The following is a 1,153,433-nucleotide window of genomic DNA, read 5'->3' on the forward strand; positions in this document are numbered from 1 at the left end:
TGCTCTGTTTTCTTTAAAGAGAGCGAGGGGAATGTTTCCATTTCAATGCTTGGCAGGGGGGTCCAAGCAGCAGATGGTTGGTTGTACTTGAGCATGAAGATCCTTTCCACGCTGAAGATTCTATGATTCATTTGGTGCGGGGTGGGGGGCGCTCCTGACCATTTGTTGGTGGTGATTTCCTCAGCTCAGTCTGGCTTCTTGTTGATTCTGCTTTTCTGAATATTACTCAAATCCATCCACATTTATCCTTCTCCACGAATTTAACCTTCATTCACATTCCATTTGTCTGAATGACCGGCAGTGGTCTCCTAACTGAAGTCTCTGCTTCCCTACTCTGTACCTACCCTCTTACGCCTCTGCCCCAAGATACCATCCTGAAGCACAGCTCAGATAAAGCCACACCCAAGTCTGAAAACCTGGAGGTGCCCTGCCCCAATCCTTTTTTTTTCTTTTCTTTTTTCAAGTGGAGTCTCACTGTGTTGCCCAGGCTGGAGTACAGTAGCCCAATCTCAGCTCACTGCAACCTCCGCCTCCCGGGTTCAAGTGATTCCCCTGCCTCAGCCTCCCAAGTAGCTGGGATTACAGGCGTGCACCACCGTGCCTTATGAATTTTTGTGTTTTTAGTAGAGATGGGGTTTCACCATGTTGGCCAGGCTTGTCTCAAACTCCTGACCTCAAGTGATCCACCTGCCTCAGCCTCCCAAAATGTCAGGATTACAGGTGTGAGCCATCGTGCTTGGCCTTTTTTTTTTTTTTTTTTTCTTTTTTGAAGCAGAATCTTGCTCTGTCACCCAGGCTGGAGTGCAGTGGTGCAATCTCGGCTCACTGCAACCTCCACCTCCTGGATTCAAGTAACTCTCGTGCCTCAGCCTCCCAAGCAGCTGGGAGTACAGGGGTGCACCACCATGCCCAGCTAATTTTTTGTATTTTTAGTAGGGTCGAGGTTTCACCATGTTGGTCACGCTGGTCTCAAACTGCCCCCATTCCTTGAGCCCAAGTAACCAAGCTCGGCTGGTAGTGAAGTACATGTTAACCCCCTTGTCATTAACCCATTGTCAAGACTCCAAGAACCCTCCCCCTGGCTGGTGGAAGAAAGTCCTGCCTTTTGCAATGCCTTCTGCTCTGAAATTCCTGGAAATGCCAAGGTGCTTCCATGTCCCAAAAATCAAACTTAGTTATGGCTCACCAATACTATCATTCTCACCCTTGAAATGTGAAAGGTGGGCCAGGTGTGGTGGTTTATGCCTGTAATTGTAGCACTTTGGGAGGCCGAGGCGGGTGGATCACCTGAGGCCAGGAGTTCAAGACCAGCCTGACCAACATGGTGGGACCATGTCTCTAGTAAAAATACAAAAATTAGCTGGGCATGGTGGTGCGCTCCTGTAATCCCAGCTACTCAGGTGGCTGAGGCAGGAGAATCGCTTGAACCCTGGCAGTGGAGGTTGCAGTGAGCCGAGATTGCAGCACTGCACTCCAGCCTGGGCGACAGAGTGAGACTCCATCTAAAAAAAGAAAAAAAAAGAAATGTGAAAGGTGAATGCCAGAGACTCAAAGACGTCAAGAACAACCAGCATCTCTTCCAGTTTTTTTTGAGATTTTGAGCTTTAATTAATCAATTAATTATTTTTAGAGAAAGGTTCTTATTCTGTTGCACAGGCTGGGTACAGTGGTGCAATCATAACCCATTATGATCTCAAATTCCTTCCTTCCCTCAAGTGGTCCTCCTGTCTCAGCCTCCTGAGGAGCTGGGACTACAGGTGCACACCACCTTACCTAGCTAAATTATTTTTATTTTTCTTAATAGAGACAGGGTCTCTCTGTGTTGCTTAGGCTGGTCTCAAACTCCTGGCCTCAGGTGGTCCTCCTCCCTTTTTAATTAAAAAAAATTAAAACTTCCAACGATTACAAACATAAGTGGTATAGTTAAAGAGTATATGTCTAATAATTTAATGCTTTTCACACACACATGCAAATCAGTGCAATATAATTATGCTATTTACAAGATAATTAGGAGTCTTACAATAAAAGTACACCTTTCTATTTCTAAAAGTATGAGACTTTGACTTCAGAGTGAGAAGGATTTCTTTCTTTTCTTTTTTTTTTTTTTGAGACAGAGTCTCAGAAAGAGTGCTGTAGCAAGATCTCGGCTCACTTGCAAATTCTGCCTCCCAGGTTCAAGCGATTCTCCTGCCGTAGCCTCCCGAGTAGCTGGGATTACAGACATGCAACACTACACCCAGCTAATTTTTTTATTTTTAGTGGAGATGGGGTTTCACCATGTTGGTCAGGCTGGTCTCAAACTCCTGACTTCAGGTGATCCACCCGCCTCAGCCTCCCAAAGTGCTGGGATTACAGGCATGAGCCACCGCACGAGGCCTGCGAAGGATTTCTTAAACAAGATACAAAAAGCACAAATCAGAAGGAAAAATTTTGATAAACTTGACTCTTTTAAAGCTTATAATTTTTGTATAATAAAGAGACGCTTAAACCACATTAAAAGACAAGCCAGACCAGGTGCCATGGCTGAAGCCTGTAATCTCAGCACTTTGGGAGGCCAATGTGGGCAGATGGTTTGAGCTCAGGTGTTCGAGGTCAGTCTGGGAAACATGGTGAAACCCCATCTCTACAAAAAATGACAGAAAAGTTACCCAGACATGGTAGTGCACGCTTGTAGTTCCAGCTACCGGGGAGGCTGAAATGGGAGTATTACTGGAGCCTGAAAGCCAAGGCTGCGGTGAGCCAAGATTGTACCACTGCACTCCAGCTTGGGTGACAGAGCAAGGCCCTATCTCAGAAAAAAAAAAAAAAAAAAAAAAAAGACAAGCCACCGAAAGAGGATAGTCACACACTGCATATAATCAACAAAGGAGGAACACTTTCTAGAATATGTAAAGAACTAAACATCAATAAAAAATATATCCAATCAAAAAATAACAAAGTTATGAACAGGGAATTCACAAAAGACGCCATCTAACTTGCTAATAAATACAGGAGGCAGAGCGCGGTGGCTCACACCTATAATCCCAGCACACTGGGAGGCAGAGCGGGGGTGGATCACCTGAGGTTGGGAGTTCAAGACCAGCCTGACCAACATGGAAAAACCCTGTCTCTACCAAAAATACAAAATTAGCCAGGTGTGGTGGCTCATGCCTGTAATCCCACTTAGTTGGGAGGCTGAGGCAGGAGAATTGCTTGAACCCAGGAGGCAGAGGTTGCAGTGAGCCGAGATTGTGCCATTGGACTCCAGCCTGGGCAACAAGAGTGAAACTCTGTCTCTAAATAAATAAATAAATAAATAAATACACGAAAAGATGCTCAACCTCACCAGTAATCAGGAGAATGCAAATTAAAACTAGATATCACTTTACAGCCACTACACTGGCAAAAATTAAGTCCAGTGAGTCTTGACCACATATTGTGAGGAACATGGGGAAATCAGAGGTCTCCTATGCTCAGGGCAGGGCTGTAAATTAGTAAAGCTGTTTTGGAGGGCAATTGGATACTTTCTAGTAGAGGTGAAGACACATATATCCTCTGATTCGTTAGTGCCGCTTCTAGGTGGATGTTCGTGCACACAGATGCATACACGGATGTTTGTAATAGCAAAAAATCGGAAATAAATATTCATTGAAAAAGGAGTAGAAGGCCGGGCATGGTGGCTCACGCCTGTAATCCCAGCCCTTTGGGAAGCCAAGGCTGGTGGATCACTTGAGATCAGGAGTTCAAGACCAGCCTGACCAACATGGAGAAACCCCATCTCTACTAAAAACACAAAATTAGTCAGGCGTGGTGGCGGGCACCTGTAATCCCAGCTACTTGGGAGGCTGATGCAGGAGAATTGCTTGAACCTGGGAGGCGGAGGTTGCGGTGAGCCAAGATCACAGCACTGCACTCCAGCCTGGACAACAAGTACTTAACTCTGTCTCAAAAACAAAAAAAACAAAAAAAACAAAAAACAAAAACAAAAAAAAGGAGTAGAAAAAATAAATGTTGCACATTCATATCACAGAATACTATATAGCAGTCAAAATTATGAAGCAACTCTAAATGTATCAGCATAAAGGAATCTTAAAACAATGTTAAGGAAACTGTTTAATGAGTTTGGAGTTTCAATTTAGGATGATGAAAAAGTCCTGGAGGTGGGTGGCGGTGCTGGTAGCCCAACAGTGTGAATGTACTTAATGCTACTGAACTGTACGCTTAACATGGTTAAAATGGTATTTATTTATTTATTTTTTTGAGGCAGAGTTTCACTCTTGTTGCCCAGGCTGGAGTGCAGTGGCTTGATCTCAGCTCACCGCAACCTCTGCCTCCCAGGTTGAAGTGATTCTCCTGCCTCAGCCTCCCAAGTAGCTGGGATTACAGGCATGCACCACCACGCCTGGCTAGTTTTGTATTTTTAGTAGAGACGGGGTTTCTCCATGTTGGCCAGGCTGGTCTCCAACTCCCGACCTCAGGTGATCTGCCCTCCTCGGCCTTCCAAAGTGCTGGGATAACAGGCGTGAACCACCGTGCCCGGCCTAAAATGGTAAATTTTATGCTGTGTATATTTTACTATAATTAAAAAGCATAGTGTTAAGTGAACAGAACAAGTGCAAGATAAAATGCATTATATGATGCCGTTTGTGAAATTTGAAAACACTAAATAATAATACTACTACATACTTACTGAATATGTTTATCTATGACCAGAATGAGAAGGAGTCACATAAAATGCATGATATTCTGACTTTTGGGAGGGAAGGAGACAAGCCAGAAGTGGAGGTTATGCTTGAACTTTGTAACATTTTATTTATATTTATTTATTTAAGATAGAGTCTCACTCTGTTGCCCAGGCTGGAGTGCAGTGGCGCGATCTCGGCTCACCGCAACTTCTCTCTCCTGGGTTCAAGCGATCCTCCTGCCTCAGCCTCCCGAGTAGCTGGGACCACAGACACCCACCACCATGCCTGGCTAATTTTTGTCTTTTTAGTAGAGATGGGGTTTCGCCATGTTGGCCAGGCTGCTTGAACTCCTGACCTCAGGTGATTTGCCAGTGTCGGTCTCCCAAAATGCTGGGGTTACAGGTGTGAACCACTGCGCCCAGCCCACATTTTATTTGTTTAAAAAAACTAAGAAAGGCTGGGCGCCCATGCCTCTAATCCCAGTAGTTTGGGAGGCTGAGTTGGGAGGATTGCTTGAGCTCAGGAGTTCATGACCAACCTGGGCAACACAGGAAGACACCATCATTATTAAAAAAAAAAAAAAAAAAAAAAATAGAAAATATGTTAAGACCAGGCCTGATGGCTCATGCCTATCATTCCAACACTTTGGGAGGCTGAGGTGGGGAATCACTTGAGTCCAGGAGTTCGAGACCCACCTGGGCAACACAGAAAAACCACATCTCTACAAAAAAATTTAAAAATTAACTGGACATTGTGGTGTGCGCCGATGGTCCCAGCTATCAGAAGGCTGAGCTGGGAGAATCACTTGATCCCAGGAGATCAAGATTGCAGTGAGGTATGACTGTGCTACTGCACTGCAGCCTGGGTGACAGAGCAAGACCCTGTCTCAAAAAAAATACAACAACAACAAAAAAGAAGTGTAAAGGACAGAGCGTTGAGACACAGCAATGATATCCTCCCCTGTTTTAGATGGGAAAAGACAGAAACTTATATAAGGTGAAGGAGAGAAATAAGTATAGTTTCACAGAACCTGTGGGAAAGTATGTTTCTGTAAGAATGGAGTTATAAACAGCACCGAAAGCCAAGTAGACAGATGACTGGCAAAAAGTCACCATGACTGTGAGGTTTATTGTGGAGAATATATACAAAGTGCGTAATCCTGAGAACAAAGAAAATACCTGTGCCTTGCAAGGTCTCCCATGATAAAGCATCTCTTAGAATTCGAGGTTTGGTTGATATGTGAACTTTGTCACTTGATTGATTTAGAAGGGCGTTTCTCAATCTGGAGACTGCAGACTTATTTAGACGAGATTCCCCTCCCCGCCCTTTAAAAGAGTCTGTGTATTAATCCAGATGAGACCTGTGGGTTTTGTGCAGATCCCCACTATGGCCAGAAGGAGGCAGCATAACCTAATGCTCTGAGTCAGGATCCTGTTGCTGGAGTCTGTGCTCTGGCCCAGGGGAGGAGGAGCAGCTCATCAGCTCTGTGCTTCTGTTTCTTTCTCTATATCCTGCAAAAGGCAGAAATTAACAGAGCTAAACACCCTCAAAATATTAAATACTGTGGGGGCGCCAGGCATCACTGCAGAAACCACAGCTGAATATAACACTATTCTCCCTGCTGCTCTTTGGCCCTAGGATCAGAAAAGCTCAACACTTTTTACTTTTTCAAATACATAAATAAATAAATTTATTTTGAGACGGAGTCTCAACTCTGTCTTCAACTTTTATTTTAGATTCAGGATGTATATGTTCAGGTTTAGTATATTTCCATGATCCTGAGGTTTGGGGTACAATTGATCCTATCACCCAGGTACTGAGCATAGCACCCAACAAGTAGTTTTTCAGCCCTTGTCTCCTTGCCCCCTCCTTCCTTTCCCCTTTTTGGAGTCCCTAGTGTCTACTGTACCCATCTTTATGTCCATGCGTACCCAAAGTTCAGCTCCCACTTATAAGTGAGAACATGCAATATTTGATTTTCTGTTTCTGTGTTAATTCGCTTAGGATAATGGCCTCCAGATGCGACTTTGTTGCTGCAAAGGACAGGAGCTTGTTCTTTTTTATGGCTGTATAGTATTCCATGGTGTATATACACCACATTTTCTTTATTCAATCCACTGTTGATGGGTACCTAGATGATCCCACGTCAAAAATTTTACATTCAGCTGTGGCTTACATTATATTTCTATTGGACAGAGATTATATTTCTGTTGGACAAAACTGCTCTGAGCTATTAATAAGCTGGAAGTGTGTTGTGCATCTCTAAGATGAGGATAAGAGGGGCTGGGTTTGCAAATACATTCGACCACAGAACCATTTTTCACATAATATCTGGTTATCTATTTATTCTCCTTTATGGGGTTCCAAATCAAAATCATGTCCATTAATTTCCTTGATCTGCTTGGAGTCCCATTTAGTGGGTGTCTACCCAGAAGTACGCTTCCCAAAGAAATTAATTTTTTTTTTTTTTGCGTCAGAGTCTCACTCTGTCACCCAGGCTGGATTACAATGGCGCGATCTCGGCTCACTGCAACCTCTGCCTCCCGGGTTCAAGCAATTCTCCTGCCTCAGCCTCCCAAGTAGCTGGGATTACAGGCACCTACCACCACGCCCAGCTAATTTTTGTATTTTTAGTAGAGACGGGATTTCATCATATTGGCCAGGCTGGTCTCGAACTCCTGACCTCGTGATCTGCCCGCCTCGGCCTCCCAAAGTGCTGAGATTACAGGCGTGAGCCACCACGCTTGGCCTAGAAGTTAATTTACTGAAACAAATCAATGGAGGCTCTGCAAAGAAGCCCCTCATTGTTCTGATAGCTGTAACATGATGAAGACTGGCAAAGCATCCTTCATGTAGGTGTCCAATGTGCAAGTGGTTTTAGCAAAACCAAAATGAAAGTACATTTTATCATTTCATTGTATCCCAGAGAATCATAGAAATTGAGATTTGAGAGGTATCTAATCCAATACCCCCAAGTCATATTCTTGATTGGGAACCAAACGCCCAGCTGCCAATACTATGTCAAATGTTTATTGAGCATCCACTATGCTCCAGGCACTTGTTTTATACTCACCAACAAACTTACCAAGCTGATTCTATAATGATCAGTACAATTTTGTAGGTATTAGGAAGATCAGAGGTGTTGGACCACCTCTTTGAGGTCACACAGCTGGAGTGAGGTGCTAGCATGCTTCCCCACTATGCTCTGCTGCTGCTGGGAAGTGAAGAGACTTGCAAACATACCAGATATATTCATAATATTCCAGCCACTACAAATAGCAATATACAGTATTTGCACTAGACCAATGACAGTTGTAATACAGTCAAAAGAGTAATCATTTTTACCAGTTTCAGAGTACTAAGACAATAGTGTGGAAATGAAAAAACTGCCAGGTTCAGTGGCTCATGCCTTTAATCCCAGCATTTCAGGAGGCCAGGGTGGGAGGATCACTTGAGGCCAGGAGTTCAAGACCAGCCTGGGCAACATAGCAAGACCTCATCTCTACAGAAAAATTTTAAATTTAGCCAGGCATGCGGTGTGTGCCTGTGATCCTAACTGCTCAGGAGGCTGACCTGGGAGGATGGCTTGAGAACAGGAGGTCGAGGCTGTAGTGAGCTACGGTGGTGCCACTGCACTCTAGCCTGGCAGCCTGGGTGACACAGCGAGGCCAGTTTCTAAAAGAAAAAAATTGAAAAAAATAAAATAAAAAGTCTTGGGTGGGGCGTGGTGGCTCATGTCTGTAATCCTAGCACGTTGGGAGGCCACGGTGGGCAGATCACTTGAAGCCAGGAGTTCGAGACCAGCCTGGCCAACATGGTGATACTGTGTCTCTATTAAAAATACAAAAATTACCCAGTTGTGATGGTGGGCACCTGTAATCCCAGCTACTCGGGAGGCTGAGGCAGGAGAATTGCTTGAACCCGGGAGGCGGAGGTTGCAGTGAGCTGAGATCACGCCATTGCACTCCAACTTTGGCAACAGAGTGAGACTCCATCTCGAAAAAATAAAAAAATTAAAAAGTTGAAATTTAAGAAATACAGTATTAAAATAAAAGGTTCTAATAGTCACTTGAAAAAGTAAAAAGAAACAGATGAAATTAGTTTTAATAATATATGTTATTTAACCCAATACACTCCAAATAGTTTCATTTCAATGTGTAACTAACATTTTTTAAATGATTAAAAATGTCTTATTAGGTCTTTTAAATACGATACAAATTTTACACCTAAGAGCTCATCTCAAGTGCTCAGTAGCTATATGTGCCTAGTGGCTACTGTATTGGATGGTGTAGGCTCAGAGATTCCATACTGCAAGGAAATCCCAAATAGAACATGAGAAGTCACCAAGAAGTTACAGGGAAAATAATGGAAATGATGAGTAGAGGATGCAATTGGGTTAATATAAAGGCCAAGATATTAGAAGACAGCCTGTCCAGGAAAAGGCTTAGCTGACAGTACAGTTAGGTTAGATTAAAATGGACTCTGTTGCTGGGCACAGTGGCTCACGCCTATAATCCCAGCACTTTGGGAGGCCGAGGTGGGCAGATCACAAGGTCAAGAGATCAAGACCATCCTGGCCAACATGGTGAAACCCTGTCTCTACTGAAAATACACAAATTAGCTGGGCGTGGTGGCATGCACCTGTAGTCCCAGCTAGTCGGGAGGCTGAGGCAGGAGAATCACTTGAACCCGGGAGGTGGAGGTTGCAGTGAGCCAAGATCGCGCCACTGCACTCCAGCCTGGGTGACAGAGCAAGACTCCATCTCAAAAAGAAAAAAAAGGGGGCTCTGTTATGCAAAAATGAAAGCTCACTGAGAGTTAATGACTGTTCCCAGCATTTCTCTTAATACTTCAGGCAGAGATCAGGAGAGACACTTGCGGTCTAGGCCAGGAGGTGGTTTGGTCTTGTGTTTATTTGTTGCTTTGAATTCTAGTTGAGTTGTTGCCGCTGTGTGTTTATAGGATGAGGCTGTGTGGAGAGTTTAGCCATTTTTTTTTTAACTGCAAATGATGTGTCTCTATATGTACGTGTGTGTATATACAGTTTTTGTTTTTGTTGTTGTTTTTGTTTTTTGTTTGTTTTTTAAGAGACAGGGTCTTGCTCTGTTTCCCAGGCTGGAGTGCAGTGGTATGAACATAGCTCACTGCAACCTTGACCTCCTGGGCTCAAGTGACCTTCCCACGTCAGCCTTCTGAGTAGCTGGGACTATAGGTGCGAGCCACCATGCCTGGCTAATTTTTAACATTTTTTGTAGAGATAGGGTCTTGCTATGTTGTCCAGGCTGATCTCAAACTCCTGGGCTCAAGCAGTCCTCCCACCTTGGCCTCCCAAAGTGCTGGCATTCCAGGCATGAGCTACTGTGCCAAGCTTGCAAATGATGTAAGTTAACAGTAACTACTTCTCAGACTCTTTAGCGAGAGATAATTTTAGCTCCCTGTCCCATTCTAATACACTGGTTTCCAAACTTTTCACTGTGTCTTCACGCTGACATTCTAGGCACTCCTTGTCTCGGCTCCCCTATCTTTATTTCATCTTTGGGCTAGCTTTCCTCCCCCAGACAGAAGCAGCCTAGATGCTCTGCTTGTAACTCTTATTAAACAGGCTTGAAATACCTGGTCCCCTCTTAACCTGCTCTGAAATATTTCTTCTTACACGCCTCTGTAAAAGCATTTTACGATCTCCCATATTAATCCCTGTTTTTTCTTTTTTTTTTTAATCAGTGCTGCATAATTGTACCATGAGCCACGATCATAAGTCAAGAGACCTTTCTCTCACCAGTGCAGATGATTGCTCCCTCCAGGTGTGTAGGCGGGAGGATGGCATGCCTTTCATCAAACCGTGAGCTTTTTCAGAACTTCCAACCCACCATAAAGCTCATCTGAAGAATGTTTGCTTTTCCCTGTCAAATATTTCTCTGATCCAAAGTCTGTTAACAATTTAAACGTCAAATCCCCCTCTAAGGTTACTGAATGGGTATCTCTTTTTGTTATGAAATGAAGGTGTGTAATTATTCCAGCCAGGTTCGAAGTCACCTAATCTGAGCTGGTCTTTCTCCCGGGGATGCTCTGTGAGTATTAAATTCCCAAGTTCCCTTCCCAAGCTGGCAGTGCAACATAAGCAAACAGCTATCCGATAGCTGCTTTTGGAAGGCAGCAAACATCTGCCAGGCTTAGAGGAACCTGTTTCACGCAAACATGCGCAGCTTATGGGGGATCATCTTGGGACTAGCGTGCAGGCCCAGGCAATTAAGTAAGAACCACGTACTTTCAATAACTTTTTGACAACTAAGCATTTCTTCTTGAAGCCAGGATTTCTCTTATCTTTTCCCTTTCTTAGCTGCAAGAAAAGCATGTATATATTTTGTTGTTTGCAACTTTTCAAAAGTCCACTTTCTGGTTTTTGGTGCCTGAAACAACTTTTTTTTTCTTTTCTTTTTTTTGGGGGGGATGGAGTCTTGCTCTGTTGCCCAGGCTGGAATACAGTGGCACGATTTTGGCTCACTGCAACCTCCACCTCCTGGGTTCAAGCAATTCTCCTGCCTCAGCCTCCCTGGTAGCTGGGACTACAGGCACGTGCCACCAAGCCCGGGTAATTTTTGTATTTCTAGTAGGGATGGGGTTTCATCATGTTGGCCAGGCTAGTCTTGAACTCCTGACCTCAAATGATCCACCCACTTCAGCCTCCCAAAGTTCTGGGATTACAGGCATGAGCCACCGTGCCCGGCTTGACTTTTTTTTTTCTTTTTTTTTTTTTTGAGACAGAGTCTCGCTCTGTTGCCCAGGCTATAGTGAAGTGGCACAATCTTGGCTCACTGCAACCTCTGCCTCCCTGGTTCAAGTGATTCTTGTGCCTCAGCCTCCACTGAGTAGCTAGGATTACAGGTGCCCACCACCATGCCTAGCTAATTTTTATATTTTTTAGTAGATGCGGGGTTTCATCATGTTGCCCAGGCTGGTCTTGAACTCATGGCCTCAAGTGATCTGCCCACCTTGGGCTCCCAGAGTGCTGGGATTACAGGCATGAGCCACCATGCCTGGCCCTTTCTTTTCTTTTCTTTTTTTTTAAGACAGATACTTGCTCTGTCACCAAGGCTGGAGTGCACTGGCACGATCTTGGCTCACTGCAACCACTGCCTCTCGGGTTCAAGTGATTCTCGTTCTTCAGCCTTCCAAGTAGCTGGGGCTACAGATGCACATGCCACCACCTGGCTAATTTTTTAGTATTTTTAGTAGAGACAGGGTTTCACCATGTTGGCCAGGTTGGCTCCTGGCCTCAAGTGATCCAACAGCCTCTGCCTCCCAAAGTGCTGGGATTATATGCGTGAGCCACCGCACCTGCCTCATCTCTGTTTTCTTTTGCCAAGAATCCTTTGTAGTACCCAAATTTCATGATGTCATGGGAGTGGGGTTAAATTGGAACCACTTACATTATATGACTAATTAAAGTCTGCTTTAACTACAATGACTAATAGGTCAATCCTGTTAGTGTAACATTCTGTTCCTGTCAGGGAGTGGTTATATAATGCATGGCGGGACTGGTAGAAATGGTGGGTTTGTTCGTTTCTGGATAGTAAGTAATTAGCTTTAATTTGACTTTAAAAGTATTAGGAGGTGGCCAGGAGCAGTGGCTCATGCCTGTAATCCCAGCACTTTGGGAGGCCAAGGCAGGTGGATCACCTGAGGTCAGGAGTTCGAGACCAGCTTGGTCAACATGACGAAACCCTGTCTCTACTAAAAAATACAAAAATTAGCTGGGTGTAGTGGCATGCACCTGTAATCCCAGCTACTCAGGAGGCTGAGCTGGGAAAATTGCTTGAACTTGGGAGGCAGAGCTTGCAGCGAGTAGAGATTGTGCCACTGCACTCCAGCCTTGGGGACAGAGCAAGACTCCGCCTCAAAAAAAAAGATATAATGGTCAATAAATGCATGAAAAGATGTTCAACATCATTAGTCATTAGAGAAATGACAATCAAAGCCCCACTGAGATACCACTTCATACCCACTAGGATGACTAGAATCAGAAAGACAGACAAAAGCAAGTGCTGGTGAAGACACAAAGAAATTAGAATCCTCATATGTTATTGTTGGGGATGTAAATGATGTAACCAGTTTGGAAAATAGTTTGGCAGTTCCTCAAAAGATTAAAAATAGCATTACCATGTGAACCAGAAATTCCACTCCTAAGGATACAACCAGGAGAAATGAAATATATGTCCACACAGAAATCTGTACACGAATGTTCCCAGCAGCATTATTCACAACAGCTAAAAGATGGAAACGACACAAATATCCATCAGGTGACAAATGGATAAACAAATGAGTTGTTAGAAATACCATTTGACCCAGCCATCCCATTACTGGGTATATACCCAGACAATTATAAATAAAGCTGCTATAAAGACACATGCACACGTATGTTTATTGCGGCACTATTCACAATACCAAAGACTTGGAACAAACCCAAATGTCCATCAATGATAGACTACATTAAGAAAATGTGGCACATGTACACCATGGAATACTATGCAGCCATAAAAAAGGATGAGTTCATGTCCTTTGTAGGGACATGGATAAAGCTGGAAACCATCATTCTCAGCAAACTATCGCAAGGACAAAAAACCAAATGCCGCATGTTCTCACTCATAGGTGGGAATTGAACAATGAGAACACTTGGACACAGGAAGGGGAACGTCACACACTGGGGCCTGTCATGGGTGTGGGCAGTGGCATGATCATAGCTCAGTGTAGCCTGGAAGCCCTGGCTCCAAGCAATCCTCCCACCTCAGCCACCCAAGGTGCTGGGATTATAGGTGTGAGCCACCGTGCCTGGCCCCAGAATAAATTTTAAACCAGAATGCACAGTGGCAAATGCGAGAACGAACTGAGGAGGGAAGGAGGGTGAGATTATAGAACTGCAAAGTAATTGAGTCATCTGGAGATCAGATTCAAGAAGGAAAAGGAGGCTGGGTGTGGTGGGTCATGCCTGTAATCCCAGCACTTTGGGAGGCTGAGGCAGGTGGATCACCTGAGGTCAGGAGTTCGAGACCAGCCTGACCAACATGGCGAAACCTCGTCCCTATTAAAAAATACAAAAGTTAGCCAGGCATGGTGGCGGGTGCCTACCCTAATCTTATTATGCAAGTGAATTCTCCCTTTGTCTGGTGCCATCTTGTCTGCTCCTTAGTGTACACGTGGCTGGCAGAGAAGGGAAGATGGATCCACCATGCTGAACATGTCTAGCTCCTAGTTCTTGCTCACATTCACCTATGCAAGCTCCCAACTTGCTTGTCTATGTCTGCAGACTTTACAGGCTGCTCTTTGTTAGAAAATGATTTGGGACTGCTTTTCATTAAAAAGAAAAAGCCTTACCGAGGACTTCCATACCCTCACTATCTGCCTAAGTGATTTCTTCCTAACTCCTATATCAATGTCTCTTGTTTTCCATAAGATAAAAAGGAAACTCCCGAACAAAAAGGGACTTACACAGTTTAGAAAGGACCACCACCATTTAGAAAGGACATTTGGACCAGGTGTGGTGGCTCACCCTGTAATCTCAGTGCTTTGGGAGGCAGGAGGTGAGAAGATCCCTCGAGCCCAGGAGTTTGAGGCTGCAGTAAGCTATGATGGTGCCACTGCACTCCAGCCTGAGCGACAGAGCAAGACCCAGTCTCAAAAAAGCCCGGGCGCAGTGGCTCATGCTTGTAATCTCAGTGCTTTGGGAGGCTGAGGTGGGTGAATCACCTGCAGTCAGGAGTTCGAAACCAGCCTGGCCAATATGGTGAAACCCCGTCTCTACTAAAAGTAGAAAAATTAGCCAGGCATGGTGGCATGATCCTGTAATCCTAGCTACTCGGGAGGCTGAGGGACGAGAATTGCTTGAACCCGGGAGGAGGAGGCTGCAGTGAGCCAAGGTTGTGCCACTGCACTCCAGCCTGGGTGACAGAGTGAGACCCCACCTCAAAAATAAATAAATAAATAAATAAATAAATAAATAGACATTTGATCACCTGTAAAATATTCCAAGGCAAAAATTTTACGAGGAGAATTGAGATGACAAAAATCTCTCCACTGTAATTCTCAAAGACACAATTTTTGAAATTTAGAAAAAGTGTGTTACTAAGGGCGAGAATTCATGACACACCCTAAAAAATATATGGGAGCCTCTGATTTAGTCTTGCGGTTGCATACACCAAGCCGGACAAGAAACAAATACTTCTCCATCTTCAGTGAGACAGGAAGAGGTTATGAAAGACGCCGTTTTAGTATGGCTCAAAAGACACGGCAATGCCAGCCAAGTAAAATACTTAGCGGAACTGGGGTGTGGACAGGAGAATGTAGGCTTGCACACGGGAGGTGGTGAAGTGAGCCTTCCACCTTGGGGAGCAGAGCCACGTTCCGGGGTTACTGAGCTGAGCTGGGCGGTTACTCAGCCTACAAACACAGGTTTCCCAGCACTTGAACTTGAAACTCCTGAAACCGACAAGGTGGTTCAGAATTCCTTGGAGGAGGTGGGGAGATGGTATCATGTCTGTCACTTGTGGGACTAAAGACCATTTCATTTTGCCCAGCAATAGCCTAGAATCTGGCACCTGTGGGACTAAAGACTGGGAATAGCCTGGAAGAAGTGGGTGGGGAGCGCCAGGCAGGGCAGACCAGATGGCAAAGGAAAAAACCCTGACGTGCAAGCACCGATAGGAGAGGAAATGTTTGCTCAGCTGTAAAGGAGGGAGAGAAAAGGAAGAAAGCACAGGCGCCGTGGCAGGTAAGTGTGATCACGCGTGAGACAGAACCACTGTGAAAAATTCTCCGATTCTCTCATGGCAGAAGCCTCAGCCAGGCCAAGGGCAGAAAAAGGAATCCGAGGCTGATCCTTTTAACCAACGACCGGAGGTTAAAGACAGAGGAAGAGTTCAGAAGTTCAGGAAAATAAAAGCAGATTATCATTCAAGGGTTCTGTGAAGCAGAGAAAAAGTGAAATGACAGGAGGACCTGAGAGTGGCCGGGGTGGGGGCGGGGAGGAAAGCGATCATTCCAGGTAAATTCCACCCGGAGGTGCGGCTGGAGAGGCAGGGAGCCAAGGCGCGCAGGTAGCGGGGTGCGCCCTCGTCACTCGGAGCACCCTGTCGAGCAGAGCAGCTCTAAGCAAGGTCAGGCTGGAGGGGAAAGTGCAGGATTGTGCCTCTGGGCGGCCTTCATTTTTATACTATAGAGAAAAAAATGTCCAGCTGATTTTTCTTTTCTTCTTCTTCCTCTTTTTTTTTTTTTTTTTGAGCAGGGTCTCTTGTCTCCCAGGCTGGAGTGCAATGGCGCGATCTCGGCTCACTGCAACCTCCGCCTCCCCGGTTCAAGCGATTCTCCTGCCTCAGCCTCCCGAGTAGCTGGGATTACAGGCTCCCGCCACCACGCCCAGCTAATCTTTCATATTTTTAGTAGAGACGGGGTTTCACCACGTTGGCCAGGCTGGTCTCAAACTCCTGAGCTCAGGCAATCCGCCCGCCTCGGCCTCCCAAAGTGCTGGGATTACAGGCGTGTGCCACCGTGCCCAGCGGAGTATAATAGACATTTGCGTTTGTTAGCTCAGTAGCCTCAGAAACCCTGAGAGGTAGAGCTCAACACAGAAGCTGCTCAGAGCAGCTCTCAGCCTTTCCAAGTCTGGTGGCTGGGGGGGAAGACCCAGTTGGGATTCTGCTGACTTCCGAGCGTTTTACCGCTTTACGGCTCTGACACCCTAGAGCACCAACACAGCTGCCTCTGAGTGTATTTTGAGACATTATATTTGTAAACTGCATGTAACTTTCTGAATGAAGTTTTAGAAGCAGATGGCACACCCTCACCAGCTCATTTCTTGCCAGTATTCTCAATTGTTGGCACCAGAGAGTCAGTCAGATACTGCTTTGGAGAGAGAAAATATTGCCAGGCAAGGTAAAATCTTTAGCCTTTGACTCTTCAGCAAACACAAACTAATGAGAAACCTAGGTCTTATTTTGCCAATAAGCAGAGACTGGAACACTCAATAATAGTGAGAGAAAGAACAGATCATGCAAATGAGGAGAACTGATGATGTTGTCAAGTGAACCTAGGTGAAGAGAATTAATAGAAGCGATTCTTCCTCTTCCTGTCTCTTTTTTGATGAACTATATGAAGATGCCAGGAGGGTTAGGATAAAGACCATGCTTTTTTTTTTTTTTTTTTTTTTTTTTTGAGACAGAGTTTCACTCTTGTTCCAAGGCTGGAGTGCAATGGCGCTATCTCAGCTCACTGCAACCTCCACCTTCCAGGTTCAAGCGGTTCTCCTGTCTCAGCCTCCTGAGTAGCTGGGATCACAGGCATGTGCCACCATACCCGGCTAATTGTTTTGTATTTTCAGTAGAGACGAGGTTTCTCCATGTTAGTCAGGCTGGTCTGGAACTCCTGACCTCGTGATCTGCCTGCCGTGGCTTCCCAAAGTGCTGGGATTACAGGAGTGAGCCACGGTGTCTGGCCAAATTTTCTTTTAAGTAGCTTAAAGTCACAGGGGAAAACAAAACTATTCACATAGACTTTTTCTTTGTTTGAATTGGCAAATGCCATCAAGAGTCCAGGAGCTACAAGGAAGCGGTGACAATGGTAGCCTGTGTGGCTACCCTTTGTACATTTTGAATTCTCTACTAAGTTTTTAAATTTGTTTAAAAAAGAGAATTTATGTCCCAGACTTAAGGTTGCTTTAAGGAACAGAGACAGGGAAGGACATAAACACATCATCCTTCTGTTGATCCAGACTGGAGATGCTTTGAAATGGACAACGTCTAAAAGAGGGAGCTATGCTTTCCAAGCTTGGGTCCAAAGATGGAGGCTGTGCTGCTGAAGCTGTAAAGAGAAGGGAGAGGAAGTGAATGGATTTGTTACAATCCTGTTTTTTTTTTTCTTTTCTTTTTTTTTCTTGAGACAGGGTCTCTCTCTGTCACCCAGGCTGGAGTGCAGTGGCACCATCATGATTCACTGCAACCTTGACCTCCCGGGCTCAAGTATTCTCCCCACCTCAGTCTCCCAAGTAGCTGGGACTGCAGGCGCATGCCACTGTGCCCCGCTAATTTTTAAATTTTTTTGTAGACACAGGGGTCTCATCATGTTGCCCAGGCTGGTTTCAAACTCCTGAACTCAAGCGATCCTTCTACCTTGGCTGGACAAGTCATGCCTGTAATCCTAGCGCTTTGGGAGGTGGGATTTGCTTGGCCTAATCTTGGCAATTTTTAAAAGAAAATCTTTATAAATAGAAATTACAGGAGCGGTGGTTCACGCCTGTAATCCCAGCACTTTGGGATGCTGAGACGGGTGGATCACCTGGGGTCAGGAGTTTGAGACCAGCCTGGACAACATGGTGAAATCTTGTCTTTACTAAAAATACAAAGAATTAGCTGGATGTGATGGCAGGCGCCTGTAATCCCAGCTACTCTGGAGGCTGAGGCAGGAGAATCGCTTGAACTTGGGAGGTGGAGGTTGCAGTGAGCCGAGATCGCACTATTGCACTCCACACTCCAGCCTGGGCAACAAGGGTGAAACTTCGTCTAAAAAAGAAAAAAAAAAGATTTCTCTAAATTGTAACATCTTTATCAGTGGAATAGGGGCAGGAACCCCCATGACAGGGCTGTTTGAAGGTTGAGACCATGTGGGCAAGGCTCCTTGGACAGCAGTGGGTGAAGCAGTAGCTTCCAGCATCATCCTAAGGCTGTCTCCACAGGCAGCACGACCAGGGTTCTGCCCATCTCACGGGTGGGCAGGATCTGCTGGCACTCCCAGTGGTTCTGGAAAAGAGATGTGAAAAGCGCAGGCAACCCACCAATTAGTGAGCAATTCCTGACTGCTTTCTGGCTGAGGTTATTGTTCTCTGCAGCCTTCAGTGGGAAATGAGTAGGACCTAAGTAATGGGAATTGGGGAACCTAAAACCGAAGTAAGTGATGGTCAGTAGAATCAGGACAGTTGGACAGCAAAGGGAGGAAAAAGGGAAGATCTTCAAGAGAAAAGCAGACAAGTTAAACGGCATGATAGAGGCGCTTACGGATTCAGGGAGTGGAGAGGAAAAGGAAATTTATATGTCCAAGACAGAGAGGAAAAGTACATTCTAGGACTAGGTGGGGAATGACAAAAGCAGAAGAGATACAAAACTATCAAATGCCTGTGATAGTGTTTGGAAGCAATCAGAACAAGATCTGTGTGAATGAGAGGTCAGAAATGAGAAAATTGGGCCGGGTGTGGTGACTCACGCCTGTAATCCCAGCACTTTGGGAGGCTGAGGTGGGCGGATCACTTGAGGTCAGGAGTTTGAGACCAGCCTGGCCAACATGGCAAAACCCTATTTTCACCAAAAATACAAAAATTAGCCCGTCATGGTGGTGGCGTGCTTGTAATCCCAGCTACTTGGGAGGCTGAGAGGGCAGAATCGCTTGAACCCGGGAGGTGGAGGTTGCCGTGAGCCGAGATCACGCCATTGCACTCCAGCCTGGGCAACAGAGCAGGACTCCATCTCAAAAAAAAAAAAAAAGAAAGAAAAGAAAATCATATGAGCATATTTAAAAAAATGCATACAATAATATAAATACAAAAAAAATACATTTAAGACATTTAGGGAGAATCAAGACACTGTCTTGGTCAGGAATCCATAAGTGTTCCCTTTGTCCTGGTATTCAAGGCCCTCCATGATTTTGACCCAAATGCACCTAACCAGTCTCGGCCCTCACTACAATAAATAAAGTCATTTAGTAAACCTTTCTTTGCCAGGCGTGGTGGCTTGCACCTGTAATCCCAGCACTTTGGGAGGCTGAGGCAGGAGGATCGTTGGAGGCCAGGAGTTAGAGATCAGCCTGGGCGTCATAGTGAGACCCTGTCTCTACAAAAAAAAAAAAAACAAAGTTAAAAATCAGCTGGGTGCTGTGGCGCACACCTGTAGTCCAAGCTACTCAGGAGGCTGAGACAGGAGGACTGCTTGAGCCTAGGAGTTTAGGTTATAGTGAGTTATGATTATACCACTGCACTCCAACGTGGGCAGAGCAAGACCCTGCCTTTAAAAAACAAAGCAAAATAAAACAAAAACCTTTCTTGACCACCTGTCTTGGGCTAGGAACTAAAAGAATGAAGCCTTAACTCTGCTCTTTTTATCTAATGGGAATGCCCTCTACTCCAGGTAGACATTCTCTCTTCAGAAAGCAAAGTTTCTTTCCCTGACACCTTTGCTCATACCCTTAAGAGCTGAAAAGATAACTCTCAGGGATGCACCTGGGATAAAGGCATTTCAGAAATTGCTTCCCCAGTAAAGGACCTGACGTTATTCCTGTTGCCTTAAATTGTTTCCCGAGCTTCCCTTGCTCCATCTATGTCCCACTTTCCCTCTCTGGCCCTTCAACAAATTCATTCAGCAGCGGCCCCCTCAAGGAGCCTGCAACCTAGAAGAGATAAAACAAGTACTAGTAAGTGACTATGATAGTGACCAGCATGTGGCAAAAGTGCTATTGCAGGAAGGGAGATGGTGGAAGAAGAGGGAAAGAATGCACCAGAATGACTATGGAGGAGGTACCATTGGAGATGGAAGGGCATGAGTAGGACTATAGAGATTGGATGGTTGATTGAGTTGATTGAGAGCTGGTTGAGTGAGTATCTTGCATGGCTGCATTTGGTATGTTTGATGAGGGTAGTGGTGGTAGTGGTGTTTAAAATGATGGTAGCGGAATCTGGAAAGCTTGATTTCAGCAATGCTGTGAAGAGCTTCTGTTGGCAGCCTGGGGGATTTGTATTTAATATGGTAGCCAATAGGGATTCATCAAACGTCTTTGAGCAGAAGAGTGACACAGAAGCATGTAATCTTGGAGCTCAAAGGGGACTTAAAGGCCTTTAATTCCACCAAAAGTTTGACATCTCTGTCTACCAAGTGTGGGCTGGGAAACTAGTTTCTCACTGTCATGAGGGTTAAATGAGAGGGCACTCGTAAAGCACTCAGCCCATGGTTTGACACCTAATAAAGCTCAAATAATGCAGTAAAGCTCAATTAATGTTGACTGACACTGTCATCATTATCATCATCATCACCATTATCATCACCATCATCACCATCAGCTTGATTATTATTTAGGAAGGTGTTCCTTAAGCCTTATTCCTCAGTTGTCCTATAAGTATTTGAAGACAACTGTCCATTTCTGTGTGAGCTTTTTCCTCTTTAAATATTCCTGGTTTCTTCCAGCACTCCCTACGCATGGGTGTCACATTCCCTTACCTTCCCGACTCCGTCTAGCCCTTGTAAAATGTGGTACACAGAATCCAGTTGTCTGTCTGATCATAGCTGACCAGAGCAGATTCTTCCTTTCTTTCACTCTGGAGATGATGCCTGGATTGAAAAAAAAAAGACCAAAAAGTTTTTGGCAGCCTCATCACATTGAATCTTGGAATATAATGCTGATTTAAACTCCCAAGCCATTCCCACATACACTACTGCTAAGCTGCAAACTTTCCACTCTCTCCTTCCTTGCGCTTCAGAGCTTCAGATTGCTTTATGATGATTAAGTCTCCTCTTTTTGTAAGGAAAAGGCCTTGAAATGGGCAGAAAGATTACTGAGTTTCCTTTCAATGGATTGCTGGGTATTATCTAGCAGAGGCTTCAGGGTTGTCTGATTTCACAGGGATCTGTGTCTTTCATTGTTTTTGACTGAACTATTTTGTAACTGTAAATTATAGAAAACACAAGGTTATGGAAATGATTCTTGTCCATAGAGATACAAACGAGTTTTGTCTGGTAGAAATGCAATTGATTTCTACCCCATAAAGAGGCTGTCAGTCTTGCATCTCTTAGTAAATTTATTTCAGCACCCCTGACTGCTTGTAGATATGTCTGTTCTTTGGATTCTCTTTCAGCCAGTTGTAATATTTTGCTGTCTGCATCATTAATTAATGAGTTAAATTAATTTAAAAATCTTGGACACATGTTCATTATATATATATACATGCATATATTTATGCATATATATTCATTATATATTATATATGCATATATATGCACATATATACACGCATATATTCATTATATATGCATATATATGTGTGTATGTGTATATACATATGTGTGTGTGTGTACATACATATTTTTTGAGACAGAGTCTCCCTCTGTTGCCCAGGCTGGAGTGCAGTAGCGCAATCTTGGCTCACTGCTACCTCCACCTCCTGGGCTCAAGCGATTCCCGTGTCGCAGCTTCCTGAGTATATGGAAGTTGGGACTACAGGCGTATGCTACCATGCCCTGCTAATTTTTGTATTTTTAGTAGAAATGGGGTTTCACCATGTTGGCCAGCTGGTCCTGAACTCCTGGCCTCAAGTGATCCATCTGCTTCAGTCTCTCAAAGTGCTGGGATTACAGGAGCGAGCCACCACACCTGGCTTATTTTATATTTGTATGAGAACCATGATTTTTTGCTTCTACACATTTATAACAGTGCAGATACAGCATATTGCTTTCTGATTTTCCTATTGCATGACACATTGGAGAGTTCTGAACAGGGCAGAAATGAAGACTGATCAAGCCATAGAGACCTCATTTTAGATTAGTTATGAGACTCTGAACCTGTATGTCTTGGTAAAATTGTTCAACCAGATATTAATTCACTTAACCAAATCGATCTGCTTTTACTTACAAACAGACTGTTTCTAAGTCCATTTGTTCATAAGTTCAAAGTGATTAAGAGGGGGTTAAAGTTAAAACTTGCAATCCCCAGATACATTTCTGTCAATGATGACTGTAGGTCAGACTTCTATAACTTTAAAATCAGGCACAGATTTCTCCTTTTTGCTCATTTACATTCTAATGGACACCCTTTGCCAAGACAGACCAGTCTATTATTGAAAATCTGGACCGATCTTCTTGTATAGTATCGAGGAGAAATGTGTGAACCCAGAAAGAGTCACCCTTCAAGATAGATTGTGAGTGGGTGACTGGATCTAAGTCCTGAATGGAGCTGAGAGCCATTTGCCAACAAGTTACACTTGTACCTTGTACAATCTGAACAGTAGTTAAACTTTGGCGCTTTCATAGCCGTCTGGCCCTGTTGATGCCAGCAGAATCAACTGCTGCTGGAAGGTCCCATTCTGCCACCTGGACCTGATCCATGAACTGGGATCTGTGGTCAGTTTTAACATCAACCAATCAGGATTGAGCGAGCTTACATGCCTCATTTGCATAGCAGACTGGAGGGGGATCCCGGGCTGGAACTTTCCCTAGCAAGACAGTCCCCTCTTGGTTCTGGTGGAGTGCACTTTCGTTCCGTACAGAAGGCGTCCTCTCCCCAGTTTGAAAACTGCTTGCTGGAATAACGTCTCTTTTTCTTTCTTTTTTTTTTAGAGACAGGATCTGTCTCCGTCGCCCAGGCTGGAGTGCAGTGGCACAATCCTAGCTCTCTGCTGCCTTCAACTCCTGGGCTCAAGGGATCCTCCCACCTTAGCCTCCTGAGGAGCTGTAGGCACATAACACCACACTTGACTAATTTTTGAATTTCAATTTTTTGTAGAGGTGGGGTCTGATATGATTTGGTGTGTGTCCCCACCGAACTTTCATCTCGAACTATAATTCCCACATGTCGAAGGAGGCACTGGGTAGGGGGTGATTGGATCACGGGAGCGGACTTCCACCTTGCTGTTCTCGTGATAGTGAGTGAGTTCTCATGAGATCTGGTTGTTTAAAAGCGTGGCACTTCCCCCTTCGCTGGCTCCTGCTTTGCCGTGGTAAGACGTGCTTGCTTCCTTTTCGCCTTCTGCTGTAATTCTAAGTTTCCTGACGCCTCCTGGTCATGCTTCCTGTTAAACCTGTGGAACTGTGAGTCAATTAATACTCTTTCCTTTATAAGTTATCCAGTCTCAGGTAGTTTTTTTTTTTTTGAGGCGGAGTCTCGCTCTCTCCCCTAGGCTGGAGTGCAGTGGCGCGATTTCGGCTCACTGCAAGCTCCACCTCCCGGGTTCACGCCATTCTCCTGCCTCAGCCTCCCGAGTAGCTGGATACAGGCGCCCACCACCACGCCCGGCTAATTTTTTATATTTTTAGTAGACACGGGGTTTCACTGTATTAGCCAGGATGGTCTCGATCTCCTGACTTCATGTTCCACCTGCCTTGGCCTCCCAAAGTGCTGGGATTACAGGCATGAGCCACTGCGCGCGGTCAGTCTCACATAGTTCTTTAAAGTAACGTGAGAACGGACTAATACAAAGTCCCACTATGTTGCCCCGGCTGGTTTCAAGCTCCTGGGCTCAGGCGATGCAGGTGCTCCTCCGGTTTTGGCCTCCCGAAGTGCTGGGATTACAGGCATGGGTCACCATGCCTGTCACTCCTATGGGTCTTAGGGGTGAGAGATGAACAGATCAGTTTGGGGCTTTTTCGTCATCTATACGAACCCGAAGTCCGATCTATAAAAGCCATTTTAGGGAGTATCAAGAAAACAGGAGTGAACGTGTAAATAGAAGCCAATGCATAAGGTTTATGTTTGGGTCTGACTCAGAAGGAAAAACAACACACCTATGAAGATGAAAAAGGCCGTGTCTCTGAAAACCTTTGAGCTCTTCAGAGAAGTGCATCACATATGCAAACTCTTCTATGACCCTCCTTACCTTTCGTCCCCTATTGGCAGTTGTATGACCTTTCTATTCCCAGCACCTGTCACAGCACCCTGTAATGATTGGAACTCATGGTTGTGCTTTGAGTGGGAGAAGGTGGGCAGAGGGTGAGGACATCCTGTGTAGGAACATAGGACCGAATGTTGGGTTAGCATGGCAGGGGTGGCTGACAGATTATTCTCTGACTGGCAAAGTCAAAGAACCTAAAAAGACAGATGTTTTCCTGTATTCCAAAAGGCTTTCAAACAAATGTGTGAATATTTGACATAGTAACTTCACTTATAGAAACCCGATTAGCCTAAAGAAATAGCCAGCAAGGCTGGGCGTGGTGGCTCACGTTTGTAATCCCGGCACTTTGGGAGGCTGAGGTGGGTGGATCGCTTGAGCCCAGAGTTTGAGACCGCCTGGGCAACATGGTGAAACCCTGTGTCTACAAAAAATACAAAAATTAGCTGGGTGTGGTGACACGTGCCTGGAGTCTCAGCTACTCAGGAGGCTAAGGTGGGAGGATCAATTGAGCCTAGGAGGTTGAGGCTGCAGTGAGCTTTGATAGTGCCACTGTACTCCAGCCTGGTTGACAGAACAAGACCTTGTCTCAAAAAAAGAGAAATAACCAGAAAGGATATGTGACAATAACGTCTGTCAGCATTATTTGTAAATGTTAACCCAATGTCTAGCAATTGTACCTAACCTAGCAATGGTTAGGTAAATAAGATGAAACACCACGCGGTATTATTCTGCAGACATTCGACACGTAAGTGAATCATTGTTCATGTTGTTGGGAAATGAGCATGAGAGAAAAAAGCAAGATTCTGATTTCAATATAAAGAAGGTTGTCAACAAAGTAAAATACCGATGGACAGAAAAGAAATCAAGGGAATACCCCAGATGTTCTCATTTGTTATTTCTTGGTGAAATTATCAATGATGAAATTATCAGTGATGTTATTTCAACAAAGATCACAGAGGCTGGATTCTTGTGCTGGTTATGTTGTGTTGGCTACAGATGATGGTAACACTTTGGGTTGTTTTTTGATCTTTACCTTCCTTTGGGGATAGATTATGCGACTGAAGTTTTAAAAAATTGGGGAGAGGGGAGGGGCACAGTGCTCACGCCTGTAATCCCAGCATTTTGGGAGGCCGAGGCAGGCGGTTCATGAGGTCAGGAGTTTGAGACCAGCCTGGCCAACATGGTGAAACCCCATCTCTACTAAAGATACAAAAAATTAGCCGGGCATGGTTGTACACACCTGTAATCCCAGCTACTTGGGAGGCTGAGGCAGGAGAATCGCTTGAACCTGGGAGGTGGAGGTAGCCTGGGCGACAAGGCGAGACTCCATCTCAAAAACAAAACAAAACAAAACAAAACAAAAACCACTGGGGAGAAAAACCATAGCTAACAGGTGCTGAGGTTTAAACTACCATAGATGTTGTTTTTGAAATGTTGTTTGAAAGCAGTTGAGAGCAGCAGTGAAGATGACGGAACAATGCAGTTTCTTTGCCTCCCTTGGTAAAAATTTATCTATTTTCCAATAAGTTAAACACATCATTTTGACTGGGATTATGCTAGTGCTTTATTGGGTGGGGCCTCCTTAGTTATTTATATGCTGTTACAGGACGAATTATGTCTCTTTCAAAATTCATACGTTGAAGCCTTAACCCTCAATATCTCAGAATGTAACACATTTGGAGATAAGGTCTTTAAACTGGTGATTAAGTTAAAATAAGGCCCTTCCCTTTTCCTTAGCAAACTAATGCAGGAACAGAAAACCAAATAGCCCATGTTCTCACTTGTAAGTGGGAGCTAAATGATGAGAACACATGGACACAGAGGGGAACAACACACACTGGGTCCCACTTGAGGTTAGAGGGTGGAGGAGGGAGAGGAGCAGAAAAAATAACTATTGGGTACTAGGCTTAGTACCTAGGTGACAAAGTGATCTGTAAAACAAAGCCCTATGACATGAGTTTACCTATATAGCAAACCTGCACATGTACACTTGAACCCAAAATAAAAGTTTAAAACAACAACAACAATAAAAATGAGGCCCTTAGGGTGGGCCCTAGTCCAAAATGACTGGTGTCCTTATACGAAGAGGTGATTAGAACACAGACACACCCAGAGGGAAGGCCATGTAAGGACCCTGTGTGTTTCTGAGCTGCAGGTCTGGAGTAGCCACGCCTTGGCATTGCTTTTGTCTGAGAGGTTTAATTGATAACACAACAGAGCAGCCCCAAATAGCATAGCAAGCTTCTCCCTCGGCTGCCAAGGAGCTGCAGATGTCCTTCCTGGGTCCACCTGCCTTGGAACTGGGGCTCTGGCCTCTTGGCTGAGAGGGTCTGAGTCGGGGCTGAATTCTTCTGAAGGCAAAGGAGGGACAGGTGCTGTGGGCCCCCCTGGCCTTACACACACAGCAGGAAGCCTCTGATGGGTACTTCCACGGGGTCATCCCTGGCCATAGAGCAATTTTGCAGAGATGATAAAATGGTCTATCTGTCCTTCCTGCTCGAACTCCTCATCCCTTCTGCAGCCCCAGGCCCTGTGCAGGGAGGCGCTGTCTGAATGTGGTAAAAGGCCAGGGCCTAGCTGCTTAGGAGTTGTAAATTCAGTCTTTCATTTAAATTCTCATAAAAAATTCTTCTTTTTTCTTTTTTTTGAGACGGGGTTTCGCCCTGTCACCCAGGCTGGAGTGCAGTGGCATGATCTCAGCTCACTGCAACCTACATCTCCTGAGTTCAAGTGATTCTCCTGCCTCAGCGTCCCAAGTAGCTGGGATTACATGCACGCACCACCACACCTGGCTAATTTTTGTATTTTTGATAGAGACGGAGTTTCACCATGTTGGCTAGGCTAGTCTCAAACTCCTGACCTCAAGTGATCAAGTGCCTTGGCCTCCCAAAGTGCTGGGATTACAGGTGTGAGCCATCGTGGCTGGTCCATTTTCGTTTTTTTTTTTTTTCTTTCTTGAGACAGGGTCTCACTCTGTCCAGGCTGGAAGGCAGTGGTGCCATTATAGCTCACTGTAGCCCCAAGCAATCCTCCTGCCTCAGCTTCCCAAGTAGCAGGAACTATAGGTGTGCACCACCACCATGCCTGGCTAATTATTATTTTTTTGAGACAAAGTCTTGTTATGTTGCCCAGGCTGGTCTTGGAACTCCTGGTCTCAAGTGGTCCTTCTGCCTTGGCCTCCCAAAGTGCTGGGATTACAGTGTGAGCCACCACACCCTGCCTAAAAATTAACTTTTTAATGTAAAACATAAATTCTTGTAGTAGTGACATAATCTCTCACAGCTCATACAGTTTGTTAAATAAAAACTTGGGCACTGGAACCCAACTGTCTAAATCTAATTCCTAGCCTGGCTAGTTAGAAGCTGTGTGAGTTTAGGCCCTTTACTTAACTTCTCTGATCACTACTTTCCTTGACTATAAAATGGTGGTGATACTGTACCTACCTTGGAAATAGGAGGATTCAATGAGTTTGAAACACAGGCAGCACTTAAAACATGCTGGGCATACAGGAAGCATTCAGTACATAATAATGAGTTCTTTTATTGTGGTAAAATATGCATAACAAGGCTGGCAGACTGTAATCTAAGCACTTTGGGAGGCCGAGGTGGGCGGATCACCTGAGGTTGGGAGTTCAAGACTAGCCTGTCCGACATGGAGATACTTCATCTCTACGAAAAATACAAAATTAGCCGGGTGTGGTGGTGCATGCCTGTAATCCCAGCTACTCTGGAGGCTGAGGCAGGAGAATCGCTTGAACCCAGGAGGTGGAGGTTGCGGTGAGCTGAGATTGTGCCATTGCACTCCAGCCTGGGCAACAAGAGCAAAACTCCGTCTCAGAAAAAAAAAACCATATATACATAACATAACATTTACCATTTTAACCGTTTTTATTTTTACATTCATTAATTATTATTATTATTAATTTTTTTTGGAGACAGAGTCTCAAGCTGTTGCCCAGGCTGGAGTGCAGTGACGTGACCTCGACTCACTACAACCTCCGCCTCCTGGGTTCAAGCACAATTCTCATGCCTCAGCCTCCCAAGTAGCTGGGACTACAGGTGCCCGCCACCACGCCTGGCTAATTTTTTTTGTATTTTAGTAGAGACGGGGTTTCACCATGTTGCCCAGGCTGGTCTTGAACTCCTGAGCTCAGGCAATCCACTGCCTCAGCCTCCCAAAGTGTTAGGATTACAGGCATGAGCCACTGTGCTTGGCCATTTTAACTCTTTCTAATAGTACAGTCTGTGGCATTAAGTATGTTTACATTGTTGTGCAGCCATCACAACCATCTATCTCCAGAGCCTTTTCATCTTCCCAAACAGAAACTCTGTCTCCGTGAAACAAAAACACCTCATTCCCTCCTCCCTTAGCCTCTGGCAACCATCATTCTACTTTCTGTTTCTATGAATTTGACTACTGTAGGGATCTCATATAAGTGGGATCATACAGTATTTGTTCTTCTGTGATTGGCTTACTTCCTTTAGCATAATGTCCTCAAGGTGCATCCAGGTAGCATGGGTTAGAATGTCCTTCCTTTTTAAGGGCGGATAATATTCCATTGTATGGATAGACCACATTTTAAAAATCTATTGATAAACACTTTGATTGCTTCCACCTTTTGGTATTATGAATAATGCTGCTATAAACATTTGTATATAAATGTCTCTTTGAGACCCTGTTTTCAATTCTTTGGGTATATACCTAGAAGCGGAATTGCTGGATCCTATGGTCATTCCACGTTTAATCTTTTGAGGAACCGCCATGCTGTTTCCCGCAGCGGCTGCGCTATCATTCTCATGGTTTCAGACACCATCTATAAGTCTGATGAATTCCAGCTTTACAGCTACAGCTTTACGCTGCCCCTGAGTTGTATGCAATTTCCTACTTGATCTTGTCAATTAGATGTCTCACGGATCTTCTTTGAACTGCTCCTCCTCCTTGCCCCTCTGTCACTTTCCCTCATTTTGGTAAATGGTGCTAACTGAGCAGAGTTGCCCCAGCTGAAAACCTTCTGCAGAGCCCAGTGCAGAAGGAAGATGTGGAGCCTCAGCCAGGACTAGGGAAGTCAGTCCCCCCTTCCCACAAGCCTGTGGCCCCAACCCACAGTGGACAGGCCACCCCAAAGGGATCCAGGGTGGTCGAGAGCCCTGGATCACTAGGGAAAAGATTCCTTGACTCCCCTTGGGGAGGAATTTATCTTGATTGAATGTGTGCCGTGTGCCAGACATCATCTGGGTGATGGGGATACAACAGAGAACAGAACAGACGAAATCCTGTTGTCATGAAACTTTTATTCTGTGAGGCTGCACTTACTCTATGTCTATTACTAAGCAGTTGTCAAGAGCCAGGCCCTGACCTTGCACTAAGATACAGCAGTGAGCAAAATGCACAAACCTATAGTTACATATGGTGATAAATTAATTCATTCAGCCAGTAGTCCAGATTGCTATATGAACACATAGCGGGTGATTAGATCTGGCTTGGGAACTGGGGAATTCCTAAAAAATGTAAATTAAATAAAATTTATTTATTTATTTTCTGAGCCAGAGTCTCTGTCGCCCAGGCTGGAGTGCAGTAGTGCAATCTCAGCTCACTGCAACCTCCACTTCCCAGGTTCAATTGATTCTCATGCCTCAGCCTCCCGAGTAGCTGGGACTACAAGTGTGCACCATCATGCCTGGGTAATTTTTTGTATTTTTAGTAGAGATGGGGTTTCACCATGTTGGCCAGGCCAGTCTTGAACTCTTGGACTCAACTGATCCACCTGACTCAGTCTCCTAAAGTGCTAGAATTGCAGGCATAAGCCACCACGCCCGGCCAAATGAACTTTATTTATTTATTTTATTTATTTATTTTTTTGAGACAGAGTCTCGCTCTGTAGCCCAGGCTGGAGTGCAGTGGTGCGATCTCGGCTTACTGCAAGGTCCTTCTCTTGGGTTCACGCCATTCTCCTGCCTCAGCCTCCAGAGTAGCTGGGACTACAGGCGCCTGCCACCTCGCTCGGCTAACTTTTTTGTATTTTTAGTACAGACGGGGTTTCACCGTGTTAGCCAGCATGGTCTTGATCTCCTGACCTTGTGATCCGCCCATCTCGGCCTCCCAAAGTGCTGGGATTACAGGCGTGAGCCACCGCGCCCAGCCCGTGAACTTTATTTTTAGGAATCGTTATAGATTTGATTTACAGAGAAATCATGAAGTTTATATAAAGAGTAGTTCCCATATATCTTGCACTGTTTCCTCTGTTTCTAACATCTTACATCAGTATGGTACATTTGTTACAATACTGAACCAGTGTTGATACCTTATTATTAACTAAAGTCCACAAGATACTCAGATTTTTCTTTTTCTTTTTCTTTTTTTTTTCTGGAGATGAAGAATCTCCCTGTTGCCCAGGCTGGAGTGCAGTGGCATGATCTTGGCTCACTGCAAACTCCACCTTCTGGGTTCAAGTGATTTTTCTGCCTCAGTCTCCTGAGTAGCTGGGATTACAGGCACCTGCCAGCACGCCTGGCTAATTTTTGTCTTTTTAGTGGCAACAGGGTTTCACCATGTTGTCCAGGCTGGTCTCGAACTCCTGGCCTCATGTGATCCACCTGCCTCAGCCTCCCAAAGTGCTAGGATTATAGGCATGAGCCATCATGCCCAGCCAGGTATTAGATTTCTGTAGTTTCTATCTGATGTCATTTTTCTGTCTTAGGACCCCATCCGTGTAACCATATTACATTTAGTCATCATGTCTCTTTACACCACCCTTAGCTGTGACAATTTCTCAGCCTTTCCTTGCTTTTGATGACCTTGACAATTTTGAAGAGTATTGATCCAGTAGATTTTGTAGGATGCCCTCTATTAGAGTTTGTCTAATGTTCTTCTCATGGTTAGATTGGGGTTATGGGTTTTGGGAGGAAGCTCACAGAGGTAATGTGCCATACTGGTGGCTCAAGCCTGTAATCCTTACCCTTCGGAAGGCCGAGGTGGCAGGACTGCTTGAGGCCAGGAGTTCAAGACCAGCCTGGGTAATATAGCGAGAGCCCATCTCTAAAAAAAAAAAAAAAAAAAAATTGGCTCAGCATGTTGACACATGCCTGTGGTCCCAAATACTTGGGAGGCGGAGGCAGGAGGATCGTTTGAGCCCTGAATGTTAAGGCTGCAGTGAGCAGAGATTGCGCCACTGCACACTCCAGCCCGGATGACAGAGGGAGACCCTGTCTCAAAAAAAATTTTTTTTTTTTTTTTTTAAAAGAAGAGCGGGGGTTATGTTCATGCACCACCTCCTGGACAGTGTGTTTTGTTTTTAACAGTGTTATTGAGGTATAATTTACATGCCACAAAATTCACCTGTTTTAGGTGAACAGTTAGATGAGTTTTAGTAAACGTATGCAGTTGTGCCTGAGGGAACTGCTCTGTGAGCTGACAACCAAAGGATAGGAGTAATTTAATGAGACAAAGGAAGGAAAAAACTGCTCCAGGCAGAGATGATGGCGCGAGCCTCTGCAGGGAGCACAGCACATTTAAGGAACTAAGGTGAATCCTGAATCTCCATGAAAGGGCAAAATATGTCACCCCAGTTCATTCACTGTGCTTCCTATTTCATATTTAATATTTCTTTCCAAACATGTGAGAGTCAACAGCATATTAATGCCTAAATCCATAAACTCTAGTTATGCAAAACACTTGTCTAGAACAACTCAGTCCCTGATGGTTTACTCAAGGTTTTACCATAACAAGAAGTAAATATTAGGATGGTAAAATTCAGAATGGTCCTGAGGGGGAATAAAATTGTAATAAAATTTCCTCCTTTTTCAGGTCTTGTTTCAGTGAGAATGTAAAGTACGTGCACTATGTGCTTTGTGATGAAGTCGTTGATTTATTTCACTTTGGAACAAGCACACCACAACAAAGTGAGAATGAGAAGGTAATTCAGAGGGAGAAGAAGGAAACGGAACTGTACTCAGAAATATATCCTCATGTGAACTTAGATTCTGAAATAAATCCAGGTCGTAAAAACACCAAAAGGCTGTTTCCATGAGTGAGGCAACCAAGAGGCCCTCTCAGGACTTCTGTGGGACATTGGAATCCCCTGGCATGTATGAAATCCAGATTAGTCAGGCTAGGTAAGGTTGTGCTGCGGTAACAAAGAAACCCTTTATTTTCAATGGCTTGACATTGAAGCAGCCTCGTTGTCGGGGGTAAATACTGGAGGTTCGCCATCTCATGCTAAGGGATGAGAATGCGGGCACACAAGAAGTGAGTTTAAAAGCGGAGCCTTAATAGTGAGAGAGATTTAATAGAGAGAAAGAGAAAAGCTCTCTCTCCTGCAGAGAGAGAGGAACTCCCGACTGGGTCTTCTGGTCCCATGGGGAAGTGCACAGGGTTTTATAGACTGGCTTGAAGAGGTGGTGTCTGATTTACATAGGGCCCAAAGATTGGTTGGACCACGTGTGATGTTTACATAGCACAGGAAGAAAGTGGCCACTCCACCCTAATCTTTTATTATGCAAATGGGTTTTCTACCTGGCCAGTGCCATGTTGTCTGCTCCTTACTGTACACACAGTTGATAAAGAAAAGGGAAGAGGGAGCCTCCATGTTGAACATGCCTAGCCCCAGGTAGCCTTTTCCTATTGGCACAGCTGCTGGAATTCACCCGTGCAAGCTTCCAGCTTCCTTATCTATGTCTGCAGCTCGAATTTACAGGCTGCTTTTTGTTAGAAAAGAAATGATTTGGGGGCTGCTTTTCATTAAAAGGGAAACCTTACCGAGGACTTCCTGACCCTCACTATCGGCCTAAATAATTTCTTTTTAACTCTTATATCAATACAACAGGTTATTGTTTGATGTAGGTCAAGTGGCTTTCCTTGGTGGCTTTCCTCCAATAATTGGTTCAGGAATCTAGGCTCCATCCATCTTGTGATGTTGTCATCTCCATCATGTGCCCTCAAGAATTTGCCACAGACCGAGTGTGGTGGCTCGTGGTAGCAGTACTCCCAGCACTTTGAGAAGCCACGGTGGGAGTGTTGCTTGAGTCCAGCAGTTTGAGACCAGCCTGGGCAACCTAGCGAGACCGCATCTCTATAAATAAAATTAGCCAGGCATGGTGGTGCACACTTGTGGTCCCAGCTACTTAGAAGTCTGAGGTGGGAGGATGGCTGGAGCCCAGGAAATCAAGGCTACATTGAGCTGTGATCACACCACTGCACTCCAGCCTGGGGGGCAGAATGAGACCCTCTCTCAAAAAACAATTTGCCACAGAAGAGGAAGAGAGAGGGTGGATGATGACATGGGAGATTTTATGGGCAGGCTTGGAAGTGGCATACATCCCTTCTGCCCCTGTCCTTTTGGTCGGAATCCAGTTATAGTGGCCCAATCTCAGGGTGAAAAAGGCTGGGAAGCCAGCTGGGCACGGTGGCTCATGCCTGTAATCCCAGCACTTTGGGAAGCTGAGGCGGGCGGATCACGAGGTCGGGAGATCGAGACCATCCTGGCTAACACAGTGAAACCCCATCTCTACTAAAAATACAAAAAAAATTAGCCAGGCTTGGTGGCGGACGCCTGTAGTCCCAGCTACTGGGGAGGCTGAGGCAGGAGAATGGCGTGAACCTGGGAGGCGGAGCTCGCAGTGAGCTGAGATTGTGCCACTGCACTCCCGCCTGGGTGACAGAGCAAGACTCTGTCTCAAAAAAAAAAAAAAAAAAGAGAAAAAAAGGATGGGAATTATATTCTTGTGTACATAGGAAGAAAACAATAAAATGGGATTTGGTGAACGTATAATATTATCTTTGCCACAAGCTCCTAATTTTGTTATTAGATGTTTTCCAAGTTATAAAAGAATCCAGCTTGCTGTAGCAGATGTAACATAGGTGTATAAAGGTGAAACTAATGACCTCCCGACTCTCCGTCTCCTGGCTTCTATGCCCTGTGGTGCCTGCCACACCACCCTCCTTGTTGGTGTAATTGTATTCCACATGCATGAATGATTCAGGAGACATTAACTCTGGAAGGCCCTTCTGAACTGGAAGTTCTCCTGATAAATCTTCTAGAGTGGCTGAAAAATGCCCAAATGAAATGTTTGTCCAAGAAGTCCGGCAGGTTGACAGGGGAGCAATAGCGTTTTGCTGGAATTTAAGATCCAGTGCTTTTGTTTATGTTTTCCTCGGTTGACTGCAGTGGCAGGAGCTGTGGCAACGGAAAGACGTGTGTTCAGGACCTGGCTCTGCCTCCTCCCCTCTGTGTGACTGGACAAGTAGTAAACTCTTCTGAACATTATTTACCTCAGCTTCGAAGCAGAGATCTGGTATCTATCCCATGTGGTATTTGCAATGCTACAAGATAAAGTCTAGTCTTAAATCTGCCGGATTGTTGGGTACCTCTGACGTCTCAGCATCCACAACTAGAGACCAAGCCAGCTCTTATTTCAAATGTGTATAGTGGGTCGGGCGCGGTGGCTCATGCCTGTAATCCTAGCACTTTGAGAGGCCGAGGTGGGTGGATCACTTGAGTCCAAGAGTTTGAAACCAGCCTGGGCAACGTGGTGAAACCCCATCTCTATGAAAAATACAAAAATTAGCCAGGTGTGGTGGTATACACCTGTAATCCCAGCTACTCAGGAGGCTGAGGCAGGAGAATTGCTTGAATCCAGGAGGCGGAGGTTGCAGTGAGCCGAGATCACGCCACTGCACTCCAGGCTGGGTGACAGAGTGAGACCCTATCTAAAAAAAAAAAAAAAATCAAGTGTGTCAGTGTGACCGAGAAGCTGGGTTAATTCTCAGCAGAGAAAAGTTCCATATGATGGGGAGGAAAGGAAGAGCAAATATACACTCAAAAATGTCTGGGTTTGACGGTTTAGAGTAATCATTTAGGAAGGAAAGAAGATATATAAGGAAATCTAGACTGGGGAATTTGGAAGTTATTGGAAGCATGTTGAGAAGGATCAGGCCATTTTGCTAGTAACTTTCCTGTTCGTTAGTTATGCATAGTTCCCTTCAACAGGGGCAGAGCCCCCCTGTGACAGATCTTGTTTTTTGTTTTTTTTTTTTTAAATGAAGTCTCACTCTGTCGCCCAGGCTGGAGTGAAATGGCACGATCTTGGCTTACTGCAACCTCCGCCTCCTGGGTACAAGCGATTCTCCTGTCTCAGCATCCCGAGGAGCTGGGATTACAGGCGTGCGCCACCGCGCTCGGCTAATTTGTTTGTATCTTTGTAGAGATGGGGTTTTGCCATGTTGGCCAGGCTGGTCTTGAACTCCTGACCTCAAGTGATATGCTGGCCTCAGCCTCCCAAAGTGCTGGGATTACAGACATAAGCCACTGCACCTCGGCTGCAGATCCTGTTTCTAATGACCCAGTGGAAGAAAATGTTCAGTGATGCTCCGAGGTGGCAGTGTCCCAGAGAAGGGATTGGGTTGTCTAGTGCTTTAGCTGCTTTGTAGTTTAACGTAACAGGGATCTAAGAGCAGAGGAGCGCAATGAAAGGCAAGCATCGACTCTCACCTCTCAGTGTTGAGTGGGTGGTGGGAAGAAATGATGATAACCAACAAATTAAAACCAGAAAGTGCCGGGTGCAGTGGCTCATGCCTGTAATGCCAGCACTTTGGGAGGCCAAGACAGGAGGATCACCTGAGGTCAGGAGTTTGAGACCAGCCTGGTCAACATGGCAAAACCCCGTCTCTACTAAAAATTCAAAAATATAGGTGGGCGTGGTGGCTAGTGCATGTAGTCCCAGCTACTTGGGAGGCTGAGACACGAGAATCCCTTGAACCTGAGAGGCAGAGGTTGCAGTGAACCGACATCACGCCACTGCATGCCAGCCTAGGTGATAGAGTGAGATTCCGTCTCAAAAAAAAAAAAATTAAAATCAGCAAGGTCACACTGAAGAACTCAGCAAAAAGGAGAAAGGACAGGCACCTGAATAATAAAACCTTGGGTATTTACACAAATCTACAAAGGAAAAGAAATGGAAAAAGGGTTTATCAGTAAGTGTTCAGTAGAAAAAAGCAGAAATCACCTTAGATATTTCAAACAGAGACAGCCTGAATGCAGGGAATTAAGTTATAAAGCTGGTGGAAGGACTGGGAGAGCAAAAATGGGAGAGGTGTGTTACCCAGAGATTAGAAACTACAGGAAGCTGGGAACATACTCCATGTAGTTAAATTCTGGGCATTAAAACTGCTTATCATCTGAAGTTTTATGAACAGCTGTGAGTAGAGTGTGGTGACTCATGCCAATAATCCCCCAACTTTGGGAGGATTGCTTGAGGCCAGGAGGTCAAAGCTGCAGGAAGACCAGCCTGGGCAACATAGCTAGGCCCCATTTCTAAAGAAAAAAAAAATTTAGCCAGGCATGGTGGTGCATGCCTGTAGTCCCAGCTACTTGGGAAGCTGAGGTAGGTGGGTTGCTTGAGTCCAGGAGCTCAAGGCTGCATTAAGCTATTGATATAGGAGTTAAAAAGAAATTATGTAGGTCGCTAGTGAGGGTAAGGAAATCCTTGGTAAGGTTTTAAAAGTTTTCCTTTTACTGAAAAGCAGCCCCTAAATTATTTCTTTTCTAACAAAGATCAGCCTGTAATATCGAGCTGCAGACACAGATAAGCAAGCTGGAAGCTTGCACCGGTGAATGCCGGCAGCTGTGCCAATAGGGAAAGGCTACCTGGGGCTAGGCATGTTCAACATGGAGGCTCCATCTTCCCTTTCCTTGCCAACCACGTGTACAGTAAGGAGCAGACAACATGGCGCCGGCCAAGTAGAAAATCCATTTGCATAATAAAAAGATTAGGGTGGGGTAGCCAGCTTCTTTGTGCACTATGTAAACGTCACACCTGATCCAACCAATCTTTGGCCCTCACAGGAGAGACAGCTATTATCCTTCCTCTTTCTTTTGCCTATTAAACCTGTGCTCCTAAACTCACTTCTTGTGTGTCCACGTCCTCAATTCTCTTGGTGTGAAACAACGAAACTTGAGTATTTACTCCAGACAATGACACCGCTTCACTACAATCACACCACTGCATTCCAGCCTGGGTGACAGAGTGAGATCCCGTCTCTAAAAAAAAAAAAGGAACAAGAACAGGTCTGTAGCTTTTCTGTTCTTCGTGAGGCAATATCACATCTGACAGCAGGATTGGCAAGAGGTTTTTTTTTGTTTTTTTTTGAGACAGAGTCTTACTTTTTGCCCAGGCCAGAGTGCAGTGGTGCGATCTCGGCTCACTGCAAGCTCCGCCTCCTGGGTTCACGCCATTCTCCTGCCTCAGCCTCCCTAGTAGCTGGGACTACAGGCGCCCGCCACCGCGCCTGGCTAATTTTTTGTATTTTTAGTAAAGACGGGGCTTCGCCGTGTTAACCAGGATGGTCTCGGTCTCCCGACCTCGTGATCCGCCCGCCTCGGCCTCCCAAAGTGCTGGGATTACAGGCGTGAGCCACTGCGCCCGGCTGGCAAGAGGTTTTATGGACTCTTTGGGTATGGTGAGTTTTTGAAAGGAGGCAATTAAATTTGGAAGGAGCATAATCGTGGCTTTGTGGAAGGCATGGTGAGGGGCACACTGTGGGTTCTCTCTCAGGGACAGCTCCTTCCTCAGGCTCCTCCATCTTGCTGTCCTGGGCTGCCATTTCTCTCCGCCCGCTTAGCTCTGACTTCTCATCACTGTCCCCCAAGCCTTTACTGGGTGAGGTGCCCTCAATACCCGATTATTTCTGTCCACATGTCCATTGTTATATACACACTTGGTGTTAACAGGGAGCCCAGATGTGTCCTCACTGATTTCACCATTGACAATAACTCAGGCAGGGTCCATAGTTCTTGTGACAAGTCATCAAATGACAAATTTTTCCGCTCTTAAGTCCCTGATCACTACTCTGGAGTAGGTGGATTGGGCATTTCCAGAGTGATGCATGACATTTATCTCTTCTTTGATATTTATCCTTCACCTAAGTTGGAAGATTCAGTGTCAAAAAACAAATGCTTTCACTTAACCCTATCCCTAAGAGCTTTCCAATCTCCCTAGAGCAAGGTCAGTTTCCCCTTCCTGAGAAGCTTGTTCCAGACTTAGCAAGGCATCTCATGTATTCCCCAGTCTACCCCCATGGGCACTGGGCTGTTCTAAACCAATTTCACTGGTAAGGTTCTTCCCTGCGCCACCCTCTCCATCCTCACATAGGCCTCCTCCTTCACACTCTGTTACTGCTAAAAGTTCTTTCAGCAGAGAGGTGCTTACCACAGGAGTCTCCCTGACACTCTCCCATCCCCAGCCTGCCCCAAGGAAGGTGAAATCTAGGCAGCTTCTTACAGAATGCTCTCAGCAAGCCAACTGCAACTGAGAGTGATGGCTGGGAAAGCCAAGACGCAAGATTTCCTGCCAGGTGTATCAAAGGGACCTGATTTCTCCCAGGCACTATAATTTACGGTTTACAAACCATCTTACATGTTAATTTTTTTTTTTTTTCTGAGACAGAGTGAGACTCTGTCACCCAGGCTAGAGTGCAGTGATGCAATTAGCCCACTGCAGCCCGGAACTCCTGGACTCAAGAGATCCTCCAGCCTCAGCCTCCCAAGGAGCTGGGACTACAGGTGTGTACCACCACGCCTGGCTAATTTTTTTATTTTTGTAGAGATGGGGATGCAGGGTCTTGCTGTGTTTCCCAGGCTGGTCCCAAACTCCTAGGCTCAAGCGAACCTCCTGCCTCAGCCTCCCAAAGTGCTGGGATTACAGATGTGAGCCACCTTGCTGGCCCCCATCTTGTGTCTTAACACATGTCATTAATTTGATTCTCATGTAAGTCTGGGGAGGTGGTTGTTTTACACAGATGACAAAATAGAAGCTCAGGGATTAGGGGACTTATACCTGGTCACACAGTAAATAGCTGGGCCAGAAATCAAGTCCAGATCTTCAGACCTTTCTCCCAATACCATACGAGGGACTAACCTAGTAAGACATAGTGAGTGCAGACATTTGCAGCAACTGCCCTTGCAATTCCAAAAAGATGAACTTACCCTCGAGAGCCTAGTGAGAAGGGAAAGGAGGAAGATGTGGGTGGAAGGAAGAGAGGTCTAAATGGAGCTCATTCTCTTGGCTTAGCGTCACTGCCCTGAGAACGTCAGGGAGAATTGTAATGTAGGTGAATTTGGACTGCCATTGATCTCTTCCTTCATCTAAGCATTTAGCATTACTGCAGTAAAAAGAAACCTGTTTATTTTAATGTGCAGTATATTCTTAATCTCTCAGTAGAGATTGAGGGACAAAGCCATCTCATGGAACAAAAGCATGGACTTTGGAGGAGGATAACAACAACCCACCTATTTATGGAGCTCTGACTAGGTAACAGGGACAGTTCTGAGCACTAACTCATTGAATTCTCATAGTAATCCTATGAGATAGGTACTATCATTGCTTTGTTGTACAGATGGGGAAATGAAGGCACAGAGAAGTCAACTAACTTGTCCGAGGTCATACAGCTAGTAAGTAGGGGAGGTGGATTTGACCTAAGCAGTTGGGCTCCAGAGCCCAAGTTGTCAATGACTCCTCATAGTCAGGGATGTTGCTCAAACTCTGAGCTCCAGGAGCCTCATCTGTAAAATGGGGATAAATATATATCTTGTTGCCAGGCACAGTGGCTGGCTCATCTCTGTAATCCCAGCACTTTGGGAGGCTGAGGCAGGTGGATCACCTGAGGTCGGGAGTTCAAGACTAGCCTGACCAACATGGAGAAACCCTGTCTCTACTAAAAATACAAAAAAATTTTCCGGGCATGGTGGTACACGCCTGTGATTCCAGCTAATCGGGAGGCTGAGGCAGGAGAATCGCTTGAACCCGGGAGGCAAAGGTTGCGGTGAGCCGAGATCGCACCATTGCACTCCAGCCTGGGCAACAAAAGCGAAACTCCGTCTCAAACAAAAACAAAAATCAGCCGGGTGTATTGGTGCACACCTGTAATTCCAGTTACTCAGGAGGTTGAGACAGGAGAATCTCTTGAACCCAGGAGGCAGAGGTTTCAGTGAGCTGAGATCACACCACTGCACTCCGGCTTGGGCGACAGAGCAAGACTCCGCCATCTCAAAAAAAAAAAAGTATATTTATATATACATTTGAGTTGTTCAATGAAAGACTCTATGTACATTGCCTGGCACATGGTAGGTACTCAGATATTGGCTGTTACTATTACAAATCAGCTCACTGTGCCTACATTTGTACATTTGAAGCCTGCCCAGTGGTTCCTTGGAATTTAAGCCCGGGTATAGGAGGATAAACGTCTCATCTGGATCCTGACAGCATGTGGATAAGGAAGAATCTTAGCCCCACAAACTAGCCTGTGATGTTGGGGAAGTCACTTAACCTTCCTGAACATGCTCTTTGTTTCGCAAAGGAGAGATAATATTTCCCTTACAGGGTTGTTGTAAGAATGAAATGAGATCACGTGACCAAGCCTCAGACAAAGAACGTGTTAAGTAAATGTTAGCTCTTATTGTTAAAGGCACATTTTTGGCAAAGGAAGCTCTCAGGAATGGATAGGGGCTGGGTAGAATGAGGCTGAGACTTACTGGGCTGCATTCCCAGAAGGTTAAGGCATTCTAAGTCAGGAGGAGATAGGAGGTCAGCACAAGATACAGGTCATCAAGACCTTGCTAATAAAACAGGTTGCAGTAGAGAAGCCGGCCAAAACCCACCAAAACCAAGATGGCGACAAGAGTGTCCTCTGGTGGTCCTCACTGCTACACTCCCACCAGCGCTATGACAGTTTACAGATGCCATGGCAGCATCAGGAAGTTACCCTATATGGTCTAAAAAGGGGAGGCATGAATAATCCACCCGTTGTTTAGCATATCATCCAGAAAGAACCATAAAAATGGACAATCAGCAGCCCCCGGGGGCTGCTTGTCTATGAAGTAACCATTCTTCATTCCTTTACTTTATTTCTTTTTTTTTTTTTTTTTTCAGATGGAGTCTCACTCTGTTGCCGGAGCTGGAGTGCAGTGGCACGATCTGTGCTCACTGTAACCGCTGCCTCCAGGTTCAAGCAATTCTTTTGCCTCGGCCTCCCGAGTAGCTGGGACTACAGGCAAGCGCCACCACGCCTGGCTAATATTTGTATTTTTAGTAGAGATGGAGTTTTACCATATTGACCAGGCTGCTTGCGAAGTCCAGACCTTGTGGTCAGGCTGGTCTCGAATTTCTGATCTCATGATCCTCCTGCCTCGGCCTCGCAAAGTGCTGGGATTACAGGCGTGAGCCACTGTGCCTGATTCTTTACTTTCTTAATAAACTTTCACTTTACTCTATGGACTCACCCTGAATTCTTTCTTAGGCGAGATCCAAGAACCCCTCTTGGGGTCTGGATCAGGGTCCCTTTCCTATAACAGATGGGTGGCAACGTGAAAGCAGAGTGTGGTGGTGAAGGACCCCCGTTAGGGGGCACTATTTCAGCACATTTTCCAAAGGTTAATATCTATCGGTTAAAAAAAAATTTTGAAAAAGCCGATCTGTTCACTACCTTATTAAAAGAAGAGTGGTTTGACTCGAAAACCCCGAAAGGCGGTAACTGGAACATTGTGCTCTTTTATGCTTCCATCTCTCAAGCCAGGCTCGTGCCTGTGATATCGGTAGTTCTAGTGCGTTAGAGGAGAAGGGATCGGGACTGAAGGTGTATTGTGATTTTTTGGCTGCAGCACCCTGGGCCCTGCACTTCTGGTATGTCAGGAACTGCAGATCAAACTGAAATCTCCAGGATTCAGGCCCCATCCGGATTTGCCTGGAGGGCTGTTGGGGCAGATCCCAGGCCTGGCACCAACCCCGAAAGGCAACTTTTAGCCGAGCAAGGCCACACATCGTCCTCCCAGACCTTCCTCAGGATCTTAGGAGTACCTGAGAACCTACGCCATGGCCCCACGCTGGGGTGCTGGGGTGCTGGGGTGATTCAGGCTTCTCTCCTCTTTAGGGAGGAAGAGCATAGCACAGGGGCTGGATTGATGTCCTGCTTGGCCATAGGTACCTGTGTAGGAGGCAGGACTGGGGTGAGGCACCTTCCTGGGGCTTCCAGGCTTTCAGAGGTTGAGGCAGCGCCTATCCTTGCGGAAAACCAGTGTTAGAATTGGAGGAAGTATTGCGTACTATGGGGTTGCTGAGAGAATCACAAATACCCATGAAATGTCCCAGAAATGGTGAGAGAAGCTTTTGGGTGGCTGAGGCACTCAAATGGTAGACAGGGTTGGAGCCAGAGAACTGTTTCTTATAACTTTAATGGGGGATGTTTGGTTTGGGATCTGGTCTCTGGCAGCAGGCGGAGTCCCCACCCTCCCGTTGAGTGATCACCCAGAGGTGAAAGAGCTGAAGGCCCCCAGTGAACGTGTATGTTTTTGCTGCAAGCAAGAGGTAGCCTCCAGGCTCTGGAAGCTCATCTTGAGGTCACTGGTTTGGTTTGGCTTGCCACGAGGGCACTCTTTTTGCTCAGTAAAGCCCAGATCAAGGATTGATTATCAAAGGCGCAAGTGGCCAAGGTGGCAAGCAATCTGATTTTTATTAGGTTTCTTGGGACAAAGCTATGCCTTGCCCACTTTTTCATTCCCTTCTCCACCTCTCATTGGTACTAATATATGTTGTTGTTGTTGTTGTTGTTGTTTGTTTGTTTTGAGATGGAGTCTCACTCTTGTCGCCCAGGCTGGAGTGCAGTGGCAGAGTCTCAGCTCACTGCAACCTCTGCCTCCTGGGTTCAAGCGATTCTCCTGTCTCAGCCTCATGAGTAGCTGGGATTACAGGCGTGCACCACCATGCCTTGCTAATTTTTTAATTTTTAGTAGAGACAGGGTTTCACCATGTTGGCCAGGCTGGTATTGAACTCCTGACCTCAAGCGATCCACCCGCCTCAGCCTCCCAAAATGCTGGGACTACAAGCGTAAGCCACCTGATCATCCTTGTTGATCACTGAGTAGATTATGGAGTTCAGAAGTAGTGCCCAGTGAGGCACTTTCTTTCACTCTCTTGGTCTCCAGGAGCTGGAATGACACCTAGATTTGGGCTCTGCATCCTCTCAGCAGGGCTGGCTTCACACAGAGCTCATGCTCAGAAGGACCCTGGACTTGGTTAATGCTATGCTGCTGCCATCTTGGAATTTTTCATTTTTCTTATTTTACAACTTAAAAAAATTGTGATAAAATATATATAATATAGTGATTTGCCACAATTAACAAGAAAGCACACACACACACACAGTTTTATATGTGTGTGTGTGTGTGCGCTTTAATTTTTAATTGTGAGACATTTTATTTTAATTGTGAGACTGTCTTTTTTCTGAGGCAGGGTATTACACTGTCACCCAGGCTGGAGTGCAGTGGCGTGATCAGGGTTTACTGTAGCCTCAACTTCCCGGGCTCGGGTAATCCCTACCACCTCTAGCTTCTGGGTAGCTGGGACTACAGGCGTGTGCCACCACACTCAGCTATTTTTTTGTTTTTTTGTATTTTTTTGTAGAGATGAGGTTTTGCCATGTTGCCCAGGCTGGTCTCAAAATCCTGGGCTCACGCGATCTGTCTGCCTCAGCCTCCCAAAGTGCTGGGATAACAGGTCACCACACCTGGCCATTTTCACTGTGTTTAAGTGTACAATTCAGTGGCATCAATTCCACTCATATTGTTGTGCAACCATCACCACTATTTCAAAAACTTTTTGTTGCTCCAAATAGAAACTCTGTACCCATTAAGCAGTGACTCCCCATTTCCCCTCCCCTCAGTCCCTGGTGTCCTCTAAAGTACTTTGTGAATTTGCCTATTCTGGGTATTTCATAGAAGTGGAATCATGCAATATTTGTCCTTTTGTGTTGAGCTTATTTCTCTTGGCATAATGTTTTTGAGGTTCATCCATATTGCAGCATGTGTCTGAATGTCATTCCTTTTTATGGCTGAAAAGGCTCCCATCATATGGATATACCATTTATCCATTTATCTGTTGATAAACACTAGGGTGATTTCTACCTTTTGGCTGTTGTGAATGGTGCTGCTATGAACATGGGCATACAGGTATGTATTTCAGTCCTTGTTTTCAATTCTTTTCTTTTCTTTCTTTTGTTTTTTTTTTTTTTTTGAGACAGAGTTTCCCTCTTGTCGCCCAGGCTGGAGTGCAATGACGCGATCTTGGCTCACTGCAACCTCTGCCTCCTGGGTTCGAGTGATTCTCCTGCCTCAGCCTCCCAAGCAGCTGGGATCACAGGCGTGTGCCGCCATACCCGGCTAATTTTTTTGTATTTTTAATAGAGACGGGGTTTCTCCATGTTGGTCAGGCTGGTCTCGAACTCCCGACCTCAGGTGATCTGCCTGCCTCGGCCTCCCAAAGTGCTGGGATTACAGGTGTGAGCCGCTGTGCCCGGCCTCCTGAATTACCTCTCCTTTTTATGGCTCAGCCTCAATGACCAGAAATTAACCATCACCTCTATCTTGGGGCCCACTTAAGTTTTGCTTGTCTTCCTGTGGACAAACTTGGTTTACTTGTCTGTATGTGCCACACTGTGGAAGGAGAACAGTTTACTTAAGGCCATTAGCTTGAGGACTGAAACCACCAAAACCTACATAAGCTTGCTTATGTCTGCATTATATGACTCCTACCATGGGGTCTTCATAACATGACTTGACTATTCCACTGTCTTTACCAATGTATTTGTCTGTTCTCACATTGCTATAAAGAAATGCCTGAGATGGGGCAACTTATAAAGAAAAGAAGTTTAATTGGTTCATGGTTCCACAGGTCGTACAGCAAGCATAGTGGCTTCTGCTTCTAGGGAGGCCTCAGGAAACTTACAATGATGATGGAAGGTGAAGGAGAAGCAGGCACGTCTTACATGTCTGGACTAGGAGGATGTGGTGGGGGAGCTGCCAAACACTTTCAAACAACCAGATCTCATGAGAATTCACTCACCATCATGAGAACAGCACAGAGGGGAAGGTGCTAAGCCATTCATGAAGGATCCACTCCCATGATCCAATCACCTCCCATTGGGACCCACTTCCAACATTGGGGATTACGGTTTGACATGAGATTTGGGCGGGGACACAGATCCAAATTGTATCAACCAACATGATTTCACTATGGCAGGAAACACTTGCCCAGAAAGATAAAGATTGCAAGTAACTTCAGTGTTCGTTTTAGGAATTTCCCCTAAACTTACTTAAAACTGTTTAACTTTGGTAGATTGCATCAAATGACTGTTAACTCACCTTGCTGTCTCCATGATCTTGGATTATATCATAATCCTATTCAATCTTAGACTGCCCCATACTGAAAGACCTTCCTTAAACCAGACTCTTAAACATCATAAACACCCTGAATTTATCTGTCCCACTCAGACATTGTTATGACTGCCAGGGTAGTGCTCTCTCTTACTGCCATGAGCTTTGCTTTATCAACATATTGCCTTGGTGGTATTTTATGGGAGCCAGCATTCAATAAGCTGCAATTTTCTTTTCCACACTATGTAGCTGCTGCAATCCTATTTTATCCAATATTCATCTATCCATCCATCCATCCAGCCAGCCAGCCAGCCACTGATTTATTTATTCATTCAACATATATTTATTGAGTGCCTACTATGTGTTCAGCACCCTTAGACCCTGGTTCGGTGATGATGGATGATGTAACAGCCCTGTCTTTACAGCGTTCACCTTCTCCTTCATCATTACGTCACTTTCTTGCTGCTAGGTGAAGGGGCCCAGAATATGCCACTTGGTTTAAGGATTATTTTGAGCTGAAGGCAATTGGGAAAATACAGCCACAGGAAAAGCTCTCTGTCCTTCTGCTTTCTGCCTAAAAGCAGGCCACGTTTCCCTTTGTAAAGGTAACATAAATTTTCACTTGTAAAGGAATTGTGAAGTGGTGCCTCTCTCCAATACCAGAAGAGGAGAATAACTGTTAATCACTGGAGATGACTTATCACTGGAGACAGTACCAAGGTGAGTCTGCCTAACAAATCCTACTATTCATCCCTTATCTACTGTACATTTCCTAGTTATCTTTCCACAATTTACCACTCCTAGAAGCCCAAATCATCTGCTTTCCTTTGTCTAGTCACTTCACAGTTTATCACCCTTTGTTAAAATGGCATATAAACCCCTGAGTCTGACTACTTTTTTGGGGTCTTCTTCTTTTTTGTCTTTTGAGATAGAGTCTCACTCTGTTGCCCAGGCTGGAGTGCAGTGGCACAATCTCAGCTCACTGCAACCTCTGCTTCCCAGGTTCAAGTGATTTTCCTACCTTAGCCTCCCAAGTCAAGTAGCTGGGACTTACAGGTGCACATCACCACACCCAGCTAATTTTTGTATTTTTAGTAGAGACAGGGTTTCACCATGTTGGCCAGGCTAGTCTTGAACAACTGCCCTGAAGTGATCCACCTGCCTCGGCCTCCCAAAGTGCTGGGATTACAGGCACGAGCCACCATGCCCAACCTGGGGTCTTATTTTCTGTGAGGCCTCCTGTGTAAGAAAAAAATATTAGCATCAAATAAAATTCTTATATATTTCTCTTGTTAATCTGGCTTTTATCCATTTAATTTGCAGGCTTCAGTAACTGAACATAAGAGGGTAGACAAAATGTTTTTCTTCCTCTATGTAGGGAACATGGAGTCTAAGAAGTACTTTCTCCTTGAATTGATTTGTAAGTGGAACTTTCCAACAGCAAAACAGCTGGATCTTTGTGCTTTTAAAATCTGGACTCTGGACTTGATCTTCAGAAGATCAGGAAGCAAGGTGTTTGCACTGAGTTTGACATGCACAATAGTGATTAATTGACTTGTCAGTGCTGTGCTTTCTTGCCTCTAAGGTCCTGCCTCTTGCTTCTTTTGCCCTGGTGTTAACCCCATGCAGCTGGTGCAGAAACAGAACCGAGAGCTTGGAAGTCACAAGGTGGCCCCACCCCAACTAGGACTGTTCTTTCGAAGCCCAGTGCCCAGTTGGTAAAATGACCCACCAGCATTACACAGGAGAGCCCCAGGGAGATATGTCCAGGATATACGATCAGTCTGGTAGGTAAGAGGCTCTTATCAGAGGCTTTGCCAAGAGATATGACCTGCCAAGCTGGTTTGTAAACCAGCTCTAGCTGCTTCTGAGTGATCATGGTGTATCTGGATGAACACAAATCTGGACACTCAAACGAATCTCTTGATGTTGGTTTTCTTTCAATTTAAAAAGATATTTTGGCTGGGAATGTGGTTCACGCCTATAATCCCAGCACTTTGGGAGGCTGAGGTGGGCGGATCACTTGAGGCCAGGAGTTCAAGACCAGCCTAGGCAACATGGTGAAACCCCGTCTGTACTAGAAATACAAAAATTAGCTGGGCGTGGTGGCGCATGCCTGTAATCCCAGCTACTTGGGAGGCTGAGGCAGGAAAATTGCTTGAGCCCAGGAGATGGAGGTTGCAGTGAGCCAAGATCATCGCACCATTGCACTCCAGCCTGGGTGACAGAGTGAGACTCTGTCTCAAAAAAAAAAAAAAAAAAAAAAGATGTTTCACTTTCTTCCCTTTTTATCTTTTTTTTGCAGCTGGTTCTTAGATATTCTCTTAGAATATCTTGTGAGCTTCAGGCAGCTTACTCTTCCCCCAGCCTCTCCCATCTCTCCTTTCCCATGTGACTATATCTTTCCTTGGTAATGGGGTTTTGACTGGCCTTTTGTATAATGCTAAGTCACTGTGAGACAGAATATTTCCCTCCATATTTTTATCAGGCACTTTTGTTTCCTGAGCTGTTTTTCTAAGTGTATGTGTTTCTGGTTTTGCTTCTGGTTGGCAAATAGGTCCGGTATTCAGGGAGAAGATTGGATACCATGGTGTGTCAATTGGTCTTTAAAAGAAATAAGCAAAAGTTGATCACATGCTGAAGCTCAGGGCCAATGCAGATCTGCCTCCCAAGAGGCCAATCAATTTCAATTAAGGAGATTAAAAGTCCCGAGTGCACAGAGGCTCGGTCACGTGTTTCTGGATGCCTGTCTCCTCCAGCAGCCTGAGAACAGGCAGTGGAGTCCAGAGTGCTGGACTGAGCCCTTTGGGCCAATGTCAAGATGATAAACAATAAGGAGAGGATACTAAAGGAAAAGCTAGCTGATGGGACTCAGTGATTCCTCACGGGGCTGTACTAGCAGCGTGGGCAGACCTTCCTTCTATAGGACTGACTTGCTTGGTGCAGGGTGTTTGGCAGGGCTGTCCTCAACCCCATCAAATATCCCAGTGGCTCTGGATCCAAGCCACTGTGCCGACCAACCCAAACCCAACCCTAAACAAAAGTGACGCCCCTGCACATTTCCTAGTGGACAGTTGCCCCCTTGGTACCCAACAGCCCCGCCTCTGATTTGCTCTCTATGTGGAGAGGAGGTCTTGTGTGCCTCCCAGGTAGATAACTGATTTGCCTTGGCCAGACCCTCCTCGAAGGATTCTAGGGTTCCGTGTTCCCTGACTGCCAGGGGCTTTGTAGAGCCTCAAGCACTGAGGGGCAAGGGCAGGGGTGACAGAGGAGGGAGAAGGGTGGACTGGCAAGGCCTGGCTGAGACTGAGGTGGAGGAGAGGGGCTTTGGCATTGTATAGACAGGGCTGGACCTATCTCTGACTCTTACGGGCTCTGCATTGGCCCTGAGTTTCAGCATGTGATCTGCTTCTGCTTATTTCTTTGTAAGACAGTTTGGTATACCAGATGTCAAGTCTGAGCCCAGACTGAAAGTGAGCTTCACTTTTGAAGTTTCTAAAAAAGAAGCCACCACCCACCTCACAGGTGTTATGCCAAGCTCACAGGAGGTGGTGTGTGTACATAAAGTGCACAATAGTCCTTTGCCAGCCCTCTACTGCAGGCAGCTATCCAGTGACACTAGACAGGCAGGCGGGGGCAAAAATCCCACTCAGCTCCCTGGATGTGTGGTCTGAATGTTTGTGTGCCTTCAAAATTTCTGTGTTAAAATCTTAACCCCTGAGGTGATGGTATTGGGAGATCGGCCTTTGGGAAGTGATTAGGTCCCAAGGGTGGAGTCTTCGTGAATGGAATTGGTGCCCTTACAAAAGAGGCCCAAGGGAACCCTCTTACCCCTTCCACCATGTGAGGACACAACATAAAGGCACTGTCTATGAACAGAAAGCACACCCTCACCAGACACCAAATCTGCCTTGATCTTGGACTTCCCAGCCTCAGAACGATTTGATTTCTGTGTTGAGAAGCCACCCAATGTATGGCGTTTCGTTACAGTAGCCCTAAGATGCCAGAGCTGGTGATTTGTTTTAGAAGCTGACAGATAATGTATTTTGAGGGTTCAGTGAACATGCCCTGTCAACCATGAATGCTGTGCAAATGTCAGGTCTGTGGGATACCACAGGGGCAGGAGTGAAACAGGGCCATAAACAAGAAGGAGATGAGGGAGGCAGGGAAGCAGGAGGGACTGAGTTGGGCCTTCAGGCTGGATCTGGTTGGTCCCTCAGGGCAGAAAGGAGTAGAAGCATTTCAGGAGGAGGAGTAGCATGCGGCTGGTGGAAACCACAGGTATCTCTTGGGCAGGAAAGTTAAGTGGGCTGGGATGAAAGCCAGTCAGACAGAGGCCTGTGGATGGGAGCAACTGCAAAGACACGCTCAGGTTTCCCAGGCAAATGACAGGAGCCTAAAACCACAGTTAGCCCGGTCTCGGGGTGAGATCCTCATGCGGGGCCTCTTCCTTCTCTTTGCTGTCTTTTGGTTACTTTCTTATTAACAGGATGGCCTTGAAAATGGAGTGGGAAGAGGGTGAGCTTCTACATGAGTCTATGTCAGGGCCTGGCTGCTTGTTTGGTTATCTAAAGCAGGGGTCACCAACACCTGGGCCATGGACTGGTACTGGCCCGTGGTCTGTTAGGAACCGGGCCCACACAGCCAGAGGTGAGTGGCGGGCGAGCAAGCAAAGCTTCATCTATATTTACAGCTGCTCCCCATCGTTCACATTACAGCCTGAGCTCCACCTCCTCTCAAATCAGCAGCAGCACGAACCCTATTGTGAACTGCGTAGCCAGGGATCTAGGTTGCATGCTTCTTATGAGAATCTAATGCTTGATGATCTGTCACTGTCTACCGTCACCCCTGCATGGGACCATCTAGTTGCAGGAAAGCAAGCTCAGGGTTCCCACTGATTCTACATTACGGTGAGTTGTAGAATTATTTCTTTTTTCTTTTTTTTGAGACAGAGTTTCACTCTTGTTGCCCAGGCTGGAGTGTAATGGCTCGATCTCGGCTCACACCAACCTCCGCCTCCAGAGTTCAAGCGATTCTCCTGCTTCAGCCTCCCAAGTAGCTGGGATTACAGGCATGGGCCACCATGCCCAGCTAATTTTGTATTTTTGGTAGAGACGGGGTTTCTCCATGTTGGTTAGGCTGGTCTTGAACTCCCTACCTCAGGTGATCCACCCACCTCTGCCTCCTAAAGTGCTGAGATTACAGGCGTGAGTCACCACGCCCAGCCTAGAATTATTTCATTATATATTACAATGTAATGATAATAGAAATAAGGTGAACAATACATGTAGTGTGCTTGAATCATCCTGAAACCTTCCCCCACACCAGGACAATGGAAAAATTGTCTTCCATGAAACTGGTCCCTGGTACCAGAAAGGTTGGGGACCACTCATCTAAAGGACAGGAGGGACTGCTGTCAAAAGCACCTGCCTCAAGATACAGAGGGTGGCAGAGCCGTAAACCCTCAGGGGCAGGGAGGTTCATGCACTTGCCCGAGGTCACTGGGTGGTTAATGGCAGGCTGGTTTCCTGCTGTCCAGTCAGGAGGCCCTTCTCCTATACCCCCAGCCTTGTCCCTATTTCTTCCCAGATAATTGAGAAATGAATGGCCAGAGCTGCAGGCTTAGTTTTGTGGTAAACAGTTGGAATGGCCTGGGCACAGTGGCTCATGCCTGTAATCCCAGCATTCTGGGAGGCCGAGGCAGGTGGATCACTTGAGGTCAGGAGTTCGAGACCATCCTGGACAACATGGCGAAACCCCGTTTCTCCTAAAAATAGGAAATTAGCCGGGTGTGATGGCGTGCACTTGTACTCCCAGCTGCTCAGGAGGCTGAGGCAGGAGAATTGCTTGAACCCGGGAGGCAGAGGTTGCTGTGAGCTGAGATCACACCATTGCACTCCAGCCTGTGCACTAGAACGAGACTCTGTCTCAAAAAAAAAAAAAAAAAAAATTAAATGTAAGTCAGATGCTTATGGAAGTCTTGAAATACCTCCTTCACAAAGGAATATCCCAAAAAAGTCGTTTAAAAACTGTTTCAGTAGACTGCAGGCTTGAGAAGGAAAAATGACTTCTACCTAATTGTAATAATGGTGAACACATACATAGATAGCACTCAGGCACTGCTCTGAACGCTCACAAATTAACACATTTATTCCACAGAATAACCCTATGAGGCAGGCACCAGTATTATGATCTCCAGCTTACAGATGAGAAAATCAGTGGACAGAGGATTAAATGATTGGCCCAACGTCACACCACTAAACCAGGGCTATGAGAGGTTGAGGCTGCAGTGAGCCAAGACCGTGCCACTGCACTCCAGCCTGAGTGACAGAGCCAGACCCTGCCTCAAAAATAAACAAAAAACGCAAACCCGAGACTAAAAGCCAAATTCTCAACTTCCAGGGCACTGTCCATTTGACTATTCCAGAAAGCCCCTTACTAAGGGTGCAGTTGGCAGCTGAGGGGCTCACGTTGGACTTCTTAGGGGCTGGGCATCCTCCGTGTGGCTCTCGCAGCTGGAGAGAATCCCTGCATTTCCCAGGCTCCAGATTTTTCCATCTCATTTTATCCTCAGTCAGTGACTGAGACCTCTGTCTCAGCAGGGCTTCTCAAACTATCAGTGGTAAGGACCCAGGTTTGTTTTTTTTTGTTTTTGTTTTTGTTTTTTTTTTGAGACGGAGATCTCGCTCTGTCACCCAGGCTGGAGTGCAGTGGCGCAATCTCGGCTCATTGCAACCTCCGCTTCCCGGGTTTAAGCAATTCTCTGCCTCAGCCCCCGAGTAGCTGGGATTACAGGCACATGCCACCAGGCCCAGCTAATTTTTGTATTTTTAGTAGAGATGGGGTTTCACCACCTTGGCCAGGCTGGTCTTGAATTCCTGACCTCGTGATCCACCCGGCTTGGCCTCCCAAAGTGCTGGGATTACAGGTGTGAGCCACGGCACCCGACCAGGACCCAGGTTTTTATTTGCAGTGGGCTCTAATATGTGATGAGAAATTGAAATTTTTGTATTAAAAAACCATAGAAAATATAAGCTCGTTTCTTTTTTATTACTAGATTCTTGCAACATAGCACTGGTCTGTTAAATGTGTGTGGGTGCTCCTGAACGCTTACTCTCACATTCTGTGTTTGCCTCATTGTGGAGCCGGAAGCAATCTTTTGGGTCTCTTTGAGTGGCACAGTACTTTTTTTTTTTCTTTGCAGAGATGGGGTGTTGCTATGTTGCCCAGGCTGGTCTCAAACTCTTGGCCTCTAGCTATCCTCCCACGTTGGCCTCCCAAAGCACTGGGATTACAGGCACGAGCCACTGTGGCCTGTGAAAAGCACGTCCCTGCCAGCCTCTGCAGCGACAGATTCTGAAACTTCCAGAGACAAAATGTCACAAGCACTAACCCGGCTAGGTCCTGGCTGGGCCTTTCCCCGTGGTTACCTTGGAGGAAGAGGAGCTCAAGGCCATTTGGTCATCTCTCTCGCATTGTGTACCAGCAAAGCACAGGCCTTAGAAACTCAAGAGCAAATCCATTCCCCTTACTCATGAGCCGTGTGAGCTTGGGGCAGGTTCCTGACCCGTCTGTGCTTCAGTTTCGCCATCTGGCAGATGGAGAGGGCGATGCCTTCTGCTCAGGGAGGCGGTAACGGTGAGATGCGATCGTGCCTGGAAAGTGCTCAGCACAGCGCCTCGTTACTCTCTTTTCCTCTTTGTCCACAAAAAGACTCGAGTTAGGGCTGCTGGGAACAGGTGGGACTTTGGGGAGAGGGCAGCATGGCTGTGAGCCTTATAAGAACAATGCGGCCCTCTTGAACAAAATGTCAGAACAGAGGGTCTGGGTGGGCATAGCCTCCACAAATCCACATGTGAGTGAGGATTTCCCAGGCAAAACTTCCCCCAGCCAGAGATTGTTGAGAGAAAGGTAGGAGGTCAACTCAACTTCAGACCAGTTGGCCAAGAAGGCTCCAATTTCACACCCTCCACTGAGATTTGCTGGGGAGGAAGCCTGATGCTGTGTCTCCAGGGTGTCTAGGATAGACGTGCGGTGTGTAAGCACCAAATAATCGGTCAGTCTGTGGTTTCTGGATTTGGCACTGTTAGCTTCAGAAGCACTGTCTTGGGGTGTAGAGCTTAGGATCAGGATACTTCAGGCCTCTGAATCATCATGGGTAAGGCAGCTGCAATGGCCCAGGTATTACTATGCTCAGGCTGCAGCCACTTAAAGCAACAGAAATGTATTTCCTTACCGTTCTGGAGGCTGGAAGTCCAACTGAAGGTGACTGCAGGGTTGGCCCTTCTGAGGGCTGTGGGGAAGGGTCTGCTCTAGGCCTCTCTCCTGGGCTTGCAAATGGCTGTCTTCACAATTCTCTTCCCTCTGTGTATGTCTGTGTCAAAATCTTCCTCCTGTAATTGGAACACCAGGTTTTAGGGTTAGGATTAGAGCCCACTCCAATGTCTTCATTGTTAACTTAATGATTTCTGCAAAGACCCTATCTCCAAACCCGCTTGCATTCTGAGGCACTGGGGCTTAGGATTTCAACATATGGATTCTAGGAGATTGAGGGAGGCCCATAATTCAGTCTAACAGCCCCTAACCCTCCTGGCTTCTGCAGAACCAAACAAACCATCCAAAGGCTGATCAACAACAACAAAAAACAAGCTTTCAGACCAACAGGAGAAGACAAGATTGCAATGCCTTCATAACAATGTTGCTTTATTGATGCAATGCAAGGAAAACTAAGTTAGAATCTGCTGATACTCTCTCTCTTTTTTGTTTTTAGATGGAGTCTTGTTCTGTCACCCAGGCTGGAGTACAGTGGCCTAATCTTGGCTCACTGCAACTTCCACCTCCTGGGTTCAAGTGATTCTTGTGCCTCAGCCTTCGGAGTAGCTGGGATTACAGGCACCTGCCACCATGCCCAGCTAATTTTTGTATTTTTAGTAGAGATGGGGTTTCACCATGTTGGCCGGGCTGGTCTTGGACTCCTGGCCTCAGGTGATCCGCCTGCCTCAGCCTCCCAAAGTGTTGGGATTACAGGTGTGAGCCACTGCGCCGGGCCTCTATTGATTGTCTTTGAGATTGACAGTAAAGTAAGAGATGAGCCTGGGATCCCCCAGATTCTGTCTTCAGTATGTTAAGGCTCAGCCTATAACTGTGCTCAGCCTTCCCAGTGTGGCTGAATGTGGGACTTAGGGCATGTCATGTAATCTTTCCAAGCTGAAATTTATTGATAAAGCCCAGATAACAAAATTAACTTCTATTTATCTCCCTAGGTGTTCTGAGCCTTAAGGTATGGTTGCAGCGATGACGCATTGCAGAACCAAAGGAATTTGTCCTTAGGATAGACCATCCAAAGGCCGATCAACAGCAACAAAAAACAAGCTTTCAAACCAACGAGAGAAGACATGATTGCAGTGCCTTCATAACAACATTGCTTTATTGATGAAATGCAAGAAAAACTATGTTAGAATCTATTGATTCTCTTTGAGATCTAATAATACCCTTTATTCAAATCCTATTCACAAACCACTTCCTCCATGGGTCTTTCACAGGAACTGAAATTGGCCATTTACAAGAAGAATTGGTTCTACTGTCCTTTGAAATCACAGAAGCAGACATGTTTTAGAATACAAAAGACACCAAGCTTTCTTTGGGAAACACGTCCTGTTTGGAAAAAAACTCACTTCTTAATGAAAATTGAAAGCACATCTAACTTCAGATTTATTTCATTACAGAGTCCTTCTCGGGGCTAATCAGTTTTAGAACAGGTTCCTATTGGCACCAGAGAGCCAATAAAAAATCCAGGAGAGAAGAGGTAACACAACAACTTAGGGAAACAAGGTTGTTCATTTTTTTTTAACAGCATTGAATTCATATTTATACCGCTGAGTGAAATTATTTATACACACCCTGTAGGTTTTGCATCTTCAGAATTTGTTAGCATTCAGAGGATGATAAACTGTACCTTGACTTATTTGTGAAAAAATATGTAGATGACACCTGGTGGGGTTTATTGAAACTATTATTCAGGTGTAGAGCCAGAGAAACTCAGCAGAAAGGAAGGAGGCCAGGTTTTTAGATGTCACGATGGATGGTTAAAAATTTCAGCTTTGGGGCAGTGTTACAATACTCGAATTATTTGCCTCTGGTCCTCATTTTCTCCATCTCTAGCATTGGTTCTGAACTCAGGGTTTTCTGTAAATATTAAATGGCATAACGCATGCTGAGAGATCTGTGTGGGCCCTCCCAGGGTTAAGAATCCAATAAATGTTAGCTCATATATCATCATTATTACAGAGAATCTTTGCATGTTTATATTTCATCTTTGGAAAAGAATTAAATTCGTTGAAAAAAAAGGAGAGTAAGTCTCAGGCCTCCCTAGCATGTGCTCTTTCTCAGTTGTAAGAAGGGACATTGTCTCCCCACGCCCCCAGCATGGAACCGGCAGGACGGAGGGGCTGGTTAGCAGGCAGGGTGAGGAAATGCACAGAGGTTTCACTTTTTCTGTCTTCCCTGCGTAGGTTCAGCATTTGGTTTGATAACTTGTGAATTCCAAGATCAGAAGACCCACCGGCATTGAATTACCAGTGCCTCAATCTTTCCAAATTCCATAATAATTTTTTAAAAAGTTAATTAATTAATTACTTTTTTTGAGACAGGTTCTTGCTGTGTTCCTCAGGTTGGCGTACAGTGGCACAGTCTCAGCTCCACCTCCTGGGTTCAAGGGATTCTCCTGCCTCAGCCTCCCGAGTAGTTGTGATTACAGGTGTGTGCCACCATGCCTGGCCAGTGGAAATGGGGTTTCACCATGTTGGCCAGGCTGGTCTTGAACTCCTGACTTCAAGTCATTTGCCCGCATTGGCCTCCTGAAGTGCTGAGATTACAGGTGTGAGCCACTGAGCCAGTCTCATAGTAATAATTATAATAATATTATTATCCTCTTTTTCCACATCACTGTGTCATATTGTAGCACAGAAAACGAAAGTTGGACCAATGACCATTGGCTACAAGGAACCCCTGGGATTCTGATGGTTATTGACTGCATTTGTATGTCCCCTGCAGATTCACATGTTGAAATCCTAACCCCCAGGGAGATGATATTAGAAGGTAGGGCCTTTGGGAGGTGATTTGGTCATGAGGGTGGGGCCCTTATGAGGGGATTAGTGCCCTTATAAAAGAGACAGGAAAGGCTGGGTGAGGTGGCTCACACCTGTAATCCCAGCACTTTGGGAGGCCAAAGCGGTGGATCACTTGAGGTCGGGAGTTCAAGACCAGTCTGGCCAACATGGCAAAACCCTGTCTACTAAAAATACAAAAGTTAGCCAGGCATGGTGGTGCATGCCTGTAGTCCCAGCTACTTGGGAGGCTGAGGCAGGAGAATTGCTTGAGCGTGGAAGGCAGAGGTTGCAGTGAGCTGAGATTGTGCCACTGCGCTCCAGCCTGGGTAACAGAGTGAGTGAGACTCCGGGCCTAAAAAAAAAAAAAGGAAAGAGCTTGCTTCCTCTCTCTGCTCTCCCCCATGTAAGGTCACAGTGAGAAGGCAGGTGTCTGTGAACCAAGAACAGGGCCTTTGCCTGGAACCCGATCATGTTGGCACCCTGATCTCAGACTTCCAGTCTCCAGAACTATGAGAAATATATGTTCATTGTTTAAGCCCCCCAGCCTATGGTAATTTGTTACAGCAACCTGGACTGACAAAAACAAAGATCATCCCAAAAAATAACTCTTTTTTTTGTTTTCCTTCTGATTCCGGCGCTCAGTACCACCACGGGAGGTTATCTGGGCTCTCTAAACAACTGATCTGGGATCAAGAGAGATACAGATTTCCCTTTTGTCTGTTTCCCTCCGTGAACGACAACTCTAGATTTGATCTAATATCTGTGGAAAAAACATTCAGCAAAGGGAGAGGCCAGTCCACCAACATGCAGAGGCAGGAATGATCAGGAGAATCCACCTCACATCATGCAGCCCTCACCCTGCCTTGTCGGAAGATGATAATCGTGCTGCCATTTATACAGTGACTCTCTTAGGGGTCAGGTAGTGGTGTTAATTTGACATATTTTATTTCTGAATCTCACAACACATTTTTAGGCAGTTATGATTGCTCCCATTTCACAGATGAGGTAACTGAGGCCTGAGCATCACAGCTAATAAGTAGAAAAGCCAGGATTTTGGCTCCAGAGCCTGCATTTAAACAATTATTCTATTTTTATTATATGGTTTTTGGGAAGGCATGTAAACTTTTTGAGGATCAGTACCCTCTTAAGCAAGACAGAGATAAGAATTCTGTTTTGCAATAAGCACAGAGAAAGATGTTCAGGTCAGAGAAATGCAAATTAAGGAATCCTTGCCAGAGCAATCAGGCAAGAGAAAGAAAGGACATCCAAACTGGAAAAGAAGTCAAACTATCTCTGTGTGCTGATGATATGATTGTATACCTAGAAAACCCCAAAGACTCCTCCAAAATACTTCTAGATTTGATAAATGAATTCAGTAAAGTCTTAGGTTACAAAATTAATGTATACAAATCAGTAGTACTGCTACTCATCAGCGGCCAACCTGAGAATCAAATCAAGAACTCAGTCTTTTTCACAATAGCTGCAAAAAACAAAACAAAACAAAAACAACCCTAGGGATGTACTTAACCAAGAAGATGAAAGTTCTCTGCAAGGAGAACTACAAAATACTGCTGGAGAAATCGTAGATGACACAAACAAATGGAAACACATCCCATGCTCATGGATTGGAGAATCAATATCATGAAAATGACCATACTGCCCAGTGCAATCTACATATTCAATGCAATTCATATAAAAATACCAACTTTGTTTTTTCACAGAATTAGAAAAAACAATCCTAAAATTCACATGGCACCAAAAAAGAGCCCAAATAGTTCAAAGCAATCCTAAGCAAAAGAACAAATCTGGAGGCATCATATTGCTTTATAAATTATACTACAAGGCTGTAGTTACCAAAACAGCATAGTACAGGTATAAAAATAGATACATAGACCAATGGAACAGAATGGATAACCCATAAATAAAGCCAAATACTTAAAACCAACTGATCTTCAACAAATCATACAAAAACATAAATTGAAGAAAGGACACTCTATTCAACAAATGATGCTGGGGAAACTTGATAGCCACATGTAGAAGAAGAAAGCCAGATCCCTATCTCTCACCATATAAAAAATTAACTCAAGATGGGTTAAAGACTTGAATCTAAGACCTGAAACTGCAAAAATTCCAGAAAAAAACCTAGGAAAAACTATTCTGGACATTGGCCTAGGCAAAGAATTTGTGCCTAAGATCCCAAAAGCAAATACAATAAAAACAAAAATAAATACATGGGACCTAATTAAATTAAAAACCTTCAGCACAGCAAAAGAAATAATCATCAGAGTAAACAGACAATTCACAGAATGGGAGAAAATATTTGCAAACTGTATATCTGACAGAGAACTAATATCCCGAATCTATAAGGAGCTCAAACAAATCAGCAAGAAAAAAACCAAATCATCCCATCAAAAAGTAGGTAAATGACATGAATAGACATTTCTCAAAAGAAGATATACAAATGGCCAACAATGAAAAAATGCTCAACATCACTAATCATCAGGGAGATGCAAATTAAAGCCACAGTGAGATACCTCCTTACCCAACCAGAATCTCCATTATTAAAAAGTCAAAAAGCAATAGATGGTGTGGATGTAGTTAAAAGGGAACGGTTATATCCTGCTGGTAGGAATGTAAATTAGTACAACCTCTATGGAAAACAGTATAGAAATTTCTGAAAGAACTACAAGCAGATGAACCATTTGATCCAGCAATCCCACTACTGGGTATCAACCTAAAGGAAAAGAAGTCATTATATCAGGAAGACACTTGTATGCATATGTTTATTGTAGTACAATTCACAATTGCAAAGATATGGAATCAACCTAAGTGCCCATCAAGAGATGAGTGGATAAAGAAAATGTAATATACATATACCATAGAATACTACTTAGCCATAAAAAAGAAAGAAAGAATGTCTTTTGCAGCAACTTGGATAGAGCTGAAGGCCATTATTCCAAGTGAAGGAACTTGGGAACGAAAAACCAAATACCGCATGTTGTCACTCATAAGTGGAGGCTAAGCTATGGGTATGCAAAGGCATGTGCAAAGGTATAATGGACATTGAAGACTCAGAAAGGGGGGTTGGGAGGGGATGAGGGATTGAAAAACTACATATTGGGTACAGTGTACACTACTTGGTTGATGGGTACACTAAAATCTCAGACTTGACCACTGTACAATTCATCTATGTAACCAAAAACTACTTGTACCCCTAAAGCTACTGAAATAAAAAAGAAATGCAAATTAAAACCACAATGAGCTGTCACCTCACACCTGTTAGGATGGCTATCATCAAAAAGATCAAAGATAACAAGTGTAGCCAAGGATGCGGAGAAAAGGCAACCCTTGTCCACTGTTGGTGGGAATGTAAATTGGTACAGCCGCTATGGATAAGAGTGAGAGGTGAGGCCAGCTGGACTTCCTGGGTGTAGTGGAGACTTGGGGAACTTTTCTGTCTTACAAGAGGATTGTAAAATGCACCAATCAGGAACTTTTCTTACAAGAGGATTGTAAAATGCACCAATCAGCACTCTGTAAAATGCACCAATCAGCGCTCTGTAAAACGCACCAATCAGCAGAATTCTAAAAGTAGCCAATTGCGGGGAGGATTGAACAAAGGGCACTCTGATAGGACAGAAAGGGAACATGGGCTGGGACAATAAGAGGAATAAACGCTGGCCACCGCAGCCAGCAGGCAGCAACCTTCTGGGGTCCCCTTCCGTGCGGTGGAAGCTTTGTCCTTTCACTCTTCACAATAAAACTTGCTACCACTCACTCTTTGGGTCTGTGCCATCTTTAAGAGCTGTAACACTCACCACGAAGGTCCGCAGCTCAATTCTTGAAGTCAGCGAGACCACGAACCCACCGGCAGGAACCAACCCCAGACACCACAGTATGGAAGATCCCCCAAAACCTAAAAATAGAACATGATCCAGCAATTCCACTACTGGGTATATATCCAAAGGAATTAAAATCAGTCTGTTGAAGAGATACCTGCACTCTCATATTCATGGCAGCACTATTCACAGCAGCCAAGATGGGAAATCAAGCTAAGTGTCCATTAATGGATAAAGAAAATTTGGTCTATTTACACAATGGGGGCATATTCAGCTATTAAAAAGAAGGAAATCCTGTCATTTGTGACAACACAGATGAGTCTGGAGGACACTATGCCAAACAAAATAAGCCAGGTACAGAAAGGCAAATACTCTGTGACCTCACTTTTTTTTTTTTTTTTTTTTGAGATGGAGTTTTGCTCATCACCCAGGCTGGAGTGTAATGGCAAGACCTCAGCTCACTGCAACCTCCGCCTCCTGGGTTCAAGCAATTGTCCTGCCTCAGCCTCCTGAGTAGCTGGGATTATAGGCATGCGTCACCATGCCCGGCTAATTTTCGTATTTTTAGTAGAGATGGGGTTTCACCATGTTGGCCAGGCTAGTCTCGAACTCCTGACCTCAGGTGATCCACCCGCTTGGGCCTCCCAAAGTGCTGGGATTACAGGTGTGAGCCACCTTGCCCGGCTCTGTGTGACCTCACTTCTATGTGGAACCTAAAAATGTTGAATCCTTAGATGTGGAGTAAAATGGTGGTTACCAGGGGCTGGGAGTAGGGGATGGTGGAGTGGGGAGGGAATCAGGTGTTGGTCAAAAGATACGAAGTTGCAGTTACATAGAATAAGTTTTTGAGATCTATTGCACAGCATGGTGACTGTAGTTAAAGTATAGTATATTTCAAAATTGTTAAGAGAATGTATTTCAAATGTTCTCATCACAGAAAATGATGTGTGTGAGGTGATGAATAGGTAAATTAGCTAGATTTGATCATTCCGTAATGTACACATATATCAAAGTGTCACATCATACCCCATAGTTATATACAATTGTTCTTTGTCAATTAAATATAAAAAATGTAAAAATATATATTTTAAAAAGATGCTCAGCATTATTAATCACCAGAGAGATGCAAATCACAACCACAGTGAGATACCACTTCACACTCACTAGGACGGCTATAATAAAACAAACAGACAATCACAAGTATTAGCAAGTGTGTGGAGACATCAGATCCCTCATACATTGCTGGTAGGAATGTAAAATGGTTCAGATTCTTTGGGAAACAGGTGTTTCCTCAAAAAGTTCAATATAGGCCAGGTGTGGTGGCCCACACCTGTGATCCCAGCACTTTGGGAAGCTGAGGCAGGAGGATGGTCGGAGCCCAGGGATTTGAGACTAGCCTGGGCTATATAGTCAGACTCAGCCTCTAAAAAAGAAAAAGCCAGGTGTGGTGTAGTCCCAGGCTAACTTTGGAGGTTAAGGTGGGAGGATTGCTTGAACCCAGGAGGTTGAGGCTGCAGTGAGGTATGATGGTGCCACTGCATTCCAGCCTGGGTGACAGAGCAAGACCCTGTCTCAAAAAAAAAAACAAACAAAAAATTCAACATAGAGTTATCATATGACCCAGCAATCCCACACCTACCCATATACCCAAGAGAATTGAACATTTATGTCTGCACAAAGACTGGTACACAAATGTTTAGAGCAGCATTATTTATAATAGCCCCATAGTGGAAATAACTCAAAGGTCTATCACCGATAAATGGATAAATAAAATGCAGTCTATCCATGTAATGGAATATTATTTGGCAATAAGAAGCAATGAAGTGCTGATACCTGCTATAACATGGGTGAACCCTGAAAACATGCTGAGTGAAAGAGACCAGTTGCACAAGACCACACATTGTATGATTCCATTTATATGAAATGTCCAGAAGAGACCAATCCAAAGGGAGAGAAAGTAATTAGTGGTTGCCTCAGGCTGGGAACGGAGCAATGTTGGGGAGTGACTGCTCAGGGAGGCAGGGTTTCTTCTTGGGGTTAAGAAAATACTCTGGAATTAGATGGTGATGATGGTTGTGCAACTTTGTGAATCAACTAAAAACCAGTGAATTGCGTGCCTTAAAATAAAGTGGTGAATTTTATGGTATGTGAATTATAACTGAAAAAAGTCAATGAATGCTTAATGCAGAAAATAAGAAAAGAAGGAAACAGAAATTGCAATTGCAGCATCCGGAGATAATCACTGCAAATGTTTTGATGTAGATTTCCAGACTCTTATGTAAATCTATACATCTTTGGAAAATAAAGTGGGATCATGTAGCCCATATATTTTAGCAAAAGTTTTGTTTTTATATTACTAGTACTTTTCCTTTGCATTAAGAAATAGCCTCTGTAAGTATCAGTGGGTTTCTCCTCTATGTCTTGCCTTTCCACATTTCTCTGCCAAGCCATGCTCCTCTACCCTACTCTTTTCTTCAGGAGAACTTACCAAATTCATCTGCTCCACCTCCCCTTGGTGCCTCCGCCTCCCCTTGGCGCCTCTGTCTCCCCTGAGCACCTGCCAGAGCTGTTAGAGGAACCGAGGGGAACTGAGGCCTCCTGGAGCATCATGTTTGTGGGACTCAAGGTGGTTCCAGAGGGCAGAGTGAAGGTCAAGGCCAGCGGAATTGGGTGGGCACGTACACTCCAGAGCATGCGTACAAGGGGAGGGGAGAGAGTGAGGTCCAAGGAACACACAACTGGGCCCAAGAAGGAGCTGGGGAAGGGCGCTGACAGGTAGATTATGTGGCCTGAGGGAGCAAGAGGTTCCGGTGTCGGGTCCTGGCTCTCCTCTTCCTTGCCCTTGCTGGGCCTCAATCCCAACAGCAAAGAGGGGCCCGAGTGTTGAACTTTTCCCAACAGCAACACTAACTGTCTGCACTCCCAGGCTTGACCGACCTCCAGAGGTTTACCCGGGGGACTGGCCCTTCCAGATGCTTCTGTCATGCCACCTAGATGTCTCCATCAGAAGGTAAGGGACAGTGATGCTATCACAGGGAAAACTGAATTTGCTCCAATTCACTGAGGGAGAGTTCCCACCTAATTATTACTACTTCCAAGTTACTCATATCCCACTCAGGGCTCTGAGGTTGGGGCCTTGCCCTATCTTCCACATCTCCTAGGGTTGAAGTTCCCAAACTTGAGTGTGCTCCAGGATCACCTGGAGGGCGTCATGAAACACACCAGCCCCACTCCCAGAGCCTCTGAGCTGTTGGTCTGGGCTGAGGCTAGAGATATTGCATTTCTAGTACATTTCCAGGTGATGCCAATGTTGTTGGTCTAGGGAATCCCATTTCCAGGAGCACCGTTCAACAGCCTCACCTCTTTCCTGCTCCCCCAGCCACCTGCAGCAAATGTTTCCCAACTAAAGTGGGGGTCTCCAGTGATTTTGGTGGCTTTCACCATTCTGGGGATAGTTTGCCTGCCATTTCTGTCTCCCCTAATTCTTTTGGTGGATGGATGGATGATGGAGAGGGTAGGGGGTCAGGGGGTGGGGAATGAAGGAAGAAAAGGCACCAGAGCTTTAATAAGTGCTAGACTGAGAGGCTGAGGCGGGAGGATCACTTGAGGTCAGGAGTTTGAGAACAGCCTGGCCAATGTGGTGAAACCCCATCTCTACTAAAAATACAAAAATTAGCCAGACGTGGTGGCATGTGCCTGTAATTCTAGCTACTCGGGAGGCTGAGGCAGGAGAATCTCTTGAACTGGGGAGGCAGAGGTTGCAGTGAGCCAAGATCACACCACTGCACTCCAGCCTGGGCGATAGAGCAATACTCTGTCTCAAAAAAAAAAAAATATATATATATATATATGATATAGCCAGTATTTATTTTCACACTGGTCATTCTGATCAAAAGCTCCCTCTTGGAATCACTCTGCTAGGTTCCCTTGGAAATTTTTTTTTTTTTTTCTTTTTGAGACAGAGTCTTGCTCTGTTGCCAGGCTGGAGTGCAGTGGCTTGATCTCAGCTCACTGCAACCTCCACCTCCTGGGTTCAAGCGATTCTCCTGCCTCAGCCTCCCGAGTAGCTGGGATTACAGGCGCCCAACACCATGTCTGGCTAATTTTTGTATTTTTAGTAGAGATGGGGTTTCACCATGTTGGCCAGGATGGTCTCAATCTCTTGACCTCGTGATCTGCCCACCTTGGCCTCCCGAAGTGCTGAGATTATAGGTGTGAGCCATTGCACTTGGCCCGGAAACATTTTAATAGAGAACCAGCTGTCAGGTTGAAGACACTACTTCCCAGCCTCTTTCTGGCAGTGTGTTAGTTAGGGACATTTCCAAAGAGATGATTCAAATAGCACACTTTAAACAAGGCCTGACACAGAACCAGTAGGCAACACATTTCTCTGGAAGTACATCCCACAGCATAGAGATCAGCAGTACAGGCTCTAGATCAGAAGGTCTGGGGTTGGATCCTGGCTCTGCTACTTGTTAACTATGACTTTGGGCAAGTTACTTAAGCTCTGTGTAACTCAGTCTTCTCACCTGTGAAGTGGGGATGGGGATAATAGTACTTCCAGGCTTATAATGGATAATGGAATCATTATCTGTAAAATACTTATGACAATGCCTAGCTCATAAGAAGCATTTAATTAACATGTGCTATCATTCCTAGTTCAATGCTTTTGTGCAAACTGAAATATAAAGATCACTGTAAAGGCAAATCACATGGGCTGGGCCCCCACTGGGGTTATTCTGGATGCTTCTCTCCACTAATAAGGCTACTTGACAGGCAAAACAGATGCTAAGAATGTGAGTTGGAGTCATATTCCCTAGGTTCAATCCTGGCTAAAAAAACTCCTTCTTAGTTATGTGAGCTGAAAAACTCCTTCTTAGTTATGTGAGCTAGAAGAAGGTGCCTAATTTCTTTCATCTGTTAGGTGGGGACAGGCATGATATCTACTTTACAGGATGGTGTGATGGTTAATACTGAGTGTCAACTTGATTGGATTGAAGGATGCAAAGTATTGATCCTGGATGTGTCTGTGAAAGGGTTACCAAAGGAGATTAACATTTGAGTCCGTGGGCTGGGAAAGGCAGACCCATCCTTAATCTGGGTGGGTACAATCTAATCAGCTGCCAGTGAGGCCAGGATATAAAGCAGGCAGAAAAATGTGAAAAGGCTAGACTGGCCTAGACTCCCAGCCTACATCTTTCTCCCATGCTGGATGCTTCCTGCCCTTGAACATCAGACTCCAGGTTCTTCAGTTTTGGGACTCAAACTGGCTCTCCTTGCTCCTCAGCCTGCAGACGGCCTATTTTGGGACCTTGTGATCATGTGAATTTATACTTAATAAACTCCCCTTTATAGATATATATATGTATACACACACGTATATATATACACACACATATATATATCCTATTAGTTCTGTCCCTCTAGAGAACCCTAATACAGATGGTTTCAAGGATGACCCGAGTTAAACTGCAGGAATGAAGCTTAAGAACAGGGCCCAGTGGCTGGGCGTGGTGGCTCACACCTGTAATCCCAGCACTTTGGGAGGCTGAAGCGGGCGGATCATCTGAGGTGGGGAGTTTGAGATCAGCCTGACCAACATGGAGAAAACCCGTCTCTACTAAAATTACAAAATTAGCCAGGCATGGTGGTGCATGCCTGTAATCCCAGCTACTCAGGAGGCTGAGGCAGGAGAATCGCTTAAACCTGGGAGGCGGAGGTTGCAGTGAGCCAAGATCGCGCCATTGCACTCCAGCCTGGGCAACAAGAGCAAAACTCAAAAAAAGGAGCAGGGTCCAACATGCACTGCAAGTCTGATATGTGTTTGACAGTATTCAGAGGGAGTTGACGCTACACATGGCTTGAGAGTTGCAAATCTGTTTCTCCAAAGCACATCATCTGCCAGGTCTGTGTAAAACTGCATAGATGAGGAAGAAGCATACGAGAGCACAATCGTGGCCTGAACTCGTTAGGTTCTTGGACTTGTTTACAGCAACCCACCCCACGTTTTATTTTTCTTAGTCTTTCTCTCCAAATTCCAAAGGCCTTGGCTGTATTGTTTTTTGAACTGATGTGTCAAATGCACTCACACCTCAGATGGGTTTCTTCTCAGCTTGCAAATAATGCATTTTTTATAAAGCTCTGTCTCCAGTTTCCTTTCAAACTACAGAGAGGATATCCTTTTCCTGTTAAGCTTCAGAATGATTTTTTTTTCCTTCAAAGTAAAGCATTAACCTCCAGAGTTCTGTAAATGGGTTTGATGTATATATTATGGGAGTAACAAGGAGCTGGATGCTGAAGTTTTCATTGGAGTTTATGTGATACATGAGAAGCCTGTTATATTTCAAGATATTTCAGGTTTTCATAACAGTATCCAAGCAGTAAGCATTACATATATACTGATACATATACCACTGAGTTTTTTCCTTTACCTTTCTTTTTTTTTAGTAAATGATACGTGTTCATTTTAGAAAACTTAAAACATATAATTTTTAAAAATCACATGCAATTCTACCAGCCAGAGATAACCACTGTTAACAACTTCCTTCTTTTTTCTGTACATGCTTGTAAATACTGCTCTTAAAAATGTGATCAGGCAGCCAGGCGCAGTGGCTCACGCCTGTAATCCCAGCACTTTGGGAGGCCGAGGTGGGCAGATCACAAGGTCAGGAGCTTGAGACCAGCCTGACCAATATGGTGAAACCCCGTCTCTACTAAAAACACAAAAACTAGCCAGTCATGGTGGCACGCGCCTGTTATCCCAGCTACTCAGGAGGCTGAGGCAGGAGAATCGCTTGAACCGGGAGGCGGAGGTTACAGTGAGCCGAGATCGTGCCACTGCACTCCAGCCTGGGCAACAAAGCAAGACTCTGTCTCAAAAAAAAAAAAAAAAGAAAAAGATCGCGTGCTGGTTAATTAACACATTGTCTATACCTTTTTAAAGCTGTAGGCAGCTATTGGTACATAGTTTTTGGATGCTGCAATTAGTCTGTGTTTGTAGTTACAATCACAAGTAACTTCATGAAAATAAGTGTTTTTGAAATTAAAAAATATGCGCAGGCAGAACATACTATTTAACAGTAAGTATATCATGAACATTCCTCTATGTCATTCAATATTCTTCTATACTAGTATATATTACAAAAAAAACCTTTCCCTTCTCAATGCAAAAGCAGCACATACTATTTAGAGATTTTTTTTTTTTTGGAGACGGTCTCACTGTCACCCAGGCTGGAGTGCAGTGTTACAATCATAGCTCACTGCAGTCTCAACCTCCTGGGCTCAAGGGATCCTTCTGTCTCAGTTTCCCAAGTTGCTGGGACTACGGGCTCACACCACCGCCCAGCAATTTTTTTTTAAAGAAACGGGGTCTTGGCCAGGCGCAGTGGCTCATGCCTGTAATTCCAGCACTGTGGGAGGCCAAAGCAGGCAGATCACCTGAGGTCAACAGTTTGAGACCAGCCTGGCCAACATGGTGAAACCCCGTTTCTACTAAAAATACAAAAACTAGCCAGGTGTAGTTGCGCATGCCTGTAATCCCAGCTACTTGGGAGGCTGAGGCAGAAGAATTGCTTCAACCTGGAAGGCAGAGGTTGCAGTGAGCTGAGATCATGCCACTGCACTCCAGGTTGGGTGACACAGCGAGACTCTGTCTCAAAAAAAAAAAAAAAAAAAAAAAAGAAATGGGTGTCTCGCTATGCTGCTCAGGCTGGTCTTGAACTCCTGGCCTCAAGCAGTCCTCCTACTTTGACCTCTCAAGGCACTGGGATTAGAGGCTAGAGCCACTGCACTCAGCCACTCTCTCACATTTTTTAAAGCATTTTTTTGGAGGGGCTTTTCTCCTGCTGATATGGTTTGGCTCTGTGTCCCCACTCAAATCTCATTTTGAATTGTAATTCCCACGTGTCGAGGGACGGACCTCATGGGAGGTGGTTGGATCATGGGGTGGTTTCCTCAAACTGTTCTCGTGATAGTGAGTGAGTTCTCACGAGATCTGATGGTTTTCTGTTTGGCAGCTCCTCCTCTGTTTTCTGTTTCCTGCCCCCTTGTGAAGAAGGTGCTTGCTTCTCCTTCACCTTTTGCCATGACTGTTATGTTTCCTGAGGCCTCCCCAGCCACGTGGAACTGTGAGTAAATGAAACCGTTTTCCTTTATAAATTACCCAGTCTCGGGTATTTCTTTATAGCAGTGTGAAAATGGACGAACACACCTGCATTCAATCTTTCCAATGGCTTCGACTAATTTCGCCAGCTTCCGCCACCTCCTCATCCCTACCCCCGAAGTCACTGGATGCTTTCCAATCAAAAGTTGTCTCTTGGTCTTTGAGAGTGTTCACTTTTTTTTTCTTTTCTTTTTTGAGACGCAGTCTCACTCTGTCGCCCAGGCTGGAGTGCAGTGGCGCCATCTCAGCTCACGGCAACCTCTGCTGCTCAGGTTTAAGCAATTCTCCTGCCTCGGCCTCCTGAGTAGCTGGGGTTACAGGCACCTGCCACTGTGCCTGGCTAAGTTTTTTAGTTTTAGTAGAGACGGGGTTTCACCATCTTGGCCAGGCTGTTCTTGAACTCCTGATCTTGTGATCCTCCCCCTGCCTCAGTCCCCCAAAGTGCTGGGATTACAGGCGTAAGCCACCATGCCCGGCCAGAGAGTGTTCACTTTCTAAAGCTGTATGCTATCATAATGACAGGGTCATGGTGCATGCAGGCTCCTGGCTAGAAGTCAGTGTCCAGCCAGTGTCTGGGAGTCAGTCGAACATTTAAAATAAGTCCACTGTGCCATGACTAGTGAACCGATCCCACTGGGGCAAGGCATGGGAGGAACGGGCTGTGGTTGAGGTTGCCAGGCAGCATTAATGGGGGCAGGTAGGAAGGACAAACACACTGGAACACCACGTGGTATGATGATAAAAACAAACACGAAATCTTAACAAGAGTCTAAGCAGCCTGTGGCTATCGGTCCGTGTTCTAGGAAGCATCAGTGAGAGGCAGGAGGGGTAGAAGGTGGTACACCTTCACACTAGTGAAATATTTCCCAGAAGGACAGAGCACCGTTACCGTGTGCATCACCAGAGGGGGACGGGGTTAGCCTGGGTGTTGTTGAGTCACTTCTGATGTTCTCTGTCCAGTGGTTAGAAATACATCATTTTTGGAGGGTAAGTAATTTGATGATACACAGAGTAAGTGTCCTCTATTTTAATGTATTCTCTTTCTCCCTCCATTGCTAGAGTATAGCAGAAAATAGTTTTTCTAACTGAACCTGCAACTGGGCCACCACTTCAGTGAAACAACTCAGGATGTTTAATTTCCTGTGTAAAGTTGTTTTTCACTCCATGTTCACGGGGAGGGCGCTCCATGTTTTGAATGTCTTGGCACCGTGTTGGAGGACACACACAAATGCAAGGCTGGACGGCTGGTTTCCGACGCCTCCTCCCTTGATCGCACTTGTATCAGCTTCACTATTGGAAAGCATATGAAAGGAATGATAAAGTAGCTTAGTTTCAAAGTTTAGGTTTAAAATGTCTCTATGTTTCAGTGAACAGTCCAAAATGGCCAAAAATAAAACAATTAAAAAGGCCTTTAACTATCAGGTCTATTTGGAATATCAATGTGTGTAAAGCATGTGGGGCACTACCCACTCCAAGCTCCATTTCTAGAACGTTCTTTTTTTTTTTTTTTTTTTTGAGACAGAGTCTCGCTCTGTCGTCCAGGCTGGAGTGCAGTGGTGTGATTTCGGCTCACTGCAACCTCCGCCTCCCGGATTCAAGCGATTCTTCTGCCTCCGCTTCTTGAGTAGCTGGGACTACAGGCACCCACCACCAGGATGGCTAATTTTGTATTTTTAGTAGAGACGGGGTTTCACCATGTTGGTCAGGCTAGTCTCGAACTCCTGACCTCGTGATCCGCCCACCTCAGCCTCCCAAATTACAGGTGTGAGCCACAGCGCCCGGCCAGAACATTCTTTTTTTTTTTTAAACTGTGATTCATTTAAACATTCTTTTTAATTTCACCAATAACAGAAATAAACAAATATGTATATACACACATATCTGTATATATTACTTTCAGGGGAATAATCAATTTCACGCATTCGAGGTTACAAAACATAATAGGAGTTGATCTGTGTAAATTCAAGTTGCTTTGAATCACTAGCGTTTATTAAATTCTCATGGAGTACAACCTGCATCTCTTTGGTCGATCTATTGACACAATTTCTCCAATTATAGAAGAGTGGTGAGGGGACGGTATTAGGGGAAAAGGCAAGTCCATGTGATCCAAGACAATGGGATACAGCAGAAAGGAGAGCGCTGTAAAAGGCTCCTGATCCATCCCATGATAAGGCCACTGTCCAACCAGCCTGACCCTCCTCTCAGTCTTGGGTTCTGTGATAAAGGCTCTGGGTTTGGGCTGATGGGAGAAGGGGAGTCACTTCTGGTAACTGGCAGCACTGGGAGGCCAGGACTCACTGTAGTCAGAACGACTCGGTTGCATATTCATGGAAACCTCAGGTCCAACTTTAATCAGTCCACTCTTGGTGGGCAAAGAGGAGAGAGGGCATCCTGAACATGTTTTCACCAGGGCCTGAAATCTTAACAGCCTGACATCACAAGGCTCAGATTCCAGTGGAAAGATGGGTGACACACACACACACATAAATAAGCAAGATAATTTCAGAGAGAGGCAAGCGATGTGAAGGGTAAGAGACCGTGACTTGATTGAGCCTGGCGTGGAAAAGTTGCGAATCCCTCTCTGATGATGAAGTGTAGCTGAGACCTGAGTTATGAGGCATGAATGGTGCTTGAAGTCTTGGCTGGTTTGGGACAAAGCTCCTGTTTCAGCTCTCTCTCTGGTAAGGCTGTTCAGGAGCACGAGATGCTGCTCCTCCCAGGGTTCTGCCATCTGTCCCTTTTCTTGTGACATTGTCTGAGGTGAGCTCTGCAAGACTAGGGTCACCGCTGCACTCCCACCCGGCAGAACAGTGCAGGGCCCACCACAAGTACCTGTGGAATGAATGAATGAGTGAATGAACGAATGAATGGAGTAACTCACCTGTCTCCTCCAAATCGTCACACCCTGTGTTCCTTATCTTAGTGAGTGCAAGTGACACCCCTCCTGGTTCCCCAGCCAGAAACCTGGTGTCAGCTTTGACACATTCTTCCTCCTCCAGCCTGAGCTGATTCTTTCTCAGGTGTGGCTTTGTGGGTTTTGAGCCCCTTCCAACAGCCTCTTCATGGGATCCCTTGTCTTCAGTCCGCCCGCTCCTGCGAATGCTCCCTGCTTCAGCCAGGCAATCGACCTAAGATAGGACTCTGATCAAGACCTTTCCCTTCAGATGCTCCGCGGCTGCCCGCGCCGTCCCAGCCCCTCAGGATGGTGCAAGGCTAGCACAGTTTAGTACCAGGACGTGCCCCCGCCTCCCCTCTCGTCCTCTTCTCTTTTATCCCGAAACCAGTCGCCCTAAACACCCACAGTGTCTGCCCAGTTGATGTTCAGTAAAATGGTACAGCTGAACTCGGGTGCTGCTGGGAAATGAGCCAGCTGTGTCCCCAGATCCTTGGGGAGGGAGGTTTGGGGGTGGAGGATAGGAGAGGTGACAACTGAGGCAGGTGTGCAAGCGTCTTCCAGGGGAGCCTCCTGTGTCGAAATGGGGTCCCCTGGCCATTGGGTTAGAGAGGTCTTCGAACTGTTCTGCCAGGATACCTCAAAGCACCCATCCCTGCCAGCCCTGTGGGATCAAGGGCATCCCAGAGGCCTTGGGCCAAAAGATACGACGTGGGTCCCTGACACAAGGGACCCCAGGAAGCTGGGGGCATCAGGGCAGAGGCGAGGACTGGAGCCTGACTCCAGCTTCAGAGCAGCGCGGACACCTGCAAGACTCACGGGCTGGAACCCACATCTTGTTTTTGCAACAGCTCGCCCTGTGGCTCCCTGCCCAGGTGCGGGTGCCTTCCCAGGCAGCAGCTCCTGCCCCTACCCGCCCGCCTCTCCTCACAGCTGTCCCAGGCCCCTCTAAAACCAGGGGCCCAGAGTCAGACCCTGAATTGAACCTCCGAAGAAGCTGGATTCCAGCCCGCTGGTGCGGCCGGCTCAGAGCAGGGGACAGAGCACGCCCGCGGGAGGCGGCGGGGGGAGGGCAGGTGCCCGGCGAGGAGTGGCGCCCCCCTGTGTTCAAAGAGGAGAAGCGAGCGATTCTGCGGCTGCAGCCGCTCAGCGTCGGAGAAGATTGATTTGTCCGTCTGATGTGTTGTTTCCATAGAAGCAGGGCTTAACCTTTTAAGTGAAGATTATAAAGCTACCTAATTCATTTAAAATTAGGCTTCAAGCATCTCTGTACTTAACGCTCAAGTGTTTCTGTGGGACTTGCTGTAGCCATTGATCTAACAGCCAGACAGCCTTTACAGCGTCTGAAGGCTTTCACTCTGGCAGCAATCTAGGTGGTCTCTTTATTTTTTAAAATTAACTTCATCAGGAGATATAACTTCTGTGGGAGATCATCAGATTATTAATTATACCTTTTAATTAATGAATAGCACTGACTTCTCTTCATAAACACAGGAAGACCGGCACACAGGCAAGATCTGCACACACGTTCAATTAAAGTAATTTATTGTATTCTTCCAGATCAGACATAAAGAGCATCTTGGGAATTGATACCACAACACAATGTTATACACCATTTTCACAACCAGGCTTGCATTGAATTCTTTTTTAAAGAACATAGTAATTTTAAAAAAATCTAAATATTTACATATTAATAAAACATATATACAGAAGATTGAGACATTATCCATAGATATGGATTTTTTTTTGCTAAGAAAGCCTATAAAAAGGTTTTCTGAATAATGTCTGAACAGTAGTCACAGTAAGTAAACACAATTTTAATTTACAAAATATGATTTTACTGTTGCAGTTTTGATACGTATTTCCAATGTGTAGATCCATTCATTGCACATATCTTTGGGTTGAACAAGCCCCACCTGTCCTCAAGTGCTGAACACTCCAAGCTGTGGCCCCGCCTTGGAAGGCAGTGCTTCTGAAGGTTCCCAGCAGATCTCTAACAGATCACAGTTGGAAGTTAGCGTTTCTGCCTTAACCAGCAACATACTCATCCTATTTTAACAGAGCGAAAGGTCACTAATTAATCTTTTCCCTTCCCTTGGGTAGTATTCCCTTGTGGGAGGCAGAGGACAGATTTTAAAACCCATGGTGCAAAAAACACAAGAGCCGCGGTTTGCAGTACTTCATTAGACCACTTGATAAAACAAAGGGACTGTTGTCAGGAAAGGGATTACTTACTGGCCATAAATGGAAAAAGGCTAACGAAAAGGTATGATGGAAATAATTTCTCCAAACCTTCCTTGTAGCCCCCCAAAAGAAGAAAAAGAAGCCACACATATACGAGATGTAACTTGTCTAGTAGTTAGACTGATTCTACAAGCCATGCCTAAAGCCAGCTTTTTGTCACAGTACACGGATGCCTTCTCTCATCTTTGATGACTGGCTGGTCTTTGGTGGAATAGGGTTTTATCCCAGAGGGTCCCTCCTATCTCTAGGTTTAGCGTTTCAGTGTGATGTGACATGAATACCTTGGATAGGGTAGTCAGGAAATTTGGGTTCTAGGCGGGGCCCCAGCCACGGAGGGGTTAACGGGCTCTGGGCAACCGCTTACCCTCATTCATCCTCAGTTTCCCTGGGTGGGACTGAGTAGCCTCTACAATAACTTTTAGTTCTTAACATTCTGTGCTTTGCCAAATCCAGGGCTAGGGGAAGGCATTGGAACTACCAGTGGACAGGTGTGAACCCCGGGTTTGGTGATCTGTAGTCCAAATTGTTTTCATGACAATTTTTGGCCTTTGGGTCAAGTGGCAAAGATTCAATGCAATTTGCTTTATACAATAAATGAAGTGTAAATGCAGTGTTTCTAAATAACACAGTGTTTTAAATTCACCATCTTATTAGAGAAAGAAATCTGGAGGTAAATATTTCTATAAAACAAATACCTGCATGGCAAGATATCTTTTTAAAATAAATCCAGATTTTCATAAATTAGTTTTATATAAAGTAGAGGGCAAGTATACTAGGAACCAAATAAACGACATAATATTAAGTACATTTTTAGCTAGTTGCCACATGGTGCCAAAGCCCTGTAGCATTCAGTTAAGACCATCTGTTAAAATGGCTGTCAGGTATCACGTAGATAATTGACTGGTTTTCTCACCTTTTAATTAGTTATTTTGTCATTGTGTTGACGCAACTTAGGTGAAAGGTTTTTCTTTCCTAAGAACTCATAGGTCATTTGCACTTACTCAGTTACAAATGGCTACTTGGGGGGCACTGATGTCATGAATGATTTCATCTTACAGGTCAGAGCTATCCTATCTCCCAAAACAACTTTTTCATCTTCTAAGATGATGAAGGTCTAATTAATTTTGGCCTTCACAACTGCTCTCTCAGCACTGGAAAGAGCCATTCTCCTTTATGCTGCATCTAAGCAATTTACATTAAAATAAATAAGTTTCAAAGCTCTACATTTACACTGAGGTTTTGAATGAAAACAGGGAAGAGAGAACCACTTCTTTATAACGGACAATGAACTAACTGAATCATATGCTGGACTTTTAAAGGGTAACAAATCAACCCTAAAAATGATTTAAAAAATCTTATACCAAATTGGAGGCTTGGTTATCACACATTACAAAGAAAGTATATGAAACTATTCAAACATGACAGGTAAACTTCACAGAACACCCACACTTTGCAGGAACCTGAAATGCTACGTGGATCTTTGCGGAAATTCAAACAGAAGTTACATATGCCACTGAACAATGTCCCTAAAATCAAAGTCTAGGCAATGAAACCTGGTTCTGTATCCTCCGTGTTTTCTCTCCTGGTGTCAAATATATTACCTACAACAGAGACAAGAAAATGAAGGAGGAGAGCCGCTTCTCTAAGGAAGAGTTGTACATGTTTCTGTGACATGGCTGGAGGTGGGCGTTCTGGACAAGTAAAGAATTTACTGGGGAGGTGTCTGTGTTTCACAGTTAAGTCGCTAAGTTTTTAGCCAAGGCTTTAGTTGTCCTCCATGAGCAACTGTAGAAATTGGAAATTTGTAGTGATATTTTATGAGAAAGGCCACGAATGTGTGTTACTATTAGAGTATATCCACATATTGTCCAGTCATGGAAAATGGCCTAAAAGATAATTTACCTGCAAAACAGAATATTATGCAGCTATTAAAATAATGCATATGAAGATTTGCCATAAAGTGGAAAAATGCTTGTCAGGTAAAAATTAAAAAAACACGTAGGAAACAAAATTTTACATATTTTATCTCCACCGTATAAATAAAAAAAATGGAGAAACATTTGTGAAAAATCATCCAATAATGGTTGTCTGTGGGTAGTAAAAGCAATTGAAATGTTCTTCCTTACACTTTTATTAATTTTTTAAAAGTATGTAAAATGCTAATTTATGACAATTGCTAAATCTAGATGAACATCCCCATTTCAAATTTGGAAGCCCCATTTTAAATTTTAGAAAGCACTGTTTTGATTTCACTTTCTCTATACTTTTTTTTTTTTTTTAATGCAAATTGTCCCCAGCTCCTGGGTGGCTTTTCTTGAGCCCCAGGCCCTCTCCACACATCTGCGCTGTAGCATTTATGTAATTCCTTCTGCCTCTCACACTAGTCTGAGGGCATTCGTACACCAGCACCCAACACAGGGCTGATACTTGGTAGTTGCTCAAAAAGGCTTAGTGAATAGGGTTAAGGGGAAATAAGATAGATGCACTATAGAAGGTGAATCCATTTCTGTTAAAACCTGATGAACGAAAGGTTGCTTAAATGTAATGCATCCAAACAAATGTCATTGGACCTGCCGGTAACCCTACCCTAGTCACTTCTGGTTCATAGAAACACTTAAGCATTTACACCCCTTTCCCTGGCCCTCCCCCAAAGACACAATTTTGGAAGAAGGAAAAAAGACCTTAAAAAAGTAATAAAAGCATTGTTGAATCTTTAAGAAGAACTAACTGTTGCTAGCTCAGATAAATGGGATAATGAGAGTCTGTATCAGAGCCCTTGGTGGATCCTGTGGTTTGGACCAGTGAGGCTCAAGTTCAAGGATGAAACCACATGTACAAGAAAGGTGGAGTTCTTAAAGGGTACATGTGAGGAGGGGTGTTAGGAGCAGCACTGCATTCAAAGAAGCCAACCAGAATGGGGATTTTACTTTGGAGGCAATCAAGAGACACGCTATCAAGGTGAATATCAAGATTATTTACTTTTATTACTGCAAAATTTGAGCACCAATCTGAGACTTCTTTTCCTCCTTTTTTTTGAGATGGAGTCTCACTCTGTCACCCAGGCTGGAGTGCAGTGGCGCGATCTCGGCTCACTGCAAGCTCCGCCTCCCGGGATCATGCCATTCTCCTGCCTCAGCTTCCGGAGTAGCTGGGACTACAGGCGCCCGCCACCATGCCTGGCTAATTTTTTGTATATTTTTTAGTAGAGATGGGGTTTCACCGTGTTAGTCAGGATGGTCTTGATCTCCTGACCTCGTGATCTGCCCGCCTCGGCCTCCCAAAGTACTGAGATTACAGGTGTGAGCCACCGCGCCCGGCCTCTTTTCCTCTTTTCTAAATGATAAACGTTTTTATTTATCATGCTGCTTAGTGATTTGTATCAAATATCTATCAATAGTTTAATGAAAAGATCTGCAGGTGTGTTATACTAGTTTCTTCATTATGACCTCACAGCCTTGGCTAAAGTTTGAGAAAAGACTGGAAGAAATGAGTTTCAGCTGCAGTGAACCGGGCCGACTGACGACGAACATTTTAATTGTGAAGACTGAGACAGTGAAGAGCACCCCTAAAGGGATTAGCACATCCGTCATCTCTTAGGATCTTTAAGAAACATGCAGAGAAAAGCTGGCTTTGGTTTAGGTATGAGAAAGCTATACGGTATCATGGCTGGGAGTCGAGGGACCTCGGTTCCGGCCAGGCCGTCAACCAGCTGTGAGGCTGTGGGAAAGCCACTTAATGTTTCTGGGCCTCAGGCTTTTTTTCCTGTAAAATAAAAGGACTGGATAAAAAGAAGGGATTGAACTAGAGGATCTCTCAAGTTCCTTCTCATTCTCAGATTCCTTGACATTTTTTTCAGTTCCATGAGGCTCTTCTAGCACCCTCTGAGCTCAATTTTCTCATTGGAAATGTATCTCCAACTTCAGATAGGAAAATACAAAGGCATTCCGTACTCACCACTTGGGGGTGAATATAAACTTCAAGGGGAGTGGTTTTCAAATAATAAAAGCTCACTGTGTCACATGACACAGGAGGACTGGCAGTGCAGATGCCCGGGGTGGGAGGGCACTTGGGAAGCACAGCTAGAAAGGCATGGTGCTCCCCTGAAGGGCCTTTTGAAGGCTAGGTCTATTATGATTAGGATTTCATGGATCTGCTGGGATTGGGCCCAGGTGATAAGAATGAGGCTGATATGACTGCCCTGACAGTCAGAGAATGACAAATTGGGAAGGAACAACAGAGATCACGTATTTCAATTCTCTTAATTCACAAATGTGAAAACACAGCCAAAGAAGAAGAGAAATCTCTTTTATATAATGACTCTATATGGGAAGAACTTGATGTAGGCAGATCTTTTTGCACTATGTAGCTCATTTCCTTTATCTGTCCATTGATCTGTTGCTTAGCTACTCAGTGTCAGAGGAAGCAATGTGTCTCTCACATGGCTGAATTTCCCTGTTGCTCTGAAGCTCTGAAGTTCACTAACACACGCCCATCCTATGTCTGTGAACGTGGCTTTCCTTGCCATTTTGGGATATGTGCTATCAATGAATACATGGCCTAGTCAAGTTCCTACACAGCCTAGAGACTCCACTAATATTTGCTGAATTTAATGAACATAGACAACCCCAAATCTAGAGGAAAAAACATTCGGTTGAGCTTTTTCAGTAAGAGGGTTTTTGGGGGTACCTGGGTTTTGTGGGCAGAGAATCTTCAGATATCCTTTGGAGGGAAGTCAGTAGAGTCCTGTGACCAATGGAGGGGATAAATTGTTTTCCACAAGGCTCACTGATCAGACACCTGCCCCTCTGGCTCTCAGATATGAACCCATACACACGTAGGAAGCCAGGGTCAGAAGCATTACTTGAGAGTCAAATAATATGAAGTTGGAATTATGTCTATGGCTTAACACAACAGCGTGCAGCAAATGCTTCCATGGAAGGGTGTCTTCAGCTGATCTGGTCCTGGTATTAGGAATGTGCCACTCACGCTGGATGGCTGGGCTTGTTCAAATCGCTTAGTTAAAACAGTATTCATTGGGTGTCCACTGATTGACTGCTCAAGGCTCCAAGGCCGTCTGGAGGAGGTGGGAGAGGACAGCCTAGCCATGAATTTGATCACACAAAATTAGTGGTCCCCATTTTAAGGTGAAATCTCATTTCATGTTAAAAATATTTTGTAATGTCCAAAGGTTTGGGGAGGCAAAATGTTGTGATACTTAGTTCTTAGGATTTGCTCTTCTGAGATTTTTATGAAAATAAGAGTGTGAGAAAAATGTTTTTCTATTCAATATGAAAAACATCTCTGAGTATGGGGCCTCGAGAAGCTCCAGTGACGGGGCCTGGGTCCACTGCAGAAGCAGTTTGCTCAAGTGTCTGCATGTCTAACGTTAAAATCATTTTCAATGCGAATATTTTTGTGGGCTGTATTTTCCAGGGGGTGATGAAAATGTAAATGCATTTTATTTACCTGTTGGTGGTAGAGACATGCCATCCAGTCTTTCATCACTGTCCGCAATCTCTGCTGGTTACAAACATAAAACACAAATCTTATTGGTTGCAGGGGGCACATTCATTTTACTGAAAACAGTGATGATTTAATTTAAAAAACTCCAGTATACGTAACAGTTTTCACCATTCTTTTCCCTTTTCAGCTACCGTTGGTTCATATTACAGATGTTAATATCATTATTTGAATATTTTTTGATGATGGTGATATAAAATCAACTTTCCCGTATTAAAATTTTTAAAAATCTTATGAACCTCATTCTGTTGATCACTGATGATTTCTGTTTATTTTCACTTATTTACACAGGCTTGAATATCGAACCAGCATGTGGGGTAAATTGTTTAAATAGGGTCATCGAGGGGATGTGTCAATGAATTCCTGCTGTAGAATTGCACTTGGCATCGCCGGAACCACTCCTGGGGGGCAGCTTAGGAAATCTTGAGAATGAGCCTTTCTTTGGAGATGACTGATTCGGATCCCAGAGCTGCCAATCTAACTCTGTCATCAACGTGGCCATAAAGAAGGGATAGGCGTTGCTTCAAAAGATTCTCCATTTCTAAGTTTTAAAATGCAAACCTTCGCTCGTCTCTGATAAATGTATCCATCTCCTTGGGAGTTTTCCAAAGGTAGATCCTTCAGTCACAAAAAACCTTCTGTTAAATGCGAAAAAAAAGGTGCTCATGTGTCTCTTGACAAGGGATGGGCTTGTTAGTTTCCCGTAACACGTGGGGACGGGAAAACATCACGTTATGGCCCCTGGGATAGTTTCGGTGGTGGCCTCCACGGCCCAGGGCCTGTGGTCCCCACAGGCAGGCCCTGCTGACTGCATAATGTTATGTGTGCAGCCCTTGTGAGGCTGTTGAATGAGGTCAGCCTTGGCACCATGTTGTAACACTGAGTCAGAAGAAGCCTAAACTAGTACTACGTACTTGTTTTTATTGTTGCTTTAAACATAATCAGGGCTTAGCTATGGCTAGAAATACTGTAAGGCTCCCCTGTCTCCTTCATCCTCCAACATCTTGTCCTCAGATGGACACTCACTGGCATTAATGAAAGACCCCTTGTCTGCTGACCTGCTAGATCCACCACAAAGAGAAATCACTGAGAAGGGATGAAATATGCAAGACCAATCTACGTTGGATTAGATTAGCAACCGCTAAAAATGATGTTGTATTTGGGAGGCCGAGGAGGGTGGATCACGAGGTCAGGAGATCGAGACCATCCTGGCTAACACAGTAAAACCCCGTCTCTACTAAAAATACAGAAAATTGGCCAGGAGAGGTGGCGGGCGCCTGTAGTCCCAGCTACTCGGGAGGCTGAGGCAGGAGAATGGTGTGAACCCGGGAGGCAGAGCTTGGTGAGCTGAGATCGCGCCACTGCACTCCAGCCTGGGCAACAAAGCGAGACTCCGTCTCAAAAAAAAAAAAAAAAAAAAAAAGATGTTGTAGATGAATATTTAACAACATAAAAATATTCAAACCATGGGATGAATGGTGTGATTAAGATTCTGGAAACAGGTTTATAGAAAAAATATGGCACATACTAAAATGTTAACTGTGTTTCCCTCTGGATGAAAGGCTTTAGGTATTTTAAATTTTGTTTTATGGCTTTTAGAAATTATTTTATATATGAAAAATAATGAACATATGTTATGTTTATATTTAGAAGACATTATTTTCTTCTAATTGGTTTGAATGAGTTGGAGACAGATGGTCTTCATGGTAGTTCCCTCATTGCCTAAGATTTTCAAAATCCTTCAATAATAATAACAATGATAATCACCATGTATTAAATGCTCACTGGGCACTTGACATGCAATGTGTCGTTGAACCCTTAGGAAACTCTACAAGGTGGGTCTGTTGTTCTGCCCATCTTAACAAATGAGGAAAGTGAGACAGAGGTTAGGAAACTCACTCCAGGTAACACAGCTAGTAAGTAACAATGCCAAGGGCATGAATCAGGTTAATGTCTGGGCTATTCATCTCTTTGCTATTAATAGTCCAAACATACCATATGCATTTCTTAAATCTTCGAGTTCTAGTTCATTTTATATTTTAGCAACTTTCTTTATGTGTATAATTGCTTTTCATTTAGTTATAACAAGATCAGTTTTGGGTATAAACTGACCTTCCTTTTGTAATTCAGCTATCCTCCCTTTGAAAAAACAGGCCTATGCAATTATGTGCTTTAGTAAGAACAGAACATATATAACCAAAAAAATATAGATGATTATATATAAATAAGAACATGCTAGCTGCATGAATAGGGGCCCAGAGTCAAGGAGGAAGGCACTGTTGTGTTACTCAAATTTAATTATAACATCTATCTGCAACAACAAGCTCACAGTCTTTCTTCCCCGGTGACAATCAAGTTGGTAAATTTGGAAAAGATTGAGCAAGTCCAATAAACATTTAACAGCAGTGACATCTTTACTCTGAGATCTAACACAATATATTGTGATTTCAGCTCTGAGAAAATCATCTGATGACAATGATAAAAATGCACACCAGGACAGGAATCACTGGAGCTATAGTATAGAATAAAAATTATTCCATGTGACGACAGCCCCAAATGAATTTCTATTTGGATTTGCATAACGGCCTTTCAAATCTGTGTGGGGCACTTCTTTTTTTCTAGAGGCAGTGCAGGCTTCCTTAAGTGGTAGCCAATTAGCTTGTGGAGTCAGAATCTCTACCTCATTCCAGGAATGGAGCCAGATATGACAAATAAGGTGGAAGTTGTGCAATCTCTATGAGACACTGTTTGTATTATCATTTAGACTGAAAATCATCAAGACAAAAAGCATGAGAGCAGGTAATATTATTGATCCAGACCTCTCGGTTCCTACTGGCATCATGGAGGAAAAACAAGTGGCTCTAGTTTCAATTTGCTGGGGCCCCACTTCTGTGCCCTAGAGGAGAATGATGTGGAACAGGATTTGACAAAATGGGGAGACAAACTGTATTTGGCAGGTCATTGCTGATGTGCTATCATTTGGGTCTGCTTGTCAGGGTTGGTTTTGTCTTACAGCTACCTTCTACTTCTCAGTTGCTAATAGAACCTGCTAGGAATGCAGAAGAGAAGGGCCAAGGGAGCTGATCACAAGTATCTGGGCAGATCATCTAAACCAGTGGTCAAAAGTTATAATGTCCAACATCAAATATTCTGATGTCTAAGGGGCAGGAGCGGGCAAGTGAGTGGGGAGTCCTCGAGGAGAGGGGTGGGGAGCAGGCTATGGCTTGGGTCTCATCCTGTAGAAGTGGGCAAACCTGGGGGGAAAATGGGCATTTGTGATGTGAATTATTAATAGAAATGAGACATGGTTAGGGGATGTGTTCCCTGGCCAGTCTGCTTGTGGGAAAGAAGAGGGATGTGGTGGCACATCCCTACTGGGTACGTGCCTGCTTGCTGGTGGGACAGGGGAAGGGAATAGAGACCAGAACTCATAATAATCGGTCTCAGCATCTGACAATAGAAGGAAAATAAGGTGTGTTTATGTCTAAAATATGCAGCATGGGGAAGGCACCAGAACAACATTTACACTGTTTCTTACTCAGTCACGTGATCCACTGCCAGCAAGGTCTTTCTGGGTCCCTGAGAATAGCCTTCTACAGAATTTCTCCACTTTTTTTTTTTTTTTTTTTTTTTTTTTTAAAGAAACAGGGTCTCGCTCTGTCACCCAGACTGCAGTGCAGTGGCCAATCATAGCTCACTGCAGCCTCAAACTCCCGGGCTCAAGTGATCCTCCCATCTTAGCCTCCCAAGTAGGTGGGACAACAGGTGCATGCCATCTTGCCTGGCTAATTTTTAAGGTGTGTGTGTGTGTGTGTGTGTGTGTGTGTGTGTGTGTGTGTGTGTGTGTGTGTGTGTGTGTGTAGATAGGGTCTCCACAAAACATCTGGAGATGTTGCCCAGGCTGGTCTCGAACTCCTGGGCTCAAGAAATCCTCCTGCCTCAGCCTCCCAACTATTTTGAATTTTTGAGGAACCTCCATACTGCTTTTCATAATGGCTACACTAATTTATATGAAATTAAAAAATATTATCTAGAGATTTGTGGCCTCCTAGAGATAGTTATTCTTTTTTTTTTAATTGTACGTTAAGTTTTAGGGTACATGTGCACAACGTGCAGGTTTGTTACATATGTATACATGTGCCATGTTGGTGTGCTGTACCCATTAACTCATCATTTAACATTAGGTATATCTCCTAATGCTATCCCTCCCCTCTCCCCCGACCCCACAACAGGCCCCGGTGTGTGATGTTCCCCTTCCTGTGACCATGTGTTCTCATTGTTCAATTCTCACCTATGAGTGAGAACATGCGGTGTTTGAGATAGTTATTCTTATTTGATGGGAGAAAGCTGACTACACGGGGATTCTTCACTAGGAAATTGGCCCCCACTGTCACTTTGGGGAAGCTGAGACTTCAGTGACCAAATCTGAACAGTCACAATGAAACGGGTGCTCACTTTTCCTGGAAGAATAATCCCAGAATCTCCAAGCCCAGAATTTTAAACCCACACACACAACCCGTGCATGGACATGTGTGCACACACACCCATCCCCCACTTAAAATCCCTTTTACTTGATGTGGTGTTGTTGGTAGAAGAGTTTCTTTCTTCTTTTTTTTCTAACCTTAAGCAACTTGTACTTGTATAAAGTCATGCAGATTCAAACAAATAAAAATCAATAGGCAGACAGAAGCAAACCATAAAAGAGAGACCCGGTTTTCATATATGACAGCATTAGACCACAAATGAGATTAGCAATCTTTTTCACTTGTACTATTCAACGCAAGTGGCCTGACATAATTTTTACTATTTAGTCTGAAGGTGAGTTTCAAAATTCATTCGAATAAGACTTTAAGAGAGCAAATCAGCAAATTATACACAGTCTCTCCTTCAAAAGACAAGATGCTGAAATAACCTAGAGCCAAGTATTGTACTTCATAAAGTCTAAGAATTCATAAGTGCTTCTCCAATTATTTTTCTGCACCTTAGTCATACCTGAGCCTCTTTTTAACCTTCTTCTGGCCAGTTTAATTTGATCCTGTAGAATCTGTACCCAATCTCTTGGGCCAGGAAGCTTATCCACATGGTTAGCTGTACAGTACTTTTCTGTGAAGACTGAAAGAAAATGTAAAATATTGTTAAATACCTTAACAAGTAAAATATGCAGATCTGAAACAGAAATATATTCTAAAAAGAAAAAAAGTAGATTTCTAAAGGAGGTCAGTTCTGCATGATATATCTTCAGTATCTGTATTATATTTCTCTGGCAAAGATGGAGATTGACAGGTCCTGGGTAGGTCCAATGCATTGTGCTTCAAAATGAAACTGGCGATACTCACTAAGTAGTTTGTATGGAAGCTACTCTTTCTACTGGCTTCACATCCATGTGTATGTGTCTTGTAGGCAGAGAAGAAAATGCTTCCTAAGGGTCTACTGACCTTATGACAAGGTTTAGCAAACGTATTAAAAGAGTTCATTTTTTTGTTGTCAATTCAAAATTGAACGCAAAATTAACGCGAAAAGATGGTCTTTCTCCTGGTAATTTCTACTAACTCAATCACTACTCAAATAATAATGCAGTTGGTGTTGTGATGAAAGTTCCAATTCTACTTCAAGTCAACCCCCTGCACATCACACGAGCTCCCAGGAAAGAACTACCCGATTAAGCACAAAGGGGACTAAGGAGAACCCCATGGCAGGACACAAGGCAGGCGGGACAACGATCGTGGGAAGGCTGTGCACAGTGTGTGGCCGCACACACGGCGCTGGGGTTGACATTTCCGCCTCACACACACTCCTGAGCACTTTGAAACTCATCTTTTCAACTTGTCCTTCATAAGGTCAAGATCTGGTAGGCATCACATCACACTGCCTCCTTGGTATTTAAAATATTGGTAATTTCGATGTTTTAAAAGGTTTCTCTTAAAAAAAGACAAAAGAAAATATTGACAGATTCAGCTACAGAAAAAGGTAAAATTTCTATTGAATGAAAAATAAGACATTTCATCAGAATGAGAAAAGCTAGTTGTACTAAATGTGACCAAAAAGGTTCACTATCTACCATCAGATAAAGAGCTCATTCAAAGAAAAGGGTAACTTCGAAAGTCCCCATAGATAAATGGGCAAAAAATATTTAACAAAAAATATTAGGAAAAATGTTCAATTAATATGTAAACCAAAGAACTGCATAACACACTTTATACCTACTAAAATGAGAAAAACAATGTTAGAAAGCTAATATTTGATACTGATAAAATTGGCACATTCAAACATTACTGTTAGTGCAAACAGGGAAAACCTTTTTGAGAAATAAGAGTAATATTTAATGGGAGACATAAAACTGTTATACCTTTGGACTGGTAATCTTACTCCTGGAAATTTATCCTAAGGAAATAATTTGAAAGAGGAGAGCGGCTATATGTAATCTCTACTGTCAAATACATGGCAACAATCCAATTGTGCAGGAAAAGATCGATGCCAGTAGCATGGCAGACACATTTCAAGGAGCCCAGAGAGAAGCACGGACGGAGTTCCCCCTTCAGGAAGCTACTGCGAAAGCCTGAGCTAGTGACGCATCTAGGGCCTCTCAGAGAACTGGCATTGTTTGGTTAATCACATGATGTGGTAAAAAGAGAAGAAAGGGAAGGTGTGTGAGCTGAAAGGACATCTCAGGCTTGGTTTGGAGCATGCTGTTTGGGGTGTTTGTGGAGCACCCACGTGGAGATGGCAGATATAGTCCTGGTTCCAGGACCCCCAGCAGATACCAAAATCTGCAGATGTTCAAGTCCCTGACACAGGCCAGGCATGGTGGGTAATGCCTGTAATTTCAACACTTTAGGAGGCTAAGGTTGGGGAAGGTTGCTTGAGACCAGGAGTTTGAGACCAGCCTGGGTAACACAGTGAGACCCTGTCTCAATCAATCAATCCATCAATCAATCAGTAATCCGGGAGTGGTGGTGCAAGCCTGTGGTTCCAGCTACTCAGGAGGCTGAGGCAGGAGGATCTCTTGAGCCTAGGAGTTCAAGGCTGCAGTGAGCTATGATTACACCATTACACTCCAGCCTAGGCAATTGAGTGAGACTTTAAGCGACTTATACAACTGTGCCCTGAGATACTGGAGCATACAACAGCAGTGGAGGGGCACCCAGCCTATTTGCATTATTTTTTATTGTTGCATTGAATTTTCTTTTTCCTGAATATTTTCAATCTGCAGCTGGTTGAATCTGTGGACGTGGAACCTGCAGACAAGGAGGCCAAGTGTATTTAGACAGAGAAATCTACAGTTCAGAGAAGGGGCCAAGCTGAACACACTGGTTTAAGAGGCACAGACATACATGTTGTGGTTAAAACAGTGAGAGAGGCCAGGCATGGTAGCTCATGCCTGTAATCCCAGTACTTTGGGGGGCCAAGGCAGTTGGATCACTTGAGGTCAGGAGTTCGAGACCAGCCTGGCCAACACAGTGACACCCCATCTTTACTAAAAATAAAAACATTAGCTGGGCTTGGTGGCATGCGCCTGCAGTCCCAGCTACTCAGAAGGCAGAGGCAGGACAATCGCCTGAACCTGAGAGACGGAGGTTGCAGTGAGTCGAGATCGCACCACTGCACTCCAGCCTGGGTGACAGAGCAAGACTCTGACTCAAACAAACAAACAACAAAACAAAACAGTGAGAGAACGTTCACCAGAGAGAACACGGAGAGTGGAAAGGGCACAGGCTGGGCTGGGAGCCCTGGGGAACGCCACGCTGCCAAGGAGAAGGTGGAGGCAGAAGAGCACATGAAGGGGCCCAAGCACAGCTGGCTAGGCAGGAGGGGTGGGGAGAGTGGAGGGAAGGCCAGTAAGTGGTTCTAATAAAACGGAGGGACCAGCAGGCTGCATTGCAGAAGAGGGACAGAAGGGGCAGCTTGATGCCCTGTGAAGGTCAGCGAGGGCCGGGAAGGGTGGCCACTCTCAGGACACCTGGCCCAGAGGGGAGGGTGGAAGAAGAGGGGAGACAGGAGGACTGAGGGATGGGGACTTGGGTGTGGTGTGCAGGCTGAGGGAGCAGTGGTGTGGCAGGAGAGAACAGGATACAGGGAGAAGGAGGAGATGGTCAAAGGCATCACCCTGGGGGGCTGGGGCTGATGGATCTGGAATAGAAATGGAGGGGCTGCCTCCAACAGAAGGAGGGAAATGTCTTTTTCTGAACCCATGGGAAGGGAAGATGGTCGATTCAGAAGTGGTTCTAGGCTAGAGCAAACACTCCTGAGGCCTCAGTGAGCTCAGGGGTGAGGGGCTCTGGAGGATGGAGGGTGTAGGGGAGGTGTGGAATCATCTCTGAGAAGAACTGGAGAGGAAGCGGACCACAGACAACTAATACGGCTGCCACGCCGCAGACGGGCTATGCAGCATGGCGAGAGTCTACAGGCTTTCCACCTCTGTCTCCTGCAGCTCCCTTAGGACACGGGATGGTAGGGCTGATCTAGGCTCAGGGTTTTGCTGGACAGTTTTGGCAGAAGAACAGGGATATAAGCCCGTGAAGATGCTGAAGGTATGACCGGGCATGAATGAACTCACCTCTCTACTCCTCCCCTATCCTTCACCCCCCAAATCTAGGAAGGACGTGAATACAGAAAAAGGCTCATGGGCTTGGAGCTATCTATAGAGGTCAGGGAGTGCAGGTGTCAATGGGCTGGCAAGCAGGGGTCATGCAGCTGGAAGGATTGTCCCGAGATACCGGAGCATGCAGGAGCAGCTGAGGAGCAACCGCGTGTGAGGATGCTCAGGTGTGGCCAACAGTGCGGGGCTGAAATGCAGCAGAAGTGAATGTCACCGTGGATGAGGTCCAGCCACTACATAGGCTAGGCCATCTGTCATGTGGACAGAGAAGTGATCTGGATGACAGTGGGACTGGGGAGCGAGAGGAAGACGTAGGGCTAAGAGTCTTAGTGGAAAGGTTCCATCAAAGCCCCACCTGGGGAGAGGGGCAGTGATGCTTAGAAAAGAGAATTAATGATTGGGGAGGAAATCAACCAGGTTGCCCGATGTATGACATGGGGGTGCCGGGAGAGCAAAGTGGCGAGGTGCAGAGGAAAGGCTATCCCTGGGGCTGCGCATGTTTTGAAATCTCTGCCACTAGATTCTAAGCAACTTCAGGGTCTTCATCTCTTTTGTCTCCCTCAAAGCACCTACTATAGTGCGTTTTTCTGAAGAAGAACTCAAGCATTTGATAAATAAGCAAACATATTTTCCACTTTTGTTTCTAGTGGAAGCAAATACATTAGCTTACAAATTTAGGCTAATTGGGGGAAAATGGTCTATCTGAATTAGCAGGAAGTCTTTAATTAATAGGATCTATTTAAAGAAGCAAGGTCTTATTGCCTTCAAATACCCACAAGAACATTTACTAATCAGATAATTTCCAAAAGGTTCTTGAAGTCCTGTTTTAATAAACAGAACAGAATATTTCTATTTAGCATCCTATTCATTTATAGAAAAATGTGTACTACAAAAATGGCTGAATCCACTGTCATAGCAGGTACACATCTCCCCCCTTGTAATATTATTTATACAGTTAATTTCCATAGCAACCCCTCTTTTCTTGGGTTGTGAAATGCGTGTGTCCAAATTAGCACACATTAGAAAGTCATGGCTCCAAATTAACAAAGTGGATTTGGACTGTGCCACATTGAATGATTCCCATGTGTGCAGACAAGCAAGTTTAAGATAAGCCAAAGGAGGCTGTGGACTCTCTGCTCCCACGTCGTGAGGGGTTCAGATCAGACCTTTCTAGTCCAACCTTGAGCTCAAATAGTCTCTCAGTCACTAAAAGGGCAGCCGTGTCTGGTTATTTTTTTCTAGTTTCAATGAAAACTTATTTGGTTTCAATAGAAAGAAGCCAAGAAAATCACTGTCTCCTGGGTCTGTGTCTAAGATCTTTGAAGGTGCAGCAATAGGCTTTTTGAAAAACACCTATACAAATAAGTATTTCCACTGGGCACAGTATTGACACTCTAGTTCATGGATTACGTCTAAACTTAAAAGAGACTTTTAACTAGAATTTACTTACTGAAGACGAAATCCTATTCCCTCCATTACAGCAGATGAGGCCTCAAGGACAAGGCCAAAACATTGTCATTGCATTGATCTGCAAACAGTCAGTATGCTATGTGAATAGAGGTATTGGGGAGGCAGAATGCATTTTTGCTACCTGAATCTATAGCTAAAGGTCAAGCTATTATCCTGGTAACAGTTCCATTAGGAGTAATGATGTGAAAAGAGGTATTGCATTAATGCACTGAGTTTTCTACTATGTTAATAGTGGGTCATTAAGAATCATAGTCGAATCATTTGCATTCATCTTGAGAATGCAATAGGTTCTAAAAAGAAATTTCCCTCCTTTCCTATTTTAATATATGAAGAAGCGGCAAGGGCTACTTTTAAATGAGCCCAGATAATCTAAAAAAGTGAAATCAACAATTCAACTAAATAAAAGAGCTAAAGCATCTCTTCTGCTTAGTATAATTTGAGTTCCAAGGCACAGGGCATATGTTAAGTCACCAGAGAAATGACAAATGCTCAATCTGATCCGTCCGTGAATAATGACTTTCCCCAGATGCTGGCATTCATTTGAATCTTGCCCTTTAATTGTATATAAATAATGAATCAGCTGCTGGTGGCTGGGCAAACCCTTTCTTCAGAATGCTGCTCCTCATGTAATCATCATCAAGTGAAGGCGGCAGTGCGTGGCGTGTCTGACATGCTGAACGCGCCACTCTGCGAACAAGGTGGACTGGCCATGTTCCCCAAACAGCGATCTATCCACACTGTCGTTCTCCTGAGGGACTTTTAATTTGGGTTTTTCTGGCTGGCTGTGCTGGGAAAAGAAGAATGTGGCATGGACTTTGAAAGGAAGTCACTGTGTCTAGCAGACACTTTAAGAAGCAGCGGTAGGTGGGAAGAGCTTTCACATCACTGTGAAATCCTCTGAGAACTCTGGCTGGCAGTCACAGCCCAGCTTCAGATTTGATGACTCACTTTTAACTTGTGGTCAAATCAAGGTTTACATCATGCATGGAAATCAAGGTTTACAGCATGCAGAACTGAAAACCGGGTCCTCATTAGATCTGCCAAACTCTAGAGCTTGCAAAGGGGCGAGGGACAATAGTCTCTGCTGCCGGGTCCCAGGGGACAAGCAGAGGGACCCAAGTGGGGAGCACTTGCAGCCAGGGATGTGCAGAGGGAGAGGGAGTCGTGGGAGGCAGCTCGCCCGTACATCTGAGTGAGCAGACCACAACCAGGGTCCCTCTCACTCTCTTTCCTCTGTCTTAGAGCTATCATTTGAGACTCCCCATGTGCGAGGCAGTTTATACACATCTCATTTAATCTTGCAATAACCAGTGGGTGTAGATATTGTGATCTTCAATTACTGATGACAAAATCCAAGTATGGGCAGCTTAAATGACTGGCCTGAGACTGCACATCTAACAGGAGTTATTTTCCACATAAATGACTTACGTTTACAGTTGTATTTGAGCATGCAGTGACTGTACAAGAAAAATGGTTGAATGGTAAACAAACAAAGCCATAGCTAAGTGCATCCTCCCATGTTGGACGTGAGAATGCTGGGTGTTACTTTCAACCTCACAAAACAGAAGCATGGTGGCCAACTGGGGAGAGGAACAGGGCAGGGGCTGGCGGATTACCTGTCCCCAGGAGGCCAGGTGAGTGTGCGGCAGGGGAGCTGTGCCTGGAAACTGGGCTGTGGGTAGGATGAATATACACATACTTTGAACTCTGAGATTTGATGACCGTGGCTCAAAGTTTATCTGGATCTAATAGAGTATATCTTTTCTCCAATAATGCTTAGCGCATCATTCTCCATTTTCAAGGAGAAAGTGGAAACATATAAATTGTAGGCTTGATATCCATCTATTGTATTAAAATAACCATAACTGTGGCTGTAAAACACTACGAGAGGGTGGGAAAGAGCTAGAATCAAGGCTGGTTGTTCAGGCAGGGCCTGATGGTCCTCCACATCTTGATGCAATTGTTCTAGTCTTAGAATGGGTTCTCAGCATGCAGGCTCAGAAATCTGATTTTAGCAGACCATTCAGAAGAAATTCAGACCTAGACCTAAACCTACACACAATACTTGGCTGATACATCAACTAGAATGACAACTAAGTAATATGCAATGCAGAAGTGAAGGATTCTCTTTCTATATCTGGAACATTTGATGTCATGACCCAGTACTTTACTTGTTGGGGTCAAGGGGCTAGAAACGGGGGACCAACCAAACAGAAGGTTGACTGTGAACGTGGAGAAAGATCAGGATGTTCACAGGAAACTGCCCACTTCTCGCCCCTGCTGCCCAAGTGGGCAGGACTGCTTTGTCCCAGTGCCCTCTAAGCCACAGCTTGGCTGCAAGATGATGCACCCTTGACCTAAGGGGAGCCAAGCCGCAGATGTGTCAAGTGATGAGCTGGGCCCTCTCCTGTCCTCCTGAGAATGGCAGGTGATGAGGGAACAAGGGGTTTAGCAGGAGCCAGTGATGCTAAAATGTCACAATGCGAGTAGCATGATGCACCTACTGTGTGCAAACAGAACTGTAAGGAGCCAACAAGCAAAAGGAGGAAGTCAGCCAGCAGGGAGGAGAGGATGAAGCGGATGTGCAGAGAGAGGCAGGGACCAGAGACACAGAGACAAGGCTCATGGAGAGGGGTGCAGAGTCCGGGCCTTACAGCAGCCCTGTTCCTGCCCAATTCCACCTGTAGCCCCAAGAGACATCTTTTTCCTAAGGGAACCGAGTGACATTCCACTCTAGAAACCAAAGAGCCTTCCAGAAGAGAGCATTTTAAACAGCTTGGAGTAAAGCCTGGCTCTCTCTCGTTTTTAAAGATGGGGGTCTTACTATGTTGCCCAGGCTGGCCTTGGACTCCTGGCCTCAAGCAATACTTCCGCCTCAGCCTCCTGAGTAGCTGGGATACCCAGCAAGCCTGATTCTTCATGCGTCCTCAATGGCATATGACCCCCGTGTTTGGATGCCCCTCAGCCTCAGCACACTGAGTGGGCACCACTGGCCTCTGTGCATCCACAAATCTCAGAGGCATGTCACAGGATGCACAGTCACAAGTGATCTCTTGAGATGGGATCTATTTCAGCATATGGTTTTTCTCATGTTTTTGTTGATTCTTATTAAGTGCAACTATGGTGAAGATGATGTTCTCTGATACTGTATACAAACTGGGGGGAGGGTTACAAATCTGGGACTTAAACCTCATTGTGACTTTATTACAAAAATAAAATGCATTAATTCAAGACATATTTATCCACCACACATAATGTGCCAGGACTATGCTAGGTGTTACTGAACAAATGGTCCCGTGTCCCCAAAAACCCTGCAGTGAAATGGAGGATAAAGGCAGTAAGAAGCCAAGGACAGCCCAGAGCACACCTGCGATTACACAAGCCGAGCACCAGGTACACAGCCAAGGGGCACCTCACCCATTATTGGGTGGGAGTGGGTAGCGGGGAAAGCTTTCAGATAAAGTGATGGCTGAGCTGAAACCAAAGAAAAAAGTGGAGGTGAGCTGAAGAAAGGAGAAAGAAGGTGGAGAATGCTCCAGCCACAAGGAAGGGCATGTGCATTCCAAAGGCACAGCCTGCAACTGTCCTGAGGCAGGTGAGGGAGAGGCAGTCTCACATGAAGCTCAGGTTTCTACACCCACAGGGCAAGGGCAAGGAGGTCTTGGGCCTATGTGAGGGGAGAGCTGGAACGAAAGCCTCTGGTGAGGCTGCGAAAGGCAAGGGTCTACCCCTGAGTACAGGGAGGCAACGAGCAAGCTTTGTCCAGACTTCAAGGGAGAAAAAGAAAAGTTCCTTAGAAAATTCTAAAGGCAGCCGGGCACAGTGGCTCACACCTATAATCCCAGCACTTTGGGAGGCCGCGGCAGGCAGATCACTTTCAGTCAGGAGTTTGAGACCAGCCTGGCCAACATGGCCAAACTTTGCCTCTACTAAAAATACAAAAATTAGCTGGGCATGGTGGTGCACACCTGTAATCTCAGCTACTTGGGAGGCTGAGGCAGGAGAATTGCTTGAACCTGTGAGGTGGAGGTTGCAGTGAGCCAAGATTGTGCCACTGCACTCCGGCCTGACAGACAGAGTGAGACTCCTTCTAAAAAAAAAAAAAAAATTTAAATGCTTGGCCTGCACCTCACAAAGGTTTGGAATCCGAGGTTGTACCATTGCATAAAACTGTAAGTGAGCAGAAGCATTGCTGTTGACACTCCTGGGCTCAAGAGAGAGGGAAATGCAGAATGAGTTTGAAAGGATGCCTTGAAACCTGGGTCACAACAGATTCTCACAGAAAAAAGAATAGAAAAGAAGAACAGGCCTGCTAGAGATGAGCTCATATTTAAAATAATGAAACACATACAACGACCCAGCAAATACCAGAGGCAGCGGACTCAGGAGCTGCAGGGTGAGACACCCCTTGTGGATGGCAATGGACAGCAAAGTAAGTGTGCTTAAAATGAGCAAGGATACAAGAAAAAAACAACCCCATCCAAAAGTGGGCGAAGGACATGAACAGACACTTCTCAAAACAAGACATTTATGCAGCCAAAAAACACATGAAAAAATGCTCACCATCACTGGCCATCAGAGAAATGCAAATCAAAACCACAATGAGATACCATCTCACACCAGTTAGAATGGCAATCATTAAAAAGTCAGGAAACAACAGGTGCTGGAGAGGATGTGGAGAAATAGGAACACTTTTACACTGTTGGTGGGACTGTAAACTAGTTCAACCATTGTGGAAGTCAGTGTGGCGATTCCTCAGGGATCTAGAACTAGAAATCCCATTTGACCCAGTCATCCCATTACTGGGTATATACCCAAAGGACTATAAATCATGCTGCTATAAAGACACATGCACACGTATGTTTATTGCGGCATTATTCACAATAGCAAAGACTTGGAACCAACCCAAATGTTCAACAATGATAGACTGGATTAAGAAAACGTGGCACATATACACCATGGAATACTATGCAGCCATAAAAAATGATGAGTTCATGTCCTTTGTAGGGACATGGATGAAATTGGAAATCATCATTCTCAGTAAACTATTGCAAGAACAAAAAACCAAACACCGCATATTCTCACTCATAGATGGGAATTGAACAATGAGAACACATGGACACAGGAAGGGGAACATCACACTCTGGGGACTGTTGTGGGGTGGGGGAGGGGGGAGGGCTAGCTTTAGGAGATATACCTAATGCTAAATGACAAGTTAATGGGTGCAGCACACCAGCATGGCACATGTATACATATGTAACTAACCTGCACATTGTGCACATGTACCCTTAAACTTAAAGTATAATAATAATAAAAAAAAAAATGAGCAAGGAAAAATTCAACACACCAGGAAAATAACAGGCTGATTTCAAAAAGAACCAAATAGAACTTACAGAAATTAAACATATAGTATCTTGTATTAGTCTGTTCTCATGCTGCTAATAAAGACATACCTGAGACTAGGTAATTTATAAAGGAAAGAGGTTTAATGGACTCACAGTTTAACATGGCTGGGGAGGCCTCACAATCATGGCGGAAGGCAAAGGAAGAGCAAAGGCACATTTTACATGGTGGCAAGCAAGAGAGCTTGTGCAGGGGAACTTCCATTTATAAAACCATCAGATCTTGTGAGACTTATTCACTACCACAAGAACAGTATGGGGGAACCACCCCCATGATTCAGTTATTTCCACCTGGCCTGCCCTTGATTTGATATGTGGGGATTATTATAATTCAAGGTGAGATTTGGGTGGGGACACAGCCAAACCATATCATAACTGAAACATAAAAACTCAAAGGACAGGTTAATCAATAAATTAATATCACTGAGTGGAACAGGGAGATAGATCTGGAGAATGACCCAGAGTGTAACATAGAGATGAGAGGTGGAAATAGAACAGATAAGGGATACAAAGGACAGAATAAAAGGGTCCAGTAAACACTAATAGATGTTTCAGAGGGAGAGAATTGAAAGAATGAAGGAGAGGAAAGAGAGAGTAGATGAAAAGTCTTCACAACTGGTGAGTCATGGATCCTTGGTTCTAAGAAGCACAACAATCAAGTATATCAAGAAAAATAAATACATAACTGTAATAAAGAAACCAAAGAACACCAAAGGCCAAAAGATCCTACAATCAACTAGAGCAAAAAGACAGACGATCTACAGAAGAACAACAGGTTGATCAGACTCCACAACAACTGAATCTAGAGAACACTGGAATATCTTCAAATCATGATGAAAAACCATCCTTCATCTACAACAAATCACCCAACTAAACTCCACATCATTCCTTTGTTCCGAGGAAAATTTCAGAACAAAGACTCGAAGACCCTCAATCAAAGAATTACTAAACACTGTGCTTAATCCATTTATGCTGGAGATTGCAAATGTTTTTGCGAAAAATCAGACCTTGGTGATGACCGTGAACAACAGAATATAAATAACTCCCACAAGCTTAGCGTTCCAATAATGGAACACTAGGCAGAAATGGTTCAGCCCATTTATGGATTAGAAGAATCCATTTCTTCTTCCCATTTATGGGAAGAAGAAAACAACACAGAGGCAAAGAACTCGAGAGGAGAAAGGGGAGGAGGAGCGCAGAGGGCATGACCTGTAAGATCTTAAGAATTATTACAATGCCAGAGTAATGAAAATGATGGCTCAAAGACGAAGGTAGATAAAAGACCAAATGTAAACATGTGTGAGAGGAGCTCAGACTATGGCAGAGACAGAATTACGAATCAGTCAAAAATGGATGCTGTTAAAATGACTATCCACAGTGAAAAACAATTAAATTAAATCTCTACCTCACATTCAGGTAAAAGTAAATTCCAGGTGGATTAAAGACCTGAATATAAAAAAATAAAACTTTGTTGGAAAAAAAAATAAGAGGATATCATTATATCATCCAAGTAGGGAGGATCTTTTAAAATGGGCACAAAAAGGCAAAAAGCATGAAGAGAATCCATCTGCCTGTCCAATCTCAACTTCGGTAAGATAAAAGACATCGTAGGCAATGTCTTCACAATTGGAAAATAAGGGGCGATACTTGAAATGCATGTCATTGACAAAAAAACTCTGGTAAGTCAGTAAGAGAAGAACCACCTAGTGGAAAAACAGGAAAAGGATGGAAATTCACAGAGGAAAAATAACTAATGACAAATAGGAAAGGATGCAGAACTTCATTAGTGATCAGAGATTCTACCACTGAGTCTCCCACTTGAGAACCATCAGACTGGTGAAAATTAAAGTCTGGTAACAAGAGATCTTGGCAAGAATGCGGGAAAGTTGGATTTCTTCTACCTTGCTGGCAGATGCATCAATTAATCAGTTTCAAGAGCCACTTGATAATGCCCAGTGAAGCTGAAGACGCTGTTCCCTGTTACTCGGCCGTTCCATTGCCTGGTGTGTTCTCTAGAGAAACTCACACATGGGCACCCAGAAACGCAGAGATGACGGCTGCCTTGGGTGACAGGGGAAGAGAAGAGCCAGGTTCACTGTCTCTTATGAGAAGCCTGGAGGAAGAAAGGGCTTTGTCATGCAGTAGTTAGCAGATGAAATGGCTAAGCTAGAGTTAGAATGTGCCGAGATGGACAAATCTTTAAAAAGTTGAAAAAGGACATGTGAAACACAAGCAAGTTGCACAAGTACAGTGTGATGCTGTGGCCACAGATCTGTAAGCAGGACACAAAACAATAATGAATAGGATTGACGGGAACACAAGTGGCAAAATAAGAATGAATGGGAAAGATACACACCAACTCCATTACTCTGGGGCAGGGAAGAGAGAAGAGAGAGAATGGAAGGGAGAGGAACATCTTGATTCTTAGAGAGGGGGTATGAAGTAAATTATTAATAATAGCTGTTTTAAATCTTAGGGGAAGGCAGAGAAAACAAATTCTTGGCAAATGTCTTTACCACATTCAAGATGAAGAGGAACACTATTATTTCAACGTTTTAACCTAAAGACTATTGCTAATGGGGACAAATGTCGTTCTTCAGTCTGAACAAATCAGAAAATTTATCCTAGGGCTATGCCACAGAAATGTCAATGCTGACTAGATTTCAATTATACTCCTTACACACACTCTTTTGGGATAAGCACCAAAAGCTATCTTTAAAAGGGAGCTGGGAGAAGACTCAGTAATTTGCCTTCGGGGAATAACAGAGAAGACAGCAGTGCATCTCATCCTTCAGGTCTCAACTGAGACGTGACCTTCCCTGATAAGGCCTGCCTGAGTTCGTTAACCAATGATTTTTTAAAATAACAATGTCCAGTGTTCATCAAGACTGCAAGCTCAAAGCAAGGGCAGAGATCACATCTTCCATTCACTGCTGGCACATAGTAGGCAGGTATGAATGTATGGCTCATGAAAGGGTAAATCTGAGAAAGTTTTTTCTCTGGTCTGTTACTTAACTTGAACTGTAGGAAGCACTTCTTCGGTAAATAGCCAGAGGTCTCATACTGAGCCCTGAAGTTCATTTCAGATTCGGTTTGACAATCAGAATTTAGCACAGTTCATCAACTAATGCACCTAAAAATGATGCCTTTAAATTAAGGAAATAAAGTATTGCAGACAAGGTATTTACTGATGAAATGAGAATATCCTACTGAGTTATAGACATGAGACTTTAGCAGGAGCCGGCATACGGGGCAGTCAGACGTACAAGACACAAAAGTCAAGGATTGCAAAAGCCGGCCGTGAGGACCATCTCATCTTAGTGCTGACTCCTACTCTATGGGACTGTTATTTGCAGCTGGCTGATGTAATGAAAAGGGCCCTAGATATCCATAAAACTGATTCCAAGCCATATTTATCTGGTTCTTTAGGTTTACTTCTGAGAATTTGGACTATAATCTCTGAACCACAGAATCTCTGACCTGGAGGCTTTTATTATTATTATTTTAACTGGAGACTTTAAAAGTTAGTCAAGCCACACTTTTTTTCTTCCTAGAGAAAGTGATGGTTCAAGAGTTTGAATGACAGTCAGGAGTGAACCCACGTCCCACAGTGCTCCCTTCGTTATCCCCACACTGGTGGGACTCTGAGGCTTGAAGAGTCTTGTTGAATCCCAGTGATTCTCACCGATTTGAGGCCACAGCTGTCTGTGTGTGTGTGTGTGTTGGCAGGGGTGGGGGGACAGACAACAATATCCTTTGTCTTGCTTCATTCAGTTTTGCTACTATGACATTTCTGTCTAAAAGGAAGTGCCAAAAAGTGCTGATAGTGGTTTCTCAAATTAAACAAGGTTAATTTTAATTTCTATCAATTTAAGGAAGCACCCATTTATAATACAACTGTTGGGAAACAAGAACTTTCCTTTGGTGAGCTGTGCCATGCCTTTGTTTAACACGGTTGCTATATTTCAATGGTTACGTCATATTTACTAAGTATTAAGATCTGGGTAATAACAAGCTTTAGTGTAATGATGTTTGACTGTTGAATCCATTTTTTTTTTTTTTTAGCAAAGAAAAATGTTTCAAAATTATCGATTTAATAGGCCGGGTGCAGTGGCTCATGCCTGTAATCCCAGCACTTTGGGAGGCTGAGGCGGGCAGATCACCTGGTTAGGAGTTCGAGACCAGCCTGGCCGACATGCCGAAACCCTGTCTCTGTTAGAAATTCAAAATTAGCTGGGCGTGGTGGTGCACACCTGTAATCCCAGCTACTCGGTAGGCTGGGACATGAGAATTGCTTGAGCCTGGAAGGCGGAGGTTGCAGTGAGCCAAGATCACACTACTGCAGTCCAGTCTGGGTCACAGGGTGAGAAACTGTCTCAAAAAAAAAAAAAAAATTATGGATTTATAGAAATTCTACTTGGAAGGTGCATTATGTTTCGTATAACTCATTTACTTATTTTATAGAATTGAATGCTGAGGCTCAAGCAACACAAAATTTAAAAGATTGGGAATCACCAGCTCAGAGGCCTTAGGCAAGTGGCATAAAACACATGCGTTCCCTCCACATGTTACTGGGCTTGACTGTTCTTTAGATAAATGAATGAGGAAAAAGTCATGTGTTTTTCTCTTTCTAAAGCGAGGGTTTTTCAGTATATGAACTTTCAAAGTCATTCCATGAGGGGCTGAGTTTACCCCCTCGCCAGGAGGTCTGGAATGAACACTTCCAGTGCCAGGGTAAATTATAACATGGGCAGGAGACTCAGGTCAGACCGCAACCCAGAGGTGACAGAGGTTGGGAGAAGGAAGGGTGAAGGGCTGGGAAGGCGGGTGCATGACAGGCATCTCACTCATCAGTGGAGATTTATGCACTGTCCCACCGTGGACACCGGGGGAAGATGCTGGGGCGTCAGGACAGGGCCCATGCCTCAGAGGTAGGATTCAATTTCCTGTTCTTTTTTACACGGTGGCAACTCCCTTCTCATTGGGATCAGCTGTAGGAAAATTTGGGCTTCACAATTTGAGGCTGACAGGAGTTCTCAGACTTTTATCTGATCCTCACTCTTTCAGGCACCAAGTTGCTAGGACTAAGGCTAAAATATACCTGGAGGGGAAGTATACGGATGTGTCAAGAAGTCTTCAGGTAGGAAAACTAGGAAACGGCACATATAGCCTAACTATGGATCCCGTTATTAGGTTTATTTAAACCAAAATCCCACAATAAAATGATTACACTTCATCTTTTGAAGATGATTCCTCTCTAGTATGAATGAAAGCATGATATACTACACTTTCCATGTGGCATACCGTGGAGGTTTCTCTTCGATATTTAACAATGATCAATGCTTTCACAGCCCCCATTAAATACAAACTTGGCTTTTTTATTTTAGATTACCTTAATGTTTTTGATCGACAAGATTACACTACCCTTAATTCCTATATGCCATTTGATCTGTCTGTGGCTGCTGTTTCTTCTAATCTTCAAATTTATATTCTGCCTCCTTGAATTTCAGCTGCCCTTTTCCAACTTGTCTTGGAGAAGTTGTGTAGTTATCTTGTTATTCATGCCCTGTACGTATCCAATGTGGGAGTGCTGTTTTGATTTTTAAGAACCCACCTTTTTCAGAGAAGATAAATTGACTGATTTCTTCCTTCCCTCTTTCCTTCCTTCCTGTATTTATGGATCATTAGTTATGTGAGTGGTGCTGTTTCACGGGACAAGGAATATACAAAGCAAACATAAAACATGATCTCTGCCCACAGGAGCTTATAGTCTTGTTGGGAAGACAAGACGCCCTAATATAAACAGCATAACCACATATCCCGATCTGCCCAGGAAGTTCAAGTATAAAGCGCCTGTTTTCCCAATGAGATAATTAACAGCACCATACTGACCCTCAAGAGTGTCCCAGTGTGTGCAGTAAATGACATGCTCATCCTCCATAGAAGTCATCAATAGCAAGGCGGAGAGTTAAGATGCCCTGCTAAGCCGTCTAAAGGCAGTAAGTGCTACTGGCATTCAGAGAAAGGGGCAATCAGTACATGTTAGGGCATGTGAAAAAGTCTCACGGTACAGGGGATGAGACTTGGGGTAAACCAGGAAGAACGAGTCAGGCTTGTCTATAAAGAGCAGGGAGAGAAGGGCACCACGGCCCTGTGGAGAACCGCGTAACAGAGTCCACAATGAACGAGTGGTGCTTGAGGAACAGTCGCTGGCTCACCTGGGAGGAAGCACCGGGAAATATATTCACAAGGAGAGAGAAATTCAAGTTACGGAGCCTTGGAAAAGGCCAGAGTTCGGATTGAATAGGCCAAGGGGAAGTAAGTAGGAAAACGACGTCAGGAGATTTGGTTTTCTGGGTGTTACTAGGCTGTTAGGATACATTATGAACTGGAAGGAGAAAGGAGGGTTAGGCAGGACATTTCAAGAGTGTTTTTGCAGAATTTCAAGGACAGAGTGATGCACAGCTGGACCAGGATGGTGTCAAAGAAGGCAAAGGGCACTGAATGAGAGAGGAGGGACAAAAGGAGTTGACAGGGCCAGGTAATTAAGCTGTGTGAGTCGAAAAGAAAAAGGCATTCACGGTGTTTCTGAGCTTTCAAACTTGAAGAGTTAGTTGATGCCTCTGCCAAAAATAATGTAGTTGCAAGGGGGTATCAGGGTTAGGTGGCCCATGCCACCGCCAAGATGACTGCTGTGCGGGTAAGCAGGGCTACTGCTGACTCTTCAGAAAGAGGCCAGCACAGGCCCCATGCCCTGCAGGAGACTTGAATGTCCTATCTATACGTCTTGGTCTCCACTGTCCTGCCTTCATTTCTAATTGGGATTTGCCCCCAGGTAGTTGTACCTGGCTAAGTGCATTCAAAATGGTATGTGCAGTGATCAAGAGGTGTTGAGAGGAAGTTGCTTAAAATAACGAAGATTGGATTTACTCTGTGATCCAAGGGGCAGGGCTGATAGGAGGATGCTAGGGTCGAGTATAAAAGGGTTTCTGAGAAATACTATGAGCTGACCATGGAGAGGTGTCAAAATCTAACCAAGAGCAGGATGCAAGAAACATGACTTGGAAACACGGTCCATACAGCAGAAGACTTGACTGCAGGGAGCAGTCAGTGGGAAGACTTGATTAATTCCAAAAAGGAACGCCTCTCTCTGCTAAGGGTTTTTTACAGATAGGTATAGCCGTGCTTTGCTCTTATACAAAAATGTCTGACAGGCAGCCAAAATCGATTACAGCTGTTAATTTTAAATGAAGGTTATGGAATTATTATTATTTTTGAGATGGATTCTTGCTCTGTCACCAGGCTGGGAGTGCAGTGGCATGATCTCGGCTCACTGCAACCTCTACCTCCCGGGTTCAAGTGATTCCCCTGCCTCAGCCTCCTGAGCAGCTGGGACTACAGGCACATGCCACCACGCCCAGCTAATTTTTCTATTTTTAGTAGAGACGGGGTTTCACCATGTTGGCCAGGATGGTCTCAATCTCTCGACCTCATGATCTGCCCACCTCAGCCTCCCAAAGTGCTGGGATTACAGGCGTAAGCCACCGTGCCCAGCTGAAAGTTATGAATTTTTAAGGGGTTTTCTTATTGGAAGCTTGCATACACTCTTAGTTTTTTTGTGAGTATTCCATGGTCATTTGCAATGCACTTTTAGGGCAGAAATACTAGCAAATACCAATTCCTGAGTCGTTCAGACTTTTGATGCATACCTTGTAGGAGATAGTCAATACTTGTTATGGAACTGAACTGAAACACTTGCTAGATTACCGGCACCAATTGTAGTTCCAGAAGAAAAGCTACCAGGAATGCGATCTGACTGACTCTGAACTTATTAAACAATTCTCCTTCCCCACAAAAGGAGAGAAAATAGGAGGATATGGCATTACCTTAGGATGCTGGTGAGCATCTTTGATGAGCCACACAATTCAGGGCGTTAAATAAAGAAGAGATGGACTACGCAGAAAACATTGCTTTCTATTTTCAGGGCCACAGCTGGCCCATATGGAGCCATTGTTCAGATTAGAAAGGTGTCTTTCCTCAAGACACTGTACTTTAGGCTGCAGGGAAACTGTCACAGTAAATATACAAATCGACAGTGTCCACAACGGCAACGGTGCCCACGATATTGTGCAATGCACATTCTACTGTAGTGGCCCTGTTTATGCTCCAGAAACATATCTCTTTTGACAGGAGGCTGTTTCTGTCAACCCTAGTAGTGGTGTTAAAGTGCAGGTTTTGTAAGAATTCAGTAACTGGGAGTTGGAGTGGAATCCTTGCAAGTGAATCCACAACTGGTTCCTGCCCATTATGTGACAGGCTGAAGAAAGATCAATAAAAGCCACACCCTTCTTAACAAGTTTCTCCACATTTCCATTTGCTCCTTACGTAGTAAACACATGAATTCACAGTTTTGAGGAGATGAGATCCCTTTTTTGAGCTTATGGAAGGCCGGTGATGAAGCAGTGGTGAAGTGTAGACTCACTGAGGCCCCAATGGCAGGGATCCGAATTCATAAGGTCTGGGATGGGGCTGAGGGAGCTTTCAGAAGCAACTTTAAGAAGCACAGTTCTGGCTGAAAACATTTGGAGGTAAACTATATCTGAGTCCATTTCACTGGCATTATATTCATGAAGTCAAACGTGTTAAGGTAAACAGGTTGCTGAGGACTTAAGGTCCACCAATGAGCATGAGCCTTAAACAGTTCTGGAGGCAAAAGGCTTTCACCCAATGTTTTATTGAATTTAAGCTTCATTAAACATGTTCTGTAGTTAACCTTTTCCATTCCCTCTGCATTTGATATACTTCTCTTCATCCAAGGCCTAGTTCAGATGTCATCTATTCTGTGAGGTCTTCTCCTAGCGAGATTTATATCCTCTGTGTTTCCTCCTCCCCCTGCCAGGTAATAGACATTTGCCATTTATTTTATTCTGTCTTGGAGCATGGCTCTGTTAGGGGTCATCGTTGACATGTCTTACTAGACTGCACATTTCTTAACATCAGGGCCTTAGTCAGTCACTGGCTTGGGGCAATAAATATGCTGCTAGCAGAAATTTCATGCCTGCTGATGATTTCTAGGTTTATAATATCAATGAAAATATTGCAAAGATTCTGGTGTTCTCATGACTTAATCCAGTATCTGAAAAGCAGCAAAGATGATGTTTTCTGTTAACACACTGTTTGGGGAAATGTCAGCTGAACAAGTGTTTCAAATATGCAATCAAGGGGACTTTGGCCAATGCCAAGAAGAGATTCTACATTTTCTTCAAGACTGTCATGGCAAGGTTGTAAGGAAAATGAAATGGCATTTGTTTAGTGATCCATAAGTGAGATCTGTGCTAGAGTCTGGAAATGCCTTCTTCCACCTTGGTGAAGTGGGCAGCTATTCTGTCTAGTCCTGGTGAGGCACTGTAGCCATGTCTGAAACCAGGACCCTTGTGTCACATAACACAAAAAAAGAGTTTTAAACCCCCAAGGTTCAAAGAATGAGGGCAGCTGAGACAAGGCTACCTTCCTTCTCACTGATTCCAGGACAGAGGTGGAGCTGCCTTCAGAAAACCAGGTGCTTGACAGAAACAGCTGAAGGAGCCCAAGCTTCACAGGGGCTGTTGTGTACAGTTGATACCCATCATCCCCATCATTGCTATTAGAATTGGGGTCGATACCCATCAACGCTGTTAGACTTGAGGCTGATACCCGTCATCACCGTTAGACTCGGGGTTGATATCATCATCACTGTTAGACTCGGGGTTGATACCCGTCATCACAGTTAGACTCAGGGTTGATACCCATCATCGCTCTTAGACTCAGGGTTGATACTCATCATCGCTGTTACACTCAGGGCCGATATCCGTCATCACTGTTAGACTTGGGGTCGATACCCATCATCACTCTTAGACTCGGGGTTGATACTCGTCATCGCTTTTACACTCAGGGCCAATATCTGTCACCACTGTTAGACTCAGGGCTGATATCTGTCATCACTATTAGAGTAGTAGCTGATATCCATCATCACTGTTAGATTTGGGGTCAATACCCACCATCACTATTAGACTTGGGGTTGATACCCATCATCTCTTAGACTCAGGGCCAATATCGTCATCACTGTTAGACTTGGGGCCAATACTCATCATCACTGTTAGACTCAGGGCCGATATCTGTCATCACTGTTAGACTCGGGGCTGATATCCGTCACTGCTGTTAGATTTGGGGTCGATACCCATCATCGCTGTTAGACTCGGGGCCAATATCGTCATCGCTGTTAGACTTGGGGCTGGTACCCATTATCGCTGTTGGACTCGGGGCCGATATCCATCATCACTGTTAGATTTGGGGTCGATACCCGTCATCACTGTTAGATTCGGGGTTGATACCCATCATCACTGTTAGACTCAGGGTCGATACCCATCATTGCTCTTAGACTTGGGGTTGATACTCGTCATCGCTGTTACACTCAGGGCCGATATCTGTCATCACTGTTAGACTCAGGGCTGCTATCTGTCATCACTGTTAAGAGTAGGGACTGATATCCACCATCATTGTTAGATTTGGGGTCAATACCCATCATCACTATTAGACTTGGGGTTGATCCCGTCATCTCTCTTAGACTCAGGACCAATATCGTCATTGCTGTTAGACTCGGGGCCAATACTCGTCATCACTGTTAGACTCAGGGCCAATATCTGTCATCACTGTTAGACTCAGGGCTGATATCTGTCATCACTGTTAGATTTGGGGTCGATACCCATCATCGCTGTTAGACTCGGGGTCGATACCCGTCATCACTCTTAGACTCAGGGTTGATACTCGTCATCGCTGTTACACTCAGGGCTGATATCCGTCATCACTGTTAGACTCGGGGTCGATAACCATCATCGCTGTTAGACTCGGGGTTGATACTCGTTATTGCTGTTACACTCAGGGCTGATACCTGTCATCATTGTTAGACTCAGGGCCAACACTGTCATCGCTGTTAGACTCGGGGCCAATACTCGTCATCATGGTTAAGACTCAGGGCCGATATCTGTCATCGCTGTTAGACTCGGGGCTGATATCCATCATCGCTGTTAGATTTGGGGTCAATACCCATCATCACTGTTAGACACAGGGCCGATATCTGTCACTGCTGTTAGACTCAGGGCCGATATCCGTCATCACTGTTAGACTTGGGGTTGACACCCATCATCACTGTTTGACTCAGGGCTGATATCCGTCATCGCTGTTAGATTTGGGGTTGATATCTGTCATCGCTGTTAGATTTGGGGTTGATATCTGTCATCACTGTTAGACTTGGGGCCGACATCCATCATCGCTGTTAGACTCGGGGTCGACACTCGTCATCACTGTTGGACTCGGGGCTGATACCCATCATTGCTGTTAGACGCGGGGTCGATATCTGTCATCGCTGTTACATTTGGGGGTCAATATCCATCATGACTGTTAGACTCAGGGCCGATATCCGTCATCACTGTTAGACTCGGGGCCGATACCCATCATCGCTGTTAGACTCAGGTCCGATACCCGTCACCGCTGTTACACTCGGGCCGACACCCGTCACCGCTGTTGGACTCGGGTCGACACCCGTCACCGCTGTTGGACTCGGGGTCGACACCCGTCACCGCTGTTGGACTCGGGGTCGACACCCGTCACCGCTGTTGGACGCGGGGTCGACACGCGTCACCGCTGTTGGACGCGGGGTCGACACCCGTCACCGCTGTTGGACGCGGGGTCGACACCCGTCACCGCTGTTGGACGCGGGGTCGACACCCGTCACCGCTGTTGGACGCGGGGTCGACACCCGTCACCGCTGTTGGACGCGGGGTCGACACCCGTCACCGCTGTTGGACGCGGGGTCGACACCCGTCACCGCTGTTGGACGCGGGGTCGACACCCGTCACCGCTGTTGGACGCGGGGTCGACACCCGTCACCGCTGTTGGACGCGGGGTCGACACCCGTCAACGCTGTTGGACGCGGGGTCGATACCCGTCAACGCTGTTGGACGCGGGGTCGATACCCGTCAATGCTGTTGGACGCGGGGTCGATACCCGTCACCGCTGTTGGACTCGGGGTCGATACCCGTCACTGCAGTTGGACTCGGCACCGCTGTTGGACTCGGGGTCGTACCCGTCACCGCTGTTGGACTCGGGGTCGATACCCGTCACCGCTGTTGGACTCGGGGTCGATACCCGTCACCGCTGTTGGACTCGGGGTCGATGCCCGTCACCGCTGTTGGACTCGGGGTCGATGCCCGTCATTGCTGTTGGACTCGGGTCAATACCCGACATTGCTGTTGGACTCCGGTCGATATCCGTCATCAGTGTTGGGCTCAGGTTGATACCCGTCATCGGTGTTGGACTCAGGTTGATATCCGTCATCGGTGTTGGACTCCGGTTGATACCCGTCATTGCTGTTAGACTCGGGTTGATACCCATCATCAGTGTTGGACTCGGGTTGATACCCTTCATCGCTTTTGGACTCTGGTCGATACTCATCATTGCTGTTAAACTCAGGTTGATACCTGTCATTGCTGTTGGACTCAGGAGCTCCGACTGTAGGGCTGCTGCTCCAAGGGGCATCTGAAAGCAATCAGAATCTCCTGTGGCTGTGTGTTCAAAATGCAGATTTCCTAAACCTACTAAATCTATCTCTTAGCATGGGACCCAGAAATCTGAATTTCGAACCACCACCCAGGAAATTCTGATGCACACTAAAATATGAGAACCATCGTGGAAGGGGCTGGAAGTAGAGGGCTACACACAGAGAAGAGCCGAGATTCAACATGACCTCTTTGTCACTGGGCCTTCATAAAACATGGGAAAATACAAACTACAACAACAACTAGGTGAGAGTTACAAACACGGCTGAGAGGCAAGCTATATTTCTGATGTAATTATACTGATGTTATGTATTATGTAATTATATCCTGTTTTAAGCAGATCTGATATGTAAAAATATGAACAGGTAAATTAACAGGTGATTAGTCATCTTCCCAAAGGATTCTTTCAGCATTCATCACTTTGATTCTGATTGCCAAACATTTAAACTAGAATTTGATTTACATACAACTTTGGAACACAAGCTATATCAAATGTTTACTCCCAAACTCTTTCCTTGTGTTTCTATGTACTGAAGAGTCTCAGAAGTATCTCTTTCTTGATGGAAGGGATCAAACTTCTTTTTTCCTCCCAAACACAATGGAGCTGATTCTCACTATCTTCAAGAAAAGACCTGCCCTGACACTAATAAAAAAATTGATGTATAGCTATATTTTAAACAGAAAATCACTCTGAATATGCTTTGCATAAACAACCGACTGGTCATCTGAAATCATTTCTATTTCCTAGTGGAATTTATAAAGAATCCAAAATGCTAGAGTTTAAGATAGAAATTAAAAACTGAGAAACCTTTCTTTCCTTTCAAATACTCCTTTTAGAAAGACTGAAGTGTTTAGTGTGCTGCAAAATGGCTTTGGAGTCAGACAGGCCTCGGGTGAAGTCCTGATTCCACCATTTGCTAGCTGTTTAAATTAAATAGGGTTACTTAATTTCTCATAGCCTCAGTGTCCTCTCCTATAAATGGAAATAAAATAATCAACATTGGAGGGGTACTCAAATCCAAGCTAATGTTTCAACCTTGTTCTTACAAAAAGTTTTGAGAACACAGATAAGTTACTATCAATAAATAAATCAGATGCAAATTCCACCCCAACCATATTAATTTAAATCTACGTGAGATCAAATAGAAAACAGCTATTCACTTTTTTTTTTATTAAATCCTAATGGAAATAGAGATACTATAAGATGACAAATACGGACCCTACAGGTATCTAGAGTCACAAGAATAAAACAAGAGGTTTTGGTGGTCATTTCTGCAGAGGCTGTGAAAGTGTGACAGTAAAAGCTGCCAGGCACCCGTTCTAATCTTGTAAGAAGCTCAATTATTTTTTTGGATGGCTACCAAACAAGGAGTGTTCCTTCCCAGAGAAGTTCTGATACCTGTGGCTGTCCAGACAGACCATCAAGGCTGGCCTCTCAGGAGAGCGGCAGTCTGTGCTGTGTGGCGTGAACTAAGAATCCCCAACAAGGTCTTCACTTGACATGCCTATGTAATTTCCACTGAATGCAAGAAGATTCAAGACTCCAGGACAGTTTAATAGTAATAAAACTTTCTCAACTAATCACTATGAAGTTGAATTAAAAATCCTACAACGGGGGCTCTAAAAATTGCTTTATTGCAACTGCATTTTCTGAAGAGCATTCAGGGATTCAAAGATCCTATCATATTTAGACAACTCTAACCATGTTAATTCTGCATGGTCTACCGAGTATATCACAGCAAGAACTAGATGTGGACCAATTCTAGCCTCAGCAGGTAAGGAAAACATACCTGGGTACTAACCTCCACTCTGGCTATAACATCAATTCTGAATCAAATCCAAGATACTAAGCTTTATCCCCAGCACTAAAACCTAAGACTCTACTTGGTAAGATCATAAGCTGTTTCTTCTTAAATTCAAAATGCTTAGGTGAATGTTTCTAATTAAAAACTCTTTCATCAGCAACACCTTCAGTCATACTTATCAATACATTTTAAATAAATTATCATTAAGTGTTAGTCACCACAAGACAGATAAGATTATGTAAAAAATACAATCTCTACAAAAGAGGCTTATATTTTATTTTTAAGATACTGTCATGGGGAATATTACCACTACAAAAAGCTTTGTTAATAATACCCAAAACAAACTTTTTTTCAGTCCATTTCTGTTCCTACTTATAAGAATTTTTTTTAAATTTTATATTATACTTTAAGTTTTAGGGTACATGTGCACAATGTGCAGGTTAGTTACATATGTATACATGTGCCATGCTGGTGTGCTGCACCCATTAACTCGTCATTTAGCATTAGGTATATCTCCTAAAGCTAGCCCTCCCCCCTCCCCCCCACCCCACAACAGTCCCCAGAGTGTGATGTTCCCCTTCCTGTGTCCATGTGTTCTCATTGTTCAATTCCCACCTATGAGTGAGAACATGCAGTGTTTGGTTTTTTGTTCTTGCGATAGTTTACTGAGAATCATGACTTCCAATTTCATCCATGTCCCTACAAAGGACATGAACTCATCATTTTTTATGGCTGCATAGTATTCCATGTTGTATATGTGCCACATTTTCTTAATCCAGTCTATCATTGTTGGACATTTGGGTTGGTTCCAAGTCTTTGCTATTGTGAATAGTGCCGCAATAAACATACATGTGCATGTGTCTTTATAGCAGCATGATTTATAGTCCTTTGGGTATATACCCAGTAATGGGATGGCTGGGTCAAATGGGATTTCTAGTTCTAGATCCCTGAGGAATCGCCACACTGACTTCCACAAGGGTTGAACTAGTTTACAGTCCCACCAACAGTGTAAAAGTGTTCCTATTTCTCCACATCCTCTCCAGCACCTGTTGTTTCCTGACTTTTTAATGATTGCCATTCTAACTGGTGTGAGATGGTATCTCATTGTGGTTTTGATTTGCCATTTCTCTGATGGCCAGTGATGGTGAGCATTTTTTCATGTGTTTTTTGGCTGCATAAATGTCTTGTTTTGAGAAGTGTCTGTTCATGTCCTTCGCCCACTTTTTGATAGGGTTGTTTGTTTTTTTCTTGTAAATTTGTTTGAGTTCATGTAGATTCTGGATATTAGCCCTAAACCAGGAAGAAGTTGAATCTCTGAATAGACCAATAAATAACAGGCTCTGAAATTGTGGTAATAATCAATAGCTTACCAACCAAAAAGAGTCCAGGACCAGATGGATTCACAGCCAAATTCTACCAGAGGTACAAGGAGGAACTGATACCATTCCTTGTGAAACTATTCCAATCAACAGAAAAAGAGGGAATACTCCCTAACTCATTTTATGAGGCCAGCATCATCCTGATACCAAAGCCGGGCAAAGACACAACAAAAAAAGAGAATTTTAGACCAATATCCTTGATGAACATTGATGCAAAAATCCTCAATAAAATACTGGCAAACCAAATCCAGCAGCACATCAAAAAGCTTATCCACCATGATCAAGTGGGCTTCATCCCTGGGATGCAAGGCTGTTTCAATATACGCAAATCAATAAATGTAATCCAGCATATAAACAGAACAAAAGACAAAAACCACATGATTATCTCAATAGATGCAGAAAAGGCCTTTGACAAAATTCAACAACCCTTCATGCTAAAAACTCTCAATAAATTAGGTACTGATGGGATGTATCTCAAAATAATAAGAGCTATCTATGACAAACCCACAGCCAGTATCATACTGAATGGGCAAAAACTGGAAGCATTCCCTTTGAAAACTGGCACAAGACAGGGATGCCCTCTCTCACCACTCCTATTCAACATAGTGTTGGAAGTTCTGGCCAGGGCAATTAGGCAGGAGAAGGAAATAAAGGGTATTCAATTAGGAAAAGAGGAAGTCAAATTGTCCCTGTTTGCAGATGACATGATTGTATATCTAGAAAACCCCACTGTCTCAGCCCAAAATCTCCTTAAACTGATAAGCAACTTCAGCAAAATCTCAGGATACAAAATCAATGTACAAAAATCACAAGCATTCTTATACACCAATAACAGACAAACAGAGAGCCAAATCATGAGTGAACTCCCATTCACAATTGCTCCAAAGAGAATAAAATACTTAGGAATCCAACTTACAAGGGACATGAAGGACCTCTTCAAGGAGAACTACAAATCACTGCTCAATGAAATAAAAGAGGATACAAACAAATGGAAGAACATTCCATGCTCATGGGTAGGAAGAATCAATATTGTGAAAATGGCCATACTGCCCAAGATAATTTATAGATTCAATGCCATCCCCATCAAGCTACCAATGACTTTCTTCACAGAATTGGAAAAAACTACTTTAAAGTTCATATGGAACCAAAAAAGAGCCCGCATCGCCAAGTCAATCCTAAGCCAAAAGAACAAAGCTGGAGGCATCATGCTACCTGACTTCAAACTATACTACAAGTCTACAGTAACCAAAACAGCATGGTACTGGTACCAAAACAGAGATATAGATCAATGGAACAGAACAGAGCCCTCAGAAATAACGCCGCATATCTACAACTATCTGATCTTTGACAAACCTGAGAAAAACAAGCAATGGGGAAAGGATTCCCTATTTAATAAATGGTGCTGGGAAAACTGGCTAGCCATATGTAGAAAGCTGAAACCGGATTCCTTCCTTACACCTTATACAAAAATCAATTCAAGATGGATTAAAGACTTAAACGTTAGACCTAAAACTATAAAAACCCTAGAAGAAAACCTAGGCATTACCATTCAGGACATAGGCATGGGCAAGGACTTCATGTCTAAAACACCAAAAGCAATGGCAACAAAAGCCAAAATTGACAAATGAGATCTAATTAAACTAAAGAGCTTCTGCACAGCAAAAGAAACTACCATCAGAGTGAACAGGCAACCTACAAAATGGGAGAAAATTTTCGCAACCTACTCATCTGACTTATAAGCATTTTATAGATTTTCATTCATTTTTTTCCCATTGTTGTTTTAACCACTCTAATAATCAGTTCTGTTTGAAACAAAATTGAACTCCTACTGTTATTTTCATTTCTGAGGTTTTGTAAAATTAGCCAGTCTTCATATGTTCCTAGATTACAGGACTTTTCAAATTAATACACTATTGGGACATTATCCCACAAGAGACTGAGTAAGAAAGACTGTATATTTAATATTTACAAAATCGTTTCCAAGGGGTGGTAGACAGCAATAATAGCAAGGATAGCCTTGACACTATTATGCATAAAGAAACCATTTTATCACTTTCTCATAGTACTCAGATTTGAAAGGCTCAGGTTAGGGAAATTTTTAAAAAAATCTCTACCAATAGCAAAAAAAAAGAAAAAAAAAAGACCTTCAATTAATAGCTACTTCTGAAAATCGCTTTGTATTGTAATATGTGGGTTAACCCACTTTTAACTAAGGAAAATATAGTAAAGAAAAATGTATTAAGAAGTTAAGAGAATTGTATTCAAATTTGTATTCAATTTTGGTTTCTATGTTTTAGCTTTCATTGGCATTTTATTAACTGGTAGAAATTTACAACAATGTTTTAATGTCAGTCATTCCAGATTAGTTATTCAAGAAGATGTAAGGATGGATGTTTAGTACTAGACCCATTATGTCAATAAATTAACATCAAAGTCAAGATGAAAAATAAAAACCTATGCCTCTTCACTCATCCCACGTGCATTGATGGAAATCCTGGTCTGTGTGAAGCTCTCAACATGTGTGCAGGGTAGGGTTCAGTCGAGTCTATGAAATAAACCGACTGCAGATAACAAGAGAAAAGTACACATTTTTAAGGTACACAGGGGCACCGCAGGAAAGAAAAGTGACATCTAGAAGCATATATACCCTCTTTATAGAGGAGAGGGGAGGGAGGATGGAGCAGACAAATTAGGGGAGCGTAAATGGTTTTGGGGAATGATGAATGAGGCCCTCAGAAGAACAGGTGACAGCCCGTGACAAAGTCTCTCTGGGTGTGGTGTCACTTCCAGTGTCCTCTCCTGTGATCGGAGTTAATTCCCCTGGTTCATGGCACTTCCAGGGAGGGAGTTCACAACTGAGTTCTCTTTGGAGGATCAGTCTTTGGGCAGATAACGGAGTTCAGAGAGAGCCACTCCCTGCATCTGCCGTTCCCCAAGTGCCCACAATTTGAAATAACCTGCACACCAAAGCAGCATTTCTTAAGGTAGCATCTCCTGAACTCTTTCAAGAGCAACAGGTAATAAACACATATTTAAGATAAAGCGTGTCCTTAAGAAACTTACAAGAAATTATCAGAATAAGTCAGGTAGAAATGTTGACTAGCCAGAATGAATGGAAAGTTCTTATAAAAGTCAAATCTGATACCACATTCACATTTGAATAAAAATGGTAAGAATGTACACCATAATCTAGTAAGAGTGAGATTAGGGTGGCCTTTTTGTTTTCAATATATTTTAAATCATTTACATTTTAAAATAAATATTATTTTGCAATCAGGAAAAAAATCAAAATCAAAATATATGTCTATGAATAAACACTGCAAATAGAAACACTGCAAATAGATAAACTATTTGTTGATTTAGGTTGTTGGTGGCTTATGGGATTTCCATCTGTTTTAAAGTTACTGGGTCGTTATTACAGAATTTTAATAGATTTAATTCAATAATAAAAGTGTATGGAAATTTCAAGTTCTTCAATTAGAATAATCTATTATATATTGGGAGCAAAGACCTCATTTGCCATTTTTATAGAGTACAGCAGTGAAGGAAATGAAGATGTGTCCTCTATTTGTAATATACTTTTTTCTTTTTTTTTTTGAGACCAAGTCTGGCCCTGTTGCCCAGGCTGGAGTGCAGTGGTGCGATCTCAGCTTACTGCAGCCTCCGCCTCCCAGGTTCAAGTGATTCTCCTGCCTCAGCCTCCCAAGTAGCTGGGACTACAGGTGTGCATCATCACACCCGGCTAATTTTTTTTAATTTTTAGTAGAGACGGGGTTTCACCATGTTGGCCAGGCTGGTCTTGAACTCCTGACCTGCAGTGATTCACCCGCCTTGGCCTCCCAAAGTGCAGGGATTACAGGTTTGAGCCACCGCGCCCGGCCTGTAATATACTTTTTCAAACTCTTGCATGATGTCTAGTCTAGATGGAAAGTGGCAGAAGAAACCCACATCGATCCACTTGTCACGATCTATTTCTTTACTATTATTAGGATGACTCTTCTACTGTCATTAAAATGGACTATGGTCATTTATGGTTCCCTAATTTCCAAATGCTTTCATAATATTAATATGCTGCCCTGGGGGAAAAAAAGAAAATTAAAACAATTCCTCGCTGCATTTCAGAAAAGTACCAGTAGCCTTGACCTTCCTGTTTTGAGAAGGGACCCTTCTTCACTTCAGGAAGTCCTACTTACATCATTGACCATTTTTCAAATTCTGTCATGTTGTTTGTAGTGTCACTTCAGGCTGAATCATTCTTTTCAGAAATGGCACAGTTTGTGATATCTCTGTAGCTTTTCGTATTTAATACAACTCAACTGTCACTTTAAGTGAAAAAATTCTGATTGAACATGAGAAATTCTCTGTTAATGAAGGCTTATGTCCTTCTGGCCATGAACAAAGGGTGCTTGGTACTTGCTAGTTCCATTTAAATACCGTATTATTTTATAAAGTTAATTGTGGACTTTCAAGCATCCTTTAAACACTATTGAATTCATTTACTCATTTTGCCAGATAATGGGGAACAGAAGGGGGCAGAGAAGGCCCTCTGAGTCAGTCCCACGTCACAACTGAACAATGCAGGAACTGAGCTAGGAAGCACAGCACCCCTATCCGTTATTCCAGTTTTAAGCAAGGCCTGATTCACAGTCTCATTTTCATGGAGTTGTGTTTAGATTTGAGACTTGGTTTATGTTCTTTTTGGTAAGAACTAAGTACTTCTATTTCCTAAAGTCACATTCATCAGATTGCTGAATATGGACATTTTAAAGTTAAGAGAAGTAGGTTTAGGATGTGGCACTGGATATAAATGCAGAGGTGCTCCCACGTGCCCGGGCATGGTCATCGTAGTGCAGTGGAATACAGACGCATGCTCAAAGGAGGTAAGGGGGAGAGACCCATAGTGGTCTCTGCATGGAGCTGGCATGACTCCATGGCACAAAACAAGAGAGACAAGAGCGGGCCAGGCACGTATGGGGACGCACAGGGTTTGATGTCACAGTAAGGTCACTTAGATTTAAAATGTCTTTAGAAGCAACAACCTGGTAGAGCAACTCTAAACTTTGGAGAGAACCATTTTACTTTATCTTTTTTTTTTTTTTTAAAGCATCATAGCTTTATTCTCATACTAAAACTTTAAGTTGAAGTCATATTTTGAGGAAGCTCTTAGTTAGAAATTACAAATTACCTGCATTTTCAAAGTCAAGAAAAAACTTCTTTTTGGTTCTGCAGCAGATCAAACTGGCTCTTAAATTGTTATTTTAACAAATTAACATTACCTTGAATAATGAATTCAAGTGGTATTTGGGGTGGTGAATTACAGAGCTCACACCCGAAAGCCATGTGAACGGCTAAATTGCCAACGGCAAATGAAACTGGCCACTAGTCAGTTTACTACAATTTCAGCTGCAACGTTACGGAATGAAGGCAAAGCTCAACGAAGAACCCACAAAATGAAATGATGCAGACCAACCTTTTATTGCACCCACAATATTTTGGTCTAGTCCTTTCCGGTTGTCATTGAGTCCTCTTTTCCTCTTCCCATTGGGTAAGGAGTTAGCCAAAGTCTTGTCATCAAAAAACGCACACACCAGTTTTCTAAACAGAAGGCTTCCTGAGCGAGTGTAGTTTGACAATATAGAGTCCAGCTGAGATTTAGGCATAAACACGTCAAAGCCTTCAGCAAGTTGTACTTCTGGCTACCAAAAGAACACAAATATTTCATTAAAAGCAAGATTTGAAGCATTTGACTTTGGGTACATGAGCAACAAAAAAACATCACTAGCTACTGAAATGTACATATCCTACAAATGAAAACACTCTTGGCTTTCTTTGTGTGCCAGGATCTGCTATTTATAAAACCAAGGACTAGTTATAACTTACGAAACAAGATGCTCTAATTCCAATATTGAGCCTTGTCAAAAGCAATGGAAAGAAAATAGCCGAGAGAAGGCTGGATAACCACAAAATCCTATCATTCTAGAGCTAACAGGGAGTTGAGACTTCTGGATGAAATATCCTCATTTTGTAAACAAAGGAACTAAGGCCCAAAGAGATCATAAAAAAAAAAAAAGATTGAGAAATAATTCAAATGTGCTCAGTGCAGTACAGTTACAGATCACTTTCTCATACACTAAATAACTTAATTTCTTTCCCCTAAGGACACAGATACGGGGCTAACCCAGAAGGCCCCTGGCTCCTTCTGCTATGCCAGTGGCTTTTAGCTGCGGAGCTATTTTTTTCCCCCAATGAAAACTTTTGTAAACTAATACGTAAAATAAGTAAAAATGATGAGCAGGTTTCCCAGGCAGTTTAAATCCACTCCCCATCCCTAATTTTGGGAGGAAAACATGAAACTATGTCCCAGATCACCCTTGGAAAACCAATGTGCTAGCACACTGCTTCCCTGGCAGGGACATCCTGACTGGGATATGGAATCAGAAGACGTCCAAGGTGCCTTTCAACTTGGATGCTATCGCACACGCTCGGCGCTCAGCACGCCTTCTCCAACAGCACGCCATGAGGTTTACAACTCACCTTTGAATCTTTCAACCCAGTGCACACCCTTTCCTTTACAAAGCCTTCCAAATGAACTGATCTCTTAACTCCTTCCTGCCATGGAGGTGGCTACAACTCTCTGTTCCTGCTGTTCATTTAGCAGACATATGATTCTATTTCTTACACTGTATTAGAATTATTTATTAGGTCGCAGCCCTCCCTGATCCTGAAGCTCAGATTTTGTATCTCTAGGATCTGGCATATAGCAGGCACTCCATAACTTCTCGTGGAATAGACGAAAGTTCATTAGTCATAACCTGCACTACCAAGTCATTTACTTGATTGTTGGTTATGACATGGTAGCTGTAAAATAATAACTTTAATATGAAGAAATGCAATTGGTACACTGTTGTTAGGAAAAAAGTCTGAAGAAAACCTCACTGAATGAAGACATGCTGTCAAAGCTGATTCTTAGATCTCCTATTCATCACTCTGCAAAACTGGCCCTGCTTTGCAGTTTCTAAATCACATCAGAAATGTGAGGATCCGGGATTAATTTCTCTCCTGGATAGTAAGAATGGTTATTTTTGTTTTTGTCCTATCACTTTTCAACATGCCACCCCACCTATGGTCAAAGTAAACAGGGCTCAGAGCATAGCTTAAATTCTTTGGATGACACAGGAAGGAGTTTGGTCCTGGTCCCTCCAAAATAGAACTTTTAACTGGAATATCCAGAAAGTCATCTCACGCTTCTGCTTCACTTTGCCATTCCATGTTTGGTCTCTGAATGTTTGGTGAATATCACCATACACAGCCATACTGTCAGGTTTTCCCCTTAACTTCTGCATCTTGCTGCTTGCTGGTTCCAGGTCTCCAGAGGAGGTTGTCTGAGCTGGAGGCTGCATCCCTAGTTCCCAGAACAGAGGTGGTACATACCAGGCACTCAATAAGTCTTTGTTGAATGATTCAATGTAGACACTATCAGGATTGAAAGAATTTTACCATCATAATTTAAAATGAAGTTTTATTCATAACCAGAGTTTTATTTTGCACATCCTATGCTGCATTTAGAACTTTTGTTCTAAATGAACTGATCTTGGATTTTTGCGAAGTGCTCCTGTATCATTTGAAAGCCATTAAAAAAAAATCCAAGTTTATCTTACAGAAGCAGCTACTCACAGCTATTTGAGGGTCTAGGGTGGTTCAGACGCTCTTAATGGCAAGAGAGGAAGGGGAAGGACACTAGTTACTCATATAATCTCAGTTTGATTCTGATGCCATTAAACAGGTACTTAAAACACTGACCTCTGAGACTTCCCCTTTGATTCATCCTGTGAACATGGACCCCAGTTTGAAAAACACTGACCTGAATGAGCTACCAGGCGGAACTGGCCACTCCTTTCTTCATGTGCTCATACTATTTTCTAAGAACACTGTTTACAGCACTTTTCACGCAGCATTTGCTTAGCTGGGAGTTTGCATTTGTCACTGGGATGAGGACTCTTGTATTTGGAGTGTCAAACACCCATTGACTGCCCAATAGATATTTGTCAGAATAAACAAAACAATATGTAAGAATTCATTTAAAATGACTGGTGTTGATTCACAGATCTTTTATCCCTGTATAAAGAAAGTGGGTTTGAAAGTTTGTCACGCTGTGCTCAGCACACCTGTGTCTTCTAACAGTTCATGTGGTACCTGCAGGAGTTGGGTGACCTGGAGAACAGTGACCCAGCTGTTTCAATACCTATTCACTGAGCCCCCTCCATGTGTAGGAATCTGAAGGCTGGTTCTGCAGGCAAGAAATATGCACAAATACCTATCCTATAAAGTCGAACGTGATAAAACATGAGAGAGAACAGAGCAAGTACTGTCTGAGACAGCATCAGGCAGGACTTGGCTGCTGGGGGTGCGGGAGGAAGGGGGCTCTTGGGGCTCAGGAGGGGATAGGACAGTGTTTTAACAGGATCTTGAAGGTAGGATTCAAGAGATAGGTACAGCCGCTGTTTCTGGTATCTGCCACAACTCCTAACAACTAAGTATCTGGAGGTTTCTGCAGAGCTAAGAGACTTCCCATGCAGATGCTGTCACTGCTTTCCATTCCACTTTCTACTGCCAAATACTGTTATTTTGAACTGTTCTTTCCAGATCAAGGAACATGAATTCACCCCCTTGCAAGCACCTTACAAAGGAGGAAGTAGTCTGATTAGTGGAGGCGGTGGTGGCAGCGGCAGCCGGGGCACAGGTGACTAGGCTCTGTCCTTCCTGTTTTTCTCAGCCTGTCTCCTATTCAGATTTCTGAGCCAGAAGTGAACGAGCGCCAATGCTATCTACGTGTGCCAGGTGCCGCAAGGCAACAACGCCTTAAAAGAACAAAAGAGGGCAGCTTTGTTTTCTGAAACATGAAGAAAAGATGACGTTCACTAATCTCACATTTTCACTACGAAATCTTTTTATTTCCTCCATTTGATAAATATAATCACAGTGGATTACTATCACATAATGATCCACATCTTTGTACATATATTTAAAAACAGGATAAAGCTCTTTCTTTAATTGTATCATTGAAATCTCTTAGTTTACTGGCTCTAGTTTAAATGAGATCTCTCTACTTACTGATAGCTATGACACAAACCAACACTCTTCCAAATGAATATCATTTTGAAAACTAGACTTCTCTTGACAGATTCACAATTTGATACTCAAGCCAAAATAGAAAGCAAATATGTTAATTTACAGATTTTAGTGATTACTGAAGAAATACAATTTTTAAATGATGACGTCTAAACGAACAGTTCAAAATAACAATCTAAAGTTGGGGCAGGATTTAAGACACTTAGAGTCATCATTTTAAGAGTTGGGAGTCTGAATTTCCACTATAAATTTGGATTTTCATCTACGTCCTGCCTATTTTAGGCACCTTGGCCACTTAGTACAACAGTGTATCAAATGCTGACTTTTCCTTATTCATCTCACATTAGGTGAAGTTCTGGAGGCAAACACTGCATACACAGTCACCAACACTCTTGAAAATGTCCTGGATCCAGGCCTGTGGACTTCCACGAATTTGTTTCTTTGCATTTCAACTGTGGTCTCCCTTTGCTTAGAAGTAGCTGGGGTTAAGATCTAGTTTGGCTGGGGAATCTCCTAACTAGGTAAATGAAGATGCTCCTTCCCTACCCCCCTGCACCGTTACACTCCCAAGTCCCCATGAGCACATCACGTGACGCCCCTGTATAATCGAAAGAATACAAAGCAAGACAATTTTTAGGAGATCATGCTAGTTAACCACCGAGGGACTATTTCTACCATAGGCTATTTTATAGAAGGTATTAGTAAGGTATTAATAAGTAAATTACAGTAAGTTACATAAAAAGCTACATGTGGTCACTGGTTAAAAGAAGCGCACAAATAATCATACTGGGCATTAACCCCAGATTTTCAATGGCAGATTAATAGTGTGCAGATTCTGTGTATTCTATAGGGTCACCTTTGCAGGCACGTGCACAGGGCTGTTTGGACGAGGTCATATGCTGGTGGGGATTTGGGGGGCTGGGCTGGCTGGTCAGTCTCAGGCTGGCTCAGGACCAAAAGCTGAAAGAAAACTACAGACGAAGAGGCAGGATCCTGCTGAACAAGACTAACTGATTTGGGGCTGAAAAGCCTATAACAGGATTCATAAGAGTGCTTAAAGGGTGTGAATTTAGTCTATGTCCATACCACTATATACAATGATCTTTTGTTCTTGTGTTTATTTCGTAGTATATTAGATGTATTTTGAGGAAAATGTGCTTCAGTTTAAGAAAAGAAATTTTAAAACACAAACCTCCCCCATAATTGATTTAATTTTGCTCATAAATGTGATATGCTTCTGTCTGATAAAAACTAAATGTTCCTGTAACTCAGGTCTGCCCCAGGTGGACATAGCAAGAATCACTATTATCATTTATTTTCTATTTTTACATTTTATTTTTATTTTTTAGAGACAGGATCTCAACCTGGTGCCCAAACTGGGGTACAGTGGTGGGATCACAGCTCACTGCAGCCTCCAACTCCTGGGTTCAAGTGATCCTCTCACCTCAACCTCCTGAGTAGCTTGGGCTACAAGTGTGTGGCCAGTTAATTTAAATAAAATTTTTTTTTGTAGAGACAGAGTCTCACTATGTTGCCCACGCTGGTCTTGAATTCCTGGCCTCCAGTGATCCTCCCTCCTCAGCCTGCCAAAGTGCTGAGATTACAGGCATGTGCTACCCTGCCCAGCAAATTTTTAAAATGTATGTGTTTATGTATTTTGTAGAGAGTGGGGTCTCGCTTTGTTGCCCAGACTGGTCTCAACTCTTGGCCTCAAGCAATCCTCCTGCCTTGGCCTCCCGAAGTGGTGGGATTACAGGCGGGAGCCAACATGCGCAGCCTGTCATTTATTAAATGCTGTGCTGAGAACATAGCCCATGAGGAGGGTAGCCACAAGAGCGTGTGGGACTAGACGCTCACCAGCATGGCTGTTCCTGTTGAGCAGCTCAGAACAGAAGTGGCCTGGGGACATAGCGGGCCTGAGCGGCAGTGTGGATGGGGCAGAAGCATACTCGTGTCCTACGTCAAGGCTCATAGTGGAAGGTGGCTGCCCTCTTTTCATTAAGCAAAAAATGCTCCGCCAAAAGTCCTATCCAAAAGTAGGTGTAATTTACACGATAGCCTATAGTGAATGTTGAATGGGATAAAAATGACAAGAAGTCATCCAACAGCCAATTCTTTATAGACATTTTTAGTTGACAATATTTTGGTAGAGCTAAGCATTTAATTTTAGAAGAGAATACAATTTGGTCCCTTGAAATTTTCTCCATGTACTTGCATAATGAGACATTCCCGTCTTTTAGAGACGCTTTTAGCTTTTTCCTTCTTCAGGTAATAAATTAATGACTCTGAAGACTAGGGCTTGATTTATGCTAAAGATATTTGAGCCAAAATGTACAATATGTAAGAGTCTAACCACTGCAATTTAGCTTCTTCTCTCCTAAGGCCACTGAAACGGCTCCTCCAAGATGTCCACTCTGAGAGACTATCCAGGCTCCCAGGTGACCTGACTGCCTGCGCCACAGCTGTCATCCTACGCTATTATAATTACTGTTTGTGAATTTTCCTTTATGTGCTCCTTCAAGGGCAGGGACTATTTCACACACTTCAGTGTGCCGTGGAAAACAGCAATATAATTAACATGTATTTGCTATTTACTATATTCCAGGCCCTAGGCTAACACATATCATACAGATTTTTTCTAATTTGATTTTCACTCTATGAAATGGCTACTATTATTATCCCCAGTTTGCAGATGCAAAAACTACAGCTCAGAGAAGTTAAGTAACTTGTTTAAGATTATCCAGCTAATACATGATGAAGCAAAGATCTGAACTCCTGCAGCCTGTGCTGGAACTTACACTCTCAGGCATACACGGCCTCAATTTCTTTTTTTTTTTTTTGAGACAGAGTCTTGCTCTGTTGCCCAGGCTGGAGTACAATGGTGTGATCTTGGCTCACCGCAACCTCCGCCTCCCAGGTTCAAGCGATTCTCCTGTCTCAGCCTCCCGAGTAGCTGGGATTACAGGCATGCGCCACCACGCACGGCTAATTTTATATTTTTAGTAGAGACGGAGTCTCTCCATGTTGATGAGGCTGGTCTTGAACTTCTGATCTCAGGTGATGTACTCGCCTCAGCCTCCCAAAGTTCTAGGATTACAGGCGTGAGCCACCGCGCCTGGCCAATGGCCTCAATTTCAATGTGTCAATGAGTAAATTTAAAAAATCATTTGCTTGGTTTACTTTACTTGATCCCAGTGGATCACTTTATCTATTGGGCCAAGAAGGTGTTAAGAAAACAGATTTCAAGGCCGGGCATGGCGGCTCACGCCTGTAATCTCAGCACCTTGCAAGGACGAGGCGGATGGATCACTTGAGGCCAGGAGATCGAGACCAGCCTGGCCAACTTGGTGAAACCCTGTCTCTACTAAAAACACAAAAATTAGTTGGGCATGGTGGCAGGCACCCATAGTCCCAGCTACTCAGGAGGCTGAGGCAGAATTGCTTGAACCCTGGAAGTGAGCCGAGATCATGCCACTGCACTCCAGCCTGTACGACAGAGCGAGACTCTGTCTCAATTACAAAAAAAAAAAGCAAGCAAGCAGATTTCCAATACAGATATTCTGATGAATATCAACAATTTATCTTCTGAAAACTTTTAAACTGGCATAATCTAGTATTACTGGAGACTATAGTAACTACAACAGATAGAAAAACATTTCCTGTTATTGAAAATTATTTTAAAATATTGTTAAAAACTAATCTGATTGTTTCACCAAGCTGAAACACAAGAAACGAGAAGCAACAACAACAAAACAAACTTAGGCCATGTATATCTGCTCTGAAAAACACAAATCAATATATAGAATCTTGAAAAACAGCGACCATAAAAAATTAACAACTGTCTCCTCTCAGTATCGGTAGAGTATTGGGTTGTGAACTCATGAAGAAAGAATTAAATACTGTATTTTATTTTTTTCTTTTTTTTGAGATGGAGTCTCGCTCTGTCGCCAGGCTGGAGTGCAGTGGTGCAATCTCAGCTCACTGCAATCTTCGACTCCCGGGTTCAAGCGATCCTCCTGCCTCAGCCTCCCAAGTAGCTGGGATTACAGGCATGCGCCACTGCGCCCAGCTATTTTTTTTTATTTTCAGTAGAGACAAGGTTTCACAATGTTGGCCAGGATGGTCTCAATCTCCTGACCTCCTGATCCGCCTGCCTTGGCCTCCCAAAGTGCTGGGATTACAGGCATGAGCCACCGCGCCCGGCCTAAATACTGTATTTAAATCTGAAATTTAGTTTTGGGTTTCTGCTTCTGTGTATAGTTGAGGTTCGAATTTTATTTAATGTGCTACTTTTAAAATGGTCAAATAATCCTGCCCAAAAGAGAAGTATTTCACGCTATTCTCTTTCTAAAAACACTATTTGTTCACGTGTATTTTTTCACTGATAGATATAGATAAGTTTTATTTTAAAATATTTATTCCCATAAAGACACTGAGGTAAGAGTGCTAAGGTTAAAAAAAGAACTAATATTTATTGAGTGCTTAAAATGGGCCAGGCCTTGTTCTAAGTGCTCCACAGGGATGACTTCATCTAATTCCTCCAATGGGCCAATTCCAGGAGGGAAGCACTTGCTATCCCCATTCTACAGAGAGAAATGGAGTGGGGAGGGGTCAGGTTCATTGCTCAGGGTCACACAGCTGACAGTCTAACCCAGGCAGCCTGACCTCAGAGCCTGCTCCCTGACCCATGAAGTTCTCCCCAAGAAACTTCCAAGTAAACAGAATCAACAGCCACAGCTGAAACTTTCAGTTCTTTCATATGATAATCATCCCCTCAACAGTGACTGAGTGTTCGTCACGCACGGGCATTGGGCTAGAATGGGCACCCACAAGTCCTCTGCGCAGCGGACAAGGGCAGATGACAGACCTGGGTTGGGGGACACACTCCACTTTTCTTGGCTGTGTGAACTTGTGCAAGCTGCCCATAGAAAGCGGATAAGAAGAATACCTCAAAGATGGCGCATGAATACTATTACTATTATTATTATTAATAATAATCACAGTCTGTGCTCTTGAGAAGCTGGGGTGGAAGGATGGATTAACGTGTAAATATTTACCAAACAGTATAGGAAGTTCTATCCAGGAGGATCGTTCAAATCACAGTAGAGCCTTGACGAGGAGTGGGTGGGTAGAGAGGAACAGGAAAAAACAAGTAAACTGCAGTGAAATTGAGGAGGCGGCTCTCCTTAAAGCTAAGTCCTAGACTTAATGTTTCCTAAGTTTATTTTGTATATTGTGCTTAATGCAAATGCAGATGTTTCCTTCTTTGCAGATTAAACAAATAACATTTATTGAGTACCTTTTATGTGCCAGGCACTGCTACAGGATTTTCCCATATACTGTATCTCATTTGATGCTCACAACACTCTGCCATTTTTGACATTTTGGTTGGTTCTGATTAGAACTTAGTGTTTTTCTGCATCTGAGTAGGGACTATTGTTATCAGTTTGAAGACAGTGGCGGATCTGCCATGATTGACAGCCCCTTGTGGGCCCTTATGTTTGTGCCATGGGTATATACATTGGCATTTGGGTGACACTATGAGTCACAACGCAAAAAGGGAACTCTATACACTGTAAGTTTTTTATATTTACAAAAGCGATAAAGCATGGGTTTCCAGTGTCACTTTTCATCGTTTCCAGTGCTAATCTTTCTCCTGTGCTCGAGGTATCTAGCGAACGTGTTGAGGATATGAAATTCACTTTTCCTTCCCATCCAAAGCTGAAAGCCTGCACTGCTCTTGCTCTCCACGTCTCAGTTGAAGTCCCAGCTGCAGCTGTAACCCAGCAAGTTTCCCAGATGGGAATCCAGGGCTCACTTCCCACTCAGTCCCTGTGTCCCTCCTGAATGTCTCTCCATGCTCTCCTCTCCAGGCTCACTGCTCCTGTCTAGCCCTCCTGATCTCCTGCCTGGCAGGCTGCACACATCTTCCTCCGGCTATCTCTGTCTTTCTGTCAGCCGCATGCTGTTCTAGCTACGGTTCTAACATTCAGGCACAATTCTTCCTTTACTGGAAACTTGCAATGGCTCCCTCCTGTCCACAGATAAAGGCTGAAGGCCTCACCTGGACTTTCACTCTCTTACCCCACCCTACTTTTACCAATGCTGGCCAGACAGCTGTTCTAGCAACACTGGGCCACTTGCCCAATCCTATGATTTTGTTTTTTTGTTTTTGTTTTTGTTTTTTGAGACGGAATCTCCCTCTGTCACCTAGGCTGGAGGGCAGTGGTGTAATCTCGGCTCACTGCAACCTCTGCCTCCTGGGTTCAAGCGATTCTTGTGCCTCAGCCTCCCGAGTAGTTAGGACTATAGGCATGTGCCACCACATCCAGCTAATTTTTGTATTTTTAGTAGAGATGGGTTTCGCCATGTTGGCCAGGCTGGTCTCGAACTCTTGACCTCAGGTGATCTGCCCACCTTGGCCTCCCAAAGTGCTGGGATTACAGGCGTAAGCCACCGTGCCTGGCCTCACTTTTCTTTAGAAGCATGTTATTCCTCCAAGACAATCAACAGCTAACTGAGTTTTCATTAGCCGGGGGTGGTGGCAAGCACCTGCAGTCCCAGCTACTCAGGAGGCTGAGGTAGGAGAATTACTTGAACCCGAGAGGCGGAGGTTGCAGTGAGTGGAGATCATGCCACTACACTCTAGCCTGGGCAACACAGCGAGACTCTGTCTAAAAAAAAAAAAAAAATGCTTAGAAAATTTAAGGACTGAATGTACTTTGTGTTGAGGAATAATTTACCTCTGTTTCCAAATATATGATCTACCTGGGGTTTGACTCAGGGCCCTAGTTGCAACAGCAATATGATATCATTGCATGAGCTGACTGGTCCAGAATAGAATGTTATCACCATTAATGATGTTTTAAAATTAAATTTTTAGTCTAGATGAACTTCTTAACAATTGTAGCAAGTGTTTATAGATTTCAAAAAAAAAAAGAACCTTTAACACCAAGAGTTAGGTAAAAGTTCCAACAACTTTCCAATCTAAAAAAGTCACAAGATGATTATTTTTGTCCCCTCCCTTTGTTAAAAACCCAATGTGGATATACCCCAGCAAACTATCTTCCCACAATTTCTTTCAAAATTTTTAGAACACTTTTTTAAAAAGCAATTTGTTTCCTACTTAAAGTTTAAAACGTATGGCCAACCTCCAATCCTATACAGGCCTGCGGGAGTTCGCAGCAGGATTCTCATCCTATGCAATCTGATAAGAACAGATCCCCCATTCTTGTTTATTTTAAGAACTCTCCCAACAAGTTAAGGTTCACAACACAAACATACTTAGAGAAAGACACTGTAAACAGAAATGCAATTGCAAATATAGTGCACTATTAAACAAATTCGTTTATGGTCCTATGAATGTAAAATAGCAAGTCAGATGGTTATCTCGGATGTCATCCAACATTCTGGACTGCGGCAACATTCTGGCTATGATATTAAAATAGAAAAACCTTTGCAGAGCATTAACCTATCATTACACGGAGTAAATGGCATGGCACTGCCACCTAATTAGCGGTGTGGCTTGCATCTATAAAATAGAATTAGCACGACTGCTCCTTTTTTATTATTAGTTTGTGTTTCCAGAAAGGTGTGACCTTATCTGTATGGTCCTGTTCATTTATGCCCATCTACAAAGGATTTAATTATATTCTTTTAGGTCTCTAAACTAAGGAAATTGAAAACTGCCACTGCAAAATTAAAAATGCAAAAGAAATTAGTGAGCAGATTATTTATGCCATCACCCTCCTCCTTTCGGAGACAAAGACTGGAAACCTGTCTAAATAAATAAGGCATAACATTTTCAGAAAAGAAAACTCCAGACAAGAAAATTATTACCAGTCTTCTTTTCTTCTTTCTCACATATATTCTGCAAGTTTCTCTAGTTGTCAAAAGGGAAATCTATAAATACTATAAAATTCCTGAAAGTTACATAGCATTAGAGTCAGCAGCCAGAAAATGGCAACTTACATCTGAGGAAGGTGATTCCAGAACAATGCCGAATCCTAGAACGCGGCTCTCCTCCGGGGAGGTGTGCTCGGCTGCCTGGAGAGCAGATAGCTCAGAGGCCACCACCGCCTTTTTCTCCATCTCTGACCCACTGGGCTTCTGTTTCACAGTAAGAGGTTCCACAGTCTTTGGGGGCACTTTTTTCTTTTTATTTCTCTTTCGTGAGACAGCAGTTCGCTGGGAGCATATAAGGGAAATTGGGGGTTGTTGTCTGTTTTGAGTTCCAACTGCAAATAATAAACAAAAATACGGTACAGGTACGTGTGTCTGACTTAGGAAAACTTATCTCCGGTCTATCCATGTGATCTACAAACTGAAACTGAAACGAGGAAAACTCTAGGATGAAGCACACTAAATAAATCTACCACTGGACCTAAAGGTTACTAAACGCAGGCTCTGAAGCACTTTCAAGTCCTAAAGGCAGAAAAATACTCGGGAGAAAGCGTTACTGCAGGTGAATCGTGACAGCATACTGCTGTTGGGTTCAATGCAGGGAAAGGATCATGAGCTGTGAGAAAACACCTGAGCATGGTTTTTATAAATCATAGGACATTTTTAAATAAATGAGAACTTCGGAATTTAAATTTAGATGGAGACGGCTGTGCTTCCTCGTAAGCCTGTTTCAGGACTATTTCAACTGCATTTGGGGTTAGACTGATCAGTTCCTAATAATCTACAGGTGCCAAAACTGACAAAGATGAGACAGTGATGATCATTTGGGCAAGATTGATCAAAAGAAGCAGTCTGGGATGATTCTATATTAGGGACCAGTAAGCACGTGGGAAAAGCCTGTTAGTTACTTAATTAGGACCAGTGAATCTTTCCTCACCAAACAAATATTCTCCACACATCAACCACCTCCAGAGCACCCTGCTACATGGCCTCAGACCAGACTACTTCTCTAGACCTCGGTTTCACATAATTGAAGGAACAATATCATTCTGTACAAGTCAAGCAAATCAGTGAAATCTAGAAACAGCTCCAAACATGAAAAACACAGTACAGGAACCAAGTATTCAACCTGATTCTATACTTAAAGAAACCCAGGATGGTAAATTACAGTTCTCACAGGTGCACTCTGAGAAGTAATGTTTGCTAGCCATTTTAAAATATTCTCTTGGAAAGTGTAATTGGAAAACGTGGCATCATTGTTTAAATCCTCAAGTATTAATATAGCTTCCTAAATATGACTATAGGATGTCCCTGCTTTTCAACAGAAATGAACCTATAAGACAAGTGAAAACTAAAGGTCTTTAAAGGCATATAAACATGAATCACCTCCTCTTACCTCTTATCAGTCTGAAAATAAAGAATATTTACACTTTGATCCCGATATTTTTGTCTCCAAATTCAAAAGCAATTCATAAATATTAAAAGCAAACTAATTGCACTACATAAGAGCACAGAAGTTTTTAAACCAGTAATTAGTCTAGCTCAATGGTTCTCGACCTTGGCTGTACATTAGAATCGCTCGAGTTTAAAAAAACTGAGATGCCGGGCCAGGCATGGTGGCTCACCCCTGTAATCCCAGCACTTTGGGAGGCCGAGGTGGGCGGATCACGAGGTCAAGAGATTGAGACCATCCTGGCCAACATAGTGAAACCCCGTCTCTACTAAAAATACAAAAATTAGCCAGGCGTGGCGGTGGGCGCCTGTAGTCCCAGCTACTTGAGAGGCTGAGGCAGGAGAATCACTTGAACCAGGGAGGTGGAGGTTGCAGTGAGCCGAGATTATGCCACTGCACTCCAGCCTGGCGACAGAGTGAGACTATGTCTCAAAACAAAAACAAAAACAAACAAAAAAACTGAAATGCCTCAGCCCCACCCCAGACTAAGTGAACTGACACTTCCAGGCATGCTACCTGGGAATCAGCATTGTCTGAACGCTCTTCCAGTGATTCTTCTGTGCAGCCAGAGTTGGGAACTTCTCTTTGCTCTCTCTGCATTCCCCCTCAAGGTTGGGTCTGCACCCTCAGAGTCAAAGGAACCTCGAATAATGATCACGATGGTCTAGGCCCCAGGCCTTGCTAAGCCTCATAATTCTAAATTAGAAATGAAAATGTTTTGGTTTAAGGAACATGGGGACTATCTGAGTTTTTCTTCTCCTTTTGCAAATCTAGACACAGCCCAAGTCTCTGGCATCCAGATCTTACCTCTAGGTCTTATTCCCTGTCTTCTTAAAAGAAAGGTGAAACTTTCTAAATGTAATTTAAATCTAAGTCTTCGGGCATTAAACCTTAAGTAAATCTACCCACATGACACAAATTTTTAAGTTTAAGAAAATTAAAGGAGAGTAATTTATTCAGTTTATCCTTTGTGCCATCCTACAGCTTTGGAATCGTTTACCTCCCTAATCTGCAAAGGTTCAGAAAAGAAAACATAGCGACAAAGTGGCATTTACTTAATAGATTCTAAAAAGGCTTCCGTCAAGGATTTAAATGGTTGCAATTTGTAGTTTGCCATTTCAGTAGTAAGGAGCTTAAGTGACAAAACAAATCATTACAATTTCATATGCATATTTTCTTAAGTGCTAACAAATTCCTCCTCGGAGAAAAGAATCCGAACATCATAAAGTAACCTTTCTTTCTGAGCTCCTTATTTAGGAGATGTTAACCTCCGCCAGGTTAATAAGAACACAGATTATCGTAGTGGAACAAGGTGAGTCCAATGCTTACTGACCTGAGCAAAACGCTTCCTTGGGGTAAAACCAAATTCAGTGCTTAAAAAGATGCTGTTTAGCTGGGCGTGGTGGCTCATGCCTGTAATCCCAGCACTTTGGGAGGCTGAGGCGGGCAGATCACCTGAGGTCAGGAGTTCGAGACCAGCCTGACCAACATGGAGAAACCCCATCTCTACTAAAAATATAAAAATTAGCCAGGCATGGTGGCACATGCCTGTAATCCCAGCTACTAGAGAGGCTGAGGCAGGAGAATCACTTAAACCTGGGAGGCAGAGGTTTCGGTGAGCCGCGATCGTGCCATTGCACTCCAGCCTGGGCAACAAGAGTGAAACTCCATCTCAAATAAAAAAATGCTGTTTTTCAGAAAGTAGCTCACGTTACTTCAATGTGATCTTGGGTGACTGATATGTCTAAGTATTAAGCTTTTTATATCAAAACCACATCACTGAATATTAAAATTATACTAGAATTCACTAAATGGCATCCTGAACAGCTTCTGAGTGACGAACTTCCGGACTACCATTCTGATGAAAGGGCAGGAAAGCCAGTCACGACATGGCTTAGATCAAGTGGTGATGTCCCTTGACAAGAAGGAAAACTTAATACAATGATTTATTTCTTGTACCTGTGACAAAAACAATTCTGTTTTCCCTCAATTGTGAAGATCAGAAAATACAGCTGCTATAATGAAGACCTAGACTTCCAGACTTCTATAGAACGCTCCATGGACTTTAAGACCATGCTAATGCAGCTTAGGCTTGTACCATGCCTTGTAAAGTTCACTTACATCTACTACATCATTCTATTTTGACAACAGCCCTGTGAGTTAGATATGAAGTCTCCATTTATGGACGTGAAATAGGAAGCTCGGACGCGCCACACAGCTCCAAAAGCAGAAATTGGCCTCCAATCCCAAATTACAAATCCACTGCTCTTCCGTCCCTCAACTTGCCTGATGGCAGTGAAAACAAAAAGGAGTCACATAAACAAAGACGACAGAACAGGGAGGATCTCTGAGCTTCCGCATCCTGAATAGGAGAGAGAAAAGCCACAAAGCATAGCCTGGGGCTCCACATTTCTTATCTGCTTAGTGCTTGAACACTGAAGCCCATGCTTCTTAAAGGACCCCTCCAAACACAGTTGTTCCCAAATTTAATTAACTGACATTTGTGAAGTACTAGGAGATCATGGAATGAAGTCTATCGAGTACATACACATAATTATATGAGCTGTGTCAGTAGCAAGACAAAATATGTTTGATTTGCTAAAGGAAAAATGGATTGTAGAGAAAGCTGAAAAAACAGATACTTGAAAAGGCACAGCAAGACAGCAAGGTGAGAAGAAGGCTTTAATAAAAGCACAATGAACAGTCCAACGAAGATGTCAGATATGCATTAAAAATCAAAGGACTCATTCCGAGGCCTGATCCTTGTACCTGCTTGAATTTGCATTAATTTCCTCATGGTCTTGAGTTCTTGTAGAATGGCCTGCAATGTTGACTGGCAGTTACAAGTACAGCAGTTTGATCCAGCTGATGAATTCACCACTGGAAGTTCTCCTAAGCATGAAAGAAAAGAATGACATACTCCAAACAAACCAAAAAAAAAAAAAAAAAATCATAAAGAGGTGGGGAGAAAAAAGAAAGTATCTTGGCAGGATTTTGAAGCATGTGCAATTATGATGAAGCTGTGCCTAAGGAAAATGTACCCACTAATTATCACAACCTAAATCTGGGGGTCTGACTTTATCTAATTATCCAGGCTCCCATACTGTAAGGTGCGTGCTGTGGCGCGGTGCGGGAGCCCGCATGCACACATGCACACAATGAGTGGGCACAGCAGGCCTCCCTATTGTCAGAGCTGTTCATCTCAAATAACAATACCTCAAAAACTCACTCGAAACACACTCATGCTAGTTCACACAAAAAAGGAGCCCTGAGGACAGCCTTGCAAAAAAAATTTGGTAGCTGTGTTTAAGAGTTCATATTAAAAATTAAATGAGTTCTATTGAAAATAGTTTTGATATTAAGCACATCATTTCAAAAACAAAGAACTGTGCACACATGAAAACTTTTAGAATACACTCTGGGTGTGGTGTTTGGGGTGGGGAAGCACAGAGGAGCAGGGATGGGAGGATATATTCGAATTGGAAGCATTCGAGGGTATTGGTGGGCTGGCTGGCTTCTCTTCAACTTCATAAAGAAAATCTTTCTACCTCTTTTCTCCATTCCCATGTCTTATCTTTCCCTTGCCACAGCCTCTTTTGCACTGTTTAAATTTAATGCCTTTTCCTTGGTGAACCTATCTTATTCTGTTTCTCTCATAGGTAAGCAAGTATCTTCTATCGTCCTTAGAATAAAATGGGACATTTGGACATTGCTCTTACAGTGGGTTCCCTCCAGCACCTGTTCACCTGACCACCATAAAATGGAACAGTTTAGAGACTTCCAGCGCTTACATTGTCTCACAGACCAGCAAGGTAAGTTCCATGGTTTTGTTCCAATTATATGTTTTATTATACTTTATATACCTTAAATCCTGTAATATGCATTATTTGGGAATACTATACAAAAATTCACCAGAGCAAAACCATGAAATACTTCAGGATAACTTAGTGATTGTAGTGGTACAATTATTTACATGCAAAATTGTAATGTTACAACTTTAAAATTGTAAATAATCCCAATGAAATACCAAAGTAGTCACAGTTATATGTAATATATTTCTTTTTTTTTTGAGACAGGGTCTCTCTCTGCTGCACAGGCTGGAGTGCACCAGTATGATCTTGGTTCACTGCAACCCCCGCCTCCCAGGCTCAAGCGATTCTCACGCCTCAGCCCCCCAAGTAGCTGGGACTACAGGCATGCGCTACCACACCCGGCTAATTTTTGCATTTTTTAGTAGTGATGGGGTTTCGCCATGTTGGCCAGGCTGGTCTCGAACTCCTGGCCTCAAGCAATCCACTCATCTCGGCCTCCCAAAGCGTTAGGACTACAGGCATGAGCCACCACACCTAGCCATATTTCTATTGAAAACAAAAAATATGTATTTTCAAACTGATATGGGGGAATTTATGTTTGTAACTTTTACTAACTTCATACTTTTCAAAGTAAATCCACTGTCCCTATTGTATACTGGGAAATAGAACACTGTTTACCCAAAACTTACTGATGTGGGGTTTATTAACTTCACACATACCTAAGGGTATTTTATTTCTCTTATTGTTTCTTCCACGGTAGTAGAGTTAGAAAGGTCTTAAAGAATATTTCTAGTCACTATTCTAAGTACCATCTTTATCATTTTTAGAAGACAAAACCAACCCTTTTCAGTTTGTTATAAATCATTTTCTAATTTTAAAGAGAACTGACTTTTTATTTTTATGGAGGAGTCTTTAAAGAGCTGTGTCCCTCTAACCTGGACGCGTGCCAGCATGGGAACTTTGATGCTGGCTTATGTAATACTGAGAGGCAGAGAAGACACCCATACATCTCTGGGGTCCTTCGCTGTCTCATCAATGTCTCAGGATGGCTTTTCACGCCTCTGAACCGCAAATTGTGTTTTAAAAAAAAGTCAAAACAGTTCTCTTTTTCTTGAAGGATATTGTGAAATGAAAATGAATGGAAAAAAATCCTTAACTTCTTAAGGAAACTGAAAATGCTTTCTTACCTTTTTCTTGCTCTCTTTGTGAAAACTATAGATCTGCACATCTCTACAGAGTTTACAGAACAAATATTATAGCATCCAATGTGGCTGGATAGAAAACTAATATGACCACAAAAAGCATCAGGTTTTTTTCCTTAAGCTTTGAAAAAAAATTGTCATTTGATTCTTTTCTTAACAATTAGGAAACTTAAATTAAGAAAATTTTACTTTAAAGGAATACTTTCCATGGCTAATGAAGCATGTTACAAAATATGGATCACTGGGCTCAGTACTGATGTGGGATGCTGGGTTATTGGCCCCCCACCCCCGTCCGCCCCGGCCTTTTCTGGGACTCTTCTGATAATGAGTAAGGTGAAGGAGTAACCTAGAGGATATGTTAGTAACACACCATAGGACCAGGACGTTTCTTTTAAAGACAATGGGGAGCTCTTTCTGCCCTAATGTTTTTTTTCGTGACAATAACATCTGTACATGGGCACAAAATGATCGCTTTAACTTCTTAAAGGGCTAAAATCTCTACCAGGAAATCTTCACTTATAATATAGAACCCCCTGTCTTTCCTAATTCTCAATTCTGTTTTTTAATAGTCTTCAACTCTTTCCTTTGTGTCTCCCTGTCTGTTAAAGTAACTCAGCAAAGGCAGGTAATTATGGGAGGGTTTAATAAATTGAACTCAACACACTGAATATTTAGAAATAAAACACAACAGTACAAACCCCCATGAGAGCCTTCTGAATGTTTGTTGACAATCATACCATTGGAGCTCACAGTAGGGTGGGGCTGGCTTTGGAAGGTTCTAGAACGGGTGCCATACTGCCCTGAGAACTGTCCACTCTGGGGTGGTAGCTCATTCCACACACCACGTGAAGACGGGTGGAGGCTCTGCGGGGCCTCAGCAGAGGAGTTCAAACGCGGAGGCCAGGCTAAATCCAGGTCCTGGGGCTCTTCTTTTAGTTTCTCTCCTTCTTTGCCAACTCGCTGATAGATCCGCCCAGTGCTGTCATTCAGCAATCTTCTCATCCCTGTAATTTGCTTTTTTATTTCCATGCTTTCATCTCCTAATGGAAACAGGGCGAAAGTTAGCACTCTAAATTAGTGAAAGAGAAAACAGTTCACTAACCAAAAAGAAGACAAGGAAAAAAAAACGCTTCTTTGGAAATGGGAAAGATGACTGATTATACAAACTTAATCTGTAAAACGCCAAGGCAGGAAAACTGACTACGGTCTGAAAAAACTCATCCTATTCCTGGTGCATCTCATTTTAATCTCTTTCTGCAAGTCTCTTATGATGAAAGAGGTTTCTTGAGAGTGTGTCATCAGGAACAAACATGACATTCCCTCTTTGGAAGCATTTTCTGAATGAGAAGGTGATGAGGAAACAGGCTGAGACAGAACGACAAGGATAGAACTGGACCGTGGAACCCCTCTGCTCTGACGGGACACAGCCACCCGTGAGGAATGGGCAGGTCAGTAAAGCGCTCTGCTCACTGTCTGTCAGCTTCACCAGGCGGGGCGAGGACAAGGAAGAAAGCCTGGACTGGCAGGGACGCAGGGCTTCACTACTGACACAATGTCCTCCAGGATGACTGGCAGGGACGCAGGGCTTCACTACTGACACAAGGTCCTCCAGGATGACAGGCTGCTGCTGGACACATCACCTTCAGAGAGGATGGCCGAGGAGACAGAGAGGCGCCGAGTGTGGCAGCATGGCAAGCGAGGGGGCTTTGTCTTTCTGGCACCCTGACTCCCATCACATCAGCCTGGTGATGACCGAGGGGTCCCTGCCACTCGAGGTCACTGGCGGTACCAGCACCAGAAGGGCAGAAGTGCAACCTCCCACCCTGCCCTCCTCCCACGCCAAACACACTGCCACCTCCCCTGCAGCATAACAGTGTGCGACAGGTCACAGGCCACTTTGAAATCCCACCTCACCTACACTGACTTCTTTTTTTAAGATTTTTCTCCCCTCTCAGGAAATTTTTTTAAAATGAAAGAACTTCTATACGGCACTGGAGTACTTAATAAATATTAAAGATGTCTATAATATTGTACAGATAGAAAATATTTTTGGCCGGGCACGGTGGCTCATGTCTGTAATCCCAGCACTTTGGGAGGCCGAGGCGGGTAGATCACCTGAGGTCGGGAGTTCGAGACCAGCCTGACCAACATGGAGAAACCCTGTCTCTACTAAAAATACAAAATTAGCCAGGCATGGTGGCACATGCCTGTAATCCCAGCTACTCACAAGGCTGAGCCAGGAGAACCTGGCTCACCCAGGAGGTAGAAGTTGTGGTGAGCCAAGATGGCACCATTGCATTGAAGCCTGGGCAACAAGAGCGAAACTCCATCTCAAAAAAAAAAAGGAAAAGAAAAAGAAAATATTTTCTATTAATAATAATATCAGAGGAGGCTGATAGCTATTAGGAACTATTTCAAACACACTATCTTCTTAAACTGCATCAGCCAGTATCTTCATAAAGATGAAGAGAAATGAATTTTTTTTTCTCAAACCCAAAAGATAAAATCTTAGGCCACTGTTGGGCATGGTGGCTGACACATGTAATCCCAGCACTTCCGGAGGCTGAGATGGGCGGATCACTTGAGCTCAGGAGTTTGCGACCAGCCTGGGCAATATGGAGAAACCCCGTCTCTACAAAAAGTACAAAAGTTAGCCCAGCATGGCGGTGTGTGCCTGTGGTCCCAGCTACTTGGAGGCTGAGGTGGAAGGACTGCTTGAGCCCTGGAGGCAGAGGTTGCAGTGAGCTGAGATTGTGCCACTGCACTTCAGCCTGGGTGACAGTGGCAGACCCTGTCTCAAAAAAAAAAAAAAAAAAAAAAAAAGAAATCTTAGGCCAGGGTATGTGTGTGTAAACATTCATGCAGTTACTCTAATAAAGGCTTGAAATTTAAACTGTAAGATAAAGAAAAGGCTAACAGACAGCATCTGTTAAGAAAAATACAGCTCCTACAAATAAACACAGCACATTCAATATAATGATTGCACTTAGGATCATATAAGCCAGGTTTCTCTGCAGAACTGGTAACTGCACAATAACCTAGCCATTTTGTGCTTTCCAGTTAGATATTTAGCTTACTAATATATGTGTTATGTTACTAAATAAGGAAGTTTATTTTGAATTTACTGTTCACTATTTTGAAGTAAATATCTTTAGTTTTTAAAAATGATACTAAAAACATTACAGATTAATTCTGTCTGATTGAACATGAGTGAACACAGAAATAACACAGATTTCCAAATTTACAATATTGCTGTGTTGTTGGCATATGCTTGAGAGGAGAAATATTCTAATTTGAGATAAAACTATTTCTACTTCAAACCCCTGTGAAAATTACAATATATAAACAATAAATCATATTCCAGATTTTATGAGAATGAACGACCAAGCGAGATTTAAATAATGCAGAGTCAGCAAAACCTACTACTTTCTCAAGAGGCTACGGAACAGGGTGTGTCTGGAAGAGGTCCCAGAGGAATCCTGAAAAATAAGCCTACAGGCAAATGCAGTATTAATTTCAGCAACCAGACACATACGTTCCCGGCTAGTTAACACCACAATTCAAGCAAGAGGCGGCATCTTTTCTGTGTGGTTTCCACCCACAGCCCTCCCCATCAGGCCAGGTACACCTGCACTGAAGTCCATGCAGAGACTGGCCTTCTCTGGCACAGGTTGGCGGCCGCCTCCCCTGACCCCAGGCTCCCTGAACAGAGCAGCCATAGCCAGGCCACATGGGGCAGACACCCGCCCCGGCTCTCGAGTCGGTGCCAGCTTGCTTCTCCATGCTAACTGACACATCACAAAAGAAGGGATGTGTCTCCTGCAAAAGGTCCTGCCTCTGCTCTGTAGACAGAATGCTAGGATACAGTGCTACCATTAGGAACAGGAAGGCATCACAAGGATTCTGGAACCTTCTGAGGGCAAATCTGCTTTGTCATGACCTCAGTTTCAGAGTTCCAGAACTTATGCCTATGAAAAGTACATGGCTGAAAATACAACCTGAGTTTTGCGTAACTTTATATTTTCATTTTGACAACCAGCATCCTAAGCTGCAGGTGGCAATGTGGGAGGAAGGTGGCAGGTGTGAGGGGTTCTGGCGGTGGGCTGCGCCTGCCGTGTGCAGAAACATGTCTCCCAAAGGCAAAACAAAACGAAACAAATACACAAAAAATCAGGACGTGGGGGGACTGAGGAGGAAGAAACAGTGCTGAAAGGAAGAGGGCAGAAGGCCAGAAGCAGGTCCCTCCTCAGAGGAAGTAAGCTCACGGCCTAGCTCACTGTGGCATGTTTTAAAGGATGGAACACATTCTTTAAAGGATGGCACAGTGGCTCACACCTGTAATCCCAGCACTTTGGGAGGCTGAGGTGGGTGGATCACCTGAGATCTGGAATTTGAGACCAGCCTGGCTAACATGGTGAAAGCCGTCTCTACTAAAAACACAAAAGTTAGCTGGGCGTGGCAGTGCGTGCCTGTAGTTCCAGCTACTCGGGAGGCTGAGGCAGGAGAATCACTTGAACCTCGGAGGCGGAGGTTGCAGTGAGCCAAGGTTGTGCCACTGCACTCCAGCCTGGGCGACAGGGTGAGACTCCATCTCAAAAAACAAACAAACAACTAAAAGGATGGAACACAGAAAACTGCAGTAACTGCAGAAGTCTGTGCTGAGAGGAGAGCTGAGAGGTGAGCTGAGAGGCGGCAGGGAAGGTTGAAGAAGAGCAGAGTGGGGAAAGTTTCTTAGGGGAGATGACGGGACATTCAGGAATGGTCTCTGGGGCTTACTGAGTCGCACTCTCTTCACCCAAAGCAGCAGGAGCAGCTGAGCAGGTCACCCCTGCAGCTGCTGCCTAGGAGGAGGGAGTCCTGGGGCTCCACTCCACAGCAGGGAATGATGAGTGACAGGCTTTGGCAGACAGGAAGAAAGAGGTTTCCTTGCACATTTGGGGCAGATGGGACAGAGGATCAGAAATGAGACCTGAGGACTCAAAGTGCCAATGACAAAAAAGCTGAGTCAACCTAAATAATCTGGGGACAGTGGGTGCTGGGAGCAGATGAGCAGGCCGAGCCATAGAAGCTCCGTGAGTGTGGTGCAGTGTTAGTGTGGGACAGGACAGGCTGGGCTATTACACCCACACCTGGTCTCGCCTCCTAACTACGCCCACTTGCTACTGGATACTAGCCAAGCCACTGAATAGTCTCTGGTTTCCTAAATCCTAAAGCAACAGTCTGAACCCTAACCCGGGGTGGGCACACGGTAGTCCTTGGGGGGCACATGGTAGTTAGTCCAGGAGGAGCACAGGATTTTCATCGTCACCAAGGTGTTAACCAAGCACTTCGTGGCTCTAGAAGTCACATGCGTCCTTTTCGGAAGATAAGCTTCTTCTATCATAGTGGAATCCAAGTTCTTTGATAAAAAAAAAATTGGTGAAAAGTATATAGGAGATTGAGATTGAAAGCATTCACTGACTTCTACTGGTATTTCCAGTTATGATTAGTCAATGACTTCTCCAGGTATAGATACCAGGAAAAGGAAGCTCTTTGGAGCAATGAGCTCTCTAACGAAACAGGATGCTGTAAGGAAACCTATGCATTTTTCCTAATCTCTTTCCAAGACGCTGAATCCTTTTCAGAAAAACAAACACAAAGAAATCTTACTAAAATGGATCCATGCCACGTGGCTACCTTATTGGCAGCCTGAAATCCTTTGGAGTTTAGTAACTATACTTCTTGGACAAGATCTAAAAAGACTGTATGCTGGATTCTCCCCCTCACTAAATTTCAAGACTCTACTAGATCACGTTCCTTTACACAAAGAATTTATGACACATTGTCTTGCAGGATCTGATAAATGTGAGAGCAACACAGAAGTCACCACACAAGGTTTCCCTTAACTTGGCTAGGAGAGAAGGATCCACTACGTGGAACATGATTATTCACAGGTAATCATGATAAAAGATGGTAACAAACCGAGAGAGAGTGCAGCGAATGCTCATAATTTTGTGTTGCCTTGGCATCCATTTTAAATATAAGTGGGAGTTTTTCATTCCAGAAGCCAGGCTCTGTCACCCTTGACAGTTTCCAGTTCTATTCGCTGCACTCCCGGTTCCTCAGCGTGGTCGATCCAGACAACTGCTTTATACAACTGCTGCCTGGTGACCACCTCCCTATAGGACAGCTAGATGCGGCCTGCTGGCCCTCGCACCCCACGTGGACTGTGCAGATATGCCACAGTGACTCCCTCTCAGTCGCTGCGTGACCTCCTGCAACCCCTGCCTGCTTGCTTTCAGCCCATGAATTACAGCTCCCTACAGGAAACCTGTGTAGATAACGCTCTGGACCCAATAAAGGTACTGGCCATGGGTTCCTTTCTCTCCCCTGCCAGGCCACATGGGGCAGACACCCGCTCTGGCCTGCGTGCGTGTGGCCTCCAGGGGTGTGCTATATCCCCCGGGGTCCGTAAGTACTGAAACTTCTTAAACTCTCACACTGTGCTTGTGTCATTAAAGGCCCACAATCCAACCCCTGACTGGGAGCCTGCCCCAAAGGGACCTGTGCTTGTGGATCTCTTGCTGGCGCTTGTCTGGGCCTCTGGTGGCTGCTGAGGACAATGCTATCAGTTAAGTTAATAATGAAACTCAAAAAGTTCCATCCAAAACAGAGCAGTTGCACGTGTGCCCATCTATATGCCTCCTTATTAGGAAAATTCCTGGTAACAGTCACCCTGTCTGTGCCCTACAGATGTACCAGTACTGATGTACAGCAGGCATTCCATAAACCTTTCTTAAGTAATTAAAAAAACCCAGCTTATCAAAAACAGAATGAAGTCCAGAACGCAACACTAAGATAGTAAACAAATAACAGGAAAGAATGAAAACGCATCAGAAATAAATTATTTGACAAATATTTATCAAGCACCTCCTAGGCTCCAGAGATACAAAGATTATCGGGTACAAATTGAAAGGTACCCCAACTCTCTCAACATCTCTTACCTGAATCCCTTTATATTGATCTCTTGCTTCAAACAATGGTCCTGGTTTTCCCGGCCCACTGACCCCTGCCTCTTTTAACTGTGTGCCCTGGAACTCTACTTGGTAAACTTCCCCCCTGGTTGCAGATGGCACGCTCTGCTTCCTTGCTAGAGCTAGACCCGCCTCTTCCCTGTGGATCCTGCCTTCCCTGTGGTCCCCGCATGAAAATTATTCATTCTCCCTTCCCTTGAGGCTGTGGAGGAGACTTGGCTTTCCTCTTGCTCCTCGAAACATTGCTCTTTTAACCCCTGGAAGAAGCTCACAGAGGTGTATTACCTTGCATCCCTCTTCCCAAGCAGCAGTTCTGCGAGCCAGGAGTTGAAGATTCACAGGAGATGAGGCAGGCAACGGAGCTGGAGCACATAGTGAGGCCACCCTGCTAGGGCACTACATGCAGTGTGAAGGGAGAAGAATTGTACACTGGAGCCAATGGGTATCACTGGGTAACTTAAGATTCAGGTCTCTTTTCATATAAGGATAGTAAACAATCAGATACATCCTATACGAAAACAATTCTCGCAAAATTATGGTGAAACTGGTATGGCATAGAGGAACCTGGCTAGAATGTTATCACGGAAGGCTCTGTGAATGGCAACATCAGTCTACCAGGATTTTCAGGATGGAAATGGACAAAGATGGAGAGAGAGAGAGACACTGAAAAAGTTTAATCAAATGGGCTTGGGATTAGCTGGATTTGCGGGGGGTGGAGGCGGGAAGAATCCATGAATGATAAACCCAAGGTTTCCAGCTTGGGTCACTGAATAGATATAAACACCAGTAGGAGAAGTGGAAAAAGATGCGTGCAAGGGAGTGGAGATACGGAGTCTAGTTTTGATGAAGAAAATTTGGATAAAAGCAGGCAATGGGAAACGCAGCTACCGGGTGCATGAGGTTGAGCATGAAGCCATATTTCGGTTCTATCCATTAGTAGGCTGGCCCCTCTGGACTGAGTAAGCCCCTGAGGGTCATGGATAATTTGGGGGGTAGAGGACATCTTACAGAGAGATATTAGATCTTCTACTAATCTAGCATGTAAAGAACTCAAAACATTCATTTATTAGTAGATATTTAAAAAGATATGACTTCATAAGATTCCAAGCTGGTAAAGTGAGTCAAACCTATCCCTCCTGAATTCCCATCCCCTGAGGCAACTATCCTCTTGATCAGAACTGACTGATTCTCTCTTCCCGCGCCAGTCTCAAACCTATCACTCAGGGATGTCATGTTCGGTGACTTACCTGAGCAGAATGGACTGAGGGTGTCTGAAGGAAATGGGGTCCAATCCTACCGCTACACTCAGTATTACACTATCATGTCCCGTTTTGTCCTATGTTAAAGAGTCCATTGAGAAACTTGAGGAGATAATGAAAAAGCCAATTGAACAGATTAAAGGAACAAGGAAAGATGAAGGGGAGTTGGGTTCCTTCACTAATAAATAAATGGCTACTGAGTGACTTAATTATCTCTAAATATACTACGCAGTATTATGGGTAGGACATTGTTCTTCATCAAAAAGAAAAACAATGAACTGAAAATGCAGCTTCCAGCCTGGAGGTGAGGCCACAGATGGTCTTAAAGAGCTGGACTTTCCAGTTTGTAAATACCAGAAGCAGTGCAGAAGCATCTGCAGGAGAGGTGACAATGAGAATGCATCTCCGTTTGTGGTGATGAAAAAGCTCTGGAGGTGGTTGCACAATACTGTGAACATATTTGAAAGAAAAATGCTTTAAAACTCCTTGCATTTTTCATGGGGTGGGTAATGGCATGTTAAACAGAAAGAGTTTATCAGTGAGAAATAATAAGATGACCAGGATTATACTAAATGGTCCAAAACATTTCCTCTTAAAAACTTGTAGAGGTTGGCACGGAGCCATGCTGTGGATAGACTGATGGGCTGCCTGTCAAATGGGAGACAGGTGGGAGCACGGAGCCAGGGCCTTCAGGCCTGCAGGCAGCTCTCCACACAACCTCCACAAGTGAGCTGAAAGAAGAGGAATCTGAAGCGGACCCTGTGCACCTCTTTCCAGACCCCATTAACATGCAGATGCTATCAAGGTCCTGGCTGGCAGCCTGCAGGGACAACAGCCATGTTTATGAGGGACACACAAGACTGGGAGTCGAACTCAGCAAAAAACGGTGTGAAAAGCATCAGTCTGTGGAACAGGGCAAGGGTTTTCCAAACAAGTCCTTTTTCTTCCAAGTGCCATCTAAAGTGGAACCCCAATAAAGAAAGAAGAGCAAAGCTCGGCTGAGGAGACTGCGCCAGAACCCAATTCCTGAAGCCGCCCTTGGAGGATGCTCAAGAACTCCAGGGATTCCACACTGCATAGGCTGAATGCCACGGAAAAAGACCAAAAAGTGGCCACAGAATCATTTAATTGGATGAATCAAATACCATGAAAAGGAGTATCTAGACACAAATATATCTCCACGTGCTTGAGGGTCCTGTTCAGCTGAGAACTACAGATAGAAAATAATTAAGCAGCCCAATGTATACATGACATTTACATTTAAAGGATAGCTAAGATCCTTTTAAATCTGTTGACATACTATCAGGTTCACTCATCCACTTGATAAATATTTATTGTACTACTACTGAGACACAATGTGACCGAAAAAAAAAAAGAAATATAATACACAGTCTCTTCCCTTCAGGAGTTTACAGCCTAGCACAGGAGACAAAAGAGTGTGTACACAGCTCTAAGCGTATAATGGCACTCTTCTGATGGACGGGCAGGCCTAAGCGGCACGGGGCTCAACCCCAGCCAGGGGGCAGGAGCACCTTGTAATCATGGCTGAAGATGTGAAGCCAGGACAGGTACCAAGAAGGAACGCCAAGGATCCTAGCGGGAAAACACGTACTGAAAGCCAAAAAAGGCACAAAGGGCTTGAGATGGGCATTTAGGGTCAAAAAGAGCAAAGAAATACCAGGAAATGAAGCAAGAAACAGCTGTGCAAAATGAGCTATCACACGGCTTCTCAAACTTTTCCCTCAAAGAACACAGAAAGCCAAAGAAGATTAAGTATCTATGAGAAGTTTGGGCGCACAGTCCTAGGAGGACAATAAGGAACAAACAATTTTCTTAGACGTCCTTATGTTTTCTCTTAAAAGTAAATGCAAGTACTGTCCTATACTCTCCTTGTTTTTGCATTTAATTTTATAACAATCTTCTACCCACCAAGATGTGCAGCTTCCTACGGACCCTGGGCCCCAGCACTGGGCACCCACAGTTACACGTTTGGCAGCTGAAAAGCAAGGCCAGGGGTGGGTGGGCTGGCCCATCCCAGAGGCAAGGGCTGGTGCCTGCGAGTCAGGCTCTTCAGCGTCGCCAGCTACACTTCCTAGGAGCACAGTTACAGTGTCCGTGACTGAACAGACAAAACTAAAGGAACGCATGATCAATGCCTTAGAAATCGTGTAAGTGACAAGTGTTTCAGGAATTACAGAGAGAAAGAGAACATTTTACCCTGGGAGGACTACACCTCACAAAGATGGCAAGACTGGAGGTGGTCAATAAACAACACCAGCATTTCCACGGGCACTTTGGGGAGGGAAGAAAAGAGAACAGCACTGAACAAAGCTTGAGGGCAGAGAGAAGTGAAGTGGGCAATGGCGAATCAGCGAACTTAGCTGGAGTTAAGGCAATGAATGGGGCAAAGTCAAAAACAAAAGGACCCTGACACTTTGACTTTATCCTCAAAGTGACAGGAGATCAATGAAGGTTTTTGTAAGAGCAATAGGACAGTTAGAACTACCCAGTGAATCCGAAGATTTTTGTCTACTTGTCTCTCCTCCAAATGTTCTTATATTGTGGAAAGTGAAGTTTTATTTTATAATCAATATAGCATGGCTGTCCAGTGTTCCCTGATGAGTAACTGCATCTAACATTAAGCAACTAGGTCTGAAACCACCACTTCGAGTAATATTCAAGAATAATCAAGTCAAAGAGTTAAATCTCAAATGCATGGAAGAGGTCTTATAAATCAATAAAGAAGATGATGAATACTAATGATGGAAAAATGGGCAAAGGACATGAACATGTAATTCACAAGAGGAAAAAATGATCAATAAATATTTTAAGTATCTTATCTCCCTAATTATTAATGTAATGAAAATTAACATAAAATTCTTTTCCTTTCTATGTAATTATAGATTCAAAAAGCCCATTTTTGGTGATAGCTGAGGGTCACAGTGACTCTCATATGCTGTTGGTAGGGATGTAATTTGGCAAAACCTTTTTGGGGCAAAATATGGCAATTCCACTCCCCAAAATTGATGCTACAGAAATATTCCAACAACTACCTATGAATGTTCACTACAGCATCATTTTACAAGGGAAATATTGGGAACAATGTAAACATTTATCAACAGAACATTAGATAAATGAATTATGGTACAGCAGTAGAACGAAATTATATCATTTCATATCTGTAAAGAGTGAAACAGACCCTTCTAGAGTCATTTCGAAGTATGTGAAAGACAAATTATTAGCTTCAAGGAAGGAGATCATGATCATCTCATTCACTACAGGATAACTAGGGGCTAAATCTGCCTGGCTCCAAACAGGCAGTCAATATGGGTGAAATAAATAAAGATTAGGTTAAGTGAAAAAAGTTGCAACACGTTATATAGCATAATTCTATTTTCTTTTTCTGTGACACGCACACACATTTCACGCACACCTCTACTGGTAATAGTGGTTATCACTGGAGAGTGTGATTGGATTAAAAAAAAAAAAACTAATCAAGGGCCGGGCACAGTGGCTCACGCCTATAATCCCAGCACTTTGGGAGGCTGAGGTGGACGGATCACTGGAGGTTAGGTGTTCAATGCCAGCCTGGCCAACATGGTGAAACCCCATCCCTACTTAAAAAATACGAAAATTAGCTGGGTGTGGTGGTGGGCGCCTGTAATCCCAGCTAGTCAGGAAGCTGAGGCAGGAGAATCGCTTGAACCCAGAAGGCGGAGGTTGCCGTGAGCTGAGATCCCGCCACTGCACTCCAGCCTGGGCAACAGAGTGAGACTCTGTCTCAAAAGAAACAACAACCCCAAAACCCCAAATAACTAGTCAAGTGTATTAGTGAGAAGGGGAAACAGTAGAAGGAGTTTGACCTACAACTCACTGTGAACAATCAATTGAGGTAACTCACTAACTTCAGACCAGCTGGGATCTTTTACTTTTTATTTTGTTTTTGGCTTTATAAATTCTTTAAAAAATGGTTTCAAAATGAATATATATGACTGTTTTGAAGGCAAAATGATCTAGAAGAATTATTTACAAACTTTTCCTTGTGGTATTCTCAAGCTGGGTATAAGGCAACTGGTAGATGTAGCTGTGGACCTGAAAACATCACAGTGAAATTGGGCAGGAACGACTGACTCACCAGCAGCTAGATGGCAGCAAGAAAAGTCAAGCAGGGAGATGCTGGGGTGTGGCATGTTTTGTAATCCCTGGAATACACGCTAAGGCCACTTTCTCTCGAAACTCATTACAAGTCATGTATCCTTAAAAGGAATTTGGATGTATTTAAGGGAAGGAGCGTTAAAGCTATGAATACCACTTACAGAACACTTAGTATGTACCAGGCCTCTGGTAAGCACCCTGCCTACATTGAATCCTGACACCAAGCTAAGAGGTTCGAGCACTGACGTATACATTTTACCCAGGAGATGCAGAGACTGTGAGGTGAGAGATCTGCATTGGATGCATCAAGCCTCCAGGTCCCTGTGCTGCACTGCTCTACCGAGCTGCTCAAGGAACTAGCTGAATGGCAGGAAGGACTCCATTCATGAGACTATCAAGCCGGTGTCCAGGGAGCTGTCACAAGACGTGGGTGCCGTGTGAACTAGCTGGTACCTTAACTACCTCGGAATGTTAGCACACATGGTGGAAACAAGGAAATCACTGGACCAAACCATCTTTACAGATTCTGACTTAGTTGCACTGCTAAAATTAAGAAGAATGAGGCTATTTCCTTTTAAATTGGAAATTTGTACTTGGGAGGCTGAGACAGGAGGATCACTTGAGCCCAGGAGTTTAAGGCTGCAGTATGCTACAACCACGCCTCTTAACAGCCTCTGCACTCCAGCCTGGACAACGTAGTGAGATCCTGTCTCTTAGAAAAAAACAAACTGGAAACTTGGTCCATGTGAAGCCTATTAGTTCTACAAAAGCCAAAGATGAAAACTTCAGAAAAGTGAAATAAAAGTCTGTGTTCACGATTCTATGAAACACACAGCAAAAGTCTCCAAAGGCTGACAATACATGTAAGAAAAACAGAACAAGATTGTAGATTAAGAGCTGCTTCTGAATTCCTACAGTAACACAAGTCTTGCCTTCATTCAACAAGAAAATGTTCACAATTTACTATTTGCAAAGAGACGCCCTTTTCAATATAAGTTGAAATGCTGATCCTCTGCTCTTGGAAAACTTCTACGAGAGTCTTGACAAAGAAATGCAAATCTCCCCTCCTTCCTGAGATGTTAATTCCACATCTACCTCATGGATCAGTTAAGTATGAACATCATTAAGTACCATCTGGATTATATTTCTTCAGTCATTTACATTTTTAAAATATTCTGAGTTAAACACACATGCTATTGCACAATTTCATTTTCAATGTAAATATTATTAATAATGATGACAAACAGATCACATTCACAACGGCTTTTCTCTTCCAAGGATCTCAAGGGATTTGGATAACTCGGGGCCCAAGGGACCTGGAGAATGGCAGCCTTCCCTGAGTGAGTCTCGTGGGAAATCTCTAGGGCTAAGGCAACAGTAACTTAAATCAGTGTCTTCCAAACTTTTCTGACCATGGTTCACAGCAAAAAATACATTTTTCACGATGACCTAGAACACACATACAGATATGTATACCATGCACACAACTCTTAACAACAGTGTGAGGAATTTGTCTTTCCTGCATGCAGTGTACTTTGATGTTTTCTATTCTAATCTATTTCTTTCTTCTTCTTCTTATTGCTATTGTTACTGTTGTAGTGTCAGTGAGAATCCACTAAATTGATATCATGACCTACTTACAGGTCACAACCACTGGTGTGCAAAACATTGCCTTCAGTGTCCACAGTTTTAGGACGCAGGCCTAGGCAGTCTTCTCGCCCTCCATACTCTTCCTGGATTCACCGTCCTCTCTCCTGGTTCCACTGACTATCTGTACAAGAGGACTCCAGCCCAGATTCCACCTCAAGGCTCCAGAGCCATACATCCAATTGCTTACCAGATAGCCTCACCTGGACATCTCAAAAGCAACCTTAACATCATGTCTAAAAATGTTATTTTATCACGACCATCCCCTAGCCTTAGTAAATGGGCCAACTCAGCTGTCTGAGCCAAAAACCTGTTATTCCTCTTCCCCTCCCTCCCACAGCTGATTAGTCACCAAGTCCTGCTTCTTGTAACTTCTAAATTACTTTAGAATTCTACTGCTTCTCCCCACCACCACCCCATTCTTGGTATCACTCGATGGGGCTACTGCCACAAGCCTTCAGGATTGCTCCCCTCCCATTCTATTCCACCCTGAAGCTAGAGTGATCTTTCAAAAATGCAAATCGAGTTACACCGCGGACCTCCACGGAGTGCCAATATCCCCAGGATGGAGCGGGAGCAACCCGAGAGGCCGGGCCTCCTTGCCGTTGCTCCAGCGCTGACTCCTGCCACATTTCTCCTATTCTAGGGTGGTGTCTGGCTCTTGGGTCTGGCTGCACATGAGAATCACTGCGGCAACTTTTAAAAAATAAAAGTGCCCAGGACTCCATTCAGGACAATTCAATCAGAATCCAAGAAGCGACTGTCTGTGCAGCCCTGGCCCTGCCGAAGGCCTTTTCCTGTGTCTCAGAAGCTGGTCCCCACATGCCGCCCCTTCTGTGTCTTCAGCCCCAACACCAGATTGGCCCTTCAGGTCTCAGTTTCAAGGTCATTTTCTCAAGGGCCGCCCAGGCCTGGGAGGGCTCCTGTCCCATGTTCCCACAGAATCCTTAATTTCTCTTATCACAACCTAGTGGGTTCTATAACCTCCCAGCCTGGCATAGTGGCGTCAATAAATATCTACAATATGAATATATTAATGTCAATTCTAATAACAGATATGACGAGAAGATATGGTTGAGGAAAGCTGACGGAAAAACACCACCACTGATGTGCAAGAGATAAACCCACATCGGAGGCATCTGTGCAGTTCTCCTTCTTTCTGTAGTGTGCAGCGGGGTGGCAAGCAGAGGCCATTTGGTGCCTAAATTCGGCCACATCTTCCCATCAAAGCCTTCCCCGAGGGACATGTCTGATCTCCATCTTCTTCCCAGTTCATCGCAGATGACGGGTGGGAAATTCAGTTGCCCCTGCCTCGACAAATGGGAAGACAAAGCTGCCTGTCCAGAATGATCAAGTAAACCGGGGAAGTTGGGTCGGACCTGGGCCACCCTGCTCTATCGTGTGCCAGCACCAGGCTCTCCCTCCCAGCGGAGAGTTAAAAAGAGGAACACTGAACTTGTAGAGAAACACTAAAGCTAATATTCCTGCAGCAACTGCTCAGGCACATTGCATGCTGTGCATATTAAGGTACCCATTAAAGTCTTGCTAGTAATCGAAAAAATTATCTATGTGCAATGAAAATGAGTTAATGCAACAGAGGAATCTTAACTTTTCCATCTCCTGACTTTTTACTTTTAAGAGGTACCTGAACCTTGCGCTTTTGTGGGGTTCTTTACATTTCCAATGTAGGTGTAAAGTCATACTTGAGATATAATTCCATTCACCATGCAAGCAACTTCATAGTCTATTCTACTGCATCAACTTTTTCTGTAAAAATAAATTGTTAAGGATATTATTCCTGGAACAGAATAAATTCTTGGAATTACTGAGTAACTTATGTAGCGTTCCACTGTTCCAAGAACACATCACTTATTTTATCATGATAATGTAAAGGTATTAATCTTTTGGCTTCCATTTCAACAATGAGAAATGCTGCGAGAGACACAGACACCTGCATTACATTTCAGCTCAAGTTTATATCATCCATAAACATCTCTGTTTTGGACACCTCGGCCAAACAAATGCTCACAGAATACTCTATGTAGCATTCGATTTTATGGAACTATAAAAGTTCCTTGCTGTTAATTACAGAGACAAATGTCTCATCACACATTTGGTTACCAGATAGCAGTATAATTAGTTTTCTCCATTAACCTTTCAGATATAAAATTTGATTTCAAGTAAAAAACATTGTAAACCCCTTGGAATCTGAATAACACGGTATATTTCTGCATGTTTGAAAAAAATGCAATACTAAGAAACAATTTTACGGATTCTTATTTACAAGGATATTGGTTGTATGGAATACTGAAAGAAAATCTGTCTCAACTTTGTAATGATTTGAAAACATATTATGAAATATGCGTGCGATAAGCTATCCTTTGTAGAGAAATGAGGCACAGTAACCTGACCCCCAGTGGAATGTGCCCTTTGACCTCTCTCTCCTAACTATGGTCATGCGGCCGAAATGTTCAGCACAGCCTCTCATCCGCTCCCCCTTCATCCTGGCATCTGTGAGACAATGGACGAGGGAGGCATGTTCAGTTGATGGCAATGGAATAGTTTTTTTCCTGTTTAAAGTCAAATTGCCTTCAGGATGACTGATCCCACAACCCTGGCCTGCTAAGGACCATGCTGTAGCTTACATTCGTAGAGAGTGCATTTGATGGACACAATGTGTAGGTGGGCCATTATGTTGTAGGTGCTATCAACATTGATGTACGTTTACGCTGCCAACATGTGGAGAGTGCGATGAAGACTTCATGCGCTGCATGGGATAATCCTGCACAAGGAAACGGCCTCATCTCAATCAATCGTCCCACTCTGATCTACTGATAATTGGAGGCACATTACCTTTTAACATGGTTTAACATGGAACTCATTCATTTATTCAAGAATAGTTATTCAGAGTCTACTCTGCGCCAAGGAATACTACAATAGGAATACAGCATTGAACACTCAGAGTCTTGCCCCGAAGGAATTCAAACTGAGACTGGAAGGATAAATAAAAGATCATGGAGGCAAAGGTAGTCGAGGTCACTCTAGGCAAAGAGGCCGGCAGAGCACATGCCAGGGCCCCAGTGTTGCAAGATTCCAGGGGCGCTGTCCCTTGTGCCACATGAGTCTGCGAGGCCCGGGGGTGGCGTGGAGGCTGGTGACACACAGGGGCACAGGAGTGCATCCTATGTCACAGTTAGACTTTAAAGGAGGGAGATTGCTACCTATTAAAATAGAAAATAGGCTGGGCGCGGTGGCTCACGCTGGTAATTCCAGCAGTTTGGGAGGCCAAGGCGGGCAGATCGCTTGAAGTCATGAGTTCAAGACCTGCCTGGCCAACATGGTGAAACCCCGTCTCCACTAAAAATACAAAAACTAGCCAGGCGTGGTGGCACGCACCTATAGTCCCAGCTACTCGGAAGGCTGAGGCAGGAGAATCGCTTGAACCTGGCGGCGAAGGATGCAGTGAGCCGAGATCGCGCCACTGCACTCCAGTCTCGGCGACAGAGCAAGACTAACTCAAAGGAAAAAGAAGTTTATTTAACAAATACTTATGATATTTCCTAGAATGTGCCAGACACTGTTCTGCAAACAAAAATGCAAAGAGATCAGGCTAGATGACAGCAGGATACATACAGGCTTTGAAGAGTTGATACCAAAGGAGGCTTTTGGATTTCCAGTGCCAAAGACCATTATATTTAAATGTTTAAGTAAAAGACTGTATTTCTCAGTGTCCGTTGAAGATATATGTGACCATACAAAAAATAAGTCTTGATTGGAATATCTGGTTATATTCTTTAAGAAAGAAGCAGAACAAATAAATCAAGCAAGCATTTGTTGCCCTATTGGAGTTTTCTGGTGGCTTTTTTTTTTTTTTTTGAGACAGGATCTCACTTGTTGCCCAGGCTGGAGTGCAATGGTGCTATCTCAGCTCACTGCAACTTCCACCCACTGGGCTCATCTGATCCTCCCACCTCAGCCTCCTGAGTAGTTGGGACTACAGGTATGCACCATGACACCTGGCTAATTTTTGTATTTTTTTGTAGAATTTTTTTTTGCAGAAGAGTGGTAAGCATGTCAATGAGGTGAGGAAGTGCACAGCCTAAAACATAAGGAAGGAGAGATGCTGCAGGAATGAAAAGTGGTCTGGTATGGCTGCTGCACATGGAGGCAAGGGGGGAATGTCAGGAATCAGCTCGAAGAAGTAGACAGGGGCAGTTCATGCAGGGTCTCAGCTGTCATGCTAGGGAGTTTGGGTGCACTTAGATGATAAAGAATTTCAAGCATCACACCTATAATCCCAGCACCATGGGAGGCCAAGGCTGGAGGACTGCTTGAGGCCAGGAGTTCAAGACCAGCCAGGGCAACAGAGGGAGACGCTGTCTCTACAAAAAATAAAAAAATTAGCTGGGCATAGTGGTGCACGCCTGAAGTCCCAGCTACCTGGGAAGCTAAGTACCTTGAGCCCAGGAGTTGGAGGCTTTGGTAAGCTATGATCACACCACTGCACTCCAGCCAGGGCAACAGTGTGAGACTCTGTCTCAGAAAAATGGAAAAGAATTTCAGGCAGAGGGGCAGCCCAAGTTGCACACAATACTCTCAGGAGCCGAAAGGCACTGCGTGGATAGCAATGGCTGCAGGTTCAGGTTTCTGCCCTTCGCCAGCCCCGCTCCCCTGCTACTGCTGAGGCACTGCTGTCCAGGTCACTTTCTCTCCGATAATCTGCTACTTATAAGGATAACAGACTTCTCGCGCCAACATCCCAGGTCTATTTTTAACTTTGAGATGCAAAACACACTGGTTCAAAATCCTTATTTCACCGTATAGATGGCCATATGATTTTCCTCCGAAAACAAAATCACAGGGAGGCTGTCATGTCGACATGACATGACAGGGAGGCTGTCATGTCAACATGTTTCCTTAGATTCTACCCTTCGTGAATTTATCATTTTTTTCAATGATTTGGTCATGACCAGTGTAAGAAAAGTAAAAGACCACAATATATCACACTTTTCATTTACAGGGCAGTTGCTGAACCACAAGGAGCCTTCCTGAGAAACACAAAGAGGTGGCTTTTCCTCAGGACAGCTGCTGCCCCCACGCGGGCCGTGGCGAGCAGGCTGCAGGCTGCATGTCAGCCCCACTGGCCCCTCACAGGGCCCCCTTGGGCAGGTACAACTTGGGTGGCTGTGTGCAGGGGCCCAACTCCCTCAGACACGCGACAGGCACTAAGGTTTGTTGGTGTGATCTTTAATAAATGGCTTTATGTCCTTAAATTAAGGCAGAAAAGCTTGCTTCATGTGAAATCTGAGAAGTCAACAATGTCAACATCAGTTTACAGACGGGCCAGCGCTATCTTTAAGCACCTTTCTAAAGCTGTACCTGTGTTAGAGCAGAATAAGGAACAAGCAGAACAAATGTGATTTTCCAATTTTGGTTTCCAACATGTCACTGGCTTTCATATGTGAGTTCTCCTTTTCGGTCTCTTCTAGATTTGAAAAAAGAAGTTGTATCTCACAAATCAACATCAGAAATCCCAAATTTCTACTCTAGTATGTTACAGAAGCTTAAAGTTAAATGAGGCATCTTTTAGTTTGGCTCACTAAATGTCTCTAAAATCTCAATATAGCAGTATACTTTACAATAAATCTTCAGAGTCCTAACGACAGTGTCCAATATATTCATGCATTTAAATCACATATCTGAGGACCTATCAGCAGAGTACCTATTACGGATACAGCATTGTGCTATGTTCTCAAAGGATCCAAAATGAATTCAGGTCACACTTGCCCTCTAGGATCTGACAATTTACATTAGGAGCGATTAGGAGAGTCCTGAAAATAAACAACCACATTTCAATGTGGCAGCTGTTAAGTTTCGGGGGAGGATCTGCAGGGTGACTTGAGCACAATAAAGCCACACACAAAAATCAGTAAATATTAGGCATCACAAGGTAAGTGTCAGAAAAGAGTAATGTTATTACTTAGTGCCCAAGTGATCCGAAGAATAGATAACTCCTAGGCTGGGCGCGGTGGCTCACGCCTGTAATCCCAGCACTTTGGGAGGCTGAGGCAGGTGGATCACGAGGTCAGGAGATCGAGACCATCCTGGCTAACACGGTGAAACCCCATCTCTACTAAAAAAAATACAAAAAAATTAGCCGGGCATGGTGGCGGGCGCCTGTAGTCCCAGCTACTCGGGAGGCTGAGGCAGGAGAATGGCGTGAACCCGGGAGGCAGAGCTTGCAGTGAGCCGAGATGGCGCCACTGCACTCCAGCCTGGGCAACAAAGTGAGACACCGTCTCAAAAAAAAAAAAAAAAAAAAAAAAGAAAGAAAGAAAAAAAAGAAAAGATAACTCCTAAATCTGGGAGGAGGGAGAATGGGGTAATAAAAACACAAATACAGTGTTTTCCAGTTTGAAAAAGCGTTTTACCATACAGGATTTCACATGTGCGTCAGGAGGGCCAACGTTATTCTTCTATTGCAGAAAATGAGGAAAACCCCTCAAGAGTGTTATCCAAGGTGTTAGAACTGGAGCCTGAGATTCAAAGCAAGGTTTTCTGACTCTAAATCCAACTTCTCTCTGCTACGCTGTGTAAACTGAGAAGGCTTACAGGCCAAGGTAATATTTGAATTGGGCTTTAAAAACCGATAGGAGAGACAGGATTTTACTAGAAGGAGTTTGGAAATGGGGTAAGGAATGGTAGGAGGCTAGGATGGAGAAGGAGGCACAGTGAAGTGGCAGAGATGAGAACAGGAAGGTGCTTTAGGAGGGAATGATGTGACCAGTTTGACACAGCACACGTTTTCAGTGAGGGTGAAGAGCAAGAGAAGGCTGGAAAGGTGGTTTAGAAACAGACAGAGAACTGAACGGGAGAGGAGAGCGGGGCCTCACTCCTCCAAGGCAGCATGGCACAGTGGAAAGATTGTGGCCAGGCCATGTCCAAATTCCAGATCCAGGCTCTTGTCTCCTAGTTCTATGACCTTACGTACATTAACAGTTCTAAAGGCCCATTTTTCTCGTATAAAAGTAGAAATGACAATACCTTCTCAGAGCTGGTCTCAGTGTTAAATGACATAAAGTTCGGATGTGCCCAGCACACAGGGGAGACAGTAAACAAGCCCTAGCTCCTTTCTTCCAAGCAGGAGGGGCTTTCCCAGGCCATAGCTCCTGCCCACCCCATTCCTTCGCCCTGTGGTGCCCCCTCTGCACCTGGAAGTCCTGCTTTAGGAAGCCAGTTGGCTCAAGGGAAGGCGGTTACATGAAAGCTGCGGACAGGGAGATGCAGATGTGGTCAGGTCAGACCGTGCATACTAAACACTCAGTGAAGGGCTTTGCCTTGATTCTAGAACCCAGGACAAGGCAGCTGAAGTCTCTAAGCAAGAGAAAGGGTGAGAAGTTACGTACTGAGATCAGCCCATGTGGGCAGATTGGAGCAAGGAGTTGTGGCAGCTCTGACAAGGTGAAGAACTCAGAAGTGGATGTCAGGAGACCCCACTGGAAAGTGTGGTCAGCTACTAATGACCATGTAGCCTTGGGCAAATCACTTTCATCCCTGAGTTGAGGTTCCCATTTGTAAAACATGAGACCGACCCAACACCAACCTCACAGTGTAGCTGCAGTAGAAACTAAATGAGAGATGGAGTGCCCGGATGGCCTAACTACAAATGCCTCCCAGACTTTAGGCAACAAGTCATACATGAGAACGACCAAGTTCTGCATCCACAGCTACCGAAACATATGTATATGTGCACATAAATTGAAAGAAGCCATCGGTATTTAAGTTCCCTCAAGAGGCTCTCCAAACTTTGACTTTGCTTGCAATTGTTTTCGAAGCCATTTTTCGGTCCTAGAGTATAATCAGACAAATCAGGTGCTGTATGAAGCCCTGGGAACTGTCTAGACCAGGAGTTTTAAAACAGTGACTGGGGGCGCCCTAACATTCTGCAGAGGCCCACAGAGGAATGTGAAACGCACGTAAGGCGCTCTGGGTCTCCTCGACCTTTTTTCAAGCAGCTCTGCTCCCCTTTGATCTGCTGGACATACTGGGGGTTCCGCTTGGGAGCACGTTTGAACAAAGGCTGCCATGCGGTTAAGGGCTTGCTTTGGAGACAGGCAGACCCTGGCTTGCATCCTGGCTCTGGCACTGAGTAACTCTGTGAACTCCTCAAATTCTTCATCCATAAAGAGGGAAAAACAACACATTTCTTGGGACAATTAATGGGATAACATTTACAAAGTCCTTTACATAGTGCTGACACACAGCAAGCTCTGGGTAAATAACACTCACTATTACCGGCCACGTACCTAACCCCAAGAGACACTCCTGGTCATTCACTCCACTACCAAAAAAGGAGAGGACTGACAAGAAAGAGCACAGGGACACAAGGACACAGTGGGGCCAGGGTGCTGAAGGTGGAGCTTTTGTGGGGGAGGAACAGAGGGGAAGCACTTGCTTCCACATACTGGGATTTTGGGGTTCCACTTTTCCCCCTTGGCCCTTCATTTCCTCTGAGGTTGCAACTCCTGCCCCAGGTATTAAGTGACACACTAGACCCTTCTTTCTCTTGGGAGCAGGGGCTCAGCTCCCAAGCCTTTAGAAACCAACCAAGAACCAGGGTGGGACCCAGGCCACCTGACTCCACGTGAAGACCTCCTTCATTTTACAAACGGACCTGCCGAGTCCTCCAGGGAGGGGAATGATGTCGTGGCTGGGAGAAAACTCTCTAACTTGTAAAAGTGCACAGCAATTGTTCCAGTGTGTCCTCTTTGAGGAGATTCTGGGGACTCTAGTGGGGGCAGCTGTCATCAAGAAAGCCACTGAAAACAGATTTCAGAGTTTCAGAGATGTCGACCCTGCTCAGCTGGCATGGCTGCCGCACTGTGTGCTTCATCTATGGAAAGCTGAATAACTGAACCGAATATTAAAAAGAATAACTAGAACAGGGCTTAGCATGGATGTAAACGGAGCGCAATGAATTTCTGTTGAATGAATAAATGAATGAGACTGAACACCTGACAAATAAACGTTTCAAATGTACATACTATGATAAATCTAACCCAAAATCCAATGTGTGAAAAGAGACTTCATTTTATATTTGCATTACTGCTATGAATAACAAATTAACTGTCTCATTAAAATCCTTCTAAAAGTGTCCTGCTAGCAGCTAAGGCCTCCTCCATGAGCCTTGGCTTCGCCTGGCTCCACAGCGCAGAGTGGAAAGATCTTTTGAGAGGAGGCCTGAGTTTACTGAGGGCTGGGTTTACTCCGGCCTCTGCTATTCATGAGCAGGTCAGGTAACTGAGCTTCGGTTCCCATCATTATAGGAATCATTATATCTGTCCTAACTACCCCACAGGTATATGGTAAAAATCCCGAGAAAACAGATGTGAAAGCACTTTCTAAACCATGAGTGCAACACTCATGGTCGAGCTATAATGATGTTTATTGGTGGCTCCCTCACCCTTCCCACCTGGAATATTCTCCAGGGAGGAGAAATACAGGAGCGAATCTTTCCTGTAGTTCAACATCTCTGCTTTGCAGAGCCCTCCCCTCTACCCCTTCCAACTCTGCATTTGCTGTTGCCCTGATCATTCACATTTGTCATTTAGTTACTGTTCACAGAGAGGCGGTTAAGTGGAGTGTTCAAAGCTCAGGCAGACCTGCACTGGAACCCCACCTGTGGCACTTCCTACTTGAGAGACCTTGGGCAGGTCACCTCGACATCTCTAGGCTCATCTACAAAATGGGGTTGACGATAACTTGTACAGACATGCTGCAAAGAGCAAATCAGGTCTTTTATGTAAAGTGCTCAATGTGCTGCCCTGCACACAGTTAAGTGCTCACACAACTGTAGCTCTTACGATTGCTGAATGCTGCTCCCTGTTTCCTGAATTTGTCCTGTCTCCTCCCCAGCTGGATCTGAATCCCCGAGAACAAGGTCCCTGTCCTATCCATTTCTGTGACTATCTCTGACCCCACTCCCATTCCAGAAAAGTGCTGAGTTCGGAGTATTTTCTCATAAAGACACTGGCTGAACTGATTTAAGAGAACTGTTTTCCCTCAAACAGTGCTTAAATCTTCATTGTAGTCCCATCACAGTAAGCTTGAGAAAGTCAATGTCCACGGGTAAAGTAACGTCTTCTGACCCTATTATCCAATTAAAAATATGTGAGTAATTCCTAAAGCAGGAGGCCAAGCCATTTACGCTACTGAGCTACCCTACCATGTGAGATGCACTACATTCATTAACAGCCTAAAAATGTTCTAGAGAAGTAGACTTGATGCGAGAACCTCTGCCACATTCTAGAAGACTCTTTTTCACCTAAAACATAAACTTTGATCTTATAGATGCAGATAGTATTACAGGGAACACATATGTTTGAATGTAGAAAATCCTATAGACCATCCCTGGGACAGTGTGTCAGTACTTTGTTATAGGGGAAAGAGTTCTAGTATTTTGGTACCAAACCCCCTTGGATGTCATAAGCTTCCCATATAATTCTACATCTTTATGGACAGGCTTTAGCAATTTAGAAAATAAACATAATTGAAATCTTTATGTTTTGAAAAGTGTAACCATAAAACTATAAACTATAACACTGTCAACAAAAAATTCCTACTCTCAGATGCCATCAGTAACTATTCTCAATTGCTCCAGAAATCATGTTTCTGTGACAGTTTCTGTTATTTTTTCTTAACTGACCTAGAGATCACAAAATAAAAATGTTATTTGGGAACCAACTACATGATGACCCAAGAATGAGCAAAAGATTGAAAATAACCCACAGCACACTCCCAGGCTGTTCAATCTTTTGTCTCTTGATGTTGAAGGCCTTCTGGAGCAACCACTTTGAAAGCGTATCTATCTCAAGCCTGGTCTTTCATTGGAATTCCTGCATCTTCCTCAACTTGGACTAGGAAGAAGAAAAGCAACAACATCTATCATCTCTTACTGAATCAGCTTACTGAATCCTGGGCACTAGCATCCTGTTGCTCTTCAGCTTCCCCTCTCTTATCCTTACAATTCACTTCCTTCGTAGTGACCTTACCACTTTTCTAGTAGTACACAGCAGAAAGCGTGGGAAAGCCTGCCTTGCTGGAGAACTAAATCAAGGACATGATGTTCCATTTGTATGGTGAACGTAAATGTTCTACTAAAGGGTAAATTCGTTATTTCAAATGGCTATATAGAGTGGTTACTTTGATAATACAGAATTCCAACTGACCAGCCAGGCACGGTGGCTCACGCCTGTAATCCTAGCACTTTGGGAGGCTGAGGCAGGTGGATCACCTGAGGTCAGGAGTTTGAGACCAGCCTGGCCAACATGGTGAAACTCTGTCTCTACTAAAAATACAAAAAATTAGCCAAGCGTGGTGGCAGGTGCCTGTAATCCCAGCTACTTGGGAGGCTGAGGCAGGAGAATTGCCTGAACCTGGGAGGCAGGGGTTGCAGTGAGCCGAGATCGTGCCATTGTACTCCAGCCTGGATAATAAGAATGAAACTCTGTCTCAAAAAAAAAAAAAAAAAAGAATTCCAACTGACCAAGTTTAGGGGACTGGAAAGACTAGAATCCAAGAATATTCTCTTTCTGGACCACAGCATTTCACTTGATTATTAACCTTTTGGCTCCTAGCTCTCTTAACAGTAAACAGGTACTGGGAGCAGCGCTGGCCCCAGTGATATTCTTTCCCTCAGCAGAAAGATCCATGTGCCATCAATGATCGCTCATGTAAGAAATGCTGACATTTCCCTCCTATTTTTCCTCTTAAAGTATATATTAATATTTGACTTCTTCCCAATGCATCCCGACCCACCCTTTCTATCCCTCAAAGCAAAACCAGAGAGATCCTGGTGAGAGCTTCGTTTGAAGGCTGACCCACACTGGGTCTGAGCAGCAGTCCTGCTACCTGAAGTCCCCCTTGATGGGGTAATTGTGGCTTTCCTTGTAATCGCTCTCGCTCTGACCCCTCTCATGTTCTGCTTCCTTGCTGTGCAGTGCTGGGCCCTCAACCTGCTACCTGGGATTGCAGAGGTCCAAGATGGACAAGGTTGAGGCCAAACGCCACCATCTACTCTCCACCCTGACCTTATGGGTACTTCACTCTCAGAGGCAAAATCCTACATGGTTTCATTTTTGGCTGATGGTGTGCAAATAAAAAACTGCACATCCAAAGTCTTTCCTGCACAGTATTTGCGCCAACACTGCACATGGAAAAGATGGCAATGTTTGTGGCTACCTACCCACCCATCATGCAGCTACACTTGCTGGAAAGTCTCGGAAATGCTGCTTTAGCTCTGCTCGTCCCTGACATGAGCTGGGAACAACGATGGTAAGAGGAAAGCACGCTGTTCCCCCTATCCCAAAATGCTGGTGTGAAAGGAGCACAAAGTCAGGAAAATGAGGAGCTGCTTGATGATAACTAGCACTATCAAGAGCTGGTTAGGCAGACAATCACACTTTTATTTTCCTTATGCTTTTTGGCTGTAGATTTCATTTAATTTTGTCATGGCAGGATTAGCAACTGGGCCACAAAGGTGAAGGGACATTGTAGTAAGACAGCACATTAATCCTCTATCCCACCCAAGGCAGAAGCAAAACCAAACAAATAGCAGCTTCCTGGAAATTGAATTTCTGTTATCCAGATGTCAAAGATGTAATACCCCAATTACACAAACTATTGCCAGTGAAGCATGCCAGCGAATATGCAATGTAAATGGGGTGAGCGCACAGCCACAAAACTGCACAGTCAGCATCTGGCTCTGTGAGTGAGTGATAATTAGCACTGTGTGTAGACACTAATAAACATTTATGTCTGAAATTACAACTTTTAGCAATGTTAATAAGGGATGTATTGGCAATCTGTAAAATAAAAGGTCTTGAAAAGAATGTCATACATTAAGCAATGGCAGACATTTCCCGTTCCTGAACAATTTCCTTTTTTCCCCCTAATTGCAAATGGCCACGATGTTTTGCTGAGATATTAATTGACATAGGAACCTACCTAAAAAAATGGGTTGTGTCTCTTTGGCCTCCCCATTAACATCGTTGCTGAATTCTGGGATCTTATACACCTCATGGTGATAATCTGGCATGAGAAAACAACCAAAAATTAGAATCCTAAAGACCTCAAGATAGGAATAAGCAGTCAAGTCTAGAATCTCATTCTATTTAGTATGTATACTCTATAATTTATAAATAAACTTTTTGAGAACTGAACTAATCACAGAATTTGTAGTCAATAATAATTCCTAAAACTTTGCTTATTCTGGAGTACGCAAACTTGAAAGATTACTCTGGCTTTAGAAGACAGCTTTGCTTGATCACACCATTTTCACGGTAAATTGTACCCACAGATGCCATTTTTTAGGCTTTTTTTCTTTGAGGTGGCAAGTATGTTTGCCCAATCATAGAGCAGGGGAGGTTTCCAAATTTCTCTTCACAACCCATTTTCACCAGCATATCAACAGTATGCTTTAAAGTTAGCCAGCACTCTAATTTTCTCAGTTTACCCAGAAAATCTCAGCCTTTAAGCAGCTTAAAGGCAAGCATACATGAAAAATACTGATTTGTTATTTGAAATGTAGTATGATTTGGATAAGAAAGCAAGATTTTCATCTTTCACACAAGTGACTCTTTCGCATTCAGCTACTGCACTTTATTTAATATGCAACAGTTTATTTTCTAAAACTGCACCTGCAGAGAAAGAGAAGAATCAGACCTATAATTAAAAGAAAAAGAAAAAGAAAAAAGGAAAAACTTGCTATGTCAGTCAAAGTTTAAAATACAATATTTTACAAGCTTCTCTATGGAGGCTACTGCACTTTTGCTTCTATTTTTGAAAAGCAGGGTCACTTAGGCATGAAAACAGAGGTTCCTCCTTAACACCTAGTCCCCTTTCTCTGGCCTTAGACCTCACAGGACAAAGTCAACAAAACTACTCTCACTTTTAAGATAAAGCCGTTAAGTTCTCTGAGGTCATCAATAAGAAAGCAGCCTACATTCCTGAATGAATCAGATAGCACCAACAGGGCAATCACCCAGACAGAGACTTTTAAAAGTCCAAGTAACTGAGTAATCAACACAGATGTGGAAAAAAAATTTACTCAGAAAGTGGGAAGAGCCTAGTATTTTGAATGCGTGAAACTATTTCAGGCCTCTTTCATTAAACAGTATCCAAACTAAATTAAGGGAGGCAGATAAGAATGGATCTTCAAAATGCCTATAATCAAAGCATTTTCAGAGGAACCAAATCCACATCTTAGCTAGCTTAGCTCAGTTTGAAAAATTCGATTACTTGCAATTGTCCACGATTTTTCACTAATTTTCATCAGTTTACACGTGACTTCTGCAGGTTGTTGGAGTTTCTACCCTGATGCCAATGCTAGAGAAAACGACAGAGGAAAAGTGGACAGGTTGTGGTTTGGCTTTGACCTCAACTTGATTAAAAGACGACATTTAAACAGAGCGGGTCTAAACTCAATATGAGGACTTGTGACATTATAATGAAAAAAGTCACCTGCCCCTAATTAAAGATGACAATGCATTTTGAGATATATTTTCACGATGGCTCTTATTTTTTGTTTAAAAAAAAGTCAAATCAGGAAGATAAAGACTTAACAAGTAACTGAACACAGCCAAGACTGTATTCCACTTTCCCCTCCCTGACAAAATACAAACCCTAGAGTGTGGTGTATACCTGTTAATTCGTCAGGAACTAGATGGATTTCTATTCTTTGTTTTCTTTTTTCTTTTTTTTTAAAGGATACTTATCTGACTGCTATGTGATCTAGTCTAAAACACCTTTCCAACCCAAATCAGCTAGCTAGAGATGTTGGATGTCAACAATTCCGCCTTGGGCTTGGACACGGCGTGAGCTTCTTTCTCCTTCTTAAAAAGAACAACAACGGTCATCCTTTTTCCTCCTTCTCTTGGCGGGGGGAAGGGGGAAGACCCCAGAAAACAAAAACAGCAAATTTCAGGTCCGAGGGTCCACGCTCGGCCTGATGGCCAGGCAGGTCCGCGGCCGCCCCAGCCCTGCCCCGGAGGCGCCCCGAGGAGGGCTCGGGCCCCCCGGTGTCATTGTTTTCTAATTTCCTGAGCTGCCCTCCGACTTGTTTACGTTAAATAACACCCCGGCTCCCCCCGCACAACTTTCCCCGCCGCCCGGCGTGTGCGGCCGCGGCCCTGCCTGCCAGCCCGGTGGAGGCACCGGGGGACCGGGAAGGACCGGGGGCTCCGGGAGGGCGCGCCCCCCAGCGTGGACCCCCGCGGGCGGCCGAGGGCGCGGCGCCCGCTGTCTGCCCCCGCCGCCCCGGCGGCCGCTTACCTCGGCTCACCAGTTTGAAGCTCTGGGATTTCCTGCTTCTTTTCCTCTCGGAGAACTCCATGGTGCGGGGAAGGCGGCGGCGGGGGCTGAGGAGGCGGCGGCGGCGGCGGCGGCAGCGGCGGCGGCGCGGGCTCGTGTCACCGCCGCGGAGCCGCCGGGACCAAGGTCCGCGCCTGGAGTCGGCGGGGGGAGGCCGCGGGACGGGAGGAACCACCGCGAGCCCGCTCGGGGCTGCAGGCGCGGGGCCCGGCGGCGTGGGCTCCCGGGTGAAGTTGCCCCCGCGCGGCGCCGCCTCCCGGTGCCCTAGGCGCCCCCGCGGACCCCGCTCATGCCGGCCCGCGGGTTCCAGACGCCACCCGCCGCAGCCCAACTTTCCGTTGGGAGCGGGCCGGGCGGGGGCGCGGGGGCGCGGCGGCGGCGGCGGCGGCGGGGGGCGGTTCGGGGCGGCCGGCCCGCCTGGGCTCAGCCTGCGGACGCGGCGGCGGCGGCAGCGGCTCCGGAGACGCGGCGGGCGGGCGGGCTGCGGGGAGGGCGGCGGCGGGTGCAGAGCCGGCCGGGGCGCTGACCGCCCCCGCGGGAGGAGGGGCGCCGGCGGAGGGGGCGGTGCCGCTGGGACCCCGGGGCCACCTGCTGGCGGAGCCCGGCCGCTGCCATCCCCGGGGGCCGCCGCCGCCGCCGCCGCCGGCCTGGCCGCGCGGCGCCCCGAGGAGGCGCGGAGGCCGCGGCGCAGCGTCCTGGCCGGGGCCCGGCCGGCCTGCCTGCCCCCGGGGACGCCGCCGCCCGGGCCTCCGCTCGCAGACCCCTCTCGCTGGCCCTCCTCCGCCGCTTGCTGGGCCGAGCTCCTCCGTGCACCTCGCCGTGGGGGCGCGGACCGCCCCGGCAACCACCTCCCCGCCCTCACATCTCGGGCGCCCCGGGGCCCGACGCGCTGATTTTAAGCAAGTTTTAGGGGGAAAAAACTTACCCGTTTGCGCTCTCTCTACAAGGACAGAGAGGAGGTTTTAGAATATTGTGGAGAAGAGTATAGTAGAGAGAGCTCCCATTCCCTAACCCAGGCTGGGCGGACTGTGGGAAGAGCCGAGTCACATTCAAGGAGAGCACTTGGAATGGGGGGCTTGGTGGCTCTGGGGACTCTCAGGAGGCCATGGTCAAGGCAGGTGCAGGGGACTGTGCTTCTCCAGGTCACATGTCGGAATCATGGACCCAAACACAAAGCGCTTACTAGTTATGTGTAATATTCTTTTCGGGGGAGCAGAGAGCTCACTCCAGGCACCATTTCTTTCTCACATCTTTCGAGTGGGCCAGGAAAAGAATTTCACAGCACCTGGGAATGGTAGGACAGGGACATGATGGGACACGCGTGAAAGTATCTGCCAAACCCAACCAGGAAGAGGGTAAAGAGTCGAGGGATGGGGGGCTACCTCTCCAGCACGGGGCAAAGGCCAGTGGCCCCAAAAGAGTAGAGAGGAAAAAGGGGAGGTTGACAAATGTGAGTGTCACGTGGGTCTCACCCAAATGAGGCAGCCGCTGAGGAACGCTCTTATTTCAGGGACACAGAGTAGGACAACTGCCGAGGAAGGGGGACATTGAGGCAGCTTGCAGAAACACGCATGGAGAAACAGAACCAAAGAGCAGGGTAACCAGCAAACCAGGCAGTGGAGGCAGGGATGGGTACCCATCCCGAGGTCTTGGGTGGTACCAAAGGCGGCACACCCAGAAGGCTGCTTATGCCTGGCGTGGAGGGGAGAGGGAGAACTGTTTCTTCCGTTCAATAAAGCAAACCCTTCAACAAGAGGTTCTTAACCTTTTTGGTCACTGTTTCCTCTGAGATTATGTTCAAAGCTCAAGGGCCCTTTTTCCCAGAAAATATGTATGGGACACATAAAATTTAGTATAGATTTATTGGAGTTCTTAGACGCGCCTTCCTGCTCTCAAAAAATTCATAGTAACAGTGATTAAAGCAACTACCCTATATGGGTTGCTTCCTTCCCTGGCACCCCTTTCTTTACAATCAGGCGTAAAAACCTGAAGATATTTTGGATTTTTTTTTTTTTTGAGACAGAGTCTCACTCTGTCGCCCAGGATGGAGTGCAGTGGTGCGATCTCAGCTTACTGCAACCTCCACCTCCCGGGTTCAAGCGATTCTCCTGCCTCAGCCTCCCAAGTAGCTAGGATACAGGCATGGGCCACCACGCCCAGCTAATTTTTTGTATTTTTAGTAGAGATGGGGTTTCGCCATGTTGGCCAGCCTGGTTTCAAACTCCTGACCTCAAGTGATCCGCCCGCCTAGGCCTCCCAAAGTGCTGGGATTACAGGCGTGAACCACCACGTCCAGCTGTTTTGGATGTTTTTAAAGAAACAAAGCATACAATTTTGTTCCCCAGGCTGGGATCCATTCTTTCTTTATGTAATGTCTTTTAAAATGTTATTCTCAAAGCCATAAGGCTAAGTTCTACACTGACTGAGGAACTTCCCGGATTGTTCATGCTTTGGAGCATATAATGAGATTTTATTATGCTTAAACTATGATGAACTCAGTGAAGGTGTCATCCCAAGAAGTAAATCCCTGGAGAAGGTATTAACAACTTAGCATTTTCAGTTCAAGTGGGAATGCAAATTCCATTTACTGAAGAGAATATTTTTGATATAGTTAAGCATAAAATATTTGAGTAAGAATATTTTTAAATAGTAGTTATTTCTCCTTGACCCTTTTTAACCTGGCTTTCCAAAGATGGTCTATGAGTGAGTTGGCCTGCAGAGGACACAGGCTAGGCTTGTCTTATTAACTTTTAGAGAAAATAAATGTCTGTTTACTCTGCATTTTGTGCAAATCACTATGCTCTTATCTAACAAAAATGTATATATCACATTTAGTATTAAGATTAATAATAATGTTTAATTAAAATGAGATTGCTTGGGGCCAGGTGTGGTGGCTCACACCTGTAATCCCAACATTTTGGGATACAGAAGGATTGCTTAAGGCCAGGAATTCAAGACCAACCTGGATAACATCCTGAGACCCGGTCTCTACCAAAAAATTAAAATATAAAATAAAACATAAAGTGAGATTGCTTTAAGTAGCAGGTATCCATATAGTAGCTGCTCCTTATCCTTTGGGAGTATGTCCAAGACCTTCAGTGGATGTCTGAATCTGAGGATAGTACCGAACCCCGTATATACTATGTTAGTATCAAACCCCATATATACCGTGTTTTTTTTGTTTTATGTTTTCTAATAACCAAGCCAACTACCAAGTGACTAACGAGCAGATAGTGCAGACAACGTGAATACGCTAGGCTGAAGAATGATTCCCGTTCTGGGCCGGAAGGAGCGGGTTGGCTAAAGATTTCATCATGCCACTCAAAATGGGGAACAATTTTAAATTGATGAATTGTTTATTTCTGGACGTTTCCATTCAATATTTGCAGGCCATAGGTGACTGCGGGTAACTGAAATCATGGATAAAGGGGGACTACTGTATTAGCCTGTTCGGGCTATCTTAACAAATACCACATACTGGGTGACTTAACAGCAATTTATTTTCTTACCATTCTAAAGGCTGCAAGTTTCAGATCTAGGTGTGGCAGGGTCAGTTTCTGGTGAGGGCCCTTTTCTTAGCTTGCACACTGCTACCCTCACATGGAAGAGAGCGGTCTTTGTCTCCCTCTTCTTAGAAGGCCACCAATCTTATCAAATTAGGGCTCTGCCTTTATGATCTCTTTTAACCTTAATTACCTTCTATTAAAGGTTCAATCTCCAGATACAGTCACGTTAGGAGTCAGGGATTCAACATACGAGTTTGTGGGGGACACAAATCAGTCTGTAGCCGTCTTGTTTTCATTCAAATATAGTGTCTGTATTGGGGGGTCCTGGAAAGTTTTCTAGGGGATCTACTGAAGTCGTTTCTTTACCTCATTCTTTCCAATTTTAGTATATGTGCTGCCGAAGCTAGCACTCTTTGCCTCATTCTTAAAGGCCCCTTAAAGTTCCAGAACCACAGGTTTATGTGTTACTGGAGATCAGAGATAATTGGTCAAATATTCAATGACATCACGCAGGGCAAGCATTTTATTATATGGCCATGCTTAAACCCACTTGATTATAGAGATTACATGTTGGTTTCAATCTTTGACAAAGCCAGATAATTTGGCCAGAAAACGTGAAGTAACCTTAACCCTAATACTTGAAATGCTCTTCCTGAAAACTGTCCTGAGAGGAATAGCATTATGAAAAGTTTCATCTTTATTTAGAGCTCTGCTGTCGAATAGAAATACAATGCAAGCTATGTATGTAATTTAAAATGTCCTATTAGCCACACTGAAAAAAGTAAAAATAAACAGATGAAATTCATTTTAATAATTTATCTTATTTAACAATACATTAAAATATTATCATTTTGACACATAATATGAGAATATTATTACTGAGATAGTTTATATGCTTTTTGTTATACGAAGTTTTGAAATTGGTATGCATCTTACCCTTAGATTACAAATCAATTCAAACTAGCCAAATTTCAAATTGTCCATAGTCACATGTAGTTAGTGGTGACCATATTGGGCAGCTCAGATTTAGAAGGAATGTGTGATTTGAACCATGCTATGTACGTAGATGTAGTATGTCTACAACTTGATTACTGTTTAACTGTTTTATTAATACACCTCAGAAAGAAGATGAGCAGAATGGGATTATTGGGCTTCAGGCTTTTTATAATCTTTGATTGGATTTTCTGGAATTGAATATCCTGTCATTAAATAGATTCTGGGAATCCTTCAGGAAGATTTAATATGTATAAATATCCCCTTTTCAACATTAGGACAATCACCCATCAGACGGTCATGGAAGGAATAGATGCCCTCCTTTTAGCCGCCGTTTCCCAAATGTTGCTGGCCTAATGCAGTTTCTACACCCGTTTACTTCATTGGTTTTCGTGATTGTAATTTAAGAGAAAGGAGGCAGTATTTATAAGAGATTTCATAAGTGAAAATGAGAGTTGGAATGTTCCACAAATAATATTACCTTATATTTATGTGGGGCTTCTTTTAGAGCTCAAGCATATGTATGCATTATCTAACTCTTAATAGCTCTATGAGATTGGTATATATTAATATTCCAATTTTGCAAATGAGAAAAATCCATTCTGAAGACCATTTTTTAGTGAAACTAGAATGGTCTGCTGTTTCCTGACTCTTAAATATAATGCATTAACCTTAATTTTTTTTACTTGGTTCTTTAAAATACTTTTTTTTTGTTCTTTTTAAGATCTACCTTATATATGATAAAGAACACAAACCTTAAGTGGATATCTCAATTAATTTGTTTTACTTATATATACATCCATGTATCCCCCACCCTGATGAAGATTTAGAACTTTTCCAGCACACCAGTAGGCTTCCCTGAGGCCCCTCAAAGTAGACAGCCCCCCAAGGAAACCACACTTCTAACCTCTATCACAATAGCTTGGGTTTGCCTGCTCTTAAACTTCATGTAAGTGGAGTCATACGGTGTGTGCTATTTTTTGTCTGACTTCTTTTGCTTAATGTTATGCCTGTGAGATTCATTCGTGACGTTGGCTATAGCAGTAGTTCATCACTTTTCATTGCTGTACATTATTTCATTATAAGAATGTAGCACAATTTTTAATCTACTGTTGATGGATATTCTTGTACATTTTTGTTTATGTCTTTTGGTGCACGTAAGCACACTTTATCTCACATATATCCATGAGTAGGATTGCTGTATTATAGTATATACATTGTTTAGATTTAGTAGACTACTATTAAAATAGTTTTTCTAAGTAATTCCTTTTTTCTTCTTTTTTTTTTGTTTTAGACTGAATCTTGCTCTGTCACCCAGGCTGGAGTGCAGTGGTGTGATCTTGGCTCACTGCAGCCTTCGCCTCCTGGGTTCAAGCAACTCTCCTGCCTCAGCCTCCCTAGTAGCTGGGATTACAGGTGCGTGCCACCAAGCCCAGCTAATTTTTTGTATTTTTAGTAGAGACGGGGTTTCGCTATGTTGGCCAGACTGGTCTTGAACTCCTGGCCTCAAGTGATCCACCCGCCTTAGCCTCCCAAAGTGCTGTGATTACAGGCATGAGCCACTGCACCTAGCCATTTTTCTAAGTAATTCTATTCGTATATACCCCCACCTACAGTGTATGAGAGTCCTAGTTATTTCATATCTTCACCAACACTTGATATTATCAGTCCTGTTAATTTTAGCCATGGTGAGAGGGTGTAGTGGTATCTTAGCTCACTGGGATTTTAATTTGCTTTCCCCAATTGTCCAATGACATTAAGCACATTTTCTTATGTATATTGGTCATTTGGATATCCTCTTTTGTGATGAGCACTTTCAATCTTTTGCCCGTTCAAAAATTTTTGAGTTGTTGGTCTTTTGAAAATTATTAGGTTGGGCTGGGCATGGTGGCTCACGCCTGTAATCCCAGCAGTTTAGGAGGCCGAGGCGGGCAGATCACCTGAGGTCAGGAGTTCGAGACCAGCCTGGCCAGCATAGTGAAGTCCCATCTCTACTAAAAATACAAAAATTAGCCAGGTGTGGTGGCAGGCGCCGGTAATCCCAGCTACTTGGGAGGCTGAGGCAGGAGAATTGCTTGAAGCCAGGAGGCAGAGGTTGCAGTGAGCTGAGATCGTGACATTAGCACTCCAGCCTGGGGGACAAGAGGGAGGCTTCATCTAAAAAAAAAAATTATTAGGTTGGTGCAAAAGTAGTTGCAGTTTTGCCATTTGAGGTTCTTTTTATATTCTAGATATGTATTTTGGAGGATATTTGTATTACAAATGTCTTCTCACAATCTGTAGCTTGTGCTTTCATCTTAATGTTCTTAATTTTAATGAAGCTGAGTTTACAAATGTTTTTATGTCATGTTAAGAAATTTTCTTCTATCTGTATAAACTTTTCTCTTAAGCTTGAATTTGTCAGTGTATCAGTTTCCTGAGGCTGCTGTAACAAATGACTACAAACTTGGTGGCTTAAAACAATAAAAATTTGCTATTTCGCCATTCTAGAGGCCAGAAGTGTGAAATCAGTAGCACTGGGCTGAAATCAAGGCATCCTCCAGGCTGAGGTCCATCCAGAGGCTCTCGAGGAAAGTTGTGCCTTGCCTCTTCTTGTTCTTTCCTCTTCCTCTTCCAGCTTCTGCAGGATGCTGGCATTCCTTGGATTACGGCCGCATCACTCCAATCTCTGCATTGCTCTCTCTGTCTTCATATCACCATCTCCTGTTCCTATGTGTGCAAGTATCCTCCTCATCTCTTATAAGGACACTTATAATGACATTTAGGGCATACTCAGATAATCTGGGATAATCTCCCTTCACAAGATCCTTAACTAATTACACCTGCAAACCACCCCCCCCCTCTTTTTTTTTTTTTCCAAATAAGGCAACATTCACAGTTCCAAAGATTAGGATGTAGAGATCTTTCAGAGATTCCTTTTTCCTCTTCCCAGTCAAATTGATTCGGGAGCAATTAAACCCCAAGACAAGACAGTGATATTATAGATGAAATTCTGGCTGGGTTTAGGGAGACTTGCTTACCACTCACCATGCAAGTTTCTATTATTTGTAAGCTTCAGTTTCTTTATCTATAGAAAGAATAACTTGTGCCTTACAACTCCGGCAAGTTGTTTGCAGATGAAATCCTGCATGTGAAAGTGATTTGAAAAATTCAAATTTAGGGTCATTTGGTATTAGTCCATGCCAAACCTGAGATGAAATTGAGCACCTTACCATGATATTGCAATTCTCATTGTTGCAATTGATTGAAACTCCTAGGTAAGTAAATACCTCCTGCAGCATTAGAAGTATTCAGACTGCAGGCAGTGTTAACCCAAGTTTTATCCCAAACATTTGTGACAGCGTAGCATAGGAGTTTATGGCATACACTCTGGAGACTTCCTGGGTTTGAAACCCAGGTTTATCACTTTGTGGTGGTACAACCCTGGCCAATTCTGTATCTGATACACTACATTACCCTACTCATACTATATCCAGGGAAAATTTAATGTAAATAATTGTTAAGTCTTAGAAGACGGTTAGTTACTAAAAGAGGTAATAGAGGCGTCTAAGGGGTACAGAAGTAGCAGGTGCACAGAAGCATCCACTGCCTCTTGCTGAGGGAGAGGGGATGCTAAAGGAAGGAGGGAGGAGGAGGGAGGAGGGAGGGAGGAGGAGGGTCCCCCCACCCCTCACCCCCAGGCAGGGATTCAGTCTTATTTTTTAAGAGCACACAGCCTACTGCAGGCAAATGACTTTCCAGAAGGTGAGGGCCAGAGCTAGTCTGCAGAAGCAACTACCTGTAAGAACACTGTGGCCTGAGCATGCAGCTGGAGCTCTGCCAAGGTGGCCCCTGAGCTCCCACACTGAACAGGAACAATGGAGGACCAGGTCCTGCACAGGAAGGGGCTTCCCAAGACTGTGATCCTGCGGCATCCCTCTGGTGCCCTCTGTTGACAAGACCAAATGTGCCGCCAGCTCCAGGGTCACAAAGCAGGGTGGCTCTGGAGTGGAGAGGCAAGCCGTTGAGGACTGGCAGTTCTATATTCTTATACCTTATTTTCTTCACCTGGAAACTGGGATACTAATTGTACCTCTCACATATTGTGAAGAGTGAATGAATTGATGCACTTAAGTGCTTACCTCAGGGGCTAGTGTGATCTATGTCAGCTCTTCCAGTCAGCTCTTATTCATTCAAGATGCCAGCCCTGTGGGATGAGCTAATATAAAAAGACAAGCGAGGCACAGCCTGTGCCCTCATGGAGCCTCATCTCTAGTGCCTTTAAGAAGATTGTCAGATCTGGCCGGACACAGTGGCTTATGTCTGTAATCCCAGCACTTTGGGAGGCTGGGACGGGTGGATCACTTGAGGTCAGGAGTTTGAGACCAGCCTGGCCAACATGGTGAAACCCCACCTCTGCCAAAATACAAAAATTAGCCTTGTGTAGTGGCTCATGCCTGTAGTCCCAGCTACTCAGGAGGCTGAGTCTGGAGAATCGCTTGAACTCTGGAGGCAGAAGAAGTTGCAGTGAGCCAAAATTGCATCACTGCACTCCAGCCTGGGTGACAGAGGGAGACCCTGTCTCAGAAAAAAAAAAAAAAGATTGTCAGATTTGAGCTGCTTCCTGCTTTATTGATTAGGGATTAATATGATCTCAAAGCCTACCATTAGGAATTTAAAGAACTTCGTTCCACAGTATAATAAGTTTTTGTTTTCTTGTCTAGCTCTTTCTAGCAGAGAAGTATGCATATCTTTGATTCCTTAGAGAATCAGTGCCAAGTAAATGAATTCATTCCTTCAACCAATATCTATTGACTACCTAGGATGAGCCAGGCAGTCTTCTCGACTTGGGGGCTCAGAAGTGAACAACACAAAACACATTTTCTGTCCTCGTGGAGTTTAAATTCTAGGTGGGAAGTGGGGGGGAGACAGACAATAAATAAACTAAAAATGTGGGATCAGTGATAAATACTGTGAAGAAAAAACTGGGAACAGAGATGGACTTGATTCTTTCCCAAGCCTCACTGTCCCAGGCATCTCACTGAACCAGAGCGACTCCATCTTGAATGGGAGCTGGGTAAAATGAGGCTGAGACCTGCTGGGCTGCATTCCCAGACGGTTAAGGCATTCTAAGTCACAGGAGGAGACAGGAGGTTGGCACAAGATACAGGTCACAAAGACCTTGCTGATAAAACAGGTTGCAGTAAAGAAGCTGGCCCAAGATGGCCCCGAGAGTGACCCCTGGTCATCCTCACTGCTACATTTCAGCGCCAGGACAGTTTACAAATGCCATGGCAGCATCAGGAAGTTCCCTTATATGGTCTAAAAAGGGGAGGCATGGCTGGGTGTAGTGGTTCACGCGGTTAATCCCAGCACTGTCGGAGGCCAAGGCAGGTGGATCATGAGGTCAGGAAATCGAGACTATCCTGGCTAACCCGGTGAAACCCCGTCTCTACTAAAAATACAAAAAAAATTAGCCGGGTGTGGTGGTGAGTGCCTGTAATCCCAGCTACTCAGGAGGCTGAGGCAGGAGAATGGAGTGAACCTGGGAGGGAGGTGGAGCTTACAGTGAGCCGAGATTGCGCCACTGCACTCCAGCCTGGGTGACAGAGCAAGACTCCGTCTCCAAAAAAAAAAAAAAAAAAAAGAAAAAAGAAAAAAGGGAGAGGCATAAATAATCTACCCCTTGTTTAGCGTGTAATTGAGAAATAACCATGAAAATAGGCAACCAGCAGCCCTGGGGCTGCTCTATCTATGGAGTAGCCATTTTTTTATTCCTTTACTTTCCTAGTAAACTTTCACTTTATAGACTCACTCTGAATTCTTCGTTGCGTGAGATCCAAGAACCCTGTCTTGGAGTCTGGATGCAGACCCCTTTCTTGTAACATCATTATGGGAAAAGAATGTGGGTGGTGGTGGTGGTGGTGGTAGTGATGGTGGTTGTGGTGTGTGTGTGTGTTTCAGTGCCAGCTCCATGTCTGTAATTCTCTATCAGTGTGGAAGTCAGAAATTCCTGAATCTCAGGAGAGTCTGTGCTGGGAAGTTTTTCCTTTGCACAGAGAGATTTTGGTTAAATTTGAGGGAGGTTCTCCTTTAAAAAAATCTTTCCTTTGTATTATAAACATGTTCAGTCCTTCAGCACATTCAGCTGCATTACCAAATACCCGGTGGGTGATGAAGGCCTCTCCCAATGGACAGTCTTTATTCTCTCCCGACTGCTCAACTAAGGCAATTATATCTGATGCGCTGCTAAACCCACTGCAACCTCCGCCTCCCAGTTCAAGCGATTCTCCTGCCTCAGCCTCCTGATAAACCCAATCTTTTTCACCTGTGCCGACATCGCCTTCAATCTGAACAGGCCCTCCATGTTACGTTCTCTTTTTAACATTCTTCCTTTTTAAAATATGAATATATTTATATCAGGAATGGCCAATCTCCAACCTATGAAGTAAAGGTAGAAGTTTTAGACTAATCACTTTCATTTAATTCCGCCATTCCAAAGACCTTGGAAACAGATCTGAAAATCATAGGAACCACAAATTTAAAAAGTGTGAGTTTGATATGTCTGAAATTAATGCCTTAATTTATTCACCACAGAGTGTCTTCACACATCGCTGTTTTCTGTAATTTATACCATATACTGTCTACTCAAGTTAATGTGTGAAGCACAGTTAAATTATACCTAAAAAGGAATATGAAAATTATCTACAAGACAGTGACGGGAAGAGGGTCTAACTAGGAGTAATGGGGCAAAATTTAAATGAGACAAATTGTAATAGAAGTTTTAGAAAAACTGTCAGGTATTTCAGCCTAACTGGAATAAGCTCCTCGGAAAAAGACTTCAAGACATCTAGAGTACTGGGAATGGAATGGACAGAGCTCTAGAAAATATTTCTGTAGGGAATGTGTAATTGTCCATGTGGCCTCAAAACCAGAGTAGATAATCAAATAACCTTTTTATTTTTATTTTTTTTGAGATGGAGTCTTGCTCTGTTGCCCAGGCTGGAGTGCGATGGTGTGACCTCGGCTCACCGCAACCTCTGCCTCCTGGGTTCAAGTGATTCTCGTGCCTCAGCCTCCAGAGTAGCTGGGATTACAGGCATGCACCACCACGCCTGGCTAATTTTGTATTTTTAGTAAAGTCGGGGGTTTCTCCATGTTGGTCAGGCTGGTCTCAAACTCCCAACCTCAGGTGATCCGCCCACCTTGGCCTCCCAAAGTGCTGGGATTACAGGTTCAAATAACCCTTTATGTGTCTCATATCTTCAATTTTCAATCTTTGGTTAATCACATCAAGGAAGGTTTGGGATAAAGATCAAATGAACAATTCTAGAGAAAAGAGAGACGTATTTTGTCAATATGATTTCATTTTGTTCTTTTTCCTGATGTATGTAGCATGGTAGCACTTTCATTCATTTTCTTATGGCTAATTTAACTCTAGTGGAGGTTGCCAAACTGATAACTCAGGAGACTGAAGTCTATTATACACTCTCCTGACTTTGCACTTCAGTCTCATTCTAAAGGAGTCTGTGTGAGAACGGTCAAGGCAAGAGAATCTCTGTGATTCTGTTCTGTTTTATTTTTGAGAGCAATCATATTATACTAATTAGTATTTTTATTTTTATTTTTTGAGACAGGGTCTTGCTATGTTACCTAGGCTGGGGTGCAGTGGCGTGATTTCGGCTCACTGCAACCTCTGCCTCCCGGGCTCAGGTGATCCTCCTGTCTCAGCTTCCGGAGTAGCTGGGACTACACACGTGCACCACTATGCCTGGCTAATTTTTGTATTTTTAGTAGAGATGGGGTTTCACCATGTTGGCCAGGCTGGTCTCCAACTCCTGACCTCAAGCTATCTGCCCAGCTCGGCCTCCCAAAGTGCTGGGATTACAGGTGTGAGCCACCACGCCCAGCCACTAATTAGTATTTTTAAATGTTAGCAATTTGGAGGTTGCATTCATTAATTCACTCTCAATGCCTACTTATGTCCACAGCACTTTGTTCTAGGTTCCAGCCCCTGTAGGAAATGAGGGTATCTAAGAGGCTGCTTCGGCATTCAGTGAGTGCACAGGTTAGCAGGCTGTTAAGATGAGAAGGACCTGCTGTGTTTCACATCAGACACCACATCAAAAACACTAAAAGCAACGCGGAATGGAATTCAGACAGGCCAGTGTTTGCGGATGGGGACAGGGGACATGCAGGAAGAGGTTGCCAGGTCGGGTGAGTCTAGGTTTATTTTCCTCGATGACATTTAACAGACTTGCTTTAACTCTGCAGTCATGTTTCAGTAGAATAGCATTCTTTTCAAACAGAGAGTTGAAGATGCGAAATAATTTTTGGAATTCTTCAATGAAAACAAAAGCAGGCTAGTCCCTCACCTGCTCCTGCCTGAACTTTCACCCTGAAGGCCCACCCTGTCCTACTTCTCTGAACACACCCAAAATGCATCTTCTTGTTTCTCTGCTCTGATCTCTGAGATGCTCTGAGTTCACTCAGGCTCCATCTCATCATTGACCCAAACTCCCTGTTCGGGGCCCCATACTATTCAGGCAATGGGGAGTGGCTGTGTGCTTCCGTGCACCATGGTGACTGCTGTTGAGCTGAACAAGCACGCTCCTTAGTCTGGACTGACTGCGGGGACCAAACAGTCTCTCATTCTCACTTTGTTGCCCAAGCTGGAGTTCAGTGGTGCCATCTCAGCTCACTGCAACCTCCACCTCCTGGGTTCAAGTGATTGTCCTGCCTCAGCCTCCGGAATAGCTGAGACTATAGGCATGCACCACCACACCCAGCTAATTTTTGTATTTTTAGTAGAGATGGGGTTTCACCATGTTGGCCAGGCTGGTCTTGAACTCCTGACCTCAAGTGATCCATCCCCACCGCCCCTCAGCCTCCCAAAGTGCTGGGATTACAAGTGTGAGCCACCATGCCCGGCGGGTGTTTTAAAATTGGAAGGAAATCTACATTGCCAAATTGAGAAAACTTAAAGACCAAAGATACTACAATAAAACGAACTACACCGACTAGGAAAATTTAAAGAGTGATAGCGGTAGTCATCACAAAAGTGCTCAAAAAGCTCATGATTTTTTTTCCTGAAAAATCTAACACAGACTGAGTAGAAAAGTGAATATTCAAAGTGATAAATACATTCTAATGTGGCTAACTCACTTTCTTATCTTCAATCCTGATTATTCTTAGAAAAAAAGAAAAAAGTACTCTCACCCCAATTCTTAGCAGATAGTGAAACTACAGCAGTGTAACTTCATGTGACTAAATAATTATTTAAAAGCTAAATGGGGCTGAGCACGGTGGCTCACTCCTTTAATCCCAACACTTTCAGATGCCCAGGCGGGCGGATCATCTGAAGTCAGGAGTTTGAGACCAGCCTGGCCAACATGGTGAAATCTCGTCCCTACTAAAAATACAAAAATTAGCCAGGCATGGTGGCACGTGCCTGTAATACCAGCTATTCAGGAGGCTAAGGCAGGAGAATCACTTTAACATGGGAGGTGGAGGTTGCAGCAAGCCGAGACCATGCCACTGTACTCCAGCCTGGGCAACAGAGCGAGACCTCGTTTCAAAAAATAATTAATAAAATAAAACATTCCTGCAAGTATTTTGCTTTGAAATTCCCAACGCCTTTTCCAGGAAATAAGAAGAGACTTTGAACTCATCTATACGAGTAATGCTGACAAGTAAATTTTCGCAGGGCTCCAACCTCATCTACTCTTTAAGGACAAGCTGACTTGACCTCCGTCTATAGTACACCAATAAAACACTTTCAGCTACCTAAGCATCTTCATGCTTCAGACTGCCTCTGTCTGACCTGCTGTACTTAGAGGCTGACTTTTAAATATTCTGATGTTTTAGGTATATTTTTGTGGGCAACTCAAGAGGCACTATGTACCTGAGAATTCTCATTTTTAAGCATTAGGTATTCCTGGTTGATATTCTCTCACCAAATGCCATAAATTAGGGTTACCAGATCTAGGGAGGGAATCAAACAGGAACACCCAGTTAAATTTGAATTCCACACAATGAATACTTTTTTAAAAAGTATAAGTATGTCCCATGCAACATTTGGTTCATGCTTTATACTAATAAATTATGCATTCAAATTGAACTAGGTGTCTTGTATTTTCTTTGGCAACCCTGTCGTAAATGGGAAGTCCTACTCCTGCAGCTTGCTCACCCTTCATTTCCCAGAACCTCACCCAGGGCTCAGAGTTCAGAGTGGAGTGGGGTTGGGGAATAGAAGAGAGGATACTTGACACTCATTGCCAGGTCCTTGGCAATTTCCAGGCCTATAAAATTGGTGCTGAGATGTCAGGTCCAACGAGGGGGACCCCAGGAATAAGGTAGCCTCAGTGATGAGGTAGCTCTCAACTGGATGAGATACCCATCCATTTAAATCAATACCAATTTATCCAAATCTGCAGCAATATATATCAGTGAATAGCTGGTCCCTGAACTGTTCATCTGGAGTCGGGCCATGGTGTATGTGTGTGTGTATATATATATATATATATATATTTTTTTTTTTTTTTTTTTTTTTCTTGCTCTGCTGCCCAGGCTGGAGTGCAGTGGTGCCATTTCAGCTCACTGCAATCTCTGTCTCCCGGGTTCAAATGATTCTCCTACCTCAGCCTCCTGAGTAACTGGCACTTCAAGTGCACACCACCACGCCCAGCTAATTTTTATATTTTTATATTTTTAGTAGAGACGGAGTTTCACCATGTTGGCAAGGCTGGTCTTGAACTCCTGATGGCAAGTGATCTGCCTGCCTCAGCCTCGCAAAGTGCTGGAATTACATTCGTGACCCACCACACTGGACCTAGACCATGATATATTTTATGATACCCTAACTATAGAGATATAGATGAGGTTACCCATATTACTACTACTATTTAGAGAAATATAATTCCATGTGTAAGGTGTTGTTATGACAACATATACATATGTATATGTATATGTGCCTAAGGATTCCAGGTTCTCCCACTCATTGCCTTGAAAAAGAGAATTCTGTTGTCACTCATGCTGTGTTCCTGGGCCCAGAATTGTACAGGACTGGGTTAATGAAAGAAGAAGGGAATTAAATGAAGTCAAGGCCAGTTTAGTTGATAGAGAAAAGGCAGCAAGTTAGTCATCCAGGAGAAAAGAACAGATTCAGAAGATGAGATGGGTAGGACAGAAAGAAGGATGCGGTGGGGTGTATGTGGGAAGGGGCGTGGGAGGGAGAGGGGTAGAGAGAGGGATTATGGAAGAATAGGAAGAGAAAGAAGGGGATGTCCTGCTGGGCTCTGTGCCACATCAGAGAGAAGGCAAAGGTGAAATCAGCTTTTCAAGAACTTCTGCTGTGGGTTGGAAGATTCATCCCCCTTTTGACATTCTTTTGAGAGACTGTGTTTATATTTATTTCAATAACTTTTTTCTCTTTTTGCTATCACATTGATGTTTCCTCTGAATGTGAATGATGCCGAGCTGCTCTTACATGCAACCCCCTTCAAGCCCTTGACTGAAAGTGAGGAAGGAGGAAAACAGGGCAGCAAGGATTTATTAAAGTCGAACCAAACCAGTGTTGGGCAGCGAAACTGTAAAAGTAGTGCCTTACTTATTTCATCATTCAAGCTCATTCCCGAGGAACAGCTAAATAGGTGATATAGTTTGGCTTGTCCCCCCAGAAAATCTCACCTTGAATTGTAATATCCCCATATGTCAAGGGTAAGGCCAGGTGGAGATAATTGAATCATGGGGGTGGTTTCCCCCAGACTGTTCTGGTGATAGTGAATAAGTCTTAGGAGAACCAGTGGTTTTATAAATGGGAGTTCCCCTGCACACGCTGTCTTTCCTGCTGCCATGTGAGACATGCCTTTGCTTCTCTTTTGCCTTGCACCGTGACTGTGAAGCCTCCCCAGCCATGTGGAACTGTGAGTCCATTAAACCTCTTTCCTTTATAAATACCCAGTCTCAGATGTGTCTTTATTAGCAGCATGAGAACGGACTAATACAGTAGGTATTCCCAACAGGAAAATTAACAAAGAAATTGATGTTATCTATTCATGCCTTTGTGATGTTATGGACTTTCTCTTTATCTCCTTTCCTCCCTTTGTCTTCATAAAGTTAAATATGTGTGTGATATGATATGTGATCATGAGATGAATAAACTTATATTTTTGTCATGCAACTTAGAATTTACACTCCAAATTAGTGGGGTTTTTGTCTCTCCTAAAGGTGTCACCATGGATGCTGAAGTCTTTGCATCAACACCTCATTGCATTACATGGCATTTGAGCACTGCATTGTTCAAAAACAATGCGGTCTCCTGTTTTGGAATCACCTTCAGAGTTTTTGTCAAGTTATTTTTATTAGTCTCAGTAATGGAAAAGCATTCGTCCTTAATGATGCATTTGATTTTTGGAAATGGCCAAAGATAATTTGGAACATAGTTTGATAGACAAAATACATGATCATAATAGATAATATTTTAGGATAAAAACAATAAGAAAGCTAATGAAACTTTTTTATGGTTTATAAGCTGAAAATAATTATAAAAATAAGACATTCTAAGTTATTTTTGGGCAATGGACTGAGTTGAATAAAAGTATAGACTCTTAAATAATTATTTTGAAACAGCCACTTGTTTGGAACTGTGTTTTTTCTTTGGTTTATTCTTTCATTAGTTCAACAAACATGCCTTGAGGACCTACTAACTCTTAGACACCGGCTCTGAGAATACCAAGATAAAAAGACTTAGTTCTTGTCTTCAGAGAACTTCTAATTCCACTGAAAAGTAGATATACAAATGCATGATTATAGTGTACATGTCTTATCTGAAAACCTTTGGTAGGTTTTGGAATCCAGAATTGTTCACATCTTAAGGTAAGATGATGGTATTCTAGTTACTATGACTGCATAACAATTACCCCCAAACTTAGTGGGTTTTAATAAAACAACAAAAACTTTCACTTTTCTCAGGAATCTGCATTTTGGGCAGGTCTTGGTTGTACCAGCTTTTCTTTGCTCCATTTGGCCAACAGGTGGGATGCTTGCATGCCCAGGGCAGGGGTCACATTAAGGTTTATTTGCTGGCATATCCAGTGGTTGGTGTTGGCTGGTGTTTGAAACCTTAGCAGAGACTGTGGGTCAGAACACCTCCTTGTGACCTCACCATGTGGCCTGGGACATGGTGACTGGGTTCCAAGGGCAGGAAGTTCAAGAGAAAAAGGAAGACAGGCAGAAGTCATATGCCCTTTGAAGACCTGGCGTTGAAAGTCAAGCAGTGTCTATTCCACTGCTTTTTATTCATCAAGGCAGGCATACAATCCCAGTTTCAAGGGGAAGAAGAAACAGGCCTCACCTCTTGATGAGAAGTGGATGTTTTGGAAGAATTTGTGGGAATGAGAAGTATTGCAGTGGCCATTTTTGGAGTGGGGCCTAAGATACACAAACTCTATATGTACAAGTGTGTGCATCTATAGCCCCAGTCCAAAAATGAGCTACATAATACCATCTGTGGGGCCCGAGGCTCCACTCTGTAATGGAACCCATTAATATATCTGCAACAAAATTAACCAATATTCACTCAAAGTAGGATCCATTGAGATTATAAATATACATATAAATAGTTCAATTCAGGTTTTGCCAGCAAATGAGTTACTCAAAAAATATTTTAGTATTCCCTGGGAAGAGCTAAAACAGCAATTCCCAACAGCAACATTAAAAAATAAATTGACGTTATCTATTCATTCCTTGATGACATTATGGATTTTCTCTTTATCTCCTTTCCTCCCCTTCTCTTCATAAAGTTAAATATGTGTGTGATATGATGTGTGGCCATGAGATGAATGAGCTTATATTTTTGTCATGCAGAAGTTACCCAGAGATTTTCTGGATTTCAGAATTTCTCGTAAGTGATTTTTGAACTGTTATATAATCCATGCTGATGAAGGCTGTAGGTATCCACAATGTATCTGGAAGAAGAGACTGTAGAAGGACTGGGGAGTAAGAAAACTTCAAAAAAGAGGTAGAAGGGATTAGGAAGGAGGTTCCACCCCAGAGAAACAGTATGTGCAAAGGAATGGAGGTCTGAGAGAGCATGGAGTGTCTAGAGAAAAGCGAGATTTTCGGAATGGCTGGAATAATTCTCAAGATAATGTCAGGGGTCAAATCAGGAAGGGTCTTGGATGCCATATTAAGGACTTTAGAATTTATCCTATAGAGGTAAAATTAGAGTTCCATTAGGGATTTTAAGCACAATAAGGATGTGATCATATTTGTCCTTCAGAGCGATTATTTTGGTGGCAGATATGAGAATGGGATTCACTTAGGAAGCTCTTTAGTAGGCAGCTAGAATGGATGATCACCAGAAATTAGAGCTACCATTTTCTTTTGCACTGTAGGTCAGAGTGAATTAAAAAAAAGCATGATGTGCCGGGCGCGGTGGCTCACGCCTGTAATCTTAGCACTTTGGGAGGCTGAGGCGGGTGGATCACAAGGTCAGGAGTTCGAGACCAGCCTGACCAATATGGTGAAACCCGGTCTCTACTAAAAATACAAAAATTAGCAGGGCATGGTGGCGTGCACCTGTAATCCCAGCTACTCGGAAGGCTGAGGCAGGAGAATGGCATGAACCCAGGAGGCGGACGTTGCAGTGAGCTGAGATCTTGCCACTGCACTCCAGCCTGGGTGACAGAGCAAGACTCCATCTCAAAAAACAAAAGACAAAACAAAACAAAAAGCATGATGTGAAGGCAAGTTGTCAACTTGTCTCTTCTTTAATTTTTTAATCCATGTGGTACATCTTCTTTACAATGTAAAAATAGCACAAGGCATAGAATAACAATGTATCCTGTACTACACCTCCTCTCTCCTATTCTCCTTTCCTGAAGGCTACCAGTTTCACCCCTTTAAACCATTCCTTCTGGGATTTACCTCCTTGATCAAAATGAGCCATGTCTGTTACATGTAACAGAAAAAACAACTGAAAATGACTTAAATAATATTTATTCTCACACCACAAGAAATCCAGGTTGGATAGGTTTTAGACACTGTGTTTGCCTCCATCTCAGCTATCTCCTTTCATCATCACAAGATTCATGTTTTTATTCCAAGAGACATGCAAAAATAAACAACAACAATGAATTCAGTGGAAGAAGAAGAGGGACCGTTCTTGTGAGTCTTTTTGTATTGTTCAGTTTATTAGTAGCTAAGTCTTTTCCAGAATCTCTCCAGCTCCCTTCCCCTCATGTTCCTTTGGCTAATTTGGGTCCCATGCCTTGTGTTGGATCAAATGTTGTCAATTCAGTATCGACACTACCCCTTCTAAGGTCTCCTCCGCTTTGAAGAAGAGAAGCCTGGAACTATGTTTGCCAGAATCCCCTTTGTCATATGGTTCCAGGGTGGAATGTAACAACGAGAGGCACCCTTGAGCCATAGTGACAAAGAGAGCATTCTCTAGAGTCACTTGTGGTCAGAAATATGAATGGGTGTGATACTGCTAAAAACGTCAAGGTGAGTTTTAAGAACCACTTGCTTTGAGTGCTTCAGGTTGAGAAAGTCCGTGGTAGTGTATTAGTCCATTCTTGCTCTAAAGAACTACCTGAGACTGGGTAATTTATTTAAAAAAAAAAAGAGGTTTAATTGGCTCAGAGTTCCACAGGCTGTACAGGAAGCTTGGCTGGGGAGGCCTCAGGAAACTTACAATCATGGTGGAAGGGGAAACAGGCACATCTTACATGGCTGGGACGGGAGGAAGAGAGCAAGGGGGAAGTGCAACACACTTTTCAACAACCAGATCTCGTGAGAACTCACTATCATGAGAACAGCAAGGGAAATGTCTGTCCCCATGATCCAATTACCTCCCACCAGGTCCATTCTCCAACATAGGGATTACAATTCGACATGAAATTTGGGTGGGGGCGCAAATCCAAACCATATCAGGTAGCTTCGGTTACCAATGCTCCCTTAGGTTGTTTTTTTAGGGGGGGCCCTGGGGGGTAAGCCACAAATTCCCTATACTAAAACCTTTAATATCTAGGCTACACAGAGTAGCTTCTGGTTTCCTGATTAATATATGAGCCTTCCTAAACATGACTGATGCAAGGGCAATAGATTATAACTACTGACAGCCTAATCGCGACTTACCCCCAAAGATATGTGGGAAGATTAACATTTGAAGAAAAACTGCTGTTCTAACACAAGGAAAAATTAGGTGGGGGTAGGTGACATGATTCCAGTATGCAGCAAAATATAATATCAGGAAATTTGGCTTCTGGTAATAATTATGTAACTTGGTGGGACTAACCTTCCCACAGATGACAATGATAAAGTCTGGGTGAAAGTATTAAAAATCACCTGTCGGAAGATACCAGACAGAGACTGAAAGCAGGCAAAAATTGAAGAAAAGTCTGCCTTTAAAAGGTTGGAACTATACCAATGTGATTTTTGAGTTTGTAGTGTTTGCCCTAAGATGTTCACTAATCGAGTAGGTGGCTCAGGATGAAGAAAGTTGCAGCCTTACTGGACTGTGGTGTCAGAGTACAGTGTTCAGGAGTGAAAAGCAGCTAGGAAGCTGGGGATAAGTCTAGAAGGGAGGGCTTCATAGAGGCAACAAGCCCCAAAATCTGCATATACATTGCTCAAATTCTTGTCTGAAAACTGAAATATGCACATTAAAATTAATTCTCTACTAGAACAGAAATCAACACTCTTCTTAGCAATGTAACAGAATCCAGAGACTCTACAATGCATCATTCTTTATGTCTGGTATAAGTTAAGAAATGACTAAACACATAAGAAACAAGAAAATATGATACATATGCAAAAGAAGAAAAAAAAAAACCCCAGTCAATGAGAACCAAACCTTAGGTGGTACTTAGCAGACAAGAATTTTAAGGCAGCTATTATAAGACTGTTCAAGGACTTACAGGAAAAGACATACAATGAATGAACAGATGGAGAATCTTAGCAGCAAAATGGAAACAATGAAAAGATCCAAACGAAAATTTTAAACGAAAAATACAGGAAATAAAATGAAAAATTTACTGGATATATTTAATGGCAGATTGGAGGTGGCACAAGAGTCAGTGAATCTGAAAATAATGAACGGAAATTATCCAAATTCAAGAAAAGAGGAGGAAAAGATAGAAGATATATGAGTAGATACTCAGGGAACTGTAACATAATACCAAGCAGTCGAACACATGAAATTGGACTTCCAGAATTAGAGAAGAGGGAGAGAATAGGGAAGAAAAAAAATTTGAAGAAATAATGGTCCAAGCCTCCCAGATTTAGTAAAAACATAAACTTATGGATCCAAAAGGTTAGTTAACCACAGCAGAAGAAATGCAAGGAAAACTACACTAAGGATGTGGCAGACTGCTGAATTCCAAAGATGAAAGGAGCCAAGAAAAAAAAAAAACCAAAAAACACCTCTATACACTACATAAAGAGAAACAATAACACAAATGATGGCAGACTTCTCATCAGAAACAGTGGGGCCAGAAGACTATGATGCACACCCAGGAAACCTTCAGTGAAAAACTTGTTGCCCCAGCTGTGAAGAGTGCTGTTAGCAGATAACTTTCATTTGTCCGCTTCTTTAGGAATTGCCTCAGCTGTTGAGAATTGCCTCACTCTAGGTCATACCCTTTCCTGAGGTGCCTACTGTCAGAGATCAGTCAATTGGGCCTGACCATCTTGGTCCATGGCAAGATGTATCTGAAGGGCTGTTCTTGCTCCAGATCTTCCCGGGTGGTCAGCTGAGACTGTTATAGGGCACACATCACAGATGAACTTTTCCTTCTGACCACTCTTACTTTCTTCTTTTTCCCACAGGTTTTGATGCCAAGGAAATTCCTTAGTAAACATCTATTGGATAAACTCCATCTTGGAGTCTGTCTCCCAGGGAACCGAACCCATGACAACAATTGTATGACATCTTTAAGTACTAAAATCTAAATGCCAACCGAGAATTCTGTATGCAGCAAGATTATCTTGCAAAAAGGAAAGCAAAATGTAGATATTTTCAGATAAAAGCTGAGAACATGTGTCACCAGCAGACTTGTGCTATAGGAAATGCTAAAGGGAATTTTTCAAGCTGGAAGGGAACGACACTAGATGGTAACTTGGATCCAATGAAAATAATAAGGACACAGGAAATGGTAAATATTTGGGTAAATATAAAAGGATATATATTTTGGTTTTCTGAATTTCTTTAAAAAATCATGGGATTGTTTAATGGAAAATAATAACACCGTATTATGGGGTTTGTAACATAAGTGGATGTACTATGACAAAAATCTCACAAAGTCTGAGGGAGTGGTAAATAAAACTAGAGTATTATAAGGTTTCTATATTTTATGTGAAGTAGTATGATTGTGACAAATTAGAGATGTATATTGAAACAACTACTAGAAATGTAAAAGGCATAGCAAAAAAGTCAACAGAAAAATAAAAATGGAATATTACAAAATATTTGAAAAATCCAAAAGAAGGCAAGAAAGGAGGAAGAGAGGAACAAAACCTGGAAAAATAGAAGGCAAATAGCAAAATGTACACCTAAATCCAACCCTATGAAGAATTACATTAAATGTACATGGACGAAAAAACTCCAGTTAAAAGGCAGAAATTATCAGACCAGCTGAAAAAGCGTGACTTAACTCTGTCTGCAAGAGGCACACTTTCACACTTTAAGTACAAAGACACCAATAGGTTGAAAGTCAAAGGGTGGGCCAGGCACAGTTGCTCACGCCTGTAATCCCAGCACTTTGGGAGGCCAAGGCAGGTAGATCACCTGAGGTCAGGGGTTTGAGACCAGCCTGGCCAACATGGGGAAACCCCATTTCTACTAAAAATACAAAATTTAGCTGGGCGTGGTGGCATGCCCCTGTAGTCTCAGCTACTTGGGAGGCTGAGGCAGGAGAATCGCTTGAATTGAACCCAGGAGGCGGAGGTTGCAGTGAGCCGAGATCATGCCACTGTACTCCAGCCTGGGTAACAGGATGAGACTCCTTCTCAAAAAAATAAATACATAAATTAATTAATTTTAAAAAAAGAAAGTCAAAGGATGGAAAAAGATATACCATGAAATCAATCAGCACAAAAAATCTGGAGTGGCTGTATTTATATCAAACAAAATAGAATTCAAGGAAAGGAGCATTAGCAGAGAAGAAAAGAGACATTTCATAATGACAAGAGTATAAATACATCAGGAGGATCAAACAATTATGAATGACTATGTGCTAAATAACCGAGCTTCAGAATACATGAAATACAAACTGTCAGGATTATAGTAATAAAAAAATAGACAAATGCACAATCATTGCTGGAGATTTTAACATATCTCTCTCAGTAATTGATAGAACTAGGAGACAAAATCCATAAGGCTATAGAAGATCTAAACCATACCATTAATCACTTTGACCTAAATGACAACTTTGGAACACTAAGCCCAAGTGGAAAATTCACATTCCTTCCAAGTGCAAATAGAATGTTCACTTAGATGGACTAAATGCTGGGTCATCAAACAAGTCTCAATCAATTGTTGATAAATATTGGATTCTGAAAGAGTATGTTTTCTGACCACAACAGAATTCAATTAGAAATCAGTAACAGTACGATAGCTAGGAAATTCCCAAATATTTGAAAATTAAGCAACACACTTTTAAGTAACACATGAGGCAAAAAGTAAATCATAAGGGAAATGAGAAAATATTACAAAGTTAATGAAAATACAACATAAAAAATTTGTGGGTTCTATTTACATCTTTAAATGCTAATATGAGACAGCGAGAAAAGCTTAACATAAATTATCTAAGATTCCAGTTTAAGAACCTACAAAAAGACAAGTTAAACCCAAAGTAAGAAGGAAAGAGTAAAAAGCAGATATCAATGGGAAAAAAAAAAACCAGAAGCTATCTATAGAGAAAATTATAAGCAAGCCAGAGATAATTATTTGAAAAGGGTAATAAAATAGATAAAATTCCAGCAAGACCTATTAAGAAAAAAAGGGGAGAGGAGGAGCCAAGATGGCCGAATAGGAACAACTCCGGTCTACAGCTCCCAGCGCGAGCGACGCAGAAGACGGGTGATTTCTGCATTTCCATCTGAGGTACCGTGTTCATCTCACTAGGGAGTGCCAGACAGTGGGAGTAGGTCAGTCGGTGAGCGCACCGTGCGCCAGCCGAAGCAGGGGCGAGGCATTGCCTCACTTGGGAAGCGCAAGGGGTCAGGGAGTTCCCCTTCCAGGGGTGACAGACGGCACCTGGAAAATCGGGCCACTCCCACCCGAATACTGTGCTTTTCCGACAGGCTTAGGAACCGGTGCCCCAGGAGAGTATAGCCCGCACCTGGCTCAGAGGGTCCTACGCCCACGGAGTCTCACTGATTGCTAGCACAGCAGTCTGAGATCAAACAGCAAGTCGGCAGCGAGGCTCGGGGAGGGGCGCCCGCCATTGCCCAGGTTCGCTTAGGTCAACAAAGCAGCCTGGAAGCTTGAACTGGGTGGAGCCCACCATAGTTCAAGGAGGCCTGCCTGCCTCTGTAGGCTCCACCTCTGGGGGCAGGGCACAGACAAACAAAAAGACAGCAGTAACCTCTGCAGACTTAAATGTCCCTGTCTGACAGCTGTGAGGAGAGCAGTGGTTCTCCCAGCACGCAGCTGGAGATCTGAGAACGGGCTGACTGCCTCCTCAAGTGGGTCCCTGACCCCTGACCCCCGAGCAGCCTAACTGGGAGGCACCCCCCAGCAGGGGCAGACTGACACCTCACACGGCCGGCCAGGTACTCCAACAGACCTGCAGCTGAGGGTTCTGTCTGTTAGAAGGAAAACTAACAGAAAGGACATCCACACCAAAAACCCATCTGTACATCACCATCATCAAAGACCAAAAGTAGATAAAACCACAAAGATGGGGAAAAAACAGAGCAGAAAAACTGGAAACTCTAAAAACCAGAGTACCTCTCCTCCTCCAAAGGAACGCAGTTCCTCACCAGCAACAGAACAAAGCTGGACAGAGAATGACTTTGACGAGCTGAGAGAAGAAGGCTTCAGACGATCAAATTACTCCGAGCTACGGGAGGATATTCAAACCAAAGGCAAAGAAGTTGAAAACTTTGAAAAAAATTTAGAAGAATGTATAACTAGAATAACCAATACAGAGAAGTGCTTAAAGGAGCTGATGGAGCTGAAAACCAAGGCTCGAGAACTACGTGAAGAATGCAGAAGCCTCAGGAGCCGATGCGATCAAATGGAAGAAAGGGTATCAGCCCTGGAAGATGAAATGAATGAAATGAAGCGAGAAGGGAAGTTTAGAGAAAAAAGAATAAAAAGAAACGAGCAAAGCCTCCAAGAAATGTGGGACTATGTGAAAAGACCAAATCTACGTCTGATTGGTGTACCTGAAAGTGACGGGGAGAATGGAAACAAGTTGGAAAACACTCTGCAGGATATTATCCAGGAGAACTTCCCCAATCTAGCAAGGCAGGCCAACATTCAGATTCAGGAAATACAGAGAACGCCACAAAGATACTCCTCGAGAAGAGCAACTCCAAGACACATAATTGTCAGATTCACCAAAGTTGAAATGAAGGAAAAAATGTTAAGGGCAGCCAGAGAGAAAGGTCGGGTTACCATCAAAGGGAAGCCCATCAGACTAACAGCAGATCTCTCGGCAGAAACCCTACAAGCCAGAAGAGAGTGGGGGCCAATATTCAACATTCTTAAAGAAAAGAATTTTCAACCCAGAATTTCATATCCTGCCAAACTAAGCTTCATAAGTGAAGGAGAAATAAAATACTTTACAGACAAGCAAATGCTGAGAGATTTTGTCACCACCAGGCCTGCCCTAAAAGAGCTCCTGAAGGAAGCGCTAAACATGGAAAGGCACAACTGGTACCAGCCACTGCAAAATCATACCGAAATGTAAAGAACATCGAGACTAGGAAGAGACTGCATCAACTAACGAGCAAAATATCCAGCTAACATCATAATGACAGGATCAAATTCACACATAACAATATTAACTTTAAATGTAAATGGACTAAATGCTCCAATTAAAAGACACAGACTGGCAAACTGGATAAAGACTCAAGACCCATCAGTGTGCTGTATTCAGGAAACCCATCTCACATGCAGAGACACACATAGGCTCAAAATAAAAGGATGGAGGAAGATCTACCAAGCAAATGGAAAACAAAAAAAGGCAGGGGTTGCAATCCTAGTCTCTGATAAAACAGACTTTAAACCAACAAAGATCAAAAGAGACAAAGAAGGCCATTACATAATGGTAAAGGGATTAATTCAACAAGAAGAGCTAACTATCCTAAATATATATGCACCCAATACAGGAGCACCCAGATTCATAAAGCAAGTCCTGAGTGACCTACAAAGAGACTTAGACTCCCACACATTAATAATGGGAGACTTTAACACCCCACTATCAACATTAGACAGATCCACGAGACAGAAAGTCAACAAGGATACCCAGGAATTGAACTCAGCTCTGCACCAAGCGGACCTAATAGACATCTACAGAACTCTCCACCCCAAATCAACAGACTATACATTTTTTTCAGCACCACACCACACCTATTCCAAAATTGACCATATACTTGGAAGTAAAGCTCTCCTCAATAAATGTAAAAGAACAGAAATTGTAACAAACTGTCTCTCAGATCACAGTGCAATCAAGCTAGAACTCAGGATTAAGAATCTCACTCAAAACCGCTAAACTACATGGAAACTGAACAACCTGCTCCTGAATGACTACTGGGTACATAACGAAATGAAGGCAGAAATAAAGATGTTCTTTGAAACCAACGAGAACCAAGACACAACATACCAGAATCTCTGGGATGCATTCAAAGCAGTGTGTAGAGGGAAATTTATAGCACTAAATGCCCACAAGAGAAAGCAGGAAAGATCCAAAATTGACACCCTAACATCACAATTAAAAGAACTAGAAAAGCAAGAGCAAACACATTCAAAAGCTAGCAGAAGGCAAGAAATAACTAAAATCAGAGCAGAACTGAAGGAAATAGAGACACAAAAAACCCTTCAAAAAATTAATGAATCCAGGAGCTGGTTTTTTGAAAGGATCAACAAAATTGATAGACCGCTAGCAAGATTAATAAAGAAAAAAAGAGAGAAGAATCAAATAGATGCAATAAAAAATGATAAAGGGGATATCACCACTGATCCCACAGAAATACAAACTACCATCAGAGAATATTACAAACACCTCTATGCAAATAAACTAGAAAATCTAGAAGAAATGGATAAATTCCTCAACACATACACCCTCCCAAGACTAAACCAGGAAGAAGTTGAATCTCTGAATAGACCAATAACAGGAGCTGAAATTGTGGCAATAATCAATAGCTTACCAACCAAAAAAAGTCCAGGTCCAGATGGATTCACAGCCGAATTCTACCAGAGGTACAAGGAGGAGCTGGTACCATTCCTTCTGAAACTATTCCAATCAATAGAAAAAGAGGGAATCCTCCCTAACTCATTTTATGAGGCCAGCATCATCCTGATACCAAAGCCTGGCAGAGACACAACAAAAAAAGAGAATTTTAGACCAATATCCTTGATGAACATTGATGCAAAAATCCTCAATAAAATACTGGCAAACCGAATCCAGCAGCACATCAAAAAGCTTATCCACCATGATCAAGTGGGCTTCATCCCTGGGATGCAAGGCTGGTTCAATATACGCAAATCAATAAATGTAATCCAGCATATAAACAGAACCAAAGACAAAAACCACATGATTATCTCAATAGATGCAGAAAAGGCCTTTGACAAAATTCAACAACCCTTCATGCTAAAAACTCTCAATAAATTAGGAATTGATGGGACGTATCTCAAAATAATAAGAGCTATTTATGACAAACCCACAGCCAATATCATACTGAATGGGCAAAAACTGGAAGCATTCCCTTTGAAAACTGGCACAAGACAGGGATGCCCTCTCTCACCACTTCTATTCAACATAGTGTTGGAAGTTCTGGCCAGGGCAATTAGGCAGGAGAAGGAAATCAAGGGTATTCAATTAGGAAAAGAGGAAATCAAATTGTCCCTGTTTGCAGATGACATGATAGTATATCTAGAAAACCCCATTGTCTCAGCCCAAAATCTCCTTAAGCTGATAAGCAACTTCAGCAAAGTCTCAGGATACAAAATCAATGTGCAAAAATCACAAGCATTCTTATACATCAATAACAGACAAACAGAGAGCCAAATCATGAGTGAACTCCCATTCACAATTGCTTCAAAGAGAATAAAATACCTAGGGATCCAACTTACAAGGGATGTGAAAGACCTCTTCAAGGAGAACTACAAACCACTGCTCAAGGAAATAAAAGAGGATACAAACAAATGGAAGAACATTCCATGCTCATGGGTAGGAAGAATCAATATCATGAAAATGGCCATCCTTCCCAAGGTAATTTACAGATTCAATGCCATCCCCATCAAGCTACCAATGACTTTCTTCACAGAATTGGAAAAAACTACTTTAAAGTTCATATGGAACCAAAAAAGAGCCCGCATCGCCAAGTCAATCCTAAGCCAAAAGAACAAAACTGGAGGCATCACACTACCTGACTTCAAACTATACTACAAGGCTACAGTAACCAAAACAGCATGGTACTGGTACCAAAACAGAGATATAGATCAATGGAACAGAACAGAGCCGTCAGAAATAATGCCACATATCTACAAGTATCTGATCTTTGACAAACCTGACAAAAACAAGAAATGGGGAAAGGATTCCCTATTTAATAAATGGTGCTGGGAAAACTGGCTAGCCATATGTAGAAAGCTGAAACTGGATCCCTTCCTTACACCTTATACAAAAATCAATTCAAGATGGATTAAAGACTTAAACGTTAGACCTAAAACCATAAAAACCCTAGAAGAAAACCTAGGCATTACCATTCAGGACATAGGCATGGGCAAGGACTTCATGTCTAAAACACCAAAAGCAATGGCAACAAAAGCCAAAATTGACAAATGGGATCTAATTAAACTCAAGAGCTTCTGCACAGCAAAAGAAACTACCACCAGAGTGAACAGGCAACCTACAAAATGGGAGAAAATTTTCGCAACCTACTCATCTGACAAAGGGCTAATATCCAGAATCTACAATGAACTCCAACAAATTTACAAGAAAAAAACAAACAACCCCATCAAAAAGTGGGCGAAGGACATGAACAGACACTTCTCAAAAGAAGACATTTATGCAGCCAAAAAACACATGAAAAAATGCTCACCATCACTGGCCATCAGAGAAATGCAAATCAAAACCACAATGAGATACCATCTCACACCAGTTAGAATGGCAATCATTAAAAAGTCAGGAAACAACCGGTGCTGGAGAGGATGTGGAGAAATAGGAACACTTTTACACTGTTGGTGGGACTGTAAACTAGTTCAACCCTTGTGGAAGTCAGTGTGGCGATTCCTCAGGGATCTAGAACTAGAAATTCCATTCGACCCAGCCATCCCATTACTGGGTATATACCCAAAGGACTATAAATCATGCTGCTATAAAGACACATGCACACATATGTTTATTGCGGCATTATTCACAATAGCAAAGACTTGGAACCAACCCAAATGTCCAACAATGATAGACTGGATTAAGAAAATGTGGCACATATACACCATGGAATACTATGCAGCCATAAAAAATGATGAGTTCACGTCCTTTGTAGGGACATGGATGAAACTGGAAATCATCATTCTCAGTAAACTATCGCAAGAACAAAAAACCAAACACCGCATATTCTCACTCATAGGTGGGAATTGAACAATGAGAACACACGGACACAGGAAGGGGAACATCACACTCTGGGGACTGTTGTGGGGTGGGGGGAGGGGGAGGGATAGCATTGGGAGATATACCTAATGCTAGATGATGAGTTGGTGGGTGCAGCGCACCAGCATGGCACATGTATACATATGTAACTTACCTGCACATTGCGCACATGTACCATAAAACCTAAAGTATAAATAATAATAATAATAATAATAATAATAATAAAAGAAAAAGAAAAAAAAATAGGGAAAGTAGTCTGGATTATACAGCTGGGCCCAATTTAATCAGAAGGGTCCTTACAAATAGAAGAGGGAGGTAGAAGAGGAGAGTCACAGGATGGTGTGACTATGGTAACAAGGCAGAGAGAGAGAGAATGTTGCTGGTGTTGAAGACAGAGGAAGAGGACCATGAGCCAAGGAATGAGGGCAGGTCCTGGAAGCTGGAAAAGACAGGGAAACAGATTCTCACCTAGAACCTCCAGGAAGGAACGCAGTCCTGCTGACACCTTGATTTTAGTCCAGGCACGTCAATATCAGAATTCAATGCCATGATCTTGATGTCAGAATTTGATGCTATGGAATTGTAAACTAAAACATTTGTGTTCTCAAGACCACTAAGTTTGTGATCTTCACACAGCCACAATAGAAAACTATTACATCATCCTTCAGATTGCAAGTTAAAAATCACTTATTAATTTCTCCAGATATCCATGTTTGGAGACCTTTAAGCGCAGTACTTACTTTAAAAAACTTTAAAGTATGTAAAATAGCCATAACTAAAATTTAACTTAGGTGTTTATGGCTGTTTTTTCCCCGCTAGTCTGTAAACTCCAAGAGTATAGTTCTTGTCTGCCTGTGCTTTCCACAGTGTCAATAAATGTTTATTCAGGGGAAAAAAAAAAAAAAAAAAAGAAAAAAGGGAGAAAATATACATTTTCAGTGTCAGGAATGAAAGAAGGTGTGGATATCACTACAGATCCTATTGGCATTGAAGGATAAGAAAATAGTATGAACTATCTTAGGTTGATATATTAACAACTTAGATAAAATGGCCAAGTTCCTTAAAAAGTAAAACCTAAGTTGGCACAATATGAAATAAAAAATTGGAACAACCCTTTTTAAATACATTGAATTTATTATGAAAAATATTTTCACAGGCTGAGCACGGTGGCTCATGTCTGAAATCCCAGCACTTTGGGAGGCTGAGGCAGGAAGATCACTTGAAGCCAGGAGTTCAAGACCAGGCTAGGCAACAAAGGGAGACCCTATCTCTAAAATTAAAAAAGTCTGGGCGTGGTGGCTCACGCCGGTAATCCCAGCACTTTGGGAGGCCGAGGATCACTTGAGTTCAGGAGTTCAAGACCAGACCAGCCTGGGCAACATGGTGAAACCCCGTCTCTACCAAAAACACAAAAAAAGCCAGGCGTGGTGGCGGGTGCCTGTATTGCCAGCTACTCAGGAGGCTGAGGCAGGAGAATCACTTGAACCCAGGAGGAGTTAATAAATAAGTATATTGGCCAGGTGCAGAGGTTGCAGTGAGCTGAGATCGTGCCACTGCACTCCAGCCTGGGCAACAGAGTAAGGCTCTGTCTCGAAAAATAAAATAAAGGACAAAGAAAGAATTTCTGATTTTTTCATTTCTATTCAGTTGGAAGTTCATCACAATAATGCAAGACAAAGAAATAAAAGACATAAAAATAGGAGAAGTAATAAAACTTTCTATTCACAGACAACGTGATTGTTAATGTAAAACTCCTAAGGAATCAATAATAACAGCAAAACTACTAGAATTAGTGAATGAGTGTACAAAGTCTTAGGATACAAAGTCAGTATGAAAAAATCAATTACATGTCTATGTACTAACAGCAAACAATTAGAAAATAAAAGCCAATTTCATAAGCTAAGGGGAAAAGTCAAGCTGGGAATTGCTCAGGGCAAACCTACCTCCCATTCTATTCAAAGTCATCCCTCTACTCACTGAGATAAATGCATGTCTCATTGCCTCTCTTGGAAAGGCTGATCAGAAACTCAAAAGGATGTAACCATTTATCTCTTATCTACCTATGACCTGGAAGCCCACTCCCAGCTTTGAGTTGTCCCGCCTTTCTGGACTGAACCAATATTCAATATTCATCTTACATATGTTGATTGATGTCTCATGTCTCCCTAAAATGTATAAAACCAAGCTGTGCTTGGACCACCTTGGGTACATGTCCTCAGGACCTTCTGGGGCTGTGTCACATGCACATGACCTTAACTTTGGCAAAATAAACTTCCTAAATTGACTGAGACCAATCTCAGATATTTTGTGTTCACAAAAGCATGCAACAGTATTTACTAATACATTTTTTAAAAGATGTTCAAGATCTTTACACTGAAAATTATTTAATGTTTTGAGAAATATTTAAGAGACTCAAATAAATGCTACAGTTATGGGGGTTAGGGCCACATGAGAACAGGAGGATGTGGAGAGGAAGGTGTGGAGAAGGGCAGCAGCAATGGTGACTGGACATTGGCTACATATATGGAGATAAATAAGTATATTGACCAGGTGTGGTGGCTCATGCCTGTAATCCCAGCACTTCAGGAGGCCAAGGTCACAGGATTGCTTGAACCCAGGAATTTGAGACCTGCCTGGGCCACATCGTGAAACCCTATCTCTACAAAAAAATAAAAAATTAGCCAGCTCTGATGGTGTGCACCTGGAGTCTCAGCTACTAGGGAGACTGAGGTGGGAGGATCGCTGAGCCTGGGAGGTTGAGGCTGCAGTGAGCCATTATCATGTCACTGCACTCCAGCCTGTGCAACAGAGCGAGACCCTGCCTAAATAAATAATTAAGAATATTAATGATAGTGGAGACCAGCTTTCTCATTGTCAGAGAAGGGAATTACAAATATGGAAAGCAGAAAGCAAGAGTGAACCAGTAGTGCTGGAACTGGTGTGAATTCATGGCTTTGTAGAAAGATATATACATACGCATACATGTAATTTCTAGTTCTGCCCACTGACAAGACTTGAACATGTCAACACCCCAATAGTATTGAGCACACTTAAAGACCCAATCTTGATTTCTGAAAACCATTCTCCACCAAAAACAAACAAACAAACAAACAAATCCGAGGCTTTTTGATGAAATTAATAATTTGCAGACCGGGGCAGGGGACGCACAAAATGAGCTTGGAAAGTTTTGTGCAAGAAAATAAGGGAGTTCCCAAAATAATGATGGGGCTCTGTTAAAGGGCATAGAATCCAGTTGGAATGGGCTCCCCACTGGTCAAATCTGGGACAAACGACATCAAAATTAGTAGTAATCATAACAAATTATAGCCAAGCACGGTGGCTCATGCCTGTAATCCCAGCACTTTGAGAGGCCAAGGCGGGCAGATCATTTGAGGCCAGGAGGTTGAGACCAGCTTGGCTAATATGGTGAAACCCTGTCTCTACTAAAAATACAAAAATTAGCCGGTTGTGGTGGCACGCGCCTGTAGTCCCAGCTACTCGGGAGACTGAGGCAGGAGAATCGCTTCAAACTGGGAGGCAGAGATTGCAGTGAGCTGAGATTGCGCCACTGCACTCCAACCTGGGTGACACAGAGCGAGACTCCTTCTCAAAAAGAAAAAAAAAAAAGTAATCGTAACAAATTATAACTCATGAAATAAAACAGGAACCCATGAGTCCACATTTGGTATAAAGAAATGCATGAATAAATTGTAAGTTAGATGAGGAACAGATATTTACATAGGTTTACCTTACCTCTTCAAAAACTAATATTAATATTAATTCCAGAGGGAAAAACAGTCACTTACAGTGGAGAATCATGGCCAACACCTTCTTAATCAAATGACCAAACATAATACTAACATAGAACAGGCAAGCCCCAACATTGAGGCTTAGCCCAGAAGGGTTCTTGGCTTTGCCTGGGAAAGAATTCAAGGGTGAGCCAGTAGTGTTAAACAGCAACTTGGCAGCGTACAGCAGCAGGAAAGGTACAGCTCCTTGTGAAGCAGGGTTACCCCAAAGGCAATGTGCCAAGAGAAGCAGCTCAGAGGTGGTTCTGCACTAATATTTATACCTGTTTTAACTATACACAAATTAAGGGGCAGTTTATGCAGAAATGTCTAGGACGAGGGTGGTAACTTCCAGGTCATCAGGTCGTTGCCATGGAAAGGCCTTGAAATGTCCAGGTGTTGCCATGGCAATGGTAAACTGATATGGCATACGGGTGGGTGTGTCTTATGGAGAGCTGCGTCCCCTGGGAACCTGTTTTAGCTAGTCCTCAATTTGGTCCGGAATCTGAGCCCTGCCTCTGGAGTCAAGTTTTGCCTCCTACCTCAATATCACTGGTAATAGGACAAATAGACATCAGAATCCCCTGATAGAATGCCATGAGAACACAGCATCATTTCCATGATATTCCTGTCAAAGATTCAAAACCCAAATCTAGTCATGAGAAAACACTGGAAAAACCAAAATGGTGGGATATTCCTCAAAATAACTGTTCTATAGTCGTCAGACTTGTCAAGGTCATGAAAATCGAGGAAAGAGTCAAGAACGATTTCAGACTGAAGGACAGTAAAGAGATACGACAAATAAATGCAATGTATAATTGTGGACTAGCTCCTCTTGCATTAAAGAGATTATTGGGACAACTAGAAATTTAAATAGGGTAAAAGGATTAAGTAGTAGTAACGTATTAATGTCAACTTCCTGATTTGGGTGGCAGTGTTTTGACTGTGCAGGAGAATATCCATCTGCAGGAAATATACACAAAAGAATTGGCTAACAAAGCTGTAGGTTTTTGGCTTTCTCCTGTCTGCTAAGTAAGTTACCACTCCATCATCTGTTTTCCACTTTTCTAAATTTTATTTTATTGACTTATTTTATTTTGTTAATAATCCTTACCTGTTATTTCCCTCCCATTCATTCTTTTTGTGTTTATGTGTTTTTTAATTACTCAATATCATTTTTGTTTGGTTTCAGGAGTGAGCAAATAAAAATGCTTCTGTTTAATCTACCATGAAAAACTGGAAGTGTCTCTAAGCTGTCGTAAATCACATCACTGTGTGAGTCATAGAGGTAGAAAGTGAAAGGGAAGGTATCATAACTGGAAAAAAAAAGCAGCAGGTGGAGAGAGGGGACAAATACAAAAGATATTTACATATCTTAATTTATTTATTGAGATGGAGTTTCGTTCTTTTTTTTTTTTTTTGAGACGGAGTCTCGCTCTGTCACCCAGGCTGGAGTGCAGTGGCGCGATCTCGGTTCACTGCAACCTCCGCCTCCTGGGTTCATGCCATTCTCCTGCCTCAGCCTCCCAAGTAGCTGGGACTACAAGTGCCCGCCAACACACCCGGCTAATTTTTTGTATTTTTAGTAGAGACAGGGTTTCACTGTGTTAGCCAGGATGGTCTCGATCTCCTGACCTCGTGATCTGCCTGCCTCAGCCTCCCAAAGTGCTGGGATTACAGGCGTGAGCCACCTTGCCCGGCCGGAGCTTCGTTCTTGTTGCCCAGGCATGAGTGCAGTGGCGCCGTCTTGGTTCACTGCAACCTCCACCTCCCAGGTTAAAGCGATTCTCCTGCCTCAGCCTCCCAAGTAGCTGGGATTACAGGCATGCCCCATCACTCCCGGCTAATTTTTTTGTATTTTTGGTAGAGACAAGGTTTCAACATGTTGGCCAGGCTAGTCTCGAACTCTTGAGCTCAGGTGATTTGCCTGCCTCGACCTCCCAAAGTGCTGGGATTACAGGCGTGAGCCACTGCACCCAGTCAGATATCATTATTTAAACAGAACTCTACTATTTTATATCATTGTATACATAGTCCTAATGAACATGCTTGTTTAATCATTCTGCTACACAGAGAATGCAAAAAATTGTTTTGCACAAACCCATGTGGATTGTTATAAAATAATATGTTTTATTACTGCTTAAATGTCAGTCCTCCTCAACAAAATATTAGCAAATCAAATTCAACAATGTATAAAAAAGTGTATACTAGGACTAAGAGGGATTTGTTGCAGGTATGCAAGGCTGGTTCAACATTTGAAAACTGATCGCTGTAATCTATCACATCAGCAGGCTAAAGAAGAAGAATCCCATGATCCTATCAGCAGATGCAGAAAAATAATTTGACAAAATCCAACACTCATTTATGAAAAATCTTTCAACAAACTAGAAATAGAAGGGAACTTCTTCAACTTGATAAAGGACATCTATTTTAAAAATCCCTAGAGCTAGCATCGTGCTTAATGGTGAGAAACTAGATACTTTCCCACTAAGATCAGGAACAAGGCAAGGATGTCTGCTCTCACCACTCCTATTCAACATTGTACTGGAACTCGTAGATAATGCAATAAAACAAGAAAATGACATAAAACATGTATAGATTGGTAAGGGAGAAATAAAACTGTCTTTGTTTGCAAATGACATGACTGTCCACATAGAAATACCAAAGAATCAACAAGAACTGGCTAATAAGTGATTATAGTAAGGTTGCCGGATACAAGGTTAATATGCAAAAGTCAATTGCATTCTTATATACCAGCAACGAACAAATGGAATTTGAAATAAAATACATAAAACCATTTACACTAGTACTCACCAGTTAAATACTTAGGTATAAATCTAACAAAATATATGTAAGATCTATAAGAAAAACCACAAAACTCTGATGAAAGAAATCAAAGAAGCCCTAAATAAATGGAGAGATATTCCATGCAGGAAGATAGGAAAACTCAGTATTGTCAAGCTGTCATTTCTTTCCAATTTGATCTACAGACTCAGTGCATTCCATATACATAACTCTTCCATAGTGTGTGTGTATGCATGTGTTGCTTAATGATGGGAATACATTCTGAAAAATGTGTAATTAGGCCATTTCATGGTTGTGCAAACGTCACAGAGTATACTTACATACCAAGACGGTATAGCCTATTACATACGTAGACTAGATGGTATAGCTTATTGCTCCTAGGCGATAAACCTGTACAGAATTTTACTGTACTGAATATTGTAGGCAATTGTAACACAACGGTAGTTGTGTACTTAAGCATACCTAAACATAAAAACTACAGTAAAAACCTGGTATAAAAGATAAAAAACGATATGCCTATACAAGACACCATGAATGGTGCTTGCAGGACTCGAAATTGCTCTGGGTGAATCAGTGAGTGAGTGGTGGGTGAATGTGAAGGCCTAGAATGTTGTACACTATCACAGACTTTATAAGCCCCATAGCCTTAGGCTACACTAAGTTTATTTTTAAAATATAGTAATTGCTCCATGATCTTATGACATCTACAATGTCATCTAGTGATAGAAAATTTTCAGCTCCATTATAATCTTATGGGACCACTGTTGTATATGTGGTCCACTGTTGACTGAAACACCATGATGTTGCACATGACTGTGTGTATGTGTGTGTGTGTGTGTGTGTGCGTCCAGAGAAACCTGACTAATACAATGGCTAATTGTCTACTACTAGCTCTACTATCATTCTTGCCTCCTTCTTGTCTTCAACCTGAATCAGCTTTCAACTAACCTCAATTTACAGAGAAGCAGATAATTAACATTGAGGTGTTGTTGTGTGAAGTTGATAGGGTCTATATATCTTTTACTTTTTTTTTTTTTGAGACAGAGTCTCACTCTTGTTGCCCAGGCTGGAGTGCAGTGGAGCAATCTTGGCTCACTGCAACTTCCACCTCCCGGGTTCAAGTAATTCTTCTGCCTCAGCCTCCTGAGTAGCTGGGATTACAGGCACCCACCACCACGCCCAGCTAATTTTTGTATTTTTAGTTGAGATGGGGTTTCACCATGTTGGCCAGGCTGGTCTCGAACTCCTGACCTCAGGTGATTCGCCCACCTCAGCCTCCCAAAGTGCTGGGATTACAGGCATTAGCCACTGCGCTCGGATCTCCATAAATCTTTTAACAATAATAATGTCTTCAAACCAAAAGAAAGGAATGCTAAAAATGAAACGTTTTTTCCACCAGGTTGGTGGACTGTATCATACATACGCATTTGATTCTATATACATAGATATGTGTTTTTATTTATTTTGGTTTTGGTTGAATGGTCATTGCTCCAACCAAAAAGATAAGTAGTTTTATTTATTTTGTTTTTGGTTGCAGGGTCATTCTGGATGTCAGTCTCTGCCTGCTATAGATAGTGGGCACCTACCTCAGCAGCCTGTCTCTTGCAGACTCTGGTTTTTCTCAGATTAAGATCCCAGACCCACTAGCTACAGACCTAGTCTGTAGCTCTAAGACAGATATTTAATATCTGACTTATTTAATATCTCTCCAACCTGACTTTTTATAAGCATGCTTGTGGCTTGCAGCCTGCGACTTTCCCTAGCTTATACAACCGGGCTTCGGCCCTGGTTCCTTGTTTGCACTTTAGCAATCTGGTAGTTCTGGAGCCATGACACGAGCTTAGGCCCATTTGGCTAGATTGCGATTTTCTGTCTAGCTTTTGCCAGCTTCTGTGCCCCAGAGTGTCTGATACCATTCATTCTACTTCTATTTCAACTTGAATAGACTTCTCTTGGACTCTGATTCTGGTTCTGCATGACTAAGTTGCTGCCACTACTCAGTGACTATTGAAGCTGTGCCCTCACTTAGCAAGAGAGACCTCCTGGGTGGATCCAACTTGAACTGTGCCCAAGTTTCTCTTGCTCTGGTGGATACTGTGACATGCATCCTGGGACTCAATGTTGTTTCTGGGTTGGTTCCAGATTCCCTGTTTCCAGTTCATTCCCTGGTCCCTGATGGGGAGCTTCTGGGATCCAACATGCTTCACATTTTGGTCTGCAAGGGTTAGGGAAGAGTAATCAAATCACAGCACACAGAAGATTGGGAGATAAGCATAAAAGATATCTTAAGTAAAAAAGTGACAAGATGAAAATGGCATTTTGGGATGATTAATCTCCTAGTGCTGTGCAGGACAAATCAGAAACAGGGTCAGGTGCAGTGGCTCATGCCTGTAATCCCAGCACTTTGGGAGGCCGAGGCAGGCAGATCACTTGAAGTCAGGAGTTCGAGACCAGCCTGGCCAACATGGTGAACCCTCATCTCTATTAAAAGTACAAAAAATTAGCCAAATGTGGTGGCGCATGCCTGTGATCCCAGCTACTCAGGAGGCTGAGGCAGGAGAATTCCTTGAACCTGGGAGGTGGAGGTTGCAGTGAGCCAAGATCGTGCCACTGCACTCCAGCCTGGGCGACAGAGCAAGACTCCATCTTGAAGAAAAAAAAAAAAAGAAGATGCAGGGGACACTGTCTCATATGTTAATCCATTAATTGAAGTATTTCATGCTTAAGACCTGGCCTAGGGTAGTAGGGAACATGAGAAGTAATGAATCTAAAATACTTTATGCAAATAAGATGCTATTTGCATAAAGATGTTCACTGCAGAATAATTTATAATAGCAAAGCTTGCAATGACCTAAATATCCAGCAACACATGAGTGATTTAAATAAATTCTGGTTATAGTCCACTTAATGAAATATTATGTAACTAAAGAAGCCACAATGAAGACTCTGAATCAAAATGGGAAAGTGGATGTGATATGATTAAGTAAAAGAAAAACACAGGATGCAAAATAATAGGTGCACAATTATTACAAAGTCTATACACATGCAAATAAAATATGCACCCTAATTTTATTAAGTGGTAACAGTAATTGTGTGATAGAATTATGTATGATTTTATTTTCTCCATTTTCTAAATTCCTATAATATGGTTATATTAGTTTTAAAGGTTCTGTGATTCTAACTTCCTATTTAGAGTAATTCTACCTCTAATTTAAGTGATCATTTTGATAAATTTATTGATGCCCTGATATATCCTAGGTCCTGGAATGAACCTTGAGGAAGGGTAAACAGCCATTTTGAGAAAGTCATGTTGTTTGTTTTTATCTTTTCATCAAGGGCCAAGCCAAACTTGCCTTTGGCAGTTGAGGCCCTTGATGAAAAAATAAAAATAAATAACAAGGCCGGGCGCGGTGGCTCATGCCTGTAATCCCAGAACTTTGGGAGGCCGAGGTGGGCGGATCATGAGGTCAGGAGATCGAGACCATCCTGGCTAACACGGTGAAACCCCGTCTCTACTAAAAATACAAAAAAATTAGCCGGGCGTGGTGGCGGGCGCCTGTAGTACCAGATACTCGGGAGGCTGAGGCAGGAGAATGGCGTGAACCCGGGAGGCAGAGCTTGCAGTGAGCCGAGATCGCGCCACCGCACTCCAGTCTGGGCGACAGAGCGAGACTCCGTCTCAAACAAACAAACAAACAAACAAAAACAAATAACAAAACATTGTTTTCCAGGCAGCCCAAGAAGACCTACTTGCTGGAAACTTATGCATTGGATTTATATTGATTTCTAGCATAGCTGGGCCACAGCTGCCTCCCAGGCCACCAGGTGCCCATACTTTGTACTCATTTTCCCTTTCTCTGGGGGCTACAATAGGAACTAATGTTAAAATCAATAAGCCCTAAGCATTGTTGAAATCAATGAGCCCTAACCACAACTGGCATGTTTTTTCCCCTTAATACTGCTTGTTTTTCATCTCTACCTTGAGGCAGTATTAACTTAGTTGATAAAATCGTGGACAGACCTGGTTTGAAGTTCTGGGTCTTCTGCTCATAGCTGTGTGATTGTGGGCAAGTTACTCAACCAAGCTGTGTCTTCATCAGCTCAGGGTGTGATATTGCTACCTTGTAGGATTGTGGAATGATGGTAAGGAAGCCAAGGAAGAGTTATCAGTAGAGCTATTTTGCCATCATTCAACCTCACCAAGTTGCTGCTGAGGGAGAAGGGTGCTGGCCTCTGAGTGGATCCTGTATCTCCATTTGGAGGAGGTCAGGACAGGACTGTGCACAAAGACCCTTTATGTTACAATTTGACATGTTCTGAAATGCAGCCTGCATTCATGACTCTCCTGGGACAGTTTAGATGTCACTATCATCCAGCATCTAGATGCTGTTATGCAGCTACAGAATTTATTGAGGTAAATGTGCAATGATTTTCAGATGAGGCTGGAAACATAGCATTCTTTGTATGGCAAAGACGAACATGTCTTAGTCCATTTATGTTGCTATAAAGGAACACCTGACTCTGGATAATTTATAAAGAAAAGTTTATTTGACTCCCAGTTCTCCAGGCTGTACAAGAAGCATGGTGCCAGCATCTGCTTCTGGTGAGGCCTCAGGAAGCTTCCACTTACTGCAGGAGGGGAAGGGGAGCCAGCGCCAGCATATGGTGATCACATGGTGAGAGAGAAAGCAGGAGAGAGAAGGAGGTGCCAGACACTTTTTAACAACCAGCTGTCATGTGAACTAATAGAGCAAGAACTCTCTCATTACTGGGAGGATGCACCAAGCCGTTCATGAGGATCCTCCCCCGTGACTCAACCACCTCCCATTAGGCCTACCTTCAATGTTGGGAATCAAATTTCAACATGAAGTTTGGGCAACAAACATCTAAACCATAGCAAACAAGTAAGTGGGAAGTTCAGAAATAACTACCGAATTTATAGATAACAGGTCTCTGAGCCCATCTCCCCTGAATACTCCCTTTAGGGAGCCTGTGGCCAGGCTGATCTTGAACCCCTGACCTCGTGATCCACCTGCCTCGGCCTCCCAAAGAGCTGCGATTACAGGTGTGAGCCACTGCGCCTGGCCTGGTGCCTGCATTTTTTATTTTTATTTTTATTTTTTTGAGATGGAGTCTGACTGTCACCCAGGCTGGAGTGCAGTAGCATGATCTCGGCTCACTGCAACCTCCGCCCCCCTGGGTTCAAGAGATTCTCCTGCCTCAGCCCCCTGAGTAGCTGGGATTACAGGCACCTGCCACCATGCCCGGCTAACTTTTGTATTTTTAGTAGAGACGGGGTTTCACTGTGTTAGCCAGAATGGTCTCTATTTCCTGACCTTGTGATCCGCCCAACTCAGTCTCCCAACGTGCTGGGATTGCAGGCATGAGCCACCGCGCCTGGCTGGTGCCTGCATTTTTTAACCTGTTTTCTCTCTCTCTGTCACTGACTCTAACATGTCCCCTGTTGGCTGGATCCATGAACTTGCAGCCTATTCTTCTTGGATTACCTCTTCCACTTGGATTTTTTTTTTTTTTTTTTTTTTGAGACAAGGACTCACTTTGCCACCTAGACTAGAGCACAGTGATGCAATCACGGTTCACTGCAGCCTTGACCTCCTGGGCTCAAGTGATCCTCCCCTTCAGCCTTCCAAGTAGCTGGGACTGCAGACATGTGTCACTACACCTGGCTAACTTCTAAGTATTTTGTAAAGAAGCAGTCTCGCTCTGTTGCCCAGGCTGGTCTTGAACTCCTGATCGCATGCAGTCCTCTTGCTTCAGTCTCCCAAAGTATTGAGATCACAGGCATGAGTCACTGCACACAGCCTGTTGGCATTTTGACAATGGCCCAAATTCTCTATTGCCTGCCTGTGGCTAACCCTCCTTGTCCGCTAACCCTCCTTCTTCCAGAGGAGGAAGACACGTGTGGGTCTTCCTCCTCACCTGGTCCAGTTCTCACCTGACCACTTTGCCAAAGCTGACAAGAAACCGCTCCTCAGCACCCAGCTTCCCCTCAGAGGCAACAGAGACCTTTCAACAGGGCTAATACCCACTATGGGAATTCAGAAGAAAGCTGGGCTCGTGATAGGGCAAGGGAATGAATCCAAGAGGTAGTAGAAAGTGGGAAAGTGGAAATATCAGGGAAGGATCACGGAGGGAGAGGAAGAACAGTAAAGACGTTCAGGTAACTGTTGGCAGATGATATGGTTTGTGTAAGAGTTGAAGAAGGAAGAAAGAAGCACAAAAAGCGGCTCAACAGTCAAAGACAGGTTTCTTTTAAAGAACAAACTTGAGAGGGGCTTCTGGCTGAGTTAGGTCAGGAGCACTCTCTCTTACAGACTGTGAGTTTTTAAGACGTCAGGGCAGGAGAGCTCATCACAGGCTGGGAATGTTTCTGTGTCTCTTTGTCTTGCTTTTCTGGGAGGGAGAGTTTTGTGTCTGTTCCCATACATCTTCCTGCAGCTACAGGCATACCCACTGAGTCTGCTTTTAGCTTCCCTAGCTTGGTGCACCTAAAGGGAAAGGAATGTGCTTATTAGGACCCACTGTTTTACTGGTGCCCATCATATGAGTGTGAAGTTTGGTGGTTACCCAAGAGACTTTCCCCACTCCTTCTGGGCCCGAGCTGTCTTATATGTGTTTTACTATCTGTTCTTTCTGGCTTTTTCTTGTTAGAAGAGAAGTGATTTCCTTGAAATGCATGAGGTTAGAAAGGGAGCTAGAACTGAAAATGGCAGTGTTTTTCCAAGATGACAGTGCTTCTGCTCTGTCAGTTTGGATCTGCATCCCCACCAAATCTCATGTTGAATTGTAATCCCCAGGGTTGGAGGTGGGACCTGGTAGGAGGTGACTGTACCATAGGGGCAGATTTCTCATGAATGCTTTAGCACCATCCCCCTTGATACTGTCCTCATGATAGTCAGTGAGTTCTTGTGAGATCTAGTTGTTTAAAAGTGTGTGGTACCCACCCCCACCCCCTGCTCCTGCTCCAGCCATTTAAGACGCACCTGCTCCACCTTTGCCTTCCACCCTGATTGGAAGCTTCCCGAGGCCTCCCCAGAAGCCGAGCAGATGCCAGCATCATGCTTCCTGTACAGCCTGCAGAACCAGGAGCCAATTAAACCTATTTTATTCATAAATTACCCAGTCTCAGGTATTTCTTTATAGTGATGCAAGAACAGACAAATACAGGGGACAAAACACTAGAAAGAATGAGGATGAACGGTAAATGGAGATCTATGATGAAGAAAAATAAGTGTGTGGTGGTTACAGTTGAAAATAAAAAAAGAAAATGGGTGTAATGTTTGGAGGGGAGGCGTGCAGTGGAGGTGAAGGTGGAAAGGTGGGCTACAGGGCCATTTCAAGGCAGGATTATAAGGTGGGCACCTGAGACCATCAGCCAATGACTGCCATTAGAGGGGCTGTAACAGCTCTTGCCTTCAAGAAAGACGGGACTCAAAAGATGGCTTAAATAAATACAAAAATATATAAAATAAAGTAGACTATTAAATACAATAAGAGAAGTACAAATAAAGCACGGTGGGATCACACAAAAAGGACGTCATGGCATTCAACATTCTGTCCCTTATCTCTGAAGAATTTTGAGACCGAAATTTGGGGGATTCTTTTCTTTTTCTTTCTTTCTTTTCTTTCTTTTTTTTTTTTTTTCCTGAGATGGAGTCTTGCTGTGTCACACAATGGCGCAATCTTGGCTCACTGCAACCTCTGCCTCCCAGGTTCAAGCAATTCTCCTGCCTCAGCCTTCCGAGTAGCTGGGATTACAGGCGCCTGCCACCACGCCTGGCTAATTTTTGTATTTTTAGTACAGACGGGGTTTCACCACGTTGGCCAGACTGGTCTTGAACTCCAGACCTTGTGATCCACCCGCCTTGGCCTCCCAAAGTGCTGGCACTATAGGCATGAGCCACTGCCCCCGGCCTTGGGGGTTCTTTAGTAGAAAGTTACCATGTAAATATATTAAATTACTAAATATCTTCAGCAATCAAAAGAAAATCATGTTATGTTTGATAGCAGAAACTTACCCTGATTTAGGGTCTATTTATAATATTAAATTTATACATTTTGAAACACTTTATCTCATTTTTTTTTTTGCCTCAAAATCTCTGTTGGTTAAGTAAAGTATGATCTTTATTTTGCAAATGACTGGCCTAATATTATACCTCTTTAAGTGACAAAGCCATTTTCTACTTCCCTTTTTTTCAGTCTTGTGTGTTTTTCTAGATCATTGTTGGCATGCTAAAATCTGGTATTTTCTAGGATGAATCAGTAGCTTTTTTTTATTGTAAAGAGTAGAAACTCTGGCCCTATTTTAACTAATCTTTTCAGTAGTAGGAGGATGAAACAGAAATAAAATATATTGAGGAGGGTAAGTAAGAATTATAAGGAATTGGCATTTGGAACTGGTCGTTTCTAAGGAGATTAAAAAGGCATAAACATTAACGAAATGCGATGAACTATTCAGCTCCTAGCATCATAAATGCTAAATAAATGTTTATTGAAATAATGAAAGAACGGATGGATGAACTATAAAAACACAGAAATGAATATAATGATACCTAAAATTATTGAGTATTTACCATATGCCAGGCACTGTTTTAGCCCACTATATGTATCTCATTTTAATCAACACACTAATTCTCTTACGCAGGTACTGCTATTATTTCCCATTCTGCAGATGAAGAAACTGAAGTACAGAAAGATTAAGTAATTATAGTACTGAGGCCCTGTCCCATTTATAATGCTGCAGCAAGTTCCTGATTTCATAAGAGCCCTGTGGCAAGTTACTTAATTTCATCATGCAACTAGCCAGCCATACTCTTCCTAAGCCAGCCAAGCCCAAGCCCATCAATTGGTTGCTTCTGTTTGTGCTGCCACTTGCGGCTGAAGGGACCCGCTTTTGTTCCCTTACCCTTCCACCATCTCTCTCGGGCCTATTTGTGACTTCTTATTCCAAAGGCTGTTGGCACCACTTGGCAACACACCTCTTGAGCCCTAACTGGAGATAAGAATAGGTGGGAACGGGGCTATTAATTTCAAGCATAACATGGAGATCCAGGACTTGGGTTCCAGGCTTCCAGTTCTGCCTTGACTCTCACCTCTGCTTTCTTACCCTTGAAAGCCAAAGCAAAATTCTCTGCATCTTCTGGCCAGCCATTCTATATTTTATTGACCCTATGACAGCCATTCAGAGATTCTGATGTAACTGCTCTGGTATAAAAAAAGTGCACCCTGTTCACAATAGCGAAGACTTGGAACCAACCCAAATGCCCATCAATGATAGACTGGATAAAGAAAATGTGGCACATGTACACCATGGAATACTAGGCAGCCATAAAAAATGATGAGTTCATGTCCTTTGCAGGGACATAGATGAAGTTGGAAACCATCATTCTCAGCAAACTAACACAGGAACAGAAAACCAAACACTGCATGTTCTCACTCATAAGTGGGAGTTGAGCATTGAGAACACATGGATACAAGGAGGGGAACATCACACACCGGGGCCTGTCGGAGGGTGGGGGGCTGGGGGAGGGCTAGCATTAGGAGAAATACCTAATGTAGATGACAGGTCGATGGGTGCAGCAAACCACCATGGCGCGTGTATACCTATATAACAAACCTGCACATTCTGCATATGTACCCCAGAACTTAAAGTATAATTTTAAAAAAGTGCACCATTAAAAAAATTCACCACTAAGAAGGAAAAATAAACATTCTCAATTATAACTGCGTGATGTCATCAATTGAAAAAATATGTCCCCTTTTCAGAGAAGTTAAAACTGAAAAAAAAAGCCACGTTAAACTGGGTGAAATGTGGTCTATAATGGTGTCTTGATAGATATTTCTAACACTTGGGGGACATTCATAGTCAGCTTTTCCCATGGCCGTTACTACTGCCACTTGCAATGTTCTCAATGTTCTGTCCCTCCTTTTGGAAAGTGCTGTCAATTGTAGCAGCTGTAGTTATATGTAGTTATAAACAGTGCTTTTTTTTTTTTTTTTTTGAGTTGGAGTCTCTGTCACCCAGGCTGGAGTGCAGTGGGATGATCTCAGCTCACTACAACCTCTGCCTCCTGGGTTCAAGCAATTCTCCTGTCTCAGTCTCCTGAGTAGCTGGGAATACAGGCGCACACCACCGTGCCCAGCTAATTTTTGTATTTTTAGTAGAGACGGGGTTTCACCATATTAGTCAGGCTGGTCTCGAACTCCTGACCTCATGTGATCCACCCACCTCGGCCTCCCAAAGTGCTGGGATTACAGGCTTTAGCCACTGCGCCCAGTCAACAGTGCTCTTTTTGATGCAAAACTGTGAAGATTGTATATTTTGGATGTGATGGCTAACACAGAAGGATGCAGTGGCAGAGGATGCTAAAGAGTGGATACAATAGGAAGAGTATGCAATATATCAGAGGATAAGATGTTTAGGGAGGGGGTGCATGTGTCTTTTTAATCACTATGATACAGAATATTTCCATTTCCCTCCTTCTCCAAAAAATGCTCCTTCGTGACCCTCTGCAGTCAATTCCCAGCCCAAGCCCCAGCTCCTGGCAGTCATTAATCTTTCTATCACAGTATTTTTAATGCTACTGAAATTTCATATAAATGGAATCATGCATTTATATGAATCATATAGTATTCTGTGTCTGGAATACTTCACTTAACATACTGTTTTGGGACTTTCCATGTTGTTGCATATATCAGCTGTTCATTCCTTCTTTATTTCAGAATACAATTCCTTTGAATGAATGATACTACAGTGCATTTATCCATTTATTAGTTGATATATATATTTGGGTTGTTTCTCCAACCCAACAAGGAAGCATTCAGTCTTTCACCATTACATATGATGGTGACTGTAGGTTTTTGGTAAATGCTCTTTCCTACTTTGCTGCAAGTTTTTATCATGAATGAGTGTTGGATTTTGTCAAATGCTTTTTGTGTGTGTGTCAATTAAGATGGTCGCATGATTTTTTTTTGTTAGCCAGTTGATATGGTGGATTACATTGATTAATTTTAATTAATCAATTTTTGTTTGTTGAACCACTCTTACTTATCTGGAACAAGTTCTACTTTATGTCCTTGAATAACCAAAGCAATTCTTAGCAAAAAGAACAAATCTGAAAGCATCACATTACCTGATTTCAAATTATACTACAAGGCTATACTAAACAAAATGGCATGGTACTGGTATGAAAGTAGATACATAGACCAATAGAACAGAGTGGAGAAATCAGAAGTAAAGCCAAATACTTACAACCAACTGGTCTTTAACAAAGCATACAAAAACCTAAATTGGGGAAAGGACAACCTATTCAATAAATGGTGCTGGGAAAACTGGATAGCCACATGTAGAAGAATAAAACTGTCTCTCACCATGTAAAAAAATCAACTCAAGATGGATCAAAGACTTTAAGACTTGAAACTATAAAAATTCTAGAAGAAAACCTAGGAAAACCCCTTCTGGACATTGGCCTAGGAAAATAATTTGTGACTAAGGCCCCAAAAGCAAATGCAATAAATAAATAAACAAATAGAACAGAATTGAAAAAGCTTCTGCACACCAAAAGAAATAATAATCAGAGTAAGCAGACAACCCACAGAATGGGAGAAAATATTTGCAAACGATGCATCCAACAAAGGACTAATATCCAGATTCTACAAGGAACTCAAACAAACCAGCCAGAAAAATAAATAATGCCATCAAAAAGTAGGCAAATGACCTGAATAGACCTTTCTCAAAAGAAGATATACAAATGGCCAACAAATATATGAAGAAATGCTCAACATTACTAATCATTAGGGAAATGCAAATTAAAATCACAAAGAGATACCACCTTACCCCAGCCAGACCACCATTATTAAAAAGTCAGAAAACAGGCCGGGTGCAGTGGCTCAAGCCTGTAATCCCAGCACTTTGGGAGGCTGAGGTGGGCAGATCACCGTATGTCAGGAGTTCGAGACCAGCCTGCCCAACATGGCGAAACCCCATCTCTACTAAAAATACAAAAAATTAGCCGGGAGTGGTGGTGGGCACCTGTAATCCCAGCTACTCAGGAGGTTGAGGCAAGAGAATCACTTGAACCCAGGAGGCAGAGGTTGCAGTGAGCTGAGATCGTGCCACTGCACTCCAGCCTGGGCAACAAGAGCGAAACTCTGACTCAAAAAAAAAAAAAACACACACAAAAAAAACCAAAAACAAAGTCAGAAAACAATAGATGTTGTGACAGATATGCTGAAAAAGGAAGGTGGGAATGTAAGTTAGTACAACCCCTATGGAAAGTGGTATGGAGACTTCTTAAGGAACAAAAGTAGATCTACCATTTGATCCAGCAATCCGGCTACTGGGTGTCTAACCAAAGGAAAAGAAGTCATTCTATCAAGAAGACACCTGCATATATATATTTATCACAGCACAATTCACAATTGCAAAGATATGGAATCAACCAAAGTGCCCATCAGCCGATGAGTGGGTAAAGAAAGTGTGGTGTATATATACCACAGAATCTACTCAGCTGTAACAAAATGAAGTAATGTCTTTTCAGCAACTTGGATGAAGCTGAAGGCCATTGTTCCAAGGGAAGTAACTCAGGAATGGAAAATCAAATACAGTATATTCTCACTTGTAAGTGGGAGCTAAGCTATGGGTATGCAAAGGCATGCACACTGATATAATAGACTTTAGAGATTCAGAAGGAAGGAGGGTGGGAGGGCGGTGGGGGATAAAAAACTACATATTGAGTACAATGTACAGGACTTGGGTGACAGGTACACTAAAATCTTAGACTTCACCACTCTACAATTCATCTGTGTAACCAAAACCACTTGTACTCCAAAAGCTATGGAAAGAAAAAAATCCTAATTTTTCATGGTGTATAATGATTTTTTATACGTTGTTGGATTCAATTTGCTAACATTTGGTTGAGGAATTTTGTGTCCAAGTTCATAAGTGATATTGGTCTATAGTTTTATTTTTCTGTAATGTGTTTGTTTGGTTTTGGTTTCTGGGAAACTGACCTCATAAATATTAGTTGGGAAGTACTCCCTCTTATATTTTCTGGAAGAACTGCAAAATTGGTGTTACTACTTTAAATATATGGTAAGTCTCCAGTGAAACTCTCAGGACTTGGGGATTTCTATTTCCACCCCACAGGGTTTTGTTTGTTTGCTTGTTTGTTTGTTTGTTTGAGACAGAATCTTTCTCTGTTGCCCAGGCTGGAGTACAGTGGTGCAATCTCAGCTCACTGAAACCTCTGCCTCTCAGGTTCAAGTGATTCTCCCACCTCAGTCTCCTGAGTAGCTGGGACAAGTGTGTACTACTGTGCTTAGCTTAGTTCAAAATACTTACTAATTTCCAGCCTGGGCAATGTGACGAAACCCTATCTCTACAGAAAATAAAAACAAAATTAGCCGAGTGTGGTGGCACATGCCCATGGCACCAGCTATTTTGGGGACTAAGGTGTGAGGATCAGGAGCTCAGGAGGTGGAGGCTGTAGCAAGCCATGATCATGCCACTGCACTCCAGCCTGGGTGACAGCAAGATCCTGTCTAAAAAAACGAAACTTACTAATTTCCCTTGTAATTACTTTTTTGATCCTATGGATTATTTATACCCATATTGTTTAATTTCCGAATACTGGAGTTTTCTAGATATTTTTCTGTTATTTCTAGTTTAATTCATTGTTGTCAAAGAACATACACTGTATATTTTTAATTATTTGAAATTTATTGAGAATTGTTTAATGCTTCAGAATATGATCTTAGTGCATGTTCCAAATGGACTTTAAAAAGAGTATGTATTCTGATGTTTGGGGCAGAATGTTACATAAATTTCAATTGGGTCATGCTAATTGATAATGTACAAGTCTTATATATCCTTGCTGATTTTCTGTTCATTGTTCTCTCAATTACTGATAGTGATGTGTGGAAATCTCCACCTATAACTGTAGACTTGTTTACTTGTCCTTTGAGATCTAACGTGTTTTGCTTCATGCATTTTGACGCTATGTTAATACTCATTTGAGATTGTTATGTCCTCTTGGTGCAGTGACATTTTTATCATTATGAAATGTTCTTCTTTCTCCCTATTAATATTCCTTATTCAGAATTTTGCTTTGTCTAATTAACATAGCCACTGATATGGTCTGAATGTTTGTAGTCTCTCCAAATTCATATGTTGAAACTTAACCCCCAAAGTGATGGTATTAATAAGTGGGGCCTTTGGGAGGTGATTTTTTTTGAAAGAACTCTGCCATCACGAATAGGATCAGTGCCTTCATAAAAGGCTTGACCCTTATAAAAGAGGCCAGGCTTACCCCTTTTGCCATGTGAGGACACAGCATGAAGCTGTCATCTATGAGGAACAGGCTCTCACCAGACACCAAATCTGCTGGCATCTTGATCTTGGGCTTCCCAGCGTCAGAACTATAAACTATTGTTTATAAATCACCCAGCCTAAGATATTTTTTACGGCAACTCAACCAGACTAAGACAGGTAGTTTCATTTCTTTTTATTAATGTTTGCATGGGGATATCATTTCCCATCCTTTACCTCTAACTTTATATTTAAAGTGAGATTCTTGCAGTGAGCCTAGATCGTGCCACTGTACTCCAGCCTGGGCGACAGAGCAAGACTCTGTTTCAAAAAACCAATGAGACAACATAGAGTTGATTTGTTTTTTAAAATCCAGTCTAATAATTTCTGCCTTTCAATTATACTGTTTAGTCAATTTGCACTTAATGCAATTATTATTATTATTATTTTATGCATTTTTTTTTGAAACGGAGTCTCACTCGGTCACTCAGGCTGGAGTGCAGTGGCACAATCTCAGCTCACTGCAATCTCTGCCTCCCAGGCTCAAGCGATTCTCCTGCCTCAGCCTCCCGAGTAGCTGGGATTACAGGCGTGTGCCACCACGCCCAGCTAATTTTTGTATTTTTAGTAGAGATGTGGTTTTACCATGTTGACCAGGCTGGTCTTGAATTCCTGACCTCAGGTGATCCGCCTGCCTTGGCCTCCCAAAGTGCTGGGATTACAGGCGTGAGCCACTGTACCCAGCCTCTTGATGCAACTATTGATTTAAATAGTCAATTACTTTTAAAAAAATAAATTAAAAATGAGAAGCCTTTCATATTTATCCAGATGTTTAGCAATTCTACATTTTTCTTTCCTTTTTATTTTGCATGATTTTTCTTCAGACTGAAGAACTTTCTTTGATACTCTTTATAGTACAGGTTTACTGGTGATGAATTCTCTCAAACTTTGTCTGAAAAAAACCTTCAGTTTACTTTCATTTTTGATATTTTTGCAGAGTATAGGATCCTAGGTTGACAGTTTTTGTCCCCTAGTACTTAAAAAAATGTCACTTCTTTGTCCTCTGGCCTGCGTGGTTTCTGATAGGAAATGTGTAGTCATTCTTTTCTTTGTTTTTCTTTATGTAATAATTTTTGTGAGCAGCTTTTAATATATGTTCTTTAGTCACTGCTTCTCAGAAATTTGATTATGATCTACTTTGGTGCAGTTTTCTGCCGGGCTCCATGAACTTTTGGGATCTGAGTATCTTCTAGTTTTTGTCAAACTTGAGAAATATTTGGCCATTAATTCTTGACATATCTCCCGACCTATGACCTTTCTGGGCTCCATTACAGACACGTTAGACTGCTTGATACTACCCCATGGGTCACTGATGCTGGCTTAATGTTAAAAAAAAATCTCTGTCTCCTTCTTGGAATCATTTTTACTAAGTCTCCACGTTCACCAGCATTTTCTTCTGCTGTGCCTTAGCTGCTGTTAATGCTGTCCAGAGTATTCTTTATTTCAGATATTGTGTTTTTCAACTCTAGATGTTCCATTTGGGTTTTGTTTTCTTCCATCTCTCTCTTAATTATGTTTATGTGTATTCACATTAAACATAAAACACTGTGTTTATCGTTTATTGTCTAGAGAATGTATTCTCTGCATTCTTTTCTTTCCCTTCCTTGCTTCCTTCCTTCCTTCCTTCCTTCCTTCCTTCCTTCGTTTCTCTCTCTTCCCTCCCTCCTTCCCTCCCTCCCTTCCTTTCTTTCTTTCTTCCTTCCTTTCTCTCTTTCTCTCTTTCTTTCCTTTTTGAGACAGGGTCTTGCTTTGTCACCCAGGCTGGAGTGCAGTGGCATGATCATGGCTCACTGCAGCCTCGACCTCCCAGGCTTAAGCAATCCTCCCACTTCAGCCTCCAGAGTAGCATACACCACCACGCCTGGCTAATTTCTTTGTACTTTTTGTAGAGACGGGGTTTCGCTATGTTGCCCAGACTGGTCTCCAACTCCTGGACTCAAGTGTTCTCTGCATTCTTGAGCATCTGGAGCACAATAGCTGCTTTAAAGGTTTATACTATTTCATCATCTCTGTCATTTCTAGGTTTATTTCTTTTGATTGGCTTTTCTGCTGGGTATAGATTATATTTTCCTGCATGCCTGGCAATTTTGTTTCAGTCTCAGGATACTATGAATTTTTACATTGGTGGGTGATACATTCTGCTGTGTTCCTTCAAAAATATTTGCCTTTTATCTGACATGTAGTTAAGTCACTGGGAATTAGTTTGATCCTTTTGAAGCTTGCTTTTAAGCTTTGTTAGGATGAGTTAGAGCAGCGATTTAGTGTGAGGATAATTAGTCCCATTACTTGGGTAATTCCCTTTGGAGGACTCTGTCCTATGCCTTGTATATGCCCATTCCTACATGAGCTCTGGGCACGGTATGTCCCACTGCTGAATTATAGTTCTTGATCTGGTCTTTGGAGTTTCACCCAAGCATATGCATCTCAGGATTCAGTGACTGATTCGAAGGGTCCCCACTGGAGATCTCTGGAGATCTTCCTCTGTGTCTCTCTGTCCTTTCCAGTATTCTGCTCCATGGATTTCACCTCTTCAATCTCCCAGAACTGCAATTTCTTTTTCCTCTACTCAGTGAGACAAGTGGGTTCTGTTGGGGTTTCTCCTCCCTGTGCTGTATCCTGGAAACTGCATCCAGAATTCTAAGAATCAAGGAATCCATGAGGTAGGGCTCACCTTATGTGTTTTCTCTTCTCTCTATGAAGAGAAGAGAAGCCCTTTGCTGCTGGTTATCAAATGTGTGAGAAATAGTTGTTTTATATATTTTGTCTGTTTTTTTTGTAGTTGTTTATGGTAGGAGAGCAGTTCTTATAGCAGTTAGCCTTCTAGCTCAGAAGCAAAAACTCACTATGCTTTCCCATAATTTTTATGACTATTATTGGAAATTTATACTGCCATATGATCTTGAAGACCAGTTTCTTCTATTACAAAACCCTGTACCATAAGAATTATAAGTGAAACATGGACTGTCTATATTACTTTTTGGAAATTTGACTTTATGTTATTTTGCCTCCTTAGCCAATAATGTATTTTGCTATTCCTTTATTTGGGTGTTGCTTTATATCCTTCAATGACACTTTATAAATCTTTCCGCATGTAGGCTGTGTGCAGCGGCTCATGCCTGTAATCCCAGCAATTTGAGAGGCCGAGGAGGGCGGAGAACTTGAGGTCAGGAGTTCGAGACCAGCCTGGCCAACATAGCGAAACCTCGTCTCTACTAAAAATACAAAAATTAGCTGGGCATGCTGGCGGGTGCCTGTAATTCCAGCTACTTGGGAGGTTGAGGGAGGAGAATCGCTTGAACCTGGGAGGCGAAGGTTTGCAGTGGGCCGAGATTATGCCACTGTACTCCAGCCTGGGTGACAGTGAGAGTCCATCTTAAAAAAAAAAAAAAGGAATTATAACTGAAACATGGACTCTCCATATTACTTTTTGGAAATTTGATTTTATGTTATTTTGCCTCCTTAGCCAGTAACATATTTTGTCATTCCTTTATCTGGGTGTTGCTTTATATCCTTCGGTAACATTTTATAAACCTTTCCCCATGTAATCTGGACTTTTTTGTTCATTATTTCTAAGATTTTGTACTTTTTAAATGTAACGTTTTCCTATTTCCACTTCTATCTCATTATTGCACACACAGAAAAAACATCAATTTTAAACTTATTTTGAATACAGCTATATTACATTTCCTTGTTAATTCTAGTTTTTAAAAAGTCAACGGCTTGTAGGGTTTTCTTGGAAAATGATTGAATCATTGGCAGAATGCAATAACGCTATCTCCGTTTTTCCAATATTTATACTTACTCTTAATTTTTTCTTATTTCTCTCACAGAACATCTAAAAGATTGAATTATTATGGTGACAGCGATGATCCACATCTTATTGTTTTAGTATTTCACCATTTAGAATGGTGTCTACTATTGAATATTATTAAGTAATCTTATCATATTTAAATAATTTCCCTATATTTATTTTACTCAGAGTTTTTTTTATTATTATTAATAATGACCCCTACATTGTATTAAATGCCTTCTCAGGATTTTTAAAAAATATAATTATTTATTTTTCCTCTTGTAATTTGTTGATGTAGTTAATTATTTAAGTACATTTCTTTGGAATAAACCCTACTTAGTCATAGTGTGTATGTGTGTGTGTGTGTGTGTGTGTGTGTGTGTGTGTGTGTGTTTCGAGATGGAATCTTGCTCTGTTGCCCAGGCTGGAGTGCAGTGGCAGGATCTTGGCCCCACTGCAACCTCTGCCTCCCGGGTTCAAGTGATTTTCCTGCCTCTGCCTCCAGAGTAACTGGGACCACAGGCACATGCCACCAAGCCCAGGTAATTTTTTGTAGTTTTAGTAGAGACGAGGTTTCACCATGTTAGCCAGGAGGGTCTCTATCTCCTGACCTCGTGATTTGCCTGTCTCGGCCTCCCAAAGTGCTGGGATTACAGGCCTGAGCCACTTTGCCCGGCCCATAGTGTGTTTTTTAATGCACTGCTAAATTCTATTTGCTAATATTTTAGGCACAAGTTTTCAATCTATGTTCATAAATGCAATGAGGATGTATATATGTTTTTTCTTTGGTCCTTTATCAGGCTTCAGTGTGAAGTTTATCGTGGCTTCACAAAATGCCCTGGAGAGCTTTCCAAATCTTTCTGTAGTCTAGAATAATTTTAGAGCGGCAGTTCTCAAAAGTGCGGTCCATTGAGGAGATTGGTGAGGTCAAAGCTATTTTTACAATAACGCTAACATTATTTGCCCTTTTCACTATGTTGACATTTGCACTGGAGGTACAAAAACAACAGTCAGTGTGCTGGTAACATTAGCATGAACCAAAACACCAGCATGAAACCTTACCAGCCATCATAGACTTCACTGCCATATGCCCATGAAAGAAAATTTTAAAAAAAAAGGCCAGTTTAACTTAAACATATTTTCAATAAAGCATAGAAATTATTAATTTTATTAAATCTTGACACTTGAATAAGCATCTTTTTAATATTCTATGTGATGAAACAGGAAGTACACAGAAAGCAACCTGCTGCATACAGAAGTATGATGGTTGGCTTTAGAAAAAGCATTGTGCAATTGAATTGCAAACTGAACTAGCTTTTTTTTCCCATGGAATATTGCTTTTACTAGAAAGAATAAGCAATAGACAAACTATGGTTATTCAGAGTTGTGTATCTGGTGGACATTTTTTTTCCTTTTATGACATCTCACTTGTGTGTGTGTGTGTGATTTTTTTCTTTTTTTTTTTATACTTTAAGTTCTGGGATACACGTGTAGAACATGCAGGGTTGTTACATAGGTATACACATGTCATGGTGGTTTGCTGCACCTATCAACCCATCACTTACATTAGGTATTTCTCCTAATGTTATCCCTCCCCTAGCCCTCCACCCCCCACAGGCCCCGGTGTGTAACGTTCCCCTCCCTGTGTCCATGTGTTCTCATTGTTCAGCTCCCACTTATGAGTGAGAACATGTGGTGTTTGGTTTTCTGATCTTGTGATAGCTTGCTGAGAATGAGGGTTTCCAGCTTCATCCATGTCCCTGCAAAGGACGTGAACTCATCCTTTCTTATGACTGCATAGCATTCCACGGTGTATATGTGCCATATTTTCTTAATCCAGTCTATCACTGATGGATATTTGGGTTGGTTCCAAGTCTTTGCTATTGTGAATAGTGCTGCAATAAACATACGTGTGCATGTGTCTTTGTTGTAGAATGATTTATAATCCTTTGGGTATATACCCAGTAATGGGATTGCCGGGTCAAATGGTATTTCTAGTTCCAGATCCTTGAAGAATCGCCACACTGTTTTCCACAATGGTTGAACTAATTTATACTCTCTGGTGGACATTTTTTTGCAAATGAATAAAGTGAGCCTGTCATTTGAGGAAAACACCAGACAATATTTGTTGCTAGTGATAAAAGCGAGCTTTCAGTAAAAATTAGCATTTTGGAAAGTTGCACCTGTCACCATGAGCTTGATGTCTGCCCAGGGATTAAAAGGCTTTTCTGGCCAGGTGTGGTGGCTCATGCCTGTAATCCCAGCACTTTGGGAGGCCGAGGGAGGTGGATCACTTGAGGTCAGGAGTTCGAGACCAGTCTGGCCAACATGGTGAAACCCTGTCTCTACTACAAATACAAAAATTAGCCAGGCGTGATGGCACACACCCGTAATGCTAGCTACTTGGGAGGCTGAGGGAGGAGAATTGCTTGATCCTGAAGGGCAGAGGTTGCAGTGAGCCAAGATCACTCCAGCCTGACGACAGAGCAAGACTCTGTCTCAAAACAAAACGACAAAAAAGGCTTTTTTTTTCCTGATGAGATGGAGGAGGTGGTATTAATGAATGTGATTTTTAAAATACTGTGTAATAAAATGTGTCAACATTTGGAAGATCTGCATACATCACTGAACTCATACTTTCCAAATGACCAATGGATTCTGTTACAAAATCACGTATGAGTAAAAGATCCATCCAAAATTCAAGATAGACCAGTGAATTTTAATGTTTCAGTTTCCACATTGCAACTAACTCTTAAAAAACGACTGCTACTCAAGCTTGGAGGTAATATCAAAGAAGAAGTTCCATGATAATTAAGATACTTTTCCCTGTTCCAACTACGTATCTCTGTGAGGCTAGATTTTCTTTATATACTTCAACCAATATAATATACCGCAATAGATCGAATGGAGAAGTAGATAGGAGAATCCTGTGTTCTTCCACTAAGCTAGACATTAAGGAAGTTTGCAACAATGTAAAATAATGCCACTTTTCTCATTAAATTTTTTGAAACTATAATGCTTTTCACAAAAACATGTTGTTTGTATTAATATATGAAGTGTTCATTATATGATTTTAAATGAATTAATTTTTTAAAATTTCTGTTTTTATTTCTAGTGTGACAAATATCAAGAGCTATAACCCACACAAAGCTTTTTAGGGGTCTTCAAGAATTTTTTAAAATGGAAAGGGGTTCTGAGACCAAAAAGTTTGAGAATAACTTGCTCAAATCATGTTAGGAGTATTTCTTCTTCAAAGGCTGCATGGATCTCAACAGGAAAACATCTGGATCTGGCGCCTTTATAAGTGGGGGTCTACAATCACATTGCTTTCTCTCTGTTCCATTTGCTTATTTAAGTTTTCTACTCTTTCTTGGTTAATTGTGGTAACTTAGATTTTTGCTAAGAAATCATCCATTTCTTCTAGGTTTTCAAGTTTATTGCCATTGAATTGCAGGCAGTATTTCTCACATTTCCTTCAAGCACTTTTGCATTCTTGGTTATTTCTTCTTCTTCTTCTTTTTTTAAAAACAAAACAAAACAAAACAAAAAAACAGAGTCTCACTCTGTCATCCAGGCTGGAGTGTAGTGGCGCGATCTCGGCTCACTGCAACCTCCGCCTCCTGGGTTCACGTGATTCTCCTGCCTCAGCCTCCCGAGTAGCTGGGATTACAGGTACGCGCCACCACACCAGCTAATTTTTGTATTTTTAGTAGAGACGGGGTTTCACCATGTTGGCCAGGATGGTCTCGATCTTCTGACCTTAAGTGATCTGCCCGTCTCAGCCTCCCAAAGTGCTGGGATTAGAGGCATGAGCCATGGTGCCTAGCCCCCTTTCTTAATCTAATCTTGAATTTTTTCTCTTTTTCTCTTGACCTCCCTCTTTAATTCATTTTATTTCAAATATACCACTAATAAAACAGTATAAAAGATTTGGGAGAAAGAGAAAAGAAGGACAGATAACAGCAGACAAGAAATGGCATGGAACAAGAAAAGGGCACTGGCTATGGTATATGGGCTGCCCCCTATCCGATTACTGTGAATGTTCGAGAAAAAAAGATGGCACTGGTGGTTGTCAGCTGGTGTCAGTCTCAGCCTGGGCATCACGGGGCTGACTGATATTTGCAGATCTACCAGGATCCAAGATCTTCTCAACTTTTAACATTCTTTTTTGTTTTTTTTTTTTTTGAGATGGAGTTTCACTCTTGTCACCCAGGCTGGAGTACAATGGTGCGATCTCCTCTCACTGCAACCTCCACCTCCTGGGTTCAAGCCATTATCCTGCCTCAGCCTCCCAAGTAGCTGAGATTACAGGTGCCCATCACCACACTTGGCTAATTTTTGTATTTTTAGTAGAGACTGGGCTTTACCATGTCGGCCAGGCTGGTCTTGAACTCCTGACCTCAGGTGATCCGCCCACCTAGGCCTCCCAAAGTACTGGCATTATGGGCGTGAGCTACTGCGCCCGGTTCAACTTTTAACACTCTTAAATTCAATTCTGTTGGTGTTACCAGACTTGGACCAGGCCAGGGAACAACTCTCATTAGCCATATCCACAAAAATAACTGATGTAAAAACTAGAATACCAATTTAATAATTCCCTACGAAATGGATAAGCATACCCATGAGTCCAGAACAAAACATTTCTTTACTTTGTGAGTGAACGGTTGTGTTTCTTTGGGAATCCTCTTGGAGATGCATCTGTAAGGAAATGAGGAAGGCTGGGTTTGGCAGGGGGAGAAGCTGGACTGCAAAGAAGTTGCAACTGAGACCTTCTGTCATGCTCCTGGGGCGAGCTCTGGAGCTAGATAGAATGACCCTTTAGAATTGAGTTGAGGCAATGGAGTTGGGCTTTTGAATCTCCACATCAGTCATTGGTTTGGGATGCCCCTTGGAGCGGTGGTAACCTTGGCTGAGGTGGGTCCCTACAGCTGAGAGTGGTCCCTGCGGCCTGGGGTCATGCCAGTGCAGGGTGTAGCTGTGTGCCCTCGGCAACCCTTGTTCCCAGCAGATGGGGGACAGGTGCATTGGCCTGAAGAGAATATCTGGAGAGAACATCATAGTCCTCACTATGGTGGTTGTAACATATTGGTTGTAAGGTGCATCCTGAATTCAGAAACATTAAAATGTAAAAAAAAGATAGCACCTTAAAAATGCCAAAATACAGTAGAAGGATTCAGTGGTATTTTTTAGGACAGGGATACAAGCCAGACTCCAGGAAGAACCAGAGTAGAGAATTGGAGATCCGGGGGCGGGGGGGGGGGGGCAGGGATTATTCTTCATGGTTTACCCTTCATGTGTCTTCTTGCAACTCTATTTCACTCTTTTTTCTTGATATTCCAAGTTTCTTTGCTAAACAATTTTCTGGTAACCAACCAATATGAGAGGTGGATCATGGCCAGCGCTGTGCTGGAAATATTTAAAATATCGCCTCTTGGGGGAAAATAAAGGTGTGCACATATATTCATATAATTTTTACTGACATAAAGGCATGCAGAGGACACAATTTATAAATAATAATAAACTGCACAATAATCTTTATTGTAAATTCCATATAGCCCATTGATCCTCCCAGAATGCTTTCATTGATTTTTGCAACACTCCAGCATTCCTAGCCAGCCTATGGTTATAATTGATGAACATGTCCAGCTCTGTCTGACATGAATGCTGGCTGATATTTTGGCTTCAATCAATGAATAAGACAAAAGTGAAACAACGAAGATGTATGTCAGAACTTCACTTGTTTGTCAATGACAGGAGAGACTCAATTGAATCAGATGATAGTTTTCAAATACTAGAAGACTATTTCCTCATTTTTTTGGTCGTATTTACTAAGTAATGGCTACAGACACAACACTTTTACATTTAATTTTTCTTTGTGAGGCCAAGGCCAACAGATCACTTGAGGCAAGGAAATCAACACCAGCCTAGTCAACATGGTGAAACCCCATCTCTACTAAAAATACAAAAATTAGCTGGGTGTGGTGGTGCGTGCCTGCAGTCCCATCTACTCGGGAGGCTGAGGCACAAGAATCGCTTGAGCCCAGGAGGTGGAGGTTGCAGTGAGCCGAGATTGTGCCACTGCACTGTAGCCTGGGTGACAGAGGGAAACTCTGTTTCAATAAATACATAAACAAATTTAATTTTTATCAGTGGTTCTCTACTAGAGAGAGATTTGGTTTCTCAAAGGACATTTGGCGATCCGGAGATTTTTTTTTTTTTTTGGTTGTCACAACTAGGGAAGGGATGTGACTGGTGTCTAATGACATGAGGCCCGGGGCATCCCTCAATAAGGAATTATGGGGCCCAAGGTTGAAAAACCCTAATCTGTATTGTGAACATTTTCTCCATAAACTTTAAAGTTTAGACAGCCAACAAAACAATAGATCAACAGTTTGCCAATTTCTGTGGTGTAAATACTCCCAGTGTGATGGTGAACTTTCTGTGTCAACTTGACGGGCCTAAGGGATGCCCACCCAGATCCCCGGTAAAACATTATTTCTGGGTGTGATTGCGAACATGTTTCTGGAAGATATTAGCATTTGAATTGGTGGACTAAGTAATGCGTGGGCATCATCCAATTTGTTGAGGGCCAGGAGAGAAGAAGAAGGGTGAATTCTGTCTCTCTTTTATTTATTTATTAATTTTATTTTTTGTAGAGATGGGGTCTTGCTATGTTGCCCAGGCTGGTGTTGAACACCTGGCCTCAACTGAGCCTCGGCCTCCCAAAATGTTGGGATTACAGGCATGAGCCACCATGTCTGGCCTGTCTCTCTCTTCTTGAGCTGGACATCCCCTTTTAATCCCCTTGGACATCAGAATTCCTGGTTCTTGGGCCTTCAGACTCTGGGACTTATGCTAGCCCAGCCAGCTCAACCTCCCACTTTCCTGTTCTCAGGCCCCCAGACTCCAGCTGAATTATGCCCCTGGCTTTCCAGGTTCTTCAGCTTGCAGATGGCAAGATTGTGGGACTTCACAGCTTGCATAATTGCGTGAGCCAATTCCCATAATAAATCTCTTCTGATAAATACCTATATATCCTAGCGGCTCTGTTTCTCTGGAGAACCCTGACTAATACAGTCACTGTGGTTGATTTCCAGTTGCCAAGGTGGGGTCCTCAAGCCTGGAACTGGTAAGAGGTCTGCAGGAGCCACCATTTTATAGTATTTCCACCACAAAGATACAACAGTCATAAATAATTCCAAGAGCATAATAGTAAAAATGTAGTAAAATAAGAATTAGGTTCTGTGTATTTATCACCTTCACCTATAATATGATTTATTTGATTAGAAGTAAACTCATTTGATTTTTAATAATTGCTAAGTTTGACAACTGACACAAAATTCTCAAAAATGTAACAATTGGCTCTTGTGGGACGGTATGCACCAGCCTGGCTGAAGTGGCTATCACTCTGGAATTCACATTTTATATATCCTGAGTCTTGGAAAGATCCACTCCATTCCAATTTTAGTTTTCTAGGGAAGGGACTCTGATTGTCCCAGATTGGATAAGTCATTCTCTGTGGTCTAACCCTACAAAGCAGTTTTGTAAAGGTGGCTGGATCTGGAGGGAGCCTGCTCCCTTGCCATTAGGAAATTCCCAGAAGCAGCATTACTGGGAGTGGACGGGCGCCCTTTGAGGTGCCTGTGACCATGCTGCAGATACCACAGACCCAGCCTTCTCACTCTGCTCCAATTCTGAAGACTCGTGCAGACTGCATTTCAGACTGCAAATGCACTTTTTTCCCCCCAGGAGATGACAAAATAATATATTAGGTCAGCAGTTCTCAAAATGAGGTCCCTGGATCAACAGCATCCATCTCCCTTGGGAGTTTGTTGAAAAAGCAAATTCTTGGGTCCCACCCCAAGCCTATGGAAAGACAATTTCTGGGGTTGGGGACCAGCCGTCTGTGTTTCAAAAAGTCCTCCAGGTTATCCTGAAGCATGTTAGGGATTGAGAGCCACTGTATTGAATCATAGAGCTTTTCTTTGCTGTTTAAGTTACATTCTATCTTTTAGGGCAGCCACAAAACAAATCCAGGTGATCCTGATTCAATTTGGCATTTCCCTCCAGTCTCCAGAAATGACAAATAATTTCCTAGGATGAGTTACCTCTACAGAGGAATATCTCATCAATCCTGTACTGATTTTTACCATTTTTTCTTTTAGAAGATGACTGATTTTTAATTTCTGAAATTATAGCCATATATACACTATTAAATCTTATATAATTTAACTTTTTAAGATCTATTTCTTGATTCCCCAACTAACTGGCTATCTCTTTGCGGGCAGGGTCTATGTTTTGGTTTAGGTCACAGAAGCTAATGTAGTATAGAGCTCATATATAAGATATTCAAATATTGGATTGAATAACTATGGAAATTTAAAAAATTCTTTGTCTAATTCTTTGCTTTCTTTTATAGATACTCTTCAAAATCTATCATTTACAATGTCTAAAGTCGACATGCTAGAAAATTTATAAATAGTCTAAATAATAATTAAACAGAAAAAGCCTGTTCCCTGAATTTTTTCCCCCCGTATTATGAGATTTGTACGAAATTGTGGTATAAAGCAGAAAATAAGAATCTCCAATTGTTCTACTGTCCAGATAAAAACTTGATATTTTGGTACGTTTCCTTCCAATCAATGTTTTATTATGTCTATATGTTTTTGTTAAAAAGCATATGTCTATGTTTTTGTTAAAAAGCAGAGACTATGCTATAAAGTTTCATTATGCTACTTACGGACTGAACATTGTATCATGAGCATTCCCATACCATTGAATTTTTAAAAACATGGTTTTTAATCATGCCATGTTATTTGGTTGTATGTATAAACTACATTTTATTTAACTATTCCTCCATTTAGAACACTTGGGTTGTTTCCAATTTTTCATTTTTATTTCTTATTTATTTATTTTTGTTTTAGAGACAGTGTCTCACTCTGTCACTCAGGCTGGAGGGCAGTGGTGCCATCTATGCTCACTGCAGCCTTGAACTCCTGGGTTCAAGTGATCTTCCTGCCTCGGGTTCCCAAAGTGCTGGGATTACAAGTGTGAGCCTCTGTACCCAGTCCCAATATTTCACTTTTTAAATAATGATTGTGATGAAATGGGATGCATGTTTTTTTAAATGAATATGGTCTCTCTTAGGGTCAGGGTGATTTGTTCTTTTAAGTGTTTTTTTTCTTTTCTTTCTTTCTTTTTTTTTTTTTTTTTTTGAGACAGAGTCTTGCCCTGTCACCCAGGCTGGAGTGCAGTGGCGCGATCTTGGCTCACTGCAACCTCCACCTCCCAGGTTAAAGCGATTCTCCTGCCTCAGCCTCCTGAGTAGCTGGGACTACAGGTGCATACCACCACGCCCGGCTAATTTTTGTAGTAGAGACAGGTTTTCACCATGTTGGCCAGGCTGGTCTCAAACTCCTGACCTCAGTTGATCCACCCGCCTTGGCCTCCCAAAGTGCTTGGATTGCAGGCGTGAGCCACTGTGTCCGGCCTCTTTTAAGTATTTCTAAAAGCTCCTGGATAACTTTTTTCTTTCCTTTTGAATTGAAAAGCTTGCTTGTCAGTTGCTTGTTCAAGTATTTCTCTCTATCACTCTTTGACCTCAGGCCTTAATCAGGATTGAGTGCACATGTTCACATAAACACAGAAAGTAACGAAAGTCTAAAATGTAAGAGGAGGCTGTTAACTGTAGCTAGTACCTTCTCTGGTTTACACTGATAGTTTTCCAGGTGGCCAGCCGTTGTGTTCTCTGTAAACTTCCATTGCTGTTACTGTCATCTGTCTTAACCCTTCAGGTTTTTTTTGTGTCTAACAATCCCCAATCCCTAAATCAGGAAAATGCTAATAAATTATTATTTGCTCATTGAATTAGTGAGGGAAACCCATATTCATGCAAGAGTGTTGCCATATTTAGTTCAAAGACATTTTCCTATGTTGGCTTATTTCTGGCAAAAGTCAGGTTTATTTTATTTTATTTTGTTTTTGAGACAAAGTCTTGCTCTGTCACCCAGGCTGGACTGCAGTGGCATGATCCCGGCTCACTGCAACCTCCACCTCCCGGGTTCAAGCAATTCTCCTGTCTCAGCCTCCTGAGTAGCTAGGACTATAGGCACCTGCCACCACGCCTGGCTAATTTTTGTATTTTTAGTAGAGACGGGATTTCACCATGTTGGCCAGGCTGGTGTTGAACTCCTGACCTCAGGTGATCTGCCCACCTCGGCCTCCCAAAGTTCTGGGATTACAGGGGTGAGCCACCACGTCGAGCCTCAGATATCTTTTAGGTGAATTATCACCCCCCCCCAAAAGACTTTCTAAATTGAAATTAACAATTCAATTGTTCATTTTTTTGTTTTGTATAGCATTTTACCCATTATCAGCTGACTCAACAGCATGATATTTCTTACCTTTTTTGAGTAAGAAAAACGAAATATCAAATATTGTTCAATTATGATTTAACAAAAACAATTTTTAAACGTGCTTCAATGACATGAAAAAAATAAGTCCACTGTAAACAAATGTTAGGGACTTAAAAAATCTCTGACATAATTTTTCTCTTCAATTTAACTTTTTTTCCCTTGGGTTAGATTTAAAAAAAAAAAAAAGGAATTTCTGATTACATCTCCAATCATGTCACTGAAAAATCTTGATTGCTGAACACATGACCAAAAAAGTGATTAGTTAGCTTGAGGTAAATGTTCAATTATCACCAAGATTGGTAAGCAATCTAAAACAGAGGGAATGGAGATAAATTGACTTCCAAACTGTCTTAAAGGGATGTAGTCGTTTAAGTTCACAGGAAATTTAACAGGCTAGTAATGAACACTGCCCTTTCACTCTATTGTCACAAGTTAGTATTATTATTTAGATTTTTCTCATCCTTTAGTACACTAATTTTGCAAGCAAGTAACTTCAGAAACCCTAATGTAAATTTCCAGTTAATAAAGATCTTGATTTAACTGGCATTATTGAGGTGTTCTTCGAGAGGCTTTTGGAACTGAACTAGCAGGTGCAGAGAGTACTATAAAGACCCGAGTTTCCGTCCACGTTCACGTAAACCTCTCTACGAGGGGAAACTGCAGGCGTGCTGCCGGAGGGCGCCGCCAGTGGGCACTCACGCACAGCTGCTTTGGCCACCACAGGCGCCCCGGGGCACTCTCTTCCCTCATCTCTCTCATCCCAGCTTCCGCCGGAAGCGGCCCCTGTCAGTTGTTCACAGGTGTTTGGGCTTGTTGTTCCGTATACTCAGTGGGTTCGCGGCCGCCGGCCGAGTGAGGCTGGGTTCGAGGAGCTGGAGCGGGAATCTGGAGCTCAAATTCTGGCGGCGAGATGGACATTCTGAAATCAGAGATCCTTCGGAAGCGGCAGCTGGTGGAGGACAGGAACCTGCTGGTGGTGAGGACCCTGCGGTCGTGGGGCTCGGGATGTAAGAGTGAGAGTGTGTGTGTCGGGGTTTTGGGGTGAGGGTGACGATACTCAGAGGATTCGGGGCGGGGAAGGGGCTTAGCGAGTGTCCTGCCACTATCCCTGGTAGGCTCCCTTTAGATCCAACCCTTGGCGTCTCACTCTGAGGCTGGAGAATAGGGTCTGAGGGCAGGAAACTTGAGTCCAATTCGTGCTGACTTCCCAAAGCTGGATCAAAAGGAAAACACTTCGCTCTGGGGGCGGGAACCTGAGGCTAATTAACGCCCACGTCCAAAAGCCAAACCAAAAGAAAAATCCTCATCTTCCCACCACCGAGTAGCAAAGGCTCCAGGATGCTGCTCTCCCCGCATCCGTCCCTTTCCACCACCTCTCAGATGGGAAGGGAACGTGCCCTGCATTGGCCGCGGGCCAAACACGGGCCATCCCTTCATCTGCATAGGGCGCCAGTTCACTTCAGTCTTTAGTCACAGACCGAACCCTTCATCCAGATAAGGGGTAGCTGATAGGGACCTCAGAAGGAGTACCTAAAACCCAGACAACTTTGTAACCGGGGCCTCAAGCCTCTTGCTCGGGCCCACTCACACCCTGTGGAATGCTTTCTCGCGTTAATAAGTCCCTACTTTTGCTGCTTCATTCCTGTGTTTTGTTACATTTTTGTGAGTTTTGTCCAATTCTTTGTTCAAAACGCCAAGGACCCGGGCAACTTACACTCACGGCCTTCCTTCCGGTAACCACTTGGGAGCCTTAGGGATGCAGGTGTGGGAATTGCAGGAAAACCTGAGGCTTTGGCTGTTTTCCCCCCGACTGACCCTGTTCCCCTCCAGTTTACCTAATTGCCCTCTATCCCCGCTCCCACCTGTCGGCATTCTGCGGACGTGCCCCAGTGCTCCTGAGAGTTCCCTTCTGTCGCCTTACGAAGGGTTTGTGCCCACCTGAAACATGGAGGAAGGGCCGCCGGGCGCGGTGGCTCACACCTGGAATCCCAGCACTTCAGTGGGCAGATCACCTGAGGTCAGGAGTTCGAGACCAGCCTGGCAAACAGGGTGAAACCTCATCTCTACTAAAAATACAAAAATTAGCTGGGCGTGGTGGTGCGCGCCTGTAATCCCAGTTACTCAGGAGGCTGAGGCCAGAGAATCACTTGAACCTGGGAGGCGGCGGTTGCAGTGAGCCGACATCGCACCACGGCACTCCTGCCTGGGCGACAGAGTGAGACACCGTCTCAAAAAAAAAAAATTCCTTCTAGCCAGGTGTGGTGGTGCGCGCGTCTAGTCCCAGCTGCTTGGGAGACCAAGGCGGGAGGATCGCTTGAGCTCAGGAGTTCAGGCTGCAGTGAGCTATCATCGTGCCACTGCACTCCAGCCTGGGTGAGAGAGCGAGTCCCTGTCTCTAAAAAAGAAAAAAATAATAATAAGTAATAAAAGTTCCTTTATAATAGTAAATCCCATTTTTTTTAAATTCTTTTCCTCCTCCTTCTCTCTCCTTCAACACATGAAAAGTCTGTAGGCCTGCTCTTCACTGATGGGAATGCTAAGACTCTTTTGGAAAGGTACTAAAAAGGGGGAGAAAGAATTACATGATTTAGGAACTTCCTGAAGATGATCTCCCTTAGTTTATTGTGTAACAGTAACTTAGACCGCCGGTTCTCAAAGCTTTTGGTCTCAGGACCCCTTCACACTCTTAAAAGTTACTGAAGATCTTGAAGGACTTTTGTTTATGTGTTATTTCTATCGGTATTTACCACATTAGAAGTTAAAACTGAGAAACATTAAAAGTATTCACTGATCGATCATTTGGAAAATATTGGGTCACTGAATTATGCAGGTCTCCCAACTGTTGACACATTCCATTACACAATATAAAAAAATCACTTTATTTAATATCCACTGATCTGAGAAACATCTGTAAGCATTAGGAAACTGTCAGGCTCCTGATGACAGATCTAAGTTCACCACACTTTTAATTTTCACTTGGAAGCTGGAATTTTATCATAGGCAACAAATATTACCAGTTATTTTCTTGAAGTAATCTGCTCACTTTGTTCAGTTTGGGGAAGTTGTCTGCCAAATACCCAAGTCTGAGGAACCATAGTTTGCCAAGTGTTCTTAAGTGTAAAAATGGTGTTCCATGAAAAAGCAGCCAGTTTAGCTTGCAACTCAATTGCTTTCCTCCGTATAGCCAGCATACTTTGCTATAAATGAGAAGTGTTGTATTCATCTTTCCTGTTTTGTCACATAATATTAAAAAGATGTGGCCAAAGATCAAGACTTAATAAAAATAGTAATTTTACTCCTTTATCATAAGGAGTAAATTTGTTTAGTGAAACTGGCTCCCTCTGGATGCAGTGGCAGTTTAGAGTCACTGCCTTGATTCTTGCTAAGACTTTAGCAAATTTACCATTGCTTTTCACCTACAGTGCAGGTGTCATCAGAGTGAGCAGGCAGATAATGCCTTACTATAGAAAACACTTTTGACCTCATGAGTCCTCTCAGAGGGTCTTCAGGACCCATAGAAATCCGTGCGTCACAGAATATATGACTTAGATATTTGGATGCTGTGTACGATTGATGTATGTGATGTAGTGTAAGTAAGTAAGAGTTCTTAGCTTGGTAAATGGCAAATTTCATGATCATTGAAACTTTAAAAACAATTAGAAAAGTGGAGGTAATAGAATGCTCTTTGGTAGGTATGGGGAAAGCTTGTTCATATTTGTAAATGTTTTTATGTCTACTGCAGGGACCTTTTGATGAGTGGTTGGGAGTATTTTAAATTTAGGTGTTGGAGTGCATAGTTGATGTTAGGAAGGTCCAGGGTGTTGAAATCTAAGTGCTTTAAAAGGAAAAGTGAATCACAAAATATTCAGCCCACCCTCAGCGTTCACAACATGAATATTTGCATAATCATGTTCTTCGTCATTGAAATGGACCAATCTACAAAAATGATCATTTAAAAAAAAAACCTTTAGATTCTTCAGGGTCATTTATAATTTATAATATATAAACTTTTCCTGGGTGTCTTTCATTTTTGAATTTGGTAATTGATTGAATTATCACATAATTCCAGCCAGAAGATAAGACTGCTTTTTCCAATCACAGAGCAGTTCAGACCAACAAAGGGCATGCATGAAATGGGAATTAAAATACTGACATTCGGCCGGGCGCGGTGGCTCACGCCTGTAATCCCAGCACTTTGGGCACCTGAGGTGGGCAGATCACGAGATTGAGACCATCCTGGCTAACACGGTGAAACCCCGTCTCTACTAAAAATACAAAAAAAAAAAAAAAAAATTAGCTGGGCATGGTGGCGGGTGCCTGTAGTCCCAGCTACTCCGGAGGCTGAGGCAGGAGAATGGCGTGAACCCGGGAGGCGGGGCTTACAGTGAGCTGATATTGTGCCACTGCACTGCAGCCTGGGCCACAGAGTGAGACTCCATCTCAAAAAAAAAAAAATACTGACATTCATAGTTTATATTAGCATTAATGTTAGGCATCATGCAACATGTGTTTTCTGATGTAACTTGTACAAGAAGTTACCATTATTCCCATTTACAGATGAGGAAACTGGAAGCCAAGAGAAGTTACATGACTATAGGATTACGCAGCTTGCAAGAGATAGAGCCTGGATTTGAACTCTGGTCTGTTCCTACTTCAGAGCCTGCTCTGTTAACCTGTACAGATAGAATGGATATTTATTCACCTTACAAACATAGAACTAGTTTTGATAGGGCTAATGTAACGAAGCACTGGAAAATTATTAGACTAACGTGATTTATATTTTTCAAAGTGCTATATGCTATCTATTTGAGCTTTAGAACTGTTAATTAGTACACAAGGCAATGCTGTTTTCATGGATGATGAAATTGAGACTTAGAGGGTTACATGATGTTCTCATACTCCTGTGGCCAGCCGGGATAGATCTCAAGTCTTAGACCAACTTGAGGGTGAGTGCTCTTGCATGATGTAAGGGAACATACACAACTAGGCGTGTTTTCTGTTGTATCCATGGGAAGACGGTCTTTAGATCTGCAACTCTATCATTTCATGCAGAATAGTTGCTTTATATCTTTTATCTTTCTGCATCATAGTGTCTGTCAGTAACTTTCAGACTTTTTCACTGCCGCATTCGTAGCAATACATTTTTATATATTGATCTGATATGTATGTGAAAAAAGTTTTATGAAGTAATTCTTACAACCACAAATGATTTTATCATGTTTTATTCAGTCCCCCTTTTTTGTTATCAGTTACTTAATTAGGTTCTTCTTAAGAAATGTAGAACACCAATTTGTGACGATGAATTCCATGAGTCAGGGCAAACACAGATCTCAGGTAGCCCTGGAGCTTAGGAATAGCTTTGATTTTTGGTAAAATTTGTGACTCCACAGCTTTCTGATCAATCTTGCGCTGCTCTGTAATCTTGTATTTATCTTTTTCTGTGCTGAAGATCTCAGCTTCCTGGTGTCTGGGCTTCCACAGCTGCTGCTGCTTGAATAAGCATCAGTGGGATGTTTTGGGATTTTTACATCGCTGATAACAATTTTGGTTGCGGTGGCAATGACAGATTTCTGGTGTTTTCTTCATAGAGGAACTTGATTGAGGACCAGAGGTCCAATCACAAGTAACAAGCCATTAGCCAGGTGCTTCACGAAGACCGCCGTTTTGCCTCTGTGAAATCCAGTGAGGATGATCAGAATGGTCCCGGGGGTAATGCTGGTTTGCAGTTTTCTCACGTGTCAACTGAGGGTTTTTTTTTTTTTTTTTTTTTTTGGCCATGGCTCAACAGCTTTTGAGGTACGTCTTCAGTAGGAAAATATCTAGGCATTTTATGAAGTTTAACCACCTGGGTGCTACCGTTCTTGTCACCACCAACTGGTTTTGTAACAGTTTCAAGAACCTTCTCCTTTTTCTTTTCAACGTTGGACTTAGCGGCTGAATACTTCCTCTTATACACAGCCTTTCTGGAATACACAGCACATCGGGAATACCTGCCAATTCCTCTGACAAGGACAGGGTTGTGCTGCAATGGGGCTTCCCCTTTTTGGGCTTTTTAGTCTTGAGGTGACCCTTTTTCACCTTGCCACCAGCCTCAGCCTTCTTGGCTTCAGGTTTCTTCTCTTTAGTATCCGGCTTCTCAACTTTTTCACCCACTATCTTACAAGATGGGGAAGAGCAAGTCCCTTTGTTTTAATTTTTTAGAAAACACTGGTTCGGGATCAGTAGATTGTTGTCATTACCGCATCTGTAGCTGGAAAACAGTTGTCTGTGTGGTATTTTTCTTCCAGAAAGAAGAGCCACCTCATCTTTGGTCATTTCAAGTGGTGTCCCAGCTTTTTGTGGTTAATCTGTGATAGTTGAAATAATCAGTACTTAGCTTGAGAGTGCCTCTTTCTCAAACTGCAGAGAAGTGACTAAGATATCCTCTTCCCACCTGTCCTAAAATGCCGTGCCTGGTATAACCACCCTGAGGTAAATGTGGTATCTGCATTGCTAGAACACCAGTGTTTTGGAGCCTAGAATTGATGAGTTTTCATTTAATGCAAAACCTCATGTGGAAAACCAGGCTGCTCTAGCAACTCAATGGGGAGTAATTAGTAGTTTTACTAGTTGTAGTTATGAGGATGAGCTATGTGTAGAATTTTAGCTTTTTTTCCTTCCGGTATTTACTGCATCTTTCCTATATGCAAGATACTACACTGTGCTGCAATAATAATGCTACAATAATCAAAGCAGCATAGCGCTGGCGTAAAGACCAACACCTAACACCACTGGAGTATAACAGAGCACCCAGAACGGAGCCACCCTTACACAATTATTGATTTTTGACAAAGACACCAAAACCAAATGGAAGGAAATATATTTTCAGTAAATGAGGCTGAACAACTGGATATCCATACGGAAATAATAAGCAACAACTCCTACCCTACATTATACAAAACATTCTGAAATGAAGGACCAATGGAAGGAATGGCAGGAACCAACATGGGAGACATTGGAAAATAAAATTAGTAAGGAGAACTGTATACTAGTTCTAATACACTGGAAAATCTAAGTGAAGTAAATGGCTAAAAAGTACAAAAAATACAAGAAATAGAAAATGTAAGCAAACCAGTAAGTGAGGAAGACATAAAAAGAATCTGTCAGCCAAGAGAAGAAAGTTACTGAAGAAGGAAGGAATGAGCAGTTAAATTGAAGACTGAGTGAGATCAGTCAGAGAAGTCTCTTTGGATTTGTACCTTAGACATTATTTATGACCCCAAGGAGGTTTTTTCAGTGAAACCGAATGGATGTCCATATGCTGTGGGGCTGCAAAGAGAATCGGAGGTAAGGAAGTGGACACGGATTAGATTAAACAGTTTAATATGGTTCTGCTGTAAATGATACCCAGGGCAGAGTCTTGAGCATACTTAAATGATAATTGTCAAGAGCCAGTAGAGAGGGAAAGGATGAACATGCGAAGGAGAAAACAGCATTGATGGTGAGAAGTCCCTGAGGAATTGAGGTCTGGAGTAATTGGGAAGGGATTTGCCCTAGACAGACAGAGGAGGGTTCTCTGTTTCACTGTGAAATGAAAGGACCAATGCAGATCCAGGTCATGACTGGAGTTGGGAGGAATTTAGAGAAGTTCCTGACTGGTCGCTTCCGTAAAATGAGATGGTTTAGTCATCTGCTGAAAATGAGGGGAGAATGAAAGGATGGGGGAAGTTCGTGAGAATGGAGACAGTGGAATGGTCAGTGTAGACAATAGGAAAGAAAATGAAATGGATAAATACCCCAGGACCAATAGGCAACATTGAGGCCCCAGTGGTTTTTGCCAGCATTGTTTTGCGCATGCTATAGGCATGGAGAATGCCAAGTGGACTTAAACTTGCTGGTCTCAGATCTCATTCTCAACTATTGATAGCCCCAGAGAGCTTTTATTTACATAGGACACATTTATTGATAATTACCATATTAGAAATTAAAGCCAGGAAATTACAAAATATATATTCCATGTAGAAATGCAATAATAAACCCATAGTATGCTAACAAATAGTTTTATGAAAAGACTATATTTGTGAAAACGCTTCAGTGAGAAAAGTGACATTGTTTTAGAAACCTCTGGCATATTAGACAGTTGGATTCTATTTCTCCCTCCAATCTGTTGCTGTATGTTGTTTTTGTTCAAGTACACGAAGAAAATTCACCCACAGATAAGTAGTTGGAAAAAGGAGTATCTTAATAGCCTTTTCAGATAATTGTGGATATTCTTGTTGATACTACACCAAAACTAGACAATTGGTATCTTAAAGATCAGTTACAATGTGGATTCTGAAATCATTTCAATGAATTTTTCATACATTAAAGCCTGTTGATCTGTTTTGCTCTTTGAATGGATCTAACTACATGTAATTTTGTAACATCTTGATTTTGTAATGTCATGGTTCAGTGAATTATGCAGATCTTAATGTTGACATTTTTCATTAGATAATATTAAAAAATCTCATTAATATCACCACTGATTTCATTGGAAAAGGCTTCAAGTATTGGGAAGCTGTTAAGCTCATGGTGGGTACAAGTTTTCCACTTTTCCAGTTCTCACTTGACAGCTGTAATTTTATCATCGGTGGCAAATACTATCATTGTTTTCTTTTAGCTTTAAGCTTGTTTTGTTCAGTTCTGAGAAAATGTCTACCGAACACCCAAATCTGACTAATCAAACAATTGCACAAGTGCTTTTCTTGGAGAAAACCATTCTACTTTAGTATGTAACAGAAGTGCTTGATACATTTTATTTTTTCACGCTGATTATTAAAAGGCTGTGTACTCAAAGGTTGAGATTTAGGAAAATTATACTTTGTCAAGGACATTCTTAAGAGAAACTAGACTTTTTATTTTTTTGCAAGTGCATGTTGGTGAAGAATACAGTTTGAAGGCATTGCCTTTATTTATGCTGATGCCAGTAGTTCCCTTTCCCAAATCCTCCCCCCATGTTGCTTTTGGGCTGTCAGTGCAAATCTGAGCACAATGAACAAGGGGCACATAATGTCTTAGTATGTCATGAAAATAAATTTGACCTTGCCAAACCTCTGAAGGAGCCTCTGTGGACCACATTTTGAGATGTTCTAGGCTTGAGATTTTGTTAGGCTTGAGATTTGTTCAATGGAATTGAGACATGGTCATCAAAGATAACATAGTTAAAAAGATTGGACCATGGCCTCTGGCCTGGAGAGTGTTTTTTCCTTTCTTTGTACACATCAGCCCTTTCTGAGAGGATACCAATGTGTGTTTGCCACCTTATTTGAAATATGACAATTATATACTACCTAGTCAAAAACAATTTTAGATGCCGAAATAATATTTTGGGAGTGAAGAACTGTAGCTTGGAAGACTAGATCAGAACAGAGGGTTTAAGGACCAGAGTTCTAGCTGCTACTCATCATTCTTCCTGAGTTCTGGGAATGTCACCTAACCTAATTCTCAGCTTTCTCACCTCTAAAAAGGGGTTAATACTATTTGCCCCCACCGTACTCAGGGTAGTTTTGATGTTCAGATGATACCGTTGGTTCCTTACCCCAGATAATATCTTCATCTTTATTTCTGTAAAGCTGTGCTTATTGTGTGATAGATAAGTCTGGAAATGTTTATTGAATTAATGAATGAACTTTTAGAAAAACCTTATTCTGAAAGTTTTAAACATAATACAAAAATAGATAAAATTTTATGATGAGCCCCTGTATATCCTTCCCCTGAAACATGCAGCTCTAGAAAACGACATGTTCTTTTAAAACCAAAGTATGATCACACCCAACAAAATTAAAATTAGTTTGTTGATTTTATCAAATACTCTCCTCACATTCATATATTTTCCAATTGAGTTAAAATATATACATACATTTGCTTTTACAGTTGGTTTTTCAAGTCAGGTCAACATGAAGTTCGATCCTTGCATTTGCTTGTTATGAATCTTGGTTTCTTTTAATGAAGAACATTGTCATTTTCTCAGCTTGGCCGATTTTTTCCATGCCATTGATTTGCTGGAGAAACTGGGGCTAGTTTTGTAAATTGTCTTTGATTTGTCTGATTGCTTACTGGCATATTGATACTTACTTAATTCCTCTCTTCCCTACATTTAACAAGAATACTTCGTAGACGATGGCTGGGTAATTCCTGTAGTATAACATAGGTGGTACATAATCTTTTACTGATGTCAAGCTTGATCATTGGGCTCGAATGGTGGCAGGCTGATCTTTCCATTGTCACCATCGGCCTTTTTCATAAGGTTTTAGCATCCATTGATGATCACTGAGTGAATGAGCTTTGGAACTATGAGGTGCTAAATACTTGTGTGGAGATAGTACACAGGTAGTACTATATCATTACTGTTAATACAGTTGGGGATAGTATCTTTATTTGAAGAAAGCCATCTTTGGAATAATATCCAAGAGGCAGAGCTGAGATAGCAACAAGCCTCCAAATTACGGACTGTAGATGTAACAATAAGGATAATTTTATGTATAATGTGGAAAGGACTGACATCTTTTTAGCCACAGACAAGACTTAGAGCTTGTCTCTTTACATCAAATCATATCAAAACAAATACCTTGTGAGAGGATCATTTGAGCCCAGGGAGTCGAAGTTGTGGCTTTGATTGTGCCACTGCACTCCAGCCCGCGTGACAGAGAGATACCCTGTCTCCAAAACAAACAAAAAACCAGGAAAACATTCTCCAAATGTTTCCAAACCAGAAAAATATTCTCCAAATATCCTTAAATCATTTTTTAAATAAAAAGGTTCACCAAGACCACCCTATATGTAGATTATTTTAAGAACTGATTGATATAAGGTTCCAGGTAACAAGAAAGAACTTACACTCCTGGAGTTCCCTTGTTATGTGGGATATGAAATGTAGGCTATGTATGTCATAATTTTGTTTCTGTTAGGAAAAAATAATTGAGGTATACCATTTTGTGTGGTTCATAATCCATTTGAAGAAATTATCATTGAACTCAAACATTAAGAAATCAAAACGTTTGGAAAATATTCTTGGTCTCCTCTTTGCTGATGGACTTGTCTACTGATTGATACTGCAAGAAAAATACTTGAACTTATCACATATCGGTGCCCATAGTCGTAGTGGAGGGTTGGTGATGTGTTTGGGGAATCAATGTATTCATCTCTGGAACCAGAAAATATTTATTTTATCCAATTCTTGAAAAACTGAAGAGTGTTTTCAAAAGGTTTCTAAAGGTATTTGTTGACTATGGGACATGAAATTTTGCTCAAGGATATATTATTGACATAATTTTTTTTTCTTTAATAGGAAAATAAAAAATATTTCAAGCGTAGTGAGCTCGCCAAAAAAGAAGAGGAAGCATATTTTGAAAGATGTGGCTACAGGGTATGAATGTCTGCTTTTATGTTAAATTGTATATTTCTGAGTTTAAATTTATACAGCTCTTGTTAAATGACAATCATTGATCTCTGTTCAATTTATCAATATTATACGTTAGCCTATAAATGAGAAGCCATCTGGAGAGGTATGAGTTTTTGTTTTTGCATTTTTAAAAAAATCTTGAATTCAGGAAAATACATGCATGACTTTTGGCTTGGAATGGTTTGGCTTTTTGTGAACGGCATGAAGTGGCTTGAGATCAAAGCTTGATTTTTTTTTTTTTTTTAATTAAGTCCTGAATCTGAGACTGCATTCTTTTCAACTCCACCACCACTCCTCTCCCCCACCTCTCCCAATAAAACAGTCTGTTTGGAAAGAGTTCAAAACATTTATTCATCCAGCTGCAGTAATATTAGTGGTGGTAATTTCCCTGCCTTCTCTGGAATATTTTAAGCCATCGATTTTATGTTTGCATTGTTAATACGTCCTTTTGGGTCCTAAGAACCTCTGCCTAAAGTATAAAGCCGTATATATTTGTATGCCTTTGTTGTAATAAGGTATCACATTTCAAACACTATTTAGTCTGTTGGATAGAAAATGTCATCTTGAAATATTTCTTAGAAACAAATGAGTTGTCTGGAAGGCTTTGCTTGTATATTTTAGAAGAAATTAGTTGATAATGTATTGTGGTTTTATTGGGAGGGGTTAAAGGGTATAAGGTGGAGAAGTTATGTTTAAATTATTTTAAGAGAAGACTATATCTAGCTTAATTTTTAACTCAAAGCTCAGAGGTTCTATTGGAATACTTTTGCCAAATCATAAACTTGTAATTAACCTTTGGCTTGTGATATATCAATATAAGATAATACTTTTGTGCATGTAATGGGGAAAGTTCTGGAAATGGATTTATCCTGCATAGCATTTTTAGAAGGAAGCATGAGGAATGCACATGGTATGTATATGCATTTGGTTTGATTTTGTAGGGCTGGGAGAAGACAAGTATTAAAGAAAAATGTAGTTTTCAAAAGATACCAAGATGTGACTTAAAAAAATTTTAAAATGTAATTATATTTCTGATGTTTTTAAAATATGGGAAAGTTTATACTTGTATTTTGATTTTTTCCATAAAGATATTTGTTTTATTTGCTTAATTAGAAATGAAAGTAAGTTTTATGTTAATAACCATTGAGTAGATAGATATTCAGAAAGGAGCTCTCATTTTTGCCTTGCCCAGTGTTGTCTAACACACACTTGGTCTGGAATAAGAATCACTTACGTAGGTTTACTCTGCTGACTTGTGGCATTCCCATATTCCTAAATTTGAACCTTTTCAACTATTTGATAAGGTAGGAAAGTAACTTAATATAGTGGCAGTTTTTACGTTTGTATAGTGTGCTTTTTGTTTGTTTGTATAGAGGAAAGCCCTGAAGCAAAATAATTACTGTAAAGATAATTGTTTATAACTTTGAGTCCAGCCCATGAAATGACTTAGATCTTTTCCCCAGAGCTATTAACTGCCATTATATAATTAAATGTGTTTTTAATCCTGAGATTTTTGGAGAAATACATTTCCATGCTTAAAAAGTAAAGCACAGGTGTCTCTTTCTAAAGATTTTTAAAGATTTCCGTCTTGGTAGTAATGACATAGTATTCGTTACTTTTATCCTTTTGCAGAAATGAGTTAGCATTTTTTAAGGCTTGATGCTGATTTGACCTGTGAAAATAGAAAGGCTTAGTTTGTTACCTTAATTTTACCTCTATATCAATTAGTTATGGTGAACATAAACTTGAACTGTAAGCTATAGAATCATGAATTATGTAATTTTCACCATATAGCCTTTCTTAATGTGAGTTTGTTCCTTAATGTTGATCTTCTTTTATGTTCTTTTGATCTTACTCCTACTTTCAGCATTTTGGATTTATCCTGTGGTCAGATGGGAAACCACGTTTCAGTATCTTTTTTATAGACTCCACAAAGGGGCTTGTAAATTGCTGAATTCAGTTTTCCTAAACTGCGACTTGAGCAACAGATTTGAGAAAATATGTGAAGAGATTGTTTTTCCTACAGGTTCATATGAACAAGAATGCCCACTCTTTGGCTGGGTGGCATTAGTAGAGAGGTGCTTTTTTCCTTGTATTTCTGCAGGGTTGGTAGCTCAGTTTGTGGACCAACTCTGTGTAGCATTAGGAATTTTTCTGTATGTCCAACATGATTTTCGTACATTTGGAATAATACGTTTTGAAAAGCAGGATAGGAAAAGCTAGAGCTTGAAGCTTCACAGGTTGCTGTTGGAAAGAAATTCTTTTCTTTTATCTTCATTTTGAAGCTGAGCAAGAATCAAATAACCCTGTAAGACAATTTAAAGAGGAAGAGCAAGTTGATTGTTTTTAAGGAAAAAGTATAGTCTTTAGAATCTGGGGAGAAAGTGCGAATTTCAGCCCTGTTAAATTTGGATTTTGGAAATCATGATAGTCGTGTCACTTTTTTATAGCAAGAATGCTGATTTCTCTGTGCATGCTGTGGACTTGTGATGCCCCTGATGTGAATACGTTTGACTCTCTTTTACAAGCATGTACATTCATTATGAACTCTTTGCTCAGAGGAATATTAGAAAATCTTCAGTGTTGAAAACATGTTTAATTTCCATAGCTAAGGTAGTAGAATGATAAATATCAACTATATTTTTAAAGCTGAATTTCATTTCTTTTGGCTATTAATATAGATACAGCCAAAAGAGGAGGACCAGAAACCATTAACTTCATCGAATCCAGTGTTAGAACTTGAACTGGCAGAGGAAAAATTACCTATGACGCTTTCTAGGCAAGAGGTAAGTTTATTTGTGATGGTTTCATGAGAATAAGATCTCCACGGTGTTTACATTTATCTCCAGCTTTTCCAATAAGTTAAATGTCATTATTTCCTGTGTAAAATGACTTATCTAAAAATGCTGTGCAGCTGGTTTTCTTCATGAAGTTCTAAATTACTCACTGCTGCTTTTCTTGATATTATTATCAACTTTTTTTAGAGCTTATCCTTCTAAACTTTAAAAAATAAACGTGAATATTCAATAATAAGTATAATTAAATGCTCTTATGCTAAATATTTGTACTTAAATTATTTTAATTATTATATTATTTTGTAACATACTTCCCTTACCCTTATTTAATAATACATCTTTCCAGATTAAAATATGGAGATCTACATAATTTTGAATGAGTGTATAATTTCCCATTGCTTGTTTGCTCCGTAATGTTTGTTTATTTATTTATTTATTTTGAGACAGAGTCTCACTGTGTCGCCCAGGCTGGAGTGGCGCAGTGGTGCAATCTTGGTTCACTGCAATCTCTGCCTCTCGGGTTCAAGCGATTCTCCTGCCTCAGCCTCCCGAGTAGCTGGGATTACAGGTGTGTGCCACCACACCCAGCTAATTTTTTTTTTGTATTTTTAGTAGAGATGGGGTTTCATCATGTTGGCCAGGCTGGTCTCAAACTCCTGACCTCAAGTGATCCACCTCCCTTGGCCTCCCAAAGTGCTGGGATTACAGGTGTGAGCCACCGTGCCTGGCCGCACCATAATATTTAAAAAATCATTTATTGGTGATCATTTAGATTGCTTATTATAAATAATACTAAGATGAACATCCTTATGTAGACATCATTGTATACATAATAATGTGTGATTATTTCCTTTGGAAACATTTCTAGAAGCATGATTTTTAGGGCAAAGACTACGTGTATTTTTAAGACTTGATATATATTACCAGGTAGCTCTGGAGGTATTAGCCATGTTGTGCCACTTTGTACTACTATCTGTTGTGTTTATAGTGTTTGTCTATACCTTGATCAGTATCAACTATTATTTTACTTAAAAAAAATCATAAAATTTAATCATGTGATATAAAGAAATCAAATCAATACAAAAGGCTGTAAAACAAAAATTTCTTCCCTTTTTCTTATCTTCCGTTTCCCCTCACTCCCTCTGTGCCCCCATCAGTCCTCCTACCCAGTTCTTCAGTTGTACAAGCATCAGTGTGTATGTGTATACCTTTTTTCCCTTTCACACAAATGAGATTACATGCATTTGTGCCTTAGTCTTTTCACTTAAAAGTACATTTTGAAGGCCATTTTATGTTGGGGGGGTGTGTGTGTGTATGAACACTTTTCACAGTAAACATGTGGTTTGGGCAGGTTATCCGGTCTGTTTCTCAATTTCCTTATGTCTGAATGAGGGTAACAATTGGGTCTACCTCAGGAGACTTTCATGATAAAATAAGGTAATACATGAAGAGAACAGTACTTAATGGTGAGCTACTCAACAAATTTAGGTATTGTTTTTAGTAGTAGTTCTGTAATTTATTAAAATTAGCTCTTTACTGATGGATAGATTACTTCCAGTTGTTTGCCCTTACATACAGTGCTAAGGTGAACTTCCTTATACATATGTCTTGATATTTGTATGAGTTTATCAATAGGATAATTTCCTAGGAAAAGAATTTCTGGTCACAGAGTGTGTCTATGTAATTTTCGATTGTGTGGAATTGTCCTACAAAGAAGCTGTGCCAATTTACATTCCAACTGTAAGTATGTAAGACTTCCTAGCATTTCTGTCAACTCTTTATTTTAAAATGTTTCAGCCTTTGCCAATCTGAAAGCAGATTATTATTTTCAATTTTTGCCAAACTGATAGGTGAAATAGGTATCTTGTGTTCATGTGAAACTTTGTTAGTGATTATTAGAATTCAACATGTTTTCACGTGTTCAGTGGTCGTTAATGTCTCGTTTTGTGGAATTGCCGTTTTTATATTGTGAAATATGTCTTTATTGATTTGCAAATCAACATGTTTATATGTTAAGGTTGTTAACCTGTGTTCATAAGTGTATATGTATCAGATGTACATAGTGTATATATATATTTGTCAGTGTATCATTTGTTTTTTGCCATGCAGAAGTTTTACATTTTTATACGATGACATCAGTTTTTTTCATTATGTTTTTTTTTTTTTGTCTTGGGCATCATGCTTAGAAAGGTTTCCTCTGTTCCTAAGAGTTAAACAAAGATATATTAATTTTTTTTCCACTACCTTTATGAACTCATTCTTTATATCTAGAAAATATAATTTTCTTTATATTTTAATTTTGTATCTCAAGTGAGCATGTATTAACTTCATAGTCAAAATACTTGAAATTTCATGTCACTTACATATTTTAGAATTCTGTTACTTTTCGATTTTTTGAGACGATGTCTCGCTGTGTCTCCCAGGCTGGAGTGCAGTGGCATGATATAGGCTCACTGCAACCTCCGCCTCCCGGGTTCAAGAGATTCTCAAGCCTAAGCCTCCCAAGTAGCTGGGACTGCAGGTATGTGCCACCAGGCCTGGATAATTTTTGTATTTTTAGTAGAAACAAGGTTTTGCCATGTTGGCCGGGCTGGTCTTGAACTCCTGATTCAGGTGATCTGCTCGCCTCGACCTCCCAAAGTGCTGGGATTACCGGCAAGGGCCACCGTGCCTGGCCTGGAATTTACTTTATCTTTAAACATTGAAAAGCTTGAGTTAAAAGACAAGGTAGTTTTAAGTTGTTCTTTTTGTGAGATCCATCACTAGTAAACCATTGTTACTGATTAATAGTGGTACATCAGTTAAGTACTAGACATGATATGGGGAAGAAGTTCCTGCCTTTGCTCAGGGAGCTTCTATTGAAACAGTAAAAGAGGACTCAGAGGCTTAAGTTCTTTCACTGATGTCCCTTTAGTCTCTGTGTCATTTTTTGGGGGAGGTGGTGGTGGTGGTGGTGGTGGTATATTTCAGCTTCTTTATTTAAAAAATTAGAATAATAGAATTCTTGCACTAAAAGAAATTTCGAAGTCAGGTAGTTTATTACCTTGCCTTTAGACAGAACCACTGTTATATAATTCCAGGTAGATGAGAGTTAGCTATTAAACTGATAACCAGAAAAATATTATGCATTTCTCACAACTTGGCCTAAGTTATAGCACCCAATCTTAAGCAGTGTTTTACAGTAATAACTAGCTCAAATTCCCTTTCTTTTTTCTGTTGAGGTTGTTTTTGTCTTTGACTGACTGACTTAGGGTCATCTTTCATCTTTGAGTCCTCAGTAGTCTCTTCCTGTTCTACCTCTGTAGTTGTGGATAGGACTGAATGTAAGTCATAGAAATATAGTGTCTAGATCAAAGGCTTATGTATTCTGTACTTCTCACAAGTTGACATGTTTGCAGTATTATTATTTAGTTCTACATTACCACATGTTTATGACAGACATTGCACGAAAGGAAACTTGCAGGGGAATGATGACTGACTCTAGAAACCATCATATGAAGATGAGTTGAAGGAATTTAGAATACTGAGGCTGGAGAGAAGAATTACTAGAGATATCTTTAAAAATCCAATGAAAGTAGCTCTGATTTTGGAAAATCGGAATATTCTCTGTAGTTTCATAAAGTGGAACTGGGATAAATGGGTAGAAGTTTGAGGGAAGTAGATTTCAGTTTTGAGAAGCAAAACATCTCTGTCTAAACAATGGGATGGGATGTTTCATGAAGAAATGTGATTCCTGCCGTTTGTCAGCCAGGGATCTGACAAGGGTGTTTGTGAGGTCATTTCTGCATTGATTGGAGATAGTACTAGATGACCTCTTAAATTTCTATTTTAATCTCAAACTTCTGTTAATCCAGTGGGAGCCCTCCCAATGGATTTTAGGTGTGATGCTATTTATGCTCCCAGGTAAAGCTCTTGGTGTTTCTCATTATTGCTTTATTTAAAAAATTTGGGCTCATATTTATTACATTTTCTGTTTCTTTCTTCCTTTTTAAAATGACATACATAGCATGTATATAAAGTGTATGAAACATATTAGGGCAATATATGTTACACATATATGAATAATTACAAAATAAATATTCATGTAACCATCACTCAAGTTTGGAAATAGATTTTCAGCATCTTAAAAGCTCTGCATATGCAGATTATAACTCCCTGTTTTCTGAGGGAGAAGTTTTTGGTTTGATGGTGGTATTACAATGCGGACTGTCCATTATGGTAATTATCGGCTGGCTTCAGATTTGATTTTCCTTCTCTCTGTAAATGCTGTCATTCCCTCCCATCTTAGTGTTTTTCCTGTGTGTCCTGCTTCACAGATTGGTCCTATCGAAGCAGTGAGCTAAACGACCTAAACTTTATGGTTACTTAAGGTGTGATGGTAACACAGTATATCTGTTCATGGAAAATTAAAAGAATAAATAGATTACTTTTTGCATCTGCATTTCAAAACAAGTGTTTGATCACCAAAAATATACTGACATAAGTGATTACTATTGTCTTTCCATTGTTTTTAAAAGAACACTAAGAACAGTTATAATTATGTAAAATGAGGGCCACAAACATGCCCCTTTTCTTACAAAAAAGAATTTTTAAAAAATCTCACAATAAAAGAGGTGGTTTATATTAGGGGCTTTCTTTAGACTTGAATTGTAGAGTCATAGGTCAGACCACTTTCTAGGAGCTATTTGGTAATAAAATTAATAACAGTGACTTTTGAGTCAAAATAGATTTTTAAAGTACTTGATTTTCTCTTTGATTTGGAACCATCTTTGTTTAGCTTAGTTGAAATGATCTAAAATATTTGAAGGATTTTATACTTTACACAGAGGCATGTATTTGGATAATTAGCTTTTATTAAACCCAGGCTTGGCTTTTAAGGTCCAATATACAAATTGTTTTTGAGATGTTTAGTTTTTTCCTCTCTCAAAAGTTTAATAGCTGGGCACAGTAGCTCACGCCTGTAATCCCAGCACTTTGGGAGTCCGAGGCAGGCGGATCACAAGGGCAGGAGATTGAGACCATCCTGGCCAACATGGTGAAACCCCGTCTCTACTAAAAATACAAAAGTTAGCTGGGTGTGGTGGCATGTGCCTGTAGTCCTAGCTACTCGGGAGGCTGAGGCAGGAGAATCGCTTGAACCTGGGAGGCAGAGCTTGCAGTGAGCCGAGATCGCACCACTGCACTCCAGCCTGGGCAACAGAGTGAGACTGTCTCAAAAAAAAAAAAAAAAAAAAAAAAAATTTACTGGGTATCTGTTTCACTTTTTAGGTCATCAGAAGATTGAGAGAAAGAGGAGAACCAATCAGACTATTTGGAGAAACTGATTATGATGCTTTTCAACGTTTAAGGAAAATAGAGATCCTCACACCAGAAGTTAACAAGGTAAGAGGAAAGAACAAAGCTAGAAAAATACCACTGTACTGCATTCACTAGAATAGCGATGGACTAATTGCATTATTGTAGGCAACAATGGAAAAGTAAAGTGGGCAGATTATTGCTGCTGAATGGAAGTTTTCATTAATTTTTTGAAAAGCGCATATCTTAAGTATAACATTTAATGCATTTTGACAAATACATAAAAGCATATAACCACTGCCCTTATAAAGAAATAGAGCATTTTCGTCACCAAAGAAATTTCCCTGAGAGCATCAGGAAGAATAGCGAATGGATGCTGGGCTTAATACCTGGGTGATGGGATGATCTGTGCAGTAAACCACCATGACACACGTTTCCCTATGTAACAAACCTGTCATCCTGCATCTGTACCCCTGAACTTAAAAGTTGAGAAAAAAGAGAAAAAGGAAATTTCCCCAGTACCCCTTCTCAGCCAATCCTCATATTTCTCCTCGTCCCTTCCTGGGCAGCCACCATTTGAATTTTGTCATCATGGATTAATTTTGCTTGTTCTCATATTTCATACAGATAGACTCATAGATTGTGTGTCTGGCTGCTTTTGCTCAGCATAACAGTTTTTAGGTTCATCCATGTTATTGCAGATACCACTGGTTTCCTTTTCATTTTCCAGTGATACTCAGTTGTATGAATATATCAAAATTCGTTTCCAGCTTTGGGCTATTAGGAATAAAACTGCTGGCTGGGCATGGTGGCACACGCCTGTAATCCCAGCACTTTGGGAGGCTGAGGTGGGTGGATCACAAGGTCAAGAGATCGAGACCATCCTGGCCAACATGGTGAAACCATGTCTCTACTAAAAATACAAAAATTAGCTGGGTGTAGTGGCGTGTGCCTGTATTCCCAGCTACTCGGGAGGCTGAGGCAAGAGAATCACTTGAACCTGGGAGGCGGAGGTTGCAGTGAGCTGAGATCGTGCCATTGCACTCCAGCCTGGCGACAGAGTGAGACTCTGTCTCAAAAAAAAAAAAAAAAGGAATAAAACTGCTATGACCATTCTTATGCAGATCTTTTTTTGGAACTATGTTATTTTTCTTGGGTAAATAAATATGTCTCTTGGGGAGATACCTAGAAATAGAATTGCTGGATAATAAGAGTAGATGTATGCTTAACTTCATAAGAAATGCCAGTCATTTCCAAACCCCAGCATGTGGTATTAGTCTTTTTAATTTTAACCATTCTCTTGTGTGTCTGGTAGTAGCTCTTTGTGGCTTTAATCACATTGCCTGATGACTAAAATGAGGAGCATCTTTTCATAAACTTGTCTTCATTTGTGTAGTGTCTCTTAAAGTCTTTCTTTCCTTATTTATTTATTTTTTTTGAGACAGAGTCTCACTCTGTCACCTATGCTGGAATGCAGTGGCATAATCATGGCTCATGGCAGCTGCAACCTCCTGGGCTTAAGCAGTCCTCCCACCTCAGCCTCCCAGGTAGCTGGGATTACAGGAGCTTTTTGGTCATTTTAAAAATAAACTTGTCTTTTTGTTAATGGATTATAGGAATTCTTTGTATATTTTGGATAGAAGTTCTTTGTCACATATACGAATATTTTTTGTTACTATTTTCTTGTAGTTTATGGCTTACCTGTTCTCTTAATTGAATCTTTTGCTGAACAGAAGTTTGTGTGTGTGTACACACACGCTTTTTGAGACAGGGTCTCACTCTCACCCAGGCTGGAGTTCAGCATGATCATGGCTCACTGCAACCTCTAGCTCCTGGGCTTAAGCGATCTCCCACCTCAGCCTTCCAAGTAGCTGAGACCACAGGTGTGTGCCACTATGCCTGGCTGATTTTTTAATTTTTGTAGAGATGAGGCCTCCTCATGTTGCCCAGGCTGATCTTGAACTCCTCTACTCAAGTGATCCTCCTGCCTTGGCCTCCCAAAGTGCCCGGCCCAGAAGTTTTATATTTTGATGAAGTCCAATTTATTGTTTTTTCCTTTTATGGTCATTGCTTTTTGTGTCTTGCTTAAGAAGTCTTTGCCTATCCCAAGGTTTCAAATAGATATTCTTAATTTTCTTCTAGAAGCTTAATATTATAGTTTTTGCTTTTACATTTAAGGCACTGATCTTGTTTTATGGCATAGCATATGGTTTATTCCATGGGCTCTTGAAAAGAGTATTGTTTTGCTTTCGTGATACAGTTCTACAAATGTCGGTGATGATAGTGTTGTTCAGATCTTCTGTGGCCTTGCTAACTTTTTATCTATTTGCTTTGTCAATTATTGAGGGACATGTGTGGTTATCTATGGCTATGTAACAGACTACTCCAAAACTTACTAGTGTTTGTGTATTTATTATAAAGGATTTATTATTACAAAATCTGTTTTTGGTGACTAACAAGCCACCCTGAAACCTGGTAGCTTAAGATAATTTGTTATTGTGTTAATAATGACCAGTTCTGTGGTTTGATTGGGCTGGATTGAGCAGTGTCTTGCTTGGGGGCTTTCTTGTTGATTGCAGTCAGATGAAGGCTGCGGCTGAAGTCACGTGAGGCTGCCCCTGGACTGGTATTCTAAGCTGATATCTTGCCCCTTTCCTGGCATCTCAGTTGGAATGGCAGGAACAGCTGGGGCTGGCCAGGCCCGCTCCCCGACCTGCTCTGTCTGCTAGCCTGGGCTGTCTCACTGCTTTCTTTGTTGCCAAACCACTTTCCTGCTTCACTTCCCAGCATTGCCATTCCAGCCCCACAACAGTAGCAGTTGCCTTCAGTCCTCTGTGTCTGTAATGATCATTTTTCCTTTGCTTGCTGTGTTTCTCTCTTGTATGCGCTGGTTGAAATCTTGTTTTTATACTTTCACATGCAATTCAGTGACCACATCTTTTCTCGGAATCTATTTTTGATCCCAGTCAGAATTAATTGCTTCCTTCTCCATGTGCCTATGAGTGAACGTTTGTTAGTGTACTTACTGTTTTTCGCTATTATTAGTTATGTGCATATTTATCTCTTCCTGGTGGGCAAAGGCTGTTTTACCTTTGTATGCCAAGTCCCGTGCTGTGCATCTAGAGGTTTTGAGGACAAAGCACAGGAGCACAAGGTCTGGATTCCATTCCTGGATTATAATAATCAATAATGTGACCGTTGGCAAGTCTTTTACTCTATTTGAGCCTTAGAATCCTCATTGGTAAAACAGAGGCAGTGATATTTGGCTCACTGGGATGCACTGAGAATTCAATGAGGTGATCTCTGGGAGTGCCTGGTGTCATACCTTATACACAGCAGGTGATCAGTCAGTGTTTGAGAAATTATAAGTGTTTTGAGTTGAATGTTTCTCTTCTGTGTTTATGAAGGGACAGGAGACAGTGATCAGATGCTTTTTGTGTGAGAACGTTAGGAGTTAACATTGGTTGAATGTGCACTGTGCTCCAGTAACTGTTCAAAGCGCATCATCCATTTCTTAGCTTACTTATGTGACTTGATGTTTGCAAGGTTGTGGAACAGCCGCATCACATAGTAGCTGTTCACTGAAATAAAAAATAGCATCCTCATTACAGCCCTACGTAGTAGATGGTGCCGTTACTCCTCTTCTGTAGGTGAGTCTACTGAGGCATACAGGGGTTAAGCAAGTTGTTGAAGAGCTATTTAATAGTATGTGGCAAGGATTTGAACCCAGATAGCCTTTACTCTCAACCATTACCCTATAGCCGCCTCACGGCATGTTTCCTTGGCTCTTAAACCTTGCAGCTGACTCTCATTCATTGTTAGGAAGACGAGGCTTCCAGTTTCATTAATGGTCATGGATCATACGTGAACAAAATGCGAATTTGCTGGTTTGCTAGAAACATAGTTGAGAACCTGGGATATAGATGAGGCACCAATTTTATTACAGCGATGTTTCTGAATGTTTTGGGAGTTCACAGTAGTTGAGGTTAGACATTGTAAATGAGCTGGGCAAACGGGTTGGGGACTCTAATGGAGACCTGCCACTTTCACTAAGCCTCATTAGAAAATTACAGCATTGATGAAGATTCTTACTTGGATTCGTCACTCACATGTATTTTATTTTTCTGACCAGCAGACTGGCCATTGTTCATGCATTGTTTTAATTTAAATATGTCCCTAAGAATTAACTTTAAATGGACAGTAGTGATAGTTGTGTGATAAATTGGTGTTATTTGAGTCCCTACTTTTGCTGAACTCTTCTTGTGGGGGAAAAATAATTGCAGTTGTTAATGAAAAATCAAAGGTGAAACAACAGGTGTTCTTCCTTCCATAACAGGTGTTCTTCCTTTTTTTACTTTTCTTAGGGATTGAGGAATGATTTGAAAGCAGCCTTGGATAAGATTGATCAGCAGTACCTCAATGAAATTGTCGGCGGTCAGGAGCCTGGAGAGGAAGACACACAGAATGATCTGAAAGTTCATGAGGAAAACACCACAATTGAAGAGTTAGAGGTAATCTCTACACCAAGCCCAGCACATCCCTGGCACACTTCTTTCCTCTGGAGCAGATGGCTGAGTCGGGCAGATTGTTGAGGGCAGAGCACACTGTTGTCCTTGGTCTTTTGTTTATTTACTCCTCGCTTTTATTTATTTACTCCCCTTTTTCTCTTCCTCCACTCACATTCCCCTACTTCCTGCCTTCAAAAGGAACCCATTCTAATATGTTGGATGTGCATCCTTCTGTTTGTTGGTGCTCTTGTGACCTGCAGTGTTTTGTGAGCATGTATTTTTGATTTACATAAATGATGTTATGCTGTGAAATTCTTTATTCTGTTTTACTTTTCTTTTTTTCAGTTAGCACTATGTTTTTAAGAGCTATCCTTGATGCTCTGTGTACATTGAATCCTTTGCTTTTAATTGCTACATAGGATTCCATGTGTTATGCCATTCACTGCATTTGACTTTTTGTTCTCCAGTAATGATGGACAGCTAGATTGTTCCCAGCTCCCTCCTACCACAGACAGCTTCCTGATGAACAGTCTTGTGCATAACCACGATGGCCTAACAAAGTGGGATTGTGGGATTTATATATGTGTATTTAACTTGTCTAAGTACTGCCAAGTTACTCTCTGGAATGGCTGTCCTAGTCTGCACCCAGCAGTGTGAGGGTCTCCTGTCTTTCCAGCCCTGCCAACACTTGGCAATATCTTGCTGTCTGATTTTTGCCATAGTGCTGCGTGTCGAGTGTTAGTGTATAATCTTAATTAAAAAGCAATTTTGTATCATGTAAGTAGCATGTAAAATAAATATGGCTTAAAGTTCTTAATGCTTAAGGAAACATAAACTTATTTTTCTGTTTCCTTTAATTCCTGGCTCTTGCATGTGTAGCTGTCCCTCTGAATGAGATCATAGTTGAAGAAGATGTCATTTTAATCCCCTGCCTCCTCCAGTACCTGTCGATGGTCCCTACATTTTACTAAAATAATTGGTATGGGCAACCAGTTGTGGGCTTTTTTTTTATCCTATTGGTGTATTTATTTATTTATTTTTAAAAAACAGCTTTATTGAGATATTGACATACCATACAGTTGACTGATTTAACATATACAAATCAGTGGTTTTTAGTATATTCACGTGGTGGTGCAACCATCATCACAATCTAATTTTAGAACATTTTTGTTCCCCCAAAAAGAAATCTCATATTCATTACCCCCTCTTGACTTTTCATAAAAGATAACATGCTCTCCAAATTTAAGTGGCAAGTCCATGTTTTTTGTTTTTGGTTTCTTATCTAGAAATTCCATCATGTTTTTAAGTAAAAATTGAACTGCCTATGTGACCAACAGCCATGTCTAGACTGGTGTTGGTAATATATATGTTTAGTTGTTGCTCTGTATTAATGAACAGAAGCATTGTTTCTTTTTCTTCAGGCACTGGGAGAGTCCTTAGGGAAAGGCGATGATCATAAAGACATGGACATCATCACCAAATTCCTGAAGGTGCGTGTCTTCGGCTAGGGGAGGAGGATGCCTTGGATCCTTATGAACTATTCTTATATTTTTGGATTACCAAGGGTTAAAGGCTGGAACAGGAAGGGGAACATCACACACTGGGGACTGCTGTGGGGTGGGGGGAAGAGGGGAGGGAAAACAGGAGATATACCTAATGCTAAATGACAAGTTAATGGGTGCAGCACACCAACATGGCACGTGTATTCATATGTAACAAACCTGCACGTTGTGCACATGTACCCTAAAACTTAAAGTATAAAAAAAAAAAAAGGCTGGAACGGGAAAACCTCAATACACATTTCTCGCACATACATGATGTTTATGATATCGCTATGCACTTGATATAGCAGTTAGTGAGAGAAAATGCATATTTACTTTTCTTGTGGCTTTTTTTTTTTTGGAAACAGAGTCTTGCTCTTGTCTCTCAAGCTGGGGCGCAATGGTGTAATCTCAGCTCACTGCAATCTCCACCTCCCGGGTTCAAGTGATTCTCCTGCCTCAGCCTCCTCAGTAGCTGGAATTACAGGCACCCACCACCATGCTTGGCTAATTTTTGTATTTTTAGTAGAGATCGGGTTTCATCATGTTGGCCAGGCTGGTCTAGGACTCTTGGACCTCAGGTGATCCACCCATGTCAGCCTCCCAAAGTGCTGGGATTACAGGCATGAGCCACTGCGCCTGGTCTCCTTTTCTTGCGGCATATTTTTTAAAGCTGGCTCATTAATGGAAACACATAGAAAAGAATCACAACAGCGGAATTAGTAAGAAGTTGGTAGAGTTTCTTATTTTTTTCCTGAGGCAGAGTCTTGCTCTGTCGCCCAGGCTGGAATGCAGTGGCACAATGTCGGCTCGCTGCAACCACTGCTTCCTGGAGTCAAGCGATTCTCCTGCCTCAGTCTCCCGAGTAGCACGCAACCACACCCGACTAGTTTTTGTAATTTTTTTTTTTTTTTTTTTTTAAAGTAGAGACAGGGTTTCACTCTGTTGGCCAGGCTGGTCTTGAATTCCTGACCACAAGTGATCCACCTGCCTTGGCCTCCCAAAATCCTGGGATTATAGGCATGAGCCACAGTGTCCAGCTGAATTTCTAGACAACCCAAGGAAGAAGAGGGTTCCAGCCTTTTTTTTTTTTTTTTTTTTTTTTTTAGCAAAAGTGTCTTTCTCTGTTGTCCAGGCTGGAGTGCAGTGGTGTCATCATAGCTCCTGTAACCTTGAAATCCTGGGCTCATCAACCTCCCGAGTAGTAGGGCATGTACCACCATGCCCAGCTAATTTTTTAGTGTTTTTGTAACCTTTCAGAGAGTGCTCAGTTCTTCATTTCTACAGATAGCTGCCTATTTTTGCTGACTTGCTGATTCCAACCATCTTCTCAACATTTCTCTCTTTGGTGGTCTAGATAGAGTATGAACAAATCCAAGATATTTTATTGTTTATTCACAAAGTGTGTTCAGATCAAGAGATTTACATGCAAGGAATGCTTTTTCTTGTGTGTACAGTTTAGATACAACATATTAGTCATCAAGATTCTGAATATATTGAGGATACAGCATGGAGGTAGTTAGGGCGTAGGAACTAGTATGAACTAGAATTTCCTCTTTGAGTGATGGCCTCTTCTTTTTTAGGATATGCATAGATGATGCCCCTAGAGGAAAACATCCTCCTCGGCCTTCTCTGTTTCCTACTTCCAGAAAGGGTGCCCTTTATACAGTTAAACCCAAGGGGCACTGAGGTAGTTTTCTAGTGAGGGGTGGGGTGGGAATGCTGGGTCTTGGCTTCTTTATTTCTGTTTCTCTTTCTCCTTCCTCTCCTTTAGTCAGGTGCTTTCGTGGTTTTTAAACTTAATCGTGGTCTCTACAGCATATGTAGAAAGTCCAGTTTTCTTGTAACTTGTAACTTGTTGAATTTTATGTATATAATACAAATACAAGTTTATTTCCTGTCAAATAGTTAACTATGAAACTTGATAGTTGTTTTTTGAGGGAAGCAAATTATCTTGAGCTAGGAATAGATGTAGACTAGGGAAGTTGGTGACTTGCCAAAGGTACTACTTCAAAGCATTATCATGACCAATAAGCAGAACTAGCTTATTCTATATTATTTGGTGGCGTTTTAATCAAGACATTTACTTTAAGGATGATTGTATTCTGTTTTTGTGTGCTAGAGAGCATTTAGATGTACTGAACCACTGGGTGGCGTTGTAGTCTAAATTTACCCATCCTTTCAACAGTTTCTTCTTGGCGTTTGGGCTAAAGAATTGAATGCCAGAGAAGATTATGTGAAACGCAGTGTGCAGGGTAAACTGAACAGTGCGACCCAGAAACAGACCGAGTCCTACCTCAGACCACTTTTCAGAAAGCTACGGAAAAGGGTGAGGTTTCTTGGAAAATACTTTTTTTAACTGACTTTAAAAATACAGTATAAATTTAGAATAAATGCAGTCTGTTTTTTCACTATACATCTATACATAGTAGCTTCCAAAATTTCTTATTATTTTTTTCAGAATCTTCCTGCTGATATTAAAGAATCAATAACGGATATTATTAAATTCATGTTGCAGAGAGAATACGTGAAGGTACATTCCTATGCTGTTCTTTGAAATTGTTAAGAGTATATCTAGGTTATGTACATAATATAATGTTCATTTGGGATAGGAGGATTTTACATAGTAGATTTAAGAATAAATGTGAGATGAGTTAGTAGTAAAAAGCGTTTTATTTTCTATTGTATTTGCCAGCTTTACTGTTAGGTATTGAATAACAAAACTGACTAAGAAAATACAGACCTCATCTGTATGCTCTTGGTCATTTTTAAAATAGGCCTAAAGGTTCTTCGGAGCATGAACTGTATATAGGCAGTGTTCATTTTATGAATGGGATTGAATTTCAAAGTTTTGTAAATGGCTGATTATGTCTTGGAACAAATTTTCCCATAAAAACAACGTTGTATAGATGAGTTTCCCAGGATGGTTATAAAAGCCCCTTTAATCTGTAATATAGCTGAACTGTTGCACTGATGGTACAGTGGAATTTAACCACTCTTTGTAATTGTTTCTATGGGGAAATGGTTCAAGCAAGGCTTCCAGGACTCATCTCTCCCATTTCAGTGCTGCAGACCCGTGCAGGGGAAGTCTCTCCTCCCTCGCCCCAATGTCTATACTCCTGAATGGGCTCTGGGAGGTGGCGGTGAGGGAAAGGGTGCTGGTGTCCAGGGCTCCCTGAGGTAGAGTTTAGAATGGGGTGAGAGGAGGACTGTCAGTTGGTACAGGGGAACAAGAAGGGAAGGGCCCAATGCACCAGTAGTGGCAATGAAGAAAGGACAGAGTTTGAGGGAGGCTTCTTGTGGCCGTGCCTCCCAAGACACTAGGAGTAGAGCATTTCAGTGCAGCATCCCCAGTGCCAGTGCCAGAGTGGTAGGGAACTCGGAATGACATTGCTTATCCAGTGCTGTATCTGCATACTGACGTAACAAGGGACTGCTGGCATTCCTGAGTGACTCGATGGTTTACTTGATTAGAGCCTTAGGCTAAAGAGGTTCCTGCAGTGATTTTACTCCTTTTAAGAGCCAGCCAGTTTTCTCAAAGAAAATATTTTTTGCCTTACAGTTATAAATGTGCTTCTTAGTTTCTGTCAGTTGCATGATTCTTACTCAGGATGGTTGCGTTGGCATGGATGGATAAGGCCGCCATCACTGCAGGAAGAATGCACATCACTCCCTGCTAGAATGGATGCCTTTCCTCTTACTGCTTTTTCTTGTGATCACGTATCAGAACTAAGTGCAAGTGCAAGCTTATTTTGTATAAACTACAGAAAGAACCAAGAAGCTTTAATAACCTGTTTAGACAGTTTCTTTGGAATTTGGGGGAAACTAAATATTGGAATTTTTATCAGTTAAGATCCAATGTTAAAATTTATATACATGAAAATTAGTGATAAAAATGTACATATGCCCTTTTTAAATTAAGCTTTATAAAATCCGTTGAGCAGAGCAAGTTCAAATTTATCTTTAGAGTAGAAAATGATCTTCCAGCTACCGTATCTGTAGTATCTGATTTAAAAAAAATTGACTCTCCCTATCAATCTCATAGGTGTCTGATTTTTTTAAATTAAAATCTCCTTGAGGCCTGGCTTTATAAGCTTCTCTTAACCCTTGAGGTCTTTTAGAATTTATTTGCTTTATGTTTTTCTTGTTCTTCCTCACAGCTAGCCAGGCTTGGTTAGGAAAAAAAGCCATTTGTCTTCATTGGTTTCTGTCTTCATTTTCTGTGGCTTTTCTTTAAAGGTTCTTGGCAGGTAGGAGGCTGGGTGGGGGGCAAAGTGAAGCGATCTCATCCTTCAGCTATTCCACTGGAGGGCCAGTGTTTCCTCTCTGTTTACACATCTGTTAAAGACCCTGTGTGGTCGTTTGCACATATTGAGCCCCCACTGCCTTCAGAGAGCCACGATGCTGTGTAGGGAGTGGATATTGTTTAGGGCTGGACGATGAAAAACTACTTAGCCCCTGTCTTCTGCATGACCCCCTGTGGAGAAGACTGGGTCTAAAGGAGACCAAAACTAGAATTTTCATCAGTGCATTGAAGTGCCTACTTGGTAATTCCAGATCTGCAACGTATTAATTTCCAGCACACAAAGGCTGCAGAGGAATGTTTGCCTTTTTTTTACTCACAACCTAGCTTTGGTGTCTGTTTTTCCATGGACATTGGTGGTCCTGGGCAGGGCAGTCTGTTACCCTGTATTTTAATGTGTTTTGTTTGAATAACAGTAATGGTAATACTTTTGATATGCCTAAAAGGTGGATGCAAATGACATCATAAAGGGCTGTGAAATACTTTCAATAAGAATTTGAGCCAGTACAACATTTTCGCCTTTCTGATTTCTTCTTACACTTTCCTTTCAGGCAAATGATGCTTACCTTCAGATGGCCATTGGAAATGCGCCTTGGCCCATCGGTGTCACTATGGTTGGTATCCATGCCCGAACTGGCAGAGAAAAGATTTTTTCCAAGCATGTTGCACACGTTTTAAATGACGAAACTCAGCGGAAATATATTCAGGTAAGCAGTTTGGAGGGCCGGCAATTGCCCTGGGAGTGAATATTCTCCAATTCCGAAAACTCTAAGTCTGGAAAGCAGGCAGAGAATAACAGCAAATAGAACATAGAGTGATAGGGTGGAAGTCCCCTCTTGATAAGCAGTGACACTGAAGCCACCTTCACTGAATAAAAACCTTTCAACTTTCATATATGTTGGAAGACAGGGTGAAGTATTGTGCTTTAATTACCTTAGCGCTGAAATAAAATGATTGCAGTTTGCTTTTTTTTTTTTAAGACATGTATTAGCAAGTAAAAGTTGAGCTCATCAGAGAAATGTGGGAGTTTAGTGAAGAGCAACAAACTTATTTTACAATAAATCCTGCTTTGTTACTTTCAAGGTAAATCTAACATCTACTGGGTTCAAAATGTATGGAGAGTAAAGACTTGGCTTTAATGTAGGTAGCATATAACAACACTTCTTTAGTCATGTGAATAGGTCTAAAGTGCTGATGGTTTGTTTTCTTCAAGTTATACATGCTTCACATAAACTTGTTTGTACTGTTGTTGGGCTAAACTCTTCTCCTTAGTGGGAAGAAAATCAACTATAATGTAGTGTTTGCCAAATTGTCATAAATCCCAGATTGTGTCTGTAAAATGACTTGCTGGATGATAGTTCTAAAACTTGACAGTGATACTCCGGAAGTTTACTTAAAATTTGAAGTTCACTTAAAATGCATGAAGTGCTTTCAGATTTTGTGCCAGAGAACAGTCATTACCATATTCATGAATTATCTTTTTGTTTTTATTTCACTTCCAAGTGCTGAATGTTAATTTGTGTCATGCTTTATACCTTAGTCACATGTAATAGCTTTTTAAAATGTGATTTCAATTGGACTCCCTCATGTGAACTGTATACTTTACAGAGTTCAAATATACTTCTGGAAATTCAAACACATTTCCACTTTTTAATAACCACCAGTGAGTGTATTAAAGGCAGAAGCTTTTAGCTGAAAAAAAAAAAAAAAGTTGCTTAGCTTTAACAATAGAAAACAGGTTCCAAAGATTAAATTTGCTAATTGTGTTCATCTATACTGTGACCAAAGGTATAGTGTATAAAAGTTCATATGATTAAATCAATTGTCTGAAAGACAACATTTCTTATAAACAGTGATGTGATTTTCACCTCCCTGAGGAGTGATTTTTTTTTTTAAGTATACCTAGCATTTATTCAAGAATTCTGGTTTATTTTGGAAGCTATGTAATGACCTGTCCTTACTCCATTGTTCTTCCTTTTTAACTGTTCTCTTCCCATTAAAAAAAATTCTTCTTTTGCCCACTAGGTGATTAGAGAAAATTGGTGAGCATACTGTATCTGAAATTTAGCTAGGTGTTTGATGTAGACCCGGTGGTATTCTTGTGGATAGGGCAAATCAGGCTGGACTCATAGCTAACTGAGAGAGGGAAGCCATGGAGCATTAAATAATGGACTCATGTCTCCTAGGGTAGATGCTAGAGATGTATGTCAGGGGTCTTAGGGACCTCAGTGCTGTCCTGTTGAACCTTTTTTTTTTTTTTAATAAAAAATACTTTATTGCTAAAAAAATGATAACAATTATCCAGTCATACTCTTTGTGTCGGTAGAGGGTCTTGCCTTGATGTTGATGGCTGCTGACTGATCAGGATTGTGGTTGCTGAACACTGGAGTGGCTTTGGCAATTTCTGAAAAAAAGACAGCAATAAAGTTTGCTGCATCAATTGACTCTTTCTTTTACAAAAGATTTCTCTGTAGCATGTGATGTTGTTTGATAGCATTTTAATCACTGCAAAACTTCTTTCAAAATTGGAGTCAGTTCTCTCAAATCCTGCCAGTGCCTTATCAACTAAATGTATGTAATATTCTAAATCCTTTGTTGTCATCTCAACAATATTCATAGAATCTTCACCAGCAGTATATTCCATCTTAAGAGAAACCTTTTAATGACTGACTTGGATGACTATACCAAAGGATGGGTTTATCAGGTTTGCAGACAGCAAGAAACTAGAAGGGATGGAGTGTATGTTAAGGTAAAAAAGAAACTGCTATTCTAGAAGTTCTTGACAGACTAGAGAGAAGGGCAGAGTCTAAAAATACAATATTTAGGAAGGAAGGATTACCACAAGAAAATTGGATCCATATACCCATTTGCTTAAGCTTATAGTTTGGGCAGTGGATATAAAAAAGAATTAGAGGCTGAGCATGGTGGCTTACACCTGTAATCCCAACACTTCGAGAGGCTGTGGCGGGAAGATTGCCTGAGGCCAGGAGTTTAAGACTGGCCTGGGAAACATAGCGAGACCCCATTTCTACAAAAAATAAAAACTAGCCAGGCATGGTTGTGTGTGCCTGTAGTCCTAGTTACTCGAGAGGTTGAGGCAGGAGGATCTCTTTAGCCTGGGAGTTCAAGGTTGCAGTGATTTGTGATTGCATCACTGCACTTCAGACAGAGCAAGACCCTGTCAAAAAAAAAAAAAAAGAATTTAGTGGACCAAATTTAGTGTAATAAAATTGGTAGTATGATATGGCCACCTAATAACTTAGTGTAGGTTCTCCAGGGCAAGAACATAGTTCAGTGTTGTACCCCTAGAATCTAGAACAATATCTGACTCATGATGGGTGCTTAATAAATATTTGCTAATTGAATGAATTCATGATAGAGCAGGAGAGGTGATAATAATTGCTCTTTTTCTAGTCCTCCAGAAAGGAGACTCTTGGTGAGAATCTGGGCAAGAGTTCTAGATCAGCGGTCCCTGATGTCTTTGGCACCAGGAACTGGTTTCATGGAAGACAATTTTTCCACAGATCGGGGAGGTCAGAGGGATGGTTTCAGGATGAAACTGTTCCACCTCAGATCATCAGGTGTTAGTAAGGAGCATGCAACCTCGATCCCTCACATGTGCTGTTCACAATAGGGTTTGCGCTCCTGTGAGAATCTAATGCCACACGGATCTGACAGGAGGCAGAGCTCAGGTGCTAATTCTCTTGCCCTCTGCTCACCTCTGCTGTGTGGCCCATTTCCTGACCGGCCATGGACTAGTGCTGGCCTATGGCCCAGGGACTGGGGACTTCCTGCTATAGAAAATGGCAGGACTTTTTGATGGAAGAGGATTAAACTTGTTTTATACAATTGGACAGATTTTTAGTCAGTGTAAGACAAAGCTTTTTCAGAAAACGTTTTTATTTTGAAATAATTATAGACTCACAAGAAGTTACAAAAAATAGAAGCTTTTTAATAGGCAGAATTGTCCCAAGGTGGGAGATGGGGGAAGACACCCACTTCTTGATGTCTGGAGGCATAAAACATTGCCCTTTTTGGCCCTTCTGACCAGATTCCTCTCATTCTTTTCTGCCATTTTCCCTAGAGGCCATTGCTTAAACCTCAAGTTTTAACTCACGCGCCCAAGAGTCACTAAGATAACGAGTGAGCTGAGCGTTAAACCTCTGGCCTCTGTCTGTCTGCCACTTTCCTACTCCTTATGTAGGTGCAACTAGAAGCTGCATTTCATTTTCCTCTCACCTGTGCTGTAAGAGAAATGAACAATGCAGAAGCGATACTAAGTGTCAGTGATGCTTGGCCTCTCTGTTGATGAATTCACTTGAGCTCATTGTTACCTTGTAGGAATGTGGTTCCAATGTTGCTGGATCTTCCATTTATTTTTTTAATGAGAAGGAAAATCTTGGTTTTTGAAAAAAAAGTATTCTCCTATTTTTAAATGTTGGCATCAAATAAAAAAATTAACATTGTGTAAGGCTAAACAGAATGCCAGTTTGTGATCTGTGACTTAAACCCACAGTTTAACTCAAGCAGAAGAATGTGGCCACCCTATGTTAGAGTTTTGTAAAATTCTTAGTTATAGTTTACTGAGTAATTTACTAAGCTTTCTAAAGAATGTTCCTCTTGTTACTTTGGTATCTGGATGAGATTAATTTGAATTCTCCTAAAAAAAAGACAATTTATTATGTGAAGTTTAAGGGTTGGCAACATTTTTCTTAAAGGATCAGATAGTAAATATCTTGGGCTTTGTACTTCTTGCCATCTCTAGCTACTCACCTATGCAGCTAAGGCACAAAAGCAGCCAGTGGCTGTGTTCCAGTAAAACCATGTAGAAAAGAGGCAAGTGGGCTGAGAACCACAGTTTGCTGCCCCATAGTAAATGTATGAACAAACCCAAAACCTTTTTTACACTAAGATATTGGCTGAGGAGGTAATTATGCAGATCATTTAATAATTATTTCTTTTTAAATTGCAGTATAAAATGCCTCAACAAACATTGTAGTGCTTGAAGTCTGCTACCTTAATGGTATAGCCCAATGATTCTTGATACATGTCATGTATATCAAGCTATAAAACAAGATCTGGAGTTAGAACACTTCCAGCAGGTTCCTTCATGCCTGTTCCCAGCCTGAATCCTCCTCCTCCTATCAGAAGTAACCATTATTCTAATGTGTACCATTATTGGTTAGTTTTGCCTGTTCTTGAGCATCATGTAAATGGAAACTTATAATGTGTGAGATAATTTTTTTTTATTTAGAAATACTGGCGAAAAATATGTTTTATGAAATATGATAGAAAATAATTCAAGGGGCTGTTTCACTGGAACATAGATTTCATCTTTTGGTTTTATGCAAACCTCCGTAGAACTTAAACAATGAAAGTTATTTGAAGTGTTCTGTTTCTCACAAAAATTAAATATACCACAAGGAGGGTTCTCTCCGAGCAGATGAAAGGAAAGTTCTATAGCTTACTAGCTTGCTTCATGTCCAGGGTTAGGTAGAAATTGGTGGTAGTAGCTTTAAGGTCTTTGTTCATTCTTCCAAGTAGAGATGTAACCACTGGCCCAGACTTTAGGTAAAGCTTCTTTTACATAGATTATAGGAAGCTCTGGATTATTTAGAAACTTTATAATTCAGTCATCCTCAGATAGCTCTTGAAAAAGTTCACATCTTGGGCATTCTTTATTGGTCAAAAATAAGGGAAGGAAGGTAGACAGGAGAAAAAGATGATGTGAAATGCATGTCAAAGGGCTGTTGCCCTACCAGAGCTACTCTTATCCTTCCTCACTGTATTCCCTCCAAATGTGACTTTACCAGTGACACTGATAGGCACCCTTGCCCTGTGGCTTCTGACTGGAGCAGGCGATGAGAGGGACTGGAAAGCGTTTTGTGGGTTGGAGAAGAATGAGTTTAGGGTATTGATTTTCCTGACTTGCTCCCTGGAGGGGCCCCTAGGTGACTGCATCCCTCTGCCCGAGGCTGTCGCTTCTCTCGGGTGACTGTCTCCATACAGCTACCCTCCCTAGGTTCCAGTGGCCACTTTCCTCCTTTGCCTTCAGAATTCGGGCTAGACACAGCTTCCCAGGATTGCCAGCGCTAGGATGCTCTACTGTGTCTTGTTGGTCCTAAGTCCAGCCCCCTCCTTTGTAACATCGTTGAAACTACTACCATCACATTATCCAGTTCGACTGCTGGCATCCTCCTCAATATGTATAGATGAATTGATCTATGCACTGTGTTACAGATTCCTTTGGAGGTTAGAAGATTAAGGAATAATAATCTTCTAATAATTTCCGTTAAGCTTTTGCTATTACAAAAGGTAAATATCCTATAATATTATTCTCTGGCAAGTTGTTTTCAGTAAGCTTGTTTATAAGTTTCCTAGTGAAGACATCATCCCAATATTTTATGTCAATTATTTCAATCCATGTTTCAGGTTTTGGCATATTTCGTCTATACTAGCATTTGCCAAATTTATCTGTCCATGGAACATTTGTGAGTTATTAATGTGTTCACGTATTACCAAAACTGGTATAACAGAAACATTCATGACTGCAGTAAGTGATCACAGCTTGATCTGTATGTTGCACACACAGTATCATAGCTGTTGGTAAATGCGCCCATGCCTCAGTGCTCTAATGTACGTCACACACTTGTGGGTTGAGTGGCTTCATGCCACAGCCTGGCATTCTGGGCTATGGTAAGCTGTTTTCTAAAGGCAAGTTGTTGCATGATGACAGCTGTCTACCCCCTTAATCTTCCTGGCATATTAAAAGAGTACATTTTTAGAGAAAAATACTGCTAGTATTTATGTTTTACATGGTAATACCTTTTAATGTCATAGAACATTAGCGTGTTTTGGAAACAGATTTGGGGGAATGCTGATCTAAACTGGGCCATGCTGCTTTCTAGCTGGTAGCTTAGTTGATGGTGAAGAGGCATTTTACTGTAGGGTATTACGTCTTACATTTCTCAACCACATGGTTGGAAAAAAAGCCAGACCAGTCTCTATTGTGAAAGCCTGGTACTCACATAAATGAAATCTTCCCTCAAATTAGTCATTTGGAGTACATTTTTACTTAATTTTTGAGTTGTTGTTTGTAATTTGGTGTAACTTTCTGTGAAATAAACCCTTGCACTGGAAACTTGTTCTCGTATAGAAAACAAAAATACAGAGAAGTAAAAAGAGCAGCAGAGTCTGTTTCTTACCATAAACTATGCAGGCAGTTTGAGTTAGTCCGGAGCTATCTGTTTTCTTTAGTTTTTTGATAAGTCCTCCAGATACTGAAGTTTTTGTATGTTTAATACTTACAGTGGGCTTCGTATTAGAACCAGCATGCAGTTGCCCATATCTGCTGTCATCCCAAGTGGCTGAACCCAGATCAGTAATTTAAAAGTCTAGAATGGGTTGTTTGGATGAATTCAATTTTAACAATATATTTGTGTGAAAAGAGTTCCCACAGGCCGGGCACGGTGGCTCACGCCTGTAATCCCAGCACTTTGGGAGGCCGAGGCGGGCAGATCACGAGGTCAGGAGATCGAGACCATCTGGCTAACATGGTGAAACCCCGTCTCTACTAAAAAAAATACAAAAAATTAGCTGGGCGTGGTGGCAGGTGCTGTAGTCCCAGCTACTCGGGAGGCTGAGGCAGGAGAATGGCATGAACCCTGGAGGCGGAGGTTGCAGTGAGCCGAGATTGCGCCACTGCACTCCAGCCTGGGTGACAGTGTGAGACTCCGTCTCAGAAAAAAGAAAAAAGTTCCCATAGACAGTGTTTGAAGTATTGGCCTTTTAATGCATGACTACAAATGTTAGTTGAAATGATAGAAATGTACTTACTAAGTACACATTTTTTGAACATCACATTTCAGGTCAAATGAGCATTCCTATAGTATGAAGTTAGGATTCGTTAACTTAAGTGTTGCATATTAATGCATTACTATATTAGAACTTTTGCAGTTTATGACAGAATTTTAAATAGCTGGGTGGAGAATGTCACTCATCTTGTTTTTTTATTCTTCGTGTTCTTAGGATGTACCACTAAATGGATCTGTGCTTTCCTCTTTAAGGCTTTGTCTCATAGTGTAGACTAGCAAAAGGTACAGAAATAATTGATTTAACAAAATGTCTTTATACTTAAATATAAAGATTACTTATAAACAAAATATCTTCCTCAAGTTCTAATGACATATTAAAGAGACAAATCAAGGTAAAGAATTGTGATTGTAGTTTGGTTTGGTTTGGTTTAAATAGTTTTTGTTTTCTGCAATAATAAAAAAATTGCTAATCTTTTTAGCGGATGCAGGTTGGTTGTTTTAATGGTTTATTGATTTCTCTGGATATAAAGAACTTTCATTATCCAGGATATATCCTATATCATGCTATGATACACCAAATTATATCTGTATCTGATATTTGTATATCATATCTGGAACATTCTGTATTACTTCCATTTAGACTTAACATTTGTGACATACATAACATAAAATTTACCATCTTAATCATTTTTATGTGTACAGTTCACCAATTAGACATTTATTTATTTATTTCAGACAGGGTCTCATTCCGTTGCCCAGGCTGGAATGCAGTGGCACGATCTTGGCTCACTGCAACTTCCACCCCCCAAGATTCAAACACTTATCATGCCTCAGCCTCCTGAGTAGCTGGGTGTGTGCCACCATGCCTGGCTAATTTTTTTGTATTTTCGTAGTGACAGGGTATGCCATGTTGGCCAGGCTGGTCTCGAACTCCTGACCTCAGGTGATCTGCCTGCCTTGGCCTCCCAGAGTGCTGGGATTACAGGCGTGAGCCACCGCACCTGGCCTCACCAATTAGACTTTTAAATGCAGAACATTTTCCTATAAACACATTGATATTTGAAAAATGAATATAGCTAAATATTGTATGGGAGGCAGTCATTACGGAACCAATCAGTTCCCACTGTAGAAACTAGAAAACCTGGGGACATGGGGGATATTAGGTACTTCTCAAAGGCCAGGCCGTGGGAGAAGGCTGAAAAGAAGGAGTGGTTGAGAATTAGGATAAGTAGTCCAGAGGTTGCCTGCCCAAGTGGGGCTCCCCGCCCTCCTCCCACTCTAGCAGAAAATTGGGTTGCTTTTGGATGGATATGTGCTGCTCAGGAAGGGTAAGATATCATACTGAAAACAGGAAAATTAAGTGGAATATACAATATTGACAAATGAGACCTTTAGTTCCTGGATTCCTCTGATGCTGGCAGCCAGGCTTTCACCCCTCAGTTAGTAAGTTGGAGGATTCTGCTCTGTGAAACTGACCCAAGAGAAAGCGTCTGAGTTACTAACACTTAAGTGTTCCTTCAGTGAAAAAACCAGCTTGCTGCCCTGTCATCTGAAAATGCTGTCCTATGGGCAAGTCCCACCCATTCAGGGAGTTTTTCCATTCAGCTCTGTACTGCGTTACTCATCAGCAGGAATGTTCACCTAAGATTCATCAGACATTTGGAGAAAGTCTCCAACATGAAAACAGAGACCAAAACACACACACAGAAAAAAAGACCTTCAGAGAAACAGAATTATAGTATAGAGAACAGAAAAAAATTCCAATGAGAATGATAATTAATATCCTTAGAGGCCAAGCGTGGTGGCTTATGTCTGTAATCCCACCACTTTAGGAGGCTGAGGTGGGAGGGGTGCTTGAGACCAGGAGTTCTAGACCAGCCTGGGCAAAATAGATCCCTTCTCTACAAAAAATAAAAAATTTAGCTGGACGTGGTGGTGCATGCCTATTCAGGAGGCTGAGGTAGGAGGATTGCTGGAGCCCAGGAGTTTGAGGCTGCAGTGAGCTAGGATCGTGCCACTGCACTCTAGCCTGGGTGACAGAGTGAGACCGGTCTGAAAACAAAACAAACAAAAAAATTCTTAGGTAACATTGTAGCCATGAAATAAGAACATTAGGCTACAAAAAAGTTTGAGAATCAAAATGAACTCTTAAAAATTAGCAAAAATTTAAATCAGCAAAAATTTAATAATTACATTAGTGGGTTAGAAGATAAAGTTGAAATATGAAAAGCAGGAAAGGTAAGAAAATGAGAGTCAATCTATAATGTTTATAGCCATTACAACAGAAAAGGGAAGATAGGAAATAAAGAATTAATGCAAGAAAACGTCCCAGACCTGAAGGACATGAGTTTGTAGAATGAAAAGAATTCACTTAACACAGAGCAAATGAATAGGAAGAGTTCACATCAAGGCACAAAAGAATGCAGTGTTGGAAGGCCAAGGCTAAAGAGAAGATTTCAAAGACTTCAGAGAAAAGGTCACTTACAAATGTGCAGGAATCAAAATACTGTCATACTTCTCACTAATAGCACTAGAAGGTAGAAGACAGTAGAGCAGTACCTTTGCAATAGCTAGGGAAATAATGTCCAACTCAGAATTCTCTTCCTTTCTGAACTATCAAGTGAAGGGTAAATATAGGCTAATGACATCTCCCATGCACACATTCTCTGTAGTCATTATCGTCATAGCTCACACTTACGTAGTGCTCACTGTGCTTCCCTTCAGTAGTTTACAGCCACAATATGAGATGGACACTCACTTTTCCCTGTTTTGTAAGTGGGGAAGAGGCATAGAGAAGTGAGTTCTCAAGGTCACATGGCTAGTCAGTGGTAGAAGTGGGATTGGAATGTGGGCAGTCTTGACTCTACCTGAGGATGTCCTCCACCCAAACAAGATCCAAGAGCTGAGATCCAGCACAGAGCAAGGCGAGAGGAATCCCCAGGCTAGAGCTGCAGGGACGTCATGCTCCAGGGATGTCAGGCTCCAGGATGGTAGCAGTACAAGTGGGTCCAGGTTAGAGTAGATGGATGAAGGACTCCAGGAAGAAATGGAAGAGCTTATATTCCCTGGCGTGTCTGATCAAATCCTGAGTGATGTTTGGGCAGGTGAGGGTAGTCTCATGTTGGAGAATGGATTAGAAAAACAAAAAGAGGAAAAAAACTTATGAGAGGTCATCATCATAATATGTTAATGTGGGTTTGCTTTCAACGATATTTGTGTAGCCTTTATAAGGAAAACGCTGAATATTGATTTCACTAAAAATATGGTTTGGGGAGGATGGGGGAGAAAGTGCTTTTTAGGTGTGTGCGTGCATATGTGGGGCCAGTGGACAGTGGTGTAAGAGTGAGATATCCTCTGCTTCATAGTAGGAAGTCAGGAGATATCACTAGTATCTGGTAGAAAAACCAAGCACTGTTAGTATAGTATTTAGAAATGTGGCAATAAATGCCAGAGGAAACACTTAAAACATTTGAAAAGGGTTGCCTCCGGAGAGCTGGAATTAGGATTTGGAAAGAGTGAGGTAGAGGACTGCTATTATTTGATACAAGAATTGTGTGATTTTTTTTTCCCCCCTCAAACAATGTACACACAAATCCCGGAATTATCCTTGGCTTTTTTCTTCCTGTCACAACCCATATCCTATCCATGTCAAAGCTTGATGGTTCTATATTCAAAGTATGTCTGGAGCCCGATCCCTTCTCACCACCTTCCTTGCTGCCACTGGGTCCAGCCACCACCTCTCATCTGGATTATTCCATTGTCTTCTCTCTGGTCCCTGAGCTTCTCTTATTGCTCCTCTCCAGTTTCTTAGCAGCATTCCCCAGACTGATCCAGTTCACATACAGTCAGATTGCGTTGCTCTGTTGTTCAGAGCCCTGCAGGGGCTTCCTGGTTCACAGAGTCCAAGCCAGAGTCCTTCAGGTTGCCCCACATGTCCACATACCCCACTTGTCTGCTTTATTTTCTCCAAAGCAATTAGCATCGTTGAACTTTTTTTTTTTATGAATTTATTTTGTTTCTTGCCTGTCTTCCCTTATCACAATTCAATCTCAGGAGGGTGGGATTTTTTCTGGCTTCTTCGCTACTGTATTTCCAGAGCCTAGAACAGTACGTACAGTTGGTACTGAATAAACATTTGTTAGATAAGGGTATTGCCTTTATATAAATAAAAAGGCAATTAAAAATACCACAAGTTTTTAAGCCATTTGCCATAAGCTAAGCTAAGCAGCTCATTGTTTTACTGGCTTAAGCATCCATAAGCAGTTTGAAACTGAAATCCTGAGGGGTCTAATTGAAAAGATTTGTTTCCATCTGGAAAATAACCATATGCTGTCCTGAGATTACACACCTATCTCTGCCATGCACTCTCAAACCTTTTTACAAAAATTTATCATACTGCTCTGTGGTAACTACTTATGACTAAAACGATTGAGTTTCACAACCCTTGGCAGCTAAGATTTCAGGAAGAACACTAGTATATGTTTTTAAATCATAGAATCTGCTTAGTGAGTATAAATAGGCATCACACACATCTTCTGTAAGGAGCACACACCTAAGATTCCAATTCTTCTTACATGGGGAAAACCACCTCCAAGGCAAACCATCAGTTTGCCTTCCACTTGCTCATAACAATTCTTGCCATGCTCTGCTGCTGAGTGAAGCTGTTTGTATTTCATCAGGGTGTTCTCTTGCCTGACTTTGCCCCTCTTCTCACCTATTCCTTCAGGAACCTTAAGATGCCAAATTAGTGCTATCACCTATATTTCCATGGCTACCTATCAAAGTTCTGCATACACATGATTAGAATTCGCAGCAGGAGAAGCTGGACTATGTGATGGAATGGTCTTTATCCCGAAGCAAATACCTGATTACACAGGGAACAACAACAACAAAAAGGAGCCAAGTGAATTACGTGTGCAAAAGCCCTTCTTGTGAATCAGTTGAAAGATAACCTCCCTCCACACCCCTAATTCCTAAATCTCATAATATGGGCAATCCTTGAATCCACCAAGGACTTTAAATACTTCACAGTCCTGTTTCTCTGATGTGGAATCTGTTAGATTATGGCTCCATTCATAGAAGTATGTCAGTTGTCCCTTAACATCCTCAGGGATTGGTTCCAGGACGCTGCAGATACCAAAATCTGGATGCTCAAGTCCCTGATAGAAAATGACATAGTATTTGCATATAATCTATGCACATCCTCCTGTATAAATCATCTCTAGATTACTTACAATACCCAACACAATGTAAATGCTATTTAAATAGTTATTATATGATATTTATTTGTATTATTTTTTATTCTTTTTTTGTTGCTGTTTTTTTCCGAATATTTTTTAGCTAGGGTTGGTTGAATCCATGGACACATAACCCATGGATACTGACTGTGATTAATATTTGTGTTGTCTGCTTACTATGGGACCAACGAGATTTTGCAGGGATTTTTGTGTTGTTTGTTTGTTTTGGTGATTTTATTGAGCTTAACAAGTGTTAAGTTACATAGATTTCAATAGGACCTTTGGCAAAGTCTTTCCTTGTAAACAAGGAAATGTGTGTGTTAATGAATTGCACAGTGAATAGGATTCATTGCTCGTTACAGACTCTTCCCAAGATCGTTTTGGAGAGAGCTCGATCGTGGTGTGTCTCAGGTCTCTGCCCTTGCCCTGGCCTGTTTGCGCAGGGTATTGAGTATTTGGGTAATGACTTAGAGGACGTGTTTACTGAGTGGTGGATGAGAAAGCTAAGAAGAATAACTAAAGCTAAATGTCGACCAAGGATTCTAAAAGATCACAGACTGAAGCATGAGTTGAAAGAGACAGGATGAAATTGAATAGTGATAGTTGTTTTCATCAGCTTAAAAAATCTGACTGTAAAGTTACACACTGGAGAACTGGTCAAACTGCTGTAGAGACAAAAGGCACTTGAATTTTGTGAGATCAGTGGGAATTAGGTGTGTGTATTGTAGTTGTCTAAAAACAGCCAAGGGTCTTGGTTACAGTTGCTAAGATACAGAACAAAAGTAGTGCAGTCACTGCTGCTAGTGAATTCTGCAAGAATGGCCAGGTCACACTTAGAATGTTGTACTCAGTTTTTACTGACATATTAAAGTGGTTTTATTGTGTAATATTTGGTACATACAAAAGAATACATGTAAAACACAAGTTTTAAAGTAAGTAATAAAATGAATGTCTAAAACCCTTACTACCAGTTTAAGAACTAGAACATTCTGAAAACCATTGAAACGATATTTTCCTTCCATACTCCAGAAGTAACCATTACCTTGCACTTAAGTTTGTCATTTCCTTTCTTTTTGAAAAACAATTCTACCATGTTATGTGTGCATTTCTAAGCAATACGTTTTTTACTTGTTTTTGAATTTTATGAAAAGGGTGTCACTGAAGGTAGTAACACTTCATGCTACTTGCTTTTTACTTTTGACATTGCTTTTAAGATTCATGTACATCAGCCTTTCCCAACCAGAGCCCCTCATCTTGACCACAGAACACAGAAAATAATTTGAGTGTATTTTCTCAGTCCTCCAAACGTGATACATAAATAGTCTCCTAAATTTTAGATGCATAAGGGAGAAGTTATCTCATTACATACAATGGATGCCTTAGGCTGGGCAGTTAGAGCTTAATTCTCTATTGGAACCTGGTTGAGACGGGCCGAATTGTTACATGTAGCTAGAGTTAATTCATTTTTACTGCTGTAAGATATCCCATTTATGAGCACGCTAAAGTTTTTTTCATATGTCCTCCTATGGATGGAAATTTGGGTTGTTTCCAGTTTTTTGGTTTTGTTATTGTGAACAGTTCTGTGATGAACATTCTTGTGTGGATCTGCAGGTGCACAGGAAAAATTTCTCTAGGCATACATCTGAGTGAATTTGTTTGGGTCTGCTGCATTTTATGGGGACATTGACAAACTGATACGAGTTCAGAGGAAGGCAGTTAAGAATAATTTAACCATGTCATAACCAACCTTTGTTTTCCTTATTTTCTTAGGGATTGAAGAGGTTAATGACCATTTGCCAGAAACACTTTCCTACAGACCCATCCAAATGTGTGGAGTACAATGCACTGTGAGATCTGTGTATGGTGTGTTAATAACAATAAGAAACTTATGGAAGCAGGCTGTGGACTTCTGGAATTACCAACAGGAATGAGGAAAGAAGAAAACTGGAGTTTCCAATCTCTTGAGTTCTACCTGATGTAACTCTTGATTGGTTTTAAGAACTGTGTTGGCCTTCATTTCATATCTGACTGCAAGCTGATTTTTCTTTCTTGCTTTCATTTTAATTAGTCCAAAATTAAGTTTTAAAGATTTTTCCTCACAATTTAAATCCGTAGACAACAGAAGGGGATTTAAAATGACCTTTTTTTCAGTTGACCCGAAAGTTGTGGTTAGATGATTAAAAAGAAACATTTGAGGATGGACTTAATTATTTCAGTAAAATATTATAATTTGCCTATTGTCTTTTATGTAATATTTATATAAAATATTTTTATATATTTCAAAAACATGGGACCATTGAATGAAACTTTATAGTCCTTAAACGTTGCTGAACTTTTGCTGTCTTGCAATAGAATTTGAATGTAAATATTATTACTGGTATAACTCAAATGTTATTTTTCTTGTATTTCAAAGCTTGCTTTTATCTTCCAAGAAGTGTAAATTTTAGTATTTGTCATCTCTCAGGACAGATACAATTAACAGGAAATAGAAGTTTGAAGAAACAGAGATGGCACATCATAGCAAACTAAGTTCAAAACAGAATAACCCCAGTGCATCAAGGTTAAGGTGGGACAGTGGTTTGTGATGCCAGGAAGAGTGGGGAAATTGTGATGATGCTGGTAGACCTGGGCAGACTGTGTTCCCAGCCACACCCGCCAACAGAGGAGGAAGGTGCTGGTACTGATGTCCCCACCCAAGAGTCTGTCCTGGCCTTGGTTTTCCACAGTGAGGGCTCGTTCTAATGTTGCACAATGTCATACTCAGATATCACTGTGACCTGTTACTGTGCTTTAGAACCTGAGAGGCCTCTCTTCACGTGGCAGCATGTGTGAGCGGATGCTCCCGGAGCAGGTGGAGTGGTGGCGCTGGATAGCGGTAAGAGCGGGGACTCCAAAGGCAGAACTTCCAGCTTCACATCTCAGCTCGGCACCTGCTCGCTGTATGACTTTAGCAAGCAACTGGATCTTTCTAAGCCTCAGCTTCGTTGTCTTAAGTGGTAGTTGGTAATAATAGTCCATGCTTCGTAGCATCACTTTTGTGTTCAGGCAGAATGCTGAGCACACTGGCAAATAATAAGAGCTCATAAATATTAGTTGTGTCACTGTTGTCATTAGAGGGAAGCCAGAGTCCCTTTCGGGAGCCCTGTGTTTAGGGGCAGTGTGTCCTCACAAAACAATAACAGTAATAATGATGGTGTTAGCAGCAACAGCAGTAATCATGGAAACGTTGCTTAAGCATTTACTATATCTGAACCCTGCGGCTGTTCCTGCTTTCAGCCAGTTCTGCATTGAGAAGGGCCGGGGATGTGGTGGAAGCTAGATGCCACCAAGTAGGGGGGTGTAGATTCACAGTGGTCTATTCTGGTCCCTCTAGGGAAGGTTCAAAAGCCAGTTTTGGCCACTTGTGCTCTTCTGCTGTGCCTAGACAGGATCGTTTCTGATGGTTATGTGCATGGTGGTGGCTGAGGTCCACTGTCTGGAATTGAATTGGGGTTCCCTGCCTCCCACTCCCTCATTTGGAAACCTTTTCTTGTTATTAAATCAGTTCGAGGGGGCCAGGCGCGGTGGCTCACGCCTGTAATCCCAGCACTTTGGGAGGCCGAGGCGGGCAGATCACGAGGTCAGGAGATAGAGACCATTCTGGCTAACGCGGTGAAACCCTGTCTCTACTAAAAATACAAAAAATTAGCCGGGCATGGTGGCAGGTGCCTGTAGTCCCAGCTACTCAGGAGGCTGAGGCAGGAGAATGGCGTGAACCCGGCAGGCAGAGCTTGCAGTGAGCCGAGATCATGCCACTGCACTCCAGCCTGGGCAACAGAATGAGACTCTGTCTCCTCCCCCCCACAAAAAAAAATCAGTTAGAGCTTAGTGTAACTTACCAGCGCAAGTGAGAGACAGACTTTCGTAAGATATGACAGCAATCTAGATTTTTTATATAGGACCTATTTATAAATATTGTTGAATGAGTACTCCCCGAGTTACTTTTTCTGTATTCACCATCTGTATTCACTCACACAGTAGAGTAGTTCATTAATTTCTTGTTGTCTTCTGTTTTGCAGTTAGTTAATGTCCAATATAAAGAAACTGTCATGTGACACCAGTACCTCCTAAATTGGTCAGTGTGGTAGACGGTTTAGAGAAAAAAGGAACCTGTTCCACAGGGCTGTGACCATTTTGGGCTGCCATGGAGGGAAGCACATTCAAAGATGTAGATCCCCTCAGAGAAGTTTTCCATTTCCCTGAAATTAAAGATCTTCAAATGACTGCAAATAACATGAGGATATGTAGAAAAGTGCCCTTCCCCAATTTCCAAATCGTGAAAATTTGGCTCAGCAGATACATATTTCTGTTTGTAGTTGTTTGTAAAACAGTGAAGACATACCATTTAAAATCAATCACAGTCCTTAGATAAATTCCTCCCATTCTTCCTCCCCAGACTCCTATCCATTAAGAGTTGTGTCTCTGAATTCAAATTTCATAAAACACTGAGTTCCCTTCAGAAGTAAATAGTGCATTACCTAGGAGTGTCATTGCCAACTGCAAAGACAGAGCAGTATTTTTCAGTGTTGCAGCATAGAGCCTGCAGCAATCTGGAGGTTGTGGCTGTGATTTCAGTCTTTGGGGGACAATTAGGAAAGTAAAGCTGAGGCCAAAGATAATTGACACATGGAAAGAGACAGAGGACAGTCCGGATCTCGTAGGAGGAAGGGAGCGGTCCTGAGAGACCAGAGCTAGGCAGGCAGCTGTTGCTAAGAATGGAACTTAGTGATCTGCTGTGGGCCCAGAGCGCTCAGTGAGAACTCAGAGGACTAGGAAACAGGCTTGATAGCAGTATGACTTTTAATGCTAAGCTCTACCTTCTGGTGATTTCCTGACCTACTCCAGCACTTCAGAGCACTCTAGGGTTTGATCTCAGTAAATAACTTGGAAATGCAACCATCTTTTTGTTGGAAAGAAAGTAATAATGTATCCGGAAAGAAAGCAGGTTGGAAAACACCAGTGTTTCCAAATCTTTGATAGATTTGAGTTTGGGGATTCATATCATTGGCTGCTTTTCAGCCACATGTGCTCACCTTTGTACCCCCCGAACCCTGCCCCATCCCATGAAGTTAATGCTTCACACAGAAGGATGGTAGAACGAACGAAGTGGGGCAGTTTCAATGAAAGGGAGCATTAGGCTGAGCTCGGCCTCTTTCCTTTGTCTGCATATCTGGTAGAACACAACTTAATGGATTGTGCCTCCTCCTTCCCCCGGTATACTCCCATGAAGCCCCTAAAGAATAAGTTTATCCCATAGCAATCTATGGTATGGTGTCATATTGGGAGTCTTGAGCCGAAAAGCACTTTCTCACGGTATATTGATGTAAGAGCTTCCAGCTGTCCAGAGCGCAAGAGCCAGCGCCAGTCCCCAGAGGGTTGCTATGGGAACACTGTTATGGCAACTGGTTTTCATCACAGACTCTGCAGTTCCATTGGCTGAACTATAACCACACGCTGGTCCTTTAATGGTTAACAGTAACCTTAAAATCATTTGAAATTTAAAAATAATTTCTGGTGGTGTGGAATAGCTAGGGAGGGCAGTGTGGCCAGCCACGCAGCTGTGGTGTGAGCTGACCCCATTCAGAATATTGGAAACATGCTCATTTAAAAAAAGAATGTATTTTTACGTTGATCAGAACAATTTATCATGAAAGCATTGATTATTTATTTTTCCCCCATTGTAAACTTTATACAACTTGCTTAAATGAATCCTTGTGTTGCCACTGCTGGTCGCTCTCACTAGGCCACTTCCTTCTGTTGAGTCTTTTCTTCCCTCTCTGTAAGCACCAACTTCCTCAACTTTTTCTCACAGTGTTCAAGCTTAACACATAATTTTACCAATGAGAGCAGCTGAGAAGTTTCGAGCTGCCTTTTGGTGATCTCAGACTCTTTCACTGAGCTTCAGGCCGGGACAGTCAAGAGTCACTCCTGCAATCCGCTGTCCTGGCCTTTCTCAACTCCCAGTTTTACAACTTGCCAAAACTAAATTGCCTTTGCGGTCAACTGCTTTTCCTTTCAGACTTAGGAGATGTTAGGAACCATGAGTGTTGCAGTCTGTGCAGTCTGTGCCTGCCTTTCTAAGTTTGGCCATCCTGGGAAGTAGAAGTATAAAAGCTGTAGAATTTGAAACGTTTGGACCACAACTCAAAACAAGTGCGTGAAGACCCAGTATTACATGTACCCAGGCACGTCTACCTGAAACAAAGTCACCGGCCATACCATGTGCAAGGCACATTCTTTTGTTTTCTAATGTGCTGTGTTTCTTTTTAAAAATATGCTGGTGGTTATCCTCAAAATTGGTTGACAACTCATTAATGTGTGGTGGTCAGCAGTTTGAAAACCACTGATTTTTTTTTTTAAATTCAAACTTTTATGTTAATTTCAGGGGTACATGTGCAGGATGTGCAGGTTTGTTGCATAGGTGAACATATGTTAATTTCAGGGGTACATGTGCAGGAGTGCAGGTTTGTTGCATAGGTGAACATGTGTCATGGTGGTTTGCTGCACACATCATCCTATCACCCAGGTATTAAGCCTGGCATCCACTAGCTGTTCTTCCTGATCCTCTCCCTCCTCCCACCCGCCATCCTCCGTCCTCCAACAGGCCCCAGTGTGTGTTGTTACCCCTGTGTGTCCATGTGTTCTCATTGTTCAGCTCCTACTTACAAGTGAGAACATGTGGTATTTGCTTTGCTGTTTCTGTGTTAGTTTGATAAGGATAATGGCCTCCAGCTCCATCCGTGTCCCTGCAGAGGACATGATCTCATTCCTTTGTATGGCTGCGTAGTATTCCATAGTGTATATGTACTACATTTTCTTTATCCAGGCTATCATTGGTGGGCATTTGGGTTGATTCCATGTCTTTGCTATTGTGAATTGTGTTGCAGTGAACATACATGTGCGTGTGTCTTTATAATGGAATGATTTATATTCCTTTGGTTATATACCCAGGAATGGGATTGTTGGATTGAATGGTATTACTGTCTCTAGGTCTTTGAAGAATTGCCACACTGTCTTCAACAATGGTTGAACTAATTTACACTGCCACAAATAGTATAAAAGCGTTCCTTTTTTCTCTGCAACCTCACCAGCATCTGTTATTTTTAAATTTTTTGATAATAGCCATTCTGACTGGTGTGAGATGGTAGCTCATTGTGGTTTTGATTTGCATTTCTCTAATGATCAGTGATGTTGAGCTTCTTATGTTTGTTGGCTGCATGTATGTCTTCTTTTGTGAAGTGTCTGTTCATGTCCTTTGCCCACTTTTTAATGGAGTTGTTTGGAAAACCACTGATTAAAGCAATTATCAGTAGAATTAAAGAAGGAAATGACCTGTTAGATGAATCTAGGACAAAAGGACTATAGTTCTTTTTTGATTTTTTTTAATATGGAGATAACACTTGGCTCTCATTGTTTGTGTGAAATTTAGCAGATTATAGAACCTCCAGTACTTCAAAATGCTAAATACTTCTGCTGTAATATGTAATTCTTAAGTTTAAACTGAGGAGACGTCCATAGAAGAACCGAGAAAAGCAACTTGTAAGCCATCTGTTAGAAAATTGGCAGTATGTATAGCTGATCACCTTGGGCTGGTTGCACATTGTTGGATAAAGCAAGATTAAACAAGGTATTACAAAATAAATGGGAGGTCAGTTAAAGTACGAGATAGGTTTGGCTGGGTGTGGTGGCTCATGCCTGTAATGCCAGCACTCTGCAAAGCCAAGGCGGGCAGATCACTTGAGCTCAGGAGTTTGAGGCCAGCCTGGGCAACATGGTGAGACCTCATCTCTACAAAAAATACAAAAATTAGCCAGGTGTGGTGGCGCGCACGTGTAGTCCCAGCTACTTGGGTTGAGGTGGAAAGATTGTGTGAGCCCAGGAGGTCGAGGCTGTAGTGAGCACACTGCTGCGTTCCAGCCTGGGTGACAGAGTGAGACCCTGTCTCAAAAGTAAGTAATAAATTAATTAAGTATGAGATAGGTTTGGGGCAAGAGTAGTTGCAAGGAGTCTAGTGTTATGCATCAAGTGTCTGTTGAGAGGACAGTGGTTTGGCCCTTTGAAAATTATTTCCTAAGACTCAGTGCTAAATTACATTTCTTTTAATGTAAATTTTCTTATTGGCAGTATAACATACATACAGAAAAATTACTAGAGTATCACATCATGATAGGTTTTTCACAAAGTAAATGTTTCACAAAGTAAACAAGGTAACTAGCACCCCAGTCAGAAAAGGTAATTGTTATTAACTCCCCAGAAATCTCTTCAAGTCCTCTTCTAGTCATAGCCATGGTCCTAATTTCTAACATCATAATATTTAAAAAATATCGACGTGTAATTCACATACCATTAGTTGTATCCATTTAAAGTGTACAAAGGTTGTCAGTATATTCACAGTTACACAACCATCACCACAGTCTTAGAACACTCTCATCATTCCAAAAAAGAACCCCGTTTGCCTGTGTTTAACAATTTGCCTGTTTATAAATGGAATCAAACAGTATGTGCTTGACTTCTTTGGCTCAGCTTAGGGGTTCTGATACTTACTGATACTACCCAATGTGTGTAGTTGTGGTTTTTCAGTCTTGATGCTGTTTCTCACAATTTATTCTACTGATGATGGACATGTGAGTTGTTTCTGGTTTTTGCATGGATGTTTTATATGTGTTTCTTGGTGAATATAAATTTCTCTATTTATATTCACAAGAATATATACCAAGGTATGAAATTTCTGGGACACAGGGTATGTATAAACTTGGCTATTAGAGTTACTCTCAAAGAGTTTTCCAAAGGGCTTACACACTCCCACAGCAGGAGTTGAGAGTTCCAGTTACTCTGCCTCCTTGCCACACTTGATATATCCTCTGTCATTTTCATTTTAGCGCTTCTGGTAGTCATAATGGTATCACGTTGTGGCTTTAATTTGCATTTCTCTAATGACTAATATAGTTGAGTACCTTTTTTCATATGTTTAATGTCCATTTGGATATTATCTTTTGTGAAATTCCTCTTCAATGCTTGCTTTTGTTCATTTTTCCCCTACTGAATTGCCTGCTTTTTTCTCACTGATTTGTAGTACTTTCTGTATTCTGGCTAGATGTCTGTATTGCAAATAAGCCTCCCACTTGGTGGCCACCCTTTGTGCCAGGTTACTTTTTATGCATTGGAGAAATAATCTTATGACTGACTCCGATATTGACATAACCTTTGCCAACTATCTTTGCCCAATAGATTTTATAAAAGTCAAATCATATGTCAAGCTTAAATAACAATTCTTCCTCTTGTTTAATGATGTCGTCATAGTGGCATGTTTAAGAGTGTAAGATTTGTGAGAAGAGGAAATTATGTGAATGTTTGCACTTTTTTGTTAACTGTCATATTGGATTATTTCATTTGAGATATGGCTGTTTTTGTTTTGCTTCTTTTGATGTGCAAGTTCATGTGCCATATATGTGTGGTGTAAACACTACTAGTTACTTACCCAGTGTTCATTCTCTCTCCTTCTCTACTAACAGAGCCCTAATTTGTTTAGAACTGTCATATGCACAGTTAAAACAACTTGTCCTCCCAGGACCTTTTGCAGTTAGGGTTGGTCATGTGACATGGTCCTGCCAGGAAGATACGGATAGAAGTCTGTGGGTGAGTGGGACTTCCTGGAAACCTGTTGCTTTACTAAGAGACAGACTTAGCTGACATACATATTTTGTCCTTTGCCTGTGATCATGATGCGTAGATGCTTGGTGGCCATCCTGCAATCTTGACAATGAAGATGTGCTAAAGGTGGCAGAGCAGAAGATAAAGCTTGGCTTTTCTTTTTTTTTATGGCATCATGAAATCATTTTGTATAAAACATGAACTGCTCTTTTAAGGTTCTACAGAAAAACAGAAGAGATAGGAGATAGATAGGGAGAAAGAGAAAGTTGTTGCAGGGGAGGGAGAGAGATTTATTATAAGGAATTGGTTGATATAGTTATGGAGGCTAAGTCCAGTGATCTGTACCCTGCAAGCTGGAGACCCAGGAAAGCTGGTGGTGTAGCTCCCGTCTGAATCCAAAGGCCTGAGAACCAGGAGAGCTGATGGTGTAATTCCAGTCTGCAGGTAGACTGGAGCGTAGAGAGAGCTAATTCTCCTTTACCCCATCTTTTTGATCTATTCAGGCCACCAGTGGATTGAATGATGCCCATATGCACTGAGAAGGGCCATGTGTTTACTCGGTCTACCAATTCAAATGTTAATCTCATCCAAAAACACCCTCACAGATACGTTTGGAATGATGTTTAACCAAATATTTGGGTACCATCTTCCCCAGTGAAGTTGACACAAAATTAACCATCACAGCTGCCTTCCTCTGGGCCTCATGTTATATGAGAACAGTATTGGGTGAGTTGGGTTTCCATTATATTCTGCTGAACTCAGTCCTCAAGCAATATATGCATTACTCAAACTTCTTGACCTTCAAAATCATCAAGTGACTTGTGGCAAGTGTGCCATGGTGCTGAGGTCTTTGTTCATTTCGACTGGAATAAAATCGGACTTTGCCACATCCTCCTAAGATAAAATAGGTGTGAGAGCATTTACTTGAAGTGGTTCTGTGGATGTTGGTACATTGTGATTTCAGTTACAGAAAAGCCACAGATGGAACTGATGTTAAAAGCACCTCAAGGACAACCAGTTACTGGAGCAGATGCCAAAAGGAGTTCTTCTGCCCTGTCGTCAAGATTCTGAATCACTCGATTTATTGGACAAACGCATTTAGCTCTGATTCCTCTTGTGTTCTCTCCAAATCTCCATCAGAGTAAGAAGAGACTTTGAGAGAATTAAACTCTGTTCTGAGTATCTGTTATAGATGTGAAAGATACGTGAGAAAATACATGATTGTGGTTTCATCATTTTGGGAAAAGCAGCTTGATATGCTTTGACTTGTTATTACTACAGTTCCGTCTGAGATGGCAACTCACGTTACGTTAACATGGGCCAAAAAAAAAATGTGCTTGTGTTTTTGTCCTTTATAGAGTTTTTTAAAAATTAAAAAGCTAAAAATTAGTTTGTCTTAAATATTATAGCGTAGATTTTAGAGGTCTCTTTGAGATTTTAGAACCTGTTAGTTCATCCTTTGATTAGGAATTTCTAGCCATAACTCAGGATAAAGGCCCAATTTCTGGTCAGTAGGGGTGCTGGTTGTGAGGCTGTTGTCTCAGCTCCAGACACATCCTCATACTCTGCTTTGTCATGAGACTCTGCAAACCACATCTTTCCTTTGCTGGAGAGCTTTTTGTTATGGTATACCAGGATTGGACACGAGAGACTGGAACCTGGAGGCGGGAAGAAGGGAGCTCCCCCTATCTATTTGCTTTCTGTTTCTGACAACGATGGCACAGCCGTGGTTTTCCGGGAGCTGAGCAGTGGCTGTTCACTCCTGAAGGAATAGTGGGTTCCAGGGTGCGGTTTTCCACACTTGTAGAACTAGCTTCATCTCTCCACTCAAAGATCACCACACCATCAGTCGGTGCCCCCTCTTCAGAGGTTTGAATCCGAGCTCTGTGGAGTCCCCACATTTCTGAGGTGCCAGTACCAGGAGAGTGGTGTCCACCCCTGAGAGGTTTCACTCCCAGCTCCTGGAAAAGCTTCCACATTTTAATGATCCCAGCCTTGCCTCTGGTTCCCAGCCCTAAGCGTGGTGGCTTCCTACTGCGGTTATCTCTGTGATACCTGAGAGTCCCCTTTTTGCCTCCCACCTCTTCACTGTCTGGTTGACAGTTGTTTGTTCAATCATCTCTCTTAGAATAATTGCCGTGGTGTTGGTCCGAGATATAATAGGCAACCAGGTTTTCAGCTCCTGGAAAAGAGCCATGAGACCCAGGTCCTCTTCTACGCAATCCCAAGCTCAGGTGGATTTTTCACTAGCTTTCCTCCGTACAACATAGGGAACCCTCCCTAGATGATGTGATTCACCCCCATGGGGATAGCTGCAAGATTAGGGGAAACTGATGTTTTACCTACACCCTGGTCATGAAGACCTTGCTTTGTTCCCTCCATCATTCCCACCCTGCTGTTCCTCAGTCTCCTCAAGACCTATGTCCAATCAGTCTGTTTTCTCCTACTTAATAGCACCTTCTCATCTTCCCTTTTCTTTTTAGTCAGTCTGGATCCCATTACCATCATTTCAGTCACCTTCCAGTCCCTTTTACTCTCACATGCTTTTGTTGTCCTGCCACACCCGCTGACAACACCCAAGCCAGAGTCATTCCAACCTCTCTCCTCCCATGCTCTGACATGATAGTAGCTTCCCTGGAGGAAATTCACAATCTAAGCATCCGATGTCAGCTGGACCCTCCCTGCCATAACTCTCCTGATGCCTCTGCTCTATCCTGATCCTACCCTGCTGCCTCCTTTTTATCTCACTTGGAGGGTGGCCTAACCTACCCTTCTCATACAGCTTGCATATGGAGGCAATCTTAAGGCCTCTTTCTATCTCCAAACCTACCAGCATCTTGGCTTACTTGATTTGGAGAAAAAGCTGTTCCTCCTTCTGTCATAGGCTGAATCTTCCACTATCCTGCTTTCTTATCTATTATGTTATCTAATTTACTTTCTATTGGCCCCCTCTACTTCCAGTGTAATTAAGTCTTATAAGGGCAGGGAATTTGCATCTGTTTTGTTTGTGCAGATGTGAGGTGTGAGGAAAGGAAAGCTGATGAAAAAGAAAGCTTGGATGATTCCAAGATTTTTGGCTTGAACACTGGAAGGCCTGGAGTTGCCTGTAACTGAGCTGGGGAGGGCCATTCATTGGTGAGGTTTGGAGGGGACAGTCAGGAGTTTAGTTCAGGACATGTTAGCACATTAGACATCCACGTGGGGATATTGTGTAGGCAGTGGGATGTACAACTTGTAGAGAGGAGGTCTAGGATATAAGGATAAATATAGGTGTCATCAGCATAAAGATGGCATTTAAAGCCATGAGAGTAGATGGGAACTTTAGGGAATAATTGTCAATAATAAAGGGAAGGAGTCTAAGGACTGAGCCGGGGGACACCAATGCCAAGAAGCCAGGGTAGAAAAACTACCAAGGAGATTGAAAAGGAGAGCCCGGGGCTATGATACCAGGTGGAAAACCAGGACCATGTGGCATCCTGACATCCCGGTGAAGAAAGTGTTTCAATGAAGTGTCCCACTTCTTCACACTCCAAAAAGTGTTGCTGGCCAGTGATATTAGATGAGAACAGAGAATTAACCATTGGATTTGGCATTGCAGGGAGTCATCGTTGACCTTGGCAAGAGTGGGTTTAGTAGAGTGGGGAGGGGTGAAAGCATAATTGGAGTGGGTTTAAGAGAAAATGGATAAATGAAGGAGAAAACAATTAGCTTGTGGGGATAAAAATTTATGAAGATAGAAATGGATTTCTGATTTAAAAAATCAATCTTGGTGCCATTATAATCCTATGGGCTCTTGAAATTACCCTCCACACCGTTTTATTCTTCTGAATGCAGTGCAGGTTCTTCAGCTTTGCTGGAGTATGTATCGACTTTGCTGGGAGCATGACTTTGTGCAAGGCATAAAGGTTATACCTCTGCAGCTCTTCTACTTTGTCTCTGCCATCTCTGACCACTCAAGTCAGATAACCAATGAGAGATGCCCTGTTGATCTCTTATCCTTGGGAATAATTTTAATCTCTTCCTCCTGTTTAATGCTAGTGTCCTCCTTTCCCCATATATGTGGTTGTGTGCCTGTTTGTCTCGTCCGTGAGAGTAAGCTTTTAGGAACTGGAACTCTGCACCAAATGTGCAATGAAATGACTTTGTTGGAGACCCATTGTCTGCCTGCTGGCCCTCATCAGTGGTGACTTCACATTCCTCTTTTTAGAGAGTTTTACATAGAGCCTTTTTGAAATGGTATTCTGGGAAAATAAAGAGCTGGCTGTTTGTAATACTTTCTACCAGGAGTGGGGTGTTCACTTTGTGTTCTCTAATAATTAACTGTTTGGAATCACCTTTTTTGGCACAATGAAAGGGTAGATAGATAAACTGATAGATGAAGAGGTGAAAAGTAGGAAGCAGTGGGAAAGAAATGGGAAGAGGATCTCCCTGTCTACCAGTTGCTTTCATGTGGTAGAGCTTAATGAGAAGATAATAGGCTAATTTCCTAAGCTGTGACATATTTACATGTAAAAGACTTACATGAGGGCCCTTTCTCTTTTTTCAAGTGTAGATGATTTTGAGATGGCCTGGTTGCTTCCCCAAGGAGAGGAGGCTTTAGGCTTGCCCACGGGCAGTTTTTAGGGTGTAGGAAGTAGAGAACACTCTCTCGATGGGCTCACTTCCAGATGTGATTCTCAGTGGATTGTTTTCCTTTTTGGCAGCATCAACTGTTGCTAGTTGACGCTCTGCTTGGCCATTCTAGTGGCCAAGGCTTCTGCAAGGCTTCCCATCCAGGAGCTTTTCATCCAGGGATGCTATTGGAAGCCAGACTTCCAGTTTTGCTAGGAGGAGATGCCTATTAAGTTAGGGGGCCGGGGATTCGATTGCAGCAGTCACTACTCAAGTCAGCCAGTCACCATTTCATCCGTAAGTCAGGGACTCTTTGTACTTGCAGTCCCCGTAGGCACTTGGCTCTCGTGATGAGATTTAGAGTCAGTGGCAGGGTTTGAGCTGCAGTTTGAGCACAGAAGATTCATGGTAGTCACAGAGAGCCTGAGCAGCCTATGTGAATGACCCTCTGCATCCTACATGGAACGAGGCACAACATGGACAGACTAAAGACGGTCCCTCAAAGCCTAGCTTCCTTCATTGCTCCTGCCGTGGGCTGTCTTGCAGGGACAGTACACATGCTGGCACATGTTACACACAGGGAGCCATTTGCAGTGAATAGTGATGCAAAGGCTGAGATAGTATCCTCATAAAGACTGACCTCCAATCTCAAGTCCTTTTTTGTAGTAGGAGGAATACATAATTTAGACAATATTATCTTGCACGGTTAACAAAAGGAAACTAGAATAAGAGGGAATTCACCTCTGCTGAACAAACCAGGCTTTTCTGTATCATCTAGCAAGCCCATAAAAATACCATCTACAGATTGACTTTAATAAAGGAGCCCACTGAGGACACAAGCACCTGAATTACAGATTCCCAGAGCACATGCAAGCATTTATCGCTGACAAAGGAACAAAATCTCCAGGAGGCAGCTGGGATCTTTTCATTTTGAAAATGCTTTAATAAGTGTTGACAACACTGTTTTGCAAAATGTAAAGGTACTATACAAATTCTTAATACAAAAGGAATAAATTAAAAGCAGATTTCTTTTTTTAATTCTGCAACTTTGTCTACAACGTACATTTTTTTCATTGATTACAGTTGAACAGAATCCAGTAAAATCATTTTACATGCTCTACAGTCAGTTTCAGGAGCAACCTAATCTTTTTTCCCCCATTATTAAACTAGAGTCCATTTTACACAACTTGTAATAAACTATTGACATTAATGTATATGTAAAACTTTACACCTAGTTAACTAAGCAGTAACTGGTCATCTGATAGCACCTGGATGGGGTTTGCTATATTTAGAACTAAACTAATACTGAATGAAAACAAATTGGAATTTTAACAGTTTCAACACTCACCTGCATATAATAAAATAAAAAATCAACCTGGCTCACAACATAGTCTGATGTATGTGTTTTCACCAGTCTTCTGGCTGAAACAGGCAATTTCTTTTACGCATCTGGAGAATCCAGTAGGGGCTTTATATCAGACCAGGGACTTCGTATTTCACCTTATTTTGTTTTAAAGAAATAGGGATAGAGTTTGCAAGTGCTTGTGTACAATAACTACATCATTTTCCACCACACTGATCATTAATTATGTCAGTCTCAAAGGACTAATGTTTTATGTACATTTAGTATTAACTGAACTCAGCTAAACAGTAAAACCTGTTTTACTTAATCTCTGTCTTGACTACCAGACTATCATGATGTTTGCTGGAACTGTAATTCCTGCTCTCACTCCATTTCTCTCTGTCCCCCAAGTTGAAAATATAACCCAAATCTTTAGAATTTTTGCCTCTCATTCCTTGCAATTCAAGTGGGCTAGAATCTTGATCCAGTTTTCTCCAGACTAGATTTCAAGCTACTCTGCATGGTGTAGAACCTGTAACCATGTAACCTCATCAGCTTCCTTTTTTCCTTTTGACTTTTCCTGTTACACACAGTTCAGTCTGACTATTCATGAATCTTCTTTGGGAGAAAGAAAAATGGCCCAATGTATAATGTTTCTGAATGGGGAAGGGAGAAAAAAAAAAGTCACTGTTGTTTGTAGCTCTAACCATGAAAGTAAAAGCAACAAAAATATCCCCCAATGAATCCCTAGAATCATTTAATAATATAACCAGTTTCTCTTTATCCTGCAGGTGTACACTTAAAGCATTCTGGGAATATGAATCCCTTCTGCACCCGGGAATCACCAGTCCAGCCATGCATGGAGCTGGGGAAAGCAGGCCCTGAACTGTCTAGAGAGACTTGGTGGAGGAGGCCACGGCCCGTCTTGTCCCTGCCGGGTCCTGGCCAGGTGTGTGTGCCCCAGCTCGACTCTCGGTGGTCTCCAGGCTGCAGCAGAAGGAATACCTTGGTATTTGTTTCGTTTTAGTGTCCATCCTTACCCTCCTGGTCTGGTAGAGCCTATGGTTATTCTTGGATTCCACATACATGAAAAGCGAAGATTTATCTTTCTTTTTATGCTTAAGCTAACTTCAGTTCTGCTTTCCCACAAAACTACCCCACCCTGGCTCCTGGCCCTGGCTGTCAATGCCTTTCCAATAGGAAGTCATTAGAGTGAGACAAAAATTCCACCCCCACCCCCATCCCCCCACCACTTGCGCCAAAAGCACAGCATACCACCTCTGCGGAAACCCTTTTGTGCCATCTTGAATAACCCAACTAAAGTTGTGCACTTGTTACTATAAAAGTATTTTTGAGGCCTTTGAAGATTGATGGCTTTCCAGTTGTGTTTGAAGCATAGCTCAAAACACATGTAAACGTGCAGCTCCCACACATTAATTTTTTTCTTCTTTCCTCCTCTTTTGGTATCTGCACACAAATGTGGTGCATGACAGTAACTGATGATGTAGACACATGGGCCCTTTGGGAGCTGATATTTTTTTCAACGCTGCTCTGCCTGTTGGCTAGTAGACACATGAGTCAAATCTTTCTACCTAAGGGCATAGTTGGGTTCTTGGAATAAGTGACACATAGGAGAAGTCGGATCTGAGCTCTTTTGTCACACAAGTGCTAACGAACAGAAAATGAGCCACGACAGTTAAACACTGGATGGATCGCAATGTGCTTTTCCCTTGGTTTCCCATAAAAAAGAAAATGAAACACCTTGTGCAAAAAAATAGGATACGCTTTTACTGGTTGTTTTAATGAGAGAGAACCACTTTTGGCCATTATCACCTTATGTTACTACAAATCCTGAAAGGAAAGCAGCTTTGAGTCTTGGGCTTGGCTGAACCCCCTGCATGGACCGAGGCTAACAGTACCCACTATGACTCCCACAGGTCTCTCTCCCTTTGTGTTCAGATGGATGGCGACTGTGAGTCAGCAGCGCCAGCCAAGACTTCCTCGCCTTTACCGTGGCATTGGGGCAGTTTTTCAGGCTCTCTACGGAGAGAGAAGTGGGCAGTAAGGGAGAGGGCTAGGGAGAGGACACCAGTTTACAGAGGGTTGACTTTCACTTGTGTGTAGTAGCAGTTCAGAATTTAAAAGAAATTTCCTTGCAGAAAGAATGTCTTCCTCTTGGCCCCTCTTAATTTTTATGTTATTTATTTTTAATCTTTGGCAGCATAGAACTGATTGTGGTCCTCCGATGCATTTCTGGTGTCGAGAGCTTCCTTTCTCATCCTCCCCTTCCCCCATAGCCACTCCCACAAGCTGTCCCATCAAGGAATATTTCAGGTGTAAACTGAATATACCACGAGGCCTCCTCTTCATGAAGTGCTTGGTTGGCCTACGTATGGGTGGCAGGCTGGACACAGCTGAATCGTCTTTCTGGGTCACCCTGTAACTCAAGTCCCCTTTCCCGTTCTCTCCCAAGGCTACTTATCGGCAGGAATTGGATGCCGGCTGGCCCCCCGATGGTTCCTGGCCTAGGGGCTGTCATGGCAGAGGGAAGCCACCAAGGTGCCATTGAGGATTGGTGTCTGGCTCTCTATGGGCAAGAGCGCCAGGGGACACACAGTGGGACCGGAACCTTCCAGAATGTCTCCTCAGTCAGGTTTTCAAGGGGGAGGGAATGCGGAGACAGGAGAAAAAAAGTGCTGAGGGCCGAAGCTGGTGCAGGGTGACGGTGCGTCTGGGTAAGGCAAATGAGAGGCAGTGAGGTGATCTCAGAATGGCGTTGAGGCGGTCAGATTAGGCCGGGCTGGCTCACACGAGGGTCCCGGGCTTGGCTTTTCCCTGCCCGTACCACTGGACATCAGCTAGTTCTGGATAGAGGGAGGAATCCAGGAAACAGCTATCATTGTAGCTCCTGTGGGAGGCCCAAGAAAGATGAGAGAGTTAGTGGAGGAGGACGGGCTCAGCCAGGCCTGCACTGAGAAGGATGTGTTCACCTTGACAGGGCCCTGTGCTAATCACGAGTCTTTCCTGTTCAGAGCAGTGAGGCCTGAGACCCTCAACGGTGCTGTGTGTACAGAAGGCCCCCAGAATCCACACAAAGGGGCCGCCTGAAACCTAGAGCATTTGTGAAGGAGGAGAATGGAAGGTAATGTACTCAGTGAGGTGGTTCTTCAGCATGGCTGCATCCGGGGAGCACCTGGGAACTCTCAGAAATACTCATGCCTGGGCCCAATTGGTTTGGGTTGTGTTTGAGCGCTGAGAACTGTCAAAGCTCCCCACCACGTGATTCTCAGATGCAGCCAAAGCCAGAACCTCTGGGCTTTCCTCAGGGGACTTTTCCCACACGACAGCTGCCCGGGTTGTCCTCCGTGAGACCCCAGGGCTAACCAGATGTCACTAGGAAATTTTTATTCTGTCCTGGAAGAACATTCAAAATGTGAGTTTTCCCTGTAGTGAAACTGTGGTGGTATTTTGCATTGTGTTTTAAAAGTTTAAAAAAAAATCAATGGTGACTTCGCTTTATTCTAAATAACATGCATTGTTTTTGTGATTATAAAAGTGTGTTCATTTAAAATACACAGGAAAGTCTATAGAAGAAAATAAAAGGCTTTTTTTTTTTTTTTTTAAGTATTTTAAGTAGGTATCACCATTTAGGTTGGGTAGAAGTAATTCTTAAATCTTAAGAAGCAATCATAGATATGTGGAAGCCAATAGTCATTACTAGGGATCATGATTTGGAGAAACAGCCTCTCTCCAATGATCCTGAATGAGCCCTTTGAATTCCTCTCCTGCAACTGATCTCCCCATGGGGAGTGGTGAGGGAATGGGTGACAGGAAGGGACCCTAACCCAACGTAGTTCAGAGCTGGTGAGTTTTAGGAGCATTTCAGTACCAAACACAGCTTCACGACCGAGAATCATCAGTCATCCCCAGCTTTCTATTTCATTTGCTAACCTCTCTAGGAACAACTGGATGTTGTAAATGTTTCTCATCTGGCCTTAAAATCCATGAAAGCTGGAAAATGCCAAGGCATCTGTGCACATACTGGTGGATTTTAATGAGAGTCCTGTGTTTGGAGCACCAGAAATAAACCAGCTTCAGAAGCAAAGTAAGAAAAGGCTCTTGATTATGACACTGGCCATGGGTATTACTATATGTAGGTGGTATGTGGATGTTTCTAGGACACCTGTCCTGCAAACTTTCTCTCCACCCTAAGCTGACTTTTGAAATTGTGCCTGACTGAAAAACTTCTAAGGGGAGAGGTGGTTGGGCCTTCCAGGGGTCCTGTGTTTTTCCTAGGGGGACAGTCTCTCCCTAACTCCACGTGGTCCTGGTGGTGCTCTCCACCATGGCGCCATCCTCACTCCTGTGGGGGCCAGGGGACAAGGAACCCAACGGGGCCGGGCCAGTGAGAGTCCCCCAATCAAAATCCCTGGTTCAAAGATGGCCACGTGCCTGACCAGCTTTGAAACCACAAGGATGTTATTCCCTCTTGAGAACGACGTTAACAGGAGGAGGAAGCAGAGCTAGAGCTGGAAGGAGACCCAGCCAGCCCGGGCTCCAGTGACATCAGCCGGTACACGCTCTTGTTTGCTTACGCTTGTTGAACTGAGTTTTTCATATGTAACTAACGAATACTGGCACATGTAAGTAGTTTCTTAAACTGTTGATGAAATTTTTGTGTCCAACACAAACATGATCTGGGTCTGTTTGGGACAAAACTTCCCTAAGGGGCTTCATGAGATCTTTGGAACAACTTAGCCAGTGTTTCCCAAAGTAGTCCTGTGAGTTGCTTTCTGTGGATAAATTTGAGGATTCTGCCTTTCAGAAGCCTGAAATGTAAATGTATATGACACATATATTAAAGGTTCTGAGAAGTCCTGGATTACTGTTTGCCACAGAACTTCTGGAACAGTATCACCTATTAACATCCACAGAACACACTTTGAAAAATACTCTTAAATGGGCTAATATTATGAAATGTAGTTGACTCTCTTGTATGTTGGATACTAAACAGTTTCTGGTTGAAACTATTAAAGTTGAGTCATAATTGTGACAATATAATCTGCTTCAGAAGGACTAAAAGTCCACTGTGTGTTGATCATAAAGGCTCAAGAAAGACCACTGAGTTCAAAGCAGTGATGTTTGGGTAAAGCAGTGATGTTTGGGTAAGGCAGTGGATGAGGTTAAGGGTTCCTGGGGTGGTTTATTTGGTATGTGAAGAGCCTAACTGTTGGCTGGCCGGTGGTGTTCTCCTGTGGTTCATCATGGAGGCTTCTGGGTCACAGAACCCACATATGAGAGGGCATCGGGATCTGGATGATGGGGTGGGAGATGCTGGATGGGTGGTTTGGTTCTCAGGTGGCTCCTAGAGGGGCCGCAGTATGGAAACCACTGGCCTGCTCCTGCCTCTGAGAAAATGAAGCTGGAGGAGAAGATGTAAAGATGTATTTTTCCAAACTTGCGATGTTTTATACAGAATCTTTCTTAGTGTTTCGCCATAGTTATTGAAGTACATAAGGTATTTTTAAAGCTATAAATGTTGCTTCATGTATTGATCTCTTATTCTCAAGTTTGGGGAAGAGACCCTTGTTCTGGCTGCTCAGTTAAGTCTTTGCCTTTCAGTACAAATTCAATTTTACGGTATTAACAAAAGAGACCCTTAGGAAGCATTCATTCTTCACAAATAATACAAATGGGGCCACTAAATAGTTGCCCTAGTGAAAACCTAAGTCAGTCATTCACTGGAACATGAGCTGGGGCAGGATGAAGATCTAGGTGTTGAGCTGGGGCAGGATGAAGATCTAGGTGTGCTCTCTCAACTGTGATCCAGGAGAGCAGCTTAGTCCTGGGCAGTCTGGGTCACAGAAGTGGTGACTTCAGAATCTGTGGGGGCTTTCCACCGCAAGAATGCCCTTTCCCGGGGCTATGCTCAGAGAGGTGTGGCCTGCAAAGGGTACTGGCTAAGGCGGGGCCCTCTGATACCAGACAGATGGCAAATTCACCCACATCTCACAGGATTTTGTGGTTTATAACTGCTTGGCTTAGGGAGGTGGGGCTGCTGGGAGGGAGGAATTTCAAACTGAATTATTTTTTTAAACGTATAACTTACAAAACCAACTGGTGGCACATAGTGGGGTTGTTGAATAGTCCTGCAGTTGGTCACAAGGCCAGAGGATAGGGGACGAGGCCCTCTAGAGGCATCCTGTCTTACCTGGTCTGGGAAGGTGCTGTTGCTCAGTATAATGTATGTGTGTCCCTGCATGTGCACATGTGTGCATGAGCATGAAGACGTGTATGTATGTAGGTATTTCAAGCAGTGCCTACATTTCCACAGCAGCTCTTTCAAACCTGGTTAATTCTACTTCTGGCTGTCATCCCTACCTCCATCACCTTTAGCAGATGATCGCCCTCCCATACTGGGGGAGAAAAAGGCCATTCTTCCTACTTCAAAAATACTGCTCTCATGACATCATCCTGGCACTGGGGCTGGGGGAGCGGGTTAACCTTCCTTCCAAAGCCTAAGTCCCTGTCCCCTGATTCCCCATCTGTCAACTTTGCAATATTGTCCTAACTTACTTACTTTTCAAAAGCCCAGTTTTTTCTCTACAGGAAACAAGACTCTACTGTTAACCACCCCTCACCCTTATCTGTGCATCCATGTTTTTGCACTTGGGATGGTCTCTGTCTCCACCTGTCTAAGCCCCCTCCTCCCACGGCAGGCTTCTGAGCCAGGCTCACATAACATCTCTGTGAACTCGAAAGTGACCCCCTCATTTCTGAAACCTCTCACTCAGCATTTTGTTTCTAAGTCTTAGAGCACTTAATACATAAGTGTAGCAGTTTCTCATGCTCCTCGTATATCTTCTGATAGGCAACAATTTGATTTCAATGCCTTGTGTCCCAGTTAGACTGTAAGGGTCCTGGGGCTAGGAACCAGACCAGGTGGTACTGTTTTCTGCCCCTGTGCTTTGCAGATTTCGACGTGCATGTTATTCACTCAGGAATCTTGTTTAATGCACATTAGGTTCAGTAGGCCAGGGTGGTGCCCGGGAGACTAGCTTTCTAACGAGCTCCCAGGTGATGGTGGTAGCGATAAAAATGTTGGCTTATGGACATTTGGAAAAGCAGTGCTCATAGCCTTTGGTACTCAGCACAGCTGTTAATCAAGAATGCTGGGGGTGCTTCTGGATCCACTCAGTCGGCCCTTGGTGCGTTGAAACTTACATTGCAGTGATGCTGTTCTTTTCAGGGACACTGATTACTAACAGTAAAATGTCTACAAATATTTGAATGTAGATAGAACATGGTGAGTCTAAAATATACTTTGGGGCCAGGCGCACAGATCACTTAACGTCAGGAGTTCCAGACTATCCTGGCCAACATGGCAAAACCCCGTGTCTACTAAAAATACAAAAATTAGCCACGCATGCACCTGTAGCTACTAGGGAGGCAGGAGAATGGCTTGAACCTGGGAGGCAGAGGTTGCAGTGAGCCGAGATCATGCCACTGCACTCCAGCCTGGGCAACAGAACAAGACTGTCTCAAAACAAAACATACTCTGGGGGTCTTTTCTGGGAAGCAGTGTTAGGAATATCGAACCTTTGATGTAAGAACCTCCATGTAAAAACATAGTTCCCCATGTATCTAGAAATAAGGCATAAATACAGCATTCAGATGGAAATGGTGACATGGAGAAAAGCAACACATGCGGGACCACAGACTCATGGGCAGTAGGAACAAAACTCCCCTTACGGTACCTCTATTCATCAGTACTTTGGTGAGGTGGAGACTCAGACCCATCCAGAATGGGTGAGTTTTCTGTTGCTTCTCTGAACAAAGGAAAGCAGGAGGAGGAAGAGAAGAGAGGTCATGTTACAGAGAGACACTGACACAGACACAGACACGATTAGTAGCTTATTAATATATCCGAAAGGCCCGCTGATTAGACACCCGAGTTAGCAACAGATCATACAAGTCATGCAGTACTTTCAGTCCCCGTAATTGAGTCAAAATACCTAGTTTGTTAGGAGGGACGGGCCCTCTTTTACCCATGGCCTCATTTCGTATCACATCATAGCAAACAGTTTATGCCAAGAACCAAAATAGCTGTTTTGTTTCAAATTTGTCTTGAGTCCTCACTAGTTGTAGATGGTGAAATAGGCAAGTTTCAAGACCATCTTAAGTGCATAGGATCCTGAGGAGGGCTTGTACATTTCAGAGCCTGTTGCCAGTCAAATAATACAATCATATATTTGGATCTGGTGAGACTGGGCATGATTCAGAAAAGTTGGAAGATCTAGAGAGGGATCTTGCAATCTGAAGTTTGTTTAGTCACTGGAGGTATGTATTATATATATGAAAGATGTGTCATTCTTTTATGAGTTAATCTTAGTGAGACTCTTAGACCCTAAACCTTGCAGAGGCTGCCTGGCCAAACAGGTGAGAGCTGGGGTGTGGGCAGGTGACTGTTAATGATCTAAAGGACAGAGGAGCAGCTACTGTCCGACAGACAGCCCAAGAAGTAGGAGCAGACACAGGAACACCGAGTTGGGGCTCCAGTTTCTCTTATTTTAAAAGGAATCAGAGGCAGCAGGGGATCGTTCAGTGATTGTCAAACTTGAGTGTGGGTCAGCATCACCTGGAGGGCTTATCAGAATGCAGCCTGCTGGACTCCACCCCCAGAGTTTTGGATTTTTTTTATGTTACAGGTGAGCCCGAGAATTTGCATTTCTGACAAGATCCCAGGTGAGGCTCACTCGTGCTGCTGGCTTTGGGACCACACTTAACTCCCGGTATAGTGGGAAAAGACAGGGTTTGGGGGTCACAGAGGGCAGAGCTGGAATTCCAGCTGTCAGACTTTGGGCCAGGCACTTAGTTCCTCTGAGCCTCATCTATGAAACTAAAACATCTGGGTATTTCCCTTGCAAGGGGATGATGAGGATTATATGAGCTCATGTGTGTTAGAAGCTGCTCGCAGCCTTTGAGTACACAGCAAGCACTCAATAAGTGTTAGGACCCTTTCTTGCCAAAAATGAAGGCTCCAGAAAACCTGGTGTAAAAAAATGACCACAGATAAACCTGCAGGAACAAAAATGCCGGCCAGGTGCCGGTAATCCCAGCACTTTGGGAAGCTGAGGTGGGCAGATCACCTGAGGTCAGGAGTTTGAGACCGGCCTGGCCAACGTGGTGAAACCCTGTCTCTACTAGAAATTAGCCAGGTGTGGTGATGCACACTAGTAATCCCGGCTGCTAGGAAGGCTGAGGTAGGAGAATCACTTGAACCGTGGAGGTTGCATTGATCTGGTATCGCACCACTGCAGTCTGGGCAACAGAGTGAGACTCCGTCTCAAAAAAAAAAAAAAAGCAGCCAAGTATGAGAGCCTGAAAGGCAGGCAATAGAGCCAATTCTGGAATTGTGCTTTTCTCATGATTCAACTCACATCCAGTTGTCAGGTTTTCCCAGACATCCCCCTGATGTTCCACCAAACCAGGAACCAGACAAACCGAGGAAGGGGCCTCCTTACTCCCCTAACCAACAGATGTTGACAGAACCTAACATCTACTTAGAGATGATGTCTCAGGGGCAACAGAAGAGGCAGGTGCTGTAGGGCCAGGCGGGTTACCTGTGTCTGCCAGACCCTCCAGTAGGTCAGAACAGCCTCACTGGCCCCAAGATGATAATGCTGTATGCAAACATGTCAAGCTATCAAAGGAGCTGCCTTTCGGTTTCATTAATTTTGTTGTGTGCAGCTTCCGCTGAAGGCTTCAGGGCACCTGATCTCTTTCGTGTGTTGATAAAGAGCAAGTGCTTGGCCAGGACACAGCCTTTTTTCTTGCACCCTGAGACATCCTAAGACACTGGCTGTTTCACCTGCCCCAGTGTATTTGCTGTCTTCATCAGCTCTCTTTCTGCCCCTGACATTCTTGCCTGGCATTTTGAGTCAGCCTGAGTATAATCCAAATCGAAATGAAATGCTGTCTGGAAATCTTACCAAAGAAGCACAGTCCTACTTCGTGCTTCCATCTCCCCACATCCCAAAGACCACCGCCTACTTTAAGAGAGAACACAGACAATTCACCTCCATAAAGGCACAGCCAGGGAAAGGAGTAGGCAGAGGTGACAGCAGATCATGGGGCTTCTCTTGAAAGGAAGACACCTCCCAGTAACGAACCCTCATCGTCCATTTACTGACTTATCCTTATGTCACTAGGATTTGAACGTCTATGACACTCTTCCGAGCTGACACAGTGAAGAACATGGAGAACTCACCCAGTCTGCCAGGTTAGGATGTGGTGGGGGCTGCTTGGGGGGGTGGCTCCAATTTCACTTGACGGTGTCGAGCTTCTCTGGCTTTGAGGTAAGGCAGCTACATGCAGGTGGTGCAAGAAAGGCAGAGAGCAGACAGGGATCAGACACAGGTGAAGGAGCTTGCGACTTGTTGGCTGACACCAACCCAGTGGCCAGAGGTCACCATTTCCAGGGATGCTGGGAAGGACCCCAGAGCAGGGTCTCAGCATCCCTATGGCATGGTCACAGTGGGCAACCATCTCTACATGTCCCCCCCCCAGCCTCTGCATCCCACCAATTCCATTTTCTCCCCACTACCATGCACCTTCATTCTGAGTCAAGCTGACCTGGGATCCTAGGTCCCCACTTTGCCACCAGGAAGTAGCCATAGGGATGGTGACGGTTTCTACAGCGGCAAAGAACCTGATGTCCCCATTTGAGCGAGACCTGAGTAGGGCTCATACAGGGAGGGCATATTTCTCTGGCCCTAGGGCATTTTCAATGTGGCCCCATTATGTAATTTTTCTCTCCATTGTGAAGAGAGGGCATCCAGAAAGGTTCTCAGAGCCTGCTCTCTCTGCTCTTTCAGGCTTATCATTGCTACTGTAGTACGCTTTGAAGGGAGCAGGGCTTTTAATAGCTCATCCAAACCTGACCACTATGCATTTACTGATGTAGGCAGCATGGAAGTCCAGTTGGAAAGATTTAGTAGGAAGTCAATCCTACTTAAATGCATCCTTTGCTTTTTTGGTAAAGGAATCCTTTCCATCAGTAAACCTCAGATACAGCTTCTTAAAAATTTTAGTCTAAAATATGTTCCAAAAGATCTACCTAATCTCTTTACATAAAGCAAATCTACTAGACCAGTGCTGCAATTTCGATAGAACATAAACCCTCCTGTTGTTTGTTGGAGATATTTACAAAATGTTGGTTCTTTATCTAATAGGGTCACAGATGATCATACTCAAGATCTTCCTGGGGAGTCAATGGCAAATTTCACTGGGCTATTTTACAGATGAAGAAGGAATATAAAGAAGGTTCTGGGACCCTGAAGTCCACGGAACACCCACCATTACCCGATCTTTGGAGCTTGTCATTTGGCCAGTGGACCCTAATAAACATGTCCACGGGGATGTGGGGATAGAATGCCGGAGCCTGGCTCGCTAGGGCATCCAGGTTCTTCCTCTTTGCCCTGCTGTCTCCAGGCACCAAGAATCTCCTGCAGTTCCCCAAAGATGAACCCCCCAGTATCTCAGGTCACTCTGTTTCCCTTGATCTTTACCAAATTCCTGACTCAGAGTTCCTCCCATTTGCTTCTGACTCTCATTTTATTCTTATGATGTTTACCATTTCTGTTCTCCTCAGTGTCCCTCTCTGAGTGCTAAGAGTATGTTAATAAGCCAGTGCTCAGACCACAGCACAAGGCAACTGCTCAGTGTCGGTCATTATCACTGTTATTAAATGTAACTTAAGGGAATGAGTGGTTTCTTCCTTTTTTTTTTTTTGTTTTTTACTTGATTCAATACCGCCCAATGCTCTTGAGTACGAGAATATAAGGTAAACTTCACAGAAAATTTCAGAGGATATCAAGGATATTGAAAACATTTAAGAAAAATAGTTTGTGGCTATGGCATAACATCATCATCGAAATGGGAAAGCCAGGAGCAGTCTAGAATTCTGTCAAACGCACAGCTCTGGCACTCTGTTTATTAGCCAGTCTGCCCCCATCTGGGGAGACACTGGCCAAATCTCTAGGCTTGACCCAAGCCCATCCCCAACCCAGCTTCCTTTGCAAGCTACAGCTGTGGGCTTTCACTGGGATACTCTCCTCACTAGGGTAAAAGACACCTTTGGTTGGATAAACCCAGAGACATTCCTTTTACTTTACCTAACTTTCTTAGATTTCTGTCCTTACAAAGAGAAATGGGAGAGCTGGCCCAGTGCACTCTGGAGGGTCAGGTGCACAGTTATGGTGCAAGATTAGGGTAAGAACGGGGCGGGGTCAACAAAGGCCTGGAAGACCTCAAGTCTCCCGCATCTAACAGCAGCGTTCCCAGAATTAATGACTCCTGTTCCTCAGTGCACCCAGTTCTAAGGGTACCTCCCCGCAGCAGCCCTTGACACCGGCAAGCAGTTCGCCCTCAGGTCTTCCCGCGTGCACCTGGCCGCCCCCTCTCACCTGACGTGGCCTTGCACATCTGGGGCATCCTGGTGACCCTGCTGTGCGCCACGAAGGTGCTCTGGGAGGAGGTGCTGTACTGCGAGCCGCTGTCCGAGGAGGTGGAGCTGGTGTGCGACAGGCGGCTGTGCTCCTTGTGCGAGGCGGTGGAACGCTGGTACCACTGGCGCAGCTCGTCTGAGACGGCGGCACGGCCCACGCCCTTGTCGTGGGCGCCCTCGCGGCCCAGCGACGGAGTCCGCAGGATCTGCGATCGCGACGGCGTCAGGCGGCCCGTGTCGCCCTCGTCGCCGCCACCGCCGCCGCGCCAGCTCTCCTTGAACAGGCCGCCCGCCGTGTAGGAGTTGGACGTCTTGAACTGAGCCTTGACGCTGTAGTGACCCTCCTGGTCGCTCTCCAGGCTGCGCACCACCACGGGCGTGGCGCCGCCCTCGATGTACAGCGGGTACTCCTTGATGCGGTACTGCGAGCTGGGCTGGCTCTGGCTGTGCAGGTACACACCGCCCCCCGCGCCCCCTGCGCCCCCCGCACCCCCGCGCGCCGCCAGGTTGGGCATGCTGCCCGAGCTGGCTGAGCCCAGTGCGCCCGCCGCCCGCTGCCGCTGCCTCTGCCTCTGGCGCGCCTTGGACGGCGAGTCCTCGGCCAGCGTGGAGTAGTTGGCGTTCATCTGCGCCGGGTAGTAGTGCTCCGAGCTCGAGTGGCTGGTGCACGACGAGCAGTCGTCCATGGGGTCTGAGCCGTTGCTGCTACGAGTCCGCGGGGTGTAGAAGTCGGGGCTCCCGGTGTCGTTCTCCGAGCCCAGGAGCTTGCCCTGGGACTCCAGGCTGGAGCTCCGGTGCCTAAAGTGCAGTGCGAGGCTGTGCAGTCGGGTGGGGCTGATGTCCACCGACCTGCCGGGAGACGACCCGGGTTGGTCTGGGGGTGGGGAGTGGGCCCAAGGAGGGGTGCTCCGGGGAAGAGGGGGTCCTGAGGAGGGCACTGGGTGTCTCCACGCCGGCTCAGGCCCCAGCCCAGCAAGCCAGAGTCTCACTCAGCAGGGCTGCCCCGGGGATCCGGGAACTGCCTGTGGTTTCCAGGCAAATGAACTGCCCGTTGCGGGAGGTGAACCTGGGGTCTCCACCTTGATTCCCAGTGGGAAGTGGGACTGAAGCTAGGACTCACAGAAGGGTTTCGATTTCTGGGTTTTTGTTTTTGTTTTTGTTTTTTAAATAATTCTATAGACACAAAGAGAATCACAGAATCCTTACTCTAGTATCATGTTAAACCAGATAGGGCTGGGCACGGTGGCCCACGCCTGTAATCCCAGTGCTTCAGGAGGCTGAAGAATTGCTTGAGCCTGGGAATTTGAGACCATCCTGTGCAACACTGTAAGACCTCATCTCTTACAAATAAATTAGAAAATTAGCTGGGTGTAGTGTTGTACACCAGTGGTCCCAGCTAGTCAGGAGGCTGAAGAGGGAGGATCACTCGAGGATTCAGTAAGCTATGATCAAACCACTGCACTCCAGCCTGGGCAACAGGGCAAGACCCTGTCTCTCTTTAAAAATAAATAAATAAATAAAAAAGAGAAAACACAAACCAGATAAAATGTCCCTATTTACAGATCAGATAAAAGCAGTCCTACAGAGGCCCTTCATATAGTTTAACCAACTACTATTACAGGATCCATATAAATAGACTCCCCTTTCCTGTGAAAACTGGGAAATAGAAGGTTGGTGGCAAATGAGATAATTAAACAATGAATGATGCAAATACTTACCATACCATTACTTTATAATTCATTCTGCTCGTTTGAGTCCACTCAGGGCTTAGGGAAGTGCAAAACAGTATCACACGGCAGATGATGTTGCCCGATGCTGGGACTGCACGTGAACTTCACAGCGGCCCCACTGGCCAAGCACAGGAAGAGGCGAGTCCCACTTCCGACTGCCACTCAGAAGGGGGATGAAAGCCCCCATCACGTGGCCCTCCGTGATCTGGTTTGCTTCTTTTTAGAAAAAGGAGGTGTGGCTAGGAGCGGTGGCTCACATCTCTAATCCCAGCACTTTGGGAGGCTAAGGTGGGTGGATCACCCAAGGTCAGGAGTTTGAGACCAGCCTGGCCAACATGGTGAAACCCCGTCTCTACTAAAAAATACAAAAATTAGCCAGGCGTGGTGGTGGGTGCCTGTAATCCCAGCTACTTGGGAGGCTGAGGCAGGAGAATCGCTTGAACCCGGGAGGCAGAGGTTTCAGCGAGCTGAGATCACGCCACTGTACTCCAGCCTGGGTGACAGAGCGAGACTCCATCTCAAAAAAAAGAAAAAGGTGTGATTCACTGAAGCCTCATTTTTGCCTGGCTCTTTTGCTCTTTATGAATTTACATTTTGAAGCACTGAAGGAAGTCCAGTATAAATTTAGGCCTCAGTAGAAAGATAGAAGACCTCTTCCCGTGCTAACCCAGCCAGCCTCTGCGGCCTCTGCTTTGCTTAGGAAACTTTCCATGCTCCCTGTCTCCAGGAGCCCGGGGATTCTTTGGCTGACTCCAAGTGCCCTGTGCGTGGGTCTCTTGGCTAACGGGGGTTGACTGCTGCCAGCTTGGTTTTTTATTCCGCTTCATTTATCCTCCCAGGTTCAGGTCTGACTGTAGCTCATCCATTATTTGGGCCAGCTTGGGGCTGACAATGCCCAATTTTAAAAAGGAAGGCCTGGTCTGAGCAGGGAGGTGGCCGGAAAGCCGGGCAGACTCACCTCGTGGAATGGACGTAGTGGGGACTCCGGACCCGCAGGTCTGGCGTGGACGGCATGCTGGACTGGGAGTTCCAGTGCGGGAGGCCACGGATGGGGCTGTTTTGCAAGGAGTTGCTTCCTCCGCCTGCTTCCGCACAGCTTCCTGTGCTGGGGAAGCGCTTGTGGCTGCTGCAAAGCCAAGAATGCCACGTGGTCACCGCCAGACAGACAGCACCTTCCCTGGGGGGCCGGCTAGTTCAGGACATTGATCCCAGCGTGTGGGGAAAGCTCGCCCGTGACTCCCACCTCGCTTGGTCAGACCTCTACTGTGGTTCTCAGCCTTTCCCCAGCAGTGGGTATGCCCTCCCCGCTCCCCATCTAGGCAATATGAGACGAAGACCCTGGTCAGCCTTCTCTGTGTCAGGCAGTGTGACGGTCCTGCCCTTACAGTTTTTGTTTTCCAAGAAACAAATATTTACCTGTCCTGGCACCCCCTTGGAGCTTGGTAGGGTGATTAAAGGAAATAAGAAAAACAGAGAAGCAGACCGAAAATGCCTTCCAAAAAAAAAAAAAAAAAACCTCCCTACAAGGTCAGCCTGGTAATGAGCTGATAATACACAGCTTGGATTACAGCTGCTTGGCTGGAGAATTCTGCTGGATGAGGGGGTAGAGTTCTGAACCACTCTGCATTTGCTCCGAGTGGACTTTCACTTGCTATTTCAGAATAGCGCTGCCTGAGATTTCCTAATTAATTCCTCTGGAATTTAACAGCATTCAAACCATCTGCCATCACGTTGATTGTGGGCCAAAGCCCCAATTTCTCTGAGTCACAAAAATGTACCTCAACAGTGTCGGCAGCAGAGGGCGCTGTGAGCACAGCCCCGTGAAAGGCAAACCCCAGGCGGAGGAACTAGGTTCATGTGGATTTTGTCATCGTGGATGCTACTTGGGACAGCCCTTTGATTCTTCCAGAGCATAGAGGGAGGCCTCATTTGGCCTCATTCACGATGCAGCTCACCTGGAATGGCTGTGAGAGGAGCGCTTCTTGACCTTCTCATAGGGTTCGTCTAAAGAGGACTCACTCCACATTTTGGGCTTGATGGGTGACTTGTCATAGTCGTTGCGGTGATAGTGCATCTGTCGGAGTCCCTCCAGGGACTGGGGAGGAGGAGGCCTGTTGTGCGACGGTGGCCGAGGAGGGAGTCCCTTGTGAGGAGAATGTAGGGGGGATATTGTGCTGGTAACCTGAGAGTCTTCTGCACAAAGACAGGAAGAGAGGAACTGAGCCCCGGTCATCCTTCCCACAGGCTGAGACAGAACCCCTACACCCCTCCACCTGCACCTTGGAGCCACATAGCCAAACCCACACCTTCACCCCTGTGATGAGAAACCCTGAGACTCTTCCCCAGTTGCCAAGACAAGTCAAGACGAGTCAAACCAAACCAGGGCAAGCCAAACCTCCACTGCAGGCGGGATTGCATGGGAAGAGACGCGTCACTTTTGATTAGACACGAATGAAGCCTGAACGTCATTAAATACCACCACCAAATGACTGCTTCACACCAAACAGCAAAATGTAGTTACTGATCTAGTGTTAAGTTGTCTTTCAACAGATGCTAAGCATCTGATTCACTTTGGGAGGGTCTGAGTTCTAGGAGAGTTTTGTCTGTTTCATCTGCTGCTAGATCCTCAGCCGACACATAGTAGGTGCTTGATAACCATTGGTTGGAGAAGAAAAAATGAGGGTCTATATGTCCATTGTAAATACCTGCTGGGTGGATCAGGTGTCTACTCTGTTTTTTTTCCCCCCAGAGCTGTGTTTATTCTCTTTTAATCTGTTCCTGTATATTTTAATTTTGAAACTGCCTTAACTTCTTTAAGGAGATGAGCTACAAAGATATGTATTAATAAATGATTCCCTGCCTCCAGGAAAGGAATGATCTAACACGTCAGTGCGCTAGAGGACTTTCAGAAAAAGCAAATTCAGTGAGCCTAGGAGGTGCTGTGGGAGAGGCTGGTCTTGAAGGGGCTTGAGCAGTGGGCAGGCAAAGAGGAGGAGGAAGGAAAGGCTTGAACCAAAGTGTGGAGGCCCTGAGGGCAGGGTACCAGCTGCAGGCAGGAAAGGCTTGAACCAAAGTGTGGAGGCCCTGAGGGCAGGGTACCAGCTGCAGGCAGGAAAGGCTTGAACCAAAGTGTGGAGGCCCTGAGGGCAGGGTACCAGCTGCAGGCAGGAAAGGCTTGAACCAAAGTGTGGAGGCCCTGAGGGCAGGGTACCAGCTGCAGGCAGGAAAGGCTTGAACCAAAGTGTGGAGGCCCTGAGGGCAGGGTACCAGCTGCAGGCAGGAAAGGCTTGAACCAAAGTGTGGAGGCCCTGAGGGCAGGGTACCAGCTGCAGGCACATCCAGGCGGGCAGGGGCTGGTGAGGAGGGGCAGTGGGAGTAAGGGAGGAGCTCTGGCCAGCACAGCCGCCTTCTGTGCGCACCATGTGAGCCAAGAGCCTGACTGATGGGGGCCTGGAATTCCGAGCTGAGGAGTTGAGATTTTGAAAAGCCACAAAACTTTGCAACGTCTTAAGCACGGATGCATCAGGGTGAAAAATCCTGTTTTAGAACTATTCACCTGGCAGCGTTCTAAAACTAGAAAGGAAGGGAGAGAGACTAGAGAGGGGGATGAATAAGGACTTCAGGCTAGGGCAGGTCAGCATTGAGAAGAGAGAGGAGGGAACAACTCAGGCTTCACGGGGAAGGCAGAGATGGGAGGTGGAGGGGAAAAAAGCACAGAAGCAAACCTTACAAACAACCAACTACCATTCACTTGCCCCTAAATCCATTTCCAGCGACTTGTTTTACAGCCTAATTGTCAGTCCCCCAGCCGTGGACACCCACTATGCACCCACTCCTCCTTTGCCCTCAAATCAGTAAAGGAAGAGTCCCCAGAAAGAGACCCTGCAGTGGGACTGTGGCAAAAGGATGTGCCGACACCTGTGAGGGAAGTCCAGGGGTCTGCATCTGGAACATGGGGAAGAAGCTGGAATCACGGAATGATATCTCAAAATTACCCCGTGACATTACCTATTGCTCCAGGCACCCCTGTACTACCAAGGAATCTCTCAATTTTTCTTCCCTTTCCAGGGGAGCCTGGGGTACTCAGAGGCCAACTGCAGGGCTGGGATCTCTGATGCTCAAGCCCCCCATTTCCTTGTAGCCCAATGGCCTCCCCGGCTTGTAATGAAGCAGACAAATATATTCCAATCTGATTTCTAATAGCACAGCCAAGGTGACTGGGTAAATAACCCGCCAGACTTTCCTCACATCAAGAGCAATCATTATTATTATTGCAATTATCATTATTACTATGACTAGTGTGGACCTTTCATGTTTTCCATCTGAACAGCCACTTATCACTGCCTGAGGTTTCCCTACAGGGCAAAAAAATTAACTGCCACTTAATATATTTCCATATAATTAATGCACCCGCCTCCCAGTAGGATGGTTAAACATCCACAGGAGTATTCTCATATGGTTCTGGGTTTGGAATTCTTTCTTCCCCGACGTATGGTGGTGATGGGGGTTGGGGGAGGGATCGGTTCTGTTTTTTTTTAAGAATTTCCCAAGAAAATATCCTGCTAACTGCCAGGTTTTAAGAGTTCAATGGAAAATAATAAGACAGTTTTCCAGCCTGAGTGTGTATCTACTGGGATACCTCCCCTCTTACTTTCACTGCTGTCTTGGGAAGCAACAGAGGGTGTGTTCCATTTCTTCTCACGATCCTTAGACTCTCCTAGTGGGTTTCAATCTTTGATTTGTGATCTAAATCAATTTCTACCCTTTTCCTTTAGATACCATGAATATGTAAAAGGAAGCTATGCCTAGTGTGTAGATTCTCTGTCTGGCTAAACATGTGGTTTTGGGCCAGGTATGGTGGCTCCTGCCTGTAATCCTCCCAGCACTTTGGAAGGCCGAGGTGGGTGGGTCGCTTGAACCCAGAAGCAACATGGCAACCCCAGTCTCTACAAAAAAATACAAAAATTAGCCAGGTGTGGTGGCATGCTGTAGTCCCAGCTACTAGGGAGGCTGAGGTGGAGGAATCACTTGAGCCTAGGAGGCAGAGGTTGTAGTGAGCCAAGATCATACCACTGCACTCCAGCCTGGGCAATAGTGTGAGACCCTGTCTCAAAAAAAAAAAAGTTTTTGGCTTCTAAAAAAGTAAAGCACCACTCACTGATGAAAAGCTCTAATACACATGGGTTTATGCAGCACCTACCCGCTCCCAACCAAATAGGTGAATACTGGGAAATGAGAGAGCTTGCAGGGAGCCCAGCTGCCTTTTGCCCTGGCTCTTGCCTTTACACAAGGCAATCCCCAGACTACATAGAAATTCATCTCTGTTTACTCTGAGCTCCAGGTTTGTAAGCAGGAAATGCATAAACCTACCATCCTCAAGAACAAGGGCATCTGAGAGGGAGCTGTCTTCACTGGCAATGTTTCCATCTGAGAAGACAAAAAGCAACAGCCTATGAGTTCAGCACATTCCTTCAGCAAAGCCCTATCTGTAAAAATAGCATGTCTACTACCACCTCATACCTTTCTCTTCCTAACCAGAAACAACCCACCAGATACAATAAAAATGCTGTTGGGTGTTTCTTTTGACAGTCCCTGTGGCATGTCATTGGCTCAGCCTCCCCACCCCGACACTGCCATGTGCCCTAGCCTTTGTGTGTTTGTGCCCTGGTTTCATAGAATACTGCAATGCAGAGTGGCTTCATATCGAATATAAAGGCTGCCCCAGCCTGATTAAACCACATCATTGTCCCTGCACAAACCCAGGGCGTGTACCAGCAAAACCAAAGGATGCGAACTGCTTTTGATTCTACAAATGTGAAACTAGGGTAGGCACTTTGCTTTGTTTCTGTGGCAATAAATGGTTTCTCAATAAACTTTGTAAGTCATTAGTAGAGAAAACAAGCGTGCTAAATACAGGCTCCATCTCTCCAAAGCTTATTTTTATAGATGCCATTCAATTAACCGGGAGAACACGCCCAAAAGGGAGACAGTAAAATAATCCTCCCTGTTTCACTGCTGGGGAAACTGAGGGGTAGGAAGGGAAGAGAGGTTTGTCTGAGGTGGTTTTGCTCTCCGGCAATGCGAGCAAAGGTCCCAAGTCTTCAGATTCCAAGTTTGGTGTTTTATCTCTTAAAATAATATGCTAAGGAACTAGCAAGAACCTTAATTACTCCTCTAGTTCAAGTGGGTCCTTGGATGTTTCTGTAGGAAACATGTTTCTGTTGGGAACCCCTAAGTGCCTTGGAGGGGGCAGAGGGTCTCAAATGGAGTGTCAGAACGAGGCTGGCTGAGGGAGCTTTACTAGGAGGTAGGGGAAAAGTTGTGTGGTCTTGGCCAAGGACAACAGGATGAGATAGGGAAAGAAGGTCATTCCAAATTTCCTAGAGCAAAAGAATTTTTAAAAATTCTCTTTTTAACTAGAAATTCACTTTATTTATGTCGCATGATGGACTATGAGCAACCAGGAGCTCTGACTTGGGCATCTTGGAATGTTCAGCACATCATTGCTACGTTAGGATGCTCACGAGTTTAGGCTGCAAATCTGTATCTATCTATATTTATCTATCTATGTAATTGTGGTGAAATATATATAACATCACATTTACCATGTTAACATTTTTTTTTTTCAGAGATGAGTCTTGCTATATTGCCCAGGCTGGCACGCATGGTTACTCACAGGTATAATCATAGCGGACTACAGTCTCAAACCTCTGGCTCAAGTAATCCTTCTCCCTCAGCCTCCTGAGTAGCTGGGACTATAGGTGCATGCCAACATGCCGAGCTTAACTATTTTTTTGTTTGTTTGAGATAGAGTTTCGCTCTTGTTGCCTGGGCTGGAGTGCAATGGCGCAATCTTAGCTCACTGCAACCTCCGCCTCCCAGGTTCAAGCGTTTCTCCTGCCTCAGCCTCCTGAATAGCTAGGATTACAGGCATGCGCCACCACGCCTGGCTAATTTTTGTATTTTTAGTAGAAACACGTTGGTCAGGCTGGTCTTGAACTCCCGACCTCAGGTGATCCACCCGCCTCAGCCTCCCAAAGTGCTGGGATTACACGTGTGGGCCACCGCACCCAGCCCCAGCTTAACTATTTTTAAGTGTACAGTTCATTGGCATCAAGCATATTCCCATTGTTGTGTAACCGTCACCACCATCCATCTTCTGTTTGAATAATATTTTCATGTTTCCAGACTGAAACTCGGTATCTATTAAGCAGTAATTCCTCATTCCCCTGTCCCCTAAGCCCCCCATAGTAACCACTATTCTACTTTCTGTCTTTCTAGAGCAAAGGTGTTTTAAACACACATACACTTGGAGGAAAGAATGCTTGATATATATTTTCAAGAATTCACTGACTTAGACAAGAAGGATTCTAACAGTTTAGGAGACTTGATGCTTTTTGGGTGGATTTTGGGGGATTTCCTTCTAGAATTTACCAAAGGTCATCACCCAAATTGCTAACCCCTGATTGGAGCTCAGGGTTCCAGACAATCCGATGGTCCAGTCTCCCCAAGCCTCAGCTCTTGGGATAGGAGGCCCCTGGAAGCATAGGGGCCAGCGGGTTGGCAGGGGCTGCTCGAAGACAGGGATCACTGCTGCTGTGTACCCCAGCCCCTCCTGTCCTTCCAGACTTGAGTAGGGGTGGTCAGGTCCCTGAGAGTGTCAGAGCCTGGGCTAGCCCAGTCAACTCAGCTCAGTTCACAGTGAGGGCTGAGAAGAATGCTAGCTCCTGGCTGCAGGTTCTCCCAGGGAGGAAACCAATAGTGATACCAACAGTTTGATTCGTACAATCCCTTCATCTGTGTCTGAGTCCACTTGGTTTCTCTCGTGTGGGATCAGGCCTTACTCGCTTCATTTTATGGATGGACAAATGAAGGCAGCGGGCAGTTAGGCAGCTGCTCAGGTCATGCAGGGACCACTCATGGGACCTGGCGTCTGGTTCCCGGGGCCCGGGCATGGGAGTGGGGCAGGGGCAGCCCGGTTGGCACTGACCGTCTATGATCAGCGATGCCCTCTGGGTGGGTTTCTTCCCAGACTTGATGCGGTTCTCATTGATTGCATTTTCAATCTCCTGCAGTTTCTTCAGTGCATTCAGATACGAGGTTTTCCTTTGTTTCTTCAGTTTTTTGCTGACGTTGGGGTCACTGGCTAGGCGGCGGGCGGCCTCCGTAATCTGGGACTGAATGGCAAACTCTCGTTCCAGGCGTTCCAGCTCAGCTTCCTGTGGGAGGGAAAGCGCCGGTTTGGGTTACTGGGGATGCTGAGCAGGGAGACCCTCATCCTTCCCTGCCCTGTCTCCTCCCCAAGGCAAGCCCAGTTCCTTGGGAGACACTCTTAAGAGTAGCCCCATTCCTAAAATCTTCACCCACTGAAGTCCCCAGGCACACCCACTGATGTAACCCTTGCTCCTGTTACTTTCTGGAGACAAGTGTCGGTCTGAATGCTGTCACCATCGCTGAGAACAGAGTTCCCACGCTGCAGGTTTAGAGATCGCTTGCCTGTGTTTCAACTGTCTCCAGCAAGGTTCATCAAGACGAACCAAAGCCTTTGGAGAGATTCAGAGCCCATTTGATTGCCACTTCCTTTCCATTTTGGACGTAGGATGCAGCAGGATTTTTAGTTTCTTTATGCCATTCTTCTCTGTGGACTTGCTACCAAGGAGCTCACACACGCAGCTAATGCATGGGCCTCTGACTCTCATACTGTGTGCCCCTCACGTGCATCTGACTCACAGGCCTCTGACTCACATATCTTGTCTTTCCCCGTATCCCCACTCACCCGTGTGTCTTTTGGGAGCTTTTTTTTTTTTCTTTCTTTTTTTTTTTTTTTGAGATGCATCTTGCTCTGTCACCCAGGCTGGAGTGCACTGGTACAATCGCTGCTCACTGTAACCACCGCCTCCCAGGTTCAAATGATTCTCCTGCCTCAGCCTCCTGAGTAGATGAGATTACAGGCACCCACCACCACACCCCGCTAACTTTTGTATTTTTAGTAGAGATGGGGTTTCACCATGTTGGCCAGTCTGGTCTCGAACTCCTGACCTCAGTCTATCCTTCCGCCTTGGCCTCCCAAAGTGCTGGGATTACAGGTGTGAGCCACCACGCCCGGCCTTGGGAGCTCATTTTGCAAGCTCTGGCTGTCCCTCTCCCATCTGCCTATTCATGGATACTCCGCTAGGCTACACCTAGGCCCTTCTAGGGGCACAAATGGACAGTGGGTGGTGGTGGAGGCAGTCCCCCTCCCACCCCACTCCCCCCAGCTCACTTGATGTCCTTCCCCTCTTTTTATTGTAGCTCCCTCCCACCTCTATCCTTCCTTTAGCCAAGAAGTACAGATGGATGAGATTCTCCTCAGAGTTTTGGGACCTGGAAGAATGAAGCTGTGGCTGTCAAAAATGCCTGGTGGACCTAGCGGATGACACCTAGACAGCATGTTTGCTGCTGTCCTCTGTGCTGACCAAGCCTCTCCTCTGCAGATGTATGTACACCAGCTGCTGAGGGATGGGGGGAGGCAGCTCGTGCATGTGTGCATGAGGATCTGGGGGTGAATGCGGAATCCCCCGCAAAGCGTCAGATTGTTCATTTTTCTATTTCCTCTCTTCTCTAGTAAAACCCCTCCGGATCAGAGCTAGCTCTAAACAGCACCTTGTCGGTTGAGATTTTGAGCAGTGAGCTGTCTCACTGACAGGGTCCTGCAAGGTGGGCATACTTGGGAGCCTGAAGGAGACATAGAATATTTGCCTAACCCCACAGCTAGTAAACCCAGGACAAATGCATCGGCAGCTTCTCGAGGCCAGGGAGAGAGAGCACACATCTTGCCCTAGAAAATTCACGGACACGCTGAAATTTGATGGGAACTGATCTAGCCAAATAGGAGGAGATCAATTGTTTGCTAGAATCAACAGATCTTCCTGTTTAGTGGCTCAGTAAAATATCCTTGCCTCTGGGCACAATGCACCAAGCTGGAGGATGCCATCAAGGAGAAGTTCTTTGCCTGATCTCATTGACTTTTGAGCACTTTAAGCCTAAAAGGAGCAAGAACAAGAAGCGAGAGGAAAAGGTGAAGGTTAAAGAGAACTATTTCGGAGATAATAAACTCCTTCTGAATCCTGCCAAGGCTGGCTACACTGTTCTCTCAGAGGGAGAAGAATATCAACATGGACTCCCGCCTGGGGTCTTGAAATAGGCAAGTCACCAAGGGACAAAGACTGTTCTGTGAGTTTGGGCTCCCTGGGGCAGCTGTTCCTGAGCTGTTACAATGTCCCTGGCGCCAGACACTGATTCAGAGTTTTGTGGGGAGCACAGGACAAATTCTCACTATTTAAACTAAGACAAGTCCAAGGCTGAATGCCCTGTCCATGCAAACGTCTGCGTGTTATACGAACTGGGAAGCAAAGTGTGTTTCCAGGAGCCACACTAGACACCAGGTGACCATCTTATGCTTCTCAGAGGAACCCCGCAGAATGCCAGCTGCTCCTGTGTTGGTTCCTTTTACGAACGTAGGAAAGATCATGTGTTGAGACAGGTAAGGAAGCACATGGCTAGGGCATTCTCAGGGAGCTAAAGTCCTGCGGTACTGAGAAGTGTGAAAGGTGTGGTGGGACTCTGAGAAGACCAAGGAGGGTGCTGGGGGAACTCCCTAAAAGTGGGGTCCCTTTTTAAAGCTTAAGGGCCAGGTATCTGCCCAGCAACAGGGGGAGCTGAAGTTCCTCCCTAGGGTGGCTCTGATGACCAGCAGGATTTGGAAATACCTGACCTCAATCCCATCCTCCGTCCTGCGGTTCCTGCCTACGGTGTGGCACCCCTCCTTTGAGATTTCATCTCCCCTACAAGCAACTGTTTGCTGAGCATCACAAGTGCCAAGTACTGAGTGGTGTGTTTTACATACACTGGCTCATTCAATCCCAGGGACACCCCAAGAAGTAAGGGCTATGAGTTCCATTTTACAGACCAGGAACTGCCTAACTGAGCTTTAGTTTCTTGTGGTATTTTTTTTCTTTTTTGAGACAGGGTCTCAGTCTGTCACCCAGGCTGGAGTACAGTGGCACAACCTTGGCTCACCGCAACCTCCGACTCCCGGGTTCAAGCGATTCTCGCCTCAGCCTCCTGAGTAGCTGGGATTACAGGCACACACCACCATGCCTGGCTAATGTCCGTATTTTTTTGGTAGAGATGGGGCTTCACCATGCTGGCCAGGCTAATCTCGAACTCCTGACCTCAAGGGATCTGCCCACTATGGCCTCCCAAAGTGCTGGGATTTTGCAGCAAAAGGTGTGAGCCACCACGCCCGGCCACATGAGCTTTAGTTTTAATTGAAGCACATTGGTGTGTCTACCAGTGTCCCAGGACCTGCCCCTGCAGATCTCAGGAGATTCCTCTAACACTTAGATGGGCCACAAGCACGTGGGTTCCTCTCTGAATTCACCCTCACCCTAATCCTACCTACCCCAGGTGTCCGTTTCTCCCAATCACTTTCTTAAAAGACTAAAAATGTACAGCATTCCTTTTTCCCCTGGCTCTAAGTCCTGACCTTTTAAGGCCTCTGTTCAAGAGCATGTTAATTAGTAACTTCCTTCAGAAGAAATTTGGGAAAGCATTTCCTGGGCAGGAGCCCTGGGCCTCAGGGTATACCTGGCCTTTACTTTCTCTTGGCCTGGGGCTGGATTCTCATTAACCAGCCAGAGATTCAAGTCTTTGTGTGTGTGTGTGTGTGTGTGTGTGTGTGTGTTTTTTTTTCTGTTTGTTTTCTCCCCAAATCTGAAGTCTCCAGCCCCAACTTGACCCGTGTTCATTCCAAAGGATGGACGTAGCTTCTCCAAACACACACAAACAAGGCCAGGGCCGCCCAAGCATCCTGCACACATTTTTGGAGGGATGTGAGTAGCCACGTGAGGCTATGACCACGGGGCGGTGGACCCTACTGGTCTCTCCCCAGCCAATGTACCCTTGGCACCTGATGCCATGGCCTAAGTTTTCCTTCTCTTCCACAGATCAGACATCAAGCTTGGCTCTGAGTCACTGAGGGCTGAGAGGCCATTACGAAGCCAAATACACGTGAATGCTACTGGAATGTTCTCCCCAAGCTCAACGTGGCTGCTCGCGCTAGGCCCACAGTGTCAGACGAGCAACTTCGACAGACACCCAAATGCCTGCCAATGCAAGCAAACTACTCCTACCGAGGGGAACCACATACTGACCGGCCAGCTCACTCAAGAAAAGGTATGAGCGAAAATACTGGCATTAGGCAGAAATGAAGAAACTGGTACACAAAACTTGGAAGGCCTGACCAATGGGAAAAACAAAGATAACGTGAGAGAATCCAACAACAGAAAGGAAGGACGCACCTCTCCTTTGGGCAGGATTTTCTGTTCATCCAGTTTGAAGGCTGTTCCTATTCTTCTCCGAACAATGGGTGGTTCCTCCCCTGGATCCAGGGGATATTCTACTGGCAGCTTGCCCGTGAGCTCCTGCATATGTGAAATGGCATTCGGAGTAAGCATAAATCAGAGTGGGGCGTGTCTGCTTCCTAGAACACACACACACACACACACACGCAAACAGACGTACACAAATGCATGCATGCACTTTGATACAGGTCAACGCCTACGCTAGAAATGTTCACATTAAGCACTATGCCTAAATAAGAGTTCAAGAAATGAAATTTCATTTCTCTAACAATGTCTCACGTAGAATAGTTGCACTTCCAAAGTTTTTTCCAAAGTAAATTTCTGTGAGGTAAACATAATTGCCATTTTGGCTTTCATTATAAAACTTGAATTTCATCCATTCGTTAATTGAACAAATATTTCCTGCCTGCCTGCTTCCTCTGCGCCAGGCAAGGTCACCCAGCCAGTGAGTTCTCAGGTCTCTTTAACTCCAAATCCCGTGCTCTTGACACTGCATCAAATATTCCTGCTCAAATATCTAAGTTTAAAGTTTCCTTCAAATGAATTTTCACAAGAGGAGTGGTGTCTATATGGCAAATCCCAGAAAAGTGCATACATAAATAATTAGAAATCGAGCAAGGGTAGTAACCTACTCTGGCAAGATGCTACAGGAATAGGCTGCGCTTAAAAGACATTAAACTGTTTAATTTAAACGTTTCAGTAGAATGGCTGGGCACAGTGGCTCATGTCTGTAATCCCAGCACTTTGGGAGGCCAAGGCAGGCGGATCTCTTGAGATCAGGAGTCCGAGACCAGCCTGGCCAACATGGTGAAACCCTGTCTCTACTAAAAATACAAAAATTAGCTGGGCGTGGTGGTAAGCGCCTGCAATCCCAGCTACTTGGGAAGCTGAGGCAGGAGAATCGCTTGAACCCGGGAGGCGGAGGTTGCAGTGAGCCAAGATCATGCCACTGCACTCCAGCCTAGGTGACAGATCGAGACTCTGTTTATTAAGAAAAAAACTTCAGTAGAAACTGAACATATAATCCATGTTATTGACAAGGTTACTAAAAAAACACCTGTTTTGTGTATTTTGGGCCCTGGAAATCTACTTGTTATGGGTACAAGGACAGTGAATTTAGTTAACAGACCTCCATAGTGACAGTGATCCTGGTTAAAGGCTAAGGATCTGGGGGTGATTCAAGATTAGAATCAGGCTCTCTGTGAGTGAGTTGTATCAGGGCTGAACAATGATCAAATCAGTCAGTGGCTGCCCTGCACTGTGGAGGCCAGGCATCAAATGCAAGAAGTCACTTCCAGAGACCAGAAAAAGCTGGGGGACCAAAGCTTGGCACTTCCAGGCCAAGCCCAGCTCGGCTTTTCTAGCCCCAATCAATGCAGATGCTGCACAAAGACTCAAGGAGCTGCTCTGACAAGGAAGTTCAGAAGGCTCTTCTCAGGAATATCCATCATCCACACAGAAAGCTTTTGCGCAGGGCAGCCCAGGGCTGAATGCCCAGCAGGCGGGAAAATCCAAATCATGAGAGAGTGATTCTGGCCCTTCTTCTCCAACTGCTGTGTGCTGTGTGCACATGTGTGTGCATGTATGCGTGTGCGGCCGTGTGTGCATGTGTCCCTGTGTACGTGTGTGCAGGTGACATGAGCATAAGTGACGGACACATACTCCGTCACTCGCCTGCTTCTCCCTCGCTGTGTTCAGATCGCTGGGAAATGACCCCGTGGACTTTATATTCCTCAGTGTAAGCATTTCAGAGCACAATGGCCAACTATCTGAGTATCGAACTCTCTGCAATTTTCTTCCCTGGTTTTTTCTTAAAAAAAAAAAAAAAATGTGGTTCAAATGTCTCCAAAGTAGTTAAGTGTTTATTCTGCAACTTTTTTTAAATCTGCTTCCCTAAAGGTCTATCTATAAATAACACAACTATTGAGGGTTTTATATTGTCAGGACTTGATTTTTTTTTTTACTTAGAAAATTCCAAAAAGGAGGGAAAAGTTGTTAAAATTGCCATGGATTTGTAACTCTAAACTGTTTGTGGTTTAAAAAATGAGGCTACTGATTTTTTTCACCATCCACTTGAAGGTATTTGAGTCGAAGTCTTGATTCTCCAGATATTTAATCTGATTTCTTGTGTAACTGGAGCTGGATGGTGAAGATGTAATTTAACACTCTGCAGTGGGGCCTCGGCTTGGTGCCTCCCTATATCCTGCCAAATGCTCTCCCCCTCCCTCATTCTAGTTGCCCCCCTCCCCAGGGGTCAAGCAGTGCTTCTTGATACTCTGAGCTGAGGGGAGAGATACAGGAACAGCACAGATTTAGCAAGACCTCCCCCCAGCCCTTGACTACACAAGCGTCAAGAGGCTATGGCGGGACTAACTATAGGGAATGATCACAGGAGAAATCTACCTGCAACTGATTTCTTATTGGGTTATTTCTTCCACTCAAGTTACATTTTCTGGTGTTAACATTACAAGAAGTGGCAGCTTTGTTTTCCTTCTTTTGCTTTTGTTTTTAAGAGCGATGGTGAGATTTTTTTATAACGCATGCTCATCTTGCCCTGACATGTTCCTTACATTTTTCAAACGTGGATTCCCTGCCGGGTTTAGGGACTTTTTATTAAAAAACAAAACAAGGCTTTCCAAATTATTAAAGGCAGGCACCCAAACTCATATTTTTTCCAATCCTTCAAGCGTATTCTTTATAAAAATGTTGCTAATATTAACAGTATCACATAGCGCATTCCCCAGCCAGGCCAATTGCTTTCCTAAGATTTGCAATGGATTTGTGCTAATGTGGTTCTGCTTTGAGCTGGCTCCGGTTTCAATCAATCCAGACCGTAATTAAGCCAAGTTGAAATGTAATGTGATCTCACTCCACGGCCCCTTGTTTCATTCTTCCCGCTGCAAGGCTTTAGTATTTGGGGGAGGGGTATACGTCTCTTTGACTTACTTTGGGAACCTCTTTTGACTTCCCATTCTCAACTATTTACCGGCAAAGCTCTCTGTAAAGTTAGGTGGTGCACAGTTCCTCCTGCCCTGGAGAGCTCCCACCCCATTGTACCCATGTGCACAATACACACACGTGCACGCGCGCACACACACACACACACACACACACACACAGTCATGTGTATTGCAGTAAAACATGAAGCCTTCAAATGCTTCTAACAAATAGTCATGAAATAGACGAAGGTGGAAATGGATATTTAAATAAATAAAGACAGCAGCTTGCAACAACTTCTGTAAGACTAGCACATACATAGGGTCAAGAAAGCATTGCTCTGCTTTTTTTTTTTTTTTTTTTTTTTTTTTGAGACAGGGTCTTGCTCTGTCACCCAAGCTGGAGTGCAATGGCGTGATCACTGACTGCTCACTGCAGCCTCAACCTTCCAGGCTCAAGCGATCCTCCTGCCTCACTCTCCTGAGTAGCTGGGACTACAGACACACACCACCACCTCTGGCTGTTTTTTTTTTTGTAGAGACAGGGTCTCACTATGTTGCTCAGGCTAGTCTCTAACTCCTGGTGTCCAGTGATCCTCCTGTCTCAGCCTCCCAAAGTGCTAGCAATACAGGCATGAGCAACTGTGTCCAGCCTGCATAAAATTTAAAAATGTCATTAGGCTAAGATTTCATTTTTTAAAATGAAGAAGTTAAACACCAGATCACAGGGTCTAAAGGTGATTATGTATCAAGTGAGATCGTGGTTTCCTTGTTGACCACCAGTATTTCTCAATAGGATGTCCAAACACAAGTCTGAAATACTCTTCTTAAAAGAACAAAAGCCACCACCACAATAAACTCAGGCACAAAATCTTGGGAAGATGGTGGCCAGCCATTATGATCAATGAGGCACTATCACGTGAGGAGATGCTTTATGAAGCACCATGCAAGTATAGGGATGAGGGATCATCATTAGGACTTGTCGCTTGGACTCCCGTGGGGTCCTCTTTGGGATTTTGCCAGCACCAACTTTAACTGGTCATCATAGTGCTTCATCAACCAATTCTTTGATGGGTTTAGGGACTTTTTCTTTTACTGAAAACAAAACAAGGCTTTCCAAATAATTAAAGGCACACACCAAAACCCATATTGTTTCCAACCCTTTAAGCATATTCTTTAAAAAAAAATTCGCTCATATTAACAGTATCACATAGTGCATTCCCCAGCCAGGTCAATTACTTTCCTAAGATTTGCGCTAATGTGGTTCCACTCTAATTCTTTCTCTGACAAAGCACATTAGAGAGGTTTGGATGTTTCCAACATTTGTGTTTCAGGAGAGCGCTCGCCGCCCAGATAGGCCCTCTTTCTATCGCTACCCTTGCCTTCTGTCAAAACGATCAAATGACATCAGTCAAATGACATCAAAAAGATCAAATGACATCAGAAAGATCAGTGACAACACAGACAACACCAATTTCAACGGGATGAGCTAGGAAAGGCTTACAGCTTCTCGGAGACACAGCTTCTTTAGTTCCTCCAGCCTCTGACGCAGGGTTTCCTCCAGAGCTTCCTGCCTGGACTTCAAGGCAGCCAGCATGTCCTTCTTGGCCGACTGTGAGCTATCTGATTCCTGAGAACCTGTCAATAAACAGTGGGGTTACTTGGCCAGCTGACAGGGGACACACATCTGGACCACTGATGAATTTAACTGGAGCCCACGCTGCGGAGATGGGATTTACCCCAGGAATCAAGGGAGTGTGAAATAAAACAGGTGCTCAGTGCTCTAACTGTGAGAAGCACATTCCAGCACTGCATGGAATTTATAGCTAGTCAGAAGAAATGGCAGGAAGATAGACCCTCCTGAAAAAGAAGTTTATCTTTCTCAATTATCTTAAGAAATGTCACATACCTTTTTTAATTTTACTAGCAAATTCTAATAGACTTTACACAAGAAAGGGGGAAAGAAAAGCTCACGTCAGCAATTTTAATACACATTGAATTATTTATCTTTGTTTTTTTGGGACAGTCTCACTCTGTCACCCAGCCTGGAGTACAGTGGCATGATCTCGGCTCACTGCAACCTCCGCTTCCCAGGTTCAAGTGATTCTCGTGCCTCAGCCTCCCGAGTAGCTGGGGTTACAGGCATCCGCCACCACACCTGGCTAATTTTGTATTTTTAGTAGAGATGGGGTTTCGCCACGTTGGCCAGGCTGGTCTCGAACTCCTGACCTCAAGTAATCTGCCTGCCTTGGCCTCCCAAAGTGCTGGGATTCCAGGTGTAAGCCACCGTGCCCAGCCCTAAAACGTATTTAAAATGTTATTTTGTTCACTTAAAAATACTTATTATTTTTGCTTAGTGCAAAGATAATGCGTGTTTATCATAAAAACCCTGAAAATGTAGACAGGTATAAGAAATAGTCCATTAACTAATCACCCAGAAATACCCATTGCTATGCATTTTCTTTTGGCCTTTTTTCTAAGTACATATATTTAAAAAATAAAATTAGAATGCTATTGTATTTTTTAACTTCATGTTTTGTATCATGAGCAAATTCCCTCCTAATAAAAGTTACACATATTTTAACATGTTTTCCTGGGTAAAACATGATGATTCAAATAGCAGAGTGCTAGATAGGAAACCTTTGTGGAAGGCAAACTTCAAACCAAACAAAAGGAAAATAAGCTGAAATGCCATCTGGAGGAATTTAGGTTAGACCAAAGGAGTAATTTCTGGGCGGCCAGTGTTTGGATTCTGAAATAACTTTCCTGCAGTGAAGCTATTGTACTTTTTCTACCTTGATGGGTTAGAAAAGGAACAGTGACTCTCTACAAAGGGAAAAGCTGATTACAACTTTTCTTTTCTTTGTTTTTTTTTTTTTAGACAGTTTCACTCTTGTTGCCCAGGCTGGAGTGCAATGGCACCATCTCGGCTCACTGCAACCTCCGCCTCCTAGGTTCAAGAGATTCTCCTGCCTCAGCCTCCCAAAGTAGCTGGGATTACAGGCGCCCGCCACCATGCCCAGCTAATTTTTTTTGTATTTTTAGTTGAGACGGGATTTCACCATGTTGGCCAGGCTGGTCTTGAACTCCTGACCTCAGGTGATCCACCCGTCTCGGCCTCCCAAAGTGCTGGGATTACAGGCACGAGCCACCACGCCCAGCCGATTATAACTTTTCTTTGCAAGCCCATCATGAGCAGAAGTGTTAGAAATGGACAGGTGTTAGTGGGTGTGCATTCAAGGGGCTCACACCATACCACTGACAACTGCATCAAAGAACTTCAAATACCTAGGGAGATTAATCTAATTAAAGATGGCAAGATCTCTACCATGAAAACTGTCCCACTCTGCTGAGAAAAATTAAAGACCTAAATAGAGAGAGAGATACACTGTGGTCAAGGATTAGAAGCTTGATGTCGTAAAGATGTCCATTCTCCATGAATCAATGCAATCCCAGTAAAACCTTGGCAGGACTTTTGATAGGAAGGAGAAAAAATTGTATTTCCATAGGAAACAATGGATTTTTTGAACAATTTTAGTAAACGGATGAGAGGATAATCCAATCAGAATTCCTAGAATCCACAGTTCTGTTTCTTCCAATGGTAGAAAAGGCAATGCAGCATCACAAAGCTAGAAAGAACTGTCCCGTGGCATCAAACAGCTCTACTTCACTTAAATTGTCCCCATAAATATACTATTCTTCTCTTTTATTTAACGTCTCTGAGCAGAAAACCCCGTACTCCATCAATTACCATACATACAGGCTCTTACAACCCTAATCACCAAGAACTCTCAATGTCTAAGAACATTTTAACTCTAACATGGGTTTTGTTCTTTCCCTCGCCTACTCAGTTTGAGCTTGAAATAGAGAATGTATCTGTCACGCAGACACATATTATCTTCATGCCTCCAAAGCAGGTAACAAATATTAGCTTGAATGAACAACCAAATAAATGTTCACAGTCATATACTTGGATGCTATAACTATCTCCTCTTCGTAACAAAAATCTAATACGCATAAGTTGTTCCATTATGGAACCTACCTTCCAAGCTTTGAATTATGTTTGTAGCTGTTTCCTGGATTTTGACATACTTCAGTTGCAGGTCTCCAAATGCAACTGGACACAAGAAAGCTTCATCCATGACCTCATGGTTCTCATGTACTAAATCCATATAGTGTCATATTCACACAGCACATCGCTGGACATTATTGCAGGTTCCCCTTTTTGAAATGGTTCAGGTTTGCTCCCTCCATAAGCCAATCACCCTGTGCTTACCAATCCTAAATTATCTCCAGTTTATGTCCCTCGAAGGTTACATGGCTAAATCATTGTGACTCTTAATCTGGTTCTCTTAGTAACAGTCACCAATCACATTTGAAGACTCAGGAACATTTACTGAAGTACTCTGTTTCATCATTGAAAGAATTAATAAGAATGTAAAACAATACTGGAAGGAAGTCAGACTTTAGATTTAAAAAACAGGCCTAGAGAAACTTGGGTCCAAGAAGATTAAAGGATTTCTAACTCAAGTGAAAAATTCATTGTTTTCCCTTTCACCCCTGCCTAACCTCTCAATAGGAAATAATGATTTATTAAGTCCAATCTAAGAATTAACTGTGTTCAGGAATGGCACAAATTACAAATGAAACTCAAGGGAGGTAAAGCACACAGTTTTTGGATGATCATGTTGCTAGTTATGGGATTAGTTAAGATTTGACCCTGAGTTCCAGGGCTCATTAATGCTACCCAAATTATTATCATTTACAATAATTAGCCTAGATACCAAGCCCACAGAAAACAGGCAAGAAAGTCTTGGCAGACTAGATGACTCAAGAGCCCCTCTCTGTATCCGCTAATGCTGGTTGGCACCACTAATGCTGGTTGGCTCTGTTTCATGCCATTAGCCTGGGAGTTACTTCAGGGCGAAGATGGTGTCTGGGTACTAAGTCAAATCTCTGCAAAATCACTGAGCCAGCCTGCCTTGGACATGCAGATTTCCACTGTGGTGGTAACTGGATGGTGGATAGAGGGTAAAACAGATCTGAGTTTGATAAAGTCAGAACCACTCACTGGATGTGTGGCCTTGGGTAAGTTACCTGCCCTCCTTAATTCATAAAGGCTGAATGAGAAAACACATCTCCAACACTTTGCACTGGGCCTGGAATAGGTCAATCCTCAAACTAGGGCAGGTTGAACATGAGTATGTGTGCGTGTGCACACACACACACATCCTGGTAGAATTAGAAAGAGAAATCATTGCAACTGCCTCTTCACTGTTGCTCAATGAAGTATCTGTCAAAGAGCTTCGTACCCCATTCAGTGTAACACTTGAGGTCCAAAGCTCACCTTTAGAAAGCAGCAATACAGAACTAGGCAGTGTTTTCTTTAAAAAAATTTTTTTAATTGACATAATATGGGGTGCACAGTGATGTTTTGGTACATATAATGTATGGTAATCAGATCAGGATAATTAGCATATCCATCATCCAAACATTGATCATTTCCTTGGGTTGGAAATACTCAATATCCTCCCTCTGGCTATTTGAAGCTATACAATACCCTACTGTTAACTATTAACATCATACAGTGCTATAGGACACTCGAACACATTCCTCCTACCTCACTGTAATTTCTGTCCTACAACAAATCTCCCCCATCTCCTACTCTGTCTACCCTTCCCAGCCTCTAGAAACTTCTGTTCTATTTTATACTTCTATGAGATCCACTTTTAAAAAATACACAGTGTTATGGCCAGGCACAGTGGCTCACGCTTGTAATCCCAGCACTTTGGGAGGCTGAGGCAGGTGGGTCACGAGGTCAGAGCGAGACCAGCTTGATCAAGATGGTGAAACCCCGTCTCTACTAAAAATACGAAAAAAAAAAATTAGTTGGGCATGGTGGCGGGCACCTGTAATCCCAGCCAGCTGGGAGGCTGAGGCTGGGAATTGCTTGAACCCGGGAGGCGGAGGTTGCAATGAGCCGAGATTGGTCCACTGCACCACAGCCTGGGCAACGGAGTGAGACTCCGTCTCAAAAAAAAAAAAACAAAAAAACAAAAAAACAGTGTTCACAAACGATGTTTCCTGAGTCCCTGGGTTAGCAGCTAGGTCTTTGGGGCAGCTATGGATGGAGGTGGGGTCAAGGAGGTTCCGTGGCTATTCTTATCCTATTCCACTCCATGTTCCTCAAAACAGAGCAGCTCCCCGTGAAACTGCTGCATGTATTCAGGTTGCCGTATTGTAACGAAAAGAGGTTCCCACTGCCTTTTTTGTCTTTAGGAAATCCACTGTTCTGGGACAAGGGCTCGGAGCTCTCACGGCTGCTCTACCTCAGGGCTTGTGTGATCTGAGCCTGCGGGCTGCTACCTGCAATTAAGCAAATGTGGCCACCAAGGCAAGAAGTGGCCGAGTGCCCAGTGACATGGACACACCAGCAACATTCCACAGAAGCAGCTCAAAGGGTGTCAGGAGAGGGAGCCCAAAATGCCCTCTGATATTGATCTGCTTTCCCACCTCCTCCACAAATGCCCACTAGGCATCCCCTGACCCAGCAGGTTGGTTTTAAAGGGGAAGAAGGAAAGAAGCTACAAGACAGGGAGAAATCAGGAGGTGGAGGTTCACTCTCGCTGCCTGCTTTGATGCCCTCAAGTGACAGAATGACTCCAGGAAGAAACTGAGGCAGGGCAGAGCCTTAGGGCTCAGGGAAATGGGACTGTCAAAAACTAAAAGCTGGGCACGGTGGCTCACCCCTGTAATCCCAGCACCTTGGGAGGCCAAGGAGGGAGCATCCCTTGAAGCCAGGAGTATGAGACCAGCCTGGGCAACATGGTGAGACTCCGTCTCTACAAAAACAAAACCAAACCAAAAATTCTATTTTCAAATCAGCACCTAGGCTTATGCTGATTTATCCATTTTCAGTTATTTGAACACATATATGCTTTTGCAAGTGCAAACCTCTTTGAGGTTGTGTTTAGCCCCTTGGAAATTAAAAAAAAGGGCCGGGCGTGGTGGCTCATGCCTATAATCCCAGCACTTTGGGAAGCCGAGGTGGGCGGATCACGAAGTCAGAGTTTGAGAGCAGCCTGGCCAACATGGCGAAATCCTGTCTCTACTAAAAATACAAAAATCAGCCGGGCGTTGTGGCATGCGCCTGTAATCCCAGCTACTTGGGGGGCTGAGACAGGAGAATCACTTGAACCTGGGAGGCGGAGGTCGCGGTGAGCTGAGATGGCGCCACTACACTCCAGCCTGGGTGACAGAGCGAGACTCCATTAAAAAAAAAAAAATTAAAAAAAAAAAAGTTAAAAAAAAAAAGGATATAGGCTGGGCACAGTGGCTCATACCTGTAATCCCAGCACTTTGGGAGGCTGAGGTGGGAGGACTGCTTGAGGCTAGGAATTCAAGACCAGCCTGGCCATAGTGAGACCCCTTCTCTATTAAAAAAAAAAATTAAATGATCTAAATCTGCTATTATGGAGAGAGGGTGGTGACTGGTGGGAAAGACACTGGATTTTCATCACATATCTGCCATTAAATGGTGTAAGGCCTTGAGTTACTAATCTCATAGCCCCGTCTATAAAACGACCAATTCACCGATCTCTAAGATTCCTCAAACTGAATTCACTACTACTCAATAAACAACTGACTCGGATAGTTCCCTCTTGCCGCTAGCAGTCATTTTTGCAATTTTTACAACAGGCATCTTATACACAGCACAATCTTCCCTCCCCTTTTTCTCTACCTTCCTAACTTCTAGCCTTCTGCCAACGCTGCTCTCATTTCAGTTACTGCTACAGCCTCTCCCGGGCTGGAAGAATGTATCTCATCATTAACCAGTGCCTAAAGGATTTACTGCTTCATCTTATCAACAGACCGAAGCAAATATTTGTAAACTCAAAAGCTAAACAGAGTTTAATCTGAGCTGTCTCTGGGATTAATGAAGTAGAAGATGGATGGAACCTCTTTATTCTAGGTAGAAGGGCGAGATTTCAAAGGTTATTGATTGAGAAAACAGTAGCTAAGTGCTACCTGGAAAGGGTTGTCCAAGCATAATGAGTTAGTGTAGGAGTCAAGGGGAAAACAGAGGTGATCTCAATATGGTTTGTGAAAGATACACATAATGCACATATATATATATATATATATAAAATATGGTTTTTTTTTTTTTGGTAAAGTTTCAGGCAACACTCAGATTTATAAGAGTATTCTGAATATTCTTTAGAAAACACAAACTGTTATGTAGCCTCCTCTAAAGCCAAAGCCCACACCAGTGGTTTTGAGTTAACAGGGCTGGGTGTGTGTTCCAGCACTGCCGTTTACCAGCTGTGGGGACTTGGGAAGGTTGTGTAACCTCTCGAAGTCTGTTTCCTCCCCTATAAAATGGGAATGAAAACAGGACTTCTTCAGAAGTTGGGAGAATTAAAAGAAAACGCTTAGAAGACGCTTGGAAGAGCGGTAAGAATATATTAAGTGTTACGTGAATACCAGTCACTCTTTCTATTAAAAAGTGAGGCTGGGGTGGTGGCTCACACCTATAATCCCAGCACTTTTGGGAGGCCGAAATGGGAGGACTGCTTGAGGCCAGGAGTTTGAGACCAGCTTGGGCAACATAGCCAGACCTTGCCTCTACAAAAATTAAAAAAAAAAAAAAAATTAGTAAGGCGTGGTAGTACATGCCTGTGGTCTCAGCTACGCTGGAGGCTGAGGTGGGAGAATTCCTTCAGCCGAGGGTGTTGAGGCTACTGTGAGCTGTGATTGCGCCACTGCACTCCAGCCTGGGCAACAAAGCAAGACCCCGTCTGAAACCCTCCCCCGCCACTATTCCTAGCCTTTATTAGGAGTCTGCACCCCAATTCAGAAAGCTCCAAAATGTAGATGAGAAAGTCCATTTCGTGGACAAGCAAGGAAATGTAGAACGCTTGCAGACGTACCACCCACCGTAGCCACATCAATTCAGGAAGCTCAGGTGGAGAAGGGTAAGGAAATGAATTTTTAGAGAACTCCTAAACAGGAGCTTCCTACCTGCTGTACTTCATTGAATCCTCACAGAGACATCATTCCCTTTTTTTTTTTTTTTTTTTGAGACAGTCTCGCTCTGTCACCCAAGCTGGAGTGCAGTGGCATGATCTCAGCTCAATGCAACCTCCACCTCCTGGGTTCAAGTGATTCTTCTGTCTCAGCCTCCTGAGTAGCTGGGACTACAGGCACATGCCACCACGCCCGGCTAATTTTTGTATTTTTAGTAGAGATGGGGTTAGCAGAGATACAGTATATTGGTCAGGCTGGTCTTGAACTCCTGACCCTGTGATCTGCCTCGGCCTCCCAAAGTGCTGGGATTACAGGCGTGAGCCACCGTGCCCGGCCTCCCATTTTCATAGAAAAGGTCACAGAGTCATAGGGAGGCTGAACTGGGAGTCTAACTCTGCTGTTCTGTCTTCTGCCTCTTGCATAAAAACTCAATACAGGTAGGAGTTTTCTGTCTTGATCTCAGCTGGGTTGCCCTGGTAAACCTGTGTAGAAGGCAGTCACATCGACTCCCAAGCCGGGGCTCTTTGAGTGATAGTGCAAGCATCAAAACCTAAGAGAAGGAAGCAGGGCAGGGGCTCTTTGGATCACCCAGGCTGGAGTGCAGTGGCGTGATCTCAGCTCACTGCAACCTCCGCCTCCTGGGTTCAAGTGATTCTCCTGCCTTAGCCTCCTGAGTAGCTGGGATTACAGCGCACCACAACGCCCGACTAATAGAAGTCTCTGGAGCCCCTTCTATGTGCACGGTGGTGCGGGAGAGACACGAACAGCAAACATGCGTCCAGTGCTCAGACCTGCCCGCCGGGAGGCAGAAGAGAGCAGGCCACAAGAATAGGCCAGGCATGGTGGCTTGCACCTCTAATGCCAGCACTTTGGGAGGCCCTGGCGGGAGGATTGCTTAACGCCAGGAATTTGAGACTATCCTGGGCAACACAGAGAGACCCCATCTGTAAAAAAATAAAAAATAAAAAAATTAGCTGGGTGTGGTGGCGAGTGCCTGTAATCCCAGCTGCCCAAAAGGCTGAGGCAGGAAGATCCCTTGAATCCGGAAGTTTGAGAGTACACTGAGCTATGCTCACACCACTGCGCTCTAGCCTGGGTGACAGAGTGAGACCCTGTCTCTAAACAGACAAAAAAAGAATGAGACAGGTAGTAGTTGCCGTAGAAAGTGGAAGGCGGAATCCACAGCCGGGAGCTAACTGGGTAATTAACCTGAATTGTAGCTGGTCACATCTAATTTTTTTTTTTCTTTCTGAGATGGAGTCTCACTCTGTCACCCAGGCTGGAGTGCAGTGGTGTGATCTCAGTTCACTGCAACCTCTGCCTCCTGGGTTCAAGTGATTCTCCTGCCTCAGCCTCCCAAGTAGCTGGGATTATAGCGCGCCACCACGCCCGACTAATTTTTCCATTTTTAGTAGAGATGGGGTTTCACCATGTTAGCCAGGCTGGTCTCCAACTGCTGACCTCAAGTGATCTGCCCGCCTTGACTCCCAAAATGCTGGGATTACAGGCGTGAGCCACTGCACCCAGCTGGGTGACTTTTTTTATTGCCTCTCTGAGAAGGTTAAGCCTGCCTCTGAATTATTGTCAGGAAAACAGTGTCATCAGGTCAGTTCTCCAGCAAAAAATCTTTCCTCCCACTTATTGGGAGGAAATGATCTACTTGAATGATACTAAAGATAGAATCTGTTGTTTCTGGCGACCTTATGACCACATTTCAATCCTAATCCAAAGGATTTTCATTAGTTCACTAATAACCCGGTCAACGAGGAAGACAAAAAGGGCTGACCCTAAAAATACAATTCCCATCCAAGCAGAGAGAGAGATAGAGTTACTCACGCCAAGTCAGAAAGTCATTTTCGGGGGCATTTGTAAATCTTTGGAGTGAACTTCCCAATGCTATCGACATTGTTTGAGACCCTGGAGACACTACCTGTGTCACTGTGGGTTTCCCAGCTTCCAGCCGGGGAACTCCAGATTCCAGCCGCGGACAGCTGGGTGTGGAGGAGCGGATGTGGAGGGAACGCCAGCAGCACAAACAGCAGCTCTCCTCCCGGCTGGCAGACACATGGAAGGACAGCCTCATTCAGTCGCGAGCCAGAAATGCTCCAATTGTTCAGAAGACCCTGGGCGACTCAGCACCGGATATGAGCGCACATTCTGCCCGGAGGACGTTGTCAGGAGCCACGCGTGGCTCATCTGTTTTTGACACAGAGGGGATATTGATGACCAGCCACTGATTTCAGAAGACAGAGAAGGGGTGCTTTTCTCTCTGGAAGGAGGGGAAACTTCGAAGCAAACAGTACTCCAAAGAAGAAAGGAATCTGTTGTTCTAGAACTAAAGAAGGGAAATGACAATCCGTCTCTTTAGACCTTAGAGAAAAAAAAAAAATGAAGAAGGCGGTATATTCCCAGCAGATCAGTAAAAGCTGTAAGGAAAAGTTTTGGCAGACACCCCAGGAATAAATACGAGGAAGAGGTTAGAATTCTTCTTTATGATAAAAAGATATTTATTTCCTTGACAAATCCTCAGTGATGAATTCCTTACATAAAAGATGTCCCAGGAGACCACGGGAAATAATGCCACATTGCAGACTGCAGGATAAACGTGTCATCTCTGGGGACCGTTACAGAGAATTAAATATGATTTTTAACATGAAAAAATGCATGCTTGGAGAACTTTTCATCAGGCTTAGAAATTTTAGAAATAAAATAGTTCATCTCAGAGAGCATTGAAATTGAAGCTCTTTGAAAAGCAAGCACCTTTTGATGGTGGCTGGGAGTCTCTGGAAGAGCTTTGCTTTCTGGCTAGATTCCATGGCTCACTGGCACTTGGTGAAGAGTGCAAATGTAATTTAACAGAGAGAGAGGAGAGAGAAAAAAAAACCTGAACATTCATTTAAAAAAATTAGCATCCAGTAAAATATCCAGTTGAAACCATGGTTTGTAAATCCTACAGTCTCCATTTCTTAGGCTGTGAAATGAGGGAGCTGACCTATCTTCTGGCTCCAAGTTTGTTAGGCTATTGCAATACCAATGTTTGCAGGTTAACTGTGAATTTCAGTCATCCTCATTCTGTGCTCCCAACAAAGGAGTACTGCAACAGAGGGCTGGCCCTAAATGGGAACAGAGAAATGCTCGTGGGAAGCGATAGTGATATCTCTCTTTAGTATTTAAAATTTCATCACAGTCCTACCCAGTCAGGAGGCTGAGGCAGGAGGATCGCTTAAGCCCAGGAGTTTGAGGCTGGAGTGAGCTAGCATTGCGCCACTGCACTCAGGGCAACAGAGCCAGACCCTGTCTCAAAAAACAAAGTTATCATTGGAAAGTCATTCATTTAGGTTATACATTGTCATTCGGTCCTGGTTCTCTTTAGTGGGCAAATACTCCTTTATTAGTAACACCTGAGGGGATAAATATAGCCGTGTAAATGACTTTGTTTTTATTTCCCCCAAAATAAGAGCAGAAAGGGATAACGATTCTGTCTCCCTCTCAATTTTGACTCAGGCCAGTCCTGCTCAAACACGTCCAGAACCATCCATTCCCCAGAAAGAGATTTTGCAGCTCTCCCTGGGCACACGGGCCAGCATAAACAAACCCTGGCACAATCCGACTTTGGCTGCGCCCTGCGGCAGAGCAGAGGCTATGACCAAAATTAAGGCCCCTGGAATCCTGTCCATTGTTAGACCTAAAAGGGGAGGCCACAGGCCACGGGTAACGGAGGACTTTAAAAGGCCAGGAACAGAGATATAGGGAGGAGAGGGAGGAAGGACAAAAGAGAAGGGATGAAGACAAAACCGAAAAACATCGTGTGATTTATATCAGCGCAAGGCAGTGAATTTTGAGCTGAACACAGCCGCCATCATGACGCTGACAGAGCCTATCAGCTCCCCTCTCTGTTTGGAGAGATGTCAGATAGCTGGCACTCTCATTGTTACATTAGTTATTAATAAACTCCTTAACAATGGGAGGAAGTGCTAGCATTCAGAGAATGGGAGTGTGTCAACAGCTGAGGACTGAATGCGGATGGATCCCAGGCAATGCCAGGCCCATGTTTAGCACAACCTCTTTTCTCCCAGAAAGGAAAGTTTCAGAGCCAGGGTACAATGACAGACTGCAAGTTTTGTTTCATTTCTTGTTTTTTAAGCCCAAGATCCATCACCAGATTCTTCGCAATCTTGCTGATCACACTGCAGATGACTCAATGGCCATCTCAGTAATCACGGCCAAATTCGTATTTGAAAACACAACATACCCCTTAGTTTTACAGAGAATGGGTCGTTTATGGCCCTAGACTTCTAGTCAGGAAGCCAAGAGCAGCCTCATCATCCCATTTAAGAAACGCTGCAGTCCCATTTTTTTGTTTGGATGGTTAATGCAACAAGCCACACGTCCCTGCAGCACACTGGGTATTTCCTAAGTGGGTTTGTGCTATTTTCTTTAAAAAGCCTGAGAACAAAAACTAACTCTCCTAACTCCCATTGAAATCGGAACTGTTCTCTGATGGCTTGGCCAGGTGTGGTGGCTCAAGCCTGTAATCCCAGCATTTTGGGAGGCCGAGGCAGGCAGCTCACTTGAGCTCAAGAGTTCGAGACCATCCTGGCCAACATCATGAAACCCCATCTCTAATAAAAATACAAAAATTAGCCAAATGTGGTGGTGTGCACCTGTAGTCCCAGCTGCTCAGGAGGCTGAGGCAGGAGAATCGCAGAGAACCCGGGAGGAAGAGGTTGCAGTGAGTTGAGATCATGCCACTGTACTGCAGCGTGGGCGACAGAGCGACACTCCGTCTCAAAAAACAAAATGAATGAATGAGCTGTTCTCTGATGGCAAATCCCCAAAACAACACTTAGAACAAATCTCAGGCTCTTTCTTACTTTCAGACAAGCTATGAAGGGGCCATGTGTCTTCACCTACAATGATACACCCAGTTATTGTTGCTTTGTTGTTGTTATTCCCTTTTTTCTCCCCTCCAGTATTTTCTGGAATTTCAAGTAATACGAGATGGGAAGGAAGGAATAAACCCATTCAAGTTCCTTCAACATGGATTTTGGATTCTTTTTTTTAAAAACCCTGAACATGCCTAACCAGACGGTTTGAATTCATAGTTGTCCTCTCAAACTGTACCTGAACCTTCTGGAAATGTGTTACCTGAAGACCTAGGAGCAAAAGCAACAGAGAGATGCAGCTACAAATGTGGAAGCAATCACTGGGCTGTCACAGGACAGAGTGAATCCAATGCGCCCTGCGTGCTCCCCCTCCAGCGGTCAATAAGAGGCACTGAGCCCCTGCACAAATGGATTCAGGACGCGGGTTCCACGACCTTCCTCCCATCTGAATGCCACTCAGTGCTGCATGGGGAGGTGAGAATTTCATTCCTTTTCTTCCAACACAGGCTTACAGCTCTGACTCAGATGGTTCACCACCTCTAAGGGCCTCCACTTAGATACAGGTCTACAGGGTCTCACAGGGGACAGCTCTGTGTATCACTACTGCGGGATTCAGGGTCCTGGTCTCAAGCCTTAATCAATCACTTTAACTATGTTGAAATCATCTGCCATTGAGTCATCTGCAGTGTGATCGGCAGGACTGTCAGGAATCTGGTGACGGATCTTGGGTTTAAAAAATAAAAATGAAGCAAAATCTGCAGTCAGCTATGTTGACTTTTTTATTTGAAATGCTAATCCGTGGCTCAGGGCATTGGTAGGTATGGATATTGACTTCTTTTTTATTTATTTACTTATTTTTGAGACAGAGTCTTGCTCTGTCTCCCAGGCTGGAATGCAGTGGTGTAATTTCAGCTCACTGCAACCTCTGCCTCCTAGGCTCAAGTAACTGTCCTGCCTCAGCCTCCCAAGTATCTGGGATTATGGGTGTGTAATTACACGCCCGGCTAATTTTTGTATTTTTGGTAGAGATGGGATTTCGTTTTGTTGGCCAGGCTGGTCTCGAACTCCTGCCCGCCTTGGCCTCCCAAAGTGCTGGGATTACAGGCCTGGGCCATTGCACCTGGCCTGGCTTCTTTAATAGGTATCAATGACATTCTTCATTTCTTTAGCATCTGAGGCCTCAGATACCGAGTACTAGACTTCAGTAATTTTAAAGGTAATTATGTGTCCTTAAATAAGCAAACCACTTTCAAAATTGCTAATGGTTTAGAAACATTTTATGTCTTTTTTTCATCAATAAGCAGTACACAAACTCTTCGCAGAAAGGGGCTGTAACTGTAAAATGCTGTGTATAGTACCTGGCAGAGTTGGGAGCTAGCAGAAATGTTGATACCACAGAAATCTTACAGTGTTGTGACATGGCTCAGACACACCATGATTTGGGTATAGATGAGGGTCAGAGAATGATTGAAAGATGACAACGATGGATACTACTGCAGGAGACTGACGTGACACAAACTTTAAAGGTCTCATACCAGTGTTACAAAGGCTTACAATTTAATATGGGAAAAAAATACTGGAGGCAGATCCTATGGGAGGTATCAGCAAGGCCCAAGGTACCATATGCTCTAGGAACATAGAAGATTAGAAGATTCTTTTTTTTTTTTTTTTTTTTTAGAGACAGTGTCTCACTCTGTCACCTTGTCACCTAGGCTGTTAGTATAGTGATACCATCATAGCTCACTACAGCCTTGAACTCCTGGGCTCATGTGATCCTCTAGCCTCAGCCTCCCAAGTAGTGGGAAATACAAGCATGCACCACCATGCCCAGCTATATTAAGATTTTTTTTTTTTTTTTTTTTTTGGTACAGATGGGGTCTTGCCATGTTGCCAAGGCTGGTCTGGAAACTCCTGGCTTCAAGTGATCCTCCCCCTGCCCCCAACCCCTACCCTTCCAAATAGGCATGAGCCACTGTGCTGGGCTGAATATTCCTAAAGCACAGAACATGCAGTAGTCTTATTAGTATCCTTCACAATTTAATTTAATTTCAATAACTGTGCATCAAACACCTATTTGGTGTTGGGTACTGGGCAAGTGTTAGAAAGTTCTGAAATGGTCACTAGTTTCTCAAAATGCTTTTAAGGAACAATTATTAGACACTAACAAGGAGGTGAAAGAGAGAAAACAGGTGACCAAACTGGACACTGGGTTACATATATCACCTTTTCTGAATGAACATCAGAAAATAAAATCCGGCAAGTGTAATAAGAAGAGTGTTAACAATCAGAGCTGTCCTAGAATTGCAAGCAGCAGGGCTTGTCCCCTTCGTGGGAACACATTCTAGGCAAGAGGGCAGAAAGGCAGGAAGAAAGGGATGGAGATGAGCCAGCCGCCTAGATCTTCAGGCCAAGGCTAGATTTCCCCATTGCAAGGGATATGGAATCAGCCCCTTCCAGATGGCACTGCCAATGCTTTCATCAGGGGAAAGCTTTATCCTCCTGGTGCAAGGAAACACAGGCAGCCGTCAGCCATCCCAGCGGGAGGGAGAACAAGATCTAGGGGTGCTAGTAATTCCCTTTGTTCCCTGATGGAATGTTTCCTGCTTGCGGTGCGTCCCTCCACTGTCTTGGCTCTCCTAAGTCACAGGAGATGGGTGTGGGGCACCCCAAGGAGCCTCCACCCTGGCATTAAAGGATGTTTTTCAGGCTCAAACTTGCAGGGCTGGTGAGAGTGGGACCTGCCCTCGGGTTGAGTCATGGGGCTTTCTCACCTTCTCACCAGGGCTTCTTCTTGCTCAGCTGTGCAGCTGCAGGAAGGGCTGAGGGCACCGAAGCTGACAATAGGAGCCGCTCTGCAAGTGGCCCCAGCTGCTACTACTGACTCCTAATCATCTTAGCCTGGGGCCCCAGCGCTGAATGATAAAGCATTTGAAGATCGCTTCATTGTATTGGTATACCGATGCTTATCTGTTAGGTGTACAGATGGATTAAGCAGGAAGGTTTTCTTAGGATTTCTCTTCCAGCCCACCAGATTGATTAGCAATGTCCAGCCTGTGGGCAGTCATAGAGATGTACTGCTTTCAAGTCTTAAAGATGCTTGGATTTCATGTGTGTGTGTGTGTGTGTGTGTGTGTGTGTGTGTGTGAGACACAGTCTCGCTCTGCTGCCCAGGCTGGAGTACAGTAGCATGATCTCAGCTCACTGCAACCTCCGCCTCCCAAGTTCAAGTGATTCTCCTGCTTCAGTCTCGAAAATAACTGGGATTACAGGTGTGCACCACCATGACTGGCTAAGTTTTGTATTTTTAGTAGAGATGGGCTTTCATCATGTTAGCCAGGCTGATCTCAAACTCCTGGCCTCAAGCGATCCGCCTGCCTTGGCCTCCCAAAGTGTTGGGATTACAGGCGTGAGCCACCGTGCCCAACCAGATTTCATTTCTGATGGTGCGTGATGTCAATTTCATCTCAGGAGGTTTGGGGTTCCTGTTCACAGCCTCATCTATAGCTGCTATTAAGGTAAATTGTTGCCTTGGTGCCCCCTGGAGTCTGCCAGATACAAGGGGGCCCGTGCAGATGGACCAGGACCCGGGCTTAAAACTGGGCACACCTGGGTTCTATGATCCTGAGCAACACACCCACCTCAAGCTTGTCTCTTCCTCAGCAACAAGAGAGTCTCTCCAATTAAAGTGTCTAGACCAGCAGCATCAGCCTCACTTGGAAACTTGTTAGAGGTGTAAATTCTCAGGCTCTCCCCAGACCTACAGAATCAGGAGCTCTGAGAGGTGTTTTGACAAGCCCTCCAAGTGGTTTCGATGCAGGCCGAAGTTTGAGAACCACTGAGCTTCAAGAATCCACGCTGAAGTCAGCCAGATTCCCTATGCTAAGAGGGAAGGTGGGCTGATAGATGCAGCCTCTCTAATCTGACACTGGTTTTTCACAGGGTTAGGAAAAAACGCGATTGTAGGTTGTGTTTAAAACACAAACAAGGTGTTGGCTCTGACTCTGCTCTAGGTCATTCAGCAGGAGACTGGGAGCGGCTGTAATTCGAGGTAGGGGTCTTGGGCTTTGAATTTCATTCTCTTTGATCCTTGAAGACAACATTCTCTGCAGTCTTCACAGCCAACTCCCAAGCCTCAGAAAGAATGAGGCGTTGAGCCCATTTTTTTGGATGAAACATTTTCGAAGAACCTAAGGCACGGAGGGGTTGACAATGGACCCCAGGTGATGTGGCAGAGGCGGATCTAGGTTTATGGGGCTTGAAGCTTATAAAATTTTAGTGGCTTTTTTTTTTTTTTTTTTTTTTGAGACGGAGTCTTGCTCTGTCTCCCAGGCTGGAGTGCACTGGCACGATCTCTGCTCACTGCAACCTCTGCCTTCTGAGTTCAAGTGATTCTCCTGCCTCAGCCTCGCAAGTAGTGGGATTATAGGTGCGCACCACCACACTCGGCTAATTTTTGTATTTTTAGTAGAGACGGGGTTTCACTATGTTGGCCAGACTGGTCTCGAACTCCTGACCTCAGGTGATCCACCTGCCTTGGCCTCCCAAAGTGCTGAGATTACAGGTGTGAACCACCGCACTGGCCTTTAGCGGTTCTATTGAAGAAAAATAATACAAAATGCATTATGTTCACAGATTTTATAAAAACACATGACTGTGTGAACACACTGCTAAGGTCCCCTGAGGGCCTCAGCCTGTCCAAGGAGGGGCCCTCAACTTAACGCTCCACTCACCTGAACAGTAACCTTGCCTCTCAGTCCAGGAAGGATGTCTGTCCTCTCTCTGGTCCTTTAAACTTTTTCCTGGCTATGATTGGATCCAACCAGCCCAGAAGCTAACGAGACAATTTTTAGCTCCTCTTCCTCTCCTGTCTTTTCCTTTTTGTTATTGTTTATAGCCACTATATATAGTAATATAAATTACCAGGGAAGATTACTTGCCTTCTTTGCATGGCTCAGAGACAGTTGCACGGTTCCTACATCAATCAGGTTTTTTTCTCATGTTGCACTTTTTTGCTTTTTTCAGACAGGGTCTCGCTTTGTCACCCAGGTTGGAGGGCAGTGCAGTCACTGCTCACTGCAGCCTCAACCTCCAGGGCTCAGTGATCCTCCCTACTCAGCCTCCCAAGTAGCTGGGACTACAGGTGCTGTGCCATCACACCTGGCTAATTAAATTTTTTTTTTTATTTTGGTAGAGACGGGGTCTCACTATATTGTCCAGGCTGGTCTTAAATGCCTTGGCCTCAAGTGATTCTCCAGCCTCGGCCTCCCACAGTGCCGGGATTATAGGTGTGAGCCACCGCGCCTGGCCGCAATGCCCTTTTCTAACATTTGCAAACCACGGCTGCCTCCCTTCCTCCCTGCTTCTTTCAAACCCACTCCTCCTCCTGCCATTTCAGTAAATGACACCCCCCTTTTTAAGTCAGCCAGATTGAGGACCTTGGAACTCTTCTGTCCCTCCCAACATCAAAAGACAAAATGACTTGGCCAAGGCTGGCGGAAGCGGACGGCGGAACCAGATCTCTGACTCGCAATTTCAAAAGGCACTGAATGGAGAAACCATGCCCTGTGACACGATGGAGAGAGTATTCTGCATTTTTAAAAGCCGGAGAAACCCACCTGGGAGTAGAATGCAGTGTCTCCTGGCACCAGATCCTGAAATTCACAACACACGAGTGGGCACGTGAGCGGACTCCACTTTCCACCCTTGGACCTGACATTCCCGACAGCTTGCCACTAGCATTCTGAAAGGCTCTGGGGGGGGTACCTGAAGACACTTAAGTGTGACCAGCAGGCCTTCTTGCACTGCGTGGTTCTACTGATGCTTTTTTTCTTTTTTCCCTTCCACTATTTGATTCCTTGGAGCAGTTTTTTCAGATTTGCATTTGGATCCCAACCTTGTTCTGGAAAGCAAAGCCAGCTTTGGACCAGCTTGCCCTGCAGTCTCCCCAGATGCAGCTCTCCCCACCTTCCTGGGTCCCCTCTGGGGTCCCAGCCATGCTCAGGGGGGCGTCCCTCCAGCTGGCCTCTGCCTACCTGAAGACAGCAGGCTGCCGCTGCTGCCACTGATGATCTTCCCCTTGCTGCCCATGTTGGCCAGCTTCGAGGTCTTCAGCGTCCCTGTCTCGGTCAGGTCGATGGCGATCTCACTCAGGCTGCGTGCTGCATGGATTTTGGACTGGAATGGAAAGGGAAGCAGGTCAAAGAAGTGACGCTCACCCTGTGGAAAGGACAGTCATCCCTCGCCTGCCCCTGCTCACCGTCTTGACATTCCGCAAAGGGACTTATCTCCCTGACTAATGTGCAGCATTTTTGTTTGCATCCCTTGGCCTAATCATTAATCACCAAAACTCTCTGCGAACAGCAGAGGCAGCTCAAGAGCTGCATCAATGGAGGATGTTCTAAGCCTCCGACTCTGTAGGCTGCACTGCGTTGTGCTTAAGAGAATGTCCTGATTTAGGAAAAGTGACTTAATCTCGTTGAGCCTTATTATTCCCAGCCACAAAACAGGGTAGATGCCACTCACCACCCAGGGGTTGGTTTGGGTCAAACGAGAGAAAGTGTGGGAAGGGTGTTCCTCCCCTCTTCCTCCTTGTCTGCCTGGCACACGGCTCTCAACAAACACTGTGGTTATTTTTTTTTTTTTTATAGGTAAATTCTTGACTACATATTGGTTTAATGGTGAACTATATCATTGTGATTCTTAAGCACAAATTGCAGTGACTATATTATGAATAGAGTACATTTTAATGTTGTTTCTCTTTTTATGTTTGTTTTTTTTTCTTTTTTATTATTATATTATTATTATTATTATTATACTTTAGGCTCTATGGTACATGTGCGCAACGTGCAGGTAAGTTACATATGTATACATGTGCCATGCTGGTGCGCTGCACCCACCAACTCGTCATCTAGCATTAGGTATATCTCCCAATGTAATTATTTCGTGCTTAAACAAGGAGGAGAAAATGATTTTCAGCGTTGCGAAAGACCTAAGAGATTTAAACCTCTTAAATAGTTTGCCATGTGGTCATGGAAAGTTTAGCTGATGGAGAAGTGACAGTGGTTCTCCAGCTTGGGCAACATAGCAAGATCCCATCTATACAAAAAAATTAAAAAATTAGCCAGGTGTGGTAGTGCATGCCTGTAGTCCCAGCTACTGGGGAGGCTGAGACAAGAGGATTGCTTGAGCCCAGGAGTTAGAGGCTGCAGTGAGCTGTGATTGCACCATTGCACCCCAGCCTGGGCAACAAAGTGAGACCCTGTCTCTTAAAAAAAAAAGAGATGACAATGACAGCTCTCTAGACCCGCAATCACAGGGTGCATGATTGTGGAAAAACTGCTCATTTGGATTCTGGGGTCCCACCAACGAACGTCTGACATGGTGCTTTGCTTGTATTTTGATACCTAAGTACATGTTGCCCAAGTCTTCCTATTATGGTTCAAACAACACTCCCTTTAATCCACGTTGATTGGCTCTGTTTGGTTAAAAGTCACAGCAGGTAAGAATAATTAGAAAAAAGGTCTGTGTTTATACTGACAGTCCTAGAAGCAGCGGTTTTTCAATTTTTTTTTTTTTTTTTTTTTTTGAGACAGAGTCTCAGTCACTCAGGCTGGAGTGCAGTGGCCCAATCTTGACTCACTGCAACCTCTGCCTCCTGGGTTGAAGTGGTTTTCCTGCCTTAGCCTCTTGAGTAGTGGGGATTACAGCTGTCCACCACCACGCCCAGCTAATTTTTGTATTTTTAGTAGAGACGGGGTTTTGCCATGTTGGCCAGGCTGGTCTCAAACTCCTCACCTCAGGTGATCTGCCCGCTGCAGCCTCCCAAAGTGCTGGGATTACAGGCGTGAGCTACCACGCCTGGCTAAAGCAGTGGTTTTTATAAGGTATCTGCTCCAGTTTCTACCTTCGGTAGTGACAATGTGTTTGCATTTCCCACACGTGTGTCCAATGTTTGCTTGTTTTCTTCTTCAGGAAATCAACTTTTTGTGAGTGTGCTGAAGGCAACAGGCTTTGCCAGTACACGGAACTTCGTGAAAACAATTAGAAACGGTCACTTGCTCATCTGTCCTTTCTGTAGCCACTGTCTACAGCACACACACGGGCTGGGCGAGGTTCACCACTGTAGCTTCCTGCCTGGCCTGTGGAACCCAAGGTCTTTCCCACATAGGAGAAAGCAGGCATGGGGGCGGTGGCGAAGACCATGGAGGGTGTGGACCCACCACTCCTGGATGCCCTGTGTACAGCCTTCCTTCCGTGCCCAGGGGCCCTTACTGTCCAGCCAGGGCTGTCTGAATGCCTGCAGCTCTGCCCTTCCTCTGCCCTCGATGTTGCTGTCCACACTGGCAAGGATAACAACTTCCGACCTCATGTTAACACGATGGAAGTCTGCAGGCCGGAGGAAACGCTGAGACGTGGCGCTTGTTTTCTCCACCTGGTGTGAACTGTCTTCCTCCTCCTCCTCTCTACCCTGTGGGCCTTTCCTCGACTTATGCTTCCTTCCTAACCTCAACTTTTTTCCTTGCATTCAGACCGAAGTCGACTTCGTCAGGCGAATTTCCTTGTTCATAAAACAATCCTGGCTGCCAGGCCCTCGAAGGATTTTGGCTTGCCGCAGAAGGAAGGAAAAGGGCCTTTTATTTCATTTTGACACAGCCTATCATTTGCACCCATCTGGTTGAGTTTTACCCTCTAAGCAAGCATGGCGAGTACGATCCATGACTTCCTTTCTTTCTACATCGCTCTGTTATGGAGACCCAGGTTTTAATAAAAAGTAGCCTACTCCCAAACGGTGATGTAACAATAACTCACGAAGGCCTAGACCAATTCAGCGCTGGGTGAAGGGTCTGGGCTCTGAAGTCAGAATGACCTGAATTAGAGCTGGGCATGGTGGCTCAAGCCTGTCCATCCTAGCACTTTGGGAGGCTGAGGTGGGTGGATCACTTGAGGCCAGGTATTTGAGACCAGCCTGGCCAACATGGGAAAACCCTGTCTCTACTAAAAATACAAAAATTAGCCATGCGTGGTGGCACACGCCTGTAGTCCCAGCTACTTGGGAGGCCGAGGCAGGAGAATTGCTTGAACCCGGGAGGCAGAGGTTGCAGTGAGCCAAGATCACGCCACTGCCTGATCTCATTCCAGCCTGGGTGCCAGAGTGAGACTCTGTCTCAAAAAAAACACCTGAATTAGAACTTCGGCTCTTCCCAGTGAATCACTATCGGACTTTGACCCTTCACCTTCCTGATCCTCAGATACATGTTTGTAAAATGGAGGTCTTAAAACCCACATCCCAGAGTTGTGATAACTAAAGTAGGTAATTTATGTAAAGGCCATTGTAATAAGAATAGGATCTGCATTAGGGCCTGGCTGTAATTTGCTAACCAAGGTTAGACTGATGGCCCAACTAGATATTTTGGGGACCTCATTAATCACATGAAAAACTTGTCCCCCTTGTCATACCAGAACTCTTGCCACACATCATTCTTAAAACAAAAATATGAGATCAAAAGGCATCCTTCCTAAAGTAGACTAGATTCCTGGAAGCTTTAGGAAACTACTGGTTTTTTTTTTTTGTTTTTTTGTTGAGACAGAGTTTCACACTGTTGCCCAGGCTGGTGGAGTGCGGTGGCGTGATCTCAGCTCACTGCAACCTCTGCCTCCTGGGTTCAAGCGATTCTCCTGCCTCAGCCTCCCAAGTAGCTGGGACTACACGTGTGGGCCACCACACCCAGCTATTTTTAGTAGATACGGGGTTTTGCCATATTGACCAGGCTGGTGTCAAACCCCTGATCTTAGGTGATCTGCCCGACTCAGCCTCCCAAAGTGCTGGGATTACAGGCATGAGCCATTGCGCCCGGCCCGGATTCTTTCTAGAATGGAAATATCACAGCGACCTAATAGACTCGGTGGAGAGAGGACCGGGAGGACACGGGCATTGTCGGGGAGTCTCTCTTTGTAAAGTCAGGTCTCTGGGCTGACCTTAAGGAGTCCCCAGACTCCGGAACGTTTTGCTCTGGGAGTCTTGCCTGATACACGTGACTCAGTCTTCTGACTGATATTGTGGGAACAAAGCTTCAATGTCCCTGTCCCCCTTTGACTCTGCCTTTGACCCTCAATAAAATGGAGAACTGCATCAGGGAGAGAAAGGAAAAGAAGGTTAGGAAGAAGGAAAGACGTTTGGATTGGGGGCCAATTCAAGAAGTCCCCACTCTGAGTTCAGAGGGAAAAGTGTCAAATGTTGACTCTAAACATTTTGAACTTTCACATATTCTCCTGCAAAGTCTCTAAGACGTTCCTTGGCTCTGGGCTTCAGAGGCTGCTGGGATCTAGCAGACAACATTTCTGATCTCTGGGGTCAGCATAGAAGTTACCAATTATAATTGGTGCCTGTGCAGCTTCTCGTTCTGAAGGAGCTACAAATAACCAACCAGCACAGCCTCCCTCCGCCCTGTCTTAGGTGGCAGAATGGTTTCCTGATGTATATGCATAGAGAGCTGATGGAGGGAGGGAGAGGCAGAGAGAAAGAAGGAGAGATTTCCTTAAATGATTTGCACAGTGACCCTGAAAGAAGAAAAAACCCGAGTGTCAGGGGAGCACCTGAACCCTCATGGCTCCCCACCCTTGCTGACTCAAACCACTAGACTGCACTTGTCTCTCTGGGGTTGATAAACATCATTTGGGAGGCCTGGGCTTTGCTGAAGCTCTTCAGAGAAAGGAATGGTTGGCATGTCCCAGTACAGTAGAGTGTGAGCAGTGGCCAGGATGCCAGCCAGAACTGGCTGCCTAGAAATATTAGGAAGCTCTCTGTCCCAGCCCTGTCGGCCATCACTCACCCAGAGGCCGTGCTGCCCATCAGAGATAAATCACATCGCCGTTCTATAAAGAACATTCCGGAAACAGAAAGGTGTTGTAATGTAATTCCCAAAGGGTATGTCATCATCTCTGATTTAATTTGCAGGCCTTTTAGAGAATTTAAACTTCATGCAACTGTTGGCCAGCGATAGTGTGCTAAATTAACAATTACATTAGTAAAAGATGGCACGTATTTCCTCAAGCAATTTCACAAATGTGGTACCATTTGACCAATCACTAATTGAGGTCAGGAATTTCCTTTGCTGCTAATTGGGGAAAGCAAAACACCAACGATGAAAGACCCACCCAGGGTCCCAGAGCTGAAAAACAGAGGCCTCCAATTCCCACATAGAGGGTCGTGATCTTCACCTGTCACTGCAGGCTGGGGAACTGGTTCCTGTGAGAAGTGTGAGGGCTCTAGGGCATCTGTGAGCATACCAGGCTTCCTGGGAAATGTTCTCCTTCTCCTCCTGGGAGCGTGGAGGTTTTCTTCGGTCCCCAAGGGTTACTTTTACAAAAGGGACAGCTGAAACATTCCTAATGCTATGGGCATTTGGTTTTACCTCCTAAAAGACACGTCTTGTTACTAAGTTATCTACAATAACTTTTTTTTTTTTTTTTTCTGAGATGGAGTCTCACTCTGTCAACCAGGCTGGAGTGCAGTGGTGTGATCTCAGCTCACTGCAACCTCTGCCTCCTGGGTTCAAGCAATTCTCCTCCCTCAGCCTCCCCAGTAGCTGAGATTACAGATGCCTGCCACGATGCTTGGCTATTTTTTTTTTTTTGTATTTTTAGTAAAGACGGGGTTTCCCCATGTTTGCCAGGCTGGTCTCGAACTCCTGACCTCAAGTGATCTGCTCTCCTCGGCCTCCCAAAGTACTGAGATTACAGATGTGAGCCATGGCACCCGGCCAATATTTTCCTTTTGAGATGTACTTGCTGTGTCAGTAAGTTGACCTGTTAGCCTGTTGAATAACAAGGCTTGCCAACTGCAGAATGAGTCCATCTTCCCAGGTGCAGCGGGAAAGCCATAAGAACAAGCTTCTTGAGATGCTCAAGAGACCCCCTATGCAAAAACCGGTGCAGAGAGGAGGAGCTTGAACAGCCAATGCTGTGCTATCCTCAGGGTGAGATACGCCTTTTCCTCTTTCCACACTGTGGTACAGTGCTTGGGGGGTCTGCCCTCAAGGGGAATTGGCAGTGGGGTTCAGGAGCATTGCACAATCCCCTAACCTGCACCATCCATCACCCAACCACAGAGGATGAAATTAGCGTTCTCAGGTGTTGACCTCCAACTGTTGCCCCTGGACAGCAAAACCCTGACACCCACCCACTGTGTCAATATCGAGCATGAGTCAAAAACACTTTGGCCCCATTTCTTTTGATCTAATCGAGCTTCAAATTCCTGTGCTAGGGCTAGGACCCATCACTGCCAGGAGAGCTGCGGAGAACACTCTCATTATTCCTAATAACAGAAATTCTCTGTCTTGCACTCATGCATCTCAGAAAATGACCAAAAAGGGGGTCAGAAAGTAGAGGACAAAATATTTTACAAAGGAGAAAATGATGGCTGCAGGGGACAGACCCCGATTTAAAACTGAATTATGACTAAAGGGATTGTTTCATATCTTCCTGTCCTCTTTTCTTTTTTTTTTTTTTTTTCTTTTAATAGAGACGGGGGTCTCATTATGTTGCCCAGGCTGGTCTGGAATTCCTGAGCTCAAGTGATCCTCCTGCCTTGGCCTCCCGAAGCGCTGAGACTACAGATGTGAGCCACTGTGCCCAGCCCTGTCCTCTTTTCTATCTTTCTCTTATCACCTCCCCCTCGACCCCCCAACTCACTCACTCTCCTCTTCCCCAGAAAGAGAGAAACCCCTTAAAATATGGATAAGATGGTAAAGAGAAAGAACCCTAGAGGGCACCGATTCGGTGACTCTTGTGCCCAGTAAGTGGAGCATCTTGCCACCTTCTCCCAAGAACTCACACGATGAAGGGAAATCCTCCGTAAGTGCTAGAAACCACTAGCCCAGGGGCCCAGGGTGACCTCAGTCTGTATTCCCCCAGCCCAAGCCAGCAGGATCTTGAGAGAAGCTGCAGGGCCATCTTGGCAGGGCTCTTCCCCTGAGGGAGAATGAATGGGAGTGGCTTGTGGGGGGCTGACAGGGGAGTCTGGGGAGACAGGGCTGGAGGAAGAGGGGGCAGAGTGTTGATATAAGCCCTGTGTGAACCAAGGAGACGTCATCCTCTCACCCACCAGAAAACGCAGCTGCGTGCCCAGAGTGGGGGGTGGTGACATCTCCTTGGAGGAAGTCTGTTTACCAAGGCCCCAGGCTCTAGGTCTACCTTAGGGAAACAGGGTAGTTGCTTTTTTTTTTTTTTTTTTTAACGTTTCCAGTTTTGCATTAAAAAAAAAAAAAAATGGACTTGGCAGTTTGAACCGCCTGAGGGTTTTCACAGCAATTACCCTAAACAGTTAGGTGGTGTCTATTCCTTGAGAAAGATTCCTTTTTTCTTTTCAAAAGGAAGATAGTATACCACTGTTTAAACACCAAAAAGGGCTTGCCTTCACACTGCTAGAGGATTCTCCCGAGGGCCAAAAGCACAGTGGGAATTCCTCAAAAGGGGCCTATGTGGCTGCAGTCAGCGGCTTGAGTGGCTCTGATGGTGGTCGGAGACCCGTGGACCAAGATGTATGGAATGTGCCCTCTTGAAGAGCTAATCTCATCCCTCCCACCTGTAGCCCTAAGAGGCAAGTCTGTACCTGTGCAAGGTATGGACCCGGGCAAGGGACATGGCGCCTCCCCCACCTATCCGATTCTCATTCCTAAACTAAGAGAGGCAGACAATGGCCCGGGCTGCTCTTAGCTGGCTGAGGGCTTGGTGAGAGGTCTGGTCACTCACCTTACTCTGCTTTCTATCCAGATAGAACTGATGTTGGCTTATGGCCATAGCCCAGATGGACTTGATCAATGCCGGACATGCATACCACGTGTGCACCGCGATGCCGCTGTGCCCGAACGTCCTCCTTGTCACTGAGGCCCTGGGGAAGCAAGAATCACAAGGTTCAATCCCATTTCTGTTGAGAGAAACCATTTCTCAGTCAACAGCTTCTGTACAGAACCCACTGCGTCCTAGAAGCCCTGGCGTAAAGGTGACAGATGAGCTCTCACACACATCTAGGCGCGCACACACACTCACATGCGCGCACACTCACGTGCACACACACCTTAGAGTCATTGGCTGGCAAAGGCCACCTTCTGATTTTCTGACTCCCTAGAGTTCAGAATTTGGCCAAGCCTCGGCCTTGTCTGGGATAAGATGGGTCATTCTAGGTCACTGGATGGTCCTTTTTCGATCCTGGACCTTGCACTGGGCCAAGACAAACTTCGCAGACAGCAAAACTTTCAATGATGCTCCCTATGAGACAGGAAATGTGCCTAAGGTGGGGATGAGTAAATTATTTTCTAATCACCACAGGCTACAGCATCCCAGGGAATCGGGACCTCTTACATAACTAACCCAATGTTCCTTGAAGATTTGGTGATCAATTTCCAATCTATTCAGAGGGCAGGGAGGGTATAAAGAATCAGGAGAGGAAAGGCAGAGAGAAATGTGCCCAGCCCCAATTCCCCCAACCTGTCTATACATTTTATTTATTTTTTTCAGATGGAGTCTTGCTCTGTCACCCAGGCTGAAGCGTGCTGGCACGATCTCAGCTCACTGCAACCTCCACCTCCCAGGTTCAAGCAATTCTGCTTCAGCATCCTAAGTAGCTGGGATGACAGATGCCCCACCACCACGCCGGGCTCATTTTTTGTATTTTTAGTAGAGACAGGGCTTCATCAGGCTGGTCTCGAGCTCCCGGCCTCAGGTGATCCATCTGCCTCGGCCTCCCAAAGTGCTCGGATTACAGGCATGAGCCACTGCGCCAGGCCCTGTCTATACATTTTGAAACCTACATGGAGTAATCAGACTTTAAAAGTGAACATGGGAACTGCTGATCTCCATGTAATTCACCACATTCATGGAGTTAGAGGGAGTTATACGGTCATGCTCTTAATGAAGTATATTTTATAGGATAGGCGGATTATTTTGCAAATGAAATCTGAGAATGTGTGTTTGCATGTGTGTGTGTGCGTGTATGTGAGACAAGCTGATGGGAAGGTGGGCTGGGATTTGGGGCATTTTACCTGGATGTCAGAAACAAAATGTGTGTTCTCAAGACTAACATATCTAATTTGGAAGAAACCTGGGGGTAATCAGGACTTGCAAACAATAACATTTTTTTTTTTTCCATGGCTAATTTTCCCTTAAAGAAAACAAAGCTGCCAGCAATATCTTACTTTGGGTGGGGGCTAAAGATTTAAAGTGGAGTCTTCTTCACCCTCACTTTTAAGGAGAAATTCAGATCTGGTGGTTAATGTTACTGAGTCCACACAGGTTTTTTCTCCCTTTGGTTCCAACAAAAGTGAAGGGGGGGAAAAAAAAAAAAGCCAGCGCGTCAAAGAGTGCACAGTTGAAAATAATTGAATAAAGGAGCCAGGGAGACAGCGAGGGGGATGAGGGGGAGATCCCTTGCCAGTCTTTCTAAATTTAAAAGAAAACAGGGATCTGTGCTCCCAGCTTGGCTTCCATAGCAGTTGCTGCTCTTGGAAATAAATGAATGGCTTTTTTCCCCCCCAGAAAAGCTGAATTAGACAAGAAAAGTATCTTGAAAGGCGGTGCAAGGCTAGGTACCTCCCTTTCTCAGGTACCAGGAGGGCGGAAGAGATAAGTGGCTGGTCAGGTCCGGGTAGTTCCCCGGAGCATCTAAATCAGATACTCAGAGTTCTTCTCCTGCTCTATTATTACTTTATCTCCTCTCCTCTCATCTTTCGCTTCAAGCCCTTCCTATTTTGCCCAAACCGTAGAAGTGAAATATTGGCCCAGACTGGAAGCTCAGGAATCAAGCTAAGCACTGAGTTAGGACGCCCAGGGGGAGAAAGTGCACAGTGTTGTCCTGTGCCCCACAGGGAATAGTGCAATCACACCTAAGCCCATCGGCCTAGAAAGCAGCCTCTGCCCTGAGTCATTCCCATCGATTACATCTTTATTAAATGACCGTATCTGGCGCTGCTCATCCTATTACTGCCGTTCTGACTCCCTTCCTGGCTTGGTGGAGGGGCCGAGCCCGGAACACCAAACTAACGTGAGGCCAATCACATTCCTCTTCCCTACCTCAAATAAGCAAGGCCACAAGCAATAGGATGACCCATTCAACTTAAAAAGCACCACGAGGTTCACTTCAAAGTAACTGGAAGAGAGGACTTGCAATGATATCAACACAAAAATAGTAAACACTGACGCAGGTAGATCACGAGGTCAAGAGATTGAGACCATCCTGGCCGACATGATGAAATCCTGTCTCTACTACAAATACAAAAATTAGCCGGGTGTAGTGGCGCACGCCTGTAGTCCCAGCTACTTGGGAGGCTGAGGCGGGAGAATTGCTTGAACCTGGAAGGTGGAGGGTGCAGTGAGCCGAGATGGCGCCACTGCATTTCAGCCTGGGGACAAAGTGAGACTCTGTCTCAAAAAACAAAACAAAACGAACAAACAAAAAACACTCAAGGCCATGGATACCCCACATACCCTGCCTTGATCATTCCATGTTCTATGCGTGTAACACACACCCACACGTGGCTCATGAATACATGAAATATTAACTTTCAATACAAGAGAAAAAAGGCACCACTAGGATGTGAAAAAGAGAACTGAGTGCAAGAAAGATCTTACAGCTCATAGCTCTGGCTCTGCCACCATGCTAAATAACTGACCTGAAGCCATTTCCTCTCCTTGTGTGTCTTTAATGCTGAAGTCATCCTGGGTCTCCACCTCCGGCCTCCCTGGGCCTCTCCCCCATTCCTGCCTGTCTGCAGGCTAACTCAGTGTACTCAGAGCGAGTTTGCCTGGGAGGAGACAGCTCTGCTTCTTCCTCTGGGCTCCTCCAACTCCCACTTCCCTCCAGCCAGACCCTCCCTCGTTTCTTTATCCTAATTGAGAAGCCCCCACCTGACATCTATATCCCCCTGAGGCCCTACCACGTGGCTTTAATCCTAGTTACCCCTCCAGGTCCCACTCAGACCTCTCCTTCCTGGTAAGCCTCTCCCTCCCTGACCAGCCAGGCCTCTGGTGACCCTGTCCTTCACCCTTCACGGCCCACGACGTCTGGCCCTTCTGTACAGTAGAAAGGTAAAGGGCATGAGCTCTGGGGCCAGACCTTCTAGGTTCAAATCCTGCCTCTCCTGTATACTAGCTACTTGTCTTTTAGAGCAGGTTTCTTTGTTTCTTGTGACACTCCATGAGTTCCTTCTTCTCAGCCAGGTTCCAGGCAGTGGCTCATGCCTGCAATTCCAGCACTTTGAGAGGCCAAGATGGGAGGACTGCTTGAGCTCGGGAATTTGAGACCAGCCTGGGCAACACTGTCAGACCCAGTCTCTGCAAAAAAAAAAAAAAAAAGCTGGGTATGGTGGTGTGTACCTGTAGTCCCAGCTACTCAGGAGGCTGAGGTGGGACAATTGCTTGAGCCTGGGAGGTGGAGGCTGCGGTGAGCTATGATCGCACCACTGCATTCCAGCGTGGGCGACAGAATGACACTCTGTCTCTAAATAACAAAGTTCCTTCCTCTGCCTGTCTTCTCAGTTACACTAGAAGATCTTTAAGGAAGAAGACCCTGCCTCCGACTTCCTTCCTTCCCTGCCACAGCACCCGACAAGGACACAGAAGCTTCGCAAGAAACATGACATTGATCACTGCTGTCTAACAGGCGACAGCCCCACTGAATAGTCACGTGTGAGGTCTAGGTTCTTTCCTATATCCCTGGGCCTTGGTAAAGAGAATTTAGCAGTACTCACCAGTAGGGTGACAAATGCACAGAGAACATGAACACACCGGTGCAGATATGCGCATGCGTGGTTAAAGGATTTGTCCAAGGTGCCTGGGTGTTCACTGAATTCCCAGCAGAGCACAGGCATGGCAGAGGGTCTATTCCCTGCGCTCAGCCCCTTAGATTACCCAGCCCCTCATTTTTATCCTATGGAGCATCCCCTTTCTGCATCTGACCCATTGTGGCAAAGTTCATTTCACTCTTTCTGTACTTAAATTTCCCCTCTCTTACATGCCTAAGAACCTGGTCCAATTCATTTCACTTGGAAAATGAACAGTGAGTTTCTTCTTGGCTGGAATATTATTTTTGAAATCTCCCCGCCCACCCCACTTGGCCCGCACAGATGGATCTGTGCTCCATGGAGTGGGGCTTCTGGCCGCGAAACCCATTGCAGAGCCCTGAGAAACACCGGATAAAATATTTTTCTGTTAAAGGCTACCATTTTCACCTGTCTGCGGAGATGCAGAAGCTCTCAGCTGCTCTCCACTAACTAGTCCTGTAGTAACCGTGGTGCTGAGATAAGCTCTTCCCCTACACAGGAGTGGCTGTTTCAGGCAGATTACCCTGGAGGGCAAGCATGGCTTCATTCCTGCCAAGTTATCATGGGCTGCAGGAACAGGGGCTACTGCACAGGTCCAAGCCCTCTCACTGGGCGGGGTAACTCCAAATCTCCCTCCTGTCCAGAGCTCATGGGGAGGGACTGCAGCTTGTTTTGAGCGTCAGAAGCCATGTGTGAGCTGGAATTGGTGCCAAGTCCTCTTTCTAAGCCCAGGGCTGGAGCGTCAACAGCGCCTAAAATCCACTTTTGCTTCTCTGTAGAGTCTGATCTTTTTTCTGTCTCCCTGGGGCTACCTTCTTATTGTAAATGTTTCTGGCCTTACGGAAAGTGATTTCTTAGTTGTCAGGCCTGGTTTTAGGGAATTATGCTGCTGTTTTTGGGGATGCATATAACTCTAGGTCCAGCGGCAGACAAAGAGAGGAAAACAGTGGGTATGAGCTGCCCAGACCCCAGCCACTCGGGGCTCCCTGCATTCCAAGCTGGGGCCCCACTGCCTTACATCTGACTTAAGAGTACCGGGACTTTTTACAACCCTGGTGCTCTCTGGGGTACGATCTTGGGTGGAGGGAAAAATAATTTCATTTCTTTCACATCCACCCACAATACTAACATCCTAAAATTACAGCTCCTGGAATAAAACAATGTAGCACAACTGCTTTGGTGACACATTCATTTTCGCACTGACTGTCCTGCCTGAAACACTTTTAGAAGCTCTAATGAGGGATTTTTCAGACTCTTCTGTAGCAAAGGTTTCCTATGGGGACTTACTGGAGTGTGTTACAAAGTGCCATAAAGCTTCCCTCCAGTGCCCCGGCAGGTAAGACAAACAAATACACTGACACACACATACACACACACACGAGCCAGGGACACATGTGGCCAGATGAGACAGTCAGGGGATTGCTACTTACACACACGTGCGAACCCACTGCATTTATCAACACATGTAATTGAAAAGAAAGTTTCACTGTATGATTTGAGCTCCATTCCCCAGGAGCCCCCACCCTCGCTCCCTGCTGCAAACTGACCATGAACAACGACAGCCCCAAAATAATATCAATAACACGCCCGGCCGAGAGCCATACCATCCCGCAAGAAGAGGACTTTTCAAGCTTACCTGCGTGGGTCATGAACTTCCACGGAAAACTTCTTTTCTCTGAAGTACAGGTTTTCCAACTGTCTCCATTGGAATATCTGGACAGAAAACAGCGTAGTTTAAAACTCAGGATGGGCTGGCTCCTGGGCCATCTTCCCCTCTCTGCTGGTTAACTTTCGACAGCTGGCAGTTTCCTTATCAAAGCAGAGACCGTAGTCTGTGCCTCCTCCGCCTCTTGCTTGACACACACACACACACACACACGCAGCTCTCCAGTTCAAAACCAGGCAACGTGGGTGTGGATTTTCCTGCAGGTTCCTTAACTGGAACAAAACAAGTTCTTTTCAAGTTCTCCGCCTTCGGTCGGCCTTTGTTGGTTTGGTCGTGGCAGTCCCCAGCTTGGCAGACTTTTCCCTTCCAGGAGAGGGAGGAGAGGTGGAGAACGGGGAGAGGGACCCAGCAGGGAAGGCGGCGGGTGAGGGGAGAGGAGCGAGAGGAGCGAGCGCTCAGGAGGGAGCGGTAGCCATCTGCGTGGAGTGCTGAACTGAGCTTCCTCCCCTCCAGTGCTGAAATGGGAAGGCGTTCAAATTCCCAGCCTCCCATCGGGACTCCACTTCCTGCTCACTAATGTGTAAGAGCCTTGCAAAGGGCGGAGGAGGCTGGGACCTTATTTCAGGGGCAGGCAACTCAAGATCACAGTGTGAGCCTGTCAAGCCCATTCTTCTTGCTGCAGCACAAAGAACACCAAGAGTTCTGTCGCCCGGAAGGACGCTGCAGCCAGAGTCTCTCCCTTGAGCTTGGCCAGGGAGGGTGAGAAGTGGAATGAAGGGGCCCTGGTGGTCATTCCTCCTTCGGACCAGTGAGCTCGTTAACTAAGAAGCTGACTGTAATGTTTGGAAGTAATTAGGGCTGCATCCAATTGCTCCAGGAACGGGGTTCCTTTCATTGGATGAAAAAGAAAGTTACTTTAACCCTCTGGGAAATACCACAGGAGTTTCAACTTGTGTGCACACACATTTGCATTAATATTTGATGGTTACTGCATCACCTTCCATATACTGGGAATTTCGGTTTCTTTTGCAGAAAGAAGGGGTAAAGCAGGAATCTTGTTCTTGTCTTTCTGCGGGGAACAGCTTCCCTGGGCTCCCCCCTTTCTCTGGCCACTGAGTTAAATGCTTTTCAGGGTCTTACCCCAGAGTCCTCGGACCTCAGGCTCCTGACCCTCTCTGACCTGCTCATGTTCTGTGCACTTTAGAGACGTGATGGCCATTTCCTGTATCTGATCCACCCTGTCTTCCCAGGCGGGGGACACTGCTAGTCAACAGTTGGCCAGTGGACCCAGCACCCCAAATAAAACTGGGCTGGAATAAAAAGTGCTTCTGGAATGGCCACATTCTTTTAATCTCACAGTCTGCTCTCTGGAATTTTACAATTATTTTGTCTGCGTAAGTACTGGGAAGGAGAATATCTATTATCTCTTATTACAGAGTTGCCTCTTTTGTCCCCGGCTCAGAGTGCATTTCACTCTGAAGCCCAAGGAAATTCTATTTTTCTTTCTTGTTAAGCATCAACTCCAGGTGGGTGGAGAGACACTGCAAGGAAAGCAAATGGCCCAAAGCCCTATGTTGGCTGACAGCTTTGTGTCAGAGATTCAACAGCACCTTAGCAGAGTCTATTACTAAAATACACAGACCCAGGTCTCATGGTCCTGTCTGATGCTTGGCCACTATAAATCCTTCCATGAAAACACTCACATTTCCTCTCTGGTCCCCAGGTATTACATATTCAGAGACATTCCACCTGAACTTAGCCAGAGTTACAAAAATACCAGAATGAACAGGTTCCACGACATTGGCCTCATAGCCTGGGGGCAGTACACTGAGCAAAGCGGTCAGGCAGGCAGGCTTTGTGGTCTGACTACATCTGTTTGAATCCAAGCTCCACTACTTTTTTTTTTTTGAGACAGACTCTCGCTGTGTCCCCCAGGCTGGAGTGCAGTGTCACGATCTCGGCTCACTGCAACCTCTGCCTCTCGGGTTCAAGCGATTCTTGTGCCTCAGCCTTCCGAGTAGCTGGGATTACAAGAGTATGCCACCACACCTGGATAATTTTTGTATTTTTTAGTAGACATAGGGTTTTGCCGTGTTGGGCAGGCTGGTCTCCAACTCCTGGCCTCAAGTGATCTGCCCGCCTTGGCCTCCCAAAATTTTGGGATTACAGGCATGAGCCCCCACTCCCAACTCAGGCCCTAAGCTGCTGGACCTGACACAAGTTACAGCATTTCCTTTAGCCTCAGTTTTCCCCTCTGTAAAATGGCAAAAATAACCCCTCTAACGTAGATCTCAGAAGCCACAGATCGTAGCACAGTACCAGCACAAAGTGACCTTAGATCTTACTATGAATCCCAAATGCTCTTACTTCTCCCAAATCGTTGCAGATTAAAAGAGAGTAACTCCAGAACAACCAGAATCATTCTTTTCTTTGATTTCCTAACTCAAGCCCTGAGTTTTGGATTTAAAAAAAATTATTATGTGTGTGCTGCAAATCCTTAAATACAGAGAATTTTTCTCCCAATGCCCCTCCCCTCCTCTCAGGTAAGGGATGTGGATGGTACTTCAATGAAAGGGTCCTGTTGGCTGCATCCCACGGAGGTCCCTCAGCCCCTATCCTGCACCTGCCTTGCTCAGGCAAAGTGAAGTCTTGAAGAGGATCGGCCTTCTGGGTGTGCGACCTGAGGGCCCTTTGCTCAGAAGTTCCTTGGCTTGATTTCCTGCTCTGCTGTTGATATCTTGAAATTCCTAATAGGTTTTTTTTTCTTTCTTTATATCTTTATTCTTTTTTTTTGTCTTGTTGCTATATGCTTTTTAAAAAATTAATTTCCATAGGTTTTTGGGGAACAGGCAGTATTTGGTTAATGAGTAAGTTCCTTAGTGGTGATTTGTGAGATTTTGGTATGCCCATCCCCCGAGCAGTGTACACTGAACCCACCTAATGGGCTTGATCAAGGGGCCCTGCATTTCCATTTTGCACTGGGCCCTGCTCATTGTGAACTTGATCCTGGCCTTAGGTCCTGGCAGGTACTGGTGCTGGCAGGCTCTGTGGGGTAAGGTGCCTGCCAGCCTAATGGGCAGGCCTGGGAGGTGGGACCCTCAAGCCCTCCAAGAGAAGGAAAGAAAGCAGAACCAGGTGTGAGCATGCTTGAGAAAACCCCTGTGCCTTTCATGGGAAACCCCCTCCCCGCCTGATGAAGAACCCCAGAGCAGAATGCTCCAAGGGGTTGTTTCCCTGGCAACTCCTGTCTCCCCCATTCCATGCAAAATAAAACACAAACCAAGCTTTGCTTTAAGTGCTCCCTGATGCGGTTCAGCGTGGAGAACCGTGCGTCTGCCAAAGGGCCCGAACAAAACCATCTGGACTCTGCTGCATGGCCCTGTCTGTGGCTGCTATAGCTGTTGTAGTTGCCTGTGGAAGGCCCTGCCTCCAGCTTCTGCCCTTGGCTGTGAACCATGGAGTCCCGGCTCTCAGGCATATCTCTGGGATGATGCACTAGACATTTTTTTTAGCAGGGTGCAGAACAATGGATTCCCCCGATGCTTGCTTTAAGCATGAATTTTTGTTTTACAAATGCAATCCTGGGAAGGCAGGGTAAGAATGAAGTGAAGGGATGGGTGGTTTTCAGAATCAGATTATTGCATTGAGACATTAGAAGGGCCCAGGAACAGGCTGGGTACGGCAGCTCATGCCTGGAATCCCAGCACTTTGGGAGGCTGAGGTGGGCAGATCACTTGAGGTCAGGGGCTCGAGACCAGCCTGGGCCAACATGGTGAAACTCCATCTCTGCGAAAAATACAAAATTTAGCTGGGTGTAGTGGTGGGCGCCTGTAGTCCCAGCTACTCGCGAGGCTGAGGCAAGAGAATCACTAGAATCCGGGAGGCAGAGGTTGCAGTGAGCCAGGATCATGCCACCATACTCCAGCCTGGGCAACACAGCAAGACTCCTTCTTCAAACAAACAAACACAAAAACAAAAGGGTCCCAGGAACAGAAGAGGAGGTGTGCACGTCAGAACAGTAGCCTGATCCTTTTCTCTTCACTTAGGAGGGAGGGGGTGAGCTAGGGAGCAGGAATATGAAGGCAGTAGGGACCAGGAGGGTGGAAGCAGCTGCCCCTTGCCCAGGGCCAGGGTGCAGCTTGCTGGAAAGGCATCATGTTCTTCGTGGGGTCTGGGGCATTTCTGCCCACGGGCCCTTGTGCCCATGGCTTAGAAGTCCTGCCTGTTAAATACCTCACTCTAAGGCTGGCAGAGCAAACACAACAATCAAATCAACAAACAGGAGATGCTCCACCTTGCCTCCCCTTTGTAAACAGGGTAAGGTGGGCTCTGACCGAGCTGGTTTCGGGGCAGCCCCGATGGTCTGCGCCACCTCAGGGGAGCCTCCCGAGCTTGTGCTGGCTTGGTGCAGCCGTCATAACCCACCACCATGTAAAGCTGCCGACACGCTCTGCCCCTCCACATAAAAACACAGCAGGCACCCATAATGATCATCAGGATGACTGGGCGGGTTCCCTTAGGGATTTGTGTCACTCCTATGGCCAATTATATCCAAGGAGCTAATTAAAAAGCTAAAATACGTAGTTCTACCAATAATCAAAGAATGTATTAATTCATACCTATTAAATCAAGGGGTTTCTAGTGCATGTCATTTAGGCATCTTTAAAAAGCCCTGCAAACATCGTTCCTTTGATCTTTTGGCATCCCTCAAGAAGATCAGGTGGGAAATTTACTTCTTGGGGAAAACAAGGCCCAGAGAAATTAAGGAAAACTGCCTACGGCCACACAGCAAGTAAGTGAGGGAACCAGAAATAGAAGTCAAGGGCACCTGGTCCATTACTCTAACCTCTAACTATGTTGCTTTCCCCAAGAGTCCACCAATTAGTGGGAACGGCTCTTACTGACTAATGGATGGTTAACTTTACAAGTGGAATGATTTTTACAAATGAGCTACAATATGACTGTAAGTAGAAAGTAAAAAAGCAAATCTTTTTCGTCCTGCACCATGGCCTGGCTTTCCTTTTATACGGTAAATGATAACAAGTATTCTTTCTTTCTATCCTTGGAGTCCTGGCTTTCTCTAGTTTTCTATACAGCAATGCTTCGATACTCAGTAGCTTTCAATACTCAATGCTTTCCATACTCCAAAGACTAAAACACAACGACGATTGTGATGAAGGACAGCCTGGGCCAGGCGTGGTGGCTCATGCGTGTAATCCCAGCAATTTGGGAGGCCAAGGTTGGGGGATCACTTGAGGTCAGGAGCTCAAGACCAGCCTTGTCAACATAGTGAAATCTTGTCTCTACTAAAAATTAGCCAGGTGTAGTGGCACGCGCCTGTAATCCTAGCTACTCGGGAGGCTGAGGCAGGAGAATTGCTTGTACCCAGGAGATGGAGGTTGCAGTGAGCCGAGATCTTACCACTGCACTCCAGCCTGGGCAACACAGCGAGACTCTGTTTCAAAAAAAAAAAAGAGCAACAACAACAAAAAAACAGCCTGGATGATCTGGGCTTGCGTGAAACAAAACTTAGAGGAAACCACCAAGAAGTGGCTTCCTTGAGACTATGTCTGTCCCTGTTGTTGGGACTGGCTGATACTGGATGGGGATTCTTAGTTTCTGACTTAGACTTGCTGTGACTCCCAATGTGATCACAGGTCCTCCACTTCCCTGTTCTGGGCCTCAGTATCTTCATGTATGAAAACAGGAGGTGGGAAACATTTATCCATGGAGTGTAAACAAGAATGGGTAATAAATACTGCCTTTGAGCCCTGAATGCAACAGGGTCCACTCTAAATACTTAATGAGCAGGGACCAGTTACTGGTTTCTATTAGCTGGCCCTCTGGATTCCCACATCCTGTATTTAGCTGAAGGCTGGGGCAGAGGAGGGGGCTTTGGCTCCACTGGACTTCCTCCCCAGCCAGCATTTATGGAGAGCTGGGACTGCATGTGGAGTGGTGGGCAAGCTCCCAGGACGATACGGAAATAGACGCTTGAGAGGAAGCTCAGTCTAGTGGCTCTGATGCTTTACCAGGACTTTGGAGAACCTCGTCTTCCCCTGCTGTCCCTGAGGCTGAGTCACCAAGCTTCTTAATGACCTCCCTATGAGTAACTTCCTGCTTCATCCAGGGGGGCTATTACACAGAATCACAGCAGCCATCTGGTCCACCTCCTCCTTGCACAGATAAAGTAACCCCAGTAGAGAGAGGTTAAGGGATTGGCAGAGGTTAAATAAGTAGTTGATGATGGGACCCACATCTTGTGACTTCTGGTCCTGGGCTCTTTCTAACACACCATGAAGCTCTGACAATGAATGAGAACAAAGTTCTTTCAAGCTTCTTGTTCTGAGTCTGTATATAAGAAGAATTAGACTCATGGACAGGAATAATCTCCAAGCTCAGAAGAAAACATACAAACTGAAAAACTCACTTCCTTATTTCATTTCTGCCCTTTTGACTTTCTAGAGCAGACTGGCACTTGCAAATCTTTAGGTGGATTTACATTTTCAGCAAATACAAATGAGTTATTACACATCTAGAGGGCTGCAGGGCAAAAGAAAGGAGTCACTGAACCCGAATCGGATGGAATTTAAAATGTGAGAGCACCCAGAAAGCTCCAAGACTGTGCTCTCAGAGGACTGGATCCTATGTGCCCTGGTAAGGTTTTGCTATTGGAGCACAGCCGGTTCTAAGGGGCAACAGAAGTAGGCATATATATACATAAAATATACACACATATATATATAAAATATATATATATATTTTTGGAGACAGAGTGTCACTCTGTCCTCCAGGCTGGAGTGCAGTGGCACGTTCTCGGCTCACTGCAACCTCTTCTGCCTCCCGGGTTCAAGCGATTCTCTTGTCTCAGCCTCCCAAGTAGCTGGGATTACAGGCTCTCACCAACACGCCCGGCTAATTTTTGTATTTTTACTAGAGACAGGGTTTCATCATGTTGGCCAGGCTGGTCTGGAACTCCTGACCTCAGGCGATCCACCCGCCTTGGCTTCCCAAAGCGCTGGGATTATAGGTGTGAGCCACTGTGCCTGGCCCAGGTATATGTTTTTAGTGGGCTGAAATCATATGTCAGAGGTTTTTTTTTTCCATCAGTTTTTTAGGCATTCAATATATTTTACTTTTTACAAAAAAAGAAGACAGAGGCAAGGCCCTTGGGTTTTAGGCAGCATTGAATTCCCATTCCCTTTCCAACCATTCATGTAGTAGTCTTCTACTTTGTACTGGCCTGTTCTAATAGGCAAGAGGAAATACGTGGTGCCTAATACATGTTTATATTTGTAGCGAGCTTACAATCTACTTGGGAAGACAAGACATACATAAAGTAGCCTGTATTCATGCTATAGGAATCCACGATTCCTATAGCCAGAGACAGAAACCATCTCTGGTTTCTGTACCAGGCTTTACAAACTCTATAGAAGTGCCGCACTGCGGGCTGGGTATGGTGGCTCACCCCTGTAATCCCAGCACTTTGGGAGGCAGAGGTGGGCCCATCATGAGGTCAGAAGTTCAAGACCAGCCTGGCCAATATGGTGAACCCCTGTCTCTACTAAAAACACAAAAAATTAGCTGGGCGTGGTGGCACATGCCTGTAATCCCAGCTACTCGGGAGGCTGAGGCAGGAGAATCAGTTGAACCCAGGAGGCAGAGGCTGCAGTGAGCGGAGATTGCGCCACTGCACTCCAGCCTGGGCGACAGAGGAAGACTCTGTCTCAAAAATAAAAAATAAAAAAAAAAATTTTAGAAGTGCTGCGCTGCCTCATTCACATATATCTCATGCTTTTGTCTCAAATAATCAGTATTCATGACTGTTGTTTACTCCTGATTGTTTTGGTTTTCATTTTTAGGAGCAAGAACCCTGGGTGGGAGGTCAAGAGCCCTCCGTTCTAGCTCTGACTTTGTAAAGCCCTCTCCATCTTAGCTTCGTCCTCTCTAAAACGAGAGGATGTGTGGGCATTCCTACATTCTGTGCATGGGTTGAAGGTCAGCATTGTAAATCCAGAGAATGTCAAGCTGCAATTCTTTGGAATTTAAAAATAAAGTAGCTTGATTTAAACATTTCCTACCAATGGGGGACAATACAGAATAGCATGGATTAAAAGCATGGTTTTCAATGTCATACTGTCTGCCACTTACCGGCTGTGTATTCTCAGCAATTGAATTTGTGTCTTAGTTTTTTCCTCTTTGAAATAATAGGAATAATAGCACTTTTCTCATAGGGCTGCTGTATTAATGAATTAATATATATTAAATGCTTAAAATGGTGCCTGGTACATAGTGCTCAAGAGATAATATGACACTGGTGCAGTCAGTGGCTCTTGCCTGTAATCCCAGCACTTTGGGAGGCTGACACGGGTGGATCATCTGAGGTCAGGAGTTTGAGACCAGCCTGGCCAGCATGGTGAAACCCTGTCTCTACTAAAAATACAAAAATTAGCAAGGCGTGGTGGCATGCATCTGTAATCCCAGCTATTCAGGAGGCTGAGGAAGCAGAATTGCTTGAATTCGGGAGGCGGAGGTTGCAGTGAGCCGAGATATGTCACTGCCCTCTGGCCTGGGCGACAGAGTGAGACTCCCTCTCAAAAAAAAAAAAAGAAATACTATGATTGTACGCATTCCCCTCCGTCAATTACATACCAATATTATTGTTAAAGTAAAACATAAAAGTTATGAATACTTTGAACACATATCAGCACAAAGTACAGGTTTGTGTAATTTTTTTTTGAAAGATGACTCCTATGGTGTCATGAGCATTGCAAAAACTGTTTTCTGTGAAACTGGATTGTTTACAGTGCAAGCATAAGCTGGACCCTGGATCCCCATTCATTCATTTGTGCTGGAGTTTGCTGTATTCTCTTTGGGGTTGTTTATTCCTAGTCTTATTGGCCAATTCCTCTGTCCACTGCAATCTTGACCAGAGTCAGTTTTGACCATTTTCCTGTTATGACTTCTAATCTCAAAACATTCACCCTGCGAAAAAAGTATCCCATTGTAAGATGACTCAGTCTTACATAGAACAGAGTGGGCTATAATGGGAACATATCAGGCCCTCCCAAATACCCAATGACGGCAGATCACTGGCTTCCTAAATGGGTCTGAGGATGTCCTCCATCACTTGCACTGAAAGAGGCATCTATCTTCTTCAGAGATGGCCACACACCCAGCACAGGAGACAATGGCTAATTCTTCTCTGCATCCAGGCCTAATGGAATCAAGATGTTCTTCCGGCCAATTGCGTCTTCCTCATTGTCAGACAACGCGAGCTCTAAATTGATTTGGTTCATTCAGTGACAGATACCCAGAGCACTGGGCCTTGACCCCTTAATGGATGGCCTCTTTTTAACCCATCAAAAACCTCTTAGATTCCTTTGGCTTAAGAGTCATTACTAGGGGAAAAGAGAGAAAGAGGTTAACAAGTACTTAACAAGCCCATTGAGACGCAGGCCATTTTGTTTTTCTCCATTGGACTTGATTTCCTTGTAATTTTCTCCCTAGAGGCCTCTCTCTGTATTATTTTCTTGCGTGTATTTTGGCTTTTCTTGCAGAAAGACTTTACCATAAAGCTTTGGTGGATGTAAATACTTTCGAGAGAAGCTGGAATTGTTTTTCCTTTCCTATCCTCTGCCCCCTGATGTAATTCCTTCCCTCCTCAGAGTGCCCTGAGGGACTGGCTGGGGTCAGTGGGTTGAATGGCTGAAGCTGTCCAGTGATTTGGAATATCTGGGTCTAGCTTTGGTTTTTCTAGCAATGAGCACTATGACCCACTGAAGTGTGGATTAACCTCTCTGTGCTCCAGTCTTTTCCTTGAAAAAAAGCCAAGGCTTCTACCTGCTATGACAGACCTCAGTGGGATGCTTCAAAGGGGAATTAATCAATCTGAGAAACACTTGGTACATCTGGGGAGAAAATGATGGTAGGCCATTTCACCTGCTTTGGCCAAGACATCTCTTTCCAGATTGGTGTAAAGTTATTTTTTTTTTTAATTTTTTAATTTTTGAGATGGAGTCTGCTCTGTTGCCCAGGCTGGAGTGCAGGGGCATAATCTCGGTTCAGAGCAACCTCTACTTCCCGGGTTCAAGCGACTCTCCTGCCTCAGCCTCCCGAATAGCTGAGATTACAGACATGTGCCACCATGCCTGGCTAATTTTTGTATTTTTAGTAGAGATGGGGTTTCGCCATGTTGACCAGGCTGGTCTCGAACTCCTGACTTCAAGTGATCTGCTTGCCTCGGCTTCCTAAAGTGCTAGAATTACAGGCATAAGCCAACGCACCCGGCTAAATTTTTTTTTTTTAAAATCAGGTTTTGACTACTTTGGAGGACAGGCTTTAGGGAGAAACCTGTTGTTCTTCTTTTTTTTTTTTTTTTTTTTCCAGGGGTGGCGGGGAGGTTGGCAGCTGGCATTTCTCTTATGCCTGGTCCAGCTCTATCCAGAGACGTGGCATCATAGAGACATCCCGATCTCCTCTGTGGAGGTCATCATACTGTATGGAAGATGGGGATGGGATAGAAGAAAATGGACTGGCAACGAGCTCTGCAGGGAAATACAGGCATACACTCACAACTAACACTGTGCTTTATCACCCATAACAAAAAGAAAACGAAATGTCAATACTCTATCCTAGCGGTATGTGTGTGAGGCAAAAAAAGAAAAAAGCAAGCAAGAAAACCAGCAAGGGCTTTGGCTTTTGGGAATAATTATTTAACAGCAGCTTGTTTGCACTTTGGAACACCTCGTGCTTCCAGAGCCGGCCCATCCTGCTGGGGAGGGGAGAGGTCCCAGCGCTGCTGTCTGGCAGACCTTGGTTTCGGTGGGCACCAGAATCGAGGCAGATTGCCTGCTGCTGCGACTTCACGTGTGAGCTCCAGGCTCCCCTGGTTGGAAGGTGCCACGGAGTGAGGCGGGTGAGCAGGCATCAGGCCAGGGGTTTGCGGTTTGCTTTTCAAGTCAGGCTGCTGCTGGGAGAAGGAACGCTTGCGGTCTCGCCAGCTGCTCTGCAATTGTGGCGGCAGCCAGCAGAGATGGGAGGCCGTGGGCCTGCCCCGCTCCAGCCTGGACTTTCCACTTGGAGGGCCTGACTTCTCCCCTTGACCCGAGACATGCAGGGGGCTGCAGCTGGGCCACGGTGTCTGCAGCTGGGGCCTTTTTCTCTATGGATCCTCTTGCGGGAGCAATTTGGTATCTGCTCTGCGAGGTTTCCTTCCAGAAAGAAGTGAGGACTTCAGATCTAGACTTTCTGTATTTCCGGGAGGGCTGGTCCTATTTAGAGCGCTGCTCTTTCCCCCAGAGGACTTCTGCAGTGCACAGATTGACTTGGGGAAACTGAATTGCGGGGAAGAGGAGGGGCGGAAGCAGAGGAGGAAGCTGAGGCCTCTACTCCGCAGCCTGCCTTAAACAACTTTCTTTTCACCAGGGCTATCCCAAGCCTCCCAAAATTCCCAGCCCTGGTCTGGGCCAGTTCTCCCAGATATTCATACACATACCTCTGCCCAAGCAATGATCATGTGGTACCGTAATGGCTTTTTTGCTCTAATGTCTTCCTCAACCAGACTCAAATTTCCTTGAGTATGTTTTCCTGGCACCTAGCATGTACCTGGGGGCATATTAGGCACTCAATAGTTGTCTGTTGAGTGAATGAATGAAGAGCTTTTTGAGATATTAGCTATTATGACAACTGAAGTTCAGAGAGGTTAAGTCACTTTCTCAAGGTCACACAGACGACACATGGTGGGAGGTGACACTTGAGCCCTCCTCTGTCTGCTCAACTCCATGCTATTTCACCACGTGAGGAACCTCCAGTGGCTGAACCCAGATATCTTGTTAAAAATACATTTCTAAGCTGCAAGGGATGCGATAATAGGGAAATGGCAGTTAGGGTCAGCTCAAGGAGGGACGATGGTAAGAGCCACAGCCGAGGAGCCGTAGCCCTTCTTTCTGGCAGCTCTGTTAGAACTGAACTCTACTTTTCCAAGGTGAACTGGGGAAGTCTACGATTCCAGCAGCTCATGGTCTCAAACTGGAAGCCTACTCCCAACCTAGAGGTCAGATCTTTACAAATCACGTTGCCTAGAAATTGCCTCTGTCTGCTTGAGGCGGTCAAGAATGACCCCAGGCAGGTAGGACCCCGACTGTAACACCCTTGAGCCCTACTTGCAGGTGCCGATTCACAGCCCAAGGCAGGCGGACACAGTTGGGCACAGCATGTTCTGGCTGTGTAAGGTTTGGTGTTAAACAGGTTTACATTTTCCGGAAGGTCAGTTCAGCCTGGGCTTCCCCTCTGAATCAAACTCATTAAGAAGAAGGAGGGGGAAAAAAAAAGCCTCACACAGCTTCCTAAGTATTGGCTGGTTCAGCAGAAACAAGCTGTTAAGACTGGCCAAGACAAAGAGTTTACTAGAAGTCGACAAGCAGGGTTTCCCAACTGAACAGATCCTTAGAAGAAAGGAAAGAAGTCTAGATTAACCAGAATTATTCAAGGGTCTGCAGTACTCTAGCAATTCACTCAAGATATCCTCATTACTCTGTGTTCTTTTGGTGCTACAGACAAAAACAAAATCAAAGGAGAGCCCAGATGGGAGCAAATTTTTATGCTTTTCATTTTTTCATCAGCAAACCTAAGCTGTAAAAAGCCAGTCCCTCTCCTCCATTCTCCTCCCAACTGTCTTGCTTGCTACGTGGAGTTCTCTGCAACCCTTCCTTAGATGAGTTATATTCTTTTTTGAGACAGAGTCTTGCTCTGTCGCCCAGGCTGCAGGGCAGTGGGGTGATCTTGGCTCACTGCAACCTCTGCCTCCTGGGTTTAAGCAATTCTCCTGCCTCCGCCTCCCGAGTAGCTCAGACTACAGGTGCGCGCCACCAAGCCTGACTAATTTTTGTATTTTTAGTAAAGACGGGGTTCCACCATGTTGGCCAGACTGGTCTCAAACTCCTGACCTCAGGCGATTCACCCACCTGAGCCTCCCAAAGTGCTGGGATTACAGGCGTGAGCCACTGCACCTGGCCCCAGTTATGTTCTTAATGCATCAATCTATGAGGCCACTATCCACAGACATACGGAGGAGTCTGTGAAATTAGCAGTGGGTCGTAACAAATGATTAGATATTCCACTCCGGCGACTTTTATCCATTCAACAACCACATGTTGAGTAGCTACCATGGACCCGGCACTGTGTCAGGCACTGAGGATACAGCAGTGTATCCTGTACATTCTTATGAAGGGAGAGGTGGGCAAATAAATAAGAAATAAATAAGAAAACTACACGGTACATACAGTAAGTTAGAGGATAACAGGTTTGAAGCACAAATGTGAACCAGGGAAGGATAGGACAGGGTTTGCCATTGTTAACAAGGTAGCCAGGGAAGGCATTGGTGAAGTGACATCAAGTCAATATCAGAAAGAAACCAGGGGCAAAGCTGGGCAGCTATGTGAGGGAAAAGGATGACTGCAGATACAGAAGTCAGGGGCATCATTTGTGTGTTTGTGTTTGCTGTACAAGTGTAGAAAATGCTGAAATAAACATCAAAGGATGATGGAATATTATGCAGCCCTAAAAAAGGAATTCAGTACTAATGTGTACTGCAACAGGGATGAACCTTGCAAACGTTCTCTAAGTGAAAGAAGCCAGACACGAATGGCCACATACTATAGGGTTCCATTTCTAGGAAATGTCCAGAATAGGCAAATCCATAGGGACAGAGAGTAGATGAGTGGGTGCCTTGGGATTTGGGGGATGGGGAGAAGTGGACAGTGACAAGGTGCTCCCCTTGTGGCCCTCTGCTTTTTTGCCTACTGAATTCTACTCTGGATTAATCACAGATCACAAGACAGTCTTTGATTAAAACTCAATGAAACTCTGGCTGGGCCTGGTGGCTCAGGCCTGTAATCCCAGAAATTTGGGAGGCTGAGGTGGGCAGATCACCTGAGGTCAGGAGTTTGAGATCACCCTGGCCAACATGGTGAAAGTCCGTCTCTACTAAAAATACAAAAATTAGCCAGGCATGGTGTTAGACACCTGTAGTCCCAGCTACTCAGGAGGCTGAGGGAGGAGAATCGCTTGAATCCAGGAGGCAGAGGTTGCAGTGAGCTGAGATTGCGCCACTGCACTCCAGCATGGATGACAGAGTGAAACTCCATCTCAAAAAAAAGAAAGAAAGAACTTAGTAAGACTTATTATTTAAAAGGAGCCAGCAGTCCAGGACAAAACAGAGGATCCTTAATTTTTAGTGGTATCCCTTGTCCATAAAAAGCTCCCCCACCCGTCAGATGGCACTCCCACTAGGGCCGTCTTCTCACATCTGCTCCGGGGGTCTCTACAGAGGGCAACTCACTTCTTCCAGCCTGTCAGCACCAGGCCAGCTGGGGCAGCGGCACCTCAGGGTGCTGTTCTTCTCCCTCGGGGATGGGCAAGCACTCTCTCATAGACATGGCTAGTGAGGAGTCTGGCCAGTGATCCATTTTTTAAATGGGTTTTCAAACCTTACACATAAACTCAATTATGTACTTAAAAATACACATGTGCGTGCCTAAAAATACACACACACATACAGAGGAAATTCTCTCAGCTGTGACTTCTAATGCTCATTAAAGGTAGGACTGGGGTTTGGTTTTCAGTCAAACATGAGGACCGAGAGAGGCTGCAGGACAGAGCTCCTCTGGCTCTTGGCCTTCCTGTTCAAAGGCCAGAGAAGAGACACCCATGAAAACGCTGTGCTCGCTCCAGCGGGTACAGGGACCCCATGCAGTGCAGCAGATGCCAGTGTACATCTTTCAGAAAGATTATAAACGTTGGTGAAGAGATCTGCAAAATCCCATGCAGCCAGCAGAAACACCTGTTGGAAAAGCTAGAGAGAAAGAATTGGGTGGTTGGATGAACTATTTCACTGGCCAGGGCTCTTTTTTTCTTTTTTTTTTTTTTTTTCTGACTCAGGGTCTTGTTCTGTTGCCCAGGCTGGAGTGTAGTGATGCGATCATAGCTCACTGCAGCCTCGAATTCCTGGGCTCAAGTAATCCTCCCACCTCAGCCTCACAGGTAGCTAGGACTACAAGCACGCACCACCATACTCGGCTAATTAAAAAAATTTTTTTTTTTTTGTAGAGTCGAGGGTCTCTCTATGTTGTCCAGGCTGGTCTTGAACTCCTGGCCTCAAGCAATCCTCCCCACTCAATCTCCCAAAGTGATGAGATTACAGGCACGAGCCACTGTGGCCGGCCTCGTTGGGACTCTCTGAGGTCTCTCCAATCACTGGTTTGATTCTCACCTACACAGGTTTGTCATGAATTATGCTGTCTGTGAGTAACTTCACCGCTGCCTAACTAGAACCACAGGATAGTAAACTGGAAGTTCTGGCTGACATTTTATGATGAGCAGTATCACTAGAGAGGGCCATGAGCAGACCATTCCACAGGAGAGGTAAAAAGGGGCAGGGAGCCGGTTAGCTAGGTCTCCATGCTGGTTAGCTAGGCTTTTATGTTGGTTAGCTAGCTCACCATGCTAGTTAGCTACATCCCTATGCTGGTTAGCTACATCCCTATGCTGGTTAGCTAGGTCACCATGCTGGTTAGCTAGGTCTCCAAGCTGGTTAGCTAGTTTTTATGTTGGTTAGCTAGGTCACCATGCTAGTTAGCTACATCCCTATGCTGGTTAGCTAGGTCACCATGCTGGTTAGCTAGGTCTCCAAGTTGGTTAGCTAGGTTTTTATGTTGGTTAGCTAGGTCACCACGCTGGTTAGCTAGGTCAACATGTGCCTTTGTTTGCCAGTAACCCTGGTTTGTTTGATATCATGGAATAATTATTCACTAATGTCCCTTTTCATTTGTAGTGGTATCTCGCTTTGGATATTAAAACCCCATGGTTGCTAAAAGACAAATAACTTTGATTCTACTTATATGAGTGTTCAAACTCATAGAAACAGAAAGTAGAATGATGGTTCCCTGCAGATGGGGGGAGAGAAAAGAGGAGTTATTGTTTCATGGGTAAAGTTTCAGCTTTGCAAGATGACAAGAGTTCTGAAGATCTGTTGCACAATGATGGGGATATACCTTACTGAACTGGCCACTGAAAAATGGTTACGATGGTAGATTGTATGTTGTGTGCATTTTATCACAATTTGAAAAAAATCTTCTGGTTAGATGACCCCGAAAATCCCTCACCCACAATTGAGGTATAAAGTGTTTAGGAGGGTGGAAACTGAGAGAGCATTTTTAGAAATGTTCTTGAGAGGGAGATGTTCTGGGAACTCTCTGCCACCCACAGAGGGAAGGCAGAAGATGTACTCTTCTCCTTGAACCTGGAAAGAGAGGGTTCATTAGGGTTACCTGGAGAGCTTAATAGGTATCCCCTGACATCAGACGAACTGAAGCGGGGATGGAGCTCAGACGGGAGAATGGAGAGATTTAACTTTATAGCAAGTTTGAAGCTTTGATTGTCATAAAGAACTGGACACTCTAATTTCTTAATAAAAGCTTATTTTGCTATTTAAAGTGACTGAGTGACTTTGTAATACCTGGGAGTGATCAGAAAAGTCATGGGACTGCCCGTGTTTTTATTGAGAGATAAAGGAAGAGCATGTTCAAAGGAACAGTGGGAGATAAAAGAGATCTGTCGGCTGGGCGCGGTGGCTCAGGCCTGTAATCCCAGCACTTCGGGAGGACGAGGCTGGTGGATCATGAGGTCAGGAGATCGAGACCATCCTGGCTAACACGGTGAAACCCTGTCTCTACTAAAAATACAAAAAATTAGCCGGGCGTGGTGGCGGGCGCCTGTAGTCCCAGCTACTCGGGAGGCTGAGGCAGGAGAATGGTGTGAACCCGGGAGGCGGACATTGCAGTGAGCTGAGATAGTGCCACTGCACTCTGGCCTGGGCGAAAGAGCGAGACTGTCTCAAAAAAAAAAAAAAAAAAAAGGAGATGTGTCTTTTCAGTCCCAGGTGGTCGATGTTCTTATTATACTAGCAAAATCTTCTGTTTTTCAGCCAGAGAACCAGATCTGTTCATAAGTTACTACTGGTTCATGTCTTCTTTTGGAGCGAGCGAGGCTATTGGATGCTCCTCCGCAGTGGTTTGGGATCCAATGATAGCATTTGGTTTCGATTTGCTTCTTCAAATTGCATCCAAGGTCAACGGGGCTCCCTGAGTAATGGGAATCTGCATCTGTAGAGTTATTTAGAAGTCAGCCAGTCTCAGGGCAGCTGCTACGTCATCTGGCTGGGTGTTTATTTGCATGTTATAAATACCAAGTGTTGTGTTTGACCCCTACTGTCCACACAATCAACGTGGCTATTTATATGGCCTTTCTTAGTGCTGGTCCACGTGCCTTTTCAGGGGCAGGGAGAACAGCAGGTCGAGGAGACCAGGCATTGTGTGGGAAGCAGATGAATCCTGGGAGACACATATCCCCAAAGACATATCAGCTGCGGCAGAAAAACTGCTTTTGGTTATTTAATCAGATCCAGCTTGAGCACTGGCTCCACGGGAGTCAAAGACAGACGTGGAGTTACCTACTTAGAAATTGGCATTTTCCCCTCCTACCACTTTCTTCTGGAAAACTGTTGCTTTTCATCCTTTCTTTTATTCGTGACTCCTCTCTGGCTTTAAAACGAGCTTGCTTTATTTACCTTGTTTTATTTCTCTTTGTTTCTAGTTTTAAGACTCCTTCAACCTCAGGATTTCTGATCATCTCATCAACCGACTTGTTAAGAAAACTAAGGCCCAGGGAAGTGAGTCACAATTGTGTAGAATTGTGTAGAATTGTGAGGTGTCTTGACCTGCTGGGCCAGGTATCCAGCAAATAATGGCAGGGGGCAGGGGGCAGGCATGCAGCACCCCAAGGGTATGTCAGGCCTGGAGACTGACCTCAGAGACAACTTGGGGAGATTCTTGGAGCTTCAGTGTACCCCTTCCAGGAGGTGCCTCCAAGCATGTCACCCTGGGAGAGATTTAGACCCGCCCCTCTTTAGGGGATAATTACATTCCTTTCCTCCTGTAACTTTCCAGATTAATTATTCTCATGCAATAGTTGCTCTCTAAGAATTATTCACCTGGACAGGGCAATGCTTTTTTTTTTTTTCTGTTCATAGACAGGTCAACCTTCCTCAAAGGTGACAGTCTGACACCAGCATGGACTTCAACAAGAACACAACAAGATACAGGCTGGTGCCCTTCGGAGCTTGGCTTACCCAGACCAGGCTCAGGATGGCCTTCCCAGGGCCCTGTGGGAACCGAGGAACCCTGGCTTCCCAGATCCAGTGACCAAGAAAAAAATTAACGCTCTTCACAAAGAGATGTTGTTTGCTTTTCGAGGCCATCCCGCCTCTTGTTTTCAGTATAAATGACTGTAACAATATTTGCTATGTCAAGGCCAATGCCACTTTTATCCTGGGGAATGAGAAACTCTGTGACAAGTAAACTTATTCAAGACGGAGAAAATTAGACTACATCTATTCGTGTCTCTTAGTCCCCACTTCACAGATATAAAAAGAGAGGCACAGAGAGGTTAAATAAATTGCTAATCATGACTTTCTGAAATAAACTGGAAGTGAGTTAGTGCCAAGGAAGTGAGTTAGCGCCAAAATTCTTTGGTCAAGAAAATTCTTCTTTGGGGACCTGCGCAACGTGGTAAAACCCTGTCTCTGCAAAAGATACAAAAATTAGCCAAGTGTGTTGCACACACCTGTGGCTCCAGCTACTAGGGAGGCTGAGGTGGGAGGATTGCTTGGGCCTGGGAGGTCAACGCTGCAGTGAGCTATGATGGCACCACTGCATTCCAGCCTCGGAGACAGAGTGAGACCTTGTCTCAAAAAAACAAAAAACAAAACAAAACAAAAAAGAAACTTCTGCTTTGGGTCTTGGAGTGGATATGGAAGTCACGAAGGTCGTGAATTTACAAAACATCTCTCTCTTTTTGTTTAAAAGTGTAACTGCTCTAGGAAAGAATTTGACTTTAACTCAGACTAAAATGTCTTCATAACAACAGCAAAACAACGAAGCAGGATCTTATAGAAAGGTCCTCGTTAACTGCTTGTATGCAGAGCAGTGGGCCTTAAGCTCCACTGCCTGTGCTCAAGTCACCTTCAGGGCTTGTGGAATTAGACTGCGGAGTCCCATCCTCAGAGCTTCTGAGCTCGTAAGTCTCAGGCGGGGATCCTTAGTTTGCATTTCTTTCTTTCTTTTTTGAGATGAAGTCTTGCTCTATTGCCCAGGCTGGAGTGTAGTGGTGTGATCTTGGCTCACTGCAGCCTCAACCTCCTCAAGGCTCCAGAGAAGCTGGGACTACTCCTTCGTATTTTTGTATTTTGTGTGTGTAGAGATGAGGTCTTGTTATGTTGCCTAGGCTGGTCTCCAACTGCTACCACCCTCCTGCCTCAGCCTTCCAAAGTGCTGGGATGACAGGTGTGAGCCACCTAGCCTGGCCGTTAGTTTGCTTTTTTTTCTGAGACAGGGTCCCACTCTGTTGCTCTGTCGCCCAGGCTGGAGTGCAATGGCACAATCTCGGCCACTTCAACCTCTGCCTCCTAGGTTCAAGTGATTCTCCTGCCTCAGGCTCCCTAGTAGCTGAGATTACAAGAACATGTCACCATGCCCAGCTAATTTTGTATTTTTAGTAGAGACGGGGATTCGCTATGTTGGCCAGGCTGGTCTGGAATTCCTAACCTCAAGTGATCCACCTGCCTCAGCCTCCGAAAGTGCTGGGATGACACGTTTAAGCCACCACGCCTGGCCAGTTTGCATTTCTAACACATTTCCGCGTGATGAGGATGCTGCTGGTCTAAGGACCACACTGAGAACCACTGCTGTAGAAGATACCATGCAGCACCGACCAGCCTCTTTCTCCCTGCAGGACTGAAGGACGTACGCCCTCTCCCGGAATTGGTCTCAGCTACAGAGAACCACCTTGCCCGAAGTCGCCACCCTCTTGCCAAGGGGGTCACTTGGATCTAACGATTGGTTAATGCTGAGGGGAGGAGGTAAGGCTTGGCCCCCAGCCTCAACAGTGATGGTTGTGGCTCCGGGGTCGTTCTAGCTTCAGAGTTTCGTCTAGGTTGAGGGCGCCATGTTGGTACTGCATCAGCTTCTCGCTCTGCCTGGTTCTGCTTCCTTTACTTTACCATTTGTTGTTAGTCCAGGGCACACCCCAGTAAACTTCCTGTATGTGAGTTCATCTTAGACTGCTTCCCAGGGAATCGTATGTACAGCACTCAGGAGCAGAGTCACTGAAACGGCCCTAGCTCTGAGAGACCCCTCCTGACCAGCCATCACCCCTCCCGCTCTTCCTTACTCTGATTTATTGTCTTCATAGAATTTAACTCTCAGGTCTATGGCCATACTGCCCTGAATGCGCCTGATCTTGTCTGATTTCAGCAGCTAAGCAGGGTCGGACCTGATTAGTACTTGGATGGGAGAATTTAGTGCTCGAACACTATTGCTGTAGATTTCTTTAATAAATAAATTTGACTGCCTTCCTCACTAGACTGTAAGCTCTGTGCAGGCAGAGACCTAGTCTCTCTTGTGCTGCAGAGCCAAGAGCAGGGCCTGGTACCCAACAGGCACTCGGACAACACTTACTGAACAAGTGAATGAACTTCCAGGCAGGAAGAGTCACACATCCTCACCAACAACTCCTAGAGTTTTAGAGAACTAGAAAGTCTAGGAATACAGAGGGTGCTTTCAACAGTGTTGTCTGTAACCGGAAATGCCTTATGTTTGTTTAGTGCTTTAGTTTTATTCATTTATTTTTTTAAAGCAGTTCATTCAATATTGATAGCAACCCATATTATCATAAACCCCTATGTGGTGGGCAGGATAGAGGGTTGCTTTGAAGCACTGGGAGAAGAGAAACTGGCCTTGGTGAGTTGAGTCTCTTGCTCAGCCAGGCCCACATGGAAATGCTGGTATCCTGCCTCCTGGACCCATGGTCCTGTCTCTGTATCATCAGCAGAGACAAACTCAAGTCAGTTTCCACTGAAACTCACCGAGTCTGACTTTCCCCCAGGAATACTCATATGGGGGCCATTTTATTGGAGAGGATTTCACATTCACCACCCTGTACTGAATTCTAAGTGCTAGCTCAGTGCTTTCAGGTGATTACCATCTTTTTTTTTTTTTTTTTTTTTTTTTTTTGAGATGGAGTCTTGCTGTTGCCCAGGCTGGAGTGCAGTGGCGTGATCTCGGCTCACTGCAACCTCTACCTCCTGGGTTCAAGCAATTCTCATGTCTCAGCCTCTTGAGTGGCTGGGATTACAGGTGTATATCACCACGCCCAGCTAATTTTTGTATTTTTTAGTAGAGACGGGGTTTTATTACGTTGGCCAGGCTGGCCTCGAACCCCTGACCTCAAGTGATCTGCCCGTCTCAGCCTCCCAAAGTGCTGGGATTACAGGTGTGAGCCACCGTGCCAGGCCGATGACCATTCTTAAGAGTTTGGGATTACTCTTCCAAATGGAGATGATTCAGCCATATCTGATATTGGTGATTTGAGAAGGGGGATGTCTAGGATTGATGTTTTGAGAAGACAATCTCAATTTTCTTAGAATATGATTCCTTTTTTCCTTGGAGAGTTATTTTTAAGCAGCAGATTCTGGGAACTCCCCATGCTCTTCACCTCCTACTCCCAAATTCCGCCCCCGCCCGCCCCCGCGGCCAAGTAGGCCTGGTCTCTAGATGCCCAAGGCCAGGGCCTGTCACCCACTGGCATCGAAAGCGTTCAGGTCCACTCAGACTGTGCTGCGATCTGAAGGACTGATAACATACGAGGAGAAGGCCTTTTGGTCCTACACTGTGAATGAGTAAGGGGCAGCTGCAAAATGCTAAGAATGCTGAATGCATTAAGTGAAGTGTTTCTCCCAGGTGTGCACAGGGTGTGGTTTCCAAGGGCAATGCAGATGCTGGAATGAGGGAGGCAGCCACCTAGGCGGGTTAAGTCAGAGGCCCAGCAAGGAGAAAGCGAGCCAAGGCAGACGCCGACAGAAGAGAACGATAAATCCGCGGCGCACTCGGCAGAACGTCCACTGCACCGCATAATTTAGCGGGGCAATGCCGCAGGGAGTCCACGCCAAGTTAATGGAATATTTCCTGTAAATATTATTTTCCCTTCCTGTCTCATCATCTCATTTCATTCAAAAATCTTTACTAATCCGGGGGAGTGAAAGTAATGCATCAATTTCCAGAGCCAATGCCCCTGCTTCCCAAATACCCTTAGGAATCACTGGAAGCCACGGCGGCTGCTTAGGGACAGGGGGCAGGCCATTTACTCTGGTTCCTTCTCCTAATGCCTCAGAGGGGACCCCATAGTGCTCCTAATTGTGCATCTAAGTGTACATAAAAGCTCCCCTAATTGCACATCAAATAAATAAGTAAATACTGTCTGCTGAATATGCAACAAGGACTGACGTTGCTATTTCTTCCCGGGGGGAGATTTCATTAAATCTAGGCTGCATTTCTAAGTGATGATTTACAGCTATTGAATATTCTTTACAAGGGAGGGTTTTTTGGAGTCACGTGCTTCGCAATATTTGCTCTCTAATGCTTAAAGCCTCAGATACAGCCTGTTGGAGGACTCTTTATTCTAACTCTTAGTGTCCATTTGGAAAGTCTTTTCTGCTTTAATGTGTAATGGCTTCCGATGATCAGATGGCTGGTTTGTCTGCAGGTCTGGGGACTGTGCAACCCCCTGGTCTCCCAATGCCTCAGTTACTGACGCTGCAAACAAGGGCAGATTGTCCCAGAGATTAGAGCTCTCAGGCTTTCTCGGGCTTCAATCAATCAAAGGAATGTAAGGACCCCTCCCCTACAGAGGGAGGCGGATGTGAGACAGATTTTGTCCAGACTTACTTATATCTGCCCCGTGGGATCCCGATTCTGCAAGATTTAATAAACAACGCCTCTTCAATAGATAGCATTTAATTTTCATTCAAACGTTTCCAGGGAAGAAAGAGGTAAAACTCTTGCTTGTACCAGCACAACTGCCTAAAACCCGTGGGATACCCAGTCTGAGGCATGTTGCTATCAACGGTCATTTCACACAGCTGGCAGTTTTTTCTTTTTTGATGGCCTAGCTCTCTTTACTCCACCGTAAACGCAAAAACTAAGATGAAACTTGGGATTTACCTCCAGTGCCTAAATGCCAACCTGACACTGTCTCATTGTCTCCTGAGGCCAGCAGGACTGTAATTTGTGAAATACGGAGCCTCTCACCTCAGCAGCGCTTCTTTCTGTTCCCACACATATGCACATGCTAAAATGGAATGTGGTAACTAGTGTAAAATAGGGTAAAACAATTGCCGCAAGATTTGTTTTCTTGGCCGGGCACAGTGGCTCATGTCTGTAATCCCATCACTTCGGGAGGCTGAGGTGGGTGGATCTTTTGAGGTCAGGAGTCTGAGACCAGCCTGATTAACATGGTGAAACCCCGTCTCTACTAAAAATACAAAAAAAAAAAAAAAAAAAAAAAAATTAGCCAGGCATGGTGACACATGCCTATAGTCCCAGCTACTCGGGACTATACTCGGGACTGGGACTGAGCCAGGAGAATTGCTTCAACCTGGGAGGCAGAGGTTGCAGTGAGCCAAGATCGTGCCACTGCACTCCAGCCTGGGAGACAGAGCGAGACTCTGTCTCAAAAAAAAAGATTTTTTTTTTTTTTTTTGCTACTGTGACTTTTCTACTTCTGTCATCATTGCTGAGCCAAGACAGACATGTAAGATCCCGTCAGCACTGTACTTGGATGCTACATTCCCAATTGTGAATTCTAACCGTAGTCATGACAAAGGAGAGAGGAGAGCTACAAAGCACTCAAAGGGATGTCCCCAAGTGTCACATAGCGTTTGAGTATGAACAGGAGCTCAGAAGCGGGAAGGAAGGCAAAGAGGGAGGGGGAAACATCACTGGGTGAAGGACTGAAGCAGATTTACTGAGAGCTGATGAGGGGACATTAAATGTCCTATAAAAAATTCTACATCTTGGCCGGGCGCAGTGGCTCACGCCTATAATCCCAGCACTTTGGGATGCCAAGGTGGGGGGATCCCCTGAGGTGAGGAGTTCAAGACCAGCCTGGCCAACATGGTGAAACCCTGTCTCTACTAAAAATACAAAAATCAGCCGGGTGTGGTGGCACACGCCTGTAATCCCAGTTACTCCGGAGGCTGAGGCAGAAGAATTGCTTGAACCCGGGAGGTGGAGGTTGCAGTGAGTTGAGATCGCACCATTGCACTCCAGCCTGGGCAACAAGAGCGAGACTTCATCTCAAAAAAAAAAAAGAAAAAAAAAAAGAAAAAAAATTCTACATCCTATCCTCAGATAGTGTTTAGGGTTCTGCCTGACCTCTTAAAAAGAACTTATATATGCAAGCAAAGGCTGATATTCTGGGGAAGGTGCATGCATTGTAGATTCTGATTTTTCTTAGTCTTGTTTGCTGCTTTTTTTTAGGGCGTTTTGGGAGCTGTTCTTCCATATATGTTGTTCCAAAATACTACCGAAGTTGGCCTTCAGAAGTTCAACATCTCTGAACTCTTCTGAACACACACAAAAGCCAAAATCCAGTCTGCAGGGTGTCCCCACATGTTCAGCTCTTCTTGACACGTGTACTCTGCAGACAATGAAGCTGTGATTTTTGATTTTTTGACAAACTCCAGCAACTTGCATTGAAGGCTGTGCTTCTGAAGGCCAGGAGGCTGTCTCTTTAGAAGGTCCAGGTAGCAGAGTGTGGGGGTTAAATGTTCTCTGTTCTCGGAGCCACCGGTGAGGTCCCTTGCATTTTACTCCAACCCCCAAAAGCCTCTAAGCTCCAGAGTGGTGATTAAGTGACTGAGGGCAGACTCTGAAACTAGGATGGCAAACTGCTTGCAACTGGAGAATGAGGTACGGGCTACTGTTGTGATCCTTTCTGGACAGTCATCGGCTACTCTTTCTTGGTGCCTTTTTTGTTTGGGCTTTTTTGTGGGGGATGAGAGGTAGGTCATATGGAAACACTTAAGTGGATTCTCAAGGCGGCTGCTGAGACCCTGTGAGTGTGCCGATGGGTTGCCAATGCTGTTGGAGCTGCGCAGGCAGTGGACGCCTCTGGGCTCTGAAAAGGAGAGGGAGCAGACTCACCCCTGCCACTGCCTCTACTTAAACACGGGCTCTTCTTGTGTTGGTGCAACGTGACAGAGCCACTGTAATTGGGTCACAGTGTCAGGGAGGGCCTCTGTCTGCCGCCGGGCGGGAGCAGCTGCCTGGGCTGGAGATGCAGCTGTTACTGCAGAAGCCTCCAGGTGCACAGTGCTGGGTGCCACTCCCTTGCCTGAGCATCCCTGGAGGCTCGAGGTGGCAGAGATGTGCCAAGCACCAGAGCCAGGAGGGAGTGGCATCCCCTGGAGTGCCACTCCTCCCAGACGGCTCACCCAGCCATGAGGCCCGTGCATGGGACCTCCCCTGCCCTCGGTGTGCAGGGACACTGCTGGCCACACCAGGGAGCCTGGCTGACCTTCCCCACGTCTGAGTTTTCAAAGCACAGAGGGCTGCCAGTGGTGGTCCTTGTCTCCAGGCATACAGCAGAATCCCTGCGGGGCTTCTTCTGGGCTCAGTGGCCTGGTCGGAGGTGGAGGTGAGAAGGCCTGCAGGGGGCTGTGGCATCTAGACATCCCAGCAGCTTCAGATGAGTTCCTGATGTACAGTGGAGGTTAAGAGCCACTGGCCCGGAGGCACTGAAGACAGACTTTTGGCTTAGGTGTGGACTTGCATCGATATGCATTCACATGTGTGTGCATCTTTTTAGATTCTGAGATCTGGGATCAGGGTGTGGGGCTTTTTGTAGTCTTAGAAACTGACATGTCCCTTAAACATAACACAGATGGCCTTTTTATATGGTGATGAGGTTGGCAATGCAAGAAAAAGAAACAGGCACCCCGTTTAGGTCTTCTTGTAGCTAAGGCTTCTTAACAATGGCTCCGGATGAGTCCACGGCCTTGCCTTTAAGTTCCATCTGACATCTTAGCGGGGTGGGGGGGTACCCCAGAAGCTAACAAAACTAAGGTTTTGCTTTCCCTCAAGGGCTTTTCAAAGGCCTGCTTTTTTTTTTGGAGATAGAGTCTCACTCTGAAGTGCAGTGGGGAAATCTCAGCTCACTGCAACCTCCGCCTCCCGGGTTCAAATGATTCTCCCTCCTCAGCCTCCCAAGTAGCTAAGATTATAGGGCCCCCCCCCCATCCCCAACAGGCCTGGCTAATTTTCTATTTTTAGTAGAGATAGAGTTTCACCATGTTGGACAGCTGGTCTTGAATTCCTGACCTCAGGTGATCTGTCCGCCTCGGCCTCCCAAAGTGCTGGGATTACAGGCGTGAGCCACCTCACCTGGCCAAAGGCCTGTTCTTAATTTTATATTCAGATTGTACATTCATTTCTTAAGGAGGGCCCCAAATTATGTAAGCTTCAGGGCCTATGCAACGGAAGCTGCCTCTGCATCTCACTATGATCATCATGATTGGGAAATGAACTCTTCACTCCTAGCTACTGGTGTGCCAACTGCCAGTCCAACGTCCTCCCTCTGTCCAGTCTCCGGTTCGGTGATGCTTTGGAAATTCTTGCTACTCCTGAGCTCCAACTGAATGCCCAACTGCCTACTAGTCACAACCACCTGGATGTCCCATCAAGCCTGCAGCGTTGCATGTCCTAAGCTGCACTCATCCCTCGTCTGTCACTCCCAGACCTCCTCTTCTCTCAGCGTCCACACTCTGGTGGATCCTGAAGCCTCGGAGTCAGTCTGCATTGCCTTCCTCCTCTGATGGCCTCCCTCTTCCGCCTCCAGGTGATGAGTAACACACGCCTTCTCAACATCTTGGTTCCCCTTCTCCATCCTCAAGCCCCACCAGGTGTTGCCCGCCCTACCCTCATCATGTCCTGGTTTCTCAGTCTTGTCCTGGGTTTTTCCTATCCATCCTCCAAGCAGTTTCTAGAGAGTGCTTCTACAACAATGGAAATCTGACACTATACTCCTCAGCTTCAGATAGACCGCGGCTACCACTCCCTACAGAGGAGGAAGTCCTCTTCGCAGAGCCTTCAAGCCTCCAGGAGCCTGCGGGCCCCAGCCTCCTTGCCAACTCCTCTGTTTTCACTTGATGTTCCAGAATGAAGGGCACTGTGTCCCCTACCCCTGTCACTGTGATTTCAGGCAAACTGGCCTCTCTCCTGCATGCCTCCCCGCCCGATTCCTCCATCTGCGAAATTCTTTGCATCCTTGAAGACCCCACTCACTCTCTGCTTCCTCTGTGGGGACTTCTCTTCTCCTTACGCCCAGTTGACGCCTGCCTTCTTGAATCATCCCCGACCCTCACGCAGATTCCTATTACACCACTCAGACACTGGCTGGATTATCACACATCTTGGAGGATAGGATTTATGTCTCATCTCAGTGCCCAGTGATGTGCTTGGCACCTAATAGGTATGCGATAACTTTTTTTTTTTTTTTTTTTTTGAGACAGAGTCTGGCTCTGTCACCCAGGCTGCAGTGCAGTGGTGCGATCTCAGCTTATTGCAACCTCTGCCTTCCAGGTTCAAGTGATTCTCCTGCCTCAGCTTCCCCAGTAGCTGGGATTACAGGCATGAGCCACCGCGCCCGGCCGCAATAACTATAACTGTTTTTTTGAGCAAATGAATGAATGATGGCTGTGACAGATTGGTAGTCTGTCCTTCAAGTAGGAATGGGCTGGAAAATTCTAACTTCTGCCTCCAAGGCCACAGAAACCCAAGTGATTTTCAATAACAACCCAGTTTGGGTTAGAGCCAATGGCCTGGAAAACTATATTGACCTTTTGACATTTTTAATTCATGGACCTGGATAAGTTTCATTCATTACTGTAAATTCTCTTATTTGATGGCTGATTATTCATGCCTTTGGCCTCTTACTTTTCCTTATCTTGAAGCCTGTTTTAGCATGTTATAATAATAGTTATAATTGACTGAGCCCTAGCTATCCATCTTTTCCTGTTTTACATACATCAAGTGCTAGCTCATCACCTCTTCACTCTTCATTAGAACCTCAATTAGAGAAATAAAGAAAGCTTAAACATATTAATAAATTGAACCAAACAAGTATGAATACTTGTTAGCATGTCCTCTAAAAAGCTTAGAGGGAGAAGAGATTTCAATGGCTGGATTTTAATTATCTCTGCTGTAGACCTCAATTATGCACGTCGGCCTTGGTCTTCCACCACTACGGGCAAGAGAGAGCTCAATGTATTGCAGCCAGAATTTTGTTAAAGGCTTTAGGGAGTATTCTTGGCTTTTGCAAGCAGCAAAAACAGTCAGGCAGGTTGAAAAGAGAAGAGTCAGGCCAGGTGCGGTGGCTCACACCTGTAATCCCAGCACTTTGGGAGGCTGAGGAAGGCAGATCACTTGAGGTCAGGAGTTTGAGACAGGCCTGGCCCACATGGTGAAACCCCATCTCTACTAAAATTACAAAAATCAGCCAGGCGTGGTGGCAGGCGCCTATAATCCAGCTACTGGAGGGGGGTGAGGCATGAGAATCACTTGAACCTGGGAAGCAAAGATTGCAGTGAGCCAAGAGCGTGCCACTGCACTCCAGCCTGGGAGACAGAGCGAGACTCCGTCTCAAAGAAACAAACAAACCAAAAAAAAAAAAACAAAAAAACAAAAAGAGAAGGGTTGTTCTAAAAAGAATGAGGGAAGAGAGAACTCAGGAAGAAAAGGCACAGAAAATTAAAAAGGCCACGTGGGAAAAAGGCACAGGGAAAACAGGAAGAAAAATACAGGGAGGAAGAGGTATGGATCCCACAATTGAGGAAAACAAAGCCAGAAAAGGTAAGAACAGAGGGTCCAGTTCATTTCTTGTTGCATATAAATGGATAAGGAAAGGCTTTGGAGATAGCCGCAAAACAACACTCCCTCCACTCGTCAAAGAGCCAGGTTCTTCCTGAATTGTTCCCAGTCAATAATTCCCCCATCATTTGCTCAGCATCTTTTCTTAGAACTTCACCTTACTGATCAATGGAGTAAAAATCCTCCCAACATGGGAACATTTTTTTCTTCTATCAATTTAATAAAGAAGTTGGCCAAGGACAGATGTTAACTGGAGAGCCTACAATCCACTCAGATATGTAGTGTGGGTTTCAATCCTATTCGAGGATAAAACAGCTTGGAAAGCAATCTGGAATGACATAATGGCCCAATATTGCTTTCTCCCTGCTAAAGCAAGTGTGGTTTTCATAGGTTTTTAATATGTATTTCAGGGTTTGAACTGCATACCATCTCTGTCATTCTCCGCCAGGGGATCTGAATGATAGCACTCGCCTCTAAGATATGTTTCCATTATAATTTTTCAATTTGTTCTGGTCTGAAAAGTGTGTAAACGAAAACAGAGAAAATTCAAATGCTGTATCCCTTTCAAACATTCCATTTTGGGTTTACAAGGACTTTGCAAACTGTTCTCTGTTTCTCTCCTTCTTCAGCAAATAACCTTATTTTCTGATCACCTTTATTGAGCCAGAAAATATGTGCTGGATTTCCAGGAACCCCTCTCCCTCTTATTTTTCAGCTTTTCTGTTTTTTGTTTTGAGACAGAGTCTGATCTATCACCCAGGCTGGAGTGCAGCAGGGCAATCTTGGCTCACTGCAACCTCCGCCTCCCGGGCTCAAGCGATTCTCATGCCTCAGCCTCCCAAGTAGCTGGGATTACAGGCATGCACCATCATGCCCAGCTAATTTTTGTATTTTTAGTAGAGACAGGGTTCTACCATGTTGGCCAGGCTGGTATCGAACTCCTGGCCTTAAGTGATCCACCCGCCTCGGGCTCCCAAAGTGCTGGGATTATAGGCGTGAGCCAGCGTGCCCAGCCTTTCAGCTCTTTTTGACCTGCAATCTCTTCTTTCAGCTCTCCCACCTCCCCTGATCCTGTCCCAGAAATCTTTGGGAGAACTCAGACTGGTTTCAGCATTCAAGAGAAATGTTACATCATTTTTCCAAAGAATACAGCCCCGCCTGAAATTAAGGAACACGATAGTCCCTCAAATGTCTCTTTGCCTATGTGCTCCGGGGAGAACTGAGCCAGTCATCTCACCTTAAGTAATTATAACAGCTTAGGTTTCCTTAGAGACAGGGAGAAAAAAATGAAAAAATATTTACCCGGGGAACTCAGATGGGATTGCTGTGGAGTAATTTGTATACACTAAAATTAGCAGGGGATTGGTGAGCCTTTAGGCTGCACGGCATTAGCATTTTAAAAGTGACTTCTATGCCTGTTCCTCTCTGGATCTGAGAGGAGTTAAACCCACGCAGGAGACCACCTTACCTTTCTTGGCTTCACTTTATCATGGTAGTCATACTGGAAGATCCCTTTGTAGCTCAGGCCCAGCCACCATGGTATGCCCTGCTTGTCCTAGGATATCAAAAAAAGTTCGGGGTGAATATGGGGCTGGAGGAAGTAAACACGCGCAAAGTGGAGATTTCCTGGCTTGGGGGCAGATGAGGGAAAGTGCCATTTCCTTGGAATGGATGGAGCCCACCTGTCTACTTTGTTCCTTAACAGATGTGTCCATCATTGAAGGATACTCTGTTATGTGAAGAGGGTGACATGAGGAGTGCCGGGGGCTGGAGGCCTGGCTCTGCTCTTAATCAGCTGCACAGCTGAGGTCCTTTCCCTTTATAAATAAGGAATGAATGCCCTGCTTGCGCTCTCTCTCTCTCTCTCTCTCTCTCTCTCTCTCTCTTTCTCTCTTCCTTCTAAGAACTTAGGCATTCCATGCTGGGACGCCGACTCACCACAACTGAAAATCTGTGAGATGTCACACCTAATAAAAGGACCTTCTGGGCAGAGAAACTGTCATCGATGGTCAGAGCAAGAGGAGCCGTGGAGACTATGGAAAGTGACTCCTCTCATTTTAACAACAAATCACAGCAAAGAATTGGCCCAGCTTTACCCAGGACCTTCCCCAGCTCTGGGGAGCACAGGCCAGAAGGTGTCACCCTGAGGTCCTGCTCACCAAAGATGACAGCTGGGTGCCAGGCAGGGTTTTAGGACTCATGCTGTTGGACAGGGTAGCACAATGGAAGCTGAAACAGTCTCAGGACTGAATTAGAAATACCAAGTCCGTGTTTCTTCTTTTGTTTTTTGAGATGGAGTCTCACTCTGTCACCCAGGCTGGAGTGCAGTGGCACAATCCTGGCTCACTGCAACCTCTGCCTCCCAGGTTCAAGGAATTTGCCCACCTCAGCCTCCCGAGTAGCTGGGATTACAGGCACGTGCCACCATGTCCGGCTAATTTTTGTATTTTTAGTAGAGACAGGATTTCACCATGTTGGCCAGGCTGGTCTCAAATGCCTGACCTCAGGTGATCCACCCGTCTCGGCCTCCCAAAGTGCTGGGATTACACTCATGAGCCACTGCGCCTGCCCCAGCTGTTTATTAACAGAGACCTCTTGTCACCTGAGTGTAAGTTGCAATTCCATATTCAAATAGGATGATTCTGAGTTAGAGTCCCCAGAAGCTAGGATTTTATAGTAAGCCTATCAAGCAGCTTTTCCCTAGCTATGCCCTAATTGCCAAGTTTCTAAATAACCTAATACACCCCCACAGTGGGTGTCTGGAAAACTTGAAACTGGCATCATGGTTTTGAAATATTTGTGGGGCGTGAGTTATTTCAAGATGAGCAAAAAGATAAAAGGCAAAAGAGATAAATTTTGAAATTTCTTTTCAAGCTTCTGGCTATATGATTTCTTAAAACTTTAAAGGTGGGATAAAATCCTTGTATTAAACCCCTGCCTCTGGGAAGCAGCTGAGCACACTGCAACGATTTCAGAGAACAGAACAAGAGGAAACCCAATGCCACTGCAACAGCAGATTGACCAGAGAAGGGCTGTCATCACACCATAAAACAGGGCATCAGTGAGATCACAAGGCCACCGGACAGGGAGCCTGATGCAGCTGGGCCAGGCTTCCTGGATTTGTGCTCTTTTCCAAATCAGTAGCAGAGCCATTGCTTATGCTTTGAGGTTCTAAGTGCCGAACACCCATACTCCTTTGGCACTTTGAAAATCACAAGCCCTGCTTCTGATCTTTACCAAACTGAAACAAAGAGCAGAGTTTTGAAGTTTTCTCGGAAGGCAGAAAGCATATATATCAGAGGCAGCCTTTCTGTTAAGTTCTACGGCTGACAAAGAAATGGACCACAGGTTGAAGCAAGTTGAAAGACTGGATGAAGTTTCCTGTATTTGAAATTGTCTCCCCACAGCAGGCAATCTTCCTGACCAAGTCCTCCACGACCTCCATTCCCACCAGGAATTATAAAGAAAAAAATAATGAGGGCTAGGCATGGTGGCTCACGCCTGTAATCCCAGCACTTTGGGAGGCCGAGGCAGGCAGATCACCTGAGGTCAAGAGTTCGAGACCACCCTGGCCACCACGGCGAAACCTCATCTCTACTAAAAATACAAAAATTAGCTGGGTGTGGTGGCACGCACCTGTTATCCCAGCTACTAGGGAGGCTGAGGTAGGAGAATCGCTTGAACCCGGGAGGTGGAGGTTGCAGTGAGCCAAGATTGCACCCTGCATGCCAGCCTGGGAGACAGAGCAAGACTCTATCTCAAAAGAAAAAGAAAAAGAAGAAAACATATAATGAGAAATTTTGATTTGTTTGCTTAGGGGAGGTTTGGCAACCTTCACCAAATGAGTTCACTCACCTTCACTGCATAATAGTGAACCCCGTAGGTTGGGAGAGACTCTACGATGCTCATGTAGCTGGAACGACAACACGAAGATACACAAACACACACACAATGCGCAAAAGGCTAGTTATTCAGCAGATCTGGTATCATATATATATTTGTGTATGTGTATGTGATAAAGTTCTCGGAGTGATTATTTACTTGAAAATTAAATGGAAACATACACCCCCCACTCCCAGATATGTCTTTGGAGAGGAACTGAACAATCCTGACATATGATATATTAACACACACAAACACTGTCCCCACGTGAGCTGGGAAGGGGCCACTTACTTCACGATTGCTTGACCTCTTGTCTGACCGTTCAGTTTCTTGTAGTGCTCAATGACTCTGTCTTCACTGCAATTAGAAGAAAAGAATGCTGTTATCGGAGTCCCTAGGACAACAGCCAAGCTTCCTGCCAGTAAGATATTTCTTAGCCCCATCTCATAAGAAGCTCCAAGGCACCAACAGCTCCTGGAAAAATGATTTGTCCTGTAGTGGCATTTCCAAACTCAGTCTGAGTGCTATCCATTTGGATGTGGATTTACTTTAAAAATAGTCTGTTTTCCCCTCAAAGGACTTGCATTCTCTTTGTCTTGGAATTTTTTTTTTTTTTTTTTTTTTTTTTTTTTTTTTTTTGAGATGGAGTCTTGCTCTGTCACCCAGGCTACAGTGCAATGGTGCGATCTTGGTTCACTGCAACCTCCACCTCCCGAGTTCAAGTGATTCTCGTGCCTCAGCCTCCCGAGTAGCTGGGACTACAGGTGCATGCCACCACACCTGACTGATTTTTGTATTTTTAGTAGAGACAGGGTTTCATCATGTTGGCCAGGCTGGTCTCAAACTCCTAACCTCAAGGGATCTGCCCACCTTGGCCTCCCAAAGTGCTGGGATTACAGGCGTGAGCCACCATGGCTGGCTTATCTTGGATTTCTAATCAAGAAATATAAGACTGGAGCCCAGGCTGGGTGCAGTGGCTCACCCCTGTAATCCCAGTGTTTAGGGAGGCTGAGATGGGGGGATTGCTTGAGCCCAGGAGTTTGAGACAAGCCTAAGCAACACAGTGAGACCTTGTCTCTACATAAAAATACAAAAATTAGCCAGGCATGGTGGGGTATGCCTGCAGTCCCAGCTACTTGGGAGGCTGAGGTGGGAGGATTGCTTGAGCCCAGGAGGTCAAGGCTGCAGTGAGCTAGGATTGCACCACTGCATTCCAGCCTGGATGACAGAGTGAGGCCGTGGCTCAAAAACAAAAAACAAAAGAACAAAAAGACTGGAGCCCAGGTTTTGGGATCAGCTCCTTGGAAGAAATGGTACTGTGAGAACAAGAGGAAGCAGACAGCAGAGATGACACGTGGATGCCCGGGCTGAACTCCCTGGGGCCCTTCTTATCCTCATCTTCCCAGTCCTGTCCACACAGGGCCTCATGGGGGGATGGCAGGCATTGACCTTAACCAAGTGCCCACAGCCTATCTGCTCTGAATGAGTAGTCAGGAATGGAAGGCTTTCCAGGAGGACGGAACGTTCTGGAATTTGGGCTTGGTTAATATGAACCATGAAGCAACAAAAGCCCCATAGGAACGCCTGGAGAACAACAGCAAACCAGTTACCAGAATTAGACAGACGCTCCCTCCTTTTTCGAAATCTTAGGTTTTTTTTGTTTTTGTTTTTGAGATGCAGTCTCCCTTGTCACCCAGGCTGGAGTGCTGTGGCGTGATCTTGGCTCACCACAACCTCTGCCTCCCAGTTTAAAGCAATTCTTGTGCCTCAGCCTCCTGAGTAGCTGGGATTATAGGTGTGTGTCACCACACCTCGCTAATTTTTGTTTTTTAGTAAAGATGGGGTTTTGCATGTTGGCCAGGTTGGTCTCAAACTCTGGGCCTCAGGTCATCTGCCCACCCCTGCCTCCTAAAGTGCTGGGATTACAGGCATGAGCCACGGCGCCCAGCTGAAATCCTAGTTCTAATATAACAAGAGGTTAGCTGGCTCCTTGGCGGCAGTGGCAAGCCTGCCTCCTGAGAAGTGACTCTGGTGCCCATGAGGTAGGAGATATGGCCGCTCCCGCCCCTGCCTTCGGATGGGCAGAGCCAACCTCGGGAATCCCAGGGAAGCAGGTGCAGGCAGAAAGCCCTAACCCCACCTGCTGAGGTGTGGAGTCGACACCTCAGTCTCCTGGTCTGGCCCCAGAGCCTTGGAACCTCAGTTCTCACTCTCGGGTCTTACTCCTCTTCACCCTCCCTGTCCTCTGTCAAAGCTCCGTGAGGGGAGGTGATTCTAGGGGTCTACCCTCGAGATCTCAATAGAGGATCTTTATTATCTATTATTTTCGAGACAAGGTTTTGCTCTCTCGCCCAGGCTGGAGTGCAGTGGCATGATCCTGACTCACTGCAATCTCCATCTCCCACGTTCAATCAATTCTCCTGCCTCAGTCTCCCGAGTAGCTGGGATTATAGGTGTGCACCACCACGCCTGGCTAATTTTTGTATTTTTAGTAGAGATGAGGTTTCACCACATTGGCCAGGCTGGTCTTAAACTCCTGACCTCAAATGATCTGCCCACCTCAGCCTCCCGAAGTGCTGGGATTACAGGTGTGAGTCACTATACCCGGCCCTATTATTTATTATCCATCAGCCCAGGATCTACCTAAAGCCTTCTTTTACCCATCTTTTTCTGTTTTCATTTTTAGCAAGGCCAGCGTTGGGGGTAACAGGTTCTACACATTCATCACCTAGTCTTTGGGGGTAATTGATTTCTCTTTCAATGACTACCTTAACCTCCAACTAGTATCTTTTAATTTTAATATTCTGGAATTTGATGCCTAGAGGACAGCGAGAGGTCTTGATAAAGAAGGGTCTTTATAAATACCCAGAATGAGGACCAGCCAGCTACAGGGGGCCTTGCCTCAGTTGGAGAGTCACTTCCGTGGGGTCTGGATATCCTCTATTCAGAAAGGGGCAGACCCAGCCATCTCTCTCCTTGGCTCTCACATGCCGAGGAAGTTCTATGTCAAGTGTGACAAAGTCATCTCCTGAAGACGATTCTCGAAAAGCATGCTCCCCAAGGGCAGGCCCAGCCTCACTAATCCTGCAGAACTGCGTCAGGAGGTTCGGCGGCTCCACTTCCTTCCATCCCACTCACTAAATCAACAGCTGCCTTGGCGTGTTTCCTACCACGTGATCTGGGATTTTGTGAGGTCGACTCCTAGATCCAGGGTCAAGCAACTCAGTGTAGATAGGGGCCTTTTTCCTTTGCAGCACTAGGGAGAGAGGCTCCCTGGGGTGAGTTCAGGAGGTGCACGTCAACATAGCACTGTAGCCACGAAAACACAGAAGGCTCAGGAGAAACACCAGTGAAAGAAAGTCAAAACCACTGTCAGAAAGCCGCGCCGCTGTTTAACCACGACATGTCCTGACCACAGGGTTCTGGGTGGCTGACAGCTGCAGAAATCTTTGCCACTCCCCGTTTGCCCTGTAACTCCTGCTCTCTGAGGCCATTTGTGAAGCCACAATGGTTGCCTTCTCCATCCTCAGCTTTTCCTGCTCGTTTTGCCGCCTTAAACATGGTGGGCTTATCCTGGGATAACAGGCTCAATCCTGACCGAGAACCTATTCTGCTCCCAGCCTGTCCCCACCTCTGCTCTGGAACTTTCCAGAGGGCTGAAGTGCTCTGAGCTTTGCAGACAATTTTCCCATACCCTAGATTTGTAGCAGGGACTCAAGGGGATAACTAGCAGAAATCCAGGAAGCAGAGTAAGCACTGTCTGGAGGACACAGGGTTACATGGAGGAAAAAGGCAAATGATCAAAGCTGCCTGTGCCCAGGTCGCTGGCTGGGTCATGTTGTTAAGTCAAATGACCTCTCTGCAGACAAGGGGGTACAGGAAATGCATGGGTGATGGAAGGGGAAACAGGGATGGTGACATGATATGGTTCCCCATCTCGGAGCAGCTGCTGGCCTGCTGTGCTCAGTGGTTTCGGGGTAAAAAAAGATGTCTCTGCATACCTTATTGAGGCGGTAGGGGCGGTCAGGTGGTCCAGCATTTACAAACTAGGCCTGTGGGGCAGAATCCAGGTCAGGGTCCCGAACCCTCCTTGTTCTGTGGCCCTGGGCACATCATTCTAACTTTCTGCCTCAGTTGCCTCCTCAACAGGGAAATCGCATGGTGTGAAAAGTCCTTGCTTGTTAAATGCATGGGGAGAATTAGCAGAAAGGCTTCTTGCACCATGACTCAGCATTATTATGCTGCTTTCACTGCTTTTTAATGACATGATGTGACTATGTATTTCCTCTCTTAATTACCGTCTGAAGTAGGTTGTGGTACGTCATCCCATTTTGCAGAGGAGAAATTGATGAAAGCTACCTGGCTAGTCACTGCAGAGGCTTAGCTGGGATGCTAAGACCCACTGCCTTGGTCACCAGGCTGCAGCCTGCAGGTTGCCCATCCAATGTGCGAACTCCAGCGGGGGCAGGAGAGCCCCCGAAGAATGGTGAGTACAGCTCCTTAGCTCAGCAATGATCAGGCGAATTTGACACTCTGGGTAACTGTGATGAGAGGGGTAAAAATGTCTCCCCCACCAGTGAGGGGTCCTGGTTAACCTTGCTGAGTGGTGAATCTGAGGCCCAGAGGGAAAAGCAGTGAACAAGCTGTGTGCACCTGCTTTCTCTTCATTCTGTAACTGCAGGAAGCAGGAACAGCACTTATCCTTCTCCTTGCGGCTTTGCTTTTTAAAAATCTATCTATATATAGGGGTATGAAAATACAGTTAGATAGAAGGAATATGTTCTAGCATTTGATAGAACAGTAGGGAAATTATAGTTAACAATAATTTGTTGCATATGGCAAAGTAGCCAGAAGTGAAGATTTGTAATGTTCCCAACACAAAGAAAAGATAAATGTTCGAGGTGATGGATATCCGTTACCCTGATTTGACCACCGCACATTATGTACAGATATCAGAGTATATATACATGAAAAATATGTACAACTATTATGTATCAATAAGAATCAAAGTCCATATAAATAAGGTTGAAATATTAGAGCCAACATCAAGAAGCCAACCACAGTGAAATGAGGTGAAAGGGCCTGTTGTGGTTGTGGTTGTTGTTTTTCAGTAGGGTATCGTCAGGAGGGTCCCTGTCATTGACTTTTATACATCATCTGGGCTGTGATGCTGACTGTGATACACGTGACTCCCCTGTCCTGCCACCCTCTCAGGGCATTTAACATTGGCTTGGGCACTTATGGGTCTGAAGGAGGCTCAGGGAAAGTGCTGGCTTGGTCATGATGGTATGGGATGTTCTGCCAAGCCAGCTATAGGTGAAGATGTTCACATGCAGAAGAGACAGAGAGAGTGTGTGTGAAGGACGAGGTGCCTCTGGGTTAGTAATCATGTGTGAGTACAGAGCAGATAATGGAGATGGTGAAGGAAAAATCCAGAGACACAGGGAGGAGAGAAGAAATTCAAAACTCTCAGATGAGCATAGCAGTGTTCTAAGGTTTGGAAAGGAATGAATGAAGGGATGACTGAGAGACCCACAACAGGACAGGTCTCAGAGGCAAAGAGATTCCTCCCTGGTCCTCTCTAGTTACCTTCTCACAACCCCAGGGCCTTGACCATTGGATTTTTGGAAGTGAACAGCCAGGAGGCTAGAGAGGGATGAGGCCCAGTGGCACAAGGAATTAGGGAGGTGGGTAATAGGGTCCATGAACAAGGAAATGGGACCATCATTTCTGGGGGTTCGGATTGCAAGTCTCGACATTTGGAAGCTGATGCATGTAAAATCCCTGCAAGTTAACAGATTTTGCTCTTTGGGGGCAGGTTATAATTAGAGAAAGCCATTATTTATTTACATCTATGTTTCCAAAAGAGGAGTGGCAATAAAACAGCTCAGAGAGATGAAATTAGGGACGCCAGACACGGAAGGGAGCTCGCAGCCTCGGGCCTCGGGGCCAGCTCCCTAGTGATGTGGTCTCTCAGAGAGATGTGATTTATGAGCCAGAGTTGTTTGTTTGTTTTTTTGTTTGTTTGTTTGTTTTGAGATGGAGTCTCGCTCTGTCACCAGGCTGGAGTGCAGTGGCACAATCTGTTCCCTGCAACCTCCGACTCCCGAGTTCAAGTGATTCTCCTGCCTCAGCCTCTCGAGCAGCTGGGACACCAGGCGCGCAACACCACGTCCAGCTAATTTTTTTTTGTATTTTTAGTAGAGACGGGGTTTCATCGTGTTGGCCAGGATGGTCTCGATCTCCTGACCTTGTGATCTGCCCGCCTTGGCCTCCCAAAGTGCTGGGATTATGAGCCAGAGTTTAATGCTGCTAATGAGCCCTGCATCAAGACATGCCCTACCCCAGCCACATGAATCAATGAACAACTAGGTCACTGTCTGGATAAGCGTCCAGACAAGATGAAATGCTCACAATCCATACAGTTCAGACATTGTCATCCAAAGCACTTACACAAGTCACGTGTTGTAGTTTATTAGAATCAACTCGGTCTGTGCTTTTTGTTTTGCTTTTAAATAAAAGGAGTTGCAATGATTTCTGTTAGGGGATCAGAAGGAACATCAGAGAAGAGGTATTACAGTTATCAAAGGTCAGTGGCCAGGGCTTAGGAACCCAGTAGGATTTCAAAACATTATCCAGGAATGCAAGCCCTGCCCAACTGTGGCCCAAACCACAACCTGGGAGCCTTTCAAATGCCTGAATCATTCAGAATCAGTCATTTAGGGCCCGACAGATAAGCTACGGCATAATGTTACATAGTAGCTAAATCAGGAGATATGAAACATCAAGGGAAAATAAAAGAATCAATCTCTCTCTTTTGAAAGAAGAAAACCCTGTGGTTCTCCCACGTCTCAAAACCTCACACATGCTGTCATCAAATGACAGGTGTTCCAAAATGAAACTCTAGCAGCACATGAAATCTCTCGAAGGCAGCGAAGCTTCCAAAGTGAAATTTTAGAAGGTATTCTTTTTGAAAATAAAAAAAAAAAGAAGAAGAAACAAAAAAGGAGAAGTCTCAGGCACAATGCTTCACTTAAGTAAATGCAGAAAACGGGCCTGGAGTGGTAGCTCGAGCCTGTAATCCCAGCACTTCGGGAGGCCGAGGCAGGCGGATCACCTGAGTGAGGTCAGGAGTTTGAGACCAGCCTGGCCAACATGGTGAAACCCCGTCTCTACTAAAAATACAAAAATTAGCCAGGTGTGGTGGTGCGTGCCTGTAATCCCAGCTATTCAGGAGGCTGAGGCAGGAGAATCGCTTGAGGCAGAGGTTGCAATGAGCTGAGATCATGCCACTGCACTCCAGCCTGGGTGACAGAGTGAGATCCGTCTCAAAAAAAAAAAAAAAAATTAATTAACTTAAAAAAAATAAATGCAGAAAATGGTTTCATGAAGACACAGGGTACTTAATACAGCTGCAAGTCCAGGCTGGCACGTGGGAGCTGGTGGAGGGAGGGTATATTCAGTTGTCCTGTGTCCCCTCGCACCCTGAGAGGGACTCGCTCCTGGGGAAGACTCCAGGGGTCTTACCAGTAGGCCAGGGAAGGGTGCTCCTTCAGGGCTTGGGTGGGAAGGGCTGGCAGCTTCTTCAAGTCACTCCTCACAACTTCATTGCTGAAAGAGAGAATGCCCAGAAACGCACTCACCCTCTGAGAAAATAATCGCACTCTCTGATACCACTTGGGCCGCTGCCTTGTCTGAGAGACCCCACATCTGCTTCCCTGTTAATAAAAAGCAGTGGGAGGAAGGGGCGCTCTCTTTTTATTTCCTTAATACAGATGTAAACGAAGGCAGAACATACCAAGCCCAGTAACCGCCTCCTTTCACCATGCAGAAAGCAGGGCAAAACACCTTCAGATGGCCAGGGGTGTCTTCCCAAACCCTGCTCTCACAGAGGGGCACAGAGTGAACGCCCCTGAGCAGCTCTCAGCAGGAATTTGGGGAGAAGAAGGGTCCCCAGGGGTCCCCCAGGGCAGGATCTTAGGAGAAGCTCCCCAGAACCCCGCCGTTAGGCTCACAGAGCTCCGAGAATGGGCAATGGCGCCGCTGTCCCCATAAGAGCGTTTGCGCTGCTAATACACAAAGCTGGTTTTCATGGCTTACGTTGACCACATGCTGGAAACTGTTTTCTGAAATATGACAAATAAATACTGATGGAGTCTCCTTTATCTGAAATGCTTAGGAGCAAAAGTGTTTCAGATTCCAGATTTTTTTCAGATGTTTGACTGTTTGCATTTATACACTTACTGGTTGAGCCCCACAAAACCTGAGCATCTGAAATCCAAAGTGCTCAAATGAGCATTTCCTTTGAGCGTCATGTCGGCACTCAAAAAGTTCCTGAGTTTGGAGCATGTTGGATTTCGGATTTTCAGATTAGGGAGAATCAACCTGTAATTTTTGCTTTTGAGGAGGCTCAGAAACTACTTAGAAAGTGTGAACTGCATTGCCTGGGCCAGGCTGAGCATCCCATATCCCCAAATCCCAAATCAGAAATGTGCCAGAATCTAAAACTTTTTGAGTGCCAACATGACGCTCAAAGGAAATGCTTATTGGAGCACTTTGGATGTTGGATTTTCAGATTTGAGGATGCTCAACCAGTTGGTATATAACACAAATATTCCAAAGCCTGAAAGAAATCTGAAACACTTCTGCTCCCAAGCATTTGGGATGAGGGAGACTCAACCTGTACCATTAGGCAGTTTTACGCATCTGGTCCTGAAACCAGAAATTCTTTTCCCTGTAGACTCACACATGCTTAGGTTTGGAAGATGCTTTAAACTCCCCTAGCTTAACCAGCCTTCTTCAGGTGCCTGACTCCTCCGTAAACACTCAGCAGGTCTGCATCCCCTCTGGGCTGGACCATCTGTGGCGTCTGCACCCACCTACTACCTCCAGAGCAACAAACGGCAGCCACTTTGGGACAGTTTTGATACTGAAAGAGCATTTCCCTATCCTGGTCCACCAAAGAGCCTTGGAAGCCTTAGCCAGGGTTGCAAAGGCACAAGTAGGAGAGCTCTGCCCTCGATTCGCAGTTCTGACTTGGGCTATGTTAGCAGCTTCAAGGTTGCTTATACTAACCAAGGCAAATACTGGCCACCAGGACACTGGGCAGTGCCATCTAAAAAGGAATGAAACAGGTATAACTGTTTCATTTTTAGCAATGTTTTTCATTGCTAAAAAGCAGTGAAACAAGGTATAACTCTGAAGGAGGGAAGGAATACTGTAGCCACAGAGGGGAGTTCCTGAGGTGCTTGGATGGTGGACACTCCAGCACCCATGCTGCTAACTGGAAGATGCATTGTTCCCTGTGTCCTCGGCAAGAAACACAGCCAAGGACAATGTAATGATCAGCATCACCACTGGATGCCCAGTGCCACTGGGCAAAACCACACCAATATACCAGTACATTACATTTGTGTGTGTGGTGATAAAGAAACACATGGAGGTTTGGTGACATTAGAGTGCTCCCAGAAAAAGCATTTTTCTGTTGCCCTAAGAAAGAATGAGGCCAGGCATGGTGGCTCATGCCTATAATCCCACCACTTGGGGAGGACGAAGTGGGAGGATCACTTCAGTCCAGGAGCTCAAGATCAGCTTGGGGAACATAGTGGGACCCTGTCTCTACAAAAAAATATAAAAATTAGTCATGCACAGTGATGCATGCCTGTAGTCCTAGTTACCCAGGATGAGGTTGCAGTAAGCTGTGATTGCAACACCACACTCCAGCCTGGGTGACAGAGGGAGACCCTATCAAGAAAGAAAAGAAAAGAAAAGGGAAAGAGAAAGAAAGAGAGAGACAGAAAGAAAGAGAGAGAGAGAAGGAGAGAAGGAGAGAGAGAAAGAGAAGGAAAGGAAAGGAAGGAAGGAAGGAAGAAAGAAAGGGAGAAAGAAAGAGAAAGAGAGAAAGAAAGACAATGACCATGGCCAGTGGTGTTGGTGAATCCTGGCTTCATACGACCAACTAGAGGGAAAAACTCACAGTGTAACTGTTTGAATCAATCCATCCAAGTACTTGAACTGTTAGAATCTAAATGGTAAGGCCAGGATAGATCAACTGATAATCAATAAGCTGAAGGTGTTTATGAAGCCCCTGCCATTATATGGAAAGAACTGTAGAGGATATAAAAAATGAGGAGATATGGTCCTTAACCAGAAGGTGCCCACGATTTAGCTGGGAAGGCGAGAGGAGCACCTACAAAGCTCACTGACCACAGGGATGATGTGTGATCATGTCAATTCAAACAGCAGACACGAAAGCTCAGAGGAAATAATGGCCCCCTTGGGCTCTGATGTAAGACTGGCTTTAGGGGAGGCCGTGCATGAAGAAAAGGCTAAGAATATCACTCTTCTCCTGAGTGGAACACGGACAGACATGGAAGCCACATGAACTGAAGAAATCCATCAGAGTAAGTGGAATGTCAGGGGCAATACGCTGAAAAGGGCAGGTCAGGCAGAGAACTGTGAAACTTTAATGCCAGGCTAAGAGGGTTCAGCCTCTCCTGGGTTTGATCCAGGAGGCAGACAGCAGGACAGCACCTGCTGATTTTCAAACGGGTAAACTCCTAGTGTTCAGGAAAATTCAATTCCAACCCAAGTACAGTCGGTAATTTTTAAGCACATGCTATAAAGGCATAGTTTCAGCAAGTATTCAATTCACCAAACACTCAAGGGCCCACACTGATGAATTTCTGGATCTTCTCTCCCTGCTTCACGGTAAGTTCCCTGAGAAAAGGGATTTGATTTATTGGTCCATCAGCCCACAGAGGGCTGGCTTCAGTGTGAAAGGCACTTTTCTCAGATCAACTTTATTGGATGAAACCATGAGAAAGGCAATTAGTGGCTCCCTGAAGGAGCCGAAACTTGAGTTTGGGTTTTACTCACACCCATCACATCTAAAGTATATTTGGGGAAGGAAGGAACTCCAGGAGGAAGGGATCGTTTTACCCACCAAACCCTTGCTTGTTGGCAAACAAGCTGCCCTGATGACAGCCGCAGGTTTGATTTCCTCGCTGAAGCCTGCAGTGGGTTCTCTAGCTCTGCTCCAGGGCAAGGTTACACACAAAAAAATCTAACAAGAAATCACCAAGGCGTGAAACCTGTCCAAATCCATTATATTCTGGAAGGGATCCATGGCCCTTCATCCTTCCCCGGGGACAAATCTATAGAAATGTTCTGTTTGCTTTTCTGCTGTTTATAAACATCTGCAATAACTTAGGGGTGTCTAGCCCTGTCAATCCGGCCAAACTCTGTGGCTGAAAATCAGAAAGCTCCCCTAATAGGAAAATTGGTCACTCTACCCCCACAGCTTGCAAGGCTATGGCCTAACGAATGTTCTAGAAGTTCACAGCTTCCTCCCTCAATGTCTTCCATTTCGACATTTTCCCCAGAGTTCATGACATATGATAAATGCCAACTTATACAACACCTTAAGACAGTTCACTGTGGCTGCATTCCATTTTCAGAAAAATGCAAAAAAGAGCTGGATGTGGTGGCTCATGCTTGTAATCCCAGCACTTTGGGAAGCCAAGGTGGGAGGACTGCTTGAGTCCAGGAGTTCGAGACCAGCCTGGGCAACATAGTGAGACTCCATCTCTTTAAAAATAAAAATATAAAAAATAGCCAGGTGTAGTGGTTTGCACTTGTAGTCCCAGCTACTTGGGAGGCTAAAGTGGGAGGACTGCTTGAGCCCAGGAGTTTGACATTACAGTGAGCTATGATCATGCCACTGTTCTCCAGCCTGGGCAACAGAGGGAGACCCTGTCTCAAAAACCAAAAGAATAGAAAAGAAAAAGAAAAATGCAAAAAGATCTCTTGAAAAGCCAGTTGCTAAACTGAGAATAACATTCAAGTCTTCTTATCTTTAATATTAATCAGTTTTTATTCAAAACTCTCCGGCAGTTAATGCTGCCAGGGATAAAAGTGGTATCAATGCTGTATTGGTCTTCGATTTAGTGGTGTTTTTTTCTTTGAGATAATGTGCCTGTCTTCTACAGCCTATACTCCTCATAAAACAAGGAAAGTTAGAATGATCTACTGGGGAAAAACAAAGATTTCTAGCAATATATCAAACAGAGAATTTGCCACAGTGAACAACAACAAATTTAACCAAGATGCCACAAAGTGAAGGGAGCAAAAATTAAACCTGAGAGGGAAGGTTGAGCAAAATCCACAATGTGTTTGTTTTTCTTTAAAAAACTTGGAAATAACTTTTTCAAGAAAGTCCCCTTGGGTCAAACGAGATGTATGTAATTTGTGGGAGAAACTTGGGGCGAACAGAATAGACTTAGCGTGAAAGAATTCTTCCTACAACCGGTTGTTTCTGTCTGCACTGGTACAAAAACAGCAGAGCACAAAACCCAGAATGTGATACTATCGTAACAGAAAGGAATAGCCTGCAATTCAGAAACAGTAAGATAATGCTAGCATTGGCCTAACTCCTCCATATTTTATGAGCAGATCATGAAGGTCAAGTTCTCAGGGGTGGGATATTTCATAAGTAGAGTACTGCAGGTCCTTAATCCGTTATCACAATTCCAAAATTCAAAAAGCTCTAAGAAACATTTCTTAACCCATCTGGCTGCAAACTTCATCTTTTTGCATGAGGCAATGATGGACCTTTCTATTTGCGCCCACTTGCTGGGCATATCCATGTTTTGTGCGGGAGGTGTTGATGTGTTTAATTCCAGGTGCTGCCCTAGGCCCTGCCCAGGGTGTGGTACAAGCCCTGAATTACCTGCCTAAATCCTGCCAAGTTCTGAATTCGTAAACACTGAGACCCTAAAGTTCTAGATGCGCATACGTGGCTCTGTGTTCCTTTATTCGATCATACAATGGACCTAGAAAACTGAGACAGATTAATGAGGGAAGTTATAGATTTTCATTCTTTGCTGATCTTTAAGAAATCATGCAGGAAACAATCTTTCATTTCCTTTTCCTTCCTTCCTTTTCCTTTTTTTGGTAAACCAAGGTGAAGTTGAGGTTACAACAAAGAAAAGAGAGCACCTGCCTATCTCCGCCCAGTCACATGCTTTTTTCCCCAGGTGTGTAGGAAAGAAATGTTGCAGGGGTCTTCCACCATCGGTTTGGGGCCCATCTGTCTGAGAAACTTCTGCCATAGTGCGTGACCATTCGCAGACAAAGGGAATCGCCCCAGAGGGTTTTTCCAGCATGCGATTCTGAATTCTGGGCATGTATCATAGATATGTCACATGAATTTACCAACTGTTTGTGGGGGGCAACATTGCAAACACATTTATGAAATATGTACTTTTCTATTTTTTTTTTTTTTTTTTGAGACAGGGTCTCGCTTTGTTGCCCAGGCTACAGTGCAGTTTTGAGATGACGGCTCACTGCAGCCTCCACCTCCCAGGCTCAAGTGAACCACCTGCCTTAGCCTCCAAGCAGCTGGGACTACAGGTGCTTATCACTGCACCTGGTTAATTTTTTAAATATTTTGTAGAGATGAGGTCTCACTATGTTGCCTACGCTCATCTTGAACTCCTGGGCTCAAGCAATCCTCCTGCCTTGGCCTCCCAAAGTGCTGGGATTATAGGCGTGAGCCACTGTGCCTGGCACTGCCTTTATTTCTGTTGCTAATTGTTAAGTTATATAAGTAAGGATTTCTTCCTTGATTACTGTCTGGTTTTCTGGGGTGAAATGAAAGTTTTATGACTTTCTAATTTATGTTAGGTGTAAACATGTAAAATTAAAAACAAATTTAAAAATTGTTTCATAAGTCTATAATTTCAGGCAAATAATTTTCTCAAAAAGCCCAAGAAGAAACGATTGATTAATTTTCTATATTTCTAAGTATCACCCTTTAGTTTCAAAATTTCCACTCTGAAAAACTGACACAGTACCATAGCCATGAAACGTTTTGCTGTTCACAGGTATAACTCAAAATATGATATTTTAATATATTAAATAAATGCTTAACAAAAGAAGTAAGCTGCCATAATACAAAATTTCCTCCTTGCTTGGCTTCTAAGCAATTCACATAGAATTTGAAGAATATCATCCTGCAAAAAAAAAAAAAACTACCCTATCCCTATCCAAATACTTTTTTATGCTTTGAAAATGTGAATTACACACTTGAAAACTCAATCAAATAGACTTTTGTGCACAAAACAAAGCTTTCTGTAACAATTTATAACTTTTCCGCTTGAACATTTTGCTTCAAATTTTCACAGATTCTGTTCCTTTCAAAAGCTCTTGCTGGTGTGAAAGATTCCATCTGCTCTTCAATTACTCACAGCCCTTAAAGTCATTTTTAAATCATGGGAAAATGCCACACACAATTCTTTCGTGTGTGCGTGCGTGTGTGTGTGTGTGTGTGTGTGTGTAAAACAGTATATAAATAGTATATGAGAATTATATTAATTTCAATTCTCCCCACAAAAACTTTTCTTTGGGCTGTTAGGTGTGTTTCAAGTTTAACAGATTAACTTTTTTTTTCTAGGATGTTTCCAATAGGGAAATTTGCAAGTTTAGGTAGATATTAAAGTTACTGTTAAGTTACATAAGTTATATTCCAAATGTTAACTATTCCAGACATAACTGAGTATTTTTTCAGTAATTATCTAAAAGTCTCAGCAAGTCTATTTCTCGTACCATACGATCATGCTAGCTGTTTATTTTCAAGTGGCCAATTTAAAAATTGTAGGGAAATATGCCCCAAATGATCTAATAATGATTTAAAACCGAGCTTGCTAGAGCTAGAGCTAGAGCTGTAGTAGTAAAACTACTTATGTAAGGGCAAGGAAATGATATTGGTATACTAGGAATTGTGATTTACAGACTGCTGCTTTAGATTAATCAAGTCTCCATGTTGTAGCTGGCAAGGAAATGACTTTGTCATCTTTTTAAAGATCGCAATCGATATAAATGTTTATATTACTAAAAAAAGTCTTTTAGAAGAAAATTAGTTCTTCGTGTTCTTTTCCTGTTGATCATCTAAAGCTCTTCCTTTAACCTATGACTTCCCAAAAGGCACCCTCTGGCTTGGCAAAAAAGACTTACAAACCTGGAATTTTCGGATACCAGTAAGTTGAGTTCAGTTTATATTAATTCACACAGGGCTCTTTATAAAGGCAGAACAGATTTCAAAGAAAGAAAGAAAAAACCAAGAAGGCACTCTTTTTGGGTCATAAAAATTTCTTTCCACACTAGTGAGCACACCATCCCATGGTTTATAGAAGATAAAATACTAAAAGGTCTTTACATTTTTGCCTCTAACTGCTCTCCTGGGCACCTAATAACATGTGGTTTGTGGAAGTTAATGGGAATTTTTCAGCACAAATAAATATTCCAACTCCTCTTCTAAAATGGAGGTGAAAATCAATTTTCCTTGCTAATGAGGGACTGCTACTATTTGTTTCCATTGATTGGGTGATGCATTGTTCTATTTCTAAAAGCAAGCTGTTTTTCATTTTTTGTTTTAAAGAAACAGAATTAGTAACTTGCAGATTGACACCGCAGGTATACACTAAGATTTCTTAGCCACCACTCACTAAGCTCTGGTAAGCTGATATTCTCTCACTTGGACTGGCATTTCATCTCGTACAGACGTCATATAAACTGGCCCCCAAGTATTCAATCAAAACCTGAGTTCTTTTCCTTCGGTGGCTGTGTTTATTTGGAATGGTGAGCCTGTAGACACAGGGTCCCTTCCATCGCCTCTTAAGCATGTGATGGGTTCTGCTGAACAGAATCCTGTAAAGAATCTTTACAGGAATTTCCTTACTATCTGTCTTTCCAGGTGCTGTTTGCTTTCTGGTCTTAATAAATCTCATGCTGGGAGAATCCTGTTTTAGTGATTAGCATCAGTATATCCAGTCCTCAGAAACAAAAATATTTCCAGGTCCCAGAAGAGGGTCCACAGTAACACAGCTTTACTGATCTGGTTTCAATAAATCTTGTTAACAAAAAATTCTATAGAACAGATGTTTTTTACTTGTCTCTGTTAATGTATGGACGATTCTTTGTTTCAAAGGTAGTGTGATTTTGGCATTTGTGATTTGCATTGTTTAGCGCAAAGCATTTTAAAAGCACTTCAATATTGCAAAATGCTAAATGTTATTTTTTATTTTATTTTTTGAGACAGGGTCTCGCTCTGTTACTCAGGCTGGAGTGCAGTGGTACAATCTCGGCTCACTGCCAGCGGCAGCCTCTGCCTCCTGGGATCAAGCAATCCTCCCACCTCAGCCTCCCAAGTAGCTGGGACTACAGGCACACACCACCATGCCTGACTAATTGTTTTTGGATTTTTAGTGGAGACGGGGTTTTGTCTTGTTGCCCTGGCTGGTCTTGAACTCCTGGGATCAAGCAATCCATCCGCCTCGGCCTCCCAGAGTGCTGGGATTAAAGACGTGAGCCACCATGCTTTGCTTAAAGTTATTATTTTAAGAAAATTTGCGGCACATTTTTAGAAAGATCAGAAGGGCTGGCAGAGGTGAAGTGATTCTCAAAATCAGGGTAAGGAGATTGGCTGATAAGGTTTTCAGTTAAGGTCCCTTATAGACAAAAACCAAAAAATCAAGTTTTTGTATGTGATATCTCCCTTAGTACAGTGTTGCAATGAGACTTCTGTTAAATTAAATTAGAATATAACTAGAAAATTGGATGTCCTATCAGTCGATTAAATGAGGTATTCGCTGCACTGAACTTTTTAAGGAAGAGAATATTAGTTTTTCTATCATAACCCAAGAGTTTTTTTAAAAAGCTTTGAAATAGAAAACATCAGTGCTCCATTCTCAAAACCCTGCAGTGTTTACAATGAATAAAGTATGTAAGAATCATAGATAATGTCTGTTAGTTAGTTGGCCAATGGTCAACAGCGATTATTGAAAGACAATTTTTTGTTTTTAAACTGCATCGGTTCTTGTCTTCCAAATATTTGGCCCACAGCTGCCTTTGTTAACAGCTTGGAGGCTACTGAACTGTTTTTGAACAGAAATGCCAAGTCTACTGACTTCCTGATTGTCGACAGACATGAGGTTTTTTGTTTTACATGTATATACATCAGGAAATGAAATGAGATTACTACATGCTGTGCTAAGGAAAACAATAAAAGTGAAAAAATGTTATTTTTAGATAAGACTATTTCCTAAACCTTTAGAGGTATTGTACAAATTTGTCCTCCATTTGGTACAATATGAACATGTGTGGTCTGTATCTCTTCTATAGCAGGCGATACTAATTATCTATCTAGATTACAGTCATTTTCTCTCAGCACGCTAAACCTGACATTTCAGTGTAAAGTCCAATAAGACAAGGAAGTGAGCTATTTTGTTAATGGGAAAGAAAAGAGAGTTATGTAAGAATAAGCCTTCAGGCATCTGCTGAGCAAAACAGAGAGCCCAAAAGAAGAAACGGAAGAGCAAGTGAGTTTCATGAGAAAGAGTAGCTATGGTTCACAGCTGTCTTTATATAGTTCTCTTTCCACTAAGGTGTATCAGCACTTTTGACTTCGTCTTTTTTTTTATTTGAGAGGGAGTTTTGCTCTTGTCACCCAGGCTGGAGTGTAATGGCACGATCTCAGCTCACTGCAACCTCTGCCTACCAGGTTCAAGCAATTCTCCTGCCTCAGCCTCCCGAGTAGCTGGGATTACAGGTGCACGCCACCACGCCTGGCTAATTTTTGTATTTTTAGTAGAGACAGGGTTTCACCATGTTGGCCGGGCTGGTCTTGAACTCCCGACCTTAGGTGATTCACCTGCCTTGGCCTCCCAAAGTGCTGGGATTACAGGCATGAGCCACCGCACCCAGCCCTTGACTTCTCCTTTGTAAAAGCAATCCCCTTTTCTCTTGTACCTCAAGGAAACTGCTCCCATAACTTATGCATTAATACTCATTCCACATAAATGTAATTTGGATATAGTCCCTGAAATGTAAATATCTAGGATAATAGTATCCTGAAGAAAATAGCCTTTTGGGAAGTTATAGGTTCAGGACCTCTCAGGCTGTGAAAGAGAGTTACTTTATCTTTTGTGGGTGGCCATTCATTTAAAAGGTTATTGGATCCTCTAGATTTTAGAAGATCTTAGAATTCAGCCCTGGACCCTGTGTTACATCTAGAAAAGCCTTCTCTAGGGTTCTGTGTGTTCTAAGCTGGTATTTTATTAATGTTGTTCAGGAAAACATATCTACAGTATGGAAGTCAAAGCCATTCCTTTAAATAAAACTGAGATTATATAGTCATGCATTTAATAATAGTGATAGATGCAGAAGGCATGCAGATGCAGATAAGGAAACCTGCACAGGGTCTTGCCTGGGCGTGCCTGCAAGGGACCGGGGCCCACATGTGCACTGGGAGAAGGGGGTGGAGCCAGCAAGAATTCATGCCTTATGCAGGGGAGGAGACTGATGTTCAATCTGTGAGGTGGGAGCCTGTTGGCAGGACCCTCTCTTTTTTTGCTGAGAGCCTTCTTTTCGCTTAATAATCCACTCTCCTCTCCCTTCAATGTGTCCATGTGCCTAATTTTTCCTGGTCGTGAGACAAGAAGCTGGATTTTAGTTGAACTAAGGAGCAAAAAATCCTGCATCAATAGCAAAAACAACTTTCTATAATAAATAATAAATAAATTTATTTATATAAATTACATAAGTTATGAGAATGGGACATCTAAAATACCTAACGTTTAGCCACTGAACCGAATGTGGTCAATTTCGACGTGTTGGGTATCTTCCCAGAAGCAGATGGGAAGGAATTTAGAATTACTTCTCTTACTCCAAAATTTTAGGCCACTCAAGTGTACTAGTTTCTCTGGACCTCTGAAGATGGCTTTACTAGCATGGGCCTGCTACAGAAAAATGGTGTTTATCAGAGACTCCCATGTAACGGATCACCCCCACCGTCCATGGTGTAGGTTTTAGGCTGTGAGATAAACTGACCTTTTGGATAAGGTGTCTGACCTCTCCCCTCTCCTGACAGTGATTTCTCTTCCCAGACAGCTGTGCTTACAAACAAACTGCTAGGTAGCAGTAGCACTTTGACAAATGGAGCACAACCTGGATCCTTTGTTTCTTTGAATTCAGCCAACAAGCTGGCATTCCAGAAGCTCATTAGGGGGCCATGAATTACTGTGGAGGCCAAGCCTGCACTTCCTTCTCCCTGGCAATCCATGTGGCCACACGTTCCCATGATCCGTGGGGCCAGATCATGCTATTCCCAGTTCACATTCCATTCTGTCAGGGTACTCTCAAAATAAATAATATTTACAGCAGAGTTCAGAGCTGGCGAAAGAAATGTGGAGGGAAAAATGTGAGTAAGTAGACTAGACACTGGAATCCACTGGATTTGTGGTTTTTAAATCATTTTTTCATGGACTTCAGAAATCTTTGTAAGTGGATATGGACTGGCACTTATCAAAACCCCAAATTCCAAGGCCAAATTAATGTCATAAAAAAGTGACAAATAAAAATTGTAACAAGATTTAGTTTCTATAACCTGAAAACATTATGTTTAGCAAATTCAGTAAATGGTTACTGGCCACCTACAAAGTTCAAGGTCTCCAGCCAAAGCTAGTTACAGTCATTATCTATTTAAAAATTTGACTACCACTGCTTTATACCAAAAACTTGGAAAACTTAAATAAAAGGGGCCTGGAGGTCTCTTTATGCAAATATTCAAACAGAGCTGAAGAGATGGCATTTGAGATCAGAGTCAGCAACTACAACCCCCTGGACAAATCCAGTCCTCTGCTTGTTTATGTATTATCCATGAACTAAGGATGGCTTTTACACTTTTAACTGACTGGAAAAAGAAATCAAAAGAACAAGAATATTTTGTGATACATGAACATTTATATGAAATTCAAATTTCTGTATCCATAAATAAAGTTTTATTGGAACACAATCAGGTTCATCCATTTACTTATCCTATGGGGCTGCTTTTGCACTTAGGAAGAGTTGTGTAATTGCGACAGGGATCGTACTGCGTGCAAAACTCAAGATACTGACAATCTGGCCCTTAACAAAAAAAGCTTGCTGATCCTTGTTTTAGATTGTAAAATAATTTTTTGCTTTTGCTGAGCTGTCTGACTGAGAACAGTCAACATAGTGAGAGCTCATCTCTACAAAAAATAAAATAAAATAATTAGCCCGGTGCAGTGACTCATGCCTGTAGTCCCAGCAACTTGGGAGGCTGAGGCAGGAGGATCACTTGAGCCCAGGGGTTGGAGGTTACAGTGAGACATGACTGCACCACTGTACTCCAGCCTGGGTAACAGAAGGAGACCTTGTCTCTGAAAAAAATTAAAAAATAATAATAGTAAAAAAGAAAGCGTGAGAAATGTACACGGAGAGCAAGGAGAAAGCAGTTGAGACCTGAAAAACCAGTGACAAAGACAGTCAACTACAGGTGGCCACCAACAGAAGCAGTTTTTGCTGCATTTACAGATGAAATCCCTCAAAGCATGGGGACACAGACAGGTTTTTAGATGGAGCAGAGGTACGATCTGTGTTTCTTTTTAATACCAATTTGCTAATTTCCTGTTGATGGGCCAGAACCTTATGCCTTGATGCTTTCCTTTCCTGTTCATGTGGTTCACTCTTTTTGCCTCTAAACCTTGATTCTCCAGAATGGGCTACCCTGGCCTTTTTTTTTTTTTTTTTTTTTTTTTTTTATCAGAGGAGCTTGATCAAACAGAATCCCAGGAATAACGTCTATCTTTGAGCAGATAGTCCTGCTAGTGGCTGGCTACACCCTCTGCTCTGTGCAGGGTCTGGTGATGATCACAAGAGATTTCAGGGCAATTTCAGCCATACTGATCAACACACGGTGATGAATGAAATAAATGACAAGTTTGCAGTTTTACAGGGTTATTAACACCATTCACAGATTCCCAGTAGTTGTCTGTTTATGTTTTCTCCAACACAATATCCTGAGACAGAAGGAAAGCAGAGGTGGGGTATTTTTATGTTGTAACATTTTCATGAATGAAATTTCCCTGTAAGACAGTATTTTGTCCCTTGAGGGGCAGGGACACATTGAGAGAAAAAAAGATGTCCACATACTTGTCAGGACTGAGGGGTTATCTGCAACCATATTTACACCACAGTGGTGATTCCAGCCTCTATGAGACATTTGAGCAGCCTGCCCAACCTCAGGACAATGGGCATGTGTGACGCTGGGCCCTAATGTCAGCTTTCCAGTAATCTCTGGGCTTTGCATGTAGTGGAGAATATCCCCCTTGCTATTACTGTATTTTCTCCACCTGATCTATCTGTTTCAGTGGACAAGTTGAGAGTTAGATCTCATCATTAACATATAACATGAATAAATTGTCCACCTAAAAAGGACATCCTGAATAGTTTCTTTTAATAGAGAAGCAAGGGCTTACATTTTAAACAACAACAACAACAAAATTGTAAACTCACCTAGAAAAATCTCCCTTTGCCTCCTGTAGAAGAAAAAATTCAACATCAGCAAAATACACTAAGCCAATGTTAGAGATTCTAAAGTACATTCTATAATCATGAGAGTTTCTCTACTGAATGAGATGAGTTCAGCTTCCTGCAGCTATCATCCTATTTGCTGCAGGAATACAATTAAAACTGAACGCATACCTTTGCCATTTGAATATGAGATATGAAATTAAACTCCAGAAAGTTATATGCAAAGAAAGTGATTCATAATGACAAAATGCACATCTCCACCTCTAAGTCTGGGTCTGACATGTTCTAGTTTAAAGATTCTAAATATGAACATGTATCTGGATAGAACTGTCGATTTCTAGGGTCACTTTTTGTTTTGGTTTGTATTTTATGCTAGTTCCCAATTATACTGAAGACTCTGGAGGTAGGGACCAGAGAAACTTTAGTGAATCCAGTATAATGCCTTGAACATAGTAGTTGCTCAATAAATACTTATTGAAGGAATAAAGAAATGATATCATTTTAACTTATATTGCCACTATTAAGCTAATATTCTATAAAACCTTTTTTTATTTTTTATTTTTGCATAACCTAAAGGGCTTTACCTTGTCTTTCTAGGGGGCAGAACATGATTTTTTGGCCACTAACTCTAGCTATTCACTTGGCTTTCTCCGGGGTGGAGGTACCAAACCCAAAGAAAATGGGGTCAGTAAATGATCTGTTTCTCCCAGGCTCAGGTTAAACACACAACTTCGCTTTACAGGGATTTGCTGTCTTAACATTTTGAAATACTACAAGCCCCTGTTCATTGTTATGGTTTCCGTCAGTGTCTCTAATAGCTCTATGCAGCTTGTGGCTAAAAAAAGGTAAGACAACAAATAGTGAGTAGATACAGCTACTGGCTATGCCCGGTAAGTCTTATTTCCTTTCTTCTGTGTATGGCCGTGGGACATAAAGTGGAGGAGAAAAACAACTTACCTGTAAAATATAGGAAGCTAATTCAAACACCACTTCGCTGTCGACGTCGATAAGCTCCTGAAAGGAAAAAGCAACAAAGGAAGACAAGTTTGGTATTTAACCACCACTTTTTTCTTTTATTTTAAATGACAGCTCTTCTTCGGGAGGATTACTCGAGCCCAGGAGTTTGAGACCAGCCTGGGCAACATAATGAGATGCCGTCTCTACAGAAAATTAAAAAATTAGCCGGGCAGGGTGGTGCATGTCTGTAGACTCAGCTGTTTTGGAGGCTGAGGTGGGAGGTTGAGGTTAGCCTGGGAGGCTGAGGTTGTAGTGAGCTGTGATAGTACCACTGCACTCCAGCCTGGGTAATGGGGCGAGACCCTGGCTCAAAAAGAAAAAAAAAAGCCTCCTTTTCTGAGGAATTGCTCAGAATCTCCAATATTCATAGGACATTTTGAGTCTCTGAGACCAGGCCCTGAATTATTCAGTCCTAAACACTTCCAACATCCTTTTTACTGCTCTTAGCTGGGATGGACTAGGGGGCCTGGGCCTACCCGACAATCTTTCGAGAAATTAAGAGGCAGACTAGGCCCCAGCATTTTACAAACCTGTTTATTAATGTTATTAATCACTGGAATAGGGATGCTTGACAACAAAATGCATTTTCTTTAAAAACTAAACTTCAGAACTTTATTGAAAGAAAGGCTTTATTGAAAGGTTTTTTTTGAAAGGAATGTTATAGTGGGATTGTGACTCCTTAAAATTAAATAAAATGTAAAAATATAGTTCCTCGGTTGTACCAACCACATTTCTTTCATGTGCTTAATAGTTCAGTGTCGCTAGTGACTACCGTGTTGTCAGCTCAGATACAGAACATTTCTACCATTGTAGAAAGTTCTATTGGTCAGCACTGTTACACAGTGTAAGTTTAACAATGTTTTTGTCTATTAGTTCTTCCCCCAAATACTTAACTGTGATCTAGGGACGTGGTCTTCAAAGCACTTGAACCTCTCCTTGGTTTCTGAAAAAACTCCTTTTCTCTCTATATATATATTTATATTTTTGAAATACATATTTCAAAATGTATATAGTTCATATCTTTTAAAACAGCTTTTTTCTTTCTCTGAGACAGAGTCTCGCTGTGTCACCCAAGCTGGAGTGCAGTGGTGCGATCCTGGCTCACTGCAACCTCCTCCTCCCAGGCACAAGTGATTCTCCTGCCTCAGCCTCCCGAGTAGCTGGGACTACAGGCATGCACCACCACACCGGATAATTTTTTTGTATTTAGTACAGACGGGGTACCAGGTTGGACAGGCTGGTCTGGAACCCCTAGCCTCAGGTGACCTGCCTGCCTTGGCCTCCCAAAGTGTTGGGATGATTACAGGCATGAGCCACTGCACCCGGCCAAAACAGCTTTATTGAAGTATAACTAAAACACCTCAAAAAACTGCATATGTTTAATGTAAACAATTTGATGAGTTTGGACAGATGCACACACCCATGATACCATTATCACAATCAAGGTAATAAACATATCTATCACATCCAAAGATTTCCGTGTGTGTGTGTGTGTGTGTGTGCGCGTGTGTGTGTGTATGGTAAAAACACCTAGCTGGGCATGATGGCTTACGCACTTTGGGAGGCTGAGGCGGATGGATCACTTGAGCCCAGGAGTTCGAGACCAGCCTGGCCGACGTGGCGAAACCCCATCTCTACTAAAAATACAAAAATTGGCCTGGAGTGGTGGTACACGCCTGTAGTCCCAGCTAGTTGGGAGGCTGAGATGGGAGGGTCCCCTGAGCCTGCGGAGGTTGAGGCTACAGTGAGCTGTAATCATGCCACTACACTCCAGCCTGGTGACAGAGAGACGCTGCCTCAAATAAACAAACAAACAAACAAACAAAACCCAACAACAACAAACTCACTAACCATGAGGACATGACCTACCTTCTTAATAAACTTCTAAGTCTTCTAAGTGCACAACACTCTCTCATTATACATAGCTCCCATGTTAAAGACAAAGAGAAGCCTGGAGTTCATCAGCATGCCAGAATAATACACAATTTAACTGATATCCTATGTCTGGTGTCAAGCTTAAGCACAAATATCCATTTTTATTTTTCTTTCCCTAGTATCACGAGATCCCATAGTGGCTGACTGGATGACAGAGAGCTAGAGGTAAAAGAGATTTAGAGACCAGCCAGCCTGACCCTGTGCTTTTACTGAGAATGGAACCCAAAAACATTAAGGGACTTTGCAAAACCACAGGGCCTTAATGGCACTTAAGGGGCCGGGAACAGACCCCCAACTACTTGTCCAGTGTGTGACCTCCCTTAGGACTTACATTTCCACCCAAATCAATAGAGACTCAGTTTCAGCCAATGTATTCTCAGAACAATATCTATAATCCGAGTTTGCTTAGCAAGAGTTTCTATTCGCTTGCATTACAAGCCAGACTCTGATTCAAGGATTTTTTTTTTTTGAGACGGAGTCTCACTGTTGTCGTCCAGGCTGGAGGGCAATGGTGTGATCTCGGCTCACTGCAACCTCTGTCTCCCGGGTTCCAGCAATTCTCCTGCCTCAGTCTCCCAAGTAGCTGAGATTACAGGCGCCCGCCACCATGCCTGGCTAATTTTTTTGCATTTTTAGTAGAGACGGGATTTCACCATGTTGGCCAGGCTGGTTTCGAACTTCTGACCTCAGGTGATCCACCCACCTCGGCCTCCCAAAGTACTGGAATTACAGGCATGAGCCACCACGCCCGGCTGATTCATGGATTTTGTAATTATTTTTTGAGAGGTCCAGAACTGGCTCCTGCAATTTAAAACAATGCATTCAAGCACACCTGGATCTTTTGAAGGAGAGATATCTTTCAGGCTCCTTTAGGCCTGGGAATTTCAAAGTTGGATACTAATATTTGCCCTGGAACCACCTTAGAAATACGGGTTAAAAGAACTCATGAGAGCCTACGGAAGAATTGGGGACAATAATTCCTTACGTTTAACCAGCTGAAAGAGCTTTATGGCGGTTGGAATTGATAGAGGCTGTCGGGGCTGGGATGCGGAAGAATGTTTGGAATGGCAGTTCTGGGATTAGCAGGTCCCATCAGAATGTAAATCATTTAACAGTGTACAAATGGCTTCACAGAAATACTGTCCAGGATTTCCACAATAGATGGTTTCTACTCTCACTCTATGCATTTCCATTCCCACCTGAATGCCTTGGGGTGCACTTGTTAGTGTGCTGTTGTATGTGTGCTTTTCTGTCAAACATTTACACCTATGTTACAGCCAATGGTCGACTGCGGGCTAATATTTAACAACTGCTGAGAGGCTTATCTGATGCGCAACTCAAAACCAACCATCAGAAAATAACACTTTTAAGGGCGAACATAGCTTTTAGTTTGCTATTTGATTCATCTGCTAAACGAAAATGTCTATACCTGCGTGGAGGCGGGTAACACGAAGGAAGGTGTTTTATTCTATTTTACACAGCGCATTATGTGGTCCCAGGAGAGGATCATTGGTGAACATTAACTGTAACGTAACTGTTATCCGCAGGAAAGCTACCAAAAATGCACCATCAAATATCTAACCTGATTGATTCAACTTCTCTCTCACCATAGTTGTTCTCGGGTTAAGTGAGAACTGGCACCTTTAACTGTGGTGACTTTTCGGGTGAAAAGTCTGACCTTGACTATCTATCTCCCAGTGAAGATATCAAAAACAGGAAGAGTTGAAATGTGGCCAGTGGGAGGGAAAATGATTAAAGAATCAAGCGCCCCAGGAATTGCACATGCTTACAAAATCTGATGGAAAGAGCTGCATTATTATTTCTGACCTCACCTATTTAACATGCATTGAATTTAAGGATCATTTCATTGGATGTTCTCATAGGACTCAACACAAAGACCAAAAGGGTATGGATAAGAACCAATCTAGGGTGGTGGGAAGACATCCTGAGAGTCTTTGCCCAATTCCCCGATGTCACTTGTTCATGATACTGTTTCCCCCTTATACACCTCATCCTTCCAGGTGGCTTTATCCTTAAGATTCTACCGCGATGGAGCAGAGCTCTAGACTTCCGGCTTACTCTGAAAATTTCCCATGGTACTTCAAAACCTGAAAGCTGGCCGGGCACAGTGGTTTAAGCTTGTAATCCCAGCACTTTGGGAGGCCGAGGAGGGCAGATCATGAGGTCAAGAGATTGACACCATCCTGGCCAACAGGGTGAAACCCCGTCTCTACTAAAAACACAAAAATTAGCTGGGTGTGGTGGTGCGCACCTGTAGTCCCAGCTACTCAGGAGGCTGAGGCAGGAGAATCGCTTGAACCTGGAGACGGAGGTTGCAGTGAGCCGAGATAGCGCCACTGCACTCCAGCCTGGTGACAGAGTGAGACTCCATCTCAAAAAACAAAACGAAACAAAACAAAACACCCCTGAAAGCCAAGTTCCACACAGGGGAGTTATTAGATGTTTTCAGGGGTCTTCCTAGCAGAAATGTGCTCCCATATAACATTAAGAAAATGACTCCCCCTTTTCCTTATCTGACTTCTCCAGTGGTCCAGAGGTGGCTTTTCATTTATTTTTTTTGAGACAGGATCTCACTGTGTCACCCAGGCTGGAATGCAGTGGTGCAACCCGGGCTCACTGCAACCTCCGCCTTCTGGGTTCCAGCAATTCTTGTGCCACAGCCTCCCAAATAGCTAGGATTACAGGTGTGCGTCACCACGCCTGGCCAATTTTTTTATTTTTAGTGGAAGCAGGGTTTCACCATGTTGGCCAGGCTGGTCTCAAACTACTGACCTCAAGTGATCCACCCACCTCGGCTTCCCAAAGTGCTGGGATTACAGGCGTGAGCCTCCGTGCCCGGCCAGAGGTGGCTTCTTTCATGGGTTTCTGCTCAAGCAGAGGAACTACACTGAAGGAGAACACACAGAGTGTGCAAAAATTCCATTTTTTTCCTGGGATTCTGGGCTTTCCCCGTAACTGTAACTAAGGACAAAATGGGATCATAGGAGGAGGAGCAGAAGACACTTCCCAGAGGCTGGAGGGTGGCTTCCATCTGCCTTATGCAGGGGCTGAGGTGTAACATTCCTCTGCGCTTATGCAAACCATGGCTCTGTGGTGAAGCCCCCAGTGCTCTTGCAGCCATTGGAGGAGGGGTTTCTGCAGGGTCTGAGCTGGAACCTTGCCTGGGAATCTTGGGCTGTCTGGTGGGCATGGAATAACTTTACTTTGAGACTCTAGAGAAGCCCAGGGCGATGCTGGCAGGAGGAAGGGTAAGGTTCTTTGGTGACTGTGGCCACTGGGTGTGTACTTTAGGCATCTGCTTTCCTTACTACTGAATAATGCATGCTGCTTCCTTTGATCTTTTGAGAAATGGTATGGGAAGACAAACCGTGACCGTCTGCAGGTATGTGTGTGTGTGTGTGTGTGCGTACGTGCTCTGAGTAGGGGTGGGAAAGGCTGCCCCACTTCCTCCCACGCCGTGTTGTTCTATCCCAGGTGACTGAACTGCCGAAGGAAGAGGCCTGAGGTCATTTATCAGCAACACCATGGCTAACAATATTCTCAGAAAGATCTCCATCTAAGGGTCTCCAAGTGTTTCTAGCAAGTGGCCCCGTGGGAACCCCAAATGGCAGGTGTTACGGATGTTCTCCAAGAGTCCTGAGAGCCGCAGGGCCTCTTTGCTCAGAGGGACTTGGTTGTGGTCTTTACATTTAACCAAGAATCTTAATGAAAAGCAGCCCACCATGGTCCGGAACTGCAGGAATTCCAACTCTCGTGTAAGACGAATGAGATAATTCCATGAGAAAATGTAATTGACAACCATATGGTAGGTCGAGAAGATTTTGACAAGGACAATCTTTGCAAAGTCCACTCGGAACCACTTGTAGGGTTAGGAAAGCCACCAAGGGTTTTCCTAACGAATTCTCACCAGTTATCACCATGTTTATTCTTACCCACAAAACATCTAAAGATGACAGTGACATGCCATTCTCCTTAAGATTATTTCTACTGTCCCCTGAAAGTCCCATATTCTGGTCCTAACCCCCCAATGCCTTGGGGATGTGGACTGAACCACCTGACCTTGAGTTTGATTTTCCTTATCAGTAAAATGGGGATAACAATTTCCTTTCCAATTATTTTACTGGGTTTGGTGAGGCATAAATGGAGAAGTGACTTGGAAACTATAAAACACACTACAAGTATTAACTCTATATTATTTATTTCTGCTGATGAGTATCTATAGATAATCTGAACTCCACAGTTTTGCCTTTGTTCTTTAGTATATCTTAGCATTTATAGGAATCTTTACTAAGTTTTTTTTTTTTTTTTTGAGACAGAGTCTTGCCTTGTCGCCCAGGCTGGAGTGCAGTGGCGCGATTTTGGCTCACTGCAAGCTCTGCCTCCTGGGTTCACGCCATTCTCCTGCCTCAGCCTCCCAAGTAGCTGGGACTACAGGCACCCGCCACCACACCTGGCTAATTTTTTGTATTTTTTAGTAGAGATGGAAGATTTTGTTTTAAAAGAGAAGGGTTGTGTGTGTGTGTGTGTGTGTGTGTGTGTGTGTGTGTGTACTGGTCACCATGCCTGTGGTGTATTTTATGTGTCAACTTGACAGGCCAAGGGTTACCCAGATTATTTATTTTTGAGACAGGGTCTTGCTCTGTCACCCAGGCTGGAGTGCAGTGACACCATCTAGGCCGACTGCAACCTCTGCCTCCTGGGTTCGAGTGATTCTCATGCCTCAGCTTCCTGAGTAGCTGGGATTACAGGTGCCCATCACAACAACCGGATAGCTTTTTGTATTTTTAGTAGAGATGGGGTTTCACCATGTTGCCCAGGGTGGTCTAGAACTCCTGGGCTCAAGTGATCCACCCGCCTCGGCCTCCCAAAGTGCTGGGATTACAGGCATGAGCCACTGTGTCCGGCCCCAGGTTGCCCAGATTAAACAGTTTCTGGATGTGTCTACGAGGGTGTTTCTGGATGAGATCAGCATTTGAATCAGTGGACTCAATAGACCACCCTCCCCAGGGTGGGTGGACATCACCCAACCCTGGAAGGCTTGAATAGAACAAAAGATGGAGGATGGAGGAGCTTGCCCCTTTTTTCATTTTTCTTTCTTTCTTTTTGTCCCTTGCTTTTTGAGCTGGGACATCACATTTCATCTTCTCTTGTCCTTGGACTGGGACTTATACCACTGGCTCCCTGGTTCTCAGGTCTTTGGACTCAGCCAGTGGACTGACACCACTGGCTTTCCTGGGTCACCAGCTTGCAGACAACAGACTGTGGGATCTCTCAGCCCCCATGATCTTGTGAGCCAACTCCTCATAAGAAGTCTCTTTCTGTACATCTATATATATCCTATCGGTTCTGTTCCTCTGACTAATACACCGTATATCATTAAAGTGGGACACAATGCCCATATTTAGCCCAACTTGCTCTCTTCTTGTGGCTCTATGCCTCATTGCACAACTCATCATAACTACGCAAATTTGCCCCTGGGGCAAACCAGGGCTGTGGTGCTGGATGAGCCTGATGCGATCTTGCACAATTCCTCATTCTTAGTCTTCTGCCAGTTTTTCAGCATCAAGTCACTTCATGTTTGTCTAATGATCCACGAGGTGAATGCCACTCATGCTCAGTCGCAACCCTAACTCTGCCGCGTTGGGATTTCTCATGCTGTCCACCCCACCACAGACAGCCCATGTCAGGATCTCAAGGAATCGCTCTTTTATTAACTTCTATTTTTAAAAATTTTTACTTTTATTTATTTATTTTTGTTGAGACAGGGTCTTGCTCTGTTGCCCAGGATGGAGTACAGTGATACCATCATAGTTCACTGCAGCCTTGAATTCCTGGGCTCAAGTGATCCTCCTGCCTCAGCCTCCTGGGTAGCTGGGACCACAGGCACACACCACCGTGCTTAGCTAATTTTAATTTTTTTGTAGAGATGGGGGTCTCCCTATGTTTCTCGGGCTGGTCTTGAACTCCTGGGCTCAAGTATTCCTCTTGCCTTGGCCTCCCAAAGTGTTGGGATTACAGCTGTGAGCTACTGCACCTGGCCTGGAATCATTCTTTTTGAGGTCATGGGCACAGCCAAGATGACAGATCCATGTAAGTTTGTTTCTTGAAAGTTGAAAAAGAAGGTACCTATCTGTCCTTCTCTCATTCCCCCTCTGTCCTACAAGGGCATGCTCTAAACCTGCATCAATCGAACTAAGAGGTAAGGATGAGAGCTCTGTAAGTCTGAGGCTGATATTTACGTTCTCCTCTAGAATGTGATTCTGGACTTTGGCTTGGTTCTCCCACCTACAGATAAGATGATGTCATCTGATCATTAGCAAAGCATGCTGAAGATATTGAATAAAGACCGTTTATTTCAATATCAACAAGAGTGATAGCATTTAGACCTAAACTGCAAATGTGGCCCAAGGATGATTATTTAAACTACCTTTTTTTTTTTTTTTTTTTTAAGAGATGAGGTCTCTGTCATCCAGGCTGGAATGCCCTAGTGTCATCCTAGATCACTTCAGCCTCAAACTCGTGGGTTCAAGTGATCCTTCCATCTCAGCTTCCCAAGTAGTTGGGACTACAAGTGTGTGCCACCATGCCTGGCTAATTAAATATATATTTTTGTAGGGTTGGGGTCTTGCTATGTTGCCCAGGCTGATCTCAAACTCCTGGCCTCAAGCCAACTGCCTTGGCCTCCCAAAGTGCTGGGATTATAGGTATGAGCCACCAGGCCTGGCCAGCAGAGGCTCCCAGATCAATTTGGACAAGACCTGCACCCTCCCAAGAACACCCATAAAGCAGAAATTTTAAGTCTTTTCCTTTATGTCACGATTTGTTCTCAGTGCAGTGCAGGCAACAAAACTCGGTGATTTCTCAGGAAATATGCAAATCCTTGCTCCCTTGGAAAGTAACCAATTAGAAAATAATTTTCTGAGCATTGGCTATGTGCCTAGCACAGTGATAGGCCATGGAAGATGAGCTTAAAAATCCACTCATAAAAATGCTGGTACCAACTTCTCCTCCAGCCTAAAGAAGCATATTTCAGCCCATCTCCAGATGGCAGCCACAGTCCTGTTTCTTTGGTTATCACTGCTGGGGGAGGTTAGTGCTTTTAGACGGAGTATAATTGAAATGTGATGAATGTCCCTAAAGAGTGCATTGCCAGCTGGGTGCGGTGGCTCACACCTGTAATCTCAGCACTTTAGGAGGCCAAGGAAGGAGGATCACTGGAGCCCTGGAGTTCAAGACCAGCCTGGACAACATGGTGAAACCCCGTTTCACTTTGAAACAAAACAAAACAAAACACACAAAAAAACCAAATTAGCTGCGTATGGTGTCACATGCCCATAGTAGTCCCAGCTACTTGGGAGGCTGAGGCAAGAGAATTACTTGAACCCAGGAGGCAGAGGTTGCAGTGAGCTGAGATCGCGTCACGGCACTCCAGCCTGGGCGACTGAGCAAGACTCCACCTCAAAAAAATATATATATATATAATATATATATAATAAATAAATAAAGAGTTCATAGCCAATCCCTTCGGGCAAGGGCAAAGTTATACAGGTGAAATATTAGATTCCTGATGTGATCTTAGAGACCAGAATAGATGCCCCTTTATCAACTACACCAAACTCTAAGGTTAAGTTACCCACAGGTCGAGGGTTCATGGCCAGCTGGCCTAGCAAATTTCTCAATTTCTGTGGCTAAACTCTCTACCAATAGGAGCTGTCAACGCTGGTTTACAACGCAGACCATTACAACTCTGACTGGACAGAGGGCCAGCCTTACAAACATTCTCTTCTGAGGAGCTACTGCAGACTTTAGGCCAGTTTCAGCAGTTCACAGAGGCTGCACACAAATTGTCTTTGTGTCCTATAGTTCACCTGGTGAGGTAAAGAGCCTCGAATTCCACCTCATTTTAACGCTAAAAGCCACCCCAGGAAGGAACGGGAGGTCATGATGTTAAATGAAATAGGCCAGGCACAGAAAGAAAAAGTTCATATTTTCTCACTTATTTGTGGGAGCTAAAAATGAAAACCATTGAACTCATGGAGACAGAGAATAGAAGGATGGTTACCAGAGGCTGGGAAGGGTACTGAGGGTGGGAGAGGTGGGGATCGTTAATGGGCACAAAAAAATAGAAAGAATGAACAAGACCTAGTATTTGATAGCACAACAGGGTAACTGTGGTCAATAATGATTGAATTGTACATTTTAATATAAGTAAAAGAGTAGAAGTGGATTGTTTGTAACACAAAGGATAAATGCTTGAGGGGGTGGATACCCCATTTGCCCTGATGTGGTTATTACACATTACACGCCTGTATCAAAATATCTCATGTACCCCATAAATATAGACACCTACTATGTACCCACAACAATTAAAAATTTAAAAAACCAAAGTAAACATGGTACGTATGTCACCTATATGTCTACCTATGGCACACACACTCGACACTCCTTCGTAACTATGCAAAACTTTTCCCCAAACCTGCTGAATGTGTATGACTCTATTATGTAATATGAACACCGTGAGTCATAAAACCCGACCTGCCCTTCCCCTCTTCAAAAACAGCACCTTCAGTCCACGCTGGAGACTTTCTCTTCTCAGCTTGCAAAGTGGTACTGCCAATACAGCCCTTTCTCCTAGTTAGCCACCTTGGTGGCCTTTGGGTGATACTGATGGTGCATCCAGTCATTCTGACAGCCACCCACGCCACCTAACCTCAGTCAAGGAACTATCAAAGTACTTCCCCGAGGAACTGAATGGAAAGGTCTTTCAACGTGGGCACCAACTTTCTTTTCTCTCTGAAGGTTTGCGTGTGAAGAAGATTGGGAGCTGGTGATTTCTTGATTTCTCTTATATAAGATGTAAAATTTGTGGAAATCTTTCTGATAAAAAACTAAACAGACTCTGTCATTTTATGACCTATGTTTGCAAAGCTTTCAGACATCACTGTGATGACTAATTTTTGATGGTGGATAATCCTCTTCTGTCAGTGCAGAACCCAGAATAGACAGGATTCAATCCTGCAGCCAGAAGGTGCGGGAAGAGCTGAGGGTCCTCATTCCCTGACTCGCTCCCTTCTCATGGGACAAGTCCGCTGCCTCCTGCAGGGGCTGATGGATGGGCACCTTTACCTGGCTGTTGGAAGCCGCACCAGAAGAGGGAGAGGAGCAGATGGAAAAGGCTTGGCGGGAGAGCTGTGCTGTCTCATCGGTCTCTTTCCAAGGAACGCACAACATTCCAGGCAGGCTTCCTGTGGGAGTTTCCCATGGGACGGGACTCACATTTCTAAATGAGATGTATCCACGCCTGGCCAATGTCCTCTCTATCACCCACCTGTCTCCTTAGTGAGTTCAAGCACATCAGAAACACTGTTGGACCACGCGGGAATCCTATTCCACACTTCCTCCTGCTCCACCTGATGCACACAATGACAGCCCCGCTGTCTCATATCCATATTTTAATTTTCTGCAACTTGGATAGATTATGACTACATTTTCCTGCTCTATTGTATAAAGTAGGGGGGTGGAAGGGAAGAGAAAGTGAGAGGGGCGTCCGCTGTGGCCATGCCTCCTGCCTGCTGGGAAAGAGAGAGGAAGGTAGGAAGGCAGTGTTCACAATTTGGGAAAAATAGCAAAACAAAGCCAAACACCTTTCCTCGCCTTTCTGCTATTAAAGAGATGAGAGGTTCGTTCTCTGAAGAAGAACAGGAAGCAGGGATGAAGTGGACCAGAAGTGCAGGAATTACATGGAATTCTATAACCAGTGTGGAGACTGTTCTCTCCCAATCCCTGGATGTGGGACGACATGTCCCAGGCAGGAAGGGAAGGGTTTTCTCTGCAGAGAATGGAGAGCCAGAGAGGAAAGACGTCCAGATTCCAAGACACTGATATTCGGGGTTCCCCAGGAAAAGAACCAACTTGCGACAGGATCATGTCACAGGGACACCCACTGGGGGACCATCCCACCCTGAAATGGAGCATCTGCTTAGTTTCTAAGTGTGAAGCAGCAGACCAGGGCCAGCAGACAACTGAGGAAACCTTGTACAGGAAAGAGAGACCAACACAAACAAACAGGAAAAAAAGAGCTGGAAGGAAACTCAGAATAATAATGATAACTAATATTATCAGAGTGATAAGAGAGGATATTATGTCCCTGAAACAATAATAGCATAATATTAAAAAATCAGATAATATAAAGAAACTCTTAGAAATTAAAAAAAAAAAAACAAAACCAAACCATAATGGCAAAGGTTAAAAAGTCCAGAGAAGAGATTAAAGTAAATACTGACAAAGCCTCCCATAAAGTAGAATAAAAAGACAGAGATAGACAGCTGGAGAGACAAGGTATCAGAGTGGGAGGCCTTGCCCAGCATTTGATAAATAGGAATTCTGGAAAGAGAGGACACAGGCAAGAGGGGAGAAGATGTCAAAGAAACAATCCAAAAAGAACCTCACAACTGAAAAAGAATGCATGTCACATCTCCAGACTAAAAGTGCCCATTGAACACAGGGTACAATGGATTTACAAAGACCCACATCAGGGCATCCATCCTGAAATTTTAGATCAGAAGGAGCAAAAAGGAGTTCCCAAAGGATCCCATTGTTTGGGGGCCCGAGGGGGTGTCACATACAATGGATAGGATGGTGGGCTTTTCCGGAGCAACGCCTTTGGTATTCTGAGAGAAATTTTTTTTTTGTATATTTCTATATCCAGTCAAACTATTCATTAGATACAAAGCTAGAATAAAGACTTTTTCAGATATGCCAGGATCCAAACATTTCACTTCCCATATGCTCTTTCTCTGGATTGATTGCAGGATGTTCTCCAGCGAAACAATGGTGTAAAACAAAAAACAGGAAGACTCCGGATCCGGGAAAGAGAGGACCCAATACAGAGCGAGGGAAAAGGAAAGACCCTGATGGGGATGAGGCATCCCGGGTTGAGACTCCGCATGAGACCGAGTCCAGGCTGGAGCAGGAGGATGGAGGAGTCTAAGAGGGAGGTCCTGGAAAAACAACAGCAGTAGCAGCTGCCACAGCAACCAAAATCTAACCAAAGAGGAACGAGAACTACCTGACGTAGCTGGAAATTAATATTGGTAGACATCTGGGAATCTGTAGGAACTTTTGGGAGAAAAGTGAAGGGTATGTAGAAACTAAATAAGTGAAAGCAAGGCAAGTATTCCCTTTGGGTAAAACAACGGTTTGTCTAAAAAACGAGCTGCAACCACAGGATACTATTTGGATTAGTCACGATAATGTCATGCTGATGACTATGGCTTTAAGCCAGAATTGTGCTATCACCATATTGAGAAAATGGAAAAGGAAATAAAATGTGGGTGGTTATAATCTAAATCTACATCCCCCCCTTTTTTTTTTTTTTTTGAGACAAAGTCTCGCTCTGTCCACCAGGCTGGAGTGCAGTAGTGTGATCTGGGCTCTCGGACTCACTGCAACCTCCACCTTTGGGGCTCAGGCAGTCCTCCCACCTCAGCCTCCAGAGAAGCTGGTACTGCAGGCATGTGCCACCACACCCGACTAATTTTTGTGTTTTTTGTAGAGATGGGATCTCACTATGTTGCCCAGGCTGGTCTCAGGCTCCTAAGATCAAGTGATCCTCCCACCTCAGCCTCCCAAAGTGCTGGTATTACAGGCGTAAGCCACTGTGCCTGGCCATCTTCATCCATCTTAACAGGAATTCAACAATCTAAAAATGAATCAATCAAAGAATAATGCCCTGTGTCAATTATTTAGCTATACGGAGGCAAATACTAGAAGAAACAGCTAAAACTGTTGCAAGTGGCAGGAGTTGCGGGGAGGAAGCTGTTTGTCATAATCAGCCTTGTGGAACCATTTGACTTTTAAATGATGTCATATATTACTTTGATACAAACAAATATTAATACTTTAAAAAGTAAATGAAATTGAACTTTGAAAAAGCAGAAATAAATGGCTTATTTTACCTTGACAACTTAGATTTTAATATACAGTAGGAACCGTTCCCCAAGAGACAGGGAGGGAGCAGATAATAAACCCACGCTGGGTAAACCCAGGTGTCCGGGTATCAGCATCAGGATGGGTTATCTGGGTGTAACACTACCCTCTGGGCTCTTCAAGGTCCCCAAAGCACCAGGGGGCTGTGTGAGTGGCACAAAGAGAATCACAGCCAAGAGAAAAAAACTCGGGTCTAAATCCAACTAGCTAATCACATGCCTGGCATGGGACTAAGAACTTTGCATGCTTTATCTCACTGAATCTTCCCAAGAAGGCTGTGGTTAGAGCCTTATAACATCCTTGCTCAATTAGAGAGGAAAGGGAAGCTTGGAGACGTTACAGGAGGTGCCCACATTTATCTCTTTTACCAAGGGGCAGGGCTGGGAAAAAACCCGGGTCTGCCCGACAGCAAAAGCTGAACTCTCAATCACTCAGCAGTGCCTTTCATGATCTTTACATGGACACAGGTTACAAAGGCTATCCAGCCATCCCCCAGTTCTTTGTCTCTGAGTCACTTAGCCTCTCTGTACCTACTTCCTCCTCTGGAAAGCTAGCGATTCTCGTTCCATCTCATGCAGAGATGCTGAGGCTCAAATATCATAGTATATATACAAAATTTAAAAATAAATTTAAATGGCAATTTGTACAAATGAAAATATTATTCTTAATCACGGGAGGGAGACAGGGGGCCTTGGGATGCGACTTGGTCTCCCATAGCAACTTGAAAGAAGCTGTCCCTTGGTCATTTGTGGTCATTTATGTGCACAAGCCCAAGGAAAGATTTTGAGAAGAGAGGGCTGGGTTCTGGGGTGACATTCAGCATGTGGGCTGATGCTGTCGGGACCTTGATCCTAAGTGTGGCTGGCTGCAAAGGCGTCATCACCTCCACTCAGGGCAACTGTAGTATTTAGTTCTGACATTTATTCTTTTTAATTTTCCCTGAATCACAAAGTCCTAGGCATGCATGATGTTCAGAGGCCTTCAGTGCCAGCTCAGCATTTGGGACAAGACAGTACTGAACGAAACTCCTCTCCCTCTCCCCAAGCATCCGCCCAAGTAGGCTTTGGGACAATTAATTTTTTTTTTTTTTTTTTTGAGACGGAGTCTCGCTCTGGCACCCAGGCTGGAGTGCAATGGCGCGATCTCGGCTCAGTGCAACCTCAGCCTCCTGGGTTTGCTCAAGCAATTCTCCTGACTGAGCCTCCTGAGTAGCCGGGATTACAGGCGCCTGCTACCACACCCGGCTAACTTTTATATTTTTAGTAGAGATGGCGTTTCACCATGTTGGCCAGGCTGGTCTCGAACTCCTGACCTCGTGATCCACCCGCCTCGACCTCCCAAAGTGCTGGGATTACAGGCGTGGGCCGGTGACAATTTTTTACTTGCCCTGCTCCAGAGTGATTTCGCGGGTTCAGCCTTGCCATTCATTTACTTCGCTGCCCAAGGCTGCCACCTGGTGGAGACTGCTCACCTTTCGTTTCTGAACTTGGTTTCAAAGTGCTTTCACATTCATTTAAATAAAACACCAGAAACTCTTACAATCTGTATGTAAATTTAGTATTATTATTTCCAATTTATAATGAGAAAATGAGGTCTTAGAGGAAAGAATCTGAAAGTACCTGGAACTGCATTTGGTATCTTTTCCCTCCATTCGGCAAAACCCCAAAATGCTGTCCTCTTAGTGCGCTGGGTTTGAGCCCAGTTTAAGTCCTGGCTCAGCGACTGTCCCAAAATGAACTCTTTTCACAGAACTGAATTTGATCTTTACCAGGCCCTCCGTTATTCTGAACATTTGTACTTGGTGGAACTATTCTGTGCAGTGAATGTACTGAGGTACTTCCAGAAGGAAAGTGATGGCTGATAATACCATTCCAACGTGTGTGTGTGTGTGTATATGTGTGTGTGTTAAGGTTTAATGGGTTTTTGCAATCCCTAGGGCCTGAGTTTAATTACATTTTAAAATCCAGGCAGCAGTATCTCCCTAGACTCCTTTGAATCCATCCATTGAACACCTCACAGACAAGCGTACGAGGAGAGCCTCCCTCCAGGGTGCACCGTAGCCTGGCCATTCATTAGGCATATGATCTCATCTTCATCACTGGGAAAACAGGGACAAAAAGCAGTATCTACCTCTCGGGTTGATGGGTGCAGCAAACCATCATGGCACATGTAAACCTATGTAACAAACCTCCACGTTCTGCATATGTATCCCAGAACTTAAAGTATAATAATAATAATAAACTTTTTAGAAAATTCAGGACACTCTGGGCTTTACATTTATTTATTTATTTATTTAAAAAAAGAATTGGCTGGGTGTGGTGGCTCACGCCTGTAATCTGAGCCCTTTGGGAGGCCGAGGTGGGCGGATCACGAGGTCAGGAGTTCGAGACCAGCTTGACCAACATGGTGAAACCCCCATCTCTACTAAAAATACAAAAATTAGCCAGGTGTGGTGGCTGGTGCCTGTAATCCCACCTACTCAGGAGGCTGAGGCAGGAGAATTGCTTGAACCCAGAGGTTGCAGTGAGCCGAGATTATGCCATTACACTCTAGCCCGGGTGACAGAGTGAGACTCCATCTCCAAGAAAAAAAAAAAAGACTTATTTAATCTTCCATCAGCAGCCTGATAACCAAGAGAAAATTCCTTACTGAGATCACAGGAATGGCTAAACCCATCAAATCTTCACTTGAAAGTTCTCTGGTTTGTCCATCTGGAATTTGCCCTGACTGAATGCACTACCCTTAAATTCCTTAGTAGAATTTTTATTCTAACTAATCCTCACACTTCAGGACTTCAGACGAGTCCCTGACATTTTACCCAGGTAAGAGGTAGAACTTAAGCTGTGAATTCAGAAAAACATCTGTTAATTTGCTTTCTGTGGCCCTACATTAGTCAGCTGGTGTATACCTCAAACTCTTCCGCTTCTTGTTAATTAAATTTTTAGAGTAAGGGGAAATCCTAGGTTTAGTATCATTTGATTTATTTCAAGGTAGAATGCATTTTGGCCTCCAAATTCATTACCATCAATAAACTTATGCAAAATTCACTCTCAAAAAAAAAAAAAAAGCAGCGTCTATCTCAAAAGGCTTTGTGAAGACTCAGTTAAACAATTCACATAAAGCACTCAGCAACAAGCCTACACATCATGTGAACTTTGTAGGAATGAACCGTTCTTGTCTATTACTGTTAATGAGCAGCCCTAAGGTGGTGTGACGGAGGTTGCATTCATGAGGCATTCATTGCATTCATTATGTGCATGCCGGGGGTAGCCAGTGGAGTGGCTGTTTCTTTTTTAAAATGTTCTTTTAGGGCCGGGCAAGGTGGCTCACACCTGTAATCCTAGCACTTTGGGAGGCCAAGGTGGATGGATCAACTTGAGGTCAGGAGTTCGAGACCAGCCTGGGCAACATGGCAAAACCCCATCTCTATTAAAAATACAAAAACTAGCCAAGCATGGTGGTGCACACCTGTAATCTCAGTTACTCAGGAGGCTGAGGCGGGAGAATCACTTGAACCTGGGAGGCAGAGGCTGCAGTGAGCTGAGATTGTGCCACTGTACTCCAGCCTGGGCAACAGAGTGAGACTGTGTCTCAAAAAAAAAAAAATGTCCTTTTAGTCGCAGTTCCTAACCTCAGTGATATTCTGCAAGTCCATTTTCCCTGGGAGGAGGTGTGTGCTGGAAAGGGGTGTAGGCATTTTGGGTTATCCCACAAAAGGAGACACTACAAGCTTATGGAGCAATTGGATACAGGACAAGGGGCTGTTGCTCTCAATTAGGAATCCTCTCTTGAACAGACTTTTTTTCTAAAGAAGATACACCAATGGCCAATAGCATGCGGACATATGCTCATCACTAGTCATCAGGGAAACGCAAATCAAAACCACAGTGAGATACACCTCACACCCATTGGGATGGTCATCAGTTTAACAAAACAAAATAGAAAATAACAAATGTTGGAGAGGATGTGGAGAAACTGGAACCCTTGGGCACTGTTGGTAGAAATGTAAAATGGTGCAGCTGCTATGGAAAACAGTAGGGATGGCTCCTCAAAAAATGAAAAATAGAAGTACCCTATGATCTGGCAATACCACTTATAGGTATATACCCCAAACAACTGGGAATAGGGTCTCGAGGAGATATTTAGACATCCATGTTCATAAAAGCATTATTCGTGATAGGCAAAAGGTTTTGGAAATAACCCGTGTCTTTTGATGGATGAATGGATCAACAAAAGGTGATCTACACATACAATAAAATATTATTTAGCCTTAAAAAGGAAGGCAGCCAAGCGTGGTGGCCCACTTCTGCAATCCCAGCACTTTGGAAGGCCAAGGCAGGCAGATCACCTAAGCCCAGAAGTTTCAGACCAGCCTGGCCAACATGGTGAAACCCTGTCTCTATAAACAAATACAAAAATTAGCTGGGTGGGGTGGCACACACCTGTAGTCCCAGCTATTTAGGAGGGTGAAGTAGGAGGATCACCTGAACCCGGAAGGTGGAGGTTGCAGCGAGCCAAGATTGCACCACTGAACTCCAGCCTGGGCGACAGACAGACCCTGTCTTAAAAATTAAAAAAAAAAAAAAAAAAAAAGGAACGAAATTCTGACACATGCTACAACATGGATGAACCTGTTTTTTTTTTTGAGACAGAGTTTTGCTCTGTTGCCCAGGCTGGAGTGCGGTGGTATGATCTCAGCTCACTGTAACCTCCACTTCCCGGGTTCATGAGATTCTCCTGCCTCAGCCTCCCAAATACCTAGAATCACAGGCACGAACCACCACATCTGGCTAATTTTTGTATTTTTAATAGAGATGGGGTTCCACCATGTTGGCTAGGCTGGTCTTAAACTCCTGACCTCAGGTGATCCGCCTGCCTTGGCCTCCCAAAGTGCTGGAATTACAGGCATGAGCCACCACACACAGCCAACATGGATGAACCTTGAGGCCATTATGCTAGGTAAAGTAAGCCGGACACAAAAGGACAAATACTATATGATTCCATTTATGTGAAGTACTAGAGTGATTAAATTCATAGAGACAAAAAGTAGTGGTTGCCAGGGACTGAGGAAAGCGGGGAAGGGGAGCTGTTCAATGAGTATACAGTTTCAGTTTTGCAGATGAAAAGAGCTCTTGGGTGAACGACGGTGGGGATGGTTCTACAACATTGTGAATGTACTTAATGGCACTGAACTGCACACTTAAAAATGGCTGAGACTACAAACTGAGTTCCGTGTATGCTGCTCGAGTGATGGGTGCGCCAAATTCTCACAAATCACCACTAAAGAACTTACTCATGTAAGTAAATACCACCTGTTCCCCCAAAACCTATGGAAATATAAAAATATTTTCAAAAATGGGTAAGATAGTAAATTTATGTGCATTTTACAATTTTTTTAAAAAAGAGAGAAACTGTCTCACTTAAAGCGACAATAGCATCCCTTTGAAAGATGCTGCTAGACCATCTAAAAATGGTCAAATATACACATATTTGGTTATAAGAAGCTCATTCCTATCTGCAAGACCTGTCTAAGTTGACTAGTGCGTTTGTCATACTTGTCTAGGTTTTTCACCTTTGTCTCAGTTGACAAAGAAATCTTTAAAATCAGGAGACCTTTAAAATACAGAGCCAGAAACACAGCCATGGATCAAAGGAATCACATTATTATTATTATTATTCCTTTTTTTTTTTTTGAGATGGAGTCTCCGCCTGTCACCAGGCTGGAGTGCAGTGGCGTGATCTTAGCTCACTGCAACCTCCACCTCCCAGGTTCAAGCAATTCTCCTGCCTCACCCTCCCACGTAGCTGGGACTACAGGCATGTGCCACCATGCCTAGCTAATTTTTATATTTTTAGTAGAGACAGGGTTTCACCATGTTGGCCAGGATAGTCTCAATCTCTTGACTATGTGATCCACCCACCTCGGCCTCCCAAAGTGTTGGGATTACAGGCGTGAGCCACTGCGCCTGGTCAGGAATCACATTATTAAATGGTGCTGTTAGCTTCATAACATTCCATTTATTTATAGTAATTAATTTATAAATGACTTCTCCTAATCAATAAAATGGCCTAAGGGGTAACACTTTGGAATTTCCAGCTTCAAATGATACTTTCAGGTTTCAGAGGGAAACTGAGGGAGAGGGAGTTCCTACCTTGTAGATGCAGGACTTCGCGTTCAGAAAGAAAAGCTCAATGGTAGCATTATCCTTCAGGTATGAAATGCTTTCTATATAGAACCTGAAAGAGAAAAATGATGCATGAACCGCAGAAACAGCAGGTGCAGAAAATAAAGTGCTCTCTTGAGCGACATGATTTGAGATGAAAGCTGGCACTCCCCATCCTAAATAAACAAAGGAAAAAGGCACCATCCATGGTTTTTCTATGATTCCCTATGGAGGACAAACAGTGTTTTTGGAGTTTTGATAGTGGGTTAGGACTGTCACACCTAATGGGCCTCACCATAGCCGAAGAACTGGGTCTGCCACCAACTTGTAAGAACAAATTCTAAAACTGGGCCTGTGCTTTCTTTGTCCTATCTGCTTTCTAATTTTACATAATGTTATTTGTCTTCATCACATTGCTTGTTTGTCCTAAATTGTCATTGAGTTGGATTTTCTTTTCTTCTTTTTTTTTAGATAGACAGGGTCTCGCTCTGTTGTCCAGGCTGGAGTGCAGTGGTGCATGGCTTACTGCAGCCTTGACCTCCCAGGCTCAAGCAATCTTCCCACCTCAGCTTCCTGAGCAGCTGAGACTACAGTTGCATACCACCACACCTGACTAATTTTTTTTTTTTTTTGTAGATATGGAGTCTTCCTTTGTTGCTCAGTCTGGGCTCAAATTATCTGCCCACCTCAGCCTCCTGAAATGCTGGGGTAATAGATGTGAGCCACCGTGCCCAGCCAAGCTGGATTTTTAAAAGATAATTTCTTCTTCTTAATCACAGCTTTATTTGAAATGGTTACTACTACTCCTGAAGGTGATGAAGTGTGATTTGATTTCTGCACATTCAGAGAGCTATGCTAAGTGTTCTTAACACTGTGATATTAACGCATATTAAGCCAAATGAGAATCAGATTTAATCTAGATGAAGCTTGTAGATATTTTCAAGATGAAACATGCTGACATTATTTAAGTTTACACTAAATGTACCTTTATATTATTGACTTTGGAGTTTATTAAATTCTTTAATGAGATAATGCTCTTGTACTGTCTAATGACCAGTCGCACTGAAGGACTAGGAGTTGAAAGGAAGAGGAGAGAAATGTTGACATGCAGCATCTTGGAGGGAAGAAGGTTCTGAGCAGGTGTGGAAACCCCTAGGGTGGACTAGGAGGGTGCTGGATACCTGGGGCTCTTGGAAACTGGGTTCACCAAGAAGAGGCAGAAGGTGAGGAAGGTGAAATGAGAAGAAACAAGTACTACAGTTTTCTAGAACAGTGTTATAATCTGATGGGCAGAATCCTCTGGAGGGAGTCAGAGAGCAGTGATGGAGTCCCCAGCTCTGTGTGACTCAGGGCAGTCACATCATCCTGCCGGGCTTCTGTTCTTCAGACCGTAAAAGAAGAAGTGGTTCTCTAGCTAAGAAGTCCACTGGTTTTTAAATATTGGAAACTGACTCCAATGTAAATGACAACAACAGCAGCAAAAACAAGAGACCAACATCGTTTAAGGCAAACATAATGATGCCCTTAGCTTCAAGAAGTTCTATTCATTTATAGTAATTAATTTAAAAATGACTTCTTCTAATCAATACAATCACCTGAGGGGAACAACTCGGAATTTCCAGCTTCAAATGATACTTTTAGATTCCAGTGGGAAATGGAAGAGGAGGAGAGTTCCTACATTGGAGATACACGACCTCGTGTGTCTTTTTAGAAAGGAAAGCTCAATGGTAGCATTACCCTTCAGGTATGGTAAAAGATAAAAGGATTTATCCATAATTGGCCAGGCACGGTGGCTCACACCTGTAATCCCAGCACTTTGGGAGGCTGAGGTGGGGGGAATCACCTGAGGTCAGGAGTTCGAAACCATCCTGGCCAACATGGTGAAACCCCTATCTCTACTAAAAATACAAAAATTAGCCAGGGGTGGGGATGGGTGCCTGTAATCCCAGCTACTTGGGAGGCTGAGCCAGGAGAATCGCTTGAACCTGGGAGGTGGAGGTTGCAGTGAGCTGAGATGGTGCCACTGCCCTCCAGCCTGGACAAGAGAGTGAGACTCAATCTCAACAACAACAACAACAAAAAATGTATCCTTTACCATACCTGAAGGATAATGCTACTGTTGGATAAACATGAAGATAAAAACCCATGTCTGTAGGCTACATCAAGCCCATGGCCCACCAGCTTGCAACCTCTTGTCTACACACTAAACAAATAAATAAAGCTTTCTATCATTTTTCAAATGTGTGCAGAGGCTGCTGTGATGAATACAATTCAAGTTTTTTTTTTAAATTGGTGAGTGAATTCGGAGTAGCTTCAGACATTAGATTTTCTCAATCCACAGATATCATTAGTACAATTCTTATCATCTCAGCTTCTACAAAATTTGGAGGAATTATACAGTGGTCCTCATACTTGTAAAGTCTGAAAATCAATGGACTGACTGATCTCTGCCCATAACCCCTGCCGCTGCCAAGCATCTGCCCCCTGCTTCTGAAGCAGGTGTCTTATATCACCAAGGTCTTCATATAGGGCCCACCATGGTCTCAGAGGCACAGTAAAGTTAAACAACTTTTAGTGCTTTAAGAATGGAGAGCAGAATTGCAGTAGCAAATTTTACATGTCAAAGCAAAATAAATTTGATAAGACTTGATTTTCTTTTAAAAAATTTTTTTATTTTTATACTTTCTTTTTATTATTATTTTTTATTATACTTTAAGTTCTAGGGTACACATGCACAACATATGTACACATGTTTGTTACATATGTATACATGTGCCATGTTGGTGTGCTGCACCTGTTAACTCGTCATTTACATTAGGTATATCTCCTAATGCTATCCCTCCCCCCACTCCCTACCCCACGACAGGCCCTGGTGTGTGATGTTCCCCTTCCTGTGTCCAAGTGTTCTCATTGTTCAATTCCCACCTATGAGTGAGAACATGCGGTGTTTGGTTTTCTGTCCTTGTGACAGTTTGCTCAGAATGATGGTTTCCAGCTTCATCCATGTCCCTACAAAGGACATGAACTCATCCTTTCTTATGGCTGCATAGTATTCCATGGTGTATATGTGCCACATTTTCTTAAACCAGTCTATCATTGATGGACATTTGGGTTGGTTCCAAGTCTTTGCTATTGTGAATAGTGCTGCAATAAACATACGTCTGTGTGTGTCTTTATAGCAGCATGATTTATAATCCTTTGGGTATATACCCAGTAATGGGATGGCTGGGTCAAATGGTATTTCTAGTTCTAGATCCTTGAGGAATCGCCACACTGACTTCCACAATGGTTGAACTAGTTTACAGTCCCACCAACAGTGTAAAAGTGTTCCTATTTCTCCACATCCTCTCCAGGACCTGTTGTTTCCTGACTTTTTAATGATTTGATTTTCAAAAAATAAATCTATATGGTAGCTCATGCCTGTAATCCCAACACTTTGGGAGGCCAAGACATGTGGATCAACTGAGGTCAGGAGTTCAAGACCAGCCTGGCCAACATGGTGAAAGCCTGTCTCTACTAAAAATACGAAAAATTACCCAGGCGTGGTGGCGGACACCCGTAATCCCAGCTACTTGGGAGGCGGAGGCAGGAGAATCGCTTGAACCTGGGAGGCGGAGGTTGCAGTCAGCTGAGATCATGCCATTGCACTCCAGCCTGGGCAACAAGAGTGAAACTCCGTCTCAAAAATAAATAAATCTACATCCTTTGCAAAGGGCCTTTGGCAAAGGGTAGTCAGAATAATAAAAGAAACTAACGGAAGGAAAAGAAGGAAAAGGGAGGAAAGGGACAGAAAGGGGAGGGAAGGAAGAGAGAAAGCAATCCTAATACTAGAATATTAACAGAAGCCTCCTGAAGTTGACAGCGGCCTTCGTGCTCTAATAATGATTTTTCAGTCTAAATTCCTATAAGGTCTGAAATAACTTAATGTTCAAAGTAATGCCATATGTTTCTTAAAAGAATCTCATTTGCTTTAGTTCTTAAAAAGTAAAGAGTAAAGACATCCTGCCTCCTCCACCCCAATTTTCTCCTGAATAGTATATTAAGAAAATATAACGCTTCCCTTTTCGTTTCCACTCTCAAATGATGGAAAACTGAATTGAGGTGGCAAATTCTACATCTCTGAGACTGCCTTCATTTCCACCAAGCTCTATGTTGTCTGGCCATAAAAGCGGCAGAGAAGGTACAGGAAATAACACGCATATTCTGAGATGAAGAAGAAAAAATCACCTCCTCTCGACAGAAGTGGAAAGCAGTTTCCTGTTAACTTTTATCACCAAGACGACAGCCTGGAAAACCCTGTGAGTTCCGGGCCTGTCATATCATTGTTCTGTCAGGGGAGGGTATGGAGCTCATCCTGAGCTTTCCCTCCCTGCCAGGGAACTGCTGAGTCAAAAATGCCTGCAGAGAAACAGAGCTCAGACCTCTCCACCCCGCACACCCAGAGAGGCACGGTGCACACCAGGGGCACCAGGGACAAGAGCCTTCTGGGAAGATGAGGAGGGCTGATGGTTTGGATTCAAAGTCAAAATTTTCTTCTTCTTTTTTTTTTTTTTTGAGATGGGGTCTTGCTCTGTCACTCAGGCTGGAGTGCAGTGTGCAACCACAGTTCACTGCAGCCTCGACCTCCTGGGCTCAAATGACCCGTCTGCCTAAGCCTCCCTAATAGCTGGGACTACAGATATAAGCCACCATGCCGACTAATTTTTTATTTTCTGTTGAGATGGGGTCTCACTATGTTGCCCAGGCTGGTCTTGAACTCCTGAGCTCAAGTAATTGTCCTACCTTGACCTCCCAAAGTACTCGGATTACAGGCCAGCCTCTTCTTTTCTTCTTCTTTTTTTAAATCCAGTTTTTGGCTGGGCATAGTTTTTGGCCGGGCATGCCTTTGGGAGGCCGAGGCAGGCAGATCTGTCTCAAAAAAAAAAAAAAAAAAAAAAGTGGGTTCTTTTTCTGATTTTCAGGAGAGCCTCAGCAGTAGGTGGCAATGTTGCATTTCCTTAACTACCAGCGTGGAGCAGGGAGTGCTTCCAGGGTTCACAAAGAACATTCCAGGTCTCTGGGTAACCAGGGAAATAAATGAAGGCTGTGTCTCGGATTCAGAGGGTCTGCATGGACAGTTCCGAGTCTGGCTGTGTATTGACCATGGCTTTATGATGCTTGGATGTCTGCGGCCTTGCTGGGCCTGGAGGGACTGCTGGTGCCAGGGTTAGCCAATTTCCAGACCCCAAGACTTCCACATGTCACCATGGATCCAGGATCCCCTCCCACCACCTCTCGGCTCTCACACCCAGGGTCACTGTTTCCCCACCCTCACCACCCTAGGGACACATACCAGACAACTAGGGGCAGCCCCCATGCTGCGGAGCCTGCTGAAATTATTTAAACTAGCCAATCCCAAGCCTGCTCTCCCAGCCTTGCCCGTTCCTCCCCAAAGAAACCACAAAAAATGCTCTTGCCCAATTGTTTCCTGGCTCCTCTGCCTCCTGACTAACCCCAGTGCCTCCCATGTGGCCCTGCGTGGCATGGTGTGGCCCCTCCTCCCAGGAACTGAGTGATAATCTTTTCAATGTCTGTCCTCTCCTCATCTGCTGGCCTCACCACAGCTGAATCATAATCAGACCAACATTTTAAACTGGTTTTGGGGGCACATTTAGCAGGACTGAATCTTAGGGCATCTATCTGAGTCGAAAGGAACACTCTAGATGGAGCGCAGACCTCGCTAAGAGGTTTCCTGACTCCACAAGCAACGGCCCACCCAAACTAGCTCAGATGATCCCGACCCGAGAATGTTTTATCAGAGAGTCTGAAGGAGAAATAAATAGGTGCTCTGTGTTTATGTGTTTGAGCTTATTAAATATTAAACAGCCTCTAAAGCCTCGGGGAGTCCCGTCCCCTTCTTTGACAAGTGAAAGCCTCTGATTGCAACAGACTGAACACTGCCTAGTCAGATGGCAAGGGCCCAGCCAGATGACATCAGCCAGGTCTCCTCCTCCATCCCCCCTGCTCTCCCTTTCCCTTCCTCATCCAGCCCTGGGCACTTGGGAATCACTGAATATTTACAGCAAGTGTTAATTAAATGGACCAGTGATTTCATTTCGTAATGAACACAAATGTCACATCTAAAATGGCTATTCTTGGTGGCAAATAAGAGCCATGATTATGAAAGCAATAAGCTGTGAGTTTCTGCAGCCAAGCCTCTGATGCTTAGAATCTCGATGCCTCTAAAATCTTAACTGGGACACCTAGCTGAAATATAGCAAATTCTGGTTAGCAGGAACCTCATTTTAGATCCATGCCATCATTGTTATTGCGAGTGACAGGAAGTAGCAGCTGCTGTCTCCATCAGCCAGGGAAGATACCAAGAATCCGGCCTGTGGACTTGGCTGTAAAATCCTTCCTCCCCGATCAGGCTTCTCCTCTCTTATTTTTTTGCTGCTTGCTTCAGTTTATTGTCTGTGAAACTCAAAGTTTGAAGAGGCAAATCTAATCTCTGTTTATTTTCTTACAAGGAGTTTAGATGATCAGAACTACAGGGACACTTGGCAGAAGAATATGTAATTAAAGAATAATCCAGACATGTAGGCTTCATTCTGAGCACAAGGTTGTGCCTATAAAAAGACCACACACACACACACACACACACACACACACACAACGCAGACTTCCTTGGGTGTGTATATTTTCCTTATATTTTTTCTTGACCTATTTCTAAAGCTTGCCTGGTGAACAACATCAGAGAGACATTGTTCCCAAGCCTTATAGCACTAAACAATGGTTTGCAGTTCAAGGTGCTCTTGGTCATATATTGACCACTGCTGGCTGCTTATAACGTGTGTGTGTGTGTGTGTGTGTGTGTGTGTGTTGTGTGGTGAGGGGAGTGGGAAGAGGTGAGGCTGGACAGTTAAGCAGAAGTCACATCATGCAAGTCACGCTAAAGATGTCCTTTTCTGAGGATAATGGGAAGCTGGAAAAAAATTATGAGCAAGGGTCAGATGAGAATTCTAGAAAGATGCTCAGTGTCTTCATATAGGGGAGTTTGGAAGGGGTCAAGACCAGACGCAGAGATGAACAAGGAGATCTTGAGTCCAGGAGAGGTTTATGGAAGCCCTAATTACTATTAGGCTGTGTATGGAGAGTAAGGGATGGATAGGGAGCTGTTTAAGATGCAGGAATAACAGCGAGTAGTGACTGAGGGAACAGGAGGAGGCAAGTGGGAGGGAGTGGTGAGGTCAAGGTTGACTCCCAAGTCTCTGGTTTTGGGGGCTGCATGGGTGATGGTGCCCATCACAAAGACAAGGAGGTGACACCGAAAGGGGAGCACATTTGGAGGCAGAAAGACGACGACATCATTAGATTCCAGCTGCATCTGTGAGGAAATGCCAATCAGTGGAGACGGCCTGGAGCTCGGGAGAGAGGTCAGGACTGGGGCAGAGGACAGACAGTCTCCAGCAAAGAGACTGCAGTGGCAGCTGTGGATGGGGGTGAAATCACACCAGGGGAAGGTGCAGGGAGAGAAGACAAGCAAGACGCGACCTCGTGGACACCAGGGCTCGAAGGAGAGCAGAGCAGAGCAGGGAACCTGCCCCGAGCCAGGGACAGAGGGGACAAAGAGGAGGTGGCCCAGGAGAGTGTAGTGCCACAGAGCCAGGGGGAACTGAAAGGGAGCGTGTTCGAATGAGCCCAGAGCCAGAGAGGCCACATCGGAGCAGGGCAGAAGCACGCCTGTGGAGCTAGGGGCGAGAGACCTCCAGTGACCGGGGGGTACGATGGCACCAGAAGCCGGAGGGTCACGGAATGAGGAACGAGAGGCCTGTGGGGAGGGGGTGACAGCAAGTGCAGACCCATCTCTCGGCGGTTGCTGTGAGCAGAGCAGAAGGGGTAGCAGAGGGCACTGGCTGGAGGAGGCTGTGCATCACAGAGGGCGTTTTCTTCAGTTAGATTGGGATGTGGTCACAAAGGGGAGGAATCCATGGAGGAGAAGATAGAGAAAAGGAGAGGAAAGTCTCGAGGGAGAAGCTCTGTGAGGTGACAGAAGGGGCTGGGACTGAGGTACACGTGGATCAGCGCGTGCTGGATGATGGGCTAGGGTCTTCCTCTGAGATGCTTGTGCATTTGCGTGTGTGCAGTGAGTGGGTTGAGAGGCCACAAAAACACAATTAAAGATGCAATTAAGTTTGTGGGTAAAGAAGTAGGACTAGGAGCTCCCTGGTGCTGGCTTTTGTTTTCTCTGCAGAAACATAAGCAGCAACATCTTCTTAGAGCAAAAGCCTTGAGTATCTGGGGCCTGAACCAAGAGGTGAAACCACAGTGGGGAACAGAGACCCTGAGCAGGCACCCCTGGCAGAACTGGCTAGAGATACTGATGATCTGTGTGGGATTCATCACGATAACCATGAACCAACCTGAAGCTGCATGAACATTTTCCTGAACACACTCAGAAGCTCGGGGGTAGAAATAAAAGGTGTGTGTGTGTGTGTGGCAGGACCAGTCCAACCCTGGGGGTGGGTGTGTGTGTGAGAGAGAGAAAGGGAGAGAGAGAGAAAGTGTGAGCAGCAAAGGGAGGTGTGGTCCAAGGACAGGAAGTAGTTGGAAGGGTGCACAATGGATTTGCACTGAATTGGCAAAAGAATAGGACAGGCAGGGCTGATAGGATCTCAGAAGCTGGAGGAAATGGACGTGAAACTGCCTGAGGACAGGGTTTATCAGTTTTGTTCACTGTTCTGTCCTTGGTTCCTAGAGCAGTGCTTATGCCAAGGGACACCTCAAGGGACATCTGTGAGCCCATAAATGAAGGCATGGCTGATGATGCAGAAACAGCACAGGAGGAGCAGTGAGCAGGCTGCTGCATGCTACAGCTGGGATGATGGTGGATTTGGGCTTGTAAGTCTTGGGAGTGAAACAGCTCAGGGTGATGACCAGGTGCAAGTGGACCCTGAAGTTTTCTTTCTAGGAGACAGAAAAGCACAGTTCAAAGAACACCTTCCCGCGGGTGTCCACAGTGTCAGAAAATGCAGAAAATGTCAAGACCTTCTCAAGTGAGAGCAACAGCAAATGTCTCAGGTCCTGAAAATTCTTGCTTTACCATTTGAGATGGCTCTTCCTCCTCCAGAGTGGCATTTCCAAGATATCCAGTGTATCCCTTCAGAGTGGCAGCCTGCCAAGACCTGTGACTGCGATCGTCCCTGTGCAGGGGTGCTCTGCCAGGGGAGCTCTGGGTTGGGTAGTGCTGGAACCAGGCTGGCAGGCCTGGCGGTGGCTCTGTCACTTGTGGTGGTGTGCACCTGTCCTGAACACCATCTTTTCAGGCAGGTGCTGGTTCTGCAAACACGGCCAAGTGTGGGTCACAAAGAGGGCTGGGGTTGCCGCCTTTGACTTGGCTGCTCCTGGCCCTGCCTATACAGGGAACAGTGGAGACCTCTGGCCACAGGTCTTGGCAGGCTGCCACAATGAAGGGATACACAAGATCTCTTGGAAGTGCCACATTGGAGGAGGATGTCACTTTTCCCCTGTGGAGACAGACGGTGTGCAGTAGGGGAGGACAGACACAAGGATTGGAGTCAGATCTGACCGAACAGATGAGATCTCATCTCGCCTTCGTAATTTATTAGCCATGCTGGGGAAGAATTTATGGACCATCCTGGGACCCCATCTCCTTCTTTTTAATTCGGAATAATCAGACCTGCTTCCAGGGTTGCTGCGAAGATTAACAATCAGCCTTAGCAACGGACAGGTGCTGAATAATGGATAGTTCCCGTCTCTCCGACCTTTATCCTTTTTGGGTAATTATTAAGACCCTGAAGCCACCTGGGATCATTCCTGGTGATTTGTTGGATGAAAAACTGGATGGACCAGGCCCCTCTTGGCTGAATGACGGGTCAATGAAGTCAGGATCTGAGTCCTCCCTTCCACCGTCCCCAAAACCTCCTGCAGCCTGATACTTGCCTCAGGGCCTCTGCAGAGGAAATGCTTATAGAGGATATGGTGTCTGGCTTAGCGGATGGAGAGGGGTTCTGAGTTCCAATTCACGTTATTTAATATATTTGGGTCTTATATTTTCCTAATCTTTTGAATGGAGGTGATGATTCTGCCTGGTGTTTTGCATATGTATTATATCAGAAGAATATATAAATCCCAAATAATAGCCCAACCTGGGGTACTCAGCCATGCAATGTTAGTACCTCCATTCTCTGACTTTCTAAAATGTACCTTCAGGTAGTTAGTTATCTTTTCCATGACCCTCTGTTTCTTTTTTTTTTTTTTTTTTTGTGAGATGGGGTCTTGCTCTGTTGCCCAGGCTGGAGTGCAGTGGCACAATCTCTGCTCACTGCGATCTCCGCCTCCCGGGTTCAAGTGATTCTCCTGCCTCAGCCTCCCAAGTAGCTGGGATTACAGGCATGCACCATCATTCCTAGCTAATTTTTGTATTTTTAGTAGAGATGGGGTTTCACCATGTTGGCCGGGCTGGTCTCAACCTCCTAACTTCAGGTGATCCACCCACCTTGCCCTCCCAAAGTACAGGCATGAACCACCATGCCCAGCGTCCCGCGGCCCTCTTTTATCAGGTGGCTCGATTCTGCTTTGCCACGAAGGCTACCTAGACATGTGGTATGTAGATGTAATACATAGACATTTACACCAAACGAGAAAGGATTTGGGGAACCTGGGAGTCAGACTGCATCAAGATACGCAGGTGTCATGGCTGGAGTGGGGAGGCTGCTCAGAGCCCAACCGTGCTTCTGTTTAGAAACACACTGGAAGGGTACCCAGCTGGACAGAAGCTCTTTTATGGACTCAAGCCTATTCCAAGTTCTGGGCTTTTGATGAAGATGATTCTCTTACCACTCCTTTGGAGAAAACTGCCTGTGAGCATCCCTAGGCAGATGTCAGGTTATAAATAGAGGATTCTTCCCAGGATGAAAAGCAAGGTAAAGAGACGGAATTCACCTATATAGAGAATCTGCCTCCTCTCTTGGAGAAAACAAATGATTGGTGTTTTGTTACTGCACTTCTCAGCCAGCTAAGAAGTGGGAACTCAGGGTAGTGAGGGTGCTGGGATCTTCTGTGGTTGGGACCCTGGTGACATGCCCCACCCCACCCTTGGAGGCTGCTGCAATAGGTCGACTGACTGGTGAGGGCCTGAGTTCAGGTAATAAGGAGGAGAGGGCATTGCAGAGGGAGACTTTGGAAGCAGCAGCAGAGAATTAATGCACGTAAAAATTGTAGGTTGGGAGGCCGAGGTGGATGGATCACCTGAGGTCAGGAATTCCAGACCAGCCTGACCAACATGGTGAAACACCATCTCTACTAAAAATACAAAAATTAGCTGGGTGTGGTGGTGGGTGCTTATAATCCCAGCTGCTCAGGAGGCTGAGGCAGGAAAATCTCTTGAACTTGGGAGGTGGAGGTTGCAGTGAGCTGAGATCTTGCCATGAGCCTGGGTGCCAGAGCGAGAATCCGTCTCAAAAAAAAAAAAAAATTAAAAAATTCCAGGAAGAGGACAGAAGACTTCAAGATGTGTAGCCTATGTGACCGAGTGGATGACGATGCCACAGACTTGATGGGACCATGGAAGGTTAAGGGAGGAGAGAGAAGATAATAAATTTGGCTTTGGGCCTGCTGAGTTTGAAGTACTCAGGTGGGATTCTGCAGGAAGCAAGTGGAATGTGACACTTCCAGAAAGATCTGCTTCCACAGGAGCTGGAGAAGGAGGAGCACATTCTGCTAGATGGCGTGTATAAAGACATAGTGGAGAATGGCTGTCCCTAAATGCGGATTTGGAAATTTTTCTCTCTAATGAGTGTTCTTTGAGGTTCCTGCTTTGGCCGACCATCAATGGTGATGGTGGAAGTGTCTATTACGGCTACGGATCAGAAATGGATGTTATATCTGGGTCTTCAGTCATCCCATTCCCCAGTTCTCTCTATTGCTAGCACCTATTTCACCTCTGCAATGCTAGGTTACCTGCTTTTACGCACAGAAGACAGGCTTGCAGTGATTTGGAAAGATCTGTATACCTTAGAGACTGACACTTCCACCATCAGTGTCAAGGTGCCCCAAGCTCTCCTGCAAGGACCTCCACAAATAATTCAGACACTTGGAAAAAACACCTACTAGGCAGCCAAGCCCAGGATTTTCTCCTCTTGGCTAATGTTGGTGAACATCACCAGGGAGGTGGGGAGAGCCTGATATATGGTAAATGTACTCACCCACCTGCGATGACAGGTTAATGACCTGCTTCCACGCAACTGGAGTCCTGCCTGATACCACCTGCCCCTCCCAGAGGAATTGTTACTATTTGCTTTATATGGTTGCTTTGCCATAAATCTGAGAAACTGTATACACCATTAAAGAGAATATGGCATTGAAATCATTCCCATCAGTAACGGAAATAGCTAAGATGAGCTTGGATATGTTCACAGCTGTTAAACAAATCAAAAACGCATTAAGCACAAGTCGAAATTTACTCTGCCAGCTGAGGAAAAGTCATACACTCGGGCCTGTTAAGTGGACCCTTTAACTCCTGTTTGAAGCCCTTCTAATGCCTTGTGTGGCTTAAGGATGACTATGTCTGGAACTGCATTCCTGATCATGCTCTTTAGGAACGACAGAATTGCATATCATTTGTATCTCGCTCCTGAATTTCTGTTAGTATATTTTAAAAGAACAGTGTATGGCATGGGTGTAAGTGTTAGTGTCCATGTAAAGACTGAGGCATCAGGACTTAATGCTTCTGTAATTGTGTTGCAATCAAGGTTCTGGACAGAAAGAACCTGGTGCCTCCATAGACTGGGTGTTTAGGACCTGCTGGATTGGGGGCTCAGATTCTGACTTTGCCACCAACTCAGACTTTGCCCCTGAACCCCTGACCTGCCCAGCCTCTGGCTTCTCACAACCTTTTGCAAACAGGAGTGGTAAGTCCTGTTGTCTTCATAAGACTGCTGCAAATATTAACTATTTAAATCACCATAGCCCACAGATCGTTCCCTTTGCAAGCACAAAACAAAATTTCTTAGACTAGATTTCTGAATAGAAAAATATCTATTGTTTCTGATATGTTATTAAGCTGTATCCTCCCTGGGCAGGAAATGCAGATGGGCCTGCGGTTTGCTGCTGGGTTTCGACCACTCCTATTTGGGATAAACTACCCAGGTTTCACGAGATTCAAGTCGCATCCCTTCTAAAAGCAAAGAATACAAAGGCTTTTGGTACGTAGTTTCAAATTGCCCCCAAAAAAGAATCCCACGGCCTGTGCTATAAGAGATTCATTGTTTGAGATACGTGATGCTCTCCAGAAGTACAGAAAAAAGTTTTTCTCGTCATTCCACACAAGCATCCTAGTGCAAATGCATAACACACACGTCCTTGCACACTCACAGGCACACCCTGCACCCTCGCACCCCGCCTTTCCATCTATGAGGCATGCAGCTCTACTACAACCTTTATCCCTGGCGATGAACCAAGACAAACTTGAGCTCTCTTTCCTTGGAATCACTCTGCCCTCCCAGACTTCTCTGATAAAGAACACAAAGAAGCAAAAGTATAGACACCAGGTGTACATACCTGACACAAAAGTATAAAACCACGGGTCCCGACTTTTTAGGGAAGTCATGTTCCAATACTCTTCGATCTAGTTGAAGCCAGTTTAAGTGTCCCCTGAGGAAAATAGAGACAAATTGGTTAGGAGTTTGCATTTTGCATAAGGTTTTCTGGGGTTGAAGGTATATATGGAGTGGAATGTGCTGGATCGTAGATAAACTTGAACCTTCACCTTATTTTTTAATTTTTTTTTTAAATTTTTATTTTTTTGAGACAAAAGTCTTGCTCTGTAACCCAGGTTGGAGTGCAGTGGCATGATCTTGGCTCACTGCAATCTCCGCCTCCTGGGGTCAAGCGATTCCCTGCCTCAGCCTCCTGAGTAGCTGGGACTACAAGCATGAGACACCATGCCCGGCTAATTTTTGTATTTTTGGTAGAGACGGGGTTTCACCATGTTGGTTAGGCTGGTCTCAAACTCCTGACCTCAGGTGATCCGCCTGCCTCAGACTCCCAAAGTGCTGGGATTACAGGTGTGAGCCACGTGCCTGGCCACCTTCACCTTATTACTAGCTTTTCAGTATTGAAGAACCCACTGGGATGAGGTAGGGGATACCGAGTCAGCAGTGGATACTGTGTGGTGTGAGGGGGAGAATAGGAACTGGAAAGTGAAGAGATTGAGACCTGCTGTTTCCCAGGGAAACACTGAAATAAAAATGTAATCAGAACTCTCCTTCTTGTCCTGAACCGCCTTTTCACCACACTCCCAGCTGCCTTTTTTCCTGAAGGACTGAAAGCACACTTGAGAACATGTTAGCAATCCTCATGACATCTTGCTGGAGTGAAAAGCAAACCACACACAGTATCTGAAAACGTTAAACTTACTGCCAGGGGCAGTGGCTCATGCCTTTAATCCCACCACTTTGGAAGGCCGAGGCAAGAGATCCTCAGAGGGGAGCCACTTTCCAGGCAGAAAGATCAGCCTGTGCAAACGCCCTGGGGTGAGGGAGGACCCCAGCATCTTAGTGTCCTGTGAGTGGAAAGCCATGAGGCTAGGGAGAGCCCTGGGGCCACGTCTCGGAGGCTGGTCTTGGAAGAGTGGGGCAAAGCCATGGAATAACCAAGCTGAAGAATCCACTCTTTCCTTTCCCTCCTCTCTGTATCCAATGTCAGCCCATCATCCTGGAGAAAACAGTCCTATAATCACTTTATGGAGTAAACTCACATGGAACAGACCCAACTGACCCCACTGCATTTCCCCCGTAGCTGATGCTGTTTGACACGTGTGCGAAAGACTGTGGATAATGAGAAACAAAATCTGTCTGCATCATTGTCTAAAAATGCTTGCTCCTCTCAGCACATGCTTAAACCTCCAACAAAGGAAAGAGGGAAAACACACAAGTGGCTTCCAACCCCTTTTTGAGGCTTCACTCAAACTGCATCTTTTGCACAAGAAAAAAAAAAAAATCCCTCTCCACAGAGCCCACACCTGTGGCTATAGGGAAGACTTTTGGATCTACCTTAGAATAGTGACCACCTGAAGAACTTTGGCCTGTTTTTCTTCCTTCTAACAATCTCCAGTTGGAAAAAAAAATTCCATTAACTTATTTTTTTTATTACCTTGCTCTGAATATAGGAAAAGTAAATAAATAAATAAATAAATAAATAAATGAAAGGGTTGGGCGCAGTGGCTCACGCCTGTAATCCCAGCACTTCGGGAGGTGAAGACAAACAGATCACTTGAGGTCTGGAGTTCGAGATCAGCCTGGCCAACATGGTGAAACCCCATCTCTACTAAAAATACAAAAAATTAGCTGGACATGGTGGTAGGTGCCTGTAATACCAGCTACTTGGGAGCCTGAGGCAGGAGAATCGCTTGAACCAGGGAGGTGGAGGTTGCAGTGAGCCGAGATCGCGCCATTGCACTCCAGCCTGGGCGACAGAGAGAGACTCTGTCTCAAGAAAAAATAAATAGATAGGCCGGGCGTGGTGGCTTGCACTGTAATCCCAGCACTTTGGGAGGCCGAGGTGGGCGGATCACGAGGTCAGGAGATCGAGACCATCCTGAGTAACAGGGTGAAACCCCATCTCTACTAAAAAATACAAATATTAGCCAGGCATGGTGGCGGGCGCCTGTAGTCCCAGCTACTTGGGAGGCTGAGGCAGGAGAATGGTGTGAACCCAGGAGGTGGAGCTGGCAGTGAGCCGAGATCGCACCACTGCACTCCAGCCTGGGCGACAGAGTGAGACTCCGTCTCATAAATAAATAAATAAATAAATGGAAGAGAGTATTGTAAGTAAAATAACAGGAGCAACTTCTTCCAGAAAGCTGGGATAAATTCTGTTTGGACTAGAACACAAGATCAGGAAACAGAAGGCCTGGGTGCCAGTGTCATCTCTGCCCATGCCTGATAATGCCCCACAGGTACCATGATGTTTCAAACCTCTGTTCCTTAGCTCATGCTGTTCCTTCGTCCCAGTAAGCCCTTCCCTTCCTTCTTCCCCAGTGAGGTCTGGCCCATCCTGCAGGACTCAGCTCTCACGTCTCTGCTCCAGAAAGTCTTCCCACACCACACACCAGGTGGGACGGGGGGGGGATCCTCCTCCGACCCTTACAGCACCTACCCTGGGGGCTCACCCATTTCTGCACTTCCCAGTCTACAGAACTTGCTCTCTATGCATTCTTTTTTCCCAGATGACTTTTTTTTTTTTAATTTTTTTATTTTTTAGACGGAGTCTTGCTCTGTTGCCCAGGCTGGAGTGCAGTGGTGCAATCTAGGCTCACTGCAACCTCTGCCCTCCAGGTTCAAGCAATTCTCCTGCCTCAGGCTCCCAAGTAGCTGGGACTACAGGCACATGCCGCCACACCCAGCTATTTTTTTTTTTATTATACTTTAAGTTTTAGGGTACATGTGCACAATGAGCAGGTTAGTTACATACATATACATGTGCCATGCTGGTGTGCTGCACCCATTAACTCGTCATTTAGCATTAGGTATATCTCCTAAAGCTATCCCTCTCCCCTCCCCCCACCCCACAACAGTCCCCACAGTGTGATGGTCCCCTTCCTGTGTCCATGTGTTCTCACTATTCAATTCCCATCTATGAGTGAGAACATGCAGTGTTTGGTTTTTTGTCTTTGCGATAGTTTACTGAGAATGATGATTTCCAATTTCATCCATGTCCTTACAAAGGACATGAACTCATCATTTTTTATGGCTGCATAGTATTCCATGGTATATATGTGCCACATTTTCTTAATCCAGTCTATCATTGTTGGACATTTGGCTTGGTTCCAAGTCTTTGCTATTGTGAAAAGTGCCGCAATAAACATACGTGTGCAGGTGTCTTTATAGCAGCATGATTTATAGTCCTTTGGGTATATACCCAGTAATGGGATGGCTGGGTCAAATGGTATTTCTAGTTCTAGATCCCTGAGGAATCGCCACACTGACTTCCACAATGGTTGAACTAGTTTACAGTCCCACCAGCAGTGTAAAAGCGTTCCTATTTCTCCACAGCCTCTCCAGCACCTGTTCTTTCCTGACTTTTTAATGATTGCCATTCTAACTGGCGTGAGATGGTATCTCATTGTGGTTTTGATTTGCATTTCTGAATGTTTAGCCATTGTGCAAGGCTGAGTTCAAGTCTTACTTTTAGTGAAGTCTTGATTGCCTAAGCCTGGGGTTTCTTTCAAACTTCTCCAGGGCTTCTGGTTCGTGTCATCTTCAAGACATTTGGCATAATCTTGTACAATTAGTTATTTTTAAAAAATATGACCTGGGCTGGGTGCAGTAGCTCACGCCTGAAATCCCACCACTTTGGGAGGCCAAGGCGGGTGGATCATGAGTTCAGGAGTTCGAGACCAGCCTGACCAATATGGTGAAACCCCATCCCTACTAAAAAAAATACAAAAATTAGCCAGGCATGGTGGCACACGCCTGTAATCCCAGCTACTCAGGAGGCTGAGGCAGAAGAATTGCTTGAAACCAGGAGGCGGAGGTTGCAGTGAGCTGAGACGGCACCACTGCACTACAGCCTGGGCGACAGAGTGAAAACTCTGTCTCAAAAAACAAAACAAACAAACAAACAAACAAAAAGCATGACCTGTCTCTCAACGATCAGTTTTCAACATTTATAGAAATTATCCCCCAAAACCTAGCACAGTGTCTAGCAACTGTTAGGTGCTCAAAAGAAGTATTTGCTCATTGATTTGAATGACTGCCTGCAAGAGCAAGCCATCCAGTAACAATGTAGACTTAAATATTCAGCTTTTGTCTTACCATATTTTATGATAAACAGTCTGATGGGAACAACCTTTTCATTATTCTCACAAGACAAGGCTTTGAATCACCCACAGACTGGAATGATACAAAAATACAGTGATTTTTCTCTGGCCACCAGCTCAAAGAATAATGAGGACCTGAGAGAGAGAGAGAGAATATTCCATTTGTGGAATATTCAAGATTAGTCAATGGTCCAGGCTTGAGATATCCTCATCCCACTCCACTGGCATATGAATGACCACACACACTGCAAGAGATTAGACTTAGGTCCCTGGGGGTCACCATTCACATGCGGTGAACTTCAAGGTGGGGACATGTCACGTGAAGGGACACAGACAGATGTCATTTGGATTCCAGTCTGTTGGGTTTATGCACTGCCAATTCTTCTTCATCCACAGAGGACAAACAGACAGATGGACTCCCCCTCTAGAAAACTTTATTCCCCACATTAAACTGTTTAAGAATGACTTTTTAAGCAATGAATCTGACTGGCAATTCCTTTGTTCCCGGCCATCTATTGGTTTAACATTTATCAAGCAATTAAATAGACCAGAAAGGAAAGTAAGAAAATGGGCCAGGTGCAGTGGCTCACGCCTGTAATCCCAGCATTTTGGGAGGCCATGGCGGGCGGATCACGAGGTCAGGAGATCAAGACCATCCTGGCCAACATGCTGAAACCCTGTCTCTACCAAAAATACAAAAATTAGCCACGTGTGGTGGCACATGCCTGTAGTCCCAGCTACTTGGGAAGCTGAGGCAGGAGAATCGCTCGAACCTGGGAGGCAGAGGTTGCAGTGAGCCGAGGTTGCACCACTGCACTTCAGCCTGACAACAGAGTGGGGCCATGTCTCAAATGACAACAGAGTGGGGCCCTGTCTCAAATGACAACAGAGTGGGGCCCTGTCTCAAATGACAACAGAGTGGGGCCCTGTCTCAAATGACAACAGAGTGGGGCCCCGTCTCAAAAAAAAAAAAAATGGTCAGGAAGCAAAGAGAACGTGGAAGCTGGAATGACCCCTACATGATCCTACATGGAATAGTCAGCCTCTGAGGACAAATGACTTTCCTTCCTCCACTTCCCCTGCTTGAACTCATCCACTCCAATCCTGTGAGGGGATCACGATGCGTGGCCTTGCATGGCTCCAGTGGCCAATGGAGAGGCAGACTTTCCCAAACCTGGAGTCCTTGGACCCTCCGGAGGTAGGAGGTCAGCTGCCTCCACTTTAAAAACTTGTAAAAGTCTCTCAATGAAGGCTGCTTATAAAGGCAGACTGAAGGGACATGTGACTTATCCAACGCCCTTATGAAAACTGCCCACTATTTGGGCAAAAACTGAAAGATGGATTAAAAAGCAAATTGGAAACCATAATTCTGGGGCCACCACTTTTCGCTGCAGCACTTGTTACAATGTTGTTTTCTGCTCATCTCGAAGTCACATTTCCTGTACTCTACAGGGTCAAGAATTCCACACTGCAAAAGGCCTTTGCTTTCCTATTTAACCTTTCACAGTCCTGACATCAAGTGCCTCCCTCAAACCTTTTATGTTTCTTTTGCATTAGGATGGGATGGGATGCAAAGTCGCAAAGAAGCATTTCCTTAATACCGTTTAACTAAGAGATGCCTGATAGCTTGGTTTTCATGATTCTCATTGATTTTTCATTTGAGAACGCACTTCATTGCCTTTGCCAATAATAACACACAAAAAAAGCATCCCAACAGCCACTCAGAGTATTTTTGTTATTATGTGACTGATAACTATCTTTAAAGCTGAGCAAGATAACGCTCATTTGGTTTATGGTTGTAGTAGGTCAAACTGTCAGGTCAGTAATCAATATGCAATTGCTTCCGGGCAATAGAAACTGGATGCATTCATTTAAGAGACTGCTTTTAGTTTCTACATATAAAACAAGTAGATTTTTGGTTCAAGTGTTGGCACCTTCAATAGAGATGGCCTCAGGGAGAGCTTTGTTTATAGTTACTGGAGGGTGGAGGTGTGTGATAAGTATATCTGAATCCGTCACTTTCCAGACCCGGGGGAGAATGATACTGCCTGGCTTCTAGATGTTTTTATTGTAGACAGGCAATTTCATACGGAATGAGTTTCTACAGAAAGCCAAAGCGAGAGATGAAGTTCTTATATGTTTATCTATTTAGAGACAGGGTCTCACTCTGTTATCCAGGCTGGAGTGCAGTGGTGCAATCATAGCTCACTGCAGTCTTGAACTCCTGGGCTCACGCGATCCTCCTGCCTCAGCCTCTGGAATAGCTGGAACTACTGGCACATACCACTGTGCCTGGGTAATTAAAAAAAAGTTTGTTTTTTTTTTTTTGGTAGAGACAGGGTCTCGCTTTGTTGTCCAGGCTGGTCTCAAACTCCTGGCTTCAAGCAATCCTCCTACTTCAGCCTTCCAAAGTGCTGAGATTACAGGTGTTAGTCACCACACCTGGCCAAGTGTATGAAATGCTTATAGATGTTGCTGGATGGAGGTGAGGAGAGGAGCTCTTCAAATGGAAGAATGTTGATGTATTTAGTATCCTTGTCTTATAGTATGTGTGTTCATCAAGGACAGACCAGGCACTTTGGGAGGTCGAGGTGGGCGGATTACCTGAAGCCAGGAGTTCGAGACCAGCCTGGCTAACATGGTGAAACCCCGTCTCTACTAAAAATACAAAAAGTTAGCTGGGTGTGGTGGCAGACACCTGTAATCCCAGCAACTAGGGAGGCGCCACCGCACTCCAGCCTGGGTGACAGAACAAGACTCCATCTCAAAAAAAAAAAAAAAGGACAGACCAGTGATACTGATTTCACTATAAACCCTTAATAATACAGGAAGGTTAAAGTAGGGTGTACACTGGGGAGACCAGATTACTAAATCATGGGCTCTCCAGCCCAGGAGAAATAGTTGGCTCCACTATGTTTTCTTAAGTCTATTCCAAATTTTCTTTTTAAAAATGTTTTATTTTTTAGAGACACAGTCTCTTTCTGTTGTCCAGGCTGGAGTGCAATGGTGCAGTCATAGCTTGCTGCAGCCTTGAACCCCTGGGCTCAAGTGATCTTCCCATCTCAGCTTCCTGAATAGCTGGGACTACAGGTGCACACCACCACTCCTGGCTAATTAAACAAATTTTTTTTTGTAAAGTAGGGGTTTTGCTGTGATGCCCAGGTTGGCCTCAAACTTCGGGCCTCAAGCAATCTTCCCGCCTCAGCTTCCAAAAGCACTGGGATGGCAGGCATAAGCCACCGTACCCAGCCCCCAATTTTCTTTTCTAGCAGCTTCTACACCACATTTTGTGAATCACTTCCTAATCTACAAACACAAGCTCAACAAGGAGTCAAGGGCCAGTGCTTTCTGGATCTCCAGTGGTTAACAGCAGATGCTAAATAAATATTTGTTAAGAGAATGAATACAGCAGCTTCCAATATGCTCCACAGATCCATATTCTTGTAGGTTCAGGGACTGCTGTGTAGACACAGCTCCCATCCTAAGCAAACAGTCTCCATATTAAGAATTCACTCTGCTCACCTGTGCCAGGTTCCTAGCTCCCTCCGGTCATTTGCATTGGGAAGGAAAGGAGGGAGAAAGCCGCATCCCTAAGCTCTCCTTGGAGGGCGGCGTTCTTTTTTTATTTATCTTAGCTGCACACAGAAAGAGCTATGCTCAAGCACTTCTCTGGTCACTAAATATAAGGTACTGTTGTATGTTTGCCGTTGTTTCCGACAACACAGCATGAGTCGTCTGAGAGGTGGTAATGAACACCGAATGCCGCGTTCCCAGAAGCAGTTATTACAAGCCAGGCACGGAGGCTGCAGCCACTGACTTTCTCCTCTCTCACTGTCCAGCAGATAATACGTGGAAATCCCAAACCTGTTTCTAAATAAATTGCTTTCCCAGAGCTGTGTCTTGTGGTTGTTTCTTCTGCAACTGGAAAATTGCTTTTCTATTTTGTTTATTTTTAAATTGTAGATAAGCTTGTGGCCAGGAATGCTGAACAACTGAACCCTTTTCAGAGGCCCCAGCCGATGCCAGTCACGGTTGAAACGAACACAAGGACGTGAGGACAGCACAGACCCGAGCTCGCTCCCGTGCGCCAGCGTTCCTGGCATTGGTTCTAAAGATGTATCTTCAATGAGTCAGGTCTTTTTCTTTTTTTTTTTTGCTGAGACGGAGTCTCGCTCTGTCGCCAGGCTGGAGTGCAGTGGCACGATCTCGGCTCACTGCAATCTCCTGCCTCCCGGGTTCAAGCAATTCTCCTGCCTCAGCCTCCCAACTAGCTGGGATTACAGGCGCCTGCCACCACGCCCAGCTAATTTTTTTTTTTTTCTTTTGTATTTTTAGTAGAGATGGGGTTTCACCATGTTGGCCAGGATGGTCTTGATTTCTTGACCTTGTGATCTGCTGGCCTCGGCCTCCCAAAGTGTTTGGATTACAGGCGTGAGCCACCGTGCCCGGCCAGGCCAGGCCATTTTAACCTTAATAGTTTGGGTAAATTAGACTCCCCAGACAGCACCAATCAGGCAATCCAATTAATTAGGATACAGTCTGCTGAAAGAAGAGATCCTTAATTGTTTACCGTCTAGGTTCTTAAACTAACATCCTGGCTGCAGGATGTCTGTGAGTGCTCTAAAATTTAAGCAAAAATTTATTTTGTATGTAAACTTTTATGAAGGAAAGGGAATATAACTTCAAATTTCAAAGGGGGCCGTGATGAAATATGAGGTTAAAAGCTACTTCTTTTCTTTTTTGTTTTTTTTAAGAGATGTGGTTCTTGCTCTGCTGCCCAGGCAGGACAGCAGTGGTGAAATCATAGCTTGCTGCAGCCTCGAACACTTGGGCTCAAGCAACGCTCCTGCCTCAGCCTCCCAACATGTTGGGATTATAGGTGTGAGTCTCAAGCCCAGCCCATATTATTAATTGGTATGTGAAAATAAATTCTAACTATACCTGTCTTTTAAATTTGGAGTAATGGCTAACCAAGTTTCTTCTCTTTCTTCCTTAAATTTCTAAACACTTTTTAAAGGCGCTTTTTTTAAAAAACAAAACAAAACAAAACAAAAACCCTAAACAAAAATCAGCAACAAAAGATACTTATTTATGGCATTCAACAAGCAATTCTTAAAATTTATGACAGGAGATTCAAATTAAAATTTAAATAGATTATAACAATCATTACTTCAACTTGGGTGTGTTTATTTCTGCTGAAGAGCTTAAAAGTTGTTTAGTTATAGGCTATAGCTTCTGATAACGGGATCTTCCATTCCCACCCCACCCCCTAGCCCACAAGCTACTTCTTGATTTTAATTAGTTTTGTTGTTGAGACGAGGTCTCACTCTGTCACCAGGGCTGGAGTGTAGTGGTGCAATAATAGCTCACTGCAGTCTTGAACTCCTGGGCTCAAGTGATGCTCCTGCCTCAGCCTCCTGAGTAGCTGGGACTATAAGTGTGCACCACCATGCCTGGCTAATTTTTAATTTTTTTTTTTTTTGAGACAGATTCTCACTCTGTCACCCAGGCTGGAGTGCGTGGTGTGATCTTGGCTCACTGCAACCTCTACCTCCTGGGTTCAAGCAATGCTCGTGCGTCAGCCTCCTAAGTAGCTGGAATTACAGGCACGCACCACCACACTCACTTAATTTCTGTATTTTTAGTAGAGACGGGGTTTTGCCATGTTGCCAGGCTGACCTCGAACTCCTGACCTCAAGTGATCTGCCCACTTCGGGCTCCCAAAGTGTTGGGATTACAGGCGTGAGCCACAATTTATTTGTGTGTGTGTGTGGTAGAGATGGGGTCTTGCTATTGCTAGTCTTGAACTTGCTATTGCTAGTCTTCAACTCCTCCTGGCTTCAAAGAATCCTCCCACCTTGGATTCCCAAATTGCTAAAATTACAGGCATGAGCCTTTGCACTCAGCCCACAATTTAAAAAAAAAATAGAAATTTGGGTCTTTAAACAGCAACAGAAATATTTCAAAAAAAATGTAAAAATGAGTTTCTCTAAGGGATGGATGCCAGTGGTTGATAAATGAAAATCTCAGTTACCCTATTTGTACACCTGGAAACATTAAACCTGAACTTCCAAGCTGGTTCTTCTACTATTAGGAATGGAAGCTAGAAGGGAGATGGTCTGTAACTTTACAGGCCCCTGGGATGAGTCGTTGCTAGCCCCCAACATTCAATGCTGAAGTAGAATCAGCTTTTCTTCTGTGCTCTGGAGGGAGAGAGCACAGGAAATACTGCGACATTCTCGCTGTCTAGAACAGGGGTTTTCAAATGTGCCTGCACACTAGAATCAACTGAGAAGCTCAGGTCACAACCAGGCTGATTCAGTTGGAATTTCTGGGGGTAGGTCCCAGGCATTGGTATTTTATAAAGTGTCCCAGGTAATTCCAAAGAGTAGCTAAGGTTGAGATCCCTAACTCTAGCAAAATGCAAATTTTTTTTATTTTTTGAGACGGAGTCTCACTCTGTCGCCCAGGCTGAAGTGCAGTGGCATGACCTCGGGTCACTGCAATCTCTGCCTGCTGGGTTCAGGTGATTCTCCTGCCACAGCCTCCCAAGTAGCTGGGATTACAGGCGTGTGACACCATACCTGGATGATTTTTTGTATTTTTAGTAGAGGTGGGGTTTCACTGTGGTAGCCAGGATGGTCTCGATCTCCTGACCTTGTGATCCGCCCAACTCGGCCTCCCAAAGTGCTGGGATTACAGGTGTGAGCCACCGCGCCAGGCCAATAATTATTTTAACATTGGATTTATACCTGGCTCTTGGTTAGTTTCAGGATGTATTAAAGGCTGCCAAAATGTCTTTGTTTGCATGTATCACCACGATTCAGATAACTTATGTAGATGACCACCTGTATCTCTTTTTCTGAGGGCAGAGTTAGTAAAAATAAAAGGAGGCCAGATACAAATGAATCCCGGTACAGAAGAGAGCACTCGTAAAAAATTGGGGAAATCTGAATCAAGTCTGTGGTTTAGTTAGTAATATAACGCCAATGTTCATTTCTTAGTTTTGATGAAAGTCACGTCGTTTGCAAGATGTTGACATTTGTTGAAGTTAGGTGGAGGGTATAAAGGAACTCTCTAATATGTTTGCAATTCTTCTTTAAGTCTATTTCAAAACTAAAGTTAAAAGATTAAAAAAAAGAAAGCAGGCTTAGTATTAATGCTGCAAAACTGTTGATTGCTAACAATATTAAACATTCTTGGGCATAAGTTCTTACACTGTGACTTAGATGCTTTATTAATGAATACAACTTATGGAGTGAGAGAAGCTTAGAGAAATTTCCAATTTCCTGTCTACATTCTGCTTTATATATATTTTCACCAGTTTCATCCAGATCCCACAAAATGTCAACAGCAGTTAATTCTGAAAGAGTCTCTGACAATATGTGACCTAGAGTCACACATTCTACTATTTAGAAATTCTTTTTTTTTTGGAGACAGTGCCTTACTCTGTTGTTCAGGGTGGAGTGCAGTGGCACAGTCTCGGCTCACTGCAACCTCTGCCTCCTGGGTTCAAGCGATTCTTCTGCCTCAGCCTCCCAAACAGCTAGGATTATGGGCGCATGCCACCATGCCTGACTGATTTTTGTATTTTTAGTAGAGACAGGGTTTCACCATGTTGGCCAGGCTGGTCTCGAACTCCTGACCTCAAGTGATCTGTCTGCCTCAGCCTCCCAAAGTGCTGGGATTACAGGTGTGAGCCACCATGCCCAGCCTACTATTAGAAATTCTACTCTCAGGAACACTCATGCTGCTGGTAAGAGTATCTTGCACTTATACGGCACTTTACAGTTTATAAGTGCTTTCCACGTGTTAGCCTTGTTTTATCTGCATTAGGAAATAGACAAATACATGTGATACACCACAGGCTGTCATAAAGAATGGAACTACGATTGCATTTTACTGTAAAACACACAGTGTAGCATCTGTATAAAGCACAGACACACACATGCTCACAATACACATGCAGAATTAGAAAACACGGTTATAAAACAATTTTGCTGTAGTGTCCCGTAATTCAGTGCAAGGCCGAGTGATGTAGTACTGTAAGGCTAGTGCTTACTACTTAGGAATCACCAAGCCAAAGCAGGTGAACACCCAAGGGCACTATTTTGCAGGAGCAGCTTTTGTTCTTCTTTCCTACCAGGAAAAGGAGAAAAGTTCAGATGAACAAAGAGGCACTCCCAATGTCTGTTGGCCCTGGCGTTGTACCACCAGGACTGACAGCCCGAGTCATGGCCTCACCACTGCCCAGCCTTGAAGGCGCCAGCTCTTCACCTCCTCTGGGCTCCTGACACCTGCCCTTTCCCCTGGTGCACCAGGCACATCTGCTAGTTCTTTTTCAGAAATCTTTTGCCAGCTCCAGTGGTTTTCCAGTGACCTCCAGCTGGCTGGCTGCCACTCCTTCTGTGGCTGGAGAGACCCTCCCACCTACACTCTGGGGCAGGTGATGGAAATGGCTGCACTTTCTCTGGATTATGCCAGAAGGATGGCTCACTCCTCTTCATCACTGCCCCCCACAGAGCCTCCACGAAGCCAGCTCCACTACTAGAGGGGGCAAGACACTTTTATCCAGCCTGGCTTCTACGCACGCACGCACGCACGCACGCACGCACGCACGCACGCACATGCTTTCCTGGTCAGCACAGAGAGCCGGGAGAACTCAGACCTGGAGTGTACCAGCTTAGCTGGATGGGGAAGCTGAACTTGGGTGTGTGCACCCCCTGCTGTGACGTGTGGCTTTGGTGCTCTCAACCCTCCTGGGAGAAGAGTGACTTTCTACCTAGGTCCGATTCCTGCCACTCAGTGCTGTTACGGCAGTGATCTGAAATGTTCTGCAGACGCACATCATCTTCCCCTTCAGCCCAGGATCACACGCTCATTTTTCAATTCTTATTTATTCAAAAGGGAAGCCTAATCAGGGCTCCTCTAGAGTTCACGGGATCATTTAGTAAACTTACGTGGGAAATGTGAACAATGGGGCTATGATTAATTGAAACTTAGGGTTTCCCTTCTGATTAGTGAAAATAGTCTCAACAGCAATTTAAGTGGTTTACAGTGATTCTCAGGAGAAAGGGGAGAGAATAATCTACATTTGTAAAAGTAATTGTTCTACATGTGCATTTGTTTAAAAGCTTTTAAAAAATTGCAGTGCTGGGTCCTTCCCCGCACAGCCCTGAACCTTTCCCAGCTGGGCTTACTTGGCCCTGCCTGCGATTCCTCCTGCCCACCGACGGCCACTCCCACCTGCGTTCCAGTTCCCTGCAGGCTCCAGGACTAGGGGCCGACCTTGCTCCTCCCGGCTTTCTTGAGGACGATGTGGCTTTGCTCCTGCTGCCTGCTCTCTGAACACACCACAGCCTGAAATGTCCCTGATTTACAGGGTGACCAGACGGTCCAGTTTGCCCAAGACAGTCCCAATGACACCCCCTTTTGTTCAGTGTCTCCATTTGGATAATAAGTCATAGGACCACCCTGTCCACTTGCAGCTCGCCAAGGCCAAGTGTAGCCATGTGCAGGGACATCTGGTTGCCTCTCTCACTGGCCCATGTGGATGCCCACCTGTTCTTGCTTCAATGGCACCACCTGATTCCCGGGGCCTGGGCTCCCCTGTACTGTCTTGCCTGGCCACTAACCTAACACTGATCTGATAGTAGTTTAGGAAATCATCTCTGTAATTCTAAAGATCTGGAAGACAGAGAGAGACAGAGAGAGAGAAAGAGAGAGTGTGTGTGTGTGTGTGTGTGTGTGTGTGTTTGTGACTGTGTGTGTACACAGAGGAAAGAAAATTATGAACTATTTTCTTAGAATAGCTCATTTTTATCTAGAAATCTATACAGGTATTCACCATACTCTTTTGATAACAGTACATTAAAAAGAAAATGGAAATTTTAGTGAAGATTTTCCTTACTTGTATTACACAACACCACTTTATAGAGCCAAACTGAAAAGACCCTTGAAAGCAAATATTCTTCTCATCAGATCAGTGATCTGAATTTTTTATTTTCATAGTCGCTTTATTTCAGTTTAGACACTGAAACTGCACAGGTTATTTTCATTTTGAATTTATCATCAAATTCACTTCCTGTTATTGTTATCCCAAGAGTAGAGAGAAATGTTTCATTTCCAGAAGTTTTCATTTAACTTAAATAGAAAACAAACTCACATAGATCCACTTAAAAAAAAATAAACATTTCAGTCTGAACATAAACCTGCTTGATTAGAAGAACTAGTTTACCTAATAATTTTATAATATTAGCATCACCCTAATTATATCCTTTGGCTGTACCAGTTATGACCACAAGGCCTTTGAAATTCGGATGATGAACTTGGACTGACCCCAGACCATGGGACCCAAGTGGTCTGCAGCTGATTTCGCTGCTAACAGCTGGAGTGGAGCAGTTTCGGGTTCTGCACTGACTTCCCCTTCGGGCTGCGAGGGCTCAAGGCAGTACTTACGTTTCATCTGTGAATGCTATTCCAAAGTACTCTTTTTCCTTCAGATTGAAGTGAGAAGCCACAAGATCAAGAAGCTCTTTGGCCAACAGCTTGGGCTGCAAGAAGAATACAATGGAAGAAGGGTAAGTGATGAGAGACTGCTTTTCCTAAAATATGCAATCTCAGGTTTCCATAATTTTTTCAATGAAATGTCACAAAGCTCAAGTATTTTGAAGAAAATGATTTTTATAAACCCAAACAAATAGACAATGACACTGATGAGCACACAGCTAAGTCAAGGGTCATCAACAGATAGAGACCTTCTGTTTTGTTTCCTAGAAGGGTTTTTTTTTTTTTTTTTTTAATTGAGATGGAGTCTCGCTCTGTCATCCAGGCTGGAGTGCAGTGGCACGATCTTCGCTCACTACAACCTCTGCCTCCCGGGTTCAAGCGATTCTCATGCCTCAGCCTCTGGGATTATAGGCATATGCCACCATGCATAGCTTTTTTTTTTTTTTTTTGTATTTTTAGGAAAGATGGGGTTTCACCATGTTGGCCAGGCTGGTCTCTAACTCCTGGCTTCAAGTGATCCACCTGCCTCAGCCTCCCAAAGTGCTGTGATTACAGACGTGCACCACCACACCTGGCTAATTTTTGTATTTTTGGTAATCCCAGCTACTTGGGAGGCTGAGGAAGGAGAATCGCTTGAAACTGCAAGGCAGAGGTTGCAGTTAGCCAAGATCACGCCACTGCACTCCAGCCTGGGTGACAGAGTGAGGCTCTGCCTCAAAAAAAAAAAAAAAAAAAGATATCTGCCAGTCTAAAGAAGCACACCAGAGCATTAGGCATAAAGTCATGGTAGATGTTTGTATTGTTAACATGTTATTCACTTTGGTCTGTTACTACTGAAATGACCACAGAACACCAGGCACTGAAGTGGGGGAGGGAGGATAAGGCTGTCTGATGGGGATACAGGGCCGGAAGAGAAGAGTTATTTCTAAACTAGCTTCCAGGTCATGCATTTGAAAATACATTGTCTTTATGAAAATTACTCCCTTCCAAGCACACTCACCAGATAGTAGGAAAGTTATTTCATTATCTGTTGGGTTTTTTTTTTTTTTTTTTTGAGATGGAGTCTCGCTCTGTCACCAGGCTGGTATGCAGTAGCGCGATCTTGGCTCATTGTAACCTCTGCCTCCTGGGTTCAAGTGATTCTCTTGCCTCAGCCTCCCGAGTACCTGAGACCACAGGTGTGCGCCACCATGCCCAACGAATTTTTGCATTTTTAGTAGAGACAGGGTTTCACCGTGTTGGCCAGGATGGTCTCGATCTCTTGACCTCGTGATCTGCCTGCCTCGGCCTCCCAGTGTTGGGATTACAGGTGTGAGCCACTGCACCTGGCCGACAGTTGGTTTCTTATTTCACTTTTTGGGTACTGCCATGGACTGAATTATATCTCCCCAAAATGCATGTGTTGAAGCTCTGACATCCAGTGGTATTTGGAAATGGGACCTTTGGGAGACAATTAGGTTTAAATGTGTTTATGAAGGTGAGGCCCCCAAGATGGGATTCGTGTCCTTATAAGAAGAGACACCAGAGAGCCTGCTTCCTCTCTCTGCCATGTGGGGCCAAAGTGAGAAGGTGGCCCTCACCAGGAGCTAACCATGCTGGCACCCTGATCTTGAAATGACTGTTTAATACAACAGACATTTATTTACTGAATGCCTACTATGTACAGGGCACTGCCCACATGCTGTAGGAGACAGAAAAACAAGCAAGGCACAGCACAGGCCCATAAGGACCTTAGACTTTTATCAGGGACACGGAGCAGGAGCTAGCGCTAAGTTTAAAAAGCCAAAGAAGATGCTCCACCCTTTTCTGTCTCACTCCTGGGCTCCTCGGTGGCAGCCTCGGGGCTTAGATGACCATCAATTCACTGATGAAAACCACTTAAAGAAAACCACTGAAAGAGTGGGTTTGAAGCTTCTTCCCCAGCAGACAGGAATTGACAGGAGAATCCAACATGATAAATCAATACCACCTCATAGTCTATACTTCCATTCATACTGAATTTTGAAAAAGTGAAAAAGCAATCTCTGTAACCAACAGGGAATTCAAAGTGATACGTCAGACCCTCCTTCACTCCTGGTGGTACCTCTACTCTGGGAGAACGCAGTGGAATAAACGTGGCACATCTCAGAACGCCGCTGATGAATTACGAAGTAGAATGCAAGATGGGCGCTCTTGAAGCTTCCGGTAAGTGCAGTGTTTGCCATGGGCTGTGGCCAGCACTAGCTCCACCCCCAGGAAGTATTCGGCTGCCCAATAACAAAGGCTTTCCTGGATCACTTGTGACTATGAGGTAGTGTGGCCGCTTTTTAAATTGTAATGTACTAGCCGGGCGCCATGGCTCACGCCTGTAATCCCAACTCTTTGGGAGGCTGAAATGGGCAGATCGAGTGAGGTCAGGAGTTTGAGACCAGCCTGGCCAACATGGCAAAACCCTGTCTCTACTAAAAATAAAACAATTAGCCAGGTGTGGTGGCCTGTGCCTGTAATTCCAGCTACTCGGGAGGCTGAGGCAGAACTCTTGAACCTGGGAGGCAGAGGTTGCAGTGAGTAGAGATCACGTCACTGCACTCCAGCCTTGGCAACAGAGCGAGACTGTCTCAAAATAAAAATAAATAAATAAATAAATTGCAATGTACAGCTGCTCTTCGAATTATGATGGGGCTACATCGTGGTAAGCTCATTGGAAGTTGAAAATATTGTAAATCGAAAATACATTTAATACACTGTACCCACCAAACATCACAGCTTAGTCTAGCCTACCTTAAAGGTGCTCTAAAACACTGCCATTGGCCTACAGTTGGGCAAAATCATCTAATGTCAAGCCTGTTTTATCATAGAGTGTTGAATGGCTAATGTACTTTATTGAATTCAGTACACTGTAGACTATCAGTTGTTTACTCTTGTGACTGTAAGGCTGAGCAGCCCTGCCAGAGCGTATTGTAACGCATACTGCTAGCCTGGGAAAAGATCAACATTCAAAATTGGAAGTACAGTTTCTACTAAAAGTGCATTGCTTTTGCACCAGTGTAAAGTAGAAAAATCATAAGTCAGACCATCATAGGTTAGGGACAGTCTGTGATATAATTTACCTGTCCAAATGATTGCTACCCCTTTCAAAGTAGTCACCATATTTCTCTGATGCTTGCCATTTCTTAAAACATTTTTGATAATCTTTTGGGTTTGCCCTTGAGGCTTGTGTCAGATTTGTCAACGCGTTTTCACTGGTGATAAATCTTCTTGTGCTCGAGGATGGATTTGATTTTTTTTTCAAATGCCAAAAGTCACTTAAAGTCAAGTCTAGTGAACAGAGATAGAGGAGGAGGAATGGGTGATTATGCCTGGTCAACCCAGTTTCATAAAATGAAGTGTGACTACAAAGTAATTATTGTGGGTTATTGGGTATTATGGTGAGAGGTCTGGTCCAAGCTTGAAAACAATAAAAATAAGATTTTGTTCTTTTTGAGATTTCAACTTTAAGGCTGGGCACAGTGGCTCTTGCCTATAATCCCAGCACTCTGGGAGGCTGAGGCAGGAGGATCCTTTAAGCCCAGAGGCAATATAGCAAGACCCCATCTCTACAAAAAAAATTAAAAAATTAGCCAGGCATGATGGCATGCACTTGGGACTAGTCCTAGCTATTCAGGAAGCTCAGACCGGAGGATTGCTTGAGTCCAGGAAATTGAGGCTGCGGTGAGCTATGATCATGCCACTGCACTCCAGCCTGGGCGATAGAGTGAGACCCTGTTTCAAAAAAAAAAAAAAAAAAAGGAAAGAGAGAGAGAGAAAAAAAAGAAAGAGAGAGAGAGAGAAACAGAGCAAGAGGAGAAAGAAAGAGAGAAAGAGAGAAAAAAAAGAGAACTAAACTTTAAAGCCTACATCTAAACAGATTTGATCAGAGATACATAAGTTTGCCCAGAAAGAGAAAGAATGATTCCCAGTGCTGGCATAGTTTATCTAGAACATATATTCATCACTCCATAGAATGATTGGGCCTGAATGGAAGGGGGTGAGTGGAGGCAGGGTGGGAGGGGCAGTTGGGGAAGGGAGATGAACCCAGGAAGCAAACATGATCTTAGCCAATAGGTGTTGAATATTTGGGTCCCTTACCGGGTGGTAAGGCCTTTTATGTGGCAGAAATGGAGGCCTGGGGTTACTTTAGCTGATCATGTTACATTGAACTCTCCTCATTCCATGCCTCCCAAGGAACAGCCACATCCTGGATATGTCCCTCATATATGATCTCATTATCATCCAGAATAGAGATTATCATTCTTTTGCCAAAGAAGATTCTGAGACTGAGAGATACTAGGCAGGCTGTCCTGGGTCTCACAGCCAAGCTGGGATTCAAAACAAGGTTGAGATACACAGCATGGAATATTATTTAGCCCTAAAAAGGAATGAAATTCTGACGTGGATGGAACCTGAAGACATTATGCTAAGTAAAAGAAGCCAGACACAAAAGGACACATATTGTATGATTGCACTTAGATGAGGTAATTAAACAGGCAAATTCATAGAGACAATAGAATAGAGGTTGTCACAGGCCGAGGTGGTGGCAGATGGGGGGTTATTGCTTAATGGTCACAGCATTTCTGTACTATATGATGAAAAAGTTTTGGAAATATTAGTGATTGTTATATGACACTGTGTATGCATTTGATGCCACTGAATTGCACATACAAAAATGGTTAAAATGGTAAGTTTGATGTTACATATATTTTGACACAATTAAAAAAAAAGGAAAAAGGGGGGAAAAGAGGTCTGATAGTTTCAAAGCCCACATGTGTAATCTCTCTGCCACCCTACCTCTGTTGACCCTGCTTCCAGGGTGAGAGACTAAGGATCATGCCTCAAGGGCCCTGGCTGAGTGAGGGCTATATGACTCACTTGAAACCAATGCACTGACATTATGGATTTATACATCAGTACTTTGAACTTGGTTAATGTGAGTCTTCCCCTGAGAATGAAAAATCAGGTTTCTGAGTCTGCAGAATTAACAGATGGCTTAACACACTGAAGAATTCACCAGAGTAATGGATACCACCATGGAAGCCTTGTTGAGACTGAGTTTTTGCCTTACCATGGTGATATGTCTCTCTGATTTAGCCTGTCACACTACAATAAGAAAACAAGTTTTCTTGGTGACTCATAAACTGAAGTCAAGGAAAAGGCTCTGAGCAGTAGCTGCCTGGCTGGAACAAACTTCATTCTTTCAAATAAACTTTTTCAACAATTGTACCTATCTGGATGTATATCTTTTGTTAAAAAATTAAAAAGGTCAGTCCCATTACTTTACACAACAGTTATTATAGACCATATGTATCAATTTCCAGGAAGAAAAGCCTACATTTATTACTTGCAATTTACAAATGGAGAAATAAAGGTTGTGAAGGGGGAGAAAATAGATCCCAGAAGATGTTGAGGTTACAACTCCTGACTCTTAGCTGCTTTTAAAGCCACACACATTTTTTCTGCTGTCATGGTGACTGGCAACAGCCCAGAAGGTGGCTGCTCTGTCAATGAGAGTAAGAGCTGATGGATGGGCATGTAGTGAGAGTGAGAAATACACGTCATTGTTTCACTGTTTAAGTCACAGAGACATTGGGGGTTGTTTGTCATTGCAGCATAACCTAGCCTATCCTGATTGATTCAGGCACTGAGTCTTTTATTTTCTGTACAGTTGATTTAAAACAATTTATGGCATCAGCCCCTTGATTTCCTGATCTTGCAAGTGAAGACAATATCCCCCGCTGATGTGACAGTGATTAATATACTACATTGTTCTGAAAGTTTCTTAAACTCCTTTAGAGAAAGTTGCCGGGCAAGCAGAAAGCAATCTGCTCTTATGTGCTTTGAAGGGATGTTTACAGAATCCCGCTGAGTATAATTTGCCAATTACTGGTGCTGTAAACATTTGTGGAGCTTTGCAGGGATCGGACTGGGAGCAAGGCCAGAAAGGCAGCTTGTAGCCCAATCACATTCTATTGGACAACCTGGGCAGGAGCCCAAAGGCCATGTGAGCAAGGCAGCCCTGTGCTCCCTGGGTTTGTCAGAATTAGCCTCTTGTGGACCATCAGCGGTCCTGGCCCTAAGAGGTCATTACGTCTAAGACTGACTTTCTCTTAGCCCATAATTAACTTTGTTCACTCAAATAGTTTCTCTCTTTTCTTTTTCTTTTTGTATCTCAAACTCTTTTTCCATTGTCCCTCTTAGCTTTTATTTCTCCTGATACCTGACAAATAAAATCTCCTTGCAAACATCCCTCCTTAATATATACTTCTCAGTGGCACCACTCACAGAGCTAATAGGACAGTCTTTCCAACACCAACTGGGCTTAGAAACCTGGGCTTCAGCCACGTGCTTTAGCCAGGAAAGGAAAGCACTGGTTCTAAATACTTAGGGAAAAAAGGAGAGGAGCTCTCAGTCAGTGCTTTGTGGCTCCAGCACCCAGATCTGAGTTCTTGAGAACACTGGATGATTCCAGTGGGAACTGTTCACATTCCCAGCATATTACAGGGTTCCAGATCAGGTCCTGACTACTTCCTGGCCTGCTTCTTCCAGGCGGGACACAACCAACTAGAATGATCAAAACAGCACTTAACATGTTGCAGGGCTGTAAAGTGCTCTAGGCACACTGATATGGTTTGGCTGTGTCCCCACCCAAATCTCACCTTGAATTGTAATAATCCCCAGGTGTCAAGGGCGAGGCCAGGTGGAGATAACTGAATCATGGGTGTGGCTCCCCCATCTGTTCTCATGGTAATAAATAAGTCTCACAAGATCGATGGTTTTATAAACGGGAGTTCCCCTGCACAAGCTCTCCTGCCTGCTGCCATGTAAGATGTGCCTTTGCTTCTCCTTTGCCTTCCGCCATGATTGTGAGGCCATGTGGAACTGTGAGTTCACTAAACCTCTTTCCTTTATAAAACACCCAGTCTCAGGTATGTCTTTATTAGCAGCATGAGAACAGACTAATATACACACCCACATGACAACATCCTTTCAGGTGACTTCCATGAGCCCTTCAGGTAAATTCTGGGGAAAGGAATTCAAGGATGAGGTAGCACCCAGGCACCTCACCAATTCCTCACAGAATACATATTCCACAGTATACTCCATATAGTATCAAGCTCTAAACGCTAGCCTGGTATTTACCATCACTTATATATTATGCCACCAACTTAAACTTGACATGTGTATATCCAGATAGATGATCTTAGACAAATTATGCAAGCTCTCTGGGCCTCAGTTTTCTCATCTGTACAATGATGAACTACCGTGGATAAAATGAGTTCCTATCCTAAGACATTATTTATGTTGTTATTATTATTATTTTTAGATACAGGGACTTACTCTGTTGCTCAGGCTGGAATGCAGTGGTGCCATCATATCTCACTGCAGCCTCCAACTCCTGGGCATCAGTGATCCTCCAGCTTCAGCCTCCTGAGTAGGCGGGGAATTATAGGCATGTACCACCATGCCTGGCTAATTAAAAAAAATTTTTTTGTAAAGATGGATTCTTGCTATGTTGCCCAGGCTGGTCTTGAACTCCTGGCCTCAAGTGACCCTTTTTCTTTGGCTTCCCAAAGTGCTGGGATGACAAGTGTGACCCAATGCACCCAGCCTTTGCTCTTTATGTTATTATTAAATTTAGCTTCTTCCTTTCCTACAAATGATCCTGCCTTCCCAAGAGTGTTATTCACCCATTTGAAAAAACTTAAACACCATCTGCATCCTTCCTGATCTCTTGAATCTAGTCAGTTAATATATCCTGTCTTTCTTATATAATTTCAGGTAAGTTACTAAACCTCTCTGTGCCTCAGTTTCCTCTCAGCTATAAAATGAGGATAATGACTATACCCAGGTCACAGGGCTGTTTTGAGAATTAAATAAATTAGTCTGATCTATATGAAGTACTTAGAATATGCCTGGCATGGAATGTTACATGTATTCATTATTTCAGATCCTAATCATAAATTATTTAAAACATTCCATGTATGGCCAGGTGTGGTGGCTCACACCTATAATCCCAGCACTTTTGGAGGCTGAGGCAGGCAGATCACCTGAGGCCGGGAGTTTGAGACTAGCCTGGCCAACATGGTGAAACCCTGTCTCTACTAAAAATACAAAAAAATTAGCTGGGCGTGGTAGCACATGCCTGTAATCCCAGCTACTTGAGAGGCTGAGGCACGAGAATCGCTTGAACCTAGGAGATGGAGGTTACAGTGAGCCGAGATCGCACCACTGCCCTCCAGCCTGGGTAACAGAGTGAGACTCTGTCTCAAACAAAACAAAACAAAGCAAAACAAAATCCCCACTCCATATAGTGTCAAGTTCTAAATGCTAGCCTGGTATTTAAGACCACCCTTTGAACCCAGCCCCAGTTTACCTATCCAACCTCACTTTTGCCCAGTTCCCTACAAAAATATCCATTTCTGTTCAATCTATTTGATTGAACTAAAGAAAACACCGATCTCATTTTTATTTCCAAATCTTTGTACATGCCATTCTCCCCCTCCCCCTTCCCATTTAAATTTTATCCTGCTCAAAGCCCACTTCCTCCATGAAGCCCTCCCTGACCATCCTGCCTACAAATACTCTCTCCCTCCTCTGGATTTCTACAGCACTCAACACAGGCACCTTAGTCACACTTCGCACATGTGCTCTTGTGTTGTGGTAAACTTTGTGTGACATGATTTGTTACACTCTATAGCGGGCTGAATGGTGGTCCCCAAAAACATATGTACCCATCCCAGTCCCTGGAACCTGTGAGTATTACCTTTCATCACAAAAGATGTGATTCTTGGGAGGAGGAATTAATCCTGGTGGGCTCTAAGTGCCATTATATTGTCTCCTTTTTTGTTTCTGAGACAGGGTCTGGAGTGCGGGCTGGAGTACAGTGGCACGATCTCAGGCTGGAGTGCAGTGGCATGATCTCAGCTCACTGCCACCTCCACCTCCCAGGTTCAAGCGATTCTCATGCCTCAGCCACCCAAGTAGCTGGGATTATAGGCATGTGCCACCACACCCAGCTAATTTTTTTGTGTTTTCAGTAGAGATGACGTTTCAACAGGTTGGCCAGGCTGGTCTCGAACTCCTGAGCTCAAGGGATCCACCTGCCTTGGCCTCCCAAAGTACTGGGATGTATTGTCTCCTTATAAGAGAGATACAGAGGGTTTTTTTAAAACAGACATACAGGAGAGAAGACAGAGGCAGAGACCCAAGTGATAAGTGATGAAGACACAGGCAAAGAACCCCAGTCACTAGAAGCTGGAAGAGGTGGGGAAGTGATTCTCCCCTCCAGCTGCCTCCAGAAATTTCGGAGAGTGAGTTTCTGTTATTTTCTAGCCAATAAGTTTGTGGTTATTTGTTACAGCAGACACAGGAAACTCATACACCCTCAGATGGAAACCCTGAAGACCTCATTTCCCTGTAATTGAAGGGAACTCAGCACTGGTTGGTTGTGACATGAGTGATCCCAGTGCGAAGCCTGCATTGACATTGGTGTTCTCTCTCCACTGTCCCTGTGGCACTCTGGGCGGGGAAGGCAGGCAGGCCTGGGTCTCAGCCCACCCTGGGTCACGCCATGGTGAAGCTGGCCCCTTAAGCTTCTTCTTGTTATCCTATTCCCTTGGGGCATCTCACAGATTCTAAGTCAAAAGAGTTGCCACTTCTGAGTTAATTGTATCTCAAAAAAAAAAAAAAAAAAAATCAAACAGCAAACAAACAGTAACCATCAAGTGACTCCCATTTGTGCTTCGGGAGGAATCACAGTCTCCTCTGAAGAGTGACCCTCTCAGCTCCTGCTCTTCGCCAAGGGTGTTTTTGACAATTCCTTTGTCACCGCAGAGCCCCCAGTGACCGCTAAGCTGCCAAGGTTTGGACAGGCATGGCCGGATGGCACAGCCACAGCTGCCGCTCTGTGCTCAGCACTGCCTGCCCACCCACTCTGCCCAGGACCCTGTGACCCGCTGGACGGGTGGCTCCCTGCCCTTTAGGAGTGGGTGCAGCTGTGGGATGGCAGACAGGGGCTGTCTGGGAGTGAGTGTAAAATGTGGCCCGTCTGCCCCCATCTCTCTGGACAGAAGGGGCTGGGGTTAGCTTTTCTGAAAACCCAGAGGGAAAGAGTGGGGGAAGAAGGGCAGCTTTGAATAAATGAGCCTGAGCAAGCTGCTGGGTCTGAAGCCTGGGCTGTCACTGTGTGTCCCTCTCCATCCCCATGGGGGCTCTGAGCCCAGCAAGGGCCCAGAGGCTGCTCATTATTCCGGGGGAGGAGAAGCAGCTGCGGGGGGAGCATGAGGTGACTCTCTGCAGCTCTGTCCACCGTGTGGCCAGCAGGTCTGGGCGGCAACTCCCCTCCCTGTCACCCTGCTGATTAGCTGGCAAGGCTGGTTTCCTTCCTGCCTCTCCAGCACAGCCCTGGGTTCTGTGGCAGGGGACACAGGGAGGCTACTTCCTGTAGGCAGACGAGTGTGAAGAACAATGGAGTTGCACTGTCTTGGCTCTCAGGCACCCAGAACAGGTAGGGGAGGCCCCGAAGCCAAGATCAGAGACCCGCCTGCCAGAGGGGGCATCTCTTTACCCAGAGGTCCCTGCCCAGCCTGAACCGGGATCCATTCGTGCACGTGAGACAAATCCTTTACCTCTAGTCTAGGAGTGACAGTGGCATCACATTGCTGCAGCAGAACAGCAAAGCTGCCAACAACAGTGCCCACCTGTCCCCGCCTGCAGCTGCTACTTCACATGAATTCATGCAGCCAGCCCTAGAAACCAGAAACATCTGAAGTAGACACCAGGATTGCCCCCATGTGATAGAGGGAACTGAGATACAGCCAGAGAAGCAACTTGCCAAATTAACACAGCGAATCAGTGGGAGAACTGAACCGCGGTACACAGGTGGGCCTGGGTCACCCAGGATTATAGGAAGAGCCAGAGAGACCATCTGCCCAGCCCACCTCATTACAGCAGCAGAAAAGAAAGCCTAGAGGAGGCCAGAAACCTGTCCAGGACGAGGGCGGGCACCTTGGTTACCAGCATAGGTGAGGTGGCCCCGAAGTGCCCACCACACCTCCGTCCTTTGCCCCCGCTAATGTTACACTTAGGAGACAGAGCAGGTCTCAAAGCTCTGAAGCAGGAAGGAAAGAAACAAAAGTACATCAAGGAGAGGGGTAAAAGTGGTCACTGACAGAAATGGAAACGATGCTCGGGTCTAGACTTGCAGGGGCCCCTCTCCCAGCACCAGCATCTTCTGCACGGCGCCTGCGCTATAAGCTTTGCTTACATCATCTCATTCGATCTTCAAAGCAACCCTGCAACGGTCTGCAGATGGGACACTGAGGTTCTGAAATGTTACATGGTATGTCCGAGGCTCTAAGACACAATAGGTGTGGGGCCTACGAGGGCTTCCGTGCAGGGCTGACTCCAAAGCCTTGCTTTTTATTCAACTAAATTAAATCCATTCATCAATTTATTTTTATTCTTAAATTTTTAAAAAATTGACATAGGAAATATATTTCTTGTGCTGATTTTAAATTTATAAGTATCTGGCTGGGCACGGTGGCTCACGCCTGTAATCCCACCACTTTGGGAGGCCGAGGCGGGTGCATCACCTGAGGTCAGAAGTTTGAGACCAGCCTTGCCAACATGATGAAACCCTGTGTCTACTAAAAAATACAAAGAAATTAGCCAGGTATGGTGGTGTGCACCTGTAGTCCCAGCTACCTGGAAGGTTGAGGCAAGAGAATCGCTTGAACGTGGGAGGCAGAGGTTGCAGTGAGCTGAGATTGCTCCACTGCACTCCAGCCTGACTGATAGAGCAAGCCTCCATCTCAAAAAAAAAACATATATATATATACACACACACACACACATATACACATAGATATATAGGTATGTATCTATTTGTGATGTACAACATGATGTTTTCATGTATATGCACGTTGGCTGACCCATCAAGCTAATAAACATATCCATCACCTATCATACTTACGATTTTTGTAGTGAGAACATTTCAAAACTACTCTCTTAGCAATTTTCAAGCATTTAAGACATTGTTATTAGCTACAATAACCACGATGTACAATAGATCTCCTAAACAAAGCTTTGCTTGCTTTTAAATGCTGGGGTTCAGATCTAGCAAGTAACAGCCTCTCCAGAAGTCAAAAGCCAAGCCACCTTTTCTAAATGCAATAGAATTTTGCCAGACAGTAAGTTCCTGGAAGGGAGGGATCACATTCGATTGACATTTGTGGACTTACACCCCAATACAGTCCCTGACACACAGTAGGTGCCTAATGAAAGTTTCCTATTGGTAGAATGGGATAGAATAAAGGGTGGCATATGCAGTTGTTCTACCATGAGACAGGATGGAACCTGGACACCCTCTTGAGCTTGTTTGAAAGAGAGATCTGCTAGGCAGAGACTGCGGTGCTGCACAGAGCCAGATGGGACCAGGTGTCGCATGCTCACTGATGCCAGAGAGCCACTGGGTTTCAATCAGATCACACACCTCCAGGCAGCCATGAAGGGGCCTGTGACAGATACTTGTGTCCCCAGGAAAGGATATGTCATGTCCCTATCCCCAAACCCTATATCTGTACCCTCTTCTTCCTCACTCAACTCCTCCCCAAACTAATGAAGTCACAGCTCCCTTTAATAGCTCCTTCTCTCTCCCCTCCTTCTCTCTCTCCTTCCAAGTCACTCTGCCATTTAACCCAGGGGTGAGGTCTCCCTGGGAGCAATGCTTTTAGTTTCCCCATTTGTCCCTCTCCTTCCCCTTTATGCTTTTATTCCCTGGGTGTCGTCTTCTTATTTCCACATAGTTTCTTCCATATTTTCCTAAGATGCAGTCTGCTCCCTGTGTTCTCCGAAAAGTTGGGACTGCAACCCGTGTGGGAGGGAGGGTTTCTCATCCATGCATTTGAATGATGCCCAATGGGAAGACTTTGACAGGCGTACATAATGATTGCTCCTCTAGAAATGCAAAGTGCTCGCAAGCCAGCCAGCCGGCTGGGGAGCCTGCTCTATTCACGATCCCCGGGGGACTCTGGGAGGCAGGCAGGTGTTCATTAGGGAGGCCTCCTGATGAATAGAGCAACCCCCAGACTCCAGCCTGCTCAGGGCAATGTCACCAGGACTGTGAGTCCAGCGTGGCTCCCCTTGGCAAGCCTCTCTGCGTTAATGAAATGATAACTGTTTCGGTGAGGAGACAACACAAAAAGACAGGCAGTGCTCAACTTGCCTCTGCCAGATAGGACTGCCAAGTCTGCAGCCCAAATTCTGAGATATTTATGGCAAATATGGGGATGATAAATGAAGCAACATCTTGGGATTCCAAGCTCCATGTTCTATGGCCATCTGGTCTGCCACTTCCATTTTTTTTGTTGTTGTTGTTGAAAGAAAGCCTGCCCTGCAGACTCTGTGATGACCCCATCTTGTCCTGCAGTGAGTAATAAATTACTATTTCAGATAAAAGGTGGCGGTGCACTCACTGGGAGGTGAGGTATGTTCTATAAGATCAAATGACACATTGGCAGATTGGTACCTTTCCATGGGGCCAAATGACACCAGGACCAACTCAAACTAGATATCTTCATGACACTGCACACTGAATTATTCCATTTGCTCGATGTTCAAGGAAGAGCGGAGTGTCTGTCAACCAAGAACACAGGGACCAGCCACTTGCTACTTTTCCAGTGTAATGGATGGAAGGTGTGGCTCGTATGACATCTGCTATCCTCGGCTGTGGCTGGCATTCGAAGACTGTGTTTCTATTGCGATCAGATTGGAAAGGGAAAGTTTGCCTTTTAGCAGGATGGTGGTGACAGCCAAGTTCAGAGGGGGTTAAAAAATAATAATATATCACTTCCAAGATTAAGTTACAGAAAAAATAATAGTATAGTGAACCCTTCGTATCCACAGGTTCTGCATCTGTAGATTCAACCAACCATGGAACAAAAATACTCAAAAACAAAAAACAAAAAACCAAAAAAACCAGGCCAGGTGCGGTGGCTCCCACCTGTAATCCCAGCACTATGGGAGACCGAGGCGGGTGAATCATGTGGTCAAGAGTTCAAGACCAGACTAGCCAACATGGTGAAACCCGATCTGTACTAAAAATAAAAAATAAAAATAAAAAAAAATTAGCTGAGCATGGTGGCAAGTACCTATAATCCCAGCTACTCAGGAGGCTGAGGCAGGAGAATTGCTTGAACCCGGGAGGTGGAGGTTGCAGTGAGCTGAGATTCTGCCACTACACTCCAGCCCAGGTGACAGAGCGAGACTCTATCTCAAAAGAAAAAATAATAAATAAATAAAAATAAAAACAAAAACCAATACACCAATAATAAATAACATAACAATATAGTATAACAACTATATAGCATTACATCACACTAAGTATTAAGACTAACGGCCAGGTACTGTGCCTTACACCTGTAATCCCAGCCCTTTGGGAGGCTGAGGTATGTGGAACACTTGAGGTCATGAGTTTGAGACCAGCCTGGCCAAAATGGGGAAACCCCGTCTCTACTAAAAATACAAAAAAATTAGCCAGGCCTGGTGGTGCACGCCTGTAATCAAAGCTACTCAGGAGGCTGAGGCAGGAGAATCGCTTGAACCTGGGAGGCAGAGGTTGTAGTGAGCTGAGATTGTGCCACTGCACTCCAGCCTGGGTGACAGAGCAAGACTCTGTCTCAAAAAAAAAAAAAAAAAAAAAAAAGAGTAATCAAGAGATGATTTCAAGATTTCAAGATGTGTCTAGGTTATATGCAAATAACACCACACTTTGCAGTCATTTTCCCCTTATTCCTGGGGGATATATTCCAAGACTCCCAATAGATACCTGAAACCATGGGTAACACCAAACCCTATATATACTGTTTTTTTTTTTGTATACATACATACCTATGATAAAGTGTAATTTTTAAATTAGGCAGAGTAAGCGATTAACAACCATAACCAATAATAAAATACAACAATTCTAACAAATGCCAGCATCACTACGCTTGCACTTTGAGGCCATTATGAAATCAAGTAAGGTTGACTTGAACACAAGTACTGCCATCCTGAGACAGTTGATCAGATCACTGAGATGGCTACTAACTGACTAAAGGTGGGGAGCGTCAACACTAGGGATCCCCAAACCCCGGGCCGCAGACCAGTACTGGTCCGTGGCCTGTTAGAAACCGGGTTGCACAGCAGTGGGCAAGCGAGCATTACCACCTGAGCAGCAGTATTAGATTCTCCCAGGAACCCGAACCCTACTGTGAGGTGCGCATGCCAGGGATCTAGGTTGTATGCCCCTTATAAGAATCTAACTAGTGCCTGATGATGTGAGGTGCAACCGTTTCATCCTGAAACCATCCTTGCCCCTCCCCACCCTGGTCCATGGAAAAACTGTCTTCCATGAAACTGGTCCCTTGTGCCAAAAAGCTTGGGGATCACTGGTCTATACACTGTGGCAACGCCAGACAAAGGCATGATTCTTGTCCTGGGCAGGGTGGAGCAGGACAGCATGAGATCTCCTCATGCTACTCAGAATGGCACCCAATTTAAAACCTACAGATGGTTTATTTCTGGAATCTTTTATTGAATCATTTCAGACTGTGGATAACTGAAATGTGGAAAGTAACACTGCAGACAAGAAGGAACTACTGCATCTAAGGGTCTTGAGCATCCGATGACTTTGGTATCTTAGCAGGGTCCTGCAACCAATGCCCTGTGATGCCAAGGGATAACTGTGCTGTGACTCTTCTAAAATGTAAGTGTCTCTTTCATGGAATCTGGGTGGTGAATTTGTAATCGGCCTTCAGGGCTCTGAAAGCCAGTTCTACCCGATGTGAACCTTGATCAGCATCTGCCTCACTTTGAACATGGCAACAATAACCTCTATCTCCCAAAGCTGTCATGAGGACTCAATAAATGATCATTCACAAGGGACCTGGTACATGAGAGGTGCTCAGTAAAAGAGGGTTCCCCCTTTCTCCTTAATCAGTAACTGAATCCCTATTAAAATTATCCCCTCCTCACTTTGACAAAGACCTTCTCTGATCAGAATCTAAATACCCTTCAGGGTGAGCTGTCATCCTTCATCTCAGGAACCATGAATAAATCATCACTACACGGTAAGGGGAATAGAACGCAGGCCACTTCCCTTGGAATTAAACTTATTTGAGCAGCCTTGCCCTACACAGCACACTTTCTCACTCCCAGTGTCTGCTCAGAAATACCTGCTGCATTTATTATAGGATTTCTCCTCCTTGCACCTGTCTCTGCCTATTGGTTCTTTGGGGTTAAAATTCCATGTATTGGCTGGAAGAAAAAGAAGTCCCTCTCCAGCCCCAGTGATATGCCCAGAGACATGGCACTGGCTTTTCATTTAATTTGGAAGTTCCCTAAGTGCTCTCCCCTGTGAATCCTCTCCCTAAAGCGTTACCTCCCCATGGCTCTTGTGGATGACTGGCAGGTGCATGTTACAGAGATACATTTTGCTCAGCTGATGATGTCATTTTCGATACAATTAAAAAGACACACTTACTAGGCTAGGAGAGTAATGAAAAAGTACAGTACCGATACTGCTCCCCCGGGAGGCTAAAGAGGGATGATCAACTCTGGGCTGAAAAATATTTATTCCTAGACAGCATTTTCATGAAAGTCAGGCAAGCAAGGATGTAAAAGCCACACAGCCCCCTCCCTTCTGGCATGTAATTAATGGATGAAAACAGACACATGTCCTCGGGTCCAAAGAAAACTTGAGTCTGTAACACCCTCCATCCTGGAATGAAAATATTAATTTATTCTATATTCTACATACTTCCAAAGGTTTAGAGGAGGTTTACGGAATTCAAAATAGCACAGCATAGGGGGATTAGGAACTAAGTAAGACAAAGTCCATTGAAGACGGTGAGGCATTTATGAGACAAATGAATTTCTACTGCAGGGCACAGAACTGGACTGTGTAGAGGGAGATCTCGCGAGGTTACGCAAGCTTCGTTAGCAGACAAAAGAAACGGGTTAGCCTTTTCCAAGAAGTACACATAAGGGATATCAGGCATCGTGGCTTCAACACAGTTTCAGAGAAAACCAGACATGTGGCTGGCATGAAATGTCTCATGGTCTAGCCCCCAACAAAGCCCAGCACACAAGCACGATCTGCGCCGTTCCCACAGCCTGGGGCAGATTTCAAGCCCATCTCCCGAAACCCGACAGGATATTCTGGGTGAGACCTGATGTTAGACATTTACATAAACGAATTTGGCCTGAAATTTTGGAGGCGATGTTTTATTAGGTTTTTTAAAGCATGCTAATGTCGGCCATTAGGCAGCTTGGCACTGACATTTTGTCTTGATTCTGAAGCCAAACCACATAATAAATATGAAGTCAGTCTCAATTCAGGCAAAGCGAAACAGCCTCCTGCAGACTGATAAGCCGAGAGGTAGGAATGTTCAGAAAATCACAGTCAAGAAAGCAAAATCAGATGAGCTGAGCCAAGGGCCCTGGGATCTGAGAGAGGGGTTTGGAGGTTCCGGCACAGTCTGTAAGTCTGCCAGGAAGCAAGGAATGGGCTAGATCTCCAAGCACACCCTCAGGAGATTGGAGGGTGAGGCCCGCACGCCAGGAGGGATGGGAGAGGAGGAGGGAGAAGGGGCCCTTCTGCTCCTGCCTGCTTTGGGGAGCCCTGCTCTTTAATGCTGGGCTCAACTGCTGCCTGGCTGCTCTGAGCCCCTTGGGCTCGAAGCCCCTCCCCTGTCTCTACTGCCCAAATACCATTTATGCAAGACCCAGCTCTGTAGTCCCTCTGCAGAGAGTGCTGCCTTGCTCAGCAGCTCATGGCGGGACTCTCAGGGTGCTCCAAGCTCCAGCAGGCCTCGTCTGAGGCACTGTCCTACCACATTTCCATCTTTTTTCCTAAATCCATGCCTTTTCAAGGATGGCAACATCTTGAAAGCAGGGACGGTATTATCCACATCTCTTTTTTTCTTATTTCTGTACATTGAAGGGGTACAAGTGCAGTTTTGCTACATGGATATACTATGCAGTGGCAAAGCCTGGACTTTTAGTGTATCCATCACCCAAATAGCATCCATTGTACCCATTAGGTCATTTCTCATCCCTCACCCCCTCCCACACTTTCATGTCACCAATGTCTATTATTCCACACTCCACGTCCACGTGTGCACTTTAAGTGAGAACATGTGTATTTGACTTTTTGTTTTTGAGCTATTTCACTTAATGACTTCCAGTTCCATCCATGCTGCTGAAAAAACATGATTTCATTCTTTTTGATGGCTGAATACTATTCCATTGTATATGTATATCACATTTTCTTTTCTCTTTCTTTCTTTCTCTTTCTTTCTTTCTTTCTTTCTTTCCTTCTTTCTTTCTTTCCTTCCTTCCTTCCTTCTTTCTTTTCTTTCTTTCTTTCTCTCTCTCTCTCTCTTTCTTTCTTTCTTTTTTTTTTTTGAGACGGAGTTTCACTCTTGTTGCCCAGGCTGGAGTGCAATGGCACCATCTCAGCTCACTGCAACCTCCGCCTCCTGGGTTCAAGCGATTCTCCTGCCTGAGCCTCTCGAGTAGCTGGGATTATAGGCATGTGCCACCATGCCCGGCTAATTTTGTATTTTTAGTAGAGACAGGGTTTCTCCATGTTGGTCAGGCTGGTCTTGAACTTCTGACCTCAGGTGATCAGCCTGCCTTGGCCTCCCAAAGTGCTGGGATTACAGGCATGAGCCACTGCACCAGGCCACCACGTTTTCTTTATCCAAGTGTCCACTGATGGACACGTAAGTGGATTCCGTGTCTTTACTTTTGTGAATAGTGCTGTGATAAACATACAAGTGCAGGTACCTTTTTGATATAATGATTTATCTTCCTTTGAGTAGATACCTAGTAGTGGGACCGCTGGGTCAAATGGTTCTTCGGTTTTTAGTTCTCTGAGAAATCTCCATACTGTTTTCCATAGACGTTGCATGAATTTGCATTCCTACCAACAGGGTACAAGCATTCCCCTTTCTCCACATCCAAGCCTGACCCAAATGGTCAGTGTTAAATGATGGCCTGGATGGATCAATGAATGAAGGAGTGAATGATGAGGTGGAATAGGATTTTAGCAGGAGAAGCTTTCACATTGGTAAACAAAACAGAAAACATTGTTCCGGCAGGGCATGGTGGCTCACACCTGTAATCCCAGCACTTTGGGAGGCCGAGGCAGGAAGACTGCTTGAGGCCAGGAGTTCGAGACCAGACTGGGCAACAAAGTGAGACCCCATCTCCACAAAAAATAAAAAAATTAGCTGGGTGTGGTGCCATGTGCCTGTGGTCCCAGCACAGGAGTTTGAGGCTGCTGTGAGCCATGATTGTGCCACTGCACTCCAGCGTGGGCAACAGAGTGAGGTCCCATCTCAAAAAAATGCAAAAAGCAAAAACCAGTGTTCCCCTGAGTTCTGTTCCCACGTCCAAGCCCTTCTCAATCTTCATAGGAGCCTGCAGTGACTTCATATGTCCTGCTGGTTCTAACTCCTGCTCAATTCAATGCCTGCTAATGCGAGGGATGCCTTCTCTCTCAGTAGGTTTCAGGGCTGTCTTTCACCAATGGAAACCTCTCCTTGTAGATATGGGTGCAGCTTAGGTCCATCACCTTTAGCCCCAACCACCCTTAGTAAGTGGAGCTGAACATGTGCAGGGAAGACCCATCCGTGGGAATTCAGGAGAGCCAGGAGAAAGGCATGGATCCCCGTCTTTGCTTCTGCCTGACTCTTCTTGCCAAAAGTGTTTCATCAAAATAAATCGGGGGCCTGGCTGGGCCACTGGAAACACTGACCTTGAAGACTTTTCAGGAGATGATTTGCATGCAGTGCAGAAGACCTCTGACCCCTTCCTGTCGCTGGTACCTGATCGGATCCTAGCAGTGACCTCACCTGGGGATTTGACCGTGTGCTTCCGCGTGTGCCCTAGCTCTCTCTCCCTCACTCTCACTCTCTCTCTCTCGCTCGCTCTCTCTCTCTCAGCCTTACATGTTCTCTCTGGAGGAGTTAATGTGCTTTACATTCATAACAGTGTGTCAGTCTGCAGAGAGAGAAATCATCTAAGGCCACGACCTCACGGCCGCAAGTGTCACTGACTGCCAGGCGGAGCATCCATCGGGCAGGGCGCTGTCCCTCCTCGCCCCTCCTTCCCTCCATTTGCAGGAGGAAGGGTCACTACCATCCAGGTCACAGGCACAAAAGAGATTTTGTTGTCTGGGCTGCTGCCTTTCCAGCCTCTCTGACAGACTCCGGAAGAAGTCAAGGAATTGGGAGGGCGACAGCATTAGAACAAGAAGGTGAAAAAATAGCAAGCGTGCATCTTCCTCCCAGAGCTTCTCCAAAGCCAAAGTGTAGACTCTGAATGAGCCCTGAGCCAAGATGACAGGTCAAGGTTCTTGTCCTGACTCTAGGGCCACAGAGTTCTATGGTTGTAACAGAGAAGGTGGGATCCATAGCCCACTTCCAGTGGCTCCCTTTAACCAGTGCTGCCCTTGCAGAACCAGCACAAGGCGACACATTAATGTAACCCTAGCACTGCCATCGAAGGCTTTATGGGAGGCCTTGCTCTACTTACCAGAGAAAGCAAGGCAGGAGGTGTAGAGAAATGGGAAGCTTGACCATGTATGTTCATGTTCCATGTCACGCAGCATCCCTGTGTGTGTGTATGTGTGCACAGGAGTACTTGGTATGGTAAGTTTTGCTTATTATTATTATTATTAGAAACAGAGTCTCACTCTGTCACCCAGGCAGGAGTTCAATGGCACATTCTTGGCTCACTGCAACCTCCGCCTCCTGGGTTCAAGTGATTCTCATGCCTCAGCCTCCCAAGTAGCTGGGATTACAGGCACCCACCACCAGGCCCGGCTAATTTTTGTATTTTTGGTAGAGACAGGGTTTCGCCATGTTGGCCAGGCTGGTCTTGAGCTCCTGACCTCAAGTGATCCACCTGCCTTGGCCTCCCAAAGTGCTAGGATTATAGGTGTGAGCCACTGTGCCTGGCCAATTTTGCTTTTTAGAAATCACTCCAGACCTGACACTTCTTAGCTAGATAAAGAGGCACACACACACACAGAGGCAGGACGCTCACTTCTACAGTCCCTGCGGAGTTTTAGACAAAACGCAACTTCTCTGACCTTCTTTGGTTGACATCAACTTTACCGGTCATCATCTGGGGACCTGGGCATCAAATCTCAGCCTGAAGAACCCAGGATTGGCCAGGTATGGTGGTGTACACCTGAGGTCTCAGCACTTTGGGAAGCTGATGCTGGAGGATTGCTTGAGCCTAGGAGTTTGAGGCCTGCAGTGAGCTATGATTGCACCACTGCACTCCAGCCTAGGTGACAGAGCAAGATCCTGTCTCTAAAGCAAATAAAATAAAAACCTAAGATTGCTGTTAGGAAACAAGAAGGCTTTGAAGTCACAGACTTGGACTGGCATTAAGGTTTTGTGAACTGTTGTGGGATCAGGACCCAGTAGCTTCACTTCCCAGAGCTTCAGCTTCTTTTCTGTAAAGTGGACATCATATCTCCAACTTTCTGGACACCATGGAGTTAAATAAGATGGTGTATGGGACATGTAACTCAGTTCTTGACACATAATTATTACTTACTGCTTGTTAATTCCTTCCATACGTCCACTGTGCATTTCCCTTCCCCATGCCAACCTCTTAACAACATCCTCATTACATCCTTATCCTGCTTCCTTTTTGGGTAGGAGATCTCCCAGCTGCCATTTTCTGGGAACACCCAGGTATTCACCAGGGGAGAGGCTCAGCTACTCCGGGATGGAGACTGTGCTGAGTGAACTCCTGCCTCTATCAGAATTCGTGCAGGCCAAGAGCTCAGGGCTTTTTTAGCCAAACAACAGCAATCTCCTGCTGGCACGTAATCTTCAAGACTTTCACTTCCTCTGTCAGAGTGGAGGGAAAAATCAAACAGAACAAAAGCAAAATGAAAACCCTGGCCTGGACTTCCATTCTAATGTGTATGAGTGAGGTGGGCTCTGATGATCAATTACGCCAGTAAAACCAACGGATTACACCAAGAGAACTGAGTTGCCGGCCCAGCTCACTGGGGGTGAACTCAGACACTGCTTTTCCTGCCTGCTTTCGGCTGCACCCTCTCGGCCGCTCTTCCAAGCTGCATCCCAAGCTGTCCTTTCTAGCTGCTTGATTGAAGTGCCCTCCCCGTGTGTCCACAGCAACACCAGCATCAAAGATTGTCCACTGCACTCTTAGGATTCCTTCCTCCAAACAGACCCTCGTGCTTCGTCCAGAGTGAGAGATTTCAGAACAGGAAACAGGAGGTCTGTGCGGAAATGTCACCTGGATCTTCTAAATTAGTCATTTGAGCCTTGCCAACACATTAGAATCAGTGGGGCAGTTTAAAAAGCCAGAGATGCCTGGGACACCCTCAGGATTCTGACTTGATTGGTCTTGGGTAGGTCGAGGAATCTGTGGATTCTTTTTACTTTTTCTTTATTTAGAGAAAGGGTCTCACTGTCACTCAGGCTGGAGTACAGTGGTACAATTATAGCTCACAGCAACCTTGAACTCCTGGGATCCTGCCAGGAAGCTGGGAATGGCCTAGATCTCCAAGCACACCCCTAGGGGACTAGAGGGTAAGGCCTGCAGGCCAGGGTGTAGGTGGGAGTGATCCTCTCACCTCAGCCTCCCAAGTAGCCGGGACTAGAGGTGAATGCCACGATACCTGGCTAATTTTTAAATTTTTTATAGAGACAGGGTCTTGCCATGTTGCCCAGGCTGGTCTCGAACTCCTGGCCTCAAGCAATCCTCCCACCTCAGCCTCCCAAAGTGGGAATTGGTTGATTCTAATGAGTGCAACTAGGACTGAGCATCTGGAAAGAATCACTGCGTTGTGGGGAAATGCATATTTGTGATGTAATTAGAATTCTGATGCCTTTCCATGTACAGTCTGCCTTCACATATATGTCTCCCTGGATTCAGAACAGTATTTATTGAGCACCCACTACGTGCTGGGTAGGGTGATGGGTGCCATGGATCTGCCATAGGAAGCCACGGTCCCTGACTGTATTAGACTGTTCTCACACTTCCAATAAAGACATACCTGAGACTGGGTAATTTATAAAGAAAAAGAGGTTTAATGAACTCACAGTTCCATATGGCTGGGGAGGCCTCACAATCATGATGGAAGAGCAAGAGACGTCTTACATGGCGGCAGGCAAGAGAGAGCTTGTGCAGGGAAACTCCCATTTATAAAACTATCAGATCTCATGAGATTTACTTACTACCACAAGAACAGTATGGGGGAAACCATCCCCAGGATGCAATTATCTCCACCTGTCCCTGTCCTTGACACATGGGAATTATTACAATTCAAGGTGCGATTTGGGTGGGAACACAGTCAAACCATATCACCAACCTTCAGGAGCTCACGGAGTGGCCACATAACTCCTGACATTCATGGGGCACCTGCCCTGTGCTTGGTGGTTAAGAACCCAGATTTGGGAGCTCCTTACTGGCTGTGTGGCTTCAGGCAGGTTAAATGAACCGTCAATACAATATCAGTACCTGTTTCACTGGAGTGTTGTGAGGATCAAACGCCTTCTAACAGAGAAAGCCCTTAGAACAATGCCTAGCATCTCATAAGTCTTTACAAGAGCCCACTAATATACAGGATTGCAGTCAATATCTCAACAACCCTATGAGGCAGATGCTATTTTTATGATCATTCCCACACTAAAGGTCACCCGGCTATGACTTGGTGGAGCTGGGCCTCAAAGCCAGGTAGTCTGACTCAGAGGCAGGCTCTGGGTGTTTAAAAGTTAAGTCCAAAGTGGGTGCAGAAGGAGAAGAGTCCTCCTCCCTGGGAATGTATAAGGTGATTTGAAAAACACCAAGCAGGCCAGGCATGGTAGCTCACGCCTGCAATCCCAGGACTTTGGGAGGCCGAGGAGGGTGGATCACCTGAGGTCAGGAGTTCAAAACCAGCCTGGCCAACATGGCGAAACCTGTCTCTACTAAAAATATAAAAATTAGCTGGGCACGGTGGTGGGTGACTGTAATTCCAGCTACTTGGGAGGCTGAGGCAGGAGAATCGCTTGAACTTGGGAGGTGGAGGTTGCAGTGAGCTGAGATTGCACCCTTGCACTCCAGCCTGGGCGACAGAGTGAGACTCCATCTCAGAAAACAACAACAACAACAAAACAAAACAAAAACCAACAACAAAACAAAACAAAACCAAAAAAACAAGCAGTCAGGCAGCCTAACCAGTTCTCCTAAGAAACCGGTCTCTGGACACAAATTAGTCCCATCTTCCCTAAAATATAACCCGGCCTGCAGACATGAGCACAGTCCTTTGTGCTCTTCTCCAGGAGGAAGAAAAATGGGGAGGCATCAAGCCCCTTCCCCCGGAGGCTTCTTTGAGTTTCTCTAAGTATTAATCTCTGAATAGTCAAAGGATACCAGAATTTGAAAGCCTGACGTTAGAAAGAAAACTTTTGAAGAACTGACTTCATCCCTCGGGGCAGAGGGAAGACGAAATTGATGTGTCTGAAATTTCTGGTCCAGAGAGTCATCTTCAGCATTACAAAGCACATCAGGAGAACAAGGCACGGGGGTCCACAGCGGGTGAACAGGGAACTGAGACCAGCCTGTGTTGCCATGGGACACACTTCCAGGAAGGCTATTAACAGTGGGTGATTTAAATGAGTGAGAGACAGAGGCAAATGGCTTTTTAAGCTGACAGGGTTAACATTTCCCCTCTTGACTACACAAGACCTCATTCTGACCTCCGAAATTCTTCTCTGCCCAGTTTTTCCCTTTGTCCCACTTTAGCAAATGGACTTCCAGACAATCAGATAATTCCCCGTGATAGCAGCGTGCACGGAAAACATGTCATGATGATATCATCTATCTAAGACCCAAGAGTGAGGCTGCCAGGGGGTGGCCGGAGATGGAGGTCATTAGGATGCATAGAAAGAAATATGCTTTCTTATCCTTTTCAAAATGCATTCATTCAGCACAGCGGCAAGCGTAATGGTTAAGAGGAGGGCTTTGATAGCTGCCGAACTTGGCTTTGAGCCCAGTTACTTCACTCGTGGAGCAGTGTGAACCTCAGCAACCTACTTAACTCTTTGTGCCTTAGTTTCCTCAACAGTAGCATGGAGATAACAACAGTTTATCCTACAGTTGTCCTCAAGAATTAGTGAAAACTTACAAGGGTAATGGTTGTATGCCTGGCATGAAAACAGTCATCATTTTACATGTGGTTATATACCTTTACATATAGTTCTATAGTCCTTATATATTAATACTGGAATCTGCAACCCCCAGGGCCACGGACCAGTACAGGAACTGGGCCTCACAGCAGGCGGTGAGTGGCAGGAGAGTGAGTGAAGCTTCATCTGTATTTACAGCTGCTCCCCATCTCGCATTATCGCCTGAGTTCCACCTCCCTTCAGATCAGTGGTGGCATTACTCATAGGAGCGTGAACCCTATTGTGAACTGTGCATGCGAGCGATCTGGGTTGTGTGCTCCATCAGGCGTCTAATGCCTGATGATGTGTCACTGTCTCCCGTCACCCCCAGATGGGACAGTCTAGTTGCAAGAAAATAAGCTCAGGGCTCCCACTGATATGACATTATGGTGAGTTGTAGAATTATTTCATTAGATACTACAATGTAATAATAGAAATAACGTGCACAAGAAATGTAATGTGCTTGAATCATCCCCAAACCATCCCCCTCCCGCTTTTACCGGTCTGGAAAAATTGTCTTCCATGAAACCGGTCCCTGGTGCCAAAAAGGTTGGGGACCATTGTATTATTATTTTTATTCATTAATTCACTAAGTATTTAGAGAGTGTCTACTATGAGCCTGGCACTAAACACTTCAGCAGAGAATTCAAGATTTTGTTTTCATTTTTGTTTTTGAGATGGAGTCTCACTCTTTTGCCCAGGCTGGTGTGCAGTGGCATGATCTCAGCTCACTGCAGCCTCTGCCTCCCGGGTTCAAGGGATTCTCCTGCTTCAGCCTCCTGAGTAGCTGGGACTACATGTGTGAGCTACCACACCTGGCTAATTTCTGTATTTGTAGTAGGGACGGGGTTTTGCCATGTTGGCCAGGCTGGTCTTGAACTCCTGACCTCAGGTGATCCGCCTGCTTTGGCCTCCCAAAGTGCTGGGATTACAGGTGTGAGCCAAAGCGCCGGGCCAAGATTTTGGTTATTCTTTAAGGAATGGGCATCAGTCTGTCTTGGAAGAAACTCTCACATCACTCATCTGACATTTTGGTCACGCCACAGCCCAAAGCATTTTTATATCATTTCCTTGATCTTGGTAGCTTTCCTGGGAAGGAAAAAGAGGTGGCATAGAAATTGACAATTTTTGGGGGGGCGCGGGGGAGGAAACAGAGAAACAGAAATGCGAAGTTGCTTGTTTGGAGCCACCCATTACCCCTAGTAGAGCTGGAATAGGTCTTGCATGGTCTTGACAGAGCCAGTTATAGCACTTCCCAGAGTGTTAATTACATCGGGCCCTGGTTCCACCAAAACTGAAGAAGTCACATACTCCAAAATGAGTTTATGGCTTAGGAGGGAGGGTTTTTAATGGCAAGGGGGGCCTGGAAAGACTGACTAACCAGGCGTCTTCACTCCAGGGTTCCTCAGTGGTTCTTTTTTTTTTTTTTTTTTTTTTTTTTTGAGACAGAGTCTCGCTCTGTTGCGCAGGCTGGAGTGCAGTGGTGCAATCTTGGCTCACTGCAAGCTCCGCCTCCCAGGTTCATGCCATTCTCCTGCCTCAGCCTCCCAAGTAGCTGGGACTACAGGCACCTGCCACCACACCCGGCTAATTTTTTGTATTTTTAGTAGAGACGGGGTTTCACCGTGTTAGCCAGGACGGTCTCGAGGTCCTGACCTCGTGATCCGCCTGCCTCAGCCTCTCAAAGTGCTGGGATTACAGGTGTGAGCCACCGTGCCCCACCGGTTCCTCAGTGGTTCTTAAGCAAATGGTGCCCACATCTCACATGGGAACACATGGTGAGGATGGTGAGGCATTTCCCAAACTTACTTGACGCAGACCCCTCTCCAGCACATTTTTGGAAATACTGGCTCCAGAAATGCTTTCCTCAAGGGGGTTGCTCTTTGAGAGAACCACCCCAAATCACAAATACCAGTTTAAACCGCCCTAACTGCTGCCTTTCTCCCTCCCTTAATATGGTCAGTGAGCTGGAAAGAAACTTCTCCCAAAGCCGATTGGGCCGAGCCCAGCAAGGTTCAGGGGCCCTGACACTTGGATTCTGGAGTCCTGATTGGGCCTCGAGTGCTGGCCTCTCCCATGACAAGCCCTGAGAAGCCAAGAATTCCAGCCAAGATTCCTGACCTTGTTTAATGAAACTGTTTAGAGCTTTCCGCAGATCAGAAAGCTGGCAGTGGGGAGACTACAGCAGTTACAAAAGATCACAGGGTCACATTTGCAGCCACTGTACTTTTTCTAACAGTTGGCCAGATGAGGCAGCTTCTAATTTCTTATCCACTCAGGCAATGTCATTACTCAAGGTCCATCTCATCTCTTTGTGGGCACCAACATGTTCACAGGTACGCTGACTGATAGTGCAACCTTGCATTCAACAAGAAGATGTGAATATTGTACCATCACGCACTATGCCCAGCTTTCCTCCACCCAATCCCAATCCCACTCCTCTTCTGCAAGTTGTACCCTTAACACACACATATCTGGTTGCACAGAACCGTTGGGTTCTATATTTTCTATCTTCCCTTCATTTCCTCACTTTTTTCTTCCTGCTTCCTGTTCTGACGACATGACAGCAATCAGGAATCTGGTGGCTACTATGGTGACCTGCCCCGTGAAGACCTCTTAAGGGGATGGAGGAAGAAAGCAGGCTTAGCTCTTCTAGAACCTTCCTTTCCATGAAAAACAGGGCATACCTTTTCTTCTCTAATCATCTCCCTATTTAACACATCACAGGAAAGATTGCTGAATTACAACGTGCTATCTCTTTATTTAGTTATTTAGAGGTAGGATCTTGCTCTGTTGCCCAGGCTGGAGTGCAGTGGTGTGATCATAGCTCACTGAAGCCTCTACTTCCTGGGCTCAAGCAATCCTGCCTCAGGTTTCCCAGTAGCTAGGACTACAGACATGCACCCCCGTGCAGAGCTAATTTTTTTTTTTTTTTTTAAAGAAATGAGGATCTCCCTGTGTTGCCCAGGCTGTTCACAAACTCACGGGCTCAAATGATCCTCCTGCCTTGCCCTCCTAACGTGTTGGGATTACAGGCATGAACTACCACGCCCAGCTACAATGTGCCATTTATGATCTCCTTTTGTAAACTCATCTCTTGCTGCTCTGCTTCTCAGTTTGTTGCATTGCTTCCTCTCTGTTCTGTTTTCTTCCCCCTCCCCCCACTTTTTTTTGTGAGACTGAGTCTCGCTCTGTTGCCCAGGCTGGAGTGCAGTGGCACGATCTTGCCCCACTGCAACCTCTGCCTCACAGGTTCAAGCAATTCTGGTGCCTCAGCCTCCCAAGTAGCTGGGATTATAGGCATGTGCCACCAAGCCCAGCTAATTGTTGTATTTTTAGTAGAGACGGGGTTTCACCATGTTGGCGAGGCTAGCCTCAAACTTCTAACCTCAAGTGATACGCCCGCCTCAGCCTCCCAAAGTGCTGAGATTATAGGCATGAGCCACCGTGCCCGCCTCTGTTCTGTTTGCTGCATACCTTACAATATGGACCTTAGACTGTAAGTTCCTGGGAGATGGGGACATTGCCTGTTTTCTTTATTATACAATCTAAAATACTGACCTTAACCAGGACATTGAATAAAAACCATCCAATGATGATTAAGATAAATGCAATGGTTAATATAACTTTAGGGTTTGGCTGGAAGAATCATTTCCTTTTTTTTTTTTTTTTTTTTAAGAGATAGGGTCTTGCTCTGTCACTCAGGCTGGAGTACAGTGGTGAACCTTGGCTTATTACAGTCTTGAACTCTTGGGCTCAAGTGATCCTCCCACCTCAGTCTTCTTAGTAGCTGGGACTACAGGCGCACACCACCACACCTAGCTAATTAAAATTTTTGTTTGTTTTTTAGAGATGGGGTCTTGCTGTGCTGCCCAGGCTGCTCTTGAATTCTTGGCCTTCAGCAACCCTCCCACCTTGGCCTCCCTAAGTTCTAGAATTACAGGTGTGAGCCACCACATCCAGCCAGGATCACCATTTCTAAAGGCATTTTGGGAAAATCACCATTTATTTAATTATCCACCTGAACAGGAGACTAAAGAAATTATAGTTTTTGAGAAAATGCTTTCTGAGTGACCCTCCTCTGTGGTCATCTCTGCCAACAGGATTCCTGCCATAAAACGTGCACCAGAGTAATGCAGAGGGCATCTGGAGATGTAGTTGTAAAGTCCTAAGGTTTTCGCTGAGACCCCAGTTAAGTTGGCTTTGGGTACCATTGGCGTCCTCCTGTTTTCTTTCTCCTTTCAGCTTGTACAACACTGAGAGCTTAAGACACATGGACTTTTCCAGATTGCCATATGGTCATGTGAAAGACACACCGGCTCCAGGCTCAGCAAGCCAGGCCCACATCATAGCTCACGGCATACAGGCTCCTGGTTCAAGAAAGGAAGGGGGCCTTGAGCCACCAGCCATGTCCCGCAGTGCTTGAGATTGGGAGGAGTGGACTCCCAACACCAGAGTGATGACTCAGGTTTGAGCCGGCATGTGCTGCCCCAGCTGGAGTCCTGACTTTCCCTGGAGAAACACTGAGCCTGCTGTCTTCAGGGCCAGAGCAGAGCAGACCATTCCTGTGAAGCATGGACTTGCCAGGTGCAGAAAGCAGAGGGCCATCCCAGGCAGCACAGTGTGTCCCTATAAAAATGATGGAGTGAGGCCCATGGCTGTCTCAGGATGCTCTGTGGTGGGTGGCTTTGCACACACTGCTGCCTTAATACCTCACAATTGCGTAAAGAGGTCATTTGCTCGAGGTCACTGTTAGGTACTGAACTATGTGCCTTCCTAAAATTTATTCCCAAAGTCCTAACCCCCAGCATACCTCAGAATGTGCTGTATTTGGAGATAGGATCTTTAGGAGGTAATTCAGTTTACATGAGGACATATAGGTGGGACTGAGTCCTTATAGGGCTGGGTCCTTCTGGGAAGAGGAAGAGAACCAGGGATACTCCAGCATACAGGAAAGGTCAAGTGAGGACACAGGGAGAAGGCGGATGTCCACAAGCCAAGGAGAGAGGCCTCAGGAGACACCAAACCTGCTGAGACTCTGATCCTGGACTTCTAGCCTCAAGAATTGTGAGAAATAAATGTTGGTGTTTAAGCCATCCAGTCTGTGGGATTTTGTTCTGGCAGTAGGAGCTGCCTAATATGGTGACAGTTAAAAAGTGGTCTGAGGACCATGTGGGTTGCCTCATGTCTGTAATCCTAGCACTTTGGGAGGCCAAGATGGGTGGATCACTTGAGGTCAGGAGTTCAAAACCAGTCTGGCCAACATGGTAAAGCCCCGTCTCTACTAAAAATATGAAAATTAGCTGGTGTGGTGGCACATACCTGTAATCCCAGCTACTAGGGGGGCTGAGGCATGAGAATCGCTTGAACCCAGGAGGCGGAGGTTGCAGTGAGCTGAGATTGCGCCACTGCACTCCAGCCTGGGCAAAAAGAGTGAGACTCTGTCTCAAAAAAAAAAAAAAAAAAAAAAAAGTGGTCTAGGGCCAGGTGCAGTGGCTCATGCCTATAATCCCAGCACTTTGGGAGGCCAAGGTGGGAGGATCACTTGAGCCAGGAGTTCGACACCAGCCTGAGCAACACAGTGAGACCTCATCTCTACAGAAAATAAAAAAGTTAGCCAGGCATGGTGGTGCATGTCTGCAGTCCAAGCTACTAGGGAGGCTGAGGTGGGAGGATGGCTTGAGCCCAGGAGGTTGAGCCTGTAGTGAGCCGTGATCACGCCATTGCACTCCAGCCTGGGTGACAGAGTGAGACCCCCATCTAAATAAGTAAATAGATGAAATTAAAAAGTGGTCTAAAGTTACAGTTCATGCTTGGGAGTAGTAGAGACTTCATACATTAACTTTTGTCTTGTTTCAACAATCTCAGGCCAAGGTTTAAGACTCTGGATGCCTGCATCATTAGCTACTATTTTAAAATAAAGAATTTGATTGGCTTTTGTCCCTGATTTTGGGGAGGCAGCCAGGAAATCGTTGGAATTTCCTGAGTAATAGGATTATCTTTGTTATTCACGAGCCCTTTGGATCACCCCTGAGTTTACGCTAATGAGAATGACTTGGAATGGGGACTGATTAGCAGAAAGACCAAACATGTGATTTGAGCCATGTGTGACCAGCCGGACCTCCTAACCTCTAGGGAGGAGAAGGAGACTGAAGATTGGGTCCAATCACATGGCCAAGGATTCAGTCAATCATGCCTACATAATGAAACCCCAATAAAAACTCAGGATTCTGAGGCTCAGTGGAGCCTTCTCGTTGGTGAAAAGAATCAATGTGCCAGGAGAGTGTTTCACTGTAACTCCAGGAGGAGACAGCACAGATGTTCTGCATGTGGGACCCTCCCAGGCCTTATCTGATATGTCTCCTCATTTGGTGGGCCCTGGCTAGCCTCCTTTATAATATAAGCTTCATCATGAGTATGGCACTTTCCTGAGTTCTGGCAAGTCGTTCTAACAAATTACTGAGCTGCAGGAGGTCACAGGAACCCTCACATTTGCAGCCAGTTGATCAAAGTAGAGGTAGTCTGGGGACCCCCAACCTTGCAGCTGGCATCCAAAGTGAGAGCTGTCTTGTTGGGGACTCTGCTCTTAAACCTGTGAAGTCTGCATTAACTCCAGGTGGTTAGTGCCAGAATTGCCCTGCGATATTACAGCTATCCTTCCTCTTGCCACCCACTCAGCACGTAACACTGCAATACCTTGTTCCTCTCACAACAGGGCTTTGTCAGTCACAGAGAGGCTATTACACAGCTGGAATTATTTTTGAATGATTGCAAACACTTGAAGGCAGAGGTGTTTGGGGTCAACAAACCCCCAAGGTTGGTTGAACTTTAGGCATCCAAACAATTATCCCAAGAATAATTTGGTGACTCTGTGACCCATTTCTGCTCTCCTTCATGTCTTCTGAGTGTCATCTAGTCCATACACTTGGGTTTACTTAAAAATAGTTCAGCTGTCCCTTTTGTCTCAAATAAATGAGGAAACAGATCATGAACTTTTGTCTCTGCTAGCCACTCATTCGTTCATGAGCCCAGTCAATAACACTGAGCCAGCCTTCTGATAGTCCCAGCCACAACTGATTGGACACCCATCTTCCAGAGATCAGGTGGTTGGTTTCCTTACCTGTAAATCTCACCAAAATCCTGCAAGGTAGTTATAATTCCCATTTTAGTAACGAGAAAGCTGAGGTTCATAAAGATAAAAACATTTCCCAAGGCCACATACCATCTACATGAGAAGAGACAGAATTCAAACCGAATCTGACTTTGCCCAATGTGCGAACTTTTCCCGCATTGGTGGCTCTTAAGTGCTGGTACATTTTCTGTTGGTCAGCGGCAAAATAAGAAAAATAGGATAAATGTTATGTAAACTTTCAATAAAGCTAAATGTGTCTTATTTAAAAGACTGTCGTTATTCAAGTCTGCAGTGAGCTATGATCGTGCCACTGCACTGTAGCCTGGGTGACAAAGCAAAACCCTGTCTCTAAAAAAAATAAATAAATAAAAATAAAAGACAGTGCTTTATTCTGATTTCATATCCTTTTTGGTGTGGTGTTTCTTATTATGTAAATGAAGGCTAAAGTAGATGATAATATTTTTCATATACTGATTTGGCAAATACAAAAAAATGACTGCAGCCCCACCTGCCTTTCATCTGTAAATTTTCTGGTCTCTGAAATCAAAAAGTCTGGGAACTGCTGCATCATACTGCCTCTACCTGTGAGCCTCCAACGGAAGCTCCAGAAAGTTGTACAATCTGCACTCTTCCCTGTGTTCAATTGCTACAGCCTTAATCCACCATGCAGTACCAAGTATGCAGGCTCCAGACAGCCTGTGCTGCATCGGATTCTGGCTCTATCGCTGGGATCCACTCCCAGCCTCTGACTCATTATATTGGGGGTGCTGACTGGGAACTTGCATTTCCACATCCCAAGTGATGCTGAGGCTGTTTGTCTAGGACCACACTTTGAGAACCGCTGATTTCAATCAGTCACCTTGATTCTGCTCCCTGTGTGAGTGTGAGTGACTGCTTCAGACATGGGAATAATATGGACCAGCTGTGGTCTGGGGTGGAGTCCAGAATCGAGGAGTCAGGAGGGACATCTGGGGAGCAATTTCCTCTATGATAAAAAGAGTCACGATGGGGAGAAAGTCTCTTTTCTGCTTTTGTTTTGGAGATGTAGTCTTGCTCTGTCGCCCAGGCTGGAGTTCAGTGGCACAATCTTGGCTCACTGCAACCTCCACCTGCCGGGTTCAAGCAACAGTCCTGCCTCAGCCTCCTGAGTGGCTGGAATTAGAGGCGGCCACCACCATGCCTGGCTAAGTTTCGTATTTTTAGTAGAGACGGGATTTCACCATGTTGGCCAGGCTGGTCTCGAACTCCTGACCTCAGGTGATCCACCTGTCTCAGCCTCCCAAAGTGTTGGGATTACAGGCGTGAGCCACTGCGCCCAGCCCCTTTCCTGCTTTTGAACATTATTGTGTAAGGAGGTGGTGCCTGGGCTGCTGGGGCATCCCAGCAGCAGTGTAACCACTCCCTGCAGAGAGGACACAAGTGACGGAGCCTTTAGAACTTACCTCGAATTAACTGCATTTAATTCCACCAATTAAAGAGAAACTGTGTGGAAAGATTATCACTTTTTTTCTTGCTCATGAATGTAATTTGGTGAGAATACTGTAGTTGAACTAAGGGCTAAGGGTTTAGAAATCTTTCTAAGATTTATGCATTGTATGTAGGAGTGTGTGTGTGTTATACGAATGCGTATGTGGGTGTGTACGCAAGTGTGTGCATGTTTGTATATGTGTGTACATGAGTATATGTATGTGAGTGTGTGTGAATATGTGAGCGTGTGCGGTTGACAGACCCACCAAACTTAATTAACACTGAAGGCTTTAGACATCACATACTCATTGGTTTATATGTTAAACCAATGTTTAATGTTAATCTCCAAAAGGTGAGTGAAAATCAGTGATTTACCCACACTTCTCTAACTCTGTTACTCATCTGTGGTTAAATGAAATGGAGTACTGAGGTCATTATCCTTTTGGAGGATTATTACAGTTCTAAAACATCTTTGTATCAATATGTTCTATTGATATTTTTTGTTATTTATAAAAGATTGACACTATTTTAAGAAGAAGAAGGGCCAAAGTAAAGGAATGCCAATAAAGAATTTTGATAATACCAACATCCGGCCCACTTTATTGTAGTAACATATCTTAAGATCTATCGACAATTTAAAATTTAAGAATCATTGTACTTACTGATCTATTGCTACTCTAAAAGGACTGCATGTGATATTTTAAAATCCTCTTCCCTAAAAGAAAGAAATTCTTGATCAGTTTGAAGTGGCACTTTGGCATTTCCTGGAGAATGTGGTTCTTCAGGGAATGGTCAAAGATCACTGGGATTCTAGCAGGCCCTGCTAGTCGCATGCTCTTCTGAGTCTCGCACAGTTGACGAGAATATGCTGGAATGCCTCTAAACATGTGTCCCACCGTGCACTACAAAATCACACACTGCAGTCTCTAGGAAGGATACAGCCCCTATTGGGAAGCAACAGTTAGTACATGAACTTGTGGCAATTTTGTGTGTGAGTAATGGGCTGGAAAGACCAATCACTGTCTTGTTGATAAGGGATACAGTGTGCCTTCAGTACCTACCTTCCCACAGATCAAAACCAATATGATCCATTTGGATATAGTTGTGCTTCAGTATCATTTTAATATAAAGCATTAAGGATGGCGTCATTTATATGATACTGGGACGCAAACTTTGAAATCATGTTTTCTATTTTATCCCCAAGAATGATGACTGATTTGACATCATTGGAGCACAAAACCTGGTCCACTTATTTAGATGGTAATCTGAACTCAGTATGAATACATGTGCATAAATATTCTGCCTGTCATCCTATGACCTTGACATGTGAGTTATATATGGCGTTGGAGGGATGAGCAGTAATCACTAGTGCTCATGAAAAGATCGGGGGATGATGTGTTGGAGATCTGGAAGGTAGGGCAGTTAAGACATTTTTTGATGGACTGTCAACCCATCACTTGTCAAGTGAACTGATAATGAACTCTATGAATACTCCATGAAGCCTTGCATGAAATCGTATAGAAGACCAAATTATTAGGGATAATAGCACCATAAATTATGTAGCACTTAATAGTCTCCTAAATGCTTTCCTCTAAAGCCAAGGTAGTTAACATTCCCATTTTACACACGAGGTAGCAAAGGCCAGTGACTTGCCTGGGTTACCGCAGCTACTAAGCAGTCTGGCCAAGGCCTCTGATCCCAGCCTAAGAGATGCCTGTGCTGTGCCAGACAGTCTTGGGGGCACTTCAGATGTTCTAGTGAATTTAACCCTAATCACAAGTCTATGAGGCAGGTACTAGTTTTAATTTACAGAGAAAATTAGAGCAGGAAGATGGGAGGCAGCCAGTGTTCTCCATTTACAGATGAAGAAACTGAAAGTTGAGGAGGTTGTGCAAATGGCCAAGGTCACAAAGCTGCCAAGCATCAGAGTCAGGTTTTGAAGCCAGCCCAACCAGCCCCAGAGCCTGTGCTCTTAGCGTACTGGAACCTGCTGGTCCTCTGCATTCAGGTGGCCTGGTTTTGAATCAGTTCTCCCATTTGCTGTCCAACTCTGAATAAGTTACTTTACTTCCCTGTGCCCCAATTTCCTCATCTGAAAAAATGCGAATAATAACAGTTACCTACCTCATAGAGTTGTGGGGCTGAAAAGATGACTCAGAACATATTAAACACTTAGAACAGAGTCTGGTACAAAAATAAGTGTTCAATTAGCTAATATGATGATTAATCACTAAGCTATATAATTTCCCAAAGCGTTTGAAATATGGTGTATAAAATTCAGGTTCAATCTATTAGGTTGGTGCCAAAGTAATTGTGGTTTTTGCCATTACTTTTAGTGCAATTACTTTTGCACCAACTAATACATTGAACTTTTCAGGAATGTGTTTGCTTATTAGCATAAAGGACGTTTACATTTTCTATCATCTGGTTTCTACCTGAGCAGAGATTTGCAAACCCACAGGAGTCTGCTGAGATCCCTGCAGAGCCTCGCTGTCAGTGGGCTTGGGGGTGAAGGTGATGGGGTTCAGACCCTCTCCATGTGCTGATATTGGACAAAGAATTTTGCAGCAAAAAGAAGTTTGAGAATCGTTGGTCTACAAGACTCTATAGTAGGGTCACATGGTGGCTTCTGTCCATTACTACGGACGCAACTCCCTGCAATTGTAAAAGTTCAAGGTCCCAGCTCTGCTGGGCAGAGTGTGGTGACTGTAATGGCATAGGGCCTGCCCAGAGAGTAGGTGGTTTGAGCACAACTGTACTCCTCACCTCTCTTATATACTGTCTCTCGTAAACAGCTCGCAGTCATATCATGGAGGAACTCGAGACTCAAACAGAGCAATCCAATAGAATGGGCTGTTGACGGCTCCTGAGCAGGGGTAAGTCATGAAGGAGCCTGGAAGGATGGATAATCTGGTTGTGTCATATAGGACAAATGGGGATGGCCAGGAACATGGAACTAGGCAGGACGGCAAGGAGCAGCTCTGGTAACAATGGGCACACAGAGGATGCTGAGTCCAGGGTGGCAAATGTCTACACTGGGGCATGTATTGGAGAGGAGAAGGAAAGTTGTTCCCTTACCAGTGAAAAAACAGGCAAGACTTAAGGATATCATTGAGGGGCACAGAAAAAAATTGCCTGGCTCCTAAAGCTTGGCCAATTTGGAGAACTGTGGGCTTGCTTTCAAAGCAGGCACAAGAATAAGATGACCGGGATTGGAGGAGGAGTGGGAATGACGGGCTTCAGTTGCCATGAGGTGCTGGGGCTGTCACCGAGGTGTTCAATCACAAAGACATAGCGGGTGGCTGCAGGGGTGGGACAGGGGCTCTGGCAAGATATGGAAATCTTCCACATGGCTTTGACAGCTGAACTCTCAGCTCTGTGCTGGGCAAGCCAGGAAGCCAGAAATAGAGATTCAAGGGCTACAGGGAAGACTCACTGGGGTAGAAGACTCAGAGAAAAATACAGAGCAGCTGACATTTCCCCAGACCGTTAGCTTCCCCCCTCCACCACCAGGGATACCTGGCCAGGCTGCACTCCTCTCTCAGGGGAGGGGATCGCTCCCTCCCTCCCTCCCTCCCTTCCTCCCTTGCTCCCTTCCTTCCTTCCACTGGATGGGACGAGTTGCAGCAGAGGCTGCCAGATGAGTAAATCTGCCTCCTCATGTCCTCCTGGATCCCCTTACAAGAAAGGACAGGGTGCAGTGGGTGGGATGTGTGGAGAAGGGAAGCCGTTCCAGGGCATAGCAGAGCTGAGGAAGAACACTCAGTCCATTTTAGGAAACGGAAGAACAAGCCACTCCTGGACTTGTAAAAAGTTCTGCAACCAAAATAATCATTGAGCACCTCTAGACAGGAACTCCTAACCCAAAAAAAGGGATGCTTAGATCTGTGTAGCACAGTGGTAGACAAATAATAAATATTTACCAAACAAGCAAGTACCTGAATTAAGCAATGTGCCCAAAATCAAACTGTGAGTTATGGATTAATAAAAACGATGACAGCCACAGATTTGTTACCCCTTGGGTCCCTGTTACCCCATCCTTATACTCTACATAGAGGTGTGTGCACACGTGTGTGCCTTTCCCCTGTAAATAGAGTTGTTTGCATTTTGAGAACTGCATTGTGAGTTGAGTTTGTTTTAATCTCCCCAATCCCTTCTTATCCCCCCTTAGCAGAGAGACAGAAACTAGGAGCGTGTGGTTTAATGTCTTATCCTGAGGCTCCCATCTGCATAGAGTCTCCTATGGGGCACCATAGGGAAGACGTGGAAAGGATTTTGTGAAGATATCATAGAAAAAATAACTCAGTAGTAAAAGAAACAACCACCTACAATGTTCTGGAGGGCTAAGTCTTCCCTCCCTTTTCTTCTCTCTCCCTTCACGTTTGAGCCACATGAAATTGTCCTCTTAGCAGGACAAAGTCTGCCAAATATTGGCAATTTCAAATGGTTTCAATGAATACATTTTACAACAGGTTAAAATTGGCATCAAAGGGACAAGGGGCACAGACATGGAGGTGGTCCAGGAAGAAGGGGGAGGGGGCAGGGGCGCAAAGAAGGGGTGTTGCCAGGCAACCGGCAGTGTGGACCCATCAGGCTGGGGAGAAGGGGATGGTCTCTTCTCTTCTCCTCAACCAGCACCTGAGTGTGTGTGTGTGTGTGTGTGTGTGTGTGTGCGTATACGCGGCGGGGGGTTCCCTAGATGATCGCATCAATCTGCTGTATCCTGATGCTCAGCCCTCTCTCACAGCCTCTCGGGGACACTGGAATTCCCCTTTGTTCTAACCAGGGCAGAAAGAAAGCTTACCAACTTTTCCACAAAGGCCTTGACTGAAGAAGGAAGATGGATCGTGTCTCCTCCCTCCTCACCAAGAGGGAAACGACTTAGCTGCTTGTGCTCCCCAAGAGTATATTTTATGGACTATTTCTTATTCCTCTCCGTCACTCAATGCGTTTTTGATTACAAATAGATTTACTATTGCGTTATCTGTCTGTGCTCTATATCTTAACACGTCTTTCTTCACCATGTGCTTTTCAAATGTTAAATATTATCAGCCACCCCTGGGGGCTGGGAAGACATCTGTTTTGCTCATTTGGTGGAGTGCCCAGCTTTTCAGAGAGGAGCCTAATAAATGATGATGAGATTGCAGTGAGGTGTGAGGTCAGCCCAAAGTGGGGCTGCCTGAACCCCTTTGGCTCTTGTTTTAGGAGGTGGCCTGGTGGCCTGGGAGGTCCCAGACAGAAGGTTCATAACACTGAGTCCCTCTGTCTGCTCCCAGCTTCTGCACATGCCTTCCCAGCCCTTGGCTGCGACAGTAACTCCTGGTGGATTTAGACCAGACAGGAGCAGATGGCAGACCTGGAGCATGCCTTGGTAGATGCCCCAGCAGGCAGACCACAATGAGCCCACCTGCCCACACTGCTCAGTTGGGAAGATATGGAATCAACTCTGTATTCTCTGCTTGGCAACATGCACTTTGGGGGGGATTCCTGCTTTACTTGGTAGAAAACAATCTCCTGCATTTTTTTCTTTTTTTGAGATGGAGTTTCACTCTTGTTGCCCAGGCTAGAGTGCAATGGTGCGATCTTGGCTCACTGCAACCTCCAACTCCCACGTTCAAGGGATTCTCCTGCCTCAGCCTCCCGAGTAGCTGGGATACAGGCATGCACCACCATGCCCGGCTAATTTTGTATTTTTAGTAGAGATGGGCTTTCACCATGTTGGTCAGGCTGGTCTCAAAGTCCCGACCTCAGGTGACCCACCTGCCTCGGCCTCCCAAAGTATTGGGATTACAGGCGTGAGCCACAACACCTGGCCATCTCTTGCATTTTTGCAGAAGAATATCATTAACCACAGAAGTCGCTAAGATTGGGCTATGAGGGTGAATATAAACATGGGTGTGCACCTGTGAATAGAGAATCTAAGTTTAGGCCGGACGCAGTGGCTCATACCTGTAATCCCAGCATTTGGGAGGCCGAGGTGGGTGGATCACCTGAGGTCAAGAGTTCGAGACCAGCCTGGCCAACATGGTGAAATCCCGTCTCTACTAAAAATAAAAAAATAAGCTGGGGGTGGTGGCAGGTGCCTGTAATCCCAGCTACTTGGGAGGCTGTGGCAGAAGAAGCACTTGAACCCAGGAGACTGAGGTAGGAGAATTGCTTGAACCCAGGAGGTGGAGGTTGCAATAAGTCAGTAAGCCGAGATTGCACCACTGCACCCCAGCCTGGGTGACAGAGTGAAGCTCCATCTCAAAAAAAAAGAGAACCCAAGTTTATTCGCCTATTTTAGGTAAGACTATTACAGTTCTAGATTTTTAAAAAGTCATACTTTTTTTTTTCTAATCCCTAATAGGCCAGACTATTTACTTGCCCTCAATGCTATTTTACTGACAGCCCATATTAATGTACTTGACCTTTAAGATGGGATATCACCAGCATTGCTGTCAGACAGAGGAAAGTGACAGGAAGGCAACCATTATTTCATCCACTGCTGTGGAAGTTTCTTCCACACCTGCTAGCCCGAAACTTATGCATGACACACAAGTCCTTCATGAGGATGTGTCACATGTTTCAGGCTTTCCCAGATAGGTTAGGAAGTGAGTTCAAAGGAATGAAATGACCTGGGTAAGCCCATCTTCAGTTGCAGACCTGAGATAAAGTTCGAAGTCTTTGGTTGCCATCGTTTACGGCTCTGGTGTCAGGGGCTGGCAGAGGAGCATGTTCCAGCTGAACTATTAATAGATCATATCTTGGGTTTTTATTATATATACTGGTTATGGTGCAGTGAAAAGAGAATGGTCTATACTATCAGAGGACCTACGCTCGAGCTACCTATACTTAACTAGCTATGTGACCTTGAGCAAGTTATTTAATCTTTCTGAATTTCTGTTTGCTTAGCACCTACTTTACACAGTTACTGTGAGGATTAAATAAGATATGCTCCATATAAATTCTATAAATTGTAGGCCAGGTGTAGTGGCTCATGCCTGTAATCCCAGCACTTTGGGAGGCCAAGGCGGGTGGATCACCTGAGATCAGGAGTTTAAGAGAAGCCTGGCCAACACAGTGAAACCCCGTCTCTACAAACACACAAAAATTAGCCGGGCATGATGGTGGGTGCCTGTAATCCCAGCAACTCCGGAGGCTGAGGTGGGAGAATCACTTGAACCAGGGAGGCGGAAGTTGCAGTGAGCTGAGATCACACCACTGCACTCCAGCCTGGGCGACAGAGTAAGGCTCTGTCTCAAAACAAAACAAAAAGAAAAAGAAAAAAAAAAGAATTGTAAAATGTAGTCATTATTGTGCCAAACATCCAGTATTATATCTGGGTAACCCCAAACAATTCGATTGCCTTCATGATATTTTCTCTAGCTTAAGTTGTTTTCTATCTTCTACAGTAGGAATCCCCAACCCCTGGGCCAAGTGAGGAATGGGGCTGCACAGCAGGAGATGAGCAGCAAGAAAAGCTTCCTCTGTACTTATAGCCTCTCCCCATTGCTTGCATTACTGCCTGAGACCCGCCTCCTGTCAGATCAGCAGCAGCATTAAATTCTCGCAGGAGCACAAACTCTACTGTCAACTGTGCACGTGAGGGATCCAGGTTGCACGCTCCTTCTAAGATTCTAGACCAGGTGCAGTGGCTCACACCTGTAATCCCAGCACTTTGGTTGGCCGAGGTGAGTGGATCATGAGGTCAAGAGATTGAGACCATCCTGGCCAACATGGTGAAACCCTGTCTCTACTAAAAATACAAAAATTAGTTGGGTGTGGTGGCACGTGCTTGTAATCCCAGCCACTTGGGAGGCTGAGGCAGAAGAATCACTTGAACTCAGAAGGCAAAGGTTGCAGTGAGCTGAGATTGCACCACTGCACTCCAGCCTGGTGACAAAGCAAGACTCCATCTCAAAAATTAAAAAAAAAAGATTCTAATGCCTGATGCTCTGTCACTATCTCCCATCACTCACACGTGGGACCATCTAGTTGCAGGAAAACAAGCTCAGGGCTCCCACTGATTTGACATTATGGTGAGCTGTAGAATTATTTCATTATATGTTACAATGTAGTAATCATGGAAATAAAGTGCACAATAAATGTAATATGCTTGAATCATCCTGAAACCATACCCCCCACACCCCATCTGTGGAAAAATTGTCTTTCATGAAACCAGTCCCAGGTGCCAAAAAAGGTTTGGGCCTGCTGCTCTAGAAATAGCCATCCAAAAGAAATACAACGTGAGCCACAAAAGTTAGCCCAATATAAGATTTTAATTTTTTTTTTTTTTTTGAGATGGAGTCTTGCTCTGTTGCCGGGCTGGAGTGCAGTGGTGTGACCTCGACTCACTGCAACTTCTACCTCCCGGGTTCAAGTGATTCCCCTGCCTCAGCCTCCCGAGTAGCTGGGACTACAGGCGCACACCACCATGCCTGGTAGAGACAGGTTTCAGCATGTTGGCCAGGATGGTCTTGATCTCCTGACCTCATGATCTGCCCACCTCGGCCTCCCAAAGTGCTGGGATTACAGGCATGAGCCACCACACCTGGCCAAGATTTTAGTTTTTTTAGCCATATTTAAAAAGTTAAAAGGTGAAATTTATTATATATTTATTTTATCTTAATATATCCCAAATATTATCATTTTAACACGGACTCACCAAGGCAAAAATCATTTACAAGACATTTTACTTAAGTTTCATAGGAAGTCTTCACAAGCTGGTGTGTGGTTTATACTTGCTCACAGCTGGCATGTGATTTATACTTGCACACATCTCAATTTGCACTGGTCACATTTTGCTCAACGGCCACATGTGGCTGGTGGCTACTGTACCACGAGGTGCAGCTTAGATCTTTCCAAATGCTTCTGCCTTGGTTGCTTTCTCAGGATTATGAGCCCTGCGTAATACACGGCAATAATCTAACTGCTATCTTTAATTCCCTTAGAAAACACGGACTAGTCACAGTTTGCTCCACTTCTCAGAATCATAGGGACTCTTTGTTCCTCTATTTGCACACAGTGGACAGTTGTAAATGTCTTGCCAATGGCCACTAAGGGACTGGGTCAGAGGGGAGAGATGTGGAAATCCTAGGGCAGCTTGGAACTTGGAAAGGAGACTCACATCATGGGGCAGCTCCCTAGAGAAAGCAAGGTGCGAGGTTCACTGTGGCAGAATTGAGGGGATGGAGAGGACTCCTATGTGTAAAGCTCTTATCATCAAAGGGAAGAAGGGCCGGGCGTGTTGGCAGTGGCTCACGCCTGCCATCTTAACACTTTGAGAAGGACCAAGGCAGGAGGATCACTTGGGATCTGGAGTTGGAGACCAGCCTGGGCAGCAGAAGGAGACCCTGTCTCTCTAAAAATTTAAAAAATTAGCAGGGTGTGGTAATGCACATCTGTCAGCCCCAGCTACTGGAGAGGCTGAGATGGCAGGATCACTTGAGCCCAGAAGGTTGAGGTTGCAGTGAGCTGTAATCGCACCACTGCACCACAGCTGGTTGATAGAGCGAGACCCTGCCTCAAAAAAATGTGGGGGCCAGGTGTGGTGGTTCACGCCTGTAATCCCAGCACTGTGTGGAAGGCTGTGGTGGGTGGGTCACCTGAGGTCAGGAATTCCAGACCAGCCTCGTCAACATGGCGCAACCCTGTCTCTACTAAAAATACAAAATTAGCTGGGCATGGTGGTGCAGGCCTATAGTCCCAGCTACTCGGGAGGCTGAGACAGGAGAATCGTTTGAACCCAGGAAGTGGAGGTCCAGTGAGCCAAGATTGCAGCACTGCACTCTAGCCTGGGCGACAGAGCAACACTCTGTCTCAAAAAAAAAAAAAAAAAAAAAAAAAACCCAAAAAATGGCGGTGGGGAAGCAATTCGGCCAACCAACTCATCTAAAGTGATGGGGAGAAGCACTGAAACGAAGCCTGCCTAGCAGTAGAAGGTCAGATTGGTTTTTCTGGCACTGGGCTTGCTCCCTGTGAGACAGGATATCTACAGTCTCACAAGCCTCAAGAGAACCAAATAAGGAAGGGCCACACCTCAGCCATTCCATTCAAGTGAAAATCCACTCTATTTTTATGAAGGTCAAGAGAAAGAGTCCAGAATCTTTCCTACTAACGGCTTCCTGTACCCCATCTAGCAACTCTCACTGTCCGGAAATTCTTACTTAAATCATTCTCACTATGGCTAAAGCACACTTCCCTTTCTCTGCTCTCAAAACACTCCCCCAAATATACATTCGGGTCAGAAAATACATGAAGAAAATAATTTTCAAGGAGCAAGGATACGACGAGACTTGGGGAGTTCGGTGGACCATAAAACATGCTCTGCCCTCCATATCTGGCTATAGCATCTTCCAGAAGAGGCAGTTCCAAGACTAAGATGACGGTGGCTCCTCTCATTTTGATGAAGGCTTTTTTTCTTTTTTTTGGAGGGGGGGACAAAGTCTTGCTCTGTCACCCAGGCTGGAGTGCAGTGGTGTGATCTTGGCTCACTGCAACCTCCGCCTCCCAGGTTCAAGTGATTCTCCTGTCTCATCTTCCCGAGTAGCTGGGATTACAGGCATGCACAACGACACCGAGCTTTTTTTTTTTTTTTTTTTTTTTTTTTTTGTATTTTTAGTAGAGGCAGGGTTTCACCATGTTGGCCAGGCTGGTCTCGAACTCCTGACCTCAAGTGATCCACTCTCCTTGGCCTCCCAAAGTGCTGGGATTACAGGTGTGAGCCACCATATCCGGCCTGATAAAGGTTTTTTTTAAAGTACATTTCCAACTGGTGGAAACAATTTTGGAAGACAGAGCAGAAGATGCTGTCTGTGGGCTGAACTGCAGGGCAATCTGTCTATGCAACCTGCATGTGTCCACAACCAAGGCTGCAGGCATGTTCTGGGGCTGAATGCTCACGTCACCTTCCAGCTGCTCTTAAGTGGAATTTCAGGACTTAAGGAGCTACCTGGTAAAGACGTGGGTGTCAGGAAATTGCCTGTGGATTTAGGGATGAGCGTCTCGAATATTAATTCCTAGTATGTCACTCTTGACCGTTTGCCCTCCCCTACTGTGAGTAACGTATGATCTACTCAGAGCAATAGAGGATTTGGAAGCACAGATTTCACTTGGTAATCTCAAAGTGCTATATGGAATAAGCATGAACATTAGGATGACAGTCATTTTTTCTCTGCAACCCAGAGAAGGGAAATGTTATGCTCGGAGTGGCCGAGTTTACAGTGCTGCATGAAATTATCTGTGTCATTGTCTGCTTACTGCATCCTCCTGGCAAGAGGCAAATGGGGAGTCGGTTTGGATGCCATCAGCTTTCTCACCCAACATTGATGCCATAGAAGCTCCTCTGCTATGATGAGTTTCCTATCCTCATAGTGGGTAAAAACTAACCTCCCCCATCTGCCCCATCTTATTAATATCTTTCAGTCAGCCACCCTCATGCAAACCCATTTACTTCTCTGGGGGAGAGAAATACTTGCTCTAAACCTGACTCTCCATGTTACAAACCTTGTCAGGTCAATGTAGGTGTCTTTTCCACCCATCCCCATCTCTACAGCTCCAGGTCAAAAGATCAGGAAAGGCATTGCTTTGTCTAAGGCTTACTACAAATGTTCTGAAATTATTCTTAACAATATCAGTCTCAGTGTTTAATATATTTTGATGACTAACGTATACATGAACCTGAAGGCTACCACTCTCTGAATGTAAAATATGAAATAGTTTAGGTCAAATGTTTTATTAAAAACCTAGAGGTGGGTCCAGATGAGCTAGAGAATCCAGATTCCCTTTAGAAAGGATACTGCCCAGCAGATAGAATCCTGGGCAACAGAATTTTGCAGAGGAGAAAAAAAGAGTGATAGATTTAAGCTGCCTTTCATGCAGTAGTGTTAATTTTGTTTCTCCAAGTTTTGCTAAAGCCCATTCTGCAATTAATTTAGAATCTTTCCATATATATAAATATAAATACATATATGTATTTAGCTTAACACACACAAACACTATCTATCTATCTATACATAGATACACGCACTATCAATGCCTAGATAGACAAATAGTGCGTGTATCTATCTATGTATAGGTAGTGTGTATATCTCTCAATATGTAGATAGATTGTGTATGTATCTATGTATAGGTAGATAGTGTGTGTATCTATAGATAGATTTTGTGCAAGTGTGTGTGTGTGTGTGTGTGTGTGTGTTAAGCTAAATCCTCTGTGAAACAACTGGTACTCTGGCAAGAAGTCTTTGGGGGAAGTTATGTCAAGGCATCTCAGGGTTTGTCCATTCTTTCATTCAACAAGACTTTATTTAGTGACATTATGTGCCTGACCCTGGGCTAGGTACTGGGGATACACCATGATGGAGACACAGATCTAGCCCTCAAACTGTTGGGGGCTCCAGGAAGTGATAACAAGTACACAACCAATCACAGCGAGGTGTGGCCGTGTCATAAGAAAGAAACTCAGTACAGACTAGGCGGAGGGGGTCAGGGAAAGCCTTGGTGGGGGGTGTCTTCCAAGTTGTGATGTAAAGACCTAAGAGAGACCAGCCAGGTGCAGGGCGTGGGGGTGTGGGAAGGAGCGTGTTCCAGGAAGTGAGAATAACACAGGAAGCCTGTTCTATAAAGCGGTGGAAAGGACATGAACTTCTCTCGTTCGCCTAATTCGACATTTTCTTGATTTTATAGGGTTGAGGACAACTGTTCCCAAACTGCACACATCAGTAAGTAAATCTATTTTTTTCTGAAAGCAGGCTGGCCAAGAGATAGTTCCTAAACTGCCATTTGAGGTCTCATTTCCCATTCCAGAAGGTGGCTTCTTTCTAAACCTCCAAGCTTTGATTCAGGAAAAGCATGTAAAATACACCAGACCACTCGCCTATAAACTCTTTGCACTGAGTCTTGACAATTTGAAGCTTCGAATGTTTCTCAGTTAACGATTCTGCTAATTAACGAGATCTCACTCAATTTGATGGTTTCCCTTTATTGCCTCATTCTTCCAAATTCAAACCACGAATTTGACTTTTAATGACTTTAGGCATGGAATCTAGCCTAAAACAGCCGTAATCTAAAATGCAGGAGAACCCTATTATAGGGATATATTAATCACAGCATTTACTTGTAATAGTGGGAAAATTATTTTTTAAACCCTTTAAATATACTCAAATGGGGAAATGATTAGAAAATAATGGTATATCAATTTCTAGAATTTATGCAGCTGTTGAGGAGAATGACAATTTACAGTATTACAGTAACTTAGAAAATGTCAGTGAAAGACAATGGTAAGTGGAAAAGGGAAAATAAGATATGTAGAATTATACATGTACTATGATTACAGCCATGCAAGAAATATAAATATGAAAAATGCTGGAAAGAAATCCACCAAAAAGGGAACAACACTCGAATTAGTGTCATGTGCTTATGAGCCTTTTTCCTATTTTCTGTTTCCTATATTGCATTTATAAAGCCTTTATCATTTGAATCCTATTAAAAGTATTCACTCAAAGTCAGCAGTTTGAACATTTTCAATTCCAAGCAGCATGTACAAGGCAACATGAGATGCAAGTGTCTGCATGAGAGTTTCCCCTTTGAAGTAGCATCTCTTCCCCCATGAGCAGATGGCATCCTCTCAACCCACTGATGAACTGCAGCTTCCTCACAACAAAATGTGATAGAGAAGGAGACAATGCTCTAGGACTCAGAGATAGACATCTAAGAATAAACAGCAAGCAAATGTAATATAAACTGGCATTGAACAACAGATCTGGAATGATAAACTTTTTAAGTCAGAGTTGGAGACACCATTCTTCAGAGCTTTGGGTCAAACAATGGTCTGTTTAAGAACAAGTTGAAAAGGGTGAGGGTCTATGATTCCAATTACTTCTCCAATTTTGCTGACACTGATGTGTTCCTAGTTGGAATTGATTGATTTCCTGCATCTCAGTTTCTCCAGATGCTCACAAGTGATGCCAATGTCAGCCCATGGGATGGGGTAAGAAGGGGGTCGCTTAGCACTTAGAAACAGGACAGAGTACAGAGACTGTTCCTCTTTAATCTCAACTGGAAAAGAAAAGAGCAAACCTTTAGGCCAGGCACAGTGGCTCACGTCTATAATCTCAGCACTTTGGGAGGCTGAGGCAGGCAGATCACCTGAGGTCAGGAGTTCGAGACCAGCCTGACCAGCATGGAGAAACCCCGTCTCAACTAAAAATACAAAAAATTAGCCGGGAATGGTGGCACATGCCTGTAATTCCAGCTACTTGGGAGGCTGAAGCAGGAGAATCGCTTGAACCCGGGAGGCAGAGGTTGCGGTGAGCTGAGATCGTGCCACTGCACTTCAGTCTGGGCAACAAGAGCGACACTCTGTCTCAAAACAAAACAAAACAAAAAAACAAACAAAAAGAACCAAATCTTTTTCTATCCCCTCTGAGCAAGGAAGATTAAATCAATTTTAGTTACAGCAAGAGTTATTTAGGTTACATTGTAGTTAACTCCTTCCAGGCAGAAAGAATAGCTAACGGCATTGTGGAATTTCATTTTCTAGAAATTTGTAACAATAGGGTAGATGTACATCTGGCCTTGGATGCCTTAGGCTGGTGTACAGACACAACCAAAATAGCACACACACAAAACACCCTGGTGGGTCCTAGTCATTCTCTCACAGATATTAACAGAGATTTAAAAAGTTTACCAAATCCCCCTTCATCCCCAGCTGGATCAAGGTCTGAAACCACATCAGTCACCAAAGAAACTCAGAAAGTTGACCAAAAGTGATTTACCTGTACTAGGAGTTCCAGCTTCCTGTCATCAAGAAGATGTACTTGACATCGGCGGCCCTCCGTCATCTAAGAGGGAAGAGAAATGGTAGTCACTGAGAGTCTAGCAGCCAGACAAAGGGTTAGAGGGTCACCGACGCTGCACTCTGCCAGGCATATTCCTCTGGGCAAAACTTTCTCTGGGAGTCGGCACTGTATAATGCCAGGAGTTGGAAGGATCAGTTAATTCATTCATTCAAAAATATCTATTGAGGCTGGGCGCGGTGGCTCACGCCTGTAATCCCAGTACTTTAGGAGGCCGAGGTGGGCGGATCACCTGAGGTCAGGAGTTTGAGACCAACCTGGAGCCTGACCAACATGGAGAAACCCCGTCTCTACTAAAAATACAAAATTAGCCAGGCGTGGTGGCACATACCTGTAATTCCAGCTACTTGGGAGGCTGAGGCAGGAGAATCGCTTGAACCCAGGAGGTGGAGGTTGCAGTGAGCCGAGATCGCGCCGCTGCACTCCAGCCTGGGCAACAAGAGCAAAACTCCTCTCAAAAAAAAAAAAAAAAAAGAAAATATCAATTGAGTACTTTCTATCTATATGCCAGGCACTTTTCTGGGAGCTAGGTGTACCACGGCACACGAGACAAAGTCCCCATCCTCATGGAGCTTATATTCTAATGAGGGAGATGTAAAATAAATTAGCAAATACATATATAACATATTCTCAGGGGTGGTGGGTGTTGTTCATTCTTCACTTATTCTTCCATTCAATAATTGTACCCGCATGCATTAGGGACAGAGCTCAGGATCCAATCTCTGCCTCCTCTTCATTTATCCCACTTGCTGGTAATCAGTAAGCAGATGACCACCCACCTGGCAATGAATTTGATTTCTGTGTTAGTTAATCAGCCCCCTTCTTGTGTATGACCTGATTCCCTACAGCGCTGTCACCAATAATAGAAAAGCACTGGCGATACGAGCCCACAGGCAAATCCAACCCTGTCCCTTGTGACTTTCAGGACTGAAATCTCTGAGTGGTATAACAGAAAGCCTGGGAGACTCAAGTCTAGCCTTGGTCCTGCTGGTTACAAGGGGCTGCAGGACTCTGGACAAGTTACCGTTTGTCTCCATGCCCCTATCTCACATCCAAAAATAAATGGGCCGAGCCCAGTGGGGTGCTGGTGAATGTTTAACAACTGGCTTTCTGGAAGGAAAAAGCCTGATTTGTAGCACTTGCTGGAGCCTGGCATCACCCTCAAAGGAAATCCTTTGAAGAACAAGGCTTCTCATGGATGTCAACTGGTGACTGTCCTAACCATAAATTGTCCTGCTGCCCTCTAAATACCTTCACTGTGTCTGATTTCAAGCCACTGTCATGACAACACTGCTAGTAATTTCAACATACAGATACGATAGACAAACATAACCTCAAGCTCATAGAAAACAGTTAAGTGCCGTAAAAATAATTAGGAAGGGATAGATTTTTATTATCTTTGTTTGTTAACACCATGTGTTTAAGCATGTGTATATAATTTCATTTTAACAATGGCTATGCTTTACAATTGGCTCCCCGCATTCCTGAAAATGTAGCAATTGGCTCTCCCAGGCTAGTATGAAATAGCTCCAACACTACTCTCTGGACCAGATGACACACAAGTTTCCTTCCTTGCATTTCTTTAGAGGAAATCCTTTAGAGAACTCAATGCCTATTTTATATGACTCTATAGTCCCCACTAAATACAGTTCTTTTCCCCTGTATTTAGCGGCTAACCGGCCACTTGAAGCAGATCTAAAGAAAGGATGCGCATGAGTAGATCCTGGCCTTGTCTCCTTGTCCAGCCTTGAGGGTCCTTCTCATAAACCTTTCCTTGAGGAAAGATAAAAAAGACAGTCTCAGATGAGACACAATCTTGCCTTTACACACTTAGCACAGTGCCTGGCCCTAAGGGAGCTCTTGTTTTAATTTAATTTTTTTTAGACAGAGTCTTGCTCTGTTGTCCAGGCTGCGGTGCAGTGATGCGATCTTAATTCACTGCAACCTCCACTTCCCAGGCTCAAGCGATACTCCCAGCTCAGCCTCCTGAGTAGCTGGGACTACAGAGCAGTCTCGTTTCTCTCATGCACCACGGGACGTACCAACTCTCCAGGCTAAGAATAACGCTGACATTTCTCAAGGCCTGTTAGGTTTGGAACTGCTATCCTGACAAGAATGAGCGTCTCTGCAAATGGAAGCAGGTGGCAGCACAGTCGCAGGCCGAAGGTGCCTACTGCACTTATGGCTCAGTCCCACCCAGTGGCCAGCCATCCTGCATCCTTCGTGACCCTCTCCTTGACCCTGAGCTCCTGGAGACCGGGATTTATGGACTGTATTGTGTTCCCCTAAAACTCATATGGTGAAGCCCTAACCCCCAATGTATTTGCAGGTAGGGCAAGATTAAATAAATAACAAGAAAAGATAGTCTCTTCTCTTCCGGTTCAACAGGGATTATTCACTTATCACCAACATATCCAAAGCTGTCATGAAATCCTATGAGAAAATTATCTTATTCCTTCCTCAAAAGAAGTCATCCCATATTTCCATCAAGTCAGGTTTTCCTTGCTTTGGGATCTAAATCAACATAGCATGTCCTGCTTACATGGGGGCTAATCTCAATATCTCTTGATTCTGAGTTGTAACAATGACTCAGCAGCCCCCAGCTCGGAGAAAAATCAAGAAAAGTTTCACATACTCCTAAACACTCCAACGAACAGATTAAAAACAGAGGAAAAACTTCAATCCACAGCCTTGCCATTCCGCACATACAAGTCAAAGCAGGCAGCTGTGGACATTTGATGAGTCCATGCAAAGTCCTTGTTCACCCGTTGAACTCCTAACTTCAGGTGTTAATTGCCTTAGTGGGAAAACGGGCTCAGGTCCTGTTAGAATCCATCAGCCTTGCCCAGAGTAAGCATCTTCACTGATTTGACTTAATTTTTAAAAATCCATCAGCTTCCTTTCAATCATTCCCTAAGTTCAATGAAAGCCATTACAATTTTAAATTAGACTGAAATAGCTACTGCTATACCAACATGTATAAATGATTCCTTCATCAAAAAAGTACACTAGAAATGTTAATTTCAAGTTTCAATAGGGCAGATAATAGCAATTGCACAGGTACTTTAGATAAAATTTTCAAGCTACACTGATTCAGTTCTCATTGGAAAGAACCTAAGGTCAATAGAGTAAAAGTTTTAAGAAGGAAAATGGTATCACATCCAGAAAGTTATGTTAAATTCTTTTAAAACTTTAATTATAGATTTGAGAAAAGTCTCGACTGAGAATAGGGGAGAGTTTTAAGAAAGAAATGCTGTTTGTTTTCTGCATCTATGAAACAGTTCTGAGCTTCGTGTTATCATACAATGTTAAGGGTATAAACATGCTCTTGAGTTACTCAATCACAGTCTAATAAATTTTATGAAAACAAACTGGTATCTGAAAGACATTTTTGGATCAAATAAAGTTTTAATCACAGTAATAAAGAAGATGAAATGTAGCATTTTTCGAAATATTTTCAAGCTCACAAAGTTCACACTCACACTTAAAGGTCTTCCCTGAGGTTCTCATTTTCATCTGAAAAAAATAATCCTCATTACATAAAACAATCTCACCTTATCTGCTCAGCAATTTAAGGAAGTAACTATTTATCACGATGTTAGTATCCACCCTAGGTCTTTCGCTTTCTTTCCTCTTCTCAACAGTAATTCCTGGGAAATTTACAAACATGCGCCGTATTTTAATGCCTCCCTGTAGAAAGCAAAATGTCTCTGCAAACAGCACAGAGAAGTGTCTAAACAGACTCACCTTTGAATCGTCATGTTTTTGAAGGTACAGCTTTCTTTGGACAGCATTGCTGCGGTTTATTTTTCAAAAGGGAGCACCTGCCTGTTGTTCCATACTCAAGTAAGATCAGAGTATCCTGTTCTTATCACCAGTTCTGAAAACTTCACCATTCTGGGTGTGTACAAAGAAAGAATTGACATCTGTAGCTTTGTCTGGCTTGCCAGACACTCTGAAATTTTCTTTTCAATACTAACAATTGTGAAACAATACTGCTTTCCCTTGTTTTTTTTGTTTTTGTTTTTGTTTTTTTGTTTTGTTTTTTTTTTTTTTTCATTTCCAGCTGTTCAGACACTATTGGAGCCCTGGCATCACCCTCAAAGGAAATCCTTTGGAGAACAAGGCTTCTCATAGATGTCAACTGGCAACCATTCCAATAATCAACTGCCTTGCTACGATACAATTCTAGCCCAAGCAGAGGCCTGCCAAGTGCCCTGTGATTCTAAAGGAAATATGAAAAAGTGTTATTTTGAAAGTAAGTGTCTGCCCCAATTTATCCAACTTTGCTGCTAAGGTACACTCTGACATGAAGACTGCGCAGAAACATGTAAACACATTTATGATACTAGCTTCAGTGACCACAGCAGACTATCAATTGATACGTATCCTGGCCTGGCACGGTGGCTCACGCCTGTAATCCTAGCCCTTTGGGAGGCCGAGGCAGGTGGATTGCCTCAGCTCAGGACTTAGGGACCAACCTGGGCAACATGGCAAAACCACGTCTCTACTAAAAATACAAAAAAAAATTAGCTGGGCATGGTGGTGCACACCTGTAGTCCCAGCTACTTGGGAGGCTGAGGCACTAGAATTGCTTGAACCCAGGAGGTGGTGGTTGCAGTGAGCCAAGATTGCGCCACTGTATTCTAGCTTGGGTGACAGTGAGACTCTGTCTCAAAAAATAAAAATAAAAAAATTAAATGATATATATCCTAATTGTCATGCACGTGGACAGGGATTAAGAGGCAAAAACAAAAATATAGGAGTAGATGTGCAACGGTATTAGGCTTCTGGGTGGTTTACCCCACTCCACCTCACCCAAATATGACTTAACATGTTACTTTTTTTTCAGTTAAAAAAGTGTAAAAAAGAAACTTTATCTAGAAAGATGAATGACCCTATTTGAGGTCAAGCATAGGAAATAGAGAACGAGCAGTTTCTTTCCCAGAAATTTTAGATTGACTATCTTTTTAACATATAAAATCAAATATTAATAGACAAATGACAATGAGTTGTCACATGAGCCAGAATACTTAAGACTGAACACCTGACACATTCTCACCCCGCAGACAGAATTAATGGGAAGCCAGGCTAAGCTCAGTGGCTCAGGACTATAATCTCAACTCTTTGGGAGGCCAAGGAGGGAGGATCATTTGAGGCCAGGAGTTTGAGATCAGCCTGGGCAACAGAGCAAGACCCCATCTCTACAAAAAAATAAAAAAATTAGCCAGGCGTGGAGTGCACACCTGTAGTCCCATCTACTCCAGAGGCTGAGGCAGGAGGACTGCTTGAGCCCAGGAGTTGGAGGCTGCAGTGAGCTATGATCCTGCCACTGCTCTCCAGCTTGGCCTACAGAGTGAGACCGTATCCCTAAGAAAAAAAAAAAAAAAAAAAGAATTAATGGGAAGTCCATTTTGATCAGAAGTACTTTTGAGAGTGCAGATTTTGGAAAGAGGGATTTATAAATATATATTTTTTAGTGTATCTGTCTACAATAGCCTGATATATTATTAAAGGCAGGAGGAATAATTGTTCATATGTAGCAGGGGAGTCTCCGCTATGAGGCCTTACTGAAATAACAAGCAATAACAAATGGTGATTTCAGGATGCCTTGTAATATGGAGAGGTGCAGGGTACCCAGATCAGAGTTGGAATTTAATGTTTCTCGTTTAGGCTTAGATTGGAAACAGCCATAGGACAGCAACTCTGGAACATTCTGCTGCCCACACCACACAGGGACACGGAAGGTAACAGAATTTAAGGTTTGGCAAAGTCTTCTCTCTCTCTCTGTGTGAGATGGAGTCTCATTTTGTTGCCCAGGCTGGAGTGCAGTGGCACGATCTCAGCTCACTGCAACCTCCGCCTCCGGGGTTCAAGAGATTCTCCTGCCTCAGCCTCCCGAACAGCTGGGATTACAGGTGCCTGCCAACACGCTCAGCTAATTTTTGTATTTTTAGTAGAGATGGGGTTTCACCATGTTGGCTAGGCTGGTCTTGAACTCCTGGCCTCATGTGATGCTTCCACCTTGGCCTCCCAAAGTGCTAGCATTGCAGGCATGAGCCACCATGCCCCACCATAGCAAAGCCATTTCTTAAAGACAGCGTAAATATTTTGAGTCAAAAAAAAAAAAAAAAAGAAAAGAAAACCAAATATGTCTTACTAAGAATAGTTGCTCTTTGAATTCAAAACAAAGTCAACCCTATTTGCATGTATTGCTTCCTATCACCTTTTTCTCAACATACCACCTTTCCTTCCTCTGTGTCTTTTTGGTTTAACCACTTGTTGATGTCCTCTTTCTCCCTTTTCTTTCTTGCCCTTTGCAAAATAATTTTTTTTTTTTTTTTTTTTTTTGAGACAGTGTCTGCCTCTGTCGCTCAGGCTGGAGTGAAGTGGTGCGTCCATGGTTCACTGCAACCTCTGCCTCCTGAGTTCATGCGATTCTCCTGCCTCAGCCTCACGAGTAGCTGGGATTACAGGTACCCGCCACCATGCCCAGCTAATTTTTTGTATTTTTAGTAGAGATGGGGTTTCACAATGTTGACCAGGCTGGTCGCGAACTCCTGACCTCAGGTGATCCACCCACCTTGGCCTCCCAAAATGCTGGGATTACAGGCGTGAGCCACCGCACCTGGCCTGCAAAATAATTTCTATGCCATGGTATATGCCTGTGCAGGAGGAGCTGAGAAGAAAGAATCTTAGTTCCACTGTTTAGAAGGTTTTTGTTTCATTTTGCTTTTTATTTATTTCTTTGAGAAAGGGTCTTGGTCTGTTGCCCAGGCTGGTGAGCAATGGTGTGATCTTGGCTCACTGCAGCCTCAACCTCCTGGGCTCAATTGATCCTCCTGCCTTGGCCTCCCAGACAAGCACTAGAATTACAGGAGTGATCCACCACGCCTAGCTTACTTCATCTTTTTAAGCCTTGTTCTTTGTCTGTAGAAGAGGGATAAAATAGCTTCTACCTCTTAGGAATCCTGCAATTATTAAATTAACTAATGTTTGGAAATTTCTTAGTGCTGTACCTGGTACAAAGTATATACTCATCATAATGTTAGCTGTTAATTATTATCAGTTGTATGGTTTTGGAAATACTTGATATGTGTTGAACCCATAGTCCTCGTAAGACAGGAGGTAGATATTATCAGGCTCATTTTATTTTATTTTATTTTTATAGACAGGGTTTTGCTCTGTCTCCTAGGCTGGAGTGCATTGGTGCTATCATAGCTCACTGCAGCTTCAACCTCCCAGGCTCAAGAGATCCTCCCACCTCAGCCTCCTGAGTATCTGGGACTACAGGCACACACCACCATGCCCAGCTAACTGTGTTTATTTTTTGTAGAGACACGTCTCACTATGCAAATTCTTGGACTCCAGTGACCCTCCCCACCTTAGCCTCCCAAAGTGCTGGGATTACAAGCATGAGCCACCATGCCTGGCCTAGAGCATTTTTATAGAAATGTAACGCAGTTGTGCAAACTGATCCTGAGCCCAGAAAAAACATGTGTTTTTTAAAACAAAAACTAAAAAACAGTCAATTGACACATGCATTCTCTTAGTTTCCTGAGGCTAATTTACACTGAAACTATTACAGGGAAGACACTGTGGGGCGGGGCTGAGGGAGGGTACCGTGAGGGAGGAGAGCTGTTTAGTGAGATGTTCACAGGCCCTGCCAAAACATTTTTTTAGTCTAGTTACCAATTGCCTACTCGTTGACGTCGCTGTGAAAAGCAAGCCACCAAGTTGTTTCTGATATTCATTTTTGAGACAATAAATTTACAAGACAATAAAATCAGCAATATTAATGACTCACTAGAATTGCACAAAACAAAGAATTAACCTTCCAAGACATGCTTCAGTTAGGAGAATTACCAATACTCCCCAAACCACCTGAAATGCTATCCTTTAAAACTTAGTCATCAGACAGAAAATTCAGATTTCAAAAGCCAAGGCCCTACCAGTGACTTACCGCTGACAGCACGTCTTCTCCAAGCACAGTCCCTTAAACCACAGGACACCCTGAGGATGTCGGATGCGGGACAGCAGCCCCTCATGATGTGACCTCTGACCCAGGCTGTTGTGTGGCTCAGAAGGAAATTCCAAGGCCATGACTACAACTTCCCGGCACAAGCCATTGTTGGTGCTCCCGGGTACTGGGTCACCTCAAGGGCCACATCCTTCTCTCCACTTCAGTTTCCTTCACAGAAAAATGAAGACTCAAAGTCCAACCTAGGTACCCAAACATTGCAAGACCACAAAATCTCAATCATCATAAAGGACATCACAGCCAGGAGGCGATGAATGAATGCCACGCAGTTACAGCAACCTCAAGAAATTTACAGGAAATACACACATGGAAAGAAAGGACTTCAGGCAATTTAAAATTTGTTAAAAATATTAATCCCTGCCCTGTAATGCCAGCGCTTTGGGAGGCCAAGGTGGGCAGATCACTTGAGGTCAAGATCAGCCTGGCCAACATGGTGAAACCTCGTCTCTACTAAAAATACAAAAATTAGCCAGGTGTGTTAGCACCTGTAATCCCAACTACTGGGGAGGATGAGGCAGAAGAATCACTTGAACCCAGGAGGCGGAGGTTGCAGTGAGCTGAGAGCGGGCCACTGCACTCCAGCCTGGGCAACAGAGTGAAACTCTGTCTCAAAAAACAAACAATCAAAAAAATTAGATACATACAGATAGTGGAATGGTTACTACAGTGGAGTCGGTTAATATATCTATCATCTCACATGGTTACTTTTTTTGTGGGACTAGAGCTGCTAAAATCTATTTATGTAACAAAAAACCCTAACACAATACAATTTTAACTTTAGTCCTCATGTTGTACATTACATCTCTAGACTTGTTCATCCTCCTTATCTACTGTGGTTCTGTATGTATCTACACATCTATGGGTATCCAATAGCATTATGATGTAAACTTCAAATATACACAATCATATTTTTTGTTTGTTTTTTTGTTTTATGTTTTTGAAACAGGGTCTCACTTTGTGGTCCCAGCTGGAGTTCAGTGGCATGATCACAGCTCACTGCAACCTCTGCCTTCCTGGGGCTCAAGAGATTCTCCCACCTCAGCCTCCCAAGTAGCTGGGATTACAGATGTGCACCTCCACACAGGGCTAATTTTTGTATTTTTTGTAGATATGGGGACTCGCCATGTTGTCTAGGCTGCTCTTGAACTCCTGGGTTCAAGTGATCTTCCCACCACAGCCTCCCAAAGTTCTGGGATTACAGCTGTGAGCCACCACTTTCAGCCCATATAGATATATATGTAATATATATAAAATAATATAATATATTATATATAATAAATATAATAATATATAATATACAATTATATTATATAATCATATATTATATTATATATCATATATAATATATATAATTACATATGATATAATATAATATATAATTATATATCAGGATATATAATATAATTATATGCTATAATATAATTATATGATTTATAATATTATATTATATGATATAATATAATTATATATAATTTATTATATATAATTTATTATATATTATATTATTTATTATTTATTATATTATATATTAATTATATATATTTATTATGTATTATATGTCATATAATTATATAATATATCATATATTATATATAATAATATATGATATATTATATATGATATATTATATTATATATTATATATGATATATATAATATGATATAATATATCATATATAATATGATATATTATATATCATATATATGTATGATATATATCATATATCATACATTATATGACATAATATATTATATGATATATATGATATATTATATGATCTATAATACATAATAAATATGTATAATAAATAATATGTAATATATAATATAATATATAATAAATAATATATAATACACAATAAATAATAAATAATATAATATAATATAGAATAAATAATACATGTGTTTATTAATTCATCTATCTGGGCATGGTGGCTCACCCTTGTAATCCCAGCTACCTAGGAAGCTAAGGCAGAAGGATTGCTTGAGCCCAGGAGTTCGAGACCAGCCTGGGCAACATAGTGAGACCCCATCTCAAAAATAAAACTCATCAATTCCCTGTCCACGCTTCACTTATACCAGGGAAATAGCACGTATTACAACAGTGGGCAAGTGGGGTATCTGCCCAAAACCTTTAAAGGCCAAAGGTTGATTGTAATTTTTTAATACAAATTTTTATTTTATAAAAATTTTATATAATCATTTTTATTACCATTGTAATATGATTTTTATGATAATTTTTCCCTCTGGTTTATCTCTAGCTTACTTTTATTCAGTTCTCAAGTGATATCATATTGAAATAAGATGACAATGGAAGGAAAGGAGACACAGGCATGAGACACCAGAAGCCTCATTCAGAGAGGATGACCTTGTTCCTATTTTGCTCTATGACCTCTGGCAAACGATTCCACCTGTCTTGATTGTGACTCTCCTGGATTTAAAAGAACATACGCAGGTGTGGCCAGGCACGGCGGCTCACTCATGTAATGCTAGCACTCTGGGAAGCAGTGGCGGGAGTATCATTTGAGCTCAGGAGTTTGAGACCTGCCTGGGCAACATGGCAAAACCCATAAACAACAATATGAAAATTAGCCGGGCATGGTGCTGTGTGCCTGTAGTCCCAGCTACTCGGGAGGCTGAGGTGGGAGGATTGCCTGAGCCCAAGAGGCAGAAGTTGCAGTGAACTGAGATCAGGCCACTGCACTCCAGCCTGGGCAACCGAGTGAGATCCTGTCTCAAAAAACAAAAAACAAAACACATGCAGGTGTGTCCTTCAGGTTCTTGGCTGCTGGACACAGCTGCAGCTTATACACCAGATGGAAGTTATTAAGTGAGTGGCTCTATCAGAAACAAATTAACATGACAATATTGATGTAATAGAAAATGGAAGTAGCAATGCATTCTTCAAAGCTCAACCCTCTGCGGGTTTGCACTTAAAGTCATAACCCGGGCTGGTGTTTTACTTGCGGATCTTTGGAAAGCTCATCCTAGTGACGCTGCTGCTGCTGCTCCTGCAGCAAAAGGAAATTCGGTTTTCTCTGATAATGCAAAAGAGAAGTCCTGGTGTGGGGACCCAGCGGTCTATGTGATTCAAGCCACAAGTCCTCCAGGCCGAGCAATTAACCATCTCCACATGATGCTACAGGGCAGCGTGTCAGAAAACATTAATAATCAGTCTCTGGCCCTAAAGTGTAGATGACGAGGCGTGGACCCAGGCAGGTAAGAGGCTGGTACAACAGGAAGCTCTCCTGAGGGCGTTATGGCACCTCGCTGAAGAGGAACTCCTACCCACAGCTCAGTTGTGTAATGTGGGGAGGTGGGGTGCGCTTTCCACCTTCCAACCAAACAAGCTATTGGCATGAACAAAGGACAGGTGTGACAGATGTGGAAGGCCAAGATTCTGCTGGGGTGGGTCCACAATCACCCTTCTCACGCCTGGCAGCCAACGCTCTGACTGCAATGACAAGGGCAGATGGATGCTGGAAGACGCAACGGCATGGGCCCCAGAGTTAGGTCCTGCACCATGGACACCATACTGGGGAGCACAGGGCAGAAGCCGCTCACAGGTGGCAGGCAGGTGCACAAAGGCCTCCAGGCTCCTGGTGGGCAGCAGCGCTTTCTGGGTGACATCCAACTAGCTGGACCCCTAAACTTTGAAGCAACATGTTTCCTCCTAGGTTCTACCACTGCTAGAGTGTCTTCTGAAAATGGGATTTTCTTTACCTCCATTTCGAGTACATTATCAGGATTTTAACCCACTATTCTACCAGAAATACACACAATTAGGAAGATTTATTCACAAGCCCTCATTTACAACACAACTGCGGTTTTACTTTTCACCCAAGCCTGGAAACAGATATCTTTGGTTCTGCAACTGAAGCAGCCAGAGTCTCTGAAAAGCCACAGAGCCTTAATCCTACTGAGCACTGGATTGTATTATTATTATTAATCATTATTATTAGGAGAGGGGCTGGGGAAGGGAATAGAGCCTAATCCTTACAAAGGAAAGGGAGCTGGAATCTGGATCAGAGAGGGAGTGCTGTGCAGTCTGAACAGAGGCAGAGGCTAATGAGAACAGAGATGGGAGGCAGAGAGCAGCCCTTGGGCAGATCTGGACAGAGGCCTGAATGCCCCAGAGGCCAGTACTGCTGTGGGTGTACAGTGAGATTCTTCCTTCTTTACATATTGCTGCTAGCATCTGTGAAAGGCAACTGTCTGAACATGGATAACAGGCTCTCTGACATCGGCCTCACCTCACCAGATCCCTTTTTTTTCAAATACTCTCCTTCCCACTGCTCCTCTCAGTTTCAAGACTGGGCCATCCGGGACTTTTAGAATCTGTTCCTCCGAGGACCACCCTCTCCCTTGCCGTGAGGCCTGGCCCGTGCTGTTACCTTTGCTTGGAGGCACATTTTTCACTCAAAGTCCAAAGCCCATCTCTGTGGTCTTCTCTACGCCATGCATTCAGCCTGGTGCTGGGGACACAGGTGACCCAAGGAGCCGTGGTCCTGTTTCTTGCTGATTACTGGCTTGAGAGAAAGATGCCACATACCTTCGCCTCCCAAGAGGCATGTCCACAGCACTATCTGGCAGCTACCCTGGGCTGTCACGCTCTGTCCTCCCCTCCCCTCCTGCTAGGACACCTAACATCAAGACCGTGCTGTGTTGCCGCCCCTGCCATCATGCCAGCTCCCGAGTCTCAGTGAGGCTGAGGACACTCCGGAACGAGAGGCAAGCCCATGTGGGAGATGACTGGACCCATCTTCATTCAATGTTCAGTTACTGATAACAATAGAACTCAACTCCGCGCAATTTACATTGACATATCACGCCTTAGGCCGGAAGGAGAGCAGCTCGAGGGGAAAGCTGCCATTGTAAAGAAGTCATCCAGCCTTCTGTTCCAGAAAATCCAGCACAGCATCACGGTGCAGGACCGTCAGCTCACACCAGCTAATTGCATCCTCAGCATGGTTGTGGGCCAGTCAAATGCCAGTGAAGACCCCATTATGGGGCTCCACCAGATGTTCCTATGAAAGGACATCACGGATGCTTGGGTTCGCCCTGATGACAGACATGTTCAGGCCTGCCCTGCACGACTTCACTGACCTCCTCCCAGCCAGGCACTCATGCTGTTTCTTCTTCCCTCGTCTTCCCAATACTATTCATGCTTCTGCAGACACACCAGATACTATACACAAATGCACAGGGCTGTGTGGGGGCGGACACAGTGCACTGTTGCCACCAAGGTGTCCTGCATGATGTCTGGATACCGGACCGGCGGCCTCTAACAGGAAGAGTTTGTGTTGTGCCAGTGCACGCCTTGGAAAGGTTGTTCTTTTTTAAAAAAAATCTGACAAGTTGCTCTAGTAACCCAAAGAAGTGAAGGAGAAACCAGCTGCCCCACTGGGCAGATACTGATTTGTGCAGAATCCGTTTCAATGCCTCATGAAACAATAAAACCACGAACATCTTCCTTAAAAAAATAAAGACCACCTCACCTTACCCTTCCCCAGGTTTAGCTTTGTACAAAAGACTGAGGAAGCCGCTGACTCTGCTGGGTTCTCCCTGCTCTGCCACTCCAGGCCTTCTCCAGGCCCGGCCTGCAGAGAAGGGCATGGGGGACAGCCAGGGGGGCTCTAAACAGCTGTTAGATCCTCTTGGATCTCGCAGACTCAGTGGCCTGCTGGGGATGCCAAGAGTGGGGAGGAGGCTCCAGGCACACATCCCACTCCTGTCCTCCAGCTACCTGGGGACCCAGAGGACTGAGCCACACACTGTGCCTCCCTTGCTGCCCTCCCTGGGCCACACCGCCGGGGCTTATGGTGGGTCAGAGCCAGGCTCCAGAGCTCGGCCACCAGGGGTTGTGGCTTATCCTGGCTTCACCACTTCCTAGCTGAGTGTGATCCTCCAGAAGTTACTTCACCAATGTGGCCTCCTTCCCTAATCTATAAAACGGAGATGACAGCAATACCTACCTCGTAGAGTTGTGACGAGGAACAAATAAGTCAAAACACATAAAAAGTGCAGAACGCCGAATGCTGAACCACTGACTGCTGCCTACACACAGTGGAGTTTGGCCCTGATCCGATGCGCTGCTCCCTGCTCCTATAGGAAGGCCCGGGGGTGCTACGGGTCTCTGTCCCCTCATGCCAGGTCTCCTGTGGCTCTGGATGGGTGAGGAGGCTAATTCTGGGCAGGCGGCATTGGGATGGCTGTCCTCAGGGACTGAGCAAGTGCCAGGCCTTCACAAAATGAAGCTCTGGGGGCGCTGGTCATTTGTAGAGGAGGGTACTTCGTTCAGACAGGAGGCTTGGAAGCCCAGCTCTTTTTCCCAGTAACCGGTTCCCAGGGCCATCCTGTGCCACCCGCAATCATTACATTGAGAGCAGATGTAAGGAATACAGGAGCTGGCCTAAGAAAGGAGGTTTAGGAATACCCATGTACGATGTGTGGGAAAATGTCCAGGTTCTTATGTACGCACGTAATTCTTATTTACAGCACATGCGTTCAGGCAGACGTTCTGCAAGGGCAGCTGGGAGAGGTGTAAACCCCAAAGAAACAGAACATGCAAGAAGCAGCCAGAACGTACACACCCACCTAACATCCAACTGTTCCCTGGGGGAACAGTGAGGAAAGATGGAAAATAACACCTGTTCTCTGCCACATGGAGCTCTGGCTTCAGTATGAGTGACAGAGGTTGTTTATATGTTTGTCTGTTTGTTTGTTTGTTTGTTTGGGGTAGAATGAGAGGCTTTTTTTCAAAGGGAAAGGCAAATATCTACCTTTTCTTTTGTTTTGATAACTGTACTTGGAATTTTTAGAGTAGAAAATGATAGTTAGATGGAGCCTGGGCGCAGTGACTCATACCTGTAATCCCAGCACTTTGGGAGGCGGAGGGGGGCAGATCAGCTGAGGCCAGGAGTTCAAGACCAGCCCAGCCAACATGGCGAAATGTCATCTCTACCAAAAATACAAAAATTAGTCGGGCATGGTGGTGAACAACTATAGTCCTAGCTACTTGCGAGGCTGAGGCAGACGAATCACTTGAACCCAGGAGGTGGAAGTTGCAGTGAGCCTAGATCACGCCACTGCACTCCAGCCTGGGTGAAAAGAGTGAGACTCTGTCTCAAAAAAAAAAGAAAAAAGAAAAAAATAGAATAGTTAGATGGAGACCCCAGAAAGACAGTTTTTAAAAGCCTAGAAAAAAAGATAAGGCTGAAAAAAAAAAAAAGAAAAGATAAGTTTGACTCTCTGGATCTAAAAAAATATAGTTTGTATGGGATGGTGACTTTAAACATAAAATTTTGATCACATGATAAAAATAAAATTAAATGAGGAAGTGAAGATTGAGACATGAAGAACACAGGGTGTGTGCTGGAGAACTCGCAAAGGAGGCTAGACTGCAGTAGAACAAAGTATGGAGGGCACACAACGTACGAGAAATATTTCCAGCATTTTTCGTGCACTACAAGTTTACAGGGAGAGAGTTGGAAAGCTGATGCAGATATTTATTTATTTAAATTAATTAATTTATTTTTGAGACAGAGTCTCGCTCTGTCGCCCAGGCTGGAGTACGATGGTGCGATCTCAGCTCACTGCAATCTCTCTCTCCCAGGTTCAAGTGATTCTTGTGCCTCAGCCTCCTGAGTAGCTGGGATTACAGGCACCAGCCACCATGCCCCACTAATTTTTGTATTTTTAGTAGAGACAGAGTTTCACCATGTTGGCCAGGCTGGTCTTGAACTCCTGACCTCTGGTGATCTGTCCACCTCAGCCTCCCAAAGTGCTGAGATTACAGGCTGAGCCACTGTGCCTAGTCATGACACTGATATTTAAAACAAGGAAAGTCTAAGGACAATAAAAGAACCTTTAAAGATATGTTCAAAGCAAGAAGAGCAAGGAAGGGAATGAAAATATTGTTTGAAGCAAGTAGATGCTGGTTGGGTGCGGTGGTTCATGCCTGTAATCCCAGACTTTGGGAGGCAGAGGCAGATGGATCACCAGAGGTCAGGAGTTGAGACCAGCCTAGCCAACATGGTGAAACCTCGTCTCTACTAAAAATACAAAAATTAACTGGGCTTGTTGGCACACGTCTGTAGTCCCGGCTGCTTGGGAGGCTGAGGCAGGAGAATCGCTTGAACCTGCCAGGCGGAGGTTGTGGTGAGCCGAGATTGCACCACTGCACTCCAGCCTGGGCGACAGAGTGAGACACTGTCTCAAAAAGAGGAATTGCTGAACAATTCAGCTTCTGTTTGTTTCACTCTTCTCAATCAAGAGGGAAATGAAAGGAATATAAATGAACTGCACCCTTTCCCCATAATAAATCCCAGGTAGTTTATAAAGTTAAATTTTAAAACCAGGTAGATGATTATTTATCATGCTTCTCTAAGCCTAAAAGCAGTGAATGAGCCAAAAAGGAAAAAATTATAGATTTGACTACCATAAAAATCATTCTAAAAAATAAATTATACTCCACAAGGCCCCATAAGCAAAAGTAAAAAGTTAATGTAAATTTCAGGAAGGCATTGTAACAACTATAATGGGAATTACTATATTAAAGATAAAATCATTTAATTAGTAGATAATTACAACTTAATTAGAAGACCACTAACACCTTCCAAGAAATAGAATGCAAACAGCTAAAAAGTTCAGATCCTTGGGCTCTGTCATTTCTTTTCTAGGAATTTTCCCCATTGAAACGAGAGAAATAGAATAAAGAATTATTCATAGTAATGTTCACCACAATGTGTTCACTCAAGTGCTTATGGCATCTTTATTATGTGCCAGGGATCTTATTAGATATATAATGATGAATGTGATTTTTGCTCCTATACTTAAGGAACTTCTATGTCCCGTAGAGGAAATATCCAAGTTAACAGGCAGTTGCAGAGTGATCAGTGTGACTACAGGGGTGAGTATAAGATGCTATGGGATGGGGATGGGGGGACACCCTAACTCACACCTGGTGGATCCGTCAATACCCCAGGGAAGGAGTGATATCTGCAGAACACAGCAACATGAGGTAAGAAGGGATGAAATGGGAGAGAACATAGAATGTTCTGGAAACGTCACCCAGGCAGTGAGCTGAAGGACACAGTGGCGGATGAGAAGGAAGCAGTGAGAAATACAGCTGGACACCGTCTTTATGAAAACAAAGAAGGGGGAGCTAATCGTCTGAGTGAGAATGGCTAAATCGCTTGAAATAGGAAATAGCCACTGAGCACTGTTTTCAAGTCAATTTCGTCACGAGGCCAAAATGAGGGGAGTCTGGAGACAGGGTTGCAACGGCAAGATCTACAAGCACTTGGAAAACTGCAAAGTGATATTAAAGTAGAACTTGTTTTCCTCAATCCATGTATTTCCCCCCAGTGATTGATAAATGGACACAGAAGGCATGCATATCACATTTACAGAGGGCAAAGAGGTTCGGATGGAAGCTTCAAATGTAAAAGTTGGGGTCATATTGTTTACGGTTTTGTGTCCTACTCTTCACACACGTGCTAGAAGCACAGCATTGGAATAAGGGAATTAAGAGGTGCCCTGCATTCTGCTATGGTTAAACCACTTCTGGAAATCTGTATTCAATTGTGGGTACTATATTTTACACAAGAAATGAAAGAAACGGGAGAAAGACCAAAGAAGGATAACTAGACCGGGTGAAGGTCCAGAAACCAGTACTTCCGAGGACTGAGGGAAAAGCTGCATCGGTGGCCTACATATCAAAAGCCCTAGTGGTAGCATGACCATACAACCTATTGGCCATACCAGATACTTGTGAGTCAAAAGGGAGGCTATTATTGATTATATAGAGAGAACAGGTATAAACTGATTATATAGAGAGAACAGGACTGTCCTGGGCTTACCCAAATGGGGGTTCGGGGGGACTTGCTAATCTGATGTGTATAAAGTGAAGGCGGGTTAACTTTGCTTGGGTGGGCAAAAAATAGACCCAATGAGTGGAAATTCCAGAAGATACATTCAGATTCAATAGAAGGAAGAACTTTTGAACAAGCATCATTGTTCAAAATGGAGTAGGTTGCCCCATTATCACTTCAAATCATCAGGAAGGGACCAGAGACTTTAGCAAGGGAAGTTGTCAAAAGGATTACAGAACTCAGGGACAGATGGACTCTAAGATCCCTTCTCTCCCTCTCCAATAAGTTGTGTTGTGTAAGACATGGATATATAGGCACAGCTAGAAACAAAGAGTTCCAAGAAAATATATTCATTCTGATAGCTGATGTATTTACTTGTGATGTTTCCTTGGTACAATATTACATGTGGTTTGGTGAAACAAAATTTTACAACATTCACTCAGTGCTTCAGAAGGCTTACAAAAATTTCAGTACAGACTGATAGGCAGAAATACATTTTTCTACTTTTTGATGCTACCAATTTTTCTCGTATAAACGTGTGGTTGAACATCCTCTATTTAAAATGTAATGCTGTGCAAAAGAGTTACAGGCATTTTGGTAGAGAATTCATGTGCTCAGTAACCAAGAACCTTAATAATATTTTCTGGTAACATGAATTTGCCTACTTTGTTTCAGTGTCCAGTTTAATCTGTCATTTTAAATGAAATTTTAAAAAAATTTTGCTTATGTTGTGATCAATGGAAGGAGACACAGTATTATTTACAACTATGGGTCTTATTATACAATAAGTTTTCACAGTTGTAAACATTTTATTGATACCAAAACAATAATATGTGTGATTAAAATAGAATGATGTGACTGCCATAACAGGCACACAATAAATATTTTATATGAATAATAAATATATATTTAAATAGTATATATCTTTATATATACAATTTCAAGGGCAATTATGTAATATAGGTACCATACAACTTAATTTGCATTCAGTGAAATATGTTTTCATTTGCTTATTCTGTAGAAATATGTCCCAAAAGCCAGTCTCAGGAACACATGCATTATTTGTCATTCACATACCTATGCGACAAGCACAATCAGTGTGGATCTGCCCTCAGTGGTGGGTGAAGCCACATAGATAAGATTTGGGGAATGGGCTCTCCTTGTCATAAACAATCTTCTTTGTATGTTACTATACAAAGATTATATTACTATATTTATTTGTATATTTATATATATACAAATATGTATTTGTATACAAATTTGTATACAAATACATATTTGTATATTACTATACAAAGAAGATTGTCATAAACAATCTTCTTTGTATCTTACTATACAATCTTCTTTGTATATGACTATAGTCGTAATCTCCATTGCCTCCCAGGGAGGTGTGGAGCAGAAAATAGTATTCTAGACCATCTGCAAGTTTTCTAAATTCCACCCTTGGGTCTTTGGTGGCTCTTGACATACAGTGACTAACTATGAAGTTAGTATGTCCTGCCGGGCCACCTGCTTTGCTAAACCTGTGTTGGATACAAAGCACTCCTGTACTAAGTGCCTGAGTCCAAGGACCACATGCTCAGATGCCAAGTCCTGCCACGTTTAGCAGGAAGCACTCCACACTGACAGCTGACTCCAGTGACACCCTTAAATCAGATCAAACTTCTAGTGGCATCACAGCAAGACACATCTGAGAAACAGGGACGCTCCAGAACTAGAGAACCACCAGTCCTACATGGAGGTCCCAGCTCCATGAGGTCAAAAAGAAGTCCCCAACCCTCCCCATTCCAATGCAGAGCTGCAGGGAGAGCTTGGGGACCCGTAGTGCTTCCATGGGGGGAAGTTTCCACAGCGACTTTGACATCCACACAGGGCAGTGCATCTGGGCTGGAGGCTGCCGCCTTTCTGTTTACATAACCAAGTACTTTGGAAAGGGTTCTGCTGGAATGTCGCTGGCAGGGACTTCTTGCTCTTGCATGAGCTGTGCTGGCAGATCCCTCCTTCCATTCTTCCTGGGGGAGGTTTTGACACTGGCTGGCTGCCCCATGAACCATCCCAGACACTTCATGGAGATCTGCCCCTGGGCGCCTGGTCCGGTGTCAGGAGCTCCCAGGAGGGGACAAGTCCTAGAGCTGCTCCCCATGTAAGCCTGGGCATGGAAGGTCAGGCCTGAGAAGGGTGGAAAGAGCGAGGGAGAGGACTCCCAAACCCAAAAGTCTCCCCACTCCCGTCCTCATCAAGCCTCTTGGTGGAAATGCTGTCACAGACAGTAACGTAGCACCTTACGATGCAATGGCCCCGGCAAATGAGAGTCTAAATATATCCAGGGTGCATATCATTAGTGAGCAGTTACAGAAATAAAGATGTTATATTGTATCTGTTAGTCAAATCAAAAATTCTAATTGGACACAGAACAATTTCTCAAAGCTTTCAGCAGGAGGTAATTACTGTGTTGACTACTTGTAGCAAAAAAAAAAAAAAAAAAAAAAAAGCTGAAATAGAGCCTAGTGTTTGGGCTGTTTCCATGAAAGAAGGAAGGAGAGAGATGTTTTTGCCTGGATCTGAGCTGATTAAAAGCTGGCTGGGCTCCTGATCTTTGCGCCTTCCTGGTTTAACCAGTGACACTGGTGGAAGCAGCTCACCATGTCACACCAAACCCTTTGATAACCAAAGTGCAGTGTATTTTTAGCAAAACCTTCAGAAAAGACCTGGAAATAAAGCCGAGCACGGTGGCTCACGCCTGTAATCCCAGCACTTTGGGAGGCCGAGGCGGGCAGATCACCTGAGGTCAGGAGTTTGAAACCAGCCTGGCCAACATGGCAAAACGTTGCCTCTACTAAAAATACAAAAATTAGCCAGGCATGCTGGTGAGCATCTGTAATCCCAGCTACTCGGGAGGCTGAGGCAGAAGAATCACTTGAACCCGGGAGGCGGAGGTTGCGGTGAGCCGAGATCACGCCACTGCACTCCAGCCTGGGCGACACAGCAAGACTCCATCACAAAACATAGAAAGAAAAGAAAGAGAGAGAGAGAGATAAAGAGAGAAAGAGAGAGGGAGGGAGGGAAGGAGGGAAGGAGGGAAGGAAGGAAGGAAGGAAGGAAGGAAGGAAGGAAGGAACCTGGAAATGAGTCTGTGACTAGATAATAGTATTGGAAAGCCAGAATTTTAAATCAGGACAGACAGATGAGGCAGGGACAGTGATGACATTTTATATCCTTCCTCTTGTCTAGTCCTGAGCATCACACAAATGATTGACTAAAAGTATAAAAGTACAGAGTTACAATTTCTGATTGTGGTGATGGTTTCCCAGGTACAGTCATATATCAAGACATATCCAACAGTATATTTTAAATATGTGTAGTTTATTGTATGTCAATGATATATTAATCAATCTATTTAAATATGAGAGTTAGCACTTTGTGAGGCCAAGGCTGGAGGATTGCTTGAAGCCAAGAGATTGAGACCAGCCTGGGCAATACAGTGAGACCCCATCTCTAAAAAAAAATACAAAAATTAGCCGGGTGTGGTGGTAATCCCAGTGCTTTGGCCTGGAGTTCAAAACCAGCCTAGGCAACACAGCAAGATCCCATCTCTCAAAAAAAAAAAAAAATCTTTTAAAAAACTTAGCCAGGCATGGAGGCATGTGCCTGTAGTCCCTAGTACTGAGGAGGCTGAGTTGGGAGAATCACTTGAGTCCAGGAGTTTGAGTCTGCAGTGAGCCATGATGGCACCATTGTACTCCATCCTGGGCAGCAGGGTGATACCCCATCTCCCCACAAATAAATAAAATAAAATAAAAGAGAGACATTTCTTTCACGTTACCAAAAAGACACCAACCATCAGGAGCACGACATTGAGGGTTCAATTTGTACAACGGCACATCTCAACAGAATTCTTCACACATTGAGGAATTCTTTTCTTTCCTTCCTCCTCCTCCTTCTTCTTTCTCTTCCTTTTCCTGCTCCTCCTCCCTTCTCCCTCCTCCCTCCTCCTCCTCCTCCCCCTTCTGCCCCCGCTCCTTCCCCTTCCCCTTCCCCTTCTTCCTCCTCCTCCCCCTCCTCCTCCTCCTTCTTCTTCTTCTTGAGATGAGTCTCACTATGTGATCCAGGCTACTCTCAAACTCCTGGCCTCAAGCGATTCTCCCACCTCAGCCTCCCAAGTTGCTGGGATTACGGGTGTGAGCCACCACGCTTGGCCGTTTTTCATATATTATATTCTTTTCATTTGAAGTTTGATGCTTATGCATTTTCCCAGATGTCATCATACTCAGTTCTGAACCCTGGAGTTGGCAGTCTTTTGTGCTTTAAGCATCATTTGTACACGGTTGAGCTTCAACTCTGTGTCTCCACTGTGGTGTCCCCTGACCCAGGTTTGTAGAGAATTATCCACAAAACTGCCCTCTCCACACCTCACTTGGTCCCTTGTTAAACATCCCAAGCTCAGTGAGTCCCAGATGGAATTCCTGATCTCACTTTTCCCCAAATCACAGCTTCCCCTCCCAGGTAATGGTAGCTCTGCCTTGTCATCTCCATTTTCTGCTCTTTTGGCCCCAAATTCTGGACTCTTCTCTTTATCACATATCCCACATCGAACCCCCAGAAAATCCTGTTGGTTCTGTCTTCAAAATATCCAGAACCTGAACACTTTTCATCACCGTCATCATCATCATCATCGTCATCATCATCATCATCATCATCGTCATCATCATCACTTGTCTGGATTCTTGCAAATGTGCTTCCAACTCTGCCCACCTTGCAATCTCACCCGCACAGCACCCAAACCATTTCTGCATGGCCTCCGTGGGACCAGGGGCTCCCCAGCTCCACACTGGGGAGAGCCCCCCAGGGTAGAGCCTTAAAGGCCCATGTGACTCCCGCCAGTCCTCACCCTGTACCACAGGGCTCTGGGACCTCTCCTGGGTGCAACCTCTCTTGTTCCCTGCCACACTCCTGCCTCAGTGCCTTTGATGAACTCTGCCCTCTGCTTGGAATACTCACCACCTCCAGACACCCACCTGGCTCACCTCCTCACATCCTTTCAGTCTTTGCTCAATGATCACCTTTCCCGAGGTCTACAAGACCCCTGTGTTTAAAAGAGCAACTTATCACACTTCCCTTCCTCTGCTTTGTTTTTCTTTGTAGTAGTTGCCAGCTTCTAGCATCCTCTGTCACTTACTTATTGATCATGTGGACTGTCTGCCCCTTCCTCTTCGAATGCAAGCTCCCCAGGGGCAAGACTTGGTTGGTTTTTCTCACTGCCACATTCCTGGAATGTACAAGGCATACCAATAGGTATGTGTTGAATGACTGAATGGGTGGGTGCATGAATGAATGAATGAATGAATGAACTTGTGGCACTCAAATACTTCTGCCATTTGCCAGCTGGGGTTTGCCAGGGTAGCATTTTTATATGAAAAAAAGGAGGGCTGGGTGTGGTGGCTCACACCTGCAATCCCAGAGCTTTGAGAGGCTGAAGTGGGAGGATCGCTTGAGGTCAGAGTTCAAGACTAGCCAAGGCAATCTAGTGAGACCCCCATCTCTAAAAAAAAAAATTAGCTGGGCATGGTGGTACATGCCTGTAGTTCCAGGTACCAGGGAGGCTGAGATGGGAGGATCACTTGAGCCCAGGAGTTGGAGGCTACAGTGAGCTATGATTGCACCACTGCACTCCAGTCTGAGTGACAGAGCAAGAATGGGCCAGAGAGAGAGAGAGAGAGAGTTGTCACACTATCCTTATTCTCTTCCCCTTTGACATAGAAACAGGCAGAGAGAGAAAGCAGAGCTGCCTAGCGAGAGAAGAGCTGACCACAGGTAGGGGCCCTGGGCTGGAGCAGGAAACAGTCCCTAGAGATCTGTGCAGACAAGTCAAGAAAGGAGAAATCACAACGTGACAATGAGTTCCTCAGTTACATTTCTGAGTACCTGCCAAATGCCAGGGATAATGCTGGGTGCTGTGCAGTCAACGACAAAGAAGATATGGTCCTACCCCTAAAAAGCGATGGTGGGAAGCATGTGAACAGGTTGTTACTGTCCATAGGATCGAACTGCAACTGCCTTCCAGCATGGATGCTTCTGGAGAATAGAGGAAGGGAACTCGCTTCTGCTTGGAGGAACAGGAGCAGGGAAACCTGGAGGCTCTAAGTAAAGAATGAGTAGGTGCGTCCCAGGCAGGAAAGGGATGGGAGGGGAATGGCAATGTGAAGGGAGCAATTGCAAAGGCTGAAGTCCGGATGAGGTCAAATGTGCTTGGGGAGAGGCAAGGGTGTGTGTGTGTGTGTGTGTGTGTGTGTGTGTGTGTGTGTGTGTGTGTGTGTGATGGTTAACATAAAAAAAGATGTTTAAGAAATAAGAAGCCTCTAGATTGTGATGGGCTTTTTCTTCCATGCTAAGGACTGTGGTCTACGAAGAATGCAGGGTGCTGAGGTGGGGGCTGTGGATGTGGTCAGGGGTATAGGAAGCTGGCCAAAGGATAAGCTGTGATGATTTTATAATGACTCAGGAAAGACAGCCCCTAAACTATGACAATGGCAGTCAGCACCTCACCCTAAAAGAATGTGGGAAGACAATGTATGGACTGAGGCATTGGAGAAATTTGATTGGAAAGATTAGCTGCAGAACAGCTGACTCCGAGCAACTTAGAAAGAGGAAGCTCGAGGCAGGCATGGTGAGTCACATCATGGGACAATGAGGTCTCAGCCTTGGAGGAAGAGGAAGAGGAGTAATGAGAAAACCACAGGTGGGACCAGTAATCACAAAGGGAAACAGCAAAGCATTTGTAAGCTCTGGAATCCTACCCAGTGGGGTTGCTTTGGGGAATAGTATTTAGGGAACACTGGTAAGTAGCCAAACCCAGAATCAGCCATTTCAAAGCCAGATAGATGGACAGGCTCCTTCAGGAAAGGTCTGCTGGGAAGGCACAGGGCAGATGCCATGTGCCCTCTTCATCCTCATTGCCCAGCCAGCAGGGCAAGCCACGATACTTGAGTTCCTCCACCCCATCTTTCCTACAAATGAACACTCGCGTATTGACTTTTATCTACATCCAATACAAAACCAAAAGCCACAGTATAATTTTTTGGTTTTTTTTTTTTTTTTTTTTTTTTGAGACACACTCTCGTTCTGTCACCCAGGCTGGAGTGCAGTGGCACTATCACGGCTCACTGCAACCTCTGCCTTCTGGGCTCAAGCAATCCTCCCACCTCAGTCTCCCAAGTAGCCGGGACTACTGGTGCATGCCACCACACCCGGCTAATTTTTGTATTTTTTGTAGAGATGGGGTTTTGCCATGTTGGCCAGGCTGGTCTCGAACTTCTGTCCTCAAGTGATCCTCTCGCCTCGGTCTCCCAATGTGCTGGGATTACAGGCATAAGCCACTGCACCCAGCCAATTTATGGAATTTTTTAGTTGAGTTTTGTCTGTTCTCTAGGAGCGTGGTCAGTTTCACTGGCAAGAAGCAAAGGAGGATCTAGCTGCTTAAGAAACAAAGTACTGGCCAGGCGCGGTGGCTCACAGCTGTAATCCTAGCACTTTGGGAGGCTGAGGCGGGCAGATTACCTGAGGTCAGGAGTTCAAGACCAGCTTGGCCAACATGGTGAAGCCCCGTCTCTACTAAAAATACAAAAAAATTAGCTGGGTGTAGTGATGCGTGGCTGTAATCCCAGCTACTCGGCAGGCTAAGGCAGGAGAATTGCTTGAACCTGGGAGGCGGAGGTTGCGGCGAGTTGACATTGTACCACTGCACTCCAGCCTGGCCGACAGGCTTTGTCTCAAAAAAACAAACAGAAAAAAAAACAAGAAACAAAGTACTGTGTTTTTGGATAGTATTCTCATATTCTCTGAGTATTTGGATATCTTTCCCACTTGGAAGTTGCAGATTTCTATATGGCACAATATCTCTATCGACTAATTTACAACTTTAGGAACAGGAAGGCAAACGAACTAAATTGTTGTGGATGACAAAAGCCATATTTTCCACAATAAAGTAAGGAAGGAACCACAAACAAATACCAGCTTATAATTTCTCCATCAAATGACAGACACACTCCACCCTGTCTAGGCAAAAGATGGCCATAAGCTGTCCCTCAGGGCTCACCGAAAATATATCCTAGTCTTGGACGCAGATATAATGTTCTATAAATACTCTCCCTGTTTGCATATTTGCTTAATGTTTATCTTCTGCTGCCTGTGTGTGACTGTTTAATCAGTCTCCAGAAGACAGATGATCTCTTGCTCTGACTTTATTTAACATTTAGAAGGTTATTAAGTGCTTAAAATTTTTTCGATGAACATTATGCAAATTGACACGTTGACTTCTCGAACTACAAGGAAACTATCCCAGTATTTTCACGGTGGTTGAGTGGTTGACGCAATGGAAACGAAACACACACACACACACACACACACACACACACACACACACTCCCCAAAAGGTATCCCGTATATTCAGGATCTAGGCTTATTTCTGCCATTAACTTGTTGCATTAATGACTTTGGTGGAATATAATAAATAAATAGGAGTTGAAAATCTTCCTAATTAATGGCAATAAATGGGAAGTAGACAAATAACATTATGGGGTGATTACAGTGTTGCCTTTTTTGTTCAGAAAAGGATGTAATTGCCATTCATTGACATAATCTCGGTAATTCTTATATCTTTTCTAGAATTTTTTCAAGATAAAAGCTTTTTCCGATCATTTTTGAAAATTAAAGAATTTTAGAAATTCTTAGAAATTGGTGATATAATCCACTGGGTCAAAGGCAAAGTCATCTGTCTTTTCTTCCTTCCCCTCCCCCCACCGACTTTCTCTACCTTAATGTTCCAGGACTCCCTGGAGACCCAGATGTAGTAGAGCCCTGGGCCCTCTCATCTGCTCCCGGTGATAGACCCTAATTCCTTTTCACAGCTAGAAGACTCTATTACATCCTGCCACCTGCCATCTTCACAAATCTTCCCTGTTCCCAACAAGGTAAGAATGGCTAGGGTCATGACTTTATCTGCAGAACCCTTTCTGGAAGGCTAGGTGACACTTGTGAAATATCAGAGCTAACATTTGTCCACGTATACTACTTTCTGTCTATAAAATTCATTTCAGTATTATAAGTGAGGATGCACCATTTATTTGAGTAGCACCTCCACTTCCACAGCCAGCTGGCTTCTTCTACCTTGATGGGATCATATCCCCCCCAAAGTTAGCAACGTTAAGCCTTCCAGTAATATAAGTAAACAAGGTTGGAGAGGGGGAAATATAAAGACAAAATCTCTTATTCTAGAGATGTCTCCTTGCCGAATGCAGTAGCTCATGCCTGTAATCCCAGGGCTTGGGGAGGCCAAGGAAGGAGGATCGTTTGAGGCCAGCCTGGGAGACCAGCCTGGGAAACATAGCAAGATCCCATCTCTCCAGAAAAAAGAGTCTCCCATACTTTTTGAGAGTTAGGCGCTTCGCAGGTATTAACTAATTTGCTCCTCCGAATGTCACTTATAAATAAAGCAACCAAGGCTCAGAGAGACTCAGTAATTCACCCAAGGCCACATAAGCAGTGGCAGAGCTGGTTAGATGACCAAACCCAGGGTGAGATGGTGCCATCCTCCCCTCTCTGTTTGCCATGCCAGGTTGCACCACGCAGATCCACGTCAGGAGTCAGGGACACCAGTGTTGGCGCAGCAGCTGAGACCAGGGCGAGGTCCCTCAATGCCTGTAAGCTCTTCCTCATTTGCAAAAATGATCTAGATACCCCCTTTCATTCCTAAAGCACCATCTCTCTAAAATGTTTGATTGGCTGGATAACCCCCAGATCACATATGCACGTGATTTGTAGACTGCACCAGGCATTGACTGTGATGGGCAGCCCTGCAGCCGTGGCTGCAGCCCTTGCTAACAGTAGCCCTTGTTACAACTGCCTTCTGTACATGGTTCTCCCCTCCTGCCAAGACCTGCAGGCTACATCTGTGCTACTGGTCACTCTGCAGTTCTTCTGTTACAAAACACTCAAGCAGCCCAATAAAAGGGGATTGAGAAGGCCAAACACTGCTCCCCATTGTGCTCCATCAGTGTCTGCTTCATGTCCTCATCACCCTCCCCTCTCTCCTTTTCTCTCTCTCTCTCTGGGCAACAGAGAAATAAATATCAGATACTTATCAGGGCTGGCCAGTGGGAGTAGGAGATGGGCAAGCCAGCGCTAGACTCTCCGGCTATTGGTAGGTATGTCGTCTAGCTCTGGAGGACCCACACTGTCTGGCTTCCTAGTTTGGGTTTGTCACATCTGTGTACTTCTTCCCGGGCATGTGGCGAGAGCGTAATGGTGCATTTTCTGGTTATGAATGGCACAGCCTGGCAACTCACCGATTATTATTTCCATTCCCTGTCATGCATTATCAATCTAATTCCCCATTACCTGCCATTTTTATTTCCTTTTTTTATGCATTCCCCATACAGCAAGGACAAAGAGAGGCAAAAGCCTCGCAAAGAGGGCTGCATCACCAAAGAACAGGCTAATCCCACAGGAAATTGTGGAGTGATAGCTTCAAGTGTGCAGGGAGAGGCTTTGGCTAATTTGAAGTGAAAAATATCATTAAAAGGTTTGGTATTCTGCATTAGGACCAGGACTCCGGACTTTAAGGTTGGTAATGTATTGCTAACTGAGGAAGAGGAGCCACACCACAGTATAGACTAAGAAAAGTTTTGACACAGGTGGGCCTAACAAGTGACACTGTGCTTTAGACCCCTGGGGTTTTCCAGATTTCTTTCTTTTTTTTCCTTTATTTTTATTTTTTTAGAGACAGGGTCTCCCTCTGTTGCCCAGGCTGGAGTGCATTGGTGCAATCATAGCTCGCTGTAACCTCCAACTCCTGGACTCAAACAATCCTCCCGTTTTAGCCTCCTGGAGTATCTGGGACACAGGCACGTGCCACCATGCTTGGCTGGTTTTTCAGGTTTCTGAAGTCTAAACAGATCCATGTTGGAGTGTGGTCTGATACGTTCACTCAGCGATTTGCTTATACAATCAGGGTCCGGGGAGTGCTCAACACGAGCAGCGAGTTAATGTAGTAAGTGCATGCAAACAAAACGTATGCAGTAGCCATGGATTGGCAAATAATTGCTAAGAAGGCAGGAGCAAAAAGGAACATGTGAATGTAAGTCAGAGTTTGGGGCAAAGGGTATGGATGTACCAATGCTCTTGACCACAGACAACACTTTTCTTCTTGTATTGTATCATTGAATGGCTGGAGCTCTATCTTTAAAACAAAAAGCCAGAAAACATCACACAGGATAGAGATCGCCCTTCCTAACAAGCTAGAGCCTACAAGGAACTTCTCTGAATTAGAATTAATTATGCTTGTACATCTGTAGAGAGGTTCTGATTTGATTCAAACTTAGACTACCACTCATTTCTTCTTGATTTTTTGGTAGTAATAAGGCCACTGACCTGAACCTGATCCCCCATAGTCCTCCATTTCTTTCCAGCAGTTGTGGCTTTTATTCTTAGCAGTGACTTCCATCTTCAAGTGGAAGATGAAGAATGTTTATCTTTGGGAAGAAAATGCCCAATTTCCACTGATATAGTTAAGAACTGAGGCCGGGTGCGGCGGCTTACGCCTGTAATCCCAGCACTTTGGGAGGCTGAAGTGGGCAGATCACAAGGTCAGGAGATCGAGACCATACTGGCCAACATGGTGAAACCCCGTCTCTACTAAAAATACAAAAATTAGCTGGGCGTAGTGGCACGTGCCTGTATTCCCAGCTACTTGGGAGGCTGAGGCAGAAGAATCACTTGAACCAGGGTGGCAGAGGTTGCGGTGAGCCGAGATTGCACCACTGCACTCCAGCCTGGTGACAGAGCAAGACTCCATCTGAAAACAAAACAAAAACAAAAAACAAACAAACAAAAAAACTGAACACACACAGACACTCATTAGCCCCCCAAATAAGCATTAGCGCAATGTACTAAACAGTAGCACCAGCTCTGATCATCTTCTGTAAAAGTAAGAGAGGAACAGTGATAGAGATTTTTAAAAGAATGCCACTTGTGGTAGAGCTGGTTACTTCCAATGTAAGGGTGTGTCTAAATTATTCCTTATAAGAGAAGGATGTGCTGATTCCATGAGACAACGGAAAGGGTGGCAGCTGATGGATTTAGGGAACTAAAATGAAACTGCTGTGGAGAGAATTTTTGATAAGCTGGATTTATGCTGATTCGGAAAACTTTTTGCAGAAGAGAGCAGTGAAACCGTCTGGCCTTTGTGTGCAATCGTGACTCCGAAGCCCAAAGTTCCAAGAGCTATTGTACCAACTCTGGAGATGAAATGCTCTGGGAAAAACAACAACTAAACATTGGAAAATACTACTGATGTACTTCAGTCTGATTATGGCTGGAATGAACACCTCAAGATAAAATCCAGCATGCCTTTCCCCACAAGATCAGATTTTTAGTAGCCACTTTTCCAAGATTCTCTGACTCTGATTTTGCTATTGGAAGAAAAACCCAAATATCTACATACCCACCACAATTGATGCGATGATCCCTTTATTTCCTTTTCTTACATCAATGCCTAACTTTTCAGAGACATCCAACATCTTTTTGTTGTTGTTGTCCCTTTCATGACATTTCCAGAGAGAAGTGGACAGCGCAGAATCAGAAATGGGTAAGGTGGGGTGAACGGATAAAAATGCAGTGTCCTGGGGAGGTCATGAGGACACATGGGACTGAGTTACTTGCTGATTCTATTAAGGTAAGAGAGCTCTTGTTTTAGCTCAAGAGGAATGTAGTTTTTGGAGTTTAGACTGAAGAATCATTAGAAGATCATCACCCTATTGCTTTCTTATGGGGTCCCAGAAATTGCTTCTAAGACGCTGAGATTTTACACAACAAATAAACCAGAAAAGAGAAATTCTGTCACAAATGTTATCATATCAGGTGCTATCCAAAAAATAAGACATATGAATTGAAGTTACTGCTGACCCCAGACTCAGACATTCTAATACTCTATGGAGAGTAGTTTAAAAGAACTTCATAAGCTGGTTAACTGTTAGCATGTCTATTTCTCATTTTGACATATTGAACTAGGAATTCTTCAAAAGTTATACTGTTCCTTTTCTTAAAATATGCAAAAATATCTAAGAACAAAGCTTTAGATTGTAAATTGCTCCATTATACTTTCATTCAGTATGATGCGTCAGGCTAAACGCAAGTCTTATGAGGGGTAAGTATATGGCTTGCTGGACACGTGAATTGAACTACAAGCATGCTGCACGCACGTGCGGATGCAAACACACACACACCAGCATAAACGATGTGAATACAAGTGGTATATTCACGCAGTAAAGGCAGTAATGACCTTTGATGGTGGTCTCACCCAACACTGACTTAAAGACAAAGGTAGCCTGGCAAGTCCCCTCAATATGAGATCTTCTGAACCTTCCATATCCCTTTCTTTCACATCACAAACCAATCCCACTTTTTCCATCCACTCCTTAAGGTTTACTCAAGAGCTCTTTCCTTGGCAACTCTTGCATATCTGCTATTCCACAGAGCTCTCTCCCCAAGTTCCAGAACCAAGCACTGGATGTCTTTCCCTTTGACCTCAGGCTATAACTTTGCTGTGACAATAACATCGAGGGCTGTGCACATCTGGGATGCTGTTCTCATGGATTATGAAATCAGCAACTCACTGAACCTCAAGGGGTCTCAGTTTCCCCAATGACAAGATCATGCTAATGGCACCAGCCACCTGCTAGGTTATCAGGGGACTTGATAACAATGTCTACAAATTACAAAGAGAACCTGTGCCATAAATAACAAGTCTTATTAATAAAATTATTTCAAGACAAATGCCAAAAACAATATAGCAATAGCAGCGGCAGATCACACTTGGTCAGAACAAAAGAGGGTGGAGAGATTTTCTGATCCTGATTCCTACTAAAACAATTCCCCTTTAATGAAAGAATAAGAATTTAATTTTTTCTCCCTAAAACATTACCTCTGCCCACACAACTTTATACACCAGTCATTACTTCTTTCCAACTTATCTGGAGGCAACATTGTATTCACTGGCTGGACAATATAGCGTTGATTTCAAAGCATGTCCAAATGTTGCCTCCAATGAAATTAATTGCAGCTATTTAACTTCTCGGGACCAAGTGGATTCAAACCTATTTGCCACAGGACCCTCATTCCTGCTGTGCCCTAAATAAACCCAAACTTCCTTTGCAACAGAATGGATCTAACAGAAGACAATGTACAAACTGGCTCATCTTCTAACCTTCTAGGTTGCAAGAGACAAGTAACACTTTGAGAACCAAACCAGATTTCTGTTGACTTGAAGCTTTGGTCTTCTGGCTCTGTCCAAGTCACACTCCAACATAAATGGGGCTTAATGCTATGAATGGGTTTGATGCAATTTAAAGACCAAAAACAAAACAATGAAATGTGTCTTCCTCTCCCCGACTGCTGCCCCCCATGCAAAAGCACTTTGCTGCACATTTGAAGGACAGCATACCCAGCTAAGTTTCATGAAGTCTAAGGGACAGGTTACTGTATCCAGCTGCTAAGGTACTTCCCCAGGGTCAGCAGTGGCTTCCCGGGATGAAGTCAGCAGTTTGTCCCGGGCTCTCTGAGCGGTGCTTTCCCACAGATCAGTCATGCTGGTGGAAAAGGACGACTTACGGATGCAGAGGTGGAAGGGGGGTACCAGCAGCTGAACCCTCAATCAGGTCAAGGCAGATGTATTCCCGATAGAACAGGCTGTCACCACTGACCAGCTCAGACTTAGAAATGTGCCTGTCTAGGTTTTCAGAGCAACCCCTTTCATCACTATCTGTGAGGAGCATTCAAACTGAAAGAAGCCAGAAACAGCAGTAGCAGCGTCTCCATTGGGATGCTCCATTCATAGGGGAGCCAGAGCCGCATCCATTCATGGTGGGGTCAGGGAGTCCTTTGCGGGCATTGGTTCTCGTTTCTCAGCAAGCTGCACTTCCCGGGGGGCTGGCATGGCTGCATCGTTCAGAATGAGGATGTCTATTAAGAAGCCGCCGCCAGACCTATTATTAGCACAGCCATCCCTTGGAAATTTCGCAGAATACGCCTGAATCTACGAGCAGTTACTCTGCTAACAGGGTACTGGAGAAAAAGGCAGCAAGTCGTTCGTTACACACAGGCAGCCCACACAGCTTTCTCGGTGCAGCACCGGGAATCTTTTCTGAATTCAACGTGCACCAACATTTGAGCAGCTGCCTCCAATATAGAAGCACTGCATTTAGCCCATTTTAAATGAGCACGTACTAAAGGGGGTTCCCTTCTGTTCTCCTCCCCTTCCGAGCGTCCGTTTTTCTCTGCATCAAACTTGCTGCAGCCATTTGGAATGTAAAAAGCAGTCCATCTTAGCAGCCCCGGGCAGCGGCGATCTGCTGCCGGCCCCCGCCACCCTTGTCTGAAACGCCTTGTCCTGCACCCAAAGGAAAGGGCTCCCCTGTCACTCTCAAAAAATGGTTTTAAAAAAAGCCCACCCAGCTCTGCCTAAAGCCATGTCCTTTCCTATCTCTCCGGGTAGATTCAGACAGCGTGGGACTGAGGTGCCCAAGGAAAGTATGTGTGTGTGTGCCGAGGGGAGGGTTGCAGAAGAACGCACAGTATGTGCCCCACGTGGGGTTTGCATTTAAAAACTGTAACATACGCGAAATAAACGACTCCAGGCCCCCAGTAAAGAAGAAGCGGCGCGTCCCTTTTCCCTGGCCCAGCGTGAAAACACGGAAGGCGAAGGGCTGCCGTCAGTCGCCTCCCTGCCACCGCGACCGGGAAACAAAGACACGTTACCTTTTATTTTTTGCGCTTCCAAGGGAGCCGAGGAACTTCAGACTGGAAGCGGCTGGTACCCCGGAACAGGCGTCCCATTCGCCCGGGCGCAGGCCCTTGGCCTACTGGGCGGCCTTGGCGCCCGCAGCTGGCGCGCCCCCGCCCCGTCCCCGCCGCCGCCCCCGCCGCGGGCCCTGGGCGTCAGCCCATAGTCCGCTCGCGCCTCTCGCGCCGAGCCTGGCCCGGCGCCAGGGAGCCCCGCCGCCGGCCCGCCCCTCGCCCGCGCCCGGCCCGCCGCATGGTGCGCCCAGCGCGCCCCGAGCCAGCCCCCGGCGCGCCGCTAGGTCGGGTGCTAGGCGGGCACCGCGCGCCACCGCCGCCGCCACCGCCACCGCCCGCCGCGGGGCCTCCGAGCGCCGCCCGATCCTGGACAACAATGCGCTCCCCCGCCCCCCTAGAAAGCCAGGGACGCCCCCAGTCTCCCCCAGAGCTGGCTCGGCTTCCTAGCCCCTCTCCGCGGCACCCGCAGGCCAGACAAAGTTCGCTCCCGGTGAGGCTGCGCGCGTCCAAAGCGTGCGGGATGCCCAGCACGGAGGTCCCCAAGCGGGGGACCCCTGGCTCCCCCACAAAACCCACCCAAAGCCACTGCGCGAGGCCCTCTCCTACCCTGCGAGCCCGGAGACAGCAGCTCCCTTGGCTGAAGGCACAGCTCTTACCCCTCGATCTAGTCCAATTGTATTGAATTTTAATCTCCCCTCAACTCTTCAATGGAAGTTGCTGCAGGATAACCGAGACATGAGGCTATTGTCAAGGCTTCGCGACAATGACTAGGAGAGGGAGACTTCCATTGCGAGAGACCCGGGGGAGGAAAACAGGCTGACACGTTCTCTTTCCAAAAAAGAGAAACAAACTCTGGGAAGATTCCCCACCAAGAACAATAACTCAATTCACAGGGTATGTCTAAATGTTTATTGCTTGAGGAGCTCAATTTGCTCTTAGACACATTTTTTTTTCATGAATTGTCAAAACACGGTGATAAAATAAAAGGGGATGCTGGCAAGAGCCTCCACTTAGCAAAAGCCGACTTGTTTCTGGGTAAAGTCTTTCTCTAGAATTTCCAACCTGCACCCATCCACTCTTCAGGGGAGAGACTGGTTTGCCCCCCACCATGGTTAATCTAGTACTTGGTAGCTCTGGAAACATCATTTTCAGGAGACCGGTAGGCTCTGAGGACTTACAAACCTCGTAATAAAAAAGAAATCGCTCGCATCCTACCTTCCAGCTGACTGAAAATTATACCTTTTTCCAGTCAGGTCCTGTGTTGTTTTCTAAACAACGCTGGTAAAAATTTTTAACAGTTCAAAAGGCCTCACCATCAATAGAAAGGGAATTGGGTATACAGTTAGCATTGGAGAAAAAGTCGAACGCTGGTGTTAAGGACTACCTGTTTTGTGTTTGTTTGTTTGTTATAGAGACAGAGTTTCACTCTGTCACCCAGGCTGGAGTGTGGTGGTGTGATCACGGCTCATTGTAACCTCCGCGTCCTGGGCTCAAGTGATCCTCCTGCCTCAGCCTCCTAAGTAACTGGGACCACAGGCACACCCCACCACGCCCTGCTAATTTTTGTATTTTTTGTAGAGATGGGATTTTGTCATGTTGCCTAGGCTGGTCTTAACTACCTGTGTTATTTCAAGCTGACTGGAGACTTGATGATCTGAAGCCAGATTTGAATGGGATTCTCAGGTACCTCTCTAAAGTGTGTGAGGCTTATTCTAGTGCAAAGCCCCATTTTTTGATAATGCAATTGGAGCCCATCTCCTTGTGTTCTGAGGTCCTCAGAGGGCATATTGTTTCTTTGCATGCAGACCAGTTCTAGTCCTGATTTGTTTTGACTACAACACCTAGTAATGGACAATGAGGAAATGTTCAGACCTACAACAATTTTTTTTTTCTTTTTTTGAGACAGAGTCTGTCTCTGTCACTCAGATTGTAGTGCAGTGGCACAATCTTGGCTCACTGCAGCCTCTCTTCCTGGGTTCAAGCGATTATTCTGCCTCAGCCTCCTGAGTAACTGGGATTACAGGCACCAACCAGGACCGGCTAATTTTTTAGTATTTTTTAGTAGAGGCTGGGTTTCGCCATGTTGGCCAGGCTGGTCTTGAACTCCTGACCTCAGGTGATCCACTTGCCTGGCCAAAGTGCTGGGATTACAGGCATGAGCCACCGCACCCACCTCAGACATACATTTATCTTCCAATATTTTGTTTCCATCCTTAGATGACTTGTTGAATTCTACCCACATCTACACCTACTGCTTTCTGCCTTGGCCACTGACATCTTCTGTATGTCCTAAACTGAACTTGCCTCACTGGCCAATCCTGCCTCCAGGCTCCCTCTCTTAGGAAACAGCAGGCTCCCTCCTCCCCAAAGCCAGAAACAGGGATAGAGGGCTCATTTCCCTCCCTCGTTTCTCTCATTCCTCACCTGATCACGGAGCCTGTCCTCATAACTACCCCTTGAAAAGTCATGAGGGCAGCCCCTTATCCCAACAGTGCCCGGAGCTGAGTGAGCAACTGCTGTCCCCAGGCATGCTCAGGGCACATCATCTTTCACTAGGATGTCTCCAGCAGCTCTGTGAATGGGTGCTGATCTTATCTCTCTCAGATGCATTCTCCACTCCAGCTGGAGCGATTCTCCTAAATCCCAGATCTGATCCCATAACTTCCGTTAAAAACCTGTTCAGGGCTTCCCTGGCTTTAGGGACAAAAAGTCCATATTCCTTCAGATGGCTATAAGGTCCTGAGTACCAGGCCCCCCTGGCCATCCGGTCTTACTTTTGCCACCCGGCCCCACCCGAAATCATGTCACCCCCTACCCTCCAGCTACAGAACCTTCTTCCAGGGCTCCATATGTTCCAGGTGGTCACGCAACCACAGATCACCCAGCAGCCCAGGCTGGAGAAAGAGCTCGGATCACATCACTGCTCTGCTTAAGGACTGCGGGTGGCTACTCACTGCTCCTGCCACATCCTCTTTGTCTTCATCACATATTATTCACATTTCCTGCTTCCCCTGCCTGGAAGGCCAGGCCCTGCTCCCTACCCCACTTTTTGGGTAGCTGGCTCCTGGTCGTCTTTCAGGTTCTAGCTCAAATGCTGCCTCTTAGATAACCTTCGGTGACCAGCACACGGGGAATGGTTTCTGCCAGGTACTTAATGTGTTACCATCCTGTTTATTTTTTTCTTAACACTTAGCCACCATCAGGATTCACAGCCGTGTGTGAAGGGCACAGACTGAAGCCATTCTGCCTGGGCTTGAATCTTGCCTGGGCCACCTACTAGCTGTGCAAGCTTAGGCAAGTTTCTTAACCTCTCTGTGCCTCAGTTGAGAACACTCATCTATGAAATGGGGACAATAATATTGCCTACCTTGTAGGGCTGTTATGAGGACTAAATGAGTTAATATATGTAAAGCACTTAGAACAGGGTCTGGCTGAATAAGCATAAACCTTTTGGGGCTTTTTAAAAAAATCATATTTAAGTTCAGGGGTACACGTGCAGGTTTGTTGCATAGGTAAACAAGCGTCATAGAGGTTTGTAGTATAAATTATTTTGTCATTGAGGTATTAAGCCTATTACCCATTAGTTATTTTTCCAGATCCTCTCCCTCCTCTCACCCTCTACCCTGTGACAAGCCCCATCGTGTGTTGTTCCCCTCTATGTGTCCATCTGTTCTCGTCGTTTAACTCCCATTTATAAATGAGAACATGCAGAATTTGGTTTCCTCCTGTGTTAGCTTGCTAAGGATAATGGCCTACAGCTCCATCCATGTCCCTGCAAAGGATATGATGTCATTCTTTTTTTAAGGCTGCATAGTATTCCATGGTATGTATGTGCCATGTTTTCACTGTATCCCCACAACCAGAACTAGTACCTGGCACAAGATCTCTTTACCCCTCCCAAAACCTTTTGTGCTTGGGGGCCTGGACTGGGAATAAATAGGAATTGAGGGAAGAAAAGCTGTATTTGAAGAATTTGAAGTACTAACAGAAATAGGTCATGATGACTAAAACACCAAAAGCAATTGCAACAAAATTGACAAATGGGATCTAATCAAACTAAAGAGCTTCTGCACAGCAAAAGAAACTATCATCAGAGTGAACAGGCAACCTACAGAATGGGAGAAAATTTTTGCAATCTACCCATCTGACAAAGGTCCAATATCCAGAATCTACAAGGAACTTAAACAAATTTACAAGAAAAAAACAAACAAGCCCATCAGAAAGTGGGAAAAGGATATGAACAGACACTTCTCAAAAGAAGACATTTATGTGGCCAACAAACATATGAAAAAAAGCTCGTCATCACTGGTCATCAGAGAAATGCAAATCAAAACCACAATGAGATACCATCTCATGCCAGTTAGCATGGCGATTATTAAAAAGTCAGGAAACAACAGGTGCTGGCAAGGCTGTGGTGAAACAGGAACGCTTTTACACTGTTGGTGGGAGTGTAAACTAGTTCAACCATTGTGGAAGACAGTGTGGCAATTCCTCAAGGATCTAGAACCAGAAATCCCACTTGACCCAGCAAACCCATTACTTGGTATATACCCAAAGGATTATACATCATTCTACTATAAAGACACATGCACATATATGTTTATTGCAGCACTATTTACAATAGCAAAGACTTAGAACCAACCCAAATGCTCATCAATGATAGACTGGATAAAGAAAATGTGGCACATATACGCCATGGAATACTATGCAGCCATAAAAAAGAATGAGTTCATGTCCTTTGCAGAGACGTGGATGAAGCTGGAAGCCATGATTCTCAGCAAACTAACACAGGAACAGAAAAACAAACACCGCATGTTCTCACTCATAAGTGGGAGTTTAATAATGAGAACACATGGACACAGGGAGGGGAACATCACACACAGGGGCCTGTCAGGGGCTGAGGGGCAAGGGGAGGGAGAGCATTAGGACAAATACCTAATGCATGCGGGGCTTAAAACCTAGATGATGGGTTAATAGGTTCAGCAAATCACCATGGCACATTATACCTATGTAACAAACCTGCAAGTTCTGCACATGTGTCTCAGAACTTGAAGTTAAAAAAAAAAAAGAAAGAAAAGAAATACGTCATGGTAAAACTTGATGAATAAAATAAAATTGGAACTTAAGTTACCTGGAAATGAAAACATGAAAGAAATAGATTTCCTGTTTCACCAGTGGTTATCCTTGGAATTGACAGATGCAAAGCTTTGCCAGTCAAAACTTCACAATGGTCTGTTCCCCAAAGAGTAGCCGATTCTACACTGAGAATTCAGGCAGCTACTTGCAAAGGTTTAACCCGTTTATGCCTGAGGTTGCAAATTTTTGAATTTTTGCGTGAAATTCATATATATTACCTAGAAAAATTCAAGAAACAAGAATTTGAAGAGAGAAAATTTTTATTATGTCCCATTGTTCAGTTACATGGCATTCCAAAAATGGAACACTAGGCATAAGTGGCTATGAATCAAAGAATCTTTTGCAAAGTGTTGGTTTGCTGACCAGCCCTAACGTGTAGTTGTGATTAAAGAATTTAGAGGGCTTCCATTTTCAGCTTGAGTTTAATACTTTTCGAAGACTCTTTCTGAAAAGAGAAACATGGCAGCCTGGTTTATGGGCCTTTGCCTTGTGTTTTGCTGTCCTTGCCGGAGAAGAAAGAAGCAGCAGAAATACTTTTCTTTTTGTTATTTCAGTGGGTCAGCAGGATTTGGAGAGCTGAATACCTGGGGTAACACTTGCTTCTCTTACACAGACTGAAGGAGCTTTATTTTGGAAAGAGCTGAACTCTTAAAGAGAGGAGAGGTGCTCTGAGGTTTGGAAATGGGGGAGGTAGGAAGGGATGGAGAAGGGTGATAGCACCCCCAAAAGAAGGAAGAGAGAACATCTCTACATGATGGGCAGATGACATGAGACCCTATGCCTGCTGAGTGCCTCAAGAGTGGGCAGGCAACCTGATAGGCCAGTGCATGGCCTGTGAGTTGGGAGCTAAATTCTAAGATATGTGTCTTAGAATTTAGACACATAGGTGCAGTGGCTCACGCCTGTAATCCCAGCACTTTGGGATTCCAAGTGAAGTGGATCACCTGAGGTCAGCAGTTCAAGACCAGCCTGGTCAACATGGTGAAACCCCGTCTCTACTAAAAATACAAAAAATTAGCCAGGTGTGGTTGCAGCTGCCTGTGATCCCAGCTACTCGGGAGGCTGAGGCAGGAGAATTGCTTGAACCCGGGAGGCGGAGGCTGCAGTGAGCCGAGATCCGTCATTGCACTCCAGCCTGAGCAACAGACAGAGACTCTGACTCAAAAAAAAAAAAACCAAAAACTAAGATATGTGTCTTAGGCACAGCAAAGGATCCTGGAGTTCAGTCAAGAGGGTTGGAGTCTGGCCTCAAAATGAACGGCCAGTCCTTTTGCCCCAAGCACCTTAGTGGCAACTCTATTAGACTGATGACAAGAGGCTGGGTGCGGTGTCTCATGCCTGTAATCCCAGCAGTTTGGGAGGCTGAGGTGGACGGATCACCTGAGGTCAGGAGTTTGAGACCAGCCTGGATAATACAGTGAAAGCCAGTCTCTACTAAAAAGATAAAAGTCAGCTGGGTGTGGTGGGGCGTGCCTGTAGTCCCAGCTACTCGGGGGGCTGAGACAGGAGAATTACTTGAACCCAGGAGGTGGAGGTTGCAGTGAGCTGAGATTGCACCACTGTACTCCAGTCTGGGTGACAGAGAGAGACTCCATCTCAAAAAAAAAAATTGATAACAAGAGACCACTTCCCTGTTTAGAGGTCCAAGGTGGCCTGAGAGAGAGGGAAGAGGATGTAAATTCTTGCCATCCCCATGAGTGAGGATGTAGTCAAATTTAATTGGGTTTAGAGAAATAAATTAACGTAATTTTGTGTGTATGCCCAAAGTGAGGGAGCAAAAATTTTGTCTTCTCCATTAATAACAAGTGCCAGGTTCTTAACTCTAGGATTTGAGTCACAGCTTCTCTGACCAGCTTGGAGGATACATGGGACAATTAAGAGACGATGGCTTAGCTCTGATCTTTGTGAGGGTCTCACTGTTGGTGGAGAAAGATCTCTCCCACTCAAGCCTTTGTGCACCTGCCGAGCTGAGGACAGGAGACAAGGTAAGGGAGGACCTGAAGCTGGGTTGTATAATCCTGTCCTTGGAGCTAATACCATTGGGCAGTCTTGGACTCCTTTTCCAGGGCAACCTTGAATGAGCCTCTTATTGAAGCTGTTTGTCACCTTTAAAATGAGCCTGGGAGCTGGGCACAGTGGCTCACACCTGTAATCCCAGCTCTTTGGAGGGCCGAGGTGGGAGGATCACTTGAGGCTAGGAATTTGAGGCCAGCCTGGGCTACATAGCGAGACCCGTCTCTACAAAAAAAATTTAAAAATTAGCTGGGTTTGCACCTGTAGTCTCAGCTACTTGGGAGGATGCAGTGGGAGGATCACTTGAGCTCAGAAGTTTGTGATCTCACAACTGCACTCCAGCCTGGGTGACAGAGCAAGACCCTGTTTATAAAACAAAATAAAATAAGCCTGATAATATCTATTGCCAGCCTTATGAAGACTATGGGTTCAACACATATTGTTTCCAAAACCACACAACTGATAATAATGAACAACTAACATTGTGGTGAGTATGTACTCTGTATTAGGCAGTGCTAGAGCTTTCCAAACTTTAATTTAATCATCATGGGATTCCTATGAAGTGGAAACTGTTCTATCCCTTTTCTACAGACAAGGAACTTGGGATGTAAAAAGGTGAAGTGGGCCAGGTGTGGTGGCTCACACCTGTAACTCCAGCACTTTTTCTGGCAGACTGAGGTGGGAGGATTGCTTCAGTCCAGCAGTTTGAGGCTGCAGTGAGCTATGATCACACCACTGCATTCCAGCCTGGGTGCCAGAACGAGACCCTGTCTCTATAACAAAAAAGAAAACGAAGCCACATGCCTGAGGGGACTCTGCTGATCAGATTTGAACCCAGAGTCATCCTTTGGAGGCTTGAGCTCTTATTGTCCATGCTTGCCTGCCACAGGCTGTACACATGAAATACACTGGCGGTCACAGGCAACATGGCCGCAGAATTACTTTGTATTCACTATTAACCATGGATGGAGTCCCAGTTACAGCGGAAGACACCTGGGAATTGATAGTCTCCTGTGTCGTTCCATCAGTTCCTAACCTACACCATATGGACATAGCTTTACATTCCATTTTCTGGGTTTATAGTGAATAACACTGGCAACTTTTCCTTTCATATGTCAAGCAGGTTTTAAAAATGGAGAGAGATCCCTCTGGGGCAGGTTAAAGTGCTTGGCTGGTTTCAAGTGAACCCTATTATATTTTTATACCCAATCCTTTTTGCTTCCTACTCCCAGGTCAATTAGAGGCCAATTCTGAGCCACTTCAATCAAAAAGGGATAATTCTATCTCCTCTCATACGTGGCCTGCGATCAAGTACTTAAAACCAGGGTCCCCGGGGTATATGAAGAAATTATCCAATGACTGTGTTTTATTTTGTTATTTTTTCACCAACAGCTCTGTCATTTGAAATAACCGAGTTTTATAGTTTTGTTGGGTTCTCATTACATTAGATAGTTGGTTATTATTTTTCCTGGCTGGGAATCATGATTTAGACTGCAACTCACGGCAACAAAAACCCAGAGCAAGGCTTTCTGAAACACAGACAAGAATCAATCAAAACATCACAAGCTAATTAAAGTACCTTGGAGCCCCTGGGAGTACCTGCATTCCAGCGAGTACCACAGTATAAAATTGGTTAACATTCTAAGTACACTCAAGTACCTTTGGCTAGCTCTCTCCCCAAGCCTTTTTTGTTTATTTACTCAGAAATATGTATTAATAAAAATAGAGCCGGGCGTGGTGGCTCATGCCTGTAATCCCAGGACTTTGGGAGGTCGAGGTGGGTGGATCAATTGAGGTCAGGAGTTTGAGACCAGCCTGGCCAACATGGTGAAACCTCATCTCTACTGAAAATACAAAAATTAGCCAGGCGTATTGGCAGGTGCCTGTAATCCCAGCTACTCAGGAGGCTGAGGCATAAGAATCTCTTGAGCCCAGGAGGTGGAGGTTGCAGTGAGCTGAGATCATGCCACTGCACTCCAGCCTGGGCAACAGAGTGAGACTTCATCTCAAAAAACAAAAAAGAATGGAAAACATTTTCAGCAAATATTCCTTTTCCTATTGTAACATCGATTATTGTGAAGGTTTATGTGCAAGTGACATCAATCTACCAATCTCCCAAGTGAGCAATAGGACTATATTGAAAGGATGGGCCAGAGCAGGAAGTAAGAGTCCCAGGACCTCCCAGCCCCAGGGAGAACAGGTGAGTCAGCTTCTCAGAGCTGGGACAGGGCAGGAAACTGGCCCCCAGTGATGACTTGGGAGACAATGATTTCTCCTGCCACCCCATAGAAGTCAGACCTACTCCAAATTATAATAGCAAATAATGTATTAATAAAGAATAATATGGTTCAGGCTATCAAATTTCTAGGGTTCTGATTTCACTAAATAAGAAGATAGGCTATTTAATTTTTTATATATTTGTTTGTTTTAGAGACAGGGTCTCATACTGTCATCCAGGCTGGAGTACAGTGGCGTGATCATAGCTCACTGTAACCTTGAACTCCTGAGCTCAAGTGATCCTCCTGTCTCAGCCTCCTGAGTAGCTGGGGCTACAGGCATGTACCACTAGACCTGGCTAATTTTTATTTTTACATTTTTTTTTAAAGATGGGGTCTTGCTAAGTGGCCCAGGCTGGTCTTGAACTCAAGTGATCCTCATGCCTTGGCCTCCCAAAGTGTTGGGATTACAGGCATGAGCCACTGTGCCAGCCTAGGCTTATTTGTTGAGATGGGATTGGGTACAAAAGGTTAACATTTAGAGAGATCTCTCTGCATGGACAATAAAAAAGTTGGAGATATCTATACATGGAGGGCATTTAGACTTATGGAAATTGATGGTTAGGCAAAATGCTGGAGAGAGAGAGAGAGAGAGAGAGAGAGAGAGAGAGAGAGAGAAGAGCCAATTGAGCCAACATGAGAATCCCCTGGAAGACCAGTCAAAATAGATTCCTGGGCCGGGCACAGTGGCTCACACCTGTAATCCCAGCACCTTGGGAGGCCGAGGCAGGCAGATCACTTGAGGTCAGGAGTTCAAGACCAGCCTGGCCAACATGGTGAAATCCCATCTTTACTAAAATACAAAAAAATAGCTAGGTGTGGTGGCACACATTTGTAATCCCAGCTACTTGGGAGTCTGAGGCAGGAGGACTGCTTGAACCCGGGAGGTGGAGATTGCAGTGAACCAAGATCATGCCACTGCACTCCAGCCTGGGTGACAGAGTGAGATGCGGTCTCAAAAAAAAAAAAAAACCACGAAACAATAGATTCTTGAGTGTTACCCCCACTCCTGTTTGCAACCCAGGTCTCTGATTCTTAGCTTGGGTTAGGGTGTAATAATTTACATTTTTAACAGATTCCAAAGATATTGATCCTGCTGATTGGCGCTTACACTCAGCACAATTTTCCTACCTCTTCGCTTTTACTCTGCTCTGGGCACCCTGTTGTCTTTAGGCTTGTGCTAGCCCCAGGGCCTTTGCACTTCCCTCTGCTTGGAAGGCCCTCCTCCAGATACCAGTAGGAATCAAGCTCTTACCTTTTCAGGTCCCTGCTCAGATGTACCCTTATTAGTGAGATCTTTTCTAACCACCTTTCTTAAAAATAGCAACTCCTCTCACCTGCCCGCCTCCTGCTCCCCCTGTTCCTAATCCCTTTCCTAGTTTGTCTCCATTCTTTCTTTTGCCTTCTAACAGACTGTACAATTTATTTACTTAGCTGTTTGTTTTATTACCTGTCCTTCCCACGAGTGCAGGGATTTGCGTCCATTTGGCTTTTTGCTAAATCTCCTGAGCCTAGAACAGTCTTTGGAACATACTAAACATTCAATAGATATTTGTTGAGGCCTTGCATGGTGGCTCATGCCTGTAATTCCAGCACTTTGGAAGGTGAAGGCAGGAGGATCACTCTAGGCCAGGAGTTTGAGACCGGCCTGGGCAACATAGCAAGACTCCAGCTCTACAAAAAATTTTTTTAAAAAAAATTAGCCAGGTGTAGTGATGCACGCCTGTAGTCTCAGCTACTCAGGAGGCTGAGGCATGAGGATCACTTAAGGCCAAGAGTTTGAGACCAGCCTGGGCAACATAGCAAGACCCCCATCTCTAAAATAAAAAAAAAAAAAAAATAGCCAGGGTGTGGTGGTGACATGTGCCTGTGGTCCCAGCTACCCTAGAGGCAGAAGTGGGAAGATGGTGTCAACCCAGGCATTGGAGGCTGCAGTGAGATAGGACCATGCCACTATACTCCAGCCTGGGTGACAGAGCGACAGCCTGTCTCTTAAAAAAAAAAAATTGTCTGATGAGTGAATAAAATGAATGAATGGACATTCTTGGATGTAGAATTGCAGTTTTAAGAACTTAATTCTGATGGAAATGCTTCCTAACCGATTGCCTCCCTATCTAAAATGAAATATAATCGTGTCGCTCCACTTCTGAAATATCTAAATATCTCTCACACCCAGAGTGAAGCCGAAGCTCCCTGGCATTTGTTCATCACCAGGCACTGGTGGGGGCTGGGACACGACAGTGAACAGATGCGGAAGTGGCCTTTGTCCCCTTTTGCCTACAGTCCAGTTGAAAATAGGGCCTGCCTGTCTGTCTGGCCTCACCAACCACTATTTCCTGCTGGCGTTTCGCCTCCCAGCCAAGAAGCTCCCACAGGCCCCTGTGCTTCTTGCCTACTTGCTTTCGCACGGCTGTACATCTGCGCAGAAAACCCTCCCGTCCTCCCTGACACCTGGTTAACTCCCACTCACTCTTCCAGCTCCCCTCAGACGCCTCATTCCCCGGGAAGCCTTCCCCGAGGTTCCCCTCTCCCGTGCCCTAAATAACCCACGCGCATCTCTACGCTCAGCACGTTTTCATCACCACCTTTGCATCTGTCTTTATACTGCTCTCCGTCAAGAATTCTTCAAAGATAGGCATCATGGCAGTGCTTTTTGTTTTAATAATTTTCTTGTATTCCAGATCCTCAAAATGTTTTCACCTGTACACAGTGTACGGTATTTAATTTCACTTTATCACTTTCTTTTAGCCAAGCATTGTGATCAGAACCCAATAGATTTTTACAGTGAAATCCATCCTGCTAATAAAAAGCAGGGGAGTCAGTGATGGTAGAAAGCAGCATTTGTAATCCCAGCAGTTTGGGAGGCCGAGGCAGGAGGATCACCTGAGGTCAGGAGTTTTGAGACCAACCTGGCCAACATGGCAAAACCCTGTCTCTACTAAAAAATACAAAAATTAGCCGGTGTGGTGGTGGTTGCCTACAATCCCAGCTACCCAGGAGGCTGAGGCAGGAGAATCGCTTGAACCCGGGAGGCGGAGGTTGCAGTGAGCTGAGATCTTGCCACTGCACTCCAGCCTGGGCGATAGAGTGAGACTCTGTCTCAAAAAAAAAAAAAAAGAAGAAAACAGCATTTGACCAGTGTTAATGTGCGACTCCTTAAAACTGTTTTAAGGAAGGCAACCTTCCTTAAAGTCTGGAACTGTGACGGCTGTTTCTCATAAATGAACGAGGACCAGTTGCAACACTGGCCCCAACACCAAAGCCCACTTTTTTGGGGATACCTGCAATGCATTTTGAAGACTCCTGAAAGCTTTTGAGGGGGCCTAATAAAAGGTCTTAATAATAGAGCAGGTCTAGTTTCTATTAGATCTTGAAACAAACATGCTTCCATCTCTCTCTAGTCTCTCCTTTGTAAACTCCGCATTGTTTTCATGTTGGCTCTTAGAGATCTAAGGTTCTTCCTTTGTTTATATACTTTTAACTTCTTTGTGTGGTTTTGGGAAGGTAGGCACAGATTTTTTCTCAAAAGTGAAATCAAGTTCTCAGTACAAGAGGAAATACATAGTGAAGAGAAAGGAAAGTACCTTTCAAATCTTCAGAGAACACCCCTTGTGCTCTTTACAAAGGAAATTCCCTTGGAAATGGTTATAACCTAAACTATTAATATGATCAGCTAATAATAATAGTGATAATAATAATAATATCTACTATTTGTTGAGTGGTGCCATGCACATTACACGCATCATCTATAATCTTTGCAGCAACACAGCACTGTAGGTCTTGTTAATTCCCATTGTATAGATTCAGAAATCGAGGCTCAGAAACACTAAGTAACTGGCCAAAAGTCTATACCTAGAAGGAGGCAGATTTGAATCCAAGTCAATTTTTAAGACCTCCAAAGTGCATTCCGTTTTTTCCATCATGGCTTAATTTTGAGCAAAAGGAGGCATGGGTTGATAAAGGGCTTGCAGTAGGAAGTCTCAGATTGGTTACTGGTGGAGGGGAGGAGAACCTTGAGGAAAGAATTGGAAGTTTAAGCACCAAAAATCATGTTCAGCCACAGAACATTTCTGCCACCCCTTGAAATCAGAATCATGGCACCCGCGCAGAGCCCTGCAAACACCTGGAAATGTTCTGGGTCAACAGGGCCGAGCCCCATGATGAGGCATAGGCTGAGCCTCTGCAGCCCCCAGTCTGGGACCCTGGCATCCTTCTTGGTGTGTATTAGAATGCAGCTACTTATGGATTCTGTTAATTTTCAACATAACCCTCATGGCAATCACAGTCACATCTCTGATTCTGCTCCTCCTCCCTGTGTGACTTTGAACAGGTCAGCTTGAATCTTCCAGAAGGGCCTTTTTTTATCTGTCTATATAGCAGGCTGAAACTGGTGTTTAATCCACTTTCCTTCCCAAAGACACAGAGTGCAATAACACAGTGGACAGCAGTACAGGCTATGGTAGCTGACTCCTGAGGTTTGAACCACCAACCAACAGCTTACTAGTGGTGTAACCTTAGGCTAGTGAGTTCTAACCTTTTCTTCATCTCAGATTCCTACTCATAGGCATACTATGAGGGTTGCATTGTGTAATGTATAAAGAGGGAGTTTTTGGCACACAGTACATGTTAAATAAAATATATGCTATGGTATTATTTCCATTATCAGCTTCCACAAAGGGCGTGAAGTCTGGCAGCTTTTGTCTGTATACAATACCATCTTCTCCACTATGTTAGATGTCAATCCTTGGTTTAAGCCTCATAGGTAACCACTGTGAGCTTTAATGAGACCCCGGGTGAATTACATCTTGTAAGTTAATCATAGGAAACAGTCTTGTCCTAAATAATTGTGCCCTACATTCCAATTCCATCCCTGTCCTCTGAGTGCACCAAGTGTATGCTCCTTGCAGAGATGTTCACCCTGCTCATGTGTGAATAACTTAGGAGTGAATTCAAATTCATTTAAATAGCCCACAACCTTTCAGCAATTGAGGGTGCACTGTTTGCCTTCCCATGGGAATGCCCGTCAGTCACATCTAAAGGTGCTTGCTCTGAACTTCAGCATTTACCCCTGAGGTGTTGCTGTGTCTCGTCCTCAACTCTGTGGCGCAGTATTATCCATGCCCATAGGTCAACTTCTGGTTCCTTCTACCTTCTCAGGCCCTTGCAGCCCTACGTCACTCAGCAAGTCACTGACAACACCGCCAAAAACTGATGGAGAGCCCGTTTCACTCCATTTTTTAAGGAGTTAGAACCAAAATTCTATTTTACATCAGAAGGTAGTCTGTAGAGAAAAATAGAAAATGCGCCTGAGTTGTCTAAGTCTGTTCTCACAAAGGAAATTCTTTTGGAAATGGTTATAACCTAAGCTATGATCAGCTAATAATAACAGTAATAATAATAATATCTATTATCTGTTGGGCGGTGCTGTGCATATTATGTGCATTATCTATAATCTGCAGCAAGACTGCACGGTAGGTCTTGTTAATTCCAATTGTATAGATCCAGAAATCGAGGCTCAGGAACATTAAGTAACTTGCCAAAAGTCTATACCAAGAAAGTTGCAATGTTCAGTTCAAAGGGAAATCCACAGCGGGTCCCAGATCAGACAAAATGAAATGCCACAACCGCTGATTCTTACAATACTTACAGGCACTATGTGGCTGTTGTCTTATTTGTTGAGGGTTCAAGGCTTGTGTCAACACCTCCACCTGACAGATGAGGAAACAGGCAGTAAGTTCCTGGCCTGCCCAATGGCTCCTAGTGACTCTGTGGGACATTCACAATGAGAATATACAGCTTCTCACTTTAGGTTATGAGCGCTGTTCACTGAGAGCTGTCACCTGCCAGGATCAGTGGAAAGTTGCTGCTAGATCAAATATTTACACACTCATAAGTTGCTTCCTACAGTAGTGAGTTCCTCATAATACAAAAGTACCTAAAATTCTGGGTTTTTAAATTTTAAAGTCACTTAAAAAAAAAAAAAAAGCACAGATAAGCCGGGTACAGTGGCTCACATCTGTAATCCTAGCACTTTGGGAGGCCGAGGCAGGCGGATCACCTGGGGTCAGGAGTTCGCAACCAGCCTGACCAACATGGTAAAATCCCGTCTCTACTAAAAATACAAAATTAGCCAGGCATGGTGTTGCGCACCTGTAATCCCAGCTACTCAGGAGGCTGAGGCAGGAGAATCCCTTGAACCCTGGAGGCGGAGGTTGCAGTGAGTCAAGATGGTGCCACTGCACTCCAGCCTGGGAAAGAAGAGGGAAACTCCATCTAAAAAAAAAAAAAAAGAAGAAAAAAAGAAAAGCACAGATAATATATTAGACTGCTATGTAACTACCATTAAAGTTAAACACTTTATCTTATTTGCTTATTGAAAGCGAGAGAGAGAGAGAATGCTAAAGCCGTGCCTCTCATCCTTTTTCCTTCCCTCCCTATTCCCTCCCCAGAAGTTGATAGTCTCCTAAAGTAGGTCTCTAGCATTCCCTATTTGTTTCTGTCCTTTGCATATGAATGTAGCATAAGCAGTATACACTGTTTTGTGTGTTTTTCAACCTTACAGAAATGCAGCCAGAACAGATTTATCTTTTCCCAACTTATTTTCCATTCGACATCATGTTTTTGAGATTTATCAATATGAGTGTTTTTGGATTTCATCCATTTATTGGATTCCATGGTGCAAATATACCACAGGATGTGTCTATGTTCTCCTGCTGAGGGACAAGTTATGTCTAAGTGTTCACTATTTACAAACAGCCAGGGCCTTTGCTCCTAGCGGTTCCTCTGCCTGCCGAGCTCCTCTTCCGGGAATTCATTCATTTGATGACCTTCTCAACATGTCCACTTAATTTGCTCCCTCTTCTTCCCATGTTTTTTCTCAGTTATCAGTAGCATTGCCAGAGAAAAGAAAGGATATCTAGTTAAATTTGAATTTCAGATAAACAACAAGTTCATGTGTAATATAAGTATACCCCAAGTGCTATATGGGATATACTTACCCTAACAAAAAATTCACTGATTATCTAAAATTTATGTGGGAATCTTCTATTTGTATTTGTTAAATCTGCAACTCTAATTGTGACATTCTCAGTGAGGCCATTGCTGTACAGCCTATTTACAGTTTTAGCCTCCTCCCCAACACTTCCTATTCTTTTTTACTCTCTTTTTTTCACAGCCCTTATCATCAGTTTACCTGCAATATATTTCCTTATTAATTTTGTTCACTACATATCTTTTTCCTCTGGAATGTAAGCCCTTTGCAGGCAGGATTTTTGTTTTGTCTTCTGCTATGTGAGACACAGTATGTGCTTAATAAATACTTGCCGAGTAAATGAATAAAAGCGTGAAAGGGTGCAAGGACTGTCTTTGTACATGTCTCCTTTGTAGTGTGTGAGATTTTCTCTAGGATAAACATTTGGAAATAAAATTGCTTTTTGTAGGGTGTGTGTCTTTACTAGGTATTGCCAATTTGCTGTCTGAAGTAATCGAACAAATTTCCATTCCCATCAGTAACGTATAAACGTTCCCATTTCTTAACACCCACAGTACCTTTCTTTCTTTACCTTTGCAATTGCAATAATTTTGGTTTTTGAGTCAATGGTTGAAACCAGCATGGAAACATAAGATAACCACAAATGAATTCAAAATAAACAGTAATTACTAATCCAAAAGGTGTCAGATGTTCTTAGGTGCTTATTTAAAAGATGAGTTAATTATTATGGATGTACGAACAATTCTAAACCATGGTGTCTCTTGTGTAATAAAATAAACAGAAATTGCCCAAACTTAACACTGTCGCAATGCCATTTAAAAACTCATAATAAAAAATTTTGAAGAAAAACCATTTTATTTATTTTGCAACTAAAAAGGAGGAAGTCTTGCCTAAGAAAACTAAAATGAAAACCCAAACACAAGTTGTGGAGTGTTCTTTAAGATCTGCTTCAGAATTGCCAGAAACATGCAACTCATGTCGAAAGAGAAAATTTGAAAAAGTCCTTTGTTATAGATATGGCCAATCTCTTCTAAGTCCAAAAGACGAATTTGAGGTATATAAAAAAGCACTGTAATTAAAGGATACTACAACATGGCCTATTTTAATGTGTTCTTAATACATTCTTGGACAGCCATGAAATATGTTGTGAAACATTGTAAAAAATGGCCACTATCTCTCATGCCTTCCTGTTCCACGGCTTTGTAATGTGACCGTGGAGTGATGTCTAGAAGTGAAATCTATTTTTCTTCCACTTGAATCTGGGCTGGTCTTCTGGTTTGTCTTGGCCAATAAAATGCAGGAGTGATAATATGCTACTTCAAAATTTAAGTCTCCAAAGGACTTTGATGCTTCAATTTGATCTTATGGAAGACTGCCTAGCTGCCATGTGAACAAGCCTGGGCTAACCTGCTGGAAGATGAGAGCAGGTGGATCAAAGCTGAGGCAGCCTAGTTATCTCAGCCCAGGCCTCAGAGAGGGGAGAGAGCCCAGCTGACATCAGCAGTGTCGTCCACTTGACTTGCGACTGACCACAGATGCATGAGGGAGAGGAGAACTGCCTTGCTGAGCCCCACCCGGATTACCAACACGTGCAATCATGAGCTACATAAATGCTGGTTATTTTAAGCTATTATATTTTGCGATGGTTTGTTACTTAGCAATGGTTAACTGGGACACAGGCTAACTTGGTTCTTCACCCTGCAGAAAGCAGATTTGTTAATTTCTTCATTTACTTTTCTTTTGCTAAATGTATGCTGATGAAAATTGTTGAATATATTTTAATTTGCAAAGGATTTGATGGGAAAATAACTGATAAAGATTTTTTTTTCCACAAATATGTGAGTGTTTTATTGAGCACAATATCAACTGGAACCAATAAACAATTATGCACACAGCTGGCACCCAGCAATGACACACAGCTGCATCGGAACATTTTGCCCCGTGCATGTACCAGAAACCACGGCATCATTCACCAACACCATCCTGTTAAGCCTCTGGGAGTTTCATGAAAAAAAAAAAAAAATCTAGTGGTTTGAAAACTTGTCTTTTAAGGGAAATTATTAAGAAAATGAAAACAGCCTCTGAAATTTGACTTAAAAATCATATTCTAGGCATATCCTTTTCCTTCTCAGCCAGGGAAAGTCCTATGTGGAGTTTTCAAACTCATAGATGAATTACTAGTTTTCTTCAAGGAAAACAAATACAGACAAACAAAAATCCTGACTACAGCTTTGAAAAATCCAAATAAATAACATTAATCATGAAGAGTGGCTCAAAAATTTTTTTTCAAAGCTGAATTTCCACAGTTAACCAGGGCAAAGGAAAGCCAGGAATGTTTTTTCCTGCACACGATAATATCATTTCCAAAAAAGTAAAGCTCTGCAAATGAATACAAATGTTGATGGTGAACAATTAATCTTTTGTAACCCCAAGTTCAGTTCATATTATGAAAACTATAGTGTTGGGGTAAAAATATAGAAAACAGCCTCCTTTATCTCACTTCACTAAAATGGTTTTAGATACTCAAGAATTTAAAAGAGATTGACTAGCAAATCAGAGTTCATTCAGTTCACCACCTGCAAGAATATGCATTTTTTGACATTTTCACCTGCAGAAGCCTAAAAAACGGGCCACAGTTTTGTTGTATCTCAAGGAATCTCTTTTTATTTTTATTTTGGAGACAGAGTCTTGCTCTGTTGCCCTGGCTGGAGTGCATGGCACAATCTCAGCTCACTGCAACCTCCGCCTCCTGGGTTCAAGCGATTCTCATGCCTCATCCTCCTGAATAGCTGGGACTACAGGCATGTGCCACCTCGCCTGGCTAATTTTTTGTATTTTAGTAGAGACTGGGTTTCACTGTGTTACCCAGGGTGGTCTTGAACTCCTCAGCTCAAGCAATCCGCCTGCCTTGGCCTCCCAAACTGCTAGGATTACAGGTGTGAGCCACTGTGCCTGGCCTCAAGGAATCTCTTTAATGATTCTTCTGGACAAGCATGCAAAGCAAAGAGAGAATCCTTTTACTCTGTGCCCACACATTTATGGAGTCTAGGTCCTCAAAATACTGAAGCACCCAAACAGAGAAGAGAAAGTTTCTAGAAACTCAATCTGACAGCTCCAGCTTTCTTCCCTTTTCTTTAATGCAACCCAGTTTCCCAAAATGAATATGCACAATCCAAATGCTTCTCATTTTTGTTTTTCCTTTATTTTTCCAACAGTAAATATTTTAACTTTGACAATGAACCCTTTATATTATAGAAAAGAATGCAAAGTTTACAAGGAATGTAAGATAAACAATGAGACTAAAAAGCAGCTTCCTACGGTAGCAGCATCGGGGACAACAGCAGGGATCAGGGCCCTTGTGCACTGCTGGTGGGACTGTGACATGGTGCAGCTACTTTGGAAAACAGCCTGGCAGTTCCTCAAAATGTTAAACACAGAGAGACCATGTGACCCACGCCTGGGTATATAACCAAGAGAAATGAAAACATATATCCACGGAAACTTGCACATGAACGTTCATAGTAACGTTACACATAATAGGCAAAAGCAGGAAGAAACTAAATGTCCATCCGCTGATGAACAGATAAGCAAAATGTGATGTATCCACATAATAGAATATTATTTGGCTGGGCGTGGTGGCTCACACCTGTAATCCTAGCACATTGGGAGGCCGAGGCAGGTAGATCACCTGAGGTCAGGAGTTGGAGACCAGCCTGACCAACACGGTGAAACCCCGTCTCTACTAAAAATACAAAATTAGCTGGGTGTGGTGGTGTGTGCCTGTAATCCTAGCTACTCCGGAGGTTGAGGCAGGAGAACTGCTTGAACCCAGGAGGCAGAGTTTGCAGTGAGCTGAGGTCGCGCCGTTGCACTGTAGCCTGGGTAATAAGAGTAAAACTCCGTTTCAAAAAAAAAAAAAAGAATATTATTCAGAAAAGAAATGAAGTACTGACACATGCCACAACATGGATGAACCTTGAACACATTACGCTAACTGAAACAAATCACTTACAAAAGATCACATATTGTCTGAGTCCACTGATATGAAATGTGCAGAATAGACAAATCTATACATAGAAAAAGTACATCAGTATTTTCCTAGGGACAAAGGGATGGAGTTAATGTGTGTGGGGATGATAGCTTATGAGTACAGGATCTCTTTTTGGGGTGGTAAAGATGTTGTAAAATTGGGGCAATGGTTGCATGACTGTGAATATACTACAAATCACTGAATTGCACACTTCAATAGATGAATTGTATGGTATGTGAATTAGATCTCAATAATAACAATAAACATAAGCATCCTTCTTTCATTAGGCCACAATCCCCAGGCTTCAGGCCACGTCTTTTGATCTTCTCTGCCATTAGGGTCTTTGGTGCTAAAGGGATTGGAGACATTCAAATAAGGGTCCAGCCACATCTCCTGAGGCTCATGATCCCCCTTCATTCATATGACAAAACATCTACTGAGCTCCTGCGATATGCCAGGACCTCAGTAGATGGGGTACCCTTAGTAACTGTATCCTTAGTAATAGTAGATGGGGTATCCTTAGTAAACGGGTATCCTTAGTAACTGTATCCTTAGTACTAGTCCTAGTACTAAGGATACAGTTAGTGAACAAAATAGACTCCCAAAGTCCCTGTCCCTGTACTGCTGAAGTTGGCATTCTGGTGGGGGAGTTTGACAATGAATAAATAATAAATAAGTACATAGAATATTAGGTGGATATGAGCTGTAGCTCAGGATGGAGGAAAGGGAGAGGCAGAGGCCTCTAAGAGACAACCATAGTGACTGGGGGAAGAGCTGAGAGGTAAGCTTGGCTGGCAGGTGAGGCTTGACTGCCTGTGGACCAACACCCCTCCCCCTCCCTGGAAAGGAAGCAGCTGAGGTCAAAGCCCTGGGCAGTCACTCAGCTGCGGCCTCTGCTCAAGAAGAGGAAGGCATGGGCAGATGCCTTCTGTTGTCTAAAGCCAGGGGTGCATGTTGGCCTAATTTCCTCTTTGGGAGCATTACTGGGCAGAGTATGCTGTGGGTTCAGTGAAACATTTTACAAAGTTTCTCACGGTCTACTAAAGGTCAAGATGAAAACGTATACCCTTATCATAGGCAGACTTATAACAGGCAAAATAACCATATACAAAGAATGTCAATTTCTGAAATAATATATCAAGTTATGAATAACGTATCCAATATGCTGATTATGAGTACTAGCAGTAGCACTACTACCAACACTATGATAAATATTCTTAACAAGGTCAATAATCAGTGGCATTCAATATTATTAACAATAATAACAGCTGAATTCTAATAAGAGCTTCATTGATCTCTGTGAACTACAGACCTTTTATTTTTATGTACTGATAAATACTTTTATTATCCCTTGGTTGCATTTATAAAATCCAATTTTTAAAATGACAAAAACTTAGCTTAAAAGCAAGACTCCAACAGGTCAAAGAGAGACTGATGGATTTAACAATGTGGAATCAAGATTTAAACAAACCAACTACTTACATGTAGGAGGAGAAAAGCAGTTAGTATTAAAAAAACAAAACCCATACAACCTGAACGTCATTGGCAGCAACCTGAATAGGAGGCTGAAGTGTGATGTGGTGGACCCCAAAGCTCATGCAATATTAGCATATGAAACAAACCACAGGACTGGGCAACAGAGCGAGACCCCGTCTCTACAAAAAATACAAAAAATTTGCGCATGGCGGTGTGTGCCTGTAATCACAGCTACTCATGAGGCTGAGGCAGGAGGATTGCATGAACACATGAGTTGGAGGCTGCAGTGAGCTAGGAATGCACCACTGCACTCCAGCCTGGGCAACAGAGTGGGACCTGGCCTCGAAAACAACAATAACAACAGCAATAACAGCAAACCACAACAAACCACAGTGTTCTCACTGGGAGTTAATAGGACCGACATATTAACAACATTATAGGGAGTACTGTGTTCTGTTTTATGGCTACATTTTAAGACAGATGTTTGCAAATTTCATTAAGTCCAGGTGAGAGCATTTAGGATGAGGAAGTGTTCAGGTCCAGCTTCAATGACTGAAGGGAATGGTGATGTCTAGGCCCCAAAAGAATAGCTCTAGCAGTGGGAAGGCAGGGGCTAGCGAACTGGAGCATGGTTTCCTGCGAGATTAAATGTGTTAAGTGCTGGTGCATGCAACGAGGACCAACTAGGCGGAAAGGGTCAGGAAGCGGGGCTTAAAAGTGAGGCTGGGCGCGGTGGCTCACGTCTGTAATCCCAGCACTTTGGGAGGCTGAGGTGGGCGGATCACAAGGTCAGGAGATCGAGACCATCCTGGGTAACACAGTGAAACCCTGTCTCTACTAAAAATACAAAAAATTAGCCGGGCATGGTGGCGGACGCCTGTAGTCCCAGCTACTCGGGAGGCTGAGGCAGGAGAATGGCATGAACCCGGGAGGCAGAGCTTGCAGTGAGCCAAGTTCGCGCCACTGCACTCCAGCCTGGGGGACAGAGCGAGACTCCGTCTCAACAAAAAAAAAAAAAAAAAAAAAAAAGTGGGCAGATTTTGTGGTGACTGCACAAAGGGCTTTGTGCCACTCAGAGCTGCTATCCAAGGAGGTGGCTTTCTGGAAGCGGTGGGTGAGTGTCCTGTCCCTGGAGTATTCCTACAGAGGCTGGGTACCACCTGTGCTCCCACTGCAGCAGGGATCCCTGCCCGCTGTGGGCGGTTGGCCTCCTGACCTCTGAGGTCCCTTCTGGCTCTCAGAGTCAGGGACCAGGCATGGCAAACAAAGAGCTCCAGTTGGGGGGCTGGCTCAGGCACTGTGGTTTCCCAACACTAGTAATTTGTATTCAGAGAACAAACACAACATTGTCTGAATTCACCACTGCTGAAGGCACAGACTTGGAGAAATAGCGATGATCTGCAATGGCACTGACGGCAGGTCAACTGGAACTGCAAAATCTCTCAAGATGGAAGCTAGCATTTCATCCATGAGCCCTGCTACAACCTGTGGCTGCCTGACCTTGGCTCTGGCTGTGAAGTCTTTAGGTTTCATTCCCTCTTCCCCACCAGGGATGGGTCTCAGGGAGCCCCGCTCAGCTCTATCATCTGCCTGGTCACTGCTGTAGATTGTCCACTTTGGCTTTGCCTCCCATCTTCTTCCTTGGGTCTATGGCTGGTCCTCACATTCCGAGGCTCCTGGATCTCACTTTTCCTTTGCTTCCACATCTACTCTTAAGGCCCAGCCCTACCCATTCCCCTTCTGGATTTTGGGGATCCCAGCCCAGGTCAAGGCCTTTATTGCCCTTGAGGGAAGGCCCAACTAGTGTGTAGTAATAATGCCATTTATTGACTAATATATATGCCAGATGTTGAACAGTCTCTATTTCATCTAGTCCCATAATGACATTTCAGAGCAGGTGTTATTCCCATTTTACAGAAGAGGAACCTGAGGCTCCAAGGCTCAGTAACTTGCCTGAGGTTCCCCAGTGTGTGGTAGAGCTAGAATTCAAATCTCTCTTTGTAGATTCAATGTACAATGTAGAATTCAAATCTCTCTGTAAATTCAAATATACACTTTTCTCTAGTGTCTCATGCCAATCATGCTGACATCAGCACCTCACTAAAACCATGCCATATTTTCAGTAAATATGTGTTGATTATTTCTTTTGTATTTGTTTGCTTGTTTTTAGGAGAAGAAGAAAAACATTCTACTCATTTCCCCCCAAAAAAAGAAAGGAACAGAAGAAAAAAATAATCTCACAAGGCTTTGAAATAAACAGTGACTGAGCATATTTAAAACGAAAGCTTTGTGTGAGAGAAATCTGCTTTGAGGTTTTATACTTGGATTGTTCTAAGTAGGAAAAGAATTGTCTCTGTGTGCTCACCGAAGTTTTGGCTCTCAAAACAGTGTTTTAAAAAGTTTCAGTATAGCAGGGATGACACACTTCCTGATAAAGACTCTCATCACCAAGAAGTGGCTTTAGTGTGGTGAATACCAAGTCAGGTGACAAATTATGCAGCTCCCTAGCTAGGGTGTGATTCGGATTGACAAACACAGGAGAGATAGGCATGCGGATATTAATGTTGTTGGGAGATTCTTTAATTCTACCCAATTCTTCTATCTGGTTCTATCTTAATACCCATCACAGATTTTTTTTTTTTTTTTGAGATGGAGACTCACTTTGTCACCCAGTCTGGAGTGCAGTGGCGTAATCTTGGCTCACTGCAACTGCAACCTCCACCTCCTGGGTTCAAGCGATTCTCCTGCCTCAGCCTCCTGAGTAGCTGGGATTATAGTCATGCACCACCATGCCCAGTTAATTTTTATATTTTCAGTAGAGATGGGGTTTCACCATGTTGGCCAGGCTGGTCTTGAACTCCTGGCCTCAAGCAATCCACCTGCCTTGGCCTCCCAAAGTGCTGGAATTACAGGCGTGAGCCACCATGCCCGACCCACAGATTTTATTTAATAATACACACACACTGTAATTTTATTCTCTCTAGGGGGTAAACAAACAAATCAAGGACTGTAAATATCAAACTCCAGAAAAGAGCAACCAAGCAGGACACAAACCTAACAGCTCACCCTTTCTCTTTCCCCAGTTGGGAGGGCTGGCACCGAAGGTCCCTCTCTTTGCAACACCCGGCAAAGGGGACAGGAAATCTGAGCCACAGCTGGGCACTGGCACTCACAAGGTGCATGGCCTTGGGTGAGCCCTCTGATCAGTTTCTGCTCCTCAGTTTTGTTGCTGATAGCACGGGGAGTATTAGGATCTCAAAGAGCAGCAGGAAAGTACAGAGGAGGTGGTGTGGGCAAGCGCACTGTCAGCTGTAAAGCACTCTACAAAAAGTGATCACTATTACCTTAGTCAACACGCATTTCCCAATGCGGAGAATTCAGCTGACCTGCTGTTGAAAAGGAGATACTCCACCTAAAACTGCCTCCAGCGCTTTCTCTTCCCTAGCACTGATTTATTCTTCTCCTTTGTTTTCATTACTTCCTATATTGTATGTTTATTTATTTGTCCATTGTCTGTTTCCCTGTATTAGAATGTGGGTTTCTTGCAGGCCTGGCTTTGGTCTGTTTAGTTCTCTGTTGTATCCCCAGAGCCTTGGACAGTGCCTGGAACATACTAGGCTCAATACACCTTTGTTGAATTAATGAATGCTAAATGACGTCTCCAGTCTAAATGACCCCCATCTTAGCCCCCAGCTCTGATATTGTGAACAAGCAGTATAAAAGTCATGTAGAATTTTAGAAACTTGAACTTTCAAAGCAGCATGTTAGAGTGGTTCATTTATCTATTTATTCATTCCCTTAACTAATTTTCAGTCAAGTACTATGTGCAAAGCTCTGGGCTCTGCTACATGTCTGTTATGAATATCAGTCAATACAATTTTTTTTTTTGAGAGAGAGTCTCACTCTGTCACCCAGGCTGGAGCGCAGTGGTGTGATCTCGGCTCACTGCAACCTCCGCCTTCCGGATTCAAGTGATTCTCCTGCCTCAGCCTCCTGAGTAGCTGGGATTACAGGTGTGCACCACCACACTTGGCTAATTTTTATATTTTTAGTAGAGATGGGGTTTTGCCATGTTGGTCAGGCTGGTCTGGAAGTCCTGACCTCAGTGATCCGCCTGCCTCGGCCTCCCAAAGTGCTGGGATTACAGGCGTGAGCCATCATGCCCCGCCAGTCAATACTGTTATAAAACAAAGCAAAATGGTTTTTTGTAAAAAAAAAAAAAGATTTCAAATACATATTTAAATGACAAATGCCCCCCTAATTTCCTATTTATGCCTAAACCATTCTATCTGATGTCTTCACAGCTGATTTACAGGCATCTGTGGTCTGGTGGCTTCTTTCTAGAATTAGGAAGCTCTTCTTAATTTCCAAAGTGACATCTAGTGAGATGCCTAGGGGAAGGTATCGTATGGTCCAATTTCTTCCACACTTGTTTCTAAACTCATTGTAATTACTGGAGATGTGGGTTTCAGAGAGGGCATGAATAAGTACAGTTGATGTGTAGGAAAAAGAAAGTCCCTTAGCAGAAAAGGTTAAAAAGAAAACTCCTGCTCAAGCGCGATAAGTTTTAAACAAGCCAGTTGTCCGTGACTTTGTTTATACTGCAGTTGGGTATTGTTTGACTTAGGAAGCTGTTCAGTCATCATGGTACTAATGAGTTAATAAGTAAGTAGATACCTATATTTTCCAATTACGTGCCCCACTTTATTTCTGGGTAGTAACAGTGTGAATAATTTGGCAGGGCGGGTCCAAGAGAGAAAGAAAACTTAGAAAAATCTTCAAACCTTCAGAAACATCACTGGACTTAGAGTGTAGAAAATGCTTCATAGTGAGATTATATATATGTAAATTAAAATGAATTTAATGTATATAAAATTAAATTTTTTTATTAATTTGTATAGGATTAAATTAATTTTATATAAATTAAAATGTAGCAATTAAATGGAGGAATACTTATTTCAAAATTCTAAGTAATTCAAAAAATTGGATTGAGGCCAGGTGCGGTGGCTGAAGCCTGTAATCCCAGCACTTTAGGAGGCCGAGGCGGGCGGATCGCTTGAAGTTAGGAGTTCGAGACCAGCCTGGCCAACGTGATGAAACCCTGATCTTACTAAAAATACAAAAATTAGCCAGGTGTGGTAGCATGTGCCTGTAATCCCAGCCACTCGGGAGGCTGAGGCAGGAGGATTGCTTGAACCCAGGAGGCAGAGGTTGCAGTGAGTCGAGATTGCACCACTGCACTCCAGCCTGGGTGACAGAGTCAGACCCTGTCTCAAAAAACAAACAAACAAACACAATTGCATGTGCGCCTGACCCAGCTTACATAACACAATAGGGACCATCAAAGAAGCCAATGAGAACTTCAGAAACTATATCCCCCACCACAGTCCTAAATCTCTCCTGTCTCTTAGAAGGGGAGCAAGATTTTTAAAATACTAAAGGGTCTACAGCAACTGAGAAAAGTCATCACGTATAAAGCAATCACAGAGCCACTCCAAATCTTTACGAAACCAGTTAGATGGAACAAAAAGGTCCAGCATTTAACATTCCTCTGGCATGTAGGCATTTTTTTGGCAGAAGCAGAACTTTGGAGCTACTGACTCAATGCTATCCTCCCCATCTCCGTGTTTTTGTCTCCTTAGGACAATCTTGCTCTCAAAAGCTACGATAAGGTTCTTGAACTGAATGCCTTTAAGGTGTCCTTTACATCCCGCCTGTCTTCACCCAATCCTACTTGGGTATTTTGAGAGTGTATTAAATGCTTTCATCCAGAATGCAGACTTTTAAGGTGATTATAGGAATTCTTTCTAGGTAGTAAGAACCTACATTACAGTACAACCTTTGGTCGCATACAAATTTGGGCATTGTGTTTTTGCAACCAAAATCCACAGCACTTGAATTCTACTACACACTTATAGGTGAATAGTGGAAAACCACTTGTGTCTAAAGGGTATTTTCCTGTCATTACTGGGGTGTCAGAAATTCAACACTGTGTTCTCCCATGGGAGCATTCTTTTTAGACATGTGTCCTGCACTTGGCTTATAAAATCATTCACTATTATTCCAAAATTTTGTACACATGTCATGTTTGTTTGGGCTTGAAAGCCAACTTTTGTATTCAAATATTTGCTTTTATTATTATTTTTTTAATCCTTCCACTAAGCATGTGACCAGTTATACACAGGTGCTTCAATAGTAGGGTGACAACTAACATTGAATCAATTGTCACTATCTGCCAGGCACTGCGCCACACATGTTGCCTATCATAATTCACTTAATCCTATCATACCCATTTTACAGATGTCTTAGTCTGTTCAGGCTGCTATAGCAAAATACATAGAGTGGGTTCTATTATGAATAATAGCAATTTATTTCCCACAGTTCTGGAAGCCCAAGATCAGGGCACCAGCACCATTGGATTTTGGTGAGGGCTCCTCTTTCCCTTTGCAGACGGCTGCCTTCTGGCTGTGTGCTCACATGGTAGAAAGGACAAGGGACCTCTCTGGGGCTTTTTACTCTTCCTTTTCTTTTCCTTTTCTTTTTCCTTTCCTTTCCTTTCCTTTCCTTTTCTTTCCTTCCTTCCTTCCTTCTTTCTTTCTTTTTTTTCTTTCTTTCTTTTTTTTTTTTTGACAGAGTCTCACTCTGTTACCCAGGCTGGAGTGCAGTGTGCAATCATGACTCACTGAAGACTCAACCTTCTGGGCTCAAGTGATCCTCCTACTTCAGCCTCCTAAGTAGCTGGGACCACATGCACGTGCCACCATGCTTGGCTAATTTTTGTATTTTTGTAGAGATCAGGTCTCAGTATGTTGCCCAGGCTGATCTCAAACTCCTGGGCTAAAGTGATCCTCCTGCCTTGGCCTCCCAAAGTGTTGGAATTATAGGCATGAGCCACCATGTCTGGCCTGGTGCCTCTTTTGTAAGGGTACTAATACCATTCATGAGGGCTCAGCACACCCTCATAACCTAATGGCCTGTCAAAGGCTCCACCTTCTAATATCAGGACCTTGGGGGCTAGGTTTCAACAGATGAATTTTGGGGAACACAAACATTCAGGCCATAGCAGCAGATAAGGAATAGAGTCTTGGTGTTAGTGAGAGACGGAACTGCAATTCAAACTCAGACAGTGTGGTTCCAGTGCTCCTACATTATTTTACATTGTTTCTTGTGGCACCCTTTCCCTCCTTGTATGTTAAGAATTTAGAAATGTTATATGGTGACTGCCAGGGACTAAATTGAATTCCCCTCCCCTAAATTTATATGTTGAAGTCCTAACCTCCAATGTGATGGTTTTTGGAGATGAGGCCTTTGGTAGGTGATTAGGTGTAGATGAGGTCTAAGGGTGGAGCCTACATGTTGAGACTAGTGCCCTTAGAAGAGGAAGAAGAGAGATCAGAGCTTTCTCTCTCTGCCACCTGAGGACACAGCAAGAAGGTGGCCGTCTGCAAGCCAGGAAGGGAGCCCTCACCAGGAATGGAATCTGCTGGCATCTTGATCTTGGACTTCCAGCCTGCAGCACAGTGAGAAATAAATGTCTGTTGGTTAAGCCACTCAGTCTATGGTATTTTGTTATTGCAGCCCCAGCTCATGATGACAGTGACAATTCATCTGTCTATCCCTTATATTGGTGATAATCAGTGAAGAATTAAAAAAAAAAAAAAGAAGGTACTACGTAAATAAAGACAGGCAATGGTCTTTAAGATCACTGTCAGTACATGTATTATGGCAAGTATTAAATGATCTTATAGAGCCAGAAAATATATGTGGTCTAACCCTTTTATTTTATAGAAGAAAGTAAAACACAGAGAGGTTAAATGACTGGTTTAAGGTCATGTAGAAGTACATACAAGTAGTATACAGGTGGTTTATTTTATTAGATTAGAGGTGGTTATTTTCTAGCTATAAGGTAAGTGCAGTCTGCTCTAAAAATAAAAAGCTCTCCTCTTGCTCAAGCCTCTACTCGAACTAGAGGGCAAAATTCCTGTTTTATTATTCTAATGACAAGATCATACCGCTTCTGACTAGAAAATGCCAAAACAGGAGACAAAATTAGCATCGTATGGTGCCAGTTAAAAATTATTTAGAAACCCACAAGTTCTGTGCTTTGTAATTTTTTTTCTCTCTCTCTAGGACATAGTAGAGCTGAATCATTACAATGAGGCATGTGACAGAAATGTTGGCTATTTCTGCCATGTCTGTCTATCTATGACTTCTTCAGACTACAGTAATTGTCAGCAATAAATAGACTGTATTCAAACGGCAAGATTGATTTGCCATTCAGTATTATAACCAACTGTGAGTAGTTCATTCTTTGGTTAAATTATGCTTGTAAGAAGTGAGAAAATGGGATGAGAAAAAAATGCGCTCAGTCCATAATGATAACCTAGGGTAATCATGTATTTTCCTGAAGGAAGTAATAAGGAACACACAATAAACAGCATGGTGGGAAACCCTAGAGTGGATGGTCTGTATCAAGTGAGGTTTTCCAGGGCAATTTTATTCAAAAATCTCTGTCTCTTCGTTTGAATCTTAGAAGCATTGATATATGTTTCCTTGAAGATGATGTTTAAGGCCATCCCTTTCATCTAAGGAGAATCTACAGTGTACATGTAAATAAACAGCTTTCTTCTTCAGGGGTCAACAAAACCCATGACCATTATGATGTCAAGGAACTAAAGCACCCAGCCTCCATACAAGTGTTCCTGAGTGTGACATTTTCTACTTCCAAACTACTAGTACCACAACTTTAGACCTAGGCTCTGTGGGCCGGTCCCTTATCTGATGAAAGAGGAAACAATGCTTCTGCTCACACATGTGCACACATACATACACACACATAAACCAGGTATGTTAGCACAGCATCATGTATACGCTATGATACATTTATTCTAATCGGCAAATGGCCCAAACCTATGTTGACCATAAGGTTTCATTACTTTTTTTTAAAAACAGCTATACCACACTTAATGCCTCACATTGAGTTCAAGGTCTGCTAAAAATCAGATTTTTTTTTAAAAACCTGAACTATTGTAAAGGTAGGCCATGTTTATCTTATACATAAGCGGTTGATCTTTAAGATATCTCGTCTTATTGGTGCTAGCTAGTCCTAACAGATTGCTAAAGAATTCACTGACGCAAAGAAGCATGGTTGAGTCTCTATGATGTGCCCGCCCTGGGGAGGAATGGAGAGGTGAACATGCCACCACCCTGCTTTCAAGGTTGGCACAGTATTGAAGGGGAGATAGACAAAATAAACCTGCAAGTCACAAAGCAATGTAATGATAGAGGCAGCATGTGCCACATGTCAATGACAAGCCATGTGGGGGGATCAACCATCAGGTTGGGGTGGGCTGCGGCTAGGGGAGAGGCAGTGGAGGCTGCAATTCAGCTGGGCATCTAAAGTTAAGAAGAAGCTTTTTGAGATCTTGAAGCTGTTATTCCCCACTTTTATACTATCTGCACATCTCATGGGCATGCTGTATCTGTTGCCCAATGAGGGAATGGCTAAAAACGACTCAGGCTGTGGAACGTGGCCTCCTTCAGTCTATCGTCCATGCCATGGCCCGAGTAATCCTTTAAAATCATAAGCCAGATCACATTACGCTCCAGCTGAAGTTCCTCCAATGACTTCTCATCTAATTAAGAGTAAAAGCCAAAGTGCATGGGCCAGCCTAAAAAATCAACATTCTTTGGAAATCTCCTTTCTACCCCATCTCATCTCTGCCCACTTTTCTTCTCTTTCCTTTTCTTTTTTTCCAGTCATCAGAAAAGCCATGCCCCCACCTCTAGGCTACCACACTTACGGTTCCCTCTTCCTGGGACTCTCTTCCCCCAGATAGCATCTCTTACCATAAAGGAAGGACTTCTCTCAGGGAGAAGCAGTCCCCGACCACTCAGTCGAAACCACATTCTTTTCACTGCCATTACTCTCCATCCTCCTAGACTATTTTATTTTTCTTCATGATGTTACTCGTCATCTGACACAGTATAGATTTTATATTTGTTTATTTCCTGTCCACCCTAAGTCCTCTTAAAACAGAACTTTCCTGAGCGTGGGCACGGGCATGTTTTATTCTCGGCGTTATCCCTGATGTTTAGAGGAGTACCTGTCATAGTGTGTTCAGCAGACATCTGTTGAAAGAATGACTTCCAGCACGTTGGGAGGCCGAAGTGGGTGAATCATGAGGTCAGGAGTTCGAGACCAGCCTGGCCAACATGGTGAAACCCCATCTCTACTAAAAATACAAAAAATTAGCAGGGCGTGGTGGTGGGCGCCTGTAATCCCAGCTGCTTGGGAGGCTGAGGCAGGAGAATCGCTTGAACCTGGGAGGCAGAGGTTGCAGTGAGCCGAGATTGTATCACTGCGCTCCAGCTCTGGTGACAGTGTGAGACTCCGTGTCAAAAAAAAAAAAAAAAAAAAAAAAGAATGACTTAATAGAGAATGCAACTGGAGCATTTCTTCATTAATACAGGCTGCAATTGTGGTGGCACAATGGGCAAGATCTGCAGTTACTTCTTTCAAGGAAGATATATCACAGGGATGGTGGGGTCATCCCACTCCTGATCAGAATTTAGATTCACTGACTGCACCAGTGGCGGGACTTGATCTTGACCACTGGGCCAAAACAGATGGAGATATACATTAAACAAAGAATTCCCTCTAATCACCACTTCTATTATCAATCAAAAGTATTTGTATATTTACTTTTGTGTACAAAAATTCAACCTCCTGAATCTGATCACTTTATCTTCTGCTCTTGGTCATTCAAACCACTTTCCCAGAAAAGTTTATTTGCACAAGAGGCAGCACGCAAATGCTCTTTAATTTTAGTTTCTGTTCCTTCTTTAAAATCTATTTTCAGTGTAACAGTATCAGGCCCAGTGAAACTTTCTATTGTAGTGGAAGGCTTTTTTTTTTTTGAGATGGAGTCTCGCTCTGTTGCCCAGGCTGGAGTGCAGTGATCTTGGCTCACTGCAACCTCTGCCTCCCAGGTTCAAGCAATTCTCCTGCCTCAGCCTCCTGAGTAGCTGGGACTACAGGCATGCACCACCACGCCTGACTAATTTTTTGTAATTTTAGTAGAGACGGGGTTTCACCGTGTTAGCCAGGATGGTCTCAATCTCCTGACCTCGTGATCTGCCCACCTCAGCCTCCCAAAGTGCTGGGATTACAGGGGTGAGCCACTGCACCTGGCTCTTTTTTTTTTTTTTTTTTTAGTATAAAATTTCCCTTTACCTCATGCAATTTCAAGTTATCAATCAGTACATTTGTATGATTGAATTTGGTGTGTGCTAAAAATTTGCTGCTCAAGGAAATCAACTTTTTATTTCTCCTATTAGGTGTCTGTTCATCGTGTGTGGTTCAAAGAGGAAATTCGTGGCTGCAGAGATTTGAAAACCACAGAGGAGGGGAATATATTCAAACCAATTTTGACCTGTTTCTGCTTCTGCATATTGTGCAGTAACTAGAAGTGATGTGAAGAAATGGAACAGAAGAGAAAATGAGGCTCTGTATTGGAAAACATTTGTCAGCCAGCCCTGGCCGACTGTGAACACAGATTCCTAGAAGAATCAGTGAAAATCTCATCATTGGGGTTATTTGCAGCCAGACTGGTCCAGATAGTTGAGATTTTACTGTAGGGAGTGATTGTTTCTGGACCCCTTAAGGCCTGGGAAAAGGAGGAGTGATGATGATCTCATTGTCTATTCCCTTTTGTGATGGGTATTGATTAGTGCCAAGCCAATACCCAAAGCAGTTCCAGTCCATAATAAAAAGCAACACAACAGCAGTCCCAATGATCAGTCAGCAATTTGGAAGCCAAAGGCAAAGATAAGAAGCCTGCTAGAGATTTACTTGCAGGCTTCATAATGTCATCTCCTTCAAACACTAGCAGAAAGCACAATATTTCCTTTTGGTCCGCCAGCTGCTGTTGAAACAGAGTTTTGATTGTAGTAAGAGACGACATTTGTTTCACTCAGGGCTCACTGACTATGCTGGTCTTCATGTCTTCTACTTAGACAGTGTCCTTATACAAGCAAATAAGAAAAAGTGCCCTACATGACAATGTACAAGGATACACAGAATGAAAAGAGCCAAGACATCTAAAAGACCCACATACTTTTAGAGCAGAAAAATAAATTCCACTGAGGGTCACTTCTGGAATTTCTATGTTTATTCCTACTGATGGGATTTCCTACCTTTCCAAAGAAGGTAACGTGGTCAAGTTCTTCCAAGTCCTAAGAGTTCAACCCAAGCCTTCGTTTAAGTTTTCGGTTTAGAGGCCAGGTGTGGTGGCTGACGTCCATAATCCCAGCCCTTTGGGAGGCTGAGTTGGGCGGATCACTTGAGGTCAGGACTTGAAGACCAGCCTGGCCTACATGGTAAAACCTCATCTCTACTAAAAATACAGAAAAAATTAGCTGGGCGTTGTGGCACACACCTGTAATGCCAGCTACTGGGGAGGTGGAGGCAGGAGAATCACTTGAACCCGGGAGGCAGAGGTTGGAGCCAAGATCGTGCCACTGCACTATAGCCTGAGTGACAAAGCAACACTCCGTCTCAAGAAAAAAAAAAAAAAATTCTGTTGAGAATGAAGCCCAGTGTCATCATTCGCTCCCCTAACATGTAAAACCATCTATGTAGAAAAACTGATTCTACTACAATAGAAATGTTTTCTAGAACCTAGACTCCTCTAAACTCATGGCTGCCCATGAATTAGTGCTTGAAGATTGATTTTTACAGCTTACTGAATCATATATTGGTATCAGATTTTTCTTACAGCACTCAAGAAGTTAAGAATTTTCTATTTCAATTGGATTCAAGTGGTTTCTGCCTTTTCTCTGGATAAGAGTTCTACAAGGAGCAGGGAGATAATTTTAAAATAGCCAAAAAATACCCTTTGCATGAGGAAATGATTAGAACAAGAGTCTAGTTATTTCCATCAGGCTGTTCTCTTCTATAAGTGATGCTAGGATGATAGTAAATGCCAGAACTATAAATTCTATAAATGTGTAGAGACTGTCCATACAGAAGAGAAGGCCATCATTTCATAACAACATATGGAAAGTAAACACAACTTGATCTTTAGATTTTAAAGTAGTTGGCAGTGTTGGAAATTCAAGAAACTTGAGTTCATTTGGAGCATGTAAGTTAAGATGGAGCTCATAAGAAATGTAACAGATTTTTTTTCCTTGATATTATTTTTAGAGTCCATTTTCAGAATTCAACTGAATTGTATTTAGAATTTAAAATTATAGCTGGGAGAAATTTTTTAAAAGAGAATTTTTTTTAAAAAGAGAAATTCAGCTGGGAGGAAAAGGATGGTTATACTTAACATATCTTTTTTTTTTTTGAGACAGGGTCTAGCTCTGTTGCTGAGGCTGGAGTGCAGTGGTGCAATCTTGACTCCTTGCAGTCTTGACTTCCCAGGCTCAAGCAATCCTCCTACCTCAGCCTCCCAAGTAGTTGGGACTGTAGGTGCATTCCACCATGCACAGCTAACTTTTTAAATTTTTTGCATAGAAGAAGTCTTGCTACGTTGCCTAGGCTTGTCTCAAACTCCCGGGTTCAAGTAATCCACCCACCTCGGTCTCCCAAAGTGCTGAAAGGCCCAACCTTACTTAACATATCTTTAGCTGGATTTCTTTTTGTTTTAAGTAGAAGAGAAAAACAAACTCTGAGCAAACCAAGTTTGTTTTTCTCTTCTACTTAAAGAAAAAATCCTAAACTCTGAATTCTAATTAATGAAAATTAAATTATTTGCACAAGTATTTGGATTGGCATTTATATCCTGGCAAATGATCTAAATGCACATTTTTTAAAGCCGTGGGATTAAAAAGATAAAGACCCTTACTAGGAGACTAGCAGTTGGTTTTTTATTTTAGTGGCTCCGTTTCATTTCTTTTTACAGTCAGTGATAAATGGAGATCATATATTCTCCTTAATGGCCTGTTCGTGATTTGGCATCGTGCTGAGGCTGGCTGGCAGTGGCTCTGAGGATATGTGGGGGTGCCCCTGGGCAGGAGAGGAGATACTGCTGAAAGTCATGCCCCATCCCCTTTGCCTCTGCCCCAGTGCTAGGGGGTGGCTGGGTCACTCAGCCAGCACAGACGGCCCAGTGGGCACAAGTTACAGGGGACTTCTTCCAGCTTCCTTTTTCCTCTGTCTTCCCGCCTGTTCAGAGACGTGCAACAGAATAATGAGAAGCAGGAGGCCTCCTTGAAATAATGTCACATGGAATTCTCAATTTAATAAGGCCTCCAGTTTGTTCCAAACATGCTTGAGCATTTGGTGGCATATTAGAAATTTATCTGAAAGTAACCGGACACGCTTGGCACCCTTTTCTTCTTGTGCCAAACCATTTTGTTATTCTCACGTTTTATTTCCTTGTTATTTGTAAGCGTGTCTGGCTGCACAGCAAGCCACACATTATTTGTGGGATGGTAGCCTGCAGGAGTTTTTTATTTTTAAATTAAGCTGCCACTTGACATATAAAATGTAAATTTTCTATAATCATATCATCACAGTGACAGTTCCATGTTTCATAATTTGTGCAGGCTCCATTCTCTTTCTGCATGGAATACTTAGCAGCCAGTCTGGAGAACTTGCCATGTGTTCTCTAGGCTGAGTCCTTGCTGAAGACCACCCTGAGCTGGAGGTACAGTGTGCTACCTGGACACCCTTTGTGCCCGCCTGGCAGGTGCAGAGCTGCCCGCCTACTACGCCCTGGGTCACCTACTCACCCGAGTGCTGCACCTTGAAGGTTTGCCATGGTAGAGCCTGGTGGGGGAGCAGTGTTGTCCCTTCCAGAGTGAAAACCAACTTATGAAGAACCAACATCAGCTCTGGAAGGAAAATCCAGAACACCTGGTTTAACACCTGGGATTTAGGCTTATTTTGCCACCTGAAAAAATTGGGGGACAGTGGGGAGGGAACAGCACTCCCGAAAGCTGGAGGCCTAGTTTTTATTAGTGGTTCTAAGTCATTCCCGAGTATTAACTTAGGCAAAATATTTATAACTTTCAGTATTTCAGTTCTCAGCAGGCAACATGGCAGTAGGCTGTAGTGGTAGAGACGGGATCTGCGGTCAGAATCTGTTGTGAGTTCGAATCTTGGCTGTGCTACTTACTAGCGCTATGATGGAGGCAAATTAACTTGAACTTTCTATGTGTCAGTTTCCTCACCTATTAAATGGGCATAAATACTCTCATAAGGTTGCTGTGAAGATTCAATTAGATATTCCATGATAATCATACAGCAAAGAGCCAGGTACATAATAAACATGCAATAAATATTAACCAAAAGGATTATAATAATTATTATTCAGTGCCAGGACATGGAGCGAGAATTAACCATTTTCTCTCCAAGAAAAAAATACATTTAATTTCCAGACAGAAGGGATACGTAACAATAACAATAACACCGTATTTCAAACTTGGTGAGAAGATAGAGATGACTTCACTCGTGCAGAGAACTATGTATTTGTGGAGCACTTCCGGCTTGCAATCCCCATAGGCTCAGCCGGGTCTGCACAAGACTGAATGAGGCTCTACCTCCTTCACTCACTACGCCCTGCTTTCATCAAAGGCGTTCACTGCATTTAGTGGCTTGTGTGGTTTTGGCTCAGAACGGTAATAAAGAGGTGACGAGTGACAAGAGAGGGCTCCTGCTACTCTCTGGCTTCTCCGTTAAGCGTCTGATAATGCTGGTCTCTGCCTGATAAGCCTCAGAGTTTACTTGTCCTGCATGAGCCTTTCAAGGAGTCAGAAAGGAAACCTCAGCTCTGCAGACCCATTGATGGCCGCGGAGGCTCAGGAACATGCCTAGGGATTGTTTTTGAATGAGATATGGTTTGTCCCTGTGGTGTTGAAAATGATTCTCTCTAGTCTACTGTAAAACCCAGTCCCATGCAAAGAGTGTCACTGCCAGACATTCTTGAAGGGTCTGGGTGGAAACAGACAGATACAGGGATTGCAGCTTTAGGAGAAAACGTTGTTTGAGGGAAAGAACGCTTAAATAGGAATATAACAGTGCAGAATTGAGAATAAAAAGGCAAAAGAGCCTTTAATTGCTATAGAATCCCAGAGCAGTGGTTCTTAACCTAAATTATGCTGTTATTTGGAAAGATTTATAAAACTTTAGCTTATTTGTTAATTTTTTTTTTAAAGTTGGTGTCTTGCTCTGTTGCCCAGTTTGGAGTGCAGTGGTGCCATCACAGCTCACTGCAGCGCCAAAATCCTGGACTCAGAAAATCCTCCTCCCTCAGCCTCCTGTGTAGCTGGGACTACAGGTGCACACCACCATACCCAGCTAATGTTTAGAAACTTTCCGTATAGATGAGATCTCTCTATGTTGCCCAGGCTGGTCTCCAAGTCCTAGCCTCAAGCGATCCTCTCACCTCAGCCTCCCAAAGCCCTTGGCCTAAAACATTAACTTTTTTGACGCAAGGTGTTGAGCCATAAAGAAGTCAGAGGGAAGAGGAGATTAGAGATGGTTTAACCCACCAATATGTTTCCAGGAAAGGAAGCTGATTCTGAAGAGACTCAGTGAGTTGCCCAAAGTCCCAGAGCTAAGTCAAGGCCAAGGCAGAACCAGAATCCACTGACCTCCAGCTCTAGGGCTGTTATGTATTCCCCCACCTACCCCTTCTGGACGTATGACTTTAGCCAGCAAGAGCTGCAGTTTTAGCAGTGGCCAAATCCATTTTTTTTCTAGGCTTCATCCATTGCTGTGCCCCTGAGGACCCGTGTACCAATGACCATGGTTTCTGATGAGTTCCTCTGCATCCTCCACGTCTCAGAGTGGAGATTTCACTGTTCATTCCCCAGGAAAGGCCTTCCTGACTCCCAGGGGTAGGTTGGCTGCTCCTGCCCTGTGCTGTAAAGCCTTTGCCCTATCCCCTATCCCTGCACATCTCACATGGGGTGTAACTACCTTTTCTTGAGGGAGTTAAAAAACATGCAATTAAGCTTGGGCGTGACGGCTCATGCTTGTAATCCCAGCACTTTGAGGGCCACGGTGGGCAGATCACCTGAGGTCAGGAGTTTGAGACCAGCCTGGCCGACATGGCAAAATCCCATCTTTACTAAAAAAAAAAAAAAAAAATAGCCAGGTGTGGCTGTGTGTGGCTCAGCTACTTGGGAGGCTGAGGCAGGAGAATCGCTTGAACCCGGGAGGTGGAGGTTGCAATGAGCCACGATTGCGCCACTGCATTCCAGCCTGGGCAACACAGCAAGACTCTGTCTCAAAAATCAACCAACCAACCAACCAACCAACCAACCAACCAACCAACAAACCAACCAACCCTCTTCTACACAATTAAATAGAAACATAAAGATAAAGAATTAAGAAACGATAAGGCAAATGACCTCTTTTATTCCCACAGAATTATAGAGATGTATTCCCAACCCAAATTCTATTGCTCCCTGAGAAAACATTTTTGTCCAGACCCATTGACCAAGTCTAAGTATTGCAGAAGCAATAACCTGGTCCTCTGCTTTGTCCTTGATTCCTTTAGAATCTAGCACAGTAAGTGGCTCATAGAAGGTGCTCAACAAATGTTTGTTCAATGAAAGTTGAATGAATGCTTTAACGTTAGCTAACTAACATTAACATGGGTCATGTCCTCTCTGTGGCTTTTCTTCTTCCAGCTAAACATCTCCATTTTTTTCTGTTTCTCATAGACAGTGTCTAGAGTTTTCATCTCCTGAAAACCCCTTCTGGACAAATTCCAGGTTTCCAGGTCTGTTTAGCTGGTGACTTTGCAGATGCCACACCTTGTTCCATGAGGAGAAGGCGGGGCAGTCTCACTTGCTCCTCCTAGGAGTCTCTGTGTTTCTAAGGAAGTGACTTACAATTGTGTTGCCTTCCTTAATCACCGGCCAATACTGTTGGTTCATTTTCAACTTATACCCATTCAAGGCTATGCTGTATGTTTAGAAGGGGCTACTCCCTGGGACTTACAGTCTATTTGAGTAAGTTATAATAGTAACAACACCCATAAAATGATAGTGAATGATAATGTCTTAATGATGTGTGATTACTCCAAAAAGTAATTGATTTTATTCATTATAATTAAAAAATAGCCCAAGCACAATAACCCAATGTGGGTTATTGTTGAGCTGATCAACACTTTCTTCCCCCTACAGCCATGCTTGACTAGCTTAAAAAAATATTTCTAAAAGGCTGGGTGCGGTAGCTCACGCCTGTTATCCCAGCACTTTGGGAGGCTGAGGCGGGTGGATCACCTGAGGAGAGGAGTTTGAGACCATCCTGGCCAACACGGTGAAACTCCGTCTCTACTAAATATATAAAAATTAGCCAGGCGTGGTGGCAGGCACCTGTAATTCCAGCTGCTCGGGAGACTGAGGCAGGAGAATTGCTTGATCCTGTGAGGCAGAGGTTGCAGTGAACTGAGATCGTGCCATTGCACTACAGCCTGGACAAGAGCAAAACTCAGTCTCAAAAAAAAAAAAAAATTCTTACTAAGGCAGGAAAATAGGGTCTGGAGGCAGGGAACATAAGGCGGATGAACACTTCAGCTATGACAGGAAATGTCTTTTCATAGGGTGTACACCGAGTAAATGACTTTGTAACTTTACTTCATTCTCTTCATTTACATAGGGCATACACCAAGTAACCAATGGAATCGTCTGGAGGGTATTTAAATCCCCACAAATTCTGTAACGAGGCCCTTGAGCCCCTATGCTTGGGCTGCTCCCACACTGTGGAGTATAATTTCATTTTCAATAAATCCCTTCATTCCTTCCTTGCTTGTTTATGTGTTTTGTCCCATTGTTTGTTCAAGATGCCAAGAACCTGGACACTCTCCACCAGTAACCTTACTACATTTGAAAGAATGAAGGGCTTCAAAATTTTGTCCATGACAGGGGTCACTCTATCCCACTGGTATAGTGAGTGTGTGAAAAGGGGAACCAGATGTGTTTTACAGTCAGATTCATCCACATTCAAGCATTTCTTTTCCAGATTTTCAACACAAGAAGTTTTGTTGTTGTTTTTGTTGATATTTTGGGTAGTGGTGGCCAACATCTGTTGCCTCTTTCCTGTGTCTCTGCCCCTAGAGGCCCCTGAGACACAGATAGAAAGGAAGAAGCTTCCCCAAGGACTTGGACAGCAGACAAGCTGGGTAGGGAGCAGCGGGCAGGTGGTGAAACAGGGGAAAAGCTCATTTCTATGAACCATCAGGGAAGCTGAACAAAATCTAGAAATGTCGCCAGGATAACTGCGTAGGGAGATACAGTATCCTTGACAGCTCTATAACTATTATGCAGAAAATAGCAACAGCAGAATCAACTAAGGTTGTAAAGGAACATTAAAACCATTATGAATGGAGATCTAAAAGAAGTGATCAGAAAAGCACTACAGGATTTGGCAAGCACTCTGGAAAAAATATAGGAGCTCTATACCTAAAACACATTGACTATGACAGCATTAAGGGTGATGAGGAACATGGAAGGAGCCTTGGAAAGGACGAGAAAGTGCTTTGTTTTAGCGACATAGTTTTCTTAATTCTTATCATACCTCACTCAAATGATGCCTAGAACAGGGAACAGGTTCTAGTAAGGTGTATCTAGCTTCACAGAGAGAACTATTATTTTTTGCATGAGGACATCAGAATTTAGAGAAAAGTCTGAACTCTTTTCCTCCACAAATATCTACGGATCCACTTTATTCACTGAATTCCTGGATAGACAAGCTTAATTTTATAGCTGAAAAAGCAGGGGCTCAAAGTGTCCTAGTCATTCATTTTAAAACTTAAAAAAAAAAAATAGAGATGCTGGCTGTCTGTTCACATTCATTAACCAAAAGAAAAAGAGAAGCAAACTTTGCAGGGCAATCCCACTTATATTCTTGTTGACGAAGACTGAAGGTTCCTTAGGGCCTAAGTTTTTTCACTCTACAATTGCTGCAATAAAAATGGCTGGTCCTTTTGCTCTCAATCTCTTGCAGGGAGAGCAACATTTTTACATAAATAGCATTATGTTAGAATGCTAAATTCTATTTTGGTTTCGTTTCAGATAAACTAGAAATGGAACACATGATAATTACCTAGTAAAAAAATTCAATATCAGGTTATGAAGAGAACCATGTGTTGTGGTCCCTTTGGTCTTCTATAACAAAATACCTTCGACTGGGTAATTTATAAACATTAGAAATTTATTACTAACAGTTCTGGGGGCTGGGAAGTCTAAGATCAAGATGCTGGTAGATTTGGCGTCTGGTGAGGCCTCTGTCTGCTTCATAAATGGCACTTTCTTGTTGTGTTCTTACATGCTAGAAGGGCAAGGCAGTTCTCTAGGGCCTCTTCTACAAGAGCAATCATCTCATTCACAAGGGCAGAATCCCGTTCATGAATTTTGGGGGGACACAAACATTTAGGCCATAAAACCATGAAAATCCAAGATTAGAGCAGCAGTCCTCATTTTAGAAGTGATAACAAATGGGCTGGGTGTGGTGGCTCATGCCTGTAATCCCAGCACTTTGGTAGGCTGAGCAGGCGGATCACCTGAGGTCAGGAGTTTGAGACCAGCCTGGCCAATGGGATGAAACCCTGTCTCTACCGAAAATACAAACACTAGCCAGGTGTGGTGGTGCACACCTGCAATCCCAGCTACTCAGGAGGCTGAGGCAGGAGAATTGCTTGAATCCGGGAGGAGGAGGTTGCAGTGAGCCAAGATCATGCTACTGCACTCTAGCCTGCGTGACAAGAGTGAAACTCTATCTCAAAAAAAAAAAAAAAAAAAAAAAAAAAAGTGATACCAAATGATCAAGGATTTTCCAGAAAATCCCAGGACAATCTGCCAATCTGCCAATATGTCAGGTAAAAATACTGTTGTATATGGTGTGCCCTGTTTTCCAGAAAACTGATAAAGACAAGTTTGTCATCTCAGGTATTTATTTTTCAGTGGTGACATGAAGCAAGGCCAGAAAGCAGGGAACAGCCTCTAGGAGCCCTTTTTTCAGCAACTGCTATGTGCCAGGGCTGTGTTGTGCTCTTTCCACTTACTTTCATGTTGGACTCTCCTATCAGCCCTGGCAGCTTAGATACTCCTATCCTCCTTCCTACCAACAAGAAACTAAGGCTCCAAAAGCTACATGAATTCCCTCAAAACATGCCTTCTGCAAGTTGAAAAAGCAAGACTCAAACCCAAGTCTGTCTAACTCTAGAATCTGTGTGCTTTCCATTGCATCAGGTTGCCCTGACCAGGATGTGTCTCTCTCCTTTGTCCCCTTTCAGCTGCCATGGTAGATTTGTGTAACTAAAGGGAAATGTGTTTGGCACAAGAGGGATTTCTTTAGATTCTCCTTTGTCCCAGACACTGAATCAGATATGGACTCAGTTACACTGAACAAGATGTAAGATCTTATATTGAATAAGATAAAGGAAAGTGGATATAATTCTCACCCTCTAGGTGCTGGCACACAAGTAACCATAAGACAGATGTGTATAATCCAGGAAAGCTTCCCGGAGAGTCAGAGTATGATCTTAGGGGAAAGTAAAGAGCTTCAACTGGACTCCTGGTTTCATGCAGCACAGTAGTCATCACTCTAAGTCATCAAGAGGTGCTGGAGTGGCAAAAATGGCTAGAGTCTGAGGTCCCAGTTCTGCCACCAAACTCTTCGGACCAGTCTCCTATTCATCTTGGGTGGACTGAAAAGAATGGCTCTTCGCTATAGGCTGAATGTGCCCCTCCAAGATTCCTATGTTGGAATCCTCAATCCCAAGGTGATGGTATTAGGATGGAGAGACTTTGGGAGGTGATTAGGTCATGAGGGTGAAGCTTCATGAATGAGATTAGTGTCCTCATAAGAGACAGAGCACAGAATCTCCCTCACCCCTTCTGCCGTGTGAGGACACAAAGAGAAGACTGCTGTTTATGAACCAAGAAGTGAGCCCCTTTCATATATCAAATCTACCCCCACCTTGATGTTGGATTTCACAGGCCCTAGAATGGTAGGGAATATATTTCTGTTGTTTATGAGGCATCTAGTCTATGGGATTCTATTATAGCAGCCTGAATAGATGAAGACTCTCTTCCTTGCAAATGAAGGGGTGAGCCAAGGCTGCTTGGGTTGCTTTGTGTCTCAGAGATCTAAGATTCTATATTCTACATTGATTTTTTTAAAAACTCTTCTCATTTTGTTACACTTTCATCACTTACATGGCACACTTCTGTTAACTAAGATTTTCCCCTTAAATAAATAGTCTTGACATTTCTTTCTGTTGCTTCTCATCCACTTACTAGAAGCTGCTGAGGTCTCAGCTGCCAGGAACAAGGCAGGCATGCGTTGCCCTTCTGGCTGGGCTCACCAAAGGAGCCTTGAGTTCTCAGCAATGTGGAAACACTCCTGACGGCAAATGGAGGGTTGCAAATGTTCTCTGGGGGTGACATTTCTGCAAACCTTTTGTTGGGCAATCCCCTTTCTCCCCAGAAAGCATCAAATGCATGCTATCCCCAGAAGCTACATGTCTTTAGAAAGAGGAAAGAATAACACTCCTTCAATAACAGCAACCCTCAGGTGGGTGGTGAAGGACCTCACCCTCTGATTACAGTGGTGCTTCCTGGAAGACCTGAAATAACTGTCCCCAAGGAGAAGTACTCAGAGAAGCATAAAGGGTCAGCAGATGAACTAAAAAACAACTTTATGAGCAGATACCTAAGAGTTAACACTTCATGCTGTAAAAGTCAAAACTACAACCCCCGTCACCAACCCAACGCCCAGCCTTTAAATGTCCTACCTATACTTAGAGCGTTGTTCCTTTAAATATGATCACCGATAAAGAGGGGTGCATTTTCGGTTTAGACCCGCCTCAAATTGAGTAACAAATCAGCTCTTTCACACTCAGGCTGCATTTTGGTTAACTACAGCAGTGATGTTCATTATCCTTCATGAGTGAGCCCTGAGGCTCTTTGGGCATCAGTGCTCATAAATTAATATTTATGATGAAGATTAATAAAACCAAAATGAAAAAAAGGGACTTAAAATTAAAATTTAAAAAGCTCTTCAATCTCTAGATCCATTTCCAGTGAGAGGGATGGAAGAACAGTTAGTACCACGTGTGTTCGCAAGCATTTATCAGTTGACAAATCTCTTAATTGTAACCATTATATTGTGAATGATCCACTAATCCTTCAATTTCATTCTTCACTGTTTCTCATTTAAGCATATTCTTGCATTTTTTCTATGCCTAGTTCCTCAGTTAAAGAAGGAAAATAGGAAAATAAACTTCTTGTGAAAAAATTTACTTTTCCTTTGTATGCTTATATACCCACATGCTTTTCTGTTTATCCTTTTTGTTAAGTATGAAAGAAACTGAACAAAAAGTCTGAAAAAGGAATTTAAGAGAAACCTGTGCTATTTATTTGCCCCAAGCCACCACTACAGATAATCTTCTAATTTTTAAAGACCTTCAAATAATAGAAGAGCATTGAATACATTTCATTATTAAGCACTGTCAGTATTAGAAGTTTTCCTTGTGTCAGAAAGCATTCTTGTGTTTTTTGTTGTTGCTGTTTGTTTTGAGACAGAGTCTTGTTCTGTAGCCCAGGCTGGAGTACAGTGGCATGATCTCGGCTCACTGCAACCTCTGCCCCCCGGGTTCAAGTGATTCTCATGCCTCAGTCTCCCGAATAGCTAGGACTACAAGCGCACACCACCATGCCTGGCTAATTTTTTGTATTTTTAGTAGAGATGGGGTTTCGCCGTGTTGCCCAGGGTGGTCTCAAACTCCTGAGCTCAGGCAATCCATCCACCTCAACCTCCCAAAGTGCTAGGATTGTAGGCATGAGCCACCGTGCCCAGACTCTTATTGTGGTTTTAATGAACTACTTTTTGCTCTGTTCTTATATTGTCTCAATAGAGCATACTATTACATTTTTATCTAGCACAAAATCCTGGCAGAGCTTTATACAAGGCACGGAAGGGTTAACAGTGATCCTCCACTAGGGGTGATTTTGCACCCCTGCTCTCCAGCCCATGGAGGACATTTGGCAACATCAGGAGATATGTTTGATTGTCACAACCTGGAAGGTGCTACCAGCATCAGCTGGTGGAGCCCAGGGATGCTGCTAAACATCCTAGAATGCCCAGAGCAACACCATCCTCCCCAACCTCCAATAGAGAAAGACCTGGTCCCAAATGTCAATAGTACCAAGTGCCAATAGTACCAAGCAATATCAGGAGATATGTTTGATTGTCACAACCTGGAAGGTGCTACCAGCATCGGTTGATAGAGGCCAGGGATGCTGTGAAACATCCTAGAATTCCCAGAACAGCACCATCCTCCCCACCCTCCAGCAGAGAATGATCTGGTCTGAAAAAGTCAATAGTACCAAGATCGAGAAACCCGAGGGTTAAGAGGAAGTGGCAGCTACACAGTAAGGCAAGACCATTGAAACAGCTGCAGGGAATTCAACGCCAGTACCAACCATATGGTTCACATTATTCCGAATCGCCTGGGATTAATCAATGTAGGGTGAGATTAGGGAGTGAAACCAACCTGGAGAGCATTTAAGGTTTTGAAAATTGTTAACCACATGATTTTAGTTATATTTTGGATCTACTTTTTATTTTATGGTGAGATTACCAACGTAATTTGCCTCTATTTTTCAAAAGGTGAAAGCTGTAATGCATTATTTGGGAATTCTAATTCTTCAGGAAGCATTTTAGCTTGGCCAGCATAACTGCCAATGCTTGACATGCTTCCCTGGCATAATTAGTGGGATTTATTTGTAATATAAACTTCTGATTGGTTAGTTCCTGGCTGTTTAGAAACTGCCACATTTTTGAGGGTTGTACTTTCCCAACATTAATATGAGAGTTTGAACGTTATTTTTTCCTCCAGAAAAATGTCCATAGGTCAAAGGTCAATGATATAAAAGTATTCTAATTTAATAGCAGGCATGACTAAATATAGAATGAACTAAATCCTGGAATTACTTTGCAGAGCCAACAACAACAAGAATAATCAGTACTGCACAGTGACCCCCTCTCAGACAACTTCTGGATGTGCCACATTTCTTTTCAACAGGGCTGCCACAAGGGAAGTTAGTATCTAGTCTTTGTTAAATCAGATTTCCCATTCTGGCAGCAAAAAGGTTTTCCCATCTCATCACCTTAGTTGGAAAACAAAGCTCACTGTCCTGATAGTTGAAGTTGCTTTCTAAAGTGCAAAGGGATACATATTTGTAAGGTGTATTAAGATCTTTGTTTCCAATTATTTGGCCATGCAAACAGTGCAGCTCTTTGATTGAAATAAATGTGAGAAAACACCTTAATACTTGTTGAAGTCCAGTCCACCATGAGCCATTTGGCTTTATGGGTTAGGAAATGAGAAACATTGCTACAGCCCATGAGTACTTGGGGAAACTGAAGGGCACAAACCCTTTCAGTTTCCCCAAGTACCCATGGAGTGAAGTCATGTTTCTCAGTACGTGCTTCCTTGGGGGTCTGACAATGCTTCACTCAGAGCAGCATCAACTGAGGCCAAGGTCATGGGTTGACTTCTTCAAGGTCACAGGTTGGCTTTTCCCATGGGCAGTCAACTTCTTCAAGGCCTGTGGTCAAATCCAGCCCTCCTCACCTTTCCTCACTCTCCGTTTAGGAATATGTCAACTGTTGCAGTGTAAGAGGCTAGAATGTGAGGTCTTTCCTACTGTCTACTTCCATGAGAGGACAGCAGTCAATGTCGTGTTGATTTCATACTCAAAAGACAGGAGTCTACATTTAATTGGATGCCATACATGTTATTTCTTGTCCTATTAAAAATATGGTCTTGTATTAAAATTAGATTTCTGCATAATGCCTGTGTATAGGCCTGGGGGTATTTCTCCATCTCAACCTCCATGCTATGAGCCTGGAACAGGAACAGCTCTATCGCTGCTTCTTCACACAAGGTTAACTCTTTTACTAAGTGGATTCTGAAAGGATTGAGGAATTGAGGCTGACCTGGGTAGTGATGGGATGAGAATGTCAAGAGAGGATGTCCTTGGGTGGACAACAGCATCTTGATAGAGCTTCCATTTTATCTTTCCAAGCAGCCCAATCCTGTTTTCTTATCTATAGACTCATGGAAGTTTACAGCTCAGAAATGTCTTTATGTTTTCCTAGTCCAACCCTCCAGTAAACCGTGGGCCAGAGTGGTTGTGTCAACCAATTATCACACAGCTGGTCAGTGGCCAGGCTAGGATTCGTTCTCTGCTCTCTGGTGCTACTGACTATAAAGGAAGAAGCAGGATGGGAAGATTCTAATGAACTCAGAAAGAGGACGGGGAAAGAGAGCAAGGATTGAAATGTTAGTATCCGAGAACCATGGGACTCGAAATGGTCCAATTTAGTTAAATGCAAATCGTGTGATATGGTTTGGCTGTGTCCCCATCCAAATCTCATCTTGAATTGTAGCTCCCATAATTCCCAGGTGTTGTGGGAGGGACCTAGTGGGAGATAATGGAATCATGGGGGCGGTTTCCCCCATACTGTTCTCGTGGTAGTGAATAAGTCTCACAAGATCTGATGGTTTTATAAGGGGAAACCCCTTTTGCTTGGCTCCCATTCTCTCTTGACTGCTGCCATGTAAGACATGCCTTTTGCCTTCCACCATGATTGTGATGCCTCCTCAGCCACATGGAACTATGAGTCCATTAAACTTCTTTTTCTTTGTAAGTTACCCAAACTGGGGTATGTCTTTATCAGCAGCTTGTAAACGGACTAATACAATGTGTATGCAAAGCCAAACATATAACATCACTTTGTCAAAAAATGGCATCTCAAGGAACTATGAAGGCTCAAAAAGCAAAGCAAAACAAAACAGGGTAAGAGAAGAGTCTCAGATCGTAGACACCAGGCAGGTCAACTAGAGAAGCTTTGGTGCTACTTGGAGGCTTGAGCTGATAGAATCACAGTTAGGATTTGTGCTTGCCCTTAGAGAGAAGGGCAGGCCAGGCCTGACTGTACGTCTATCATTTCAACAATCTACAGGACACATGGCTGGCATTTTGCTAAACAAGACTCCTAAAAAAGGTGTGAATGGCTTCCTTGACATCACTTTACATGGATCTCTGAATTTTGCAGAAAAACAGAAAGTCTTAGAGAGAAGGTGGCCACAGCCTCCTAGCTGGCCCTGGAAAGGAGTGAGGCCTCTCTTTTCTACTATATTGGTAAGACCAGTTTTACATTTTACCCTGGTCTGGAACTGCCCTGAGTCTGGGAGGTACCCATATGAGGGGAGCACATGGTGGACCACAGCAGAAAAGCCACAGGGTCTTCCAGAGCGGTCACTCCAGCTACCTCCCTTGGTGTGGGAAGGTGCGGTTTTCTGAACACACCACGCCCTGTTTCAGGCCCTTAATGGTGTCAAGTTTTCATGGAGGTTTCTTTGTGATGGAGGGACCCTATCCTTTCTCATGTCTGAAAACTGCTCTGCCACAGGGTAAATGATTCAGAAAGTTTCTGATTCAGCCACAAATGAAACTGGGGAAGCCTCATTAAAGGCACTAATGAGTGCTCCCTTTCATCCCAGGCACTGTCTTGACATCTCCATAGATGTCTCTGCAATGATGGGCCCCTCCCTGTGTACTGCCTGGGAGAGCAGCCAGGGCGAACCTGCAATGGGGGTTGAGCTCTGTGAACAAAAGAAGCCTCCCTTCTGAAAGGCAAGCCCAAGTTGAAGTCATCAGACAGAGATAATTGAGCTACGGGGCCTCAAGGCTACACTGGGGCAGGTCTGAGGCCAGCCCGGACTCTTGTCATTAGAACAGTCTACAAGACACCTGGCTGACATTTTGCTGACCAAGTCCCTAGAAAAGGTATGAATAAATTGTTTCACATCATTTTAAAAGGATCTGTGGATATTGTGCAAAAACAGAAAGTCTTCTTTCCAGATAGCAAGGAAAAGTTTAAAAAAAGAGATCTGGCCAGGCGCAGTGGCTCACGCCTGTAATCCCAGCACTTTGGGAGGCTGAGGCTGGCAGATCACGAGGTCAAGAGACTGAGACCATCCTGGCCAACATGGTGAAACCCTGTCACTACAAAAAATACAAAAATTAGCTGGGCATGGTGGCGTGCATCTATATTCCCAGCTACTCAGGAGGCTGAGGCAGGAGAATTGCTTGAACCCAGGAGGTGGAGGTTGCAGTGAGCCGAGATTGTGCCACTGCACTCCAGCCTGGTGATAGAGCGAGACTCCATCTCAACAAAAAGGAAAAAAAAAAGACCTATGTCTTTTGATTTTATTTTCCTTGAGAGAAGCAAGACGTCTTGTGGTTTGTTTCATAAAATATCTGATCATACAAAGGGGGAGGTGGTTCATGGATTATAAAATGCTGTCATTCTAAAACTGTGAGTTATACATTTCATATCACACATTACAATTACATTTGGGAAGAACCGTGCTTTCTCACACGGCAAGATGTCCAGGACAAGAACACAAGAGGAACCTTAGGCAAGTGTGCGTAAGGTTCAAAGTGGACATCTCCTATTCCAGTGGTCGCCGCTCCGGCCTCTCCACCAGCAACAGTGCAGTGAGAGTAACAGAGAAACAGACCCAGGCCTGGTGGGAGGTTGGAAGGCAGCAAATATAGATAATTGAGCAAAAATAGATAATTTGTTGAAAAGGAGACCCACATCCCCAGGTGCGGTGATTCATGCCTGTAATCCCAGTACTTTGGGAGGCTGAGGTGGATGGATCACAAGGTCAAGAGATCGAGACCATCCTAGCCAACATGGTGAAACCCTGTCTCTACTAAAAATACAAAAATTAGCTGGGCCTGGTGGCACGTGCCTGTAGTCCCAGCTACTTGGGAGGCTGAGACAGGAGAATCACTTGAACCCAGGAGGCGGAGGTTGCAGTGAGGTGACATCGCACCACTACACTCCAGCCTGGCGACAGAGCAAGACTCTGTCTCAAACCAAAAAAAAAAAAAAAAAGAAAGAAAGAAAAGTAGACCCACATCAAAGAGTGGTATCTTGCATCTAACTTTAAAGCAAATGATTTTCCTTCTGTTTAGATAATGCAGAAACCAAATATTGATTATGTCTTTAAAAATACTTGGTATGGAAATAGGTTGGTGTGGATCGGATAAATTGCTGTGGAAAGTCTGACTCAGATGAACTGGAGCAGAGTGGCCCTGCTCAGTGGGAAGAAAGGCACCTTCAAGGTGACAGCGTAAAAGATGAGACCATAAATAACTCCGGCCATCAGTAAGGGCACTCAGTATGCTCCTACCATTCAGAGACAACAGAATTAAAGAGTTAGACAAACCAAAAGAGACCATCTGTCCAGGCCTCTCTTCAGGCAGGTGAATACCTAAACCGTTAGAGCTGTCTCTTTATTTCTTGGGGATCTTATGTAACAGGGGTCCCCAACCCCTGGGCCACAGACTGGCTGCACAGCAGGAGGCGAGCTGTGAGAGAGTGAAGCTTCATCTGTATTTACAGCCACTCCCCATTGCTCACATTACCACCTGGGCTCCACCTCCCATCAGATTAGCAGTGGAATTAGATTCTCATAGGAGCACGAACCCTGTTCGTAAACTGTGCGTGCCAGGGATATAGGCTGCATGCTCGTTATGAGAATTCAATGCCTGATGATTTGTCACTGTCTCCCATCACCCTCAGGTGGGACCATCTAGTAGCAGGAAAACAAATTCAGAGTTCCCACTGATTCTACATTATGGTGAGTTGTAGAATTATTTCATTATATATTTCAATGTAATAATAATAGAAGTAAATGTAATGTGCTTAAATCATCCTGAAACCATCCCCCCACCTCAGTCCTTGGAAAAATTGTCTTCCGTGAATCAGGTCCGTGGTGCCAAAAAAGTTGGGGACCACTGGGACCATACACCCTTCAACAGAATATGACAGGTCTGCATAAGATGCAAGGTGTTTTCCCTGACATTAGATAGAAAACTCTTCTGTTAATATATTTGTAGTTATTTCTGCATACTAATGCTACCTTATTTGCTGACTCATCATTCTGAAAGTTCCTTCCATAAAAAAGAAAGGCTTAAAAAACACATTCTAATGATATGTGCCTTCTCTGTCTGTGCACACAGCGTCAGATAGAAAGCAACCTCTTATCCTTCCAATGAAGAACACGGAATAGCTGAGTCTTTGCCAGACATAGCCTGATGGGAACCCTGTGGTGTGGGCCTCCTCATGGGGAGTTCAATGTGATCAGGTTGAGCCATGTTTATATGATGTCACCTAGGCAGGGATTAACACTGGCTTTACGTGGACATCTCCTATTCCAGTGATCACACCTCTGGCCTCTTCACCAGCAACGGTGCAATGGGAGTAACAGGCAAATAGACCCAGGCCTGGTGGGAGGTTGGAAAGCACTAAGCCAGCCCAACTAGTGCCAAACTTACAGACAAAAGGGAAGAAGTTGAGTGAATGAACAGGGGCATAAAAAGGAAGGAATTTCTTTGGTAGGTATGACAAAAACAGCCAAGTCCATATCTTAAATATTTTCTCTCCAGTAAAATTTTAATCTGTCACTTTGGGATAGGGCCTGTATGGTTAGTCTTCTTCTAAACCTGGGTCCAGCTGCTTGGTTTTGTCATGTGATTTTTTTTAAGTAATGGTGAATTTTTAATAGGTTTCTTTCTTCTCTTTCTCTCCTACGACAGACCTGGGAAAGGGGCTTACAACCAGAATGTTATCAAATCCTTTATGAAACATTTGGGGCTAATTACACTTGCTGGAAGTCTCAGGATTTTTTTCCTTGCAGTTTTTTTTTTTTCCATTTTAATGGAACACAGTTCAAGTCTCATAAATGCTTAAATATGTAGTCGTAAAGTTTCAGATGTCTCATGGGCACCGCTGTCTGCAAATCTACCAGGCAGGGCTCTGCAGAGGTTCAAATTCAAACCGGTTTCCACCTCTCACAAAGTGTGTTATATAAGCTGGGCTGGGAGAATTTACATGCTCCATGCGGCCGTTTAATAAAGCTCGCTCGATTACAGAGCCAGGGTCACCCCAGGAAATCTTGCCACCTCCCCATTTAAACAGTGAGAGGGAACTATGCATTTGGCTGTTGTTGCTTTCTCCTGATCCAGTTATCCCCAGGAAGTGATCCTTCATTTCCTTGCTCATGACTGCAGGCTTCAAGGAAGAAGCCAGACCAGGCCAGGGTCAGAGGCCCCAGTTTCACCTTCCTCTGGCTGCAAACAAAGCCATCAATCAGAGCACAGGCATTATTTACACATTCCCTAGGAGTTGCCTTCTCGTGTCTCAGAGAAATGCACCAGCATGTAGGTAGGGAAGTAAAAAACAGGACTGCCCCTGTGTGGAATAATTATGGACTTCACAACTATGAGGTGGGATCAAAAGGGGGACAATCAAGGGATGCCACTGTTTTATGTCCCTTTCCTGACCTAGATGCCTGGGGAGAGCCAGTGAAGTCAGAGGCACATGCAAGTTCTTCCTGCACCTCAGAGCTAGAAGAATGAACTCTGCTGGACTCTTTAGGCAGATGCTTCGTTGAACCGAAGAATCTTTCTGATGCGCTGAGGGCTAAGGCTAGAACCAGGAAGTTGAAAGAGGTGGTCGTTACCCAGAATCCCTGTCCCTACCTCAGCCATCTTGTCAACTAAGTCAGCGAACGCTAGAGACTTCAGGAGGAGAAGGAAGTGTTTTCTCACCATAAAAAAATATTCTAGGTGCTCCTATGTCATTGTCACTTGTTTATTTACCTAATGCAACTTTCCCAAGTCATGTACATGTGTCTAAAAGACACTGAACACGTCCCACTCCCTTGGGTCAGTCTGGAAACTATGGTGTAGACTCGCCACCAACTCACATTTTAGTGGTCCCTTACCTTGGGAAAATTGCCCAATCTTTTCTTTTTTCTCATCTTTGCTTTCACGTCTTCCAAATTCCACTTCTGTTCTTTTACTCGCCTTCTCCTTGCCAAGTGATTTATCCACTAAAGACCAGCATGGCTAGCCTATAAAGGTTGTAAAGAAAGAACTGGCAAGGTAAGCTGTGTGTCAAATGGATGGTGTGTTCTGTCTGTGTGTCTGTCTGTCTGTCTGTCTCCATGTGTCTACCTTTCGAGGCCTGTCCTATACCTGGCTCAGTGCTCTGAGCTGGAGATGCTGCAGTAAACAGCAGACCTGACCTCAGGGAGCTTACGGCACAAAGAAGAGGAAGGCAGACATGGGACAAATGATTACAGACAAGAGGAATGCTCATATGGGGAAGCTTGGGAGGCTTCAGGAAGGTACCTGAGCTGTAGGACTTCAGAGAGGAGATTGTTACGGGTTATGTAAGGTCATCACAGAAGCCTTCCATCAAGGCATATCTGAAAGGCTGGGTAGGAATCTAACCACCTGAAAGGAAGAATTGCATTAGCCTCCAGCCTTCCAGGCTACGGACACTTCAGGTAGGAAAGCAGAGACCTGAGTGTCCCAGGGGTTTTGGGGACAAGGAATAGAGGAGTTGACTACGTGGACGCTATGGATGCGCTAGGAGAAAGAGGCAAGTTTGGAGATATTAGCACTCTCTATATACACTTAATCTTCACCAGACTGTTATCATCCCCAATTAAACAGACAAGGAAACTGAGGCACAGAGGCTGAATTGCCCAAAATCTCACAAACAGTAAATAATTGAGTGGGATTTTAAACAAGGGGAGCTTGTTGCAGAGTCCACTGACTTAAAACCAGGGCACTCAGTTACCCCTCTTTGTGGTAAGGTGGAGTGGAGTTGGGAAGGTCTTGGATGACCAAACCAAGATCTATGGTCATACGGGATGCCTAGGGGAGTCTGTCAAAACTGGATTTAGTCATAATTTATAAAAGAGACACACGTGCAACACACACAGGCACACACATGCGCACACACACACACATATATATATATACCATGTCTACCATTTTCACTCAGATGTGTGCCATAGCACAGCAGAGGCCTCCAGTGTTTAATCTGTGCTGCTCCTCCTGCATGTATTGGTAAAGAACATAAATCCTTCTGCCATCATTTTGGATCTGTTTGAAACTTTCCCAAATGCCTCACTGGTTGGTTATTCTCCATGTCATCCAGAGTCAACAAGAGTAACTCTGTCCTGTCCTTTTCAAATATTCTGGCCTATGCATGTCCACTCAAAAAAAAAATAAGCAAAAAATAAAACAAACTTATCAGGCTGGGCATAGTGGCTCATGCCTGTAATCCCAGCACTTTGAGAGGCCAAGGTGGGAAGATCGCTTGAGGCCAGGGATTCAAGCCCAGCCCGGGCAAAAATAGGGAGATCTTGCCTCTATAAAAAATAAAAAGTAAATTGAAAAAAAAAAAAACACCTTATCAGTGTGTCCCAGGATTTCCTTGTTATTGTGCAAGCAAACATGGTTCTCATTAAATGGACTTGGAATAAATAAATGTTATTCACTTATGCTACTAAAATGTCATGTTGAAATATATACATATTTTTAAGATACAGGATTCTCACTGTTGCCCAGGCTGGAGTGCAGTGGTGCAATCGTAGCTTAATGCAATAGTAAACACCTGGGCTCAAGCGATCCTCCCTCCTTAGCCTCCCAAAGCACTGGGATTACTGGTGCGAGCCACTGTGCCCAGCCTGAAATCTATTTTACATATTGGGAGTTCAGTATAGGATTCTGCCAAAGGTCTTTGCTGCTGAAATCTTTGGCCCTAAAATAGGCGATCAAGAGCCACTAAAGGTACTGATATCTTAGGAGACAAGTGACTTATACAATGATGGGTAAATGGAATGAAAGTGAAGATGACTGGATGAAGATGGGGAGGAGTTAGGAGCATTTTGCAGGCAGCTGTAAGGTACAGGATGGGCAAAAAGGGTTTGAGCAGGGAGCAGGTGGTGGGGATGAGGAGAATTGATAAGCCCATGGAAGAGAGGACTTTGTTTGTTTTTTTTTTTTTTGAGACAGAGTCTCACTCTGTCACCCAGGCTGGAGTGCAGTGGCGTGATCTCGGCGTGACCTCCGCCTCCCAGGTTCAAAGGATTCTCCTGCCTCAGTCTCTCTAGTAGCTGGGACTACAGGTGCGCACTACCACACTCGGCTAATTTTTGTATTTTTAGCAGAGACAGGGTTTCACTATGTTGGCCAGGATGGTCTTGATCTCTTGATGTCGTTATCTGCCCGCCTCAGCCTCCCAAAGTGTTGGGATTACAGGTGTGAGCCACCGCGCCCGGCCGAGAGGATTTTTAATAAGTTAAAATGCAAACAATTTATTTGATCATTCAAATATTATGGCATTTGCAATCATGTTCAAGCTACCTAAAGTATGGGCAGTTGTGAGTGCTTAGGAACTGGAGTTTGTTTATTTTCATTGTTGATTAAATCTTTTATGGAATAAATACAGTTCAACACATGCCATTGGATGGTCTTCAGTGACTATGTAACCACTTTTAAAGGCCTTTCACTTTCAAGATCGATAAACTCAGTAAAGGCAGGTTCTGCTATTGACAATCAGGGTGAAAGACGTTGTTGGCCCTGGTATGGATGAATTTGTGAGAGGAGCTCCCAAGTTCTAGGTTATAGTAATCAAAAAAAAAAAAAAAAAATAGGATGGGGTAATGAGAAGTTTTCTACTTGCATTTTCTAAAAGTTAACTTTTCAAGTACAGCTTTGATTACTTACACGAAGTTTAGTTCACACAGGAATTTATACATGACTTCAAGTTGAGTTTTCTTTTAGTATTCATCTTCCAGATTTGGGAAATATATCATAGGTCCTAAAAACTCACATCTAGGCCCATACTTAACCAAAAAGAACTCTGGGAATATTTTGTTCTTGTAGCTCCACATATTGAAGACCCGAATTGATATTGCCAAGACTTTTCAAAAGCCTGAGATTACTTGTATTTTGTAAGACCTTTTATGACTTATAAAGCAATTCCACAAACTTTTAGTCTTCACATCAGTACTATTGGATAGATTTTATAAATCCTTATTTTAAAGATGAGGACACTAAGACCCAGAGTGTGTAAGGGACATCCCAAGTCACACAGTTAATAAATGCTACCAAGTTGATACTGGAGCCTAGGTTTTCTGACAAGGCTCAAGCTGCACCCTAAACCATGGAGATTTCTCAGCGTCTTGTTTCAGAAGCACTGGGGTATGGAAAGCAGCACTCACATCTGTGTGTTTTTCTCTTTGGAATGCATGAAATAAGATGTTAGTCATTTTCCATGTCATCAAGAATCAACACTTCTTATGACAGATCACAACATCTCAGAAAATATTTCTTTCATTAGCCACATTACTGACTTACTTCACAACTCTTTGCTTGGGATGGAGTATTTGGGGTTAATTTAGTCTGACCTTAGCCCATGTTAGGAATTCTCCTCCACCCACAGCTGGTCCTGTGGAGATGAAAAACATGTACACACCCTAAAATCCTGTCCCACATGAGTGGCTTTAGGGGACGCTAAATTCCCAGGCAGGCGGAGGCAAAAAAAGAAAGGGACATTTGGCCTTTGCCATGGTGACTACATTTTACTGATGTTTCAGTGTGATGCTATTTCTGGCATCATCTTGATCTGTAACTCAAGACTGGTTTTAACTTGGGAAAGTCTGAATCTTCACAGATTTCATTTCTGTCTTATCTCCTCCACTGAAATTCAACTAATTTAACACTGTGTTGATCTAGTGCTGGAGGGGATAGAAAAATAAGTAAGACCTGATCTTCCCACTAGAGGTGCCTATGGTAGGGTAGGAGATAGAAGACATGATGTAAATAATTGTAAAAAAATGCCATGACCAGGCAGAATGGACCAGGTAGGATAACAGAGGGAGCAAGTGAGGTGGGGACTTAAGATTTCCTGGAGGAATCTGCCTTTCCAGCCTCTCTCTCTTCCACCCTCCCCTTTACTCACTATGCTCTAGCCACACTGTCTTACCTCTCTTCCTACCATGTGCCACATTCGTTTCTGCCTCAGGACATTTGCATGCTCTCTTCCCTTTTCCCTGTGTCCTTTCCCGAGAATTTTGCTTGGCTCATTCATTTTCCTCATTTGGGCTTCAGCTCAGATGTCATCATGTCAGGAAGTCCTTCCTGATGACCTTATCCTGCTTATTTGTTTACTAATCTTCTCTCTTGTCCTGGAGAATGGAAGCTTCCCTTATATTTGAAAGTCATGGATAAGCTAAGACAAGAACATAATGCTGCTCCAAAAAATACTGAGATTCGAAGGGAGTAGAGAGAGAGAAAAGGACAAGACTGAGAATTCCTCTTTGGGTTTATTCATTTAGGTGGGATGAGGAGCAAGAGAAACTAGCAATGAGAAGGCTCAGAGAAGGAGGAAGAAGGGCAGGCTAGGGCCGGGAGAGAGAAGCCAAGGGTGCTGGGTGCTTCCACAGAAGGAGCTACAGAAACATTGAGGCAGATGGGGAAATGGCACTGGGTGTGACAACTGAATGGCCATTGGTGATCTTTCGGGGAAGGAGGGACAGCAGGAGCAGAGGTCAAGGTTATAGGGCATATGGAGTGGGTGGTGAGGATGCGGGGCCCCAGGAAGAGTGTGTTGCACCTGATGGCTAGTAGGAAAGGAAGTAGAGAGGTAGTGCGCCATCTTGGGATCATAGCAGGCTTGAGAGAACGTATTGATGGGAAGATCTAAGTATTGATGGGAAGATCTAAGTTTGAATGCAGACTCAGAGGAAAACTACAGAGGGAGATATTGAAGATGAAAGAAGTGGGGAAAGTTGAAAGAGAAAGCTACTGAAAGAGGTGGAGCAGAAGGGATGGAGAGTACAGATGAAGGGATCCAACCAGCCACGTTTCGGGGAGCTGTGCTGATCGACAGGACAAATGTTAAGGTGATCAGGTATTACAATCTAAAATTTTGGCTGGGCGTGGTGGCTCACGCCTGTAATCCCAGCTCTTTGGGAGGCTGAGGTGGGTGGATCACCTGAGGTCAGTAGTTCAAGGCCAACCTGGCCAACATGGTGAAACCCCGTTTCTATTAAAAATACAAAAATTAGCCAGTTGTGGCAGGCGCCTGGAATCCCAGCTACTTAGGGGGCAAATATCTGTTCTCTTTGCTTTTTCAAGTTTTGGAGTTCTTAAGAAGTTCTTTAAGATATTCATCTTACACTGGGAAGAGGCTTGTTTTAGAACCAGTTAAATCCAGTTTAATTTAAAATCTCCAGGATGAAGGAAGTATGACTTTTCTCATGATGTATGTTTTTTTTTTCCTTTTTATACTCTTTTTTTCTGATTTTTCAAGTAATATATGCTTTTTTTTTTTTTTTTTTTTTTTTTTTTTTTTTTTTTTTAAATGGAGTGGCTGGCTGGGCGTGGTGGCTCACGTCTGTAATCTCAGCATTTTGGGAGGCTGAGGCAGGACAATTGTTTGAGGCCAGGAGTTCAAAATTAGCTCGGGATACACAGCAAGACCCTAGCTCTACAAAATATTTTTAAAAAGGAGCCAGGTGTGGTGGCACACACCTGTGGTCCCAGTTGCTTGGGAGGCTGAGGATGAAGGATCACTTGAGCCCAGGAGTTGGAGGCTGCAGTGAGCTAAGATGGCACCACTACATTCCAGCCCAGGTGACAGAGCGAGACCCTGTCTCTAAAAAAGAAAACAACAACAAAAAAAGGAGACACCAAAAAGTGAAAGGAATTTACAATGTACCTGTAATTCCTACCCCAAAATAACTGCTATATGGCAAAGAGCAGAAACTCTACAAGCGCGATGGTTCAAATCTGGCTCTGTCTCTTCTTACTGAGGGGTACTTGCAAATTATGTAAACTTTATTTTTTAATTTTAACTTTTTATTTTTTTGAGACGGAGTCTCACTCTGTCACCCAGGCTGGAGTGCAATAGCATGATCTCAGCTCACTGCAACCTCCGCCTCCCAGGTTCAAGTGATTCTCCTGCCTCAGCCTCCCAAGCAGCTGGGACTACGGTGCCCACCACCATGCCGGCTAATTTTTTTCGTATTTTTAGTAGAGATGGGGTTTCGCCACGCTGGCCAGGCTGGCCTACGAACTCCTGACCTCAGGTGATCCACCCGCCTCAGCCTCCTAACGTGCTGGGATTACAGGTGTGAGCCACCCCACCCGGGCCAAATTATGTAAACTTTAATGCTCAGTAGTTCTCTTCTGTAGGATGAGGATGGTGGTCATAGCTACTGCCTTACACCAGCTGATGTGAGGACTAAATTATCTCCAGAACCTGTAGCCCATATGGGAAGTACTCAAAGGCCCCTGCTTTTATGATAATGCCGTTTTCCTCCCAGGCTTTTCCATATAGATGCCCTTCCCCTTGTGAAACTCAGGTTGCTTTGCAGGAACAATTTTGTGTCCTGTTTTTGTTCTCATCTACCCTTAGCTTGTGAACATTTTCCCATAACATCTACATTTCCCTTTTTATTCTAAAGGGAGCTATGGCACGATGCCCCCAAGAAAGTGATAACCACATACCACAGTCCCCCATTATCTAGAGTTTTGCTTTCCAAGGCTTTAGTTAACCATGGGTCAACCGAAGTCCAAAGATGGTCAATGGGAAATTCCAGAAATAAGAATTCATAAGTTTTAAATTGCATGTCATTCTGAATAGTGTGAAGATATCTCACACCCTCCCACTCCATCCCACCTGGGACATGGACCCTCCCTTTGTCTAGCTCCTGCTGTCCACATTACTCACCCACTAGTCACTTAGTAGCCATCTTGGTTCCCAGATCGACTGTCTTGAGATCATAGTACTTATATTCAAGTCACTCTTATTTTACTTAACAGCCTCAAGCACAAGAGCAATGAACCTGGCATATTGTTAGAACTGTTGAATTTATTAGTTATAGCGGTTAATCTCTTACTATGCCTAATTTATAAATGAGACTTTATTCAAAGTAATGTATATATAGTTTATATAGGGTTTGGTACTATTCGAGGTTTCAGGCACCCACTAAGGGTCTTGGAAGGGATCCCCTCAAGGATAAGGGTGGACAACTGCATATTGTCATAACTGTTGCAGTATTAATTATTTTTACCCTTTTTAAAGTCGAAGAACTCAGCATCATCATCACCATACTGGAAGCTCACTTTACAGAGAATCACCATAGGGCAGCAGCAGGTACTTATCCCTTCTCTACAAAAACAAATCACAAGCAAAAACCAGGATCCAGCCCTGTGCCAGGACATCAGGGCAGAAACAGACCAAAGCCTGCACAGTGTTCACTGCTCCATGTAGCCTTTGCTCCTTCTCTGCAGGTTGAGTTGTGTTGGTAAAGAAATAAACAAAAGTAGAGTCCCTCTTTCTAATAAGTTTCCTATTGTACTCAGTGGCTATATTAGTCTATTCTCACACCGCTGATAAAGACATACCTGAGACTGGGTAATTTATAAAGAAAAAGAGGTTTAATGGACTCACAGTTTCACGTGGCTGGGGAGGCCTCACAATCATGGTGGAAGGCAAAAGGCATGTCTTACATGGTGGCAGGCAAGAGAGAGCGTGTGCAGGGGAACTCACCTTTATAAAACCGTCAGATCTCCTGAAACTTATCCACTATCATGAGAACAGGATGGGAAAGATCTGCCCTCATGATTCAATAACCTCTCACTGGGTCCCTCTCATGACACATGGGAATTGTGGGAGCTACAATTCAAGATGAGATTTGGGTGGGGACACAGCCAAATCCAGTCAGTAGCTCCAGTGGCCCAAGTCATGGGAAGGGGAATTGAGAGGAGAAATTCCTCTTCCAGCACCATCAGAGCCCTGCAGACCCTGGTGTCACCATCCACGCATGGCAGCAGTGCCCCATGCTCTGCGGCTGGCAGCCTGTGTGAATTATTGGGGTCATCATCATAGCCCTGCCAAGGCAGCACCTGCAGTTCATCTCAGATCCACTGGCTTGAGTTCAAAACCCTGTACCAAACCCTTTCAGAGTGCCGGTGTTCAGTGCAGGGTCTTCCCTGAAACTCCTCTCTCGTGTTACACTTTTAACTTGCAACGCATTAGATTGTAAGTGGGCTAGAAATTATCGGCACATTATCTGTAAAAGAAATTTGGATTTTCTTCTAATAAAAGACATTCACTTCAATTCTTTTAGCCACGGACACAATTTTCTTTCTTAGGGCCAGTTTTTCAAATGTCACAGACTACTAACAAAGCATACATCATATTCAATTGTCTATGGTAAGGTAGTCTTCCAACCCTTCCAACCCCATGTTAACAATTCTGCTTTTTTTTTTTTTTTTTTTTTTTTTTTTTTTTTGAGATGGAGTATCACTGTGTTACCCAGGCTGGAGTGCAGTGGCTCAATCTCAGCTTACTGTAGCCTCTGCCTTCTGGGTTCAAGCGATTCTTGTACCTCAGCCTCCAGAGTAGCTGGGACTACAGGTGCTCACCACCACGTCCAGCTAATTTTTGTATTTTTAGTAGAGACTGGGTTTCGCCATGTTGGCCAGGCTGGTCTTGAATTCCTGACCTGAAGTGATCTGCCTGCCTCAGCCTTCCAAAGTGTTGGGATTACAGGCGTTAGCCACTATGCTTGGCCTAATTCTGCTCTTAAATGCCATTTGATGATGGGTGATCCATCATACCCCTAATCCAAGTCACTGAAGTATCTGGTGGCTACATGGACTACCAATACAGTGGGGTGGAGAAGATTCCCTCTGGCCCTGGGCACTTCTTTTCTGCAGATGAGTTGCAGTACTAGTCCTCAGGCCTTTGCATATGGCTAGAAACCAATCCTTGAAGTCTGGGGCTACAGTTCCCTCCTTAATGAAAAACACATTGTAATACCAGAAGTGGCGCCTGATGGCAAGCTTATTTGCCAACGTGGAGCCAGTGCCCTGCCGGGGTCTACTTTGTTTTGGAATTTCTAACATATTAAAGGCCCTAAAGAGAAACTGTGTTCCATATGTGGAGATAACCAGCCTTCCAGAAAAGCACAATGAAAAGGAAGACGGGGCTGGTGAGTAGTCAAGGCTGAGAGGAAGAGAAGGACATTATTAGAATACATAAAGCAGTATGTATGAGGAATATTCCGGTATTTTCCAGTTTCTCCCATTCTTGGCTTGAAATTGGTTATGCATGTGAAAAACATCCAGGTGGCTTTTATTTTACACCCTTTCAAATTCATCTCTAAAGTTGTTGCAAAGGGATCTTCCTAGAAAGGCAGATTCCCAGGAGTACTTCAATACTGAGTAAAATATTAATAATGAAATACTACTATTTATGGAGCACCTTGTTTGTGCTATACAGTGTGCTAAGTGATTTAGGTAGAATTCTTTTTCTTTTCTTTTCTTTTTTTTTTTTTCTTTTTAGACAGAGTCACTCTGTCACGCAGGCTGGAGTGCAATGGCACAATCTTGGCTCACTGCAAACTCTGCCTCCCAGGTTCAGGTGATTCTCGTGCCTCAGCCTCCTGAGTAGCTGGGACTACAGGCATGAGCCACCACACCTGGCTATTTTTAGTAGAGATGGGGTTTCGCCATGTTGGCCAGGCTGGTCTTGAACTCCTGACCTCAAGTGATCCGCCTGCCTTGGCCTCCCAAAGTGCTGGGATTACAGGCATGAGCCACCATGTCCAGCCTTATGTAGGTTCTTCATCTCTAGCAGAAACCGATTTTGACCCCGTTAAACAGAAGACAAAACTGAGGCTCAGGACAACAAAGTTGCTTGCCAAGTCCATGCACGGGTAAATGGTGGAGTTGGAGTATGGACCTGTGTCAGTCTGACACTGAAGTCACCAAAGCTCATCTTGCGTATGCCATGATGCTAATCTAAAATTTCTAGCAAAGAGAAAAGAAAATAATTGTGGTTGTATGGCTGTGTATTTTTCTGAGCAGCAGAGAAAACTGTTAGCTTACTAGACAATTTAGCAGTGAGTACTAAGATTCAAATGAATCGACTTGAATTTTCCAGCAGCATTAAGATTTCATAAAACAGCAAGAGGTTGGATGAGAAAACAAAATAAATGGGCTACTCCCTGGTGTTGGCCCTTAGCAAAATCCTGGGAAGGGGGAAAGTGTAGACGTTGAGCATTTTTGAAAACTGAGATTCACAATAAGTTCCACATTTGTTCTGATCTTCCCTCCAGCCCCCACACTGGGCACTTCCTCAAGGCCTGAGAACTGGGTGTCTGCTTGTCCAGAACATTCTTGCTAAATAATTGGCTTAGAAAGTCGTGAAAGGCGTCAGTGGCTCTGAACCACAGGGAAACCCAAACAGTTTATGAAGAACAAGATCAGCCCGCCTTCTAGTGGATGGCTCCGACTCCGCAGAGCTGTGTGTGGAAAGGCAAAGCCGGCCTTGAAGCTGAAACTTTCAACAAACAGGCAGAGACCTTAGGGAGGCCACAGTGCCCCAGTGTTTATGTTTCTGCATCTAACCCCTCCTTTTTGTTTGTTTTTTTTTTTTTTGAGATAGCGTTTCGCTCTTGTTGCCCAGACTGGATTGCAGTGGTGCAATCTGGGCTTACTGCAATCTCTGCCTCCCGGGTTCAAACAAGTCTCTTGCCTCAGCCTCCAGTCTAGCTGGGACTACAGGCATGCACCACCATGCCCGGCTAATTTTTTGTATTTTCAGTAGAGACAGGGTTTCACCATGTTGACCAGGCTGGTCTCAAACTTCTGACCTCAGGTGATCCGCCCGCCTCAGCCTCCCAAAGTGCTGGGATTATAGACATGAGACACCATGCTCGGCCATACCCCTCCTTTTAGATTAGCACTTTATCATAAACAGAGTCCAGAGAAAAAGGAGGAAGAGTAAAAATCCTCCTTTGCTAGGGAAAGCACAGTGTCTCAAGATTTAGAATCTAGCTGGCAACTGGGAATCTTTGGTGTTATTTCTTCTGCAAGCAATGTGAATTCATAGGGTTGAACAAATGGCTAGCCCTTTTTGCATTTTCAGTTTTCCATTCTATTTATTCTTTGTTGTGTCCTTGTATCTTTTTGGCCCCTAAAACTTGCTCACTCACTCCTTTTCTTTCTCTCTGTACTGTAAGCCACTTAGAAAGCTGATTACATATGGCGACTAGGAATCCACCGTTCTTTTCCCCGCACCTTTCCCTTTGCTTGCCTTTTTCGTTTTTTTGAAAACCCTCCCCTCTCTAAGAGCCTATGTAAACCCTGCCTGTTTTTCAACTTCCTCCCTAGATTCTGCTCTCAGCACAGCTTGCTTCTTCCTCTGAAATCCAGCGGTATTTCTTGTCGGGATTTCTCACCTGGCCCATACGCTACGGCAGTACATTGCTAGTTATCTCTTTCCTACTTAGGCGAGTGGTTTACCTAGCTATTCTGAAAGGTGCAGCAAAGACTGTATCCTATCCTTTTGTGTTTCTCTCTCGGTATCAGCGCACCAACTGGCTTCTAACTCGTTAAAGGTTGCATGATTGGAATGTAAAGCAGTCGCGTGAACAACAGCCATGACCATCGTTTTTTTTTTTTTTTTTTTTTTTTTTTTTGGAGACGGAGTCTCGCTCTGCCACCCAAGTTGGAGTGCAGTGGCGCGATCTCGGCTCACTGCGAGCTCCGCCTCCCGGGTTCACGCCATTCTCCTGCCTCAGCCTCCTGAGTAGCTGGGACTATAGGCACCCGCCACCATGCCTGGCTAATTTTTTGTATTTTTAGTAGAGACGGGGTTTCACCGTGATAGCCAGGATGGTCTTGATCTCCTGACCTCGTGATCCACCCGCCTCGGCCTCCCAAAGTGCTGGGATTACAGGCGTGAGCCACCATGCCCGACCAGTGTCTTTCTTTTTTTTCTTTTCCCCCGCTTTTGTTGCCCAGGCTGGAGTGCAATGGCATGATCTCGGCTCACCGCAACCTCCGCCTCCCAAGTTTAAGCGATTCTCCTGCCTCAGCCTCCCGAGTAGCTGGGATTACAGGCATGTGCCACCACGCCTGGCTAATTTTGTATTTTTAGTAGAGATGGGGTTTCTTCATGTTGGTCAGGCTGGTCTCGAACTCCTGACCTCAGGTGATCCACCTGCCTCGGCCTCCCAAAGTGCTGGGATTACAGGCATGAGCCACAGTGCCCAGCTTATTCTGCTTTTTACAATTATAACCAGTCCAGACCAGTAGTTTCTTTAGACGGTTGAGATGTAGTCTTGATGGAAGAGAAGGGATTACATTGGACTAAGTTAACAATTTTCCCCAGCAGTCTGAGTATTTTATTCTATGAAATGGCTTAAATATCGGAATTTTATTGGACAGCCTTGGCTGGGATTCTCAGCAATGGGCACTTGCAAGTATGAGAATCCCTTCTCAGTAAAAGTCCCCTCCCCCTGCAACAATGATAATCAGAGAATGTATAACCATATTCAAAAGCTGTGAGTGGGCTAGGTGCGGAGGGTCACACCTTGTAATCTCAGCACTTTGGGAGGCCAAGGCAGACGGATCACGAGGTCAGGAGTTCGAGACCAGCCTGGCCAATATGGTGAAACCCCATCTCTACTAAAAATATAAAAATTAGCCAGGCGTGGTGGCGCTTGCCTTTGGCCCCAGCTACTTGGGAGGGTGAGGGAGAAGAATTGCTTGAACCCAGGAGGCAGAGGTTGCAGTGAGCCAAGATTGTGCCACTGCACTCCCCTCCGGGTGACAGAGCAAGACTCTGTCTCATAAAAAAAAAAAAAAAAAAAAAAAGCTGTGAGTGTTTTTTTTTTTTTTTTTTAGATTTGTAATCATCAGGTGACAGGTTCACTACTCTTCAAAGACCTTTTAGAGGAGGGTATTTTAGACAATGGCCAGGTTGTGTCATGACGGCTGAGCTCGTTTTTTCATGGGTTTACCCGCTTCATGAGCTTGGGAGACAAACCAGATATAACACAGTCGTGAAAATGAGGCCACGCCAAGCTCATGCATGTGCTCAGTTTCTACCCGGGAGCACTGTGGGAGCTGGCACTTGCTGCCCTTCTACTGCCATTCCTGGATCAGAGCCCTGCAACACGGGGTCAGCTGCAATTTGCCCCCCAGGGCTGAGTATCAACAGGCACTTCCCCTCGCTCTGAAAATGCTTAGGGGCATCCTCGTGCTCTCTGTTTGGCCAAGAGAGATTACGAACCGCAGGTTATTTGGCCCAGACCAGTAGATGCTGTGGAAAAGGCACCGTGGCTACCCCAGAACAGGCAAATCACAAAATGCTTGCCTTGGGAAGCATAAACAAAGCCGCATGGTGTAGGAGGGGCAGCCCTCGCCTTTGGATCCAGGATGGGAGGGAAGAGAGAATAGAGGGCTTCTTAGATTTCTAGGAACCACTAACTCCGTGAACTTCACTCTGCTATGAGCCCCAGGAGGTATCTGCTACCCAAGACACCAACACTGCCTGCCTAGAATCTTTGGTGGCAGCTTGTTTCCTGACAAAATTGTTTGTCAAAAGCCTTCATCGAATTTCCCCTGGAAACTGAAAGGAAACTCACCACAGTTATGATAATAGTAACAATCTTACACTTATTTTGGAAACAGACAGACGCTTTAATTTTTTGAGATGTTAAGGAATATTGTTCTCTACTCATCATTTCTCAGGTGACACAGAAAGATCAGGCATCTCGAGATTTGCTTTGATTTTGTAGCCAGGGCATAAATTGATAACTGTGACTAAACATTGATTGGACGTGTACTATTTCTCAGGTTTGGTCTAAGTACTTTATATATATAGTCTCATTCATTCCTGAGGATAACACTGTGTGGCAAATAATGTTATTGCCATTTTATAGATGAGAGGATTTGGACTCCAAAGGGGAAGCGATTTGTCCTCAGACTTACCCTCTTGGAGTAAGGACTTATATATAATTCATGGACTTCAGGGCACATGCTCCTAACGCCATGCTAAGCTGACTGTCTGGGAGGGGTTGACTGGCAGCCCACCTACCTGCACTTCCCAGTCTGTGCTGTAGTTGGGTGTGTGGTCATGTGACCAAGCTCTGGCCAATGAGAAGAAGAGGAGCCCCACTTCTTGGTCTGACCCATAAAAATCTCTCACCAGATCTCTTCCATTCTCTGCCCTCCGTTTTCTTAAGTAAAGGGGACACTGAACCCAGAGGAGGGCAGAGTCACAAGATGACATCGAATGATCCTATGGAAGGCTGTCTACCTACCAGAGCATGTTTAACTTTTTATGAATAAGAAATACATTTCTGCAGAAGCTAAAGTTACCTTAATTGATGACCCCTAAAATAAAAATGGATTGAGCACAGTTAAAACATGACTGTAAGTGGATCCTTAGCCAGAATTTATGTCTCCTTCCAAACGGTATGCTCACTCTCAATCTGTAGAGGATGTGGCCACAACTAGGAAATTCTCCTCCAACTTACAAAGATGAGAGAGACAACCCCATATCCTCTTTCCATTTTTCAAAGGGAGTTAACATGACATGAACATAATCAGACTTCAGGACAATCATTCACTGGAAACCCATCTGGTGTGGTGATGAGCTCATATCCTTGAGAATGAAGAAAATTTCCATCTGAGGCTGGGTGGTGAGGCTTCCAAAATAGGCCAGCTGGTTTTCAAAAGGGCCAGTGGTGGGTATGACAGTGCTTAGCAGAGAGGGCCAGTGGCCAAGCTGTATAGGCAACATCATTGTAAATGATTTTAAACACATGATGCTTACTAAATAAGGCCACCTGATGGTTCAGAGCTCTTGTCCTCCCATCTGCCATAGCTACTTTGGTTTGATACCAAATGTGACTTCTGCCCATCCACCTCCCACCACCTCAGCCTAGTTAATTCCTACTTATCCTTAAGACCTCTGACCAAATAGTGCCTCCTCAAGTAGCTTCCCCCAACATCACAGAAAAGGCAAGGTCCCTCTTAGGTTACCAGGTGCCTTGTCCTCAAAGCATTGATCTCCAATTTTAATTTGACTTGAATCTGTCTAATCATTATATTAATGCTGCTGAGTAAATGATGTTAGATTTCCACCTTTATAAGAATATGGAATCGTATTTTTTTGTTTACCATTATATCTCCAGGACTTAGCTCAATGTCTAGCACATAGAGGGTGTTCATTAATTATTTGTTAGATGAATGAACAAAGGCATGAATGAATGAATGAATGAATGAATGAATGAATGAATTTACCATTCTACCTCCAGAACTTAGCTCAATGTCTGGTACACAGAGGGTGTTCATTAGTTATTTGTTAGATGAATGAACAAACACACGAATGAATGAATGAATGAATGAATGAATGAATCTTCATTTAATTAATGGAGAAGCAGAGGAATTTAGCCACTTGGCTTCCGCAGCTGCTACTAGCCATCTTCTTCCAAATGACTTTATTGAAAGAGACTACTCTGAATACACCATTTCTTCTGTAGCTGATCATTGCCCTAGAACAAATGTCTACAGTGCGGCTATTGAGATCTCTCCCCAGAGGAGACCAGCCACTAACTTCTCTGAGCCTTGTTACGATACTGTTATTTATAAAAATGAAGATGACAGTACTTGCCCCCCAGGGGTATTGAGAATCAAAAATAATAAAATGCATTTGGAAATATACTCTGAACATTTCAAAAAGATATGCATATATATAGTTTTTTTGGTGTCAAAACTTGTCTCTTACATGATGAAATTTTGAAAAGACATGCATTTGTGAAGACTAGAACCTTTTGAGAATGGTAAGCAAATAGACTCTATTTAGTGAAATATGCATTTTTTTCAAGGGAATAGCAGAGCAATTCGATTCCTGATCATCTCCATCAGCTCCATCACAAGAGACTCCAAAACAAACACAAATTAAGTAAAACTCTGGCTGTTCTCCTTCCAGTGGGATTACTATTCCTGAGCTCCACCTAAGCGGACCTTTAGAAGCCCTCAGGGTTTAAAGGTAGTTGGCTCTTGATCAAAAGCTCACATTCTGAGTTGATTCCCACAATGGTTTGGTGGTAGATTAGCATATGGCGAGAGAGACGGAACCCAAATTACTGGTGGCTGATGCAAAAACTGGCAGCTAATTGTAAACCTCCAAACAAAGTATTATTTACTCACTGGAACAAAAAAAGTGTTTTCAAGGAGAATGAAAATATCCCTTATGTCATGTCAGATTCAAGAATATTTCATGAACAAAGTAAAAATTGAGCTGTTAGGTTGTTTGCAAATACTGTCCACATCAAGGAAGAACAATTAGAAAATGTAAGAAGTGAGAGTTTTGCTTTCCATCCTATTGCAAAAATATGTTTCCATGTCAATTTAAGAAAGTACTGCTGCAAACGACAGGGTGAGTGAAATGGAAGCACACCAGTAGAAATGCAAACACATCTTCCTTTACTGACAGGCACCTACAGCCTTAATGAATGCCTGAAAAAAACTAAAACGAACAAATGTGCAGACTTGACAGAGAAATTTAATAAATTTGCTAATTGTTCTTCCTTGGTGCAAACCTCTTTTTTTTTTTTTTTAACCACACATGTTGTAGATCTTAAGAGAAAAGGCCAAGCCCACACCATATGTAGGCACTAAATAATATGCAGGGCATCGCTCTTTAGAACATACATTGCCATAACGAAATGATGAAAGGGGAACAGCAAAAATAGCAAATTGAGAATCAAAGCCCAACTTTCCACATGTGGAAACGTTTCGTTGGGTCATGGCAGAATCCATCAGTCCAAGATTGGTTGTATGAGCTGTTTGTGAAGGTAAAAACGAATCATTGAAAACCCAATCTCATTTTAGAGGAATTGTCTTTTATTAGGAGAGTGGATCATTGATGTCACTATAACTAATCATGTGGACAGCTGATAGAGATGCATTTTCAAAATCATTATTCTAGAAGTTCTGTTTCAAAAGCATATTTTCTATAAAGAAGAAAACACAGTGTTCTACATAATTACAAACCCTATTCTAGGTGGCTGGGTGTTCTCATATATTAGCTCACATGTTTTCTTACAGAGTGTGTGAGAAATTCAGTATCTATAGGTCATTGCAGGCCTGGCTCTGTGGTCTCCAGACAGCCAGTGTTAGAGCATTAGGTTAGAACAGCTATGCAGTTAGGAAAAGGACTCTCCTCAAATTCCTAACACGTGGATGTTCACTCTAGCCACTGGTCCATATTTCCTTTCTAGAAGCAGCAGTGATGGGTGAACCACTGATAATCGTAAAACCAAGTAACATTCAAGGGCATTCATGCTTGGAGGAAGGTGGGATGTGCCCTGTGACCCTCAACACAGCCATCCCAGAAGCAGAGAGGAGAGGACCAGGTGTGTTATCTTGTTGGTGCTTTGTCAACAGGCATTAGAAAATAAAAAACAGAAACAAAGTCCACAACTCTGATGATTCTGATGACGGATGCGGTTTCTACAAATAGACCAAAAAAAAAAAAAAAAAAAACCAAAACAAAAAACACTAAAAAACAAAAAACAAAAAACAAAGAAACAAAACCAAACCAAATACAATCCCCCTCCCCACTAACAAACGAACAACATCTAACTTAAAAAGAAAAATTTAAAACAGGTTTACATATGCCATACGTATGTGTTTTACAACGTTGGGGCCAGAAGCAATTTATGGTAAGCCAATAATTCAGATTGTTGGTCTTATTTATTTTATTCTTCCTATAGTTTTACTGCACAGCCAGGAGTGGTGTGGAGCTGGAGGCAGGGTGGGGGGTGGGTGGGGAGGCAATAGAGAGGACAGAGGTCGATTTGTCATGAAACTAATGAAGCTTAAACTTCAGGGTTCCTCATTTCATGGGATCTTCCAAGTCTCTGGGATGATTCCTAGCAAGATGTTCACGCATTCATTGCTTACAAAAGTGAGATATTTTAATTGTCATCAGTTACAACTAATGCCTCTTTCATTTTTTTTTTTTTTTTTTGAGACGGAGTTTCGCTCTGTCACCAGATGGAGTGCAATGGCGCGATTTCAGCTCACTGCAACCTCTGCCTCCCTGCAACCTCCACCTCCTGGGTTCAAGCGAGTCTCCTGCCTCAGCCTCCCGAGTAGCTGGGCCTACAGGTGCCCACCACAGCCAGCTGATTTTTGTATTTTTAGTAGAGACAGGGTTTCACCATGTTGGCCAGGATGGTCTCGATCTCTTGACCTCATGACCCGCCCGCCTCTGCCTCCCAAAGTGCTGGGATTACAGGTGTGAGCCACCGCGCCTGGCCAACTAATGCCTCTTCCTATGTTGATTTCCCCTCTGTTAAATTTCCTCTTTTGCTCAGGTAACATTGGAATGACCACTGGGAATTTTTTTTTTTTTTTTTTGAATTCAGCTAAGGAGAAGAATGGTCAGGATACATTCAGTTTGGGAGACAGGCAGGTCCACAGACACTGCCATCTGTAATCAAGTTACGGTGAGCTGCACCAGCCTAGAAATGGCTTCCAGCAAGAACCCTCACCCCTAAAATGCCGACTCGCCCACCTTGTTCATGAAGGACTAGAGATCTTATCAAGATATGGCTGCATCTTATGGCACCAGGCTGTGAAGGTATGCGGCTAGCAGAAGAGAAAGAAGGTTTGAAATGCCAAGAGCTAGAAACCCATCTGTGGAGGAATCTTCCAATCCTCAGACTGATAAGATAATAAGTAGAGAGTTCCATTCTCATACCTCCTGGACACAGGTGGCAGTGTTCCCACTGTCAGGAGTATATTTAATATATAGGACACACAATTACAAAAGCACCACATAATGTTTTCTTTATTGAAGGAACTAGAATATAATTGAATTTTCCTGCAATCCCTGTGTTTAGATGGCACATACCTGTAATCTTACTCTCAACAGCATGTTCTGCAATAGATCATATAAAAAAGAAACCTGTAAGAAGTCTTCCCAAATTCTTCAATAATTCTAAAAATCTGCACAGTATTTCCAATGACAAGTTATGAATTGGAAATAAACCTTTCTTTCTTTCAGTAATGAAAAGACAAGTTTTGATCAGCCATACCATGCGAAAGACAGACTTAGCTTTCTCTTCTCTCTCTGTAGAAAATGTTATAAAATCATTGTCTTGTGAAGAAGAGATCAAAGAGCAGGCAACCAAAACAGGTAGGAAGAAGAGGATAATAGGGATGTTGGTAGGTTAATTAATAAACACACGTTCCTTTTCTGAATTTTGTGATGCTTCTAATAGTTGTCAGCTTTCCTACATTTGTAACTTGTGATTTTTTCCTTTCACATCTAAGTTTGTATAACTTTTTTTTTTTTGAGACAGAGTTTCACTCTTGTTGCCCAGATTGGAGTGCAGTGGTGCCATCTTGGCTCACTGCAACCTCTCGAACTCCCGACCTCCAGGGTTCAAGCAATTCTCCTGCCTCAGCCTCCTCAGTAGCTGGGATTACAGGTGCCCGCCATCACACCTGGCTAATTTTTTTTGTATTTCTAGTAGAGACAGGGTTTCACCATGTTGGCCAAGCTGGTCTCGAGCCCCTGACCTCAGGTGATCTGCCCATCTTGGCCTCCCAAAGTGTAAGTTTGTATAATTTTTAATGATTTTCCTTTTAATTCTCCCCCACCCCCAATTATATTAAGTTGGTGCAAAAGTAATTGCGGTTTTTGCTGTAATTAAAAGTAATGGCAAAAACCGCAATTACTTTTGCACTAACCTAATAGAAGCTGCAGGCCCTACCATTAACCCTGGTTTGGGAGGGTAACGTGATAAAGAAGTCATATGTAAAAGACACTTGGAAAAACAAAAGCCCCTGTTGAGAAGAGACTGGAGATGTGCAGGGGGCTGCCATGGTTCTGGGAGTGAGATGGAAATGCGGGTGGGACAGAAGTTTCCCTTCAGGGCTGGGACTGAGTGCTGTTTAGAGAAGGGGACTGCTGTGCTGAGTAGCACATCACAGCTACATCGTGCCTCTGGGTATGACCTGGAGTGATCACATTCTTTCTCGTGATAATAAAAACAGAAGTCATTATATGAAAAATATACTTGCACACGCATGTTTATAGCAGCAAAATTTGCAATTGCAAAAATGTGGAACCAACCCAAATGCCCATCAATCAATGAGTGGATAAAGAAACTGTGGTATATACATAGGATGGAATATTGCTTAGCCATAAAAAGGAATGAATTAATGGCATTCTCAGCGATCTAGATGAGATTGGAGACTATTATTCTAAGTGAAGTAACTCAGGAATGGAAAACCAAACATTGCATGTTCTCACTCACAAGTGGGAGCTAAGCTATGAGGATGCAAAGGCGTAAGAATGATACAATGGGCCAGGCGTGGTGGCTGACGCCTGTAATTCCAGCACTTTGGGAGGCTGAGGCGGGCAGATCACGAAGTCAGGAAATTGAGACCATCTTGGCTAACACGGTGAAACCCCGTCTTTACTAGAAATACAAAAAAATTAGCCAGGCATGGTGGTGGGCGCCTGTAGTCCCAGCTGCTGGGGAGGCTGAGGCAGGAGAATGGCGTGAACCCAGGAGGCGGAGCTTGCGGTGAGCTGAGATTGAGCCACTGCACTCCAGCCTGTGCGACAGAGCGAGACTCCATCTCAAAAAAAAAAAAAAAAAAAGAATGACACAATGCACTTTGGGGACTCGGGGAAAGGGTGGGAAGTAGGCGAAGGATAAAAGACTACAAATCAGGTGCAGTGTATACTGCTTGGGTGATGGGTGCAACAAAATCTCACAAACCACCAGTGTAGAACTTACTCATGTAACTAACACCACCTGTTCCCCAATAACCTATGGAAATAAGAAATTTAAAAAAAACAAAAACAAAAACAAAAAAACAGCTAACATGGATTGGTTGCCTCAGATGTGCCAAGCCTTGGGCTTAATTTGAATGATCTGAGTCAGTCCTCATGGTCGTCTTGTCAAGTCATTGCCACACCCTCATTTGTCAGGTGCCACATACGACTTTTTGCCCTCTGTCATTAGTTCCTGCTAATATCAGGAATCACGTGTTAAGAATACAGATTGTGTAGGCTGAGTGCAGTGGCTCACAGCTATAATGCCAGTGCTCTGGGAGGATGGGGTAGGCAGATGGCTTGAGCTCAGGAGTTTGAGACCAGTCTGGACAACATGGCGAAAACCCATCTCTACAAAAAATATGAAAATTAGCTGGGCGTGGTGGCGCATGCCTGTGGTCCCAACTACTTGGGAGGCTGAGGTGGAGGATCCCTAGAGCCCAGGAGGTTGAGGTGGCAGTGAGCCATGATTACACCACTGCACTTCAGCGGGGGTGCTTATGACGTTTTATACATATTTAAAGTGGCTCCCCAGTGATCCTGATGCTGCCTTTTACTATGTGCAGAATGAGGCCCCTTCGGCTCAGTGCCTCCAGGTGTACTGCACATTACTATCAAAAACCTTTAGACCATCCCAACACCTAAGCCCCAGATCAACTAAATCAGAACCGCTGGGAGTCAGGACTGAGTATGGGTGTGTTTAAAAAGTTCCCCAGGTGAACTCATCCAGAGCCATCAGCCATCGCCTTAGCCAATGAAGACACCGCAAAATACAAAAAAGTACTGCTTAAAAAAAATCATTAAAATGGCCATCAATCACCATATCACTAATAAATAAATACACTGAAGATGAGTCTTTCTCAAGATCAAAAACAGCAAAAATACAATATTTCAACAAAAACAACATTTCACATTTGTATCTTTTTTAGTCTTTGCGACACACTTTCACATCCACCGCTTATTTTATTTTTTTGAGATGGAGTCTTGCTCTTCTCTCCCAGGCTGGAGTGCAATGGCGCGATCTTAGCTCACCGCAACCTCCACCTCCCAGGTTCAAGCGATTCTCCCGCCTCAGCCTCCCGAGTACCTGGGATTACAAGCATGTGCCACCATGCCCGGTTAATTTTTTGTATTTTTAGTAGAGATGGGGTTTCTCCATTTTGGTCAGGCTGGTCTCGAACTCACGACCTCAGGTGATCTGCCCGCCTTGGCCTCCCAAAGTGCTGGGATTACAGGCGTGAGCCACCGCACCTGGCTCCATTGCTTATTTAATCCCTACAACGCTGTGAAGCTATCATTCCCATTCTGTAATGGAGAAAGCAAAGGCTAGGAGTGAGTAACAGATTTTTTTTTGAGGGAGGAGTGAAGTTTTTCTTGAGCAAAGGTAGCCGCTCTCTGCACTTTTCTCAAAGCCTCTATTTGTTGAAATGCAATTCTTGTGTTCTTGGCTCTTTCCTGTGAGACCATGAAGATGGGAAATGGCCCGTGTATTATTACAGATGTGCTTTTAAAACGGCCCTGCTTGGCAGTAGAAAGGAGGGCTGGGGAAGGTAAATGCTGACCATGGGTTGGTAATCTTGGACCTCCTGCAGACCACCTCGGCCTGGTCTTGCTCTGGGCCGCCTCTTCTTCTCCCAGGCCCCTCGGCCTGGCTTTGCAGGCTGCTAATCAGTCCTTGTTCACTGAGCCTCGCAGGTTGGTGAATTGGTTTAGATTTGCCATCCTGGCTGCCTTCCAGACCCACCTATGGGGATTACCTCCCAGCTGCCTGCGTTGGACATATCTGCCCCCAAGGGCCTGGCTTGGCCAGAGACCACATACAAGCACGAGGCGTGGTTAGCCTTTGAGTCCCAAACGCCCATGATGGGGCCAGGCACCTATCTGCTGCTCAGGACCTGTCTGCAGAGTTGAACTGAGTCATGCTTGAGCAGGGATGTATTCTTTTTCCAGGCCTGGTGGCCAATCATTCAGCACTCTCTTCAGTATACTTATGACATTAATGGAAATCCTGAAAAGGGCCCCCGAGGTGGGGCTAGCCCACCCTGCTTAGTTGATTTAAAAGACAAAGAGTGCCAGGTATGGTGGCCAACACCTGTTATCCCAGTGCTTTGGGAGGCCGAGGCAGGAGGATCACTTGAGGACAGGAGTTCAAGATTAGCCTGGCCAAAGTAGTGAGACCCCCGTCTCTATAAAAAAATTTTTTAAATTAGCTGGGCATGGTGACATGGTCCCAGCTACTTGGGAGGCTGAGGTGGGAGGATCACCTCAGCCCAGGGAGGTTGAGGCTGCAATGAGTCGTGATTGCACCACTGCACTCCAGCCTGGGTGACAGAGCAATACCCTGTTCCCTCCCCCACCAAAAAAAGAAGGAGATGAAATGAAAGTGAGAGGTGGAGGCCAAAAGCCAGGGCTTCAAAACTTATTTGTAATCACTGGAAAGACAGAGTCATCTTGACTAAGTAATTACCCTCACATACCCAGCTTGGGGACTTTTGACTCTAAATCACGGTTTCAGAAACCAGCCACATTACTGCTTGAATCACCAAGCTGGGGGATTTTCTTTTTTCCCCCAGGATTCTTTCAGATTCACAACTTGTCATGGGAAATCTTATGTAAATTTTTTGGATGCTTGTCAAATTTGGAAGGATTTCTCTGAAAGTTTCTTTTATATATGATCCATGACAGACATACTTGATGTTTAGAGTAAAGCTTTTAGGTACGTGCCCTTCAAGCACAAGAATTCTAGAAAAGTCTTCAGAAGCCATGTAAAGGGTCTACACCCCGCCTGCCCAGGGGCAGATGAAGAAGCAGGAGCAGGGATCCTGGGGGGCTGTGCCCATCTGTGAAATCAACCTGACACCCTTGGGCACATCTTCCAGGGCGCCTCCCTCCTCTGAAAGTCCAGACATTCCAGGAGGAGGGGTAGAGCGTGGGGACGGGTTGTTTAGCCAGTGCGTTATATTAAGGGATTATAGATCACCAAATTACACCTAAAAATACAAAGGCCAGTTGTACATGCTGGGTTACAATTATTGTCATGAGCCAGCTTATAGAGGGAGGGCCAAAACCACTCAAGTCGACTTAAAGAAATAAACTGGGTTACAAACACCTGTGAGAGGAGGAAAAATGAGCGACACCCGCCTTCAAGAGCCAGGCCAAGGGACATTCTTTCACTTGCTATGCTGCCTGCGCCCCCCACTCCCCACGCAATCTGGGTCCTCTCAGGCAGGGCTGGGGCTGTCAGGACTGAAGTCTCCGTGACCAGCAGGGATGTGGCTTAATGCCACCAAACTGGACTGAAAGCTGGGGAAAGCAGACACTCTTGTCTCCCCTTTTTGAAGTGCTCTGCACCCACCGCCAGTTAACTGACTCAGATGCGCCACTCTCCCTCAGGAAAGTTTCTCTCCTTTTCTCATATTTGGGTTGAGAGGTGTGTGTCTGAATCCAAAGGCCACTATGTAAAGGAAAGGGGGCTCAGTGTTGGTGCCTGAGGATCTTCCCGCCTTGCCTCCTGTCCCACACACCACACTCCCCTTACCAGCTTGTCACCACTCCCAACACACAGGTGCACACACATAGGTACACTCACATACACACGCATGCACACATGCACACATGCACTCACACACGTGCACACATGCATACTCACAGGCACACACATGCATGCACACGCACACACACATGCACACACCGCATGCACGCACAGTTTGATAAATCATCCATTGTGAGAGGAGCGTGGATTTGTGGAAAGAACATCCTTTGTCTTTGCGGCCAGGAAAACTTTGGTTGAAATCACCAGGCTCTGTCTGGGTGACTTTGAACAACTTACATCCTTCTCTGGGTTTCAATAACCTCATCTCAAAATGGTGACAATAATAATCAAGATGGTGAATAGGCACTTCCTCGATCCAGTGGCTTTGAAAGCTGAATTAAATCATGTTTAGGGTGCACTTCACGTGGCGCACCGCATGGCACGCATGGCACCTAGAAGATGAGGCTCTGTTCATGTTAACTGCTCCATGTTAAATGTAACATGCTTCAGAGTCCCGAACGCATGTGACAATAGCTCATGCCCCCTTCTCCACCATTCACCACCACTTTCCCATGCTTCAAAGAAACGAAAGAGGAGCTTCTGGTCCCACCTGATAGACGGCCCTGGAGATGCACCATGGTTTTAGCAGCAGCTGCAGAACTCGAATGTTCCCCACTTGGCAAGTCCTCAGCGCCCGACAAGTCAGGTTCCAGCTCCACGGTGGGTCCTCAGAGCCAAGCAGCCCAGCAGCCATGCCAGCCCCAGACTCTGCCGCCAACCCTCTGGTCCCTGGCCCCACATCCAGGGCTGTGTTCTTTTAGTGACACAAAGTGCCAATGTCAGTAAGATTTAATCAGGCAAGGAAAAAATGCAGTCCAAATAACTCTGATTCCTCTGACTCTCCTCCCCCTACCTACCCTCACCACCACCCTCACTAATCCTCAGAGACTGCTTTCCTTCAAGGATAAGCACAAGGCTCCTAACTCCCTCCTAAAACGTTTTCTCCTCGTCTCTGGGGACTCACCAGGGACAAGGTAAAAATAAACCTCAGTGTGCAGATAACGGCACATCCCTGTTTCTCAGTGGACTGAGGCTGGCTCTACGGCGGATCAAACAGAACTTAGGGAAGACCTCAGAACCAGAAGCATCACCGAGTGTCGGGATCCCCTCCAGGGTGAGAAAGCTAAGAGCAGAGAGCTGCAGCCTTCCCTGCAACATTCCCCAGACATTCCATCTCTTTTCTTAACTCTTTACAACTTGGAGAACCCACGAGTTTCCACAGGGTCAAGCAAAAAGTCCCATTCTGTAGCAGCACTGGAGAAATTGCTATTTCTGTGGGCAATTTGTAAAAAGCCAGGCATTTTCTTTGGAAGCGTCCCAAGTTTAGGCTGGGATTGAAATGGCTGGAAAGAATACTTATCTGATGGATTTCATATCAACATCCAAGATTTGGAGGAAAGCAGGGAAAAGGAGGTAAAGTCAACTTATCCCGTTTTTTTGTGTTTTTTGTTTTTTTTCCCCCATGATGGGTTACTTCCTATAAACGGTCTTGCTATTTTATTGCATGCTGGGTAAGCTACAGGTAGAAATTAACCCAAGGAAAGTCATTCAATTGTCATAACCATTGGAATTTCATAAGTTGTTTTGATTGTTGATTATTTTAGAAGGGCATCTGCACCCTAATTCAATAAATTACATACCAAAAGGTGAGATTCCAAAGCTGGAAGGGAAAGAAGGGGGAGGGGAGAATGTAGCCATGACCTAGCTGTACAATTAAGACAAGGAGCATGTTTAATCTTTAGTGTCATTTTGATTGCGCAGTCCTGAAAAATCATGGTAAGTTATAAGGCATGTTTGCCTTCTCCACATTCCATTTGTTTATTTATTATCTGTCTCTTCGACCCTAACTAATACCATCAGAAAAGTAGAAATGTAAAATCTACTAATCTACTGGAGCGTCCTGGAGTCCTTTGTAACCTCAGTTTGAATTTGGCTCTGTCATTTTCTGTGAGGCCTCAGACAGATTAATTAACTCCTCCGACTTATTTCTTGATCTGACCGATGAAAATAATACCTATCTCACTAGGTTGTGAGGATTAAATGAAGTGACATACTTAAAGTGGATAATAAAGACCATGGCACGTGGCTGATATTTTTTCCCCCACTTATGATCTGGTAATTCAAGGACATTATCTAGCACTGATAATATGAAACCCTTAGGATAAAAATTTGTGGTTCTCTAAATTATGTTCTTTTAATACCTTTTCTCCTTTTGCTTTGAATTTATGCATTAATTTGTTTAATTAATATAAGGCAGCCTTTATTTATTTATTTTTGGGGGAGTCTCTCTATGTTGCCCAGGCTGATCTCAAGCTCCTGGCCTCCTGTGATCATCCTGCCTCGGCCTCCCAAAGTGCTGGGATTACAGGCATGAGCCACCTCACCTGGCCCATTTTAATGTAAACTCTTTTTTGGATAGTTTTGTCATTTTTCCATGAATAATCGCCCTAAGGCAAAACACAGTGCATAATTTTATTCCTGTATACTATTCCCTTATTTTTATACCCCAGTAATGAAAAGCAGATGGGTACTACAGAATCTTGCCTTTCTACAAACACCCCATCACCAGAAAGTTTTATCTAAGAGGGAAGAGAAGTGAGGGGAGGGGAAGGAAGGTAGGACGATAGGAAGATAAGAAGAAAGGAAGGAAGGGAAGAAGGAAGGAGGAAGGCAGGGAGGGAGGGTGCAAGGGAGGGAGTGTGAAGAGGAAATTAAATTAAAAAGCAAACAGTATGCAGAAAATGATGCTTCCATTAACATTAGCTAACTGCATCGGTATTTTCATGAAAAAACACATGCAAGATATATTATAGTTAGTTTCAGTGTGTGTGCTCTGAACTAACCCTCTCCATCCTCTGGAGATCTTGGCTGTGAACCAGACTCTTATCCAAAGCATGTAATTATGGACGGATAGGGACAGTTCTTCTTTTTTTTTTTTGAGACAGAGTCTTGCTCAGTCGCCCAGGCTGGAGTGCAGTGGTGCGATCTCGGCTCACTGAAAGCTCCACCTCTGGATAGGGACAGTTCTAAAGGCATTGTTTTATTCTATGATGAAGTAAAGTGACTTTAAAAATTTAAAAAGTGAAATATATATATTTAGCTTATGGTCTGGGAATCTTTTGAGTATAACGGTGCCATGATAAGCTCTTTTGAAAAATGACTGAATATAAACAAGAATTCCCGAGAACAGCAAGACCTACTCAAGCTGCCCTGATATCTTTACCATTTGTGGGGATGAGTGGCGTTCTTTAGGAGGGCTTGCTCTGGAGTCTGGAATCGGAGCCTGGTGACACCAGCAGCAGACACCTGTCTCTGTGCCCATGGAAGCTCGGGGTGACAGTGCTGTTGGAGGATGCTGCCTGATTTCACTGGCCCTGTATCTTCAATCATCTACATGATTCTGCCCTAGCTTTGATTGATTGATTGATTGATTGATGGAGGCGGAGTCTCACTCTGTTGCCCAGGCTGGAGTGCAATGACCCAATCTCAGCTCACTGCAACCTCCGCCTCTTGGGTTCAAGTGATTCTCCTGCCTCAGCCTCCTGAGTATCTGGGATTACAGGCACCCGCCACCACTCCTGGCTAATTTTTGTATTTTTAGTAGAGATGGGGTTTCACCACGTTGGCCAGGCTAGTCTCGAACTCCTGACCTCAGGTGATCCACCCGCCTCACTCTCCCAAAGTGCTGGGATTACAGGTGTGAGCCACTGCGCCTGGCTCTGCCCTAGCCTATAAATCTCTAATTCAGAGTTTCACAAGGCAGCTCCCCACATGGCCTCTGAGAGGTTATGCATGTAAGTGGCATAGCTGCCATTGAGAACAATGCCCTTGCTTTTCAAAGGGATTTAGAAACCTCAGAGCAATTCACTATAGGTGTGTGTGTCTGTGTGAGTGCATGTGTGTGTCTGTGCGTGTCTGAGTATGCATGTGCGTGTCTCTGAGTCTGTGTGTGTATGTGTGTCCATGTGTGCCTGTGGGTATGTGTGTGTGTGCCTGGCTCTGTGAGTCTCTATGTATGTGCCTGTGTGTGTGTGTGTCTACTGTGTGTCTGTGAGTCTGTCTTTGTGAGTCTCTGTGTCTGTGTGTATGTCTATCATATGTTAATGTGTATGTGTATGTATGTGTGTGCCTATCTCTGAGCCTCTGTTTGTGTCTGTGTCTGTGTGTATGTGTGTGTCTACTGTGTATGTCTTTGTCTCTAGGTGTGTGTCTGTGCATATGTGTCTGTGCATATGTGTGTCTCGTGTCTATTCGTGTGTCTGTTTGTCTATTATGTGTCCGTGTGTCATTGTGTGTCTGTGTGTGCACCTATGTATATGTGTGCTGTGTCTGTGTGTTTGTGTGGGTCATTGTGTATCTATGTGTGTGTCTATGTCTGTCTCTGTGAATCTCTGTGTGTGTCTGTCTCTTGTGTGTCGATGTGTGTGTCTGTGTATGTGTGTGTGAATCTCTATGTGTGTTTGTGTCTGTGTGTTTATGTGGGTCATTGTGTATCTATGTGTGTGTCTGTGTGTCTCTGTGAATCTCTCTGAATCTCTATGTATGTGTCTGTCTCTTGTGTTTCTATGTGTGTGTGTACACACCTTCATCTTACAGAGGAGGTCCCAGCACAGACGGTGCAAGCAGCCAGCCAGATCCCCTGTACACTGTGACGAAGCTGGAGCAAGACACCAGGGCTCACCAGGCGAACTCGTGACCTGGACTGGTCTAACTCCCAACCTCTCTTCATCACTTTCCTTATTCTTTTCTCAAGAATTATAGAAAATCAGCATCTTCTAGGCAGTTTACCACTTAGACAGTTGATCGCAAAACCTAAAGGGTAATGGATGAGGACAGAGTGACCTCTTGGTGTCTAAAGGGTAGGGAATACCATGTTAGATACGAGGAAGACAGAGTGAGGAGCAGTCACTGTCTCACTCCTCCTTCCATGAGACTTTTGCTACTATTAGGGGTAAAAAGAGTCAAGTATTGAGTTAGCTGGCCAGATGGGGTGAGTTGCTGAGTGTTTGCCTATTGTAAGTCCTGGGGAAACATCCCAAGGAGAAGCTGAGGTCTTGGTCCTGGGACCGCACATTGGGGAAGGGAACTTGGGCTGGGAGCCCTAACTCCAGTGGCTGACCTGGGAGGGAGGCAGGTGTTGCTGGTGCCAGGAGTTCCCCTGCCCAAAGACAGAACAGAAGAGCAGGTGGGACCTTGGCATGGCAGGGAAGACTGCTGGGTACGGACTCCCAGCCCCATCCCCTGCAGCTCCCACCTCCATCCCGCTGGTTAATCATCTTCCCTATTTCGGAGTTTCTGTGTTTTCCATCCCTTCTCCCAGACCCTCGTTCACTGCTTCTGTAAAGACAGAGGAATTTTTTTTAAGCAACAAATGCCTTTGCCTGGCTCTGGGAATGTTTTAAGACATAATTACTGCCTTGAAAAGGAATAGGAAAAACTCAGTTGCAAGTAATGTGTAGGGCTATTATGAACAAAATTTGCAAAAACATAAATACACAGGAAACAGCATACACATGGAGAAGTATATTTATAGCAACTAAAGAAATATGTTCAGAAGTGAAATCTAATGTAACCCATCTTAATCATTCAGGGATTATTTATTGCTATCTATTTGTAAAAACGTCAGCCATAAGATTGGCTGAAGAACTATTCTATCTCAGGTCAAAGTCAGCTACAAGTGCAAGTAGCATTTTTAAAAAGACTCTCTTGGATGCGTTTTGTTATCTTTTACTGATCTGATCTCAAAGTAAAGGACAATTTCTCCAATAGCAAAGCCCAGTACATTTGAGGCCTAATATCAAGAAACTTCAAGGAATTAACGCCTTAGCCTAAGTCAGATCTGTTTTCTTGGAAGAACGAAAGAAGATCAATAGCTGATTTATTCCAAAGTGAGAAGGTGATAGGAAAATAAATAAATCCACAAGAATGAGAGGGAAAGGCAGAGATGCACTCAGAAATGCCCATCAGTCGTATTTTCTGGTTTTGTAGAAAGCAGATTTCTTTTGTGCTTTGTGAGCAGTGAGCAGGCGTTCTCTACTTCTGTGTCATGTAAGGACTTTTCCAGGTCTTAACTACTAATCCGTGTTTTAATTCCACATTCCTTTCCTGCCTTCCAACACAAGACTCAAACTGAGGTTTAAATTTACTGCAAATTTCTTTCTTTCCATCCACTGAATGCCGTTAAGCAATCTCCATGTGTAATCAAAACGCTGGGCAGGAGTAGTGTTGGAAGCTTTGTTCTTTAAATGAAGGTGGCCTATCACTCTTTGTCAGTGCTCTTAAAAACGTAAAAATACCTTATTGAGATATAATTGATATACCATACACTTCAGTCATTTAAAATGCACAATTCAGTGGTTTCTTAGTTTAATCATAGGATTGTACAACCATTGCCACAATCTAATTTTAGAACGTTTTCATCCCCCAAAAGAAAAGCACACCCATTAGCCGTCATTGTCATTCCCCATTTCTCTTCAATCCCCCTAGCTACTGGCAGCCTTTAATCTCCTTTCTGTCTCCATAGATTTGCCTCTTTTGGACATTTTATATTAATGGGGTCTTTGTGGCTGACTTCTTTTACTTAGCGTAATGTTTTCAAGATTCATCCATATTGTAGCATGTGCCAGTACGTTTTTTTCTTTGCTGAATAATATTTGATTATGTGGACAGACCATATTTTGTTTATCCATGCATCAGCTGATGGACATGTGGGTTGTTCCCACTCTCTGGCTATTATCAATGATGCTGCCACAAACACTTGGGTAAGCATTTTTGTGAGGTGTATGTTTTTCTTGTCTCTTGGGCACATACCTAGGAGCGGAATTGCTGGGTCAGATGGTCATTCTTTGTTGAACCATTTGAGGAACTGCCAGACAGTTTTCCAAAGCAGCTGTACCATTTTACATTTCCACTAGCAGTGTGTGAAGGTTCCAATTTCTCTACCTCCTTGCCAATCTTGTTTCTGATTACAGCCATCCTAGTGAGTGTGAAGTGGTAGCATTCTTGGTTTTCTAGCTGGATTCTATGACGTGGCCTTTGGGTAGGATAGGGTGGAGGCAGCAACAGAAAGGGCTGCTTTTAGGGGCCTGGTGTGCTGTCCCCCATGCTTTAGCCCCCAGCAGGCTGCAGCAGATGGAATATGGGGAAAAGAGGCTGGAGTACAGAAGAGCCAAGAATGTCCTCTTCCTCTCTCAACAGCCCCTCCATATCACTTTCTTCTCCTCCTGACTCTCTCACACCCACCATGGGGCAAAAGTCCAAATATTTTTGGAAGTTACCATTTGTCACTTTCTAATCCGGGTTCCAGTTCTTTGGAAAAAAAAAATGCTATTTAGAAATAGCACTGGTACGGCTAACTGAGCGGGTGATACGCAAAACCCAAACCCAAACAGTCTTTTAAAATCCCAAGGCATTTCAGGATTGCTCACTCACACATTTAATCCCATATTTGGGTCTGGAAAACGTCCCAGCTCCAACCAAGAGTCATCATGGCATCATCGTTTCTCAACCTGAGAACCCAAAAAACTCATTTATATAAATGCTAGGAAACTCACTGTGTTCATCTTGGGGACTGGAGAATAATCTTTTAAAAATGCTTTGCTGTGTATATAAAAATATTTTGGGTCCCTGGGAAAGTACAGGAGAGGCAGGAGCTGCCCTCTGACTTAAGCACTCCCAAGCAGCAAGCCAAGAGCTATGCTTAAAAATATTCCCTGCAAGTTCCACACATGATTATACAAGTGATCCTATGGTCATAAAAGTGATGTCATCTATCAATTACCCCTTAGGAAAGTAAGCTGCCATATGCACACCAGGCCCCAGTAGAAATAAAATCAGAGCCGCCTGAATTAAATCAGTCCAGGCCATGAGTTGGAAATTAAATGCCCTCAGACCCTCTTTTCTTAATCTCCTGTTATTTGGTTTCCATGAAATTTATCCTTTACCAAGGATGATTTTTGAGTACGTACTTCGCAAGCATGCCTATGTGTAATCAAAGCCTTATGTGAAAAAAATACATATTTGTTTTGTTTAGGGGTTACACGGAGGTCTGGGGCCTGGTGGGAGTGAAGTTGTAAAGTGGGGGTCCTGTTCATAAGAAAAGGAGGTCTGCTTGCTTGAGAAAGGGGTCTCCAGAGAGAAGGGCAGGTGGGCCTAGAGTCACTTCCTTTTCTCAGAGGACGATGAAGCTGACTTAATGCTCATAGGAGAGTTGTTTGAGAGATAATTAATACTTCCTTTCTGAAGAGGAATTAAGAGGTTAGAAAATGTGTGTCTAGAAGATGGGAAGAGGTTGGAGGATTGCTCAGTGAGGAGCAAGTCAGTATCTCTTTCAGATATGAAGGAGGTCAAGTAGAATTTATAAGAGGTAAATAGAGCTAAGAACACTTTGTTTTAACCTATAACTTAAATTCCTTTGAACTCTTGACTCGTTGGGGGTATTACATTGTTTATAGTAGGTATTAGAAGGGTTTTCAGTTTTCAATGCATTATTCATTTCTCATAGTCTCTTTGCTCTCTAAAACTCATCTTTCTAAAGTAGCAGTCTTTCTTTTTAAAAAATCTCTAGTGTCTTGAATGCAATGGGAACGTAATGACTACTGAATGAATGAAACTATGTATGTTCTGTTAAAACACAGGCTATGGCTTCTCTTGCTGCTCTTAGGTGGCCATGCCTACATAAAATCCACCCTGATGCAGCTGAAACTCTCTCACAGGCAGGGCCATTGTTCTTCTCATGTTGGCTTCTCAAGAGCGGGTCTATGAGCACCCCATTCCCTTTCTTATTTGGAAAGAGAACAACACTCACCACGGCATTCACAATGCTGGGGACCTGATGAATGGGAATGGAGAGGCTACACTAATGTAAGTGGGGTCAGCATCCCTGCTGGAGGGCAGATGCAATTTTGGCAAACTAATGACTTTTGGAAGCCATTTTCTAGACTGCATTTTTCTCTTCTTTCTTAGAATGCTTTTCTCTTCTTTCTTAGAATGCTTTTCTCAAGGGGAAAAAGAAAGCAGAGGTGTAAATGGTATCTGGCCATTCGAAGAGCCCAGCTGGGAGACTCTCTGCTGACCACGGCACTGTCTCTCCCCAAGGCCCAGTCCCACAGTGTCACTGAGTCCAGAGGTCGGGACTCTAACAAGCTCTCTGCATTCCAGCATGACTGTGGTAAAAACAACAAAAAAAATCTATTTTATTCTAGTCCATCACATTTTCTATATTTGCTAGAGAAATCTTGATCACTCTATAAATGATCAGTTAAAATTAAAAATATAGGCTGGGTACAGCAGCTTATGCCTGTAATCCCAATGCTTTGGGAGACTGAGGCTGGAAGATCACTTGAGGCCAGGAGTTCGAGACCAGCCTGGGCAACATAGAAAGACCCCATCTCTACAAAAATAAAAAAATTAGCTGGGGGGCCTAAGTCCCAGCTACTTGGGAAGCTGAGGCTGGAGGATTGCTTGACCCTGGGAGTGAGAGGCTACAGTGAGCTATGATTGCACCACTGCACTCCAGCTTGGGCAACAGAGCGAGACCCTGTCCCTAAAAAGCAAATCAAATCAAATATTTAAAAAATTAAATTAAAAAAATTGTTCGTTATTTTAACAAAAGTCTTCTCATGAAACCACACCCAGACCAACGATAGTAGAAAAATCCAACACAAATAAAACAAAAAAAAAGCTGCCATGAATGATCTGTCTTGAGTTGGTCCATGGAGATTGGATTAGTCAATGAATCAGACTTTTATATTCAAACTCCAAGTGAGTAAGAAAAAAATAAATCCTTTGATATATGCAAAATCAGGCCTGTTTTAGGATAATCTCATTAATTTAGTGAGTTGCCTAGACTACTGCTGAAGAATTTAGGCTGTCCTTTCTCATGAAGATCTCTTGTAGATAAAAATATGTGCATTTGGAGCTTTGCTTCTTGGAACCATTTAAACGAGCCTACCTGTAGGTGGTGTGGTGTGTTCTTGATCTGTGTTTGACTGAGGATGGTAGATATGGGTTATGATTTGGTAACAGCGCTTGGAAAACCAAGAACTATCATGGATTGGAGGTCCAGGGAAGTTGTGGAAGTCAGCACAGTGGCACAGGCAACCAAAGTCATCCAGAATTTAAAGGTCAAGGTGAATCAATGGGTTTAAAGCAGTCAGTCAAAGTATCTGTGAATAACGAATCGAGAGTTTAGGTCGACCAGGAGGCCAGAAACTAGGTATGCTGAGAGCAAACAGACTGAAAGGCAAGCTATGGTGGATAAAACACTTAAGGGAGGCCAGGCACGGTGGCTCACACCTGTAATCCCAGCACTTTGGGAGGCCAAGGCAGGCGGATCATGAGATCAGGAGTTCAAGACCAGCCTGGCCAACATGGTGAAACCCCGTCTCTACTACAAATACAAAAATTAGCTGGGCATGGTGGTGGGTGCCTGTAATCCGAGCTACTCAGGAAGCTGAGGCAGGAGAATCGTTTCAACTCTGGAGGCGGAGGTTGTAGTGAGCCGAGATCACGCCATTGTATTCCAGCCTGGGCAACAGGGCAAGACTCCATGTCAAAAAAAAAAGGGGAGGCCAAAGCAGGCTGGAGACTGCTCCATCTCCCTGTGCTAGCAATTTTCTGTTCTTCCTGTTAGGGCAGGGGTCAAGCTCCCAGTGGCGCTCCAGTTACCTGCAGGTAGAAGCAGGTAGGTGTGCAGGTGAGGAGAAAGTGAGGCCAGGTTACTTGCCAGGTTATATGTATTGGGGCTCAGAAAATGTTACCCAAAAACGAAAGCCTTAGAAGCAGCTCTCTGTGCCCTTTTCCCATCTCTGACCCTCCTGTCTCTGACCCCCCATCCTCCCACAGGCGTAGCCATACAAACTAGAATCCCTCTTCCCCAAGGCGGTTTCTGGAAACCAGAACCCTTTTTTCCCAAAGCCAGCCATAAAACCTAAAAATGTCACTTGAAATTTCCCCTTTTACATCTTTCTATGTTAAAGCTAGCCACAAAGAAATTCTCAGCTGGGCATAGTGACTCATGCCTGTAATCCCAGCACTTTGGGAGGCCAAGGCAGGAGGATCATTTGAGCCCAGGAGTTCGAGGCCACCCTGGGCAACATAGGAGGACCCCATCTCTATCAAAAATAAAAAATTAGCTGGGCACGGTGGTATGCGCCTGTAATCCCAACACTTAGAGAGGCTGAGGTAGGAGAATGACTTGAGCCCAGGAGGTCGAGGCTACAGTAAGCTGTGATTTCACCACTGTACTCCAGCCTGGGAAGGGAAGGGGAGAGGAGGGGAGGGGAGGGGAGGGAAGGGATCCTCTGACCTACCTTGTTTGACTGTAGGTCATAAGACCCCCATTCCAGAGAGGGTCCTGCCCTGTACCCAGAAGGAAGGAATGCTGCTCAGAAAGGCCAAGAAGAATCTAGACAGACAGGCCTTACTGGGTCTTCCCACTCAGTCCATTAGCATTAGGTCAGACACATTTTGTCCAGTTGTATCATCTACATGGCTGCCCATACTTCATTGAACCAAAGCATAAAAGTAGACAGTTGGCCTGTATCTTTGGGTCTTCATTTTGAAGCCTCCTGTGTTGCATAAAGTATGATCAAGTAAATTTGTATGCCTTTTCCTCTATGAATGTACTGATTTTGTCAGCTAATTTTCAGCGAACTTTCTGAGGGCAAAGGCAAAGATTTCTCCTCACCCTACAGGTGCATCAGCCAACAAGAAGTCCCTCTTTTTGCACGTCCTCTTTGTCCTGTCAGTTTCTTTTTTCTTTTTTTTTTGAGACAGGGTCTGACTCTGTCGTGCAGTGGCGAGATCTCAGCTCACAGCAACTTCTGCCTCCTGGTTCAAGTGATTCTGGATTCTCCTGCCTCTGCCTCCCAACTAGCTGGGGCTATAGGCCTGTGCCACTACACCAGGCTAATTTTTGTATTTTTAGTAGAGATGAGGTTTCACCGTGTTGGCCAGGCTGGTCGCCAATCTCTGACAGAGGCCAAGTGTCCTATATAAGTGAAATATTTACTTAACCCAAGGCTCAATGTGTTCCTGAATTTGCAAGCAGTCCTCTTCCTCATTTGCAATAAAGCAAAGTTCATCCTCCCCTGAGCCGAGGCAACCATGAAATTGACAAGCCAGGAGGAGCTGGGAAATGACCGATGCAAAGAAGAGCAATGCCCTTTAACGCTTCAATAGAAAAAAACGTAATTACATCCTCCTAGGCCATGAAGGCACTGAAAATCTATAAGGACAATGAGCTTAGACTTGATTGTTTGATTCATCAAAAAAACCCAGAATATATATATTTTTTCCCAGAAAAACATCTCTGGGTAGTATAATTTCAGGTAAATTATACTAAAATATAATTCCCTAGAGAAGAAGGAAATTGGCTTGAGGTATTGGTTATTTCCCTCTTGTTGCAGAAACAAAAGTGGTGATTTAAAATTCGGAGACCAGGAGATGCCTACGAGGTGAGAGCCATCTGTTAGATCTGTTAATGTTTCTTAATAAACTGGGGGCTGGGTGTGGTGGCTCATGCCTGTAATCCCAGCTCTTTGGGAGGCCGAGGTGGGCGGATCACCTTAGGTCAGCAGTTCGAGACCAACCTCGCCAATATGGTGAAACGTCGTCTCTACTGAAAAAAGAAAAAAAAAAAATAGCCGGGCATGATGGTGGGCACCTGTAATCCCAGCTACTCGGGAGGCTGTGGCAGGAGAATCGCTTGAACCTGGGAGGCAGAGGTTGCAGTGAGCCAAGACTGCGCCACTGTACTCCAGCCTGGGTGGCAGAAGGAGACTCTGTCTCAAAAAAAAAAACAAAAAAAACAACTGGGAACCGCGGCTCGTCACTCAGCTGGAACTAGGGGTCTCGGTAGTGAGTCACTGATGAGGGGCAAGTCTGAGGACCCCTTCCTGAGTCTGACCACAGTGAAGTGGCCTGGGGTGCTTTCTGCAGGGGGCACGCCAGCTCCTTCAGCAAAACCCAGGACAGATTTCAAAGCGTTAAAAGAAGAGCAGCCCACCTGGCCGGGTTTTACGAAGTCGAATGTGTGTCCAGAGTCCAGGGGTGAAGTTCCCCCTTGTGGCCAGGTGAACAGCCCCTTCCTCATTTCATGTGTGATGGATGGAAGCACCTACCTGCGGGCATCCAACCTCCAACCCTCTCAGTTCCAGATACTGACCGATTTTTATTGCAGTAAGATAAACATAATACAAACTTTACAATTTTAACCATTTTTAAATGTGCACTTCAGTGGCATTAAGTATATTCACAGCGTTGTGCAGCCATCTCCAGAAGCTTTTCAGATTACAAAACTGACCTCTGTACCCATTAAACAGTAACTTCCCATTCCTCCCCTCTCCATCTTCTGGTAACTCTGTTTTGCTTTCTGTCCCTGTGGGTTTGACAATTCTTCATAGCTCGTATAAGAGGAAACATATATTATTTGTTTTTTTGTGACTGGCTTATTTCACTCAGCATAAGGTGCTCAGGGTTCATCCGTGGCGTAGCACGTGTCAGAATTCGCTTCCTTTTTAAGGCTGAATAATGTTCCATTGTATGGAGAGACCACACTCATCCATCAACGGGCACTTGGGTTGTTTCCACTTTTTGGCTACTGTGACTAACGTTGCTATGACTAAGAGTGTATAAATATCTCCCCAAGTCCCTGCTTCCCATTCCTTCAGGGATTTACCCAGGAGTGAGACTGTTGGATCCCATGGCGATCCTGTGTGTAATTTGGGGGAAGCTCTGTGCTGTTAGATACTGTTAGATACTGATCTTTCCCACCTACTATTTCTGCCACAGGCAGCGCTTGCTCCACTCCCGAGGCAGGCAGGGACGCTGCCCACAGACATGCCCGCTGACATCTAGGACTGGCTTAGCCTCATGAGCCCTGCTGGGGTGGCCTTCAGGTAACCCTGTGCTCCTTTGACTCCCAAGGTGGCCGGCTCACCCTGACCTTTCCTCCGTCTGCTTGGTTTGCATTCGCATTCCGGGCTGGAGTGGGAGCCCAGCTCTGAAGTCCAGCTCACGTGTTTGGCTCCTAGGCCCCAGCCTCACCCTCGGGTGTCCCTCCTCCTGCATACTTGGGGCTGGCTGATCTGCTCATCGGGACCCTGGAGCCTTGGTGGTAAGGTCAGCTGGTCTCTCTACTCAGGACCATGGGACAGGGAAGGAGGCTGGAATGGAGGACGCCTGCTGAGCACATCCCACTGGCCTTGGGTGGTTTGAGGGGTTGGTGGCTACAGGCTGATTCTGGCTCTAGACTCATTTAAATCTTCTTGAATGTAGGTGGCTTTCAGGGAGTGGGTATGAGTTCAGGTCAGGCCTAAGAGCCTGGAAAGCCAGGCATATGCTAAGGTTGGGATGCCGGAGAGAGAATAGGATCTTTTAGATGTGAAGAAGGGCCCTGAGCTGGGAGCGGGGTTAGCAAAAGCCAGCCATGGCACCACGTCACAGCCCTGGCAGGCACCAGTCTCCCACAGGAAAGCAGAGAACAGGTCCAGGCTGAGGGCGTAAGCCCACTGGGTTGGCTTGGTTTGGGAAGAAACAACCACAGCCTAGGGCACAGGAGGGCCCCTGGCCCATCCTAAGCCTTTGACACAAGCTTTAGAGCAGGTTTACACTGCTCGCTAGCATACAGCTGCCCTCTAGAAGTCTGCCAGCCCTGACCAATGCTGATTTAGGAACTGAGCAGCCTGGCAGCCTTTCACACCTGCAGCTGGGAGGGATGGGAAGGTGCAATCTGGCAGGACACCACCAACCGGCTCCGAACGAAGCCCCTCCCCAGCCCCACTGTCCCGACACTGCAGCCACCGTGGCTTTGGTCATCTCTGTTGTCTAGAACTAAGAGTTTCTAGGGGCTGCTTGGATTCTGCACAATGACTGCAGGCTCCCTTCCACGGGCATAGACATTACAGCCAGGGCAGCAACCCTCTCCCACCTGAGTCCTCCCTGCCTGTGGTCCCAGGGTGTCAGCCCTGGCTGCCCATGGGGGTCCCCTGGGAAGTTTTATGAAAAGCTTTTCCCTGCACCCCACCCCTAGAGATTCTGATTTTATTGGTCTGGGGGAGGGACTCAGTATTGTTATTTTTGAGAGGCATCTCAGGGTTTCTAGGGTACAGCCAAGGAGAAGAACTGCTACTGTAGACCCCTAGATCACCAGGTCTCGGTGGCTTGCAGATGAGTTCTTCAATTCACAATGGAACCTAAGGGTTTCGGTCAGCGGTTCTTATACCTGTATGAGAATCACCTGCAGGGCGTGGAAAAACACACGTCTGTAGGGCCTGGGAATTTGCATTTCAAACAGGTTACCAGGAGAGGCTGATGTTCTGGCTGTGTGACCACACTTTGAGAGCCATAGATCTAGGCTCTCACATCTCATAGATGTCATAGATCTAGGCTCCTAGATCAACCTTAATTCTTGGACTTAGGGCGACTGACAGAAATAGAAGCAAGCTGTGTCCGTCACTGTAATTAATGTTTACAGCTTCATATTTTCACATGGCTTCAAAAGATCTGCCACTTTACCTCTGAACTATCATGGGATAGAAACCCATGGAAGGGGTTAATAAACGATCCTTTCTCCATATGCAGAATGGAAAATCAACACTTAACAAACTTCTGCTCAAATTTTTCCCACCCCTCCCCTGAAAAAGTTAACTCGTGAAAAGAAATATTTTGTTTAAAGTAACAGGATGTCTCCTACCACCATGAGGACCCACTTACAGACTTGAAAAGCCTGAATATTAGCAACATGTATTTATTTCTGCATTAAAGTCGTTTCTTAATGATGTGATATTTCAGTACTTGAGTTCGCCCAACGTCGGGAACCAAGCAGCCAAGCGGAGACCCTGATCGCTCCCTCCTTTGTCTCTGGATGGCAGACTAGAATATTCAGAGGTTACAACCTGCGGCCAACAGAGAGCATTTCGACTCTTTTTAGAAATGAGTGACTCATCCATGGGTCATTTACTCATCCATCTCTCTTCCCCGACCACGAGGAAACTGCAGGGGACACACTTACTTTTCTTTAGCTCGATGCACAAAGAACACAAATGTTGCTGATTCTGAGACCTGACTTCCTGTTATTAAAGAGGACATCCTACAATTTAACAGAACAAGATTTCTAAGCAAAGCAGAAGGTCTAATGATTTCAGAGTTTGCTTCCCACCTACAATTAACTAGGTCACAGCTGTAAAGGAAGAGAAAAATAAATCACTCCAAACCAGGAGCACTCAATATCATCTGTGGCCAACAAATAAACACTTCAGTTTTTCTTTTTGAAAAGAGGGGACTCTCAATCTAACAGAAACAAGCACTTTTGATATATGCTAGAAAATAAAAAAAAAATCTGATCAGACAGTAGGCAAAAGCAGTGTCTCAGGCCCACTTATTTAATAGTTATACAAAACAGAGAAGGAGTGAAGATAATGTACTTCATATCTAAAGGCTACAATATGCTTTTAATCCATGAAGAGCGCTTCTTTAGTATTATACACAACCATAAAGACTCCCATTTGGTCATGCAGGAGTTACAGAGTTTTTAAGGCCCAGGACTGCTCAGGTCTGTAGGACTTCCCAATTTGGCAAACGTGAAATTCTCATAGCGGACTCTTTGACCTTGGTAGGATGTCACAGAAGGAGAGATCCCTTTAGAGTGGATTGTATTTTTAAGTATCCCCAGTGCCCAAGAAAGGAATGCTTTCAGACAGGGACATTTCAACGTGTTCAGTCCCTTCCTTTCTCTCTTATGATCCCTTCCACCAGGAGGATTTTGTTTCTCTTCGAGTGGGTTGTACAGTCACTACTAATTTTGTCTAAGTGTTTGCATAAAATAGCTGTGGGAAAGATAATTAATGGTTGGATGGATGGATAGACAGATATCTACATATATACATAGATAGATGAATGGATGGGTAGATGGATGGATGAAACTGATGGATAGACACCGATAGATAGATAGATAGATAGATCTCTATAGACGAACAGATGGATGGATAGATAGATGGATGGATGAACTGATGGATAGATACCGATAGATAGATAGATAGATAGATAGATAGATAGATAGATAGATCTCTATAGACGAACAGATGGATGGATAGATAGATGGATGAACAGAGAGATCTCTATATAGATTTCTATAGAGATCTATCTGCCTATCCATCCATCCATCTATCTATCTATCTACCTACCTACCTACCTGAAACAAAGATGAAAAAGAAAAATAACCTATAAGCATGGACATCAGAGAGGATACTTTAGATCCTTGACCTCAAAATGCCCTTTATGGGCTCCAGCCTCAGCAACTACATGGGAACTTGGAGGAATGCAGACTGCATCTGCATTTGACAAAACCCCCAGGTGATTCCATTACAAACTGATGTTTGAGAAGGTGTGCTTTAGGACAGTGATTTTCAATAAGTTTTTTTTTTTGTCAATTATGGAAATCTTTTCCCAAATGAAATATTTGGTGGGGACGTAAGAAATATCTTAGAAGCAGAACTCTGGTTGACCAGGGGTGAGGGGGGTCTCAGTCTTCCAGCCCCCTAGTGGCACCTCCCATACCACACTGCGTCTTAGCGGTAGTGGCTCCTGCTTCAGGGGTCCTGTGTTCAGGGGTCCTCTGGTAGCCCAGAGGCTACCATGTTGATTCTTCTGAAAGAACAAGCCCTGGCATATTATGGATGCTCAGGTGATATTAGATGATCATTAATAATTGATTTTTTTTTTCTTTTTTTTGAGACAGCGCCTCGCTCTGTCACCAGGCTGGAGTGTGGTGGCGCGATCTCGGCTCACTGCAACTTCCACCTCCCGGGTTCAAGCGATTCTCCTGACTCAGCCTCCCAGCATGCCCAACTAATTTTTGTATTTTTAGTAGAGACAGGGTTTCACCATGCTGGCCAAGATGGTCTCAATCTCTTGACCTCGTGATCCACCCACCTTGGCCTCCCAAAGTGCTGGGATTACAGGCGTGGGCCACCGTGCCCGGCCAATAATTGATTTTAAATAAGAATACATGGACAGGTACAGCTCAGACGTTCCAGAGATGGGCATCAGAGGGGAAATGGAAGAAAGCAGGGAGACAGCCTATTGACGACGAGAGGAAGGCAAGACACTGGGCAGAGAGATGGGAGTGGCCCTATAGTTAAGAGTTGCCAGATAAAATACAGGACACCCAGTTACATTTGAATTTCAGACAAACTCCATGCAACATGCTTAGACGAAAGAATGATTCGTTGTTTATTTAAATTTGATGTAACTGGGCATCCTGTATTTTCATTTGCTGAATCTGGCAACCAGACCTAGAGTTCCTTTCTAAAAGGACACTTTTCTCAGCAGCTTGGATTCCAAGGGTCTCACTTTAGGTTAGACCCCCATTTAGATTCCCCCTGGAGAGTTTTCTGGAGTCAGACTACCTGGGTTCAAATCCTGGATCTGCTGCTGCTGGCTGCGTAACCCTGGACAAATGACTTAATCTCTCTCTATTCTCTGTTTTCCTCTTCTAGAAAGTGGGGTTAGGAATAAGAGCCAACCTCAAAGCGCTGCTCCCAGGATCAGAGGAGAAAATATCTGCATAGATTAAACACATAGAAAGGGCTCATTAAAGGTACTTTCTATTCTTGGCTGTGCTTCTGGGTCTCAGTAACTTCCCTCTCTGCCTGGATTTGCTCCTGGCCATTTTCTTGGAGAGTGAGACCCATCCAGAGGGGAATGTGCGACAAGGAGGGAGGAGGAAGTGGGGACTGAGAAGGCCCAGGGATGTGCCTTCCTCTTCTTTCCAGGGTCCTGGCCTGTCTTGTCTGTTGGGCGGGTGCGCTTCCTTCCTGGCCTTCCTTGTGGGGCACGTCTGGGGGTGTGCTAGGAAAGGAGGGAGGAAAATATGTAACTTGATATCTGCTCCTTGACCCTGGCTGACCTGGTTAACTCTCTCCAGGATGGAAGCGAAGCCTGCCCGGGAACCCTTCCCGGGAAACCTTCCGTTGCAGGAACATCTCGGCCTGAGGCTGTCATCAGGGAGCCGGATCTGCTTCCTGGACTCTGAACAGAACAACGGGAGCCCCAGCAGGCTGGCGAGGCTGACAAGCCCTAGGACGGTGAACGCTTAGATCTCCAGATCGGAAACTCTCAGAAACGTGTAAGTGCCAGAATCCGCATTTGGGAATCTGTTATTTCTCCCTCTGCGAGTCAACCTGATCACCCTGGAAGCCTCACTGTCTCTCAGCCCTTGTTCTCATTTTTCTTTCCATGAACACCACAATCAGATACGAGGTTCCAGTAATGATGGTTCTTGAAAATTAAACAAATCAAACAGAAAGCCAGCCAAGGTATGGAGTTGGGGACCTCTAAGTTCCCTTGGAGGAGACACTGGGGCTAGGTTCCGAGGTGGATTCGGAGCCAGAATCCCTAATGGAATTGAACAATTATCCTGAAGCTGCTCTCTGAAAGCTGCGGTTTTCCTAAAACACTGTTCTTGGCGTGCCTGGGCTTCTTGGCACTGGCCCATGGCCCACAGCAGCAAATCGTTCCCAGGAAGCTATTGTTATTTGTGTATCTGATAGCATTCAGCTGAGTACACTGAGAGCAACATTTAGAAAGGAAAAGAAAAAAGAAGCGTAAAGTGAAAAGGACAAAAAGGAGGCTTTCAGCATCCTGGTGGGAACAGAAAACCAGCAAAGCCTCTTTTCCAGCCCTTATCCTTGTGAGTTTGGACTCTGCAGAGCTGTCATCCCCCAGGCATAGCTGCAGCTTGTATGAAGGTGGGTGTCAGGCATGGAGATTCAGGACGGTGCACACCTGCTTTCCTCCAACGGGACCTCCTCTGTTCTTCCCAGGAATGCCAGTAAACTGCCACTGCCTCTAGGGGCTGCACCAAGTCCCCCTGTACTCCCAGGACACAATGGAGTGGAATGGAGGGGCTCTGTTCTGTCAGGGCCTAACATTCCAAATGAATTCATTCCCTTGTGGGAAAAAAGAACCACCTTGTTCAGAACACAACGTTCCCATGTCTTGGCTTACCTTGAAGCATTTTTGATACACCTATTGGGACAACGTGTTCTGCCAAGAGAAGAGAAGTAGCATACTTTGTTCTATTTTTTATTCTCAATGGGCTACGTTTCCATTGTGTTGGTTTCCCTTACAGAAAGTAACACACACAGAAGAGAAGGTTATAGGATTCCATGCTGCTTGGCAGAGGTACAAAATATGTGCACATATTTACATGGAATATGAGGGTAAACTAGAAAATTAAGGGTAATCTAAAATAGAAAAAAAGAAGAAAATAATAAGTTAAAAGTATGAAAAGACATCCAGAATGAGAAAGTTACTGAGGTTGTGCCTCAACTTTAGCTTGAGTTTCCTGGCAGCAGAGGTAAAAAGGTAAGTACATTGAATCACATACTTATTATTATCTTCTAAAAGGAATTAATGGAGTGGAATATATAAAAAGCACTGAATAACATAAGGAACAAGATCTTCAATGGTCATTTTGAAAAAGCCTCAGAAGCATGTTTATAGATGTTTCTTCTGCTGGCTTTCTCAGCAAGATGATACTAAGATACCATCCTATCCACCTCATCTCTGCCCATAGCCCAGTCTATGCCTAGACATACCTGGAGCTATGCCAGTAGTTCAAGGGGTTTCTACAAACACTTGCTTCTACCTCTGCTTTAAACTGGCTTCTTCTCCTCTGATTTCTCTGGTCTCCACCTGTTTCTTGATTCTCCAACTATTACATTTGACACATCTAACCGGATTCATGAGTCTTTAGCCTGTCTGTGGGCTGGCTTGCGGGCTCATTGACCCCAGCAAACTCCCATGCCTGGCCTTGGGTGCTGCCCACCCACCTCCATGTCCTGCCTAAGTCTCAGGTCACATGGCCAGCCCCAGTCCAGGCCGAGAATAGGTTACTGCTCATTCAAAACAAAATGACACTAAACATCAGCCCTCAATAGAGAGGAATTAAATCTTAACTTTGTAAAATAATTTCAGCAGAGAGTTGAGAAAATACAGAGTAACTATGTTGATATTTGATTATTTAATTTAATAAGGATCTAGTGTAGGCCGGGCATGGTGGCTCGCACCTGTAATCCCAGCACTTTGGGAGGCCGAGGCGCGCAGATCACCTGAGGTCAGGAGTTCAAGACCAGCTTGAACAACATGGTGAAACCCTGTCTCTACTAAAAATACAAAAATTAGCCAGGCATGGTGGCACATGCCTGTAATCCCAGCTGCTTGGGAGGCTGAGGCAGGAGGATCGCTTGACCCCGGGAGGCAGAGGTTGCAGTGTGTCAAGATTGTGCCATTGCACTCCAGCCTGGGCAATAGAGTGAGACTCTGTCTCAAAAAAAAAAAGATTTAGTGTAAAGAGATTAAAGTAATGACTAGCCAACATATCCATTGATCTGCTTCTCTTGGGTGTCCTACGTCCCTACAAAACTTTGGCTAAGTGCTAGAAGGTAGTGAATTCGTAGTTGCCTTATCTGGCAAGAGACAGTGAGGACATCCTGAGTTTAAAACTGAAGAGTTGCATCTCTGCTGTGGATGTGACAAGTGTGAGCTGCTGTTTAGAAGGGACAATGGAGAAGCCTGACTTGCCTCCTCCCCCAGCAGGGACATCATTCTATTTGACATCGTGGTGAGATCCAGAGTTCCTCAGGGTTTAGACAATGTTTCCATCAGAAAAGGAGCTGTGAATCCGTTCAAGTTCTTGCTCAAGGACTTGGCTGGGACCCCAGAATTCCACTCCATCTAGCATGAAAGAGATGATTTAGAACTGAAAGGTTTTAGTTCAGCTGTTACCAGTCAGCCACCTTGATCATAAAAGAACCTCTGTTTGGCTCTTGTGCAATCTCTAGTTTTAAGTAGGACCACACACTGCTGGTCTGCAAATTTGAGTTAGCAAAATATACCTCTAGGTGGTAGGGTGATTGTTCTATTGGCTGAAATTGCTTGATTTGTTCTGCTTTAACACCATCAATGGAGAATATCTTCCCAAAACAAAAGAACATTGCTGATGATATTAATAAGTTGTTCTATCAGGCAGTAATTAGACGAGAGGTTCAGTTGCTTCTGAAGTTCTTGTCCTATTGCTAGGTAATAAAACCATGTTCTCAGCAAAGAGGATGTCATCTTCCTGTTTCCTCTAGCTGGAGGACGTGTATTCAATGTATTCAAATATATTTTAAAATTTGCATTTGACCTGTCAGAAGAGGTTTTTAAAAAAAAAAAATTCTGATTTAGCACTAGGATTATGCTGCAGCTGGAGGGCCTGAGGATCTATTTTAAGATTAGTTTTTTTTTGTAGCAAGATGTTTCCTTTTTATGAAATTGAAGCCTGGGGCAGGGGAGAATATGTAGATATTTAGGGTGGGACAGTCCTTTTTTTTTGAGATGGAGTCTTGCTTCGTTGCCCAGGCTGGAGTGCAGTGGTGCGATATTGGCTCACTGCAATCTCTTCCTCCCGGGTTCAAGCGATTCCGCTGCCTCAGCCTCCCGAGCAGCTGGGACTACAGGCGTGCACCACCACACCCAGCTAATTTTTGTATTTTAGTAGAGATGGGGTTTCACCATGTTGGCCAGGATGGTCTCCATCTCCTGACCTCATGATCTGCCCTCCTCGGCCTCCCAAAGTACTGGGATTACAGGTGTGAGCCACCACGCCTGGCTAATGCCCAGCTAATTTTTGTACTTTCATAGAGACATGGTTTCACCATGTTTGTCAGGCTGGTCTCAAACTCCTGACTTCAGGTCATTTGCCTGCCTCAGGACAGTGCTCTTTTTCTTATAGAAATTGAAAACTGACATCTTATGCAATGTTATTCTTTAAAGTTGGATTATAAAAATGGAGATATTTCATATCTCTCACTCTGTTTCTCTCTCACATACACACATACAGACATATGGATTTTTTTCCTTAAATATAAGAACAATGCATACATTTTCTTTTGAAAAGTTAGAAGATCCAGGAACGCCGGCCCCGGTTTTCCCGTGGCACAGCTGAGTACTAGCTGGCCTCACTTGCTGGGACAAGAGTTTTCCAGTTTGCAATGTGCCTCTTTCCATATTTTCCTGCTACATTTCTTTTCCCTGCCTGGCTCTTATACACATTTGAGTTTATAATGCCTCTATGAGGTTGTATTTTCTAAGATGACTAGAGTGAACGGAAGCACAGCCACAGGAGTTAAGATAAAGGATTAGGTCTTATGTGTACCATCTGAGATAGAAATCAACTCTCAAACATAGCCAATTTCTGACCGCTGGATCTCGTAAGGACAGAAGTTTTCTTGTCCTGCACGGGCCCTACTTTAAGATACATGAGACATGTTTCTCTTATGCCACCTTAAGGCCATTGACAGAAGAAAAAAGGAAGTCACAGAGTCCCGAAGATATTTTTGTTTGCTATTAGGTATGTTGGTTTAATACCATCAAGGAGAACACAGAATACCCAACCAGAGATTCTACTTGAAATAAAGGGCGAGTAAGATGATCTGGGCTGGGCGTGGTGGCTCACACCTGTAATCCCAGTACTTTGGGAGGCCTAGGCAGGTGGATTGCTTGAGGCCAAGAGTTTTGAGACCAGCCTGGCCAACATAATGAAACCCTGTCTCTACTAAAAATACTGGGTGTGGTGGTGCACGCCTGTAATCCCAGCTGCTTGGGAGGCTGAGGCACAAGAATTGCTAAAACCTGGGAGGTGGGGGTTGCAGTGAGCTGAGATTGTGCCACTGCACTCCAGCCTGGGCAACAGAGTAAGACTCTGTCTCAAACACACACAAGATGATCTGCAGATGGACGCTACGGGTGAACCAAAAGCCATAGGATCTAGATATTGCCCTGAGAGTAATGTCAAATGGCACAGTACGTGGCCTTGGGAGCCGGGGTTCTGCTCGTTGGCCATTGGTCTTCAGGAAGCCAAGTTGACTAGTAGGCTGACATGAGCACACCATTCTACGTTGTTGATTTCAAATCGACAAGTGCCCGTATGCATTTCCAGACTGCTTTTTTTTTCTTAATGAGCTCCTCTCCCTAAATGCTCTGCTATTTGACAACCCAACGCTGCGGCTCAGCAGGGGAGGAAGCTCCCTCTCCTCATCCTCCCTTTAAGGATGGCATCTTAGCTTCTCCATGCTGCTATAACAAATCCCATAAACTGGGGAGCTTACAAACAACAGAAGTTTATTGCTCATAGTTCTGGAAGCTGGAAAGTCTAATATCAAGGCAGATTCGGTGCCTGGGGAATGCTCACTTTCTGGCTTACAAGCAAAACTTTCTTCCTGTGTCCTCACATGGTAGAAGGGACTACTGAGCTTTTGAGGGCCTCTTTTATAAGGGCACTAACTGTCTCCCAAAGGCCCCATCTCTTAATGCCATTAGTTTAGGGGATAGGATTTCAATATATTAATTTTAGAGGAACAAAAACATTCAGACCATAGCATATGGGATTAACATCTTAATGACAGTGATTCCAGAACCTGACACCCGCACTGCTGCCTACATGGGTAGACCCGGCACCTATGCACCAGGCCAGTGACAAAGCAAGGCTGTCACTGACCCTGCAGAGGAAGAGCTTTTGCAGAGCCCTGACAACTCTGCTCATCTACACCTAGGCACATAAATTTCACTTTGGTAACAAAATAGGCAAATTCACAAGCATCGGCACAGACTCGTGGGAGGGCTCCTGTACCACTTGTCTGCTTTTAAAACTTCTCTTTCACTGATATGAATTTCATGTGTCAGGGGTACCGTCTTACTTAAAGGAAAATTAAAGGGGCTGGGGAAGGGGAACTAGGCATAATGTAACTGGGTGAATCCATAGAAAGCCTTCTCTGGATAGGATCTACACGGAAGACTTCCTTCCTAGTGTCAGCAGCTGTTACTTACTTTCCTCCAGCCTAATTGGCAGATAATAGCAGGATTTTCTTCTACAAGAACTCCATGAGATCTTAGAAGTGATTTCTTCCAATTTGATCCAAATCCATTTGCTTTTACAGAATAGATGTCGATCCCCAAATTCGGAGTTCAAATTAGGACTTGCTCATTTTGGGTAGTTGATGACTGGCTCCTGCCTAAATTATACTTTCTAAATCTATTCTGGGACTCAGCTGGGTTATGAAGCCCTGACCCATGATTACATCAAGCCATTGAAAAAAGTTGAGGCAAAACAAAACAAAACAAAACAGGTTTTCCTTCTGCTAGATCTTAGGACACCTAAGACTTAGGGGTAGAGTGCTGGCTTTTGACATAGGTGACCAATAGATGATACTGAAATTGGTCTTTCATCTTCTCTCTTGCCTTTTTTTTTTGCAGGGGTTGTGGGAGCTGGAAAAGACCTAAGGGACAATTGCAGCTCCATTTTTCTGACATAGTGGCTGAAGGGAGGGATATTTAAAATAGGAACATGCTGTTTCTTCAGTGCTATAGGGAGGAAACTCACTCTTGGCCTTAGTTGTAATAATCTTCACCCCATGAGTCTCTACCATGGTCTCTAATTGCTCTCTGTATCCAGGACCGACCTTAGGGTGAGTAAAAATTGTTCTAAGAGTTTCTCTCTTTTCCCATCTGCATTATTTGTCACTTCCTCTGCTGTGTTCTTTTCTCTACCCCACTGTGCCTGTTTTTCTGGAACACTATATATTAAGGCACTGCTTCTCAAACTGTCTTCTCTGTTATATGCCCATGAGCATTAGATTCAGGATGTCTGAGGTGGAGACCAGGCATCTGATCCGTGTACTGAGAAACACATGGCAATTCTTTCTTTTTTTTTGAGATAGTATCTTATGCTGTCACCCAGGCTGGATTGCAGTGCTGTAATCTTGGCTCACTGCAGCCTCGACCTCTTGGGTTCAAACAAGCCTTCCATCTCAGCCTCCCGAGTAGCTGGGACTACATGTGAGCGCCACCACGCCTGGCTAATTTTTTTGTAGAGATGGTGTTTTGCCATGTTGACCAGTTTGTTCTCAAAACTCCTGACCTCAAGTGATCCGCCCACCTCTGCCTTCCAACGTGCTGGGATTACAGGCATGAGCCACCATGCCCGGCCAACACAAAGCAATTTTGATGCATGTAGTTTGTGCAATCTTTTATGACAATGCTGCAATAAGGTGATTTCTTAGTCCTTATCTCACTTGACTATCAGCAGCATTTGAAAATCCATCATGCCCTTCTGGGATCCTCTTTGTACCTCACTGGCTGCTCTCTGTCCATCTCCAGTGCTGGTTCCACCACATGGAGCCCATCTCTAAGCTTTGGAGTGGCTTCGGGTCCAGTGTGCTGACATTTTTTCTTTCCATCCATGCACATTCCCCAGATATTATCATATAGTCCTCTAGCTTTAAATGCCAATCTCCAGTGGTATACTGGAGAATGTGTAACCCTTATCAACTCTCTAGGGGAATAAAAGCTCTGCTTTGTAATGTTTGCCAATTTCCATGGTGTAAATTCTCTGCCATAGTCCATTTCAAGCTGCTCATGTGTCATCACTGAATGTAGAGTTGAGAAGAAATCACATAATTGGCTCTGGAGAGCCTCTCAAGCCAGCTCCAGTGAACCCCTGATAATGTCCACATCTTATCTCCAATACAGACCTCTCACCCAAACAGAAAACATATGTTTTTAACATCCTACTGTATATCTCCATTTGAATTTTTACTCATTATCTCAAGTTTAGCACATCAGGAATAGAACCCAGTCTCTCCCGCCCAGGCTGTCATCACTGACCAGCTCTTCCTGCAGTGGTTCCCGTCTTGGTAAGCATCAGCTGCCGTCTACAGCTGCTCGGGGGCCGTTCTTGACTCCTGTCTTCCTCTCTCTCTCCACACCCAATCCATCAGGAAATCCCGCCAGCTCTCCCTTCTAGATAAATTCAGAGTCCATTCACTTCTCACCACCTCCAGGGTATCCGCTGGCCTAAATCATCATCATCTCTCACTAAGATGATTGTACTAGTAACCTCATGCATCACCCTGATTCCAGCCTTCTTCCCTATCAACCTAGTAGCTAACGTCATCCTTCAGCCCCTGATCCACTAATCTTTTTCAGTCTTACGCAGAGTGAAGCCCAAAGGTCCTTCTCATGGCCTGCACAGCCTGTGCCAGCTGGGCTCCTAACTCTTCTCTGACTCTTTAACCTCACTTCTGACCAACCCCATCTCACCCCTTCACTCTGCTCCAGCTACCTGCTTGCCATCCCTCAAGTACATCAAGCCCACTCCTGCCTCTGGCCTGTTGTACTTGCTGTGCCCTCTGCGTGGGATGTTCTTTCCCCACGTGGCTGTGTGGCTTGCTCCCAACTCCCTCCCTGTCCTTCCTTGAGAGCCACATTATATAACCATGCTGCACGCTCCGTCTCCCCCTGCTCCTTACTGTGCTTTATTTCTCTTTAGAGAACTCATCACCACTTGCCATATTACCAATTCACGAAAGCGCAGACTTAGCTGTGTCTCTTGGGCCTAGAACAGTCTGGCATGTAGTCGATGTTAAATAAAAATCTGTGAAACTAATAAATAAAATGTTAGGTCCTAGGTATTCCATTCCCAGGGATATCTGTATTCTGGGACTGATTCTGTGTGGTTGGTCTAGGACCGCATTTTCTAGCAATGATCAATATACTTCTAACTCTTGTTGGTTTTCATCATTAATGTTCCAATAGACTGATTGGAGAAATTGTGTCTAAATGATCCCTCCAATCCCTCCAATCACTCTATGGGAACGTTAATGAGGAAAGCCAGTCAGGCTTGGAAGCCTTTGGCATTTTTGAGAAAAGTCAGCAAGTAATGTAGGAAAATGATCAGAAGCATATTTCTGTACTATCTCAAAATATCCCCACAAGGGTTCTGATTGAGAAGAAAAGGGACTGCCCATGCACCCAAAGGTATTAATTTTATAGTAGGATTTTAGGAAGTTTTTCATGATCAAGTTCTCCACCAAGAAGGGCTTAAAATAAGCCCTTAAAATAAGCCCACCATCTTAAAATAAGTCACTCTTAGGACTGATGATGACGCGGATGTTCGTCTGCATACAAGCACAGGCACACTGCAACCCTGGCCCTTGAAGGACAATTCTGTTTTATTAAAGGCTTGAGTTTATAACCACAAAGAGATTCTTTTTGTTCAGGTAGTCAGCATTCACTCAATGAACATTTGTTTATCCTATCTTTATCCCAGGTATTGTTTCAGGCTCTGAGACCTAGTAGAATAACTGACCAAGTCCTTTGAAGTATTAGTTATTGAGTGACCAACAAGAGAAGACCAAAAAGAATTAAAAATCCATAGATGTGGTTCATCCACTCCCAGATTAGAATAAAGATCCTTTGCACAGTTTCTTCTATATTGTTTTATGGATGTAGGATAGATAATATTATCCCCTGAGGCTCATTGATGAGTAAATACAAATAAAAGTGGATTGTTTTCAACTGTGTGTTCAAAGAAAGTCTTGTATTACACAGGTGGATAATATTCATTATGTTAGAGCAGTTTCTAAGAGATCTGTTTCAAAGCATTTAAAGAAAGCCATTTCCCCCGGGCAGGTGTGGTGGCTCACACCTGTAATTCCAGCAGTTCGGGAGGATAAAGCGGGTGGATCACTTGAGGTCAGGAGTTCAAGACCAGCCTAGCCAACCTGATGAAACCCTGTCTCTACTAAAAATACAAAAATTAGCCAGGCATGGTGATGGGTGCCTTTAATCTCAGCCACTCAGGAGGCTGAGCAGGAGAACCACCTGACCCCAGGAAGAGGAGGTTGCAGTAAGCTAAAATCATGTCACTGCACTCCAGCCTGGGTGACAGAGCAAGACTCCACCTCAAAAAAAAAAAAAAAAAAAAAAAAAAGAGAGAAGACAGCTATGTCCCCTTTCTCCTGAGAACACGATTGACTTTGTGTACATATTTGCAATATGGCAGATTGAAAGACACACAAAAGGGACTTTGTCCATGTACCAGTCAAGAAAAGAAGCATACAGGAGAAGCTAGATTGGGTGTTTTTGATCTTAAATAGCCTGGAAGGAAGTAATGCACAATTCTAGACTCTATGACTTCGGAAGGCTGCAGGTAACTATCCAGAGACTCTCCTCAATGTGCTGGACACTGCATAGGATGTCCCAGGAATATGGACCCAACTTTCAAGGAGCCTAAATAGTTTTTTTTCCCCTATTGAGAATGACATGACCCAGAAACCCAACACAACCAACCCATTTATTTCTCTTTTATGTGAAGCCACCAGAAAACACAAAAACTAGCTGATTTCCTTATGCTAGCATCTTGCCCAAATCATCGATCTTGGTAATATTATTTCCTTGGGACAGCTGTTCTCAGTGTTGGCTGTGTGTTGGAACCACCTGGGGATTTAAATACTGATGCCTGGATCCTATCCCCAGAGATTCTGATGTACATAATCTGGGGTACAGGCAGGTTTTTAAAAGCTCCTTGAGTGTTTCCAATGTAACACCGAGGCTGAAAAGCATTGCTTTAACATGACCCATGGCATGATGGTGAGGCATGAGGAGGGGACAAGCTATTCAAAGAGGAGAACCATAGTTCAGTTTCAGGCCTAGCCTGAGAGCTGCCATTTTGCATAGGATGCTGAAACGCCTGGGAGTCCTGACCATTTGCATAGAGATTTGGAATCCTGCTTTCCACACCAGCTTGAGGAATGAAAACTCTGGAGTGGTACCCATAGAGACAGCCTTTCCTTCCCCACACTGAGCCAATAAGCAATGTCATTCTACCCAAGGTGAGAAGTCAATGGCTTAACATGACATAAGCTGCTATACGAAATAAAATAAATATTGGTTCACCAAGTTTGGGTCACCTAAAATTGCACGGGACTAACCAATGCTGGAAAAATGGCCTTCAATGCATTCTACGAACCAGAGAATTGGAGTCCCCAGTAGTCCATGTTCTTTTTCTCCAGAGAGGCATATATTTATAGAAGGAACAAAACCCCATGCAGGATGAGGGGGCTGGCTAATAATATGTGTGAATACACTGATCTGTCTGAACAGTTCTTGGCTGCCTGCGCTCAATGGTAATAAATATCCACTGAAAGCCGTCTGCTGTATGTGTTTTTGGTAACGTCTCACACTTCGCTGCATGAATACATTCAGAATGTAAGCACCACACACTCAACTATAGAGACTCTGTTGTATTCCGAATTCTTAAGTTATGCAGCTTAGCAGCTGTGATAATGTAATGGTTTGCAAAATAATAGACTGGCAAGACGTCAACCTGGAATAACACATCATATAATGAATGATGTGGGTACAAAAAGGTTTAATTTATGCTGTGTTAAAAATATCGCTCCAGAAATATCCCACCATTTCAGTCTTTCCTAGACACACAAAAACCCTTTCACCTAAAGTACTGGAATAATTGTGGTAAAAGAGAATGCTTTCTTGTCTCATTTTTCCCCCAATAAAATCATCAGATTTGTACTACTTTGTGAAGAGATCTATGATTTGAGTCTGATTGGCTGTTCACGCATTAACTTTGTTCCACTTAAAGATGTACAGCATGGTCTTAGAGTTCCGAATAAATAAGAAAAGAGCATTTTGCTTTCTCTGCTTGTACTGACACGTAAGAGTGAACACATTTTCCACCAGAGATAATGGGACTTGTGGTAGGTTAGCACGAGGATGGAGGCTGTTCCAGTGTAGGTCTTAATTATGATCCTCTTCTCAAATTTGCTCACTGAGAGTTTATATGAACTTTAAGATTTCATTCATTCTGTCATCTAGTGGATATTTATTGCACTCCTGTTACAAACCAGGAACCCAGGGGTGTTGCCTGTCCTCAAGATGCCTGCCATCGTGTGGAGGATTATGACCGACGCAAACCAGCGGTTTCAATGCAGTGTGATTTGTGCTATTGTAATGGGATTCTAGAGTACTGCGGGAGCCTGCAGGGAGAGCATTTACTCAGACTTGGGGAGGGGATGGGGTGCCTGGAAGAGTTTCCTGTGGAATTGCCTTTAGGCTGAAAGAAGTAAAGGGGGTGGAGGGAGGAGGCAGAAAGTGACAGGAAGATGAAAACACACGCAAAGGCCCTGGGGCAAGAGCGAGCTCGGTAGTTTGGAGGAACTGCAAACATGTCCACGCATGGTTGGAATACAACATTCCCAGGGTAAAGCAGGGGAAGAGGTGAGGCTGGAGGGCTGTGATTAGGAAAGGCTTTGTGATTTGTCCTTATCCTGAGGCAGGGAGCCACTTAAGGGTTTCAGTAGACAAGTGACACAATCACCCTTCGGTTTTAGAAAGAGCACAGTGGCTGTAGCACAGAGCGTGAATTGAGGGGAGCAAGACTGGCCACGGTGAGAAGGCAACATGCAGGCGAGAGATGGTGGCGGGCTGCACCCGAGAATAGAGGCGCAGGACGGGGAGAGACATTTCAGAGCTGGAATGGACAGTGCCTTGTGGCTGTGAGAAGGAGACGATGGAAAGAGAGGAGGCAGGAAGACGCCAGGGTCTAGTTTGGGTTTTAGGAAGCTGGGGGTGTTGGAGAAGAAGCAGGATTATTAGGAGAGATGATGAAGTTCATCGTGGACATGCTGGATTTGAGGTGTTGAGATGTTCAAGAAAACGGTGATGTCCAGTCCAGCTGGGGGGTCTGTGGGTGTGGATATTAGAGAGGATAAGTCAACGGGGCAGACGAGCAGTCCAGTAAATGCAGGAAATTATGCTCTCACTTCAACAGATGATCTTACAGCTGGAAAATCAGTGGGTGAAAACGGAGATGCAGCAACTCTGTAAGTATTTCACAACTGGGTCAGAGCCCTCATAGGCGGGCATCTCAGGGTGTGAAGAAATGTACATTTCTCAGCTTCCTGGAGCCCAAACTACAGCAGAGAATACAGACAGGAGCCTAGCAGAATTCACCTCCACTTAAAACCACAAACTAAAACAACATGGGGTGGGCCACGTAAAAAGTTCACTCACTCATTCTTAGGCTTTGCATCTGTAAAGGTAATCTCCAACATAAAACCATTTCCTCTTATTGCAAAGTTATAGCAGTTTAATAAAAACCTCCTCCCTGTCCCAAGGCAAACTCCCAGAAAAAAATTTCCACATTTTCTCTTTCCTCAACTCATTTATATGTTTTGTTCTTACATTTATTAGAATTTTCCATGAAGTTCATTTTTACTTTATTTCTGGAATAAAAAACATCTGGCTTTAGAAGGAAGAGACCATACAGAAGGATGTGGGCTTGAGTAAGTTGAGTTACTTGGGATTCACGTGTAGTCAGTTTGAAAGATTTTGTTTTCCACGTGTTTTATATAAAATTGGGAGTCCCAGAAAAGTTATCACCACTACACAATACACTGCTTGTCTTGGCTTTAGCAAGTGCATAGCCCTAAAGGACCTCTCCAGGAGACAGGGAGGTGTGTCTAAATATAAAAAATTGTCATCTGTTTATTAAAAATACAAGATTGGGTGTGGTGGCTCATGCCTGTAACCTCAGCACTTTGGGAGGCCAAGGCAGGTGGATCACCTGAGGTCAGGAGTTCGAGACCAGCCTGGCCAACATGGTGAAACCCTGTCTCTACTAAAAATATAAAATTATCCAAGTGTGGTGGCGCATGCCTGTAATACCAGTTGCGCTGGAGGCTGAGGCAGGAGAATCACTTGAACCCAGGAGGTGGAGGTTGCAGTGAGCCAAGATTGTGCCACTGCACTCCAGCCTGGGCAACACAGCGGGACTCTGTCTCAAGAAAAAAACAAACAGAAAAAAAAAGATACAAGCCAAATGTTCTTATACACAAAGACAGGCAATCTTAAAAACGATGCCTATCATTATGGACTGCATTTTATATGATTGCCAGGTATTGTGTTAGGTCCTTGCATACATTTTTGGTAATCCTTTACAAGCACTGCAAAGGGGTGGGTAGTGTGGATGAATAAACTGAAGCAGAGAAAGTTTGAGTCACTCTATCAAGGCCATATGACTCGTAAATAGTCAATAGTCAAACAGTAAATAGTAAAACTCGTAAATAGCAAATAGACAAGCCTCACTCTTGCCACCCCACCCTGCTGCTTTCTGTAGCACCTAAATTGTCTTTGTTACTTATTTTGTAGCTTAATTCTAGCCTGTATTATACTGGCTTCTAATTGTTTTATTTATATAAACTTTACAGGCCTAATCTCTCCTCCCATACCAAACATGGCATTTTATATTTCTTTCTTTCTTTCTTTCTTTCTTTTTTTTTTGAGACAGTCTTTCTCTGTCACTAGGCTGGAGTGCAGTGGCTCCATCTCGGCTCACGGCAACCTTCACCTCCCGGGTTCAAGCGATTCCCCTGCCACAGCCTCCTGAGTAGCTGGGATTATAAGCGCATACCACCACGCCTGGCTAATTTTTTGTATTTTAGTACAGACAAGGTTTCACCATGTTGGCCAGGATGGTCTCCATCTCCTGACCTCGTGATCCGACCACCTCGGCCTCCCAAAGTGCTGGGATTACAGGTGTGAGCCATTGCACCCAGCCCATCTTATATTTCCTTTATGTTTTCCACCCTCCCTAGCACAGTGATGGGCTCATGGCAGTCTGAAGAAGCATGAACCAGAACTAAGCCTGGTCTCTCAGGATTTGGTGGATGTCTAAGTTGCAGGGTTAAAAAGGTGCAATTCCTTCTTTCAACTCAACCTCTAGCAGTTGGTACAGAAGCAATTGTCGAACCCTGGGCACCTAAGGGGACAGGACTATCAGTGTCCTGGAAATCATGTTCTTCTCTTTGGTTTTCACCACCCCTTAATGGCATGTCTTCTATATTTCCTTTAATGTGAACACAGGTAATGAGTTGGTTATAACCCTTTTCTCAGGGCCAGGCTGCCATGCCATCGCTCCTCCAGAGAGCAAACACGAAACATGATCCTATGGCAAGAACATACAATGCCAGGTCCCTGGATTTAGGTCCTGCTCTGTCATTGAATGTATATTCCCATAAAGAAGATTAAATCTCTCCATGCCTTGGTTTCCCTATTTATACAGGGCAAGGGTAGTAACCCCTGGGCTCTGTGCCTTGTTAGTAACTCGCAATGGTAAAACAGGGGAATGGACTGAAAGCCTTATAGAAATGTAAGGTCTTCCATGTCATTAGATACTGTGAGACAATGGAAACCAACTCAAATGCCTGGCACCCTTAGAGCCGCTGATGGAACTGAACAAACTGCTATTGCTTTACACTCCCAATGGAAGAGTGCCGGCTCTCAGTGTTTGCCCTTACCTCTCCCCCTCTTCTATAAACACAGGACTCCATTCTGAAAATTGTCACAGAATTGTCAATTCCACTGACCCACAGTGTTAGATGTCCAGTGGAATTGACAGGACATCATACATTTCAATTAGTTCCACTCTCCATTGCTGTGGAAGGTGAGGTGCTACCTCACCTTCGTGGGGAAGACCCAATGCTCCAAGGATGTGTGGCGCGGGAGGACCCCAAAGCGTTCAGACCATACTCACATTAAGGCCCATGTAACAGTGGGGTGTACCAAGGGCAGAAAATAGCTCTGTGTGCTTTGAAGGCAAGTGTGTGCAAACATACCCAATAACAGACATGTTTTGTATATGACACTATATTCCCATATTGTCAATTTTTCTTAAATTAGTAAACAATGACTAACAGAAGTGGTAACTGCATATATGTTAATTTATGCAAACATACATGATTTATTAAACACTTTATCTGGAGATCATAATGGTATAAATGGAGGTTTCCAGGTGACTGGATTTGTGTGTGTGTGTGTGTCTATAAAGGATAACTATCTGCTCAATATTGCCATTCCCACAGCCCTAAGGCACACAATTCCCATTTCCATGTTAGTATTTGTGAATAAATACCTTAATAATAGAACACATGATAAAAATTTAGTTACCATACAGACCAAAGAGTTTTCACTAACACCTAACATCACACTCAATAGCGGTCTGATCAATGTGTAAATTTTGCTATCACTGATGGCCTAAGGTCTAAGCTATTGGAATAACATGAAATACACAGTAAGCATTTAATACATATTAGTTGATGATCTTGACATTCAGAACAAGAAATAAGTCTCAAAATAAAGACCGACACACAACCAGAATAGAAAGCAAAGTTTTTTTCATTATTCAAATGGCAGAAAAAATGTAACTCATCAAAACTCAGGAAATCAACCCTACCTAAGTATTTAGTTAGCCCCTCACATTTTTAAACCTTTAGTTTAAAAAATAAAATAAAATAAAACATCGCTGAGTAGTAAGTTATACCAACCAGAAAAAGTCACTTGAATTCAATTCTGATCTTCTCTATAAGATGCTGCAGATTGCTGATCTAGCAAGAGAGCTTCATGTGATGCTATTTGCTTTATTAGGTCTTGGACTACACCTTAACTGAAGATGTCTATGTAGGTGACGAAAACTCATGGAAGGACTAGCCACGATTCAAACATGGGCTTTTGGGGTTTCTCAGACCAACAGAACCGCCATAAAATTTGTGGGTGTAGGGATTCTCCCTGCATGTTGAGCCTGTCACCCCAACGACAACCAGCTTTGCGTTAACTAGAGTCAGCCCCAAAAATGCATCTGTTACTCCAGAGAAAGACAAATCCTTATTATTATTTTATAGGATCTTCTCTGCTAGGGGCTTCCATAAAGTAAACATGCTTTCAGGAAATTAACAGAGTAATTTTAAGCCAAAATCCATAGCATTAAAAACAAATAAACCCCAAATGATAGCAATGTATTTGGGGGGAAAAAAGCTTGTAATCAACTGCCTGCATAATTTAAACTGCCAAAGCTTTGAAGCTCCTTAACATCACCGTCACCTCCCTTTTAGACACTGTCACCCAGCAGAAGAAATTCACAGCCCTGCTGCTCTAATGAGTATGTTTCAGTAAACACAGAAGAAATCAGTTTCACAGCCCCCATGCATTTCTCAGCCAGCACCCAAATCTTTCAAACCCATTCCGGGGGGAAGTTTCCATCCCAATCTTTTCCCTCATATTTCATCTCTAAGAGCACCCCTCCCCCATCTGAGATCCACAAGTTACAAAAATTACTGTTTCAGGTTTCTCATCATTATCTGTTAAAAAACTAAAATTACAGATGAGATAGTATTCTACAGTCCCAGGAACTCCAACTGTTCAGGAAACGTGAGTAACAGAAGTAACGCGGTATACAATGAAAACAAACATCTCCCTGTCTCTGGAGCAATTAAGAAGCAAACAGCCCGCCACGTAGCTTACCCTTTCAACGCTGCGCCTTCTCAGAGATCCATAAGGAATTTTCAGTAAAAGTCTTTGGGATCTATTCGGAGCCACTGCAGCCTGAACCACCATGGTGTACAGCTGTGCGTGCGTGCGTGTGTGTGTGTGTGTGTGTGTGTGTGTGTGTGTGTGTTCCCAGCAAAGGGAGAGAAGGAGCCTCCCTCAAAAATAAGTTATGGTCTCCTGGAGGGTTCCCAAATATCAAATAACTGAAAGAGTTTTTCTTTCGACCATCTGAGTCAAGATGTGGTTTGTCAGGAGGAGGGGGGATGGGAAGAAAGAAAACCAGCCCAAGTTCTGCAACTTCAGCGCGCACGAAGCAACATCTCTAGCTTTCTTCCATCTGTCCCTCTGCACAGCTGGCTCAGCGAGACTGCCGTGTCCCGCTTGTGGGCAAGTGACGCGTCTGGGGAGAGTGATCCAGAAATGTCAACTTTGCTTCTCGTGGCTGCAGATGGTAACCAGGTCAGTTGTCTAATCAAAGCTCTATCAGAAGTATTATTCATTCCATCACGTGACTCCCAAGCCCCTCGGCCGTACAGTAGGTCACATGCTCACCTTAAAAAGACTATTTGGAATATCACCATCTGGAGTGGAGATTAATGCAGAATCCTACATTCTGATTTCACTCCCTTCTGAACGGAGGAACAATATTTGAAGACCAGAGACAGAACACATCAGGGACCTCTTTGCAGTCATAAATTCTATCTATAAAACTGAGCATCAGACATGCGTATCTGTTTAACCTTCCTGCTTTCTAACGCATAAAAATAAACGCACGGGTTTTACTCACTGTATATGTGAATACAGTCCGCAGAGAGAAAGTATGAGGGAAAGAAGAAGAAAGTGTTGCAATCACATGGTTCAGATGAATCAAATCAAATCGAACAGACTTGTGTTTGGCACCTTCTCATTTAAATGTTTGTGTTATAGAACATTTATTTTTATGTGTGCCAGTAAACAAGAAGAAATTATGTTTCGTTTTACAAGGCTGTGTCGAAGCAGATTCATCCATCACGTCTGTCAATTATTTTCTGATCATATTGTGTAATTTCAGATCACACAGCCTTCTTTGATGGATGGCATAAATGGTCTCAAACGTTAACTTTTCTGTAATATTTTCCTCTACTTCCCCCATGTCTACTCCTCCCGAAATCGGCTTATTTCCATAGCAGAAAAAAATACTACAAAGAAAATCAAGTAAGGTGCTTCCAGGATATGGGGTATGTTTGGTTTTTTTTTTTTTCTTTTTCTTTTTAAAGCATTTCTATATACGCTGCTTCTGTCTGTTCTGAGTTTTACGAAAGGGATGGCCATTTCCTTTGCAGTCATCCCATGGTTTTTGGTATTAGCCTTGATACCACTCATACGCTCTGGGCACCAGCTTTGAGACACTGTCTGCAGACCAGTGCTTAGTTCATTGAAAATGACGGAAAAGAAGGTTCTGTTTATTCAAACATACCTAATAGGAAATGGGGGTGAGGTGTGAAAGAAAGAAGCAGAGTTTTACACTATGAGAAAATGAATCAGAAGAAAGAGGGGAAGGGTGCCACGGCTGCGGCAGCAGCGCGCGGGCTGGAAACCTGGGTTCAGCCCTCCAACGCAGACACACATCGCGAGTCAGTTAAAGAAAGCATCAAGTTGATGTGGGAAATTCCAAATATAAAACAATTGGGCTTTGTTCATAATTGGTTCCATGTGTGCAGTAGGAGAGTCAGTGAGAGGGTGAGAGAGACAGGGGGAGATGGAAATCTCTTAACCACGGCTCACACGGCGTCTTTGGTGAGGTGGTTTAGGTTTACATCTCTTTTTTTCTCTCTTTCTTGCTTCTTGCCTGCACTGACTGGTTTCAGAGCATTGGCAGGGGGTGGGAAAAAATCTGGAATGATACCCGATGATTGAGCCAAAGCAAGAGAAACTCATTTCTTTGTAAAACTGCACTTGACGTTGTAACGGTTTTGAACAAAGGATAGGCACATTTTCAGAACACTTTATCTGTTGAGAGTCACGGCATGTCATTCTTCCAGCTCAGTTTTGGGGTCGGTGGGGGGGACAATGATGAGATGGACTGAGAAGCCACTGTCCTCTTCTCTGACCCAGGCCAAGGCAAAGCCCTGGGGAGCTGAATTATTTACATTTGACTAAATGCAACTTCCTGTTTCCCAGGGGTATTAATGAGTGTTTCACTGCGGAGCTTAGGCTTATGGCATAGTTCAGATCATAAGGGACATTTTGATGAACTAAGTGCAAATAAAACAAAAACACATGCATTTGATTAAGGTTAAAATACATATAGAAGAGAATGTTAATGGAAACAAAAATAACCCTGGGCCGGACTCCCACACATCTGAGTCTCACACATTCCACATCCTTCCCTTGGGAGGCGGGGAGAAGGATCACTTTTCATATTAGCACAAGAGCCTCCTCCCAGATAATGGAGCCCTCCCCAGTCCCCGCGGAGTAGGTGACCCCCTCCTTGGAGTGATTTCAAGGCTCTCAAAATTGGCTTGTCCAAAAATATCTTTCTGATTGTCTTGCCATGAGTGTCGGAGACTTACATATTCAAAATTAATTGTCGAGTTAAGGTCTTTTTAAAAAAAAAAAAAAATAGAGACAGGGTCTCACTATATTGCTCAGGGTGGTCTTGAACTCCTGGGCTCAAGCAATCTTCTCGCTTTGGCCTCCCAAAGTGCTAGGATTACAGGCATGAGCCACCATGCCTGGCCAAGTATTTCTTTCCATTGTTAGAATACAAATATGTTTCCCCGGAAGGGATATGCATTTATACTCTCACAGTTATGACCACTTTAGGAGAAGCAAGGGGAACGAATGTTCACTGAGCACCCACCCATTGGCAGGCCACATGCTGTGAGGTTATCAAAGGCTACTTCCAGGGAGGAAATGCGTTTCATTATCCCTGTTTTAGTGGTGAAGAAACTGGTGCTCAGAGGGGTTTAGTAAGTTGGCCAAGGCAGCACAGCTAGAAATGTCAGAGCTAGGATGAAAACCAAAGTCAACTGGTGTGATTTCAGGGCCCAGCTTGCCTGTCCCACAGGACTTTATCAGATTACAGCAGTTTGGAAATCCCAAAGGAAGATACATCCGTTGAACCCAACAGGAAAATGGAAAACTCTGTCTTTGAAAAGAAGAGAATGTCAATACAGGAAATTGTTAGATTGAGCAATTTTAGAGTTTCTAGAGCTGCTGCTTTGATGTCACCAGGAGTTGGGCACAGGGGATGGAGGGGCTAAGAACAACAAAGGGGGAGGCAGGGAGGCTGGCCTAAGGGGTCAAGGGAAGAGCCCAGTTATTAGAGCCAGGGGCCAGGGTCACCTAGTGGAGGCTAGAACCTTGGAGACCCATCCAGTGGGAGACTCAGCCACTGCTGGAGCCTTCATCCATGGTCAAGGGGAGGTGAGGAGAAATGCCTGGCCCTTCCTTTCCATCTGCCTTCCAATCTCCTGGGAGCATCTTCCAGCCAGTTGAAAGGGAACTGTGGAAATAGCCATATAGGCAGGGCAGGGAAAGGGAGAGCCATAGATCTGAGTATATGTGGCTCTGGGCCAGCCCTGAGGGACCGAGACATTGGACCAAAGGACTGGGAAATGGTGAATTAAGGGTGAACTGAAAAGAACAGCAAGAGGAGGTGGGACACGGTGGCTCATGCCTGTAATCCCAGCATTTTGGGACGCAGAGGTGGGTGGATCACCTGAGGTCAGGAGTTCAAGACCAGCCTGGCCAACATAGTGAAACCCCATCTCTACTAAGAACACAAACATTAGCTGGGCATGGTAGTGGGCGCCTGTCATCCCAGCTACCTGGGAGGCTGAAGCAGGAGAATGGCTTGAACCTGGGAGGTGGAGGTTGCAGTGAGTTGAGATCGCACCACTGCACTCCAGCCTGGGAGGCAGACAGCATGAGACTCTGTCTCAAAGAAAAAAAATAAAGAACAGCAAGAGGAAAACCTATGGAACAATATTACATAGAAAGAGCAGGTTGTTGTCAGGATGGTGGATGACACGTTACCCTCAGCATCCAGGAACGGCCTAATGGCTGCTGGATGTGGGGTGGGAGTTGTGGGGGGAAAGATGCCTCAGGGATGGGGGGCAGTCAACAAACTGTGTGCAGGAAAGGGAGATGTAGAAGACACTCTTCAGTTCTAGACTCTCCAAAGCTGCTGCTTTTGATGCCTCAGGGAGCAGCGCACTTAAGGCTGGCAAAGCCTTTTGTTTGTTTGTTTTGAACATTTCCTTCCAGTCTCAATGAAAATGTTTGCATTAAAATCCTGGAAGGAAAATGCATAGGAATCCATTGAGCCAGGTTTCAGGAAAGTCAATGGTCTTGACATGCCACAGCAAGAGGTATCAAAGCAAATGGGTGTTCTTGGTCACGAATAGCAGGGCGTGAAAGGGGTGGGGGGAATGGGGGGAAGGTTCCATCGGAGAGAGAACATTTTGCAATGCTGGTGATAATGGAGGCAGCAGCAGGAGGGGGAAAGAGTCCGCCGAGCCAACGTGTATGCGCGGTCACAGGAGGGGACTCATAGATGAGGCCAGTGTCCGTGTGGATGCATGCTGAAAAGCCACGTGACAGGTAAATGATCTCCTGATGGAGTCCCGGGCGCTGGCACAGACATGCAGCCTGGTCATTGCAGCACAGGGTGATAATGATGAGCCAGCCTCAACTATTTGTCCAGTGCCTGAAATTACCACTAGTGAGGCTGGCCTGTCTGTTCCCTGGAAGTCCACTCACATGTGTATCTGACCTCAGAACTGCCACTTGCTGGCACTAAGTAAACTCATTTGCATTGCTTTATTTTGTTCATTTGGCAGAATACTGAAAGGGCAGGCCACAGGACAGACAGGTTTCAGCTGGGGAGGTGACTGAGGTCACACCGTATAATAGGTGCTGTCATGACACTCCCAGGGCAGAAGGCAGGCTGAGGCCACCATGAGCCCCAGCAGAAGGGGCAAAGGATGGTGAGCTGGAGAAAGAGATGGGAAGGTGACCTGAGGGGCCTTTCTGATTTTGTTCCTTATCATTCTTTCCCTTGCAAAAGGTGAAATACCACTTACACGAAGGAAACAGAAACAATCCAAGGCTGATATTGTAAATATCTGTCCTAACCTCCACCTTGAGCCATACTTCCTTGTAACATCTTGCAGGGTGTTAAAAACGGGCTCTTTCTCAGTGTCGTTTGAGGGCTCCAGGCAATAGATGGCAACTATTCCCACCCTCTCCCACACGCCACTCAAGGAGTTAGGCCTCTAAGCAGGACATGCACAACGGGTGTCTGAGAAGCAGGTGTGAATCCTCTCAATGACCTCACCTCCAGGCTGTAGGAGGAGGGAGAGGGAGACAAAAGAGGTGTGTGGGGCTCAGGGAAAGAGAGGTGCCTGAAATGGCTTATTGGAAGAGAGACACCTCTTGGACCAGGGAATTGCAGAGATAAATCCCCAGAGATCCCCAGCAAAAAACCCACAAGGCACCCTGGAAGGACAAAAGGTGGGCTTAAACACCCATCAGTCCCAGAGAAAACCAAGGCCAGCCCAGCCAGGCAGGGTGACTCATGCCTGTAATCCCAGAACTTTGGGAGGCTGAGGCAGGTGGATCCCCTGAGGTTGGGAGTTCAAGATGAGCCTGACCAACAGGAGAAACCCCGTCTCTACTAAAAATACAAAATTAGCCAGATGTGGTGGCACATCCCTGTAATCCCAGCTACTCGGGAGGCTGAGGCAGGAGAATCACTTGAGCCTGGGAGGTGGAGGTTGCAGTGAGCCGAGATTGTGCCATTGCACTCCAGCCTGGGCAACAAGAGCGAAACTCCATCTCAAAACAAAAACAAAAACAAAAGCAAACAAACAAAAAAACCCAAAACCCAAGGCCAGCCCATGACAGCTCAGGCATGTAAAGCTCCCTGCTAGGCCCTGGCCTCTGGTCCACTTCAGCCCTGGAGGGGTGAAGACAGCGCAGTGAGTATTGGGGAGGTGGGCGGGGATGCAGGGGAGGGATTTGGAGGTGGAGCCACACACCCATGGTTCCCACTGCAGCCATCAGCCAAACCTGCCCCCAGCTGGGGGATGGGAGAAACCGTGGCTTTGATGGAAGTTGATGTTGTAATTATTGTCATGTGAAGCAGGGAAGAGGAGCAATAGGATGAAATTGAACCAAAACACACGCAAGAAGAAAACATATTCTTCCTAATACCCTGACTCGATTATTACACATTCTATGCATGTAACAAAATATCACACGCCCCCCATTAATATGTACACATATTATACATCAATACAAAAATGAAAAATAGCTAAATCTTCAAAAAGTACATTCTTAAAAGACTTGGAAAATTCCTAGAGCAGGAGGGGGGAGTTTGGAAGGGAAACCCTGTGTTTCTTCAACATTCCATCCCCATCCCATTACCTCCCCATCCAGCTATAGCCTAGGTAATTCATGTCATGTCTCATTAGAGGAAGCTGGGACTGAGGTTAGACAAACAGAAAGGCTGCCTACATCCATAATTTTCTGTTTGAAAACAGGCTGGAATTTAGGCCAAACATGAAACCCAATATCCGTAAGAACAGGACCAAGACATCAAGCAACACTCCTATCACCAGACCTCACATGCCCAGGGGCTGCGAGATTATCTCCAGCTCACCAGTGTGGGAAAGTATAGCTTTCTCTTGGTTTTACCTACGGTTTGCTCTGACACAGTGTGCTGTTTGCAGTATCTGTCTTTGGACAGACTTTTCCTCCTCCTGTGCCATTTGGAAGACTCTAGGCAGAATTGTAGCTAGCTAGGGTGGGCAGATACATTTTTCCCTCCCTCCCTCCCTTCCTTCCTTCCTTTCCTTCCTTCTTCCTTTATTCTTCCTTCTTTCCTTCCTTCCTTCCCTCCCTCCCTTCCATCCTTTCTTCCTTTTCTTTCCTTCCTTCCTCCCTCCCTTCCTTCCTTTCTTCCTTCCTTCCTCCCTCCCTTTCTTCCTTCCTCCCTCCCTTCCTTCCTTTCTTCCTTCCTTCCTCCCTCCCTTTCTTCCTTCCTTTTCTTCTGTCCTTCCTTCTCTCCCTCTTTCCCTCCCTCCCACCTTTCCTTTCATCCTTTCTTCTCTTCCCTTTCTCCTTCCTTCTTCTTTCCTTCCTTTTCTTCTGTCCTTCCTTCTCTCCCTCCTTCCCTTCCACCCTTCCTTTAATCTTTTCTTCCCTTCCCTTCCTCCTTCCTTCCTTCCCTCCCTCCCTTCCTTCCTTCCTTCCTTTCCTTCCTTTCTTCCTTCCTCCTTTCCCTCCCTCCCTTCCTTTCATCCTTTCTTCCCTTCCTCTTCTCTCTTTGCTTCCTCTCTTTCTTCCCTTCCCTTTTCTTCTTCCTTCCTTCCTTTTTCTCTTCCCCTCCCCTCCCCTCCCCTCCTTCCCCTTCCTTTCCCTGTCTCTCCCTTCCTTCCCTTGCCTTGCTGGACTGCAGTCTAGGCTTCATTTAATACTTGTCCTCCATGAGCAGCCAGGCAAATGAGATAAAGGATGTTTAGACTGAATTGTGCAGTTTGACTCCTGCTTATCCTTGCTGGGAGAGGGTGTGGTGTTCTCAGACAAGTGGTCAACTCTTCGCTTCTGCCATGACACTGTCCATGCTCTTCTTGTGTTCCGTACCAAGCTCTATGATACTGGCTTCATCCTTGTCTAAATGAATTGCATTATTTTCATTTATTGCTTGTGTTACATCATTCATTCAACCGTTATTTCATTGAGTGTCTAATAAAATAAGGCAACTCCCTTATACGGCATATTCTATTACAGGCACTATTCTAAAGTTTTAAAATATTTAGTTAGTTCTCACGACACTTTATCAAATAGGTACTCTTATTTTCCCTGGATGAAGACAAAAGGACTGAGGCATAGAGACTGAAGTAACTCACTCAGGGTTGCAATGAGAGGCTCCAGAGTCCATAGACCGCCTCCCTTTTCTGTGTCACTACAACGGATCTAGTGCTGAGCCAAGAACCGGGGATGCAAGAGAATTTTTGCTTATTGCAAGAGTTTTCTTTTGTTCCTCAAACTCAGCTCCTCTCTGTGATGAGGTGTCTGTGGTGAAGTGAAAGACTGCTGGCCTTAGCCCTGAGTCTGCATGTGAAAATGTCATCACAAGGGGAAGTAGACCTGGCCCTGTTCCAGGGCAGGGAAGAAAACGCAGCCTGTGTTGCATGGGAACTTCACGTGCTAATCGGACATCCCAGAATCTCACTCGATCTTTATCATAGCAAGCATCAATCACTCAATCTTCATCATAGAAAGCATCAGTCATAGAGAATGCCAAGTCTGCTGAACACCTACCCAACAGGATGAAACAATGTTTGTGAAAGTTCTTTGTAAACAAGATGTGTGCACCTTCCCTTTTCTTCCAGTCTCAATTCTGCATACGGTTTTCCTGTTGTCTCATTTGCCACAACAGCCTCCTATACTTCAGCATCTAGCCATCTGCCTCTTCCTGTCTGTTCTGCTATAAGGTCCACGTTTCATCTGCCTGGATTCCTTAAAGGCCATCCGGCTTAGCCACCTATTTTGAGTGGTAGAGACTTCTTCTTGAACCTTTGAGAGCTCCCTGTTTAGTAGATTTCATTTGAGTAACTATGAGTACAGACAGAATTAATTCACCCAGGTTAAGACCCCCTATCCCCATCAATTGAAAATCATACATCACAAAGGAAGCTAGACCTTATCCTCTTGCAGGGCAGGGAGGAAAATGCACCATCTGCTGCACAGAAACCTCATGTGAGAATCAGGTGTCCCAGGATCTCACTCGATCTTTCTGGCAAGGATCTAGCCATAGAGAATTTCAAACGTGAATGACCCATGTGGAAGATTAGTCGGTATCTGTGTTAGAAGGCCTTGCCTTATGGACATCAAGGATGAGGCCCATCAGCATCCTTGCAGGCTGTTCAGCTCTTCATCTGCAGACAGAGATCTTGCTCACAAGCTGCAGATGAATTTTATGCCTCCACATGAAGGTCCTTCACATCTGGTCTTGATATGATTTGTCCCCAAGAGAACTCCACTTGCCCTCCCAGCATGAGGCCAAATCAGGTCATCAGTGGCTATAGCCTGGCTAAAGGCTATTCTACATGGTAATAATGGCTTACTGTGTGTGCTATTAGGAGTGATGTCATGCCCAGGGTTTGAGGAATAACGCTCCTGCAAGATGGCTATGTGATTAAGCGGGTAATAAGCTGACCTCTGTGAAGCTGGCTGTGTAGATTGGCTTCCAAGATCATTTTGCAAAGCCCTTTTTCATGTGCTGTCAGTTGTGGATGGATTTTGATAACTAGCATTGATTTGCCATGTTTATGAAGTGCAGTTTCACAGGGTAAACTGTGTAATTGCACCTGGAATGGCAATATAAATAACGTCCTTATCTATGGTATTGACTGCCCAGGATTCGCTGAATATTTGAGAGCTAAGCCTAGTAAAAATTGAGTCAACAGCCAATAGCTGTTGACTCAATTTTTACTAGGCTTAGCTCTCAAATTTCAGGTGTCTTAATAAGGATTGGGTGGCGAATGATCAACTTTTACATCTGTTTCTAATTTCCATGCTTCCTTTTTCCAGGAGGAGAAATTTAACAAGCAATTTTCTTCAACAGGGGAATAGTCCTTCTTGGTTCAAGTAATCCCTCTGGTGCTGCAAAGGACAATGGCTTTCTTTAGGGCCATCAGATTGCTTTCCCTCCTGTGCCCAGGGACATATCACTCCCAGGGCCAACTGTCCATTTGCTCATGGACATCTGGGATGAGTCATGTCATACATTTTCCCAAAATGAGGAAGGAAGAAAAGAAAGCATCTTAAATCTGTTAGAAAGTCTGTCTCTTTGAAGCCTCACGTCATGGGAATATGGTTTATCTTGAATGTGTTCTAGAGTATACCCAACATCCTGTAAATCAAAACACCAAAGTGCAAGCTTTGACCAGAATGGGTAAAACACCTCCAGTGGACAAATACTTAGAGGTAGATGAGGATGAGTAGGGGATTCTAACTGCTCTTGCTTGCTGGGGGTACTCCATTATAAGAATTTTAAACCTCTATGGCACGAATGCAGTTAATAGACTGTTGACATGAAAATTACATGAGATAGCACAGTTCTGTCTGTGAGAACAAGGGTGGTAAGAAATGACATTAAGGCAGCTGGGTGCAGTGGCTCACATCTGTAATCCCAGCACTTTGGGAGGCTGAGGCAGGCAGATCACAAGGTCAGGAGATCATAGACCATCCTGTCTAACATGGCGAAACCCCGTCTCTACTAAAAATACAAAAAAAAAGAAAAAAAAAATTAGCCGGGCGTGGTGGTAGGCATCTGTAGTCCCAGCTACTCAGGAGGCTGAGGCAGGAGAATGGTGTGAACCCGGGAGGCAGAGGTTGCAGTGAGCCGAGATCGTGCCACTGCACTCCAGCCTGGGCGACAATGCAAGACTCTATCTCAAAAAAAAAAAAAAAAAAAAAATGACATTAAGGCAAGATTCTAAGATTCTGACTTGCATACTATAGAACAATATATTTTAGATCTCGTTCCATGAGCAAGGGGGAGCCATTTTAAGTTACTTTTAGGGAGGAAGTGACACCATCCAACCTGAGTTTTGGGGACTTGATTGATAAAAGATGAGTGGTAGAATGAAGAACCAATGTATATTGGAGGCCAAGAGAGCAGTTACAAGATTATTGCGATTGTCCAAATGAGAAATTATTAAGTGAAGAACCAGGACATTGTTCTTTTACAATTTCTATTCTAACAGACTAGAGGAAGGATGGTCCTATTAGTCAAAATAAATGCATAGGAGGAGGGGAAGATTTGGAGAGAGGATAATGAGTAGCTCGGGGCATGCAGAGCTTCTGATGCCTGAACATTTTGACCTGGAACTTAGGAGAAGAGTCAAGCCTGTAAATGCAGCTCTGGATTTCAACAGCAGACTACCAATCACTAGATAAGTTATTAGTTAAGTGTGAGGGCAGACATTCAATAACACACAAATTTACTTCTCATGCACCTTTACTGGAAGATATCTCCAGCAGAAGAATGTTAGAAGGGAATATGAATTCCAGGAAAAGAACTGATCACAGGAGAGGCACCAGGGGAGTTCCCAGAATAATAGAAAAAAGGATCCTCAAGAAGACAGTCACGCAGGAGATGAAGAGAAGAGCTAATCCAATTGATGCAGGAGGAAGGAGGGCTTCAGAAAGAATGTCTCAAAAAAGAAAGCAAAAAGAAAGGAGTGGGTTAAGTACCTGATGAATTTACCAAATTGAGAGGAGTTACATAGCTCTATTGAAAATCTTAGATTAAAATGACTGATAAATACATAGAACAAAAAGCAAACACTGAAATAAGGCAATTATCAACTCCAGGAAAAACATAAAGTTGTAAAATCCAAGACATGCCATCATAATGTATAACATTTCTCAGATGTAAAAAATATTTTAATATTCATCATAAAACTGAATTTTGATTTAAACTGTGATGTCAATATATTCAGAAGACAGAGGGGGAAGAGATACATGTGTTTGTAGGGAAAGAGACTCATAAGTTGGGAGGAAAAGACTGGAGCCTGGGGTTTTTCTTTCTAAGCCTTCTAGTACTCTTCAACTTTCAAATGTTATGAATAGTGCCATGTACACATATTACTTTGATAAAAATAAAAATTAAATTATAAACAGAAGGATCAATGTTACAGGGGATTTGAGCCACATCAGGACAGACAGTGATGGGGCTGATGCCTTTGAGAACGTGCCCATGCAATGTCAGTAGCAGAAGTAGGGCTGTGGAGGGTGACCTAGAACTACAGGCCTCTTTCTGAAAGGACAGATTTGAGTCTGATACTGGGTTATTTAATCCAATGCGAAATGTTTCAGGAAACCTGCTTGATTCCCTCTGTTTCTTTTTTTCCTTTGGGGTGCGTTGTGGGCTCCTCATATATGGATCTGCTGTTGGAATGGCTGCTGAATGCAAAGCCTCCAAGGTATGCCTTGGAGAGAAGCATTTTTAATCTTCTGAAACGAGATGCAGACAGACAAAATGAAACAGGACAAAGACGTCACTGAGGGCACTGCCAACACTTCTGGAGCTAGTCCTGAAGAGCCATTCATGCGCTTAGACTGATCTCTCGTCTTGTGCTCTTGGCATTGGTGCAGGATCCTGCATGTGCATTTGCAAGTGCAAGCTTGTGCACACGAGCACGTGTGCTGCTTCCTCTCACGAACCCAGCAGCATAGCGCAGCTAGAGACACCCCAGAGTGATGACAACTAATTATGAAACACCAGTCTGATATGTCCCTTTTATCTCATCTTGCAGAAGACTTGCATTCCCCCAAAGCCCCCCAGTGGCCCTTTGTAATCCCAGAAAACAAGTGTCAATATGGAAACAGCTGTTCTTGAGATAGTGGGATGACATCCTAATGAGCATGCCATCAGCTACAGAGGAAACCCAAGGCTAATGGGCTTCTGATGCAAATATTCTTTCTAGACCATCCGACTCACATGAGAAAGGCTACAGTCCCCAGCAAGGCTGGGAGAGGACACACTGGTCTATAGATGTCAAGTCCTCTTTTGTTCTTATTTAGGTTTTTAGCCTCTCAAACCTCGTGGGGCATCAGGCAATCTCCCTGACTCCTCTGGAAGGTGACTCTGGAAAAAGGCAGCCCCCAATTTTTTTTTTTTTTTTTTTTTTTTTTTTTTTTTTTTTGCTTACAGGCCATGCTAGGGAAGCCAGCGGGAGCACACGGCTCCTGCAATTTTGGTAGCAGGAGAAACAGCCACAGGTTGCTGTAGTTCAGGCAGGGAGTGAATGCTGTGCTTAGAAAGAACCCAAATTCCCAATCATTCAAGGGGGAAAGGTTAGGGAGTAATAGTGGGAGAGAGCTTTAGAGGTGGAGGAAAGGGGAATGATGGATTGCAGCAAGCGACTTAAAACAGATGCCTTTTCTAGGGGCAAGGCAAGGCATGAAGAGAACTGACCTACCGCGTACCTCCTTGGCATCAGACACACCCCTGGGCACTTGCTCTATGTCACCTCTTCTGAATCTTCACCATGATCCTGTAAGCCGGGTAGCATTAGCTGCACTTTATTGATAAGGAAACTGAAGCACACAAAGACGAAATGCTTGCCAACAATCTCACATCTAGGAAGTGGTACCAAGCTGGGATTGAGACTTGAGCCCATGAGACTTTAAAGCTCCCCCTCAATTTTCTTTGCGGATGTGTATATAGGTGGGGAAGCTATACAGAAAATAAAAAAAAAAAATCCTTATATAAAAGCTGGGGGGGGGGCACGTCCAGACATGGTGGCTCACACCTGTAATAATCCTAGCACTTTGGGGGCTGAAGCAAAATGATTGCTTGAACTCAGACATTCAAGACAAGCCTGGGCAATATAACAAGACCTCATCTCCACAAAAATAATAATAATAATAATAATAAAAAAACAGCTGGGCATGGTGGCTTCTACCTGTAGTCCCACCTACTTGGGAGGCTGAGGTGGGAGGATTGTTTGAGCCCAGGAGGTCGAGGCTGCAGTGAGCCAAGATCATGTCACCACGTCCCAGCCTGGGGGATAGAGAGAGACCCTGACTCAAATAAACACATAAATAAAATAAAATAAAAATAAATAAATAAATAAAAGCTGGGGGAGGGTTGTGTTTCCCTCTGGGGGAGGGAGAGAATTTTAATCTAGAGAGGATACCCAGAGACTCCTGGAGTCCTCACTCACAATATTTCATTTTTAATCTGGGTGGTGGTTACACAGGGTGTTCATGTTGTAAATAACCCTTTAGGCTATCCATACATGTTTTATGGGCTTTTCTGCACCTCACCGATATCTTACAATAACAAATTACAAACAAAACAGAGAGTCCCTATTCTTTTTGCATCCAGTGATTTCTTCAGTATATCACCAGAAAGGCATCTGAAATGACTGTGTCAGACACCAGATTACAACCTGGTAAGAAATGCATACAGTCACGAGATTTCTGTTTTTTTGTATTTTATTGCTCCCACCAGAAGTTAAATTTTACAATAACAGTAAAAATATACTAGTTAAAAATCAAGCGATTGATATGTATCTATTGAGGTCCCTGTATACAATATTCTAGGTGCCACGGAGGTTACAAAGGTGTCCTTGCCTTTTGGATCTCAGGATTACCTTGAGGAGGAGGCAAGATAGAGACACAGAATGAGATAATTAACTAAGTGAGGTCAACGAATAATGAGTGGTACAGAGAGGAACTGCAACAGAAATCCACGTGTCTAAGTTTCACAGAGGAGAGAGAATTTCTTTGAGGCTTGAAGGATGTATGAACTTCAGACAGGTCAAGAGGAAGCAGAACTACAAACACAAAGACATAGTAATGAGAAGAGGCTCACTGTCTCACGGAGACTGACGTTGACCAGTTTAGAGTGGGGAACTCACAATGGGAAATTATAGGAGATAGGCTTAAAAGAGAATTTGACCTCCAAAACCTTGTGTGACCTGGCCCAAATCTTTGTCTAGCTGCCTGAATTTGTTGGAATCATATGATTTAATGTAAACATTGCATAATGCTAAATGCTATTTAGATGCTTCTCAAGGGAGAAGCAGGGGCACAAAAATGTTGCTACAGAGGGCAGGCAAATGCTATGTAAACAAGGGGTAAAAATTGAGCGTGGGGAGGTTGGGCTAGAGATGATGATCGGTGGAAGAACTGGAGAAGTGCTGGCTGCGGGAGGATGAGAAGGTGAGTTCAAGTGATAAGTCAAAGATGCACACTGAGGCTATGAAAAGATGGGTTGTATTTAGAGAAAAGGATGGAGTGTCTGACCCCATTCTCTTTCAAGGGGGAGTGCATCTTGGAGCTGGGAAATGAGACGAAGGTGTAGAAGTGTTAGGAGAGGAGACTGCGGGTAGGGGAAGTTAAGGAGAGAATGGGAAAGGTATTAATGACTTTGTGGTATTGAAATAAAACAGTTCCCTGATTAATTCGTTTCCTCCAATACGACTAAACTCACATCAACCCTTTGGCATGCCACAGATCACCCCAAGATTGACTCCACAGCCACCAGCCACCATCCCCACCATCCCAGGCAGTGGTGGCCAGACAGAGGAAATCAGTGGTCCAAGAAACCTCCCTGTCTGCAGTTCAGTTTCTACTCACACTTCTCATAAAGTCATGACCCTGGCCATGAATCTCCCTTCCCTGGAAACCCAGAAGAACACTCTCCCTTCTGGACACATTCCTCCTCCAGGCGTAACTTCCAACAGGAAGGTCGGAATGAATGCGAGTCGCCCAGAGCCCCACACCCAGCCCTGGGAAGGGCGATTCCCTCTGGGAATTCTGCCAGCACAATGTTGCCTCAATTTGAAGACAAATTTTAAATTAATAAAGAAAAAAAAGCCTCAGACTCTCACATCTGCCAAAACACACCATTCCCTGAAAGGTTCCTGAAAAGGACTCAGTGATGTACTATAAGGAAAGCTCCAACCTTCCACAGCCTTCTCCAGATTCGAGACGCAGACTGGCGGGTCCTGGAAAGGTAACACAGCTCACAGCCGCTTTCCCGTGGGCAGCGCAGTGTTGTTCTTGGATCGAGAAGACCTTTCAGCTGCCTTACCACCTGTGCATTTCACAGTCTGCAGTTCCCTAAACCCCTATGAACAACACAGAACGAACAGACCCGTGGCCAACAGAAAACCCTGAGAAAAGTACTGGAAGAAAGAGTGTGGTTGGTTTAAGACAGAAATGATGTGAAGGTTGCAGTGCATGCCCTGCAGTTTTCAAAGACTGCATCGCTAAAATCATCACAGGAATAGAAGTGTCCTTGTCAGCTGCTCTTTTCTTTAGCAGCGAATCTCTCAAACAGCCTCAGGCCACAAAATCACTTCCTGAGGAACTCTTGGTAACTGAATGCCTCTCCAAGTAGCAGGGACCCAGACACTGGAATTCTGGGGACAGTGAAGTTCATGACTCTATCCTAGATGCAGCATTCTCTACAAAAAAATTAGCATTTTGAGCACCCTCCCCCCTTTTTTTTTCTGGAATGGTCACTTCATAAACAAACAAATGTGGTTCATTCAGGGAATAGCTATTGAAGCTGCTTTGATCTCTTCTGGCAAATGTTTTCTATTTCTTCACCCTATTCATTCAGATTTCTGCAAGTGACTTGATTCTAAACCCACATCTCTACTATTTAATCTGCATGGACTATTCTGTGCCACTCAGGCACTGAGGAACTTTACGGTTTTCTCCCCCGACCGCACGTGAGTAAGAATAAATCATGAGGACTTGGGAACTGCACAGTTGCAGACCAGAATGAGATTCCATAATGGGGACAGGGTCCCAAGGACTTTCGGAGTGGCAGGGGAGACTCTCTTGCGCCTGGAATAGGAAAAGCCTTTACTTACAAACACATCCATGAGCAGGTGCTCCAGTGTCAGCTCAAAGTCTTCCAGCTTGGCAGCCAAAGTCATGATGAATATCCCGATTTGCTCTCAGTCCCCGCTGACAGATAGATCTGCAAACTCCCCAGCTCAGGAAACACCGTCGGCGTCAAATTTGATGGCAAGGCAGGGTTGCCACTAATGGGAAGTAGAAACCCTTAAAAGAAAGCAGAACATCGCAGGCTGGACTGCTCGAGCTGTGTAGCCAGAAACTGTACAAGGATATTTTGAAAAAACAAACACCAAACTCTAATAATGATGCTATGGGATCAGACTGGGCATAAAGTGAGGCCCCCGGATGAAGACTGCAGCCACTGCCTTCTCTGTGTAACTTCACAGTCCGAAGTGCTGGCCAAGCACAGAGAACCTCACCAGTGAGTGAAAGAGAGAAGTGAGATGGGGTGAAAGCAAGAGTGGGGAAAATGGAATAGACCGTCTGACTCTGATATTTATAGGGCCACATGTTTTTGACTCTAGCCCATTTCTCAATTGATTTCTGACCTTTCATAAATGGCTAAACACACTGGAGTGTATTGTCGAACAGGGGCAGTGGGTCCCACAGAAGTTGGCTGTGACCAGTGCTAGGGCAATTCACACAGACACACCATCAATAGTTCTTTGTAGAGAACGTATCAGACCTTGTTTTGTACATGATGACTGAAAAGCACATAGTCTTGTGAAAAACAAGGAAACGAAAGTTGTGGGGGTACTAAATTTTTCCTCAGAATATTATTAGATCCCTCACACTCTCTTTCTTCTCCATCCTCCGCACCCCCTCTGCTGCAAGAGTAGATAAACATCAAGGAAAAAATTTAATATCTCGTGTCAATTCCTCAAGCTTCTGCCAGTTACAGAATATCCATGAACTCTTGCAAATGCAGTTTCTCCTTTTTTGCTTCCGAAGTTTCTTCTTTTTTTTTTTTTTTAACTTAAAAATGTTTGGAAATTGTGGTAAAATATACCTCACATAAAATTTGCCATCTTAACTATTTTTAAGTGTACCGTTCCATAGTGTTAAGTACATTCACCTTGTACTTGGTTCACGTTGTACTGGAATAAACAAGATAGACTTGTTTATTTCATCCATGCTGTTCCTGAGATGGACAAGGGATCAGACCGTGGATAACAGCTAGTGTTTCTTATTTAAGGCAGTCTGCTAGTCTCAACAATGACTTTACATGATTATTGTCTAAGAAAAATTTTGAGGCCTTAAGGATAGTCACTATGGCACCACCATCCATCTCCAGAACTCTTTTCATTTTGCAGAACGGAAACACTGTAACCATTAAACAATAACTCCATTTCTCCCCTCCCGCAGTTGCCTGGCCATCATCATTCTACTTACTGTCTCTATCAGTTTGACCACTCTAGGGACCTCGTATAAGTGAGATCATATAGTGTTCGTCCTTTGGTGACTGGCTTATTTCACTTAGCGTTAATGTCCTCAAGGTTCACCCATGGGGTAGCCTGTGTCGGACTCTCTTCCCTTTTTAAGGCTGAAATCATGTATTCTAAGAAAGATACTGCTTTGGACAGTTTCTCAGGCCTGAGAAAATCTCTCAGGGACACGCGGCTGTCAAGACGCTAATGGCCATCCTTGCTGTGACTGTAGTAAAAAAAACAGCTTTGATCTAGCTAGCCAGCGCCCAGTTCTGTCCTCTTAGTTCCCTAAACACTTTCTATTAAACTCTAGTCTCCTGATTCCAAACAGAGTGTGACCACTTAACAGCCAACATTGATGTCAAAGAAGGTGGCCCTCATGAGATCGAGAGGGAAATATAAATATAACATTTCTGCTTTACAGTAAAACTCCCCTCCCTGCATGTCAGAGCCCTCTCGGGTATGAACGGTTAAAACTCTCCATTTTAGTTTCTCTCTGTGAATTTTCTTTTCCCGAAGGAGATAGACACAGACTTAATTCAACATTTCACACTTAAACAAAGCTACCATAAAATTAAGGGCAAAGATAAAGAAATGGACAAAAAGCACTGTGTTATTTTAAAAGCAGATTTGGAGTCTGTCAGATGAGTTTAGCTTGACAGTTGGTCCTAAATTGTACATGCATGTTCTTCGAGTTATGGTTCCTATTTTGTTTTCAGGCCTCTAATGGAAGAATTAGATCGGGTCCCGCAGCAGGTGTCTCTTGTTAGGAACGGCACCAGGAAGGGGCCGGCAGTGCTGTGATGAATATATTCAATAGCCAAGAATGCACAGAAAATCTATTTCCCTGATGGGCTAACTGAGCTACAGACCTTCCTAGGGGCTCATGGGTTTGCCATGTCTGAAATTGATTCAATAACCAGCTGCATCACATCAGCAACAAAGTCTCAACACAAGAGGACTTCTTGCCAGATAGTTGCCATCTTTTGTTAAAACTATAGCTTCCCTGAAGGTCCTCAAAAAGCCAAGTGCCTTCTCTCACCAACCAAGACAGCCTGATGCCCATGAGGGGCCCTATCATAAGGAGACTAGCAGGAGGGTATGTATCTGCATATGTGCAACATTGTTCCAGTTTTCCAGCAATCTCAGAGGAGTGTTCAACATCAAATTTTCTTTCTTTTTTTAAAAAACTTTATTTTTATTGTTTGTGGGTACATAGTAGGTGTATATATTTATGGGTTACATGAGATATTTTGATCCAGGCATGCAATGTGTCATAAACACATTATGGAAAATGGGGGTATCCGTCCCCTCAAGCATTTATCCTTTGAAAATCAAGTCCTCTTATCCCCTTTCCTTATGAATTAAATTTGGACAAAATGTTTTTAATAGCTGGAATTTCATAAGAGGTATACTACTTGTTTGTTTCATCAACCCTCTTCCTGGGATGGACAAGGGATCAGACCATGGAGAAGAGCTGTTGTTTTTCATTTAAAGCAGTTGCCAAGAGGCAGTTGAGTCTCCCAGTCTCAACCATGATTTTATGTGACTATTTTCTAAGACAATTTTTTGGGGGGCTTTAAAAACAGTCAATGCAGCCGGGCATGGTGGCTCACGCCTGTAATCCCAGCACTTTGGGAGGCCGAGGTGGGTGGACAGCCTGACCAATATGATGAAACCCTGTCTCTACTAAAAATACAAAAATTAGCTGGGCATAGTGGCACGTGCCTGTAATCCCAGCTACTCCAGAGGTTGAGACAGGAGAATCGCTTGAACCCGGGAGATGGAGATTGCAGTGAGCTGAGATCGTGCCATGGACAACAAGAGCTAAACTCTGTCTCACAAAAACAAAAACAAAAACAAAAATCAAACAGTCAGTGCACTGGCTTCTCTTAGAATGTAAATAGCAAACTTCAGGGATAAGAAATTGTACATGATTTGGGCAGAGTGTGTGGTTCTTACTCTAGCACTGGAGCTCTAGAAGAATGTGTTCAGAACATCCTGTTCTTCCAACAAAAGTCACTTTAATAGTTTCTAAAGGAGAGAAATTGACTAGAAGGGAGTTAGCCTGAAGAATGCACAGGTAATTAGTGTATGCGGATGTCACCCCCAAGAGACATTAATCATGAATTCGGATTTTAGTGAATCATATGAGCCACTTGGAGTAATTGGGTAGCAGGGAGGAAGCAGAACCACACCAGCGTTAAGACAGAGAAACTTGAAGATACATTCATACAAGCAAGTTCACGGGTGTCAGTGCTTATCGGTATATGAGAACATGGTGAAGGCTGGCTTGGGCAGATCGATTGTGGATGTTTTCTTAGTAACTATATTCTAACTACCTGATATATTTTTTTTGATAATTATGGGGACATTTTATTAATGCTTATATCAAATGTGAACATTCATTTTTTCATTCATTAACGCATCCTTTGGACAAATGTTTATTTACTAACTGGGGTATATACTGGCATAGGTGCTGGTGCCTACAAAGATGATTAAGACATCGTTTCTTCTTCAAGACCTTACAGACTAGAAAAGAGGAGGCCTGATGTGATTGATGTAATCTTATATTATCTTTTCTTGGGAAATACGAATGTAGACTGTAATTCCTTATCGGGGGACTCACTCTGGGACTTGGGGATGAGGGAGAGTCACTGACAAAGGGGGAGAAGAGGCTGTTGCCCTAACTAAGAAACATTAACTGTTCTCCATGCTTTGATCCCTTGTCCACCCCAGGAAGAAGGTTGATTAAATAAACAAGTACTATATCTCTTATGAAAATCCAGATATTAAAAACATTTTGTCCAAATTTAATTCATAAGGAAAGGGACTAAGAAAACTTGATTTTCAAAGGATAAATGCTTGAGGGGATGGATACCCCCATTTTCCAAGGTGTGATTGTGACGCATTGCATGCTCGTATCGATATTCATACTCCCAGCCCGTGGGAAGGGCAATGAGTGAGAATGAGGGAGGTACGTGGTACACCTCCTGAAGCTGGGATTTGCAGCACTAAGTGGCAGGGACAGCAGGGCAGTGATGGATCCTAGGGTTGAGCCCAGGGATCATTGGGTTTGAAGAGTTGACAACCAAGGTCTCAATGCTGACAGCACAGGATCCTGCTACCATTTATAGACATCCCTTTGATGGTGTAAATCTCTGTTGGAAAAAAATCCACTTTAACCATTGATCAAAGCTTGGTGGCCACCTAAGAATGATCTGACATGAATCACCCTGCTGGGGCTGGCCGGTTGAGAACACTTAATCAGTGAAACACTCTATATGGTAGGCAAACACCAGAATTTGTTCTGTGCATTTAAATAACAACACTTGTGGGTATGTTTTTAAATTCAGAACCGTTACATTTCTTTCTGTTTGAACCTCAGATGATCATCTCTTTCTCCCATTTCTATGAAACATCTCCTCCAGCGGGCTTAACGTTTTAGTGATAAGATTCAAATAAAATAGAAGTCTCGGTGGTGGGGTGGGAATTGCCTGAATTCTCTGTACAGACATGAAGCTGGTCTCTCCTTAGTCCTTCTCCCTAGGGAAACGGTGGGCAGATCGTTCTTCTAGAGAGAGTATTATAGATTTCTGCAGCCCTGAAAATGAATCATCTGCTTCAAATGCATGAGTGCTCCGCAAAGGTGAGGTTCTTGCCTCAACTAGATTAATTCAGTTCATATCAACCAATCTCTATTAAGGACAACCATGTGTAAGCCCAAAGCAGCAGGCAACTGCATATACAAAATGTGTTTCTTGAACCATATTCCTGTCCAACCTAGAGCAGTGGTTTTCTATTCAGCAGGATCACATATTTGAAGATCAGGTATGGGCAGGAGATCAGACCACCACACAGTGGATCAGAATCAGTCAGTAAGACACATTAGTTACCTATTTTCGTGCCTGGGTTGGTAAGTCTAAGTAGAAGTTTAATCCAATTATTAAATAAGTACTGAGATACTTTTAAAAAGCAAAACCACTGGCTTTTATTTTGATCACCCAATTAGTCCCACAGATCCAGTTTATATGAAAAAAAAATTACATGTTTGTTTTTAATCGTTTTTGAGTTGATTTTTGTATATGGTATAAAATAAAGGTCCAATTTCATTATTCTGCGCATGGATATCCAGTTTTTACAACACCATTTATTGAAAAGATTGTCTTTTTCCCAAACCTGGAGGATATTACGCTAAGTGAAAAATGCCAAACACAGAAAGACACATATACTGCATCATCTCACTTCTAGGTAGAAGGCTAAAATAGCCAGACTCACAGAGGAACACGGCAGAATGTGGTTCCCAGGAGCTGGAGGAGGGGGAAATGGGGAGATGTTGGTCAAGGGGTACAAAGTTTCAGTTATGCAGGAGGAATAAGTTCTGGGGACCCAATGCACAGCAATATGACTGAGTTAACAACGCTGTACTGTCTACTTGAAATTTGCTGAGAGGATAGATCTTAAGTGTTCTCATCATAAAATGTTTTTTAGAAAAAGAAAGCAAAAAAGAAAATGGTAACTATATGAGGTGATAGATACATTAATTAGCTTGATCCTGGTGATTATTTCACAATGTATACCTGCATAGGAACATCACATCATACACCTTAAATACATAAAATTTTTGTCAGTGATATCTCCATAAAGATGGACAAGAAAACTCTCAATGATATGTGTAAAAGCAACTGATATTAATGTCCTAATGACATACTTGTCTATCAAGCTTCTGCCATACCTTCAAACTACAAAGAGAGAGGATTTTAAAGATTGTTTGTTTGTTTAAGTAAAACAAGCCCTTCTGATGGCCTTATAGACAGCAAGCTGACTGTCTGGGTCTAGTTAAAGGCTGGCCTGTCTACTCCAGCTATCTCTTGGAGAACAGACATGTTAATTTAAAGGTTTGCTTCTATAGGGCCCCTGGCAGCCTGGCACTGGCCTGGGATCAGGCAGTGGTTCTCAGAAGAACACACTCTTAACATCTGCCCTTATTCTTCCATGTTTGTGTAGATGGCTTACACAACCAACCTTGTCTTTCCCATTCAGGATGCATTTTCCATTTTGACAGCCTCTCCAATGAGTACAAAGCCTCTATTCCTCTGCATCCATCCCCAGGCCCACTGCAGTCCCTGGCTCATGCACCCACAACCCCTGACCAGTCACAAGGATGAATTTCAAGACTTTCAAAACTCACAAGCAGGGAAATGAGTGTCAGGCACACCCAGCAGTACCCTGAACTTACGATAGGGCGAAACATAATAACTCATCTTTTCTCAGTCTTGCCATCTGTCACTTACTGTACCATTTGGAGTCAAAAAGACTTGCAGGGATTCTGAGGTCACCACCAGAAGCATGCAATTGGAATGTGCCAGGAATGATCACCTGGGATTCACCACGTGGACTTTCTAAGGCACTTGTTTTCTAGGGTTCAAATACACACTGTGGAGACACTAATCCTTACTGCATCCTCCTGAATCTTTTATAGACTTTTTTTTTTTTTTTTTTTTTTTGAGATGGAGTTTCACTCTTGTTGCCTAGGCTGGAGTGCAATGGCACGATCTCGGCTCACTGCAACCTCCGCCTCCTGGGTTCAAGTGATTCTCCTGCCTTAGCCTCCTGAGTAGCTGAGATTACGTGCACCAACCACCATGACTGGCTAATTTTTGTATTTTTAGTAGAGATGGGGTTTCACCATGTTGGTCAGGCTGGTCTTGAACTCCTGGCCTCAGGTGATCCACCTGCCTCAGCCTCCCGAAGTGCTGGGATTATAGGCACACCCAGCCTTACAGATGTTTTTTAATGGCTCTTTCCCATCTGTAACAGACACACAGGATTTAAAGATTTCCATGCCTTCCGGAGCTGTTTAGAGAACCAAGGCATGAGCTCTAGGCGAAGCTCTTAGAGCTGGTCTGAAATGAGAAGCTGTGGAATAGGAGCTGGAGCTATGTGACAACTGCTACCATTGCATGTTCTGCACTTTGGACAACTTTGAGTGGGGCATTTTGCTCATTAATGTCATTGCCAAATCCAGGAAGTCTGCTGGTTGTAAAACAATCTTGAGGAAGAACCACCATCCATTTCACCCAACTCTGACTTAGATTTTTTTTTTCTTCCCCCATTGCCTTTCCCATGGGCCTTAGAATGATCAATGACATTTAATGCCTTTAGAGTCAGTGGCCTTGGTTCTAAGAAATATTCTAAGTTTTTAATTTTTTGAGATGGGGTCTTTCTATGTTGCCCAGGCTGACCCTGAACTCCCAGACTCAAGCAATCCTCAGGCCTCAGCCTCTTGAGTAGCTGGGACTTCAGACATTCTACCACTGCTGGCTCTAACAAGTATTTAAAAATACCCCTTACTGTCCTCAAAGAAAATTCATGGATCGTGCAACCTGCTTACACATATTATTTAAAAAAATTAGCACAATTCTCTGTTATGTAAACAAAAGATAGTAGGAAAGTAATCTGTCAGCAAATAACATATATTACAATATGTAAATGTTTGCAGATAATGCAACTACTACCAGAAATCATGAAGAAGTGATCAATTTCTTAATTACTGTGAGGCCAGAGCTACAAATGCTAATTGCCAATTGCCTGTCATGTTGGAGACTCAAATGCCACTGGGGTACTGCCGTTAGTGAAGCGGTTCTCCTGAAACATGAATAGTTCTTGGTGAACTTCTGGCTAAAACAAAGCATTATCACCCCTTGACTTGCATGAGAGTTGTACTTGGGAGAGTCTGTAAACGGTGAACTGCAAATGCAGCAATCCACACCCGCCACCCCTCCCTCACTATTGCTGCCTGGGAACTACGTTGCCACCACTTCCAGTGAAGACCACCAGGGGGCGCCAGCAAGGGGGAGCTGCTGGCGGACACCACCCTAAGACGCCCACCCTTTGGTTGATGCGGTGTTCTGTGCCGTGTCCACCATCACCCCTCAGACACCAGCATAGCATCCCCTCACCCCATCTGTTTCTAGGAGCCAGCATCCCTGGACTGCACTAGTGATAAAAGGCAGGGGACATCCTGCAGGAAGGAAATGGGGCTGAGTGTGTTTGTGTCTTTGAGCAGGAGACAGTGGTGGTGGGAAATCATGCACAGTCTGTTTCCCAGTCTTGGTAACTTTGCCTGGTATTGCCAGATATACCCAAGAAAAATTCAGGTGGCTGCAGTAGTCACCAAGTAGGTCTGGAACGAAACTGAATATCTGCGAGGCTCCACTACATTCTTTTAAGATAATTGTATTCGCTGGGCTCGGTGGCTCACGCCTGTAATCCCAGCACTTTGGGAGGCCGAAGTGGGCGGATCACCTGAGGTCAGGAGTTCGAGATCAGCCTGGCCAACATAGTGAAACCCCGTCTCTACTAAAAATACAAAAATTAGCTGGGTGTGGTGGCACATTCTTGTAATCCCAGCTACTCAGGAGGCTGAGGCAGGAGAATCGCTTGAGCCTGGGAGTCGGAGGTTGCAGTTACCCGAGATTGTGCCACTGCACTCTAGACTGGCCAACAGAGCGAGACTCTGTCTCAAAAAAAAAAAGATAATTTTATTTTAGATTCGGGGCACATGTGCTTGTTACATGGATGTTATTAATACATGCTTATTGGTGGAGTATGGGCTTCTAGTGTGACCACCACCCAAATACTGAGCATTGTACCCAATAGCTAATGTCATGGAACCAACCTAAGTGTCCACCAATGGCTGATTGGATAAAGAAAATGTGATAGGCCGGGCATGGTGGCTCATGCCTGTAATCTCAGTAATTTGGGAGGCCGAGGCGAGTGGATCACTTGAGCTCAGGAGTTCAAGACCAGCCTGGCCAACATGGCGAAACCCCATCTCTACTAAAAATACAAAAATTAGCTGGGCATGGTGGCATGCGCCTGTAATCCCAGTTACACGGGAGGCTGAGGCAGGAGAATCTCTTGAACCCAGGAGGTGGAGGTTGCAGTGAGCCGAGATTCTGTCATTGCACTCCAGCCTGAGCAACATAGCAAAACTCAGAAAGAGAGAGAGAGAAAGAAAAGAAAAGAAAAGAAGTTAGGAAAGAAGGAAGGAAGGGAGAAAATGTGATTATAGACACCATGGAACACTACACAGCCCCGAAAAAGAATAAAATCACATCATTTGCAGCAACATGCATGGAGCTGGAGGCATTCATCCTAAGTGAACTAACTCAGAAGCAGAAAATCAAATATCGCATGTTCTCACTTATAAGTGGGAGCTAAACATGGGTCCACTATGTTGAGACACTACATTCCCCAATAGCAAGAGCTATCTGTTATAACTTGGACATTTTTCTATTTGGTCCCTAGTGTCCCCCACTAAGGACAGGCTTGGGAGGTCATGGCACTGTGTACCCTGCCTTTCCCTAGATGTTCATCAAATGCATTTGTTGCATTGTACGTATCCTTGCCTGCTCCCTAGGCTGTGGAGGAGCTATCGGGACCCAGCTGGTCGTCTGTGGCAGGCTGGTAGCAGGTGAGCGCAGCTCTCGGGGTTCCGAGTGATGAGAATCCAGAGACACACGTCCCTGACTATTGCTGGATCCTTGAGCAGACAGGGCCCTCTGTTTCCCACACCCAAGTTCCAGAACTTAGAAGAAGAGTTCCAAGAACAGCTGGCTGTGGAACAGCAATGGGAGGATGTCTCTTGCCCTTTAAGCTTCCATGAGGTGAATATGTACAGTGTCCATCCCTGAGAAAAATGAAGCTTCCGCAAGATAACAGATAAATATTTTCAGGAGAAAATGAAATATTTTCATGAGGGATGATCAGATCTGATCCTGGGCTTTGGGTGCGTGGGTCTCTACCTGCACTTCACAACCCTAATCAATAAATAACCTGAGCTCCTTGTTCAGCTTACAAGTCCTTGGTCCAGTTTAGCTCAAAGAGAGACGGATGTCCAGTGACCTAAATTTATCTTACGATGGCAGTGCTGTGCCTGACACCAGGTTCATGCATCTTCACCCAGGCTGTCCCTAGAAGAGAAAAGGATGCATCCCCTCATTGGCTTTCTAATATTACTGCAACAGCTACAATCTTGGGGACAATTTCCTAGTGGAAGGACATGCCAAATAATGCAGGTGCATAGTGGAACACCGGCATCACTTAGCTAGTGACTTGAGGACCTTAGTCTCCCTGGGTTCAGTTTCCTTATGTGTCAAATTCCCAGCTTAACTAGATGAGGGTTTCCAGACTTTGAGTAATATGAAACAGTACAATCTGAAAATGAAATTAAATATTGGGACGACCAACCTATAGGGTTGTCAGTATCTTATATGCTACGTTAGGGCATTGAAAACAAAAAGGGCCGGGCACGGTGGCTCACGCCTGTAATCCCAGCACTTTGGGAGGCTGAGGCGGGTGGATTGCCTGAGGTCAGGAGTTTGAGACCAGCCTGGCCAACATGGTGAAACCCTGTCTCTCTTAAAAATACAAAATTAGCTGGGCATGGTAGCACGCATCTGTAATCCCGGGTACTCGGGAGGCTGAGGCAGGAGGACTGCATGAATCCACGAGGCTGAGGTTGCAGTGAGCCAAGATCGCGCCATTACACTCCAGCCTGGGCAACAAAGCAAGACTCCATCTCAAAAACAAACACACAAAGAAACAAAAAAACAAAACAAAACAAAAAAACAAGAAAAAAATGAAACAAGCCAAATATCATCTGCTGTCTCTATGATTTTATTAAAGAAAAGACATTTTAACACACACTGAAAACAGGAAAGATAAAAATATTGGGTTTTAAAGTGGGATAAATTTAGCTTGATAGAAAACTTCTGTTGTCTGTATTTTTCTCCTAGGCTGCATACCCATGAGGATTTTATTATAATGGAGATCACGAACGGGCATCTGGGACCAGAGCACAAGAGGATCCCAGCCTCGATCCAGCTGTATTTTTATCTCTAGGTTTTTATCTCTAGTTTTTATCTCTAGTTTTTAATACAGCCTCACACTGTTCCTATGAAATAGACTAAAGATATGCAAGAAACAAACTAGTAAGCAAATCTCTGGAAACAGAATCCTCCACTAAGCGAATCTCTGGAAACAGAATCCTCCACCTTCCTTTCCATGTGTTTTGCTTCTCTGACCATCTCAATGCCAAAATACAAAAATTAGCCAGGCGTGGTGGTGGGCGCCTGTAATCCCAGCTACTCGGGAGGCTGAGGCAGGAGAATCACTTGAACCTGGGAAGCGGAGGTTGCAGTGAGCCGACATCGTGCCATTGCACTCCAGCATGGGAAACAAGAGTGAAACTCCACCTCAAAAAAAAAAAAAAAGTCTGTAAAATATTCGGGAGGACGCAGTAAGGATTAGTGTCTCCACAATGTGCATTTGAACCCTAGAAAACAAGTGCCTTAGAAAGTCCACGTGGTGAAGCCCAGGCGATCATTCCTGGCACATTCCAATTGCACGCTTCTGGTGGTGACCTCGGAATCCCTGCAAGCCTCTGACTCCAAATGGTACAGTAAGTGACAGATGGCAAGACTAAGAAAAGATGAGTTATTATGTTTCGCCCCATAATAAGTTCAGGGTACTGCTGGGTGTACCTGATACTCATTTCCCTGCTTGTGAGTTTTGAAAGTCTTGAAACTCACAGCAGAGAACATCAGCAAGGCGGAAAGGGAAAGCTGGAAAGATAAACACCCCGCCTTCCTGTTCAGGGTCTGCAAAAAAGGGACAAAGCCAGGCCGAGGGGAGCAGGGTATAGTGATGCTTGTTTCACTTCTTAATCAACCCAGATTGCTTGCATTTGTACTTTCTGGGTGATGGTACCCACTTCCTACCATGATGGAATCACTGATTTTTACCTCTTCTCTAAGCACATGCTTGAGAGGGAGCAACTCAATTTTTTAGGATGGAGTCTTGTTCTGTTGCCCAGGCTGAAGCACAGTAGACAGGCTCAAGCAATTCACCTACCTCAGCCTCCTGAGTAGCTGGAATTGCAGGCTCGTGACCATTATACTTGTGTAATTTTTTTGTATTTTTAGTAGAGATGGGGTTTCGCCAGGTTGGCCAGGCTGGTCTTGAACTCCTGACCTCAAGTGATCTACCCCCCTCAGCCTCTCAAAATGGCGAGAATACAGGCACGAGCCACCATGCCCAGTTGGGAGCAACCCAATTTTTACCCTCAAAACTGAAAATCTCTCTTTTTGAAACTCTTTTGTTAATATTTTTTGAGTAGGTAATATATGCAGATGATAGAAAATTCAAAATTAACAAGGGAGCAGAAACAAAAAGTTAATTTCTCTTATACCTCTGACCTACAGCCACCCAATTCTCACTAGTGGCAACCACTTTTACATGTTTCTTGAGATATTCTAAACAGATTCATGCATAAAATATTACCATTGGTGATTATATACATACACACACACACACACATGCATGTGTCCACACACAAACACCCACATAGAACATACTTTACAACTATAAATTGTACTTCACTGTCTGGATGTGGAATATTTCTTTTTTCTTTACTTTTTCAAAACAGTCTCGCTCTGTCATCCAGGCTGGAGAGCAGTACACTTTGCCTCCAGGGTTCATGTGATTCTCCTGCCTCAGCCTCCTGAGTAGCTGGGATTACAGATGCACACCACCATGTCCACCTAATTTTTGTATTTTTAGTAGAGACGGGGGTTTGCCATGTTGGCCAGGCTGGTCTTGAACTCCTGACCTCATGTGATCCACCCACCTTAGCCTCTCAAAGTGCTGGGATTACAGGTGTGAGCCACCGGGCCCGGCACATTTCATTAAATTAGTCTTCTATTGATGGTATTTGAATATGTCACTAATTCAATGTGAAAATGTTTTTGTACATCTGTCAATGTATCTCTAAGGTAGACTTCTAGGAGTAGAATTTGTTGGCTCAAAAGTCATGTGTATTTAAAAAAAAAAATAGACATTGTCAATTTTTCTCCCCATGGAGGTTATACAAATTTATACCCCCAGTATAGAGAGTGTCTGACTCCCTCCACTCTTATGTCACAGTGAGGGTGTGTACTATAAAACTTTCAAATCTTGGGCAGTCTGATGGGTAAAAAATGGCATCTCATTTTTATTTCAATTGATAATCTCCTTTCATAAGCCAAATGCTGTTTCACAAAATTTCCCCAAGACCAATTCCCTTTTTTAAACCAAGCTTTCATTGATCCAAATGGATCCAGCTTTGTCTCATAAACATCCCAATAATGGACACAAGCTAATAATTAAGAGAAACATTAGAACCATCTACCCACGGAGGTCCACATTTAAAGGCAATTTATGGCCGGTCGCGGTGGCTCACGCCAGTAATCCCAGCATTTTGGGAGGCCGAGGCTGGTGGATCACGAAGTCATGAGACCGAGACCATCTGGCTAACACAGTGAAACCCCGTCTCTAATAAAAATACAAAAAAATTAGCTGGGCGAGGTGGCTGACGCCTGTAGTCCCAGCTACTCGGGAGGCTGAGGCAGGAGAATGGCATGAACCCGGGAGGCGGAGCTTGCAATGAGCCAAGATCGCACCACTGCACTCCAGCCTGGGTGACAAAGCGAGACTCCGTCTCAAAAATAAAAATAAAAAATAAAAAAAAAATAAATAAATAATATAAAATAAAGGCAATTTACAAGAATCTTTATTAATGGTTCCCTTACGTTTCTCTGTATTGTATATGCCACGGATACCTGTTAGAGGAGATGAAAATTAAAACGACGCTAAGCAAAAACAAACGGCAATTCATCCAAATATTCCCCTTAGTCCAATTTCTACTTAGCCTTGAAAAGAGATAGCCAAGCCCCCAAAAGATTGAATCTTGAAAGACTCTAGACCATGACACCTGATCAGATGTGGACTGTATAAAATTAATAACATTTGTCAGCTACTCACGCTCAAATCTACCAAGCTCAGAAACTAATCTCATAAACGATCAGCAGGGCAGGCAATAAAGGTCCTCAGAATTTCCACTGTGTACAAAGATATACCAGAGCATCAACTACTCCAAGTAAGGCTGAAGGTTCCCCGGTGACTTTGGTGAGCTAAAACTTGTTACCCATGACTTTTATCAGTCAAGCTGACCCCAGCACCTCAGTAAATGTCTGACTGGTGCTTCTGTTACTCTACGGCTAATCTGATTAGGTTTCTATGTATTCTCAAGGTCACTAGCTGTGTTTGGACAAAACAACAATAATATCAACTTTCAGGACACCATTTCTTGAGCATTTTTGAAAGGGCCAGTGTAGACACCACTAATTTCTCAGACAAATAAGAAAATCATTATAGAACAGCAGCCAAAGAACTTGAATAATTTAATTAAGTTAACATATTCAATATTTACCGAGCTTGTTGCTTTCTATTGAATTTGCATTGTGGTTGTAGTGATTTTTGTCATGTACTGCAAGCATCGGGCTATTGATACTGTGGCTGAAATGCTTAGACTCATGAATTGTTAGCCATGTTTTAGAATATGAGTTGTACTTAGACTATTTAATTGTATTGTTATTTAATTATATCCTTTTGCTTACAATAGGGTAGATGCCATATATACTACATCAAAGGTCTTTCACATCTAAAAATTTGCATTTCTAATTTCTAAGTAAGATCTTTTTCTTGCTCACTTTCTGATCTGTCTGTCCGTCTGTCTGTCTGTCTGTCTATCTATATATCTATCTATCTTGGAACCCCAAAATCACTAAGCTAAAGGGAAAAGTCAAGCTGGGAATGGCTTAGGCTAAACCTGCCTCCCATTCTATTCAAAGTCATCCCTCTGCTCACTGAGATAAATGCATATCTGATTTCTTCCTTTGGAAAGGCTGATCAGAAACCCAAAAGAATGCAACCATTTGTCTCTTATCTACCTATAACCTGCAAACCCCATTTCTCACTTTGAGTTGTCCTGGCTTTCTGGCCTGAACCAATGTGCATCTTACATATACTGACTGATGTCTCATGTCTCCCTAAAATGTGTAACACCAAGCTGTACCCCAACCACCTTGGGCGCATGTCGTCAGGACCTCGTGAGGCTGTGTCATGGGCGTGCGTCCTTAACTTTGGCAAAATAAATTTCCTAAATTGAGACCTGTCTCAGATATTTGGGGTTCACATATGTATGTATGTGAGTATGTATGTATGTATCTATCCATTTATCTGTCATCTCATCTAATCTTTGCTCTGTGCTAGGCACTGTTCCAAGTGCCTTAGAAACATGAACTTATTTAATCCTCACAACAGCCCATATGGTGCTTAATTATTTTTACCATCCTTGTTTTACAGATGGAGAAACTCAGGAACAGAGAGGTTAAGTCACTGGCTCATAGTCACACAGCCAGTCGAATGGCAGAGCCTGAATAGGAATGCAAGCCTCTGGCTCCAGAGTCGGTGATGATCACTGCTACACTGGGCTTGTGTGTGTACAACATTCTAATTTTTGTGAACAGTCACTTGCTCCCTGTCACCAAGAGAAAATCCTTCTTCTGTTGAATGAAACAGAGAAAGTTCTTGTGGGGAAGCAAAGCTGGGTAAGAAGTGTGTGTAGCAGGGCTGTAGGGGTGGTTTCTGGAAAATGTTTGGTATTCATTTACAAGATAATCTTAATAGCATCTCCATTGTGTAATGGAGAGAATAATGGTACTGAAGGAATTTAGATGAAGTTAATGTTCTTGCAAAAAAACAGAGAATGATGCAATTCTTTTAACTCTGGGAGGAGTGTAACATTCATCTGAGACTAACTGCATTTTGGAGATGAAGGAACAGGCCCCAGGGACTTTGGCCTTACTTGGCCTGTTTGCTGAAGGCCATGCATGGTGCCTGCGACCAGAATCGAGACTTTGCACCTGCAGTTAGGGTTCTCCTTCTTATTCACTTCTTATTAACAGGATGAGTACTCCTCAGAAACCATAGACTGTCTCACGTTTCTCCTTCCCTCTCTGCAAATGTGTTCTCTAGAGGAAATAAGATGGAGACGCCAGCTTAGCCCTACAGTGGATACAGTGGTTTCGGCTTCATGTACACAGGTGTTCCATTTAATGAGGTGTTGAAGGGAAGGTGGTTGAAAAAGAAATATACAGGGTGTGAGAAGAAGGAAGGTAAAATGTCTATTACCCACAAGCACACAGAAATCTATTTCTCCAGGCTGCAAAGTAGCAAGTGCCAGGATTTTGGAGTGGAATAACTGCTCTACTTCCTCTTAATCAAAGGAATTATATAACTCCCCTGAGAGAAAGCAAAATGACTTATTTTATCATAATGAAGCTTTTAAAATGGCAACTTGCAGTACTTTGAAAAACTCGTGGAGTATATGGGGTTATACTTGTTTCTTCTTCTTTGTTTTGTTTTTTAGTTTTCTTGCTGAAATTGGACAATCAGAGCACATGTCAAACACTTCTGCTTTTTTCAAATAAAACAGAGCTCTTTCTGTGCCTCAAATTCTTCTGAGCTGCTTTTAAGGGAGCCTAACTTGGCTCCTTATCACTTTTTTCAAAAGGCGTTTCTCATGACATTCTTCAAAAAGCTTTGCTTTGTTGTAGTTTCCAATATTTCAACATTTTTATTTTACAGCTTAACTTGTCATCATGACAATTCTGACTAATGTCCTTTTGTCTGTTTACAAATTAGTTTCATTTTCTGCCACCAAAAGGGAAACATACTGTGATCTCCATACTTGAGCTATTTTGTCAAACAAGAGTTAAAATCAGGAAACATTTACAAATAAGTTCTGCGTCTAGGCATATACCTAAAACAAATGAGTCCATGTGAGCCCCAAGAGACGTGACCAGAGATTGTCATAGCAGGACTATTCATAACAGCTCCAAAATGAAAATGATCCAAATGTTCATCAGAGGTAGGACAAATAAATGTGTAGTCTACGCATAAGGTAGAATCGTATAATGGGATAAAGTACAGCAATGAAAAGGAATGGACCACTGTTGAGTTCAACAGCATGGATCAATCTTATAAGTATTTTTGAGTAAAAGAAGCTAGACACAAACAAATATGAATTGTGTCGTTATGTTTATATAATGTTCAAAAACAGAGAAAACTCAACTATGCTGGTAGAACTCAGAACAGGGGCTATGTTTGTGGAGGGAGGGAGACAGTGATTGAAACGAGCACAGGGAGCTTGCAGGGTGCTGGTGACGCTCTACTGCAAGATCCTTATTCCGGTATGTTCACTTTGTAAAAAGTAAAGTAGAGGTTCCTCTTCAAAAACTTTCCTCCCCGTCTAATTGGGAATAAATAGAAACTTCTCTCAGAAGCAAAATGTATTAAAAGACCTGTGCTAATGTTTTTAAATGTCTGCTAGCCGTAATAAAGAAATCGATATGCTTTATGTTCTTAGCTCCCACCATGTAGCCTAAATATTTGCCCTAGCATGCTTATACTGGTCCAAGCAAGCATTAGGTCATAGCCTGTTCCTCTTCCTTATCTGAAGGTGTTTTTACCTTTCTCAGTATTCCACAAGTTACTTCCTCCTTCCTTTGTTCTCCTCTGCCTTTGCCTCTTTTAAAAAGTTCTAAGTTACAGGCCAATCAGGACAAATATAGAATGTGAGGTCCCGCTCCAGCCAATAGAAACTGGACACAGCAGTAAAGTGGATGCGTCAAGTTATAAATGACTCTGTCTCCTTTGTTCAGTGTACTCTTGTGGCAAAACTGCTGGTGAGTGTACCCTTTCTGCAGAAAGTATAAAAATGGCCTTGCTGAGGAAATTAAATTTATGTTCAAGTGCTTTTTCTTTACGGCACCGAGGAACAGGCATTTCAAACAACTTTGTGGTTATTTATGAAGGTGTACTTGTGATTTGTGCTCTTTCCTGAGCACAGGTTATACTTAGATAAGAAATTTATTTGAAAACAGGCCGGCGCAGTGGCTCATGCCTGTAGTCTCAGCACTTTGGGAGGTCGAGATGGGTGGATCACTCGAGGTCAGGAGTTTGAGACCAGCCTGGCCAATATGGTGAAACCGCATCTCTACTAAAAATACAAAAAAAATTAGGTGGACGTGGTAGCGCAAACCTGTAATCCTAGCAACTCGGGATGCTGTAAGTCAAGATCGTACCACTGCACTCCAGCCTGGGTGATAGAGCAAGACTCCATTTCAAAAAAAAAAAAAGAAATTTATTTGAAAACAAAACTCAGTACTGAATTCTCCCTGGTGCAGAAAGAGAAAATCAACTTGTACAATCCTCATGACAAAAATCTATATATTTTCACCAGACACTTGGAAAATGTTCAGCTCTTCCAGGTGTAGAGATGGGACAGGAGAGAAAGACAAAAAATTTGAAAGCATCCTTTTACTTCCAGAAGGTTACCATGTTATCTATGTGTGGACAAAAACATTTTCTTCACCAAAAAGTGTGCACATTTAACATTAAAGTTGCTGAGAATTCAATACAAATATATTTCTGAGGGAATTTTTTGTGAGAAATTCTAGCCATATATCCTGTGTCAATTCTGAAGGAATCCTAAAATTTGATGTGTGTCGTGTGGATATAAAGGTGATACTCAAAGGAAATGTCTGAGAATGTGTATTTATATTTTATAACAATATTAAATGACATGATTTATCCACAAATTTCTTTTCCTTCCTTTACCAATTTCACCCCCTGCCCACTGATTTCTTGAATTCTCCCATTTCATCTCCTTTATTCCTCTCTGATGTGCAGTTGAGGTGTTTGTCAAAATTCTCCCTTCTCGCCTCTCCTGTCCTCTCACTGTCTGGAATTTTATCCACTCTGATGAAGATTTCTCTATTTCCTTTGGCTGGATGATTTCTCACTCCCCAGCACCTGCTCTAACTTCTGTCCATCACTCCAGCCTCAACTGCACAGCTGCCTGGACAGGCACAGACAACGACACTGTGCATCAGCATTACAATAGAAGACACAAAATCAAATTGACTTCTCACCAAACTAGCTGCAGCTTTCCACTGCCTTACGTAGGTTAGTGGTACCATCATTCAACTAGGTGTCCAGTCCCAGATCTCTGGGTCATCTTTTTTTTCTTAAGACAAGGTCTTGCCCCGTTGCCCAGACTGCAGTGAAGTGGTGCAATCACAGCTCACTATAACCTCGAACTGTGGGGCTCAAGCATTCTTCCTACTTCATTCTCCTGAATAGCTGGGACTACAGGCACATGCCACCATGCCTGGCTATTTATTAAAACTTATTTGTAGAGATGGGGTCTCACTGTGTTGCCCAGGCTGATCTCCAATTCCTGGCCTCAACTGATCCTTCTGCCTTAACCTCCCTAGGTGCTGGGGTTACAGGTATGAAACACTGTGTCCTGCCCTTTGGATCATCTTTAACGTCTCTGCTCTCCAATTTCAAATCAGTTGTCCAACCCAGTTGATTCTACCTTTTACATTCTCTCTCTTATCGCCCCTTTACTTCCCACAGTGTTGTTACTGTTGTTTGAGCTCTATTGTTTTAGCCGTGTGGCTCTTTGCTGGTCTCTCTATTGCCATCTTTTCCTTCTCTAATTCTTTCTGCATTTGGCTGCTTCACTATTTAGAATAGTGGCTCCCTGACCCCCATTCCTGTCTGGTAAAACCTATGAATGTGACCTTATTTGGAAATAGGTTCTTTGTACATGTCAAGATAACGTGAGATCATCCTGGACTAGGGTGGGCCCTGATTCCAATATGACTGGCCCTTCTAAGAAGAGTGAATTTGGACACAGACACATAGAAAGAACACCATGCGAGGACAGAGGCAGATTGGAAGAGGCATCTAGAAGCCCTGGAATGCCAAGGACTGCTGGCAGGCAGCAGGAGCCGGGAGAGGGCACAGAACAGATTTCTCCTGAGGCTTCAGAGGCAGTGGAGCTCTGCTGATGCCTCAATTTCATAATTCTAGACTTGGGCAGTGTGGAAGAACAGATTTCTGTTGTTTTAAGCCAGCCAGTTTGTGACACTTTGTTATGGGAGGCTTAAGAAAGTACTACAGCTACCACCATAACCTTCATAGAACGTTGTTTTCAACCACAATACTGCTCTGCTCAAGAATATCCAACGCCTATCTCTTGTCTACCAGATTGAATTAAGCGATACCTTTACCAGTCAGGCTACATTCTCTGGCCCCTTTTTCTTTTTCTCGAGATAGGGTCTCATCGTGTCACCCAGGTTGGAGTGCTGTGGTGAGCAGCCTCAAACTCCTGGCCTCAAGTAATCTTCCCACCTCAGCCTCCTGAGTAGCTGGGACTACAGGCACCCACCACCGTGCCTTGCTAATTTTGCTTATTTTTGTAGTGACAGGGTCTAGCTATGTTGCCCCGGCTGGTCTTGAACTCCTGGACTCGAATGATCCTCCTAAAGTGCTGGGATTACAAGAGTGAGCCACTGTGCCTGGCCATTCTCTGGTCCTTCTGCCATCATAACTTCATGTGACTTACGCTGTAGCCTAGTAAAACTGCTTGCTCCTCCTTCAGCACACCTTTGCCTTTCCACCTGGTGTGCAACATCTGGTGTGTTCTCACTTTGACCTCTTCCCACTAACACTGTACTGCTTTTTCAAGGTGTTCAGACACCACTGTCTTCATGAAGCTTTCCCTAGGTTCAGCAAAGTGTGGGGACTCCCTCTCTTAATGTCCACTGCTGACGTCTCTATTATGCACACACTTTGCCCTGTTTTATGGTGAGTTATATACTTTAAACACATTTATTATAAAATATTTAAGATATAACCATAAATATGTATGGTTATTGAATAATATGTATGTGAATACATATTACTATTACATATTTTATATACAATAAAATATATTGTTATAATTATATATGACATATAATAATTATAATCACATTGTTATGATATAATTGTGTCATATTTATATTATATATGATATAATTATATTAATATTATATTATATATAATTGTCTACCAGACATATATATTATATATAATATACATCTATAATTATATTATATATGATATAATTATATATAATAGATATGATATTATATATAATTGCCTACAAATATATATATCATATATGATATAATTATATATCATATATGATATAATTATATATCATATTATATATGGTATAATTATATATCATATTATATATGGTATAATTATATGTCATATTATATATGGTATAATTATATATCATATTATATATGGTATAATTATGATAGTAAAACTATATTATTATAATTATATTTAATGTATTCAATACATATTCAATTTTGTACATATGTATTCATATTATTCAATACATACATATTATTCAATGTTATACATATGTATTCATATTATACACATTATATATTATCAATATGTATGTATTGAAAAGTATATTTCAATGATCAAATGTACTAAAACAGAATTTATTTAAATAAATACATTTGATTATTGAAATATACTTTCACATTTACTAATCAAATACAATAGATCTTTTGGGATCATTAGCTTTGATATAGTCTATCATGCTCACAAATTCTGACTCACTTTCCTCAACATTTGTTAAATGATTTGTTAAAATAATTCAAGTACTTATTTAAAACCTTACAGTCATTACTGCTCTAAAGTGATTTACAGTGATGAGGAGTTGTGACACTTTTCTCTATATAAAACCTAGAGCTGAAAGTTTGTTAATGTAATAAAAGGAGCCACTATTTTCTTCTTTTTCACTCATGTATATGGTGTAGGAATGTTCTATAATATAAAAAACCATACGTCAAGATACAAAACCGTTCCACAACTTTTTTTTTGAAAACTCATTTCCAGGTCAACTGAGCCCAAAACGCCTAACTTGATGACATTTTAAGAAAATGAAAGGTACAATTATTTTAATATTTCTTAATGCCAAGGTAGAGATAATTTTCAACGCTACTTTTTTGCTGGTGATCTTATCCCTGGTTTCAGCCTTTCTGGTTCCTGACTTAATAGAGAAAATCATCTCTGTTGGTTCAGAATGATGATCAAAACCTTGACGTGATGGTGCTCACATCTGTAATGCTTTGATGGACAGGGATTTAGTATTCTGCCTGGCTTTGCCCTGGAGCAGCCTGAAGACTGGGTAAGGAAATGGTTTTGTGGCTGCTCTAATGAGGAAAATCTAAGTTAATCCATACATGAGGATATAAAATTCCCATCCAGTGCTAACCCCCACCATTGTGAGGCATGGGAGTTGCTGGTCCCTCCTAGGGCTGGTTGCTGGACATCATCTGGACAAAAGAAAGGGCAGAATCTTTATCATGTGTGGAGTTACATCCTGGGGCCATGTTGTCCACAGCCCTGATTTGTCAGAAGATGGGGTGGTCGGGCCTCCATCTCCAATATAACTCTCAGAATGTGGAAGAATGACTCTCTGTGAGGCACAGGGACAATTTTGATGACTCTTGTGCCACAATGGCAATTCCATGAAATAGATTCATTGAGTAAAGAATAGACTGTGATGGAAATTCACCAACGCAAATTGCTTCATTTTACCATCTCTATCCTTTGGAATTTTGCTTTTATTGATGGTCTTGCTTGGTGGAAAAGAAGAACCAAGAAGGTTACGTGGGTGTGAAATTGCCCACAGCACCTGATGTGCTCTGGTTTTAATCGGCTGGTACCTCACAGTGAATCTCCCAAACAATAACACGGTTGCTATGGTCTGGGCATGAAAGGAAGGCGCAAGAAAGGTCCTCAAAGGCCTGCCTACCAGTATGTGATCCACACACATTTCCATCATTTTCAGTCATTTAAGAGGCCAGAGGGTGATGGAGGATTGATAGGAACTCTAGGCAATCTTTAATCTGTACGATGTTTAATGATCACCAGCTGATTATTAGTTGATGGGGAAGATAACTTAAATATTCTTGTAAATTTCTCTCCTCACCCTGTTCCCAAAACCCAAAGAAGAGCCCCATTGTACTAGTCCTCAATAATCCAGGAAGCAAAACTGACTGTAGACTGAAAAGTGAAACTTTACGGCTGCAAAGTACTTTTCATTTTAGAAATACTTTATTTTGAGGGACTTCCAAGTCCAGGAAGTATGGGAGAATGGAACCCTTTGGGGTTTTAACCCCAGTGAGTGGCAAAGTGGTGATGTGGAATAGGAGGAGGCCCTGGAATTATTCAGAGTGGAGTCAGAATAGTGGCATTGCGTTTCCCAACTGCAGGGCCTGGGTAGACTATTGAAGTTAGGTCTTGGCTTTCTTCACCACCAAATAGGGACAATTCCCACTGCATAGAGCCATTTCGACCATTTAATAACAAATGTATAAGGCATTTAGTGCACAGCCTAGCACATAGTCACTCAATAAAAAATAGATATCATTGTCTGTTTTGTTAATCAGTAAGAACCCAAGACAAGGTGGGAGGGGGTAGGGATCTTGTGGAGGAGAAGAAAGTAGAGTGGAAATAAAGGTGGTTGCTCTGAACTAGGCTAAAGAAGGCAGCGCCCTACCAACATATTACTAGGACTGATTCCACTGCCCTGAAGATCCCAGCCAGTGACAGGACCCAGAATGGTCCCCATGGATATTCAAGCCAGAGCACACGACTGCTGGGACTGGAATGGATTTGGACCGGGAAGCAGGAACTTTGCAAAATCTGGCCAGCAAACTTTGTAACTGCCTATTTGCTTCATTTTCCTCTTAATAGCACATCCTCTCATTTTGTGGGACTGTTTTTTTGGGAACCCCCACTACATTACAACATTATGCCAGTATTTCATAGTAGTAAAAACAATAATTTTTGTAAACAGAATAGGGCTCTTCCTGGTCGTCACTAAGACATGCCTTAAGTTTGCTCAGAAATAAGGTGGGTGAGCCGGGTGTGGTGGCTCACGCCTGTAATCACAGCATTTTGGGAGGCCAAGGTGGGCGGATCACTTGAGGTCAGGAGTTCAAGACTAGCCTGGCCAACACAGTGAAACCCTGTCTCTACTAAAAATACAAAAATTAGCCAGGTGTGGTGGCACATACCTGTAGTCCCAGCTATTCAGGAGGCTGAGGCAGGATAATTGCTTGAACCTGGGAGGTGGAGGTTGCAGTGAGCTGAGATAGCACCATTGCACTCCAGCCTGGGTGACAGAGCGAGACTCTATCTCAAAAAAAAAAAAATAAATAAAAATAAAATAAAATAAAAAATGGTGGGAGTAGGATGGGGCTGTAACAACAAAGTGTCTTATCGGCAAAATGTGGAAAACCCACTTGCAGCTCAAAAAGCAGGATGCTTGGAAGGATCGCAGCCACCAGGGTTCTGTGTTCAGGAACTCCAGAGGCTTGGAGAATCATGTAATAAGAAGTTGAGAAGCAAGTCACTGTGGGAAAAAAGTCTTGGCTATGTCTACTGCTGTACTCCTGATCTAGGGATGTGACCTGTTCAGTTCATTATAGAACCAGGATAAAAGCAGCTGAGACTTTTCTCATACCTTTTTCAGATAAAAATGAAGATGATAAACAGAGCAATTAAACCGATTATAATTACATATGCGCAGTGGGGATTTGGGGGATGAGGAGATCATTGTCCGTGTAAGTAATTAATGGTGAGGCATAGAATTTCACACTAGGTGGGGTTTTCCAAACAGGTTGAGAACAGGAAGTCAGGAGCAACGCACTGGCAAGTATTCAAGATCTTTAGGGACCAGAGGTGGACTCTGACCTTTTAAAAACTGGAATTCCCCACAGTATGGGTTTCAGTGCATTAGGAAAGAGGTCAGCCCAACTGTGTCCTTCCATAGCTGCATAATTCATAATGTCGTAAAGTAAATATTTTTTTCCTCTCAAATTTCCTTAGAGGCAGTTGGATTTTATCTGTTTCAGAGTTGAGTCTTACTGTGGAAAGATTTGATTAAAATGAGGAAAATGGTCAGGAGTTTGAGACCAGCCTGGCCACCATGGCAAAACCCTGTACCTACTAAAAATACAAAAATTAGCCGGGCATGGTGGCGGGCGCCTAGAATCACAGCTACTCGGGAGGCTGAGGCAGTAGAATCGCTTGAACCGGGGAGGCAGAGGTTGCAGTGAGCCAAGATCATGCCACTGCACTCCAGCCTGGGCAACAGAGTGAGACTCCATCTCAAATAAAACAAAATAAAATAAAATAAGGAAAATTTTGGCTTTTACGAGTTGACTGTCTTTTTGCAGTTGTATGATCCTGCACACTTGCCGCACTTTCGTCTAGTTTATGGTCTCACGTCAACAATATTTACTGAGCACCTACGACACGGAGGCAAGAGTTGCCTTTGAGTGTAGGTTTTGGCGCCATCACTTACGCACTGCATGATGTTAGGCAGTTTCCTACCTTTGCTATGCCTCAGTTTTTTCCATCTGTAAAATGGGGCGAATGACTTTCTTCTCACTGAGTTATTGTGAGGATTAAATGAATTAATACGCATAAAGCACTCAGGACAGTGCCTGGTAGAAAGCAAAGACACATTAAGTAGTGACTGCTCTCACTCACCGAACTGTTTCCCTGTGCCAGGAGCTGCTGTCCTGAGAACTTTCAGTGAATTAACTCATTTAATTCCCACAGGACCCTGTGAGGTAGGTACGATTATTACCCCATTTTGCGGATGGTAAAACTGAGGCTTAGAGCTGGAAAGTGATGCTCTGGTTATTGTAAAGACTAATAGAGATGATGAAAGACATAATAAAATACAAATTACCATTGTGGTATAACAAAAAATAAATATTTGGTCTCTGTACTCAGTTCCTGGCACACGGCTCCTGTCTTTCGTATGCTAGTGAGATTGGCTCATAAGATTGTTAAGGGAGGCCCCGGGTAGCTTGGGAATGGGGGCTGGTCACCAGAAGGACCAAGATGTAATTAGAGGGTTGGGAGTTTCAATCCCACTCCCTGACCTCCAGGAAGGGCAAGGTGGCTACGGATTGAGTCCATCACTCATGGCCAATGATTTAACCAACCACGCCTATGTAATGAAACTCCAATAAAACCCTTAATCGACAGGCTTTGGAGAGCTTCCCAGTGGGTGAACCCATGGAGGTCCTTGCAAGGGGGTGCACCCAGAAAGGGCCTAGAAGCTCCATGCCCTCCCCCATGCCCTGCCCAGTGCACCTCTTCCATTTGGCTGCTTCTTTATAATAAACTGGTAAACATAAGCAAAGCGTTTTCCTGAGTTCTGCAAATCATTCCAGCAGAAATGAATGATTGAAACTGAGGAGGGGATGTGGGACCCCCTGATTTATTGACAGTTTGAAGCACAGGAGGCCCAGGCTTGCCACTGGCAGTCTTGTGTCCTGAGCCCTTTACTTGGGGGATCTGACACTGATTCCAGATAGAAGGTGTCAGGATTGCAAAGGCATTGTTGGACACCCGGCTGGTGTCAGAGAATTGTAGAATCGAGAAGTATTTAATAGCCTAACCAAAATGCAGTATCTAGCCTTTCGATGCTCTCTCTGTTTCTCTGTGCTTTAACTGACTTTTTATCTTTTCCACCGTGGGGCAGCCTCTCCTTAGAGTATCACACCCCGTCCCTTCTCTGAAGCTACACTCACAGGTCATGCTTATATGCTCAGTCACAGGAATATTCCAACCGTATCTCTAATGTTCATCCTGGGGTTTAGATCTATCTGAGCATTCTTGAGAGTATCTATGGCACAGCCCTGCCAGGTGTCCTGAAAATAATTCCAAAGGAGGAGAGAATCACGTTCTGCAAGAGAAAACCAAGGAGGCAGGGCTGAGCGCAAGGATAAGCCTGCCACTCGCTTGTTCTCTGTACTCTGTCCCATCGATGCCTACTTGGATTGCAGGAAGAGGAGCTGGAAATGAAATGCTCAGAACACAGAGAAGAGCTGCTTCCCTGAAACCGCCACGGTTGACACTGGCAGATTCAGCAGCCTGGGGAGCAGCAGTGACAGGTGACAGGCTCTTTCATGGCAGGGTTGGCCCTGGGAGACAGAGGTGATGCTGCAGTTCTAGTGTCCCGTGGGCAGCCTAGGTTTGCACAGAGCACCAGCAGCTTTCATGGCACCTCGGCAGCCTATGCAGTAAGCGTCTCTCCAGGAAACGACCCTGAGCAGGGCAGGAGGAGATCGCAGATGCCAGGTAACTGCTGAGAGATCCATGGCATTGCATTTTCATGGCTTCCTGAGTTGAATAGTGTCCCCCTCCCACCCTCAATTTATGTCCTTCCAAGAATCTTAGAAAGTGAGCTTATTTGGGAATAGGGTGGTTGCAGATATAATTAAGGTAACATGAGGTCACACTGGAGTAGGGTAAGCCCTTAACACAGTACAGCTTTTATTCTTGTAAGAAGAGACTCAGAGACAGACACAGAGAGGAGAACACCATGGGACAATGGAAGCAGAGATGGCAGTTAAGTGTCTACAAGGCAGTGGATGCCAAGGATGCCTGGCAACCACCAGAACTAGGAGAAGGGCATGGAACACACTCTCCCTTGAGGTCTCCAGAGGGAACCAACACTGAGGAGACCTTGACTTTGGACTTCCAGCCTCCAGAACTGTGAAAGAATAAATTTCTGTTGTCTTAAGCTACCCGTTTTGCAGTGTTTTGTTATGGCAGCCGCCAGAAGCTCATACACACAGCTCTATCTATCTGTTTTGCATTGCTGTAAAGGAATACCTGAAGCTGAGTAATTTATAAAGAAAAGAGGTTTATTTGGCTCACAGTTCTGCAGGCTGTACAAACATGGCATCAGCATCTGCTTGGCTTCTGGTGAGGCCTTAGGAAGCTTTCACTCATAGTGGAAAAGAAGGGGAGGCAGCATGTGACATGGTGAGAGAGGGGAGGAGGTGCCAGGCTCTTTTCTTTTTGTTTTTTGAGACAGGGTCTCACTCTGGTCGCCCAGGCTGGAGTGCAATGGCACAGTGTTCGCTCACTGCAACCTCCGCCTCTCAGGTTCAAGTGATTCTCCTGCCTTAGCCTCCCGAGTAGCTGGGATTTCAGGTGCCCACCACCATACCTGGCTATTTTTTTTTTTTTTTTTGTATTTTTAGTAGAGACGAGGTTTCACCATGTTGGTCAGGCTGGTCTTGAACTCCTGACCTCAAGTGATCCAACCACCTCAGCTTCCCAAAGTGCTGGGATTATAGGTATGAGCCACTGCGCCCAGCCACCAGGCTCTTTTTTAACACTCAGATCTTGCCGTAACTCATAGAGTGATAACTCATTCTTTACTGCAAGGAGGGTGCCAAGCCATGCATGAGGGATTTATCCCCACAACCCGAACTTCTCCCACCAGTCCCCATCTCCAACACTAGGGATCATATTTCAATAAGAGATTTGAAGGGAACAAACATCCAAACCACATCCACACCTTAGACATCCTCCTAAGTGCTCCCAGACTATGTGAGCAAATGTTTTGAAGGGTTTCTACGGAGATGGTGGGGCCAGGACCACAAAAACACTGTGCGGTGATTTGTTTTCTCTCTCAAGTTAATAGCTACGAGGAAAAGAGGTCATACACCCGTTGTTTCTACAGAACGGTGTATTAGCAGAGACCCTTGGCACTGATCCCTGATGGTGGAGCATGGCTGATGTTCTGTGCAAAGGAGGGTGAGATCCCTGTGAGTAATTCTGCTTCCCTGTAAACCAACACCTCTCACAACATGAGGATTATGGGGCAAGGGTGTGCAGGGCACACCTTATGCAGCCTGAAAACCATGTTAATCTTGTAGCTTTACTATCAGCACAGCCCAGCCCTGCTGATCTACCCCCAGTGGAAGCTGGAATGCTCTCATTTTCCATGCCCTTCACCTCCCTAGAACTCAGCTACCAATACACCTTTCCCATTTTCCCTTGCCTACCTATCCTCTGCCAACTCTGGTAAGTGCCTCCCTTTACTTTCTATGAGAACTTGGTTTTAGTTATTAATTTTTCACTCCTATGGCCTAGTAGCTGCCCATCTTTGACTTGGAAGGAAGGTTACACTTGCTTTTTATACCCAGATTGTTATGGCCCCCATCCACCTCCATCAAAAAGACCCTTGTGGCTGGGCATGGTGGCTCATGCCTATAATGAAAGTGTTTTGGGAGGCCGAGGTGAGGTAAGAAGATTGCTTGAGGCAAGGAGCTTGAGACCAGCCTGGGCAACATAGCAAGATCCCATCTCTACAAAAAAATGAAAAAACTAGTGGAGTGTGGTGGTACAGGAGTCCCAGCTACGCAGGAGGATCACTTGAGCCCAGGAGCTCCAGGCTGCAGTGAGTTATGAGCACACCACTGCACCCCAGGCTCGGCAATAGAGTGAGACTCTGTCCCTACAAAAATTTTTTTAAAAAATTAGCTAGGTACCTGCAGTTTTAGCTACTTGGGAGGCTGAGGTGGGATGATTTCTTGAGCCGAGGAATTTGAGGCTGCAGTGAGCTCTGATCGCACCACTGCACTCCAGCCTCCATGACAGAGTGAGACTCTCTCACTTAACAAAAAAGACCCCTGTGGTTTCTCAGCACTTCTGGAGGCCCTACCTTCAGCATGCTCTGAAACAAACCACCCTGGTTCTTTGTCTCTGGCCTTTGTATCTCACTGTTGTGGCCTTGCCACCTCTTCTGTGGCTGCTGGCCCTGGAGAGGTCACCTCCCCTGCCCCAGCACTGTGACTTTCCCAGTGTGGATTCAAGAAAAGGGATGCTGCTTTTTCTCCCCTGCATGACTCTGTCCTAAAAGTCCACAGCCTTGCCCTAATTTCCCAAAACACAGCTGATGCCAGTGGAAAGCTTTTCATATGGCTAAACCGCAGGTTCAATGATACTGCAAAGAAAAATCAAAATTTCTCTACGAGTGTGGATCCAAGCTACAGTCTTCTACACACCCAGCATCCTATTTGGTACCTGGGCAGTGCCCAGTGAACAGGGGCAGGCCACCCACACCCAGCACCCTTGAGGCTCAGAGCTCCCTGTGCCTCAGTGTCAGGAGAAACTATCCCCTCTAATGCCAAGTGATATGGTTTGGCTGTGTCTCCACCCAACTCTCGTCTTGAATCGTCGCTCCCATAATCCCCACATGTTATGGGAGGGACCTCGTGGGAGGTAACTGAATCACGGGGGCAGAGTTTTCCCCTGCTGTTCTTGTGATCATAAGTCTCATGAGATCTGATGGTTTTATAAAGGGCAGTTTCCTTTGCTCTTGACTACTGCCATGTAAGATGTGACTTTGCTCCTCCTTTGCCTTCCTCCATGATTGTGAGGCCTTTCCAACCACATGGAACTGTGAGTCCATTAACCATCTCTCCTTTATAAATTACCCAGTCTCAGGTATGTCCTTATAGCAGTGTGACAATGGACCCAAGAGAAGGAGTTTTCTCCCCACCTGTATCTCAAAGCCACTTTGTTGGATCTTCAATTTTTGCCTTTCCCCAGGAAGATGGGAGGTGAGAGCACTGATGTACTTCAGAGAAGATTCCAGGTCTATATTCTTTGGACCTCTGTCCCCAGCACTCAATCACAGTCACTTTGTTAATAAAATTAATGAATAGATCAATGTTCCATCTTCTTCCAAAGGAGATTCAAGGAACCGAGGTTTTCAGGTTACTCTGTATGGATATGCTTTGATGGATCCTGTCTTTCCAGACGCAGTCTTCATCCTCACGTCTTTATGATGTTTCCCATCAAGGCAGTAAGATGTGCAATAATAGAAGGTAAGGCTTGTGTTTCCTCTCTTCTCACTTCCCTGCACTCTATCCCTATGCTGATCCAGCTACACACACACACACACACACACACACACACTCAAGACCTAAGACAGTGAATTGCACATAGCACAAACTATACGATAACTAGATTTATTTTCTCACAAGGATTCTGAACAACTGAAAGGTTAAAAACTGTACATTATGCCTGCCCTCAGGTTACAGATATTTGCTCTTTTCAGTTTTAAAACACCAACTTCATTTCCTTTATGTAATTGAAAATTGTTTCAACTTTTTATTTTTGTGGGTCCATAGTAGGTGTATATATTTATGGGGTATATGAGACGTTTTGATACAGGCATGCAATGTGTAATGATCACATCATGGAGAATGGGGTGTCCACCCCCTCAAGCATTTATCTTTAGTGTTATAAACAATGCAATTATAGTCTTTTCATTATTTTAACATGTACAATGAAATTATCATTGACTACAGTCACCCCGTTGTGCTATCAAATAATAGGGGGTCTTATTAATGCTCTCTTTTTTTTTTTTTTTTTGAGACGGAGTCTCGCTCTTTCGCCCAGGCTAGAGTGCAGTGGCGCGATCTTGGCTCACTGCAAGCTCCGCCTCCTGGGTTCACGCCATTCCTTTTTTTTTAGAGATGTAGTCTCACTCTGTGGCCCAGGCTGGAGTGCAATGATACAATCTTGACTTACTGCAACCTCCACCTCCCATGTTCAAGCGATTCTTGTGCCTCAGCCTCCTGAGTAGCTGGGATTACAGTCACGTGCCACCACACCTGGCTAGTTTTTGTATTTTTAGTAGAGATAGGGTTTCTCCATGTTGGCCAGGCTGGTCTTGAACTCCTGACCTCAAGTGATATGCCTGCCTCAGCCTCCTAAAGTGCTGGGATTACAGGCGTGAGCCACCGGACCTGATCTTATTCATTCTTTATAACTACGTTTTTGTGTTGATTAAACATCCCCACCTCTCCCCAACCCCCCTGTGATTGGAAAAAAAAATTTAAAGTTTTTTCCCCCAGTATTTCTTTAGCTGCAGCCTCTGTCCCAGCGAATGACTTCCTTGGACCTCTGAATAAGTAGGTCTAATTCATTCTTTCTAACTATATTTTTTGTACCCATTAAACATTCTCACTTCCCACCTCAATCCCCTGTAACTGAAAAGATATTTTAAGTTTTGGCCCCAGTATTTCTCCAGTCGCATCCTCTGTCCCAGCTAACCGCTTCTTTGGGCCTCTGTGGTATGCATGGTGTTGCTTGTTTGCTACTGGCTTTCTAAACTGCTGCACACTCATCTTTCACCCTATGGAGACCTCTCACCATCTGCCGCAGTTTTTTCATGTGCAAATAATCAGGCATTTCACATCCAAGCTCTTTGCTGCTTCTTTGTTTCTTCTAGGGAGAGAAACGAGCTTATGTTATAGTTCTTGTTCTCTGTCCTTCATAAATTCAAAAAATAAATAAATAAAAGGTATTGCTGGTGAGATATTTGGAAAAATTCTTGTTCCTGGCATCTCCCCAATTAACAAGTGAGTCTTTTGTGGCTCTCTTTAGCCTTGCTAGGTCTGGCAAGCTATGTTTTTGTCACAAAACCTTGAAGCCTGAGTCAGTGGCAATGTTCTGTATCTCTTCTGGCTTGTCACAGCTGAGCAACACGTGAGAAAAATGCTAGTCTTCTTCACTCAGGCTTAGGAATGAGGCCTCAAAGGGTTTTGTAATTGAAGGCATTTTGCTTATGGGTCAGCGGATGTTATGTAATGTAATATTGTCAATATAGTTCCTAGGCTCTTAATTATTTGCCTCTTGGTTGCAGCAACACAAACAGAGAACACACAGTCATCTGACTACTCAAATTCCAATAAATACAGGAACATCATTCACTCAACAAAAGCAATGAAAGAGAGATTTCCCCCCGGTTCAGCACAAGCTGAATATAGTATCTTCACACATTGTCGTCACCCTAGAGCTAGGGTTATAAGATTAGGTCATGTTGATAAACACAACAAAATAATACCAGGCTCCATGGCTATTTTGTGTTACTGCTTCAATTCAAGAAATTTCAAGGAAAAGGCAACATGAATCAAGCAAGATAAAAGTCAACGCACACTGCAGCCAGTTTTGAAACCAAAGGCCTCCCTTCCCATCTACTGTGTGAATTTATAATCTTTTTTTTTTTTTTTTTTTTTTTTTTTTAGATGGAGATTCACACTTGTTGCACAGGCTGGAGTGCATTGGCATGATCTCGGCTCCCCACAACTTCCGCCTCCTGGGTTCAAGCGATTCTCCAGCCTCAGCCTCCCAAGTAGCTGGGATTACAGGCAGGGGCCACCCTGCCTGGCTAATTTTGTATTTTTAGTAGAGATGGGGTTTCACCACGTTGGTCAGGCTGGTCTCAAACTCCTGACCTCAGGTGATCCACCCATCTTGGCCTCACAAAGTGCTGGGATTACAAGTGTGAGCCACGACGCCTGGCCTACAATCTTAACGCTCACTGGATGTGTCCGTTTCTCTTGGAGCCAAATTCAGTTTGCGTGTCTGCGTCAGTGGTCAAGATTTTGTTTGAAGTAACAAAACTCACTCAGAAATAAAAAGAAAGCTCTGGTCAGGAAGTAATATATAGTTACATACAAGTAAAACCATTCATTAATTCCCACCCAGGCCTTCCAGTGATGCTGGCATAGATGTGTGTGCTTTCTGGTTCCTCCAATGGGTAGAACTGGAGAGAAATGATTAGGAAAGTCCAGGCTTGGTTGAAGGAGGTGATAGTCCCCAAATGCTAGCTTCCCAAACCCATAGGGACAAGAAAGCCGAGGGGATTTGGACTATCTTTATACTGAATTCATCCTGAAGTTTGAATTCAATACTGAATTCAATCTGAAGTTTGAGTTACACACCTATTGCTTTTTTTCAAAGATAAATTATCATTTGCTATATGTTTGAGATGCATACTTTTACCTTCAAAATATTCATTTCTCATCCTAGAATCTTTTTCCCAATTACCTTTTAGGTATGTTGTCTAGTCTAGATCAACAAACTGCCGGCAGGCGATGGGAGAATCTGGGAGAGAAGAAATGTAAATGCTGTATTTTTTATAACATCCATGTTACCATTCATAGCCAAGACTCCATTTTCCATAGTGTGGTAAAAACTAGAAAAAGATGACTACATTTCATAAGAAGGATAAATATAGAAATTCATTGTTGACTGGGAACCTAATCTAGGGAGGCACAGATTGGATTCTCAAGGTCCTTTCTCTGCTTCTTACATGACCAGAGGGAGGTTGGCTGGTGGGAACACTGAACACATCCCTGTAGGGTGGTCCTTGGGGTTACGTGAGGCCCTTTGGTGGAGGACCATATGCCACAGGTCCCGGTGACTACAGGGTCTCCAAAGAGCTGATTGGCTGGGCATGATTACACATATCCATAGCTCCAAATGCAACATCCTGCATTCAGAGGCCACATGTGGACTTCTAGGTCACCATGATCACGCATAGTATCTACCCTTGGTTTAGAAGGTGGTGGGGTGATCAAGGGAAAAAATGCCCTGGTCAAACTAAAAATGATTTTCATTGTCAAGACAGTGACAATGCATTTGGATATAACTGAGGAGAAAACAAAAAACAAAATGCAAAGCATACCTTCTTTATCCAGCCATTTTGATTAAAAAAACAGCGAAAAGACAAAGAGCTTACTCCAAATCATATGAGAATTGAGAGGGAGTGCCAACCTGGTCCAAACTGAATTCAGCTTTGTGAATGTCATTGTAAAGTCTAATATTTGTATGTAAATAAAATCACATGGTTACTGTTAGCTCCTCCCTCCTCTGGAATTCCAGCGCTGTTACCTCCTAAATGAAGAATAATGTACAGGCTAGAGGTAGGATGTCTTAGAGACTATCTGCTCCTTCAATACAATTCCTGTATCGAAGCCCCAACCACCAGCATGGCAATATCTGGAGAGGGTACCTCTAACGATGTAATTAAAAATAAATAATATCATATGGGTGGGGCCCAGATTAGATAGGATTAGTGTCCTTACAAGAAGAGATGTCAGAGAGCCCTCTCTTTCTCTCTCTCTTTCTCTCCATGTGTGAGCTGAGGAAAGGCTATGTGAGCAGACAGCAAGAAGGTGGCCACCTCAAGCCAGGAAGAGAGCTCTCACTGGGAAGTGGGTAAGTGGGAACATTGACCTTGAACTCCCCAGCATCCAGAACTGTGAGAAATACATTTGTATTGTTTAGGCCACCCAGTCTGCTTTATTTTGTTATAGCAGCCTCAGCAGACTAAGACACCATTCCTCTGCCTGTTAAGTTGTTTGATTCAATAACGGAAGCTTCTCATGAGCATCTCAAAATTGTTCTCCATCCTCCTCTAATCAATAAGCAGGATCTGACAATTGTTTGAAATCAAGCAATGATATCCTTTGAGTAGTCAAAATAGCTATCACGTATTTTGTATTTTCTATGTGCCAGACACCCTTCCAGGCATGAATGTATTTAATAATTACAACAATCCTATGAACTAGATGCTATTATTGCACCATTTCATAGAAAAGGAAACTGAGGCATAGTGGTGCTAACTCGCTAACTCAACTAGTAAGTGTGGGGAGAAGGATTCTAACTCATGCAGTCTAGTTCCACAGTCTGTACCTTTAACTACTCTATCTCTAAGTTTAAGCAGTAGCTGGCATTTATTGCATCCTCCTTTTGAGCCCAATGCTAAATATTATATGTCAATTCACTTATTTAATTATCACATACAATACTGTCCATTTTCTATACTGTGGTAAAAACTAGAAAAAAATGACTACATTTCATAAGAAGGATAAAGATAGAAATTCACTGTTGACTGGGAACCCAGTCTAGGGAGGCACAGATTGGATTCTCAAGGTTCTTTCTTTGCTTCTCACAGGACCAGAGGGAGGTTGGCTGGTGGGGATACTGAACACATCCTTGTAGGGGATATCAACTCTATGAAATAGGTACTATTATTACAATCCTATTTTGCATAAGAGAAAAATGGAAGCACAGAGAGGTGAGTAATGTGCTTAAGGTCATCTAAGGTGACCACTTTTACAAGTGGACTACTTGGGAAGCCAGCCAGGCACTCTTGCTTCGAAGCATGCCCTCTTCAGTAGAAGGCATTTTCATGTTCAAAGACAAGCACTGGGCCTATTTTATTTCTGCTTCTACTTTGAACCTCAAGCAAAGTGCTTTCAACATTGGAAAAATCAATAATATGTGTCAAATGCCTCATTTTCAAAAGATAAGGTACACAAATCATTTCCATATATGTGAATTTGGTGGGTGATCAAGGCAACATTCTCCAATTAATGGGAAGAAGATGGATTATTTGATTCATGTTTTCTGGGACAAATGGCTAGCCACTTATATAGAGAGGAAATACAGATGAATCTTTTTTGATCTTTGGGTCCCCATGGACTTCTAAGCATAATAACAAAGCCAAAAATAATATTAAAAAATGTAAAATTCTGTATGGCAAAACCTACTATGAGTAATGTTAATAGACTGACTCACTAGTGGAAAAATTAGCAACAGCTTTGATTCTTATGTATAAGATTTCCTTTTCCTAATATACTCAGAACACTTACAAACTAATAAGGAAAAAAAATGAGCAAAGGGCAGAGGATATAATCAAGTAGTTTTACCAAACAAGAGCCAAAATAGCCAAAATTTTGGCTATAAATGTGCAATATTTAAAAGCACATTCTGGCTATAAATATGAAATATTTAAAAGCACATTTAGGCCAGGCGTGGTGGCTTATGCCTTTAATTCCACAATTTGGGAGGCCGAAGTGGGTGGACCACCTGAGGTCAGGAGTACAAGACCAGCCTGACCAACATGGCGAAACCCCATCTGTACCAAAAATACAAAAATTATCCAGGTGTGATAGTGTGCACCTGCAATCCCAGCTACTTGGGAGGCAGAGGCAGGAGAAATGCTTGAACCCGGAGGCGGAGGTTGCAGTGAGCCAAGATCACGCCACCGCACTCCAGTCTGAGCGACAGAGTGAGACTCCATCTCAAAAAAGTCACATTTAACGAATGGAAAATATAAAAATAAGCTGCCATTTTAAATGTATTATCGATTGACAAAGGGTAGAAAACCAGGCGCTCATGACGTAAACATAAGTGGGTACAATCTTTCCGGAGACTAGTTTGTCAATTTCCTCCCTATCCTGAGACTTTTCTATCTAATAGATCACGGATTTCTGATTTCTGTTCAGTGTCCAGCCCATTCTGGCTAAATGAAACAAGGGGGATTGGCAGGGAGCTTACGGGAAACGTTGTCCTCATGATAAGAAGAGATGCATAGGAGGAAATACCCCTTTTCTTCCCATGGGCATTGTCACGTGGTACCTGGAACTATGACACCACTGAGTGACCATGAAGCCCAAGTCAATACGTTGAAGATACCACATGAGCCACGGGAGAAAAGACCTTATGTTTGGTGACATTATTGAGTTGCTGACGTAGGACTAGAATGTCCCAACTTCCAAAATCTTGTTATGTGACAGTCAATTCCCTACTTACAAAATTTCTTTAATTGGATCTCTTGTTCCTTGCAGCTAAAGGAATTCTGACAAAATAAATCAAAACTCAAATTGTGCATACTCTTTGAACATGAAATGTAATTTCCAGAGCTTTGACTCAAGGAAATATTCACACAAGTAAACAGAAGTATATATAACATGCTATTTATAGTACTGAAAAACTAGAAAGCCACATAAATGCCCTTCAAAAATAAGTTGGTTAAATACATGGTTAAGTATTTCACTTTTACAGAGCCAGTAAGATGTGATATGGATTAATATTTACAGACAAAAATGTTTATTTGAGGTCTATCGTTTAGGGGGAAAAAGATTACAGAAGGGCACATACAGATAGGATTACATTTATGTAAAATTATGTGTATCTGATTACAGAGCTGCATGGAAGGCTATTCGCCAAGTTGGGAGTGGGGTGGGATTGATCAGCCATGGACGTGTAGAAAGGAAACTCCCAGAGATAAACATAGTCGGGGCCTTTGTGGCCAATGCTGAAGGGAAAGAAAGTCTTAGCCATTGAACTTTAAGCATTTTTATACTAATGGTGAAACTGACTCTAAGAAGGCAATAAAAATAAGGCGTTGTAACCAATGAGCTTCAAGTATTTCTGGTCTCATTGGCAAGACCATCTCTTGTGAGATGGTGCCTCCCGCTAAGTAGGTGTCATTTGTTTTCGTTTGGATGCCTTCAGCTGCAAGTTACAGAATTCCCGACTTTCAACTGTGAGGGAATCATCTCACATAACTGAAGTCCTGATCAGAGTGGTCTTCAGGTGTGATTGATTCAAGTGCCACTGATTCATCAAAGACCCAGTCCTGGCCAGGCACAGTGGCTCACGCGTGTAATTCCAGCACTTTGGGAGGTTGCAGTGAGATTGTGCCATTGCACTCCAGTGAAAGGGAAGATACATGGATGGTGGGTGGGCAACCTACAGTGTCCATAATCCACACCAGTTGTCATTTTATTCCTCCGGCTCTCGTGTTTTAAATCCTAGTGGTTTTGCCTATAGAGACAAAATGTGCTGACCCTATAGACATTGAATGTTTCCTGTTTCATTGACAGTGCTTCTCACGATAACTCCAATTACACAACTTAGTTATGGCTTACGAAACACTTAATATGGGCCAGACATGATTTTAAGAGCTTTACACTTAAGAAGCAGAGAAGGTATTTTGCAGACATGACTATTTCCATTGCAAGGAATAAATCTGCTTTTTTTTTCTTTTTAAGATTAACAGCATGTTGGTGCCTAGCTCAGGCTCCCAGAAGTTATGTTTAGTGTGTGTTCGGTTCCAGCTTGAATGACTCCCAGATGTTGATGAGAGTCAGTCTCCGACTCTTCAAAAGAGGCAAGATTCAGATTCTTCCTCTAGCTTCAGCCCTGATTTGGCTCATCGAAATGAGCCAGACATTTGCTGTGCCATTTACATTTATTATGTTATTGTTCTCTTGGCAACACTAAGATGAATTTTATTATCTCTGAATATTTTATAGAAAATTGAGGTTCAGAGAGTTCAAGGAGCATAGCCCAAATTAAAGAGCTGGAAAGTGTGATAAAAATCTGAGTTCTTACCATTATTTAACCTTTTCTCAATAAAAAAAATAAAAAGTCATATACTTGAATTGTACAACCTTAGACATACTCCTTGTAATTCTGTTGAAACCCACTAGGGTTCAATTGGATGTCGAGCACACAGTTATCCCTTAATAACTATCTGGCTATTATCCAATCAAGGAAGGATAGACGGGATCACCGTTTTAAACCACACAATCTTGTACGTGGATTTAGCTAACTCCCATCTGGTATGCATTCTAAACTCCTTAGGATTTCTATCTGCCTCAGTAAGAAAGATACCACAGTCAAAACATGAGAATTAACTCTACTTGTTATATATGTGTCACTAAAAAACCGCCCCAGGAGTTTTCAGCTCACTAAAAATTAAGAATCTGAAAATAGAAATTTTACAGCTTCCCTGAGACTTCTGAGCCCCACTGAATGGTTCAAAAGCTTAAGAGAAGCATTATGTCAACCAGGGATTTGAAAAATCAAGTCATGTTCTTCCCGCTCCTTAAGTCAATACCAAGGGTAAAGATTTTGCAATCAGAAGCTCACTAGCAATTTTGCTGGGAAGTGCTCACCAACGGAATTCCACTTAATTCCTCCCCAGCTGGGTGGGAGCTACAGCTCAACAGTGGCCAAGTGTGTTGCCCTTGCAAAATATGACTCAGAAGCATTCAAAGAGCTGAGATACTGAGGTCCTGAAAATAGGCTATTTTTATATTGATGTTTTCCGTAACTACAGCCTTGCTGAAAGAATGCATGTGTTCCCAGTTCCACTTTTCCTTCTGTAGTGCTTTTAAATTACGTGTCGTTAAGGCCACTTCCAGTAGTCTCAGAAATATTTCTCCTTGTAAAACAGTGCCCTGTGAAAACTACCATCAAATTCTTCCACTCCACATTTCAGTGGCCACCTGAGGGGAAGGCCTTGGGAAAGAATAAATGCTTATTCTTGGGAAATTCTGATTTCTTCTGCGTGAACTTTTCCAGGCTCTTTGCTGATTCTCATTACTGTGGTCCTCCTGGCGAACTTCAGCAATCAGTGTATTCTGCTTATTTATTTATTTATTTATTTTGAGGCAGAGTCTTGCTCTGTCACCCAGGCTGGAGTACAGTGGCGCGATCTTGGCTCACTGCAACCTCCGCCTCCTGGGTTCAAGTGATTCTCCTGCCTCAGCCTCCTGAGTACCTGGAACTACAGGCGCTCATCATCACACTCAGCTATTTTTTGTATTTTTAGCAGAGACAGGGTTTCACCATGTTGGCCAGGATGGTCTCGATCTCTTGATCTCAGGTGATCCACCTGCTTTGACCTCCCAAAGTGCTGGGAGTAAGGGTGTGAGGCACCGTGCCCAGCCCTCTCTGCTTATTTTTAACAGCAAAGCAATGGATCATTCATTGAACTGGCAGCAGAGGCAATATTAGAATGCAAAACTGCAGTGGTAATAGTATATTAGAGTGTCGCCACCACACATTTATTGACTACCATACTATTTTTAAGCATTTCCATGTGTACTACTGAATTTGAGTGGTAGGGAGTGCTAAATCCATGTTGTGGGCTCATGGGGTCCTTCTTCACACCCATTATTGATGACCATTATATCAGCAACAGGAGGAAACAGATAGAGAATAGCCTCGCCTAATTCATTCATTGGGACTCTTTTTTTTTTTTTTTTTTTTGAGAGAGAGAGGATCTCGCTCTGTCACCCAGGCTGGAGTGCAGTAGCACGATCTCAGCTCACTGTAACCTCTGCCTCCTGGGTTGAAGCAATTCTTGTGCCTCAGCCTCCCAAGTAGCTGGGACTACAGGCCTTTGCCACCATACCTGGATGATTTTTTGTATTTTCAGTAGAGACAGGGTTTCACCATGTTTGCCAGGCTGGTTTCAAACTCCTGAACTCAGGTGATCTGCCTTGGCCTCCCAAAGTGCTGGGCTTGCAGACGTGAGCCACCATAACCAGCCCTAATTCGGTGGAACTTTGTCTTTCTAGTTCTCCTTTGAGGTAGCATCCAGGTGGTGGTCACAGTGCAGCCTCCTCCAATTCCCCACTGAAATATCTAAGACCCAGAAATCACTCACTCAAGCCCTGAAAACTTGAGTAAAATCTCACTCAACCCCCAAAACTAAAATATTGAGAAACAGAGTTTAAAGAAATGTCCCCATCAGAAGGGCTGATGAAACTAAAATTAAATAAACAGTGGCCCAATCATGCTTAATTTTATAAAACAAAGAAGCCCCACTCTCATGAAAGAAGACAGGAACACACTTTGTTCCTCCCCTGTGTGTCCCTGGCTGAACGATTCAGGGTCTGAATAAACCAAGAATAAACCAGGAAAGGGGGTCACAGCATTCTTTTCTGCATGTAACAGGTTGGAGATGCCCGGGGTCCTAGCTCCCTGTTATCCTTGCTGACGTCGTTCTACTGCCATCAGCATACTACAACTTCCAGAAAACAACGTATGAGGAAGTATGAAGTGGGGGTATGTATTTTTGTGTGTGTGTGTGTGTGTATGTGTATGTGTGTGTGTGTTGGTAGGGGGAGTGGGATGAGGTTAGAGAATGGTGGTAGCTCAGTGCCTGCAGTATATCCTTTGGACATGAAATATAATAGCAGCACATAGAAGGGAACAAATATTCAGAAACACTCCATTGATTCAGAGTTGCAGAAACCTGGGCACCTGAGGAGGAGGAGATACACCTTAGTATGACAGAGCTGCACCAGGAGTTGGCCAGAAGCTATTTACTGTAACCTGCTTCCAAGCCAAAGTCGCATACTTCCTCTGACAACTTCCTCTTAGGCAGGGGGTCCCTGTCTATCCACACAGGGAAGGGGTGGGTATGGATCTGTTTCCTCAGTTCAGTGCCTAAGATCAGGAACCTGGCTGATTGTAGCTTAGGTAGGCCTTTAATATTTGTTGGATAGACAAATATTTGTCTGGATAGACAGAATGAGTAGGGAAGATAAAGAGTGTGAAGCTGTATGTGTGTGTGTGTGTGTCTGTGTGTGTATGTGTGCATGTGCTGGAAGTGGGATGAGAACTGTGTAAAGTGTACACAGAAGAACAAGAAAAGGGAACATATAGCATCCAAAGAATTCAGACCTGGAGCTATGCCTGTGTGCTGCACTCTGAATTCATGGCGAAAAGCCTCCCAAAGGACTAAGAAGGTCAAAGCAGATTGAAAAGGGATGCAGAATCGACAATGGCAATAAAAGTCATGAAACTTTATGTAGCAAATAACCTAGCATAAAAATATGCAAAGCAAAACGTATCAAAAAAGAGAAAGAGAAATTGAGAGGAACATGATCGTTATTGTTATGAGAGACTTAAATGTACTTCCTTCCGTTCCAACTAATGGAATAGACAAAACCCAGTAATAATGTCGAAAAATGTTAACTATCATGAGGTATTATCAGTAGATGCACATTTAACCTTCTATCCTTCAAGAAACAAACTCTTTCATGAGAGCTCATACACAAACTTGCAATGCAATAAGTCAAATAGAAAATATTAATATGTCTTGGCTGGGTGCAGTGGCTCACTCCTGTAATCCCAGTACTTTGGGAGGCCGAAGTGGGTGGATCATGAGGTCAGGAATTCGAGACCAGCCTGGCCAACATGGTGAAACCCCGTCTCTACTAAAAATACAAAAATTAGCTGGGCGTGGTGGCGGGCGCCTGTAACCAAGCTACTCGGGAGGCTGAGGAAGGAGAATCGCTTGAACCCAGGAGGCGGGGGTTGCAGTGAGCCGAGACCGTGCCATTGCACTCCAGCCTGGGTGACAGAGAGAGACTCCCTCTCAAAAAAAAATTAGTATGTCTCTCATTGATATTAATAACAAGTATTTAGACAATAACAACCAGTATAGAGGGGAACAGGAAAGATTTATTATAACAACACTTAAAGGAAAAGAAAGCTAAACATAGAACAATCAGTCAGCTTTATTTATGACAGCAGAACTAGGAAATACCGTCAATATATCAGGTACCTTGCCCACTGCCTTATTAATAACACTGTCTTGAGGCTGGGTGCAGTGGCTCACACCTGTAATCCCAGCACTTTGGGAGGCCGAGGCGGGCTGATCACGAGGTCAGGAGTTCAAGACCAGCCTGGCCAATATGGTGAAACTCCATCTCTACTAAAAATACAAAACTTAGCCGGGTGTGGTGGTGCATGCCTGTAGTCCCAGCTACTTGGGAGGCTGAGGCAGAAGAATTGATCAGACCCGGGAGGCGGAGGTTGCAGTGAGCACAGATTGTGCCACTGCACTCTAGCCTGGGCGACAGAGTAAGACTCCGTCTCAGAACAAAAACAAAAACAAAAAACAAACAAACAAACAAAAAACAAAAAACACTGTCATGAACACAAACCTAAATGTATATACACAAACAGAGTCATTTCAGTAGCAGTAGTAGTAGTAGAAGTACCAGGGCTATTTCTAGGCATCAAAAATAACTAGCATAGTAAGACAACTAGCACTGGATAAGTCTTCCTCCACTCCAAAGAGCTTCTCCATCAAAATGCCATTCTATCTGAAATCCCACCAGTAGAAATGTATTTTATTAAATTAATCAATGTGCTTTCTGGGATCATCTTTCAAAGTATAAATATGCCTGAGAGCAGTAACATCTTCAGACACTGACACCTTAGCAGGAATTATGGATTATGCTATGAAGTCAATCTTTTCTAGGCTCAGAGCCAGGCTGGGGGTGCGGGGGTTGGGGGCAGAGGCTCAGCTGGTATCAGTAGGTAGGAACAGGCACCATCTCTCTGATAGCTTCTCTGGGTCGTGATTGTATCACGTATCTGAAAAGAGTGTTTAGGAGAGTGAAATGCTTATGCCTAAGAACTGCTAATACATATCAGATCCCCAATATGTATTTGCTTTCCTGTGAATTGCATACTTTATAATCTAAGTATGATATAGAAAGATTCTAGTTCAATAAATCTTTGATTACTTTTAAACTAGTAAATCTTTATGCTGCTGTATTTTGTTCATTACATTTGAATTTAAACCTAACTTTGGACTGTATTAAGTAGTTGTACTTGGAGTTCTTAGCCTTGGTATCTGAAAAAGGTTATGGGGATTGGGAGGAAACTTCTCCTTTCCTCAATGAAATTAATTAAATTCTACAGAAACAAACTTTACATTTGACATCACTTACATATGTGTGAGTTCAAAGTTCCCACACATATGTCATCATAGAGTGCTGTGTAGGAGCCAAACTCAAGATATTCACATATTAGGACACTTATTATATTAGGTTTAATTGGAGTAGTTTCCTGTGTGTTTTTTTTTCCACTTAGGCTAAGTGAGATGAAGGAAGAAAGCTGTCTTATTTAGTGAGTTCATTTTCTCTCTCTCTCTCCCTCACTCCCTCCCTCCCTCTCCCTCTCTTTCTCTCTCTTAAATATGTCTCGAATGATTTGGGAGTATATTATTCTCTCATGTTAAATGCATCATTTTTGTTTTCTCTCCTCAGTGGCTCTCTGTTTCCAATACCTCCATCCCCACCCCCAATCCCAGCTTCTGCCCCCAGGGTAGGAAGAGGGTAGATTTGGTGATTCGCTTTTCTGTAGCGTTAGGGAAATATCATTGGCCTTCTGTGTTATATTCTCAGGGTGTTAAGTAGTTTGGCTAAGTCAATGTTGGACTTGTGACTTGGGTCATGTGAATTTTATTTCTTGGTCTGCCACTAATTCATATGGTGATAGACTATGTTATTGAACTGCCATACCTCAATATACACAGCTATAAAAAATGACTGAGTAGCCATGGCATGTTTCATTCAAATGACCATCTCTGTCAACACAATGGGCCCTCTGCAGCATACGTGCTTGCCTTAGAGATGGACTCCTTGGATTTCTTTATGGAAGCTTGTGTACACATGCATATTTGGGGGTCAGGGAGAGGGTTCGTAAGTTTGATAAGAGTTCACTGTGACCTGCGTGCCTTGGAGCCTCAAAAATAGCTGTTCCCAAACACTGCTCTGGGGAGCCATGAAGAATTTTTCATTGATCTATGACACCATGCAGAAAATACTGTAAGAACAATTTAAGGGGATTTTCACAAAGCTAAATTTATTAAGCTTTAAAGACTACACTTTATTTAAAATATATATTTTCTGATTTTTTTGGTGGTTAATTTACTATTATATGATTTACTATTTACTTAATAATATGATTTACTATTATATAATTTACTATTATATGATGCTGTTAATGTAGGTTAGTTCTCCCTGCCCCTGCCCCAGTGGCTTCCCTTAGCAAAATCTAAAAGTTAGTTTCAAAAAGCTTTTTAATATTTGCATGGCCCATGGAACTAAATATTTGGGAATTACAGCTTTTATAGAGAATTCTTCTGGCTCTTTATTTGCCTTTCTAACTTTTGCTGTCTGTCTTTGGCTATTTCAAGAATAATATTAATGAAGTATCATTGAGCTGCCTCTGGGGCCAATCTGTTCAACACAAATCAATTGCCATATGCCTTAAAGAACAAGTAGATCTTCACCTGGATGTTCTTGGTGGGACAGCTTATACAGCACATTGCTGCATGTAGACTTTCTTTTCCCTCAAATCACACATTTACCAGAGCTGCTCAGTGTCTGTCTCTCTGCTCCCACACTGCCATATTGCCCCTGCATTCTCCACCTCTCTCTGAGTGCTATGACATGCCCATCCCTTGGAAGCCTCCTCATTTGGGACCCTCCCGCCTGCTCGGACCCCTGTGAGGTGTAATCCAGCACCTCTTCTATCCACACTTCCTGCTCTCAGCAGTCTTCCTAGAATTTTGGGAGATAAACTCTTGCAAATTGTAATGTAATTTACAGCTCAGATAAGTGACACTCCAAAATGACAACTCTCAACTACAATCCGCATCCTTCATCTTCATTTGTCTCCCTCCCCTCCCCAATATCAATATCTTTTGGCTATCAATATTTTATTATCAGTTTAGAAAGTCGGCCCATTGGAAAATAATTGAATGGAGGTAAAATGACCAAGGAAGGTAAGCATTGAAGAGATGGGGAATTAGAAGAGCTGGCAGAAGAAGGGACATGACGATGGAATGAGCACCTTCTGCTTTGGGTTTCAGAGACACTGGACCCCTCATTCACCTTAGGGCTCTGAAGCTTCTTTGGTCTGTTATCTATGTTGTAGTACTATTATTTATTATATTATATTCTTTGTTATAACCACAATAGATGTTTATTTAACATCTTTCTATTAAGTGCCGGTTGTGTGCTAGACATCATGCTAGGCACTGGGATTATGACAGTGAACAAATGCAGACAAGTTACTGCAAACACTGTTCATACTGACCCTGAATCATCAGGATTGGGGAGAAAGGTATATTTAAAGATCCCTGACTTGTTTTTGACAGATTCAATGCTAAAGGAAGTTTCCTTAGCCTGTTAAAAGAAGATTCAAAGATTTCAGGGCACAATTGATGCATCCAATCAAAGGGAATAGACGGACTGCAAGACAAAATTCATGCCAGTGAATCTTCAGTAACTATTCTCTGGAAAAAGGCTTAGACAGAGATCACTGATGTACCAAGGCAAACGCCTCTTACCAGGGAAACAGCCTGGATCCCTGGACACATGAGTCCTTCTTACTTTCTTGATTTGCCTTTCTGATGCCTATGTGGCTGTTCCATGCATGAAGACTTTTAGATCTCAGTTTCTCAAAAGCCAGTAAAGAGTAAATAAGATTCCAAGGCTGACTAAGTCCCCTATGAAACTACATGCCACATTGAGAAAGGACATTAATTCTCTAAGAGACCAAGATTAAATCAGGCTGGCATCTTGGATCTGCTGGGGAGGAAGTCTGTTTAATGCAATTGACCTCTAAACAGAGTTCATATTAACAGTGACCACTGTGTACATCCTGCTTTTTTAGCTGAAAGATAAACCGTATGCCCATGTTATAGAGACACATGAGAAAACGTTGGTTTAGGATGAATTACATTTAAAAATTGAAATGGAAAGATCTTCTTTGTAAATGACCCAGTAATTTTCCATCATCTGGAAACATTTTATATAAAGAAACACTTCAGGAAGAAAAAAAGACACACTTTAGATTAGAAAATATTTTTAAATTAGGAGATAAAGAGGTGGAGATGGGATGGAAAAAGAAGTTAACATACAAATTATTACTGTCCTTAAACTCAGTTTTTAGGAGGTAAGTGGACTGGGCTTGGGTGTTCTTGGTGGCTTAGGTTATGGGTGCTGATGGGGCAGAGAGGACCAGATACATATGCAGAAAGATACGCACTTAGTGGGATCTTCTCCAAGTAAGTGTTGAATGCAGAAGAATTAGACTTGATGAGAACACTGGGTGAGGGTGGACTCTTAGGTGGATCCTTGGATGAAGTAGGAGCCCGCGGCTGAGAGGGTGAAAGAAAGAGGTGGTAGGAAGGGTTTCCTTCCCTGTGTTACAAGGCTGCTTCTCTTAATTTTGTGACTTCACCACAAAGCACAGAGGACTGTGACCAACATTTAATAAGCCTTCAATAAATGTTGATATTGATACCTAAAATTCCACCCATTAGACATTGATTTATGTTAACAACTTCCTTCTTAAAGTAAAAATTCTCTTGGGAAGGTTCAAGTCAATTGACCATTCATTCTTTATGATGAATGTTTAATAAGACTGCTTTCTTCTGGATATCTAGTTGAGATCAGCTGAACAACGAGAGTCTTATGGCTAAATGGATATGAAGACACGAGGCAATTTAGGGTCACGAAGATGCTCGGCTGAGTTCAGGCACAAATGGGGCCTTGAGAAGTCAGAAGTTCTTACTTCTCTAGATAATATCCTCAAAAAGCCAAGTGAAGGTATTCAGAAGAAAAAGCCAAAATAACAACCGTGGCCATACCATTTTGGGAACAGAGTTGGATTCACATATCCTCCATCCTTCTACTTTGTAAACATTATTTGGAAAATTAAAAGTCGAAAATATTATAAGATTAAAATTCTGTGAGTTGGAGTCAACTTGTCTTTAAAGCCTAATGCTTTCTGAGCCTCTGTTAAGTTACCACAAGAAGCAAGCCACCAGATTTGCCATCCAGAACTGTGATGCGTGCTCTCATTTCCAGCAAGATGTAAAGCAGGGCTTTCACAACAGTTGAAGCTGCATCGCAACCATCTCCACAAAGGACCATTTATCAGTTATTTTGGGAAGGGGGGGGGGTTTTTTAGGAGAGAGGAAACCACGCTAATAAGCTTTTTGTCTGCAATCATTTCCCACTGAGATTCCATATCAGTACATCTCCATTTGCTACATATTTAGCTTTAAAAGAAAATGAGGTGAGATGGAGATATTTGAGTCATAAAAGCAATAAAACATGCTTCTGGAAAATAGCTTTTCTTCCAGTCTCCAGACCTGCACTTCCCAGATATAAAGTTTGTTTCTTTAACAAAAGTCTTGGTCAAGTATAGCCAGGGATACTGGTTATTAGAAAAATATATACATATGTTTATAATTCATATGAAGGGAAAGACAGAAAAAGCCACAAAGAGAGGATAAAAAAATAATAGCTTTAGAAAAGGAGAAAAGAAACAAAAACAAGACATACACTATGAGGACCCTTTGTAACCTGCACCCTTACCAGCTGTCCAGGCAACCCAGGGCACCTCCATCTCTCAGCTCAGAGGTTGGTGACAGGTGGTGTCTTTTACTCACATACCCTCCCTGGGGTTCTTAATAATTGGTGTATTTCTTGTAGTACCTTTAGTAGGCTGGGGGCAGTAGTGGGATTGAGGGTGAGTTAGATGCTGGCTTGTTAATGGAGCTGAAGGGAGGGCTACGAGGTGACTGATGGGATGAAGCTGGAAGCTTCTTTGGTGGGAAGGCAGGGTGTTCTAGGTCATGAAGAATTAGATCCATTGAGTTGCTGCAAGAAATGTCCCATTCCTCGAGTTCCTAGGTGATTGACTTAATCTGCCCATCAGTCTTTGTGCGGTTGGTTTTGTGGTTGTGTGGATGAATCTAGACACCAAGGACCCTGGATATACCCTCCCAAAGCAAAATAACACTGGGGGCTGGGGTCACTTATTACTTGGCTGGTGTCCATGATGGGAAAGATCTCAGGGATGATGGCTGATGTGGTTGGCATTGTCTTTGTTTGTCCAAGGGCTGCTGTAGAAGAAGCGAATGGAATGAGGGGAAGTCCAGAGGGATGAGTGTGCCATGTTCATGGGTTCTTCACCACCACTAGGATTCTGTTGTGACACACCCGCTGGTCAAGATGAAATCAGTAATAACTCAGGGTTTAAAGACTGGAGGTTGCCCTGTATAAACTGGGTCACCAAAAGTTCCTTTTAAATTTTGCATAGGGTGGTGGCTCATGCCTGTAATCCCAGCACTCTGGAAGGCCGAGGTGGGAGGATCACTTGAGGGCAGGAGTTCAAGACCAGACTGGACAACATAGTGAAACTCTGGTCCTACTAAAATACAAAAATTAGCCAGGCGTGGTGGTGTGTGCCTGTAATCCCAGCTACTCAGGAGGCTGAGGCGGGAGAATTGCTTGAACCCTGGAGGTGGAGGCTGAAGTGAGCTGAGATCACGCCCCTGCACTCCAGCCTGGACGACAGAGCAAGACAGTCTCAAAAAAAAAAAAAAAATTTTTTTTTCATAGGTAGTACCATAGCACCAAGAAAGTGCTTAGGTGGTAAGTACAAAGGTGGCCAAGGTGAGTTCTGACAGTACAGAATGGGGTTTCCATGGAGACGGCAAATAACGAAGCAATGGATGGGGGAGGGAGATGTATGCTCCAAGGTTGTGCCCACTTGGCACGACCCAGGTTCCACGCTACAGGCCTCTACTTGTCCAGACCTGAGGGTCAGATTCAGATGGTGCAAATGTTTAAGACCTGGGTCTTCACCCAGATGAATTATCAGCTATTTCTTAGCTGCAGTGTTGGATATGCCCAGACGATAAAAGCAACAGCAATCAGAATCAACAGTTGAAACGACATGGCAGACACTGTGAATGCTATGAACTGCTGTGCTGAGCAGCAGGATTCCTGTGATCTGACGCAATGCCCATGGGGATTCATGCTTTCAGAGGGTCACGCCTCAGGAACATGCAGAAGGGCAAGCATTTCATCCGGCAGGGCACTGATTTAATCTGCACGCATGTTTGGCTGTAAAACTAGCTCCTCCCCCTTACCATTTTTGAGTCGCTGCCGGACTCAAATTCCACAGATTTTGGAAGGTGTCCAGGAACTCGTTGATTACTCAAACTTATGGCTACACACAGCTGGAATGGAGACGGACTCCACTGAGGAGACTCACACAGGACAGGAGGGAATTTTAGGAGGATAACCCTGGTAAGCCATGGTGGACTGGGTAATGGGAGGCTGTGTAAGAAAAGCTCTCTGACCTTGACTTCTAGGAATTTACTCTTAGATGGTTTAATCTAGATATTACCAGAGCTTGTAATCAAGCAAATGCTGCAGGTAGGGAGAAGAGATTACCCAGAATTAGTTGACGGTCTATATTTCTTAGAGCAGAATCAAAGAAAGATGTCCTTATGAATTAAAAAAAACAAGCAAACTATGGTAACTTGAACCAGTTTCCAGTGCTAACGTAGCACTGCCAAGAAGAGATGCTGTAAGGTCACCACTGGTCACTAGATACAGTTTATTTTAAGTTACAATCACATTTACATAAAAACAATAAATGGTCTACATCACCTTGAAAAATGGTTTTTCCCTCCAGTCTTAAGTACTTTATGTCCTGGTGAAATGCTGCTCATCTGATTAGTTTACTATATTGAGAAGAGGAAAGGGGAGGACATATTATTTTCTTAACACCTAATGGATCCAGACACATGTTAAATGCTTGACCTCCATAACCATGTTTAACCGTTAGAACAACATGATGTGTGTGTGGTTTATTATTTCTATTTTCCAAATCAGGAGACCAAGGTCTATAGAGATTACATAGCCTTCCTCAGCACTAGGAACAGGGACAGAATTGGAACCTATGCCTATCTGCTTCTGTTGTTGCTCCTTCCAACATATCATGTTGCTTCTCAAAACCAACAGTGAAAAAGTATTCTTTAGCCTAACCTGAGCTGAAATGGCTTAGATATGAAAGAGCAAAGTTTCACTGGCTGTGCATGATGCAAATTTCTTAAATATAGGCAAATATAAGCATGTGTGGGTATAATTTCTGTATTATGTGTATATCTTTATATCCATATGCTGTATGGTATGTGTGTATACATATAGTGTGTGTGTATATTTTATATTTATACACACACACACACATATATATAAACCATTAATCTAGGAATCAACAAACCACATTTTATGATATTTCTGCATTGTTATAAAGCCAGAGAGAGAAGCTTCCCCCAGTTACAGGAAGAGATTGTGTGATTGTGTCTGTGCTTGCTTTTTCATAATGTCTGCATGTTGGACAGAACTTGGCCTAACTCATGTTCATGGTAATGTAGCATCTATTTTGAACCACAGGATGGAACATTTACCAGAAGAACCTGACCTTAGTTGATGGCAACTCTGTTTTATTTCCGCTGCTAACCTGGGCCTCTGAATAACCGGGTTTCATTACTACAAGGCTGGCTCACTATGCACCCCTTCACCTGTTCATTTGCCCAGTGTGTGTCTAACCCAGCCATCCACAGCTGTGTCATGAAGACCTGTGTGTGGATCCCTACCTGTCTTTCCCATGTTACCTGCGAGCTTACCAAAGACTTGGGATTTTTTCAGCATGGTGAAAGATGAAAATGTGCTTGGGTTTACTTTGTCATTTCCAGGGCTGTGTTAAAGCCATCATGTAATGAAGCCAGATCCACATTAAAATGTGGATCACGGCCAGGCTCAGTGGCTCATGCCTGTAATCCCAGCACTTTGGGGGGCCGAGGCGGGTGGATCATGAGGTCAGGAGATCGAGACCATCCTGGCTAACAGTGAGACCCCGTCTCTACTAAAAATACAAAAGATTAGCTGGCTGTGGTGGTGGGTGCCTGTAGTCCCAGCTACTCGGGAGGCTGAGGCAGGGGAATGGCGTGAACCCGAGAGGCAGAGCTTGCAGTGAGCTGAGATCGTGCCACTGCACTCCAGTCTGGGCGACAGAGTGAGAGTCCGTCTCAAAAACAAAAAAAAATGTGGATCATTGTTAGATGCATTACTATGAACTTTGGGGTGGGGGAAAGGGTCAACATGGAAAAAAATCCAGGCATTTCCCTTTTTCTACACTTGTCTGTATCTCTCCCCAATAATTCATTATTTGATTACTTTCATTCATTCATTCCACAGATATTCCCTGGCCATTGAAATCAACTACTTGTGTCAGAATACAAAGCTACATGAGATGTGGTCCTTGTCCTCAATAAGCACACAAGTCAGGGAGATGGAGGGGAGATTATGAGTAAGGAAGAGATATAGAGGTGAAGAGGGGAGGTGTCCAAACTGGAGGGTTCTCAAGGGAGAGGGAAGAGTCTGGAGGCTTATGGAGAAGAGAGCTCTTGGGGGTTTTGCCCTTTGAGCCTCTCACAGAGGTCCTGGGCCAAGGTGGACTTTGCATTTTCCATCAGCGTCAGCCTGGTGTCACTCAAACACCTAGAAGAGTGAGGAGACGCCAGAAATCCCAAGTTGTGTGACAGCACCTGGGTAGGCACCCCAAGGGACTAAAGATGCTACTTGCAACCAAGGATGATCCCCAAGACAAAAAATACGCATTATAAGAATTATACTTTGGTCCTCAAACCTCTGGTTCTATAAATGCTGTTCTCACTGTCTGGGAAGTAAGATTTGGACCTGGCCAGTGGAGATTCAGTTTCTTCATTTGTCACTCGATGCCTGTGAAACCTTTGCCAAAAGCCTGACTTCTTGGAGCTTTGGTTTTCTCATCTATCAAGTGAGAATAATAACAATAATAACAATAATGCCTACCTCACTGATCTCTTAGGGTTGTTATGAGACTTAAAGGGTGCTGTGCAAAGTCTGAAACTGTGCCATAACTCTTTACAGTCATTATTATTAGTATTGGCAAAAATGTCCATTTCTGCACCCCCTTCCATTTGAGTGGTGAGCGTTTTCCTTGCCATGCTATTAAGAGGTCACTTGTGTCAATGCTGAGAGGCCCATGGAAGCCTGACAGTTTGATGTTGCATCTGTGAGAAGTGATTCATTGGAGCAATCTCCCCTTAAGGTCTGATGAATGCATTAATTTTTAGAAGCAAATCTGTTTGAATTGTGGCTTGATGTCTAATGCTTGGAGGATTATATAATTGTAGATTCTAAATTGCATCTTCTGAAATACTGAGAAATAGTCCCATTCTCATATAGGCTTAACATCCATCTAGAATATTCCAATTGCTTGTTAATAGGAGATACCTGTGTTACATGGCAAGCATGTGCTCATGTGGACTCACCCACCTGTGAGGATGGCATAGGTGAGGAAAGAAGATGAGAAAGGTTTTATAAGATAAACTCAGTTGGAAAACTATTACATGATGGTGGACAATTTCAGCTTCAATTCATCTGATGATGACCCTGGCTTCAATAATTAATGACCCTGTTATTAGATTTCTGAGGCAGACAGCATCTCATTGCAAGGGACCATTTTGATGAATGAATAATCATAATAAATAGAAACCACTGGCCAGAGGGTCAACTTCTACTGTCTGCTTAGCTGGAACATGAATGAACCCAACCATGATTGCAACATTCCCATGGCCATTCTTTTGGAATTCCAAGTAGGGGAAGAACCTGGAGGGTCATTATGCTGTGTCCTTTGTCTTCAGGCAAGATTATCTCCAAACCAACCCAATGGGATAGAACCCACATTGACACTCTCCTGGGAACAGGCTCAAGGCTATTGGGAAATCTTCCAACTTTTGTCAAATCTAACATTTGTCTTTCATTTAGTTGAGATCAATCTACATAAGTCCAGGTTAAAGGGAAGCTCCTTCCCGCCCTCCAGAAGACACAGGCAGTGGCTCAGGTGACCTGCTAGCATGAAACCTGTCTCTCTCAACGATAAGTTACTGAACACCTACTACGTGTAAGGTGCTCTTCTGGATGTGTTTCATTTCATAGTTTTTGACATCTGTTTTCTCATGTGACCCTCACAACAAGTTTATGTGTTTAGGTCGTGGTGGGGGGTGTGACCATTATAGGATGGATGAAAAAAAAGAAGCTTGAAGAAGTTATGTGAATTGCCTGAAGTCCAGAGATAGCAAAGTTCAAAATCAGGTCTCCTGGCTCCAAGCCCATGTGTTTCCTCTTCTACTACATCAACCTCTCCCTGCCCTGCACTGCCTGTGGCACCATCCCTTTCTGTGGAGACTGGTACATCTGCCTTAGTGTCTTCCAGCTGGGTGATGCTTGTGTTAAGGCTCCATATTCTAGAGATGTCCTGGGAATTCTCCACTGGAAAAGGGAAACAGGACTAACCCTAGGTCTTGAAGGGTTTCCCTTAGAGTTTGGGACAGTCAGAGGAAAGGACTGAGTGTCCAGGGTCTGGTCATCTCTAAGTGCTCTTTTGCTTTTGAAATAGAAATAGACCTTGCATCTGTTGGGCCCGTAGTACTAGCTCCTGCTCTAGGTGCTTTTGGGGGCAATGCATGTTGAATCCTCACATCAACCTCATGAGGTTTGTGCTGTTGTTACCCCCCAAGTTGCGGATGGGGAAAGTGAACTGTGGAGAGTTTACATACGGAGGTGGCAAACGGCCAAACTGGGATTTGAACCCCTCCTGGGGATCTGCTCTTAGCCTCTCTACCATTTAAGGGGCCTGGGCTCCAGCACCTCCTTCTTCTGTCTGCTGTCCTTGGTCCATAGAAGGAAAAGCCCAGACGTCCCGGTGTCCTGGCCACTCAGAGATAACCGAAGCCTGGAAACTCAGCCTTTCCATCTCAAAAGTGAAAGAAAAGTTAACCAAACAAAAATGACAGAAGTGTTTTCTAATATTTTCATTAATTAAAATTATGGTTCCTGATTTCATCTTTTTGACATCCAACACCAATGTACCAATAATCAAGCCCCTGGAATAATGGTGTTTAATAAAAAGGGTGAAACTTGCAATGCTTTTAGGCAACACATTTGCCATGGCTAGAGAGTAGTGGGATGTGTTGGTGTGATTCTGTGTGTCCCTTGGTACATCAAACACCCACGACACTTAGTAAGACTGTGTGACAACAGCACTGAGCAGTTTAAGTACTTGTAATCCGCTGCCTGGGACCATGCTGAGACTCAGAACTGGGTGTTCTTGCTTTTTCACATTTGCTGCTGATTATGCTGAGGAATTAGATGTGAAGGTGTGCCAGGGATGGGGCAGATGGGCATATTGAATGTGTACCCAGAAACACAGTGAGGGTCTGCGGTGAAGGATGTGGAGTTTCTATCCACTTGGCAAGGGGTGGGGAGGGTGAGTCTATACAATGAAATCACTCCCTGGGTTCATCGTGCCCAACACCAAGCATAACATGAGCAGCTCCAGTTAGGAGGAAAAGGCCAAAACCTTCCCTTGGACCTCCTGCCTGGACCTCTCTGCTCTGAAGCAGGAATTGAATGTAAAATGCTGTCTGGGCCAGCCCTGCCTGGGTCTGCAAAAGGAGAGGTACCTGCAGCGGCAGCTAGTGGGCCAGCCCCTGGCAGCACATGAAGCCACAATGATGCCCCAGCTACTGGGCTTGTCACTCACAAAGGCCCCCACTCCAGCCTGCCCCCTACCCTGCAGCTGGAGTGTCTCTGGAGAGGTATTTCCAAACAGCCCATTCCCTGCCCCTCTTCATTTTTGTGTTAATTATGTGCCACTTGAAGGTCTTTATGATGTTCTATATCCCCGCTTCTTCTATGTTGTTTTGCCTCCTGTGACATTGGAACTGGCTCCTGAACAAGGGGTTAGTGTAGGAAGGGAGCCCCACCTGCCATAATGAGAGCCCCCTAGCACCTCAGACTCTTTCTCATCCAATTCATGGGGAGCAGTGATTTGACAAGCAGGACAAGTTCTATCCTCAGGCCATGTGAGTGCTCCAGCCAAGATGATTGAGCCTCTTCTGGGGTGGGGACTATTTGCCAATGGTTTGCTGCATCAGATGGCCTTTTGGATCCTGGACACAGCTACAATCACGGAAGGGATCTTGGAAGCCACTAAGCCAGCCCTGTCATTTTGCAGATGAGGAAACTGAAGACTGCGAGGGAGGACATTCAGCTTGAATTTAGGGTCAGCAAGAGGATGCATTGAGGAAAGAGCCCAAGGTGGTCAGTGTCCAGTTGGCATCTCTGTACCTCATGGTGCTGTCTTTCTGCCCCATTGCCAGGTTTGGATCGTCAAAATAAGGAACTGATCTCCAGGAGATGAATGTGTCAAGTAGAAGACAGGCTTCAAGAAAAGAAAGGCACTCTGTTTTGCAGTGGGGAGCACTCTGCTGGTGGCCTATGCGGCTCAGACGTTGACGGAACCATCATCTCTGTAAGTGGAGACAGTAAGCACTGTCCTAACTAAATCACAGGTCTTTACTGCTTTTATATAAAGATTACTCATGTTGTAATAATAGCCCATAAATTAGTAAGTACCATTAAGTTTATGGGCTTCTCCTAGTCAGAGTCCTTTCTAGCTATCAATTTGGTTTTTAATAAACTCTCCATGACTTATAAAACCACGGTAGTCAAGTTTTGGTCTGTACTGAGTGGCATTTCTGATACTGACTTCCTTCTCTACTTGCATGCAATGAAGGCAAAAGGACCCATAACAACACAATTACACCACAAGACAGGTGTCAGCTTATCACATTAGACAGCTGCATTAAGGCCAATATACCTCCTTCAGGGTCTGGGTGCCTGCAACCACTGGGGGTCTTGCAAGCATCTAGCAGGATAGGAGAACAGCTCAGATGGAAGAACAGACAACATACCCACTGCCCACTGAGCTCCTGTGAAGGAGGAACCCCTGTGCAGTGGCAGAATTGAGTGGGAACCGTGGCTGCCCCAGCAAGGAACTTAACTTCTCATCTAAAAATCATACCAGTCCTGCATACCTCATAGGAGCAATTGAAGATAAAAATAAGCCAAGGTTCAATACAAGCTCAATCTCATAGAAAATATGAAAGTGCCATCATCCAATAATCATAATAATCTAGAGCTATGATATACAAAATGTCTTTTATCATGCAAAGCTCTGTGCCACGCACTAGACATTCATTCTTGTTTTTGATTCCTGCTGCCCTCCTAGCAGGCAAGAAGTCTCGCTCTCCCAAGGCTCAGAGAGGATGGCAACTTGCTTAAGGCGACATAGCCAGCCTACTGTGGCAAATTCAGACTTCCAATGCAGGTCATTGACTCCAAAGACCACAGGCCTACACTGCCCCAGACTATTTAACACATCATTTTTATTAGGTTGTATTTGTCCTAATTCACTCCATACTTCTTAAAGATTTTCTATCAACGGTCAAAAATACAAATATAGGTTGGGCGCAGTGACTCACGCCTGTAATCCCAGCACTTTGGGAGGCTGAGTCAGGCAAATCATGAGGTCAGAGATCGAGACCATTCTGGCTAACACAGTGAAACCCCATCTCTACTAAAAATACAAAAAATTAGCTGGGCATGGTGGCACGTGCCTGCACTTCCAGCTACTTGGGAGGCTGAAGCAGGAGAATCACTTGAACCTGGGAGGCAGAGGTTGCAGTAAACCGAGATTGTACCACTGCACTCCAGCCTGGGCAACAGAGCGAGACTCGAAATAAAAAAAAAATACAAATACAATGTAAGATATTTTCATTAATAGCCCAGGCTTGGATTCTGCAAAAGATGTGGAATCTCTGTTGAAAATCAACATAAGTAATTTCAGATAGAACTACTACCAAACTAGATATCAACTTACTTAAGTAGGTTGATGGAACTTAACCTCTCTTTCCTAGGAGTAGCTAGATGTCCTACAGACTTCAAGGGTAGGGGATGAGGGGTAGACATTGAGGATCCTGGAAATGAATTAGTGTTCTTTCCTCCATGCTGTGGTATCTCTTAGGCTGGGTGGTATAACCAGTGGCCCATAGTTCTGCATTTCATTGAAATCCAAGCTGCAGTGAGGTGGAGCTGAGGCCCCAGCACTGAAGTTGACTGAGGAAAAGGCACCTGAAACTCAGGTGCATTTCAGTTGGTGATTGGTTTTCATGGGAACTGCTAAAATGTAAAGAGAATGGCTTTGTAGCCCATAACGCGGAGTCTACAATCATCCCTCCCATGGCATTTTTGGAGCTACCCATGACCATGATAGGTTGCCATTAACAGGGATGGATTTGGCTGTGACTGATCTGCAGTGTCCTCCAAAGCTCTGACAAAGATCTGAGCAAATAGATTTTACAAGAATGTTCACTATTTTGTTCCCAGCGCCTAGCAGAGTGTCTTATACATAGCAAACACTGACACATATTTGCCAAACAAGACAGATATTAATGTCTTAATTTATTGAAACAAAGACTCCAAGAAGCTAAATGCATTAACTTGTTGCACATCACACAGATCTAACTAAGGTGCAAGGTAAGATTTGAAGTTGGGTCTGTCTCACTGTAGAGCCCCTACCTCGATCACTAAAACACTTCTGGAACCTTCTGTGGAGACTGAACCTGTAAGATCCTTGTCACAAGCACCTCAGGTAATTTTGGTGCAAGTGGATCACACTTGAAAAAAGGCCATTCTATGGCAATCATTAAAAAGTCAGGAAACAACAGGTGCTGGAGAGGACGTGGAGAAATAGGAACACTTTTACACTGTTGGTGGGACTGTAAACTAGTTCAACCATTGTGGAAGTCAGTGTGGTGATTCCTCAGGGATCTAGAACTAGAAATACCAGCCATCCCATTACTGGGTACATACCCAAAGGACTATAAATCATGCTGCTATAAAGACACATGCACACATATGTTTATTGCGGCACTATTCACAATAGCAAAGACTTGGAACCAACCCAAATGTCCAACAACGATAGACTGGATTAAGAAAATGTGGCACATATACACCATGAAATACTATACAGCCATAAAAAATGATGAGTTCATGTCCTTTGTAGGGACATGGAGGAAATTGGAAACCATCATTCTCAGTAAACTATCGCAAGGACAAAAAACCAAACACCGCATGTTCTCACTCTTAGGTGGGAATTGAACAATGAGAACACATGGACACAGGAAAGGGAACATCACACTCTGGGGACTGTTGGGGTGGGGGGAGGGATAGCATTAGGAGATATACCTAAGGCTAAATCACGAGTTAATGGGTGCAGCACACCAGCACAGCACATGTATACATATGTAACTAACCTGCACATTGTGCACATGTACCCTAAAACTTAAAGTATAATAATAAAATTAAATTAAATTAAATTTAAAAAATTTAAAAAAAGAAAGAAAAAAGGCCATTCTAGTGACATTTGAATGACAGTTGACATGTTTGAGCTCTTACTCTGTCCTCAGCATAGTTGCATAATCTTCTCACCAACCCTAGGATGTAGGTTCTACGACTGTTGCATTCTAGAGATTGAAAACATCAAACCAAACCTGAAGCACTGAGAGGTTGGGTAACCAGCTCTGGTCACTGAGTTGGTGAGGGATGGATTCAGAAGAGGTCTCCAATTGTGACACCGCAGAGGACCTACTCTTGGCCACCACACTCTGCCAGCTCTGCAAGAAGGGGAGGGAGGGAGGGTGGAGTGTGATGGCTCTTGCTGTCTCCATTCGGTTTTGTCTTAGCAAAAAGGGAACTGAGTCCTTAGGCCCCTCCAGCAGGAAAGGCTCACAACGGCAGCCCCTCCTGCCCTGGGGTCAGGCTGTATTCACGCCTAAGGGCGGAGCTAAGTTGTGAATTTGACAGAGGACTTGGACAGTGTCTCTAGTTGTCCCGGTTACAGCTGTGGTTAGTGTCCACCGACAGATGAGGAGATGCTTCCGGCAGATTGCTCTCTTAGCCACAATTCCCTCATTTATGGCAGCAAAGCAGGCCAACGATTGCAAAAGACAGAAATAAAACAGAAAATCTTGGAATGAGCATCATCCTATAAAAAGCATAGAGTGACATCAATAACGGTTAGACACCTTCTCCCCACCTTCGCACAACTGTAACTTTTTGGTTGTTAAAGGAGCAGATGATCGTATTTCTAAAGAAAGAATGCCATGATTCAAGCCCTGGAGTGAATAAAGACTCATTTATGGGAGGTTATACCCAGAGGAAAATAGTAAACGGGCACGTGTTTTAGCCCTTTTAGACTTGTAAATGGTCCACATGTGGTGTGCTCCAAAAATGGTGAAATCGTCCAGTAAAGCACTCACAGCCCTGACTGCTGCTTGTGGCATCACGGGGGAAAGTAAAAAGGCCCATGCACAGCGGGCTTTTTTAACTTTTCCTGCAGACAGAGTCTTGATATGTTGCCCAGCCTGGAGTGCAGTGGCATGATCTTGGCTCACTGCAACCTCCGCCTCCCAGGTTCAAGTGATTCTCTTGCTTCAGCCTCCTGAGTAGCTGGGATTACAGGCATGCGCCACCATGTCTGGCTAATTTTTGTATTTTTAGTAGAGACGTGGTTTCACCATGTTGGTCAAGCTGGTCTTGAACTCCTGACCTCAAGTGATCCACCCGCCTTGGTCCTCCAAAGTGCTGGGATTACAGGTGTGAGCCACTGCACCCGGCCGGGATTTTTAATTAATATATGCCCTCCTGTACTAACTGTATTTTAAATTTTCTGTTTTGTGATGTTTTGACATCTTTGGTCTTACAAACTGGAGGAGAGATGTCCTTTCCTGGGGTTAGCTAATTCCTAGAGATCCCAAGCAACTTGCTCATAAGCACACTTTTGATATGCAAACCAACCGGTTCAGAGTTCATACTCCTACCTGCCTCCTTTATCAGGGTCCTGCCATCTGGGACACAACCCTTCTGCCCTAAATCGCCCCAGGGCCAGCTACCAGACAACTAGGACCCCCCATATAACCCAGAGCCCACTGAACATATTTGAACTCGTTTGAACCAACCCTAAGCCTGCTCAACCGCTTACCCTGCCTCGACTGCTCCTTCTCCTGAAAACCAGCATAAAACTGTCTGTCTGTGCATTTTCCTTGCTCCTTCTGCCTCCTGACTGACCCTGGTGCTTCCCCGCATGGCCGTGTGTGGCGTGGCTTGCCCCCCTACTCTTGGGAACTGTCAGTAACAAACTATCTTTTCAATGGTAATGATCCCCTGATCTGTTGATCTTGCCACACCTGAATAAAACCCAACCCTCAGGTACACTCTGAATCACCTCCTTACTGAAAACCACAATACATTCTTCTAATTCTCACAAAGGGAATCCCGCCTCCATCTGTTTATAAATCAAGAAATGTTCATTACATGCTCTGAAAACTTTCATACAAAGTAGGTTGCTTGTGCCATTGTAGAAGCATGGTTAAGTCTAGGGATGTTTGGAGATGAAGACACACAACTGACTCCTGACTCCTGTTTACTTAACTGTGTGGCCTTATGCAGGTTATTCCTTTTCAGTCCCAGCTTTGTCATCTGAAAATGCCATGGCAGATGCGCACCTCACGTGGTTGCAGGGTTTCCATGAGCCAATGGATGTAAAGAACCCAGCAGGACGTTGGCTTTCAGTTAATACTGCACAAATAGTAGCTTTTCAGCAGTTTTGCTCTCCCCAATCCACAGCCTCGGTACTGTCACTCCACAGCCCCCAGATGAGGCTCTGACACTTTGCAGGGAGGACGCATTCTCATCAGAAAGAGACAGAACGGTTCTCAGAAGCTCGCTTTCAGAGGGCTTGCCTTTCAACTCAAAGCCCATGGGGATGCTGGGGACACAGCCTGCCTCCAATGTGAGAGGCCCCCATGTGCCAGAGAGCTCAGCCTGTGGAACACAGAGCAAAACGGCGACTATCTTCCCATCGATTCATTTGCGCTCACTGTCCCGTGAAAACCTCCTCTCTGTGAAATTGGTGGAGTCACGATTTTGGGGCTGGACCATCTGCCTGGTCCCAAATGTAATTCATGAACTTGGAGGGATCTGCATTAACTGTTCATTTCAGCAGGAAGAATGATCATTTCACAACTTTGAGAATCTGCACCTTTTTTCTGGACTGCGGCAGGCTTATATGGGTTCTGGCATTCTGATTAGTAAAGCGGCCAAATTTTCCCTTTTTTTTTTTTTTTTTTTTCAAAATCCTCTGTCTTCCACTTTAATATGAGTGCCAGTAAATAGTTTATGCTGAGGTCTTTTCAGAGCACTGTATCTTATTTAAAGGCATATACTTCCACCCTAGATATGTATTTCTTTAGTTAATGTACACATGTAACACACATATAAAATAAATGAAAGTAGTGTATTTTTCTAGTTATCTCCAAAGAAGTAAAACTAATTATATAGAATGGAGAAGGGGCTATGCTGATTAATTTAATTATCTGTTTAACTAAAGGCTAAACAGAAAGGTTATTGAGGTTTCTACCCTGGTAATAAAAAAAATCTTTCAAATGTACAAGCCCACTTGTATGCCTTCCATAGACTGAACATGTAATTAATTTTGAGAATTCAGCTCTGAGCCTCAAGTTCACTAATGTTGACATCAAGTTTGTTGATATAAAAGATTTGATTGGATTTTCATGCGTTCTAAGAAATGTTAGAAAAAAATTATGTAAAAAAAATCTTCATAGCTTATTTTTTATCATTTGCATCTTATGCCTGTTAAGCGGAACATAGGATTATTTCCCACTAACAGAATTTGGGATAATCAAGTTTAATTAAAAAGTATTTTATCATAAACTCTTCTCATCTCCAGTGCAAAAGGTAACGGCTCTTTCCAACAATGACTACATTACCATTTTTGGGCAAAGTTTACTGCCATCCTTAACCAGGGTATGGTTTAACATCCAAAGAAAGCCTATCTTGAAAATCTTTTATGCATCAATCTCTTATGAGAGCTTATTTATATAATGTATGGGTTTTTGTTTTTTTTTTTAAGAATTATGAGTGATCACCATAACACAAAGAGACACCACTGAGTGGACTCATTCTTGGTCTTCTGTCTGATTCTGGGAGATTCAGAGCTCTGGCTCTGCCACTAACAGCAGGGAGTTGGGGAAATGATTTTGCTGCTCTGAAACTCAGCTTCCTGATTTTGAGGGGGATGTCTTGGAAGTTCTCCCCACATCTGGAATTCTGGGATTATATGGTGCCTTATGCTAGTGGTAGCGGGTGTGTATTGATAACCAAACATCCCAGTTTGCCCAGCATTGAGAGAGGGTTCCTGGGACTTGGGAATTGGGGTGTGAACACCGGAAACCACCAGGGCAAACTGGAACCAGTTAGCTATCCTGGTTGTGGGGGGTGGGCATGTGGTTTGGTGTGTGTGGGCACAGCCTCTGATTTATAGAATTATAAATTATATATTAATTATATACACATAAATTATATTTATATACTTATAGGATTATAAATGATGTGTTAATTATATACTATATAAATTACATTTATAAAAGTATAAATTATTTATTAATATATAATATATAAATGTTATATATTTATAAAATTATAAACTATACATTAACTTTATAATATATAAATTATATTTATATATTTATAGAATTATAAAATATATATTAATTCTATTTAATTCCAAGCATTGGGGTGAGAGGGAAGATATACAGGTAAAGTACTTTGTATATTTTCTGGCACAGAAGCATTAAGTAAACATTAGCTATGATTATTATTGTTTTTGTTTTTCTCAAGCACTTCCACACTTTTCATCTCAGAGCCACGGAGCCTATGTGTGTGGCTGAGGTGCTCAGACTGGCAGGTGAAATGACTTCATTAGTGCCCTAGCTTCTGGTGGGATGAGAGTGGAAACCCAGCCTTCTGAGTTGAAGAACTGCAACAATCATCAGCCCTGACACATTGATCTCAGTTTACCTTTGTGAGAAATAGGAACAAAATGTGAACATCTATTTCAGGTGATGTCATAAGGCCCGACTCAGAAGATGGCTATGATTTCAACAGCCTGTCGGCAGCATGGATTTCAGAGTAACTTACAATCAATAATTAATCTAAACAACAGTGCCGTGTGCACCCCATTATTAAAACAGAAGGGGAAACAAAAGGAGACTGAGAGGATTGCTTTTGAAGGCTCATGTTGCAGCGGCTTCTGCTGGATACTAAAAAGCAAATTATTATCGGGGGTTGTTTGTTATTCACAGGAGGAATGGGATTCCTTTATGTTTATAAAGTCACCTTGGTATCTGGAAGGAGAGCAGAAGCTATCACAGCCTACTTTACTTAGGAATCTAGGATGCTAATTTATTTGCCTTTTTCTTATATTAATATCCTTATCTGTAAAAAGGGGGAAGAAAATACGGCTGTTTTGAGGAGATGTGGCTGAGAAAACGGAAAAAGAGAATTACAGGCCTGAAATCCCAGCACTCTGGGAGGCTGAGGTAAGAGGAATGCTTGATGCCAGGGATTTGAGACCAGCCTGGGCAACAGGACGAAACCCTGTCTCTATTAAAAAAAACGACATTTAGCTGGGTGTGGTGGTGTGCATCAGTGGTCCCAGCTACTCAGGAGGCTGAGTTGGGAAGACTGCCTGAGTGTGGGCGGCCAAGGCTGCAATGAGCCATGATTGTGGCACTACTCCAGCCTGGGTGACAGAACAAGACTCTTTCTAAAAAAAAAGGAAAGACGGATCAGGCCAGGCATGGTGGCTCAAGCCTGTAATCCCTAATCCTAGAACTTTGGGAGGCTGAGGCTGGTGGGTCACCTGAGGTCAAGGGTTCAAGACAAGCCTGGCTTACATGGCAAAACCCCATCTCTACCAAAAAATGCAAAAACTAGCCAGACGTGGCGGCGCATGCCTGTGGTCGCAGGTACTTGGGAGGTTGAGGCAGGAGAATGCCATGAACCCGGGAGGCGGAGCTTGCCGTGAGCCAAGATCGCGCCACTGCATTCCAGCCTGGGCGACAGAGCAAGACTGTCTCAAAACAAACAAACAAAAAAAGTAAAATAAAATAATCACTTCCACAGAAATCCTGGGTTCACACTGTTTTCCCCAGGAGGGACTAGAGGTCCATAAAGAGGCAGTCACGGTCTGGGCTCACACAGCTAAGATGTGGAGGAGCAGGGGCGGGGAGCAGGGGTGTAGCTGGAGGCTGTGTGCCTGTCAGTTCTCCAGCTGCCTGTAATAATAAGCCTGATGCTAGCTTACCCAGAAGGGGCGAAGATAAGCGCAGGGGTGCGATGGGGGCTGCTGGGCAGAGCCTGGAAGATGAATCCTCATTGAGGAGGAAGCCCGTGGAGTTGGCCCAGTGACGATAAAATCAGCTGGGAAAGTCGATGGAGTTTCCCAGCGCTTGAAGTCCATTGACTTTTCCAGCTGATGTTACCAAAGCTTCCTTCTGACTGTAGCTGTTTTCCCACAGGCCCCTGGCGCTGGTTCTCTCTGGAGGTTGAGTTTCCGTGGGGAGAGAAGAGTGTCCAGCGTGACCACCGTTGGCTGATTTCCCATGCATTATTCCTTGTTTCCCCCGCTGGGGCCCAGCCCACCAGCCCCGCAGTGCATGAAGCCACTTATCACCACGGTTCCCAGAGAGGACGGGCTGGCCCAAGTCTGCACTGTCACCTGCTCTGGGGAAAACAAAGCCCTCTCCCCCGCCCTCCCCGCAGCATGCTGGGCACAGGGCCAGCCTGTTCTATGTTTTCAGTAAATTTTCAAACATGCTGGTTTTGGTGGCAGCTTTCGCAGTGATTATCTCATTAGGGGCTTGGCCCCGAAACACCTTATTTATTGTGGATTGAAAAAAGTTCACCTTTTCAAGAAAAAAAAAAAAAAAAAAGAAATATGGAAGAAAGAAATAAAAGAAGCAGACTGTAGTTTCCCTGGAAAATTTTCGCTTGTGGGAAAATACCTCCCCGCCCGTAGAGAGACTCCATCACCAACAGTGTGGAGTTATCAGATGGGACTGGTCCAGCTTTGTGGGGCCGGGGCACAAAGTGCCAATGTCCAGGTAGTTTCCAAACCGTGTTTTGTTTCCTCTGTCCTCTTTATAAACCCACGGATTGAACCTCATGGGCCCACAAGTTCCTGATTCCTTCTTATATATTGTACAGATTTTTTCAGGAAAATAAAATAGATCTCCCTCTATCCTGAGAGAGCAGGGCCCATATTCTCTAGGAGACAGGAGAACTCTAGAATGGATGGCAGCACTCTGAGTGTGTAACCCAAACAGCATGCTGAAATAGTAAAACTCTGCCGCAGGGGCAGATGGCTGCTGGGAGAATATTTATAGCAGGGATCTAGAAATAACCGTAAGGGAAAAGCCTTCTGAGGAGGAACGGAACAAGAGTCTTCGGGGTGGCACTTGGAGACACTCTTGCTCTTGCCTGATGTCCTGGAGGGCTGCAGGCCGACCGCTGCACCGGAGAGAATATACGTGGTATTCACAGGGTACACAGAAGTCATAATACATCGTGTAGATCTGTGCCACACAGATGCGAGAGCTAGGACTTGGAAACAGGAAGAGAAGTGGGAGGATGATTAGGAGCATAATTGGTAAATGTAGTACAGTCAAGGCAGAACCCGTACAAGGACTGGGCACTGCAGAGCTCCAGGACAAGAGCTTGGGGACACGACAGTCAGCCAGCCCGTGGGCATCATGGAAACAGCACTTTGCAGGCACCTGAGTGAAGCACAGGAAGGAAATGCAGACACAGGTGAAGGAGCACGGGGTTGGGTTAGAGCCAGGCAGCATCCCCCCAGCCGCTCCATGCTAAAGCTTTCATCAATTGCCCAGAGAGTGGGGGTTCTCAGTTAATGTTGGAACCATACAGCAATGAGGCCTGGGTACTACTTGTAATTTGCTGTTTATTTCTAACTTTATGAATTGCGTCAAGTATACTTCATAGCATGGGTTCAGTACTTTGCAACAAATCTTTTCGCCATGGGTATAAATTCATGAGCTTCAGGTTTCATTAAAGAGAAGTACCCAAATGAAGTACCCAGACTAACATTTGAAAATTTATTTTTATTTATGTTTATTTTTATTTTTTAAGAGACAGGGTTTCACTATGCTCAGGCTGGACTCAAACTCTTTGCACAAGTGATCCTTCTGTCTCAGCCTCCTGAGTAGCTGGGACTATAGGCACACACCACCACGCCCAGCTCAAACTAACATTTGACTGCCTCGTGAAATATTACCTAGTCACTATCCCAGGTCCCTGACAGCATAGACCGGCAAAACATCAGAATGACACCAAACCTATTATAACTGCAAGGCATGAACAGTATTTCAAGAAAAGAGATGGAAGAACGTTTAGATTCCTAAAAATCTTCTTAAAAGAGAACTCCTAACTTTCCACAAAATTTACTTAATTTCTTAAGTGATTTTTATCTTTTAAAAGCACGATAAAAAGCAATCAGATGTTGTGTGTGTGTGCATCTGTACAACAGTAAAGGTATCTCTCACACGGCATTAAAAAAAAGGCAAACAATTCCAACACACCACTAGAACTCAAATTTGGAGAAAATAGCTGCATGAAAAAATTGCGCTGTGTGTATAAAGATTTTTTTTAAAGAGTGTCTCTTCCTGAACTGACATTTCCATTCTTGGTTTTTTTGTTTTGTTTTGTTTTGCTGTTGTTGTTGTTGTTTTGAGACGGAGTCTCACTCTGTCACCAGGCTGGACTGCAGTGGCGTGATCTCAGCTCACTGCAACCTCCGCCTCCCGGGTTCAAGTGATCCTTCTGCCTCAGCCTCCTGAGTAGCTGGGACTACAGGCACGGGCCACCATGCCCAGCTAATTTTTTGAACTTTTAGTACAGACGGGGTTTCACCATGTTGGCCAGGATGGTCTTGATCTCTTGACCTCGTGATTCGCCCGCCTTGGCCTCCCAAAGTGCTGGGATTACAGGTGTGAGCCACCGTGCCTGGCCCATTCTTAGTTTTCTTACTTGGGTATTTTTCCCTGTCTGCCTCAGGGAAATGAGGAATCCAAGAGAAGTTTGGCACTTATTTGCTTTTCAGTTAGTTTATGATGTGATTTATTAAATGTATCTTTAAGTCTCCAACTGGAATCACCCATGTTCTTAACAATTTAGGTTACTCACTTTCAAGATAATGAACATATTATAATAACCACAGCCATTCTGGAAAATACAACTGTCCACTTCATATAGAAACTTGGCCTCAGATGACTTTGTCTTCTTAGCAAGGGACAGTTTCTATTCCCCTGAACCCCACCTCACAGCTCTTGATGACATGATTGAAGCTAAGGCAAGGTCATTTTCTACTCCTGACTCAAATCTCTCTTACAGCAAGTTAACCAGGTGGGGCTTGAGTGGTCCCAAGCTTCACACTCCGAGTCAGGCAGGTTTCTGAGGTCTGCTCCCATACTGAACTGGCTACTGGGGATACCTGACTATGTAGAACCCAGCAGATGGTGACCGGGTAAATACTAGCACTCGGGTTCCATTCTCCTGTGAATAAAGGCAGCATCAACCTGCCTATGGACAGTGATTGAAAGCATTTCACTCCAAACTGAGCTGCACACTCTGGTGTCTTCAGGCACAGCCAGGCATAGCCAGGACAGTTGGTTGCAACAGGACTGGGCCGACTGGGAGCCCAGTGAGGCAGGGCTGGGAATGGACTCTGTTGCTGGCCTTGGGAGAACACGCAAGGGCAAAAGGAGAATCTGGAGGTAGCTGTAATCTCTCTGATGGCAGGGACTGTGTCTTACTTCCACTGTGTCTCCAGTGCCCAGCTCAGAGTCTAGCACATAGTAACCTTCCATCGATGTTCATTGAGTATAGACATCAGAGAAAGCTGGACTTTGCAGGGGTGATCCTCATTGAAGGGATGCATCGTGGTGTCCCACTTAGTGGAGGACACTGTTGGGGACCTGGAGGTGGTGACATTCAGCAATTCACAGGCATGTGGCTGGCACTCGAGGAGGGAGTCTGTCATTAAATAGCAGGGTCCCGGGACCAGGCTGGGATACAGAGGTGGGACTTTAGGCCTTGGAGACTCTGGCCACAGCAAGGTAGGACTAGATGAGGTCAACTGTTCACCAGAATGGGACTCAGGCCTAGGGGACGGCAGAGACCTAGGTATAGAGAAAGAGTCAGGAATGCAGAAAAGTCCAGTCATGAGGACTGAAGCGTAAAGTCAATATGATTGGTGCAGTGATGCTGCTGTGCCCAAGAGCATTCAGCTAACTACAGCTCCCTGCATCACTTCTGTTAAGGATCCAGGGCCAAGGCCAGGGTAGGGGGCACGGACGCGGATGACATGAGAGAGGGGAGGCACAGAGGCTGTGGAATGACTGTGCCTGCCTTCTGATCCCAGCAAGGTGGGTCTTTGCAGGCCTCCTGCATGGCTCAGCAGTTTCTGGAAACTGCCTTTTCAGTTTCTTTATGATTGTTTTCTTCCCCTCTGAACAAAGTTCATTTAGGTTAAAAACCAGGCAGCACATAAATAAACTAATCGGAAGTGTGTGCACTAAGATTTTAGTGTCTTTTAATAAGTTCGAAATTTTAGAGTCTTCCCAAAGCAGAAGTAATATAAGATCCTAGGCTTTACCTGCTAGGAAAACGTTAACATTGAGTTTAAAAGGAAGAAAAAGGTTCTTCCTGGTTGAGAAAGGGAGATGGTGGTTATACGGAGAAATTAATCAAACAATAATGACACTTAAATCCTTGACATAATCATGAGGTTCACTTGCCATCTAAAGAAAACACACCCTCACGATGCTCACACCCACTCATACATAATAAAAGCTTTGACGGGATGAGTGGGACCTGCTTGTACGCACTATTTTCTGCAAAGAAAATATATTTATGGACAATAAACAAATGTCCTTGATTTCAACCATATTATGAATAAAATTATCAGCAGAGTGCTAAGAGGAGATTCCATAATAAATCTTGGCATTTCATCATTTAATAGAGACTAGATATCCTGCTTAAAGCTGCAGTTTGTCTCTTATTAGTTACAAATGTCACAGCCCATGACTCTTAGAAGGATGTTTACGACCCACAATTAGATATCCTAGAATGTTTAATTCTGCTTGCCTTTGAATTTCTTTTCAAAAGCAGCCCTCTTTCCCTCACTGTTCACTGCCACCTAGTGAATTTATCTGGGAAAGAAACCATAGCTGGGAAGAAGATGCTTTTTTAAAAGACAACAGCTTTTACTAGTGACTTGCCTTGTCAAATGACAATGGAGCAGGAAGATGGAGGCTCTTGCCAAACAGGCCGTGGCAAGGACAATGAAATTCGACCCATCAGAGCAGAACACATTAACAAAACCCCTGTCCAGGGGGAAACTTCTGGAAGGAGCAGCTCAGGTGAGCAACTCATGACAGCTCTGGGCTTCTGATCTGACAGTCTGGTTCAAAAGAACCAAAGACTGTTCCCTTTGATTCCCCTTCGGTTGAACCCAAATGCCAGGCAACATGGCGCGTTGCCCATCCCGGGCAGATGTTAAGGGCTTGGTATAGAGAAAGGGTGCGTGGAATGATGAGGCCTGTGCAGGAGCCCCAGTCAACATGGGAAGCATCGAAACCATGTTAATGAGACCCCCTGGGGGATGATCACAGAACTGAAGCAAGGGGTAATTAGAATGGAAATGTAATGATGTGCCGCTATCCTGCTATCCTGCTATCCTGCTTCCCAACCCGGGTGTGGGCCAGTCTCCTCTCACTGTGAATACAAAGGCTGTAGTCTCCTTTCAAACGCAGAGCAGCTTCTACCTAGGGTCACCCGTGCTGTTCCTCCAACACCCAAACAGAAAATCGCAAGACAGAGGTGGGCGTGGTACTGATTCAGTGAGCCCTGCATGGCTCCATGCGGCCCTACTAGAAAAATCCTATCTGCTTCAGAAACCACCTTGCCTCTCTCTATTGGGCATGAGGTTAGCAAGAGTGATCTTTGGTGACTCTGCTCTGTCCAGGTTCCTTGCAAGAGCTGGAGAAGTAGATTGCTCAGGTTAGAGGTGTAATTAATACCTCTGCAGCCCCCCAGAAAGACACATTGAAGATTTGCAGTGGCTACTGCCATTGGCCCATGTGTGGGTGTGCATGCCAAGTGTGCATGTGTGGACATATGTGCATGTATGTATATCTATGCCTGTGTATGAATGTGTATGCTTGTGTGTGCACATGTGTATGTATGTGGGTGTGTGTGAACCAAGAGTGTGTGGGGGAACCAAGAGAACCATATATCCATATTCATGGATGTATATCTGTGTGTATATACACGTGTGCATGTGTGTGTATGAACTTGAAGGAACCGAAGATTTTGAGTCTCTTATTGATGTGAATTGACTCTGAAGGGTGAGTTTTAATGCTGTGATAGTTAAGGGGAAACCAAGACAAAGAAACCAATGATTTTAATAACTAAATGAGACCAAAATAAAACTCTAAGATTTATTTTTTTCACTCAGGACACCATTGGCCGTTCAGCTCACGACACTTCTCCCCACCAGCTCTCCAGAGTAAATGTTTCTCTCCCCAGGAACTAGTTCAAGTTTTAAAAGATTCTGCATGGGACTGCCTGGGTGCTTCCTGCTAGCCATCACTTTCATGCTCAGAATAGATGTGCCCCGTTGCAAAAATGGCGCTGTCACTTGGCACTGGGCCACTCACTGATTTGATGCCATTCGTATTGTAATCTACAGTTGTCGATTGAATTGGAAGCCTTGAACTATCCGTGAGGACATAAGCTATTAATAGAACAATGCATAAAGAGCTGAAGCACCTCGCCGGGATACTGCAGTTTGAATTATTTTACATACGCACTTCTAAAGGCACTCTCAACCTTAGCACTTTGCAGCCTGTGGGCCAGTGTTGCTCACTGCATCCATTTCTCCAAAATCATCATTCCTCTCCAGCACGCTGGGTCGAATCCCTGTTCAATAGGAAGCAATGAAACAAAGACCACATGTGCTGGTTTTAGCCCATATATGATGTGGCATATAAATAAGCATAGCTAACATGCTTTCCAAAACATGAGCTGCTTCTCCAGAGTTTAATCATGCTGGGGCCTCTTCCAGAGGGTGGGGGTCCCTTTCCAGGACAAGTCCACACCAATAGAAATGGCCAGAGCACTCACTGTCCACGAATCAATAAAACCAGAAGATGAACAGGAAGACATAAGGAGCGCAAGTGGAAAACTGGAACGCTACAGTAATGCTCTGAATTTGGATCATATGTGCCCAATTGTGAAAGGCTGTAAAAATAACCCTCGCCATCCTGTTCTTGGGGAAAAAAAGACACCAAGCCTTCTGCTGTGATCAGGTTGTTCCCCTCCAAAACTCACATGTTGAAATCTAATTCCCAACACGTGGGTATTAAGAAGTGAGACTTTCAGGGCTGATTAGATCATGAAAGTGGAATCTTCATGAATGGGATTAGTGTCCTTATAAAACAGGCTGGAGGGAACCTGTTTGTCCCTTCTGTCATGTGAGGGCACATAGAAGGGACATCTGTGAGAAATGGGCCCTCACCAGACACCAGATCTGCTGTTGCCTTGATCTTGAACTTCCCAGCCTCCAAAACTGTGAGCGATCAATTTCTGTTGCTTATCAACTACCCAGTCCAAGATATTTTGTTATAGTAGCCTGAACTGACTAAGCCACCTGCTGAATTGACTTCTTTCCCTGGCAACAGTTATGGAGAGAGACTTCTGATCTCAAAATCCCACTCGATGTAGGGAGCTCAGATGTGAGTTCCTAACAGAAATCTAGGCAACTTTGGGGCAAATAATTACTTCTTAACCCAACTCTGCAAATAAATTAAGTTTTTCAATATTAGATAATTTGCCCCAAAGTTACAAAACATAAATCACCTAAAGAGGGAAAGGTTGAAGCAGCTAATTTTGCAGGGGGATCACTTTGCTTGGCCATGAAAATAATTGGGCAGATCTGAACTCTGCCCAGCAGGAGTTGATGACTCAGGAGAGACACCTGAGCATGAGCTGCAGAGGCAGTGAAATGGGAACATTACAACAATGCATTCTTTCCCACCCACGTTATGTTTAGGTGCATTGCATCTTATTTATTCACTAAAGAACAAAAAAAGCAGGCCAGGTGTGGTGGCTCACGCCTGTAATCCCAGCACTTTGGGAGGCCAAGGCAGGCGGATCAACTGAGGTCAGGAGTTCAAGACCAGCCTAGCCAACATGGTGAAACCCCATCCCCGCTAAAAATACAAAAATTAGACGGGAGTGGTGGTGGGTGTCTGTAACCCCAGCTACTGAAGCAGGAGAATCGCTTGAACCTGGGAGGCGGAGATTGGAGATTGCAGTGATCCAAGATCGTGCCATTGCACTCCAGCCTGGGCGACACGGTGAGACTCCGTCTCAGAAAAAAAGAAAAGGTGTCATTTGTGGAAGACATCCTGGTATATATGCCATGGATTCTCTATCTATAGAAAATTTTAGAAATCGAATTTTTGAAAAATTTTAATTGCTTAAATGAGTCACAATGAAGTTTTAAAAAATTCATTCTGATTGCAGGCTTTTGTTCTCTGGCTAACAGGAAGGATTAAGGAAGTAAGAAATAATAATTATTATTATGATAATAAACTAGCTCGTATTTCATGAGCACTAACTATGTTCTAGGCAACTGTACTAAATGCTTTTAAGTGAATCATCTTTTAATCTGAATTTTCACAATGTTCTTTAAGATAATCTTACCTGTCTGCCTTACCGAGGAGGAAGCTGAATTGCCCAAGGTTCAACAGCTAACGTAGAAAAGAACTGAGACGGAAACTTTGGATTGTTAGATTCCAAATTTAGTGTTAGATTCCAAATTTAGTGTTAGATTTGGAATCTAACTTTGGATTGTTAGATTCCAAATTATGTCTTAGGTATTTCGTTTTATATATACTAGTTAGTTTTAGTTTTAGTTTATATATAAACTATTTAGTTTTAGTTTTATATATTTTAGTGTGTCCAGTAAAACACTCATTATAGTCTAAATTTATAGAGCAGAGTTAGCAAATAGATGAGAGATAAAAGAGAAAAAAATCAGAAAACTTCGAAGATAATTATGATAAGAATAGCTATGACTTCTTGAATACATATATATGTCAATTATAATTTATAAATTATAGATTATATAATTTACAATATACATTATATAAAAAATATATTATATATAAAAATATTATATAAATTATATATATAATATATAAATATATAAAAATTATTTATTTATATATTATATATAATTTATATATATTTATATATAATATATAATTCATATATATTATATATTATATATTATATATAAATTATATATTATATATATTATATATAAATTATATAAACTATATATATAATTATATATATAATTTATTTTCCAAGTCTAGGATACACTCACTGGATTATTGTGACAGCCTTCAAACTGGTCACCCCTAATTCCTATCTCTGTTCTTGTAAATCCATTCCTGTAAATTTCCATTACAGTTGTGGTCCTAAAATGCAGGTCATATCATTCTCTCCAATATTCTCAACCCAACATTTCTCAACATTTGCTTGACTGATAATGGAAATACTTCTGAATATGGTTCTCTTTTTTTTTTCTTTCTTTTCTTTTTTTTTTTGAGACAGAGTCTCGCTCTGTCACCCAGGCTGGAGTGCACTGGCACAATCTTGACTCACTGCAACCTCCGCTTCCCGGGTTCACGCCATTCTCCTGCCTCAGCCTCCTGAGTAGCTGGGACTACAGGCGCCCGCCACCACGCCTGGCTAATTTTTTGTATTTTTTTTTAGTAGAGACGTGGTTTCAGCGAGTTGGCCAGGATGGTCTCAATCTCCTGACCTCGTGATCCGCCCGCCTCGACCTCCCAAAGTGCTGGGATTACAGGTGTGACCCACTGCGCCCGGCCTGAATATAGTTCTCAAGAACCCCCCAGTCTAGTCTCTTACCCTAGTGCCTCCCTAGCACCCACGTGGACAACTTTGTTCAATGGTCACAAGGTCTGAGACCTTCGCTCACACCATGGACCCGACCTGTCCTGCTTTCCTGGCACAGTACAACATAGTGGGCATGCATATGAACTTTGGAGTCAATGGAACCTGGATTGGAACTCCATCTCTGCCACTTTTCAGTGGTAGGACCGTGGACTACCTGTGTAGCTTTCCTAAGCCTTCTGTTCTTCATCTGAAAACATGCATTGTTGAGGGCATCCAATGAAATCCCAGGAGCACTCCACTTAGCACACAGTATTCAGGAAATGGAAGCTGTTTTTGTTTGCCTTGGGGAATTCTATGCCCTTTCTTAGATCCGGTTTTTGAGGACATCCAGGTATATAGGCCTCCGTCCACCTCGGTCAAGCCTCAGACTCCATCATTGTCCCACTCAGGCCTGACATTTGGCCTAAGCCCATACCCATGGTTCAGCTTTCCTCTTACTCCTTGTCCTGATATAATTCCAATCATCTCTTCCTAATGTGTCCAGTAAAATTCTCATTATAGTCTCAATTTATAGGGCAGAGTTAGCAAAGAGATGACAGACAGAAGAGAAAAAAAATCAGAAAACTTCCAAGATAATTATGATCAGAATAGCTATGACTTCTCAAACACTATGTGGAAAATCCAGCTTTAAGTGTATACGTGCATAGCCATCCCTCGGGGTATGGAGAGGACTTATTCCAGGACCCCTGCCTATGTCCATATCCAGGCATACCCAACTCCTACAATCAGCCCTGCAGAACTCCTGTACGAAAGCTGGCCCTATTTATATGTGGGTTTCACAACCCATGAATATGATATTTTTGATCCTCATTTTGGTTGATTAAAAAAAGCCATGTGTAAGTGGACCTGTGTAGTTCAAATCCATGTGGTGCAAGGGTCAGCTGTATTTACTTAATACATTTTCAAAAGAGTGGTATAATTTTTAATGGTCCCTTTTACATCTACTACTTAGAGAGATTAAATAACTTATAAAATGAGGGAGCCCAATATTTTTTTTTATGCTTTTTTACTTTTGGAGACATGGTCTTCCTCTGTTGTCCAGGCTGGCCTCAAACTCTTGGGTTCAAGTGATCTTCCAGTCTCAGCTTACCAAGTAGCTGGAGCCTAGTTTGACCCGAGGCAACCTGGCTTTAGGGCCTGGGTTCTGAGCGAGTACCTTCTCCCTCCATTCCCTGTCTGTCTCTTTCCTCAATTCTCTGTCCCTGCCATTTATACAAACTCTGGGGTACAGCACAGGTCTCTGGTTTTCACCCCCATGTGCCAGACAGGCGGCTCATCCATTCCTTGTTTTGCAGTCAGCTCAGCAAACCCAGTTGCGGTGCCTGGCTGGCTCTGTCATTTACGTCAACTTCATTTCCACTGTCGTCTCAATTCACCTGAACTTATGAATTTAAAATCACTTATCGCATGTGGTGAAAGGAAACGTTTCCATTTTCCATCAGTTTTGTATTTGAAGTAGCATCCACGCTGGAGCTTCAAAGAATTCGTTATAAATATTCGACCGCAGCCAGAGCTTGAGACTCTTGGATGCTCGGAAAAAAACATCTAGAAAAATTCCTTGTGAAAAATATTTCCAAATTACTCTATCATTATAATTATTCTATCATTATCTGCAAGGATAGGCTGGGTTTGGGTCCTGGGAAACTTAGAGAGGTTTTTAGGAAGAGCTATTTCAAAATGACTTTTCCACACTATTTCCCCCTGCCCCCCTAAAAGTCTGAATAAATGAAAGACGTCAACCTTTCTATACGCAGTTACAGTCTAGGATCTGGGATATTTAATTTTATATACTTGCTGGGTCTTAGGATAAGCTGCACAGTGAATCAATATGAGAAAAGCCAATCTGTTCAAGATTGTTGAAGTTAAGATTATTGAAGATTATTTCATGCTGAAAATAGAACATATATATATTTCTGATTGATAGGATTTTAGGTGGATTTCATTTCCCCCACCCTACTTCCTATACTTTTTAGCTTTTCTAGAAAAGCTATTTACAGAAAAAGTCAATATCTAAGGGAAAATCAATCATTTGATGACTTTAGTGGGAAAACTCTGAACTAGAAGTTTTGAGTGTTAGATACAGTTTTAACTCTGTGTTGACTTTGTACAAGTCTTTCGGTGTCTCAGAGCCCAAGCTTTTGGGTCGTCACAATGTGTGGGTTGGATGGAGCGGTGATGTTTGGACTTCAGGCCCCAAACCCCAGGGTTTCCCCAAGAACCTCTGACATTCCCTAACCCCTTAGCCCTGAACCACCCCAGGTTTCTACCAAAACGGCTCTGTATATGTTTTACCTTTTAAGATTCCCCATACCATTTCTATTTAAAAACATTTGACTTATAACCAAAAAGTTTGAAAATTTCTGGGCTAGGTGTCTTCTCACCTGTGATTTCATAATCCTCTTGTCAATACTATAGCTCATGGCGACTGCAGGATCTCCCAGAACTTTCTACAGTGATCCTTCCTGGGGGCAATGAAACTCACAGAATTGGTCTGCAGTAATTAACTTTGCTTAGTCACTTCCCAGACTTTTTTTCTTAAAATAATTACTTGCTGCGGGGTTAGTCTTATGAGTAGATAAAATAGGACTAGGTCTGCTCCTCAAGAGACCCTCAGATACGCACCATTGGCTGAAATTCCACAGACGTTCATTTATGCTCTATTCCAATTTAGGTGTGAATTAGTTTCAACACATCTTTTGACATAGGAGGAGAGAGGGAAAAATAACAGTGGGAACATAGGGATATAGCACATCAGATAATGGGCAAAGTGGTGAAGAAAGGAGAAGAAAAGAAAATTGATGACACATTCTACTTATGTCATACCTTATCCATATTTGGACCTGCTCTTCATGGTCAAGATCTCCATGCTTGTGAGCTTCTACCTTCAAATATGCCTGGCTTCTAACACAACACAACACAACAAAACATAACACAGCACAACACAACACAACAATCTCTCCTTGTGAATAATGCCCATAGACTCTTCACAGAGCAAAGCACAGAGGTATATTCTCTTCCTCTTCCCTTCCTCTTCATTTTGGGATATCCTCTCAAGAGCATCTTGTCTAATTTTAGACATATCCCCCATCAATTATTGGATGACCATCATTACTCAGCTATTTATAGAACTTAATGAGAAAAAATTAAGCTGCTTTTACTGGATTTAAGTCCAACCCATAGACTACCATGCTTTTTGGGAATAGAAGATGCACGTTTCCTCCCAGTTAAGCACCTTTTGGGAAAACACAGGATGCAAAGGAACTCAGAAAAAGCTACAAGAAAAGAACACAAGTGAGGTGGTCCATAGATTGGAAAATTCTTTCCTAAGTGATGGAGCCTAAGGTTTCCGCACCAGCTGTAAGTCTCCTGGAATACCTTCACAGCATGCAGCTTAATCACCTTCAACAGATGCACTGGGCCAGACACGGTGACTCATGCCTGTAATCCCAGCACCTTGGGAGGCCAAGGCAGGCAGATTACTTGAGGACGGGACTTTGAGACCAGCCTGGCCAACACAGTGAAACCCCATCTCTACTAAAAATATAAAAACTAGCCGGGTGTGGCGGTGCAGGCCTATAGTCCCAGCTACTCGGGAGGCTGAGGTAGGAAAATCACTTGAACCCGGGAGGTGGACACATTGAGTAATTCCCTACTTATTTCTCATTCACCTAGCTCTTCATTGCACAGGTATGTCAGGGTGCTGTGGTCACAGAGGAGCGAGACCCAAGCCAACCTCCCACAATGCAGTGGTTATCTCACAACCCAAAGTTTGAAACGCTTTGGAAATTAAGGGACTTTTAGTGGGAAGGGATACTTCAGAGAAGCTTTTCCTTGTAAATTTTCTCAATTTTATCCACAGCAAATATCTGAACTTCAAAAGCTTACTCGAATTAGATGGATTTGGCTTCTAGTACAACTTTCTTGAGTCTTGAAGATAGTGAGAAAAAAAAAAGTCCTGCAGAAATGAATTGTGAAGAGAAGGGCTTGGGTGTTCTCATTTTGGCATGTAGCCCTTAAAGAGGTCTGACAGCTCAATTTTCCAATATGATATGCAGGAAATAAGAAATTAGCTCTCAATTATATCTGGTACAGTGATTATGTGCATGGGAGGTTTCATGTGGGACAACCTGTCACAGCCACTTTCTGAAGCTTTATTTTCCTGGAATTGAAAACCCAGCCTATAAGAAATTGAAAGCACTTAGGAGAAAGTTGGAGGGAGGAAAGGATTTACTTTTTGTTCTATGTGGGTGTCGTTCCTATCTAATTTCATAACAGAAGCCTCTCCTGCACACAGGTGCCTTGGCCAACAGCAGGCCCTACTGCTGAAGTGAAGAGATGGCCAGCATCCACCCTGACATGCTTCATTCTCTTCTCCATGTAAGAAAACATTCATTTTAATCAGATCAGCAATATGCCCATCTAATCTAAAATATTATACAAATGCATCCTCACTCAGATGTGTTCTGTGCATAAGCTTTACCTAATGGAGTCTTAATAGAAATCTCCTGAAACAGGTGGGGGGTAACCTTCTCTCTCTTTTTCCTACTGCAGCCTGGAATACAGATGTGATGCCTGGATCTCAAGTAGCCATTTGGGGCCATGAAGTGATCCACTGAGGATGGTGGAGGAGCAAAATACCAGAGGCCTGGGTCTCTGTTGACTACAGAACTTCCAAAACAGCCCTGGATTAACTACCTGCCGACTGTTTTTGTCACAAAAGAGAAATAAATATCTATCCTATTTAAGCTGCTATTAGTACATCTAGTAAGCATTAGTTTTTCTATTATGTGAAGCTGAATGTAAAATGAATTGATATCATTAGTGTATTTATTTCAAATATCAGGTTCTCATTGTACATAATTGCTAAGATAAGGCAGCACGCTCTAAGGGGCACCTTATTTCAGTTGCCTACCCTATGGCCAGAGTCATTACTGGAATAATTAGTTGGAAGGTCACTGAGATGTTTTTCTTCCCTCCCTCCCTATCATCTATCTTTTTTCTATGATAACGTGTAGAATTTTTTAAACTCTAAATTTCATAAAGATCACATTGAAATGATGAATTTAAAATGGCTGAACCTATCCTAAGCTAAAAGAATTACATACAGTCAATGATTCCTACTAAGCGGAAGTCAACCAACTACAGATAAGGTATGGTAGGGTACCAGTTCCTCCTTGCTGTTAATTGGAGCAAATGCTGGCTTAGAGAAAGGTCTTCTCTCATTTTTCCCCATGTTTTATGTGCTTCCCACAGTCCTCCTGCCATCGAGGTCTACATCACCATCAAGGTCCACACTGCCATTGAGGTTACGCTGCCATTGAGGTCTACACTGCCATCAAGGTTACACTGCCATCGACGTTATACTGCCATGGGGGTTACACCGCCATTGAGGTCTACACTGCCGTCGATGTTACACCGCCGTCGAGGTCTACACTGCCATCGAGGTTACACTGCCATGGGGGTTACACTGCCATTGAGGTTACACTGCCATCGATGTTATACCGCCATCGAGGTCTACGCTGCCATCGAGGTTACACTGCCATTGAGGTCTACACTGTGGTGCTCACTTCCCTGATCTAGATCTCTTACTTTGATTTACACCAGACCTTAGTCGCTGTCCATATAATTGCTCAAGGCTAGAACCCCAATCTACTTCTCTAAGCGGGTTTCCTTTCTTTCCAGATGCTCTACTCCCCAGAAAGGGAAGGTGAGGCCACACAGAGCCTATCTATGCCTTCCTGTGCCCGAGGCTCTACGGTGGCCCCGCTCAGTGGCCCTGGCCCCATCTGTGCTATAACCCCAGCCTGGCCTGAGTAGAAAGGCCAGGGAGACACAAAGCCAAGAGAATTTCCCCAGCCACTGTGGTCTCCACGAGCCAGTCCCGGCACTCAGAATGCTGAGGTTAGAGCAAAGGAAATTGCCAACCTTTGGCCAGTGTGGGCCCATGAAGCTGGCGATTTCATGTGGTTCAACTTAGTCCTAGAGCTCTCACTGTGTGTGGCTCTCCCATTCAGGGAAAATCAAACAATCTCAGGCAAGCCTAACAGAGCAGCTGCCTTTGAAATATTCTGAGTTGAGTGTGGTATGGGGGCAGGCCTGAGAAGTGTGCCCTTAGATACCTTCAAGGGCTCTGGGCAGTGTTTGAGGTATCCAAATGAACTCAGTTACACCAAGCTCTCCCCCACTGTGGCAGGACTTCTGGTCATGGGGTCCCCTCCCTGCAGGGACCTTCCGTCATCCCAAATCCTCACGCAGTGGAGTCTCTCTCATCCTTACAATGTCAGCTTACTTGTTCCACTTATTCATCACTGCATCTCTGGCACCGAGCCTGGCTGGTAAGAGATGGGTCATTTGAAGAGCTATATGTCATAGCTGTTTTCATGGTCACTTGTTTTCTTCAGGCCTCCTGACACCCAATAAATTTATTGTCATTTATAAGCTTGAAAACAATAAGTTTAAGCAATAAAATAAAGTTCGTTAGATGGCTGGGCATGGTGCATCATGCCTGTAATCCCAGCACTTTGGGTGGCCAAGACCGAAAGATCACTTGGGCCCAGGAGTTTGAGACCAGCCTGGGTAACATAGCAAGACCCCATCTCCACAAAAGCAAAAATAAAAAATAAAAATAAATAAAGTTTGTTAGATATGCATTTCCATATCTTCTCTCTATAAAATTCTTATAATACAGTTACTATAAATAATTGTAATGGACTATTATATAAATTAATACATTGTCACTTATAACATTGTAGTTTACATCTCTAAAAGATAGAGATTTAAAGAAAACGACCATAATGCCATTCTTATACAATAATTTCTTAATATTCTAAAATGGTGTTTAGACTTTCTCAATTGTGTGTGTGTTTTCGAAAAAGTCGGTTTGTTTGAAGCAGGATCCAAATAAGGTCCATAAATAGTGATTGACTGGTATGTCTCACTTCTCTTTTAATCTATAGATTTCCCCAATTTCTTTCCTTTTTCTTGCAAATCTTGTTGAACACACTGGGTCATTTGCTTTTATAGTTTCCTGTAATCTGGATTTTACTAATTCAATCTCTGTGGCGTTGTTTATCATGTTCCTCTGTTTCCTGTATTTCTTGTAAATTTGGTAAGACTACATTATGAGTGCTGGTATCTCCTTCCACCGAGGTTTATATAATGTCTGGTTTTCTCTCTTTTTGTGATATCATCATCTGTTGATCTCTGCCTAACTCCATTAATTCTTTAGGTATTGCAAATGTTGTCATTCTTATTCTATCATTCCTACATCATTTATTAGTTAGAATATATCCACAACAGGAAACTCCCCTTTATTCACCGATTTTCAAAATTCACCAATTTTTACCACGCCTAGCATCATCCAAATGTGACTGATGAATTTATTTAAAGCATCATTATTCATTTATGGAGTCAAACAAATCTGATATGTTTCATTTTATCCATTACAGTTTTATCCTAATTTGGGATCAAATTGTCTGACCCCAGGAATAAGAACTATTCAGTTGCTCCTGAATCTGTTTGAAACACTCTTAGTAGTCATTTAATTTCTTTGCTTCCTGGTGTGACCATTTATTTAAGGGAGTTGGTTCTTTTTAGTGGGAAATAGTATCTAGATCCACCATTGGGGAATGAGGAATACTAATTACTACTGGATTGGTTGTTTCTAGGACTTTGCAGGGTACAAAATTGGGACATTTAAAGTATTTCCTTTTAAGTATAAATTAAGTCATACATTTATGCTGATATTTCCATTTCAAAATCAGGGCTAGAGTTTTACACAATCTCATCAATTTCCTTTTTCTCACATGACAAAAATCTGGATCTCAATGTCACCAACACCATTTCTCACTTGCTTTATCCGCATTACTCACATGACAGCCTCAGAAAAACAAAATCACCACACCAACATCAAAGTGACTGGTAATCATTTCAGATTTTTTTAAAAAGATCTTTCTGTCTTTTGGGATGTATAATGAAATCGCTATGACATAAAAGTTGCTTTGCAGTTTGGAGATTACTGAAGGAACTTAAAATTGAGCTACCGTTTGACCCAGCAATCCCATTAGTGGGTATATACCCAAAATAAAAGAAATCATTCTAGCAAAAAGACACCCACACTCGTATGTTTATCACAGCACTATTTACAACAGCAAAGACATGGACTCAACCTAAGTGCCCAGCAATGGTGGGTTGGATAAAGAAAATGTGGTACATATACACTATGGAATACTATGCAGCCATGAAAAAGATTGAAATCATGTTCTTTGCAGCAACATGGATATACCTGGAGGCCATTATCTTGAGCAAATTAATGCAGGAACAGAAAACCAAATATTGCATGTTCTCACTTCTAAGTGGGAGCCAAACACTGGGTACTCACGGACATAAAGATGGGAGCAGTAGACGCTGGAGACTACCAGAGAGGGGAGAGAGGGAAGGGACAAGGGTTGAAAAACTACCTATTGGGTACTATGCTCATTATCTGGCTGATGGGATCATTTATAACCCAAACCTCAGTGTTACACAATATACCTGTGTAACAAACCTGCATGTGAACCCCCAAATCTAAAATGAAAGTTGAAATTGTAATAAAATAAACCAAAAGTTGCTTTAAATAATTCCTCCCTGTGTGTTTATGCCATCAACCAGGTGTATATTTAGGTTTTTTAAAAAATATTTAGGAGTTGTTTAAAGTTAACTTTTTAATATTTATGCAACATGTTTATATCATTCTAAATCTCTGAGACAAGATATAGCCAAAGCTCATAGCTTCTATCATTATCTCATTCACTTTGTTGCATCATTTTTCCTGTAGGTACCAGTTAACCATTCTGTGTTTGTGATTGGTGAACTTTGCTCTATTTTAAAAATATAAATAAATGTGTGTATATATTCCTATCTTCCCTTTTCTAGAAAACAGCATATACTTTCTCACCTCACTTTTGCATATAATAACATATCCTGAAAATCACTCTATGGTTGTACATAGAAGAGTTACTCATTTCTTTTTAGAGTTATGCGATATTCTTTCATGTGGCTGGACCACAACTTATTTACCCAGACACCAATGGATAGACATTTGGGTTATTTCAGGTTGCTTTTCTTTTGCTATGATAAATAATGCTGCAAGGAGTGGCCTTAGGAATAAGTGTTTTTGTATTTTTGGCAATCCGTCTTAGGGGTAGATCTCCAGAAGTGGACCAAAGAGTAAATGCATATGTGATTTTGCTATACATGTTGTCAAATTCCCTTTCATAGAAGCTGTACCTTCTTACATTCCCACCAGCAATCTCTTCAAGTGCCTCATTCTTCACAGTCTCTCCAATAAAATGTATTGCCAACCTGTGGGCTTTTTTTTTCCCCTCTGTAGAGAGAAATGGCATTTTCATGTCGCTTTAATTGGCATTTCTCTTACTATTAGTGAGACCAGCATCTTTCTTAGGTTTCAGCTCTATTTTCAGATAAGTGCATTTTAAGACAACTCATAAGCTATGCATTATTACTTAGCCTTAATTTATGGGTTGTATTTTGTGATACTGATTAAGTGCATTTGAGCAGGCTATTCAGCAGATCCTTGGGGGCACTGATCACCGAATCTGTCTGAAGGTTCTAGAAATCTCTTCTACTTTAGGACAGCACACTTGAGAAGTAGTATTATGAGGACTGAGGTTTAAACTCTTTGGCATATCTGGGGTAAGTGATTGGAAATGCATCTGAATTGGAATGTTACCTTAATGAACATGTGTATAGAGCTTCACTATTTATTCTAATGAGAATTCTGTACCAACACAAACCAGACACCTCTTCATCAAGAACTTAACCCAATTAGGGAGTCCTGTTTAGCAAAAAGAAGGACTGGGGAAATGGTTTGTTTAAAATAGGCTTGGAGAAATAACACACTTACAGGCTGAGTTTTTGCATAGGAAAAATAAGACAGAGAATTGAAGAATAAATGATATGCCCCTCAGATTTGCTAAAGAAATGAAATAGAATGAATTCCTGAAGGGCAGGGATAAAACGAAAAAGGACTGATAGAAGAAAATTACTCCATAGAAACAAAAACAAATTCAATGGGGAAAAGTAGAAAGAGGCAAGAGCAAAATTCCTACGGACTCCTACAATCTCAAAGTCTCTGGCTGCCATGAGACCTTCCCAGATCTTTGTAGGTCATGTAATTTTTCACACTTTTCTGACTTATTGATAAGGTCAGCCATTTTTGCACTTTCTTGATTACATTCAATTTAGCACCTTGTTGTTCATATCCTATCTCTTATTACTCTCTACTTGTTTCACTTACATGAAAGGCTCTCCAAGGGTTGAAGAGCCCAAGAGATTCCAAGCTCCTCAGCCTCTGGAAGATTAGACATCTACATAGTTTCTTGACTGAGAAGCAAATATGGACTGGGGAGATAGTGGTTGAATAAAAGCATCTCAGAAAAAAAAAAAAGACTCCAAAGAAGCTTCTCAGAAGAAGCAATGGGTGAGATATTGTATCCTGCAAAAGCTGAGAAGGAATCATTCATTTGTTCTCTTCCATAGTCAGTTCCTTAGTAGACCATAATTTCCAGTTTGTTTCGCCGTTGGACGAAAGTTACAAAGAAAGTGAAAGTTCTGCAAAGAAGGAGAAGAGAGTAACAAAAGAATGTAAAATGAGTGTTACACGAAAAAGTCAACAGATATATAGTTGTTTCTTTTAAAGAACATAAAAATAGAGTGTCCCAATTACTGTCATCCCCTGTACTTAAATTTGAACATATTCTCCTGCTGCAGAACAAAATACATAATCCAGTGTGTTTCCCTTTGTGTCTAAGCTGCCAGAAAAATTGGAGCAAAATTCATCAAGAATTTGTGTCAACTTCTCATGTAATGCCTAGAAGTTTACATTATTTCCAGTTCTTAAAAATGCCTGGCCAGGTTCAGTGGCTCACGCTTGTAATCTCTGCACTTTGGGAGGCTGACGTGGGCAGATCACTTGAGGTCAGGAGTTTAAGACTAGCCTGGCCAACATGGAGAAACCCTGTCTCTACTAAAACTACAAAAATTAGCCGGGTGTGGTGGCGGGCGCCTGTAATCCCAACGATGCAGGTGGTTAAGCCAGGAGAATCGCTTGAACCGGGAGGCAGAGGTTGCAGTGAGCCAAGATCAGGACACTGCACTCCAGCCTGGGCCACACAGCAAGACTCTGTCTCCCTCCCCTAAACCCACAAAAAAAAAAAAAAAAAAAGGTTTTCAACTCGGGAGGCTGAGGTGGGAGGATCACTTGAGCTCAGGAGGTCAAGGCTGCAGTGAGCTGAGATTGCACCAGTATGCTCCAGGCTGGGGAACAAAGCGAGATGCTGTAAAAAAAAAAAAAAAAAAAAAAAAAGCAAAAACGGCTCTTTTCTTTATTTTTAAGTGTTTTATCCATGAGCCATAGAAAATATTACAGATGTGGTTAAAAAAAAAACAAGTATGCATACACAAACACTGCTTTCCAATATAGAAGAAGGATTTTATAAAAAGGTCATTCAAAACTTAATGTCTAGTTTAGAAGATCAAATAAGGAGAAACTGGTTCATGAAAATAATGAAAAGAATTCACTCAAAAGAAAAAAAATTCCTTCTTGCCCGTGATCAAATGTGGAAATGGGTGTGCTGACACGGACATCCCTGTCTTTGAAAACAGCAAACTTGAGAGATTTTATAAACTGTAAGTGATCTGTAAGGCTATTCTCTTTTATAATGATTCAAGATGAGAATGCAGAAATAAACATTCGGGACAATGGAGGCATTCACCCATTTATTAAGATTGGAAGATACTCCAAAGAATGGTCCATCTAGTCACCTGAAATATATTAAAGCAGCTTTCTTGCTAACAAAACAAAACAAAACAAAACAAAACCCTGTAAATTCCTTGTTATCTGAAAACCACTGCAGCGGCATTTTTCTTTTCCCATCATTGAAATGTTTTAATCTGCCAAACATATCTCAGAATTCTTTCACAAGCAGTTATTTTTTTCTTTTTAATGGTTATTTAAATTTTTTAGTTCTATGTATTTTATTTTATTATTATTATTTGTTTTAGAGATAGCGTCTCCTTCTGTCACCTAGGCTGGAGTGCAGTGGTGCAGTCATAGGTCACTGCAGCCTTGAATTCTTGGGCTCAAGCTATCCTCCTGCCTCAGCCTCTCAAGTAGCTGGGACTAAAGACATGCTAAAAATTTTTAAGAACAGTGAGAAAGTACACATATCATAAAATTTACCATCTTTCTTTTTAAGTTCAGTAGTGTCAATTACATTTATGTTGTTGTACAAGTAATCGCCTAAACATTTTCATCTTGCAAAATGGAAATTTTGTATCTATTAAACAATTATTCCCTCTCTACCCTAGCTTAGCCCCTGGTAACTACCATTCTGCTTTCTGTCTCTGCGAATTTGACTCTTCTAGGAATTCATGTAAGTGGAATCCTACATTATTTCTTTTTATGACTGGCTTATTTCACTTAGCATAATGTCCTCCAGGTGCACAGGCAATATTTTACCCTTGATTTATTTATTCTGCTTTTTAAAATCACGAGTCTGTCTATGCCATGGGTTTCCCTGAGGCATGGATCCACTGAGAATGATGAAATAACATCCCAAGCTGTGATTTGGCTCCAGGCTTTATTGTTGCCATTGGACAGTTATAAAATGCCCAGATGTCTAGCTCAGGAATTACTTCACCTTACACAGTCCTCTACCCTGCAGGGATAGCTAAGCTTGCAGCACTATGGTTAAGGAAAGATCAAAGTACAGAAGTCATTAAGACTGAATTTTAATAAAATTAATCCATCAATTCATTGTGGATAAATTCATCCACAATGAATTCATACATATAAGAAATGTCTATGAAACATACCTACTATGGACAATGCATTATGTCATGTACCAAAGAGAATAAGCCATGATCCTGGCAGGGAGAAATCTTATTGAGAGATTAGGTAAATATATTTTTGAGTAGCATAAGAGGTGGTTATAGGATTTTATGACTAATTGACAAACTAATGACAAAAAATTAAGTGTTGTGTGCTGTGGAGGGGGATGACATCCTGCAGCGCAGGTGGAGGAGGGAGTAAGATTCAGCCACAGCTCCTAATTCATTGTAGATACTCCATGATTATAGAAGGAAGGAAGGCAGGAAGGCAGGAAGGAAGGAAGGAAGGAAGGAAGGAAGGAAGGAAGGAAAGAAGGAAGGAAGGAAGGGGAAGGGAGGGGAGGGGAGTGGAGGAGAGGGGAGGAAGGAAGGGAGGGAGGGTAGGAAGGGAGGAAGGGAGGGAGGGAAAAAGACAAACAGAATGATGAAATAGCTTTATGGCCCAGAGAATAGAGTGAGCAAATGCTTGGTGTTGAGAAAATGCAAACTTAATTTGAGAAATGGTGAGCAGACTCATTTGTCAGAAGGAAGGGTAGAAACACAGAAAGATGTTGGTAAGGGGGTCAGCCATGCAATGTGGCCCAGCTGGGGAGGGCCCAGAGCAGTCAAGTCCATGTTTGAATTTAATTCTCTAAGTAATTAGGAGCTGTGTAGATCAGTGAGCAGCAGTAACATGATTAATGTGGCATTTTAGGAGGATTAATCTGGCAGGTGTGCCTGATGGAGGAGCACAAAGGAGAGGGTAGAAGACGAGAGAGCAGTTTGCAGTGGTCTCGATGTGGTTGTGTCTGTGTTTTCTTGCAACTGATTTCAAAAGAATGAAAAAGCTTTCAAGAGATAACAATAGCTCCACCAGGACCTCACCCATCTTCACACTGGGCTTTGCTTATAGGAGGGAATGATTAAACTTTCTTTCTTTTTTTGAGATGGAGTCTTACTCTGCCGCACAGGCTGGACTATAGTGGCGCCATCCTGGCTCACTGTAACCTCTGCCTCCCGGGTTCAAGTGATTCTCCTGCCTCAGCCTCCAGAGCAGCTGGGATTATAGGTGTCTGCCACCACACCCGGCTAATTTTTGTGTTTTTGGTATAGACGGGGCTTCATCATGTTGGCCAGGCCAGTCTTGAACTCCTGACCTCAGGTGATCCACCTTCCTCAGCCTTTCAAAGTGCTGGGATTACAGGCATGAGCCACTGTGCCCGGACCCCTGATTAAAATTTTTTTCTTTCCAAATTCAAAAGGAGACTATGCTTCCAACTCCCCCTTCCCTCAATGTGTATAATTATTACAATTACAGAGACAGACAAAAAGGTTATTAATTAGTGGCTTGGTGTAAGTGCGGGCTAAGAGTGAAACACTCACTGAGAGGGCAGCCCTGAGCAGCCTGGAGGGGAAGGAGCTTGGGGACCTAGTACAGGTTCGGACTGGAATCCCCTACAGAGTAGTATTCTGCAGACTTAGGGGAAAACCAGCTCAAAGAATCCTGCATGGTGTGCTGATTTTCATTTTGTTTTCATCATTATTATCGTATTTTCAAAAATAGATATACATAGATACATCATTTAAAAGTTATACAGTTGACTCTTGAAGAATGCGGTTGAGCTGCCAGGGTCCACTTACACCTGAATTTTCTTCTGCCTCTGCCACTTCTGAGACAGGAAAACCAACCCCTCCTCTTCCTCCTGCCCACCCAATGTGAAGATGAGAAGGATAAAGGCCTTTATGATGATCCAGATCCACTCCCACCTAATGAATAGAAAATATATTTTCTTCCTTGCAATTTTCTTAGTAACATTTTTCTTTTCTCTAGCTTACTTTATTGTGAGGATACAGTGTAGAATGCATAGAACATACAAAATATGTGTCAAGTGGCTGTTTGTATTATTGATAAGGCTTCTGGTCAAGATCAACAGTAGACTATTAGTAGTTAAATTTTGGGGGAGTCAGAAGTTATACCCAGATTTCTGACTGAAAGGGGTATCAATGCCCCTAACCCCTATGTTGTTCAAGGATCGACTGTACATAAAAAAGCCATCCTCAGAAATTATTTGTTGCTTATTTCTTCAAGTTATCCAAATCAAAGGCTATTCAGTAACACTCTAATTGGTCAAAGGCTATTGTAAAGCACTAATTGGAAATGCGTGTGTGTGTGTGTGTGTGCACGCGCATGTGTGCATGTGTGTGTGTGCTGCCATTGTTCTCCTCTTCCTCTTCTTTCTCCTCCTTCTCCCCCAGCGGGTTCGTATTATTGAAAAGCACACCTTTATCTGCTACCTGAATGATCTGGGAGTCACATCTCTGAGCCTCTGCTGCTCTGCATCCCACCTCACCCCTAGCCCATCCTATCACCAAGGATGCTGAGAGCTACTGTGAGTTGGCCAGACTCCAGCAGGGCATGGCCTTGGCCTGCAGTCTCAGCAGGGGGTGACTTCAAAGGCTCAAGCACACGTACATGTGGGTATCCCGCTTTTGGAAATTTTGTCTTCTCCCTGTGGCTTCTCTGAAAGGTCACTCACTGCCGACTGTGTGCGCCAACAAAGGTTCTGGGAAGAGGGCTTGGGCTAGTTTCCTGCAGACTTGGGTGGATTCATTCCCAATTCCTTTTGGTTATCTTCCTCAGGCTGTCTTCTCTGTGAGTGAGCTCTGGCCTTTCCACGAGCCAGGTCCTACTTCGGAGACACAGGTAGGGCTTAAGGAGCCTCATCTGAGCCAGCTGGAGTCCCAGGGCTCACTTCCATTGATTTCAAAAACCCCAGGAAGAGCCAGCGGAAAGGGCATATACCCATGCTCCAAAGCTTCTGTCCATCATTTGGAGGATGGTTCTTCAAGTCTTCACTTGGAATGGATTTATTCCTATTTTTAGCCATAATTCTAATAAGCCCATTTTTCTGTTTCCTCAATTCTCATTCATTTACCACCTGTAATGTAGGAGAGGAAGACCCAAAAAAGCAGAAAGGAATGACCACTGTAAACTTGACAATGAGGGAGGGGCGCGGAGGAAGACTCAATGCAGAGATGGCGGCCAGAGAACCACTCCCTAAAACCCCAGCTATCAGATGAAAGAGAGAATGGCCGAACGCCTCTTTGGGGTCAGCCGACATTTTTTGGAGAAATTTGAGAGGTAACAAACAGGGAGGAAATCTGAGTGTCTAGGGTTAAGCCCCTTTCAGAGAGTTTCAGAATCCTGCAGATCCGCTGGTAGGCATCAGAGCCTGCAAAATCCCATTTAAGCTACCGGGATTAGCACATGCTGACGGGTTCTGCACTGGACCCATGCCGGCCCTCTGCATATTGAATGCCAAAGAGCAAGTTCTGAGTGGATGTGGAAGAAGGTACTGAAGTACTGTAGGAGGAGAAAGAATGGGATAGAAAGAGTGGGCACACGGTGACATAAGACATGACTGCCTACCTGCTACTCATACACTCACTCACTCACCCACCCACCAAGCAAGCCTCTTAGACCACCTAGTACATTCCAGAAACTGTGCTGTGTTCTAAGGATACCAAATGAGAGCCTGTCGCCTGGAAGTTTGCAGTCTAGAGCAGGTCACCTTCAAAATCCAATGTGTGTTTTATAGTAACAGCACACCTCATTTCAGAGTCACTCTGCAAGTGGCAAGAGACACCTGTGCTGATGGCTACTGCACTGCACACTGCAGGTGTAGGCAAATCTGGCTATTCCTTGATCACAACTAATGCAAAAGTCCCAGGCCATCTGTGGTTGGCCTCTTATCACTTATTTCATGGCTCTCACAAAATCACAAATATATAGGAAAAATAATAATTACTCTTCCCTAGTTAGCTATACTATGACTAGTCTTACAGTCTTCTTCCCAGAGATGAGGATATTGCTTATATAATTGTTCTTCTCTCGCTTACTCATAGACATTGATAAAGTTTGGATATTTGTCCCCTTTTAATCTCATGTGGAAATGTGACTCCCAGTGTTGGAAGGAGGGCCTGGTGGGAGATGTTTGAATCATGGAAAAGGATCCTTCATGAGTGGTTTGGTGCTGTCCTTGGGGTAATGAGTGAGTTCTCACTCTTAGTTTGCACAAGAACTGGTGGTTAAAAAGAGCCTGGTACCTCCCTACTCCCTCTCTCTTGCCATGTGACATCCCTGCCCCCTCTCCATCTTCCACCGTGATTGGAAGCTTCCTGAGGTCTGCACCAGAAGCAGATGCCAGTGCCATGGTTCTTGTCTGCAGAACCAGAATAAACCTCCTTTCTTATAAATTACCCAGCCTCAGGTATCTCTTCATAACAATGCAAATGGACTAAAACAGCCATCAAGTTAAAACTCCACTGAGCTCCTTGGAAGCCCACACCCTTAACTATCAACATTGCTGGCTGTAAAGCATTCTCTGAAAGAAGCATTGCCCATAATAGACACTCAATAAATAGCTTTGAGTGAATGGCTGAAGAAGTAGTTGGCAAGCGTCATTTTCAAGGCACTAGGAAAACAGGACCAATATTCAGAAACACATCAGATCATGCGTGCCTTAGTTGTTTTTCTCCTCGGGCTATTGCACCTCCTGTGCATGCAAATGGAGGGGTTGGTTATGAAAATTGCATGCCTTGCATCATTACTCTGTTCTATTAGGAACCAGACTCGAAAGAAACACAGGGACATGTTTCACTTCAGAAACGTGTGTAGCATATGTTAGGAAACCCTGAAAACCGCCATGACAGTTTATTGTTCACCTCGGATTCAAGCAAAGAATGCACACTGGTGGGTGGTTTTTGCATGTTCATTCCTCTGTTAAGATCACATTGAGCCCATTGGAATGGGTGGATTGAACAGAAATAATGCAGTGTTTTATTTCTTGTGTTTTCTACCTTGGCTGAAAGCAGATATGGAGAGTTACCACCAACCTTTGCTTGTCTTGGGTCCACCAAGTTCCGATGCTACAAATAAAAAAGGCTTGACATCCGAGATGGCCATAGGGGTGGAGGAAGCCTTACAATCACATGGTCTGGGGGCTAAAAGGAGACTCAGTGGGTTACAGAACTCAGCTTCCTCACCACAGAGAGACCCCGTTTATAGCAGCTTTAAAAACAAGCAGTAAACAAATGCCACGTTATAAAAATACTTGCCCAGTCCCCTAGCCCTCCATAAATAAGACAGTGAACTCAAACCAGCACCTAACATAATTTATCTTCACCTGCCATAATTTTTCCTTGCTTCCAGAAGAGAGGAAATGGCTATTGGCCTAGCAAACCTACACCATCCAAAGAAGAGGTATCTAACTTCCTGTTATGTTACACCTATCTTGGTGCTGAAATTTCCTTGTGCTTTCTTGGTTTGTTTTTGGTTAAAAGCAGGGCTCTGTGGCCACTGGGAGAATGTCCCTAGCAGACCTCCTGCAGCAGAGCTCATCACTGATTGAGGGCCCAGTGCTATGTATTGAAATGCATCTCTGTGCTTGCACTGAGGCCCTGCCTCCTGTGGGCTGTTCCATGTCAGTGACCGAGCACAGCAGAGATACCTAAGGTAGCTGATTCCTGGAAGACACTGGCATTTCCCCTAATAAAATCCTTGCATGAGGAAGTCTGTCTTGGTGTCTTCTTGGAGGACCCAGACTAACATGGACTCTATTCCATGAATCCAGAAGAAGGCAAGAGTCCACCACAAGGCAGAGCCTGAACAGCGCCTAGCATGTGACAGGCACTCAAGAAATATTTACTGAATGAATGAGAGAGCCTCCAACAGCTAATGAGGTGGCCCTAGCAAGGAGGATGGATCTTTTTATAAAATTGTACAAGCAACAACCTGCTGGCCTCCCATCATTGGGACTAGTGCCTTCTACTTCTGAGCAAGCAGGAGCCCCATTTCCTAGAAGTTGATAGGGGTTTCTCATGTCATGGAGATGCAGACTCTGGGTCTCTGAGATTCTCACTTAGCATTTAGCAGCCTGCTTCATTGAGCTCAGGGTTCCCAAAGCATCAGACAATGAGAAGAGAAAGGAGGCCCCAACCAAATGGCAGCATTGCTAGGTGAAGGCTGAAGGTCACTAGAAGCAAGACAGGCTGGTCACGTGTGGGAGAGAGAAGGTGGAAGGAGGGTGGAAGGAGAATGGAAGTACAGTTTGAAGAGCTGGCTACATTCATTCATTCAGTCAATATTTCTTGAGTACCTGTCACGTGCTAGGTGCCTTTCAGGCCCTGCCTTTTGATGGACTTTTGCCTTCTTCTGGGTGAGCAGAAAGGAGTCCTTGTGAGTGTAGGTCCTCCAAGAAGAACTGAATTGTAGCACAATTTCAACATGGGCAATATGGGCACCTATACTTGCAGAGAGGTCTTTATCTGTCCCTAGAAAGTACCCTTGTGCCTCATGCGGACACATTTAGGGTCATCTGGAAGCCTAGGACAGTTGTCTTTTCCTGGCTATGGAAGTGTGGCCCTGTTTAGAGGATGGGGTGAGGCCTGGATGCCAAAATTACCCAAGCAGTCAGCGCAGACCCTGCCACATGGTGATACTTTAAGAGACTGTGAAATTGCCAAAGAATTTAAACTCCAAACCTCCATATGAGTTTGACCAAACACCTACTAAACTCTAATCTCTGGAGCTGAGGCCCAGGAATCTGAATTTTAACAAGCACCTTGGAGATTCTGGCCTCTCAATGTTGCCTCCACAGCCAGAGTTAAAGATGCCATGGTTGGCAACCTTAGGTGAGAGAGAGCCGTTCTTGGTATCACACTGAAAAGGTGAGAGGTCACAGAGAGTCTTGGGGGACCCAGACTCTGTAAATTTCTGCAGAAATTTGATGGAAAGAACTTCAGTCACTGGCCAGATAGAATCAGAAACCCCCGGATCTTCTTCCCCTGAATACCCGGAGTCTTGACTTACAAACTTTTGTTTTCTGGCACAGGCATTCAGTGGTGGGACTTTGGGCATCAATTCCTGGCTATATTTGGCTGTTCTCACACTGCTAATAAAGGCATACCTGAGGCTGGGTAATTTATAAAGAAAAGAGGTTTAATGGACTCTCAGTTCCACATGGCTGTGGAGACCTCACAATCATGGTGGAAGATGAAGGAAGAGCAAAGTCATGTCTTACATGGTGGCCGGCAAGGGAGCTTGTGTAGGGGAACTCCCATTTATAAAACCATCAGATCTCATGAGACTTATTTACTACAATGAGAACAGTATGGGGGAAACTGCTCCCATGGCCCTTGGCCCCACCCTTGACATTTGGGGATTATTACCATTCAAGGTGAGATTTGGGTAGGGACCCAGACGAACCATATCACTGACCATATAACCCTGAATCCCCACAACTCTCTGGCTCTCTTGGAAATTCCATGACCTCCTGAGTGACCAACCTTTTAATGAATTTCCTTCTTGCGCAGCCAGCCAGATGTATTTCTCCAGGGATGAGCTAAGAACCCCAGTGGCCTGAGGAGGCCTTTGTTGGAGGAGGTCTTGGTTTCCAACTGAGCATGCAGATCAAGGAGGTGGCCGTGAGTAGTGTCAAGGAACACAAGAGTCACCTGAAAGCACTCAGGGCAGGCCAAGTGAGCCCTCAATGCAGAGGGTGACAGACACAGCAGAGGGTGACTCATTTCCATCCCTGCTGGCACCTGGGCTGCAGCTTCTGTGAATGAAGAGGTGTTAGAAAAGCACCTATCAGGAGCATCCTTAGGCCAGAACAAAGAGGTGCAAAGTGAGGGGTTTATATGCTCAAACAAGTCTTAAAACTACACCTGCAGTACAAGTACCTGTGATCAGCAGGAGATGGAACGGTGGGGCCAAACCACAGGGACCTGAACGAGGAGAAGGGACAGAGCGAAATGCCTTGATATGCAGATATAATGTTCCCCTTCCTAAGATGTTCATCTAGTAATGAAGCCTGGGCTGGTGATGGTGATGGTGATGTTTGCTGTAACACAGCAGATCAGGGAGCAGTAGCGAGGTTACCATAACACCAAGCTTCAAATCCACCTGTCCCTTTTGCATGCAGAATGTCAGAATGTGTGATTAATGGGGGCCTGTAGCCCAACAAATGAGAAGAGGTGACATTGTGTGGGCTGCTATCTGCTCTGATTAAATCATTAATCACTCTCTAATTATGAAGGACAAAACTTTGCATCCTGCCCCACAGACCTTCCAAGGGACTTATTTAGGGGGGTAACAATTTGGAGGCAATGTGATTTCCAGCTTCTCAGAAAGCCCATGGCCAAGCAAGGCTGAGGGAATATGTGGAATGTGCATATCCCTCTGTTAGGTAATGAGTTCCCCAGGGCAGAGCAGGTGACAGCTGTTCCAGGACTATAAAATATGGGTTAATTTGAAGCGGCTTGCACCTTGATTCTTGCAGACTTACAAAGGGCACTTTAGGGAGGAAGTTCAATGTCATTTGCTTTTTTTTTTTTCCTGGGCAACTAGGCATGAGGATGACAGGTAAGTGTGTGGACAGAGCTATTTGCATCTTTTCTTGCCAGGATTGGCCTGACAATGGGTCCACTTTCCCCCATCTCCCAGGAGATAGGCAAATCATCAGGAATTATATTCCTTTATACCTCCATCAACCCTGACACCACCATTCAGCCTACCGACATCTGTTTCCCAAGCTGAGTTCCTCCATCCCTTTACGTACACTGCTTTTTTTTCTGAAGTCTTGAGCCTTCATATGTCCCTCTGCCTAGTTTATTTCTTTCTTAGGTCTAAACTCAGTTCAGTGTCACTTCCTTCAGGAAGCCTTCCTTGATTTCCCTGCCTGATGCCAATACCCTCTCCCATATTCCTAGAGCACTTATGCAGGTTGCTTCCCTCTAGATGCCAAGCTTCTTGGTATTTTAAGTTCCTCCATACAGCAGCTGTTAGCAAATGTTAGCTGAATGAATAAATGAACACATGGATGTATAAATCAATCCTATTCACTACTCAGTAGATTATTAATTCATTGAATGAATAAATGAACAATGTGAGCTAAACGTTTCCAGAGAACTATGGTAGAGACTGGTGGCTGTTCCCCAAACCTCCTTCCTGAGCATGCCTTTTCCACATTTCCTCGCAGTTAGTGGAGGGTGAAGGGGAAAACCTGGGATCACTTCTAGTTTTTGGGGGCCCTCCCTGCTGCTTTGGTTTTACATGAGTGAGAAATAAACATCTATGACATGCAGACACTGAGACCTAGGGGGCCTATCTGTTACAGCAGCTACTCTTGCCTTAACCAGCACACAACCTGCTAGCTGCAAAGACTGTCTCCTGGCTGATGTCCCTTCACATGGCACTGAGGTGCGGGCATCTTGGCTGGCTGTGGGAGAGTAGCTTTGCTCTCCTCCCTGACTGGAAAGCAATGGGATTTAAGAGCAGTTTTCTGGGTGTGATCTTACCCTGCTGTAACCGAGAGCAGTGGGCCTCACCCTGTCATGTACTTTATCCCTGTAATGTACATATGAATCACCTGGGGACTTTGTTAAAACACAGATTCTGGCTGGGTGTGGTGGCTCACACCTGTAATCCCAGCACTTTGAAAGGTTGAGGTGGGTGGATCACCTGAGGTCAGGAGTTCAAGACTGGCCTGGCCAACTTGGTGAAACCCCGTCTCTAGTAAACATACAAAAGTTAGCCGGGCCTGGTGGCGTGCACCTGTAGTCCCAGCTACTTGGAAGGCTTAGACAGGAGAATTTCCTGAACCTGGGAGGCAGAGATTGCCGTGAACCAAGATCGCACCACTGCACTCCAGCCTGGGCAGCAGAGCGAGACTCTATCTTAAAACAGAACAAAAAACCAAAAACCAAAACAAACAAAAAACACAGATTCTGATTCAGTGGGCCCAAAAGGGGGCCTGGAAATTTTGCATTTCTAACAAGCCGCCAGGTGGTGCTAATGTTGCTTATTCACACACCAGGCTTTGAGGAGTAAGAGTTTAAAAGAGGGGCTATCAGCTACAGTCACCTGTTACCTGGAGTGAATGCCACTGAGAGGTGTGAAAGGGCAAAGCAACATCCTTGGAGCAGGTCTCAGAATCCCAGAAGGCTGGTCTCAAACAGGTCGCTCCCTCCTCCCCTGGAACTTCTGATTTTACTGGTCGGGCCTGAAAACCTGCATCTCTAACAACCCTAAGAACATGTTGATGCTAGCATTCCAGGGACTCCTTGCTGAAAACCACTGGCTTCAGGGTTGACAGTGTGCACTGGGGGGCCATTCTGGCTGGCTTTGAACCTACGCTTTTCCACCCACAACTCTGAACTCTGGAAACTAACAAGTTACTTACACTCCTCATGCCTCTGTTTTCTCATTGGTTAAATGGAGAGGATGCTAGTGATGGTGTTCACCTGAGAAGGTTGCAGTAAGGATTACGCCAAGGTATGGAAAGCCTGTGTCTGGCACAGAATGGTTTTCTACTAGCGTTAGCTAGTACTGTTACACTATTAGAAAGTGCACCTATAGATGTTAGAAAGACTTAGGTTCTAACCTTAGCTCATCCCCTAACAACGCTGTCCCTGAGCAAATTACCTAACCTCTCTAAGCTGCATTGTCTCCATTTGTTAAATGGAAATCAAAGCCTTTGCTTTGTAAAGGATGTTGTGGGGATTAAACGAGAAAATGCGTATAAAGCACCACATAACTCAAAAGTAGCCATTGCTAAAATCAATGAAAACAAGACTGACTTCTGGCAGATTGACACGTGTTCTTGCCCTGCCATAAAAAGCCACCAAGCTCGCAAGGTTTTTTTTATACTTAAAAAACGTTTTTAATTGACAAATAATTGTACATACTCATGGGGTGTGTATTAGTCTAGTCTCGCATTGCTATAAAGAAATACCTGAGATTGGGTAATTTATAAAGAAAAGAGGTTTAATTGGTTCCTGGGTCTGCAGGCTGTGCAGGAAGCATAATGCTGGCATCTGCTTGGCTTCTGGGGTGGCCTCAGGAAACTTACAATCATGGCAGAATGTGAAGGGGGGAGCAGGCATATCACATGGGTAGAGAAGGAGCAAGTGGGATGGGGGGTGGGGGAGGGTTGCTACACACTTTTAAATGACCAGTTCTCACGAGACCTCACTTACTATCGTGACCAAGGGGGATGGTGCTAAACCATTCGTGAGAAACCACCCCCATGAACAAATCACCTCCCACCAGGACCCACCTGCAACATTGGGGATTGCAACTGAACACAAGATTTGGGTGGGGACACAGATCCAAACCATTTCAGGGTTTATAGCGATGTTTCAATACATATACTGTATAGTGATCAGATGGGGGTAATTAACATATCCATCATCTCAAACATTTATCATTTCCTTGTGTTGGGAACATTCAATATCTTCCTTCTAGCCATTTGAAACTATTTAATATATTGTTGTTAACTATGATCATCCTACAATGGTATAGAACACTGGTACTTATTTGATGATTATAGAAGCTGGGGTGTGAATATAAGGAACTTCATTATACTATTCTATTTTTGAATATATTTGGAAATTTCAATATTAAAAAACCTTTTAACTATTTGCAAAAAAAACCAAAACCACCAAGGCTGCATGACCCTTGCAAGTTGCTGAGGTAGGCAGTCAGCTGGAGTGAAACTGTTGCAACATTTCTTGTATATTGAGAGGCCATGAGTTTGAGCCAGTCCTGTTAGTTCGAGCCAGTCCTGTTCCCAGGACCCCCTGCAGGCACAGGCTTGGCCATCATTCCAGCTCTGCCCCAGAAGTATTCCTTCATGCCAGCATCTTTGGATTTCTGGATGAAGTTTTCAGCAACTGCATAAAATTCCATTTCTCTTGCCAGCTGGGAGGGATAGCTTCATGAAAACAAAGCCAGAACACATGGGGCCAGAAAACTCCTAGCCTTCTTCCTGCATAGGAAAACTGGATTTCTCTGGAAGGCTCAAGCTCCTGGGTAAATCTCTAGGGCCACTTAATTGGGCAGTCCCCCATCTTTGTTTCTGGTAGTGAAGGGGCCCAGGTTGGTCTCCTTTCTAAGTCTCTATACACAAAGCCCTTCTTCAGTGGAAAAGTCTTGACATATACTAGAAATTTCATTCACCTTTCAGAGCTTTCAAGAATCCTGATGTGCTTTGACTCCTGTTCCTGGGAGAGGCCACAGAACTGTTCTGGAGCTGAAGTTCCAGTTCAAATATCCATCACTGTTACTAAGCCTTTACATAGCATGTTATTTGTTTCCAGTGGGCTCCGTGGTCACTTAAGTTTGCTTGTATCTATCTAAATGGAGTTAGGTTTTCACCCTCATTTAGGTAACACCTTGAACCTTTCATACTGAGATTGGCCATTTTATTTGCAACTCATTCTGCAACCCATTTGCTCCTCCAATGTCCCTTATAAGGATGCAGAGGATTCTGTAAAATGCCATAGAGACCTGGGTTTAGGGCAAATATTTGATCAAAAGTCCACCAACTCACATGAGTAATACTTCTGGCAACCTGTGCAATGCTGGTACAAAGTAAATGAAACTGTCCTGAGCAGGTGTTACAAACGCCCTCCCTGAGAGTCTCCAGGGCCTCTTTATTCAAGCACAGCAGTGTGGTCCAACCAGATCAGAGTCAGGAGACACAAGTTTTAATTCCAGCTTTCTCAAAATCTCCTTTTGTGAGCTTAGACATAATTACAGCACCTGGGTACTAAACACCTCTGTTCCAGGTGCCATGATCATTGCCTGAGTTGTAATTCTCACAACAGCCCTGCAGGATACCTGCTATTACCCCCATTTCACAGATAAGCAAACTGAGGCTCAGATGAATTTAAGTGGGCTGGACACGGTGCCTCATGCCTGTAATCCTAGCATTTTGGGAGGCCGAGGCGGGTGGATCACCTGAGGTCAGGAGTTTGAGACCAGCCTGGCCAATATGGTGTAACCTCATCTCTACTAGAAATACAAAAATTAGCTGGGCATGGTGGTGGGCGCCTGTAATCCCAGCTACTCAGAAGGCTGAGGCAGGAGAATCTCGTGAACCCAGGAGGCGGAGGTTGCAGTGAGTCGAGATCATGCCACTTCATTCCAGCCTGGATGGCAGGGCAAGACTTTGTCTCAACAACAACAACAACAACAACAAAACAAAACAAAACAAAAATAAGAATTTAAGTGGCTCAATCTGTAACAAGTGGTACAATCAAGATTTCAACCTAGGGGTGACTGATCACCAAACGAGATTGTATCCAGCACTGCATTACCTTTCCTGGCCTCATTTTTCTCACCTGTAAAAAGGCATGTTTCGAATGTGTGTAATTTTTCACTTCTAGTTGAGCCCTTCCTTGGCGACCCATGATAACACCCATGAGCAACTACATATGATTATAGACAGCATTTGGAGAAGGACAGAAAGAGAGAAGATAGTGCTTCCTTTGATAAAGTCAATTTTTCAGTGCATGAAGCCCTGTGTAGTGCTGTTTTCTAGCTTCCCCTTTACAAATGAGGTCGATGAAAGTAAAGTTAATGAAGCAACTCAGCTATCACAGGAATGCAGCAGAAGTAATCAAGTCCAGGACTAAGGGACAGTTGCCATAACATTCCAACGCATGCACCATGATCACTGCCGATGACTATGCCCTTCTCTGATTGATGGCAGCTTGCCTCTCTGTTCTTGTAAGCAAATGTGATAACAATATTAAAAAATTACAAGTAATGTCCCCAGCTGCTTCTCCACTACCTTTGAAATATTATTTTAGATCTGCCAGAATAATTGCAAACCCATTAACAAGGAAGGGGGTGCATGTATCCCTCCCTTCCTGAGTAGTACATTCAACCGAAGACAAGAGGATTACAAGCCTCCTTCCAGGACATTCAGAGACACAGTCACCCTGCCAAGCAGACTGAGACTTGCAAAGGTCCAATACCCTTTTTAAGAAGCTTGCTGGATGACCTCTTTAAACATACCAGCATGAAGAAGAGGAACAATCTGGGTGAGAGGGGCGTTTTGCCTGCTCTAAGGTTAGAATGCAACTTGTTCACCAAAGTGTGGTTATCTGACCTCCACAATGCAGGAGCCCAGCTAAATCCTGCAAATATGTATCTACCACTGACTATGGAAAAAAACGATAATGTGCTGTGGGGAATCCAGTCTCTCTCTCTCTCTCTCTCTCTCACACACACACACACACACGTGCACATGCATGCGCGCGCGCACACACACACACGGCTCCTGCTATCTAGGAACTTCCAGGCTGATAAGGAGAAAGTGCAAGCATTAGTAGGTAAGTCTGCTACCAGGAGGAATGTGATTAAAAAAAAAACAACAACAAAAAAAACGGTACAACACAGTATGATAGAAGCAAACAGGAGGCTGAGATGAGCTTTAACTCCATTTCATTTATTAAACCGATGATGAAACAGTGTACGAAAAACTTGCCTGAATGAATCTCATTTTTTTCCTGTGTTTTCTGTCACCGTGATTGGAACTTCCATCCATCCGTCCACCCATACAATTGTCCAAAAGGGAAAATTAGAGATTTCTCTAAGACCATCTTCCCTCTTATCTCTTATGTCCCCACACATCACCAAACCTTGCCCACTTTTTTTTTTTTTTTTTTTTATGAGATGAAGTCTCATTCTGTTGCCCAGGCTGGAGTGCAGTGGTGCAATCTTGGCTCACTGCAACCTCCGCCTCGAGGGTTCAAGCAATTCTCTTCCCTCAGCCTCCCGAATAGCTGGGACTACAGGAATGTGCCACGACACCCAGCTAATTTTTGTATTTTCAGTAGAGATGGGGTCTCATCCTGTTGGCCAGGATGGTCTCGATCTCTTGACTTCATGATCCGCCCGCCTCAGCCTCCCAAAGTGCTGGGATCACAGGCTTGAGCCACCGTGCCCGGCCTGCCTTGCCCACTTTTACCTACTCAGTTCCTCTCCAGTCCCTCTGCTTTCTCCATAGGCACTAGCAATACCTTGGCTACACGATGACCACCAGCAGCAGCTGGGGAAACCAGCACCCTGCTAACCTCCAAGCACCTTCTCCCATCTGCATAGAATACGTCTTCCCTTTAGTTAGCTTGGGTAAGCTCAGATCCTGAACCACCCCTGGGCTGATAGCAATTTCTAGTGAAATGCCTTGAGGTAGAAGTATAATCTGAATCACCTTGCAGAGGGGATTGGGTGGCTATCTGAACAGAACGTAGGTTTTATAGGAAGGATAAAGGAGAATACTTCTTGGGGAGGAGAAATCAATAGGAATGTGCCTCAGGGAAGAAATGTGCACCAGAGGAGAATGAATCGTAATGAGTCGTTTGCAATATGGCATGTTTATTGTTGCTCGGGTTTTCTTGGCCCTGCACAGAGCTGTCATTCACTCACTTGACAAATATTTGAGTGGCAGACTGTAGGGTCACAATAGTGAGCAAGAATGCAGTTCCTGCCCTTATGGAGCTTAGAGTCTAACAGGGAGGGCTGACATTAACTGCAGCATCATGTAATAAGGGAAAGTGCAGCAAACCCAGGTGTGATCCAAGAGCTGGGAAAACGGACTGACCACAGGAGGGAGGCAGGAAAGGCTGCCGCTGGGAAGTGTTACTTGAACTGAAATCAGGGAGGAAATTAGGCAAAGGCTCAGCATTCAGGTGGAGGTGGGAGCTGGCCCATGAGGAGGGTGGCCTGGAGAGGTGGGAAAACACCCAGGTCCTTGGAGCTCTTGCTGAGCTGCTGAATTAGCCAGTGCTGGCTCTCACCCGACCTCTGCACTTCTTGCTTTGCAAGGTCATACATTTTCTTTTATGAAAACTAGTTTGAGTTGGGGTTTGTTAGTGTTCTGAGTCCCCGTCCTGCGAGGTAGACAGGAGGCCTTGCTGTACTCTGGGGAAGCGAAAGATGGAGAAGGTTTTTAGGGCCTGGAGAAGAGGTCCTTTAAGGGAGCATTGAAGAAGATGGCACTACAGCCAGATGGCCCAGATTTGCTTCCTGGCTTTCTGACATTGTCCTCTCTGTGCCTCAGATTTCCCATCTGAAAAATGGAATAATGATAGTGTCTGCCTGCGCCCGTAAGACCCTTCACTGTGGGAATGGCTATATTTTTTGCCTTTTCACTCACTGCTCTCTTCCTGACTATATCCCCACTGAACCACTCATTAACGCTTAAAATGGGCATGTTTTCTCTGCAAGATTTTGCTAAAGGTATTTCCCTCCTCAAAATAACTTTGGTCCATCTCCTCCTCTTGGAATCCATCCTTCAGAAATCAGTTCAAATTCCATCACTATGAAGCCTTCCTCAATTTTCCCCAGCCTCTTTTACAGTTTGAGCCATTTTCCCTATATTTATATTTTGCTTGCTTTCTTTCTTTTCTTTTCTTGAGACAGGGTCTCACTCTGTCACTCAGACTGGAGTGCAGTGGCGTAATCTCAGCTCACTGCAACATCCACTTCCGGGGCTCAAGCAATCTTCCCACCTCAGCCTGCTGAGTAGCTGGGATTACAGGTGCATGCTACCAAACCTGGCTAATTTTTATTTATTTTGTAGAGATAGGGTTTCACCATTTTGCCCAGGTTGGTCGCAAACTCCCGGGCTCAAGTGATCTGTCCACCTCAGCCCCCCAGAGTGCTGAGATTAGAGGCATGAGCCACCCCACCCAGCATATTTTGCTTTCTGGTTACATAAAATTATGGGTACACATGGTCTCTCCTTCTTCTCAAATGTGAAGTTATTGAGGGCAAGCCCTATTAGCACAGCCCTATTTCAAGAGTCCTGGGCTCTCAAATCTGATGCAAAACTTGCCATCCCTTTCCTGTGACAATACAATAAATTTGCTTGTCTGTGCATGGATTTACATATCATACCTGAGCAAATCTAAGATCTAAGGTTCTCTGCCTCCCAACTCAGTGGGCCATATGTTACTACAGGCAAGTCTCCTAGTTTTGGAATGAGAAAATGCACGTGGTAACATCTTGTAGGTTGCAAAGCACCACATGCATATTAAGTACCTTCATCATTACCACCACCATTATTGTCATCACTGTCAGACCCGACACCACTTTCAGCATGGCCTCAGCACTCCTTTAACCTCACTTCCTTCCATCTACCCTACACTCTCACCCGAGTTGTGACAGTCAGACGAGGTAAAGAACCTGAAAAAATGCTGGGTGCATGGATGCATGGATGGGTGCCTGGATGGAAGGCATGCTGGTCCTGGAGACAGACTCAACTATGTATGATGTGTTTTGTTTTCTAGCTGACAAAATAAGCTTCCCTTGCAAATTCACATAGCAACAGTGCAGGTGTGGCCCCCCCAAATACCATATTTCCTCTTCCCTTCTCAAAATCGTCTCCAAACCCATGACTTGCCTGATGAGAATCAACCTTTCCATGAACAGTGGCTTCCACCTCAATAGCCTCTAATCGTTCTCTCTTTCCCCTCCACTGTGAACGATAGTGAAGTACCTTATTACCGTATATCTAGTTAGTAATTCAAGGAACCAAGGCATAGAGACATTTTTTTTTCTTTATTCATTAGAAAAACAATGAAACAAAAAAATCTCTCTGAGAGCCTCAGGGCTTGCAATCACTAATCATTTAAAACAACACAATTATGATTCATATATATATATATATATATGAGCTGTAGAACACACTTAGAATAATTGATTTAGAAACCAGCTTAATATCACAGATCACAGAGAGGGTCAACACCAGGGTAGCACCCAGGACAGAAGCCTGACTTTAGACAACGCCCTGCTAGGAATAAAAACCTCCAGTGGCTCATCTGCCGGGTGGGAGGCCCACCCCTGGAAACAGAGGTATCAAGATGCCATCGCCCTGGGAACAAAGGTCATTCTAACGTGCCTGTCAGTGGAGTCTTACAGGGATTGCCTTGGGTAATTAGTTCTGTGTGCTATTTTGCTGGGTTTATGTATTCCTATTCCTTCATCTTTCAGGACTCCTGGGAAATATCTGAAATATAAGACAGGAACTCTGACCTTTGGGTGGTATTAATAGCTTTAATTAACACTCAATAACGAGAAGTCAGTGGTTGATATTTGAAACTGGCAAACTTCCTTGCCCGCAAGCTGCCAGATTTTCCATCTGTGGGCACCTGGCACCTGACTTTCCATGGCTGGAGCTGGGGCGAGATGTTCCATACCCTATTCCCTGTGGTGGCCCTCTTGGTTGTCTTGCTATGGTTCCAGGCTTGTTCTCACTCCCTGCCTCCCCGGCTGTGACCTGTCACTGGATTCTGGCTGCCGCAGTGCTTGTGGGCCTGCCTTGCTCTCCAGCCCAAGGTTCCCAGCCTCCTGAGTCCCTGGTGATGTTCACGGATGGAGGGAACCCACAGATACCTTCCATTCTTCTCTTTGCTTTAGCCAGAGACCTTTTGTCCTCCACCAAACCAGAGACTCCTTCCTCCATGACACTGGCCACAGTAAATATTATTTTTAAATTTTGTATTATTTTTAAAAACTAATTTGTTAATTTTTGTAGAGATGGTCTCACTCTGTTGCCCAGGCTGGAGTGCAGTGGTGTGATCATAGCTCACTGTAACCTTGATCTCCTGGGCTCAAGTGATCCTCCCACCTCCACCTCCCAAGTAGCTGGGACTGCAGGCGCATGCCACCATGTCAGGCTAATTAAAAATTTTTTATAGAGAGATGAAATCTTGCTATGATGCCCAGGCTCCTGGCCATAAACAATCCTCACACCTCGGCCTCCCAAAGTGCTGGGATTGCAGGCATGAACCATTGGACCCAGCCCATAGTAAATATTTTTAAGTTTCTTCTTTAGGATTTGTTGCCATGTTTGGTGTGTAAAAAGCAGTCCCCGGTGATATTGGTAAGTGCAGACTGACACATGGTTGGTAGTTTCTTATTCAAATTTGAAAAACGATGTGATGATCATAGTACCTAAAAACTGTACATAAGCCGTACAAGCTAAGCATAGGCATTGCTAGCTATCTGCGTGCCTATATCGGTAAATACGAGTATATTTATTTGACATAGGGAATAAGGCGTTGTACATTTATCTCAAAACTCCGTAGTCCCTGGCTCTCATTAGGCCCCAGCTGTTTGGCTTGGGATTAAGCCTCCACACAATTTAAAAATTCTCCAAAGTGAGATTCAACTTGTAGCCCAAGTCAGAGCTCAAACTTCAGTCTGAGTTTAATGTGCCATGGTGGAAACTTAGTATCCTTGGTTTGCATGCCTGACACCAGGAGGAGAAAGCAAGGATGACTGTTCTTTCAGAAAAGGTTAGCAGTGTGGAATTCCCAGGTAACACCTCCACGTTCTCCTATAATTGGCCCTGTTACACTGTAAGCTCCCAATTGCAGCATTTGTAGTAGAGAACGTAACCACGCAAATCCCCAAATTATACTTTTGCTAGAAAAAAGGAAACAATGAATCGCAGAGTTCACAAATCTCTCCTCTAATGATAACACACCTAAAATACAAGGATGGGCAAAACCACCAGCAAGAAGAGAGGCTCAGGCGATGCAGAAGCTTCGTTTGTTGAGGGAGGAATTCTAGAATGAACAGAAGGTGGCAGAGTAGAAGCAAAGCCAACCTTCCGGCTGCTTTAGCTCCTTAGCCCAACTCACCGTGACCCCCCGGCCACCCTGTTGTCTCTAGGTGCTGAGTCACTTTGGTTCAATACCCAGCCTCGAAGACGAAGTCCAGTTACGTGTGACTGTTCTGGAGACTGTCGGGAAAGACACAGATTCCAAACATGAACAACACAGACAGCATAACTTAGTTAAGCGCCTGTGGCTCCGTGATGTGACTGCCCCAACTCCCGTGATGAATGTCAGGCTTCCGTGTGAGGCTTCTGATCCACTTGTGAGTCGATTAAGAGATATTTGGGCATAGACAAAAACATATTTTAAAATCTTGACTCAGGAAACAGAGGCAAACAAGATACCACACCACGAGATGCATAAGGTCAGTTTCTGTACTCTGCTGACTCAAGACGTGTGGCCCTTCCTCTCCTTCTGCTCCTGCTAGAAGCTGTCCTGGCTGGGAGCTGGACTGTTGAAATCATGCACCTCTGGCCTTTTCTTATAATCACACAAGGATCTCTTCATCCTGATCAAAACACCTGCACCTCCCTCACCCTGACCGAAGACCCCTGCTTTGTTCACAGTTACTCTTTGGTCTACAGTCACACCGGCAATTTCTAATTTCTTATCCCTGACCAAAAGGCATAAAATTCAAACATAAGGCCAGGTGCAGTCTGTAATCCCAGCACTTCGGGAGGCCAAGACGGGCAAATTACTGGAGGTCACGAGATCAAGACCAGCCTGGCCAACATAGTGAAACCCCATCTCCACTAAAAATACAAAAATTAGCTGGGCGTGGTGGCACTTGCAGCTGTAGTCCCAGCTACTTGGGAGGCTGAGGCAGGAGAATCGCTTGAGTCTAGGAGGAGGAGGTTGCAGTGAGCCGAGATCATGCCTCTGTACTCCAGCCTGGGTGACAGAGCTAGACTATGTCTCAAAAAACAAAAACAAACCAAAAACCAAAAATCTTAAACATCCAATCGTGGGAACTCCGAGAGCCACAGTTTTCTCCCCAAGTTGTCTAACAACCAGAATGAGAAATATTGAGGGAAAAAGAGGGCAGAGCAAGTGTGGAGAGGGGAGGCTGCCTGGGGTCTCCTGGAAGCAGACAGCAAGCTGTATTCTCCTTTTAGTGTCCATGACTCTGCAGAGTTTGTTATCAATCTGGCTGGCCCCTGTTTGTTCCCCACGTTTGTTCACATACCTGGGAAAGTGATGTGACTCTCATGATGGAAAGGGGAGGAGGAGGAGAGCAGAGACAGTAGATCTGGAGATTCCCCACCACCTCCCATTCCTCCTCTTTGAATCCTCTCATTTGATGTTGGGAGTTTTATTTGCACATGGCAGGTGGGCAGCCCAGGGCTGTCTGGGAAGTTGAGGATCAGGACACATCATGGCCACTGTGGGACTCCCACGCAGGCCCAGCTGCCAGAGGGCCTGCTCGTGGGAAGCTCTGCCCTCTGGGAGTCACACATGATGAATGGAGAGAAACTATTTTATCCTGCCTTAGGCATGGTATGCCCCATGGTGAGCTACTCAGTGGGAGTGTATTTCAAGCAGATTCAGCAACAGTATTTCCTGGTGCCACCAGAATTCTAAAGACAAGGCAGCCATCCTTGTTCTCTGTTTTACGAAGAGGTAATCCTATTTTATCCTCATGCCCTCATCAGTAAGATCAGAATAAGAGTAATATCAGTGAAGTAAGAGTAAGTTAGTTTTTTACCAAACTTCAGGAATATTTGGTTCAAGACTTCATGGTGGAAGGACGTGCATTTTTGATAAAAATGATTTCAATTTAGCACATGATGGGGTGAATGAAGTTGAATTAGCAGGATTAGATGACGTTTTGCTAAAGAGCACTTGAGACGTTGCTATTTGGGTTGTGAGGCCTTCAAGAAAATACCACTTTGTTAAAGCCTGAAGGCTTTAAATATAAGGCTAGTATCAAGTAAATAATGAAACAGTTTGCTTTTAAGTACCAAAGCGATGTTGAGAATGTATTAGGTTGGTGAAAAAGTACCAACCTAATTATTTTACACCAACCTAATAGTCATTCTGGTGTCTGGCCATATGTTTTGAAGGCATTTGTGGGTCCCTTATGCATGACAGCACCCTCTCTAGATGCTTGGGCATCTCAACAAGAAGCAGGACTGCACCCAGCTGGCCACCGCGGGGAGGGCCTGATGGCAATGGCTGGTGACAGTCTGAGCCTGCAGGACCTCAGAGTTCCAGCAGCTGCTGAGTCTGGGCTGCAAACACACTGGTCCTTTGCTGGCTGGAGGAGGAAGGACCAAGCTCCCTTAGAGAACCATTCTGTTCCCTGTTCTTATTCCCATGTGCCATATCCTGCGTGGAGAGGGAGGAGTAATCGACCTTCACTACCCTTTTTGACTAGAATCTGCCTGTTTCTTCTCCACAAAGACTTAGAGAATCATATCTTATGAGTCTGTATTCCCTGAGTAAAAGCCCATCATTTAGAGGACAAGGGGCCAACCTCTAACTCCACCTCTGGCATGAAAAGTTAGTCCCACCTATGATGAATTCAGGTGGGAAAATAGAGTTTGCTGGGGGCATGTGGTGATGGACAGGAAGAGGGGGAAATAAGGTGAAGTTTGAAGAACTTGTTTCTTGGTACCTGATTGGAGTCTATCTTGTGAAACCTCTGAGTCTTGGCCAGGCTGGGTTCTCCTATTTGCTTTGACTGCTAGAAAAGGTAGAGCCATATCTGTGATTTATCTTTTGATAATATCTACAAGGCTTCTGGTAAAGTCTTGTGGACTGACTTTATCTTGGGCTTCATTTTACCATTTTCTCTTTGTCTTTTTTTCTTTATTCCCATTCTGCTGTATAGTATATGTTTTGTAACATGTCTTGAAATCTTTTTGGAAAGACAGTTGGAAAGAATGAGTGGATGGGTGGATGGATGGATGGCTGGATGGATGGATAGGTAGATAAATGGGTGAATGGGTGAATGGGTGGATAGATGTAAGGATGGGTGGATGAATTGATGGATGGATGGGTAGATGGATGGATGGATAAATGGGTGGATGGATGGATGGATGGATGGATGGATGGATGGATGGATGGGGGATAGGTGGATGAATGGATAGATATGTGGATGGATGGGAGATAGGTAGATGAATGGATAGATATGTGGATATATGGGGAAATTAATGGATGGATGGATGGATGGATGGATGGGAGAATGGATGGATGGATGGGTGAAAAAAATGGGTGGATGGATAGGTAGGTGGGTAGATGGATGGATGGATGGGTGGATGGATGGATACATGAGGGATGGATGAATGGGTGAATGGGTGGATGGATGGATGAGTGGATAGATGGGGGTATAAATGAATGGGTGGATGGGTGGGTCAATAGATGGGTGGATGGACGGATGGGTGGATAAGTGGGTGGGTGAGTGGATGGATGGAAAGTCATAGAGACAGAAAGATAAATGAAGATGGGAGGTGTGGAGACCCAAGGAGTGATTGGAAAAGCATGAAACACCATTGTCTGGCTGTTAACAAGTGTGACAAAAGAAAAACAGAATGCTTACCAAAGATAAAGACTCAACCAAGGTTAAAAACACATGACCACAAGCGCTGTTATAGTTGACATCAGAATAAAATGCCCTTCTCAATTACATAAAAGGGAAATAGAAGAGATGTTGAGGGAATAATTTTTTTTTGAGGACTAGAGGTTGCACATGTAACCTACAATTCTATTTCCATAATTGTTCCATAAAGAAATATTTTAAAAGTAAGAAAACAAGCATTCTGTCCATCAGCAGTATTGAACTGGAAATTCTCCTTTCAGATTCACTTTTTCAAGTTTTCAGAGTGTTAAAGCAAACTTCATATGGCCTGAGAAAGGACTCCATACTTCTATATTTGAGTCCTTGTGGATGAACTGTAACCTAGCTTGATAGTTAAACAAGATTGAAAACCTAACTTAGGAGTATGTGCCTGTAACAATAGCTGAGTCTTGACCAATCCCAGCAACCCTACTTCAACCACTCGTTGACTGCTAAGTGTCCAAACTGTGTTCAAATAAGGCAAACGCCATCCTGTAACCAATCCAGCTGTTTCCATACCTTACCACCAGTTTCTGTACATCATTTCCCTTTTCTGTCTATAAATCTTCTTCCACCACGTGGCTGCTTTGGAGTCTCTGTGAATCTGCTGTGATTCTGGGGGCTGCCTGATTCACAAATTATTCATTGCTCAATTAAACTCCTTTGAATTTAATTCAGCTGAAGTTTTTCTGTTATCAAGAGGCATAGGGGTTCAGAGATGAACTCTCACAAAGACATGAGGAAGATTCAGGTTTGTGCAAGTACAGAAAAACATATATGACTATGAAGATATATCACAGACGCAAAGGGGAACACCAGATGATACTTTCTATGAAAATATTTATCAAAAACCAAATTAAACTATGATGCCTGATTCCACTTATGGAATATAAAGTGTTTTATTTTATTTTGTGGGATCTACTTCCTCAAGCCATGCATCTATCAGTTGTAGCCAAGAGATAGGTTATTCTGTCTGGAGTAACTTGTATGGCACAGAATCTAGTTCAGTTAAATAAGGAAAATTGAACAGAAATAGAACATTGGACTGAATACAATGGTCATGGAAAATATAGAAATTATTCCTGGTATTATGAGAAACTGTATATTCTAACAATCGCACAAATAAAGATGCTATATTGAAATGCATGTTCAGCTTATTCTGAACATACCGTGGTTCCCCCTGACACTGACTGTTGCTTGTCACCAAGGTTGGCCCTGACTCTCCGGCTGCCATGTCTAGCCAGGCCGTTTAAGGTTTTCCTATCATCTTGTTAATTAATCCCTAGGAACCAGTAGCTTCCAAGTGATCATAATTAGTGTTATGCATTTTACAGGAATGAGACAGTGAGAGAAACTCAGGTGCCACCAGTGGGCTGAGAGGAAAAGAAAGCTCGGGACCCCATAATCACTAAGTCAAAGGGAAAAGTCAGGCTGTGAACTGCATCAGACAAACCTGCCTCCCAGTTTACACCTAAATATGACAACTACAAAGATAAAAAGGCTACATACCTCCCTCGCAATTTGCCCACAAGCAAATTCCTTGTGGACCTTGAGATGTTAACCCCAAAACAGTTCTGTTGAATTTCACCCTTGAAATGTAAATGATAGCTTATCTTCACAGGGACAGAAAGTTATCCCTCTGCTCACCTGAGTCAAATACATGTCTGATGGCTTCCTCTGCCCTATTGTTTATGTAAAAATGCAGATTTACTGAGCCAGACTGAGGCATAAGTGACTATTCTTCTACTCCCCCATCCCACTCGTCTCATATGTAAACTGTGTACTCAGTGAAAGGCTGATCAAAGACCCAAAAGAATGCCATCATTTGTCTCTTATCTACCTATGACCTGGAACCTACTCCCACCCCTGCCCATCCCCACCCGCTTCCAGTTGTCTCACCTTTCCTGGCTGAACCAATGTACATCAATGTATATCTTATACATATTGATTAATGTTTCTTGTCTTCCTAAAATGCATAAAAGCAAGCTGTACCCCGACCTCCTTGGGCGCATGTCATCAGGATCTCTTGAGGCTCTGTCACAGCTGCGTTTTTAACCTTGACAAAATAAACCTAAATGGAATGAGACCTGTCTCAAATACTTTTGAGTTCACAGGTAATGAATGCCAAATTATGGTATACCTCCTGTGGATACACATTTTCGTCCATGTCATACTGCCAAGTAACTTTCTGATGATTCATATCACTCACCTGCTCCCCATCAACTATTGTCATTTGCTGATTATTCCCGTTCAACAAGAGCCCTGCCATGAGGCAAAGGCACCAAGAGTCCTGCTTTCCTGATCTCTGGTGATCCAGCAGACATGAGCAAATGTTCATAAGGCCTCGCCTCCACAGGAGTCTCCTCTCTTCAGCTTTGCTTCCCTTCCACTGGGAAGGGATGCATATAATTTAGACCTTTATTCATTAAAAATCATCTTCCTCTGTGGGAATAACTCCCCCTTGCCCAGTGGAAGGATGCATCCTGACTCTGAAACAAGATTTGCAGTCTACACACAAGCACATAGAGCTATTTGATCTGTGCTTTTAATTCTGCCTGGCAATGTGTGGGTTTTGAAGCCAAGAGTGATAAAAATGTGCTGCATTTGACTGAACGAAAGCTTTGAGTTGGTTTGGTGTCTTCCTCTCTTTCTTCCTCTCCCATTGAGACTCCCATCCTTTGAATTTTGCCTTCTGACTTGAATGCTATCAGCACATACTGATTTCAACATCAAGTAATTGTTGGCTAATATGAGTGAAGTGATTGAAGTTGAGTAGGGAAGGTAGAGAGGCATGATGAAAATTCATGCTACGTAGCCCAGGAAAACCTGTTCTTGGTGAATGTAAACACCTCCCCCACCCCAGTTTCATTGAGTGGATCTCTCTCTTGTTCATATCCCACAACCATCTCTCTTCATTAGCCATCAATTGCATATATGTTTCTCCCACCTCTTAATATGCAACGGCATTCCCTGTCCTCCTTCCCTATGCACTAATTTAATTTTAATTCTACCTAAAAGCATTTTTTTCCCTGCCTCTCCTCTTTTCCCTTCTCTCTTTCTTTTACTTTCATGAGATGAGATTATGTAAGCCCCCAGTGCTTTTTCTCTGGGAAGCATTCTGGAGACGGGCAACCCAACATACTTTGAACAGAGCTGCTCTGCAGTCACCCTGCCAGTAAGCAAGTGTGTGCCTGCCCTTCACAATAAGAAGGCAGTTGTTAGATACAAAGACCACTTCGGCATCCCATTAGGTAAGCAAATGGGGCCAAAGTGCTTAGAACATCTTTACCTAAAAGGAATGGAAAATGGGTCATTGCATTTTCTCCTAGTGCTGGACCTTGAAGAAATCGAGAATAAACTTGTTCATTCATTCACAAACACTGATTGATCACTTTCTATGTGCCCGGCCCAGTGTCAGGTGTTGGAAACACCAAGGTGACCAAGACCTGCCTTTGCTCTCAAGGACTCACAGGCAGGAGGAAGCAGCTGAGTCCTACTGGGTCCAGCTGACAAAGCCTCTCTACAGCCTCTTCCTACAAAGATAATGATCTATTTCTAGTTATGAAGTAAAGGTTTGATGGCAATGATAGCAAAATAAATAAATTCGACCTGCTTTACTAACTTCCTAATGCTGTTGGGATAATAGACCAGTAGAAAATTGGGGGCCAAAGGCCGGGTGTGGTGGCTCACACCTGTAATCTCAGCACTTTGGGAGGCTGATGCGGGCAGATCATGAGGTCGCCTGGTCAACATGGTGAAACCCCGTCTCTGCTAAAAATACAAAAATTAGCCAGGCCGTGGTGGTGCATGCCTGTAATCCCAGCTACTCAGGAGGCTGAGCCAGGAGACTTGCTTGAACCCAGGAGGTGGAGGTTGCAGTGAGCCGAGATCGCACCACTGCACTCCAGCCTGGGCAACAGAGACAGACTCCATCTAAAAATAAAAAAAAAAAAGAAAAAAGAAAAGAAAATTGGGGGCCAAGTAATTTTAACCTACTGCTAGCATCAGTAATATTCAGGTAGTGCAACTGCTGAGATAGGCTGTTAAAATACAGGAACATTTTTCTACTGTTTGTAGATAGCCATTGTCCTTGAGCCCTGTGAGTGTCCTGGTCCCCATAGCCTGGAATGACTGGCTACCCCTGCCCATTCCCTGGGACCTCTGGACCTCCAAGTGATCCATCATGGCTAGGAATGTCAATGATTTTGCTCTAATGCAATGAGTTGCATTCTTTCTGAGTGGCAAGTATCTGTGTCCTATTGTTTGTTAACATTTTTTGTAATCATTCTTGTTTGTATTGTTACTACATAAAAACAGCAGAAGCAGGAAGAAATGTGCATGGCAAACAAAGCCAATTATTTTTTTGGAATTTGGCAGTCAAATGATGGTTATAACAATGGTATGATGTCAGAGATATAATGGCTATGCAATAAGAAGTATCTTATGAATATAACTTAGTTTACAATTTCTGTATTTGAGTCAACTGTGTCATTCCACTTCTTAAATGGTCCATGCTAAAGGTTGCTGAAGTTGTAGGCTAAGCAATGTCCTTATCTCTATTGAACATAGAAGTTAATAAATCCTATCAAAAATATGTTTCTTTTTTTATTTTTTATTTTTATTTTTATTTTTTTTGAGACAGGGTCTCACTCTGTCACCAAGGCTGGAATACTGTGGCTCGACCATGGCTCTCGGCAACCTTGACTTCCTGGGCTCAGGCGATCCTCCTACCTCAGCCTCCCAAGTAGCTGGGACCACAAGTGCACGACACCACACTGGGCTAATTTTTTTGTGATTTGTAGAGATGGGGTCTTGCCATGTTGCCTGGGCTAGTCTGGAATGCCTGGGCTCAAGCAATCCTCCCACTTCAGCCATTCAGACTGTTAAGATTACAGACATGAGTGACAGAACCTGGCCAAATATGTTTCCTATAAGAGATATTGTTACTCTTGGGCTTCTGAGACAGCAGATTTGGTTCAATTATCTTTCTAGAAACCCCTATATATTAATCTCTATGAATTTTCTACATATAATTTTTTCTTTACCTTTGTGTATATCCACACACTGCTAGACAATTTAGAAACACTATAACTAGAAGATGGGCTTTCATAAATGCATTGTGTATTTTCTTTAAAATTCACATTAAATCACATACACGTATATTTTGAAGGCTACCTAAATTCAAGTCTCCAGGATAGCAGGAGGAAAATGCATTTTATTGTACGTATTTTATTTTATTTTATTTTGAGATGCAGTCTCACTCTGTTACCCAGGCTGGAGTGCAGTGGCATGATCTCAGCTCACTACAACCTCTGCCTCCCAGGTTCAAGCAATTCTCCCACCTCAGCCTCCTGAGTAGCTGGGACTACAGGCACGCACCACCACACCTGGCTAATTTTTGTGTTTTTAGCAGAGATGGGGTTTCACCATGTTGACCAGGCTGGTCTTGAACTCCTGACCTCAAGGGATCCACCTGCCTTGGCCTCCCAAAGTGGTGGGATCACAGATGTGAGCCACCACACTTGGCTGGAAAATGCGTTTTAAACAAGGATTTCAGTACCTGCCATATGTCAGGAAATGTCTCGAACATTTTGTACATATTATTGAATACTCACTTCCAACCTGTTGAGATGGTGTCATTTTCCCTCGTATCATTTGGGAGGGCTTTGAAGATATGACATGTTAAATGGTACACGACCTGTCCACTTAACCTCTGAGGCTGGACATCAGCCCCTTCTCCTTGAAACTCTTTCTTCCCCCATTTCCTTGGCATCATCCCTGGTTCTTCTCCACTCAATCATTCATGTGCTTTCTGAAATGTTGGTGGCTCCAAAGTTTTCTCCTTAGACCTGTTCTCTCTATGGATCCATCTTCCCTCTACACACTCGTAATTCAAAATCTATGGGAATGGAGAGGAATATCATTCACATATAGGTATATATATCTCACACCATTGCTCCACTCAACATTTTCAAATCCCCCATTAGTTACAGAAAAAGGTCTGAACTTTTCAGGAAACTAGGGAGTTTGTCATCACCTTTCCCAAATAAAGCAGGGGCTCAGGGAGGCTGAAGTCTGGCCTGAGAGCCTGGATTAGGCAAAGTGGCAGGGACCGGCCAGCAATTGTACAAGGACAGCAGAGATTCAGCCACAGGGCAGTGGCAGTCCACCCCTAGGGACACCATCCAGGGAGCTCAGCTGGGAGGTGGAGCACATGCCTGGTAAGAGGACAGATGCCCAGGAGAGGGAAGGTTTCAAGGAGAAGCAGGAGATGGAGAATGGACAAGTTCATCAGCGTCAGAGGCAGTAGCAATCTGGTGCTTTATCAGGTACCTGTAGCCTTGGAAATGGGTAGAGAAAGGGCCTTCGAAGTCTCTACTCAGAAGACACAAAGCAAGGCACAAGTATCTACAGGGCACCCTGGATGTGCCCACAGGATCCGAGTCACTGAGGTATTGCCTAAATCTCACAATACGCATTTTTATCATCAATTTTGCAGGTCAGAAAATGAGGCTGTAACAGCAGGGCACACAACCCCTTCACCATCTGCTGGATGCTATCCATGCACTCTTGCCTCCTGTGGTTCCCTGCCTATTGTATGATGTTATAGGATGTATGTGACATCATGCAATGTCATGAGACATCATGAAACATCATGTGACACTCTCGCCCCAGGGGACACACCCTGAAACACACTGAGCACGTACATCACACTGCTCCACCTTCTGCCCCTAACCCCCTTCTCTACCCCCTTCCATACCCCCTTCACCTAGTGAGATCCTATTTCTCCTTTAAGCGACATCTCAGAGGCCTTTTCCCCTGTCCTTCGATGATCACTCCAGCCTCACCCACTTCTCACTTGGGGTAAAATTAACTGCATGTTTCCTTGCACTGCACCTGGTGGTTGCTTCCACTTTCTTCTCTCCAGCACTTCTCACCATGCGGTCTTTCTGATTTAGAGTTAGAGGTGTACGTGTGCACATGTGTGTGTGCCTGCTTGTGTCTGTGCATGTGTGTTTCACCCACAACATTACAACTGCTTGTATCTTTGGCTCCTCTGATGCCTGCTGTAGTGACTGATTTCAATAAAAGTCGATAGCCTGAAAAATCTCATTTCCCTTTAGGCATCTGAAAATATGTACTTGCTCTTACAGGCTATATTGCCACAAAGAAAGATTCATGAGAAAGGCAGGGTTTGAGTGACTGGTTTTGATTAGGATCAATAATATATGACAAAACTCTAATAAAGATGGAGACATTATAAGAAATAGAAAAACATTTTTATTTAAAAAAAAAGCTGCTATAAACAAGAAAGTTTTTTGTTTTATTTGTTTTTGCTAGAAAGTCCTAGCTTTCTTAATTCTCTGAATATGCTTCTTCTCTGTCATGCAATCGTGGTTATTCAATACATGTGCATCATTTGTATACATGTTCTGGTGACAGTCTCTAAATTGTTGAGCACAGGTTTTCTAAGTAAAGTGTACTGTTCTGCTATTAAGGGAAACTGTCGGGCAATTTAAGCAGAAAATCTGATCTAGTAAAATGCTGACCCTTCAAAAGCTGTAATCTCATGGTGACTGCTTCTTAAAGTCTAAATACTGTCAAAAATTCATCATATGCCCTAAGAGATCTAAGAGAAACAGAAGCACTGAGCTATGCTTGCATCCTTAATTGGAAATCTGGCACTAAGACATGGATTTGAAAAGTTAGTGTACAATAAGCACCTCAAAGCTAACGTTTGAATCACTATTACCATCTAGGACTTTGTAACATGGAAGAGACCTTGAAAAATCATATAATCCAATGCAGTCATTTATAGACGAGGGAAACTGAGTCCAGATGGGTAAAGAGAAGTACTTAAAGCCAGATAGTATTTCAATGGGTAGAAAGAAAACCCAAGCTTTTTAGAATATCTGAACTTGGATCTTCCCACTACATTTGGCTGCCTAGGCAATTTTGTTCACATACTAAAAATGGAATCCAATTAAAAAATGGGCAAAGGACTTGAATAGACATTTCTCCAAAGAAGAAATATGAATGGCCAATAAATACATGGAAAGATGCTCAACATCACTAATCATTAGGAAAATACAAATCAAAACAACAGTGAGATGCCGCCTCACCTCATTAGGATGGCTATGATGAAAAAAAAAATAACAAGTGTTGGCAGGGATGTGGAGAAGTTGGAATCCTTGTACACTGTTGGTGGAATGCAACATGGTGCAGCTGCTATGGAAAACAGTATGGTGGTTTCTCAAAAAAATAAAGAGAATTATATGATTCAGCAATTCCACTTCTGGGCATGACCCAAAAGAACTGAAACAAGGACTCGAAGAGATAGTTGTATGTCCATCATTGCAGCATTATTTGCAATAAACAAGAATTGGGAGCAGTCCAAGTATCCACCAACAGATGAATGAATAAACAAAACATGGTATATACATACAATTAAATATTATCTAGCTTTAACAAGGAAAGAAATCCTGAGACAGGCTACACATGGGTGAAACTTGGGGACATCATGCTAAGTGAAATAAGCTGGTCACAAAAGGACAAATACTATATGATTCCCCTTAAATGAGTTTACCGTTATAGTTACATTCATAGACACAGCAAGTTGAATGGTGGTTGGGGAGATGGAATTGGGAATTCTTATTTAATAGGGACTGAGCTTCAGTTTTGCTAAATGGATGGATGGGGTGATGGCAACACAACAATGTGAATGTATTTAATGCAACTGAATTATGCACTTAAGATGGTTACAATGGTTTTTTGTTTTTTGTTTTGTTGTTTTTTTTTTTTTGAGACAAGAGTCTTATTCTATCGCCCAGGCTGGAGTGCAGTAGTGTGATCTGAGCTCACTGCAACCTCCACCTCGCTGGTTCAGGCAATTCTCCTGCCTCAGCCTCCCCAGTATCTGGGATTACAGGTACCCACCATCATGCCTGGCTAATTTTTGTATATTTGTAGAGATGGGGTTTCGTTGACCAGGCTGGTGTTGAACTTCTGACCTCAGGTGATCTGTGTGCCTCATCCTCCCAAAGTGCTGAGATTACAGGTATAAGCCACCACGCCTGACCAATGGTAAATTTTATGTTAAATATATTTTGTCACAATCAAAATTTTTTTACATTGAAAAATGGAGCAAAATGTTAAATATATGCAACTTTTCCACTGAGCTAGTACAAAGGGGATGGGAGGTTTTAAGAGTTAGAATAAAATGCTCAAACCAAGGAGACACTAACATGTGGGGCAGTGCACATGAGGGGAAGGAATGCTGTCTACATGCTCCTGAGGATGGGTCGGTGTCCCCCAGATTCCTCCCCACCTGTGGGCTGACCTTCAAAACTTTTTCCTTGAAGTTTCATTTTTCTTTTTGACAGGAGGTTGTGTTAAAATGCAAATCAGTGTCACTCTTGGGAGCTGCAGCAGTCACGCCTGTTACCTGAGCCTTTAGGAACCCCTCGGAGAACTGGTTCTGAGGCAAGAAAGGGGAGAGGGGAGGGGAGGAGAGAGAAGGGGAACCGAAAAAGGAATCTACGCATCCAAAGAATTCTTGCTTGTTTCTCTCACTCCTGTTTGCTGTTGTTGTTTAAGTCTACAGTGTGGTCAGGTGAATCTTTCAAGCAGTGCAAGTAATTATCTTTGCTCTGCATCATATGCAAGTTTCATTATACAAACTGAAAATTGGAAAACCCTGATGAGTTTCCATTTGAAACCACCTCACTGACAATAGGGTGTCTTAGCAGCCCTTTTCTACCTACTGTCTGTGGCTCTGTTCTATGTGTGATCATTGTCTCAGCACAATTTGTGTCACTCAGAAGGGTGCTCTCATGCTGGGGTGCCATCTGGGAGTTTGTTCTGGTAGAGATGGGATAGTCGTCCAGGACCTGGCAAGAGACACGGTGATTTCCCAAACCTGGGGCCAAATAGGGAGTAGCTTTGGAAGCAGAAACACCTAGATGCCTTCCTATGATGCTTGGTTCTGGGGCAGGTGATGAAGAGCAGCAGACGAGATGGTGAAACCGCAGAGAAGGACTTGGGGTCAAGAGGAGTTTTGGAGGCAGCAAGGACTGGATTTAGGCAAAGACGTGGAAAGAAACTCTCAGCTGAGAGGTCCTTAGAAACCATCTACTGCTGCTTCTTCATTTGACTGATGCCTGGTGGAACTGTGGGTGGTTGATTAGATTGTGGTGGGAGCAAAAATAGAGGAAGCCAAAGTCATTTCAAGGTTTTCTGGGTGACTTGGAGAATGGCATTACCATGAGCTTACATAGAAACAGAACGGCAGAACAAACACAGACAGATGAGGACACGTGCGGAGGCATCAATAATACCCACAAGGAAGGTGACAGCACAGAGCAGAATCGCTAAGTAAGCAAGAAAGCCCCAGGAACCTCGAATTCCAATCCTAACTCTACTGCTGATTTATTGAATCACTTTGGAAGAGTCACTTAATTAACCTCCCCCAGATCAAACTCATCTTTCTCTTCTCCATATCAAGATAATGTATACAATTAACTAATACAGATTTTTAAAACGAATTCTATTTATAGGTCATTAAGAGACTCAGTGTCTCAGAACCACGTCTGAGCACTGCTCTTTAAGAGGGTTGTGGACAATGACTAGTGACCGCATATGTCCAGAAGACAGACCCAGGCTGGGGGTGAATGGGCGATAATCACACATCTATTGTTACTGTGCCAGGCTCTGTTTTACATACACAAATGATTTAAAAATCATGAAAAGGTGATTTCACAGATATTATTACTAGTTTAGTAATACTATCTGCAAAAATTATATTTACTGTTACTGGATATAGAAACCGAGGCACAGAGAGGTTAAGCAACATGTCCTTTGTCACAGAACTGATGGCTGGCAGAATTGGGATTTGAACTTGTGCTGCCTAGACCCAGAAGACAGGATCTTAATTTCTCACTATGCTGTCTGAGAGAGAGAGAAACTGACCAAAAAAACCTTCCTTATAAGCAAGGACGTCAATCTCTGATCCAGGATTGCAACCATTTCCATTTAGAGTAACGTGATTATTTTGTTCAGAAATGATGATAATTAGGACCAGTGGATCACAGGCAATTGAAGACAGATTTCAGATGAAGCTTAAAACATTTTCCTAACAATGTCACCTAGAAATGAAAGAATCATTGCAAAAGGCTTAGTGGTTAAAAGCTCTGCCCTTCGCTGGCTGTGTGACCTTGAGGAAATTACTTAACATCTCTGTGGCTCAATTTCCTCATCTATTTTTTTTTTTTTTTTTTTTTTTTGAGACGGAGTCTCGCTCTGTCGCCCAGGCTGGAGTGCAGTGGCACAATCTCCGTTCACTGCAAGCTCCGCCTCCCGGGCTCACGCCATTCTCCTGCCTCAGGCTCCGGAGTAGCTGGGACTACAGGCGCCGGCCACCACGCCCGGAGAATTTTTTGTACTTTTAGTGGAGACGGGGTTTCACCGTGTTATAGCCAGGATGGTCTCGATCTCCTGACCTCGTGATCCGCCCACCTCAGCCTCCCAAAGTGCTGGGATTACAGGCGTGAGCCACCGCGCCCGGCCTCCTCATCTCTTCATGAGGAGAGTAAAAGGACTCTTAGAGTCATTGTAAGGATTAAGAAAGCTGATACATGGGAAATGCTTAAAAGGTGGCTCATAGTAAATTACAATAAACATCTGCTCTTGTCTTCGTCATCATTTCTCTGCTGCACTGAATGTGGCAGCTAGATTATGTGACAGGAATGTTACAGGGAAAAAGTGATTCCTACAAGATGTGGAAAATAGCCAGGATGTCCTTCTTCTCCTAACAGTTGTGTGAGTTCAGAAACATTAAAATAGGATGTGATGTGATATAGTCTGATACAATGTAATTCAACACAACACAACACAACATGACTTATTGTACTACATAGCAAAATAATATCTAGCATTTTGATCCCCTCTCTGTTCATCTTACAACTGTTGACCCCCATCCTGGCCATTATCAATAATTAACACATGAAGGGGAAACTGATGCCTATTAGAAGAGACATCTGAGACATCTGATGCCTATAGAATCATGAGTCTAGAGATTTGCCCTCCCAGAACTGCCTGACTTTTTACTTTCAGAATCTTTACTTATCACACTAATGACTCAACACGGCACTAAGTTCCATGGAATCTAGTTCTCAGCTCTTGCTCCACCTGTGCCAGACTTTCTCCAAGGCTAGCTGTCAGCTTAGGGGACAGGGACAACCATGAATTAAGTACCTTTGTCTCACCAAGAGCACACAGCACTCTCCAGGCACATGAGTCAACTGATGGACTGAAAATAGATATGCAGTTCTGCACATAATCAGTTGAGGCAAATGACAGAGCAATAACTAACTGTAATGCTTAATTACAGCAAATATCATCATCTATTTGCTTCATTTCCTCCTCACATTTGCAATTTTCTATTTTTGTTTTAATAAATGTAGATATGCATGTCTTTATTTTAAGTTGCTTCAACTCCTTTTTGGATGCAAGTATAAATTAGAAATAAACAAACAAATGCCGGACAGGCAGGTTCATTGAAAGATGGCCTGGATCTTGCAGATTTGGGAGGCTAGGGCATATTATCTTTTCGAAAAGGAACACATTTTCCTTTTCTTATGCCAACCTGCAGTAGAAGGAAAGCTGATGAGTCAGATCAGGTAAGAGTCTAAAAGTCAGGGAGGGGGTCAGACAGTTCAGAGCCAATCCTGGTGGTCATTATATTCCTAAGAGTGGGACAGTTGTCTCCAGATGCTGGGGCCAAATGGTATCTGCAGGCCAGAGATACTGGTAATCAGTGGTCCCCGACCATTTTGGCATCAGGGACTGGTTTTGTGGAAGATACTTCTTCCATGGACTGGGGAGTGGGGGATGGTTTCAGGATGATTCAAGTACGTTACCTTTCTTGTGAGCTTTATTTGTATTATTATAATATATAATGAAATAATCATACAACTCGCCATAATGTAGAATCAGTGTGAGCCCTGAGCTTGTTTTCCTACAACTAGATTGTCTTATCTGGGGGTGATGGGAAACAGTGATGGATCATCAGGCATTAGATTCTTACAAGGAACGTGCGACCTAGATCCCTGGCATGTGCAGTTCCCCATAGGGTCTGTGCTCTTATGAGAATCTAATGCCGCTGCTGATCTGACAGGAGGTGGAGCTCAGGTGGTAATGCTCCCTTGCCTGCCACTGACCTCCTGCTGTGTGGCCTGTTTCCTAACAGGCCACGGACTGGTTCTGGTCCACAGCCCAGGGGTTAGGGACCCCTGCTGTAGAGCGCTGTTGGGTCAGTGGGCCCTGGAACCACACACCGCCTAGATTCAAATCACAGATCTTCCACTTACTATGTGATCTTGGGACAGTCACTTGATGTTTCTGTGCCTCTATTTCCTTGTCTATAAAGGAGTAGATTATATAAACAATTCCTACCTCAAGGTGTCCTAGGACAATTCAATTCCAGTAATATTCTTACATCTCTGTCTGGGACAATAAACTCAGTAATATTGGCTGTTCTCATTCCCTTAAGAGGAACACCCTCCATTAATGTGTATTGTGCAATTTGTACAATGTCACGAGGTGTTGGAGAAAATTCAGACCCACCACCAAGCATTTGATGTGCATCCACACCCTCTTACTATTCTGGTGTCCACAAGATGTAGTCTGATGTTGAAAGGAAATAAAAGTGTTTTAATTATCCCCCTTTAGTTTCCAGGTTAATGAACTCCATGGAGTTTATATGTCATGAGTGTTTTAATCTTTTTTATAGAAACTATCATTGCATCTTTCAACATGGTTGACTAAAACAGGGCCACCATCATCTCAACCAGGAACTTGCCTTTGCAAACAGTGAATGAACAGAGAAGACATTCTCAAAGGGATTAAGAATCAAGAGAAAACTTTTTTGGTTGTTGTTTAAGAAACAATGAGAATGGCCGGGCGCGGTGGCTCAGGCCTGTAATCCCAGCACTTTGGGAGGCTGAGGCGGGTGGACCACAAGGTCAGGAGTTCGAGACCAGCCTGGCCAACCTGGTGAAACCCCATCTCTACTAAAAATACAAAAAATTAGCCAGGCATGGTGGCATGTGCCTGTAATCCCAGCTACTCAGGAGGCTGAGCAGGAGAATCCCTTGAACCCAAGAGGTGGAGCTTGCAGTAAGCCGAGATTGCACCACTGCACTCCAGCCTGGGTGACAGAGCGAGACTCTGTCTCAACAACAACAACAAAAAGAAACAATGAGAATAATCTCCTCCACCCTGTTTCTAGGAGGACTTACACATCTAGAAACATTTAGCTTTAAGATCTTGGGCAAGACCGTCTAGCGTTAATGTGATTTGTAGGATATTAGGGGTTTACGCTAGGATTTTACCTCCCACATACATACCCAGACAAATGTGGATGCTCACACACTTGTAATTAGAAATGAGCTATAATATGTAATTATATACACATCACTGAAAACAAACCTAATTCACACACCAGAGCACAGAAATAACAAAATATTGATAAGGATGTTTCTAGGAACTCATAAACATCATGAATGAGCCAGAAGCCAAGTTCTTAAGACTTTCTGGGCTGTACCTATTTACAGTCCAAATACATACTTTCATAGACCATTGTTTTTATAGAAAACCCATGCTATGTAAGTATTTCCATGAAAAATAAGTTTTAAGATTCATCAGGCAACCATATGTCTCCTTTAATATGCCTAATATTTAAATATTAGTTATAATGGACACACAGAAATGTGTAGTGAGATTGATGAAAATGTCTTTTAACTACTCCCTGCTCATCTTTTATTTATGTATTTATTTTTAGAGACAGGGACCCACCTTGACACCCAGGCTGGAGTGCAGTGGCATGATCATAGCTCACTGTGGTCTTAAACTCCTGGGCTCAAGTGATCCACCTGCCTCAGCCTCCACAGTAGCTGGAACTAGAGGTATGTGCCACCATGCCTGGGTAGCTTTTGTACTTTTTGTAGAGATGTGGTCCCATTCTGTCATCCAGGCTGGAGTGCAGTGGTGCCATCATAGCTCACTGCAGCCTGGAACTCCTGGGTTCGAGTGATCCTCCTGCCTCAGCCTCCCAAAGCACTGGAATTACAGACATGAGCGGCCACATCTGGCAACTGCTTGCCATTTTAAACACATTGTTGATTCATCAGTCCATTAACACCATATTTCCCACCCTCAGGAAAGGTGGGAGATGGGCTGTGACTCTCAGAGGTGTATATGGGCAGTTGAGTGAGTGTGCTTCGTGTCCTGAGGTGGCACCCCTCATCCTGGCCAGCTCTCCTTCCTATAGGGCCTGTTTTAATCCATTCTTACATTGCTATAAAGAGCTACCTGAGTTTGGGTAATTTACAAAGAAAAGAGGTTTAACGGACTCACAGTTCCACAGGCTGTTCAGGAGACACGGCTGGGGAGGCCTCAGGAAGCTTATAATCACGGTGGAAGGTGAAAGGGGAGTAAGCACATCTTCACACAGTGGCAGGAGAGAGTGTGAAGAAGGAAATGCTACATACTTTTAAACAACCAGATCTCATGAAAACTCTCTCACTCTCATGAGAACAGAAAGGGGGAGATCCGTCCCCATGATCCAATCACCTCCCACCAGGTCCCTCCCTCAACACTGGGGATTACAATTCAACATGAGATTTGGGTGGGGACACAGAGCCAAACCATATCAGGTCCTAGTCCGCAGCATTGATCCTAAAAGGAAGGAGATGAAAGAGCTTGGACAGAGAAGTGCATATTTCATATGTGGCCTCCATTGGTAAAACAAATCAGAGCCTGTGAACTGCTGATAAGTAGTATCGGCTTCATTCTCAGAGGATAATTAGATCGTTATTTCCATTTATAATGCAAAGCTGAAATAGAGATAATGTTATTATTTCATCTGTACATTGCTTAATTTTTTGCATATTAATTGGGCTGAACTGTTCTAGATTGCATTCCTGTCCAGCCAATGGATCTGCTTGTACTTCTTCTACCCTCTCCTAGCCTCCCGCAACCCCGCCTCTATCTCATCAGCAGTTCCTAAAGATTTCACTCAGAATGGAGTATTTTCTTTATTAATTAAAGACCTAGGGGCTCTGCCAGTGAGTTATTTTTTCGGTTCTCTGTGCATATTCACTTTCATATTTCTCCCTTCTCTCACCCTTCAGAGAGACTGCTGCACTCAATCCCAGGTGGTTTCCTAGGAAACACGCTCACAGCCAGGAACCCCAAACCACACATTTCCATTTTCCTCCCGCTCCTCTCCCAATGAGCATTAGCTAACGAAACAAGGTGAAAACACATCAGCGCTTTTAGAAATTACTCCACCAAGGCAGGTTACCAATTTCATATTCATATTCATTCATGGAAAGATGAAGGAATTTGCAGACTCTGGGCTTTTTCTGGAGAAATCTCAGTTTAGCATCATATCTAATATCCTAAGCATTGCATTTGTCGCACACCTAAGAATCTTAGCTCAGAGGCTAAGATTGAAGTTATTAAAATTCCTTGACTTCTTGATTCCAAGCTCCAAAAGGAAGTTGCAGTAGTTCGTATTTACTGATCCTTCCTGAGTCTAGTAGGGTATCTGTCCACTGCAGGGACAGCAAACCCACTTCTGGGTATCTACCCAAAGGAAAATAAATCATTATATCAGAAAGTCACATGCACGTATATGTTCATCACAACAGTGTTTACAATGGCAAAGTCGTGTAAGCAACCTAAGGGTCCACCGACGGCTGATTCGATAAGGAAAATGTGGTACACGTACACCATGGAATACTATGCAGCCATGAAAAAATGAAGTCATGTTCTTTGCAGCAACACTGATGGAGCTGGAGGCCATTATCTTAAGTGAACTAACAGGAAGCACAAAAGCATGTTCTCACTTTTAAGTGGGAGCTAAATAAAGGGTACATGTGAACAAAAAGATGAAGAAAATAGATTCCAGTGATTCCTAAGGGATCAGGACAGGAGAGGAGAGGGTTAAAAAATTACCTACTAGGTGCAATGTCTAATATTTGAGTGATGGGTACACTAGGAGTCCAATCCCCCCTTTACACATGTAATACCCATGTAATAAGCAAGGACATGTACCCTCTAAATAAAAAATAAAATTCATATATATATATATACATGAAAAAACAGAACCTTCTGCAATGAGAGCAGCCCTTCCTTCCTGCAGCCCTTTTTGCCTTCCTCCCTCCCTCCCTTCTCCAGGGTACATTTCTTGGAAATGCTGTAGGCTAAGTTTTGGAGATGTTTAACTAATTTATTTTCTCCCTCTTTCTCTCCTTTGTTTTTAAAGGGCAGCAGGCCCCTGTTCCCTTCACTTAAGATGAGTTCCCACTTCAGCTGCTTGCAGGACACTTTCTACCCCAGGTTCTAGTTTCTAAGAACGAAGCTCATTCAAAAGATGTTGCCAAGCTTCCTGGGGGAGAAGACAGAGAGGGGAGGGGACGTCACACAGCATGAAGGGAGGGTGATGTAATGGGTTCGTGTCAGCTGTCTCAATACACTACAATTTGCTGGAAAATAAATAAATACATAGCCAAACCAGGATGTTTGTGTAGTTCTTTTTTTTTTTTTTTTTTTGAGACACAGTCTAGCTCTGTCACCCAGGCCGGAGTGCAGTGGTGCGATCTTGGCTCACTGCAAGCTCCGCCTCCTGGGTTCACGCCATTCTCCTGCCTCAGCCTCCCGAGTAGCTGGGACCACAGATGCCCACCACCACACCCGGCTAATTTTTTGTATTTTTAGTACAAACGGGGTTTCACCTTGTTAGCCAGGATGGTCTCAATCTCCCGACATCGTGATCCGCCCACCTTGGCCTCCCAAAGTGGTGGAATTACAGGCGTGAGCCACTGCACCAGCCATGTCTGTGTAGTTCTATTGGAAAAGTCTAAAGACAGTTACTCCCTAAGTATAAAATTAAAATTAAATATCTGACCAGCATGTTGGTTGCATTGACCAAGAGGACAACAGGGAACCAATAATGTCCTCATTCTGACCTCCATTGTGAAGCCTGTGCATTAAGAATAGAGAGAAGCCGGGTGCGGTGGTTCACCCCTGTAATCTCAGCACTTTGGGAGGCCAAGGTGGGAGGATCGCTTGAGGCCAGGAGTTCAAAACAAGCCTGGGCAACATAGCGAGACCCTGTCTCTACAAACAAAATTTTTAAAATTAGCTGGGCATGGTGGTATATGTCTTTAGTCCCACCTACTCAGGAGGCTGAGGAGGGAGGATCACTTGAGCCTAGGAGGTTGAGGCTGCTGTGAGCTATGATTGCACCACTGCACTCCAGCCTAGATGACAAAGCAAGACCTTGCCTCCGAGAAGAAAAAAAAAATGCAGAGAAGAGAGACTCCTTCAGCTGGGAAGAGGGGGAACCCAGGCATCCAAAAGCAGTAGAAATCTTTACCTTAGTCTCTGGCAGAGCCCCAGGAAGGAGGCAAGATCCCAGGCGGCTCCTGGGAATGCTGGATCCTGAGCACTAGTGCCCCAGGCCTCGGCAGAGACTCGTGGACTCCACACAAGGCAGGGAGGCTGAGAGCTGCCCTACTGCCCTACTGTGGTCTTTCCAACGAGCTGTCAGCGGGCACAACAATGTATTGCAGTGCAGAGGGCTTTTCCCACTTTCCATGAAAATGAAAAGAGTGACAAGATGGAAATCCCTGCTCATCCAGAGAAGTGAGGGCTTAGATTCAAATGAATTCAATTTAATAGAATAAAGACATTGACATTCTTGCACACCCAGGTTTGCAGATATATTAAGGTTCACACTTGCTCCACATGGATGCTAACTTTTGTGTTGCCTTCTGCATGATTTTTCTGATGAAGCCAGGATACAGGGATGGTCTATACCAAATGATGCGTGTACTCCCCTTCTGTACTCACAGCAGACATTATTAATCAATATTTCATTCTTTCCTGACTACACATGCACAGATGGAGCCACAGGAACTTCCACACAGGGCTCCAGGCAACCGCAGCAACCAATCAGAACTGGTATAAAATTGGAATCCTATTTGCCTTTCCTGCTACAAGATGAGGCTACACCAGTGTGTAGAGTATGGAGTCATATATAGAAGGTCACTCCCAGCATGAGTTATCTGAGAGGAGCGAAGGGTCAGGCGAAAAGGAAACCGAGCTTAGGAGGCTTGTCTCCACGCGCCTGCTCCCCTCCCGTCTCCAGCTCTGCTCTGCATCACAGGAAGTGCATTCCCTAGGTTCTCTGGCCAATCGCCTTTGAAACTAGGAAGCGCTGGCAGAAAGTCGGAGGGCAGAATAAGAGAGAACCTTCTCTTTCCTTCTCATAGCACGGCCTCCCCTCCCAGACATTATTAATCAACCAATCGTTCTTTCCTAACTGCGCAGGCACCGATGGAGCAGTCCCTGCTGTAATTGTCACTCCTGGCAGATGGCTCCGCCTCTGCCCTCCAGTAGCCTCCTTTCCTGGCTGTGTCCCAGCAGCCATGACGGGGTCGCGGCTTCCTGCTGTCACCTCGCCATCCCCTGCTTGGCCTCTTAGCTCTTCCAGCACGTGAGCGACCCATTCCCTGTCTTAAACCGTCTGTGTTTGAAATACTTGACTGAAAAGTATCTGGCAATGACGCCCGATAGGTTAGGCAAGGAGGTTCTGTCTTTCTGTCGACTTCAAGGTCTAGGGTATGGATTTTGAAAACCCGCATCAGCTTTGAGGAAGCTGCAGGGCGTTGAAGACCAAGGAAGGGAGCAAATGGTAGACCAGGTGAGGAGCCAAAGCTGAAGACGAGTGAATTACCCCCTTGTAATCAAGATTAGCATTGCAAATCTGTCTGTTTCCATTTTTTGATATCATTGAGATTTTAGAAAGCCTTATTTAAATGCTCCAGCTGGGTCTCAGCTATATGGAGAGGTTTGATTTCACTTTAAATGTATGATGTATGGATCCCTTTCAAAAAACAACCTACTTCTAGACCCCCAGTGCTGGCTTAACTTATTTTTATCTTAACTTTAGTTCCTTAAATATGTCTAAAACAATTAAAAATACAATCTCCTCATGCTGAAGAGTTCTTATGTAACTAGAAACTCAAACAAAATTTTAAATTAAATCCAAAAATATATAAAATTAACAAAGTTCAAATTTATTGCTCTACCCCGGTGTTGATATTTTTTGGCTGAAATGAAATTGCAGCTTTTAGCATGAATATGTTTCTGACTCCTCTTCTGTGGGCTCTTTTGAGATTGGCATGTCTACATTGCCCTGTGCTGGGTTAGGAGTCAATTCTCCTGTCATTGTTTTCCTACTCAACTTTCTGTAAACCTTGAACAATATAGCAAGAGCCACATCATTTGTTACTAAGTAAATCTCTAGTCTTTCTTTGTTGGTCTGAAAGAAATATGGCAGGCAAAACAATCCTGGGCCAGTATCCAACTATGAAGTGGTCATCAGGTGGTCCCCAATCCTCTTCTACTCTTTGTGTCTTTAAGGTTATTGTGGACTGCATGTGGTGGCCCACACTTGTCATCCCAGCACTTTGGGAGGCCAAAGCAGGAGGATCGCAAGCCAGGAATTTGAGACCAGCCTGGGCAACCCAGTGAGATCTCATCTCTACAAACATATTTTTTAAAAAACGTAGTCAGGTGTGGTGGCACATATCTATCGTCCCAGCTACTCGGGAGGCTGAGGCAGGAGGATCACTTGAGCCCAGGAGTTGGAGGCTACAGTGAGCAATGATGGTACTACTGCACTCTGGCCCGGGAGACAGAGCAAGACCCTATCTCTAAATAAATAAATGAATAGATTCTTGTGTTGAAAATATAAAATAGAAATTCTTATGGAGGACCTCTGAGAGACAGTACTAGTAAGAGTCACCTTGAGCCCAGCCCAGCAATGGGGGCAATAAATAATGAGTAATCCCCGGGGAAGCCAGGCCTCAAAAGAAAGGAATTAAAACTCCAGGGCTTAGCGTCTGTCCCTTCCCATGTGGCAATTCTCCTTCCTTAATAGCCATAAAGGATGTGGGCTTGTTTTCAGTCACAGAGTCTAGCAGGTTTCCTTACATTGTTATGAGTTTTATGTACAGAAAATAAAATCACATCACCTCTGATCAGGTTATATGGATTAATGCCATATATAATGCAATGCCACTGGAGAGGGCTCTGAGATATTGGGATAATAAAATTGAAAGTTAGAAAATTTTAAAAATGAATGTAAATGTTAGGGAAGAGTGAGAGTGGATGGAGGTTTTGGAGGAAAGCAATCAAGTAATCTCTATTTACTCGCATTTTCAGAACACAATAAAACAAGTAAAATAAGTGTGCCGTGTGTAGATAGAAACACATTCTTTCTTTTTTGACATAATCCTTAATTATACATAGATACAAATGCCACGTAACACATTGAAGATATAGGTGCCATTTAGGGAAATAGAACACATTTTAATGGTCACCGTCTTTGGAGAGCAATATAGTAAATGTTAGGACACCTGTACCTCACAGCCCAGCAATTCCCCTCCCAGGTGCAGACACTGGGAAACTTTTTCCCATGAGCTCAAGGAGATGTATATATAAATGGTCATAGCAGTATTGTTTGTAAGGGTTAAAAAAATGGGAAATGTCCACTCACAAGACAACAGATCATGACTTGCGGTATATTCACACAATGTTGTACTCAATCAATCCATTCAGTAGGGAAAATGAATGAACTACAACAATACACACCCATGATGAATGAATTACAACAATACACACCCCTGATGAATGAATTACAACAATACACACCTATGATGAATGAATTACAACAATACACACCCATGATGAATGAATTACAATAATACACACCCATTTTGAATGAGTTATAACAATACACACCCATGTTGGTGACTCTCACACTAAAACTATTGAGTGAAATAAACAAATCGCAGATGATTCATACACTTAGATATCATCTCTTGAGAGCACCAAAATATACTCGCAATATTGTTTATTTTTATTACAAACATGTTTGTAATATTAGTAACGGTATCAGATGATAAATACCAAATTCAGGGTAGCAGTTACCTCTGGGAGGAGAGAGGGAGGGAGATAATGAGGGAAGGTACATGGAGACATCTACTCTACTAGTGATGTTTCGGTTCTTAAGCTACAAAGAGATCTACGTGGGTTTATACCCTTTGTATGTTTCTGATTACCTGGACTAAGTCATGATTTTAACAAATCAGCCATTTTGCATAAAACTCAACTCTACTTGGAACCTTAGATGCTTCCACAGACTCCTGGCTGTTACTGGAACATAACTTATAAACCTGAGCACACGTCCTGCTCAATGACCTCATTGGGTTTCTCTATCAAAGAGGCTTCTTTATCCTTTGTTAGTCTATCAAGACTCTTCATGAAAACATTAGTCAGTAAAGCAAAATAGACTTGCCAGAAATCTAGATAGTTTCTTTAGGCTGATACACCCTTGTTTAAAGCAGTTGCTTTTATTGTTGTGCTGGTTCACTTGTTTGATAGAGGAAAAGCCCCTTGGAGTAGAGCAGAGGAACATGTTTTCAACTCCCCACCTCACAGAGCCTGGGGGTTCAGGTCTGAAAGCTGCAGCAAAAGCCTAGCCTGAATCTAAAACTAAGTTACAAAATGACTCTTCCTGTGCTTCTTAGGGGAATAGCCCATACATCAGACCAATTTACTAAGAGGTCACAGACTGGTTGCCCTAAGGCTGTGGGACCTGAACATACACAGTCTTCATATCTGCTCCCCACCTCTCTTTCTCTATCTCTGCACCCCAGTGGACCCCATGACCTACAGCTCTCTGACTCCTCCCACACTCTTTCTTCCTGAGGAACCAGGTCATCATCGCCTCCATATCATACTCTGAATACCACCAACCATGACACGAATTTTGGAGGTATTTGGTAGAGTGGAAGCAGAGTGGGATTGTCAGCCAAATATCCCATAGTGGTTGTTGAGCCTTGGGCAAGCGATTTCACTTTATGAGTCTTCGTTTTAGAACAGGGATGATAACATTTAACTGATGCACTGATCACAGTGGCAGGAACTAGGCAAATGTCATCATTGTCCCCATCACCCCGGAGTCCAGCCAACACAGGCCTTGCTGTGGGTGAGCCTCACTGCTCTGGCTGAGGTAAGGGCCACCTGGTCTTAGCATCTTGCACTCACACATCTGTAGGTGAATCTTAGTCTTCTATTTGTATAGCACACACAGGACATGAGGCGGATTTCTAACAAATGAAAATTTGACTCTGCATCTGGCCAAATTTACTAAGAATGTAGGACAAGCCTGAGAACTTAATCTTTAGGTATGGTAAGTGGAGATCTAGGAAGAGAGACCCTAAGTCTTAAGACCCTAAGTCTGAGCTTCAAGTCAGGAAAGGATTCATAGAAAAAGCTGAGTTAACTTTTGGGGACTATAGAATTTTCAGCAGACAAGGAAAAGAGCAGAACCCAGGCACGAAGCTCAGCATGGACAGAGACATAAGGGCCAGGGAAACCATGACCTTCTGATGAAGCACCAGCAATACTAGAGCAAAACTTCCGGAAGAAGGAGCGGTAGCTCAGGCTGAAAAGACTTGCAGGGGCCTGATCATAAAGAGCCTTGAATGTCATATAAGGATGGGGGATGGGGGAAATCTCTTTGTGTAGGCAATGGGAGCAGCTGGAGAAGAATTTGGAGAAGAAAAATTGAGTAATTAAATTTGTGTTTCAGAGTAGCAGCTCTACTAGTAAGAAATTGACTGACTAGAGGAATTGAGTGTTGGAGAGGAGAAACTTGGCTAGGAGACTAGGGCAAGAATTCAGTCAGAAGATGGCTTCTGTGGTCAGGAGTAGTGGCTCATGCCTATAATCCTAGTGCTTTGGGAGGCCGAGGCAGGAAGATTGCTTGAAGCCAGGAGCTCAAGACAAGCCTGGGCAACACAGTAAGACCCCACCTCTACAAAAAATAATTTAAAATTTGCTGAGTATGGTGGTGTGAGTCTGTGTCCCCAGCTACTCGAGAGCTGAGGCAGGAGGATCGCTTGAGCCCAGGAGTTAGAGGCTACAGTGAGCAATAGTCATGCCACAGCTTTCTAGTCTGGGTAACAGGCAGAGTGAGACCCCATCTCAAAAATAAAGAAAAAAAAAAAAAAAGAAAGAGGAGAAGGAGGAGGAGGGAGGCAAGAAGGAGGAGAAGGAGGAAGAGAAGTAGGAAGAGGAGGAGTAGGAGGAAGAGGAGGAGGAAGAAGAGGAAAAGGAGGAGGAGGTGGTGGAAGAGGAAGAGGATGAGGAAGAAGAGGAAGAGGAGCAGGAGGAAGAAGAGGAGGAGGAAGAGAAGGAAGAAGAGGGAGGAGGAGAAAGAGGAAGAGGAGGAGGAGGAGGAGGTAGCTTTCTATTCCAGAAGCATACCCACCATGTGGATGAAGAGGAAGAAACAAATACATGATATCTTGAAGAAAGGAAGTAACAGGATATGGAAACTGACTGAATGTGAAAAGGAAGGAAAGGAGAGTATATAAAGGCAAGTCGTTGGCTTGGGTGCATGGATGGAATGGACTGCCATTTAATGAGACAAGGGAGAGAGAGAGGGGAGCAGCCCGAGGAGGATTATGATGAGGTCCCAATTATAGTACATTAAAAATGTCTCTGGAACAATCAGGGATTGCTGGAAAATATAAAAACAAATCAAAAAACTACTTGGGCGTATAGCCATTAAACTTGACGGAGTAAATGTTCTCTAGCTCAAGGCTGTGCAATACAATTATGATTTGAGCCACATTTCTAATTTTAGATTTTCTAATAGCTACATTCAACAGCATTTCTATATGCCAATAATGAAGTAGTTGAAAAAGAAATCAAGAAAGAAATCTCATTTACAATTGCTGCCAAAAAAAATAAAACACTGAGGAAGAAATTTAACAAAGGAGGTGAAAGACCTCTACAAAGAAAATTATAAAATGCTGATGAAAGAAACTGAAGAAGACAGAAGACACAAACAAATGAAGATATCCTATGCTTATGGATCAGAAGAATTAATATTATTAAAATAATCATGATGCTACTACCCTAAGCAACCTACAGATTCAATGCAATCCCTATCCAAATACCAATGACATTCTTTTCAGAAACAGAAACAAAATCTTAAAGTTTATATGAAATCACAAAAGAACCTGAATAGCCAAAGCAATGCTGACAAAAAACAAAAAAGAAAAAACAAAAACAACAACAAAAAAAGCTAGAGGTATCACCTGATGGAACTTCAAAATATACCAAATGCTGGCTGGGCACAGTGGCTCCCTCCTATAATCCTAGCACTTTGGGAGACCAAGGTAGGTGGATTGCCTGAGTTGAAGAGTTTGAGACCAGCCTGGGCAATATGGTGAAACCCTGTCTCTACTAAAATACAAAAAATTAGCCAGGCATGGCGGTGGGCGCCTGTAATCCCAGCTACTAGGGAGGCTGAGGGAGGAGAACTGCTTGAACCTGGGAGGCAGAGGTTGCAGTGAGCCGAGATCATGCCACTGCACTCCAGCCTGGTCAACAGAGCAAGACTCCGTCTCCAAAAAAAATATGTACCAAATGCTATAATGATCTAAACATCATGACATTGGTATAAAAACAGACACATGGAATGGAATAGAGAACCCAGATATAAATAAGTCTATATATTTGTAGCCAACTGATATTTGAAAAAGGTGCCAAGAACATACATTGAGGAACGAACATCCTCTTCAATAAATGGCCCTGGGAAAACTGGATACCCTCTCTCTCACCATGTTAAAATAATCAATGCAAAAATGAGTTAAAAGCTTAAATGTAAGACCTGAAATTATAAAATTACTAGAAGAAAACAGGGGAAACAACTCAGAACATTGGTCTTGGCAAAGGTTTTATGGCTCAGACCTCAAAAGCACAGACAACAACACAAAAATAGACAAATGGAACTACATTAAACTAAAAAGCTACTGCCTAGAAAAAGAAACACTCAACAGAGTGGAGAGCCACCTGTTGAAAGGGAGAAAATGTTTGTAAACTATTCATCTGACAAGGACTAACATCCAGAATGTTCAAGGAACTCAAACAACTCAACAGCAAATAACAATAATAATAATCCCATTAAAACGTGGGCAAAGGATCTGAGTAATTATTTCTCAAAAGAAGATATACAAATAGCCAACAGATATATGAAAAATGCTCAACATCACTAATCATCAGGGAAATGCCAATCAAAACCCATTCAGTTTCTCCTGAAAACAAATGGGAACACAAGCTGTCTGGAAGCTAGAACATTCTGGATATTAGCTTCACAAGAAGCTATCATTTTACCCCAGTTAGAATGGGGTTATCAAAGAGACAAAAAATAACAAATGCTGGCAAGGATGTGGAGAAAAGGGAATTCATACACTGTTGGTAGGAATGTAGATTAGTACAGCCATTATGGAAAATGGCATGAAGATTTTTTTTTTCTCTTGAGATGGGAGTTTCACTCTTGTCGCCCAGGCTGGAATGCAGTGGCACAATCTCGGCTCACTGTAACCTCTGCCTCCCGGGTTCAAGTGATTTTCCTGCCTCAGCCCCCCGAGTAGCTGGGATTACAGGCACCTGCCACCACACCTGGATAATTTTTTGTATTTTTAGTAGAGACAGGGTTTCACCGTGTTGGCCAGGCTGGTCTTGAACTCCTGACCTCAGGTAATCCACCCGCCTCAGCCTCCCAAAGTGCTGGGATTACAGGTGTGAACCACCATGCCCAGCTGTTATGAAGATTACTTAAAATAAAAATAGAGCTACCATACAATCCAACAATTCCACTATTGGGTATTTATCCAAAGGAAAATACACGGATTTCCATCAGTGTATCAAAGAGATACCTGCACCCCTATGTTTATTGCAGGATGATTTACAATAGCCACAATATGAAATCAACCTGAGTGTCCATCAGTGGATGAATATATAAAGAAAATGTGACATATATACACAATGAAATACTGTTTGGCCATAAAAAAGAATGAAATCCTGCCATTTGCAGTGATATGGATGGAAACGGAGGTCATTATGAAATAAGCCTGGCACAGAAAGACAAATATCACATATTCTTACTCATATGTGGGAACTAAAATAGTTGATCTGGTAGAGACAGAGAGTAGCATAATAGTTACCAGAGGCTTGGAGAGATGTGTTGGAGAGGGGACATGAGGAGAGGTTGGTTAATGGGTACAAACCTACAGTTGGATAGAAGAAATAAGTTCTACTATTTGATAGCACAGTAGGGTGATGATAGCCAACAACATTATATTTTTCAAAACAGCTAGATTTGAAATGTTCTCAACACAAAGAAATGATAAATGTTCAAGGTGATGGACCCCCTAAAAGTCCTGATTTGATCATTATACATTGTATGTATCAAAATATCACGTGTACCATGAATATGTACAAATATTATGTATCAATATACAAAGGCAAAAAAAGGAATAGTTAAAAGCCATTCTAATAATATGTTTATATTAAATTATATTTAAGTTACATATATTAGATATTTTATATAATTTATTTAGACAAATATATCTAATATATTTTCATGTCATCATGTAATAAATAGAAAAATTAAGGTATTTTTTATATATACATATTTTTTGTATGAAACCTTCAAAATCTGGTATGCATTTTATGCTTATAGCACATCTCAAGGCAGACTGGTCACATTTCAAGGACTCAATAGTCACATGTGGTTAGCAGCCACCACACTAGACAAGGCATCTCTAACTGATTCATTGGCCCCACCCTAGAAGCCATAAAGCTGGGATGTGTCTACTTCTGGTAAATCGTGATTGCTGCCTTAACAGCTTATTTTGACAATGTAGTTGCTCCCAGTGACATTTTGTGAGTGGGATTTTGGCATATCCTAGGACCTCTGGTACAAGTGTATATGACGGCATGAATGTCCGAAGTGCTTTGACCTCTGCAGTGAAAGCTGATGGTCACATAAGAGGAATGAACGAGCTCAGCACTCTCATTGTACAGGAGGAACACGGGGTCTGGTTGAAGGGGATGTGTGGGGCGCAGCTGAATTAACCGGTTAACTTGGTCCTGTACCCCACTCTCGTCCCAGCCAATTGAACATGAGTCTTGAGTTTCTCTGGTTTTGTTTTTGTTTTTGTTTTTGTTTTCTGCCATTTGAAGTATTGCATCAGATCTTCTCTTTTTATTTAACTGGATTCCTGTTGGGATTTTTGTTAGCTGATTGCTGCAGGTACCAGGACACTAGGTCAAGCTATGCAGAGCATAGAGTAAATGTTAATCTCTTTCAAATCTACCCAGGATGACGTGCCCAAGAGCCTTACCCAAGAGCTATGCATGATTTACTCAACCTGTAAAATAAATTAAAAGTTGCTTTAAAGCCTGTGTGGTAATATGTAAATCCTGCTCCGTTCCTTCCACACACACCGGCATGGCCATTCGAATCTCTTTCACATTAAGTTTGAAAGTGAATGACAGCTGCGCACACAGGCTAAATAGGAATCTCCAGCCAAAAATCTAGACAGACCAAAGAATAATAGAAAGTTTGTGGATGTAATGTGGGGGTTATTTGAGTTCTCAATGCTAATTTAAACAAAACAAAACAAAAAAACCCGATGAAGTAAGACTTTAATCTTTGCTGAGTTTAATGGTATCTTACACTGTATTTTTAAAACTGGTTTCTCTAGTGTTAAAGACATTGTATTACTTTGAAATTTTAGGAGAAATGTCTAAATTTCAGTTTCCTCATTTATAAAATATGTCCAGGTTCATGCTCTTTGTGTAAGATAAAGGAGACCTTCTGAGACTTAATAGGATCCCCCTGAAGGCATTTTTATCCCTTTGAAGATACTAAGTTATTATCATTAACGTAATTCCCTTTGAATATCAATGTGGAGTTAATTTACCCAGTCGCTATCATCCACTTCTAATAAAAGCGTCACACTCAGTGAAAAGTAACGCGGCTTTGGAAAAAATCATCTGCTTCTAGCTTCCGGAGAGCTTGTGTTCCCATTTGTTTTCAGGAGAAACTGAATGGGTCCCTTTGTCTTGCTCGTGGACTCTTTGTTAAACTTTCCCTTTTGTTTGCACATTTCTGACAGAAGGAAACGTGTTTATTGCCTGGCACTCGATACGAGCACTTAATAAATCCTTGTTGGATGAATAAGTAAATGAGATTCCAGAATGGCCAGGTTACCTTTCCCTTCCCAGCAGCTTCCAAGCTTCTCCCCCTGCCTGAGACGTAGCAGACAGGTCTGGCCCGAAAAGGAACAGAATTACTGCAAATAAACGCCTACATGTTTGAGACATCAGAAATCCCCAGAAATCTTCATCTCACCCCTCTTGCTTCCCGAGTCGTGTTCCCTTCTTCCTGCTACACTCAGATTCCAGTGTGAGGTCTCTGGCTTGGGGCGTCTCGGAGGTCTTTTTCTCAGTCGAATGAGTATCTCCCTCTGCAAGTGCAGTGTGGTCCACCAGCCCAGGGGGGTGGCTACCCAGCGCCCTGTGATTCCCTCTGATGAGGCCAATGGCCCGTGTATTTTCTCATTCCTCAGGGCCATCCAGACAGCTCCCACAGAGGCTTCCTAATGTCTCCTGGGCCAACAGGATTTTTGTTGGCACGCGATGGAAAAGGCTGCAAACCAACCATGGCTTTGAAAGCCCAGCAGCGACACAGCTGGTATATGTGGTCTGTTTTTAGGTCTTTCGTCTACCTTCTGGGGCATGAGTTTTCATCCTGTATTTGCCCAAGCCTCATCTTCAGGCACAAAAGCCTTCACCGTTGAGAAATAGGCCAGCCGCTCTGGCTGAGAGAATGGCAGGGGCGACCTGCGCCTGGTCCCTGTCCCTGTGCCTATGCCTGAGCCCTGTGCCGGGTCCCTGTGCTCTCCTCTCATGTAGCTGGCAATGAGCCCCAGGTCCTGCATCCCAGGCAACCCGGAAGCTGGTTTGTGCAGTGTCTACAGTAAGGCTATTCAGGAATCAAGCTGTCTCAGGATTCGCATGGTTAAAAATACATGAACTTGTGGGTTAAACACTAAGGTAGCCCATCCGGTGATTCCCGGTGCACAGTAAGGTGAGGTGGGACTCAGCCACTTCTCCTCCCTAGTCTTCATTTCTACTTTGGGAACAGGGAGCACATGGTATTGGGAAGAAGATGGAGCTAGTGAATGGTAGGATCAAAGCCCTGATTTCTCCACTCACCATTTCCATAGATCTGAGGAAATCAACCTCTTGGAGCCATGGTTTCGCTTCTATAAAATGAGGTTAAAAATATCTGCTTTCCAAAATTCTTATAAGGATCAGGTCAAGTTTGTCCAACCTGCAACCCACAATGGCTTTGAATGCAGCCCAACACAAATTCTTAAACTTTCTTAAAACATGAGATTATACATGGACCTTCATTTTTTTTTTTCTTTTGCTCATCACCTATTGTTGATGTTAGTGTATTTTATGTGTGGCCCAAGAGAATTCCCCTTCCAATGTGGCCCAGGAAAGCCAAAAGATTGGACACCCCTGGATTAGATATTTCTAAAAAATTCTCTTTATAGTAGAGCTTCTGCACAGCAAAAGAAACTATCAAGAGAGTAAACAGACAACCTATAGAATGGGAGAAAATATTTGCAAACTATGCATCTGAAAAAGGTCTAATATCCAGAATCCATAAAGGACTTAAATCAATAAGGAAATAAAACAAAAACAAAAACAAATAACCTCATTAAGAAGTGGGCAGAGGACACGAACAGACATTTTTCAAAAGAAGACAAAGCCACCAACAAGCATATGAAAAAATGCTCAGCATCAGTGATCATCAGAGAAGCACAAATCAAAACCACAGTGAAAGCCATCCACACCAATCAGAATGGTTACGACTAAAAAGCCAAAACATAACAGATGCTGGTGAAGTTGTGGGAAAAAATGGAACACCTATACACTATTAGTAGGAAGGTATATTAGTTCAACCCCTGTTTAAAGCAGTTTGGAGATTTCTCAAAGAACTAAAAATAGAACTACTATTCGACCCAGCAATCCCATTACTGAGCATATACCCAAAAGAAAAGAAATCATTCTACCGAAAAGACACCACATTTCTCTATTTATCACAACACTATTCACAATAGCAAAGGCATGGCATCAACCTAGCTGCCCATCAACAACGACTGGATAAAGAAAGTGTGGTACATATACACCATAGGATACTACACAGCCATAAAAAGAATGAATCATGTCCTTTGCAGCAACATGGATGGAACTGGAGCCCATTATCTTAAGCAAATTAATGCAGGAAGAGAAAACCAAATACCACATGTTCTCGCTTATAAGTGGGAGATAAACATTGAGTACTCATGGACATAAAGATGGGTACAGTAGACACTGGGGACTCCAAAAGAGGGGAGGAAGAGGGTGGGGCAAGGACTGAAAATCTTTCTATTGGGTCCTATGTTCACTATTTGAGTGACAGGATCAACAGAAGCCCAAAACTTAGCATCATGCAATATAGCCCTTGTAACAAACGTGCCCATGTGCCCCCTGAATCTGAAATTAAAAAAAAAAACTGTCTTCATAGTAAATGCTCAATAAATGGCAATTACTATTACACTTACTAATAAAATATTATCTTAAAATATATGTATTTTATAACTAATATATAAACAATATTTTATAAACATACTATACTGTATAATCAATGCCAATGTTGTATAAATATTAACATGTTTTATAAATATATGAATAAGTATATACTAAAACATGTTATATTATATTAAGTTTCAATACATTATGACTATTAGAATAATTCTTTATATATTGTTATATTGTACTAATATATTACTATTGTTCATGCATCATTACTTCAAATATTGATTAACATGGTTTCATAATGATACAAGAAACTAACTTGTTTTACTGTTTCTAGCTAGTTTATTCTCTCTATGGAGATACACTGGAAGTAAGTGAAAATAAAGTCAGCATTTTTTTTCCTGTTTGCCTAAAGTCAGCACAGCTTTGTTTTATCTGGAAAATAATCATTTGCTTTTTCAACAAAAGTAAAGTCACTGAAACATTTTGGAATCTAAAGTTCCGAATGGAAGTCAGGGATAACAGATGAACCCAAACCAAAGTCAATGTTCACCTCCAGTTATGGCGTCTTCACTGGTAGAGCCCTTTTTACACCTGCAGCTTTTCAAACAGTCAGTCAATGCTGGTTATTATTACTCACCCAAAGAACAGGATAGGAAAAGGGCAACAAAATGGCCTGCCCATTACTTGTTCCCAAATATACTGCCTGATTGCCTTCACTCTGTGGAATTTGCCCATATTGTTTCATGGAGATAGTTCTACCCCGGTTCTAACCAGCTACTTTGGCCTTTGTGCCCAGTTTATCAAACCCCATGAGCCCTTAGAGAGCCTATGGGTGCTTCTTGTTCATTTACTCAGTCAATAAATATGTATGAAGGCCCTATATTTCTGTACCATGCTACGTACTAGGCTTAAAAGGATGAACAAGATACAATGGGATAAATATACACTTAGATAGAAGAAATAAGCCCTAGTGTCTGATACATCAACAGGGTGACGATAGTTAATATTAATCGATAGTCTACTCCAAAATAGCCAGAAGAGAATAATTAGAATGTTCCAAGCTCAAAAAAAGATAAGTATTTAAGGTGATGGATATCCCAGTGACCCTGATTTGACTATATGAATGTATGAAATTATCATTTCTCCCCAGAAAATAAGTACATCATATATATGCCAATAAAGTTAAATAAAGACACAAGAGCAGGGCCAGGCGCGGTGGCTCATGCTTGTAATCCCAGCACTTTGGGAGGCGATCACTTGAGGTCGGGAGTTCAAGATCAGCCTGGCCAACATGGGGAAACCCTGTCTCTACTAAAAGTGCAAAAATTTGCTGGGTGTGGTGGTGCACACTTGTAATCCCAGCTACGCAGGAGGCTTAGGTTGAAGAATTGCTTGAACTCAGGAGGCAGAGGTTGCAGTGAGCTGAGATCATGCCACTGCATTCCAGCCTGGGTGACAGAGCAAGACTCCATCTCACCAAAAAAAAAAAAAAAAAAAAAAAAAGGAAAAGAAAGAAATAAGAACACGGTATAGTGGAGAGGCTCTCGGTCCATTGCAAAAGGCAATGGATAAATACGTGGGGGCTTAGAGTGTGAGGAAGGCTTGGAACAAGGTAAGCAGAGCATGTGATGGACATCTAGCCCCACCTTGGGGCTTCAGAGATTTCCCAGAGGATGTGGCATCCATGCTGCCACGTGAAGGTGGCCTTAGAGTGAACAGGGTAGACAGACAGGGCAGGATGGAAAAGTATATGCCCCCAGAGAGGAGAGTGTGCTGTAAGATTTGGAAGGTGGGAAGTACACCAGGCTCAGGGAGCTATAGGGCATCCCCGTGGATAGAGAGAGGGTAGACCCAGTGTTTCTGAAACATGTTGTGGGAGGATCACCTGCATCAGAGTCCTCCAGCCTTTTGGCACAAATGCATGGTTCTTGGATTCAGTGAGTCGGGATTTCTGGAAGAGAGGACCGAGAACCTTCACTTTTAAACACATTCTCAGATGATTGGAAGGCTAGCTGAAGCCTGAACTTCTAATGCAGAAGAGAGACGAGGCAGAATGGGTGGGTGGGGGACAGCTCATGAAAAACCTAGAAGTCCAGGGGAGATGCTTGGACTTTCTCATGAGGGTCCCAGGCAGTGGTGTGCTGGTAAATGACTAACAATCACTACTGGGGTGGAAGTGGTTAATTCACAGCTTGCTCATTTCTGGGTTGTAATTACTATAAAGATCACATGAGATCATCTGTGTCCAACTTCGTAAGAGCTAAAGCATGGAAGAAAAAAAGTTGTTATTCTCTTATTGACAGGATACCTTTTGGCTTTGCTGAATCCACAGTCTCTTCTTCTAAACAATTCACCTGTCACAATTATTTGTCATGAAAGCCTTTATTGTCATGAGAGTTGATTTACTCTTCAGAGGAATCTGTTTTGTTCCGACCTCTTTGAGCACACCTGACAGGGGTTTTGCACCGTGACCTCCCAGGAATCTTGCAAGCATCAACCAGAAGATAGGTCATCTGCTATTCCCACTTGTATTCATGGCAATGACAATTTATTCCAGGCACTGGTCATGAGATTTGCACTTCTTCACATATTCATTCACATATTTGTTTACACATTCATACTAGTAATAGCTAACATTTATGATGACGTGCCAAGACCTTTCAGGCATGAATGTATTAACTTCTCAAAATAATGTATAAGTCTTATTACTGCATACATTTTATACACAAAAAAACTGAGGCTCAAAAAAGGTACACCCTAGTAAGTATCAGAGCTAGAATCTGAATGCAGGTAGTCTGTCTGGGGATAAGCCATGGTGCCTCTCACATTTCCTTTTCATTAACTAAATAAACTGTCCTATAGCCCTCAACCGTGTTCCCACAATTCACAGATGCCTTGAAGGGGGTTGTTCTGAAAAGAATAAAGTTGTTTCCTGTTTGCACCCAACTGAGGCCAGTAGTTTAGTAAACGCATCACAGTAGCTCTTTGTAAGAGAATCTGATGTGTACATCATACACAAACCTATTTCTGGTTTTATTGGCTTTATGGTAAAAATTTAATAGCACCATAAAAATACACAATGTCTGCATCAGCTCCTTCTGGGTTCTTAGGTGGAAGAATCCCTTTTCAGGTAAGATTATTCCTTGCCTATTTGAGGAGTGACTCCGAGATGAAGTGACTCCATCTTGGATGCTAATCTGCCACTTCGACTTCTGATTAGCCCCAATTCCGTCAACGCCTCCTGGTTCCTACTTTATTTACCATCCCTAGTGTAAGAACATGTCGATCTTGATGTTATCACACAAATTATAGGCTGTGACACGCATAGCATTCTTGCCTATTCTGTAGGCTTGCTTTTAATTGTCCTGCCCAGAGCACACACACCCTTTTCCTATGGTAGATAAGCCCTGGGTCTGGGGGTAACATAACATTATGGAGATCTCGCTGTCCCATGCTTCCATCTGTAAGTTCCCCAAATAAATCACCCTTTACCAAAAAAAACTGGATTTTATCCTTGTTCTTTAGTTTCTTGCCTCCTCCTGTATTTGGGGGTCACTTTGTATATGTGGCCCTTCCTTGGAACACTATCTCAGAGGCCCCTTCAGATTAGAAACTGTCTCACACTTTCTTAGGAAAACATTTTGATATCAGTGAACATTTCCTTGAATTTAATCTAAACCTGTCATTCTTCAGCTCCAACAAATCTCCTCTTATTCAAGTCTCCATTAAGATAAAGTATAGGCTGTCATAGGCTTGGGCATAATCATGTGTGTGATATTTAGCGTATTTGCAAGTAATTGTCAAGCCTTCCACAGTCATCCCACTCAGGCTAACCATTCCTTAACCCTTAGTGATTTCTGGTTCACAGAGTTCTTTACATTAGAAATTCCAGTGTTTGATCTGAATTCACATACAAGCAGGTGGAATACAGTGGATCATTCCAGGCACTATTCTCCATGGAATCCTGGCAAAGTTTCAAGCAGGTGTCGAATAATTCTAAGTGACTTTAAGGGTTTCACATACTCTATAATAATTGCCCTAAGGAGCCATAGAGCTTTGACTATACATATTTTATTCTTCCTTTTGATCCTATATTGTGTGTATTTCAGAATTTTGACATCTTACCTCTGTATCTAACGTGTTTCCAAAAATATAGCAAGATCAGGAAAGACAATTCTTGAACTAACTCTAGCTATGTATGGCTATTATCCCCAGGTACAAAAGAGCAGGACTCGCCGGACATGATTCCTGTGCTAATTTCAAATGCTCCTTCTTTAAAAGATCTGCTTCCATTTCCCCTTAATTGCCCCTTTCATAAAATGGCCAGATCCTCTCAGAAGACTTCCTTTAGAAAGTTACTTTATGCCACAAATCACAAATGTTCCTTGAAAAAAGTATCCGAAGTATAGCACAGGATATGTCTTTGTAGGAGAAATAAGACAGGGTCAGACAGACAAAAAGACACCAACTCTGGGAAGTTAGGTGATTGTAAACTGAGAGCAGGTATTAAAGGAAACTGTATTGGAGTATTCAGAAAAACTCAAATTAGCACACGAAATAGTTAATCAACTTTTTAGAAGCTACAACTATCCTTTCTAGGGTTAATTTCCATCCACTCTGTATTTACTGCACAAACATTTGGTAAAAACATAGCTATAATCTTATTTGGATATTTAAAAAAAGCACTCTAATCAAGCCATCTTCCCTCCCTTCCACTCCCCTACCTCTCTTCCCTCGCCTCTTCTCCCCGTCCTCTCCTCTCCTCTCCTCTTTTCTTCCCCTCCCTTCCTCTCCATCTTCTTTTGATGCCACAGTTTCTTCAAATTACACTCCTTACAGTCATGAAAAGTAAAGACTTGGCCTGATTTCATGGGGCCTTACCAAAGTGCTCCCTGCAAATTTTGCAGCCACCATGAATCACAAGACGCTGAATACGAGGGGAGTTTTTTTTTTTATTTGTTTGTTTGTTTTTCCAGCCTCATTCACTGGAAGCAGGGCTCAGAAGATTAGACGGAATTATGAAGTTTGGAGGATTAAAAATCTAACTAAAAGGACACATTAAAAAAATTCACAGAGATGACTGATTATAAAATGATTTCCTTTACTCTCATAGAAGAAACCACCCAATCACCTTCTCTTTCTCTCTCTTTTTTTTTTCTTGCTTTTTTCACTCCTGCCTCTGCAAACATCATCTGCTATGGTTGAAATCCTGAGACCTGTGTCAGGGCCTGCCAGAAGGCCAGTTAGAAGTATATCCATCAGCCTAGAGACTCTTTTAGATTGCATTATATATAAAAGGAAGAATAAGCAGTGTGCCCAAGTGAATCCAGCCAAAAGCCAAAGCTGTGCAATGGCTGTGTATCACTGACAATACACTAACTGCGATTAGGGGAGGCCAGCTGCCACCCTGTCTGTTTCTAGGTATGTCAAGTGTGGCCGCCCACCCAGGAGACAGAGTATGTTCAGGTGCCCTCTTTGCAACTGCCTTAATTTCAACGCTTATGAACTGTGTTTCTCACCCTGTTTTGCCATTTCCAGTTAATCTCATGCATATTTATGTGCCAATTATGCAAATCCCAAGATAAAAATGCATTAAGCACCCATGATTTAGACTGGTTAAGTCCATTACATGGCGTAATGAAATTATTGCACGATGTCCAATTTACCTCAGTGCTTGCTTTAAACTGTCCATAAGTTATTGAGTAACCATAACATGCCAAAATTTAGCTCTAGGAGGCTTCCTTTGTCTGACCTATCATGATACCAGGAAATCAGAAACTTCAAGCTAAATCCTCACCAAAGGGAGAAAATATTTCAGAACAGACTTAAGGAGACATAATGTGATCAAAGTTTAATTATGGCAACCACATTGTCACGGATATGTCTTTGGATAAATTAAAAATATCACTGGATAATTTCAACAACATTCAGACAGAGCAACTTAGGATTTAAAACCAAGACTTGTCAATGGGATTCTCCTCTTGCCCAGTCGGGTCTTGTTCCCTCAGTCATGATGATATTGTAGGTCGGTGAATTCGAATGCAATTTGAATTTTCAATATGGAAATATCCATTTCCAGCATCAGAAATAAAAAGACTAAAAAAGAATTCACAGAAGCAATTTAAACACATACACATACACAAATCCCTTGAAACCTAAAGGCTGAAGTGTTTGAATGAGAATCTATTTGCTATGTAGAGATTTTATGTTTAAACTTTGGTAGGACCCAAACCCCACAGTTTCCATGTTTATTAGACAATATGATGATGAAGGAACAAGCCATGATGTGAGTGATACTGATAAATATATGTGAGCAGCCTGACCCACTGACATCCATTTCTCCCCCGACTATAGCATGCCATTTTAAACGACTCATAGTGTGATTTACACAGAGCCTGGGTCCTGATTATTTGCATAGGGAACTCCCTTCGAAGTCTACGAGAGTTGTACTTGCGTGAGGTTAGGAGCTCGGATCCACAGATCTGTTAGGCGCCAGAGACTGCACAATACTGCGATAGTTTGCAATTTGAAAACCTGGTCAAATGAACAGATTACAATGCTATTCCGCAAAGCATTCAAACTTCTTCCTGTCAATCAAGTGAGCTAGGATGCCAGTGTCACTTGCCATTTTCTTTGCTGCGGTAGGGAATCATGAAACAGGACCTTGGATTGAAGTGTACTGCCTGTAAGCAACAGGACTCCAGCTACATGCCCAGTGAGAACAAATGGGTCACCAAGGGGATCTCAAAGATCTGCCAGCCCGCTGAAGGGCTGGAGTTAAAGCCTTTGTAACAAACTCTCACTTGAGGCTATCCTTCTAATGAACGACTCTCAGACGTGGGTGAACGTAACAGAGATGGGAAATTCTCGCAAAGGATGGGGGTGTCTTCCTGCACAAGACCTACTTCTAACATTCTCTGAAAACATCATGGTCAGGCTCATTAACCAGCAGGAAAAAAAAAAGTTCAATGACAAGAGTCTATTTGTGTCCAAATCATTAAACAGGGCATCAAAGAGATGAGGTAAATCAAAGCTTTGTCCTATTGACTTTAACTCTGCTGTGTATTTAGAGAGCTATTTGCCCCTTGATTTGTTTTGAAATTTCTGGTTAAGAAAAGTAATATTTCTAGCATTATTGAAAACTTTTGACCTATCCATTTAGAGTTATAGGTAAATATAGCAGATATCAAATAACACCTTCATCGTCTGAGCTTATAATGGAAAACCCCACATTCAAAGCATCTCTTGAAAGTGAAAAAGCAAACTCCAGCCAAGAAGAACAAGCGCTTAGAGTCTTCAGGAGACTAAAACCAGTTCCCCGTGAGCATTTCTAAATGTTACAGGACCAAGTTCAAGATGTCAGGCTAGAGCAGTGCTCTGAAATCTTTTCTGCAGATCTGCTATGTTTCCGAGAACACATTGGCCTCCAGAATGCATTAACCTACTTTCTACAGAGAGGATTCCCTGGTCCTCCTGCTCTGAAGAAGAGGAGGAGGAAGAGGAAAGAGGCTATTTCAAGTGGGAGCTGGGCACACTCTTTGCCTTAAACGTGTTACTCCTCCTGCTAAACAGCAATACGGTCTGAGAAATCGGTACTTCCTGCAAACGAACAGCTCCGAGGGCTGCACGGCCCCAAAGCAAGAGTGATTGGAAATCCTGCTAAAATATGGCTGTCTAATCAACCGAGAGGCGAACTCATTTACTGAGGTTCCCATTGTCCACGCTGACAGATGGCTCGCTCCCCTCTCTGCTCTCCCCTTCCCCTCAGATCGCGCTGCCGTGCAGGCAAGCCTATTCTTTGGAGATCCAGTTGCAATCGCCAGCCTAGTTCTGAAATAAGACAAAAGCTCCGTGAGCCTCCTCCCATGCACACAGCCTTTTCTGTCCCTCCAAGCAGAAGGAAAAGAAATCCACATCCACTCCCCTTACCTTCGTCCTCATCGGAGACAGGAGCCCTTCCATGGTGGCAGAATCCTCATGCCAGTTTCTGTCTCCTGCAAGTTACTCTCTCTGTGTGCCGTGCTTGTGCTTAAGCATCCCACATGAAAAGAGCCATGTCGGGAGCCGTGGTGGCTCCCCTCTCCCGGGTGGCGCCTCTGCACCGCCACCCGGTCTAACTTGAATCCCCAGCGCCTGCAAAGCGCCGTTCCTGGAGAAGCCTGCTCCTCTCCTCGCCCTGGTCCCCTCTCTCTTTCTCCCTCTCCCGCGCTCTCTCTCCTCCCTCTCTCTCCTCCCTCTCTCTTTCCATAATCTGCCTACAGCTCTCTGTGTACCCTGCTCACTTGACAAATGATCTCTGTCTTAGGTAACGCATTTGAGCCAAGAAAAGTGATCTGAACCAACCCACAGGGCAGCTGATCCAGGGCAGGAGGCGAGGGGGGCTGAGCGGGAGCATCCAGCCGCTTTGGGCTCTGTAGCCTGTTCTCTCTAGAGCTGAGAGCACTGTTGCGTTTGTTTGTTCATTCATTCATTCATTCGTTCATCATTCATTCCTCTCTTAAGAAGTGGGACTCCCACAGGAATGGATCTAGTTGACACCATTACTGAGCTGCTTTTCTGGTTTGTGTACAGAAAGCTGAAAAAGAAATCCCACTGCGTGGGTACTTCTAAATACCCATGTTCAGCCCACTGTGAATTTCACATCTGGATAGTTAACTGGGTTCTTCTGCAGTTTGGCCAGATGTTTAGAGGCACATAACTGTAGCCTCTTTTTAGAGAAAGTTTCAAAAACAGATTTATGGACTCTGATCCTGAATAGTCGAGTATTAAAAAAAAAAGTGTGTGTGTGTGTGTGTGTGTGTGGACGCGCGCGTACGGGCACACTGTCCAGGAGTCCAAATAAATCAGGATTGACTGTTTCATTCAGCATTGCTGGTCACTTGGAAAAAATACACAATGAAAGAAAAATGGCAAAGACCTAGGTCAGAGCATAATGCAGTTGAAAAGATGAGATTTTTCTGAACTTCTTTATGCTTGAGGAATTTTCTCTGTAAGAATAATTCAACAACTCTACTTCAACTGGTGACTCCTTAAATGTGGCTACACACGTCTATGCCATCACCAAGGGGCCAGGACACTTTTGCATCATATATGTGACACATGTGCACCATACATGAACCTATCAATGCGATTTAAGGAAGATGCCCCTGTCCCTTGCCCTTCTTTCCATCTGTGGTTCTTATACTCACAAGACATCCCCAAGATAGGGCGAGCCACTCTGTCCTCCAGATGGAATCACAGGCTGGTCCCCGGCCCCTGCCTCTTCCTTCATCGATGCTTTTCATCTCTAATTAACATCCTTCTTCTCCTCCAGTTCACACATCAGCATTCTAAAAGAACTTCAGTATCTACACCAACTCTATCACCTCTTGATCATCTTCTTCATAGTCTCCAGTTTGCTTCCTTTCTTTCTTTTTTTTTTTTTTTTTTTTTGACAGGGTGTCTGTCTGTTGCTCAGGCTGGAGTACTTGAACTACTGGGTTCAAGAGATCCTCCTGCCTTAGCCTCCTGAATATCTGTGACTGTAGGCATGCACCACCATGCCCAACTAATTTTTAACTTTTTTAATGGAGACAGGGTCTTGCTATGTTACCCAGGCTGGTCTCAAACTCCTGGCCTCAAGAGATCCTTCTGCCTCAGCCTCTCAAAGTGTTGGGATTACAGATGTGAGCCGCTGCTCGGGGTCCAATTTTCTATTCTTAACTCTTTCTCTGTGTCACCTTAGGTGCAGGCTGCAACCTCATTCTCACTTAACCAGACATGTACATCCTTTGACCAGAGTCTTAGCATCCTGACAAATCTGTAGACCCAACATATTGAGTGCAACTCGCTGTCCTTATATAAAAGATTATTGCCATTTCTGGGAGCCTCTGGACCTTATTTCTTTGGTATTGACTTAAACAATACTTCTTATTTTGTATTACAGTGTTTAGGGATCCCTAATCTTTACTTCTATTCATGTATTCATTCAACAAATAGTTGTAAGGCACCTAGTATGTGCTGGAAGCTGTTCTTGTTCTGATGATACAGTGGAGAATAGGGTAGACAAAGTCCTTGTTCCAAGGCCCTATATTTTATAGTAGGTTTGATACAAAACTCAACCAACTCATCAAGCCCTTCCATCTATCATTGCATTATTCATACCAACCTCTCCCCATGTTTTTGGGTTTCACTGTGGGATTGTAAAGCTTCTGATGTGACTTCCATTTCCAGTCTAGTGCCATTCTCTTTGTGACTCTTCTCCTACCTGTATACCCATGATCAACTTTCTCCTAGGAAATAAAAAACTAAATTGTCTCCACAAGAATCTCATTCCTTTACCTCCATCTTTTTTTTGTTTTGTTTTGAGACGGAGTCTCGCTCTGTTGGCCAGGCTGGAGTGCAGTGGTGCAATCTCGGCTCACTGCTATCTCTGCCTCCCAGGTTCAAGTGATTCTCCTGCCTCAGCCTCCTGAGTAGCTGGGATTATAGGCATGCACCACCACACCCAGCTAATTTTTGTATTTTTAGTAGATACGGGGTTTCACCACGTTGGCCAGGATGGTCTCAATCTCCTGACCTCGTGATCCACCCCCTCGGCCTCCCAAAGTGATGAGATTACAGGCATGAGCCTCTGCACCCAGCCTCACTTCCATCTTTAATTCTATTCTCTCTCCTCTTCCCCAGACCCTTCCTCTATTTCCCCAAAGGTTTCATTTTTCAGTGTCAGGGAAGGAAATCACTCTTGTTTACTCAAAACAGAGATGCCATTCCTCATCCTCCCCAGTTATTGGCCCTGAACCATTAAAACGACTTGTTATCCCATTCACTGTTGAGACATCGCCCATGCCATGTGCCACATTTAGCTTCCATCCTGTTGGATTCTTCAATAACTAGAATAAGCTACATCCATTATTTGCTTTTTTACTTTCGACAATTCTTTCCTGAAGCATTCTGCCCTGTTCATGGCACGAACAGGTTCATGAACAGGTTTGCACTGTTTGTGCCCTTTCTAACCTCAGAAACCCCTCTCGTCAGAATTTCCAATCATGTACCCTTCTTTTTTTTGTTGTTTTTTTTTTTTTGAGACAAAGTCTCGCTCTGTCACCCGGGCTGGAGTGCAGTGGCATGATCTTGGCTCACTGCAATCTCTACCTCCTGGATTCAAGTGATTCTCATGCCCCAGCCTCCACCATGCCCAGCTAATTTTTTGTATTTTTAGTAGAGATGGGGTTTCCCTATGTTGGCTGGGCTGGTCTTGAACTCCTGGCCACAAATGATCCGCCCACCTTGGCCTCCCAAAGTGCTGGGATTATAGGTGTCAGCCACTGTGCCTGGCCCCAATCATGTTCCCTTCTCAAGAATTTTATCCTTGATATTAAAAAAATATATCTTTGGTACAATTGATTACCTGCCCCCCTGCCTCCTGGCCCTCTGTACTCTCTCTGGCTCTCAATCTCCCTAAAGGTTTGTTTGAAGTAGATAGAACGGGGGGGTGGGGGGGGTAGGGGGGGACTATGCCAAGGTTAAACAAAATTCAACTGATTGCATGCTTCAGGCTGGTTGTTTTCTGAAAAACTCCAACCATAGATTTTGGGAACCAGAATAGCTTTCCTGAGCCAAAGGAAAGGACTTTCGGAAGGAATTTGGAATATTCTGTATAAGTGCACCACTTAGGGAAGGTAGAACTTTTCTGGTTGTTTACGCACCAGCCCTTTAGCCCCTGGAGCCTGGGGTCGTTCACCATATTTTTATAACGGTCTGAGAGGTCCTTGACTAAACCTCTGGAATCAATAGGACCTGGAACCTATCAATTAGTTCCTGAGATGATGCTGCTGTTGATGGTAAAGATGAGAATGGCAATAGCTGTTGAATGCTTACCTGGTGGCAGGCACCCGGCTAAATGATTTCATGCAGTAGTTCACACAATTCCCTTACCCCCTGCCCTACGAGGGAGGTACTATTCTTACTGCTATATTGCAGAAGCTTCAGCTAAGTAATTCACCCACACAGCATTCAGTTCAATGAAGCCACTGCTAGTGTACTATTTCCACTTTGTGTTATTTCATTAAAAATAATCCCCACCAACATAAGACATATAAAGACTTAAAAGTACATTTTAAATTTCTGTTCTTTATTAGTCAGGGGTTGCAAAGTAAGCATTTGAAAGTATTTTATTTTAGACTATTAGGCTATTACATTAACTTTGAGTACCTCGTTCACTTACGTATTCAGGAAACCAATATTCATTGAACATCCACTTCAAGCCAGGTTCTGTGTTAGACACTTAAAAGCACAAAGTCTTATGTTTATCAAAGATAAACATTTATAAAATGGAACACACTAGTCCATTTATCACTTATCATTTCCAAGTCCTTTCAATACTGATGACTGCACCTTTTATGTCTCGTGTGAAGTGGTTGAATTGTTGCAGGGTGAAGGTGGCAGGAAGAGAAAGAGGGTGGTGGGGATTAGAAAACATTTTAACCTGGGCAATAAATGTCAGTGAAGAATAATTGTCAGATCATTAGGCACCCTAACACCCTTGACATTGATCAATGTTACCAAAGTATTCAGAAGCAAGAACAATTTGCATTTTTGCCTCACTGATTTCTTTGGATTAGGGCACTCTCTGCTTGCAATTTACCATCTGGGATTAACCCAAACTTAGAAAATAAAAAGTCAATAAATATCAAATATGTAGACACCGGTGAAATATCAATTAAGTTTACACCACAAGAGAAAGGGAGTTTTCTCTGAAATCTGACTTAAGGAATTTCTACTCTGTGGTAGGTGGGCTTCTTACCTACAGAGGAAAACTCCCCGCACCAAGGAACCCTCTTAGCAAATGCCCTTGCCCTTTGAGCCACCCTTCTTTCATATTTTGATGTCAAAAAAGAGAGGGAAATAATAACTTTATAATAAACTTCTCTAGACTAGGAGCATTTGTAAATGTCACAAAGGCTGTTGGGTATGCCATGGTTGGAGGCTCAGGTTTTCCATCTCTTGCGCTTAAACGCTGACTGTTTCTTCCCCACATCTTTGCCATTTTTGAGGTTAATTTCTTTAGGCCCCTTAGAGTCTCTGGGGATCACAGCTAGGCAAACAATTAGGGTTTATTATCTGGGATTGCACTGCCTGCTTCATAAACAGTTGATGATTTATTAAGGTGAGAGAATTGTGACCCGAGCACCATCGAGGCTTTACCCTCTGTGACCTGCTCATCACTCTTTACTATTTAGAAACATCTTCATCAAGTTGTAGGCTTTGGGATGATAATGGATAGAAAAGGTCTTCTTCCTGGATCAGTTCCAGATATCTTGGGTAACACTGAAGGAGTTATGTAACTAACATGACAAATCTCCTTCCCCCTTTTTCTCTCTGCCTCAACCCTCCTCAGCCACACATATTTGCTTTCATTTATAATATAAATATCTGACCCTAGCACAGAGAAAATTTCCACCTGCTATGTACTAAAGTGCTCAATGAAAATTGTGATTTAATATTAAGTGCTTGAATTTATTCATGTCTAGGTAAGAGTGAACATTCTACAAGTTCTTGCAATACCAAAATTATATAGCCATTAACATTCTTTCAAATTGTTTTTACATGTGTTTGCCTTTTTAAAAACCTCAGAATGGGCCGGGCATGGTGGCTCACGCCTGTAATCCCAGCACTTTGGGAGGCCAAGGCAGGCAGATCACTTGAGTTCAGGAATTCAAGATCAGCCTGATCAATATGACAAAACCCCATCTCAACTAAAAATATACAAATTAGCTGGGTATGGTGGTGCGCATCTATAGTCCCAGCTACTCAGGAGGCTGATGTAGGAGAATCGCTTGAATCCGGGAGGCGGAGGTTGCAGTGAGCTGAGATTGTGCCACTGCACTCCAGCCTGGGTTACAGAGAGCAAGAATCCATCAAAAAAACAAAGCAAAACAAAAACAAAACCAAAAAACAAACAAAAAACAAACCTCACAATGATCCCATGAGATGTGGCAGGTATTCATTTTCATTTTATAAGATTGGAGAGGTGAATAGGAGAAGAGTAATATTTACTGAGCATCAGCTTTGTTCCAGGGCTTGAGCTAGATACTCTTCAGTGTCATCTCACTTAATTTTAACAGGTGTATTATTATTCCCATTTAACAGATGATGACCTGAGATTGAGAGAATTAAGTATGGTAGTAGATAGCATCATTCGGTCCTGATTATTCATACATTTTGTTATCCATGCAATTTGCTATGTGACTTTGCCACCCTCTCTTTTTCCCCAAGTATGGATAGAAGGCTAGCAAAGGTGGTGCAAGCAGAATTTTGAAATGCCCATGGGAAAGATACACCCACGCTAGTCTGCTGATTCCAACAGGAGGATGAGAGAAGACCCAATCTCCATTACAGACTTACGAGCAAGCCAGAGAACCACAAATGAGTGAGACCAGCCAAGATCAGCTGAGCCCAGCCTACATCAGCAAAACTCTACAGTCTTCTGAAAAACCAGTGCCTATTACTGTGTGGCACCAGGCCTTGCATTTGTTATGCAGCCAATGGATACGATTCCTAATCCAAGATGAGAGTTCCTAAACTGTGGAGCAGAGCTGACCAGAACTCCAAACGCAGGTTTTCTCACTCCAAAAATTTCAAGTTCTTCCAATGCTATCACATTTCTGCGGCTCACCCATGCACAGTGATGGGTTGTATGATTACTATTTTCCAAACCCCCAGATCAATGTCTAAGCTCCAAGACACACATTCCAGCACTTCTATGTTATTGAATGTCAAGTATAGGATCTACTGTATTTTATTTACAATTCCTTAAAATTGTGGCACACTGAAGAAAACACGGTATGAGGTTCTATGCCTTGATCAGTCATCTCATCTTTATGATCTTTCAGACTCTCTGCCCCATTTTCTAAAGAACAGCGATTGCCTAAAGTTATCAGCAATCGGTACAGAAGTTAATTGGAATCTAGCCCTTGGAGACTTTTCCCTTCAGCGGTTCTTGCCTTTCCGAAAAAGTGTCTCACAGTGGGAAAAATAAAACTGCTTTTTTTCATTATCATAAACACTTCAGCTGGAAATGGTTCTCTACCTGCCACGATGTTTTATGAAAACATCTAAAGAGCAGAGTGACATTATTTTGCAGTGTTCGAAAAGAGGTATTTCCACCTTTTTCTTTTTTTTGTTTTTTTCCTTAAGGTTTGTGGTTTAAGTACTTTTGTCAAGAGGGAGAAGAAAACCGACAGCTGCTGCAGCCACAGATCACTGCTCTTGTGTTTGCTCAGAAGACCTCTGGGAGCCCAGATAAGGAGAAAGCTGAGAGACAGGCATCTGGGTGGAAGCAATGCCTCCTCCTTCCCATCCTCACAGAGGGGAAGCAGTTGGATGTTCCTGCAAAGTTAGCGTGCAGGGTTGCATTTTTACCTCCCGCTTTTGTTGGGTTATTTCCAAGCTCCAAACTAAAGAATTGTGCTGACAGAAATTATGTAGGGAAACATTTTAATTTTTGACAAATAAAAATTGCATGTATTTCTGGTATAAAACACGATGTTCTGATATATGTATGCATTGTGAAATGATTATCATGAATTTTTTTTTATTTGAGATAGGGTCTCACTCTGCTGTCCAGGCTGGAGTGCAGGGGCACAATCACAGCTCACTGAAACCTCCGCTTCCTGAGCTCAAGCGATCCTCCTGCCTCAGCCTCCCCAGCAGCTGGGACTACAGATGTGCACCACTATGTCCAGCTAATTTGTGTACTTTTAGTTGAGATGGGGTTTTGCCATATTGACCAGGCTGGTCTTGAATTCCTGAACTTGAGTGATCTGCCCGCCTTGGCCTCCCAAAGTGCTGGGATTACAGACGTGAGCCACAGTACCTGGACTACATCTTTTCTTGATATTTCTGTCAAAATGTTCAGGATTGTCAGTACTTGGACAAATCACTTTCAAAAGCTTTGTTTATTTGTGGCTTTTTCTTTATAAGAGGCAACCCCAACACTACTACCAAACTGCCGTATAATTGTTTATCAAACCTAGACTGGGGAGGGGACAAAAATGATAGTGATCAATGGAGATGGGAATTGACACAGTTTCTGCTTCTGAGACTTCTTTGAACTCTCAAGCTGTGTTTTTAAAAGAGAGAGAGATAGACAGGGTGCAGTAGCACATGCCTGGAATCCCAGTGCTTTCAGAGGCTGAGGCAGTAGAATTGCTTGGGGCCAATAATTCAAGACCAGCTTGGGTAACATAAGAAGACACTGTCTCTACAAAAAATAAAAAATAATAATAATAGCCAGGCATGGTGGCACATGCCTCTAGTTTCAGCTACTTGGAGGGGCTAAGGCAGGAGGAGAGTTTGAGCCCAGGAGTTTGAAGCTGCAGTGATATCTGATCTTGCCACTGCACTCCAGCCTGGACAACAGAGCAAGAGAAGTGAGACAAGACGAAAATTTTTTTTTCTCTATTTGGCCCATCCTTCATGGTAGGGGTGTGAAAGAGACCCCCATCGTCTACCCTAAAAGTAACTCATGAACCCCTTGGTACAGGGATGCTCCTAGGTTCCTTCAAGGTGGACACATGTGCTGAGAAACTCCTTTAAGGCAGGTTCGACCAGGGGCTCTGCCCCGAGGTTACCAGGGTGAAGAATACAGGTGAAGGCTGTTGAAGAATTTAAGAACTCCAAGGATTAGAGGTAACAATCACAGAAACCTTCTGAATTCTACTGAGTGAGAACTAGCAGGAGGGTTGAACAATTCAAGTGGAAGCAAACCTTGGGAGAAGTACTCATTTCACCTGGGATTGTTGATTAGGCTGCTTCAAGGGAAATCTTATTCTTGAGGGTGGCTTTGACCATCTAGAGGAGGTTAGGATGTTGGTGCGTGGGGCTGTCATAAGCAGGATGGGGTGGAGATGTGTAGGAGGTGAGGGAGGACTTCAGACAGAGAGACTGACCCATGCTGAAAAAGCATAGAGCTAGGCAGTAACATATTTGAAGAGAAGAACAAGAACAGTGAAGTTTACAGAGTGCTGATAAGTGATCTCCAGATTATATGGTCTTAGACTCGATTTTTCTTAATTTAACATTTAATTTACACGTCACTTTATTTGAAAACAGTTATGTGCCATGCACGAATGAAATAATGTGCAGACAGAGTTCACGTTACATCATTAGTGGTGTCTTGGAAAGTTACACATTAATTTATTTAGAAATCTGCAGGAAATTCCTTTATGTTATAAAAGCTCATTCTTCTAAGTTATTCTAATTTTACAAGTTGGAATGGGCCATACCTGCATAGTGTTTGATGGTCCATTTAACAGTACTGGGATTGCCTGATAATTGAATTATGTTTACAATGTGACCTTTCAAACAATAAATGTGCCTCAGTGTGCATTTTTTCATAGCTCTAAGGAGGTTTTTTTTTTGTTTTTTTGTTTTTTTCAAATCACTCCTGTGTCTTAAATTTCCTTGGCCAGCTTCAACCTGAGGCACAAAGGAAAGTAATTGCTTGATTCAATTTCTCACTGTGTCAAAATAATGAAATTAATGATAGATATTGATGGGCATCTTTTACTCCCAAACCTGGAAATGCATTCTGTTTTGCAAATTGAATCTTAACCATGATATCTAAATATGTTCATTAAAAGCAAAACTACTGTCTTTTAAAAATGTTCATAAACAGAGACACTCGTGCCTGAGGTCATAAAGCCAGTTGGCATTTTGATCAGGTGTGAAGAATATTTCTGCTTCAATTTTAATAAGACATGATTTTTCATGTCTTAGCATGAAAGTACCTCAGCATAACCTAATAAACCAAACTTTGTGAACAGTATTGACTTTAAACATCATAGTAATCATAAGAACAAACAGAAATTATGAGATATGGAAAATAGCTCCAGAAACAAAGGCTTAATTTGAAAACTTTGCTATGGTTTCCAAGCATGTTTTTACCTGGTCATGGTTTGGAGAAAGGGGTTGGACCCTCTAAAAGTAGATCACCAAAGCACTTACACCTAAACCCATTTCCTTTTTTGTTTTTCTTTTCTTTTTTCTTTTTTTTTTTGAGAGAGTCTCACTCTCTGTTGCCCAGGCTGGAGTGCAGTGGTGCCATCTCAGCTCACTGCAAACTCTGCCTCCTGGGTTCAAGCGATTCTCCTGCCTCAGCCTCCGGAGTTGCCGGGATTACAGGTGCACACCACCGCAACCAGTTAATTTTTTTTTTTTTTTTAGTAGAGATAAGGTTTCACCATGTTGGCCAGGCTGGTCTCGAACTCCTGACCTCAAGTGATCACCTGCCTTGGCCTCCCAAAGTGCTGGGATGGATTACAGGTGTGAGCCACCGCAACTGGACCCTGAACCTATTTTCTATACCTAGCTTGTTGAGTAGTCTCAGTTATTTATCTAGCTTCTCTTAGCCAACTTTCTATTCTATTATGTTAAAAAAATGGGGAAATTACTACTTCTCCAGTGTTAAAAAAGATATTTTTTTTTTTTCCAATTTAAGGGAATTTGTTTGCTCAACAAAGGCTGAAGTGCTTTATGCAAGGCACCGTGCCCATCTCCTGAGGAGCCTCTGAACATTCCCAGAAGCACACGTCCAGGCCAGGCAAAGCATGGCTTCTGTTTTCACCTCTTAGTGAAATCAATTCCCTTAAGCTTTCTTTCAAAGCAGCCCAGATGTGTGGCTCGTGGGCTATAAGTCAGAAATGAAAGAAGAGAAGTTTGGAGAATAAAGGCGCATTTTCTTATTTATTTATTTTTTATTTTTTAAGGAAATGATAGATTTCCTTACCACATCCTCATGCATGGCCTGCCCGGATACAACTGCGTGGGTACTACGATGGAGCACAAACAAACGCGACCACTAAAGTCGTGTAGGGTGTTTCCCTTTCATGTCTGAATTTGTTTAGACAGTTACACAATCAGAGAGTGCGGAATGAGAGAAAACAAAGCCCAGGAGAAAGGAATGCTTTGAATCTAGGTCCCTGGGCCTTGATACTTTTTCTTTGTTAAATCAACCCAACGCCGCTCCATATGCTGATCATCTTTTGCCAATGTCTGTGTCTGAACAGGTTTTCCCAGGCATATAGCTCAGAAAGAACCTTTCATCCTCCTTTTCCTGTTATGTGTATAATGTGGTGTAGCCCAAAGCCATTGTGGGTTCTAATTTGCATGTCTATTTCAAGAAGCCCGGAAACAATTTGCATAAGACTCTTGCTTCCTGAGAGATCCCAGCAGAAGGATGTAGAGATAGAGTCTTTCATTTTTTCATTTAGTTCTAGATATCCACAGTGAGAGATCTGTGTGCCTAAACCCCAACATCTGTAGAGTGCTCATGAAAAAAATCTACCACCCTAAGTGCAAGGAGAGCTACTACAGATTAGGATATTGTAGCAGAAACAGGTGTGGAAAATTTTGCTGTTTTTCCAATCTCAGTTATTTTTCTGGAGGTTTGTTGTAAGGCTATGGAAACATTAAAACAAAATTACCAAAGGTTCAACAACGTTTTATAAAACATGGAACTAAGTATAGTGACAGAAAGGAGATATACTTCATGGTTACAGAACTGCAAGGACAATCGTTAGCTTTACAGATGAGCAGAAGAGGAGATAGCAGCAGCTCGAGAGTGGCATCTTAAGCAGTTCTACAGGGAAGGGATGGCAGCTGTAGTAGACCTGGTTAGTATCAGCCAAAGCAACAGAGAAGTACAATCCTAACTAGTCCTGGGGGGAATGGGGTAGGCAGGGCAGGGCCCAGTGGAGGCAGCCATGGCCAGGTTTCCTATAGAGTGAGATAAAGTGGTAACGGCAACAGGGCAGAGGGCAGAGAGAGACTTGGCAGGAACTGCAAAGATGGCAGCTGGAGCAGAATGATGTGCATCAAGTGAGAGGAAAAGCACAAGGCCAGAGGATCAGCTGTGCACGGTCCATGGTGGTGGAGCACAGGAGTGGGCAGAAGTGCTGGCTGGGACCTACCCCCATAAAGGAGACACTGGAAACCATCGTCCAAAGAGATAAAGACACCAATGACTAACAGAATTTCTTGAGCTTACAAAATTGCAGATTAAAAAAAAAAAAAACTGGCCAAAATGCTAAAACTCCCTCCTCTTATGGGATACAAAACAGGCTACAATTGGTTGGAATCCATATGACCAACTAGAGCCTGTACAGAACCAGCTTGTTATGTCACAGATGTCACAGTCTGAACTTCCACCACACGTTTCATACTAATGCCCCCTGAATTTGCACTTGGGACCCATGAGGAGGCATGAAAAGATAACTGCTCATGACAAAAACTTTCTAGGTTTCCCCTTTCCTTCCACCAATCACCCACTAATCCCAGAATCCACCCCCTAAACCTCTTCTAATAAAACTACTCCCTTGAAGCCAGCAGAGGGAGACAGATCTGAGCTGGACTCCTGTCTCCTTGGGAACAATAAAAACTTTGCTTTTCTCACAAACCTGGTGTCATAGTCTTGGCACATTGGGCAGTGACCCTTTGGTTCCATGACAAACATGATGGTCTAGGGACGCTACTTCTCTCCTGTTCAGTCTCAGGTGACCCAAGGACTAGTCCATGCATCCTCTTCCTTCTTACCTATATTCATATCCTCATGAGAGAAGGGAGGGTTATCAGCCTCTGAGGATGCAGATGTTGCGCTCAGCCCCAGGATCCCCAGGAGATCTGGCAAAGAGGATCATAGCTTTGACTGTTCAGGGTGGCCCTGGACACAAGTTGTACCCTTAAGGAATACCCTTCTCTGCCCAGTATGGTGGTTCATGCCTGTAATCACAGCACTTTGGGAGGCCAGGGAGGGAAGACTGCTTGAGCCCAGGAGTTTTGAGACTAGCCTGGGCAACATACTGAGACCTCATCTCTGCAAAAAAATAACAAAATTTGTCAGGTGTGGTGGTACACATTCCTAGCTACTAATCAGGTTAAGGCAAGAAGATTGCGTGAGCCCAGGAGTTTGGGGAAGCAGTGAGTTGTGATCATGCCTTTGCACTCTCGTTTGGTGACAGAGCAAGGCTCTGTCTCAAAAGAAAGAAGGAAGGAAGGAAGGAAAGAAGGGAGGGAGGGAGGGAGGGAGACACTCTTCCTTACAACAAGAAACAGCTTGCATTCTATAAAAGCAATGATGTGATTTCTTAAAGGCATTATGAGCCTAACTCCATGATATCAGATCATAGGATATTAGAGTCAAATTGTGTATCAACTCGTCCATCATTTCACAGATAAGTAAATTGAGTCCCAAAGAGTTCAGTGACTTTCCTAAGATTACAGAAGTCCTCAACCTTGCTAATCTGATGTTCTTTCTTTTTCAACATACTGTTGGCTATATATGTCCTTTGTAAATAAAGGAACAGAGCCATTATCGTGGAATGACAGATTTAAAGAACGCTCCATGGACATTTGCTTCGACCTATATCCCATGCCTTTCTCCATTTACCCACAAATTGACATAGAAAAAGATCAGCCAGATACAGTGGCTGGGAGGGATACAGAGAATCCTGTCACAGAGAAGGAACTCAATAAATACTTGGTAAAATATTTATTTTGGGGGTTAGAAGTAGACTTGGGAAATTTGGTTTTCTTTGATTCCATATTTCACTAGGGGGAAATAAAGATGTAAAACAGAGACATAAAACATGCCATTAGCTTTATGGGCCTTGGGACAGTGGGGTTCCCAGTTTTCCTGGGAGATGACGATGGAATGCATTCAGGCAGCTCCCACAATACAATTTTCCCATCTCTAGTGTACTATTGGGAAGGTATCTCCACCTCCTTGTAGCCTCTCCATGCTGAATACATTTAAAACTCCCCTCTAACCTCCTTTCCCCCAAAAGAGCTCCTTCCTTAGACTCTCCAGGTGCTGTCCTTGATGCTAATCTTTCATCTAGTCAGCCTTTGTTTTTCATGTAAAAATGACTTATTTCATTATTTACTGGACCTTTTCCACAAAATGCCTGGAATCAAATAAAAAATTACTGAATTCTCAAGTCAACATTTCTGGACTCCTGCCTCTCCCCCTGTGCCAAGGACCCGTGACCTGCTGCGTGGGCTCTTTCTGTGGTCTGGTTGCTTTTCTCAGACTTGAATGCTTCCCTCTGAAATCCTACAATTGGGCACACAGCATTCCCTATTGAAAATGTATAATGGCTTCTCACTATACAAGCTCTTTACTTTGGCTTTTAGAATCATGTGCCATCTCCTTTCCTATTTGCCTTCCCACCTGCCAAACTCATTATCCAATCATTCCCTCTTCAATCAGTCCCACCTTTCTACCTTTATGTCCTTATCCAGAATCCAACCTTTAATCAAAGAGATAAAGCAGGCCAAGACCCAATGTCCATTACTTAATAAGCCCTCAATATACATTAGCTTTCTTCCAAGTCCTCATCAACTCCTTTTCTTGGCTGGGCACAGTAGCTCGCACTTTGAGAGGCTGAGGTGGAAGGCTCACTTGAGCCCAGGAGTTTGAGACCAACCTGGGCAACATAGTGAGACCCCGTCCCTACGAAAAATCAAAAAATTAGCTGAGCACCAGTGGCATGCACCTGTGGTCCCAGCAACTTGGGAGGCTGGGGTGGGAAGATCACCTGAGCCTGGGAAGTTAAGGCAGCAATAAGCAGTGATTGCAGCACTGTCCTCTAGTCTGGGCAACAGAGCGAGGTTTTGTCTCAAAAACAAAACCAAACAAAGTCCCCCCAAAAACAACTCCTTTCTGGGAAGCTTTCCCTGAGCAACCCAGCTCACCTCTGCTTGTCTTCACTGCCTGTTTGACATTTAGCTTAAGTTACCTTGTGCTGTTATCTTTTAACCCTGAACTGTATTTTAACCCTCAAGCACAAGGTCTCATGGCTGTGTATTTCCACCTCTGTGTATGGTGTCCTATAGATAGTGAGAGCCTAACATCTTGCATCAGTGATGATGCTGCAGCATTGCTACAATGTCACCCTTAGCTCCAAACATGCCTACATCACTGGCAAACCTTTGAAGTCCCAATAGCAAAATGCCAGAAATGCAAGAATTTGAGGTGGAAAAAGGGGTAAGAGGAGGAAGAGAATGGGCTGGGTGTGGTTGCTCATGCCTGTAATCCCAGCACTTTGGGAGGCAGAGGTGGGTGGATCACCTGAGGTCAGGAATTCAAGACCAGCCTGACCAATATGATGAAACCTCGTCTCTACTAAAAATACAAAAAATAACCAGGTGTGGTGGCGGGCACCTGTAATCCCAGCTACTTGGGAGGCTGAGACAGGAGAATTGCTAGAACCTGGGAGGCAGAGGTTGCAGTAAGCTGAGATTGCACCATTGCACTCCAGCCTGGGCAACAAGAGTGAAACTCCATTTCAAAAAAGAAAAAAGAGGAAGAAGATAATGAATATTTACAGACTGCCTTCTCTGTACCAAGTAACATTCTTTGTTCTTGTATAAATGTCCTCTCCTATAAAGAAAAAAATAAAGAAAAAGAGGGAATTGATTCAGTCAGGGTAACAGATGTTAGTGTCACCACTTAGGACTAGAGCCCATAAACTTCTGACTGCCACTGAAAAACAGCCAATGTCAAGGTGAGTTTAGGCAGATCTTAACTCAGCCTGATGCTCATTAATGAGAACGATGGCAAAAGTGTTGGGAACTTGAGTCGGCCTCGGTAGGAAAATCCTTGTAAATTTAATGAGACCTCAGGAGAGATTTCTATCTGTCTTAATTACGCTTGCAAACTTCATAGGGCCCTCTCTGACTCTAGGCTAAAACATGAAGCACCTTGATACCTCTAATACATAAGCCTAAGGCAGTAAGTCAGGTTCTCCCCACACGTACACCACTTTCCAAAATATATTTGACAAAACTTGTCTAAATGTCTCATAGACATTACCCTTTGGCTAAGAAAAGGGTTTTGGTTATCACTCCCATTTCACAGACAGGAAAACTGTGGAACAGAGTCTGATGCAACAGTATGCCCTCGCCCTAGCAGACGAGTTTGTTGCTCATCCTGAAGTGAAAATAGTAGTTTCTTCACAGCAAATGACCACCCCTCTCATGTTGGTAGTTCTACCATTTTCAAGACAACTGTATTACCAGAAAAAAGGGCTCACTGCTGGATGCGCTAGAAGCCAACACTATGACACCGGGTTTTCCGTTTGTTTGTTTGTTTTTCATTCATTTTTTAGAGTCAGGGTCTTGCTCTGTTGCCCAGGCTGGAGTGCAGTGGCGCCATCATAGCTCACTGCAGCCTCAGTCTCCAAGGTTCTAGTGATCCTGCCTCCCGAGTAGCTGAGACCACCTCTGCCTCCCAAGTATTTGAGACCACAGGCACATGCTATCACACCTGGCTAATAAATTTTTTGTAGAGCTGGAGTTTTCTTGTGTTGCCCAGTCTGGCCTCAAATTCCTGGCCTCCAGCAATCCTTCCACCTTGGTCCCCCAAAGTGCTGGGATTACCAGTGTGAGCCCCGGCACCCAGTCAACACTGGATTTTTGAGAAAAGAAAAGCTTTATATTGCAAGTCTACTCACAAGGAGACAGGAGTCAAGCTCAAATCTGTCTATCTGTGCTGGCTCCAAGGCAGTATTTTTTACTGGAAAAGGTTCAGGGGGTGGATTTGGGGATAAGAAGGTGACTGATGGAAGGAAGCAGGTCTGGAAAGTCCTTGGGCATGCGCACTTATCTATTCTTGATGCCTCCTGGGACTGTTGTGTGCAAATTTGGAGGAAGTTAGTGCGAAACATGGGTGGAAATTCGGTCTGTGAGGTCAGCAAGCTGGTTCTGCGCAGACCCCAGTTAGCCATATTGGTTCCAACCAACTTTGGCCAGTTCTTTTATCTCATAGGTGGAGAGAGTTTTAGTGTTGCAGTGAGAGGTTTCTTGTCTTATACGTTAACCTGCACACTCAAGAATTTTTGTTAGTTACTGGTTGCACTCTTGGGGGCATAGTCTCAGTTTCAGCTTTTCAGCAAGTTTTTGCTTTTCTTATGTGTTATCCTCTAAGCCCAAGAAGTTAGCCATTGGCTTCTTTAACTCTTTGGGGCATGGTTTCAGTTGGGAATCCCAAATAGAAAGAGTCTTCTGCTTTGAGAGAATTTTATCTAAATGGACACACAACTCATAAAACAACAGTAGTTGAGAGAAAGCAGAGGCTAATGGGGTCAAAGGTGAACAGCCAGTAGAAGTGCCAGCTCCTGAGAGAAAGGCTATCAAGGGACAGCCACCATTTACAAGACCCAGGACCAATCCCAATAAAAGTCCTGTCCCATGACCCCTGGTCTCTGTGTCACTAATTGAGAAATACAATCAACCGCTCCCCTCTGTTTGCTATGCAGTGCATCCAGCATCATGTGACTACACAAGAGAACAAAAAGTAGTATCGGCTGTTGCTATGGAGACTTAAGAATCATGTGAATTGCTATGGCATCATAAAAGCAAAATTCCAATCATCAGTCTTTAACTATAGGGCTGTTGAAATCTATCTAGTATTTTTAGAATGTGTGACATTTAACACATTGATGAATATTTCCAGCCTCAGAATATATCCCTGCTTTCATATTTAGATAGGATTTTTCAGCTCAACTGGCTGTTTTCTCTCTCTCTCTCTCTCTCTCTCTCTCTCTCTCTCTCTCTCTCCTGGCAAATGCTTCATCTCCTCATGAGTGATTACAACTCTTTCTATACTTTCCTAGATGTTTCTTCATTCTTGCTTCCTGTTTTTTTCTTTATTCTATAATTAAAATTATTTTCTCACTCACTGTCTTCACTTCCACCAGACCACTTTTTCACATCCCCGGTTGACGTTTCAACCAGGTTTTAACCTCCACTGGTCTTAACTGACCACACTTTAAGCCGGAGTTGCTAATAATCAACAATTCTGAGCCCCAGCCAAAGGTGCACAGCTACCTCCTTGGTGGTTTTTATCCCTGAAGTCACCATCCCCTTATCATCCAAAGGAATTCCAATTCACTGACTTTTCTAGGCTTTATATGAAATCATCCTTTTTGATGGAGAATAACATATCTAATTCTCCACGTTTTCTTTGTAAGAATTGCTAACTGGGTTTTGTGTAGCTGTATACACAGAACATTTTGAATATCAGTGTGTATCCACACACACCTGTTTTGTTTATCTTATTTGAAAGATGTTAAAAGAGATTGATTAACTTGTTTAGAATAACAGCTCTTATAACCTAATTAGCTTAGCAAAAACGGGAAAGTGTAAATATCAGGAAATATACATTCACATAACAAAACTCTGCTAAAAGAAACCAGTTACAGTAGTGCACTATTGTGTGATAAATTCCTCCACATTCCTTTTATTCTTGCAGCATCAGCCTCTTCAAATCTTCATGTGTATTAAGAACCTTCTTTTAACCTCTTTCCTTAAGAGAGCTTCAGGATCTCTTGGACTTATGTATTTTTGTCTCCTCCTTAAACCTCTCCAAAGAAGAGCCTTCTTGTTCCCTCCACAGTATTATACGATAAGCTCAAGGACATCAGTGAGCATGGTATTACGAAGGTGTGATTTTATTCTGTGAGTTTCCAGGAATGAACATCTCTCCTCTAGGTTACTGAGTTCTAAAACGTAATGAATTCCTTCAAAGAGTTTTTAATCATTTTTTGCATCAACATTTTCTTCCAGGGGTCACCAAAGGATGATTTATTTATTCACTGTTGCATTTATAATCACCTCAATAGGCTGCAGTTGTCACTGCTGTGTACATAGCAATATGAACTAAATATATTTGCACAGACAGTAATGCCACAAAAAGAAATACAGAGTAACAGCGTGTATTTGCTGACTCCAACAGCAAGGACTGCACTGTTATCCTTGTCAATATCTAGGTCGAGTTAAATACTGTTTTCAGAAATCCTACCCTGGGCCATGCATGGCTAATTTTATTTTTTGTTTGAATGGGATTTCTGGTAATCATTATCTTGGGAAGAACAAAGTCTTACCCCTGATGATTTCTAAACACATTAGACTGTCTGTAAACCAATGAACAGTACTTTACCTTGCTTTTTCCCTGATAGGTTGCCTCTTAATTAATCAATCCATCAACTGAGACTAACGCACCAAGTGATGTGCCTCACGTCAGGAACTGTGCAATGGAAGCATGAGTGAGCCTTTGCTGATATTTTTACTTAACACTTTCGGGTCCAGAGACCTTGTCTTATCAATCACAAACCAAACTTCCAGAAAACTGAAATGTCACATTTCATTGCTTTTTAATTCTTGGTGTTTTACCACATACATACATACACCCACCCACACACCCACACACACACTGAGTGTGCAATGGAAACTTGTAGAGTGAATGAAAAAACAGAGGGATGAATTCAGAACAAGACCCCATCTGGTTTTTGAAGAATATACAATTTAGTTGGGCAAAGCGGAGACCAGAAACATTCATAAGCAATGAAAGATGGCCTGGAAACCATGCAAAAGGTTGCAGTAGGGACCAGCAGTGCTGGTCTACAAATTAAAAAAAAAACTACAAATAATCTATAATATTGTATAACAAATACATACGCCTAGAGATACTGCTTTGATGTTCTATGTCAACTCCAGGCTCCTCTCACTAAGACACTGGCACACTTCTTAGTTTGATGAGGTTGATGGAAAAATGCGTTGCTCCTTTCCCAGACTTCTCAGTCCCTAGAAGGTTCTGTGGTGAACACTGATCCATTCCAACCCATGTCCCCTGCTTCTCTGAATTTTTCCTGTATCAAAGTTGATACGCACAAACTATGGAAATTCCCCTTCTTTTTTAATTCCATGAAGATCAGACTTTAAGACACAGAATTTCTATGCATTAAATTTACATAACTAGCTATCTATGTTGGCAAAAGCACAAACCTGCAAATGAAGACCCCAGGGGGTTTCCTCTGTGATTTTAATTCTCATTTTTATACTTATCTTCATTTTGCAAATTCTGTACAATCAGCTTCTATAACCATGAAAGTAAAAGCAAATAACAAAGCCCTCTAGCGATGTGAGAACATTCACTTATTCCTTCCTTGACTCATCCATCTCTGCTTTCCTTCATTCACTCATCAACCCTACTACTTATCACAGCACTATGGCTGGCATTGTGAGGAAAGGGTGTTAAAAAACACGGAGAAGGCCGGGCGCGGTGGCTCATGCCTGTAATCCCAGTACTTTGAGAGGCCGAGGCAGGTGGATCATGAAGTCAGGAGATCGAGACCATCCTGGCTAACGTGATGAAACCCTGTCTCTACTAAAAAATACAAAAAATTAGCCGGGCGTGGTGGTGGGCACCTGTAGTCCCAGCTACTCGGGAGGCTGAGGCAGGAGAATGGCGTGAACCCAGGAGGCAGAGCTTGCAGTGAGCCGAGATCGCGCCACTGCACTCCAGCCTGGGCGACAGAGCGAGACTCCGTCTCAACAACAACAAGAAAAAAACCAAGGAGCATTCCTACTTCAGGAAATGTTCATTTCTGAGATGTCAAGAGGATAAACTTTCTGAAATCTCTTATTTTATGGTTCTTTCTCTTTTATCTCCTTAAAGCACGTAAAATCTTCTTTTGGTTCTAAGAAATATTATTCTATTTATAGTATTATGAATCTATATTATCATGTTATATCATAGTATTCATCTATGTAAAATCTGTTATTAATCTGTTAATAACATTATATTATTCTCTTCCAAATGCCCTTTGAAAAATAGCTTAGCTGATTTTTCAGATACTGTTAGCTTGAAATCATGAACTATATCCAGGTCTTAAGAGAAGTGCCCCTATTTCATTTCAGATTGGTCAAAGTATTAAATCATCATCTCTGTTTCCTTACATTTTTCTTTCATTCCTTAAAAGTGAAATAGCAATTCTTATTCTCAGGGCAGGCTCACATAGAACAATAAGAATTGGTAGTAGTAGTAGATGCTATTTCTTTCTCCCAAACATCAAAAATAATCCACCAGATTCCCTTGGCATTCCCTTTTATGTAGGCTAGATGTCCTAATTCTTATTTTTGCTCGAGTGGAAACAGGCTCAGTGTGTTTAAGGATATTACCTGTTATAATCCAGCAAGTTAGAAATGGGGCAAGAACCAGAAACTGAAGCTCCAGAATCTGTTTTAGGAATTCGGTGGAATTTAAAAAGAAAAAAACCATACCTAGGAGGGAATCACATCTGCCTGAGATAGTAAATCTTTCTGACAAAAGTAAATTGTCTCCCCTGTGTTTTCTTTCACTTAAAAAAAAAAAAATCAGTTGCCATCAGAAAATAGCAGAGGGAACTCGGGCTGCAGTTAGAGACTGAAAACTACCTGTACAAATTATTTCCCTAAGGTTCCCATACTTATTCCATTCTCTCCTCGGATAACAAATAAACTTGCTCAGTTTTGAGCATCAAGTCTGACTCTTCGTGCAGTGAGCTCTCCAGGCGTCCCCTGTTGCAGGGGGAGTCAAGCTGGGGCTAATCAGTTTCTTACATGATTGCCATCAGGAAGGTGGCAATATTCATGACTGCAGAGACCAAAATGAAACCAGCCCCTTTTCTGAGGACAGAGCCCAGGATAAAATTAATAGTAGCAACTCCTTGGATCCAGTGCACTGTGGCATCCTGCGTGCAAACAGCTCAGGAAAGGTTGTAGAGAAGGTGCCCATTGTATGTGCTGTCACAGTTCTTCACTTACATTGAACACATACAAACTACGAATCCAAGCCCGGTAGTTCCTTACCACTTCACGACACTCTGAAAAGTTTTGTTCAGTATATTTACAGAGCAGCTATTATGTCTCTGCATGAGCTTTTGAGAAAGATCAGTGGAGGAAGGACATGAACAAAGGCTTTTCCAGGTAAGGCAAGTCAATTAAAATGGACAGAGACTGCAAAAACAAATTCTGATTCCCATGCTAAAACCCTTCCAGCTTGACCATAAACACACAGGTGTGCATATAAACATATATACTCACATGCACACACATACATGCACACACACACACACATCCTTGCACAAGCAGTCATGGAAATATGGCAGGAATCCCATTACTAGGAGGCTGAGAGCTGAGGCTGGGTAAGACCAGCTATTCTGCTCAACTCAACCTTGAGCTACTCAGACTTGACCCACCCTCCAAGGACTGATCCCAGAGTCTCTGCCACGCTGACCTTCACCCATGGACCTAGTAGCCCAAGCTGCAAGAGTTCCAGATAGGCTGTAAAATATTAAAATGTTCCTGTTATCAAACAGCTTTAGGGCACCTGAAGGGAATAAGTGATTCAAATCAAACGCTAATGTTCGATTTAAATGAAAACCTGAAGGCTTTGTTTTTACACAAGAAAAACAAATAATTTTTATATTTTTATAATTTTTAAGCAAAAATAATGCCCAACCAAAACAATACTTTCTACATAATTCTTAGATATGGATAAACACTGATGTCTATGTGGTTGTATAAAAATCTATTACAACAGAGTCTAAAGTATACTTTACATTGTTTGGTGTTGGATTAGAAATGCCATTCTTAATGTAAATTGCTAGCCCATAGAAGTCATTCAATAAATGTTAACTATTATTGGGATTGCCAGTGTTAACTGTGATTACTTGAATCCAAATATAAAGTGCTAGGCAATTCATTCCCATCTTTATGTCCAGTCGTAGTTCTCTAAATGGTTTGGGCTAAACTTCTTACCCTGGGGAGGAATGACAGAGAAGGGAGGTCAAGGCCAGGCAGGGGAAGGCAGGCAACCCTGTCTAGGGTCCATGCTATGTCAATAGTCTGAGGCCAGTCTCCATGAATTGGAAACCAACGAATTGGTTGAATCCTAGAATTGCTATCACTGTTCTCAAAACCCCTGCCAGCCTCAAGACCCAGAAACATCCCGATGGATATTTAAGCCAGCTCAGAAAGCTGCCACCAGGGGGCGCGACAACAAGGCTGGGACAAGCAGCTCAACCCAGAAACTCCCTGGTCTGGTAACTCAGTTGTTCAATTCATTAACCTCACAATAAGGGAACCCCACATTTTATATAATTTTATACAGGCAAATCAGGACCCCATTTATTGTGTTATGGCTAGGGGAACCATGTGATAACTTTTAAGGGCAAAAGGAGACACTATGAATAATAATGTTGGCATATAAGACATAAAACAAAATTGTTCAGGACAAGCAGGATATACGATCACTCTAGTTTTTTTTATTTTTTATATTCTACTTTTTGAGATGGAATCTAGCTCATGGTGCAATCTCAGCTCACTGCAGCCTCCTCCTGTGTTCAAGCAATTCTCCTGCCTCAGCCTCCCGAGTAGCTGGGATTACAGGCATCCGCCATCATGCCCAGCTAATTTTTGTATTTTTAGTAGAGATGGGGTTTCATCACATTGACCAGGCTGGTCTCAAACTCCTGACTTCAAGTGATCCGCCTACCTCCGCCTCCCAAAGTGCTGGGATTACAGGTGTGAGCTACCATGCCTGGCCAGGTTCACTCTAGTTATGACAAATCCAGTGTACTATTAAATTATTATTTTATTCAATTGTATTGCCTAGCAACTGTTCTACATGCAAGCATACATGTAAGCTTTGGCACTCAAAATGCCAACTTCGCACTAATGCCTAGACGTTTGTCCACAATTATTAAATCCTAGAAAGTGAGCACATCACGTATGCAATCCTTGAAAAACAAATCCCACAGTAATTTCCACGAGACAGAATATTCTACTTATTCATCACTGACCATGTGTCATATCAGCACTAACTGCTTGCCTGGAGTTTCCGCTCTGGCTCTTTGGTGAGCTGGGAGTCCGCAGGACAGACCTGGCCAATGTGGTGCTTTCCAGTGCTCATCGTCCATCCAGCAAAGCACATCCCAGTAGGAAACATGCCTGCAGTTTCCTGGGCTGCCCAGACCTTCAAACTACTCTCCCAGAGCGTATGAGTTGAGATGGCGGCACGAATCAAAGCAATCGATACCAGTGGGGAGTAGCTGCTCAGGCTCATAAATCATTTATTTTGGATTGTCAGATATAACTAAGGAACAGATCTCCTCAGGGACTGCGTTCCTTGTATGAGCACAGAGTCTTGGAGCGAGAGTGATGGGGATGTTCCCGTCCACGTGACCTCATTGGGACGTCGGGCTGGAGAGACCTGGGAGGTTGAGGCAACTGCCATGCAATTGCTACCAGGTGGCGGCACGTGGTTCCTGGCCAGGAGGAATAGAAACAAGGTCTACTGAAGGGGCCTAGGCAATTTCATGGAGGAGGAAGCAAAGGCAGAGGAAATGTCCAGGGGGTCAGGAGGCTGCATCCCAGGGACAGTGAGGGCTTTGAGGAGCAAGCCAATCTCACAGGAGACTTGACTGATTCCCTGGGTCCTTCAGTTTTGCAGTTTGTTTCCTCCCATTTCCTCCTTACTCTCTTTTCTGATTTTGCCCTCATTGTCCTCTTATCACAGATATGTTTTGTTGAACAAATCAGTATTTCAGTATTACTTTGTGATCTCATTGACATCACATGTACTGATTACCTTGAATTTGTCTCTTCCTCCATCCATGGTGCACTATCTTATAGCTTTCCTACAAAACTCCAGCTCTGCATCTAGAGAGAACTGGCCGAGTTAAATTCCAACTCCGCATTTTATGAGCTGTGAGACCGCTCTAAGTCTCAGTTTTCCCATCTATAAAATCTGAAGATAACAATAGCATCTGCCTTACAGAGCTATTGTGAGGTTTAAATGAGACACTACATTCAAAGTACTTAGTAGAGAGCTTGTCATTCATCTTTAAATGCTTAGTACATGATAATTATTATTATTTATGGTTACATTTAAGCTCCTTGTTTCTATCTTACCTTTCCATGTTTTCTCTTAAAATTAATTATCCTTTCTTATCCAGTCAATTTTTTCCTTTCTTATCCAAAAAGCAAAGTAATTCAATTTTACTGGTTTTATAGTGTTACTGGTTGGTTTTAAAATTTTTATGTTGTTTCCATTTTAAAAAGTTTTAATCTCATTTGCTTTCTAGCTATCATTTTAATGCTTATTTGTTACTTATTCTTTATCATTTTGCAATAATTCTACTGCTTGATTTTTAAGTGTCTTATTTTATTTATTTATTTATTTATTTATTTATTTATTATGTTTTGAGACAGAGTCTCACTCTGTCACCCAGGCTGGAGTGCAGTGGCGTGATCTCAACTCACTGCAATCTCCACCTCCTAGGCTCAAGCAATTCTCCTGTCTCAGCCTCTGAAGTAGCTGGGATTACAGGCACCCACCACCACGTCTGGCTAATTTTTGTATTTTTAGTAGAGACAGGGTTTTGCCATGTTGGCCAGGCTGGTCTCAAACTCCTGACCTCAGGTGATCCACCTGCCTTGGCCTCCCAAAGTGCTGGAAGTACAGGTGTGAGCCACCGTGCCTGTTATTTTAGACATTTATCTTTTATTCCTTTTAATTTCTAAATTTAAATTTATCTCATCACGATATTTAGTTTTAATCTTAATTTTTCTTTCTTTTTTATATATTGATGTGAATAAAAGACATTAATTTTGACATAATATGTACTTTATTATTTCCTCTACCTTTAAGAAAGACATGAATAATTTTAAAAATTTTACTAAAATTTTAAAAATTATATTTTTGTTGACAAATAATTATATATTATATATTTATGGGGCACATGTGATATTTTGGTATATGTTTACATTGTGGAATGAATACATCAAGCTTAACACATCCATCACCTTGCTTATTTATTAATTTATTTTTTATTTTTTTAATTTTTTTGGAGACAGGGTCTTGCTCTGTTGCCCAGGCTGGAGTGCAGTGCAGTGGTGCAATCACAGCTCACTGCAGCCATGAGCTCCTGGGCTCAAGTGGTCCTCCTGCCTCAGCCTCTTACAGTGTTGGGATTACGTGTGCGAGCCGCTGTGCCAGGCCTTATATTTTTGTGTTGAAAATATCTAAAATCTGCTCTGACACAACTTTTACTGATGGGGATGGACTCAGGGTTGGAAGATTAGCACTGATAGCTTAATATAATTTCTTTTTTTTTCTTTTCTTTTTTTTTTTTTTTTGAGACAGACTCTCACTCTGTCACCCAGGCTGGAGTGCAGTGGTGCAATCTCAGCTCACTGCAACCTCCACCTCCCAGGTTCAAGTGATTCTCCCACCTCTGTCTCCAGAGTAGCTGGGACTATAGGCATCCCCACCTTGCAAGGCTAATTTTTGTATTTTTAGTAGAGATGGGGTTTCACCATGTTGGCCAGGCTGGTCTCGAACTCCTGACCTCAGGTGATATCATTTTGTAAAGGAAAGAGAGCTATAGACAGGGATGTGGAGAAGAGACACTAAGGGAGGGAAGTTCAATGGGCATTTATTTTGCAGGGAAAGGAATCATGAAACGCTGAGCACTGTGCAGGGTGAGCAGCCTCCTCAGCCTCCTCAGCCTTCTCTCTGGAACCTTCCATACAATCTGCGTGGTTCACTGTCCCAGTGGCAAGCTATGGCTCTTCCTTTTCAAATCAGCCCTTTCAGGCCCTTTTTTCTAGTGCTTGGGCTGAGCTTACAGGGAAGCGTGGCTCCAGCGTCTCTTCTAGGTTCTGCCGGTAGGGGGCGTGGGAGGGAGACTGCAAGGCTGGAGGACTCATTTATTCCTGTTTACCTCCTGTTCAGTCCCCATGAAGCCATTCTGGCTGCTCCTACCTGTCAGGAGCGTTTCATTCCAACAATGCTAGCTGCAGGAACAGCTGAATCCAGCTAGCAATTTTTCCAGTGCTGGCAGAGCCAGCTTCATCGTACTTCCTTGGACACCAGCCCTAGCTGCCAGAGCCCTTTCCTCAGAGCTCAGTGTCCAGCCCCACAGACCCCTCCTCTCAGCTCAGAGATACCAGCACCAGACAGCAGCCCTGACCCCAGAGGTCTGAGTTGCAGCTCACGGGGATCTTCCTCCAAGCTTCTCCTTTTCGATAATTTCAGCTCTCCTCTTGCTTGCCAGTCTTTGGAGTAGCTGCTTCCTGCAACAGCGGCCTCTTTGATTCCCTGCTGCCCTTCTCTTTGCCTTTCAAGTTACCTAGTTAGCAATGATTTATATCAAATTCTCCCGGTTAGAATAACTGGCGTCGGTTCCATCTCCTAACTGGATCCTGACTGATATACTTAGGAATGCCGGAAAAGTGGATTCTCTTCCGGGGACATTGCAAACAGAACTACTAACTATTGTTCCAGGAATAATTTGGGGGGAAATAATACAGGCTCCTTTCTCACAAAAACACAGCTGTGTCTGAGTTGTACTAATATTGCTTTCCCTCTCCCCTTTGCTTTAGTTTCTGCCTTATAATTTATTTTTCATAATGTCCAGCAAAAAAAAGTGTGGTCTGAGAGGAGAGAACCCCCTCTCTAAACTGAGAAAGCTGTTACTCTTGGCTTCAGCTGTTGCCAAACCCAACCTTCAAAATGCCTCTCTGAGAAGCCAGGGGGACCTGTGGTTGATGCTTCTCTGGAGCTGTGGTCCTCTCTGGACAAGTAGCAGATGACTTTATTGCGGGGGCTGCTTCCTGGCAGATCACACAAACCATTCCATAAATGAAGACCTTCGTGTCTTTAAAATTCACATGGAGGCCGGGTGCGGTGGCTCATGCCTGTCATCCCAGCACTTTGGGAGGCTGAGGTGGGTGGATCACAAGGTCAGGAGTTTGAGACCAGCCTGGCCAACATGGTGAAACTCCGTCTCTACTAAAAAACAAACAAACAAACAAATTAGCTGGGCATGGTGGTGTGCGCCTGTAATCCCAGCTACTTGGGAGGCTGAGGCAGGAGAATTGCTTGAACCCGGGAGGGGGAGGTTGGAGTGAGCCGAGATCGCACCACTGTACTCCAACCTGGGCCACAGAGCAAGAATCTGTCTCAAAAAAAAAAAAAAAAAAAAAAAAAAATTCACGTGGAGAGCCACTGGCTTCTGGCAAACCAAGTCAGTGGTGTGCTGCAAGACAGCGGCAGGCAGGAGTGCAGAGCCAGGCAGAAGTCTTCCTGTCTGTGCCCCAGCCTGACTTTGTGATGACACGGAAGGTGGTGATGTCCCCTCAGATGGGAAAAGACACAGAAAAGCCTCTTTGGAGGGTCTGAATAGGAATAGTTGTCCTCATCTCTAACACCTGGTTAGTTTTTATTTATTTATTTATTTACTTATTTATTTATTTTTGAGATGGAGTCTCGCTCTGTTGTCCAGGCTGGAGTGCAGTGGCACTATCTCAGCTCACTGCAACCTGCGCCTCCTGGTTGCAAGCGATTCTCCTGCCTCAACCTCCCAAGTACGGGGATTACAGGTGAGCGGCACCACCCCTGGCTAATTTTTGTATTTTTAGTAGAGACGGGGTTTCACCATATTGGCCAGGCTGGTCTCGAACTCCTGACCTCAAGTGATCCGCCTGCGTCGACCTCCCAAAGTGCTGGGGTTACAGGCATGAGCCACTGCGACTGGCCACACCTGGTTAGTTTTGACTTTAGGGTCACTATACATCACATAACTGGATGTTCTCTCTCTGCAGTGGCTGCCGAATATTTTATTTTTTTGAAACAACATTTCTCTCTGTCACCCAGGCTGGAGTTCAGCGGTGCAATCACGGCTCAATGTAGCCTCGACCTCCCAGGCTCAAGTGATCCTCCCACTTTAGCCTCCGCAGTGGCTGGGACTACAAGGCGGGCACCACCAAGCCTGGCTAATTTTGTATTTTTCATAGAGACAGGGTTTTCCATGTTGCCTAGGGTGGTCTCCAACTCCTGGGTTCAAATGGTCCGCCTGCCTTGGCCTCCCAAAGTGCTGAGATTACAGGCATGAGCCACCGTGCCTGGCCACAAGCTGAATATTTTAGACTCGAGTTTATGTCTGATGCCTCCAGGGCCAGGTAGAAATCTGGTGGTATACTACACATTCACTGGCCTGCCTCCTCTCCTGTCCTTTTGCCTGTTTCTTCACTTTTTTAATTTAGATTTTTATTGTAGCATATATAGATTTTTAAAATAAATAATCAGTCTTCGAATGTTTGACATGATCTAGAGGAAACCGACTACAACGTCATTTCCCCGTTTTCCATCTCAACATTTGACAGAGATGGGCTCTCCTAGAATGAGCCGAATTTACATCGCTCTTTTGCTGTGGTTAATGTAGAATGTTTTTGCAATATCACACGCGTGACAGGGCACATCCAATAAGCATTTGACTGAAGATAACACTAGATTCCAGAAAGTATCTAGACACTAGAAAGCAGGTGGTGATGATGGTAGTTAATTAATAATAACAATGTCAAATGTCTGGCTTTTGCCCTTCTCTAATAAACATAAAGAACAGATATTAACTCGGCTAAATTTGCTCTTACTTTCTTACAGTCTTCATTATTTAATTTTTGAATCAGTAAGCGCTTGCCACGGGGATCACCTTGTTTGTCATCCTGTCATCTGGCTGTGTCCCATCATCATTAGAAATTCTTGCAATTTCCCCTTTCTCCCATTTCTGCATTTATTGGGAGGAGAATTATGCTAATGGGAATGCTCTATCCTGACTTGCTATCTGATTAGAACTTCCCTCGACTTTTAAAATGCTCCTCTTCAAAAAGCATTCATTTGAGTTGTGCCTAAAGTTATTCCAGCTGTCCCGAGGTATTATCTCAGCCAATCGTTCTTCCGCTGGGGCAAGATCTATTTGTCTATCGTAGTTTGACCCACAGTTCCTAACAGATTGTCAGTAACAAGAGCCCAGGAACATCTCTGAAGGGCTTTCATTGAAATCACAGAAGTTCTTTAGTTCTTCACTTCATTAGTAGGCATTTAAAAAGCTAGTCAACTTTCTTATTTAATCAGGTGCCTGTTGCTTTGAAAAATTACTGAAAGGAAGAAAGGAGAGACTCACTTAGAGGTATCACTATAGGCTGGGTGTGGTGGCTCATGCCTGTAATCCTAACACTTTGGGAGGCCGAGGTGGGAGGATTGCTTGAGCCCAGGAGTTCAAGACCAGCCTGGGCAACATGGCAAAACCCTGTCTCTATAAAAAAATTACAAAAATTAGCCAGACATGATGGTGCACGCCTATAATCCCAGCTCCTGAGGAAGCTGAGGTAGGAGAATCACTGAGCCCAGGGAGGTTGAGGCTGCACCGAACTGTGATCAGCCATTGTACTCCAGCCCGAATGACAGTGAGACGCAGTCAAAAAAAAAAAAAAAATCACTATATCATCCATAACTAATTATTAATTAGGATAACCAGGTTTTACCTAAGACTGAAAACTCATAGCAAACTAAATTATCACACGTCAAGGTGAATTGCCGTAGTCACGGTTCATTCCTTTTCTTGCAACTACAAAATGAATAGATCCAGGTCCACTTCAGCAAGGAACATGAAAGGTAAACAGCACGTGGGGCCCTTAGCTGCCTTTTGCAGGACCCTCTCTTTTTCTTCCTAAAGTAGCAATTCATTTATTTCTCTAGGTGGGCACATCATGGAAACTGTCATACTTAATCGGAGCCTGGAGAGAGAGATTCAAGCATCTCCCTCACATCTGCATAGCAGGAAGGAGCAGAGAGAAATCGAGAAGATTAAGCAGAGAGCTTTCATACCCGAGATAACCCAGCTGTGCGCAAAATCAAGCCTATTGAACGCGAAAGCACTGCACCACCAAAATAACCACTTTAACCAGGAAGGAGAAGAACCAATGCCCCAACAGAGCCCGGAGAGCCACACAGACACAAATTGCATTTCAAAGTCACTGCTGTTGTCTCCACCCCAAGTGTCTTTGCCTTAACCCTTCCTTACCAAAGTTCTGCCTGATCATCTTTTTTTTTTTTTTTTTTTTTTTTTTTTTTTTTTTTTTTTTGCTATACTTCTTTGAGACAGTGTAAACCAAAATCTTACCTAAAAACAAGATTTGGGATTTTGACAACATTAGCCAAAGGAAAAAAAAAACTCTATTTTTTTGTAATCTCAGGCGACTAAGTTAAAAGTTAATTCAAATAAAACAACATTCAACAGTTAACTACTTAGTGGTACTAGCCACATTTCAACTACTTAATAGCCACATGTGGCTTGTGGCTACTGAATTGGCCAACACAGATGCAGAACATGTCCATCTGTCCATCATCATAGAAAGTTCTCTAGGCCACGGGAGGGTTATAGAACTCAGCTTCAAGTATGCACATTTATGTGTATTCCTAGGAGTTTTCTGACGCTGATAGGATGCCTAACCAGCTTCCTCACTGATCTTCTGATATTACTCTGAATGTGGACTAAGAAACCAGGATTCCCTGGGGTGACTCAGGTTATGTAGAAATTATGGGCCGGGTGCGGTGGCTTATGCCTGTAATCTCAGCACTTCGGGAGGCCGAGGTGGGTGGATCACTTGAGGCCAGGAGTTCAAGACCAGCCTGATCAACATGGTGACACCCTGTCTCTACAAAAAATACAAAAATTAGCCGGGTGTGGTGGCGGGCGCCTGTAGTCCCAGCTACTCAGGAGGCTGAGGTGGGAGGATCACTTGAAGCTGCGAGGTGGAGGCTGCAGTGAGGTGAGAATGCACCATTGCACTGTAGCCTGGGCGACAGAGCGAGACTCTGTCTCAAAAAAAAAAAAAAAAAGGGAATTACGTTTACTCTTGCAGGCCTCCAGGCCTCTGCTTGATTTGGGATGTAAAAGGAGACTTATCTGCCTGCTCTTTAAAGTAGCCTCTCAAGGTCCCCTTCTCGTCGTGGTATGAGCCTCATTTCTTGAGACTCTTATTTCTTTCCAGGATTTATGGCATATTCTGGAGGGAGCGGATTCAGACAGAAAAGCTGGCTCTCTGCTAGTTTTCCCATGGGCCAGCCCCTTTGTCAGTGACCAGTCTACCTCTCTGCCTCTCTGTGTGATGGACAGTGTGTCCTGCCACTGGTAATAGAAACCCAGCAATTGATTGGTCGTTAGGATATTTTCAAAGCTCAATATTCAGAATAATCTAACAGACGCCACATAACCACAAGGACACACAAGGCTCTCATAACCCTCTCAACACAAGGCGCACTTTTCTTCTTTCCACCCCAGCAACAAACTGACAACCGACTCAGCACTTAAGTTGGGGGAAAAATTAATTAAAAGAAGAATCTACCACCTATAGGTTAAAACAAAAAAACCACAATTGCAGCTGTCTTCTCCATGCCAGAGGCCTGTGGTTTGAATTTTAATATCTTCATCTACTTTCTGTCCTGTGGTTCCTTTTATTCTTTATTTCTTGTCACTATCTCTTATTTGTAGACACAAATGTTCCATATTGAAACCTAATCTTTAAAAAGAGAAACAAAGACTGGGCTCAGTGGCTCACGCCTGTAATCTCAACACTTTGGGAGGCCGAGGCAGGAGGATCACTTGAGGTCAGGAGTTCATGACCAGCCTGGGCAACACGGTGAAATCCCATTTGTACTAAAAAATAAATACAAAAAAATTAGCCGGGCGTGGTGGCATGCTCCTGTAATCCCAGCTACTCAGGAGGCTGAGGCTTGAGAATCACTTGAACTTGGGAGTCAGAAGTTGCAGTGAGCTGAGATCGCGCCACTACACTCCGGCAGCCTGGGTGACAGAGTGAGACTCTATCTCAAAAAAAAAAAAAAAAGAGACAGAGACACAAAATATTTTTTTAATTGCATAAAATCCTAAAGGTGAGATCCACAGGCTCATGCCCCACTGATTGGAATGCAAAATGGTACGATATCTCTGGAAGTAATTTCATCCAGACCAATCAGTGACTTTAAAATAATTTGTAACCTTGGACCTAATACCTCTACTATTAGGGAGCTGGCCTACGAAGACTTCTGCCCAAGGATGGTTACCACAGTATTATTTATAATGCTAACAAGCTGAAGAGAAAACCTGAAATGTTCCAAAAAGGGAAATGGTTAAATAAACAACATATTTATAAACAACATTCCAGAGTGTTCTGGAATGTCATACAAACTTTCCAGGTCATGTTGTAGAAGAACAATTAATACTACAAAAGATGCTCATATTATTATGTTAAGTGTCTATATCAGTGGTCCCCAATCTTTTTGGCACCAGGGACTGGTTTCGTGGAAGACAATTTTTCCACGGATGGGGGTGGGGTGATGGTTTCGGGGTGATTCAAGGGCGTTACCTTTATTGTGCACTTAATTTGTTATTATTACATTGTAATATATACTGAAATAATTCTACAACTCACTATCATGTAGAATCAGTGGGAGAATCATGGACTGGAACCAGTCCATGGCCAGGGACTGGCCTGTATATATAATATAACCCTGTATATAAAATGTGACTTTAACACAGGCCCCAGTATTTTTGTCTGTAAAATGTATTAATTACTTTGTCCTTCCCCTTTTAAGGTTTTCTGCAAGAGTTAAAGAAAATACACCTCATCAATTGCTTAGCAGAATGCTCAACACTAGTAGGACAGCTATGTCAGCTGTCATCCTATGTAACCACACACACACACACACACACACACACACACACACACACGGAGGGAGAAAGAAGGAAGATTAGGAAGCAACACACAATGTATTAGTAGGCAGTGGGGTTACTAGTGCTTTTTATACGCTTTTTTATTTCCCTCTTTATACTGTTTACATTTTCAATGTTATACAATAAGCATATATTACTTCTGTAATCAGAAGAAGGCATTATAAACCTCACCTTAATATAATAAAACAAAATTGTTGGCTGGGCGCAGTGGCTCACACCTGTAATCCTAGCACTTTGGGAGGCTGGGGCCAGTGGATCGCTTGAACTTAGGAGTTCAAGACCAGAGCAACACAGTGAGACTTCATCTCTACAAAAAATGCAAAACTTAGTCAGGCATGGTGGTGTGCGCCTGTTCTCCCAGCTACTTGAGAGGCTGAGGTGAAGGATGGCCTGAGCCCAGTAGGTGGAGGTTGTGGTGAGCTATGATCACACCACTGGACTCCAGCCTGAGCAACAGAGCCAGACCCAGTCTCAAAAGAAACAAACGAAACCAAGCAGAAAATAAAAACCAAAGTTATTGCTTAAATCCTACATGCTGCCTTGAAGCTATCGTAGGCCAGAGTTCTGGATGTAACTGCTGAGGGATAAAGTGTGTTGTTCAGGGTGCCAATGACTCTGGGCTCCCCCAGGTCTCTGGGGAGGGCTGTCCTCTCTGTCATAGAAAATGTCATTAGCACACTCACCCACTCCCGCCTTACTCATATGTTCTCATGTTATCTACCGCGTGGATGCTGTAGGGGGTGACATCCTAGTTAGTCCCAAGAGCCAGACTGCCCAAAGCTCACTCTAGCAAGCCCTGCCTTGGGGAAGGAGGAGGGGACTCTGCGAACCTCCTACCTGGGCTAAAGGAAGGCCACTCGTTCCCCCACCCCTCCCAACCTCAGCTCTCTGTGCTCCTGGTAGGCCACTCACCCCCTGCCTACAGGCTTGGAATGTCAAGGCCATGATGACCTCTGGCCTCCCCTGAACCCAGAGCTTTCCCTTTACAAGGGAGGGGAGACTGAGACCTAGAGCAGGGCTAAGAAAGGCACAGTTTGGGACTCTGACCTCTTCTCATGCACCTGTATCTGTCCCATGCCTGGTTCCCATTCCTGGATCCTTGGAAGATCCGTATTGATGAAACAGTTAAGGGTGATGGACACTAAAAGGGAACTAAGTTGCTCCCTGAACTTTTTCCCCTCCCAAACTCTCCTGTGGTCTTCAGTATTTAACAGGAACCTCTTGACACTCTGGAGGGGTGAGCTTCTCATGGGAGGCCCATGGTAGGGAGGCTGTGGGAGAGGTCAGGCACTGTGTACCTCCCCTGCATCTGTGAATGGTTCCATTTCTAAGGCCACGGTAAGTGCAGGGTTGAAGGCTTCCTCCTGGAATCCCTCCTTTCCTCTTCCTCACTCTCCTTGCCTTGTGGCCTCGTCACTCCAATATCTCTGCTGCCATCTTCACATGGCCTCCTCCTCTGTGTGTCTCTCCTGACACTTTTTTTCTCCTGACACTTGATAATTTTGTTATTTGACAAAATAACTGGATTTCTGAGTGCCTCTATTCACGCCGGCATTTTGACACTCCTGTGGCGGATTGCACAGGCTCCCTCCAAAGATGTCTACCTGGGACTTGTGAAAGTGCTGTTATTTGGAAAAAGAAATCTGCACATGTAATTAAATCCAGCACCTCAAGATGTGATCATCTTGGATTAGGGTGGGCCATAAATCCAATGATAAGAGTCCTCATAAGGAAAGTGTCATGGTGGGCATGGTGGCTCATGCCTGTAATCCCATCACTTTGGGAGGCTAAGTGGGGAGGACCACTTGAGCCCAGGAGTTTGAGACCCATCTGGGCAACATGGCAAGACCCCATCTCTCCAAAATATATAAAAAAAGAGGCCAGGCATGGTGGCTCACGCCTGTAATCCCAGCACTTTGAGGTCAAGAGATCGAGACCATCCTGGCTAACACAGTGAAACCCCGTCTCCACTAAAAATACAAAAAATTAGCCGGGCATGGTGGTGGGCACCTATAGTCCCAATTACTTGGGAGGCTGAGGCAGGAGAATGGCGTGAACCCGGGAGGCGGAGCTTGCAGTGAGCTGAGATCGTGCCAGTGTACTCCAGCCTGGGCGACGGAGCAAGTCTCTGTCTCAAAAAAAAAAAAAAAATAGCTGGACATGGTGTTGCACGCCTGCAGTCCCAGCTAATCCCAGGAGACTGAGGTGAGAGGACCACTTGAACCCGGGAGGTCGTGGCTGCAGTGAGCTGTGATCATGCCACTGCCCTCCAACCTGGGTGACAGATTGAGACCCTGTCCCAAAAGAAAAGGCTCAGGAGAGACACACAGAGGAGGAGGCCACGTAAAGATGGAAGCAGAGATTGGAGTGATGAGGCCACAAGGCAAGGAGAGTGACGAAGAGAGAAGGAAGGATTCCAGGAGGAGCCAACCCTGCAGGCATCTCAGTTTCATACTTCTGGACTTCAGAAAAGTGAGAGAAGAAATTTCTGTTGTTTGAAGCCACCAGGCTTGTGATACTTTGTGCCAGCCTGCTATAGCCTGAATGATTATATCTCCCCAAAATTATTACATTGAAATCCTAACTCCCAAAGTGATGGTATTAGGAGATAAGGCCTTTGGGAAGTGATTAGTCCTCTTGTAAAATGGGCCCAAGGGAGGTCTTTTGCCCATTTCACCATGTGAGGATGGAGTGACAAGGTACCGTCTATGAACCAGAAAGTGAGCCCCAGACACCAAATCTGCTGGCGCCTTCGTTTTGGACTTCCCAGCCCCAGAACTGGGAGACATTCCTGTTGTTTATAAGCTACTTAGTTTATGGTGTTTTGTTACAGCAGCCCAAACAGACTAAGATGTAACAAACTAATATAACCCCTGAATTCCAGAGGTCCTGGAATGAGGTCCCTGAACACATACATTGCAATGCCCTGCCTTCGTATATTTGCTCAAACTCAACCACACAGCATGGACCTTCAGTATCATTTACTGAGCACCTAATATGTGCCAGCCAGGAGTAGGTGCTAAAGACCACAGATGGATAAGTCAGGGTCCTGGCCCCTAAGGAGTCAGTCGTATGCATCTCCAATAGCCCCACTGTATCATGTGGGCCTTGACCGTGGATTTCCGTTTTTGTTTGTTGTTTGTTTCTTTGTTTGTTTTTGAGACAGAGTCTTGCTCTGTCACCCAGGCTGGAGTGCAGTGGCACAATCTTGGCTCACTGCAACCTCTGTCTCCTGGGTTCATGTGATTCTTGTGCCTCAGCCTACCAAGTAGCTGGGACTACAGGTGCACGCCATCATGCCCTGCTGTTTGTATTTTTAGTAGAGATGGTGTTTCACCATCTTGACCAGGCTGGTCTCGAACTCCTGACCTTCTGATCTGCCTGCCTTGGCTTCCCAAAGTGCTGGGGTTACAGGTGTGAGCCACCGCACCCAGCCAGATATTCATTTTTTTAGGAAATGTTATCATATGGGGGAAAGAAAATGAAATTTTTAGTTTAGAAGAACTAGGTTCTTATCCCCCCATCTCACTTCCCTGGTATAACAGTACTAGTCAAATAAATTAATGTATAATGTTTGAGAATATAAACAACATTATTAGCTAATTTTTTTGAGAGCTTACACTGTATTAGATCTATTCTAAGCATGCCAATCACTTAATCCTCTCAAAAACCCTATGTGGCAGGTACTGTCATAAACCCCAATGAGCAGGTAGGAGAAAACCGAAGCTTGGAAAAGTGAGGCTGCTTGCTCAGTGTTCCTGATTCAGTGAGAGGCGGATCCTGGGTTTGAAGTCACGTGGGTCTGGTTTGAGGGCCTAAGCTTTGAATTACTGTGTTCCAAAATAGCCCCTTAAGGCACCCATCACTATTGCGTGGACCAGAAGACAGAGGTTCAGGTATTTCTACAGAGCTGCTACAGGAATCAAACCGTATCATGCATGCTGTCTGTCAAGAGCCAGTTCCTATTTCTCTTAAATCCCATCCTCCTTTCTCCTGCCATGATAAGATCTTTAGGGTCAAAGATTGTATTCTACTTATCTTGGGTCCTCCTCCAGCTTAGCCTGCTATCCCCGTCAGAGCAAATGATAATTGTGTGTCGACCACAGGCCAGGCTGGATCATGATGTATTTCAACGTTCCAAAGTCCTCGAAGCGTTTGAGGCTGGTAACTAACAGTTAAGTAAGAATCACAAGAATGATTCAAATTAGTGTGAAAACTGTCACGCATTATAGCACATTTATAAACCCATTTCCTAATGGAAGTTGCAGAGGGGCTGCCATGAGAGAGATTTAAGTTTGAAGGGCTTAAAAGCCTGACTATCTCTCAGTGATGCCTCAGCGCTGGGGAAGGGGCTGCCTGGTGTTTCTCTCTGTGATGGAGACCTGTGTGGTGTAATGAAGAAGCACTGAGCTCCGAGATGATGCCTAGGGTACAGACAGACATCCCGTGTGATCCTTCCAACAGTAAGTCTTTGTTGGGGCTGCAGAAAAAGTTTCCCAGGATAGCTCCAAATTGCATCTCCTCTCCCAGGGAGAGGAGGTGAGCTGTGCCCTTCTACCCAGCACCACACCCCTCACCTTCCCTATGGGATCCCCACTAACAAGGGGCTGCCTGCAGCCACCACCGATATCCAGTGGCACTGAGGACTGCAGGAGCAGCATGGGAGGAGATGCTTTGGGAGAATATGAATGACAAGAGGTGGCACATCACTAGCCTTTGCCTGCTTAGACCTTTTGTTTCTAGGGAGAGGTGGAACAGCTCCCATTATCCTTTCAGCTTCATCTAAATGACCTCCACCCCACCCCCACCTTGTCGGAGGACAAAGGGGTGGATCAGATGTTTGCTCTGAGCTCCTAGCATCCAGGGATCTCATTTCCCCCTTAATGGAAAAGCAGATCTACTCTCCCGATACCAAATAAAACTCCTTAGTTTCTGTGATGTCCACTGCCAGCTCAGCTCTCCCACTCTAGATGCTGGATAGCATGAAAAAAACAATATATATACAGTAGATCCTTAATGTGCATGAAGATGTCTTGAAACCAGAGTAGAAGACCAGGAGGATGACTGATACTTGTTGTGGGCAATAAGTGAGTTGTTTTTAGGGAAGGGATTTCAAAATTTGGAAACTGTAAGTAACTTAATGCCTTTGGAATGAACTGCTTAGCACCTATGGTAGCTGAGCAGGAGATGCTGGGATGGTTTACTTATGAATGCATTTTTCATGATGGTGCAGGTATGTGTTTGCTGTATCTTTCTTCTCTGACTTTAATTCTGCTGCCATGAAGAAGAAAGTGGAGTAGATTTCCCTCAAGGCTGTGAAGCCCTCAGAGGAGTCAGTTATGGCAAACCACATGCTGGGTTCAGAAATCTAGGGTGGGTCAGACGCAGTGGCTCACACCTGTAATCCCAGCGCTTTGGGAGGCTGAGGCAGGAGGATCTCTTGAGGCCAGGAGTTTGAAACCAGCTGTGGCAACATAGTGAGATCCCATCTTTACAAAAAATTTAAAAATTAACCAGGTGTCACCACACCTGGTATGTGCTTGTAGTCTCAGCTACTTAGGAGGCTGAGGCATGAGGATCACTTGAGCCTGGGAATTGGAGGCTGCAGTGAGCTATGATTGTGCCACCACACTCCAGCCTGAGTGACAGAGAAAGACCCTGTCTCTAAATAAATAAATAAATAAATAAATAAATATAGGGTACATCAGAACCCTCATGGTTGAAATGATGAATATTTATTCTACATGTGCTATGGACCAGGTACTCTGGTAGTTGCTCTAAAAGCATGATCTTGTTTAATTTTCTTAACAGCCATGTGAGGTAGGTACTGCTATTATCTTTGAGCTCAGAGAAGGTAAGTAGCCTGTCTGAGGCCACACAAACAGTCATCAGTAAAGCCGGTATTCAAGCTCTGGTCCAGGCTTTAACACCACCAAAGATTCTCAAAGTGACCAATCCTGATGGGACTAGATCATCCCTCAGGTTGCCCTGGGCTAGGATGGTCTGCACAAACAAAACCACCCCACAGAATAGGAGAGCCAGAGGGAGGTAAAGCATGGCAGCACGCCAGCCCATGCTGTCTGTATAAATCCCACTCTCAATTGAAGAGTCTCCCCACTAGGGGTGGTGATATGGTTTGGCGGTGTCGCCACCCAAATCTCATCTTGAATTATAGCTCCCATAATCCCCAAGTGTTGCGGGAGGGACCTGATGGGAAGTCATTGAATCACGGGGATGGTTTACCCCATAAAGTTCTCATGGTAGTGAATAAGTCTCCTGAGATCTGATGGTTTTATAAGGGGAAACCCCTTTCGCTTGGGTTTCATTCTCTCTTATCTGCCCCAATGTAAGACGTGCCTTTCAACTTCTATTCTTGTGATAGTAAATAAGTCTCAGGAGATCTGATGGTTTTATAAAGGGCAGTTTCCCCGCACAAGCTCTCTTGCCTGCCACCATGTAAGATGTGCCTTTGTTCTTCCTTCGCCTTCTGCCATGACTGTGAGTCCGTTAAACCTCTTTTTCTTTTTTAATGACCTAGTCTCAGGCTTTTCTTCATAGCAGTCTGGAAATGGACTCATACAGGTGGTCCTCAGAGTCGTTGGAAATGACAACTCCTAGAGACGTACAGAGCCCAGCCTGCAGAACTCTACCTGGAGGCCTCGAACACAGATCTTCAAACCCCAACCCACATCCCATGTCTGGGCAGCCATGCTGCATGAAATCCCAGGCTGGGAGTTGGTTGACATTGGATCTAGCTTTGACTGTGTCACATACAAGCTGAATGACCTTAGACAAGTAACTCAACCTCTCTGAACCTCGGTTTTCTCTCTGGAAAATAAAAGAATGAGTTTAAAGTTCTGGCTAGCTCTAATGTCCTATAACCTGTCTCATTTGAACCCAAAATATTTATACCTTAGTACTTAATATACATTATCTTGTACAGCATTATTATTTCCATAGATCTCTATTTCTATCATATTTTTCTAAAAATTATGAGTTTTTCTTAGGTAAAAACTCTAGATCCTCAATTAATGCTTAATGAGTTTTCAATGTTTATAGTCTTATTTTCTATAGATAATCTTGTGTTTGATATATTTCCCATGTGCCTAGAAGTCTACCATCATGGCATTTCACGGGTAGAACAAAAATTGTAGCATTCTGTGAAATATAGAAAGGAAGGAAGCCAACTGTGATTTTTAAAAACCTGCTTTGTATTGTGCCTACATATAAACAAAGAACTATCTACATAATAGCCTCCATACTAATGTACACTTTAACATCATAATCTATAGGAATGAATTGCACCAATGAATCTAACGGGCTTGGGCCAAAAAGAAACATTGTTCCAGTTTTTTTGCAACTTATTATTAAGGCTGAATTAGAGCAAGCATGATGAATTGGGTCACTTAATGAGATTAAAGATAAAACATATACAGTTTTAAAACGCCAACAGTTGGACTACTGACATGGGGTGAGAGTAGCCAGTTAAGTTGGGAAAAGGTAGATACCATCAACTAGAGAAGCCATTGTCTACAAAAAGCCATTGTCTTAATGAAAAAGCCGTGGAAAATAAATATATTCCAGTGGCTCCAAAGTTATTTTAAATTCCATGTGTACAGTTCAGCGAAAAACAAGCCAGGCCCTAAAATAATTAAAGTCATCAATATGTACCACTCGAGTTTGAAAGGACCCAATATTTCTCACTCATAAAAAATGAAATAACGTGTGCAATTTGGTTTCTTTGCCATCTGCTACTTGAATTGCAAGGTATTGTTAAAAAGTTAATTGAACACCCAAATATAATTATTAGGACTATAGAATGCCTAATCTTTGCCAAATCATTCAAGAGTGGCTTCCTTTTTTACTGTAATTTTGAACTTCATAAACTAAAATAACAAAAGTAATTTTATACTTTGCAGGCTCTCCCTCTCTTAGAGCAAAAGAACATTAAGGAAGTGGGGGGAAAAGCAAATTTAATAAAATTGTGTGTAATGACACAATTCCCCACAGAATACAGTGGCAAGGTGTTCAGCTGTTTCTCCCACTCATTTTGAAAGCTTTTCTTAGAGGTTCTATTTGAGGATCTTGGGGGAAGCCTAGAGAGAATAGCGCCGGCATATGAGCGAAGGTCTACATTAACTAATCAGTCAGTAAACTCACCCAGTTTAACCCAAGAACGAGGAAAGCCTACCGTGAAATTAACTATTTCACACTTTTTAAGAACTTTGTCATGGGAGTCTCACTTGCTACTGTCTTTACTTCGTAGCTGCCCCTGCATGTCGAAAGGGAAATAATCTTTACTATCCTGCTCAGGTCCTTTGGTTTTCTTCCTGGAAGGAATAAAAAAAAAACAAAAACACTTTGTTTTCCTCTTGAAAATCCTGTGAGCTGAGATTGCAATTTCCATGGGGGGAAGAAGTTCAACTACACGTTCTGTAGTGGCACCTAAGGCCATGTTGTGCTGCTTTTGGATGGGAACTCTATGTCTGAGTGTTTGAAACCCCACCAGCTTTGTATAAACTGTGATTATTCCAAAATTCCCTCCCGGGGTCTGAGATTTACTGAATAAATGTGACTCACCCCATCCTCACCATTCCTAATTAAACTGACTTCCAACCTACTCAAACTCAGTTCCATTTTCTCTCCTCTCTTTCTAGGCACCCCGACATTTTAGGGCTCCTTCTTGGTTTCTTTGTATTTTAAAGGTACATTAACAGGAATCACATTTGCACTTCCAATAGGTACAGGAGCTGTATTTGCTCAAAAGTGGAAGAGAAGGCCAGGCGCAATGACTCATGCCTGTAATCCCAATACTTTGGGAGGCTGAGGAGGGTGCACCACTTGAGCTCAGGAGTTCAAGACCAGCCTGACTAACATGGTGAAACCCCATCTCTAAAAATAAAGAAAGTTTTAAAAATGTTCTAAAAAGTAGAAGAGATTTGATTTTGTCTGATTTTGTCTGAAATATCCTTGGTCACTGGAAGAGGCTATGTTTTCAAAAGAGGATGCAAATTGCCAGTCTTGTCCCAGCCACCCGTTCGCCAGCAAGTCCTTCTCCTTGATTTTCAGATTCCCAAGACAGGAACCAAATCATTAAACTCTTTGTCTCCAAAACCTTTCTTTGTTTTTCTCCTTTTCCCTACTTCCCATGCTTCCTCTAGTTTTCTGATGTATATTTCCTAAGTGCCTATCACATGCCTGAAACATGGCTGTGTAGGCAAGGAGGGTCTCCACCAGGATAACGATCCTTCATTTCTACTCTCTTCGTTTGCAGTCTATATCTAGACACTTCCCAATTCCATAATGATTCAGTTTGTTTAAGTTAGTCCAAAATGCAGTTGAGGATTTTCCTAAATATTATACACACTGATCCCAAGGACAAGGGAACATGCTGGGAAATCCTTCTGACAGCTGGTCACCAAACAGGGGGACATGGCCTCCATGGGACTGACTCAAGATCACCTTCACTTCTCTGTCACTATACTTGATTCAGTTATCTTTTTAGTTTAAACATTTTACTATACAGAATGTTTCTAAATAAATATGCACCTTGACCCAGAGAGAATTTTAAAAGGTGTCAAATAAAATTGTCCCAAACATCGATCCCTAGGGAGGCCATGATTTCTACTTTGGACCACTGAAATGGTTTGGCCGTATCCCCACCCAAATCTCATCTTTAATTGTAGCTCCCATAATTCCCACATGTTGTGGGAGGGACCCAGTGGGAGATCACTGAATCATGGGGGCGGTTCCCCCATAATGTTTTCATGGTGGTGAATAAGTCACAGGAGATGTGATGGTTTGATAAGGGGAAACCCCTTTCGTCTGGGTTCCACTCTCTCATCTGCTGCCATGAAAGATGTACCTTTCACCTTCCGCCATGATTGTGAGGCCTCCTCAGCAATGTGGAACTGTGAGTCCACTAAATCTCTTTTTCTTTATAAATTACCCGGTCCTGGTTATGTTTTTATCAGCAGCATGAAAACGGACGAATTCAACCACCCACCAGGGTGATGAGGTGGTGGCCTAGTCAAAAGGCATCAGGGCTGAAATCCAGCTGGCTCTCTGCAACCTAGGCCCTGGCTCCCAGACAGGTCTCTTTCCGCTTATAGCGAAGACCACCTTTTGAAAATTCTCACACAGGTGCTGTGTAGGCTGGCAGGTTCTCCACCAAGATAGTGATCATTTATTTTTACTCTCTCTCTTTTTTTTTTTTTTGCTTTGAGACAGAGTCTCACTCTGTCATCCAGGATGGAGTGCAGTGGCACGATCTCAGCTCACTGCCACGATCTCAGCTCACTGCCACCTTCACCTCCTGGGTTGAAGTGATCCTCCTGTGTCAGCCTCCCAAGTAGCTGGGATTACAGGCGTGCACCACCACGCCTGGCTAGTTTTTGAGAGATGGGTTTCATCATGTTAGCCAGGCTGGTCTCAAACTCCTGACCTCAACCGATCCGCCCGCCTGGGCCTCCCAAAGTGCTGGGATTATAGGCATGAGCCATGGTGCCCAGCCTATTTCTACTCTGTTTTTTTGCAATCTATATCCAGACACTTCCCAATTCTATCATGATTCTGTTTGTTTAAATTGGTATGAAATGCAGTTGAAGATTTTCCTGAAGATTATACACAATGATCCCCTTCTTACCCATATGCCCATTCACATCAGCAGAGAATGTAACTGAGGAATTGGACTAACTTCTTCTTTCATCCAGTGGGCATAGTTGTTTAAATGTTCATTCTCTGCCACAGATCAGAACTCAAAACAGCTGAGGTATCATCCTTTGGATTAACCCACTAGCTTTCAGTCATAGTTACATAAAAATCATCATAATCCCTTACATTTGTATAAGATTTTATGGTTTATGAAGTTCTTTGTATTTACAATCTCATGTCATCTCATGTGATTCGCTTAAATTGCGGGAGGTCGCAGGGCTGGACTAAGGTGTGTCTTAGTGGCTGGGCATGGTGTCTCATGCCTGTAATCCCAGCACTTTGGGAGGCCCAGGTGTGGGGATTGCCTGAGGTCAGGAGTTCGAGACCAGTTCCCTCCCACATGTGGGAATTATGAGAGGTACAAGATGAGATTTGGGTGGGGACACAGAGCTAAATCATATCATTCTGTCCCTGGCCCCTCCCAAATGAGCCTGGCCAACATGGTGAAACTCTATCTCTACTAAAAATACAAAAATTAGCTGGGTGTGGTGGTGGGCACCTGTAATCCCAGCTATTTGGGAGGCTGAGGCAGGAGGATCACTTGAACCCGGGAGGCAGAGGTTGCAGTGAGCCGAGACTGCACCATTGCACTCCAGCCTGGGCAACAAGAGTGAGACTTCATCTCAAAAAAAAAAAAAAAAAAAAGATGTGTTTTAGCTATACACTTGGTAATCATAGTAAGAAAGGGATAAGAGGAGAGGCTAGGAACATAGGAAGTAAGAGGAAGGCAAGGGAGAGGGATACCTGTGAGAAAGCCAGATACACAAGGCTCAATTAGTTTGATAAAGAGAGATGGAAACACAACAAAGACATCTCAAAAACCAGTGCTTCCAGTTTGTTTTGCACTGTCCGAGCACTAGGGTGGGTTCCTTTTGTGACCACAGGCATCTTGAGTCTCAGGATCCCTGTCTTAAGGGGCAACCATTCTTCCCTGTTGGAGGACAGCCATTCTGTCCCCTCTGCCTGATGCTTTTAATAAGGACCTAGGTATCCTGGAACCTACGTCAGGACTGACATGTGCAATTAGGTAATCCACAACCTCCCACAAATATTCTCGGAGCACCTACTTTGTGCCAGTGCATTCTGATGCCATCAGAAATTTGCAAAGTAATATAACTCTTCCTATGCACAAATGAGGGACCTGTGCTTGGAGAAGGTCAGGCAGCTTTCTGAGGTCATGGTACAAGGTGGAAGCTGACTCAAATTCCATCACGTCTGATGCTGCAAACCTTTGCTTTTTCTACTGAGTCACAGGCTCGGTGTGATCCTGACTGTTCCCAAGAACTGTTTTGTTTTTCAAGACATGAGAGTACACAGAGACAGCTAAGCCCCATGGAACACCTTCAGAGAAGGGACTGGGGAACTTCAGAAGTGCCCAGGGCAAGCTGGGAGGCTGCCTGTGTGCATCCTCAGTCCAGACTCATTTAGGGAACATAGTCTGCTGGCGGGGAGGAGAAATGACGTTTTTGGTCAAGACTTGAATTTTTTCAGATGTTTAATCACAAGTGATGCTAGTCCTGCCTGAAACCCTGAACTACTTGCTATTGAGAGTGATGAAAGTACATTTCCCCCTAATTCAAGATAAGAGAGAAGGGTGGAGATTCCTAGAACGTATGTTTCCCTATCGATTGCGAATGGAGTCTAGAGCCTATCTGTGAAGTGACAAAGCAGTTTTCGTGCCACGGTGTCTACTGTCCATGACGACCATGTGGTCCTGACAATCCCGGGTCTGGGTTGTCCTCTGCTGTCATCCCAGAACTTACGTTCTAGTGATTAGCATCCATTTGCCTTTGCCCTTCTAAATGACAAAACTGTTCAGCACTGATGAACTGCAACGTATCATCGTACTCAAAGGGGCCCCAAACACCAAGTCAGTGGTCAGTGTGAGTCACCTCCACCAAGTCAAGCCTCAAAGTGCTTTGTTTATATGGCCCCACTTCGGGAAACAACTCTGGCTTTATTTGGTGGCAATATTACTAATTTGTCATGCTCATTCAAAAATAAAATCAGCCGTCAACATAAACTCCTTTAAGCACTTCGTGGTCAGAGCAGGTGAGTTTGACTTTTAGGGAGGTGATGTTCACCATTAATCAATCCCCTCCATGCCCCAAAGGGGGTGCCAGGATGACCCCATCTCTATCCCCCGCCTGGAGGCCAATAATTGAATTTTTTGTATGTGGGTTCTCCTACATGAAATTCTTCACCTTGCCATACTGTCTGAAATCCCACCGATTAGAGGAAATTCACTTATCTTGAAAGCTTTCTGATTCTGCAGTAAGTGACTCTTAGATTCGCTGACCTCAGTGCAGCAGTGGGAGTGTCAGAGACCAGAGTCATTCAATAGAGGACCAGCAGAGGAGGGGTGCCTGCGTGGAGGCTTGGCAGCCCTGGCATACAAGAGGCAACCAGAGGAGTTGGCTGAGTTGCCTCTGTGTGTGTGTGTTTGTGTGTGTGTGTGTGTACTGGGTGCTCCCAGAGCTCAGAGGCAGGTAGTATCAGGGAGCAGGAACTCTACTGTATTGATTGGAGTGAAGAACAGAACCCTACTATATTGGCTGGATTGAGGAGCAGGAACCTGACTATTTAGGCTGGATTGAGGGGCAGGAACCCTACATAATAGTCTGGATTGAGGAGCAGGATCCCTGCTGTATTGGCTGGATTGAGGAGCAGAGAGATTGAGAAAAGACTTCCTGAATAAACATGGAGAACATGCAGCAAATGGTGGCAACACTTGTGCACAGGAGAATCAAGGTGCAAACTCAGGTTCCTCCTTGATAGGGCAGAGCAGAAGCAAGATGATCTGATGCTGCAGGGGGCTGCCCTACTGCACTGAGGCCCCTTAACTTTTCTTACCTGGATCAGCACAATTGCCAGAGCTTAGCTCGAGGCTGGCTATCCATAGGTCAGGGATAACTGCTCCATCTGTGGAGGGTAGAGAGGCTTTGGGGAAGGGAGCCAAGGGGAGAGCTTTGGTGGAGATGTGGCCTAATTTCATAGCCTGGAGAATCAAGAAAAAAGCAGCTCAGGAGTTATACCAAATACAAGCTCTCTTATCCTAGTGTGTTAGGGCCAACCCTGAGTGCCGTGATCTGGAGAGAGGAATCGCAACATTTTGTCTTTTTCAAAACCAAATTGGTTTGCTCTAGCCCTAATATCATTACTTTTAACCTTAGGGAGAAGTCTGACTATATCTGTATTTCTTAATCTCTTGCTCTGTTGCCCAGGCTGGAGTGCAGTGGTGTGACCATGGCTAACTCCAGCCTCCAACTCCTGGGCTCAAGTGATCCTCCCGCCTCTGCCTCCCAAGTAGCTGGAACTACAGGTACAAAGTACCATGCCAGGTAATTTTTTTTTTTTTTTTTTTAGAGATGGGGTCTCACTATGTTGCCCAGGCTGATCTCAAACTCCTGGACTTAAGCAGTCCTCCTGCTTCACCCTCCCAAAGTGCTGGGGTTACAGATGTGAGCCACAATGCGTGGCCAGTGATTTTGTTTCTGAGCCTGTCTGTGTTATTGGAGGGTCTGCAGTTGAATATTGCTAGTGAGGCCCCAGTTTGTTTTTCTAGATAACAGGCTTAAAAATGATCACTGCTTCTCAGGAAGGTAGGTAATTACTTCTTGTAGGTTTTGTGGTCCCTGTCTTTTTAAAGGGAGAAAATGATTGTTTATTTGCCCACTACACGTACATGCCATATGTGTCCAATGTCTCAATTTTAGTTCATCAGCGAAGTATGAAATTATTTTAAAATGGCATATCTTTCGATATTCAAATGAGACTCAATCTGGCATGGAAAATTACATGATGTTAATTATTCTTTGTGCATATAAATCAGCTGTGAAATCACTTGAAACTCCTTTATGTTTGGGTTCTTTGTCAACAGGGCCGAATAATTATCAATAAACCTCAGTGAGCCTCGCTTAGCAAAAGGTCTCATTATTCAATGTGAGTGCAGCTTTGAACGTGGAAGTAGAGTTTCTCTCTAGCGTGTGAAATGCATAGCCAAGCTTGGCCCCTGCTGAGCGTACCTGGAAAAGGTAAGTGATGTCTACCCAGTTGCCCAATCATCAGAATCATCTTTGGAGAGCAGAAGATGTGAGAAACTTGACTGGATTAGAGCGAGAGAGAGAGAGAAATAGAGAAACCAGGCCATCTGTAACAGCAGATATTCTAAATCAAGACTAGGAACAGATACTTGGAAATTAGAAGCTACTTCTTATAATGATATTCAAAGTGTGATTCCCATCACATATGACCTCTTCCCACTCAAATTGTGTTTCTCTGCATCCCTCTCCCTCCCGACTGCAGAATCAGGCCATGCCATTGAGTAGAAGAGGACTGGAGTGAAATCTCCTTGAAAAAATAAACATTGTTTATTGTTGATTTCAAGCGGCACTGTGGCTTTGATGATTGCAACAGGCTCTGTAGGCCAGGTGCGGTACCTCATGCCTGTAATCCCAGCACTTTAGGAGGTTCACCTGAAGGCAGGCAGATCACCTGAGCTCAGGAGTTCCAGACCAGCCTAGCCAACATGGTGAAACCCTATCTCTGCTAAAAATACAAAAATTCTCCTGGCATAATGGCTCATGCCTATAATCCCAGCTACTCTGGAGACTGAGGCATGAAAATTGCTTGAACCTGGGAGTCAGAGGTTGCAGTGCACTGAGATTGCACCACTGCACTCCAGCCTGGGCAGCAGAGTGAGTTGAGATTCTGTCTCAAAAACAACAACAACAAGAACAACAAAACACCAGTGACAGCCACTGGCCTAGTGATTCTCACCTCCCCTGAGACGCAGACTTCTAGGGTCCACATCTCCGGATGGAGCAGGCAAAACTGCTAGGCAAAGTCATCATGGTGCCTCTCCCCAGAACCACCTTTTCTCCATTGGGACCAGGAATGCCTGTTCCCTCACTGTGTGAGCAAGGAGAAAATGCTTCCTTTCTTCCCCCATATCTAGAGTGGAGGTCAAATCTACGCTTATCTCTTGGAAGAGCTGCTCTCTAGAAGGCAACAGACTACACTGCCGTTGGCTCCCCTGCACTTTCTTTGGAGTTCTTGGCTCAAAAACAGCCAAATAGAGGCTGGGTATGGTGGCTCATACCTGTATTCCCAGCACTTTGGAGGTCAAGGAAGGAGGATCACTTGAGCCAAGAGTTCGAGACCAGCCTGGACAACGTAGGGAAACCCTGTATCTACAAAATATCAAAAAATTAGCCAGGCATGGTGGCACACAGCTGCAGTCCCAGCTGCTCGGGAGGCTGAGGTGAGAGGATCACTTCTGGCTGGGAGGTTGAGGCTGCAGTGAGCTATGATTGCACTACTGCACTCCAGCCTGGGTGACAGAGCAAGACCATGTATCAAAATGAAAAAAAAAAAAAAGAGAGAGAGAGAGAGAAAGAATAGAGCCAAATGCAACATATGGCTAGAAGAGGAAATTCTAGCAACCCCACACCTCCCTGTTGTTGGACTCCCCTCTGCAACCCATGGGCACCTGTGGGATAGATACTCCATTTCTCTACCCTCATTAACTCTTTCCTGCTAAGCAACAAACTGAAAAGATTTTAGGGGACCCTTCTCTAAAATGGATCATCTGCATCAGGGAGTTTGCCCTGCATTCCCTCAGATCACTTCCTCTGAAAAGGGACATACATCGTCCATTGCTCTGCTCAGGGGAGGAGTCCTGTGGCTCTCACAAACAGGACGGGGCTGCTTTGCCCCATCTGATGGAAAGAACTAGCTTCTCCTTCAAATCCGTGCCTCTTCTCTGCCAAAAGAAAAAAGAAGTGTGCAGAAAGCCAGCTCCATAAAAATAGCCCAGTTTCTGAGGAATGTCTCAAAGAATCAAGGTCCTTGTTTCTAAAAGTGTTGCAGACACCTGCAGATCTGCCTCTGTGCTCCAAGATGTCTCTGCTTTCTCTGCCATCCTTGTTCTTCTGCAGCACTTTGTAGCTTTCCTAGAACACTTGCCACAGTGACCTGCATATGTGTCCACCTCCCCATCAAAGGAGGGCCCTGTGAGAGCATAGCTGTGGTTTAGTTCACTTTGTCTTTCTTCCCTCATTTCCACTCCTACTCAGACTGGGCAGAAAGAATTTGGTCCCAGCCAATTAAAAGGCCACTTAATCTATTTACCAGGGAAGAATTTCGGACAGTCAAAATTGTTTGCACTTTGATTAAATTTTGAATTTTTTTTTCTGTGAAGAGTTTCAAAGTATTAGCATCTGGCAAGTCAGCCTACGTGGATAAAATTTCAACTGTTCGGGTCCCCACCTAAATTCCAGTCCCAAAGCAGCAAAAGATAAGAGAAGGAAGCTTAAAAGAGTCTCTCATTTATCTCCTTGGAGCGTATGAATTTTGGTGACAGACTGTGTTAACAGGAGAGAATTGACTAATTTCATTTCACTGGCCTGAAGCTATGGGGAGAGAGGCCTCAAGTTTTGTCAACTTTTTTTGTAAGTCTAACTTGCAACTGATGTAGAGCAGGTCCAGAGGAAGCCGTTATTCACCTACTTAATAAGGTAGAAAGAAAATATCCAAGAGGGCTCAAAGAAATACAATGGCAAATCTTCAATAAATGTGTTCTGCCCCCTCTCATCATGATGTACATCATCTGAACTCTAAAAATCCCTAAAAGTGCAAGTGTCCCCCACAGTAACAGAGTTACCTGACTGCAAATAAGCTTGACATTCTTATTAGAGTTAGCAGGAGCAGTGAAAGAATAAATATACACCAGATGGCGGTTAAGTTAATAATATTTTGCAAATTAACAAAAAACATTGCTGAAAAACATTTAGCCTAAAATCGTCACTACTAAAATCATCGTTTTGAACATATTAAATTTATAAAATGTAAATGAGAAGTATGGTGAAACCTCATCCCCAACCCTCAATCCCAACCCCGTAGCCAAGAATGTGGAAATGAAAGAAGAAAAGCTTTCGAATCAACACCTAATGGATTAAAGCAGAGAGATACCAAACTGCTTCAAAGAAGGCAAGAGGTCCTAGGGTAGCAAGAAAAGTCTTCAATCTGATTGAAGAGATTAATATTCCCAAGGGAAACCATGCCTTCATTTGCATGAAGTGGGTCATCTATGGAAACACAGTGAAAATAACAAAAGGAAATTCTTTTAGATGAGATTTGGCCCAGCTTCCACGCACTGTCCAGGGCAGAGGGCAGCCAGCTGACAGCTGATGGGACAGAGGGATGTACAGTCCGCTTGGCAATCCCCTCCTGATTGTGAGGAACACGACATCAGGCTATTGCAGCCTGATCTCATTACAAATTCACACCATTAACACCCTTGTTCTGATTGCATGTGCACCAAACAACCTTCTGATGATTTGCTTCCCTCTGTAGCTCTTCTGTAAGTGATAGAAGAAGCTGGTTAGACAGACATGTGTATCTGTTCTACCTGCCAATTCGATTTCTCCTGATACATGAATAAACCGGTGTTTGGGTTCTAGATATTGTTGCTCAGAAGTTTTGTATGAGTCAGAATCTCCCAGTGTGTTCTAGGGCCATCTCAAAGGGGTCATTTCTTGGCCAAAGCTGGCCTCTGGGTGGCCGGATATTCTACTGATAAGGGGCTGGTCTTGCTAGTTCCTACAAGTAAATATTCTACAGCAATGTGTAACAGAGCCTTTTTCATCTATTTGAGATGTGAAGAAAGTGTCCAACATCAAAGTTACAGTAGCGTTCTCTCTCAGGTCACCTCCCTGCATGTTTTTTTTAAATTTTAATTTTAAAAAATTTTACTTTAAGTTCTTGACACATGTGCAGGTTTATTATGTAGGTATACATGTGCCATGGTGGTTTGCTGCACCTGTCAACTTATCATCTAGGTTTTAACTCCTGCATATTTTCCCTGGGTGTGAGTTATGTGCAGAGGACTCCCCAGTCAGTAACTCCATGCCCAGCTCTGTCTCCCAAGCCTGGACCATTCAACAGCTCACTGCACCTCTCTCCTTGGAGATCATGCAGACACCCAAAGTTGACATGTTAAAAATTATGTTATCATCGTATACATCAGTGTGTTTCACTATTTTGTGCCTGTTCCAGAGACCAGGTTGCTTAAACTATAGAAACGTACAGTCTCACAGTTCTGGAAGCAAGAAGTGCAAAAGCAAGGTTTTAGGAGGGTTGGTTCCTTCTGGGCACCATACTGGAAGGATCTCTTATAGGCCTCTCTTCTGGGTTGGTAGATGGCCGTCTTCTCCCTGTGTCTTTACATCTTCCCATGGTCCATGTCTGTGTCCAAACTTCCCCATGTTCTAAGGACATGGCGGGTTAGGACTCCAACATATAAATGTGAGGAGAACACAGTTCAACCCAAAGCACCATCCTTCATTCGTCACCACATCAAATCCATGGACCTGCCTGCAAGGCTCCACCCATGAGGGTCTCTCAGTCACTATCACTGCCCTCTGTTGGTGTTCATCATTCCTTCTTGCTTGTCTCCTGGTCCGCTTTACTGCCCTCCTGCTCCCCGCTGCCTCCCAAGACCCCAATCGACTCTTCACACCTAGACTGGGAGGTCTTTCTTTAAAACAACTGACATTGCCCTTAAAGTAATTCAATGGAGCCCAATGAACCTCCTATAAAGTCAAAATTCCTTGTCACAGTTCTTCAGGCCTGCCACAATCTAGTGCCAACACACCCAGCCTCATGGCTGACCACTACCCACCAGGGCTGCATATGCCCGCAAGATGGATCTACTGCCAATTCCCTGAAGGTGCCAAGCTTTCCTCTTGCACCCAAGCGCTTGGGCATGCTCTTCCTGCAGCCTGGAGCACTCTGGTTCATCTCTTTAGTCATCTTCTTCTTTCTTCTTTCTTCTTTCCTCTTCCTCCTCCTCCTCCTTCTCTTCTTCTTTCTTCTTTTTCTCTTTTCTTTCCTTTTTTTTGAGGCAGAGTCTCACTCTGTCGCCCAGGCTGGAGTGCAGTGGCACAATCTCGGCTCACTGCAATCCCCACCTCCTGGGTTCAAGCAATTCTCCTGCCTCAGCATCCCGAGTAGCTGAGATTACAGACATGTACCACTAAACCTGTCTAATTTTTGTATTTTTAGTAGAGATGAGATTCCGCCATGTTGGCCAGGCTGGTCTTGAACTCCTGACCTCAAGTGATCCACCCACCTCGGCCTCCCAAAGTGCTGGGATTACAGGCGTGAACCAGGGTGCCCGGCCCTCTCTTTAGTCTTCTAGCCTCCCCATTCCTACGCTCTCAGCTTGGGCGTCACCTACACCAAGTCTGCATGAGGCGTCCTCTTTTTGTTTTCTCATAATCTCCTTTCTTTTACTCATAAAATACTGAAATACCCAATTTCTGCATCCACATTCTTCACTAGACTGGAAGCTCTAGGATGCGTGAGATGCTATTGGTCACACAGTCGCATCTCTAGACCCCAGAACAGGTTCCTGGCTCATAGTAGGTGTTGATGAGCATTGCTAAGAATTTGTTGAAAATGATAACTTTGTAACTATTTTGCTTTCTAACAAAGTTTTCTGGCCAGAATTTTTTTTTTTTTTAAATGGAGTCTTGCTCTGTCACCAGGCTGGAGTGCTGTGGTGCAATCTTGGCTCACTGCAACTTCCGCCTCCCTGGTTCAAGCAATTCTCCTGCCTCAGCCTCCCAAGGAGCTGCGACTACAGGTGTGTGACACTATGCTCAGCTAATTTTGATATTTTCAGTAGAGACAGGGTTTCACCATGTTGGCCAGGATGGTCTCGATCTCTTGGCCTCATGACCCACCTGTTTTAGCCTCCTAAAGTGCTGGGATTACAGGCGTGAGCCACGGCACCCAGCATAGAAATTTTAATCAAATCATTTTAGATTCAAATGTTGATAGTTGGAAGACTTCTGTCATTATTCTTGTTGCAAAACTCACACCCAGGAATTCAAATCCAATTTATATCCTCACAGAGTGTATACAATGACGACATATTCACAAAAATACAGTGACCATATGTCCCCACTTGATTGGGACCATCCAGCTTAAGTTTATTGTCTAAGCGTAATTATTAATAATGTTCCCATTGACTCTCCTAAGGGCTCTGGCTTGGGTGATTAATTATCTACTTATAAGCCAATTTACAAATGTTTAATTTTGTAGGTGAAAATACTGTTTTGCTAACCCTGTTTTATTTGAAGAAAGCAAAAAGTTACTGTCCAAAATGCAGAATGAAGTTTATTTGAGAAAATCTTATTTAGTTAGAAACAAGAGGGTGGTGTAGCCAGGGTTTGTAAGATGCAGACTTTTAACCTGCAGCAAAAGTGAAACAATGAATTTGAGTCAACTTGCAACCAACCCAACAGGAGATTCACGCATCTGGAGTAATTGAGTTAAAGCAGATTAGGTTCTAGATTAATACAAATCACTAATTTCTATTTGTTTGCTTTTTTCAGTAATTGAAAAATACATGCAATTAATTTCTGACATGAAGAAAAATTACAATCAGTCTCTCACTGTTCAAAAGCAGAATTCTAGGAGTTAGATCAGTTGTCTAGAACTTCTGGATCAGATGATCCAAGGTTGCTTTGTTATTTAGTTTTAAGCACTGAGTATTCCCACAATAGCTGTTTAAGCACTGTATGACAGTAGCATTAAAATACACCCCACGGTCTAACACGAGCCCTGCTGGAATGATCTGTTCATGTGGACTTTTCTTATCTTTGCTCCCCTTCAGCAGTGCTAATGTTGGAGAAATGTTTTTGTTTTTTTTTAAAGATGCTAAAATCAGGCCTTTTGAATGGTGGGAGGTGAAGAGACCCTGAACTCGTTTCCAGGATAAGATGACTTTCTCAGTTGACTAGTTCAAATTTTTTAAAAACCTACTTAAGAAAATATATTCTAATAGAGGTAATAAAATAAAGCATTGACCACATAAGCATTGACCTAGGATTTAAACACATGATTTAAAACCAAGTTGGTTGCATGGGTGGATATGCGGGTTGCACATATCCTATCATTTAAACTTGTGCTACTCAAAATATTACATTTCTTTAAGTAGCCCCACTTTTGAAACTAAAAGCAGCTATGGAAATATGGCAACCAGAGAAACTTACGTACTCTTACAAAATAAATTATGTATTCTTATGATTTGAGCAATCGTAGCTCACTGCAGCCTCGACCTCCCATGCTCAAGAGATCTTCCCACCACAGCCTCCCGAGTAGCTGGGACTACAGGTGTGCACCACAATGCTTGGCTAATTTAAAAAAAAAAAAATGTAGAGACAGAGTCTCAGTAAGTTGCCCAGGCTGGTCTTGAACTCGCGGGCACAAGCAGTCCTCCCACCTCAGCCTCTCAAAGTGTTGGGATTACAGGCGCGAGCTACTGCACCCAACAACCCACACACGCATTTTTATTTTAAAAACCAAGCCATTTAACATCAACACATCCTATATAAAATATAAAATTAAATTCTGACTCCCTAGAGCTATCACATTGCAACAAAGCTGAACACTCATACAATCTAGCTAGCCTGTCCTCTCTACATGGGGTCATTCTGCCCCAAATCAAAACATGAATTGTCCTATGAACTATAAAAGTTGAGTTCATGCCCTTTGAGAATTGGTGGAAAATCCAATTTGCTTCTTTCCATCTCTGTCTACAGAGGAAGGCTGATCTAATTGTGAGAGAGGTTTTCAGAGCTCAACTGCGCAGGGAGCTTCTCGTAAATAGTCACTGCCCATCTTTCTCATGACAGCCATGTATACATATTTCTGAGTAAAACACAAGCAACAGTGCATACCTCTTCTTTACAGTCTATAGAGGTTCAACCACAGTTGCTCATTTCCCAAATCAGAAATGTGGGACCCTCTCCCCCCAGCATCTTGGGACAAAAACACCAAATTTAGGTACCATTTTGCCAGTTGTTGTCATCACTGAAGAATGGTTAAGAACGTGGAATCTGGATCCTGTAGACCTGGATTTGAAGTTCAACTCCATTAAGTACAAATGTGTGTCCTGTGCAAATTTCTTTAGCTATTCTAGGGTTCACTTTACCTGTTTTTGAAATAGGAATAAAAATAGTCTCTAAATCACAAAATGATTGTGAGGATTACGAAGACCATGCGCATAAAGATCCTGGCCCCTGGTAGATGCTCAATCCATATTAGTTATCATTATTGTCATTTGTTTTGGCTGTGGCTGTACGATTGCTACTCACAGGAGCTATCATTGGTACTCTTAATTCCTGACAAGAATTTTTTAAATTTTTTATTGTGATTTTTTCTTTCCAACTTTTATTTTAGGTTCAGGAGATACGTTTGCAGGTTTGTTACATGGAGAATTTGCACGTTGCATGGGTTTGAAGTACAGACTATTTTGTCACCCAGGTAATGAGCACAGTATCCGATAGGTAGTTTTTCAGTTGTCACCCTCCTTCCACCTTCCACCTTCAATTAGGCCCTGGTGTCTGTTGTTCCCTTCCTTGTGACCATGCTTGTTCAATATTTGACTTCCATTTATAAGTGAGAACATGTGGTATTTGATTTTTCTGTTTCTGTGTTAGTTCACTTAGGATAATGGCATCCAGATGCATCCATGTTGCTGCAAAGAACATGATTTTGTTCTTTTTTATGGCTACATAGTAGTCCATGGTGTATATGTACCACGTTTCTTTATCCAGATGGGCACTAAGGTTGATTTCATGTCTTTGCTATTGTGAAGGGTGCTTCAATGAACATATGAGTGCATGTGTCTTTACAGTCGAATGATTTATATTCCCTTGGATGTGTATCCAGTAATAGGATTGCTGGGTCAAATGGTAGTTCTGTTTTAAGTTCTTTGAGAAATCGCCAAACTCCTTTCCATTGTAGCTGAACTAATTTACATTCCCATCAACAGTGTATGAGTGTTCCCTTTGTGCTGCAGCCTCACCATCATCTGTTGTTTTTTGACTTTTTCATAATAGCCCTTCTGATGGGTATGAAATGATATCTCATTGTGGTTTTTCTTTGTTTTTTTTTTTTTTTTTTTTTGAGACGGAGTCTTGCTCTGTCACCCAGGCTGGAGTGCAGTGGCGTGACCTCGGCTCACTGCAAGCTCCACCTCCCGGGTTCACACCATTCTCCTGTCTCAGCCTCCCAAGTAGCTGGGACTACAGGCACTCGCCACCACTCCCAGCTAATTTTTTTTTGTATTTTTAGTAGAGACAAGGTTTCACCATGTTAGCCAGGATGGTCTTGATCTCCTGACCTTGTGATCCGCCCATCTCGGCCTCCCAGAGTGCTGGGATAACAGGCGTGAGCCACCACGCCCAGCCTCTCATTGTGGTTTTGACTTGCATTTCTCTATTAGTGATGTTGAGCATTTTTTTCTTATGTGCGTTGGCCGTGTGTATGTCTTCTTTTAAGAAGTGTTTGTTCATGTTTTTTGCCCATTTTTAATGGGGTGAGTTGTGTCTTGCTTGTTGATTTCTTTACATTTCTTACAGATGCTGGATATTAGACCTTTGTCAGATGCAGTTTGCAAATATTTTCTCCCATTCTTTAGGTTGTCTGTTTACTCTGTTGATAGTTTCTTTTTCTGTGCAGAAGCTCCTCAGTTTAATCAGGTCCCACTTGTCAGTTTTGTTTTCATTGTAATTGCTTTTAGAGTCTTTGTCACGAAATCTTTGCCAGGGCTGATCTCCTGAATGGTACTTCCTGGGTTTTCTTCTATGATTTTTTTAGCTTCAGGTTTTACTTTTAAGTCTTTAATCCATCTTGAGTTGATTTTTGTATATGGAGAAAGGAAGGGGTCCAGTTTCAATCTTCTGCATATGGCTAGCCAGTTATCCCAGCACCCGTTATTGAATAGGGAATCCTTTTCTCATTTTTTGTTATTGTTGGCTTTGTCAAAGATTGGATGGTTGTACATTTGCAGCTTTATTTCTTGGTTCCCTATCCTGTTCCATTGGTCTGCTTGTTTGTTTTTGTCCCAGTACCATGCTGTTTTGCTAACTGTAGCTCTTCAGTATAGTTTGAAGTTGGGTAATGTGATGCCTCTAGCTTTGTGCCTTTTGCTTACAATTGCTTTTGCTATTTGGGCTCCTTTTTGGTTCCATATGAATTTTAGAATAGTTTTTTCTAATTCTGTGAAGAATGTCATTTGTAGTTTGATAAAAATAGCTACTGAATCTAGAAATTGCTTTGGGTAGTATGGCCATTTTATTCCTATCCATGAGTATGAAATATTTTTCCATTTGTTTGTGTCATCTCTGATTTCTTCAGCAGTGTTGTGTAATTCTCATTGTAGAGATCTTTCAGCCTCCCTGGTTAGCTGTATTACTAGATTTTTTATTCTTTTATTGCAATTGTGAATGGGATTGTGTTCTTGACTTGGCTCTGAGCTTGGATGTTATTGGTGTATAGAAATGCTACTAATTTGTATACCCAGATTTTGAATCCTGAAACTTTGCTGAAGTTGGTTATCAGATCTAAAAGCCTTTGGGCAGAGACTTTAGGGTTTTCTAGGTAGAGAATCATATCACCTGCAAAGAGAGATAGTTTGGCTTCCTCTCTTCCTATTTGGATGTCTTTTATTTCATAGTCTTGCCCGATTGCTCTGCCTAGGTCTTCCAATAATTTTAGTTCTACAGATAGAGCTGTATAGTAGGAAAAAAAAAATACAGACTTTATGAGACAGGTATTTCAACCCAGTCTGACACATAGTAGTTGCATGCCTCTCTGGCATTTCTTAATCCTCTGAGACTCAGTTTCCTTATCTGTAAGATGAGAACAATGTCAACAGGATTATTGTGAATGCATATGAAAGTACCTGACACAGTGTAAGCAGTCATTAAATGGTTGTTCTTAATATGATATAATTAGTTATTCTACCTGCATTGGAGAGCAAAAATACATATCCTCAGAACCATCTGATTCCATGAAGTTATCCTCACACAAAACTCAATCATCTGGCTAGGAGCAGTGGCTCACACCTGTAATCCCAACACTTTGGGAGGCCGAGGAGGGCAGATCATCTGAGGTCAGGAGTTCAAGACCAGCCTGGCCAACATGGTGAAACTCCATCTGTACTAAAAATACAAAAAATTAGCCAAGCATGGTGGTGCACAACTATAATCCCAGCTACTCAGGAGTCTGAGGCAGGAGAATCACTTGAACTCAGGAGGTGGAGGTTGCAGTGAGCCGAGATTGTGCCACTGCATTCCAGCCTTAGGGACAGAGTGGGACTCCATCTCAAAACAAACAAATAAACAAACAAACACCTCAATCATCCTGAGTGCTTTTGTGGCCCTAGTTAGTACAGGATGTAAGAGCTTTGGAAATTCACAAGAATCAGAACAGAATAGAAAATAATAAAAACAGGCACACTGAAAAAGACTCACTGCTTTTGCTTCCCTACAAAAGAATGCACTCAGCACAGTTGGGAGGCGGCGAGAAGGAGCGGCAGCTGCAATGAGGCTGCACAGCCATGCACTTGATTGGCTTTTGCAATTTCAAGAGCTAAAGTCAGAATCAGAATCTGCTTCAGATTTTAATTCAGCATGTAAAAGGCTAGAGAGATGTTTTTGAAAGTGAGTCTACAATAATAAATCAATGGGACACAGGGAAAATATTCTAAATAGGCAACATTTTGCCATTGCTGAAAATTTAAATATCTCTTCCTTTCTGCTGTGCCAAGATAAAGGGCTAAGAAAGAAATCCCAAGCTAATGGCATAGAAAACTAATGTATTGCCTCCCAAGACTAAGCACAGAACACACCATCTCACTCTGCTCAGCCGCAGACAGGCAGATAAATGAAAATGCATCTTTTTTTGTCTGAACTCTTGACATAGCATCTGTGAAGATAAGCATCTCGTAATATTGATTCCCTATTCAGTAGGACTTCAGGGAAGAAGAAGAAAAAAAAAATCCAGCAGTGGCTGAACCAATCACTGCAACCCTATGTTTCTGGGTTGGGTTGTTTGAGTCCCTGGTGAAATGTCTGTAAGTTCTGAGGCCACCCATCACACTGATCAAAACATCAGAGACCTACTGTTTTTATCATTGTGCATTCAATAAAGTTCTTATCAGCAACTTTCTCTTTTCCATTGGTCCCCTGGATCTCAGAGGGATCCTGGGGTTGATGTGAAATTAGGCATGAGGGAATTCCTCTTAGGTAGCAGCCAGCCCAAGTTACTCTGGGATGCCAGATACAAGTCGGCGGCTCTATTTGGGGATGCCATAGCAGGGCTGGAATTCAGCATTCTGAAGACACATTTAATGCCAAAGCCAGTCTTCTGTGACTATGGTCTATGGATTTGTTATGTGGGTCCCAATTAGAAGAGCCCTGGGTTTGTTCTACAAACAGAACCTGATAACCACAGTGTAAGCTCGATGCTAAAAACCAATTCTCCCGTATTAAGATGGCTGACACTTTCAGCCAGAACTGCTGGAGAAGTGTCTCTACGGTGGGCACTCAGATCTTCCCCTTTCATCATCAGAGGCACAGCCTCATGGTCCCACCTCTACTAACAGCCCCTGTGGCTCTACGTTAGATCAGTTGCTACTGTGTCTCATGCAGGATTCACGAATTACAGGGAATTTTTAGCATCACACTAAAATTGCTCCAAGCTCTGACTTTCAAGTATTTATCTTTAGCAACTGTACTTTTGTAGTGCTCGTTACTTTTTTCTTATTTGTTGCTATATAGGTAAGTGCAGGGGTGGAAGGGGTAGTTTCCTTCAAGTCCTGTAATTAGTTCACCTGTAGTTGTTTGGGCTGGCACAACGGGGTATTTTCTGGGTCTGTGTTATGTCAAAGGCAGGGCTTTATAGGTAACCTAACCTGTCTTTTGACAGCACCCAACACCATCTTTTTTTTTTTTTTTTTTTTTTGAGACAGAGTCTTACTTTGTTGCCCAGGCTGGAGTGCAATGGTGCAATCTTGGCTCACTGCAAGCTCCGCCTCCCGGGTTCACACCATTCTCCGGCCTCAGCCTCCCCAGTAGCTGAGTCCCTGGTGCCTGCCACCATGACCGGCTAATTTTTTGTATTTTTAGTAGAGACGGGGTTTCACCGTGTTAGCTGGTATGGTCTTGATCTCCTGACCTCGTGATCCACCCACCTCAGCCTCCCAAAGTGCTGGGATTACAGGCGTGAGCCACCGTGCCCAGCCGCCACCACCATTTTTTCATACACACTCCCCTCTGCATTGCCAAGAAGCGCTCTATTTTATGGTTGTTCCTGGTTTACACTATAATACATCTTCCAGAGCAATGGTAACACCCATCCATTTGTTACTTCAATGGGGCGTTTGTTACTGAACACTTGTTATGCCTGTTAACACGTGTATAACAGAATCCACCACTGCCACGGGTTCAGTGGGTGGGCTTCCCACCAGTGACTCTCCAGCAGCTTAAGACAGCTGCGCTGTTGCAGCCTTCACAAAAATCAGCATAGGATTCCAGAGTGCAGCAGAGTATCTTCTGTCCTTGAGAATATTTGCTGGTGTTGCCATCTGGCCAGGAAAGGACATAATTAGGCTTGACCTGCCATGACTTTCTAAGCGCTGTATAGAATTAAGCACAGACCACAATCCCCGTGCCAAACCATATTCACCCATGATTCTTCCAAGAATCAGGCAGCAAATCCAAACTTTGACATTTAAAGATGCAGCAACCTAGGCCAAAAGAGAGAGTGTCTAAGTCTCACTAAATCCTGGAGTAAGAATTTGGCAGGTCCCGGAAGAAGGTGAAACAGAAAGGGCTTCCTCCAGCTTCATGCATGATCATCTGCCAGGGCGTCTCTTTGAGCCTTTCTTTTCTATTCTTGACAATTTTCTAAAAGGGATGCTCTTCGTGCACTTGCCTTCGACTTGATGGCAAAAGACATCAGAGTAAAACCCTTTTCCTTAGTCCCATTTCATTTTCGACCTTGCCCCTGTTTATAGGTCTTTAGGAGGACTTGGGTCCTGGGCAGACCATCCCATCAGTAGAATGCACGCATGAAGCGTGGATGAAGAGCTCTTGGTTGTAATCCAAGAAGGAAATGCAGGCTGATCCAAGGAAAGAGGTGTGATTGGAAGGATTTGAAGAACTCATTGAACTGGGAGTGAGACTGGAGAACTATAGGCAGAGGATGAGCAGGAGCCGAGGTCTAGGTGGCAGGAGAGACAGCTGAGGTCCCACAGTCACAGCCAGGACACTGCTGCTGGCCCTGTACCACTGGATGCTTGCTGCTGCTGCTGGAGCCTGGGCCAGCTCTGAGGATCTCCACCTGCCCTGCCAGGGCTCGCTGCCTCTGTGGATGCCCAGGACCAGACAAGGGCTTCCAATCAGCTGGGTGCCCCGCTGCCCGAGGGCAAGAGAGGGAACATTTGGCCCTGCTCAGGTGTCATATTGCCTCATCTACCAGATGGGTGAGTGCCCAAATCAGCAAGCGGTTCAGAGGATGGTCAGCCAACAGACAAACAAACAAATAATCCAACAACGGGCAAACATCCAGAACAGATGCTATTTAAGAATGAGGACAGCTAACGTTTCAAGGAGGATCCACCTTGCTCCTGCGTGACTATGGTTCTGTGTGTTTGGGTCTGGGTCTGCTCATCTATCAAGTATAGCTAATGAAACCTATATTTTAAGAGTTTTTGTGAGAATTAGAGATACTGTAGATAAATTACCCTGAGAAGGAACTCCAACAGGTCAGCAAAAAAAAAAAATTGTTTTTTAAAACATTTTTATACTTTTTTGGTAGAGGCGGGGTCTTGCTCTGCTGCCCATGCTGGTCTCGAACTCCTGGCCTTAAGCAGAGGTGAATTCTTGGCCATATGTAGGGTGCCAACAGCTGCACAGAAGTCAGATAGGATGAGGAGACAGAACCTGGAGCAACGAGCATTGTCACGGTAAGCCAAGACTGTAGAATATGGGATTTGGGGTTAGGAGATGTGTGCTAGGTGCTGTTTCTTATACTTTTTCAGCTGATGCATTTAATCAGGGACAAGGCACACATATGGGGCATCAATTTCTCTTTTTTTGTTGTTGTTGTTTTGAGATGGAGTCACACTGTCGCCCAGGCTGGAGTGCAATGACACGATCTCGGCTCACTGCAACCTCTGCCTCCCAGGTTCAAGTGATTCTCCTGCCTCAGTCTCCTGAGTAGCTGGGATTACAGGCCCATGCCACAATGCCCAGCTAATTTTTGTATTTTTAGTAGAAATGGGGTTTCACCATGTTGGCCAGGCTGGTCTCGAACTCCTGACCTCAACTGATCCACCCACCTTGGACTCCAAAAGTGCTCGGATTACAGACGTGAGCCACTGCACCTGACTGCATCGATTTCTCTGCTGTTGAGAGAGAGAGAGAGAGAGAGAGAGAGAGACAGAGACAGAGAGAATTCCAGCTCTGTTTATGCTATACAGCTGTTGCTAGGACCAAATAGGATAATATGAGGCGCCACCAACTGGTAGGCAAATACTCTTCATTATGTTGACCACTTAAGGTCCCTTCTGAGAATCCATTATTTATTCTGGGTCTACGGAACACTGACTACGATGAGGGTGCTAAGGCTACTGGCGAGGGTCCTCCTCTGCCAGCTTCTCCTAGCAGCAGGGCTCACACAGCCCTGTTTTCTCATCTGCTTTCAGTAGCATTTGCCTCCTACTCCACTCGGATCACTCAGGGGTCCCACAATAGACCTGTGCATTCACGGGACCCCTCCCACCTGCCTCTCTGCTCAGTGTCTCTGTTGGGACAGGCAGTAAGTGCTTAAATTCCAGCCACTGCTCCCCCCTGGAGTTCACCTGAGAACTTTCCCAGCAATTTAACAGAACAACAAGGCACCAGTTACACTTCTCTATCATCTATTGCCAAGCTACAATGGGCCAGGCACTGTACTAAGCACCTTATATGTGGGGTATCATCTCATTCTCATAATAATTCTGCAAGGTGGATAGAATCATGTTTCCAAGTGTCTAGGAGAAGTAGAGACTTATTTAGATTAAATAACTTGTCTAAAATGTTCCGGCGCTAAATGAGTCCAGGTAATGAGTCCAGGCCTGATTCTTAACCACTGTGTGATGTTCAGCCAAGAAATTCAATAGTCACCAACTTCATTTCTTCCTTAGGAAAATAATTCCATACTGTGTCCCATCATTTCTCCAAAGGATCTTTTAACATATCTTTTTCCGTTCCCCTTCCTTTTTGAGCAAGAAGCACTTTTTTATTTTATTATTTATTTATTTATATTTTACTTTAAGTTCTGGGATACATGTGCAGAACGTGCAGGTTTGTTACATAGGTATACATGTGCCTTCATGGTTTGCTGCACCTATCAACCTGTCATCTAGGTTTTAAGCCCAACATGCATTAGGTACTCATCCTAATGCTCTCCCTCCCCTTATGCCCCATCCCCCTACAGGCTCTGGTGTGTGATGTTCCCCTCCCTGTGTCCATGTGTTCTCATTGTTCAACTCTCATTTATGGATGATAACATGTGGTGTTTCGTTTTCTGTTCCTGTGTTAGTTTGCTGAGAATGACGGCTTCCAACTTCATCCATGTCCCTGCAAAGGACATGAACTCATTCTTTTTCATGGCTGCATAGTATTCCATGGTGTATATGTGCCACATTTTCTTTATCTAGTCTATCATTGATGGGTATTTTGATTTGTTCCAAGTCTCTGCTACTGTAAATAGGAGGTGCTTTTTTACTGGTTCCTTTTGACTCTTATTTCCTCATGACCTATAAAAATGTGCGTCAATATTGAGAACACAGAAAGTTAGGCTTGACATTTCACCCTGAAGCTGCTGTCATTTTAATTATCTGGCACACTCGTAGAAAAACATCCCAGAGATGCCTGACTTTACTTGTCATCTGTGGAGATACTGTTGAATTGTTTAAGCACTAAAATCTCAGAAACAGGAATGCTACTTAGGTTGTATAACCCTATGTGGCTTAATAGACTCATGGATCTCTTTAATTTGCTCTCATTAAAAGTGCCTTTTAAATTGATAAAAACAAAAAGTTTTGTTGAGAATTGTTCTTTTAAAACTGGCAAAAGCTGGCCGGGCACGGTGGCTCACTCCTGTAATCCCAGAACTTTGGGAGGCCGAGGAGGGCGGATCACGAGGTCAGGAGATCGAGACCATCCTGGCTAACATGGTGAAACCCTGTCTCTACTAAAAATACAAAAAATTAGCTGGACCTGGTGGTGGGCACCTGTAGTCCCAGCTACTCGGGAGGCTGAGGCAGGAGAATATCGTGAACCCGGGAGGTGGAGCTTGCAGTGAGCCGAGATTGTGCCACTGCACTCCAGCCTGGGTGACGGCGTGAGACTCCGTCTCAAGAAAAAAATAAATAAATAAATAAAAATACTGGCAAAAGCCAGGTGGGGCAGGCAGGTTTCTACTGATCTAAAATGTAACAACTGAAACTACCTGAATTCCAGCCTGACTGCTGATTACACAGACTGGCCAAGTGGAACAGAGAATAGGAGAAAGAGAGAAAAAAAGAAAAGAAAAGATGCTTTCTGAATGAGTGCTTGCTCAACTCAAAGCGTGGTGTGTTTTCTGGAAATATTCATTCATCCTAGGATTACTTTTAGCCAATCCGTTCAAAGAATAGTGGTGTTTTTGCTGGAATCAATGTAACACCTTCAAAAAAGTAAGTAACAGGGTCCTTTGCACCTCAGAAAGTGCATTACATCATGAGATACTTGGTGAACTGTAAATCAAATCATGTATTGATTTACAGGATGCTCCGAATGCATGCTCACCTGGGCCGCCTATTGATAATAGATTCTACTATGTTGATGGTTGCTAGAGTCGCAATCCCAATACTGATGGAGTAACGACACCATTATTCTCGCCCATGCTCTCTTCCCTTCCCCTCCGAACCTTCCCCCAAAGAGGCAGGATGGTTACATAGTAAATCTAACCCTGTCACACAACCGAAATGCTGTGTTGGAAGTTTCAGACAGAAATCACACAGGCTGCTGCATGATGGCCGTTTATGATTTCTCAGACTTTCCTCCAATGCTTTCTTTTCCCGGTGTGTGCGTGACATTTCTATCATGTGGCATTCTCAGCACATGTGTCAGGCTTCACCCTAAACAAGCCTGCTGGTGTATGATGATAAATAGTGCCATGATCTGCAGCGATTCCCACCCCTCCACATCCTGGCAAAGGTCTCCTAGCAACTGTTGTTATGGGCAACACCAGCATGTTTAGTTCAATTCAGTGGCTACGGGCCATCTTTGGTCTCCTGATGGAGGTTCAAGTCTATGCCCTGGAGATTCGGATCCCCTCACAAATCCACATGCCCATTATAACTTCCCTTGCACCTGCATAACGTTTAACCATTATTATTAAATTTGTCCGTTTAGCAAGATTGAAACTGCCATTCGGAAGCTATTGCACCTTCCACACAGGCAGTGAAAAAGGACTAACATCTGAATTTCACTACAAGGTAACACTCGGCTTCATTCTCTTCCCTGTTTAATATTCACAACCTTAACTTTAAAATGGTTTCCAAACTAGGGTGTGTGGTATAAAAACAAACAGTAAGAACAGAAGAAAAAAAGTCCATTATTAAGCCCCTGCTGGGATCCCTTTCTCTTTAATGCACTTAAAAAAAAAAAAATTCCGGGCAATTTTGTATTCAGATTCATCAACAGAACCAGGCTGCAAATGTCTGCATTGGTGGATTACATCACCCCCTACTGATTGATCCTCTTAATGGCTCAGCATTTTGCAAATGAAGAAGCAGTTACCTCTGTTCTGTTGGCTATTAATTCCATCTATATAGGGTTCTGCTGGTTTAATGAGCATTAAATATCTTCCATCAAAATGCAGTGCTTTCAAGGGATGTAATAAAATAGTCTATGTTAAAACTGGCCTATAAAAGTAGCTTACAATAAAATAGCCCAGCTAATGTAAAATTTAATTCCTTCACTATATTTATGAAATAGGCAATCAGTCCTCACTCAGAGAAAACAGAATGTACACCAAGCAAAATCAGCTTTGACCTGATCTCTTTAAATTCAATAGTAACTCAGTTGGAACCATCTGAACTTGTTTTTTGAAAAAGCTTCTAGAACCTTTTTTGCGATTGTCAGCATTTTCAGGACAACTTGGTATTCAGGTGAGCCTGATTATTCAACATTAAAATTTCCATTCGGCATGAAAGAGATGTTTAAATTATGAGTTTATTTTTAATTCTTGGTTAAAAAGTAGTCTTCTATTCTTGGAAAGCAGAAGTACAATGGCTTGAAGGACAACTGCGCACTCAGACATTGATCTTCAGGGTTTATACTTTATTAGCCAATACTACCAAATTCCACAGTGATTCTAATCCCCTTCTACAGAATATTGGAGGGGGATTTGTTTTACCTTCCCTAAAAAAAAAAAAAAAAAAAAAAAAAAGCCGACTGAGAATTAAACAGAGGTGTTGCCAGGAACAGACATTACAAACATAAAATGAATAGAACAGAAGAACTGTCTAGGCGTTTGTTGTCCATCTGCCCTACAGGATGGGAAAAGTGGCCTTCTGAGGACCCCAAGGCCACACATGCTGGGATTTCTGGGGTGATTTAGGAAGAGCGAGACCATCCTGAGGATATCTTCTGTTTTCCTAAGCTGTATCACCACCAAGCTGCTTTGCCTGTAATGCTGAGCACAGGAGTAGGAGGAAACTGCTGTTTCCTAAGACAGTGCTGATGCTCTAGTGGGTATCAGCCTGGAGGAGGACCTGTTGCCTAGCTCCATACTCACTACTCGAGGTACTTGTACCTGTTGTCTCAGGCTAAGTACACCAGACTTGAGACCTCAGACATGTAGGAAAAAATAACCACTTCAAAAGAGAAAAGGGTTAGCCAATTCTGAGAAATTGGACTCAGAGTCCACGGATTGGATATTTATTACCATCAGGGGTCGTATGGAGCGTGGGGAGGAGAAGGAGAATGTCCAAAGATGAGGGCTTTCTTTATTCCCCAAGTGTTCTTTTCCAATATGTTGTTAGATCTATCTAGTATACCTAAAAGTCAGACACTAACTCAAATCAGAAGCATTCCTCAAGCTCATTTTATTCTCACAAATCTCTAGGGGACTGCATTATTATATTAGATTTTGCAGATATTTCTTACACGTCATTGCTAAGGATGTTGTAGAAATTCAGTGATAGATAGCCCACAGGTATAAGTAGTATATTAATGGTAATAAAAAATGACAAAAGTCCAATAAAGACATACAAAGGATAACTTTCGTGTTCACATTGTTCTTTGTAAGGATTTAAAGTGTAAACCATGCCCCTAGTGCATGACCTCTGAACAAAATTACAAAGTAAAACAAGGGTAAGGTGGCAATAAATGCCAAATTAAGTCATGATAGATGGAACACAAGAGGGACCCTGTCCTTTGTATAAATAATCTGAAACAAAACAACTAATACTCCAAGACTCTTCAATGGGGAGGTCAGACGGGGAGTTAGAAGTCAGAGATTGCTGGTGACAGTAAAGATGGTGCATTCACTGTGGAAAAGAGTATGAAAGTTCCTCAAAAAATTAAAGATAGAATTACAGTATGATCCCACAATTCCACTTCTGGATATAGATCAAGAGGAATTAAAAACAATGTCTCCAACAGATATTTTGAGACACCCATGCTCATGGAAGCATTATTTATAAAGGGCTAAAAGGTGGAAGTAAACTTTGTACCCATTATAGATGAATGGATAAATAAAATATGGCATCTGTCTGTCTGTCTATCTATCCATCCATCCCTCCATCCATTCATCCATCCATCCATACACACACACATGCTGGAATATTATTCAGCCTTAAAAAGGAAGGAAATTCTGACCTATGCTACAACACAAATAAACCTTGAGAACATTATGCTGAATGAAATACGTCAGTGATATAGTTTGGCTCTGTGTCCCCATCCAAATTGTAATCCCCATAATCCTCACATGTCGAGGGAGAGACCTGGTGGGAGGTGATTAGATCATGGGGGCAGTTCCCCCTGTGTTGTTCTTGTGATGGTGAGTTCTGATGAGGTCTGATGATTTTGTAAGTGTTTGACAGTTCCTCCTTCACATGCTCTTTCTCACCTGCCACCATGTAAGACGTGCCTGCTTCCCCTTCTGCCATAGTTTCCTGAGGCCTCCCCAGCCATGCGGAATGGTGAGTCAATCAAACCTCTTTTTTTAAATAAATTACCCAGTCTCAGGCAGTTCTTTAAAGCAGTGTGAAAATAAACTAATACAACCAGTCACAAAAAGACAAATATTATATGAGTCCATGTATATGAGGTGCCTAGAATATGGTGGTCAAATTCATAGAGACAGCATGTAAAACGGTGGTTGCTAGGGACTAGGGGAGGGGAAATGGGGAGTTCTCGTTTAACGGATACAGAGCTTCAATTTTGGAAGACAGAAAAAAAAGAAAAACTTCTGGAGATGGTGGTTGCACAACTATGAATGTACATTCACACTGCCATTAAACTGAACACTTAAAAATGGTTCAAATGATACTTTGTTATGTATATATTACCACAATAATAAAAAAAAAAGGAGTAGTCAGCCCCAGGACTGCAATCTAATTACATTCAAATAGGCATTAAAAAGAAATGGGCCCTCAGTTGTATATCTAAAATAAAAGTGATCATCAGAATCTTCTTCTCAACCTGTGGTCAAAGGCCTTCTTCTTTATCAATGAATCTACACAACTCCACCTTGAAAGCTCAGAGAATAACAATTGACTTTGGGATATTAATGGCTAATTTTCCTCAAAGGTGAGGGAGCAAGAAGACATATGACCAAATCAATTAGCCCCCTTAATTAGTATGAATTAAGTCTTGCTTGAAAGAAAGCAAATGGAACAGAACACAATCACTTTAAGAAAAGGCAGGAAGAGTTGTAATAATTGCTACCATTCCCTGAACACCTCAGATGCTACCCTGTGCTGGGGGAGCATCCTCACTGCTGTTCACCAGCCTTGCCAGACTTCTAACTTCCAGGCACCAGAATGCCTTCCCTCTGGCCCCCTTGTGGTTAGGTGGAGCCCAGTGACTAGGGTCTAACTAATGAGCTGTAAGCAGAAGCAACAAGTGTCAGTTCCAAACTGAAGCGTCTCATTGCTGGTGCATGATCCCACCAATCTCTGCGGATTACATTGCCTGAGATGGGGGCTCTTGTATCCACATGAGGAGTCATGGTAGACATTTGACATTTAAATATGACATTTATATTATAATGTGATGTGATATTTAAAGGTAGTTATAAACCACTAAGATCGGGGATAATTTGTTACCATGTTTTAGCCTAGCCTATTTTTACTACAAAACGAAATGAAAAACCAACCTAAACACTGAACTGGGCACATTACCTATATAATCTAAAGTCCTACAATGAACCTGCAAGGAAATATTACATACCCATTTTCCAGATGAAGCAACTGAATCTAAAACATCACACCCAGGAAGGCAGCACTTCGAATCAAATACAAATGCATCTGACTCCAAAACCTGTGCTCTTTCTGCAGTAATACTGAGTTCTCTTTAATGTTCAGGCTTACTTTGACCATTAAGATGCACCATGAGTCATTTCCTGCCACCTCTAAATGGCTATAATGCTCTTTCTCCTCAAGAAATAAAAGATGATTTGTCTGCTTCACTTTATTAGCCTCTAGTTAGGCACGATCTTTCTGGAAGTACAATCTCCTTTGGTCAGTAAAGAACTTCTGAGCTCTTACATCCCTTGAATATGGAATCTTGCACAAAAGGCTCAGGCTCTTAGTTTTCAAGCTGTGAAATGGGAGTACTAATGACTCATCACAAGCTTGCTCATGGACATTGTACAACCACACTTACGCTTGGGTCCCCAGGAGCAAGTGAAGCCATACACCTTTCTTAGGCTGCTTGGGCTGGGATCAGTGGCGGTGGAGGACATGGGCCACAGGTCAGCATGGGAGGAGGGCATGGGCACTGGCCTTAGGTCTCCGGGTTTGTTGGTCAGGTATCAGCTCTGAGGTATGGGCAGGTTATTTGTCCTTTCTATAGTTTCCTCTTGTGCAAAATGTGGATGACCAAGGGATTGCTCTGTGAAGGAAGTTAGTTCAAACAAATAAAACACTAAGGGAGTAGGGTAGAGAGGAATGTCTCGAGTATTTGCAGCATTCAAAGAGAGGAAAACGCTTTCCAGAAGCTGCTCAAGTCCTGTTGTGGGCTGAATTCTATCTCCCTTACCCCCCAAACTCATCTGTTGAAGTTCTAACTCCCGCTACCTCAGAACGTGAATGTATTTGGAGACAGGGTCATTAAAGAGGTAATTAAGTTAAAGGAGGTAATTAGGGTGGCCCTAATTCAATATGGCTGATGTCTCTATAAGACGAGGAAATTTGGACAGACATAGCAAGCCCATGTGAAGACCCAGGGAGAAGACAGCATCTACTAGCCAAGGAGAGAGGTCTCAGAAGGAATGGACCCTGCCAACACCTTAATCTCGGACTGCTGGTCTCCAGAACTGTAATAAGTTTTTGTTGTTTAACCCTCCCAGTCTGTGGTGCTTTATTATGGCAGCCCAAGCAAACTCATACAAGCTCCTACCAGTGCCGAGAGCCAGATCAACTCTGAAAACCCTCATTGGATGCTGAGGCTGGGTCACTTAGCTGGCTGTGCCTGAAAGAGGACACAGCAGCACATCAGCCACACAGAACCACCATCTGTCATCTGCCTTTGCTGTCATCATTCCAAAAACTGAAGCAAAGGAGACTCAAGGGCTGTCTGCCCTGCTACTGCGAGGGGCTCCTCAGATGCTCCCATCCCCAAAGACTGATGTGGTCCCAGATTCAGCAGGAACCTGCTAGAGAAACTCCATGTCAGTGCTTGGTTTCTTGTTGAATCAACCCAGATTTCTCAGGTCCAATTAAAGAATTAGGTCTTCAATTTAGGAGGGTTACAGAGAGATGGGGGAAAAATCAATTCATCAAGAAGAACCTTTATATCACAACTAAGCACAAAACCTAATGTCACTAGCCTCAGGAAAGTACTTTATGAGCACCTACACAGATCAAAGAAGTGCTAGTACAGAAACAAGAAAACACACATACACACACACACGTGCATGCATACACACATTCATGCACTCATACACAATCACACATATATACATGCACGCACACACACACACATATGCACACATGCACACACATACACACGCATGCACTCATATGCAATCACATGTGTACATATATGCACACACATGCATGTATTCACCCAATCACATATGTACACACGTGCATGCTCATACACACACATATGTGCGCACACACATGCACATACAGCCTTAATGCCACTGATACAATAATGAGCTGTAAGTAATTAAGTTACTTTGACTAAACACCAGGTCCACCAGGAAAAAGTGTTTAACGCCATCCCCAAAGGACGTTATGGTGCCAAAAAGCAGGAAAGGGAGGTTAGGTCCCGCCTCGACGGAAATACAAAAGAGAGAAAACACGGAGATAGTGAGAGACTAAACACAGGAGAAGAAAGATTGTGCTTCAGGTGGAAGGGGAGGGAGTGTGCGACAGGAAGGGAAGGGGTGCCCAGGGACCCAGGCAACGAAGGGGTAATCACCAGGTAGTGTAGCTGCGTTGGGTGAACATGGGCACGGTTAGAGGGAGTGGGCTTCCCTGTGGGGTATATCAAGCTCTAGAATATTTTTTCTTCACAGGAGGTTTTTAAAGATGACCTAGATAGTTCACTTCCCTTTCTGTACAGGTGGGACTTGCAAGCTCTTTTAGCGCGTGCACCAATCTGGGTTGGAGCATCACATAAACCACCTCTCAGCTCAAACTTGCCAATCCCCGCTGGCCACACAGAGAGACTAGTGACCCAAAGGCCAGTGGGAGACTGTGATGGCCATGCCCAGAGTCACCCTGCTTCCATCCTGGTGGAAGTCAGTTTGCCAGCTACCCAACTAGAGATAGACATTCAGTTACAGCCCAGACGGTCCTCACTGTTAAAGCACTGTGCCTGAGGAACTAGATTCAAACCTCTGGCCCTGGAATATAGACATTTACACGGTGCCCAGAACAATGGCAAATTGAAAATGCAGCTCATAGCACCTGTCAAAAGAAATAAGATCACTTTAAAATTCTTGCCATTTCCTTTTTCTGCTAAACTAGGTAGGTTAACATACAGATAGGCCTCTCTCTCTCTCGTTCTCACTTCCTCTCTCTCTTTCTCGCTCTTTCTGTCTGTCTCTTCACTCCACAGTCAGTTTTCTGGAGTGTGGCCCAAAGATCCATATGTCAAAACCTGGCAGAGGAAGCTGATACCAAAACCACATTTATTCTCTTCCTTTGAAAATGGCTTGAGAAATTAGCCCCTATATTTAGGGAAGTCCGAGTGAAGAAGAGGGAAGAAAGGGGAAGGCCTTATGGGGCACAGGACCCGCTCTGATTGTTGGAAGTCTCACCCTTGGCCCAAAGCCCAGCCTCTGCCCTCTGCTTAAATTGAGTGTGAGGGAACAGGATTATCTTCGTTGTAATTTTTAAAACGCTTCCAAGCATTGTATAAAAGTCAGAGAGCTCTGTTGGACCTTCACACGAAACAGCATTTTCATAAGTTAAAAAAAAAATTTGGAAACAAACGACTCTACACGGCCAAACCTCATCCTAAGCCAAATGATAAAATAAGTAAAGTTTGCCTTCTGTTCCCTCTGTCCTAAAACCTTCCTGCTGTCCCTACCCCTGGCACCTCAGCGGGTGCTTCTCTGTTGCTTCCCTCAGCTGCCCAATTCCCCACATAACATAAGCTAGCATTAATTGAGCACCTGCTGTATGGTAGGCAGAGGCATAAGTGCCTTGTAAACATCATTTTTATTCTCTCACAACGTTATGAGTTAGAAATCTAATGCATCTGCCCAAATATAAGGAGAGCCATCTTCTCCAATGAGAAGCTCCCCCATCAACACTTTAAAAAAATCCGGTTGACTATATGAACTCAAAGGTATAAATAAAACAAATATGACTTAAAAAATTTAATTCCGTTGCACATGCATATTTAAAACCACATACTATCTAAATAATACATTAATGTAGAAATTGTGCCTTTTTCCAGTCTTAAATATTACAGAATTTTATTCATCAATGTGTTCGTTATCTCTAGAGCCAATTTTAGAGTCATTCAATTCATTTTTTTTACAGGACACATCACCTTCATTTCCATCTGAATTGTTTGAGATGTGGCACATTGTCACTGGAAATTTTTTCCCAAGCTGTAAATGAATACGCATTAATATCACATTAGGACAGCTGTTTCATTTATTCATGCTATTGGTGTATATCAAGGAGTTCCACAATATAACTATTTACCTCATTGCTTTCTAAAGGAATCTTCGCTTGTTTACAAGGGCCTCCAATGCTTACATTCACGAGGTCACATTCCAAGGTATAATTTCTAAATGGGTTCAATTCATTTGCCTCCTTTCTGTTCCCTGATTCTGTCAGAAAACCTCAGTAAGCACTCCAAACAAGCACTGATGGAAGTCCTTTCAGGCCAGTGTTTTTTCCTTAAACAATTCCATGTTTGTCAAGTTAAATTAAGTGAGACAGCATCCCAAAGTTTGAAACAATTGGTAAGGAGTCTTCTATTTGGAAATGTCTTCTTTTCTAAGGTAGAATTTTGGTAAAATCACTTGGACCTAAGTTTTGACATACATGAGGACTTTAAGTCCATTTTACAGATGACAAAACTGAGGTTCAGATAGTAAAATAACTGGCCGGGCACAGTGGCTCATGCCTGTAATCCCAGCACTTTGGGAGGCCGAGACGGCCGGATCACCTGAGGTCAGGAGTTCGCGACCAGCCTGGCCAACATCGTGAAACCTCATCTCTATTAAAAATACAAAAATAAGCCGGGTGTGGTGGTGGGCATCTGTAATCTCAGCTACTCAGGAGGCTGAGGCAGGAGAATTATTTGAACCCGGGAGGCAGAAGTTGCAGTGAGCCGAGATCCCGCCACTGTACTTCAGCCTGAGTGACAGAGCAAGAATCTGTCTTAAAAAAAAAAAAAAAAAAAGAAACAAATAGATATTGAAATAACTTTCCTAAAATCAAAGAACTAGTGTTTGTGTGAAATGAAGCTGGGGCCAGAGGCCAGGACTGTCTTACTCTAGGGCCCACGTGCTGAAGCCCCAGTCTGTGCTGCCCATACCATCCCAGTGTCCATCTCCTCATGTCCACTTCTGCAGCCACTTCCCTTTCCAGAACTTCAATGCTGCTCTCAGCATCCATAACAATGTCCGTTTCTTCTACTGACCCAGAAATTTCATTTACAGGAATGTCACTGAAGGAAATCCTCATGGACATGCAAAATAATTTAGCACAAGGATATTCATGACAGCATTATTCTTAAGAGAAACAACTTGGAAACAAAGTAAACATTCCCGATGGTGGATGCATCAACTAAGCTGTAGGCAATCCTAACTGGAAAAAATGAGAGGTTGCGTAAAATAATTCTAGTTTTACTTTTTAATAAAAGTATATATGTGTCAAAAAATAAGAAAGAAGCACAGCAACATATTAATGTAGTTACTCTTCGGGTGATGGAACTAAATAAGATTATTTTCTTGTTTTTACTTTATTTATTTATTTATTTATTTGAGACAGAGTTTTGTTCTTGTTGCCCAGGCTGGTGTGATCTCAGCTCACTGCAACCTCCGACTCCCGGGTTCAAGTGAATTCTCTTGCCTCAGCCTCCCGAGTAGCTGAGATTACAGGTGCATGTTACCACGCCTGGCTAAGTTTTGTATATTTAGTAGAGATGGGGTTTCACTATGTTGGCCAGGTTGGTCTCTAACTCCTGACCTCAGGTGCTCTGCCTGCCTCGGCCTCCCAAAGTGCTGGGATTACAGGCGTAAGCCACCATGCCTGGCCTGTTTTTACTTTTCTATTCCTCCTCCTCATAAAAACTGTACCCATTTCAAAGGAATAACTTCAGCAATGAGAATTTGGGCGCAAAGAAAGAGGGAGCATAGAATAGCAGGAGAAATACCTGGTGAAAACGGTGTCTTGTTTTATAAGCTGTTGCCTCCTCTACTTTTTACAAAGGTGTTGCCCTATAAAAGGATATTCCAATTAAGGGGAAAAGATTAAGGCTGTAATTCTGGGATGTTATCAAGTCTATAATCTGTTTGGTCTCTCTGTTACAACTGCCCAGGTATAAAAGCCTGTCTTGTAGAACCAACAAAGTGTGTAAACCTCTCAGCCATATGTCAGACGCTCTGTGGGGCCAAAAATCAAGCAAGCTCTTCTAGAGAATTAGCTAGTTCTCTTTTAACCCAGTCCTTGGCTTCAGGGCTGTGCTGGTGGGAAACAACAGATTTAGCAAAAATGACACATTTCCTACCCTCAGGGAGTCCAGCATGGGTTGCTGATGAAGACATGGGCATAGTGAGCAGAGAGGGAATGGGCAGTCTCAGGGGGAGGCCCAGGAGTCACAGCCAGGCACTTGCTGGTCTCTGGGAGTGATGTCCAGCACCTACAGGGCTAATAGTACCAGAATGAAAAACATAATACGAGGCCAATTTGTATTCATTGCCAGGAAGAAGCAAAGCTGCCTCTTAGAAAGTTAGCATTCCATGCCCCAGTTGCATAGTTTCTAGCTGTATTCAAAACCTGGCCTCTTTCAAGAGATCACAGTGCCGAAAGGGAACAGCCAAAAATATGTTCCCAGCCAGTACCTAAACTCTGTAGTAGGCAGCCTCAAGACAGCCCCCAATGATCCCACCTCTTGGTAGTTACTCCCAGTTTAACCCCTCTCTTTCAAAGTAGGATAAACTTATGGATTTTTTTTCTAACTATTCAATAGACTATTAATTAGAAACAAATCAATACAGCAGAAGTGAAGGAGCGTCACTTCCGGGATTTGATTATAAAAAGATTGTAGTTTCTGTCTGGGGTGTGCTCTCTTTCCTTCTTTCTTGCTTTACTAACCCAGGGGAGGCCAGCTGCTATGTCATGAGGCACCTCTGTGGGAGGTCCAGGTAGTGCCGAACGTAGGCCTACCAACGACGACAAGAATGATCTTGGAAGCAAATATCCCCCAGTTGAGCCTTCAGATGAAACTGCAGCCCCAGTCAAATGCTTCACTACAACCTCAGGAAAGATCTTGAAGCAGAGGTGTTTTGCTAAGCTGCACCCAAATTCCCGTCCACAGAAACTGAGATACTAAATGACTGTCATCTCAAGCCACTAAGTTCTGGGATAATATGTGAGGCATAAACAGATAACTAATACAGACTCCAAATAAATACTTTAAAAGAGGAGTTCCAGGTGGTATTAAGGAGTTTTAAAATAAGAAGTCTCTTTGATTGGCTCAGGGTTTACATGGGCCCTGGAGCCAGATTCCTGGGAGTTCATACCCCAGCTCCAACACTGATTAGGGTGAACCCAGAGGCAAATTACTTAACCTCCCTGTCCCTTCATTTTTTGGTGGGCAAATGGGAATAATATTGCTAGGTTTATGGGAGGAAGATCAAATGAGTATGTGTACACACATGTGCACACACACACACACAATTTAAAACAGAGCCTGGCAGAGAGTAAATGCTGTATATATGCTTATTATGATGATTATTAAAGCATGAGAATAGAAAAGACATTAGTATCATACTATGTATTTTTAAGTTTTAAAATTTTATTGCATATATTTTATTTGAACAAACTATATTTATAGAAAAGTTTCAAGAATAGAAAAACGAATTTCCAATGCCCTTATCCTAGATTCCTCAAATGTTAACATTTTATTATGTTTGTTTCAGCCTTCTCTTTCTCCTTTCCTCTCCTAGTTTATTTTCAGGTTGACTTAAAGTAAAATGTATCCACAAATACTCCAGTGTGTCTTTCCAAAGAGTGAGAAATTTCCTTACCTAACTACAGGAAATTATCAAAATGAACATATGAACATTGAAGCGATATTATCATCTAATCTACATATCTTGAGATTTTTGCCAATTGGACAAAAGGACGTTATTAAGAATGTCCTTTACAGGAAAAGAAAATCCAAAAATCATGGGCTACATTTAGATTTCATGTCTCTTTAGTAACAGTTCTTGACTTTTTTGGGGTACTTTATGATATTGATATTTCTGAAGAGCATAGGCCAGGCATTTTGGAGAATATTCCTCAATTTGGGGTTGTCCAGTGTTTCCTCAGAATTAGATTCAGGTTACGGCCCTTGGGCAGGAGTACACTCCAGAAATGATGGTGAGTTCTCAGGTCACTCATATCAGGTGGCCCATGCTGTTGATTCATGCCATTTCTGGCAATGTTAACTTTGATCATTGGTTAAGGTGGTATATGCCACATATCTCTAGCATAATATTAGTTTTTATCCTTTCTAACAAGAAGTGCCTTAAGGGGATATACTTTGAGACCATGTAAATATTATTTTATTCCTCAAACTTTGATCCACTATGTTAGAACCAATTATTACTATGATGGTTAGCAAATGGTATTTTTCTAATTCCATCATTCATTCTATATTTATCTGTTAGTATTCTACTAACTGTAAGGAAGAGCTTTCCCTTCTTCTCCATTCATTCATTCATTCATTCTTTCTTCATTCATTTATATCAGTGTAGACTCATGGACTCCCACCTTATTAGATAAGTTATAACCTTTTATTATACATAATTTACATTAAACCCAAATATAAATCTGAATAGCTTTGAGCCAAATAGATTCTTTTGACATTTATTGACCAAGAAAAGATATATTTATGTCTAAAAGACACAGTTATATTTTCTTTTATTAGAGCAGAGATTTTGCTCATGTTAAAAACTGTTGTTTGTTTTTGTCCATGCTCTGGTCAAGGTTAGCACCACTAAAGACCAAGAAACTGTGTTTTTATCATTATTAATCATCCCTGCAGAATCTGACAGTGAGAAACTGCAAGATAAATAGTGAATGCCTCTCCTATGAATTTAAGAAACCTGGTTTTATCCCCATATTTTGCCAGCAGCTTGGCAAAGAATTCCCACGTGACTAACTTTTCATATAGGTTTTTTGTGTAAGTGTAATTGCTATAGCAAGTGGACTGATTTCATAAGGTGGAATATGGGAAACCAAATTTTCTTTTGAAAACCACTTTCTTTATATGAATTCTATCTAATTCTTTATCAGAGTCCTGGACAGATCGTTATAGCTTTAGTAATTCTTTCTGGTGTCAGAAGAACTTCATTACAAAGCACCCAAAAGTCCTGCTCAATAGAAATAAATGCTTCAATTGCTCATTCACTTAAAACTCTCCCCTTACCCAGCTCTGGATAAAGATTCTTCACTGGAGTGTGGCAGCGACAGGCAGAGGGAATAGAGAACATGGTCCGTTTGCTCTTCCTTCCCCTTGTTCTTCTTTTCCTTCTCCCTCCTCTTATTGTTTTGCTCTTGGTTTCTCTAGGACCAAGGACGGGGTGAAGTATTGAGTGCGGAAGCTCGGTGAGACAGCAAGAATCTTGCTTGGCAAGTAATGTTGTAACTTGGTTTATGAACCCTCTGTGGGTCAGTTGCGCAAATGCCAGCTTTCTCTCTCTCTCACAGGACCCAGGAGAGACAGCCACCTTTTGACACCTCCAGCTTGCAGTTCCCCTCTGCAGACGATACACTTTCTCACTAACCTCTCATGACTCTCCCGATACTAGGTTCCTCTGTTGGCTTCTGTGATGCTCACTGGCTCAAGGGAAAATGCTATGCCTTTGCCCTTAAACTCTGGAGGTACAGGCCACCACTCCCCACCTCAGCCCTCCATTGAGCTCCAATCAGCATTTCACCCCTAGACATTCTTCCAGGTAAAAATCCATGGAACATGATGGCACCTTCCTCCTACTTCAACTCCAGGAACCAAGGTCAATTTCTCCCAGAAACTCATCACTATACACGCTTAGGTGGGCCTATGGGATTTCTCCAGTTCTGTATGCATCTATTGAGGATGACATTTCAGGTTCTCTTTCTGGAAAGTAACCCTACTCTCTACAAGTAATTCTTTTTAAATGTCATTTGCTTTGTCTGAGGTGGAAGAAGGATATCCTTCAGAAGGGAGAACACAGGACACCCTGACAACTGTCTCCAAGGAAATCTTGGCTCTTCCTCACCAGCACAATCCCTCCTCTTACGTATTGGGCTTGAAGTGGGAGCCAGCTAATGGTGGAAGATCCAGTTTGGATCACATGTTTTCCTGTGGATACGCCTAGCACCTTTCTTTACAATGTGGGGTTCTTGCCAACTTCTTAACCTCAAATATTTTTAAAAGCCTAATATTTGCAAAAGAAACACTTTGCAAATTGTATTACTTCTCATCTATCATAAAAATAATAGATGAGAAGTAATACAATTTGCAAAGCATTTATTTTGCAAATGTTAGGCTTTTAACGTGCACGTGTACCCTAAAACTTAAAGTATAATAATAATAAAATTAAAAAAAAAATAATAGCCTAGGTTTTAAGGGGAAGAGTAGGTAAGGTAGTAATGCAGGAAGAGCTTGTACAAACGTTGAAGAAAAATTCCTCTTTCCATAAAGTCTTCTGAGCCTTGAGGGAGAATTCCAATCAATCAACCCCAGTCCCTAAAGTCTTAACTTAATTTGCCTCCAGACTGCTCAACTTCCTATTAAGAATGGCATCTGGCTTGTAACCCACCAAGCAAACTCTACCAGCTTTCCACTGAAATGCCTATGGAGTAGGAGAAAAGGTTAAGAATGTGCAACCATCTCAAAATCAGCAGTGGCTATCTGCTGGTTGCTAAAATCTGGAAGAATTTCCATTACCTGCAAAAATGACAGAAAATGCCAGCAAATGAACTAAACCATCTGCCAAAAAGTGAAAGGAAAATCATTCCTGCCTCTCCATTGTCTTCTTTCTCTGTTTATAAATCTGGACCAAGCTGAAAGCCAGACAACTTCCTCTGTTGCCTAGTTGCTGCCTTCTAACGTAGCCACAATGCTACCCATATCAGCTGTCTTCCACATGTGGACAGAGTAATTCTCAGGAAAACATACAAGGCGTGAACTAGGATAGAAACTGGTAATGGGACATTATATTAAAATATGGCATCAAAAGGGAAGACCTGTAGATGGGGACACAAGAAGAGCCCTGGTTGCACCGCATACTTGGAATTGTACATTTTAATGCACCACAATGTTCAGAGTTTCAGAGACCAATGCAGCAAGGGCAGGAGACAATCAGATGAGCACAATTGCCCTTGCCAGATGCTGAGAATTAAGCTATGGCTGAAGACTAAACCCGCCCTCGAATTGCAGCTGTGAAAAGGAGATTAGTCCAGCCACCAGAAAACAAGTCAGTGAAAAGACCAGAAGAAAAAAAATTGAGTTTACATTTTGGTTGCCAGGCTGGGCGGTGGCTCATGTCTGCAATCCCAGCACATTGGGAGGCCAAGGCAGGTGGATCACTTGAGGTCAAGAGTTCAAGACCAGCCTGACCAACATGGTGAAATCCAGTCTTTACTAAAAGCACAAAAATTAGCTGGGTGTGGTGGCGTGCACCTTTAATCTCAGCTACTCAGGAGGCTGAGGTACAAGAATCACTTGAACCCAGAAGGCAGAGGTTGCAGTGAATCAACATCATGCCACTGCACTCCACCCCGGGTGACAAAGCAAGCCTCCATCTCAAAAAAAAAGCAATTTTCTTAACTACAGAATTAATAAGCAATTTTAGTAACTGACCAGATAAAAGACAAATGTACCAAAAACATTTATGTTCCTATCTGCCAGCAAAAACTGATTTTTAAAATATAATAGGGAAATATTTATAATAGATGGCAATAATTGAAAAATATCTAAGAATGCATTGCTAAGAAGAAATATGTAATAGAAACCCAGATGATGAAAACTATAAAGCTTTAATGAAAGATATAAAAGACTTACAAAAAAGAAGTTCTATACAAATTTCTCTATGGCATGACTGTAATTCAAAAAGGGACAGTTCTCCCCCAAATCATGCATTGGTAAAATGCTATTCCACTAGAAATTACGATGGACTGGACTCTAATAATTTTAAAATAATTATTTTAAAACTCATCTTGAAGAATAAGCAGAGAAAAAATGAAAGTGATGGAAAATTTTTCTAAATTTTTCATGGCAATTATAATGTTATAAAGAATATAAGAGTGTAGTGTTGGTACAAATCTCAACAGAGTAATAGAATAAAATGGTCATTGAATTGGCCCTAACATATATGCTTATAAAACCTTATTATATTGTAAAGGAAATAACACAAAAAAGTGCATGAGAGAAATTATTCCACAAACAGAATTTTTGTTAAAGTATATGTGGGCTGGGTGCAGTGGCTCATGCCTATAATCCCAACACTTTGTGTGGCCGAGGTACAAGGATTGCTTGAGGCCAGAAGTTTGAGACCAGCCTGGGCAACACAGCGAGACTCTGTCTCTTCAAAAAATTTTTAAAAATAAAAATAAAAAATAAATGTATATGTAATAGCATACACATACTTACATGAAGTTTAAACATGCATGCATATATAGAGAAATTTAAGAAAATAAAATAAATACTAGGCAGTAGGAGAAGAAAGGGATATTGTTTATTTGGGGAAAAAAATTTACAGTGTAACCAGATACCATACTCCAAAATTTACTCTAGATTTTTGAAAGTTAATTAACTGGCTGGGTGCAGAGGCTCACGCCTGTAATCCCAGCACTTTGGGAGGCCGAGGAGGGGTGGATCACCTGAGGTCAGGAGTTCAAGACCAGCCCGGCCAACCTGGTGAAACCCCATCTCTACTAAAAGTAGAAAATTAGTGGGGCATGGCGGCCAGTGCCCATAATCCCAGCTAACCAAGAGGCTGAGGCACAACAATCACTTGAACCCGAGAGGTGGAGGTTGCAGTGAGCCGAGATGGTGCCACCACACTCCAGCCTGGGTAACAGAGCAAGAGCCTGTCTCAAATAAAAAGAAAGTTAACAAACTGGAACAAAGCAGAGGTTAATATATAAACTGATCTCAGTATGAACAAGGACCTTAAAAGAATAAAAGCAATGAACCAAATCACAGAGTATAAGCTATGTATATGGTCAGTGGATTTTTAGCAAAGGTGCGCAAGTAATTTTTGTATTGAGTTGAATGGTATCCCCCTGAAAATGCATGTGTACCTGGTGCCTTAGAATGTGATCTTATTTAAAAACTTGATATTTGCAGGTGTAATCTGTTAAGATGAGGTCATATTAGATTTAGTGTTGGCCCTAATCCAATGACTGGTGTCCTTACAAGAAAGCAGAGACACGGAAACATACACAGAGGAAAGGCTGTCATGTGAAGATGGAAGCAGAAATTAGAGTGATGTGCCTGCAAGGCAAAGCATGCTTGGGAGTGCCACCCACCACCATAAGCTAGAAGAGAAAAGAAAGCATCCAAACCTGGAGTCTTCAGAGAGCTTGGCCTTGCCAACTTGATTTCAGACTTCCAGCTTCCAGAACTGTAAGAAAACAACTGTCTGCTGTGTAAAGCCACCAGTTTGTGGTCATCTGCTAAAACAGCCTTTGAAAACTAATACAAGGTGCAATGGAGAAAGGAAATATTTTTTATATATGGTGCTAATATTGGATAGCCAGACACAAAGGTAAAACTTGACTATTATCTTACACTATATATAAAAATTAACTCAAAATGTGTCATATTCTGGAACACATTTAGAATACAATGAAGATAAAAATCTTAGTGACCTTGGGTTTGGAAAAGATTTCTAAAATAGGTCACAAGAGCACAGACACTAAAAAAAGAAATACATTTTACTTCAAAAAATATAAAACTTATACTCTTCAAAAAACATATTACATAATAAAAGGCAAGTCACAGACTGGGAGAAAATATTTATAAAATGTATATTTGATAAAGGGGTTTTAACTAAAAAAAATAAAGAACTCTCAAAATTATATAATAAGACAAACAACCCAAACAAAAAAACGAACAGGTGATTTTAACAGACACTTCATCAAAGAAGATACAAGGATGGCAAATAAGCACATGAAAAAATCCTCAGCACCACTCATTATTAAGAAAAAGCAAATTAAATTCACAATGAAATACTACCACACGTCTATCCAAATCGTTAAAGTTGAACAAACTGATCATACCTAGTGTTGGTGATTATGTGGAGAAACTGGAACGCTCATGCACCATAGGTGGAAATGTAAAATGGTACAGTAACATTGGAAAACAGTTGGGTAGATGACCCAATCATTTTATACTTAGGTATTTACTTAAAAATGAAAGCGCATGTTCACACAAAGACTTGAGCAGAAATGTTCATAGTTGTTTTATTTGTGACAGCCAAAAATCAGAAAACAACTCAAATTTCCATCGATGGCTGAACAGATAAACAAAACCATGCAAGGAAATACTGCTTAGCCATAAAAATAAATATTGACACATGTGACAATATGGATGAATTTCAAAACAATTATGCTGAATGAAAGAAGTCAGCAAAAAAGAGTATATGTTGCATGAATCTATTCATAAAAATATTAAGTAGTGGAAACTACTGTATAAAGTCAGAAATCAGATCAGCAGTTACTGGGGATGGTGAGGGGTGTGAGGGAGGGATTACAAAGGGGGCAAAAGGAAACTTCTGGGAACAAGGGATATGTTCATTCTTATTATAGTGATCGTCTAATACATATGCCAAAACTCTTCAAAAACTGTATACTTTAAAAATGTTCAGCTTACTGTACATTAATTGTGCCTTGACAAACCTGTAAACAGTAACAGAATCATAAAAATGTAAATGGCAAACAATAAGAAGTACTTGTAATAAGAATGACATGTAAATGGTAATTTACCAAATGTAAAAAATGGCCTCACAAATTCATAAGAATACAAAACCATATCAAAAAAGTTAAAAGTGTAAACACACCATTCACTATTGAAGAATATACAAATCTTTAATAATTATATTACTGAAATAAATATTATTTAAACCAATGATTTTCCTCAGTTCTCATAAAAATGGCATTTTTTTCAATTTTAATAATAAATGCTGATGATGCAGTGAGATCAGTATTCATACTCCTGCAAATGTAATATGATTCAAAAAGCTACTCAGGGAAGCCATCTGCCAATATCATTAAAATCTTCATATCTCTAGGTATTGAAATCTGGGGCTATTTTAACTTTTTTCTTTATAATTTCTTCTATTTACTTTTTAAACACCAACCACAAATTTTTTAGTCAGAGAAAATATTCTTTAAAAATAAAATGTTTGACTTCGCTTCATTTTGCAAATTTACATGCACAAAGAGTTGGTTGCACCTTCCAGGTCTCCTTCTCTATTGACTGCTATTTTTCCATGCAGGGCAAGGGACACGGCTCATTGTCATCATGGAACCCTCTTTGCCATGGCTCTTAGGATGGACACCATGACAACCACATTGCCCACGGCTACATGGCTCCAGCTGTTTCTCTCACTTATGCCTCTACCTCTTCCTAACACCATGGAGACTGTTGTCAGGGATATTAAGTCTTCGAGGAATGCAATACTCACGTCTTCAGAAAAAAAGAATCTCTAAGGATCTCTGTGTCATAGATATAGTCTAGAAATGGCAAAAAAAAAAAAAAAAAATCCCATCTCCTTTTTTATTTTTTGGCAGCTAACCCAGAATTAAAGGGAAGGCTATCACTTGACATTGTGCAGGAGGGAGAACATCGTGGAAAGAAGAATACATGATGTGTGCTAGAGCCCTCGGCAGGTCCAGTTTGGCTCCAGACCCCAGCATGCCATGATCCAGCTTCCAACTGCTGCATTCTCTCCCTTCTGTACTGCATGGACTGTCATGTGCTTTAAGAGGAATTGGAGTTTGGCATAAGGATCTATTTATCCTTGAGTAAACTAGCAGAGAAGTTTTAGTTCCCACAAGCAAAACTATCCAGCAGAGAAAGACTGTCCAGTCTGCAAATATTGACACCACATGGTGGCTGTGTCAACAGGTCAAGCCACAGAACAGCTGCAATGATGCAGGGAAGGCATGAAATGTCCTCTCGGGCTCAGGGTTCACACACAGACCCAATCAAAGGCATATAAGTCATCCTACATGCTCATTAAATCACAAGCAAAGAGTGTTTCCTTTCATGGCATGGCACCTCAAGGACAGTGTTGAATAATTTTTAAGATTATAACTGAGGCCTGAGCAATCACAATTCAAAGCACATTCTGATCTTCACCACTTCAAATTGGCCACTCCTGGCTATCTCCCATCAGTAGACGAAAATGTTCACAGCCACACAGCCAGAACCTTTGCCTTTGTTCTTAACAGAAACACCCAGAGATGATGAAACAGGGATTTTGTTAAGACAAACTATTTCCTTAACTATAAAAGTGTATTAAAAATAAAACATGAATATGGGTAAAAACCTGGATGCTTCCCCAAGGACCAAAGCAAACAGAGTGGCATAAAATTCAGAATGTTGGATTCTGAGTAGACACCTGGGATCAGGCTTGGCCACTAACTCCACTGGGCACATCGTCCACCTCAATGGGTCTTAGTTTTTTCTCTGGTAAAACGAGCGTGTGGAGGTGATCTCTAAAATCTTTGTACCTAACCATCTAGGGGGAATTCAAATACAAAATGGGATCTGGTCAATAAACACATGGGACTGAGAGGGGTTAGAGTCTGGCTTTGAGCCATAAAGCAGTCTATGGTGTCTTTGCTCCAGGTGGTGCCCAATCCTTCCTTCCCTGGGGCGGTTCGCCTCATGGTTCAGCCTTGGAGAGAGTGGCTGCGTGGAACCATGATTTAGGAGGATGTCAAAACATCATGATTAAACATTCGCAAATATGATCACCATTATATTTGCTTATGTGCTTCATTATAAATTTCTTTTACATGATGGGTTAAATAGCTATTTGGAGAGTGAATTAATTAATGAGTGAACGAATGAAGTGTGCAGAATTCTGTGGGCCATGTTTTAATGTAGCTAACCTGACTTCTGTTGTCTACTTGGGTATTCAGTTTTCCTGAACTGAAAACTGACCTGCTCACCAATGGCTCTAAAGCTTCTTCTTCTTTGAGGACTCAAATTAAAGCTGCCACTTCTGTCAATGAAACAGCTGTCAGAGAAGCAACTTCCCAACAGCTGCTATCCCCCAATAAATGGTCTTCCAAGGAATATGCCATTGCAATGCCAACCTATCCGATTTCAACCTGGTCTCTACAACCCTGAGGGAGGGAGGCAGGGGGCATCAGCCTAGAGAAGATCTGGGCTCTTGTTCCAGCTCTGCCTGTGGTTAGTTATGCAGCTTTTGGTCCATCATTTAATTTCTCTGGACCTTAGTGTCTTTGTCTATAACCTGAGAGGGAGAGACAGGAGGGATCGTTTTTTCCTCCTAACACTAACGTAGAAACTGTAAAGGTCTCTTAATACTTACTCTAAGTTCTTTGGTGCCAATCTATGTCTAAAACATAATAACTTAGGTGCTCCAACCCAGCCTCTGTTATTTCAATGTGGCTTGTTAACCAGTCAGGGGCTGCTGAGAGGCAGATATTTAGACTCCATTTCTTACCACACCAAACACACACACACACACACACACACACACACACACACACACACACACACACACCCACCCAACACCTCATTTTCCCTAGTTCCCTTCTCTCTGCTTCTCTGTCTCCCTCTCCACCTCTCTTTACCTGTCTTCAGCATACTTCCTCTCCCTCTGCGCAATTCCAAAATTTGAAGAGCAATCTTTGATTGAAAATGTAAAGAGTTTGGGGAAAACCCATCTTCGAGTGGCAAAACCACACACTGCAGAGAGATTTCACATTTCAGTCCCTGCCTTTCTCCAAATTTCTATATAAAAACTGGGCTAAGAGATCACTTTCCTTACCTACTTAGCCTGGTTATCTCTTCTCTTGGCCCCTGACACTAACTAGGTAACCCTGGGCGAGTTACCTACCGTCTCTGAATCCTCGTTCTGTACCATGGGGATGGCGATGCCAACTTGATGAGGTTATTGTGCATGTTAAAATTCCAGTGCTTGGCAGAGGGTAAATTCTTGCTATTATATAGAAATATTAGTAATGATATTCATGACCTCTCTTATGTGTCGAGGCTTATCTAGAAGGCACTGGAATGCAAGTATATGTGGTTCTGTCAGCTCAGTCCGGCTGGCACAAGTCCAGAACTGGGTCTTCTCCTTCCTGGGGCTAAATTGCGCTCACCTCATTCTCCTGACTCAGTTCCTTGCCAGAGCTCATGAGTTAAAGACACACAAAAGGCTCCTGGGTGGTGAGGAGCAGAAAGAATTTGAAATGAGCTTCTTTTCTTCTTGCAGAGCTTCAGAGACAAATTATAAAGCTCCAGCAATGGGGAAAAACACAGACAGAACTCCTTAGACCTGACAGTGGTCATCCTGGGGGCCTCAGACCACCATCCTGATTCATGAGGATGTAGGTGCACTCAGCATCAGCAAAATTTAAGTCTGTCTTAAAGCACATTTTCTTTTACAAGTAAATTAAACAAGTCAGCATACTGAATAGTTCTCCTACTCGCCAGGAAAACCGGAGGGCAAGTCATGAAAGAAGCAAACAACAAATGCAGCCCGTGCTGTTCTCATTCTGTCTGTCATCGCAGGCGAGAGGGGGAAATACACCAGGCCAGTGTTCCCCTGACCGGGATCCTTTCCCGTCCTTGCTCAGAAATTTTCTTTCCGGACAAATGGCCTACGGAGAGGACCTGTGTGCGATATTCCAATGACAGTTTTAATGGAAATACAGCCATAAGGTTTGGACTGACTTGATTCTAGAAAGCAGGAAACAAATGCCCACTTTTAGGAGCTGGCATGACAGCCCGGTGGCCCAGCTTGGTTCCCTCCCCGCCAGCCCCATCTGGGTGAAGCTCCTGCTTGGTAGAGCTCAGGCCTCTGCACAGAAACAGGGCATATGGCTTTGACTTCAGCCAGCGCAGGAGGAGGAAGGGGATGGGCCCCATAAATCACTTGCGAGGCTGCCGGCCAGACTTGCTGCTAAGAATCACCCCAAATTTCCATCGTCTTCCTTTGTTTAGGGAACTGTTTTTTTAATTTCAAGAAGTGCATCCATTCCACGTGCTCTGGGATCTCAAAATATCAACATTGCTCATTGTCAATTGCCTTTACCCCTCACCAGAAAGTTACCCTTGCCCACGATCAGCTCTGAGTCTCCTGAATCTCTTCTCCCATCACAAACTGACTGTCCTGTGCCCCAGAAAGATGCTGCTGGGACTGTAATAGAGGTGAAGTCTTCAAGGATGGAAACTTTGGATCCCAGAGGTGGGTCCTCTAAGCTCCTTCATGTTACAGGGTCAGGGCACAAGCAGGGTACCGACAATGTTCAAGGAGGCCTCTGGAGTCACCAGAAGATAACTATCAGGTTCTCGGTTTTCACTGCGACTGGCGCCCACCCTTGATAAACCAAAGGCAAACCCAATTGAGGCATCCCAGCAGCCAGGTCAGTTGTCAGCAAAGGCATCACAGAGGAAGGCGTTTGGGGTAGATTGGAGTTGAGGAATAAGCAGTCAACGGGAATTGAAAGGAAGTAGCCAGTGGAAGCAGCACCAAGCTCCTCTCCAGTGAGCGAGCATTGCACCAACCACAAAGAGCTGCTGCATTAATTACATGTCTCCTTGCTAAGATTCGCTCCCAGAGTGTCTACGAAAACTAATGACTGCAATCACAGCACCTCTCAAGAACTTTTCACCTGCCAAGCGCTTTACAAGATTAGCTCATTAATCCACTCTGCCCTCCTATGAAGCTGGTAATTATCATTATGCCCAGTTCAGAGATGGGGCAACTGGGCAGACATAAAGCAACCGCCTGAAATCCCTGGGCACATCACAGCCCTTCTCGTTCCACAAAGCAGAGTATAGGTCTTTGAGCCGTCTTATTTCTGTTTTATCTTTTATCCCAGGTTCCCCATTGATACAAGCAGCCCAGAAGAGGGTAGAAAATAGATGAGCTGGATCTTAATTCCATGCAACTGCTGATTAATTCCCTTTTAAAGCCATCATTCTAAAAACAACAACAAAAAAAAGTGACTTTTATAAATGAGGTATTGCTGGACTCTAGCCAATGACCCATTTATTGCCAAAACAATGAATTAATTCAATCAACAGATACTTATCAAATACCTTCCATATTTCAAACACTATACCATGTACTATATACAGTGCTAACTTAGTGTAAAAAATAATGTGGATGCACGTTCGATTTTGTTGTAATATTATTTACCCAAATATAGGGAATTACTACAGACTATTTAATTAAAATATCTATTGTTTTAAAATTCCCTTTGACCCTAACTTTTGCTTCCTCTAGATTTCATTGATACAAGAAAGAACTAATTTTTTAACACTATAATCCATTAACATTATCCCAAGTCTTGGAAAAGAAACATGACTTTTGTTTTTTTGGACGAAGTCTTGCTCTGTTGCCCAGGCTGGAGTGCAGTGGTGTGATCGCGGCTCACTGCAACCTCTGCCTTCTGGGTTCCAGCAATTCTCCTGCTTCTGCCTCCTGAGTAGCTGGGACTACAGGTGTGCACCACCACGCCTGGCTAATTTTTGTATTTTTTAGTAGAGATGGGTTTCACCATATTGGCCAGGCTGGTCTCGAACTCCTGACCTCGTGATCCACCCACTTCGGCCTCCCAAAGTGCTGGGATTACAGGTGTGAGCCACTGTGCCTGGCCTAAGAAACATGACTTTTGCCCATTAATGGCTCTGAACTTTTTCTTCAGTGACTTCTGTTAACTGATAGAATAAGTAGGTGTTTCTCCTCTTAGTACCCAACGTAGAGCAGGCAGCTTTCCTCATGCCAAGGTGATAGGAAAACCTAGAGTGTCAAAGATTTAGGATGTTAATTTTCATTATTATCAAGATCCTTTTTTTAAAAACCTCTCCTTCAATGCCCTCAGTTTAAAGTTCTGCGAGATTAAAATGAGTTGATGTTTTATCCTTGGCTATGTCTCCAGGATCATAGTAACAAGATTTTTGTTTTGGTTTGTTTTGTAACCTGAAAGTCTCCATAAAGATCCAAGGCTGACACCTTTGTATTTATGTGATATTAAACATATGCTATTATTTATTGGATTAAAATTTTAAAAAGTAAATCATATGAATTTTGAAACAAGGACCCACATACACAATTTGTAGAGGTTAGAAACTATAAGAATATAGCTTTTAAAAACTCAGTGCATTCTGAGGGTAGAAAAGCAAAACTGATGATTTCTCTAGTGATTTCTGATTATCCCAACTGGGATTAAAACCAAGTGGCCCATGTATCAACATGAGAAGGATAGAGGAATGGTTCTAGGTCACAGGATGTAGCTATGGAATTCTAGGAAATAGAGATAGTTCAGATCTGCATATTAAAATCCCAAATCAGTTCCTTCCAGAAGGGTCGGGAATGTGACTGCCCCTATATGTACTGTTGGTTGCCAGAGCAGCTGGGAAGGGAGAGGGAACCATTTATCATAAATCCCTCCTGGGGTGCCTCATCACACCCTCTTTGTGTTGGGCAAACGCTTCACCTCTATCAGCCCAAAGGCATGGTAAAGACCTTATCACATAGAGTCATGAAGAATGAATGATCAAGGTGTCAATTGGGCCAACATCTGCGTTTAAAGGAGGAAGACTCAAGACTTGGAAGCAACAAACATAAATACTGCAGGGCCACTGGAACCAGTGAACTGAACAGATGTGGATTTTGAGCAGCTTTCCCAACCTTGGCACTACTGACTTTCTGGGCTGGTGAATTCTTTGTCCTGGGGGTGGCGGGGGTGGGGGGGAGCGGGTGGAGCTGTCCCGTGCATTGTAGGATGTTAAGCAGCATACCTCATCTCTACTGACTAAAGGCCAATAGTGCCCCCGAATTGTGACAACCAAAAATCTCTCCAGTCAATGACAAACGTCCTGGGGCTGGGAGGAGGGAACAAAATAGCCCCCAATTAAGAACCACTGTTTACCCCTCAAGTACTTTTTCTCAAAGTTAGATAAAGTTTGGGGAGATGTTTTAAGATTATAAATAATATTTTCTGTTAAAGTGCCATTGAACTACTAGGTGAAGTAAATCTCATTTCTGCTTCATTTGATGCTTAGGATCCCTAGTAGATGTTGTGCTCTGTGTGTGTGTGTGTGGGGGGGGGGTATGTGTGTGGCTATGTAGGGTTGTTTTACACAAACACTCAGAAAAGCATAAAGCAGAAAAATCTGTTTGAAAAATGTTTCCCCAGAAGATTCATGATATAAAGAGAACACATTCATAAAATAAAATTTTAAAAATGGCAGGAGAAAAAATCATGTTTTTATACTGCAGAGTATGCACTAATTGAACTGCCTTTATTTTCTTTCTTATCACAAAGAGACTCCAAGAAATGTAATTGCAAATGTAGTTTAAAGTTAATTATACTATTATAAATTATATCCTTTTACTACTTTCTGGGGAACACTAGGAATTTTAGGGTGAATAGATGTATATACAAATACATAGAGTAGTCAATATATGACTTATAGCATTGAGTTGGCATAAATACAATGGATTCCCACAATGTTTCATGGAAATAAACAAGATCAAGACTCTTTCTCCTTTGGAATTTCTAAAAAGCATTTAAGTTTTAGTGTCACTAGTGCTGTGTAGTGACAAAACACATTTTATTCGAGAGACTCCGCCTGGGGCAGGCAGATAGGTGTGGTTAACAGAGTTAGAACAAATGTACACAAAGAAGATATAATGGGCTTGAATTCTACAAATAGAGTCTATGGCTGAAGAGAAAAAGTGAGGTTAAGAAAGGTATGAGGTCAAGCTCTTGGGATTTTTAAAGCTATTTTATAAATTACATGTCTCTTTCAGACACATGACGCTCTGTGTGTGGCTGAGTTCTGGGGAACACACATCTGTCTAGATGTTTACAATAACGAAGAGAAGAAATAAGGAAAAAATAGAAGCAGCTCAAAGGGACGTCTTCATATATCATCTCACTTAATTCTTATAATATCCCTGGTGAGTAGGTATTGCTCCATTTTAAAGATCAGGAAATTGGAGGCCTGGAAGTAACCTGTCATGTCAAGGAGAAAGCAAAGATGCCAGATGCCACAGCCTAAGCTCAGGTCTGTCCAATTTCAAGGCCCTTCTTTTACTCATACACCATTTGGCAGTAGACTTTCTGGTTGGAATATCTATTTTTATATCTAGAATGGACTATACTCTTCATTTGCTTTCAACGTCTACAATTCAAGCAATTAGGAATTCATTTAGAATACATGAATTTAAAACTACAAATAAGTCTTGGTTCAAAATGTGCAAGTCAGGTTTGCATTGGGATAAATAAATATAAAGAGATGAGCACATTTCTCTGAATTTTAAATTTGGGTCCTTTATTTACTAACTAGGTGTCCTGGAGAATATCACTTAGCTTTGGGAAAACTCAAATGCCATATTATGACACAAGACCTAATCTAGATACCTAATTACTCTGTAGGATTGTTTTATAGGAAATAATGCATTCTAGAATCTAAATCACTGAATTACAAATGTTAGAATACAGCCTAACATTAAAACATCCATATCTTAAATCTAGCTTTGGTCTAGTCATTTATTAGTGGGTAACTAATCTGGGTTTTATAATTTGTAAAATAATACTTACGCCACCTATGTCATGATTGTGTTGCAGGCATCAAATGGGATAATATATGCCAGAGTGCTGTGGAACATGATCAAAAGAGTGTCATTATTGCCATTATTATTACTTAAATGTGTGTGTATGTGTGTCTACTTTTCAACTAAAAAAATGAAAAATAATTACTGTGTTCTCTATCATCTATCTATATATTTGTTTTGTTTTGTTTTGCTTCAAATCTAAAATACAATGGTCAACTGATGGCACAGCTGTGAACTACAAAACAAATAAAACCTTTCAATATAAATGTTACGTAGCAACAGGCAGTCTCTTTCAACATGATAGGCCACTTGTGCCATCCACAACAATGCCCACGACAGATCATTGAACATGATTTCTTTTTATAAATGTCATCAGTCTAATCAATGCACACCTTAGATGCTCTTTATTCATATTGCTTCAGCCTGAGATCTATTTATTTCTGCAAATAGTCCTAAACAGTGCAAATGTAATATATTGTAAGACTCCCTCGATTTATTTATTTTTTCATTCATCTTCATAAGAAAACTACAGCAGCAAAATAGCTGCAGTTCTTCACATGCTACCTACCTGCCAAGGACTCCAACAAACTAGTGAAGATTAACTAATACTTTGAGAAAGCCATTTTAAGCCTGAAATATTTGATGCATGATGAAATCTACAACACATCCCTATGGAAACACAAAGCTTGGGGACTCTTTATTTGCAATTCATGTGTATGCATGAGACAATCAGAGGCAATGTTCTGCCCGGGCTAAGCCAATAGCCGATAGAGATAAGTCAGCATTTCTGCTATGTGAAAACTCCCAGGGAGCTAGGCTAATTTTTCCAGAGTTTCTACGTATTTTGTGCTTCTAAACACTCCAAATCAAATGGAAGTTGGGTTAAAAAAATCTCCCCATATTTGAAGCAACAATTGGGTAATGATTACCCACTAAGCTTATGCCGTTAGGATGAAAGCCAACGACAGGTAGCCAGTGACAAAGCTTTCTGAGGTTTGGGGAAAATAATTAAGGGCAGAAACGGGAAACCTCAGATATATTTCTACTTCTAGTCGATTGTATACAGAGCCATGAAGTCCCATGACAATAGCTCTGGGATGCCACTGGATTGGCAAGGCTGTGGGGTGGGGTGGTGGCTATTCCTGGAGTAGTAAAGGCAACTATGTAGGCAGCATCAGTAATGCATCTATTCACAGGCACAGCACAAAATATGCTCAAAACAGCAACTGTAGCATAGATTAGTTGTATTTGAAACTGGCTGCTTTATGAGTAGCCTGAAAATCACCCATGGTTGTATTCATTGTCTACTGCTGCTGTAAAAAACTAGTACGAGTTTAGCAGCTTAAACAACCCGACTGTATTATGTTATGGTTCTGCAGGTCAGGGTCTCATGGGGCTAAAATCAAGGTGTCCACAGGGCTGTGTTCCTTCTGGAGGTCCTACAAAAGAACCCATTTCCTTGCCTTTCCCAGCTTCTAGAGGCCACCTGCATTCCTTGCCTCGTGGCCCCTTCTTCTGCCTTCAGAGCCAGTGGCTTAACATCTCTCTGACCATACTCCATCATCGCATCTCTTTCTCTGACCCCAACAGAGAAAAGTTATCTGCATCTAAGGAATGCCATGCGATTAAGGGATGCATTGCCATGATTAGACCCAGTCCACCTGCATAATTAGGATACTCTCCCCATCTCAAAGCCCTTAACCTTATTAATCCCTTTTGCGAGGTCCGTGTGATGGCTGATTTTGGGTGTCAATGTGACTGAATTAAGTGATCATAATTAACGGATGGTAATTAAGGGAATTAATTATTTATTTTGAATCACTGCATTAATTATTCTCAATGCTTCAGTAGGACTGAACCAGCCCCTCTCCTGCAGAAAGAGAAACCCAGGTGATCTGGCGTTTGATTAGAATGTTTGAGCCGCCCCAGGGGTGGGGAGGATCTGCCCTCAGTGGGGCCCAGATGGAACGAAAAGGCTGAAGAAGGATTCTTGCTCTCTCTCCTGGAACTGGGGCATCCATCTTCTCCTGTCCTTGGATGTCAGGACTCCAGGTTCCCTGGCTTTGGGACTTCAGGAAGAAAACCAGTGGCCCTCCAGGCTTTGGGGACTTTGGACTCAGACTGACTGAGAGAGATACCATCATCGTCTCTGGTTCTGAAGCCTCTGGACTTGGACTGAGTTATGTTATGGGTTTTTGCTGATTCTCCAGCCTGCAGATGGCCCGTCATGGGACTTCTTACTGCACGGTTGAATGAGCCAATTCCCCTGATAAATTCCTTCTCGTCTCTCTCCGTAAATAGTTATCATGTCAGTTCTGTCTCTCTGGAAAACCCTGACTCAACAGTCTCTTTTGCAATATAAGGTAATATCTTCACAGGTTCTGGGGATTAGGACAAGGGCATCTTTGGGAGTCTGTTATCCTATCTACCACCATGGTCTATGATCTGGAGATTTCCAAATTCCTCACCTATCCATCTTCTTAGTGGGAAATTCTTCCCACCCTCTGCAGAGAGCCATCTGGAGTTAGGCCGACCAGAGCTGCAGAAATCAGTTGGCCTGCTGCATATTAACCCTAAGAATCCATTATTGCTATTAATCATTTATACAGCCAACTCTCAAAGCTTCTCGTGATAGGTGCCATTATGACAACTGTTACAGCACAGGAAATTCTCACTTAACATTGTGAATAGGTTCTTGGAAACTGCGACGTTAAGTGAAACAACTTAAAACAGAACGATTTTCCCATGGGCTAATTGATATACACAAGAGTGACGTTCCCAGGGTACGTTTCGGGTCACAAAAACATCACCAAACTTCTAAGTAAAGACCAAATCACTCCTAATACTAAACACTGAGATAGATGTGAACTATATGTATTATGCCATTCTTAAATTGCTGCAAAGATACACCTGAGACTGGGTAATTTATAAAAAAGAGATTTAATTGGCTCATGGTTCTGCAGGCTGTACAGGAAGTATAACAGTGGCATCTGCTTCTAGGGAGGCCTCAGGAAGCTACCAATCATGGTAGAAGGCAAAGGAGAGCAAGTGTAACACATGGCGGGCACAGGGACAAGATTGGCGGTGCCACACACTTTTAGATGACCAGATCTCAGATGAACTCAGAGTGATGGCTCACTTATCACCAAGGGGATGGCCCCCATGATCCAAACACCTCCCACCAGTCTCCACCTCCAACACTGGGGATCACATTTCAACGTGAGATTCAGGCAGGGACAAATACCCACAGTACATCACTATACGTACATTTTTTAAAAAGTTAGTAAAAATAAAATAATTTACCCCATTATTCCAGGTCAGGGTTGCAGGTGACTGGAGTCCATCCTGGCAGCTCAGGGTGCAAGGCAGGGCCCAGCCCTAGGTAGGATGCTATCCCTTTACAGGGCACTCACATACAAACCCACACTCACACTGGGACATGAACCTCACATGCATATCTTTGGGATGTGTGGGAAAACAGGAGGACCTGAAAAAACCCCTCGAAGATGGGTGGGAGAGTAGGCTCACTCCACACAGAGAGTGGCCTCCACCAGGAAGCGATTTTTTTTTTCTCATCAATGTTACGAAGAAATGCTGTTGAGCGGAAAGTCATTCAAGGACCCACTGTCTACCTGTGTTCTATTATTGCCTTCTTCTTTGTTCATCTTCTCACAATGCTGGATTTGGGATAACTTTGCATTAAATATCTTTCTTATTTAATGACCGGCATCTATAAATATGTAAAGCTCACTGGGGACTCAGGGAAACATTTTTCTGCTGACCTGAGGCATGATTTGCATTTTTAAAAATGCACGTCATAAGCACTTAGCTGGAGGGAAATAAACTTGCAGTGCTCTCAGAAACTGCCGCGTGGCCGATGTCACGGCATTTATGAAGTCTTATCAATGGAACTCTTATGGCTGTTACTTCATAATCAGCTTACTCGGTACATTATAATTAATTTTTATAATAATTTAATTTAGTTAATAATTAAATTTTCGGTTATTTCGCCCAACCACACTGGCAAAGAAAATCAGAAAAAAACCCATATTGATCAGGTTAGGATAGGCCATGCAGCAGCATGAACAAATCCTGATATCCCAAAACAATCTAATAACATAAAGGTTGGTTTTTTTTCTCATGTAAAGCTCGACGCAGCTCAGGTAAACTTACCCCAGCTTGCAGTTATGCCATCAGGAAAGCATAGTTGCCAAGCTGGATGGAAAGACATGGAATGGCCATGCTGGCTCTGAACACCTTGGCCAGAAAGGGACACATGTCACTTTCCCCCACAACCATTGGCCAGAAGGAATCACATGACCCTAACCTGCATCCAAAGGAGACCAGGTAGTCCAGGGGTGCACATGGTCATGGGGTGAGGGCTATTTGTCTCTGCCAATCTATGACTGTCATCCCTTTCACTGACTTCATTGACCTTCTTGTGAAAGATGACGAAATGGAGGTCAAGCTGATCTGTAGCCAAACCGACAAAGACCCTCTCCATCCTAACATGTCTATTACCATCCCGACATTTTGCTTCTCTAGAATTTCCTAAAGGTAGAATCACTTTCTCTCTCTAAGACCAATTCTCTCAAGAATTTATAAGAAAAGAGGTTTAACTGGCTCATGGTTCTGCAGGCTGTACAGGAAGCATAACAACCTGGTGCAGCTAAATTCCATTAAAGTCATGGCAATTTCAGTGAGTGACACTTTGAAGCCACATCATTTGTCTTTCTCTGGCTGACTTCCCTTGAAGGTGGTCAGGAATATTGACTTGCCTTAATCTCTTACTTCACAATGGGGCTTGAATTTCACTTTCTCAGATATGTTTGAGGTTAGTATTTGAACCAATTTGATTTATGAATATTTTACTCAAATAGACGTCTTGGTCTTTGAAATATCTTCCTGTTGCCTTTTAAGAACATCTTGGCTGGACATGGTGGCCTGCACCTGTAGTCCCAGCACTTTGGTAACCTGAGGCAGACGGATTGCCTGAGCTCAGGAGTTCAAGACCAGCCTGGGCAGCATGGCCAAACCCTGTCTTTACCAGAAATACACACACACACACACACACACACAAATAGGCATGGTGGTGCATACCTGTGGTCCCAGCTACTCAGGAAGCTAAGGTGGGAGGATTGCTTGAGCTTGGGAGGTGGAGGTTGCAGTGAGCCAAGATTGCAGCACTCCAGCCTGGGTGACAAAGTGAGAATGCGCCTCAGAAAAAAAATATATGTATATATTTTTAGGGAGCAATGAAATAACCAATTCTGCCACCTTAGAGAGCTTGGGTGATTTGAAGTTACATGGCCAGACTAAGAAAGGTAGGGATGCCCCTTTATTCTGTTGATCTATGTTCAAACATTCAACTTTCATCTCCTACTCATAACACTTACCTCAGACAACATTGCAAAAATTATTTTTCCAAATGAAATATTAAAATTAGTAATATTAATGTGTCAGCTCATGTAAGCTGATGATTTTTTTTAAGTGAATGAAATTAGTAGTCTTCCCTGCTCATCTTTTCAGATTGGAACAGAGCCTGGATTAAGATAGAAATGAATTCTAACCTCTTCATAGACTCTTCTAGATTCAAACACTAGACACAGACATGGCCAGAGATATGATGAGCTCTAATCTCCACACACCTATGGCTTGAGGTTCTAGGTGGTCAGTGGAGTCTCCAGGGTTCTTGTTTGCAATGGGGCTCCAGGTCCTCCAGGAAGAGTGGAGAGGAGGACTTTGGGTCCTTTGAAAAAACTGATGGATATTGAGAGTCAGTCTGTCTCACAGAGAAGTTGAGATTTATTTAGTCAATCAACAAACACTTTTGAGCACTTACTAGTGCAAGGCACTGTGCTGGAATCTCTTGTAGAATGATCAGTTACATGAAGAAGAAAACATCAACCCTGACCTGTGAAGGGTGGAGACTGGTGAGAAAGAGGATGCTGAGGGAGACGGTGGGGGGAGAAATTAACTCCAAAAAATAATTATGAAGAATGCTCAGTTCCATGGGGAAAATAAAAAGGGTGTTCGTGCAGAGAATCCCAAAGGAAGGTGCTGTGTACAGACAAGGAATGTGCCTTGAAGCAAGGCCTGGAGGAAGAGCCGGGTCCTGCCCTGAACACAGTCAGAGAGGTGCCAGGCAGGCCACCACTGGCCATCATCTCAGGCCTGGGGCAGCCACCCATGTAAGTCGATCCCTAGAGGGATGGCAGAACTTGACGACCACTCTCTGCCCTATCTCTTAGCAGATTACGATCACTATGAACATTCTTGAGGAAGACCCCAGTTCTAAGCTCTTTCTATGCATGATACAGTTAAGGAAACGGAGAGGTGAGGTAACTCACCTCAGGTCACACAGTGGTGGATCCAGGGCCCACACTCTTATCCACTCTGGCATTTCACTAGTAGAGAGGTGCGGTTTGCTCTGAGGAAAGGAAAAGCTCATAGGAGATCTTGAAACTTGGGGACAGGAGGAAGGAGTTCCAGCCAGTTCCTGGAAAGCTGTTAGAGCTGCCGCCCCAATGTGGCTGCAGACAAAGATTCTCACTGAACCAGGGCTCTTGATATTTCTCCAAGGCTGGAAACACAAAGGCTGAACCTCAGCCAGGGATGCTGAAGGGAGGACTGGAAAAATGAAGGGACAAAAGAGGAGGATCTTCTCCCACATCTTAGAAACATGATCACTAATGTATTGCTCAGCCAGGTGTATTTTTCAAATGCCTCCTGTCCAGCCCAATTCCACATCTTGGTAGCACCTGGCAAGTCCCTGACCTAGCCAGCCAAACAGGGCTGCACCAGGGATGCTCCCAGGAGTCACCTGACCCTTCCTTTTCCAGCAGAGTCACCTGACCCTTCCTTTTCCAGGTCCTCACCCTTCTGCGATTTCGGTTTGGCATCTGAATTCTGAATAAGTTCTTACTCCTGTCCTTGAGTCTTCACGTGGAAATTTCAGTTTTCAGGTTGACTTCTGTCCCTCCCTCAAGGTGTGATCTTAGACTGTTCTAGCAGGTCTGCCCTGTTTGCAGCAGTCTCTGGTGTACACTTCCTTCCCTGGTCAATCCTTCAAAACCCAAACTGTGACTCCAGCTGCTGGTCAGCACCAGTCTATCCCCCTGAATTCTCCTGGGTGTCAGGTTCTCCGTCCCACTCCAGATTCATGGAGACCATACAGGAAGCGTCCCTTGACTCTGACCTCCCAGGACTTATAGTCAGGTCACAGCAACTAGACCAACTGAAGGACAGTAACAGTGATTGCCAGAATCCCAGCCGCTCCCAAACAGAATTAGACACTTAAAAATCCACTTAAAGTTTATAAGAAGACCCTAAACACTGGACAATGTTACGTGGTGGAGATGGGCAAAACACATCAGGGTGAGTGTATCACAACCTTATCTTTCTTTTTAATCAAAATATTCAGATACAACTTGTGTTTCCATAAGCACCCACATGGTTGGTGGCTATCTGAATATTTTAAGGCTAGGCACAAATGTCAGGCAGTGCAAAGAAAGGGAGAAAGGATGAACAAAAACATCCAAGGGCAGAGAATAAAGCCAGTTTACACTTTCGATGGCATTTCTTAAGTTCAGTTTGTTTTAAAGTTTTTTCCTTTTCTTATGTGTAACTAGACTTCCACAAGATGGTCAAGGTGGTTAACTGCAAGCATCTCTGAATTTAGGTAAAGTGTTAAGCCTTTTTTCTCAAGAGTCCACCCTGTCTTCAAAAATACAAAATGGTAAGTGGCCGGGAGCGGCGGCTCACATCTGTAATCCCAGAACTTTGGGAGGCTAAGGAAGGAGGATCGCTTGAGTCCAGGAGTTCAAGACCAGCCTGGGCAATATAGCGAGACACCATCTCTACAACAAATACAAAAATTAGCCAGGAGTAGTCATGCATGCATGCAGTCTCAGCTACTCAGGAGGCTGAAGTGGGAGGATCACTTGAGTCTGGAGATGGAGGCTTCAGTGAGCTATGATTGCGCCACTGCTCTCCAGTCTGGACAACAAGGAAAGACCTCATCTCAAAAAACAAAAACAAACAAAATGGCAGAGTGAATCAGGAGACCTGGCTCTGGTCCTGGCCCTGCTGATGCTTGACATTCGTCAAATCATATGACCTCTGGGGGATAGTTTTTTCCCACTGGAAGACAGTATTTTATGTTACTCAACCTGCAAGGACCCTTTTCGTTCTAAAATTCCTGTCTCACTGTCATGCCTGCCAGATGCTGCCTGTGACACTGGCCATGAAAGGGCACTGCGGTGCTCATGAGAACTGTGGAGGAAGAGTTGGAAAGAAGCTACATGTGACCAGCTTCATGAACTGGTACAGCTCTGACTCAACTTGGCAACTTCCTCTGTGTGGCCTCCCAAGAAGGGCCACAAGAGCCACTTGGCGCAAACCTCACCACACGTCTTTTGCTTTACTCCCGCCTCTTAGGAAACCTATTCAGGGGGAAAGCTCCCTTGAGAATCTCTTAATGAAAAGGCCCCAGTCATGTGGCCTTTTGGCTCAGGAACTCCGTGTCCCCATTTTAAGGTACAATTTGCCACTTTGGCCCTCTGCCTCTGGCTTCCGTTCCTGCCCAGGGAAGCCCAAAGTTGAGTAAAATCGTGTGAAAAAAGATAGCCCCTACACGGGGTCCCACAGGCAGAAGGAAACAGATGAGACGATCCTCACATCTCCAGAGCCAGCCAGGGCCTCACCGTCCTTCTGTTGGTTTGTTTGCTTCTCTACGGTGTGAAGCCTGACCTTCCCATCTTTCCCCTCTGTTCTTTATGCCCCACACTACTCACATTTGTGGTGATGTTGCAGGCATGGTCTAAACCTCGGGCTGGAATTTTATTATTATTGTTATTTAAATATTTATTTATTTGAGACAGGGTCTCATTCTGTCTACCAGGCTGGAGTGCAGTGGCGAATCTTGGCTCACTGCAACCTCCGTCTCCTGGGTTCAAGAGATCCTCCCACCTCAGCCTCCTGAGTAGCTGGGATTACAGGTGCCCACCACCACAACTAGCTAATTTTTGTATATATTGTGGAGACGGGGTTTTGCCATCTTGCCCAGGCTGGTCTCGAACTGCTGGATTTGAGCAATCCTCCTGCCTCAGCCTCCCAAAGTTCTGGGATTATAGGCGTGAGCCACCGTGCCTGGCCCCAGGCTGGGATCTGAATGTTGACCACATGAGATTCTCAGAAGAAGCCCTCACAGTAACAGGAACAAAGGTTCAAATCTGAATCTGAGCCCCAGAAAGGATGAAAGAGGCTCTGGTCTGAGTAATTGTGTCCCCGCAAATTTACATGTTGAAATCCTCACCTGCAAGGTGATCGTATTAGGAAGGGAGGCAGTTAGGAGGTGATTAGGTCATGAGGGTGGAACTATTATGAATGGGATTAGTGTGCTTATAAAAGGGACCCCAGCGGGCTGCCTCATGCCTTCCAACCCGTGAGGATGCAGAGAGAAGGTGCCACCTATGAGCCAAAAAGCAGATTCCAAATCCCGGATTCCAAATCCGCCAGTACCTTGAGCTTGGACTTCCCAGCCTCCAGAACTGTGAGCAATAGTTGCTTGTCGTTAAACCACCCAGTTCATGGTATTAGCACTTACTTTGTTATAGCAGCCCGAACAAACCAACACAGAGAAGTCAGGGTTTGAAACTGAACATAAGCACCTCAGTGAACCAGGAGGCAACGCCTCCCCACAGTTACTTTCCCTCCTTCGTCTTCCTTCCAGCCTCTCCACTCCTCACACCGAGTTGCCTACTGAAGACACTCTGTGCTGATTCTTAAGTTCTTTGCCTGCTGGGGATGGGAGTCCCAGCTCAGCAGGGCCCAGAGAGAGGGGAGCTCAGGCATTCTCTCACTTCTCAAGGTCATGTCCTCCCAATGGCCTGAGCTCCCTTTAATGCACACTACAGTTGGTTGTAAATATGCCTGTTGAAATTCAGCACAAGGGAGTGGGCCATGCCTTGCCATGTTTTGAACGGTTGAATGGTGCTCAGTTCCCCCGGTGCCTCCTTCCCAAATGACTTCTGGCCTGAGCTGCCCCCCAAGCTCCCAACACAATGTCTATACTTTTCCCAACATTCTGGACTGCTTTGGCAGGTTGGGGCTCTACATTTCTAATCTGTTGGGAGGCTTTCTGGGTTTGAAACCGGGGGCTTTGCTGCAGACAGCTCTACCGTGTTTGTTCTCAGGTCACTCAGTAACTGAGTCCAAGGAACAGCCTGTCCTTGAAACTGCATTTGCAAAGATGTAACAGCTGAGAGCATAACTTATTTCTAAATTTCCTTTTTACACCCTACACTTGTTCCCCTAACTTACAAATCGTTTCCAAAATCAAGATTGTACTTCTTCACCACACTACTGTCTCCAAGTTCCCAGAGGCTCAGACTCTGGCTGTGGCTTGAAATACCATCAGTGATTTATTTCTTGTTAGTATTTTGAAAACACTTATCAAAGGTCACCATAATTTAGCATGAAAATTCAACAATTCCCCCACATCCCCAGAAGTCTTCCTTTCAGCGACTCCTCCAAGCAGCTTTGAAACATTTGTTCTTACAACACTTTGTTGAAATAAATAAATAGGGCCAGACTGCACTTTCTTAACAGAAACAAAAACCCAAGAAGCGGCACGTGTTAGGTGGTTCTACAGGTAAGATGGGGAAAAGAATCTCGCTTGCCTGAGCCCAGAATTTGAACAGGGACATGTGTTTTCCAGCTGACCATGAGAAACAGGCTGTGCACACTTTACATCTCCCAAGCTCTGTGCCTGGCCTAATGAAGCCATCGATTTCTTCCTGTCTGACAAATGTTACAAGGAAACCAGCAGCTAGGAGAATGAGAGAGCAATCTTTTTATTTTCTGCTTTTTTGCTTTTAATTTTGTGTACTCAGGAAGAAATGTATGGATTTCTTTCTTCTAGCTAATCACAGCGGCACGGTTGTAACTGCCTCCCTTTCCTTTTAGTGCTTTGTTTTCCTTGGTTCATCACCTGGGGAAGGTATGGACATTGCTTTTCTCTAATGCATCTAACAGGGTTGGGGCCATTTCAGGGAATGTTGAGCACCTGTAATGGATTCCATTGCAGTGAACCTGCTGGCCTTGATCCGTGGGCATTTAGAAAGTGAGAGGTGGATTCACCCCAAACCTATCATCAAAGTAAACTAAGCCCCTGAGGAAGTGGGAATTTTTTTTTTTTTTTTTTTTGAGACAGAGTCTTGCTCTGTCACCCAGGCTGGAGTAGAGTGGCACCATCCTGGCTCACTGCAACCTCCGCCTCCCAGGTTCATGCAATTCTTGTGCCTGCCTCCCCAGTAGCTGGGATTACAGGTGCCCACCACCATACTTGGCAAATTTATTTTTTATTTTTTGTGTTTTTAGTAGAGATGGGGTTTCACCAGGTTCGCCAGGCTGGTCTCAAACTTCTGACCTCAAGTGATCCACCCACCTCGACCTCCCAAAGTGCTACAATTACAGGCATAAGCCACCATGCCCAGCTGGAAGTGGGATTTTTTTCAACTTTCATGAAACTCAGGCAAAGAGTCTATATTTACTACTATAATTTTCTCTCTTTATACTTCTTCCAAGAAAGACAGTTACTCCTTTAATCAGATCAAATTACCTTAATTGTGATTTGGAATTATAGAACCAGGAGTTTGAAGTGTTCTGAACATTAAGGGAAAGTTGGAACCTGGAGAGATGTTGACAATAACAATGTGTCCTAACTCTATGTGGAGTCAATATGCACGATCTCATTTAAGCCTCACCACTCCATGAGAAAGGGCCTATCATTCGCTGCATCTCAAAGAGACGGAAGTCCAAACCAAGTTACTTATTCAAAATGACAAGTCTTCTGGGTCTCTCTAACTCAAGCCTATGGTCATAACCACTCCACATTATTGCTGTCTTCGCAGGTCCCACATTTTACAAATGAGTAAACCGAGGTCAGAAAGGTGGGATTGTTCAACAGTTAGAATGAGCAGACTCACCCAGGACTCCTGACTTCAATTTCTATCCTTCCACTTTGCCATGTTACAGGACGTGATGACTGATGAAGACTTGGGATAAGGAGCAACTCTTTACTACCTTGAGTGGAATGTGACTCACCCAGGACAGAACTGACCATTTATTTTTTAAGGACAATGCTGGCCGAGGCAGGACAGTGCGATGTGGTAGTGAAGCAAAGCGGATGGGGGCAGAGTCGGAGCAGCCCCTCGCCCTGGAACCTTCACTTGGTGGAAAAGCATCTTGGTGATGCCCTTCCTGCAGGTTGGTCTTATTCCACTCTGACTCTGGCCATCAACATTAGAAAATTCTTTTTTTTTTTTAAATTTAGGGTCTCACTATGTTACCCAGACTGGCCTAAAACTCTTGAGCTCAAGAGATCCTCCTGCTTCAGCCCCCTGATTAGCTGGGACTATAGCTGCCTCTGGCTCACACTGTAAAATTCTTTATCTCTTAGACCTACCAAGGGCAAATCACCACGTAAGTGATTCATGTGAAACAACATAATTTACCTCCATGCAAGTCAATTTTTAGAAATTAAATACAATCATCATTCTCAAACAGATTCCAATGACAAATAGCTCTAGTTTTAGCTATAAAAGGAACTGGATTTTGTCCTTCTATCTTGCCAGACTTTGCTCTCAGAGAGGTATTTGAAAATACCTTGGTCTTCGTATGGAGATTCTAAAAGTCCCTAGGTACGTGGATTTCTAAAAAGCTTGCAGGAAACTCTTGTGCTTCCTTTAAGAACCTGAGTGAAAAGTGTGAAGCTTTGGGCTCCCTCTGATAACCAAGTCCAATCTTCTCTATTGATATTGTTGTTGTTATAGGCTCAATGGTGTTCTCTCAATATCTATACATTGAAGCCCCAGCCCCTGTACCACAATGTGGCTGTATTTAAAATAGGGCCTTTAAAAGATGAAATTAAAATGGGTCATATAGGTGAGCTGTGATCCAATCTGACTGGTTTCAGTTTTTTTTTTTTTTTTTTTGAGATGGAGTTTCACTCTTGTTGCCCAGGCTGGAGTGCAATGGCGCGATCTTGGCTCGCCACAACCTCCACCTCCTGGGTTCAAGTGATTCTCCTGCCTCAGCCTCTCAAGTAGCTGAGATTACAGGAGCGCACCACCACGCCCAGCTAATTTTGTATTTTTAGTAGAAACAGGGTTTCTCCATGTTGGTCAGCCTGGTCTCGAGCTCCTGAACTCAGGTGATCCACCAGCCTCGGCCTCCCAAAGTGCTGGGATTACAGACATGAGCCACCACACCCAGACTGGTTTTGCTTTAAGACGAAGAAATTAGGGCACAGACTGGTACAGCAGGAAGACTACATAAAGACACAGGGAAGACAGGCATCTATTGGGTTGGTGCAAAAGTAATTGCTGTTTATACCTCAAGGCAAGGATCAAGGCCTTGGAAGAAACCAACCCTGCTGATAACATTGATCTCAGACTTGCAGCCTCCAGGACTGTGAGAACATGAATTCCTACTGTTTAAGCCTGCCAGTCTGTGGTACTTTATTATGGCAGCCCTAGCAAACTAACACAACTGTGGTAAAAGATACACATCATAAAATTGACCATTGTAACCATTTTTAAGTGTACAGTTCAATGGCATTAAGTACATCCCCAATGTTGTACAACCATTGCTACCATCCAACTCCAGAACCTTTTCCTCTCTCCCAGCTGAAACTGTGTACCCATTAAACATTACCTCCGCATTTTAACTTAGTCATAAACCATATGCAGTGCAACTGTCTGCCTTCTGAGCCAAAACCACCTTTTCCTACTTGCTTCCAATGTAGGTGGGGTAAACTCACACAGGGATGTGTAGTAACAAGTTGAGCTATACATTAGAGGGACCATGTGTGAAAATATCTGAATTTCTCCATTTTTACACTGCTGATAAAGACATACCCAGAGATTGGGTGATTTATAAAGAAAAAGAGATTTAACGGACTCACAGTTCCACATGGTGGGGGAGGCCTCACAATCATGGTGGAAGGTAAAAAGCCCATCTTACATGGCAGCAGACAAGAGAAAGAATGAGAACCAAGCAAAAGGGGTTTTTCCTTATAAAACCATCAGATCTAATGAGACTTAATCACTACCATGAGAACAGTGTGGGGGAAACTGCCCCCATAATTCAATTATCTCCCACTGGGTCCCTCCCACAATGTGTGGGAATTAGGGGAGCTACAATTCAAGATGAAATTTGGTTGGAGACACAGCCAAACCATATCAACATCCATTAGGGACCAGCAAGTGACCCTCCTAAAGGTACTGGGGCTTGATTTAGGCTCTGATCCAGACGAAGAAGCTTCACAGTTTACTAAGTCAACTCTCCTGCTTGCAGACAAGATAAACTAGCAATTGTGATTCATCTATCCTTCCAGAAGGCTTAGTAGTCTCCAGGCAAGTGCTCTAATAAAATGAGTAATCGCCTTTGCTTTGGCTATGAGGAAGCAACAACAGCTCAGCAGCTTAAGTAAAGGTAGGAGGGATGGGGAAACTAATAAATTCTAATACAGCCCTGTCACAAGCTCCCACGGAGATTCTTTTCAGTTACCCTCACTGCTAACGGGAGCCAACCACACTCTGAAAAAGTGTGGGGACCTTCCAGGATTTAAAGCAAAATAAACTATGTAAGGAAACTGAGAAATCAATGGAGCTCAGACTCCAGGTCTTAGTAGATACAGGTTTAATGAGAACATATCTACAAAGGGACCTGTACAAGCTTGTTCACCATTTGACTGATCATTTAGTTGTGGTGAAAATTTAAAATCAGGGCTCTCCAAGCAAAAATTTATATAAACAACCTTCTTCCTTCTGCCTACTGCTCTGAGGGCACCTTATTACATAGACTGATATGTCCTCTGTTGATTGTTGAGTCAGGAGACACCACTTAAGACTTAGCTACAACCAGAAAAAGTGGTTTCCTAGGATTTGCCACATCATTAAAGTGCATCCCTCCAGAAAGCATTGTGAAAGCTAAAGTCCAAATAACATTGCCACTGGACATTTAAGAGCTATGTCTTCAAGGGAGGTCAGTGTCTCTTATGAGTTCCAGGCATCAGCCTGAAGCTTAAACTCACAAATTTGAAGGGATTATCAAACAACAGTGTCAACAGAAAACAGCACTTGCTAAATGTCATTCACAAGCTTCTCCTTCAACCACAGTTCTCAGCTAAATTGCCCAACTTCGGATTTGGATTCCTTGTAGAAGCTAACTTTAGTAAGATTTCCAGTGTTAAAATGATTTTGAATTTGAATGACTTCTGCCAGTTTTGTGGTTGTTAAGTAGCAGTGTTCAACTTGTCAATGGTTGAAAAGCTGATCACTGGAAAGACAGCAAAATGTAAAAGAAACTACATAACAGACCTAATTGTAAGCTTATTTTATTATTTTACCCTCTATATCCCTATATTCATAGTAAAGATGAAAAAGACCAAGGAAAACAATCCCAGACCAAACAGACTATGAAAAAGATAAAACCCAGATAAAAGAGACTATGAAAAATAAATCCAAGAAGGGGAAATTTGTGGATTGGCTCTGTGTATTGGTATTCACAGTTCTGTAGTATTTATTTTCTCCGGGTTCAGACCCATTTACTCACCACCTCATAATTACAAGGATTCCTTTGGTAGTGTGTGATGTTGGCCTTCACTTGTTTGTTTATAATATGTGTCATTTCAACAACTTTGTTTTTTTGCAAGTTTGCCTGTAGGTCATTGAATCTGAGCTCTGGTTTTAAAATACCCAGTTGTGGGCAAGTTTCTTCACCTCTCTGAGAATAATAATAATTAAAAATATCTATCCTTCATTCAGATTTATAACGGAGCCAGGCCTGGGCCAAGGGTCAAACATAGATCATCTCAATTGATCATTTGACAAGCCTTTGAGGAGTGTGCCAATATTACTCTCAATTTGCTAATGAGGAAATTGATACTTGAAGACGTAAGTAACTTGCTCATGGTCAAACAAATAGCTGGTAAGTAAAGAGTTGGTGTCTCCACCCAAACAGTCCAACTATCCTATTTTACGTCTCAGTTATCTCAACTATAAAATATGGGTAAAAATACTTAATGTATCAGGTTGTAAAATTTAAATGATTACTTATGTAATCAGTTCCACAGAGGCTGGTACATAGCAGGAACTCAAGAAATATTAGATTGCTAATACTGTTCACCCTCCTACAGTGGCCAAAATTGTCACAATGCCCATAATCATCAAATAAACTCTACCAACATGTACTTAATGGAAGTATGCCAAATCACACTTTTAGATAGTGATGGTGGTAACTGAAATTTATACCAACAAAACCCAATTTAAAATATTGTTGCAGGAGGCTGGGTGCAGTGGTTCATGCCTATAATGCCAGCACTTTGGGAGGCCGAGGCAGATGGATCACAAGGTCAGGAGGTCAAGACCATCCTGGCTAACATGGCGAAACCCCGTATCTACTAAAAACACATTTAAAAAAATTAGCTGGGCGTGGTGGCACACACCTGTAGTCTCAGCTACTCGGGAGGCTGAGGCAGAAGAATCACCTGAACCCAGGAAGTGGAGGTTGCAGTGAGCCGAGATTGCGCCACTGCATCCCAGCCTGGGCGACAGAGGGAAACTCTGTCTCAAACAAACAAACAAAAAATTGTTGCAGTCTAAAAACATTAATAAGGATCTCTCAGCAATAAAATATAAGTGTAGTGACTGTAAAACTTGTGTGGTACTGTATGCATTGGTGTACTACTTATGCTATATGCTTCTATGGTTGTAATATAGCTCCAGTCCTCATTCTTGTCTTCCCTTCCTGGAAAACTCCTATTCATCCTTCAAGGTCCCACTCAAATGCTCCTTCCTCTGGGAAGTCTTCTCTTATACCCACAGGAGGAGGAAGCTGCCCTCTCCTCTGTCCTACTACAAAATTGCAGGTAACCACATCCTAGAATACATTTGATACCCAGGTCCAACACAGAGCCTGATACGAAGAAGGTATACAGCCTTTGCTTATTTAATGAAGGAACACTTTCAACGTGCTAATTTTGAATTTGTAATAACCTAAATATCTAAGATTGTATAGAGTAGGGTTTAATGTGTAAGTATTGCAAAGTCCTTCAACACTCATTAGACTTTTCATATTAGAGTAAGTGACACCACCTCCCAGCGTGATAAGAGTGAGGGTCAGACAAGCAAAGCAGGGCTCCTCCAACCCACCTTTCCTAGTTTCTATATTCACATTCTTGGGTCTGAGCCCAATTATTGTTTTCACAAAGCCCTGTCTAGGATTCCTAGTTTAGCTGGGGCTACAGGCACCAGCCTGTATTTCATAGGCAAGAGAAAAGATGCAGGTGAAAAACACGAGCTTGAAAAGCAAAGTTCAACTGGGGCACCACTGGAGGCATTGGGGTAGGCTCTCTCTTTAACCTAAATGGAATTTTACAAGATTTCACTAGCAAAACATCTCCTGCCTGTGGAGGCATGTGGAAAGCAAAATCCTAATATCCCTTGTTGCTCCCATCACTGCAGCTTCAGAGTGACACTGGTCTGTTCCCTTGGTTCTACCATATGCAGTGAGACTATAAGTGATTAAGTCAACTCATCTGACCATCTGTAAAATGGGTATAATAATACCTCTCAAAGTTGTGAGGTTTATATGAAATACCAGGTGTTAAGTACTTATTGTAGGGCTGAAGACTGAATATGCTCAATAAATATTAACTCCCTTGTTGACTTCCTTCCCCCTTCACTTTTTCTGCTGAAGTAATTTAACTCATAATCCGACGTCAAGGATCACTGCCAGCTGACTGGCAATCAATATATCACGTTCTCAATTTGCCTCAATGTCCAGTAAACTAATCAAATGGTAATGATGATGTTTTGGGCTGAACAAGTAGAGTTGGGAAACACTCTTCTGCTACCCATCTAGTCAAAAACACAACATGGCGGATCCATAAAATGCAAAATGGTGGATCCATGAAAGAACTTCTGAGTTCCCAAAATATCACAGCAGTGCAACATGTGGATCATTAGAATTCTCTTCATGTATCATGGTGCTAATTTAAGATCAGAAATTGCCCTTACTTATTCTGATTTCCAAAGCATTGGCATTCTCATCTAAGCTCCTGTTCTTCTTGGACTCCGTAAATGGATTTGTGTTTGGCTGGCTAAGAAAAGGAATTGCAAATGCTTGGTAGAACTTTCTTCTCTCATCCTCTCAACACTGAGAAACTCAAAAAAAAGAAAGAAAGGATATGGTAGCTTTTGATTCTATTCTCGCTCAACTATTTCTTAGACTGTCTCTTGAATGGAAGCATGGGAAGGACAAGATGCTCCCGTGTCCCTCAGCAATATTGCCAAACCTCCTGGCTGAGTGAACTTCTGCATCTTGACCTCTTGCCTTTCCAAGTTTTTGCTCGAATTGCATTTTTTATATTCATGCTGCTCTCTCTTAAGTGATGGCTTGAGAAACAATGTGCCGGGAAAATCAAAATTTTTATGATGGAAAAAGAGCTACAAGAAGAGAAACAAAACCATCTCCCACTCCTCAGTGAGTCTGAGTATCTAATAACACCCTGGAAGTCAAAAAGCTGTTTTTTCCAGCAAGATGCAAGAGTCCTGGTGTACACCTCTCTCCAACGCCAGAAGTCACTTTCACTGTTGCAGACATGCCCTTTGGAGGCCATAATCTTTCTCCAGCATGAGGAGTATGAAAACTCTTCATCTGCTCTGTGTAAAGCAAGCTTAAATAAATTCACCCTTCAAAAAATCCATTTGGTTTGAAGTCAGGGATGAGACCAAGGGAGGGGATGGAGGGAGACAGAGTGCATACTGGGAAGCTTCCTGGATGGGGCAAACTCATCAAACATTAGGAATCTCGTTGCCCCCACTGCTGAGGCCACCAAAAGAAGTGAAATGGCAATGGTCACATGGCCTCCTGTTAAATGATTGGAACAACACATTTGCATTCTCACATAGACTATATTTCATGTCACTGTTGGTGTTTTGTACTGTTAAGGTCAATCTCTAATAAAATTGCAAAGCAGGCAAAGTCTGTCTTCTGACTTCACCCACCAGTGTCCCAATATTTCTTCTTGCTGCCATCTTGCTCTTTGACAGGGCCCCCCCGTGATGCATTCATGCTCTCAGGTGGTCATCAGGCATGGACTTGCTGAGGTGTAGACTGGCTGTTGTGCTGTTCCTCTTCTGTGTTTCTATAGAAATTGTATGTGTGTATATTTGTGCAAAGAAACTGATCCCATTGCTGAGATTACAGCTTTCTTACACGTTCTGCACTAGCCTGCAAGTTCCCTAAGGGAAGAGGCTCTGGTTCCTTCCTTTTTGTATCCTCTCATGTTAGCACTGATTTTTACACTTAGTAGTTACAGAATGCATTTTTAAAAAAATGAATTGAATGAAGTGATTAGGATACTAGTTAATAACACCTTAAGTGTATTTTCTCTGAGCCATATAAATATTTCAAAAGATAACAAAGGACCACAAAATCTTTAGGATCCAAAGAGTAAGATGTCAATCAGTGGGAAAAGGAGACTGCACCCAACGACTTCTCAGACCCAATTGTACTGATAGTCACCACCAACACTTATAAATGAGATAGTTTCTATTGTAAAAATATTTCTCTTTCACTAATTAGGAAATAAGGTGCCTCTCCACTGCCACATCAAAAAGAATACTTAGAAATAAACCTAACTTGCTACTCACCACTCACCCTACTGAAAGAGTTCACTCTACCTTCTTAAGACTGCTCTCTCTGCCAGTTCTTGAGGCCTTTTTTGCAAAGACCTGGCAGATAAAATGAATGACAAATGCCAGTTTTGAGGTAAATAGGATGTTAAAACCATAATTCTTTAACTTCAGAATTGACAAAACAGCTCTTATCCAAAAAGCTCAAAGTGGCTTACACGCTAACCATATGAATTCTTCCTAGAATCCCACCAAGAAACAAGATGTTCATCCTTCATTTACAGAGGAAATTGAATCTCTAGATGAAATGACTTTCTACAAGTAAAGAGATGGTGATGAAAAGACACTGGCCCTGAGAAGAAAGACTTATGCCAACCCATCCCCTCTCATCACCCTTTTCATCTTTTCCATTCCTTTTTTCAAGAAATGCAAGTATGACTTGCAGAGTTTAATCAGGTTAGTTAGGAGCAGGTGGATTCATAACAAAGTTCACAGTCCAACTTCCCAACAGTAAAGTAGTAGGATGTCCCGTTGCTCCCAAATCAAAATTGGAAATCTCCAAAGCCCTCTTAGAATATACTGATATGGTTTGCCTGGAGTTGGAGGTGGTGGGGGCTGGAGGTAAGGGAAGGAGACAAAGGTTTGCTCAAATTAAAATCCAACTTAACATATGAAGGGAACTATGTGCAACTGTACACCGGGAATTTAGACTTACCATGGTCTAAAGAAACCATCACCATGTGTTAATAACACCCCAATAGGCTAAAGGATGCTGCATTATGGAATGGAAGAAGAACGATTTTGCAAGGCTTCATCTTGCAAGATTTTAGGCAAGATATGCAACCTTTTTAAAAAATATTAATTTATTTTTAAAATTTTTATTGTGCTAAGAACACTTAACATGAGATCTACTCTGACAAATTTTTAAGTGCACAATATTTTTAATTGTTAACAATATAGCTATTGTTACCTATAGGCACAGTGTTATACAGCATATCTCTAGAGTTTATTCTTGCATAACTATAACTTTATATCTGGTGAACAGCAACGCCCCATTTCTCCCTCTCCTCCAGCCCCTGCAACCACCTTCTACTCTCTGTTTCTATGAGTTTGACTATTTTAGATTCCTCGTATAAATGTAATCATGCAGCATTTGTCCTTCTATGCATGGCTTATTTCACTTAACATAATGTCCTCCAGGTTCATCCATGTTGTTGCATATGACAGGACTTCTTCCTTTTCTTAATAAGGAATAACATTCCAGTTTATGTATATATTACATTTTCCTCATCTTTAAATGGATATTTAGGTTGTTCCTATATCTAGACTATTATAAATAATACTGCAATGAACATAAGAGTGCCTATGTCTCTTCAATATCTTGATTTCAATTCTTTTGGATATATACCCAGAGATGGGATTGCTGGTTTATATGATAATTCCATTTTTAATTTTTTGAGGACTCGTTATACTGTTTTGTATAGTGGCTGCACAATTTTCTATTCTCACCAATGGTGTACAAGGGCTCCAATTTATTCATATCTCACCAATATTTGTTGTCTTTTGGGTTTTTTTAAAATAAAATAACAGCCATCATGACAAATGTGACGTGATATCATGCTGTTGTTTCATATGCATTTTCCTGATGATAAGTGATGTTGAGCACATTTTCATATACCTGTTGGCTATTTATATGTCTTCTTTGAAGAAACATCTATTCAAGTCCTTTGTCCAGTTTTTAATTGGGTTATCATCATTATTTATCTGCAATTCAGTTGTAGGAGTTCCTTATATATTTTGGATTTTAATCCCTTGTCAGATACATGTTTTGCAAATATTTTTTACAATTCTGTAGATTGCCTTTTTACAACAAACTAAGTATAAAAGTAATTTACCTCAACACAATAAAGTCCATATTTGAAAACCCCTCAGCTAACACCATCATCAATGATGAAAACTTCTAACAGTGGGAACAAGCAAGGATGCCTACTTTCACCACTTTTATTAAATGCAATATAGGAAGTCCTAGCCAGAGTAATTAGGTAAGCAAAAGAAATAAAATGTGTCCAAATCAGAAAGGAAGTAGTTAAATTACTACTGTTTCCAGATGATATGCTCTTATATATAGAAAATCCTAAAGACTCCACACACACACAAAAAAACCTCTTAGGACAAATAAATGCATAAAGTTGCAAGACACAAGTCAAAATATAAAAATCAGTTTTTTCTATACATTAATGATGAACTATATAAAAAGGAAATTAAGAAAACAATCCTATTTATTACATCAAATCAAATAAAATACTAAGAAATAAGTTTAACTAAAGAGATGAAAGACCTGCACACTGAAAACTATAAATCAAGATACAGGTAAATGGAAAGACATCTTGTGTTTATGGCTAGAAGACTTAATGTTGTCCAAATGTCCATAAAAGCCACCTATAAATTTATTGCAATCCCTATCAAAATCCTAATGGCATTTTTTATAGAAATAGGAAAAAGTCCTAAAAGTCATGTGGAACCACAAATGATCCTGAATAACCAAAGCAGTCTTGAGAAAGAAGAACAAAACTGAAGGCATCAGACTTCCTGATTTCAAAGTATAATACAAAGGTATAATAATTAAAACAGTATGGTGCTGGCATAAAAACAGACATACATACCAATGCAACAGAAAAGAGAGCTCAGAAATCAATGCATATTTATATACAGTCAACTGATCTTTGACAATGATGCCAAGAATACATACTGGGGAAGGGACAATCCTTTCAATAAATGGTGTTGTGAAAATTTAAAAACCACATGCAAAAGAATAAAATTGGACCCTTATTTTACATCATATGCACATATAAATCAAGACAAAATTGAGAAAAAACTTAAGCACAAGACCTAGAACTACAAAACTTCTAGAAGAAAACACAAGGAACAGCATCATGAGACTGGGCTTGGCAATAATTTCTTGGATGTGATGCCAAAAGAACAAGCAACAAAGGCAGAATTAGACAAGTAGGATGACTACAAACTAAAAAGCTCTGCATAGCAAAGGATAATCAAACACTTTTAAACCCACTCTCCTCATCTATAAAATGAGAATAATGGTACCTACCTCACATATCTTCGGTTCCAAAATAAGTAAAATATATGATAAATGACTTAGCACAATGGCTGGAAAATAGGAACACAATAAAAGGTGTCTATTATTACTAGTGAAATTGATTTTTTACCCCAGTGTAATTAATGGACATTTCAGGAATGTGGGAGTTATCCACAGCAAGTTGAAAAGAGAACTAAAATGAAAAAACCCAAACTGTGATATTTTTCACTCAGCAATTACTTCCTGAGAGTGATACTATGAAGAAAGGGAAGATTCAAGTTAAACCAGGGAATTCCTTCCTATTTTCAATTTTTATAAAGATAGAAAGAATGAAGAACATTTGCCTTTTTTGGATATAGATCCAGAACACTGGAAATAACAAAGAGATCACAAATTCATACATTTGTAATACCATCTAAAATTTGTAATGACTTTTCAATTATCTTACAAAGGAGAAAACTGAAAATAAGGGATTGACAAATAAGAAAATTAGTGCTATTTCAATTAAAATCAGGTAGCCTGACAACAGCACATGGGTTTTATTATGAAAAGTGTAAGCAGGAGGAAGACTTAAATATAGATATTCTGACTCAGGGTCTAGATCTTTCTACTACACTACCATGTATAAAAATGGCTAGTCATCATGTTTTCTTGGTTTTATGCCAAGAATGCAAGGTTGGCTTAATAGAGTAATGTAATTTACCTCATTAACAGCTTAAAGGATAAATACCATCTGATCATTTCTGCAGATGTCAAAATAATAATTCAACAAAATATAACGTATTCACGATAAAAATAAACTAAACAAATTTGAAATAGAAAGAAACTTCATTTTCCAGATATCTTTAAAATGTATATTTATACAAAAACCTTTAGAAAATAACACATTTAATGGCAAAATGTTAAAAACATTACATCTAAGAGTAGGAACAAGCTAAAAATTCCCACCATTACTACTCCTACTGGAGTAGCACAGTAAGATAAAAAACTATATACATATATAGGAATTGGAATTATATTATTATTAATATAAAACTCAAAAGAATTAGTGAATAAATTATTAATAGGTGAGCTTAAAAGATTAAATAATTTGTTAAATTTAGTCATTTTAAAATGTGATGTGTTAAAGCTACCATCATAATAGTTATACATACATATATATTTCTTAGGAATAAATCTAAGTACATATAGGTGCTTTATAAAGAAAATGAGAAAATTTTAATGAAAGACTACAGAGACCTAAATAGATATCTAAATAATTCATGGATAAGAAGATTTGAAGTGTTAATTTCTCCCAAAGTAATCCATGTATTCAATGCAATTCCATTGAAAATTCCAAAAGGAATATTTATGAAACTAGATGAGATGATTCTGCAGTTTATATGGAAACATAACTTGGAAGGAGGATTTGTCTTGCAGATCTCACGCATTTTATGAAGCTTTAGTAGTTAAGACAGTGAGATACTGGCATGTGTATGAGAAATAAGCCCATGGAATAGAACAGAATGCTCAGAAATAAGCCCATGCTTACATGGAGATTTATCACAGAAGGATATTGAAGACCATCAGGAAAATGACAGACAATTCAATCAATGATGCAGAGACATCATTCCAAATGCAAAAACCTTAAATGGCATATCCTCCTCACATGCTACACAAAATACATCCCTGGTGAATTTTATTATATTTAACAAGAAAAATGGGCTGGGCATGGTGGCTCACGCCTATAATCCCAGCACTTTGGGAGGCAGAGGCGAGTGGGTCATGAGGTCAGGAGACCGAGACCATCCTGGCTGACATGGTGAAACCCTGTCTCTACTAAAAAATACAAAAAATTAGCTGGGCATGGTGGTGGGCACCTGTAGTCCCAGCTACTCGGGAGGCTGAGGCAGGAGAATGGTGTGAACTCGGGAGGTGGAGCTTCCAGTGAGCCGAGATCATGCCACTGCACTCCAGCCTGGGCAACAGAGTGAGACTCTGCCTCAAAAAAAAAAAAAAAACAAAAAAAAAACATTTTTTAGAAGAAATAGGAGTTTATGATCTTCAGGTAGAATTTCTTAAACAAAACATTAATACATAAACCATTAAAGAAGATTTGTAAATTTGATTACATTAAAATAAAAAATTTCTGTTCACCAAAAGGTATTAAGAAGAGTGAATACATAAGCCACCAAATGGAGATATTACATTTATAAAAGACAAAGGATTAGTATCATGAACACGTAACAAACTGATAAAAATTAAGAAAAAGACAAACAAGTGACAGAAAAATGTGCAAAAGATATTGCTATGGTTTGAATGTGTTCCCCAAAATTCATGTGTTAGAAACTTAATCTCCAGTGCAACAGTGTTGAGAGGTGTGGCCTAATAAGAGTGATTAGATCACGAGAGCAAAGCCTAATATTATTATCATGGGGGTGGGTTGGTTGTCACAAGAGTGGACTTTTTTGATCCTCTCTGCTCTCTCACACTTGCACTCTCTTGCCCTTCCACCTTCCACCATAGGATGATGCAACACAAAGGCCCTCACCAGACGCTGGGCCATGCTCTTGGACTTCCCAGTCTCCAGAACTGTGAGCCAAATAAATTCGTATTGCTTATACCCAGTCTCATTTATTCTATTATAGCAACACAAAATGGACTAAGACATACAACAAACTGGGATTTTACAAAAGAGTAAATGCAAATGTCCTATGAACAAAAATGTTGTACTTCACTGATAATCAGGCAAATAACAAAAATCACCTAACACTTAGCATTGTATTATCACTTCACACTATCAGATTGGCAATTGTAAGTTTTGATGAAGATAGAGAAAAAAAAAACAAGGAATGCCCGTTGACCAGTGGTTAGAGATTAAAGTAGTACAACCTCCTGGGAAACATTTTGACATGACTCAAGTTTTGTTTATTCTAGGATCCAACAATTCCACTTCTTGGCATAAACCCTGGAGAAACTCTTGCACAGGAAACATAATTCAAGAATGTACACACAGTGTTGTCACACTCGTGAAAATATGGAAACAATCCAGATGTTTATCAACAGTAGACTGAATCAATAGGTGTGGTATATTCACAATTGAACATTATATATCAATGTCAAGGAACTTCAAAGATAATGTAAATTTAAGAAGAAGGAGAAGAATACGTGCAGGATGATTCCAGTTGTATAGAGTTAGGCAAAACTAAATGTATTACTTCGGAATAATTACACAGTACCACTACCAAGAAAAGCAATGAAATTATTCACACAAAATACAGACTGGTTGATACCTCCAGGTGGGGTGGGAGAGTGTGCAGTGAAGCAGGGGCACCCAGGGGATTCCTAAGTGCCACTAATGTTGTTTCCCAACCATACTGGTAGTTATGGTGATGTTTATTTTATTCTTCTTCTTTACACTAGCCATATGTTTGATATATTATTTTGTGCATATGATCTATTTTCTGATTTTTAATACAAGAAATAGGCATATTTTGCTTTAAGCCATTGTGATGCTAAAACTCAGGGCCTCACAGGCCAGAGGTCCAAACTGCTTAGTGTGGATTAATAAAAAAGAAACAGGTAAACAAACATATTAGGTGTCCTCCACGTTCACAAGGCTTGAGGTAGATAAAATAAGGCCATATGGCTTTGCAGTAAATGTAATATCTCTGCAAAGTATTGCAATCCATAGTTCACTGACCCTCGCTATAGGCATGATTATTATGCTCTCTTCATGCATAGTGTAAATTGGCCCCCAATTCAGGCAGATTCAAATGGACAAATCAGTGAAATGGAAGCCTGCAGTATTCTTTTAAAAAAAGACTAATAAAGACATAAAGGCATTTTCTCTACAACAGTGAGCACATTCTGCATTGCGTTAACCTGCTGACACTATTTGTAACGGCACAGAAAGGTCACTAAAGCCTAAATCCACTCAGCAAGATTCACTACCACGATCTTCTAAAAAACACGAGCTTTATTAAATATCAGCTCTCATCTTATTTCTAAGAAGGCAATCCAAAGGTTATGGTGGGCTCAGGTGTGAGGAGCGTGGCTATTATTGCATCTTGCATTTGCATAGCATCTGCCCTCAGAATCATTCAGCATGTCTCCTTTACAGTCTCACATTAATCGGCAATCTATCCTGGTATCACCGGGATGGGATAAGCTGGGATTCCCTGCTTTTTTTTAAATGGGGAAACTAAAGTCAGACAAGAAGACAAAGTATTTTTAGTAATGAGATTAATTCTCTCCCTTGTTAAAGCAGTAATTCCAAAGCATGTCAGCTTCTATGAACTCAGGCCTTGGCATAGTTTTACATGGAGTGGAAGAAATGAGGGGGCCCAACATCAACATGCTTGGAGGGCTTTGCAACCTTCCAGATTACCCCAGTGGGTTAGCTCCTTAGTACGGCATCAGGTACATGGGAAAGCCACCTCCTGATTTCACTCCTGCCTCCATGTGATGCCCTAGTTTTACTGGGAGGATTTACTTAGGGTGATGAAATACCTAACTTCCACTAAAGACCCAATTCACTTTGATTTGATTTTTTTTAAAAAGTGAAGTGATTCACAAACTTCAAATCAAGAGAAAACAAAAGCTGATTTTGTTTCTGTTTTGCTTGTGGAGATGCAAAGAGGACAGATGTTGTAGTCACCCTAGTCCCATTTCTTGAGCTTTCCATTTCAGCTTCTGCTGCCTCAGTCTCTTCACGTCTCCCAATTCCAGACCAAGGAAACTGCTGCACTCAGCTCATATTTTGTGGCAGATCCATTAGAGTCATATGCTAAGGGCATTGTCTGGAATCTGGGCTACCCCTTCTCCAGTGGGGACATGGTGAGAGGAGATGAGGAGGGGATGGCGCTTACAAAATCCAGCTGCAGCACACAGCCTTGGGTGGCTGGCTCTCCCTTAGGTGGAGTTTGGGAGAGGGGGAGTTGGCAGAAATAAAGCTTCTTGTTTAATTCACATCTTAAAGATATGTACTACTTAATGAGAAAAATCCTCTGTATATACTAACATGTACATAAATTCAACGTAATAAGCCTTCAAAATAGAACCGCTAGGTTATCTCAAAAATAATTTAAGAAAATGAAATGCTGCAGTTTAAATGGGGTCAACATAAATGAGCGAAATGATCTTTTTCGAAGTGCCGTGACATGTTATGACTCTCTTTGCCTAGGTGCTTTATTAAGAATTTTTTTTCCTATGACTGTTTCTATTTTTAAATTACTTAACAAGAAGTGACTTCATGGCTGTGGGAGAAAATGCAAAAATAATCACCTGGCCTGGCAGGGGGGGTCTCTGGTCATAACTCCCTTCCTACTCCCAGCAGAAGAAAAACAGAGCCAAGGGATACAGGGTGATGTATGCAAGATTTTAAGCCCTTTATCCGATGAGAATATTTCCTGCAGAGGCCTTTGGCCAAAGTAATCAAATTCTAGCCTGGCTGCTCACAGCCAGGAACACGCAGATGGAAACCCCAGGCCAGGGTTCCATAGAAAGAGCTAATATTTGACCTCCTGCTCTGAGATGTGGAGGGCAGAGTCCTTTGCCCTGCAGTAGAATTCTCTGCTCAACCTCATTCCCCTGGCTGTCTCCTGAGAACAGCCCTCCTGCCCTTGCCTCTCTCAAGCCTCTGGGCCTGTCCTTCCAGTGGTCATGTTTCTGATCCCCATGTCTTTGTGACTCGCCTCCAAACTGCCCCCAGGTATCAGCTGGCTCCATCTCCCTGAAGTGTCTGCAACACTCAGATGATCCCAGGCATACCAGTGAAATGGGTTAGTATTGCTGATTCCTTAATATAAAAATGCTAATGTGGAAACCAAATGAGAAGGAGATCAAATGCTTAATGCCAAAAGGGAATTCATGAATTCCTGTCTATTTTCTCATTTATATTCTTGAGTCATTACCATAAATTACAACCACTCTCTCCCCCAAGCCCCTGCACACTTGGGGCATTTCTCCATCATAGGATCCTCATTTTTTGCAGCTCTGTCTTCATTATAATCTCAGGGAGGAAGAGCAAAGGGAAACGAAGCCCATACAACTCCCTTTCCCCCCAGTTCTCATCCTGTCCTAACTTAGTGAAAGGAAATATGTGGCCTTCGTGCTCCAGTCCTTCCTTCTGTGCCAGGGGAGACATCACCAGTAAATCACAGAACTCTTTGAGCCCAGACACAGCTTCTCAGTACTTCTCATCGTAGTGCTGCCCGTGTCAGAGGCAACTGAACAGAAATAGCTCACAAGATGAAACCTACTTGTCATCTCCCACCAAAAACAGTCCTGCCAGATCCAGAGAACGCCAGCTCTCCATAGGTTCTTTTCAGATGATCTCTTTCTCATTTTTTTTTTCTTAGAAAGGTCAAGAAGATATAGAAGAAGAACATGCCTATCACTCAGGCTGCCATTTTAGGAAATCATACTTGGAGCAAAAGTGATAGGTGTTGTAATTCTAAGGCACATGACAGTCAGGTCATGACAGACAAACAAGGGGAAAATAGCCCCTTATCACATGCTTTGTTAAACTTCCATCCTTATTCCTGCAGCTCTAATCATATCACAGTGTCCAGAAGGTGGGAGTAAAATCCAAGGAGGGAAGCAGATCCAGGAGTAAAGTCAGACCATGAGAACCAGGGTCAGAAAGGCAGAGAGGGAACTCTGGAACCATGTAAGGAAGTATGGATGGCTCATCATTATCAGAATCACTCCGGGAAACTTCATCTGTGAGGTGAACAAATATCGTCTTCAATGCTTCCTACCTCCCCAACACCCACTAGAACCTATTCTGGGTATCCTGGGTCCTCCTGACTGGACCCCAGGCCCTTTCCAAATTCCTGCATGTGTTTAATAAGCACCTACTCTATGTTAACCACTTTTTGTAAAGTGCTGTGTATATAGAAAACATATGAGGCAGAGTACCTGTTACCTGGCCACAGACATAAGATATTCAAGACAGTTGATGATTGAGGGCCCAGGTAAGCGGCTCCGGGATGAGCTCCTGGAGGTCCAAGGAGGCAGAGCCTTATGGTGACTAGAGACTATAGCGGCCATGAATGGCGATATGAAGTGGTTGTATTTCTGCTAGGCTTTTAGGAGGTGAAAAGGCAAGATCTTAGCATCGGTTCTGCCACAGACCAGCAATTAATGTTATCTCTCTGGTTTTCTCAGCTGTTACACGAGGGAAATAAACTAGATCAGGAACCAGCATGACCTGAGGGCCAAATCCAACCCAATGCCTGTTTTTGTAAATAAAGTTTTATTGGGACATAGCCACGTTGGCTTCTTTATCTAAGTTTGCTTTCACACTGCCAAGACAAAGGTGAGCAGTCGCGACAATAATTGTATGCCCCACAAGGCCTAAAATATTTACTATCTGGCCCTTTGCAGAAAAAATTTGCCATCCTCTGCACCATATCAAAAACTCCCAAGATCCAGTGTCTACATGAATCTGACAGGTAACATACACCAGTAAAGTAGGGAAGATATAAGAAAAATCACTGAATCATCTTGGTCTAGTTTTCATCTTCTCAGTTTTGAGTATAAACATAGCACACAGAGGGCTATTTCTCCACTGGAAGAAAAACACAATGAAAAAACAATCCAACTGGCCCTCAGTCTATCTGGGGTAGGATCTGTGGCAAACCAGGCAGGACACCCATGCCCTGCCTGAGGGAAGCCTCAACTCAGCTGCAAGAAAATACGGGCCCACTGTTGCCTGCTTCTGCGTGTTTTCTAGAGAAGCTACAAGTGTAGATTTTTATATGACATCTCTCCACTTAAAAAAATTAATTTTCAGTTTAGGAACAAGCCGAGCTCTCTGCACAACATCCTTCTCTTGTGGTGGCCACTTTTTGACCTTGGGATCAACACGTTGCTGATTGGCTGGATCTGTGTTAGTGGCCTTTCTAGGGAAGAGCCCTTCAGAAGACAGGGAAGAACAGGAGAACGAAGCCCTCCCAAAGGGAAAGCACTGAGTAGGATGGAGGGAGCTGTTAGGAGCAACGAGTAGGGCAGGAGGACACTTGAGTGTGGCAGGAGGGAAATGGAATAATATTGGGAGGGGCTCCCTTTCCAGATTGAAGCAGGAGGTAGTGTCTGGATTACTCAGAGGATGAAATGGTGTTTTGAGATCGAATTTTATGGTAGAGTTACCTAAAGTGTTGGGGAAAAAGAGTTTGCCAAAGGATGACCAAAGTTTCCCATTTCCCTGGGACTGAGCCATTTCTTTGGACACCAGACATTCAGTGATCAAACTGGGACAGTTCTGGGACAATGGACATTTGGCCAGCCTTGTAGAGACAAGATGAGCTTTCACAAGGCTACCCCAGTAGTCCAGATAGAAGGTGACAAGATTCCTGACCTAAGGATATCCCATTCTGTTCTGATGGAAAACTTCTTGTCAAAGTGTCCATAAAAAAGAACAGTCTGCTTTGCTTTGTTCCAGGTGCATTTTAGTCATAGCCTCTGGCTGCAAAACCTTACCCCAGTGGACTGGTTCAGCAGCAAGAACATGGCCACATGGGCTGGCCAGGGGAAAAGCTATTGAGTAGGACCCATCAGGTGCAGGAAGGAAAGCTTGCTGCCACTAATACTAATAAAGGCTCCCATGGAGGGGTACCTGCTATAGCCTGGTACTTCACTTAATATTTATAAGGACCCATATAATGCAAGGATTGTTTTCACCCCATGTTGCAAGTGAGGCAGCTGAAAAGGTTGAGTAATTTGTCTGTTGTCAACAAACGTGGGAGCCAGAATGTAAATTGAGCATCATTCCAATCTCCATTCCCCAGCACACCTCACCTCTCCCCACTCCACAGTCCTCGCCTCCTCTATCCTTTTGGGGGCTCTGGCCATAAGCACAGAAGCCTATCTCCTGGGAACTCAACGAGCTGCCTCAGACAAGACACATCAACCACCAGAAAGGAGCCAGTAGCCTGAAGGGAATTCAGAGGAGAGCCACATGAATAATTAAGAGCCTAGAAGGATTGATCTGTCAGGGAAGATTAGAAGAATACAGTATGTGTAGTTTGGCTAAGCTGAGACCGAAGGAGGAGGCATCTGGGAGTGGGGAAGGGCTAGAGTGCAGAGTCCTTGCAGAATGGGTGGGCTGTCCGCTTGTTATAACATGAGGAAGCAGAGCTGGGAAGAAGACATGAGAAACAGTAAGTGCAAAGGGAAGGCTGAAGAATGACCTCCCAAGGAACAAATTTCTCCCCAGAATCCAGAGAGGAACTCAGTCTAGTTCCTCTAGAACTAGAACTTTTATACCTTCGTGTAGGAGCCCCACACGAAGGTATAAAAGCCCAATAGCTCTGTTTTCCCTCTTTCCAAGTGGAATGTATTTCCTTAGCAAAATAATAAATTCAAGTTCCTTGCCATATCTCTCGAGTCCCCAGGTCTTCTCCAGGTCTCTGACCTCTGATGTTAAACTGCTTTATTCTGTAACATTCAACTCTGAATTACCCAGGAGAGAGAAGGCTTGGAGGTATGATGGGCTGATCTGAGCACTGACTTTGCCATGCCCTGCACCAAGTGTAGCATAAACTTCTCATCCTGTATTCACTTGCCCAAGGTCACATAAGTGGTTTAGACAGTCTGCAATTTTTTAAAAATTCCAAGCTCCACTCTTACTTATTTGTTTCTTAAGGCAATTTAGCATCAGTTCTGCCACAAACTAGCAATTGATGTTATCTCTCTGGGTTTTCTCATCTGTAAAGTGAGGGAAATAAGCACTTGGCCAAAAACTGGGTCTGTAGTGGCAACCAAGGCAGGGTTGGTCCCTACTTTCATGGGATGTATAATCCAAATGAGGAAGATGAACATTAAAGTAGTACTTACACAGGTCATTGATGTAAAATGGTGAAAGTAAATAATGCAATGTTTATGATGTTGTAAAACAAGAAGACAGCTCCATTTAAGGAGACAGAAGGGCTTCTCGAACTCCAAGGAAAGTGTAAGAAACTAAGGCCACAATGTTAGGTCGGAGGGGAGGTGTTATGCACTGAAGAATTAACATTACCTAAAGAGAGACCTCACCTTTTCCCTTTGCTACTGGGAAGTGACCTCTAGGCCCCCTGGAATGTCATATTTTATAAGGGTATCTCTGTTTACATGAGAGTTTTGGCCAACAAATGGTCTAGCAATGTGATTTACAATGGGAGCTTTGGGCCATGTTGTATTAGTTATCTAACCTCCAGGACGGATGGAGAATAAAGGTCAGTCAGGTGAGAAGTCTCACATCCTGCTTGGTGTGACCAAGCCCCCTGTAAAAACTCTAGATAGTAAAGCTCAAGCGAGATTCTCTGGTTAACATATTGTCACTCATAAACACCAGGAAAGTAACACTGTCCTGAATCCATGGTGAGGGCAATGGGAGTCTTATATTTTGCACTTTCCCAGGTATTCACTGTATGTGCTTCTTTTCTTGGCTGCCATTAATCTGTATCGTTCCCCTGTAATACACTCTAATCATGGGCGTAATAGATGTTACTGAGTTCTGTGAGTCCTTCTACAAACTAATGAACCTGAAGGTGGTTTTGAGAACCCCTCAAATTTGCAATTGGTGTCAGAAGTGGGATGGTCTCCTGGGGGACTGTCCCCTTAAACTCTCACAGGTGCTGATAGAGGAAATGTCTCCTAGGCAGAGGGCAGGGTGTGAGACAGATGCTTCTATTTTACTTTTGACATTACACCTGTTTTCTCTTAATAGCAGTAACTGTTTTCTGAATATACCCCAAACTCATTCTCTTTTATTCAACTGACTAAATATTGGCCATTACAAAAAACATTCTGCATCTAATGATTTCTGTTGGATTTTTTTCATTTGCATTATCTTCTTTCTATAATCTCAAGCTCTATTCATAAAACTATGTTCCATATATAGTTCTTCTTTTTCTATAAGAAAACATGTTTTCCAATGTCATGGCAGGCTTCAGAAATGTAAATTCACAAAGGACCAGAAAAGATTCATGGGCAGTAAAATTTGACACTGCAATTCAAGAAAGAGAAATTGAGCTTGTGATTTTTTTCAAAGGTAAATAGAAATTGCCTGAAGAGTAGGCTGTATAACCCAGGATGGTTGGGTGCAGGTTGGAGGAATTCAGTGAGCAGGAGAGTTGAGTGGTCCAAGGACACCAGATAGGAAGGGATTGAGAAAGGAAAGTCATTCCCAGGGAGTTTTTCAGACAAATCTGGGGAAAGAAAACTCTGAAACCATCACCTCAAGGTCCAAATAGCTATGGAATAAATCCCATCGTAATGGAAAGGGTTTGATTTTTGTATAGTGCATTTGATGGTCATTCTTCTGAAGTCCCTTTGTGGATTTCTCATTTTCTTCAACCCTGTCCTTAAATGCCAGTTTCCCTCCAGGGTTCCCTTCTCTGTCCACATGCCTGAAGCCAACTCTAAGACATGACAAATCTTGACCACTAGAGGCTGATCTAGTTGGTTTGGGGAAAAAATACAAGTTGTAACTGTTAAGAACCAAACTTAAATGTCAAGCAGAGCCAAGCTGGATTCAGCAAAAGAGATACAGAGTAAAACATGCTGCCTCCATATAACGTATTTATTCAGGTCTTCTCACTTTGTATTAAAGGAACTTTGTTCAAAAATAGCATCATGGTTAAAAGTGTGGTCTCTGGAGTCAGACTCCAGCTTCCAACTTTGCCATGAACAAGCTATGCAACTTTGAGCAAGTTACTAAACTTCTCTTCACTTCAACTTCCTTCAACACACAATGGAGATAAATAGGTTTTTATGAGGATTAAATCAGCTAACACATACGGACTTCTTAGAATAGTGCCTAGCACATAATAATTTCACTAAAGATAGAGAATGGTAGGCTAAAGGCACCATTTTCTATACAGAGGCTGGAGTCATTCTAGTGTCCAAATATACAGCACAACAGTTTAAATCCTAATTTCAAAAGTTAATACTAGGATATCTCATTAGATGGGCAGGAACTGTATACTTGTGCATCCTGACTGCTGATGGTCAGGTGGTCACCAGCCAAGAACGTCGTCCACAGGGACACAACTTGGTTAGGAGTAAGCCCTATATCAAGGCAGAGGTCCAGAGAAGGGGGACTCTCAAAAGCAACATTAGACAGCAGGACTCTTCAGAAAAAAATGACTTTGATCTTGGAGGAGCAGGGGGTAGGGAAACAAGACATTGAAAAGATGGATATCTCAGGCAGGAATCCTATTCTTCAGACAATGTCAATGCAAGGTGCCAAAACTTGCCCTATAGCAGCAGATCCTGGCCTCAGCTGCATGGCAGAATTCCCTAGAGAGCTTTTGAAAAACGCCAATGCCCACACTCCATTTCAAGGCAACCCAATCAGAACTTGAGTACTGGCAATTTTTAGAAAGCCTCCTCATATCCCTTAACCCCACGATTCTAATGGGTAACCAGGGTTGAGAACCACAGCTCTGGAGTCTACCCAACTGCTTCTCAAATTTTAACATGCACAGGGGTTATGTTAAACCCTTTCTGAAATGCAGGCTCTTATTCAATGGGTCGGGGGGAGACCCAAGACTCTGCATTTCCCACAAGCTTCCTGGTGATGCCACTGCTGCTGATCAGTGGGCTGTGGGTGCTAGGGCCTGGCAGCACAGGCAGTGTTTGGGGAGAAGCCCAAAGTGGGTGCGAAATAATTATAATTTGGCTACCAAGTCCTTGGATTGGAAAGTGTGTCCAATCCTAAGCCCTACTAGACAAGAAGGATGGAAAATCCATCATGCCTTTCTCATGCTCTCGAGTAAGCAGAAGATTACATTTATGGGCAGTCAGTGAATTCAGCTGTGCAGGACTGGGGAAGCAGGGGACAGGGGCTGACACAGGCAGCATTTGTAGCCAGGATGAAGGCGTCTAAGACTTCAAAGTAAAAGAAGGTAGAGGAGTTAGGGGAGTCTGGTATATGGCAGCAGTAGTTTTTCCCCCTCTTCATTCCCCCTTACTTCTCACCCTTGACAACCATCATTCTGATTTCTGTCTTTATGGTTTATTATTATTATGGTTTATTATTCTCTATAATAATACATTCTAGTTCCTCTTATAAGTAGAACCGTACGCTATTTGTGCTTTTGTGTCTGGCTTATTTCCCTAAGCATAATGTCGTCAAGGTTCATCCATGTTGTAGCACATGTGAGAGTTGCTTTCTTTTTAAGGTTGAATAATATTCCATTTTACATATACAGCATACCTTTTTTATCCATTCATCCACTGAGAGACACTTGAGTTGCTTCTGCCTTTTGGCCACTATGAATAATACTGCTGTGAACATGGGTATACAAATATCTCAATATCCTGCTTTCAATTCTGCTGGATATATACCCAGAAGTGGAATTGCTGGACCGTATGGTAATTCTATTTTTAAATTTTTGAGGAAATGCCATATCGTTTTCCAAACAGCAGCTGCACCATGCTACATTCTCACCAACAGTGCGCAAGGGCTCCAGCTTCCTTAGATCCTTGCCAATACCTGCTATTTTCTGTGGATTCTTGTGATCATTGCCATCCTGATGGGTGTGAAGTGGCATCTCATTTTGGCTTTGATTTGCATTTCCCTAATGATGAGTGATGTTGAGAGCAGCCGTTTTGGTGAAAATGGAAACATCTCACTCTTGGCTTTATAGGCAGCGTCTCCTGATTTCTTGCTTCATCATATGCTTGTTCATGTTACCTGCCATGTTACCTGTCAGCATGAATGCTAGTCTTAGTCCCAATCTAGGTTAAAGAATGCTTGGATCAAGGAAGTGCCATTTCTCTCCTGTGGCCTGGGAGCACGCTGAGTCTGGCCAAGCTCATGGTGACTTCTCTGTTCATTGATACTGTGGAAGGGTCTGTCTATGTCCCACCAGATCTCCTCCTCAATCATGCTACCATTTTAAAACTGTCTGCCTGAGGGCTCTGGGGCCAGGCAGTGGGAGAACTTTCTTTCCCCACAGAGCATATTACAAATACCAAATCCGAAGTGCTGCAGAATGAATGGCCCCAGAACTCACTCCACCAGTGGTGATGGGAAGATGGTGGATTAATATCCCGGCTGCATCTCCCTTGAGCTGGGATAACTCTGAAGTGTGTTCTAGGCTGTTTCCCAGAGTGGCCTCAATGTGTGGCAGATGATCACAGTGGAAATGGGTTTGATAAAGCCTCCCTTTTTGGTTTCCCTGCATTGCTTCCCCACTTCCCTACAAGTGTTTGCTGGGATCGCTGCCTTAATAAACAACCTGAGCTTGAATCCTTACCTTAGGGTCCGCTTCTGGGGGAAACCAACTCAATACAGATAATATTATGCCTCTTTCAGCTACCAATACCTATTACCAGCATGTGTCCAGTCGTGGTCAGTGTGAAAAGCAGTTAGTGAAAGATTTTTAGGTCCACAGAAATGCTCAGGGGAACCTGTGCTTTTTCCTTGAGCTATTTACCAGGTTCATTATTCACATTTCCCCAAAATACACATGTGCCTAAGGGAGATTGCTGTGTACCATATCCTCACCTCTAGTTACAAAATACACTAAGGTAGCATACTGCACACACAAAATTGCTGAAAAAAAAAGGAATAGATTATATATCTAAGAAATATGGTTTGTACTCTCTCCCATTAAATATACTTGTATCCCCAGTATAACAATGTAACATATATTGGAATCTACAAAGTTCTCATGCCAAGGAAACATCCTTGAAGAGTTTAATGCTGGTAATAAAATAATATACTTGCTAATCAAGACAATCTTTAAGGCCAGATGGTGTCTCTGTTGGGCTCTTCTTGGTGGTTTTCTATACCTTCATAAACCTGGTTCTTGACGGTTCTACAGAGTGAGACTCAATAAAAATTCTCTTATAAACATATATGCACACATATGTTCATTGCAGCACTATTCACAATAGCAAAGACATGGAATCAACCTAAATGCCCGTCAACGACAGACTGGATAAAGAAAATGTGGTACATACACACCAGGGAATACTATGCAGCCATAAAAAAAAAAAGAGATCGTATCCTTTTCGGGGACATGGATGGAGCTAGAAGTCATTATCCTCAGCAAATGGAGGAACAGAAAACCAAATGCTGCATATTATCACTTATAAGTGGGAGCTAAATTATGAGAACACATGGACACACAGGGAGAAACAAAACACACTGGGACCTATTTGGAGGATGGGGAGTGGGAGGAGGGAGAGCATCAGGAAGAATAGCTCATGGATGCTAAGGCTTAATACCTAGGTGATGGGATGATGTGTGCAGCAAACCACCATGGCACGCACTTATATAACAAACAGGCACATCCTGCACATGCACCCCTGAACTTTTAAAATAAATACAAGCTAGAAATTTAAAATAGGGAAATCTTTTTTAAAAAGAAAGAAATTCTCTGTTCACACAACTGTTAGATGAGAAACATAAAAGTTTTTCCTGTAGGAAATTATATACGTTTTAAAGCAGAAGAGTAAAAATTCATATTAGCCAAGTTCAAAATGGAAAAGAGGAAGGAACGGTGAAATGCCTGTTCTCAACACAGAGAGGTCATCAGAACTATCATCGTGGCAAAGTAAAAGTTTACCCAAGAGAAGCCCACAGATGCTCCAAAATGGAGCCAGAAATAGTAACCAGATAATGCTTATAATAAAGCAAACAGCTGAGCAAACTGAGATGACACAGAATCTTTTTAATGCTTATTTCAAGGTTATAGACATTATAATAGCAGGTCCTGAGCAACCCTGAATTTCAATATATGAAAAACACAGGCCCTCCCTACCAGGCCTCTGCTCATTTTCTCCATGGAAAAGAGTTTTGGGAGTCTGTTCTGATATTTTATGAAGTTCATTGTTTGATCCTATGCCCCTGTAAGGGGAATGCACTAGTTATAAAAAAGAAGAAAGGTATAGATAATGACTCAGTGGACATTCAGTGGAGGTTTCTCTGTTTAAGGGGTAATGGTTGAAATTTTTATTTTAAATATCTCCAGCTCTTGAAAAGGTAAAATGATTTATCCAGGATTTTAAAGCCATGATTTTACTTTATATATTCGAAACTCTGAACCTAAAGCAATTTTAGTGTGTATGGGGCGGGATAGGGAGAGAAGGCAGAGGAACTAAGGACAGGAACAACATTTAGCAAATTCATAATCCTATAAAGAAAACATTTTTAGCTTCCAATAAGACCACACTCTTACTCGTAACATAGGAACCAGGGAAATGCAAAACATATGAAAAGCAACCACACTGATGACAGGCAAATGCTTCTGCTGTTTACAAATCCATTCGCATGTATTAGCCATTAATATTGCTTATTAATTCTCTTTGATTCACGGTTTCTGACTTCTGATACTTTTCTTTGAGAAAACATTTGCATTCATTTGTCACTAGAAGCAAAATATGCATTCATAAAGCTACTCATTTAGAAACCAAGAACGAATTCGAGAAAAGTATACAGAGAAAAAAATCGGCACTGCAGGAAGGCTCAGGGCCTTGCACAAAGCCCTGTTAGCCAATCAGGGAGAATGTCCACAAGTGAGAAATCACTCGCCTCAAAAATTAGCCATCAAAAGAAAAAGAGGATGAGCGCATGACAGATCTTATTTGTCCTGGCTTGAAGTTGTCATCAGTGACATTCACACAACATGTTTGAAATCTATCTTGAAGAGCAAATGCTAAGCTTCTGTTTATTCTCTTTTTAATTCCACACCATCCAGAGCCAGAACTACACGCCCAAACTCTGTCCCTTTGATTGGAGCATCTCTCTCACCTGCTACACATGTTCAGCTAACTGCGGAAGGAAACCTACAGGCAAGAAACAAAGTGGTACTTCTAGGGTGACAACTTGTGTGATAGGAATAGTCCAACTCCATTGGGGGGCTTTCAGAAATAAGGAGAAGAGATTGGGATACCCCACAGACAGTTTTTGTCCAGTTACATTTATATGCTTTCTCAAGCATCCCCTCTCACCGAGCTCCACGGATGATAAGGGAATCAGTCTTAAAGGAGCCGCGAGTTACAGGCACACCTGAGAGAAAGAGATGTTTGTTTTCGCCTTAGAACTGACTCTAGCCCTGGGTCCTAGTTCTTTACTGGGGTCCTTACTTCAATTTCTCACCCTCTACCTTCTCATTCTTTTCCTCTCTCCACTGGATTCATTATAAGATGAGTTGTCGAAGGCTGGTGGCAAAATCTGTGCGGTAAATATGCTGAAGTACATAGATAGAGTTTCTCCCCGCTGAATCGACAACTACAATAAAGGGAAATACTAATTTTCAGGGTTCGGAAGCTCAGTCTCTCAAACAAAGGAGGTCTTGTTCAATGAAGTTTCATTTCTAATCCATTAGCTAGAGTTAAATGAAACCAGTTTTGAAGAGCATTTCAAAATCTATTGATGACCAAATTGCACTATTGATTGATACCAACTGTAAACTCGTGGCTCCTCATCCACATCCCTTTAATTGGTCTCGAACGACACTCTTTTAAATGACTTTGGGAAGTGAAGGGGAAGAAATGTGCCAAAGATAATTTGCACAAAGAAAATTTACATCTCGTCTTTGTTTCATTTTTTCTGGCATGGATACTGACTACCAATTTATTATTTTTTTTTCTTGAGGAAAGTAGTGAGAATATGAACAGCAGTCTGGATTTTTCTTGTTCTGTTTCCATAATTAGAAAAATAGACTAAAATTATGCAGGAGCAGATTGAGGGAAAAATACAACCTGCTTTCCTATGATATAGTGAACTCTTTTTTAAATTCAAAGATCTCCTCTCCATCCCCGGCCCCTATACATGTCTTTTTATCTCTGAGTAGTTACTGTACCTCTTTTAAGTTTATTTTCCGGTTTAATGACAAGAGCGTTCTTCAAAAAGCTTTAAGCCATGAAGTGTGTTCATGATCATATCACCATTTGTTTGAAAACAATGTACCGATACCCTGCTGTCTTCCCGGTAGACCCAGGCAATACAAACCAGCCCCCCATAATCACAGGGTACTTACAAAATCAGGTTGGGCTTGAAGAAACTAGTCAAATTGTTTTCACATAAGTTGAAAACGTGACCTACCAAATAACCCATTGGTTAGTTATCCTACAAGATGCTGCTAATACGGGGAACGACTATGAAAATTCATTCAGTGCATGCATTTTTAAATGTACCTGAAGAGTTATTCAAAGATTCAGTGGTATTTCCACTTCGACACCTGCCTTTCCTTCCATCTCCTTTTTTGTTGAAAAAGTAAAAAGCACTTTATGTAAGCCTAGATTCAAACCACAATCGGCTCACAGATAAAGATGTTAGGGGACAGAGAATTTCCCAACATGCAATCACTTTCAACAGCATCTCCAGTTAAAAATCGTACATGTAGACTGGGCATGGTGGCTCACGTCTGTAATCCCAGCTATGCAGGAGACCAAGGTAAGAGGATCACTTGAGCTCAGGAATTTAAGACTAGCTTGGACAACATAGTGAGACCTCATCTCTAAAACAATTTTAAAAATTAGCTGGGTGTAATGGCTCACATCTGTAATCCCAGCTACTCAGGTGGCTGAGGTGGGACAATCGCTGGAGCCAAGGAGGTCAACGCTGCAGTGAGCCGTCATCAAGCCACTGCACTCCAGCCTGGGTCACAGAGGGAGACCCTGTCGCAAAAACAAAAACAAAACAAAACAAACAACAACAACAACAAGACCGTATAGAGTCACCAAAGACTCAGAGAATTAGAACTTCAGAGGTTAAGGCTCTGAAACATGGATTTTATATAAACTTCCAAGGCAGTTCTGGGTCCATTTAAGTTCTGAGAACCCCCGAGGTAGCCATCAGTCATTAAGGCTTCACTGAGCAGCATTCGAACCCCAGCCTCCAGGCCCCCCCTCCTGCCTCCGTATCTAACAGTGGGTCCAGTGTTTTCACCGCTCAGGCTCCGTATGCCTCCCTGAAGACTTGCAGTCATTTCCTAACTGATCAGCCCACGACCATTTCCTCTTCCCAACGTAGTCTTCTCATCACTTAACTCCCTGCTCAAGAATCTGTCGTGAATCCTCGTTTCCTTCCTATTTCAAAACCTATTCTTCAGCTTTAAATGTAAAGGCTGAAAGAAAATCCCTTCTGGCCTGAGTCCCTCCCCGTCCCCTGCACCCTCCCCACATTCCCTCCTTCTGAACCCCCAGCAGGACTGACCGTTCTTCCAGCACCTGTGATGTCCTTCGCCCTCGTGCATCTCAGTGCTGGGGTGCTGCTCTCCCAGCTTCTCCAACCCTATGAGTTGAACCCCAATGCATCTTCGAGGATCCTACCTTGGATGTTGCCCTGCCTCCCCAGCTGGCTGGGATCTGCCTCGGCTTTGGGCCTCTGCAGCATTTTGCTCAGCCTTCCCTTGAGCTCTCACCTTATTGGGTTTTATTGTTCATTTCTTTACACACTCAATTTGCCCTTCACTGCCCTTCAACTTGCCCGCATCCTAACTCCCTGAATGAAAGAGCTGTCCTGGTTTGTTTTTCACTCCCCTCCAGCAACTAATGATACAGGAGCTAGAAAGAAATTATTTAGGCAGATAGTGAGGGTCAAAGAGTCCTCGGCAGAATTTCCCTTTTAACAAAAAGCAGCCCCAAAGTAATTGCTTTTCTAACAAAGAGCGGCTTGAAAAATTGAGCTGCAAACATAGATAAGCAAGCTGAAAGCTTGCACGGGTGAATGTCGGCAGCTGTGCCAATAGGAAAACGGCTACCTGGAAGCCAGGTATGTTCAACCTGGAGGCTCCACCCTCCCTTTTCTTTGTCACCACGTGTACAGTAAAGAAACAGGCACACGGCCAGCCAGGTAGCAAAAGCATCTGCATAATGAACGATTAGGGTGGGGGCTACTAGAAATTCATGCCCTATGCAAACGGTACACCTAGCCCGAACCAGTTTTTTGCGCACTATGCAAATAGCACACCTTGTCCAACCAATCTTATGTGCCCTATGTAAATCAGACACTGCCTCCTAAAGCTCAGCTATAAAACCCCTTGCATTTCACCATAGACCAGAAACCCATTCAGGACCCCTCTCTCTGCAGGAGAGAGCTCTCTTTTCTTTCACCGTTAAACTTTCTGCTCTTAAGCTCACTCCTTGTGTGTCCGCATCTTAGTTTTCTGTGGCTGTGAGACAACAAATCTTGGGTATCTTCCCCAGCTGAAGGATGCCGCTTCACTAGCATGGCGTTCAAACACAGCAGCCCCTCAATGAGAGCTTACTAGATTGTTTCATAGACTCTTCTGTCACCTTCTATACATGTCCCCAAGGTGGTGGTTCCTGGCTTGCATCCCTCTGTGTGTCCATGGCCACCAGTGCACCAGCAACAGAGCCCTTTGTGGTCCCACACAAGCCTCCCTACCTGTCTCCTGAATTTCCACCTCCTCCTTCCCCCACCACCGCAGTCCCTAATTGAAGAAGAGCTTCTTGAACAACTTCCTGAATCCTGGAAAACAGCTATCTCGACCTTTGTAGAACTGACAAATTTAGATAAATTCACAAAGCTTTGGAACATAAGAAGGGTCACATTTTCTAAGAAAGTTTCAATGCCAATTCAACTGGCTGAGTGTGAGATCCCAGAACATGAGCCATCTGGTTCTATAGGACAATGCTGCATGCACTACACATCCTCTCTCCCTGCAAATGCTCTTTCCAGTATGTCCAATTCATTTTATATTATTTCTTATATTTTTCCTACCAAGCATGGCCTTCTGCTACATGGTACCCCCCACCTTCCCACCCACACTCATTTCTGCCATCTCTCACACTCTCTCTCCCCTCTCCATCTTTGCTCACCCTCCAGCTCATGCCTTACTCAGTTCCAGGTGGTCATGGCAGCCACGTCTTGCTTTCCAGGGCTGTTCCATCTTCTCCTTCCTGCCTCACAAAATCAAGCCAACCCCCATCTGTCTCTCAGAGGTTCCTGACAGCTCCTATGCAAAATGATTTCTTCCTTCTTTGTATTTCCAAGCATGAATAAACTATGTAGTTTAGCACTTACATATTCCATTTCATCTGGCCTTTTGTTACTCAAGTTTTAGAGAATATCTTGATTTTTCAACCCAGATCATAAGGTCATTGAAGTTAGGGACCATGTCTTAAAATTTTTCTTATATGGAACTCCCTGGTGTTAAACAATTACCAGGGCCCAGCATGTACTCACAGATGAAATTTCAATCTTAGATATCTGTTCAGTAAAATGTGCAAGGTTTCTTTGTGCTTTAGGTTAAAATTAATTTGATCTTTGAAAAGCATAATAAACCATTTCCTCAGTGAAAGTAAGAAAGAGCAGGGAGCATTCTGAGAATGGGAATGAAATTTGGGTATGATTCTTGGGATACAAAATTAAAAGGCCATCTGCCTTTGAGAGGCAGCAGATGTGTAATTGATATTCGCTGCTCATTTGCCACTTGAATTATGTAGACATTTAATGCTGTAATTGTTTATACAGTAAGATTCTTAACACCCTTTGGAGAATAGCTCACTTTTCCTGTAGTCCCCATACTTCTGATCAGCCTATTAGAATCAGTTCTCATTTTCCTGGAGCTTCAAAAGTAGAATTAAAAAATAATTCGCATGATGTCCCTTTGAAGATGATAATTTTATAATATCTACAAAAATTTAAAATGCTATACCTTTGATCCAACATCATCTATTTAGGAATCTATCCTACATTATACACAAGCCATATGCACAAAGATGTATGCACGTAAATGTTCATTGCAGGATAGTTTATAATTATAAAATATTAAAAATAGCCTAAATGTCTACCAATGAGGGATTGATTAAATAAATTATGAGTCATTCATACAATATAATACTAGGAAGCACTTACAAAGAATGAAGTAGCAAAACCCCATTCTATAAAAAAATACAAAAAATTAGCCAGGTGTGGTGGTGGACACCTATAGTCCCAGCTAATCAGGAGGCTGAGGTGGGAGGATCACCTGAGTCTGAGAAATGGAGGCTGCAGTGAGCTGCAAGTATGCCACTGCACTCTAGCTTCGGCAACAGAGTGAGACCCTGTCACAAAAAAAGAAAATAAATAAAAAAGAATGAGTTGGCACTATTGGAATTGACAAGGGAAGATGTTGCATATGTGCAGATAATTTCTAGAAGGATACACAAGAAACTAAAATATTAAGAATCTGGAGTAGTAGGGAAACCTGGTTTTAATGTATAACCCTTTGTATTTTTTTTAACTTGTGAAAGTATTTTTATTTTTAAAAACTAAGCCCAGGAGTGGTGGCTCACACCTGTAATCCCAATATTTTGGGAGGCTGAGGTGGTAGAACCACTTGAGCCCAAGAGTTCCTGACCACTTGGGCAACATAGTGAGACCTCATTTCTACCAAAAAAAAAAATTTTTTTTTAATTAACCAGGTGTGGTGGTACATGTCTGTATTCCCAGCTACTCGGGAGGCTGAGGTGGGAGGATCACTTGAGCCCAGGATGTTGAGGCTGCAGTGAGCTATGATTGCGCCTCTGCACTCCACCTTGGGTAACAGAGCAAGACCCTGTCTCAGAAATACATAAATAAATAAAAACTAATTTAAAAAATTAATTTGCAAAAAATGATATTAGCAGTTAAAAGGATTTGGAACCAATATTGGAATGGTTAATTATCTACCAAGAGTTTCAGAAACATCTTTGTCATATTGCCTCTTTGTGTACACAATCATAACTGAAATTATAATGCTTATGAAAGAGACGATGTTTTTTGTTTTTCTGTTTTCTTTTTGATCATTAGATTCCAGCTATTTGGTAACTATTATCTCTCAGATTTGGACAGGAATCTGATTGGTGTCAGCTGTGCAAAGAGAGATGCAACAGGGACAGATGTTTATATGAACAATTCTTTCACGTAGATCACTTTCATGGAATGATGACTATATTTTCAATATTTTGAAATCCCCCTAAGAAACTCATGTAACAAATAAAAGAAAGCATCTATCTCATCTATTCTATTCACAGACTTATCTATATCCACGCTCATCTAGAAGATTCTTTTGGTTGTCTGCACAGCAGCCATTACTCTGTATATTCTTCCCTACAGGAAGAGCCTAAAAATGCAGCTACTCTTTTCCCCAGCCTCCATGATAACTGCCTTGTGTATTTTTCAGGATTGTTAGTTGCAGACAACAAAGTCCATCCTAATTAGGTTAAGCAGAAAGGGATTTACTACTGGATATTAGACGGTTTAAGAACATATGGGGAAACCAGATAGCCAAGCACATTTGCCAGAAAGCCAAAAGAAATGCCCAACCACAGCTCAAGACTGTTACAGCAAAGATGTCACTATTGTCATTCAGCCACCACCTCTGACACTAGAGAGCAGACACTGGCACTTCCATTTCCACAGGAACTGGTCCAAAATAACCTAACACTTTTGCCACCTCGCTTGCAAGAAAATCTGATCCACAACTGCTCCTTTGAGCTACTCACTTCACCTCACCTCTCCATGGCTGGCACCAGTGAGCTGGCATGGTGGAAGTCAGGCCATGTACAGGACCCTAGCTGTAAGGAAGGCAAGGAAATGTATCTTTTAAGATCCCCAGCCTCTATAGTTTAGGAAGGTATCCTGGTGAGGGGTTATAGGAGTAGGCTGTGTGAGCTAATCTGCCCTATTTTGGCCAGTGAAAAATAAGGGGAAGTGTTCTGGGGAGCTTCTGGGAGAGATTTTCCTCCCTGATAAAAAGAAACACAAGGAGAGTTTTCTTTACCACTCCTCCTCTTTCTGCTTTTGGACACAGGTGCAAGAAATATGATGCTTAGAGCTGCTGCAGCCATCTTGGAACCATGAGGGGAAGCACTGTCAACATCTACACCCACTCATATGTTTCATGTTGCAATCTCTCTGAGCTTCCTTCCTTGAGTTTATAGCAATATTCACTGTTTTCCCACCTCTAAAATCTCTCCCTGGTTTCCTCCGACTCTTCAGGCTACCATCCAATGTCTTTCTTCCCCATCACCTACAAATTTATTCTGTTTACTCATTCACCTACTATCTCCTCCTCATTCACTTGCAGCCTGGGTCTGAGTCTATTATACTCAAGAAGCATCTCACTATAAGGTCACCACTGTCGTGTGATTGGCGAATCTTACATATACTTTTTTTTTTAAAATTTTTACGTTCCTTTATCTCTCTGCTGTACCTAACTCTTCATCACTTCTTTTTTGTCTTTCTTGAAAGTTTCTACCCTCTTTATACAACAAATTTTATTCTCCTGGAATGCTAGTTACCTTTCTGACTGTTCCTTTCTTTGCCTTTTTTATGGACTCTCCTTCCACTCCCTCCCCTTTCAACGCTTCATCCATGGATCCTGGCTCTTCTCCGTCTATTCTCCCCAGGTGGTTTACATCCTTTCTAACCATCACCTGAATATTGATGATCCTGAATATGTATGTCCAGCCCATAATCTTCTCAAGCTTCACATACATACATCTAACCACAGCTACATACCTCCACTAGAATGTCTCATGGATCCTTGAAATGAATGTGTCCAAAACAAAGATATCATTAGTCCTTAGAAACTTATTTCTTCTGTGACCTCCATGTTCTTCCTCACCCAACATAAAGATTTGAGGTCATCCTTGCCTCCTCCCTCTGCCTCATCTATGCGAGTAAAAGCTAATCAACTGCTGATTTCACCGAATCATTTCTTACCTGTGTTCCTACAGCAATTTTCTACATATCACTGGCAGAGTGATCCAGTCAAAATGCAAATCTGATTATTTTGTTCTCTTGCCTAAAGTTTTTTCTAATGTTTTCCATTGTTTGCAAGATATGGATCAAGCTCCTCAACAGAGTATTGTGCTTCATCTTCTGAGTTTTCCTCCCTTATATTTTTGTTTCAGAACCCCTAAACTCCTTGACTTTTCAAAAGGTATCATGCAATCATATGATCCCCTACTCTTCCTGATACTTTAAATTCTGCCTTAAACTATTCCCCTATTGCATCACCTGGTCTGAACCTTCAAGTTCAGATACTAGCTCTTCTTACATGCCCTTACTCATGTGACAGATGTCCACTGAACACTTACTATGTGCCAGACACTGAGCTAGGAGCTAAAGAATCAATGGTGGATGACACATAGTCCCTGTTCTCAAGAAATTTACAGTCCACATACTGATCTCCAGTTCTACTAGGTGGGTTGGGTGCCCTGCTCTGTGCTCTAGTCATAGACACTGTTGATTGCCTATGCAGCAACCACATCTACCTTCTTTTTTCCCTTGTATGTGAGACCATGGGAATCTACCCTATTCCCAGCTTTAGCAGTAGATATTGATATATCTGATCCAAGCATAGTGATTCCATGCTTCTTGGCTAGTGTCCAGTTGAGGATCCCAGGTGTTGTGGTTTGAATATTTATTCCCTCCAAAACTCATGTTAACATTTAATTGTCATTGTAACAATATTAAGAGGTAGTGTTTTCCAGAGAGGGTTAGGTCATAAAGATTCCACCTTTATGGGTGGAATTGTGCCATTATAAAAGGGTGAGTTCAGCCCCTTCTTGCTCTTTCTTGCCCCTCTGCCTTTGCTGTGGGATGATGTAGCAAGAAGGGCCTCCCCAGATGCCAATTCCTTGATCTTGGATTTCTCTGTCCAGCGGAACTGTGAAAAAACAGATTAATGTTCATTATAAATTTCCCAGTCTATAGTATTTTGTGACAGCAGCAAAAAAAAAAAAAAAAAAGAAGAAGAAGAAGAAGATACCAGGCTTAAGACAATCAGTGCTTGAGTCTTTTTCCTGGGGAGGGAAAATGACCTGAGTTGGCCCTCTCAGAAGGAAAGAAAGAATTTATTATTCCCATTTTGAGGAGGGATGTTTCTTCTTTCCCCCAAGCTTGAACAAGGAAGCATACTGAACAGTTGTTGCAGGCAGCAATCTGGTGACCGCATGAGGAATATCAGGCTGAAGACAAAGCTTACAGATAAGAGCAGAGCCAAAAGATCCAGTGGTAACAGGGGATGGGTGGAACCAGAGCCACAGCCTAGGAACAACTCCATCCTGGACTTAATATGTGAACCAAAGAAGTGTCCTGTTTTAAAGCCAGTTTAAGCAGCTTTTAATTTAGTTATTAATGAGAGTCGATATGCACCATCCACTGGAAGTTCCCATGTGAAACTCAAGAATCCACACTCTCCCATTCTCGCTTTTCCTGCCATGAGTTCAAGTCCACTTTATCGCTCAGTTGTATGACTTCAATATCTCCTTGTCCAGATTCCTTTGCCTCAGATTCACCTCTTCTTTCAATTTATTCTCCATATCATTTCCAGCATGATATTTCTACATCTCCACTCTGATCATGTCCTTCCCCGCTTAAAATCATTGATGACTATTTGTAGAATTCAAGATAAAGTTCAAACTCCTTGCCATTTATTCAGAAGACTTTTTGTGTCTGTCCCCAGCCAGGATCTTGACCTCTCTTCTTCTATTCCTTTTTGCCTTCCTCATACCCAAATGTCACATAGTTGCTAGGACGTGTGACTCTCCCATTTGCATTCATGTATGCTGTTCCCTATACGTGGAACTACAGTCCACTACCACTTATCTCACCCACCTCTAATCCTCCAAAACCTTCAGCTCTACTTTATAAGTCTCTGCACTGTGTTCCTGTGCTTTATAGCATTTTGACTATTTCTCTGCCATCACATTTATCTCACTGTGTTGCAACTGTTTGTTTATTGGCCTTTCCAACTAAACTCTAAACTTCTTGAGAGCAGGGACTAGGTGGTATTTACACATATATCCACATATCCTCAGCACATACCACAATATCTCTGACTGAGACCCTCCAAAAATCTTTTTACAAAGAGAAGGGATGGAAAGAGAAGAGAATAGGAAGGGAACAGGAAGGGAGGGAAGAGGAGGGGAGGGGAGGAGAAAGGAGAGGAGAAGACAAGAAAAGAGACGGGGGAAAAAAGAGGAAGAAAGCCAGTTCTTTCTTCTTGGAAAAAAAGAAGGCCAAAGAAGTCCAAAAAATAGTCACAGATTTTACTCTGAACAGGCCAAATAACTAATTGTCCTGTCTAGATACAGAGTCTGAGTTTTAATGCATTTTCTTGCTAGAAAATTCAAAATATATAAAAGGATGTGCACTCAAAGGACCTCCGCTTCAAATTTTCCCTGCCATTGGTGCTTCATGCCCATGGGATGTGTATTAAAGAGGCTGCCTCACTCAGTAATTGTAGAGAATGGAAGGAAAACAAATAGTTGTTGATACAGGTAATGTTCATGTTTCCCCATTGTAGCAGCATATGGCACTAGTTGTAATGGCCTAACGTAAAGCATTCCTGAACAATATTAATGACCAACCGGGTTAATGACCAAAGACTCAGTCTCAGGCCCCAAACACATTCTCCTGTTCATTAATCCTTAGGAAATGACCTCAGCCATGTTCATTATGGCTCAATTACATTCACACTCCCTCATGAGAAAAGAAAGCATTGCAGTCCTGACACCAAGCTATATCCCTTTTTTTTTTTTTTTACCTGGACACATGGGCAATAAAGACACAAAACAAGTTATTACTCCCAAGGCCAAGCATGTAAAGGAAAAAAACACTATTGCCTTATCAGCTCCCAATCATCAATAAGAACTGAATTTGGGACCTCAGAGGTCACAGAGCAGGCAGACCAGGATTTACGCATCCTCTGAGTGTTCTTTGAAGGTGTGACATGCACTAAGCACATGTTAGCCCCAGGTATTCAGAGTTTGGATGAAAATCTGAAAACTCAAAAGGCAGATCTTTGCTAGTATGCAAAAAAAAAAAAAAAAGACTTCTTCAAATATCAACCTATCATTCATTCAATCAATATTTATACAGTGTTTCCTCTGAGTAAAGTCCCATAGACAGTTTGTGAGTAATTCAGAAAAGAGCATCAAGGAACATAAAATCAAGTTACATAGAACGAACACACCCCGTGGTGGCTTGAAACATGTCCTGAACCACATCGACACGTCCTTCATCAGGAGGCAGTCTATATCCTCTCACCTCGGATCTAGCCTTAATGGCTTGTTGGTAATCAAGGAAATGCAACAGGAGCAAGTCTGCATGACTTCTGAGGCTAGGTTTTGAGCGATCATATGGCTCTGCCTGGCTAGCTCAGATACTCAGTTTTGGACCCTTGGTCACTCTGCAAATCCACCTACCTTGAAGCAGCCATATTTTGAGGAGGCCCACATCATGTGGGGAGGCTCTAACGTTATGGTTCACAGAACCAGCTGTGGTCTAGCTAACAATATCATCCACCCATACATATGAGTGAAGACTTACCTTCAGAAGATTCGAAGACCAGTTGTTGAATCACCCCAGCCATCAGCTCTTCCCAGCTGAAGCTCCAGTGTGGAGCAGAGACAAGCCATTCCCACTGTACCCTGCTGGAACTCCTGACCCATAACATTTATGAGTGTAATAAAATACTGAATTTTGTACAAAAATTACAGAGTATGGGATAGTTTGTTTTACAGCAGTAGTAACTGAATATCTCTCCTCTCTCACACACATACATACACACACACACACACACACACACACACACGATAAATACATACAGCCGCCTTGTGAGGTTTAGTAATAGTTTGCATGTGTATGTGCCTAGTTCAGCCGCGCCTACAGAAATCTTTGAGGAAGTGCCATCATCTAATGGAACTGCATTTAACCTGCATCTATTAATAGCAAAAATCACCAAGACTTCTTCAATGGGGCCATGTGGCACATTCAATGCGAAGAAAATTAATTCCAAAGTCAAAGGAACATTGATCGGGTACAAACACTGTCTTGCATCACAAGGTGATTAAACTCCATTAGAATGCACCTCTCTCAGGCTTGGCCTCCTGTTATTTCCTCTCTATAATCTCTTCAGGATTTCTGAGCTTCAGTGTCACTGCCAGATCTGCCTCCCATACCAAATCTAATCCAGGACCTAACCCAGCCTGGACCTCCAACTGCTCACCCTCCATCTCTACTGGCAAATCTCATTATTTCCTCAGCACCTTCACCTCTGTAGTCCTCAGTCAATAGAAAGCTATTCTTATTCAAATGGCATTTCCCACTCCAGAATGGCTTGTAAGTGTCATGGTCCCTGCACCTCCAGGAGTCACAGAGTGGTCCCAGCTGGCTCCTCCCTGTGCGTGTCCCCTGTCTTCCATCTCCCATCCAATCCTGATGGCTCTCCCCTTCAGAATGTGCCAGAATTCATTCCCCTTCCTCTTTTCTTACTGTCAGCTCCGTGCCACCTCTTTACCTCCCACCCAAATTCATGCAATTGCCTCTAAACTGGCCTTCTCCCTCCAGTGTCCCCAGCACACCCTGCCTTCCACCACTAAACACCCCAATTCCCATGCCTGCCCATTAAGTCAGTCCAATCCAAGAACGTGGAGAGGCTTCAGTGCCTGCAGCTCCAATCCAGATGCTCCCAAGAGCATTTGCAATGTCTTGCCTTATTCTTTAGCTAGCAGTCCATCTCCTCCATGACACAGACCCTTTAGCAAAATATCAATCCCTCCTTTCCTACTCCCAAATTTGCCCTGCCCAACCCCACCCTTGGCGGTTTAACATTTCCTCCTGAATTTCCCGATGATTTTGTTCCCTCCGCTGGGAAGCTACTCCTTCCCTCCCTTCCCCAGCCAACATGATATACACTCTTCAAAATAGCTCAACGCCATTTTCTACAAACCATGTGGACTAGCTTTCTAGATCTCACAGCCCTGTCCCTGCCCCTGCCTCTGATTTCTTCAAACACCTTGTTAGTAAATACCATACCTTCCATGTAGGGCCATTTCTCATCATGCAGTGTGACCTAAGCATTTTCAGTACTTCTTATTTCTCTAATGAGATATAAGTTCCCAGGCAAGGGCCATGCACTGTACTCACCAAAATTCCTCCCAGAGACTGGTGTGGTGCTAAGCTGCCAGGAAGCAACCAATCAATACCTTCATTACCAAATACATTGAGAAGAGTGCATGATGCTGGAGTCTGCTAAACTCCTTCCCACCCCGGGGCCATGGCCCAGGTTGGAATGCCCCATCCACGACTTTTCACCCTTGCCTGCTTCTTGTAGCTCACCCTTCAGTTCAAATGCGACCTCTTCTAAGAAGGCGTCCTCAATCACTCCTCTAAAGCTGTCATCCAAGCACTGTCTCCAAATAACCATTTTTAATTCTCTATAGGGCACTTATAGTTCTTCTATTTATTTTCAATGTGTTATTTATTTTTATTTATTTATTTTTATCTTTTCCCAGGAGAGTGTAAGCTTGATGACAACAGTGAGACTTTCTTTCTGGTTCACCGCGGTATCCCTCCTATTAAAACAGTGTCCAGAAGAGAGTATGTGATGGGTTAAATGAATGGATGAATGAATGAAACGAATGAATAAAGTATAGAGAAATGCTCTATACTTATGAGACACTCACAATCTATTAAGAAAAACAGATACAAAAGTCTAATATCATCTAGTGATAAGTAAAATTTTATATATATATGAATTACATATATGAATGAATATATATATATTTCATATATGTATATATGAAATAAAGGAGAAAGTGAGGAAGGTAGAACAGCATTCCAAATAATAGAAAGTGTACATTCAGAAGTGCACAGGCTTAATCCTGCATATCGTTTGCCGGGGAAGAAAATGTCCAACACTGTGAGAGTATGAATTTTGAGGGGTGGAGGAAGGGACCCTGGGACATGAGGCTGGGCAGGTAGGCAGAGACCAGATCTGTAAGTGAGTAATGTGGTATATTAAAAAGCTAGAGGCTTATCCTATGTAAAATCAGGTACAACTGGAGAATTTTAGGCAGAGAAATTAGACCTTTATTTCATAACTAACACTCTAGAAAAAGTACGGAAGACAGGCAACAGTGATAAGAGACTAGAAGCAGGAAGACCAGGTAAGAGGCCCTGCAGGTAGCCCAGGTGATATGGTTTGCATCTGTGTCCCTGCCCAAATCTCAAGTCTGAATTGGAATCCCCAGTTTTGGGGAAGGGGCCTGGTGGGAGGTGATTGTATCATGGGGGTGGACTTTTCCCTTGCTGTTCTTGTGATAGTGAGTGAGTTCTCATGAGAGCCAGTCGTTTAAAAGTGTGTAGCACTTCCCCCTTTGCTCCCTCTTCCTCCTGCTCCCACCATGCAAGATGTGCCTCCTTCCTCTTCATCTTCCACCATGATTGTAAGTTTCCTGAGGCTTCTCCAGCCAGGCTTCCTGTACAGCCTGTGAAACTGTGAGTCAATTAAACTTCTTTTCTTTATAAATTACCCATTCTCAGGTACTTCTTTATAGCAATGCGAGAATGAACTACTACACTACGTATGAGAGAGTAGAGGCCTGGACTAAGGCAGGGGAGGTGAGTACATAGGAGGGGCCAGATTCAAGAGAAACTGAGGCAGCAGAAGCAGCATGGCCCATGACTAGCTGAACCAGGTAGATGAGAGAAAGCAAGGACTCCAAGGCTAATCCCAGGATAACAAGCATAAAGGCACCACCACCAACTAAGGTTGGGGAGAAGACCATAAATTCTACATTTGAGCTGGGCTGAGGTGTTCTGAGTTTCACATCCCTGTGGAACAAGCAGGAGACTAAATCTGATAAGCATTTGTACTTGCAGTTACTAGGAGCTTGGGGCAGGGCCTGAGCGAAAGACATGATTTGGGAGCCATTAGTGTACAGATGACAGTGAAAACCATGGGTGTGCATGATGGACTTGGAAAGATGAATTGGATCTACCACTCAGGAAATTGCTTCTCCAGGTCCAGACTGTGAGGCTAAGATTTCAATATCCAGGATTATAAAAAGCACTCATCACAATGCAACAGAAGTTGCAGGCCAGTGTTTCCTTGACATTGGAATTCACTCTCCCCACTAGATACGAACCACATGGTCTTGGAAGAGCATGTTTCCAGGACCTTTGATTACTACCAGGCTAAATACTGTATGTTCCATTAAGCTTCATATTCTGGCATAGAAGTCAATGAGAAACTGCTACCTGCACCAGTAACATATGTTCTCCATACCACTATTACACTTTGCAAAGCTGCTGTACAACCAATTTTCAGCAGAGATGCACTCATAGCTGCCCCATCATGTGTAAAATGCACGCATTTTGCCTTTGCCAGAGAGAACATATTGCAGCCCATATTTTAGTCATCTCCCTTCAAAGGGTAAGAAAATTTTGTGAGTTATTCAAGACAGGAATGCAAATTTAAATTTGCTCATGACTAGAATGGCTCACATGGCCACAGGAACATCTGTTTTTCTAAAAGCATTAGCTGATTGTCCAGAGGTGGTCACTCATTGTCCAGAGACTGGGATGCAGAAAGAGAGAACCGGGCAACTTGTTTCTTAGATTGATTTTGTCTCATTTAAGAGTTGCATGAGATGAATTCAGGTAGACAATCGTTTCATATCTTTTTAAGATAAAGGAAGGGACTACTAGTATATACTGTGCTATTTGCTTTGGGCCAAAAATAGCACTACAAACTTTACATGCATATCTGGTTGAATTATCCCAAATCTTACATGGTAGCTATTATTATCTTATTTTACAGATGGTGAGATTTGTTCAACCTAGCATAAAATATTTAGGCAATTGTTCTTCTCCATTTATATTTATTTTGAGGAAAATTGAAGCCGTGATTTGGGATTCACTGATGCTTTACCTCCCTGACTAGTTTTGCAGATTACCTATCATGGTATACAAGATGCACAGACCATTGTAATGGGTATCTATCGTTTTTGCCTTCCTAGCATCCCCTTCTGATAAAATAGCATCTTCCCTCCTGATAATATAGCTCTTCCTTTTTTGGAACCTGCTTTTCCCACCCCATGTAATTCAGACACAGTTATCAGCCAGTTGATTACTTCCTTCCTTCCTTTCAATAGGTCTAGACACATTAGCCAGCCTGATTAGTTGGAAATCTCCATCTCTGTACCCAGTAATTGGCCCGCGAAGAGCCTATTATTCAAGAGATCCAAAGACTGCTTGTAAGAGATGACCGTGAAAGAGAGTCCTGCTCATTTACCTGCATTCACTAACTCTAAGATCAAGTAACCCTAGAGCTGCTGAGAGAAGAATCTGCCAGAAAACGAAGTCCACACAAAGAAAAGCAGAGCCAAGACATGGCAGAGCCAGAGAAACAGGGTTCAGATGCCACCATGCAAAGTCCTTGATCCAGCTTCTCCTAGAGCTGTTTTATTCCTGAGACTCCCTGGTCACATCAGTCAATAAATTTCCCTTTCTGCCAATGCTAGCAGTTTGAGTTAGTCTCTGTCGATTAGACTAACAGAAACAGGTCTGGCAGAAAATGAAATAAAAATATATTTAGGAAAAATTATCTGAGTTAGTTTTACAGTCATGGATTTCAAATTTCACCATTTGAAACAGATAATTTGTACACTTAATAGTAAGTAAAAAATATTAATAGCAAGCTCTCAAAGATACCCATTGGGAAATTTTACCTTGGGTGCAATAATTTAAGCTTAAGAAGGATTTTCGCCACTGACTTGGATGTAACAATGATATGACCATTTCTCAGGGACTTTTTGACCATTCTCTTACTTATGAATAAAACAGAAAGATAGATGATACTAAATATTAGTTTCGCCCTTAGACCCAAATATCTAGGACCTCTACCCTGGGCACCATGCCTGGATGGCCCCATTCTGTATACAGTGCTTTAGGTGGCTTCACTATATTACTATATAATTATTATTCTCCAAATTTCCATAAAAGTTGTCAATATCACTTTTTTTCAAACATATGCATGAACCATCATGAAAACTTGAGTACTATCTTAATGTCATTTATTTATTTATTTATTTAGAGATGGAGTCCCGCTCTGTCACCCAGGCTGGAGTGCAGTGGCGCGATCTCGGCTCACTGCAACCTCTGCCTCCTTGGTTCAAGTGATTCTCCTGCCTCAGCCTCCCAAGCAGGTGGGCTACAGATGCGCCCCACCACGCCTTGCTAATTTTTGTATTTTTAGTAGAGATGGGGTTTCACCATGTTGGCCAGGCTAGTCTCAAACTCCTGACCTCAGGTGATCTGCCCGCCTCAGCTTCCCAAAGTGCTGGGATTACAGGCATGAGCCACCGCACCTGGCCTGTATCTAAATTTTATTGCAAATTATCTGAGTCATCTTGGGCAAGCCCTTTGACTTCTCTGGACCCCAACTTCACCATATAATAGGAAGATGTCATGCCTAGCCTGCCTGGAGTGTTGAGGACATCCGGTGGGACAACATATGCAAACGCACTTTGAAAAACATAGAGATTATTAATTTAAGAGAAAGAGTCCTTAAGACAAAACTCAATTTTATTCTATGCTTTTTGCCAATTGGGATCTGCGGAAAAGCCCTAGGCTTATTACAAATTCTGAATCTCTTTTCAGGATCTAATCTGAGTCTGTCAAATTAGACCTCTCACAGGTCAAATGTAGAGAAGGATTAGATTATAGTGATAGAACTAGGACCTTGATCACATCTCCAACGGGCCTTTCTGATCTTGCAACCCTTTGTCACCTAGAGGAAATCTGCCCAAACCAGTCTACTCCCCATCTCCCAAACACGATCTAGACTTTGTTGTAATTCAACCACTCCCCTCACCTCAAATCTGCTCTCTTAACTCATCTATCACTCAACATCTTACTTGAACTTCAAGAACAAGTTCATCCACTCTGACAACCAGCGCCCCCTAGGGCTCACTTGGTGATGAGTTAGGCACTGTTTTGTTATAGTTCTTATGTGATTCTCTGAAGACGTCCTGTAAATTTCTCATTGTTATAGTTCCTGTGTATCTCCAACCTGTCTTGACAATTAGACTGTAAGTATGCTAAAGCCAGTCACTGCCTTGTACTCTTCTTGCACAAAGTAGATACTCAGCAAATATTTGTTGGTTAGTTAAAAAGGAAATTGTCCAAAGGAGGAAAATGGCTTAGAAAAGAATTTATAATGAAATGAGGGAGATAAAGTCATAGAACAGCAGGTTATCCATTGAAATCTATTCAACATAGACAAGGGAGCTGGTCTATTCAAAAGAAGCCCAGAAATCCGAAATCAAATTTTTAGAATGGAAAGAAACGTCAGGATAATCTAATTGACATTCTTCATTCATTGTGGTTAATCACCCACTAACTTCTCCGACATGTGAATTGAGTTTTTACACATTAAATTTTTTGTGTTATAAAATATGACTCTTGGTAATTTCCTAAAAACAGAGTCTGAGAGAATAGAACCTTGAAAAAATGGCAGCTATTTCGTCGATATAAAAAATATTTTTTCTTGCTAGAGTCAAGCCAGATATCTTGAGCCAGACTTGTGGTATCGCTTTTTTATTTTACACTTCAATATGGAAAAGAACAGATGATTAACAGAAAGACAGGATTCCTCACCTAGAAACAGAAAATGCTGACTGGTTCAGAGGGGAGCTCACTTCAGGAGCGAATCCAGAGTGTCAGAAGGTCCTAGAAGTCAAATTGTTGAGCTTTGATATGCTGTCAGAGAAAGCACTGGCTTGGGACTCAGAGGACCGAGATTTTGAGAACTTGCTTCATCAGTTTCACTTATGTGACCATTGACAGTTTCCCAAATTCTAATTATCAGATTTTTTTTGTCTTAAAAATAGGGTCATGGATGGAATTAAATGAGCTAATGTATTTAAAGACACTTCATTTATAGAAAAGCTTAATTTGCATTATTTATTATCCAGTTAATTTCCATTAAAAACTATTTTAATCTAGCTGTCCCGAAGGTGAGCCTTTAGAATCTAAGAACTGAAATGGCGTCATAACACCCCCGAAGCCCCTTGGTTATGCATCCTTATCCTGGCTCTAAAGATAAACTAATCCTCGGCTCTAGCATGTTCCAGCCCTTGCAGCTTTCCCTGAACTCACACGCCCTCAACAAATGACACGTAGCCAAGAGCTTCCCGCTCTACAATTAGTCACATCAATCTGAAGCCTCCTCACAGTTTGGTGAACACAGCCGTATCTTCTTTTGCTGCCTGAGATTCTTGCAAAGATGGGAGACGCAGCTTTTCAACAGCCTGAAAGGCCATCTCCACCACCAGAATGTGTCTTCTCTCCAAGTCCCCACTTCCGTGGTCATTTGAGTGGCTCTGTCCTGTGTGGAGAGGCATCACTGCCCTCTGTAAGCTCTCTGTTGAAAGAATCAGTGAGGTCCTCCCACCTCAAGATGGTCCAGGCATGCTTACCACCTGGGACCCCTCCCAGCTGACCGCAACCCAGCCCCAGCTTGAAAAGGCCTCTGAGACACTGTTCAAAAGTCATTGGCTTTTCTCCAATGGACCAACTTAGGTTCCTATGGGGTAGACTCCTGATGGCAGAGTATGAATGAACACTAATGATCATCTGTGTGAGCTAATAATATGAAACATATCTGCCCTGGCATAAAAGCCAGAGTGGGAACACACTCCACCATTTTCAAAGCAATACTGCTCATGTGCAAAGTTGGAAATAGAGACATAACGCTAAATAAAGCCCTCAAATTGGCTATCCTGGAACTTCATCTGTACACTGTTTCTTAGAGATCTTAAATTGTGTTTAACAGAATGGAGGGGACCCTGGACATCAGAGAGCACTCTCAGTTAGCAAATGGCATCACCAAGGCAGAGAGAGGAAGTGACATTCCCAGGATCACTCAATGAGTGGCAAGGCTAGAAAGGAGTACAGGGCTGTCCAACCCTCCAGACTCTGTGGCCGCTTCTGTAACCAATTAAACATGCTCTGCCCTGAAGCATTTAGTATCTAAGCTGAATGTAACCTCTGGGTGTCTCCTTATCCAAAAGCAAGAGGTGTGGCCAGATCATCTCCCCACCTACCCCTTAGCCCCGATGACTCCATAGCACAAAATCAGAATTGCTATCCACCAACCTGGTATCAACCTCCCACAGACTGTGTGTTTATGAGCTCTGGCTCTTGCTGTTATGCCAGGCTACTTTCCTCAGTGAGCAGACACTCGATAAATACTGACAACTGATTGGCTGATGAATGAGCTCATAAATAATAATGTTTACAGCTTCCTTCCTGAACTCACAGCCAAAGCAACTCCGCTAAATGGCCTCTTTTCCTCCCTTCTTTCCTCCTCGGCTTGCTTATAAATTTTAAGACATATCATGCAAGATGTCAGGGAAGCAATTACTTTGGGGTTTACCCTGAAAAAGGAAAAAAAAAATAGCACCAAAGTCCATAGGGGAAAATTTCCCTGAACTAAACATGAACCAGAAAATGTATACAGACTTTGTTTACACATGGTACTCCAGGGTTCTTTAATCAAATGGTCCATCAGGGTGTCAAGAGCTCTTTCCCCTGGTTTCCAAGAGATGAGAAGACGATCCTTTTTTCCAGGCAGGAGGTGAGTGCCAGGGACAAATCTAAGGGCAGAGGCCACTGACAAATGGAAGATAAAGTGTGAGATGTAGACACCACCAGGACAGCAGCCATAATATGTGGAAGACTCAGGAACAGAAAAGCCCGTGTGTGTGTGTATGTGTGTGTGTGTGTGGTGTGTGTATAACAGCAGAAATGGATGCTATTCATTTAATTTGGATACCAAGGATTTATGCTTAGGGGCTTGGAATAAAGCAGATACATATCTTTCTTCTAAGCATAGAAGAAAGGTCCAAGTAGAAGGCTGAGACAAGCGAGTCTAACTCTCCCTAAAGCTATTTTTCAAGAAAACTTTTCTCCTCTCTATTAACATGATGCAGGATTTATTTCTGTTAAGTATACTAGATGATATACATATGCATGTGTGTGTGCATATGTGTGTCTGTATTTCAGTGCATATAACCCAGGCTCCCAGGTTCCCAGAAGTCTCCTAGACCCCACAGATAATGCATTTTAGTGCCAGCCATCATCATGAATACTCAGTGATGGAATGAAAATTCCTATCCAGTTTATTTGACCACAGGTAGACGATGGAGGGTAAAGTATCATCAGATGATAGAATTAGTAAGGGAAAGAAGTCAGGTAATGGGTAATTTCTCTGGAAACTGACAATTTCATTTCTTCTAGTCCTTCTCCCCCAGTGAAATCAGAAGTTAGCAGAGGCCTGTGAGATAGATTTCAGGCACTTCAACTAAATCTGTGGACCCAGTGGCATTTTGAGCAACAAAGAACCAAGATATCTGTTCCTTTTAACATGACCTGGCTTGCCACCCAGGGGGCAGGCTTGCCACTGACGGCTCTTCCAAGTCACCTCCATAAACTCATCAGGCCTTGCAAAGTTGCATTTCCCCTCCTCATTCAGAAGACACAAATCAATATACGCAGAAGCACTTATGCTTGGTTCATAAAATCTCCTGTGTAAATGCTGGAAACATTTCCACGCCAAGCCTGATGCAGGCTACTTCCGACAACAGCCAGTATTACTGTGGTGTGTGGGAACCCTGAGAAAGGAGAGAGAGTGCAAAACCATGGCAAAAGCCAATGCTGAATCTAGGATCAAGCCAAAAGCCAACTGGGTTGGAACAGGACAGTGCCTATGTCCTTGTGTGCTTTAATTTGGTAAGAGCTAGGGCTTTCTTAATATGGTGAAAATTCCAGGGGGCATAAGGTAAGTCAGCTGCTCACACACAGATAAATGCCTGGACAAGGCCTGCCAAGGTTTGCCATCAATGGTAGATAGGAAACAAGCTGCTCCTAACTCAGTAGCCCAAGCATCACTGAGGCCACAGCAAACCTCCTCCACCACCTCTACTGGAAAGTATGAGCAGATATGTGGGCGCCTAGAAAGAAGACCCCATTCCGTCACCCCATGGGCAACAGATTCCACAGCTGCCCTGAGAAGATATCCAAAAACAAACACAGTCAGCTCAATTTAGATGCAAAAGACAAGGGGGAAAGGATGCTGGGAGCTGGAGGAGGCATCCTAGCAATCTATTTCGAGGGGCTCTTAGCACCTGTTTGCAAGCACAGCTCTCAAAATAGCATTCAGCAACAAGTTTCTGAAATGGCAAATCTACAGCTTCTTTTCCCTGCAAGTGCTTTGTCATGCTGATACTCTGACCCAAGAAAGCATTTCCAAAGAGCCTGCGGGATAAAGCGGAGCAATGTTGAACATGTCTGCAGCCACTGCAGCGGCAGCAGCAGCCCACGGTGCAGGGGAGGCTGAAGTGGACGCTGCCCGGGCCCCACCTCCTGTCTGAACACTCACCATCAGCAGGCCGAGAGCTGAGTCGGGCACCAGCTGCACTGCCATGGTCTCCAATTCCCATGCACGAATCCTGCTGCCGAGTCAGTCTGCCCGGGCCCCGGGTGGCTACAGAGCATCCAAAAGCACCTGCAGTAAAAGCAGCCAAAATCCAGACTTAGGGAGCAAAAGGCTCAAGGGGAAGATAGGCCACCTTTCACACGGGGTGGAGAGGAGGTCAGGGAAGACAGGGTGGGAACTGTGCTTAGGGAGGGAAAAAAAAAAAAAGAAGAAGAAGAAGGAAAATAGGAAGCTGCAGGTTATTTAAAGGTGAGCCCTCCCTAGCTTCGCAAAGAAGCACAGACACGGAGACCGCATCAAACACAAATGTGAAAGCTTAGAACACGGAATGTTTAACTGCTACCTTCGCCCTGGCAGCAATTCTTCCTTTAACTGACAATTAAAATAAAACATTCCCTATTGCAGATAAATCAAGCAGCCCGAGCCACCCCCTCTCTCTGCATCTCTCAGCAATTCTGCTGCATAAACATGCTGAATGTCACAACATACCGCTCGCAATCTGGTCAGTGTCTTCTTTGCTGCAGATAGGTGTGTCCCTTTTTGCAAAATCAGATATCTGGGAGTGAGACAGCCGAGTCTGACCATGAGGCATCAGGCAGTCACTGGAGACCAGCAAATGCCCTTACCATCCCCGAGGAGGAAGTCACTTAGGAACTGACCCTTCCACCTTCCCCAAATCTACTTTTCCTCTCCAAGTAGACTGGCCAGCTCAGCTCCCGGTAGGGCTAACATACTTAGGAGGAACATGGAATTGCACTGCCTGTTCTGTGAGCGTTCTGATCTCCCTGGCTGTACCACATGTATGCCGCATACAGACACACTCTACCTCTCTCTCCCTCCCTTCCTCCCGCCCTTCCTCCCTCCCATCCCTTCCCTCCCATCTCTCCACAGGGCTGCCTGTTAGGAATTTTGAAGGAGGCTCCCTAGTTCAGGGAGGCATAGGAGGTGAATTTGTCACAAGGGACACTGCTGAAGAGGAAAAGGCAAGTTAGCCTTGAAAATCATATCATGCAGCATTTTCCCTAGAAGATGTCAATGAAGGGAGAAAGAAAAAACCTGCCGAATCTTGTTATATAATGGGTAGATCAAAGGGCTTTCCAGAGTCAAAGATTTAAGAAAATTAGATATCTTTTCATGAGCACTGTCAAGCTTGTGTCTTCTTCTGGAGTCCAAGTATTCAACTAAAAATGGTGATTCCTGATACTTCTAGTATGTTCTTTTCTGATTTCTTCCTTTACTCACCTCCTGTAATGGCTCCAAAAAAATCCTTAAAATTAACTAGACAGTGTGAAATGTAGAAACATAGAGAACAGTTTTCGAAATAAGAAACTAGGGGGAAGAAATTAATGACCTTTAATGTTCCTGTGCACGAGCATAGCTATTGTTCCTATATTACTTACACTTTTAAAACTATTGATTTGGGCCAGGTATGGGAGCTCACACCTGTATTCCCAGCACTTCTGGGGGTTGAGGCAGAAAAATAGCTTGAGCCCCAAAATTCAGGGTGAGCCTAGGCAACATAGCAAGACTTCATCTCTACAAAAAAAATAAATAAATAAATAAAAGAATTAGCCAAGCATGGTAGTGTGTGCCTAGAGTCTCAGCTACTTGGGAGGCTGAGGTGGGAGGATCAGTTCAGTCCAGGAGTTTAAGGCTGCAGGGAGCTATGACTGCACTCCTGCACTCCAGCCTGGGGGACAGAGCAAGATTCTGTCTCTAAAAAAATTTAAAAATAAAAAGTATTTGCTCATTACAGTGCTTACTTAGCACAGAGTAAGTACTAAAATATATTCAATAAGTGAGTGAAGGTTGGGTGCAGTGGCTCACGCCTGTAGCCCCAGCAATTTGGGAGGCTGACGTGGGCAGATCACCTGAGGTCAAGAGTTCAAGACCAGCCTGGTCAACATGGCAAAACCCTGTGTCTATGAAAAACACAAAAATTAGCCAGGTGCGGTGGGCACCTGTATTCCCAGATACTTGGGATACTGAGGCAGGAGAATCACTTGAACCTGGGAGGTGGAGGTTGCACTGCAGTGAGATCGCACCATTGCACTCCAGCGTGGGCAACAGAGCAAGGCTCTGTCTCACAATAAAATAAAGAAAAGAAAAGAAAGGAAAAGAAAAGAAAAGAAAAGAAAAGGAAAGAAAAGAAAAGAATAAAACAAAATAAAATAAGTGAGTGAAAAAATTTCTTCCACATTGTTTTTCCTATGGTGGTCCCATGAGCTTGAACCTTGATTCCACAGTGTGTGGATGGAGTCTCATGTTACTGATCCCCGGACACCAGAGCATCCCTTCTTGCCAGCAGGTGCCTGGAGATTCAAATGGAAAGCCCTTTGAGCTACCCATTATATAACAAGATTCGGCAGGTTTTTTCTTTCTCCCTTCATTGACATCTTCCAGGGAAAATGCAGCATGATATGATTTTCAAGGCTAACTTGCTTTTTCCTCTTCAGCAGTGTCCCTTGTGACAAATTCACCTCCTATGCCTCCCTGAGCTAGGAAGCCTCCTTCAAAATTCCTAACAGGCAGCCCTGTGGGGAGATGGGAGGGAAGGGATGAGAGGGGGGAAGGGCGGGAGGAAGGGAGGGAGAGAGAGGTAGAGTGTGTCTGTATGCGGCATACATGTGGTACAGCCAGGGAGATAAGAACGCTCACAGAACAGGCAGCGCAATTCCATGTTCCTCCTAAGTATGTTAGCCCTACCAGGAGCTGAGCTGGCCAGTCTACTTGGAGAGGAAAAGTAGACCCAAGATGACTTGGGTCGCATGCAGGTGGCCTTGCACGGAACTGTCAGGACATTTTGACTGTGCCAGTGGATTGCAATACTATTCAAAATAATATGTATATTCACATTTGAAAAACAGTAAAAATGATTTAAGGAACAGGTCTATAATAGTGATTTAAGGGTCCTTATCCTAACTTTGCAGATGGATTTCTAAATGTATTCAGCTGATATTTGCAGAATGCCGACTTTGTACCTCTGCCCTCAAGGAACTTTTTATCTGGTAGAATCATTAACGATACAAGATAATATGTAACAAATGCAAAAAAAAAAAAAAATCCCAAATAGTTTGGATAGCACAGAGTAGGGAAGGCTTACTTTTTTTTTGTAGCTCTTGCACTGGAACTTCAGGAACAGCAGAACATCTTTTTCAGGACATTTGCTTTCTGATTCTACATGGACTATGTGTTTGGAAAATAATCAAAGCTAAGAAAAAAAGTTAATATTGGAGCTATTGCAACTGGTGGATATGGGCAGAGAAAAGACAAACCCTGAGGAGAGACAGGCAGGAGCAGCCTCAGGTATGGGAGAGTCTGGGACATCCTCAGGTTGCAGAGGCTGGCCTGAGAGATTTTGTGTCAGCCCTTGACGTTGGCCCCCAGAACACCCGCCTTTCTCTCTCAGCGCTTCGCTCATGGCTCCTTTGCCTGGAAAGCCTCATCCCCTGTCTGCTTGAACTGCAGCCCAGATTTTCTGGAAAATAGCCGGCAGCAAATCTTCTGTAAGAAGACATCATTGGGAGGTGCAATTTCAGGGTGGCAAGAGTGGGGGTGTGGGGAAGGTGAGGCAGGGATGGAATGAGAGCAGGTACAAGGTGGGGTTGACCAAGCTGGGCATAGGACAGCTACTCAGTCCTGATGAAGAGCTTCCAGACAGGTATGGAACTTCCACTTTTTGGCATAACCCATCAAGGAGAGGAAGGGAGAGGGAGCTAACAGCCTAGTGCTGTCCATCTGTTGACTCTTTTTGGTCAAATTGATTCCATCAGACATTAACCCTCTTGCGCTTCAGAGTTATGTTACCAACTCCCGCAGGTAGCCATGAAAGGCATTGCATCTGAGCCCAGAAGAAAAGGAAGAAACCGTAGCCTCTGCGAGTCAGTCAGACAGGACCTGGGTCCTGGAGTGGTGAGGCTCCTCCCTCAGTGCGTGGGATGGAAATCCTCCCTGTTCTGTCCTGGGAGGCTAGGACAGCTGGCAGTGCCAGGAGTTGAAATGACAATGGCAGCATCTGGGATTCCCAATGAGCAAGTGGCTCGATTTGCCCAGGGAGGACAGGAGGAGCCAAGTAAATCTGGGAAATACATACACTGAGACTGGTAACAGCATATACGTTTACACAACATTCAGTGTCAAAAGTTGCATACTTCATGAAATTCTTCCCGATTCTTCTATTTGGGCATTCATAGTTGCTTTGTTTGTACAACTTTTTAAATTCCTTCTTTAAAAAAATTGACAGTGATTTGCTTTTCTCTAATATCCCCCTACTAGAGAGGAACAAACTAATGTCGGAACTGAGCATCGTTCTTCTCTGTTTACTTCTACAGCTCCAAGCATCGAGCTTGAACAGCAGTCTGTGCTCAATAATATTAAATCGGACACCAATGGAGATATCAAAATGTAAAGCACAAAGAGGAAGAGGCAATGGCAAGACCTCAGGGGATGGCTAGGACGTGGGGAGTTTGTGAGGATGGGTCACAGGCTGATGGAGAAGGAGAGGTCAAAGGAGGAAAAGGAGAAGAGAGCCCCCAAATTCGAGTGGCAATGGTCATTCCACAAAGATGCCTGGGTGGAGTGGAAGGGTGTTTCAGTACACTTTCGGGCACAGAAATCAAATTGCAAGGGGTTATCGAGCAGCTTGTGAGGAAGAGGAGTTAATTCATATTAAATAGGCCCTCATCAAAAAGCAGTGGAATATGAGCTATCCAGGTCCCTTCAAGAACTAGTTCAAGTTCACAGAAGGAAGAAGGTGTGGGGACGGCAATCCCCTCCTCTAAGTCACTAAATTCGATTCTTGGTTAATCTTACCTCCCAAGAAAGCTATATATATATAAAATCCATTTCAATGTATCCTCCTCTAAAAACTTCTCAAATGAAGCATAGTTCAATGTCACAACCATCACAAAAAAACAGCTCTTCATAAACCTCTTCTGGGCCAGGTGCAGTGGCTCATGCCTGTGATCCCAGCACTTTGGGAGGCTGAGGTGGGTGGATCACCTGAGGTCAGGAGTTTGAAACCAGCCTGGCCAACATGGCGAAACCCCTTCCTTACCAAAAATACAAAAATTAGCTGGGCATGGTAGCATGTGCCTGTAGTCCCACCTACTTGGGAAGCTGAGGCAGGAGAATCCTTTGGAGGAAGGTGGGAGGTGGAGGTTGCAGTGAGCCAAGATTGCACCAATGCACTCCAGCCTGGGACACAGAGTGAGACTGTATCTCAAAACAAACAAACAAACAAACAAATACTCTTCTGTATTCAGCGTGAAGCTGTTGTTCAGACATTGGCCATGAGACCACCAACTGCCATCTATATAAGTTGCCCCAGGTGAGAAATTCCTCTCAGAATCTAGTACAAAGGAAAATGTCATTATCCTGGGAGAGCCTGTGGTGTGGGTGGCCTTGGCCCCAGAAAACCTGCTGGGCCATTTTACTCTCAGGAATCTGAAGGCTTATTCTGTCATTTTCTCTAGGATCCAGAGCAAGAATTACAAGGGTGAGGTGAGACTCAAAGAAAATATTATTTATTAGAACTTTTCTTAAGTTGCACATAGTAGACATTAAATAACTGTGAGTTCTCTTTTGGTCCCCTTTTAATTCTGATAATGAGAATAGTGTACCTAATCACACTTGGCACACTGGACTTCCAGAATGCCCAAAATCTAATTTTACTTTCAATTACAGCAGATATTATCATAACTGGCATTATTACTTCCTTCTTTTCTTTCAATCTTATTTTTCCTTCTAATGCATACTGTATTACTCTTATTGAGTAGGCCTTTTTGTCAGTAAGCCATCTGAAATTCATTTTTAGAAAGAGATGGGACATAAATCACTCGTTAATATATAAACTGCGCTCAAGTAGATTTGGCACACTGTGAAATATTTTGCAGCTATTAAAATGGCAATTATGAAACTATTTAGAAGTATTGCAAATGTCTGAGATATGTTTATTTGCAAGTAATATGAGACATATTCTCTTACTGCAACCATGTAAATACTTGTATTTTAAGAATATATGAAGAACTCCTGCTTCTATCCAAGATGGAATTAGAGGGAGCAAGTCTACACTTCACATGAAACAAACAAAAAATGTAAAATATATGGAACAATATTTTTCAAGTTAATGGACATAAGACAACAAAGGCCAGTGATCCATGAAAGATAAGAAACAAATGAGAGAAGCCTTACAGTTGTCCCAGGTTATTGAATTAAGAGTATATCCAGGCCACAGAACAGAGAGTGGAGCTACATGGAATCAAGTGTTCTCCCAGAGTCATGGAGACAGAGCTGAGAGTCAGTAAAGATTGGGATGAACACAGTTCACAAGAAAGAGCACCAAAGAGGAGACAGGTATAGAGAGAAAGAGAACTTCTGAGATCTTCAAAGAGTCCCCATGAGCACTCAGTCGAGTGCTGATCACCACATACATGTGGGGAAGCCACTCAAGGCTGGGGAAAGAACCACATAAAAAGATTGGAAGAAATGGTGACCAGTGCTCACCCAGGGCCAGAACAGTGTCTGCTCACACCCGCCAGACTGGAGAACTTCATAATTCCTGATACATTATTAGAACACTCGGACTGCTCTTGCCTCAACAGTGAGAAATAATTGGTCATGGATTGATCACTGTCCTGAATCTGCCTAACCATTCTGAAAAGTAACACCCAAAAGGATTAAACTATTTCCACATAACTTAACTGGATTCCAAACAAACTTAAAGAACATTTATAAAATTACAAAAATATCCAACTCTCAATGAGGTTAAATCTACAATGTAAATTTACATTGTGTATAATTTACATGTAGATTTATAAACTAGAATGTCATCTGATAAAAATTACCAGGTACGAAAAAGGTAGGAAAATATGGTCACTAAATAGAAAACAAATCATACAAAATCATCCAGAATGAACATAGATGTTAGAGTCAGCAGAAAATATTAAAACAATTATTACTGTTTAAATAACATTAACTATTAAAACAATTTTGAATATATTGTATTCAGTATATTCAAAAAGTTAATTAGAAACATGGAAAATATTTAAAAATTCAAAGAACAAAATAAGCATCAGTCAGCTATAGGACATCTTCAAGTAGCCTAATAGATATATCATTTGTATCCTTGAAAAGAGACACAGAAAATATAGTTGAAGAAATAATAGCCAACATGTTCCCAGATTATATGCTGAACAAATTCTAAGCATTAGAAACATGAAGAAAACTACACCAAGGCACTTCATAATCAAATTGCTCAATATCAGTGATAAATAGAATATTTTGGAAGCAACCAGAGTGGAAAAACATATATCACGTACACAGGGACAAAGATAAGGGTAACAGTAGATTTCTTTTTTGGAAACAATGCAAAGAAGAATCCAGTAGAGCAGTGTTCTTCTAAAAACTTAAAGAAAAATTATCAGTATAAATTTCTGTACCTACAAAACTATCTTTCAAAAATGAAAGCCAAATAAAGATTATTTTAGACACACAAAGTAAATAAAAGGCAAATCAATTGGAAAAGAAGTAAAAATTCTCACAAAGAAAACCCCAGGCCCAGATAGATTTACTGGTGGACTCTAGCAAAGATTTAAGGAAGATCATACCAACTTTATATATATTCTTTGGGAATACTGAAGAGGGGTCAATACTTGTGAACTCATTTTTGTGACACCAACACTACCCTTTTAACAAAATCAAAGACAATAAAAGAAAAGAAAGCAACAACTCCTTGTCCCTCATAAGCAAGGATGCAAAAATTTTAAACAAAATGACACCATATAGAATCCAACAATATATTAAAAAGATAATGCATTGTGGCCAACCAGTCCATATTCCAGGATCGCAAGGTTAGTTTATTATTCTAAAAGCAGTCAGTGTAATTTATTATATTAACTAACTAAAAAAAAGTTTATTATATTAACTAACTAAAAAAAATTTATTATATTAACTAAAAAAGAAAAACCATATGATTAGCTGAATGGATGAATAAAAAGCATTTGATAAAATGCACCATCTATTCCTGATCTTTTAAAAAAAAATTCAGCAAGCATGGAGTAGAAGGGAACTTCCTTAATCTGATAAAGAACATGTACAAAAATGTATAGCTGTCTGCATAATTAATGCAAAAGATTGAATGTTTTTCCCCTAAAATCAGAAACAAGGCAAGGATGACCATTCTCAGCAACTTTCCTCAACATTACACTGCAAATTCTATACACTGCAGTAAGCCAAGAAATGAAGATAAAAGCTATCCAGATTGAAAAAGAAAGTAAAACTGTCTATAGTCATAGCCAATATGATCTTTCATATAAAAAATCCGATGGAATCTATTAAATACTAATAAGCAAGTTTGGCAAAGTTGAAGGATGCAAGATCAATTCAAAAATGTACTGTGTTTTTATATACCAACAACAAATAATAGGAAATGTAAATTTAAAACACAATTCACAGAAACTTGTACACGAACATTTGCGTCAGCTTTATTTGCCATAGTGAAAACTTGGAAACAACGCAAACGTCCATCAATGAGTAAATATATAAACAAATTGTATATCTGTAAAATGAAATCTTATTCAGCAATGAAAGGGAATGAAGTACTAGTATGCTACAATACAGATGAACTCAAAAAATATTACGTAAATGAAAAAGCTAGATGCAAAAGACACTTTGCTTATGAAATTTACATGAAATATATATTTAAAAAAACCCCAAACCCATGGAGATAGGTGATTGTTACCTGAATCCACAGGGGGAAGCAGGGAGTGGCTGGAACTGGCCACAAAAGATCTTTAAAAGTGTTCTAAAATCGCACTGCAGTGATGGTTGCAGAGTTCTGGAAATTTACTGGAACTGAACGGTACACTTGCAATAGATGAATTTCACAATGTGTAAATTGTACCCTTAAAAAGCTGGAGTTTTTAATAAAAATGAATGAGTTATTAATACAGTCAACAATGTGGATGAATCTCAAAATAATTATACTGAGTGAAAGAAGTCAGACAAAAAAAGAATTCATAATCTGTGTTTCCACTTACGTAAAATTCTAGATAACTCACACTAATGCATAGTGACAAAAAGCAGATCAGATGCCTGGGGAGCAGGAACAGCATAAGAGAAACAGGGTAGCAAGGGGCAGAGGGGAGAAATTACAAAGGGGAAATTTTGGGGCAGTGGATATATTCACTGTCTTGATTACGGTGATGGTTTCATGGCTATATGCATGTGTCAAAACCCATTTAAATACGTGCAGATGACTGGATGCCCATTCCACCTCAGTATAGTGGTTCTTTAAGGGACATGAACGGTATGATAACTGCAAAAAAATACAATTAGTTGTTAGAATGCTGCGAGTAAGAGTGATTTTCTTTCTTTCCTTTTTTTTTTTTTTTTTTTTTTTTTGAGATGGAGTCTCTCCGTATTGCCCAGGCTGGAGTGCAGTGGCGCAATCTTGGCTTACTGCAACCTCCGCCTCCCGGGTTCAAGCGAATCTCCTGCCTCAGCCTCCTGAGTAGCTGGGACTACAGGCATGTGCCACCAAGCCCGGCTAATTTTTATATTTTTAATAGAGACGGGGTTTTGCCATGTTGGCCAGGCTGGTCACAAACTCCATACCTCAGGTGATCTGCCCACCTCAGCCTCCCAAAATGCTGGGATTACAGGAGTAAGCCACTGCACCCGACCAAGAATGATATTCTCATTTCAAATTGTTTAACTTGTAGTTACATTTTCACTAATTGAAATAACAATGTTTTTAGAAATAGTTTATTATTTAAATAAGAAGGAAGGCCTGGAAAACCAGTAGAGTCAAGGGAAGATGCTGTTGTCGTTGGTATTGCTGTTAAGGGCAGAAGAGCCCTGGGTGTGTTTTAAGGCACATCACCAGAAGCGCATAAGATGAAAAGAAAAGGCTTCTGTAAGGAGAATTCTGAAGGAGAACAGAGTCCCAAGTAGAGGAATTATTTTCCCTAGGGAAGAGTTTTGTCTCTTCCCATGAGATGAAAAGAAAAAAAGAAAAGGTAAAAATGCAAGAACTGTTGATAAATGTGAAAGGGTGTAAACAGAGATTTTTTTTTTTGAGACCGAGTCCCTCACTGTCGTCCAGGCTGCAGTGTAGTGGCACGATCTTGGTTCACTGCATCCTCCGCCTCCCAGTTCAAGCGATTTTCCTGCCTCAGCCTCTCACGCCCAGCTAATTGTTTGTATTTTAGTAGAGATGGGGTTTCACTATGTTGGCCAGGCTGGTCTCCAACTCCTGACCTCGTGATCTGCTCGCCTCGGCCTCCCAAAGTGCTGGGATTACAGGCTTGAGCCACCAGGCCCGGCCCCTTGTAAATAGAGATTTTAATCTGGTAAGAACTTGCAGGTCCCTTCATTCAACAGTCCTGATCTCATCAGAGGCTCTGCATGTTTCTGCTCCCATCTTCTTCTGCCTTGACCATGATAATGGTAGACCCTGGTAGCTGCTGGTCCCAGGTTGATGGCTTGTGCCCTCCAGCATCCTCTCCCATGCCAGGCCCTTCACTCGGAGTTGCTGCCTAACCTGACTGCAGAAGATTCCAGAGTGGATGCAGAAAAAGCCCCCAAGATGCAAGTCGGAATCTGCTCTACACACCCAGAGCTCTGAGGGCCGAGAGGAAACTGACTAGGAAAGATCTGACCACCCAGTACAAAGCCTGGTTGGGCCAAGTTTCTCTGGGCACTCTTCCTATTGCTGTCTCAGAGCCCTCAGGCCAGGGCCGGACCTATCCCCCTGCAGCCCAGCCCCAGGCTGAAACATCTGCCCCTCTGAAGTAGAGCTGTCCATGGTAGCCCCACTCTGGTCTCTGCGGGGACTCCTAGGAGGGTCAGGGATGCCTGTGGCCAGCAGACTCAGCTGTCTCAGCTCAGAGTTGATGTAAACCAGAGTGAGGAACCCACTGGCATCCTGCATTGTCCCAAGGGGACCTGGTATTTGCAGCCTTCACCGGCCACATCCTTGCTGGGGCAGCTGGACTTATATAGCTGCTTCTGCCCATGTCCTCTGCCAAACACTCCAGTCTCACCCAACTCCAACCCTGGCCCCAAACCCCAGGTCATGTGGCTGTGATCCAAAAACCCTAGTGAGCTCTTGACTCTTCTGGCAGGCTGCATCCTCTTGTCCTCATTTTCTCCAGCCTCTTGTCCTCATTTTCTCCAGCCCCTTGTCCGGCTACTGACCACTGTCCTGCTGGCCAACGACCTGTCTTCAGATGGCAACATCTGCTGGGGGCAACTCAGCTTGACCGCTCCCCCAAGACCTAGAGTCTTGCAGCTCAGGTGCCTCCATGCAGCACAACAGCCTGGGTCAATTTACCCAGCCCCACACACCCCATGACTCCCTGCTTCAAGAACCCACAGAACGAAGGTGTCAATAGACTTGAAGCTTATGCCCATCCCAATTCTGAAAAAAAAAAGAAAGAAAAAAAGAGCGGTACTGTCTAAGAAAGTCAAAACATAGAAAATGCTCCCTCAATACATTTTTTTGCAACACCCAAACATCTCCTACCAATCTGCTAATACAGTATGTCGATGTTTACATGAGTTCTTCAACGTTAACTTTTGAAATGTTATACAAATTACAATCCAGGTTTCTTCATCTAGACTCAACTACCTTTCTTGATGACATTTTCTGTATCCACCCACAGGCAAACATTTTCCTATATTTGGATCATGGGGAAAATGTCATGTTCTATTTCTTCTATTTTTCTACTTTCCTATCTCAGATTCACAGCAAGCATGAATCTGATTTATGTATCAGATTATTAAACTATAGATTACTTCATCACCATTCTCCAGTTTTTAAACATATATTTGGTTTCTAGTTATTGTTCATGATTACAGGTAACCCAGAGCTAATATAATACATCTTTGTAAAATAATATACTTTGTACAAGTATAATACATCTTTGTACAATTTATCTCCTTTCAAATTATTTTCATACAAAAAGTTCGCTGCAATGGGTTTCCCAAAATAAAGCTAAAAATATTTTATCTGTATTTATTTATTTATTTTTTTTTTTGAGAAGGAGTCTCGCTGTGTCGCCCAGGCTGAAGTGCAATGGCACAATCCTAGCTCATGGCAACCTCCATCTCTCAGGTTCAAGCAACTCTCCTGCCTCAGCCTCCTGAGTACCTGAGACTACAGGCATGCACCATCACACGCAGCTAATTTTTGTATTTTTACTAGAGACAGAGTTGCACTATGTTGGCCTGGCTGGTCTTGAACTCCTGGCCTCAAATGATCCACCTGCCTCAGTCTCCCAGTGCTGGGATTACAGGCAGGAGCCACCGTGCCTGACAGCTAAAAATAATTTAATGCTGCCTAAAACATTGTTCTACTGAAGGACTGAACTCATTAATAATGTCACTTCTAGTGCAGAAGGCACCTTTCCTTCAAGATTCACCAATGCTTCCCCCAGATTTGGGCTTATTTAATAGATGGGAAATTTACTTCAGAAATTATTTAATTTCTATTTCTTTCCTTATAAATGATGTGAAATAATTTCTCTTTTGTGTGACTTATTTGTGTATATGCAAGTATATTTGTCTACTGGAGACTGGGGGGTAATTTTAGAAATTTTATGAGCTCTATATATTTCATGTACTAAGTCTCCATCTGTTGTAAAGAGATTTGAAAAATGTCAGAAACTCTGAAGAACATTTGGTAGCACTGCTCAGATGGACACTTGGACTTCCTGCAGTTACTTAAAATATTTTATTTTGCTACTATTTTGTCTTTATTTTAATTGTGCAAATGTTTAAATTTTACTTGAACATCTTTGTCCATTTTTTCTTCAAAATATCTTCCATAATGTAACCTGGTTTCTCCATTTGGTTCAATGAACTATTTCTTTGTGTAAGATTTAATTTTTATTGTAATTCTTTGAAATAATTTTTGCCATATTGAAACAAAGTTATTCCAGCAGCACGTACAAAATAATTATGTCCTTTATGATGTTACTATACTCATTTGTCATGTTTTCATATGTACTTAAAATGATTAATGCATACTCTGTTATATTTCCATGGTCTGTATTTCTCCTTCTAATCCAGTGTTACACTGGTTCAGTTACTGTTGTTTTTTAACACAGTCTATTTTGTGAGATAATTATTATTCTTTCATTAGCCCTCTAACATTCTTATCTCTATCTTTCCCAGCACACTGCAGAATCAATTATTCTGAATTCTATAAAACGCCAATGATATCATTGTTATTTTAACTGAAGTTATATTAAACCTACAAATTAAACCAGAAATAACGGCAACTTCTATTTGATCTCCCTACCCAGGAGTAGAACATATTTCTCTATTTTCAAGCCTGTTTTTCCCCATTAAAATTTTGCAGACTTCTTTGATACATATTATATACCCTTATATAAGTTTAATTAATACATAATTCAATTTTGTGGCTATTATAAATCAGAAGTCTCTTATTACTATAGTTTTGGCTGGCTAATAAAGGCATTTGAGTATCGAACTGATTTGTTATTGTATCTTTTGAACAGCGGTTTTTCTTCGCTGTTCTATTATCTCTAATAGCTTTCTGGTTGATTCCTTTAGCTCGTCTAGGTGTATAATCACATAGGCTTCTAATAGTGTTCCTTTTAAATCTCATTTCTTTCCTGCACTTTATTATGCTGCCAAGAAAACATAAATCTCTATAAAATAATCATTGTGAAAGTTCTCCCTCTATTCTTCCTGTCATTCATGCCAAAAAGAAACTTTCATTTCATATTTGACCTGTCAGTAAAACCTGCTGACGCCCCCTTCAAAATAGCTCTGTAATCCAGCTCTTTCTCTCCACCTCCCCTCCACCACCCTGCGCTCAGCCACCTACCACTCTCACGTGGGATGATTGTGCTGGCCTCCTAATCATAACTCAAAGATCGCCAGAGGATCTATGAGAACTTGTCAGATACTGTGACACTTCTGCTCAAAACCCTCCAAAGTCCTTACAGTCCCTCGCAAAGTCCTGTATACTCTGCCTCCTCCACCTGTCCGACTTTACTTCCTACCGCTCAACATTGGGAGACTTTTCTTTCCAGCCACAGATGACTCCTTATTATTCCCCGAGCACAGCAGATACATTCCTGCCTCAGAGCCTTTGCACTGGCTGGTTCCTCTGCCTGAAAAACCCTTCCCTGGGTATCTGCACAGCCCCCTCCCCTTACCTCCTCCAGGTGTTTGCTCAAATGTCAGAGTTTCAGTGAGACCTTTCCTGACTCCCTTATTTAAATTTGCTTCATCTTGTTCTTTGTTCACTAAGCCCTTCCTCTTCTAGTTTTTCTTGTTACACTTCTCACCATCTGACATTCTATATACTTATTTCTCATCTCCCTATCTTTTTTCCATATATGTAATAAACTAAACTGTAAGCTTCAGAGAGCAAGGGTTTCTACCTGTTTTTCTCAATACTATCTCCTTGGTATTAGAGAATAGACGCTCAATAAATAAATGTACTGACAGAAAGCACACCTATGTTTTCATCAGGTTGCGGGTGAGCTGCTCTGAAATATCTAAATTCAGTGTGATTTTTATCTGTGATATTAAGTGGACCTTTTTATCATATTGATGAAGAATATTTTTACCCCCAATTTTCATGGGTGAGGTTAGGAATAGGTGCTGAATTTTATTAAACACTCATCAGGCAGATGTCATCTTATGTACCATGGCATCTTACAGAGGGGTAAATAGGTCACTAAAGAGCTTCTTCCTTCAATAATTAAATAAAGTGTGTCTCCAGGGATATACCTAAAAATACTGGATGTATTATTCAGCTGGGCTTATTTCCTTCTCGTGGTTACAGGCCAATGGTTGATACACCAGACAGCAAGAAGAGGAAATTCTAATGATTTAACCAACATGAAAATTAAGGAAGGTGAGAAGATACCTTGCTGACATATTTCAAATTGACCCCTGTGAATATGTTTCATCTATTCGTGTCTATAGCATTGATTAATGGTTGTGTCTGGATTTGTTGATGGGAGTTCCAATTATCAACAACGACTTTTACGCAGACAATGTTTCATTGTCATATTATATAGCCTAGAGTTGTCATTTCTTTTAATCTCTTTGATTACCTGATTGTTTTATTAACATTTGGAAGTTTCTCTATTCCCTATATTCTTACAAATAATAGACACACAGGTAAGAAGAAGTAAAAGGTAAATTTATTCACTTGGGCTTTAATTCTGACATGTATCTGTGATTCTAGCATGGAAAACATACAAATATTTTAATAAATAAATTACATTAACATTTGTCTTTCAGTGGTAAAAATCTGCTGTTTACCCTAAGATTCTGAAGACTTAGAATTTTTGTATAGTTTTTATACTTTCAATATTCAAAAGCCAATTGAAATTTTAACCATCAGAAATTCAGATATTTTGCCAGTTTTAGGTAGTTTGGGTTCATTTCATGTCAACACAGTCTTTCACTACCCAAAGTGAACATTATGATCATAATTTGTTTCAAGTTAAAGTTGTGTTCACAATACGTAGCACGCAAACAAACTTCTTTATCATCTTTTAAGTATCCAATGGAAATCTGCCATTTAAAGAAAAGCTAAGCCTGGCAAACACCACCTCAGCTGGGTGTGATGAAGGTCAAACCAACAGCAATAAGTCTTGTTGGCATTACTTACCTTTAATACAATACGATGAAAATGGCACCCCACCTCCATGATCTTTCTGCCCAAAACCCACAACCCCAGTCTAAGAATGAGAAAAGCATCAGGCAAATCCCAGTTGAGGGACATTCTACAAAACACCTGAGCAGTATTCCTCAAAGCTGCCAAGGTCATCAAACACAAAGAAATTCTGAGAAAGTGTCACAGCCAAGAGGAAACTAAGGAGACATGAGGACTAAATGTAATAAGGTATCCTGGACAGGATCCCAGAACAGAAAAATGACATTAGGAAAAGAGTATGGACTTCAGTTAATAATTACACATTAATATTGCTTCATTAATTGTGACAACCATACCTTAAGCTGTAAGACATTAAATATAAAGGAAACTATACATAGAGTATACATGGGAGCTCTCTGTACTATCTTTGTAATTATTCTGTAAATTTAACATTGCTCTAAAATGAAAAGCTTATTTTAAAAACTAGTGTTGTTAGGCCGGGCGCAGTGGCTCACACCTGTAATCCCAGCACTTTGGGAGGCCGAGGTGGGCGGATCACGAGGTCAGGAGATCGAAACCAGACTGGCTAACACGGTGAAACCCCGTCTCTACTAAAAATACAAAAAATTAGCCGGGCGTGGTGGTGGGCGCCTGTAGTCCCAGCTACTCAGGAGGCTGAGGCAGGAGAATGGCGTGAATCTGGGAGGCGGAGCTTGCAGTGAGCCGAGATCACGCCACTGCACTCCAGCCTGGGAGACAGTGAGACTCCGTCTCAAAAAAAAAAAAAAACTAGAGTTTTAACATGGCTGAAACTTGGTGATTGGTTTTCTTAGTTATTCTTATTCTGGTGATTGGTTTTCATAACTGATGATGAAAATAGTTTGAAACCTGTATGAGAATATTTGAATAAGATATTTTATAGGTAAATAATAATATGCACTCAGGTAAATGACAATATGCATTCAAGTGACTTTTCCTTCAATTTTGTAGAGATTTTTGCGGTAATCTTTGGCTTGAATTATTTAGATGATTGTCTCAATATTCCATGCTGTTTATATTTTGAAAATAACCTATCTTTATAAAAACTTGAACAAAGAGATGGCAAATCAAAAAAATTAAGAGAGCAACATTGGTTTTAACTGATAAGTGGAATAAATAAAGAACAGATAAGGATCCTACTCAAAAAAGAATGCTGTGATAAATATTTTTGAAAACTGATGATCTCCTTGTAACATATACAACCACTGGATTTTTTCTCTTCATAAATACTGACTTTTGTGCACTATGTTTATTTAAGGTGATGTGTATCTCTACAAACAGAAGACTGTAAAGTATATCCACTGGTATCAAACCAAAAATCATCCTAGAAAACAGGAGTCACCAGCCAAATTACCACAAAGATCAGAGAGCTCTGGGCCTATTTACACCATCAGAAACAGAGCACCAGCCAGAAGGAAAACATCCTGCACCTGAGAATTGATGATAAATCCATCATCATCCCACAGGAGCTAATGCAGTTGGACCCAATCAGAGCAACAAGCTGAACACACATGACCTTATACATGATGTCAGCCTTTTTACTCATCACCCTAGATAGTGTCAAGGCAGAAAGATCAAGCAAAGAGCGGGGAGCAAAGAAATTTTGGGGTGTCTATCTCAGCATTACTACGAAGTTGAGAGGACAAATCCTCAAACCGTGACTCTCCGTAACTATCTTGCATGGTGTACAGAACCTCAAGGAGCATCGTATTTGCCTGTTTTCATGCTGCTGATAAAGACATACCCAAGACCAGACAATTTACAAAAGAAAGAGGTTTAATGGACTTACAGTTCCACATGGCTGGGGAGGCCTCACAATCACAGTGGAAGGTGAAAGGCATCTCTCACATGGTGGCAAACAAGAGAAGAGAGCTTGTGCAGGGAAACTCCCCCTTATAAAACCATCAGATCTCGTGAGACTTATTCACTATCATGAGAACAGCGTGGGAAAGACCTGCCCCCATGATTCAATTACCTCCCACTGGGTCCCTCCCACAACATCTGGGAATTCAAGATGAGATTTGGGTGAAGACATAACCAAACCATAACAAGCATCAAGACCAAACACTGTCTAGCAAGGTGTTTTAATATAAAAGAGAGTTCAGGGGAATGAACAAACCTCAGGAGTTATTTCCAGAAGTCTAGCTTCTATGACTATGAGCAAATTCATCACTGACTTGCTATGTTTTAAAGCATGTTTATATTTTAAATATGTACAATATTGACTGGGATTGGTGGCTCATGCCTGCAATCTCAGCACTTTGAGAGGCCAAGGCAGGAGGATCACTTGAGCCCAGGAGTTCAAGATAAGCCTGGTCAACATAGTGAGACCCTGTCTATACCAAAAATAAAATTAGCCAGATGTGGTGGTGCACAGTTGGTCCCAGCTACTTGGGGGCCTGAGGTGGGAGATCACTGGTTTATGAGTTCCAGGCTGCAGTGAGCTGTAATCGTGCCATTGCACTCAAGCTTGGGCAACAGAGTGAGATCCTGTCTCAAAATATATATATGTATATACACATATAGATATATGTGTGTGTGTACACCCATATACATGTACACATATACGTATACATGTATATACACATATACATATATACACATATACATATATACACATATATACATATATACACATATACATATATACACATACACATATATATACACATACACATATATATATACACACAATATTTACTAATGTAAAAATATAACAATATTAGCATTTCATAGGGATAGACTAAATGTGATATTTCTACTAAAGTCCTCAGGAAGAAGTTTACCTACAAATACTAAAAATATTAAAGAAGAAACTAGTTAATAAATTAACCACATGCAATATAGGAAAATTTTCCATTCCAGAATATTTTTAAACACAAAATTATTCAAGTCACATGGTTTAAATACTGAGGGTTGGGGGGATAGGGTGGGAATTAACCTAAAAATACAAATGATCCAAGAGAAAAGAAGTGTAACATAGCTTTCCGCATTCTCTCCTAAATATTATGACACCATCTCATGAAATAGTTGCCATAAGTGTTTTATTTCCACTTTTGTCACTTGTACTTTCATCTCCATTAATTCTCATCTTGGTAATGATTTCTTCCAGGGCTGCCCATGGGCAGGCCTAGTGTTAGCATGAAGTTTAAATGTTGTGTTTCTGCTTGAGAAATAGTCTAACCAGCTGCTGGCAGCCAGCACCTCACTCCATCTCTTAGTTTGCAACAAGAGGGGCCTAGGAGACTTTGAGCCTGTCCCAAGGCAAGAACAGAAGAGAGTTGAAGAAAGAACTGCTAGAATAAGAGCTAAAACAGAATTTATTACAGAATGGCCAAAGATAAATCCTCTCTCTCCCCCCATTAGGTTGCCCAAAAGAAAATACAAATGCAGCCTAATTAGACCCCGAAAAAAAAATGCAGAGAATGTTTGACATAAAATAATTAATGCCAAATGCCGCAAAGGCCAGTAACTAGTTGGTAACAGTCAGGTTCCTCCATTTGTTTACTGTGAAACAGTCTTAACCACATGGTTATGTTAAATATTCATGTTCCTATACACCACGTGTTAAGATACAGCAAGAGAAAATACACAAATGCTGGGAGTTCTACTTTAATTACCAGGGTTTTGCCCATTTAGTTTATAGCTGCTGTTGGTGATAGGTGTTGAGTATGTGGATAGAATGTGATTAAGACTAATTTTACATAATATCTAAGTACTCCTCTCATTTTCCCACCAAAGTGGCCAAACACATCTTATTATGTCCCAATTATCTGCTTATAAAGGCCCTATAAAGCCTTTCCCAGGCTCACACACTTGCTAAACAGTTTTATAAACAAGATTAGCCCTCCTTTTAGAATCTGCAAAGTGACAGCTTCTCCAAGTCTCAAAAGTCCACTCCAAGAACTTCATTTCCATACTGGGTCATGCAACTGCGTCTTCCCAGGAACACCGTGGCTATTCTGTATGGGAGGAGAGCTGAAGAGCTCTGGGCAGGGGCCACTGCCCATCAGGGGGTGTGCTGGCTCCTTGCCCGGGACAAATCCCTTGTGACAGCCTCTAATGGGAGGCAGGAGGCAGGGCTGCCAGCAGGGAGTTGCATCCACAATGGCTTCCTACATTTAAACTTTGGAAAAACAGGGGACTAATAGCCTCTATAAGAAAGGGGAAAAAAAGGATGCGGAGTCCTTAGTCCTGGCCGGGAGAGTGGAAATTCGAGGAGCCTCCCTTTTGCTAGTGCAGGAACCAGTGCTATGCTTCCGACCCCTTCTAGTCTCAGTATCCAAATCCAATATCTTACCCCAAATATAGAAAGAAACGCTGGCCCAAAGGTCCAGAATTTAAAACCCACTGATGTCGTGGTAGAGATTTGGCAATGAGCTTATTAGAAATGTAATGTAATGGATTTTTTTAAATTTGCTCCATTCTCCTCCACTTTTTTTGGTATGGGCTCCTGTAGTTACAGGGGAATTTTAAGAGCATATGTGGTAGACAGAAGATGAAATTAGTTGGAATATCTGTAAATGGGATTGGGATCAATGCACTAAAATGAAGCTGTCTGTGAGGTTGCTCAGCTCTCTCAAGCACATAGCTGGTCAGTCCATTGATGTCTTAGATGGTGTATTAGTCAGGGTTCTCTAGAGGGACAGAACTAATAGGCTAGATGTATATATAAAGGGGAATTTATTAAGGAGTATTGACACATATGATTGCAAAGTGAGGTCCCACAATAGGTCATCTGCAAGCTGAGGAGCAAGGAAGCTAGTCCAAGTCCTGAAACTTCAAAAGTACGGAAGCCAACAGTGCAGACTTCAGTCTGTGGTCAAAGGGCCACAAGTTCCAAAGCTGAAGAACTTGGAGTCTGATGTTCAAGGGCAGGAAGCATCCAGCCTGGGAGAAAGACAGAGGCTGGAAGACTCACCCAGTCTGGTTTTTCCACGTTCCTCTGTCTGCTTTTATCCTGTCCACACCGGCAGCTGATTAGATGGTGGCCACCCAGATTGAAGGTGGATCTGCCTCTCCCAGTCCACTGACTCAAATGTTAATCTCCTTTGGCAACACCCTCACAGACACTTTGCATCCTTCAATTGAATCAAGTTGACACTCGATATTAACCATCGCAGATGGGGAGAATGAGTCTAAGAGGAAGGGCAAGAGGGTGTTCTCAAGGTGAATTCAAAAAGGTCCTTAAAGAAAGAGGGCCCCTAGGGCAAGAGAGGCAGTGGAGCAAACTGCCAGTTGAACAAGTTAGACTGCCTGCTTGTACCCCACTTCTGGACTCTGACACTCAAAACACAGAAGTTCCCCCAAAAACCATCTGAGTAGGTCTGCTGTAAAACACCAGCGCATGTGCTCACAACTGGTTCATATTCCATTTGTGATTTTGTAAATAGGGTGTGATGATTGTTTTTCTGTGTCAACTTGACTGGCCTAAGGGATGCCCAGATAGCTGCTAAAATATTAGTTCTGGGTGTTTCTGGAAGAGACCAGCATTTGACTCAGGAGGCTGAGTAGAGATATACCCACACCAAGGAAGGTAGGCATTATCTAATTTGTTGAGGGTCAGAATAAAACAAACAAACAAACAAAAAATTGAAGTTGACTTGGGACTTCCCTTGGACATCTGAGCTCCCGATTCTCAGACATTAATGAAGCAGTGTCACGGTCTAGAGTAATACCAAGGTTCGTCGTCTCATGCCAAGGAAATCGAGTATGCAGACACAAGAAGTGGGTTTAGGAATGGAGGTTTAATAAGCAAAAGAAAGAGAAGGGAAAACAGCTCCCTCTCTTCCAAGAGAGAAGGGCACCAAAGTGGGAATTCCAGCCACCCCAGGGTGCACTGGATTTTATAGACTGACTTCAGGAGGCAGTGTCTGATTTACACAGGGCCCACAGATTGGTTGGAGCTTCCCCAAGCTCCCTCCTTCACCACTTACATCACGTAACCTACGTTGCTGTGCAAAGTTATTTATTAACCTGCCTATGTAGCCCACCAAGTTGCATATGCCTTAGCAGAATTAAGCTTTCTATATCTTATGTGCCCTGCAGTGCCCTGAAGATGTTGATTTCAATAAAGGTTTGCTGAGTTAGCAAACACATGCATAAAATGGACAGACACTACTTGGTAGGCTGAGGGAGGAGGATCGCTGGACTCCAGGAGTTCAAGGCTGTGACAGAGCAAGATCCTGTCTCTTAAAAAACAAAAGGACAGACAATGCATAACCCAAAAGAATGAAAAGAAAGATCTCTAATGGGATTTCAATTTCGATGACACCTGAGTGCTGTAAAGAAGGACTTTTTATTTGTTTGTACCTAGAAGTATTTTCTTGTGGAGCCCATCAGTTTCTGCAGACATGCATAAATTTTTAAGCATTCTTTGAAAGGGACTTGAGGGACATAAACAACAAAAATACTGAAATCACTCTTTGCTTTCTGGGATATAAAACATAAACATAACTGATTTTCTCTGTTCTTCTTTTATGTTCAAATTTGACATTTTATGATTCATAATCACAAATCACAGCACAGCATAATTTGTCTTCCTCTACCGCTAACTTGAATTGCCAGCAATGCAAGAAATTTCCCAACCATCCGGCCTGCCAGAATCATTATAAACTTTGATGACATGGCCGGGCACAGTGGCTCACATCTGTAATCCCAGCACTTTGGGAGCCCGAGGTGGGCAGATCAGGAGATCAAGACCATCCTGGCTAACACGGTGAAACCCCATCTCTACTAAAAAAATACAAAAAAAATTAGCCAGGCCTGGTGGCACATGCCTGTAGTCCCAGCTACTTGGGAGGCTGAAGCAGGAGAATGGTGTGAACCCAGGAGGCAGAGCTTGCAGTGAGCCAAGATTGTGCCACTGTACTCCAGCCTGGGTGACAGAGCAAGACTCCATCTCAAAAAATAAATAAATAAATAAATAAATAAATAAATAAATAAATATATAAATAAAATAAAAAACTTTTATGACAGAAAATTCTTTCTAGATCAACTTTTGTCCCTTCATGATTGTTGTGTCAATATATATAGTCTTAATCTGTTACCATCACATTGTTATAGATGGCTTCAAATCCTTATTTTAAAAAAAAAAGAAAGAGAGAAAATTATTCCTGTTTGTCCAAAACTTTATAAATGCAAATTGGCATATGAAGTACAGAGATTTTTTCTTTTCTTGAGAAGGCTCCTTCTGCTTTATATACACATGGGATCTCATTCTTAATTAGGTTTTAGCACATGAACAAATTTTCTCCTTATATAAACAAAGTTAATAGATGATAGATAGATCAGACAGGTAGAGAAATAAACACACATGTTTGGAAGAGAGGATTAACATGAATTTTGATTCAGTATATATTCATTATATCAAGGCAAAATTCCAATTAATGTAGGAAAATGCCTTACAGGTGGTGAGATATAACTTAGGCTTGGAAAAAATGGAAGGCAAAAGGCTGACCTGATGTAAGTTATCCAGGCAAAAAGAGAGGCTTTCTTGAAGGGTCAAGGACAGAAGAGTGATGAGCTCTGAAGCCAGGTGAGTGGGTGGTGACAGATGGGTACCACGAGGGAAAGCAAGCCAAACAGTTTTAGTCTTAATCATTTTAACTCAATTATGTGTATTAAGATCATTAAAGATTCATGCCAGTGAGTAAGGATTTAATTACTATAGACATTATGTCATTCAGTTTGCTAGCACTTCCAGTAGAAATAATGTTTATGTATCATGACATATGTGCAATTATGGACAAATATAATTTATTCACATACAAGAAAATCCCTATAGCTTAGTAGTAAATTATATTCATGATTTAGCTATCATAATCATGAATGTAACTGTACACAGAAAGAGAGAGGGAGAGAGAAGGGAAAGGGCTGTGGGGAGATCCCACAGATACTCATTCGGGTAGGCTGAGATCCCTTCTGTCAAAAGATATAGAAAGTCATGTTACAGGTAATTCATAAGAAATTAACTATGTTTTGGTTTTGTTTGGTTGGATTCTTGTACTGAAGTTTCTTCACAACAGAATGATATATTTCCCAACACTTCACCATTTAAGAAGACAACCCAAAGCCTTTGAGCCTTACAAATCAGGACTTATCTCATCTGAAAGGAATGAACAGATTCTGTTTTCAAAAGGGTAGGCTACCAAGGGGAGAGAAGAGACTTGCTGAAAAAGAGGAGAGCTCTGAGAATTGGAAGACAGGAAACTGGCCCAGCCCAGGAGATGGTAGGAATTCCTCAAGACAGGGAGGAGGGAAAGGGATAGTGCTGTCCACAAGTGCTAGGAACTTGCCCTCCGTCTCCACAAGGCTGCCTGGAGATGGGATGGCAGGGGGGCTGGACACTAAACCCATAGCATTATGAGCTGCAGCAAGGGTCCCCTCTTGCCTGGTCCAGGCAAGATCTCAGTGAGGAGCTTCCTGCAACCAGTGTGGCTGTCTAGAAATCAGGACAGCAAGGGCTCCATGTGCCAGATGCGGCCATGGCAACACTGGTGCACCTGTCAGGGTGATTTGATTGTAAGCAAACAATGCTGGCCACCAAAAGAGGATAAATAAGGAGTATTTCACAGAATCAAGGAGAAAACTGGAAACCAGGCCTCAGAAAAGAAATAAAAAGAACAGTTCAGGAGATCTAGATAACCAGCCATCTCCACTCTCCTGGGGACTCCACTGTGACAAAGCATTGGGTTCCACCCGTTTTCTGTCCAGATGTCAAGAACACAGCTCCAGTTCAAACTCCCAGAAAACTGAGCGTGATTGGCTCAGCTGGGTTGGTCACCCACCTATTGGCCCAGTAGGGCAGGACACTTAATTGACAATCCCACTAAGCTATATACAACTGGGGAGGAATCATTTCCCAGATGAACGTGAGGAGCTGCTGGCTAAAAGAAGGGAGCATGCTGGCAAAAATGCAGGTGTCCACTACAGATGGTGACCACTGTGAACTAAAGGAATAGCCTCTTCCAATTTTTCCCATACTCACACAAGACCCAGGATTTTTATATAACCCATTGTCAAATAGGGGAGCCTCCTGAGGACAGCTATTTGTGATTTATGATAATAATGGCACCTTGAGCCAGTTTTAACCTGATTTCATAAAACAATGAGGCATTGTTTGTGCTTGGGCATAGTGGGGAAAATTCATTCCTACTGTAGCTGCTAGTGATCTTCTGTTTGTTTCTTCACATCCACTTTCTACCCCTCATTGATACCCAGAGGCTGACCTATGTGAGGTGCATACATGTTCCCTGGCCCTCTGTTTTCTGACTGGATTGGCTTACTCAGGAAAGGTAACAGCTTCATCTTATTGAAGAGGACTTCATTGCCTCTTGTTGGCATCCCTAACCTCCCCACCACCCCACCCCCGGCCCCCTACTTTACAAAAAGTTCCTCTGGGAGTTTAACTTGGTCATACTCCCTTACTACAAAACTCCAGTGCAGTAGCCTCCCTTGAATAGTCTTCCTTTCCATATTGAACAGGTGTCATGAAAAGTTATTATTTAACAGTTACGGCACCTGCAATTTGGACAGAATCAGATTCATCGCCGGATTCCCAGACCTCTCTCTCAGAACCCCAAATATGCACCTTTGAAGCCTTTGTGTTCACTCCTGGCCAATTGACTGGAAATCTGTTTGTGAGTCTGACTGCTGAGCCAGTAATCTCGATGGCAGCCCACTGAAGTACAAGATTCCCATCATAAAATGCCTGACGGCTCACACTATTCACCGAATATCCTCTACTATCAAGTCCCAACAGATGGGCTGCCTGATCCATAATGAAAGGACCACAATTGAATGAGAAAATTGACTTACATTGTTTAAAGGAAAGAAGACTGTCTCTTCTTGAATGAGGAGGAGGACTGGTCAAAAAAGACTATCTTTTTGACCTAACTCTAGTCAGGCTCCTCTAAGCCCTCAGGGACCCTGAACTATGACTCTGTCCTTTTCCTGTTTTGTCCAGGTTCAGCAAGAATCCTGCTGCATTTGTTTAGCAAAAATCTCCATGGTTGATATCTGATCAATTGCTCATCTCCCACCCTCAATATTGGATCACACTGGCCCATCTTCAGCAAGAATCCTGTTGAGTGGATTTAGCAAGAATCCCCTATTCTTGATGTTTTCTCTTAGTAATTTTCTATCCACTGACTCCATCCTGCTCCTTGGCTGGAAATATCCACTTGCCCTTGTTGTATTTGGAGTTGAGTTTTATTTTCTACCTACTACAAAACTCCACTGTAGTAGACCCTTTTGACTTGAATAAAATCTTCCTTGCCATCTTAAAATTTTGATTTTGATTTTGATTAACACTCTGTAATGACTCCATTGGAGTATTCCATCTGTCTCTTGCCAGGACCCTAAGTGATACAGTAAAAAGCAAATTCAGGTCAAGTAATCAGAAAACCAATGACCAGTGTGACTCAACCAATCACACCCTGTTGTCCAAGTATGTGCCCAACCCTCCTTTTCCCAAGATTAAATATGATCTGGGTAGCTGTGAATTGGTGTTTAGCAAAGAGCTCAGGAAGGCCAGGGAGCAGCTTTCAGTGCAGCTTGTTCTCAGGAGAGTCTGGAGCCAACAGTCAAAGGAGTCCCTAAAACTCCCCAGCTCCTTACATCAAAGCAATGAAAATGCAGGGTGAGCTCAGCTCACCTGACACCCCAAAAAGGGCGAGACGGCTGTTGGGTTTGGGCACTACTGCACCTTCATGCTCTTCCGCACCACATCACACGGGTCCATTGCCAGAGCCCATTCTCACTCCACTGGCTGCCAAGGGCTGTGTCAGGGCCACCTTGGAAGGTTTGTGCCCAGTTGCAATAGTGGAAGAGGGTGGCTAGGCCACACACATTACATATGTGAGAGTCTGCGCTAGTGCCAATTAGCAGCATGTGTTGTTGACCCTCTTTCAAAGTATGCAACAGTCAGTGGCATCAGGAGAGAGAAGGCGGAGCCAATCACAGGTAGATTCAGACGCAGAATATCACGCAGTGTTATTGTTAGACAGAGCTGCAGCCTGTCCCAGGAATAGAACCGTGAGAACAAAAGCCATAGCAGAGGGATGTGGTGCTTAGAGGTTTAAAGAATCGCATTTTGCCTCTAATATGCTGGGAAGACAGACGCAACAGCTGTCTCGTAGCTTCTCCTACAGGTTGGAAAAATAGCTGCTATAAATTGCCACAGCCTTTTAAGTCAGAGCTCTAATGTAACCTTCGTACCCTTCACAAAGAAAAGAGCATGAAAGAGTTAAATCTCAAACTCCAAAACTGCTAGAGGAAGAGAGAAAGAGAGGCAGAACTTAACGGTATGCCAAAAGTAGAAACTATGGAGAACTCTAAAGAAATGAGGGTGTCTAAATTCACCTGGAGGGTTTTCTCCTCTAGACAAAGGCCAGGGCAGGAGAGAAATGTCCTCCCACCTCTGGCAGATGCTAAGCCTGGCTGACTTGACATCCAGTCCTGTTTCTCTGAGTGCCTTGCGCTACTACAGAGACTCAAATGTCAAAAACATCATTCCTCAGACTCTCCGGCATCTAGAGTCCTGCATATGATGTAGGTTCAACCAATTCAGTGCATCCATGACAGACATCAATGCAGTGCTAGTTACAAGGAGAGATGGTAGGTGGGGAGCATCCACGGTGCTGGCTCAGATCCTAGCAGAGGCAGGATGGCTCTGCAGTCAGGAGTTTCCTGGGTTGTGTTTAGCCTGTGGCAGAAGCAGCTATGTCCCCAGTCTCCCAGGATTTACATATACGTGTAAGGGTGGGGCATGGTGGGTAGGGTATCAGGCTCAGTTGCAGAAAACAAACTTTTCTAACTGGTTTAAGCAGAAAGAGATTTGACATCAGCATACAAGTGGCTTACAAAAAAATATTTGGGAGGAATAGAGGAGCAAATCCCATGCCAAGTTCTCAGGACATCTTCCTGAGTCATGAAACCACACATTGTGATAAATGACATGGAAATTATAGCACAGGACCTAAAGAGAAATAAGAGACAAGAAAAGAGCCAAGAGCTCCACATCATATAGTCCTTGTATTGGTTTCTCATGGTTGCGGTAATGAAGTACTACACACTGGGTAGTTTAAAAAAACAGATATTTGGTCAGGCGCGGTGGCTCACGCCTATAATCACAGCACTTTGGGAGGCCAAGGTGGGCGGATCACAAGGTCAGGAGATTGAGACCATCCTGGCTAACATGATGAAACCCTGTCTCTACTAAAAATACAAAAAGTTAGCCGGGCATGGTGGCACACGCCTATAGTCTCAGCTACCTGGGAGACTGGGACAAAAGAATCGCTTGAATCCGGGAGGCAGAGGTTGCAGTGAGCCGAGATTGTGCCACTGCACTCCAGCCTGGGCAACAGAGCAAGGTTCTATCTCAAAAAAAAAAAAATATATATATATAATTATATATAGATAATTATCTATATAATTATATATATTATATAGATAATTATCTATATATATTTATATATAAAATTATATATATAATTATATATATTTATATATAAAATTATATATATAATTATATATATTTATATATATAATTATATATTTATATATTATATATAAATATATATTATTATATATTATTATATCTAAAGGTATATATTATTATATATATAAATAAATATATATAATTATATATATTATATATACATATATATTATATATAAATATATATAATATATATATTATATAAATATATATATAATATATATAATATATAAATATATAATATATATATTATATATAAATATATATAATATATAAATGTATATATATTATTATATATAAATATATAATAATATATATAAATATATATATTCTATATATAAATATATATATTCTATATATAAATATATATAATATATAAATATGTATAATATATATATTTATATATAATTATATATATTATTATATGTATAAATATATATAATTATATATATTATTATATGTATAAATATATATAATTATATATAAATTATTATATGTATAAATATGTATATTATATATAAATATATATATAATTATATATATAAATAAATATATTATTATATCTATATATTATTATATATAAATATATATATTATATATAAATATATATATTATTATATATAAATATAATAATATATAAATATATATATTATTATATATATATTATTATATATAAATATATATATTATATGTAAATATATATATTATTATATATAAATATATAATTATTATATATGAATATATATATTATTATATATAAACATATATATTATTATATATAAACATATATATTATTATATATAAATATATATTATTATATATAAATATATATATTATTTTATATATAAATATATATTATTATATATAAATATATATATTATTTTATATATAATATATATTATTATATATATATTATATATATTATTATATATATAATATATATCATATATATAATTATATATATAAAATATATAATTATATATATAAATATATATACTTATATATAAATATATATAAATATACATATTATTATATATATAAATATATATATATTATTTTATATATATATAAATAAATTAGCCGGGTATGGTGGCGCTTGCCTGGAATCCCAGCTGTTCTCGAAGCTGAGGCAGGAGAATTGCTTTAACCTGGGAGGCAGAGGATGTGGTGAGCCAAGATTGTGCCGCTGCACTCCAGCCTGGGTAACAGAGAGAGACTTCATCTCAAAAAACAAACAAACAAACAATCAAAAAAAAACAAAACAGCTGGGCATGGTGGCTCATGCCTGTAATCCCAGAACTTTGGGAGGCCGAGGTGGGCGGATTACGAGGTCAGCAGATCCAGACTATCCTTGCTAACACAGTGAAACCCCATCTCTACTAAAAATACAAAAAATTAGCCAGGTGTGTTAGCATGTGCCTATAGTCCCAGCTACTCAGGAGTCTGAGGCAGGAGAATCACTTGAACCCAGGAGGCAGAAGTTGCAGTGAGCCGAGATCGCACCACTGCACTCCAGCCCGGGCGACAGAGACTCCATCCTCCCCAACCAAAAAAAAAAAAAAATCGATGTCACAAAAGATAAAGAAAGGCTATGGAGATGTTCTGTTAATAGATGGAAGGAGACTTGACAATACCTGATCCTAGAGCAGCTGCTATACTGGAGGAAGAACATAAGTTCTAAATAATATTTTGGGATAATTAAGACTGTTGAAATACCAGTGATAGAACAGATAAAGTACTGGGTTAATGTTAAATTTACTGAGGTTAATTATACCGTTTTGTAGAGAATCTGTTTATTCTTAGCAAATATACAACGCAGCATTTGAGGATAAACAACCACACTATATACAATCTACTCCCAAATGATTCAGGAAAAAAATAATATTAGGAATATAGAAAAAGAAAGTGATTAAAAAAAAAGCACGTGCAAAGAAAATGTCAACAAACAATAGTGAATCTGAGTCAAGTATATACAGATGTTCCCTTTACTTTTCCTTGAATCTATTCTTTAAGTTTGAATTTTCAAATAAAAGTTTTTTTAAGTTCCAATTGAGTTCAGCAAACAAATACTCACAGAGAACTTACTATGCACCAAGCCTTGTGGACACAAGTGTGACAAAGACCTGGCCTCTGTCTTTTAGGAGCCCTGGTCTAGTGTAGAAGGAGGAACGGCCCCTGAATTAGGACAATTCGTTGCATTCATTTTTTCCAGGACCAAAATTTCTTTCGGACCCATAGGAATGCATAATTCTCTCTCTCACTTTATGAACTCCTCCTGCTCACTGGCATAACTGCCCATTGAATGATTCTTTAGCACTTTATTATTTGTGTGCAACAAAATTTCCGATATGCCACCATCCCGTGTACACCACACAGCCTGGGCTCTGCACAAAGGGGCCAAGTATGGAGCGCTGGTTTGAGATCCACAGTCCATATAGCCGCTGTTGCCTGTTTCCCTTCTAGGCTACCGGAAAACCAGAACTGAAAGCCATAGGGGAGAAGTGATTCACCCTAGAGCGTCAGGGGCTTCCAGAGGCTGAGTTGCCTACAGGAAAGCTGGGCTGCCCCCAGGAAGGCTGACCTGCCCCCAGGAAGGCTGACCACCTCATTTGGGTCACTGGTCTGGTTTTTTGGCAGAACTTTGCTTGCCCTCCAATTCTAATTGCAAAAGAAATGCTCTGAGCTCCCACTCAAATCATCTGCAACAGCAAGAGGAGCCACCCTTCTGGGCCAGACTAATTGGATTTGTCTTTATTGCAGTCATTATCAAGGGCTATTGGAAGCTACATAAGTCAACATGTTCCAACTTGCTATATCAACCTCCAGTTCAGAGCAGGTGTTTTAAAAAGCAACCGTCTGAAATTATGTGCAGTGAATGAATGAATCCTTTCTCTCTGCAACAGAGTTGCTGTGGACTAAGGCAGTGAGTGATAAGACTGGACTTGCAAACTGAAACACACGATTTAAAAAAAAAAACTGTTATAAAATGGGATTCACCATAACCATGCTGTTGGCACTGAGCTTCCCATTGGGATTTAAGTTGTACTTTACTTTTCAAACAGCATGCTTATTCTGAAAGGAGAGTCTGCCTATTTTACAGGAGAGGTGGGCCACTGCACCAGCCACCTTGCTTGTAGTGAGGTTCGAAGCCATCTGGATCTCACAGGGTTTCATCAATGCTGGCAGAGCCTGAGCTCTGCCAGATGTCAACAGTATCTTGCTTTTTTTTTCTGAAGAAGTTCACTTTCTGCACCACCTGCATTTGGTACAATACACTGTGACTCTCCACTAAAATGTCAAACTATTTCAGACTCCTATTTATTCACTGTCTTAGTCCATTTTGTGCTGCTATTACAGAATACCTGAAACTGGGTAATTTATAGAGAACAGAGATTTATTTCTTATAGTTCTAGAGGCTGGTCAAGGGGCTGGCATCTGGCAAGAACCTTCTTGCTACATCATCTTATGGCAGAAGGTGGAAGGGCAAGAGGGCACATATGCCCAAGGAAATGTGTGCACCCACAAAACAGTGGGAGAGAGAAAGAGAGACAGACAACTAGAGAGAGGAAAAGGGGGCCAAGCTCATCCTTTTATCAGGAACTCACTCCCATGATCTCCCATGATAATGGCATTAATCCGTCATATGTGCAGAGCCCTCAGGACCTAATCACCTCTTAACAGTCCCACCTCTCAACACCACTGCACTGGGGATTAAGTTTCCAACACATAAACTTTGGGAAATACATACAAACCATAGCACCTACCTCCCACCCACGTCTTGGCTCTTCAATGTCAAGGTATGTTGGTTGTGAAGGGAATATAAATGCACTCACAGTATAAACACAGGAAAACATGTCTCCTCTTTCAATCCAAGACTTACTGGAATTGTGGCAAGCTTCTTGTGGTCAGAGATGAGGACTTCTCTTTATTTTGTCATTCTTCTGCTCCCATAAGCCCAAATAACAGTGAAATGTTAAGAACCTAGACATCTTCCAATAAATGCCCACTGACTGTCTTGCTCTCAGCAATGGATGGTTTCTCAGCTGATCTTCAGCTGGGTCCCACCCAGCTTGGAAGATGCCAAAAGGATGGCTGCAGAAAAGCAATCTCCCTCCACAGTGACTGTCACACTGCTGCTGCTGTCACCATTTATATTTCTATCAGCACCACCATGGCTGGGGAGCTGCCATGCCAGATGATGGCAGAGCACTCTACGAACATGCCGCATTTACACCTCAGGGTATACAGCCACATTCCCAAACATTTTTTAATCTCAGTATGAAAATCTGAAGATCTGCCGTCACAGAAATTAAAACTGATAATTTTTTAAATAGTTACTTATTAATTTAACACAATAACAAAACCCTACATTATCCAAATAACTATAATTTTTAATCCAAGCACACTTCAGTGAAAAGGGTGGCATGGTTTTACATTTTTGCAAAAACTCTTAAATGTCTGGCTGAAAAGAAAACAGCTGGCATTCTCATATCTGCTTCTACAGTCAATCAGTTGAGTTATCACACATCATGTAGCCTCTGGAAAATTGCACCATACACTTGTGGGAGAATGAGAATGATGAGAATGACAAAGGAAAATATGCCTTGTATGATTGTCCAGAATAGTTTTGGCCTTTCAGATCCCCTAAGAATAGCCAGTATAGATGTGGTAGTTATGACTAAAGTGGTTGATTTCTGGCTCCAATTTCTCACTGCCCTGGCTCAAAATGTACCATACACTAGCTATGTACCTCTTCCTCTCTGCCTCAATTTCTCCAGGAATTCTTTCAATCAGAAAATGTATATTGAGCACCCATTGTGGGTCACATATAGTTCTAGGTGCTGGAAATACAGCATTGAGTGTTTCTGTCTCTGTAAAATTCCTGTGTTGAGGTTTCAACCCCCAGTATGATAGTATCTGGAGCTGGGCCTTTGAGAGGTATTTAGGTCATGAAGGTACAGCCCTCACAAATGGGATTAGCCCCTTTAAAAAAATGGACTCCAGAGAGCGTTCTTGCTGTCCTTCCACCAAGTGAAGATAAAAGAAGACGATCAACTGCCCTCCCCAGAACCCAACCGTGCTGGCACCCTGATCTTAGACTTCCAGTCTCTAGAACCATGAAAAATAAATCCACTCAGTCTACAGTACTTTATTATAGCAGCCTAAATGGGCTACAGCACTGAACAAAGCAGACAGCCCTTGTTCTGAGGGAGCTGATATTCTAGAGGAGGGATAATACAAGTTCCTAAATCATTGCAAAGACTCACCAGGGAATTCATGTAAAGGGCTTTCTATATAATCATGCTAGCTATCATGATTATACCTGTATTATAGACGAAGAAATTCAGACAGAGAAGTTAAACAACATGTCCAGGGTCACAGTGATACAAAGCAACAGCCAGGATTTGAACCCAAGTCTTAACCACAAGACCTTCTACCGGTTTCCAGTCTCCTCTTGGCTGTCATAAGGTGCAAATGTGAGGACAAGACAATGTGGCTAAGGAAGGATGATCTTTGCAAGAGCACCCTCATAGAAGGGCAGATGGCTAGAACCTTATCAAATGTAACTAAGAGAACATGACAAATGCATCAATGTTACATTTTAAGATCCACTCTCCCCCAAAAGCTGTGATTCCACCTAAATCTTAGGATGCTCAAACTGTAAAAGATCTTAGACATACTCACACCACATCCAAATGTAACAGATGAGTCAGAGGAGGCTCCAACTGAGATACTTTCAAAAAATTAGATATGCATGCTTTCTACATACTTGCTTTTCCTGCAAAACCCAGTAGCTACTCAAGAGGCTACCAAGAACACAGCTGGGGCTGCAGAAGCTAAGGCAGGGCCCAGCAGACAGCATGCATCTCAGACTCTGACGTCATGACAGACTGGAAGCCCCCATCTCTCTGCAGCAGCCACGGTTGGCCCCTCATGCTCTCTTAAAACATTCTCATCCTCTCTCCTGGTAGCTTCCCTCCCACCTTTCTGATCTTTCTTTCCAGTGTCCTCTTCACGGACACTTACATGCAGTATTCATGTGTCATTTTTAAATTTTTCATAGAGACAGGGTCTCACTCTGTTGCCCAGGCTGTAGTGCAGTGGTTTAATCACTGCTCACTGCAGCCTTGACCTCCCAGGCTCAAGTGGTTTAATCACTGCTCACTGCAGCCTTCACCCTTACATCTCAGCCTCCTAAGTAGCTGGGACTATAGGTGGCACATGCCACTATGCCTGGCTAATGTTTTTATTTTTTGTAGAGACAGGATCTCACTATGCTTCCCAGGCTGATCTCAAACTCCTGGGCGCAAATCACCTTCCTGCCTCTGTCTCCGAAAGCGCTAGGATTACAGGCATGAGCCACTGTGCCCAGACCACATAGAGCTTTCACATTATATCTGATGACTCCAAGTCTCTCTCTGCAGCCTCAACCTCTCCATGCACTTGAGGTTTGAGTAGCCAACAGGTGACACACATTTCCCCTTGGGTGCTCCACAGGCACCTGGTGATAGCCAAGGTCCCTCATAAACCACTCAGGTGTCAAGGCCAAAGAAATGTCACCCTCTCAAAATCGTTCAAATCTATCCAGATGCCTGAAACTACCCTCCAGTTTGGGGCTTCTCCACTCACGTGAACTATGGTGATTGCCTTCTAACTGCAGCCCCCAACCAATCACTCTTTGTTGTATGAACACCTAACAAGGGCCTCTGATATGCCAGGCATGAGGCTCAGGGCACAAAAGTATCCAATCTTGTCTTCTTTAAATTCACCATTCACACTGTAAGCAGAGGTTTCTAGTCTCAGCCCTTTTCTACTTAGGTAGTATAGGAAACTGGCTCGGTGTGTGAGTTTTCGAGACAGACCTGGGTAAACATTCTGGTTGTTCTATTTGTCACCTGCAAAACTTGGAGAAAGTTGGTTTCTTGGTACTTTGGTTTTCTCCCTTCTAAAATGGAGAACAATAATTCCTAACTATAAGGTTATTTCCAAAACTCAGTAGGTCTGTGAAGCATCCAGTGCACTGGGGAGCACACAGCAAGTTCTCATTAAGGGGTAATTATTGATGGCTATGTAAAGTGCTTACAGAGCATGTCAACATCAACAGAGTCTTTGGTGTTCCCCACAGTGGCACCCAAGGCTGCTGCTGCTGCGCTCTGAGCCTCAGTGCCTCCCTCCCGTCCCCTGTTAATCGTAGTTCCTGCTCAACTCCATGGCACTGCCTCGGCAGTCTCTCCTCCTGGAATACACTCACCTCTTCTTTGTCATCCGTCAGCTGTCTCCCAGGAAGCCTCCTCCAGTGCCCCATGTGGGCCAGACACTGCTCCCTGGCAATGTTGAGCCTGCACATGAGGTACAGCTGCAACAAATGGGGTCAAAGTCAAAAGGCAAGCACACCTATGCTTTCACCTTGGTACAGAGCTGCTGCCCAGGCCCATTGTGTGCCCCCATCCTAACCACTCTGGGCTTCTTTTCCCCACAAGGTCTATTCAGCTGGAGTGGGCTGGATAATGGGAGGAAGAGGACTGCCCTGGTGACAATTCTGGCACCCTGGTAGGCAAATGACCAGTGCCCCCACGGCTCCTGAGGACATGACCACCCACTGCCAGCCACGGCTGCCCCAGTGTCGCCTCTACCTGTCTCCTCATGGGAATGACAGCCTCTGCAGAACACCATACAGGCTGACATATGTCTGGGCTGCCATCGCCTAGTGCTCTAGGGCTCATCATTAAGTCGTCAAATCTTTCCCTGCCAAAACTCATATATCTAAACGCTGAAATATTTCCTCTTTTATTAACTCCAGTAAACAGCTGATTTTCCCCAGAGTCGACGTTCAGCCAGTGATGTGCCCCATGGTCTAGCTGATCAGCTGTCCTGGGGCACACTGTCACCTGCAGAGGCCCATGTTCCCAGCCAGGATTGCTGTCAACAATCGCTACCATCACCATCTATACCTCTCCACTCATAGCTCTATCCAGTCACCGCTTGTCACCCTGAACTTGCCTGTCCGCTTTCCTCTGACACACCATTCTGTCAGAAGGGCCACGATGAGGAGGGTGTTTAATGCATCTTTATACCCCCAGCACCAAGCCCAGCCTGGCACATCGCAGCACCAGGTGAAATGCTGAGTTCTCTGCAGATTGGCCCATTTCTCCTCCCGACCTCAGGAAGCAGAGAGTTGGCTGTAGAGATTCCAGAGGCAGATTAGGAAACGGCACTCAGAGCTGAGGAGATCAGACGGAGCTGCCAATGACCCCAGCTTTTCCTCTGACACTTTCTAAAGACAGAAGGCCCTGCTAGAGAGGATGACAGCCACCTCTGGTCAATGGAGCCTTCTGGAGGTACCACTCACACAGCCAGACTGCGGACCGAACAGACCTGGCACCATATCATTAATCCTAAATAGAAAGAAAAGCCATCATCTGGCCGGGCGCGGTGGCTCACGCCTGTAATCCCAGCACTTTGGGAGACCAAAGTGGGCAGATCACTTGAGGTCAGGAGTTCAAGACCAGCCTAGCAAACATGGTGAAAACCCATCTCTACTAAAAATACAAACAAATTAGCCAGGCATGGTGGTGTATGCCTGAAATCCCAGCAACTCAGGAGGCTGAGGCAGGAGAATTGCTTGAACCGGGGAGGCAGAGGTTGCAGTGAGCAGAGATCCCACCACTGCACTTCAGCCCGGGCAACAAGGCAAGACTCCATCTCAAAAAAAAAAAAAAAAGAAAAGAAAAGCCATCATCTGCCATTGAACATCCTCCATCCCATCCAATTTAAATAATACCGGCTCCAGGCTTGTTGGCGTACTCCATTTGAATAGCTCAGCCTACTATTTTAGTTGTAGATAGAGATATCTGCTGTTTTCAAATTAGCCTCTAGCACTCATCATTAAGTCATCAAATCCTTCCCTGCCAAAACTCATATACCCAAATGCTGAAATATTTCCTGTTTTATTATCTCCAGTAAACAGCTGATTTTCCCTAGAGTCGACGTTCAGCCGATGATGTGCCCCATGGCCTAGCTGATCAGCTGTCCCAGGGCTCATTATCACCTGCAGAGGCCCACGTTCCCACCTATGTCAACAACTGCTGTTCCCCATGGGCAACCTGCGTCTGGCAAAATAATACTTGGGGAGAGTGTAATAGACAAGTTGTTTGCTATTCACTTGCCCTCTGCTGTAACACAGCAGGGAGGAAAGGCTTTGGCTCCGGAAATCCCAGGGTTCAACTCCCAGCCCTATTATTTACCATCTGTGTGACCTCAGGCAAGTTGCTTAACCTCTCTGAACTTGTTTTCTCTTCTGCAAAACCTGGGCTAATCATATCCACCTCACCGAGTTTTGGGTGTGAACATGGAAGGAGTTAATACGTACTAAGTGCTTGGTGTCTATTCAGCCTTAGATAAATGCTAGCTCCCTTTCCATTCCTTTCTCTCTCAACTAGAGTGGTATTCATGTTTCATGAACCACTGAGAAGATTAGAACTGGAAGAAAACTTACTTGAGAGTTTCTAGTGTGAGCTGCTCAGTTTACAGGTGATAAAGACGAGGCCTAAAGACCAAACTCCTCCTAAAAAAAAACATAAGAATTTGGGCTGTGCAAACTCTCCCCTTCTTTCTTGCCTAAATTGTCACCTTGCTCCTCAGTAGGGTTAGAAACCCTTCACATCCACCAGAAAGAGACTCTGCTTGAGGCTTCAGCACTGACACTTACGGTTGCACAAGTTGTGCACTGCACAATTAAGGAACTGCATTCACACAGACAATGACGGGAATGGCATCCCCAAAATTTTGAACCACAGATCCTTGGATGTCCTATAAAGAAAGGGACACCCCGTCTCCTCTGAGATGGAGCCAACCAAAGGCATAGCACCTCACACCTGGCTGCTGGTGTGGAGTTTGTGGAGCTCAAGAGGGCTGACTGGGACCTTGGCCTCAGATAATGAAGTGGAAACTCTGGTTTCTGACAGCTCCTCAGCTTGAAAAGGGGGCCAGATTATAAACACTAAAAGTGATAAGCAGTCACGAAAACTCTATGGGGTGCTACGGCACTCTGTGATAGGAACGGCCCTAGTTTGCTTCCACCTCCTGGCATCCATGCCTGTAGGTGTTCCCTCCTATGCTGACTCTGGGCTTGGCCTGTGACTTGCTTGGGTTGATAGGACAGTGGACAAATGTGATGGAACTGGGAACTTGAAGAGCACTTGCAACTCACAACTTGCCCTGTCTTGGTGCTCTTGGACTCTGCAGCCAGTGCATCAGCTGGCTCCAGCCAGGCTGCTGGAGGACAAAGGGCCCTGTGGAAAGGGCCTCCAGGCATCCAGCCTCCAAGATAAGGCCCTGACAAGCCAGCCCTCCCCATCTGGCCTCCAGCTGACCACAGATACATGAGCCAGCCCAGCTGAGATCTGCAGAGCCCAGCCAAGACCAGAATTGCCCAGCCATGACCAGTCCAAATTGCCAATGTACAAAATGACTAAGTGTTCAGCTGGTTTGTTACACAGCAAAAACAAACTGAGGTAGGCTTTGCAGGGGAGTCTTGAGATTAATAAAAGAAGAAAGAAAGAATTAAAAAAAGAAGAAAGAAAGACTGTGTGCATATGAAGAAACACATGGATTGAAGCTAACAATCAAATGACGGCTAAGTACCCAGAGAAGCCCTCATGGAGGAGAAACTTTAGTTGTCCTCGAAGGATGCCACTTATTCCCTCCAGCACACATTTATCACTTTTTTTTTTTTTTTTTTTTTGAGACTGAGTCTTGCTTGATTGCCAGGCTAGAGTGCAGCAGTGTGATCTTGGCTCACTGCAACTTCTGAGTCCCTGGTTCAAGCGATTCTCCTGCCTCAGCCTCCCCAGTAGCTGGGATTACAGGCATGTGCCACCACACCCAGCTAATTTTTGTATTTTTAGTAGAGACAGGGTTTCACCATGTTGCCCAGGCTGGTCTCGATCTCCTGACCTCATGATCCACGCGCCTAAGCCTCCCAAAGTGCTGGGATTATCACATGTTTATCACATAGTACTGGGCACTATGCTGGGTGCATACCTCAGGTACAGCACCTCGCCTGCAGTCTCATGTCCTATGTGAGGGCACGGTTGTCATTCACACTTGCAGATGAGGTTCTTGCCCAAATTCACACAGAAACAAAGTGGCAGTCCAGGAATTTGAATCCAGACAGTCTCACTCCACAACTCAACATCTTTATCACATAGTTTTGCCAAATTCAGGGGTAACTGATGCAATATCCAACATGTATCTTCTATTAGAGCCATTCTTGAGCTCTGCATGTTAGCTCTGAGACACATCCATGTGGAGCAGCCATACAACTCCATACTGAATATTTTATTCTCAACTCATTCTTTTTCTTTTCTTTTCTTTTCTTTTTTTTTTTTTTTTTTTTTGAGACAGGGTCTCACTCTGTCACTCAGGCTGGAGTGCAGTGGCACAATTCACAGCTCCCTGCAGCCTCAACCTTCCCAGGCTCAGGCAATCCTCTTACCCTCAGCCTCCTGAGTAGCTGGGACTACAGGTGCACACCACCATTCCTGGCTAATTTTTTGTTGTTGTTGTTGTTGTTGTTGTTGAGATGGGGTTTAGCCATGTTGCTCAGGCTGGTCTCAAACTCCTAGGCTTAAGCAGTCTGCCCATCTCAGCCTCCCAAAGTGCTGAGATTACAGGTGTGAGCCACTGCATCTGGCCTCATTTCTTTTTTTTTTTTTTTTAACCAAAGAGAGTAAATGACTGAAGGGACCATTTTCCACATTTATTGTACCAGTCTTGGGTGGAGGTAACTTGGTGTCTGAAGATGATGGCGGCCAGTGGAGAAAGAACCTTGTCAGCCCTCCACTAATGTTTGTCATCCAGTGGCGTCAGACAGGAAGGAAGTAGATTATAACAGGAACACAAGAGGTAAGGCCAAACATTCCAGTGCCTGCCTGTTACCAGGTAGATGAAACCAGGAAAAATAACACCAAGATCTTGCCTTTATAAATCTCGCAATAACCAACACCACCTTTTCACATGTATTAGGTTTAATCTGGGAATGTCAGTAGATCTGGTTCTAGTTAAATTTATGCTTTATGGCAATTACAATTTCACTTGTTTGCACCTATAAATAGAGAGGAATTACTTACTTACAAGATTCTGGGCAGGGATTATTATGATGTTGATAAGACTATGTTAGCATGTGCTTAGAAATTCTCAAAAATGGAAGACACATATAGACCCTAGATTGAACAGTAGTTAATATTTACTGCTCACTTACTGAGCACCAGACACTGTGCTAATTGCTTTCCATGCACTATCTCAGTCGATACTCTCAACAAGGCTGTGAAGAAAGGGCTATTAGTTTTTCCATTTTAAGGATGAGGAAATTGAGACTTATCAGGAATAACTAATTTATCTGAGGTCACACAGCTGGTAAGTGAAAGAGACAATTTAATCCTGGCAATTTAGCATTAGAGCCCTTGCTTTGAGCCACTCTGCCATTCTGTCTCAATTTAAACCCACGATATCAAGCTCAAAGGAAATGACTTTTCAGGGATTCAAAATATATGTAACAAACAGAAAGAATAAGATATTAACTAGAAAACATTGTGCAGACCAAAAATATTTACAGACAAACGCAAGATTCCTGGCTTGAGATAGAGCTATTAAAGGAAAGTTAGATATACTAGAAACATAACCCTAAGCCACCTAGGATAATAAATAGGGGAAATTTAAAATCCAGGCTAGTTAGTATTGAATTTAGCTGCCAAGAACAAAAGAACCCTTGTAGTGACTTAAAGTAGGTAAGAAATTTATTTCTCTCTTATGTAAATGTAGGCACTTAGGTCTCATTGCTCTTCCCATCTCTACAAGTGTCTTTGATCTGGTTCAAGACGGCTGCTGTAGCTCCAGCCATCATATCTGCATTCCAGCTAGCAGGAGAGGGGAAAGGTAGAGACAGACATAGCCTCTCCCTAAAGGACGCTTCCTAAAAATTGTACATATCACTTCCATTTACAGCCCATTGGTCAGGATTTCATCACATGGGCCATACCCGTTTGCAAGGGAGGCAGAGATACGTGGTTTTTATTCTAAGAGGCCATATATAGAGCAAAAAGGAGAGATTGGGTAGAGAGAATGGATATTGGTAGCACAATGAGCAGCACGTCATAGAGTAACAAGACTTTATAGTCAGGTCACTTCTCTTCTGTCTTTGACAATCCACCAGTCCCACATCAACACCCATCCCCTCCATTTCAATCATGTTTAACTACTTGCATTTACCTAAGCACGCTGGACCCTACCCACACTCTGGGCCTTTTCTCTCTGCCTGGTTGAGCTTCTGAGCCTCCTTTCTCTTCTCTAACTTCTTCCCTCCTACCTCTTTGTCAAGCCCCATTCTCCTGTGGATTGCTCTGATGACCCTCTTCTCCCCTTTCCCCAGCAGCTGCCTCTTCTCTGAGATCCACAGCCTCTGTGCTTCCCTCTTATTTGGCTCTCAATACATCATCACCAGCTGCTATAGTTGGAATGACTCCCCCAAAATTCTTGTGTTGGAAACTTAATCTCCAATGCAACAGTGTTGGAAAGTGGGGCCTTTGTGGAGGTGTTTAGGTCATGAGGGATCTGCTTTCATGAATGGATTAATGCCACTAAAAAAAAAAAAAAAAAAAAAAAAAGCTCAATATTTATTGCACAATTACTAAGCACTAGAGCACCAGACACTGTGCTAATTGCTTCCCAGGCACTATATCAGTTGATACTCTCAAAAGGCTGTGAAGAAAGGGCTACTGGAGGGAAAACAGAAGGAATTCATCCTTCTTGTCCTTCTGCCTTCCACCATGCGAGGGCATAGTGCTCCTCTCCTCCAAGGGATCCAGCAACAAGATGTCACCTTAAAAACAGAGACTGCACCCTTACCAGACACCAAACATGCTGTTGGCCTTGATCTTGGACTTCCCAGCCTCCAGAACTGTGAGAAGTAGATTTTTTTTCTTCATAAATTACCTAGTCTCAGGTTTTCTGTTATAGCAGCAAAAAAAAAAAAAATGAACTAAGATACCAATAGTTTGCTCACCAGTCTCCTCCACCAGGCTACAAGCACCTTTGGGTAGGTCCTGGGTCTCTATCTCTCCCTCTGCAGCCCCTTCTCAGCTCCTACCTAAGACAGGGAGGTGCTCAAAAATTCCTTGATTCTCAAAACTCTTTGCACCACTGTCAGAAGCCAAGCTGTGATCACTGAGGTCTAGACATGGTTGAGTATGTCCATATTTAAAAAAAAAAAAAAAAAAAAAGCTGGGAGAATGCATTTGCATGACTAATACCAAAGCTCTAATAAATGAATACACAGAGGGTCTTGCACCCATGTTTTCATCCATTCCCTTTCTGTTGTCTCCCACAGGAACTATTTTTATTAGTTTTTTTCTACCTTCCAGTGTTTCTTCATACATATGCAAGCAAATATGAATATATGCATATTTTCCTCTATTTCTGCTTCTTGCTTTTTCTCCACTGAACATATCCTAGCAATCTTACTACGTCAGTAAAAAGAGAGTGTTCCAATTCCTTTTTCCAGGGGCGTAGTATGCCGTTACGCACATGGGGCCACTGCTTTTCTTAACTAGTCATTTGTCATTACCAACAATGATGGAGATGACATTTAATATGCATGAAAGTGAATCTATAAAATAAACTCCAAAAGTGGGATTTCTGCATGAAAGTGTAAACAACTTTGTCATTTTGGTAGCTATTGTGGCATGGCATTCCTAAACTTAAAAAAAAAACACTTAAAAAAAAAAAACTTAAAAAAAAAAACTAAATCTGAAGAAAGTTCTTTGGTGAGCATTGGAAAAACAATTTTCTCTAAGGAAATAGACCATGAAGATAGGGAAAATTACCTCATTGTCATTGGGATGTTTTCTCACATCCACACTAGATTTAGGGTGGGCACCAGGTGTGAGAAATCACTCTGACTTTGCTCCTTTCTACAAACACAGGGCATCTCAATCCAGTAATTTCCTTGGCATTTATAAAAAGGCCATTTCTGCCCAGGGTTTGTGCCACTACAAAGCTTGTAATGGATCTAGAGACAAAATGACAAATTTTCCACATTGGGGGCACTTTCCTGGAAGCGTGCAATTCAGCTTCACGTCCCACTCTGGGAGCTTTGGAAACATTGCAACATATCAAATTGCTGGGCCATCTGTGGTTTCCTGTCCACGGGTAGGGAGAGGGGACAGACAGAAGCTGCCTCTCTGGATCTCAGCAAATGTGCTGGGCTGAGGCCACAGACCAGGGCACCAGGACCCTTCTGTGCCCAACAGTTGCCATTTGTGAGCTCAGAGCTTCTGCCACCTGTCTGAACAGGCACCAAAACTAGCAGCTGAAACATCCTCCATTCCACAAAAGCCAGTGCTTATATATTTAGCAGCTTATCCATAGTCACACAGAAACTAGAGCTGTGAAGGACTAGAAAGAGCTTAGGAGAGTCAATGCCTCCAATCTGCTGTAAACAAGCCCGAAGCACCATCGTCCCTCTGCATGAGGCATGAGGTCCCTGCAAGTCACAGCTGCTGCAGGAGTGCACACAGGATGGCGAGGTAGTCTGGCCCATGACCCGGGGCCTGGTACAGCAGGGTGAGTAGTGGGTGACCCCTCCCGTGGACTTGCAGGTGGTTCTGGAGTCAGATGCGTCTTAAGGAGGCAGAGCGATTTGGGGCAAAATCGGGAATAGACAAAGTTATGAAGATGGCAGCACTTCTTGGCTTCCGGGTCCTTGAGTCCGAATCCTCCTTTGCATGTTTCCCTTTGCTGCATCCCCACTGTCATTGTCACCTGAATTATGGCCACAGGCTCCCCGCCGACCCCACCATTTTCCCGTGCCCTTCCCGCACCATCCTAAACCCAATGGCTACAGTGATCAACAGTCTCAGTGTAATCTATGTGGATTCTCTGCTCAAAGCCTGTAACAGTCCCTGTTCCATTCAGAATGTGATCTGACCTCCCTGGGCCCTCTGGCCTCCTCTACTGTCACTCTCCCTGGGCCTTGCACCCCTACCATGCCAGCCCTTCGCTGCTCCTCCATCGCTGCTCCTCCATTGCCGTCAGCAACCCACCTCCGGGGTTTTGTGCTCCCTGTGCCCTGGCCTGGGACAACTCTCAGCTTCCTAATCACACAGCTCTCCTCTTTCAGGTCTTCGTTTCTCCCTGGCCATCTGCACTTTCCTGTCCATGGGCTGGAATAGTGACAGACAGAAGCTGCCTTTCTGGACCTCAGCAAATGTGCTGGGGCAAGGCCATGGACTAGGGCACCAGGATCCTTCTCTGCCCCCAACAGATGCCTCTCATGAGCTCAGTGTCTCTGCCACCTGTCTGAGCAAGCACCTAAATTAGCAGCTAAAACCTCCTCCACCACACAAAAGCCAGTCTGTGCATTCTTTTCAGACAGTGGCTCTTTCCCGACCATCCTTCTTTAAAAAGGTACCACTAATCCCCATCTCATTGGAAACTTTACCTTCCTCTGCTTTTTTCTCCAAAATTCTCAGCACAATCTATGTAAATTGTTCATTTTATATATTTATGTCTTCATCATCCCCTCGTCATGCTAGACTAGAAGCTCTGTGGGGGCACGGACTTGCATCTGTTTTGATTACCACCATATCCCACACATCTAAAGCAGTGCCAGGGCACACAGTAGGCCCCTGAACATCTGCTGAATGAATGAACACAGAAATGAGGAAGGTATTTCCTGCAAGCAACCTCATCTCAATCATCACAGAAGAAGCTGTCATTGTGTAGAAACCCACGCACAAGAAGGTGCTATCAGTGCCCCACTCCCGTCCGTCCCTGCTACCATCAAGGGTGCCTTGTCATTGTTGCATTTTAAATGAGAAAAGACAGTGTCTAACATGACGGGAAGGAGCTCTATCGTGGATGTTTTAGGTCAGGGCGGGTGGGGGAGATCATTTTGAGCAGAGAGTTTTCCTGAGTGTCCGGGGGCCCACCTCCGTCATCTGCCCCAGCCTCTAGAAGTAACAGTGTGAAAGAGCTCTCACAGGCTCTATTGCACGCCAGTATAGAAGTCATGGGGCTGCATCACACACCTAGCGGTAAACTCGTTTGCTGGGTGTGACCAGAACACCTGGCCACTGCAGCTCAACTGGTGAGCAAATAAATAGCATGCCATTGTTCCTCTTCCACCAAAGCCATGATTTCCTGGTTAGTTTGTATTTGACATCAGGCCAAACGACAATAAATTTTTTTTTTAAACTGGGTCTCACTCTGTCACCCAGGCTGGAGTGCAGTGGCGCAACCTCAGCTCACTGCAGCCTTGACCTCCCCGGTTCACATGATCCTCCCACCTCAGCCCCCCAGGTAGCTGGGGCTACAGGCGCATTCCACCACGCCCATCTAATTTTTGTAATTTTTTTTTTTTTTTTTTTTGTAGCAATAGGGTTTCACCATGTTGCCCAGGCTGATCTCGAACTCCTGGGCTCAAGCAATCCACCAGCTTCAGCCTTCCAAAGTTCTGGGATTACTGGTGTGAGACATGCAGCCCTGGCCTCGACAGTCACTTTCAAATTATTTAACTTCTCTAGTGACCTAATGGTTGATCCTTTTATTTTATTATGCTTATGCTGTCTCTCTAGTCTTAGGTATAATTTCTCTGCAGGGCATGTTGCTGTAGTGAAAGGAAGACAGTAAGAAGATGGCAATGGCCTTGAGCACTACAGTGAAGCCCCATGGTGGTGTTGGTAAAGGAAGTTCCAATAGCAGTTCAGGGTCTGCAGGTGGAGCACAAGAAGCCAGGACAACAAGCAGGTCCTCAGTCCTCATGGCTTCCTCCCACAGTAGTTGTGAGGCCTAGGGAGGTCATGCCACTCTTCGAGTGCCCATATTCTTGGCTAGTAATACCAGTGTTATGCTAGAGGCAGTCTGATGTCTTTCAAAACGCACATGTCTCATCAAGACCAAAGCAGCCTATCTCTCAGGCAATGTAGGAACTTGGAAAGAGGCAATTAACAGATGACTCTAAGGCAGGGTGTGGTGGCTCGTGCCTGTAATCCCCGCACTTTGGGGGGCCGAGGTGGGTGGATCACCTGAGGTCAGGAGTTGGAGGCCAGCCTGGCCAACATGGTAAAACCCCATCTCTACTAAAAATACAAGAAAATTATCTAGGTGTGGCGTTAAGCACCTGTAATCCCAGCTACTTAGGAAGCTGAGGCAGGAGACTCACTTGAACCAGGAGAAGGAGATTGCAATGAGCCGAGATTGCACCACAGCACTCCACCCTGGGCAACAGAGTGAGACTCCATGGCAGGAAGAGAAGAGAAGAGAAGAGAGAAGGCAGAAAAGAAAAGAGAAGGAAAGGAAAAGAAAGGAAAATGAAAAGAAAAAAAAAGAAAAAAGAAAAGACTCTATGAGCCCTGATGGTATTCTAAATCAAAGTTCCTGAAGCCTAGAACACCAGAGCTTCCATACGAGCTTTCCATGGTTTGACCCAAATTAATAATCAGATTTGAAGTGTCATTTAGATGAACGTGGCAGCAGTTCTCTGGGAACCCCCTCTGAAGTCAGAGTTCACTGTCTGCTCTGAAGCTTGTTTCAAGAAAGGAAATTGACTGTAAAAGCTCCTATCCGCTTCCTGATGATAAAGCTGTCTTGGCTTTTATTGCAGTCATTGCTATTGAATCATTTACATTAATCTTCTCAGTGGCCCAGGGAGATTGGAGTGCCATCATTAATTTGAAAGGTAATAAAAGTTCTAGATTGAGCCATTTCCTGCATTCTTAACACGAGGAATGTCTGTATCTAACCTTCCACATTCCCAAGGTCAACATCACCAACTCTCTCCAGGTTAAGTCCAGCGATCAATCTCTGTCCCCATCAGTGAGGCCCTGGCTGTCCCACCAAGTATTTCCCAAGTATTTCAAGGCCATTCTTGAAACCATCTTTGCAAAATTATGACTGAGACAGTGAAAGATACCTAACAATCGACTCCATCTTGCTTCTAACCTCCAAGCTGTCCTTGTACATTCCTGGGTGTAGGCTGAACTAACTTTGGGAGAAACTTTATAGTTTAAAACAAAGATGATAACAGCCCTTTCCCAAAGCAGACCTCCTTGCCTGGGGACTAGATTGCCTTTGTAGGACCAACATTAGCCAAAAGATGAGAAATTATGGTTTAGGAGTCACGCAGCTGGAGGCTACAAGATCCTGACCCTCCCTAAACTGCTCCTAAGATCAGTGCTCGAGATATCTTGCAGACCCTGCACTTGATGGATCAGCTGGCACCACCCAGATCAATAAACTGTCTCATCTGATCTTGTGGTCCCCACCCAGGAACTGACTCAGCACAAGAAGACAGCTCCAACTCCATATGATTTCATCTCTGACCAGTCAGCACTCCTCCTGGCTCACTGGTTTCCCCCCATCCACCAAGTTATCCTTAAAAACTTTGCTCCCTGGATGCTCAAGGAAACCGATTTGAGTAATAATAAAACTCCAGTCCATCCTGCACAGCCGGCTCTGCATGAATTCTTCTTTCTCTATTGTAGTTCCCTGTCTTGATGAACCAGCTCTGAACCCACTGGGCAGTTACATTTTTGGCTATTTGCATGTGCTTTCTTAGGATTTCATTTCCCTCTCCCTCTCCAATTCTGCCACGAGCCTGAATCTGGACTTTTGAAATTGCCTCCTAACTGGTCTTCCTGCCTCTGGTACCTCATCTACATACATCTAGAATGATCTTCCTATAGGACAAATGGGATCACTTCAATCATCTTAGTTCACTTTCATGCTTATTGAGCAAGGTCTGGTGGATATAAAAAGGGGAACCAGAGTGGCCGTGGTGGCTCATGCTTGTAATTCCAGCACTTTGGGAGGCTGAGGCGGGTGGATCACATGAGGTTGGGAGTTCGAGACCAGCCTGACCAACATGGAGAAACCCCGTCTCTACTAAAAATACAAAATTAGCCGGGTGTGGTGATACATCCCTGTAATCCCTGCTACTCAGGAGGCTGAGAGAGGAGAATCACTTGAATCCGGGAGGCAGAGGTTGTGGTGAGTGGAGATCGTGCCATTGCACTCCAGCCTGGGCAACAAAAGGGAAACTCCGTCTCAAAAAAAACAAAAGCGTAGGGGGGAACCAGAGACATCCCTATTGTGATGGTTAATTTGAGTGTCAACTTGATTGAAGGATACAAAGTATTGTTCCTGGGTGTGTCTGAGAGGGTGTTGCCAAAGGAAATTAACATTTGAGTCAGCAGACTGGGAGAGGCAGATCCACCTTCAATCCGGGAGGGCACCATCCAATCAGCTGCCAGCACAGCTAGGATAAAAGCAGACAGAGGAATGTGGAAGGACTAGACTGGCTGAGTCTTCCAGTCTTCATCTTTCCCCTGTGCTGGATGCTTCCTGCCCTCAAACATTGGACTCCAAGTTCTTCAGCTTTTGGACTCTTGGGCTCACCCCAGTGGTTTGCCAGGGGCTCTCGGGCCTTTGGCCACAGACTGAAGGCTGCACTGTCGGCTTCCCTACTTTTGAGGTTTTGGTACTCGGACTGGCTTCCTTGCTCCTCAGCTTGCAGACGATCTATTGTGGGACTTCACCTTGTGATCGTGTGAGTCAATACTCCTTAATAAACTCCCTTTCATATATGCATTTATACTATTAGTCCTGCCCCTCTAGAGAATCCTAATACACCTGTCTTCAAAAAAAGCAGCTCTAGAAGTTTGATGACTCCCCACAATTGCAGGCTCCTCAGCCTGCAAACATGTTCTTTCACCGGCTGCCCCTGCTTGTTTCTCTAGCTCGTTTCCAGCCATTTTCTCATGTGCATTCTCCACCCCAGCCATGCCTGCTACCGGGACCACTGGAATATTCTGAACCTCTTCCCCCTCGCTCCCTGTGTATCTGTAATGTCTCAATCCAAACTTCTTCTCCTGGCTGCACTGAATTTTTAGTCTGGAATAAGTTACATTCCTTCTCTGACGTACAGTTGTCCTGCACAAATTGCTATTAAAGTTTCTTTTTTTTTTTTTTACTTTGCTTTAATTGTGCATTTTATTTAAATTGTTTATTTTCTTGTCTGTCTCTCCCACTAGGCTATGCTCTTTTAGGGCATGTCAATGTCAGAGGCCTTTTAACCAGAGCAACTTCATCTTGAATAGGGGCTGGGTAAGGTAAGGCTGAGACCTGCTGGGCTGCATTCCCAGGCATTAGGCTTTCTAAGTCACAGGATGAGACAGGAGGTCGGCACAAGATACAGGTCATAAAAACCTTGCAGTAAAGAAGTTAACCAATCCCACCAAAACCAAGATGGCAACAAGAGTGACCTGGTCATCCTCACTGCTCATTATATGCTAATTATAATACATCAGCATACTAAAAGACACTCCCACCAACTCCGTGACAGTTTACAGATGCCACGGCAACAGTGAGGAAGTTCCCCTATATAGTCTAAAAAGGGGAGGAAACCTCAGCTCTAGAAATTGCCCATGCTTTTCTGGAAAACGCATGAATAATCCACCCCCTGTTTAGCATAACATCAAGAAATAACTGTAAGTATCCTTAGTCCAGCAGCCCAAGCTGCTGCTCTGCCTGTGGAGTAGCCATTTCTAATTCTTTACTTTCTTCATTAACTTGTTTTCACTTTATTTTATGGACTCATTCCAAATTCTTTCTTGCACCAGATCCTAGAACCCTCTCCTGGGGTCTGGATTAGGACCCCTTTCCGGTAACATTAATATTTTATTCATTTTCTGCCCATAGCCTTGCACAGTGTCTGGCACAAGTAGGCAATCAATAAAAATTTTGTTCAATAAATAAGAGCTCTGTGACATGAGCTCATTATTTGTTTCCTTGTGTAGATGAGGTAGACCCACAGCCAGGTTTGACTTCTTGCACTGTTACCAAGCAATCGAAGGGCTCATTTCCTGATGTGCATAGAAGCCAGTACCAGGCCCCAGCTTTTGAGAAAAGAGAAGCTTTATTGGAAGTTAACTAGAAAGGAGACCAAAGGAAATGCTCAAATCTGTCTCCCTGAGCTTGGGGCTGTGGGGTTTTATAAGCATAGTGTAATAAGGCAAGATCTGATTGGGTCTTGCAATGACATGATGCTGGGAAGGCATGATCTGATTGGATCTTGCCATGGAGTGACACCAGGGCTCAATCTGATTGGATCTTGGATCCTGTCATGTGGTGTCCGCTTCTTAAGTCAGTCCTGTTAATCTGTCAAAGCACTTAGGTTCCGCCTGTGGTTGGATGCTTGGTCCATCTGCGCATGCACAGGGTATGTGACCTTCAACCTGCGGGCAACCCACGGCAACTGAAAAACAACTGGCAACTTTATTACATAAAAGCTGAGCCAGATTGGTCTGGTATAGTTACAGCATTACTTAAAGCATGTGTCTAAGCATGAGGGGTTCTGGGTCCCTCTTCAGTGACAGGTGACACTGTCGCTCCAGGAGCCTCTTCATTTCCTTCCTCCTGTGTCTTCACAATAAAAGACACTGTGTGTTCATTCTAGGACCATCGATTCTAACACAAGTTAATCTTTTCAATGCCATGTGATCTTAACTCTAAGAAAAGCATCCGTAATCTAAATACAAACAGGCCGCCCGCCTGCTCTGCACCTGCAAAAACTATCCCAGCGTCATCACAGGTATCAGAGGAGGTGGGCTTTGCCCTGAGCATAGCAGAAAGAGCCACTTCTATCATCTCATCGGCCTCCATCTCCTCCCTTCCCACAAGCCCTTGAACCCAAGGCCAGCCAGGTCCCTGGCCACCACGTTACCCGCAGAAGGTGAGAGTGACACAAGCCACCAGGTCCGAATTTAGAAGGAGAAAGGAAAGGAGTGGAACTGCTCTGCATACAAAAGTAGGGCACATTTGAGATTCTTTCGTGGAGAGAAACAATTAAGAAGCTGCAAAATGGGGGAGAGGAGGAATGCTGGGAGCACGTCACAGGGAGGAGGGAGAAGCTTGAGAAAATTGCACTAGGTAAGACGTGCCCGATGAACAATTGGGAATGATGCAGGAAATGCTTTTGAAAGACTATCCCAGCCTTATGCCATAGTTAGCCCTGTACTCGAATTCCATGCTGTGCCTGCAAATACTCCAGCAAGTGGTACAATGCAGCAGCCCAACGTTAGTGCTTCTTATGGGGACGAAGAGACACGGGGTCACTGCCTGGCAACCTTGGCAGGGAAGGAAGACAGCTGCCCCAGGAGCAAGGGCCAGGAGCAGCTGCATTCTGTGAACCCGTACAAAACTGCCTTTGTGGTTGAACGAGAAGACATGGCATTGAGAAACCGTATTCTCAAAAATTACAGACCTCCTGGCAGTTTCCTCTCCAAAATCCTATCAGTAAGAATGGAAAATCCCATTCGTACCTGAAATATCTGGGGTCTCTTTGACACAGAGAAGCAGCCTAGATTTCCAAGGCAGGTACAGTGCTTCAGATAAGGAGTTTGGGGGCACAATATTCTACATTTCTCTTAACCCTGTAGTTTCCAAGGAAACGGAACCCTGAGTCAGCTCCCCAGCTCAGCCTGATGTTAATTACATACAGCCCTGCTTTGCGCTCATCAAAACACTGCTTCATTTGAATTTTAGCTAAATCCCATCATTTCCCCAAATCCTAGAATAACCTCCTGCTTGCTTTGTCTGATAAGGCCCTCTATGGCTTTCTGGGGGCACTTGCCCTTTTTGCAACATGGTATTAATAATAAACTTTGGCCGGGTGCAGTGGCTCATACCTGTAATTCCAGCAGTTTGGGAGGCTGAGGTGGGTGGATCACCTGAGATCAGGAGTTCGAGACCAGCCTGGCCAACGTGGTGAAACCCCATCTCTACTAAAAAAATAAAATACATTAGCTGGGCGTGGTCGTGCACACCTGTAATCCCAGCTACTCAGGAGGCTGATGCATGAGAATCACTTGAACCTGGGAGGCGGAGGTTTCAGTGAGCCAAGATTGCACTGCTGCCCTCAGCCTGGGCGACAGAGTGAGATTCCATCTTAATAATAATAATAAACTTCATTCTGGAAAGTGCATGTTTACTTCTGGTCTCTATTATTTCAGATGGACCAAGGAATGTCTGTCATCCCTGAACTTGTGAGATACTGTGGAAGGTGAGATGTGATCCCCTAAACTGTAAGAGTTAGAGATCTCTGGGCAATGTGGAGATTTGAAAAATATTAATAACGCAAAGGCATGTAGCACAGTAGGAAAGTAGGAAACAACCAGAAGTTTCAGAGTGAGAAAGTCCCAGGTAAAATTCCAGCTCCCTGACTTACTAGTGGGGTGTTACCTAACCTGTCTATGCTTCTGTCATCTTTATCCTGGGCTGTTGCCAGGATTCGATGAGATAATGTGTGTTAAATGCCTTTCACTGTGCCTGTCATATATTAACCACTCCACATTGCTAATTATTACTGTTTGTAAAATATGAGTGGAGATGAATAAGGAATGGAAAGAATTGTGAAAACATTAAGAGACAAACATCAGCTCTGCTGATGCTGTAGGACTGAGTGATTTTCTTTTGTATCCTACAACATTGCTTTCCTTTCCTCCTTGTATTTCGTTTTTCTCCTGGGCATCCAGCGAGACCACAGGCCTACTGCTTCACCCAGTTTCCCTGTCTTGGGTAAATGGCAACTCCATTCTTCCAGGTCCTCAGGTCAAATAACCTGGCATCAACCTTGATCCCTTATCTCCTGCCTCCCATCCAAAATATGGTAAACCCTGTTGGCTCTCCCTTCAACATATCTCCAAAATTCTACCCCTTGTCACCACCTTCACTGCTACATCCTCAAACCAAGTTTCACCTTGGTTATTGAAACTGCATCCTAACTAGGCTTCCTGATTCCACCATTACTGCCTTACGTTCACCCTCCACTCAGCAGCAGGAAGATCATTCCAATATGTAAACAGCCTCTTAGGCTTAGTATCCTCCAGTGACTCCCACTGAATCCTTACGATAGCTTACGAGGTCGTACACAATCTGGCCCAGATCACCTGTCTGAACTCATCTCTCCCATCTCCTCTTCCTCATGACCCTACACCAGCCATATCTGCCTCTTGGCTATTCTGGAAATGCTAAGAATGCTCTCACCTCAGGGCTTTTGCACTTGCTGTTCCTTCTGCTTGCAGCACTCTTCCTCCAGATTTCCATGTGGCTTCTTCCCTCACTTGCTTCAAGCCTATGCTCAAGCATCACCTTGTTGGAGATAATTCCCTGACCACTATGCACACACACACACACACACACACACACACGCACACACACAGAGTAATTCCCCCCATAGCATCTATTGGCCATAGACATACAACACATTTACTTTTCTATATGTTTCTTTCTTTTCTCTGCCACCAGAAAAAAAAGGTTCCACTTGATCAGGAACTTACTGTTTTGTTCACTGCTCTGTCTCCAGCACATGAAACAGAGTGGCATAAAGTAGATATTCAATTAACATGTATTTAATGAACTGAATGAAGTCACAGGTTTTAAGGAGTGTTAATTCCCATGCACTCCTAAGAGAAACATCTCATTTTTCCTTTTGAGCACGTGAAAGAAACAATAGAAAAACAATAAGTGGTTTTCCCCCAGCTGTAACAGTGCCAGAGACTTCCCACCTGCTGCTTCTGCTTAGAAAAGCAGTGGCACTTGAAGAATTCTTGGAGGTTATGAGCTCACGTGTCTGTGTTCTGACACATAGACCTCACACGCCCTTGCACACTGCAGTACAGAAGGAAACCCTACTGAGAGAGGTAGGCAGTCTATGTCCAGGCTGTAGAAACAGTGGCTGCCAACACTGCTATGTTATAGACCCTAAATTAGCTTATTTCATGACCCCACAGAGTTACACTGATTGTTTTCACGCAGTGTTTCTCAAAGAGTGGGCCAGAGCAGCAGCAGCAGCACCTGCAAACTTGCTGGACATTTGAATTCTTCAACCCACCCCAGATCCACTGAATAGAAGCTTTGGAGGGTTCAGCCCAGCACTCTGTGTTTCAACGGGCCCTTTGGGTATTCTGATGCAGTGAAGTTTGAGAACTTCTGCCTCAGTGGACAAACAAGAATGTCTGAGAGGAAGAAAAACTATCAAAAAAACTGACAAAATTTTTTAAATGCCATGTTAAGGCTGGGTGCAGTGGCCCATGCCTGTAATCCCAGTATTTTGGGAGGTGGAGGCAAGAGGACTGCTTGAGCCCAGGAGTTTGAGACCAGCCTGGGCAACATAGGGAGAGTCTATCTCTACAAAACAATTAAAAAGTTAGCCAGGCATGGTGGCATGTGTCTGTAGTCCCAGCTACTTGGAAGGCTAAGGTGGGAGGATCACTTGAGACCAGGAGATGGAGGCTGCAGTGAGCCATGATCCTGTCACAGCACTCTAGTCTAAGTAACAGAGCAAGACCCTGTTTCCAAAAATAAATAAATAAAAAATAAAATGGCCATGTTAATCCTAATATTGAGTTCTAGCTTTACTTATCAAGCTGTATGAAACTGAAATAAGAACATCAGGGTGAGGGAACTGGCTCTCTCTGGAGAGGGGAAATCCTATTTCTTCTTCATCACTGACCACTTGCTTCAAACAGGCTGTTCCTGTCAGGCTGGTGTGAAATGAATTAGCAATGTCAACAGCTTCCCAAGGAACAGGTGTCTCAGCCATATCTCAAGCAACCAATATCACGACTTTCACTAATTGCTCTGCCCTCCTCAGGACCTTTGAGAACTAAGTGGGCCCTGGAAATGGAGTGACCCTTTACCTGCTCAGAGCTGCCTTTAATCCCAACCACATGCCCCCACCCCACTGGAGCCCCAGAGCATGGGAAATATGGAGCACCACAGTAGCAGTGCAGAAGCATGAGTCACTGCTGAAGCTTGTGGGAGGAAAAATAGAATTCAGGCCTTCTGCTCTAATTACACTTGATTGTTGCCCATTGTGAATAAGGACTCTTAACGGTTGATGGTATCCTCGCCATTGGCCCACTCTGTTGTGGGACCCAGGAGCTGGTATTGCTGAAGAAATTCACACAGAAGGGGAATCACTTCTTCTTAAAATGAAAATTTGGGCCAGGCTCAGTGTCTCATGCCTGTAATGACAGCATTTTGGGAGGCTGTGGTGGGTGGATCACATGAGGCCAGGAGTTTGAGACCAGCCTGGCCAACATGGTGAAACCCCGTCTCTACTAAAAATATAAAAATTAGCTGGGCATTGTAGTGCATGTCTGTAATCCCAGCCACTGGGGAGGCTGGAGGCTGAGGCAGGAGAATTGCTTGAACCCAGGAGGCAGAACTTGCAGTGAGCCAAGATTGTGCCACTGTACTCCAACCTGGGCAACAGAGTGAGACTCTGTCTCAAAAAAAAAAAAAAAAAAAAAAAGAAAGATAAAGAAAATTGGCTCATGTCACTCCTCTGCTTGACTGACATCTGGATTGATTGACAATGCCTTTCCATTGAGCTTAGAATAAAATCTCAAACCCCTCAATGACAGTAAAAAAAATTTTTTTTAAATTATGGGCAAAAGACTTGAATAGACATTTCTCCCAAGAAGACACACAAATACCCATTAAGCACATGGAGAGAGGCTCAATATCACTAACCATTAGAGAAATGCAAATCAAAACCACAGTGAGATGGGACTTCACATCCACTGGGATGCTATTATAAAACACACGCATTCAGAAACTTATGAGTGTTGGCAAAGATGTGAAGAAGCTGGAAGACTTGTGAACCACTGGTGGAAATGTAAAATGGTGCAATTGCCATGGAAAACTGTATGGCAGTTCCTCAAAAACTGAAACATCGAATTACCATAGGATCCAGCAATTCCATTCCTGGATACAGTCTTAAATTGAAAGCAAGGACTCAAACAGGTATTTGTACACCCATGTTCATTGCAGCATTATTCACAATAGCCAACAGGTGGAAACAACTAAAATGTCTATCAGTGGATGAATCAACCAAATGTCATATATCCACACAATGGAGTATTATTCAGCCTAAAAAAGAAAAGAAATTCTAACACATGCTACAACAGGGATGAATCTTGAAGACATTATGCTAAGTGACAAAAATTGTATGGTTCCTCTTTTGAGGTTCGTAGAGTAGCCAAATTCAGAGAAACAGAAAGTAGAATAGAAGGTACCAGGGGCTGCAGGCAGAGAGGAATGGGGAGTTGGTGTTTTAATGTGTACAGAGTTGCAGTTTGAGATGATGAAAAAGTTACGGAGATAGTCGGTGGTGATGGTTGCACTATAATGTTAATGTACTTAGTGCCACTTAAACATAATTAAGATAGTAACTTTGGTATTATGTATATTTTTCAACAATAAGAAATTTTCAAATCCCAAACCCCTCTCCTATATGGCCCCTTCTCATTTGTCCACCACTCTCTGACATTTCTTGATCTCTTGCTTCTGTGCTTCAGACATCCTGTTTTTATTTCAGTTCCTCAAAAAGACCAAACTTGTTCTCAACCTCAGAGCCTTTTGCATATATCACTTCCTCTGTGGGGAACATTTTTCTCTCTATTCTTTACAGGGATAAATCCTTTTGATGTTTTGTAAGTGTGGCAGAGACTAGCTAGACGCTCACGCCAAGCTGTTTCCTCTTCCACCTGGGCATACCTATCTCACTGGGCATACCTGTTCTTCCTGGGCTACACCTGACTTCCCAGCCTCCCTTGCAGTTAGGTGTGTCAAGTGATAGTAAGAAAGAAAATCACCAGCATCATTGCAGGCTTTCTACCTATTCTGGAGAAAACCCTGATGCAGAAGAGCATGGGGCTTATGGAAGGGAAATGTTAAAAACTGAGGAGCCACAGATGGATGGGGCCAGGGTCCCTGAGTCACTGCATGGAAGAGAGGCACCTGCTGATCAAGCCATGTTCATTTTGGACTGTATGTGGGTGGAAAGAAAAAAACTTGTCTTTGAGCCATGACACATTTTGGGGCGTTTCTATTATGCTTAAAACAGCTAGTCTTTCTGTAATACGAACCCCAAAGAGGGGTCTTCTCTGACCACCAATGTCAAATATCTTGCCCCTGTCCATCATTCACTGCCCCTTTATGTTGTTTCTTATCCTACCTTCATGGTTTGTAACTTGTTTATTCAATTTAATACATTGATTTTGGAACCTTTTCCCCTCTAGATGGCAACCTTCTTTGATACACAAACTGTATATCTTGTTTGTCACTAAACTGTATATCTTATTTGTCACTGCATTTCCCTAACATGCCCAACACGAGCTCAATAAATGTTTATTGCATGAAGGAATCAAGATCTGAATTTCAGCCTGGTCGCCAGTGGTGCTTGTCCATTCTGTTGGACTCTCCACTGCACTTCTGCCATTTCATATAATATGGCTTTAGTCACAGTCCCTTCACTGATGGCCTCAGAGCTATTTGAAACCTGTGCACATTCTGGTTAAAGCTTTCAACACAGTATTTGGTAATGCTGCAATGAATGCTGAATGCTGGTCTGTCCCCCATAGACTGAGTCTCTCTAGGGTGTATTGGCATTCCTGGTGTCTAACAGGTCGTAGGCTGGCAAATGAATCAATGAGCCGGTGAATTAATGAAATTGTCTGAAGAATTTGAGACTGATCCTATCTCAATTCAGAGGCAGAGCACAGAATGCAACATCATCAAAGATTGACACGTTCCTTGTCTAGACAAGTGCTGCGAGTCACCACACCCTGCACATAGTCTGTCTGGGAAAGAGCCCTGGCTGGGCTGCAAGAGATGTGAACTCAGAGCCTGCCCAGCTCACTGTGCTCTGGCAAGCTACATTCTCTTGCCCTGACTCAATTATGTTATCCATAAAACGTGGCATTTGGGCTAAGCAATACTGAAATTGTGTTAACCTTACAGTGACATTACTTAAACCCAGGCAGCCAAAGAGAAAGTAGAAAACAATGCTTTGTATCTGTGCTGTCTCATTCAGAAGCCACTAACCACATGTGGCTAGCTAGCACTTGAAATGTGTCCCGTCCAAATTCAGATGTGCTGTAAGCACAAAACGCACACTGGATTTCAGAGACTTAGTATAAAAAATGTACATTTCTCGTTAATAATTTTTATACTGATTTCATGTTGAAATAATATTTTGGATATATTAGGTTAAATGAAACACTCTATTAATCATTTTGTCCATTTCTGTTTACTTTTCTTAAATGTGACTACTAGAAATTTTAAAATTACACATGTGAGTTGCATTTTGGACAGCACCACTCTATGCTATTATTAGTACTGAAATTCAGCTACATACTTCAGACTATAATGCATAAATCATTGATTCTACATCCTTTCCTGAGTTATCCAAACTCATTGTCAAATGAATCCAAAAAAGGTTCATTAAGTCGATCTAACTACAATGAAACTTCACTATGAATGGATGCCCATGTAGACATTATGCAGTTTTGTTTCGTAACCAATGGGTTTTAGGTTAAAACTATTTCTGAGAAAGAAAACAATTCCAGCACTGGAAAATGATAAGGCTAAAACAAGCTCAATCGAGACCAGAAGGACATAAAAAGAAAGGGGCCAGGTGTGGTGGCTCACTCCTGTGATCCCAGCACTTTGGGAGGCCGAGGCAAGCGCATCACGAAGTCAGGAGATGGAGACCATCCTGGCCAACATGGTGAAACCCTGTCTCTACTAAAAATACAAAAATTATCTGGGCGTGGTGTTGTGTGCCTATAATCCCAGCTACTTGGGAGGCTGAGGCAGGAGAATCACTTGAACCAGTGAGGCGGAGGTTGCAGTGAGCTGAGATCACACCACTGCACTCTTGCATGGTGACAGAGCGAGACACTGTCTCAAAAAAAAATAATAATAAAGGAAAGAAAGGATATATTTTCTATTATAGATAGCCACGAATATAATATCTGCTATGGGGAAAGCAAAAAGCATATATTTTCTTTAGTTCGTTCATTTTGTTTTTTTTAAATTTTATTTATTTATTTATTTTTTTTTTTGAGATGGAGTCTCACTCTGTCACCCAGGCTGCAGTGCAGTGGAGCTATCTCAGCTCACTGCAACCTCCACCTCCCTCGTTCAAGCGATTCTCGTGCCTCAGCCTCTTGAGTAGCTGAGATTACAGGAGCCTGCCAACAGGCCTAGCTAATTTTTCTATTTTCAGTAGAGACAAGGTTTCACCATGTTGGCCAGGCTGGTCTCAAACTACTGACCTCAGGTGATCCACCTGCCTCGGCTGTGGAGGAAAAGTTAAATATTAGATTTGAACTCAATGGAACATGGACACAAACAATGGTCACCAAGTCCGAGAATAGGTTTTATGAGCCCCTTGAGGCTTTCATCCAGCACTGTTACGGAGAAATCTCTATTTCAATCTATCCCTATAAGTTATTGAAAAACAATAGACAATCACAAGAATAAGTTGACCTTTTTGTGTTCCTTGAGCACAGTCATGAAGAGCCCTCGCGACTGGACCTCATGCCAAACAACTCGCTACAAAAAGAGCTAGGGTCCCAGACTGCGCCGAAGCTTCATGAGACCTCTCCTCGTCTGTGCACAGATGAGTGGCCGACTCTGGAGCCCAGGCTGTTGCTTCTCAGTCTGGTGCTGAATCCTCCATAGTCTGGTGAGTGCAAATATCTTTTCCCTTCTCCCCTTCCCATTGCAATTTGCTTATTATATCATTTGCTTATTATATCGTTTACTTATTATATCTGCATTGCCATTTACATGGATAAAGGTTGTTCACCCTTAAAGGTATTGTGTGTGTGTCTTTTCTTCTCCTCTCATGTGTTTCCCATATAGAACATCAGCCTCCCGAAGTGCTGGGATTACAGGCATAGCCACAGCTCCCGGCCTGTTTCATTCATTTTAGAAATGACCAAATTGTGAGCTGAGATGGAGGTTGGGGTCTGGTAGATTTGTAGAAAGGAGAAAGAGTGATAAGAGGTGTGGGTAAAAATAAGTGTCTGTGTGAGAAGTGAGAAATTTGAGGGAAGCAGAGAGAAACCAGGGAGAGAAACCAGGAGAGACCTCAGAGGTTGCTTGCAGGATTAGCAGCATCAACATCGCCTGGGAACTGGATGGAAACACAGATTCTGGGGCCCATCCCAAAGGGTTAATATGGCAGCACTCAGCTGCTATCCAGGACTTTTTCCTGTTCATGGAGTCTTGGAAGAACACTCCTCTAGGGCTGGGGTTTCCAAGGTGTAGATCTCTCAAAGCTTTTCTTGAGAAATCCTGAAGCCAGTTATCATCCTCACCTCTACATCAACGTCCCACCTCCATAGGTCACCTGGAATTATTAGATTGGTGCAAACGTAATTGCGGTTTTTGCATCGTTGGAATTTGCCATTTGATATTGGATACATTCTTAAATAAATGTGGTTATCTTATACATCATTTTAATGGGCATTTCTTGCTTTATGTTTTTTTGGCTAATGACTTATTACTTGCTGTTTATTTCATGTTTATTTTAGACTATGGAAATGATGTTAGACAAAAAGCAAATTCAAGCGCTTTTCTTATCTGAGTTCAAAATGGGTGGTAAAGCAGCGGTGACAACTTGTGACATCAACAATGCATTTGGCCTACTCTACTAACAAACATACAGTGCAGTGGTGGTTCAAGAAGTTTTGCAAAGACGACGAAAGCCTTGAAGATGAGGAGCATCGTGGCCAGGCATCGGAAGTTGACAAAGACCAATTGAGAGCAATCACGGAAGCTGATCCTCTTACAACTACACGAGAAGTTGCTGATAACTCAACGACAACTATTCTACAGTCATTTGGCATTTGAAGCAAATTGGAAAGGTGAAAAAGCTCAGGAAGTGGGTGCCTCATGAGCTGAGCAAAAATCAAAAAAATTATTGTTTCGAAGTGTCATCTTCTTATTCTACACAACAACAAGGAGTCATTTCTTGATCAGATTGTGACAGGCAAGAAAAGTGGATCTTATATGACAACCAGTGACAACCAACTCAGTGGTTGGACCAAGAAGAAGCTGCAAAGCACTTCCCAAAGGCAATCTTGCACCAAAACAAGGTCGTGGTCACTGTTTGGTGGTCTACTGCTGGCTTGATCCACTACAGCTCTCTGAATCCCAGTGAAACCATTATATCTGAGAAGGATGCTCAGCAAATCAATGAGATGCGCTGAAAACCGCAATGCCTGCAGCCGGCATCGGTCAACAGAAACGGTCCAATTCTTCCCAGGACAAAGCCCAACCATAGGTCCCACAACCGATGCTTCAAAAGTTGAACAAATTGGACTACAAAGTTTTACCTCATCTGCCATATTCACGTGACCTCTCACCTACCAACTACCACTTCTTCAGACACCTTGACAACTTTTTGCAGGGAAAACGCTTCCATAACCAGCAGGATGCAGAAAATGCTTTCCAAGGGTTCATCAAATCCCAAAGCATGGATTTTTACGGTACAGGAATAAACAAACTTATTTCTCGTTGGCAAAAATTTGTTGATTGTGATGATCCCTATTTTATTAATAAAGATGTTTGTGAACCTAGTTATAATGATTTAAAATTCATGGTTCAAAACCGCAATTATTTTTGCATCAACATGGAGGGAAGGTCCTCTATTTTGGCCTCAGGGCCTATTGTCAGCAGAGTCTTCCTCCCACCAACACTACCCATCCTACTCCCTTCCCAGCGACTTCACCACCTTTGTGGAAAAGGCTCATCTGTAGAACTATGAATCTGGTACTTTCCAAATGAACTACACAGACACTGAAAACAGGTTAGGAGATAACTCATCTCTAGAAGTTTTCTGGTTTCTTGGTTTCAATTATCAAACCACTGAAATGGAAAGGAATAGTCACACCCAGGCAAATTTGTTTTGAAAAGCCACAAGAGTTGTTGTTGCTGTCTTAATTCTCAATCATGCCCTTAATGAAAGTGGAATCTAAACATAAGAGAGGAATAATGCCTTTAGGCTGAAAGTTGCCTCCTCCAGGAAGCCCTCCATCTCAAGCAAGTTCTCCAGTTTTAATCTTTCATTACACTTTCCTTTATAACACTTATTGCAACTGGAAAATATGTGTGTACATATAGTTATTTGCTTAATTTCAGTTCTTTCATTCAACCGTATGGTCTGTGGAGGCAAAAACCTTTTCTATCTTTTTCACCTCTGTATCCTTGAGACCTGCCAGTGTGCGGTGTCTATTGGACACTCAGGAAATATTTGCTGGAGGGATAAGTCTCCAAGAAGTACTTTGTAATTATGAAATAACTCTGAGACTTTGTACTTCCATTTCTTTCTGAAAAGAAAACTGGGTCTGTAGAAGGGTTGTGGCCAAGAGCAGCAAACAGGCCAGTGAAGGGGTCAGGGCCCTGAGAGCTTTGGGCTCATTTTGTCCATGACAGCTCTCAACATGGCTCAAAAAGCCCGAGGGCCAACATTTGCCTGGCGTGAAAGGGAAGGAAAGTGATTCTGAGGGAAGAAACCGTCTAGGTGTGGCTGACCCACAGCCAACAAGGACATGAGAAAAAACTATAGAAGTTGAATTTTTTTTTAAAGGCCAGTGTTTATAGTGAGATTTTCCGAAGATCAATTAAGGAACTGATGTGTTCCTGAACTAGGTCTAACCTGGGTCAATTCCCAGATGAGTCTCTTAAGTATTTATTTGATTTCATTTCCACAGTTGAGTGGACAACTCTTGCCCATCACTCTTCCTTCTACACAGTGTTGCTAATGATTCCTCCTACTCCACTTCTTCTAGAACCTTTTCAACAGAAGATGCCAGAGGAGGGGGCAAACCATTTATCTATTTTCTCCACAGATCTACAATCCCAAATTGTTCAGCTGGAAACACTAGTAGGCTACGTCGCTTGCCCTAAATAAGCTTTGAGAAATGAACAGATGGAGGAAAATTTCAAAGCAGCATGTGGGCGTTTCAGGCCCAAATCCCATTAACAGATAACAGGATTTATAACAGCAGTTCCCACGCAAAGCGTTGGAAATTCTGAATTTGTGTGTAATAGATTGGGCTCCCTCTCCCCTAAATTATCTGCATGTTGTTCCTGCATCTGGGCCAAGCCCCTTTCTCCAAGCTAAGAAGCCCACATTGCTAGCTAAGAAATGTGAGTGGTGGCTAGATGTGGTGGCTCACCCCTATACTCCCAGGACTTTGGGAGGTCAAGGCAGCCTGATCACTTGAGGTCAGGAGTTTGAGACCAGCCTGGCCAACATGGTGAAACCCCATCTCTACTCAAAATACAAAAATTAGCCAGGTGTGGTGGCACACACCTGTAATCCTAGCTACTCAGGAGGCTGAGGCAGGAGAATCGCTTGAACCTGGGAGGAGGCAGAGGTTGCAATGAGCTGAGATGGTGCCACTGTACTCCATCCTGGGCGACAGAGTGAGACTCTGCCTCCAAAAAAAAAAAAAAAAAAAGAAGCAGGAATGGGGCACCGGCCCACAGGTGGCAGCACCAAGTAGTCTTGTTTATATTGCTTCTTTTTTTTTTTTTTTTTTTTGAGAAGGAGTCTTGCTCTGCAATGGCACAATCTCGGCTCACGGCAACCTCTGCCTCCCAAGTTCCAGCGATTCTCCTGCCTCAGCCTCCCGAGTTGCTGGGACTACAGGCACGTGCCACCACACCTGGCTAATTTTTAAATTTTTTTTGTATTTTTAGTAGAGACGGGGTTTCACCACGTTAGCCAGGATGGTCTCGATCTCCTGACCTCATGATCCGCCCATCTCAGCCTCCCAAATATATTGCTTCTTAATTCTCTCCTTCCGCAGCAGAGTTTCGACAAGTTCTGGAAGGGTGGTGGATGGGTTGAGGCAAACTGGAATTTTGATTCAAAGCAAAGACAACTAGATTCATTGCTGTCAGGAACCCAAAGCACATGGCTGCCTGTCTCAACAAAACAAGAGAACCTAGACCCCAAGTTAATGTCAGCAAATTGGGATGCACCTCCTCTCACTATCACAAAGGTATTGACACAGTGACTGAAACAGGGGGATCCCTCAGAAGCAGTCTGGAAAGAACTTCTCATAGCTACTCAGAAGTAGATGTAAGAAACCCCAAGCATTCCTCGATGAAATGGGGCAGATTTGTGGGCTGGACTCCCAGAGGGAGCTGTTGACTGGATGCCATTGTTAGTGAGATCCGTAGTTGCTTTATGTTCCCCTTCAGTCTGATAGGGGTGTGAAAATCCGAATTACCCTATTAGGACTAGAGTAGAAAGGAAGGTTCTTAATAAGGTCATTGACTACCCTAAAACTGTTTTAATACTTAATCCATAAACAGCTGTGGCTCAAGGTTGAAGAAAGTCTGTAAGGTTTCCCCCGCTCCAGCAACTGACCTGGGTGCAGGTCTCCTAGTTTCATGCATGTCCCATTGAATCACTGTCCTCCAGAAATGCAGAGACACATGAAACAGCTTTATGACCAATTCAAGTGGCCACAGAATACAGTATCAGTGAGTAGGGGTCCCAGGCACATCTTATAACCTAGTCAAAATAGCATCCACACTATCCACTGATATGCAAATACTTCCAACCTATTTCTGCTTTGACTTCCGCAAGGAAGCCTTCCTGACTTCCCTGGATCCCTCTTAAATGCACCCATGACATCCAGTTCTTCTTTACTGCATTTCCCCTGCCTGTCATTAGGCATTTAACGAGTTTCCATTATATGCTTAATGTCTGTCTTCTTTGCTAGACTGTGAGAGTGGAAAACATGTCTATTTGTCTCACCATTTTAACCCCAGAGCTTTGAAAGTATACGTTAACTAACTCCCGACTAATGGCCAAGAATAATTCAGGCATTATTTAATAAACAAAGAACTGAGTGAATAAATGACTGAATCGGTTAATCAATAACATTCAATAAGGTGGGGGGGATTTTATAACATTCCTTCAAATAGGGGAGCATACTGCATGAAGAGTTATAACACAAAGTGCTAGTCATATACCATAAGATCAAAATCACTATTAAGAGGACTTGGTTGGGCTGGATGGGAACGGTGACCTTCAAAAGATTCAATGAGAAACCTTGGTTGAAGGAGATAAGCTAAAACCTCAACTTCAATGGTTATCAGATGCATATTTCTCCAATTTGGTATATTTTCAGCCACCCAGGCAAGCAAGGAGTATCTTGATATACCTGCTTTGCTAAACCGGATCCCCTGAGAAAATTATGATATCATTTATAGTGATGATCACTTTTGGGTAACCAGATAGGCATTATTCAAGAACTCAGAATGTACACTGAAAATCACGTACATGACACTGAATCCTAGAGGATTCAGTACCACAGGAATCCTAGAGGAGTCTTTGCTCACTTTACCTGCTTGTCTTGAATATATACATATACACTATTTACTAGGCTATATTTATGCTGACAATCTAGAACATGGTGGCCCTGTGTCAGGTGATTATAGAGAACGCCCTATATTCATTATATAACTTTGGCTGCCTACTTTTATTTATGTGAAATGAATCAGACTCCTAGTTGAATACAGATGGACTAATGGCCCACCACATATATTAATCTTATTGAGTTCAATGAGGCTTTTGTGTCTGATTTAAGAGGCAGTATATGCATTTTCTCAGTCCCCCATGTCTGATCAATGGCAGTCATAAGACCAGGCATCAAAGTCTTGGGTATATCAAAGTATAGCATGCTCATGTAAGCTTAAGAACAAAGTTTGACAGACCTCATTTTAGACTATGTGAGCTTTCTGGTTGTGATGGTTAATTTTTTGTGTCAACTTGAGTGGGCTAAGGGATGCCCAGATAGCTGGTAAAATTATTATTATTATTTCTGCATGTATGTTTTCAGAAGAGGTTAGCATTTGAACTGGCAGGCTGAGTAAAGATCACCTCACCAATGTGACAAGCATCATCCAATCTACTGAGGCCAGAAGAGAATTTTAAAAATGGAGGAAGGACAAATCTGCTTTTTTTTTTTTTTTTTTTTTTTTTTTAAGAGATGAGGTCTTGCTTTGTTGCCCAGGCAGGCTGGTCTGGAACCACTGGCTTCAAGTGATCCTCCTGCCTCGGCTTCCCAAAGTGCTGGGATTACAAGTGTGAGCCACTGCGCCCAGCCATCTCTCGAGCTGAATGAGACATGCATCTTCTCCTGCCCGCAGACATTAGAGCTCCTGGTTCTTGGGCCTTTGGACTCTGAAATACAACATGAGTGGCCTCCCAGTTTCTTAGGTCTTTGGACTCAGACTGACAGTTGCACCATTGGCTGCCCTGGTTCTCAAGTCTTCAGACTCGGACTGAATCACCCCATCAGTTCCTCCGGGTCTTCATTTTGAAGACGGCATATCATGGGACTTTGTGGCCTCCATCATTATGTGAAGGAAATCCTATAATCAATCAATCTATCTATCTATCTATCTATCTATCAATCTCCTTCTCCCCTGCCCCTTTTCCCCACACCCAAAGGTGTCTTCTTTTGGCTGAAGGTTGTTGTACAATTGTATTCTATTGACCACCAAATATGAGCACTGCTTAATTTAACTTTTCTCAATTTTTTGAGATCAGGAAGTGCTTAGTCCTGCACTTTGAGTTTTTGTTTTTGTTTTTTCTGAGATGGAGTCTCACTCTGTTGTCCAGGCTGAAGTGTGGTGTTGAGATCTCAGCTCATTGCAACCTCTGCCTCCCAGGTTCAAGCCATTCTCGTGCCTCAGCCTCCTGAGTAGCTGGGATTACAGGCACGTGCCACCACTCCCAGATAAGTTTTGTATTTTTAGTAGAAATGAAGTTTCACCATGTTGGCCAGGCTGGCCTCAAACTCCTGACCTCAAGTGATCCACCCACCTTTGCCTCCCTAAGTGTTAGGATTAGAGTATGAGCTACTGCACCCAACCATTTTGAGTTCTTGAACTCATTTTACAAACAAAGTTTATTTTATTTCAAGATTTGACCCTATCAAAGCCATTATAACCTTTTTTTTTCTAGTTTTTACTAAGACTACTATAATATGATTCTAAGTTTATCATTTTTTATTTTCACAGGAGTCAACCAATCTTAATTTGGGAAAATAAAGGAAACACAGTAATATTTATACTCCAAGGGCTACAGGACTATTTATGGCTCTTATTTTTAATATAGATACATTATTGTCTTTTTAATGACTTAACCCTCTTGGCATGACTTTGTGGAAAGCTCTTGTATTTTCATATGGTGTCATGAGAGCTGAGACAAGGGAGCGTGGACTATGAAATGCTTTGTTGGAGTGGGAGGAGTAGGGAGAGGGAGAATGTATTAGGCTATGCGTTTAACATGCAGGAAAAGTGATATAAGACACGCTCCTGGACCTTATTCAATGCACTGCTATGCTATAAGGTACAGGCTGGGTTGTCCCCTGTCTCTCTCTATGACAGCAGAATTCTAAACATGCCTTTGTTCCTATCACTATTAGGTTGGTGCCATTACTTCTAGTGGCAAAAACTGCAATTACTTTTGCACCAACCTAGTATCATCTATGACGTCTTGATTTTCCATCATTCTGTTCCTTAACAGTGCCAGGCCTAGGAAAATGGGAACAGTGAGCCCCCCTTTCTTTACTCTCCCCCTGACAGCCCCCCTCTCCTGATTCGTCCCACCACTCAATTGTTCAGTACCTTATTCTTTCACTGTTTTTTTTTTTTTTTGAGACTGAGTCTCGCTCTGTCACCCAGGCTGGAGTACAATGGCATGATCTCAGCTCACTGCAACCTCTGCCTCCTGGGTTCAAGCAGTTCTCCCTGTCTCAGCCTCCTGAGTAGCTGCATTTACAGGTGCCTGCTGTCACGCCTGGCTAATTTTTGTATTTTTAGTAGTGTTGGAGTTTCACTATGTTGGCCAGGCTGGTCTCGAACTCCTGACCTCAGGTGATCCGCCCGCCTCGGCCTCCCAAAGTGCTGGAATGACAGGCATGTACCCAGCCCTTTCCTTCACTTTTTGAGCTCTCCAACAAAATCTAACCTCAGGAAGTGATCTGATAAACTCACGCACATTTAGGCATTCATGTCTGAAAAGAGACCAATTGGCGACCCCTTCCAGGAACACCTGCTTGCCAATAAAATAACACTCTTAAGTCAGAAGAATTATTTTCTGTTGGCAGAATTTCAGGACTCATTGACCTGGTGGCCATGAGTGGAATCACACCTTAGGAGGCCCCATATCCTACCACCTTTCTGTTGAATGCCTGGTATCCACTTCCCCCACCCCTCCAGCTCACAGTTTTATTAGTTGTTGCTGCTTTGAAATTCCCTCTCTCATCCAGAGCACACCAACTTCTGGTATCATAAGAAGAATAGGGTGTAAAAGTCAGCTCCAAACATTTCTGGGACTCTAATTACAGTATAGTCAGTCCCAGATCTGATGGTATCCATGGTCCATCTAATTCTGGAAAGGAGTTAAAGGCCTGGGTCTGGGGGAAATTGTGACTGTAAAAAGAAAAGCATCAAAAGCTCACAAAATGCGATTGTCATCTTAAAGGTTAGGGGCTAAATAAATTAAGACATCTCATGGGGAGTTGCAATCCCCATCAATATGACAGTGATTAAAAAAATGGCTGCTACTAACCACATGCAGCGTGGTTTAAATCTGACTCATCTGCTAGGCATCCCATCCTAATCAAAAGCTATTCAGGGACTGGAAGGCAACCACCAAGCTCCAGCAGCAACGTGCCAGGGCCCACAGCTGCACAGCTGAAAATGTCACGCCAGGGGCTGGCTGCCTCCCTTGCCCTGAACACTGCATCCCGCCTGCTGAGTGGGGGCTGGCGGAGCTGCCCAGCCAGCTGTGTCTGATGTCGCAGTTGTCCATGGGTTTCACATTCCTTTTTCCTTGACCCGTGGAGTTTGCGGAAAAAAAAAAAAAAAGCTGCAAAGTCAAACAATGAAGCAACCAGGGAATTGAAGTCCATTTCCTGCCCAAACCAAATAATGTCCTCTCCTGCAGGGACCCCAGCAAACCTTCCGGTTCATTTTTCTCAAGGTGTGCAGTTGAACCTTCTTTTCTCTATCTAAGGCATTAAGTCGAGGTTGCTCTGTTTATTAGTACTTGGAAGCAGGTACTATAAGGAAGAGAAAATCAGTGGTGAAATAAAGGGAGTATATTTAATTTTTAAAATTTTAAAACAAACCATCTTTGAGGGCCATTGCATTCCTTAAGAACATGAGAATTCAAAGTGGCCGCTAGCCTCTGCATGTCTAGAATTTCATAATTAGGAAAGGGGGTTTCTGAAGAAAGCATCAATGATGTATTGAGCACCTAGCACACCCAAGAGACCAGTGCAGGTCCTACGTTTGTAAACAGAGACTTGGGGTGCCCTGAGATTTACTCAAAATCACAGAGTTAATCACTTGTATCACTAGGTTTACAACCTAGGTTTTCTTACTTTCTTTTCAGGATTTCCTACCATATCATTTGGCTTTGCCAATAATTTTTAGATCTGGCAAAAAGGAAGAAATACAAAAAAAAAAAAAAAAAAAAACTAAGGCATAGTATTACATAAAATATGCCTCGTGGTCTCAGAAAGACATACTTCACATGTTCTCACTTATTTGTGGAAGCTAAAAATTAAAACAGCTGAACTCATAGAGATAGAGAGAATGATGGTTACTAGAGGCTGGAAAGGTTAGTGAGTGGTGGGGTAGTAGGTAGAGCATGGTTAATAGTTACAAATAAATAGTTAGAAATAATGAGTAATATCTAGTATTTGACAGAACTATAGGGTAACTATAGTCAATAAGAATTTAATTGCACTTTTTTTTTGAGACAGAGTCTCACTCTGTTGTCAGGCTGGAGTGCAGTGGCACAATCTCAGCTCACTGCAACCTCTGCCTCCTGGGTTCAAGCGATTCTCATACCTCAGCCTCCCAAGTAGCTGGAACTACAGGTGCCCGCCACCATGCCCGGCTAATTTTTTTTGTATGTTTAGTAGAGACAGGGTTTCACCATGTTGGCCAGGATGGTCTCAATCTCCTGACCTCACGATCCACCCACCTCGGCCTTGCAAAGTGCTGGGATTACAGGTGTCAGCCACCACTCCTGGCCAATTGGATATTTTTAAATAGCTAAAAGAGTATAATTGGATTGTAATACAAAGGATAAATTCCTGAGGTTATGGATCTCCATTCACCCTGATATGATTATTATGCATTGCATGACTGCACCCAAATATCTCAGGTATTCCAGAAATATTTACACTATGCACCCACAAAATTAAAAGCAAAAATATTGAAAAATAAAATATGCTCCATGAACAGTATGGTTAATAAAAACCAAAGAAAGTCACTAGAAAACAAAAAGTTGGTGAAAGGCTAAAATGGTGGGAGAATTCAAAGAGGATACAGGACGTAACTTGTAGCTTGAAGATATACTGACTAAGTAGAGTGAGCAAGAAGAATTACATAATTCCAGTATATAAGAATATGATTACAGTGGTTTTGAGGGGGAAAGAAATAGTTTGGGTCATTCTGGCTGTAAAAGATAACTTGCAGGAGAATAATGTGAGAAATCTAACAGGAAGTCAGATAATAGAGGCTAGGAATGTAGATTTCACCGTGTAGAAAATGGGAAGTCACAAAGTGTTTTGTATGGGAGAAATGCATAGAAACTTTCTGATTGGGAGTGGAGAGTCATGTCCATAATTCCAGCACTTTGGGAGGCCAAGGCAGGAGGATCACTTGAGCCCAGAAGTTTGAGACCAGCCTGGGCAACACAGTGAGATCCCATCTCTACAAAAATTAGTTGGCGTGGTAGCACATGCCTGTAGTCCTAGCTACTTGGAAGGCTGAGGTGGGAGGATTGCTCGAGCCCAGGAAGTTGAAATCCATTGAAAGAAAGCCACATTATTCTTCTCTAGAAACTCCATGATTCTATGGCCTATGAAACAAAATTAGAGTAGAGAAAGGACTAAAAGTGTGGCTAGCACCTGGACATTCCCTCCTTAAATCTAGCACAAGGTGATGAGGTTGTGAGCTAAGGTGGAGGTGGTGGAAAGGAAAGGAAGGGTTGAGTGAGAAAGTGCATTGAGAAAAGACAGTCATCAGGGTTTGGTAAGGCTAAACATGGATCATATCCATCAGTTGGGGTGGTTGATATTACCATTGCCCTCATTCCAGTCTCTGTCTTGCCACTAATTATCTAGTGTGACTTTGGATTAGTCCATTGAGCTCCAACAAGAGGTTTTATGAGTCATCAGTAATCATTGAGATTCATGCATTCTTTTTATTCCATTAAATTTCCTAGGAGCAACACCTCTTCACCCACAACATCTTCACTTAGCTAAACATGAAACTGTCTTGGTTGAAATGAGAAAATTAAAGTTATTATTAATAACTATTAGCATCCATATTTGGAGGCACTCTGTTACATTTCACAATCTAATCAATTGCTGTCTTCCTATCTTCAGTCCATCAGCATCTCCTGGTCCCTCCTCCTTTCTCACCAGCCTCAACTCCATGACTGATCATCTGAGCTTCTCTGCAGTCTTGCACCCAATTCTCTTGTACCCAGTTCCTCCTGTCCGCTTACCTACCAAGACCTCATTCTTACATTAGTACTATATTCTACCTTCTCTGCTTCTGAACACAAAAGAAAGAAAGCTCATAATAGGGAAAACTGCATAGTGTGTCTACAAAGTCCTAGTCTACATCTGAAAAGGATTCTTAGTCTTTTACTCACTGCTGGCCAGCTCCCTTTTCCCTCAATGACAATTCCAAATTATCTCTCTTCCACTAACAAACTTGACAGTGTCCACTGCCATCTTCCTCCTGAAACTGTCCATTTCCATTGCTGTGATGCAGCCTCTCCTGGTTCTGCCAGACTCTCCTCTCCTTCATCTACAGCTCCTCTGTCTGCACTAGCTCCAAAATTAGGTGTTTTGTCCTCAACTCTTTACCCCTGTCTTGAATGAGCTCATAATCCCATTGTTTTAAATACCACATAGATATTGTATTGGGTAGAACAGGGTCCCCTCCCAAAAATCTGTGTCCTTCCTGGAGCCTCAGAACGTGAACTGATTTGTAAATGGGGTCTCTCAAGATATAATTTGTTATGGTGAGGTCATGTGGAATAGCATGGGCCCTAAACAAGTATGACTAGAGTCTCCATAAGAGGAGAAGAGACACAGGGACAGACATGGGGAGAATGCCTTGTGAAGATAGCGGCAGAGATGGGAGTGATAGGACTACAAGCCAGTGGACTCCAAAGATTGTGGGCAGCCATCAGAAGCCAGGATGGAAACATGGAGCAGATTCTCCCTAGAGCTTCCAGTAGGAACCAATCCTGATGATACCTTGATTTCAGACTTCTGGCCTCCAAAAACAGTGACAGAATAAATTTCTATTGTTTTAAGTAACCCAGTCTATGGTTCTCCGTAATAGCAGCCACTGGAAACCAATACACATGCTGATGACTTGCAAATAGATACCACCAGCTTCGCCTCCTCCCCAAGCCCCAAACTCATGTTTCCAATTCCTGTTTCCACCTGGCCTCTCTTCCTGGACTTCCTCACTGTGGACCACAGCAGAAATTGTGCTCTTCCCTTCAAACTCCGCTCCTCCCTGCACCACTCTTCTATGCTGGGGATATAGAAGGCATTTTTTGGTCTCTCCTTCTCTCTCACAATCCCAGTAACTAAGTCCAGGTCTTGATCCTCTGTTGACTGAGTTTCTGCAAAATCTTCCTTCACTGATCTCCTGCTCGACTTCCACCCTCCAGTCTCTTCTGCACAGCCAAGAGTGTGTCTTCTACAAGGCAAATCTCTCTATAAATGCTTAAAATACTTACAAACACTCAAAGGTTTTCTATCCATTAAGAGCCATGCTCTGTGCTTAGCATAGTGTACAGGGCTCCCAGAATCTGCCCTGCCTAGCTCTGTGGACTCATCACACAGTCCCTCCTCCCTCTCCATGCTCAGAGAATCCTGTGTTGCCTCCAGGACCCCATATTTGTTGATTGCCCCTATGCCTGTGCTCCTATGGCCAGTCTTCTTTTCCTCTTCCTATCCCCTCCCTCCAAAGCATCTTTCATGTATGACTTGACTTATTCTTTCAGATCTGACTCAGTGTCATCTCCCTCAGGAAGCCTGCCCTGATACACCACTCACCCCCTCTCTCCCTGCACCCCAACCCTAAGCACGTTGCATGCTTCCTCTTTGCACTTCTAATCCTTTGAGAATAGCTCAAGGTTCATACTCACCATATTGTATTGTAAACTTTTTTATAATTTTAAATAAAAACTATACTTAAATTCTGGTATACATGTGCACAATGTGCAGGTTTGTTACATAGGTATACATGTGCCATGGTGGTTTGCTGCGCCCATCAACCCATCATGCATTAGGTATTTGTCGTAATGCTCTCCCTCCCCTTGTCCCCCACCCCCCGACAGGCCCCAGTGTGTGATATTCGCCTCTCTGTGTCCATGTGTTCTCACTGTTCAACTCCCACTTATGAGTGAGAACATGCAGTGTTTGGTTTTCTGTTCCTGTGTTAGTTTGCTGAGAATAATGGTTTCCATCTTTATCCATGTCCCTGCAAAGAACGTGAACTTATTTTTTTTATGGCTGCATAGTATTCCATGGTGTATATGTGCCACATTTCCTTTATGCGGTCTGCCATTGATGGGCATTTGGATTGGTTTCAAGTTTTTGATCAACATATGTGTTCCTCCCTAGACTATTGGCTTTATGAGGACAGGAAAAATGTCCTGGCATGTAGTATGTGGTAGCACCAGGGACACCACAGGCTCTCGATCACTGTTTGTTGAATGAATGAATGAATGAATGGAGAATGAATGAATGAGGGTCTACCTTCTTTACCAGTCACAATCCATGTTTCTTTTTGATCAGTTGAATGATAACTCTTTCTAGTCTCATTTCTCTCTTTCTACCACTTGTGCCCCTCTAAGTACCAGATAATATGGCAGCTAAGGACAAAGTCCAACCAAAGCCAAATCAATGGCTTTAATTCCTTCTACTTTTGTGCCATTTCCAATACCCACCTCTCATCTCCATAATGGCCAGCTGAGATGTGTTAAACGGTGGCCCCAAGAAAGGTTTGTCCATGTCTTAGAACTATGAATGTGACCTCATTTGGAAAAAAACATCTTTGCAGATGTAACTAAGTTAAGGACCTCAGGATGACATCAGAGATGAGATCCTGCATTATCTGGGTGGGTCCTAAATCTAATGATAAGTGTCTTCATAAGAGAGACACAGGGGACAGACACATGGAGAAGTGGGGAAGGCCATGTGGAGATGGGGACAGAGGGTGGGGTGATGAGGGAATAAGACAAGAAGCTGGAGGAGGCAAAGAACCATCCTCCTCTTGACTCTTTGGAGGGGCCATGGCCCAGGTGACACCTTGACTTTGGACTTCTTGCCTCCCAAACTGTGCAACAATAAATATCTATTGTTTAAACCCACCAATTTGGGGGTAATTTGTTACAACAGGCCTAAAAGATAAATACCCTGGTTCTCTTAGAACTGCATGCCACTGCCTGCAAGAAACCACCATTAAGGACCCAGGAAATCCCTGAGTGTCTCTATTCCTGGAAAAACAATTCTGAGCAAACATTGGGTCAATAATAAAAATAGGTAATTTTTATTAGTACAACAACAAGAATAGTTTAGGTGTACTGAGCTCTTACCAAGTGCCAGGAAGAGTCCTAATCATTTCACATCTAGTAACTCATTAATCCTCCTGACAACCCTAAGACATCATTACTGTTATTATCTCCATTTTGCAAGCAAGCAAACTGAGCTCGGAGAGGTTTTATCACTTTCCCAGGCTCTCACAGAAATGAGCAGCAGGTACCACTCAGCCACGTCTTTGCATAAAGCACAGTTAAGTGCAGAAGAGTAAACACCCGCTCTGAGCCTGAGGGCCTGGTGCTAGTTCCAGATGTCCTTGGGCAGGTTGCCTGACCTCTCTGAAATGGACTGAAGCTCTGGCTCATCTCCCCAGTTCTGTCATTCTGGGGTCTCTCAAATCTGTCCTAGCTCTAAACTGTCATGATTTGCAAACCAGGTTTTTCCTATTAATGGTGGCTTTCTTTTACATTCACACAGCGCTCTCCTGCCAGAATCTAGACACCTGGTCTGCTTTGCCATTCAGTCAGGGAAAATAACCAGAAATGCAACAGAATCAGCAGATTCCCAGAGCCATACTGAGGGGTGGTGAGGAATGTGCCTCATATTTTAAAATGTCCTCTTCCTCCTGCAGCCAGGCCTCACTGACAAAGCAGGCCCCAGGGCTGCCAGGGAACAAAGCTGCCTCTCGTTCTTACATTTAAATTTAATTTAACCATAGTGTTACCCTACACGTCAACAGTTCAGGACAAATTGATGGATTCCAGTTTAACTATTTAGCTGTGCCAGTGGTAATGTGTGCAACCATGCATTAAATTAAAAATGACACTTGGAAATATGTATATCCAGGACCTCAGTTCCGTGCACCAAATAGGAAAAAGATTTAAAATGCTGTCTAGTGGAGGATTACCACTGAAGAAGCATGAATCTCATTACGGCAGGCTGCACAGAACACATTTGCAAAGCTCCGTTTAAAAGCTCTCTGATGGTAGCAGCCTGGTTATCTGGCTGGATAAACATGACATTTCGTTTCTATAATAGAAAGCCCAGTTGCTGCCAAAGCAAAGATGTTGTCAGGGTCCTCTATGTCCTCACACCCACCTTGATTCCTGGGCACCCTCACTCAGCTTATGTGTCACCCATGCCAGCTGTCTTCTCCTACCAAGACCGCAGTCCTACCCTTCACACAGATGTTCATGAACGTATCCACAGACAAATCACTAGAAAATTATAGTCGTTATCATTTATTAAGTACCTACTATGTGCTAGCCATATTGCCAGACACTTCTTACAGTATCTCATTTAGCAGTCCTATGAAGTCCTGTTATTACTTCATTTTGGCATATACAGAAATTGACGCTCAGAGAGGTGAAGTACATTTTTCAAGACTGCACAGCGGTGAAGGGCAGAGCCAAGGCCTGTTTAATTTCAAAGCTTGGTCTCTTTAACCATAGGTAGCAGTGCCACTGGAACCATCACTCCTAAAAATGCCCAGTTAACTGACCTTCTATTCATATTTTGCATTCATCCATGAAATCAAATGAGCCTAAGGTACATCCTACGTAAGAACTGCAAACTAAAGTGCATTTGCTTAGAATTACCCTACTCCTGTGCCCTTTCCCTCTGGAGGCAGGCAAGTCCCTCTACTGTGAACTCTTTATGGGCAGGGATCAGGCTTATTTATCTCATACACCCAACACTCCATCCCATGCCCAGCCTAGAGCAGGTGCACGTGAGCATTTGTCCAGGTGCAGTGAACTGGGCGCTGGGGACAAGATGGGAGAGAAGATGTAGGGGTGCCAGTGAGGTCCTGGAAGAGCATAGGGAGAGGACGTGCCCGTTAGAGAAACACAGTCATCAGGAATGTAATGGTGGGAGAAGGAAATCTCATCACCCTCGTTCTCACGCTAACAGAAAGGCATTTTCCCCAGGAGCCAAGCCAACGTTATCACGGAAATAGCAGCCTTCAAATTCTTTCATCCTCCTGAAATGTAACTTCAGATCATTTGACTCTGAATCACAAGAGAAAGCCTAACAGCAAATATTCTCCACGCTAAGTACAAATTTGGGTAAATAAGAAAGCAGAATGGAATGCGGGGAAAGAAGATAAAGACAAATGATCTAAAACCGAACTGCGGTAGTCTGGCGGGTGATTGCACAGCCTGGCACTGTCTTCCCGTTTCTCCACGTAGATGGGCACTACCATCGTAACGGCAAAATGCAAATCAACCTTATTGTTTCATAAAAAAGTCCAATCACATAACCCAATTAAGTCCACTGTTCCTGCAACAATTGGATCTTCTAGGAAATGAACACAGATCAAGTTGAAGACATTTTCCTATTCTGCTCATTTGTCTCCTGTTCTCCATGCTCTATCCCACTTCCATCTCCTAATGATAGGCTAGCAATTTCTTTTCTAAACAGAAACTCAACAGCCACCCAGTTTTGCTTTATTCAGCACACTCCCTGCTGAGAAATGTTCATTGGTGGGAGTTTTACCATGACCTAACCTTGCAGAGTTCTGGATCGAGTTGGCACGGGCTGTGGAGAGGATGGGAGCAGGAGGCGGCTGAAATTAACCTGATTTCAGCAGTTGGCTCCTGAGTGTGTTTGCGTCTGTTGTCTTAATGGACTGTAAGAGATGCCAGGTTGTCTGCCAGAACCTGCCGTCAAGGTCGAGGGACACAGGCAGGCAGCCCAAGGGAGCCTGCAGCCTGGGCGCTTGGTGCGGCTACTCTTGGTCAGTCACCTCGCGCTGCCAGGTTGGTCTACCTGGAAGCCTTTGGTTTCTCCTGTTGTTGTTGTTGTTGTTGTTTTGAGGCAGAGTCTCACTTTGTCACCCAGGCCAGAGTACAATGGCGCAATCTCAGCTCACTGCAACCTCCACTTCCAGGGTTCAAGTGATTCTCATGCCTCAGCCTCCTCAGTAGCTGTTTCATTATTTTCTAAAACACAACAAGATATTATTTGTTGAATACAAACTGCCTTCCAAGCTTTATGGTAAACACCTGAGTAGCCTAGTTATTGTCCCCACATCACAGATGAGAACACTGAGGTAAACAGAGGCCATGGACTCTGGGCAGAAGAGGCCTTACAGAGCTAGGAAGGGGGAACAGGGCTGAAATTCATACCCAAGCCATTCGATTCCACATTCTATCATTGTTGGTTTCTATAAGGGGATGGGTTCTACTCCCAGGAACCAGATAAAGTGATGGAGGCTCTAGAGAGGAATGTGCTTTTCTGAGGCTCATTCTGCTCTATTCCCATCCTTTTCCAATGTTAAAATCCCTTTGTGCTTTTTCTTTTTTCTTATTTTTTGTTTTTCTTTGAGACGGAGTCTCGCTCTGTTGCCCAGGCTGGAGTGCAATGGCGCAATCTTAGCTCACTGCAACCTCTGCCTCCCGGGTTCAAGTGATTCTCCTGCCTCAGCCTCCCAAGTAGCTGGGATTACAGGCGCCCACCACCATGCCTGGCTAATTTTTTTATTTTTAGGAGAGACAGGGTTTCTGCCACGTTGGCCAGGTTGGTCTTGAACTCCTGACCTCATGTGATCCACCTGTCTCGGCCTCCCAAAGTGCTAGGATTACAGACATGAGCCACCGTGCCTGGCCTCCTTTGTGCTTTTCAAAAACAGTATCACGATAAACACTACACCTTCAGTCCACATTGAATAAGGCAAGAGGCTACTATGAATTTAATGATGTTTATAAACAAATTTGTATCATTCATGACAATCAAATCCACAAACATTTCATACATGGGTAAGTCATGTTATCCAGGCAATGCACACTTCTCAGAGTACATGGGGATTCTTGGATTCCATGAATCAATTTAGAAATCCACAGCCAGCATTGATTTCTGTCTCTGCTCCTTGTCTCATGGGTGGGTGCCCAAATTAGATGATGTAAAGACGGATAAGAATTCCGGCTTAAAAATAACAGCACAACAACGATAGCAAATGAAATACATCTAAATGCTTCAATCAAGAGGGAATCTAAAGAGATATTGGACTTACTGTCAATGTTCTTTTACTCTTAGGGTCTGACATGAAGTCAGCCTGAGGACGGATTAAAGGTTGTTTGCCTAGGAAAGGAATGATCTTTGTAAAGAGAGCTTCCAGAGCCTTGAAGAAAGGGCCTGATTGAAATGAATTTCTTGTCACATGAGGACAAAATGCCCAGGACTGCCCACTCACTGCCTGGGGTCTCACCAGGATTGTGTGTTGTATTATTTTATTTTGCCAGAATGCCAGGGTCTTGTCTCTCCTGTTTGCTTATGCTACCACACAGCAGAAAGAACACCAAGGCAATCTGTCCCTTCCTTCGGATCTGATCAACAAAAATATCAAGGAAGTTTCTTCCAAATTGCTATTTACTCTCTCGATGGGGTTGTCAGAGGCATGTGAACCAGAGCAACTCCATCTTGAATAGGAGCTGAGCCAAATGAGGCTGAGACCTACTAGGCTGCATTCCCAGACAGTTAAGGCATTCTAAGTTACAGGAGGAGATACACGGTCAGCACAAGATACAGGTCATAAAGACCTTGCTGATCAAATAGGTTGCAGTAAAGAAGCCGGCCCAAATCCACCAAAACGAAGATGGTGATGAGAGTGACCTCTGGTGGTCCTCACTGCTCCACTCCCACCGGCACCAAGACAGTTTACAGATGCCATGGCAACGTCAGAAGTTACCCTACATGGTCTAAAAAAGGGAGGCATGAATAATCCACCCGTTGTTTACCATATAATCCACAAAGAACCATAAAAATGGGCAACCAGCAGCCTCCGGGGCTGCTCTGTCTATGGAGTAGCCACTTTGTAATCCTTTACTTTCCTAATAAACTTGCTTTCACTTTAGGGACTCACCTTAAATTTTTTTCTTGCACAAGATCCAAGAACCCTCTCTTGGGGTCTGGTTCGGGACCCCTTTTCTGTAACAGTGACCTGATTTCTGAGTTTCTTGGTCTCAGATGGCTGCAGGAAAGCTAGGCAATCTACCATTGCAATGCTGCCTGACCACAAAGACAAAGCAAGATCTGGTGTCCTTACTATTATCAAATAGTTTCACTTCTCTTATTCTTAAGATGAATTTTGAATAATTCCTGGCATCAAAGGAATAACCACCCTCCCAGAATTACAGGGAGGCTCTTGATGCTGGATTTGTGTTTATTCTGAAATCAATATGGGAAAGACAGTTCATTCTGAATGTATTTGATTAGAGGCCTAGACTTTAAATCCATATGACTGTCATTGCCATTTATCCCAGGCAGAGGAAGCTAGCAAAGGATTACTTGTGTGTGTGATGTGAGAGGTGTCCCTGTGGAACCCCATCAATTCCTGCATCTTTGTTTGGATAGGGTTTATTCGACAGGGCCTGACACTCTAGTCCACACATCACAGTGCTCATTCGAAGAACTTTGTCTATGGAGTAGACATCTAGGAGAGAATTTCTGACTCCAGCCCGTCTCACATCCAGTTCTTACCCAGTCAAAGTGCAACTCAGATTCTGAGCTCTGCCTCAGCCAGGGAACCAGAGTTCCCATCAATTCATGATTTGCCAAGGAATTCATTTGCAACAGGAACTGGAAGACCATGGTACAGTATGACCAGGGGAAGGACGCTGATTCTTGTTGATTCTTGAGTCGGGTTTTGTGGTTTTTATTTTTTAAGAGATGGGGTCTTACTCTGTTGGCCAGGCTGGAGTGCAGTGGCATGATCATAGCTCACTGCAGTCTCAAATTCCTGGGCTCATGTAATCTTCCCACCTTAGTCTCCCAAGTAGCTGGGATTACAGCGCATGCCACCAGGCCCAGCTAATTTTTTATTTTTTTAATTTTCTGTAGATAAGGGGTCTCACTATGTTGCCCAGGCTTGTCTTAAACTCCTGGGCTCAAGTGATCCTCCTGCCTCAGCTTCCCAAAGTGCTGGGACTATAGGTGTGAACCACTGTGCTCAGCTTCCAAAGGGGTTTTATAGCAGCCTTGACTTGCCAGTCTTCAAAATTATCTGTGAGGCGAACCACATTTTGATTTCCTTTTTTTCATTTAGGAAGATCTGAGACAGAGATCTTAAGCTGTGTGAGGTCAAAGAAGTCAGTCAGCAAAGCCATCTGACTGGCATTCCATTACTCACCTTTTCTACTAACATCACTGGGGCACAAGGAAAAAACTTGTCATCGGGCCCCCAAATTGAATGAACAAAGAAATTGACAAGAAACTGAAAGGGTTTTTAGAAAGCAAGGAAAGCAGTGGCTCACACCTGTAATCTCAGCACTTTGAGAAGCCGAGGCAGGTGAATTACTTGAAGTCAGGAGTTCAAGAACAGCCTGGCCAACATGGTGAAACCTCGTTCTCTACTACAAATACAAAAATCAGCCAAGTGTGGTGGTGCATGCCTGTAATCCCAGGTACTTCAGGAGGCTGAGGCAGGAGAGTTGCTTGAACCTGAGAGGCAGAGGTTGGAGTGAGCTAAGATCTTGCTACTGCACTCCAGCCTGGGTGACAGAGTGAGGCTCCATCTGAGGAAAGAAAAAGAAAAAGAAGTTAGAGGGAGAGGGAGAGGGAGAAAAAGAAAGAGATAAAGAGATAAAGAGAGAAAGAAAGAAAGAAAGAGAAACAGAGAGAGAAAGAAAGAGAAACAGAGAGAGAAAGAGAGACAGAAAGAAAAAGAAAGAAAGAAAGAAAGAAAGAAAGAAAGAAAGAAAGAAAGAAAGAGAGGAAGGAGGAAGTGGGGGAGGAAGGAAGGAAGGAAGTGGGGGAGGAAGGGGAGTTTGTAGTGGTATCACACTATGGTTTTAATTTGCATCTTACTAGTGATGAATGATGTTGCATATCTTTTCATGTGCTTGTTTGCCATCTGTATACCTTCTTTGGTGAAGTGTCTGTTCAACTCTTTTGCAAAGAAGAGAAGAGAACAGAAGAGAAAGGAAAAGAAAGAGAGAAAGGGAGGAAGGGAGGAGGGGAGGAAGGGAGGGAAAGAGAGAGAGAAAATAAAAGAAAAGGAAGGAAAGAAGAAAGGAAAGGAAAGGAAAAGAAAGAGCGGAAAGGGGAAAGGGGAAAGGGCTCAGAACATAGGCGAGCCTGGCTTTTGATATTGGATATGGGATACTAGCTGTCAGCACATGGTCAATTGTGCAACCATCTAAGTATCAGTTTCCTTGGCTGTCAATGGGATTAAATAGCAGTCGCATTACATAGGTGCTACGAGGATCAGCGAAGATAACATATGTAAAGCTTGGAACAAACAGGTTTTTGTCCTCCAACATGGATTTAGCTCAGGGTGGAGCTAGTCTCCCACACATTGCTTTTACAATCCTTATATAACCCTGAGCCTCACTGTGTGGTCGTGGATCAGGGTCACAGCAAAAGAACAACAATCCAGATGGAAACTTCAATCACAGCTTCTCACGCAAATGTTTAAGGCAGGTCAGAAACTAAGTTCATGTTACCGGTATTAAGATCTCCTCTCCCGGCCGAGTGCGGTGGCTCACACCTGTAAACCCAGCACTCTGGGAGGCTGAGGCAGGTGGATCACCTGAGTTCAGGAGTTTGAGACCAGCCTGGCCAACATGGTGAAACCCTGTCTTTACTAAATATACAAAAAAAAAACACAAAAATTATCTGGGTGTGGTGGCACACGCCGGTAATCCTGGCTACTCAGGAGGCTGAGGCTGGAGAATCACTTGAACCCGGGAGGCGGAGGTTGCAGTAAGCCGAGATAGCTCCACTGCACTCCAGCCTGGGTGACAGAGTAAGAATCTGTCTCAAAAAAAAAGATATCCTCTCCTTTCTATTTCTTTGGTCCCTCCACCTCTCAGTCTCCTGGGACTTGTTCACTCTATTGCTCAAATCAAATGCCTCATCCACTCCATCCTGATTGCATCTCTGCCCCCAGTTCCTTTGCTTCTCCATGCAACACACTCCATACACCTTAGCACATTACCTCAACTCTCTCTACCTCCAAGAAACATATATTTGTATTTTTATAAGAATCTAATCATGTAGTGTATTCCTTTTTTCTTCCAATAAAGCAGGGTTGGAGACGATGCCAAGACAAAGGGAACTGGGGAGCTGTGAACTCCCACACATAAATAATTTTTATACCATCTCATAGAATTAAAACACAAGATTCTTTATTCTCTCAAGTAGTATCCTGGTACATAAAGTTTTGAAATTTCCCAGGAGTTTAAATAAAACATTTTACATGGTCCATAAATTGTGATATTAGCCCGTGGATGGTATGGGAAATGCTATAATTTTTTCCTGGCCAACAAAATTATTACTAGCATCATTGCCAACTCAGTACAGTTTATAACCCTCTGTGGATTTTTTTTTCATTCCAATACTTATTTATATTTTAACAGTCATTTGACCAAAGACTCCTTTTTTCATAAACTTAACTGAAAACATATTTTTCACTCTTGACATAGCCTCGTTGAATTCTAAAGTGGAGCCTGTTTCCACACACTATTATAAAATAAGAATATTTACTACTGAATATACTTACTTTGTAAGGGACAAGCTTGAAGACTATAAGAAGTCATAGGAAATTTAGATTTGTTCATTATAAATGCTAATTGATGGGAGAGATGACAATAGACCGTCTTTGGCGTGTCTAAGTAAAACAGAAGAAATAGCTCAATAAAAACCAACACCCTACTACTATTTTTAAATTATTAAACTAAATGGAAGAAATGCCTTGACCTGAATTTCCTGGAGCCCAGTCACTCTGATTTGGCTTCTTATCCTTTTATTTCAGGGTGTGGGTCATTTCCTAGATTTCTGCCCTCTCATCACCCCTGTGAATGCTGGTCAGCACCCCCACTCACCGTGACTGTGGCCTTCAATCTATCTGACCTCCAATGGTGACTCTCTTCTTTGTTAGCCTCTTTAGTTCTTGTCTCCTCCAATGGCCCCTACCTCCTGCACTTGTTACTATGAGAATTAAGCTAAAATGGACGCCAAAAGCAAAGATAAAAACACTAGTTACCACTTCACCTAGAACTCTTTGCTTATGTCACCAGAGACTTAGAGGAGAGGTGCCAGGCAGAAAACCCATTCATCTGAGGACCTGTGACAAGGAACAAGAAAGTGGCTGCTTGAGATGAAGACAAAGATCACACCAAGTTGGGGAAGATGTCATTGCCAAAATTTCTGGCATCCACCAGGAGGGCGGGGTTGTCCAAATTACAAATCAGAACAATTGAAAATGGAAAGTCTCAATCTTGGGCTTTACCCCAGCTTTGCCCTTGACTTGTGGTGTAACTTTACAGGGAACAGCTTATCCCTCACTGAGTTAGATTGGTAAGTCCCAGTGCATTGTATTATTCTCAGATATAGTTGGTAAATGAGAAGTCCCAATGCATTGTATTATTCTCATTTCTTTTCCTACCATTTGGCGAAAAATGGTACAACCATCCCACCTTCAGCAGGAAGACTGTTAGAAATGACTAGAAATCGGGACAGGCTCCTGACTAGCAATAGTAATTACACGAAGCAGAATCACACAGTCACTAATCGGTGTCAGAAAAACACAGATGTCCTTGGAAATAAAACCATGAAAAACAACCACCACCCATGAGTCTGTCTGAGTCACAGCACTATGGACAATTCCATATTCTTGTTTACTTGAATTTTTCTAATTTTTTTCTATAGACACCTATGTTACTTGAATAGTAAGAAAACTGGAAATAATTCTATGATAGTTTTTATCTTATTTTTTGGATAAATTTGTGAATTTTTAATCACTGTTCTATTCTAAACTATATACTATTTTATGTAAATTAGTAACATTATCGTTACAACTATTGACAGATGACCTGCTAAGGGCTACTTAATCTTCAGAAATCCAGTAGGTGCATTACCGTGTAACTCAGAAATACAATCGTGATTTTTAGTAAGAGTTTTTGGAGGGCCTTCTTGTTTGCTACAATTAAAGGCCTGTGTTGTGTTACCACAATGATTCTCTCTTTTCAGCAATTCAGGTGTCAAGCAGGGAGCTGAGATGTAATGGCTTCCTTCAGATTTCTCCTAAATGACCTGATTTACTCAAAGAATGAAGATATCTGAGAATCCTTGCCTTTCCATTGAGAAGCTTTTAGTTAGAAATTTTTAAAAAAATAATTTCATAGTTTAAAAATCATCATTGTAATTCAAACAAATATTAACAAATCAAAAGGAGTATACGATGAGACAGTTGTCTTAGATTTTATTAGACAATGTACACATTGACCCAAAAGTATCACCACAAATCAAATTTTATAGTGACAATGAACTGAAAAAGCTGTTGACTTTACTGCTGTCAGATTTCTGTGAGTTTCAGCTATAACATGAAGATTTAGAGCACTATGTGCAACTCTGCTCACAACAGCCAAGACGTGGAAAGAGCTAAGCGTCAGTTGATGCATGTGCACACACACACACAATATTATTCAGCCTTCAAAAAGAAGGAAATCCTCTCATTTGCAACAACATGGATGGCCCTGGAGGACATTATGCTAAGTGAGATAAGTCAGGCACAGAAAGACAATTACTGCATGACCTCACTTATATGTGGAATTTTAAGAAGTGAAACTTGTAGAAGAAGAGAGCAGATTGGTGGTTACCAGTAGCCAAGGAGTTGGAAAATGGGGAGATGTTGGTCAATAAACACAACGTTTCAGTTCTAAGAGGAAGAAGTTTTGGATACCTAAGGTATAGTATGCTGACTATGGTTCATAACACCACATTATATACTTGAGATTTGTTCAAAGAGCAGATCTTAAATGTTCCAGAAAGAAAGAAGAAAGGGAGGGAAGGAAGGCAGGAAGATCTGGTACTTGATAGCACAACAGGGTGACTATAGTCAATAATAATTTGTGCATTTTTAAATAACTAAAAGACTGTAACTGGATTGCTTGTAACACAAAGGTTATTGCTTGAGGGGACAGATTCCCCATTTACCCTGATGTGATTATTACACATTGTATTCCTGTATCAATGTATCTTATATACCCCATAACATATACACCTACTATGTACCCACAAAAATAAAAATTGAAAGAATGAGAAAGAAAAAAAAGAAAAGAGAAGAGAAAGAAAAAGAGAGAGAGAAAGAGAAAAAGAGAGAGAGAGAAAGGAAGAAAGAGAAAGAAAGAAAGAGAGAGGGAGGGAGGGATGGAGGGAGGGAGACTATGTTAGGTGATAAGTTAATTAGCTGGTTTGTGGTAATCATTTCACAGTGTATATGTATATCAAATCATCACATTGTACATCTTGAATATATATAATTTTTATTTTTCGATTATACCTCAATAAAGCTAGGAAACAGATTGGGACACTATGGAAGCTGCTGCCCACCTAAGACTCTGCACTGGGGGTCATAACAGTACAGCAGATTCTCAGTTAATGTCTTCAGTAGGTTCTTGGAAACTGCAACTTTAAGCAAAACAATGTATAATGAAACCAATTTTTTTCCTCTATCAACAAACCAATGTTGAAGGAAAGAGCATTATTCCAGGACCAGCTATACACCATTTCACTTAAAGTCACAGTTTCAAAGAATCTACAAAGAATGTTAAATGAGGACCTACTATACCCATCTCATAGGGTCACAGGGAGGATCAATTGCATAATTATGCACATAAGAGCCTAGAAAAATGATCGATATGCCCTACAAATGCTATATGAGTAGTAGTCATTGTCCTCTTGGGATCACAAAGGTCTGTGAATCTATGTCCTCGTATCCTCAACATCCTCTTCTCACCCTCCCAGCTCAGGCTTAAACCCTAGAAATATGTGTTACAGTGAAGCTGGATAACTCTAACCTCAGAATTATGTGGCCTTAGGCTTACTCATCCATCCTAAAATCTGTTAGGGCAATCTGGTCCAAGTTTGAACCATAGCCTTATTGCTTTATATTGCAAGCCTAGTACATCTGTAAAATGAGCACAGTCCCCGGCCTGCAAGGGTGCTTTAAGGCTCCAAGTCAATGTGTGTAAAGATTATAGTGTAAAATTCAGTACATCGCAGGTGCTCCATGCATGGTAAATAATAGCGTTTTTTTGTTTTTTGTTTGTTTGTTTGTTTGTTTTGAGAAGAAATCTCACTCTGTCACCAGGCTGGAGTGTAGTGGCATGATCTCAGCTCACTGCAACCTCCACCTCTCAGGTTCAAGCAATTCTTCTGCCTCAGCTTCCCAAGTAGCTGGGACTACAGGTGCACGTCACCATGCCCAGTTAAATGCCCAGTTAATTTTTGTATTTTTAGTAGAGACGGGGTTTCACCATGTTGGCCAGGATGGTCTCGATCTCTTGACCTCGCGATCCACCCACCTCGGCCTCCCAAAGTGCTGGAGTTACAGGCGTGAGCCACCATGCCCAGCCAATAATAGCAGTGTAATTACGATTTCTAAAAGCTAAAGAAGGCACTGAGTTAATTGGGGGTTCTTTTGTTTCCCGGATTTCCTGGCCTTGATATAGCCATGGAGAGAAAGTGAGAAAAGGGCTCTGAAAACCTTCCAGTTCTTCCCTAGAGGAAATAGCCAGTGAGGACGTCAGAGGTGTTTGAACTACAGCAACTCCATCTTGAATAGGAGCTGGATAAAATAAGCCTGAGACCTACTGGGCTGCATTCCCAGGTGTTTAAGGCATTCTAAGTCACAGGATAAGATAGGAAGTCAGCACAAGATACAGGTCATAAAGACCTTGCTGATCAAACAGGTTGCAGTGAGGAAGCCGGCTAAAACCCACCAAAACCAAGATGGCGACAAGAGTGACCTCTGGTCATCCTCACCGCTACGCTCCCACCAGCGCCATGACAGTTTATAAATGTCATGACAACGTCAGGAAGTTACCGTATATGGCCTACAAAAGGGGAGGCATGAATAATCCACCCCTTGTTTAGCATATTATCAAAAAATAACCATAAAAATGGGCAACCAGCAGCCCTCAGGGCTGCTCCGTCTATGGAGTACCCATTCTTTTATTTCTCTACTTTCTTAATAAACTTGCTTTCACTTTACTCTATCAACTTGCCCTGAATAACTTCTTGTGTAAGATCCAAGAACCCTCTCTTGGGGTCTGGATTGGGACCCCTTTCCAGTAACAAAGACTCCCCATTGAAACAGCTAACACTGTAGGAATGTGAGGCGTGTATGTAGGAGTGTGAGGCGTGTACAGCTAACACTGTAGGAATGGAGTCAGCTTTCTTGTCTGAGTCTTGGCAGGTTCAGAGACAGGAATGCCCCTGGGGAAGGAGCAACTCACTACATGTGACCTTTTCTCTCTAGTGGGGAATCGAGACAAATACCCAGTTACAGGCTGTGATGTGTGTATTACTACGCATTCCCAGATCTCAAAGCTACTGCTACAAGCTAAACCCCAGACCTGGAGTCTGGCAAAATAAATTGTATCCATCGAGGTGCCCCTGGGAAGTTACTTTATATGCAATGGTCAGCCTACCTTGCCTAGGCTTCATCGGACTTAATTATTTGATTTATGAATGGTCAATGTTATTGACCATCCAACTGCCCATAAACTCTTCCACTTAATAAAACAGTGGCCTATTTGCCCACACATTCAATAAACAAGCATTGAAGGGAAGGAGAATCCATGGGGACAGCCAAAAAAGAGGCAGCCACTCTCCTGGCTCTGTAAGGAACCTCCCAAAGAGGGTAAAAATTTCACTTTTATCTATAGATGCCTTGTTGGATTTTGCATAAAGAAATTACTAGAGTCACTGAACCATAACATAGTTCTTCTAAATAGTGGTGAATATTTGAAAGCTTCAAGGACACTGCTAGAAACTTTACCAAGTATATACATACCTAGCTAAAAAGAGCATATTCATCCTACAGACTACACAGCATCCCAGCCATACTCTAAATATTATACATATCAACAAAAAGAGTTAAACTCTATAAAATATTTGAAGAAATTTATTCTGAGCCAATATGACTGACCAGGGCCGATGACACAGCCCTCTGGAGGTCTTGAGAACATGTGCCCAAGGTGGTTGGGGTGCAGCTCAGCTTCATACATTTTAGGGAGGCATGAGAGATCAAAGACATCTGAGAAATACACTGGTTTGGTTGAGAAAGGCTGGACAATTCAAAGTAGGAAGCTTCCAGGTTATAGGTAAATTTAAACATTTTCTGGTTGACAATCGGTTAAGTTTATCTAAAGACCTGGGATCAATAGAAAGGAAATGTTCGAGTTAAGATAAAAGATTGTGGAGGTTCTTTTGAAGTCTCTTAGTGGCTGCCCTTAGAGAAAAGACATGACAAGTGTTTTCCTTTCAGACTTTCAGAAGGTGGTAGACGCTCAGTTAATCTCTTCAGGATGGGGAGGGCCTGCAATAAAAAGATCTAGCTGTGTTAATAGAGATTCTTTACAGATGCAAATTTTCCCCCACAAAGGACGGCTTTGCAGGGCCGTTTCAAAATATGGCAAAGAAACATGTTTTGGGATAGAATATTTTCATTTTCTTCTTTGTCACATATTGTTATGCCAGAGTCAGATTAGAAAGTAAATCAATGATATACAGGGTTATACAAAACACATCTGATGAGAATTTATGGTTTGTAGGCCATGACTCCCCAGACCCCTCAGACATTTGGGCAAGACAGGAAAAAAATCAGAGCTTAGTTCTCACAAAACAATTAATTAATTCCTGTGCTGCTGGATTTGCTACTCTCATTAAAAAGAACATGGTTGGAATGGACGCCTTTTGCAAGGCAATAATATTCAGTCCATTGCAAGGAAACTAGGGGTTCTTTAAGGTGGTAACCCCAGTATGAGCACGAGGTCTCTGTGTGTCTACTTTCTTTGAAGATTTGCTAGATTTCACATGTGACAAAAAGATACAACCCTGGGCCATCATCATAATGAAGTGTTCCTCTAGGCTGGCAGGTTTCTGCATGCTCATCCCTTCCACTATAATCAAACTGTAACCTAGGAGTTCTCCTTTTGAGCACATACAGCCAAGATCAGAGTTTAATAGTTGTCTCTTGCTGTCTCTGAATAGATTGTGAGTGTGGTCTTGCAATATAAGAGCACATTAAGAATTCCAGGACTCTTACATTCCTCACTGGAAGCGATGCTTGAGACTTGCTTTACAAACTCTACAACAATAGGCAAGCAGAAATCCCATTCCACCTCACTCTGCATGTGGTTCTGAAGAAAGCTCTCTACAAATGGCAGCCTGAGAATGTTAGAGGTGTGTGAACCAGAGTGACTCCATCTTGAATAAGGGCTGGGTAAAATAAGGCTGAGACCTACTGGGCTGTGTTCCCAGATGGTTAAGGTCTTCTAAGTCACAGGATGAGATAGGAGGTTAGCACAAGATACCTTGCTAATAAAACATAAATACCTTGCTAATAAAACAGGTTGCAGTAAAGAAGCCAACCCAAATCCACCAAATCCAAGATGGTGATGAGAGTGACCTCTGGTTCTCCTCACTGCTGCACTCCCACCAGCGCTGCCATGACAGTTTACAAATGACATGGTAATATCAGGAAGTTACCCTAGTTAGTCTTAAAAGGAAAAGTATGAATAGCATATAATCAAGAAATAACCATAAGAATGGGCAACCAGCAGCCCTCAGGGCTGCTCTGTCTATGGAGTAGTCATTCTTTTATTCCTATACTTTTCTAATAAACTTGCTTTCACTTTAATCTGTGAACTTGCTCTGAATTCTTTCTAGTGTGAGATCCAAGAGTCCTCTCTTGGGGTCTGGATCGGGACCACTTGCCAGTAACAAGAGCATTCTATTGCACTATGTTCCACCACCCATGTTGGTAAGTATTAGCTTTGTTCCTTAGTTTATTCAGACCTCTCATTTAAGCCCCTGTGTCTACACAGGTACGTATGAGGGTTGGAAGAATCTGGAAGGAAACAGTTATTAGCAAACAAATCCTGGAGTGGGCCAGGCCATGATTGCTCCAGAGTTTGTGTGGCCCCAAGCCAGGGCTGAACTGATTTTTAAATGTTATAATCACCTGGGAGAACTTGATGATCTGTAAGCCATTGAGACATATAAGAGAACTAAAAACTTCTGAGAATGTTTTTTTCCATTTTGCTAAATATTTTTAAAATAATTTTATTATTTATGAATTCAATACTCTTGGGTCAATAATATTCACTGTTTGGCATGAATTATCATTTAAACAGATAAATAACTTGTACCTTAGTTTGGTTTGCCTGGTATTGCATAGTTGTTATTCATAGAAAAACTGAGAAAAAATTATAATGCATGCCCACTCAAATGTAAAACTTCTGTAACAAGGAGAGGAGGGGGAAGCCATCATACAGATATGTGAGTGGCAACATCTATATACTTCCATGTTATGAAAAGAAAGATTATTAAAATTGCTAGAAAGTATATTTTTACATTTAGCTATGCAGCTCTTCAATTTATTAAAACATAAATGAAATCTCAAGCAACTAGAAGGTTGCTGCATTTCACTTTTGAAAGGAAAAGGTAAATGAAAACAAAGCAATCTTATATCAAGGACTGATATTATAACACTTATTGTAACATCCAGAAGTATATGTAGATGACACACATTCTGCATATATGGAACTGTCAGCTATATAAGATGGTCTTCAAATATTAAATAATGACTGACACAGACCCTTTCAGATTCCCAGGAGTTCCATTAATTTTATGACACCTTGCCAGAGCATTAGTCAAGGTATTGATACCAACAAATGCCATCAGTACATGTGTGCCTCAGGTATGACCTGCTGAGCTCTACAGATCAGTCTGGAAAGGAATAATCCTGCATGTATTTGGTTCAATAGATGCCATATGCTATCAGCAAAAGCTGTGGAAGAAGATGCTTCAGTCTATAGCCAATAAAAATCAATCAACCAAAAGGCAGAAATTCATCAATGTATATAAAAATAAGTAGGTGAAATTGTAATAAAGAATCGGATACTTACATAAGTCTCATGGTATTGCCCAAAAAATTATTTATTCACTCCAAATGGAGCAATGGTAACTTTACCATGGAGAGAGCTGGTAGACATCATCTTAACCATGTGAGCAAGCTACTATCAACAATATTGGGACAAATAGACACATGCTCCCTGATATGATGCATGGAGAAGGACACAACATCCGCCTGTTCTATTCCTACCAAAAATACAGAACCTAAATCTACTTAGGAGTATATATCAGCCAAGACAAATAGACAATCCACAAAATAAATGGCTCTACTTTTCAAAAATGTCAAGATCAAGATGAAGCCAGGCTGAAAAACAGTTCTAGATTAAAGGAAAACAAGCTGTGACAAATACAGACAATATGTGATCTTGGATCAGATCATAGACTGAATAAAAAAATGTCTATAAAGAACATTATTGTCACCACTGGAAAAAATTGAGTATGGTTGGATTGTGGATTAAATAATAGTACCGTATTATATCAATGTTAAATTTCCTGATTTTTGATCGTGACAGCATGATAGTATAAGAGAACATTCATGTTTTATAAAAATATATGCTGAAGTATTTAGTGGTAAAGGGGCATGGTATCTCCAATTATATAACTCAGAAAAAAATTAAATGCATATGCACATATAGGTATGAATGTGTGAGTATACACAGACACATACACATGTAGAGTAGGCTAAAATGTAAACAATTGGTGATTTTGGGTAAAGGGTACTCAGGAGTTCCTTGTACCAATCTTGACACTTTTCTGTAAGTTTAAAATGTTATCAAAATAATATCAAGAAAAAATCACTTCTGGAAAAACTTAATCCAAAAATATTTATTTGTATCACAGTGTGTCAGCTGGGCAGAATTTTACAATTTCTCTAGTCTGCTCTATCGCTTTCAAAGGATACTGGCTGCCATCTTACTATATTTGGACATAGTCACTTGAGTGGCTACTCTTAGCCAAGTCAATGTAGGGTACAGCCTTAAAAGGGTGCTTTTCTTGGAGGTCCCAACAAAGACAGACCTCAAGAAACATGATGAAGTAAACAGTTTATTGGGAGGGAAGGACCATTAACTACTCCAGAAAGGTTACAGAACATGAAACATTTTGTTGTTTGAATTGTATGTCCTATTTCAATACATTTGGAAAATTCCCTCCAAAAAAATGCAGCACATTTTTTAATAATGTGCATCCATGAGCTGCCATCACATCATTATTGATTTAAAAAATCAGACTAGCTTAAAGCAAGATAGCTCAGTGGTAGCATTAATTTTTTTTCAGATATGTATATTTTTTTCAGATGCAGACAGAGAGATAAATGCTTTTCCCAACATCAAAAAGAGCAAAGCTCAAGTTCTCATCTTAGATTTGTCCACTCCTTTATTCACTGAGCATATTATGATCATCTGCTGGGGGCTCAGCAGACAAGGAAAAAAATATCACACCTGGAAAAAAGTCTTCAAGCCCTTCTATGTGCCATTACTCGGCCTTGAACATCCAGTAAATGGCTCTCAAAAAGTCATGTGAAATCCACACGCACAGATCAAACTCTTGATTAATTCCCACGCCCTCCTCCCAAGCCTGCTCCTCCTTCTGTCTTTCCCATCTCAGAAAATGGTGACTTCATTTTTCTAGTTGTTCAGGCCCAAAACTCTGCGGACAGTCTTCATTCCATTCTTTACCACACACCCAGCATCAATTTTGAGGGCAAATTGTCTGTTCTACCTTCAACATATATCCCAAATCTGACCATTTCTTACCACCTCTACTTCTAACTCTCAGAACTAAGCACCATCCAATCTCACCTGGATTAGCAAAATCACCTCTGCCTGGTCTCCCAGCTGTGACCTTACACCCCACACCTTGGCTCACACAGAGACTAGAAAGATTTATTTTCGAGGGGAGGTCAGTGCATTAGTGTGCTAGGGATGCCCTCACAAAGTACTACAGTCTGGGTGGCTTAAACAACAGAAATTTATTTTCTCACAGCTCTGGGGGCTGGAAGTTCAAGATCAAGGTGTTGACAAGGTTGATTCCATTCTGAAGCTTCTCTTCCTTGGTGTATAGATGGCCACCTTCTCCCTGAGTCTTCACCTGATTCTTCCTCTGTGTGTGCATTACCTATGTGTCCTAATCTCCTCTTATTACAAGGACACCAGTATTATTGGATTAGAGTCCACCCATAGGACTTTATTTTACCTAAATTACCTCTTTAAAGGCCCTATCTCCAAATATAGTCACATTCCAAAGTACTGGGGGATAGGACCTCAGCATATAAACTTTGGGGAGACACAGTTAACCCTATAATAGACCACACACTCCTCTTGACAGCTTTCAGTAGTTCCTCTTAATACTCAGAAAAAAAGCCAAAGTTCCTAGAGTGACCTACTAGGTCCTACCTAATCTAACCTCCAAGACCACTCTGATCTGTATCCCATTATTCTCCTCCTTGCTCCCTCAACTCCATCTACGCTTGTCTCTTTGCTTTCCCAAAATTGTGTGATACACACCCCAGGCCAAGGTTTTTGCACTGCTGGCTCCTTCTGCCTGGATCCCTCTTTTTCCCAGATATTTACATGATTTCGACTTCATTTCCTCTTGGTCTCTGCACATATTACGGTAAGGCCCTCTCCAGGCACTCTCTATATAAGAACAAACAAGCTCCAATGCTTCTGAGACAGGCAGGTGGGAAGGGTTCCCTGGCAGAACCTCTGACCGACCTGCGCCCTGGGGTGGAGCCTTTGGAAGTTCTTTTGCAGCAGGGAGGAGTCTGGCCCCCCCTCTTCCTGGGTGGTACCTGGAATTCAATCTACAAGGCAGGAAGCGCATTAGCAGGACTCTGGCTTTGTGGAGGGTCCGTGTTTCCCTTTTTTCCCTTTTTGCCCAATAAATTCCATTTTTTCTCACCCTTCAAAGTATCTGCAAGCCTAATCTATCATGGCCACGTGACAAGAACCCAACTCTTAGCTGAACTAAGGAAAAAGTCATAACACTGCCTACCCATTTCCTAGTTTATATTTTTCCATGGCACTTAACACCATTTGACATTACATACATTTGCTCATTTATTTCCTTATAATCGCCTTCCCCTACCCAAATGCAAATTTCTTATGGCAGAAAAATTGGTCTATTTTGCTGACAACTTTATCCCCGGCACTTAGAACTCTGCTTGGCTCAGAGTAGGCACTTGGTAAACATTTATTGTGAGACTAAATAAATGTGTTTATTTTATTGGCTTGCACTCCCGGCTTTGGGATCAATATAAAAATAAGTAGCATATTTCTGCCTTCAAGTAGAAGAGGTTTTTTTTGTCCTGAGTATTAGTTACCATGGTTTTCTTCTTTTAAAGAAATGCCAAGAAATAATGGAGAAAAGCAAAATTTTATTTAGTTCTGCAAGGTAACCAAAGAATATTTTCTAGGCTATTAATTCCCTCAAGATATGGAACAAGTTCTATGACAGTATGTACTTCTTTTTTAAAAAAAAAAAAAACTTTTTACCAGGTGCAGTGGCTCACGCCTGTAATCCCAGCACTTTGGGAGGCCGAAGTGGGTGGATCACCTGAGGTTGGGAGTTCAAGACCAACTTGACCAACATGGAAAAACCCCATCTCTACTAAAAATACAAAATTAGACAGGCGTGGTGGTGCACGCCTGTAATCCCAGCTACTTGGGAGGCTGAGGCAGGAGAATTGCTTGAACCCAGGAGGCAGAGGTTGTGGTGAGCCAAGATCACACCATGGCACTACAGCCTGGGCAACAAGAGTGAAACTCCATCTCAAAAAGAAAAAACTTTTTAAACATAATTTTTAAGTTTTTTTAAAAAATAAAGTACACATATACATAAAGAGTCAAATAATTTCACAAGGTTGTTACTGCAATAGTAGTCCCTTACCACCCTCACCACCCCATCTATGTAGCTTCTCAGAGGCAGCCATTTTGAACTCCTTCAACTGATTGGTATTGACCACATTTCATTAAATCAACAGTATCTGTGATTATATGATGCAACAAATGCTGCTAGTTAAACTATGGTACACCAAGAGTTGAGACATATCCTGATTATGGAGATGCTGAAATGTTAAAAAAAAAAAAAAAAAAAAAAAAAGTGTGTCTCAGAATTGATGAAATGTGGTATTTTCATTTCTTTGAATAACAGACAGCATATACTTATTATAAAGTTCGTGAGCCATAGAGAAGACATTTTTAAAATAATTATGCCTGGTAAGTGGTGTAATTGTCCCTCTCTATAGAACTAAATCAACCACAAAATATGTCACTGCTCTGAGGGTATTTTTAGGTTTCCTTTTCTAGACTATACATATACACAACTCAAATGGCCTCCGCCCACTCCTGTTAATTCTTCCTGGATAATTTCTATTTACACCACTGGTTCCAAAGTTTTCATCTCTCAAAAGAGAACTCTGTGGGCCCAGAGGGAATAGATAGAAAGACCCTAATAGGTTACATCACTTCATTTAATGGTATTTAGTGACAGCAAGGACTGAAAGCCTGAATTGGAAAGGAAACCCTTAATTTTACCTCTAATTATCGTGATTAAGTAGAAGCTCTGACATTTGATTTTCTTCTTTTACTTGGAATTCTTGCTGTGTTTCACCATCCACAGTCAGCATGCTCAGAAGGCTTTCTGCTGTAATGAGCTGAACTCTTGGCCTGACAAAAGCCATTCTCTCAGCCACACATTCTACTTGCAGCCGAAGGAATCCAGGCATGATTCCCCCCAGCACATCAGGCCAATGAAGCCTCTCCACCCCCAGCTTTTGCCCAGCATGTTTCCACTACAACGAAGCCTCTTACTTGCATATCTGCGTAGCTAACTCAATTCTCATGACCCAGCTCGAGCATCACCTTCAAAGTCTTCTTTCTTTTTGACTCCTTTTATCTGTGAGTTGCTACTTTCCCTAGGCTCCTATAGCACTTAGCTAATACCTGAATATTAGTGTTGATCACTATATTAGTTAGTTTAGGTTTTGCTTACAGTAAGAATCAACACTCCAAATCTTAATTATTGTTTAAACAAAGGCTTGTTTCTATTTCAAGTGAAGCCTGCTCAGGTAATGGTGATTCTCTGGGACACCGTCCTCCATGCAGACACGGAGATTCAGCCTGGTAAGTTGTAGCCTGGACCATTGGGAATGTGGGGCCCATTCATTCAGAACAGCAAGGGAGGAAAACGCTAGCCTAGAATTTATGCTGTCACTTCCATGCACAGCCCATTGGCCAGAAATAGTCACTTTGGTCATGCCTAACTGCAAGGGGAAATCTATGCCCAGGAAATAGCTTAAGATATGAGTGAGCCGCCGGGCGCAGTGGCTCACGCCTGTAATCCCAACACTTTGGGAGGCCGAGGTGGGCGGATCATGAGGTCAGGAGATCGAGACCATCCTGGCTAACATGGTGAAATCCCGTCTCTACTAAAAATACAAAAAAATTAGCTGGGCATGGTGGCAGGTACCTGTAGTCCCAGCTACTTGGGAGGCTGAGGCAGGAGAATGGCGTGAACCTGGGAGGCAGATCTTGCAGTGAGCCGAGATCGCCCACTGCACTCCAGCCTGGGCGACAGAGTGAGACTCTGTCTCAAAAAAAAAAAAAAAAAGATATGAGTGAGCATTACAAATCTGACTGTAACTAATCCAATCAAAGGCAGTGTCTCCAAAGAGAGGGTGTGAGCATCTTAATCAGTGGAATCATGGCTATTCATCTCACTGCTGCATCCCTGGTTCCAGAAATAATGCCTAGAACTGAAAACATAGCCAGTAAATATTGCATGGATGAATAAATGGTTTAGGCTAATTGAGATCAGCTGCCTGGGACTGAGGGCGAGTCTACCTTCTCCAAAAGTACATGGCTGCCCAATAACAGAAAGAAATCAAGGTTTGTTGGAAAAATAAAGGAGACAAAATGGCTGCTGAGAAAGTACTGGTGTTGGCTGCAGTGGTTCAGAGACCTGTTGATTGAGTGAAGGGATGGATCAGTGGATGTGTGGATGGGGGCTGTGGGGGATGGTAGGTACATTATTTCCCTGTCCCTATTGCCACTGCTCCTGCCCTTGCAAAGATCGCCATCATTATCACTTGATTATTAAAATGGCTTTACATGCATATCATCGTCTACCACTGTTTCTCTCCTTCTCAATATATTATCTACCTTGATGTGAGAATCCCTTCTAAAACTCAGATTGAATCATGGCATCAGCCTCTTTTAAAAAATTATTCCATAATTAAAAAAAAAAAAACCCAAGTCCTTCATATGATATTCAAGATCCTTCACAATTTGATTAGAACGTGTCCACCTCTACCTTCCTCCACCTACATGGTCTTCCCACACACACCCAATTAGCTTTAGCTACGCTGTACAATTAAAGAGTGTATATCTCCACACTTGTGGTCCTCTGCTTAGTTTTTCCTTTTTGTTTCTGTCAGATATCTAGGTCAACTATTGCTTCCTCCCTGAAGCCTTCCTAGAACTCTTCAGACAGAATTTATCACTCCCTTTTCTAGTTCTCCAATTATACCTGGTATATACTTCTGGAAAAAAAAAAAAAAAACTTCCTTAGGATAATCTGCTTTATATTTGTATTTAAACTATTAGAGCTGGGAAAAGGATTCGCTAGGTTTGTATATGCATCTGTTGTGTTGTGGTTTTGTCAGAGGCATTTGAACCAGAGCAACTCCATCTTGAATCAGGGTTGGGTAAAATGAGGCTGAGTCCTGCTGGGCTGCATTCCCAGATGATTAAGGCATTCTAAGTTACAGGATGAGATAGGAGGTCAGCACAAGATACAGGTCATAAAGACCTTGCTGATAAAACAGGTATCAGTAAACCCACCAAAACCTACCAAAACCACGACGGCCAGAAGAGTGTCCTCTGGTTATCCTCACTGCTATACTCCCACCAGCGCCATGACAGTTTACAGATGCCATGGCAACATCAAGAAGTCACCCTATATGGTCTAGAAAGGAGAGGCATGAATAATCCACCCCTTGTTTAGCATATAATCAAGAAATAACCATAAAAATGGGCAACCAGCAGCCTTGGCACTGCTCTGCCTATGGAGTAGCCATTCTTTTATTCCTTTACTTTCCTAATTAGCTTGTTTTCACTTTACTCTCTGGACTCGCCCTGAATTATTTCTTGCGTGAGATCCAAGAACCCTCCCTTGGGGTCTGGATCCAGACCTCTTTCCTATAACAGTTTATGGAGACTGACAGCCATATTTGACTCTCTTGATTAGAATAATGCATTGCATATTATAAGCAGTCATTCATGCTTTCATTCAACAAATGCTATGGGGTGCCAAATATGTGCCAGACCATGGACAAGACAATTAACATTCATAGAAATGAATTAAATCCTAAGTAGAGTTCCATTCACCCACAGCCCATTGTCATTTTCACAGAGTACATAACGCCATGTGATGATTAATTCATTAATTAAGCTGGTTTCCTAATTTAGTGTGAACTTCATTATCTTGTCCAAATGCCTATAGCACTCTTGATACACAGTCTTAGAACAAAACAGAGACCCTCACTGTGAAATACTTCCCAGATAATAGCTCATATTCATTTCCCAAGAGATTAGGTTGCCGCTCTCTGAATTATATGGAACTTTTTATTGGCCCACCTGACCTTTTGGAGACACACTTGTATTGGTGACAAGACGCAGAAGTTGGGCTCCCTGCGTTTATTGCTGCTTATATCCCATTACTCAACACGAAATGTTTGTGATGTTTTTAAGATGATCCTTAATCTTTTCAATGGCCACATAAAACTGTTCTTGTGTACACTGGGGCTTCCTTTTACTTCTTTGTAACGCACTGATAGAGAAAAATGTACATGTTTTCAAACAGCTCCTACTTTCTTCACAGAGCAGAGGTAGGGCACCGAAATGTACACTGCATTTCCTTTCTATGGTTTTAATAGCGCAGAGCTAGCACTCCACGGTAAGCCATCATTCCTATTTCAGATCCAGCCCCTGAACCTCCATTAAAGCTAATGGAGACAATTATGTCCGTAAACCAAAGAGAAAAGAAACCCCTTCATTTGTAAATTAGCCGAATTCCAGTAGACTCTCTATGTCAAGCCAAGAAAGAATAACATGAAAACATGTCAATCATGAGTCCCTCTATTTAATTGTCTGAAATAAGTGTTGATCTGGGAAGCTTACCATTGATTCCCTCTCTGAAGAAAAAGAATAGCGAACTCTCAACAGCTACTTGGGACACTGGTCTGCAAGCTCTCCCTATTTTCTTCCTAAATCTTTTTGGTAAATGCTAAATGGCCAGTCTGGTGATTGCTTTTGGTGCCCCCATAAATCCTCGTAGACCAAGTCTCACTTTCCAGAAACCATTCCTTATGGAGATAGATTGGCTTTCTTTCCATTGTGCCCATTGTTTATTAGAATGAATGAGAGTAGACATCTCTGTAAGATGGTAAAATACTGAAAAGTTCTTTTCTCCTTTCTATGAATGACTGCATCTAAGAACAACTGCATCTAAATTTGGTTCTCATTTAAGAAAGTCGTATGTTGACTACCTATGATAGGTCTAAAATCTCCAAGAGCACTGGCCCAGAAAAGTATTTGGAATTTACAGTTATCTTAGGAATTTCTTCCTTTCAGGGAAAGACACTCAGCAAGCATCCCATTGTCACTGAGATGTGGGGACTACAGAGAAGCTTCTGACACACTAGCCAAGATTCACCTCCTACTTCTCCCTTAGGAGAAAACCCGTGTATTTCAAAAATGAAATGAGGTGCGGAGATTTATTTCCACCTACAGAAGCTGTCATCCATGCAGCATTCCCCTATGACATTCCATCTTCATCTTCTTACAACCTTCTTTGACTATTCTCCTCTTGCACCACAGTGACTAAGAATATAACTCATAACAAGAACATCCATTCTTTTCAGTCTGGACACTTTGCCTTCACCACGGATGTGCTGCTCCTGGTTAATAATTGCACTGTAGCTAAGGCTGCTTGGTCCTGACAGCCAGAGATCCCAGTAGGTTAAGAGAGGAACAGTTGCCTTCCCTTGTTCTCATTAATTCTGTCTACATTCAAGGTCAAGCACATTATGCTTCAAAAAAATTATTTCAAACCCAATATTAAAGCTATAGAAAGATAATATACATGGATATTTACAAGATATTTTACGAAGATACACAATTAGGACAAAATTGAAGGAAATTAAGACTTTCAAAATGTTAATAAGGATGGTTGCAGCATTATTGATAATAATGAGAAATTATTTCTGTTGTATTCACTACTGAGTAGCCAGTGCCTGTACACTGATTGCTTATTATAGAGCAATCACTAAATACTTGTTAAATTGATGAATGATAAATAACTTACTAGACTTTCCTAGTTTAAAACTTCAATTCCTTTTAGATCAGAAATATAATTATCCAATGATGCTACCAGTCAGAACCAAACAATACCTGCAGGTATTGGGTAGAGTAGGGACAACTCTATAGGATACTGCAGGTACTGATGTGGGTAGTGGTTGCATGAAAATACACACACACACACACACACACACACACACTCATTCATGTACTCATCCAGATGAACATTTATGATTAGTGCATTTTATCTACTTTATTGTTTCCATGATATCCTCAAATTTTTAGAAAGTAGATAACTATGGTATGATGCTTCTAATCTATGTGAAAATCTGTTTTGTTCTCCACTGAGAAGGCCCTTTCTCTACTTTTGCTTTTTGAGGATCTTTTATTCCTGGGTCTATTTGTCTGCTATTTGATTAGCATATACCTATTGGCTCTATTTTCCATTAGCTCTTTCTTAAATGGTTTCTAGTCCCAGGTAATTGCCTGAATTCATTTTGCTTTTCTGAAAAACAAAACCCACAAAACTTGAAACCACGAAACAAAAATCTAAAAAAAAAAAAAAACAAATACACAAATTGTCAAACACATTTGGACACATTAGAATACGATTTTATAAAAATAATGTAAAGTTGATCACTATTCAGCATTCTTAGAATCCTAAGACTTCTAATTAAGGAAGCCCCAAAATAACATGGAAACAACCTCTCTAGCTTGCAATGATGGCACTCTCTTGCCAAACAACTTTCTACTCTACTTAGAGAGCACCTAACAACTTCAGACCACAGTCACCAATGAATGTGCTATTATGAATGGAGACCCCCTTACAATGTGACTTTGAACTGGCCCTATAGCCCCTTTATCCAGGCTTCAATCTCCCCAAAAAACAGAGGCTGCAATTAGATCTAAGATCACAGTCAATGCTATCTTTCTCTGTTTCAATGAAAGATGAGTTTTAGTTATATTAGCAGTACTTCTGAAGTCTTCAATTTGATCGAATAACTAGATATTGTACCACTATTTACAACAGCCAAAATATGGAATCAATCCAAGTGCCCATCAATGGATGAACAGATGAATAAAATGTGGAATACTGTTCAGCCATAAAAAAAATGAAATCCTGCCATTTGCCGCAGCATGGATGAAACTGGAGGTCATTAAGTGAAATAAGCCAAGCACAGAGAGACAAATATCACATGTTCTTACTCATCAGTGGGAGCAAAAAATCAATATACAGAGTAGATTGGTGGTTACCAGAGGCCAGGAAGGGGTGGGGAAAGGAGATGATGAAGAGAAGTTGGTTAATGGGTATAAATATATCATTGGCTAGAAGAAGTAAGATCTAGTGTTAGACAGATCAGTAGAGTGACTATAGTTTACAATATGCTATTATATATTTCAAAATAGCTGGAAGATAAGAATTCAAATTGTTCTAGCATAAAGAAAAGACAAATATTTAAGGTGACAGATATCCCAGGTACACTGATTTGATCCTTACAAATTATATCAATGTATTAAATTATCACATGAAATTATATACATCTTCTATGCATCAGTTTATAAGAAGAAAAACTATAATTTATTTTCTTTCCCTGTCTACATAAAAATAATTTAGGTTTTGTTTCCCGAATCAATAATGCAAATGATTGTTGTCTCATGTAATAAAGGTTTAACAAATACTAGTTAGAGGCAAGGAACTTGATTCTTTGTTACATGGCACCAAATTAAGTATGCTTCATTGTCTCTCCATAAATATTAATTAATGACTGCAGCTACTAAAATTATTATCTTCAGTGCCCCAGAGTTAATACACTACTTCTAAGTAAGCAGCTCATCTCCATTTTAGAAGTCTGGACTATCTTTAGAATTTTCCTAGCGTTTATAATCAGACCACCCTTGATGTTATAAGTATTAATATTTTGACCAAACTGGGTGAAAACCAGGAAAAGTCAAAAATAAAGGTTAAAACTCAGCTTTGTACTTGTTCTGTGAACATAAAAGGCCAGAAATGAATGCAGCATATCACATTAAGCTTCTCTGCACTTCCGTACTAATCTGCTGGCAGGATTAGTTTTGTTGTTTTAAAGGAATAATGAGCTCAAGATATTGTCTTAACCTTAAGCTGGAATTTCTGAATATTGATTTAGTGTCACCATAAACTAAGTGGACGTGTGCTGCTAAGCTGAAGGTATCTATTATTTCTTCGTCATCACTATTCCTTGTTCAAGAATCTGCCTCACCCACAGCTCAGAAGGGGCAACCCCACCTATGACAGCTGCTAGGATTGGGGAAGGTGGCACCCAACCTAGACGGCACCATGAGATCCTCCCACGCAGGAATTTGAAAGTGAGAAACAAACTGTGAATTCATCAGATGGTGTTGAATTGAAAGCAGGGCCATATAAAGTTAGGCGCCACTTGGCATGTACAAACCAAATACAAGGTAAAGTCATGGTGATCAGGAACCAGGAAGCTGGCTGAGAAAGCCGGTAACTGAGTGGGGAATATCACAGCTCATAGAGGAAAGATTTAACCCAAAAAGAACAGGTTAGAGACAATGCATGCCTTACGGCGTCCTGGTCACTGTGATACACTGCTATACTCCTGGCCATTGGGTTTGTGTGTGTGTTAGTACATCTAAAATTGACACATATTATACATATTTATGGAGTATAGTGTGATATATCAATGCATATCTGCATTGCATAGTGAATGCTACTGGGTTTTAAAAGGTTACCTGTAGTCTTAATCTCCACTTTGCTGTGCCATTGTGAAAGTGATAAATATGAGTATTTAGAGCCTCATCCTGTCTCTCACTCATCCACATTCACATTTACACACACTCATATAATTGGTACATACAGCCAGTACAGAACTAAAGAAGGCAGAATGATTTGACTTGATGTGTATTAAAAAAGAAAACTACTCAAGGTGGGACCCTGCGCTGGAGAAATATACCCAGGACAGACTGGGGAGAAGTTTGAGATCTTTTGAGAGAATTAAATAAGACTAAAGGTAGTTAGGATAATGAATGAGACATTAGAAAAGAGTTTAAAAAGTTTTTACCATTTGTTTAAGTGGAATTCTTTTTTGGAACTCTTCAGGTTGTTTTGGTAAAGATTTTATTTTCCAAAGCCTTCTTATGAAATTGTCCTGCATTTCTTTCTTAATGAGAGGCTGGCTGAGACTGGACAGAAGGTGACCCAGTGTTATTTGGGTTATGGCAAACCCCAATCTCTTTCAGAGACAAGTGTTTCTCAGCAGAATTCTAAAAGCATTTTTAATGGGACAATTCATTGTGCAGGACCATCCACTAGCTTGAGGTACGTTAGCATCACTAGCCCCTGGGCACTAAATGACGGAGCACTTCTCAGTCACTGTGACAACCAAATACATTCTGCACCCATTTCCAAATGCCCCCAGAGTGGGAGAATACTGCCTGTGGTGGAACACCACGGATCTAGACATTAATAAATTGGTTTCCATTCATTGAAATGAAACAATTCCTGACGAAGACAGTGGCTCATAAATATGCATATGAGAATTATTTAATTCTTCCCTAAAGCACTCAACTCAAATATACATGGGATCCTAGATAGCAAACATGATGCTATTTGCTTCATGATGCACAAGCATTGCAAATGCAGCATAAGATATTATCCTCCTAATCTAACACAAAATCCTGAAACTGAAAGTGGGTAATGACAACTAACGTCAATGGGAAGATAGCAGAGTAGGCCTTTCACAAAAAAAACATGGCAGACAGCAAGAAGAAAATGGGCGTCAGTCTGGAGATGAGGTTAAGAAAGTTCATGATCTCAGAAAGACAAAATTAGAGTAAATCCATACGCTATTGTTTAGATGTTTGTCCCATCAAAATTTGTACAGAAGTTTGATCCCCGGTCTTGGAGGTGGGGGCCTAATGGGAAGTGCTTGGGTCATGGGGGTGGATTCCTTATAAATAGATTAATGCCTTCCCTATAGGGGAGAGTCATTTCCACAAGAACTGGTTATTATAAAGAGCCTGGTGCCTCCCTGTCTCTCTCTCTCTCTCTCTCTCTCTTGCTTTCTCTCTCACTGTACGATCTCTGCACACGTTGGCTCCCCTTCACCTTCCACCACAAGTGGTAACAGCCTAAGGATCTCACTAGAAGCAGACGCTGGGGCCATGCTTCCTGTACAGCCTACAGAACCAGGAGCCAGATAAACCCCTTTTCTCTATAAATTACCCAGCTGCAAGTATTTCCTTATAGCAACACAAAATAGACTAAAACAACATACTTTTGTATCAAATCCCACGATACCGAGGCTAAAAGCATGAATAGAAGTTAACAATTTGAGCACACCTTGTACTAGCCACTAGTTAGAAAATGCTACCTTTCTTAGACAAATAAAGGCAAGTACTGCTTCATAAGATGAGGTTCTTAAAAACTGTGGTTCAGCAAAAGTGCATTTTGAAGATAAGATTTGTGCACTTGTTTCTCCGACTACCCTCTACAATGTTCTTCTCCCAGATAATCACATGAGCCACTTGCCCACCATTTTCATGGTTGTGTGAAAATATCAGCTTCTCAGTGAGGTCACCTGACAACCCAGTTTGAAATAGCAGCCTCCACTCTGAGCTCATCACTGTCTGTTTCTCTTATCTGTTCTTTTCCACAGCTCTTCTCACCATTCAATATACTGTGCATTCACTCTTTTTGTTTGTTTGTTTTTTAATCTAGGTGGAAGGCAGTCCCTTCACTGGGATGTAATGGATTTTTTAAAGTCTAGATTGAAGGCAGTATCCCTTCACCGTGATGGAAGGAATTTAAAACTTCCTAGTTGGGAAGAAAAATGAAAAGGCTAGTAATGAGGTTAAAGTCAAGGATGCAAAAGAAACCTACCCCCACAACCACATAAATGGCATGATAATGTGTGTGTGTTGCCTCAGACACCACAGTGACTATCTTTGTATGAAGTGTAAAGCAGACCAATTCAGACAAAAATGAAAATGTACCAGAAAAAAATAATTTGGACCCTGTTGAAAATGAAATCTATTTCAAAAGCTTCAATCCTCTCTTTACTGCACCTGTCTATAAGTGACTATGAATTTAAGAAGGTGTGTTTCATTGTTAATTGCAATATTTTTCAAAGCTATTATACTCCAGGTCTGGAGACCACACTTGATCTAGGTTTGGTGGTCTGCTACACAGGGAGATTTCTTTTTTGAAGGTTTTTTTTTTTTTTTTGGTGGGGGGCGGGGTGGGATGAGGGCAAAAGGGGATTAAAATAGGTGGCAAATGATGATAGCTTTCACCCTTAGTGAAAAGTCATGGCTTCTAGAAATGTCTACCATCTGATAGTCATTCAACAAATGTCTATTGAGCACCCATATATGCCAGGTACTGTTCTAGACCCTTGGGATACATCAATAATCAAAACAGAGAAGCAGCCTGTCCTCCTGCAGCTTCCTTTCTGGAGAAAATTCTAAAATATGACTTTAGGTGGTCTTCAATTAATTGACCTATTTTTATTTAGCAGAAAATTTTGTGACAGCATTGAGGGTTAGGAAAGAGTTTTCAGGCCAGGTGCGGAGGCTCACACCTATAATCCCAGCACTTCGGGAGACCGAGGTGGGGAGATCACCTGAGGTCAGGAGTTCGAGACCAGCCTGGTCAACATGGCGAAACCCTATTTCTACTAAAAATACAAAAAAATTAGCCAGGCGTGGTGGCACATGCCTGTGATCCCAACTACTTGGGAGGCTGAGGCAGGAGAATCGCTTGAACCCAGGAAGTGGAGGTTGCATTGAGCAGAGATTGTGCCACTGCACTCCAGCCTGGGCAACAGCAAGATTCTGTCTCAAAAAAAAAAAAAAAAAGAAAAAGAAATTTAAAAAAAGGAAAAAGAAAAGAATTTTCAAAAATTTTCTGGTGCTCCCTTAGAAACCATCACTAAAAATTTCATCTTTTCTTCTGCTTATGGTATTGAAAGCTTTTTGTTCATATCAGAAATATATATGCAGAGTTTTCTGTGGTAAGGAATTGTGCTAAGAAGCAGGAGAGGATACAAACATATGTGAGACATATCTGTCAACTTATCCTTTGATGGGTTCCACCCACACCACAGTTTCAAAGGAAAATACTATCATCTCTGTGTTGCAACGGCCGGGCAACATCATTCTGCCCATGGTACCTCCAGTAAATACAGAAGAGGGCTGGGACTCTGCCTTTCACTCAATTAAAGCCCCTTGTGGTTCAAATGTTTACACCATAGAAATCAACAAAGGAACCAAAGGCCAAACAGCAGTGGATGGGGCAGAAGGGTCTTTTAATCCTGGGTCTGAGGATCAATGTCCTACAGGGATAAAAACCCACCCAATGTCACCAGAGGCAGAAATAGGATGCATGCTGCCTGTCATCCGATGATCAGAGACCATATATTATTCTCTCTGTTCAGATCCATCATTGAGGTTTTTATGACAGAAGGCTGTCTTGAAGGATTGCTTTATCTTGATTTGCACATACTGCAAGTCAACCAGAGTTAGAGGGAGCTGCCATGTTTGTGCTGGAAGTGACAGAGCTGGGCTGCAAGGGGGTGGAGGATGGGGGAGGTAGGAGAGCAGACGTCTATTGATTTGATGTTTTAGCTAACCGACCTATGGTTTGGGACTCAGGATGTGGTCAAGTGTTGCTAAGGCATGTTCAGTGACAATACTTGACCACATTTTGAATCCCAAACCATATTCTACAACTTTTTCCACATATTTGGTGTAATCTTCCATTTTCTATTTTTGAGTTTGACAAAAAGGGGTCAAGAAAATATAAATGCATTTTGAGAGTTTTTTAGACTTCCAAAGGTCTTGAAGAATAATATTTTGAGGAGTTAGGTGTAAATAATTCAGAAACATATGGATAGAATTTACTTCTATGTATCAGAATTTAACACAAAGTAAGGAGAAATATTTGGCTCTACTCTGCTTGGTAGGGGCCCAGTGTTTGAAAGAAGTGCAGCCATATGAACCATTCTGGGCTGCTTCCTGTCCTGCTTTTGTACACATCTCTCTCTCTCTTCCTTTCAAGCTGCCTGAACGTGTACTAGACTTCAGGTATATTGTAAGGAATAACAGCTGGTAGCTTGAGGGACACCTACATCCATTTCCTGGCAAGAATCGAGATTCCCCAGAGATGCTATGTTCAGCAAATATGAACAAACACAGCAAAAATCTATGCTGTGCTCTCCGCCACATCGATGCTGGCTTTTCTAGCATTCCATCCAATTCCAGCTTTCTGCTTGTCTCAGAAATGGATGGGGGTCAGGGGTGTGAGAGGAATGGCTTCATAACTTGGGGAACTCAGCACAAAATGAAAATGTGGGCCCCTTGTTCAATAAGTATTAAGAATGTTAGGATGGCAACAGCAGAACATTCGAAGAAGGCTGGGGAGTTTGGCCCAGGAAGCCAGCCCTGCATGGTGATGCCCTAAGGCATTTTTTCCCCTTTAACATTTCTTCTTTCTCTTTCTTTCTTTCTTTTCTTTCCTTCCTTCCTTCTTTCCTTCCTTCTTTCTTTCTTTCTCTTTCTTTCTTGAGATGGAGTCTCACTCTGTTGCCCAGGCTGGAGTGCAGTGGCGTGATCTCAACTCACTGCAACCTCTGCCTCCCTGGTTCAAGTGATTCTCCTGCCTCAGTGGCCTGAGTAGCTGGGATTACAGGCATCTGCCACCACCACCTGGCTAATTTTTGTATTTTTAGTAGAAACAGGGTTTCGCCATGTTGCTTAGGCTGGTCTTGAACTCCTGACCTCAAGTGATCTTCCTGCCTTGGCCTCCTAGAGTACTGGGATTACAGGCATGAGCCAGCGTACCCGGCCACCCTTTAACATTTATTTTGGCAAATAAAAACAAGATGATGGCAGAATAATAAATGTGAACACATTTAAAATGTAGTATGGCCTGAGATTGTAATGGAAGGATTTGGATTTCCCAAGCACTGCTAACTAAAATCAAGAGACAGGCCCAGATATCAGCAAACATTTCAAAAGGAATCACCGTATGGTGAAAAGAGCTGAAGCTGTAGACGGAACCAGATGAATTCTAATTAGCAAAGAGATAAGCAATTCAGAAGAGTGGTGAGGCTACAGTTCTTGAGGCCATTGTGCTATTTGTTTTTTTTTTTAATAGAGACTCTAAGGAAAGCCATTAATGCAAAGAAAGGAATTTTCTTTAAACCTGATGGTGCTGTGTTGCATTAGGTTGGTACAAAAGTAATTGCAGATTTTGCCATTAAAAGTAATAATAATATGGCCTGTAATCCCAGCACTTTGGGAGGCCAAGGTGGGCAGATCACCTAAGGTCAGGAGTTTGAGACCAGCCTCGTGCTTGGCAATGAGCCAAGATCGTGCCGCTGCACTCCAGCCTGGGTGACAGGGTGAGACTCCATCTCAAAGAAAAAAAAAAAAGTAATCATAATAACACCAAGGAAAGTTTTAAAATAAACATTGAATCACTTTTGGGATGTTTAATATGCGGGCAAGTCTCTGCTTTTGCAATTTTTTATTTTTTATTATTTTGAGACAGTCTTATTCTGTTGCTCAGCCTGGAGCACAGTGGCACTATCTCAGCTCACTGCAACCTCCACCTCCTGGGTTCAAGTGATTCTCCTGCCTCAGCCTCCCAAGTAGCTGGGATTACAGGCATGCATCACTATGCCTGCATCACTATGCCTGGCTATTTTTTTTTTTTTTTTTTTTTTTTTTTTTTTAGTAGAGACGGGGTTTCACCATGTTGGCCAGGCTGGTCTCGAACACCTGGCCTCAAGTGATCCACCTGCCTCAGCCGCCCAAAGTGCTGAGATTACAGATATGAGCCACCACACCCGGATGCTTTTGCAATTTTTTATTGTACCACATGCTTTACTCAGTGTTGCCTAAATAGAGAGCTCTACTTCTTCCCTCACAGTTGCCAGAGATGAATAAACTTGTAAAGCAACGACTCTTGCACTCTGAAGTCAGCTTACAACAATCTCTTTCAAGATGAGTGTTGAGAATGAGACCACCGAATCTAAATGTAGGCATTGCCCATAACATTTGTTTCTAGAAATTTTGTACATGGCCTGCTCTTATGTATTTATTTTTAAAAGAAGTATTTTTTCTGTTGATAAAAATTTAAGCGATGATACAGAAGTGTGCGGAGTACAGAACTGAAATCTCTTGGTTATTTCCATCTCTTTTATGAGAAGCCTGTTAATATCCTTTGAAATTCTTCTGCAAGCTTTGTCATATTATATTATAAAGAGCACTTTATAAGTTCAGCATTTTTCACAGTTTCTCATTCATCTTTTTTGTTTGTTTGCCTGTGGGGTCGATTTTGCTTTTAGAAAAAAACAGGGAGACAAAAACAGAGTGTGGGTCACATTCTTTACACAGAGTTCACTCTCATTTTTAAAAAAGAATTGATTCTATTTTTCAGCTGATCAGCATAAAGTGCTTTATTAAGCATTCACTTGTACCATGTACTTTATCTTATTTATTTAAGATGGATGAATCTGTTTTATGCATACATTAAAAAATTATCAAAAAAGCAACACCCAGTGCTTCACATATTACAGAAAATAAGTGTTAATTCAATAAACAAACTAGAAATTCTTCAGTATGCCAAAGACTTGGCTTTAGATGAACTATCAGTTTAATTGCATTCAGCAAACATCTATTAAGCATCTACTGGTGCTGTCTTTACTGAACGAGCTGCTTCCTGCAGATCGAAGGATGAGCTGGACTAGGTTCTGACCCGGGGCAAGTCTGCTCCATCTGAGTTCTTATAGGTGATAAAATGCACAAATACTACAGGCTAACCGAAGTACTACAATGAAAGAAGTCTTTCCTGGCAAAGTGGACCACAGGACTTAATAAGTCTTTCATTTCAAATCTATGTCATCTCATAAATAGCAGAGCAATGTGTGACAACACAAAGACTTTATTCCCTTCATAGACTCCTCTAGGGGACACTTCCCAGAAGACTGGAAAGTATTTCAAACAACATAATCTACACTTCTCAGATTGAGTTAGCAAAGGGCATCTGAGGACACATTTATTTTCCCTGAGTTTCTTTTCTGGAGCTTTTTCAATTCCTTGCAAATTTTCAAGATTTGGTAATTGGTGGCTGATCCCAGAGCAACAGCAATGAATCAGGCGGGTGTGATGGCAAGGACCACTGGGACAGTCTACATACACTGAAACCATCCTAAGCAAGCCAAGCTGAGGAAATTGAGGCTGTATATGACTTCCTACTGAGCCGGGTGTGTTGGCTCACACCTGTAATCCCAGCACTTTGGGAGACCGAGGCAGGTGGATCACTTGAGGTTGGGAGTTTGAGAATTCCTGCAGAGAAAAAATTAAATTGGAAAGAAAAGTTCTGTCTGAGCTGATCCTCATTTATTTATATTTTAATAAGTTGAGGTGACATCAGTGGAAGAGGCTTCCTTTCTCACCACTGAGTCTATTGCCTTTGAAGCTGTGCTTGCACAGCTGGAAATGTCCATGGGTGTATGTGTGCATGTGTCTATCTGTCTTCAGGAAAAGGAGATGATGACAAGTTAGGGTGAGAGAGGCGACACCACATGGACCTGTAGAAGCAAGGTGGAACAGATGGGGATGTCTACAGGAAGCCAGGCTGCAGATTGCTTCGGCCCTAGGTATTACTCTTTCCTGCTCAAGCTGTCTGATGCCTCCTTCCTTTGGCTTTGCCTTTGCCTTTGCTGTGCCAGGCAGGGCAGCCCCAGGGCAGACACTGTGGTCTGGGGAGGATTGAGTAGAGTGAATGGAGCAGAAGGCACTTGACTCTACCCCTTCTTCCCAGGTATTCCCCCAACTTCCTTAGGCCACTGAAGCCTCCTGACCACCTAGATTTAACCGGACACATATTATCAAACTCACCCTTCCACTAGGCACCAGCCTTCCCCTGACTACCTCTAAGACACTTCCAGATACTATAGGTTGATGCAAAGGTAATTGCGACTTTTGCCATGAAAAGTAATGGCACCTTTGCACCAACCTAATAGAGAAGCCAGCTTAGGCTAGTGTCATCAAAAAAGGGGGATTAGGAGATATACCCAATGTAAATGATGAGTTAATGGGTACAGCACACCAACATGGCACATGTATACATATGTAACAAGCCTGCACGCTGTGCACACATACCCTAGAACTTAAAGTATAATAAATATATATATATATATTCTAAAAAAAATAATAAATAAAACAAAAAAGGGGGAAAGGAGAATTTATTAGAAGACTACGGGTGTATCTCATGGGACAGGAATGCATTCATTCATTCACTCATTCATTCATTCACTCAAAAAAATAAGTACTGAGTAACTAGTATGTGCCAGGTAGAGACACAGACGCTGTGGATTCATTAGTGAAAGAGATAGACATGCTCTCTGCTTCTACCTTGGTAAAGAGACAGACAGTAAACAAATCATCATACAAATATGCATATCATTATAAATTGTGTTGCGTGCTCTGGGGAAAAGCCATAGGATATCTTAGAAAGTATAACAGGTGGACCTAACTCAGATGTAGATTGTTGTTTCAGGAAAGACTTTGCTGAGGAATGGTAGTTGGCTTCAGGGATGAATTCTGCCAAGCAATTAAGACAGAAATTTTACTGCCGGGTGTGATGGTTCATACCTGTAATCCCAGCATTTCAGGAGGCCAAGGCAGGCAGATAACTTGAGATCAGGAGTTCAAGACCACCCAGCCCAACATGGTAAAACTCCGTCTCTACTAAAAAATACAAAACTTAGCCAGGCGTGGTGGTGCATGCCTGCAGTCCCAGGCACTCAGGAGGCTGAGGCAGGAGAATTGCTTGAACCGGGGAGGCGGAGATCTCAGTGAGATTGCTTGAACCTGGGAGGAGGAGATTGAGATCGCGCCACTGCACTCCAGCCTGGGCGACAGAGTAAGACTCCATCTCAAACAACAACAACAACAAAACGAAACAAAAAACAAACAAACAAAAAAGCAGAAATTATACCAGTTCAACATACACACTTTGAGAAAATAGGAGACCAATTCTCAACTGGTTTGATGAAGTCAGCACTACCATGACACCAAAACTATGTAAAACCTTACAAGAAAAGACAAGTAGAGAGCTCATGAACATATGTGGCAGGTAGAATAAATGTCCCCCTGCCCCTCAGTATGTCTGCATTCTAATTGGCGGAACCTGTAAATGTTACGTTACTCCTTATATTGCAGATGTGATTAAAGTAAGGGTTTTGAGGTGGGTTATCCAGTTACAACTGATGAAACCACAGCAGTTCTTGTAAGAGGGAAGCAGGAGGAGTCAGAATTAGAAGATAAGGCAATGTGATGGCAAAAGCAGAGATTAGAGGGACGTGCTTTGAGGATGGAGGAAGGGGCCACAAGACTTGAAAAGTAAAGGAAATAGTCTCCCCTCTGAGCTCCAGAAGAACCAGCCTGGTCAATACCTTGACTTTATCCCACTGAAATGGCATTTGGACTTCTGACCTCCAGAACTATAAGAGAAAACAACTGTACTGTTTCAAGCCACTCAATGTACTAAGGTAACCTGTTACAGGAGCAACAGAAGACCAATGCAGCATAATTGTATGAGTCTGCAACAAAATTTTAGCAAACCACGCCAAGCAATTTATAAAAAATATAATATATCATCAATAAGTGAGATAGTCCCAAGAATTGAAGATTGGTTTAACATTTTTGAAAAAAAATCAATAATTGACCATATTAACAAGGTTAAAAAGAAAAGCCATTTGATCATCTCAAATAGATACAGAATAAGCATTTCACAAAATTTAGCACCTGTTCATGGAAAGAAAACAACAAACCTCTGCCAAATAGGAAAAGAAGGAAATTTCTTCACCTTAATAAAATACATCTACTAAAAATCTACAGCTAACATTATAACTCACTATAAAAGAAGGAATATGTTTTAGAAATAACATGTCTATTCTTACCCCCTCTATTCAATATTGTACCTAGCCAGTGTAACAAAACAAGAAAAAAAAAGGAATAGACTTGGAGAAAAAGAAAGAAAGCTCTTCTTTTCACAAATGGCACGATCTAATTCTAAAAAGTCATTTTTAAAAAGGCTACTAGAACAAATAAGGGAGTTTATAGCAAGACCACAATATACAAAATCAACATAGAAAAATTCAGTGCACTTCTATATAGTCGTAATAAAAAATGGAAAATTGGGAAGTGAATTACACTAAAATCTGAAACATTTTGCTGAGAAAAAAATTTTAAGAAAACATAAATAAGTGGAGAGATGTATCATTTCATGGATGGGAAGACAATGTGGTTAAAATCCTAGCAGGCATTTTTGGTAGAAATTTTCAAGTTGATTCTGAAAGTTACATGGAAATGTGGAGATCTACTATAGCTAAAATAACTTTGAGGAGAAAAAAATGTTAGAGGGCTTAATATTATTTCAAAACTTACTATAAAGCTATGGTAATTAAACTTTCTGTCCATTCAAACAGAATATACATATTTATCAATAAAACAGAATAGAAATAGACCCATGCATATATGATCAATTAGTTTTCAACAAAGAAACCGAAGTCATTCAATGGGGGAAAAAATGTTTTTTCAACAAATGGAACTCAAACAATTGGATATTCATATGAGAAAAAAGTGAATCTCAACCTCAACCTCATACCCTATTAAAAAAATAATTCAAGATGGATCATATATATACATATATACACACATATACATGTATGAGATATACTTGTATATATACATATATAATATATAGGATGTCATATATTGTAATATATATTAATTATATATATTTCTATGTATATAAGGCATCAGGTATCTTATATATACATATATGTGATTAATACAGATTATAATATATGACATCTTATATATTATATGTCATATATTATGATATATATCTCATATATATGTCAGAGCACGGAAACATAAACCGTCAAAGGGAAATTTGATAATTTGATTTGATAAATCAAAAGATTTTATTTTGTCCTTGAAAAACATTCTTGAAAAATAAGGGCCAGGTGCAATGGCTCATGCCTGTAATCCCAGCACATTAGGAGGCTGAGGTGGGAGGATCACTTGAGGTCAGGAGTTTGGAACCAGCCTGGGCAATACGGTGAGACCGTGTCTCTACAAAAACACTTTAAAAAGAAAAAATTATTCAGTTTCTGCACCAGATGACAAAAAAAGAGAGAGGGAAAAGAAAAAAAGAAAAAATTAACCAAGCATGGTGGTGCATGCCTGAAGTCCTAGTTACCCAGGAGACTAAGGCAAGAGGATTTCTTGAGCCCAGGAAGCCAAGGCTGTAGTGAGCTGTGATTGCACACTGCACTCCAGCCTGGATGACAGAGCAAAACCCTGTCTCTAAAATAAATAAAAATAGGCAAGTCACATATTTTGAGAAAATATTTACAAAACATGTATCTGATTAAAGATTTTTAGCAGAATATATATTGCACCACTGCACTCCAGCTTGGGTGACAGAGCAAAACCCTGTCTCTAAAATAAATAAAAATAGGCAAGTCATATATTTTGAGAAAATATTTACAAAACATATATCTGATTAAAGATTTTTAGCAGAATATATATTGCACCACTGCACTCCAGCTTGGGTGACAGAGGAAAACCCTATCTCTAAAATAAATAAAAATAGGCAAGTCATATATTTTGAGAAAATATTTACAAAACATATATCTGTTTAAAGACTTTTAGCGAATATATATGAACATTTATAATTTATTAAGAAAAAAGAAAAGCAACTGGTAAAAACCCAAATGGCAAAAGATGTAAACAAACACCTTACAACCATAAGAATGGCCAACACAGCCTATGAAAAAATATTCAACGTTAGCAGCCATCAAGGAAACGCAAATTAAAACTGTAAAAAGATATGACACACCACTAGAATCACAAAAATTAAAAAGATTGACAATACTTCTATTGGTGAGGATGAAGAGAAACTGGAATCCTCATTCTTTGCTATACATTACATAACTGCTTTGTAAAACATGTTGACAATTTTTAATAAAGTTAAATCTATTCTCATTTTACTACTAGAAATTCCCCTTGTTCTAGTAGCCTTTTTTAAAATGATTTTTTAGAATTAGACCATGCCATTTGTGAAAAGAAGAGCTTTTTTTCTTTTCCCCCAAGTCTATTCCTTTTTTTTTCTTGTTTTGTTACACTGGCTAGGTACTATATTGAATAGAGGAGGTGAGAATAGACATTCTTATGTTATTTCTAAAACACATTCCTTCTTTTATAATGAACTATAAGTGAATGGATTTTTATTATATGTAAATTATGGCTCAATAAAACTGATTTTATATGTATAAATATTTGTATGTATGTGTGTGTATGTAAAGAACACACACCAAATAAAGCAAAAGAATACACATTAGATACTTTAGGAAGATTGCCTATCGGAAGCAGAGGAAAATTGTATTGGGAAATGGAAGTAAAAGGAAAAAGGAATAAAGGAAGGTTAGAAGAGAGAAGATAATTGAGGTGCTTGCATGAGCCAAAAATAATCAGCACCATTAACTGAGTTCCATGATGATTAACTTCACCCTCTGTACCTGGGTATGAAGGGGAAAAAAATCTTTAATATAAAAGCAAGCCCAGACATAATATTGCAGACATCGGGAGAGAATGGACTATTCAAAAACTGATGGTGAAACACCTGTTATTCATCTGAGGAATAACATTTGACCTATATCTCACAATATAAACAAAAATTGATTCCCAGTGGAATTGAGAATTAACTGAAAAAAACCAAAACTTTAGAATTTTTATATGCCAATATCTTCATAGCTTGGGGTAAGAACAGCATTCTGGCACAAAAATGCATGAAGAATGAGCCATAAAGTAAACACTGAGGATTTCAGCATTATAACTAAGAACTTTCTTTCATTAAACAATCTAAAGATGTTAAAAACCAAGCCCCAAACCAGAAGACATGTAACATATATACCAGAAAAAGATGAGCACCCAGCATATTAAGAAAGTGATAACTAATAGAAAAATGGACAAAAAAGATGAGAAGACATTTTCCTTGAAATGAAGTCACAAATGGGGAATAGCTGAGGACAAAAAGATACTCAGTTTCAATCGTGAGACACTAAATGCTAACACCACAACATGAGAGAGACAAAAAATTTTCAAGTTAAAAAAATACTAAGTGTTGGTGAGGTTGTGGCACAAGGGGAGCTCTTACACACTACAATTGAGAGCATGAAGTGTTACAACCACTTTGGAAAGTAATTTGACATGATCTAGTTAAGTTGCAGATGCACATCTCCATCACTCTGCAATTCTGCTCCCAGGGAACACCCTCAAGAAAATCTTGCACTAGAGCACCAGGGAGCATGCTCAAGAATGTCCATGACCACATTATTTATAATGCCAAAAAAAAAAAAAAAGACACCAATAAGTCTACGGACTATTACAGAACAATTAAAAGTCACTAATTACAATTACATACACTAATAGATTTTATTAAGCATACATTTCTGAAACATGAATTTTTTTCTTTTATTTATTTATTTATTTATTTTTTAATTTTATTTATTTATTTATTTATTTAAGATGGAGTCTTGCTGTGTCACCCAGGCTGGAGTGCAGTGGTGCAATCTTGGCTCACTGCAACCTCTGCCTCCTGGGTTCAAGCAATTCTCCTGCCTCAGCCTACCGAGTAGCTGGGACTACAGGTGTGCGCCACCACACCCGGCTAATTTTTTTGTATTTTTAGTAGAGACGGGGTTTCACCATGTTGGCCAGGATGGTCTCCATCTCTTGACCTCATGATCCACCCACCTCGGCCACCCAAAGTGCTGGAATTACAGGCGTGACCCACTGCACCCAGCCGAAACATGAAATTTTTTTTAAAAGTCACAGAATAAAAGCAGTATACTGTTAATATAAGCATCAAAAATACACAAAAATTAAACTATCTAAGGATTTATACTTATTATACTATTAATATAAGCATCAAAAATACACAAAACCTAAACTATCTAAGGATGTATACTTATGTACTAAAACTATAATAAAAAGCAAGGGAATGATGAGCACAAAAATTAGAATATTGTTTATCTCTGGGGATAAAGGAAGAGAATATGAACATAAAGTACTAGCAATATCCTTAAACAGAATAGTAAGTATATGGCTGTCAATCATTCTTCACACCTTAAATATAAATATATAATATAAATCTTTTTTACATACAAATTAGGTCATAATCATTTTTAAATTAAGAAACAAAAATACAAAAAATGAAGAAATGAATAGCCAGGGAATTTAGGTACATGCATTAAAACTTTTTACTTCTGTGAAAAATATACCAGAAAATGTTGTGTTATAAAGTGATGGGGGCTTGGGGGCTTTTTCTGTGCACTACTTTTAATTTCTCATTGTATCAACTTTTGCTTTTGGGCTACTGGCTGCAGTCAAGAAGAAAGCTCAGTATTTCCCCTTGTTGACATTTTCTTTTAATCAAAGTATATATTTTACGTCTTCTTACAAGAGTGGACACTGTTTGGGCACCCCTTTGGGTTAGAAAGGCAGTTTATTTCTCAGTGGTAAACAAATTTGTCAGGCAATCTGGCAGCACAAAATGTCAAAGTGCCCATGTGGAAAGGAAGAGGGAGAGAGGAGGCTGCTGCAATATTTATTGCATGATGCCGTTTAATTATTGATATGTGGGAGGCCCAAACGTACACGGGCTTTTTAAAAATAATGTGACTGTGCTAGAGAAAAATGTGTTCTGGGAGCTAGGCTATTACTACGCAGAAATCAGCCATTTAGAAGCGCTTTGCTTCTTTCTTCCAAAAACTAAACACTGTTTTGTCCATTGTTACTGTAACTGTGAGAAAGAAGAAATGAGTATATAATAACTCATTGTTTTTAAAATTATTCTGAATATATAAGTAGATAGCTAGGCAAGCTGTTAATTATTGTTACCCTTCTGCCCCTGATAAAATACGTGAGGCAGTAATAAGGAATTGATTTGCCACAGGTTAGACTTTGAAACGGGGTCAGAAAATCACATTCACCGCCTGCCTAATCAGAGGCTGATTCAGTAGGACAGTGGGTTTTTAATTGTTTTAGCCATCAAACTCTTTGCACAATAAAGTCTCACAAATTGTTAACTAATGAAACGATTAGAAGTTGAGTAACTCTGGCCTGAACATGAGGATCTGGGGACGGTCAGCTCAGTCCCTTGCCTGGCAAGGGGGGACAGATGGCCACATCTAAAGCCCTGGCAGCCCAAAAACCACTCCTGACCTTGAAGCTGCTGAAGGTCAGAGGGAGGGAGCCAGGAGCTTTCCAAGTAATTGGTCTGGACCCCAAATGGTACAGTCTTTGGTTGGCCCCCAACATGAAGTCACTTTCTCCAAGGCCAGTTAGCAATGCCCAGGTGGCCGAGTCAGGGGGAGTCAAGGGTCCCCAGCAGCTAGAACGGCGCCTGCCACCCAGTAGGCACCCAGGGACCATCTATCGTGAATAAGCAAATGAACAAGGGCATGCACATCGAAGGAGTAATCTTGGCTGACTCCATCACCCATTATGGCATCCGAGCCTGAGGCCCTCTTGTGCCAGTCTGTCCTGTTACTGCTGAAAGAAGGGCCATCAGAACTCGATCCCCTACCAGTCTCTCTCACACTGTGGTACTGAAGCAGGTGTCCTCTCATTTGTCCCCACCGTGGTCTGCTGCTGCAGACAACACCTTCAGGGAGGTCCAAGGCCACCATAGCAGCAGGGCCTGGCTGGGCAAGCCCCTGCCCACAGCTGTCCTCAACAGGTCCCCAGTCCCTGTGCTTGGCCCATGGTGCCATGTTGCAGGTGCTCCGGCAGGGCTGTCTCTGACAGCCACCCTCCCTGCTCTTCCCCGTGAGGACACTGGAGGTGCTCATTGTCTTGTATTAGCATTTGTCACCCACTTTCTCCTGTGCATTTGGCTTTCAGTGAAAGGTCCTAGAAGCAAGAGAGGGAAGGGGATCAGGGAGGCCTGGGGTTCCCTACTGGGTTTCCCGTTCTCTACAAAGGAAATAGGATGTGAGCTGAGCACAGGGTGGGGACGTGTAACAGAAGCTGGCTTTAAAGCCAGGAACAGTTAGCTACAAAGAAATCCAGTCGCAGCGAGGGCGGGAGAAGGGAAGGACAGTGAGAGAAAGCAGCACCAGCAAGGAAGGAGGAGAGGGAGAGAGGAAGAAAGGAGAGGGACGATCAGCTGGAGGGGAGGGGCAGGAAGGGCAGAGGAGGCGGCTCTCTCCTTTTGATGGCTGAGAGCCATCTGGGTGGTGGTGCAAATGCTGGGATGTGAAAGGATCATGACACCAGCTTTTAACTCAGTCCCAGCTGTGGGAGCTACCTCACTCAAGAAGTCCATGTTTCTCTTCTGCCTTTAAACTCTCCACGTTTGCTGGTTACCTTCCCCTTCCACCCTAACATGCCACCTCCAACATGCACATACACGTGCATATACATAAAACCACACACACATACACAATAGACACATGCACGCATATACCCATGTGGGCACATATACAACCATATACATACAGAACCACACATACACACGTGCACACAATAGACACCTGCACACACATACACATGTGGGCACACATGCAACCATGTACACAAACACACATATACACGTACACACAATATACACATACATGCACACGTGGGCACCCATACAACCATGTACACACACAACCACACATACACACGTGTGAACCATAGACACATGCACATTCATACACATGTGGGCACACATACAACCACATACACAACCACACATACACAGACAATATACACATGCACATACATGTGTGTACACATACAATGACAACCACACACATGTGCACACAATGCACATGTACATGCATGCACACAAACACCTACACACATGCACACACATAAACACGCACATAGTTGCATACAACATTCTTGTGTACATGCATGCATGCATACACATGCATACACACGTGCACACAACCATGCACACTTATACATGTGCACACACAATATACACATATACATGCATAAGCACACACATAAACAAACACATACATACACACATACACACACTTGTATACAATATACACATGTATGTGCATGCACGTGCAAATACACATATGTACACACATGCACACAGGTAAAACATGTGAATGCGTGTTCATGCACAGATACACATACACACATAAACACCCACATGCATAGTACACACACATGCAGACATACACGAATACACACACATATACATCCACATATATATATGCACAAATACATACATATACACACACCATGACATTTAATGATCAAATGGCCACACTTCATTCCAGTAAAGGAAGGGAAAAGAAAGTCAAATTCGGAGGTGTTTCTGGATCTGACATTCTGACCACGTGAACAGAAATGGGTCCCTCTGATTCAGCTGAGGCCTCCCTGGAAGAGCTGTGTGGAAATTCTTCAGAAAGGAATGAGACTTTCCGCTCTCCAGCAAGCAGAGCCACTCTCCTGCCTGGCAGGATGGGCAGCGGTTCTCCCTCAGCCAGGGCTGGCCCCGCCCACCATGCAGAAGGATCACAGAGGTCCTCAGGTCCTGCTGGCACTGTCAGGGTCACAAGTCAAGGGCCTGTCAAACTCTGTTCCTTGAATGCCTTTCTAGGCTGAGAGAGGGCAGCTGGCAGGGCCCCAGGCCAGCTTGGCATTTTAAAATACAGTCCACTTTTGGTTATCAGTAGTACTTACGTTCTACAAAGTCACTGCAACTGCTGAATTAGTGAAGAGTGAATCACTGCTTCTAGGCCAGGCATGCAGACGCCGCATGTTTACCACTTGAAATTCTAAAGGAAACTGATGCCAGGAGATGCTGCCCGAGTCCTCACAGGGAGTTGGTGGCTCTGCTGGGACAAACACGAGGCCCCTGGCTTCCAGCTCAGGTACTTCTACTCTGCTGAGCTACTTTCTGTGTCATGTGGCGAGAGGAAAGTGAACTTCAATTAAGGCACTGAGTTCCCCTGTCTGGGCTCTGCCGCATCCTCTGCTGGGTGACCTTGACAAAGCCCTTGCTTTGTAAATCATTCATCTATTAAAGGTCAAAGCTTCAGGCTGGGGCCTCCTGGGAAAGATGGCCACAGTGACTTCAGAATCAGCGGAAGTCCTCCCGCCACTATGTTTGTCAATGAGCTGGAGAGGTAACCTGAAGAGGAGGCAACCGTGTGCCCAGGACTTTCCAAACTACTCCCAGGATGAATGAAGGTCCACGTCTAGAGTGCCTCCCTCTGTTTTTGCCTCCTTCACAATAGAGATGCTCTTTGGATATACATGGCCAACAAGTATATGAAAAAAATGCTCGACATCACTGATCATTAGAGAAATACAAACCAAAACCACAATAAGACATCATCTGACACCAGTCAGAATGGCAATTATGAAAAAGTCAAAAAATAACAGATGTTGGAAAGGTTGTGGAGAAAGGACAGTCTCTTCAAAAAATGATGCTGGGAAAACTGGATATTCACATACAGAAGAATCAAACTAAATCCCTACCTCTCAACATATACAAGCAACAAATCAAAATGGACTAACGACTTAAATGCAAGACCCAAAACTATAAAATTACTAGAAGAAAACAGAAGAAAAAGCTTTCTGACTTCAGTCTTGGCAATAATTTTTTTGGATATGGCACCAAAAACATAGGCAACAAAAGCACAAATAGAGAACTGAGGCTACATCAATTGAGAAAACTTCTGCACAGCAAAGGAAACCATCAACAGAGTGAAAAGGCAACCTACAGAATGGGAGAGAATATTTGCAAACTGCATATCTGATAAGGGGTTGATATGGTTTGGCTGTGTCCCCATCAAAATCTTCACTTGAATTGTATCTCCCAAAATTCCCACATGTTGTGAGAGGGACCCAGCAGGGAGGTAACTGAATCATAGAGGCCGGCCTTTCCTGTGCTATTCTCATGATAGCGGATAAGTCTCACGATTTCTGATGGGTTTATCAGGGGTTTCTGCTTTTGCCTCCTCTCCTCGTCTTTCTCTCTTGCCACCACCATATAAGAAGTGCCTTCTGCCTTCGGCCATGATTCTGAGGCCTCCCCAGCCATGTGGAACTGTAAGTCCAATTAAACCTCTTTTTCCTCCCAGTCTCAGGTATGTCTTTATCAGCAGTGTGAAAACAGATTAATATAGGGGTTAATATTTAAAATATAAGGCTCCCTGGAAGAGCTACACGGAAATTCTTACACAACTCAATTGCAAAAAATTCTCATACAACTCAAATTCTCATACAACTCAATGGCAAAAAAAATCCCACAAATAGCCAAATCAAAAAATGAACGAAGTTCCTCTAAAAACTAAAAAAAGAGTTACCATATGATCCAGCAATCCCACTACGGAGTATATACCCAAAAGAAAGGAAATCGATATATAAAAGAGATCTCTGCACTCCTATGTATGTTGCAGCTCTATTGACAATCACCAAGATTTGGAAGCAAACATTATTGATTCATCTAGTAACAGATGAATAAATAAAGAAACTGTGGGTCCTTATACACAATGGAGTACTATTCAACCATAAAAAAGAATGAGATTCAGTCATTTCCACAACATGAATGGAACCAGAGGTCATGATGTTAAGTGAAACAGGCCAGGCACAGAAAGACAAACATCGCACATTCTCACTTACTTGTGGAATTTAAAAATGAAAACAATTGAACACATGGAGATAGAGAGTAGAAGGATGGTTACCAGGGACTGAGAAGGGTAACGGGGACAGGGGAGGTGGGGATGGTTAATGGGTACAAAAAAAACCAGAATCAATAAGACCTAGTATTTGAGAGCACAACAGGGTGATTACAGTCAATAATTATACATTTTATTAAAATAACTAAAAGAGCATAATTGGATTATCTGTAATAAACAAAGGACAAATGCTTGAGGGAATGAACACCCACCCTCCATGACGTGATTATTATGCGTTGCATGCCTGTATCAAAACATCTCACACACCCCATAAATAAATACACCTACTATGCACCCACAAAAATTAAAGATTAGAAATTTTTTTAAAAGCCCATCAATGATAGACTGGATACAGAAAATGTGACACATATATACCATGGAATACTATGCAGCCATAAAAAATAATGAGTTCATGTCCTTTGCAAGGACGTGGATGAAGCTGGAAACCATCATTCTCAGCAAACTAACACAGGAACAGAAAACCAAACACCACGTGTTCTCACTCATAAGTGGGAGTTGAACAATGAGAACACATGGACACAGGGAGGGGGACAACACACACCGGGGTTGCAGGCAAGGTGAGGGAGAGCATTAGGACAAATACCTAATGCATGCGGGGCTTAAAACCTAGAAGACAGGTTGATAGGTGCAGCAAACCACTATGGCCCATGTATACCTATGAAACAAACCTGCATATTCTGCACATGTATCCCAGAACTTAAAGTAAAATAAAATTTTTAAAAAAGAAGAAGAAAAGTGAAAAAAAAAATGAGTAAAGGACCAGACATTTCTGAAAAGGAGGAAAACAAATGGCCGAGAGAGTGGCTTCATTTTGGCAAGGGCTTCTTCCTTCTCACAGATAACAGATTACCTCTTCCATTTCGGAGGTGCAGCTGGAAGAGAAGTAAGGACATCCTTCTTTCGTGAGCTGGGATCCAGTGACTGTTCAGGGAAATGGGTGGGTGGCAGATAGGCGCCATGGCGGAGCACAGAGTGGGCCAACGCACCCCAGTCCCACAAGGAGAGAGCAGACTGCAGCCATTAGCTGGCCTGGGCCTGGGGGCGCGATCGTGACAAATCGTCCCACTAGATCCACTCAAAAAATACTTCCTTAAGTTTCCAATCCACAGGTGTTTAACGAAAGATTCCTTGTCTCACGCCCGCAGCCTGACCCCGTGCCTGGCATATCATGGGCAGGTGACAAGCATTTGTTAAATAAATGTAATAAAGAAAAGATAGGATTTCTGTCACCAGTTCTCCTGAGAAACAGTAGCCCTGGGGAATGTACGGTCCTTAGCTCCAAACTGACTCCCAAAGTAGAGTGGATGTATCCAAGGATAAAGTCCCAGTTGATTTGAAAACTCCCTTTCTGGGTCTGAAATTCCACCCCTCCCTACTTCGGATTCTGCAAGTGTCTCAGACCGATAAGCAGCAGCTGGGGAGAGGGGAAACCTGGAAGCCGTAACCCACCTGTGCCTGGAAAGTAAGATACCCAAAGGACACTTGCTTTTAAAATTACATTTTAATCCTCCTTGCATAGTTAATTGGAGCCAATTATTTCTCTGTCCAGAAGACTGAATGCATTCTCTGAAACCCTACGGAGGAAAAGTATTCATGTCATGCCCTTTCGTTTCCAACAAAAGATAATTTGCTCATGCTCTTTCCACAGGAGCATGTCATTTCAACTAAAATCAGCTTCCTTTAAAAAAATCAAAAAAGGAAAATGAAAGGAAAAAAATTAATGAGATATTCAGAAAAAAAAAAACCTCATCACCCAGAAAATTTACCAATCCATGTCAAAATGACCATATCCATGGGAACTCTGCACAGAGGATCATTACTGTATTCCCCTCGCCCATCACTCTTACATCTTAGAAGACTTAATAAAATTCACTCATCAGACTCTCGTAGTAATCACCACGGGCTGAGTTTACATCCACATTTGAGTCTCAGATGGGAAACAGTCCTGTAAGCCTACGGCGGCATGTTGGTTTATTTATGGCGCCGGGCTTCTTAATGGAATGGATTATTTCCTTGGCGTGATTATGATCAGCTGCCTCTGGCACCGCATTTATTCCGTCCACACAGCCTAACTATGAAAGAGAACCTCCTAGAGACTACGTTTCCTCCCTACTTCAATATGCGAATTGTTAAAAGAAAATTGCTGACTTTGTGGGTGTAAAGAGTTGGCCTAAGTGAAAAATGAATATGGGATATCAAAAGTCAGCTTTCATGAAACTGTAACACGAAAGCAAAATGACATCCTTTCTCCCTGCTGCAGAAAGCGAAAAGTAAGAACCGGCATATCAGTGTCCTCATAACAGGAAGTAATGCTAACGCCGCCACCGACATGGTGAGACGGCTTTGCCCCCTTCAAAGCCTTCCGCAGCTCCACTTCCAACACCTGGCCCAAGCCGCCATCTCTCTCACCTGGGCTGCTACAGAGGCTTTTCACGAACCTCCCCTCCCTGCAGGCCAGAGCTAGTAAGGTGCTCACCTCACAGGCAAAATATGAAAGGTTGCAAAACCACTCAGCAATCGACATAAATAATATTTTAATGCAATAGTTCTTTTAAAATCTAAGTTAGCACAAATATATTCGTGATAAACAAAACAAAAATTTGACATAAAGACAGGACACAACAGTGCCATGCCAAGTTACAGTGTTTCCAGAGGCTAAAGGAAAACTGTGCACGTCTATATACAGGCTTTTTCCCTTTTTCTTTTTCTGAGACAGACTCTGGCTCTGTCCCCCAGGCTGGAGTGCAGTGGCATGATCTCAACTCACTGCAACATTCACCTCCCAGGATCAAGCGATTCTCCCACCTCAGCCTCCCAAGAAGCTGGGATTACAGGCTTGCACCACCATGCCTGGCTAATTTTTGTAGTTTTAGTGGAGACGGGGTTTCGCCATGTTGGTCAGGCTGGTTTTGAACTCCTGGCCTCAGGTAATTCACCTGCGTTGGCCTCCCAAAGTGCTGGATTACAGGCGTGAGTCACTGTGTCCAGTCTATATACAGGCTTTTAACATATATTTAAAACATGTTTTTTATAACATTAAAAATAGTTCAAAATATTGAAACAATTGAACAGTCGATGTATTAAAAATCACAATGTTATTTTAAGTGTAAAATTTTATGTATACCCCCAAAAGAATTTGCTGTAATTTTACTTTCCTGGATATAATGAAAGCAAACACATTAACAATATATTCAAAATCTACTTCTTTGCTTATCCTCTTTTTAATTGAAAGTTGTAAGTTGTAACACAAAGTTGAAAGTTGAGTAATTGAAAGTGTGTTTGAGGGATGTTAAACTTGAGAAGAGAAATGGATACATTTTCTGAGTATTTTGATGTAAAATAATTACATGAGTTTTAATACACCTACCTTCCCATTTCCCCAAATTTTTCAGTTACTTTAATGTTCTAAAAAAATTAACCATTAAAAATACATAAAAACAAATATAACAGGGCTCCCATCTTCCTTCATGTGTCAGGCCTCAGTGTGGCTCAGTACGGCACTGTCAGATCTTGTTTTTATTTAAATTTTGATATTTGGCTCATCAGGAATTTTTTATTGCATTAATCTTATTTCTAAAATTTTACATTAAAGTATTATCAATTTTGATGACCCAGCGTTTTGTGTTGCCTTGAGTTTTTCAGCTGCTTCATCCTGATTCTGGCCTTCCTCCTACTCTGACTCTACTCGCCAAAGAGCAGAAAGATGGTTCTCTCCGCATTAAATAAGCTCACAGCACTCCTGCACTTAAAACCCTCCAGGGGTGTCCTGTGAACTTGGAATGCAATCCAGACTTAGGGTCCTGACAAGTAAGTCCTGTGTGAACCAGCTCCTGGCTCTTTCTCCAACCCCATTTCTTCTTTCTCACTATAGTCCAGACACACAACTTCAAGTTCTCTGCCTCCACTCCTGGGAGACTTCTGCCTCTGTCCCATGGCTGGCTCCTTCTCATCCTCTTAATCCCCCTATAAACATCCCTTTCCACAGAGTCCTCCTGTACCCACCTTGCCTATAGTTAAGACCCTGTGATTGAGAGAGGAGACCACTCCTCGTATTGTCTTATACTTAATTTCTTGTTTGCTGAAAAGGTAGAAGTTAAAAGAATAGGCAGAAGTGAAATTCACAGTCAGACAGCCCAGCACCACATTTCAGACCTGGTCATTAAAAGTCAACCCCTGCCCTCACCGCTTGTGGTATCTATAGATTCTAGACATTGTATGAGGAAGCATTGTGAAACTCCCTGTTCTGTTCTGTTTTGTTCTGATTACTGTTACATGCAGCCCCCAGTCACGTACCCCTCGCTTGCTCTATCGACCATGACCCCCACTTCATGCAGCCCCTTTAAACTTGTGAGCCCTTAAAAGGGACAGGAATTACTTACTCAAGAAGCTTGGTTTCTAGGACACAAATCTGCTGATGCTCCCAGCTGAATAAAGCTCTTTCCTTCCTCAATCCAGTGTCTGAAGGATTTTGTCTATGACTCCTCCTGCTACACGATGATTATTAACTTTATACATCAACCTGGTTAGGCTGTGGCACCCAGGTTTCAGTCACATACCAGTCAAGATGTTGCTATGAAGGTATTTTTTAGATATGAAGAATACAATCAGTGAACCTTGAGTAAAGCAGAAAAATCACCCGCTAAATGTGGGTGGGCCTTGTCCAATCAGTTGAAGACCTTCTAACAAAGTCTGAGTTTTCCAGAAAAAGAAATTCTGCCACAAGACTGTAGCATCCAATCCTGCCTGAGTTTCTGCTGGTCTGCCCTGCAGATTTTGGACTTGCCAGCTCCCAGAGCCATATAACCTCATTCCTTAAAATAAGTCACTCTTTCTTCCTCTCCCACCTCTCACTCTTTATTTTAACCTTCTTTGGTCCTTCACAGAACCTAAAAGTAATGCCATTAAATGTAATGGCAAAAACTACAATTAACTTTTGCACCAACCTAATACATAGGATGTAATTAAGGTATTCAGTGGTTTTAGCTGGGGGGTGTGGGTTAGTTTCACGGCTGTTTTAATGCTAGACTGTCAGCCCTCTGAGGACAGGAACTGTGTTTGTCCTATCCATCTCTGAACCCCAGTTCCTGGAACAGAGCCTGGCTCAGAAGCAGGGAAAATGCTAGCCTCTGAAACAACCCAGGTAACAGTGCCACAGCCACAGGCCTGGGCTCTGGGGACAGGTAAGAAAGGATGCAGTGGGGCTCCAGGCACCTTGGCAAAAAAGGTTGTTCAGGCACAGAGCTCAAGGTGGAAACAGTCTCCAGAACCCAGAGAATAAAAGATAGGCAGCATTTGGACAAGAAACTATAGCCACCAGGATGAACATGGCATCACTAGCAGCTGTTCCTCAGAAAGTTACAGTTACCCAACTATTGAGCTAATCCTCTAACTTGTCTCTGTGCTGCTGTCTTTCCCTGGCTAGTATCTTCTCCAGCCAGCAGTCATACACAGCCCATTAAAACACTGTTAGGTCCCATCGTTCCCTTGCCCTGACACCCTCCCATGGTGTTACCATCTGGAGCAGTAAGACTCAAATTCCTTACAACGTCCCTCAAGGCACCACACTCTACCATCTGTGATATGGTTTGATTGTGTCCCCACCCAAATCTCATCTTGAATTGTAGCTCCCACAATTCCCACATGTGGTGGGAGGGTCCCCGTGGGAGGCAATTGAATCACGGGGGTGGGTCTTTCCTGTGTTGTTCTCATGATAGTGAATAAGTCTCATGAGATCTGATGGTTTTATATTGGAGGGGGGAAGGTTTCCCTGCACACGCTCTCTCTCTCTCTTTGCCTGCCGCCATCCAAGTAAGATGTGACTTGCTCCTCCTTGCCTCCCACCAGGATTGTGAGGCCTCCCCAGCCATATGGAACTGTAAGTCCATTAAACCTCTTTTTCCTCCCTGTATTGGGTATGTCTTAATCGGCAGCATGAAAATGGACTAGTACCATCTGACTCCCTTAAGCTTGTCCTCTCCCCCCGCCATCTTGCTCCATGCCCACCAGCTACCCTTCAGGACCTCTCCAAGCATGCCCCTGCCTCAGGCCTCACCTGGGACACTCTCCCTGCTGATACACCTGCACTGCCTTCCTCACTTCCACCAAGTCTTTGTTCACATGTGGCTGTATCAGAGAGGTCTTCCCTAACCACGTGTCTAAAATGCCAATTTACCATTGCTCCCTCTCTCCATAAGTCTACCATGTATTTAAAGAGCATTCACCACCTTCCTTCACATGCATTTTTTTAGCCAGTCTCTCCTACTTAAAGCTAAATTCCATGATGCAGGGAGTGTTTTGCCCACTTCTGCATCTCCAACACGTAGCACTGTGCCTGACACATTGTAGGTGCTCCATGGATGTTTGTTGAATTAAGAAAGGAACAATTGGTCCCAGTACCTGGTGTGAGGATGTGCCTGACTTCCAGGCAGATAGTGGAAGCTAGGGAGTAGATAGAAGGTCACATTGGCAGCATACCTGTCCCAGGAACAGATTACACTTAAGTCAACTAACAATTAGAGAACAACATGCAAACCACCAAGACATGGAAGCAGTACTGAGGTCCTGGGCCTGGATGTGGAGGAACAGGCACTAAGGCAGTGTTGGAAAAGCTCCCCAGTGGTCTCTATTTCCATCACCATGTCATTAAGGCTGGCTCCACCCTGCACAGTGTACCCTACACTGAAAACTACCCTCCAGTCTGGCACACAGGCAAGCAAGCACTCGCCAATCCACATAGAGAGCAAAGTGTGGGCCAGAGCAATGTTACCCTTCAAACCTCCTCACACTGCACTTCCCCAGGCATGGCTAAGCCTCTCCATCCACGCTTTATACTCTCAGCTTTCACTTGGTCATTTCTAGCTGAATATATATCATCTTTTATTAAAAAAAATGCAATTGCACTTTTTTTTTGAGAAAGGTTCTGGTTCTGTTGCCCAGGCTGGAGTGCAGTGGTACTATTTTAGCTCACTATATTCTTGAACTCCTGGGCTCAGGCAATCCTCCTGTCTCAGTCTCCTGAGTAGCTGAGACTACAGGTGCACACCATTATATTAGGCTAATTTTTTATTTTTATTTTTGTAGAGATGGGGCCTCCCTATGTTTCCCAGGCTGGTCTCAAACTTCTGGCCTCAAGGGATCCTCCTTCCTCAGTCTCCCAAAGCACTGGGATTACAGGCCTGAGCCACTGCATCCAGCCCCGCTCTAACTTTTATTTTCTTCCTTTCATTTTCGTTGACATTTTTGTCAACCTGATATTTTATCAAACACAAGTGAAAAAAAGAAGTCAGGCTCTCTAGCCTAAATTCAAATACAGTTCTGCCCTTTAGGGCCCTCACATTTGTGAATTCATGGCTAAGATATCACAAGTGTGGTTTTCTTGGACATGCCCTGTGCTGTCCCCAGGAATAAAAAGCAACAACGAAACGAGCTCCCATGGTTCCTTGCTGGAGCACGTGCTTCCTTTCTCCATCAGTGTGAAGGTCATACTTGGCTGGTGTACATGGAGGAAAATAAAGCAGTGGTATTTTAAGGATCTGGAACAAATCAGAACTGAGATCAGCCAGGATTGTAACTAGCTTTGATCCTGGAAGTGGTGGTTTGGACTTCACCCTTTCTGTTTGTGTTATCCTAGGTTGTTACCTGATATTCTTTCCTTAATAAATATGAGAACAGAGAAGGACTCAGCCAGAAATTTTCTCCACCACTTAAAGCAGATCTGGCAAAGATAGATGCATCAAGATATTGCCATCAAGAATGGCATGGCACTGGGTTTGATTTTAAGGCAGAAAATAAATAAAAGTTGAAGGCTGGGCATGGTGGCTTCCACCTGTAATCCCAGCACTTTGGGAGGCTGAGGCAGATGCATAACCTCAGATCAGGAGTTTGAGACCAGCCTGACCAACATGCCAAAACCCCATCTCTACTAAAAATACAAAAATGAGCCAGGTGTGGTGGTGGGCACCTGTAATCCCAGCTACTCAGGAAGCTGAGGCAGGAGAATGATTGAACCCAGGAGGTGGAGGTTGCGGTGAGCCAAGATCATACCATTGCACTCCAGCCTGGGAAACAAGAGTGAAACTCTGTCTCAAAAAAAAAAAAGACAAATAAAACGTTAAAGACTAGGAGTGGTTCAAGAAGTAGCAACACCAGCAGAGAGGAATTTTGTGCTTGTTAAAGCAAAGTAAGGAAAGAGACGAAAGGAAGGAGCAGTGGATGATGTCATTATTTTAGACACACACCTGGAATAAAACTCTGAACAGGTGGATCATTGGTCACCTTATGAAATATAGTTTCAAGCAAGTGGTAGAAACAGATCCAGAGTTGAGTGGGTTAGGAGGAAATGGGTGTTCAGAAATCGGGGGGAGTATCCATAGGTTTGTGGCCTGTAGGTATGATATAAAAGCTCACGTTGGATCAACACACCTGCTAAAGTGACTGGGGGAAAATAGATATGTTAAAATATCACTTATTTTTAAAAGACCTTGGATTCCTACGGGTGAAAAGAGGTCTAAAGGGACTAAATGTTGGGCCCTTCCTGGGTGACCAGAGACCAGCAGCTACTTTCTTCCCTGGGGCATCTGCTAAGTCTAGAAATCGGCAGATAGAGGATCTGGGAGGCCAGAGTTAAAAACTTTGTTGGCAAATGGAGAAAACAGAGGAGCTTTGAATAGCCTCCAGGAAGTGGCAAGATAGATTGGAATCTGTAGGAAAGCTAATTCTCTCCACTCACTATTCTCCCCCATGGGATGTTTTGTGGATTACACAGCAGCAGCAATTGTAGCTGCATGTTAGGGTGTGAACGAGGCTAAAAAACAGAAAGATCTCCACAGCTTCACTGTGCCTAGACAAGAATCCTGCTAAAGGAAGGGACCTATAATTCAAACAGGATATACTACACTCAAGATGTTTGGGAAACAGACTCAGGGGTAAATTAAATCTAGCTAAAGCTGCAACCCAGCCCTGGCCCAGCTCAGTTCCTGGATAGGCTTCAAGGAAGGCTAGGCATCACAGAAAAAAGAATCAGTAAACCTGAAGGTCAACAGAAATTGTCTGAACTAAAACACAGAGATGAGACCAAAAACATGAAAGAGATAGAAAGGAGTAAGAGAGACATGTGGGATAACATCAACGGGTCTAAGATACAGGTAATTGGCATCCCAGAAGGAGCCAGACAATACGGCATAATAAATGCTTGAAGAGATAATGGCTTAGAAGTTTCCCAAACTGGTGAAAGACATAAGCAACAGTTTCAAGAAGCTCAGATGATCCCAGCCAAGATAAATACAAAGAAAACCATACCAAGGCACATTGTTGTCAAATTGCTGAAAGCCATTGATAAAAAGACAGGAAGCATCAATTCATTGTTTTAAAAGTGTATTATTGAAAGGAAAGTGAAATCAAAGGGATGGAGTTTGTTTAAATACATTGTTTTAGTTTTTTCTTTAAGACGGGAAATACTGAGTGTGTATATACGCAAAGGGAAAGAAGAAAGAAGAGGAAATACTTAAGCAGTACGGTATGGAAGTTAGGATCTGTGGGGTTGGAGCGTTGTATTAGTCTGTTCTCAAACTGCTAATAAAGACTTACCTGAAACTGGGTAATTTATAAAGAAAAAATAGGTGTAATGGACTCACAGCTTCACGTGGCTGGGGAGACCTCACAATCATGGCAGCAGGCAAAGGGAGAGCAAAGTCACGTCTTACGTGGCAGCAGGCAAGAGAGAGAACATGTGTAGATGAACTCTCCTTTATAAAACTGTAAGATCTCGTGGGACTTATTCACTATCATGAGAACAGCATGGGAAGGACCCGCCCTCATGACTTAATTACTTTCTACCAGGTCCCTCCCATGACACGTGAGAATTATGGGAGCTACAATTTGAGATTTGGATGGAGACACAGCCAAACCATATCAAGTGAGATCAGCGGGGGTATGAATCTCTACTCTGATTTATCGCTAACTATGTAACCCTTGGCAGATAACACCAACTCTAACGATCTGTTTTATCAATTTTAAATGGGGCTGGTGATGATAGTAACTACCTCTTACAGTTGTTGTGAGGCTTAATTTTAAAAATTCATATATTGTGATTGTAGAGCATCTAGTTCATAGAAGTTATATTAGTCTGTTCTCACACTGCTATAAAAAAATACCTGAGACTGGGTAATTTCTAAAGAAAAGAGGTCTAATTGGCTCATGGTTCTGTAGGCTGTGCAGGAAGCATAGCAGCTTCTGCTTCTGGGGAGGCCTCAGGAAACTTACAACCACAGTGGAAGGCAAAGGGGAAGAAGGCATGTCTTACATGGCCAGAGCAGGAGCAAGAGAGAGACAGATGGGGGAGGTACTGCCTACTTTTAAACAACTAGATCTTGTGATAACTCACTCACTATTAGAAGAATGGCACAATGAAGATGGTGCTAAACTATTCATGAGGCATCCACCCCCATGATCAAATCGCCTCCCACCAAGCCCCACCTCCAACATTGGGGATTACAATTTGACATGATATTTGGGTGGGGACACAGATCCAAACCATATCAGAAGGTATTCAGTAAATGCTAGCCAGCAGTGCTGCTGGTAGAAGTAGCACTTATCTAAGTACAAGTTGCCAAGCTGCAGGAGAGGAGAAGGGGAAGCATTAATGAAGAAAAGTCTTACAGGAGGCAGGAAAAGATAGAGGAATACCGTGGATGAAGAAACCAATCTTGAAAAGTTACTAATATTAAGACAAAATCATGGCAAACTAATTAATTTAGACCAACTTTCTCAACGAAGACACCTAGAAAATCCGAACAAAATATAAAACTCTTTGCAAGAGGTAGACAAGATAGTGAAGAATTTACTGGGCAAGGATATACAGAGGTCTGGGAAAGTCAGCTGGTATTTAGGACTGATTTCCCCTAAAAGTGTTTGCCAATTTCTAAGGCCAGCTAAGACACTGACTGCTGCTCCTGACAGAGCAATAGGTTTAGAGTCCAGAGTTAAGAAGGCGGAAGTCCTGTGCATGCTCCTTTCTTTGAGTTAGGACATTAAAGTGCTGCATCCTAGGAGTAAAAGTAATGGGAGACATATCTAGATACTGCCACTCGGCTGAACAATTTTTTGTTTTTTTTTTGAAATGTAATTTCACTCTTGTTGCCCAGGCTGAAGTGCAATGGTGTGATCTCGGCTCACTGCAACCTCCACCTCCCAGGTTCAAATGATTCTTCTGCCTCAGCCTCCCAAGTAGCTGGGATTACAGGCATGAACTACCACATCTGGCTAATTTTTTTTCTATTTTTAGTAGAGGCGTGGTTTCTCCAAGTTTGTCATGCTGGTCTAGAACTCCCAGCCTCAGGTGATCTGCCTGCCTCTGTCTCCCAAAGTGGGCTGAATGACCTTAATCCCTAAAATTGTTACTGAGGAAATCTCTGAAGGTTAGTGCCACCCACACTACTGGCAGAGGAAAATAAAATCATCCTAGGCCTCATAATACGTCTACAAATTTTTTTTTTGAGACAAAGTTTTGCTCTTGTTGCCCAGGCTGGAGTGCAATGGCCCAATCTCAGCTCACTGCAACCTCTGCCTCCCGGGTTCAAGTGATTCTCCTACCTCAGCCTCCCAAGAAACTGGGATTACAGGCACATGCCACCACGCCTAGCTAATTTTTATATTTTTAGTAGAGACCATGTTTCATCATGTTGGCCAGGATGGTCTCAACCTCTTGATCTCGTGATCCACCCGCCTCGGCCTCCCAAAGTGCTTGGATTACAGGCATGGTCACCGTGCCCAGCCTACAAATAATTTCGTAAATGCACAATCAAAAATAACCCAGCACACATGAATATATAAGGCAACATAATGAAAATGAGCAGAAGTAACAGTCAAGAGAAACAGACCTGCAGGATTCCAGATACTGTATTATGAAACACAGTCTTTATGGTTAGAAGGCTCAAGGAGATCAACAACATTGAGAATTTCAACAGAAAACTTGCAAACAAGAACATGAAGTAACTGTCAACTGTATCTAGTGAAAGTATGCATCAATAATTAATGTGAGATAGATAGAGATATTTTCAAACAGGCAAAAGCAGAGAATTTATCACTAGCAACTTGCTCTGCAAGAAATACAAAGACAAAATTCTTTTTCAGACCAGAGGCCCACTGAAAATGGAAAGTATTTAGGCAAATATTAATAACTTTTTTTTTGAGACAGGGTCTTGCTCTGTTGCTCAGGCTAGAGTGCAGTGGCACCATCACAGCTCACTGTAACCTCGACTTCCCAGGTTCAATTGATCCTCCTCCCTCAGCCTCCTGAGTAGCTGGGACTATAGGCACACAAAACCACACTGAGCTAATTTTTGTATTTTTTTGTAGAGACAGGGTTTTGCCATGTTGCCCAGGCCAGTCTTGAACTCCTGGGCTCAGGCGATCCACCAACCTCAGCCTCCCAAGGTGAGGATTACAGGTATAAACCACTGCATCCAGCCATGAACAAGTTTTGACTACTTAAAACAAAAGAAAAGGTACAGTAGTATATAAAATAGAGAATTCAAATACTCAGAAATGGATGGCACATGAGTTGGAAAGAGGTTAAACTTAGAAAAGTGTTACAAGGACCTTGCATTATCTAAAAAGAGCTGAAAGTAGTAGTTGTAAATTAGACTTCAAAAAGTCAGGGGTTATGATGTAAAATTGAAGAAAACAATTGAAAGTATAATTTTTTTAAAAAGTCAGCATGTAAGCTAATAGCAGACTGTCTTTATGTCTTCTAAGAATCTTTCCTAAAGAATTTACCTGAAACTCAAGCAAAGATGAATGTACAAACTTCTTCACTGTAGTGATGTTGATGATAACAAACATTGGAATGAAATGTTCAGGATTGGAAAATCTTTGTTGGTGTGATGAAATATTATACATCCATTTAAAATGATGCCTTCATATGAACAGACACTTCTCAAAAGAAGACATTTATGCAGCCAAAAAAAACATGAAAAAATGCTCATCACTAGCCATCAGAGAAATGCAAACCAAAACCACAGTGAGATACCATCTCACAGCAGTTGGAATGGCAATCCTTAAAAAGTCAGGAAACAACAGGTGCTGGAGAGGATGTGGAGAAACAGGAATACTTTTATACTGTTGGTGGGACTGTAAACTAGTTCAACCATTGTGGAAGTCAGTGTGGCGATTCCTCAGGAATCTGGAACTAGAAATACCATTTGACCCAGCCATCCCATTACTGGGTATATACCCAAAGGATTATAAATCATGCTGCTATAAAGACACATGCGCACGTATGTTTATTGCAGCGCTGTTCACAATAGCAAAGACTTGGAACCAACCCAAATGTCCAGCAACAATAGACTGGATTAAGAAAATGTGGCACATATACACCATGGAATACTATGCAGCCGTAAAAAATGATGAGTTCATGTCCTTTGTAGGGACATGGATGAAGCTGGAAACCATCATTCTCAGCAAACTATCGCAAGGACAAAAAACCAAACACTGCATGTTCTCACTCATAGGTGGGAATTGAACAATGAGAACACATGGACACAGGAAGGAGAGCATCACACACCGGGGACTGTTGTGGGGTGGGGGGAGGGGGGAGGGATAGCATTAGGAGATATACCTAATGCTAAATGACGAGTTAATGGGTGCAGCACACCAACATGGCACATGTATACATATGTAACTAACCTGCCCGTTGTGCACATGTACCCTAAAACTTAAAACACAATAATAATAGAATTAAAAAATAAATAAATAAAATAAATAAGATAAAATGATGCCTTCACAGCCAGGCACAGTAGCTGATGCCTGTAATCCCAGTACTTTGGGAGGCCAAGGTGGGTGGGTCATTGGAGGTCAGGAGTTCGAGATCAGCCTGGCGAACATGGTGAAACCCTGTCTCTACTAAACATACAAAAAAAATTAGCTGGGCATGGTGGTTCACATATGTAATCCCAGCTACTCAGGAGGCTGAGGCAGGGGAATTGCTCAAATCCGGGAGGCGGAGGTTGCAGTGAGCCGAGATCGTGCCACTGCACTCCAGCCTGGGTGACAGAGTGAGACTCTATCTCGAAAAATAATAGTAATAAAAATAACCAAAAATAAAATGATGCCTCCAAATAATATTTAGTGACATTGAGGAAATGCTATAGAAATAACAATAAGTGAAAAAGGCCAGAAATAAATATTGTTAGTAGAGTATAACCAAATTTAGTTATTAAAGTACACATTCACAGAGAAGACCCTTTATAAACAAAATACAACTGTCATGCCTGGGGAGAAAATCACAAGTGATTTTTATTTTCTTCTCCTTATTTTTACTGATTTTGTATCAAAGTGTATATTACTTTATAATCAGAAAAAAAGTTCTTAGCAATAAACTGATTGTTTTCCTTTAAAAGTAAAAGAAATTATGATACCTCTTTCTCTTAGACAAAAGAAAACTCAGGATGTGTGAAAATGGATCTTTTCCATGTTGTTTTTTATATCTCTTTGAATAAATGAGGATATCTGCTATACAGCTTTTTACCCAACTAACTCTACTTATGTCTATGTATAGCCACACAATTTAGCATATTCATTGATTCGAAGTCCCAAATCCCTTTTCTTTCTACCTTTTTTTTTCTTATACATGAGCACAGGAAAAATAAAATATGTACTGTACTGGAACATTGGGATTCTGGGTGCTTTTTAAAAAAATCCCTGTTACTGCTATTATAACACGGTTCATGTGATTTTTTTTTTTTTTTTTTTAAGCTTGGCTTGGTTTAGCTGGCTCCATGGTAACTTCTGGAAAGGTTAAGTGCAGTCTTCCCTAACCACCTATCAATCATCCTCCCGGAGTGAGATCTTGGAGCTTGGAAGCATTACTCACGATGACCAGCCTTCTGTGACCTGGACTTACGTCCTTCATGGCTTGTGAAAGCCAACGGTGTGATGTGAAGTCATCCTGGAAGAAGACAGAGGGAGTGCTGAAGTCCTGGAACAATGCCCACACTCTAGAAGGAAATAGGCATCCATTTAGTTTGATGCTAATGTCTTCTCCATTTTCAACCTGTTTTGAGTTTATTTCCAGGGAGGGCTACTGAGGATTCTAAGAAAGATAGCTTGGCATGGCTCAGGGTTTTTAGACTTCCTAGATTTTTTTCCCTCAATTTCCCTGTCTATAATTATTTTGTTAAAGGCTATTTGTTGATGTTAGATACATAAATGAAGTTAATTAAAAAGCAATATAAAAATCAGGATGCCAAACAGGTGTTCTGCTCTCACATTTCCTCAGAATTCCCTGCAGGAACATTACATTTGTGATAGCTCAGAGTGGCTTTTCCTAAGAACAGATAGCACTCCTAACAGAGCTAGCGGGAGAGGAGGGGACACGGGGATTAGCTGTCTACCGGGCAGGCCGAACAACACAGCCAGGACCAAGGTCTCGCCGGAGCCAGCCCAGGAGTAAATGCCACAACGCCTGTGTCTCCAGGCAGCTCATTTCTTCACCTTCCAAGAAGGGATTCCTAGGTCACCATGAAAACCTTTGCCGAAGGACTATGCATCTTTTTTTTTTTTTTTTTTCTTTTATTGTAATTATTATTATTATTATTATTATTATTATACTTTAGGTTTTATGGTACATGTGCCCAATGTGCAGGTAAGTTACATATGTATACATGTGCCATGCTGGTGCACTGCACCCACCAACTCGTCATCTAGCATTAGGTATATCTCCCAATGTTATCCCTCCCCCCTCCCCCCAACCCACAACAGTCCCTGAAGTGTGATGTTCCCCTTCCTGTGTCCATGTGTTCTCATTGTTCAATTCCCACCTATGAGTGAGAATATGCGGTGTTTGGTTTTTTGTTCTTGCGATAGTTTACTGAGAATGATGATTTCCAATTTCATCCATGTCCCTACAAAGGACATGAACTCATCATTTCTTATGGCTGCATAGTATTCCATGGTGTAGATGTGCCACATTTTCTTAATCCAGTCTATCATTGTTGGACATTTGGGTTGGTTCCAAGTCTTTGCTATTGTGAATAATGCCGCAATAAACATACGTGTGCATGTGTCTTTATAGCAGCATGATTTATAGTCCTTTGGGTATATACCCAGTAATGGGATGGCTGGGTCGAATGGAATTTCTAGTTCTAGATCCCTGACGAATCGCCACACTGACTTCCACAAGGGTTGAACTAGTTTACAGTCCCACCAACAGTGTAAAAGTGTTCCTATTTCTCATTAAAAATAAAAAGTTAGCGCAAGTCCCAGCTTGAGCCTCCGCCGGTATTCGTACAGGGGACTAAGGCGTTTCCTGGGAGAGAATCATTCTAGGGGACAAGGAGCGAGCCTGGAACATAGGGGCTGTAAGTGGAGCACGTGGACTCCTCCTTGGGTCCGAGAGAGAAAAGGAAGGCTATAAGTGAATGTAGAAAGGCTGTTTCATTAAAATACTTATAGGAGGCCAACACTTTGGGAGGCCAAGGTGGGTGGATCACCTGAGGTCAGGAGTTCGAGACCAGCCTGGCCAACACGGTGAAACCCCATCTCTACTAAAAATAGAAAAATTAGCCGGGCATGGTGGCAGGTGCCTGTAATCCCAGTCACTCGGGAGGCTAAGGCAGGAGAATTGCTTGAACCCGGGAGGCAGAGGTTGCAGTGAGCCGAGATTGCGCCCTTGCACTCCAGCTTAAGTAACAGAGCCAAAAAAACGAACGTCATGGTAGGACTTTATGGTGCATGTATTACAGGTTGCATACCTACACACACACACACACACACATAAACACACACATGTATCTGTGCACACTCACAGCATAGAGCAACACACAGAGAAGTGTTGGTTCTCCTTCATCCTGCCCCAGATCACAACACAGTATTGGCACCAGGAGGGCCCAGTGAATGAGAAGCAATGTCCAGAGGAAGATGTGAAGGTACCTGTGGAAGACCACAGGGCCCAGCAAAAGATAGAGGGACATTATATGTGCCCAGGGGGACCCCGAATGCTCACTGCAGGGACAGCACTCCAAGGAGCCACTTACTCAAGGGCAAGGAAGTCTCCCCCCGAGGAGACTCTGAGAGGTACCGAAATGGAAGTCACTGGGGTGAACAGAGGGACAAGGGGACGCTGGTAAGAGACGATAAAATTTGAGTTACGACTCATAATGTGACCCCATTAGACGCACAGGCTGGCGAAGCGCAGGGAAATGCAGGCTCCAAGAATGTCTGAGGCTGTAATTATCAGCCCATTTATTTTCACTGGCAACAGGGGCAGAAGCTCGGTAATTGGAGGAGAGCTGTGCAGAGGCTCAGACAAATTGCGTTCCCTTCTATTCCATATTTTACAGAGAACGTGTGCAACCACCTGAACTCTGGAACAGACCATGGCTCGTTACTTTTGACAAGTTGTGCCAGAAGACACATATCGCCAAGTGATTCATCGCTGCTTCTATCCAGATCGTAAATCTTTATTTTCCAAACGCCGTGCTTTGGATTCAGGGCAGAACGTAGTATTGATTCTCTTTGGTTGGCAGTCAGAAGAATCGTCTCCTGATGTCCATTCTTATGGATTTTATCGGCTCTCTGGGAACCATTCCACTCTCTGGCTTGTGACTTGTTTTCCACTCAACTAAAAAAAAAAAATACTGTTTCACTAAAGGTGGAAGGAGTTTTCACAAGTCAGTGTTCAAATACCTTTGGGGTGATTGTGTTGTCTTAACCCCATTAAACTGTAGTTCATTGGTTCACCTATAATACAGAATTATAAACTGCGCCTAAACCTAAAATAAACTTTCTAAAATTGCTATGGCTGTGAAATTACTATTTTTAAAATCTTACTTTTTAAAGAGATGATGTTAAGATTATAAACAAAAAGCATGAAGGGACTGGTTTATCACTCACCAGGTACCAGGCCTTTCATAGAAATACAACAAGCCTCATTTAGCTCTCCCGCAAACCCTGCCAAATGGTAATTGTTAGAGTGCCAAGACACTTTTCTCCATCACTGGAGACCTCTGGGATCCTGGGGTAATTTAAAGGTCAACACTGATCTGGCTCCAAGTGTTCCAAGAAGATTTTGTTGCCATGATGTCAGGATGTCAGCTGGGCATCATGGGAACCATACCATGGATATCTACATCCCTGGGGACGTTCTGGCCAAGGATTGTCCATGAAAAGCAAACCCTGCTCACATTTCAAAATGCCCTCATGGTTTTAGCCCTACCCTATATGAGCAGCCCATATCCTGAGTACAAGAGGGTTGGAGAATACGATTAGAGAGATTCAGGATACATTAGCTTTCTTCCAGAACCTTCCCTCAACCAGAAACTTTGGTCCTGGAAGATGCCTTCTATTTCCCTGCAAGGCTTCCTGTCACCTGGCCACATTCAGGTAGACGTTTGGTACTTAGGACCCTCCTTTACTTTCCAAATCAGACGACATAGAGATCCTTCGTGTCATTTATTGGGAACATAAAGGCAAAATATTCAAAGACAGAGTGTATTGCAGGTTACCATGAGGGGTGTCTGTTTTAAAGATAAGAAAATGCAGGTGTCCAGGCAGCAACAGGGAAGAAATACTGAGGAAAGTTGCTCCGCCTCCAATGTTACTCCCTCTACTGAAGTGATGGAAAACGAACAGTATTCCCCCAATTCAGCTAGTGATTCAGGCAGTGATTCCCCCAATTCAGATGTGATACCCCAACTTACATACCCTCAAGGGTATGCCCAGCTTATTTTAAAGAGAAGAAAACTGACCACAGAAGTCAAGTAATGATACAGGAGGTAGAAAGAAATTATTTAGGCAGATAGTGAGGGCAAAGGAGTCCTCGGCAGAGCTTCTTTTATAATGAAGGTAGCCCCCAAAATCATTTCTTTTCTAAAAAAGAGCAGCCTAAAAAATCGAGCTACAAACATAAATAAGGAAGCTAGAAGCTTGCACGGGGGAAAGCTGGCAGCTGCACCCATAGAAAAGAGCTAGCTGGGAGCCAAGCGTGTCCAACATGGAGGCTCCATCTTCCCTTTTTGTCTGTTGCCACATGTACAGTAACAAAGAAATGGGCAACATGGCACAGCTCAGGCAGAGAAACTGCCTGCATAATAAAATATTAGGGTAGTGAGGGCTACCAGAAATTTACACCCTATGCAAATGGCACAGCTGGTCTAACCAGTTTTTCACACCCTATGTAAATCAGACACCTCCTCCTCACCAGATAGATCATCTATGTAACCCCCAATGGATCCGGCAAACCATTTTTTCGGTACCCCTCTCTGCTTGCAGAGAGCTATTCTCTTTCTTTTGCGTATCAAACTTCTGCTCTCAACCTCACTCTTTGTGTGTCCACATCCTTATTCTCCGTGACCATACGACAATGTACCTTGGGTGTTACTGCAAACAATGAGGCCGTTTCAGTAATTTGTTCCACATCACACAGCAACTAACGGGGAGGCCAGGATTTGAAGCCAGGTTTAACAGCAAGGCTCGTGATCTGTGCATTGTGCTGTGTTGCATCCATGGAGGTACCCAACATGACTCTGTGGCTGGTGGTGAACAACCTGAGCTCGACAGATGCTATAATTGCCCTGAACTTGCTTAATACCTCACTTATGCACTTACGGCTGCATAAGTGACAATGGGCACCAAACTCAGCACAGAAGTCCAATGGGCAGAAGGAAGAACACACATCCTGCATTTTAAAATTCATACATTAAAAACCCTTGCATCATTTCCAAAAAAAATCTAGCAAAGCAAGGGAAAAAGAATAACTATACCATGGAGACTCCTGGCAAGCACCTCCTGACCCAAGGATTGAAGCCCACATCATCAGTAATGCCCTGTGGATGCCACATGCCCTGGTAAGATGGGGACAGAACAAAACTTCACCTCTGCGGTCTTCTTCCCAAAGATCCACAACCCCAGTCTAACGAGAAAAACATCAGACAAATTCAAACTGAGGGGCCTTCTACAAATAGCTGACCAATACTCATCAAAACTACAAAGGTCACAAACAGCAAGGAAAGACTAAGAAATCATCCCAGGCAAGAAGAAACTAAGGAATTAGGACAACTGAGCACATTTCAGGGGGCTGGCTTGGGCCCTGGATCAGGAAAGGACAGTAAAGGCAAAAAACAGGTGAAATCCAAATAAAGCCTGTAATTGAGTTGGCAGTAACATACCCATGTGTATCTCCTGCCCTTGAGAAACACACCACAGTCAGGTAAGATAGCACTGGAGGAAAGCAAACACAGGTGAGGGATATATGGAAATGCTCTACACTGACTTTGCAACTGGGCTGTGAATCTAACATTACTCTAAAATAAAAAGAATATTTTTGGTTTTGTTTTTGTTTTTTTGAGGTGGAGTCCTCCCTGTCGCCCAGGCTTGAGTACAATGGTGCGATCTCGTCTCACTGCAATCTCCACCTCCCAGGTTCAAGTGAGTCTCCTGCCTTAGCCTCCCAAAAAGCTGGGATTACAGGCACACGCCACCATGCCTGGCTAATTTTTTGTATCTTTAGTAGAGATGGGGTTTCACTGTGTTGACTGGGCTGGTCTCCAACCCCTGACCTCGTGATCCGCCCACCTTGGCCTTCCAAAGTGCTGGGATTACAGGTGTGAGCCACCGCACCCGGCCTAAAAAGGATATTTTTCTAAAAATAAAATGGCAATAAAAACTCTTACCCTTTAAAAAAATTGAACGAATTTTCTCTCTTAAAAAAAAAAAAAAAAGCCTTCATTCACACGCACACACAAACACAGTCATACCCCACATAATGTTTGCTCAGCAACAAACCACATACAGGACTATATGACCGTGATCCCATAAGATTATTATATGGGATTTTTCCTGTGCCTTTTCTATGTTTAGATATGATATGTTTAGATACACAAATACTTCCCACTGTGCTACACAGTTGCCTACACTATTCAGTACAGTCACATGCTGTGCGGGTGTGTAGCCCGGGAGCAACAGGCTATTATTCCATCTAGCCTAGGTGTGCAGTAGGCTGTACATCTAGATTTGGATAAGTACAGTCAGTATTTGTGATGTTCACACAATGAAGAAATCGCTTAATGATGCTTTTCTCAGAACATATCCTGTGCTTAAAGCAATGCATGACTATAATTGTAAATTACGTACCACCAAGTGGCTGATTAAATGAGTGGGAACCTTGGGTCAAGACAGACTTTTTGTTAAGGGGTTCTGCCTCACCTCCCTGTTGCATTGGGATAGGTGTCTGGCAGAAGGAAGATTGCAATAGAGGGGGAGAGCATGGCAGCCTGGGCCAGAGGGACCCTAGCAGAAAGAGAGTCAAGTTCAAGAAGACAGCAGCTGCAGTGGGAAGGACAAACAGAGGAAAAATCTGGCTGCGTGTAGGGAAAACAGCTGCATCCTAGAATTGCATGTCCCCTGACCCTCACCAAACACACACACACACACACACACACACACACACACACACACTCCACTCCTCACTCTCGAGCCAGCAGCCAAGCCCTGCCAATTTTAACTCTAAACCCCTCCTCAGGTCCTTCCCTTCTCCTCATTGCCATGAGCACTGCCCTCATTCAGCCTTCGTGGGATCTCCTGAACTCTTTCCTTACAGAGTCCCCTGCCCCTGGGCTCTCCCTCCAGCCCCTCCACTCAATCCCAGAGCAATGTATAGAAAAGCAAAACCAACCATTTCACATCCCTTCTGAAAATGCTTCTGTGGCTTCTGTCCTCAGACACCCCTTGCTGCTCCGCAGCCGGCCTCTGGGTCTTCTGCAGGCTGGACATCACCCCTTCTCCCTCCAGAACCCTAGCAGCCTGTCCTCTCCTAGACAGCCACACCCCGCTACCTTCATCTAAACTCTTCCCCAGGCCAGCTAGATCTTCCCTGCATTCTTTGCCTGGCTGACTCTACCCAGCCCTAAGGATCTGGTCCATAGAACCTTCTCTTGATTCCTCTCCTGTCCGCCAGGACCCTTGACTAATCCTGTTGAAACCCTCTGTTTCTCGGTCTGTCTTCTCCATTCCTGGACCCTGAGTTCTCAAAAAACAGAAATCATTCATACATCCCTGGAACCCAGCACAGTGCCTGGCCTGGGATGGTTATCCCAGAAAAGTTGGCTGAACTGACTTGAAGTAGGTGGAGAAGCACTAAGAAATGGGACATCCCAGAGCCAGTCACGAGGAGTGAGATTTGTGGCACCTGGAGAGAAGCGTCCAGAAAAGGCGGCAAAGCCAAAAAAGGAGTGGAGAGGATGGTGGTAGATTCTGAAACAGAAACAACTCAATAAACCAAGCAAGAGAAGGTAAGGGCTGTGGCTAAGGGTGTGAGGAAGATGAGAAAGGGGGTGATATGAGCAGGTGACCCCATGCCCGGCTGACACCATGTCACAAGCCTCCTATGGACTTTTTTGTTTTTTTCAAAAAGAACTGTTGTAAAATATATGTAACATAAAATGTAGCATTTTAGCCATTTTTAAGTGCATAGTCAGTGACATGACATACATTCACAAGGCCTTGCTTTTGTAAAAGATAACAGAAATACCAGGAAAATGACAGAAAAAAACAAATATGTACAAAAATGAACCCACATTTTTTTTTTTTTTTTTTTTTTTTTTTTTTTTTTCTTTTATTATTATTATTATTATTGTCATTATTATACTTTAGGTTTTATGGTACATGTGCGCAATGTGCAGGTAAGTTACATATGTATACATGTGCCATGCTGGCGCGCTGCACCCACCAACTTGTCATCTAGCATTAACATTTTTAAATGTTAAATTTGGCCAGGTGCAGTGGCTCATGCCTCTAATCTCAGCACGTTGGGAGGCCGAGGCAGGCAGATTTCTTGAGGCCAGGAGTTTGAGACCAATCTGGCCAACATAGTGAAATCCCATCTCTACTAAAAATTCAAATATTAGCTGGGTGTGGTGGCTCATGCCTGTAATCCCAGCTACTAGGGAAGCTGAAGCAGGAGAATCCCTTGAACTGGGGAGGCGGAGGTTGCAGTGAGCCTAGATTGTGCCACTGCACTACAGCCTGGGTAACAACAGAGTGTGACTCTGTCTCTAAATAAATAAATAAATAAAAATGTTAAGTTCGACAGATCTAAAGTACCCTGTCCAATTCCAGTCAGTGTTTCTGAACTCATCTCACCCTGGCAACAAACATGTGCAGGGTCCTGCGGGAGCACCTCTGCTCTAACTTCCCTGTTCCTCTGCCCCTGCCCCCCTGGGGTAGATGCCGCTTTAAGGGTCTTGGTGTATGTTTCTTATTGTGATCCCTCTTCCAAAACCAGGAACCCCTGAAAGTGAGAACTTGTCCCTGGAGGTGGAGAGATGGCCCATGGAGCCATGTGAGCTGAGAAATCCTCAGGTCCTCACCATTCTGTAAGCGGAGCGGCTTGGAATTAGCACCAGGAACAAACTTGTCTCCTTTTGGGCTTGTGTGTCAGGCTTATGTTCTCCCCTGGGGTAGCCAGCCTTCAAGGAGGCCCTCAAGGGTCCTGACCTCCCCATATTCACACACTTGCTACGTCGCTCCCATACTGAATCACTGCTGGCCCTGTTCGACCCATAGGATAGGGGGATAGGCCAAGCACGGTGACTCACACCTGTAATCCCAGCACTTTGGGAAGATGAGGTGGGCAGATTACCCAAGGTCAAGAGTTCGAGATCAGCCTGGCCAACATGGCAAAACCCCGTCTCTACTAAAAATACAAAAATTAGCCGGGCATGGTGTCTCATGCCTGTAATCCCAGCTACTAAGAAGGCTGAGGGAGGAGAATCACTTGAACCTGGGAGGTGGAGGTTGTAATGAGTTGAAATCACGCCACTGCACTCCAGTCTGGGTGACAGAGTGAGACTCCATCTCAAAACATAAAAAAAAATAAAGGGGGATGGACACTGATGACTTCTAGGGCTGGGCAACAAAAGCCTTGCAGCTTCTGCCCAAGTTTCTTGAACCCCTGACCCCACACGTTAAGAGGTCTGGTTGCCCTAAAGCAGCCAACACTGGAGACTGCACCCACAGAGACCACAGAGCGAGACAGAGCGAGAGACAGGGAGAGAGTGAGATGAGAGCAAGGGGGGCAGGTGCAGCCCCAGCTGTTCCAGCCTCCAGCTGTTCTAATCATTGCAGCTGCGGTCCCAGATGTTGTGGAGCAAAAACGAGTCATCCCTGCTGACCTCTGTCGAGATTGTAGACTCATGACTTTTTGGCCAAAATTGTGTCCTCTCAAAAAATGTGTATGCTGAAGTCCCAACCCACACTACCTCAGGATGTGACTATACAGGGCTGTTAAAGACAAAATTCAGTTAAATGCAGGTCATTAGGGTGGGTCCTAATTCAATAGGACTGGGGTGGTCCTTATAACAGTAGGAGATTGGGACACAGGTACAGAGGGAAGACCACGTGGAGACACAAGGAGGAGGCAGCTATCCAAAGGCCAAGGAGAGAGGCCTCAGGAGAAATCCACCCTGCCAACACCTTGGCCTCGGACTTCCAGCCTCGGGAACTATAGGAAAATTAATTCCCATTGTTTAAGCCAGGGGTCCCAACCCCTGGGCCATAGATTGGAACCGGTCCATGGCCTCTTAGGAACCTGGCCACACAGCAGGAGGTGAGCAGTAGGTGAGCGAGTGAATCGTCATCTGTACTTACAGCTGCTCCCCATCGCTGGTGTTACTGCCTGAGCTCAGCCTCCTGTCAGATCAGTGGTAGCATCAGATTCTCATAGAAGAATGAACCCTACTGTGAACTGCACATGCCAGGGATCTAGGTTGCATGCTCCTTATGAGAATCTAATGCCTGATGATCTGTCACTGTCTCCCATCACCTCCAGATAGGACCATCTAGCTGCAGGAAAGCAAGCTCAGGGCTCCCACTGATTCTGCATTATGGTGAGTTGTAGAACTATTTCCTTAGATCTTATAATGCAATAATAACAGAAACAAAGTGCACAATAAATGTAATACGCTTGAATCATCCTGAAACCACTGCACCCCCCCACCCCCACCATCGATGGAAAAATTGTCTTCCACGAAACAAGTCCTTGGTGCAAAAAGGTTGGGGACCATGATTTAAGCCACCCAGTCTGTGATACTTTCTTATAGCAGCCTGAGCAAACTAATGCAATGACAATAGATGAGTGTTGTTGTTTCAAACCACTAGAGTTTTAGGGTAATTTGCTACACAGCAATGTATAACCAGCATACCCCAATCTCCCAGAAATATATATTTTTAACTTACTGGCACAAAAGAGGCTCTACAACTTCCATAGAAATGTATTTCATATAGAAAAGTGATCGTAATGTTTTGAAACCTACATTCTTCTTCCTGACACTTAATTGTTATTTTGCTCTGTCCCACTGAGAGAATATGAGGGGGTGGGCTTTCCGGGCACCTGCAGAACAAGCACACACCACAGCCCAAAAGAAAGGGAAGCTGTGACAGAGAACCCTGCCCGCAAGATTCCAGCCTCCCAGGCTGCTATAAAAATGGAGAAGTTAATTGCCAGGCTATAAAAATGCAATGACTATTAGGTCTCTCAATGTGCGAACATCTATTAGCATCACGACAACTGCGGAATTAGGTGAAACAAATGTGCTTCCCAGCCTCCCAGCTGAAACACTGTTAAAGGTTAATTGGATTTCATTTCAAACTCTGTGCACCTCCTAGGAGGTTGCATGGGTTCATAGCAAAACAAGGTGCAGGATGGTGAGAGAATTCCGTTCGCCCGAGGTCCAAAATTGCGTGTTGCCTATCCCTAAATTGACAAGAATGCCACTGTCAGATTTTGAGCCTTTTTCCCCCCAAAGTTTCAAGCCACTAGTGATGAACAGGTGTTCCTGCTCCTTGACTCGAACATCGAGAAAGAACTCTGAGTTGTGTCTCTTTGTAGAGAAAATAAAAGCAGTAAGGAGTCAGCTAAGGAATTTCCGGAGTCATTTCACTTCTGTGGGTGGGTCCAAGGTTGCCAGTAACATGTGAAATGCATTAATTTCCTCCCAATTTGTGGTTATGTCACAGCCAGCTAAAAAGACTCTGCCAAAACCTCAAGTAGAATTCCAGGGTGGCAAACTAACATGTCCATGATCTGATGAACGGCTTTGAAACTGCGGTGTCAGGAATTTCTGTGGTACCACTCCCAACACGAAGATGTGTCTGGGGCAGCACCCCAAGCCCCCTTTTCCTTTGGGCTCTCCACACTCCTAGCAAGGAGGAAATGTGGCCGTCATCATTCAGCCTCATGATTGTAAAACCCATTCAAAAGCTCTCAGTGAGTGTCCCAAAATGTGTGTGATGTCATCTCTTTCTCTGTGTAATCCACTTGGGAATGAGCTGAGGCACCTGTAAGGAATGTTGAATTGCACTGACAACTTGTATACTTGTAAGCCACTTCCAAACTAGGTTCAAACTCGCTATGCGAAGACAGAGCCAGGTGCAGTGGCTCATGCTTGTAATTCCAGTGCTTTGGGAGGCTAAGGTGGGAGGATCACTTGAGCTAAGGAGTTCAAGACCAGCCTGGGAAACATAGTGAGGCCCCATCTCTACAAAAAATTAAAAAATCAGCCGGGTGTGGTATGGGGTATGTGCCTGTATTCCCAGCTACTTGGGAGGCTAAGATGGGAGGACTGCTTGGCCTGAGCCACAGAGTGACATGCTTTCTCAGAAAAAAAGAAAAACAAAAACAAAAAAAAAAGAAGACGGCACTTGTTGACCAGGCATCTGGTCCTCACATTTTCTTTGCTACACACAGTTTGTGCCAAGTGCAAAGCCACAGGATTTGGCAAAAATCCTAAAGGATGTAGCCACTGGATGTGAGAAAAGAAACTTTGGTTGGGTTAGTCAGGGGATATCCTTGTCCTGAGTTTGAGAAGGCTCTAACCCAAGGAGCTCCAGACAGGAAACTGGAAGGCAAACGAAGGGAGAATGGAGACTTTGGGAACACCCAGTACCACTCTTAAACCTGGGCAGCCAGGGCCCTACCCTCAGCTCTTAACTGTTCCTTCTCCCCCTGTGACAGTCCTCATGGAGAGAGGCATTCCCAAGGCCAAGGGAATACCCCAATCTCCAAGCTCATGCCTCTGCTTCTAGCCCCTGGAATTCTCTGATTAAATTGTCTGGTGATTCCCCCCAGGGCTGCCACTGCTCTCATCTCCGTGTTGTGGTCTGCAGAGTGGCCCGAGCTATCTAAGTCCACCACGGATGAAGAGTACCCGGGGGCAGGTGTGTGCAGGGGAAGGGGATGGAGGCCCCTGTGATGTGGATGGGGGAGAGACAGGCCACGTTCTGAGCTCTGCCATTCCTCTTCCAGGAGTTCATGAACGATGAAGCCTTTAGCCCCAAGGAGACCGTGGGAGAACCCGCCCCATTTCTCTCCCCTTCTTCCCTACTCCATCACCCGCAAGACAACAGACTGAAACTTCACGTTCTCGTTTCGTCCTTCTATTCTTTACTGTCTAACACAACTGAAATGTTCCGCGTCTCATTTCAAAAGCAAACTGTACCCTTTTCCTGCATCCCTGGACTGATTTCTTTTCTTGACAGTTATTGACCCTCGGTGGAAAACATAACACACCCCACCAAGGCTCTCATCTCTTTTACTGGCTAGTTGCGTGTGAATAATCAAAGGTGCTTCATGGCTGAGAGGAGCCGTGTCCCTGGAGGGGTGAAGCTAGACCCAGATAAGTCACAGCTGAGCCACAGCAACTCTAGTAACCATCGAGTTTGTATTCCCATACCCCTCATGACCCTCGGAGGGACAAGGGGACTCCAGAACTTGCTCATATTCTGCAGATATTGCAGAGTAAAGCCAGTAGCCCAACCCAGATTGCTTCCCAGATGGGAATAAGAGAAAAAGATTTGAAGAAAATCACATGGCTAATTCAAGAACCAGATAGAAATAGAGTAAAATTAAACTGGAACTAGGATTCGGGAGAAGAAAATAGTACTTTTCATGTATCTGTGCCAGAGCCTCAGCAGGGCGGGCTTGAGGTATGAGATTTAATTTGCAAAGCCACAAAGAATCCGCTAGTTCAAATTTCCTCTACTCCTCACTTTTTGTTCCAACTCAGAAGCCACCAAAGCTGGCAGCCATCCCCAGGCAGGTCCACTGGATGCTATGGAGAGAGGGGACCTCTAGTGTTGAGATACTTTTCTGTCATCCAGCAGCGCAATCTGCTTTGGTCATTTTCTATTTATCTGTGATTTTTACAACACTGTTCCTCTGAGAAAAGCCTCTATTTAAATGCCTAAAAGGAGCAGTTTTCTTTCACTTTTGAGAAAACTTTAAGAAATATAGGAATAGCAACAAATAGGCTGTAACAAGATTAAGGAGTCTTAAGTAACCAAAAAATACGTGTTAAGCGTGTAGTGGCATGTGCCTATAGTCCCAGCTACTCAGGAGGCTGATTCAGGACGATCACTTGAGGAGGAGAGTTCGAGGCTGGAATAAGCTGTGATCACACCACCGCACTCCATTCCGCTCTGGGTGAAAGACCCCATCTCAAAAAAAAAAAAAGAAAAAAAAAAGAGGTGGGGAGCCTATTAAATCTTCAACCCTGGAATAGGTGCTGTATTAGTCTGTTTTCACACTGCTATAAAGATACTATCCAAGAGTGGATAATTTATAAAGGAAGGAGGTTTAATTGACTCTCAGTTCCACATGGCTGAGGAGGCCTCAGGAATCTTACAATCATGGCAGAAGGTGAAGGAGAAGCAAGCACCTTCTTTACATGGAGGCAGGAGAGAGAAGTGCAAGCAGAGAAATATCAGACACTTATAAAAAACCATCAGATCTTGGCCAGGTGCGGTGGCTCATGCCTGTAATCCCAGCACTTTCAGAGGTTGAGGTGGGCAGATCACTTGAGGTAAGGAGTTCAAGACCAGCGTGGCCAACATGGTGAAACCCCGTCTCTACTAAAAATACAAAAAAAAAAAAAAAAAAGAAAATAGCTGGGCAAATAGCTGGGCGTGATGTTGCATGCCTGTAGCCCCAGTCATTCAGGAGGCTGAGGCAGGAGAATCACTTGAACCCATAGGCAGAGATTGCAGTGAGCAAGATCGTGCCACTGCACTCTAATCTGGTAACAGAGCGAGGCTTCATCTCAAAAAACAAAAACAAAAAACCATCATATCTCATGAGAACTCACTCACTGTCATGAGGCCTGACCTCTGCAAGCTCTACTGTAACTGACCCATCCCATCTGACCAGAGTCCAGCAAAGGAGACTGGGGTCTCTCCTGAATGCGAAAGAGAACCATGGAACTAGGGAGGACCAAGACAGGATGTCCTTAGGGTCCACCACAGGGAGATCAAGAGGCATTTTTTCAGGACATTGGAGGACAAGACAGGAAGTAAGGTGATAAGATTTTCGTTCTTTAAATACTAACAGGTGATTGTATGAAAGATGGATTGAAGGGGCACAGCAGTCTTCTTTGCATAATTGCAATCACACACCACTGAGAGACTCTTGAATTTGATTTGGGGGAACTATATCAACCGGAAAATACCTGGAGTAAACATTGTTTTGGTTATCATTCTTCCCATTACTCTCTAGAAGTAACGATAATAGTAATAACCACCAAATCACAAACATTTATTGTGCATTTAGAATATGCAAGGCCTGGTTCTAAGAGACTTACATGGAAATCCTTATGAGAGAGACTCCCCATTTAACAGATAAAGAAATCAAAGTTCCCAGAAGCTAGGTAATTAGCCATAGTTCATGCAGCTACCCAGTAGGGGATCTCGGATTTTTCAGACCCTCAAGCCCACTTTTTAACCCTGTATTATCTTCCATTTTCTTACTATTATTCAGGGCCCCTTGGTGATGATGAACACTCCTGCTAGAATGCAGGCCACTCTGTTGTCTGAGAGATTATACCACTGGGCATGGGGCAGGAGGAAGAATCAGGTGATATCTTTGTTGCCAACGTGTTAAATGAAATCTGGAAAGTGTTCAGTGCTAACAGGACAGTGTTATCTGTCTCATAATATGCTGAACATGAATCAGAAGAACATAAAAAGACAACTTCAAGGCCAAATGGAGGCAAAACTTACAAGATCCCTCCCACCCTCCCCGATTATCCTATCAGGGATCCTATCCGTGATCAGAGCATCTGGTTTGGGTGCCAGCAGGAGGTGCTAAACCAGGGGGGAATTATGAAAGGGTCAAAGAGAAAAGGGAGTGTTTCTTTCAACAGAGCTTTTATGAAAAGTTCCCTTTGAGCTAGTCTTCAGCCATATCCATAATCTGCTCCAACATGGCAGCTGGTATGAGGAGTTCTGTAAAACATCCTAGTCATTCTGGAAGCCAGGGAAGTGTCTGGCTTCTTGACAATAACCCAGGACTCTGAATTACTAACGGAAAAAGGAGGAATTCTGGGAGTAGCAAGCAGGACATTCATTAAGTCTGCCCATGGGTAACAGCTTCGCTTTAGAATTGGAAGCCTCTCAAAGTCCTGAAATGCACTTCAAGAGCTGACAATGTCCAGGGCAATTGGGGCAATACCAAAGCACTTTGCGGCCATTCTCCAGAAGTCAAATGGCAAAGCGAGAACAGATTCTCGCCCTGCTTACTAGATAGAAGACCTTGTACTGAGGCCCGTGAGCAAAATTCTATTGTTGTGACACTCTATTACTTCCCAACAAAAACGAGTTCTTCTCTTTTTTTTCTCCTCTCTGTCTTTTCTGTTACCTCCTTCCTTCCTTCCTCACAAGCTTTTTTTCTGGGAGGTGGGGGTGGGGGGGGCCTTATGTCTCTTCCCTGGAGGAATTCCAGTACCAGTGGTACCAGCATGCTGATCACCCACAAGGCTAGCAAGATGGCTAACCCTTGGTGTTGCCCAAATGCTGTTTCAGAAGGTCAGCCTTCATATGCTGGTGTGCTCAGCCGGCCTCGGAACCTTCTTTCCCACTTTAACACTCCTTGGTACTTAAATTCTACATGGAGCAATTACTTTCCACCTTGAGCCGTTCGTTTCTACTTGAAAAGGCAGCTGGAGGTAGTCAAAGCGAGCTGAAACAATCATTTACTATTGTAAAGCTCCCTTCATCCATTCATTTACCATTCATCACACTGGAAAATAACAGAATGGCAAAGAGCGATTGCTGGCGTTAATAGAATCATGTCAGCCGAGGACACACCCAACCAAGCACAGCCATTGGGAACTATTGTATCGCCTTACTATCTCTGAAGGATTGTCCAGCTGGTTGATCAGAGCAATGTGCTCATAAACAAAAGCCTGTACTCAGAGAGGCACTGCAGACACCAAGAAGCCTGACCGCTGACTTCAGGGCTTCGCCTTCTGACACGCTGAGGTCTCCAATTTTTTTTTTTTTTTTTTTTTGAGCAGAGTCTCGCTCTATTATCCAAGCTGGAGTGCAGTGTCGTGATCTCAGATCACTGCAACCTCCGCCTCCCAGGTTCAAAGGATTCTCATGCCTCAGCCTCCCAAGTAGCTGGGATTATAGGTGTGCCCCACCACGCCCGGCTAATTTTTTCATTTTTATTTATTTATTTATTTTCCTCCTAGGCGGAGTCTTGCTCTGTCGCCCAGGCTGGAGTGTAGTGGCGCGATCTCAGCTCACTGTCATCTCTGCCTCCTGGGTTCAAGCAATTCTCCCACCTCAGCCTCCCAAGTAGCTGGAATTACAGGCATGCACCACCACACCCGGCTGATTTTTGTATTTTTAATAGAGATGGGGTTTCACCATCTTAGCTAGGCTGGTCTCTGAACTCCTGACCTCAGGTGATCCACCCAGCTTGACCTCCCAAAGTGTTGGGATTACAGGCATGAGCCACCGCGCCAGGCCTATCTTTAGTAGAGATGGAGTTTCACTACGTTGGCCAGGCTGGTCTCAAACTCCTGACCTCAAGTGATCTGCCCGCCTCAGCCTCCCAAAGTGCTAGGATTACAGGTGTGAGCCACCATGCTCGACCCATCTCCAGGTTTTTTAGAGGGCTGATTTGTTAACTAGAAGGTTGATTGAGTACCAAGCAATAAAATGCAAGGTATTTTTAATTCAGTCATGAACATCTACTAAAATTATAAGAAAGCTGTTTTGTGAATCCAGCACTAAAGAAAGGGAAGGGAAGAGTGTGGTTAACTCAGCTTAACTAGTTACCCATCTCAGCGATCACAGATGATAAATGAAAAGGGAATCAAGCTCATACATTCAGGAAATTTTTTTAAGAGACAGAGTCTTGCTCTGTTGCCCAGGCTGGAGTGTAGTGGTGTGATCACAGCTCACAGCAGCCTCAACTTCTAGCCTCAAGCAATCTTCCCACCTCAGCCTCCAAGTAGCTAGGACTAACAGGTGCATGCCACCACACCCAGACAACTTTATTTTTTATTTTTTGTAAAGACAGAGCCTCACTATGTTGCCCAGGCTGGTCTCAAACTGCTGGGCTCAAGCATCGGCCTCCCAAAGCCCTGGGATTGCAGGCATGAGCCACCATGCCCAGCCACATTCAGCAAACATTGATTGAGGGCTTCTGCATGCCAAATGTTGTTCTAGGTGCTAAGGAGAAAGAAGTTACCAAACAAAGCCCCTGCCTGCCCTCTTGGAGTTTATTTACATTGAGAAGAAAGACAAAAATATATATATAAATATATAATACAATGTCAGGGAGTGACAAATGCCAAGAAAAAAAAAATAAAGCAAGGAAAGTAAGTGTGGGTAATGGTGGGAAGATGAGACACAGGAACGGTCCCTCTCAGGAGGGGACATGTGAGCAGAGACCTGAGTGAAGCGAGGAGACGAACTGTGTGAGTACCTGGGGGAGGAGCAAGCCCTGCAATGGGAAGGGTCGTGCAAAGGCCCTGGGGCAGCACACTTGGCATGCTCAAAGGAATGGGCTTGGTTTCTTAACAAACATATGGTGGCAGACTTGGTGCAGCCAAATGAGTGCTTTACCCTCCAAGTAATGAGGGTGCATGTATTATAATGAGGCTGCTGCTTTTGGAATCCTCCCTTTAGAATCAACCTTAAATTGCTATTTACATCCCCTTCTTCCCCAACTCCCACTCAAATAACCAAAGATCATCAAAAGAAACAAAAATAAATAGTGCCAGGAAATAGCAGAGAGGGCCGTCAGCAGGCCAGAAACTTTGAGAAAACGTTGGATAGTGTGAGGTAGATGGGATCAAATTGACAGAAAAATTGATCAGGGCTGACTGACTGGTAATTCAGAGTCGGCCAGGGAGGCTCGCTGAGAAATGAAAGAACTTCCCAGACAGAGTCCTGAGGAACCCCCAGCTCAGCTCTGACTGGAGGTCAGAGTGAGCTGAAGACACATTTAGAAAGGGATCAACAGGAAAACGTCTCTAATTGCACAGGTGGTCAGTCCACATCCTCAGCTGCAGGTGGGGTGGAGGTTAAAGGTCAAGTCCTAATGTCAATTGTGAGTGGGGAACCAAGAGAAGGTTGTACCCTGGCTAGCCTGTGTGTGCCACAGCAAATGGAAAAGGGAACATAATTTATAACAGCTTAGCATCTGTGTTCACTTGGTGAATGTTGATTACACGAATTGGGTCACTCCTGTCATACCCAACTAAAACAGAGTTGAGAAGCCAAGGCGTAGGGAATGCACTCTTGACACATAACATATAGAGTTGCTCCAAGAATGTCATTCTCTGCAAGCTCAGCTGCTGAAACTGCCTGCTGGATCCCAAAACCGGTTGTATCTAATGGCTACGAAACAACCTGCTGGGACTCTAAAACTAGTTTTACCTGCCGCCACCACTTGCCAATCAGAAAGTTCCAGCTACCCAAAATTTTATTAGTGCCAATGAACTTCCTTGAAGGACAATACGTAACATTTCTCTCTCTCTAAAAAAAATAAATAAATAAAACCTCTAACCTTCTCTTTGTTCTTTGGACATACCAAAGACCACCTGGTCTGTATGTATGCCCCAAATTGCAATTTTTGCTTCCCCAATAAAATGTCCTAAATGTAGACATTCATCTCTATATTTTATTTGACTTTGACCACTTCTTCTCTATTTCCTACCCCTAACCACATCCAGAAGATCTCATGTAGATGGATGGGATGGGGATGAACCAGCTTTGTCACCTTCCTGAGACCCCCATCCAGGAAGCAGCCGACTGCCCTCCAAGCTGCCTTGGGTAAAAGGGAGCTTGTCCTCAAAGGAACCCCTGCCTGCACCCTAGACACAAAAACACCAGCCACCAGTCTGTCCCCAGGCCACACGCTCCTACGGGAAGCCACCTGCAGCCTTCTGCTCCCTCAGCAGACCCAGAACTGCCCTGTCATTCAGTAGGAGAATCTGTCTTTGTCCTGGTGGATTTAATGATGCCAGCTCCATTTATGTTTTCTATTTCTATGTTCTTCGTGTTTTTTTTTCTTTTCCTAACATATACGGGGTTCATTACATTTTTCATTGTTCTTTTCCATATTCATTTTGAAGTTCTACATTCTATTTCTATTCTACTAGAATTTTACTAAATTTTTAGCTAACTTAATTCAACAAAATATTTTTGCATCATTAATAATTAAATAATATGTATAACCCCCCTTTCAACGAGTCTAACAAGATGAGGTGTTTGCAACCTTTTGTAGCCCCCTCCTCTTAATGGCTCCTTGAATTTAGTTCCAAGATTATAATTATTATTATGGGGCTTCTTTTATTTTGCACCGTATACCCTTTTTATCTTCTAATAGACTTTATGCTTTTTAGCAGTTTTAGGAACATAGTAAAATTGAGCAGAAAGCAGAGAAAGTTCCCATATACCCCCCATCCCCGCATATGCACAGCTTTCTTCATCATCAACATCCTATACCAAAATGGTACATTTGTTATCACCGATGAACCTACATTAATACATCATTATCATCCAAAGTCCATAGGTTACATTAGGGATCACTCTTGACGTTGTACATTCTATGACTTTTGATAAATGTATCATGACATATATCCACCCTTATAGCATCTTACAAAATAGTTTCGCTGCCCCAAATCATCTATGTTCCACCTATTTATCCTTCCTTTTCCCCAACCCCTGGCAACCGCTGATCTATTTACTATCTTCTATAGTTTTGCATTTTCCTGAATGTCATATAGTTGGAATCACACAGTATGTATGTAGCCTTTTCAAATTGGCTTTTTCACTTAGTAATATACATTTGAGGTTCCACCATGCCTTTGTTGGCTTGATAGCACCTTTTCTTTTCATCACTGAATAATATCCCATCGTCTGGACATACCACAGTTTATCCATTCATCTATGGAAGAACGTCTTGGTTGCTTGTAAACTTTGTCAATTATGAGGAAAGCTGCCAGAAACATCTGTGCATTGGTTTTTGTGTGGACACAAGCTTTCAATTCCTTTGGGAAAATACCAAGGAGCGTGAATGCTGGATCGTATAGTAAGAGTATGTTTCATTTTGTAAGAAACTGCCAAACTGTCTTCGTAAGTGGTTGTGCCATTTTTGCATTCCTCCAGCATGGGTAAGAATTGCTGTTGTTCCACATCTTCACCAGCATTTGGTGTTAGTGTTTTGGATTCTGACCATTTCAATAGGTGCGTAATGGTATTTCATTTTTTGAATTTACAATTCCCTAATGACATACACTGCTTATTCTTTCAAATATTTTGAAAATGTGTTAAACCTCGCAAACTATATTATCAACAACATTTAAATGTGTTAATGGCTTTATTGCTCACTATATAAAATAGCATTTATTTCCCTTTTAAAAGTTTATTCGTTTATTCCACAAACACTGACTGAGTGCCTGGTGTGTGCCCTGCGTGAAAATCTATAGTTACAAACTGACAAAACCTCTGTCTTCATGGAGCTTCCCTCCCCATAAAAGCTTTAAATTATTTTGTATTTGGCTAAAGTATACCCTTACGTAATTTCTTTGTGGAATTTTTTTGTTTGGTTGGTTGTTGCTGTTGTTCTTCCTGAAACACTCTATTCTAGAAGGAAACATAGCTCATTCCCTGGACCCCTCTAGGTCTTCGCTCAAACGTCACCTTCTCAGTGAGCACTTCCACGGCCACACCATTTAAAATTGCATCCCCCTCCCCACAGTGCTCCCCGTTTCATCTCCTCCGTAATATTTCTAACACACAACACATCATATTTCATGTAAGACATCAATGTTGACGCACACTATTACGTTTTATATCAACAAAAGAGAAGGGCTGCTAACTGAGTCATGGCTTTGACATTAGGTCACACTGATGCAGGGCAGCTGAGCCCCATCATGGAGCTTAGCCCACAAGTCTTCTTGGCTTTGCCCAGGAAAGAATTCAAGGGCAAGCCAAAAGTACAAGAAAACAGTTTTAGTGTTACAGCTCTGTGACTGCCCCCGCAGAGCAGGGCTACCCAGTAGGCAGAGAGTAGCAGCCCAGGGCAGGGCAATTTTGCAGCCATATTTATACTCACTGTTAGCTGCATGCAGATTAAGGAGTGCTTTATGCACAGTAGAGGTAGTAACTTTTGGATCGTTGGGTGTCATGGAAAGAGGCAGTAACTCCCAAGTGTTGCCATGGCAACAGCCAATTGACCTGGTACACTGGTGGGTGGGTCTGATTGAAAGCTGCTTTCATCCTGGCCCTGTTTTAGCTAGTCCTCAATCTGATCTGGTGTTCGAGCTCCACCTCTAGAGGTGAGTCCTGCGTCTTACCTCAACACTTCACCAACTTTTCTTTTTTTCACTAATTTGGAGATTTTAAGAGACTTCTCATGCCTTGAAAACCTTTGCATGTGATAGGCAGTCCTTTTGCAAACATAGCTCAGTAATAAGACATGGCACAGCTTCATCCTCTTGCGGGTATCTTCCTTTCTTACAGTGTCAAAATATGACTGGTTGTTTACAAGGAAACACGGAATTGTGGTCACTGTCCCAAAGATGAATGCTTGCTTTTTGGTTTCCATGCCTCTCCATGTACGCAATAACTTTTTGTTTCAATTTCAAATCATCATGGAATCTTTTTGAAGACATTTGAATGGCAAAATAAATCCTTTACGCATAGTACTGGCAAAGAGCCCAACTGAGTTGAAACAGGAACACTATGAGCAGCTTTTCTCAGGTTTGCACCTTCGGGGGAACTGGCAATTCCTTAAAGGCAGCTGCCTGGCCAGCAGCAATGGTAAGATGCCAGCGATTATAGAATGCACCCGTTTCAAAGTTGCTAATGTGAAACATCATGCTTCAAAGAATCAACAAAGTATAGTAATGTACTCACTTTGTCTACTATCTAGCTGCCGCTACTAGTTAGCAAGCTCTGTGATGATGACAATAAACTTGGTGTATCTACTGATACCTCACCAGTGCCTATAACAGGACTTGGCCCATAGTACCGAGAACTGGAGAATGACCACAATTCCATGTTTTCTTATAAACAACTAGCCATGTTTTGACACTGTAAGAAGACAAGAGACCTCCAACCAAGTGAATGGACCCCCTTCTGGCCAAGGGAATCTCAGAAAAAGCTTAAAAACAAAGTTCCTGGCCATGACGGAAGAGGAGGTCAGACACATCTTGTCACACCCCTTCCCTTTTGTGGTTTAGCCACAACAACTGACAAGCATTCATGTTAAAATAGAGATCATCTGACTGATGCAATATGGATGCTTTCTGGCCATAAGATACCAAATTATGAACAGGACCTAAAGCCTTGCCAGGCAAGGGTTAAGCCACACACCCTACACTTTAAAAGAATAAACTATGTTCTAACGGCCACAAGGTTTTCTTTTTCTCTAGCAGCTAAACAAACACTGGCCTTGACATAAGCAATATGAAAACAACTACAGCCGGGTACAGTGGCTCATGTCTGTAATCCCAGCACTTTGGGAGGCAGAGGCGGGCAGATCGCCTGAGGTCGGGAGCTCGAGACCAGCCTGGTCAACATGGCAAAACCTCGTCTCTACTAAAAATACAAAAATTAGCCAGGCGTGGTGGCGGGCACCTGTAATCCCAGCTACCCAGGAGGCTGAGGCAGGAGAATCGCTGGAACCCAGGAGGCAGAGGCTGCAGTGAGCCGAGATCGCGCCACTGCACTCCAGCCTGGGCAACAAGAGTGAGATTCTGTCTAAAAAAAAAAAATTTGCAGCTCGTGTACTTCCAGATGCTGATTAACTGACCCCCATCCCACCAGTCGTCACTACAGCTTTGACTGGAGAAGAGACTGATTTCAGTAACTTTGTCCTGATTAGAGGATGCCGACCACAGACTGGTTGCGGCCGGTTTACAGAGGCTGTGCACTCAGTGCCAGAAGGAAGCTAGGAAGGAGGAAAGGAAGGAAGGAAGGAGGAAAGGAAGGAAGGAAGAAAGGAAGGAAGGAAGGAGGGAGGGAAGGAGGGAGGGAGGGAGTGAAAGGTTTACTACCTATACACAGTAAGAAGTCCACTCGCTGATGCAATTGGATCTTGGTGTCGCTGCTTCACCTTTTGATGTATAGGGTCTAACTTGAATACCCTTAAATGTTAAGTCTCTGCCCCAAAGTGAACATGGAATACATGTAACGTGCATGTTTGCTTATCATGCATGTATCCTCGCTCTGTGATAATGCTTAGCTTTTCCTGTAATCTGTTGAATACATATACTTAACCAACCCATTCAACATAAATTCCTGTTTCACTTCCTCCAAGTGCTTGCCTTTGGGTTAATAATGTTATTTTTCAGTCTTATACGCTATTTCCACTGAATAGCATATTAGGCTGTGCTTCCCAGCCAGTCAAGATGGCCACCTTGCAGGCCATCACCCTTTATAATAAATAAGGTCTCCTTTCCAAATGTATAGATTGGGTGATTTTTAAGTTGAAAGTATGCATTCGAGTGTTTATTAAGCAAATGCACAGATGAGACAGTATTTTACACCTGCCCTGTGTAGCTGGAAAGCCATGATCTCCCACTGCCTGTGTGGCACATGGCATTTCTCTCAAGATTGGAAGGCAGTTGCATGTCATAATCACTCTGCTTTGCTCCCTGACCCTTTGGCTGGCTGAAAGCCTCTTTTCCAGTAAAAGAGGGAACAGTGGCCTGACACATGTCATCCAAAAGATGACTGATGATTTTCTAGGCTGCTATGGGGTTTTTAGCAAATTCTTGTAGAGTCAAGTGTGAAGGCCACAGAAGCTGCAACCACAACACTCTCGTCTCTATAAATCAAAACAAGAGCAGAAGAAAGAATTAAAGGGCAAAGGAAAAGGAAAGAGAAGGAGGGAAGGAAGGAAGGAAGGTAGGAAGGAGGGAAGGAAGGAAAAGGAAAGGAAAGGAAGAGGAAGGGAAGGAGGGAGGGAAGGAAAGGAAGGAAAGAAAGGAAAAGAAAGGAAAGGAAAGAAAAGAAGAGTTACTACCTATACACAGTAAGAAGTACACTTGCTGATGCAATTGGATCTTGGTCTGATGGGTTCATGAGGAGGCAAAGATGTTAATTCCCAGGGCACTTGGATGTTTCAGAAGCCAAGGAAGTTCTCAAGCAACTCAAGAAGAGCTGCAACCCTCATCAGGAAAAATTATCCAGGCTCTTAACCTCCTGGGCTTCCGAGGCATATATCTGTGCCTGCCTGTCCCCAAATGGTATGCCTGGAGTGTGGGAAGACAGGCTTCAGAATTATTCAATTTAATAAACAGCTAAACAAAAAGGAAAAGGGAAAAAATATTTCTCACTGGCTGCACATTGCTTTAAATCCTTGTTCTTGTAGTTTATATTTTATGGAAATCTGTGGTTGGGAAAACACAAGGAGTATCCTCCACGAACAGATACTGTTTTTCTTCTATACTCATGACACAAAAATTTGTTTCTACAGCCATCATGGGAGGTGCTCCTAGTACCTCCTTCAGATCTAATGCAGGTGTTTGAAGACTAATGATGCAGGACATCTGTTTTAATTACCTTTTACAGCTGTCCAAACTCACCTGTTATACAGTATGTACATTTCACTTTAATAATGATATGTATAATGTGCTATTTCATGTTAATTAGCACAACTCAGCTTTTCATTTCAATGCCAACAGAATCTTGAGTCTTTAAGGTCTTAATCTCAACTAACTCAAGCCTAAGGTTATTTATGACTGTATCGCTTTGTGCTTTTGTTACTTCTTTCCACTCAAAATTCACAAATTAGCAAGCTAAAGAAAAAGTCTCTTCATTCAGGGATTCTGAAAGTGTGGTTGGGTCAAACCAATAATCAAAGCCTGGACAATTGCCCTCACATTTGTCTCATTCAACAGGATTCAGTGAGCCCCTGCTAGAGGCTATGGCTAAGCACCATGCCAGGCACTGGGGATGCAAAATGCATGAGGCATGACCAGTGTCTTGGGAGGGAGGAGGGACTTAAATGATAAAGTCTTTGATTTGAATGAATTTAAATTTTCCCTACTCAATGTTTATCATTTTCCTCACATGATGCTCTTTTCAAAGAACACATTCTTTCTATTAAAACAATAAGAAAATCCTTTACAGGGAAAGCTGATTGGACTAGGACATGGCTGCATGGATTCTACCTCACCAAATGGTCCAAAGGCCTTTCTTCCAAATTTCTGGCGGGAACATCCTAAAGTACCATCTCCAAGAACAAACGACATTCCAACTTTCAGTGGGCACACTCCAATGTCTCCTAGCTCTCCAAAGCAGAAACATAGTTTAAACATTTAAATCAGATGTGAAAAGTGAGCTTTGGGCCAAAAGAAATTAGCACTGATAAAGTGAAAGTGAAAAGTAATTTCATATGCGTGGGTTCTCCTCCGCTTCACCCTCATTTGTTTAGCTTTTATGGGAATGTGGTTTTTCAAGGGAATTCCAAATGGGAATTTCCTACAAGGAGATATTTGTAGTCTCTTAGCCTCATGCTAGGGGACCGGTACAAGAAGATGAAGACGAGGGTGTCTTGGGTTTACACTGACAAACATGGTAATGCCAATAAACCTTCTACAGATTTATCACAACTGTTGCCAGTGATATTGATTTTTAAAACTCATAGGTAAAGCAAATCTCATCTAAATCCTTTTGCTGCAATATTCATGCACCTAATTGTCTTACCCTTGTCTCTTGGAAAGTAAAATTGTATTTACTTCACTGTGTATTGACATTCATTAGACCCCATGGGGAACATTGGTTGATCACCAAGATGCCATTATAGAGTAGAGGGAAAAGCATCTCTCTGAGATGAAAGTAGAAGATCCTTTCTTTCAAGACCATCCTCTTGTGAAAACCCCCTGGTTGGATTCTTTGAACTAGTCGCTGGCTTCCTCCTCTTTTCCAGATGTTTCAGTCTCCACTTCCTTGATGACCAACGTTTTACTTCCTACTTACAACATGAATCATAGGGTTTTCAAGTCACTGAATGACAAGTCAGAGAGATCCAAAGCATGAGAAGGATTAATGTGCTGTTGCTGGCCAAAGAGAGGCCTCTAGGATCAGGGAATGGCCACACACACACACACACACACACGCATGCACACACACACGCATGAACGCAACATACATAGAAACTGACAGCAAATCAATGAAATAGAGACCTCAGTCCCATACCCACAAGGAACTAAATCCTGCCAATGAGCTAAATGAGCTTGGAATGAATTCATCCACAAAGCTTCAGATAACAGCCCAGCGCAACCCAGCCCAGTTAACATCTTGACTTAGGCCTTGTGAGAGCTTAAGCAGAGAAGCCAGTTAAGCCCATCTAGACTTCTGACCTATAGGATTGTGAGCTAAAAACTGAGTGATATTTTAAGTTGCTAAGTTTGTGGTGATTGTTACAGAGCAACAGAGATTAACACAATATTGGCCAGGTGCAGGGGCTCACACCTGTAATCCCAGAACTTTGGGAGGCCAAGGCGGGTGTATCACTTGAGGCCAGGAGTTCGAGACCAGCCTGGCCAGCATGGTGAAATGCCATCTCTACTAAAAATACAAAAATTAGCCAGACATGGTGGTGGGTTCCTGTAATCTTAGCTACTAGGGAGGCTGAGGCAGGAGAATTGCTTAAACCCAGGAAGCGGAGGTTGCAGTGAGCCGAGGTCACACCACTGCACTCCAGCTTGGGCAACAGCAAGATTCCATCTCAAAAAAAAAAAAAAAAAAGAAAGAAAGAAAGAAATTAACACAGCATCCATACAAGTGAAATTCTTAGGTCATAGTGTGTGCACATGCTCAACATTGTAAAGTAGTACCGATTGTTTTCCAAAGTATTATAGCAATATTTACTCCCACCCCCAGTGTACAATAGTGCTAGTTGTTCATATTCTTATCAACACATAATATTGTCAGTTGTTTAAAATTTTCAAATCTGGTGTATGTGTAATGGTATTACACTATGGCTTTAATATGCATTTTTATGATTACTAATGAGACTGACCATTTATTTCTTAATATATTTTGTAGCCATTGAGTTTTCCTTCTTTTGTGCAATATTTGTTCACATCTCTTAGCCCAGTTTTTTTTGGGTTCTTTTCTCTTATTCATTGATAAGATTTTTTAAAATATTCTACTTATGTGTCCTTCATCAATTATTATTTCGCAAATATCATCTTACAATTTTTGTCTAGAGAAATATTTTGCTATTTCAAAGTCATGAAAACATTATTTTATAAATGCATTATACTTTTGCTTTCATATTTAGGTTATTTAATCCACCTGGAATTGAACTTTGAGGATGGGTTGTGGTAGGATCCAATTCTATTTTTTTCCAGCTGGCTAACCGATTGTTTTTGCAGCATTTATTCAAATATCAGTTCTTTTCCCTTTCATTTGCAATATCAATTGTGTTGTATGTCCAGTGACAATATCTGTGTAGATCTGGTTTTTGCACCCCATTCTGTTCCATTGTTCTATTTTTTTTAAATTTCTGCATCCATACTACCCAATCTTAATTATTGTATTTTTATACCATATCTTGAAATCTTATAGGCTTAGCCTTCCTAGGCTGGTTTCTTTTCTTTGGCTGTACTTGGTCGTTTATGTTTCCATATAGGTTTAAAATATGCTTATAAAGTTACAAACACACACACACACACACGCCCTTTTGGGATTGCTTTGAGTGTATAAGTCAATTTGGAGAGAATATGTTCTAATTCATGAACATAGTATGCTTCTCCACTTATTTAGGACTTCTTTCATATTGGTCAATAAATACTTTTAAAAGGCTTGTAATTTTTAGAAACTTTGTGCTATTCTTTTACATATAAAGTAAATTAAAACATTTTATAATGCACAGAAAAGCAACAACAGAATGGAGAAAACTTCAAGGACTTATGAAACCTTTTCCTTATCTTTTTATAAGGAAACTGTATATATCTATAGCTGTTTACTCATTTAATAATATTTTTAAAATTATTTTTATTTCATATATTTAAGGTGTACAACATGATATTTTGATATACATATTCATAGTGAAAGGACTATTTACAGGCAAGAAAATTATCTTATTCATCACATTCCATTGTTACTCTGCGTGTGAGAGAGAGAGAGAGAGTACCTAAAATCTCTCTTGGCAAATCTTCAGTATACAATACAGTATTATTAACTACATCCTCATTCTTCACATTAGTTCTCTAGACATATTCATTCTACCAAACTGCAAATTTGTAGCCTTGGACCTACTTCTCCTCAATTTCTTTTCCTCTTTACCCCTAATAACCACTATTAGACTCTCTGTTTCTATTTATTTGACTTTTTAAATGCTTTTTAGTGCTATTCTGGTATCTTTTTTAAATTAATAAACTTTATTTTTTAGAGTGGTTTTAGGTTCACAGCAAAAAAAAAGGCAACTCTTTCATTTTCCAAATGTTTGTTGCCAGTATATAAAAAGACAATAGATTTTCTTGTATTGGTATTATATCCATAATCCTGATAAACTTTTTATTAAATCTAATAACTTTTATATAAATTTGTTTCTATTTCCCATATATACATCATGACATCTACAAATAATAACAATTTTGTTTCTTTACAATCCTTATACTTTTATTTTTCTTGCCTTACTGTACTTTCTAAGACCTACATTATAATGATTATTAGAGATCTTGGCCAGGCACGGTGGCTCAGGCCTGTAATCCCAGCAGTTTGGGAGGCCAAGGTGAGAGGACTGCTTGAGCCCAGGAGTTCAAGACAAGTCTAGGCAACATGGGGAAATCCCATCTCTACAAAAAAGACAAAAGTAGCCAGGTGTGGTGGTGCACGCCCGGTTGTCAGCTACTCTGGAGGCTGAGGTGGGAGGATTGCTTGAGCCTAGAGGTTGCAATGAGCCAAGATGACATCACTGCACTCCAGCCTGGGCAACAGAGTGAGACCCACTCTCAAAAAAAAAAAAAGAAAGAAAGAAAGAAAGATAGAAAAAGAAAAGAACAAAGATTGTTAGGACCCTTCCGTCATTATTCATGTAAAAAGAAATGTTTTCACCTTTTCACCATTAAGAGTGACATCTGTGGCAGCATTTATGTTTTGTTTTGTTTATTTTTTAGGTATAAGTTATGTTAAGGGAATTATCTTAGTTTGAGAAGGATTTTATTAAAAATCACATGTGGTATTGAATTTTATTAAATATTTGTCTGTATCTGTTGAAATAATCATATAATTTTTCTCCTTTAATCAAATACTTTAGAAAATTACATTAACTGATGCCAATCACGCTAGCCTTGCATTCCTGGAATACACAGACTTCATTATGATCATCCCTTTGAGATGTTGCTGGATTTGGTTTGCCAATATATTGCCTAGAATTTTTGCATTCGTGATCCTAAGTGTGGTCAGCCAGTAATTTTCCTGTGTTCTACTATCCTTGGTAGGTTTTGGTATCAAGATTTTGGAAGCCTCAAATTGAGGTGAGGAGTGTTTCCCCTCTTGCTGTACTCAAGAATAGTTTGTGTAAAATTGGAATTATTTTTTCTGAACTATCTGGTAGAACCTGCCATTGAAACTACCTTTGCCTAGACTTTTAAGATTGTTTTTGACTACTGTTCAATCTCTTTGGAGCATATATTATATTTTTAAATTTGGGGTTTGTAATGTTATATTTACTCCCTGACTACAAATTATCTCACACAAAAAAAATTTCATTAGCAACTAAAAGAACACCACAGGAGGGCCTTAAACTTGAAGCTTTGAATGTAGAATTTTTGTTCAGGAGAATCACAGGAGTGAGCTAGCTCTGTCCAGAAATGAAAGCAGGTGATGACCAAAAAAAGAAAGAAGGCAGAGAACAAGGAAGATAGTTTCCAATGTTATTGATTGTATAAATCTCAGTTCATTACCCCAAAGAAAAAAAGGTTTCATGCTCCACCTACCTAACTCATCTACCAAAAAGAGAGAATAGCCCGTCACTAGGCTCTTCTTTTTAACTTACTTTTGGGCAACACAACCCCTTTTTTCTTCTCTGCATTTATTTGATTTTAAATTGCATGAGCAATTTACATTAATATTTCTCTGTAGCATTCACAGTTTTCTGCTGGATTAGTCCAGGTCCAATTTATAGGCATGGAAACTGATTTCCAAAATCAATTAAGTGGCTTCAAGGAATGAGGCTGCAGAGCCAAGATGGGAATCTGAGAATCCTAGGATTGGAAGGGACCTCAGAAATCATTTGGTGGCTTTTGTTGTACCATTGAGAAGGTCAATAGGGAACAGCCAGTAAGGGACAGAACCCCAGCCAGAATCAAGTGTTCCATTACCCGGAGAGATTTGCCCCCAATAGGAGTCACTTCACTGATGCTTTTTAAAGATCTTTAAAGAGGGAAATGCTTGCTTTTGTGCAAAGTGTGTGTAGCGATAGTTTCAAATCTCTCAGTCAATAACAGGAACATTTCCCCATATAGTGACCCTTGGTTGAAAAGGCAAGTTCAACCATTGTGGAAGACACTGTGACGAGTCCTCAAAGATTTAGAACGAGAAATCCCATTTGACCCAGCGGTCCCATTACTGGGTATATAACCAAAGGAATATAAATCTTGCTATTATAAAGACACATGCACATGTATGTTCATTGCAGCACTATTTACAGTAGCAAAGACATGAAATCAACCCAAATGCCCATCCATGATAGACTGGATAAAGAAAATGTGGTACATATACACCATGGAATACTATGCAGCCATAAAAAGGAATGAGATCATGTCTTTTGCAGGGACATGGATGAAGCTGGAAACCATTATCCTCAGCAAACTAATGCAGGAACAGAAAACCAAACACTGCTTGTTCTCACTTATAAGTAGGCACTGAACAATGAGAACACATGGACAGCGAGGGGAACAACACACACTGGGGCCTGTCGGGGGAGGCTGGGGAGGGGAGAGCATTCAGAAAAATACTTAATGCATGCTGGGCTTAATACCTAGGTGATGGGCTGATAGGTGCAGCAAACCATCGTGGCATGTGTTTACCTATATAGCTACACATCCTGCACATGTATCCCAGAATTTAAAATTAAATTAAATCAAAAAGAAAAGGCAGAAGCAATTATTAGTTAGCAGAGAAACTGGCCTAAAATCACAAAGAAGAAAATGCTTGTGCGTAAATGAATACTTCATACTCTGAATCTGTTTACATTTTACAAAGAACTTTTCAAAGGATCTGCTGGCTCATGTTTCTCTGATGTTTTATAGTTTACAGAGCAGTTTCTCCTGTGCTGTTTGATTTACTACAATTCAGCAAACCTTTATTTAGTTCAGACGGCTGCAGCTGTTTACCAAGGCCCTTGCCATGTGTGCAGGGAGACAAACATGTGCAGGGAGACAAACATGTATACAACGTCTATCGTGCATGACAGGCATGACACCTTCGAATGAGGCTTCCAGCACTGGCAGTGGGAGAGCAGTTGCATCACGTGGGTGTCAGGAGCAGCCTCACAGGCAGGAAGCTTGAGTCAGCTCATCTGCAATTGGTGAGATTTCACCAGGAGGCCATGTAAAGGCCGACCCACCAGATGCGAAGGGAGGGAAGGCACAGCATTGCTGGGGAGGAAGCGGCATGGCAGTGTGGCTGAGTGAGCAAGGGCGCGGGCTCCATAGTCAGAGACCTGGGTTTTAGTTCCAGGCTGCTATTTTTTTTTTTTTTTTTTTTTTTTTTTTTTTTGAGACGGAGTTTTTGCTCAGTCGCCCAGGCTGGAGTGCAGTGGCGCAATCTCGGCTCACCGCAAGCTCCGAATTCCAGGCTGCTATGTACTAGCTGTGTGACCTTAGACATATTCCTTTACTTCTCTCTGCCTCAGTTCCCCTGTAGATAAATGGGGGAGGGGTAATAACACAACATCACTCTTAAGATGAATATACAAATTGATCTATAAATCACTGAGCAAAATACCTGGCATATGGTAAAGGTTACCTCTTGTTGTATCAGAAAACCATAAGTAGCTTGAGGAAACTGGCTGGCGTGAGTGGTACTGTAGCTTCTATGATAGAGCAATTGAACCTTATGATATTGACAAGGAAGAAGGTTTCTCGGCAAGTGGTAAGAGGCTCAGATTTGTGTTTTAGGAAAGAACTGGCCTATTATGAAAGGAGAGCGATTGGAAGCAAGGAATGGAGGAGGTGGGACTTCTAGTAGTCACTGTGAGAAATGGTTTCGTGCTTTTCCATTGTGTGTGTGTGTTCATGCAAGTGCACGGGTGTGTGTGAGTGTGTGATCTCTATTTTCCCCATAGAATATCACCTCCCCCACGGCAGGAGCCCTGGCTTCCTTAATCACCCAGGGCTCCTGTGCCTGGTACCCATGTGCTGGATGAATGAATGTGTGAATCTGCAATTCTCGCAGTACTTGACCGTGAGCAGGAACGGGACGGCGAGTCCGTTTACAGATGAGGAAAATCACATCAGGAGGCTCCGTGGCTTCCTCACTGCCCTCACAGTAAGAGGCAGCAATGGGCCTAGGAAAGGGGACTTTTTACTCTTGGTGCCTGAACCTATCATATCAAACTGAGAGGTGTAATCATAATGCTTACTGCTCATGATTTGAACTAGTTCACCTCAGACCAAGAACAGAAGATTAGAACTCAATAAATTAATAGATGAATTATAATCATTGTTTTTTATAGAGACGGAATGGAGTCTCACTATGTTGCCCAGGCTTGTCTCAAACTCCTGGGCTCAAGCTATCCTCCCACCTCAGCCTCCCAAAGTGCTTGAATTACAGGTGTGAGCCACCACGCTTAGCTAACTTTTTAAATTTTTTGTAGAGATGGGAAGGGAGTGGGGGGGGGGGCGGGTCTTGCTATGTTCTCCAGGCTGGTCTCGAACTTCTGGCCTCAAGCAACCCTCCTGCCTTAGCCTCCCAAAGTGCTGGGATTACAGGTGTGAGCCACTGTGCCCAGCCTATGAATTGCGATTCTAATTTTAAAAACTAAGAAGTTCTGCTGATGCGCACTAGATGGCAGCAACGTGCATCATTTTAAGGACGGTGAAAGTAGCGGCCGCATCCCTTGTTAGGGTCTGTATAGCCCTGGCCCTCGGTTAGGGCTGGGTTTTATTATTTCATGTAAGCTTCCCAACCTCTCAGTATTGCAGATACTTAGCAGAAATGATTAAGTCCCAAATTGCCAAAGCCTAATGTCACCAACCTTGCTATTGCCAAGAGCAGGCATGGAAAGGTTTTCCTTCCTCTCTGTAGGCCAGCAGTTGACTATCTTGCCCAGTCATAGAAGAAGCCACTTAGGGGAAGCCTTGATTCCTAGAAACAGCTGAATTAGGGGTTCTTGCTGCAAGGACAGAGGCTTCCTCCGGGCCTTAGAATGGGCCGAGAAAACCTACCATCTGCCTTCCTCACCAGCAAGGCACCTTGACTTTGGCTGGGCTGCGCCAGCCCTGGACACACTGGTGACAAGCGACGCCTGCCAGTGCCCAGCTCCCTCTTTCCAGGCCCTGTCATTTAATGGCAAATATTTATTGAGGGCCTATTATGCGCCAGGCCTTATGTCCTAGCCTCCAACTCCACATGCTTCACCCCCACACTGTCACTGACCATCTTCCTGTCCCAGGCTCCTCACGGCTCCTGACTGGCTTCCCCACTGCCTGGTCCCACTTCTGTCTTGCCAAGCCAAAAGGGGTTGTCCCAGCTGTACCCAGTGCTTGAGGATGCATTAAGGTATCTCTGCCAGGTAGAAAAGGGTAAATGCGTTGTCTTTCCCCAGACAACGGCATGTTGAAATTTTACCGTTACACAGTGGTTGGGACTTTAAAGGTTAATGCAGGGCTGGGCACAGTGACTTATGCCTGTAATCCCAGCACTTTGGGAGGCCAAGGTGGGCGGATCACCTGAGGTCAGGAGTTTGAGACCAGCCTGGCCAACAAGGTGAAACCCCGTCTCTACTAAAAATACAAAAATTAGCCAGGCATGGTGGCATGGTGTTGCAGGCCTGTAATCCCAGCTACTTGGGAGGCTGAGGCAGAAAAATCGCTGGAACCTGGGAGGCAGAGGTTGCAGTGAGCTGAGATGGCACCATTGCACTCCAGCCTGGGCAACAAGAGTGAAATTCTGTCTCAAAAAAAAAAATAAAATAGAAAGGTTAACACAGTAGGATTTTAGAAGAGGCATTTGAGGGCAGCTGGACATTATGGCTTCAAATCATACCATGTGGTGAGGGGTCAGTACCTAGGATGGTCCTGGCCCTGCACGTTGGGTGTGTGAGCAACACTGCAGCCACTCTGCCCCACCCCAGAGCCTGTGACTGAGCCTGGACTTCCTGAACCTCATAAATACAACATGTAGGTAACAAATATAAAGAAAAGAACAGCAATCGTCATCATCACTAATGTTTACTAAGCACTTTACATGACTCTCCTCTAACACTTTTTTTTTTCTTCAACAGGACGTCTCCCTCTGACACCCAGGCTGGAGTGCAGTGGTGCAATCGTGGCTCATTGCAGCCTCAATTTCCTGGGCTCAAGCAATCCTCCCACCTCATCCTCTCAAGTGGCTGGGACTACATGCTGGTGCTACCACATCTGGCTAATTTTTTTTCATTTTTTTGTAGAGACAGGGTCTCACTGTGTTGCCCAGGCTGGTCTGGAACTCCTGGCCTCAAGTGATCCTCTCATCTCGGCCTCCCAAAGTGCTGAGATTACAGACATAAGCCACTATACCTACTCTACTCCTTTAACTCTTACAACAACTCAATGAGGCAAACAAAATCATTATGCCCATTTTATTTTACTTTTTATTTTTTGAGACGGAGTCTTGCCCTGTTGTCCAGGCTGGAGTGCAATGGTGCAATCTCAGCTCACTGCAACATCTGCCCCCTGGGTTCAAGTGATTCTTGTGTCTCAGCCTCCTGAGTAGCTGGGATTACAGGCACACAACATTATGCCTGACTACTTTCTGTATTTTTAGTAGAGACGGGGTTTCACCATGTTGGCCAGGCTGGCTTCGAACTCCTGACCTCAAGTGATCCACCCGCCTCGGCCTCCCAAAGTACTGGGATTACAGCTGTGAGCCACCATGCCTGGTCAGTTACGCCCATTTTACAGATGAGAACAATGGGGCCAAATAATTTATTTTCCCAGAATCACAAAGCTAGAAAGCGATGGGACTATGATTCAAATCCAAGTTCTCTGATTCCAGAGCCTGTGCTCCTTATTCTATTGCCCACTCAATTTTTTCCCCAAAATCCAAGCCAACATCCAATGTGAATTCCATCTGACCTTGGTTATGGAAAGCAGCCCCCTCCCCTACACCCACACCCACCCATCCACACACACACACACACACACACACACACACACACACACACAGCCGTTCTATTGAAGGAGACCAGCCTCAGATGCCTCCTGGCTTCTTGCTGTCGGTAGTGAGAATTAGTCCAACAGCTGGAGAAAGGAAGCCACCAATAACTGAGAGTTGGCTGTTGCCTTTGTTCTCTGCATTTTGCTCTTGTAAAAAGCAACGTGTGTGTGTGGCGCCTCTAAGTACGTCCACATGGTGACATAGACAAGACCACGGTACTTGCTTGTGACAACTGGATCTGACCTTCCCTAGAACTCTTAGGAAAATGTAAATTGCTCTTTTGTGGCCCCAACAGCACTTTTTTGTACCTACTTTGGTCAAGGTCACCATACAAGGAGCATCCTTGCATGCTGGGAACACTTGCTTACCTTGGGGCCTCCCAAGAATCAGCACATGGTGGAGTCTCTGCCCTACTCACTTTTTATTCTCATGCCGACTAGCACAAGGCAGGTACTCGATGTGTGTCAGTTGACACAAAATAAAGTGAGCATGTCCTAGGGAGGTGAGACGATGGGAAAAGGTGGGTCTCCTCTTGACTGTCATCACCCTTGCTGCCTGGGGTTCCTGTTCCTCCACCTTACTTCCCTGGGGCCTGTCAGTCTGTCTTGCCTCATTGCTCTGTCCCAGGGAGAGAGGGGTGACAATGTCCTAGAGCCAAAGCCATCCTGTGCAAAATCAGGTAGGAGGAAAGTACATACAGTGCTACCCAAAGGGACAGCCCAGCCTGGAGGAATATGATGCTTTGGGGAGTTTCCTGGGGATCCTGTATAGGAAACATAAGCCATGATGGAAAATAAAGTAATAGAAGCAGTAACCTCCAAGACAGAAAATTGATTCATTAGTGCCTCTAGGTTGCATGACGGTGGAAAAGAACTCTCCCGGCTGAATAACCAGTTATGATCAGCAGTTAAGACCTCTCTTTTGTTTTACTTTGTAAGAAGAAGAGAAGAAAGAGAGGAGGGAAGAGAGGGAAGGCAAGTCAATGAGTTGTGTTGAGGATGAGAGGAGAGATTTATCTTTAAGACTAATAGCTTGTCAATGAGAGTCTATAAATAGCCTGCCTTTGAGATCAGCGAAGTCCCTATTACGTATTAAATTCCCTTGCCTGAAAAATAAATTGTGGAAGGGAAAGGGAAATTATGTACATTCCATTTTATGGGAATCAGACTTATCCGTGATCTTCCTGTCTGTCTAGTGGTTTCCACTTGGCTGGATTTATTGGCATGACTTGCCTTGTGGGTTCACACTCACTGGGCTCCTGCCTCTTTAGGGGGCTAAAAGTCTTTGCAGGCCCTGCAACAATATGAGAGAGGTCTCTTCCATGGAGACCCATCACCGTGTCCACACAGAGAACCCACGGGCAGCGTTCTGAGATTGCAGGGTGGCATCTTCCAGCACATAGGTAAGTAACAAGCTTTGTGGTAAATTTGCAATGCAAAATAACCACTTACCAGCTGCCAGAGTAGATACATTTTACTTTTTTAAGTGTCGTGTGTACCCTTAAATATCTGTAGTGCATAACTGGAGTTGCTTTGAACTTGTTGAAAGGATTCAAGCCTTGATTTATTTATTTTTAGTTTTTGGCTGTGGAAAGACAATGGTCTCTCCAAGTCCCCTTCAGCAGGAAGTCAATATCCCAGAGTTAATACTCCCTTTCTTTGAGGGAATGATATGTCTAAACAAGAGAAAAAAATATTTTTCAGAAAATCTTGACCATAAAATTCATCTGCTCAAGGCTTTAAGTCAATTCATTCATCATGGGCAATTTATGAAGCAATGAAGTCAGCCAGCTGGGGGGCAAATCAGGATGGAATAAACTTATGCATTATTTTTGTATTTGTTCAAAGTAAAAATAACTTTTGGAGTGCCTATGGTGTTAAAATATCAGGTTCAACATAGAAGTTTCCTCTCTGCTCTTATTTTCCACCATTCAAGACTGCAAACAATATGCTTTGAAAGAAAGAATGACTTTTGGAAAAATTGACTTTTACAAGGCATACAATCTAAAGAAAAGCAGAGTGGAATATAGATAAGTTCAAGTTGTCTCCCTGCATGTTTTATGGGAGGTAAATTATTGATTGTGTCTTATATTTTTGTTCAAGCCACTTGTCAATCAAGTGCCCTATAGATTATCCTTTGAGAGAATACAATACTATTGATCCTCCTAGACCAAGCTTCAAACATTGGAATTTTGATAGAGATTGCATTGAATCTGTAGGTTGCTTTGGATAGTATGGACATTTTAACAATATTAATTCTTCTAATCCATGAACATAGGATATCTTTCCATTTATTTGTGCCTTTTTCATTTATTTCATCGTTTCATAAATTTCAGTGTACAAATCTTTCACCTCCTTGGTTAAATTTATTCCTAAGTATCTTCTCTTTTTTTTGCAGCTATTGTAAATGGGATTATTCCCTTGATTTCTTTTTCAGATAGTTCACTGTTAGTGTATAGAAATGCTACTGTTGTGTGTTGATTTTGTATCATGCAACTTTACCGAGTTTGTTTATTAGCTGTAACAGTGTTTTGGTAAAATCTGTAAGATTTTCTATATATAAGATCATTTTCTCACCAATGATTATTTATCTTACTTTTTATTTCTTCCTTTTGTCTAATAACTCTGGCAAAGACTTCCAACAATATGTCGCATATGGCAAGAAGTGGGCATCTTTGTCTTATTGCAGATCTTAGAGAAAAGGCTTTCAATTTTTTACTGTTGCACAAAATGTTAGATGTGAGCTTCTCATATATGGCCTTTATAATATTGAGGTACATTCCTTTTGTACCTAGTTTGGTAAGAGTTTTTCTTTCTTTCTTTCTTTCTTTTTCAAATTACTACTTCTTGCAAACAAGGCTACTCCACAGGCAACGTGCACAGAGTAGCTGGTACACAGTTTTTTTTTTTTTTATCATGAAAGAATGTTGAATTTTGTCAAATGCTTTTTTGTTATCCAGTGAAATGGTCATATAATTTTTGTCTTTCCTTCTGTTAATTTGATGTATCAAATTTATTGGTTTGTGTATGTTGAACCCCTTCTGCACGCCAAGGATAAATCCTACTTGACTATAGTGGACGACCCTTTTAATGTGGTGTTTAATTCCATTTGCTAACATTTTGTTGAGGATTTTTGCATCTATGTTCATCAAGAATAGTGGCCTGTAATTTTCTTTTCTTGTAATGTCTTTTTTTGGCTTTGATATCAAGGTAATACTGGCCTTGTAAAAAGATTTAAGAAGCGTTTCCTCCTCTTCAACTATCAGAAAGAGTTTAAGAATCAGTAATAGTTCTTGTTTAAATGTCTGATAAAATTCAGCAGTGAATCCATCAGGCCTTGAGCCTTTTACTTTTTTTTAAGAGATAGGGTCTCACTCTGTCACCCTGGCTGGAGTACAGTGGCACGATCATAGTTCACTGCAGCCTCAAACTCCTGAGCTCAAGTGTTTTTACTATCTCAGCCTCCCAAGTAACCAGGACAGCCACCAATTTCCCTTAATGGGAAGGGGTCTCTTTATGTTCCACAGGCTGGTGTTGAACTGGCCTCAGCCTCCCAAAGTGCTGGGATTACAGGTGTGAGCCACCATGCCCAACCCTGTGCTTTTCTTTGATGAGAGAGTTGTTTTTTTGTTTTTATTTTTGTTTTTTGTTTTTTTCTTACTGATTCAATGTCCTTACTCATTACTGGTCTCTTCAGACTGTCTACTTTTCTATGATTCAATCTTGATAGGTTAGATGTGTCTAGGAATTTATCCACTTCTTCTAGGTTATCCAATTAAAATTCCACTCTTTTTAATCTATCTTCTTTTTGGCTAAGAATAATTTTTAATCTATCTTCTTTTTGACTAAGAATAATTATTTTAGACCTCTTGATTTTTATCACTAGCTCTTTTCCTGGCTCACTTCAGTAGAATCACATATGAGAACAGGTAAAAAGCAACAGTGACCTTGAGAGGCAGCTGCTACCCAACATTCTATTGAAAAGAACATAGAGGTTCATTCTGTATACAGTAAATTTGTGCTCAAGCTCTTAATGTCTTTAAGACATTATCATGGTGGTGGCATAGAGGACAATAGTAGAATACAGTGATTAAAAGCATAAACTTTGATATTAGTCAAACTGGGTTTGAGTCCTGGTTCTGTCATATATTGACCATGTGAACTCTGGGAAGTTCACTCATTGATTCAACAAATATTTGTTCAGTGCCTACTGTATGCCAAGCCCTAAATGGAGAATACTGCAGTGAACAAAGCAGATATTATACCCAACTTCATAGCTCATATACATAAAAGAGACATTAAGTAATTACACAAGGATTAATTTACCTAATGTTGCGACGAAGAAGTAAAACTGTGTTATGAGACTGATTTGACCTGCTCTGTACAGTTCAGAAAGCTTCCCTAAGGAAGTTGGGATCTAAGGGTTCGACATGAGTTAACTAAGCATGAAGGGGAGAATGAGAACTTTGAGGAAAGGCAGTTGGTAGGTGGGAAAGCCCTGGAAGAAAGAGGAGGCCGGTAAGTCTGGAACAAGGAGAACAAAGACAGAGATACAAGAGGAGTTGGTGATGCAAGCAGGGGCCAGAGCATGATGGGCCTGGAGGCCATGTTAAGGATTTTGGTCTTTGCCCTAAAATCAATGGGAAGTCTTCAGGCAAGGGAGGAACACAGTCAGATTTGCCTTTGCTAAAGATCATTTGGACTTCTTTGGAGAGCACAGAGCAGATTGAGGCAAAAGTGAGAGGAGGACCCACCAGAAGCTGCTGTTCTAAAATGGGTAGTGGGATTGCAGAGGAGTGGAGAAATTCACTGGATATTTACGAGGTAGAGTGGAAAGAACTCCACGGATATGGAGGGTGAGGCTGAGTAAAAGGTGACTTCCAAATTTCCAAATTACGGGACTGGATGGAAAGTGGTGCCATTTACGAAGACAGGGACTGTGGGTGAGGGTGAAATTTTGGAGGAGAAGGCCTTCAATTCAGTTACAGCAGTCTCCCTTAATATGAGATTTCACTTTCCATGGCTTGACTATTACCCACAGTCAACCACGGTTCGAAAATATTCAATGGAAAATTCCAGAAATAAACAATTCATAAGTTTTTAATCGCAGGTCATTCAGAGTAGTGTGATGAAATCTCACCCCATCCCACCCAGGATGGGAATCTTCCCTTTGTCCAGGATATCCACGATGTCTACACTACTGGTCCATTAGTTACTCAGTAGCCTTCTTGTTATCAGATGAAAGAAACATAATATATAAAGGGTTTGGTACTATCCGTGGTTTCAGGAACCCACTGGGAGTCTTGGAATTTACCCCCAAGGAGAAGCAGGGACCACTGTACTCAACTTTGGTGACCTTCAGTTCCCTCTCCTCTATAATAGAGATGACAACAGTG

General features: G+C 43.3%; 3 protein-coding genes, 2 long non-coding RNA genes and 1 pseudogene across 54 annotated transcripts; 3 read left to right on the top strand and 3 right to left on the bottom strand.

Annotated features, from left to right (window-relative positions):
- Positions 1-17,200: 17,200 nt before the first annotated feature.
- Positions 17,201-163,932, bottom strand: BEND7 (BEN domain containing 7). Of its 29 annotated transcripts, none has more exons than XR_008491912.2 (11): positions 163,394-163,884; positions 161,069-161,152; positions 134,688-135,029; positions 131,745-131,867; positions 127,592-127,857; positions 115,962-116,187; positions 84,239-84,358; positions 79,193-79,243; positions 53,718-53,874; positions 20,906-21,016; positions 17,201-17,510 (listed from the first exon to the last, which is right to left on the bottom strand). XR_008491912.2 is itself a non-coding variant. In XM_063669567.1 (10 exons), the coding sequence occupies exons 1-9, from the start codon at positions 163,452-163,454 to the stop codon at positions 78,459-78,461; spliced, it is 1,287 nt and encodes a 428-aa protein (XP_063525637.1). In that variant the 5' UTR covers positions 163,455-163,884; the 3' UTR covers positions 75,199-75,327; positions 78,413-78,458. The 29 variants fall into 29 exon arrangements, 26 of the variants coding, with proteins under 26 accessions (XP_063525638.1, XP_054291372.1, XP_054291370.1 ...); XR_008491911.2 differs by having other exon boundaries at positions 79,193-79,246; XM_063669567.1 differs by lacking the exons at positions 17,201-17,510; positions 20,906-21,016; positions 53,718-53,874 and adding exons at positions 75,199-75,327; positions 78,413-78,469 and having other exon boundaries at positions 79,193-79,246.
- LOC129006100 (uncharacterized) lies at positions 23,380-41,547 on the top strand. The gene is made up of 3 exons (XR_008491914.1): positions 23,380-23,488; positions 32,092-32,200; positions 41,208-41,547. It is a non-coding gene; the product is annotated as an uncharacterized LOC129006100 (long non-coding RNA).
- On the top strand, positions 46,042-55,772 carry LOC134740138 (uncharacterized). Its single transcript, XR_010127394.1, has 3 exons — positions 46,042-46,201; positions 46,860-47,268; positions 54,745-55,772. It is a non-coding gene; the product is annotated as an uncharacterized LOC134740138 (long non-coding RNA).
- Positions 163,933-229,668: 65,736 nt separating the features above from the next.
- On the top strand, positions 229,669-274,067 carry PRPF18 (pre-mRNA processing factor 18). The gene is made up of 10 exons (XM_054503196.2): positions 229,669-229,896; positions 240,226-240,303; positions 243,021-243,125; positions 248,403-248,516; positions 252,794-252,940; positions 254,359-254,427; positions 256,667-256,807; positions 256,940-257,011; positions 259,333-259,488; positions 273,603-274,067. The coding sequence occupies exons 1-10, from the start codon at positions 229,831-229,833 to the stop codon at positions 273,681-273,683; spliced, it is 1,029 nt and encodes a 342-aa protein (XP_054359171.1). The 5' UTR covers positions 229,669-229,830; the 3' UTR covers positions 273,684-274,067.
- LOC129006465 (large ribosomal subunit protein eL6-like) lies at positions 234,189-235,225 on the bottom strand (annotated as a pseudogene).
- A 12,994-nt stretch (positions 274,068-287,061) lies between the features above and the next one.
- FRMD4A (FERM domain containing 4A) lies at positions 287,062-818,103 on the bottom strand. Of its 22 annotated transcripts, XM_063669577.1 has the most exons (27): positions 817,677-817,983; positions 667,185-667,377; positions 663,778-663,845; positions 662,670-662,802; positions 502,613-502,678; positions 453,945-454,039; positions 439,226-439,318; positions 425,654-425,738; positions 405,498-405,554; positions 404,523-404,545; positions 390,675-390,758; positions 383,439-383,504; positions 383,121-383,178; positions 380,734-380,820; positions 350,416-350,492; positions 344,716-344,854; positions 336,999-337,140; positions 318,558-318,691; positions 314,055-314,177; positions 309,704-309,932; positions 307,084-307,140; positions 303,669-303,906; positions 302,672-302,839; positions 299,943-300,832; positions 297,746-297,842; positions 295,233-295,304; positions 287,062-290,383 (listed from the first exon to the last, which is right to left on the bottom strand). In XM_063669577.1, the coding sequence occupies exons 3-26, from the start codon at positions 663,786-663,788 to the stop codon at positions 295,235-295,237; spliced, it is 3,222 nt and encodes a 1,073-aa protein (XP_063525647.1). In that variant the 5' UTR covers positions 663,789-663,845; positions 667,185-667,377; positions 817,677-817,983; the 3' UTR covers positions 287,062-290,383; positions 295,233-295,234. The 22 variants fall into 22 exon arrangements, with proteins under 22 accessions (XP_063525647.1, XP_063525643.1, XP_063525648.1 ...); XM_063669573.1 differs by lacking the exon at positions 295,233-295,304 and having other exon boundaries at positions 817,677-817,981; XM_063669578.1 differs by lacking the exons at positions 295,233-295,304; positions 662,670-662,802; positions 663,778-663,845 and adding an exon at positions 336,582-336,617 and having other exon boundaries at positions 299,943-300,835; positions 817,677-817,979.
- Positions 818,104-1,153,433: the final 335,330 nt, after the last annotated feature.

This window comes from Pongo pygmaeus, chromosome 8 (assembly GCF_028885625.2).
Source record: "Pongo pygmaeus isolate AG05252 chromosome 8, NHGRI_mPonPyg2-v2.0_pri, whole genome shotgun sequence".
NCBI lineage: Eukaryota > Metazoa > Chordata > Mammalia > Primates > Hominidae > Pongo > Pongo pygmaeus.

Excerpts from the sequence above, each read along its gene's own strand:
- PRPF18 (XM_054503196.2), top strand. The coding sequence starts at position 229,831 with ATGGACATTCTGAAATCAGAGATCCTTCGGAAGCGGCAGCTGGTGGAG. Across the intron at positions 256,808-256,939 it reads TCAGAAAGCTACGGAAAAGG|AATCTTCCTGCTGATATTAA; the intron begins GTGAGGTTTCTT and ends TATTTTTTTCAG. Across the intron at positions 259,489-273,602 it reads CTCAGCGGAAATATATTCAG|GGATTGAAGAGGTTAATGAC; the intron begins GTAAGCAGTTTG and ends TTATTTTCTTAG.
- FRMD4A (XM_063669573.1), bottom strand. Across the intron at positions 383,179-383,438 it reads AGAGGTCAAGCAATCGTGAA|CTACATGAGCATCGTAGAGT; the intron begins GTAAGTGGCCCC and ends TTGTCGTTCCAG. Across the intron at positions 300,833-302,671 it reads CACTACGTCCATTCCACGAG|GTCGGTGGACATCAGCCCCA; the intron begins GTGAGTCTGCCC and ends GTCTCCCGGCAG.
- BEND7 (XM_054435383.2), bottom strand. The coding sequence starts at position 163,454 with ATGGAGTTCTCCGAGAGGAAAAGAAGCAGGAAATCCCAGAGCTTCAAA. Across the intron at positions 116,188-127,591 it reads TGGAATCACCTTCCTCAGAT|CCAGAAGTACAACTTGCTGA; the intron begins GTAAGTTGCCAT and ends TTCTTTTGGTAG. Across the intron at positions 78,825-79,192 it reads CATGTCTCTACCACCAACAG|GCTGTCCTCTCCCACCTCCT; the intron begins GTAAATAAAATG and ends ATTCATGGCTAG.